Consider the following 1,153,433-nt stretch of genomic DNA (forward strand, 5'->3'; position numbering starts at 1 on the left):
GTCCAAATACATATTATAAAAAATTGTCCGCTGGAAGCAACCCTTGCCCAAGGGGGTCACTTCCATTTTTATTTAAACTAATTCCCTGGTGTCTAGTGGGCTTTTCTGCCCCCCCCCCGGGACCAGAAACGGCTACACACAAGACCGATCTGCCACCAGGTGGGGCAGAAAAGTCTTGATAAAAAATTGGGCCCACAGGAAGCGACCCTTGCCCAAGGGGTCGCTTCCTTTACTCAAAAAATAACATCCCTGGTGTCTAGTGGGCTTTTCTGCCCCCCCTGGGAGCAGAAACGGCTACATAATCAACCGATCTGCCCCCAGGGGGGCAGAAAAGTCTTAATTATATTTTTAGCCCCCAGGAAGCGACCTTTGCCCAAGGGGTCGCTTCCTAAAACTAGAAAAGACATCCCTGGTGTCTAGTGGGCTTTTCTGCTCCCCCCTGGGAGCAGAAACGGTGACTTATGCGACCGATCTGCCCCCAGTGGGGGCAGTAAAGTCTTAATAATATTTTTGGCCCCCAGGAAGCGACCCTTGCTCAAGGGGTCGCTTCCTAAAACTAGAAAAGACATCCCTGGTGTCTAGTGGGCTTTTCTGCCCCCCCTGGGAGCAGAAACGGCGACTTATGCGACCGATCTGCCCCCTGGGGGGGGCAGAAAAGTCTGAATTAAATGTTTTGCCCCCAGGAAGCGACCCTTGCCCAAGGGGTCACTTCCTAAACCTAGAAAAGACATCCCTGGTGTCTAGTGGGCTTTTCTGCCCCCCCTGGGAGCAGAAACGGCTAATTATGAGACCGATCTGGCAGAAAAGTCTTAACATGAATATTCGCCCCCAGGAAGCGACCCTTGCCCAAGGGGCCGCTTCCTAACACAGCACAACACATCCCTGGTGTCTAGTGGGGCATCCCTGCTCCACGATCGCGACGCTGTGCGCGATCGTGAAGCAGAAATGCCCAGCATTGAGACATCAGGGGAGAGGAAATACTCTTTCCTCTCCCCCGATGCCTCAAGGCATCCCAATTCCCCCCCCCCCCCCCGCCACACCGGACCCAAACACCTACCTTCTCCGTTGGATGCGCTGGAAGAAATGAATTCCAGCACGTCCAACGCTTCCTGATGACGTCGGCGCGTGCTGTGCGCGCTGACGTCATGGGGAAGCGTGGGATGGGCTCGGGGTGGCAGCGGAAACTCTTCCGCTGCCAACCCCCCAATTGGTCACAAAATCGAGCCCCCAGGGGGGGAGCGCCAGCGCTTCCCCCAGGGGCTGTGCTCATGACGGAGCAGTTCCGTCATAAGCACAGCCCAACCGATGCTCATGACGGAACCGCTCCGTCATGAGCATCGAAGGGGTTAAGACATATAAGCAGGCTACAATACCCTTAATAAATCCTCTACCACCGTACTATACAATAGCAATTTTAAATAAAGTGCATCACAACAGCTACAATTTAAAACAGGAAAATATTTGAAAAAAACAACATATTTGTATAAACAATACATTTTCCTTTAACAACAAAACCTAAAAGCTAAATATATTCTAATTTTGTGCAAAAACGCTTTTAAATAGCAGCAACTACATGTGCAAATTTCTAAAATATTATTCAGCATTGTACCGTAGCAGCTTCTTAAGAAAATCAAATTTGAAATAGCAGCAAAAGTTTAGAAGTACAATATATCCCAGTTGTGTAAAAAACAGTTGAATGGCAGCCATCGCATGTGCAAAATACAATCTAAAAATAGTGCTAAAACTCGTTTGACCTTAAAGATACCGAGGTCCAAAACTTAAAAACATGATTGGACGGAGAGCCATGAATCTAAAAAGAGAACCTGCTTAGATAAGTTATAATGGAGGTTAAAATATGTTCATGAACTCCTTAAAAAATTGAATAATTTTACACAACTGTTTCAGACAAAAAAGAAATTCACGGGCTGATGTTACATTTTTGATACAGTTTTGTAAAAACATTGTTTGAAGCTAACGATGACGACACAAAACCAATGCTGGGCAAACTAACAAGACATGATCCAGGTTCTGAGTGCCATAATTACATAAATTGTAATTTTTTCCATTTTTCATGGAGTGGGACCAATTTGCTGTTAGGTCATTTAAAGATAAAAGATTCAAGTGGCATAGAGTAAGCCATTGTCGAATACCATGTTGTAAGTTCCAAGATAAATATTTCTGAGAAATTCTCAAAGGATTCGACATAGCTATTATCTTTAGCCTTTCTTTTGAACTACAAAGTTTGACATCTCTACTGTAACTGTAACATAAGACTTAAAAAAGAAAAATCCCATTATAATCATCACTATACAATCATGCGTTGCCCCTAATAATTAACACCCGATGTGACTTCACCATATAACGGTACACATAGGGGCCGATTCCGATTCCCGCAAAACGAACCGACCGACAAGGACCCGGACCGAATACCGACCAACACGGACCAGCGCCGTACGACCCATGCAGTACGATGCAACGTGAGTGAATTACAACCGACACGTACAGAATACAAGCCGTACGACCGAGCCGGAGGGAAAATAGTGATCCGCCCGGAAAACCGACGCGATTTTCACCGACCGACACGAACCCGGAATCAACCCGACGACCCGTACCCGCGATGTATGATTAGCGCAGTACGATGCAATGCGTGTAAAACCAGACCAACTCGCACGGAGACCAAGCCGCACGACCGACACGCACAGACAACCCGGCACACAAGCAATAGAGACTGCCGTGAACCACGCCTACCAAACACAGAAGACAGGCAGCGTGAACGAGGCGGAGAAGCCCGCACGAGACAACAGCAGCTTCCGTTTCCGTCACATGAACGTCTCCTACATGCCTACAAAACACAAAGGAAAAACACAAAAAAGGACTAAACAAGCAATGACTAAGCCAATAAATACCCAACACAAATTAATTGGACAAAGACACACCCACAACTATATAAAGGACTACAGTCACTACCATCATCCCTTGCAAACAGGAGACACAGCCAGCAGCAAACACCAGTACACAGCAACCACAGACACACTCACAACTCACCCATCACACAACTCACACACCATCAGCACCTCATACAAAAGCACACACACATACACACAGCAAAACCAACACCAAACCAACATCACTTGCACCCTCACACACACATCCCTCACCACCACCACCCATCACCATGCCCCCAAAGAAGAATCCAAAGTTCACAGATAGTGAGTTAGAAGTGCTGGTAGACAAGATCATCAGAGTAGAGCCACATTTGTTTGGTACATTGGTTCAAAGGACCCCCATCTCACAGAAAACCAAGATGTGGGCGAGGATTGTGGACAAGGTGAACGCACAAGCACCAACGTTGCGCACAAAGGACGGTATCCAGAACAGGTGGTATGACGTGCGCAGGAGGGTCAAGAAACTCATCGAGAAAGATCACGCCTTAAGTCAGCGCACCGGCGGTGGCCCTCCTGCCAAACCAGTCTACTTCAGGACCTGGGACGAGAAGGTGCGGGACATCCTACCACCAGAGAGCGTCCATGGCCTAACAGACATCCCAGAGACTGGTGAGTACACAAACAACAAACCCAAGATTGTATGGCAAGGGGACAGTGAAACCCCAAGCAAACCTACACTAACCAATAGATAATCAACCCAAGATGTGTATGCCAGTCACACAAACACAATACCTGCCATCTCATAGTGACTGGGGACTGTGTCATGACATGCACCAACCTACAAACAAATAGAGCAAGCCACTGGCACTAAGCCAAATACATCCAGCAAGACAGTTTGCCACCACAAACACACCACCTCACAGTGCAGCTGACTGTCAGGAAGGAATAGTGGGGATGCAGGTGAAGTGAGTGTGGCCAAAAGCATGATGGGGCCTGTAGTCACAGATAATGCTCCCCCTCCTGATTGGCCCATCAAGACCTCTCTGAAACATGCCCACATCACAGGGAGTGGAACATGACTGAAAGATGGCTTACACTGGCCCCTTCTGGCTCCTTCTGTGAGGGGCACAAGGCCCTGCTAGGGCATGTGCGCAAATCAGAAGCAGGACACCACTGACTGACATCCTGAAAGACAACTTGCACGCCCTACAATGGAAGCACGTGTCATGATAGGAAGGAGGACTGACAGCCCTGACCATACTAATCAGCATGGGGAGACACCCCCCTAACACAAACTCCACACAACTCACCGGGTACAATGCTTTGACACACACCTCATTGAAATATCAGCAAAAGATCCCCCGTACTGGCTGCTGCTGTGTGAAGCACAGGGGCTCACTTGGGATGGTAGCCAAACAAACATCAGGATTTCACAGTCAGCCATCTTGCCATTGATGTCACACCCCCTCACAGGGAAGCAGAGTCAAGAGGGAGGAAGCATGGGCATGCTGGGAAGGGGGGTGTAGCCTAGAGTATGATGGGACTCGCAGTCACAGACAACCTACACCCACCCACATGGCCCTGCAAGATCAACCTGAACCATACTCGCCTCACAGGGAGGGGGAAGGGACTGACAAGATGTCTGACACTGGGCTCTGTTGTGGGGAGCACAAGGCCATGCTGGCAAATGGCCAACAACAAGATCAAACCCTGTCTGTGACAAGCTGGGAAAAAGCAGTGTACAGGCAGGCATCTGTTTGAAAAGTAGAAAATGTCATGTTTGTGAACCAACGATGCATGTAGAAACATAAATCACATTGTGTGTCTCTTCCAAACACAGGTCGTGCAGGGTACCCAGCGCCAAATGACGAGGATACCCAGTCCCAGACTCTGGTGGACACTGAGATCTCTGGTCTGACTCTCTCACTGTCCTCTTCAGATGACGACGACCAACCTGGCCCCTCCGGTGTGAGCCATCATGCAGCACCAGCAGCAGCAACATCTGCCCCCCTGTACCCACGCCTCCAGCATCTGGCCACCGACAGGGCACCCCCGCCAACACAGACAGACCAAGGACAATCAACACCCACAGCACAGGGACACAGGACCCCCCAGAAGCTACAGCCAACACCACCAGCAACACCACCCAAGGGATCCCAGTGTCACCAGTGCGTACCGCCGCTGGTCCTGCCCGTGTGGAGAGGGGTGCTGGGAGGGGTGGGAGGCACAGGGCACGCGTTGCAGAGGGGTCTGGACTGCATGATGACCCCCAAATGGCACGCATCTTAGATGCGTACCAGGATAGCACCGGAGGATTTGGCCAGGTAGTGGGGATCCTCAAGGACATGCAACAGGAGCAGGTCGCCCATCATGCCTGCATGGAGGCAAAGTGGGATGCCCTTACTGCGGTGCATCGGGACATAATACAATGCCTCCGCTAGATCAACACCAACCTGTCCCCACCCCCCTGTGTGCCCACAACATCTGTCGCAACACCATCTGCCAGCGCCACAGGGAGGGAGGAGGACTCTGGCACCGCAGAGGCCTGCACATGAGGATCCCCCCCCCCCTGGAAGAAGAGGGGTCATCCGAAGAAGGACATGTGAGAGGCAGATGTCCCAGCACATCCCCCAGGGCCTACAAACCTGTCCTTTGTGCGCAACCCGTTCACCTTGTCCAATAGCACACAACTGGCCCACATTACATGGAGGGTTCATGTTGGGTCAATGTAGCAGACGACTGTGGACTTTACTCTGGACATTTCATCTACCAGCACTTCCAACTCCAATGTGAACTTTGGATTCCCAAACCACTCTACAGCACCCACCATCCTGTGCACTTCACTCACACATGTTTGTAAATAAACTCACCAGTACACCATACTTGCCTCTGTTGTGATTACAACTTGTCATGTTCAGGGCGAAGTCGATCTGCTACACAACACAGGGCATGCCAAATACTGCAACAATGTGACCAACGTAAGGTGAGTCATGGGGATGTGACACATGTGAGGGAGACACACTACTATGGCAACACAAAACATACTCACCATGGCCATGTTACTCATCACACACAATGATGTTGACCTGAAACACATTGGCATGCACAGACACAACACCAAGCACAGTCAGTGGTAACAAGTCCACAGGTGAGGTAAGCAGATGCCACTCAGATGTGGGAAGACAGAGAACGCACATAACAAAGCGTAGCACAGGTTCATTACACACCAGCAACACGTTTATTCCACAATAGTTGCACGGTAATTCTACGTAACAGTGGACACACGCTCACAATGTTTTGGAGAATGGAAGTCCAGGGATGTGTGGTACATCAGTTGATGGGGATTCTCAACTTCCACACTGGTGTTGGCTTCTGGGTGTTGGGGTTCAGTGTTGACCACACAAGAGGCAAAGGACCCTGGGAAGGACAGACAAGATACAGTCAAAAGCACAGACTAACAGGAGAGAAATGCAATACACATGCACAAAACATGTTGCAAAACACCTACACAAACACTAGTTAGCAGTACTACCCTATTGTGGAGTACACACCACCTGAATGGACACATCACAGCACGCATCCAGTCAAGTGGCACACAGACACACTCAGACAGCAACAGAGCTGGCTCAACACATTCCTGGCTACCTCCATACATTCACATAACAACCCTGGAAACTCACTTTCAGGTGAAGAAGTTGTTGATGAGCTGGGAGCGGACGTCACCATCATCTTCATCATCACTGGCATCCTGGCCCAGCCGGGATCCTCCACAGGTGCCGGACGTTGGTCGTCGTCATCCTCATCCAGGATGAGAGGCACCTCCTTCCGCACCGCCATGTTGTGTAGCATGCAGCAGACCAGTATTATTTTGCACACCTTTGCAGGCTCATACGGGAGGGCCCCTCCGGTCTTGTCCAGGCAGCGAAAGCGGCTTTTCAGGAGGCCGAATGTCCGCTCAATCACCCTCCTGCTCCGACCATGTGCCTCATTGTAACGCAGCTCAGCTGGTGTCACAGGGTTCCTGAGGGGTGTCAGCAACCACGGTATGTTGGGGTATCCGGAGTCACCTACACACACAAACATGAACACGTAGATGAGTTTGGTAGGAGTGTGGAATACAACAATGACAAACACACACAATGAGAAACAGTCAGTACACACCGACAAGCCAGGCACGCTGAGCTGGCATCTATGACATCAGCGTTGCAATGTGACTACTCCTCATTATGTAGGTATCGTGCGCCGAACCAGGGAACCGTGCACACACATGTGTGATCAACATGTCAGCAAGACAGACCACCAGAGCATTGATCGAATGGTAGTGCTTCCTGTTATGGTATGCCTGCTCATGTGCCTGTGGTGGTATCAGGGCAACATGTTTCCCGTCAATGGATCCAATGACGTTTGGCATCCTCCCCAGTGTATAAAATGCATCCTTAATTTCAGGGAGTTCATCTCGGGAACTTGATATACAGGTCGAGGAATTGCAACATCCCCTCCAAGACATCGCGTAGCACCCGACTAAACATCGTTTGCGACATACCACCAGCAGTAGCCACAGTGTACTGGAAGGTACCAGTAGCAAAGAAGTGCAGGGCTGCCATCACCTTCAGCTCTGGGGTCAGTGCTGTAGGGTATGTCCGGCCAGGTAGTAGATGTGGCGCCAACTGCTCCGCCAACTGCTCAATCAGTGGCCTGGTGAAGCGGTACCGTCTGATGCTGTCGTGTTCCTGCATGGTTGCAAGGTATGGGAAAGGACGATGCACAGCTGGTGCCCTGCAGTACAGAGATGCACAAAGGAAAATTGTCAGTACATCCCCCCCATGCGGCCATGACCACGATCACTCTCACATGCTAGCTCATGACATTACACAATGTACTAAGGTGTGTGCTGTTGGTCATGGACACATATGTCAACTACAAGACCACCACCTCCCATCTCAATTCCACATGTCCACATGAGTCCCATGTAGTGCAATGGGCTAATCATCTGGCTGTGTCACCCAACCTATGTGCTGCTGCAACGTTCAAAAAACCCCAGTGACTAATGAGGACTCATGTCTCCCAGGCATCACAGATCTTTGCCATGCAGAAACCCAGGCTCCCTGTATTGCCACATCAACACAGCAATGGACATGGCGTAGCACGTACACACCACAAGGCAAGCGTAATTCCCACAGGTAGTGGCCGCTGTTGTCCATGCCGGCCCTACATGTACGTCTCTTAGACACACACCCCATCAAGGTTGATGCATATACCACATGGATGTGGAGACTGTCACCCATTGGTAACATGTGATCAGACACATCTGAGACACAACATGCACACAGACTGTGGGTGCACATAAGTACTGGGCTACAGGTCTCACTGTGACGTACATGCCATCACCCCCAGGACTCAGGGTGTATGTGACATGCCCCAAACATATCCAACCTGACACTGTGGCCTTCACTCATGCCAATTACTGTCCAATTGCACATCACAGTGCTAATGTGCACAACACACAAAGGACTCCTCCCACCCTCCCCCCACCCCCCCATGTACAAGATAACCGCCTGGGAGTGACTGCACAAAGTGCCAGACAAAAAAACTGCTGTGGCCCCCTCAAACACCCAGGGAATGCAGCCACACATGCCATGGGACACTGTGTGGCCAATGCTATAGTGTGGCAGGTGTCCATGGCCAATATATGTGTGTTGCATCCGTCTAATAGTCACACTAATGCGGTCCGATATGGGTGACAATGCGTACACATTGCACGGGTCATGTCCGAGCCGTGCGTACGCCTTGTCATTGAATGCAATGAGCTCCGACGCGGGTGACAATGCGTACGCATTGCACGGGTCATGTCCGAGCCGTGCGTACGTCTTGTCATTGAATGCAATGAGGTCCAACGCGGGTGACAATGCGTATGCATTGCATGGGTCATGTCAGAGCCGTGCGTACGCCTTGTCATTGAATGCAATGAGGTCCGACGCGGGTGACCATGCGTACGCATTGCACGGGTCATGTCCGAGCCGTGTGTACGCCTTGTCATTGAATGCAATGAGGTCCGACGCGGGTGACAATGCGTACGCATTGAACGGGTCATGTCCAAGCCATATGTACGCCTTGTCATTGAATGCAATGAGGTCCGACGCGGGTGACAATGCGTACGCATTGCACGGGTCATGTCCGAGCCGTGCGTACGCCTTGGCCATTGAATCGTATGGAGACGGGTGCATGTGTACATTCAAATAATGCGTTGTACAATCAGTTGAACGAGCCGGGCGCACCCATTGGCTCAGGACTGTCATGGAGATGGATGCGGATTCAAAACTTGTACGAGTTGTGCACTGGAAATTCAGTTGGATGCCTACAACAATATTGCAATTTCAAGTGTTCCATGAAGGTGAAGATTTGAACGATGCGGAAGGCGTGTACGAGTCGTACTTTTAAATGGATTGGCCAGATTCATAGAATGCAACCGTGTTGGACCTATCACTTTGGACACATGGCACAGAGTCTACCTCTGCAGCACAGATATAAGGCTGGCTGGACCCCAGGGAGCTCACTTGCCTGCACTACATGCTACTGGACCAAATCCCCGCTACCACTGCTGCTGTCTATGCATCCTCTGGCTCCTGCTATGGCACGTACACTGGAGAGGGCCCCAGCCTTCACTGAGGAGGAGAACCAGGCCCTGCTGGACGGGCTCCTTCCAGAGTACAGAAAGCTCTATGGGACACCAGGGGAGCAGGTGAGTGTGCTGTCCACTGCCTTCCTAATTAAGCATGTTGTCTGACGAGCAGTACTAGCAGTGTGTACAGCAGTGGCAAGCATTATCACTGACTACTTTCATCCCCCAAAGTGTGTAGGGACATGTACTGAATATTTTTCCTGCTGCTAAAGTGCATTTTGCCAGCTTAAACTATCCATGCATTGTTAACATGTCAGACATGCATGTGAATTTTCATTCCCCAGGGTTGCACTACCTGTGTAATTATTTTCCCTTTCTGATGATGACATGTATATCTAATTGTGTGCTGCACAAATATGGGGCATGTGTGTTAATGTACTTTTCACTTTGTCCTCCTCACAGGTTGATGCCCACCAGAAGCAGGAGATCTGGCTGACCATCGCCCGGCCTGTTTGTTCTGTGGGCGTCTACAAGCGCCGGATCCGCAACTGCCAAACGAGGTGGCAGGACCTTCGGGGCTGGACCCGGAGGATAGCTAGAGTCCAGCTGAAGCTGTCACCTCCACGCAGGAGGGGCGGACACCGGACCCTGACTCCCCACATGCTCCGGATACTGGCGGTGGTCTTCCCAGACCTGGATAGGCAGCTGAAGGCCAGACAGCAGCAAGAAGGGGGTAAGTCCATGCCTGATCTGTGTACTATGTCTGACATGCAAATAGCAGTCTTTTGTCTGGGTCACACTTCCACATTACGTAGGTCTTGTAGTCCCCAAATCAGGTCCCTCATTGTGTGATGCACCCTCCTCATCTGTTCCACAGGTGTGGCCCTACAGTCTTTGGATTGTGTCACTAGGGCACTGTGTCCCGGCAGTCAGCTATGTATCAGGAACCAGTCAGCATCAGTTCCCGTGACTCTGTTGTGTGTGTCATGGGTGGGTCAATTGTTTACACAATGCCTGAGATCTGACATGTGAATTGTGTGTGCCCTTGAGATGTGTACCAATTGCTGGTCTGACTCGCAACATGTTTCTGGGGTATTCAATACAAAACCATGCAGCAGGGTACTCCAATTTTTGGGCATCAGGAATAGGTATGGCAAGTATGCCACAATTGCTTAGCCACCTGACTACTGTCCGGGGCAAAACACGGTTTCACTTAGTCCTGCCCAGTCCTGCCCCCTCAAGGGCATTCAGAAACACTCTGTAATCTCACTCCTGTGTGTGAAATTGCAGGTTGTGCTTCGTGACATGTGCCCTCAGGTGTGTGCCTCTGTGTCATTAGGGTGTGGCTTGTTGCTACGTACAACTGGGGTGTCCATGATTCCGAGGGTCAGCATGACATCTGCAATGTGACTGTGGGAGACAAGACCTGTGTGACATATAGGTGTGTGAGCATCTGACAGCGCACAATGGTGTATGCAACTCTGTCCCTCACGCAGCTGGGTTATATGCATGGCAGACTGTGATGTGTTAATGTACATGGATTCGTGTTTGCTGAGACTCATATGTCTGATTTTCATGATGTGGGGTCTTCTGGGTCCTAGATATGTTGTTTGCATGGGATGGGCAAGTGCGCCGGTCATCTGCAGAGTCAGATTTGCCCGAGCTAGGATTGTGAGTCAGTGCATATTGTTGTCTGGATGCCCTGCCCCTGTGACAGGAGACAGTGTTGACTGACTTACAGGGCATCCCAGTGCCATGGCATTGAACTTGCTATGAGTGAGCCTGCGTTGTGTTCAAGTGTGCACCATGCACCGCATTGTGGCCTTGACCATCAGGACATGAGTACATCATAGTGTGTGTTGCTGGCATGCATCCCAAGCATGTGAAATGAGTCTCTGCCCATCCCTTCATCCAGACACCTGTGCTGAGTCAGTCGCAAGAGATGTGCTGTGGGTCTAGTGACATACTCCTACATGTTCACTTGCATGTACAACTAATGTGTGGGTGGTGCATGTTGGCACATTGGGGTATTAGCATCCAACATGCAACAGACATATGTGTGCAAGTCAAAGAGGGATATGTGTGCCATGGTTGATGTTGGAAATGACAATTGTTTTATTCTAAACAGTGTTGGCACTTTGAGCTGTGTTCAGCTGATGATGCCAGGGCTTGCCCTGTGATGTGATGTACTCACTGTGGTGTGTGCAGTCGGTGCAGGTGACTGATGTTGTTCTGTTACTTCCTGTTCCTATCCAGATACATCCACGGCCACAGGAGGGGACAGCTCCACGGAACAGGAGGAGCCACAGAGCCTTACAGGGACAGAAGGAGAGGAGTCAGGTGGACCCAGTGGCACGGAGGGCGATGTCAGCCACACAGAGGAGTCGTCAGCACCATCCCCCCAGCTGAAGGCCACAGCAGCTCTGAGGATGACTCCCCTGTGGAGGCGGGTGTCAGCAGCCACCAAACCCCAGCTAGTGAGGCTGTCTCCGCCACCTCCACCACCACCACCCCCCTTTCATCGGCTCCCATGCCAGAGGTCCCTGTGGGCTCCCGTGTTCGTGAGCATGTCTCCTTTGTGCTAGGCACCGCACCCCTTGCCCCTGTGTCCCCTGCTGCCCTGAGTGAGGAGTCTGTGGACTTACTTAGACAGATGCATGTGGGGCAGACGTCGATGCTGAAGGTCCTCCATGCACACACAGGTCTGTTGACACAACTGGTGTCATTCATGGAGGGCATTTCCTCTGGCATGACTGCCCTACAGAGGACCAACCAGTCCGTGGCCTCCTCCCTGACGGCGGTACAAAAGGGGGTGTTGATGGACGGAGCATCAGAACCAATCAAACACTCACACCGGTCCTAGGAAGCTTTTTTCCGGTCCAGGGAAGACATGGCTTGGCAGTTCGGGCTGGACTGTTCCCATGAGGCACAGGGTCAGACTGATTTGCATATGGCCATGTCTGTACTGGGGTGGCAGAGTGGGCTAAAGAACGGTGATGGATTACACCCAGATCAGTTGACTGGGGGTGAGTGCTTGCAATGTTCAACACTTCGTCCATCATTTCGTTTGGTTTTTGCTTTCCTCCCTGACGGCAGCAGTGTCCCTCCTCCCACAGTCCCACACCCCTCCTACCCCTGCAGCACCCACAATTCCTAGCACACTACCTGTCCAAAGCACAGAAACCCCCAAACCAAGGGCTAGACTTGCACACAAGCAAGCGCAGGGGACTGATTCCACACTCACAGGGGCTGGTTTGCTGACACACACACAGTCATCCACAACCACTCCACAGTCCTCCGAGACATCTCCCTCCCAGCCCCCTTCCCTTTCCTCACCTGCAACCCCATCCCCCCAGAAGCTCTTCCTCTGTGACCTTGGGCTCTTCCCCGCGACCCAGCAGATCCTGATTACAAGGGGAAGAGGAAGTCCCCACACACAGAAGGGAGTGCCCCTCACACCAGGACACCCTCCCCCAGGTGCACTCAGACCGAGACGCCCACCCGCAAATCCCCCCGGCACAAGAAGAGCAAGACCCCCCCACCAGCACGTAGCTCCAAGGCAAAGTCTCCGTCCTCCATCACCCAGGCTACCACTCCAGAGGTTCCCCCGCCACTCCCTGACCCGGGTTCCCCCACACACAGATACACCATCCCCAAAATGCTAAGGCCACCCCCCCCTAGCACTTGCTCCTCCACACCTGGCCAGACAGTTGCTGCCACTGATGTGGGGACCGTTTCACCACCCCCTGCCCTGCAGACCTCACCTGTCCCCCATTCCGCTCCCATGGATGTAGGCACTGCTTTGGAGTCCACGCCCACCCCGTCTGACTTGGGCACTGCAGTGATGAGCCAATCCACTCCAGCTGACCTGCCCACTGGAGTTGTGCCGGCACCCACCCCATCTGACTTGTGCCACACAGTTGTGACAGCACCCACCACTTCAGTCATCTCCACTGCAGTTGCAAGTGTCTCACCTGCATCCCCCACCTCTTCACTGCCTCCTTCTGCTGCGCCCTGATCCTGTCCCTGCGGTGGCTGGCCTGCCCCCATGTATGCCCCTCCAAGGGGATGACCCCGGTCCGTAGCAGTGCAGGCAAGCAAGGTGTGACAGTTGTCACTCTAGTTCACTCCTTGGCAATTTGACATGGACTGGCCATTGGCCTTTTGGTTGCACAGACGTTTCGAATTTCATATACTGAATTTGTGACTCTAGTTCACTCCTTGCCCTTTGGACATGGACTGGTCATTGGCCTTTTGTTGGAACAGACGTTTCACTTTTCATATGCTGAATAAAGCTTTTTACTTTGTCCCTGTGAACTTGATTTAGCTGTACATCATGTTGAGGTTGTTTTTGATGCCCTTGCACCTGTAATGCTTGGTTTACAATGTTGCATACTGATGTGTTGATGTGAGGTACTCCCTGTGGTCCATGAGATATGTATCCTATTCTGGTGGGTATCCATGTCATCCTTTGCAGCTACCTGGGTGTGTCTGGATCAACCATTTGTGTACATCTCTCTGTGAGCATTTAATTGCCATGGTCACATCTGTGGCTTGCACCCCAGCACATATGATGTGCTTCCCATTGTCCAAATTGTCACTTCCACATACTTCGTGCTCATCACTACTGGCCCTACAGGTGTGGGCATCATTGGTATAGGAGCAACTGGGTCCTCTGTGCAACTTGCTGTACATATGTATTGAGTATGTGCAGATGAGTTAAGGGAGACTCACGTACCCAGGCTGTTGTGACCAGAGCCTTCATTGTGCGGTAACTGATGGCTGACTGACCAAGTGTTTTGCAGACCTGAGTGGGACTTGCGGTGAATATGTTTGGCACAGCTGGGCTCCCACAGGAGTTGTGTCCCCTTAAGTTAGTGTGTTGTCCAGTGACATGGCCTGGGCCCATGGTGTGTATTGTATGTGCGTGTGTGTGTGTCCACATTCCTGTTCATACACAGACAGTGTTCCCTTGATATGTTCATGTTGTTGATGCTTGCTGAGTGGTACTGGGTTAATCCCACTTCTTTTCCAATGGGCTACCAGATGTGTGGGTGCATGACTCACTACTGTTAATTGGTGTATCATCATTGTGATTTGTCAGTTCTGAGTGTTGATGATGTTGTCAGACACAGATGGGACACAGTGAGGGTTCCTCAAGGCACTTGTTTGTTCGCAATATCATGTAGTTGTCCCTAGGTGGTAGTTTTCAGTGATTGAGACATTTGTCTGTGTGTGTGAATGCTCCCACTTGTCAGGTTCACGGCAGCGATGCTGGCAGGTGTCAGCATGGGTGCCTTGTGTTCCTCCTTGGCATCTGCATAGTCCTGGGACAGTGGCAGGGATTGTGAAGGTCACATGAGCTTAAAAGTCATGGCCATGTACCGCATACTGTGCAGTGTGTCTGTCATTCCCCAGGGTTGTAAACATTCCTTGTGTGATGTGTGTGTGCACCTTAGTTCCTGCCAACATTCCTGTGTTTGTCATGTGGGCATGTGCAATGTCACCTGTCCATGTGGGCTTCACAGATACACATTGTTGCAGTTCAGGTGTGTGGTGTTGACGGTTGACTGATGTGAATGTTTGCATGGATGGTCCTTTAGCTCCCGTTTGTTCATGGATGAGGGGCCATGCTGAGTGATTTGTGTTTGTGTATGTGTGATGTACGTTTGTGGTACAGGACACATGTCTGGGTTTCCCAGTTTGTACGACATCTGACTTTGTCATCACAGTGGAGGTGTCATGCATGCTTGTGTCACACCAATGTCTTGTCCCTGGGGATTGTGGTGTTGTGTGTCAGTCTCTTGCTGTGTTAGTTGTTGTTCATTCCAGCTAGTGTCACATGTGTCTGTTGTGCTCCCTCTCATCTCCCAACGCCTGATTGCCCACTGAGGGTGTCCCAATGATGGTTTACTTTTGTATGGCACTGTGTCCACATCTGTGTCACTGTGGTTCAGCCCCTCTCATGTGTTGTGTAGTTGCCTGTGGATACTGTGACACACACACACATGTTATGTCCGATGTGCAGTGTGAGTTTGCCTGTTTGTGTTTGTGCATCTGCACCAGTGCATTGGTATTGCTGTTGTGGGCCTTTGTCTGGATGCTGTTTCTGCGATTTTGCAAAGCTGTCCCTGTGAGTCATTTCACATCATTGTGCACATCATTCATCCTGGTTGTTGGGTGCCATTGCTGGCATGGAATGGGAGTTAGTGAGCTGACACCTACAGTCTACACATGTTGTTTTGGTTGGTGTGTCTATTTTCGAGATGTGTGCATGCTTGGTGATGGTCACTTCTGCTGTTGTGTAATTGTACGCTGTGTGCATTGTCAGCCCCCATATGTGTTGCTTGTCTGCACATGGCCGAGAGTGTTATGTTTTCACAGCACTGTTTGCCTCAACACATCTCTGTGTGTATGGGATGCAACCACTATTTCCCCCCAGAAGTGTTTGATGTGTTGGGAGCAGGGATCATACATGCTCTTTGTTATTTGCAGCTTTGACTATAATGACACTTACCTTTTGGTCACTGTGTTGAGGGGGGTTTGGTCCCCATCACCACAATGCTCCACATCTGCTGCATTTTCTGAGCCCCCACTTGACTTCTGTTCTACACAGTGAGGGGGTGTTCTTTTTACATTGCCACAGTGCTATGGTGATGCTTGCCTTGTGTATGTCACACTCATGTGTTGGTCACACATGTGCTGTTACTTACATTGTATGCTCGTAGCCATATTCACTGTTGTGGGCATTTGTCACAGACTACACACTGTTGTCATGATGTCGTGGGGGATGTATTTTGCGGACATACCTGACGTTTGCGTATGCTGGATGTGTTGCGCATCACCATCCTATGGCTGGGGGTGGCAGGGGTAATGGCCAACAGGTCCCCTGTGAGTGGCGGTGGCAGGGGTGATGGGAAACATAAGCCCTGTGAGTGGGAGTGGCAGGGGTGATGGGCAACATATGCCCTGTGAGTGGGGGTGGCAGGGGTGATGGGCAACAGGTCCCCTGTGAGTGGGGGTGGCAGGGGTGATGGGCAACATAAGCCCTGTGAGTGGGGGTGGCAGGGGTGATGGGCAACATAAGCCCTGTGAGTGGGGGTGGCAGGGGTGATGGGCAACAGGTCCCCTGTGAGTGGGGGTGGCAGGGGTGATGGGCAACAGGCCCCCTATGGGTATGGGTGGCAGGGGTGATGGGCAACATAAGCCCTGTGAGTGGAGGTGGCAGGGGTGATGGGCAACATAAGCCGTGTGAGTGGGGGTGGCAGGGGTGATGGGCAACAGGTCCCTTGTGAGTGGGGGTGGCAGGGGTGATGGGCAACATAAGCCCTGCGAGTGGGGGTGGCAGGGGTGATGGGCAACAGGTCCCTTGTGAGTGGGGGTGGCAGGGGTGATGGGCAACATAATCCCTGTGTGTGGGTGTGGCAGGGGTGATGGGCAACAGGTCCCCTGTGAGTGGGGGTGGCAGGGGTGATGGGCAACAGGTCCCCTGTGAGTGGGGGTGGCAGGGGTGATGGGAAACATAAGCCCTGTGAGTGGGGCTGGCAGGGGTGATGGGCAACATAAGCCCTGTGAGTGGGGGGGGCAGGGGTGATGGGCAACATAAGCCCTGTGAGTGGGGGTGGCAGGGGTGATGGGCAACATGAGCCCTGTGAGTGGGGGTGGCAGGGGTGATGGGCAACATAATCCCTGTGAGTGGGGTGGCAGGGGTGATGGGAAACATAAGCCCTGTGAGTGGGGGTGGCAGGGGTGATGGGAAACATCAGCCCTATGAGTGGAGGTGGCAGGGGTGATGGGCAACAGGTCCCCTGTGAGAGCGGGTGGCAGGGGTGATGGGAAACATAAGCCCTGTGAGTGGGGGTGGCAGGGTGATGGGCAACAGGTTCCCTGTGAGTGGGGGTGGCAGGGGTGATGGGCAACAGGCCCCCTATGGGTATGGGTGGCAGGGGTGATGGGCAACATAAGCCCTGTGAGTGGAGGTGGCAGGGGTGATGGGCAACATAAGCCCTGTGAGTGGGGGTGGCAGGGGTGATGGGCAACAGGTCCCTTGTGAGTGGGGGTGGCAGGGGTGATGGGCAACATAAGCCCTGTGAGTGGGGGTGGCAGGGGTGATGGGCAACATAAGCCCTGTGAGTGGGGGTGGCAGGGGTGATGGGCAACAGGTCCCTTGTGAGTGGGGGTGGCAGGGGTGATGGGAAACATAAGCCCTGTGAGTGGGGGTGGCAGGGGTGATGGGCAACATAATCCCTGTGTGTGGGTGTGGCAGGGGTGATGGGCAACAGGTCCCCTGTGAGTGGGGGTGGCAGGGGTGATGGGCAACAGGTCCCCTGTGAGTGGGGGTGGCAGGGGTGATGGGAAACATAAGCCCTGTGAGTGGGGCTGGCAGGGGTGATGGGCAACATAAGCCCTGTGAGTGGGGGTGGCAGGGGTGATGGGCAACATAAGCCCTGTGAGTGGGGGTGGCAGGGGTGATGGGCAACATGAGCCCTGTGAGTGGGGGTGGCAGGGGTGATGGGCAACATAAGCCCTGTGAGTGGGGGTGGCAGGGTGATGGGCAACAGGTTCCCTGTGAGTGGGGGTGGCAGGGGTGATGGGCAACAGGCCCCCTATGGGTGTGGGTGGCAGGGATGATGGGCAACATAAGCCCTGTGAGTGGGGGTGGCAGGGGTGATGGGCAACATATGCCTTGTGAGTGGGGGTGGCAGGGGTGATGGGCAACATAAGCCCTGTGAGTGGGGGTGGCAGGGTGATGGGCAACAGGTTCCCTGTGAGTGGGGGTGGCAGGGGTGATGGGCAACAGGCCCCCTATGGGTGTGGGTGGCAGGGATGATGGGCAACATAAGCCCTGTGAGTGGGGGTGGCAGGGATGATGGGCAACATAAGCCCTGTGAGTGGGGGTGGCAGGGGTGATGGGCAACATAAGCCCTGTGAGTGGGGGTGGCAGGGGTGATGGGAAACAGGCCCCCTATGGGTATGGGTGGCAGGGGTGATGGGCAACATAAGCCCTGTGAGTCGGGGTGGCAAGGGGGATGGGAAACATAAACCCTGTGAGTGGGGGTGGCAGGGGTGATGGGCAACATAAGCCCTGTGAGTGGGGGTGGCTGGGGTGATGGGCAACATAAGCCCTGTGAGTGGGGGTGGCAGGGGTGATGGGCAACAGGTCCCCTGTGAGTGGGGGTGGCAGGGGTGATGGGCAACAGGTCCCCTGGGAGTGGGGGTGGCAGGGGTGATGGGCAACAGGCCCCCTATGGGTGGGGGTGTTAGTGGTCAGGATATGTATCCCCTGTGTGTGTGTGCCATTTTTCGGGTACATGTCGTCTATTTATGTGGTAAGTGTCTGACTTACCGTCTGTGCCGTCGGTGTCGGTCCCTGATCCGGTCATAGATGTAGAGTACTGGTATGACCTGCGCGATGGGATTCATGATGTGTTCGTGTCGAACACGCTGCTTGTTGCTCCGTCTCGTACCCACTGCAAGCTGTTCCGTCTCGTAGCCGTGTATTGATTTGTGCCGCGAATCGTAGCTGATATGCTTGTTTTCCGGATACTGTGACGTGCCGTACGTGACGACCCATCCGGTGCGTAGGAAGTACGCATCGTACTTGTCATGCCGGAAACTGCTATGGATACTGCTTCCGGGCGACACAGTTCCTCTTTGGGAGTTACGGCTCGGACGGGGAATGGGTCTTGATTCACAGCCTACGTGTCTGTCGTGTGTTTGGCAGTTATGCGCATCGTACTTGCTATACAGGACGGACCGGCTCCGGGTACGTGTCGGTCGCAGGTTAAGGCTACGGACAGCTGTCCGAACGGTCATCGGAATCAGCCCCATAATGTTACTAAATCACTACCCCCGAGGATAAAATAATTAGTACCTTCTGTTGCTTCACACGCCAGCTTATTACACCCCATCACTTTCCGCACATTTCACCTCCTTCCATCATATAGCCACACACTGTTGCCCACCACCTTAGTGACTTGTTTGGGTTTGGACCACTTAGATAATCCCACTCTCTGACTTCCCACCAGATATATCCTTAATCAATCACCTACCGTGAACTTGCGCGCACAGCTCTTTATCTTGTCATTATGTCTGCATATATACTTTTCTTGATAATCTTGCACCCTGCGTACCAATTCATACCTTCCTACACATGTGGCACCCACTCTGCACATCCAGGCCAGTGTCTCATTGGTACCCCCCTAAACGGCCCTTAAGAATACTAAACAGAGTTTTGTTTGAGGCCGTGTGGGGTGTGTTGCGATAACTCCACAGCATCTCCTTCACAGCACTTTTACAATCCACACCACCCGTATCAGCCAATTGCACCACTCTATTAACACACGGTTAAATCTCTCCACCAGGCCATTTTCCCTGGGATTATAGACTACAGTGGTAAGGTGTGCTATCCCTGACCTTTCCATGTATTTCTAAAACTCAACAGCAACAAACTGTGGTCCATTGTCCGTTATGATACACTCAGGATATCCCTCCTTGCAAAACATATCCTCAGAGAACTCTATCACATTGGAAGACTTTGTCTCCCTCAAAAACACAACCTCAGGCCACTTGGTAAAATAATCCACCAGAACTATGGCATATTTATTGTCTAAGCACCTAGCATTGAAGGGCCCACAGATGTCCACTGCCACTTTTTTGCCAGGGTTTGTCCGGCATAATGGTAGGTGATATAGTAGATTCCTGCGACTTGTCACTGCACATGCATGCCACACAAATACGTACACATCTCTCTATCTCTTTGTCCATACCTGACCACCAGAAATCACACCTAGCTCTCCTCTTCATTCCAGACATGCCATAGTGTCCCTCATGTCACAACTCTAACAATCTGACATGTATGCCTGCAGGTACCACTAACTTATCCACCCTCATGATGATACCATCCACAACCGGTAATCCTGTTGAGTTCCCTTTTTATCAACGTATCTTGTCCCGTGTTGTTGGACAAACACATCAGTTGCGTCACATCATCCTCCGAAACTGCCCATTTCCACTCATCTTGGCTCACAGCCCCTTTACACGATTCATCAACAGTTACCACTAACCACTCCTCCTTTTCATCACTTTCCTCTTGATATGGTAATGGAAAACGAGATAAACAATCAGCATTAATGGTTTTATGTCCTTGCACATACCTCAGTTGGAAGTCATATTCTTGCAACTGGTATATCCATTTTGCAATTCTAGGTATTGCTTTTCCAGCACCCTTTGTGGTGAAGATGTCAATTAGTGGTCTGTGATCAGTTCTTAGCTCAAAGTGTGTTCCCCATACATATATTTTGATATAAATGACACCCCTCCAGCAAGCTAATGACTCTTTCTCGATGACAGAGTAAGTTGCTTCTGCCTCTTTGGGTGTCCGTTTAGCAAAAGCTACTACCCGCTCCAGTCCATCCTTCCTCTGCATAAGTACAGCGCCTAACCCATACGCACTTGCATCCACTACAACTACCACTATGTACTTGTCGCGAGGATCATATGGTTTGAGGACTACTGCCTTCGCTATATCTGCTTTTATACCTTCAAAGGTCAGCTGAGATTCATTGGTCCATAGAAACAATGTTCCCTTTTTCATTAAAATTCTCTTTGTGAGGGGCGTGGCTTGGCAGGCCATCATGGCGGACGCTGCTTAAGTAAGCTCCGTCCACCCACGCCGAAATCCTAGCTACATCCTTCTTAATCCTGCCCTGGAACGACTGTTCGTGATCTGTTGATCGCCGCATAACAGTGGGAGTGCAGTGCTTTCGCTGAATTGGGGGCTGGAGAAGTCATCGCCGTGAACGCCCCGAGGTTCTCCAGCGGCACCATTGCTGGTCATGCGGGGACGGCTGTTGTGGCGCTGTGGAGCGGGGCGCAGTTCGACCCAGACATCGCGGGACCTGGGCCTCGTGCCCCCCCCGGCGGCTGCACTGAGGAGGAGCGCTGCGGCTGGTGAGACTTCGCCGCTGGTCCCCCCCACACCCCCCCTCGCGGCTGCCATTGTGTTGGTGCGGTGTCTGGGGAGCTACGGAGCCTCAGCAGGGGGATTGCCCTGGTCTGGGCCAACGCTTGCGAAGCCTGAACGGAGACCGCTGGGAGAGTGGTGCCTGGTGCCCTTGCGGAGCTGTGCACCGAAGGAGCCGTGCGGAGAGGTGCGTGGATCGTAGCCTCATCCTCTGTCAGGTGGCCGCCATCCTTTCCGCGCTGTCGGGGCAGTGCTACCAGGCCTTCCTTCCAGGGATCGAAGTGCTCTTGAGGCCTCTGGTGCCCACGGACGGGGAGGACTATGTGGAAATTGACTGGACACCTGGGGTGACTGTCGCAGGCTGGCATCCCCCCCCCCCCTGGTGCCAGAGACTGGGAGGTAGTGGCGGCGGCGTGCAGTGGCGCCTGGTGTCGATCCTCCACTTCTCTACGGAGATTGCTGCTGCTGTATCCAGATTTGGCTTGCTGGATCCCTGGGGGCCATACCTCGTGCTGCTGGGGGCGGGTCCACCTGGGCCTTCACTCTTGGCCAACGCCGTCTGGGTTCGCTGGCGCGCTGCCCTGGGAGGCGGCGGGGGACACGTCGGAGCGACGAGGTGCCGTGAGCGGCCGTTGCCACCCTTTCCGGTGCCCCGCTGGGTGATCGTCCCTGGGCTCTGGGAATCTACGGGGAGATTAGGTGGTGCGGCCAGATCTATCCTGCACGCCTAGTGCTCCCGCTGTGTCTGTAACATCCAGGCCTCTGCCATCTGAGACGAATGCTTGCCCGGGGGATGAGGACCATCGCCCCCCTTACTCCCTAACTGTTAAGACGGTCTTTCGTCCTCATGGGCAAGGGTGGGCCGAGTGGGGCCGGTCCCAAACAGGGCACCATGGACCAGTACGCCACGGCGCCTGGTGGTGCGGCCGGCGGTGGTGTGAGCGGCGCGGCCCTTGACAATGCAGCCCTCTTGGCAGCGATCAACGGTGCCCGGGACATGCTTGACGCCAAGATTGGTGCAGTGGGGTCAGAAGTTTCTTTTCTGCGGCAGGACCTCCACAAAGCAGTGGACCGGATAACTGAGGCTGAAACAAAGAGTGTCCACAGTGGAACATTCGGTGACCTCCCTTCAAAAGAAGGTAAACAAGCTATCCGTAGTTACGCAGGAACTGGCTTCTAGGGTGGAGGATGCGGAGGGGCGCGCACGACGGAATAACCTGCGCTTCATGGGCCTGGCGGAGGGTTATGAAGGGGCGTCCATGACAAACTTTATTACCACGTGGCTCAAAGACATCCTGCCTAAAGATCTCTTATTCTCCGCCTTCATGGTTGAAAAGGCGCATAGGGCCCGGACACGGAGACCCCCCCCAGGCGAGGCCCCAAGGTCAGTTATCGCCAAGATCATGAATTACGCTGACCGAGGTGCTATTTTGCGATTCACAAGGACTGCTTTATACACGATTCCCGCTCCATTTTAATATTTCCAGACTACACACGCTTGGTCCAGCAACAGCATCAATCCTTCATGGCCGCGAAGCGCAGACTTAGGGAACTAAATGTTCAATACATGTTACTATATCCAGCTCGGATGCGAGTGATATATAACTCCAGTCATACTTTTTCGATACCCCGAGGCGGTTTTCGCATGGTCGGATAAGCGCCCTCAGCTCCGTGCAGACTCTCCACCAGTTGTAGACTCAGAATCCTCCCGCAGCTCTCGCACTCAGAGGCCACGTCGCAACAAGTCTCAGAAGCGTTGGGGGCCCGGCTCGGATAGAGTGTCACCGAGCCCCGAGCGACAGCCGTGAAGTCTCCAGACTGCTCCATATCTCATGAGGCGATTTAAATGACACTGCATTAGGCAAATGGTTTATTGTAACGTCGTTCCCAGGGCGGGCGTGGGGTTTGACCACGGGTGGTCGTGCCACGGACGCCGTACAGTTCTTGATCTTATAGGTTCATGGGGTGGGGGGGATCCCTTGGTGTGAATTCTGTGGGCTCCCCGTTGGGGGTCCGCTGCTGTTTATACCGCAACAGATGCTCCTTGTTTTTGGTAGTGTCGGGTGGGGGGGATATCCGTGCGGATGTGTTGCTGGTGTTTTTTGTTTCTTTTGGTTTGTTCTATATGCAGGCGATGGTGTGTCTTTTCAGCAGCTCTGCTAGCTCTACTCAGCCGATATTGCAACCCCCATGACACCCGGTGCTGACAGCTCCCTCTGGGACCTTATGGTGGTATCATGGAACGTCCGGGGGCTATTGAACAAGGTGAAACGAGGAGCCATACTGCGACAGGCAAAAAGGTATGGGGCGGACGTCCTGCTTTTACAAGAAACTCATCTAATGGGTACGAAGGCCCCAAACCTAGCTCGCTTTGGGTTTTGCCACATTTACCATGCAGGGTTCACAAGAGCCTCTAGGGAGGTGGCGATACTCGTACATCATAGAGTCCCGTTTGAGTACCAAGCACATAGGGCAGACCCTGGAGGCAGATTTCTCTTCGTCACAGGCACGATCTGTGGTGAACAGATAACGATTGGTAGCGTTTATGCCCCTCCCCCCACTAGGAGCCACCTTTATCGAAAAGTTACTTGAGGTATGGTGCTCCATTCCGACTGGGTTGACACTGTTGGGTGGGGACTGGAACGATACAATTGGGCCACAGGACCGCCAGCGAGTCGGTGACGCCCCTCAATTATCGGGTCCAACCAAACTATATACCCTGGCATCCACAATGAACTGGGCAGACATATGGCGCGAGTTCCACCCTTTCGGAGCGTGACTACACATATTTGTCGATGGTCCATGGGTCTCAGTCCCGCTTGGATTATTTTTTCATCCCCCGGGTTTATCTTCATAGATTCTCTCAGGTACGGCATCAACCCCGGGGTCTGTCTGATCATTCTCCGGTCTCAATGCAATTCCACATGGCCTCCCGCATGCCCCCATTCCGCTGGAGGATGTCCCCATGGTACACCCGCAATCCGGCTTATCGTGATATGCTCCATACGGCGATTGCTACCTACCTAGCGGAGAACAGCCCTTCAGCTCCCTCGAATATTGTCCTCTGGGAGGCGCTCAAGCCCACTGTCCGTGGATACGAAATTAGCTATCGCGCGCAAGAGAAACGTACACGTCGTGCGCAGCTCGACGCCCTTGAAATGCGTCAGGCGGACTTGTCGTCCCAACTCAGTGCCAATCCTTGCCCCATTATTCCACGCAATTTAGTCCTCGCCCAGCAGGAATTGCGCCAGTATTTGCTTAGAGAAGCCAAAGAGATATGGGAGGCTTCGCAACATCGGATATATCAGTGGGGGGGACAAGTCCAGTACAATGCTACATAGATTGTGCCGGGCGAACAGTGCCCCAGCCGTCACGCCGGTTATCCGAGGTCTGGACGGGTCCCTGCATGCATCGCCTGTGGATGTAGCAGAAGAATTTGCAAAGTACTTTACATCACTCTACGCCCGGAAGGAGCAGATTTCGGCAGAACTCATAGCAGAGTTCCTTGTGGATATCCCTCCTCGTAAGCTCTCGGACACCGTCCGGGAGCGCCTGGAGCTTCCCATTACATTAGAGAAATTAACCGGCGCCCTTGGTGCGATCCAGCCAGGCCGAGCCCCGGGTCCCAATGGGTTCCCCATGGAATTTCTTAGATCCCATATGCCTCTCTTGGGACCACATCTGCTAGTGACCATTGCTGACGCATCGGACAAGGCAAGGCTTCCTAGAGACTTGCGGCACGCGGAAATCATGCTTTTTCTCAAACCAGGCTGTCCCCCCGAAGATCCTTCTTCATATCGGCCCATTTCGCTGATCAATTTCGAACCTAAACTGCTATGGAAAGTTTTGGCGGACCGCCTTCGGGGGTGTATTACCGATTTGATTCACCCCGACCAGTTGGGCTTCATGCCGCGGAGGGCTACTAGGCATAACATCAGAAGAGTTCATAATGCTATCGCGGCCGCACCCACGTTAGGCCGTCCAGCTGCCCTATTGCTAGCCGATATTGATAAAGCATTCAACTCGCTGAGCTGGGTTTACCTTTTCCAGCTGCTCGAAGCAATCAACTTTGGACCTTGGTTCCTGTCATATGTACATCTACTATACACCGACCTGACGGCATCGGTTCGAATCGCAGGACACCGCTCTCGCCCATTCCCGATACAGAGGGGTACACGTCAGGGATGCCCACTGTCTCCTCTGCTGTTCGCTCTGGCGATCGAGCCCCTGGCGGCCAGGGTCAGGAGTGACCCAGTGCTCAGGGGATTCGAGTGGTCCCGCTCACGATCGGATCGGATTGCGTTGTATGCCGACGACGTTCTTTTCTTCATGACGGACCCGTGGTTTTCGGGCCCTCGTATATTGGAGATCCTCAGGGTGTTTGGTGGCACCACCGGCCTCCACGCCAATCCAGCTAAATCTATCCTGTTCCCAGTATATGGACATCAAGGCCGCAAATCGTGGGCAGTACAATTATCCCGGGCCTCAGAGGGTTTTAAATACTTATCTCCCCGTGCCCCAAGATCTCATGGGCTCATAACATCACCCCTCTGTTGGCCAGCCTTAAAAATGAAATGATGGTATGGTCCGCTCTTCCATTATCCCATTTTTAAAATGGTTTCTCTGCCTCGGATCCTATACCGCCTCCAAATTTTCCTTATCCTATTCCTCGCACGTGGATTGCCCAGGTGAACGCCATACAAAATAATTTCCTATGGGGAGGGGGAGCTGTTCGCGTGCCGCTCCGCACTTGCATTCAGTCTATGTATTGCGGGGGGATTGCGGCTGCAGACATTTACTCATAATACGTCGCATCACACATCCTTGTAATCAACGAACTTTGGTATAATTCCCCCACTGATCCGGCCTATGCTATCGAACAGGCCGCAATGGAGCGGGTCCCCCTGCTCCATTTACTCTACAGCTACACAAGGCTAGATCATTTACCGCCTGCTAGCAGACAAGCCGTCCAGCTATGGAGGGCCAAGACCAGACAAATGGGTTGGAAGGGGCGTCTTACTGGACAGACTCCCTTGTGGCAGGGTACGTACCTGAGATCTGCTGACACGTTGAGAGGGTTCCGGGGTTGGGAGCTGGTGGGAATCTCTACCCTGGGCGATGTTATGAAGGGCTCGACCTTGAAATCTTTCCAGCAACTACAGACCGACTTTCGCCTCCACAAGTCGCAATTTTATACATTTTTACAGCTCCGACACGCACTCTCACCCCAGATCCGCAATCTGGAGGCCCTCCCTGACTTTTCACCCCTTGAGGGTCGCCTGTTGATGGGGGACCTCGGAATGCACAAAATCAGGCAAATATACCGAACGTTGACGATGCACACCCCCACCACCCTAGCCAATACCTGGCTAGCCTGGGCTGCAGACATTCCCGAATTGACGGATGACGATTGGGCGGAGGCGATCGCCAGTCCGCGGGGCGTGGCCGTTTCCACCCGGTTCAGACTCATCCAATTCAAATACTTACAGTCTACTACACGAGGGTGCAACTGTGGCGAATGGGGGGCATTCAGTCCCCTGAGTGCCTGCGGTGTGGTAGAGAGGAAGGTTCCTTCTTCCATACAGTTTGGGCTTGCATAGCCCTACAGCCCTTCTGGAACAGAGTCAGGACGTGTCTTAATGAGGTGCTGGGGTGGATGCTTCCACTGGACCCACGGCTGTTCTTGTTACATTCCACTGACGACATAGGGGGGAATAGATATAAACAGCACCTGCTGTTCCTCGCCCTTACCATAGCAAAGCGCGACATAGCTCAGGGATGGAAGGCATCCTCTCCCCCGATTATAAGCAAATTGAAGTCCGAATTGGATAAGTGTATGGGTGCGGAGATGGCTGTATTTGAGGCTAGGGGCTGCCGAAGGAAACATCGAAAAGTATGGGCGCGATGGGCAGCTTACCGCGGAATTGATTTGCCCCCTGTCCCTGAGGATGACCCCTGAGTTGCCCTCCCAGCTCTTCGGCATGCGTCCCTTAGGGTGGTAACGATGGCCGGTTTTATTATTTTACTGGGTTGTCTGCTGTGAATCTGCTGAATCATGTATTCTCATTTAGACACTGGTCCATTGTCTGCACAATGTTTAGATTATTGTTTTCCCTGCACGTTCTGCAAGGTTTGTTTCTTCACATAGAAATGGTTATCGATGCACACATTGTTCAACTGCTTCACTGTACCATTGAAGGGCCGTTGCCCTGTGTATCGAAATATGACCAAATAAAAAATTTGTTTTTAAAAAAAAGTCTCATTGTGTACCTTGTTTGCAAAATGCTGAACACATTTTGAGTAATATTCAGCTAGCCCTAGGAAGGAACGTAATTGTTTCTTGTCTGATGGTGATGGAGCACCCTCAATGGCCTCAAGTAGATTCTTCTTGGGCTTGACACCATCCCCCGATAATGTGTGCCCGAGGTAATCTGCATCACCCCAAACTTGCACTTCTCAGCACACACAGTCAATCTTGCATCCTGCAATCTCTTTAGTACATCCTTCAAAACACTATCATTGTCCATATTCTCGCCCCAAACTAAAAAGCCATCTTGAAACACTCTCATATTTGCAATTCCCTTTAGAATACTCCTTATGAGTCTTTGAAAATATGCTGAAGCGGATGCCAATTCAAATGGCATAAGCAAAAATTGGAACGCTCCTTCAGGCGTTATGAATGAAGTTAAATGTCTGGACTCAGAATGTAACTTCACTTGGTGATATGCATTGTATAGATAGATTGACGAAATGTACTTGACATTCTTAATGCTAGCTACCATCTCATTAATACGTGGTAAAGTATGGCGATCCACCCTGATGTTACGGTTCAAGTCCCCACACATGCGTAATTTGCCATTGGATTTGCATGCCAAAACAATGGGACTGAGCCGCTCCGACGTCTCTATTGGTTCAATAACTTTGGCCTCATATAATCTGTCCAATTCCTGCTAGAGTTGTGCACGCAAAGCAACTGGCAAATTCCTGACTTTGTGTACAACTGGAATGCATCCCACTTTCAACACAATGCAGATCTCAAATTTGAGTTGAGACATCCAACTTTACTATTAAACAATTCTGAATACTTAATAAGCCACTTTGATCTTTCAGCACCTTGAGTTAGCAACACTTGGTCAGGATGGTTAGGTTCAAGTACAATGCCCAAACTTCTCTGCTCTCTCTATCCTAATAGAGCTCTTCCATTTTCTACTGCATACAACTTTCCATGTGCGCTCCTGCTTCTGTAAGATATACGACACATGAAATACCCCAACAATGCTAATTTTACGTCACAGTACCGTTTGGGTTCAATATCAAGTGGTGATAGATTGCTCATGCCTATACTCTCTCACATTTTTCTGTCAATTATAGTGTATGGGGAACATGAGTCTGCCTCATTGATACCTTGAATTTGTTCATCGTCAAAGTGCACTTGAGCGGGTGATACCCTTCTGATATTTCATTCACCACATTCTCACAAATCCCTAATACTTCAACACCATTGACTTGTTCTTACTCTGAATACTCTCCATCTTTATTTTCCTTCACAAGATTCACAGATCGTCTCCAGGCTTCACTATTCCCAGACCTACACATTCTAGAAAAATGACCCAGTTTTCTACATTTTAAAACACTTGACTTTTGAAGCAGGGAATCCTTCAGTTTCAGCAGTATGTCTGAAACTTCCACACCAGAAACATGTGCGTCTGCTTTTGCTAGTTGGTGCTTTTTCAACAAAAGATTTAGCTCGACTCTGAATTTTTTGATCTTCTACCACTTTCTTAGTTTTATTAATAACACTGATATTATTAGAATCACTTTTGTCCCTTCCCTGTTCACCATTGAGTTCCTTGACATAACAAGATGTATTTTCCACTCTTCTCGCAATGTCAATGGTCTTTTGTAATGACGGATCCTTTAATTGTCAGTGATATTGCTCCCCCTCCCTCGCAGCTCCACCATTAAGTGAGGCCTGCCCCTGCACTTGCACTCTCGTGTGTTTGTGTTCGAGGCCCTCCTCCACCCGCAGGTTTACCTGCGCCTCATCCCTGGTGGTCCAGTGGACCTCTGTCTCCTTTCTTTCGCTCCGCTTTTCTCTTCGTTTCGCTCGTTTTTACCGTCTTTTCAACCTCCCCTTTTAACTCTCCTTCTGTGTCTTTCCTCTACTTCTGTGCCTTTCCTCCACTTTTTCTTGCACTCTTTCTGCCTCGTTTTCGCTCATTTTTACCCTCTTTTCAACCCCCTCCTTTTCACTCTCCTTCTGTCTTTCCTCTACTTTTGTGCCTTTTCTCCACTTTTTCTTGCACTGTTTCTGCCTCGTTTTTACCCTCTTTTCAGCACCCCTTTTCACTCTCCTTCTGTGTCTTTCCTTGACTTCTGTGCCTTTCCTCTACTTTTTCTTGCACTCTTTCTGCCTCGTTTTTGCCCTCTTTTTAGCCTCCCTTTTCACTCTCCTTCTGTGTCTTTCCTCTACATCTGTGCCTTTCCTCCACTTTCTCTTGCACTCTTTCTGCCTCGTTTTTACCCTCTTTTCAACCCCCCCTTTTCACTCTCCTTCTGTCTTTCCTCTACTTCTGTGCCTTTCCTCCACTTTTTCTTGCAGTTTTTGTGCCTTAATTTTCACTTTTTCTTCTCTTTTCCACCCGTTTCCCGCCACTGCTGCCCCCCGCAGCCCCTCATCCCCAGCGCGACCAGCCTAATCCAGTTCCCCTCCCCGCTCCCACATCTCAGCTATCCTGCCCTCGCCGACCCCTACTAAATGGCGGGCGCGCCGAGACCTGACCAGCGCCAGGAACCCAGACCTCTCCCTGGCTACCGTCCCATGCATCCGTAGAACCACAGCCGGAGGCAGATCCTTCTCCCACCGCGCCGCCAAGACCTGGAACACCCTCCCCCTCAACTTACGACAAACCGAAGACCTTCTAACCTTCAGGAGACGACTCAAGACCTGGCTGTTCGACCAGTAGCAAAAGCACCCCCCCTCCACTCCCCACCCTCAGCGCCTTGAAACCCTTGTGGGTAAGTAGTGCGCTTTACAAATTATTTGATTGATTTGATTGATTGGATCTCCAGGCCTTCAGCGCTACGACCCAGCAGCACTCCACGCACTCAACCCGGGCCGCAACAACAACTGCAAGCTAGCATCACCAGCAGACACCCATGGACCCTTTAGCTGTCACTGCTGCCGGCACAACTGCAGCACCGCCAAGATCACGGACCCAGCGCAACCTGCCCGCAAGAACGCAACCGAACCGAAGACCCTGCAATGCATCCTCCTCAACGTCCGATCCCTCCACAAACACGCCACTGAAATCTGGGACCTCCTTGACGGCACCACCTCAGACGTAGCATTCTTCACCGAAACCTGGACCAACCACACCTCGGGACGGACATTGCAATCGCCATTCCCCAGGGCTACAAGATCTCCAGGAAGGACCGCCCCACCCGCCCGGGAGGCGGAATCGCCATCGTCCACAAATCCAGCCTCCACCTGAACACACTCCCCGACGAGCCCACAGACCTGATGGAACACCTTCACTTCAAGATACTGGCCATCCCTACCACCATCCTCCGAGGAACCCTCATCTACCGCCCCCCTGGACCCCACGGACCTTTCGCCAACTCCATCACGGACATCATCTCCCCGCAGGCCATCGCATCCACCAACTACACCCTTCTGGGAGACCTCAACTTCCACCTCGACAACCAACTGGACCCCAACACCACATCCCTCCTGGACAACCTCCAAAACATCGGACTTCACCAGATCGTGACCGAACCCACGCACTCAGCAGGACACACCCTCGACCCCCTCTTCACAACAGGAAACTTCATCACCTTCAGCCACACCACCGAACTCCCATGGACTGACCATCGATGCGTCCACTTCTCCTTCAGAACACCCACCATCCACAGACACCAGCTCGCACAAAGAAACTGGACCAGAATCACCGACGGCCAACTCACCTCCTCACTCAGCAACTCCACCCCAACTATCGCCGAAAAAGGCGACCCCAATCCCTTAGCCCGAACTCTGCACAGATAGATCTCCGACAGTGCCAACACCATAGCCCCCCTCAAGAAAAACAACACCCACGCCAAGAAAGCGAGATGGTTTACCACTGAACTTCGAGAGTCCAGACGCACTTGCTGCCGCCTCGAAAAGGCCTGGAGGAACACCAAATCAAACAGAAGCCCACAACAACTTCAGAGCCGCCACCAACTCTCACCACCAACTCATCAGAAAAACAAGGAAAAAAGCGATTGAAGACAGAATCTCCACTCACGCGTACAACAGCAAAGAACTCTTCAACATCATCAAGGAGTTTGCCCAACCCACCAGCGAATCCACCTACATCCCTCCCTCACAAGACCTCTGCAACAAACTCAGCACCTTTTTTCACCATAAAATCAAGAGCATCTACGACAACTTTGACAAAGACAAATAACACACTGAATCCTCAACAACCACCCCGACACCCTGAAGCCAGCGATTGACAACTGGACAGCCCTCACCACCGAAGAAACACTGAAGACGATGAAGTCAATCCACTCCGGGCCCCCCACAGACCCCTGTCCCCACCACATCTTAAACAGAGCCACCGACCCCATCGTCCCCCTGCTCCGCCACACCATCAACTGCTCCCTGGCAACCGCCTCGTTTCCTGACAACTGGAAACACGCTGAAGTCAACCCCCTCCTGAAGAAACCCTCGGCGGACCCCATCGACCTCAAAAATTACAGACCCATCCCCCTGCTCCCGTTCCCAGCGAAAGTCATCGAGAAAGTCTTCAACGGCCAACTCGCTACATTCATCGAAGAGCACAACATCCTTGACCCCTCCAAATCTGGCTTCAGAGAGAACCACAGTACAGAAACTGCCCTCCTTGCCGCAACAGATGACATCCGCACCCTACTGGACAAAGGAGAAACAGTAGCCCTCATCCTCCTCGACCTCTCAGCGGCGTTCCACACAGTCTCCCACCGCACCCTAATACACAGACTCCACAACGCAGGAATCCAAGACAAGGCCCTCGACTGGATCCGCTCCTTCCTCTCTGGCAGAACACAGAGGGTCAGACTCCCCCCTTTCCTCTCGGACCCTACACCAACCACTTGCGGAATCCCCCAAGGATCCTTCCTCAGCCCTACGCTCTTCAACGTTTACATGGCTCCGCTCGCCCCCATCGTCAGAACCTACGGACTCAACATTGTGTTATACGCAGACGACACCCAACTCTTCCTCTCCCTATCCAACGAACCCAACACCGCCAGACACAACTTCCAAGAAGGCATGGAAGCCGTCACCAAATGTATGAAAAACAGCTGCCTACAACTAAACACCAACAAAACAGAAGTACTCATCATGGGCCCAAACCCCGATGCCTGGAATGACACCTGGTGGCCCCCTGCCCTCGGAAGCCCGCCTACCCCCACGGACCATGCATGCAACCTTGGAATCATCCTGGACTCAGAGCTCAAAATGGACCACCAGATCAACTCAGTCTCGTCCCCCTGCTTCCACACCCTCCGCATCCTACGTAAGACCTTCAAATGGATCCCCCTCGAACACAGAAAGACCGTCACTCACGCCCTGGTCACCAGCAGACTCGACTACGGTAACGCACTCTATGCCGGAATAAACAAAAACCTCACCCGCAAGCTAAAGAACATCCAGAACGCCGCCGCAAGACTGGTCCTCAACCTGCCAAGACACTGCCACATCTCCCAGCACCTGCGCCAACGCACACAAGGCCCTCCACGACACTGGACCAACATACCTGAACAGCAGACTCAAATTCCACGCTTCCCAAAGGACCCTACGATCAGCCCAGCTCTCCTACGCTGTGGTCTCCTGCACCAGAAAGACCGGATTGGGAGGCCGCTCCTTCTCCTGCCTCACGGCCAGAGCCTGGAACGACCTTCCGCTCCACCTCAGACAGACAACATCGCTCCCCATCTTCGCAAGAAACCTCAAAACCTGGCTCTTCGACAGACCCCCTCCTTGATGGACTGGAACCTGCACCCCAACCAGTGCCTTTTGACCCTTACGGGTGAGTAGTCGCGCTCTACAAAGGCCTTGATTGATTTAATTCTAATAACCTTTCTTGGATTTTGCAGTTATTAGTCCTATTGATGAATTGATCCCTAATAATTTCTTCATGCAAAACCCTGAACCTGCATGTGGCAGCTAACGTTCTTAGCACAGCCACATATTGTTCCACAGTTTCATCCCACTAACTGTGCTCAGGAAAAGAACCTATGTCTCTCTACAACTATGCCTGTTTACTTTCCATAGTTATCCTCCAATGCCTTTAAGGCCTCAAGAATATTCCTCAACAACTGTTTCTTCTGAACCTGTTGAAGTGGCACATATGGGTTTTGTTAGAGTTTAACACTTTTCTACCATCTACGTCTAAATTGTGTTTTAACAATGCAAGTTTGCGAGTTGCCAAAAAGGTTTACCCTCCTATGGCTTCCAGATATGTCTCAAATGATTTGTGCCAATCTTTCCATACCACAGATGCAATTCCTGGATTTTGTAAAAAATTGGGCGGAGCTAGTACTGATGTAGTATCCATGCTTGTGCACAGTGTCAAAAAATAATGGTAAATGCATTGGTAAATTCCCAAATTAACTAAGCAAATAGATATTACACGTGGTGACTATGTAGTAGGTGCCACCTGCCTAGCATGCATATTCAACTCAATGCAATAAGTTAAACAAACCAATACAGTTTGTGCATGACAAATGAAATAAATGAAGTGGATGACATAGTCACACTCTCAATGTACATCACTTGGCAACACAATAAATCAAAATAATTAAAGTCGTCACCTCAGTCTCTGTGCACACCAATTACAGAAAGTCACCAATAATCTAGCAATGTGGCACAGATGACTTCTCCATGTCATGAAGTCCCTAGTTGTTGCAATACAGAATGAGCCGACAGTAATCACGCTGCACACCTAGCCGATCCGCAGTTATGTGCTGCATTGCACTCTCTGCTCCGACGCATCTCCAGGCAACCGACTCCAGCATACGTTGCAGTGCGCGTCTCCTAGCAACTGAAGTTCGACCTACGTCGCTGTACTCTCGATTCCATACACCACTACGCACTTGAATGGCAACACGCTGGATGCATAGTACGTCACAGGACCCCACTGAGCCGAACACAAAGTCCCGTACTCATGGTTCCGCCAGCTCAGTTCCATGAGCCAGCCACCAGCTCATCAACAACAAGGTAAGCGCGAGCGTTTGAATAGGCACAGGCCTCGCCTCTCTTCAAATCATAACAAGTAGACACGGACTTGGGACGTACTCCTACCTCCCTGGACCAACACCGCTCCACTCAAATGATGACTCGGGATGTTCTGTCTGTATTCCACATGAACGAGCAGCTTGTAGGTTGCTCCTCCACATAAACAGCAACAACACCACCAACGGGTTGTTAGACTACTTCAAGAGCATTAAAATCTGGTTCTCATCCTTTCCGCTTGGTTGGGGTGCACATAGGGTATCCCATCCTCGTCGCCACTCTTAAAGTCCACAGGAGACAAGTTGTATAGATCAACAAGTTAATTTGTAAGGCACAACAGCCCCAGAGGTCCTCCTTCCTGCTCTCTGTCCCCTGGATTCCACACTCCAGAATCTAGTGGCGATGGCAACAAGATGCAGAGGTTGATAAGATACAACACCTTCAAACCCCCAAAACTAACCTTAGTGCTTAAGACAATGAAATGAAAAGATAAAAATGAAAATAATAAAATCAGCATTATACTCTTATCCCATCTAACCCCCATGCCCGAGACTAAAATATACCCGAGAAAGAATCCTCATTAACACTGCATCTAAAAAAAACATGTATATAAAACATGCACTGTGGTGCAATGACCAACAAAAACTGAAAAAATGCTCCAACTAACGAAAAACTTAAAGTATACATGCAAATGCAGAATTGCTCCTCACGACCGGAGAAGGTGATGTTCCAATTCTAAAGAAAAGCTGCATCAACTGTTGAGGTAACAAAGTATCCTACAGTGTATCCAAAAGAAACTTCATAAAATGTAAAAGCAACCACAAATGCGTGACCCCACCCTCCTCCTTCTAATACACACATACCGCCTGGGCTTTTAAAACCTGAAATAAATCAACACCACCTGCCCCAGAGATTCTACCGGCGTAGTGAAAATAAATAAAATACGATTGCCCCCCAGAAGTCCCACCAGGTCAATAGCAATTAATCCTGAAGATTTTATGAACCAGCAATTATGGTCAATGCTTTCCCATATCCTTGTATATTTGAATCTTCTAGAAACAAGAGTATTCTCTTCAACACAGTAGGGTTTTTAACTTAGTCTTTGGAGTCCTGTGTGTTGTGGATAAGTGTTCAACAGCATGAGAGAAGGTTTCATCCTCCCTATAAGCAGCTCTAAGGGACATGATCTACTCTTATTAGGTCTCGCTGAGACAGCGAAAGCTGTCTCTTTGTTAGGTCTCGCTGAGACAGCGAAAGCTGTCTCTTTGTTAGGTCTCGCTGAGACAGCGAAAGCTGTCTCTTTGAGACATTTTGTAAGTGGATTTTTGAAAGTGCTTCCCCTGGCATAGAGCTACAGTGCACGAGGCGAGCACGCGCGCAAAGCAGCCATATGGCTTCACGTCGCTCTCCCTCGTAGCCCCTCTCCGCCCCCTTCCCTGCTGCTATTTCACACCAGTTTATCTCACTTCGCCACGACGCCCGCTTCATGGGATGTGGCGATTTACGGCGCCAGTCGCTTTTGTGACGAAAATATCAAACAAGAGACTAAAGCTGCAGAGGACGTCGGCAGATGCAGGCCAATAAAACCAGAGTACCAAAATGTAAGCACGTGTGGAGATTTCTCATTCGTCAAATTAATGAATGTGCATTCATTTTCTTGGTGTACGCATGTACATATCAGGATGCGGGCAGCAATTAGGGCATCGCCAAAACGCAATTAGTCACTCGTTTACGTTAAGAATTTTGTAAACAGAATGGGGGCTCCTGGGGGTGTCACTCGCAGAGTGTACACCCCCGGGCGGCTTCGGGCACATAGTATGGCCCTTGGACAAGTAGGCTTTTGTGATTGGCTAACGCTTATCAGCGCGAGCCTCCAGTGCGAACGTTCTATGTGGCGCACTTTTTACTGTACTGGGTGAGGTAGGATAGGGAATTTTGGGCGCTCTGTCATTAGCGTTTTTAAGATTTTGGAAATTAGCTTTTATTTAAATATTCAGAGAGCCTTTTGCGGATATTTATGTGAGGCCGGGAGGGGGGTTTCATTGTACCCTTCAACTTCTGTCGGTATGGAGCAGCGGGGGTGTCAGGCTGCAAATGCTGTTTGTATATGGAATGAGGGCTGGCCAGCACCTTATGTGCGCAGCAGCCACGCGCTTGGGGAAAAATCTCACCTCCCATCACCAGACAGCAAATCCGTTCCCCGTCTGCTCGTGGCTCCCTCAGTAGGTCGGAAAATGGGAGGGGCAGAACGGGCACAGGTCATGCCTTCTTCCTTTCAAACGAAGAGTAATTCCAAGAACCGAGTCGTCACAAAGGAAAATGATTCAGTGACGGTCTCAAATAGAGAAATTTCACCACCCGGTGGCCAAATAGAGTAAGGGCCTAGCTTTTCCTCACATTTGAGGAAGGGGAATAAAGATATATTTATTTTTAATAGAAGCTTATATAAAATGTTGAAATGTCAGGAGAATGTGTAAAGGACAGAGGTGTATCTCCTATTGTGGCCAGTAAAAGAGGTGATACCATATTGTTAACAAATAATTATTCCCAGTAAATAGATGTTCGGCGCCTCGGCCAAGGCGATTTACTCCGGAATCTGGGGATCATGGTTGATCCCCGGCGCCGGCAGCAGATCAGCCCAGCACCATGTGACTCTGGGCATTAGCTTGCTTGGTCTTCCCGATGGCCCCCAGCGCCTAGAGACCCTCGCGGGTGATTGTTTGCGCTTTACAAATGTGGATTATTATTATTATTACACTCTTTATCTCAGGAATCCAGTCTTGATTTGCATATTGTTACTGCGAATATAGGTGTTGGAAAAATTGACCCACTTTTCTCAGATATTAATAAAAACAATGACATCAGTCAGGTTATTAGTTCTCTGGGAGCTGACCTAGTGGGCAATGGATGTAAAAAAATAAAAAAAAATAAAAAAAAAAAAAATTTGATGAAAACTGACTTTTTAAGTTACAAGAGAAGAGAACACTCCCAGCTGCAAGTTTAAGCGTCTTACAGCTCGACGTGGGCGAGATATTGCCAGGCACAAAAAGGGCAGTACAGATATTCCAGTCAGGTTTCTAGCGTCCTGCAACGTCAGAAGTGGCGAAGAAGGGGATTTTTCAGCGAAATTTCCCACACCGTTGGACGGAAACAGAGCTTCATATATATATATATATATATATTATATTTATATATATATATAAAAAAAAAATTAAAAAACCCTTAACTGGAAAGAATATGATGGGGGTATAGGGGATGGGAAACAGCCAAGCAGTAGCGGTAGGGGTGGTAGTGTAGGATTTAAGGGGGTGGTAGTTTCTCAGCAGACAGTTGATGGGAATGAGTCTTTGGAAGATGATGAAATATTGGATTATGAAAACATATCAAATGGCTGTCAAACACTTGCTGGGAAAAGGGGGGGTTGTACTAAAGACATCTCCAGATTTTATTTTTCACAGAACAAAGTAGGCAAGGGTGCTCAATGCGGACGCAGTGCGAGGCATCAGAACAAGGGGACGAAGAACAGGCTGTTGACCGAAGACCATACACATATTACATCAGGTGAGGCATATACACATGTTACGCAAAAGCGTTTACGGGTTGATAAAGATGTGGGTATTGATAATGAACATCATTTTTCGGTAATGCTAAATAAAGATAGTCACGGAGTCGAAGAGGTGGGTACAGCGAAGGACAAGGTAAAAAGTTCGGTAAGTTCAGATAACATACATAAAACGGAGTCCGAAGAACAATCCACATTAAAGTTTAGACGCTCACCTTATATGGGATTTTCTATGCCATTGGGTGCACATTTAAACAAAACCACAAAAGACAAATATGGAAAGGGGAATTTATTGATGTATTCAAGCTACTCCATAGGGAAATACAAGCAAAAGAAGGCTCAAAGGAAGAGGCATGGGAAATATCAAAGAGACCTAGGGTACCAACAAACATAGACACATGGACTTCTGCCTTTCTCATTTTCGCTAGTATATATTGCGAAAAATTTCCCGATAGGTCAGCGTCACTTTTCAAGTATTTGGACACTATTCAGAAGGCAGCAACAGAATTTGGGCAGCGATGCCTGGCTGCATTACGATGAGGAGTTCAGGGCCAGACTAGTTTTAATGCTCGAAAAACCGTGGGGGGAGGTCGATAATGAGCTTTGGGTCCAGTGGATGTACCCCCAATGGCCTCCACCATCCATGCACACGGCTAGTGGCTTAGCGGTTCCTTATCGGCCCTTTCAGAGCAGACCCACCCGGGGGGGGGGGGGGGGGGGGGGGGAGGGGGAGGGGGCACTTGGAACAGACTACAAACAATTGTCTCCGGATTATGCTGGAATTTTAATAAAGGGTATTGTACAAAAAACCCAGGCAAGTATAAACGACGAATGCTCTAGGTGTGGGGGTAAACACGCAGTCATGCAATGTTTCGGGGAACAGGCAAATTGGGGAAGTGGTTGTCCAAACAGAGGGAGAGGTTTCGCGTTTGTCTGGAAACAAGGGCTTCTACTCCAATCAAGCTGGACAATTTATGTAGGTGGTTAATATTCTACCCAGATACACAAGACGCAGCTCTGTTGGAATGGGGTTTTCAAGGGAGGATTTAAATTGGGCTATCAGGGGCCCTGATGTCGTAGATTTGCGCAAAATTTAAAATCGGCAAATTCATTTCCGCATATAGTTGGGGGAAAAAACTACTGACAGAAGTACAAGAAGGAAGAATGGCAGGGCCTTTTGATTCTTGGCCATTAGATGACCTAATTGTATCACATTTAGGTGCAGTTCCTAGAAAGCTGAAGGAGAATTTAGAATGATCCAGCATCTATCCTGGCCCCAAGGTTATTCGGTCAAGGATTTTATGGCTAAGAGCATTCCATGGTTCATTTGCATCGATGGATTCGGCTAGTTATGGGCAAGGCGAGTTCCCAGCAATGTGAAAAGGCGCTACATGATTTTCAAATATGTGCACAGGACATGGTTGTGCCTTTAGCAGAGGATAAAACAGAGGGCACCAGTTGTTTCCTTGCATATCTTGGCATTTAAATAGAATACCAATAGGATGCAAGCCAGGCTCCCTCAGAAAATAAAAGTAATATCTAGGCTTTGGAACATGCATGTACAGTGGAGAAATTAACTTTATTGGAAGCTCAATACTTGCTAGGTCATCTTAATTTTGCCTGTAAAGTCATACGAGCAGGCAGGTCTTTTTGCAGGCGCCTGGGTTTTTCTATGTCTGGTATGAAGCTGCCACACCATAGAAGTAGCGTACAGTGCAATTGCGAGCAGATTTTGCGGTTTGGTCCACATTTTGTCAGATTTTAATGGCGTAACACTCTGGTCACTGGATGACGATTTCATTTGGCAGATGCAACTTTTTTCTGATGTTTCTGGTGCCAACGGTTTCGACCTTTTTTGGGAAGGAAAGTGGTGCGCAGAAAAATGGCCGGCCAGGTGGGTTCTTGAGAAGAAAAGTATAGCTTTTCTGGAAGTTTTTCTATTGATAGCGGCTCTAGCCGTGTGGGGAGCAAAAATGGCTAACAGAACTGTGCTATTCAATGTAGACAATAAAACAGTAGTTGACTTAGTCAACGGTCAGAAAGCTAAAGACAAACAGATGTTGAAGTTACTGCAAAAAAATTTCCTAGGCTGTTTAAAGTTTAACATTATTTTCAAGTTAAACTTATTGCAGGAATAGAGAATAATGTCGCAGATGCCCTATCTCGCTTTCAGTGTGAGAGATTCCGTGGTTTGGCGCCCGGAGCATATATACGGAAGACTCACATGCCCAGCGAGATATGGAATTTGGCGATATGAACGCTCATCAACTCATCGAGAATTCATTAGCAAAAGTACAACACCAGCTTACAGAAGAGCTTGTTTTGGAGGTCTTAGACTCAGGTGCAACGTATAGATTTTACGATAGAGGGGGTTACAACAGCGCAGAGAGGATGCAGTTAAGTTCATTATGCTTAATGTCAACAAGAGCATTTCTTCCACTACAATAGCTGGGAAACAAGCTGGTATATCTTTTTACGGGAGTTCTTTTGGGGGTTATGAGCCATCGGCAGGTATAATTGGTAAGAGAATATTGCAAGGATGGGCAAAGACTAAAAAGAGAGGGCTATACAAAAGAGAGTCAATATCTCTAAAGCTGTTATATAGGATAGTAATAAATCTTCACGAGATTTGTTTTTTCTGAATTTGAATTTCAGTTGTTAACATTGTGCATGATTTGGCTCCTTTTTGGTGCCTCCAGGGTATCTGACTTGTTAGGAACTACCATTACTGATGACATGAAAACACAAAACATATCTTTGATGCATTCAAAGATAGAAATGTTTCTGGAACACGCAAAACTGACCGAACAGGCAAAGGTTCAAAAGTAATTCTGCAAGCTGTAGGTGGTCTTTATGCCCTATACAAGCATGTTTAGATTTTCTAACAGTCGGAGGTGCAACTTCAATCTTTATTTTTCGGCATCAGGAATGGCTCTCCACTAAAGCATCACAGTTGTTATCAATATTGCGGAAGTCATTAAAGAGAATTGGGAAGGATCCAACCAAATTTGGTATACACTCATTCCGCATTGGGCCAGTTTCAGAGGCAGTAAGCTGGGGGTTTTTTCTGTTAGCGCTGTTAAAAAAAAAAAAAACAATTGGGGCGTTGGTCTTCAGATTGTTGTTTACGTTATATCAGAAAGTTGGAGCATGACAGTTAATTAGTGGGGATATTAATTGTTTTCTCTTTTCAGGTTTGGTGGCAGGTTTGGCAATGCCACAACACCAAGTCTGGATTATTGGTCATTCATTCATCAAGTGGGGAGCTAAACAAGCGGAAAACGGCATTTTGGGAAAAATGTAGGTTTTTCTTCTGAAGAAGTGGTGTTATCTTGGTGGGGAATAAGCGGCATGAAATGGGGCCAACTCATGCTTTTAATGAGTGAGTTATCCGCTAAGAGCAAACTAGAAGTGGTCATTTTACATCTTGGGGAAAATGATTCAGTGCAATTGTCCGGGTTGGGGTTATTGATAGAGATAAAAACAGATTTGGAACTTTTTACAAAGACTTGGACCAATACACAAATCATCTTGACCGCTCCGATGCCTCGCAGAATCTGGAGAGGGGCGGACAGGTTTACTGCCGTTGAACGAGCAAGAAGGACAGTTAACCGAGAGTTGCAGCGTTTTTGTTATATTAATGGTATACATTGGTTAGTTCATGATGAGATTACCAAAGAAGATTATCAGTTTTTTAGAGATGATGGAATTCAATTGTCTTTCATCGGAAATGAAATTTATAATTTTAAATATAAAAGAAATGATTTCTAAGGTTTTGGATTTACACACATGATGTTGAATTCATGCTGCTGAAGCGGCAGCACTAATGTGGTCGTTTTTCAGAACATAATTGTTTTTCAAATATTTTATTAATTAACAAATATCTTCCATTATTTTCTCCTTCCCCCCAACCCTCCCACCTCTCTCTCCCCACTCACATTTTAGTAGTTTAGTTTATGGTGGTAGTTTGTTAGAGATATATTTATTGCTGATAAGTTATTAACTGTTTGGCGACAGAATTATTTTTCAGGGTTTTTTCAAGTAGAACTGTCTTTTATGTGAATAATGTTTTCACCTGTTTGGCGACAGTGGTACTCACTAATTAGACTAATTTTTTGTCTATAACTGATGACAAACGTCCAGTTCTTTTACATTTATGGTGAATAAAGGGGGGGGGACAGGAAAAACGCCTGAGCTAGGGTTTTTCCTGGTGGCAGAGTTGTAGGAGATCAAGACAGGCAGGAAGGGCTGGGGGCATTAGGAATAGCTTCGGCCAGAGGGAAGCAAGGGAGAGAAGTTGGAGGCAAGAGGTAGGCAGGAGATGGAGATAGGGGTTTGGGGAGGAGGATTAGGCCGAACAAGGTTGGGTAATAGTTGCTACGGGGATATTGCTTAGAGGCGGGGGGTGTTAGTTTGGAACATGTTTGTATTATGATCTGTATGCAAATATATATTTTATTGCCTACCTGTCCAATAAAGCGGCCTTTTACCCCAGATTTGGGTCTTGGTTGTACTTATTGCCCGATGGGGGCTCCTGGGGGTGGCACTCGCAGAGTGTACACCCCCGGGCGGCTTCGGGCACATAGTATGGCCCTTGGACAGGTAGGCTTTTATGATTGGCTAACGCTTATCAGCGCGAGCCTCCAGTGCGAACGTTCTATGTGGCGCACTTTTTACTGTACTGGGTGAGGTAGGATAGGGAATTTTGGCCCGCCCGCCCACCCTGGCATTATAAACATTTTTATTGCTTTCTTTCATGTATGTTTTGCTTAATAATTGTTCTTTTTGGTGGTTGTCGCTTGGACAGGTGGCAGAGTTGGAGGAGATCAAGACAGGCAGGAAGGGCTGGGGGCATTAGGAATAGCTTCGGCCAGAGGGAAGCAAGGGAGAGAAGTTGGAGGCAAGAGGTAGGCAGGAGATGGAGATAGGGGTTTGGGGAGGAGGATTAGGCCGAACAAGGTTGGGTAATAGTTGCTACGGGGATATTGCTTAGGGGCGGGGGTGTTAGTTTGGAACATGTTTGTATTATGATCTGTATGCAAATATATATTGTATTGCCTACCTGTCCAATAAAGCGGCCTTTTACCCCAGATTTGGGTCTTGGTTGTACTTATTGCCCGAAAGAAGACCTTCCACGCTCACCTAGAAACTGAAAGAGTCCCATGTGCAAACCGTAAGAATTTGTCAGGAAGAGTGGAGGAGGGGTGAGGGGGGGGGGGGGGGGGGTGGGCTGAAGCCCTGTGAATCCAATGGGTGTTGCGCGCCTGCACCCACTGCGGTGGCAGTTACACGCAGCCCTATACGCGGCCCAGCGAAGACTATTACAATTATCACTCAATGACAGCCTTTTTATTTTTTTGTGTTAAGTAGATTGTTAGGAGATGTTTATTGGGAAACAAATGTCTTATTGGTGAACCCCCATCCTCTTTCCCTTCCTTTCTATTGCGAAGTATTACTGTTGGGGATATAAACGACTATATACAGATTCCCACTACGCCTTCTGACGAGATAAAGGATATATATAAGTATACGGTTTAAGATCAACAATGCTGATACATGGTACCAGCAATTACCATTGTTCGCTAGAATTAATGCTGTAACATTTTGAGCAGGAGAACATGACATTGCATAGTACAAGTTGCTGTATTTAGGATGTGAGCGTTAAGACATGCAGTACCTAGGCCTTTACAATGCGAAGCAATAATCTATGCACGGATGCCATATGATTGTATGACAAAGATTTCCATGTTGTTTTCCATTTTAATTATTTTGTATTATCATGCAAATTGTAATGTGAAGGAGAGAAATTATTGTAAGGAGCAATAAAACCAAAACCAATAAAGATATATATATAAAAAAAGAAATGCAGTCATTTTATATACATTTGCCCAAAAAGTCAAAAGCAATGCGTCCAACAAACTACTGGAATTTTGCCAAAATTATACCTTTAAGCCTGCTTAACATCTTTTTTAGGTCTCGCTGAGACAGCGAAAGCTGTCTCTTTGAGACATTTTGTAAGTGGATTTTTGAAAGTGCTTCCCCTGGCATAGAGCTACAGTGCACGAGGCGTGCACGCGCGCAAAGCAGCCATATGGCTTCACGTCGCTCTCCCTCGTAGCCCCTCTCCGCCCCCTTCCCTGCTGCTATTTCACACCAGTTTATCTCACTTCGCCATGACGCCCGCTTCATGGGATGTGGCAATTTACGGCGCCCGCTTCATTCTACAATGCGACACTGCACGAGGCGTGCACGCGCGCAAAGCAGCCATATGGCTTCACGTCGCTCTCCCTCGTAGCCCCTCTCCGCCCCCTTCCCTGCTGCTATTTCACACCAGTTTATCTCACTTTGCCACGACGCCCGCTTCATGGGATGTGGCGATTTACGGCGCCCGCTTCATTCTACAATGCGACGACAATGATACGCAGTTATCAGCGAAACACATCTCTTCCTTGTGAGGCACATGAGACCAAAACCATAATTCGATGACAGAAGTTATTCACTATGTGCTCTGCGCAGAACTGAGCTGTGAGCCTCCCTTTGTTGTTCCACCCCCTCCCCGGCATCTCTCCCATTCTCTCTCCCTCGTAGCCCCTCTCCGCCCCCTTCCCTGCTGCTATTTCACACCAGTTTATCTCACTTCGCCACGACGCCCGCTTCATGGGATGTGGCGATTTACGGCGCCCACTTCATTTTACAATGCGACGACAATGATACGCAGTTATCAGCTAAACACATCTCTTCCTTGTGAGGCACATGAGACCAAAACCATAATTCGATGACAGAAGTTATTCACTATGTGCTCTGCGCAGAACTGAGCTGTGAGCCTCCCTTTGTTGTTCCACCCCCTCCCCGGCATCTCTCCCATTCTCTCTCCCTCGTAGCCCCTCTCCGCCCCCTTCCCTGCTGCTATTTCACACCAGTTTATCTCACTTCGCCACGACGCCCGCTTCTTGGGATGTGGCGATTTACGCCGCCCGCTTCATTCTACAATGCGAAGACAATGATACGCAGTTATCAGCGAAACACATCTCTTCCTTGTGAGGCACATGAGACCAAAACCATAATTCGATGACAGAAGTTATTCACTAACAGGCACATGCATCAACAATGCCATTTGCGATTCCTTATTAGCAAAAAATAAGGATTCGCTAATAAGGAATAGCAAAACGCTATGCATGTAGGAATCGCTATTCAAATAGCGATTCCTTAACTTTCCTTAATTGCGACTAGCAAATTGCGAGTAGCAATTAAGAAATGCCGTCCCAATCATTCCTATGGGCCTCCAGGCCCATAGGAATGAATTGGAGATTGCATGAGCAAATTGCGAGTACCAGTAGGTTCTCGCAAATTGCTCATGCAATTTCAAGGGTGCAAGGGTGTCAAAATGACACCCTATTGCACCCCTGAAATTGATATGTGCACATATGTTGCACACACACATGCTCTAAGGGCATGTGTGTGCGCAACATGAAACTTTGAAAAATGCACAAAAGTGCATTTTTCAAACTTTTAGCAAATTACCATGAAGTTCATCTTCATGGTAATTTGCTCCCCCTATTAGCGAATTCGCTGATTTTTTGACTTTAATGCATTGCATTTAAGGAATCTCAATTTGGGATTCCTTAAATGCAATCGCAATTTAAGGAATCGCTATTTAAGGATTCCTTAAATTGCGATTTTTGCATTTGGGTTGATGCATTGGGATTCGGTTTTATTTACTCGCTAACGGGTGTTATTAGCGATTCGGTATTTTACCGACTGGATTTTGGCTTGATGCATGAGGCTGTATGTGCTCTGCGCAGAACTGAGCTGTGAGCCTCCCTTTGTTGTTCCACCCCCTCCCCGGCGTCTCTCCCATTCTCGCCCTAGTCATGGGCTCATCTGCCGGTAATTTCACCCCTCACAGAGTCATCAGACTTTTTCTGCTGCTTAAAGGCCCTTTGGGGAGGGTGACGATTAACACACTGGATGCAGAATGGCCAATAAGGTCGTCCTCTTTCAGCTTCCATAGATGTGTTGCCACTAATGGGATCTGTTTTAGGACTGCTGGGGGCAACGCAAATAAAGGCGGGCACATATTACAAAGCACTTCCTCCAACAAGAATCCAGGTATGTTGACTTTAACAGCGGTTGTACTGCGCCACGAAGCTGCGGGTGCAAGCGCTAGATGAAATATATGTCAGTTACTTGCCCATCGCCTGCAGGAAAAAGCCTTGGTTCTCAGACGGGACAGCGTCTGCCAGAGGGCTGCGGGACCACGGGCTTCAGCACCCACCGCCCGCTCTTCCTGGCCCGATTCTTGGCACTAGCCCCTGCTCTGCGCTACCTGGCACGAGTCTTGGCACTAGCCGAGCCCTGCGCTTCCTGGCCCGAGTCTTGGCTCTTGCCTGAGCTCAGCGCTTCCTGACCGGAGTCTTGGCACTTGGCGGGGCCGTCGTGCCTGAGAGAGGCACGGCTGTCCCACCCTGACTCCTGTCTGTCCTGGGAGTAAACAGACTTGCTGCAGCTTCAGAGAAGCCGCTGGTAAACATGCAAGAACCCAGGAAAGAAGGGCCACACTGGCTGACACTGACAGGAGTGTGCCTGAGGTGGGAAGAAAAGACCTTTATTACAAATATGTAACAAACCAAAACCATAGACGACACCCTGGCCCGATCGCCAGGTCTAAAGTGTCCCCATTCTACGCTAAACTTCACCCCGGCTCTAAAAACATCTCTGCTCACAGGAGTGACGGCCACACCTGCAGCCCCCCCAGCGAACCACGCCCGGCCTCTCCATGGCCTACATTCACCCTCTCAGCAGGGGTGTGGCTATCAGTGGTGCAGCAGGCGCAGTGGCACCGGACACCAAAGGCCCGAGGGGTCTCTGAACCCCAGTGACTGCTGTACTCGACTGCCCCAGCTGTGAGTGTGGTTTGAACCAGGGCCCTTGGCCCCTTCTCTCTTGACCTGGCCTGCCACTTGTGCAGAGCGCACCACCCCACCAGCCCTAACCTGCTATGCCCCTGCTCTCCAGACCTTAGATGTCGCTTGCGCACAGAAGGCCCAACCCCAGCAGCCCTTACTGTCCAGCTCTCATCTGACCCCTCTTGGGGTTCTGACCTCTGACCTACAGGCCGCAAGGCACTGTCAGGCCGGCTGGTTTAATAATTCAACTTGTAGTTAGATTAGTGTCCAGGTAATCCACCATCTGAGACACACTGTAGATTTCAACGAAGCACACATGTTACTGGTTTAAATGGATCACCGGTTGCTCGGTCAGCTCACCGAATATTAGATACTTCCAGGCGCTTTGTAGAACTTCCCTGACCTTTTGAGCCCTGAATGCAGGTTACAAAGAGGTGTTAAATACTCAGATATTGCGAGTTGGAGCGGCGCTTCGGTGTTAAATTGGAAACAAAAAAAATGGACTTTAAATATATTGCAAACAAAATGGAAGTAAGACTAAAGCTCCTAACTGCTTACTCAGCCTACTGGGCTAGCGCTCAGAAGTGGCCTCGAAGGCGACATTGAAGCACTACACAAAACATGTCAAATAAACTAACAAATATTACATGACGTTTTACAAATGTTATGGAAAGCTCTACTGAACCACAAACCAGGCCCTGCGCTGTCAATCACACTTCAGGTGTGACGTCACCACTTCCAAAGCAGATCCACGTACTGTTTACTTCAGATTCCTGCACACATTTTTCCACAACGCCATGGACATCTACCACTTTTTGTGATACCTACTTTTACAAATAAGCACTGTGTATGGAGAGAATAAATTACCATTGCACTGGTAGGGAGGGGTACTGTAAATTTTCATATTTATCTTATTAATTTTCTTTATATGGGACAATTTCCCTTTGTGAAGCACTCTGTTCCTGCGACACTGCATGAAACCGCGAGTGGCAAAGAAGATAATTATCGCTTTTTAATGGCATCACTTAAACATTTTGTTTTGTCACTGCTTTTTTGCGATATTGTTCCGTGTCAGCAAAAAAACCTAAGCATTTGCAACGCAATAGGTCTCGCAGTTACACGAGTTTAAGCTATTGGCATTGTAAATGACGAAGCCTTTTATTTATGTTTTTAAAACGAAAATAAAAATAAAAGGCATTGTTATTTGCAATGTCAATAGCTCAAACTCACGTGAATGCGAGACCTATTGCATTGCAAATGCTTGTTTTTCCTGTTTCTTTAGGTTCAGGCTGTCTATTTTCTTGGGGGTTTGTAGGGTGGGGAGGGGGAGATAGGGGTAGGAAAAGGGTGCATTCTCCAGAAAACGTTAGGATTGATAGATATTTTCACACAATAGATTCATCATACAGGGGCAGTTCTGCCATAACAATGCACTGACCTGTGTTCTCTGCCCAATGTTAAGTTAGTGTGTGTCTCTTCAAGAATACTGTGGGCATTCCTATGCATCTGACTATAGACATTAAATCTTTCCAAGCACACCTTTTTTCATACCCGCTTCTAATTACTATTCAATCTTTGGTGTCCAGAGGACACTCTCTCATGCTGGATGTTATAATTCTCCACAATCAAAGTATTGTGGCCCATTACTACAGGTATTTTCCCAGTAAATAATCCTAAACAGGTTTTGTCAGATGGGTACAATTAGGGACCTCCTGATTGCTTCTCTGAGGTGTCTTGGATAGAAAGCCTTTTTCGGTAATGCCAGAGAGCCAGCAGGGTTAGCTGGGGATGGCATCCCCGAGCTACCCCAATGCAAGAGGCAATATGGAGTGCAAGGCCAGGACCGAGCACCACCAACTACATTTTTTTTTTTTTAGGAAAGCTATGTGGCCTCTCATCCTATATTGATGCTCTCCATGAGGGAGCACCCCATAAGGCCCTGCGGGGTGGGTTTTGGCAAGGATTCTACTGCTTGACATGATCCCAGGATGGCAGGACCACCATCAACTACAAAAAGATAGTGTGAGGTAGGGGGCTGCAGCATTTCCCCCCCCATTTTTTTTTTACAACATGGCCCTATGTTTCTAGTATTAGATGATGAACCCCCCCCCCCCCAGCTTTGTCAGCTGAAGTTCAACATTTCCAAGGCTGGAACTTTTGTTCAACATCCTGGGAGCATAGCGATCTTTATTGGTTGGTTCTGTGACTTTAGATTTTGTGGCTTAAGCTGGTTAATGAAAGATACATGTATATGGTTTTACAATGCTTTATGCCAAATGTGTTGCTGACTAAGGATTTTTCATGAGTGTCTGAAAAGCTTTATTGCATGAATTATAATAACTGCAGATGGATTATGGATACTAAAGTCAGTGATAGAATGGTGCATTATAATATGTGGTGCTCGATCTGTAAATGTGATGCCATTAATAAAGCCGATAGGCTTCCTTGAGTTAGATGACACCATCCTAGATGGTTATGTGCTATATTCTATGCGAGGGAGTACTGAGATTTTTGGGACCATGACCTGTTAGGTTGTCAAATATAATGTTTTTAAAGGTATTTCCACAAACCTTATGTAAATTATTGTGTAGTATTATGAAGTGTATGTGTAATAAATGTAGTTTTGCTTTTCTAAAGAAAAGGCACAGACTGCACAATCATTTTTTGGGTGTTTCTTACTGTGTGCCAGTAAATGGTGCTTAATAGACCCCATCACCTCCACTGAGTAAAATCTGGACTGCTCTGCTTTGCTTCCCTGAGACAGCCAAGCGCTACACTGGGGTGCTTGGTTCCCAGTGAATGGGTTACTGTGAACCTATTACTTGTGCAAGTCTCACAAATAATGGCCCATTTATTCACAATTGTGATAACTGGTCCAGTTTTAAATCTCTTCATCCTAACAATCTTGGCAAGGGCAGGCCGTAGATTCATGTTCAGGAGTTTTGGGGATGGCTAGAATTGTGAGGATTCGTACTTATCAGGCTTCAGACATAGGGTCCGAGGTATATCGTGGGGGTAAGCATACTCTGTCACAATGCGACGGAGTATGCTCACTGCCAAGATAATGGTCCGCCCACCCAATTTAGATGCTGGTGGACCATAGGTTTAATCTCGGCAGAGACTAAATTGTCTCTGCCAAGATTAAACCTCTCCGATGGCCCTGTGGAGAAAGGGCCATCGAAGGCAGACCTGTAATTCCACCCACCTCATTTTATGGACAGAATTAGCGGTCAGTTTTCACTATCAGTCTCTGCCAGGGAAAACAGGGCAGAGAAAACTGCTAAATGCTCCCCTTACCATTGGGGAGGACTCCCATGGTGCGGGAGCATTGTCTATTTTATTTTCAAAAAGAAAATCCAGGTTTGGGATTTTCTTTTTAAAAAGAAAACTGTTTGGTGCTGGGCTCCATCATGTTGATGTAGCCCTGCTCCAAAAAGTGAAATGTGTTGACAGGAACTCCCATGACTGCGGTTCCTGTTAATGCTTTATAAATCACCGCCTGCTTGGCAGTCCTTTATAAATCTGGTGAAAAGTCCTCCACCAGGGCAATGGCGTAATTTACTCCGTATCCCTGGCAGAACAATGTGCCGTCCGCCAGAAAATAACTCAAGCCCAAAGTGATTAAGCCATGTACCTCACCTGGTGCTATGCTGGAGGCTCCTTTTTGGTGCATGCAAGCAGAATATCTTCTAGCATAATGCCATGAAGTGCCTTTGCCTATCGCTCTAGAGTGTCAGCTTCCACTGGAGCAGTTGGGAATAAGCTTTATCAAAGTTCTATGATAAACTTGTGCACAAAACAGAGTCTATGTCAAAAAGAGCAGTGTGGCACAAATAAGGCAGCCAACACAATACAAATCTGTTATTTTCCTGTTAATCTCTCTTTGTGAAAGATTCACAATTATAAAATATTGAATATACTTATCTCCCGCCAAGAGGCACATGCATCCCAGAAAAAATGTACATATAAATTACTACAATTCTTGATTATACTGTAAATTTAGGGTAGCATATTTTTCCCTTTATTTCATAGCATACAAATCGCAGCAAAGAAAACAGTACTTACAAAAACCATACTAGCTGAACATGGTGTTGAGTAGTGACAGATTGTTTCTTGGATGTTCTATGTACTGCATGGTTCAATATCAGGGATGTGGAATTCCTATAGCCCGACTCCCGGGACATATTGTTTGGGGTCAAGAGGTCAAAGGCAATAATTTTTTATGTGTATTTTGTCCTTGCAACAAGTAGTTCCAACCCCCTGCAGCACAAACCCTTTGGCAGCCAGTTTGCAGTTCCACATTATGGATCAGGGAAGGGCACTGTCTGCAGTTAAGGTAATATTTTTGTCCATATGTTAATGCTGTTCAAACTTGTATTTATGGTTCATTAATTGAAAGCCTTTATTATTAGTGTGAGCACTCTAAGTAAATGTTGTAAACTCTGACTACACTACTGACAGTGGTTCTAGTATAAAAATGAGTGCACACGTTTTCAAAGTTTAGCAAAATGAGGCAATGTATACTGCTCCCAGAATGCCCTGATTTTATGCAAATATTTACAGAAGCTTGAAAGCAAGATTGATGATTCTTTGTTTTCAAAATAAAATGTACATAAATAAATGAAAGCAGAAAAAAAACATTTGGCTAAACTACTGTAAAATGTCAGGTACCATTTCTTTGCAGCATCATTTAGAAAAATGTGGTGATGCATGCTGGTATTTCCCAAAAATATTCATAATGGAAAATCAGTGTAACCAGTTTCAATAAGATTATGGGAAGCAAAAATAAACAAGCATTGGCAAAGTCGGTAGGTCTGAAATTGGGGTCAGCTTAATAGTTTTGTCTGTAAGAATTGTTTTGGCATGTTTTTTGTAAACCCTTATTGGTGTGGGAGCTGCCAGTCCCTCACCATTATAACAAACATTGGCAAAAGCTTTTTTTTAAAAAAATTGGTCTCATGAAGCACACACTGCCACAGTAGTTACTGGCACTGAAGAAAACTACTTTGTGTGCCGATATGCTCCTTGTGAAAGAGCAGAATGCGGTCACTCACAGTGAAGCCAGCTGATAGAGAGAGAGAGAGAGAGAGAGAGAGAGAGAGAGAGAGAGAGAGAGAGAGAGAGAGAATTTTAATAAACGCAAAAGGTCATGGTCTACCCTTATAACAAACATTGGCAAAAGCAAAAATAGTTTTTGGTCTCAAAAAGCACACACTGCCACAGTAGTTACTGGCACTGAACAAAACTCCTTTGTGTGCCGATATGCTCCTTGTGAAACAGCAGAATGCTGTCACTCACAGTGAAGCCAGCCGATGGAGAGAGATAGAGAGACAGACAGACACAATTTTATTAAACGCAAAAGGTCATGGTCAACGCCAGACCAAATTAGGGACCCAATTACTAATGAAAGTCTCAAACGTGCACCCATGGTATATGTTCTTGCATTAAGTGCAGCTATACAGCTTTCGTGATGTCCCAAGAATTTACAGAAGTAGAAAAATAAATAGTACTCCTAGAAAATATTTGTGAATTGCATTTTAGCATGAGCAAATATGCATATGTATATTTGCTCATCCACAAATCTGAGCGTTTGCAAGCTCACTTTCCCTCCAACCACTTTTTCCCAACTCTGGAAGAAGGTTTACGTCTGCCATGGTGTCCAGTATTTGTAAAGCGCAAACAATTACCCGAAGGTGTCAAGGCGCTGGGGGCCGTCGGGAAGATTAAGCGAGCTATTGCCCAGAGTCACATGGTGCTGGGCTGATCTGCTGCTGGCACCGGTGATGGAACCCTGAGCCCCCGGGTTCCGGAGTCAGTCACCCTGGCCACTGTGCCACACCTCTTCCACAACGGTCAGGAGTAAATTTCCAACATTTCTCAGTATGGAAAAAGATTAGAGAAGAGTTGTTGAAAACCCTTAAATCATGCAAGTTAGTAGGTTTGGACATACTCAAAAGGGCATTCTAACCCTGGAACTATTGCTTACCACTACCTTCAGCCCTAGTATGTAGATCTGTGGAAACGTCGCAACATAAAGGGATTGCAAGTATTCAAACACTACTGGGGTATGAGCCCTGGCATAATCAGAGAGGCTAATCAGAGCTCTTATTTAATGAGATTGCTGCCATAATTTTTCACCGCACTACATGACACCAAAGGGACAAGTGGATTTTGTTACAGGACAAGTAGATTTATGAAGCAACCTGGCCCATGGACAAGTAGATATTTTATTAAATTTCACACCCCTGCCATATGCTGGCTAATATTATGTAAATTTTCTGCGTGGACTCTCACAGAACCCACTTAATTGTTTCACACTCACTACTACTGCTAGTACCTCTTTCTCAACTTTAAAAAAAAAAATATTTAGCTATTATGTCACAGTGCTGGCTCTAATGAACATAAATATGTTTATATACGACTGGTAGGACAAGTATGCATAGAATGAATCCCATCCTCGTCGCCAATGTGTTAGAAAGAAGCAGCAGACTCAAGATGCGAAGTGAGCTGACACCTGACACTCACCAACATTCTAAGGTGAGCTTCACTCTCAACATTCTAAAGAGGGGACATACCAAGGTAGAGGAAAAGGAGGGGTGGACGGGACGAGAGATACCATCTATGTAACTGGTTGCACAACATGTAAAATACAGGCATAGATTACAACCCAAATGTAATTAAATTTTAATAAAAAGCGTTATTTTCATGTTTACAGTTTTTAAAGTTTATTAAAATATGTTAAAATGTTTTCTTTTTCGATAAATATGTTATAATTAAATGAAATGTATTTGGATCTTTAAGTATTTAAAATAATTTAATTTGACATTTATGCCTGGTGTTCAAATCTCCGTTATTTTCTATGGGTATCTTTTGTAGTATCAATAACTGCCCACCAGTGGTGCTGGACTTACTACAGCTCGTTTTAGTTGTAGTAACTTTATAATAGTACATTTTGTTCTACCCACAGTTTCATGGGATAAATGCATTTAAGTCTACCATTTTAGAACGTTACACTCATAAATAGTGAATAGCCCAAAATAGCAAGTAAAAAGTGTAAATGTAAAGCATATATGCCGATATATCTGATTAGGTTCGGAGACTCCCGAATTTTGCAGCCAAAAAATAGCTTTATTTTGGCTGTCTTGAGTTCTTCGAGAAAACGCTTCTGTTTTAAAAGAAGCCTAAGAGGGAAATACATTCTCCCGATTATTAATTTTAAATCTAACACTTTCCTCTTCTAAAGCGCTGGTAGTGTGGGTGTGCAAACACGTGTGGGTTTACCTTTCTGATTAGACATTAGTATATCCACTGAAGGATGTGGCTGGGTTGCTGACAACTATCACAGCAGGTGTTCCAATAGGTCAAGCATAAGAGCTACAGGCTCTCTCCCGCTGCAGCGGCCAATCACCGCCCTGCTACGGACGTGTAAGGTGAGTCCTGCTGTCAGCCACCTGCCGCTGTTGCCGCTCGATGCTCTCGGCTGCTCGATTACTCTGCCACCTCCCCGGGGACTCTCAAAATGGCTGCAGGTGACTGGGCGCAGGTAGGAGACGGTTTGAAAACCGGTGTGGGGTAGAACTGTAGAGCCGCCTGTGCAGTACACTGGGAACGACGGCCAGAGGGGTGAGATGTGCGTGCAGCGAGCTCTGTGACGACAGGAGCGGCTCTGTACGAAGCCGGTCACATGTTCCCTGGAGCCACTAAGTAGAGCAGGGAGCAACTCGCGAGAGGGAGGGAGGGAGGGAGAAGGGGGGGTCCTCCTTTAACTTCCGGGGCCGGGGGGCTGTGGTCCAGCCAAGCAGTAAATAAGACTGTCTGCGGGTAGCGCTATTTCTCTTTGCTAATATGGCTGTCCGCACTCAATGGTTCCTCCTGTTTTCATGTGTATTCCCATCTTCCTTACTTTTGTGACCGTTTGTGACACACACTGTGTGCGCAGTTTTCTGTGCTCGCCTTGCTCTGTTTAATCACTTGTGTGGTTGCCTGTCCCTGCTTTAAATGCAATGCTTCATGGACCTCAGCTGATTTATTCAAGTGTTTAGCCCATTTTTGGGCTGCTGTGACTGTTCTTTGTTTCCGGGATAAACGCAAGCTTCGTGCACCCTTCTTTGGACACTTCATCCACTTGGAGTACAGTCGGCTTTCTCTGAGATCTGCTACTCTTGTGACTGCACGGGGGTACGGCCACATCTGAGAGATTTTTTTTTAAAGTTGTTCGGTTTCCTGTCGTTTCTGGTTAGAGGTTGCTCCGACACGCCCCCCTCCTCTACTGTAGTCACGATGCCCCCCGCACTCTTGTCGCTGGTTTGTGTCCTGCATTTGAAAAAATGTATTCCCTATCTCTCTGGGCACTTTTGGCTCACCAATACTTGTAGAAAGAAGGGAACGGGGGTGTCCAAATGAATCTTTTCCAAAAAGCGTGGCCTATGTAATAAAGAACTTACGTTGAAACTTGTAAACTTAAAATTTGTGCTTCACGCAGCGAGACAACTGAGTGTTTGGGTGCCTCTATGTATTAGCGTTTTGTTATTTCATCCAGACATGTCTCACATGTACCTGAAAAAGCCCAAACTATTAGCTCTTCCAGTGCTTTTTACAAGATACGTTAACAGTACTGATTTTGTTGCTAATAATTTGAATTCAAAATGTTTCAGTTCTGAAAATGAGACTATATTTTAAACATTACCAAGGTCCGTGGAAGGAGTAGTAGTTTTTGGAGTGTCTGACAATCCTGTTTTCCACTTCATCAGCAGCCAAATACACTACTGATATCGCGGAATCCATTCTCATGGAATAAATCGATATAGCTTTCCTCACGGAATTCTGACTTAATGAACACTCCACCCTCATACTTGACCTTCTGACCCCACCCGGGTACACCATCATTAGACATGACAGACCCAAAAGATCTGGTGAAGGTCTAGCCATAATTCACAAAATAGGAATACAACTTTCCACATTAAGTAAGGCAGAAAACTCGACCTTTGAATACCTTGGTGCTGCTCATATAAGTAAAGGCTCACCTCCTATCGAATTCCACACCATCTACCACCTTCCTGGTGATTGCGCCCTCTTCGTAGAAGAGTTATCTGACCTAATTACTTGGTTCTTCTTAAATGACACAAAGGATATGTTCCTGGGCGATTTCAACATTAATTGGAACAACTCAGAAGACACCTCAGTCCGGCTACTTGCAAAACTTCTTGAAATTAACAAACTTAATCAACTCTGCAATGAACCAACACACATCGAAGGGCTCCACTATGTGATTATAACTAAAAATTACTTGGTCTCCCTCCGCTCCATCTCGCCTATTGATCTAGTCAGACCACCATCTAATTCTTTTCAGTATCAATACCTCAGTCAGACCCCACCTAAATGTTACAAAGAAACCTAAGCAGTTGACCAGAAATATCAAACAAGTCCCGGTTCTTGAACTTGAATCCAAGATAAGTGAACTACAGCGTCGCCCCCTCACGTACACTGCTGATAATCTCATTACAATACAGCGATTTTGGATGTTCTCGATCAAGTGGCACCTCCTAAACTAAAACAACTGAGAGAAATCAAATCAAAATTGTGGTTTACTTCAGATCTTAACAGCGAAAGAAGACAACTTAGACAAGCAGAAAGGACATGGAGGTAAAACCGCTCGAGAAAGCACCTAGCACTACTTAGAACTACAAGGCTATTATTCAAGAAACACATCTTTAGAGAAAAAAGCCTCCTTCTTACACAACCAATTGGAGTGTGCAAAGAATAGACCCAGGGAGCTCTTTAAGATTATCAAACGACAAACCACGTCTTCACCCCCTCATGATATAATCGCCATTCATGAATAATGTGAAGAAATTGCTATCTTTTTCTCTGACCAAGCCCCCAAAATCGAGCAATCCTTCTTTCAACTCTCCACTCTTCCCTCTGTCCTTACCACCCTCACCGACCAACCTTTTCCTCCCCCCGCCCCATCAGCAGCTCCTCTTCCAGATCCCATTATTGACCAAACGACCCCTAAAGGATCTAACGGCTACCTTAGTCACTCCAAACTGAAAAACAACGCCAACTGGTCTGACTTCAAGCCCTTGACTGAAACTGAAGTCTTAATATAATGAAATTAAAGCCAATAGCCCACACTAAGGATTCTCTCCCATCCACAATGGCAAAAAATCTCAACCACATATTTGTCCCGTTCTGGACTCTAATCTCCAACACATCTCTCACCTCTGGCTTTGTTCCGGAATCTCTCCAGCTAGGACAAATCACACCCATTCCCAAAAACCTCATGGCTGGCCCTAATGATCTCACCAACCTCAGACCCATCTCCAACCTCCCGTTCCTTGCAAAACTTTGGAAAAATGTGTCATAGAACCACTTAATCATCATCCATACGAAAATTCACCTTCCTTGACCCCTTCAATCCGGGTTCAGGAAAGGCTGTTGTACTGGAACTGCCCTGCTCAATATCTCAGAGGACATCCACAGATCCTTAGACGAGGGAGGTGCATGCCTACTTGACCTGTCTGCAGCTTTTGATACTGTTTATCACCCAGCCCTACTTGAATTACTGAAGTTTCACTTTGGTATCAATGGCACCATCTTAAAATAGTTCACATTTTATCTACAACACAGATCGCAACAAATCAAAATCAGCGCATGTCTATCGAAATCCTAACGGTTCACTCTTGGCTTGCCACAGGGCTCAATTCTCTCCCCTTCCCTTTTCAATCTTTTCATGGAACCCCCTACGGTCATCTTGAAGCAGGCAGGGATCAAATATCACATTTATGCTGATGACACAAAACTCTATTACAAAATCAAACCACCTAGTGACATTCGACCTCTCAACACCACACTGAACAAGATAAAATCTTGGTTTAACTCTAACCACTTATAGCTAAACCCCAACAAAATAGAAATAATTCTATTCTCCCCCGAAAAACAACCACCTACCAATCCACAATAGGCTCAGCGAGCTGAATGCTTTAAATTGTTCTCTCATTCTATCCAATTCCGCAAAGTCACTTGGCAACAACATGTCAATGAAAGAGCACATCAAAAATTCAGCCAAAGGGGCACTTTTTTCACTAGAACACCTCAAGAAAATACATTGAACCATTCATTCCCTCCAATGATTTCAAGATTGTGGTGCAATCTTTGGTCCTCTCCAAATTGGACTATGGTAATGCCATTCTCACAGGGACACCGAAAACTCACCTCACCCCCTTAGATCCATTCTAAACATGGCAGCCTGGCTCATTACAGATGTTAAACGGTTTGAACACATCACTCCTGTCTTCGAGCCTAACCGCCTTCCCATCTAAGGAAGATGTACTTTCAAGACTGCCTGCATCACCCACAAAGCCCTTCACTCACATACCCCCAAGTAATTAGAAAACAAGCTTATGTAAGCTGGTATTACCATATCTTTGAGAAGCTCCAACACATTTTCGGTCCTACCTTCCAAACAAAAAAAAACATCAACCAAGTCTTGCTCTTTTTCTGGAAATGCACTGAGCATATGAAACTCTCTAGCTAGTGATCTACGATGCAACCCCTCTTTCCCTTGCTTCAAAAGAGACCAGAAACTACTACTCCTCCTTAACAAATACTTTAACTCTTCTCTCACTGAACTTGGCCAATTATCTCTTGTACAGGACTAGACCCTTGTCATTGTCGTCTGTTTGCTTATGCTGTCAATTAGATCCTCTCAAATGTTTCTTTTTTTTTTGATAATCAAGTTTATTGGTATTTTGAGAACAGATCACAAAAAAAATAATGGCAGCACAGTCAGACATGGTAAAGAGGTGAATTACATTTGAGAGAAGGACGACTAAGACTCGTACAACACTTTGGAAATGAGTAGAGCACCTACGGGCAACCATTCTTTCACAGGACCTGGCTGTGCCCCTCAGGGTACCAAATTGAACCACTTGCTCCATATTTTACCAAAAAGCTTGGGACGGCCCGGGCCTCGAAGAGGGGTTCCTCCTGAGTCCCGCACCCCCTTCCCCCCCCCGTCTCTATTTCCGCATAGTAGGTGGCTTAGGCTGAGACCATAGCGCCGCTATGTCGCGTTCCGCTACAGCCGTTCCGAGGAAGCGCTTATCGGCCCGGGAACCATCAAGGCTGACGAACACTCCCAGGATCAGGCGTAACGGGTCGTGGGGAACCTCCCAACCCAGGGCCTGCGTGAGCTCCAGCTCCAGCTCCACCCCCGCCCAGAAAGGTGCAAGAGCGGGGCATTGCCATGTCATGTGGTAGAAGTCTGCAGGGGTGTGGTTACAGCGCGCGCAGGACCGGGACGGGCGCTGTAGAGGCATGCAGGGGTGAGGTATGCCGTGTGGAGGTAGTAAAGTTGGACTAGGCGCAGCTTGGAGGAGGTCGTCAGGGTCTTGGGAGCCATAAGTACATCCCTCCAATCCGTGTCCTCCAGGGGACCCAGCCACCTCACACTGAGGGGGCTCGCAGTAGGGCCAGGGAAGCAGGGCCATTGTTCACCAGGGAGCGGTAAATCCGCGACACTCCCCATCTGTCCAAGTTCCCCATCATCATTTGGGCTTCCATAGGGCTGAATTCGGGGAGGGATGTTGGAGATGGAATGTGTGTTCGGAGGGCATACCGTAGCTGTAAGTACTTGTAAAATTGGGAGGAGTGGAGGGAGTGACGCTGCTGTAAATCCGCAAAGGATCGAATGTGGTCCCCTACCCATACGTCTCCCAACAACGGAATCCCGATGAGGTCCCATCGGCAGAAGTTCTCGAGTGATGAGACCTCCTTCAACCAAACACCACTCCACAGAGGCGTCTGTCTGGTGAGTTTCCGATCCCAGTTCGTGTGGCGCAAAGCTGAGCGCCAGGCCATAAGTACAGTTTGAGTGATGGAGGGGAGGGCCCGTGACACAGGGATCCCATAAAGAAAGGCTTGGAGCTGTGTGAAATCCATTGACCGGAGTTCCACCCGGTACGCGGGGTCAGACCAGCCACCCGCGAACCAGTCGTGGATCACAATGAGTTTCGTGGCCAGGTAGTATAGGTGGAGATTGGTTGCCCCCATCATAGGGCGGTATGCGGCAATGCGCCAAAGACAATCTTGACCTCCCGCCACCCCCACAGGAACCGAGTAAGGGCACTGTCTACCTGTCGGAACCAACCCCCCGGGAGATGAATGGTGATATTTTGTAAAATGTATAAAAACCGGGGGAGGACCATCATTTTAAAAAGAGCGCTCCTGCCGAGGGGGTTGAGGGGGAGGGATTGCCATTTCCTGAGATCCGCCTTGGCCTTAGTGACCAGGGGCGTGATGTTCAGGGCCCATTCGAGGTCTGGAAGGAGGGTGACCCACACCCCCATGTACTTAAATGATTGCCTGCGCAGGGGGTTGTTTGTCTGCCAGTGGAAGCACGCCCGGGATTGATACAAGGGAACCAATGTATACTTAGCCGGGTTGAGCCGGAGGCCAGAGACCCGCTCAAAGGCCAGGAGGGCGTCCAAGCACCTCGGACCTGAGCTCTCCGGATCCGCCAGGAAGAGGAGGACGTCGTCGGCATACAAGGCGATCTTATCGATCTGATATGGGTTCCAAGCCCAGCTTCGTATGAGGGGATCCTGACGGACAAGGGAGGCCAGAGGCTCCATTGCTAAGGCAAATAAAAGTGTCGAGAGCGGACAGCCCTGACGAGTGCCTCTCCGAACGGGAAACTTCTCCGAAAGCACGCCGTTAATGAGGATCCTTGCTGTGGAGTTGGAGTATAGGACCTGGATGAGGCGCCGGAACGGGGACCCGAAACCCATCCTCTCCAACACGTCCCCAAGGGAGTTCCAGTCCACCATATCGAATGCTTTTTCGAAATCGACGAGAAGCAGAGCGAGATACAGGGTGAGGTGGAGACGACGGATGCAGTACCGGGTGCCCCGGGCAGGCATAAAGCCACACTGATCTGGGTGAACCAAATCCTGTAAGAGCGGGCGGAGTCGCTGGGCCACGGGAGTGGCGAAAAGTTTTACCTCGGTGTTTATAAGGGAGATGGGGCGGTAATCCGCACAGGCAAGGGAGGGTGGTGCGTCTTTGGAAGGACCACAATCGTGGCCTCGTCGGTCCCGGGTGTGTCTACTACCTGTTTAAACAGCTCCGTTAAATGCGGAACCAGTGTGTCACGATAGTATTCTTGGGGGTAGCCGTCTGGCCCGGGCGTTTTGCCGGACCGCCTAAGCATTTTAGCGGCCTCCATTGAGATCTGGCAGATCTCTTCTCGGATCAGTTTAAGCTGACGCTCGGAACTATTGCTGCTTGTACCCGCCAGGGCCCCCTCCAACTGTGCCGCCTGGGCCTCCAGCTGTATGTGTCGAGCGGTCTGCTCCGCTCGTTTCACGTGAACCAAACCTCTAGCCACCCCACGCATGGTGGCCTTGCCTGCCTCCCATAATGTCCCCGGCGAGGAGACTGAGCCCGTGTTTGTCGAAAAATAATGCCTCAGTTCCTGCCCGAGGGATTCAACAAGTTCTGCATTCTGCAAGAACTAGGCGTTCATCCGCCATGCCGTACGGGTACCATTAGAGGGGGTTCCCGAGACGGTGGGAGACTGGGGAATGATCCGAGATGCCCCTGGGCAAGATGGAGGCCCCGGACATCAGCTGACAGTCTGGGGCAGGCAATAGAAACAGATTAATGCGAGAGTGGGAATGGTGGGCTGCCGATGTATGAGTATATTGTATTTTACGGGGGTTCCAGACCCTCCAAGCGTCACAAAGACCCATAGCAGAGGACCAGTCAGACAGGCGCTTAGCAGAGGCAAGGCGGGCTGCTGAAGGAGCGCCTGTAGTGTCGTACGAGGACGAGGGTTGCAGAACGGTGTTAAAGTTCCCCCCCCCCCCCCCCCCCATGATCGTCAGACCGTGAGTAAAGGAGGAGGCCGCAAGTGTGAAACGGCGAAGGGCAGAGGCCATGGTGACGGGGGGAATGTAAGTGCACATGAGGTTAACTGGATGTCCCTCGATCCTACCCGTTAGGGCCACGTACCGGCCAAGCGTGTCCATCTCTGCCTGCGCCAGGGTAAAGGGAGGGTCCCTCCGGAGCAATATAGCAACCCCCCCGAGAACCCCGTGCAAAACCGCAGTACCATACCCTGTCTAACCCATACCGGGCGAGGAAATTGCATTGGGTGCCCATAAGGTGTGTTTCTTTTAGGAACAAGATATCTGGATTATGTCGCTGGGCGCTACGGAGAACAGCAGTGCGCTTTACGGTCTAAGAGGCCATTGACGTTCCACAAGAGGATGTGGAGGGGTCTATGCAGAGTGGGCGTCTTTGGAGCGGGAGGTGCGCGGCGGAGGTAATGCAGGTGTAGATCGGCCCGGGTCCCAAGGAAAGTAACGTTTCCCGACTAGTGTCTTTGGGTAAAGGTTGTGCATTTGGCTGACTCTCATGTCGTCGTTTGTGGCATACGTACCTGAGTTGCTACCAAGATAAACAAAAAACAGCGGCCCGTAGGCGGCTAAAAACAACAAACAATCCGGAGACAACGGTCTACCCACCCTCCCTCGCCCCCCAACTCCCCCACCGTACACTTCTGGAAACGAAGCATCTGTCGCCCTGAAAAGGAAAACATTCAAAACAACAACCCACTAGTGAGTATTATTGCTAAACTAAAACGGTTAGCCAAATGTGAACGTGGCAGAGAAGGACCCCCATCCATAGAGCCGGATAAGAGATACGTCAACAGCTGCAATTACATTTAAGCTAGTATGCATCAAGAAGTACATTTAAAATTCGGGAGTTGGAATAGGAAACAGTTAACCAAGCCGTGGGTACAGTGAAGATGGATTGCACCTATGATAGAGGATGGCAAACATTCTTAAGTGCAGGTGCCATATTGGGAACTAAGTAGAAAGGTCGTGCCTGTGCCGCAGTTCAAGCTCCCCCATCATCTCCGGATTTAAGAAGTGCAGGGCTCCTAGCGAGGTCTGAGTCTGAGAGGGAGTGGCGCAAGGCCTTGGACGGGTCCGGAATGAGACTCGGATTAATCAGAGTTAGTAGGGCTGGGAGTGGCGGACCTCTGAGTCGAAGCATGTGAGGAAGGGCGCAGAGACGGCGTGCCCGGAGAGCGGGCTCCCTCCCCCTAGCGGTCGCTCTTCTTACGTGCCCTAGTCTGCCGTCTCTGGGGTTTAGGTAGGGTTAGGTGGGGCTGCGGGGGAGCCCCTCTCAAATGTTTCTTAGTTTTTTTCTTTGATGTGTACTATAATCTATTGAGTCTCCCTAAATATGTTCTTACTTTCTTGATTTACTGTTATCTTCACGATAATGTAAAGTACTCTGATACCTTCGGGTCTAGCTAGCGCTATATAACACTAAATAAATAATGCCACTTTTTCTTGCAGTCTCACTTTAAGATAATTATGCCCTTTTACTTCCTATCTTTCTGAAAAGCTCCATCTGCATATTTCCAACCATTACCATTGGCACATATGCGACTATAGCTCTGTGTGCTATACAGAGTTCCACCTCATAGTCGGAGCTCTCAGTCCTGCACCGTTATAAGCCCTAGCCACAGCCTGAACTCACTCGGACACCTAGAAGTGAATCCGTTCCAAATGTGCACTATACAAGAGTCAAACGAAACGTGAAAACTGCAGAAAGGAAACACATTGAAGTCAAATAATTTTTGGGAATGCAAGATAAAGTGAAATGTAAGAGGGATTTCATTGCTGAAGCACAACACCTCGGGGTTTTTATGGTCTGGTTTGACAGCGCAGCTGTGGCCTGATAATTATGTATAACCAGGGGAGGGACTTAGGCCCCACCCACATGTTGTGAGCCCTCAGTGTGTGTTTTGATTGGGCTGCAGTTGTGATTCCACCAAAAGGGCCAACCCTCTACACAGCTGTGATCATTTGTATTTATCCAGCTGTCTGAGCTTGAACTTTCAGGGTCACACACATGGCATTGCAATGCTAATATAGTGTCATAGATAATTAGATATTTTAGGGCGTTTCTCTCAGGCAGGAGCACAGATGGGAGGAGAGCAATCAACAACATGGATTTTTAGGTCTGGCTTGACAGTGTATTACTTTCCAGGAGAAACAGGACGAGAATTTCAGTATAGATTAAGTGAACATAAATCAGCAATCGGCAACAAGAAAACTCAGGCCCCTATGGTTCAGCATTGCATCGAATATGATCATCCTGCAAACAGTCTCAATTGGGTTATATTGGAGAAGATTAGAACTATTAAGGAAGACTAGATAGTACCTCCTACCAAAGGAGAATAGTTATATTGGATGTATACTGTGGGCACACATAAACAAGGTCTTAATGACAAAATACCATGTGAAAATGCCGTTTAGAACATTCTTTAGTGACTGAGGTAGTTTCTACGTGTTCATTTTCCCTGGTTGTTTTTTACTTGAGACATAGGGTTGCTCCATGAGCATCTGGATGTAGACTGTTTTATTGTATTTCCATCTGGATCTTGTATTATGAGTTGCTTTGTTCTGTGTAAGTAGAAAATACTCCTGTTGTTTGTTTATTATCATTGCTTTTAGATGGCCGCTGCAGTAGAGTCATGAAAAGGGCTAACCCATATCTTGTAATACCCTGGGGGTGTATTTCATAAGATTTATTGGTTCCCAGTGAATCACAGTGTATGTATAGCAGTGTGATTCTTAGATTTTGTACAATGAGGGGGTTCTTGTATTGGAAGTGAAAAATACCTCAGTTTTTTTAATTTTTATTTACCCCTGCCAATCCAAGATGTCCGGCAAAGTAACATTAGTCTCGGCAATGGCCTTAGGGCTCATCCACTATGATGCAATAGCGGCAACAGATATGTAAGGCCCTCCGTGGAGGGAGGTCAAATCTTTTGCTTCTGGCATAGTGAGATTATTGTGAATCCACACCATGTTGTGACTGTGGAGGTAAGGAATATTGGGATTGACAAGTTGTTTGATTGGGATGGCTGCACTTGATATTTCCATATTTTTTGTGATTATTTGGTAAAAGTTGGTACCAGTATTTCTTAAGGTGGCATTGCGGGTTTGCCCCTAGTCAGGAGTCGAAAAACGTTTGTATTTTTCTTTGGTAGGAACAGTGGTTTGTTCATACGTACTGCGGTACTATATGGTGAACAACTAGGCTGAAGCATAGGAACTGTATTTAGGACAGTAGATGCTTTTACTAGAGGCATGCATATTGGAGACATACTTTCTGGAGGTAACTTGATCACTTTAGATAATTTTTTATTTTCATTCTTATTTTTGTGTAGGTATGATTGGGTGGCAATGATGTATAATGGACTATGATTATTTTTTTACTCTAACCACCTGAATAAATAGGCAGGAAGCTTATACACATTAGCCCTTGTGCCCGTGAGTGATAAGAGTAAAGCAAGGTCTGAATGAAGTGAGACTGCTCTAATGAGTAGACAAGGCATTTGTGTATGTATGTGGTTGTTAATAATGGGTAAAGATAGTTCTATAAATGTTGGTAATGTTTCACAAAATGTTATACACTTTGTTGCATGTATGTATGAGCACGCTTTGAGGTGATATGGTGACTTGAGAAAAACGCAAATTGGTGAAGTGAGTTTTTTTTTTGCCTTGTTAAATTGTCATAGGAGTCTTCTGGGTGTATTTACTTGGACTTATTATCTTTAGAGGTAATTGTGAAATCTTACACGTCAACCATGGTTTGTTTTTAGGTGGGTAGTTGTTGGTACCCTGAAGGTGGTGTACGGTGTCATTCGGGTTTCCCCGAAACGTGCTTTGGCACATGACTTGAACCATATCAAAAAGACATTAAGTTTTGATGTAACCCGCACAACAATATGTGATTTATAGTAAAAAAGAACTAGCAAAATGATTTATATGTATTAGTGTAGATGTACAGGAAAAATACTTGATCTAAAGAGTCTATACTGATGTACAACCTTGAACAAATAATGAAAATTATTGGTGTTGGTAACCTGTATGTAAAGAGTTTTTAGATGTATTATATAAAAGATATGTGAGTGGTTATGTATTTTATGAGGGGATGAAGGTATGTGGAGTTGGAGAAGTAGCTTCAATCACTGTTATTATAAATTGCACTCAATTATGATTTAAAAAAATTGAGTATATTTTGTACTGCAGAAATATGCCCTAATAAAGGAGCCTTTTGATAATAGCAGTTGAATCCAAATGAAATCAAGTTTGGTATAGGGAAACCTTTGGTAAGAAGTAACTATATACTAATTTGTAAGGATAATTTTGTTAAAGTAGGCGTCATGTTTTGGTTGTACTGGCTTGACAGGGCATTCACAAGGCAGATATATTTGTATTGTCAAAGCTTGTGATAGTCTTTGTTGAGAAATCAATTATTCTTTTTGCCCATTAACGTAAGGACATGAAGAAAATAGCCTAATTGGGACCTGTTTCAAAAGTCAGCCCACTTAAAGCCCTGTCTTGTTAGTATGGTCCCTTGAGGAGGAGACGATAGATAAGAGGAGTAGTCTGCATCAGGCAGGTGGCTATTGAATAGAGGGCAGAAAATACAGGTTGATGAGGAAGAGTTTTATTCTATTTTTTGAAGCAGGCAAGGAGGAGCTTGTGTGAATAGTAGGAGGAACTGAGTTCTAGACTTTAGGTGCATGCCCTGAGAAAGATTAAAGATGTGTTGTTTTGTTGCAAGCCTTCTAGTAGTAAGGAGTCAGAGCTGTAGGGATGGTGAGTGCTCCCAGAGATCTTCAGTTTGTTGGTCAATTAGTGGAAGTTAACAGAATGGATACGTTTGTGAACTATGCAGGCCAATTTGTAGGTGCATCTACTTTTGATGGAAAGCCAGCTAAGAGAGTGCATGACAGAGGGATATGATCTGAGCAACCAACCCCAGAGATAAGTCTGACAGTTGTGTAAATGGAGGGTCTGAGAGGAGCAACATGCTTTTTAGGATACCAGATAAGGCTGCATTCTAGTAGTCTAATCTAGATATGACTAGTGCGTTGGTTACTTCCTTGAGCTCTTAGTCTAGCAGGAAAAGTTTGATCCCCTTGACTCGATCGTTTAATTTTCTAGCTATTGTGTTGAAATGATTGTGACGGTTTAGTTTATTATCAAGGATGAAGCTGAGAGATTTGGCATTCTTCATAATGGGTGATGTACAAGCTAGAATGTTGGGATCCAGCCATTACTGCACTGGGAAGGAGGGTGCTGCTGAGATCAGTAGGACATCTGTTTTATTAGGTTTCAGTTAAGAGATTAAGAATGAACATTCTGTACTGTATTTTGACCAAGTTAGTTGTAAGCTGGGCAATATCATACAGAGTTGATATCATCAAGTGCAGCTGGGCATCGTCAGGGTATTGATGTTAGGAATTGCCAGATGTTGTCAGGATGGCACTCAGGTTCGCAACAGAGATTGAACAGGGCTGATGCAAGTACAGAGTTTATGTAAAGAGACTACCAGCATCAAATTAGAAAGTAAGTGGTTGGCTTTGGCCACTTGTGACCATTGTCTGGATCGGTAGGCAGGATTCGCCATTATCGAGACCCTACAAAGCAGCATCAGAAATATGCAGAATGGCCGACTCTAAATCCAGACTGGAAGTCATCAAGAAGATTTTAATTAATGAACTGTTTAATTTGAATGTTAAAACAGCTTTCCAGGATTTTGGATAGAAATGGTATGCCCCCAATAGGATGAAAGTTTAGCAGAAGATGATTTTTTGGTTTAGAGGGAGACACTTCAATAACTTTTGGAAATAGTCTTTGAGTTAGGTAGAGATTATAGGTAGCTGGGTTTCTGTTGCAGTAACCCCCCCCACTTTTTGCCATATCTCTGATGCACTTTGACTAGGTGTGCCCTGGGTCCCTGTCAATCAGGTTCCCAGGGTGTGTGTTCTTTCTCAAGACTGTACATTGGTACTCGCAGTCGGCACCTCTCTAGCCACATGTAAGTCCCTTATAAAAGGTACCAGGGACACCAAGGGCACTATGACCAGGGAAGGCCTCTAAGAGCTGTAGCACATATTGTGCCACCCTTATAGGTCCTGTACACCCCCCACTGTCATTGTAGGCTGCTTGTTTTGGTGCTGAGAAAAATGAAGAGTCGACATGGCACACATACTTGTGTGCCATGCCTGCAACCCTCTGCCTATGGTATAGGTAAGACACCACTCTAGCTGGGTGCACTATAATACTGGTGAGGATACAGTTGCACGAGAACTGTACCCCTACAGCGTCTGAGTCATTCTTAGACATTGTAAGTGCAGTAAAGCCATAAAAGAGTATATGGTCTGGGAGTTTGTCATTACGAACTCCACAGCACCATAATGGCTTTACTGAATTCTGGGAAGTTTAGTAGCAAATTTCTCAGAATAATAAACCCACACTGATGCCAGTGTGGGATTTATTATACAATGCACTCAGGGGGCATCTTAGAGATGCCCCCTGAGAAATGACTAGCTTCCGGTGGGTTCCCTGACTGGTAAACACCAGCCTGCCACCACAAGACATGTTTCTGGACCCCTGGGGGGAGGGAGCCTTTGCTCCCTGGGCCTAGAAACAGCCTTTCCGGGATAAAGGTGTTCATACCTCCCCCAGGTCAGGAAGAGCCATCTGTGGCAGGGGAGCTTCAAAGGCCTTGCAGCCTTTGTAACACGACCCCCAGCCTCTCCTGCTATCGGGAGCAGGACCCCTTCCTGTCTCACCCCCTTTTCGGCGGTGGACAGGTGGGAAAAATTAGAGCAGCCCAGAAGGTGTACCCACCTCTACAACCCCATCCCTCAGGTGGGGGAGGTGAGGTGAAGCCCAATCTTATGTGTCCGCCATCTTGCAGATGGCAGGCACTCTCCAATCAGGATTAGGGATTGTGCTCACTCTCCCACGTGGGGTGAGCACTCCAAGGGTGTAGTCGCCCTACGATCAGTCCCCTATGGTCTACAGACCTCGAGGCACCTAAAACGCCCCAAAAATACAGTATTTAGGGGGCAGCCATAAACCCAGAAGGCAGATTCCAGTGACCTATGAAGAAGGGCGAAAAAAAGACGCCCAGCAGAGGAGACTACAGAGAAGCACTGACTTGGTTAAAGCCCTACCGGCTTGTCTGCAGTTTCCAGAGATCCTGCACCAAAAGTCGCCTTGTCCTGCAGCCAACAACCTCCAGAACCCCTGGGAGGACTGACTGCCTTCAACAAAGACTGGATCTCCTGTGAACAGCAGCTGTGTTCAAAAGAATCACCAAATAAAGACTCTGAGCCTGCTGAGGACGAAGAAACCCAATGCCTGGAACCACCACTGAAGCTGACGGCTACGGCCATAGTTTGAGTGGCCCACTGGTCCCAACGAGGTCCCCCAGCATTCTAGAGTCCGAGTCCACTGTGGGTTGACCCCCTCCAGGACTCCCCAATTCCACCCACAGCCTCTGCATGGAGACCCCCAACCGCGAGTGACCTGGCAAGGTGAAATCCGACCTCAAAAGTCAACCCTGCATCCGGCCGCCCTGCGCCCTGGAGAGGAGGACCTGAGGTGCACCTACGTTCCGAGCCCTCCAACTTACCTGCCCAGCTGTTGGTTTCTCCCGAAAGACATCCTGGACTGAGCATCAAGGCAAATCCCCAAACCGGCAACTCCCATTGAAAACAAAAGGGCACCCGACGTCAAATCAGCACCCGGCCGCCCCTGTGCTGCTGTGGGTGCACCTTGTATGCTAAATCAGATCCCCTTTGCCCTGAGCTATCCCCTAGGAGCTTTGCTCCCACATCCAAGGGGTGGGCCCATGAGCAGCCATCAACCAAAGGTCCCCCATCCTCTGTTGGGTAACATTGGGTCTCAGCACCCGGCTACCCTAGTGCCTCTGAGGGTGCCCTTGGAGGGCACCCCTGACCCTGGGGGAACCCTTGTTATAACCCCAGAAAACCAACTCCTAAAACCAAGTACTTACCTGTAAACCAATAATATAATTTCCTCCCATAGGATTGCATTGGCTGCTTTTCTGTGAAAAATGCGGTGGAATTGGAAAATTGTATGAAAACGTAAGAAACTGATTTACTTACCTTTTTATTTAGGAAACGTCCCAGTGTGATATCTAGGCATATCACGCTGAGTAGGGAAAGTAATCTGAAATGTAATCTAAAAAGTAATCATACAGTAAATGCAAAGTAACTGAAAAGTAATTTAAACTGTTTCTGAATAATTGACCTACCTGTATCCAAACCAATTACGTACAACTGCATTCAACTGTATTATTCCTGCAAAGTATTATTTCACTTACCTGCACCAGGCCTGGCTTGTTTCTAGAAATAAAATACACCTACATAATATTTTTATACAAAACAAATTGGTCAGATTTCAGTCTGAGTGTGTGACCTCATTTCTTGCCTGAGTGTGTACAATAAATGCTTAACACTACTCTTTGATAAAGCCTTACTGCTCGCCCACACTACCACAAACGGAGAGTACGGTATTATCTACTTTTACCTCTTTAAGCCTTTAGGCATCCACTGGACTCTGTGCACATTATACCTTACTTTGGTATAGTATATACAGAGCCAGCTTCATACAAAGATTGAGGGTCAGCCAATAAAGGGCAAGAACAGGCTACATTTCTTTGGCTAGTTTGCAGTAATATGGTCTGCAAAGTGGTTCGATCGATTTTGAAGATGAGGCTCAGAAGTTCAGTTGGAGATATTTTTCTGAAGATGGGCCAGGAATTTGGCGATTTTCTAAGGGGGGGAGGTACGGGGGGGGGGAGCCGGATGAAAGAAATTTGCTTGGCATGAAAGGGACACTTCAATCATTTTGTCCTTTATTTCAAAGGGAAGGGCAATTTCTTGGCAGGATCAGTTATGTTAAGAATTGATATAGGGTTTGCGATGCATTTGACAACCTCAAAAAAACTTCATGGGTATTCTTTTGGCAAGATGAATTTGAGATTTGAGGGTCTGTAATTTCACGACAAAAATGTTTTTTTTAATGTTATTCTAGCCGTGGAGAGGTTTACCAGATTTTCCCTGGTGGGGCGCTGTCTCCATTCATGTTCTATTAATTTAGACCTTTTTTCTGCATTAAGTGGAGTGGATCATTTATTCTTGATTCTTTTCTCCTTTAATCGGATGCCTGCCATAGTGTCATTTAAAGTTTATTTATAGCTTCAGTCCCAATTTGATCAGCCATGTGAAGGTGTAAACAGGAAGCAAAACAATAGGTAAGAGTTTTGTGGCCGAGATTATTAGTATTCCTGATCGGAGTCATGGGCCTCTTCTGTTGACTACAAGTCAATGTATTTGGTAAAAACATTTGAGAAGGAATTGCTAATAAGACCAGTCCACTGGGAGCAGGTCTTCTACCTGATATAAGTACTTATTCAGAATAATAAAGTCTAAGTTAGCCCCTTTAAATATGAGTGGCTTTGAGGGAATTTTGTGTCTGGTCATTCTTTTATAGGAACGTGGGGAGCAGTTGGAAAAATAAATCAATAGGTTTGCCCCAGGAGAGGTTGAAGCCTCCAACGATGCTGTTATATTTGTACAGGATTAGTGAAGTTATATTTTCCTTACAGTGCTCAACAAAGGCATGATTTTCTCCTGGGGAATTGTTGAAGATTTGATTTCAACTAAGACATTGAAAGGTGGGGAATGATTCAGTAGCCGCTTGTCGAGTTACTGTACATAATAGTTACTTTGTCTCTCATTCTACCTTCTCTATCAAGATGAATAATGGCAAAGTCAGGTGGATGAGTAATTCATGTGGGGTTGGGAACCTCATTAAGCATTGTTTCAGTTGGTATTATGAGGCAAGTTCTAATTCGACAATGTTTGCAGTCTCAATTTGGAGCTTCACGATCAATCTGCAATTGAGCAATGACCATCTTCGTGTTTACACATGTCACTGTACACTCTCTTTAGGTATTTTGTGTCCATCTCTATCCAAGCTCTCACTGTAGTCAGCAGTATCAATACACTTCATCTGTAGAGTTCTGACCTTCCTTTCTTTGGGTATTCCTATCTGCTTTGTCTCCATGTGGATACAGGTGGATACTTTGCTTCTGTTTTTTGGTACACATGTCTAATTTGCCCTTATAAGGTGTACGTTTATTTGGTCCCCTCTCTAGATACCTGTCTCTATTTTAAATTTGTCTTTCTAGGTATAGTAGTCTTAAGTACTTGTTGGGCACATATTAGTCCGCTCCCTGTGGATACAGGTCTCCATCTTCTATTGGCTTATAAGAGTTTTGTCTCCTATTTTGGGCTCCCATTCATTTTCCAGCATTAGGCTCGTCTATGTATCTGGAACGGCACAGCAATCATTTCAATTCTCTCTTTGAGCACAGCTTTGTCAAACTATGTTTGGGAGCAGCATGAGTCTCTTTTGGTATGCTCTGTAAACACATGCTACTAACAGTGATCTCCCTTTAGGCACTTTAATTTGTCCAAATTGTTGTATTTAAAAAAAACTTTTTTGTTAAAGCTTGGTCATAGCGTCAAGAAACCATGTACATTAATACAGACCTTTCTATTGCATTATCCAGAAGTAAAAGGTTTACCATGCTTAATTTCCTCTTTTCAAAACCATAAACAACTTCTTTCCCCTCCCACTCATTCCATAATCGAATCAATAAGAATTAACTTAAGATCAGAAAGAAAACATATCAATATTTTAAGTGAATGTAAAGCTCTGGGCTTATTCAAACAGGCGTAATGTTGCAGGCCACAGAACACATTGATTCCCGTCTTCATACAATGCAAGACTAGTTCTATACTGACATCTGACCTCATACAAAGTTGGAAAGCAACTTCTCTAATACTAACATTGGATTTTTAGTCTGATCTTCATCTTCCGTTTTGTCTTCGCACCTTGTTTGTTGTCTTCATATTTCTAAGCTGTTTTATTGCTCTTACCCAACAACTTTGTTTTACTAACATTTTTTCTGTTTCTTCTTGTTTTATACAAGTCTTTTGGAGTCTGAATGTGAAAGCTGGTTTCAGCTATTGACATCTACTTAGATTTTATACTGACCCCTTTTTAGGTCTCGCATGCACTGCTCGCTTGCAAGATCTATAGTCGTTGGTTTTCTGTCGGGTTTCTTTGGAAGTGGGGTTAGTGACCGCCCTGTCTCCCTTAGGCCCCGCCCACTTGTCTAGCGTTGCAGCACATGCGTGCTGCATCTCTTCACGTTGTGTCCTTGTCTCCAATACCTAGGGTGACCAGATTCTCAAAACAAAAAACGGGGACAGGTCATAGACATAGAAGTAGGACTACGGTTTGCAGTAACCATCGACATAAAAGTAGGACTATTTGACAGCTGTCATAGACATAGAAAAAGGACTACAATTACAGCTCCCTCCACAGACCGAGATGAAGCATTACAGACAACAAATCTGCGGTATTTTATTGGCAACCCTCTCCTTCACACAGTAGCATTAGTACATTTTATTACATTTACACTTTTAAGGACTATAGCATATATTTGCCAAAAATCAATAAAACATCACAGGCTAGCAAACGCCAGATTTACTAGCTTTATCAATGCTCGTTTCTATAGCTGCACGTCAGCACCACATAAAGTACAACTCACCAATGTTGCTTAGTTGCTCATGACAGAAAAGCATGGGAGGTAAACTGCGGAATGCTAAATTGCCAAATGGCAGCCATGGACCAATGTACAAAAAAAAACTTCTCTCCAGGTATTACTGCCTTAGGGTCTTAAGGGTGGCAAAGGTTGGCCGACCACACTGTCCTCCCACATTTGCGTAGTCACTGCTGAGATGTCATGTTACCTTACTGGGGTATGTATAGTGCACTCTAGCCATTGTTATCATCTCATAATGCAATAGTGTGAAGACCTGAGCAAAAAGCTCGAGCAGCGCTGCTCGCCTCTCCCACAGGCGTTAACCCTGCTCCTTTAAGTCCTTTCCAGCTAAACAGTTTGCCGTGATCTGAAAGGTCAGTCAAAAGGTCAAGTCAGCTTTGATATGGAGAACACAAAGCATGCATCAATTGGTTATGAATAAAACATGCAATGAGCAATGCATTAATCCTTGCACGGTATGCATAAGGGCTACTGAAATGTTTGTATGACTATGAATACAAGCTACAGGATGAAGAAATATTGTTTTATCCAAAGTAGAAACTTTGGGTGGCACGATGACGTAGGTGGCGCTGTGTGTAAAATGTCTCTCTTCAAAGGATTTCCCTTCCTGCTACAGCGCTCACCTCAGTGACGACACATGCCGTAAACAGTGCAAAGAGAGCTTGCGCGCGCATGCTCAACAGGAACAATGAAAAACAGGGACATTTCTGTGTTTAACGGGGACACTGTTTGAAAACAGGGACATTTGAGTCACTTGGCGAAAAGTGTCGGGACACGGGGACACTTCCCCAAAAACGGGTACCGTCCTGGGAAAACGGGGACGTCTGGTCACCCTACCAATACCCCATAGTTTAAGTTTAATGTGTTTTTCACACTGCAGGCACGCACAACGTGCATGGCGTGCTTTCACTTTCCTAGCAGATCGTAACCGGCAGTGTTGCAATATTTTGGCTTTGGCACTACCCCGCTCCATCTTGTCCCGTATCAGTCGTATCAACATCCTGTTATTATGGGCAAATCACTTGCGGTAAAAAGAAAAAAATGAATAACGTGACTGGTGTTCATGTAAAGCGCTCCAAACACCTTCGGGTGATTTCGCGCTATTTACAACTGCAAAAAAAAATAGTGGACATCTGTAAATTATGTAATCTGCTTCTTCACAAAAACTCCGGTTTAAGGCAGTAGACCGCCTATCTAATTGTTTGATATTTTTTAGAGACATTGCACGCAAAGAAATGATTAGCCTCGCACCTAAATGCGTCGCATGGCAGAGTACCTTTTTTATTTTCGAAAAATATTTTTATGTCCGTGCAGCCAGAGCAAGGATGTGCCTCTGTCGTAACTATCACGATGTGATCTATATGAACTCTAGTGGCGGAAAGTCATTTCAACAAATAAATGCTCTCCCTGCTCTGCACAGATTACCTGCTTTCATCTTCAGGGAATACAACAGAAAAACACCGTCTGCGCAGAGGAGCGGGTCTGCGCCATTGCCTCACAAGTAACCGGGATTCCCAACTGCATGAAAGCAGCCTTTAATATCTCGCAGAGGTTCCGTCTTTCTGAGGTCACACACTCCTTAACCACCAGAGTCAGGCAAACTTTGTACCTCAGTTTGGCCCCCGTGGCTCACCTTTTCCTCCTCCACACTTTCAGAGGACACGTTTTTCTTAGAAAGGCACATCTAATATGAAGGGGTCAACGTGTCCCCTCTTTATCACCCAGCATATCCAATGTCAGAAAACTACTTACCCCAGAAACAATGCCAGCTAAAATATTAATTTGTGGGCAGGACACACTCTCTCTTATCGCTTTTTTAAAAACAATTTATAGGAAGGGCGTTGAGCGCATTTGCGAGAGTTTAAGCTATTGGCATTGTAAATGACACTACCTTTTATTAATCTGTTTTAAAACACATAAATAAAAGGCATTGTCATTTACAATACCAATAGCTTAAACTCTCGTTAATGCGAGACCTATTGCATTGCAAATGCTTGTTATTGCATTCAGCTGCTTGCACAAAGTTGGAAATCGGTCATCTAGTTGTTTGCGGGCAGTCAGGGCATGTTAAAAGAACCAGGCAGGCATAAAATTCCTCCAGTGGTGCACCAAGAGCAAGCCAGTCTTCCCCTGTTGCCCAGTCATTCTGTTTCCCAACAGTCTAAAGGCTATTATGAAAATGTATATGGCACTTCGTCTGTTGCTTCAAGTATAATAAAATTACTTAGTCACATTGTGTTACAATGCGGTCTAAAAAAGCTATTAACGGGCGCTAACTGTCCAAATATGCCACTGAACGTCTCCGGTGTCACTGAGTGCCACATATTCCACAAGGGTGGATATGACTACCTCCACCACAACTGAGTCGCTGAGAAGAGAGTTGTTCAGATGCCAGGAGGCTCCCCAGTGCGCAAGGAGATTGGTTCCAGCAGGGCTGTGGTTGGAGAGTGTCATAGTAAGGATGTTCGTCTCGAGGAGGTCTCCCTCGATCCACATGTCTATGAGCTTGGAGGTCTAGCCTGCCATAAGTGCGGTGTGCCGCAAAGTAGTCAACTATTGGGGGGTGCTGTGTGCGCCAAGCATCAAGGAGGTCAATCTCCGTGAGCCACGTGCAGCCCTCAAGGGACAGAACAGGGTTCCCTCCATGGTAGTGTTGCGATTTTTGTCTTGTGAGTTGAGGACCAAGTTAATGTTATGTTCTCTATAGGTACCCCAATGTAGACTCAGGAAGGCACCTCACCTTTCACCTATATTCTCCCCTACCATTACACTGCAAAACGGTTCTTAGTACTGACCTTTTACCTAGTTACGGTAATGTCCAAAGATGACATGAGGTTTTCTTCGAAAAGCTTAAGCATCATTCATTATGCATGAGGATTCTTGGAATCACAGCAGGCCTACCATCTCCTGCATAATAACTATGTATAAGGGTCATTCCTTCCGTCATCCTAGTCTGACATGACACAGCAAGGTATATCCCAGGGGGTACCACTTTGTGTGTGTGTGTATATATATATATATATATATATATACACCTTATCCTGTTGAAATAGTCAGAGGAAAAAAGGACTTCCATGCCAACACACTGACACGAGACACTGAGGTTCCTGCCCGCAGACACTCCAGCTCGCAGTGGTCTGACATCCCTTGCGTGATGTCCATCTGGAGACCAAGATGGGGTCCCACAGTCTCTAACTTCAGGTAATGGGGTTGACTTTATCCTAGAGGGATTTTTGGCTTTACACCCACATACATGATAGGTACACTTAGGTACGTCTAGTTAAGGAGTACACATTTTATTGTCATGTATTTTATATACTTACCTGTAATCATTGTTTTACCACAATGGTAGAAATCTACCATCCTTTTGCTCAGTTAGTGCTCATAATCATTTATACCTGTTACTGTCTAATGGTTGTTTCAGCACACCTATTTTACACTAAAGTGACGCTGGTTCAATAAATTCTCATTGAAAAAGTCCCCACTGTTTATTCTGTGTATCTCTCTGAAACGTAGTGAGCATGATTGACTGAGTTAAAAGTAGTACACTGTTTCCACAATCCCCGATGGGACTGGGTTGTCATGTTCGATAGTTGCCAAGAACTATTCTCTCCTTGGTAAGAGGGGTTACTAGTGGCACTGTGAGCTAGCTGGTATACAGGCTAACATATCTGGTAGGGGTGTCTCGAATCATTCCAACACCAATCCTATAGTGTATGTTGTCTAAACGTGCAGATCCTATACAGGTTTATAGGAACTACACGACATGATGCCGCCAACGTTGGTTTGGTACTCATTTAACAGTAAAATCTGAGTAGTTCAGCCATGCTATTCTCAGAGACCCCTACTCCCATTTATCCAGATACGTCTGGAGTTGGAAGGACCTATCCGCCACAGCTGAGTGGGCATATCCTATGTATTGGCTGTAGGTTTATCAAGCTTGAAGGACAAATTGTTCCTCTTGTGCATAAAACCTTATCTGTTTCCTTTAAACTCTTCCTTGTGAAACCTTTGTCAAAACAATGGCTGGCGAAGATGCTGCTGCACCAGCACAACCTGCTGTAGTGAGGGAGGAGGAACAGGAAGGGGAAATTAACATTTCAGAAAATGTCATAAATGCTCTTACTCAAAAGCTAACGGACTACGGAGTCACAGCTAGGGGTGGGACAGTAACATTCGTGATGGGTGATTGAGGCTCATAAATCGTATAGAACAGAGGTATTCTTTTCATGGGTTAAATTCCCACAAGCAGATGCACAATCAAATACATTTCATTCTTACACTGAAGATGAAACACCAGAGGAATACTGTCCGTATGAGGACATTGAAATTCCGCTCACCTACCAGGAGCACATAAACTGGTTTAAAGGTTCCTTTCCCCATACAGCAGACAAAGTAAGACTAGGTCCGCTCGGAAGAGACGGGCCACTTGGCCTGCTCTTGCGGCTTACACACCACATCCAGACATTGATACAATGCCAGTAGCCAGACTTACGCACACTTCACAAAGAAATAATAAAACTTTACAGAAACATGACACAGTTCATGATGAGGACACTCGTTCTTCAGCCAACAAGCGCTACACAAACTAATCAAGAGTTCTACAACTAAAATTGCACCCCAAACGCTATATGCAGTTATGGGTAGAATGCCCACTAAACGTGAGCAAAAGCCATTCTGGATTGCTAAAAAAAAAAAACACAGCTGGAGGCAGTATTTCCACACTCCAGCCCCCGAGAAACACAGAATGCTAACAATCTGCTTGCCAATGGGGATAGCACCCCAGATAGAAGATTGTACCACTTGGGGTACAGTTTTCACTGCCATATATACCAGAACTTATGGTATCCCGTCATTAGCAGTAATACCAGACGTATTAAGACCGATACAAACTGAGTATGGAGCAGAACCTGCTCTGAATTTAAGGATGAAATTATTAGGTAATTTTGCCCAGGTATCAGCTATAATATTAGCAAATATAAAAGGGGAGGCAGCAACAGTAGCAATACACCAACGCCTGAGGGATTTCACTCCTTTACAGCAGGAACGTGAATTACCTCCGATTATCAGACACTTATGCTGAATTATGTAGAGATAGTTAGGGAGCTAGAGCAACAAAACCCCAACTCGCGGGTGGTCCTGAAAAGGATAACACCAGGCAAGCACCTGATTCTTCCAAGAAGAAATGGAATAATAACAATAAAAACCAAAAGTTTAGAGAAAACTGATCTCTATCTAGGAGTGGATCTCCTTAACAGGAGTCCTCCAAAAGGAGATCTAGCCTTATGAATAGGGATAACATAAAAAAAACTGACAGGTATCAGGATACTGATACATGTTCCTCTCGTTCCTTTCAGGGTTCACCAAGAAACTCCGAGAGAGAATGACGGTCCGAATACAAACTAGAAGAGCGTACAAAGACCAGAGACCCGCCAAACGCTTCAAGCTATACTTCCAAACAAGACGACCACCCACAATCTAAACCTCAATTTAAAAAGAAGAAAGTAGCAGGTCTCAAAGTTAGACATGCCCAAAATTCTGAGGACTCAACTTCTGAACGGGGAATGTGCTCTGACGATGCTAGACAGCGCAGCAGAAGTAACAATAGCTAGCCAGAACCTAATCGAATTTCTGGTGACAGCGGAGTTGTAATGAGCACATCATGGTGGAAACTCCTGATACGAGGGTAAGTGTCCCAAATAGGTTACATGAAATAACACTCCAAGTGGAGGGGGACAAACCCAGAAAAGTTAAAGGTCTCTTTCAGGAGAACCTGACATTTGGCTATGACCTCCTTTTGGCTGAAAAAGATTGGCCGCCTGAAATTATTATGGATTGCCCAAAGGGAGGAAACTGTAATTTTACCAGCTTTTTCTGACCACGTTCCAATTTACCGTCCCTATATTGCAGCCATGTTGGGTGGCATGCTAAGTCACCACACCATGTAATCCCAGTAAAAACGACTTCAACTCCACAGAAACAGTACCCAATAAAACGAGAAGCGAAAAAACAGGTTGGGGTGATCTGAGATCAACTTGAATATCAGGGTGTAATTGAAACTTGCACCTCTCCAATGAAAATTTCTTTGTTTCCCGTAATGAAACCCGACTATTCATATTGTCTAGTTTTGGACTATCGACATAAAAACACATGCACAAAAACATTTGCAGTACAAAATACACACAGTGCCGCATTAATGAATAACATTGTGCGGAAAAAATACAAAACACTGGATATCTCAAATGGATTCTTCTGGCAAAATATAGCCCCTGAAAGCAGGTACTTAACTGCATTCTCAGTGCTAGGTTCCCAGCGTCCATTTTGTCGACTCCCCCCAAAGGGTATAAAAATAGCCCCAGGTTGTTCAGAGCTAGAGTAACAGAATTTGGATGAAGAGGCATTGTCCTATGTAGATGATATTTATCTGGCGGATGATGATTTACAGAATCACTTGACCAAGGTGAACACCATAATTTTGGGGTTTGCCTCTGAGGGCTACAAGTTCAACTTTAAAAAAAATCAAATATAGCCCACCTCAATGTCCTATTTTTGGTATACGAGCTATCAAGTGAAGGAAAAAGACTGGCAACTAACTTTTTAGAAAAGTGTGGGCTGCTCCAACCTCCTAAATCTTTGAAGAACTTAGTCCATATTGGGATTTTAAAATTTTGGCATAACCTACATTTCGAATTGCACAGAAAGGGTAAAACCTTTTTACAACTTAATAAGACCTGATTTCTCGGTTAGGCATTGGACACATAAACACACAGACATCCATCATTCACTACAAGCTGATATAATCGCTTCAAAACACTTGCAGACACGCATAAACGTACGCAATCTAGTTATCCGCGTTATAGCAGGTCAATCTGGGTATACTTACCTAACCTTCAATGAAGGCGAAACTGTACCCATTGCATATAAATCACATTTGTACTCAAACGCTGAAATGCGGTTTGCTTCTATAGAAAAGATACTAACAGCAGTACAGACCGCTGTAGTAAGAGAAAAAGCACTGGCTCAGGGAAAATGAATAATTGTCGTAACTCCTGTACCGACCTTAGAGGCTGCTACGAAGGCTAGCGTTTCTAATGCTAAAGCTTTACATTAAAGATGGATAGAATGGGCTAATTCTCTAACTGCAAAGATGTAGAATACAGATATGACCCAAGGTTAAAATACAAGCATTCTTGCAATATAAACAAGACTATCCTCTCCTCAATAAAATAATGCCTCTAAATCAGTATGAATACATTATTTACACTGGCAGATCTGCTCAGCCGGCCTTAGAAAGTAAACAGCAATACAGCGCCGCTTGTGCGATTGTAAAAATTCGTATGCAGGATGGCAAGTTTTATCCCAGTGATACGAAGACACAGTCTCTTGGAGACTTCACTGCTCAGCTGGCAGAACTAAAAGCCCTATTACTGGCACTAATAAATCCACACTAATTGTGTGCGATTCTTTTTATTGTTTACAGTCATGCAAAGAATATCTCCTCTACTGGGGTCAAAATGGGTTTAAAGACGCCAAAGGTGGCACAATTAAGCATAAAATGCAATGGGAACAGGTAGCTGAGTTGAAAAATGAACTACCAAGAGCGCACGTGATACACACGCTGAGTCATCAACGTGATGGCGTTCACGTTGAATGGAATTCATTGGCTGATGAAGCCGCAAAGGGGGCAGTATGAGCTGCTTCCATAGCTGCAATCACTTGTTCAGAAACGAGAATAGACTGACCGATAATGGTAGCTGTCATTGCTTCAAGCAAAAATAGCCTAGCTTTACCAAAAGGTTTTCCACTCAAGTACTCCTACAAGTTGGATGCAAAAAACATTCTGTATGCTCAGATTTCAGGAGTGTGGGATAGAGTAATACCAAAAGTGGATCGCAGATTGGGTTCAATACTAGCTGCACATGAGGGTCTAGGTTCTGCGCACGCAGGGATTACCGCAAAGGTTTCATTATTGGATCAACGCTATTGGTGGCTTGGTTTAACCAAACCGATGAAGAATTTTGCCTTAAAATGCGACATCTGGGGGGCGTGGCCAAGATGCCGGCATGGTAGGACACGAGACTCTGCTCCTCCGGCCCGTCAAATCTTTAGCTTTGTATTTGCCCCATTCCCCAAAATGGAACTCTCGGGAAATCGAAGAGCACCGACTCCTGCTTGTCTTGGTGCCTCGGCGAGGTGAAATCTGATCGCCTGAGGGCGCCTACCTGATCCCACGGCGGAGCGTGCTGGGGCTCCTACGGCTGAGACAGAAGCCACGAGATCGGTGCTAGCGAGATCCCCAGCCCCGGTGAAGCAGCGCGGCTCCTGAGCGTACCGGAGTACCCACTGTACATCGACTGCTGCCCGCACCACTATCTGGAGGTCCTGTGAACCGGGAGTCGTCCTTCACCTGAGGCGGCTGGCCGGGCCCAGGACGTGGCCTTTCGGGCGGCCGCCATCTTGACGCCTTCCACGCTTGGGCCTGCATCGGCTGGCCCCATCTACTCTGTGGCAACTGACTCCCGACTGGTGAGACGTCTAGCAGACTGCCGCGCCTGGCAGAGGGCTCCCACATGTGCGCTCTGCCTCACACGCACAAAAGACTAGAGCACCCACCTCTCCTCGGCTGCCTACCGCATCACTGATTGAGTGCCCTGAGACTCCCGTGTCTGGAAGCAGTGGGCCTGCCCGGGACGCGGCTCGACGGGCAATCTACTCGTCCTTCCCACGCTGGTCTGCATAGACACTGGCAGCAACCTTCTGAGGGTCTAGGCATCCAGCAGACCACCGCGACAGCCCGAGAAGACTTGCAGGTGCGTTCCTCACCCCACACACCGGGGATCGGGGACCCAGTCCGAGGCGGGGGGGTCCCAAGAGCTGCCATTTTGCTTCTTGCCCCGCTGCAGACTGCAAGGCCCGCGGCCCGGTCAAGGGGGCCTTACTTGACTGCCGTGGAGGAAAGAGCTCATTGAGGCTCGCAGGACCCGCAGCGAGCTCACGATGCCTGATTGCGACGGATCCCTCGCCCGGCAGCCGGTGGCCGGCTACTTTCGGGTGAGTCGCATGGAGCTGAGGCACGGGGTGCGAGGCCTCCTGACGCTGCATTCCAGCATTGCCCCCCGAGGCCTCAGAACACTGCAGGAGAGCCCCTGGAGGGTTCGGTGCCTCCTTCCCGATCTTTGCAGCTGTGTGACCGGGGGGGCTTCTCAGCTTGGTCAGCTCCCCCGCAAGGCGACATTCAGGACCCTGATCTGCCAGAAGAGGGGGGTCCTTTGAACCCTGCTGCTGGGCCCAAACATCACTCCTCGCCCGTCGGCTGGCCGCTCCCCGGTGAGTCGCTTAGCGCTGGGGCACTGGGTGTCGTGACTGACGTTGCATCCGCGCGACTCTTACACATTTGGCCCGAGACTTAAGAACGTGGCAAGACAGCTTCTAAAGAAACGGTGCTCCCCTCCCACCTGTTTTGCACTGCTGTGCGGCCGGAGTGCTCTCCACCTTAGCCAGTGTTCCCGGCTAAGCAGCACTTGGGTCCTTGACCGGGTAGAAAAGTTAGGCCCAATTCAGAATGCTGCGGGGCCCTAACAGAACTCTGCACACCGCCTGGCCGGGCTCTTCAACCCACAGAAGGGGGTACTCCAGCGTCAAGCGCCGGCGTTAGTTGCACTGCGGCTTTCTCCTGGGATTACAAGACTCGACGGCCCCCACATGCTCAGCACCCTTGTAACTCATGGCCAGACCCTGATTGCGGGCCTGGCTCTGTAGCAGGGGTTGCGGTGAAATGTCTGGCTAGCGTCCAACTTTCCACCCACCTTCTATGCCTCGGTGTGCAGAGATGGCCTCAGCCCGAGAACGCAGGGAGAAATCCCTTAAGGAACTTTTGCTCAAGCAACCAGGGAGCTCCGAGACATACCAAGGAACACCTAAAGACCAAGGACACGCATACTCCGTTGAAGAGGCAAGTAGCCCGGTCACAAAGGCCTTCATGCTGGAACTGTTCTCTGCCATCAAGGAAGACATCTTGGAGCTGAAAGGGCAGCTCACATCTGATCCAAAGGAGGTGCGCCGGGATGGTGATGAGGTGGGTGAGAGAGTAGCTGCACTGGAGGAGCATGAGCTGGCGAGGGAGGATGATCTTCACCAACTGCAACAGGAGGTTCTTCGACTGCGAGACCAAAAGCTTGACCTTCAGGCCCACACGGATGATCTTGAAAACAGATCCCGGAGAAATAACATTTGCATCCGCGCAGTGCCCTGGAGGGCGGAGGGCGAGGACTTGCGAGACCAAGTCTTGTCCCTCTTCCAGCAAATATTAGGTGAAGACTGTCCGCAAAAGATCCAGATGGACCGCGTCCACCGTGTGGGCCTCCCCAGAGGCGGAAAAGCCCCCCCGCCCGATGTGTTAGTCTGTGTACATGACTTTCAGCTGAAGGAGCAGATCCTACTTATGGCGAGAGCTGCCCAACCGCTTTAGTTTCGGGGGCACACACCAGCCCTCTTTTAAGACCTGGCCACAGCGACTCTAGCTAAGCGGAGGGAATTCTGCGTCGTTACATCCCATCTCCGGGACAAAGGGATACCATACTCGTGGGACCATCCCTTCTGCCTCATCTTCAAGCACCAGGGGAAGTTTAGGCAGATACGTTCCCTCACGGAAGCCATGGACCTCCTAGGAATTGCTGCTGAACCGAATCCCGCGCCAAAAGACAGTCCCTTCAAGCAGGACAGGAGATAAGCAGGACAGTCCCTTCAAGCAGGACAGGAGAAAACTCCCCCGATGGCAGACTGTGGGCAAACCGTCGGCCTCAACCAAACCGGGCCCGGAGGAGATGGTGAAGGAGCGCGACGTGGTCCTCTCAACACTTACACAATCCCAGGACCGCCTGTGCTCCCCTTGAGTCACCTCCACTTACACCATGGGAATGGTGGATGTGTTGCGGAGCCGGAGTGGTCCATCCCTTCAGACTCCCTGGACTCGTAGGCTGCCTGGTGTCGAGTTTGGAGACTTTTCATCAAGGTCCCGTTTCCTCCGGATGAATTCCTGGACTTTCTCTACTCTGACAGACTCTAGTCATGTTTCAATGTTATTTTATTTTTTATTTTTTCCATGGGCTTGAATGGATTCTGTCCTCAGTGACTTCTCTTACTGATACCAGGCATGGCGGCAGTGCGTGCACGGCCCTCTTCTGCCCTCCTTTTATCGCAGGACTGCGCGTCTTCCTGCACAGCTCTCCTGGCCCCTTCCTTCCCTTTTGAATCTAAATATAGTCTGTCTCAATGTCCGGGGTCTCAACAATCCAGTAAAGCTGAGGGCGGTCTTATCCTTATTAGAACATTCCCGGGGGGACATTTGTCTCATTTAAGAAACCCACCTATTGCAGTCGGACACCCACCGTATGCGCCATAGTCCCTTCCCTCACCAGTTCTGGTCCTCTACCAACAGTAAAAAGGGAGGAGTGGCTGTCCTAGTGGCCAAACACTTTAGGGGCTCGGTGGTGGGGCCGGTCGCAGAAATCAAGGGACGCCTTTTAGCACTGCAAGTCCGCATCGGTTCCTCCTCCTGCACCATTGCTTCCATCTATTCCCCTAATGATCGCCCAGAGAAGTTTTTGTTGGAGACCTGTGCTGAGGTGTTGCATTCCCCAGACCCTGCGGTAGTAGTAGGGGGCGACTTTAATCTCGTGATAAACGGTGAACAGGATTTATCTGGCTCTCGCACTGGCGGCGCTGGCGCTCTGTCAGTGAAGGGAAGGGAGTGGTTGCGAGCGGTGGGGATTACAGATGCTTGGCGCTGTCTACACCCCGACTAGATAGATTTTTAATATTACTCGGCCGCACACAAAACATATGCTTGTCTCGACCACTTCCTCGTTACTCCAGCTGCTTGGGCCCTAGTTATGGAGTCTACTATTGCAGCTCGGGCCCTCTCTGACCACGCACACATTACCCTAGCTCTGCGCTTCCCAGCTGCGCATTCTGCTTTCACACCGCGCTGGCGCCTGTGTGATTCCCTGCTCCGGTCCCCGGATGTGGTTACTGATGTCAGGCGATGCATTACTGATTATATAACAACTGACAGGGCTGACACACCACTCTCCTCGATATGGGAGGCACTTAAGCTAGTAGCGCAAGGTGCCCTCATTGCTAAAGCCGCCTATGAGAATAAAACCAGACAGGAGAAACGCGAGGAGCTCGAGGCCACCGTTAAAGAATTGGAGACCATACATATATGCACGGGTGCTCCCCGCACTTGGCGGCAGCTAGAAAAGGAGCGCCTTCAGCTCTGCCGTTTGAACCTTGAACCGGACTTAACATGCTGTGATCCGCCTGAAACACAAATATTTTGTTGACTCCAATAAAGGGGGCCGCATGTTGGCATACTGCTTGCGCAGCCAGCAAGAGGCTCACTCGGTTAAATCGCTGCGTGATGGGTCCGGTCGACTCGTGACGCCCAAATAGTCTTGTCCTTCCGTTCCTTTTACTACTCCCTTTACGCGGCTGATCCCTCCCTGCTGCCCGATCCCACCGAATACCTGAGAGATACAGCTGATGCCCTGAAAGCACCCATTCGCGTTGAGGAAGTTATCTCTGCGATCGCCTGGCTGAAGCTACAGAAGGCCCCTGGGCCGGATGGCTTGAGTACCCTTTTTTTACAAAACTTACTGTGTGGACCTCGCTCCTCTATTCACCCTCCTGTTGAACTTGTTTGCAGACTTTGGATCCCTCGCTGCCTCTATGCTACAGGTGTCTATATCGGTTATCCTCAAGCCGGGTAAGGACCCGGACCTTTGCAGTTCCTACCGGCCGATCTCCTTGTTGAACATAGACTCAAAGCTGTTTTGCAGTATTTTAGTACATAGGTTGAACCCCCACATGCTGGGCCTAGTCGATCCGGATCAGTCCGGTTTCATTCTGGGACGGCAATGTGGAGACCATACCAAACGCCTTTGTCATTTAATCGATAAGGTACAGCGGTCCAAAGAGGAGGCCCTTCTTCTGGCAATCGACGCCGAAAAGGCTTTCGACTGTGTGCACTGGCTGTATCTATTCGCCACACTAGAACGCTTCGGGCTGGGACCCCGATTCCGACGCTGGATCGCGAGCATCTACAGCGCCCCCCAGGCAGCTGTTCGAGTCAATGGCCTACTCTCTGAGCACTTCGGAGTAGGACGAGGAACGCAGCAGGGGTGCCTCCTTTCTCCCCTGCTTTTTGCTCTATATATGGAGCCTTTGGCTCAGCGACTTTGAGAACCCCCTAGCGCAGGGCATCCCCTTTGGTTTCGACCATCATCTCATTAGCTTATACGCAGACGACATTATCTTTTCAATTGCACACCCCCTGTCCTCTCTACCGGCCATTATGCAGGACCTTCAGACATTCAGTCAGTTTTCTGGCTTTATAATTAACACGCAGAAATTCCAAGTACTCAATCTTTCACCTAGCCAACACACGGTAGAGGCTCTCCGGCTTCGATTTCCCTTTGACTGGGTGTCTGGGTAACTTGCGTACCTTGGCTTGACTCTCCACAAGAGCCTGGCGAAAACAGCGGAGGCGAACTACTCTGCGCTACTATCCCGGATCCGCGCAGACCTCCACAGCTGGCGACGCCTACCCCTGACGTGGTTTGGGAGATTATCCGCGATTAAAATTAATGCCCTACCACGAGCCCTATACTTGTTCCAAACCCTGCCGCTGGAACCCCCGCCTCACGCCCTACGACAAATACAGGTGGCGATCGAGGGCTTCGTTTGGGGCCGGATCTCACCACGATTACAAAAAACTCAACTCCAACGACCCAAGAAGTACGGGGGACTAGCCTTCCCTAACATCACTCGATATTTTCATGCTTCACTCTTATGTTATTTAGTGTAAGAGAACCGTCCCATGAAATATTGGGTCTTCATGGATCACTTGGGGACTCTACCCTCCACCACACAACCCACAATCCTGGCATGGGACAGAGTCTCTCAGAGGGCCAACCTGACCTCATTCCCTTCTCCCCTGACCCAGCTTTTCTCAGATCACGCCTTCCCACCGGGAATGACCACCAAGGCTACAGCACTGTGGGTGGAGAAGGGTGTAAACGATTGGGGCACTTATTTGACTTTCAGGGCCTTATCCCCTTTAAGGAACTACAATTGGACTATGATTTGCCCGCCACTGATATTTATTTACACTCCCAGATGATGCATTGGATTTCGAAACCTGGGATGTGTCACCTGGCTTTCCGGCCAATGAAGCCATTTGGGAAATGGATACTTAACAAAAAAGATGATAAAAGCCTTATCTCTGAAATCTTCTCCTTCCTTACCTCCGCCCTCCCAAGGTCCCGCACTGCTGGGCAGAAATGCTGGGAAGCAGAACTAGGGTGCGCGTTGTCAGATAAGGAGTGGGGAGACACTTTCTATCGGGCACACCACACTTTGTACTCCTCGAGCCACACTGAAACATGGTACTACACCCCCGAAAGGCTATCCCAATGTAATGGCCTCTGCTGAAGTGGGTGCGGTAGCCCCGGGACGTTTCTTCACTTACTTTGGCATTGCCCCAAACTAACCCGCTACTGGGAACAGATCCTTGATGACATAGACTTGGCCTTCAACATTTCCATACCCCTGCTCCCTGCTTACATACTTAGGCCTCCCCAATGCGATAACCTTTCCCTTGTGCTCGACTGGGGGGCGACAGATGGCACTTGCGCTGAATGCTGCGCATAGGGTAGTACTGGCAAGGTGGAAATCAGACAAAGTACCCGATCACACGCACTGGCTACTCCAATTATGAAATCTTCTACCGATGGAGAGGCTTTCCATGGTGGCGGGAGGGAAGGGTAAAGATTATGCCAAAACTTGGCCCCTTTTTTAACTATTCTCTACACTGAAGTCCTGAAATTAGTTCCGGATGCCACTGCAACCACCCCATAAGAGCATGAATTGTCGGCTTTTCCCTTCCCCTGGACGTGATGACCCCCTGCAGCACTTAAGGCCCATGGGATGACACACGTGCCTCTAATTTTCTTTATGCTCATTGAGGAGAGGGGGTGGAATGGGGTTTAGGGGTTTTCGTACTGTTTCTATATTATTTCTAGGTTATGTTTATTGTTCAAATATGGAACTCTTTTTAGAGCCTACAGACTTCAGCAGGTCATATTCCCGATACAGTGGACTCATTGCTTCTTAACTGATTTGCCTGCTTGTCCACGGCACTGCCTAACAGTTACTATTTCCCCCTTTTTGGATGCGGCTGGCCCGGATGGGTTGTAGGCGGCTGGCTGTGTTTAATCTCGAAGTTTTGCTTTGTTTGTTGCTCTGCTGGTAAACCCAAATCGCAGCTAGCCAGCCCGCTTGGTTGTAGGCGTCCTGCTTATGCTCCTCTGATTGTATTCTCTCAATAAAAACAGATTTAATACTAAAATGCGACATCTGTCGGCAGATGAAATGTTTCACCGTAGCACGTCCAGCGCAGACCACTTTACTAATATCTTATAGACCACTGGCTTGTGTCTGTTTAGACCACTGCGGCCCCCTACACTCTGATGGAGCTTACATGCTTGAGATTCCTATGGGTATGGCCTCAAAAATAAAAGATCTGTGAGTCTTTATAGGGACATATGCATTAGGCACATTTCATTCCGACCGTGGCCCCTCATTTAGCTCTCTGGCTTACAAGGAGGCCATGGAAAGTCGGTGTAGCATTGTGGTACTCCCCTCCATACCATCCCGAGGGAAATTCAGTCGTAGAGAGGAAAAACTGGGACTTAAAGCAATCTTTAACAGCAAGAGTATTCGGTTTGGGTGGTAGTTGGGTCAATCACCTATATGGGGTACAGCGTGCCCTCAATAATATGTCAAGAAGTTCTCTAGGGGGTCACTCCTTGTGAGGTCCTATTTGGGACAAGAATGTGGGTACCTGATTTCGATTGTGAAGGCACAGTGGCAGATGAAAAACCATTTGATATCAATAAATGTTTGGCTGTTTTACAAGATCTAAGTGAATCCCAGGTGTAGGAAGGTGGATATCTGACTATGGTTACCCCCAACTTTTTGCCTAGTGTCTAGCTGGTTTTTCGACTTAGTTGGCCTGAGATCCTGCCATTCAGGGTCTCAGGCTGTCTGCTCTCTCTTTAAAATGGACTCCATGTACCCTAGGTACATACCCAATTGGTAAGGATCACCTTATTGGACCCTGTACAGTGTACCCTAGGTACCCAGGGCATAGGTGTACCCTAGGCCTACCAGGGGCTGCAGCATGTATTATGCCACCCCTGGCCTGGCCTTCCATTATGACACAACTGGCTGATCACTCAGCTGGGGCAAGGTTGTGTAATCACCCCTTGCTTAGGTGTAGTATTCCTATACCTATCTTATATATAGACACATGTGTACCTATCAGCCACTCCTATGGCAGGCCTTAACAATCCTGGAGGCAGAGTGCTTGGTAACATGTGAGATGGTGCTCTAGCATGAGCTGAGCCTGTCTGCAGCTTTCGGAACCATGTCCTTATAGCTGTTCTATGATATAGCCTACCATATACTCTTAAAGTACCTTATAATCTTAAACGGTTATGGTAACTATGGTTTGGCTTTATCAAAACATGTCGTGTAAGGTGTCTAACACTTTGGAATAATACCCCCTTCCCATTTCTGGTGATGAGGATATTTTTCCTCCCTTCTAGAGGGAGAGACATGTTTAAAATCCTACTTTGCTGTTTAACTCTCACCAAAGCCTCAGCATCACAAAATGGATGCTGCTGCCACAGACACGAGTCTGACCTCCTGCTGCTGGGAGCCCTCCCAGCCAGGGAGACCTGGACAATAGGTTTCCTGCTTGGGGAGGTGCTAGCACCTCCCCAGACAGACTTTAGTGTATTGGGGCAGGGAGGGCTGAAAGGAATGAGACATGCCTGGGGCACACAAGGTGCTCCATGCATAGTCCAGTTCAAACCGGTGCTGGGGCACTTCAGCCCCAGCTCTGGCGCGAAACTGGACAAAGGAAAGGGGGCGTAGCCACTCCCCTTCCTGGTCCCACCCATAGGCTGGACCTTTTAGGTAGCCCAGCCTATTAGTAGCTAGTTGGGCCCTGCTAGATTAGATTATCCTGAACCTGAAACTTGAACAGAAACTCTGGACCTTCGACATTCGACGAAAGAAGAAGACTGAAGAATCTCCCTTGTGGCAAAGGAGTGGTCACCCTGTGCGAACAGGCACCATCAAGAGACTTACCCTTTGCTTTGCTGAAGTTCTATGAGGGACCGACTGCAGAGCCTGACCAGAGCCTTGACTTCCAAACTTCTCCGACCCTGATCCACATCCACAGCCGAGCTGAGATCCGTGGAGGCGACGAGAGATGTGGGACTGGCTACCTGGGAAAAGTGGCGAGTATCTTCCAGCGCAGCTTCTGGGGCACCCTCGAGGTTGTGCACCGGGGATTGAGAAGCCCCAACCCCAAGCACCATCTTCACCGAAGATCAGCCCCCCACACTCCACGAGGCCTGCGTGGGGCACTTCTGCATTTTCCTGCTTGTCGCGTCTGTCCGGTTGCTTGCCCGTTGGCTAGTAACCTTTGCGACGACACGCCTTCAATTTTCCACTGCTGGTTTGGCTCCTCCAGACTGGCTCCTGCTCCTCTGTAAAAGAGAAGCACCCCAGACCTTCCTGGTCGGCACCAGAAGCAAGTCCTCTATTCTTCGTGGGTTCCGCTTGCCAAGGCTTGGTGAGTCCTAGTTCGACTTCGCCGCCGCCGACAGCACGAGCCTTCGTGGGACAGCTCGCCTCCTGGTCCTGGTCGTCCTCGACGTCTCTTGGTACCCGTGGCTGCTGTGACAAGCTTCACCTCTTCACCTGCAATCTCCCGACATCGCCTGGTTCCTTCCTGGTTCCACGTGGTCACTGGCTAGTGACCCAGACTCTGTCCCTTCTGCTTGCAGGTATCCTTCCTTCTTGATCCCGGCCTTGGGATCCACCGGACACTCTTCACTGACTGCCTGTCAGCATCTTTCCTTCAGGCATCCATAGGAGTCGACGACGAAACCCGACGCAAGTTCACACCTATGCACCCGCAGCCCGTGGGCTAGGTAACTTGGGTTCTCCGGTGCTCATCAGGTTATTGACTATCCTAGTGTCTAGTTCTCAAGTCTCGACTTCCTAGCTATTCCAGAAGTGTCCTAAATCTTATTAATTCTAAACTGTACTATTTCTATCGATTATACGCGTGAGTGTTTCCACTCTGCACCTGAATCCCGTGGGCCTCCCACTTCCTAACCTTGGGTAGTATAGTGTAGCCCCAGCGATTCCCTAGGCCTATCCTATTTCCGTGACAGTGGTCCTTATACCACTTACTTAATACAGTTAGGCCCTAGGGGCCACGCAAACCATACTACTTACCTGTGTGACTTAATGTATGCTTGAATAAGACTGTGTTGTACTTACCTCGAATCTCATAAAGAGTGCGGAGGGTTTGACTAGAATAAATACATTTTATTTTATATATATCTGTTGTGGTGTCCTTTCATTTGGTATTCAAGGGGTTACAAATGGTAGAACAGCTGGCTTCACATGCCATTCAGAGTTTAGCCTAAGACTGCTCTTGTCCATGCTACCACTAGGATAGCTGGTCTATAAGGTTGACTTTACAACCAATCACCATAAGGGTTGTTTGGACTGATACAAGGTGTACACTAGAATTAGTGACATCATATATCAGGCCAACTTCTCACACCAGGCACTACTAAGTAACGTGCAAGTCAAACGGACCGCCACTGGGGAAGTCAAATCAGTCACGGTGAGAATCTGGTCAGAGAAAAGAGAGGACAAGAAAGAGTTTGGGCCATCCTACAGAACGCCTGTACCTGCCCTGGCTGTCGAAGGAACAAGAACAGTACTTCTTCTTACTCTTGCCGGGAAAAAAAAGGGGAGAGATTCATCTTCATTGATCTGATCAAACCACACTATTTGGCCCATACTGAATAGTACGCCTCATGGGCTCTTGGGTAGCCGACTATCTCCTCTCGCTTCCATAAAGGAAGTACAGACAGAAAGACTCCTAACATTTGAGGAGTCACCAATTCAAAATGATGGAATTTCCAACAATGAAATGGAATTTGTTCCTCTGAAAACAGAACTTCAAGAAACACATGAAAGACAAATATCAATTCGGCCAAACGCCGACGTCTATATCAATATGCCTTGACAAGAGACACCTGCCGGTTCAACACACCCTGCCGAGCTACCAAAGATTGATTGAACTGCATCTGGCTGCTTCATCAATTTTGATACCTTCTCTTGATCCCTGTGAACCCGAGATGATGCCAGCTCTAGTTTCCCGTAAGCAACAAATTTGTGAATTCTGCACTTTTCTGAAAAAGACTTACTTAGTATATCACCTTGGCACCGGCTCTGGATAATATCAGCAATATTATATTTTCTGTTCTGGATTGGCCTGGTAACTGTTTTTTGCTTACTCATTTTTTTTAAACAGACTTTATTGGTTTACAGAAACATGAGTGATCAATTCACAAATGTTCTTCGGATTATGCTTGCGCCCCAAAGAAGCAATTCACCATTATGACCCCCAGTATGTCCACTGCAAGTGTCCAGCAGTACCATTTGTGGAATAAGAGGACCATACCCATTTCAGTCCCGGGTCGTTTGTTAAGTTGCTGTCCTGCAATAGCTGCAACCACAGAGCATTATTGGTGCAACCCCCCCAAGGCTCCTCCCTAACTTAACTCACCCCGTGGAACTGTTTTTTGCTTATTCGTAAATGGAAAATATCTCCCAGAACTCTCTGCAGTATCAAATGTGAACTTGGTCCCGAAACCTCGTACATCATCTCATTGTGAACAAAGAGTCTTGTTTTCCGTAAACAGTATAGCCGTTCCAATTACTGAAGGTATAGTTTGGGAAAAAGTTTTGAAGATTCCGCATTTTATTTAAAATTTCTCTCATTGATATCATTACCTCCAGTACATTTTCTGATGATTAGGATTTTGAAACTGTAAATAATAGGTTTTCTGCTTTTGGAAAAATCTGCTGCATTTTCAAACCATGAAATGTGAGAGGACACATCTGACTTTGATAGCTTGTACTGTTACCATCATTATGGTCATCACTTTTTACACAAATCCAGTATCCCATGTAGTGTTTTCACATACCACCAATGGGAACATTGCCTGACACCACCAAAAGGATGTTTGAAAACCTTTGCACAGAAAGTTTAGTATTTTTCAGGGCTTAACACTTCTGACCCGGCCTCATATTACTATAAGATTGCACCTACACCTGCACAGAAAAATATGCTAACTAATGCCAAACAGATTTATTCTGCGACCTTTATTTCCCAACTGTCTGAATAGGGTTTTGACTTCTGGAAGGACACAATAGACGTAATAAATTGTCTGGGTTTCTAAGGAATGGCAAGTTCAGAGAACAGAAGTACTATTTAGAAACTGTGCAACAATCTTCCTGTCTTGGACTAGCCAAGAACAAGGATTTGAACACACCGCTGTTTCCCACACCTTCACACATCAATTTTACATCAAGTGGAGGGGATACTATAGATGACATCATGCAGTACAATACTTCAGGCCTCAATTGGGTAGGATAGTTAGTTTGGCACACAGATACCAACAGCTGTCAATCAAGATTTAAGGGTACAACCGCAGGGTTGAGTATTCCTAGGCCAGACCCACGATAGGTACAAAGAGAACATCCGGGGGTAGTGACATCATACAGTGTTGCGAAGTTGTGCCTCGATTGGCTAGAAACTTCGACACTGTTCCAGGTGAAACAGCACTTATCCTTACTCTCAGATGAGGTGGATTGAAGGGATTTTTTATTAGGTCCCCGAAAGCCACGTCTCAAACTTTTCTATTATGCTGTCTATAATGAAATCTGGAAAATCTCTGAACAAGAAGCTGCGGAGAGACTTCGTGAATAGATGAGTTTAGCAGTAGTTGACAACGGTCTAACTACTTTTACATCCAGGTTTTATTCACTGGGCATCATTGTATCTTCTGCTATAGATATACTAGAACAAGACTCGTCCCTAACTACAACACGGACAATCTCAACTGTGTTCTATCGTGCTATTGAGCTGGACGCTGCAATCATTGTGCGCTGGTTATGTGCCTTGGCGATTTATCAACAGTACGTCACTCTTTTCTGCATCTAATCTAACAGACAAACCGATGGCAATGGCACAAAGGGGAGCGAAATATACAGTGCTGCGTATTGAAAAACTGGAGGAGTTACCTTTTTCTGTGGCAGAGTCCCCATCCACAGAATGGTTAATCCATGGCCATATAACCCTACCGGTCACTACTTTCCAGTTTCAGTATTGCCTAGAACAGCAGCAAACCGGCAGATATGAAGCGATGGGTAGGGATTTCATCAAGGAATCTTGAGAATTACCATACAGATTTCGATGTAGGAATGGGGACATGGAAGTGTTCCTTAGCGGTACCAACTGCGAGAATTCCTTAAGTGGATCTCCCATTTGCCAGGATATCGTGCTTCACGGGGCCTGTAATGGTTCAGTTGCTAACTTATCCTGTCACATGAAAGGTTCCCTAGCTGCCGTGATCAATCAGGTGTTCAAGTTGCTTTCGAATTGGAGTTACGTGATGCTGAACGATCAAAGTTGTTGTGGGATACTCCCGGGCATTGCATATCTTGCCACTGTAAACTCCAGGGTTACTTGCTGTATGCTTCCACCGACCCATACAGTCAGGGAGGCACCATTATGGCCTTCGTTGAATGTTTCCTTTATACGGTTTGATACTCTGAGCCGAATGAAAGGCAGGCTTTTACAACAAACCGTGCCCTTAACCTCCGCCCGAGAAACTTATGATCACCAGGTTGCAAGGTCCTCGGCTGAGATACAGGCACAGGTACGAACAAATTGCCCTTTCCATTTCACAGAAATGGTACAACATATCTTTAACATGTCTGATACGATGGGTATTGTCCACCTATTTAAGACTATAGGTTCTGGACTGTTAAGTTCCTTTCAGACTATCCTCGGAGTTGTTCCCAACTTTATACGCTCCGTATTCCGAAGCGTTTTTGGAGGGTTTCCGCTGATCCCGTTTCTCATAGCAGGTATCCTGATAAGTCATTTTTCTGCTGCCAATGGATGTCTCAGTCACCAAGGAGATGGAAAAAAATGTGCTTGGAGTGCCGATACCGTGATCGCATTGTAATCCATCTGGGCACACCTGGTCTTCGAGAACTGAGAGAGTCTTGGTTCTCGTCATTTAGACCAGCCTGGATCGACTGTATTCTGCCTGTCCTCCAATGCCTTTTCTGCAAACAAGAATGCGTGTTGGATCTCTGTCTAACACTTCCAACAATTGCGCAACTGGACGTTGATGCTTTACTGGACCTAATTATGGCTCATGTTCTGCAGTTTCCTCAGCATATTGCAATGTTGATGTCTGCATTCTTAGAGCCACCACTGGATGCTTCAGCTCCTGTCAGGAAGGATACCGGCTCCTCAACAAATACTCAGGCCTCAGATGACACTCGTACACCCCAACAATGTTTGTGGTGAATACGGAGAAACATCTGTGCTCGATTGACCTGATCTGCGAGGTGTTGCAGGGACCGTTGTCTGCGATTGCAGGCAACCGTAATGTTGCGTCTCCCAGCCAGGATACATAAACATTTGGCTCCTCGTTTGCTGGGAAAATTCTGCATTTTCAAAAACAACCATATTTAGAATTTTAAACAAACTTTCGCTAAACTGCATGGCTTTCTTTCTCTCATTGTTCGGACTATATATACAAACTTATTTAGTATAAACTTCTATGGCAGGCACTATTTTTTCTTTTTAGCGTTTTCTTAGAAATGTTTACATTTCTAAGTACTATTTTTTATGGACTTATTAATAGTTGCGTACCACTTTTAGCAGTTCATAGAATTTTTTGTATGTCGTCCAGTCGGATGAGGAGTGGGCGTTATGTTCCATATAGGTACTCCAATATAGGCTCAGGAAGTCACCTCACCTTTCACCTATATTCTCCCTTACCATGACACTGCATAATGGTTCTTAGTACTGACCTTTTACCTAGTTACGGTAATGTCCAAAGATGACATGGGGTTTCTCCGAAAAACTTAAGCCTCCTTCATTATGCATGAGGATTCTTGGAATCGCAGCAGACCTGCCATCTCCTGCACAATAACTATGTATAAGGGTCATTCCTTCCTTCAACCTAGTCCAACATGACATAGCCAGGTATATCCCCAGGGGGTACCACTTTGTGTATATCCACACCATATCCTGTTGAAATAGTCAGAGGAGAAAAGGACTTCCATGCCAACTCGCTGAGGTTCCTGCCCACAGACACTCCAGTCCTTTGTTGTCTGAACTCGGGTGTCCATCTCGAGACCAAGACAGGGTCCCACAGTCTCTCACTTCAGGAAATGGGGTTGACTTTTTCCTAGAGGGAGTCTTGGCTTTAAAACCCACATACATGCTAGGTACACTTGGGTACGTCTAGTTAGGGTCACCTCATAGGAGTATGCATTTTATTGTCATGTATTTTAAATACTTTCCTGTATTCATTGTTTTAGCATGATGGTAGAAATCTACTATACTTTTACTCTGTTAGTTATCATAATCGTTTATATCTGTTACTGTCTAATGGTTGTTTCAGCACACCTATTTTACACTAGAATGACACTGGTTCAGTAATGCTCATTGAAAAACGTTCCCACCGTTTCTTCTGTGTATCTCTCTCAGACGAAGTGAGCACGAGTGACTGAGCGAAACGTAGTACACTGTTTCCACGATCCTTGATGGGACAGGGTTGTCATGTTCAATAGTTGCCAAGAACTATTCTGTCCTTGGTAAGAGGGGTTGCTAGTGGCACTGTGAGCTAGCTAGTATACAGGCTAACTTCCCCGGTAGGGGTGTCTAGAATCGGTCTGATACCAATCCTATAGTGTATGTTGTCTAAACGTCCAGATCCTCTATAGGTTTATAGGAACTACACGACATTAAAGCCCCCTAATAGTAGAGGGCCCAGCACGAAAGCAGTGATAGTTTGCAGCGTGGCTCAGAGTAAGGCCTCTTGGTCGGTGTTACGGCATTTACAGAAGTGATACATAAGCCGTTGCCCGTCCCAGGTACCATTGAGTGCTACCCATCTACCGTCTTTGGCAGATTTGGGGTTGTGCTCTGTGAAGCATAGGGGTTCAGAGATGAGACTCACCACTCTCTTTGACCCTAGAGGAGGTGTGGTACTGGAGTGGGGATTTGTAAGAGTCTACAGGTATTGGTGCATTAAAGATTAGTTTCTTGGGGCAGGCAGATGGACGCTGCAGTTGCCTGGAGCTCTCACAGAATGGCAAGCCATTTAGAGGGCTTGTTAAGACCCATAACATTGTATGTAACTCTCCGTACAGTAGGGGAGGGGGGTAGTGGTAGCCAAAGGGGGCAAGTTTTGTCTGCCGTGGGGTCCCATGATGGGCTAAAGAGTTAATGAACCGGCTTGAGTCATTGGTCTATCCCACCCTCCTTTCCCTCCTGAACCCTTACCAATAACTACAATAATGTCCATAATTAAGAGAACAATGACAAGACTTTCTAGAAGTCTAGTACTGAGAAGGCCCATTAGACCATGTCACTATCAAGAGAGAGACAGAAAAGAGGGGATCAGTGGCTGTGTGTCGACCAAGAGCCTTGTCCTGGTCTCCCCGCCCATCGCAAGGATGGCAGGTAGATGTGTCTGAAGAGAGCTTACTAACCCTGCCACACTCAGAGGAGCTAAGTTTGTCACCTGACTGGGCCACATCATCTGTGGAGTGGCAGAGCTGTTCCAGGAGCTGGGGTTAGGGCGAAGACGTCCACCCGGGCTGGAGACCATTTGCCACCCAGAAGTAGACATCCAGAATTGAGACCAGACTGCAGGTGCCTACACCTCCATCTGTATCCTTACCATCAGAGTTACCTCTGCCAGGGTGGTGCATGCATGGGTCTGGTCCTCCCAGGTGAAAAGGGGACTAAACGGATGGCACCTTGAGTCTTTGGTTTGATGGGTCGTGAGAAAGTCTGTTGCAGGTTTGAGGGCATGCCGCCTGACCAACGTGGCTGGTGAAAGGACTTGGAAAAGGAGGACTGGACGCCATTGAATGAGATGCCCTTACTACGCCTTGGACATGATAGATTCCTTGTTAGTGAAGCAGTGGGGGTGGGCTTGAATGTCTGGTGTGTGCTTGTCTGTCCATGGGGATGAGCTCCGTGCTCTGAAAAAAGTTTGAAACTGGGCAGAATGCAAATGGAGATGCTCCATTGAAACTCTCCTATAATTCTTCTTTGAAAAGAAAATACAAATCTCGACTTCAAATATATAAAATGGCTATAGAAGAAGCCGAGTACTGCCGTTATTCCTAGAGGATAGGCAACAAACCAAACGTCTTTGAGAGTCATCGGTTAATGATCTACTATCATGGTTGATATAAATGACAACTTTTGCTCCCCACAATTCTGTGACAAATTGTCAACCTTTTTTGTCTAGGAAATCAAGAAAATTAGAAATGCTATCATAAAGAATCCTTTGTCAATTATCCTTCTCATTGCTCAGATTCCTTACCTAAACAATATGGTCGTCTTTCTTCTTTCTGTCTACAATACAGCAGTTACTAGCACAATGCAAGTCAGGCTTCCCTGTGAATCCTATGCCGGTTAAGTTACTGCCTCTTATAAAAGATTTATTGGCACAGACTCGGGGAAATTCTTAACTTTTCTCGTTCCAAAGGGTCTATCCACAGTACACTCAAAATAGAGATGCGATTCTTCAAATAGCAAAACAAAGCTTGGACCATCAACTGCCAGCTATTTAACATCCAAATATGCTTCTACAGTGATTGTCAAACATTTTAAAGCTTTTATTGCTAAACATCTTTGCCCTTTTTTTTAACCTATCAAATACAGGAGGTTGTCCAGGCTGGATTTCTTTCCCAATGCAGCTCTGAATAAACCATTTTGGCAGTTGGGGGATAATATTTACCTAGTGGTAAACAATGACCGTACCAATGCTCTTATATTATTAGATCTGTTGTCCACATTCAGCACTGTTTACTGTGGGAAATTGGTAAAAGTGGTAAAGTGCTAGATTGGTCCACGTCCTTGTTTAAGTGAGAGAACCCAAGACGTGTCATTGGAACAGTATCGCTTCCCTCCTACCAAAGGTACATGTTAAATTTCTTGGGGCTCAGAACCGTAGCCCAGAGGCGTCTATTTACGTGAGACCTTTAGCAGTCAACATTTGGTCTTTTGGTCTCTACGTATACACTTATGTCAATGATGCCCAGCTTTCATTCAGGTTAAGGAATGTTTGCAAGCACGTCCTTGCCTTACATATTTGTCTTTCAGCAATGCACAATTGGATGGTACTCCATTGACTCAAACGTAAACCTGATTTAAAAAAAAAAAATATGATTCCTGGTTGCAACAGTTTGGGCAGTTTTCACTCTGGCAAACAGACTTTGGCTCGTGTCCTAAGCATTCAAGACTGTGAAAAGCGTAAGAGTCAAAGCTGAGACTTTACTTCTGATGGGCTCCTGAGTGCCTTCAATCATCGTTTGTCTTCCGTATGAACTGTCTTTTCTCTCTTTCTTACTCTGGTTTATCTTGAAAGCAGACACACTTGCCTTTTGACCGTGATAGGATTTAGACTGTTTGTTTTATTGCTCAGTCTCTTCTGTTTCAGTCTGCCTATATTTCTCCTGAGTCTGCCCACTGTCCCTTGTTTTTGTCCACTGCAATCTCACCGTGCCCTGTTCCCCAAACAACCCGTTCTCCTTCTCCCATGTATCTCCAGTTCCCCTCAGCCTGCTCGATTTAACCTAAGACTTCCCCCCTTCTCTGCAGCCTGCCCCTTTCCCCTTTATGTCTGTTACCACTTTCTTATCAGCCTGCCTGCTTTGAACCAGACCGCCAGTCCGCTTTCAGTCTGTCCATATTCAAGAGTATGCCCACTTGCCTCTCAGCTTGAATATATAGGTAAAATACTGTCCACGGTTCTGATCACATTTTCTTCCATTGTCTGCATTATAACTGATCTCATTTTTAAAATCCTCAGTTGAAATACAGTTCCCAAAGAAAAATCAATGATTGTATGAAATTATTCACATAGGTTACATTTGGCACACTCTGTTTCATCTCCGCTGTCTCAGAACACTGGTGTCTCCTTCTTGTCTCTCTGTACAAATATGTCCGGTCATACCATCCTTGTTACTTCCTGCAGCCCTCGTTATGTGGTAAGATTCTCTTTCCTTTTTCAAGCTGCTTTAGTTTCCTGTTCCTCTATTTGGCATAGTTGCCACCTCTGGTGTCAAATGTGTCGTCTATACCCAGCTGTCTCCTCACTATCATGAAATGGCTCATTCTTCTATTCATATAGAGCTCTACTTCTGTTTTTTTAGGTATATGTGCTTCTTCTGTGATACCCCTTAAACCTCTCCGTAGGCCTGTATTCTTCTTGCCACTAATTGTTCTTTGCTTTCCTCCAGTCTCTTGTCACGTGTTTCCTGCCCATCTTTGGGCATATGTGTGGCTTACCGCATTTGTTTGATAGGACTTGAGTTGTCACATCACACTGTTAGGACAACTTGATTCTGTTGCTTTATTTTAGCGTATTTCTACAGTGCTTCTTCACCCAGTGGTATTAGAGTGCTGTACATTACAATAGATGTATTTAATTCAATATAATTTGTATAGAAATAACATCATATTCAACAACCGGATAACCGTGTGATGGGGAAGGGCCTAGGAGATAATGGGGAAGGTAGGAATTGGCATATCTATGATGATGCAGTATTCTGATTTGCTGTTCTACATCTGGGAAGTGGGTAGAACTGACAGTTGGAGGAAGGGGTAGTACATCTTAAGTAATGGCATACAAGTGTTTTTGAATAGGAAAGTCTTGAAAGTTTTCTGAAGGATATGTCAGTAGCCAGTCTTTACTGCCGAGGCAAGGAGTTCCAGATTGTGGGCGCAGAACCGGTAAAAAATTGCCTTTCACCTAGTGAGGTTTTGAATTTGAGGTTTTAGTTGGTGTGAATCTTGGCTGCTGGATTTTCTGGTACCACCTGAAATTTTCAGCAGTTCATTGAGATAGCTGGGTCTTTCAGTGAGGAGCACTTTAAAGGTAATGCATCCGATTTTGAATTTGATTCAGGTTTCTAAGGGAAGGCAGTGTAGGTCTTTCAATATGGGCGTAATGTGGTTAAACATATTTTGTCCGAGACTAGATGAGCTGTGGATTGAAGAATCACTAAGTGGAAGAAGTGCACTCAAATGAATAACAAAATTCCAGTTAGAACATACAGAAACCTCATTAAGGAAACCATAAACTCCTTCCTTTTTCCGCGACTTGAGATACTGAATGCTCACCTTGATTCAAGACCTTATCTAAAAGTTGTTCAAAGATTCTTTATTGTACGCAATCAAAAAGCAACAGCGCAGCCAATGCGTTTCACCCTCAGCAGGGCTTCATCAGGGCTGCAAGTACAACACAAACGGATCAACAAGGTTATTATAAAATGCGTTTCTTTTAAGATGCTAGTACAGCGATCAAATGTTCACAAAACAGCCCGATAATTTGGAAATAACCCAGAAACGTACAGCACACATCATGGTTCAACTCCTGTGTCATGAGCGAATCCAACCCGGACTCCCATATGTCACTGGGATCAAAGCAGAGAGCAGCGCCACCTCCTTTGGTCATCCAGCGTTTTTCCTTCTCTGAGTCGGACACCATCATTTAATTGATTCTGCACACAATCCCACCAGTGCCCCACACAATGCCACCTGCACCGAAGACCAGTGCCTCTGCTGATACCACTGCAGCCACTATATCCACCTCCTTTGGCACCACATCTGCCGGAGAGTCTACTACTGATGCATCACCACACCAGAAGAGAAGTTCAGCGTCTCTTCGAAGAAGGCAGGTATTTCTTTGGGGAATCCAACTCGAAAAGACCTCCGTGCAGTTGGTGAATGAGACGGCTCATTGGAACCAGACTTTGAGGGATTAAAGAATGTCAAAGGGCTTGATAACCTGACCGGAGTGGGAACTTTTGTCTCTGACGGGTCTTCCTTTGATGGAAGTGACCGATCACTCAGTAATCAAGAGGGCAGCGAACATGTTAGACCTGCTCATAGGTCAAATCCGACATCCTCACCGAGGTCCTGCACTCCACCTCCCACACAGTGAAACCCTTTCTTCCATTTCATGAGGTGCTAACAGACGACATTATAGCCATATGGGAGAAACTGACAACCTCTTGCGCTGACTCAATATTGATTGCTGGCAAAATAAAGCAGCCATGGGAGATCCCAGCTTCTTATTAACCAACCCATCTCTGGAAATCTTAGTGGATTGGGTGTCTTGTTCCTCTAAAATGGCAGTGAGTTCTTTACACCAGCTGACAGTAAATCGAAAAAACGTGAGCAATTTACAAAGAAAATGATTTCTGCAGAGACTACGGCTTTCTAATCTATTAATGTCTGCCCCCTGCTGTCTTGGTAGATATGTGCATACTATTAGATTCCACACAGGCAGTCATCCCCATTCTTTCTGATGACCTTCAAACACTTTACAGAGATGGTCAGGCTGCCGCACAGCAGGTACAACAGTTTGGCCTGGATATTGTGGATTCAGTGGCTAGAGTAATGGGGACCTCCATCTCCCTATGTCGTCACGCATTTTTAAGAAATTCATGCTTTTCTCTAGACAGACAGACACTGTAATGGACCTTCCTCCATTCAAAGGATCTTGGATCTTCGGTGCCAAAGCATACTCTGCACAGAAGAGGTTTAAGAGCAGTAAAGCAACGGTCAGATCCCTGGGTCTCCATACGCAAACAAGACACTTCTCCGTTTCTGAATATTTATGACTTCAACAGGAGCTTTTCATTTTGAGACTGACAACAGTTTGCAACTCAGCAACAACATCAGCAAAGTCTATCTACAATCACTAAAGATGATGACGCTAGGGCTGAACATAAGCTATCCTGCACCCTACAACCCCTCTTCCCCAGCCACTGCCGGGAAGCAGACCTAGTTATTCCTTACCCCTGCACATACGGGCTGTTGGAGGATGGGTATCCTTCCTTCCACAAACACGGAGGGCCATAACTTCAGACATTTGGGTCTTGCAAATAGTGGAATGGGTGGTATACCCTACCCTTCCAACACCCACCACCTTTTCACCCCCTGTTCAGATGCACTCCCACCAGACCATCTACGGACTTAACGACACTAGGTTTAATCCTTAATCCTAAAGGCTGCAGTGGAGTTGATTTCAGAGCAGGAATGGTACTCTGGGTACTTCCTGGTTTCCAAAAAAGGACGAAGGTCTTCGCCTGATCTTAAATCTCAGGCCTCTGAACTGGTTTCTCAAAAAGGAAAAGTTCAAGATGCTGTTTCTAGATCAGGCTCTACTTAAGCTGAAAACTTAAGACTGTATAATGTTTGTCAATCTGTAGAATGCCTATTTCCTCATCCCTAACCGAAGTAACGCAGGAAGTTTCTTTGCTTCACGGTCTGGTCTGAGCAGTACCAGTTTGCAGTCCTACTGTTTGGCCTCTCTTCCGCTCCTCACAAAGTTGATGGCAGTTGTCCATCTCACATGGGTGGGAATCTCGGTGTTCCCTTACCTGAACGACTGTTTCATCAAAGTCAGCTCTTTAGAGATGGTGTCTCACCACTTGCAGGCGACAGCCATGTTTATGTTCGTCCTGGACCTTTTGATCAGCAAGCCCAAATCTCACCTGGTGACCTCTATACATCTGGGTCATAAGGGCAGTACCGGACACCACATCGAGGTGAGCCCTGTCTAATCCCCATATGATTCAAGATATGAAGGCTATGATTCTGATGTTTCAGAGTGGAGCGATCATTCCACTCATAATGACCTTGCCCCTGTTCGGTCTGCTAGGCTCCTGCATTCTGTTGGTTCCCAATGCATGCTGGCACAAGAGGGCTCTTTAGTGGTGCCTCTTCAAGCAGTGTTTCCAACACAACAGGAGATCAACTCCATAACGACTGTAACACCTCGGAACCTCTCCCTTCCTTATGGACTTCTGAAGGAACCTCAAGACCTGCCTCTTCCAGATGAAACTGGCATGATCTCCTCCTCCTACTCTTCAAGGCTGTTACGTTTTGAATCCAGAGTTTGTGCTTCTCCAGCCCAAGCATTATTAAAAAAATGCCTACACCTCGTAGTGCCCTTGGCTTCATGTAACATTTCCTATACACTGACTTAAACATATATTTTTCATTGTCTCTGTGTGTTTGATGTAAAGTGCTCCGACACCATAATCTGCAGGGGTGTGGAATTTTCAAAATAATCTACTTGTCCATGGGACAAAATGCCACTGAGATCTACATGTCCTGTAAAATCCACTTGTCCCACCTACTCCCGTCCACACATCAAACATAAGTAGAATTCATTGCTCTTTATTTTGAGGTTGACAGGCTAAGAGGGGCCCAGTTGTAGCCCTCACTCCCTCTTCCAGCTGACAGAGCGAGGGGGTGGGGGAAGGTTCAGCACACCACTGAGTTACAGATAAGAAGGTGAGGAAAAAACAGCTTCAACCTTTTGAAATGGAAATAGAGCCATTGCGCTGCCTGTTCTCGCCTGGGTCAAGTTTCGCCTTTTCTGTTGCTGTGTGCAGATATTGTGGAAATACCCGTGGGCGGTGAGGCTTGCAGAAATGCAGTCCCTAATGCAGACCCCCTGTGCGGTTCTCTCACCTTGGGGCACAATAAAGGAGGGAAAGAATGTCTTGCTTTTAAAGGGGTATCCATGCTCTGAGCGGATGGCCTGTGCCCACAGCCATTTGCACGGTTAGGTTGTGCGCACGCACTTAAAAAATGCAGGACATTCATTTTCTTCACCCGATGGATCAATGTGAATTTTAATATGGCCTGAATACGCTTGCATAAGATTTTGAGTGCTAATAAAAGAATGGCATTTTTTTGCGGTTTTATAGAGCGCGAATTCGATCTGAAGGTATTGGAGCGCTTTACATGAGCGCCAGTTACATTTACACAAGGACTGTCACATTCATTTATTTTTCTTATTAAGTAGCACTATTAAATTGGCGCCACTGCACTGTAAATCAAATGTGTTATGCAGAGGGGACATTTGGTTGTAGAGTCCGAAAATGCGCCTTCTAATCCAAGCTCTCGTCCCCGCTTTACCAACGTGGTATAATCTGGACAACCTCTTTACCTATTAATTATCCAGTCTCCTTTTACAGTTAAAGTTAGCATTTAAACAATCCTGGCAGCTCAAGAAAGAAACTGCAGCGCTGCGGCAGCTTAAATGAAATGCGTACAACGGACTTAATTATACACACTAAAATACTAGGCACCGGCCAATTGAGCATTTTCTCTCACAAATGGGAAAGATATCGCCCATTTGTGAGGGAAATTGCCCAGTATGGCAATTCTGTGTCACACATCTGGTGTGAAAGGGGGTCCCCGGGGGTTCTAATCAGCTCTCTGCATAGCAATGGAAACGTGCGAAGTTGGCATGACTTACAGCACGGCTACAATAGCAACGGTTGGTCACATCTGTTGGTACTTCAGGTGTGGAATTAACTGAATTCTGGGGCTCCCGGAGCTAGGGCACTGACGCCGAACAGCATGGGCAACAAAGACACTCTTTCCTGACATGTTATCAACAGCACAGCACAAAACGGGAGGGGGGGAAGGGAAGTTGAAATGAAAGTGCTGCTAACAGCTATATATTAATATTCAAAACCCTACAAACTGAGGCAGCGTAGTGCTGGGAGGATTTGGTAAAAGGTCACAAGCCATAATAAACACGCAGTGACTGGGCCCCAATAATAGGAACTCAGTGGGTTCATGGTCAAGCCAGGCTTGAAACCCGATAATCTTTGAAGTGCAGGCGCGCAACACCCATTGGACTCACATGGCTTCAGCCCCCCCCCCCCCCGTCGCGTGTGGCAGCCCGGGATGAGACAGCTTCCCGGGCAGTCACACAGCCGCACCCGAGCAATTCACAGGTCTTTAAAAGACCATTTCCATGTTAATGAGGCCTATTGCTGTTGTTTCACCTCTTCTACGAGCCCCTGCAGCTCCATTCTGCCTATTGCTCACCCCTTCTAAGAGCCCCTGCAGCTCCACTCTGCCTATTGCTTAAAGTTTCAGCCCCCCCGAAATTTTTTCTTAGCCCCCCCCCCCCCGAAATTTGGCTCTAGTTGCGCCTCTGTTGAAGTGCAATATCCACCAGGTGGAAGAGGGGGTTGGGGGGACAGGGGGTAGGGCTGCAGCCTCAAAGCACACAGATGGAACTTTCCTACCTGAACCGATAAGACAGGAGCAGCAGCGTGAAGAGCTGTAGGCTGGAAAGGCCGATCCGACTTCCCACCTTACCGTGGTTGATGCAAATGCCGCGTAAACCGGATCCTTTGGCGGGCTTCTCTGGAAGTGGAAACCAGTGATGTTTACAGTGGTCTCTGCTAGCGCTTCGGCCACAGCCCCTCCAAAACCCCACAGTCGGCTCTCGCTCACTCAACCCCGAAGCAATGAGGATCGGAAGCCGGTGGCAGCAGTGATCTCCGGGTACCCATGGGACAGGAGGACTAGGTAGAGGCGGCGGCAGGGTCCTGCAACACAACGGGGGCCTCGTGTAAACAAGTGGGGGCAGAATGTCAATTTATTTGCGGATCCCCCGGTACTGCGGCACTGCTTTACTGTGCCCTCTGCTTCAGCGCCCCCACGTTTTATGCTCCGTCTCACGCTCCAATAGCAGGGATGAGAGCCCACGCTTTCTGGAACCACAAGGTTACACACGGTCTCTCACAGCAGGCACACCGGTTCTATTCTAATTATGGAGCGATCTGCAAGCTGAGCAAAATATAACCCTTTTGAACACTCTACGAGTGCTATGGCGGGCATTATGCTAGTGCGCCTTATTTTACCTCGCGGCGGCCACAAACTCCTACTTGCAGAGACTGAGTGACGTTTCACTCCCTCAGCCAATCACTGTCTAGAGCCCAGTTATGGGCTGCCAGCCAATCGGAAGCCTCCAAAGGCTCCCGGCACGCTTCTCTGATTGGCTGTGAGCCCCATAGTGCTCACAGCCGGTTTCATTTACGTGATTTAATGTCTACTTGTCCGTCGGACGAAATAGACATTAAATCTTCTTGCCCACCGATAAAAACAACTTGGTTCGGGCGTCGGGCGATATGATTCCCCCACCCCTGAATCTGGTATGAGGAGCGCTATAAAACAAATAAAATACATGAGAGGGGGGCTATGGAGAGATGAGGGGCACTGTTGGAGGGTAATGGTGAAGGAACCACTTAAGGGCCCACATAAAGATTGTTGTATCCTGGTGCACTGTAAGCCATTCATTTACTAAGCTTTAAAAGCTAATTAAATTGTGTATATATATATATATATATATATATATATATATATATATATAAATGTGTTGTAGAATGGCAACTACTTGTAGTGGTCGGGCTCGCTACGCGACCTATGGGGGATGGTTTGACAAAATCTACCAGGTCAGCTTTGGGTTTCACGTCCAGCCATGCTCCTCCTTCCTCAGGCCTGCCCATAACATGAGAAAACTTACTGAAATTCTGTGCCCTCCAGTAGCCGATGTGAGGAGCACTGAGTGACACGTTTCACGTGAGGTGGAAGATTCTGCTTCACTACTCACTTCCTCTCATACCCTTGATTCCTCGTGTTTTGAAGATTATTCTCAACCAGGCCCAAGTACTCCTAATTGCCCCTGACTTCCCACCAAGGGTGTGGCATTTAGACCTCATTCAATATGAAAAACCTCAGGTAACTCTTAAATACTTTTCCAGCAGATTGTACAATCTAAGAATAGAGATAAAAAAAATATATAACAGATGGACAAGGCACAAGGTGTATGTGAGGAAACCAAGATAGGTTGAACGGTAATGTTTTTTATTTATATATACATTTATCAATTTAATTGTGAGTGTAAAAAAAAAAAAAGTACATGCTTTAATCATATCATTAGACGTGTCATCAGTAACCTTTCATTAACACTCCATTCACATCAGCTGTCAAACCGGGAAAAAAAACATTCATACATGCTGAAAACTAACCCAATTGGGTATAATCAAAGACAGTTTATGTAAAACAAATGTTATCTGAGGTGTTCGTTAGTCACTATTTTATACAATATATTCTTGGTAACAGTAGTTTCTTGTTGTGGCTTCCAAGTTCATCTACACGCGTTTCGGCCACTAGTAACCACTGCGTCAAATACTATATATCATGGAAGTAATTCAATAAACTCCAAAGCTGCGGTATGCTTGAGCTTCATAAACAACGTAAGTAAATAGTACATGAATGTCCATGTATAATAAACTGCACTGCAGGCATCACAGTTGGGATGATGGTGAAAAAGGTAGCGAGACCGGCCGATCCAGGATATCAGTTACAGCGCTGCATTTTCGAGAAACAGGGAGAGAGGGACACCAGATGGAGGATGCCAATAGGGGCTCACGGCGGATGGAGGGGCTCTGAGTGAAGTACACAGATAGTGACTAGTCTGGGCAGTTAAGGGATTGCTTTTGCCGGGCATAATGACCTAATATGGATTTTAAATACCACACATCTATATTTGAATACAGGTCTGAACCAGAAAAGACAGGTATGCAAGGGGTATAAGGGAGATGCTGCACTTGATTTAAATGACACAATATGGATTTCCGTGTACGAGAGTGTACCACGCCTTGCAAGACTTGACTTTGAATTATTCACAAAAGTGTTTTTCATCACTGTTAACTCGCACGTCTAAAATAGGTCTATAAAAATAATTCAATAGTAATGGTTGATAAAAATGTCAATATGGAACTTAAGCCTGGGTTTCCACATACTATCACCAATGAAGATATTTCATAATAGCACTAAAACACAGGTGTGAATTGTTGTGTGCTGGCCACACGCTGCAACTAGTATGTAGTCTTCTATTATATTTTTTAGCCATGAAGAAGTTGTGGGGTACACCCTTAAACACGTGTTGGCTTAAATGCAGAAAGAAACTAAGAAAAGAACAAATGCTGTTTTTCCAAATTGTGCCCGTAATATGATTTCTAATCAAGTGTGTGCTTAGGGGATTGATACAATTGTCAATATTTTAGCCATGTTGCTCGGCAGTGCGGATGCTATGCAGCATCGCTAATGTATTTTTAAAAAAGCACCATTACTGCGTCTAGCACTTTCATTTTGTTGCTGGTGGTAGGCATCTACACCCTCTCTGTACGGCAGATCTTCCCTTCCTCTGAGATGCCAGCACTTGAAAAAAAACAAGGTGATATGACCCCACCAGCGCTTGCCACGTCATAGCAATTTTTAAGTTGATATGTTTCAGCCTTGCTGCACAGCAGCGGCTCTGCGGTGCAACCTTGGCTATAAACATTGACAAAGGGAATAGCTTGAATAGGTGAGACCTATTGGCTTTGCCAGTGCTTGTTTAGATGTCGGTTTGTCCTCACCACTTCCTCTATTTATTTATCAGTGACAGTCTCAGTTTACAAGTCTTTCCATTTCTGTTTTAAGGATCCTCCTTTCCCTCATCTCAGTTCACTGGTGGTGTTTATTCCCTTTCTGTTTATAGGCCTTCTCCTATTCTCATCATGCTTAGAAAGTGCCATCTTCTGTTTACTTGTCTTCTCATTCCTCTCACAGGCCTTTCTTGTATACTCAGACCGAGATATCCTGCCTACGGTCTGAGAGAGCTCTGTCTTTTTTCCATGCGTCTCTTATACCTTTTTAGGTCTCGCGCCTAGCGTTGCAGTGCGTAGCATTGCTCGTGCAGTGCGAGACCTCTTGTAAGGGTGTTCTGAAAGCTGACCACACGCTTGTGCCTGTGATCAGGCTTTCGCCGGCAGGCATTGGCTTTTGCGTGTTATTATATATTTTTTTTAAAAGGCACGCGATTGGGCAAAGGCGGGCGCAATACCCGCCTTTGCAACGCCCATTCCCATCCGTGTCTAGCATGCGCAGCAGCGCGCGTTCGCCTCGCTGCCACGCCCATCCCGCTCCTCTGGGGTGCGCGCGCACCACTGGTTTCCTTTCACTTTCGCGCGGCGCCACCATTGCATGTTATCTGTGTTTGTAACAACTCCTGGTGAAATCCGACGGACATCTCAGCACACCCGCCGAAAACACCTGTACCCAACTGTTTATCTGAAAAAGTACATTCATTAGTGGGGTCTAAAACCTCCTCCCTGAAGCTACGCCCATGCACAATCCTTGTGCACTGCTATTACCTTCAGTTTCATGGCTCGTTTGGGTGCAGCGTGAAGTCTAGCTGAAGAAGTACTTCTCTCCTGCAGCTTGCGTGCAACGGGAGGCCACGGCGAACTGCCCAAGGAGTGTTAACGGTGGCCTGGGTCCTCGCGCAGCTACAGGTGCGCGGCTCGAGCCATCGTCAGCCCCGGGGTCTTCTCACAACTCCTGGAAGTCAGAACTGAGGCAGCCCTTTCCCACGCCTCTACCGCCTTGCACTGTCAGCCTAACGTTGATGACAAACCTCCACTAACCAACCCGCAGCGCTCCTTCAACGGCTCCTTAACACCTATGCTTGCTGGGGATTGGTCCACAGGTGAGTTAGTTGTACGTTCGTATCACTTCTTAACATTAACACAGACCTATGCATTTACAACACAATGTTTCCAGTCGGAATAGTAGTGTCTTTAACACTCAATTATGCTCACCCCACCCCTCCACAGCAGACTGTGGGGATGGCCGCACCAAATATCCCAGGGTTAGTCTAGGCCTGAGGCTAAATGCACCTGCACTCCCCACCTATGGTTGCAACTCTTCCACTTGGGCTACCGTGGGTCCAGAGGCCTGTTACTCCCCTGAGTCTGAGGTGTTTGCTTTAAACGACTACAACCCCCAGAATTCACATTTGTGAAATTGTGACTTGTGCATTGTGACATAGGGTTACCTGAAGTGAGGCACTGCGCAGAAAATCATTAAAAGGCTCTGTATATGCAAAGACTACAGCTCCCGGAATGTATGGTATGGTTAAATCAAAACCCAGGACTGGAATTCTTCCATCTCCCATGTGATGTGACATGAAATTAGCACTTGTGCGAATATTCATGTCTTTATGCACCGTTAGTTGGCTGACCAAGCCTTAATGAAAAAGATGCAATCTCATTTGTTGCGTTGGGGCCAATATTTACCTGAGAGTTTTACACGAGTGTAACCGCAATTCTGCCCTCCTTGTGAGAGAGCGTCTTTGCACCAGGACATGTGAGAAGACTGATCCAAGGTAAGATTTTTTCCTTTAAAAAGTGTCTCCTCACTCGCCTGCACGACAGATACATTAGACGAATCACAGAATCTGGACACGTGTGCATTTACTGTGGCAGGTGTAATTTACAACTGCAGAAAGTTAGCCAGGTGAACCAGATTTTCGACTTAACCATGGCAAAAGGGTGGGGTATGGGCTACTGAGTAGCCATTAGGAATGGTGGAAACAAGCACATGACAGTCTCGTATAGTGTTCAATGCAACGTAGGCAAGTGGGTGCAAAGGATGTGTGCGCCTGCTTTAACACTTTGCACCTATTTCGAGTTACATTCAGTGGCGGCTCGTACAGGTAAGTGTGGTGTGCCGGGTGGTGGAAATCGACATACAACAGGATAGTGAAAAGTAGATCACGGTAAACGAGCTTTGAGGCTTTGAACTGCCGACGTCTATTAAGGGGTGTGAAAACACCCAAGAACATCTTCACCAGCCTCGGCAAGCTTTCTTAGATCTCACCTAGGCAGCACTTGTAAAATTCATGCTATGGGCATGAAGCTCTGCCTACTTTCCACCCATCTATTTTTTCTTTTTCTTTTTTTTGAGGTATGCTCAGACTTTTATTCTCAAGAGGAAAGAGTGCAAAATGTTTCTTCAATTTAAGGCATCTTACAAATTCAAACAGATCATCTTTAGCCCTGCGGTAAAAGGGATATCACATCTGGGCTGATGACCTTGTCTGTCAGGTTAACCACTGTTAGGTCTGCTACTTCCTCTTGTTCCATGACCATGTTCTCATCCTTTCTTCCTACCAAGCCCCCTCCCTTTACCCGCCTCGTCCTCCGGCGGTGGTAGTACATCAATTCTGTTCTCCATTCCTCTTTTTTATCCTGAGTACTTCCCGTAAAAAAGGGTTGTCTAAGTGTTCTCAACTTTATTTTTATTTTTAAAAATTTTCAAAAACCTTTATTGAGGCATTTCACAACAAACTCATTACAGTTTGACAAATCAGACCACGTTACACCATAGGTTCCAAATCATAACAGGAGGTTAAAATGACAATTCTCGCCTGCAAAAACAAATACTGTGGGAAATTATAAAACAGCAAAGCCCCTCCCCCAAAGAGGATTATGTTGCCAAGGCATCAGCAAAGGGCATCACAGCACCCCAAGGAGGCAAGGGGAGAAAGGAAAGCAATCACTGACCAGCACCGGCGGCCACCGCGGACGGAACGCCGGCGGGGAGCGCGAGGGGAGGCAGCAGTACTAGGAGTAACTCGGGAGGGAAGGTATGTCACCAGGGGTCCCCATATGTCAACAGGGCGGGACCTTGCCGGCAATAAATCCCAAAATTCAGACAGCAAAGACTGACACCGCGAGGCGTCCTCCAGCCAATGGTCAAACTTAGGCGCCGGTCCCCGACCCCAGCAAATGGCCAACCTACGCCTGGCAAGGACTAGCAGCATTGCAATCAGGCGATGAGATGCATCTGGACAGAATTTTACAAAACCCAACAGACACAGGGAGGGATCAGGCTGCACCGTCGCGGAGGTAATGTCTGAAATGGCGACACATATTGCCTGCCAGAATTCCGACACCTTGGGGCATAACCATGCCAGATGAGCTAAGTCCGCGGCAGGGGCAGCGCAGCGCATGCAACTATCGCTAGGAATGAGCCCAAGTCTGTGGAGCTGAACAGGAGTGCGGTAGAGCTGGTGTAAATACTTGAAATGTATTAAACGAAGCCGGTAGTTGGGTGACAGCTTCTTCAGATGATTACAACAGTAGAGCCAGTCTGCCTGCATAATCTCCAAACCCAGGTCCGCGCCTTACGCGCCCGATCCGTAGAGATGGATGTGGGCGACAAGGTTATGGCATATAATTTAGTGACTAGTTTGTGTGGGGACGGAGATGTGTACATAAAGTCAAGAGAGGGCATCGTAGGCGGGGGAATGTGGGATGCAACTCCCGGCAGATTGCGTGCAACTGGTAAAACAGGAGTGTGTCCATTGGGCCAGAAGAATCGGCGAGAGAGTAAAACATGTTCCCTGGATACAAGTCCGTCCCCGTCAGCAGACGCAGGCGTGTTGCGTGTTTAGTCATGCCGGATGACTGAAAAGGGGGGAAAAGCAGGATGACGCACAATCGGCATGGCATTAGCTGAGAGTAGTGGGAGCTTGGAGAAATGGCGCAGCCTGGACCAGGCCCATCGCAGCGTCTCGACCGTGTCCACCTCCGCACGCGGACGCCCCGCAGGAGCAAATAATGCCGTGGCCAGGGGGATGCAATGTCCATCTCAACCGCCACGTGTGGCTGAAAAGGAGAGGGATGAATCCAAAAGTGCAGAAAGCTGGCCTGAGCGCATAGGGCGTAGAGCCTGAGGTCAGGTGCCCCTTGACCGACCAGGGTAGAGTGAGGACCTCATACGCCACCCGCGGTTGTTTACCAGCCCAGACAAGGGAGATGACTAAAGACCGAAGTTTGCAAAAGAAATGGGCCGTAAGGGGAATAGGGATGTTTAAGAACAGATAGAGAAATGTCGGCAGTACCACCATCTTAGCTATAGCAATCCGGCCGGCAAGAGATATCGGTAGGAGACTCCAAATCAGAACCTTGGATTCCAACCAGTCCACCGCACGCCCAAAATTCGAGCTCCAAAGTTCGTCTAGATCCCTACTGAGCCAGATGCCCAGGTAGCGAGTGGGACCGGAGGCCCAAACGAAGGGATAGTCTGGCGTAAATTGCCTGGTGGAGTCGGTTAGAGGAAACAGCACAGACTTACTCCAGTTTACCTGGATGCCGGACAGGCCGCCGAATCGTATAACCTCCCGTACAAGCGGACTAAGGTTTTCTTGGATGTCGAACGTACAAAGTTATGTCGTCCGCATACATGGAGACAAGTAGAGATCGGGTCGAGAAATCTATCCCCCTCTGGGTGTGGTGCTGGCGAAGGCGGGCATCAAGAGGTTCCATCGCGATAACGAAAAGCATCGGCGACAGAGGGCACCCCTGTCGAGTACCGCGCTTTATAAAAATGGGATCGGAGATCTGCCCATTAATACGGAGCCGTGCAGAAGGGCTAGTATAGAGGAGCGAAATCTGCCATATAAATCTAGTACTGAAGCCCATACGTGGTAGAAGAAAGAATAAGAAGGGCCATTCCAGCGTGTCGAACGCTTTAGTGGCGTCCAGCAGAGCGGCCACCGCAGGGAGGCTAGGGTTAATCTGATGTAAAACCGAGAAGATGGTTTGGAGGTTATGCGAAGTAGCCCTTCCAGGGATAAAGCCAGATTGGTCTGGGAGGGCAATGCGAGGCGAGTAGCATAAGATGAGCGGAGATTAATTTAGCGAATCTTTTATTGTCTGTGTTTATAAGAGAAAGAGGGTGATAGGAGTCCGACGGTCAGCTGGCTTATCAGGTTTATGCAACAATGTTATCATTGCGTCCCGGAGGGACTGAGGGAAACTACCAGTATCAAAGGAGTCATTGTACATAGCCGCCAGATGAGGCTCTAAGAGTGTGGCGAATGTCTTGTAAAAGGAGGCTGGGAGACCATCCAAACCAGGGGCCTTGTCGCCAGGCAAGCTACTAATGGCAGCGAGTATCTCCTCCTTAGTGAAAGGCTCATCTAAGGATTTTCGATGGTAGTCTTCCAGCCAAACCAGAGCGATAGTCTCAAAATACTGTTCAAAGGCCTCGCGAGAGGGGGGGCAGCCCGCAGTAAAAAGCTGCGAATAAAACTCCATGAAACGAGTCTTAATTTCATCTGGGGAGATGGTTCTGGTCGAACCCCCGTCGCTGAGAGCCGTAATATAAGACGCTGCGCGAGGCGGACGTAGGAGATTAGCCAGAGTCTTATCAGGCCGGTCCCCCTCTCCGAAGCGACGAGCGCGGCTCTCTCTGCCCAGGAAGGAGAGCTCTCTGTCCGCTTCTGCAGAAAATTTCGTGTGCTTTTGATGTAGCAGCGCAAGGGTCTCGGGCCCGGGACATGCAGCCTGGGTGACATCCAGATTTTTAATCTGTTTCCAACTTCGCCAGAGTGGTACGGATGGAACTAAGAACACCAGCTTGTTTTGAGATGCACTCGCCCCGTATAAGTTTTGAAGCCTTCCCAGAGAACGGAAACGGAATCTACGGAGCCCACATTTAGTTCGAAATAGTTAGTTATGGCAGTTTGGATCTCGGCACAGAAGACCGTGTCATGAAGCGTGTTCGGAGGGAGTCGCCATATGAATGCCCGCTGCGGTGAGTGAGGGAGGCGGAGACCGATCTGAACCGGAGCATGGTCAGAAAAAGTACGTGCCATGTGGGTCGCATCAGTAAGCCAAGTGAGGACATCTGGGGAGGTGAGCCAAAAGTCGATGCGCGACCAGCAACCCCTGGCACCAGTGACACAGGTGCCCTCGCGGGCAACTGGCCGGACATGACGCCAGGCATTATAGAGGGAATTGTCAGTAAGAATGGACTTAAGAGGTGCAGTCTCGCACGGGTGGGAAGTGCGCTGGCCGGAGCTGTCAAGTGCCTCCGAAAGAGTAACATTAAAGTCTTCCTCCCCCCACCCAGACAACCGCCGCTGGGTCCATAGAAGAAATAAGTTGCCATACTTGATTAAAAAAAAAAAAAGTCCGGATCATCCACATTCGGGCCGTACACCGCGGCAATAGTCACGGGTAGAGAGAATAAGGAGCCATGCAAAATTACGTATCTCCCGCCTGGGTCAGCAAGAGCCTGATCAGTGTGCCTGGGAAGGCCCCTACGGACTAAGATGGAAACCCCCCTGGCGTATGAGGAATACACCGAGGAGTGAGATTCACCCCAGTAACGCGTTTGGAGTCTAGACAGGGACCTGGCCATTAGGTGCGTCTCCTGCAGGAGACATATGTCCACTCTGTGACGCTGCAAGTGGGAGTGAATGATCCTAGCCTTCCGATTGTCATTAAGACCACGGACATTCCAGGTCCAGCAAATGTCAGTCATGAGGCAGTGAACTTAAGGGTGGTGCCGCGCTACGCCGCGCCAACGAAGACCAGTGCAGGCAGACGCAGACGGTATGCAGCGACAAGGTAACGCCAAGCAGCAAGAGACCGAGATGCGCACCTCCAAACAGTTGGTTGGCAAGAGGGGAGCAGGACGAGTGGAAAGGCGACCTTGCAGAGGGGACCCACAATGAGCAGAAACCCCCGGGACCAAACAGACAAGACGGAGGAAGGGCAAGCGAATTAAGTAGTGCAAGACAAAAAGTCATCAGCAACCTAAGTGCAGAGCAGAGCAGGGAACACAGTTTATGGATCCAGCCGAGCATATGGCAGTAGTCGAAATGAACCAAACAGTGGCAAACCAATCCCCTAACCCAATGATGAGTACAGAAAACCCACCGAACCCCAACCCCCCATCCAATCCCACTCTCTGCAAACAATACGGTAGGACACAGCAGTTCTGGCAGTGCATGGATTGGTCAATGAGAAACAGGAACCATCCCCAACCCCCCACCCACAATACCCACCCCAGACCTCTGCAGAACAAGAACAGAAAAATACACCTCCAACCCGCACCCACTCCAACCCCCCCAATCAGGCTGAGCTACCAGTCCAGTCCACCCCACCCCGGGAAACCACAACTGGGAAAGGGGAACACAGCAGTACCATAGGGAATTATCCCGGGAGGGCATGACCGGGCAAGGCATACTCCCCTGCAGGAAAGCAAGGTGGCCAAGCGAAAGTAAATATAGACCTCACACAGGAAAAAAGAACAAAATTAGTACAGCACTTCAGTCATTGTCACTAAGGCGATCAGCGGCGTCTTGCCGGGACTTGGACGGCGAAGAGCGAGCCGACCTCTCCAGCCTCCTGGCGTACGCCATGGCTTCCGTCGGATCTGGGAAGACAATGCGTTTTTGCGCCCTGACGGACTCACAGCTTCGCCGGGTATGCAAGTGAATAAGAGACCAAGTTTTTGCAGAATTCGCTTGACAGGAAGAAATTCCCGGCGAGCCGCCTGGACAGTGGAAGTGTAGTCCGGGTAAAAAGAGTTACCTTGATGGTGAATGGCTCCCCTGTCGCGTGCCGCACGCAGAATGGCATCCCAGTCCCTGTAATTGAGGAGCTTCGCAATAATGGGCATTGGGGGCAGACCAGGACCAGGACGTGGGCCAAGAGCGCGATGGGCACGCTCAACAATGAACACTGGAGAGAGGACCTCGTTGAAGAGCTCCCTGACTAACTGTTCCACAAAGTCCTCCATACGGGAGATATTGGTGGACTCTGGAAGCCCCGTAATGCAGAGGTTGCTTCGACGGGAGCGCGCCTCCAAATCCTCGTTCTCCCCCCCCTGATGACAGCCAGGATTTTGTCCATTTGGAGCAGCTTCTGGCGATCCTGTGTGGCGGCATCCTCAACGTTAGACACCCTAGACTCTACCTGAAGCAGACGGCCGTCGTGAGAGTCCAGACGAGCTTTGACAGAGTCCAGACGAGCGGAGAGCTGATCCACCTGAGTCACGATGCCCGTCACCGTTGACTTAACATCAAGCATGATTGCTTTCAGGTCATCCTCACGTGTAGGGGCCACGTCCATGGAGGCTGCAGAGTCACCGCCCTCCGACCCAGTCCCATCCTGGCGAGAAGACCTGCGAAGCTCAAAGGCAATTTTAGGCTGCTTTGGATCAAACTTCCCCCTGACAGGGGGACCCAGCCGGCAGACAGCACCGGACTGAGAGGCAGAAGTGGAGCAGGATGGCAGCGGGTGATGAAAGTGCCGCCCCTCCCGCCAGCAGCAGATGCTAGGCCGCCGGAGAGATCAACGCAACCCCCATATGGGGGCCTACAGCAGCGGTCCTGCGACGGGAGCGGCCACCGGGATGGAGGCACGCGCAGTGGGCCGCAGAGCAGGCCAAACTTCAGAAGGATCAGTGCACCACCGTCTCAGCACCCCGCTGATACAGCTGACAAGCGACGCCGGCGGCGCCCCGATCCGCTCCAGGCAGACAGACCGCGTGCAGATGGTTCACCTCCAAAAACCTACGTGGCAGGGAGATGCAGGAGCGATGAGGCGTCATTATCCTGTGGGAACGCAGAGCATCATGAGCCACCCCTGTGGCAGTCCAATGCAGGGCAGGAGGAGGCCGGCGCCACGGAGGCAAGCAGAAGACAGCCCCACCGTGTGGGGCAGAAGAACCGACTCCACAGGGCAAACAGTCAATAGGGCATCAGGCAAGCCAGCCAGGAAAGGTGAGCCGGCCAAAGGAGGAAACAGAAGGGGCTAGCATGGCCTCCGGCCAGCGCCTCCCCCGGCCTCTTACAGTCCCACAACACAGGCGGTCTCACCTAGGAGGTCCTCCGCGAAAATGGCCCTAGGTCGCGGGAGCCAGGAGCAGAGAGATGGCGGCTCACCGGCTGCGAGGACAGCAGCACTGCCGAGGGCCCAGGTTCCAGCAAACACAGAATCGCCAACAGGAGGAGCCCGGATCGCATGCCAGGAGATCCGGGCTCCGCAGTCCTCTCAGCCGCGAGGAGAATCAGGCGGGCTTGCACCAGGACTCCAGTCGCTCCGGCAGGGAGACGCGGGGCCCGCCGCTCCCGCCCACAGGCCTAGGCACCCGCGGCTGCGGGAGGCGCGGCCAGAAGGAGAGGAGAAAATGGCGCCAAAGGCCGAGCGGTGCAGGACGCGGGCACTCTACCCCGCCAGCGCGCTCCGCTCACCAGATTCTCGCAGACGCCAGTCACCAGGTCCCTCGCAGCCTCCGGCAACAGCAGCACAGCCCCCCGTAATGAAGGGCCGGCTCCCGCGACGCCCAATGGACAGGGCGAGCACCAGCAGCCGATGACGCCTCCCGACCGCCGCACCCCTCCAGGAGCCAGCGAGAAGGTCAGTCTGCACCCCGCACCGCCCCGAGTCCAGTAGCAAGGACGGAGTGCCTCTAAGACGTAGAGGTCAGCAGGATAATGGCAAATTTTGACGCTTGGCCGGCGGAGTCCACTTAGAGTGCGGCCATTTTGCAGCCGGCCAAGCCACGCCCCCTCCACCCATCTTTTTTTTAAATTACTCTGTAGATGATTACAGCCTCCAAGCACATATTTTCCTAAATGGTTTTCTTCTGCCTGCTGTTGCAGGCAGGACACACTCTCCTGCAAGGCTTTATTTTGTATTTTTATGTGTGCATTGCAGCAAGCCTCAGCAAACATAACAGCGACCGCGCCTTTCTTTTGATATTTGCGGCACCGTACACGGCCGCATAATTTTAACTGGTTTTTTTTTTTCTTTCAATGGGGGCGCTTGCACTTTAGCTTTAAACATCTTAAGCTAAAGCATAGGTGCCGTGATTGCTAAGAAAGTAAAGAAATAAAAAACTAAATGTGCATGTTGGTTCTATTTCTTTACTTTTGAAGCAATCGTGACACCCGTGCTTTAGCTTAAGATGTTTAAAGACAAGTGCGGGGGCTGCCCTTGTAACAAAAAGTAAATACATAGGGGAAAAAAAGCATCCGCCACCATTTTTTTCTATTTGTTTACTTTTGTTACAATCGTGGCACCCGTGCTTTAGCTTTAAACATTTTAAGCTAAAGCGCAGGTGCCACGATTGCTTCAAAAGTAAATATAAAAGCGAGGGGGGGGGGGGGGGGTGCTAGAGAGCCCGGAGCGAGATGGCCGCCTTTTAGCGTGGCTCTGCTGGCCGAGACTTCAATCCGCCTAACATCCTGATGAATTTAGTGCCATCCACACCGCTGTGGCCCGGATTTGTCGTCCTTACCGTATTGGTTCCAGTTATGTCTTTCTGCAGTGTGTGCTGTCCCGCCGCTCCGTCTTTGCCTGCCTGCGGAGCCTGCGTGTAATGGCGGCGCCGCTCCACTCCCTGACCTGGTGCCTCGCGGCTTTTCTCCCAGTGTGCCGCTCTGCTGGCAAATGGGAGAGGTGCCCTCGGCGACATCGTGGGGCTGAAACTGCGTCGCTCTGGTGGCGCCCACTTTGCGGAGCGGTGTGTTCCGGGTATCCGCGGCCCTGCAGCGTTGGTGCGTGGTTCCCGTCTGACGCCTGCCCGGCCTTGGGCGCTGCGATCCCCGGAGATCGAGCCTGCTACGGCAGCGCCCGGAGATCGTGCTCCGCCGCTCTGGTGCACCTGATGGCTGTTGAGGGGTGTTGGCCGCTGTGTTGGTCCCGCTACTGAGAGCAGCGGCTGCCCCTGCCTGAACGACACCGAGGTGAGGCTGCGGGCCTTGCTGGGCTTGCTCTGCTGCCGCTGGGGGGGTGTCGGGGTTACCGTGGTGCAGCTCTGCGCGCCCCCTGAGGTTTGCCTGCATCCCGGTCCTGCCCTCGCGGGTTGGCGCATTTTATGGGACCTTTCGCCCCTTGCCCACGCGTCCTTGTGGGCTCTGCAGGGCGACGGACTCTGGCAGCCTGCTGTGGTGGGCGCTCATCCTTGGAGTTCCTGCGTTGAATATCTTGAGGCTTGGGGCCTAGTGGTGTGGCTGCTGGTGGCTGGGGGTCCTGGGATGGTGTGCCTCCTCATCGCTTTGTGTTCGGGGTGCCCTATGGGCCTGTAGATCGGTGTGCCCCTGCAGCTTTGTGCGCCCTCTTTGCGGCTTTTGGCAGTTGGACTGTGCGACCCACGGCCTGGGCCTTCTGGCGCTGGCGCCGTAGTGCTGCTTCTTGCCCCATCTGGTTCTGCCGCTCTCTGCCGCCGCTTCTCTCCTTTGTGCGCCTTTGGTGCTTGCTTGTTCAGCTATGGGGCGCACCGACAAACAGTAGAGCAAACTTACATTTGAGGCCAAAAAGCACCCCAGGACCCATACTCCTGCCGCTTCGGACGCGGAGCCTGATCATGAGCTGGGATCTGGGGCCAAACTGGAGCGCATGATGATAGCCATGCAGCAAAGCTTACATACTATTGACGACAAAATTGACAATTTGAACATGCGTATGGACACAATGGCGTCCAGGCTGGATAAACACGGAGCACAGTGGGCTGAGGCTGAACAACGCATCTCTACGACGGAGGATCGGGTGGAAGCAATTAGTACCTCGTGTGCGAGCATGGAAAAGCTCTTGGAGCTCATTAGGGCTAAGAACGAGGACATTGAGGCCCGGTCCAGACGGAACAACTTGCGTATTACCGGGATTGCGGAATCGACCAACACTGGGCCTATGGAACTGTACGTGGAGTCGCTACTTACATCTTTGTTTGGGGCGGAGCACTTTTCGAAAGTTCTTATTGTCGAAAGAGCTCACCGCTCCTTGGCTGCCAGGCCTATCCCCGGGGCGCCACCCCGTCCTATTATAGCCCGCTTGTTAAATTACCGCGACCGGGACACTGCGCTGCGGCTGGCCCGGGAGAAGGGCAGCCTGAGTTATCAGGGAATGAAAGTGGAGCTTTTCCCTGATTTCACGGTGGCAGTACAGCAGGCGTGCAGGGAGTTTCATGCCGTGAAGACAAAGCTGCAATCTCTAAGCATTCCCTATGCCATGCTCTACCCGGCACGCCTTCGCATTCAACATAATGGAAAGGCCCGCATCTTCCTTACCCCTAAAGAGGCGCTTCAATACCTTCGGCAGCTGGAGCGCCGCTCACCGCAACATGGGAAGATGGGAGAATCTGACTCTGATGGTTAAGTGGCGGCACCTGACTTTCCTTTTGGTATTGTTTTCCAGATCTCTGCCTTGCATGTTAACGTCTAGTGTGGCCTTATCACGCTGCTGTGGTTGCCGCAAATAGTTTAAGACCCACCTTCAGATGTTTCATTATGTCTTATGGTATTTATCTGGTTGTTTTGCTCCACGTTACCTTTGTTGCTCTGACTGCAAAGACTGCATTAATGTATGCTGGTGGGGGAAGGACCTTCGTCGATATGGTGCTAGGTGTGGCCACATGGCGACACCTGTACCCAGAGTTGGATGGCTCCATCCTTTCCGTCTCGGCCCACCCTGTATTTCACGGGGTGCCAGGGGCCTCTGGTGCTTCTCTGAATGGGAAATCCCCACAAAGTTGTACTTTATGTTTTGGCACCTTTCAGTGTCTTGGTCGCATTGTTTTCTGATTGGAGGTCCTACTTGTATGCTTTGCCCAATCTGCGACATGTTTTGGGGTGCTTTCTTTTTTGCTGTTTTCTGGGGTGTCCCAGCAGGTTTTTGCTGCTGGAGTGGGTGGGTCGGGTTGTTGGGGTTTGCAATGTTTTGAATTGTCCATTGGCAGTGCACTGCGGTTGGGGGTGGGTAATATTGGGGGCGGTAAGTGAGCATTGTGATGGATTTCTGCCTTTTGGTATTGGGACATGACTGACTGTCGACAAGACAATATCATGGCATAGTTGGAACGTAAGGGGACTTAATAATCAGTGTAAAGTGCGCCAGGTACTTTCTTATCTTGACCGTCATCCTATTTGAATTGCTCTTCTACAGGAGACGCATCTCACCAAGCAAACGGTGTCTTCTGTTGCCGCCAGGTGGGCTAGAGTCCGCCTTGCTGCCTCTTACTTCTCTTATGCCCGGGGGGTTATGATTCTGGTCAAAAGAGGCACCCCCTTTCTGCCGCTTTTGGTAGAGGAGGATGAGGGTGGGAGGTTTCTCATAGTGCAAGGTACACTGTATGGTCGGTCACTAGTGATAGTCAACGTATATCGTCCCAATACGGACGACCCTGCCTTTTATGATGAGTTATGGGGGAAACTCTATAAGCTACCCCCTTGTACCATTATCTGTGGGGGCGATTTTAATGTGGCCTTGGACCCTGTTATGGATAGAGTATCCACTGCGGACAGGCCTCCCAAGAAGGCTGTCACTGCTCTGCAGGACGGTATGTCGATGCTGGGGCTTGTGGATGTTTGGTGTCTGGGTCATCCCTGCGTTAGGGAGGGCACCTGTCATTCCTATGCTCGTCCCGCCTGGTCCCGTATAGATTTCTGTTCTGGCTGCTGACCCGAGATGCCAATGACTGGATAGTACATGCTGAACACTTACCTCGGACACTCTCAGATCATTCCCCCGTGCATATCCGTTTAGCCCTGACTGCTTACCCCCCCCCCGCACCCCCCCCCAGTGGCGGCTTCAGCCTTCTGCCTTGTTGGATGCGGTGTTCTGTGAGGGCGTTCGGGAGGCCATTACAGACTATTTTGCGCGTAATACTGGGTCGGTTGACGTGGTGGGGACACTATGGGAGGCCTTCAAGGTGACCATACGTGGGGTATGCATCGGTCTCCAGGCTGGGGTTCTTCGGTCACTCAGGGGTACAGTGTCTACGCTGGAACGTGAGTTACGGGGGTTGGAGAGGAGGTATGAGAGCACACCAGACCCTTCTGTGCTTGCACTCATTAAGGAGAAAGTTGACGAATATAATGCTGTGGCTAACCAGGAGGTCCGACACCTGTCCCGCAGAAGCACGGCCCGATACTATGGTGAGGGTGGCAGGCCGGGTAGAGCGTTGGCGGCCCGTATTCTGGAACCCCGGGGTGGCGCGTACACAGTTGATTCGCTCACAGTCGATGGGGTCGCTTATCATGACACACCTAATATTTTGCAAGCCTTCGCTGATTTTTATCAGGACATGTACGCTTATCGTCCGGCTGCAGATGAAGCTGAGTTGCAGCAATATCTGGATGATATTGCGTTAGTGTGGCTCTCTCGGGGGCAGCAGGAATTTTTAATGCACCCACTCACCCTTGCTGAAATACGGGATGCCATAGCCGCTCTCCCTACTGGTAAATCTGCTGGCGCTGATGGTTTACCAGCGGAGTTTTATAAAACTTATGTTGACACTCTTGCCCCCTCCAGGTTTATGAGGAGGTATATGAAACCAACTGCCTGCCCCCAACGCTGCGGGAAGCATTGATGGTTGCCCTTCTTAAGTCAGGCAAGCCATCTGATAGATGTGACTCCTACCGCCCATTGTCTTTAATCAACACAGATGTCAAAATTTTAGCTAAAGTCTTGGCAACCAGATTGCAGCTAATTCTGCCGGTTATTGTCCTGCCGGACCAATCTGGTTTCGTGCCTGCTCGTTCCACCTCTCACAATCTTAGAACGCTTTTTGCCGTTATGCATGTCTTGGAGCCTACGTTGCCTGCGGTGGCGGTGCTTCTAGACGCCGCTAAGGCCTTCGATTCTGTCTCCTGGTCTTACATGCTGGCGATTTTACATTGCATGGGGATGCCCTTTGCCTTCACTAAATGGATTAAATTACTCTACACCGGCCCTACAGCCCGTGTGCGGATTAATGGTCAGGTGTCTCATCCGATCCTTATCCATCGTGGCACGCGTCAGGGCTGCCCGCTCTCTCTGCTGCCATTTACGCTTATACTTGAACCTCTGGCCTGTATACTGTGGCAGCGTTATTCCCGGGCGGCGTTGTGCTTTCTTTAACGTCCTCTGGCGGTCTCCATGTATGCGGGCGACATGGTTCTATATATGCGTGAGCCAGCCCTGCACTTGCCCCCCCTCCTTCGGGAATATGTGCGCTTTGAGTGGTTTCCTGGGCTTGGTATCAACTGGTCCAAGTCCATGATATTGCCCCTTACAGACTGTACATGTCCGTTTGATTTAGAATTTCCTTTGGTGTGGTGTACTGATGCAGTGAAATATCTGGGTGTGTGGTTGCACCGCGATCCCCAGGAGGTGGTGCAAGCTAACTATGGAGTGGCTATCGCGCGTCTTGAGGAGCAGGTTGTCCGTTGGATCAAACTGCCCCTTTCCTTCGCTGATCGATTGGCTATAGTCAAAATGGTGGTTCTCCCCCCGTTTCTTGTATTTATTTTTAAATATACCGATACATCCGTCACGTCACCTTTTCAACTCCCTTCGGTCACTTTTAGTTACATTGGCTTGGGTGGGGGATTTGAGGAGTTTATCTCGTCTCAGATGGGAAACACTTACGCTACCTTATGAGCTGGGTGGCTTTGCGGCGCCTGATTTCCAGTTATATTACCTGTGTGCGCAGGCCCACTTTGCGAACTATTGGCAACACGATCCTGCCTATATCCCTCATGTGGCGGTTGAGGCTGGGGCGGTGCATCCCATACCGCTCAAGGCCATGATTGTTAATACACACACAGTGTTCGAGAAGGGGGGAGTTTGACACGGTTCAAACCACGGTTAAGGCATGGCAGGAGCTGGGTAGACTAGCGCAGAAGCTGCCACTTTATGTGCCCGGTATGCCTTTGCTTCACCACACTAGCCTCTCGGTTACCGCAGAGGCTGGTGCTCTGCGGATCCTCAGTGACATGAACCTGGTGACCATGAAAGATGTGTACCCCGGGGGCAGGTTCATCGCCTCGGCAGCTTAGGCTGCTGATGGCCATCTCACTGCTATGCAACGCAATCTACACCAGATTGCGGTCGGCCATACGCGGGCTGTATTTGCAATTTCCTGCAGAGCCTCCTACGCTGGAGGCGCTGCAACTCTTGTATACTACTCCCTCCAGGGTGACATTAGTCCCCAGGCTATATCGGACATCACAGAGGGAAGCAGCCACTTCTGTTGTGGCGGCATTGCACAAATGGAACGCAGTCTTACCGCGCGTTTTGGCTGAGGATGAATGGGTGGGCTGCTGCCGCCTAACTGGGCAGTTGACTTCGAACGAAAATCTGCGAATGTTTCACTACAAATATATACACCAGCTGTATAATACGCCTGCCCAATTGCACCGATATGGTCTGCGCGACTGCCGCCTGTAAACGTTGCGGAGCCCCTGACGCTGATTTTTATCACTTGGCGTGGGTTTGTCCCAAGGTGTTCTCCTATTGGGGTGATGTTGTACAGACTATAAACCATATGATTGGGCTGCCTCTGGACTGTACTCCACAAGTCTGTCTTCTTGGTCTTGTTGCCTCCTGTCGGCAATTTGTGGCCCTTGCGTTGCTGGTGGCCAAGCGGAGGGTCTCTATGTGTTGGGAGAGTAGGTTGGCCCCCACTACCAAACTGTGACTGCAGGACCTGACCTACTGTCGAGATCAATTGGTCTGTTATGCTGAGGAGCTGCCCGCACCATCCCGGCCCCGGGATATTTGGTCACCTCTCACTACCTATCTACTGTCTGTGTCTACTATCTAATCTCCTGTTCTTATGGTTACTATGATGGACGGGTTAATATATTACTGTGCTGCACTGTACCCCCCCTTATCCCTGCCATTTTCCCCTTGTGTTCCAACTGGAAGGCTCATATGTGATGGCTTGCATGCTCGGCACCTGCCCTCAATGGATTTGGCATTCTTGTGTAATGTACAGATACCTGCCCTTGCACTGTGTAATGTACTTCATAGTGATGTTTGTTTGATGTGAAATGCTCAATAAAAGTTACAACAACAAAAAAGTAAATATAAAAGCGTTTTCTTCTATTTCTTTTCCTTTTAAGCAATCTCAGCACCCACGCTTTAGCTTAAGAGGTTTAACCCTAAAGCGCGAGTGACGCGACGGCTTTGCAATGTTATAGCTCTCACATTACTGAAAGTATGAGTTATTGGCGTTACATTAATATTAGCAATGGCTCGGGGGAGGAGCCTAGCGCGCATCCAAGATGGTCGCGTGAGCACAGGGCTCCCCGGACCCTCGCTGCTCCTCGGAATTTATCCTGACAATATCCTGATTTGGTTTATGGAATCTGGGAGATGACGACCGGCTGAGCACGTATCTCCTTTCAGAAATTTAATCGGACCCGGGAATCCTGAGTTATCGTTGTTTGAACTTTTGGGACCCACCCGACGGAGGTGCCCGGGGCGAAGGTGAGCCGTGGGGCCGTGTCGCAGTTGAACAACAACGGCTGCGGCGCGGTGCCAGGGGCCGCTCGGCCACTTTCAGACCTCAGGGGGCTGGCCGGTGGAGCGATTGAGGTGGCGGGGTGTTTCCCTGACCTCTGCACAAAGCTTTGTCACCACCTGCCACTAGAGTGCCTATCGCCTTGGGTCCCCCCGCACCGTCATACTGTGGCCTCGGGTGAGGCGCTGGTTTCCAGGGCCGGTATCCCAACTACTTTTGTCCGGCGGTCCCCCTCGGAGTCCGTGGCCTCATGGGGGGCAAGGGGGGCCCCGAGGGGCGCAAGACTAAATCCTCCCTCCGTGGAGGATCGGTCCAGATCAACAACATGGACCGCTATACTCAGGGCAGAGGCTCTCCTGGAACGGCCGGTCCCCCCTCAGACGTCGCCGGTGGTGGCACATCCGTCTCTTCGGAACTTTCCCTACAGGACATCATGGGCGCCATTGATGGCATCAGGGAGACCATCGCCACGCAATACGAGGCCCTGGCCCGCAAGATCGATACGGTGGCGATTGATGTCACCTTAATACGGGCAGACCTCTCCAAAACAAACGAGAGGGTTCAAACTCTCGATGCGCGGACCTCCACCCTGGGTGCGGATGTGGCGGACCTGCAGGCCGCGCTCGGCGACATCAAGGTGGTCAATGAGCAGATGGCCCGGCGGCTGGAGGACTTCGAGGGACGGGCCCGACGCAACAACATCCGTGTCATCGGCGTACCGGAGTCCTCCGACGGCCGCCCGGTTGACCTCCTGGTCGAGGAACTCATCCTCCAACAGCTGACCCCTGCGGGCTTGAGTAAATTTTTTGCCGTTGAACGGGCTCATCGAGTTCCGGGCGGGCGGCCACGGCCGGGGGCCCCCCCGAGGCCTATCGTGGCCAAACTGTTTTACTACAGAGACCGGGATGCGATTCTGCAGGCCTCGCGGGTCCATGGCCCGGTTCGATATGAGAACTCATTCATTAACTTTTATCCGGACTTTACTCAACTTGTCCAGAAACAGCGGATGGGATTCCAGGGGGTGAAACGTCGTCTTCGTGAGCTGGGCCTAAAGTACTCTATGCTCTACCCTGCCAAACTCCGAGTGGAACATGAGGATCGGACTGCCTTCTTTGACTCTCCTGTGGCCGTGAGTGACTGGTTGGACTCGCTGCCGGACAGAGGTGGCCGTCCCGGGCCCTCTGCGGGTGCCAACGGTGACGGGTCCCCTTTGGAGTGACTCTTGGTCCTTGATTTTGCCAATTTGCACTGCTCAGCTGGGTTGTACTTCTTTGGTTCAGTGTGTTTTGCTAGTACCTGTATGGGGGGCGGGCGGGGACGGGTCCCTCTCCTCCTCCGGGGTCTTTTTGTAGACTGGGGTTGGTTGGGCGACAGGCACACTGCAATTTGGGGGGGTTTTTTGGCCCGCAGGGGTGCAGGGTGGGGGGAGTTGGGTGTTGGGGGGGGTGGGGGGGAAGGATGGGTTGTTTTGTAGTGTGGTTTTTGTTTGCAGGGCGAGGTATTGATTTTCTGCCACCTTTGGGACTTGTGCTGCTTGCGGGGGGACCTCTGATCTATTGGAGGGGATGGGGGGGGACGGGTTGAAGCTGATTCATGGAACGTCAATGGGTTGGGGGACCGTATCAAACGGGGTGTAGTTCTGCAGTATTTGCGTCGTCTGACTCCTGATGTGGTGTTTATCCAGGAGACGCATTTGGTTGGCAATGTCTGCCATGCAATGAACAGGGGGGGATACCGCCTCGTGGCTCACTCTGGTTTCACAACTGGCTCCAGGGGGGTGGGCATTCTCCTGCGAGCCTCACTCCCGTTGGAGATCACGAGGGTGGTCTCAGATGACAGAGGGCGTTATGTTTGTCTGACTGGGAGGTGGGAGGGGCATCCCCTTGCCCTGGTCTCAATTTACGTCCCACCGGGCCTCCAGAACTCCACCTTCGCGGACTTGGGTCGAATGCTGCTTGAACTTCCGGATGGCCTTTTGCTTATGGGCGGGGATTTTAACTCGGTGGTTTCGGGGGACCTGGATCGTCACCCACCCAGGGTCCTCCCCGCTGCCCAGGCTTGGCTAGGCGGTCTGTTGGAGACCTTCGGCCTGGTGGATAGTTGGCGATTAATGCATCCGACCCAATATCAATACACCTTTCACTCTGGGGCACATGGGAGTCTTTCTAGGTTAGACTATTTCCTTATGCCCGCGGCGCAGACGGGTCGAATTCGAGAGGTCAGGCACCTGGCGAGGGGCATCTCCGATCATTCCCCGCTGTGGCTTCTCTTTGACACCGAGTCGCGGTCTGCAGGGCGGATCGCTCCCATTAACCCGTGGTACCTGCGAGACCCCACGACCCGCGAGAGTCTGGTTAAGGCTATGGACCAATACTTTCTTGAAAACGAGGGGTCTGTGTTGTCTGCAATGTCCCTGTGGGAAGCCTTTAAAACCGTAATCCGCGGGCACGCCCTCTCCCAGATAGTAGTGGCCAAGAGGCTCAGGAGTGAGGCGGTGGTGAAGCTGGAGACTGACATCTCGGGGCTGGAGTCGGCCTTGGAGGCGGGTGTCACTCCGGACGGGCTCCATGCCCTCAGCCTGAAACAGTTTGAATACAGATCTCTTGTCACCGACGCTGCCAAAACTATGTATAGGGAGCAGCAGGGTCGGTTGTATGATGCCGGGGACAAGGCGGGAAAGCTGATTGCGTGGCTGGACAAGAAGGAGAGAGTGAATCGTGTGGTCCCGGAGTTGCGTGTCTCGGATGGAGTGTGTGTGACTGAGCCTGGTGAGATTGTGGAATGTTTTGCCGACCACCTCCGGACTGTGTACTCCCCGGTGACTGATAGGGATGAGGAAGATTCTCGCCTTCTCCTGAGGGACATTGCTTTGCCTGGCCTTTCTGCCGAGGACCGTGAGCAGCTGGACGCTCCCTTGTCGGTGGATGAAATCGCGACTGCGATTCGGTCCCTTCGCTCGGGCAAGGCCATGGGTCCCAACGGTCTACCTATCGAATTATATAAGTTGCGCCCGGATAAACTAGCTCCCTTCCTCAGTCGTATGTTTCAGGAGTCGCTTGAGGCCGGTTCCCTTCCGGTCGACCAGCGACTGGCCACGATAGTCGTGATCCCCAAGGAAGGTAAGCCACGGGACCTCTGTGCCTCTTACAGGCCTATCTCACTGTTAAATGCAGAGCCTAAAATCCTGGCTAAAGTCCTTGCCAATCGTTTGTTGAGCGTTATCTGCGATCTGATTCATCCTGATCAATGCGGCTTCATCCCACATCGCAACACCGCCCTCAACTTGCGGCGACTCCATGGCGCCCTCGCCAGGGCAGAGTACCTCTCCGAACCGGCCGTGCTGGTTTCTTTAGATGCCACGATGGCCTTTGACACCATCGAGTGGCCATTCCTCTGGGCTGTCTTGACCAAATTCGGCTTTGGGGAGGGATTTCTTGGCTGGGTGAAGCTTCTCTACACGGGACCCATGGCTCAGGTGATGGTTAATGGGCGGGTCTCTCGGCCCTTCGCTCTCGGTAGGGGTACGAGGCAGGGGTGCCCGTTGTCCCCTCTGCTCTTTGCTCTCGCCCTGGAGCCACTCGCCGCTTGGCTCCGCTGGGAGCCCTCGATCAGGGGGATCCGGTGGGCCCCGGGCTTTGAGGATCGGGTCTCGTTATATGCTGACGATATCCTCCTGTATCTTACCTCGCCGCGGCAGTCGCTTAACGTTCTCTTCGATGTTCTGTCTTCCTACGGGAGAAATTCGGGTCTCACGATTAACTGGTCTAAATCCTGTGTCTATCCTATCTCCGGTGGCCCCCCTCTCCTGCCGCCTCGGCTTCCGATCCAAATATCTCTGTCCGGCTTTAAATACCTGGGGATACACATCTCGCTGGACCCGGTAGCTCGCTATGAGCACAATCTCCTGCTTCCACTTCGGCGTTTGAGGGAAGACACGGCTCGGTGGTGTAGGCTGCCCCTGTCCCCACTGGGTCGGGCCGCATTGTTTAAAATGATGTCCCTTCCCAGGTTCCTCTATGCACTTCAGAACTCCTTCGACATCATTCCAGTGGCCTACTTTCGGGAAGTAGAGAGCCTGCAGAGGAGACTGGTGTGGGACGGACGGGCGCGTATCGCCCTGGCCAAACTCACTCTCCCCTGGTACGACGGGGGCATCGCGCTTCCCGACATTCGCAGGTATTATTGGGCCTCACAGCTATCAGCCATTAACCATGCCACGTATGCGCCTGGCTTGAACCCGGCGTATGAGATGGATAAATTCCTGCTTCCCGGCGGTAACTATAACAGGGCGCTTTACTCCCGCTCGGCTGGACGGACCCTGACGGGCCCCACTAAGATCGCGGTACGGATTTGGAAGGCGGCCAATGTAGCCATGGGCTGGAGTGAGCGACTGACATGCGCTACGCCTTTATTTGCCTCCGACCGACTGGGAAGCCTCTGGACAACGAAGGGGTTTGACCGTTGGGACACGATTGGCATCAGTAGAGTGGGAGACTTATGGATGAAGGGCGCGGTTAAGACCTTCACGGCGCTCCAGAGCGAATACGAACTCACGGAAAAGGAGTTCTTCCGATACGCCCAGGTTCGGCATGCCCTGCTCACTGTCTTTGGGGAGGGGACTAAGATCCCGGCCTCTTCGCCCCTCGAGGACCGCATACTTGATGGTCATGTTCCCGACAGTACTATCTCCTTAATCTATAAAAAACTCATTAATAATCGGGCTGACCTATTGGTGCGCCTTCGGGAGACGTGGACGGGGGACGGGGTGGAATTAGACGACGAGGACTGGCAGTCCGCACTATCGTCCCCCAAGGAAGTCGCCATTCCAGCCCGTCTCCGCCTGGTCCAGTTAAAGATTCTCCACCGGGTGTATGTGACGGGCCCCCGTCTGGTCTCGATGGGATTCTCGGAAGATGGGCTCTGCAAGCGGGGGTGTGGGCTCAGTGCCACCTTTCTCCATATCCTTTGGGAGTGCCGGGAGGTGGCGGAATACTGGCGTCGGGTTCATGGGGTCATGGGACAAGTCACCGGGGTGGCGCTGCTGCCGGAGGTGCGTCGCTGTGTCTTGAATGTGTGGGAGCCCAATGATTATAATGCGGCGCAGACTCGGTGGGCGGCCCTGGGCTACATGATTGCTAAGAGGGATATAGCGCAGCTTTGGGGCTCCCAGCGGCCACCCACCGTGTCAGTATGGAAGGAAAACATGGACTGGTGTATGTTCAGGGAGAAGACGGTATATGTGGCCCGCGGTAAACCCGGGGCATGGGGTAGAATTTGGGGGCAATGGAACGTGTATCGTGGGGGTATCTGTACGCCCCCCCTAGTGGACACCGATATTGCCTTGTCCCCCTGACCCTTGATGGTTCCTTGCGACGGATTGTAATAATCGAATATAGATGTTCCTTTCCCGTTACCCCCCCCCCGATCTTTCAGTACTCCCTCCTGTTGATAGCTAATTGAAGGTTTGGAGTAAAGTCCCCCGGATGTAGCCTGACACACGCTTTTTGCCCGTATGCCTCGCCTTTTGTTTTTTGTTGTTATTTATGTTAAATGTATGTCTCCTGCTTCTCTCGAGCTATCCTGAGCCATTTACGGGGCTGGGCCCCAGGTGTCGCCTACTGCTTTAACTAATGTACGATCCTTTCTGAATCTAGCGGCCGGCCCTGGTGGTTGTAGGCCCATGCTTGTAACTGCTTTATTGTTTTAATAAAAATTTTTGCAAAAAAAAAAAAAAAAAATATTAGCAATGGCTCAAACTTTAACAATGCGAGACCTATTGCATTGCAAATGCTTGTTTCTGTTTGCAGTGTCCTTCACCCCACTTAAATCTGCAGATTACTTCTCTTCCTCTTTGTTTCCCTATGTCCCTTTCTCGGCTCAAGGTGTCTCATCTATCAGTACTCGCTATACTTGTAGGTGATTTTTCCCTACACTTTTAACTTGTCTCCTGATGTTTACTACAGGCCTGGCTCCAGGCCTGTTGACCTGGGTGGGTCACGAAGAAGTATGGGTAGGCCATGAAGATTAAGGGGAGCAGCCATAAAAAAACTACAAAGGGTTTTGGGAATCCTTTTGGCATTACTGATAAAACAGCCACCTCCCGACCAGCTGCATAATTTTATTTCCCTGATTTAAGTAGCCCTGCCATGCAGTTCAGGCTTTGGGGAAGAAGAAAACAAGTTACTTACCTGTAACTACAGTTATCCAGTATTGGTATCTTTCATAGATTCACATGCCTGCCTGAATCATTCCCCGTCGCCGAGGCGGGAGTCCCCGGTAAATAAAAAAGTAGTGCCAAAATGCTAGTAGTAGTAGTAGGCCCAAAGAAAAGGCCTAAAGCCTGTATCTTAGCAGCCTATCTACCTCATTATGCAAAAAGAACCAAGAATTTGGTAACAACCAATCAGACACCAGCACCCTTCTAGAACCCTCTCAGCAGAGCCAGTTCTCCTCAGATTTTCGTAGCACAAGTGGGAAGTGAACGTCCCAAATTATATAGAACTGACTCTACGGGGAGGAGGGTGGGTGCATGTGAATCTATGAAAGATACCAATACTGGATAACTGTAGTTACAGGTAAGTAACTTGTTTTCTTATCCAGTATTGGGGTATCTTTCATAGATTCACATGCCTGAATCAGAATAGCGAGCAGTATACCAAGTATACAGTCGTTTGCGGATGGCGGGAGACTAGTGCTGATACTCCCTAATTGCATCCACAGCTTGTTAACAAGAGGTATAAGTAAAGATCTTAAAATTCGAAATATGCCATCTATAAAGAGAAAAGCATGTAAACATGAAAGCAAATCATCATTGTAACACATTGCATTGTTATATTAAAGATATCAACATCTTACATATTAAAATATGAAAAAAGGGTACCTGAAGGTATCTCAAAGAAACAGATGTCGTAGTACAGCTTGCCCAACTGCTGCATCATCACGATGCGTAGATTGGAGGCAGTAATGTCTGGTAAAAGTGTGGACATTTTTCCATGTCACAGCAGATATTTTCTAGAGTCACACCAGCAAACAATGCTGTAGACGCTGCTACTGTCCTCGTGGAATGGGCCTTGTCATGGCAGAAAAGTATTGTAGATGCTATCCATCTGGCAATGGTGGATTTTGTAACCGCCTTTCCCAGAGTAGTTTGGCCATAAGCCACGAATAATTGATCGGACTTTCTGAGGTTCTTTGTTTTCAGAAGATAGAATTTAAGACATCTCTCGATATCAAGAGAATGTAAGGCTCGTTCCACTGGGGTGGATGGATTAGGAAAGAAAGTCTTTAATGTCACTGGTTCATTAAGATGAAACTGTGAAGGCACCTTAGGGATAAACGTTGGATTAGTTCGGAGGTGCACGTAGTCTTGAGTGAAGCGTAGAAAAGGTTCCTTTACAGTAAACGCCTGAATTTCACTCACTCTTCGAGCTGATGTTAAAGCCAGAAGTAAAGCAACCTTCCATGTAAGGAATTTTAGGTCAGCCTTGTGGATGGGCTCGAATGGATGCTTCATTAACTGCATTAAGACTGTGTTGAGTTCCCATTCCGGTGGCGGAAGTTTGACCGGAGGAAACTCTCGGAATAGTCCTTTCATAAACTGTTTGTTTAATTAAAGAGGATGAACAAAGAGAAGGGCCCTGAGCACCCCTTCTGAATCTGGAAAGTGCAGCTAAGTGGACCTTGACTGAAGGGAAAGAAAGTCCAGATCTTGCCAGGTGTAACAAGTAAGGAAGGATCTTTTCTGCAGGATCATCCACCGGGTGCACCTGGTTTGCTTCACACCAGCAGCAAAACCGTTTCCATTTTAGACGGTAAGTTTTTATCGTGCTCTGAGCTCGTGATTTTGTTAATATATCCCTACAGTCCTGAGGGATATCCAGGTCCTTAAACTCTAAGAAGTCAGGAGCCATGCGTGTAAATGTAGGGACTGAGGGTCCGGGTGGAGAACCTGACCCCTGTTCCTTGACAGCATTGTGGGCGTCGGGCGAAGACTGATCGGCTGGTCCTGTGATAGCAATAGGAGCTCCTGAAACCAGTATTGGCGTGGCCATCTGGGTGCAATCAAGATGAGACGACATCCCTCCAACTTCATCTTGCGTATGACCCTCGGTATCAGGGGTATCGGGGGAAAAGCGTAAGCACAAATCCCTGACCATCGCATGGACAGGGCATTCCCCCTTGAGCCCTGTTGATGGTATCTGCTGGCATAGAAGCGGCATTTCTTGTTCTCCTTCGTGGCGAACAAATCCAGCGGTGGTGTTCCCCAAGCTCTGAATATTCTGAGCACCTGAGCTTGCTCTAGCTCCCATTCGTGGCAATCTGATTGGGATCTGCTGAGCGTGTCCGCTAATGTATTGCAGAGACCTCTGACATGTTCTGCTCTGAGGGTTATGTTGTGGAGTGTGACCCATTCCCACAACTCCTGAGCTTCCGTGGACAAAGTTGCTGATCTTGTTCCTCCTTGTTTGTTCACGTAGAACATGCTGGTGGTATTGTCGGTTCGAATCAGAACCGAAGAACCTGCAATCCTTGGAAGGAAAGCTTGCAGAGACAGAAAAATTGCTCGCAATTCCAGACTGTTGATGTGTTTGTTTTTGTACTCTGGGGACCACTTCCCCTGTATCTGTAAATCTTGGAGATGACCTCCCCATCCTTCCATGGAAGCATCGGTAGTGAGGACAAAGTCTGGAATCTTCTGAATGAAAGTAAGCCCTTCTGATAAGTTGGGAATATGGGACCACCAACCTAGAGCGCTCTTCATGCCTGAAGTGACTCTGGTCGTCGAAGGAGCCCATCACCTGCTGCCACTGAAGGTGTAACTCCTCCTGCAAGGGTCGCATGCGGAGCCGCGCCAGAGGAACGAGGTTATTGCAGAGGAGCACATCCCTAGCAGCGACGCGAACATCCGGACAGAAACTGACTTTCTTTTGGAAATTCGGATTGCTAAGTTTTGGAGACGAACCTGCCGTTCGTGAGACAAGAATGCCTTGCAGCGGACGGTATCTAACAGCGCGCCCAGAAAAGGAAGGATCTGCCTTGGTTGTAATTGAGATTTGCTCCTGTTGATCGTAAGCCCCAGAGAATGGAACAGACGAAGAGATGTTGTCACGGCAGTCTTGACTGATCTTTCCGAAGGACCCTTTATTAGCCAGTCGTCTAAATACGGAAAGACTTGGGTTCCTTGGGAGCGCAACACTGCTGCCACTGGATCTAGGCACTTCGTAAAGATCCTTGGGGCAGATTTTAACCCAAATGGGAGCACCTTGAACTGGTAATGGGCGCCAGCCACTGTGAAGCGAAGATACTTGCGATGCTTCGGATGTATTGGGATGTGAAAGTAAGCGTCTTCCATATCTAAGGAAGCTAGAAAATCTCCCTCGTTGAGGCAACCTAGAATTTCCGCCAGAGTGACCATGTGAAATCCCTGCTTCTTGAGGAATCTGTTCAGATTGCGAAGGTCTAAGATTGGGCGCCACTCCCCTGATTTCTTCTTGATGAGAAAAAAGCGGGAATAGAAACCTGTCCCCTTTTGAAGCGCAGAAACCTTCTCGATTGCGTTCTTGAGGAGCATTGTTAAAGCTTCTTTGAATAGTAAGTGAAGACGAGGGGGTCCCATGGGTGGTTTGTTGGGTGGTTTGGTGACAAACTCTAAGGTATGACCGTTGTGAACCAGGTCCAGAACCCACTGGTCCGACGTAATTTCTTGCCACTTGGTCGCAAAAGTTGAAATTTTCGCACCCACAGGGAGGGGAAAAGGAGTGGAAGGCGCCCTGCAGAAATCATTGCTTCCGTGAGGTGTCTCTTCCCTGATTCTGCGATCTTTTTCGTCCGCCTTGACGAGAGAAACCAGATGTATTGGTCTGTCTGTAGGAAGACTGATATGATTGCCGATACTGAGGCTGGTACCTATTTTGTTGGGTATGATAACTTCCTCTGGAAGAAAATCCACGGCCCCTTGCTCCTCTGAAGGTACCTCTTTTGTATTGCAAGGAGCCCAACGATCTTGCAGTATCAGTTTCCGTTTTAATTGCTTGGAGTGCATCATCTATGTGTTTTCCAAACAATGATTCGACATCATAGGCCATGTCCAATATTTTTGTCTGGACTTCTGGTCTGAACGTGGTAGCTTTCAGCCAACCCTGGCGCCTAAGAACCGCAGCTCCAGCCAACTGGCGAAAGTTAGTATTCGCAATATCCAGTGCGCAGTCTATAGTCTCTGAGGCTGCACGCTCACCCTCCAACAAAATCTTTCGAGCATCTTGCCTGTTATCCTCTGGGATGAGGTCGATAAAGCTTGCCATTTCTGACCACATCTGGCGGTCATAACGCCCTATTATCGCTAGGGAGTTGGCCGCCCTGATGGAAGCAGCTGCCATAGTTGAAATTTTTTTCCCAATTAGATCCAGTCGGCGTCCTTCCCTATCCGGTGGTGTAGTGACCGGTGCTGCCGGATTCTTAGACTTTTGTTGGGCTGCCTGAGATATAACCGAGTCTGGACGCGGTTGACCAATGAGACAAGAGGGACTGTCGGCTGGAGCACGGTACTTTTTGTCAATCCGTGGAAGCACCGCTGGTACTGATGCCGGGTTTTTCATGATTTTAACCCCTTCTTTCCAAATATAGTCAATGGTAGGGATAGCTCTCGTAACCTTCCTTGACTCCTCCTTAAAATCATGCAGAAAAAAGTCAGACTGCTCAATGGTAACCGGCAAGTTGAACCTGGTCGCAGCTCGCTGCATAAGGTTATGGAACCCCCCTATATCTTCTGGAGGCGAATCAGATGGTAGAGGGGTAGGTGGCGAAGGCATAGGGATTATATATGAATCCCAAGGGTCTGCTGGGTCTGGCAACTCGCCCTCTTCGTATTCCTCCTCCGAGGTTGTATCCTGATGCGGGTCCTGTGGAGGATCAGGCAGTTGAGGCATTGGGGCTGGACCCTCAGGCAGAGGCAATGGGTCCGGCTGCGGCGCAGTCTGTGGAACCTGTGGAACGTTTGGCTGCGGTGGAAAACGCTGCTTATAATCTGCAAGCATGGCTTGTAGGTCTTGTATCAAAGTAGGAGGCAGATGTGACATCTCGTTCCTACGAGGTTGTGTAGCAGGGTCTATGATGCGGAACGACTATGTCTTCCTGATAGTAATGCCCTTGATAATTGTCATCTTCCTCATCCTCATCATCCTCATCGTCCTCCTGACATTTGATGTGCAGTTCCGAAGGATGGCGAGCAACCCCAAAGGGCCCTTCGTCCTCGTCGTCCACATAATCATCATCGTCACACTGCACATAAGTTTCCAGGAGATGCGAGGGAGTAAGCGGTGAAATGTCCTGCCTTTGAAAAGACTTTAGTTGAAAAGTCCTGGTGGAAACTGGAGTAGAGATCATCGTCGACGAGGTCGTCGTCGACGGGGCTGTGGTAGACGGGATCGTCGACGGGATCGTCGACGGGATCGTAGATGGTGCTATCGTCGTCGACTGGCTCAACGTCGACGGAGCCGTCGTCGACGGGCTCGACGTCGACGGAGCCGTCGTCGACTGGCTCGACATCGATGGAATCTTTGTCGACGAGCTCTTCGTCGACGAGCTCTTCGTCGACGGGCTCGACGTCGACGATGGAATCTTCGTCGACGATGGAATCTTCGTCGACGATGGAATCTTCGTCGACGAGCTCTTAGTCGACGAACTCGACGTCGACAGGCTTTTTAATGGCGGAATCGTCGACGGCGATACTGCTGACTTCGTCGACGAGGACTTCGTCGACGACCCCTCGACGGCGGGCTTCTTTGAGAGGATAGTAATCTTCGTAGACATAATAGGAGAGGTAAGCGCCGTCGTCGTGAATGTTTGCGTCAATGAAGAAGCAGACGAGGTGACAGAAACTGAAGATTGAGAGTAAGCCAAAGATTTTGAAAGGCTTTCACTCAGTTTGCTTGACTGTAGACTCCGGAGGAGAGTGCGCATCAGAAGTAGAATGATGCGATTTCTGACGCTTCTTCCCTTCGCTGGAAGAGCTGTCCTGCGATCTAGCTCTCTTGCTAGAAGTAGAGGCTTTGTCATCCTCCTCAGCCGAAGAGGATTTAAGCCACAAAAGCACTCTCGCCTCCCTATCCCTGAGAGTTTTTGTAGGGAAGGTGCGGCAAATCTTGCAATCTTTTGCCTCATGTTTAGGGTAGAGGCAGTAGATGCAGTCTACATGTTGATCATCAACATGGACTCTCTTCTTGGTGCAGGTCCTGCAGGACTTAAACAAGGCCTTCTTGTCTGACATGCTGAAGCAAGTTGAAAGAAAACTGAGAGGCACTAAGGGAGACTCCCTTCCACACGACGTGCGGTGAAAATCTGAGGAGAACTGGCTCTGCTGAGAGGGTTCTAGAAGGGTGCTGGTGTCTGATTGGTTGTTACCAAATTCTTGGTTCTTTTTGCATAATGAGGTAGATAGGCTGCTAAGATACAGGCTTTTGGCCTTTTCTTTGGGCCTACTACTACTACTAGCATTTTGGCACTACTTTTTTATTTACCGGGGACTCCCGCCTCGGCGACGGGGAATGATTCAGGCAGGCATGTGAATCTATGAAAGATACCCCAATACTGGATAAGAGGTATGCTGCTTGTTGAACGGGCACAATGACGCAAGTGCAGCATGTGCCGTAGCATAACGGTCACAGTTCGCACCCACAGACTTTTTTGCTGCTTTAAATTTAAAAGAAAAACTCAGGGACATGCACGTCACAAAGCTGTGAAGTTTAAAAATGTGAAGCACTAAGCTACGCAACTATTGACACAGCGCAATTTAAAATCACAAAATACAGCTTTGTGTGTGCGTGTGTATATGTATGTATGTGTGTGTGTATATATATATATACACACACACTATATATAAACAAATGAATAATGTGAACAATTCAGGAAATCTACGACAGTGTGATGATACATGTGTATTTATAATTGATAACAAATGTATAAAAATGCAAAATGTGCTAAAGGAACAATGGCGACTGCCATAAGCCAAATGTAACCAGCCGTTTGTATGGGTTAGCAGTCTAGTCTATATATATATTTTTTTTTTTTAAAACACTAACAAGGGACTTATGCACTTAGCCACTTTAAATAGACAGTCTAAACGCTGGGACTCTATGGTCCAGTCGAAGGCATCAGCCGAAACGCATCCACCGGCCTTTTTACTTTTGCACTTGGTGTGGAGAAAAAATAAATACCTTGAAGAAATCACTGTGGACTCTCTGTGCTGTGGATACATTGGTGGTAACTACGCCGAAGTTGCTTTGAATATATATATATATAATCTACTGGCGGTCGCCAGTAGATAGTTATAGTTAGGACCGAGTTCCCATAGGAAATCTGAAAATTCTATTATGAATAACTTTGGCGCCGGTTGACTTATCTTCGTGAAATTTTCAAAACTAATGCGGCGCTCCGCTCAGCTCCTACCCTGAAAGTCTCGGGGTGATTCGTCAAGTGGGGGCTGAGAAAAAAGGGGGGTCCCAAAACGCATTTTCCCCATGCATTTTCCCATAGGACCTTTAGTCGAAGGTACAGCCCGAACGGCTGAACAGAATTACTTGAAATTTGGCAGAGAGGTAGTCCTCAGGTCAGGGAAGTGCCTTTTGCAGGTCTGGTGTCAATCCGTTCAGTAGTTCCTGAGAAAATCAAAAGTAAAATCACATATATATCTGGGCGGAGCCTAACCACACATCTCATCGTGAGATCTGATTGGCTGTTAGCACTTCATCCAAGAAGTGGTGGCAGCCATCTTGGGACCAATATACATGATAGCACCTCATTAAAAAGCATTGCAGTTAATAGAAGGTTTTAAGACTTTAGTTACATTATAAATCATTTGTTGATGGTACCATACTCATTTTAGGAATTGTGGTGTGTTCGAAGGTGATTTTACCATGTGAAAAAGCCTTCTGCTGTGATATCATGAATCATGTTTGAGAGAACTATTTTCTCATGCTTTTCCCACAGAGGTTTGGAAGGCGATCTATAAGCTAACTGAGTGCATATTTTCTGTAAATTCACATTATCTTTCTCAGTCATGTGAGAATGAAGTCTGACCTTCTCAGTAAAACATGTACATCCAACAAGGGCAGAGACTATCAGGTGATTCCTTTGAGTTCTACTGCAGCTTCCCAGAGTGTTCTAAAGAACAACTAGAGCGCTAACAGTCCTAATTATGACGACACGTATGGCACACCTGAAGCCATCTTGGTTGGAATAAAGTGGTAATTCTTAAAACATTTAATTTAAAAAGGAACAAAATTAGGGGGTTCATTTTGCCATAGAAAGTATGATTAGTGCTGCAGAAAGAAAAATTAGGGCACATTTTGAGTGACTTCTCAAATCCTCTTCTATTTCATTAAAAAATTCTGACATGCAGACTGAAACATGCACTTTCAATACCAGCAGCAGACTTCCCTGGTGAGCAGTAGCTTTACTACAGTGATCTAATGAGCAACTAGAGTGCTAACATTCAGAATTTATGGCAAATGTGCGACACATCTGAATGCCTTCTTGATGGAACCAAGTAAAAAACAAAGTATTTCCTACTGAGGAGACTGCAGTAAATGAGGAAATTAGGAAACTTCATAATAAATAAATCTCCCAAGATGGCCACCAGAGACAAAAGAGCCCAAATGTAGCCCAAATATCAACCAGATGTAGCCCACATGTAGCTCAATGACGGAAGTGTGCAAAACACTTATATTTGTTGTGTATTTGCAGTTTTATATAGTGCAGACTTGTCAGGTATTGAAATGCTTTACATGAGCATTGGTTACATCACACAAGATCAAATTCATTTTGGTTGTAGACATGGGGAGATTAAGTGATTTGACCAGAATCACAGAATGTTGAGCTGAAGCAGAAACTCCAACCTGGTTCCCCAGTTGCAAAGTCTGCAGCTCAGGAAGTAACACCACATCCTCTCGCCAAGGTGCAACATTTAATCAAGTGGTCAACTGGATAAAAAAACAAAGATTACAAATAATTTAAAGGTTCTTTGTCGCTATTTGAAAACTCAGAAAATATGTCCTCATTTTAGTTTTTTAGAGCACTAACCATAATTTTGATGCAAATAAGACCCTCTCATATATGTAATTTCTAAAGGAAATACTCTAGGTATTACAGTTTTGATTATATCAAGATGACGTCAGGCGTTCCACACTTTTGTAATAAATATAGAATGTTAGCAATCTAGTTGTTCATTGGGATACTGTTGAGAGGCAGAGGCCAGGGGCACAGACTCTGAAAATTGAAGGCAGGTAGGAGAGTGCAGAGGCAACAATTTGACCACACTGGGCAGGCAGGAAGGGCAGTGGCAGCACAACAGACTATGGAGGGCAGTGGAAAGGGGGGCAGGGGCAACAAACCAACAATACAGGACTGGCAAGAGAGGCTGTGGCAATATAATAGACCATTGTGGGCAGAAGGAAGAGGCAGTGGTAGTACAACCTTACATGTCAACAGACCCGTTTCAGCCAGGAAACGTCCAATGTTTTTAAGCTCAAATGGGCTTTATTTGATCTGTCTCCTGTCTACAATCTCCTCTTTTTCAATGTAACTCAAAGGGGAAAATCAATACCCCAGTTTTTTTTCAAAAACTCCCTCTTACCAAGTTCAAAATGTTCGCAAGTATGGTACATTGAATCATGGTAGGCAGGAGGAATTGGGGTAGGGACATGGACTCGGATATCAGAGGACAGGAGGGACATGGAGAGGTGCACCAAACTGACCCTACAGGGCAGGCATCAGGGTTTGCAGCAGCACAATACGCCACACAGCGCATGCGGGACGGGAGTGCAGCACAACCATCCATAGAAAGCAATAGGGAGGGGACAGGACCATGCACATGGACAACAGAGAACAGTTGGGAAAGAGGCAATGGTAGCTAGCTGACCATAATGGACAGACAGGAGAGAAAGCTGCAGCATAACAGACCATAAAGGGCAGGAGGGACGGATCAGGGGCATTACAATGGAACAGACAAGCCAGGAGGGAGGGAATAGGGGGGTCTGCACATGGAAACAGAGGGCTGGGGGCAAGGTGGCAGGAGCAGCAAGATGACCATGGAGGTCAGGCAGAATGGGCACTAGAAACAAGACACACCATGGAGAGCAACGATGAGACTATGGTGGCATACACACAGACCATGGAGGGAAGGTGGGAGGGGGTCAGGGGCAGCTAGCTGACCACACAGGGAAGGTGGGAGGGGCCATGGCAGCACAGAAGACCATGCATGGCAAGCGGGAGGGTTAGTGGCAGCACAATGGCTATGATGGGTAAGAAAGAGGGTGCAGGGGCATGCACAAAGGACCATGGAGGATAGAAGGGAGGGTCAGTACCTGGGCACAGACAAGAGAGTTCAGGGGAAGGGGCCTCACAACAGACCGCGCGGGGCAGGCAGGAGGAGCAGTTGCAGCACAACAGATCAGGGAGGGCAGAAGGGTGTGGCAGTAAAATGGACCATGGAGGACAGGATGAAGGGGATAGGGGCATGGCATGTGGACATGCAGGGTGGAGGTGGCAGGGACAGGTTACAGTCATCTGACAATGCTAGGCAGGTGAGAGGGGAGTGGCAGCTCAACAGAACACTCAGAGTAGATATGAGTGGCAGGTCCATGGAACATAGTGGGCAAAAAGGATGGAGCAGGGGCATGCACAAAGACATCAAAGGGCAGGGGGAAGGAGAATAGGGGCAGCAAGCTAAGCACAGAGGCTAAGCAGGAGGTCAATGATGGGCCATAGAATTGGGCAATGGAGGGCAGGAGGAGTGGACTGGTACATCATGCTAAATGGAGGGCAGTGGCAGCACATCAGACCATGCATGGCAGGAGGGAGGAGGCTAGTCCATGGATTCAGACAACACAGGATAGGGAGGAGGTGGATGGAGCAGCAAGCTAACTGTTCAGAGAAGGTGGGTATTAGGAACTTTATTGTTTTTAAAATGTGTGTCTGTGCGAACTACTTAAAATATGAACAAGTATGCAGCATAATCTCACTTTTATTCAGGAAGAAGAGGACGTTTGTGACTGTGACTCCGGGCTCACTTGGCAGAAACACCCCCTGACCCTCCACCCCCATCGCAAAATGTAATGTCCGTGAAAAGGGTAGGTGGACGCAGTGTTATATAGAACATAGTCCTGAGAGCACGATTGAAAATGAAAACTAGATGTAGTATATGGTATAAACTATGCACCAAAAAGTGTGATATAAGATGAACCAGGGCGTGAAATATAATATGCAATACATTGTGCGCAATGACAGATTCATTGGAGAGCGCGAGATAGCACGGGCACTAGCGCGTGCTATGCGATATGCGCCTTGGAGTGCAATATGCATAGGGCAGTGTTGTGTAACATAACTAGTCTCTAAAGTTGTAATATAAAATATATGCTGGGGAGTGTAACGTTGCATATGCACTGTGACAAAGATATGGATCCCAGATTGTAATATGTATGGCATAGCGCTGTGCGTTATAACATACACATCGAGGAAGGCACGTTAGATGGGGCAATATAACCCGTGCGAAGACAAGTGTGGCATGACATATTCACGGGGTGGTGTTACAGTGCACATGGGCTAGAGAGTGTCATAGCATACGCACTAGCTGGTGGAATACAACACAGAGGTGTGAGGCAATCGGCGGGCACTGGTGTGTGTAACACAGCATTGGGCTCAGCCAGGAGCACGCTGTGACTCTCCAGTGAGGTTCATCTCCTTTCCAGAGAGTAAAATAAAAAGTATTACCCATCCGGCGGTGGATGTGTGTTTTATTAACCGTGAGGGGGGTTTCTTGCATAGTTTGGTCGAATTTTTGTCGAATCCCCTTTGAATGGCTTGGTGTGCGTGTATATTAAATGTGCCCGTCAATAGCTACCCATGTTTGTATAAATAAACGACAAGGGTGTCTACTTGGAGAGTACCCACCGGCGGGGACGCCGGGATTAGGCACGGTAGGGCATCGGACACGTCAGAGCTTCGCTAGCGGTGTAAATACATTCCATGTGGATTCATTCTATGCATAGTCGCCTTTTAATGAATATCACGCAAATCGTCATGGTGATAGGTACATACGGTTTGTCCAGCATGTCCAAGGTGTTTCTATAAATATATATATTTTTAAAATAATAAAAACAAAGACTGGCACCGGGGGATGGGGTCCCCGGAGCCATAAGTGGCCTGAGGAGGGGGGCAACACAGCCCCCTCCTAAAGAATTTAAATTAAAAAAAGGCCATGACCCGGGGGTTGGGGTCCCCGGGGCCGATTAAGGCCTTGGGAGGGCCAAATTTATTTTTTTCAACAATAAATAATTAGGGTGCAGGCCCTGGGGGATGGGGTCCCCAGGGCCAGTAAATTAGAAAAAGAAAGGGGGCCACACAGCCCTCCTTAAAAAAAAAATAAAAAAAAATAAAAGACCGGCATCGCGCTGGAGGCCACACCCCCTCCTTGCAGCACTCTGCAAACGCTCCCCCTGGCCAGTTGTAAGTTGGGTAATTAATTCCCCTTCAATACTAAGGGTCCCTGAGGGCCAACTAGCCCATCAGGTATATCCAGTGTGCGCCAGGGAGCTGTGTTGCAGACAGGTGTTCTGAGGCCACGCCCCTTTTTACACCTCTATGCAACGCAGCTCTGTGGCGCTTACTGGAGGTACCTAGTGGGCTAGTTTGACCCTAGGGACCCTTAGGATTCAAGGGGACTTAATCTCTCAACTTAGAACGGCCACAGGGTGCGTTTACACAGTGGTGAAGGGAGGGGACGGGGCCTGAGGTGACGTGTGCAAACACGCCCTGTGGCGCATTTTAAGTTGGGGAAATAATACCCTTTCAATCCTGAGGGACCCTGGGGGCCAACTAGCCCACCAGGTGCTTCCAGTAAGTGCCACTGCTCTGCGTTGCAGAGAGGTGGTTCAGGCCGTGCCCCTTTTTACACCTCTCTGCAATGGCGCTTACCGGACGTACCTAGTGGGCTATTTTGCCCCTAGGGATCCTCAGGATTCAAGGGGACTTAATCTCCCAACTTAAAAAACGGCCACAGGGCATGTTTACACAGTGGGGAAGGAAGGGGAGGGGGCCTGAGGTGACATGTGCAAACACGCCCTATGGCGCGTTTTAAGTTGGGGAAATAATTCCCCTTCAGTCCTGAGGGTCCCTGGGGGCTAACTAGCCCACCAGGTGCTTGCAGTAAGCGCCACTGAGCTGCGTTGCAGAGAGGTGATCCAGGCCGTGCCCCTTTTTACACCACTCTGCAACGCAGCTCTGTGGCGCATACTGGAGGTACCTAGTGGGCTAGTTGGACCCTAGGGACCCTCAGGATTCAAATGAACTTAATCTCCCAAATAAAAACGGCCACAGGGCGTGTTTATACAGTGGTGAAAGGAGGGGACGGGGCCTGAGTTAACGTGTGCAAACAAGCCCTGTGGCGCGTTTTAAGAGGTAGTTTTAATCCCCTGCCCTATTATATACTAGGGGCTTACAGAGGAGGTCATGCTGATCACAGGGGGACCCCAACGCATAGTGTTCCCTAGTGTATGTAGGTGTTTTCACTGTATTCTGAGTGTCTTTTAACATAGCACTGGCTCTAGGACTGGTTAGTCAGACTCAATTACCACCAGTATCCGTCTGAAAATGTTGAGGGTACAGGATGATTTTGCAACAAGGCTTCTTTCTGCTCTTCTGTTTGTTCTTTCTGCACATTATCCTTCTTCCTGCAATTTTCTTCGTCTTTGAGGACTTCTGTTGCTTCTTTCTGCATTTCTTTTTTTTCTTTCTGTGCGTTTTTTCTTCTTTCTGCACATGCCCTATCTCTGTAGGCATAGTTAGAAATTAGCATTTAAAAAACCTTTGAAATTCACTGAAAAAGCCATAGGTTTCAGGGGCATTCTAGTTAGCTGGACTTTTCACTGGTACAAAACCATTGAAATTCCGCAGTTATAGTTAGTTCAGCTAACTATAACTCACACGCCCGCAATGCACTGCTGATGACGTCACATATTACATCACTCATGACATGGTCAGTGACATCACTCATGACATCACTGATGACATCACTGATGACATCACTGATGACATCATCCTTGTGATATAGTGGCCGACCTCTTCCCCTAATATAACCTTTGTAGTTTCTATTTTTGAATGTGTGTATCAATGTTCAAAACAATGGACATACCAATACCAGTTACAACAACCTATTCAGTAATTCTAAGATCCACATACACATCCACTCATTCACCAACAGTCATATACAGTCACTCATACATGTACTCACTCATCATATGTACTCATACACCTATACATCCTGTTACACAACGCCACTCATCCATAGAGTTACTCACACACACAGTCACTCATGCTAATAAAGAATCAAACATCCATTTACTTGCATATACAGTTATACACACACCACCACACTTACTTCTACAGAAACTTACACATACTTAGTCTTTTAAACAATCACTTATAGAAACACATACTTATTCATACAGGAACTCTTTCAATCTCTCACTCTCACATATACTCACTTATATACACCAATAGTCACATATACTAGTTTAAAACATATGTAGTTACTCGTAAAGACACTATTGAGACAGTCTATCACTCACTAACACACCCATGCACACACTCATCCACCCATACAGTCCTGCACACATGCTGTCTTCAACACATACAGTGAGTCACTCATTCATGCACCTATGCACTACATAATACCCCCCACCAAACCATACAGACACTCAAAAAACCAACTAATAACCTATATAGACACTCCTGTAGCTACTCACCGACCCATGCAGCCACTTATACACAAAGTGAGCGACTGATACAGATATTTAAACATTACTCACTAAGCCATGTATTCACTAAGATACACTTAATCAGTCAGTTATACAATCAATTTTTCAAAAACAAATCATCCATTTAGACACTTATATACCCATTTATTCTTCCATCGACCTTGAGATATACATATATAAAACATATGTAATTTTCAGAAAAACACACATTCACTGGATGATGTCATCAGTGATGTCATTTGAGATGTCATCAGTGATGTCACTGACCATGTCATGAGTGATGTAATATGTGAAGTCATCAGCAGTGCATTGCGGGCGCGCGAGTTATAGTTAGCTGAACTAACTATAACGGGGGAATTTCAATGGTTTTGTACCAGTGAAAAGTCCAGCTAACTATAACGCCCCTGAAACCTATGGTTTTTTCAGTGAATATATATATATATATATATATATATATCGCACACTTTTGTTCACGTGAAATAGAACAAGATGCCAGCACTCCAAATTCGTCCAAGAAGTATATTAGTACATAAAAATGAAACGTCCACGTGTTTCAGCTGTATAACACAGCTTTGTTCAGGACCATGAGCGCTATTTTGTGATAACATTTTATACTCTGTGAAAAATAGACATAGTGGATGAAACTATCTTAAAATTGTGTTTGAAGATTTGTTTTCGCGGCCGCCATTTTTCAGCAGGTTCTATTCAAGCTTGATGTTTATACACCATGAAGCTACATTATTCATTCAGTTCCTGTGTGGCACATTATAAAAAGGATAATGAGGGCTGTACAGTGCAAGTCATTGGCTCTGGGGATTTAAGACGCTGTGACTCTGTGGGCACACACCTCAAGCATTTAAACACCAGGCAGTACTAAGCTACTGTACTTGGTATTTTTGGCGCATGTGGCGAATGTGAAGTGGGCTGTTTATAGAGCATTTAAGCAGCGTGGTATTCTGCTTCAACCTTCCTCGACAAGCCTGAGAGGGGGGCTTCTCCTCAACCCCGCTGCTTTGATAATCAGTCTGTGGCAATTCCAGCGTGTAGGCTATCTCTGAGACACCTTTCCATTCCCCTATTCATTTACTCTGTCAGCCTGTCTAAAATTTGGGGATGCGCGGAAAACAGAGCAAGGATGCAATGGGGAAGGAGACTCCAGAGATGTCTGGGCAAATAATGTCAACACCTTCACTGGCCCCAAGAGGGATGCGAAGGGGCCATAGGAATGCCCAGCAGAGGATGGCAATGAAGGCTAAGGCATTGGCCGACAAGGAAAAGCAGACTGAGCAAAATACTCTATACGGTGTCTCAGATGACGATGAGCACACACACCTGAGCAGATATCAGACCTAAGATGCCTAGTTCAAGCCGTGGTCGGAGAGACTGACAATGTCCATAGAGAGAGTCTGCTCAGTCCCAAGCATTACCCTCTCTTTCATAAGCATCTGTTACCTCAGAATAAGTCGAAAGATACGTTGCAGCCCAGTAACGACGGGACAATACCCCAAGTGCAACCAGCCCAACCAGATCAGTCTGCCCAGCTAGATCAACCAACCCAGCCACAGTCTCAGTCTCACACACAGGAAGAGACAAACTCTCTAGGAACAGCCCATGTCAACCTCCCTCCCATTCAAAGCGAGCAAGCAATTTTACAGACCTCGCAAGGTGTAATAAGTGGCACTCAAGTCATCTCAGAAGTGCTGGAGTCTGAATCTGTGTTTGAGTCTGAATTTGATCTAGACCCAGTGTCCTCAGGCGATGAGATTAAAGGAAAGGTCTCGATTTAAAAAAAAAAAAAAAAAATGCTAACAACTATTTTACAAGAGATCAGGGATCTTAAAGTATCTCAGGCACTCGAGAATGCACAGATGCATGAAAGACTGTCCAAGCTAGAGGAGAGTATATTTAATATCCCAAAAAGACTATCAGAAGTCGAAAGTGATGTCTCGGACCTAGAGGACAATGTTTCAGCCATGCAGAAAGACATACAAGCGCTAAATAAAAACAAGTACCAGATGGAGCTAAAACTCCAGGACGTATAAAATTACAATAGACTATCCAATCTGCGTCTGGTCGGAATACCGGAAGGCCTCAAATGCTGATATTGTAGACTGGTCCGGGACGCTCCTGAGGAAAGTAAATCCAGAGTTGCATGGAGACCTCACAATCCATAGAGCCCACAGAGTTTCCGCACAGAAACATCCAAATGCCAAATACCCACGCACAATCTTAATGAACTTTTCACACTATAGAATTAAGGAAAGAATTCTAAACACAGCAGTAGCAAAAAGATCATTCTCCACTACAGAGATTCAATATTTTAAAATCTTCTGACATGTCCGCAGCCTCAGCACGTAGACTGAAAGAATTCATTAAGATGATTGATTCCTTCAAGGGAAAAGGAGTACAAGCATCAATTGTCCAACAATCAAAGTTAAAAGTTTTGGCTAAAGGAAATGTTTTTATTTTTACGGACATACCTGAAGCTTAATCTTTTTTGGAAGAACTGTGTGCTATATAACAGAAGCTATATTGGAGATTTAAAGCAGACCGAGGAGGCTATGGCTAAAAATATGAATTAATGTATGATCTGTTAGATTAAGGGTGGACATGAGGGGAATTAGAAGGCGCATAGGGATGCAACAAGATGGCATCCAGTAAAAAGGAGACGGGGAGAGAATAGTGGGTAATTCCGTCCTCCAGGTGTGGGGGGCTGTGGTGGGAGGTGGAGGGGGTGAAGCATTCAGAAAAGAGTTCTTGTGTGAAGTTTTATTGATTCAGGATCTGTAAGGGTACTACAGTGAAATGTTAAGCATAAGGGTTGTTTATTATCATAAGTGTTGCATGTATCTCCTAGGCACTCAAGCACTATATGCACTCCATTTATATAATTAACTTTAGGTATTTATGTCCTATTGCACTTTGCACTGTAGCTGCTATGAACTCTAGCTGCTCAATGCTAAAATTGCACAATAGATGGCTTCAAGGATGCGGCTCTATACGAAGGTATACTATCTAACACGTGGTGAATTTCTACAGGGTCATAGTAGTATGTCTGTATGCTTGCATGTGTTCTCTTTATTATAAGTACTGTATTTACAAATGTAGGTATTATCCGATATTTAGCTGCTTCGTATTCAATTGAATAATTTTTGACTGCGCTTCAGGCTTTGTTCTATGCTAGCACAAGTCACTTTAATTTTTTCAGGTACCGCTGTATGTTTCTATGGCTACTTAGTACATATGAGGCCTACACCATGCATTAAGGCATATTTTATTAGACCATATAAAGACTATTAAGTATGTTTATACGAGCATTAGAGCCCAGAGAATGCAGGAGGTATGGGGGGCCGTTTACTTTGGAGCATCTGACAAGATCTAATAACTATGAGTAGGAATAACCTAACAATACTCTCTATTAATGCCAATGGTCTGAACAATAGGCGTAAGTCCCATGCAATTGAAAGCTGGCTCAGAGTATAATCCTGATGCTATTTTCTTTCAAGAGAGACACTTTCGGAGCATCCTAGTTGCAAGTAAAATTTTTAAGAACTGGACAGGCTTACATTGCTCATCTATTTCAGGTAGTGCAGAAAGGGGTGTGGGCATTTATGTAGGCAAGCACGTTCAATTTCAAGTAAAATCGATGCAGTCGGATCCGGGGGGAAGATGGGCGTTCGTCGATGGAAAACTAAATAAGTTAAATCTCATCCTGGCCACAATCTATGCACCTGTTTTTTGATAACCCACTCCCTTTCTTACAGCTAAAACAGGCCTTGTCCTGTATCCCTGGACCCATTATATGGGGGGTGATTTTAACTTCCTGCAGGATCCTTCAGTTGATTCCACAAAAAAAAGAGCGCAAACAAAATAAACCTCAGGTCTCCATCGCTTTGTCTAGCTGTAAAAACGATCTAGATATTGTAGATAAATGGCGCCTTAAAAACCCAGGAAAGCGTGAGTACTCCTGCTACTCGGCAACATATGACTCAGCATCTAGAATAGATTTCTTCTTGACCTCATACAACCTTATTGTCAACAAGTATGATCATATTTTAAATGCTTTTTCTGACCATGCCCTAATTAAAATGGAAATTGCGGTTTGAAGTTGGGAAGGAAAAGTACAGAGAAGATGATATTTTAATAAATTCAACATGGAAAATGAGCTCTGGTGCACAGAAATAGCCAATTAAATTAGCGCCTTTTTCTATATAAAGATTCTGCTCCAACTAATGTAATATGGGATGCATTTAAGGCTACGTTAAGAGGCATAATCACCTTGAAAGAAATCCCGCAACTAAGTGCAAAAAAAGAGGTAAGAATGAAGATCGAGGGGGCGTGGCCGAGCAACCCATAATGGCGGACGCGAGTTAGGCAAGCTCCGTCCAGCCCGCGGCAATATCCTGACTCCCCCAACCAACTATCCTCCCAGAAAGGGGTGTGGGGACGATACTCCCCCGAGCGGACACCCGGTTGAGCTCCGGGGCATTCGGGCCCGCGATCGGCGCATTCGTCGGGGCCCAGGAGCATCGCCGAAGCCGGGGAATCGAGTGCGACATCCGGGAGGCCCCTGGAGGTGTCGGGTAGCGGTGCGCCCGGCCCCAGGCGAAACTGTGAGTGCTGGGCCGGACGAAAGGAGATGGGAGCGGTGCTGAGGGCTGGCAGCCTGTGAGTCACTGAAGAGGCATAAGCAGGGCCGGCCACGTCCCCAGGAGCCAGACGGAGAGCTAAGTGGGGCCGGCCGGACGTCTGGAGGCAGTGGCGGCAGTGGCAGAGGGCCCAGTAGAGGGGTCGTGCCCTCGAAATCGGAGACAATACACTGAGAGCTGGCGATGGGGGAGCGCTGGGAGTCACAGTGGCAGAAGGATTCACGTCCATTTAATCCAACCCTTTCTCCAACTCCCCCCCCCCCCCCCCAAGCGGCCGGGGGCTGGGAGAAGCAGAGGGACGGCCCGGAGCGCAGACGGCAGGGGCCCCCTTGGAGTTGTGGACTGCGGTGGCGGTGACTAGCAGGTCCCCGACTGCGTGGAGGAGGCCATCCACGCATGGGCTGAGACTTGCTGCGGGCCGGGGGGGCCCCCCATGGACACGGGCGGCGGACTGGACTGGCCGGGCCGCGGAGGTGAGGAGAGTGTGTGATCAGTATGGTGGCCCGGAGGGCGGCCCCTTGACGGAGGAGCGGGGTGGGTCGGCGCTCAGGCCCCCGACACACGAGAGGTGGTACCAGGGAATCGGCGGAACACCATGGCGGCGTGAAATCGGCGGCACATTCAGGCCGCGAGAGGAGAGGCCGGGAATCTAGGCACTGGACCTGGTGGATCTCCGAGTTGAGGGCGGCTGGACTTGAAGCTCCGGGACGGGCGGCGTTGGCGGCAGACGGTGCGGCCACCCGGCAGTTGGTAGGACTGGATTGAGTCAGTGGGCTTTGACCTCTCGGGGGGGGATTCATTGGGCCCGGGGCCGCTGCTCCGGCGAATGGCCTTGCCGCGATTGGCCCTGTGGGAGGCCCCCGGAGGAGGCCATGACAAGAGACAAAGGCGGTGTCTGCTCGCCATGGCCCTATCGATAAGTTCACTGGCCCCGGGGCGGCGGCTGGGGGACCGCCGGAGACTGCCCCGGACAACGCGGCCCTCATGGCAGCCATTACCCAATCCAGAGACATGCTTGATGCCAAAATTGGGGCGGTTGGGTCGGAGGTCACGCTGCTGCGCCAGGACCTGTGCAACGCTGTGTCTCGTATCACAGAAGCTGAGACCCGGATCTCAGGGGCCGAGGACGATGTTACCATGCTGAATCATAAAATGGCGACCATGGAAAAGATTCAGCGGGATTGGCGCTTCGGGTGTAAGATGCAGAAGGACGGGCCCGACGGAACAACTTGAGGTTCGTGGGTTTTCAGGAGGGCTGCGAGGCGGGCAATATGGAACGCTTCCTCACGCGGTGGCTGGACAGCTGGCTACCGCCGGATACGATGTCCCGTTGCTTCGTAGTGTAGCGGGCCCACCGGGCACCGATGCAGAAGCTGCCGCCGGGGGCACGCTCGCGGCCGGTGATAGCACGCTTTCTGAACTATTCCGATTGCGATGCAATTTTGAAACAAGCCCGGGCTAAAGAACCGCTGCTGTATGAAAATGTGCGCATATCCATCTTCCCCGACTATACCCGCCTGGTGCAGCAACAGCGACAATCTTTCATGGCAGCGAAGGCCAGGCTGCGAGAACTTAAGCTACCATATGTCCTGCTATTCCCGGCTCGCCTACGGGTGGTGTACCAATCCCGTACTCACTTCTTTGATACCACGGAGGAAGTATTCAAATGGACTGACAAGAATGTGCGGATACGAGTACCCACACCGCCCAGTAGGGAGTCGGATTCGAGGAGAGGTGGCCCGGAAAGATCAGAAGCGATGGCAACGGTTGGGGGACAGGTGGTCACGATCCAGGAGGCGTTCTGGTGGGGCTTCCGCGGGGTGAGGCCAGGAGCATGGACACTGATTTTTGATCTACTGATGCTTGGGGTTGGTAAGGGGTGGGGATGGTCTCCCTGGCCCTCAATGTACTTACCATAATACTTGGACTGTAATGGTTGGGGGAGGTAAGGAGTGGGCTGACTTTCTGCTGGACTAGTTCTGGTTGAGATTTGGCCCAAGGCCCATGGGCTGTGAGTTGGGGATCCATTGGATGGGGCGGTGCCATTTCCCCCATTGAAGCCTGGGTATCCGCCTCACCGCGACAGATGCTTCAGAGTTATTGAGGTATAGGGTGGGGGGATTGTTGGGGGGGAATTGTTATAGGTTTCGCGTCCCACTTCTATTGTGGGCCTCTGACTTTATTCTTACATCTAGCCGCAGCTTTTTACTGGCGAGGGAGATGGGGTTCCTTTCCTATGGCTAGCGCAACGTCAAGGGACGTACGAGTCCCAGGTACCCTCAGAATTGTAGGTTGGAACGTGAGGGGGGCCCTTGACAAAATTAAGCGGGGAGCAATATTACATCAGGCCAAAAGGGCACGGCGGATATCCTTATGCTGCAGGAAACGCATCTCTTGGGTACGAAGACTCCATGCCTGCAGCGCTATGGGTACCAGCAGATCTTTCACGCAGGATTTGCGAGGGGATCCAGTGGGGTGGCGATCCTAGTTCATCGTAGGGTCCCATATGTACACGCACAACAGTGGATTGACCCGCAGGGCCGCTATCTTTTTATTAGGGGGTACGGTTGGGACGGTCCCCATGATTTTGGGTAGTGTGTATGCCCCCGCCCCCCCTTCCAGTGGTCTTTTGTGGAGAAGGTACTGGCCCTTTTGGCGGATATGCCGGATATGCTTTCTGTAGTGGGAGGACACTGGAACGATGTTATGGACCTGGCCAGAGATCGAAGTGGGGGGGTGGAAGGTATGAGGAGGGGCAGCTCCACGAAACTAAGCTCCCTAGTGGCTAGTCTTGACTGGATTGATGTTTGGCGGTGGACTCACGGGGATAGGCGGGAATACACGTACCTCTCGGCGGTTCATGCCACCTTCTCGAGGCTGGACTACATATTTATTCTACGGGTGAAGGCTAGTGGAGTGGTGCTAGCAGAGATCCTGCCCCGGGGCTTATCTGATCACTCTCCAGTGTCCCTCGAGCTGGCAATGGGCAGAGGGCGGCAGCCATTTCGATGGCGCCTGTCGCCGTGGCACCTGCAGAATGCAGCCTACAGTTCACATATGAGGGAAGCTATTGCCCACTATTTCACTTCAAACGAGGGATCGGTGTCTAGTGTCGGGTCCTTGTGGGAGGCCTTGAAGCCCACTCTACGAGGGGTGGATATCTCTTGGTGTTCAGCTGCCCGCAGCAGGCGCAGGGAAGAACTAACGCGAGCGGAGGCCTCCGTTGAGGCACTCTAGCAGCAGGCCAGGGAAGAGGGAGGAGAGCAGCGGATGAGGCAACTGCTCCAGGTCCAACAGTCCTGTGCAGCCCTTCTTATGGATGAAGCCCGCCAGACTTGGCTGGCGACATGTAGCAGGATATATCAGTGGGGGGATAAATCTGGGAAAATGATCTATCGGCTCTGCCTTTCACGCTCGGGCCCTCCCGGGCTTATTAGATAATGAAGGGGCACCGATTACTGACCAACTCCTTATAGCCGAAAGCTTTGCGGCCTATCATGCGGATCTTTATGCCCCCCAGGAATGTCTGCCAGCGGCTACCGTTGAGCAATTCTTGGCTGATCTACCCCCTACTCCGGTGTCTGATGAGGTGCGGGGATCGCCTGGAGCTTCCGTTAACGGAGGAAGAACTCGGCACAGGCTTAGGGGAACTTAATTCAGGGAAGGTGCTTGGGCCCAACGGGTTCCCGAGCGAGTTTTTCAAATGCTATAACACACAATTGGCGCCATATTACCGGGCTGTGGTGGAGGAGGCTAGGGAGAGGGGCATACTCCCTCCAGACTGGAGACACGCAGAAGTGGTGGTATTTCTCAAACCCAGTCGACCCCTGGATCAATGGGCATCGTATCGCCCTATCTCCCTTCTTAATGTAGAGGCAAAGATCCTTGCTAAGGCCTTGGCCAATCGTCTTCTGCCCCATATATCGGCTCTTATACACCCTGATCAGGCAGGGTTCATGCCCAAGAGAGCCACAAGACATAACATAAGGCGGGCGCATGTGGCAGTGGCGGCGGTTCGACATACCGGGGAGCAGGCGGCGCTCCTGTTGGCAGGCATGGATAGGGCCTTTGATTCTCTGAGTTGGGTTTACTTGTTTGCCTTACTGCGCCGACTTAATCTGGGCCCGCGCTTTCTTTCCTACTTCCGGCTCCTTTATACGGACTTGACAGCGCGGGTGGCGGGGGCGTCATCACCTGTCTTTCCCATACGGCGGGGTACGAGGCAGGGATGTCCCCTGTCCCCATACCTGTTCGCGCTGGCGATGGAACCGTTGGCGGCATAGGTGCGTATGGATGCGCAGGTCAGGGGCTTTGAGTGGTCCCCGGAGGTATCGGACAGAATCGCACTATATGCGGATGACGTCCTGTTCTTCTTTACGGAACTAGATGTGTCGGGGCCACGACTCCTACGGATCATGCAGATCTTTGGGGAAACGTCGGGACTTTATATGAATCCTCGCAAATCCACACAGTGGATTCTGGGGGACAGCTCGAGGCCCGGGGCGTGGGCGAGGGATATTCAGCTGGCCGTGGGAGGGCTAAAATTCTTGGGGGTGTTCCTTTCGGAGGCTCCGTGGCTTTCTTGGGACCGTAGCATAGCGCCGGCATGGGAGAGGATCCATTCGGATCTCAAGACTTGGTCTCGAATGCCACTGACGCTATATGGCAGGTCGGCAATATTTAAGATGGTGGCGCTGCCGAAGCTGCTCTACCTGCTGCAAAATCATCCATATCCGATCCCGCCTCGATGGTTCCGGCATGTGAATTCAGTGTTGGGGCAGTTCCTGTGGGAGGGGGGTAAAGTGCGAGTGGCCCTGAGAACATGTTTTCTATCCTCGTATTGCGGGAGAATTGCGTCCTCGGATGTCTTGTCTTACTATCAAGCCTCGCACCTCCTTGTTCTCAACGAGTGGTGGTATGAGGATAGGAAAGACCCGGCATACGCATTGGAGAGGCTGCTTATGGGATCTAATGCACTACATACTATCCTGTACTCGGCGCCGGTGCGCAGCAGTATGCCGTCGGCCACGCGAGTGGTTTTCTTGATCTGGCGGCAGGCACTGCGTTGGATGGGCTGGTGAAATGTTTTAACTGAAGAGACCCCCCTTTGCAACAATGGCCGCTTCCCAGACCTGATGGCGCTCAGGGGCTTCAGCGGATGGGATGCAATTGGCATCTCGACATTGGGAGATGTTATGAGGGACACGACGCTCAAATCATTCCAGGATCTACAAAGAGAATTCTCTATGCCCCAATCACAGTTCTATAGATATCTCCAGCTGCGTCATGCGCTGTCCCCTAGCTTAGAGGGACTGACATCCCTCCCCGAGTTTAGTCCGTTGGAAGCGAGACTCTTTATGGGGGACTTGGGGACCCAAAAGATCTCCAGGATCTACCAGGCCCTAGTTATTCATTGCTCTACAAAGCTCCAGAAGTTGCGGGGGGACTGGGAATCTGACGTAGGTGCCCTGGATGAGGAAGGCTGGAGAGAGGCCCTGGCGGCTCCGAGGGAGGCGGCAATAGCGATGCGCCTGCGCCTCATACAATTTAAATACCTGCATAGGGTTTACTTCACCTGGGCCAGACTGTTCCGATCAGGTATGATTGCTACGCCGGACTGCCTGAGGTGTGGCCAGGGGGAAGGAATATTTCTTCATACTATTTGGCACTGCCCTGCCTTAGACCGGTTCTGGAGGGGGGTGAAGTACTGGGGTGGGCGGTGCCACGAACGCCACGATTTGCACTGCTGCATGTCATGGAGGGCATTGGGGGCAATATATACAAGCGGCACTTGCTGCGGCTGGGCCTTACGCTAGCAAAGCGGGACATCGCTAAAGCATGGAAGGCGCCTCGAGCTCCATCAGTGACAGCATGGAAGAACGGCCTAGACTTCTGTATGGACCTGGAACAACCCATATTTGTAGCCCGGGGATGTCCACGCAAACCTTACAAAATATGGAAAAGGTGGGCGGAATACCGGGGGCTGTGACTGGAACAACCCGTGGAGGACGAGGAGCATGCATGGGGATGATTTATGGGGCTGGTCAGGCCGGGGGGGGAGATAAGGGAATTCATCTCATCGGGACATGACGTGGCAGCAGAACTTTACGGCTGGGATGGGGAATATATGGACATGGTGCGACGCAAGAAGCAGGGTGGGGGAGTTAGGAGGGAGTTTGTTATTGTTCAGGATAAAATTTTGTGGTATCTCTGGACGGCAGACATGCCAACAGCTTGCTGAAGTGATATAATGCAATGTGATTTCACTGATGACCCTAATACTCCGGGGGCTGTAATATGTATACAATCGACGAATAAAATGTTTTAATAAAAAAAAAAAGAATGAAGATCGAGGCAAGACTTGCCCATGCGAATCAGGAGTACACTAAGAAGAATAATAATCAGAGCGCTAAGCAAGAGGTACTCCAGGTAAAAATACAAATGAGAGAATACTATTTTCGATTAGAAGACGTACCAAGTAAGACTTGCCTTCAGACAGCGTACAAAGAAAGTGAATATACAGGGAAGCTCTTAGCATGGCAGGCAAAAGAGAAACCGGTTCGTAATAGAATTTAAAGTATATGGGATGAGTTAACTAAAACACGTCTAACTAGAACTGAAGATATAGGCGAAGCTTTTTTTAAGCACTATAAGGGAATCTATCAATCGGATCATCATACATCCTCTGATTTTATTACAGGCTTCCTTCATAATTTGCCAGTTCCCCATTTAAATTGGGAATTTAGAGAAGAACCGCTAGAGGATTTCACGAATGAAGAACTCGAGTTAGTTATTAGCTCTATGGCAAACTGTGAAGCAACTGGTGTAGATGGCCTCCCTGTCGCATTTTTTAAAAGATTCGCTTCAACCATGAGTGAAAAAATTGTAAAACTTGCTAACCATTTACTTAAGGGGGGGGCAACCCTCTGTTATCTTTTCATACAGCAGTAGTGATTAGCATCCTGAAGGAGGACAAAAACAGGGAGAATGTTAACTCGTACAGACCCATAAGCCTCCTTAACGTCTATTATAAAATCTTCACAAAGCTACTTACAAACAGGCTTAATAGGATGGTGGGCCCACTCATTCATGCGGATCAGTATGGCTTTGTAGCCGGAAGACAGCTTCATACCAATACGAAATTTTTACTAGAAGCACTGGATTTTTAAAATAAAAATAGGGCAGAGGCTCAGATATGGTTTTTAGATGCTGAAAAAGCGTTCGACTTGGTTTCATGGGATTGTTCGTTTTTAATTTTGGAAAAGTTTGGCTTCCCAGATGGGTTCACACAATTAATAAAACGGTTATACATGAACTCACAGGCGCAAATTCTAATTAACTCCATAAATTTAGGCACCTGCCAAATAAATAGAGGCACCAGACAAGGGTATCCTCTATCTCCAATTTTATTTGCGTTATTTATAGAGCCCCTGGCAATATCAACCAGACAGAAAAAGCCACATACTGACCCCCTTCAAGGGATGACTAATCTAAAACTCTATGCCGACGATTTGTCCTTTTTCTAAACCCTAAAAAAGACACCCAAGAGGAAATCGTGAGGATTTTCTCCGATTTCCAGGCAATAGGTGGCTATAAAATAAATAAGTCCAAGACGGAAATCTTACTGTGTAATTGTCCCATCTATTTGCTATTGCCAGATTTTAGATCAGTCTACAATACTCGCCCAAAAAGATATTTAGGGATTTATGTGACGGAGAAAGTAGAGGATATATTCCAATTGAACTATACCCCTCTGATCCAAAAAGTAGAACGCCTTTTAACACGATGGAACCAACTCCCATTACTAATACAAGGTCAAGTGGCACTAATACGTATGTCTATCCTGCCCTTATTTAACTTTTTATTTACAGCTGCCCCGTGCGCACTACAAGCATCTTTTTTTTTAAAGAGATAGATAGTCCATAAGAAGGATGAAAGCATACTAACAAAACACCGAGGCTGGCACTTAGCACTTTAAGTTATCCTGTTGCAGAGGGAGGGTTGTCCCTTCCAAACATTAGGTACTACGCAAGCTTTGCACATAACAGTTGTAGATTTTTATCTCAGTCAGACTCCCCGGAGGTAGATAACTTTTTTTATGAATAAGATCTTAATGGAGTATAATATTGTAGATCCAACAAGAATAGTTAAGTACCCTAAGAAAGTACGATATAAGACTCTCCAATGGATGTTTAAGCAAAAATCTCAATTCCTAACATATTATGGCATTCCAAGAATAAATAGCTCGACATGGCTGTCTCATTTTTATACGGGGGAGAGAAGTTTATTAGAGACTGGCGTCTTAAGAAAATGGGAAGAGAATGGGTATACACAGGTTAGGGATTTTGCCAATGGCAACTCCTGGACGACATGGCCCGAGCTAGAAATGGGGCTTCTACACTCTAAAGCAATGCTGAAATGGTCATTTATTGTTATTAGACCCCTTTTGGAAAAGTTTGACCCCAGGAGTATAGCATCAAGCATAGGCATTAGTGAAGCTTTTGATACCCCAATAGTGCATGGGTGAACATTTTTACGAAAATAAGTCTCTCCCCATATACGAAATAATTCGAGACAGATGGTGGAAAAGGGACGGGTTGCAGCTCTCACAAATAACTTGAGAGTAGAATTAACTAACTAAATGCTTCGGCATTGAGAGGCGTGAATCTTAAGCGTATGCAATTTTATTCAAAAAGGTCAATTTATAGGACAACTTCCTTCTTACATAATATCTATCCACAAATTGAAGACAGGTGTTTCCGCTGCGCTAGAGAGAACGGTGGCACCTGGTCACACATTGTCTGGGATTGTCCAAAAATTAGCAGCTTATTGGAAGAAATTGAAATCTACCTTAGAGCCACCATAGATCTCTCTATTACCATCAATTAAATTTACTGCAGTATTGGGTTGCTCTCCCAATAGGACGTTAAGCAATACACAAGAAGAGTCCTTGTATATCGCAGCATTAGTAGCAAGATCCTTAATCGTACAAAATTGGCAAAGCGATAAGGTACCCTCCTTCCAAGCCTGGATAGCGAAACTTAAGAATTTGAGAGAAAATATGCATTAAGATCAGGGTCATCAAGGAAGTTTGTGAAACGTTGGAGCTCCTTGGGAAACTAGTCAGGGTACAAGGGAGAATGAATGTGATTAGATGGTATAAAAAGTGGTGAGGGGGTAGTGGATTCTTGATCCAATAGCTAAGCCCGGGAAACTTTGACTTTTTCAGGTTAATCTCCGAAACTAATGCTATTCTATGTTACGCACTTGTGCACCTTGTGTACCTCTACCTCTTACTTTTTGCCGAGCTTTACTCGTTTTGGATCTTTTTAGAACTTGTTTCTTTTCTGCAACATGGTTAATTGTAAGACACGTATACTCAATGTTTCGCACTATGCACTTTATCCTGCAGACTTATATCATTGTGTTTTTTCTCTGCAACGTGATTAACTGTAAAATAGCTTGAGTACCTATACTCTAAATGTTTCGCACTATGCACTTTCTCCTGCAGATACGTATCATCGTGTTTTCTTGAACTCTCCATAAAAAATTTATTTTTTTGAAAAAGCATAATAACCATATTAAACAACTGAGTGCACAATTTAAGTTTATATATATATATATATATATATTCACTGAAAAAACCATAGGTTTCAGGGGTGTTATAGTTAGCTGGACTTTTCACTTGTACAAAACCATTGAAATTCCCCCGTTATAGTTAGTTCAGCTAACTATAACTCGCGCGCCCGCAATGCACTGCTGATGACGTCACATATTACATCACTCATGACATGGTCAGTGACATCACTCATGACATCACTCATGACATCACTCATGACATCATCCAGTGAATGTGTGTTTTTCTGAAAATTAAATATGTTTTATAAATGTATATCTCAAGGTCGATGGAAGAATAAATGGGTATATAAGTGTCTAAATGGATGATTTGTTTTTGAAAAATTGATTGTGTAACTGACTGATTAAGTGTATCATAGTGAATACATGGCTTAGTGAGTAATGTTTAAATATGTAAATATCTGTATCAGTCTCTCACTTTGTGTATAAGTGGCTGCATGGGTTGGTGAGTAGCTACATGGGTGTCTATATAGGTTATTAGTTGGTTTTTTGAGTATCAGTCTGAGTGTCTGCATGGTTCGGTGGGGGTATTACGTAGTGCATAGGTGCATGAATGAGTGACTCACTGTTTGTATGTGTTGAAGACAGCATGTTTGCAGGACTGTATGGGTGGATGAGTGTGTGTATGGGTGTGTTAGTGAGTGAATGACTGTCTCAATAGTGTCTTTACGAGTAACTACATATGTTTTAAACTAGTATATGTGACTATTGGTGTATATAAGTGAGTATATGTGAGAGTGAGAGATTGAAAGAGTTCCTGTATGAATAGGTATGTGTTTCTATAAGTGATCGTTTAAAAGACTAAGTATGTGTAAGTTTCCGTAGAAGTAAGTGTGGTGGTGTGTGTATAACTGTATATGCAAATAAATGTATGTTTGATTCTTTATTAGCACGAGTGATTATGTGTGTGAGTAACTCTATGGAGTGGCATTGTGTAACAGGCTGTATAGGTGTATGAGTACATATGATGAGTGAGTACATGTATGAGTGACTGTAGAGGACTGTTGGTGAATGAGTGGATGTGTATGTGGATCTTAGAATTACTGAAGAGGTTGTTGTAACTGGTATTGGTATGTCCATTGTTTTGAAAATTTTAGTCTATTTTTGAATGTGTGTATCAAGGGTTATATTAGGGTGAGAGGAGGTCTGCCACTCTATCACAAGGATGATGTCATCAGTGATGTCATTTGAGATGTCATCAGTGATGTCATCAGTGATGTCACTGACCATGTCATGAGTGATGTAATATGTGACGTCATCAGTAGTGCATTGCGGGCGCGCGAGTTATAGTTAGCTGAACTAACTATAACGGGCGAATTTCAATGGTTTTGTACAAGTGAAAAGTCCAGCTAACTATAACACCCCTGAAACCTATGGTTTTTTCAGTGAATTTCAAAGGTTTTTTAAATGCAAATTCCAAACTATAACGTGCCTGAAACCTATGGTTTTTTCTGTGAATTTCAAAGGTTTTTTAAATGCTAATTACTAACTATGCCTACAGAGATAGGACATGTGAAGAAAGAAGAAAAAATGCACAGAAAGAAAAAAAAGAAGTGCAGAAAGAAGCAACAGAAGTCCTCAAAGACGAAGAAAAGTGCAGGAAGAAGGATAACGTGCAGAAAGAACAAAAAGAAGAGCAGAAAGAAGCCTTGTTGCAAAATCATTCTGCACCCTCAACTTTTGCAGACGGATACTGGTGGTAACGGAGTCTGACTAACCAGTCCTAGAGCCAGTGCTATGTTAAAAGACACTCAGAATACAGTGAAAACACCTACATACACTAGGGAACATTATGTGTTGGGGTCCCCCTGTGATTAGCATGACCTCCTCTGTAAGCCCCTAGTATATAATAGGGCAGGGGGATTAAAACTACCTCTTAAAACAGGCCACAGGGCGTTTTTGCACACGTTAACTCAGGCCTCTCTGCAATGCACCTCAGTGGCGCTTACTGGAAGCACTTGGTGGGCTAGTTAGCCCCCAGGGGCCCTCAGTATTGAAGGGAAATTATATCCCCTATTTAAAACGTGCCATAGTGCGTGTTTGCACACGTCACCTCAGGCCCCGTCCCCTCCCTTCACCACTGTGTAAACTAGGCCTGGGCGTAGTTCGCGAAGTAGCACTTCGCGAAGCTACGCAAAGTGAAGTTCGCACTACGCGAGCTACGCGTAGCACTTCGCGAACTGCGTAGTACCTTGTTCGCACTGTGCCAGATGTCGTTTTCAATGATTGCAGAGTGCGGACAAGCAACCGGCACTGTGCAATCATTGAAAATTGCATCTTGCACAGTGCGAGCTGTAGTTTTCTGCTGCTCGAGTAGATTTTTACTCGAGCTTCAGCTTTCTCAACGCGAACTGGTAGTTTCTCATCGCGAGCGGTCGCGAGCATACGCGACCACTCGCAATGAGAAACCTGACCTCCTCGCGTTGGGAATCTCGCCGGGAGGTTTATTTTCCATGCTCGCGATCGCCAACTTGAAGTTGCTGATCGCGAACAAGGAAAGTCTCGCCGGGATGTCATTTTGCTTGCTCGCGGCCGCCAACTTGACGTTGAGGACCGCGAGCAAGCAAAAAATTACCGCAGCACTACGCAACACTACGCTACGCGTGTTCGCACTGTGCTACGTGCAGTTCGCGTAGTGCGAAGTAGCGCAAACTTCGCATACTACGCGAGCGTAGCATAGTGCTTCGCCCAGGCTTAGTGTAAACGCTCCCTGTGGCTGTTCTAAGTTGAGAGATTAAGTCCCCTTGAATCCTAAGGGTCCCTAGGGTCAAACTAGATGACTAGGTACCTCCAGTAAGCGCCACAGAGCTGCGTTGCAGAGAGGTGTAAAAAGGGGCTTGGCCTCAGAACACCTGTCTGCAGCGCAGCTCCCTGGCGCATACTGGAGATGCCTGTTGGGCTAGTTGGCCCTCAGGGACCCTCCGTATTGAAGAGGAATTAATTCCCCAACTTACAACTCGCCAGGGGGCGCGTTTGCAGAGTGCTGCAAGGAGGGGGCGTGGCCTCCGGCACGATGCCAGTCTTTTATTTATTTTAATTTTTTAAGAAGGGTGGCTGTGTGGTTCCCCTTCTCATTCTAATTTATTGGCCCTGATGACCCCATCCCCCAGGGCCTGTCTCCTAATTATATTTTTTTGACCCCAATCCCCAGGGCCGGCCACTGTTTTTTATTATTTAAAAAAAATATATATTTATAGACACACCTAGGACATGCTGGACAAACCGTACGTACCTATCACCATGACTATTTGCGTGATATTCATTAAAAGGCGACTATGCATACAATGAATCCACGTGGAATGTATTTACACCACTAGTGAAGCTCTGACATGTCTGATGCCCTACCGTGCCTAATCCCGGTAGACACCCTTGTCGTTTATTTATACAAACATGGGTAGCTATTGACGGGCACATTTAATACACATGCACACCAAGCCATTCAAAGGGGATTCGACAAAAATTCGACCAAAACTATGCAAGAAACCCCCCTCACGGTTAATAAAACACACATCCACTGCCGGATGTGTAATACTTTTTATTTTACTCTCTGGAAAGGGGACGAACATCACTTGAGTCACAGCGCGCTCCTGGCACAGCCCAATGCTGTGTTACACCCACCATTGCCTGCTGAGTGCCACACACCTCTGTGTTGTATTCCACCAGCTAGTGCATATGCTATGACACTCTCTAGCCCATGTGCACTGTAACACCACCCCGTGAATATGTCATGCCACACTTGTCTTCGCATGGGTTATATTGCCCCATCTAACGTGCCTTCCTCGATGCCTATGTTATAACGCACAGTGCTATGCCATACATATTACAATCTGAGATCTATATCTTTGTCACAGTGCATATGCAACGTTACACTCCCCAGCACATATTTTATATTACAACTTTAGAGACTAGTTGGGTTACACAACACTGCCCTGTGCATATTACACTCCACGGCATATATCGCATAGCACGCGCTAGTGCCTGTGCTATCTCGCGCTCTCCAATATTTTATTTTTATTTTTTCATTTGTAAAGCGCATGGTTATACCTAACGGCATGTCCCCGCGCTGAGACATCAAGATGAGTGGATCGTAGAGAGACTTGACCAAAACGCTAGGCGTTGTTATACAAAAATAGCCATGTTTTTAGCGGTCTACGGAAAACTAGTTCGCTAGGCTCGGTTCTCAGGGTTATAGGCAGCGAGTTCCATAATTTAGCAGCCAGATATCTGAAGGAGCGAGCTCCCAATCTGGCTCTAAAAATTCTCGGAATGTTTAATAAGGCCAATTCCTTTGATCGTAGATCACGAGCAGGGGTGTATTTCGTCACCAAAGACTTAAGGTAGAGAGGGCTCTTACCTGTCAAAATGCGATGTACATAGCACATGGCCTTAAACAGAGTTCTTTTTTCAATGGGCAGCCAGTGTAGGGTGGTTAAGGCCTTCCTAGTGTTACTTCTCCTGGGGAGGCTGAGTGCAAGACGGGCAGCTGCATTTTGTACTCTCTGCAGTTTCGCGAGTCCCCTTTTTGAGGCTCCCAGATACAGTACATTTCCATAGTCTAATTGGGAGGTAACTACAGCATGAACCACCGTTTTCCTGGTATTTGTGGGGAGAAGGTCCATGACTTTCCTCAGAGTTTTCATGGCTCCATAGCATTTTCCAGCAACTTTCCGTATTTGGCTGTCAAAAGATAGCTTGGTGTCGATCCAAATACCAAGATTTTTTACTTCCTCTTTAGGTATGGGGACCTGCCCTAATGATTGTGGCCACCACGCCGAGGACCAGATATTGGGTGATTTGCCGACTACTAAAACCTCTGTTTTGTCCCCATTCAATTTGAGGCAGTGATTATTCATCCAAAGTGCCACTTCCTCCAGACATTCAGAGAATCGGATGGCAGCCTGATCACTATTTTGCGATAGTAGTACTATAAGTTGGGTATCGTCGGCGTACGATACAATTGAGACCTCATGTTTTTGAACACATTCAGCTAGTGGCCCTACGTATATATTGAATAGGGTAGGGCTTAGGGTGGAGCCCTGAGGGACTCCTTGTTTCAGAGGTTGGCTGTCTGATGTATAGGATAGTTGTGCAACCTGAAAACTTCTTTGGGCTAGGAAAGAGACCAGCCACTTAAGTGCACATTTCCGTATGCCACAAGCTTCTAATCTCTGTAGAAGTAGGGGATGTGAAACAGTATCGAAAGCTGCGCTTAAATCTAACAAGATGAGCGCAGCTGTCATCCCCTCATCCGCAAATTTCCTCAAGGTTTCTGTAGCCATCAGCAGCGCTGATTCTGTGGAATGTGCTTTCCTAAAACCTGATTGCGAGGGGTGAAGGATCGCATTCGCATCCGTGTGATCTACTAGCTGCTTTTTTACAATTTTTTCTGCTAACTTTGCATTCAGTGGTAGCAGTGAGATAGGGCGTAGGTTTTCCAATACTGAGAAATCCAGAGAGGGTTTCTTCCTCAGCGGTTTTACAATTGCCTTTTTCCAGCTAGAGGGGAGTGTCCCAGTCTTTAGTGAGCAGTCGATGAGTTCGAATATGCATGGTATAATCGAGTTGATACCCATCATTATCCTCTCAGGCCTTGCAGGGTCACGAGGGGATCCTGATTTAATTCCCTTAATCAAGGTTATCAGTTCCTCCTTCTCAGGGGTTTTAAATTCATTAAGTGTTGTTCCCCTGAATTCCTCCTGGCTACCGGGGAGCTTGTTCCCTCCCAGTTGAGCTTCAGTGGGAAAAGACTCATATATCCTGGAGACTTTGTCCGCAAAATAGCCTGCTATTTTGTTGCAGATCTCTTTAGAGGATGTTTTAACTTCTCCTTCCAGACAAACTAGGTAAGATCAATCATGAACTCTTAGAATTCGAAGATTACCTTATTAAGAAAAAGACAGATAAGTTGAAGAAAGATCTTCGCTGGTTCACTCAAGAGAAGGCTTATCCCTACTTACAGAGTACGTTCTATCAAGGTGAGTCAATGGATTATGGAGTATACAACCCAAAAAATGCTAGACGTCCAAAGATTGTGAATTTTTCTGACACTAATTCATCGGACTCCGACCCTGAGGGTCCTAACACCGGTGAGTCAAACTATAGACAATTTTCAGGACAATTTCGCAATCCACATCAACAGGGTCAGTCACCTTTTTTACGGTCAGGGAGAGGCAGAGGACGAGTCAGATTCCAGAGATCAGAAAGGAATCACTATCCTCAAACAGAGCAAGTACATCCGCAACAATACATGAGGACACGGAACCACCAATATTGGAAGTCATAGATAAAGAAATCAAATCATATGACAATATTCCTATTTTTAATCTGTCCAAACATCTGTTATCTTCGGATGAGATTAACATTCTGAGTAAAGGGTTGTCATTTGTACCTAGCACCCAACCTGACATATTTAAGTTACATAGAGATCTTTTTTCTTTCTTTCGGAAAGTCAGACTGAAAAAATACATGATGGATGTAGATCCATCAGAATCGGAAGTGAACTACTCAGGTTGCAAACCACCGTCAAAATTTACTCCATCTTTAGACATGGTGGGACCTGAAGTGACAATCTTCGAAAAATCAGTCCTTAAAGAAATTGAAAGAATTCTTAAGTATATCCCCTCTACCCACTCCAACCTAACGGTCTCGGAAAAAATTGCGCTCAACAACCTACAGAATAATGACTCTATCACCATTAAACCCTGCGACAAAGCAGGAGGTATAGTCGTCATGGATAGTGACATCTATAATGACAAAATGAAATCCATGCTATCGATTTCAGATCATTATTGCAGGGCTAACAGATCTGTCCTACCAGAATTAAAAAGACTTATTGAAAATTGTACAACTAAAGCATTCAGAGACGGCTATATATGTCAAAAAGAGCTGGACTTTTTAAATCAGACACATACAGTTGTCCCTGCTCTGTATGGAGTACCCAAGACGCACAAAAATGCAGAGAACCCCCCTATGAGACCTATTGTCTCTTCTATCAATTCCTGTACAGAGCCTCTTTCAAAATATGTAGATACTTTCCTCTGTCCACTTACCAAGCTGTATGCCTCCTATATTAAAGACACAGGACACATGATTACGACCATAGAGCACTTACCGTTCAATCATAAGACTCAATATCTAGTCACACTAGATATTGAATCTCTGTACACAAACCTCCCCCAAGATCTAGCTTTAGAAGCGGTGGCAGCGCTCCTTACTAGAACCCCGGGTGACAGACCGAACGGATTCATATTGGAATGCCTGGACATAGTACTCCATAACAATTTTTTTGAATTTGGAGAGGCACTTTTCCACCAGATTAAAGGCACCAGTATGGGAGCTTCGTGTGCTCCTAGTGTAGCGAATATTTATATGGGCGAATTCGAACTTAAGCACATTTTTAATGAAGTGGCCCCCTTTTACGAAAACATACAGGTATGGCATAGATTTATAGATGATATTTTTTTCATCTGGACAGGAAATGAACAAAATCTTCTAGAATATATTGAATGGCTTAACCTTAGCGACGTCAACCTTAAATTTACAGCTAAATACTCCACAGAAAAAGTGGAATTCCTAGACATTTGGATTATGGATTGTGGAGGCAAAATTGCAGTCAGCCTCTTCAGAAAACCGACTGCGAAAAACACAATTTTACAACACAGCAGCTTCCATCCCAGTTGTCAAAAGGACTCCATTCCTTTTGGAGAATTTTTAAGGATCAGGCGTAATTGTACCAACATAAGTGAGTTCAATATCCATGCAGAAGAACTCCAAAAAAGACTCCTCGCTAGAGGATACCCCAGACGATTAGTGAGGCACTCACTGAAACGTGCTAAGTATTACAACAGAGACGCTCTAATCTCTGGTAGACAAAAACCAGCATTGGACAAAATCGTCTACGTAATCAACCATTCTAGTTTGAATAATAAGATCCAGAAGGTGTTACACAGGAATTGGAAAATACTGAATGTCTGCGAAGAAGACAGTGCTCTAGCTCCCCCCATCGTAGCATTCAGGAGAAATACAAACCTTAGAGACAAATTGGTTCACAGCAGGCCGCGACTACGTCAAGGACAGCAGATGACCATTGATGGACTCCCTCCCATCCTAGGCAACCACAGATGTGGTAACTGCCATGCGTGCCCCTCAGCGATTACCACCCAAATCTGCAACTATGGCTCTAAAAAAGCTAAACTGAAGAGCCACACTAATTGCAGAAGCAGTAACCTAGTCTACATGATATTGTGCCCTTGTGGACTAGGCTACATAGGAGAAACAAGTCGTGAGTTCAGAACAAGACTGTCCGAACACAAATCCGCAATCAAAACGGGAAAAAGACAAGCTCCAATGGTTAATCATTTCCTGGATCAGCACCACTCTGAGACAGATCTTCGGTGGCTGATATTGGAGAAGATCACTCCAAAAGCGGGACGGGACACAGAGAAGATAAGGAAAGAACGAGAATCCTTTTGGATTTTCTATTTCGAAACAGTACAACATGGGCTTAATGAAGAAATGATATGGTTAGTTACTTAATATGCCCACTAGACATATGGCTGAGCTACTAGCCTAATCTTCATTTACGCCATTGTATCCAATTCAGCCCTAACGACTGTGGATGATATGTTTCTCACCGTATCCATATATCTTCTTAACAGTCCCATGGCCTATGTCTCACTAGCTGAGGACCAATACAGTATAATAATCACACTTATATGTGGCTGTGTACATATACTGCCTATGTGGTGAGTAAAAATATCGATATTGAGATACTTACCCTTTTCTTAAAAGTCTGAGGCAGAAGACAGTATACTCGCGTTGCTTTAGTACTTATATTCAAACTTAGAAAATATGAAATGTCTTAACCAACCATTATTATCTGTTTGGCTGGTGTACAAATATTTGCAAAAACGGGACTATCGTTACTCGACATCTGCAAAGATTATATAATCATTATACTCGCTAAAAGTAGTCAATAGATGCAGTTATAGCATAGCCATTCTCACACTACAAAATGGCTGCGCCAACATACCAGACCTTGTATTAGATTGCAAGTACCTGTGTTGTGATCGCGTAATATATCATGTGATCACTCGCTAGACCAATCACCTTTAGCTTCAATCGTAAAGCCCGCGTGATTCATCGTCTGGCCAATCACCATCCAGTATCTCGTTTAAAACTGGCGCTAACACCATACACCCTGATTGTTTCTCGGAAGTGGATGTACCAGTGAGGTCCGTACTCTGCGGGTATCAGGTAAGCCTTAGGATACATTTCGTCACTAAGACTTAATAGTTTGTAGATATTCCAGCGAGGTCGTTACTTCGTAATTATCGAATAAGCGCTGGCAAATACTCTTATGGTTTGACGCTGGGTGCTTAGTATTTCTATGTCGTCAATAAGATATACCTATCATTTGGCATTAGATGTTTGCCAGAATTAGTGGCGCAGCGAAGAACTCCATCTCATGTACTTTTGATCTGTTACGAATATAGTCCGCCGACGCCAGATCGTATTTACCTGTTAAAATCTTGGTGCCTTAAACAGGAACGAGTTTCTCGCTTGCAAAGTTCTGTTCCTATAGTGGCTGTGAGCTTCGGTATGTGCGTAGAATTTAGCCGCCAGTAGCATAAATTAAATAAAAGATTCATTTCTCTACAACCAGAAAAGAAAGGATCTAGGTAGTAATAAACAGACGTGTTTCCTCTGTATAGAAACCTAGACTACCATTTAAAGCCAATCGATTTTCACAATTAGAAACTATAGGACCTGAGTAGTGACAAACATGCGTGTCTTTTTCCCATAGACATCGAGATTACCAGCTAGAGTAAACCGATTGAACAGAATTAGAGCACCGCAGTGATAAACATTTTAAGGACCCACTAGAAACTTCTATTCTGGGACGTATGAAGCCCACATAGAGGTAAGAGACCAGACACATTTGTGTACTTGCTGCATAGCTAAGCAAGACATCAGACTGACTATCTATATGGTGCAACCGATTTTATTCCATTTTCTGACATTCTCCCTAGAACCTAATAAACTACACCCACATCTCGGATCCATTGGGACGCTGCGCTAAGGCAGAAGTGGTAGCAATTTATCTGCACCTCTACATGTCCTCTATAATAGTGAAACCAAGAGTATTTATGTAAAGGTAAGTATTTCCCTTTACGTAGAGTATGTATAACATTGTAATTACTCAGAGCAAGTCAGAATATCAACTATAAACATTTTCTCTGCACAGACGCAGAAGTTCCTGAAAAGCAGTAACCGAGCAAGATTGGTTTTTGTCATAAAATACATTTTTCTGATTGATTCATAATTGAAGAATCTAGTTATTAAGGTATTTTGTTGTTTACAAATCTTTTTCCTTTTTCTACTCACTATTGAATTTCACTTACTTTTTTGGTGTAGGGGCTATTCTTTTATCACTCTAAAGATGTAAGCTATATACACATAGAATCATTTTATGCTGGTTTTTTGTTAAAATCTCTGAGTGATCCCTGACCCAAAATTATAGTATGAAGTCTATAAATTTTGTCAAAATACATTGCCTGCCTTATTCATAATTATAATTATTATATCTAACCCCTTACAGATTCCCCCACATCATTTAGGGCTTGTTGCCCCTCCTGTTGGTGGCCCTGAAGAAGGTGTCTTGTCACCGAAACGCGCGTAGGCCCCTTTCCATCCAGAGGAGAGGTCCCCAGAGACTCAATACTACCTGATATAACTGTATTTGCTGTTATTTCTTTGTCCTGGAGACTATGTCAAACAACCAAATGTTTAGTGCTATATTTTAACATGAGTATGACTGATGTATGTGTGATAGTATGATCTGTTTTTTTATATGACTAGCCACGGGATCATGTGTTAGGGTTTTTGGATATTATCAAATGAGAATATATATGTGATAAAGCTATGAAAACAATGGAGAAATTTTCTCAATGAATGTTTATAAAATTTCAAAAAATATAAATAAAAACTGTTAATAAATATATGTATTTTTCAGTTTAATTTTTCCGCTGTTGGCAGGTGAGAACTCTTTGTAGTCTCAAACAAAATAATATAGGTCCTGAAAGAGCCTTTCTCTAATATTAACTTCTCCTTCCTCCTTGTTTTTGAGGGATTTTAATATCGTGAATAGTTCCTTATGTAAGTTTCCCGCACTATCTATTTTATCTATATAAAAGTCACGCCTAGTTTTTTTTATTAGAGCGTGATACATTTTTAGTTCCTTATTGTAAGTCTCTTTAGATATGGTGCAATAAGTTTTTCTCCAAATTCGTTCTGCCCTTTTACATACTTTTTTTGCCATGCGAAGTTCTTCGTTGAACCACGGTGCAGTGGCCTTTGTTCTTTGGGGTGTTCTAGTGCTCCATGGAGCTAATTTGTCAAGAGCCCCTGATATCCAAGTCTCAAACTGATCATTGGCTGAATCTAAGTCCATGTCTAGTGTGGGTATTGTCATATTAAGTTCATGTTCGAAGGATGGGGAGTCAAAATATTTCCATTTTCTAGAGGTCACCGTGTCTTTCTTAGTTAGCTTTTTTTTCCCCTGTCTAGGCAACGTAAACGGAACCAAAAAGTGGTCAGACAATGGTACCTGCCAGGGTGTTCCTATTTGCATTTCCTTTGAGTTAGTAAAAATAGGATCAAGTATGTGACCGCCGGAGGAGCCAAGATGGCGACCGGAGCAGACGCTTGAGCGCCCGGCTCCGTCGGCCCTTGGCCCCGGACTATTATCCTGATTCCTATCCTTGCCGATTCTCGAGGTGAAACGTGTACGACGACGCGCTGTCCACGCCGCCACTTCCCCGACGTCTCAGCCCGCCTGGATGCCGGAGTTTTTGGTGCTTTTGTTCTCCGCCCTGGACCCCTGCTCCATTGTGGCCTTTGCCGGCCCACGGGACGCTCCGCAGTCCCCGGACCCGCTAGCGCAAATCCGAGCCCCGCGGTCCCGACCTCACCTAACACCACGGACTGTCGCCAGATGAGCCTGGGGAGGGACGGCCAGACACCTCCTGCACCCTGCGCCTGAAGGGCTGGGGCTGTAAGCTAAGCCCCGGTGAGGCGGGTCTCCTGTCCCGATCTGTGGACGGCGCTGTGGGAGGCTGCCGACCCCCTTCTATTGCCTAGTCTGCTGCAAAGAGAACCTGAGGGAGGGGAGGCGACTGTTGGCTTTCCCAGTTGCGGCGCAGACCTGAGGGGAACTGACTCCTTGCTACGACCCCCCCCCCCCCTGGCCATTGTACCGTCCGGCGGTAAAACATGGCGTTGTTTGCCTGCTCGCGGCTGGGGGGTGATACTCCGGTCTTGCCCGCTGCCCGCCTCGCCCTCCCTCCACCAGACACCAGCTCCACAGTGCCGTCCCGGATTGCTGCCGATGTGGGGGTGCAGCTTCCGCTGACATGCGGCTCCGTACTGGCCGTCCTGCGGGACTTTCGTTTACAAATGTTTGCTCGCTTTCAGGCGCTAAGTGAGCAGTTTGACTCCCTGTTGTCGGCTGCGGGCCGTGAGTGCTCCGTCTGTCATCAACACGGCGTGGGTCTGCCAGTGCTTTTGCCCTCTTGCGGGGACGCAACGGCTGTGTGTGATCGTGCTACACTGGTGCCTGCATGTGGCTTTCCCGGCACCCAGGATCAATTGCTCTCCAGCTTAACAGCCGATACTTTGTTTCCCCGTTCATTGCTGCCTGCTTCATTGTTGCCTGCCTCACCGCGTCTGCAAGAGTATCCAGCTGAGCAACACCTAACATCCTCGAGGAATCGTTCACGTTGGCCTACTGCTTCTTTTCTGTGGAACTCCTGTACTCTACATGCCATGTCTGGACTTTATGTGGTGCACAAAGGGACCTCTACAAATGGTCGGCGGCCATTTTGGGATTCTACTTCACCATCTTCTCCCAAACGGCCATATTGTCTTTGTCTGCACGGGATGCGGGGCCTTCATGTAGGGGCTGGCTTAACCTCAAGCCCGCGATCGGGCCAGGGCTAGACTGATTAATATCGCCATGGTTTCACGGAGGAGCTGGACTGGGACTGGAACTGTATGTGTACTTTGTGCGCATTCGTCGCGATTTGTCTTCCTTCATCTAAATTGTTGTGGCAATTCATTTTTACACGACCGTTTTTGGGGTACTGGGTTCTCAGTGTGTGGAAGCCAAAGATGGCCGATGGTTTAGGGCGCTCTGATGATACGTAGGCTCCTCCCCACCTTTTTCTTTTTGGGAGTTTAGATTAGAATAGTCCTGTTCTTTTCTCACCCCCTTTAACATAGGTGTATTGTTTTCTTATCTTTCTTTACTTTATTCTTACTCTCTTTCTTGTCTATATTTCGGGTTTATTGGGCGACAGGCACTATGCTGGGGGGGGGGGGAAGGCCGTAGCCTCCGCATTGGTGTAGGGTGGGGGGGTAACTTACTGTTTCTAATTAGTTCTATGGGCCTTTTTTCCCTTTCTGTTTCTGCGCTATACTTGTTTCGATTCTGGGTCCGGGTGGGGGGTTGACTGAGTGGGGGCGGCACTGGAGGGGTGCGTAATTGCTTATGTGACTATCCTGTTATATAACTGCACTGCCTCACTGCCTGCGATTTTACTTCCATTGCTGTTTTAATGATGCTGCTGCTCTCCCGTGTGGTGAAGATATCGTGCGGACTCGAATCTCCTTGGTTCTTATTCTTCACTGACTATTTCCCTGATAAACTTATTTTGAAAACTTTAAAATTAACCTTCACTTCTCCTTTCCCTGGGGTCAAGGATTTCTCCAGTGTATGTTTCATAAATCGTTGCTAATCTTGACCGTTGAAGCACAGGGGCCGTAATGTTTGTATCAGTGCTTAACTGTATCGTGGCCGGCCTGAAGGTTGTAGGCCCGTATTTGTTCTTTTAATATGCACGAATAAAGGTTTTAAAAAAAAAAAAAAGTATGTGACCGCCTTGGTGAGTGCGGGATTTTACTATCTGAGTTAAATTCAGAGTTAGCATATCTTTGCAGATGTCCTTTATATCTTTGCTATTAGTATCATCAAAATGTAGGTTTAGGTCTCCCAGAACTATCAGTTTGTTATACCTCAGTGCTGGTTGTACTATCATTTCTTCCAAACTGGTCACGAACTGATTAGATTGGCCCGGGGGGCGATATATAAGGAACCCCGTTAAGGTGTTACCTACTTCTATCGATAGGGTAAAAAAGATTGCTTCGCACATCTTTAAGTCTGCTGGTTTGATTTCACAGGATATATTGTCCTTGTAAATAATAGCTATCCCTCCTCCTCTTTTTCCCTCTGTCTTGTCTGGCTATTTGATAATGCTTGGGCACAGCATCGTTGATATCAGGTATAGCATGTTCATTAAGCCAGGTTTCAGTCAGGAATAGTACGTCAATGCCTCTCTCTGTAATAAGGTCGCTTATTTCGTATTTATGTTTAGTTAGCGACCTACAGTTTAGAAGGGCAAGTTGCGTGATGGCTTTAATGTTCGGGGCCTTTCCATGTGGCAGAATCCCTTTGCAATGTCTGCAGATGGATTCCAACTCTTCCACATTCGTGGTATGTCTGCAAGTGCTATTTACCCTAGTGCGTAGGGTCAGTAAAGTATATTTGGAGTATTGTATTCTCATCGAAGGTTTCACTGAGTCAGGGTGTCTGGCCCTAGGGCCCGATCGGGCGCGGACGGGCGCAGACGGGCTTGCCTTAGGCGCGCCAGCGACGCGCCCGCTGCGCGCGTCCGCTGCGCGGTCGCGAACATATTGGTTTCTTAAAGGCAGTCCGGCGGAAGCCCTGCCTCTGCCGCCCAGCCCGGAAGTGATGTGCCCTGTCTCGTTCCGCCCCGCCCTCCACAACAAACGGCACACAGCCGGGGTGGACCAGGGCGGGCAATACGAACGGAAAGCTAGCGATGGTTGTAATTCACATGTGCAAATTAGGCAATAGCTAAAACAGGTATCACAATTTTAAAAACAGTTGAAAGTACTTTAGCAGATTAAAAGTGCTATCCTCCTGTTAAAAACGAAGTTTGTTTAAAAACATAAAAAAACACAACACAGCGTATGTACTCGCGCTCTCTAGTCTCACCTAGAGTGTCTCTGTCATTGCGCACAATGTATTGCATATTATATTTCACGCCCAGTTCATCTTATATCACACTTTTTGGTGCATAGTTTATACCATACACTATATCTAGTTTTTATTTTCAATCGTGCTCTCGGGACTATGTTCTATATAACACTGTGTTCACCTACCCTTTTCACGGGCATTACATTTTGCGATAGGGGGTGGAGGGTCAGGGGGTGTTTCTGCCAAGTGAGCCCGGAGTCACAGTCACAAACGTCCTCTTCTTCCTGAATAAAAGTGAGATTATGCTGCATACTTGTTCATATTTTAAGTAGTTCGCACAGACACACGTTTTAAAAACAATAAAGTTCCTAATACCCGCCTTCTCTGAACAGTTAGCTTGCTGCCCCATCCCCCTCCTCCCTATCCTCTGTTGTGTGAATCCATGGACTAGCCTCCTCCCTCCTGCCATGCATGGTCTGATGTGCTGCCACTGCCCTCAATTTAGTATGATGTACCAGTCCACTCCTCCTGCCCTCCATTGCCCAATTCTATGCCCCATCATTGACCTCCTGCTTAAACTCTGTGCTTAGCTTGCTGCCCCTATTCTCCTTCCCCCCTGCCCTCCGATGTCTTTGTGCATGCCCCTGCTCCATCCTTTTTGCCCACCATGTTCCATGGACCTGCCACTCCTATCTACTCTGAGTGTTCTGTTGAGCTGCCACTCCCCTCCCACCTGCCTAGCATTGTCAGATGACTGTAACCTGTCCCTGCCACCTCCACCCTGCCTGTCCACATGCCATGCCCCTATCCTCTTCCTCCTGTCCTACATGGTCCATTGTACTGCCACACCCTTCTGCCCTCCCTGGTCTGTTGTGCTGCAACTGCTCCTCCTGCCTGCCCCGTGCGGTCTGTTGTGAGGCCCCTTCCCCTGAACTTTCTTGTCTGTGCACAGGTCCTGGCCCTCCCTTCTATCCTCCATCGTCCTTTGTGCATGCCCCTGCACCCTCCTTCTTGCCCATCATAGCCATTGTGCTGCCACTAACCCTCCCACTTGCCATGCATGGTCTTCTGTGCTGCCATGGCCCCTCCCACCTTCCCTGTGTGGTCAGTTAGCTGCCCCTGACCCCCTCCCATCTCCCCTCCATGGTCTGTGTGTATTCCATCACAGTCTCACTGTTGCTCTTCATGGTGTGTCTTGCTTCTAGTGCCCATCCTGCCTGACCTCCATGGCTATCTTGCTGCTCCTGCCCTGCCCCCTTGCCCCCAGCCCTCTGTTTACATGTGCAGACCCCTACTCCCTCCTGGCTTGTCTGTTCCATTGTAATGCCCCTGATCCGTCCCTCCTGCCCTTTATGGTCTGTTATGCTGCAGCTTTCTCTGTCTGTCCATTATGGTCAGCTAGCTGCCATTGCCTCTTGCCCCTCTGTTCTCTGTTGTCCATGTGCATGGTCCTGTCCCCTCCCTCTTGCTTTCTATGGATTGTTGTGCTGCACTCCCGTCCCGCATGCCCTGTGTGGTGTATTGTGCTGCTGCAAACCCTGATGCCTGCCCTGCAGGGTCAGTTTGGTGCACCTCTGCATGTCCCTCCTGTCCTCTGTTATCCAAGTCCATGTCCCTACCCCATTTCCTTCCATGATCCAATGTACCATACTTGCGAACATTTTGAACTTGGTAAGAGGGAGATTTTGAAAAAAAACTGGGGTATTGATTTTCCCCTTTGAGTTACATTGAAAAAGAGGAGATTGTAGACAGGAGACAGATCAAATAAAGCCCATTTGAGCTTCAAAACATTGGACGTTTCCTGGCTGAATCGGGTCTGTTGGCATGTATGGTTGTACTACCATTGCCTCTTCCTTCTGCCCACAATGGTATATTACATTGCCACAGCCTCTCTTGCAAGTCCTGTATTGTTGGTTTGTTGCCCCTGCCCCCCTTTCCACTGCCCTCCATAGTCTGTTGTGCTGCCACGGCCCTTCCTGCCTGCTCAGTGTGGTTAAATTGTTGCCTTTGCACCCTCCTACCTGCCTTCAATTTTCAGAGTCCGTGCCCCTGGCCTCTGCCTCTCAACAGTATCCTAATGAACAACTAGATTGCTAACATTCTATATTTATTACAAAAGTGTGGAACGCCTGACGTCATCTTGATGTAATCAAAACTGTAATACCTAGAGCATTTCCTTTAGAAATTACATATATGAGAGCGTCTTATTGGCATCAAAATTATGGTTAGTGCTCTAAAAGACTAAAATAAGGACATATTTTCTGAGTTTTCAAATAGCGACAAAGCACTTTTAAATTATTTGTTACCTTTATGTTTTTTTATCCAGTTGACCACTTGATTAAATGTTGCACTTAGGGGAGAGGATGTGGTGTTACTTCCAGAACTGCAGACTTTGCAACTGGGGAACCAGGTTGGAGTTTCTGCTTCAGCTCGACATTCTGTGATTCTGGTCAAGTCACTGTCTCCCCATGTCTACATCCAAAATGAATTTGTTCTTGTGTGATGTAACCAATGCTCATGTAAAGCACTCCAATACCTGACAAGTCTGCACTATATAACACTGCAAAAACACAAAATAATAAGTGTTTTGCACACTTCTGTCATTGGGCTATATTTGGGCTACATCTGGGTGATTTTGGGCTACATTTGGGCTCTTTTGTCTCTGGTGGCCATCTTGGGAGACTTATTTGTTATGAAGTTTCCTAATATCCTCATTTACTGCAGTCTCCTCAGTAGGAAATACTTTCAGTTTTTTACTTTGATTCCATCAAGAAGCCATTCAGATGTGTCACACATTTGCCATAAATTCAGAATGTTAGCACTCTTTTTGCTCATTAGATCACTGTACTAAAGCTACTGCTCACCAGGGAAAACTGCTGCTGGTATTGAAAGTGCATGTTTCAGTCTGCATGTCAGAATTTTTTTATGAAATAGAAGAGGATTTGAGAAGTCACTCAAAATGTGCCCTAATTTTTCTTTCTGCAGCACTAATCATACTTTTTATGGAAAAATGAACCCCCTCATGTTGTTCCTTTTTAAATTAAATGTTTTAAGAGTTACCACTTTAATCCAAGCAAGATGGCTTCAGGTGTGCCATACGTTTATCATAAGTAGGACTGTTAGCGCTCTAGTTGTTCTTTGGAACACTCTGGGAAGCTGCAGTAGAACACAAAGGAATCAACTGACAGTCTCTGCCCTTGTTGGATGTACATGTTTTACTGAGAATGTCAGACTTCATTCTCACATGACTGAGAAAGATAATGTGAATTTACAGAAAATAAGCTCTCAGTTTAGCTTATAGATCACCTTCCAAACCTCTGTGGGAAAAGCATGAGAAAATATTTTTCTCTCAATCATGATATCCCAGCAGAAGGCTTTTTCACATGGTGAAATCACCTTAGAACATACAACAATTCCTAAAATGAGTATGGCACCATCAACAAATGATTTATAATGTAACTAAAGTCTTAAAACCTTCTATTAACTGCAATGCTTTTTAATGAGGTGCTATCATGTATATTGGTCCCAAGATGGCTGCCAACACTTCTTGGATGAAGTGCTGACAGCCAATCAGATCTCAGGATGAGATGTGTGGTTAGGCTCCGCCCACATATATATATGATTTTACTTTTGATTTTCTCAGGAACTACTGAACAGATTGACACCAGACCTGCAAAAGGCACTTCCCTGACCTGAGGACTACCTCTCTGCCAAATTTCAAGTAATTCTGTTCAGCCGTTCGGGCTGTACCTTGGACTAAAGGTCCTATGGAAAAATGCATGGGGAAAACGCGTTTTGGGACCCCCCTTTTTTCTCGGTCCCCGCTTGACGAATCACCCCGAGACTTTCAGGGTAGGAGCGGAGCGCCCCACCTATTTTGAAAATTTTGCGAGGATTCGTCAACCGGCGCCAAAGTTATTCCAAATAGAATGTTGCGGATTTCCTATAGAAACACGGTCCTAACTATAACTATCTACTGGCGACCGCCAGTAGATAATCTATATATAAGCCACCCGCTGCTCCACATACGAGCCCCAGGCCCTGCAGAGCGGGTTGGTGTTTCGGGATTGGCGCTTCCCATTCAAAATCCAGCGCCACCACCTTCTCTCCCAGAAAGGCTCACCGACACCAGCTAAAGGCTGCTTCAAGTGCTTTATTATTACACAGAGTATGCACACAAGTAAAAAGAAACCCACCGCGTTTCTGCTCCTTCAGGCCTTGATCACAGGTCAGTCTCTGCCTTTCGACTGACCACATGTTTTTAAAACCGCAGTGCAGTCATCCTTCAGAGTGTGCAGTTTCAAACAGTTGTATTCCATTTCTTTTAAAGAGAACAGCGTAATTTTTAAATTTAATATCAATGCCCAAAACGCTGTGCTCACTTATTTTAATTTATATTGTTTGATGCACATATTAATTTTTAAACTTGTGTAATTCTGCTTTTACCTCTCCACGCTGCATTCTCCACACTTTAGCCCGCAAGTAGATAAACATCCATCTTGCATTCCCTTGCCTGCTCCAATACAAATTTAATTTAGGATCTCTTTGTTGCATGGAAAATAGGCGGATCAGGCTCATACAGTTTTATCCACCATCCGCTGCTTCACATACAAACCCCAGGCCCTGCAGTGTGGGTCAGTGTTCCGTTTATCTTTAATAACTCAAACTACTGAACAGATTTATACCAAATTACAAAAAGAAATGTTTATGGACCAAGATCTAGCTTTCTGCCAAAGTTGGTGTAATTCAGGCGGTTCGGCCTGTAGTCATGTCTAAAATCCCTGTGGGAAATTGCATGGGTAAAACAAGTTTTGGGGCCCTCTTTTTCTCGGCCCCCGCTTGACGAATCACCCCAAACCTTTCAAGACAGCAGCTTAAGTGAGTGGCAAACTAGTTTTGAATATTTCGCAAAGATTCGTCAACTAGTGCCAAAGTTATTAGCAAGACAAAATGCCTATATATATATATATATATATATATATATATATATATATATATATATATCAGATGTATAATCAAATGTATAGTTGCTGTAGCAAACGTACATTCAATCAGAAGAATAACTGAAAATGTTGTCTGACAAATGTACATATTAATCACAGCAGTATTTCTGAGTGGACCAATGTAAAGCCATTCCAAAGAATGTACATTTAGACCAATGAAAGTACATTCACATAGCAAAACATGTTTCCATGGAATTCAACTTGGTATGTACCAAGTGAGCTGACCATAAAGGAAGCCTTATTTAGTCACTCATGTTGCAGTTGCCTACACTAAACAAACACAGAATGTATATATACTTAGTGAGGACAACACAGTTCTGCATTGGTCTGCTGAGTGGCTCATTTAATACCAAGATTTCAACTGCAGTTACGGGTACAGTGGGTGAAGACGACATCTTAAAATATGGATCGCTAAAGCAAATCAGTGAAGGTGTTTTTGAGGGAAAAACACATGATAGTGCTATACAAAATGTTTATTTAATTCCGAATGATCACCAATAATCAACGATATGGCGCTCTCCGTCATTCAGTAATTAAGATATTTATATAGAGTGGGTGATTATTTTTTCTTCTTTTTTTTAAAAAGTGTCTGAGCTGATGTTTCAGTACTATTAAGATTTGTTCCTTTTTTGTGTGTTGTAGTCTATAGCAGTTGCAACTTTAGATTCTATTGAAAAATAGTCTTTTTTTTCTATTAAAATATATAATAAGTTGGTTTCTGTGCCACTTTGTAGCTCTCTAAGTTAGAAGTATACTTAATAGCTGACCAACTGATACCGTTTTTAGTAGTCTCAGAAGGATTAAATCCTGAAATGTCCCTGCTGGTAATCAAACCACTGCCCTGCCAATTATACATAGCTCCCTCCAGAAGCCACTATTCTAGCATGTGTGTTGAATATTATGTTAGTTAATAGAACGATGCACAGAATGTTCTTTCTTTAACCCATTGTCAGTGCACGCTATGCAGGTATTTAGCCAGATCCTGTATCCCGCAGCTAATTATTATTAATCCAGGCCAATCCTAGTGAAATGTGCCGAGTTTGTTTCAGTGTAATTTACTGGCAGTAGTACACATTCAGCAGCGCCTGTGTGTTGTCTACTTTCAGTTCAGAGCACCAACCTACAAGGATTGAGGGGGGGGGGGTCCCTATGTTCACTTAAATGGCCACCAGTCCTCGTTTTGTTGAAGTCCTATCCTGGCTGGGCGATATATGGAACCTAACACCAAGTTGCCAATGCAGTGGTGGGAAACAAAGGCACCCCTCTTATCTCTTCAAAAGTGCTTAAGACAAACTGTGATTTGGAGGCAAGGCTTTTGACTTTGTTTGACCCCTGTGAGTGACAATGCATACACTGTAAGAATGTCGGATGTCCGTCTTTGTGAGTAATCACTAACAACGACTTAAATAGCACTCACTAATTTGTCTATTTAATTTCTTTTATAGTGCTACTCAATCCAGTGTAGGGTGTGTTAGAAAGCTTTATATCACACATAGTGTATTGAGACAATGCAGCATACAAGTATATAAATCAATGTACAGGAATTGTTCTATAAAACAGTGACAGTTGAAAGCTGTAAAAGTTGCGTATTATCCGTAACAGTAGGTGTTATAAATGTGGTAGGGCTGGGAAAAAAAAGTCAGGATTTTAAAATAACACAGTGGTTGAGGTTGTCGATACAGATAAGTTTTATTATTACCCAAAGGAACCCTTTTAAACAACCTAAGAATAACGAAAGATTGAGTTAAAACAATGTTCTAAACCTGTACCTTGCAGCTTTCATGCCACTCCTTGATGACGGTTCATAGCTCTGTGTTATATTTGGATTCTAACTCATGCGTTGCAAGTCAAAAAGAGGATCTCTGTGAAAAAAGCAGTAACCCATTGAGCGATATATATAAAATATACATCTCTGCTCTCCAAGTTATACGTGGACTTTACAGCTGGCACATTAACCATCTAGAGGTGGGTGATCTTGCAAATTAACAGAGAGCTGAGCCAGAGCAGGGGTCTGGCTCGGATCTTGGAGCCAGTTTACGAGTTAAACCCTTAAAATGTTTGCTATGTAAATCGTAAAACAAGTATCACCTAAAATTTGACCACGCCTTTTCCAAGATTCAAAAAAGTGTTTTGACATGTGGAAACTTCGACATCAATCCATCACATTATAGCACTGCAACGAAAGTTCCAGTAACATTACACCAGATGACATTAGTTTTTTTAAGTCCCTGGAACATTAAGTGATTTGTCCAGAATCATAGTATGCTGAGCCGGCGCCAAAACTCTAACCTGATTTCCCCAGATCCAAAGTCAGTAACTCTGGGTGAAATGTCTCGTTCTGGGCAGCGGTAGGTTGTCAGCCTAAAGCCACGTGCAGGATCGGCTTGTTGTGGGTTTGAGGTTCCTTAAGCCTGAAACCACACTTCAGGCTCGAGCTTTTAGTGGCTCGCCCACCTCTATAATCATCTATATATACTTTATAATAACTCAAAACTGTGACAAGACAAACACATCTCTCGCCAGCAAGTGCATTAACTATCAGAGTTATGTTACCGTTATTATCCCCTGAAATTTCTATGCACACACAGCTCTCTACAGCAGGTGCCTTAACCCTGTATGGTATTTTAAAATGCAGCCTTATTGTGACCAATTAAGTAAGCCAGAACATATTGCTGTCACATTTATGGCTGCCAATTTCTTTGTGGCAGCGTTGTAAAAACATAAAGGTATAAGTTGACCGTCTGCGTGACTTGCTGCAACAACATAACCCCGAATATATGTTAACTCGGAGTAAATATTTGCTATTTCCTGCATTGCCGGTTGTTATGACAACACTTTATTTATTTTATTTTTAGGTCTCGCTTACTAGGCAGCACAAGCTGTTTTGGTTGTGAGAGACCGTTCGTGAGCTTAGCAAAAACTTAGTGGGCTTGGAGCTTGCCAGTTGCTCAACACTGATTGGCTTAGTCGCTCTTATTTGCTTGCTTCTTATTTAATGGCCTCCCTTCCTCATCTTGTGTTTGTCCTTCCCCTGGAGTGGATTGGCTGACTTCCACTGCTCAATTTTAGGGAACTATCTTTTTTCTTTTTGGTGAAGCAGTCCATGAGAGTGCATTAGTGTTCTAGCTCTCTCGCTCACAGGCTTCTTCGTCAAGCACTCCATGAGTGTATGCGTTTTCCGGCTTTATCTCTTGTGTGCTTCTCCTTCCTACAGACTATGCGCGACATTCTACCTCGCATCCTGCGCGCTCTCTCGTGCCTTTCCCTCTCCCATCACCTTGTGAACTGTTTTCTCTCTCGTGCTGCTTTTCACCTCCTCTCCCAAACTCTCTTTAATTTAAATTCATATCAGCTCCTCCTTTACTTTGCTACCTACTCCAGTTTTGCTCCCCTACCCCTAATAGACATTTACATTCTTTATTTAAACTTGTATTTTTTGTTGTGGGTGTCTGGCAGCTGCCATTTGCTCTGCGCTGTTTGTTACACAAAAAGCGATTTCATGCTCTCCAACAATTTCATTTTTTTTTTTTACGTTTACTGTTGTGGTGTATGCCATCGTAGATAGGCCAAATTGGAAATAAAACAGTGCCTGCGTTACTCCATAGGGCTATTATGCACCGTATTTCATGCACGTGCATATTTCATAATGCATGTACTTGCCTAAAGAATAGTTCGGGCAGCACAGCATCACCAAAATCCTTTTCTTTTTGTTGATGATGCACAGCACTAGCAATAGAGAACCAATAGATTTACAAGGCAAGGCCTATTGGCTTGGTCAATGCCACTTCATATAGTGCTGCAAATTAGGAATGGCCTCATAGGAGTAAAACAATTAATCAAAGCACTACTAACCCTTATATTGTAATTGTTTGTACTTCCTTTAATAGGGTAGGCAAAAACGCATTTATCTGATTGTTTTCGAATCCTTAATAACTTGTGATGGGAGCTACAGGCCTTTTTAGGTTTTGCTTAGGCAGCGCTTGCGCTGTCTCTGCGAGACATGCTGTATTCAGGATATGGCCTTTAAAAGCTCTGCCCATTTTCAAGGACTGCCCGTTTACATGTGTTGATACTCAGAGCTTGTGAGCACTATTTCTTTCTTTAAGTTGAAGCACTGGAGATCAGTGCTTGTGGTTTACAGAGCTCTGTTGTAAATAGGGGGGTAAATCTTGCTCTTTTCTTGCCACATTTGCTGTGCATTCAAAGACTGAGGTCTGTTTTAGCTACAGCTGCCTCCTCCTCCCTCCTGCTTTTGAAAGACTTGGCCTGGCGTCATGGTCCCTGCCTTCCTATGGCTCAATCAGCATTTGCAATGCAAGAAGTCTTGCATTTGCAAGTGTTTGAGCTATTGGCATTGTAAATGACAATGCCTTTTATATATACGTTTTGAAAACCTGCAAACGGTGTGTAAACAAGCACTTTGTACTTGCTTACGAGAAGCAAGGCAGGCAGTTAATAAGCCTTTTTTACCGCCAACCTTGCTTCTCGTAAACAAGGACTATACGCTTGCAGTTTTTCAAAACACATAAATAACCGGCATTGTCATTTACAATGCCAATAGCTAAAACTCACGCAAATGCGAGACCCTTTGCATTGCAAATACTTGTTATTATAGTGGAAGTTTCGCAGGATACCCCTACTGTCTATTTGTGCACGATGGCAGCTTCCGTCCTAGTTGACTTAGTAGCCTAAGTGATGGGCATTTACTGTAAAAATGTAACGACTAGGCAGAGACCGCTGGACTGCAGGCTTTTCAGTGAAGCTTTAACAAAAGCTGATTTACATGTTGTTCACCTGCCAAAACTCTCTACGACCCCCCCCCCCCCACCCCAAGAACTGACACCACCCCCTCCTTCTCTCTCTTCGCAGCTGCTCCTGCTGTATATCGTTGTCTGGCTCGCAGTGGTCGAAGTGGAAAAAAAAAGTAGGGGAACTGTGGGTGGAGAATTAGAGGGCGGGACTAACCCAAGGATTGAGTCAGTGGGCGGAGTCAAAGGTGTGGCCAGAAAGAGCAAATCATTCTAATTTTTAGTATTTGTTTGGCATTTCACTACCCAGTTACAGCTTATTACGATATTTAATTCAACCAATGAATACACGTCTATTTAAGGTATAATATGAGTTGTTGACATTCAGAAAGTGTGATATGTTTCCAATCACAAAGTACCCCAAATATGCTTAGAAGTAGAATCACAAGCCAATTGTCTCCGAGCATGGAGTTTCTGTCTTCAGCACTGCTCCCTTTTTCTACAAGAGCAGTTCAAACATGAATGGCAAAATATCCTAGTTTGCAAATGTTTACTATATAATTATGGCTATGCAATATTTGCCACATAATGCATCATCTGCTGCATAATTTGACGATTTTAACCAATAATTTGTTTGTAGCACAAACAGATCAAAAGTTACCAAAAGATGTGACTTGTGTTTCTGAGAAGTGGAGGGTCCTTGGCAAAGGTTGACTGGTCACCTTTCTCACTACTGCATTTATATGTTACACTAGTACTAATAAGGCAAAATCTTCGCAGAGACTGTTAGCATGTGTAGAAATGTCAAAATAATAAAGTATCAGAAAATATGCTGCATTACGCTGCAGCCTTTCTTTTGCGGCATAATTTAGTCAACACGCGCATAATTTTGCCCCCCATTACTGCATAATTCCAGTGCCCCAAAGCAGGCAGCACATGCTAAAAATGCATGTGCATGAAGCTGAGAGGCCATTAAGTTTGTGAACTTAGTTTGGGGGGCGTGCAAATCCTGCATTGCCGATCCCTGGTGAGTTGCAGCTACTACTGCTAAAACAAAGCCAATGGAGGTACCAATGGATGAGGCGGACTGGCCACAAGGGCAGGGCCGACTTTAGCACTGGTGGCACCCTGTGCGACAATCTTTTTTGGCGCCAATCTTTCCCATGACCTCCTCCTTGGATTCTCTCACTACCATCTGGCCAAAGTGCCCCTTATCTCTCTATAGACACTCTCTCACATGCATTTCATTTGTTTTAAAGTGCTGGCTTTACTAATCCACTCAGCTATCCACATAAAATATAGATCTGTTCTTTGCAGAAGGCATATTAACCTGCTGTGCTACTTTAAGGCGAGTCAAAACTGCCACTAGACAAAATTCCATCTCAGTTTCTCTAGCAGGAACATTAATTACAAGAGTTATGACATTTTTATTGGTGCCTGCAAGCTGGAGACACAAGGAACTCTGCAGCAGGTGATTTTAAATTGTAAGTTGTTGCTAAACACTGCGCCTCACTATCAGATGTGAGGCTTGTCTTCATTCAGCTGTTTAGTGCAGCGCCTCACTCTGAGAAAATAGCAACTGTAGCGCAAGGAGAAAGTGGAAAGGAGCTGGCCTGTCTAACTCCCAACTCCATCAAGAGGTGAACTGAGACCTAACCGTTGTCACAAGTCACCCAGAGCTCTCCCTGCAGCAGTGGTGCACCGACCAGGCTCCAAGTCTAGCTTTCTGGCCAGTGCTTCATTTTACATTTTGGTGCTCTTAGTCTCTAAGATCTCTTTAAAGCGCCTATAAAATAAAGCAATATTTGTGTAGTTATTTAATCACAATTTGAACCTTTTATTTCTCTACGTCCCTAGGCTGCACTTTGGATAGAAAAATGTCCGAAAAAGTCATTTCCAGCAAAAGTGTTGTTCGTTTTTGGATCCATTTCACGGAGGAACAAATAAACGAAAGGAGGAAAGAGGGGGTGAGAAACCGTTTCTTGAAGTCGGGGTTTCCAGTAAGTGAGGAGAAGCAAGACAGAAAGAGAGGGAGGATGAGTGATAAAGAGAGGGGGTCAGCTGTCCGCAGCAGAGCAGAGGTCGACATTGGCCTTGTCTTCTCTGGGGAGGAAGAAAGAGACGTTGCCGTTCCTTCTCTGCCCGCCCGTCCCTGGACGTGTGTTTATAATAATAAAGTAGGGGAACGGAATCAATAAAATTAAAAAAGTTGGGGCACGCCGTGCCCTGCCGATCCCGCCCACTTCGACCACTGCTTGCTCGTTCAATCTCATAATTGGCAACCCCCCTTTAATTCATGTCTCTCCACCTGTCTCTTCGCCTATCCCCTCGTTCTATCTCCGTTAAATGTTAAATTTCCATCACTTCCCCCAGTATCACCTTAATGTCTCTCAGTTCACATATCTTTGTTATTTTCGGAGAGGTCTCCTCGTGCCGCCATTCATGAGTGTCTGCAGTCTGTTAGCCCTTGTATCCGCCTGTGCCCGCGTGTCAGGTGTGTTTCTTGTACTCCTTCCTCAGGTGTCCGTTCTTAGCGCAGGTGTCTCGTCCTTTATATTAATGTGCTTTGTCTCCGCTTCTAACTCCCTGTTCACAGGTGTCTCTTTAGCCCCTCCCTCTCGTCACAGGTGCTCGCCCTCTTCACAGCTGCACCTCCCTCCCTGCTGTACGGTATGCTTCGGTACCCCGCTGCTTCCACGCTCATCTGCTTCCTCATTCTGTCCGCAGGGTGCTCTGTGACCTGGAGGAGGCGGAGAGGGGGATGAGCCGGCAGCAGCCCCCGCCCCCCGGCGGCAGCTCCTGGTAGAAACCACGCCGCGGGGTCGGGCCATGGCGCAGCATGACCGAGAGCCGGAGGGCGGAGACCATCAGGGCCCAGGTGAGACACTCGGAGCGGCCAACGTCCTTCCCACTGCCCCTTGGGCCAGGGTAACTCCTCACTACGTGGACTGGAGTTCCAGGCCGCCGCTTTCTCAGGGGCTCAAAAATATCCTTTGTGGTAACTGCTGCCTCGAGCAGGAAACCGGACCCTGCTGCCTACCACTGCACATCCCTGGGCTCGCATTACAGCTTCCATTTGAGCGTTTTATTTTCTGTTTTCAGGACTGCCCCAGAAACCACAAAACATCGGCTGTGCGTTGTTAATTATAAACCTAGTAGTGGGGTGCACAGGCTTCAACTGCCATTCCCACGTGATGTATGGCAATATGTGGTTTACAAACTCGCCCATGTCTGTCACATGCTCGGAAAAGGGTTTGTTTCTTCCTGTTCCTGAGTGATGGATTAGCGGCCCAAAGTTTCGCTTTTGCAACTTTATCGTTTTCCTTCACCATCTTAAAGAAGAAACGTGTCTCGAAAAGTAAATTATTAGCCATTTGCAGCTGGTGCGTAGACTAAAAATGGGTTACTGTCCAATACCTGCATTGACTGGATGGGAATAAGCGTTGCTTGATGGAGGTTGATATTGTAGCTGTAAGTTGTGAGGTAGGGAATTCGCAGTATGGACATGTAATGCACAGTAGTACATACCAGCACCGCTGTGCACCAAGGACAGTTTAAATAAAAAAAAGTGTCTCCGGCCACTTAACTTCACCTTTTAGGCTTCACGTAATTAAATACATAAATGAAGTAGTAAGGATTGCTCTGGCTAGGGTTAAATAGTGTATTTAAACTAAGATTCGAACTGTCAGTCTGGCAGTACCTTCATAATTTAGCCCTTCTGCGCTTTTAGTCGGTCAACTGATAACAGAGGACAGCCTTGTATGTTAAAGTATTGAAAATCTTATCAACAAGATACAGGTTAATTTATCAGTCACGGAGAACAATTGCTGTACTTTGTTTTGGATGGCTTTTATATGTGCCTAATATAGGCGTTCGATTTTACAATATGTTTAACATTAACTACATACACGATATGAACAATACAACGTTTCTGATTTGTGGTGACCTGCAGTGGCGTAACGAAAGTTCAGGGGGCCTCCCTGCAAGGTACAGAGAGGGGCTCCCGCTCTGGATTTAATCCGGAACGCCAGTTTATTTATATAAAAGAGAATGTGCTGCGTGAGGCACTATATTGAAGAGTGCAGATCAGTTAAAGGAAGCCAACAGTTATAACATCACCAGATGCCACTTCCGCTGTGCGCTTAATTCGAAATAACTGTGCGAACAGCTGAGGATTTGATATTTTCCTTGCTCTTAGTTGCACATGAAGTTTTTTGTTTCAGTTGAATTTTTAAAATGATGCATAGGAGTAACAGGTTGTAAATCCGGATGCACATTCAAGTGTATGTTCGTCAACTACTTTTCGCCGCAGAAAGGAATAGAGCAGTTCTTGTCATATTCCACGAAAAGCGTCGTAACTCGCAGAAAGGCAGATAAAGTAATCGAAAAGAGGAGAAGGGTATGCAGAGTTCAGGACATCAACAACACCATATCCGTTCTGTAGGGCTAGAAAGAAGAAGAGTGGTATTGTAGTAGTTGTACTTTAGTAGTCCAATAGTAGTAGTAGTGGTGGTACAGTAGTTGTATTAGTACAGTAGTAATGTAGTAGTACAGTAGTAGAAGTAGTGTAGTAGTAGTGAAATAGTAGTAAAACTGTAGTAGTACAGTTCTAGTAGTAATAGTAGTGGTAGTAGTAGCACTGTAGTCATAGTGGTAGTGCTGTAGTAGTAGTAGTACTGTAGCAATAGTAATAGAAGTAATGTAGCAGTAGCACTGTAGTAGTACAGTAGTTGTAGTAGTAGTAGTACTACTGTAGTAATGATAGTGGTAGTACTTTAGTCATAGTAGTACTGTAGATATAGTAATGGACTGCAGCAGTAGTAGTATAGTAGTACTGTAGTAATAGTAGTGGTAGTTTTTTTGTCAGTAGTACTGTAGAAATAGTAATATAAGTACTGTAGAAGTAGTAGTCGCATTGTAGTAGTACAGTAAATGTAGTAGTACTGTAGTAATAGTAGTGGTAGTACTGTAGTAGTAATAGTAGAACTATAGCGGTACAGGGCTCAAAGTTTTTCTTAGAAGCCTGTTACCAGACCCACCGAAATCCAGGGTTGCAGAATACCAGGGCTGATTCCATCTCACGCCTCTTATGTCCACCTTCCCTATACTTGCTGTCTCCTTATCTCACTTTTCCGTATTAAGCACTGCACTTTTTACCTCTACATTCTGTACTGCCCGGGTTTGTGTCTGACCACACACCCGAGCATGGTGTGCCTGGGTAGGTGGTGGCTATTTGCATGTGCAGTGTTGGCTGAAAGCAGAAGCACGCCCACCATTCCGTGTTTGTCTGCAGGTTAAAGTGGACACTGGAGGTCCCTCAAGGGTGGGAACAGTCACACACTGCACCTACCATCATGAGGGTCTGAAGGTGACCACAAATGCAAGAGTACCGCTTCACAGGAATTGGCAGTGAGATCCATACTTCATACCTCATCCAGCACTGGAAGGAGGCCAGTGACACCCTCATGAACAAGTGGGAGGTCCCAGGGGTCCATGGCAAAGTGCATCTTCCTTCCCAAATGGTACCCAGAGGTAGCATATGTACCACCTATCTACTGATATACATTAGGGCACCTCCGGGGAAGTTGCGGGGAGGGGGGCCGGAAAGGGGGGTGTTGTTGGTTTTTATATTCATTAATTTGAAGCATATGTTAAGAAAACAAATTCTCCCATCAGCATAGTGCCGTACTCTTATGAAATGGAAGCAATTATAATTGGCATGTGCACCTACATTCTATATTAAACAAGCATTGGTAAAGTCATTATTGAATAGGGATGCTGCAGTAAAAAAAACATTTGCTATCTATGTGCAATGCATTTATGAGAATGTTTTAATGTGCAATGATTCAGTGTACTTTTGAGGAGTACAGTAGATTGCAACACACGCACTCCATAGCAGGAGATATGCTACAGCTAATAGAATGAGGGGAGAACAAACTACTCTTCTGGGTGGAACCAAAACCCACTCTATCTATATTTTAAAACATTGGTGACAACTGCACTGTCAAACCAGGTCTACAAGGGGCTATTTGGCCCCTTCTTTAATACCACGACCCCCTAACCCCCTCACGACAGAGGGCCCAGAACAGAAGACAAGTTGCACAGTGAGCACAGATTATGTAGTTTGGCCCCAGAACCTCCCAGTTTCTTCAAGGGACTTTACCGAAACTTCTTTGCATAACACCAAAATACAGCCTATCCACACCTATCTCCATTTTTTTAATTGTGTGGTGTAAAACTGAATGAATATATTAATAAAATAGTGCACAGAAAAGCAAATCTGAGTTTTGCTGAGGCGGGTGTCTGACCTAAGCCCTGCGCATTGAGATATGAAGGTATTGCTAATGATGTGCGAGGTCTCAGAAATGTATCACAGTGCCGTAGCTAGCACCTGGCAACACTATGCACTGTAGTGCTGCTGGCACACTTTGGCTACTGAGTGCAAAAATCCCCTCCGAGAGGGATCCCGCTTGCAAGCAAGGGGAGGCGTTTTATCTGAAGGCAGCGCCTGCAGAAAGAACCCAACACACGTTTACTCTAAGCTTCCTTCTAGACGATGAAGGCCTGAAAATCCTACATGGTAACTTTTATTTTTAATCCTTTGTGAGCCTTCAACCCCTGTCCAGTTGCTAAACTTCATTTTCATTTAATACAACTCTTATTCAGGTTTTTAACATTCCCTCTGGGCGCTTAGTAACCATGCACTGCGTTGTGATTCCTTCTTTGCCAATGCAAATTGCCATGCTTGCAAAGCACAACACAATATCTATCCTCGCGCCTCATCGCGGAGGCTTTCGAGCGTATTTTGCCTCACTTCTGTTCCCGAGGGTTATCCTCTGGAATAATTATCTTCAGGAAGAGGACGGCTTGTAATTTTTACAATTATGGACAATTATGCATTGAAAAATCAAGCAATGTTGCCAACCGCAACATGTGCCATTGTTTTAAACTAACCCTTGGTTATGCAATGTTTTGTGACTTTAGTAGGTAGGGGATTGCGTTCACTTCTACAAGGGAGTCCGTTCCCACCCCGTAACACCCACTTTACATCAAGGACTTCGAAATGTGCTTCACAGTGCCATTGAGTGCTGTGCTCGCAAAGACTTCTGAAGCAAAAATAAAATGTGCACAAAAGTGAATCGGTGTTATTACACACGTCGCTTTGCGTCCCACAAACGCTCTCTTAAAACATTTGGTAAATCTACTGAGTACTGTGCTGAGGGGGTCCCCTGCAGCTCAGAGGCCCCCCTGCACCACGGGGGCTGCGGGGGCCTGTGTTACGCCCCTGGTGACCTGGGTTATTTGCATCCACGGAACCAAGCTGTTACTAACATTGAGCTGTTTTAGAGTAGATAACTGATCTTTTGTTTACTGGGTGACTGAATTCTCTTGCTATCCTGTAATTTTGTTTGCCTTCCAAGTTACTTAGGTGGTCCAGCACATCACATTTGTAATGAGCCATCACTTACTTGGAGGTTTCATGCTTCATGATCAATTCTAAGTTCCTAAATCTGTAGATAGTTGCAGCTTCTGCATGACAGTCCTTGGTACTAGCATGTAAAGGAACTATACAGAATGTGCTTCTTCTGTTCACCAGTTTAAATCCTCCACCGCAGTATCAATCAAGACATTTATAGAGCGCGCTACTCACCCGTGAGGGTCTCAAGGCGCTGAGGGAGGGGGGGAGCGGGGGGGGGGGGGTCGCTGCTATGGCTCGAAAAGCCAGGTCTTGAGTTGTTTCCTGAATGTGAGATGGTCCTGGGTCATTCGTAGGTGTGCGGGGAGGGAGTTCCATGTTTTGGCTGCCAGGTAGGAGAACGATCTTCCTCCGGTGGTGGTTCTGCGAATCCGTGGGACGGTTGCGAGGGCGAGGCTGGCGGAGCGGAGCTGGCGGGTGGGGGTGTAGAACGAGAGGCAGTTGTTGAGGTATTCGGGGCCCATGTTGTGGAGCACTTTGTGTGCGTGGGTGAGGAGCCTGAACGTGATCCTCTTGTTGACGGGGAGCCAGTGCAGGTTTCTCAGGTGGGCGGAGAAGTGGCTGTGGCGAGGGATGTCGAGGATGAGTCGTGCGGAGGCGTTCTGTATGCGTTGTAATCGTTTCTGAAGTTTAGCAGTGGTTCCTGCGTAAAGGGCGTTTCCGTAGTCCAGTCGTCTGGTGACGAGGGCCTGGGTGAAGGTCTTTCTGGTTTCGGTGGGGATCCATCTGAAGATTTTTCGGAGCATGCGCAGGGTGTTGAAGCAAGACGACGAGACGGAGTTGACTTGTTTGGTCATTGAGAGGGAGAAGTCCAGGATGAAACCCAGGTTGCGTGCGTGGTCCGATGGTGTCGGCGCGAAGCCTAGTGCTGTGGGCCACCAGGAGTCGTCCCAGGCGGATGGGGATTGTCCGAGGATTAGGACCTCCGTCTTGTCAGAGTTCAGCTTCAGGCGACTGAGCTTCATCCATCCTGCGACGTCTTTCATTCCTTCCTGGAGGTTGGTTTTGGCTGGGGCTTTGGTGAGGGAGAGTATGAGCTGGGTGTCGTCGGCATAGGAGACTATGTTGATGTTGTGTTTGCGTGCGATGGCGGCGAGGGGGCTCATGTAGATATTGAAGAGGGTCGGGCAGAGCGAGGAGCCTTGGGGTACGCCGCAGATTATCTCGGTGGCCGCTGATCGGAAGGGAGGGAGGCGGACTCTCTGGGTTCTGTCAGAGAGCAACGAGGTGATCCAGTCCAGGGCCTTTCCTTGGATCCCTGTGTTGAAGAGGCGGGTTGTTAGGGTGCGATGGCAGACAGTATCGAAAGCGGCTGAGAGGTCTAGGAGGATGAGGGCGGTTGTTTCTCCGTTGTCCATCAGGGTCCTGATGTCGTCCGTGACTGCAATGAGGGCGGTCTCTGTGCTGTGGTTGGCCCGGAATCCGGACTGGGACGGGTCGAGCAAGTTGTTTGTCTCGAGGAAAGCAGTCAGCTGTTTATTGACGGTCTTCTCGATGACTTTGGCCGGGAAGGGAAGAAGAGAGATGGGGCGGAAGTTCTATAGGTCTTTGGGGTCCGCTGTGGCTTTCTTCAGAAGGGCGTTGATTTCTGCGTGCTTCCAGTTCTCGGGGAAGGTGGCTGACGTGAACGAGATGTTTATGACGTTCCGGAGATGGGGTGCGATGATGGTGTCAGCTTTGTTGAAGATGTGGTGGGGCATGGGTCAGAGGGGGAGCCGGAGTGGATGGAGTTCATGATGTTGGTGGTGTCTTCAGTGCTGATGGGGGTCCAGGCGCTGAGGGTGGTGGTGGGGGTCGCTGGTTCGGTGACTGGAGGCGGAGTCTGGGGTCCGAAAGCTTTTGTGTATATCTGCGATCTTTCGGTGGAAGAACGTGGCGAGGGAGTTGCAGAGTTCTTGTGACTGTGTGATGTCGTCGTTGCTGGCGTTGGGGTTGGAGAGCTCTTTGACGATGTTGAAGAGTTCCTTGCTGTTGTGGGTGTTGTTGTCTAGTCGCTCTTTGAATGATGTCCTTTTGGTTGTGCGGATCAGCTGGTGATGTTCGCGGGTGGCGTTCTTGAGGGCTGTCATGTTTTCTGTAGTTCGTTTGTGGTGCCAGGTTTTTTCGAGGGATCGGCAGGATTTCTTTGAGTCTTTGAGGGCGTCTGTGAACCACGGGGTTTTCCTGTTGCCGGTCTTGCCTGGGTGGTTCTTCAGTGGGGTGAGGTCGTCAGCGCAGTTGGTGATCCACTGTGTGAGATTGTGGGCTGCGTCGTTGGTGTCGGTTTGCGGGTTCTTGCTTAGTGATGAGAGGAGTTGGTCTGTGGTGATTTTGCTCCAGCGTCTTCGGGGGATTTGTTGCGTGCTGTGGTGGGATGTAGTCTTTTTGAAGGTGAAGTGTATGCATCTGTGGTCGGTCCAGTGTGGTTTGGTCGAGTGGCTGAAGGAGACGTGGTTGCTGGCGGAGAAGATGGGGTCGAGCGTGTGCCCAGCGATGTGGGGGGGGGGGGGGGGGTGTTCACCAGTTGTTTGAGTCCGAGGTTGGCAAGGTTGTCGAGCAGGGTGTTGGTGTTGTTCTCCAGATGCAAGTTCAGGTCCCCTAGGAGGATGTATTCTGGTGAGGCTAGGGCGTGCGGGCTGATGAAGTCGGCGATGGTTTCGCAGAATTGTGTGCGCGGGCCCGGGGGTCTGTACATGAGCGTTCCTCTAAGGGTGGTCTTGGGGTCGGTGTGAATCTGGAAGTGGAGGTGTTCGGCGGCGGAGAGTGTGTCTTCGGCATTGGTCGTGATGTTGATGGTGTTCCTGTAAATGATGGCGATTCCTCCTCCAGTTTGGTTGCCGTGGTCCTTCCGGGTGAGCTTGTAGCCGTCCGGGATGGCTATGGCGATGTCGGGGGCCGATAAGACGTTCATCCAGGTTTCCGTGAGGAAGGTGACGTCTGGTGCTGTTGTGTCGAGGAGGTCCCAGAGTTCGATGGCGTGCTTGTGGACGGAGCGTGTGTTGAGGAGGATGCATTTGAGGTGGTTGTTGTTGTTGCTCGGTTTGGTGTGCGGGTGGTAGGTTCGGAGGCAGGTGTATTTGCAGGCTTGACAGGTGAAGGGTCCGTGGGTGCGCTTCGGGGTGGCTCGGTAGCAGGCGGGCGGTCGTCCGGTGTTGAGTGCGTTGAGGGCGGCGGAGTCGGAGCTCAGTCGGGTGGCCTGGCTACGGTGGGGACCAGGGGTTCTGGCGCGGTCCAGGCGCCGACGGGCGCAGACGGGCTTGCCTTAGGCACGCCACCGGCGCGCCTGATGCGCGCGGCTGCGCAGTGGCCTGCATTATGTAGGGGTCGAGGGAGGGAGGGGCAGCTGGGAGGGGGGAGCGGGGACCAATCGAGGTCAGGGGGCGGGGACGCAGGGGACGCAGCGGCGGGGAACAAAGGAGCAACGGCGGGGGGAAAAAAACAGTGGGGCGGGTACAGAACAAAAAAAAGGAGCAAGAAAGGAAATACAAAAGTGCAGTCAGTAAAATACAATATAATGGGAATACAATACAATGGGAAGTAAGAGGAGGCAAAATTACGATCTCTGGGCCACCAGGGATCGAACCGGCGGCAGCAGCGAGGCACAGGGACATAGCACTAGCAGGGCGTGCTAACGCGGTACGGGGGTGACCTGGCCTGAAAACTGGGTCAAGGGTCGCTCCCTTAGCGCGCAGCGTCCTGCATTATGTAGGGGTCGAGGGAGGGAGGGGCAGCTGGGAGCGGGGACTAATCGAGGTAAGGGGGCGGGGCCGCAGGGGACGCAGCGGCGGGGAACGAAGGAGCAACGGCGGGGGGGAAAAAAACAACAGTGGGGCGGGTACAGAACGAAAAAAGGAGCAGGAAAGGAAATACAAAAGTGCAGTCAGTAAAATACAATACAATGGGGATACAATACAATGGGAAGTAAGAGGAGGCAAAATTACGATCTCTGGGCCACCAGGGATCGAACCGGTGGCAGCAGCGAGGCACAGGGACACAGCACTAGCAGGGCGTGCTAACGCAGTAGGGGGGCGACCTGACCTGAAAACAGTATTGATCAGTAATCGTAGCACTGGTTCCCAGAATACCCTGTGAGGTCATTTGAGCTTGTTAAGGTGGTCCCCGGTGGCAATATGTTTGTTTAAACGGCTCCTAGAAGAACTGGGTGGTGTTTAATATCAGGCAAACGTTATACAGCAAGCTCTTGCTGTAACCATCTTTAGGTGCTTAGTCCAATGTAAAGAGATGTCTATCTCTGACATGCCCCGGCAGTACTTCTCCTACTAGTGGGTATCCAGAACCAATTTATTTTTGCTTCTACTTAAAAATTCTTATAAGTTAAGGGACGGTACGCATGCAGGCTACAAAGCTGCTTTGGGAGTCCATTATTCCTATCCTTATGGCAATAGTTACACTGCACTTGGTTATAGATGGGAAAGGACCACCAGGTATTCACAAAATGGATGGGAAGCTCAGTACAGTACTCTGTGTTTTGACCATCACTCTCCCCAGGGAGAATCCTGACATAAAGCTTGTGAGAGTGGTGAAACAATCCTCAATAAATGGATAAGTAACTTAGACCAGAGAGTAGGTTTTTGCAACACTATCAAATGCAGCGTGATATTGTCAACCTGGTTCACCCTTTTATGGGATTATAGACAAAGCGTGGAAATCACACTTGTGGATTTCCAGGGTGCATTCAAGAGAGCAAAACAGTCACTCAAGAGTCCCACCACCTGCCCTCGACTCTACCTGTACCAGGCTATAAGGGACAACAATATTTGGCAGAGATTGTCCATGACATGTCTAATAGCAAAGGCCAGTCCTTTTGGTACCCTTCTTTAATGTGACCACAGCTATTGCCTAGTCACACTTGTTGTCTTTATGATAGCTTAGATTGGTAAGTTAATTTGTGGATTCTCAAGGGGGCCCTATGCTGTCTTCTCTCCCGCTATGTCATCCAGCAAGCAGGATGCGACATTTCTCATGTGCTGTAACGAAAAACAAGGCGAGAAGTTTAGTGAGGGAGAGTTAGCCCACATCATTTGAAAGACTTTCATTAACTTTTATGAGAACATTGAAATGATATGAAAGGCCCTCGTAATAACGCTGGAGCGGGCTTTTAATAGCCAGTAAAGCCCGCTACAGCGGGCTCCAAGGCTATATTAGCACATTGGAATGTTGGAGCTCCCTTGAAGACCATGAAGTAGATCAAGGTTGATAATGGCTGGCTTTATAATAGCAGGTATAAGCCTTCTGCTCCAACAATCCAATGTTTGTTTTCATGTTTCTTACTTTTTAATTTAGAACATTCTACCCTTAGTGGGTGGAAAGTTCTAGTAGCCTTATAGCCCTTCTTCTTCAGGCTATACAGGTTGTTAAAGGCCTCTCCCTCATTATAGGCCCTCTCCTGCAAGTTGTGCCTATCGCTCGTGTTCAGGGCCTTTAACAACCGATATAACTCTCAGCAGCAGCTATAAGCCTATAGTAGAACATTGGAATATTGAGAGCTCCATTGAAGACAATGGAGTAACAGCTGCCTATATAAAGTAATATAGGCCCGCTGCTCTCCACATTTGTGTCCTAATGCACAGCTTCTGCATCTCTCTTCCCCTGAACCTCAAATATATCCACTAGGCAGAGGCCATGCAGGAGGACACACACAGCCTAAACATTTCTCTCCACCTGTAGATTAGTGGTACTAGTGCTTCAGAAAGAGGGAGGGGGGAATGCTGCTCAACTCCTGGGCCTCCCTGGTTTGGCTGAACTACACAAAGCAGTTTAGCCAAGTCAGGAAGAACCAGGGGCTAGCTTCAGCCCCTGTTCACAGCGATTGCTGTGAATGTTCAAAAGCGAACAGCCATGGCCCTGTGCACAGCTGTTAGATGTAGAACATTCAAAGCAACAGCTGTGAACAAAGGCATCCTAATAGCTTTATAGCCTGCCATAGCTGGGCTATACCGGCCATTAAAGGCCCGCTCCCTTATTAAAGGACCTCGCCTTCAGCTCTGGGCTTTTTTTAATTTTAATTTTTAAACTTTTTATTTGGTTTTAAATATTTCAAGAGCAATACAGTTTGTTGTTGTGTATGATTACATATAAATAGAGTTGGAAATCGAATTACACATGCCATATCACTGTTACAAAGAGAAGCTTTGGGGACTGACATTGTGCTGGAGATGGGCGATGATACACAGAAAATGATACTACCCACTATGTGTGTCTGTCGTCTCGCAGTTATGCCCTCTAGTGTGCTATACAAAGGAAGAGGATCATTGGGGGGGGAATAACTATAATCGGGAGAGGATGACCAACAATGAACTCGGACACACTGGGGAGGGTTAACAGATAGAGGGGGTGTGGGTTGGCAGGTGGGTGCGTTTTGCAAGTGTTCTTGTTCATGGGGTTGTGGGTGGTAATGAGGCGTGGTCTTGATGGGCCTTAGGGAGAGCTGGCTGTGACAACCACTCATGCGTGCTGTATTGGAGACTCTGGGGGTGGAGGGCTCTGCTTGCGACCGTGAGAGGGTGTGTGCAATATGGCGCCACGGGCAATCGCAGTGATGTAGGGGAGGACTGGGTATTTTAGATTTGTGTGCCGGAAGCTCAGGAGGAGTGTGGCCCATTCAGTGGAGATGCGTTGTTCTCAGGATGAAAGAAAAGAAAACATGACTTTTTTTAGTTTTAGCAGCACAGCACAGAGTTTATTTACTCGATCGAGGGGGAAGAATAGAAACCTCTGCATAGCTGTGACCTAAAGCTTACCGTGGTACATGAGAACTCAGTGAAACATATACTGTTTCATTTCAAAGGTGAATACGTCACATGCATAATTATTGATGGAAACTTCCAGCAGAAGTCTTTGTTAAAGGCAATACTATTCTACAAAAATAACAAATCACATAATTATTATAAAAGTTTGCACCTGGGGGTTGCCACATTTCTACGCTAACTTGGTGTCCTTTGCTTGTCTGGGTCTGAAGCGTGAGAGACTATTCCTACATGTCTGGGGTTCTATGAAGCCTAACATCCTGGCTGCCTTGCACATCTATTCTACTCCTATCAACATATTTTATTAAACACGTGTTCCCTAGAAAGCAAGCCTGTGGCCTTCACAGCTATGGTAGCTGCCTAAATATATTTCTTTAGTCTACGAAAACATGCATTTTCTCCCTTCACATCTTAACCCTATTGGTGCTGTTTTTCATTCTGCTATCGTAGCAGGCTATTGGTCTTTAACTACATATATTTGTACACATTTTCCAGCCGAGGTTTGCATTGAAACATACACTCTCTCCATTATTTAGATTTCTCCCTCCCTTTAATTGAATTTTCAACTACTTCCTCACCTTCCTTTGGCATCATTAAAGTGTATACATTCTCCTCAACATCCTTCATTTTATTGACCACTCTTAGTGAACATCCCTACTATCTTCTGACTAACCCTCTTGCAACATCCTATCACTACCTGGAGGACACAGAAGATCAACATTAAGATCACCACAATGGGTATCAAGACCTTAAATAGTCCTGACATCCAGGAAGGTACCCAAGTAAACCACCCAGTATACCATTCGCTGTGGGCACCCCTTCCATCCATCATCTTCTTTGGAAGGTATTCAGAGCTTGTATGACCTCTGTCAGAGTTCCATTCTCATATGTGCAGCAGGCAGTATGGATTTTGGCACAGACTCCTTCCAAGGCTGTCATTAAGTCAAGGACATAGGGGTGCTGGATAAGCATCACTCTCACAGCTTGCAACTCCTTCTTGATAGCATTAAAACCGTTCTCCGTGGCGTTGATAGCCTGCATTAGTCCAAAGCGGTTAATTTGTATCCAACGCACAGTTGCTTTAGCTTGTATAAATGTGAGGATGCTTCCAAACGGTATTTGTGCATCATTAAAGAGCCTGTATTCTTGTGGCACACCTTCCTAGGCTGTTGCGCCATAATACTCAGCAGTTCTCTTTCTCCGATGATGTAGCAAAGTCGTTGGACTGCAAATAGGATGTGCGTGCAATTGCAAAATGTCTACCCCTGGAATCACCAAGGATGGTGTGTGCACAGTTGCCAGGGAGCAAATACCTTGCCATCCTGGAGGGGGTAGTGTATACGGCCACTCGCCACAGATCTAGTAGTAGTCCTTTAGGCTGGAGGTGCCCTACAGTAAGTCCGAATTGAAAGTGGTGACATTGCAGTTGACGTTCCGGCCCACCGGGACTGTTCCATTTCCTCTAAAACACAAAGATAAAGTGGGTTTTCTACCTGCTTGAATAATTGTAGGAGTTTCTACCCAGGTTAGCCTAAAGATATTCTCAATTCTCTGACACTTCTGACATGTACTATTATCAGTTTGATTTCCCTTCCATAGATAGAGTGCCCTACATCCAAATGTAGTATTGTGGTGCCATTGTCCATGAACATAAACTGATCCATTTACCCTGAAATAAGGTCTTTTTTGACAATCATGGGGTCGGGGTGCAACGGAATAATTTTTGCAGAAAAGCATTGGCCTAGATACTCCTAAAAAGCCCTGTCTTAATATTTTCTCTCCAATTCTGATCCTTGTACATCATAATTCCTGTCTTCCTCATCTCGCACCACTAGTATCTTGTTATGATCTATTATGACATCCATTACATCTGCTACCTCTTCTTCATAAAGTGTAGTGTTTACTAAATATGCTGCCTGTCTAATCCACAGTGGTTGCATCTGTGCTCGCATTCTACAAGGAAAAAGTTCTAACAGACACAGTAACATTTGGGGCTACCTCTCTTGAGTGTAACCTATCTGAATCAGTAGCATTTGGAATCAAAGAACAAACAAAACGAGACACATTTGAAGTTTGCATACCTATTTCTGTCATATGCCTGTACCATAAGTTATCTAACATGCCTACATGAATACTATGGGATACATTGTTTTGCTCATGTATTTTTCGTTGCAAGCGTCTAATACTTTTACCCCCCCCCCTCCCCCCATGCACGGGGTATAATACAATAGTAGTACTGCTGCAAACAAAATAATGCACAGGAAGAACCGCAAAATAACACTGCATTACTGGCCATGAGTAGAGTCGACAAAGTACTCCATTTGTGCTTTGAAAGGGTACTTGGTCATTCTTGCACTCCTTTCTGTGCCTCTTAGTCCCCTTTGGGCTTGCGGCGGTGTCTGTGGTGACGCGAGGTTCAGGCGCGCATGGCTTCGATGAATCCATGTTTTCCGACCAGCTACTTTCAGGGCATTGGGAGTGCTCATCGTCACGGAGAAGTGTCCGTCGTAACGAGGATCCTTCCATTTCCGGGTTCAGTTACGGATGTACACCTCTTGGCCAACAGGGAATGGGCTAGTCTGCTGGACTGGGGCGGACTTCTTTGTTCGCAATACCGGTTTAGAGAAGAACTTAGCAGCCTTCAGTAACTCAGGCAAATACAGTTAATCTCTTCTCCTAAAACTTCAGCTGTTTAATGGACATCTGTCTTTTGCCTTGTTAATGACAAAGGGGTAGGTATTGGGCGGCCTGTCACTATTTGGTGTGGTGTTAGATGTTGATCACTTCCTGGCGGATTTCTATGGGCATATAAAGCCAGTGGTAAGCATGTAAAGCCATTTCTTGTTCAGAGTTGAACTTTTCTGTATTGTAATTGCATTCTAATTGGAATATCCATTTGAAATACCACTGTCTGAAGTGATGTACTGTCATCAAACATCTCTTCATCAGCTATATCTCTTAACTTGATCCCTGGATCGGTAAACACCACTGATGCCCACTTTACCTGTCTCCTGTCAAATGCTATTAATAACGCATATCGTGTTTTTATTTCAAGGGCCCATTATTTCAAACACCATGTTAATTTCTTCTATAGGATCTATAGGCCTCTCAGGTCGGAACAATAATTCTTTAGGTATCTCTACTGTTGTTACCAATTGTGCTAGTGTATGGTCTATCAAAGCATATATGCCACGCAAAAAAAGCCTCTGTCTCTACTGGAATTGCTCTGACTTGCTGTCCCAAATCCTCATGAGCTAGGAGTGACAACATCCTACCTGATGTGATACCTGTCGTGTAACATACCATTGACCCATCTTCCAAAAAAGAGATTGTCATATTCAACTTACTCATTAGGTCTCTTCCAAGAATATTAACTGGAGCCTCAGGGGAGAAAAATAATGGTTCCTTTAATTGTGTGTCTCCCACTGTCATGCTCACTGACTCGGTGAAAGAAAACCTCCTGACAGCCCCAGAAAACCCTTGTGTGTTCATTGTCTTGTTAGAAAGTGGTAGTGCTCCTTCCTTTACACAAGATTTTGTGGCCCCAGTGTCTTTTTAAACAATTTTTTTTTTTTTGCAAATGATTCAAACACAAGTTATACAGGCACAATAGATTGCATACTCTTTATTATACATTTTGTTTTTCTAGGGGGACAAAAACAGAAATCAAGAGAATTTTTTTAACCAGAATAAAAAAGCAAGTAATAGACAGTGAAAAAACAAAACAGAGAGAATGTTTAGCACATTAACCCTGATTCATACCATGCCAAATAGCATTACATTTCTGTAGTGCCTTAAGACCTCTAATCAAAGATTTCTATAAAAATACTACACCACTCCATTACATTACATGGCTCTGAGGAAATCCATGCCCGGGCTATAGCCAATCTAGCAGAGACTATGACTATAGTTATTAAAGCCTTCTTCGCTCTATTGGCATTCTCTCTGTAGCCCAGCATTCTTAGGTGTAGTAAGATCCACGTCCAATCCAAGTTGATTTCTTAATGCATTCAAGACCTCTTGCCAAAAAGCCGCTAACATCGGGCACACAGCAAACATATGAACAATATTTACTCCATATCCCCCAGATTTAGGAAACCTCCTATTACTTAAATGCTGAGTAGTTGTTTGCGCTATCTAGCAACCTTATCAGGTGTGTAATAGAGCATACATATGGTTTTAAATTGTTGGAGCCTTAAATTAATAGACCATGCTGCGTCTTTTGCTGTGGTAAGTGCAGCCTCTAGGGCTGTAGCAAATATTTCCTCCGCAAGCATTACTTTCCATTTCTTAGCTAAAAGATCAATAGGATCCAGTTTTTCCCGACTAAACATTTTTACACAGCACAGATTAATTTTCCCTGAAAGGTTTCATGAAAAATAGTCAGTAGTCAGTGGGGTTCCACCGTCTTAAGTCCTTGCGATCTTAGAAAAGAATCCCTAAGTTGGAAATACTTATTATAGTGCTGGCGTGGTATAGAAAAAGAATCTTTCAGATCTTGAAAAGTATGAAAGCCCTCCATATCGTACAAATCTTCCAGTTTATCTACCCCAAGACTAGCCCAATATGTGGCTATACTATCCTGGAATATATCTGGAAGAGCTGGATTGTCCCACAGCGGAAACTTAGTAAAATAAGTCGGCAGAGAATAAGTAGTAGATATTTTTGGCCAAACCATTGTTATGCCCATCAACGTCTTGAAACGTACCCTCTTAAAGTAATTGGGGTCCTGTGTTCGATAAAGAAATCTGCTACTATACTGATTTAGCAAAAGCCTATGGCTAAAATCTTGGTCCTTATAGGAAAGGAGTCTGCGAAATCTGCTCGTTAATGAGGCCCAATAGTATAATTTAAAATCAGGAAGTGCAAGACCACCTTGATTTGAATGGATATTTTAAAAACATAATAGCCCGACGTGCATGCCTATACCCCCAAATAAAACTAACTACTATCTCGTCTAATTTCTTAAAGAACAGGTTCGGCAGTTTAAAAGGAATAGACCTAAATAGATAAAGAAACCTGGGAGGATTAGTCATTTTGACAATATTACATCGTCCGATAATACTGCTAGGGAGCTTGTGCCAATTCTTACGTTTCCTAGCAGTATCAGTCAGTAGCGCTTTATAATTTAATTTAAGAATATTTTAAATCTGAGGGGTGACATGAACTCCAAGATATATAGTTTCTGAACAATGTCCCTTTATAGGGGTTTCTGGTGTGTAATTCAGCAAAATCGGAGTCTTATCAATATTCAATTTGTAACCAGAGAAGGTACCAAATCTATTAGCCTCCTGGTTAATTACTTCTACAGACTGGATTGGATCTATCGTAAAGAATGCAATATCCTCCGCATAGGCATTACGTTTTAGCTCATTAGGTCCCCAAGATAATGGCGGTATGTTCTCATTCATCATAAGTATTCAAATAAATTGTTCAAGGTAAAGGGCAAACAGCAGGGGTGATAAAAGACACCCCTGTTGAGTACCCCTATTTATCCGAAAAAACCCTAGGCTGTAACCCCTCATAACTTGGTTTAGCCTGGGGTGAGCGGTAAAGCGCCTTTACCCATATCAAGAACCGATCAGAGATTCCTATTGCTGAGAGGGTGGGCCATAAATAGGCCCAGGCCAACCGATCGAACACTTTTTCTGTGTCAAGGAGTATCATTCCTAATTTAGCATTAATTTGTTCAGCCAAATCGAATGCCATAATGGCAGTATTTATGTGAGTAGTCGTATCACTTCCCTTAATAAAACCATGCTGTTGCCCTGAAACCAATTTTACCATAAATGGAGAAAGTCGATTAGCCAGAATCTTCGCGAACCATTTGGCATCAGCATTAATAAGTGAAATCGGATGATACGATCCACAAACCGCCGATGACTTGTTCTTCTTTAAGAAGAATACCATATTTGTTTAATCCCAGGAGGGAGGAACCACGCCTGTTTCTCCTATTTCCTTAATAACTCTTACAAACAGTGGGATTAGGATTAAAAAAACTGGTCTTCCCTCCGTAGCCTTACCCATGGGAAGAGATACCAAAGCTGACCGTATATCCTCCACCGATATCTCTCGTACCAATTGGGGAAGTCTCCTGAGCTGTTGACAATGATATTCAAGCCTTATCTAAGTATCGAGAGACCTCCCCTGGTTCTACCGGATTTGAAGGAGCATATAATTCTTCATAAAAAAAGAGCAAATTGTTCCAAGCTCGCCTTAGCTCCAGTATGTATCACATTATCCGCTCCTTTGTGGCCCAGTGTCAATTAGAGAACTGTAGGGGCGACCTTCTATGGCTACTGTCACAGTGGGTTCCTCATCTGATCTGTGAGTCACTGATAGTATCGGACACACAATGGTTGTCTGTGGGCTCTCTCATTGTGTATAACTATTGGTTGGCATTTCTCAGGACAGTTGGACAGTGAAGGGATTACCACCTTGTACCGTCACTCCTCCTCCTCCTCCTCCTCCCTTCATCTGTATGGACCCTCCTGCTGTATTCCTAAGAACTTGAGGTGCATTCTGCAACACCCCTCCTTGCTGTGCCATCCACTGAACCTGAGGGGCTTGCTGTTGCGGTCCCTGTAATCACTTGCTGTTGAGGGGTCCACTGCCCCTGCTGTTGCCCCATCTGCCTTTTAAGAATGTGTCATCCTTGTGTTTGCTCATCCTTTTTTCTCGCTCTACACACTCTTGCAATATGACCTATATTATAGCAATAATAACATTTTACTTCTGCTATGGGTCCTCCTTGTTTTCTCCCTCTTGCTGACCCCTGACCTCCTGGAAAACTTCCTTGTTTCTTTCCTATATTGTTTACTGGTTGCCCTCCTGGGTCTGCACCTGCGTCTGCATTGGCGCAGTAACAGCCATATATGGTGCTGCTAAGAGCGCCCCTTCTGTACTGGACTTTTAAAGCTTTTGTTGCACCAACTTAGCTGTAGCCCTTTTTACTTGTTCTGTCCTCTCCTTCTCTTTCCTTTGCTTGACATAATGTTTTATGTGAGCCTGTATTTTTGGCCATGGCTTAGCTTCTAATCCCACTACTCCATGTAGGCTTGCTTGTACCTCTGTGGGCAGGCCTCGCTTTAACACATTATAAAATAACATGACATTTTCTCCAGTGTTTTCCCAATTGCAACCTACTTTATACACCCACCGTGCTTTCATTCTGGTAATGAATTCTGCAATGTCTTCAGTTGGTTTCATACTTTCTGCTATAAGAGCTCCAATATCTGGTCTATCTGGATATGTTTGCATTAGTGCATTCCACACATATTGTCTGATATTGTTAAAAGATGAGCCATCATATTGTGTGTCCATCAAGGTTATTTGAGGAAATCCTGCTCTAATAAAAATGGTATTTACATCATCTCCCACCAAGGAACTTAACGAGCTTTTAACATTGCCCAAAGCAAAGTTCACTCTTGCAGTGTGTTTCTCAAAACATCGTTTACACTTTCCTTCTCCATCAGATAGTGGAGGCAATGCCCTCTTCACACTATCTTTATCCATTTGAGGCCATGGTTCATATGTGGGCACTGACCCACCCTTAAAAATGAGGGGCAACTGAGTTATAGGTTGGTGACCTGTTGGTCTAGGGCCTAATCTCGGATCTGGCCTATTACTCCTGATCATTTCAATTGGTGGGTCTTTAACATACCATTTCCATACTGCAAGACATTCTTTCAGATAGGGGTAATCTCACTGTGGGTTGCCTTGTCCCTGCCGTATACAATCTTCGGCAGTTGCTAAATCCATAGGGATAAATGACCCTTGTTGTGGTCATTGCTTCCTGCCATGTCTTTTAGTGCACTTTGCTAATTCATCAGAGAAGGGCTGACAAAAATAACTACCCTCCTTGTATTATATGACGTCTGTAGGTGTTAGGTCTGACCTGCTACTTTTCACGACTTCTTTGATCCTTGTGAAGTCTCCTACTGTCATAAGTGTCCCTTGCACAGGGCGTGGACGAAAATTGGATGGCCCTCTGTTAATGTCCTGTTGAGCTGTACCTCTGTTAGGTCTGTCATCCCCTCTCTATCTTCCTCTGCTCCTCCTACATCTTGTAACTCATCTGGTGGTTCATAATACTGTGGTGTCTGTGTCCCTATCCCATCCTTCTTCATCTCTTATCTACTCTTCAGCTGCCTCTCTCAAAGTGTCTGCAGATGTGTCTTCCCAGCCTGTGAATAACATGACCCGTGGTCCACTGCCCTCTAAGGGGGGGATAGGACTTTACGCTCTGCCTGTCTAACAGTGTACTATAATTCTTTTATAAATCTGTCTCTTCGGTCGGGGTTTTGGTTGGTCCGAGGAGTTGTAGGGGTGAAGTCAGACTTTGTTTCCCCTCCCTGTGAAGTTTGTCCCTTCTCCTCAGACTCAGCTCTAACAGGGTCTTGGTACCCCGTGGCCGGCAGGACAGGGTAGAGACCATAAGGTGGGGGCTGCTCGGGGGACTGTACCTCTTCTGGTGCTGCATCTGTTTTTGCTTCACGGAACACCCTCCATAATGACAGGGTGGCTTCCCTTTTCTGTCTTTTCTTCCCACTATATTTAGAGCGAATGTAAGTCAATGTATGTTCAATTATGTCTTCATCAAATGTCCCACCCTTTGGCCATTGTTTAGCCTGGCCCTTAGTACCTTTATGCCATTGTTTACAATATTTCAATATTTTCTTCTGATCTGAAGGAACGGTTTTTATCCTGTGTTCCAGAGGGGTCTCCATGGTCCTCTGTGGAGATGCATCACCTTTTAATTCCTTATCCTATGTCCCTTTTAACCATGGCTTCTCTAATCTATTTGTGCCCTATAACTATCACTATCTTATAATAGTGAAAAGCACATGCTGATTTCATGGATGTTACCTGTTTTCACATATATTACAGTGAGGCTAAAGCGATGAATATCAAGTGCGCTTATTGCTAACCTGTGTAACACTTCTTCCATAGTTATATCTGGAGCTGGGGCATTAATGAGGGGTCTAAGTGGATTTGTGCCTGAAGCAATACATGTCACCACTACATTATCATGAATATACACAACTATTTGCGGTACTGGAGAATGTGATGTCCCATTCATTTTCAAACTCCGGACTCCTAAATATCAGTAAGAAATGCATCGATAAGGGCCTCTGATATGATAGGAGACTCTGTTGCTATATGGATTCTAGGGGTATCACATGGACACATGGGTTGCCCATGGGCCCAATGAAAGGTTAAAATTAATTCAATCTCATCGGTTTCTTGCCACAGTAAATTATCAGCTTCACTCATAAGGAATTGTTTATTACTGTTTACCTTGGGACACTTCTGATTCTCTGTGCTTTTATCAGAAATAATGTTTCCCCACTTCCAGGATACCTTTGGGGTCTGAGTTTTTTTTATTTCAATAACTTTTATTGGTTTTACTAAAGCAATACAAATAAAGAGAAGACCAAGGAAACAAAACTGCAGTAGCACTTCAAAGGTCGTAGTGGATAGAGGGAAGTAGATTTGGTAGTGCCCTTGGGCAGTGTTTTTTACAAATGGTACAGTAGCGATGGTTGAAATAGCAAACCAAACAGATAAGAGTACATATGTTTAGCTGTCTGTTGTAGTCCGGTTACAAATAGTGCAGTTGAGATGGCAGCGATAGTTTACCAAAACAGATAAGTGTACTCATGCTGGCTTGTCTGTTGCAGTCCAGTGGCCATCAAGCCTATTGGGTAGGTCTAAGTAGTGACCGTGGAGTCCGAAGTACAAATGTACCAATAGTGTAACATAGTATTTAACATTCCTGGTAGATATCCTCTATCCTCCTTTAAGCATATAAAGAGGATAAAAAATGAAAGTAAGCAAATAATTAACTAACTGAATAAAATAAAAGAACAAGCTCTGGGTCAAGGGGTACTCCTAACTGTGTATGGGCTGAACTCCCTGTTCTAACAGTGTATTGCTAGGGTGACCATAGCTCAATCCTTGCTGGGAAGGCTTGCATTCCTTGCTAGGGAATAAGACATTTTGGCAGTTTGCAAGCACCTTTGGACCGGTTATTAAGATGTACATCTGTGAGTTTCAAGGGGGTTTAAAGACCAAGGAGGCAGAATCAAGAGATTTCCATAGTTTCCTATGTTTAGGTTTCCATGGGGAGGTATGTAAGGCAATATTGTCCGCTCCTCTTATGAAGGTTAGCCATTCTTGACACTTTTTGAATTAGATTTTTTCAAAACTTTTCCTGTTACACAGTACTATTTTACATGCCAAAGTAAGCATTAAATCCATCAGAAAGCGGGCATCTTCTCCCTTTGGTTCCGGATCTTGGAAGCTGGCTAAGATGTATGGTAACTCTTTAACTGGGGAGATATTGAATGTCTGAGTGACGTATTTGAAGACTTTGTGCAAAAAGTTTTGTAGCGTCAGACAAAAGAGAAGCATGTGTGATAGGTCAACTGGTTGAGAGTTGCAGTTCCATCATTGTGGGGACTGGACTAGCTTAAGCTTATAGATTCTGGCTGGGGTCCAGTAGTTCCTGTTTATGATCATAAACGTTGTTTGTGATAGAATAGGTGATATTTTGTGTTTGAAGGGCATCATGTGGATTCATACCCAATCTAGTTCAATTGCCTTACTGTTTGGTTCAGCTTCCCATTTTGCTTCATTACTAATATGGTTCTTGTGGGGTTCAGAGAGTAATGACTTGTAAATTATTGAGTCCATGTGACCAGGGTTAAACAGTTGGGTCAATTTGGCAGGGAGCGAAGGGGTGGATGGATTTGTATCCAGTTTAGAGATCTATACTTTTAGTTTCAGAAAGTTCTAAAAGTCTAATTCAGTTAAACCTTTCTCTCTATTGAGGACAGAGAAGGGGAAGGGCAAAGTTCTATTATAAAGTTCTTTGATAAAATTGATGCCTTTGGGAGACCACTCTCTCCAGTATATTGTATTCCTGTTTTTTTTATTTTTATTATGGGGTTGTACCAAATCGCCATTGCATTTGAAGAGCCAATTTTTGTGTTGGATAATGTGTCAAGCCGTGCCAGAGCTTTTTTTAAAGTTTTTAATTTGATGTAGAATGCGCTAACATAGAGACCTGCATTGTCATGACTGCCGGGAGGGGGATATCCTTGATCAGATTTAATTCTACGTCTAGCCATTGGGGTCTGTACTCCAGCTTATCTATAAACCATGCTGCACCTTGTTTGCATAGGTACTCTGTTTGGTAAGTCTTGAAATTTGGTAGGCCTTACTCCTCGTTTGTCCTTGGCTAGTCTAAGTTTACCTAAGGAAATCCTTGCTTTTTTCCCTTGCCATAAAAACTTACTGATAACTTTATCTATTTACTTTAGAAAGGTGTCTGAGAGCATAATAGGTAGCATACTGATCAGGTAATTTATGAGGAGAGTTATCATCATCTTGACCGTTTCTATTCTACCCCACCATGTTAAGAATTTAGGTGACCAACCGTCCAGTAGATCCGAGATTTCTTTATGAATAATAGTTTTAGAATTCTATGCCTGGATATTTATTTGTGCCTGTCTGCCACGTCGGTCCTGAGTTCCCCAAAACCTCTCTCGTGCCGCATAAGTTACGTCATTTTACTTCTGTCTTATCCTTGTTGAGGGTGTAGCCCGATACTTCTGCATAGTCATGAAAAGATTTTATAAAGGCCGGAATAGCTAGGGCAGCTTCTTTTGATACCACCAATACATCATCTGTATAGGCCGCGACCTTGAAAGTGGTCTTGCCAAAGACTATGCCGGGAATATCTTGATTCACCTTTAGATATTGGAGGAAGGGTTCAATAGCCAAGAGGAAAAGCGATGGGGACAGGGGGCAGCCTTGTCTGGTACATTGCTTTAATGGAAAGGAAGCGGAGAGTGCTCCCCCTGCTCTCCCTCTAGCTTTTGGGCTATGGTATAGTGCCATGATCATTTGGGTCAAGGTATCTCCTAGATTGAATTTCCTAAGCGTCGCGTGTAAGAATGTCCAATCCATTTTATCAAACGCGTCCAGTGTTATGGAAACAGTTGGGGAGCTAAGTAATTTTGCTTCTTCAGTTGCCTGGCAAAAAATTCTGGTTTGTCACTGGGCAGGCTTTGTTTTAAGAATCCTGTTTGGGAAGTGTGTACAAGTTCAGCAATGAGTTTTTGTATTCGATTGGATAAAATCATGGCATATATTTTACAGTTTAGATTTTTGAGAGAAATTGGTCTGTAATTCTTAGTCAGTAAACCGTCTCTACCCTCCTGTGGGATGACAGTAATTATTGCTTCAGCTGGGGTACCAGTTATTTGTCCTGAAGAAGCAAATTAGTGGTAAAGGATTAACAGTGGTTCACACAAGTGTTCCCCGAACATTTTATAAAAGGATGCATTAAACCCGTTTGACCCCGGCGCTTTGCCTGTCTTTGAGCTTCTTAATGGTGGCCTCAAGTTCTACCAGCGAGATCGGGCCCTTAATAGAATCTATTTCCTGGTCTCTTAGAGGATTATGTGATGCCTCCTCAAGGTATTTCTGAATCTTGTGAAGTTTCACTTTGGGGTTGGGGCTATATAGGTTTTGGTAAAATTCTTTAAATTTGGTAAAAATCAGCTGTCTCCTCTTCCCGGCCCCTCCCCCCGCAGGTACATAACGCCTCGCGGCCCCCGCTTCGCGGGTGCCGCTCGTAGGCTTGCTATTAACTTCATCCTACCTGGGCTCTGCTGTGAATCACCGAGGACATCACGGACATTGTGGACGCTGTGCTGAGTGGGGCGCAATTTTTAATCTGTGCACTTTCCAGCCCGGGACTGCGAGGACCAGGCTGCTTGGCGGCGTCATCAGCTGTCTCCTCTTCCCGGCCCCTCCCCCTTAACATTCTCCGCCCATAAAGCTGCAAACCCGTTCCACGCGCAAGCGGGACGCGCGCGGGACATAGCCCGGGGCTAAGCCTGGGCAAAGGGTGGGCCCTCCTAGGCCCTCTGAGGCCGGGCTGGGCTCGGCTATTGATCAGTTGGTTGTGGTAGCGCTTGTACTTGTGTGCGCTTAATGTGTAATAACCTAAATGGCTAATATGGCTAATACCCCCATTAGCATCGTAGAGGAGAGGACGAAAGTTATGTCAGCTGGCCCTCTGGACATTTATTTTAAAAAGGCGCTAAGAGTGGATGAAACGGATAATAGCATGGACAAAAGGAGATCTGAGCGTCGTCGCTCAATAGAAAGCTTGAAGCTTAGGTCTTCTGATAATTTGATTTCACAGGTTGCTCCCCGGCCAGTCGACAGTGGTGGCGCCGTAGTTGACCCTCTTGTACCACTGTGTGATCCCCGCTTGCAAAGGGAATCTGCTCTTATCTTAACTCCCTTACCCCCAGAGCTGCCCATTCAAGAGATACTTGTTAGCGTTCATCCTGACCCTCCTATAGATATAACTAGAAGTGTGCAAGTACTTGGTAAACAGGTTAAGAAGTTTACTAAGCCAATCAAAGCGGCTAAGACATATGGGCCACCCCCATTAAAAGAAGATGCAAGAAAGGGGGAGTTATAGTTAAACCTAAGCATCATTATTCTGAGTTTGGGAAGCACGATCTGAAAGGTTTAAATTTATCTAAAGGGTCAGGAGTCGAACCAACAAACACTCCTAACCCTGCTCCTCCATTGACATCTGTTGCTTTGGAACCTGAATTGCCCTCCGTAACATCAGGCTTCACCCCTGTCGCCCCTTTGTCATCTCCTTCCCCTTCGGTTGTTTGCCAGGATGCCCTGGGCCAGGTGATTAAGTCCCTTATCTCACCACTAATTGAAGGCTTATTAAGAGTGGAGAAAAAACTCGCGGACCTGGAAGCCATTATAAGTAAGAAAACCAATCTAATAACAGGGCAGGGGAAGGCGGGTGTTGGTTGTGGTACCGATGTTACAGCGGTGGTACCTATTTGCCACCCTCACCTCTCCACTCTTCCTCAGGATACGGGAGAGCCGTCTAACTTGTTGGCGGTGTCTCAGTGTGTGCCTGTGACGTCGTCAAGTGGGGGTTCTCAGAGTGTGTACATACGAGACGACAAAGAGGGTGGGGGGATTAACCTTGTCCCAACTACTTTGCGGGAAAATAGGGAAATCCCTAGTAATGGTCTGCTTGCATCTAAGTACGTGCCACAAGTTGATCTGCCCCCCGAGGCTGTACCCTTGGTGGTTGTTTTGACGGGGGTTCCGCCTTTACCAGTTGACAAAAGAGAAGGGTTTAGCGAGTTAAAAAACAAAACCATGTTCTGGCTCAATAGTTATAGACCTATCAAGGAGAAATGTAATGGTGAGATTTTACATGTGAGACGTCTCCCCTGGATGGGTGGTACGACGAAAAACATTGCGGGAGACATCGTGGTAGTAAATTTTAGAGACCCACGTGTAGTTAAGTACATTTTGGAGTGGCCTCCCGAAATAGGTAGTAATGGCATTGTTCCCCGTGCGCTAACCTATTTTTACCCTAGATCATCGGTGTTTCCACTTTCTGATCTATCTAAGCAAGCCTCCCTATTGCCCACTCCATCAGGCACATATAGGCCGAATTACTCTTCGGGCCCCACACACACCCGACAAGTTATTGACCCTTTAAGGTGGCATTATATCCCTCCCAGTTTTAATAGGATTTTTAATAGAGGAGGTGTTAATGTGAAGCCTTCTAATCCCTTAGTGTTAACGAACAGGTTTGAAGCCCTTTCTAGCCTGGCTGATTGTGATTGAAGGTTAAAGTCCCATCAGGGATGTGGGGGGCCAACAGGTTTATTTAGTCCCAAGAACACCGGTTGTGAGAGGAGTATGGAAGCACACGGAGCTGCTCCGGCTATCACAGGACTAACAACTATAAGTGGATTTGCTAGTGGCGGGAATGTATCCGCCCCTCTTCCTACCCCCTCGGATAATAGTGTTGTAATCCCCTGGACGATAGACCACCAAGGCCAACCTGAACCTATAGGTATTCAAACCATGTTGGACTTGGACAGGCCTGCAGTTACCCCCTCAGATTTGCATTTGAGAGATAATGAAGCCTTACATCTAGTTTCTTGGAATGTGGCGGGTCTGCAAAGAAAGTTGGTCTTGCCTGAATGGAACGTCTTCATCGATCAATTCGATGTATGTTTATTTCAGGAAACATGGAGTGTTTCTCCATTATATAAATCGGGATACACCACTTTTTTCATACCAGCCCTGAGTAAGGGCAGGGGTAGACCAGCTGGGGGTCTGCATGTATGGATCAAGATCGCCCTGAACTTTAAAGTAATTACTCACGACTCCGGATGTTGTGACATCCAACACATCTCTTTTGAGGGGGGAATTAGTAGGATTGATCTATTTAATGTCTATGCAAGAGGTACCACAGGGGACTTAAATTCAAGTACCATATCTATTTTAGACCAGGTATTGGCTACTTGCCCCCCCTCCTCTAAAATTATAGTGGGAGGGGATTTTAATTGTACCTTTGAACCACTAGAAGGTGACGATCCTTTGGGTATAGAGGAAGTGGACTCTAGATGGGGTATCCCGACCCTGTCTTTGCCCACAATCAAGAAATGGTCTCTTAGGGTTATACAGATCAACTCCCTTACCGTAGAACATAACCTCAGGGCTCTCAATGGTAGGACTCCTTCTGACCTTGATGGGGCTATGACCTTTAATAGGTTAAGCAGCCCGTCAAGAATTGATTACATCTTATTAGACGTGAAACTATGGTGCGATTTAATAGATATGGTGGTGACTCCTTCACAGGACAGTGACCACAATCCCTTAGGCATGTCGATAAGATGGGGAAGGCGGAACACCACTGAGAGGAGTTCGCACCCGAGATTTACTAAGGAGGTGATACCTTTTCAGGGAAATCGAAGACTGAAATGGGAGAAGGTCCAGTCGCAGGCCCACAATTTGATAAAAATCAGGGCGTATGTTGAAGACCTGAGTACAGAAATGGGGGTGTTTGATCCGGACCTAGCGCCTCTACAGGGCACGCTTTTTGTCCAGGCGTACAATAGTTTAACAGAGAAAGTTGGGGAATTTTTCCTCTTAAAAGGTAATAATAAGGTCAAGAGTGGTGGCAGGGTTAACAACAAAGCTATATCGAACAGTCCCTGGTACACGGCGCATTGTAAAGCTTCAAGAAATGAGATTAGAATTGCCTTGCGTCAAAAGAACCAACTCCGGGTTAGTGTAGCCAGGAAAGAATACGCTAGGGCCTTGGAGCAAGCAAAACGTGTATGGGAAGAACAACGCTGGCAAGATCTCAAGACAGCTTCCAAAGGAAAGAATTCTTCGCTGTTCTGGGATCTGATCAACAAAGCCAGGTTGAATAGCTCTCGCCCTTTAGATAGCCACATAACAGGTCAGCAATGGCATTCCCATTTTTCATCAATTTATGGTGGGTCAGAAACTCCCCTTGCCCCTTCTGTTTATGCCTCCAGTGCCCACCCCACGCTCCCGGTCAGTGAACCCTTTTTGCCATCTGAGGTGCTGCTAGCTATTAGCCATCTTACTCCTAAGAAAGCAGCAGGCCCAGATGGGATACCTGGAGATCTCCTTATGGAGGCCCCAGAGTTATGGGCCAAACTCATTGCAAAAATAATGAATCTCATCTCCCATGGTTACCCTGTCCCAGCTTCGTGGAAGGGAGCGGAGGTAATCACTGTCTTTAAGAAGGGTGCCAGAGACGACCCTGCCAACTATAGACCAATCAGTTTGATTGATGTGTTACAGAAGGTGGTTGGCAGGGTAATCATATCTAGGGTCGGCACCTGGATGGAAGAAATGCATGTGTTGTCTCATCTTCAAGCTGGGTTCCGACAAAAGGTGGGCACGATGGACCAGGTCTTTCGCTTTTCCGCGATCTATTGGAAGTCGGTTACTATCAACAAAGGTAGTTTATACTTGGCTTTCATAGATCTTAGGATGGCTTTTGACCTGGTACCACGTGAGAGACTGTGGGAGGTTTTGGAGAATATGGGGTTTCCTGGTCCCCTCTTGAGTTTAATCGTGCACCTCCATGAGGGGAATTATGCCAGGATCAGGTGGGGCACCCAAGGGGAACTAACTGAAAAGATCCCCGTGAAGAGAGGTGTACGCCAGGGATGTGTCATGGCTCCTACGCTGTTCTCTCTTTTTGTGAATGGAGTGGTGGATTACTTAAGAGAAGAATCAGCTGATGCTCCAACCCTGGCAGGTGTTAAAATCCCTACACTCCTCTTCGCCGACGACACTATTTTAATTTCGAAGTCGCCGTCTGGCTTCCAAAAGCTTTTGAACCGATTTAGTGCATTTTGCTCTGATAGAGGTCTCACTATCAACACTGTAAAAACTAAGCTCATGGTTCTAGCACCTTCACCCAGATTTAGAAATAATCTTTTACTTAATGGAGAGCCCTTGGAGCTGGTAGACTCTTATGACTATTTGGGCATTAGGGTCAATAGTCGCATGAGCTGGAAGGATCACTTGGCTAAAATGATGTTAAATTATAAAAGAACTTCCGGGGCGGTTATGAGTGAATATCGTAAATCTAAAAGCAAACCCCTTTCACCGCTCCTAACTATTTACGAAGGCCAAGTTCTCCCGTCCGCTCTATATGGCTCAGAATTATGGGGGTTTGAAAATACTGCAGAGCTAGACAGAGCCGAAAACAAGTTTTTGAGAGATGCAGTAGCCCTTCCAGTCTCCACTCCCCTATTCCCCTTAAGGGCTGATATGGGCAGGCGCCCCCTTAAGGATTTAGTGCGCTTACGCCCGTTACTCTTCTGGGTTCGTCTGCGCAGGACAAGGGAGCTCCAGGATTACGCTGCTGCCCTCGAGGAATTAATCCAGCTAAATACCAATAATAGGATTAAGTGGCTGAGCAACTTGAAGCGGTTGGTGGTGCTCTTGGGTTTGAGCGACTCATGGGCAAACCAATCACCTCCGCCCAAGATGGTGATTAAAAAGCTCTACTGGAACCTAGTACAGCAGGAGACTCTTTCTAGTAGTTCTGTGGGCTCACTTACGGAGCGCTTCTTGTCCTTTAAGTGGTCAAGGAGCTTTGAACCTTTTTTGGATTACATTGAGCAGCCTTTAGATAGATCTCTTTACTTGAAGGTCAGGCTTGGGATCCTCCCAGTAAACGATTATACCTCAGGGTGGAAAAAGAATGTCGGCAAAATGAGATCATGTCCAGGCTGTGCAGCCCCTACAGAGTCAGTGGCACACTTCTTTTTTGCTTGCCCAGCTTACAGGGTTGCTAGGAGGATCTGGTTAAAGCCGTTATGTAAGAATTTGGGCGTTAGATGCCACGTATCGGCCTTGCGGATACTTAGCACGGATACCTCTTCGATTGCCATGGTCTGTGGAGTTGCAAAATTTTTGGGCTATGCTTGGCGATCCCGTATGAGGTGCTGTAAAACCCATTCTGACCCACTTATTAGTCAAGAGTAGTTGGCTAGGATTTTCATCATGTTGATATGTGACTGTGCTTACCCTTAAGTGGTCTAGTGCTTAATTGTGTTTTATTAATCGTCTGTTTGGAAATTTTACATTGTATTGTGTTGTTAATTGCTCTTTTATGATGAATTTTCATCGAATAAAGAATATTTGAGATTTGAGAAAATTCTTTAAATGTGTCGGCGATTTTGTTTGGGTTTGTATGGATGTTTCCTTTTTCATCCTTAATAGCATTGATCGTGTATCTCTGGCATTTGAATTTTAAGAGGCTAACGTCTTACCGGCTTTATTACACCTCACTTAGACAAATAATTTTTTGCTTATTAATCCAGATACCCGCTCTCGTACTAATTATCTTGTTGTATTCGGATTTTTTTATTTAAGTTCTTTGTCCGAGTTCCTGGGTCATTTTTATGGATCTGCATTTTTTCCAGATTGGAGATATCCTTTTCTAATTTCAGTAACTGTGAGTTTGTCTCTTTATTTATGTTATCTTTGATTTTTAGAAATACTCCTCTAACAGTGGATTTTAACGCCTCCCATCTTGTAAGGTGAGAGGTGTCATTCTCTTTATTCTCAATTAAGTAGTTTATAGGTCTCAAGAACATTAGCCGTCGTGCAGCTCTTTTTCCAAGCGCATACTCATGCTTGTGGCGGAATACGCCTTGCGGGAGTGCGCAGCGGCGTGCCACAAGCACAAGTATGTGCTTTGAAAAAGAGCAGACTGCTCGTTTTGTTTCTTGCAGAGACAGGCTCTGCTCATTCCTCCAGGCAGCTAAGGTTGTGTTTAAGATTTAAGACCTAGCAAGGGATGTTGGAATGTGGACCCCAAGTACTGTCCATGTGCCGAGATAGATTGTTTTACAAACTGCTCCTTCACACCAACTTCATTCCCCTTAATTTCCCTGGGGCACTGTGATGGCTCGAGTTGCCCGTAATAACTTATTACAAACTACTAAGTGCATAGTTTCGTATAACACATTCTGATGTTGGAACGCACTTGCAATAAGGAAATAAAATACAAAGTAATAAAGGGAAATTACAGTCTCCATGTGTTAGAAAGATGCCATGCAAAATGCCATCAGGATATAGGAAACGGGTCATAGGTCACACAGTCCATATTGTTAGCGGGCACATTCCTTGTCTAAGTGTCTTCCTGCACACAGATGGCATTTCCCTCTTTATAAAGCGTGGAAACTGTAATTTCTCTATATAAACATTCAAAGCTGCATTTTCCGGTAAGTAATCGTTTGACACTATATGGCGTTTATTGTATGTTGTTCACTTTTACAAGCAGCGGCGCAACGTTCGTCACAAAAATGTTTTACATCTTTATTTCGCGTTCACTTTATAAACAGTGGCGCGACGTTGCATGTCGTTTAACCAACCTCAGCGTTTCATTTTTAGATAGTGGCTTTTACATTTACATATCTCTGCTTGCGTGGCATTGCATTGGAACTATGTACTTTTAACCGGAAAAGCACATATCTCAGTTTCTCGCCTATTAGCTCCGTGCTCTACTACTTTAGCGTTGTACATGTAGCTGTCCCACATTTACATATCGCTTTCACTTTTACAAATCGCAGTCCCATATTCAGCCGGTGAAAGGCTGAGTGCTCTGTTGGAAACTGGCCTCACGCCGCATCTCAGTGATCGGAGTGACAGTTTTATTCCCATTGTGGTTTTTTTTTTTTTTTTTTTTTTAAAAGCCTTTATTCGGATATTTCAGATACACAGCTATTCAGCCGACAACCCGGAGGTTCGGCAGCTCGTCAATCAACATATGTAGTCGTCTATAGCTGTCATGCAGGAGAGAAAAAAGGTTTCAATTTTTAAAGAAAAACATAACAAGCAAGGCAATACACATCATGTGTTCGCGTCAGATCCCACAGATGAGGCGGCCCCATATCCACCATCAGATCAGCCCTCAAGTGTGGAGGGGAGGGAGAGGCAGAGGCACTAACTTTCTATCAGATTTCATCTGCAAAACTCAAGTCGGAAGTGGGGCTAGGGGGAAAGGTGCTCCTCTGGTGGGTCAGTGGCAGGAGGCAGGCAGATGTACCCCCTATACTGGTTCCACCCCCCCCACACCTTGTGCCATTTCTTGGGCCTCCCCCGTGCACAATACACTGTTTTCTCCCGAAACATGCACCAGTCCATGTTATCCTTCCATGCATCCAGGGTGGGCGGGCTAGGGGATCCCCACAATCGTGCAATATCCCGCTTGGCCACCATATTACCAAGGGTCACCCATTGAGTCTGCGCAACATCGTAGTCTGTAGGGCCCCACACGTTCAAGAGACAGCGCCGCGCCTTTTATTCCCATTGTTGGCTGATATTTCATTATCTAAAGTTATTGTTGAGAAAACATTACCCTTAAACGGACTGCACGCATACTCTCCCAGGGATCGCTGACAAAATATGGCTGCTTTATGAGGATGTGGGCAGAGTGAAATAAACGAGCTCAAGGCTATGGAATATGTTACAAAAACCTATCATTAGTTAGATTTAGACATTATTCTGAGGTTTTTAAGAGTTCACTGTAAATAAATTGAGAATTTCACTGCACAAACATTCATTTTTCCAATGCAAGTGCATGATTGCTTTCGGTAGTCAGAGTGGAGGGAAGGGTAGGAATGGTCTAAATGGGATACAAGGGTACACTGGAGAAGTGAAGTTAGAAAGGAGGAATCGTATCTGCACCGTGTTTAGAAGACAAGTCATGCTAATGCCGTTTGTGTTACTCAGACACAGTTCTGTTATTTCAGACTGAAATCGCCAGTGGAATAAGATGGAATAAACAAAAGAGTGAAGATGGCCAACTGCTGGGGCTCGAGATCGCCGTTTTGGCGTAAATCCCAGCAAAGCCACTCAATCTAGCCATCGCATATTAGGAACCGAAATAAACAATCACTACATCTCCCATAGCGGACAATGGAGCCCAGGGTTCTGCTCGATAACAAGTATAAAAGAACACTCTTCGCTAGTAGCACGGATACCACCACCATTGTTTATTCCCCATTGACAGTTGAAATTATGACTTTCATTTTACAAGTAACATAAGAACAGAAGCACAGGTATTTTTTCCGCTGTGCTTTCTTTACCCCTTAGAATCACCAGGTAATTTTGTTTTACACTGTGCCCGATAACTTTCAAAGAAGGCAATATTATTAAGAAACAGGCATTTGCAATGCTATAGGTCTCGCATTACTGAAAGTTTAAGCTGTTGGCTTTGCTAATAATAATGCAGTGCCAATAGCTTAAACTTTCAGTAATGCGAGACCTATTGCATTGCAAATGCTTGTTAATCGTGTCTTCAGTTACTTGTTTATTTTCAGGAGAGGCTAGTTCCTCATCGTTGAACTGTGTGGTTGGGTCTGTGAGTGTTGGTGTGATACAAGAGTGATCGGATACCACTCTTGGTTCTATTGTTGATTGATCGACCCTGCTTATATCGTTCCCTGAAATTAAAAAGTAATCTATACGGGAGTATGAGTTGTGAGGGAAAGACTAAAATGTGTAATCCCTTTCGGTCGGATTCTGCAATCTCCAGGCATCTAGCATGGTGAATCTATTACAGAGAGAAGCGCTTTGTGTGATTTTGTTGGTTTGAATTTGCAGGAAGAGTTCCTATTTATACTCCAATCTAGTGGGAGGTTAAAGTCGCCTGCAATAATTGAGAATACTGAGACACTGAAAGAAAAATCAGCCTCAACAAAACAGGACCAAACAGTCAGACTTGTGACAAACTATAATGTCTTGACCAAAACATTCATGAAAAGTATGAACAAACATTGGGGCTTACTGAGGGTGGACAAATCACTAGAGGCATGCACAAGAGCGAGACCGGGGATCACTTTCAGGAGGGGCAGGACACTTCAATCCATCTTGAGTCCGAGCGTCCCCCAAGTTAAGACTAGTTGGCTTAACCGACACTCATTGGGATTCCATAAATGTGGTACATGTGGGGTTTGCAGTTGGGCACTGGATAAAAAGAAAGAATTCAGAGGGCATGATGACCAGGTCTGTACAATCATACCTTGTCGTTGGTATGTAGGGAGCACGATCATATCCCTGAGGGATAGAATCGGCGAACACATAAGAGCGTTAAAACAGGACGCAAGATATCCCATGCCAATACATGCCATGGAATGTGGGGCACAGGGACAACACAAACAGTTTACTTTCTACCGGATAGATATAAAAGTGCAAAACCCCAGAGGTGGCAATAGAGAACTCAGATGCACAGAGGAACTGTGGATCATGCGCTTGAAATCTGTGGGGCATGGACTGAACACGGACCACAAACTGCAATATTTTCTTGGAGACTAGGGGTAGAGTTGACACAGGAATACTGTGGGATGAAATCCGGGGAGAAAGACAGTAGGTTTAAGAAAATGTGAATGAATCTGAGAGTTTATTGTATACTAATTGTCTTGTACAAAGACTATAATCCAATGTAAACCGCACATAGAATTCTGAAATGTATCATAATGACCACCTTGAACATATTTTGCGGTGCATACACCCATGTGATCAGATCTTGTTTGTCGTGAAGGAGGTCTTCTTGCTGGGACTTTCATGATATGATCTGATTTTGATTTACTGTAAATGCATGAGCATGTGGTTGGTCTCACGGGTGTACGAATGGAACACCTCAAATGAGCGGTCTCACAAAGGGAATCACTTCAGTGGGAGTTGATGGAAGCATTTTGAATGGATTACGTGAATGGAGAATGTATTAACAAATAACACAGACCGAGCAATCTTTCACATTGCTTTAGATATCACGTGTAGTGCCGGACCTAGGAAAATATTACACTGATTAACGTAGAAGAAAGACAATGGGACCATTGACGCCGGAGACTGTGACACGCGGTGGTGCAAGATAGCATTCCAGTTGCTTTGGAAATATAGGGACGGTCTCACTAAAGGAATTACTTTAGTGGGATTTGATGAAGTTCTTCTTAATGGATTACATAAATGGAGAATGTGTTAAATATATCACACGGACTGAGCACATTTTCGCATCGATTTAGATAGCACGTGTGGTGCCAGACATAAGTAAACATTACAGTGGTGGACATAAAAGATGCACAGTGAGAACGTTCACTTTGGAAACTGTGTACACGCGGTTGTGCAGGCCAGTGCTGTAGCTGCTTTGGAATTATCAGAGATAAATACTGGGGCTGAGGGCGTCTTTCGCTTCTGGTCTTTCAGATTACCACACGTATGTGGGAGATATTGAATACAAATGCGTACTTGCTGACGGGTATGTGCAGTAATACGTCCGCGGCAGCCGGTTGGAGGCTAGGGGTTTGGTTGGAATACTACGGAGATATTAAAATGTTTTTGTAGGTTCTGTTTAAACTTGCAGGAAAGGACACAAAACTTTGGATACTAACATCGATGACATTAGATTAAACCGAAGTTAGTGTTTGCATTATCCTGATTGGGGTAAGATAACATCAGCAGCATGGGATATAAATTGATACAAAGGGGTACATTGTTGATCGGATAAATGAGGAGTTTGGATTTTGATTAACAGGGGATAGCAATACTGGAGCGACAGGATAACGTAAAGGAGGACTTATTATTATTTGACCAGCCGGGTCGAAAGTAAAACTGGCGGAGAGGTAAGATGAGCGAGATGTGATTGAGGGTCTCATGACGGTAGTGTTGGGGTAGTCCAACACTAGATTGGATTACAAAGTACATCGCAGATCATTTGGTGATGTCTGTTTGGATGTTGCTTTACCACCTATCTGAGGTGAGAAGAAACAAGGCCATTGGCGAGCCAGACAGGTAGGATTGAAGTTTGGACAGCGAGGGGAGGTATCATCTCCAGGTCACATGGCCTTAGTTGAACACTGTGTTAAGCATGAACGTTTGTTTTAAAAAAAAAAAAAAAAAAGATTAAAATCAAGGGGCACCATACATCTGTATACCTTTTACCTTGGGCATCACGAGCACCAGACAATTGGGAGATCGCAGCACATGCTACGAGATGCCACGCACAAATACACGTAATGCATGGGTTTCCACATTACGGAGGAGATAGTGTTTTCTCCTCTGACTGTATACATTTTCAGAATGGGTGACTACACCATGGTGAAATGTCAATTCACCATGTTTTGAAATAATGTGTATACAATCTGTTTTTGATATAGGTGTTATCATGCTTCTTTATCCCTGAAGAAGTTGCGGGGTAACCCCCTATCGATGAAACACGGTTGGCTGGGTGTAGAAAATGTAAAAGCCAAAGTACTGAAAATCAAGATCAACGTTTCTCTTTGTGCAATTACTTTTTTTTTTTTTTAATTCTTTTTATTAAACATATTTAATATCTTCAACACAGGTACAGTTCCATCAGATCAATGACAGGGCATACAGCGGCATCAATGTATACAGAATTAGGAAAATGAGAGTTGGGAGTTAAGATGTGGGGGAACTCACATTCGGGGTCGTCTGGGGGGGCACATATATAACCTCGATATGCATTCCAGGGAGACCAGATCTTGGACCACTTTCGGGGACAGCCCCGAGCTGCATAGACCGTCTTTTCCCTCAACATACACCAGTCTAGGTCCGTTTTCCAATCTATGACTCTTGGGGCTTGCGCCGCCCCCCAGAGTTGAGCGATGTTTCTTTTGGCGATCATGCAGCCCAGCATCGCCCATTGTATAGCATGTGAGTTCAGGTCGGTGGGCACCCAGATATTGAGGAGGCATCTGGGGGCTTCCGGCTGCATAGGAAGTCCGAGCACCTGGCTCATGATGTTATGAATGTTGCGCCAGTAGGCCTGTATGGGGTCGCAGTGCCAAATTATGTGGGTGAATGTGCCTAGCTGGGTGCATCCCCGTCTGCAGTGACCATCTGCTGAACTACCCATGTGAATCAATTGGGGTCCCGTGATGTAAACTCTATGTAGGATTTTCAGCTGCACAAGACGGAGGCGCGCCAAAATGGCAACCGTTTTGGGGGAGGAGACTGCAGTCTGCCAAGTTTCATCGTCCAACTCTATACCATCCTTCACCCATTTCTCTCGCAAAGGCATCAGTGGATCGTCCATGTTGTTAATGAGTTTCCTATATGATAAGGAGATGGCCCTCTCAGGCAGATAGCCATCTAGCAGTCTCTCCTCCAGTGGTGAATAGTCAGGTGGGGAAGTGTCGTGAGGTAGTGTCGTTAGCAGTGCGTGACGTACCTGCAAGTAGCGGAAGCGCTCTGAGTCTGCCATGGAATATTGAAGTTGAAGGAGGTCAAAAGACTTAACGCCATTTTTATCCCATAGGTCTCTAATATGTTAAATGCCAATTAGGTCCCATTTATTAAAACCCTGCGAGTTGCCCAAGTCCCTGAGTTTCTGGGAGTCCCACAGGGTTGTGGAAAGGGTCAGTTTATTGGTCCAGCCCAACGAGGTGGTTGCCGCGTGCCAGATGTGGACGGAGTGCTTGGTGGGGCCAGTGAGCGGGTATCTGTTTGGCTTGGAATAAAGGGCCTTAGCAAAGGCACCGCTGGGAAGGAGGTACCTATCCATGCCATACCCAGGGTCATCAGGCCGCCCGTATGTGCAGTGGTTTATCGCCGTTAGATGTGAGGCCCAATAGTATTTCCTAATGTCGGGTAATCCTATCCCCCCCCGTCGAACCAGCCGAGGGTGAGCTATTTAAGAGCAATACGAAGCCTCCCATTCCAAAGAAGGTCCCGTTGGAGCCCCCTCTATTTGTTGAAAGTAAGAATTTGTTACTGGATCTGCCGAATTTTGAAGAACATAGAGAAAGCGTGGTAGGGACATCACTTTGAAGAGGGCCGCTTTCCCTAATAAGGAAAGGGGAAGTGATTTCCAATTCGCAATGTCTTGCTTTAGTCGTTGTAACGGGGGGGGCAAGATTTCGGGTGAAACGGAGGGTTTTGTCTAGTGAAATAAAAATACCCAGATATTTAAAACCGTCTGAGGCTATTGATATGGGACAGTTTCGGGGTATTGGGGGGGCTTCCCCACTCAAGACGTAGAGGTGGGACTTCTGCCAGTTGATGCCGAACCTCGAGTATCTGCCAAAGACTGAAAGGATATCGAATAGTGCAATAAGAAATCTTTTGGGAGAGGCGAGGTATAAGAGAATATCGTCCGCGTACAAGGATATTCGGTCCTCCCAGACGGCCGCCCACCGCAATCCACAGATCATTACATCTCTGCGGATCCAGGCTGCGAGGGGTTCAAGGGCTAAGGCGAACAGGGGGGAAAGGGGGCACCCTTGACGTGTCCCTCGACTAAGTAAAAAGGGGTCAGATTTCCTGTTATTCACAACTACCTGGGCCAATGGGGAGCTGTACAACAATCTCACCCATTGAATAAAGTCCAGCCCAAATCCCAGTTTATTGAGCACTGCGAAATAGATAGGGCCATTCAAGTGTATCGAAAGTCATTGTGGCATCCAAGGAGACAACAATGGCGTCCTCCCGCAAGGTAGGCGCTCTGCACAATACCCCGTGCAGTCTGCGAAGATTAAGGGCAGTATTTCGCCGGGGCATAAACCCCGATTTATCAGGGTGCACAAGGCCACTTATGACCTTGATCAGTCTATTAGCGAGTACCTTAGCTAGTATTTTGGGCTCAGCGTTTAATAATGAGATAGGCCTGTAGGAGGCACAGTCAGTTTTGGATTTCCCTTCCTTATGGATCGCGACGATAGTCTCGATTCGCTGGTCTAGGGGAAGTGCTCCCTGCTCGAGGCAGGTCTCAAACATTGATTTCAGACGTGGCGCTAATTTATCAGGGCGTAGTTTGTAGAGCTCGATCGGGAGGCCATTAGGCCTTACCTGGGCGGAGTGTTCTGATTGCAGTTGCGATCTCGTCCGCTATAAGGGCGCTATCCATAAAAGCACGGTCACTATCAGACAACACCGGCAGATTGATGTCACGCAAGAATTCAGAGGAGTCTGCTTCGGTGTATGGCGCTTTGGAGCGATAGACTGTACGGAAGTGAGCTGCAAAGCGGTCAACTATTTCCTGAGGGTCCACTATAGCTGATCCTCCAGGATCCCTTAGTTCGGGGACTAGTCGGCTAGCTCGCTCCTTTTTGTCTAGCCAGGCGATTAATTACCCGGCTTTGTCACCCCAATCATAAACCCTTCCCAATCTGCACTGCCCTAGAGTCTTGGCGCGGTCAGTGACCAGGGCTCGATATGCCTCCTGTCGGAGGTGCAAAGCGTGAAGGGCCTCCGGCGAGGGGTCAGGGTCAAGATCATTTTCCAGACGGTAGATGTCTTGTTCTATGTCCGAGACCTCCGCTAGCTTATCTTTTTTGGACCCTGCTATAAGGGAGAGGGCTTCGCCACGTACTACTGTTTTGAAGGCCTCCCACAGTGTCTGCGGGCAGTCTACTGAGTTTTCATTATCTAAAAAATAATTGTCGATGGATTTGATGAGACCGGCCCGTATTTTAGGGCACTTGAGATGCCAGGGGTTAATTGGGGCAACGCGTCCCACCGGGGTGTCATCCAGGACAAAAAGAACCCAGAGAGGAGAGTGGTCGGAGATGCCCCTAACAAAGTGTCGTATCTCATGTATGTTTGACACCTTCGGGGCTGGAACGATGACCTAGTCTAGCCGTGAAAGGCTGTTGTGGGCCCCTGAGTGGAAGGTGTGTTGGATCTTGTCAGGGTGATAAGCCCTCCAGCAGTCCTCCAGTCCCATTGCCTCCAAAAAAACTAGATAAGGAGTGGGCGATGGGTGGCAACGTGCGAGGGGGGTACCTGTCTAGTGTACCTGATACCATTGAGTTGAAATCTTCCCCGATCACTAGGTGTCCCTCCGGCAGCGTCAGCAACACAGCACTAAGGTCTGAAAATGTAGTGGCCTGCAACCCTGGGGGGGGCATAGACAGACATGAGGGTGATGGTTATTCCCTCCCATGCGCCTGTGACCCCTGCGTATCTACCCCGGTCATCAATATAAGTGGAGGCAGGCAGGAAAGGGAATGATTTCTTTTGCATGATGCCCACCCCTCTAGAGTTAGACGCGAACCCCGAATGAGTGTGCATGGAATAGCCCCATCTGTGCATGGCTTTACATGTGTGGCCAATGAGGTGAGTTTCTTGAAGCAGAACTATGTCCGGCGACAGCCTCCGGATCTGTTGTAAGACTATACTGCGTTTGATTTTGTCCCCCAACCCGTTCACATTCCAGCTTAGGATTTTAATTTCCTTGCTACGCCGCACCCCCATCAGTGCTTTTGTGGAGAATAACGGTGATACCCATCAGGAAAAGGAACTGCACCTTTGTCATAACAACAAATTCACCAAACAAAAAACAAATTACCAAAAGATCCCCTACCCAACAACCCCCCCTCCCTGCTCCCCTGCCCTTCGGGTTCAAAACTACCCATTAACAACTTGCAGAGTGCCTGTCGCCCTATAAAATTCAAAGAAACAAGAAGAAAACAGTCCAAGGGGGGCAAAGCGGGGAGCTTCGCGCCCATGCCCTAGCTCTATGTCTAAATCACACCATGGTCGTCACTTTATCGTATACCCACCGAGAGATCATTAGTCCCGTTTTCAGATTGTAATCCAAGGATCTCGCCACCCTCCCCCACTCCCCCCACCATGTACCGTGACCAGTCCTCGCTGGGGCTCCTCTTCAGGTCGGCGCATTGTCACCAGGGCCACCGGCTCTTCCTGTCCCGGGATTGTTAGTGTCTCAATACTCTATCCAATCCGCAACGTCCTCAGACCGATCAAAGAACCAAGCTCTCCACTCCGCCTGAACCCGAAGGCGGGCCGGGAACAGCATCGAGTACTTTAGGCCCTTCTCTCTCAGGACGCGTTTGATTGATAAAAATTGTCGTCTCTGTTTCTGCACTCTTTGTGTGAAGTCCGGGAAGAAAGAGATTTCAGCGTTTTCGTATCGGAGGGGGGCCGCAGCCTTGGAGTTTTGAAGAATCACATCTCGGTCTCTATAGTTGAGGACGCGGGCCAACATAGGCCGCGGGGGAGCGCCTGGCTTAGGTCGGCCGCCCGGGACCCTGTGGGCCCGCTCAATCGCAAAGAATTTACGGAGTCCCTTTGGTCGCAGGTGTTTGAGGATAAGGTCCTCAACGAATAGGTCAGGGGTCTGTCCCTCTGATTTCTCCGGGACTCCTATGATACGGAGGTTGTTGCGACGAAGACTACCTTCATAGTCGTCCAGCTGAAGGGCTGCAGTGCGCTGAGGGTCCTGTAGGTCGTGGACCTCCCTTTGTAGCTGCGCCACGTCCCCCACTAGGCCAGCAGTAGTGATTTCCACCTGTTTCACCTTTTCGTTAAGTTTCCCAAGGTCGGCCCTTATGAGATTGACATCCACAGCCACTGAATCTAGAGAGGTCTTAACCCCAGTTATTGCATCCATTACATCCTTTAGGAAAAGTTCCTGCTCCTCAGGTCCAGGGCCACTCCGTTCTAAATCTTCCTGCTGGTGCCCTCGGTGTGGGTCCTTAGAGACCGTATATCTGTCTAGTTTGTTTGGACCGGCCTCGTTGTCCTGGCGCCGGCACCCTTGACGCGGTCCGTCATGGCTGCAGTTATCGACCAACGCCAGAAAGGAAGCATGGGGGGGGCGCGAATAGTCAATGCAGTTGACACTGCTCTCTAGCCAGCTCTTCGGGGGGTCAGCCCTGGCCTCTTCACACCCACGGCCCACACGATCAAGGCACCCCCCCCTCGGGCGCTAGACGGCAACCCGTGCCAAGATCTGGATCTGCACCTGGGAGGGCTCCCTTTCTACCACCGTTCTCTCCGAGAGGGCAGTCGCCAGCAGTGACCTCGCACTCAGCCACAGTCCCCCGCAGCAGCCGATGGTACCTGGGGGCCGTCAATCCGCCGTCCGGTTTCTCCGGTTCAGTGCGCCCTCCGCCCCCGGCAGCCTCCACAACCCACACCTCGAAGACGAGTAGGTCTACAACACCGGTCGCCAGCAGCAAGCGCGTGTCACCTGTGAGCTTGGTGCGTCCGGCCTTATTTTGATAGGGATCTAAAGGCGGCTCGGTAGGGCCAGGTTGCTCCCACTGTTTTAAGGTGCAGGCTCTCCGTAGACGAGATCGCAACCACTCCGGCCGTCCTCCGGGTTGGGCCACTTCAGCCGTGCCGCATGCGGATGGTCCGCACGCCGGTAAAGCACTGAGCACCACCAGATCCTTGGTCACGAACTGGGTGCTCACCTTCAGCGCCGCGCCGCCGCCATTTTGAGTCCCGTGGCCGGTGCACACACGATGGGGCATGTGAAGGCTATTTGCCACCTCCGCTGATTCGCCTCAGGTCCGGGGAGATCTCGATCCTTGTGGAGCTGCCTAGGTCTCCAGAACGACGTCCGCAGGCTCCAGGGAGGGGGGGGGGCCTCCTACACCACCCCACTGGTCGCGGCCTCAGCGGCGCGGAGGGAGGAGTGGAGTGGAGCGGAGCCCCGCGGCGGCTGCAGCTGCCACCACAGGACCCGGCTCCCTAAGGGTGCGTAGGCCGCTATATCGCGGGAGCCCCCGCAGCCTCGCCACCGATCACAGAGACACAGGGTCACCGCAGACGGATTCCGCAGAAGATCCGACACCCGGGATCACTTGCAGGTGCTGCGGATGTTGGTTCAGGATGGTGAAGGGCTACGGTGGGCGCCGGAGCTCGGACGCTACGCGGCCATTTCTTTGCCCGGCTTGGCCACGCCTCAATTACTGAAAATGTAATGTTGGTACATGTGTGTGCATAGGCTTGAGAATTAGCTTGGGAGTCTGTACTGAAATACCAAAAATATCACACAGGTCTAGCTGCCTTTCTTCCTTACTTATGCTAGACTGTATAGCTGCTGGCGGGGAACTCTGTTCTTTATCTACTATTGTTCCTAGTGACTGGAGCACTGTACTATTTTATATCTTTTTTTATTCATGGTGAAAAAATATGTACTTCCCCTCGTGCTTTTGGATTCACAACCAAGGGCCTGCCTGTGCTCAGGGGAAAGTCAGTTGACACCAGCAAATTGCTGTCCTTTGCCTGTCAGACTCACCAACTGATGCCACAGCCTTGGCTGTTCCTCCCTAGAGACACCTTTCAGAAATCTGTGGTTGTAGGAGCTGGGCGTCTGACTTAATCAGAGTAAGGCTTGCCAGCACTGATCAAAAATGACCTTCTCTTTACCACATCAGACCTCAAACACTTGTGACCCAGTCCTGTCACTATTACTATACTGCTTCTCTAGGTCAGCTAGGATTGCCTGCACTAATGCCTGCTAGATCACTCCCTAAAAAGAGGGTAATGCACTGAAGCCTGATGGAGCACTTCTAACCGGAGTGTCCCGTCCAAGTGCTGTCCCTTGGGTAATTCACTAAAACCTGGTGGAGCACCTCTGACTGCAGTGTCCCTTCCAGGAGCTGTCTACTGGGTAATTCACTACCGTCCGTGTCTCAAAGGTAATTTCACACTAGATAGTCTTCCAGCAAATACTAGGAATCATCATACATTTAAAATTGTCACTAGAAAGACAAAAGAAACACATTCGCATTAATATTTAGAAAGACAAAAGATTCACATTCATATTTTCATACAAAAGAGAAAAGAAAACCCCATGCATGCATTTTACATTTCTGTGCTGTGACTGCCAAAACCTCATGTAATTTAAGCTGCAAGGAACGAAGTTCGATCTCTTTCCCCCCCCCCCCCCCTTTTGTGACCGCAACGTGGGATCTTGCCTGCTCGTCTCTGAACAGACAGACTTAGCGTAATACTCAGTTGTTTCTTACCTGATAATGCGCAGCTTGTATTCAATCAACGGCATGCAGCTCTCGCCCAGAGACTGTCTGCGGTTGTCAAGATGAACTCCTGGCCTGGTTCAGCCAAAATGTTCTCAGGATGAAAGAAAAAAAAACATGACTTTAATTTAGCAGCAAAGTACAGAGTTTATTTACTCGATCGAGGGGGAAGGATAGGTTCGAGGCATGTGGGCTGCTGAATTCATATCTGTGCATAGATCGCCGTCTAGTGTTGGGTCCGGATGATTGCACATTGTTGTCCTGGAAGAGTCTTCGAAGTATCACGAGATAGGTGGCTCCTCCCCTGGACTACAGTGCGCATGGGCATCCTCTCCATCCTTAGATTGTTTTTTTCCGCCATTGGGTTCGGATGTGCTATCTTAGCTCAACTTAGGAATATTCAGTTTTAGGCCAAAAGGCCTTTAGTTTTTGTCGGTATAGTTACCGTTCAGTGTCGACTACTAGCTTTAGTGCTCCGCACCTTCTTCCAACTTTCAGACCGGTTTGGTCCGAACATCGAAGTTCGATCGAGGATGGAATCGAGGACTCCGTTCAAGAGGTGTCCGTTATGCCACGCGAAGTACCCTCATATCGACGTCCACCCAGTCTGCAATAAATGTCTCTCGCCGGATCACGACGAATCGAAATGCATGGCCTGTGCACGATTCCGATCTAAGAAGAATCTGCGGAATCGACGGGCAGCGAGGCTGGAGGCGCAGCAAGCAGCGCCTGCTCCCACCAACATATTCAGCACCGAGGACGAGGACGCCGAGAGCGTGGAAGAAGTAGTCTCTAGCCCCGCTTCAGAACATGATTCCCGATCGGACGACGACGATTAAGTGATCTTTCGACGTGAAGAAACCGTCGATGAGGTAGGAGACTTCGACGAGGCCTACGGGCCGAAGAAGACAGCTCTCCTGAGGAGCTAGGCCAATCCGTCGAAACGGAGGCCGAAACATTATGTCGTCATCAGGCTCCGGTCGAGGGATCGCCTTCGGGCCTTACCCAAGATCAAACACATGGTTCTTCGGCCCCGCCTTCCGGTCCGGCCTCGAACACTTTGCAAGAGCTAATATTACCGAAGACGACCGGGTTCTTAAACCCAAAACCATCCATCGCTCCAGTCCCTTCGAAAGCGAAAGTGAAACTGGTGGTGGTCGGATCGAAGGCGTCGAAACCATCCACTGCTCCGACGCCGAAAAAAGTCATCGGCTCCGACCGCGTACAAAGACTTCGGTGCCGAGCTCACCGCAGCGGATGCGGTTGACACCCAGAAAAGTCAAGCTCTCGGGCACCGCAAGGCACCGAGACCTTCGACGTCGAAGGCCATAACCTCCGCAGTTAAAATGGCCGCCCCAGCTACGTCAACGTCTAGCGCAACGGCGCCGACCAAGTCCTCGACTACGTCGAATGTCGATACATCCCTTCAGACCAGTGACCCCCTTCCTACCAAAAAGTCGGGGCTGGCCTCGACGCCTACTACTAAGGTGCCCATCAAACCACCATCTGCGTTCACTGTGCAGCAGGTCTCCGCATCTTTGCAACGCATCCGTGACCGGGCAACCCTCCACTCTATCTCGGGTCCCGACACAACCAAACCCTGTTAAGTGCACTCGGAGCCAACCAACATTACGTTTCGGTTGCCACCGGCATCGGCACCGAAACTATTTCAAATTCGGACACGTGTCTTCCACACACAGTCCACCACCTCTGGCCTTACAGAACAAGACTCTTCGGGGCCACAATTTATCGACGCCGACACTGGCAGGTTAATGCTCCACAAGCGCAAAATAACGCCAGTTAGGGAAGAGGAGCCCTACAAAATTCCTCTTAAACGAAAACTGCCAGCGGAGCAGGAACCAGTGCTCCAGGAACACTTCCAACCCTTCCATCGAGATCCGCAGTCCTTTTCTCCTACCCCTTCCGAATCGGACGCAATACAGGACTATGGCGGGGAGGATACCATCTACCCTGGGGACGTAGATCCTGATGAGCACCTACAAGACCCGGATCCGGCATGGGATGACCCCACAGACCAAAGTGTCGCACCACATACCCAAGATGCGCAACTCTATAACGTAAAAACGTCTCCTACAGAGGACACAGCTGCCTTTAATGCCCTCATCGAACGGGCTGCTGCTCATCATGGGGTGGAACTCCATTCTGATGCCATTGAGGAAGACTTCCTGCTTGACACTTTCAAAACTCTGCCCATGTTAAAAGGGGTTCTCAAACCTGCCAAAGACATTTTCAAGGACACCACAAGAGCATGGGTATTAATTCCCAGGATTGAAAAAAAGTACAAGCCTGCACCCGGTGACCCTAGATACATTAGGGGTCAGTTGCCATTAGACTCCATGGTGGTTGCCAATGCTCGCAAGAGAGCCCACTCACAAACGACTGGTGATATTCCTCCCCCAGACAAGGAGTCAAAAGTACTAGAAACATCGGGCAAACGCATTGCAGCGCAAGCAGCGAACATCCTGTGCATTGCCAATACACAGGCACTCCTGGCACGTTATGACAGGTCACATTACGACACGCTAGAGTCACTGCTCCAACATCTACCAGATGAGTATAAAGAGTCAGCGGAGCTACTCATCAGAGAAGGACAACTCCTCACTAATGCATCCATAAAATGCGCCCTTGACGCAGCGGACACAGCAGCTAGGGCAATAAACACAAGCGTCATGCTACGACGCCATGCCTGGTTACGAATCTCAGGTTTCAAACCCGAGATCCAAAACAATATCCTGAACTTACCAGTTAACACAGAATTCTTATTTGGCCCAGACGTTGACACTACCCTAGAAAAAATAAAGAAAGACACTGACACTGCGAAATCAATGGGGGCTCTGCAGATGCAGCAATTTCGTAGTGGCTCCTTTCGTCGCACCGGAAATAGAGGAGCAACAAGGGGTCAGGGGTCACAACAGCAGTATGCAAAAAGTGGCACACAAAGCACATATGACAAAAACAACAGGGGTGGATATCGTGGATCCAGCACCAAAGGCAGGGGACGTGGCTATGGCAACACCAGGTCCTCTCCAAAAAACAAACAGTGACGCCCTCTCCTTACCCCCAGACCACATAACACCTGTCGGGGGACGACTCCAGCTGTTCCTGTCCGCGTGGAAAAACATCACCACGGACAGGTGGGTCAGGGACATCGTCCAGCACGGGTACTGTCTAGAACTAACTTCCACTCCACCCAACATACCACCAAAGCACCGTCCTATGTCAGCCGAGCACTTAGATTTGCTCCAGCAAGAAGTGCTTGCTATGCTCGCAAAGGGGGCAATAGAAGTAGTGCCCATCAACCAGCAGGGAACAGGGGTGTACTCTCTGTACTTCTTAATCCCAAAAAAGGACGGCTCGCTCAGACCTATTCTAGACCTGCGACCCCTAAACCTATATATTCTGTCAGAGCATTTCCATATGCTCACCCTCCAGCAGGTTCTCCCACTACTCAGTCAGGGGGATTTCCTAGCAACGCTAGACCTGAAGGATGCATACTTCCACATACCCATACACCCTTCACACAGAAAATACCTCCGGTTCACTATTCAAGGGAATCACTATCAGTTCAAAGTTCTCCCCTTTGGAGTAACAACAGCACCCAGGGTCTTTACCAAGTGCCTGGCGACAGTGGCCGCACATCTGCGAAGACAAAACATTCATGTCTTCCCTTATCTGGACGACTGGCTAATTCAAGCCAAGTCAGCACAACAATGTGCCGCCCACATGTCCCACACCATTCACCTTCTTCACGAACTGGGATTCTCACTAAATTACTCAAAATCACATCTCCAACCTGCCCACGTGCAACAATACTTAGGCGCCACAATCAACACTCTGGCTGCCACAGCTCAGCCTACTCTAGTGAGAATCAACAGCATGCAAATGCTGATCTCAAAATTCAAACCTCAACACTCCCTTCCTGCGCGAGTGTTCATGCAGTTGATAGGCATGATGGCCTCCTGCATTTTCATAGCCCCGCACGCAAGACTACATATGCGCCCGCTTCAGGAGTGCTTGCCACGTCAATGGAATCAGGCTCACGGGCAACTAAAAGACCTAGTGTTGGTGAGCGGTCGGGCATACAACTCTCTGCATTGGTGGAATACACAAAACCTTTGCAAGGGCTGACCGTTCCAAGAGCCTGTTCCACAAATCATACTGACAGCGGACGCGTCTCTCCAGGGATGGGGAGCGCATGTGCTCAATTACACAGTGCAGGGACTATGGACGACACAACAAAAGAAGATGCACATCAACCTTCTGGAACTGATGGCAATCTACCTAGCCATGAAGGCATTCAAAGTACACTTGTGCAACAAAGTCGTGTTGATCCGGACGGACAGCATGACTGCCATGTACTACATACAGAAGCAGGGAGGAACACACTCTCCACAGTTGTCTCATCTGGCTCAGAGCATGTGGAAGTGGACCATTCAGAGGAACATGTTCCTCATGGCGGAACACCTCCCGGGCAAGGACAACCAGATGGCGGATCTGCTCAGCAGACACAGCCACCAGATGCACGAGTGGGAGCTACACCCATCAGTTCTCCAACCGTACTTCCAACAATGGGGTCATCCAGAAATAGACCTATTCGCAACAAAAGAAAACACAAAATGCCAAAGCTTTGCCGCCAGGTTCCCACACCCACAGTCGCAGGGCAATGCGATATGGATGAACTGGTCCGGCAAATTTGCGTACGCTTTTCCCCCAGCACCATTAATACCGCTGGTGGCGCGCAAACTGAGGCAACACTCGCTCACCCTAATCCTAGTTGCTCCAACGTGGGCACGCCAGCCATGGTACACCACCTTTCTGGAACTCTCCATGGTGCCTCATCAAAGACTGCGGATAAAACCAGCGCTTTTAACGCAGAACCATGGCGAGATTCAGCACCCAGATCCCCAACAGCTGAACCTGGCGATCTGGCTCCTGAGGTCTTAGAGTTTGGCTACCTAAACTTACCACCTGACTGTATGACTATCATCAAAGAAGCCAGGAGGCCCACTACTAGAGCCTGCTATGCGGCCAAATGGAAAAGGTTTGTCATTTACTGCAACAACAATGACGTTAACCCACTGGACGCATCTATCCAAAACATCATATGCTACCTCTTACACCTGTACCGCTGTAATCTAGCATACAACTCAATACGCATCCATTTGACCGCGATAGCAGCCTACCTCAAACAGGCAGCACCTCTCCTTATTCAAAGTACCTGCCGTTAAAGCGTTCTTAGAGGGACTCAAACGAGTAATTCCCCCAAGACACCCACCAGCACCGGTGTGGAACCTCAACTTGGTCCTCACCAGACTGATGGGTCCGCCCTTTGAACCTCTCCATTCATGTGAGATTCAATTCCTCACCTGGAAAGTGGCTTTCCTAGTGGCCATCACTTCCTTAAGGAGAGTTAGTGAACTCCAGGCACTAACCATTCAGGAGCCATTCATTCAGGTCCACGCAAACAGGGTTGTCCTACGTACCAACCCCAAGTTCATGCCCAAAGTCATATCACAGTTCCACATTAACCAAACTATCGAACTGCCCGTTTTCTTCCAAAATCCGCAAAATGTCGCGGAAAGAATGCTCCATACACTAGATGTAAAGCGGGTTCTCATGTACTATATTGACAGGACAAAGGATTTTAGAAAAACTAAACAACTCTTCGTTGCCTTCTCTCCAACACAAGGGCAACGCCATTTCCAAAGCAGGAATAGCCAGATGGATCGTTAAATGCATTCAGATTTGCTATCACAAAGCTAAACGCACATTAACGGTTCCCCCACAAGCCCACTCAACACGAAAGTTAGGGGCATCCATGGCTTTCCTAGGAAACATCCCTTTTCACGAAATTTGTAGAGCAGCCACATGGTCCACTATACATACATTTACCAAACACTATTGCGTAGATGTACACTCAAGACAGCAGGCAGCTGTAGGACAGGCTGTTCTCAAAACTCTTTTCCAGACTGCTGCAGCTGGCACAGGTAGCCGCCGCTAGGGGAGGTACTGCTATATATTCTATGCACAGATATGAATTCAGCTGCCCACATGCCTCGAACTGAATATGCTACTTACCAGTATGCGTCTGTTCTTGGCATGTAGGGCTGCTGACATTCATATCGCCCACCCTCCTCCCCGGTGCCTGTCGCGGCTGCAGCACTCAGAATTTCTGTATAGCATGGTCATCACTTTCTGTATCTACTCCATCACTGCCACAATGGCGAAAAACAATCTAAGGATGGAGAGGATGCCCATGCGCACTGTAGTCCAGGGGAGGAGCCACCTATCTCATGATACTTCGAAGACTCTTCCAGGACAACAATGTGCAATCATCCGGACCCAACACTAGGCGGCGATCTATGCGCAGATATGAATGTCAGCAGCCCTACATGCCAAGAACAGATGCATACTGGTAAATAGCATAATCAACTCCTCTGCTCAGCTGTGACCGAAAGCTTCCCGTGGTACATGGGCATGCAGTGAAATATTTACTGTTTCATTTCAAAGTTTAATACGTCACATGCATAATTATTGATGGAAACATCCAGCAGAAGTCTTTGTTAACGCAATAGTATTCTACAAAATAACTAATCACGTGATTATAAAAGTCTGCACCTGGGGTTTGCTACAATTCTATGCTAAATTGGTGTCCTTGGTTTGTCTGGGTCTGAAGCGTGCGATACTACTACTACATGTCTGGGGTTCTATGAAGCCTAACGTCCTAGCTGCCTTGCACGTCTATTCTACTCTTATCAACATATTTGATTAAACACGTGTTCCTTACAAAGCAGGCTTGTGGCCTTCATGGCTACGGTAGCTGCCTAAATATATTTCTCCACTCTACGAAAACTTGCATTTACTTTTCTTCCATCTAATCTAGTCGACGCTGGTTTCCGTCTCTGTGAGGTCAATCTCGTCGACGAAGGAAATTAGATCTACTGTCGACGTCCCTTCGAAGATTTATAAAGATGTCGTCGACGATTGCCTCGCCGACGATTGCCTCGCCGACGGCTGCCTCGTCGTTGACTGCCGCCTTGTAATTGACGGCCGCCTCGTCGCCGATAACTGCCTCATCGACACCAGCTCCATTGACGACGACTCCGTCGACGGCTCCCTCGTCGACGCTACAGTTATCATCTTGCACAGAGTTGCAGGTTTGGTCAGAGTTTACGGCCACAGCACCCTCTGCACCGTCTACGACGTCTGTGCAGTTACCACCATTGACAACAGCATCTTCCTTGCTGCACAGACGTGGTTCTTCATTGGAGGCCGTCTCTCCACTGCATATTTCCCCTACTAAGGTACCTCTAGAGTTAACTGAACAAGTACTGGATTATGGGGAGGATGATGAGGAGTCTGAAGAGGATGACAGATTTCGCACTGCCAGGAGCCCTTCAGATTTATTTATTAAATATCACGAGCACGATCAGGATGACAATCCTTCCCCAGAGACTGTGGGTCCAGCTCCAGATGCGATCCTGACGGCACAAATGCCTTTGGCTGTATTAAACTATCTACAATTCATGTTAGATGATTATTATCGCCTTGTCCATTCCACCGACACCTGTGCCTCAAACTTCCTTTTCTGTGTTGAGGTCACCTAGACCACCTTCTCCAAGTGCCTTCGCATCATTCCCATGATGCTCACACCTCGGACGACGATAGGGAGGAAGGAGAATTGGATGACAGATCGCTACTTACGGAGTGGGATGATTACCAGATACAAACTCCATCTCCTCCAGCTCCCGTCGATTCTCCTCCAGTTGACATCGGAGGTTTTCATCATCTTTTGGAAAGGGCAACACAAAGGTTTCTCCTGCCTATGGAAACAAAAAGGATGAGTGTTTCCTATACGACTTCAAAGATCAGCCGAGGAAGCAGGTACGGACTATCCCAATCATTGACTTCATTTGGAAAGAGGGACTGAAGGTCATGAAAGCTCCTGCTTCTGTTCCTGTGGTCCTGCCTCCCCTCGACAAAAAATATAAGGCGTCCGATAACTCGCCTGCATGCCTAAAAGGTCAACCAAAAGCTGACTCTGTTATTGCCCAAGTAGGCACAATGAAGAGCTAGAAACCCCTCCTCTCTCCGGTCACAGCTCCTCCGGATCGGGATGGCAGACTATTTGACGCTATTGGAAGCAAGGCTTCCACCATGGCAGCGACGACGTCCGTGCTGCTAATTCACTGGCCATTTTAGGCCGGCACACAGATGTGGTCGGACATCTCTCCTTACGTCGACATGTTGCCGGAACCATCTAAATCGGAAGCTTTAAAAATCCTGCAAGAAGGAGAGCGCGTCTCTGCTGAAATCATAGATTCGGCCGTGGATGTCGCATCTACAGGATTTAGACAACTAGCAGGTGCCGCCGTAGTGCTGGCTAAAATCAACATCTTTTCGCCAGGAGGTTCAGGCAAAGATAATTGATATGCCGTTTGATGGTGAATCACTGTTTGGCCAACATGTGGATGAGGCCCTTCAGGCCATTAAGAAAGATACAGACCGCACGATCTCTCGGTAATCTCCAGTTTCTTAAGCCGCCCTTTAGTGGCGCGAAGGTCCGTGGATCCTTTTCTAGTTGAGGAGGACATAACCAACAAAGGTCATACCAGTCCTTTCAAAGTAACCAACGATGCCCGTCTCAACGCCAACAGTCTTACGGACAACGAAATACCTCCTACTCACAGAATAAGAGAAAGCCCTCCAATCGCGGACGAGATGCATCTAAAAAACAGTGACAACCGCCACCTGCCACCTATTCTACTGCCTACCCCTTTAAAAGTTGGAGGGAGAATCTCCCAATTTTACTCGAACTGGTCCACCATAACATCAGACAAGTGGGTCCTGGGCATTGTGGCCAGAGGCCATGTTCTAGAGTTCATAAAGATTCCTCCAAACTCTCCTCCCAAGGGTCCACCTCCAGCTCATCTCAAGGAGCTATTTTCCCAAATAAATTTGATGTTACGAAAGGGAGCGATCAAAATGGTCCCTCAATTGCAAAGAAGAACCAGGTTTTATTCAAGATTTTTTCTGATGAAGAAAAAATCGGGAGAATGGCGCCCCATTCTGGATCTTCGCTCCCTCAACAAATATTTTTAAAAGTTATCCTTCCGGATGTTAACGCTTCAAGAAATCCTTCAACTCCTTTCTGCGGGGAATCGCATGACACAGAAAATTCTTGCGGTTCAGAGTGGCTGGCAGGGACTTCCAGTTCAAATTCCTTCCTTTCGGACTACGTTCCGCACCCAGTGTGTTTACCAAGGTTCTAGCACCGGTGGCCGCACACCTTCGTCTGGAGGGGATCCAAATCTTTCCGTATTTAGAAGACTGCCTTATCGAGGCGAATTCTTTCGCAGTCGCAAGCGCCCACATTCAGAGATGTTTGTCCCTCTTCCAATCTCTGGGCCTCTCCATTAATCTCGACAAGTCTCCTCTCGTCCCATCGCAAAGAAAGACGTTCTTGGGAGCCACATTAGATACTCAACTGACACAAGCATTTGTCTCAAACGAAAGGCAACAAAAAATTTGCAGACTTGCCCACCTGTTACGATCAAAAAGGTGCGTTTCAGTCTGGCAGTTAGTCATTACTGGGGATGATTTCTTCCTGCATTCCTTTAGTCCCCAACTCCCGTCTCAGAATGAGGCCCCTACAAGAAGAGCTCAACGACCAATGGTTGCAGGTTTCAGGGTCCTTCGACGATCTCATTCGCATCACTCCCCGGATGCGAGAAGCCTTACTCTGGTGGAATCGCAAAAGGAACGTGGAAAAAGGGTGCGCATTCCTAGTGGAAGCTCCAAGTTCCACCATCACCACAGATGCATCCCTCGAGGGGTGGGGAGCACACCTTCAAGGGCAGATGGTCTGCGGCAAGTGGAACGTCCAGCAGCGGACGTGGCATATCAACCTTCTAGAATTGCTAGCCATCTTCCTGGCCCTAAAATCTTTTCGCACCATCATTCTGAGGGCATCAGTAATAATTCGGACGGACAACACAACAAGTATGCACTCCTTGAACAAACCAGGAGGAACAAGGTCTGCCCTGCTCTCTCAACAAGCCCAACAAATTTGGGACTGGGCGATACGACACAGGATCAGCTTGTCAGCGATACATGTTCCTGGAGTTTCCAATGTCCTGGCGGATTCCCTCAGCAGATCAAAAGTATCCAATCACGAGTGGGAGCTACATCAACCAACGTTGGATCGAATTTTTCAGGAGTGGGGTCGTCCCGATCTAGACTTGTTTGCGACCAGTCAGAACCGCAAATGCCCATTCTTCGCAAGTTGGCTTCCCCACAATGGGTCACGCGGGAATGCGTTTTTGATTAATTGGTTGCAGGTCCATGCTTGCGCCTTTCCTCCTATACCGTGGGTTCTCCGGAAAATGAAGAGCGAACCTTGTCGTCTAATTCTCATTGCTCCCAGGTGGCCTCGCCAGTTCTGGTTTACCGAACTCCTCCTTCTCTCAGAATGCGATCCCATTTAGTTTCAACCAATACCGAACCTTCTATCCATCCAGAACGGACAGATCTGCCATCCGGACCCTGCATCTCTGAGATTAGTGGCCTGGCGCCTGAGCACCTTGATTTCGCTCATTTAAACATTCCTGCAGACTGTAAGGAAGTCTTAGCCAATGCTCGAGCGCCTTCCACTATTAAGACGTACAGGCTTAAATGGAAGAGATTTTGCATGTGGTGTCAAGCTGCCAATATTCATCCAATCCATGCAAAACCGGAGCAGATTCTACCATATTTTTTGCACTTGGCAAGATAAGGCCTTTCCCATTCTACTCTGAATGTATTTTTAGCTGCTTCAAGATATCGACAAGATGGTTCCAACTCTCTTTATTCAGCTAGGATCATTCAACAGTTCTTCAAAGGATTGTTTTGGATGTTTCCTCCTATCCGCCGTCCACCTCCATCCTGGCATCTTTACGTAGTGCTTGCACAACTTATGCGACACCCCTCTGAACCTATTCATTGAGTGGATTTGAAGTTTCTGTTGTGGAAAGTGTCTCTGCTGTTAGCTTTAACATCAGCTAGGAGCATCGGTGACATTCAAGCCTTCACTATTAATCCGCCTTTCCTTCAATTCACTTCAAACTCGGTAGTGCTTTGCACTCACCCCAGTTTTATGTCTAAAGTACCTTCGGACTTCCATCTAAACGAACCAATAATTTTAAAGACTTTCTTTCCTAATCCTCAATCACCTACGGAAAGGACTTTGCATACCCTTGACATCAAGGGATGTCACAAATTCTATTTACAACGGACTTCTTCAATCCGTAAATCTGACCAGCTATTTGTGGCCTATGGAAGGATATGCCAGGGACACCCAATATCCAAACAGACCATAGCTCGTTGGATTTCTGCTGCAATTTGTTTGTCATCAGCAAGCAGGAAGACCATTACACAAAACTCCAAGAGCACATTCTACTAGAGCAATCTCCACCTCTACTGCTCTTTTTTCTAGTGTGCCTCTTCATCAAATCTGCAGAGCTGCAACATGGTCCAGCAGGCACACTTTTACCAAGCACTACTGTTTGGAAGCTGCCAGTAATGAAGATACGTCTGTGGGACAAGCGCTTCTCCGTAATCTTTTTAAATAAGGTGAGCCTCTGTTCTTCCCTACTCCTCTTTACTGTTTCTCAGACATATATCAGCTATGCTTATTATTTATATAATCATTGATATATATATATATATAATGGAACTTCTATGTCTGTTATTGCATAATGTCTCTTGTACATATGATTGTTACAAGTAGAATCTTACGAGCATCATTATGGATGTACTGCTTTCTACTTTGATTCAGGTATGTGAATCTATGATAGATACCCCAATACTGGAGAAGAACAATAGTTACTTACCTGTAATCTGTAGTTCTCCAGTATTGGTGTCTTTCATAGATTCACATGCAGCCCACCCACCTCCCCTTAGAGGCTCGCTAATGCTCTTTTCACTTTGGTTCACTCTTGTGCGAGAAAATTTGAGAGCCTGAGCCTCTGAGAACATTCTGGAGGGTGCTGTCGCCTGATTGGCTGCAGTTTGGACTATATATAATGACTTGGACAAGTTATAAATGTGGAAGTTTTTTTCTTTGTAGTTTCTAGCTACTTTACTAGAAGGCGGTGGCTAGCTGGCTGACAGGCAACTGCCTTCAGCTTAACGCCAGTAAAACAGAGGTGATGGTCGTCGGGAAGGGTGTGGAGCTGTGGGGCGACCACTGGTGGCCTCCAGAGTTGGGACCTACTCCGATCCCGGTATCGGAAGTGAAAAATCTGGGGGTATGGCTGGATGCGGGCCTCTCCTTTGTTGGCCACACTAAAAAAACCGCGGCCTGTTGTTTCGGTCTTCTGAGGGGTTTGAGACCTGTTCTCAAGTTCTTTGATGCCCCGACCAGGCAACTGGTAATCCAGGCTACCATCATCTCTCGCCTGGATTATGCCAGTTCTCTCCTGGCTGGGGCTAATCAGTCTGAACTAACCCGTCTACAACGGGTTCAGAATGCTGCGGCTAGGGCGATCGTGGGCTTGCCCAGATTCTGCTCGGTGACAGGTGTCCTTCGCTCCCTACACTGGCTTTCGGTCAGGAAGCGTATCCTCTTCAAGGTACTGTGTCTTGCTTTTAAAATCTTGCGAGGCACAGGTCCGGAGATCTTGTCGAGTTGTCTGTCGTTCTATGTTCCTGCCCGCAGCCTTCGTTCTCAGGGTCTGGCCCTTGCGGTGGTTCCCAGATTTAGGCTTAGCCGCATGGGAGGCCGCTCGTTCAGGGTTATGGCTGCGTCAGCATGGAACTCCTTGCCTGTTGAGATCCGCATGTTGGAGGACCTTTTGACCTTTCGGAGGGCTATAAAAACCTTCTTGTTTTAGCCCTCTTTTAGTATCTGTTTTTAGCTTGTGGTTATGTTACGTGCTTCCTTGTCTCTGCGCCAGGACGCTCCTTGGCTGGAGTATCTGTGCGCACAATAAATAACCGTAACATAACATAACATAACTTCCTGGTTCTATGTTACCTATGTTATTATTGCTTTTTTATGTACCGTGGGACTCTCACTCCGGTGGGGAATGATTCAGGCATGTGAATCTATGAAAGACACCAATACTGGAGAACCACAGATTACAGGTAAGTAACTATTCATATACATTTGTTCTTGTTTTCCAACTGAGGTTTGCATTGAAACATGCACACTTTCTCCATTATTTACAGCGTCGTTTGCACATTCCTCGTACCTCTTTGTGCCTGAGCGCATCCTCCTGGGCCACTCCCCACTTATGGACCGCTCCCGTCCATGCTGCCAGAGGGGGCCCTGCAGGTGCTCGTTAATGCATGGCGATGCCTCATTTCACCAACGGGAGGGTCAGGGATGTGAATTGTGTCTGGACTTAGAAGTGTTGACTACATCGGAATACCCCTACTGCGCAGGCTTCCCATCTAGTGATATCGGTGAGCCCCATGGTGCAGCGTGAGGCAGTTCCAGAACATGTGTAGGAATGTTGCGCTAGGGGCTTAGCGACAGAGCAGGAGAACTGTGAATCTGGATGATGGTGCTGAATTCGTTTTGTTGTTCAATACACAAGATGTAGATTGAAGAATTGTATACATTTAAGCCGGGAATTTCGGGACACTTTCTTTAGGAACTCTAGGGCATGCTCCCATTCCTTGTCGGGCAGTGGCCTCCCAAATTGCTGCTCCCACTTGTCTCAGTTGGGTGAGCGAGATGGCCATTCGTTCCCGTATGGCTTGGTATATCCAGGTGATTTTGACTTTGTATATCCAGGTGATTAAGTGAGGCCCGGGACCCATGTGTAGTATGGTGTAGAGAACTGGGTGTGTCGCTTGTTCACTCTTAGACTTGTCCCACATTTGGTGGCCATCCGAAACTAGTTGCCGGTGGAGAAGGAACTGGTCTCCTCCACCCAGTGATGAAATGTGAGAAGCTGGCCGTTGGCGAAGAAGGACTCTACCTCGAGAATCGAGTGGTCCGCCCAGGTCTGAGAGGCCTGTGCGGTCTAATACTTGCTACCCCGGTATAAACCCGCCAGCGGGGGTTGTACAGCAGAGATTCTCGAGATAGGTGGTGGATCCGTATCATACAGGACCGTGCCTCTGTCACCTGTATCTGGTAAGTTGACACGGGTGGAGTCCCCCGTAGGAGCATACGTCTGATCGCGGATATCTGTAACGCCCTACCGTCCAGCGTGAAAGCCACTGGAACTGAGACGCCGGAAAGTATGCTTTGAATGATGTGGCTCCCAGTCTGCCCCAGTCAATCGGTAATTGCAGTTTAGCCAGGGCGACCCGTCGACGACTGCTACCCCAGATGAGGGTGCAAAGCAAAGTGTCTAGTTCCTGAAAGAAAGGGCGGGGGAATGACCGGAAGGTTTGCTAAATGATAGAGGAGGTGTGGGACCAGAACCATCTTGCTAGAGGGATTTTTTTCCCCCTAAGGGGGCTAATGGGAGGGTGTTCATGAAGCTAACTGGGGCTTGAATACCCACCAATACCATATGGTGATTGCCTTCATACAGATCTTGTGGAGTATGTTAAAGCCGTACGCCTAGGTAGCATGCAGCCTGAGCACTTCAGGGGAGACTGACTCCCACAATGCATGCATCTCGTGGGGGCAGGTTGGGGCTAAGTGGGTATATAGAGGATTTTGTTCAATTGACTCTCAGGCCGACCACTGTAGGGAAGTCTGCAAGAGTGGTCAAGATGGGTTTGAGAGTCATTGTGGTATCGTGCACGTAGAGTAGCAGGTCGTCTGTGTACAAAGATACTGTGGGTGACGGCCGCTATTGGGACATCCAATTCCATACCCTCCTCCCAAAGACGAACCGCTAGGGATTCCATCGCCAGGGGGAAAAGCAAGGGGGACAGCGGACAGCCCTGACGTGTACCCCTAGACACCGGGAAGGGAGGTGAGATGTGGTGCCCCTGTTGAACTATGGATGTGTGATTTTTGTATAGTAGTCTTGTGTAGGCCCGGAGTGTAGAGCCCACCCCTATGCGTTGGAGTACTACAAAGAGATACGGCCAGGACAAGGTATCTAAGGCCTTCTCCAGGTCTAGGATTCAGTAAGTGGCCTGGGGAAAGCGGCCCTGTACCTGATCCTGGACGTGGAATAATCACCAGATATTCTGGGAGGTACACCTGCCTGGGACAAACCCACTCTGGTCCTGATCTACCAGTGTTGGGAGGAATTGGGCGTAGCGGTCTGCCAGTATCTTACCGAAAATGTTCTAGTCTGCCGACAACAGTGCAATCAGTCTGGAGGAGGTCAGCTGTTTCAGATCTCGGTCTGGTTTTAAAAATGACACTAACAGTGATTCACAAAGTGATCCTGGGAGTTCCTCTCCTTTTAGCACCGCCCCATACAAAACTGCTAGGTAAGTGGAGAAGGTACAATAGTATTCCAACGGGAGGCCAGCTAGACCTGGGGCTTTGTTTCGGGCCAGAGCTTGAATCGCCTGATACACATTTGTTGATATGATCACCGAATCCAGGGAAGTTCTGTCGGGGGGCTATTCGGGGCAGAGCAAGGATGGCGAGGAATTTGGTCTGCTGTTTCCAGGCCAGCCTGTCCTGGGGCCCTGTATGCTTAGTGTAATAGTCATAAAAGGCCCGGATGATGTCTGCTTGAAAGCAAACTGTCGCCGCAGTGGGAGTGATTATTTCCATTATGGGGCATGTGTCAGCGTCTTGTTGAATAAGCCAGGTCAACAGTGCTACCGCTCTATCTCCCTTGCCATGCACCTTGGTGGCTTGAGATCAAAAGCTATATCGTCTCAGATCCGCAAATACTTTTTTCATATACAGTTTTGGCTACCGGTATCTGGGTCGATGATGCGCCATCAGCGTCCTCTGCCTGGGTCAGGGCTGCCAATTTGCATTTCTTCTCTAGTATTCATAGCGTGGATCTCCGATATCTACTGAATGCATGTCCCTCTTATGACGACTTTATAGGCGTCTCATTCTAGCATCCTTGTGGATGCTGTATTGGTGTTTTTCGGCAAAGTAGCTCCAAATGTTTTTGTCTTGCTCATGATGGAATACTTGGTCTTCCAACCGTGCGTCAGTTGTCAAGTGGGGGGGGTAAATTAATGGTGATAAGGTGTGCATCGTGGTCGGAGAGAACCTGTCCCAAATAATCTGCACACTGGATAATGGGAATAACTACTGGCGAGCACAGGAAGCGATCTAGTTGTACCTGGAGATTAAGTGGGATGGAATGGAATGAGTATAGACTGTGGAGTATCTGCTTCGCCAGGTGTCCACCTGCGACCAGTGGGATACCCATGTACTGTATCGTTCTGTCTGTGCATTGGCCAGAGTGTTGGGGTGGGGAAGACGGGATCTGTTCATGGAGAGATCAAGCACCCAGTTGTTGAGTCTCAATATCGATGGCAATGTGGTGAACTGGGCTAGGATGCCCGATAGGGAATCCCAGAATTTTCCCTGCTCTGAATTTGATGCATAGATGCTGCCTAGGAGTATCGGCTGGCCATCCAGGCGTCCCTCCAGGTGAACAAACCGTCCATCTGTATCAACTACTCTTAAAGTTTCCTGGAATGGGACCTCCGGCCAAGGTCCTATTAGTGCCCCGCGTGCGTATGTGGAATATATGGTTGCACAGATGGTGCCCCGCCATCGCTATGTGGCTATCTGTGCTTGTTGTTGATTAATGTATGAGTAAAAGGCAAAGCGATTGCACGCTGTGAGCGTGCCACCCACATTTAGAGTGAGGAAACTGGTATCAGCTATGGGCGTCATGATAGAGCTTTGGTAGAATGGAAGGGAGGAGGCATGGGGGGGAAATACATAACACGCATTGCACTCTCCCCAACTGTTGATTTCTAAGGACTGTTGTACGTGCCCGCCTTATGGTTGGGGTCAGTGTGTATGGGAGGGTTGAGTGATAGGGTGTAAACTGGGGGTGCTCTCAATACTGGGTACCTAGTGCAACAGGCAGCACGTCCAAACCAAACATGATGCTAGCACTCTAGTGTAGTGTTGGATGAAACGAATTTGCGCCCTAGCTAACAACGCTGTGGCCTACACGGAATCCGGAAGGTTGGTGGGACCGAGAGCCAGACTAAACTATACTACTAGTTTTGTAATTTTGTCTTGAAATTAACACTGCTAAGTTAGGATAGTTGGTGGAATGGTAGCTACTAAGGGAGAACTTTTAATTGAGCGCATCTGCAGTTTTAGGGGTCACCAAAGGTGAAGTCATAGATTTTGCTTGCTAGTTGTTTGTATCGCTAAGGTCTTCTTCGGATGTGAAAATGTGTGTGCGCCTCTCGTCGTCTGTGGCCACTGAGGTTGGGCTTATGTCCGCCATTGCCTGCAGGGCCTTTCTGCGATCTGTGCCAGATTGAGGGGATCCTGTGATGGAGTGCTGGGGCAGCGATCTGGAGCGTGGCTTGACTTTCTTTCCACAACGACGCCTGTTCCTAGGTTCTCTCCCTTGTTCAGTTCGCCCTGGTTCCTGCTGTGGAAATTCCTGGAGCTGCTGCTTTATCCAGTTGAAGGTCTCGGCAAGGTCTGTAAAGAAGGTGGCGGTTCCGTCATATATTATCTTGAGATGTGCTGGGAATACCAGTGAGTACTGTATCCCTATAAGGCGCAGGCGGTGTTTTACTTCCAGGAAAGATGATCGTTGGCGTTGCACTGCTCTGGAGAAGTCAGTGAAGAGTATGATCTGTTTGTCTTCCACTCTTATTGGCCCATTTTGCCTGGCTGCTTGCGGGACTGCATCTCTATGGTGTAAGTGATGGCGCTTCACCAGTAGTGGTCGAGGTGGGGACCCCAGGGGCAAGGCAGCGTGGTGGCACGTGGTACGCTGGCTCCATCCTAAAGGAAGGCTTTTAGTTCTGAGGCAGGTGTGAAAGATCTAAGCCAGGTCTCCACTTAACTGACTGGGTCTGATCCTTCGGCTCCCTCTGGAATATTACTCCTCCAGGAGCGTCCTTCTGGGTCATCTGCTCATTCTTCCAGCATCACAACTTGACTTAACATTTCTCGTAGTATTTCTTGTTGCGACTTTGCCAAGGGCTTCAAAGTGGAGAGCGTTTTCTCACAATTCGCGACCTTGTCATTCAATTTGCAGTTGGCATCATGTAAGAGGTTGAGGTGCGTGTCTAGGGCCCCAAATCTATCAGCCATGGTGACCATAGAATGTTCAATGGCTGCTAGTAACTTGTCCAATTTGTCAGACATGGAGAGGGTGGCCTGTGCCTCCGTATCTTCTTGCTATTTTTTGGTGACTTGAGAGTGGCTGTGTATTGAGGCATCCGATATTTGAACGAAGCCTCTCCATGTGCCACTGGGATGAAAAGAGCACACCACGCTGTGTTCCGCTGTGCTGGTGTGCTGAAGCCCACTCTCCAAAGGATGGTAGCTTGTTCACTTTTCCAGAGTCCGTTGGTATCCGGTCTACTGGCTGGTGTCTACTCGTGGGCAGGGTTTTCTGAATCTAGTAGATCACAATGCGGGTATTGCTTGAGATCACATCCTCTGAGAGGCAGGGAAGGTGTCCGCAGTTGTTATGTTAGCATGTTTTGTATATCGCACAGCTGCCTCAGCAAAGAGGCGTCCCAGAGCTGAAGCAGATTATAAAGGCTGGTAACTAGAGGGAGGCACTAGAGTGAGGGGAAAAGATGAGTTTGATGGCCAGACGAAAGACCATGTAGTTGGTGTTGTCTCTGGTTCTGTAGGTTTGTAGGTCTATGGTTTTGTAACGTCTCTGATCTGACCCTGCGACTTAATGGTGGTGCCGACTTAGGTTTTCGAAAGGAGGTTGTACTTGTGCACCTCACAGCCTGATGGCAGCACTGATATGGGGTGCCAGGGGAAGTGGGACGAGGGAGTTAGAGGGAGTCTGAGTCCGGGGCCCCGGTCACTCGAGTCTTGCCTCCCCTGCTGCTGCCAGCTTGCGAAGTTCAGCCGATTACGCTGCACCTCGAGCAGCTGGACCACTCGCGAGGTGCTCCCCCTGCGCTCTTCGCTTGGACCTTATGAGTTGCAGGGGGTCTGGCTGCCGCTTGGAGGCTCAATGAGGGACCCTTGTCAAAGGTGCAGGACTGCACATCTGGCTTCGGGGGCAACATGTTGTTGCTCCGTACTAAAGGTAGGGATGGCCTCCGTGAGTGTACAGGTGTGCCACCGCTGCTTTATATATGGTCTCTTCCCATTACCACCGGCCCGTCAGTGGGGACCTTCGTGGCTGAGTATTTCCTTCAGCCCGTGCTTCTGCCTCCCCACTGCTTGTGGCATTGTAGTAGTAGTAGTAGTAGTAGTAGTGGCGGCGACCCGGCCCCTATCGCTGGCTTTCCCCACGTGGCCCAGGCCTGGCCACCTGGTCCTCTCCTCTCCTGCCACTTGCATGTGCAGCCTTCTGGGCTGGGGTCCTGTCGATCTAGCAGAGACTCTGCCCTCCTCCGCTGAGCCGATACCCGGCCGCTGGGCATTTTGTCAGGTGTTGTGAGCTTTTGGCCACAGAGCAACCTCACATAGTCAGGTCTGGCCTCACCTTAGCCGGTGCTCTGTCGCTCCACGTGTTGCCATCTGCAGCCTTGCTCAGCTCGGGGTGCTTTGGTAAACCAGGTCCCTGCAGCTTTGCCTCGCCTTAGGCCCATGTTACTATTCCTTCCTCCCGGTTGGAGTGTGGTGATCTGTGGTGGCTTTTCGCTACGTGTCACAGATCGGACCGTAGCATTCGGTCTGAATCTTTCCTCTCTGCCAACGGGGGCTCACTGTGATGTGAGGGGAGCGAGGCTGGCGGGCTTGGGCGTCATCGTCTGCTGCCTCTTCTATGGGTTTCTCACCAGCCGCTATCCTGACCGTTAGGGCTGCTCGTTGGAAATTCTTCACTGCTCACCGTATCATTCTTCCCAGAATTCTGCGTGGACGGATATTTTGTGTTACAGTGGCTCTGTTTGGGGGCCCCACCAGTGCGGATGGTGGATGATGGTCAGGCGGACCTGTAGAGCTTCAGGCGAGAATGTCCGCCAGCTTGGCCACGCCCCTACCTTCAGCTCTGGCTTTTGATTCTTTTCATTTCTCCCTTTTTAATTTAGAACATTTTGCCCTCAGTCGGTGGAATGTTCTTACAGCACTTCTGCCAATTCCCTTGATCTGAAAGAAACACGTTAGTTAGATTCCTCACCTTAGAATCCGGAAGATTTTTCGTCAGCAATACCCCTTGCGCGTCGCTAGGCGTCGTCTGCGGCTCCGCGTCCGTCGTCGGCATCGTGCGCCGGAATGACGTCGTCGGAGTACTTGGACGCCGCCCTCGCGCGCTGACGTCAGTTCTTCTTTTTTCCGCGCCAGTATCGCAGATCCGGGAGAGCTACCCCTTTTAGTCTTTTTTGACTAAGTTTTTTGATCCTTTTTGATCTTGTCTCGACTCCGGTGCCGGTAGGATGCCTGGTTTCAAAGCCTGTGCTGACTGTAACCGCTTGATGTCGGTTACGGATCATCACCGCCGGTGCCTTTCCTGCTTGGGCCTCGACCACGACGCGGAGTCGTGTTCGGACTGCAAGGCCCTGACCTCGAAGGCTAGACGGGAGCGGTCCCGTAAGCTCCTCGAGATTCGCCACTTGGCTCCGCGCCCCTCTCGATCCCGGTCCAGGAGGAGGTCCAAGGATCGGTCGCGGAGCCGCAGCCGACGTCATCATCGCTCGTCTGGCTCCAAGTCTTCGGGTAAGTCGAAGCAGTCCAAGAGGCGACACCGCTCTTCGGACTCCCCTCGCCGGTTGCGCGACTCGGCCGAGGGTCCGGGTGGCTCCACCCCCGCGGCTTCAGCGGAGCCGCAGGCGCCGCGCAAGTCCCCATACCCGCCGGTCCCTGGGACTGACGCGGCGCCGGCGGAAGTCAGTGCCTTCCTCTCGGCCATGAGGAACCTGGCTCCGCCGTCGACGCCTGCTGGCGCGCCTTCGGGCCCCGCGGACCCGACTGGGCAACCTTGCATGCCGGCGGCTCCGGCCCCGGCGCCGGCTCCGGCCACGACGCCGCAGGTTCCCGAGGGACTCTTCCCCCGAGTCCCCGCCGACGCCGGTCGACCTCGTCACGCCTCCTCCGCCGGCGTCGACACCGGTTCCACCTCCGACGCCGTTGCGGCGTCGATGGACGCCGTGTACGGCGCCGTTAGAGACACATTATGTCTATCGTCCGGCTCCGCTCCTTCCTCCTGTTCACCAGGAGTCGGATGACGGGGGCGACTGGGAGGGGTCCAAGGATCCTATGGCCGTTCAGGCTCAGCTGTCACAGGACTCACCAGACACTGGATTCATCTCTCCTCCGACTGTGGCTTCGGAGGAGGGTGCTGCTTTCTCTGTGGTGCTGCGCAAGGCGGCCGCAGCCCTTGGGCTCGAGCTGCCTGCCGTGAGGACTAACGTCCTCACTGAGGTGCTTCAGTCTGCAGCACGCTCCACAGAGCCTCCGCTGCAATTCAATGAGGCCCTCATTGACGTTCTGCAGGGCACCTGGTCCAAGCCCTCCACAGTTCCTCCTGTGGACAGGAACGTCGCCAGGCGCCACCGCCCTGCTCCGGGCGACCCCAGTTTTCTGTCCCAACACCCCACCCCCGAGAGCCTGGTTATCCAGGCTTCTACCTCCCAATCCTCCTTCCCGACCGCTCAGCCGGACCGGGATTCCAAGAGACTGGAACAGTTTGGCAAAAAGCTGTTCTCCTCCCTTAGTTTGGGTCTGCGGTCCTTGAACACCGCCTGTCTTTTGGACCGTTATTCCCACTCTCTGTGGGATACGGTGGAGGACGTGCTGCCCCTGTGCCCGGAGGAGGCCCAGACACGACTTACCCAGGCTCTGGCCGATGGGAGGGATGCAGCACGACATGCAATCCGATGTGGGCTTGACAATACGGACTCGCTGGGTAGGGCGATTTCTACCACGGTGGTGCTTAGACGTCACGCCTGGCTGCGGTCCACGTCCTTTTCGGGGGATGTCCAGAGCACTCTCATGGCCATGCACTTTGATGGCACTCGCCTTTTTGGTGAGAAAGCGGGCAGTGCGCTGAATCGCTTTAAGGACTCCCGGGCTACGGCCAAGTCCTTGGGCCTCTCGGCCCCGCGGTCGCAAACTTCCGCCTTTCGCCCCTTTCATGGCCAAGGAAGGGGTGCCTCCTCACGTCCGCCTAGCCACCAGCCGCAGAACCAACCTGCGCGTGGTCGCGGCTGTGGTTTCCGCCGAGGCGGTTCTGGAGGACGACGCGGTCAGCCCACATCCACCCCGGCAACATCTGCCTCCAAGCCTTCCTAGTCCGAGCTTTCCGGCCCATTCCTCGCCAGTGGGCGGCAGAGTTCGCCATCACCTGCTCCACTGGCGTACCATCACTTCGGACAGGTGGGTGCTGCAAATCGTCCGCAGGGGCTACTCCCTCCCCTTCGAGACGACCCCTCCAGCCATGCCACCGCAGCACCACCGTATCTCGGAGGATCATTTGAATCTTCTGCGAGAGGAAGTTTCGGCCCTCTTGGCCAAAGAGGCCGTCGAGCGCGTTCCGAGTCCAGAAGTAGGTCGTGGTTGTTATTCCCGCTACTTTCTGGTTCCCAAGAAGGGCAAAGGGGGCCTACGCCCTATCTTGGACCTCAGGAACGTCAATGCCTTCCTCCGGAAGGAACGGTTCAAAATGTTGACTTTGGCTCAGGTTCTAGCTGCCCTCGACCCTGGAGACTGGATGGTAGCGTTGGACTTGCAGGACGCGTATTTCCACATCCCCGTCCTGCCGGCCCACCGGCGTTACCTGCGGTTCACGGTGGCCAGGAGCATTTTCAGTTCACCGTGCTCCCCTTCGGCCTCACCAGTGCCCCTCGGGTGTTCACGAAAGTGATGGCGGTGGTCGCAGCTCATCTGCGCAGATCAGGGGTTCCAGTCTTCCCCTATCTCGACGACTGGTTGTTGAAGTCGGGCTCGCCCCAGGCAGTCGTCTCCCACCTCCAGACTACGGCGGATCTCCTGCATTTGCTGGGGTTTTCCATCAACGTGCCGAAGTCACACCTGAGTCCCTCTCAGAAGCTCCTCTTCATCGGAGCGGTTCTCGATTCGGCGCAGTTCCGGGTCTATCCGCCGGAACTGCGGGTCCGGGATATTCAGGCCCCGATTCCCATCTTTCGGCCTCTATCCTGGGTTCCGGTCAGGCTAGTGTTGCGGCTTCTGGGGCTGATGGCCTCCTGCATCCTACTAGTGCATCACGTCAGGCTGCGCATGCGGGCTCTGCAGTGGGACCTGAAGTTTCAGTGGGCCCAGCATCACGGCAACCTGTCCGACCATGTCTTGATCTCGGAGGGCACTGCACAGCAATTGCAGTGGTGGCTCACGGACCGCGATTGGGTCACGGGCAAGAGTCTCTCCCTTCCCCAACCGGAGCATGTCGTAGTGACGGATGCGTCCCTCCTGGGCTGGGGTGGCCATATGGGAGAGGCGGAGATCAGAGGCCTCTGGCGTGGAGATTGAGCGGCGGCAGTTGATGCCATTTGACTTGCCTCCTGAAGTCTGTGATATCATTCTGGCAGCCAGGCGTCCCTCCACAAAGACGGTATACGCCTGCCGGTGGAACAGATTCCGCCCCTCTTTCTGAGGTTCTCCTCTTTCTTCTTTCTTTGGCCCGGCAGGGCTCTGCCCTGGGCACCTTGAAAGGTTATCTTGCTACCCTCTCTGCCTTCTTACGGCTTCCTGATCAGCCTTCTCTTTTCAAGTCCCCTGTGGTTCAACGCTTTCTTAAAGGCATTACTCATACGTTCCCTCCTGTTCCTTTCGTAATGCCTCAGTGGGACTTGAATCTTGTTCTCACATTTCTGATGTGCGCTCCCTTTGAGCCTCTTCACAATTGTCCTCTTCGTCTTCTGACGCTTAAGACTGCTTTCCTGGTAGCCATCACCTCGGCTAGACGGGTGAGTGAGCTCCAGGCTCTATCGTCCAAGCCTCCTTTTCTCTCTGTTCATCCGAACAAGGTTGTCCTTCGGCCTCGTCCTTTTCTACCGAAAGTGGTGACTCCCTTTCATCTTGGGCAGTCTGTCACCTTGCCCATCTTCTTTCTGCCTCCGCATCCTTCCAAAGAGGAAGAGAGACTCCACCGTCTGGACCCAAAGCGTGCGCTCTCTTTTTATTTGGACCGCACAAAACCGTTCCGGGTGGACGACCAACTTTTCATTGGATACGTGGGTGCTAAGAAGGGAAAAGCTGTGCACAAACGGACCATCTCCCGGTGGGTCGTTTTGTGAATCAAAATCTGTTACTCCTTGGCGTAAAAGGACCCTCCTGTTGGGCTGCGCGCCCATTCCACTCGGGCTACAGCGGCTACTACTGCTTTGGGACTGGGAGTCCCGTTGCAGGACATCTGTCAGGTGGCTACGTGGGCTTCGCTACACACGTTTGCCAGGCATTATTGCCTAGACAGCCAAGTCCGGAGGGATGGCTTCTTTGGCCGTTCTGTCCTCCAGGACTTTCTGGTGTGATCTTGGTTTGCAGACCCACCACCGGGGATGGTATTGCTTGGGTATCTATTCTAAGGTGAGGAATCTAACTAACGTGTTTCTTTCAGATGAACAAGTTACTTACCTTCGGTAACGATGTATCTGTAAGAAACATTAGTTAGATTCCTCACCGACCCACCCATCCTCCCCGTTTTGCGAACTGACATCTAAGGTTAAGGCTATCCCTTTCAGGACCCTAGAATTTTTTGGCACCAGTGTCGGTATCTTGCATGGCTCTGCGTTCCTGGCGCGGAAGGCTATGTACAAGAACTGACGTCAGCGCGCGAGGGCGGCGTCTAAGTACTCCGACGTCATTCCGGCACACCACGACGACGCCGACGACGGACGCGGAGCCGCAGACGACGCCTAGCGACGCGCAAGGGGTATTGCTGACGAAAAATCTTCCGGATCCAGTCTGACGCCTGGGGATATTCTAAGGTGAGGAATCTAACTAATGTTTCTTACAGATACATCGTTACCGAAGGTAAGTAACTTGTTCTTATAGGCCTGAGCCATAGGGTTTAGGGCCTGCAACAACCAGTATAGTCCTCGGGAGTGGTCTATTAGGTTATAGTGTCCGTCCTGACATTCTAATCTTCGAAGACCATTGAAAAGTTAAATGAAAATGCTCAGAAATAATGATCAATTCCTTTTGTATCTCACAATCTTCCTTATTAGTACTAATGCTATGTTGTGCAAAACACATGTTTATCGCAAGACCTACTTTCCCACTTGGATTGTTAGGCATGAGAGGTTGAATTCACTGGAAAGTACATCTCCACCCCCATCAACATTCTGTTGTCTTGGGGAAATCCTCCATGTTGATTGAAAACCCCCTTATTTTAATATGGATTGGATGGTCCCCTGTCTGCAGTTAAGGTAATATTTTTGTCCATATGTTAATGCTGTTCATACTTTTATTTATGGTTGATTTATTGAAAGCCTTCATTATTAGGGTGAGCGCTCTAAGTAAATGTTGTAAGCTCTGACTGCATTACTGACAGGGGTTCCAGTATAAAAATGAGTGCACATGGTTTCGAAGTTTACCAATATGAGGCTATGTATAATGCTCCCAGTATGCTCTCTGATTTGATGCAAATATTTATCTGCAGAAGCTTGAAAGCAAAATTGACTCTTTGCTTTCAAAATAAGTTTCCTAAAAAAATTAAAGCAGGTAAAAAACATTTAGCTAAACTGCTGTAAAATTTCAGGTACCATTTCTTTGAAGCTTCATTTAGTAACATGTGGTGATGCATGCTAGTATGTCCCAAAAATATTCATAATGGAAAATCAGTGTAACCAGTTTAAATAAGATTATGGAAAGCAAAAATAAACTAGCATTGGCAAAGCCAATAAGTCTGTTTTTGTAAAACCTTATTGGTGTGGGAGCTGCTGGACCCTCACCATTAAAACAAACATTGGCAAACGCAAAAATAGTTTTTGGTCTCAAAAAGCAGACACTGCCACAGTAGTTACTGGCACTGAACAAAACTACTTTGTTTGCCGATATGCTCCTTGTGAAAGAGCAGAATGCTGTCATTCGCAGTGAGGCCAGCCGATAGAGAGAGAGAGAGAGAGAGAGAATATTAATAAATGCAAAAGGTCATGGTCAATGCCAGACCAAATTAGGGGCCAGAATAATAATGAAAGTCTCAAAAGTGCACCCATGGTATATGTCCTTGCATTAAGTGCAGCTATACGGCGTTCGTGAAGTCCCAAGAATTTACAGAAGTAGGACAAGAAATAGTACTCCTAGAAAATATTTGTGAATTGCATTTTAGCATGAGCAAATATGCATATGTAGATTTGCTCATGCAAAAATCTGAGGTTTTGCAAGTTCACTTTCCCTCTAACCACTTATTTCTCAACTCAGGAAGAAGGTTTATGTCTGCCATGGTCAGGAGTAAATTTCCAACATTTCTCAGTATGGAAAAAGATTAGAGAAGAGTTGTTGAACACCCTTAAAACCTGTGAGATAGTAGGTTTGTACAGACTCAAAAGGGCATTCTAACCCTGAAACTATTGCTTACCACTACCCCCAGTATGTAGAGCTGTGGAAACGTGGCAACGTAAGGGGATTGCAAGTATTCAAACACTACTATGCTATGAGCCCTGGCATAATCAGAGAGGCTATATCAGAGCTCTTATATAATGAGATTGCTGCCATAATTTGTCGCCGCACTACATGGTACCCAAGGGACAAGTGGATTTTGTTACAGAACAAGTAGGTTTATGAAGCGGCTTTTTATTAAATTCCACACCCCTGGCATCCCAGTGCATGACTTTCGACATTTAATCAGTTTGCTTGCTACGTGTTTGCTCTGAGGCAAACTAACATAATTTCTAGTATTCGTTAATAACATGGACTCCAATTTAAAATGGAGTTAGTGAGTGGAATTGCTAATCAAACAAAGAGGCCCCATGCCTTGTTTAAATTTTTAGGTCTTTCCTGAGCAGCGCATGCACTGCTCGGAGAGAAATTTAGTAACTGGCTTTTAAAAGTGCAACTAAAGGCTTTTCTCGGCCTCCAGCCTGCGGGAACGCGCGCGTGAACGTGCATATGTGCCATCTGGCTTTTATAATGGCTCATTAAGTCTTACAATGCTCCTCTCTCTCTCTCACTCCCAACTCCCTGTCCCTCTTAGTCAGTTTCATTTGCCATCTTTTTTTTTTTCTGCTGAAAGTGCTCCGTTTTGTTCTTATACAATAGAGTGCGCACATTTTGCTTACGTTTTGTTATTGTTAAATCAATAGAGTGGGCGCATTTTGCAATTACACGCTCTCTCTGTCTGCTTCCACTTCCCCCTCCCTTCTCCCCACCTCCTAGTCAGCTCCATTTTCTTTATTATTTTTTTAAGCTGAAAGTGTACCGTTTTATTCTTGTTAAATAAATGGAGTGCGCGCATTTTGCAATCGCCTCCTCTCTCTGCTTTCACTCCCTTCTCATCCTCTTTCTTAGGCAGTTTTATTTTCATGTATGCTTTTGTGCTGAAAGTGTTAGGTTTTGTTATTGTAAAATAGAGTGTTCGCATTTTACATTCACCCTTTTCCCTCTATTATTCCCCCCCTCCCCCCCTTTCTTCCCCTCACTCTTAGCTTCATTTTCCTTCAGACATTTTTGCAGAAAGTGTTAATTTTTGTTTTGGGTAAATAGATTGAGTGCTCGGATTTTACATTCACCCCCTCTCTCTGCTCTCACTCCCCCTCCTTTCTCCCCGTCCCTCTCACTTTCCTTTATTTTCCTTCATGCTTTTTATTAGGTTAGTCTCTAAATTTGAAAATTATTCAGCTTTAGTGGTTAACCAGAGTAGTGGTTTCAGAGCCATAGAACAACCAAAAACACAGGTTAAAACATTAACCAGAAACTACAAAAAAAAATGAAAACATTGGCATAGCCAATAGATCTCGACTTTATGACCTTATCAGTGTTTAGACATGCTACTGTTAGTGTTGTTGCAACAAGGAAATTCTGCTGCATAACAAAATACTTATACAGTCAAAAAAGCCAGACCTATTGGCTATGCCAAAGCTTGTTAATTAGGCGTTTAATATTAGCCACTATTTTTTCCAAATTTTGGATTGCCATACATTCACAGAGGCACAGAGGAAGCTTCTAGGGATCTTTAAGCTTGTAAAAGGAGGAGGTGAGAAATTAGTTTTCTGGCTAGGGAACCCCAAGTATGTATGTTCTCTCTCATCTAGTAACATTGGCTGTGGATTATTTGTTATCCTTCTGATCCAACGCAAAAACTGCCTCTCCAGAATAGCTGCGTCTTGTCACACATATATACCAAATATGAAGTCTTGTTTGAAAAACGTTGCGGAGCTAACCAACACTTAAGACATCGTTTTTCTAGGTTTGCAACTCTGATGGACTTTGTGTCTTTTTTTAAAGTGCTGATTACGGCTATCGATTTGGAACAAAAATCTTTTATATCCTATGTGTTTTTCATTTAGTAGTTTGAGTTTTAAAAAAATATGTATTTTGTGCCTGCCATTATTACCTAACTCTATTCCTATAAAAGTTGGTGCTGTCGCTATTGGACTGTTGATGCAAGTTGAGAAATTAGTTTGCTGGTTAGGAATCCTAAAGAATATGTTCTCCTGTCAGCTGTTATCCTGATTGGATATAAAAACCCACTCAGTGATGTCATATAACAAAGAACCAAAGGTGCACCACATACACAATATGAGAATGAGAAAGTCCTTTGTAATTAACAAATTTCTTCAAAGGTCACTTTTTATGAACATTTTTAATTTTCATTTAAATAGAAATTCCAAAGTACATAATCAATCCATTAGTGTGTTTTAGTGTACAGTCCAGCCGACGCGTTTCGTCCTGAAACAGGACTTCTTCAGGGCATAGAGTAATGACGCAATTCATAAATGGCAGGGTCCTGGTGGGTTATTTCAATCCTTGTGAAGAGTAAACAAGGGTCCGGTGTATGATTCTATCAGATATGGGCGTCAAGAGCAAGTAAGAAACTCCTCATAGATATGTATCATTCCAAAGACGCTTATATTTGGTGGAAGTGTAATACTGACAGAACTTGAGATTATTAAAAAGAGCACCACGTCAAGGTAAGCAATGTAGCTGCCAAAATCTGGGGGATAATAATCCCAGGGGTTCCACAGTCAAAATGGTCTCAGACGAAAATAATGTTTGTATTAAACATCATTATAAAGTTCGTATGTTAGCAATTGCCGATAAGCATAGTTGCAGGCGTCAAACACCGGAAAGGAACAGCGTTCTTTAGGAGGGGGCTGCGTTTCCCTCCTCCTCAGGCCACTTATGGCGCCAGGGACCCCATCCCCCGGGGCAGGCCTTTGTTTTTATTATTTTAAAAAAATATATATTTATAGAAACACCTAGGACATGCTGGACAAACTGTATGTACCTATCACCTTGACGATTTGCGTGATATTCATTAAAAGGCGACTATGCATACAATGAATCCACGTGGAATGTATTTACACTGCTAGTGAAGCTCTGACGTGTCTGACGCCCTACCGTGCCTAATCCCGGCGCCCCCGCCAGTGGGTACTCTCCAAGTAGACACCCTTGCTGTTTATTTATACAAACATGGGTAGCTATTGACTGGCACATTTAATACACACGCGCACCAAGCCATTCAAAGGGGATTCGACAAAAATTTGACCAAACTATGCAAGAAAGCCCCCCCCCCCCCCCACGGTTAATAAAACACACATCCACCGCCGGATGTGTAATACTTTTTATTTTACTCTCTTGAAAGGAGACGAACCTCACTTGAGAGTCACAGCGTGCTCCTGGCTGAGCCCAATGCTGTGTTACACCCACCAGTGCCCGCCGAGTGCCTCACACCTCTGTGTTGTTTTATTACCCAGCTAGTGCGTATGCTATGACACTCTCTAGCCCATGTGCACTGTAACACCACCCCGTGAATGTCATGCCACACTTGCCTTCGCACGGGTTATATTGCCCCATCTAACGTGTCTTCCTCGATGCCTATGTTATAACGCACAGCGCTATGCCATACATATTCCAATCTGGGATCCATATCTTTGTCACAGTGCATATGCAACGTTACACTCCCCAGCACATATTTTATATTACAACTTTAGAGACTAGTTAGGTTACACAACACTGCCCTGTGCATATTACACTCCAAGGCGCATGTCGCATAGCACACGCTAGTGCCTGTGCTATCTCGCGCTCTCCAATGAATCTGTCATTGCGCACAATGTATTGCATATTATATTTCATGCCCCGGTTCATCTTATATCACACGTTTTGGTGCATAGTTTATACCATATACTATATCTAGTTTTCATTTTCAATCGTGCTCTCAGGACTATGTTCTATATAACACTGCGTCCACCTGCCCTTTTTATGGGCATTACATTTTGCGATGAGGGGTGGAGGGTCAGGGGGTGTTTCTGCCAAGTGAGCCCGGAGTCAGTCACAAACGTCCTCTTCTTCCTGAATAAAAGTGAGATTATGCTGCATACTTGTTCATATTTTAAGAAGTTTGCACAGATACACATTTTAGAAAACAAAGTTCCTAATACTCGCCTTCTCTGAACAGTTAGCTTGCTGCCCCATCCACCTACTCCCTATCCTCTGTTGTCTGAATCCATGGACTAGCCTCCTCCCTCCTGCCATGCATGGTTTGATGTGCTGCCACTGCCCTCCATTTAGCATGATGTACCAGTCCACTCCTCCTGCCCTCCACTGCCCAATTCTATGGCCCATCATTGACCTCCTGCTCAGCCTCTGTGCTTAGCTTGCTGCCCCTATTCTTCTTCCCCCTGCTCTCCGATGTCTTTGTGCATGCCCCTGCTCCAGACTTTTTGCCCACCATGTTCCATGGACCTGCCACTCCTATCTACTCTGAGTGTTCTGTTGAGCTGCCACTCCCCTCCCACCTGCCTAGCATTGTCAGATGACTGTAACCTGTCCCTGCCACCTCCACATGCCATGCCCCTATCCCCTTCCTCCTGTCCTCCATGGTCCATTTTACTGCCACACCCTTCTGCCCTCCCTGGTCAGTTGTGCTGCAACTGCTCCATCTGCCTGCCCCGCGTGGTCTGTTGTGATGCCCCTTCCCCTGAACTCTCTTGTCTGTGCCCAGGTCCTGACCCTCCCTTCTATCCTCCATGGTCCTTTGTGCATGCCCCTGCACCCTCCTTCTTGCCCATCATAGCCATTGTGCTGCCACTAACCCCCCCGCTTGCCATGCATGGTCATCTGTGCTGCCATGGCCCCTCCCACCTTCCCTGTGTGGTCAGCTAGCTTCCCCTGACCCCCTCCCACCTTCCCTCCATGGTCTGTGTGTATGCCATCATAGTCTCACTGTTGCTCTCCATGGTGAGTCTTGTTTCTAGTGCCCATCCTGCCTGACCTCCATGGTCATCTTGCTGCTCCTGCCCTGCCCCCTTGCCCTGCCCCCTTGCCCCCAGCCCTCTGTTTCCATGTGCAGACCCCTATTCCCTCCCTCCTGGCTTGTCTGTTCCATTGTAATGCCCCTGATCTGTCCCTCCTGCCCTTTATTATTATTATTATTATTATTATTATTATTATTATTAGTTCTTATATAGCGCTCAACTCACCCTTGGGCATCTTGGCGCTTGCATTGGGAACCCGTCCTGGTTTTTCCCTGTGAGACAACCCGTACTGGGCATCCCCAAGGTGAAAGCCAGGCATCCCGCCGCGGGGGGGCCGTATGGTCTGTTATGCTGCAGCTTTCTCTCCTGTCTGTCCATTATGGTCAGCTAGCTACCATTGCCTCTTTCCCCTCTGTTCTCTGTTGTCCATGTGCATGGTCCTGTCCTATTGCTTTCTATGGATTGTTGTGCTGCACTCCCGTCCTGCATACCCTCTGTGGTGTATTGTGCTGCTGCAAACCCTGATGCCTGCCCTGTAGGGTCAGTTTGGTGCACCTCTCCATGTCCCTCCTGTCCTCTGTTATCCAAGTCCATGTCCCTACCCCAATTCCTCCTGCCTGTACCATACTTGCGAACATTTTGAACTTGGTAAGAGGGAGATTTTGAAAAAAAGCTTGGGTATTGATTTTCCCCTTTGAGTTACATTGAAAAAGAGGAGATTGTAGACAGGAGACAGATCAAATAAAGCCCATTTGAGCTTAAAAACATTGGACGTTTCCTGGCTGAAACGGGTCTGTTGGCATGTATGGTTGTACTACCACTCCCTCTTCCTTCTGCCCACAATGGTCTATTATATTGCCACAGCCTCTCTTGTCAGTCCTGTATTGTTGGTTTGTTGCCCCTGCCCCCCTTTCCACCGCCCTCCATAGACTGTTGTGCTGCCACTGCCCTTCCTGCCTGCCCAGTGTGGTCAAATTGTTGCCTCTGCACTCTCCTACCTGCCTTCAATTTTCAGAGTCCGTGCCCCTGGCCTCTGCCTCTCAACAGTATCCCAATGAACAACTAGATTGCTAACATTCTATATTTATTACAAAAGTGTGGAACGCCTGACGTCCTCTTGATGTAATCAAAACTGTAATACCTAGAGCATTTCCTTTAGAAATAACATATATGAGAGGGTCTTATTTGCATCAAAATTATGGTTAGTGCGCTAAAAAACTAAAATGAGGACATATTTTCTGAGTTTTCAAATAGCGACAAAGAACCTTTAAATTATTTGTAATCTTTGTTTTTTTTATCCAGTTGACCACTTGATTAAATGTTGTACTTAGGGGAGAGGATGTGGTGTTACTTCCAGAGCTGCAGACTTTGCAACTGGGGAACCAGGTTGGAGTTTCTGCTTCAGCTCAACATTCTGTGATTCTGGTCAAATCACTTAATCTCCCCATGTCTACAACCAAAATGAATTTGATCTTGTGTGATGTAACCAATGCTCATGTAAAGCACTCCAATACCTGGCAAGTCTGCACTATATAAAACTGCAAATACACAAAAAATAAGTGTTTTGCACACTTCTGTCATTGGGCTACATGTGGGCTACATCTGGGTGATATTTGGGCTACATTTGGGCTCTTTTGTCTCTGGTGGCCATCTTGGGAGATTTATTTGTTATGAAGTTTCCTAATTTCCTCATTTACTGCAGTCTCCTCAGTAGGAAATACTTTCAGTTTTTTACTTTGGCTCCATCAAGAAGACATTCAGATGTGTCACACATTTGCCATAAATTCTGAATGTTAGCACTCTAGTTGCTCATTAGATCACTGTAGTAAAGCTACTGCTCACCAGGGAAGTCTGCTGCTGGTATTCAAAGTGCATGTTTCATTCTGCATGTCAGATTTTTTTTATGAAATAGAAGAGGATTTGAGAAGTCAAAATGTGCCCTAATTTTTCTTTCTGCAGCACTAATCATAATTTCTATGGCAAAATGAACCCCCTCATTTTCTTCCTTTGAAAATTCAATGTTTTAAGAGTTACCACTTTATTCCAATCAAGATGGCTTCAGGTGTGCAATACGTTTGTCATAAGTAGGACTGTTAGCGCTCTAGTTTTTCTTTAGAATACTCTGGGAAGCTGCAGTAGAACACAAAGGAATCAACTGACAGTCTCTGCCCTCGTTGGATGTACATGTTTTACTGAGAATTTCAGACTTCATTCTCACGTGACTTAGAAAGAAAATGTGAATTTATAGAAAATATGCTCTCAGTTTAGCTTATAGATCACCTTCCAAACCTCTGTGGGAAAAGCATGAGAAAATAGTTCTCTCAAACATGATTCATGATATCACAGCAGAAGGCTTTTTCACATGGTAAAATCACCTTCGAACACACCAATTCCTAAAATGAGTATGGTACCATCAACAAATGATTTATAATGTAACTAAAGTCTTAAAACCTTCTATTAACTGCAATGCTTTTTAATGAGGTGGTATCATGTATATTGGTCCCAAGATGGCTGCCAACACTTCTTGGATGAAGTACTGACAGCCAATCAGATCTCACGATGAGATGTGTGGTTAGGCTCCGCCCAGATATATCTATCTTTTTAACTCTTAATTTTCTCAGGAACTACTGAACGGATTTACACCATTTAAGAAAAAGGCACGAGTCTGAACTGAGGACTACCTCTTTGCCAAATTTGGTGTAATTCCGTTCAGCAGTTCGGGCTGTAGCTGCGTCAACAGGTCCTATGGGAAAATGCATGGGGAAAATGCCTTTTGGGATCCCCCTTTTTTCTCGGCCCCCGCTTGACGAATCACCGTGGAATTTTCGGGATAGGAGCGAACCGGAGCTGGCCAAAAGTTTGGAAAATTCCCCGAAGATTCGTCAATCATTGCCAAAGTTATTCCAAATAGAATGTTGCGGATTTCCTATGGAAAATAGGTTCTAACTATAACTACCTACTGGCGACTGCCAGTAGGTAATATATATATACATCCATCTCCCAAGAATCGGAGGACTCTATGGGGAACAGCAGTAAGTCCAATTTATTAAAACAGCGTTGGCAGACGCGTTTCGCCCATTTGTGCCTTTCTCACATGCTGCTGATACCGGGAAACTGCCCCAATCAACCTTTTTGAAAGTCCCACAGCACTCCCATTGGTGGAAGTCCAGCTGGCCCCAATTCGTTATGAGTAAGACTGTAGTTTCTGGGTGGCTAACTACAGCTGCCAGCAGGCACCACTACTGGGTAAGTATCGCCAACAGGCCCCTCATAGTTGTTAAATATGCGCTGGTAATGCGAGGAAAAATGCTGTTGTGTGAGAATACAAGTCCCGTAATTTTCAATAGCCTGGAACTTTCCTGTGTCCCCTAACGCCCAGCCACAATCACAAGCATCAGCAGGGCCGTGAAAAACTAATACAGTGATCATGTCTCACAGTGAAGTCACGGTCCGCTTCTGGCAGCAGCTTTTTACTGTGCTTGGTCGAGGTGATCCAAAGTCTATCCAGTCCCTTGGAAGAACAAAGCAAAAGCTAACACAAGTGAAGCCTCGGACTCTCAAGGACGGGTCCTCCCGACGTGCCACTGGTCAGCGCGTAAAATATCCTAAGAAAGACCTCTTCAGTAAAAAGCAATCGGAGGACGGGGAACAGCAGTAAGTCCAATTTATTAAAACAGCTTTGGCAGACGCATTTCGACAAAAAAACAGATATATATATATATATATATATATATATATATATATATATATATATATATCCTACTGGCGGTCGCCAGTAGGTAGTTATAGTTAGGACCCCTTTTCCATAGGAAATCCGCAACATTCTATTTTGAATAACTTTGGCGCTGGTCGACGAATCCTCGCGAATTTCTCAAAATAGGTGGGGCGCTACGCTCCGCTCCTACCCTGAAAGTCTCGGGGGGGATTCGTCAAGCGGGGGCTGAGATAAAAGGGGGGTCCCAAAACGCGTTTTTCCCATGCATTTTTCCATAGGACCTTTAGACAGGGCTACAGCCCGAACGGCTGAACAGAATTACTAGAAATTTGGCAGAGAGGTAGTCCTCAGGTCAAGGAAGTGCCTTTTGTAGGTTTGGTGTAAATCTGTTCAGTAGATTCTGAGAAAATAGCCTTTAAATCAATATATATATCTGAGCCAGCTTACGGTACGCTTACCGTAAGCTTACCGTACGCGTACGGTGGCGTGCGCGAGCGCGATTCTGATTGGCTCTTAGATCTTAGTAAACATTCGAAACAGCCGAAACCAGGAAGCGGCGGCCGCCATTTTCTCTCTCGCACTGAGAGCTAGGTTGTTAAATAAAACCAATAAACATGTAAAGGGGCTGTTTAGACAGCTCCCACACACATAGCCATGTTGAGGGAGTCCCCAAAGACCCCCCCAAGGCCAAAAATGCAATTTGTAATTTTTCGCTAATTTCGCCGATTACGCTTACCGTATGCGTACGGTAAAAAATGTAAAAAAAAAACACTATCCACACTCTCCCCACCCCCTGCGCTTTTGGTTGCCGAAGGCCACCAAATGTGCAGGGCTCATTACTATTGTGAAAAACCACAATATTTTAAACAAAAATAATAAAAGAAAAAATTAACAACACTCTCTCCACCCCGTGTGCAAATGGTGCCCGAAGGGCACCATTTGTGCATGGCTTATAAAAATTACGAAAAATTAAAATATTACCTTTCAAAACTAAGTGCATCATATGTCCTCCATGTGCGCACGGTGCGCGAAGCGCATCGTGCGTACATGGCCCATCCTGCGTAAAGTGGGCGCACGGTGCGCGAAGCGCACCGCGTGCTTACTGTGCGCGCACGGTGCGCGAAGCGCACCGTGCGCGCACGGAACGAACTGCGTTAAGTGGGCGCGCACGCCACGAATGGCGTAAAGTAACTTAGCATTTAAAAAAACCGTACAAATTCACTGAAAAAACCATAGGTTTCACACACGTTATAGTTAGGAATTAGCATTTAAAAAACCTTGCAAATTCACTGAAAAAATCATAGGTTTCACACATGTTATAGTTAGCGGAAATTTTACTGATAAAAAACCAGTGAAATTCCCCCGTTCTAGTTAGTGCAGGCAACTATAACTCACGCGACCGCAATCTTCTGCTGATGACATGTGTCTTTATGAAAAAAAAATATTTGAAATATATGTATAGCTAAAAATGTATGGAAGAAGACATGGGCAAATAAGTGTCTAAATACAGTATTAGCATCAGCAGAGGATTGCGGTCGCGTGAGTTATAGTTGCCTGCACTAACTATAACGGGGGAATTTCACTGGTTTTTTATCAGTAGAATTTCCGCTAACTATAACATGTCTGAAACCTATGGTTTTTTCAGTGAAAATATAAATATATATATATATATATATATATATATATATATCGATTCCGCTTTTCCCTAGTGCATCATCGCACCGAAGATAGGAACACGAACACTTTGCTCTGCTGTTGCCAGGATTTTCTTTATTTCATATATACAAAAAGGTGCTGCCTCAGACGCGTTTCGGACACTGGGCTGTGTCCTTGTTCACTTAAAAAACGGGGAGGCTTAAACTGAATTTAAAGGCACAGTGTGGGCACAAATGCGTGACGTGCATCGTCATAGTCACAAACATAGAAACAGTACTGACAAAGCATTATATTCTTTCTACATTTCTTCGTCAGAAACGCGGAGGTGCATTTATCCATCACGATTATGTATCATTAAACTGTATCAATTCATATTATTAAAAGTGCCGATACACGCTCGTTTCACAGTGTTTCTCAGCCAAAGAGCACAAATACTAATGCGTCCACATTTTTTTGTTTTTTACAATGCATCAATGTTATGCAGGACATGAAGCTTTACAAATGTGATGCAATAACAATTCCTACTATTTGTGCAAAGGAGCGCATATGTGCAAACTGGCAAATGAAGTGCAAAAACCAGCATAGGATGAAGTAAAAACGGGTTCAAATACCAGCTAGTATACATAAGGACACAAAAAGCATTAATAAAAAACCGTCATATTCTAGTGCAATTGGTGACTTTCAGGTACAAATACCCCTTCATTTCTGAAGTTCAAAACCTTCTGAGTACGAATATATTCAACTTACTATGTAAATAATCTAAATCGGGTATTTCAAATAATAGCAACCTGTACCTATCTACTTATAATATGATATAATGGGGGAAAAAAATGTACATCAATAAAAGCAAAACAGTACTGTTTAAAGTGCAAAATGTGCCTACAATTACAACAGTGCCTAAAAGTGCTTTTGTGCTGTAGCATAATAACTTATGCTAGCCTTAAGTTAACTAATTGGGAGATTAGCAGCCATAGTCATGCATTATATACCTTAATAGTATCACCATATAGCCTAAAGTTAAAAAAGGGGATAGAGAAAAAGAAAAAAAAAAAAAAAAAAAAAAACCATCTTGTTCACTCGACGTGTAATAAAAGCTACAATCTATATTTAATATGAAGGCTTAAACTTAAACCTGTTTATATATGAGAATGAAGCATAGATAATTAATCCAAATATTAACCTAGTCGAATAGAATATACAAAAGAAGAAGAAAAAGGAGAAAGTAAAAACACATAGTTGCAATGAAAATGAGAAGAATGCACAAAAGGGGGAGAAAAGAAGAAACACATAAATAAGAGGACAAAGAGATCAAGTCATCTAAGAACCATCAGGACATAACAAACAATGGACAGCAAACCCATTCCTATGAGAAATACCCCCTACCGGGTAGATATTACCCGGGAACAATATACTCCGAGTCATTCAATTAAATAATATCTAAAATGCAATACTTGTATATTTAAACAGAGTAAGAAGATTAATTCTCCGGGACTCAATGTCTGATAAGATGTGTTCAGTGTCTGTGACATTGGATCATAGGAAATTATAAAGATCTTCACCTATGTTCAAACCGGCAGGGGATTTGCTATCAAGATTTACTATGTAGCGTGACTCTAACTGACGTAGTGTTTTTTCTCTGTTACCTCCCTTTTTATTTGGTGCCACGGCATCGATTACAAAATACTGCAAACAACTAAGATTGTTATTATGTACAGTTTTAAAGTGTCGGGCCACTGGATAGGATTGGTCAGAGTTCACTATAGCCCTGAGATGTTGCAGAATTCGCACATACACCTGAAGTTTGGTACTGCCCACATAGCAGAGATTGCAACTACATTTAAGTATGTAGACAGCAAATTCCGTTCTACATGTGTAGTGGGCCTTCAGAGCTATAGGAGTGTCAGAAAAAGGTGTTACATAGGAGGTGGTATTAATGCCGAACTTACATGCTCGACATGAGCTACATCTAAAAAAACCCTTTCGGGGAGATAACCAACTGGTGGTGATGTCAGTTTCAGGGCTATTTTTCACTAATTCATTGCGCATAGAGTATGCACGCCTGAAAGTTATAGTCGGTGTGCTGGGGACAACCTCTTTCAAAACAGGATCAGTGAGGATGATCGGCCATTCTTTTTTTATGATGTTTTTAATGCTTTTGGCCTGTCTGCTGTATCCTGTAATTAGTCTGATTTCTGCAAGCTCATTGTCCCTTTGATCGATAGCCTGCACACCCTTTTGTTGGAGATTCCTGTTGGGGTCTAACAGGGCTGTACGGTTGAGGGCATTTGCTTTCCTCATGGCCGTATCTAGTCTGTTAGGGGAATAGCCTCTAGCTTCCAACCGTTTCTTGGCTTCCAACTGATGTTGTTCTCTAATTTCAGGAGTGCTACATGCTCTATGAATGCGAATGAACTCACCGTATGGGATGCTGTCTATGGTATGGGATGGATGGAAACTCCCTGCGTGTAAAACCATGTTACCTGATGTAGGCTTTCTGTATAGGCATGTTTCTATCTTACCCTCTGATATTTGCACTTGAATGTCTAGAAAATTGGTGACAGTACAATCAATATTGGCTGTGAAATGTAGATTCAATTCATTATCATTGATGGTGTCTACAAAATGTTTGGCTTGATCTTTAGTGCCGTGCCATATAATAAACACATCATCGATGTAACGCCAATATTTGACGATATGTTTAGACCACATAGTGGCGTGTTGTGCCTTGAGGACATGCTCCTCCCACCAGCCCACGTGGAGCCCCGCGTAGCTGGGAGAGAAGCATGCCCCCATAGCTACACCTCTTAGTTGTTGGAAAACCGTGTTATCAAAGCTAAAAACGTTGTTGTGTAAACACCAATGAATCATTCTAATTAGCATTTGATTATGACGGTACATTTCTATGGGTCTCTTGCCCAAATAAAATTCTACTGCTCTAATACCATCCAGATGGGCAATGCTTGTGTATAAGGATGATATGTCCATAGTTAAAAACAGGTACTCACTAGACCATTCGCAGATATTCAATTGGTACAAAAAATCAGTGGTGTCTTTGATATATGCAGGTAAGTTGATCACCAATTCTTGAAGGTAATGATCAATGTACTTAGAAGTGTTCTCAAAGGTGCTGTTGATCGATGCCACAATGGGTCTCCCCGGGACAGGTGTTTCCTTTTTATGCACCTTAGGTATAAAATAGATGTGTGGTAAAGAAGGAAATTCTTTGTTGAGAAACAAAAATTCATCTTTAGAAATAAGCCCTTCCCTTTTCCATTCATTGAGTTCATCCTTATAGTTTTTTTGAATTGCTTTTACTGATGTCATGTTGATTTTTTTGTAACATGCTTCGTCATTGAGGTGGCGGTAAGCTTCTTTGATGTAATCTTTCTTGTCCCAAAGCACGATATTCCCACCCTTATCGGATTTGTTGATGATAATGGTGTTGTTACTTTTAAGTTTATTCATCAATGTTGAATATCGTTTCATTTGCTCATTGGGTATCCTTTGTTGGGTTTTGGATTTATGTTGTAATTTTTTCAATTCCTCAATTAAACGGTCATGATAAATGTCTATGGCATCACGTGGCATATTAGGACAAAACGTGGAGATGGGCTTAAAAGGGCTTTGGCCTGCTTTAGATATGTTAATGTCTTCTGCCGCCGCCAATTCTTGCGTGTCGTTAATTTGTGTATCGTCATTATTGAGTTCATGTAGTGTTCTAACCAACGATAAGTCTTTAGCCTGTAATCCTGAATGCGTGGTGTTGATCTTACTCTCGCAGATCTTCTTCTGTTCCAAGTTATTCTTGATGGTAAAATATTTCCTTAACTTGATCTTCCTGATAAATTTGAAGACATCAATGCGAGTATTGCAGTAACCAAAATTGCTCTCAGGGCAGAAGGACAGACCTAATGATAATAATTGTCTCTCAGCTTGATCAAGGTTAATGTTTGTAAGATTGACGATGGTTTTGTCATCTATTTTTTGTTCTTTTTCCAAAATTGCCGTCTTCCTCTTGTTCCTGAGGCATTTACGCCGTTCGCGCCTCCTTGCATTTCGCCTTTGCTTGTTGAGGCATTTTGTTTGCGCGGACGTAATGACTGTTTGCGCTCCATCCTGATGTAGTCCAGCTCCTCTGCCAGTGTTAATTGCCCTAGATCCCCTCGTTTTGCACCAGGGTTACTGTCATCAGATTCTTCTTCACTTGGAGCTAAACTAGCATCCGAGGACATATTGGAGTCGCTGGTCACCATGTCAGGTTGATTTGAACTGGCCACGGCTTTGTTGTTAACATTACTTTTCTGTTTGCGCAAGTTGTCAAATTTGCGCGCGAATGTGAAGATTTGTCCCGCCTCATAATCCTGCTTATCGCGGGCAAATTTGAATGCCTTCCTAGTTTTAATTACTTCTTCTTGCTTACGTAAACGGTCATTCATCTCTTTTATACTTTTGTCAATCAAGTCTTTACTATCAAGGTGCTCTGGTTTGTTAAGCTCATTGTTAATCTTGGTTATTTCTTCCAAGTTTTTGTCACGGTCGATCCTGGCATATTTGACCAACAGACACACCAAGCGCATAGATGCCTCTAAATTACTTTCAGCCCATTCTTTTAGAAGTAATGGATTAGGGCTGTCGAAGCTTGGCGCCAACATTATCCTAAGGCCTCTAGGAATTCTTCCCACTTCGTGGTACTTCTCTAGCGATCTTATCTCCCACCATTTGGTGAGCTCGCTACGGCTGTTTTTCTCTAATGCCTTCAATAGTGTCTTCACATCTTTATTGTGGCTTGTGTCGATGTTCCCCACAGCTCCTCCCTGTGGAACTTTAGGCAAATTGAGAAACAATTCTTCTGCTGCCATCTCCCGTTCCCGTTCGTTAGACATTGCACCTAATGAAATTGTTCAAAGTTATAACCTGTGGGCAGTAAAATATTTTAACGCCCGTTCTGGCTCATATAGCACCTCCCCACCTGTGATATACTCGTAAATTATGGCAAACCGCGTATAGAAGGCAATTATACGAGTCATCCGACTTATACTAATTACCTCTAAATCCGCGCTGCTTTCTTCGTTTGTCCGATCACAGGGGGCCGACTGCCATTTGCTCGTCACTGAACATGGAACTCCAACTGGTTTGATCAGCAGTCAGCCTACTTCCGGGTGAGGGGTCTGTGAATTCAGGAACAAAACCAACTTCCTGTGATAAATCGATTCCGCTTTTCCCTAGTGCATCATCGCACCGAAGATAGGAACACGAACACTTTGCTCTGCTGTTGCCAGGATTTTCTTTATTTCATATATACAAAAAGGTGCTGCCTCAGACGCGTTTCGGACACTGGGCTGTGTCCTTGTTCACTTAAAAAACGGGGAGGCTTAAACTGAATTTAAAGGCACAGTGTGGGCACAAATGCGTGACGTGCATCGTCATAGTCACAAACATAGAAACAGTACTGACAAAGCATTATATTCTTTCTACATTTCTTCGTCAGAAACGCGGAGGTGCATTTATCCATCACGATTATGTATCATTAAACTGTATCAATTCATATTATTAAAAGTGCCGATACACGCTCGTTTCACAGTGTTTCTCAGCCAAAGAGCACAAATACTAATGCGTCCACATTTTTTTGTTTTTTACAATGCATCAATGTTATGCAGGACATGAAGCTTTACAAATGTGATGCAATAACAATTCCTACTATTTGTGCAAATATATATATATTCACTTAAAAAACCATAGGTTTCACACATGTTATAGTTGGGTGGATATTTCACTCGTAAATAACCAATGAAATTCCACCGTTGTAGTTAGTTCAGATAACTATAACTCGCGCGCCCGCAATCCTCTGCTCATGACGTCACATATTACATCACTCATGACATGGTCAGTGGCATCACTCTTGACATCACTGATGACATCATCCTTGTGATAGAGTGGCGGTCGCGAGAGTTATAGTTCAGTAGTTGCAGAGATATGTAGGTTTAAAAAATTTAGAAATCCTACTGAAATTTGATTGGCTGCCAACACTTCAACCAGGAACTGTTGGCATCCATCTTGGGACCAATATACATGATAGCACCCTATTGTAATGCACTGTAGTGAACAGCAGGTTTTGAGGGTCACAAAAAGGAGACTGTATAAAGGGTTATAACCGATTTAATTGCAGTATTAATTATGGATGGTACCATACTCATTTTAGGAATTGTGATGTATTCTAAGGTGATTTGACCCTGTGAAAAAGCCTTCTGCAGGGATTTCATTAATAGAGGTTATTGAAGGTGCTGCAGTAGCTAAAACAAGAGCATATTTTCTGTAAATTCACACTATCTTTCATCAGCCATATGAGGAGGAAGTCTGACATTTTCAGTAAAACATGTACTTCCAAAAAGAGCAGCCTGTCAGTTGTTTCCATTGTCTTCTACTGCAGCCTCCCTAAAGAACAGCTATAGAGTTAACGGTATTACTTATGACAAAAGTGTGGCACACCTGAAGCCATGTTGATTGAATCAAACTGGTAAAACCTAAACATTTAAAGGATCAAAATGAGGGGGTTCAGTTTATCATAGAAAGTATAGTTAGTGCTGTGAAAAGAAAAATTAGAACACATTTTAAGTGAGTTCTCAAATATCTTCCCATTTGATTTCATTTAAACACTTTGACTAAGCCTGGGCGTAGAACTCCGCGAAGTTACAAACAGACTGCTGTTCGCACTGGTCTTCCTGCCGCTCGGGTAGATATTCTACCCGAGCAGCAACTTGCGCTCGCGAACTTACCGTTCGTGAAGTTGTACAGGGAAAAAACGTTGCTGCATTATGCGAAGTGGAGTTTTCTGCACTCCGTGAGCTCCGCTGAGTGCAGAAAACTCTGCAAATTCCTCAAACGTAGCGGAGTTCACCGCCCATGCCTAATTTTGACATGACGACTGAAATGTGTAGACTGAAACATGCACTTTCAACACCAGCAGCAGACTGTCAGTTAATTCCCTGTTAACGTTCTGAATGTATGCCAAAGTTGTGACATATATGAACGCCATCCTGATGGAGTCAAAGTAGAAAACTGAAAGCATTTTCTACTGAGATTACTGCGTAAATGATGAAATTAAGGAGCTTCTTAACAAATAAGTCTCCCAATAGAGCCCAGATATAGCACAAATATCACCAAAATATAGCCCAAGTGTAGTCCAATTAAAGAAGCGTGCAAAACACTTAATATTTTGTTTTTTCTGCGGTTTTGTATATTGCAGACTTGACCCAAAGGTATAGGAGTAGTTTATATGAGCATCAGTCACATTACACAAGGACATATTCATTTTTGTTTTAGGCATGGGGAGATTGTGATTTGCCCAGAATGTCAAACTGAGGCTGAAACTCAAACCTGGTTCCTCAGTTGCAAAGTCTGTAGCTCTGGCTGTAACTCCACATCCTCTCCCTTAAGCGTGACCTATAATCAAGTGATCAACTGGATACAAAAAATGAAGATATCAGATTTAAAAGTGCTTTGTTGCTATTTGAGAACTCAGAAAATGTGTCCATGATTTTTGTTTAAAGCACTAACCATAATTTCTAATGGAAAGGACCCTCTCATGGAGGAGGGTGCAGAGGCAACAAGTTCCCCACGCTGTGCAGATAGGAGGGGCAGTGGTAGCACAACGGTCCATCTAGGCCAGGGAAAAGGGGGGCAGGGGCAACAAACCAGCCATGGAGTACAGGCAAGAGAGACTGTGGCAATATAAAAGAACATTGAAGGCAGAAGGAAGAGGTGGCTGCAGGAAAACCTTACATGCCAACAGACCAGATTCATGCTGGAGACTCCTGATGTTTTTTAGCCCAAACGGTCTTTAAAAAAATATTTTCCTGCCTAAAATCTCCTCTTTCAATGTAAGTCAATTGGGAAAATCAATTCCCTGTGTTATTTTTTTTTCTTCACATTCTCCCTCTTGCCAAGTTCAAAATGTTGGAAAGTTTGGTTCAGTGAATCACGGAGAGCATGAGGAATGGGGTAGGGACTCAGACTCGGATGAGAGAGGGCAGGAAGGAGGTGGGCAGGGGCACCAAACTGACCTTACAAGGCAGGCGTTAGGGGTTGCAGCAGCACAATACATCACACAGGGGAAGCGGGACGGCAGTGCAGCAAACATACCATGGAAAGCAATAGGGAGGGAACAGGGCTATCCACATGGACAAGAGAGAGCAGAGGGGAAAGAGGCAAGGGCAGCAAACTGACCATAGCGGACAGACAGGAGGGACAGTTGCAGCATAACTGACCATAAAGGGCAGGGGGAATGACAGCGGCCCAAAGGCAGGATTGGGGATAGAGGTCTGCACATGGATAACGGAGGGCAGGGGGCAAGGGGGCAGGGAAGGAGAAGCAAGCTGACCAGGGAAGGCAGATGAGATGGGCACTGGAAACTCAACACACCATTGAGGGCAGAAATGAGACTATAATGCTGTATCCAGAGTGAACTGTGGGAGGGGGTCAGGGGCAGCAAGCTGACTAAACAGGACAGGTGGGAGGGGCTGTGGCATCACAGAAGACCATGCGTGACAAGCGGGAGGGTTAGTGGCAGCACAACGCCCATGGTGGGCAAGAGGGAGGGGCAGGGGCATGCACAAAAGACCATGGAGGACAGATCAGAGGGGTAGGGACTAGACAGAGACAGACTAAGGCAGGGGTAGGGACTTCATAACAGACCATGCAGGGAAGACAGGAGGAGCAGTTGCAGCACTTCAGAGCATGGAGGGAAGAAAGCAGTGGCAGCAAAATGGACCATGGAGGACAGGTGGGAGGGGATAGGGACATGGAACTTGGAGAGGCATGGTGGAGGTGGCAGCTATCTGACCATGCTAGGCAGGTGGGAGGAGCAGTGGCAGCTTAACAGAAAATTGAGTAGGTAGGAGGGTAGCAGGTCCTTGGAATATGGTGGGCAGAAAGGAGGGAGCAGGGACATGCACACACATCGGAGGGCAGGGGGAAGGAGAGTAAAGACAGCAAGCTAAGCACCAAGGCTAAGTAGGAGGACAATGATGTTGCATAGAATAGGGGAATGGAGGGCAGAAGGAGTGAGCAAGGATATCAAGCTTAATGGAAGGCAGTGGCAGCACATCGGACCATGCAGGGCTTGAGAGAGGGGCTGGTGCATGGACTCGGACAACAGAGGGTAGGGATTAAGGTGGATGAGGCTGCAAGCTAACTGTTTAGGGCAGGCAGGAAGGGCAGTGGCAGAACAATGGCCACACAAGGCTGTAATGAGGGAGCAGACTCATGGACAATGGATGGCAAGGAGGTGGGGCAGGAGTAGTAAGCTTGGGTGAGGCCGCACAATGCCAGGCACTGCGTTTAACCCCACCCCCACTGTGTATTGCGATGGTCATCTTACTTCATGCTAAAAAAACAGCATTTGCAATGCAATAGGTCTCTCATTTGTAATTGACAGTGCCTTTTATTTATGTGTTCTGAAAACCTGCAAGCGGTGTGTAAACACACACTTTGTACTTCTAGTTGTTGCTTACGAGGATCAAGGCTAGCAGTAACTGCGCCTCTTTTACTGCCAGTCTTGCTTCTGGTAAGCATGAACTGCAAGTACAAAATGCGTGTTTACGCACCGCTTGCAGGTTTTCAATGCTTTAGCACCAAAGGAAATGTTATGTTTTTTTTCGGTCCTGAAAAATTGCATGGTTCTACTCTACATGTTGTTTTCCATTTGCCTCTCACAAATGTTGGCGTCACTGATTACAGAAGTTTGCATGCTACTTTCGGGGTGAGCTTGGACACAATTGAGTGGCAACCATGTTAGGCATCTTTGGTTTCATTGTTGTAGCATTATTTTTTTTCTGTTCCCTGAATGCTTTTTATTGTACATTTAAGAAGGGGATTCGTGTATTTAGGGTGGCAGATGGTCTTGTCTAATGTTTCTGCACTCATGATAGAAATGCTTGGAATCACTGAGTCTGTTATATTGAGTACCACTGTGTTTTGTGGTTCATTTATATAGCGCTTACTAAACCTGAAAATTTGTTGAATTGCTTTGTGGCGGGTAGCATACTACTCCGCAATCCAAGGTTGGTGATTTTTTTCAGTGATTATTAGTTTTTGTTGATTATTGGGATTAGTCTTCTGCCCCCGGAGAGCAAAGAGGGATGAGTAAGTATGCTAGCAGAGAATAGATATTGTTAGATTGCCGTGAATGGTCACACAGGTGAGTTTGTGATTTGAGGAGAGACGTGGTTAGTGTGCAGACATATAATGGACATTAGGTGGACAGGCATGCACTACAGTAGACTATACTAGGACTGTAAGTAGGCGCGCAACTGCCATTGGGCTCAAAGGGCTTCAGCCCCCACCCCCTGTTGTGTGTGTAAGCCCGGGCTGAGACAGCTTCCTGGGCACACACATAGCTGCACCCGAGTACTTCACAGGTCTTTAAAAGACCATTTGCATGTTAATGAGGCTTTGTTGTTTTTTCACCCCTTCTTAGAGCCCCTGTATCTTCACACTTCCTACTGCCGGAAGAATTAGCCCCCCCGAAAAAAAAATCTTCGCCCCCCTCCCTACCCCGCGAAATTTGGCTCTAGTTGCGCCTCTGACTGTAAGTCATGCAGAGGATGGAGAGTAAGAACAGGGTGAATGGAAAAGAAACAGTGGTATTATTTTGAGTCAGATTTCATGCAGGGGTTTAGGGATGCAGTGGGATTAAGGGCTTTTGAGATAGCATGGAATCGGAGGATCTAGAAAGAAGGGTTGATGGTTAACACCTGTAGGCAGAGTCTATATATTGTTGCAGGTCTATTGGTTCTGTTTGGCTGTGGCTGGTATTGAACTGTTTGTAAAACGGGACCCTTTTAATGCAGTAATAATAATAGTAGTACAAGGTACGAGGACTACAACTGTGAGCACATATCCCTGTCTATACGTAATTGGGACCTGTGCCCACTCCTGCACAGGTGGGTGCCAACCACTTCATCCTCAAGGTTCTGTACGTGTTCCCGCGACTTAAAACTGCTGCATATGCTATGCTTTTGACACACGCATGGGGCAGAGAAGGCTTCTCCTAATATAAGCTGAGGTTAGGTAAATGCCTACAATGGTGCTTCTGGCGTACTCTTGTGCATGACTCGACCCGCAGAGTGGAACTTGTGAGGCAATTATTTCAATGTCAATTTTATAAACAAAAGTACAGTGAACAATGGGGCAAACACAAACGCAGTTTGTATGTAAGCAAATCCTGACTAAGGAAGTAGTTTTGACTGTTTTTGTCCATGAATCAGAGCTATACAATCCTATAAATAATGTGTTTGTGTACCTTGTTTCATGCAGATTCATAATGAACAACCTTCGACTGCTGTTATGTCTCTCATTGTTTCAGTCTCTCTGCTGTTAAACTCTTCCCACTCCTCGTGCATTGTCTTAATCAAGGAACGTGCTTGTACTTGTTCCTTGGCTGTAACCTACTACTGCGAAATACAGTATCAGCCTGCTTTTCCCCCTTTGCTGTGCCTTTGCTTCTTCTGGGAACTGCCCGTGCAACGCAAACCCTCCCCTTTTCTTCCTCCACTGCCAGCAGTGCTGCGCTGCTTGTGAAATTCTTCACTCTCAGTTTCACATTGAGCTGCTGGCCAAGGCTTCAAAGTGGCTGAAATAGCCTCAAAATCTATTATGAGTGCAGTGTGACCGCGGGTTCAGACCTTTCCCATTGATGTTTTTGTGCTCCTGCTTATAGAGTGGCAGCCTGAAAAGGGAAGCCATGAAGAGAAGAAGAGAGGAGACTATGACAAAGAAGATACTACAGAGGATAGAGGCATTTAGTAGGAGGCAAAAAAAATCATACTATGAAGGAAGACAGGTGGGTGAGAGGAGGACGAGTCATTGGAGGGAGAAACACTGAAAAGGGCCAATAAGGATGATGCAGTTCTGGGCTAAGAGGAGGAGCGGATGAGGACGCTTCTAATGAAGAGTCATGGGCAGTATTGCGAGAATCCAGCATCAGGAAGTAGGGCAGTGCTTTGGAGTGCTGATGGAAGAAAAGACGACAAGCTTGGTACAGAGGAAAGGAAGGTTGGGAGAAGTAGGAGAAGGCATAGCGAGGATTATAATACATAGCGTAGAAATGCAACAAAAATGATTACGGCGATAGAACAAATAAATGCATAGTGTGGGAGAGGAGGATAACGCTAATGTAGCACATCAAGTTGAGGAGGTTAAACAAAACTGGTGCCTTAACATTTAATACAGCAAAATGATTGCATCTTTGATACTGTGGTTGTGGTTGATTTAGCTTCTGATTTGTTTGCAGTTGTTGGGCCGTCAGCAGCCTTCTTTGCTTTATTTCCACTCTGAGTCCACTAAGTATGTGTGAACATTGTCTTGGACGCACTTTGCCTGCCACAGTATGCCGTTGAGTGCCTGTGGCAGCGCAAAGAAGTTTGTAACGTTTCAATTGCACTAATATAGCACTTTATACCTGTTCGAGGTGCACACAACACTGAACACACATGCACGTGACTTACTCCCTTTCGCCGCTGCTTATGTTTAAAGTCTGAACCGAGGTCCCTCCATGGTCAAAGTGTTGAGTAGCAGGCTTTAATGAGCGTTGTCTGCTCGCATGCCTGGCCTGACCCCCCGTTTTCTCGCCTTCAGTAGACCTCTGTGTAGAACTGCTTCCTCGCTGGCCATATTTCGTATCTCCCCAGAGTGCCATCACTCAAACGGATGCCCTGGGAGCCGAAACCAGCCACCCCTGCTGAACTTGCCAGAGCTTAATGAACAAGGCGGGAGGCCGCTAATATTAAAGTATGACGTGCTGCCTTTGTGAAAGTAAAAGCGGGCGCTGTGCGATGCAGTCCGGGTGGTCGAGCCGGAAAGGAGACGGGGAGGGAACCAAAAAGCCTCTCTCCAAATGAAATGCGAGCATTTAACATAAAGTATGACACGCGCAAATGAAAATCTGAGGCGGAGCTTACACCCCACTTCCGAAACAAACCCGACGACAATAGATCTTGCAGAGCAAGCAACGCATGCACTGCGACGCTAGGCGAGACCTAAAAAAGTGCACACCCCGTTTAAGAGTCAGCGATTCCCTCTGTGTGGTTAAGTAATGATTCACTTTGATCATTTTTTTTCCATTGTTGGTCTCTCAAACAATACTGGTCTCATTGTGATATTATGGCTGGTGGGGCAGGAAATCACAGCAGAATAAATCCGTATTTGTAAAGCGCGAACTACTCACCCTTACGGGTCTCAAGGCGCTGGGGGCTGTCGTGGAAATTAAGTGAGCTATTGCCCAGAGTCACATGGTGCTGAGCTGAGCTGCCTTCTGAGCCGGGGATCGAACCGTGAACCCTGTGCTCCGAAGTCAGCTGCCCTGGCACCACACCTCTCCACCGAACAGAAGAACATAGTCTTGTCTAGTCCTTTTTGAGGACACCTTCCTTCCTCAGTTATTTAAATTTTCTGCTTGCCATTCCTCCGTATTCTTGATAGATGCAGAGGAAATTACCTTGTTCATTTATTCATATAATTCACAAGTTTAGCTCATTGTTTTCTTATCCCATTTCCGTCCATTTTCTCCCAAAGCTTGAACATTGTTTCTTGAAAAAATAATCTCATCTTATTTGCTGTTAAAATCAGGCAACATAGTTGTACATTGGTATCAAGAGAGAAGCTTCTACCAGGCTATCTTATTTAACTTTTCCATGTCCTCCTCTGTTTGTTGTCTCTTGTGCTTTCAGTCTGACTGCTACTTGTTTTGCTCTCGATTATGTCCTTCATTAAGTAATATAATGTAGGTCTAGTCTCCTGACTTTTTAATTGACTTTTCACAGCCACAAAAAAGTTTGAGGTTGATGAATTCTCACTTACGTTTCAATTAAATTTTTTTATTCTTTCAAGTAAATTATTTTATCGTTTAAGTGTAAGCAGGCGGGCTTCATTCACAACCTTTTACTGCTTGAGGTTTGCATTGGGTCAGCTTCTGTTGTCTCTTCGAAGGTTGCTTCAGCTACCTGCACTGGGTTGTTCACGTCTGGCTCTATCCAACTGGCTCTATCCAATTGCTTTTTGTGAGCTCTAGTTATTTGCTGTATCTGCTAATGAGTAAACCTAGTGGTACCTTGTATTTTAATGCGCATAGAGACAAGATGTTTTCTCTACTGGTACACTAAACAACATTTTTTGTAGTTTTCACTTTGTGATTCCTCTGTGATTGCCTTTGTTGGATGCTTTTTGCTGATCCTGCCTTGCTATATTTCTTCCTTTGCTAACAGGATTTGCGGTTGTTTGTTGGATCCTAACATCTAACCACAAATCTTTCTAGATTAATGTACCCCATAATTTTAAGGTGTCCTCTGACTACGCTCCTGTTGCCCTGGTGATGACCAGCAGGCGGATGCCACAGGGTAAAAGCAACGTCTTACCCCAGCTTACTGAATCTGTAAATTAAAACTCATGTTCATTGGAAATTTTTAGGTTGAGCCTAGCGCAGCGCGCATGCACTGCTCTTAGAAATACGTCTGCTCTTTTCCACACACTCGTGCATGGGGTGGCATCCACCTTGTGGGAGCGAGCAGCGGCGCGCAGGGGCCATCTGTTTCCAATTGGTGTGGCCGTGCGGTTGCTTTCATTTTCCCTGGTTCTCGTATCTAGGCCGCTTTCACTTTCTTACTTGATACGCACTGTGTTCATTTTGTATTTCACGCTTTCTTGTTTTATTTAAGCATACCGTGCAACGTTGCGGTGCTGTCCTTTCAAAAAGAGCATGGGACAGGAGCGCGTTACCTAGAGCATTCGATGCAACCATCAGCAATTGGAAGGCACAGAAGCTGTTTGGGTGCAACATAAGAATGCGGCCCCCAGCCTGGACACCGTTCTTTGGTTTTTCAATCAAAGAAAACAAACGCTCTTCTTCACCCCATGGAGCCTTCTCCGTTTAGTGGGAAACCGAGGAACAGACTACAAAAATGCAATAAAACTAAAGTACCCTATTTAGAAACTTACTTGTAGACCCTCGAGCCAGAGCTGTTGATCCGAAGCAAAGACTTACTGTATCATATTCATTTTCTTTTATATTAGTTATCTAGCGCTGCACAAAGCACTGCGTTTTAAAGACGCATACCCAGGTGAGTGCCATCATTTCACTTGGATAATTGTGCAGCCCACTGCATTCTTCAACATTGTTTGTTTCATCAATGAACATTTTCTTGGCTGCATGGCATCCAGAGGCAAACTCTCGGACTGCTAGACAATCCAGACACATTCATGCAAATCTAAATCTAATTTTTATTTTCATGAAGCAATGGCATTGATTAAAAGCTGGAGATTTTTACTGTATTTAACTGACTGTAGCAGACCTCAGACTGTTTTATTGCAGCTAACAGTAAGCAACAGGGACCTTCTTGATGAAGATTACATACGGATTAGGAAACAGTCAACTTATTCGGCTAATTATTTTTAAACTAATTAGATGCACACGTAGCCGTTTGAAATGGAGCCACACAGTGTGTTTGACGGGTAACGTGGAAAATCCGGCCGCTTCAGTACCTGACTGGTGACAGTATGTAAAAGCCATGTGAAGGCACTGTGCCACTTAAGTAGAATAGCTCCCACCAAATTATTGGTGGCAGCTGCACGTGTACCCAGACACACGTATCATTATTTGCAAATGACTGAAAGATAGTTTAAAAAGTTTGAAGAAAAACACATCTACAATGTGGGTAAACGAAACACAGATATGGGACACAGGATAAAGGCAAGTCCTTAAAATAGTGTTCTGGGTTAGTTCATAGGCTTGGATTATAGTTATTTGAAGGGTTTGGAAACCGGTAACATTTAGGATTAGACCTTAGGTTTTACAATATAACTGAGAAATATTAGGGGTGTTCAAACCTGTAGGAAAAAAGAACACAAAATGTTTTCTTACTTTTCCATTTCCCATTTAAAATGTATTCCCACTAAACGTTTCTCGATTTAGAGTTACTACTTAAAATCTTCCCCATGTGTTCACTTCGAACATGGAGTATTTAAGGTGAGGGCTTGCATTGTGGGACACTGAATGGTATTTTTTTTAATGAATGGGCATAGCCTCTGATGAGCTTTGGTAAATGTTCACCTGAGATGACAACAGAAGAGAAGAGTAGGTTATGTCTGTTAGCTGAGGCCAGTTCCAGGCCAGACTGTAGGTCACTAGGTGGCCACTTAAGCAGCACAGGGAAGGTGGGATACCGATCTACCTCTTCAAGCAACCCTCATCCTGATGAGAGGTAAACCTGACTGTAAGGGATACCAAACATCCTTGCACTTGCTTTACTGTTAACTTGAGTGACTGAAAGTGACTACATTTTAAAGTTTAAAAAAAAGACAATTCTTTTTAAAGTGTGATAATGGATGCAAAATGGTCACCCTGAGGAGTGTTTGAAGGCATTCAAAGCATATCCATGGCAAAAGAAGGATCTCCCCACTTCCAATACTGATGGGCAGAGAGGGCCAAGAGACATTGCTCATATTAGAAGACAGTTGAGAGAAGCAGGTTATCCTATATTACTTAATTTTCTTAATTGTGAGACACATTTTAAATTCCCTCTTACCTAAAGGATGTGAAAGCGATGTTAACCACCGTACGAATAACAAAGGAGATATGTTAAATACTTTTTCCTGGTGTGAGAGCCAGTATAATCATTGGAATAGACTTCCTTCTTTTCAAGTTTTCGTCCGCATCTTGTTTTGCTGGAGCTACTCTTATTATTTTTAGCCAAGGACTTTTTTTGACGGCATGTTTTTTTTTTTGGAGCTGTGATTTTTTTGGGGGGAACACTAGTCCATTGTTTAATCACCCTCCCACTTCTGGCCTTTGTTTATTCCCTCCTCTCCCCACCGCCCGTTTTCACCAACCCACCCCATCCTTCAGCCGCCTGTTTCTTGCCATCCACACCCTCTCCCCTTGTGTTGCTTGAACCTACCTCAACCTCTCACCGAACATGGATCAGGAGTGCTTCTTCATTGAACTCCGTTCTGGAACCCTGTGCATGGCTGTATCCTCTGCCCCCATATGTGATTTTCTTCCATCAGTTTTTTAAATATGTTGTAGAGCAGGGCGGACTGCTATGCAGCATGGCTTCAAGTAAATGACAAAGAGCTATGGCGGGGCCATCGTTAACCTTATGTTAGTGCTTTTTTTGTTTAGGCCACACTCCTGTGTAACATCTTTAAGAAATATTAACAAAGTTCGATAGATCTGTGCTACCTTTTTGGCTTTTGAAATTGTTTTGTTCAAAGATGTTGAACATCAGCCAGCATTGACAATGCCATAGCGTTCTGAACCTTGTAATGCTGCCCTGCACCACAGGGAAAAGCAGGAATGCACCATATTTATCCAACACGCTGCATACATAGCTTAAAGACAATAGAATAGCCAATAGCTCTGACTAAACACTCATAAGGTCCCGAAAGCGAGACCTATTAGCTATGCCAATGCTTGTTTGCCATTGTACCTATATATCTAAAATCAATAATCAGCTTGGTACTTTCATTTATTATTTATTTCAATACACTATCTAGCACATTTCACTGTGTGTGACAGCATGTACTATCAGCGCTGGATGATTGACTTTCCTGTTAACCCTAAATATATATTAGAGTTGGTCGCATTTTCTTTCTAAATACTTATGAAAGTGATAAAAATATCTTTCTATTTTCACTTCGCACAGGCCTTTTAATTCTTTATTTATTTGGAAAGTTTTAGATAGTGCGAACATGACCATCGAGCGTATCAGAGCGCTTTACAGATTATGTATCACAATGGTTATAAGCAAACCAACAAAATCAGCAGGGCAACAAAACCGAGTCTAATTGACAAACATTATCCTAAGGGAAAAACAAACTCAACAGAATCATCAGCTCGACAAGGTCCAAATCTAGAAATGTTGAAGAAAAACTTTGGTTTGGACTTGCTGTTAACCATCTGTTGAGCGTGCCGTTGCTTTCTGGAGGTCTCGTTCCACACTTGCTGATCCTGTTGGCTTTACTAGGGGCCTCGTATACACTACTCACCCCCTATTTCCGGTTTCAGGAGAGCTGGTGTCTGTTTCAAACACTACCAGGGCTGGACAGGCCTTTTACACAGGGCATTTCTCCTGGGGACAGGATTCCTTGGGGGTCAATTTGGGGAGCCCTTGTGGGTTGGTTTTGGGAGCCCAAGGCTGCTCCTGATGCCTTTGTCACTTTCCCCAGATCCCTGAGGCTAATTACAGCAGGCACAGGGATGCTTCAAGATAGCACAAGCATTAAAAATGCAATAGGTCTTGCCTTTTATTAAGTTACAGCCATTTTCTTTGCTATACAATACCATTAGCAAAGCAAATGGCTTTAACTTAATCATTTTCAATGCTTGTCCAGTTGATGGCTCTGGTATTAAAATAAGCATTGCCTGCACCAAGACAGCCCACATGGACCGTCCTAAAAGTGGACAAGGCGGTAACCCCAAAGGCCGTTTTCCAATCATGCGTCGCCGTTTAACCTAAATGATGACGCCCGCCAATTACAAACAAGGGTGTGGCTTTAAGTCAAGTCAGAATCTGTATCGATTCCAAAAGGCCCTCGCATGGCGAGAGCAGCGTATGCGTGCAGCGAACGCCAGGCGAGACCTAAAAAAACGGAGAAGTTCACTGACAAAAACAAAGGTTACAGGGACATTATAGTAAGGCTTACATTTCACTCATACAAAACTAGTGAAATTCAACAGTTATAGTTAGCTGAACTAACTATAACTTATGCCCCCGCAGTGCCCTGCTTATGACCTCACATATTACAACCTTCATGACCTGGTCAGTAACATCACTGATAACATATCAATTGACATCACTGATGACATCATCCACAAAATCAGTAATGCACCCACTCACACCCCATAGAACCTTTCATACTGCCACACAATTCACAAACCCATTGACAGACCCATACCAGGACATACACACCGACTCACTGATTCATAGATCTACACATAAATCCACTCACTCACCTATACAGCCACTCGTACACCCACTGATCTATCCACTCGTACACCCACACAGTTACTCAGTCATTTACCCATAGAGCTACTCACACACCCATGCAGTCAATCACACAATGCTTACTCACCCATACAGTTACACATACACCCACTTACTTTAACATATACAAACACGTGCTCACTCTCCTATACAATCACTGATACAAGCCACTCTCACATTCACTCACTCAGCCATAAGTCACTTATGTACCTCATCACTCACCTATACTGCTTTTCACATACCCAATTACTCACTCATTTACCACTGAGAGTCCGTCTCTCACTCATGCAGCTACTAATTTTTTATTAAACAGACTTTTATTGATTTTCAGAAAACATACATTCAATCCTGCGGGCATCGGAATGATCAAGGGAGGTAATCCGCATGCAGTACAATATATACAATGACAAACTGATTACGAAGTCTTCGCCATTCCCCTACGAGGAATCAGTCTGCATACGTGATCCAGTCCGATGATGTAAAGCAACAAAAAGGACCCCCTCGCTCCCCTCCCACTTCCGAAAAAAACACAACAGGGAGCCCCCACCCCACCCACCCAAGCATGTCGCCGGTCGCTAAGATAGTCAGGAAGGCAAACAAGACTCCCGCACCACCCATTAGACTCCCTACCTCGCAGAGCCCATTCTTTAGTAGATCGGGGACACCGGGGGAAGTTTCCTATCATGTTCGCAGTGGTCCCATCTCGCACTGTACTCCCGCAGGCGGGAGGGGTCACTCAAGGGACCTGTGCCCCGTCCCTCTCGTCAAGTGAATCCTCGTCTTCTACAGTCGGGTGCTTATTCAGCTCCAGGAGTGCCACCCATGCCCGGGCCATTGCCAGTGACTTCTCACTCCCATTACGCTGAACCATACGTAACCTATAGTTCCCTTCACTTTCTGCCCATTTCACCAGCTCCCTATTCCAGCGCGCTAGACTGCCTCGCCTTCCAGTGGGAAGTAAGTTCTCTCTTAGCCAAGACCAACCCTAAATCAATGAACTTGCTGGTGACCTTAGTCTTGGCAGTGTGTGGAAACCAGTGTAACAAGCAAACCCCCGGTGTCACGGCTATCTCTCTCTCCGTCACAGTCCTCAAAGCAGTCGTCACCTCTCTCCAGAAGTCTCCCACCCGAGGACAATCCCAGAACATATGGAGAAAACTCGCCCCTTCCTGGTCACAACGGGGACAAGTGGCCGACACCCCAAAATATTCAGTAATTTTACCAGGCGTGAGGTAAGCCATATGGAAAATATAGAATTGGATGAGCTGAAAGCGCGCATTCCGAGAGCATTTCCACGGCTGCTCAACAATCTCCTCCCAAGGTTTTTCTGCAATGAGCTCCCCCAGATCCGCCTCCCACTTGAGTCCCAACGCTGTCAGGGGTTGACGCAGATCCCAAGTGATCCGTCGGTAGAGGCAGGTCACCGCTTTAAAGGTGCCCGCCGCCATCACTACATATTGACAAGCAAGAGACGTGTCTGGCTCCAGCAATCCCTTTCGCCAGTGCTTTCTATTAGCTGCTGTCAGGGCCGCATGCAAGAGGAAGTCACCCCGCGGGAGATCATGTCGCTCCCGAAGGTCATTAAAAGATAGAAGGTTACCATCTTCGTACAGGTCACCTATTGCCGTAACTCCCGCCTCTTCCCAGGCCAGCAATTGGCTCCAATCTCCCCCGTGAGGTAACGCCTCACACATCCTCAGCGGGATCACGGGCGCATAGGGAGTCTTAATGTGTGCCCTCCTGGCCAGGCGTGCCCAGCACTGCCGCACCGTGCACAAATCTGGTGGCAGCAAGTCACCTCTCAACGGGGCCCGTAGCAACACCCATGACATCATCTAGCTACTCATGCAACCAATCAATCACCCATACAGTCATTCATGTACCGACTGACACACCAATAAAGCCACTTACACACTAACTGTCAGACTGATACAAACATTCACACAACCAGTCACTCACCCCAAAAATTCACTGAGACACCAAATCACTCACTTATACACTCAGGCACGCACACACTGAATGATCCATACAGGCACTCAAACACCCACTGAATTACAAATACACCTTGGTATATATATATTTAACACTCGTACATTTAAAAAAAAACACTCAAGGATGATGTCATCAGTGATGTCATTTGAGATGTCATCAGTGATGTCACTGACCATGCCATGAGTGATGTAATATGTGAGGTCATAACCAGTGCATTGCTGGGGCATAAGTTATAGTTATCGCAGCTAACTATAACTACTTACATTTTAATGGTTTTGTAGGAGTTAAATCTGAGCCTAACTATAATGTCCCTGTAACTTTTCTTTTTTTAGTGAATATAACCATTTGTTTAAATATTAGCTGTTTTTCACCCAAGTGAATTTTAACAGCTGTTTCTGGATTTATGTGAGGAAGGCTATAATCTTAATAGGCAAGTAATGAGCAGTGTTTAGAAGATAACATACGAAGATAAACTTGATACAGTTAATATTGTCAAACCATGAAGTGTCAAGTTTGCTTCATCAAGTTGTGGTATAACACCTCCATACGAACAGGGAAGTTACCTTCATAAATGTTCAGTCAATTGTAAGAAGATCCTCACCAAGATATATTCACTGGTGATTTACTCATTGGTAGTCCCATGCAGCATCATTCTTGCCAATGTTTTTTTTTAGCTTCTGCTATGTTTAATGCTTTTTTCCAGTGTAGATTGCTCTGTAATCCTAATCTCCTCAAAAGTTATTTTACATATGAAGACCTTTCAGTGAGCACTCAGTTTGGTGCCCATATTTAAATTTATATTGGGGGGTAAGGGGGGGAGCATGGAATAGTAGCGTGTGATTCCCTCTAAGTACACCTTGGGGTCCCAATTCAGAAGCGCGGTTGGCTGCTTATAAACTGCAAAATATACGGTCACGATCTGGTTCAGAGCTACTGTCATTTAATCCGTCACCTTGCTGGTTTATAGTGGAACTAACTCCTTTGACTATAATAATACTAAAAGTGCACTGAAGGCATAGCATAATGACGTGTGTGTGTGTGTGTTTTTTTTAATTTTTTTTTTTTTTTTAAATGATTTCCATACCTTTTTATAACTTTTCTCATAATCTAGAATATTTTTGTTGGTCTCTTTGAGCAGAAGGATTCCATCTCACTCCTCTTAGGGTGCTCTGTATGTTCTACAAGATCTGTAGCTTTGTGTTGGACTTCCAGCACAACATTTATTTCAAGATTTGCCTATCTTGGGTCTTCTGCCTTGCGCAGTGTGGATTGCCGTTTTTAATTAGTTCCCCTCTTATTAATACTTGGCGTTATCCCAGATTGTGGCCCATAGAACTTCATTTGCGGGATTTTTACTAAAGTAGTGATGGCCTCTGTCACATCGTACTGTCTGAGTACAATTGGCCATCTTGGTCAGCTTCCGTGGTATAGGCCTACTGCACCAAAGTATTATATGCAAGATCATGGTGATTATAATTTGGTCTGAGAGAGGCTTGTTGCCTTTAACCACAAAATCAAATAGATCCAATAACACCAAGTTTATCAAAGTAAACTGTCCCAATCTTTCTGCGAGTTGTGATTGGACAATGCAGATATCTGAAGCCTCAGAAGCCAGGCCACGGTGATGGTGCAAGCTCTGGTATTTCATCCACTGTCCTGGGAAATGGATTCACTGTATTCCTCTGCTTTGAAATAACAGTGCCTGTGTTCTGCTAACCCACTGTCGGCTTCTCAAAGACTAGGTGAACCCCAGAATATGATAATGCAGCATACTGCCCAAAGCTTGGGTAGTCCCTAACTCCTCTGTCACCATGTAGAGCACACCCCCTCCATCAACTGCATGTCCCTGAACACTTCCATCCTTGTCAAGGACTCCATAGAAGTTGGTTACTTCTACACAACCTCTCTACTGACCGTAACCCAGACATAGCATTGACCAGCCCTCCCTGGTATCAAATTGCCAGGCAAGACAAAATCAGCAAACTGAGAGATGGACTCCCCATCATCTACTGTAAGGAAATCAACTGCTGCATCACCCTCAGCTGACTCTGGCAAATTGCTGGAATACTTGGCCTTCAAAATCTACTTCCAATTTTAGGAGGAGCCCTTTCTGACATAAAGCAACTGGTTGGAATACATGGCCTTCAAAATTGGCATCACATCATAGGAGGAGCACTATTCTTTAGCCCCTCCACCAAGAGCCCCCGTGCCCAGATCCTATTTTAGCTCCACACTCAGACATTATCACCCAACCTGACCTTCGCATCCATCTCATTCATCTTACTCGGTGACCTTAAATTCCACCTACAGGACTTGACTGACCCACCCCCCCACCACCACCACCACCCTCATGGAAGACCTCCACATCTTGGTACTCACCCAGTAGATGCACTACCCCCTCAACCGCATATTCATCAACTTCTCCAACATTACAGTAGGCAAAGCCACTACTTAACCTGGACAAATCATTTACTCATCCACTTCAGTTTGCACTTACCCAACCCAGAACTGCCAACACAGACTTCCTGATCACTGAAACAAAGTCCCCAAGGACATTTGGATCGCTAAACTTCCATTTCGACGCCACTCCCACCTTGCTGGCCTAACTGATGCGATCACAAACATCAATGCATGGATTACTACTTGTGTGAATGTCCCAGCCACCCTAAAATTATCCCTCACTCCGCCCTCCAAGCTACAGTCCACTTTGTACACCAAGTACCTCCGACTAATGAAGCACCATTACAGGCCGCTTGAGCGACTGTGGCACCAATCCCCTGTCCATGCCAACAAAAGCTCCTACAGATTAGCTCTCTGGATCACCACCAGCGTTCTAAAACTACCAAGTGCCTAGCACACACTGAGCAGATTTGTAACAGCAACAGCTAAACTCCAGCAAATACATTTTCTCCATTGTTGAAGTCACATCCCCCTCTTCCCTTGCCAGTGCCACCACTATTAACTCCTTCCAAGAACTCTACACTCAGCTATCTAACCACTTTTCAGAAAAAATCAAAACCATCTACTTCAACTTTGCTACCCATCTCCCCTCTCCAATATTTATGACCTATACTCCGTAGACGGCAATACCCCAGAAACCAGCCTAAACTGTGGGCCAACACCTTACTCTTCACCCACTCAAGAGCTCCCATGAACCCATCCCCACACAGCAGCATCTCCAGGGGCATTAAACCCTACTGCTCAACCTCCACTCCGATACTCAGCCTATCAGATCTTGTAAGTGAACTGTTTCTCTTCCCGCACAGCTCTGCCTGGTAGCTGCTGCCCCTTACCCTTGCTGGGCGGTGGTCAAGACCCTCCTCCACTTAGAGGCACCCGCCTATGGCCCATCCCTGGTGATCCAGTGGGGAGCTTCTGTGCTCTGTCACTACTCTGCCCTCTGTTTTTCTCGTTCCCTTCTTTCATTTTGCTTTGATTTTTATTTACCTCCTTTAATTTGCTTTGCTTTTATTTTGCTTTGCTTTTTATTTGCCTTTTTAACTTTTTCCCCTCTTGCCTCTTTTTGCGCTTTTTTCCTCTGTGTCCCTGCTGCTGCTGCTCCTCCCCCACGGCCTGCCCCCTATAGTATCGATTCCCACCTTCCAATTGTCCAACCTTCCCCCTCACTCTACTTATTGCGGCTGCTGTCTGGCCACTTGCAGTGTGTGTGCCAAAGGCCCGCCCGTCTGCACCTGTCCGCGGACTCTGATTCTCGGACCATCCACTTCTACGATGCCAACACTCTCCATGTTCTCAACAGCGCCTGCTCCCGGGCATCACCGATGGACACCCAAGGCCCTTTTTCCTGCCGAAATACAGCTGCACCTCCACATGACTGACAAACACCGGACCCGGCCGCCTCAACTGCATCCTGCTACACACACACATGCTACACGCTACACACACATGCTACACGCTACACGCTACACACACGCTACACACACACACACGCTACACACACGCACATGCTACACACACACACACACGCTACACACACACGCTACACACACACACACACTCTACACACACACCCCGACCTGCTTGACTCTGTCAACCCCGACATCTCCTTCCTCGCAGAAACCTAGATCAACTCCACCTCTGCCCTGGACATCGCCACTGCCATCCTGGACGGCTACAAGATCATCCACAAGTACTACGTTGTTAGGCCTGGCTTTTCTTGGCGTGATTACCCCTGACTTTTTGCCTCTACCTCCTCTATTTTTGGTACTGTGATGGATATGGTGTTGCCAGCTTAGTAGTTTGGACATTTTGCCACTACTAAACAGCGTCAGAGTGCAAGTGCTCCCTGTGAAAAGTGTAATGGAGATTGACTGTCCATTATGCGCGCAGTTTCCTAAACTGCCATGTTGCTCTGGTAAGTGCACGCACTTACCAGACATTGCCCTTCCCTTTCCATACACATCAGGCACCCCTATGGTAGGTCTAGGGTACCCCCTGGACAGGGTGCAGTGCATGTGAAAGGTGGGACATGTACCAAGGTGTGTACCATGTCCTGGCAGTGAAATAATCTCCATTTCATTTTCAATGCTGAAAGGCCATCTTGCCCATTAGAATAGAATGGAAAGGCTGTGTAATGTGTTTGCCAGCCTATCTTCCCAAAGGCTTAAGATTGAAAGGTGAAGTTAAGTATACCTAACTCACCCTGCAATAATACATCTATTTATAAAGATGGTTTTTGCATTATGTGTTTGTAAGCCACTCTTTCAGAAATGGCTGGGTTTTTGTGTCGTAAACATTTCTGTATGTCTCTGCCTGGGTGTGGATTGACTGGCTGGATTTGAAAGCGATAGGATCTGGGGAATGTCTTGACCCAGGGGAGGAGGTGAGACCGCACAGGCTGAGCTGCATCTGGAGTGTGTAGGGGGAGGAGTAGGCCTAGAGGTGAAGAGGCCTGGGCTGGTGCTATAAAAAAAATGGTCCCACTAATCAAAGAAAGAATGTGTCACTGGTAGGGAGGCACTCCGAACTGGTTTGAGCAGGGGTCAGTGCCCCCTGTAATACAAAGACTTCAAAGCCATTGAGGGGTATAACTATGCGAGCGGAAGCCTCTAAACTTTGTAGAATGGCTTGATCAAGTGTGAACAAGACTGGAGCTACTTCATGGATCAAGACGAACCTTTGCCAAGGAAGAAGCGACTGAAGAGACTGTTGGATAGGACTGCTCTTGCTGTGTGATCTGGGGCTGGCCTGCGGTTTGCTGTTTTAACTAAGGAAAGGCTGTAGGGACTTTGCTGTACGCTTTGTCCCCCTGCTTGAAGGACTTTGCTGTTTCCTGAAGTAACTATCCCCAAGGGCCCGAGGTGAGCTGGCTCCCTGTTTGAAAACACAGGAACACAAAAGTTTCCAGAGAAGACTCAGATACACTGTGGGTGTGTAAGCTCTGTCTAGCCTGAGACCTTCGCACGTCGTCCCCTGGAGTTCCTTACAAGACTCAGAGACGCGGTGTGCATGTGCTCTGTCTAGCCGGAGTTCTTCGAGAGGGTAGTCCTGTGAACGTGTGTACCGGGGAGCCAAGTAAGTCTCAGCAACGCAGTGTGCGTGTGCTTGGGGGCTTTAGTGTGTATTGGCCCATGATCGTGTACATCAGAAGAGCAAGTGTGTCTCAGCGACTCTGTGTGCGTGTGCTGTTTGCAGCCTGAGACCCTTGCCGGAGGTGCCCTGTGATCGGGCACACCGGAAGATAGTGTCTCTCAGCGACGCTGTGTGCGTGTACCTTCTACTGCCTGAGACCTGCCCTGTGATCGGGGGCACCGCAAGATAAAGTGTGTTTCAGCGACGCTGTGTGCGTGTACCTTCTACCGGCTGAGACCTGCGCAAGTTGTGCTCTGTGATCGTAGGCACCAGAAAATCAAGTGGGTCTCAGCGACTGTGCGTGTGCCGTGCGCAGCCTGCAACCCTCATGAGGAGTAGTCTGGTTATCGTGCACCCGGAGTTCCCGTGAGTCTCACTGACTGAGTGCGGGTGTGGTGTGTAGCCTGGGATCTTCCCATTGCCTGGAAATTCAGAGAAATTACATCGGAGGCTCAAGTCGCTGGACGAGGGGAAGAGAGTGGGTTCGGGCCCCCCAGGTAACGTGTGTCGACTCCTGGGGCGCGGGCTCAGAGAGAGACTCTCTCGACCTCTCTGTCCTGCAGCGCGTGCCTCTGCTTTGGCTCAGATTGAGGCCCGTGTGCCAAGGGAGTGGCAGCACCGGGGCCGGAGTACGAAGCTACAGTTACTGTGTTCTATCTTACCCAGGTGTGTGGGGGGGGGGCAACTGTGGCCGTAGACTAACCGCAAGCCAGCACGAGTGGCGGAGAGACCGCCGGAGGCACCGTGAACAGTGCCGGAGTAACTTGTGTATTGCATTGCTTCTACATACCGGAGTATCTGATGATTGTATAACGCATTGCTTTATTCCTGCACAACGGACTGCCTGTTAGGCAAACTAATGCAATGGGCATTACGACCAAACGAACTGCCTGATAGGTGCGTTACGCCTTGTCTTAGTCCTGCATCACGATCTGCCAGATTGTCATATTACACATTGCATTAGTGTTGCATACCGAACTGCCGGATATGTGTTCCGCATTGCATTAGTTTCGCATAACGAACTGCCTGATAACTGTATTACACGTTGCATTGCTTTATCCTAACAGAGTACCTGAAAGGGGACCGTACGCATTGCATTACGGGGGCATAGCAGTTTACCACGTTGTTGCTTTACGCATTGCATTACAGTGACCGTACAAATCGCCAGATAGTCGTTTTACGATCTGCATTATTCTTATGTTGTGAAGTATCTGATCCTTGCATAATTAACTGCATATTACGACATTGGGATTACGTAGGATTGTTTAGTTTAGCGCAATAATAGGCCAGGGGGAATATTACCCCGACGCATATGTTGGTTTAGTATTGTGTGTTCGCTTTGTATATCTTTTATAAACCTATACTTGTTTTTCTATGAAACTCGTGTGGAGTCTATTTGTGGTGTCATCATTGATTTCTGTGAGCGTAATTGCAAATACTTTACACGTTGGCCTTGAAGATAATCCTGGCTGCTAATGTCAAGCTATCAAGGGGGTGGAGCGGGGGCTATCTCTAGAGGCGACCTGTCTTTTACCTAAAGTTGGGGCTCGCGGGTCCCTGTTTGGCCTACGGTACCTATCTAACATACATGAACAAACTATCGTACACAAAAGCACCCTCCGCCTTACCAACCACATGGATGACCGCTCGGCCAACACGGAGCACCTCCGCTTCCAGGTCCACACCAACCCGAATACCACCCTCTGCGGCACCTTAAACTGCAGAACTCCCAGGACCCCGCCCACCTTTCAGTGATTCTATCATCGACTTCATCGCACCCCACGCTCTCGCCTCCACAGACTACATCCTCCTCGGCGACCTCCACTTCCACCTGGACAACTCCTATCACACAAACTCCTTGTCCCTCTTGGAGAACGTAACCACCATCGGACTCAAAAACAACTGGTCACCTTCCCAACCCACTCAGCAGGACACGCTCGACCCCCATCTTCTCTGCCACCGACATCACCTTCAGCCACACCACTGAGCTCCAGTGGACCCACCACCACTGCATCCACTCCTCCTTCACCAAACCCACCGTACACCACCACCGCCACCACTACCTTTGCAGAAGTTGGAACAAGGTCACCGAAGAACAACTCGTAACGTCCCTCAGCAAAACCCCTCCTCCAACATCCACAGACGCCAACACCACAGCACTCAACCTCCACCGATGGATCTCCGACTGCTCGAACACTTTGGCTCCTCTGAAGAAAGACCAAAGCAAGCGACACTCCAACAAATCCAACTGGTAGACAGCTCGAGAAGAGCTGGAGGAGCAGCAAGACCCAGGAAAGCCACTCTGCCTTCAAGACCGCTCTCACCGCACACCACCATCTCATCAGAACAACGAAGAAAGTGGCCCTACAATAAAGGATCAACCCCAACGCACTCCATAGTAAAGAACTTTACGCCGGGGTCAAAGAATTCGCCAGACCCAGCACAGAGACAGCAGACATCAACCTCACCCCAAGACCTCTGCCACAACCTCAGCACCTACTTCAACCACAAGATGAAGGAGCTATATGTCTGCTCTGACAGGCTTGATACCCAAGACCCTCCCACCCCAACCGCAATTTGTATTCAAGATTAATCTCTCTATATTCCAGTGTATCTTTATTAATTAACCGTCCCAGTGGTCTTGAAGGGCGTATCGCTTTCGATTTCTTGTCTGTCCACTTACTGTCAGGACAACATTCTACAAGGGGATATCAAAATATACCTTTTGTTTTTCTTGTAGAAAGTTATATCTTTCTCTTATACTTGGTTGCCATTACTCCCTTGTTAACTTATTTACCACAGTTTGTCTTTGGCAGAATACACTGGAAAAATATTCCTCTGCTGCCCCCGTTGTTCCTAGAAACGGGCAGCCTCCCTTCAATTCTCAGTTTGTTCTCTTCATGATGATATACGGGGCTCCTAATTTATGTCCTCCCTCGCTGTCTGTTAATATTACAAAATACGACATTGTTTAGCACTTAATACTATTATGCTTGTCAAAAGATAGTTATAAGAATCTCCTCACCCTTTGTTTCATACCCTTCTTTTTTCTTCAAATGCACGTTCCCCATGTACATTTATCTTTTTATAAATTAATTATATAAGTGTTTTTTAAAATATTTATTTAAAAGTTAAAACGCATGGAAAGTGCTACGAACCGTCCAACTCCATTGGTTGTAAGCCCGCCTCTTCTTAAACTAAATGCATATGTGGGCAGCCATTCCAATATCGGGCTTGGCCTAAACATACCCCACTCCATTGTATATCTAACCTCAAAGGCTACCTCCGGTAAATTCTCATTCTTTATTAATGTAGGCCCAATTCACATATTTCACCTATATCGTTGACACTCGATTGGCAAAAGTGCAATGTATTAGTTCAGCCCCCTATATATATATTTTATTTTTTTCAAAGAATAGGGTTGTTAATATACCTATGTCAGTTATCCTAGGGGGTACACAGTATTTATTATATAAAAACACCCCAGGCATTTATCTATAAACCACAGCTGGGGTTCGAAATGCCCACACAGACATCTAACCTTTGCCCCTGAAGCAAATCGCATCTTAAATATTGTGTTCTTACAGCCATTCTCCCCTCCCTCGTGTATAGACCAAATGGTGACAATTCTAACTATAAAATAGCTTCTGCCAAACGCGCCTTTCACTCATCTATTATACATGGCCCGTCTCCTCTATCGTGTCTTTGTAAGTCAAAACGCCATTACCTAGGAATTCCTCCTTTTTAAAACACTTTCAATACTTCATGTGCGCACTACTTTATCGTCAATTTGACTGCCATGTCTAAAGCAAGCGGGCCAAGCCTTTCTTTTTGGTCAGACGTGGCTGTGCTTTGTTGTTATCATTTGTCCATGCGCTAAAATCCTTTTCCTCCTAATCCATTCCGGTTACGGCGTGTCAGTTTTGGCAGCCATATTTGTACAAGACCTTTTATCCCTTTATTTTTACTGATCAAAGATGGTCTAACCTCTCCAAATCGCTAAAAACCCATCCCTATATGTGTATGTACTATTTTCAAAACCATACATATTTGCATTACCTTTCATATGTATTGAGCCTACATAGGCTACAATTTTTTTCTTATCTGTATCCCACATCTCTTACCTATGTGTTAACATACCATCGGCTTCGCCAGCCATATTTATGTCGGGCATAAAAACAACTTACTTTTACCTAATATTTTAAAACCAACTCTGCACTGTATAGTGCAGGACTCCTCCATTGTAATACGTATGCTTTGCTCTTAAAATGCATGTGGGTTGACATAAAATATAATTTTTTAATAATAAAGCTATTATTTATCAAGGATGAAATGCCTAAAATGGGAAGGGAAACCATTCATAATATGTGACATGATTCCTATTAAGTATATTCCTACAGAGTATACTATACGATGGAAATTTCAACCTTTATTTAGATTTAAGGGAAGATTCCAACATATAACCAAACCCCCATATTCCCCCTGCACTTTTTAGTCTCTTGGACAACTAAAGGACTGCCTATTTCGCACTCAAAGCTGGAGGTCCATGAGTTTAAATGATAAAAAAAAACAGAGCTCCTTCTGCAAGCTGGGAAGATCCTGTTTGATCTATATTCCCGGACAACTCTTTCCCTTTCCTACTTAAGTCTTTTTAGCTAACATTGTGCCCTTTGGCTTTTTTCAGTTCAAAATGGTGAAGAAATGTCTTCCTTTTATCTATACTGCTTATTCACCCGTAGTTGGTGCATATGTTCTCATCCATCGCGAATTCTGTACTATAGTGTACTTGGGACTACCATGATGCACGATTTCCAAAGGTCAAAAGCCCCATAACTTTGCAATGTGAACTGTATATAGATTATGATGCCTGATGCCCCTGTGTCAGTATCCGGTCAAGCACAGGGTTTAGTTCAAGGCCCTCTACTGTGCACACTAAGCTTTTTACAAAAACGGTCCTATTTTTCTACGTCGCATCTTGATATACTATGCCGCCGGTAGAGTAGTGAGGAAGGGCACACAATTGTTGATGAATGTCCCACGCCTTAAAACTGGGCTGATGTGGGGTCAAACATTGTATGCTTGGGTCCTCAATTATGGAACTCTCTTCCACTTGATCTATAGTCCTTTAGTAGATTCCCTCTTTTTAAGCAGACGCTTTTCTTATAATTTTAGTGGCTTTAGCTGTTCTTTGAGTCCCTCTCGTTTCCTGTCAGCAATATGCCTCTGGGTGAAAGTGTTCTGCACAAATAAATAAACAAATACAAAATAAATACATCCATCTGTACACAATTGCAATACTTTATTCTCTGGAATAATGCTTGAAATCGGGGTCAGGTGCTGAGGGCAGGGGATAAATCATTTATTGGTGGTGCTTGTAAATATCTAATTTGCAAAATTGTACTTTCAATTGTAAGCATGAAAATGTTCAGAGAGCTGGTGGCAGTTTCAATAGAGCATTGTTTTTAACTTAGGGAAACTCGAACAACCACAGAAGTGTCCTCCAAAGGGAGTAATCAGAGTAAAAGCAAAAGTTTAATAACTTGTCAACTGTTCAGTTTAATTCGTAAACGTCTTTAAAATCTGTTTACTCTAAAGTTCAGTGGTTTTAAATTTTTACTGAGGTGTCTGAACAGATGTCAGTCTTTTGATGATGCCAATTATTGTTTCATCTTGTGAGCTATTTGATATCGTCGTTGTAGCATTTAAATAGCCATGATGTATTCCTTAATCAATAAGCTACTTAGCAAAATTTCAAAACAATGCTATGTGCTCGTCATCGGGCAATAGACGCACCCAACTATCATCCTAGTTATACGATGTGTCCTTCAGATACGATGTGTCAAATTCTTGAGAGCTAACCTGAACCATTTGCGAGTGTAAACGCCCTAACTGAACTTTTAGATCTTAAGGCTAGTGTTATGTTGGTTTCTATTGTGAATCTTTCCAAAAAAGAATTTGGTTAATTCACTACACTTTCCTGAAACTGCCACCCGAGTTGAGGCTAAATGTGCAGGGTCGTTTTTAGACATTTCATTTGCTGAAGCACCAAACAAAGGCCGAGATGTGGCTTTTCTTTTGTGTACTTTTCCCCCAAACCAATCTACCAGTTGCTTTAACGAAACAAGTCTTTAACGCAGAATTTGCAAACCTGGCAAGTATCAATCCACATTCAATCAATCTTGCACAATGTAAAAGTTCTCTTGGGAAAGGGCTGAAACAATGACAAGCCTACTCCGTCCATTTTTTGGAAGCTACCTGCCAATCATAATCTTGTGGGGTGATCACGCCTTTGTCAGAAAGCCTGACAGCTCTCTGTTGCTCTCCTTGCTGGTACACTACTGGAACACCTTAGCAGCGCAACCTCCTTCTTGTAGGAGATAGCAGTAACTGAACGGTGGTCCAAGACATATTCACCTTGTGCTTATCCCTATTGCCCACTACATAGGTTGGTACGGACTGCAGCTCCAAAGCACCTAGCAATTGATAAGAATTCCCTGTGAATAACTTCATCTGCCTATCAATAATTCAGGGGTTTGTAAAGCGCGACTACTCACCCGTGAGAGTCTCGATCTCCATGGGTTGGGGGGGGGGGGGGGGTGGGGGGGAGCCGCTGGTCTTTCTGGGTGCGAAGGATCATTCGAAGAGCCAGGTCTTGGGGTCCTTCTGGTATTGGGTCAGCGATGCAGATTGCCTGAGATGAAGGGGCAGGGTGTTACAAGTCTAGCGGCAGGGTAGCAGAAGTAACTTCCTCCGGTTCTGGTCTTGTGGATCCTGTGGACAGAGGCTAGGGCGCGATGGGCAGAACGGAGTTGTCTGGTGGCTACGTGGAATGCGAGGCGGTGGTTCAGGTATGCTGGTCCTATGATGTGCAGAGCTTTGTAGGCAAGTGTGAGAAGCTTGAAGGTGATCTTCTTGTTGACTGGGAGACAATGTCTTCTGTAAACCTCCAAATTTGTAAGTCTGGTGTGATCAAAGTTTTTTTTGGATTTTACTAAAAATATAAATTGTATATTTATTTATAGGAGGCTTTCAGCCAGGCTTCTTCATCCATTGGTTTGTTCACCTGCCATTCATTTTTTTGGTTCTGCCCTTCACAGCATAACACAATGGTTAAGGCCACTTCAGCAATTGGTTTCTTTAAGAACTGGGCTCTGCCCCATTTAATCTCCCTAGATTTTTCTTTAGACTACCTGATTAGGGACTTCTTCCGTGAGGGAATCACTCTGATGGACCACCTGGAAGATCCCCACACAGTAGGGTAGTTGCCACTTGATCCCTTGTCCTTATTGCAGTCACTACTTAGTGAGAAATGTCAGTTTATAGGTCAGGAACAAAACGGGAAATGCTAATCCTGATCCCATCCACACTCAGCTGGATGCTATAAGTAGGTTAGCTTCTCACAGCACTTTGTTTTGTTTCTTGTCTGTAAGGGACTGGAACAGACATGCAGAGGTTTTAGCTGGGCTTTAACCTACAAGAGAGCACCTAATGGAGGAAAATTGTGGAAATTATCCCCAAGCCTATTTCAAGTAAGGGTTTGCTGCGTATTGGCCAGTGCAATTTACCAAGGGCAAGATGTACTGTCCTAAAGTCATGGAGGTATTTTCTGCAGTGCCGGGCTTTCGGGGTGCAGTAAATAGCACCATGGACCAGCTCATGCTCATTGTTTGTTTTGGGCCAGGTGAGGCATGGTTTGTTCTAATGTGTAGGTGCTAACTGGGTTGGATTACGCTGGTGCAAGCACATACTATCATTTTGGCGTGCATAGGAAACTGCAGGTTTAGAAAGCTGTCCTTTAATATGGAGCCTTGTGGAAAGATCATTGGGTAAGAGTTTTTATGATTGTGATGTACTTTGGAGTGATCTATTGATTAGCAGATTTCTTAATTGTGGTAAAACATGCTGAGAATCAAGGACTTTGCTCTTCATCCCTTTCTTTTTCAAGTGAATCTCCTCCTACATCTTCTCTTGCAAAGAAGAGCAATAGTAATGATAAAGAAGAGAGGATCAAGAGGATAATTCTGAAGACTTTATCTTCTCTTAACGCAGAAGAATGTGGCCAAGGGCATTTATGAGCAGAATTCAATGTAGATTGACCTGTGTGCATCAGAACTATGAGGATGCCTTTTCTTCTTCACCTGAGCAAAGTACATGATAAAAGTTATTACCAAAGCAGTGTCAGAAGGATTATGGGTTTCCCTGTAGAAGAGGTGGCTGGTTACTACAGAGACACTGTTATGTCAATTTAAAAAAAAAAACAGAATGTTGGTTTGTCTGTTCATCAGTATGTGAAGGGAGTGGTATTTAAAGAATGGAATGATCCAGACAGGATTAACTTTCCAAGATTTATGGCAAAAATACACCCTTTAGAAGCCATGGAAGACCGACTTCCTTATACAATCCACATGGGAAACCTCTTCAAAGATACAACAGATAAGTAGATGGATGCTGCACCTTGATATAACAGACTCGCCTTAATACAGCAGACTGGAACTGGCTTGCCCCCATTCTCAATCAAAATAAAATAGATTGACACGATCAGAATCTCTATACTGCAAACAACCAAAGAGGTTCAATTTTCCACTGGGGAAAATCAGCCTCAAATACAGCAATTCTCCCCCAAACAGAAATTAGTTGATTCAAAAGTACAGGACGAAAATCAAGTTCATAAGGCCCCTAGGTCAACAACCATAATTTAATGGAACATATCAGGCACAAAACTACATTCAGATCCCGAACTCGAAAAATATCTGAGGAATTTTTACATCATATGCCTTCAAGAGATGTGGAATGAGGTGGAATAGCCTTTAGGAGGTTATGCAGAAACTTTCTCTTCAGCACAAAAAGCTAAGAAAAATGGTCATCCAAAAGGGGGACTTTCAAGTGCCCTCTGGATTAATGCTTGAAATCGGGGTGGGGTGCTGAGGGCACGGGATGAATCATTTTATTGGTGCTTGTAAATATCTAATTTGCAAAATTGTACTTTCAATTGTAAGCATGAAAATGTTCAGAGAGCTGGAGGCTGTTTCAATAGAGCATTGTTTTTAACTTGGAGAAACTCGAACAACCACAGAAGCGTACTCGAAGCGAGTAAACAGAGTAAAAGCAAACGTTTAATAACTTGTGAACTGTTCAGTTTAATTCGTAAACGTCTTTGAAATCTGTTTACTCTAAAGTTCAGTGGTTTTACATTTTTACCTAGGTATCTGCACAAATGTCAGTCTTTTGGTGATGCCAAATATAGTTTCATCTTGTGAGCTATTTGAAATCGTCGTTGTAGCATTTAATTAGCCATGATTTTTTCCTTAATCAGTAAGCTACTTACCAAGATTTCAAAACAATGCCATGTGCTCGTCATTGGGCAATGGACGCACCCAACTATCATATAACCTGAAAACAAAGCGGAAATGGATGGGCTCAGCGTCACTCTAAACATGCCCTGAACTCGGTAGACTGTATCTGCTATACTGTGTTATTTGCTCACGAGAATTGCTTCAGAGCACTAAACAAAGCAAATGTGAGCTCAATGATTCTAGTTTGCACCTGATGCTTACTGCATTCAGAAATAAATACTGTTATAATTGTTTTAATCTAAAGAAACGAGGAAAAGTTGGCGCTCATGCTGGCACTCGCTTTTATATACAATTTTTAGCCTCTGTATTTTGAATGGAAATTGGTTCAAAATTGTACGTTTTAATGTTGAATGAAGTCTTTTCAGTACCCAGTGATTTTTAACCTTTCTTTGATAATATGGTTTTTATTAACTGAAATAAATTTACTTTGACTTTGGTGTTGATGCTGCACGTAGGAAGGTATATTCAGGATTACCTTTGGCTTTGCGTACCAGAGGGTATGGAGCCTTCACAGCACAGTCCATGTTATCTGACATACAATTTGTCTCAATACCTGCTACTGGAAACATATGCATGTGATTGAAAATTTCGACAAAATTAAGGTTTGAGCAGAAGTTTTCACAAGAAAGTGTGAGAAGGCATTGAAGACTAGATACTGAAATATAAACAAGCACAACTCAATTACTTTTTGTAATTCGTGTGTCGTGATGCCAATCCGCAGGATAAAGCTATAATACTTACAACCGTGCCGAAAAAGTGCAATTGTAAAACTCCGAAAAACATAGCTTTTAGGAGAAATAAATGAATCTTTACAGACATATTAGGTTTATTTGTACTTTCGGTTAAAATGAAAATAGTAATTGCAATTCAGTCATGGAACATATAGGTACATTTTTAAAGAATACATGAGCATTGGTGTGTTCATAACTACTGGCAATAAAGCACTGAAATAAATTATTCTGTTTTGTCAGGGACTTGACCTGTTTTATGGCTCCTTGTTTGACGGGGTGTTTTAAGTAGGATCCATCCACATGTGACCCCCAAAAGGTTTCTTTGTTACGCTTATTACGGTTTTCTTGTAACATATCTCGGGTACCTGCTTAGCCCTTCATCACAAAGCCCCTCAGTGCAAAGCAGGTGAAAGTTTCTCATGAGGCTGGTTTGCATGCAAGGTTTTGGAGCTGCTACTAAAGGGACTGCACTTAGAAACAAAGTGGGATTAGACCACATGGCTGAAATAAGCCCCTAGCTCTGGGTGTCGCTCTACGCCGTACTTAATGTCCAAATCTATTGCCTAGGTCATTTGGACTTTCCTAACTGCTGTGGAAAACGCATCACAATTGCCACTTCTGTCGTTCTCTCAGGTATCAAAAAAAGTAGTGGATAAATAAAACAAAAAATCTGATAACGGATCTTTGAAAAGCACTTTAGAGCTTTACATGAAAAGTACAAAGAGAAATGGGAGATAAACACCACGCAGTGGGATGAAGCAGGAGGGCAGCTACCACATCAGTCAATCGGGGGTATTTAAAGCACGTTACTCACCCGTGAGGGGTCGCAGGGTGCTGGGTTTAATGGATTTAATTTATGACCTCTACCTAAACTATCCTCTCTCCCTCTTGCAACATTGTTTACGCTACTGCAAACCGGTGCATCTCAGTGATTCTTCCAGATGCTATTTAGCTGGTGTCTGTGGTTACTGCAGATGTTGTGGGGTATATATGGGGACGTGCATTTATCATTTTCTGTGACCCATCGGTTAAAATGATGGCCTACACTGGTTACTGGCGGGGTAATTCAGAGTTCCTTCCCAGCGAGTTCTCTTGGTCTGACAGAGGTCTGGAAAGGAGTGCAAACCTCTTTCTCCTGACCATATTTCCTTCTATACCCATCTTCCTCCGCCCAGGACATGGCAGAGTTTACTAGTAACGATAAATCTATGGTTGAGTAGCAAATTATGCATGCAGTTCACTTAACTTTATGGAGGTCCAAAACCACAAATCACACATCACCTGTACGAAATGCCTGTTACAGCGTGCAAATTTAAAAATAGATTACGCATTACCAAAATATACTGATTCTAAGAGTTTGTTACAAAGATACTGGCCTATTTTATTGTACATTCTACAGGTAAAGAGAGCTAATTACATGCTTTGTTTTTTTTCTCAAAACGTAGGCATAGGCATACATGAGCGAATGTCTACCTTTTTTCAAGATTTTCTTTTTGTGTGATTCAGGTCTGAAATGGTTATATTGTTTTTCCAATATTTATTGAAAAATCTGAAAGTTTGTTTCAAAAGATCATCTACAGCAAAAATTAATAACCATTTGTATATATGAGCCTAGTTAGCACCTTTCATTTAAACTTCACCAGTGCAATCACTGAAATCTTAGGTAGATCCAATACTGAGAACGTATTTTTTTCACACTGGATATGTATTTGCAGAGTGAAAAGATCATGATTGAAGGGGTGTGAAATGTTTGCACTTGTTACCTATAAACAACTTTGGTCGCCTATGGCATTTAAAATTCTTTATCACTTTTATGAATTTATACATTTGTGTTTTATTAAATGTGAAAAGTTATACTTTCCAAATACATAGTAAAACGTTCTTATTTATATTTTTTCTAGTTACAACATTGTCCAGTATGAATGAAATAAATGCATCTAACAAAGTTAAAAGATCAAACTTGAAGGCGATTCAGGCATCCAGTGTGGACAGCAATATTCGTTCTTTGGAGAATCTGAATTCAAAGTGTCCAAGATCGCTGTCCTTGCCAGACTACCAACCCAACTATGATCGAACCAGCCTCAAGTCTGCAGATTCTGGCATTCCAACTCTTGAAATAGGCAATCCAGAGCCTGTGCAATGCAGTATTTTACCCAACAGGACCAACAGCCCCGAGATTGGCATGGTTGAGGATAGAACATTCCAGAGTGAAAGCACACTTCCGTCATCTGTTCCAACACTTCCTGTAAGCACTGAGTATGACAATGGTGTGCGGAAATCTTCAACTTTTCCACGAACTGGATATGACACGGTCAAATTGTACAGTCCATCCTCTAGAGTCCAGAACAGGAGTGATGATATTTCAGTCTGTAGTGTCTCCAGCCTTAGTACAGAACTATCAACAACATTGTCAATTAGCAATGAGGATATTGTGGATTTCATGGTTACAAGTAATTCCAGTGCAATCGTGACTCTTGAGAGCGACGAAGCACAATTTTCTGATGTTACATTGAATTCCACTATTGAGAGCAACGATCTGAGTTCCTTTCAGGAAAATTACCTGGATAGCAGAATGAAAATCTTGGGGCCGTTCTCTAGCTTCTTTGCCAGGTAATATGATTTTAATAAAACAGCGGCGTGCTCCTAATGCATGTACATCTTTTACTGCCTACTTCAAACCCTCTGGTATGTAATCTTCTATAGTCCATGTCCTGTGCAAACACAATTTTTTCTCATTTTACAGTGTATAGGCAGAAAATCATTTAGGACTTCATATACTATAATAAATGGTATTTTTACTTCTTTTCAGTTCAACGCCAAACAATCACGATAGATGTTAGAATGATAATGTTTCATAGACCATTTCAGCCACCAAAACAATGACTGCAGATGTATATTTGGATGTTTCATAGATGATTTCAGCTGATGCATATTCGTGGATTCCAGTATTCCAGAGTGCCCCTATCCTGTACTTTTTTTTATTGTAGAAAGAAACCTCAAGGTCATACCGGTAGGACTTTACCCTTGGTAAACAAGATTGCGATTGCGAGATTACATGCAGCAATCAAAGCAGTAGCACGGAGCCCACATGGTATTGCCAATTACACACTGAACTGTAGGAGATGAACTTGAGATCCCTTGATAATATCGAGACCCTGATGTTACAGATACTCCTAGTATTGGTAACATCCGGTGCGGCGTTAACATCACTAATGTTTGGACCATTTGTAGTGACTGCTTCCTGTGCAGACATAAACTTGTTGAAGGCATTGAAAGGTGTGGTACAAAGAGCTTTGGATGGAAAGAGCCAACAATAAGGTGCGATAGTAAGACTAAGGAAGTAGTAAAGAAATAGATAAAGATTGATTATGTGGATGCAAGAAGCATGGCTCATCGTAATTAATCGAATTGTTGAAAAAAAGGTTAAGAATGGGGAGAGGATAAGAGGGAGCAAGGAAAGCGTGACAGGGAGGAAGAGAGATTTAGTAATTGAGAAAATAGAAATGGAAGACGGCTGTGTAATTAAACTGTGCTAAAGCTCATTTGAGAAAACGAGTGATGCCAAAGCAGACAAAGCTTATTAAGAGGAAAATAGCAAAATAAAGCTGGTAGAGTAGCAGAGACAGAGACAACGTAGATAGACTGATAAATATCAGGTTTTTTTGTTCAAAACGTTAGTTATCACTGTCAAATTCACCTAACTATAATGTTCCTTTATCCTTTTGATTTTTTCAGTGAATATATGTATGTGTGTGTGTGTGTGTGTGTGTGTGTGTGTGTGTATATATATATATATATATATATATCACCTACTGGCGGTCGCCAGTAGGTAATATATATATATATATATATATATCACCTACTGGCGGTCGCCAGTAGGTAGTTATAGTTAGGACCACGTTGCCATAGGAAATCCGCAACATTCTATTTTGAATAACTTTGGCGCCGGTCGACGAATCCTCGCGAATTTTTCAAAATAGGTGGGGCGCTACGCTCCGCTCCTACCCTGAAAGTCTCGGGGGGATTCGTCAAGCGGGGGCTGAGATAAAAGGGGGGTCCCAAAACTCGTTTTTCCCATGCATTTTTCCATAGGACCTTTAGACAGGGCTACAGCCCGAACGGCTGAACAGAATTACTTGAAATTTGGCAGAGAGGTAGTCCTCAGGTCAAGGAAGTGCCTTTTGTAGGTTTGGTGTAAATCTGTTCAGTAGATTCTGAGAAAATAGCCTTTAAATCAATATATATATCTGAGCCAGCTTACGGTGCGCTTACGGTACGCTTACCGTACGCGTACGGTGGCGTGCGCGAGCGCGATTCTGATTGGCTCTTAGATCTTAGTAAACATTCGAATCGGCCGAAACCAGGAAGCGGAGGCCGCCATTTTCTCTCTCGCACTGAGAGTGATGATGAAAATACAAAGCACAAAAACATGTAAAGGGGCTGTTTAGACAGCTCCCACACACATAGCCATGTTGAGGGAGTCCCCAAAGATCCCCCAAGGCCAAAAACGTAATTTTTTTTTTTTTTGCTAATTTCGCCGATTACGCTTACCGTACGCGTACGGTAAAAAATGATATAAAAAAAAAAATATCCACACTCTCCCCACCCCATGTGCAATTGTTGGCCGAAGGCCACCAATTGTGCATGGCTTATAAGTGATGAGATAAACTATAATATTTAAAAAAAAAAAAAAAAAAAAAAATTATCCACTCTGTCTACCCCGTGTGCAAATGGTGCCCGAAGGGCACCATTTGTGCATGGCTTATAAAAATTACGAAAAATTAAAATATTACCTTTCAAAACGAAGTGCATCATATGTCCTCCATGTGCGCACGGTGCGCGAAGCGCATCGTGCGTACATGGCCCATCTAGCGTAACGTGGGCACGCGGTGCGTGTAGCGCACCGCGTGCCCACCGTGCTTGCACGGCACTAACTGCGTAAAGTGGGTGCGCGAAGCGCACCGCGTGCTTACTGTGCGCGCACGGTGCGCGAAGCGCACCGTGCGCGCACGGAACGAACTGCGTTAAGTGGGCGCGCACGCCACGAATGGCGTAAAGTAACTTAGCATTTAAAAAACCGTACAAATTCACTGAAAAAACCATAGGTTTCACACACGTTATAGTTAGGAATTAGCATTTAAAAAACCTTGCAAATTCACTGAAAAAACCATAGGTTTCACACATGTTATAGTTAGCGGAAATTTTACTGATAAAAAACCAATGAAATTCCCCCGTTATAGTTAGTGCAGGCAACTATAACTCACGCGACCGCAATCTTCTGCTGATGACATGTGTCTTTATGAAAAAAAAATATTTGTAATATATGTATAGCTAAAAATGTATGGAAGAAGACATGGGCAAATAAGTGTCTAAATACAGTATTAGCATCAGCAGAGGATTGCGGTCGCGTGAGTTATAGTTGCCTGCACTAACTATAACGGGGGAATTTCATTGGTTTTTTATCAGTAAAATTTCCGCTAACTATAACATGTGTGAAACCTATGGTTTTTTCAGTGAATATATATATATATATATATATATATATATATATATATATGTCACTAAAAACCTGAAGGTTACAAGGACGTTTTAGTTCATAGAACTATAAAAAAATTCAGCAGTTATAGTTCTCAAGAAACAAACTTGTGCCCTATGGTAACTATAACTCACGCCCTCACCATGCACTGCTAATTACTAGGCCTGGGCAAAAATTTAGTTCCGTTCGCGGAAATTGCGATAATTTGACATTTTCGCGTTCCACGGAGAGCGCGAAAATGTCAAAATTTCCGCTTTCCGCAGCTTGGCGATAATTTGTTTCTTGCTCGCGCTGTAAAATAATACATTCTCGCGCGCGATCGCCTTACCTGAATCCCTGCGTTCGCCGACAAGTTTTCTTGATCCGGTCGTTTTCTCCATGAGATGTTGGATTGTTTTTAGCCATTTGCGCTGTCTCGCGACAGTTCGCGCCTGCAACGACGTCAAGCGTCGCACGATCACGTCTTTCTTCTCGCGATTATGCACCGCGAGACAACTCAAAACAAGATGGCCGCGCCCGCGAGCAACCACATGGGAAAGTTGGCGACCCGCAACCATGCAGAAAATCTCGCGAACATGCCGGAAAAAAAATTCCGCATCTTCGCGATATTTCCGCTTGTTTGCGATAATTTTAAACATTTTCGCGATAATTTGCGAAAGTGGATTTCGCAAATTCCGCCCACCCCTACTAATTACCCCATGGATTGCATCAGTCATGACATCTTCTATGACATATCATTGATAATATCACTTTATAAAATTATTGAAGAGAACACGGTGCATGGCAGAGGCACGAATTATAGTTACCTTAGGGCATGAGTTATAGTTTCTTGAGAGAACTACAACTTCTGAATTTCTATGGTTTTGTGTGTGTAAAATCTGAACCGAACTATAACGTCCCTGTAACCTTTTGGGTTTTTATAAAAATAAAAAAAATGGTGTGTGTATATGTGTGTGTGTATATATATATATATGTGTATATATATGTATATATATATATATATATTCACTCTTAAAAAACCATAGGTTTCACACATGTTATAGTTAGGTGGATATTTCCCTCGTAAAAAACAATGAAATTCCCCCGTTATAGTTAGTTCAGATAACTATAACTCGCGCGCCCGCAATCCACTGCTCATGACGTCACATATTACATCACTCATGACATGGTCAGTGGCATCACTCATGACATCACTGATGACATCATCCTTGTGATAGAGTGGCGGTCGCGCGAGTTATATGGTTTTTTCAGTGAATTTGCAAGGTTTTTTAAATGCTAATTCCTAACTATAACGTGTGTGAAACCTATGGTTTTTTCAGTGAATTTGTACGGTTTTTTAAATGCTAATTTATTTATGTAATATTTTTTACCCCCGCGATTTAAAAAAAAAAAAAAAAATTGTTTTTTGTTTTTCACAGTGCGCGCACCCCCGCGATTTAAAGGGACCCCCTTACAAAGGCTAGGGGGTCAGGAACTCTCTACCCTGCCCCCTTTTCACGTTCGCCACCTTCCTTTTTCACTCTCGCACTAAAAACAAACAAAATGGCGGCCGACACTTCCTGATTTCAACCGATTCGAACGTTGACTAACATGTAACCACCAATCAGAATTACGCTCGCGCACGTTAGGGTGCTCGCACGGTGCCCTGCGCGCGTATAGATATTGATATGCTTTTAAATGCTATTTTCTCAGGAAATACTGAACAGATTTACACCAGACATGCAAAAGGCACTTCCTTGACCTTATGGCTACCTCTCTGCCAAATTTCAAGTAATTCTGTTCAGCCGTTCGGGCTGTAGCTGTGTCTAAAGGTCCTATGGAAAAATGCATGGGGAAAACGCGTTTTGGGGACCCCCCCTTTTTTCTCGGCCCCCGCTTGACGAATCACCCCGAGACTTTCAGGGTAGGAGCTGAACGGAGCGCCCCATTAGGTTTGAAAATTTCGCGAGGATTCGTCAACCGGCGCCAAAGTTATTCAAAATAGAATTTTGCGATTTCCTATGGAAACACGGTCCTAACTAGAACTATCTACTGGCGACTGCCAGTAGATTATATATATATATATATATATATATATATATATATATATATATATATATATAATATCCAAAAGCACAGTCCAATGTCGTACGCTCTCAGGACCAAGGGCAAGACACCAGTCTAAAGTCCAAGTTTATTACACAATGCGTTTCGACTGTAAACAACCTTGATCACGTGTGTGTGTGTAAATATGTATATGTGTGTATATATATATTACCTACTGGCGGTCGCCAGTAGGTAGTTATAGTTAGGACCACGTTTCCATAGGAAATCCGCAACATTCTATTTTGAATAACTTTTGCGCCGGTCGACAAATCCTTGCGAATTTTTCAAAATAGGTGGGGCGCTACGCTCCGCTCCTACCCTGAAAGTCTCGGGGGGATTCGTCAAGCGGGGGCTGAGATAAAAGGGGGGTCCCAAAACGCGTTTTTCCCATGCATTTTTCCATAGGACCTTTAGACACAGCTACAGCCCGAACGGCTGAACAGAATTACTTGAAATTTGGCAGAGAGGTAGTCCTCAGGTCAAGGAAGTGCCTTTTGTAGGTTTGGTGTAAATCTGTTCAGTAGATTCTGAGAAAATAGCCTTTAAATCAATATATATATCTGAGCCAGCTTACGGTGCGCTTACGGTACGCGTACGGTGGCGTGCGCGAGCGCGATTCTGATTGGCCCTTAGATCTTAGTAAACATTCGAATCGGTCGAAACCAGGAAGCGGCGGCCGCCATTTTCTCTCTCGCACTCTGAGGGGGGAGCTGATAAACAAATGCCAAAAACATATAAAGGGGCTGTTTAGACAGCGCCCATGCACATAACCATGTTAGTTGAGTCTTCAAAGATCCCCCAAGGCAAAAAACGGTAATTTTTTATTTTTCGAAAATTTCGCCGATTACGCTTACCGTACGCGTACGGTAAATAATTATTAAAAAAATAAAAACCCACTCTCTCCACCCCGTGTGCAAATGGTGGCCGAAGGCCACCATTTGTGCATGGCATATAAGAGCACAGCATTTCCCCAAAAAATTTCAACAGATTACCTATCACAAGGAAGCGCATAATATGTCCTCCATGTGCGCACGGTGCGCGAAATACCAATCAAGCCAACCTGAAATGAGTAAAAGCAACCCCTGACAGTGTTTCGCTCTAATTAGAGCTCTTCAGAGAGGTATAGCTTTGTCCAGACACAAGGGAGCACCCAGTATAAGTCAAAGAAATACCCTTTCAGGCATAGAGTGACGAATAAATTATGCAAAAAGAGCTCTAATTAGAGCGAAACACTGTGTCAGGGGTTGCTTTTACTCATTTCAGGTTGGCTTGATTGGTATTTTACCAACTCAAAGCTGTAATACTGTAATACTGTGCCTGGAGTGGTAATTGGCTTTTGTCATTTTACAGCTCGGCAAGGACAGCACTGTGCTAGTCCTATGCTTAAAGACTTTGCTGTACAAATGGCAAAAGACTTTGTCCTTTTCTATCTCGGCGTGGATGGCACTGTGCTAATCCTATGCTTAAAGATTTTGATAGAAAAACAGACATTTGAGGTGAGCAGATCTAGAGTGTCGCTGGTGTTGAGAGTGCTCCATACAGGAGCTGCTTTCCACCTAAACTTGAGAACTACCCAGAGTTCTCTGCTTCTTTTTTGCATAATTTATTCGTCACTCTATGCCTGAAAGGGTGTATATATATATTCACTGAAAAAACCATAGGTTTCACACACGTTATAGTTAGGAATTAGCATTTAAAAAACCTTGCAAATTCACTTAAAAAACCATAGGTTTCACACATGTTATAGTTAGCTGGGCATTTCCCTCGTAAAAAACCAATCAAATTCCCCCGTTATAGTTAGTGCAGGCAACTATAACTCACGCGACCGCAATCCTCTGCTGATGACGTCCGATATTAAATCACTGTATTTAGACACTTATTTACCCATGTCTTCTTCCATTCATCTTTAGCTATACATATATATTTTTTTTTTCAGAAAGACACATATGTCATCAGTGATGTAATATCTGACGTCATCAGCAGAGGATTGCGGTCGCGTGAGTTATAGTTGCCTGCACTAACTATAACGGGGGAATTTCATTGGTTTTTTATGAGGGAAATGCCCAGCTAACTAACATGTGTGAAACCTATGGTTTTTTAAGTGAATTTGCAAGGTTTTTTAAATGCTAATTCCTAACTATAACGTGTGTGAAACCTATGGTTTCTTCAGTGAATTTGTACGGTTTTTTAAATGCTAAGTTATGTATTTATTAATATATTTTTTTAAACAAAACTTTTTCACGGCGCGCGTACGGTGCGCTTTGCGCACCGTGCGCGCGCGGTGTGCTCGCAGTGCGCTTCGCGCACCGCGCGCCCACTTTACGCAGTTCGTGCCGTGCACGCTCGGAGCGCTTCGCGCACCGTGCACGCGCGGTGGGCACGCGTTGCACTTCGCGCGCCCATTTAACGCAGTACGTGCCGTGCGCGCACGGAGCGCTTCGACCCCAAGGGCCAAATACATTTTTTTTTTTTTGATAAATCGCGGAGTGCGCACACGCTGCGCGAACCTCGCAGAATTTTTTCCGTTTGGGTGGTGAGCGCAGGGTGCGCGCACTCGGCAATTTTTCGAGAAAAAAAAAAAAAAAATTTGGGGGCCCTTGGGAGTCCTTCTGGGGCCCCCTGACCACGGCTAGGGGGTTAGGAACTGTCCACCCTGCCCCCTTTTCACGTTCTCCACATTTGTTTTTCACCCCCTCAGAGTGCGAGAGACAAAATGGCGGCCAACACTTCCTGGTTTCGAATGATTCGAATGTTTTCTAAGATCTACCAACCAATCAGCATTGCGCTCGGCAAGGTGCGCGCACCCAGCGCGCACGCTACGCGCGTACAGATATATATATTGATTTAAATGCTATTTTCTCTGGAAATACTGAACAGATTTACACCAAACCTGCAAAAGGCACTTCATGGACCTTATGGCTACCTCTCTGCCAAATTTCACGTAATTCTGTTCAGCCGCTCGGGCTGTAGCTGCGACTAAAGTCCCTATGGAAAAATCCATGGGGAAAACGCGTTTTGGGACCCCCCCCTTTTTCTCCGCCCCCGCTTGACGAATCACCCAGAGACTTTCAGGGTAGGAGCGGAGCGGAGCGCCCCATTAGTTTTGAAAATTTCGCGAGGATTCGTCAATCGGCGCCAAAGTTATTCAAAATAGAATTTTGAGATTTCCTATGGAAACTCGGTCCTAACTATAACTATCTACTGGCGACCGCCAGTAGATTATATATATATATATATATATATATATATATATATATATATATATATATATATAGATTCCTTGAAAGCGGGTCATTCCGAGACCGAGCCCATTGTCAGTTGGTGCATATATATATATATGTGTGTGTGTGTGTGTGTGTGTGTGTGTGTATGGAAGGCCAATCATTTCGGCTATTAACAGCGTGGGAGAGCAAGTCGGACAATATGTTGATTATTTTCTACAAGACATGGCGAAAGAACTACCAAGTTATGTAAAGGACACGGGGGACTTCCTAATGAAAACCAAAGATATTGTATGGACAGAGGATCTATTACTAATTATATTAGATATAGAGTCTCTCTATATGAGTATTGATCATCAAATTGGTTTACGAGCAGTCAAACACTTTTTAGATGAAAGACCCTGTGAGTTTTATGAACATAACAAAGTGATATTAGATCTTATTTCCTGGTGTCTTAACAACAACTGTTTTATGTTTGGTAAAGATATTTTTAAACCGTTACGAGGCGTAGCGATGAGAGCCTGTTTCTCCCCCAGCTATGCGTGTCTCCACGTTGGCTGGTGGAAAGAACAGGTTTTAAGGACTGTACATAGTGAAACATTTGATCAGCATATATTGTATTGGCTCAGATACATAGATGATGTTTTTATACTTTGGAAGGGAGATAAAGCAAAATAATTAATCGAGGCCATCAACATCAATTCTATGAATCTTAATTTTACATCCCATTGGAGTAAAACTACTATCGAGTTTTTAGATGTAAAAGCCTACATCAAAAATGTAAATTTTGAGACTACCCTATTCAGAAAGCCCACAGCAGGTAATGCTACGCTAGCAGTGCCCATCCGAAACACTTGATAAAGAGCATTCCCTACGGGGAAGTGTTAGGGTTAAAACGAATTTGTGTATGTATATATATATATATATATATATATATATATATATATATATATATATATATATATCTCAGGACACAGTTGCTCAGCAAACGAGGGCGCACTCCGAGACCGTAATTCACCAGCAGGCAATATGTAGCAGTTCAACCAAACGAGCCATGCATATGTGGCGCTTCACAGCTTATTCAAAGCTGAAGGAAACTTACCGGATCCCACGGGGGCAAGAGGCAGACTGTTGGACACTACAACTCCCAGCAATCAGTGGGTGTTGTTATCATTGAGCCCATTGGAGGGAAGATGTTTTAAATAAAGTTCAGCAGTGGCGCAAATTATCGTGAGTCCTGCCTATGATTAAGGGAACTACCCGAAACGCGTCAGGCATGGCTCGTTTGGTTGAACTGCTACATATTGCCTGCTGGTGAATTACGGTCTCGGAGTGCGCCCTCGTTTGCTGAGCAACTGTGTCCTGATATATATATATATATATATATATATATATATATATATATATATATATATATATATATATATATATATATATATACATAATATATTAGCACTTTTTTGCACATTGAATTTTGCTGCTAAGCACCCACACACTTTAAAACAAATTAATATCAACAGGGAACAAACATCCGAATAATAATATGATGTATTTATACAAATATATTGTACAGCATAAAAGTGAAGCGAGAGACAATTTCAACAGGGTTGATCTATTGAGGTGATATCAGGGAATCATAACATCGCAAGTAAAGGCATTTGAGCCAATGATCTAATTCCAGCATTCATGCAGATAAATTAAGTAAGAAGACGTTAAATAAGAAATATTTATAATAGGGTTTTATGTATGCATATACCTTATTTATTCATAAAGTCAATCTTTAAAATTTGTGTTTGTATGTTTATATACTCGTATATATCACAGGAAAGACCACTCAATTCGGAATGACCCAAGGACACAGCGGGGATTCTTTCAGGAGTCCTTTATTCACCATTTGCGCAGCGTAATGCATTTCGGCCAGAGCGGCCTTCCTCAGACGCCATTGCAACTAGAGGGTACCGTCTCCCTCCTTCATTTATTGTTGCGGTGCTCCCATTGGTGGGAGAGCAGCTGATCCTGTTCAACTGGCGGCAGCTGTGATCACATGCGAGACCGCAACTCCCAGAATGCACTGGCATGGCAAATGCGTTGACAGGAAGGTAAGTTCATCTTTTATGCTGCAATTCCGTGTGAAGGGGGGGCCGTGTAGTTGCAGGAACCCTCCTAAAATGAAAGTGTCAAGGCTCCCTCGGGTCCCCAGCTCCCCAGCCTCGAGTTCAGAACAAATCGGGCCGTGGAGAGCACTGCAGTGAGTCCTCCCTCCCGTGCAGTCACGGTCTGTCTACTGACAGCGGCCTAAGGCTTGATCCGTTCTCGTGGCGGTCCCGGTAATCACCAATCCCTTGGTAGCACAACAAAGATGCCAGTAAAATCCGGGACTCTTGACAGGGCGGGTCCTTGTACCGCACTTCTGGCTCGTGCGGAAAATATCACAGGAAAGACCACTCAATTCGGAATGACCCAAGGACACAGCGGGGATTCTTTCAGGAGTCCTTTATTCACCATTTGCGCAGCGTAATGCATTTCGGCCAGAGCGGCCTTCCTCAGACGCCATTGCAACTAGAGGGTACCGTCTCCCTCCTTCATTTATTGTTGCGGTGCTCCCATTGGTGGGAGAGCAGCTGATCCTGTTCAACTGGCGGCAGCTGTGATCACATGCGAGACCGCAACTCCCAGAATGCACTGGCATGGCAAATGCGTTGACAGGAAGGTAAGTTCATCTTTTATGCTGCAATTCCGTGTATATCTGCAAGTATTTTAGGTATTTATTTGTATGTTTTTTAATTGTTAAGTCTTCGGCGGTTGATTAATGCGATGGCAAAAAACTAAAGCATATTAACAACCTTGTAAATGGAACACGTGCTACTGAAATAGTGAAAGTATGTTTTCCCTGTTCATTATCACGTGACAAGGAAGGTAGGGGGGTGTGCACTAAGCAATAATAAAAAGAAATGGCGGACTGCGCTCTGTATGTGAACAAGGGCACTTGCTGCCCGAAACGCGTCATCGTTTGTGAGGATTAAATAAACACATCTTGCCAAAGTATCCTGGGTCCGCCACTCTCTCTTTGCCGGGAGGAGGTTGTGAGAGTTCGCAAGTTTATTGTGTGTGTGTGTGTGTGTGTATGTATATATATATATATATAATATCCTGAGCACTAACAATAATGTCCAAGCGTTCGAAAAGTATAATGGTTATGTTCACTCCATGTATCTTGACAGTCAAATCTGACAGTACAGTTGTTTCACTATTGCTAGTACAATGGTTGTTATAGTCCCAACCTGATGATGGGTGTAGCTGCTAGACATAGCTGTATTTAATACTAGGATGTCTAAGTACATGGTGTTCTAGTGTTTTATCTGCAGCTAGAACATGCCAATGGCATTTCAAAATGCTGGAACATGGTTGTGAAGGATAAAGATACACAAAACTTGGTCTCCCCACCTGGAAGACCGATCATTTCCGGGATCAGTGGACCAAACGAGAGACTTTCAGAATTCGTAGATACTTTTCTACAGACATATGTGGTTAATCTCCCATCATACATTAGGGATACCAAGCACGTATTGAATATCCTTAATGACATCACCTGGGACCCAAACATATTTGTGAGAATGGGTGTGGTCTCATTATACACATCTCTCCCATGAATATGGATTGTCTGCTCTGAAGCATTTCCTATATAGACGACCTGTGGAACACTTGGAGCACTCTGATATGCTAATTGACATGTCACTTATGATTTTGAAACACAATGCCTTTTTATTTAATAACAATTGATATCAAAAGACATGCAGGACTGCGATGGGTTCCAGATTTGCGCCGTCCTTTGCCTGGCTCTTCATGGGCTGGTTTGAGGCGGTGCATGTTTGGGGCCCTTCGGGGCAAGATGGCAAGAATTTATTGTCTATTATGGACGATATATTGACGACTGCCTCCTAATATGGACAGGCAGTGATGAGTTCGTTTCTTTTTTTTTAAATACATGAACAATTACACATACAACATGGCTTTCACCATGACACATAGCATGGATAGGATTGCATTTCTGGACATAGAATTGACCACAGAGGGAGGAAATATCCACCGTGGAATGTATAGAAAAGCTAGTGCCTGCAATGCACTCTTACATGCGAAAAGCTCAAACCCAAAAAAGCCAAATAAATGCTATCCCTTTTGGGGAAATGCTTAGGGCCCTCAGGAACTGTAGCCAGGATACAGATTTTGCACATAATGCGGATAGTATTCAACAACGGTTCCTTGCTAGAGGATACCCTGGTGAGATTGTACTTAAGGCTAAGACTAGGTCTTCCAAACTGCAATGGTCTAATACATTAAAAGGACCATATAAGTGATAGAAATAAGAAAACGCCTGTAAGATTGGTGACTAATTTTCACCCATGGTCACATAAAATGTACAGCATTTTGATACGCCATTGGCATCTTCTAACAGTGGATAAAACACTAGAACACCATGTACTTAGACATCCTAGTATTACATACCGCTACGTCTAGCAGCTACCTCCATCATCAGGTTGTGACTATAACAACCATTGTACGAGCAATAGTGAAACAACTGTACTTTTGGATTTGACTGTCAAGATACATGGAGTGAACGTTTGAAAATAAAGAGGACGATTTTGACCATTGAACTTTTCGAACTCGTGGACATTATTACTGCTTAGGATAAAGACTAATTGTTAGTTTTGATTGTTTTGGGACTTCATAGTCCACAGAAATCTTGGGAGCATTCTAGAGGAACCGAAGCGATCGGATTGTTTTTTGGGTGAAACATCCTATACAACGCGGGCATTGCATCGCAATGCCTTTACAACGCGGTCATTACGACTTGCGCTGGATGGCGCTCTAACCTAAGGAATAGTATGATTTACTATTCCAACACCTTCTCTACTGTACGTAAACTGGAGTTGGAATAGTAAATCATACTATTCCTAAGTACACGACGTGTGTTGTAACGAACGCGATGTAAAATACCGCGTTGTAAATGTATGCGTAGTAACGTCATGCATTCGTTTTTTGGTTATGCGCAAATTCTAAGCCAGCCACGCTCCGTACCTTGATATATATCTCCAAGCCTCGCGCTGCTTTGCGAGAGAGAGCCCACATTCCAGTAGTCTTGAAATAATTTATTAGACTGGCTGACGCGTTGATGCGCAGCAGTGCAAGGCTTTGACATTTTGATAACCCGCACCAACCCTGTCAGGTGGACGAAGTCAGAAGAACTACAGGAAAGTTTATATATATATATATATATATATATATATATATATATATATATATATATATATATATATATATATATATATATATATATATTCACTTCACTGAAAAAGCAAAAGGTATACTAGAGGTCTGTCCAGTTAATAGAGTATGGCGAGTAGGCACCATATTTATCACCTGCAGTATCACTTGGATAGTGTAGGTGTCACACATATAGAAGGATAATATGACTTGGCTCACACACTCCTTAATGTGATCTGCAGGTTGGAGTATACTGCCTTGTTTGTGTTGGTCTCTGATAATGGCATGCAGGAAGGTAACGCTTTCTGATCAGATTCCTGTGAAAATAATGAAGTGCTTCCCCCCCCCCCCCCCCCCCCCTCCAATGGGGTAGCGTTCTTCAATGCCCTGCAGAGTTCAAATTGGAAAAGTTATAATCACGTGTTCTTGATAATTGCAAACTAATTTTATTTCCAATGTTTTATTCTATCTTGAATTACTTCATTCAAGTTAGCATTCAAATTTAAATGTAAATCACTTTTCATAAAAGCATCTATGGTTGGTATCAATTGATACTAACCATGGATGTATTTGCCGCCATCTGGGTGGCATTAGCTAGTGAACTTGCCTTGTAGAGGGTTTCATTGTACCAGGCAAATGCCTGGGCAACTGCTGTGTCAGTAGCCTACTCGGTGCCTGCCTTGTCTATAATTGTGTGCACCCACCTTCCCTTCTCTGTGAACCAGCCATGCCGGTAACCTGCCCTCCTTTTCACCCGCATCGTCTATTCTGTGTTGTGTGGCCAGGATTTTGGGCTTTCACCTCTTTGCTTGCCAGGAGAGTATATTCTTCTTAGAGGGTTATATTTCGGAGCACCTGTGGATCTTGGACTGGCCTCAACTGGTCCATGGTCAGCAGACCGTTTTCAAGGTTTTCCATTCCTCTTGTCTTTTCTGTGTCATGGGTAAATCTGAAAGGTTTGTTGCCCTCCCCACCCGAACAAACAAACAAAAGATAACCAAAACTGTATCTTAGATCAACTACTCTCCCTTAACTTCCCCTTTGATCCAGAAGAACTATTCCTCTCACGTCAATCACTCGCTAACTCAGTCTATGTTCAAACACTCCTAAATACTCTCACACTACCCCAATCCCCCGCTATTCTAGAGTTTGGTGGGGGGAGGCAGACTAGCTACTCTCGAAAGCTCTAAGGTAGTCAATCTCTTGGGAGAGGGGGGCTCCCCCTGGAACATTTATCTGTTTATCATGTTGCCAGAGTCTGTCGTTGATGGCCCCTGTGCTGTCTCTTGGCCTACTCTCCTGTGGTAAATATTTCGTTACCGGTACTATTTTTTATGCGGTAAAATCTATCAAGAATAACTCAGTAAATATAAGAGGCAGAATCCGTGGTATTAGAGGGTTTAAAAGGCTTTATTCCTATATAAAGGAAGACAATTCGAATTGTGGGCCTTCTGTTCCATCACCACGAAAGTTCAGGAAGGAAGTGAGCATATATTATTGACAGATAGGCAGTTGTATAGAAAATACATTACAGTGAAACAGATGCAAGAGGCGTAACAGCTGATAAAAGGTACATACGTAGCTAATAGAGGGCGTAATTCAAGAAACGTCACTAAACATGATGTCACAAGTGGGTGGATCCATAAAAGAATCCTGCAATGTCAGCAGAAATGTTTGGCAAAGATGCGCACGCAGCCGCATGACGTGTGATTGACGTGCAACTAGAGGGTGAAGGGGACTTGACATTTAGCTCTACATGTGGAGACAGAAGTCTGGGGTTATGTCAACCTAATTCCAAATCATATCTAATATCCTATGTTTAAAGAACTGTGTTATCCAAAAGGAAAGGTCTCTTAGGATAGAATCTTATTCTATACTGACTATACTGACTGTTAGTGCGTGTACAAGCGTCTAAGTGTCTACACTAGATGCGAGGGGGTAGGAATATTCCATGGTAACGGGGCTATGAATTACTTGCATGAGGACAGCGAGGCCTGGCCCTTTGCACGGTAGCTGGAGGAATGTTTACCTAAACTGCTAGACAGGAATGCATCGGATGAGGAGCGAAGGAGATAATCTCGAAGGTGAAATACAGTTTTTGGCAGGCGACAGGCTGGATCAGGCACCGTTAGCCGCGCAAGGAGTAAGACAAAGTTCATGGTCACAGATGCAGGCTCAGACTGGAGCTTTCAGAGACAGAAGGCAGGAAAAGGCTTGATGATAGAATTCGGGCCTACTCGCCTGAATCTGTGAAATGTGGAAAGTGAACCACATAAAGTCGGTGGCCTTTCATACTTAGGAATGGAATATCTGACCCATTCATGGCGGATCTGAAAGAGGACATGTTGACGGTGGACGCACATATATTTGCGTCTTCAGAACTGGAGCAGGAGGGAACATACATGTACTTATAGCATGCACATGGAGCCGTTGGGGTCTACGATAGGGGACATAACTGATCACAAAATTCATATTTCCTCATTCCCTCCTTGTCCCCTTCGGACCCTTAGGAGATATCGATCTTCATCAATTCATCGATCTGTTCATATAGCATCATTTGTTCTTCTTTCTTCTTCCGGGATCTCGAACGAAAACTTGGATGTGGGATACACGAGGTGGCACACAGACCACAAATCGCTGGCCCACATTGTAGACATAAGCAGCAACTGAATAGTATGAGAAAGCCAATACCTAGGAAGGATAGAATTCTCCATCCCCAGGCTGACAACACGCCCCAGAACCAACCGGACCAAGTCCAGGTGCCTGGACTCTGGTGTATCTGGCTTATAATCTTATGAAGGCGGGTTATGGCTTTATATACAGACGGCGAATTTTCTGGTATGAAAATGCAACAACTTGATCCGATGACCCTACAAGCTCCGCCCCTATCGGCCAGGATGACGTCAAGGACAAGACGATTTTGAAGCACAACAATCCGCATAGCAGACTGTTCTTCTGTTAAATTGCCTAAGGCGGAAATAGTTTCGTTCACTACTGCTTCAAGGGTTCTGGTTAATCTACGTATCAGCTTACTATTAGTGACTGTACCTATATAGGGAAAGAAACCTTTATTGAAATCTGTGTATTTCTCCCATGCTGTTTCAGTGTAATCGACAATTGGGAGATCTCTCTGTTGTCTATTGTGTACTAAATGGGTATTTCTGTGATAATCAGGAGGAGCTAGGAAAACAGGTGGTAGAAGGAATGCTATGTAACAGGTACCATCCCAATCTAAAGGTAGACATATATATGCGGTCTGACCACATATGAAGTAGGAATGATGGGAAGCTCTAAATGTAGACTTGCCTTGATCACTGAATTTTATTACAGTGGTGCATTTACTATGGCCCATGTGTATGGAACCATTCTTTCTTATACATAATTCCCCTTTTACTGGGAATACTGACATGGCGGGCAAGATTGGTGTAGCTTCAGATTCAACGTTCAGGATCATAAGGTTAAGTGTAAAGTTACCTAATCCATATACTTCATTTTCTAGATCAGTTCCTGTTCTTTTGGGAAGTCCCTCCTTGTTAGGGTAGCAGACTTTAAGCAAAACTAGGTTCAGGTGTCCCCATACCCAGTTGTCTTGATAAACTGCGGAATTTGAATCTAGGGTATTAATCAAACTAAACCATGCTCCACAGGAGCCATTGTGTGTGAACGGATAGGGAAAGAGGGGCAAAACTCCCTTATAGTTCTGATAGGGAGGGAGTCGGCCACATATCCAACAATTTGTGGCATTGCTGGTTTGATGGGAATGATGTAACATACTAATGAATGTGTTGTTGCGCAGCGCAAATCTATACGACAACTCATGCGGAGGAAATTCACTAAAAGAATGTTCTGCAGTTATATTGTAAGCATGTTTAAGAATAGGGTAATACATATGCAATAGTATGCTAAAAATAATAATCAGAAGACTTAGAAAAAACAAAATTAATAACGTTACTGTACAGTGACTACGAAGTGATTTATAATACGCATGCTTTTTCAGCTGCTTTCGCTGATTTCTTTCTCTATTCCGGTCTAGAGGATACATGTCAGAGACAAATTCAACCGATTCACCTTGGAGAGGACTTAAACAATCAAATTGTCTGACTTATTAGACCTCAATTTTAGTTTATAAATTTCTGAGTTCGATTGCTCAACCAAGGGGAGCTTTGAGTCTGTCTTTGAGGAAATACAGGGTTGTGTATCTATACTGGGTGGTAGTCCATAAAATTTCTTGATATGACTCGAGTGCAACCACCCTTTCCTTCCTTCGATTTTCACGGCTGTCCTTGTGGTGAGTAGAACTAACTTCGGTGACTTCCACCTAGGATCCAGTTGGGTCTTCCGGTCAAAGTTCCTGACCAGCACCAGATCACCAGGAACCACGTCATGGGGCTTCACCTCAGTATTGTCGGGAAAAGCTGCGGATACCTGTGAACGACAAGATTGTAGTGCAGACATCAAGGAAGCCAGGTAATCTGTCAGCATATTACAGTCAACGTCAGTGATTTTACGAGGTATAGGCGTCCCCCACATATTTGGTGGTCTACCGAAGATCACCTCATACGGGGATAGCCCTGTTCGAGAATGTGCTACCATTCTCATGTAAAAGAGCGCAACTGGTAAGGCTACTATCCAATCAACTCCTTTTTCTCTACATATTTTGGACAATCTAATTTTCAAAGTTTGATTATGGCGTTCCACGAGACCTGCTGCCTCGGGATGTCGGACACAGTGAAATTTCCATTGATAGCCTAATAGAAGGGAAACGTGTTTCATTAGTTCGGATGAGAACGGCTGGCCGTTATCTGAGTAGACAACACGTGGTAAACCGTACCGTGGGAAGAATTCTCGAACTAACTGTTTGGCAGTAGTCGGGGCAGTGTAATCTGAAACCGGGTATGCTTCTGTCCAACGGGAAAGAGCACAGACAACTACGAGAACATATTTGAATCCTCGACATCGTTCCATCTGGATATAATCCATCTGGAGGACTTCAAAAGCATGATTAGGAGGTTGAAATCCACCCTGCTCTACGGGGATGCTTTTACCTTGATTAAACTGACAACATATCATACAGGTACGAACTTTTTGTTTAGCTGCGGCTCGCAAGTGTTTGTTGAACCAAATGTGTTGAATGCTGTCTAGCATAGCTTTCTCTCCTAGATGTGCTGGACTATGTATTGTGTTAATAATAACTTGGACCATAGAGTCGGGAAGAAACCATATAGATTTTTCCTTCGTCATCCATCCTTGATCTGTTTGGATCCCTCCTAATTCAGTCCATTTCTTTATTTCTTCTGGTGTAGCATGTGTCTGTATGTCAATTACATCAAGGGCGGGATCCTTAACTGTCATGAAATGTGTTAGTGTCGGGACTATTGTCTTTGTCATGTCAGTTGTGAGAGTCTGATTCTGAGCAGTCTGTTTAGCTGTTCTGTCAGCTAGGTCATTACCCTGAGAAATGATATCGGTAACTTTTGTATGGGCTTTGCATTTCATAATCGATATTTCAGTAGGTAGATGAATCGCATCTAATAGGGCTTGAATGAGGGGTCCGTGCTGGATGTGGGCACCGTGAGAAGTTAAATAACCTCTCTCTCGCCACAGTACGCCGAAGTCATGGACGACTCCGAATGCATAACGTGAATCTGTGTATATGTTGACTTTCTTATTTTTGGTTTGGATACAGGCTTGTGTCAGAGCGATGAGCTCTGCTGCTTGAGCTGACAAAGTGTTAATAAGATTTGTTTCAATGACTTCAGTGTCTGTTGTGACTGCGTAAGCGGCCACTAGCTCTCCTGTACTTGTTCTCATACATGACCCATCTACATACAATGTCAAGTCTGGATCTGACAAAGGGATGTCTGTCAAGTCTTGTCTGGGTTTCGTCGTGATAGTAATAACTTCAACACAATCATGTGCCAATGGATCTGTTCCGCTCACTGGTAACAGTGTGGCAGGATTTAACGTATTACAACGTCTGATTTCTATATGTGGCTGAAACAATGTCAATTCGTAACCGGTGAGTCTCGCTATAGTCAAGTGTTGTGTTTGTGTGCGGTTCAAGAGAACCTCTACTGCGTGTGGTACTTGTACTGTCAATTGATGTCCTAACACTATGGCATCGCTTTGTCTGATTGCTAAAGCTGTTGCTGCCACCGATTTCAGGCACGCAGGAAGAGCCTGAGCTACTGGATCTAATGTACTAGAGAAATAAGCACATGGTTTGTGTGATCCTGCTTGTTCCTGAGTGAGTACTGACAAAGCAGTACCTTCGCGTTCTGTAACAAAGAGTGTAAACTGTTTGCTGTAACATGGTGTTGCTAGGACAGGTGCTTGGCATAAAGCTTTCTTTAAGCTTTCAAAGGCGTGTGTATGTTCTTGAGTCCAAGGGAGGACAGTCGATGTGGCTGCCTCCTGTGTTGTCAACTGGATGAGTGATTTTGCTAGAAATGCATATTGAGGGATCCACTGCCTACAGTATGAAGTGAGGCCTATAAAAGCCCGCACCTCCTTTTGTGTCTTGGGTGGTGGCATGTTAGCAATTAACTGGATGCGGTCGGATGTAAGCTGCCTTCCCTCCTTGGACAGCGAGTGCCCAAGGTAAACAACTCGCTGGACACAGAATTGCAGCTTAGAAGGGGACACCTTGTGCCCCTTGTCAGCCAAAAATTTTAAAACCGTCAGTGACGCTTTTTCACATTCAGGTTCGCTTCGGGCGGTGATCAGCAGATCATCGACATATTGAAGCAAGGCAGTGTTAACTGGCATGTGGATACTGTCAAGTTCTCGTTTCAGTGCTTGGCTATAGATGCTGGGGCTTTCTGTAAATCCTTGAGGTGCGCGTGTGAATTTAAAACTTCGTCCATTTAAACTAAATCCGAATAAATATTGACTTTCTGGATCAATTGGGACACTAAAGAAAGCATTCTTGAGGTCAATTACAGTGAAAAACGTAGCTTCTGAGTCAATAGCTGTGAGTAATGAAGAGATATCTGGGACCACGGGGTATTGTGGCACAATACATTTATTTAATTCGCGCAGATCAATAACTAATCGATATACTGGTGGAGCTTTTGGATCCGTTCTTTTAAGAATCGGAATTATCGGAGAATTACATACATTGGAGTCAGTTTCGACAACCACTCCTTGTGTAATGAGCTCGTCAATGATTTGCAGCAAAGCCACAACAGCATCGGGGGGTAACTTGTATTGTCGTATTCGTGGTAGTACTATTCCTGTTTTCAGTGTAACTCGATATGGTGTAATGTTCATGCAACCAACATCAGTGGGGCCTTGTGCCCATAAATGTGTAGGTAAATTCTGCAGTCGGTGATCCATGTCTCTGGATACGTAGTGACCTTTAAAGTCACGTAGAAATAGTCGTACTCCTTCCGGAGAACAACATATTATAGCTCCTAGAGCTTTCAATGTTTTTATGCCTAACAAGTTTTCTGGACATGATTTAGTAAGCAATAAATCTGTAGTACGTGTCAATGGACCAATCGTAAGTGGAAGATGTTGTGTTACATCATTAATTATATGTTTTCCTGAGAATCCAAGGGAAATATTCTGTGAGCCTGAGAGGGGTGCCCCTGGAACTTCACTACGTCTTATAGTTGTTCTGCTTGCCCCTGTATCAAGTAAAAACTTTCTGTCTTCCCCTAATAGTTCACTATGTACATAAGGTCCCTCTTGGTCTACAGGAACCTCAATAAGGGGTAAGCCAACTTCCCTCTCTAGGCTATCTCATGAGTATCGCTGATAATCGGGATAATCTGTTTGTGCATTCTGATACATTTGTTGTGTTGTTGCTTGAGTTGCAGCAGTAGGCTGCGCTTGTGGTGGTACTACGATCTGTTGTGGAGCTGCCTGTTGCGGAGCTAATTGTTGCGGAGCTAACCTATGTTGTGCATGCTGAGGCGTCTGTTGTTGATTCTGATCCTGTCTGGGTGGACGTGGTCTCTCATGTGTTCTACCTGTGGCTATATTAGGTTTCAGGACTGGACAATCGTGTATATAATGACCTGGTTGTTTACAATAGTTGCATGTCCCTTTTGCAGGACCTGTGGAATCACCCTTTTGATGACTATCAGCTGGAACTGACTGTGCAACAAGCATTTTCATTTTTGTATCTTTCATACGTCATTGTTCGTGTTCTTGTTCTTCTTTAATTCTATTGTGATGATATTGTAACATCTGTAACATCTGTGATGGGGTATTACCTTGCCAGGTACTTTCGAATTTTAATACTCTATTCTTGACTTGTAGCAGAGAATTTTCAACTAATTTTGTCACAAACAGATGTGGGTATGACTCACTACTGGCTTTTATGCCACTATTTATACCAAAACATTTTTCAAATCGGGAATAGAAATCACTAGTATCTTCGTCTGGCTTTTGTTTACAGGCTGAGATTGCACCCCAGTCTTCCTTTTTCGTAGTTAATAAACGTGGCAATACCTGTATTAGTAATCCTGCTAGTGCTGTAGTCTTTTCCCCAAGCCCTGCTCCTGCAGCTCGGGCCTTTTCTTCGTTTTCTAATGCTGTCCAATCTATCTTTTGGTCTCCCACCTCCCATTCTTTTTCTTTGAGTTTTTCTTAAACACCTGCGGGTAATAGGACTTTTAATGTTTTCATAATATCGGGGTAGGTATACTCTCCCATGAGTAACATGTCTTTTATCTCACGGTGGAAACCTGCTGGATCTTTGTCATGGCTGGGTACTACTTTCTTCATTTCTAATAATTCTAATTTAGTTATAGGTGTGTACACAAATACGCGTGTAAAATTATCACCGGCACCTCTAATTGGGTGCACTTCGCGTAACGGGTTCTGTCTATCTATGTGATACATTTTTCTTCCCATGATGGGAACTGGAACGTGTTCTGGGCATACGAAATTTAAATATTGGTTTCGGGATTCTAGTATTTCTTTAATCAAATCAGTACCTGACCCTTTCCATATGTTCGTGAGTAGTTCTGTCAATATGTCAGGTAAGGGTCCTGGATCAGAGTGTTGGCTTTTATATAATATAAGGAGGTGTTGAATCATGTATATACTAGCTAAACGCTGTTCATATGGGTCTAGATTCAGAAACGTGTGTGCAAGTACATCATCGTTGTAGTCGCTGGGACTGTCAGCCCATTGTACTGCTGACCTGGCTAATTCTTGTTCGTCCATGGAATCGAGCATGTGGTACCCCCTTCGATCTCGGAGTAATTTATCAGCGGCTTGGAATAAGTGTTCGGGGGATTTTGTATTTAACATAGGGTTTGGAAAATGTCTATTATATTCTAGACGTATTGGGCGTACCGGATCATTAAAACCTCTGGTATTATTATGGGGTCTTCCTCTACCTACATAAGCTATCGTTTCTACTTGCTCTGACTCTTGCTCCTCCTCTTCTCTGTTTAGGTTAGCGGCGTCTACCTCTAATCTTTCTTCGTGTATTCGTTCTACTTCTTTGCGGATCTTTCGGTACATAGCTACTATACATAACTGTTTATCATGTCTCCCTTCTGATATATTCCGACCCCAAGTGACAAGTTTTTGCATTTCTTCCGGATTTACCCCAGGCCGGTCTTGATTTCTGATTACACAGTTTATGAGGAAACGTAACAATTGTCCCTGTACCTCCGCTTTCTGGTACTCCATGGCTCTGCTAATACTTTCAGGACTTCGCCCTGACTGGACAAAGTGATACATATTTTCTAAATGTGTAGTCATTCCTGGTAGCTTCGTTAAATATATTGCAGCTCGTCGAATACGTAATGATGACAGCAGCATTTCGTCCCGTTTACCGGGCACAGGATCATATCTACAATCTACTAGAAGTTCCTTAAGCATGTCGGGAGTTGCTAGTTTGGGCGTACGTTAGAGGGCTAAATCTCTAAGAGTCTGTTTATTTCGCGGCGGGGTGGCAAACATGTCTGTCGTACCTCCTGTAGCACCGTCTGAGGTGCTAGGCACGAAAGGATTCGTTGGGTGTAGGATAGAGATTGTAGATGCGGGAAAAACTGTAGAAACGGACGGGTCTGTTGGAACTTGTGTAGGAGTTTGTAATTGCGGGGATACAGACGGATGCTCTTGGTGTTGAACACCATCGGCAAGCGGAGTGGGTGGTATGGCATTAGCATACTCGGGAGCTGCGTCATCTAAATAGGAGGAAAGAAAGACGTCCTTTGCTGTTTTGGGATGTGATTTGGGATGTGCTTTTATCGGAAACAATGGAGGTGGCAAGTCTTTTGGTATTTCCTGAGTAGCCTTAGGTAACCCTTCGGCCAGAAGTGGATACATACCATTCATAAGGGCGTTTCTTTGTCTATCTACTTGTTCTGATTTTACTCGAGTACCTTCCTCAAGTAATAGATTTTCTCGAGTTTTATTTGAATTCTCTCTACCTTTCTCTTCCTGTCTGTGTGCTTTTTCTGTACGTCTGTATGATTCTTTACGCCATAATTCAATAGCATCTTTCTGTGACTGTCTGGCTTTCTTTTTCCATAATTCTTCTTCTACTCTCATGATGCAATCTGCATCCCAGGTCCCCGCTGCGGGCCATCTCTGACTCTCTGGTAATTCTTTGGTATAGTCCACCCATAAATCAAGAAATAATACGGCATCTAGACCATGCTTATGATACATAAAGTATCCTGGAGTATCCCTAGGTGGAATAGGAACAGCTTCTTCGAGTACACCTTTTCTAGTTTTGATCTGTCTTAGTTTCGAAAAGAGCGGCATGTTTAGATCTTGTTTCTAGAACACACTTTATACAAGAAAACACAATAATGAACAGTCATTCACACCACAATATATAGAACGTATTAAAACATTTAACGCTTAATAGTTTTAACGAACAATGATAACTAATAGAAAACTAGTTATTGACATTATACTGACACTAGATAATACTTATTTATATGCAAGACATACTATATTACTATATATACTGCTAAACAGTACAGATACACTGCTGAAACAGTGCAGACCGGATTTGTGTACCCAAACCCGTCTTGACCGGCACAGACTATGTGCACGTAAAATGCCTCCCCGGTAATGGTACTCACCGGGTAGCTCGGAACGGAAGGCCTCGGAACGGAACTGAAACTGGACCGGACTGGACTTGACTCGACTGGACTCGGAACTTCGGAACCTGGCGGGACTCTGTATACCTCGGATCTTGCTCTCTCAGCTAGGCTCTAGTCGGGATACTTCGCACTTCTCACCGCCTCGTCTGGGTGTTGATCGCAGCCTCAGTCGTCCCCGCTTGGCCGGAAGGAGACACAGGAAATCCTGCAGATACGCGTTTTTTGTTGTCCGTTCAGCTGTGGCAGGAGACCGGGCCTGCAACGCACCGCCGGCGCGTGAGATGAGAAAGTGTCCCTGTTCGGGCGCCAATTTATGTGGTAAATATTTCGTTACCGGTACTATTTTTTATGCGGTAAAATCTATCAAGAATAACTCAGTAAATATAAGAGGCAGAATCCGTGGTATTAGAGGGTTTAAAAGGCTTTATTCCTATATAAAGGAAGACAATTCGAATTGTGGGCCTTCTGTTCCATCACCACGAAAGTTCAGGAAGGAAGGGAGCATATATTATTGACAGATAGGCAGTTTTATAGAAAATACATTACAGTGAAACAGATGCAAGAGGCGTAACAGCTGATAAAAGGTACATACGTAGCTAATAGAGGGCGTAATTCAAGAAACGTCACTAAACATGATGTCACAAGTGGGTGGATCCATAAAAGAATCCTGCAATGTCAGCAGAAATGTTTGGCAAAGATGCGCACGCAGCCGCATGACGTGTGATTGACGTGCAACTAGAGGGTGAAGGGGACTTGACATTTAGCTCTACATGTGGAGACAGAAGTCTGGGGTTATGTCAACCTAATTCCAAATCATATCTAATATCCTATGTTTAAAGAACTGTGTTATCCAAAAGGAAAGGTCTCTTAGGATAGAATCTTATTCTATACTGACTATACTGACTGTTAGTGCGTGTACAAGCGTCTAAGTGTCTACACTAGATGCGAGGGGGTAGGAATATTCCATGGTAACGGGGCTATGAATTACTTGCATGAGGACAGCGAGGCCTGGCCCTTTGCACGGTAGCTGGAGGAATGTTTACCTAAACTGCTAGACAGGAATGCATCGGATGAGGAGCGAAGGAGATAATCTCGAAGGTGAAATACAGTTTTTGGCAGGCGACAGGCTGGATCAGGCACCGTTAGCCGCGCAAGGAGTAAGACAAAGTTCATGGTCACAGATGCAGGCTCAGACTGGAGCTTTCAGAGACAGAAGGCAGGAAAAGGCTTGATGACAGAATTCGGGCCTACTCGCCTGAATCTGTGAAATGTGGAAAGTGAACCACATAAAGTCGGTGGCCTTTCATACTTAGGAATGGAATATCTGACCCATTCATGGCGGATCTGAAAGAGGACATGTTGACGGTGGACGCACATATATTTGCGTCTTCAGAACTGGAGCAGGAGGGAACATACATGTACTTATAGCATGCACATGGAGCCGTTGGGGTCTACGATAGGGGACATAACTGATCACAAAATTCATATTTCCTCACTCCTCGGGATGTAGGATTCTCAGTTCAGTCTTGCGTTTCCTTCAGTGGATTCGTTTCTCTTGTCTCGATCTCAAGCACATTGTCTGTCTTCTCCGGAATCACTTGTTTGCTGATCTCCCCTTCAAAGAGTTTCCTTGTTGGAGGCGGAAGTTCCACCATCGCCTGGTCTGCCTTGAGGGAGTCGCTCCTGTGTTGAGACTCTCGCTTTCTTCAGTTGCGTTTGTTTACGTTTAACCGAGGTCCACGTCTTGGGTCTGACATCCAGTCTGCATCTGGTCTAAGGAGAGTTGTCAAGTGTTTGCGGTGGCTTCAGTTGTGGTCTCTCTTCTACCAGCTCAATGCCTCTTCAGGTGTCCTGAAGAAGTGTGACCTGTCATTGTATAGCACCTTCAATTTCGCTGTAAGGAGCAGCATGTATTCAAGGAGGGTAGCTTGGGATTGACTGAATAAAAGGTTTGTCTCTGGACCCCCCCAAGATTAATCAGGAAATAACATGATAGAGGATGATTCATATTTAAGAGTACCCATATGCCTAGGGGACGCTAGGTGGCGCACTAGCGAATGGTCGCCTTAGTGTAAGGCACCCGCAGTCCGGCGGCAATTATCCGCCCTAATATCCTTATTTGGCGACCCTGGGTGCTGAAACTACGTTCAGCGGCTGCTGTTGGGGTCCGGTGCTGGCTGTCCAAGTTTGAGCGCTGGAGGAGCGATGCCGGAGAAGTTACGGGGCCCGGGAGTTCTGACGGCCTGAGCGCGTGGAGGACGTGCAGCAGCTTGCTGGGGACGTTTTCTACGCGAGGCCGGGGCTGCAGTAACGGCCGTGGGCCTCCGGAACACGCAGTGAGTGCTACTGACCCCGAGTCCCGGTGCAGGAGTAGCGGACGGCGCAGGACCCCCAGGGCGGAGGCATAGCGGACAGTGCTGGGGACGAAACTGTCCCCCCCCCCCCCCATCGGGAGCTGCGGAGGGACCGGGCTGCCGGGCGTTGTGGCGGAGGAGCCCTCGGCTGATCAGGAGCGGTTGGACCCGGCAGGCTGAGGGGAGGCAGCGTGTGCACTGATTGGCAAAGCGGGGGTGTAGCGCTGTAGCCCCCCTTCACCCCTGTGAGGGGTGGACTGGGCACGGAGCGCGGTGCCCCCGGAGTGGATTGACGCGCTGCCCTGGGCTGCCCCGGGCTATCGCAACAGCGTGGGCGTCAGCGGTCGGCGAGACTCATGCGGAGGTTGATGGGGTAGCTGTGGCCTATATTGCTACCCGTGGCGCTGCTGGTGTGCGGTGCGGAGCCTTACCGGGAGACTGCGTATTACCTCGATTGCGCCGCTGGACCCCGTACGCCGCCTGCTGCTTGAGGTGGACTGAGGATCGCTGGGGGACCACCTTACATCCTTTCCCTCTCACCCGTGCGCTGGCCTGAAGCTGTTGGGCGCTGGAGCTGTGAGGCACGATTGGAGACGCCTGGAAGCACTGTGGCTAACTTAGGGCAGGCGCTTCATCTGGAGTAGCTGCTGGCAGCGCGGGGGAACGGGGCCCGCAGGTGGACGCATCGTGAGGGCGGCGTGCCTTCTTCCCCCCATTATACTCGCCCGCTGAGTGTGGCGTGCTGGACTCTAACGCATTGGGGATAGCAGGGCGTACCGGCCAACAGGACGGAGTAGTTCCCGGAAAGCTGCTCAAGATGGGCAAGACGGACACGAGGCAGCCTAAGCTAACGTTTGAATCCGGTAAAAAGGGGACTAAGCATGTGGAGGGGTCGCCAGTGCTGGAGAGCACGAGTGGAGCTGCAGGGGACTCCTCGGTTGCGACGGCGAATCTGCAGGAGGTTCTGCGCGAGATGCGCCAAGGATTTGCGACGATCGCTGACAAAGTGGATAGAATATCGTCGCGAATGGATGCAGTGGTGCATAAACTGGATGCGCACGAGGAGCGCCTGATGGGAGCGGAACAACGGATATCGGACACCGAGGACACAGTTTCGCAGCACACCTCGCAGCTCTCCAGAATGGACAACCTGTTGCGTGTTATAGCGTCCAAGAACGAGGATTTAGAGGCGAGAAGCAGGCGCAATAATGTTCGCATAATAGGTCTTCCGGAGACGACCAATGTGGGCAAAATGGAGGAGTATGTGGAAAAGATGTTGCTAATGGCGATAGGTTCGGATGTTTTTTCTTCCCACTTTATAGTGGAGAGGGCGCACCGTGCTCTGGGCCCTAGGCCGAAACCGGGAGCACCCCCCAGACCCATCATTGCCCAGCTATTGAACTATCGTGACAGGGATGCGGCCCTGAGGGCGGCACGAGGCACGAGGTCCCTATCATACGAAGGCAACTCCTTTACGCTGCTTCCGGATTTCACTCCGATAGTCCAGGAGGAACGCGGGAAATTCTTGGCAGTGAAGGCCAAGCTGAGACAATTGCAACTGGACTACGCGTTGTTATATCCGGCCCGGTTGCGGGTCACCTACCAAGGCAGGCAGAGATTTTTTACGACTCCTCAGCAGGTGGAGGACTTCCTCAAGCACTACAAGCGAACTCACAAGCCTGGTGTGGAGGAGGACGCTGAGCAGGCACTGCTGCAGGAGGAGAGGATGGATGGTGAACAGTGAGTGGGGTAGACATTACTTACGCACTAGCTGCCTGGGGCAAGTAAGTACTCTGCAGGAGCGCTAGGATGGGGGAATTGTATTATACAGACACTGCACTGGACTGGATATCCTGCGTTTCTCTGTCGGCTTGCGGGGACGGCGGACTTGGGCTGGATTATTGAGCATTTTACTGGGAGTTTTACAGAGTTGGTGTGGGGTCCGACGTTACAATGGGTGTCTCTTTTGCATGGGTTTCGGACTGCAGTGGGTTTCGCTGAGTACTCTAGGGTAGCCATTGTATATACCGCCGGGCACCCCCTCTGGCTCATCGAGACAGACCACCGGATTGGTGCGAGTCTGGAGAGGATGAGGGGGAATTAGTGGTGCCACCTAGACATGTTTCCCGCAGGGAAATACCCGAGAGTTTATGGGGTGGTATGTGGAGCGAGTTAGCCCTTGTTTGGGGGGCACGGGTGGGAGGGACGGGGAGGGGACATGGCTGGCAGGTTGGGGTTTGCTTCAGTGGGAGGGGTAAGGATGGTGGGGAGACAGTTCGGAGCGGGGTGTTGGGAGTTTAGGGGTGGGGGAGGGAGGGTGGGGTCTGAGCGGGGAGTTTCGTTCATGGAGAAACATAAGGATGGAAGGTTATTGGAGGGCTGAGTTGCTTAATCATGTGGATCTAGCACTGTGGCTGTGGTGGCTGGCACTGTTGATTGTACGGATACATGGCAAGATGGTGAGGCAGGGTGCCATGTCGCTGTCAGGGAGGTGTGTATTGGTCGAGGGATGACTGAGAAGGCAAGGAGGGAGAGGGTCACGGTATTGTCATGGAATGTCCGTGGATTGAATGATGCTAGAAAATGCAGAAAGGTGATGGCCTATTTAGAGCAGCACCAGGTACAAATCGCACTACTGCAGGAGACTCACCTTAGTCCCAGATCACATTATACTTTGGCTGGCAAATGGGCAGCGGTGCGCAGCTTTTCGTCCTATTCCGGATATGCTAGAGGGGTGGCGATTTTGATTAAAAAACGGTGCCTTTTGTGAAGTTGGGGGAGAGCGTGGATACAGAAGGCAGATTTGCGGTGTTATGGGGCAGGCTTGGTACTGACACGATCACGATAATCGACTGTTATGGTCCTAATGTGGACTCACCGACCTTTTTCACACAGCTATGGGGACAGATACTTCACATTGGATCCATGCATATTTTATGGGGTGGAGATTTTAATGTGGCACTGACCCCGGCATTGGACAGATCGGATGGTGGTCATCAATACAACACTAGAGCGCGAGATGCTTTAGCTGGTATAGTGGAGGAAGGGAGATTGATTGATAGTTGGAGGTTTGTACATGCTGGGCTGCGTGAGGGTACGCACTATACAACGTTTGCTAATACCTGGGCTAGACTGGATTACTGTTTTCTGTCCCGGGGCATAGCGGTGGATCTGGGTAGGGTTGCGCATTTGCCGCGGACATATTCAGATCATTCCCCGGTTTTGGTTCAGGTGGCAGTCCCGGGCTGAGGGGGGCTACCACACGTTGGCGCATGCAACCCATGGCACTTCTGGACCCCTTGTTTCAAACAGAGTTGGGGGAGGAAATCGCGGAGTTTTTTCCCCGCAATAAAGGCTCGGTAGCCAGCGTGGAAACCATCTGGGAGGCATTTAAGGTGACGGTCAGGGGCTACTACATTGCGAAGAGTTTTGGGGTCCTGAAAGACATACGAAGGACGCTTGCAAAATTGGAAGTGGAACTTAAGGGGCTAGAGACCAGGATGAGCCGGGAGCCGATGGGCCCCCTCCATTCAGAATTCAGAGAAAAGCTTACGCAGTATGAAAAGGAAGCGGATAGGGAGGCCCGCTTCCGAGGCAAACATTGGCAGGCTCGCAGATTTTGTGAGGGGGAGAGGCCAGGGCGCGTACTGGCGGAAGTTACTCGGCAACCGCGTTACGCAACACACATATTGGAGGTATACTCGTCGGAAGGGGTTGCACATCGAGACGCCAAAGGTATTTTAGAGCATTTCACTGCACACTATGAAGAGCTTTATACAGCACGCAGCGCTGGCGAGGTGGTATTTGGGGATTTTTTGGATGATGTGGCGCTGTGCTGGCTAAGGGACGACCATAGACGGTTTCTTGGAGCGCCATTTGGGTTGGATGAAATCAGGGAAGCGATTATGTCTCTCAATAATGGTAAAGCGACGGGCCTGGATGGGTTGCCGGCGGAATTTTATAAGTGCTATATTGATATCATGGCCCCAGTCCTCAAGGAGGTTTATGAGGAGTCGTTGGAAGTGGGAGTGTTGCCGGGGTCCATGAGGGAGGTGCTGATCACCTCGTTGTTGAAACCGTGTAAGGACCCCACTGACTGTGATGCGTATAGGCCGCTCTCTTTGATTAACTGCGATGCTAAAATCTTAGCGAAGGTGCTGGCCAATAGGCTATCATTATTAATGACTAAAATAGCCCTCCCGGACCAGTCCGGGTTTATCCCTGGGAGATCTACGGCCCACAATTAGCGTACCCTTTTCTCACTGATAAATAGAATATCGCCGGAGCTGCCAGTTGCCGCTGTCTTTCTGGATGCTACTAAGGCATTCGATTCGGTAGAGTGGAATTATCTGTTTGCTATTTTATACAGAATGGGGTTTCCTAAAATATTTGTTGCCTGGATACGGTTGCTGTATACTGACCCAAGGGCTAGAGTGTTAATGGTGAATTATCGGGCCCGATCTCCTTGACCAGAGGCACCAGACAGGGTTGTCCGTTATCTCCGTTTTTGTTCGCTATTGCGATCGAGCCATTGGCGTGCCGTATCCGGCAATTGCATAAGCACAGCGCTTTTAAGTGTGTTCAACGTCAGATAGACGTTTCATTGTATGCGGATGATTTGACACTATATGTGGTAGATCCAGTGACGAATCTCAATCCATTGCTCCGAGAATTCTTGGTATTTGGTCGGATGTCTGGTGTACAAATTAATTGGAAGAAGTCGCAGTTTTTTCCCCTGATTCCTGCGGTTCACCGCTTTTCATTGGATTATCCACTTGAATGGTGTGACTCCGACTTGCGTTACTTAGGGATCCAGATAGCGAAGCTAAAGGAGGAGACAGTGCGCTTAAATTACGGCACTGCCATTGCTAAGCTATCTGAAGATGTTACGCGCTGGATTTCTCTGCCTTTCACCATGGCTGGAAGGGCCTCACTTATTAAAATGGTGGTGCTGCCCCGGTTTTTAAATTTGTTCCCAAATGTCCCCTACTATCCGGGTGCCTTTTTCTTCCGTATGCTTCGCACGGAGTTAATAAGATTGTTCTGGGCTGGGAAGCAGCCTCGATTGGCATGGTCAATTATTACCCAGCCCTATGGTGCAGGGGGATTTGATGTCCCTGATTTTCTAGTCTACTTCCTTAGTGTTCAGGCCCAGTTTGCATATCACTGGTTTGCGCCTACGCCATATATGCCACAGCTGGCTGTGGAAGACTGGATAGTTAGACCGCTGCCACTGAGAGGCATTATTCAGGGCCCGGTAAGTGTGCTCGACTCTCCGGCCGCAACGGTGGCATGCACGGTGGACGCGTGGCAGCGGATCCTCCGTAAAGTCTCACTCCAGTTTTTATATGCACCAACACTGCCATTGGCTTACCACCCTGGTCTGTCCTTGTTGCAGGAAAGGGGGTTCCAGGGGATGTGCGCTGGGCTAGGGGTCCGCTGCTGGGGAGATCTATTCCTGAATGGTCGGTTCAAAACGAAAGACCAATGGTTTCAAGAGGCTCAGCACACACCGCTGGATGTCTTTTTATTATCTTCGGCTGCGGCAGGGATTGAGGGCGGTCATGTCACAGTTCCCGGAGGAACCTGCTGTAGTAATGCCTCTACAAGTTTTACTTACGTCTGCGGATGGCAGGCATCTAGTTTCGCACTTATACCGGAGCATTCGGGAACACAGTGGTAGTGGTGACTGCAGAGCGCTCCGACAGTGGAGTGAGGATCTAGGGAGAGAAATAACGGAAGCGCAATGGGCGTATTGTTGCGGATTGACCTCGCAGATCTCGGCTAGCTGCAGATTGAGAATCATACACTATAAATTTCTGCATTGTATGTATTGCACACCTGCGCGGAAGTTGCGGTGTCGCCTAGCGGACAATGACCGGTGTGAACGTTGTCACTCGGAAGGGGCTGGGTTCTTACACTTAGCATGGCTATGTCCGGCAGTGTCTGAGTACTGGCAGCAGGTTCACCAAGCGCTTACTGTTATGATAGGGAACACGATTGACTGCGATCCGCTAATGATGCTGTTGGGCCATACTATGGGCATACCCAAAATACACCGGAAATTTGGAGATATTGCAATTTTGATGGCGAAAAGGAGGGTGGCATGCAGGTGGGGGAGGGGCAGCGCGCCGAAATTTAAGGACTGGGTGGCTGATTTATTATACTGTCAGGAACAGAATGTAATATACGCGGAGACACAGCCAGTGAGCAGTAGAGCCAAGGACATATGGGATCCATTTAGGGCGTATCTAGCGGCTGCGGCCGGTTCAGAAGGGGATGGGGAACTGGAAGCAGGCGGTGCTGACCCCGCAGTTGCTACATTAGGGTTGGAATAGAGCGCTTGGGATCCGGGGGGCTGCCACGCCTGGCTGGAGGGCGACTGCTGGCGAGTTGGGGCTGTGTTTCGAATGGGAGGCGCTGCAGCTAGGATAGCACTAACATAGATGCGGAGATAGTTAGCTGTATTGCCAATATGGCGGCTCTCTGGGAGTGGGGAGGAGGAAGGACCTATCTGTAGCTATAGTAGTGGGGGCTGTAACGCACAGATTGCGGGTGCGAGAGAGATTGGCTGGGACGCAGCGAACGTAGAGAGTTTTACTGGAGGTCAGCCCCTGGTTACGGATTGTCCCTCAGGAGGCTGGGGTGGGAGTGCTTGCAGTGAGAAACTACAGTGGGTCATGTGTGCCCGGGTGATGGGGGGGGGGGGGGCACGGCTGCGTATCAGACATTGATGGGGGAAGCTGTGACTTTCTGATTAGCATGAGTTCAGTCTGACTCTGCCGTTATTACACAATGTGGAAATGCGACTGGAAGTGCAGTGCGTCTTTATGGCCATGAGATTGATAGGCACAAAGCTGATTTGATGACTGGAATGTGATGCAACTCTTCGCCGCCGAACCTCCGGGGTGTCGGAGATATGGCTGTGTATTTTAAGGCTGATGACAGGGGGAATGCTGTATGGTAGCCGGCCCGTGAGGTTGTAGGCGTGAAGCTGTATGGTTGTTGCAACTTGTTAATAAAGGTTTTGGGGAAAAAAAAAGAGTACCCATATGCCTTGCCTCTCTAAGGAGCATGTCTATTTCTTGAAAGATCAGTAGGCAGGATGTGATGGCTCTTGGGGCTCTCCCCGATGGGGGTTTTGCTGTCAGTGCTCTGTGTACTTTCTGTCACAAAGCAACTAGACAATTTCCCAGCCGTGAAGGTGGACCTGTCCAGTAGCTGAGGAAACCCAATATAACCCTTTTCTCCACCTCTTCTGGGAAGCCCACCAATCTTATTTTGTTGGGTCTTGCCATATTTTCTCCATCATCCACTTGCCAGAGTAGGTCTTTGGCCACTTTCTGTAGCTCTTTGACATCATTGCCCACACTCTGTGCCATATCTTCAAGTACAGATACCCTATCCTCTGCTTTTGAGACACGATTTGCCACAATGCGAAGGGCTTGGCGCATTAGTGAGACTTCTGATTGTACCTATCCGATCTTGGTCTTCAGTGCTGATCTCGAGAGTTGAATCGCACTGAGTAGGGCCGCATTATCTGGCATATCGGACTGCGCACTTGGGCTAGGCATAATGTCCACCAATTCTGCGTATTTGTCTATGTTCCCTTGTCTGGGTGGTTTTGGGTCTTTATCTTTAGCCATGGGACAGTGTTGTATTGTCACCAACTCCAGCTCTGTGAGCCATTCAGTCTCTTGTCAGCAAGGGGACCCCAACACTTGCGGGCGATCCAAGGGTCCTCGCTTATATTCCGCACATTCTCAAGGGAGTGTCCGGCTCATACACAGCTGCCTCGACTCCAAGAGAAAGTCCAGGTCCACCCGCCTCAGCTAGCCAGAGTAAGGGCCACTCTCCAGTCGTGGTGAGGGGCCCACCCAGTGGGAAGACAAAATCTGGTCGCCGGTTACTTTTGTGGGTCTCTCTCACCCTATGCTCCTCTTTGGGTCTCTCCGCTTGTTCCAGTACATCCAAGTGAGGCCGGGCCCCCACAGATCTCCGCCAGGCGATGGCACCCTATCAATGACTCCCAGTGTGGGGGGAGAGAGAGTAACTCAGGACTCTAGTTGCAGGACTCCCCGTATCACCAACGACGTCTCCGGTGCCCTGATGTCGCTCACTGTCCTTCACCCCCCTCCTGCGGCAACACCCCCATCAGCAACTCCTCCTATCCAGAGGGAATTAGGGGAGGGGGACTTACTGGGCACAGACTGCTCCCAGAGTCTCTGGTACAGCGAAGCACACTGTCCCACAACATGTCCACGTCACCTCGAGGGCTGCTACCTCAGGGCGGGTCCTCATTCCTCCGGATCTTCACCGATGCAGCCCCTGCTTTCATCCACCGGGGTCAACACTTTGGGGCTTCAATGCTTCCACATCTGTCAACAGCGGCTCCACCCACTCAGTTCTTCTGCTGTCTCTCAAGGGCAGCCCCTGGCTTCCAGTGCAGCGTTCTCGGTCCTCGCGTCTGCCATGTTGGGACTAGGCAACTACAGGAATCGTTCTGCTGAATTCTGCGAGTTACGTGGGGGTCGTTTCAGAAGTGCAGTACAATACCTAGTGGCCTGGACAACTAAATTCGGGGTCAACCAGGCTCAGCAGGTATATGTAAAAACAGGATAATCATGAGCCCATGGGGAGCTCCGAGACAGCACATCTATTCCGCCATGTTGCTGGCTCTGACCCCACTTGCACCTTTTTTATATGCGATTGAGATTGAAGGCACAGAAAGCCATAGTAAAACATAGGATGCACAAATATATGGTGCATATGGTCTGTGTGCATCTGTGTATGCAATCTATCGGCTATGCCCGTTGATTTTGAAGTTAAGAGTATAGAAAAAAACAAACTTGATAGCAAAAAATAATTTTGGGTTTCTGCAATGCATCTTTTTCACACAGTATTATGTATGGTATAAAGTGAGCTGACGGATATATTTCTATGACCGCTCTTGTGTTGTATAGAAGTGGGAACACTAATCTGTTTTTAATGATTTACCAGTAGCCTTGGGGACCATATCAGATTTTTGCATACAGCATCGCTCTTCCTGCGAGAAAATAGATCCTCCTATTTCATTATATATTGTCAAGCCAATAAGTTGACATTTAATTCCATTAGTGACAAAGGGTGACATCCAGCAATAAAATATGTCTTAAATTGAAGAACCAAGACCTTAGGGGCCTGGCGGCGCAGGGTACGCCTTAATCTCCTGAGTTCACCTGCTTTGTCGAACAGAGACACGGGACACTCCGTTAGGCATAGAAGATGGGGTTTATTAGCTGCAGCTAAGTACAGTTGTCCCAGAAGTACACTCGGTATGTTCTTAGGAGACTGCCACTTTACTTCGTGGCGCACAATCTTTTATAACCTACATATTCACAAAGAACACTCCCAATGCATACAGGGTCAACCAATGAAAAGAATGTGAAAACAAGATATTGAGTAACTCAAATAAGCCCCTCTCCCAACAGTGTTTGTCACCCTTCCCCACAAGTTAATCAGTGGTAGTGTTTATAAGTCGACTTGCAGGTGGCAGGACACATTTGTATGGCCTAGAGGACAGTTGTGAAATGAGAGAATACGAGTAAAGAATAGCGAAGGCTAGAGGATAAGATAAAGTCAGGAAAGAATGGTGCGAACCAATAGATAGTTGAAACAGGGATCAGTCAGACCAGACGAGGATTAGTGGAGTCGGCCGGACCCTGACACCAGCTATAAACAGAGGCAGGAGGTTATTTGACACGTTGCAGTAGGATGAGGAAAAACAACTCTTCGTTCGCCGTGCCGCCGGAGTGAGGGCAACACAAAATGGCAGAAAGACACAAAATGGTGGCTAAATACGAACGAGATCGGAAACTGAATTACCTCAGACCCTCCTTTTGCCATTACTCAGGCAGGACACACAGACTCATTTTAATCTGAGTCGACGTCAATGGCCATGAGGTCATCAAGCTGTTGCTGCAACATCATTTTAATGCTCTCCGTCTTACGTGGCACAGGCCTTGGGACACACATAATGGCGCAAAGACCACAGATGGCGGGGCCACACTGCATACAGAGACAACAGGAAAAAATGATGGCCAAAATCACTCCAAGGAATGTTAATACCTTCCATCCCCATTTGGACAGTAATCCCCAAAACCATTCCACTAAAGACCAATCTCCTTCGTCCTGATGAATCGACTCTGATATCACATGTAATTTGGAGATGGCTTGGTATACCGTAGGGGCGTCGTCGGGTATATAAATGCAACAGCTAGATCTGATCAATTTACAAACTCCACCACGGTCTGTAAGAATAACATCCAAAGCAATCCGGTTCTGTAATGTCATGAGACGATCCGCCTGAAGTTCAGCTGTGAGATTGCTCAAGGCTCCCACAGTGACATCTATGGTGGTCTCAACAACACAAACCAAATGTCTCATGTTTCTACTGTTGGCCATTGGGCCCCAAAAAGGAAGAAATCCTTTTAAGGAAATCACCTCCCTCTTGTCCTGCCGTGTCTTTAGAATCAATAATCCCTCTGCCATATCTGTTTCTGTGATGTCCCGAAGGAGCAATGTATGTAGGGGGGAGAAGAAAGGCTATATAGCATGTTCCTGAAAAATCAGTCGGTAGCCACGTGTACGCTCTATCGTGGCAGACAAAATACGTGCCCTGGGATGGCACTAACGGTGGTGAATTCTGAGATGTGTGAATGTACGTATGGGAACAAACACTCTTTCCTTGTCCAGTGTCAGTAGTCTGGCCATTTATTTGTAAACAAAAGTTACCTCGATGAGGCACAGTCCAAATTGGTGGAGATTTTCCCTGTTTACTCCTATCTGTAAGGCTAGTGGCGTAACGAGTCACGTTCCAAGCATCGTATGCCCGTTTCTCATCAACAGGAATCTTACCATTCTCCACAATTCTAGCCATAGCCACTATTCCTTTTATCAGAGAACTATGACTAAAATCTTGTCCACTACCATATGAACCAGCTGGACGTCTAAATCGGTTCTGATATGCATTTGAAAACATTGCAAAATAGGCCCAAGCGGAACCTTCATAGGAAAATGGAAGGGCTAAATATGGCATCCCTTTTTCGGTGGTATGAGGCATAAGTCCACACACCCAACAGTCGGTTGTGTTGACTACCAATTGGTGTTGGTGCAATAACTGGACAAATGAATTGTTAAAATATTCTGTTCTCCTGATTAGTTCATGTTGGGGAAGCGTATATAATTGATGTGGGGAGATAGTAGAATGAAAAGGCAAAGAAATAGAAGTAGGAACAGATTTGTGCTGCATAACATGAACAATCCAACCTATACAAGCCAATAAGATACTAGAAAACATAAGAACACACAATGTTATGCCACATTGACTGTACACTAATTTTACAATATTTCTTTTTCATCTCTTCCTTCTTATTATTCTTTCCCAATTTGACATTCATCCTCTAAAATTGTTGCTCACGGCAATCTTCCTTACTCACTTGGCTGTGGTTATTAGCCGTCCTATGACACTGCAAGTCCTGGGGGCCTAGCCACTATACAGGTCACGACCCAAGACTCCTACCGTGACCCTGCAACCTGGACAGATGATACATGTCACGAAAGAGATGAAAATTTCAGGTGTCCTTGACCAGTCTAGGCCTTAAATGATATCGAGTTCTGTTCAGTACAGTTTGGTCCTGAAATAGTGTCTGTGGATCTGTAGTGTTCAATCGAAGATGTGGCGATACTGCTTCTTGTAAAACGTTGTCCTCTTCTTTTTCAGACCGAGCTCCATCTAGGTGTGCACTACTGAAAGGTACAAACCGAGGGACCCTTTCGCCCTCAAAATCACCTACACTCTTACGGACCCACTGGTCAAAAGGCAAGGGCAAGGGCACCTTTTTGCAGTGCACGCCATGGATCCAGTTCTTTTTCCCTTCGACCTTCACTGCTGTACGCGTGACTAGAGGAACCTGTCGAGGCGCCCTCCAACGAGGCTCCAAATTCCTTGTCCTCTGAAAATTTTTCACACAGACCCAGTCTCCCGGTTGGATAGAATGACCTGGGTCTGTGGAGGCCTCTGGTAAAGCGTCTCGAACCTGTTGGTGGAGAACACGTAATTTAGTGGTGAGGTCATGCAAATAATCAATCAGCATTGGATACTGTATGTCAGAATACTTTTTAGGGCAAGGGACTCCCCAAACATTAGCCGGGTGCCCAAAAACAACCTTGTATGGGCTGAGTCCCAAACGAGAATGTACAGCTGTTCTAGTGGATAGGAGAGCCAAAGGTAAAGCATCGGGCCAGGCAAGTCCTGTGCTAGCCTGTACCTTTGCAAGCTTAAGTTTGAGTGCCGTTATAGCACTCTACCAACCCCGCTGATTGGGGATGGTTTGCCGCATGGAATTTTTGGACGATACCAAGACCGGCACACACCTTTTTCATAATTTGGCCCACAAATTCACTTCCATTGTCACTCCAGACAATGCGCGGCAAACCAAACCTAGGGAAGATCTCTTTCAGAAGAACTTTGACAGTGGACAAAGCAGTGTTGTCTTTCAGGGGGTAGGCCTCTATCCATCTGGAGAAGGCACACACCACCACCAAAACATATTTGAGATTGTTGCATCGTTCCATGTGAATATAATCAATTTGCAACACCTCAAAAGGATATGTTGGGGGAGCAAAAAGACCTGCTGGAGTTGGGGTTCCCTTTCCTGGATTATGCATCAAGCAAACGATACAATGCTTCACTAAATTATCTGCACATTTTGGAATCCCTTCGTTCAGCCACACTGGAGCCAGAAGCTTACATATTCCTTTCGCACTGATGTGGGCTGGACCATGTGCCATAGCAACTACAGGCAGTACATAGGCATCTGGTAACAGCCAACGCTGATGTTCTGACAATTCTATCCAACATCCCATCGCGTCTAACATTCCTGTACTCTCTTTCCACTTACTCAACTCTTTCTCTGTAGCCTCTCCTTGAATCGATCTCACACTTTCTATTATATCATCACACACTCCTTTTTCCTTGACCCAATTTGCAGGGCACGCAACATACATACGACTCACAGCATCTCTGGCTGTTTCTTTCGCTACCTCATCCGCAAAAGCATTCCCACGATCAACATCAGTAATCCTCTTATGCGCACTACACTTTATGATTGCTATCTGGGTAGGCAAAGCAAGTGACTCAAGAAGATCAGTTACCAACTGACCATGCTGTATTTTGGTACCGTGGGAGGTAAAGAATCCTCTTTCCTTCCACAAACGTCCAAAGCTATGTGCCAAACCAAACGCTTACTGGCTGTCGGTATATACATTCACTCTTCCCCTAAGATAACACACATGCTCTTGTCAAAGCTATCAGTTCAGCCGCCTGAGCTGAATTATGTCTGATGTGTGCTGTCTCCACAATTGTATGCAAGGTGGTAACAGCGTAAGCTGAAGTTGTTTCACCATTAGGGAGTTTAAAACAAGAGCCATCCACCCATAGGATCCCATCCGGATCCATTAGTGGTGTATCTTTCAAATCAATCCTACCCTTTGTCTCCTCCTCAGTACGGAGAAAACAATCATGTTGTTCCTGAATACCTTTCTCTTCTGGAAGAGGTAACCATGTGGCTGGATTTAAAGTGTTACATCGTTTGATGTGCACGTGACTAGCCAAGAGCGTCAGTTCATACCCAGACAAGCGAGCGCTTGTAAGATGCTGCGTTTTTGTCCTATTTAGCAAGGTACCCACTGCATGTGGTACCATGACAATAAGAGCGTTATCAAGCACCACTCCAGCAGATTGACGAATAGAAATTGCTGCTGCTGCTGTAGCTTTAAGACAACTAGGCAATGCCTTGGCTACTGGATCTAATGTAGCCGAAAAGTAGGCACATGGCCGCTGCTTGTCTCCAAATCGTTGTGTTAAGACTGACAATGCACAACCCTCTCTTTCATGGACATAGAGCGTGAAGGGCTTACTGTAATCCGGAGTACCCAACACAGGAGCAGAGCACAGAGCAGCACGTAAATCAGAAAAACTCTTCTGACATTCATCAGTCCAAGGAAGGGGTTGGGGTGTGTCTTTCAAAGTGAGTGCCAACAAAGGTTTAGCCAACAAAGAAAAATTTGGAATCCACTGTCTACAATAAGAGGTAATGCCCAGAAAGGCACGCACTTTCCTTTGTGTGGATGGCACAGACATTTGTGCAATTGCTTGAATACATTCTGGGGTCAGTCGCCTTCCCTCCTTCGACAAGAGATGACCTGGATAGGTAACCTCTTGGCGGGCATATTGTAATTTAGAAGGTGAAACCGTATGGTGAAGGTCAGACAAGTGACGCAGTAGTGCAATAGTCACGTTTTTGCAAATATCCTCAATCAGCAGCAATTAATAAATCATCCACATACTGAATAAGGGTAGCACCTGGCGGCAAAGGAAAAGCATCAAGCTGGCATTTCAGAGCTTGGCTATAGATGGAGGGACTTTCACAATAGCCTTGGGGTGCGTGCTTAAACCGGAAACTTCGGCCTCCTAAAGAGAAGCCAAAAATATCCCTACTCTCTTTAGCAATGGGGATGCTGAAGAAAGCATTTTTCAGATCGATAACAGAAAACCAAGCTGCCGAGGCAGGTATCATAGTTAACAGGGCAGTGATATCTGGAACAACAGGAAACTGCGGTACAACAATTTTATTAACCTCCCGGAGATCAATAACAAAGTGATAACCAGGAGGCTGAGAAGGATCAGTGCGTTTAAGAACCGTAAGAACAGGGCTATTGCATACATTTCCCCTTGTCTCCTTGACCACACCCTTCTGAACCAAATCATAAATATTAGCAAAAAGTGCTCTTTCACCATCATTGGGAATTTTGTATTGAGGGATGCGTGGCAATTTAGCATTGGGCTTGAGGTTAACAACATAGGGTGGGATCTCAAGACAACCAACATCATTTGGACCCGTAGCCCAAAGTGTTGCAGGGAGAGAGAGCAATTCAGGTGGAAATTGATCTTTAGACAAATACATTGGGGAAGTCCGTTTCTGCCACAAAACTAATGTACACCAGAAGGAGAACAATATATCGTTGCATGCAGTCTTTTCAATAAATCCAAACCCAACAGATTTTTGCCGCAACCAGTCGTTAAAAGAAGTGGAGCTTCCAAATCATAAGAACCAATTGAAATAGGCAGAGGACAAGAGACCGGGCTATGAACTGGGGCGCCAGAAAATCTTACTGATACGTTTGTTGAGCCAGACAAAGGTGCCCCAGGGAGTTTGGAGTGAATAATAGAACTTCTCATCGCACCAGTATCTAAAAGAAATGGCTCTGAAACACCCATTGTAGTGACATTAACATAAGGCCCATTCTGATCTACTGGAATCGATACAGCTCCCTTACTTTGTCAATGGCTGTCCTAGTTAGCGTGAAGACCGTCATTCTCACCTTCAACATAGTAATCATCATTGTAATACTGTGTAGACTGAGTATTTTGTTGATCAAAGTAGTTCATAGAATGTGGAGGTGGAGGGGAACGCTGTGTCTGGGGCGACATACCTCGACTTCTACCCCTGGGCGCTAACTGGGAACCACCATGACCTCGTGGAGTAGATAGTCCTCCATTACGCTGTAATAAAACCGGGCAGCTATTCTTAAAATGACCTTCCTCCCTACAATAGGCGCATTGGTTGGGACCTAACAAGGCCGCGGAATATAGGGCTCAGGCTTTTGAAACACCCTCTGAAACTGGGGAGGCTGTTGAAACTGGCGCTGAGCAGAGCGAGGAGGATAAGCTTGTTGCAGAAGAACCTTTTGTTTTTAATTCTTTAGTCTTTTTCTCTTGCTTGTCTTCTTCCTCTTTGTCCCTGTTTTCGTAATATTGAGCAGTAGCCAATATCTGAGCCGAAGAAGAAACAGCCCATGAACTTTCATAGTCTTTTAACTTACATGACAACTCGGGGAGCAAATTGAATACGAATTTATCTACAAATAATCACTGTCCACCCTCCGTAGTTATTCCTGACCACTGTGATCAATAAACGTCTCCTCAAAACGAGTGAAGAAATCGGAGACGCTCATCTTTCTTCTGTTTACACGCGGCTAATTTATCCCAATTAACTCGTAAGGCGGGCATCATTGTTTTCATTAAAGTAATAATCCTACCAGGGAGTTCTGTGATCAAAACATCGGGCTTAGCACCACCCACTTGTGCTCTATCCGAGGCAGTTATAGCATCCCATGTACCACCCAATTCTTGAACGTGATCCTCTCTACGAATCCGAGCCCATAACGCTTGTGGGACTACATTTCCCATCAGCATGTCAATATCCGCTAAGTTCATAATACAGGCATCAACAGTCAGACAATTCTTTATAGTAACCAGCAGGGTTTTTACGGGGATCCGGTAAAGATTGTTTGAGGGCCAAAACATCAGATCTCTTCCAGGGCACATGTACCCATATACGCTGGAAGTGAGCGGGAATACCTGGATTATTACCTTTTGTGCAACCTCTTCCCTCCATATCGGAGGAACCTCTCTCATTGGGTAATGTTTCAATGTCTGCCGAACAGCAGGATCAGAATCAAGAAAAGTTTGTGAATAAAATAACGACCTAAAAGTAACAAGTGTCCTTACAGCGTCCTCAACCTTAGAACCCACAATGAGTCCTTTATCGAAATTAGCCTGAACATCCAACAAACCCTGGGGAATTAAACCCAAATCCATATCCTCCCATTCCTTAGCCAGAGTGTCACACATAACATTAAATACATATCTCTTCGTGGGCTCCTCCCACTGATGAAAGGTGGCCATGATATCTTTCAAACTATACTGCGGACCCTTCTCGATCCATTTGCGAGCGAGAGAGCCCAAAACCACCCGTTCGTCGGAACCTGGAAGTTGACTATGAGACTGTCTTCGAGAAAAAGCCGGAGACATGTTCAGAGTCTCAAAGAAAGGAGACAAGAAACCAGATATTCGTTTGCGCACAGTTGGAGAATTGGACATAAGGACAGGGGACAAGGTATTAGGCGATACAGGAGAGGAACTGGCAGTTATAAGGGGAGCCGAAGGCAAAGAAGATTGAGGCTCAGGAGATAAGGAATCGGTGGCACGAGAGGTGGGGGTGGCAATACCGGAAGAGGCAATTGTGGAAGAACCGGAACAGGTGGGGGGACAACAGGTAGCTGAACAGGTTGTAACAACGGAGGTTCATTAGCACCTTGTACATAGGGTGGAGGCAATCTCAATAGGTGAGACATCAAAGGGTCTTCCTCCAGATCCTTACTTTTATCAGAAGGGGAATTGGGCAACACCGGATAGCATCTATCTATTGCCATACGATGCTGTCTCTCTGAAATTTCCGTTGCATTATCAATCTCATTATCTTTTAACTGCTGGGCAGCCTGTATAATCGCCATATTTTGTGCTTTCTTATCTCGTTTTTCCTGCTTAATTTCTTTCTGTTTGGCTTCCTTACGCCAGAGGCGAAAAGAGTCAAACATTGCCGGCCGGGCTTGTCTTTTGAACAATATCGATTCCAAATTGTCTAATATGTCAGGCTCAAAACTACCATTTAGTGGCCACTGTAGAACGCCATCGTTCTTCGTGTATCGGATCCATGCTTTATGAAAGGCGATGGGTCCAGCACCATGTTTTGAATAAAGCTCATAGGTGGGAGTTCCAACCGGAGGAATCGGACAAGAGTCCTTCAGCCGGGAATCCCTATTACAACCAAAGCAACAGAACTTCCTAAACTTATTCAGACCAGCCATCGTTATTTCACTGGACTGTTTACAAACATCAAGGGGTTAAATCACATACTATAGCACAAATGTACTCACCCCTCGGCTTCGGCTTTTGAAATAGCCGAATCAAAGACCCAAATCAAAACAAAAATAGTGGGAGCTACCCACCAATACTTAACTAAGTGTCTTCTTATGCCAACAGAGGCCCGTCTAATGTCTCGCGATACCAAACATCATCAAAGGGACCAAAGCAGGGCGGCAGTCAGGGCAGCAGTCATCAGCAGCCGTCAGAAAGGAGAAACTGCGCTGCAAAAGACCTTCGGATCACTTCGACATACAGGGGTCGCTTGACGTGGTTCGCGATTCCTCCAGAATTTTCCTGGGGGGCTCCTCACGATCCTCGGGCAAGAACTGCTACCTCTGAAGCCGGCCCACGTTCGGGCGCCAATTGAAGAACCAAGACCTTAGGGGCCTGGCGGCGCAGGGTACGCCTTAATCTCCTGAGTTCACCTGCTTTGTTGAACAGAGACACGGGACACTCCGTTAGGCGTAGAAGATAGGGTTTATTAGCTGCAGCGAAGTACAGTTGTCTCAGAAGTACACTTGGTATGTTCTTAGGAGACTGCCACTTTACTTCGTGGTGCACAGTCTTTTATAACCTACATATTCACAAAGAACACTCCAAATGCATCCAGGGTCAACCAATGAGAAGAATGTGAAAACAAGATATTGAGTAACTCAAATAAGCCCCTCTCCCAACAGTGTTTGTCACCCTTCCCCACAAGTTAATCAGTGGTAGTGTTTATAAGTCGACTTGCAGGTGGCAGGACACATTTGTATGGCCTAGAGGACAGTTGTGAAATGAGAGAATACGAGTAAAGAATAGCGAAGGCCAGAGGATAAGATAAAGTCAGGAAAGAATGGTGCGAACCAATAGATGGTTGAAACAGGGATCAGTCAGACCAGACGGGGATTAGTGGAGTCGGCCGGACCCTGACACCAGCTATAAACAGAAGCAGGAGGTTATTTGACACGTTGCAGTAGGATGAGGAAAAACAACTCTTCGATCACCGTGCCGCCTGAGTGAGGGCAACACAAAATGGCAGAAAGACACAAAATGGTGGCTAAATACGAACGAGATCGGAAACTGAATTACCTCAAAATCAAGCACCTTATGAAGACCCTTCATTTCATCATTTGTGCATTTGATTTAGTGCGAGTGGCACGTGGGACTCAAATGTGTCCAGGAACAAGAAGATTGTGCGGGTGCCATCTTTAGTTTTTAACCAGTTTAGTGCATCGGACGCTTGGCTGGCAGTGTGTGGATGTTGGTGTGCATGTACCGACTCTTGGCTGGCGGTGTAGCTTGCATGGATCCCCCAGCATTTTCTTACCCAGAATCCCCTACAAACATCAAATTTACTCAAATTTCCTGCACATTTCTGTGTGGGTACATTGTAGGATCACCACACAGGATACATTTCCTACCACCTGCATTCCCCTTGGTTGCCAGAGAAAAATGATACCTCGCTTGTATGTGCGCCCAATGTAGCGTCAGCCTAAAAACTTATAAACAAACTGCCCTTTTGGACCCACTTTGGGCTCCCTCAATCTCTACACGTTTTGGCGCTTCCATGTCATAGACATTTGGCCCATCCACACAAGCAAGGTATAATTGTTATTGGGAGACTGAGGGAAACGCTCAGTGGTAGGAAATTTGTGCCGTCCGGTGATCCCACAACATTCCCACACAGATATTAGAGGAAAATTTTACTTTTTAGCTAAATTTGAGGTTTACAGCGGATTCTGGGAAGGAAAATGTTGGGATCAACGCAAGCCACACCTCCTTGGACTCCCACGGGTGTCTAGTTTTCAGAAATGTCTGTTTGTTTTATGTTCCCTTAAATGTCTGCAAACCTGGGACCAAAAACACAGGTGCCCACCTATCTATCACAAAATAACCTGGTTTTTCAAGCGGGTCACCTGTGTTTTTGTCCCGGGCTTAGCGGCCATCTAGGGAAACCTACCAAACCCAGACATTTCTGAAAACTAAACACCCAGGGGAGACAGGGAGGTGTGGCTTGTGTGGCTCTCCCAAAATGTTCCTACCCAGAATCTCATACAAACCCCCAATTTACCTAAACAAATTCACATTTTCATCAATCTTTTTGTGGGAAAGTTGTGGGATAACAGGGTCGTCACAAATTTCCTACCACCCAGCGTTCCCCCAGATCTCCCGATAAAAATGGTACCTCGCTTGTGTGGGTGGGCCAAGTACCCGTGACAGGCAAGGGCCCAAAATGTATTGTGGAGACATCAACATTACCTATCACAAAACTACCTGGTTTTGAGATGGAGTCACCTGCTTTTTTGGCCCGGGCTCAGCGGCCATCTAGGGAAACCTACTAAACCCACATACTTCTGAAAACTAGACACCTGGGGGAGTCCAAGGGAGGTATGGCTTGCATAGACCCCCCCCCCCCCAAGTTTTGCTACCCAGAATCCCCTGTAAACCTCAAATTTCGTTGAATAGAAAATCACATTTTCCTCACATTTCTGTGTGGGATCACTGTGCCAGCACAAATGATATACCACGCAGTGTTCCCCTTGGTATCCCGATAAAAATGATACCTCACTTGTGTGGGTGTACAATGCCGAATAGCATAAACATGTATTTAAAAAAATATACCTCTTAGAGTACGCTGTGCTAGCCTCTCAATCCCTATGTTTTTGGCCCTTTCCAGTCCCTTGGCCCAACCACAGAAGTGAGGTATCACTTTACTTGGGAGACTGAGGGGAACGCTGAGTGGTGCGACTTTTGTTCAGTCACTGTGATCCCAGACAGAAATGTAAAGAAAATGTGATTATTTTTTTTAGCTACATTTGAGGTTTACAGGGGATTTTGGGTAGTAGAATGTTGGGGGATCCACACAAGCTGCACATCCCTGGACTCCCCCGAGTGTCTAGTTTTCAGAAAAGTGTGGGTTTGGTAGGTTTCCATAGATGGCTGCCGAGCCCGGGACCAAAAACGTAGATGCCCCCCCTTGCAAAACCAGGCCGTTTTATAATTGGTGATTTTGATGTCTCCACCATACATTTTGGCCCTTCCCTGCCGTGTGTACTTGGCCTACCCTCACAGGTGAGGTACCATTTTTATTGAGAGACCTAGGCGAATGCTGGGTGGTGGGAAATTTGTGTCAGCCCGTTGATCCCACAACTTTCCTACACCAGAAACGTGAATTATTTTTTTCCTAGTTACATTTGAGGTTTGCAGGGAATTCTCAGTAGGAAAATGTTGGGGGAACCACGCAAGCCATACCTCCCTGGACTCCCTCCGGTGTCCAGTTTTCAGAAATGTCTAGGTTTGGTAGTTTTTTAGTTTTTTAAAAAAAATTGAGTTTATAAGGTGCACAGCTACCCCAAGGGGTTTCCCGGCGCCAGCCTGAAAGGAAAAGAAAGACCGAAAAAGGGGATTACTGGTTAACCAACCAAATTTTCAGACATCTGCTAAAGTTCTCATAAACTGTTTCTTTCCGTAGTGACATGGGAAGAGAGTTCCACAGGGAAGGTCCTAGATAGGCAAAGGATCGCCTGCCCATGCGTGTCAATCTGATTCTAGGGACCGCAAATTTCATCTGAGTTGTAGAACGGAGGGGGCGTGAAGGAGTGTGGGTTGAACTAAAGATTGCAAGTATTGAGGAGCTGAGCTGGTTTTGATTTTAAACATGTAGCTCAAGGCTTTGAATTTGATACGATTCTCCACCTTGAGCCAGTGAAGGTTGCGAAAAGAACCAGAAATAGAGGCAACCCTTGGAACCTGGCAGAGCAGTCTAGCGGCTGCATTCTGCACCATCTGCAGTCTTTGTAACACATCCTTGTTTGCGCGCAAGAATGTTACAGAATTCCAGCCTAGAAATAACAAGGGCCTGGACTACCGTTCTCTGAGTAGAGAAGGGCATCATCCAAAGAATCTTCTTTAGCCATTTAAGGATGGCAAAGCAGGTTGAGGCCACCTTCACGACTTGCTGTTTCATTGATAGCTGATCATCAATGACAAAGCCTAGGTTACGGACTTGATGAGTGGGCTGGGCGTAAGAAACCCATTTCCGAAGGCCAGTGCTGTGGACCCCAGAGATCTTGTTTTTTCCCCAAAATCGAGACTTCCGTTCTTTCTCCGTTTAGTTTGAGTACGTTCGCTTGCATCCAAGATGCAATTTTCCTCTAACCAAACTGGAGAGTGGATGGCTTGGATTCCTTCACTGCAGAGAGGGCCAAAATTATCTGGGTGTCATCCGCGTAGGAAAATAAGGACAGCCCTGCCTCTTCGGCAATCACCGCTAGGGGGCTAACATAGACATTAAACAGTAGAGGGATTAATACAGAACCTTGGAGTACTCCATATGGGGATGGGTGGATTTTAGAGCTGGCTGTGGAAGACAATCCTGAAATGTAAGGTTAACCAAGAAGGAGCCGAGCCATTTGAGTGCAGGGCCGTCAGTGCCCGAAGGTTGCAAAGCTTTTAGTAACACGGTGTGTGACACCATGTCAAATGCGGCGCTTAAATCAAGTAAAATAAGGGCTACCGTGTCTCCAATGTCCGAACTTTGCCGTAGCATTTCCGTGACCCCTAAAAGATTTGTTTGGGTAGAGAAACTTGCCTTCAAGCCAGATTGTGAAGGGTGTCGAAGGTTTTGGGACTCAACAAAGTGGGACAACTGCGAGTTTATATGTTTTTCCAAAATTTTGGAAAAAGCCAGAAGCAGGGATATTGGCCGGAAGTTGGAGAGCAGGGAGGGATCAGCATTGGCCTTTTTTTTTTAAAGTGGAAGAACGCTCCATAATTAACATAAGTGAAGGCAGTTCCAGTTGCTTCAGCACGGGGATGGGGAGTAAATCACAAGGAGAGACAGATTTTATACTGCCCAAGAGCAGATTGAAAGAGTTTGTGTCCAAAAGAGACCAAGTTTCCAATTTGTTGATGGATTCAGTATTCCTGCAGTTGACAAGTCCAGAGTTGTTGACTGCGTAGGAAAGAGTGTTGGCCGGCTGAGTGGGATTAGCCAGTTGATCACCATCCAGTGCAGAATATGTTTTCAACTTACGCACAAAGAGGTTGGCCTCGCATTGCGTTCCATTGAGGATAAGAGTGATGGTATGACTTTCTGACCCAGATAATTCTTTGACCACCTTGAAGGTTCTAGAGCAGTTCTGAGCATTAGAAATTGTAAAAGACACATATTCAGCTCGGGCTGTTTTACAAAGAGATTGATAGTTCCTTATAGCTTTTTTATAGGCACGTTTGGTATCGGGCGCATAATTTGTCCTCCATTGTCTTTCTAAAGCTTTACATATATTTTTTTCATATTTTAGTCTCTCAGTAAACCAAGGGGAAGGGGGGCAATGATTATTAACCCGCTTGTTAGAAAGAGGGAGGCAAATCTCAATTGATCTTTGTATCCAACTTTGAATGGCCCCAAGATCATCAATTGCCATTTGTTTAATGATAGGAGCATTGTTGGATAAAAGATTATTTAAAGCTCCAATATCCAGCTTTCCTCAATTTCTAGTTTTGGACTTAGTTCCCAATGCAGCTACAGGGGAACTGGAAGCAACTTTAATCCGAAAGCTAACCGCAAAATGATCCGACCAGCACAATGGGAGGGCCAGGGGGCATTAAATGTTCGACAAATTAGAAAAGATTGGATCCAATAAATGGCCAGCCACATGAGTTGAACCCGAGTTACAGAGCTGAACATTCATTGCTGCAAGATCAGAAATGAATGCAGCACTTTTTGCACAAGCCGGGTTCTCAAAATGGAGATTAAAATCACCTAAGATGGCAGCATTAAAAAGGTGAGGGATAACTAAATTAGGAAATGACACAGCCCATGGGCCAGAAGGCCCAGGGGAGTGCTATACCGGTATACCCGGTATAGCACAAAGAGTACGTTTGAAAAAGGAGACCTCACAACCCGTAAAGGTTAAGTCTTCGAATTTGCAATTGAGGGACTTCTTGTAAATTACTGCAATGTCTCCCCCTATCTTAGATTCCCTGTCTTTCCTGACAATGGAATAGTTAGTAGGCAATGCTGTGGCTACATCAGGATCTGAACTCTCATGCAGCCAGGTTTCTGTAAGGAAAACTGCATCAGGCTGCTCATTGATAAAAAGATCAAAGATATCCGCCTTGTGTTTCGGAAGCGAACAACTGTGTTAAAGGTAAATTCCTTATTGGATGGAGGGGTGCTATCTTGTAGAGAGTGTCCCCGTAACTTCGTATAAGTAGAGGTCTTTATGTCACTTTGTTTATGGCATGCTCTGTCAACATGATCCTTATGTATCCCAATGTTGAAAGCAAACTTACAACATGAGGGGGGCAAAGGTGGCGCCGAACCAAGATGGCCACACTGCTGTGAGGCTCTGGATGCCCGACCCTGACATCCGCTAATAATCCGCACAAAGACCCCTCGCCCATGCCTGCACTGCATGGGAAAGTGAACCCCTAGGGAGACAGACTACTCGCTGGAAATCTGGCGGCGCTGGGATCGTTTCCTGCGGAGTTATTGAGCCCAGACCTGCCTTGCGGGAGAAGAGTGCCTCGCTGACGGAGAGCCACTGCGGCGGAACGAGATAACTCAGGCCGGTGCGGCCACGAGGCTGAGGGCCAATCGGCTATATTTGCCTGCGACATTTCCTGCGGAGGAGGCGCCTGCTGGAGAGTGATCCGGGTGCTGACGGCTACTGGCGCAGATATGCTGGCGAGACCCCTGTGAGTGCCTCGTTTACTGGCGTCTTCGTTTGCCGAGGCTTGGCGTGGCTGCCCGGGGCATTGCAGGACGGGGACCCGACAGGTGAGAGGGAGAGAGCCCCGCGACGAACCGGCTGTAGTGGTGATGCGGCACTGAGAGCTCTGCACGGTGACTAGGGTGCTGCCGGTGCGGGGACCGGTGCGTGGCTGCTCCGGGTGGCCGCTGGGACCGGGGTGGAACGCTGGAACGGCGCGGCTTGAACTCGGAGCACTGGCCGGCAAACTCCGACGGTACCGGGGAGATTCCGGCGCTGTGCGGGGGGGGGTGAGTCTGTATGCCCGTTGTGCCCCCCCCGCCCACCCCCCCTGCGGACCTGACAGCCTTGGAGCTCTGGCGTGCGAGAGGCCCCGTGTGGCTCGGGGCGCCGTGCGGGCTCGGGCGCCTGTTGAGGAGATGCCCGGCAGGCCTGCGGCGCGCTGATGGGCCTGGATACGTGCATTGCTTGAGATCTATCTGCTGTATGGGACGTGGCCCCCCCACCCCTGGAATATCCGGATAGCCCGGAGGCGACTGAGGTATTTGTCAGTGGGAGCTGCTGCTGGGTGACGAGCCTGTCGGGCCCTCCGCCTGCAGAGAGGGAATCGCCACAACATGTGACCAGGCCTTTGCATTGGCTGGGGGTGTTTTGCAGGAGCGCAGTCCACATAGGCGGCTGAAGTTATGGCGAGCGGCCGACGCTTGGGTCTGGGCTTTGGCGAGCTGTGGCGGGAGCGAACCTGAGCTGCCGTGGACCGAGGCCCGTCCCTGCACGGGCAGCCTGAGAGACTATCGCAATGGGGAAAGCGGAGGCCCGCCAGTCCAAGCTTCCTTTTGACCAGAAAAAATCGTCCACGCGTCCTGTTACCGAAGACACGGGGGGGCCTGCCGCGGGGCCGTCGGCCGCCCCTGAGTCCGCCCCCAGTGACGAACTGAAAACCATGCTTATCACTATGCAACAGAGCCTCAATGCCCTCTCGGGGAAAATGGACACCATGAACACCCGACTGGACTTCTTAGTGCTGAAGGTGGACAAGCATGATGAGCAGATAAAGGAGGCGGAAAAAAGAATCTCCGCTACTGAAGACCGCTCCACGGAGATGGCGTGACAAATGGCTCAGATGGATAAATTACTGAAGGTGATTGCGGCAAAAAGCGAGGATTTGGAGGCGCGCAGCCGTCGTAATAACATACGCCTGGTGAGCATACCGGAGTCCACGGCCACGGGGAGGATGGAGGACTACGTGGAGAAATTGCTCGTATCCTCGTTGGGGGCTGAATCCTTCTCGACGCATATGATAGTGGAAAGGGCGCACAGGGCGTTGGGCCCGTGGCCTCTGGCTGGGGCACCTCCGAGGCCTATAGTGGCAAGATTGCTCAATTATAGAGACCGAGATGTGGCCCTGCGCAGGGCGAGAGATATCCTGAACCTGCAACACGACGGCAACCCGTTCTTCATTTATCCAGATGTTACCCTGGCGGTCCAAGAGGTTCGCAGGAAATACTTAGCAGTGAAGCAGAAACTGCGCCAGGCGAACGTTGATTATGCTTTGCTATACCCGGCCAAATTGAGGATACGACACCGGGACCGCACAATAATTTGCACAAACCCGCAGCAGGCAGAGGACTTCCTGAAGACTCTGCGAAGACCGTCTCCGACACACGACAATAATGCTGGACATGCGGGATCGCACTCACCCATGGCTGAGGATTGACTGTCCTGGATTGGCGTCTGCGATGGACTAGACTAGGCGCTATGGTCCATGACAATGCGCCACGGCGACGCTTGCAGAAGGGGCTCTTCCGTGGTGCCTTGCAGTGGCGCCGCCGCTGCGAGATGTGAACGATGTTGGAGAAAACGCTGGGCCGCTAGACACTTGCCTGCACGGGGTGGGCCCTGTGCTTGAGCTGTCGTCGACAGATGAGTACCTTAAGTGATGTTTTAACAGCCATTTTTTTATGATGTTGACCTGGGGTCCCCCCTGGAACAGCGTGGGGTGCGCTGCGCATGCACATGCTTAATTAGCTTGACTGTTTGCCTACACAGGGCTTGAAGGGGTCTGCTTCATTGGGGAAGGCACCCTCGACTCTAATCCCCCGCCATACCAGCGTACCTGGGGCGGACGCGGAGAGTCCTACTATATGGTGGGACTCGAGGGCTTTAGAGGCACTCTAGCGCCCCACTGCGGGAGGTCCCCTGTACTCAGGAGTTAAGGGTTAGACAAGGTTTAGTGAGTGTTCATATTTTATTCTGTTTTTTTTTAAATTTGGTTTGATGGGCGGGGGGGGGAGAGGAGGGGGGGGGCAGGGATGCCGGCGCATTTGGGGCACCGTTGTGGGTGGGAAAGGGGGGGGGGATGGGTGGGTTGTGAGATGGCTTCACGGAGAAGAGAGAGCGGTAGGCGGTGGAGATAGACTTGACCGTACTTCACACAATGTTGCCACACTACACTATAGCAACTAGTGCGACGACACGCTACACAACTCTGGGGGCCGGCGTGCTGCATGCTGGGATGACACTGGCGCTCCTCCTATGCCTTGCTTTACGAAAATGGGGGGCGATCGGCGCAACAGCTTGAAGCTTTTATCATGGAATGTGCGGGGGTTGCGGGATCCCAGGAAGAAACGGCAGATACTTTCTTACCTTGACCGCCACGATGTTAGTATAGTGGCGCTACAGGAAACTCACACTGACCCTCGAAGTTCACCCACCTTTGGTAGTAGATGGGCGTCCGATAGGGTGTTTTCTGCTTACTCAACCTACGCGCGAAGTACGGCCATTTTGGTTGAGAGGCACCCCCTTTAGATGCGCTGGTGTGCGGAGCGATGGGGAGGGCTGGTTCTGCATGATGTGGGGCGACCTGGGCGCGCAGTCAGTGGTGATTGTCAGCTATTATGGCCCCAACGTTGACAACCCGGACATCTTGAATGCACTATGGGGACAGATACTTGCAGTGGGAGCCACTCACATACTCTGGGCAGGCGACTTTAACACAGTGTGCGACCCGGTGCTGGACCGCTCGTCACACCTGCCCCACCACTATACGAAAAGCCAGGACGCATTAAGGGGACTGCTGGAGGGCGGCGGGTTGGTGGACTTGTGGAGACACAGGCACTACGGAAAGCGGGAGGGAACGTTTCACTCCACAATGCATGAGGCTTGGTCGAGACTGGATTATTGGCTTGGGTCTAGAGGAATGTGCTCTTGGGTGCGGACTATACATCACTTGGCTCGAACACTGTCTGACCATGCCCCGGTGTGCCTGGCAGTGGACGTTCAGACCTTGACTACCAGCCTCAGAGGCTGGAGACTCGCCCCAGAGGCACTGCTCGATGAGGTCTTTAGAGCTGAACTGGGGGAGGCAATTGCAGACTTCTTTGAACGAAACGGGATCGGTCGAACACGTGGGCACGCTATGGGAGGCGTTCAAAGTTACCATACGTGGGGTATGCATGGCCAAAACTTTTGGCGTGCTTCGCGACATCCGCGGGCGGCTGCATCGGCTGGAGAGGGAGCTTAAGGATCTTGAAGCAGATATTTGGCGGAGGGGAAACGGAGAGGGCAGGGCCAAGATGAGAGAGCTATTGCAGGACTACATGGACACGGCGGATAGAGAGGCTAGGTTTAAAGGAAAGTACGCCCAGGCGCGTCGATACGGAGAGGGGGGGCGGCCTTGGAAGGCCCTAGCACAAAGCATCAGACAGCCTCGATATGCTAACTACATAATAGAGGTAGAGGACGGCGATGGTAATTACCAGACAGATAGCGCTAAGATCCTGCAGACCTTCACTGACTTTTATGCGGAGCTTTATCGCTCGAAGGGGACCAATATGGCGGACTTCCCGCAGTTCTTTGGAGATATCACGCTGGGATACCTGTCGGATAACCAGCGTGAGTTCCTATGTGTCCCCTTCACGGATGAGGAACTTAGAGAGGCGGTACTCCAGCTTCGGTCGGGGAAAGCGCCTGGACCGGATGGGCTGCCGAGCGATTTTTACAAGTTGTTCATAGATCAACTGGCCCCCATTCTTTGGGAAGTTTATGCAGAGGCGCGGGAGGCGCAGACGCTGCCGCCCACAATGAGAGAAGCCCTCATCCTGTCCATACTGTAGCCGTGGAAACCAGCTCACAAATGTGACTCTTATCGGCCGCTGTCCCTCATAAACGTGGATAGTAAAATTCTCACTAAAATGATAGCTAACCGACTGAACCTCCTGATGGATAAACTCATCCTGCCGGATCAGGCGGGATTTATCCCCGGGCGCTCCACATCCCACAACCTTCGTACTCTCTTTTCGATTATCCAATAGGTTGCCCCGCAACTGCTGCTGGCGGCTATCTTTTTGGATGCCACTAAGGCATTCGATTCGGTGGAGTGGGACTACCTGCACGCGGTGCTTTGCTGTATGGGATTCCCGGTTGGTTTCTCCGCCTTGCTTAAACTGCTTTACACTGACCCTGTGGCCCGTGTGCAGATTAACGGTCACACTTCTCAGGAGATATCGCTGTCGCGAGGCACCAGACAGGGGTGCCCTTTAACGCCGCTGTTGTTCGCCTTGGCGATGGAGCCGCTAGCGGCCAGGGTGCGCCAGCACCATCAGGAGAAGGCCCTCAGATGCCTCTTGCGTCCCATCCTGATTTCACTGTATGCGGACGATGTTACCCTGTACGTGAAAGATCCGATCAATAACCTCAACCCGCTCCTCCGAGAATTTGTGCGCTTTGGGGGCCTGTCTGGCATACACATCAACTTGGCGAAATCACAGATCCTGCCTCTTACTCCGGCGGCCGTTCCCTTTGCGGTTGATTTCCCCTTGGAATGGTGCGGGTCCTCTGTTCGGTACCTGGGGGTAAATGTCGCCCTGGAGCGAGAGGAGCTGATCTGCGATAATTATGGCCGAGCCATTGACGCATTACGTGATTCCATAACGCGGTGGGTAGCTCTGCCATTGTCCATTGCCGACAGAATCTCCCTGGTTAAGATGACCGTGTTGCCCAAGTTTCTCTACTACTTCCTGAATATCCCTTACCACCCAGGTTGAACCTTTTTCGCCACATTGAAAACTGAGCTCCTACACCTTGTCTGGGGTGGTAAACAACCACGGATTAGCTGGGAGAGGCTAGCCAGCCCCTATTCGCAGGGGGGCTTCGAGCTCCCTGATTTTGAACTCTATTACATCTGCGTGCAAGCGCATTATACGCACTACTGGTTCCGCGGCCCGAAATATACGGCCCATGTGGCTACGGAGCACTGGCTTGTGGAGCCTGTGCCGCTGGAAGGAGCGATTTTGCTACAGACGGCGCGGCGCGACCGGGACCCCACGTCTGTAGACTGCACGGTACGAGCGTGGAACTGGATTGCGCGTAAGATGCAGGCCCCAATGATCTATTCCCCCCCCGCCTGCCATTGGCGGTTCACCCCCAACTGACCCTCCTCCAAGAGGGTATTTTTAAACGATTCCAGCGTATGCGGGGGACCTACACGTGGGGAGATATCTACAGGGATGGAAGATTCGCTACCCTCCAACAGCTATGTGCTGAGCCCCCCCGACTGGGATGGAGACCTTCATCTATGCCCGTCTGCGGGAGGGGATTCGGTCCTGTATGCCGGATTACCCACATGAACCGCCGATGCTACCCCAGTTACATGCCCTGCTAGGAGCGAAAACTGCCTCCCATTCGGTTTCCGTTTTATACCGGTCTGTGTACACCGAACTTGGCGCCTCGCGTGGCACTGCTCTGGCTAGATGGGCTAGCGAACTAGGACAGGACATCACAGACCGGGAATGGCACTACTGCTGTACGCAAACGGAGAGGGTGTCTGCTAGTGGCAGGTTGCGTATCACGCATTTCAAGTTTTTGCAAAGGTACTATTATACTCCGTCTAGACTGCACAGATTTGGGCTATGGGAGGATGCTAGCTGTGATAGGTGTCGGGCGGATTGTGCTGACATGCTGCATTTGGCCTGGAGCTGCCCGGCCCTTCAGCTTTACTGGGTTCAGGTTTTTGAGGCGGTAGGGAAAATGCTAGACACCTCACTCCCGCCGACTCCGCTGATGGGCGTTTTGGGGTACACTGAACCCCTCCCAATGTTGCGTAGGGAATTTGCCTCGCTGTGCTTTCTCCTTGCCAAATGGAGGGTGGCCTGTAGATTGGGCAGGGGGAGGGCACCTAAATTCAAAGACTGGCTAGAAACTATGATCCTTTGGCAAGATCAGCTCGCCCTTTACTCTGACCGCCTCCCGACTGGTTCCCGACCCCGGGACATATGGGACCCCTTGAAAGCGTACTTGCTGATGAATCCATTGCTGCCGGACGAGGCAACCCCTCCCTCCCCGACTGGATCAGACTCCGCGTAGCGTGCGGGCGACCTTGGAGGCCCATGGGAATTGGCTGCTGACTGTGGAATATGGGGACTTTTTGTTGCCGTCCTGGGCTGGCGAGGCTGCCTGCGGCTCTTGTGGCCTCCCAGTGTCTGGTCGCCTGCGACGGCTGGATGAGTGCTGGAGCGGGCGGAGTGCTTGAGCGCCCGGCTGCGATTCTGGCGTGTCAGGAAGGTTGCTTAACGAGTTGCTCCTAACATTGTTGTGCTATGTATGGTACCGATCCCGAAGTTCAGACTGGGGCCCATTGACCCAGCTGCTGCCAGGCTCGCTCTGTGTTTTTTCATTACTGGACTATTTCTTTCCTTACTGTGAAGCTGGTTTGGAATGGGTTGTTCTGTTACGGTTGACTGTTGGGTAGCACTATTTTTGCTCTCTTAAAATGCAAAACCCATGTATATTGTAACGCGGCCTGCCCTTTCGGGTTGTCGGCATTTCGCTGTGTACATCTTTGTTCCTCTGCTCATTATGATGCGCTGCCGGCCCGAGGTGGATGTAGGCAATCTGCTGTGTGATGCTGGTAACTGCTGAATAAAGGTTTTGGAAAAGAAAAAAAAAAAAAACTTACAACATGAGCAATTTATGTAATCTTCCTTGGAATTAAGTAAAGTAAAGTACAATCAGAGAGCGACATGCTGTGGTACTCAAGTAGCTGTTTAGTGGAGTAACTGAATTTGTTAATCCTTTTTGGACCAGGGGTCCAGGCCACTGGTCGGGGGCGGACGGACGCAGATGGGCTTGCCTTAGGCACGCCCGCTGCGTGCGTCCCATGCGCGTCTGTTTTTGGGCCATTAAATGGGGTTCGAGGCAGGACGGTGTGCAGCCACTGGAGCACTAAGCAGAGGGAGCGCGTGGTACAAGCAAGATGGCCGCCTGGGGAAGTAAAAGCCCCGTCAAAATGAAACTGCAATTTTAGCACTGATGGTGTATGTGGTTTTTTTTCTGTGTATGGCAATGCTAGCAATGATGTCGATAAGGGTTTATTACCACATGGGGTGGTTATTAAAAAAATATTTCCAAATTATCCAGGGCAATGTTCACAACTCTGCATAAGCCTAATGTTTTGGACAATGTAGCAAGTGGTAGGAGGAATGGAGGGGTTATGTTTGTGATTTAAAAAAAAAAAAAATTAGGTTTAGATTTTTTCCGCATTATATTTAACATTGAGTATTAATGATGTTTGAGGAATCCTGTATGTAAACAATGAAATAGTACATATGCAGCCAAAATGATTTTAATGTAAGATTTAGAAGTGTTCTAGTGTACTAGGAAAGTGATAACATTCAATGTTTTTTCCTCTGTGTTTCTGTGGCAAAATTAATTTCAAACATTCCTAAATAGTTTTTGTTAGATGCTGCAAGTTATATTGAAAACTTCTCCCGAACACTGCATCACTGGTATGCATCCTGCTTACTTAGAAAATGGGTTAGTACTCATATATAATGTCATTTATGTGGTGTATTCTGATTTGCCAGACTAAATGTTACATGGATCACGCCATGCTGAATCTGTGCTTCTATCTTAATCTTGTATGCTAGAATTGTGTACAAGAACCTCTCAGTTTGAGGAATGAGTCACATTTTCCTTGCAGACTTTCCTATTCTGATGGGAATGCTGTCCGACATCTTCTTGATTGTGCTGCTCATTTGAGACTTCTACGGAGTAGTCAATAAATCATTATAACTTTGCATTTTTAAGCCGTCATAGCATTTTTTAGTGATTTTTGTAATAACGCTTTTACATTCCCCTGATCTAGAACTCCATTATTGAGTGGTCTTTATGATCTGTTATGTTACTCTGCTAAACTCATTCTGGATTTGGAGCTCTAATATGCAAGGTCAACCCGAGTGGAAACTCCTGAGGTAAATGGTGATGAAGATTTTGAAGTATTATGATTATTTAGGGTATAGTTCTAAATATTGTTGTTTAGGAGTTTCGCTTCCACATATGGGAACTGGTTAATTCAGGATATAATTTAATAGGTGGTTGGAGATTGATGAGGGTTTAAAGGCTTTGAGAAGATAAATCTAGCTGTTTCTAGTATTCTTTTGTAGTTTGATGTGCACATAGGGAGTTGAGAATAAAGGTGCGTCTGTGCTTAGCGAAGCCATTCTTTTGAATTAGTTAATTTTGTTGGGTTAATGTATGTGTTTTTCTGTGGATAATGTAAGTGATGTATATTTGATATAAAAGATTTTAGAAGCAAATGGGTTGCTAGTGGGATCAGTGGTACACCAGCCACCAGAGATCATTGCCTCCACCGGTGGCATCCATAATTTTAACCAGACAGGTGGACACGCAGAATAAAGTATTTTGTCTTGAACCCTACCTGATCTTTTTTAATCACTTACCTTTTTCATTAACACTAGCACACATCTACAGCTAGGTCCCTACAAAGGCGCTTCTCAAAACGGCCTTGGATGCAAGGTCTCTGCTAAAGAGCCCCCCTTCAGGGTGCCCGTCGATTATTGCAGTGCCTTCTCGATGAGGAGCAAAAGCCCTATGATGTATGACACCTTGTAAGGGTGTGTGAGGACTTTAATTCCAAAAACGAACCACCCCTCTTGACTTCGTACACTACTCAACTTGTTAGGGCTACTCTATACGTTACTTCTCTTTTCTGCAGGAACTGCATACCTTTGAGATTACTAACACACCTGATACCCATAAATGATTTGATGTTTGCACCGAGAAATCACCCAACCTACATATTAGAGAGGGCCCGGCTACTGCCCGCACTATATAGATGAGGGGACCGGTAGGAGCAATTTGCTGCCGGCTACACAGGTGACACTTAATGCTTGGAAAAGGCCAATAAGGCCATTGGTTGGATGTCTAGGAGTCACTGCTGTGGGAAGGCGACTTGATGAAAGAACTAGGGAAAATATGAGGCTTGGAACCCTGGGATTTAATTAGCATCTCTAAGGTATTGGAAGGTGGAAACTTAATGCCCTTCCCCTCTTTGCAACGGGAATATCACATTCATCATAACCAATACCTCAAATTTGCACAGCTCCGGCATGCGTGGTTGGCCAAAGGGTTAGGGGTTAGACACGAAAGGCATTCTGGAATATCCCTCCTTAAAGGTTGGCTGCTCATGCGGCAGCTTGGGAGCAAGGCCATCTCATAAACCTACAAAACTATGAATAGCCATATTCCTGACATGCTTGGTAGGCTCTGAGACTGATGGGTGGCGGACATTGGGAATATTTAAAATATTGATTGGGTGGTGGCCCTGATGCATCTTTTGGGAAGTGGCAGTAAAATCACGGCTCAGGCTCATACACTTTAAGATACTTCACCGGGTCTACTATGGTAGAGCCAGGTTGCATCGGATGGGTAGGGAGGCCTCCCTAGGGTGTCTGCGCTGTGCGGCGACTAGAGGCGATTTCCTCCACATACTTTGGGGCTGCCCACACATAGACTTACTGAACCAGAGTGATCCAAGAACTCCAGGATGTCCTAGAGGTAGATGCCCCAGTGGACCCGAAATGTATCCTTCTAGGGATACCATAGGAGATAGATGTCCAGTGGACACCGCTCCTTTTCTACAGTTTGGGGTTGATAGTGGTGAAAAGGGACATGGCCGAGTATTGGGGAGTAAGTGAGGGCCCCCCCCTTGCGTGAATGGAAAGATGGCATGGACATGCACATGGCTGTGGAACCAGTTACCTATAAGCGCAGGATGTGTCCCTGTAAATTCAGAACCATGTTGGGGTCTCTGGATGAACTACTATGACTTGGGACCTGAGGTGCATGGGGCCAGTGCAAATAGACCTGATGCTATGGGCAACCAAATGGTGACCTCTGGCTAGAATTCCACCCCCATATGAGTGAATTCTGGTCTCTTTATTTTCTTTGCTTTTGGGGCATTGGTGGTTGTGGCTGCTGCTGACACGCATGTCTTGGGGAGAGTTACTGTTGACCCTCTTTCTCCTCCCCTCCCCCTATGATGTTCTTTATGCCATTGGATTTTTGGACATTATATGCTTGCTGTCTTGATCAAAATGTATCCTTTGCCAGCACCACTTTGGGTGCTAAACGATGCCTCCGTTTTTTGGCTTTAAAAAGCAAATAAAAATATTTCAAAACAAAAAAAGTGCATTGGGTAGTGACAACTTGACGGTCCGGTGGAATAAGTGTAGTATGGGGAAGAGAGGCCACAAGGGGGACTCGGACTCCGAGTCCTCTAGCTGGTGGGCTGCTACCCATCAGGCCACCCATTGAAGCTGGGAGTCCAGATAACATTGTTCTAAATTTGGTACGCCCAGGCCGCCTTGTTCAGTAGGGCGTTAGAGCCAACTAGCCCCACCCTTCTCAGCTTGCTATGCCATAATAAGTTGCCGGTTAAGTATTCAACGGAGGGGAAGAAAGCTTTTAGAAAGTATAGGGAGGGGTAGGTTGGCAAAGTAGTATAGCAGTCGCAGCAGCTCTACCATTTTCAGTGAGAGCTATGTCGCCTACGAATGATAGTGGTAGGGTCTGCCAAAATACCATTTGTGAGCACAGGGATTAGACTGCCTGGCCAAGGTTACATTCCAGGAGATCTGCCGGGTCATGGTAGATGCATATTCCCAAGTTTCGGCATGTGGTAGGCTACCATGGTAGTGGAGTCTATTGATCTGGAGACTGGCGTTAGACATGTTGGCAGTGAATGGGAAGAGTTTTGACGTGGTCCAATTGACTCAGACCTAAGCCAAGCTGTGTAGTGTACTTGTTATTGTGTCTGGTACCTCTCGGATGTCATTAAGGTATAGAAGCATGTCGGCCACATAAAGTGACACGGCCTGGATGCTGTCACCTATAGGTATTCCCCAGTATCGGCCTTGCTCGCATAGAATTTGGTCCAGCGGCTCCATGGTGAACAAGAAGAGATGTGGAGATGGTGGGTATCCCGGACGGATGACACGTATCTGTAGTGGGGCGGATTGGAGCTGCCCTGTTTTGATCCTGGCCGCCGAGGTGTTGGTGTAGAGAAGTTTAACCAGGCGATTTAAAGAGGGCCCATAACCCATAGCAGGTGAGTAGATCAAATAGGTAGGGTCATTACAGGGAATCAAAGGCCTTTTCTAAATAGAGTGCAAATCACTCTGCATGAGGCCACTGAGTAGGGGCGTATTCGAGTACTCTAAAGAATCAGCCGAGGTTCAGGGAGGTGGTCCTGGCAAGCACTAATCCATTTTGGTCTAGCTGTGCTAATTGTTGGACCAAGGGGGCTGACCATCCACCAGTATTTAAGCAAGTATTTTGTAATCTGTATTGAGGAGTGCCAGTGGCATATAGGATGCCAACTCCGCCGAAGCCTGTCTGGCTCAGGTAGCGAAATGAGCAGTGCCTCTCGTCGGCCTGGTCGTATAATGTTTTCAATCTAGGGGCCAGTAGTGTTGAGTAGGACTTTATAGAATTCGAGCAGTAGCCAGTCTGGGCCTGGCATCTTACCGGTGGCCATGGCCTGTATGTTTCCGCCCCCCCCATCCCTCCTCCCCCCCCCCCCCCACCCCTCCTCCCCCCCCCCCCCACCCCCAACCTCTGCTAGTGTGATTTATCTGAGTTCCTCCCTTGCCTCTGGTGGTACGCAGCGGAGTGTCACAGTGGCGAGAAAAGGCTCCAGATCTGCTGCTGTGGCAGTGGTTATTGACGTGTCCTGGGAAGCGTTGTGTTCAGTGAATGCATCGTGGATGTCCCTTTAGGGGCCATCTCTCTTCTAGTGGCGATTCTCTCACTCTCTACATGGTCCATTCATACCTGTTTTAACCGGCGTTGTTGTAGTACTGTCACATAGCTAAAAAAAAAACTCTTGCTACTACTCAAAAATAAACATCACAAAGTGAGCGAAATGGGTGTTTGATTCTTTGCCCTGTCCTTTGTAGGCTACCCCTTCTCTGCTTCACAGAAACTGTTGCGTACTCATTCATCCATCCAACCTTGGATTCATGATCCTAAACAGCCACGCAACCACACAAAAAACTTGCCTTTTAGAGAATAATCACTTTCACCTATAAAATTGACAGGCACAGTTGACTTTGCCATTGGAGAGAGGGTAAGACCCAATAACAAAAGACTGGCAAAATTCCACTCTTTAAACGCATGTCTAAAATAAACCGATTTCTATATTTATGGATTCTTTGCAATTGTGGATCTGCCAAGAATCCGTTAGTCTAAACCAACAAGGGGACACTGTTCCTAGAGCAGGGTGCAAAAAGTCACCCATGCGTCAGGGTGCAAAAAGTCACACGTGCATAATAAAAAGAAAGTGAAAGAAAATAGAGAAAGAAAAGGATTCCTAGGTGAAGAGGACCCACACATGCGATGGAAGACCACTTATTTGTCCTCTGATGCCCTCACACACCCCAAGAGGTGTCATGCTTCATCATCGGGTGTTTGCTGCTCGTAGGGCCGGCGCTGCAATTCCCTACGGGTCTCCCGAAGGGTCTCTTTATCGGAGATCTTTTTGAGGACTGCCGGATGGTGCAAGCGGGTGTGTGGGTCCAATTAGGGTAAAAAGTGTGTGCCAAGTGGGTAGAACATGTAGACATGCAGCAAATATTTAAGTTGTATACCCTTAGCAGACAAAACTGCTGAATAAAATCTTGCCCCGGAGGCACACTTTGCCCGGGGGTCAAGGGTCATCGGTCAACATGTTTTGCGCCTGCGTCGCCATAGGGGTCGTTGGCGCTTTTTCAGGACCAGAGTAGTAAAATATAAAGTGCAGGTGAAACAGAATGGATTAAAATACCCTCTAAAGCAATCAGGGCGGGGCAGTAACCTGTATACCTAAGATGTGGCTACAGCTGCATGATAAACTGCTTCTGATCAATACCCAGCACCGTCAATGAGATCCCTCCACTGGCAGGAGCAATGGACGCCCGCACTTTGCCGGGAATATCGCCCGGGTGCTGCCTCCTCTAAACCTACCCCGTCCACGCGTCTGCTGGTAATGAGCGACTGGTGGCAGAACGCGATACTAACACTTGTCAGTTATGGATTCCTGCCAGATCCACAATTGCCAAGTAGGCCCATAGATTCGGTGTGGCTAAAAGATGCAGTTGAGTAGCCCCGATGCGTGACGAGGATAACCTTTCCTCTCCCATAACTACGCCCACACTCCTCAACACAGCTGTAATATGACCAGCACTATCGTGAATTCCTGGAGGGACAAATGATCAATGGCTATAGAGTTCGGTGCAGCTACTGTTATTTGGGAAAGTCCCACCTAGTCCACAGAGGCATGCAGCACTTCACTGGGTTCAAGTGACTGCGGTGTTTGGTGTGGAGTTAAGCATATATATTCACGAGACACAGAGTGACCTTCAATCCGTGAGGCGCTTACACGAGAAGTTTAGCAAGCAGGCATTCTATCTAGGAAACCTTGGCAGGGCGCTTACTGAATTTATAAAGTGTTCTGGTAACGTTGAGGCCAAGCCTGTTCGTCAGGCACGCGCAGTGCATGTGCCTACAATGTAACCCGAGAGATGTAGTACAAAGTTTTCAGAGGGCGTGTGTCAGTGTTGGTACTTTGCAATTTATCCACTCCCTCCGACTAGTACAAAGTGCTGGTATGAGCCATTTCTTACTTCCTTGTTGACTGAGCAACTGGAGTCGCCCAGAAGCGGCGTCTCTTTTGCCTCCTGCAGCCTGACTTTAGTTATGTGTTTGGTTGGCCATGGGATCTCGCATTAGAGCAATAGCCATTTCAGCTAAAACACCTTTTGAAATGTAGTTTCGAACGAGCCCCAGATGACATCCGGCCGTGAAACTCTTACCGCTACTCGGGGAAGCCATGGCAGCTCCGTCATTGCTTCTATTTACCGACAGGTCTGTACACACGGCAACCTTGTTCTCTCATAAAAGCCAGCTTCAAATGCAGTATTTCATTTGTGCGTGTGTCCTATTTTTTGAGTAGTTCCCGTAATTGCACACATTTTCGAAAGTGCTTGGCAATCGTATATATCGTATAAATAAATGGTGCGAATGCCCTATATAAATACACTGAGCGAGCACGACCGTACGTATAAGTACTGGCGAAGTCCAGAAGCGATGATTTTTGTTGTTGCTTTTTTAAGTTTGATAATGTTTGTTGATGTTTTACGATGCCTCGACGTTTTTACGAAGTGCAAGTTCTTTTTAAGGAGATTGTTCCAGAGACATTACATGAATCATTTGCTGTCAAGTAGTGGACTCAATGTTTCTGTGGTTTATTTTGCATGTAGCGACCTGTTTTAGATATCGAAAGCTAGAAATTTAAGCTTTTGACATTTAGTGCATATTACCGATTTTTCTGTTAGTACAGTTTTTCTATATTGACATCTGATTGATTTGTATTGTTGTGCTTGGATTGCGACATGAACAAACTAATCCGTCTAGCATTGTGTCGGGCTGCTACATTTCACTAGTCGCCCACGGTCCTGTTCAAATTTGTAAAAGGTTTCCTATGGCAGGAACGTCTGTCATGTTCTCTGTTGGTATTTAGATGTACGTCGAGAACTCTTGGGTAAGGTTATGGCATTACAAATTTCCTTTTATGTTATCTATAAACCATAGTTAAGTATTTAGAGGCCGGTTTGATGTACAGTCTACATTTAATCAGTGCGCCAGCCGGTATCGATTTGCACTTTTAACTCTCCTGAATAATAGTTTAGATTGAAAAGAAAAAAAAATCCTAAATCATATGGTATAATAGTGTTTATAGATGGCTTGCCCATTACGTATGTGCATGTTTGTCCGATGGAAACTTCTTTATCAGTGTCTTTGATCACTGTTATGACCTTTATGTGGATGTCCTCTCTTGCATATGTTTCATATTGCCTTAATTAACATCTTTTGTGATTAATTTGTTAAATTTAATGTATTTGTCGTGGTTATTAAGCTGCTGTTGTCAACTGTTTATTAGGTCTGCTGTTGGCCAAGACCTTTTGATTTGACTAACATTGTGTGTGTATATGCGTTACTCTATTTCTTATAGAGGCATTCACCCTGTCCTCTTCCTCCATTAGTCTATCGTATTCCCATCCCCCCTACTACCCACACTACAACATGGGGCAGAGGGTCAGCCACTTGAGCCATTGGTTCCTTGACCACATTCTACTGTTCCACAGGTGCACATCCAAAAAGTGGTTCCTTTCAGTGCTAGACTATTATGAGTGCTATTTAAGACCAAAATAAGTTTTGCTTTTAGATTGTCATATATTTATATATAGCTCCAAAGCACAACTTCCCTCCCCTGTGGCAAGGACGCGTTGCCTTGTTCACAGGTGACATGAAACACATCACGTGTTGCTGTGCCCATACCCAACACTTTCCGTGGTGATGGCAGTAAACCTTTTGATGCAAACAGCTGAGAGTGTGCGTATTTCTTTCCTTTAGGAAAAATTGCCCTTTGGATTTGCATCGGGTCTCATGACTGTATGCTCACCGCTGCTGCCCGGGCCGGGGATTCTTGTGAGAAGGACTGGAGGTCGCCAGTAGGAAGTTATAGTTAGGATCTAGCTTCAATAGGAAGAACATTTTTTTGTGCCACTTGACGATTCTCTAAGAAATATTCGAAACTTTTACTTTAGTCGGTTCAGCTGCTGTGTTGAAAGTTTTGGGATCCGTCAAGCGGGGGCTGAGAAAAAGGGAAAGGGGGTCAAAAAGCTTTTTACCCATGCATTTTCCCATAGGTATTTTGAACATGACTACAGCCCTAACTTCTGAACGGAATTACACCAAATTTGGCAGAAAGTTTGATGTTAGCCCAGAAAGAGTGTGTAGTATCCTACTCCTGTTCTTGTTATGCCTTTTACATCCCCTGCTCAGCCAGTGTGTTTGTGTGTGTGCTCTCTCGGAATGGTGGAGTGATGATGCGTTTGGAATGTTGGGTGCCTGAGAGGTTGGAAGTGACAGTTGAGATTGGGCTGAGCAGCATGCAGGCTGCTCCTGGTGGGGCTGCTTCACAGAGCTTTACTACCTGCTCTAGAGAACATTACTACCTGTTGTACTTTTAACTGTCTTCAATAAAGTTATCCTGAATTTCATCCTTCCTGCGTGGCCCTTCATCCCTACATTTATTTGGCTACGAGGATGGGATGACGTACCTACGTGATACAAGTGCGTCTCAGGGACCTGGCGAACTAAAAAGGACCTGAAGATGGAAACTGCTACAGAGCCTACAGTTTCTGCCACCCCAAACCACAGAATGAGATATCCACAAGTAAGGAAGTACTCCAAACCAGGAACAAGGGAGTTCTACTTTAAACAACAAAGACGACTACATGAAAGAAAAATTTTCTTCACAGAAAAGAAGACAACAAGATACTGGTAAAGATTAAGCACTACGCCTTTCAGCCCCACCAGTGTCCTTACCAACAGACAGCCCTAGCCCAGTTGTACAGTGCTCCTAGGAATTACTACTTATTGAATCGGTATTTTACCACCAATGTCTACACATCACACAGCATATCTTAACGTGCTGCGCTCATCTTTATTACGTATTTTGGGGGTAACTTCAACTACTTGTGCCTTCATGCACATCAGTTTTATGAGCAGACAATTCATCTCGGTCACGCTGGTGCATCCCCAGGTACATACTCTACGACCCTGAGATAATACAATTACATCTTAGAGCATGGAATAACACAAAGAAGAGGAACCATCCCCAGTTATACTGCACTTACTCATGTTCTCACTGTGGAGAGTTTACTGCTGAGTGCTGTTCCCTTCTTCAGTGCTCCGGTGTTTGCGAGACATGCAGCAGTTCCTTACTTGGAGAAGTCTCTTCTGTGGGACATTTGTCAGTGTATTCTGGCTTCACTTTGTTCTCTTCGAGTTCTTGTTAGACGTTGTGCTTTTGTGCAGACTTTGTCAGTCTGTCATCTGAGCACGGTCTGTTGCTGTCCCCTTGCCTTGCAAGCTGTTGGTGTTCTTTTGCTGTGTGCCTCCATTGCATCATTTGCAGCAACTTTGCACATCACCAACGCTGTACGTGGGAGGTTTTTGTCTGCATTGGGTCTCCAGTCTGTGGTGAATTCACTTTATTTTTGTTCCACATCGTTGGGCTTTGCCGGGTCAGCGGCAACTGAGCTGTTAAATTGACTGTTAAAACGTGCCACGCGCATTATACCTCATCTTTATGCCACGCTATTATCCTCGAGGAATCCTTATGTGACGACACGCATAGGCATTTCTCATTGTGTCAGCCCTCAGCGTAATTGCGGTTGCTTGGCAGTTTCCTGAACTGCTTAAGTACCCATTACAACTTGTGTGCACCGGGAGCCATCCGGCCTTGCGCATCGTGCATACCACCATCTTTTGGTTGGCTTCTGTTCTGCACGCAAACAGCAGAACTCGGATACACACATCTGTTTCGCTTTGTATGTTCAACAGATCAACTGTTCTCGCCAGTGATCAGCCATCATTTCTTTCTTTCTCGTTCGATGGACTGATTGTGCATTGCCTTTAACTATACATGTGACTCGGGTTTTAATGTGATGGGGTGAAAAGTTGAAAAATTGTACAGGCGTGAAGCTATTTTAGAAATGTGTCACAAACGACCGATTTGATGGTTATTATTTTTACTGAGTATGCTTATAATTCTAAGCGAAGTCAAAACATGATTTTGTTCCACCATCCAGAAAAGGTATTGTTATATGCAGAGTTGTGCTTATGGTCACATTATCAATCAATGACAATGCGATTTGCTAACAAATAATAATTTGACGTGGTATACTATTTCATTACACTTTTGTCAAGTGTATTGTAGGTGGAATTACGTTAGGGTTTTTTCGTGCCCATTAGCCATGTTACCCTTACATGAGGGTAGTCCTAGCTTTTGTGTGGGTGGTTCCCACCCACTCCCTGTTTAATAGTTATATTCTCTCACTTACATTAGAGATGGGAATGGTTTCTAGCCCCCTTCTCTAATCCTACATTTGCCTACATGGGTGTATTATGGTTTTTAACCCTCGCACAAGGTGTGTCTGTTTGGGAACAGTCCCATTCACATTAGTTTACGCCCTCATGTCAGGGGTATGTCACGGGTTTTAGTCCCATCTACAGCATTAACCTTCCCTATGCCTGGGGATAGGTTATGGGTTTAGTCCCATTTACGTTAGCTCTTCTTACACTTTTACCCTCCCTCAGGGTGTGTTTTATGGGCTATAGTCCCATTTCAACATTTTACTCATGTGACCTCTACAGGGGGGTTGTTCTTTCATGGGCTTTCACATTATGGGTCACAGTCCTATTGGCTGTCGTTTACTAAAAATGTCATCCGTACATCATTTTACATTGTTGTACATACAACGTTATTCTCATTCTCATTTTATTATCATTATGAAAGTGGGGGAGTTGAATTCTACTTATTTGTATCTTTATTCTTCTCCTCTGTTTTCAGACTTGTTCAGTGATCCTCCTGATGTTCTATCTGTTCTCATCCTTGGATCCTGAACTATACACTTTGTTGGTTAGTCTACCTCTGCCTTTAGTTTTTCTTCTTGTGTGGTATTTTTCTCCTTCTTCCTTGTTCAAGAGGCGATCCTCCCTCTCTTCTTCATGTGTCTCGGTGTCAGTCTTGTGTCCAGTTCGCATCGTGCTTGGTTCTTTCCTTCCTTGCTTGCCTGCCTGGTCAGTGGGTGTGTTTGGGGGTAGTCTTTGGTGCATTCTGCTCCATGTTTCTTTCGCATGTTTGTTTTCTTCTCTTTTGTTATTTGTTGTTGGAGAGTATGGGTCATTTCTATTTGTGTATACTTACCCATTGCTTCCACTTAGTTTTCCTCCTACAATCTCTTTGCCCGCTCCTTTCTGTCGTCTTCTTGACCTTACTTAATTTGTTGCATTTGCATTCCTTTCTGCACTGGGTTTATTGTTACATCTCTTTTAGGTATAGGACCTTTTGCTTCTGTTTTTTAAGAAAGGGGGCTATATAGTATCCTACTCAAGTTCTTGTAATGCCTTTTACATCCCCTGCTCAGCCAGTGTGTTTGTGTGTGTGTGCTCTTGGAATGTTGGAGTGATGATGCGTTGGGAATGTTGGGTGCCTGAGAGGTTGGAAGTGACAGTTGAGATTGGGCTGAGCAGCATGCAGGCTGCTCCTGGTGGGGCTGCCTCAGAGCTTTGCTACCTGCTCTTGAGAACATTACTACCTGCTGTACTTTTAACTATCTTCAATAAAGTTACCCATACAGATACTCAGATAAACAATCAATAACCCATATGCATACTCATGTAGCTACTTCCCAACCAATGCAGCCACTTACACACCAACTGACAGACTGATACCGACATTTACACAGTTTAGTCACTAACCCATGCATTCAGTAAGACACGTTCAATTACTCACTTATACAGTCCGTCACGCACCTACTAAGTCATCCATTCAGGCACTTATACACCCACTCATTCTTAAATACACCTTGGGGGGGGGGGGGGTGTATGTGTGTGTATATGTATATGTATGTGTATGTGTGTGTATGTGTATGTATATATATATATATATATATATATATACTTTACAGAAACACATTCACTGGATTATGTCATCAGTGATGTCATTTGAGATGTCATCAGTGATGTCACTGACCATTTAATGAATGATGTAATATGTGGCCATGCCTCCTTTCTCTACCACTATGCAAATGCACCCCCCTGGCGCATTCTAAGTTGGGGGATAAAGTCCCCTTGAATACTGAGGGTCCCCGGGGGCCAACTAGCCCACCAGGTACCTCCAGTATGCGCCACAGAGCTGCGTTGCAGAGAGGTGGTCCGAGGCCAAGCCCCCTTTTTACACCACTCTGCAAACGCGCCTCTTGGCGCACTGCTACTCGGGGGATGAAGTCCATTTGTGTCCTGAGGTCCTCAGGACACAAGAGGACATGATTTCCCCCCCCCCCCCCCCCCCCCCCACCAGCAGTGCACCAAGAGGTGTGTTTGTAGAGTGGTGTGAAAAGGGGCGTGGCCTCTGACCACATCTCTGCAACGCAGCTCTGTGGCGCATACTGGAGGTACCTGGTGGGCTACTTCGCCCCCAGGGACCCTCAGTATTCAAGGGAAATTAATTCCCCAACTAACAATGCGCCGCCAGAGGGCACGTTTGCAGAGTGGTGGTGAAAGGGGGCGTGGCCTCCAGCTAGATGGCGGCTTTTAAAAAAAATATTTGTTTTTACAAGGGGGGCTATTTGGACCGCCTTCTTTTACATTTTTGTGGCCCTGGGGACCCCATCCCCCAGGGCCTGACCCCTTTTTATTAATTTCTTTTTTAATCATGAGGGATGCCACGTGGCCCCCCCCTCCTCAGGCCAATTATGCAGCTCCCCTTGTGCAAAAGCAATCCTGCTTCGCTTGGTTGTAACACAAGCAGGTTTCTATATATATTTACAATCTTAGTCCGGGTAGGTCACAACACAGCCTAAATTATCCTGTCCTCACCCTTTGGGAGCTTGGCACAGACCAGTGAGGATTAATTTAAGAGGCAATATGTGAAGTATTTTTACAACGCTTCAAACAGTAAGATAGTGAAACATGCCACAAAAAAACTCCACACAAGATTAGAAAAAATAGATTATGATTTTAAAACTAAAACAAGACTAACAGAACAAAATTCCAAGAAGAAGTCAAGATATGAATTCTTTTTATTTTTTTTATTAGCATTTTCAGCAATTTACATAACAATAAAACCAACAAAATAAAACAGGCCAGTCGTTGTTACAGCGTGGCAGCATCTGTGATATGTTAGATGATAGATATTAATGTACATAGGTAATGGTGGGGCTTGTGAGCTCTGCTTTGAGGTACACGCACCTTAAAATATCCTCTGTGGACAAGTGTGGCTCAATGGTTAGAGCGGCAGACCCTGATGCAGAGGTCTGGTCCGGGACCAGGGTTCAATTCCCCGCCTCGGCAGGTCTTGAGCTAAAAAATTCCACGGACCTGACAATTCTCGCCTCGGTGCCTATTCCAATCATGGAGTCCCACTCTGCAACTCTGAGCAATAGCTTTCTTAATCTCCACAACGGCCCCCACAACGCTAAGGATGCCTGGCCTCCACCTTGGGGGGGCCCAGGAGTGGACACCTCACAGGGAAAGCCAGGATGGGTTCCACAGCGGTATTCGTACAAGCGCCTTGAGACCCTTGTGGGTGAGTAGTGCGCTATACAAGTATCAATTTTACAATTTCTTCGGGTTCGGGGATTTTCAACTATCATCTACATGTATGCATACATTAAAGCAGTCCTATCGTTACGAATCCCAACTCGGCCACAGTTACCTTCTTTCAGCGTTGAGGGTAAACCACTCCAGCCCACCTCCCAAATTGACACCACGTATCAACATTTTATAGCCCGGAGTTTACATGCCCACGACACGTTCCAGTATAGCCTCCCCCCCTGCCGCTCCCGAGCCCACTGCACAAATGGTTCCCAAATGTCACGAGGACGGGAGGTCGGAGGCATCAATTCCCAGAACGTAGTTAGCTGTGAGTGCCCATAGACCACATCCGCCAACCAACCCTTTACCGAAGGTACCCCACTTCTACACCAGCACTTCGCCACCTGCCTTTTAGCGAAAAGCAAAAGCAGAGCATGCAATTTACGCAATTTAAGCGGGGTATCCTTAACATACCCCAGGATACCCAGCTCTGGGGATGGGGCGTCAGTCCGTCGCACAATCTGGTTAGTTAATGGGAAAATCCGAGACCAGAAGTCTCCAAGTTTTGGGCAGGCCCATGCCATATGCAAAAAAGAAGTGGGCGAGTGCCTGCATCGCCAACAGCCATCATCCTCTCGAAGCCCCATCTTATGCAGACTAATCTGTGTCCTATAAAGTCTGCGCAAGTATTTAAAATGTATTAGTCTCAATCTATAATTTGGAGAGAGGTCCGTCAGTAGTCCACAACAAAAATCCACTGTTCCTCCGTCAGCGGGGATGGAGCTCCTTGTTCCAGTGCGGAAGCGACTGGGGTTGAACCACCGGCGCTGTGTTCTGCATTTGTCTGTATATTCTAGTGACTAACCTACGCGGGGACGGGGAGCTCACAACGTTCTCCAATGCTGGAAAGGTCGGAGGAGCCGGCGGAAATGCCCCGCTAAGCACACAGCAAGCCGGCTGTAGTTTATGATACAAAAACAGTTCTGAAAAGGATACTTTATGTCCCTCTTCCGCCACCGGAGGAGGCATAAATCGGTTGTCCGGAAACAAGTCAGCAAACGTGTGGAGGCGCATCTTCTGCAACAGAGACTTACCCACTCCTTCCGCAATACATGACAGCATCGGATTCTGTGTCAGCAACATGGATGGAGCAAACAGAATCGGTACTCCCGCCCTCTTGCGCAATTCCTCCCAGACCCATCGCAGCATCTCGGCAGAATCTACGTCTCCTCTCGGACGTCACGCCCTTCCACAAATGGCCACATTCAGCGGGATTGGTGACATACTATCCTGCTCTACAGCCACATGAAGCTGAAAAGGAGTGGGGTGGATCCAAAAGTGTAGGAATTGAGCTTGTGCACATAGTGCATATAGGCGCATATCAGGAGCACCCAGCCCACCCTGCTTCAGCGGTAAAGTCAGCATGTCCCAGGATGCCCGTGCTTGGCCGCCGGCCCACGCCGACGCAATCAACTGAGAGCGTAGCGTTGCAAAAAAATGTGACGTGAGTGGGATTGGTATGTTTGTGAATAAATATAAAAATTTTGGCAGTACGACCATTTTATTCAAAGCGATCCTACCCGTAAGTGACAGAGGCAGTCTCACACATATCTTCACCTTCTCCACCAGCCAAACAACCGCACGTCCGTAGTTCAAATTCCAAATCTCCGGAGGGTGACGGCAAAACCAAATTCCCAGATATTTAACCGCCTCCGCCTCCCACCTCAGGGGGTACTCAGAGGGGACCCTCAGGGTACTGTCCGTCAAAGGAAATATCACCGATTTTGACCAGTTGACGGAGATCCCCGCCAACACCTCAAAACGTATAAATTCTCGCAGCACTGGGTCTAGTTTGTCCTCTGGGTTCAGGAGGTAGAGTGTCACATTGTCCGCATATAGCGATATTAACAAGCTTCTGGAACTGAATCCTATACCCCGCGCTGTATGGTGCTGCCTAACACGAGCAGCCAGTGGCTCCATAGCTATTGCGAACAGCAGCGGGGAAAGGGGGCACCCCTGTCGCGTACCACGCGAGATAGGAAATGGCTCGGAAATCATTCCATTTACCCTGACCCGGGCACTTGGCATAGTGTACAACAGTCAGATTTTTTTAATAAGGAGCAGGCTATCCGACCCAGTATAGTAAATAAGTATGGCCATTCAAGAGTGTCAAAGACCTTAGTAGCGTCAAGAAATACTACCGCGGCGTGTACTTCTGGGTGCACATAATGCAAGGTGGAGAAAATCGTGCGTAGATTGTGTGACGTTGATAGCCCCGGAATAAACCCCGATTGATCAGGAAGTGCGATCAGGGGCAGCATAGGCTGTACTCTATTAGCTATTAGTTTGGCCAAAATTTTCACATCAACATTTATTAGTGAGAGAGGTCTATACGAGTCCATCTCCATCTCCGTCGCCGGTTTGTCAGGCTTCAACAATGTAATTATCAATGCCTCACGCTTTGTTGCAGGCAACTTTCCCACCTCTAGGGCCTCCTCATAGACTGCCAGCAGTATAGGAGCTAGTTCCTCAGCATACGCCTTGTAAAAGGCTGTGGTCAGACCATCTGGGCCAGGTTCTTTATCCAGTGGCAGACTCTTGATTACTTGGGCAACATCCCCCGCATCTATCGGAAGGTCCATACATTCCCTATGGAAGTTATTAAACCAAACCAGCGCGATGGAATCCAAAAAATCCCCCATCCCCTCCGGGCACTTATCTTGAGTGGCCGTATATAGGCCGGAATAGAAATCCAAAAAGGCACTTAGAGTTTCACTTTGGCCTCTGACCGTTTCGCCCGATTTAGTGTGTAGTTCATGAATATACGTCTCTGATCTGGGTGGTCGTATCATAGTAGCCAGCGTACGGCCCGGCATATCTTCCCTCCCCATACCTTCTAGCCTCCGCATATTTGCCCAAAAATTTCACCTCCTGGTGGGCTTCTTCGGCATAATCCAATAGCTTAGCTTTCAGCAAACCGGCAGTGTCTGAGTTGCCCGTCTCACAGAATTGATTTTCAAGTACTTTTATGCTAGCTTCTAGGGATGTGAGTGTACCCTGTATAGCCTTTAACACTCCCGCTTGGCGGGCTATGCATTGGCCCCTAATGACCACTTTAAACGCCCCCCAAAGGGAGGATTCAGTAGTCACCGACCCAGTATTCAACGCAAAATAGTCAATAATATCATTCCTGATCTCCTCTTTAAAAACTTCATCCGATAGGGCGTGGGGTGGGAGACGCCACGAAAAGGCGCGTCGAGGCAAATCCGGGATCGACAAATTTAGCACGCTAGGGGCATGATCTGACAAGGAACGGGGCATATGCCTCACGTCCCTAGTCCACATGGCAACATCCCGGGAGACCAACCAATAGTCCAAACGGGACCACGCATTTCGGTGCTCTGAGATACAGGTACCTTCCCTCACCGCAACATGCCTGATTCGCCATACATCAATCAATCCTCCATCTGATATAATCGCTTTCAGGGCTGCGCCAGCCATTGGGTGTAAGGCTTTAGCAGCCCCGCGCCTGTCAGCCGTGTCGTCAAGGACAGCATTGAAGTCACCCCCCCAGATTATGGTGCCGCAGCCAGTCGCCCTGGTCATTGCCCAGACCTTGTGGAAGAACTCTGGAGAGTCATCATTCGGGCAGTATGCAGCCACGAGGACCACAGATATTCCACACAAAATCCCATGAGCCAAAACAAATCGTCCCTCCGGGTCCCTCTGTATCAACCCTTCCTTCCAGTCCAACCCTCGCCTAATCAACACAGCCACTCCCCTAGCATAGTTAGAGTAAACATGACCCCATCTATTATGTCCAAGGCGGGGAGATGGGGCGGTGTTCAAATGTGTTTCCTGCAGGAGGCATATATCAATCTTGTGACGAGCTAAATAAGCATGCACTAGTCTGGACTTTCTGCCATCTTTCAGTCCCCGAACATTCCAGGTTAAACAGTTTAGGACATTAGCGGAACTGCGTCTCACCTTCATTTAACATTCACCTAGTGATAGAACCAACAAAGCCCACATGACACAACTTTGACATCACCCACATATCTATCAAGTCTTATACTGGCTAGAACCAACAAAACACACTCCCCCCGCCACCCACTCCAACCCCCCAATCAGGTTGTAGATTACCCACCTCTAAACGGAACATGTACAGCAAGAAAAAGAGGGAACCTTCCCGTGGGGGCGTAACTGTGCTGGCGACTACCCCATATAAAACAGGGTGGCCAGAAAATCTGTAGAGGGCTCAACCCGCCCAAGACCACATTAATAAGAATAAGAAAAAAGTAGTCATAACGTGGTGGTAACTTATTAAGGAGAAATGTACATCTACAACAATAAAGTACAGCTTCCATGTAAAGCACCATGACATAGCTTGTGGTCAGTCTGTACGATATCCCCAATCAATCATTGTCACTTAGCTGGCCGCCGGCTGCCTCCGCACCCTCTGCATGCTTCTTGGGCTTTCTGCCTCCGACATGCTTGTCAAATTTTAACGCTGATTTGGTATCCACAAAGAAATGAGTGGTGCCATCAAAAGATACCTTGAGCTTAGCCGGGTATAACAGAGTATGGGATCTGTGCCTGCAGAAGCATTCGCTTAGCCGGGAGGAACTCTCTTCTTGCCGCTTGCACCGCTGGGGTGAAGTCCGGATAAAACAAAATGTTTCCCTTGTGTGTGATGGTACCCTTTTCTCTTGCTAACCGCAGGATCAGATCACTGTCCTGGTAGCACAGAATTCTGGCAATAATAGGCCGGGGTGGCGCTCCGACCGGTGGTTTCTGGCCCAGCGATCTGTGAGCTCTCTCTACCGCAAAGACTTTTGAAAGGTGAGGGTCAAAGAGCTCATGCAACAGTTCCGTGACGTAGGTTTCCATTCTGGATATGGCAGTCGTCTCCGGAATACCCGTTGCGTCGCGATCTGGCCTCCAAATCGTCATTTTTGGCTCTTATGACTCCCAGAAGTTTATTCATATGCAATAATTGTTCCTTGGTTTCCACCTGGAATTCATGGCACTCTGTGGAGCGATTTTCCAGTGCATCTAGGCGTGTCTCGTGCGTGGCCACCTGCGACTTGACAGAGTCCAACTGCGACGTGAGGGTATCCAATTTATTGTCAATGTTGCGGAGGCTAGATCTTATTTCCAGCATAAGGGTCCTCAAATCTTCCCCCCCCTGTCCTCTGCGTTGGATTCGCGTTGACTCTCGGCATGGGTCTCGGGTTCTGAATCAGTATGTCGCGTGGCACGTTTGTGGTCAAAAGTTAATTTTGGTTGCTTGGCGTCCTGTTTCCCCATTATGGCAACGATGCCGGTCGCGACACACAAAAAGGAGGGCCTCTAGCTTACCTCCTCCCAGCAGGCACGGGGGGCGAAACTCAATCCAACCACATCTTCTACACGGTCATACCTCCTCTCCTCCACCGCCACGCGCATGGCCGCAGCCCACCACCAGGGCTCCGGGAGGTATATAGAGCAGGGCTCCCGGGCGGAATGCTAACCACCGCAGCTACACCTTCAGCACAGAGCCGCGCACCAGAGGGATGGGCGCGAGGGAGCCAGATCATACACAGATCAACTCAAAGTTTCCAGGCCGCACCACCTCCACCCTCTCCCAAGATGCGTCTTCCGCTGTGAGCCTGGCCAGTCCACATCTAAGGCAGCCAACGACAGCTTCTTTTCATATGTGCCCTGGTAGCTTCTCAAAATGTTCCGTATGAGGACCCTCCGCTGCGCCACAACAACAGCCGACTGTAGCGGCTTCAGCCTCCAGTCTCCTCCAGGCACTGCTTATCCAGTGACACTTCCAATGAATAAAACAACGCTGGTCATCCACAGCACATCCAGCCGTAGTCACATGAGGGGTAATCAGGCAGCCACTTGGCCCTGCGCCGCGCCAACAGCCAGGGCATGTAGGGCGAGCTTTCACAATTCTCTCCCCCCCGCCCCCCACATCCAAGGGAAGTCAGGGGGCATAGGAGACTCTCCAGGCCTCAGCGTTCTCAGGCGGGGAGGGCGCGTGCCCAACACTCGCCCCACCAGCTATACACAAGAGACTTCAGGTCCTCACCCCTCGGAGTTTTGCTATGCAACCTCCTCACTGCAGCTGGATCAGCCTGTAGCACCTCCGCCACCTCCATGCAAGATGGCGGTCCCCTCCACACCCGTCACGGGCGCCGATCAACCGGGGCTCCACACAGCGGCGATCCCAGCCTGGCTCAGGGAGCGCCTACAACCTCTTGCATAGCGGCGCCAGCATACCGGAGTAGGCAATCGACACTCTGCTTCCACTCCGCCTATGAAGGACACAGCGCGTTTCCGAATCTGCGCCACATCAGTGCCCGCCCCGTAAAGGTCGGATGCAACGGCTTTCGCCGCACAGGCTCCACCACAGGTCCGCGATCCGGGCCACCGCAGCTGAGCCCCACCAACGCGCCAATCTGTTCACATCCTCACGCACGGCTCGGTCGTAGCGGCGGAGGAGGCCCCTCCTCCTCGACCTGAGGCCTTGCGCAGCGCGGCAGCCACTGGCTCAAGTTGGGTTCCCTGCTCCAGCACACACCGAGGCAGTCCACGGCCTCCTCCCAGCTCAGGGATGATCCGGAGTACAGCGCAGCCCCCGGGTCGGTGACTTCGGATTTTCTCCCACTAGCACACCACGCCCTCCGACATCCTTGTCACGGGTCTGGGCGAGTCCGAGCCACTCCAAAGTGCAGGATAACTGTAGGATATTGTTCCGGCTGGCAGAGCACACTTAGAAAGCGCCACGCCTCCTCCCCCCCCCCCCCCCCCCCCCCCTGATATGAATTCTTAAAGAATAAATGCAAAATAGTGCTTAGATGCAATAAGTGCTTAAATGGGTTGTCTGGTCACGCTGGACAGGGGCAAAGTCAAAAGTTCAGGCAGACTGCGATGGAGCCCAGGCCAGATACAGGGACCCACTTGGCTTTGCTGACTGAAGTACCTTGATCCGGGGTTGCGTCCACATCAAAGAAGAGGTGAGGTGCAGACGAAGTGATAAGTAGGTGAGGAGCCACGCAGTGGGCAATATGCGTTGATTCTTCATGCGGTGGTAGCAGTGTGTCGGTTTAGAGTTCGAGGTGCCGGTTCTGAAGGCGATTAACGGCTACTGATCCCGCAGCAGGCAATGCATCGATCCCAAAGGCAATGAACTGGTTTAAGTGCGATGCACCAGCTTTGTTTCACGCTTCGATGCGCTGATTCCAATCCACACAAAGGCGAGGATGCGCTGGTTCTGATACACGCAAAGGTGAAGATGCGGCGGTTCCGACCCACGCAAAGGCGAAGATGCACCAGTTCTGATGAGGATGCGTGGGTTCTGGTTTTAGCAGCACCTTAGGCCTCACTTCCAAGGGTCCAGGACTGGGGTGGCACCACTTGGCAGGGCACACTTGCAGCTTGTAGGGTCCATATGCAGATAGTTGAAATCCTTGATATTCCAGAGACTAAGGATGGGAGGAAAAACAGCAAGCACTTAGAGTAACTCTGGGTTGAAGTGATGCAGGTTCAGTTCTTCTCACCCAGGCAGTTGAATAGCAGAAAGTAGGGCAGCTCAGCAGTGCAAGAGTCCAGCAAAGCAGACGTCCAGCAGAGTGGCAGTCCTTCAAATGGCACAGCAGTACTTCTTCCTGGTAGAGTGGTCAGAGGTCCAGAAGTATACTGAAGTCAAGGTGTCAGAAGTCCTGTTCTCATACCCAGTGGTCCGTTTGAAGGGGTGGGGTTGGAACTCAAAGAAAGCTTTGAAGTGCACAGAGGTCCTCCCTTCCTGCCCTGTCTCCAGACTCACGACAGCCCTTTGTGTGGGGAAAGAATAAAGCCTATTCAGGTGTAAATGTCGGCCCCTCCCATTGTGCCCACGATGGCTTATCAAGATGTAGATTGCCCATCAGTCACACCTAAGCTCCCTTTGTGTGTGGCTGTCTAGAGACTGCACAAGCCCAGCTGTCACCCACCCCAGACGTGTATTCAGAGACAGGAAGCAGGCACACTGGTTAAAGTAAGTAAATGCCAACTTTCTAAAAGTGGATTCTAAATTACAGTTTAGCGAATGCCAAAGTCCAGTGACACCAAATTTGAAAAGTCTCTCTTCACAATTAGGAATGACACTTATAAAATGGAATACGGTAATCCCAGTGTTATCCAATGGGAGGGCTATGCCTTGTAGTAGTGGAAAAGAAACTTGCGTTTTATGCCTTGGTAGTGAAAAAGTCCCAAAGTACATGTCCTTCCCTTTAAATACATTGCACCTTGCAATATGGGTATTACAGGCCCTACCTTAGGGGTGACCTATATGTATGAAAAGGGAATGTTTTTGCCTGGCAAGAGGTTTATCTTGCCAGGTTGAAGTGGTAGTGTAAAACTGCATATACAGGCTCAGCAGTGTGCATGGTAAGAGGACTACTTAAGTGGTTGGCACAAGGGGTGCTGCAGGCCCGCTAGTAGCATTTAATTTACAGGCCCTGGGCACCTGTCGTACACTTTTCTACGATCTTGTATGTAAATTAAATATATGCCAATTGGGACTAAGCCAATGTCACCATGTTTAGGGGAGAGAACACAAGCAATTTAGCACTGGTCAGCAAAGGTAAAGTGCACAGAGTCCTTAAAACAGCAAAAACGAGGTCAGAAAATGGAGAGACAGGCAAAAAGTTGGGGGAAAACCACCCTAAGGCTGTCAGGTCTACTAGATAAAGAGAGATGGATATCTAAATCTATAGCCCAAGTGTTCCAACTCCAAAGGTGTCCTCGTCAAGGCAGCATCGGTAATCATTGTTTACATTTTAGGTTGGTGCTCTAGTTGATCAAATTTCTTCTAGGTCTGGCCCACTAATTAATGAAGCCTGGTGCACGGATGTGCGACTTACACTCCAAAGGCAAGAGTCTCTTACTTGAGTGCCAAAATAGAAAATGCCCCAAACTCTTCAAAATAATTTTTCAAACTGTTTAATAGCGTTATGAAGTTAGCTAAGAATCAAATCCGTTCCACTTCCTCAGAGGGATGCAGCAACATGCTTGCATACTTTTCTTAGGAAAAGTGTACAACATTTTGCTAGCCCTACCCAAAGATGCCACTCTAAGCTTAACACCGGTCGCTACAACATCAGTTAAAATCATGCTGCTGGCCTTTCCTCAACTGAACAGCGGAACAACAGAGGAGATTCTCAGGACCATCAAATCGGGGTTTCAGCTTGATCCAGAGCCCCCTGATATACTAAGGAAAGGCGGAAACACGGTCTTGGCCATACTGACGGATATATTTAATCACTCACTACATAGTGGCATGGTCCCCTCAGCGTGGAAACCTGCTGTGGTCAAACTCATCCTGAAGAAACCCTCAGCAACTCCCCTCACGCAGAGAACTATCGTCCCATTTCCCTACTTCCGGGGTTTAGCAAAGAGGGGGAGAGCAGGGAGCATGGGGCGCAGGGTTCCATTTAGAAATTACATCGTTTTGCTGTAAAGATCTGTTGATTAGTTTTCCTGAGCACTACCAATTGGTAGATGGGGTAGGACTGCTCTGTTGTTCAGTGTGAATGGTCCTTTAGGAGAGGCCATCCTTTTGTTTCTGTTCACTGTTCAAAATGGCTGTTGCTACCTTGGTGCAGAAACCTCTCACATCTTTGTTCCCACTTTGTGGGTGCTACAAACTGGAGAAAACCCTGCTGTGAGAAACATCAGTCTGTTCGAAATCTGCATCTGGAAGACTGCCTGGAAAGGACACATCAAAGAAGGACCAACCCATGCATATTCTGAGTGCAGATGAAGAACCCGCACGCCTGTTTACTTTATCTGTATAACATTTCAGAGCTGCTGACCCACTTTTTTAAGTTTCTTTTTGAATAAGCTAGGGTGTGCTCTGCAGAGTACCAAGAAAATTGCTGTGCAACCAGAGCTGGTGCCTGCCTGATAGCCAGCTACCTAGATGTGAGGGAACATCACCTTGAGTTTGACCTGGAAAGAAGAGCTATCTCCCTGTCTTAAAGCGTATGGAGGCTGACTTGTCTGAGAAGAGGGAATGTGCCAATCCTGCAGGAAGTGTTGGCTTTCAGGGTGAGCAGATGCAGTTGACCTTAGAGCGAATGGTCTATTCTCCCAGAGAGACTTGAGAGAGTGACAGTTGTGCTCCCGTATTGTAGTGTCTCCTCTCTTGCCTGAAGCTGCACTATTGGACTTCCAAATTGAACCTGAAGCGGACGGCGCAGTTATTACCGTACAAGTTGCCTGTACTATGGCACTGTCTGGAAGTGTGCTTGAGCTTACTGAATCGCTTTGAGCCTGACCATTTGTGCGCAAAGCTTGCTGTGCCTCTGAAAGCCAGGAGGTGAGGCCTAAGTGGACTGCACTGCTGTGATAACTGACTGGACCTGTATGGACCAAGCTTCTCTCTCATCGCTGTGAGTGATATTGGAGCTATACCACCACCATGCAGAGCGCCATTGGTGGCCCTGTGACTTCAGACCCTGTTCACCTTACGCTTTCTCATCCAGCACATCTCTCTCCAGGAAGAGGGACCAGGTGCATGCTGCAGGTCCCAACCACAGCCGGTTTGAGAAAAGGTCTCACACTGGTGTGATGTTCATACTGGAACCAAAACTGTAGAATCAAGTTCATGAACTCTGAGCAAAAGGGATAGCACTGTACCTCTGCCTGAAACCTTCGGGACCATATGTTGCCTAGTTAGTTGAAGGTGGAGGTAAGCCAACCGTAACCCTTGGTACAGGGGCCCCATGACAGTGGTTATTCGTACATGCATATTGTACCAGTGTACTTTTTTAAATAAGGGAAAGTCACTGGGTTTGGCATTTATTTATTATGCATCTGGGTAAGTGTTGAGTTCTGAGCTTGGTACATCACACACTACCTCTCTGAGAAGCCTGTGACTGCTTGCTATCGCTGCCACAGAGTCAAGTACAGAAGGGGTTGTCCTTGACCCAGTTTGACGAGCCATAGTAGTATGGGCCACTGGACTTAAACGGCAGACCACTACATCCAAGTTGTAATTTATCTCTCATTTTGGAATATACATTTTTTGGCTCATACAGTGAAGAGTTTCTTAGGATAACCTCTTGTTGGGGATTTAGTGATTATCTGTTTGTTTCTCTAAATATATTGACTGAGTACAGGAGCTTCCTTTTTCTCTGACTAGTTGTCCTTGTGGAATGCTCTTTTACTCTCAGATTGAAGCTATTGACATGGAGAAAGTGTTTCCAGTTATTTAAGGTGACTAACCTGTTTTCTGCCACCGCCAGTCTTGGATCCAAATCAGTTTTGTTTCTGATCAACATCAGTGCAAGGATAGGCTAACACGGGTTGTCCCAACTTTGTACGTTGGGTGCTGGGTATGGTAGTCGGGACACTTTTTTGAGACTACAGTCTTGTTCCACTAGCAATGGCACTGGCAGTCCTCAGCCTCGATTATATTAAAAAAAAAAAAAAAAAAAAAAAAAGCTGTGGACCCATAACACCTAAAATGGCATCCATATTCCATGGTCTAGCTGTCAGTCACATATTACAGGTCCCATCATTAGTGTATAGCGTTGGCCGCAGACTACTAACGTTTCAGGTCCACTGACTATCATGCATGATTACAAATTGTTCTACTTTTAGCTACGGTAGAGGTCTTTGAGGGCACACCTACATTGTGGTCGGAGCATCGTGGTGTGTTTTCCTTTCAACTTTTTGTCGCTATTACTATCATTTTATGGAGACTGGGACCATGACCCATGTCCTTATTTTTTTTTACTGAGCATTCCATGTCAGTGCATGTGTGTTCTGGCTATCGCCCTCCTTTTCCACACACACGAACCACTCCTCATCTGTCTAGACTGTAATGTTGTTTTTTTATATTTTTGAGGACCCGGCAACTCCAAAGTGCTGTTAGTTACCTTTTTGCACACCTTGATGGTATTTATTGACTGTTTTGTTTTTAATTGAAAACCCATTCCAAGATTGCAAGTCAAGGTTTTGGAGGGTAGAAGGCAATAGTGTATTAGTGCCCAATGCGTGGCAGCATGCGGAACCTAGTATGTGCTGTGAGGGTGAGTACAAGAGTAAAGACTATGAAGGTCTCTGAAAATGACCCAGAAGTGAAAATGGAGGTAGTAGTTGTGGACCATGAACCTTGGCGGTGGTGAGGTTCTTGGACACTGTGTACAAAGGTAGCACGGGGAAAAAGGGGGAACGTGTGTGGAGGGCAAGAGGGCAGTGCTCCAGTTCATTAAAAACTGTATCCCTTATGTGTGCAGCGAGGTAAGAAGTGAATGGCAGGGTTGAAGCTGCCTAATTAGTGATGGGAGTGGAAATGGCTTCTGCGGGCTTGGTTGGTGGCCATAAACTCAGGAGCCTAAACTCCAGGAGAGGACAAAGCCGGCCAGGCTTTGAGTGGTACCTATGAGGAATCCTAGAAGAGATGATATGAGCATGTAAAGGAGACCCTTACATCTAGGAGGTGTGGGACTTTCTAGCTTTGTGGTTGCTGTTCTCCTAGGGTGCACAGTGCATTGAGATTTCACAGGTGAGTTCATGTTTTGAGAACCTGGGAGGGGGTACACCTTACAGCAGCATGGGATAGAGTAGGCTTGGAGGCCACAAAGCATGGTCAACTACAGAGGAACCTTCAGTCTGGGAAATGAGGGGTGGAACCGAAGGCATATGGCAGTGGATCCCTGGGCACCACGACGGAGGCAGGCTGCTCTATCAACTGTGGGCTCTGTAGAGGATAGGGGAACGACTCGTAGAGGAGGTGACCAGACAAATCTCCTAAAATAACCTAGAACAAAATAAGGCATGATTGAGAGACCTTGAGTTTGTGTGGCAGCTAGAGGAGGTCTGTTAAAATGTGGATTTTTTGATGAATGAAGACGCAGGAAACTGAATGTCTTCTGAAGTAGATTTAATCTTCAAGTTGCGGGAGAAAAACCGCTCAGCCACCCAACTGACAGCAGGCTCATCTTAATCTACCACAAACATTCTAACTCTGAGCCAGGGCAGCTTTGTATTCTAGAACACATACAGGTCACCAAAGGATCTTGAAAGATATAAAATATATAAGTAACATTACAACACATCTCCCTCCTTTTATATAACACCAAAGAAAAGGGAAAACAAAAGAATAAAATGCATATCTCGAAAAACATTATACAACATAATCACTCAAATATAAGGGAGCACGAGTAACCCTGTTTGACCTTTTTGTAACCCACAGGAATAGTTTTATCTCCAACATTTTCTGGAGAGGTACCCAAAAGATCTTTTTTTAGTACACACAGCAACACTGCTTAAATTCCAAACCCTATGATCAGACGTCCTTATAGCGTTGTCGAAAACCTTAACTCTTATAGGTTTTGAAAATTTATAACCAGAAACACAGAAACCAGGCCTTTTAATCTTAACCAGATCACCAACAGTAACCTTGGTTGTTTTAACAGTAGGCCTCACATCATAGTACTCTTTAAGCATTCCTTCTCTTGCCATGAGGTAGAATCTAGAACCCCACCCTTTAGAGAAAGAAATGTATTAACCCATGGTGGTTCTAGAAAAGTATCAGGTTGTCTCCCACGAAACAAGAGAAAAGGAGATTTTCCAATCATAGAATGGGAAGCAAAGCGATACACACAAACTCTCTTTGAAACCTATTTTTTCCAGTTAAGGCCATTCTGCTTTGCTAGTGAGACAGTTTCTTTTAGTACTCTGTTAAATCGCTCAACTGTACTGTTGGACTCAGGATGATATAGAGCACACTTTTTATGAACTATACCACAATTGTTAAGGAAATTTTCCATTTCAGCAGAGACAAGTTGAACACCATTGTCTGTAAGTATCGTTTCAGGTACACCTTCCCTTGAGATAAGTAATTTAAAAAAAATCAATCACAGTATTGGTATTCACTTTCTTTGTAAAAGATATTTCTGGACACCTTGAGAAAAGATCCATTGCAACAATGCTAAGTGTCAGACCCATCACCATGTACAGGTCCTAAACTTTTGAGGGCAAAGTCCTTCCAGGGACCACTGGGGCGAGACCTCTTTTCCATAGGTTGAGTCCTGATCTTCAAACTTTTCTCACGAAGAGAACATTGAACACATTCTCTAACCAAGCGCTCTATCTGTAAATCAAGACCAGGCCACCAATAATTTGAACATACTCTTTCTTTAGTTTTGGAGATTCCTAGGTGTGCTTCATGAGCTAAATCCAATAAATCTTTCCTCAAAGATAAAGGTGGAAGTAATCTGTGACCTCTCAGAAGCAATCCTTCACAGCAGGAGAGCTGATCTCTCACAGACCAATAATCTTTTACTGATGAATCCCCCTGTTCCTTATGGTGCCAACCATCACAAATCAGATTAAAAACACTTTGCATGACTTCATCATCCTTACAGGCATTTAACCAATGTTCATGTGAAATTATCTTACAATCCATCCCACAAACAAAATCATGAGGGTGATCAAAAGCCGGATCAGTATAATTGTCAGATTTCTCACACGGAATTAGCCTTGAAAGTGTCAGCAACGAAATTGTCAGACCCAGGGACATGTTTGACAGTAAAGTTAAAACCTTGTAAACCAACAATCCATTTGGAAATTCTTGGAGAAATAGAATCAATACCTTTGCTTGTCTAAACCTCACACAAAGGTTTGTGGTCCGTTCTTACTACAAAGGACGTACCCCAAAGAAATGTTTTAATGGCCCAATAGACTGCAAGAGCTTCCCTCTCGATTACCGAATACCTAGACTCAGCACCTTTTAACCTTCTTGAAATAAACATGATAGTGTTCTCAGGACATGTGCCACCTTGATACAGGACAGCACCCAGACCTTTAAGACTGGCATCAGTAGAAATGATGGAACATTTAGTAGGGTCAAAATTACGAAGATTTGGTGCACTTTGCAATTTCTGTTTTATCTTCATAAATTCTTTTTCACACAACTCATCCCACAAAAATGTAGCACCTTTTCTAATCAGACTCCTCATATTGAATGTGACATCTGCAACATTTTTGATAAACTTATTATAATATTCAGCCATCCCCAAAAATCGCATGAGTTCTTCTTTGGAGATGGGTACAGTTAAATCTCTGATGGTGTTAACTAACTCTGCCTTGGGAACTACTCCATCAGCCGTTATGGTGTGACCCAAATAATCAATTTTGCCAAGTCAAAATTTGCACTTCTCACGTTTAATAGTAAGATTGTGAGCTGTGAGTCTAACACTTGTCTGACTCTTTCCATGTTCTAACTCGCCACTCCCATACACCAAAATATCGTCCTGTTAAACACAGACTCCAGGAACATTAACTAGTACTTTCTCCATAACTCGCTGGAAGACAGACGCGGCGGAGACTAAGCCAAAGGGAAGTCTTATGAATCTAAAAGTTCCAAAAGGTGTAACGAAAGCAGTTAGATCTCTGGAGGAATGGTCAAGTAAAATCTGGTGGTACGCGGATGTCAAATCAATTGTGCTAAAAATCTTTGCACCACATACCATGCTTAAGAGTTCAGAGATTTGGGAGTGGATATTTATCTACAAGCACACATTTGTTGAGCTGTCTGAGATCAACACATAATCTCAGAGACTCATCGGCTATCCTGGCAGCCACCACCGGAGCCAACCATGACGTTCCTTTCACCTCCTCAATGATACCTTGAGCTTTAAGCTTTTCTAATTCTCTTAACATTTCATCTTTAACAGTGAAGGGAACATTTCGTACTTTACTAGATACTGGAGTAGATCCTGGAGATAATTTTACCTTCTGACCATAACCCTTTAAACACCCTAGCTTGTCCCCAAATACTTGCGGATACTCTTCCATCAGCTGGGTTTGTAAGGAAGGCTGATCCACAGATAATGATGGGAGGAGTGCTATTGGGGTCTAACATGACCCCAGATCTTTTTGATGCCACCAACTAATTATACTGTCGCCCTTCTTGGAGATGTAGATTATACCAGAAGTAAAACGACCTTCATACTCAATTAGACCCACAAAATAACCTCTCAATTCAATGGGATCTCCACCATAGGCAGTAGGTCGGATATCAGCTTTTAAAAGATTGACTTTAGAACTCCAGTTATCACTGAAAAATTTGCTAGAAATGATAGTAATTTTAGCACCGGAGTCAAACAACACTTTTGTTTTATGACCTTCCACAAGTATAAAATCCAAAGGTCCATCACCTCCGACCTGAACTACAATCTGTCCACATTCAAAATCATGCTGAACATTAGTATCATCGTGTGAAACCTCATTGACACTTCGTTTAGAAGCTTTGATTCTGCGGGCGATAACAAAATGACCCTTTTTTTTTTTTTTTTTTACAATAAGTGCATGTGGCAGTCAAAGAAGACTTATCATGCGCCCAGTGTCCAGTACTGTTAGATCTATAACATTTGTTTTCTTTACCAAATCTAATATTGGATTTGTTAGTAGGTTTGTCTTTAGATTGAGGTTTTACCGGAGACAACATAACCGCAAAGTACACTGCACAGTATATGAGCGATTTTACCAGCGGTCAACATCAAAAGTCGTCAATTTCTTTAAACCATAAAAGGAAAGATAAAGTCAAGGTGAAAATTGACGCGCTGTTAAGCTATGTTCAGATAACTTGACGCGCTGTTTAGAACAGTTGTGCCGATGACTTTCTTTCCTTTCACCGCATTCAAATTTTTCTGACAAAGTTAAAATCTTTGTGAATAAGTAAAGTAAAATAGTCTTACGTGGGGTCTTGTTTCATAAGAGTAACTTGCAGAACTCTGCCTTCTGTAATTTCTGTTGAATTGTGTAGCTGGAGTTGAGCTGTAAATTTACCCAATCGTCGCCAGTGTTAAAAGGTGGATTCTTTGATGAATGAAGACGCAGGAAACTGAATGTCTTCTGAAGTAGATTTAATCTTCAAGTTGCAGGAGAAGAACCGCTCAGCCACCCAACTGACAGCAGACTCATCTTAATCTACCACAAACATTCTAACTCTGAGCCAGGGCAGCTTTGTATTCTAGAACACATACATGTCACCAAAGGATCTTGAAAGATATAAAATATATAAGTAACATTACAACAAGCTCCCCAGACACTGAGTGATCATTGAAGGTGGACGCAAGGTGGTGTGTGGGATTCACAAGGTATAAATATGTGCGAGCCTGACGGAACCCAAGTATAGGTTGGGACTGCATTACATGTGATTTGAAGAATAATGTTGCACCCAGTGTTGCACTGCATTTTGCACCAGATTTTAGGCAGTGGGCACATTTGTGAGGTTGGAGAGAGTTGTCAATGGCTCAGGCAGGATTCTAACCTATTTACAAAAGAGAAGCAAGGACACTTGTCTATTAAAAAAATAAATAATTTATGCTTTCCCAGCTGCTATCAAAACCTTTGCTGCCACTGAATATGTACAGCAGTGAGAAATATTTGACAAAGGAAGCCCTCTTTTGGTGGCTGAAAGAATTCAACTCTGATAGCAGATCTCAAAAGGTAGTATAAATTGGATAAAGCGTGCAAGGAGGTGTATGATTTTGGTAAATGAGTGCTCTCCGTGAATGGCCAGTGGACATCTTGTCCACAGTGCAAGAAAAACTGTGACTTAGGGTGGTGACTTTCTAATAGAATGTAATTTTACGAAATAAGCAGGAGGACTTGGATTATCTTTCTAAAACAAATTATTTCCAAATAAGAAGCGGTGTAAGCGATTTCTAATCTTATGTTTAGATGGCATGGGCAAGCTATTGCAGTGGAGTCTGTGATGGAGGGCAAGGAAGATCCTTTGAATGGATGAATGAAGAGGGTGATACTGGAAAACAAGAGTCAGCAGCAGCTTCTTCTAGCTTGGCAGATTATGTGCAATAGCAAGCCACCCAAAAAAGATGCAGAATACGGTCTCTGCCAAACAAAGGCAAAACACAGAAAAGCACTGATTTGAGAACTGAGTCAACAGTTAAAAAGGTGCGTTGACCTGGCTTGGAAGATGGACAATTAAGCGTGTTGAAAATTTGAGGACATTGGGGGGCAACTTTTTGATGCCAAAATAAAGATGCTAGATTCAGGAAGGTTGAGATGAAGGTGGAGGAATGGGTGTGATATCATTAGCTGGTACATGACTAGTCTGAGTTGACTATATTAGAAGAATAAGGTGGGGGGGGGATACATCTGTTGTCCTCATTTTAGTGTATTGAGGCTGTGGAGCTAAATAGTTCTGTTCCTGAAATCAGCTTACCTTAGATCACTTATTGACACTTGGGAGCCTGATGACCGTTCATAAGAGAAACTCTTGCCACAGAGTAGGCCAATGAATGTCTGAGACCGGTTGGCGTATACAGTGGGTAGTAGTGAGGAGAGTGTTAAAAGACCATTTTATTATCATTTTTCTTTTGTTGCCCTCTATAAAACCACATAGATATAAACAATACAGAGTCAAACAAGTAAATACATAATATATAGAGTAAAACTCCAATTACATTACATATTACAAAGGTAAGACATTTTTGATTTCGCGCTTTTAAGGAAACTGGAAATTGCAGAAGAGATTATTTGGGTAATATTTGCAGATAAATAAGAGCTGGTCTGACTTGTCTAAAATTAAAATCCTATAACCGGTAATAAATAACATTTATGTAGATGGTTTAAAAAACAAACATAATCGAATGCAGAGTTGATTGTACACAAACAAAATCAGAAATGCAGGGGGACAATTCATCTTCTGATGCCCAACCGTTGGGGAAACAACAAGAAATGCACAGTATTCCAACTAAATCGTAGTATTAAAAATCTATCCCTTTTATTTTACACAAAAGTAAGAAGTCTCAATAGAGAGCACTGTTTTCAGCAGAGCATATGAATGTACTGTCGATTTCTGAAGGTCAATTCCCTTGCACAGTCTAAGGTCATGAAAATCCGATTTTGCCTACAACAGATCGTGTTTAGTCATAGTTCTGGTTTTAAGATGCCTTGGTCAGGGGATCCAAAGTTCCCCATCAAGGGATAGACCGTCTTTTATTATTAATATATTGAGCTCCGTTTTGGGCATGGTGCATATGGAGATCTGAAGCAACAAAGGCTGTAATTTAATAACCTTCTCCAAGTGAACCAGACCAAGTTCCTTATGACAAAATAACAAGAAGCAGGAGGGAGGAAGAGCTAAAAGCAGTCATAAAAACTTGTTCTTCTAGGGTTGTAAGTTAGTATCTGCATCAAAGCCTAAATCCCAGCTCTTTAACTTGCAAAAGGGACATATCTGGCTATATAGATATTTAGAAAAGCCAATAAGCATTTTGATGCTAATTATGAGCCAAAATCCAAAACAGCCCAATTGACTTCACAAGTTGTTGCCTTCTAATAGTGAGATGTTGCCATATATTTGATGATGAAAAAGTACTCCCATATGTGATGATAAATTTATTTTTACTTTATTTATAATTTTATCATAAAACTTGAATGTTCTGGTTCACCTATTAGCAATTGTGGTGTAGGTCTTCAAAAATTGGTCACATAGCTCTAAATCATCTACAAAGGCAACAAAAGGCTCTTCATGTCGATCTGGCCAGCAAAAAGGCATAATTTGTGTGCAACAATGGAGGAATGGAATGCAAACCTACTGTAGGCACGTTGCGGTCTTGTTAGAAATGGGATTTCTGGTTGGCTAAGGCTTGCGCCAAAGCCAGGCAGAAACCACCGCTCTAGTCGGGGCAAGGAAGTTACACGCCAAAGATAACCCCTGCTCACCCCCTTGGTAGCTTGGCACGAGCAGTCCGGCTTATCCCGGAGGCAATGTGTAAAGCATTTGCGCACGCACACAGCAACAACATCCCAGGCACACCACAAAAGGAACTCCACACAAGGTTATATATAAAAATAGCCTTTGTATTATCATAACACATTAGGATAGTAAGCACATATTATACATGGGGCCACCTGGCACGAGGTCATATTTGCAAGGGATTATTTACGCATAACAGGGCCACCTGGACCACTGTCAGAACCATCACAAAGTGAACTTAGTAAATGCCGAACATATCCTAAACATCGAACAAAACCAGTAACCCATGGTAATCACTGTACTTAGCATCAGCCTGTAACATAAACTACATTATGCACTGTATCACATCAGGCGTAAATTACATTCTGCTCCAACCTCCCCATCATAAACACATTATGCAAAACAACCTAATAATCATAGGAACCACATTTAGAGGTATAGAACACAGGTGCGTAAATCATTCTACATGAATCACATTTCCTAGCGCCCAAAATCACAGTAGGGTCTGGCGCCCTATAAACCGAACAATCCCCCTGGCCACCTGGCCAAAAGTTAGGGCGTGCTGCCTGTTCAGCAAGTCAAGGGTGCGCACTTTGCGCAGGCCTAAACATAGCAACTGGCACTAAGTGCTGTGCAGCTGTGTAGGAAAAGATGGGGGCGAAGGAGTGCGTCTCACTCCTGGATTCAACATGTCCCCTAAAAGGAAAGACCTAAACGGTGCAGCTGCCCACTACTTGCTGAGCAGCTGGAAGTAGGGAAAATGCGGCCTGGGCTCTCAGTGGCCCTTTAAACAAATGCGCCAAACGTTGGAGCCACCTAGGCTCTACACCTCATGTCCCCTGGAGCACACGGGCTCCTGAAGTAATTATGCGCAAACTAGAGAAAGAACTGGCCCCCAAGCACTGTGGTATGCACTGGCACTTTTAAAATGAAATATGCCCCCAAAGTCAATATGTCCCCAAGCCCCCCCTTCGTTGGAGCCACCTAGGCTCTCAAATGAATGCTCACGATGGAGCCACATGGGCTCTGAAATAATTATGCCAGACAGAACCTGCTCTCGCAGGGCTTCCCTGGACTCCTAGGAGCCCAGCGCTGCCTGCAATCTTCACCCGGGCCCCCTCCTGGGACCCGGGGCTTCCCTGGACTCCGGCCGCCACCGCGGGACTTTCCCTTCCTCATGGGAGCCCCGCATCACTCCCAGCGCTGGACTCTTCTCTCGCGGAGCTTCCCATCCGTCCCGGAAGCTCTGCCTACAGAGTCTCAGCCTTGCCTGCCTTCCGGGTCACGCTAGGCAGCGGCCCAGAACGGATTCGATGTGCGGCTCGGGCCGCGGCGGTGAAGGGTCCAAGAAGTCCTGGGCATCAAAGATGGAGCAAAACAGCTCCCAGCAAAGGAAAGTCCTCCAGGTATCCAGGGTCAGGGCAGGGCCCAGGGAGGCAAGCTTTCCCCTGGGCCCCAGCAGCAGCACGCCCCTGGTAGTTTCAAGTCCAAAAACAAGAACCTTTTCATGGGGTCACAGCCCCTTCTTTTATACAGCACTTTCCTTTGTTCTACAACTGTAGGGCAAGGGGAGAACCAGATACAACTGGTTCAGGAGCACTTTGTTTTGCTCAGCTCCCCTCTCTATTCACAGGACAGGCCAGGGACATCAGACGCACCACAGAAGGTGGAGCCAGCATTGTGGAGGGAAGGTCCAGCCCTATTCAGGTCCCAGGTGCAACTCCTCCCTCCCATCTACATGAAGATCTCTCCATTCACCACCGAGCAGACTCACCCTGGATCCTGGAATTCCCCAGCCCTCTCAGCTCCTGTCAATCACAAGCCAGACATGCACTCCACATCAGGCAGGCAGACACACAGTACACAGAAATGCCAACTTCTAGCAGTGGCACTTCTCCACCAGTCACCATAAATCTGCGCACACCGTTGCGTAGCATTTATTCTCACGAGTTCGCACATACTAAACTCGACCCTGCACTCCACTCGCATCAGGAATTACCATGGACACACATATCCTCAATGCATTCCTATGGGAGGGAGGGCAGGCCACTCTCACCACACTCACTCAGAGAGCGCACGCACTTTACACTGGGCCACAGAGCTAAAGTGCTCAGAGGCCTAAAACCACTACCACCATGTCAGAGCTTAAGGCAAAAAGTTCAGGGGTGAACCTGCCAAAAAGGGCCAAGTCCAACAGGTCTTCAGACACCAAAGCGGCATCAAGCCGATCAATATAAAGTGTAAAAATAAACTGGACTGGAACGCAGACCATATGCACTCTACTGCTTAGTTGGAATGCATTTCTACAGTCCACCTACCCAATAACAGACTCTTGCAATGAGGCTAGTTTGGAGTTGGCATAGCAAAATGACAATAACTTTGGCAACTCTCTGACCTATCATAATTGCCGATAACTTGGATGTGTTCACACATTTAAAAGTGGAGTTGAGATCAATGAATGCTACATTCATGGACTCTGACTTAGCAGCTATGTATTTACTGATCAGTAGTTGAAGGTTGAAGCATTTTGTCAATAGTACCCAGTCCAGATCTAAAGCCTTACTGAAGATCTAAAGTCATTTTGTTTTTATTGGCCCACTTTGTCAACCTAATCATGAGGGCTCTGCTAGCAACCTTCACAATGGAGTTGATTTAAGAGGTTAGTCTAAAACTGGTAGGATCAACTTTATTCCCCTTCTTGAAAACAGATGCAATGATTGATTTAGACCATGAGGTGGCAAGATGTTCAAAGTTACTACACTTGTTATCCACATAATCCAGAGGTACTCCTTCCACAAAAGGAAAAAAAAAACAGTCCAACAGGGAATGTAAACCAACCAAAATCTTCCATGAAATGCGGACAGCAAAAAACACAATCTTGTTTCAAAAAACAAAATCTGCCATGCTGCATCAGCATCTGACTTAATTCCTCTAGTGCCTAAATAGCCTGTCTATTTTGCGTATACACACCACAGTCTGGTGAGCTGAGACATCTAGTTGTCCATCATACTGTCTCACCCAGTCTTCCTGCCCATCTACTCCAACTACAGTGAGTGCAGGAGAGTGCACTCTTGTGGACCCGGTATACATGGCTGACACAATGCTGAGCCAGGGTAGTAAAAGATTACCTCTGCTGGGAGACCCAAGGACAACATTAAGGTCTGGGACTGCCAATGTTAAAGAGAAATGTTTCTCTAAAACATTATATTTTGTTATGGGTCATAGTTGGCAGTCCTTTGGGGTGGACAATTTGGAGAGGTGGTAGTGGTTCTCTCACTACCTTTGAGTTGGCTAGGGTTGTGCTTGCAGCCAGTAAGGCATATTGGAGCATTGAAATATTAAAAACATTGCAATATTCAGTTGCACTGTAGATGGTAAACCAAGAGTTGTTGTTGTAGATGTGGTGATCCAGTGAACATTAGTAATTGTTTGCCATTACTGCAATAACACTTAAATATATTAAGTGCCTTAAACCCCCAAGCACATTTTTAACTAAAAACTAGGTCTTCTAATAATATTTAATTCCCTACTTCTGAAAGTAACTATATGTAGGCGCTGTGCTCCAATAATGGGGCACATATAAGTTTTCTGCTACTCTTACTTTTTGTGACCATATAGTTATTGCTTTTGTTTAATCGAGTAAATATTGCACAAACCAGTGGTGAAATAGCACTGAACTTTGGAGCATACAGTCAGTATAGAAAACATTCATACTAAAGTCTGCATCCACTTCGATCTCCGTTTGTTGGATGTTTGCTGATCTTGTACTTTCTGCGCATGTCATCTTAATATTCTTGGCTGTTCTTCGAGATCCAGTATTGTAAGATAGCTCATCAAGTACTACTTTTGTGCAATTAAAACTAATTCAATGTATTTGTCATCAGATTAATTAAAAGCATAATTGAGCAACACTTGGATTCATGCTGCTCACAGTTGCCTAACATTTACTTCTCATAATCCCTCCTTCTCAGAATTGTATTCCCTATCTGGCAAGCCCAGCAGGGTTTGAAATCCACTATATTAAAAAAAAATATAAATTGCACCTTGTCAGACCAGTTCTGTGGCACTCTGCGACACCTAGGTAATCGTTGTGACATGTTTTACCAGTTATACTTAAAGCAATGGGAACCATATACAAATATGAGCTCAATTAATTGCTGGACTGTCGTTGAACACCAGTAATACATAGTTAACACTCATTATTGTCCAGTGCAAAGCAAAGAAGGTCTTTTTTAGGTCTCGCTGGCGTTGCAGCGCGAAGCGCTGCCGCCAACGAGAACTATTGTCACCGTGATGCCTCTCAAGGGAGACAGACCGGGGCACGCGCAGCGATCGGTATCTGTGGACGCGCAGACACGCGCGCGAACACACGCCTAACGCGCGCACACACACCTCGTTGCTGACTTGCTCCACGGAGACAGCTTGTTTAGGACTTGTGCCCTGAGAAACACTGCAGTGCTAGCAAGGCGCTTTTTGTTTCTGCTTGTCCTGACCCTTACTGCTCTTATATTTCTGTTTCGAGGTATGTTTATAAATCTCGTGTTTATGGCGAGACCAGTAGAAACTGTATACGTCCCCCAGTGCTCCTCTTCGGGAGTACCGTACCTGGTGTGAGACCTGGCGTGCAGGGCCAGATATTATCTATACGTTTTTTGGTTCACCAACCTAGAACGTTCACTGGTATGCATTCCGCTGTTGTAAGCAGAGTCCTAGAAGTAAATTAAGATGGAGTTGAGCAGAGAACATATATATATTTTTAAACACATGGAATGGCGAACGCCCGAATTAAACAGCTTTATTAAAAGGCGCCCGAGTTTGGAAAGTTTATTACATGAAGCCCAATTTTATATGGAAAGTTCGTCACTCCCACGAGATGGCCCACTAGATCTCTCATGTGTAGCCATTTGGGGAGTTGTGCGTCCATTCTGTACCGGTGGGGGTCAATTTTAAGTAACCAAGTTGAGAGAGTTCAGGGCTTCAACTAGATACATTGCTTCAAGGTTATGGCCGTCTCTTTTTTGGCGTTCACATCAACGGAAGTGCAGAAGCAGGACACTAGCAGACTTATGGCTCATTGAGTTAAGCGTTGCCTCTGACGTCCGGTGTGACCTGCTGATTAAGAGTTCAAATCTTGGCCAGGCTGATGAACTGTGTTCAAGTATATCGCGTGATGATCACGATATACGTTTTACTTCCTGTTCTATTGGTTTATGTCACCGGCCTTTATGTAGCGCTCCTGACATGATTATTAAGCGCCTCGAGACAATTCACTTACTACGGAAGGAGCTGGAGTGTGTTTCCTGCAACAAAGCTCACCATTTTCAGTCTGACGACAGCAAGTTATCTTTTTAAAAAACACGAGTTGTCAGTTTGGGTACATAACAGCAAAGGATATTTTTATTTGTTTAGTAGCGTTTGGACCTTGGGCAGTTCAGCGTGTGATGCCATTTATTTGTAACGTTCTACACACTAATAAACGGCACCGTGAACAAAATGCTCAAAAGGTCGGGCACATTTCTGAAATATTTGTCCTGTAAGTTTATTTCCTAGTGGTTACTATCGACGCCTTGTTTTTATAGGTTTCCTGGTGGAACAGGAGTAAGACAGGCACATTTTCTTATAAGGCCGCCCTATAGAATTCTGCTAAGAGATACAGAGCATATGCTATAAGAACTGGACACACTGATTATAGCCCATATAATATTTTCCTGTTGGTTTGGTCCTATGGACAACTGACCCGGTGACCCCATTGTTTTGTTAGCACAGCTTGCTAGCCTTTGGTAGCAGTGAGGCCGGTAAGGGTTGTAGGAGGTGGGGTGTGTGTGTCTGTGAGGGCGGTTGTCAGATGAGGTGTCCACTCTCTAATCCATACAAATTAGCATGTGGTCAAATGAGGCTGGTTGTTTCGTTTTTTACTACAAATGAAATCGACCCGCCCTTGTACAAGACACTGGCTCCAGCCAGGGCCAGTTTTAGCACTGGTGGCGCCCAGTGCAACAGTGTTTTTTGGCGCCCCCCAATGACCACCTCCGCCACGGATTCCCTCCCTACCACCCTTTAACAGTCTCCATAACCACTCCCCCTCAAATGCATTTAATTAATTTTATAGCGTCACTCATAAAGGTGAAGGGTGTCAGATCACTTTGCATAACACACACATTACACAGGGACTATCAATCATAAGTGTGTAAATCAGTGCATAGGAAATGTTAATTAACACAGAGGACAACAAGGGGTGGAGTCACATATTAACCATACAGGTAGGCAGTATAGTTGCAGAGTACTTGGTCTGGAGAAGCACAAACTCTGAATTTAAAATGTAACACAGTGGATTGGGGTTTTCTTTAACAACAATAACTGTTTTGTACCTGAATGAACCCTTTTTGCAACATTAGAATAATGAAAGTCTGGGGAACAAATCCATATTCTCTAATCTATACCTTGAAGTCTGCACACAGTTCTTTGATGACAGTTAACCCCTTCGCCGCGGCAGGAATTCCGCCGCGGCGCTGGGGGGGTTTGGGGGCAGTTGCGGTGGCGCTGTGCTCGTGACGGAACCACTCCGTCACGAGTCACGGGTGAGCTGTGCTCATGACAGAGTGATTCCGTCACATCTCCGCCCACTGCGCTAATCACCCGCACAGGCGGGGAATTAGCGCCGCGTGGGCGGAGCGGCCGCCAACGGCCGCAGCATGACGGAACCACTCCGTCATGAGCACAGTGCACCCGTGGCTCATGAGCGGGGAAGGGGTTAATAGCTCACTGTAAACTGAAACTAACAAAAGGAGGTCTCTCACAAAAGCAGTAAGCCACAGACCTGTTTACATTAAATTCACTTTGTGATCTGCATGGTATATGTTCTTTGCAGCAGGCACATTAACCCTCTGCGCTCCCTTACCATGAATCAAAACTTCCACAAGTCAAAACTTCTACTAGAAAAAACTCTGATCTTGCCAGGAAGAACATTAATCACCGGAGTTTTCTTGACATATTAATTGTTGCCTGAAAATTGCTGGAGTCCAGGAACGTGGCAGGAGGTGCTTATAAGCACAATATAAACTAGCAAACAGGCCCCCCCCATGTGAAGTCCGCACCCTGTACAGTGGCACCCGGTGCTGTGGCACCGGGTGCACCGCCCTAGAGCTGCCCTGGATCCAGCCCCTCTCTAACTGCTGTACACATCACAACACAAGCACAGACTAGAACACTCAAATGGAACACTTGTAAAAACATACTTTGAGCACGTTTGCGCCCATGTTTGGGAACAGCCCAGGGGATGATTTTGGGGCTAACGGTATTTGCCACCCTCTCCCTTTGGAGCAATAGTTACTCTTTTCAGGAGTGCATACAAAAGTGGACCAATATAAACATTTTTTTTTTTTTAAAAAGCCTCTTTTCAAAACGGGAAGAAAATACTCGTTGGTGCAAAACCCCTGCTAGAATGAAACCCATGATGGTAGTTTACATAAATAAACTTAAGAAACCAAAACACAACCTGTGTAGTGTTCTTGGCTTAGGCCCCACACCGATCCTTTGTCATTCTTTCCATTCGCGCTTCCGCCCTTTAAAAAAAATCTTTTCACTAACCTTTCACCCCTACCAGGCCTGACCTTTTGTTTCTATTCCATTACTGCTACTTTATCTTTGAGAAACTTAGGCAGGCGAGCTGGTGTGGAGGATTTTTTGGGAGACCGCTTTCTTATGTTGCCTTAAGTAGCCCCCCTGCCACAGAGTATCATGGGGTTAAGATCTGTTATAGTTTTACGTGGGACATATGCATATAACGATAGGTTCTCTGCATTTCTGACCACAGTGCTGAGACATGAAACTCCCTAACCTTTGTGCACATCTCAAAGTTCTGTTACTCATTCCCTTTTCTACAAGTTGCCAAACTGAAATTTACTTACATAATGTAGTACCTATCGGCTGTCAAACTACCATTGCTTGAAAGGGGACATCTGTTGTAGTAGTGGTAAAACTGACGGACGGCTGTGTTGCCCTGAAAGCTAGTAACCATAAATTTGTATGTGTCACGCCTACGCAGCGTTCATGCGCTGCCTAGGAGGAGACCTTTAGCCATCGGTCCCCTTTTTCACCCACAACCGTGCACGCGTTCCATTGGCTTCAATGGCAACGCGTGCACATGTGGAGATTCACTTGCGGGAGCGAGTGCCACCATATGGTAGCAATTATCGCTCCTGCAAGTAAATCGCGCAGGCCCCCCCCCCCCCCTCCTCCCCTCTGCTGCCGCGCACGCTCCTCCCCCTGCTGCCGCGCGAGCTTGTTTGTATTTATTATTGTACCGCCTAACTTGCGATCGGCCTTTGTAAACTTAGATAGTACTTATGCTGTTTTATTTTGCTTAAATAATAAGCAAAATAAAACCGCATAATCGGCTTTTGTAACCTTTCATGTGTAAGCTATTTTATTTTGCTTAGTATTTCGCATCGTGTGTATGCTGTTTTATTTTGATTATTATTTTGCAATATACTTTATTGTTGTGTTATCTTGCCACGTTATTTTTTATTTATTATTGTGCCGCCTAACTTGCTATCGGCTTTTGTAACCTCCATAGCATAAACACGCTCACTTTCTCTTACTGCAGGTAAGACGTGCTCTGGTGCCTATTTTACCCCATTCCTCCCATTTTTGTGCCTTCTCCCTCCCCGTATCCCCCCGTCCCCGCAGCCCGCCCGCCGTCTATGCCTTCTCCCTCCATGTCGATACTTGAATATGTCATGCCTTTACAGGTCTGTTTCGCCTGCATGGGCTTTATGCCTCCTTTAAGGCGAAAGTGTGCCATGTGTTTGTTATTTCATATGGTTTGGACGGTTGCAGCCATCAGGAAAAGTTTTAAGATGGCACCTTGAGAAGCAACGTATGCACATGCAGCTGTGTGTAAACCATAGACACAAGCATTTGCAATGCAATAGGTCTCGCTTTTACGCGAGTTTAAGTTATTGGCATTGTAAAGGACAATGCGTTTTATTTATGTTTTAAACAACAAAACCTAAATAAGAAGCATTGTCATTTACAATGCCAATAGCTCAAACTCGCGTAAATGCGAGACCTATTGTTATGTTATGTTATGTTATTTTTTATTTATAGAGCGCACAGATGCCACAGCCAAGCGGCATCCCGGCGCTACAAAGGACGAGCAACATAACAGCCAATGTATCCGACCAGCCGAACCCCTAGACCAGAGGAAACAGGAATGTTTTTACAGCTTTCCTGAAAAGAAACAAGTCAGAGATAGATCGAATACTAACCGGCAATGTATTCCAGAGGCTAGCCGCCAAAACACTGAATGAGCGACCGCCCATTCTAGCTTTTTTAAAACGGGGAACTTTAGCTAGACATTGTCCCGTTGAACGTAGTGTTCTGGCAGGAGTATAGTATGATATGGCCTGAGCTAGGATAGGAGGGGAAGACAACTTCAGAATTTTAAAAGCCAGACACAGTACTTTAAATTGTATCCTCTGCCTGACGGGCAACCAATGAAGATAGAACGCCTAACTGAGCAGAACTTTGGCAGCCCGATCAACATTCGAGCAGCTGCATTTTGCACACGCTGAAGGCGTGTGAGCTCTGCTTGATTGGTGCCCAATAAAAGTGCACTGGCATAATCCAACCTAGAAAGGATCATGGCCTGCACTATGAGTTGCCTGGTGGCAGCGTCGAAGAATTTAAAAATAGGCCTGAGACTCTGAAGAACGCCAAAACAGGTACCCGCCACTTTTTTTGTGTGGGGGATGAATGAAAGATTGGTGTCGAGCAGGATCCCCAGGTTCTTCACCTGGGATACTGGCGTAGGAGTTTGGCCAAGCTCGGACGGCCACCAGTTATCTCCCCAGAGATGGATTTCTTTGCCCAGCACCAGCACTTCGGTTTTAGCTGCATTAAGTTGGAGACGATTATCGGTCATCCAACATGCCACCGCTCTAAGAGCACTTTGAAAACTAGAGGCATTCAGCGCAGTGTTCCCATTCAGTGCGACCGCTAACTGAGTGTCGTCGGCGTATGACACCATGGTTAGACCCCATTTGTTGGCAACCTCCGTCAGCGGTCTCACATACAGGTTAAACCGAGTCAGACTAAGCGCCGAACCCTGCGGAACTCCTTGGGAAATAGGGCGGGGAGAAGACTCAAAGGGGGGAGTGCACACTTTAAAAGTACGCTCGGCCAGAAATGAGCGGAACCAGTCCAAGGCAGTGCCATAGACTCCGGCTTCCCTCAATCTCTGGAGCAAAATCGAGTGGGAAACCGTATCGAAAGCGGCACTGAGATCCAAGAGGATCAGTGCCGCCGTCTGTCCAGAGTCTAACAATCCTCGAAGATGCTCAACCATAGCCACCAAGGCTGTCTCAGTACTATGGCCTGCTCTGAAGCCATTCTGGGAGGGGTGAAGGATACCTATATTTAAGAGATGATCAGAAAGAATATTATTGACATGAGCCTCAGCGATTTTGGAGACCCAGGGAAGCAAAGAAATGGGCCGATAGTGTTCTGGTTTTACTGGATCTAATGTAGCCTTTTTCAATATCGGCATCACCATAGCTTGCTTCCATTTTATAGGTACCGTCCCAGTATTAAGAGACAGCTTAATGAGATTGAGGAGAAACGGGAGGCAGAACTCCGCGGATTCCCTAAATTGTGCAGGTCTGAGAGGGTCCTTCGGAGAGCCCGATTTGACCTTCACCACCAGGGAATCAAATTCTTCCTGAGATGGTACAGGAAGCACTAATAATGAACTGGCGATGTCAAACATAGATTCTCCAGTGTTGATGGGAGTGGTAAGAGGGGGAAAGGATCTATAAATCGAGTCCACTTTTTCCACAAAGAAAGAGGCTAGTTCTTCGCAGTGAGCCTGAGAGCCATTCCCCTTTGCATCAGTTTTCCTGTTAGTTAGATCTTTAATAACCTTAAAGATTAGTTTGGTTGGATTTGCACAGTTCTTAAACTCTAAAGAGAAAAAAGAGGCGCGTGCTTTGCAGATAGCTCGATGGTATAGCTTAATGCTGGCTTGATAGGCCTGTTTAAGAGTCGGGTCATATGTCTTGCGCCAGGCTCTTTCTGCCCTTTTACAGGCGACCTTAAGGAGTCTGAGAGATTCATTGTACCATGGGCTAGAATGGCCAGGCCTGGTCTTACTCCAGCCTGCCGGTATTAAAGTATCTAGGGCCTGAGTCACCCAATTACAAAAATAATCATACCCAGAGGTAACATCAGTGGGAGATTCTAATAGATGTTGTGATAAGAACTGATGCAAGTTCTCCAGGTTCAAGTTTCTCCAAGGTCGTTTAAAAACGACAGGTGTAGTGTTTCTGAAAGGAGGGACAGTAGAAGTGATCCGAATATCAATCAGATAGTGATCTGTCCAGATTATCGGTTTGGGAGGCAGTGTTTTCGCGTTATCTATATTCGTCAGGAAGGGGTCCAAAGTATGACCCCCTATATGAGTAGGACCGCGAATTAGCTGATGTAGCTTTAGTGCCTCAAGGTCTGTAAGAAAACTGCACACCGCAGAGGATTGAGGATCATCCATATGAAGATTAAGATCACCTATTATATTAAAGTTAGCTGATCTGAGGGCTAAGGAAGAGACCACCTCAGGGAGAGCTGAACGAAAAGCATCATCAGGACCAGGAGGCCTATAAATAACCAAACCAGAGAAAGTGAACTGGGAGGTCAATGAAATAGCAAAGTGCGCACTTTCACAGCCCACTATACTAACATCGTTCCATAAACAAGGATAACATGTCCTTACCACAGCCGCAATCCCTCCCCCTCTAGAGTTACGGTGTAGAGTATACATAGTGTAATCTATAGGCAAGGCAAGGTTTATCGCCGCCGTAGCATTGTCGTGTAACCAAGTTTCAGTTAGAAACAATATGTCCGGTTTTTCATCCGTAAGCAAAGTAAAAACATCTAAATAGTGACATACTAGGGACCGTACGTTCAAGTGGAATATTTTAAAAGTAGTTGGTCGATGAGAGACCGGAGGACAAGTTGCAGTGTGAATGGTATTGGCGCTAGGTGGGGGCTGTAAGGCCCTGATACGCGTGGGCGTTGGAAGCTCAAACCTACACCCAGCGCATTGTACAGGTCCGGAAAGAGGGTCGAGAGCCTGATGCCCGCACCCACTCACCCTATTTCTGTAGCTACGTAGGCTATTAGCCGACAGCATGCTCCGCCTCCTGCGTGGCCTGCCCTAGCCCTGCCAAGGCGCGGACTAGCGCAGACGGGCAGGACTCTGGCGCGACTCCGGCGCAGGGAAGGCGCCCACCACTGCGCGTCACCGCTGCGCGTGCTGATGGCTGGGTTAAATGCACCGTCGACGCCTAAACTGCCCGCCTACTCCCCCAATATGGCGGCCAAAAATGACCCGGCAATTTCCCAAGCCAAGATGGCGCCCGCAAGCCACCCACACTTCCCCCAGTGACTGGACCCGCAAAACAGCGGTGCTGATTCAAATTTTAAAGTGCAGGTAAGCGGATCAAGAGGATCTAAATACACATAAGAACAGGGTAAAGAAACAATACACAAAGCAAATATAAAAACGGGAGTTTTTTTAAAATTATCGAGATAGCGCTGGAGTCAGAGGCAGGTAGTAGCTCTGTCACCTTGTGACACCGTATTGCACTGCAAATGCTTGTTCTAGGCGACTGAGATTGAGCAACCAGAAGCAGTAAACACCCTTTGTGAAGGCATCAGGCAGGCAACTGTGAGCTACTCTGGCCTTATCAGCTTGCTATTGAATCCAGAGCTAGACAACGACCTTCTTCATACAGAACAACACTTCTGTTCCACTATCACAAATCATGTGATTAACTGCATGAAGCAACAACAACCCCCTAAATACGAGCGTACAAGATGTGAGCTGAAGTAGCAGCACTGCTTCCCCTGATAGCTTCCACCCGTGTGACCGGTGCAAAGGGCACACTTCAACCAATACCGTGCTGAGCTGCTTCCACTCAGACAGGTAAAACACAAGGCAGTGTTTAGAGAGTTTGTTTGTTGCTCTACAAAAACATTTTACAAGGAACAATAGCTGCCGAAACAAACTCCATTGCAAGATACGAACTTGAACTGACCTACAGGTTCCCGCTTTTAGTGTACCTTGTTATACCAAGTAGTGAACTCATACGAACGTGAGTGGATTGTAGCCCTAACCTTTCCTGCATTACCATGTCACTGTAGGAAGGTGGTAGCTGGCTTCGCTATTCTACACTACTCTAGAGGAACAGGAAATGCCACCATTGAACTAGGACACTGATGGGTGTGTAAACTTTAGGAATTGCTTTTAAAGGGCCCTGTAGCTGAGCCCCGGTACTGTGTGTAATATTTTGTTTTCCTGTTCTCTTAAAGGACTTCTTTTTTTTCTAAGATGAGCACTGAGCTGAACAGCCTATCTGGCCCCTGGACTACATCGAGAAGCACTGCTTGTCTTCGATAATCAGAGAGCGATGTGCGAAAAGGGTGTACTTAACCCATTTTGCAGAGCCATAGTAGGAAGGACACCAGAGGCAAACCATCCCAGCCACCTGTTTGTAGCCCATGGCTGCCCAATGCTCCCCCTCCCCACCCGAACAGGATTTGACCCCAGTGTTTCTCTTTCTGTTCCTCCTAGTTTATTATTGACTATTCTGCCCTCTTTGTTTTGAAAAGATCCAATAAAATTACAACTCCTCTGCTTTAGGCTATTCATGTTGTTAAATGCCATCTCTCCCTTTAAGTGCCTCACCTGCAACTCGGATCTATATTTCAGAGAGAGGGCCCTCTGCATTTGCATGTAATACCATAATATGCAATTTCATTAACGTTTTCGAGATAATATCGTTGAATTTGCTTGGTATTTACCTGTGCTAACAACTATGAACTGCAGAGGTACAGATCAGTCATTACATGGGTTCTGGTCAGCTAGATATTACTAAACCCACACGTTACTAGAGGATGTCAGATCTGGTGCTGAATGTGTTATGGAAATGTGTGTATGGTCCTCCCTGTGATTCATGTACTTCAAGAACGTTGGTAGAATCTGTCGTGGAGTTTAGCCTGTTGTCAGAATGAATTCTTTACTTAATGTGCATCAACACTGTAATAGAATTCAATAAACCAACTTTTAAAGAAAAATAACAATGTGTGGTAAGAGAATAAAGTGAAAGTGGGACATATTGCAGGACAGAAAAAGGTTTTCCCTGGTGGAGAAAGCGTTAAATGTGTCAAGGCCAGTTTCTTTTACTCTCACATATATGGATTTTCCATAGGACTAAGTTTATTAGTAGAGATGCAACCATGGAAAACTACAACTTACCTATTTTTGGAGATATGAGAGTCCTAAAAGTTAGAAATCCCCTTAAATTGTAAACCAAAGTCTTCAAGCATTGTATGTCTTACTTTCTCAAAAGTGAAAGTGAATTTTGATCTTTATTGGAGTGGCAGAGCCCTAATGCAGCCTCACTGTGGTTAGTGTTCCTCTAGAAAGTATTATGAGTAAATGAATAGTTCATAGTTCACTTTACTAAGTATTAGTCAGTGGTTTTATAGAACTGGTAACAATCAAAATTGTGACTTGACATTTTTTGTTCCTGCAAGTCTTTTGTGTTGTGTACAAATACCTCTTCCAAAAATCAAGACTAGTAACTTGAATGTTCTTGAATTGCAACTTTCTGTGGTTTACACAGAAAAATAACATGCAACCTTACTGTGCCAAAAAAATAAGATACTAGCTTTTTTCTCTTTTTGACCTTCACCCTGCATACTGCCAACCACAGACCCGCTGCACTAACTTGCCATTATCAAACCTGTTCTTCACATCCTCACCTATAACATACACACTTGCTGCTTACCGGTCACCATGATCTGTAAAACTTCAGTAATGTTCAATTTATTTCTGCACACCAACCTAAGCACCTTAGGGCCCCAACTCTCCGGAACTTAGGGGCTTAACCTATAGTGCTCTGATTTCTATACTTGCATTTCATTACATAGCTAGCAGATCTGTTCAGCAAAGAATTTGTCACCAGACTTGACAGCTCTCTCCCCCTTACATTCTCACTTACAAACGTAAGTAATGCTAAAGTCATTTGCCCCCTTTGCCATTTTGATAAAGGTAACCAGTGATGAACCATTAAGTGCACAGACCTTTCTGGGTTTCCAGCTACTTTAAGCAGCTGGATAAACTGGTAAAACACTGAAGTTTGTGTGTCACAATAAAAACCTTTTCCAAATTCTGCAAGGGAAAGGTTTTAAGACTGCAGCATCACAAACTGACACTTCATTAAGTTGTACTTTTGTTTTTTAGTATGATAGGTTTGGTTTGTACTACCATGATATACATACTTTTTTCAGTTGAATTCAGGCTCTGATATTATACTGTTAAAATAACTGTGTCACTTGAAGATGAGTATTGTAGCAACTTCCCTGTTCCACTCTTTGATTCTTAAATCTTACTACAATATTGAAGTCCTGCTTCTTTTACCATGGATCTTGAAAGTATTATATTTATTATACTCAGTCAGACTTCTGTTCCATTATTATACCTCATACCTCGTTTTCTGGGTCCACTCACTTACCGTTGGTCCTTCAATGGACCTTTTTATCCGACTGAGAGGTGATGGGATTTAACGTTTATATCAATCAAATTCAATCAACAATGCAACCCATTTGGCTACCCAATTAAGACCAAGAAATGGTAGCTAAGGTTAAGAAGGTTTATTACAAAATCAGAATCAAATTAAGATGCGTGACTCTTAACCCCATGCTGTGAAGTTGCAGAATAACAGGCAAGCCCAACCTAAAGAAGAAATTAAAGTGGACCAATATTAGGCAAACAAGTAATCCAGTTACAGCAATACAAAAGATCAAAGGGAGTATCTGATGCTCAGAGAAGAGTCACAAGTGTTATTGTATATACCTGGATAAATCTAAATCACCTTAAGTAGAGTTCCAGCTAAGAGGCTGGTTCCAGAAAACTAAAGGATCTCAGTAATCCGGCGTTTCCATAAAGGAAGTAAGGGCTAGGCAAGGAAAAAATAAGTAGGAAAGTTGTCAGCATTTCAGAAGCTCAGTCAAGAGTCTTCTTGGGTCATGCAAATGAGTATTAGTTTAAGCCACTCAACAAAAAATCAAGAGAGCATTGAGATTTAAACCTCTCAAAGTTTAGGGAAACTGCGGTAGGGGAACCGGAAAGGATCTGCAAGGTATTTAGAAAGAACCGGACTCTCCAGGAGTGAATAAGTTGTAGTGGCTTTATGAACAACGCAGCTGGTCTCAAATATGGCATGACCAAGTAAGGTAAGTTAGTGGAGTTATATTAAGGTGAAGTAATGTTGAATTTCTACAGTTACTCGACCAGGAATTCTGAAGTGTATATGATGCCTTTTAGACACCCTCCAAATGTGAGAGTACAGGGGCCTGGACGGTAGTTCTGAGAGGAATAGTTAAATTTTCTTTAATAGTCAGAGCGGGTATCAGGATGTCTTGGTCTTTAAGGTGATGTCTCTTTGAGGGAGAAGTTGGTGTTGAGGGTGAATACGAGCAGTTTGGCCTGCCTTTGGTGGTTGGTGAGGGATAAAGCTGACAGATTGAGGTTGTCGAGCAAGTTTTGAGCTAGCTGTTTGTTGGCAAAAAGGAGGAATTTTGTCTTAGTGGAACAGAAGATCAGGAACATTCTGGATATTGAGTACTGAATGAGCTACAGGCAGTTCGTGAGTTGGTGAATTTATTTATATATTTTATCTTTTAGCTGTTTGTTTGTAGTGTGGACCAATCCCAGTGGGGTAACAAATGCAAAAAGAACTATTGATGGACAGAATGCAGAACAATGTCATACATTCACCCCGGTACAGAGATCTGGGCCTAAATCCATCGTTTTTTTGCTCACCATGCCATTCCAGTTTGGACCCAGCCATATGCAAATCAGTCTTGACCTTGTGCACAATGGGAACAGGCCAGGTCCTCCCTGGACTGGAAACCAGCATCCTAGGACCGGTTTCGGGGTTTCACCCCTCTTCAGCCAGGATAGCTTGATTCCAGTGGCATGGAGAGCACGGGACTCACGTCTGAGCATACCCGTCCCACTCGGGGGGACAAATGCAAAAAGAACTATTGATGGACAGAATGCAGAACAATGTCATACATTCACCCCAGTACAGAGATCTGGGCCTAAATCCATCGTTTTGGCTTGGCAGTTCGGGCTGGACTATTCCATGAGACACAGGATCAAGACTGATTTGCATATAGCCAGGTCTAAACTGTGGTGGCATGGTGAGCAAAAAGAATGATGGATTTAACCCAGATCTCTTGACTGGGGGTGAATGTTTTGATTTGTTATGCATTCCGTCCATCAATTGTGTGTCTTTTGCTTTCTTGCCCTAAGTGCGCCAGGTATGCTCAGACGTGAGTCCTGGGCTCACTGTGCTACTGGAATCAAGCTATCCTGGCTGAAGTGGGGTGAAACCCCGAAACCGGTCCTAGGATGCTTGTTTCCGATCCAGGGAGGACCTGGCTTAGCAGCTCGGGCTGGACTGTTCCCATGAGGCAAAGGATCAAGACTGATTTGCATATAGCCAGGTCTAAACTGGGGTGGCATGGTGAGCAAAAGAATGATGGATTTAACCCAGATCTCTTGAATGGGGGTGAATGTTTTGATTTGTTCTGCATTGCGTCCATCAATTGTGTGTCTTTTGCAATCCCAGTGGGGTGACAGCGCTTTACATAAGATTACTTTTATACATAGGTTACATTTGTTAAATAAACTTTCTCACTTGCCAGATGGTCCTTGGAGGATTGAGGGCATCTATACATGTAGTGTGTCTCTGCCTGGGCAGAAATACAGCTCGGCGTGCAGCCACACTGCAGGGACTAGTGTCTCAGCGATGTTGCTTCAGTAGAAGGCTAATCATCAGTACTCATTGCTGGTAATACAGTGGTGTTCTTGGTCTCTCCAGGCTAGAGTAGTGGTTCATTGGCCACCGGGAGTCACCCTAACTCCTGCTCCATAGATCCAGTTCAAGAAACAGAGTGTAGAACATAAAAGCAGCCTTTGCACACAAGGACAGATTCATTTCATGTAGTTTCCATGGCACAAAAAACAATAAAGAAAAGGGGAACCAAACTTGCACTATGTTTGCATACTGTGGAATACTGACTTGTATGCAGGTGATTACATACAAATACATTAAGAAGCACTGTCATTGATATCAAGCAGAAGTGTAATTAGAAAGCAATTAGGTACAGGTGTGTGGTGTTGGAATATTCTCATTGATGAGTAGAGTTTCAAAGGGCTCTGTGTATTCCTCTCTAGGCGCAGACCAGTCAGTCCAGCCTGAACTGTAAAGACAAGTCCTCAGATCAAGATGGGGATTACAAGCCTATAAAGGAAATTTAACCTCATTGGCACACACTTTGGAAAATTCACATGCTAGTTAATTAATTCAGACGTGTGCTTCATATAAACTGGAACAAAATCACAGCACTGTCCTAGATTTTGAAATAAAACAGCAGTGTTACTAAAAGAGACCCAGACGTGATCTGCCAAAATTAATGTAATTATCAGATAGAATTTTTGCATTCCCAGGCTGATTATGGCCTATGTAGATGTCATCCTTGAGGGATAACCTGAATCTTGTAACACACAGTGAACACTGGATCCACTCCTGATAATCAGAGCAGTGCTGGAACCTTAACTGACACAAAGTATAGCAGAAGGCCAAATTGAACTAGAGTATGCTAAATCTTTACTGGTCTAAAAATATAATTCCTAATCCAGACATATCCGGGGATTGGTTACTTTTAGAGCAGGTTTCCTCCAGTGTTCCTGTTTACAACCGTCCTCGACCACGCCTGTCAGACTGTCGGGCAAGTATTCAGCAAGCAAGGTGGGGTTGTACATTCTCATCAGTGGCCTATAGATGATGAGACTTTTGCATAAATGAGTACGTACTGAATGCTGAGTGGTTAATTCAAGACTAAGCTCTTTCTCTGCATCCATTTTAAGTGAGCATCCAAATGGGTTGCTCTTGTAAAGAAGCACATGTAACCGTATAAGCACTTATTTAATGCTTATCCTTTACAAATAAATCCGGTGTCGGCTGCACATGGGCAAGTGTTACCTCACTCCCACTCCAATAATGAAGATGACTGAAATGGTAAAGGACAACCAGCAGCATTTCTTCATAACTCTACTCTTAACTGATATTAAACGTTACTGCATTTCTGGTTGTCATTTTGGATACCCGTGTTTAGCCTCTTGCCGACAAATTCCAGGCCGGAAAGTGTTTATTTTTCTCTTATTTATGAACATTGTGCCTGGCATGCATAGGGAATGTATGTTCATGCGTGAATCGTCTTAGTGCTCATTTGTGCCCTTCGTTATGTGATTTATATCTTCTGCTTTTAGGGCTGGAGTGTCTGTTAGTCCAGGAGATCCAGATTGTTGCTAGATTTTTAGGATTACTACTGATGTAAATTAGCTCTATTAATGTTCATCATGTGAATGATTTTTTTAGGTATATGTGCTGGACCTAGACTTCACAAACCCTATTTTGAAGGTTCAACTTCTTTAATTGATTAGAAAAAGGTTCAGTCCCTATTTGAAAATCGATTAATAAGTATTAAGTGCTTGCTGATACTATTAAAAAAAAAAAAAAAAACACTAATGTTTTGTTCTGCAGGAATGTGTTTGCTAGAAAGAAAAACTCGACAACTGAAAAACATGAATTGGGATGGAAGCTGTTCGGGAAAGTTCCCCCTCGAGAGGGAATCCAGAAAGACCCAAAGAAAATACAACAGGTACAGTGAAGGTTACCTCTAGCAAGTAAACAGGCGCCGCTTTAATCTCTGGCGTCCAGGCTTGCTTGCAGTTTGCTTATCTACCCTGCTGCCTGACTATTCTAACACGAAGAATGTTATCTTAAAATTTACAGTTAAGATTTTGTGGTTGCACTTTAACTACGTTTCTAAAGTGGCTGGTTTTCAGTTTTTCCTTTCACTTGAAGCGGTTTTATGGATACCATATCTGGTTTTTAGTTGAGTAATAGTAATTAGCAGAATTTTGGAGGGGTGATCCAGATTTATGAAAGCGCAAGACGCAATTTCGTGTGGCATTTATTTTTTTGTTTGAATAAACCCGGTTACCCTTTGCTGCCGAAATGGGTCTTGCACACGTTAATATTATTTAGAGATCGTATGGGCTGTTCTGGTGCGGTTCCATTTGTAAAATCTGGCTTCCGCTACAGAAAAGCAAGTTTCCAAGTATGCAAACTTTATTACTTGATGGTGCAAGTCTGATCTTTACAGGGATTAAGGAACCACATCGTAGTTGTGGTCACAACGTGATACAAGATTAGGTTGGCCTAAATTATTAACCAACATGATCAGGTTTTGGAACTCTGTTAAGAATGCTAGATCTGGTGTCGGGCAGAGCGCTGACGTGCAAAGATTTTACAGCGAATATGTAGGAGAGCAAGCCTTTGTTTGGAAAAGGCTTTATAATGGGTAGAATATAGTAAGCAGTTTGCATTCTTGCGACATACACATTTACAAACTCTAGATTTCTGGGGAAAAAAATTCTCTGAGAAGTCAGAGTTGAACGTCCCTGACTGATTGTTCAAGCTATCCTGTCCCCACCACTTCACTCTCATAATGATGTCGCCCTCCATTTTAGGTCTAGCCTGGGCAGCATGTGCTGCTCTGCGAGGCATGCTGAATTCAGGTAGGGACTTGAAGCTCCACCCACTCCCCCCCCCCCCCCCCCCCCCCTATTTTTCATTGGCTTGTGTCATTGTCCACTGTAAACTGTGGCTGTTCATTAGTCAATAGGCTTAGTAGTCCCTCCATAGTACCACCTTGTCTTATTTTGTAACCTCCCCTGGCGACACGCCCGTTACGTGTGTTACTCGGTAGGCTGTAATTACAGCCACAAGCACAATTTTTTCAAATAGCTTTGTCCTGCCTGCTATTGGGTCTCTCTCTCTCTCCTAACGCACGGGCGCTGGCATGCAATGCAAAAGGTCTCACATTTGCGAGAGTTTAAGCTATTGGCATTGTAAATGACAATGCCTTTTATCTGTTTTAAAAACGACATGTAAATAAAAGGTATTGTCATTTACAATGCCAACAGCTCAAACTCTCAGAAATGTGAGACCTATTACATCTCTAGACTTCAAATCTGCTGCACCCTTGGCCATAGCCTAAGACAGTGGTCATGCTAAATTGGTCTGCACACACTATAGTCTTGAAAAGGTGATACTCGCACTTTTGCCCACTACAAACTACCTGTCTGGGGGAAGCATTTTTGTAACTTTAGGCTGTGTTAAAGCATACAGTGGAGGGAGCTACATTAGGGCCAGTTATCTAGTAATGGGTACACTTGATTTTGTTATTTATTGAGTGGCAATGTTTGCAATCCGTATCTGGATTACATTTGAAATAACGAGTCCAAAAATCAGAACAGGTCCTTACAGAAGACTAATGGCGATCCCCTGTGGGTGCGCCTATCCTTATGGTTACCATAGATGTTCCAGGACATCTGATTGGTTGTACAATGGATAAATGTTGCCCATTTAGAGTTTACACATCACAACCCCCACACACACACACACTTCTTGCTCCATCTTGCTTTTTGTGCCCCCAGAATCTGTAGGGAAGTAATTCATAAGGGTCCCACCAGAGTTGACCAATTGAGAGCGTACCTATTTGGTGTTTTGCAGTCATCATGATTGGTGAGAAACATGGCAGGCTTTCTCTACCCAGCATCCTATTCTAGGAGGACAAGTCTGTCCCAACCTGATTGGTTATATTTTCGAACTGAAGGAATGCAATATCCCTCATTGCCATTGTGATGCTTGCCAATGGCTGAGGGCTAAATAAATAAACTGAACCATTCTGCAAAAGAGAGATTTTGGTCTCCTGCTCATCATGCCTGTGTGAAAGCCCCAGCCAGCACATGAAGGCGTAAACACCAAGACAGAGCGCCAAGAAGCCCTCTCTGCCCCCTCACAAGAGCACCGACGAGGGCTTCCCAATATACATAAAATGAAGGTGAGCCAAGTCCTGAATGCCGGCTCCTCTTTGTGCCGAAGCTTTTCTCACAATTCTGAGGCCCCTTCACCCCATCTTGCCTTTTTGCTGGTAACCACTAAACTTCCAGTGTGAGATTGAGCACAAGTCTATCACAGCCCTCATTGATGCCTGCGGCAGAGGAAGTGCCCAGAGCCACAGTTGGGGATTACCTAAGCCTACCATCTTGTCACCCAGCTGAATTGTGCGCTAGCCGGAGGCCCAAACTTTGAGAGGGAGTATGCGTTCCTTGTTGCGTGTCCTTTATGTAGGATGACCCACACTCCAATTTCCACTAAGGTGTAGACCCCCAAATGCACCTTTCTGTGCTAAGACCTCATCCTTCTGCATACTGATCCGATGCTGCAAGTACCTTTGTGTTGGGAGATAGCCATTTTCCCCATATACGATGTGCATGTGGTTATACTTTTAAAAATCAGCATAAAATAATGGCCACAAACCCTATTTTAAGTGTTCTATTTTTAGTGGAATGATAGTGATCCTTGTTTCCAAAGAATTATGAACAGTGTTTGTGATCAACTAGTGATTGTAAAGGATTTATATAGAATGTGACCCTGTTTATATTATTGTTTCCTTTGTGATGCTTTAACTTGTTGCCGACGTTTCTATAGCACCTCCTACCATTATTTGTAGCACTTTGTTGACGTGTCACTGTTACATTAGTTGCATTTGTATAACACCTTCTGACAGTAGTATATAACTGTAGTGCTTTCTTAATATAGATATAATTTCGTATGGGTGTTGGATTTTCCTTTGTCGATTTATTTATGGGTGTTTGATTAGCAGAGACTTATTACATTCCTAGCTAAGTAATGAGTCCTGTTGGTTAATGTGAAAGTAAAATAAAGGTCAATCTGCTACGAATTTTTGTAGTTTGATAACCGGATGGATGGATGGAAGTGAGAGGACTTTTTTTTATTGCGACAGTTGGTTGTCCATTGGTTACCGTTTCCTGGACAACATTATTAGCCATGTAAATAAGCTACTTTGTCATGTGTGCTATGTTTAAGATCATTTTATGTGAATGGCCCCAAGATGTAAGCTAGTCTTATGTGGGGAGCAGGTGTATTGCCAAACAGAAGCCATGTGTTTTTTAATTCTATTCATTGTTTCAGCCGAAGCACATGCGTAGTGCTCCGCGTCGTATTAATTATTTTTTTCCAGTACATAACAAACACCCACCTCAGATGGAGGGTTAATATTTTAAGGGGCAGTGTGTGTATACAATTTAAAGCGTTACTTCATGTTGCAATAACCTGACAGCAGCATGTTGTGATGTGACGAGGAAATTAACGCGTGGGTGGTTGATTGTGATGTGTGCTTGCAGAGTGAGAAAATACTCAAGACTTGTCCTAAGTCTGCCATTGGGCACATTGAGGATCCAGAATTATTCTGGAGTACGGTCTGCCTAGACTTCACCGGACCCATGCATGGCGTTGGTGATGAACTCAAAAATGCGTTGGTCATGGTAGATGTCCACTCCAGGTGGCTTATTGTGCATTTTATGCCTGAAGTCACTACTCGTAGCACCATTGAGCAACTTAAAGCGGTTTTCAAAGAGGAAAGTCTACCACATGTCCTGGTCACTGATAACGGGACCCAACTTGCCTCAAAAGAAATGAGATTTCCTGGACATGTGTGGGATCACTCACCATCGTACAGTTTTGTAAAACCCCCAAGCTAATGGCATGGTTGAACGGGCTAGCCGTCTGGTCAAGGGTACTATTTCCATGGCCATCCAGAGTGGGAAGAATGTGAGAGTGATGGTGAATGAGATGGTGTGGGCGCATCAAACTACTGTGTAACTGAGTCTTCTCCATTTGAGAAAATGCATGGGAGGAAGCCAGGCACCAAATTCATACCTGCATGGCTTGTTGCCCCCACTACTATTAATGTGAAGGAGGTTGTATCCAGCTCTAATGCTTCTATGATCTGTGCCGGTGAACTAGTTAAAATCAGGCACGGAAGGACTGTCAGAGGTCTGTCTAAGTTTTGGGGTCCGTTCAGAGTAAAGCAAGTGTTTACAAATTACGTTGTGCTCAATAATGGTGACAAGTGGAACAAACGCAAGGTTGCGTTGTTTTGCAAAGGTGGAGGAAGATGGAATAAAGCAGACAGTAAAGACATTATTGATTCTAAGAACATTTCCAATGACTTCTGGCTTTTGAGTGATGTTGAAAACTGTGTTAATGACAGTGTTGTGGGTGGTGACGGTTGTTCTTGCCCGCCTCTGGTGGAGCACTAGACACCCTTCCCAGTACCTCTTCCCTTCCTTCGGGGGATGAGTCCGCACGTCCTGGCCGTGACCGACGACTACCTTGTTATTTGGCTGACTATGTACTTACATGATTTATTTTGTTCTTTTGTTTCATGCATTTTCTTCCTTCTTTTTTTCTTCACCTTCATTTCCGTCTTTGCTCTGCTGTCCTTTCAGGTGAAGGGAGGGGGGTGTGTTGTGATGTGTCTTCTCCTTTTTGGACTCGGCTGCGTCCGGTCCCTGCATTCCGTAATTTAGAATGTTCATGTCGCGGTGTTCTAGAGCGACAGTTGGTGTTAGGCTGGCGTGAAGTAACACGTCTTTCTTGCTGCTTAGAGGATCGCCTTTGTTTAGGGAAATAAACCGCATCTGTTTTGATCCTGTGTACGGTGTCATCACCACACAGCACACATAAACTAGTTGCAATGTCTCAGCATTTAGTGTTAAATTTAAGTTGATCTAAATAGCCGAAAGGGAGCAATGCTTTGGCTTCTATGTACTACATCAACTAATTTTACAGAAAAACTGGATGCACTGGCTATTACAAGAAATCTGTTGACCTCTAGCCCATTTCCAGACCGATCTACAGTTTTTAAAAACTTTTCATTGTTAAAGTTGCACACAGTTGATTACAACAGTAATATATCACATCAACAGCATTAAATCATCTTTTCCGCTGACAAGCAGGGGTACATTATTAGTTTACACCCTCCTGCTGGATGTCTACTGTCGGGTCTCCCCCTCCCGGGGACAGTTGGGGTACATGTTTATCCTCTGAAAATGTTCCATTTATTCCAGATTTGTTCCCATTTCCTGGGGCACCCCTTTTTCTCATAGACTGATTTTTCTGCCACATCGCCCAGTCCATGTCTCTCTCCCATTCCGCCGTAGTGGGCGGTGTCTCAACTCCCCTCTTCCTCGCGATGTATTGCACAACCTAGTGTGACCAAAAGACGCTCCTTACTAGTGAGGTCAGTCGATCCCCATTTATTGAGCAGACATAATTGTGGTGTTTGTTGCTGTTGCTTTCTAGCGCCGTTTGTAGCTGTGTCACTATTCCGCTCCAGTATCTCTGAATATGAGAGCAACTCCACATGATGTGAAAGAACGTACCCTCCTCCCCGCATTGTCTGCTTGATGTGTCCTCTTTTCGTTTCATTTTTATCATAGTGTTACAGGAGTAATATGTTCTGTGTAGAACTTTGAGTTGTATTAGTTTCAGTCTAGAGCTTATGGCGACTTCTTTGGGTGAGGCGAGCGCTTCCTGCCAGTCCTCTTCTTCTAATTCACCTAAATTACCCTGCCATTGTTCCCGCAGTTTTGTAAGGGGATCTGGCATGGTGTGCAATAACGTTTGGTAGATCTTTGAAATGGCTTTACCCTCAATTTGGTCACATAATAATCTGTCCTCTAACTGGGTTGATTCTGGAAGAGTTGAGCCTGACGGGTGAACCGACTTGCTCTACAGTTTTGAGTGGACATGACAAAATATGGGGGAGGTAACGGGTGTGCTCTGTTACCAAACCTTTGTGTGGAAATAACCTTAAATACATCTAATCTTTAACTGCAAGTGCGAAGTCTTCCTTGAGAGCATGTTTGAAGACCTGCATCAATAGCATTAGAATTTGTGCCACAAGTAAGAATAACATTGATATACTGTCTTTTTGCATTGTACTGATGAGCAGAGTGGTTAATAATTGACTGGAGTAAAGTTGGAAATACCTTTTTTTTTCTCTCTCAATTTCTCGTGTTATTTCAGATTGATATTTTAGAGTGTCACACTTTCTGCAGACAGTAGTGCCTTCTTTGTTAGTTTTTCATTTTAATATTTTGCATCGGGAAGTCCATGAGACGTCGCCTTTAACAGTATCCAACCATCCACTCCCTTTCCTATATCCCTTAAAAAATGTACGCAATTGTTGTTCAGAAAAGATGCTAGGGCTACTGGAGAGCAAAGTTTGGGTAGGTTCAGTACTGTTGAAACTGAGTACCTAAGACATGGCATGTAAGGATCTAAGTGTTTTAACGCTTATGCCATTAGACAGAACGATTTAGAAAACTGCTTAAGAATGCCGTATTTGATTTCAGTGAAGATCAGGCAGAAGCATGTAAAAAGGTTGAAACAAACCATTAATGCTGCATGTTTAAAAACAGTTAAAATACATAATGTGCTGCTGTTGGTGCTAGTAATTATGGGGTCGGGTCTGGCAGTGTTGTTGCTGTGAAGTGAGAATGTCTCAGGGCTCAAGGACGTTCAGGGAAACCAAGTGCAATTACTCTATTATTGAGAGAGAGTTCCCTGCGTGTCCAATGGCCGTTAGGCTCTACAGGATTTTTCTTTGAGGGGATGAGATTTTATTTCGTGAACCAACTATAAGCCATCAGTTAACTAGTTAGCTCGCTAATAAAGGCAGAAGTAGAAAGGAAATCTTGAAACCCTCAGGATCGGATGGAGAAGTAAATGGATCATATTGGGGCTGGAATGTCTCCTTAATGGTTCCCAGTCATGTCTCATGTCCTGCATTTTCGAACTGTATCGGTTATCCTGGTTTTTGGATTATGGCAATAGCTGTGCGCTAATCTAGTGTGTGCTCAAAGATGTTGGCTTACCGCCAGCCCACCATAGGTTCTGGACTTGTCCTCGACCTGGAGTGCACATTAGACAAACCTCACAGCGGCCCCTGGACAACAGTTCCTGTAGTTGGGTTGAGAATTGTAGCTTAGTGGTAGCAGAATGCCGTGTTTTGTAGTGATTATAATTTTTACCTGTATAGTGTGAGAGCATGCCTATTGGCCCACTCGCCCAAAGTTTTGCTACATACAGTGAACCTGCAATCTTAGTGCCAATAAATGGTGTGCATATATGGGTGTATGAGCAAATCAGAGTTAGAGAAGTAACCAAAACATTCTTTACTTGTGGTATTTGTCCATTAAATATTCAAGAGCGGAGCAAATTTCGTTTTCTTATCCTGTAAAGCTTGCACAAAAATATAGCAATGTCTAATTTTAGGTTGGTAGTACTAATCCGTCATACTCTCAAACAGTATTTGAACAAAGCAGGCATGTCTTTAATCAGTTCATTATACCAGTAGGATTCATCAATGACAAATAGATTTTCATACAGAAAGACCTCTAATCCAAAGTTCATATAGTCAGTCCATTTTATAGATAAACACACAGTTCCTAATCAAAACCAAAGGTCCCGGTATAAGTCAAGATATGTTTCAGTTTTCTTCCTTTGCAGCGCAGAACAGTGGACTTATTGAATTAGTGACTCGGCCTATGCGTTTCATTTTGGAAGCCTTCGGCTTTTTCATATGCACAAGATGGCAGTCAGGTTGCTTTCCCAGACAGAGGATGTGTATTGCTGACCTTCCGCATTACGATGAACCAGATTATGATTCCCCTTCAAAACACAGAGGACCCAACCACACCCCCAGTCCAAACAATAAGCACACTACCCACACCAGAACCCAGACTTGATAAAATCTTACTCTCACTGCAACAAGTCAAAGATGACCTCTAAATCCTACGTGACCTGATTCTACTTCAACCCAGGATCAAACGATCTGACCAGGACTCCTGGACAAACCCCACAGTAACCGCTCCAATTACACCCACCAGCTGCACCCACGTCCCCTGAAACATCAGCCCCTAAGATGGAGAACAGTTCCTTACCCCAATACCTCAACCTATCCGGTCGGAAGGAAAAATCTTTTATCGACCAATGATATAATCTCCTTACTCCTCTCCTATGATCTCTCTCAGCACACCTATAACACAATGCATTCATAAACATTCCTCAATCCAAACCATCCCATCCAATACTCCGAGTTACAAAGCACAACACTAGGGGTATAGTATAAAATAACCTTATGCGAGTCCCCCTCACACAGAAACCCCCACCCCCATCAAGACATGTCTCAAATGTATACTTCTAAACTGTAGATCAGCTTCAAGACATGCGGCTGATATAGCCGACCTCAGGCTCGCTCATGAACCTGACCTCCTAATTTTGACCCAAGCATGGCTAAATGAATTGTCTTCCCCCATCCTCGACATACTGGTACCCCCAAATCATGATATCACCAGATTAGATAGAACTGATAGGCCATGTAGTGGTATTGCTTGCATACATCAGGACAGTCTCTCAGTGAACCGCTCACACTTACCGGTATTACCCTCATGTGAATACCTCTGTCTAGACATCACTAGCAATAACAAACTAATATGTTCACTGCACACATTCTACCATCCGCCAGGTGACAACCTCACCTTTATCGAACACTTCATGAATATCTTGACTACAAATTCTGGTCACCAAAATACTCAAATATTCCTCAGAGACATCAATCTCCATTGGAATGACGTTAACGATTCGGCGGTAAACAGCCTCAAAGCCTTCCTCTCTGACTTTGACCTCACCCAGATTTGTAACAGCCCCACACACGACAAAGGCTCAATACTAGATCTGGTCATTTCCAAGGCTAATTCCATTCAGCTTGAAACTATCCTCCCCTGTGATTGGTCTGACCACCATATCATTACATTCCTCATCAATGAACCAGTAAAAGTATACTCTGCACAACCCACAATTACTAAAATATGGAAGAGGAATCTAAAAAATGCTGGCACCAACTTAATCACAACCACTTGTGCCAATCTCCTGCTTCCCCCTAAAGGCCTATCCGATGTTCGAATTGACTAACTATTACTTTCATTCCATGAACTTGATATTAGACACAGCCGCTCCCCTACAATTGAAGAGTGTCCACAAAAGACTCAAAACCATGGTATGATGGTAGACTCAACGAGGACAGATGAGCCTAAGATTAATTGAACACCAATGGAGATCAGCACCATCTCCTGACCATCTCAAGCTGCTAAGAACCATGAGAAACTCCTACTATAGAAAGATCAGATGATCAAAAGCAGCCTTTGTTTAGTATGCAATTAGACCAAGCTAAGAACTGACCCAAAAAACTATTTGAACTAATCAAAACACAATCTACAGGTTTACCGCACGTCACCCCCACCCAGGCCAACCCGGGCACACTACCCAACTGCGAAGAATTTACCTCCTTCACTATGAAAACAAAGTCTTACCTACTTAACAACATAATGACTCTTTCTGACAGTCACACGGACACTTCATCTCTCCCTCCAGGAACCCCAATCGTTTGCTCACCAAAGTATGACCTCAAAAATAACACCTCTTGGTCCTCCTTCAATACGTACAGTGAAGATACCATATTCAAGGCTTTCATTGCTTTGAACCCCTCCAACCCCTTGATTGACCCTCTTCCCGCAAATTACCTAAAAGACTTCATACCAATGTTACTTCCACTATGGACCAAGATTATAAATACCTCTCCACTTTAAGGAATCATCCCAGAAATCCTTAAATCTGGGCAGGTAGCCCCATCCGAAAGAAACCAATGGCAGATCTCTCCTACTTAAATAATTGCCGCCCAATATCCAACATCTCAACTCTTGGAAAAATTTGTTCACACACAACTTAGCAACCACATAGACCATTTCAACCTGCTCAATCAATACCGACTTCCGCGCAGGACACAGTTCGGAACCAGCCATGACCCCAGCCGCGGTCGGTAGTAGGAGTAACTGCAGGGCGGTGACGTGGGGAGGGGGAGGGGCAGGGTGGGAGGTAGTAAACTATGAATTACGGAGGTTTACAGGTAAGTTAACATATACATTAATAAAACGAATTTCGTTGCGTGCACTGCATCGCATTTGGGGATGCAGTGCACGCAACGAAAGGCCATACATCACAACACACCGAGCTACCTGACCCAGAAACTGGTGCTTAACTGTGTTAATAGATCCTCCAGGAGCTCCAGTAACCTTCTACTGAAACCACAACAGTTTGCCAAGAAGAAAACATACAGCCGGGTATTCTCGGGATTGCTCCCAGGATTTGGAATACACTGCCACCAGTAAGCAGACTGAATCCATCTACTGCATCTTTAAAAAAAAAAGTGAAATCTCTTCTCATGTCCAAATTCACATGAACTATGTATATAACTCTTAATAAGACTGTTGTTCTGTATAGTACATATCTACGTTGTTTGTTTCAAATATATCCCCTTGTAAAGCGCTCTGATACCCGTAAGGGTCTTGTTCGCGCTATATAAAACCTTCAAATTAAAATTTAAAAAAAATAATGGTGGAAGGGAACCCAGATACTGAAGTGAGGAAATGGAAGCAACCTGTGGAGGGATCCAACCCAAACCAGTTCTGAAAACGTAGACTTGGAATCCTCAAACCCTGTGTTCCAACATTATGTAAAAATGGGAGCAGATGACCTACTTGTTGTACCAGTCCCAAGTTTTCTTCAGCTTAGGATGGGATAACTAGTAGAACATTGAAAGGACTACTGCACAGCCAAGGGCTGGTGTCTTACTTTCAGCCACCTGCTCAGATGTGGGGGCCTATATCTTGAAGGCCAAACTGATGAAAGAATTGTTCACGTGTCCGGATACCCAAGAAACTCTGCCTCAGTGAGTGAGAAGGAAAGCACCAACCCTGCAGCAGTGGTGGTCCTTGGGAAGGGCTGTAGTAGTTGATGCTGGTGCAGGGATATGTTCAACAGTGACTTGCGACCTGAGCTTTCAATGCAGATTTTTGAGCAGCTCAGTCAATGCTAATGCAGCACTGCCAAGTTAGCCAGGTGGTATCTGGTTACTATCCCCTTTGTTGTGGACAAGGCACTAAAGCTTGTGTGCTTGATTTTATGGCCTGGTTTTGGAATGGATAGGTAATAGCCTCTGTTACCAGTTATGTGTCAGTGGACGGTGTGACTGTGGCCCGGTCAGTTTCGGCTGTGTGGGCCAGACCACCTCAAGGAAATAAACACTGCAATCCAGAGTTGCCCTCAACGGTACCTCTGTAAGTAGAAAACCTTACTCTGAAGATCTGAGGCAGCATCCTTTGTGGTACTATGTGCTGTTGACCGCTTCTGGCAGCTGTGACGTGGAACGGCTCAGTGGCTGATCAGGGTACTGCTTCCTTAACCCAAGACGTGCCCTGGAAGAATCAGTCGTAGTAGGCCCACACCTGGAAAATAGGACTGCCAACTTCCACCTGGGGAGAGATCTGGGGAACTGACCGGAATCCTTCCATATTGATGACCTCGGACCTGCTGTATCCTCTAGGTCTGCCTGTGGGAGAAATCATTGCAGCTCAGAAGAGGGCCTACTAGAGTGCTGTGTGGCCAGAAAGGTGAGAATTCAGGTGAAAACATAAAAACATGTATGCTATGTGGGACTATGTAAGTTATCCAGTATTAGGGTATCTTTCATAGATTCACATGCCTGAATCATTCCCCGTCGTCGGGATGGGAGTCACCGGTAAATAACAAAGCAATGTCTAGAAGACATAGAGTAACAGGCCCCAAAGGGCCTTAGCTTAGCAAGCTATCCACGTCCTTATGTAAAAAGGACCTAAGTTTGGCCAGTAACCAATCGGCTAGCACCACCCTCTAGAACCCTCCTGGAAGGAGCTCTAGTCCCTCAGATTTTCTACCGCACGTCGTGCTAAGGGAGTCTCCACTGAGCTCTGCTCATTGTTTCTGGATTTCCAGTGTTTTCTACTCAAAACTTTCTTGATTTGTCATGGCTGATACTCCTAAGAAAGGACTCTTTAGGTCCTGTGCTTCCTGTGGGAAGAAACGGCTTCACGTGGATGATCAGCATAAGGACTGTCTTTCTCTGTACCCCAACCACAGCGCCAAAGACTGCAAGGTATGTCGTACCTTTTCAACTAAGACCCTGAAGGATAGAGAGGGGCGCCTTTTAATCTGGCTGCAAAGGCTGAAGGACAAGGACTCTGTGGTGTCCTCTGAGGAGAGTGAGAGTTCCATTATTTCTTCTCACTCCTCACGCAAACGACCAAGGGCGTCATCTCCGGGCCCTTCGTCGCAGCCACCTCTTAAGAAGACACACAAAAAGTCTTCAGAGGTTCTGGCCTCGCCTCTGCCAGGAATTTCCTCTCCTCCAGATGTCCAGGTTACTTTTAAAAAGCCAGTTTCTGCCCCGTCGCCGACGACAACCTCGTCGACGGTCGCTCCATCGACGAAAAGACCTCCATCGACGGCAGTCTCTGTAACCTCGTCGACGACGACGATATCGACTGTCACGTCCCATTCAATGACCACGTCGACGACGACGACACCATCGTCGACGGCAGGTAAAATGATATCGTCGACGCTGAAGATCAGAAAATCGTTGTCGACAGCCAAGCCGCCGACGACATCGTCGACAGCAGGATCGTCGACGTCAGTTTCGTCGACGCCCGCCTCATCGTCGAAGAAAACATCGTCGACGAGACCTTTGCCGTCGACAAGTACACCGTCGACGAGACCATTGTCGCCGTCGTCGACGAAGAAAGAATTCTTATCCTCCTCGCTGACGACGACGCCGCCGTCTATGACTTCGTCGACGCTGTCTCACATGCCTATTACACCGCCTACCATTCTACCGTCGACGGGCCCGTCGACGGATATTGACTCTGAGACGCCCAATACATATGTGCACCTCAAAATCACCAAACGGGCACTAACTCCGGCCCTTACATCGCCCAGTAGGGTCTCTACCTTACCGCCTGCTCAGCTTTTTGAGGAGGAAGATTCAGGGGACGACAGTATGTTCCCAGCTGCGACAAGCCCTTCACAGCTACATGTGAAATACCACGATACCTCAGACTATGAGGACATGGACCAGGATTATCAACAGGTTCCACCTCCACAATACGTGCAGCCACCACCTTCCATGGTTTGCCTGCCTGCATCACTGGTCACGGATCTCCAATTCCTGATCACGGACTACAAACAGCGGTTTCGGACGCCGGCGCCTCCTCCGACGCCAGTTGCGCCGCCAACACCAAGGCCAAGACCGCCGCCATTGGTACTGCAATCAGAGCCTACTCCAACGCCACTTCCTCCCACAAAAGATGAGGAAGAGCCTGAAGAGGGAGAACTTCAGGAGGTCCATTCTCATCATGACGAATGGGATGATTACATCCTTCCCTGCCCGACTTCTGCTGCCCCTACCACGGCCGACTCGCCTCCAGAGGATATTGGCGGCTTCCATAACATTATAGAGAGAGCGGCCCAGCGCTTTCAAATTCCAATGCCCTCGCATCAACAAGACTGTTTCCTTTATGATTTTAAGGAACCCTTTAAGAAGTCCGTACGGGCAATTCCACTTATAGACTACATTTGGGAACAAGGAATTAAAATTATGCAACATCCTTCCTCTGTTTCTCCAGTGTTACCACGCCTGGACAAAAAATATAAGGCGCCAGACACAGCTCCGGCTTGTTTCACGGGCCATCCGAATCCGGATTCGGTTATTACGCAGGCCGCACAGAGGAGGTCAAGCAACCCAGCTGCTCTATTGACAGCTCCACCTGATAAAGAGGGCAGGCGTTTAGACACCATAGGCAAACGTTTTTCTTCAATGTCGGCCTTAACAGTGCGGGCCTCTAACGCCCTGGCACTTTTGGGGCATTATAATCGTCAAATGTGGGCAGACATTGCACCATACATGGCAGACCTGCCAGAGGAATCCAAAGAAGATGCAAAAAAGATCTTGCTCGAGGGAGAAAGATCTGCCTCTGAAATAATAGACTGTGCAATGGATATTGCTTCCACGGGTTTCCGACAACTAGCGGGCGCAGCAGTTCTCCGACGCCAGGTCCCGACCAAGGTGTTGGACATGCCGTACGATGGGCAACTTCTGTTTGGCACCCACGATGATGAGGCATTACAGGGGATTAAAAAAGATACGGATACTGCCAGGGCGTTGGGTACCTTACAATTCCGGAACCCTTCCTTTCGGGGTTCCAGGGGGAGGAGGTCAATCCTCTGGTAGGGAAGAATTCCACCAACGCTCTTCATTCTCCTCCTCCCAGCAACACCGTCCGCAATATCAACAGCGACAACAATCCGCATACACGAAGTCCTCCTTTCGTGGTAAAGGTGGACGCCAAAAGGGAACCGCCCGACGGCAATGACTTCCAACTACGGCCGGTCTCCACCCTCCAAGATTGGCGGCAACATTTCCCACTTTCTCCACAACTGGCAAAGAATAACTACGGACAGTTGGGTTCTACAATTAGTACAATTCGGCCATTCCCTGGAATTCATACAAATCCCTCCTCACACCCCTCCCCGCCCAACACTTCACAAAAACCTACGTCTGTTACTTTTGGAGGTGAAGACTATGCTCCAAAAGGAGCTATAGAGCGAATTCCCCCAAACCAACGGGGAAAAGGGTTCTACTCCCGCTTCTTCCTCATCCGGAAAAAGAAAAAAAAATGGAGACCAATATTGGACTTACGGAATCTAAACAAATATCTGAAACAGCAGTCGTTTCGTATGGTCACCATTCAGGAGGTATTACATCTACTCAATGTGAACGACTACATGGTGTCGTTAGACCTGCAAGACGCCTATTTTCATATTCCGATACAACGCAACCACAAGAAATTCCTACGATTCGTGGTGGCCGGCAGACATTACCAGTTCCGGGTTCTGCCGTTTGGCCTCAAATCGGCGCCCCGCATTTTCACCAAATGTCTAGCTCCAGTGGCGGCCTACCTACGCCATCACCACCATCAGGTCTTTCCTTATCTAGACGACTGGCTGGTCAAGTCTCCATCCCTTCAGGGCGTGTCCAGGTCTTCCAACGCCTGTCTAACGCTCTTCGATTCACTAGGGCTAACTCTCAATCACGAGAAATCCGTTCTTCAGCCGTCTCAGCGCATGAACTTTCTGGGCGCTACTCTGGACACGGTACTACGGAAAGCTTTTCCATCGCAGGAACGCAAAGACAAGCTGCAGTCGTTAGCGTCTTTTCGGACATTATCCGGAGAGCTGTCAGTGCGTCTCTTCAAATCCCTTCTCGGGATGATGTCTTCTTGCATTCTCTTGGTTCCGCATTGCCGTCTCCATATGCGACCCCTTCAAGAAGAACTGTCACATCAATGGGTACAGTGTACAGGGTCCTTCGACGTCATCCAGGTCACCCCTGTGATCAGGAAGGCTCTACGATGGTGGGTGTGTCCCCAGAACCTTTCAAAAGGCTTGCCTTTCTTGCTTCCTGGAGCACCTCACATAATCACCACGGATGCTTCCCTGGAGGGCTGGGGGGCTTTCCTTCAGGAGCTTCAGATAAGCGGGAAATGTCCCCTACAGAGAGGGCACTTCATATCAATCTCCTGGAGCTGCGCGCAGTCTACCTGGCTCTGGTGGCTTTCCTCCCAAGAATCAAAAACTCCATGGTGCTTGTCAGAACAGACAACACGACGACAATGCACTATTTGAACAAGCAGGGAGGAACACGCTCGCTGACACTCTCTCGAGAATCACAAAAAATTTGGAGTTGGCTACTCAGTCACAACGTCTCTCTTCGAGCAGATTATGTGCCAGGTGTCCACAACGTGTTGGCAGATTCCCTCAGCAGAAGGCAGTCAACATGCCACGAGTGGGAACTGGACCAGCAAGTCCTCAACAGCATCTTCGATCAATGGGGCACCCCTCTTCTGGACCTATTCGCCACCCAGAACAACGCCAAATGCCAACACTTTACAAGCTGGCATCCCCAACAAGGGTCTCTGGGGAATGCCTTTTCGATAGCATGGTGAAACGTCTTTGCGTACACCTTTCCGCCGTTTCCCCTGATTCCCAGGGTGCTACGGAAGATGAAAGCGGAGCCCTGCACTCTGATATTGATAGCCCCAGCTTGGCCACGCCAGCACTGGTTCACGGAGCTTCACCTCCTCTCCCTGGAAGCTCCAATCAAACTGAAACCGTTTCCATCTCTGCTAACGCTCCACAATCAACAGGTTCAGCATCCGGATCCGGCATCTCTCTGGTTATCTGCATGGCTCCTGAGTTCAGAGAGTTCCAGGGCTTAGACATTCCTCCGGATTGCAGACAAATCCTAGCTCGGGCTCGAGCGTATAGCACCAACAGAACATATTCATTGAAATGGAAACGATTCTGCATATGGTGCAAAACAAACAGGTTACACCCTCTTTCTTCGACCCCGGAACAGATTTTACCGTACCTCCTGCACCTCGCAAAATCTGGTCTAGTTCATGCCTCCATCAAAGTACACCTAGCAGCGATATCTCGCTTTAGGAGATCCTCTACAGGTCCATCCTTGTGGTCTCACAGACTTATCAAACAATTTCTTAAAGGGCTGTTCAGAACTTTTCCTCCAGTAAAGCCTGTACCACCGGCTTGGCATCTTAACACGGTTTTGGCTCAGCTGATGAAACACCCGTTTGAGCCAATCCACAGAGCAGACCTTAAGTATGTATCCTGGAAGATTGCACTTCTACTGGCCCTTACCTCGGCAAGACAAGTTGGAGAACTCCAGGCGTTCTCAATCCAAGACCCTTTCATTCAGTTCAAACGGGACAGGGTCATTCTTCGAACAAATCCGAAGTTTATTCCTAAGGTTCCGACTCAGTTCCACCTCAATGAACCTATCCTACTACGTTCATTCTTCCCGAATCCACAAACTGGGGCAGAAAAGACTCTTCATTCATTAGATATTAAGCGCTGTCTCAAGTTTTACATTGATAGAACTAAAGCATTTCAGAAGTCTAATCAACTTTTTGTGGCATACAGTAGGCCTAGAAAAGGGCTTCCGCTCACCAAATGGAGTATCTCCCGCTGGATCTCTTCAGCCATCACCTTCTGTCACCAACAGGCAGGACGTCCACTGCAATCAGCAGTTCGTGCCCATTCCACAAGGGCGATGTCTACTTCCATGGCAGTGTTTGCAGGAGTGCCCATTGTGGACATTTGTAGAGCGGCCACATGGAAGACGCCGCATACATTCACCAGGCATTACTGCCTGGACACGGAGATCATGAAGGATGCTGCAGTGGGTCAAGCGGTACTCCGTCATCTATTTAAATAAAGGTGAGCCCTTTCCTTTTTTCAGCCCGCCATCCTGTTCTCTTTTCACACATTTCGCACTATTATGTTTACATTACCTGAGTCATGGTCCTCTGATACTTTATCTTTACCATGGATATGTTATTATCTAGTGACTGTATATTTACTGTACCTGCCGAAATGTGCTTTGTATTGCTTACTATTCTGATTCAGGCATGTGAATCTATGAAAGATACCCTAATACTGGATAAGGAACGCGTTACTTACCTGTAACTGCGGTTATCCAGTATTGGTATCTTTCATAGATTCACATGCAACCCAACCCACCCGCCTCCCCTGGAAGGGCTCTCTTGGATCTCTCAGTGATACAACTACTTAGCACTGTGCTTATGAAAATCTGAGGGACTAGAGCGCCTTCCAGGAGGGTTCTAGAGGGTGGTGCTAGCTGATTGGCTACTGGCCAAACTTTGGTCCTTTTTACATAAGGATGTGGATAGCTTGCTAAGCTAAGGCCCTTTGGGGCCTGTTACTATATATGTCTACTAAGACATTGCTTTGTTATTTACCGGTGACTCCCATCCCGACGACGGGGAATGATTCAGGCATGTGAATCTATGAAAGATACCAATACTGGATAACCGCAGTTACAGGTAAGTAACGCGTTCCATCTCTGCCCCCATTGTACAGACTCACCAATACTCCTGATATAATGGTGTACGTAAACTGTATGACGAACCGCTATGTGTTGTGTATCTAACTGGAACTGTTGTATTGTTCAATATATGTATATATATATATATATATATATATATATATATATATATATATATATATATATATATATTTTTTAACTGTTGTATGCTGTGTGGGAAGACCATATCCAGCGGTGAGCCCTCAGCCACAGGAAGGCTCAATACGGCCCCCTAGCTGTATCATGACAGATGAGTGAGAGACTGAAACTAGCTTAGAGCCCTTGAGAATTCCCACTGAGAAAAGTGGGGGAGAGCACTGCCGCGCATGCTAGAGACTACACTACATTGACCCTGAGAACCCTAAGACTGAGACAAAGGAAGAGGGTTGGAGTACCACTCCGAAGTATAAGACTCGCACTCGAAAGTCGGGCATTTCAGATTTATTGTAGCGTGTAGTATTTTGCTTTCTGTGTACTAATGGGTGTGTCTTTTTTAAAAAAGGACTTGACTGGACAAACCTCATATTGCACTGCTGAGGATAGTGTTGAGTGCTGAACCAGTGTAACCCCACTCAAATCGCTCTACGAAACCTGTGACTGCTAGCCTTTGCTAATCCCGAGAGTCAAATGCTGAAAACATTGTTCTTGGCTAAGTTGTTAGGACCAAAGGACCTAATGGACCAGATGGATCACCAACACCCCCTCAAGAAAACCTCCAACCCACACACCAAGAAAGCCTGCTGGTTCTCCACCGAACTCCAAGACACACCTGCAGATGCCTCGAAAAGCTATGGAAGAGCTCCAAAACAGCAGACTTAACAGCTTCAAAGTTGTCGCCACAACCCACCACAAACTCATCTGATACTCAAGGAAGGAAGAACTCATGGACAGAATCCCCACCCATGCACACAACAGCAAGGAACTTTTTGGCATCATCAAAGAGTTAGTCCAACCAAACAGTGAGACCTCGGCGACATACTCAGTGCCTTTTTCCATCTCGAAATCAAGACCATCGATGACAACTTCGACAAAAACAGCCCCCACGCAGAACCCACACTCACTACCTCTTGCAACACACAGCTGATACTTGACAGCTGGCCCACCCTCAGCATTGAAGACACCCTGAAGACCATGAAGTCAGCCCACTCCGGGGCGCCCTCAGACCCCTGCCCCTGCCCCTACCACATCTACCACAGAGTCGCAGACACCATGGCCCCAGTGCTGCAACGAATCATCAACAGCTCCTTCGAGACCACCTCCTTCCCCGATGACTGGAAACGCGCAAAGATCAACCCCCTCCTGAAAAAAATCCCCAGCAGACGCAACTGACTTCAAGAATTACAGACCGATCTCCTTACTCCCGTACCCGGCAAAAGTCATGGAAAGAGCCGTCAACAGACAACCTTTTTATTTTTTTTTATAAATGTTTATTGGGTTTTTGTCATGAAAAAATGGAAACAACATACATTGAAGGCAGCACATCTGCAAGTGGTACAGAAAGGAGTAATAAACATTATTGATACATTTTACACACAACGTGCATCGTACTTAAACATTGGTTGGGCCAATGGCCAACTTAAATTTCTATAGTCCAGTGCTACGTACATCTCTCGTGTCCCCTCAAGTGGTCCATCTAAATAACCAAATTAGTGTCGTTCGGGGGGGAAATCCCAACACATTGCCAATATCCCCATCTCCACACACATGTCCCACATCACACAACTCTACGAATTCCTCCAACCCGGCAGTGGCGAGGCACCGCAGCTCCACCTTTTTATCCCATCCTAGGAGCTGTTTCAACATCCCTGAGCTTACTTCCCAGTGGACATCGCAATTGTATCTGCATCTCGCTTCATGTACTGTTTTCAGTAGTGCGTTGTAGGAGGTATTGTTTAAGGAGTCCCCATATGTCCTTGGGTCGAGACGTGCGAGGTAATGTTTCCGCATAGATGGCACCCTGGTCTTGACAATATATCCAATCATCTACCATTCTTTAAATTTGGGGGTACGCCCCCTACCCCATCTGCACGACACTCTACGTTTAGCTAATAGGAGTGCAAGTGTGACTTAATGGTGATAAGACTTGGGGAGCCGCTCAGTATACCCCAGCAGCGCCAATAATGGACTACATTCAATGACTTTGGATGTCATTTGTGTCAGTGCCTCAAATACCTTCACCCAGTATTCCGAAACCTGCGGACATTCCCACGCCAGGTGCATAAACCCAGCCCCTGGGCTACCACATCGGTCACAGTTATCTGTGTCTCTCAATTTGAATCTATAGAGCTTGGCGGGCGTGCAATATATACGTTGTAAGTATCTAAAATGGATGATACGCAATCTACAGCTGGCAGAAATGCGTGCAACCTGCAGGCAGCAGTACCGCCATTGTTCGGGGGTTATGTCAATACCCAGGTCTGTGGATCAGTGGTGTAATGCCGCGTGCGTAGGCTCCTGCTGTTGGAGACGGATATTATGATATAAAGTAGATACCATATGCCCAGGGCCATCAGCACTCAGCATGCGATGTAACGGCGCTAGGGGCTCCGGTTCCCGGGGAAAACCCGGGATAATGGTCCGCATTCCCTGTTGTAACCATAGATATAGGAATGTGTCTAGCGGCGTGCGCATCGCCTGTCGGAAGAATTGCTCAGCGGAATAAAATTTCCCATGGAGGATGGGACCCCCCCCCCCCATGTGGTAATATTCAGTCGGGCACATAGTTTATGAAACCCCGTTTCTTGGAGTAACGGCATCTGGGGATGATAGGAGAGGCAATAGCGGCGATTATATGAACGTGGCGTTAAGACGATGGCCAATTTGGCGCCACGCGGTCACCGTGAGGGTGGTCAGTGGCACATTTATTGCAGGAGCGGGCTCATGAATCATCCCATCAAGCGGAATTGGGTCTGCCAGCCAATGTTCTGCCGCAATTTGGGGCATGTAGCGTGGGAGGTGAATCCAGAAATACATAGTGCGCTTGCACACATTCAAAATATAATTCAAAGTCCGGTATATCAAAGCCACATTGCGCGTAGGGCCTCATGAGCACTGTCCATTGCAATCGAGGTTGCTAACCTCCCCAAAATAATCTCAGCAACTCTGTTCTGAGTGAAGCGAAAAAATACCGCCCGGGATGATGTGGTATATTCAGAAATAAATATAAGAATTGCGGAAGTATCACCATTTTTATCAGGGAGGCCCGACCAGCCATTGATAACGGCAATGCTATCCACCGCGTGATATTGCACACAAGGTGATACATTGCCGTGCCACAGTTAAGTCGAAGGATCACGTCACGGGTAGTTCCAATTTGGATCCCTAGGTAACATAAATCAGTATCGCACCATTCCAAAGGATAATCAAGTGCAAATGTTGTCACTAGAGGCGTGAGGGGAAAAATCTGTGACTTAGCCCAGTTAATATGGACTCCAGAAAGGTGCCCAAACACAATAAATTCCCGTAGCAGTGGATTGAGGTTATTTTGCGGATCCCTGACATGTAACGTCATATCGTCTGCATACAGCGATATTAATATTTGTCGTAAGTTGCAGCGTAACGCACGGTCCTGGTGATGCTGCCGCAGTTTACACGCTAGGGGTTCAATCGCAAGGGCGAAAAGGAATGGTGATAATGGGCACCCCTGTCTAGTGCCTCTTGAAATAGGGATTCCCGCAGACATGTGTCCATTTATGAGCACTCGGGCTGTGGGGCAAGTGTATAACAATTGTATCCAGGAAATAAAGAGCGCTGGAAATCCCATTCGGCGCAGTATACCATTGAGATAATCCCATTCCATGGAATCAAATGCCTTCGTGGCATCTAAAAAAACTGCTGCCAGGGGTAGTTCCGTTGCTACATTCTGGAGGACTAAAAATAAAGTACGGAGATTATGCGTAGTGGCATGTCCAGGCATAAAGCCTGATTGGTCAGTCAATACTAGTTTGTCTATCAATAGAATTAATCTATTAGCTATGACTTTCGCCAGTATTTTCGTGTCACAGTCCAATAGGGATAATGGCCTATAGGATTCACAGGAGATAGGGACTTTTCCTGGCTTAAGTAGGGATGTTATCAAAGCCTCCCTCATGGATGGGGGAAGTCTGCCACCCTCCATGGATTCGGCGTACACGTCCTTCAGCACTGGGGCCATGATGTCAATGTAGGTCTTATAAAACTCGGCTGGAAGGCCATCGAGCCCCGGGGCCTTACTAGATTTTTGTTGCACAATGGCCTCACGAATTTGGTCGAGCTCGAATGGGGCACTGAGAAAGTCCCTGTGATGATCCTCAAGCCACCCCAGTGCCACATCACCCAGAAAGCTGTCAAGTCGTATCGGTCATGGCGTTGTGATGTGTATAGTGTGGAGTAGTGGGTTGTAAAGCATGCAAATATGTTAGCATTATCTGTGTACGCCACCCCGTCAGGTCCATTTATTTCCAATACGTGTTGCGAACCTCTGGGTTTTCGAATCATGTCAGCTAAAGCCTTCCCAGGACGCTCCCCCTCCCCGTATCTCCGCGCCTTCCAATATTTCTCCCTAAAGTTGGATTCCCGAGCTGCAGTTTCTGTATATTCGGCTAGCTTCACCCTGAAAACCAGCTGCGTCTGCGCGCCACCCCCCCTAGCCATCTTGGTTTCTAGAGCCTTAAGCTCACATTCCAATTTATGCAACATTGTTCGCAAATCTTTAAGAACCCCGAAACTCTTCGAGATACAGAAACCACAAATAGTGACCTTAAAGGCCTCCCACAGAATTTCTATTGAATCAACCGAGTTTCTATTTCTTTGGAAGAAGTCACGGATTTCCTCTCCCAGTTCCATGTGAAAGATTGCATCGAGTAGGGCTGTGGGTTGTAGCCTCCAATGTCGTCTGGGTGTATTGTATCCGGGCATTGTGATCTCAAGCTTAACAGGTGAATGATCGGAGAATGTTTTAGCCAAGTGAGTGATTGCGGTTATGGTGGGGCCCAGTTCCCTCGATAATAGGTAATAGTCTAAGCGCGCCCAAGTACCCGTGTATGTGTTTTATGCGTTCCCTCCCTGTGTCGAAGTCACCATGCGTCCACTAGGTTGCCCTCCTGAAGGATCTCCCGTAGTGCACCCTGTGCTTTGGTATAATGATGTGGAGCCGTGTTTGATCTATCCAAGTCCGGGTTAAGAGCTACATTAAAGTCTACTCCCCAGATCAGCTGTGTGGAACCAATCTCCATAATCCTCCCCCATAAAACTGTGAAGAATTCGGGTGTGTTTGCATTAGGGCCGTAGCTACATACCATTGTAATTGTCTCTGCTCCAAATCGTCCCCACACCATGACGTACTGCCCCTGGGGGTCCGTATGCATGCCAATAAGCGTGAACGGCGTGTGTTTTTTTTATAAGTATAGCTGTACCTCTCGCATAGGTAGAGTATGAAGCGAAAAATCTGTGTCCAGCCCATTTGCTGGCAAATAGTGGGAACATCTGTAGGCCCATGTGGGTTTCCTGCAGCATAGCCACCTGAATGTGGTGGCGATCGAGGTATGAGATGATTTGTCTGCACTTCCGCGGATCACCCAACCCCCGAACGTTCCATGATAGAAACCTTAGTCGCGGTTCAAGCGGATTATCACCGGTTATGTATGTGCAGTGTGTGGCCATCATCCCCTTGGCATATGTTGGTCATGTGAGGTACATGTATGTGCTGTTGTGTCTGCCAGTGCTGCTGCTGTAAACAAGAAACATTAAGTATTCCATCCAACTCCCCCCTCCCACCCACTGTGGCATCCCAATCATGCCAAATAATTCTACCCCTCCCCTCTCCCCTACTCTCATCTCAAACATTACTTCAACGAATGGAAACCTTTCAAACAATTTGTGCATTTCTTTGTATTGTACCAGGGGTTCACCCTTGTGGGGGTCAAGTCTAGGTGGCTCACCCTGTCCCCTCCAAACCTGTGGCAACGAGATGGGGGTACCTGCCTCATTCAGAGTCAAAGGGGTGTCCGGTGTTAATAGCTCATGGGTAGTTGTCATAGGGCTATCAATGAGCATTATCATACTATAAAACCCTTGCAACGTAATTATCCAATGCGCCCATCCTGCTCCCCCCACCCCTCCGAGGTGCACCCGGCTTACAGCAGAAGCATCGTGTTTTCATATCGTACTTTTGTAGCGGGATTAATCTGACTCGTCAAGGCTGTCTGGGGCAGGCACGGTGTCTTTTGGCTTCCTGAGGCGCTTCAGAAAGTCTTCAGCTTGCTGAGGCTTAGTGAATATCATCTGTTTGCCTTGATGGGTAATCGGTAGACGAGCGGGATATAGCAGCGCGTACTCTATTTTGGCTTGGCGCGGCTTCTGCTTCACAGGGAGAAAGCGACGTCTGTCCTCTTGAACATTGGCTGTGAAATCCGGATATATGGTGAATGGTATGCTGTCATAGTGTATCGTTTTATTTTCACGGGCAACCCGAAGAGCTGTTTCCAGGTCCCTGTAATTTAAAAAACGGGCTATTTTGGAGCGTGTCGTGCTGCCTGGAGGAGGTCGGGGACCCAGCGCCCTGTGCGCCCGTTCCACTATGGTGTGGAGAGAGTGCCTCTATCCCAACGACTTCCAACAGAAGTTTCTCTATATAGGTCTCCATTTTCCTGGTGTTGGTGCTTTCCGGTATTCCCAGCACGCGAATATTATTTCTGCGACTTCTCGCTTCTATATCTTCGTTTTTAGTTGCTGTGATTTTTAAGAGTTTGTCCATTTGGGTAACCATGCTTTGAAGTTGCGTAGTTACATCCTCGGTATCGGAGATGCAGCGCTCTGTTTCAGTTATACGTTTGCCATGTTGTTCAAGCTTGTGTACAATGTTGTCCATGCGAGAATTCATGGTGTCAATTTTGTCCGCAAGAGTGGTTAATCCCTGCCGGACCTCAAGCATAAGCGCTTTTCTTTCCCCGCCGTTATCAGTATCGTCCTCAGTGGACCCAGACTCTGCACCCGTATCCAGATCGGGTTGCTGCGAACGTTTGGTCTTTTTAGTCTCAAAGTTGAGACAAGGTTGTTTTGTGTCAGGCTTCCCCATAGCGTGTGTGCGCTTCAGTGCTACCGGGCGCCAGACTATCAGGGCTCATTAATGAATTGACCCTTGAACCAGGGGTGGTAGAGGTGCCCTCAGTAGGCTATCCGCAGCTGTAGGAGAAAAAGAACGTCACGACTCCCCTGCCAGTCCTAACCGGTGCGCACCACAGTGCCAGAATATATCACTAGGATGCAAGTTCCCCCAGACGCCAGGTCCACAGGAGCTTCCTCAGGCCTTTACAAGTCCTGTATTAGCAGCTATCCCACCATGCCACGGGACCTGTAGGCAGCACAGTCAAACCCAGTAGCACCTCACCTGCAGCACCAGGACCAGGATGAAGTGAGGCTGCTCCTTTTCAGTTCAGCATGATATGCTTTTTCCCATATACGCTGGGTACATGGATGTCACCATTCAGAAGCAAATCGGGGGCCGTGCCGCTGATGGCCGATCGATGCACCCGAGCAGCACGCCCAGTATTGGTCGCTGTTTGACCCAATAAGGCGGTCTAGCACGCAGAGTGTCGCCAATGGCGCTAACAATACCATCCGTAAGGGGCGCCAACCGCTGCAGCACCCTCCGTAGAGCTCCGCACTCCCAGATTCACCACAGGGGGGGGAGTGTGGCTCAATGGTTAGAGTGGCAGACCCTGAAGCAGAGTTCTGGCCAGGGACCAGGGTTCGATTCCCACCTCGGCGGGTCTCAGGCTCAGTTTCCTCGGACCTGTCTATTCTCGCCTCGGTGCCTATTCTAATCACGGGCCCCACGCTGCAACTCTGGGCAATAGCTTGCTTAGCCTCCACACCGGCCCCAACAGCGCTAAGGATGCCTGGCTTCACCCTGGGGGTGCACTGGAGTGGACACTTCACAGGGAAAGCCAGGAGGGGTTCCACAGCGGTATGAGTATCAGCGCCAGGAAACCGCAAAGGCGACACCGCAAGGTGGCCGTCTGGTGACAGTGTGCTCTATAAGTACCTTGACATTTACATTTACATTTACGATGAGAATCTATCACAGACATTGGGTCAGTCCATCCTGTGAATGGCAGGCACTATTTATTGTGGCCTCTAGTAGTTCAGGCCTGGAGATGCTGAATAATTGCGCCGCCGCCTATGGCCGATCTGCCACCCGGGCAGCACGCCCCACTCACGATCGCGTTTAATTGTGTGCAGATAAGCTGCCTGCCCAACCAACCGTTCTGCTGCCTGAATTATGCCCCCATACACTGTCCAGTATTATGCCTTCCTCTTTGCTGGCTGTATTTACCCGATCAGCGCAATCCCGGCTGAGTCCCGTACACCACGAGGGAAGCCACAAGTCCCCGCCGCCTCCCCCGCGGCGCACGCACAAGAGCAGTTCCGAGCACTCGGGGCCCCAATCTTGAAGCAGTGGGCCCGGTGAAGCCAGAGTGTTCCCCTGTCACAGGAGTAATTCAGGATAAGCACGCCAATGAGCAGGAGTACTATGTATTATGGCACCAAAAACTATTGACCTGGGGAATCCAAGCGATGGCGCCGCCGCCTATGGCCGATCCGCCACCTGTGCGGCACCCCCCACCCCAATCGCGCTCAAGTTCACACACATTTGCCGCTCGCCCATCAATTCTGCTGCTCAAATTGTGCTCTTGTAAACTGCTCGGTAATGTAAGCTCCGAGTCTCAGGCTGCACTCACCCGGACAGTGACCGTGCATGAAGTCCTGTGTGCGGCCTAGACACCACGAGGGAAGCCGCGGCCCTCCCGTAGCTGCTGACGCCGCAGACCTCAGGCACTCTCCTCTGGTTTCCGCACGGGAGCCGCTCCAAGCCCTCTGAAGTTCAAACAGAGCGAATCCGCCGCTCACAGTTTATCCGATGAAGCCAAGGAGTATCAGCGGCTGAATCAGATCACGCTGCAATTTGGCCCTGTTGCAGGATTAATGAAGGATAATCAGGCTGGACAGCTGGAGCCTCACTCAAGGATGGCCATTACGCTCGTGCGCCACCTAGTGCCCCCCGTCAACAGACAACTTGCCTTCAGAGACTAAAACCACATCCTCGACGACTCCCAATCATGCTTCAGGAAGGACCACAGCACCAAAGCCGCCCTTCTCGCCACGACAGATGACATTTGCTGCCTCCTCGATAGGGGAGAGACTGTGGCCCTCATCCTCCTGGACCTCTCCACGGCCTTTGACCTGTTCTCTCACGTACCCTAGCCCACAGACTCCATGACGCAGAAATCCGAAACAAGGCCCTTGAATGGAACCGCTCTTTCCTCTCCGACAGAATGCAACGGGTCAGACTCTCCCCTTTCCTCTCGGGACCCACACAGACTACCTGCTGAGTCCCCCAAGGATCCTCCATCAGCCTGACATTGTTCAACGTCTACATGGCACTGCTCGCATCCATCGTCAGATCACACGGACTCAGCATTGTATCGTATGCCGACGACAACCAACTAATCTTCTCCCTATCCAAAGAACCCAACATCTCCAAACACGGAATGGAAGCAGTTGCCAGGTGAATGAAGAACAGCTGCCTACAACTTAAAACGGAAAAAAATGAGTACCCTTCATAGGCCCACACCCCGACGCCTGGAGCGACACCTGGTTGCCACCCGCCCTTGGGAACCCACCATCCCTCACGGACCACGCACGCAACCTCGGAATCAGTCTGGACCCCAAACTCAAAATGGACCACCAGATCAACGCGGTCACCTATGCCTGCTACCACTCCCTCAGCCTCCTCCGAAAGACCCTCAACTGAATCCCACTCTAACACAGGAAAACAGACAACCACGCCCTCCTCAGCAGCAGACTGGACTACGGCAACACGCTCTATTTCGGGATGAACAAGAACCTCATCCGCAAACTCCAGAACGCCACCGCCAGATTAGTCCTCAACCTATCCCGCCACTGCCACATCAGCCAACACCTACGGACACTACACTGGCTCCCCGTTGGGAAAAGAGTCACTTTCAAGCTCCTTACCCACGCCCACAAAGCCATCCACAACAACGGACAAACCTACATGAACCACCGCCTCTCTCTCCACGCACCCCAAAGATCCCTCCGCTCGGCCCAGCTCCCTTGCAACGGAACCCTGCATCAAGAAGACTAGAACTGTAGGACGCTCCTTCTCCTACCTAGCAGCCAAGGCATGGAACACCCTCCCTCTCCACCTCCGGCAGACACCCTCACTCGTCAAGTTCCTGAAGGGACACAAGACCTGGGTCTTCGCCGACGCACCGTAACATCCCGGAGATGCGCGCACCTCCCCACCCAATGCTCTTTGAGACCCTTTTGAGTGAGTAGTGCGCTCTACCAACCGTGATTGATTGATTGATTGATTGATTGAAAGTACCCAAGCCTCCACAGCTGTGACCCAGTAGTTCCAGCCTGGGCTGTAGTTTCCATAATTTGGTCTGACTGATCATGAGGGAAAATGAAAGAGACAGATAAAAAATTGGACAGTTTGTGCAAGTAAAGCTTCCAAGATGTGATGGCAAAGGAAGGGCAGGTTTGTTGGAGCATGTTAAAGGATGAGATGAAGTAGCATTATTGACAATTCTGGATATGTCCACAGTATGTGACTGGACTATCTTATAATGCTACTTTGCTCAATAGAATACAGAAGTAGGTGGACGTGTTGGATCTAGTGAGTAGGCCGTTTGAGTTCTTAATTAGTAACCGAGGTATGAAGGTATTTATTTACTTATTTATTCAGTGTTTTGTATAGCCCGAACTTGACCCCAGGGGGTATCAGAGCACTTCACAGTACAGGTCATGATTACTTTATCTTTAGTACAATACTCTGGATAGCATTTAACATATTAAAGTCCAATTCAAAGTTGTCACAGCCACTTGACTAAATAAACAATACTTTAGCACATTCACAGATTGTAAGTCTCGAGGAACCATATCATCAAGGGAAGCAAGAGCCTATATTAAATAGGTGAAATTTGATCTTAGCAAAAATCTCTTGTGTCTCTAAGCGAGATGGTTTAGGCGAATGTTATGTGGTTGTTCTGTTTTGGTTACGGTAGGAATTTGCTCATTAGAAAGATCTTGGTTTCTTTCTTGGATCTTGCGGGGTTGGGTAACCTTATGAAGCTAGGAGGTAGCAAATTCCATATTCTCGGTGCCGCACCTGAGAACGCTCTGTCATAATTTTTTTTTCTTCTGGAAAATCAGTGGTTTCAGCACTAGGTCTCTGGTGCTCCTGGATTGTCTGTTTCCCCCTGAAATCTCCAATTTCTGAGCTAGATATCATGGTGAGTTGAAGTGTAGCGCTTTGTGTGTTATACACACCAATTTGAGCTGAGTTCTGGCTTCATAAGGTAGCCAATTCAGCGCTTTCGGGTGAGGAGAGATGTGGTCGAATTTTTTTGAACCTGTTATAAGCCTTGTTACTGCGTTGAGGCAAGCTATGTTGGAAAGAAATGCACTCTAGCCTATTAGATGTAAATTGTAATGTCATGGGATTCATTTGTCTGGCTACAGTTAATTAACCTTTATATCAAGCAATTGCGCTACACGTTGCTTGCATTGTGGTTGCAAGTTAATAACTATGCTCAAGGAAACCTGATAGTCTTCAGACTTTGTGAGTATTGTGAACCAGATCAGAGGCTTACCAGCACAGTATTCTTGTAAATTCAGAGTTGAATGAAAAGTAATTAGTACATTTGCAATGAGAAAAAATTGAATTCTTAATATCTATTAATGATTATTTCATTGGATGAGGTCTCTGAATTTCAGGAACATTAGGTGTTTCATTTGTTAACCACCACCAGAGTCTCTTATGAAGTCTTTAAACATTTGTTGTAGAGAATCAATCTGTACTAGTTATAGCTGTTGACAGTGAAGATGGATTATTCTTCTGATCCGAAACCAGCGAACTCACTTTTCTAGTTGCCTTCAAGACTAGTGCCCTGGCTGTGGACTAGCTAAAATGCAAATTTTCCCTTAACTAGGCTGACAAAGAAAACCGGTCGGTGTAGCCTGACTGCTGCAGCTTGTAATTGTTTGTAGTGCTATAGGCTATCTTATGGTCTGACACCATGTGATGACCTTTGACTACCATGATGATAATTGTTTTTTTACCCTAGCCTGAATGTGCGACATCCTGCCTTTTATCCTTGAAGGTGTCTTTCGTGTAATCTTGCAGTCTTAAAGTGTGAGCTGTCAGAGTAGAACAACCTTGCCAGGAACAGAACTTGTGGGATGTGCATTTGAAAGCAAGAGAGATATTTTGAATGTACTTTCTGGTCTCGAAGTGCAGTGTTATGAGCAGTGGTTCTCAAATGTGCGTTGTGTTGTATATTGAGAGATGAAGTGTGTGATGCTATAGGCAGTGGTGCACAAATGTGCATTGTGTTTTACACTGGGAAGTATTATGAAGTTCTTACTATTGGCTTTGACATGCCCTCATGTCATTTTGAATCCCGACTGTCTTGCTAGCTCAAGTTATTTGAGTTATTCGCGTTCAAGTTTGCTTTGTTTTTGGAGAGGAGATTATTGAATGTACCCTTGGAGGCTTTCGTAAACTTCGCTGGGATAATGTGTGGAAAGTGTGCTTGGTGCCTTTCAGATCAGATATTGTTGTTGCCAGAGAAATGTGCGGAATGTACAGCTCTGTCTCGGAGTCCAAATAAGTAGGCCTGGGGGGGCGTGGCTAGCTGACAACCAAGATAGCCACACGGGGCTAGAGCTCCGGTCGGCCGCTGACTAATTCCCCAATTACATCCGCTACACTGATCCGTTTGCCCGCAACTTATGTAGATACGGAGGCGCAATGAGCCACAGATCAATTTGATTTGACTCCGAGACAAATTGGACACCGATTGCTGACGTTGGAGCCCTTGAAGCAGATAACCGCGAGAAGAGGGCAAGTCCGGCCGTGACGCTGTACGGCCTTTCTGCCTCCGGTGAGCGTTTCGGGACCCATCGGCTCTTGAAGACGCCCGCTACAATCCTACACCGTGGCTGATAGCTGCGGCCTCTGGTAGGCTCCTACCTGACTCTGGGATCTGCACGCACTGCTCCGGACTACCGGTGAGCCACAAGGACCCCGATGGCTGACACTGGAGCCCTTGAAGCAGAGGGACGCGAGAAAAGGGCAGGCCTGGCCGAGATGTTGTGCAGCCTTTCTGCCTCCGGAGAGCGTTTCAGTAAGCATCGGTCCTGAGAGACGCCTGTTGCGGCCGGACCCCATGGCTGATAGCTGTTATCATTGGTTCGCTCCGGCCTGACCCAGAGATTCGCGCGCACTGTTCCGGCCTGCTGGCGAGCTACCAGGGCACGGGACGCCTCGCTCATTGTGCTCAGGCCGACTTCGAAGCATCGGACTACACAGCGCTTGTTACTTGGGTCCAGTGTGCACCCTGCCGGGCCTTTAAATCAGTGTTGGAGCTCGTGAGCACTGAGGGGTCGTCTGAGGCAGTATTTCCCCCTCCCCACCTCTCTCCTCTGTGTAGTGGCTTGGCTCTATTGGAAGTTAGGGGCCCTGAGTGATAACAGAGGAGGGACTCCTCCTGGCCTCCCTTGTGTACCGGAGTTCCGACGACATCGACCCTGGACGACTACGTCGGGGCCCAGGCCGCGCCTGTCTGGGCTTCCCCAGCCACTATTTTAGTCAACGCTCAATCCGAAGCCGGAGGAGCATGGGCCTAACGGGTCAGTCCCAATCTGACTGACCCGCTTGGCCCCTGACTCCCTCAGGTCCCGATATTTTTTGATCGGAGAGGAGGATCGATGTACAATGGCAGCAGCGAGGGGCCCCATACCATCCACCCTACACAAGCTGTCGAAGTTTGCCCATACCAAATCTGATGAAACCAAGGGGAGGCAGGCTGATGCAGAGGCAAAGCAGCAATCTGATGACAGGGGCCCGACACTGGCAGACATAATGGAAGCGGTCCAGGGGGTCCGCACAGCGCTGGAACTTAAAATTGACACAGTCTCCATTGAGGTTAACCTGATTCGTGTTGATCTACGGAGTATGAGGGACCGAGTCAAGGCAAACGAAGGCTCCATCGCCACACTTACTACCTCCACAAAGCGCCTGGATTCGGTGGTCAAACAACTGCAGGCCCAGGCGATTGGTCTTGAAGCCCGGCTTGAAGATTATGAAGGGCGCGCAAGACAAAACAACGCACGCATCTTGGGAGTTCCTGAACGGGCGGAGGGGCAGGCCACCGACCTGTTCATTGAGGATCTGATCCAAATTCATTTGCAACCGCGGTCCCTCTCCAAATACTTCTCCGTCGACCGTGCCCACAGAGTGCCGGGGGGTCCTCTGAAGCTGGGGGCTCCACCTTGCCTCATCCTGGCGCGAATTTTCAACTTTCGTGACCGAGATATCATCTTCCAGGCCGCACGGAATGGTCCCCCACTGAAATTCGAGAATTCCAGTATCACCTACAAGGTACAGCAGCAGCGCCTCTCCTTTTTAGATGTAAAGCGGGCTCTCAGGGGACACAATCTGAAATATGCCATGCTCTTCCCTGCGAAGTTAACGTGTGCAGGCGGATGGCAAGTCGCTCTTCTTCCAGACCCCAGAGCAGGGATGGGACTGGCTGGAGGGGTGGTGCTCATCCACAGACCGGAATGGTGCTTCCTGGGATCACCACCACGAGTCGGAGCGCCGTCAAGGGAAGATTGGCTGAACTTGTATGGTACAGATATTGATAAATGTAACTCGGACTGGGGTTCATTTTTTGTGTTAATGGCTTGCTACGATATTGACTGTGCTCCGCCCAGCCGCGCTTCTTAGTGGTGATGGCTGAGGACACTCCGTTACTCAAATATTGATCAACGTATAATGATCCTCCTATGACTGAACATTCCACAACACTGGTTTAATGGGGGACTGGCGGTTTTTGGGAGGGGAAGATGGGGGACATGTTACTTGGTGTGATTGGGGTTACAGACTTCCGCCTTGGGTGCTTCCTGATTCTTTGAGGTCTATTTTGAGCAACTATGATGTTTCTTTTGGGGGGGAAGAGGGTCGAAACTTGGGACACGTTGGTTGTGTAGCGTTTCCCCTTTAACTGGTTTTCTTTATGGGTAACCAAGCGCTCTGCAAATTGGGGTGGTGGGCAGTTCTGAGTCCACGTTGCAGGGTGTGGGGGGGTTCCAGGGTGTTTTATTCAGGGTTTGTTTTGTTTTTTGTTTCAGTTTTTTCGCAATCTATCCATGATGATTATGCACACTTGTATTTTATTTACATATATTTGATATGTATCTCATTGTGCACTATTGTTGTTTGGGCCCGGTGGGAGATGGGGCCCCTGTTCGGCGATCCAAATGAGTGACTCTCCACCTCCCTGGGCCGACTTAAAATGCTCTCCTGGAATGTGAATGGACTAGGCGATTGGATAAAAAGGGGGCTAGTCTTGCAGCACCTGAAACGCCATTCCCCATACCTCATACTTCTTAAGGAAACACACATTGCTGGCACTACGTACAAAGCATTGAACCGCTGGGGCTACAAACTACTTGCGCATGCAGGGTACACAAGGGGGTCTAGGGGGGTGGGCATCCTTGCGCCCTCCTCCCTTCCCTTTCAGGTGAAGACAATCGCACACAATTCAGCTGGGCGATTTGTCACAGTCTCTGGAGACTGGGAAGGCTGCTCTCTCAATGTGGCGTCATTATACATACCCCCCAAACTCCACTTCTCTACCCTGACCGCTCTAGGCCCTCATATGTTGCATTTACCAGAGGGGGACACTGTTAGGGGGTGACTGTAACGCTGCCCTGGATGGGGAATTAGATCGTCTGTTGCCCCGGCAAACGGAACCTCAGGGGAAACTTTTCAGACTTCTTAACGGCCCTGGGGCTAATTGACACATGGCGCACACTCCACCCTTCAGATCGGCAATATACCTTCCTTTCCGGGGTCCATGGAAGCATGTCACATATTGATTATTTCTTCTGCCAGGCCTCCCAACTTTCCATGTTCAATGACATAACTTTTTTACCTAGGGGCATATACGACCACTACCCTATCCTGGTCCATTATGGTGGTATTCCTTCCTGCTCTCGTCGTGAGATGGCCCTCAATCCATGGTGTCTTCGAGTCCCGGAGATACGAGACAAACTGATAAAGGCCACGTCGGATTACTTCTCAGAAAATGAGGGCTCCGTCGACTCGGATGTAATGTTATGGGAGGCATATAAGACGGTGGTTCGAGGGTGTGTGGTAGCAGCCCATCAAAAAGAGAAACGTAATCAGCTAGAGGATATAGAACTGGAGGTGGCTGATCTCGAACGCGGCCTCATCACGTCCGACTCACCAGACACTACCCACAGGCTTGCAGTGAAGCAGAGGGAATATCATGATATAGCAAGAGAGGCGGCCCAAGCGCACTACCGCTTTACTCAATACCGGGTCTATGAAATAGGAGACATGGCTTGATAAGCGGGAATCCGCCAGTAGGTGGGTAGCTGAAATGGTGGCCCCTGGCGGAGAGAGGCGAAGTGACCGGCATGGAATTGCAGAGCTTTTTGCTAACCACTTTGAGCGCCTCTACATCCCTACGTCCACTTCCACACAGGAAGTGGCCGCCGACTTACTTTTTACCCTCCCCCTACCGAGGTTAGACCCTCCGGATGTAGCAGATCTTGACGCCCCACTTGATCCGGAGGAAGTGTCCAAGGCTATTGGGGCACGGCGCTCTGGGAAGGCCATGGGTCCCAGTGGCCTCCCAATCAAGCTATACAAAGCGGTCTCATCGATAATGGCTCCATACCTAGTACGAATGTTTGATGAAAGTGTTGAACATGGGAGTTTGCCGGAGACTCAGCGTTTGGCTAATATTGCTCTCATATACAAAGAGGGCAAACCCTGAGATCAATTCAGTTCCTATCGACCAATCTTCCTCCTTGACCCAGAGGTCAATATCCTAGCTAAACTCTTGGCCCTTCGCCTATCGCCCCACCTCCATAAATTAATACACCCGGATCAATCCGGTTTTATCCCGACCAAAAACACGGCACTCCACCTCCGTCGCCTCTTTGGAGTACTGGGCAGGGCCTCCACCATACAAGACAACGCAATGATCGTGTCCTTGGACGCTAAAATTGCGTTTGACATGATGGCGTGGCCCTTTTTATTTGTCTCTCTGGAAAGATACTGCTTTGGTCCACGCTTTATGGCCTGGGTGCGGTTATTATATATGTATACACAAAAGACCTGTTCATTATAGGCTCCTCATCTTTAGGCTAATTGTGTAAGCGGAGGAAGGAGTTCTGTCACACTTTTTCCTACCACTCCTCACTTTCATTCGAGGTAGTGTCCTCACACTCTACTGCCTAAAGTATCTATATTCGCTAAAAACTTCCTCACATGACAGTCACTGTGTCTCCATACCCCCTATACATATAGGAATGTTTACTCAATACCCTGTCAGAGAAAGGTTACATCAATCTATATGTAAACCTAAAAAACTTCCGTTATCTGGATATTTATGCCACAAGGGACTCGGATGTCTTCTACAGAAGAAATCTCCTCCCTCCCCTGCATCGCCTCCGAGCGGACGCGCAGCATGGGAGGGCGCTGCCCCTTACCCTACTCAAAATTATGGCGCTTCGCCGCTTTTTATACGCCCTACAAAATACACCTTACCCTGTCCCACCACAATATTTTTTAATGATCGATTCCGAGGTTCGTTCATTACTATGGTATGACGGCACTCCCCTCATCGCCTTGACAAAACTTTTACATAGTTGGTACGATGGTGGTATTGCACTTCCTGCAATCAACACCTATTACCGGGCCTCACAATTGGTGGCCCTCAATCACTGGGCCCACCACCCCATCACAGACCCAGCGTATAGAATGGATCGGTTCAATATGGCGGCGCTAAATGGAGGGCCCAAGCACTTACCATTATTTCCGCCCACCTCTCCCACGGTCTCACTCTGGCACACGACCACTGCCGCGCTAGGTTGGAAGGGTAAAATCTTGCGAGTTACTCCATTGCTGGAATCCTGTCATCTGGGGATGCTGTCTAGTCTACCTGGTTTTGATAAATGGGACTTGATTGGCCTTTCCGCGGTAGGGGACATGCGGGTGAGGGGTGCGGTGGTTCCATTTGATGAATTGCGAGCAAAATAGCAATTGCATGAAGGGGAAACATTCCGTTATCTACAAGCATGCAGTGCACTTAATAAAAGCCATCCCCAAAGGCTCCGATCAGCCCGTCTCATCACCTCTAGAAGACAGACTCCTTTACGACTACCTTCCGGACAAGGCCATTTCACTAACTTACCGCAAGATACGTAACAACTTACCGGAACCACTTGACAAACTTCGCATGAAATGGGTTGATGATATAGGGGTAATACCGGACGAGGACTGGAGGGAGGCCTTGGCAACTCCCAGGAAGGTAGCAGTCCGATCCCGCTTTAAGCTTATACAACTTAAAGTACTTCACAGGGCTTATTACACCTCCCCGGCTCTAGTCAAAATGGGTTTAATTACCTCCCCACTCTGCCTCCGTGATTGCGGCTCCTTAGGTACCTTCCTACATCGGTGGTGGGACTGTCTGATTCTCCAACACTATTTTACCGAGGTTCTGTCTACCATGTCCCGAATATGTCAGAAATCGATAGTTCCCTCCCCTAGGGTTTGTCTCCTGAACATTTGGGATGCTACCGATCTTAACCGTACCGGACAACTGTGGGTTTCCTTGGGCTTTATCGTTGCAAAACGAAATATCGTCAGAACATGGAGGGGGGGAGTTGTAGCGAGATGCTCGGACCGGGCTGAGGACATGGACTGGTGCATGCAGGCCGAAAGGGTGATTTATGAAAGTAGAGGCTGCCCCGGCAAATGGACAAAAATATGAGGCCCTTGGAACGAATATAGAGGATTTTTATGTACCCCCTTTGCTGATGACGCCACATATAATGTACATAGGGAGTCCCCTTAAAGATTACTGTCATTGTGTGCTTGTATTATAATTGCTGTTGTTTATTTTAATTTCTTTGTTATGAGTAATATAATATGTGACGTCAACAGCAGTGCATTGCGGGGGCGCGAGTTATAGTTCGCTCTACTAACTAAAACGTTCGAATTTCTCTGTTTTTGTACGAGTAAAATGACCAACTAACTATAACGTCCCTGAAACCTATGGATTTTTCAGTGAATTTCAAATGTTTTTTAAATGCTAATTTCGAACTATAACGTCCCTGAAACCTATGGTTTTTTTATGTGAATTTCAAAGGTTTTTTTAAATTTTAATTTCTAATTATAATGTTCATTAAACCTATAGTTTTTTCAGTGATTTTAAATTATCATTCCTTTCTCAACCTGGTTAAAACGGCTGATATCGCCAGTTTTCCAGCAATAGCTCCCGCCAAAAGAAATTGCCATAAATGAGAGCAACAACCAAGGCAAATAATATGCAGAGTAGGCGTTCCTGTGCAAAAATAACACGAAAATACCACTTCCCGATATTTTCAACGAGCAGCCAAATCTGCGGTGCGTTCCAAAAACAGGTGATAAGCTGCGTTAGCAGTAGGAATGGAACATCTGCCTTTTACTGGTGTAAAGTAGGACGACAAGAAGAAAAATGATGAAAAATTAGTATTAGTGACTACCCATTCCAATTTTAATGACAAACTTCGACAAATCGTCAACTCGCAATAGCACATCTTGAACACAGACAAAACTGTGGAAGCCCTTGAAAAAACACTTTTTGCGTTTCGGCGTAATAAAAACCTTAAACACCTTGGTCAGAGCATCCTTTATCCAAAGTAGTGGTTTGGCTCAGAAATCCATTACTGGGTTTAACCTTATATGCGGTACACACAGATGTGGCAACTGCCACGCGTGTGATGAGCCATTGTTACCTCTGAACTCAAATGGGGTAAGAAACAATTCCCCCTTAAGGAGATGACGAATTGTCGCACGACCAATGTTATATATCTCCTCCTGTGCCCCTGCCATAGAGGCTATGTCGGTGAAACTAGTAGGGAGTTTAGAACACGTTTCAGCGAACATAAATCCTCTATACGCAACAAAAGGGCAGGAGCACCCTTGGTTGCTCATTGGCTAGAAAAACAACATACTGTACACGAATTGAAATGGCTTATTTTGGAACGAGTTCATAATACGAAAGATAGCAACATGGATGCACAGAGGCTGAAGATAGAAGTCTTTTGGATTTTTACCCTTCCAGCACTGACCTCAATGAGTGCCTCCGCTGGGAAAATGCCATTATTTGATCAGGGTAAACATTTTTATACTTGACTTTACAGGTTACTCCAAGGGATACTGGAATCATTGTTTCTTCCATAATTTCTATTCTACTGACCTTATGTCGTTCTGCGATACTGTTTCTTACTAGGTCTCCAGTCTCCAGTTCTTCTTTTTTATATCTGTCTTGGTTTGTGGTCATTCCATCATGGCCGACTTTTCATCTTGTTCTTCCCCTGTTCCAGGACTTTCGGCCCGCACTGTATTGGCTATTCCTCGCTTTTCAAGTCATGGTATTCCCTTTAGTATGTGCAGTTTGGAGGACCTATTTAGGCTTATTTTTTCTATTTTTTCATTATCCTGTATTTACCTTTCTTCTTTACGCCACCATTGCCCGATATCCAACATGGCCGCCAGTTTCGGTCCTCGCACGCATTTAGCTTACATTCTAGCTATTCCAGTGCGTAATCCAACATGGCCAACAGGTTCAGCCCCTGCACGCACTGAGGTCGCACTCTAGTTTTGATCGGCGATACTCGGGTGGCGTGCATTTCCGGGCTTCATGACCCGGTTTTTCCTGTATATATAGGACATTCCCCCGTAGTCCCACCATCGGCAGGGTCCGTGGGGTAGCCATTTAACGGTACGCTCGACCGGCATCAGATGCAAGTACTATGCCTCTTTATAACCCAGACGCTCTCTATTTCGCCCTTTCTTTACTTCATTTACCGTTTGCTGGTCGCTTTCTCATCCTTATTTTCTTTCTCTTTTAGACTAGGGTATTCATTATGGCTTTACGTTTTACTTTCCCTGCATGAGAGCCATCGGAGTAGATTCCACGACATTCTCCCTTGCAGGTATCTTCCTCCAACAAGTTTCTTTGATGCTGTACTATATCAGTTCTTTGATACAGTTTCTTTGTATATAATTATTTCGTATTTTGCATGTAGAGACCTCGGTCCCCAGTTACACTTTGGAGATATTTCCTGTGCAGCATTTTCTCTATGATTGAGAGTTTAAGTAATTCTCATTGGATTAGCTGTGATTGTGAGTACTGGCTCACGCTTTCCCTCTTTTCATTTTTCTTCATCTTTAGCGGCAGGTTTCCCTCAGGTTTATTAGTGCTGTTTTATTTATGTGCAGATTTGAAATTCTCTCCTGACACATCCTCCTCGTTCTTTTTGTATCCACACTGTGGTCCCATCTCTAGACCACTGGACCCTCTGTTTTATATGAAGGTACCTTGTTTATTCTGCTGTTCTAGCAATTGCTTGCCACCATTGCTCATTATTTGAATTTGTCATACATATATTCCCTTTCTTCCTAATTTCCATGTTTTCAGGTATTTTAATCTCTGGGGTAATTCTATTGAACCTACATTTTGTATCCATCCCACAACCTCCGCTGTGTAATGTTCTTGAGGTTTGTTTCCTTTACATTTTTCATACTTTAACTTATCTCTGCCTCTAGTCTTGCCCTCGCCCCTCTTGGGCTTTTCAAGTTGGTTGATGCACTATCACGTATCACAGGGTCATTTATTATCTTGGATTGGTGATGGTTCTCTCTTTGATTAGTTTTGAGTCTCTTCCTCTTTTTAACTATTTTAGCTGTTTTTAGACACATTTACCTTACCTTTTGCTTATTTGTCCCTACAGACAGTCCTTAGAACCCTGCTCATACACTATATTATGTGTATTTTGAATGTTGGTGGTTATCATATGGCCACAATCTAAAATGATGAAGTCTGCGCCCTTATGAAGGAAGTCTCAAGCAGTGGCATTTCCGAAACGCGCGTTGGCGCTTTCACCTTTGATGTCTTTATTGTTTTTTGTATAATGTTTATTGTTGGCTTTGTAGTTTCTTAGTTCCTTATTGATGTATCCATGTTTTTCAGTCTTGGTCTACTTGTTAGTTAGTTGGTCATTTGTATAGCCTTGTCAATTTTATTCTCTTTTTTTCAGGGTTCTTCTGTCTCGCTATCATCTGTTTTTTGTATATATGAATGTTGTCATTTATCATGTGTGTACATTTATGTATCAAAAATATTTATGCACATTATGTTTCTGGATTTGTCTAAAAAATGTATATAAAAAATCAATGAACTATGAAAATATGATGAATAAAATACTGTGACATTAGTTTTTCTGTGGGTGACATTTTTATATTAAATTACTTGTAGTGGGGGTATTCGCTTATGTTTCTCATTGTAAAGTAGGACGACTACCTACAGTGTGAAAGGGAGCCCAGCCCAGAATCACATCTGAAGACCAACACAAGTCATAGAGATACTGTTCATGCACCTCCGACACCCAAGAAGGCTACAAAACCCACTGCCACCATCCTTGGGACCTCCCCCCGGAACCCCCCCTACTACCACTGAGGCAGCGCATAACAGGACAGCGGAGCTTCCAAAAACGGCATGGCCCCTCAGACACACAATAGCTGAACGTAGCGAGATGTGGCAACCAAAAATGTGTGAGGAACGCAAGTCACCCATCAATAATAATGCACACAATACCAAGACTACAGGGTGACACATTGGCACTTGCGGCCCGGGTGGCGGCAGCACTACAACAGGGACACCCGCATCAATTGATTCTTCATACAGCCCAGGACGGAACCACGCCCATAGCTCCGGAGTCATTGTTCACAGCCTCACGCAGGACTGGCATACGCCAGGCCAGCTCAATCCGTTTACACATACAGGGAGGGACAACAACGCTACATGGCCCAGCTTTTCATTGTAGTGATCGGCTGCTCACAGGTCTAGTTGTCAGTACGCCACAGCCACTCCCTGACGGCTGGTTTACACCCACACCACACCCCTCAAGCACAGGCGTCACAGGACACGTGACCCTGCCAATAAAAACGACCGGACGCACGAGCTCCATGCCATTTCCATTTCAGACTTCATGCACCGGATGCACTGCGGCCGGCACAGGTACACCGCTACAGGATGGTGAATTTCGGTCCTCTGAGGTAGGGGCATTGTAAGTGCTGAGCGGGTGTGCAGCTTGCGATGGTGCCCCGTCCCGGTGGTCCAGATCGCTCATGTTTGTGTACCCTGCTGGACCACAGTGTAGGCCTGAGCCATCGAACAGCGGGGGCCTACCGCCACCGCAAGGGCAGAGCGGGTGTGCAACCTGCGATGAAGGTGGGTGCACTGGTATGTCCTCTGCCATGACAAAATCAAGATGCAGCACCAAATGTAAGACCTGTTGGCCTGCGGAGCAGGGCTGCATGATGTGGAGGGTGCCCTGCCTGCGAAAAGGTGAGCAGTGAGGCCTGGGTGCGCAGGGGCGGGCAGACACCACTGGGCAGTGGAAGTGGGTGATGTGCAGCAGCCTGGATGCACAAAGGCGGGACAGCGATTTAGGCATGCGCAGTCGTATATACTCTGCCATTCCTGATTCTGTACTATGTTTCAGATGTGGGAGCTTGAGGGCTCCACTAGGTCCCGGCACGTGGTTGGAGAGACAGCGGTGGCGTAAAGGTGAGCTGTGAGGGTTTTGTCCACTGTGTGGGCACTCACTGTACCTCCTTATCTTTCTCTCCCTCACACTCTTTCTCTCGCTCTTCCTCTCTCTCACGCTGTTTCTCTCTTTCTCTCTCTCACACTTCCTCTGTTTCTCTCTTCCTCTTTCTCACACTTTCTCTTTCTTCCCCTCTCTCACGGTTTCTCTGTCTCTCACTCTTTCTCTCTTTCTCTGTCTTCCTCTCACTTTCTTTTTTCTCTGTCTTCCTCTCACTTTCTTCTTTCTCTCTCTTCCTCTCACTTTCACTGTTTCTCTTTCTTTGTCTTACACTCACTCTTTCTTTTTCTCTCTTCCTCTCACTCTTTCTTTCTCTCTTCCTCTCTCGTACTCTCCCTCTCTCTCTCTCTCTCTCTCCTTTGATGGACACATGACGCACAATCTTGTCTTTCTTTTTGTCTTACAGGCTGTGATTCGCGGATTGACATCCACCCTCCCCCCCCCCCCCCCCCCCCCCAATACGGAACTCCAGGCACTCAGTGCCACCAGAGCTGAACGCGTGTGCAGCCTGTGATGATGCGTGGCCATCCTGACAGTCAACACCCAGTCGAATTGTGAGCTCTGCTTTATCGCGTGTCCGCAACGCCTGAGAAGGTTGCTTTGGCACGTGGTGCACCCTCTTACACACACGCCGGTGGCGGAAGGTGAGCAGAGAGGCTTGTTTCTGCAGCAGCGGGCAGTCACCTCTGGGCAGTGGGAGTGGATATTGTGCAGCAGCCTGGGTGTACAAGAGCGGACAGACACCGCCGGGCACTGGCAGTGGATGGGGTGCAGTAGCCTGGATGCGCAGCAGCGGGCAGATACCTCTCGGCAGTGGGAGTGGATGGGGTACATCTGCCTGGTTGCGCAGACGCGGGCAGACACCTCTGGGCGGCAGGGGTGGATGGTGTGCAACAGCCTGAGTGCGCTGGCTGGACCAACACCTCTGGGCGACGGGAGTCGATGGAGTGCAGCAACCTGAGTGCGCAGGGGCGAAACAGAGAATTACGTGTGTGCAGTTGTATGTACTCTGCCATTACTGTTTCTATACTATGTTTCAGATGACTAAACTTGAGGGCTGCATTATGTCCCGGCACGTGGTTGGAGACACACCGGTGGCAGAAAGTGAGCTGTGAAGATTTTCTCCAGTGTCAACACTCAGTCTCCCTCTTTTCCTTTCTGTCACTCTCACTCTTTTTCTCTTATTCTATCTCTTCCTTTCTCTCACACTTTCTCTTTCTCTCTTCCCCTCTCATTCTTTCTTCCTCTCTTTCTCTCTTCCTCTCGCTCACACTGTTTCTCTTTCTCTATTCCTTGTATCTCACTCTTTCTCTTTCTCTCTCACTTTCTTTCTCTCTCTTCCTCTCTCTCTTTCTCTCTCTCCTTTGCTGGACGCATGACGCACCATCTTATCTTTCTTTTTGTCTTGCAGGCTGTGATTCACAAATTGTCGAGGGATGACATGCCATACATGTACCTACTTTTATTTTGTTCTTTTGTTTAAATAAAATGTTTTATATGTAAATCCATACATGACTAAGATTCTTATTTGTCCAACCTCACAAGCATCTTCTTATTCATTATTGTACGACATTAGCCATTTTTTTACATTCCAGATTCCCTAACGTAACTGTCACATTTGTTTGTGGGGGGTGGGTGTGAGGGGGGAGGAGTTGCAGCTGAGGGATGTCGGAGCAGTGTTGGGTGTCCGACCTGCATGATCGTTGGCTCCATTGCATCTGTTCTCCGAGACTTGTGAGCCAGCGGGCTGGCTCGTAGATGAAGAACTGCGAGCTGACTAGCTGGCTCGTAGAGGGAGAGCCGCGGCCCGTCAGTTCGCAGAGAGAGAGCTGCGCGCCAGCTCGCAGAGGAACTGCTGCGGGCCGACCGGTATAGGGAAAGGTGCAGGCCGTCTGCTTCCAAAGGGATAGCTGAGGAACAGTGATGTGGGGACAGGGAGCGTAAGGGGGTATCTCACAGAGAGAGACCTGTGGTATATTTCCAGTCTTGGCTTCACAGATACAACTGCGGGCCCTAGAAGTCACACCCGAAGAGCTGCGAGCTGACCGGTGGTTCGCAGAGAGAGACTTGCGGGCCCAAGAAGGTTGTTTAGGGGTATGCTGGTGATGTGGGAAGAGGGTGCGTTACCTGCGGATGTGGAGAGAGGCAGCGTGAAAGGGGCATCTCGCACAGACAGAGCTCCGGTATGTTTTCAGAGTTGCCTCGGACAGATGCGAGCTAACGGACTGAATCACAAAATGGCTTTTCAATGCTCATATAGTGTGACTTATCAACAGTTCGCAACCAGGCTCGCAGAGGGACAGCTACGACGCGTGGGCTCGACTTGCAGAGGGAGAATTACAGGCCGTCCGCTCCCAAAGGAACAGCCGCATACTAGCTCGCAGAGGTAGAGGCACAGCAGTGTACTAGCTCGCAAAGGTAGAGAGCTGCGAGCCGACTGACTGGCTTCTAAAGGCCTAGCTGCGAAGTGATGATGTGGGGAGAGGGAGCGTGAAACGGGAATCTCGCACACAGAGCTCCGGTATATTTTCAGTATTGCCTCGCAGAGGTAGAACTATGGAGAGATACGAGCTGACGGACTGAATCACAAAAATGGCTGCCAACACTTCCTAGTCTCAACAGTTCGCAGCCAATGAGCCGCAAGCTCATGCTCGTAACGTCTCAACCAATCAGATGTCAGAATTCTCAAATATCGATATCTGTGCAATATGATATTTCTCAAACTACTGAACGGATTTACCCCATTTAAAACAAAAGCGTGCTTTCTGGACCACGACCTTTCTCCCTGCCAAATATGGCGCGTCCGCTCGCAAAGAGGCACAGCAGCGTACTAGCTAGCATGCGAGCCGGCGGCCTGGCTTCTAAAGGCATAGCTGTCAGCTGTTGATGTGGGCAGAGGGAGCGTGAAAGGGGTATCTCGCACAGACAGCGCGCCAATATGTTAAATTTTCCCCGGCACCTTTAATATTTTCACTCGATGCGAGGCACAAGATGGCTACTAACACTTCCTGGTTTGAAGAGTTAGCAGCCAATCAGAGGCAAGCTCGTGCTCTGGAGTTAGTCTCCGCCCATATATGTGTATATTTTTTTACTTTAATATCTCAAAAACTACTGAACGGATTTACACCATTTCAACAAAAGCGTGCGTTCTGGACCAAGACCTTTCTTCCTGCCAAAGTTGGCGTAATTCCGTTCAGCAGTTTGACCTGTAGCCTTGTCTAAAGTTTCCTATGGAAAATGCATTGAGAAAACACATTTTGGGACCTCCCTTTTTTCTCAGCCCCCCTTGACCAATCACCCTCAAACTTTCAAGATAGGAGCTGATCGAAAAAGAGAAACTTTTGGGAAAATTTCGTAAAGATTCGTCAAACAAAGCCAAAGTTATAAGCGCATGAAAAAATGCTTTTCCTATGGAAACGTGGTCCTAACTATAACTATCTACTGGCGACCGCCAGTAGATAATATAAATATATATATATATATTTCCAGCACATAAATCTTCGTGTTTAAGGAGCCACAAACTCTGGCAGGGCGGCTTCGGCGTGATGGTCACGAAGATACTATCTAAACACAAAACAAACCTTCTTACACACAAGAAGACGCCAACTTCCCATTTGAAGTATTTCAAGTGCTTTAATATTTCTTCGGAATATGCAGCAGTTCACTTTCCAAATCCTTACGCGTTTCAACTCTCTTGGGAGTCTTGATCACAAGTGAGCTCTCTCCTTCTCTGACTGACCACGTAATTTCACTTGAAAAAAAACCACCTTTTTATTCAGCAGTTTCTGGGTCGTGTTACTTCTGCGAAGTGCACAACGCAAACTTGTAAGGCTTTCATTAAATATCGCAGCCGCCTTGGTTACATTTCAGTCCATTTTTAAAAGCTGCACAGTTTGTCATTTTATAAAGCAGTTCCAGTGCGCATAAAATTAAGCTCTTTAACTCGTGTTTCTGCTATTGCTTTAACTTTTCCATTTGAGCAGTGGAATATCTTCAAATCTGCAAGCAGAGACAATATATATATATTCGTCCAAACTCGCCCACACTTAGAGGTGCACTCAAGGCAGGCGGACCCAACTGCAAGGGAGGGTCATTTATTCCGCAATACCAACAGTGCACTGAACATTTCCTGTTGGTGTCCCTACGTGTTTCGGAGCTCCTGCTCCTTGCTCACGGGAATGTGTCAGCAGTAACAGCCCATGTGTCCCTCATAGCTTTATATCGCCCTCCAGTGAGCTCCGTGATGCTTATGGAATTTGTAGTCCTGTTGATAAAAATATATGACCCTGATGGGTTCTGCTACCAGCATATTAAAAGTCAAGACTCCCCAAGTGAAGCCTTCAGTGCATCGTGTTGGTAACAATCCATGCAACCAGCCTTCCTGTAACGGGCTCAGTAATCTGCGCCCATAGCCCACGAAATCCATCGTAGGGGTGCCACCTCTCCGACCCGGACCTGCCGGTTTAAATTCGTCCAAACTCGCCCACACTTAGAGGTGCACACAAGACAGGCGGACCCAACTGCAAATTTCAGGGTCATATATTTTTATCAACAGGACTAAAAATCCCATAAGCATCACAGAGCTCATTGGAGGGCAATATAAAGCTATGAGGGACACGTCCTGTTACTGCTGACGCATTCCCGTAAGCAAAGGAGCAGGAGCTCCGAAACGCGTAGGGTCACCAACAGGAAATGTTCAGTGCACTGCTGGTATTACGTAATAAAGGACTATCCCTTACAGTTGGGTCCGCCTGCCTTGTGTGCACCTCTAAGTGTGGGCGAGTTTGGACGATATACATATATATATATATATATATATATATATATATATATATATTCACTGAAAAAACCATAGGTTTTACAGACGTTATAGTTAGTTGAACATTTGACTCATATAAAACCAGAGAAATTCGCCTGTTATAGTTAGTTGAGCTAGCTATAACTCGCGCGCCCACAATGCACTGCTGATGATGTCACATATTACATCACTCATGACATGGTCAGTGCCATCACTGATGGCATCACTCATGACATCATCCAGTGAATGTGTGTTTCTATAAAATGTAAATATGTTTTATATATATATATATGCCAAGGTGTATTGAAGAATGAGTTCATTTACAAGTGCCAAAAGGAATTTGTGTGTGTGTGACTGACTGTATAAGTGAGTGATTGAACGAGTCTTACTGATTGCATGGGTTAGTGACTAAACTGTGTAAAAGTCTGTATTAGTCTCTCCATTGGTGTGTAAGCAACTGCATGGGTTGCTGAATACCTACATGAGTGTCTGTATAGGTTATTGATTTGTCGGAGTATCTGTATGGGTCCCTGAGTGTCTGTATGGATGGGTGTATGAGTCTGTGCATAGATGTCTGAGTGGGTGATTCAGTGGTTGTATGGATTAAAAAGTGCATCTGGAAAGGGCGGTATGGGTGAGTTAGTGTGTCTATGGGTGTGTTGGTGAGTGAATAAATGTCTCAGTGGTATATCTGTGACTAACTACATATGTTTTAAGCCACTATATGTGAGTGTTGGAGTATATAAATGAGTATACGTGAGACTAAGTTATTTCAAGAGTGGGTGTATAAATAAGTGTGTGCTTCTATCAGTGATTGTATAAGACAGTAAATATGTGTTTGTATCTGTATAAATAAGTGATGTGATGTGGTATGTCTGAAAATAACGAAGTTTGTGTGTATAACTGTAAACCTGATTAAATAGGTATGTGATTAATTCTTTGCATTACTGACTAGGCATGTGAGTAACTCTATGGATGAGTGGCAGCGTGTGACTGCATGTATAGATGTAGGAGTGCATATTATTGTCCTCTATTGATGAATAACTACATGTATAAGTGACTGGATGTGTGTGTAGACCTAGGAAATAGTGATTGCTATGTAGTATATGGCATTCTTCTGTGTATGGTTTCAAAAATAGTAGTCCGCATTTTAGAATGGGTGTATCAAAGTTTATATTAGAGCATCAGTATGTGCATCAGATTGTCACGTGGATGATGTCATCAGTGATGTAATTTGAGATGTCATCAGTGATGTCACTGACCATGTCATGAGTGATGTAATATGTGACATCATCAGCAGTGCATTGCGGGCGCGCGAGTTATAGTTAGCTCAACTAACTATAACAGGTGAATTTCTCTGGTTTTATGAGTCAAATGTTCAACTAACTAGAATGTCCCTGAAACCTATGTTTTTTCAGTGAATTTCTAAGGTTTTTTAAATGCTAATTCCTAACTATAACGTCTGTAAAACCTATGTTTTTTTCAGTGAATTGCGAAGGTTTTTTAAATGTTAATTTCATATTTTAATATTTATAAAACCTATATTTTTCCTATTATATTTTTAAATATTTTGGAACTCTATTATACTTCTTGTTTTTAACTTTAAAAATCATGTAATGTTTTATATCTTCCCCAAAAAATATGTATATATATTTTTTTGGGGGGAGAAAACTGCACTCCCATAACGGTAGCGTACCAAGCTCCATCACCACATGAATCCTATCCACCATATTGCTAAACTCGTAAAGGATGCGCATTTCGTATCCGAGTTTGTGGCACTGCGTCCCGTGTAAAATCATACACGCATGAAGTCACCCCAGGTACTACTTTGGTATCCGACGGGTATGCAGTACCAAGCCATGCGTTACGTCATGTACGTATGGGGTCGCGCCTGCTGCGCGTTGCGTATTCGACGAGTACACGCTGTCAGGCCCTGTGTTACGTCACAGACGTTTAGTATCGCGCCGGGTACGCCATTCCCTTTTTTTTTGTCTCAAAAGTATCTCTAAATAACTTTAAACAGTATATGAGAGCACACGAAAATCTAAATTATTTTAAACACTTATATATTTCTAACTGTAATAAACTTATATTATGATATATTTTGTCAAAATCGCATCGGGTGTGGCCTCCTTGCGCGTTCGGTGCGCGATTGCCATGTGACCTTAAAAAAAAAAAAAAAAAGCATTTGATTGGTTCATAACATTTTTCATTGTATCAGTTGTACGACCCCACCCATTTTACTCATTCTCTCTACAGCATTTGATGAGACACCTCTTCTGCTTAGTAAGCTTTTTTGAAAAGTGTTTTCCTGTATACACAACTTATACTACACACAACGTGCAACGATCATCTTGATCAATATTCATGCTCTCTACATTAGCCTTCCATGTGTGATTGCCATGCATCTCAAACGTTCCAACAAAAAACAAATGTGTTACACGATGCCCCTGGTGTGTGTGTCTGCACATTATTGTGCTGCCTTTCGGCCTGGGTATTGCTAGCTCTATGGAGCATCATCACCCACGGGAAGACTGCACATCCTAGATCACATGCCATCTCATTAACGATAGTTTCCGCCCTCCCGACACATGCTACACTAATCTAAATTGCACACTCTGTGAGGTCAAAACTACAAAAGAAACACAGATAAGTACACTTCCTGGCCAGGCAGGAACTGAACAACGCCCAAGTCCTCGGAATAATTATTCACACCCCTACGCTGTCCTGGGGTACGCAAGCCCAGCCCACTTTGCGTATGTATAAATAGGATAACCACGACGCCACAAGTCCCTCTTCTTCCACACTACCTCAAATGATTTGCCGCATCCACCTCGCATATCCCAATGTGCAATAAAAAACAGAAATGGATCCATGAGGTGTACTCCATCCTGGCAATCAACAAGGGCTCTAAATTGTGAGCCCTACTGCCGTCGTCTACGAAAGGGATCCATGAGGTGTACACTCTCCTGCAATCAACACTCCATCTGAATTGTGAGCACTGCTGCTCATAGTGTTTGCTCACACAACAATGACAGCAGGTAAGCAGAGCGGCCTGGGTGCATAGGGCCTCCAATTGAGCGCGCTGCGGCGAGAGGGGTGGGGTGCTTCAGCCTAGCTGCGCAGGTCCGAACAAATGATATTGCCATGTGTTATGATGTGATCTTTGACCTCATTCAGTCACATCTGTCTCATTTTAAAGGCCTGCTATACCATAAGGTAGGCCTAAACCTAAGGGCAGCGCTGCCCTACAGACACTTGTTGAGGGCGGTTCTGCGGGAGGGGTGGGGTGCATCACCCTGAGTGCGCACGTGCGAAAAAGCGATGTTACGTGCGTAATGATGTGATCTCTGACCTCATTCAGTCACATCGGTCTAATTTTAAGGACCTGCTCGACCGTACTGTAGGCCTGAGCCAGCGGGCAGCGCTGCCCTACAGACACGTGGCGTTGGCTTTTAAGACACTGTAGTGAGCTCCTTACTAAGTGTACATGCACACAGGCTCCCGCCACTGCATTACACGCGCACATTATGCTTCTAGCATGCACTCTGTTCCTTTGTATGTGAACGTTGGCATAACATATTATTTAACCTTGTGTATTCTCGTGCACTCCAACTCCTCTTTGAACCACGATTACCACGATTGGTAGATCGTACTTCAAAAACGAAGGATACACTCAACTCCTATTTTCTATCAAGCTTGAAATAAACCTTCATTTACCTCCAGATGTTTCCACCATTAAATTATTTCTCCCTTTTCAGACATTCCATTGATTGCCAAAAGAAGGACGGAGCGGGAGCTGATCCTGCAATGATGCCCTGGCATTCTGACACCTTCCATCGTGGTATCAAGACACCGTCCCCGACCGGAGACCTGGTCTATCGTACAAACATATACCGGACTAGGAGCTTGCACCAACACGTCGTGGGACACACCAGTGGTGGTAGGTGAGCAGTGAAGCCTCGGTGTGCAAGACCTACAATTGAGCACAGTGCGGGGGAAGGGTTTGTGGTGCAGCACCCTGGGTGCACAGGTGCATGCAGGCGATTTTCCTGTAGCTAATAATGTAGGACTATATTATCAAACAACGGCGATAACTTTATCACCACTGTAGCGACAGGAAACTGCCGCTAAAGCGGCGATAAGGGGTTGATAATATGCCCTTGTAAATTCCCATAGAAGCCCAGGTTCACACCAGAACCTGGGCTTCTAAGGGAATTCACAAGGGCATATAGTCAACCCCTTATCGCCGCTTTAGCGGCAGTTTCCTGCCGCTAAAGCGGCGATAATGTTATCGCCCTTCCTTCATAATATGGCCCATAACCTCTGGCCTCATTTATTTAATTTTAAGGACTTGCTGAGCCACACTCCTTCTCGCAGACCCCAGCGTCCTAGACAAACGGGTGACGGAGGGTAAACACTAAGTGCTAGGTGCAATAGGCCGACGCTCTGTCTCCTCCACCCTCTCTTCTTTTGACTCTCCCTCCCCTTCTCCCTTCCATCCGCTCCCCCTCCCTTCTCACTATGGTCCTTTCATTCGGACTACCTTTCTTTACCTCTTCCACATAGCACACATACTTATGTTTCATTTTTGTCTTGCAGGTTTTCTACGCTGCTTCCACTGGAGTCCAACCCACGTTTTTTTTATTATACTGTTCTATTAGTTACATTTCTATTTATTTCTGTTATAATAAAGGTTACTTATTTTTTCAAATAAATAACTGAGTGTATAGGTCTTCTTTTTCTGACGACACTTGTCTATTGTTTATTGTGAAAATCATCTGTTTATAGGAGATTTTAAGGACAACGTTATTTAATATTAAAGTGCACCTGCCAAACATAATCTAACTGACTATTAGACAAATGAAGCCTGGGTAATTGTACAACTGCAAGAGTTCTATGAGTGCATCACTTAATAACACCATAAGTACTGCCAGTGTGATTACAGAACAAATAAGGCACTGCCTAGGACCACCGAGGCTTCAGGGACTGCCGAGGCCCACTCTGCATATTTAAATAAAGACCAGGAGTGTGACGATCCCCGGACTTCAGTTGGCCTCGAACCCCCCGAACAATTAGTAAACCATACCCGGGAAGGTGGCGCTCCCCTAGGCTGCAAAACATCTCTGTGCCCTTCCACGCCTAATTTGCATGTGACATTAAGATCCCCAGTCCTACAGAGACCCCACAATATAATAATTGGATTGGCCACGGAACATTACCCACCCACCAGGGGCCTCATTTAAACGAACGGGTGAGACCCCACTTTTTTTTTTGTTTGTTCTTTTCTCTCCATTTTTACCATCCGCATCCCCTCTTTTACAGCGATACAAGGTTTTCCTCCTCTTGCTTCAAGTAGTCGAACAAGTATTTGCTATCACAGGGTGGAAGCCATGCACCACCCTCTAATAGCAAACACAAATGTCCAGCGAATGCACACCCCGGGACATTGTATGAGCTGCGCCTGAGAGGTCACCCTCCCTACTACCATGATGCATTTGTTACTATAAACGCATACTAACAATACTTACCCACATGTAGTACAGCGACCAGAATGTAGTGAAGAAGCAGAGAAAGCGCAAAATCTAAAAATATTAATCCTACCAGAAGTCGGATGACATAGTTCAATGAGCCGACGACCCTGGCATTTGTAGAAACCACTACACGAGCAAAACGGGTCTTCAGCACAACGCAAGCAATTTTTAAATATTGCTGAGTGGTGCCTTCTTTTTGCCTTCTCCCACTCGTCGCCAAATTTATGTAGTGAAGAGGCAGACAGCAGTGAATCCAATAATTAGATTTATTACAAGAAAACAAGACACCTGAAACAACCACCAACGGGAGCAGACAGCAAAGCAACCGTCTGATCCAGCACCGTGTACAAACTCCGCAAGGTTCCCCTCATGACAACCCTACATTCTAACATTACATACTGAGGGCCATATTATCAAGAAAAGGCGTTAAAATTATCGCCGCTTTAGCGGCAGGAAACGGTCGCTAAAACAGCGATAATGGGCTTGATAATATGCCGTAGAGAATTCCAATAGAAGCCCATGTTCTCGTGCTAACATGGGCTTCTAGTGGAATTCTCTACGGCATATTATCAAGCCCATTATTGCCGTTTTAGCGGCGATAATTTTAACGCCGTTCCTTGATAATATGCCCCTTAGATTCTAGTAGAATTACATTTTAACATTCTACTATGACTTACAATGGGATACTACACAGAGCACATGACTTTACAGCAATGAGCTCATAGTTTCATCCACGAGTCTGGACACCGGTAGGGGTAAGACTTTCACTTTCCACTCCCTATATTGTATAAACGTAAACTAACACTTCTTCCACAAGTATGCTACAGTACCCAGAGCACATCACTTTACAGCAATGAGCTCACAATTTAAGCTCACGGTTTAATCCCAGAGTCTTCACACCACTAGGGATGAGTAGTTCGCTTCCCACTCCCTATATACTATAAATGCATACTAACACTACTTACACACTTATACTACAGCGGCTAGTATCCTACACCGCCCAGAGCCCATCACTTTACAGCAATCAGCTCGGTTTCATCCCCAAGTCTTCACACCGGTAGGCGTAACTACTTCGCTTCCCGCTTCCGGTGTACTATCAACACACAGTAGCAGTCAGTAGTTCACTTCCCACTCCCTGTATGGTATAAACGCCTACTAACACTACTTGCACACGTATGCTACAAACACCAGACCACATCATTAACAGCAATGACCTCACGGTTTAGACTCTGTTTCATACCAGAGTGTAGCACCATATCATATCACCACCATGCCACTCTGAGCAACACCGCACTTTCAGACCGTTAACAGTGATAACTACCTACTGGCGACCGCCAGTAGGTAATCAAGAACAAATTACAATAGTTCCTTGATTCTTTTAGCTTTCAAAAATTCTCTCCATTACTGTCTTTCTACTTTTCCGTATAAATAGTTTTTTAAATATTCAAGTACATATCGAAGTCAGAAATGCAACGTATTCTATCAACACACTTTCTAGAACATTCTACAACACGTGGAGGTTAAAAGTTCATCAATTTTTTTAAACCTAACGATATTTTTTTGCAACATTTTCTGGAACATTTAACGGCACGCGCAGGTTGAAAGTTCACGATTTGTTTAACGTTCGAACAGTGCCTTCCAAATGCAAGTAGCAGGTGTGGTTGAGTTGAGCAAATTTTATCCTAGAATATGTACTATAATATGTAAGTGCAAACTGCTTTTTCTTAACCAATCACAAACATACTTTTCCACAAAACGAATGTGCACCCTACTTTTAAAAAACAATGCTTTTCATCTCTCAATCAGGTACCATTTTGTATACGAAAAGAAACTAGTTCCCCATCTTTAAACATATCTCTTATTCTACAAAGGAACTGCATGAGCTACAGACCTCTTTCCATACCTTCCAGCCATACCTTCAAAATGCTAGTGTGGATCGTAGGACATAGCTATGTTTTCTGGTGCAAGAGGTGTGCAGAACCGAGATGTATTGACTTAGACCTAGGTTTATAAAATGTGGACATTAAATGGTTTGGACAGAGAGAATTGAAGTGGCACCAATTGTTGCCTTTGGTTAAGACCTGTTTGCATCTCCAACACCCTGACCTCATGATTGTGCACTGTGGTGGAAACGACCTAGGCACATTGACTGGGGTAGATTTGGAAATGCTTATGAAGGACACCTTTGGACAATTGATGTTACTTTTGCCTCAAACTGTCTTTGTATATTCCAATATATGCCAAAGACAGAAGTGCAAATGGTCGAAACAATTTTGTCCTCAGATTGAAAAATCTCTGAAAAAAGTCAACAAAGCTGTCTCTGCATACCTCAGAGACCACAAAATGGGGTCCATATACAACAATAACATATGTTTTGATATGGTGGATATATACAGAAGTGATGGAGTACACTTCACAGATCAGGGAAATCGAGTTTTTCTGAATAACTTGAAGCTGTGCATCTGCACTTAAATGTAGCTCCAACTAATGAACACAAGGGCTCTTTTTAGAGCCACCCTATAACTTACAACTTAGGCCCCCTATTTTAAGGCCATATAACGCCAACTCCCGCACCCTCGCCAAAATGTATTCTCCACACAGCTGTGGCGCAGCGGCCAGACCATCTCACTTTGCAGCACAGACCTCTCGCTTTGATCCCCAGCTCTACTCACCCATAGGGGTGAGTAGTTTGCGCTCTACAAATACCATATTGATTTACCTTCGCACTCCCTATACAACACCACCTAAGCACCATACACAAGCTACAATGTTCTAAACAAAAGTTCATCGAAGTACCTATAACTACATGCTGACACTACTTGCACAGATGTGGCACAGTGGCCAGACCACATGACTTCACAGCATATGACACACAGTTTGGGCTCACGCTTTAATCCCGGACTCTGGCAGCAGCTCAGATTAGCAACATGAGACTCTAGACAATACCTCACATATATTCTGTACCCCAGGACTGGGTCAGTAGTTCGTCCTAGTAGTTATAAACACATCCGGAAACTACTTCCACAACTGTAGTGCAGCGGCCACGGCACATGACTTCACAGCATAAGACACACAATTTGGGCTCACAGTTTAATCCCCGAGTCCCGCACCAGCTCACCTTACCCGCATCAGACTCTACCCAATACCTCACTTAATTTCCGTAGCCCACCACTTACACACTGGTAGAGGTAAATACTTTGCTTCGCACCCCCTCTATAGCACACCCTAAACACCCCACAGAGGTTACAGTGCTCCTACCCTCCTATTTCCCACTTTTCCCCCCCCTTTTTTCACCTTCCTCGCTTCAACGGAATCACAAAATGACGGCCAACACTTCCTAGTTGCAACCGCTTGCACCGCTCGCAGCCAATCAGCAACAAGCTTGTGCTCATAACGCCTCAGCCAATCAGATGGCAGAATTCCCAAATATCGATATCTGTAAATTTTGATACTTCCCAAAAACTACTGAACGAATTTACACCAAATAAACAAAAGCGTGCTTTCTAGACCAAGACCCTTCTCCCTGCCAAATTTGGGGTAATTCCGTTCACCCGTTCGACCTGTAGCCTTATCTAAAGTTTCCTATGGAAATTAACATAGAGAAAACACGTTTTGGGACCCCTTTTTTTCTCGGCCCCCCCTTGACGAATCGCCCCCAAACTTTCGACATAGGAGCTGATCTCAACAAAGAATTAGTTTTTGAAATTTCTGCGAAGATTCGTTAATCGGCGCCAAAGTTATTGGGAATAGAATGTTGCCATTTTCCTATGGTAACTAGGTCCTGACTATAACTACCTACTGGCGACCGCCAGTAGGTAAAATATATCTGACATCTGGGAAAGCCTTTCTGTTAGAGCATTACATAAATAAAACCCCAAGCCTTATTCTGAAGAACAGTCTTTGATGTGCTCCATTTGTTAAAGTGATGTCTGGTAATGGCTGGAACCAGTCCCCTGGTACTGAGTGTTGAAATTTCCCGAATGACTGAAGCCCCTTCCTGGGGGGCGGTGAGACACGCCTCCCCCCCCCCCCTGTTACACTTGTCCTTAAATCGTCAAGGTCCCCCCTCTGACCGCTCTGCTCGACCTCCATCCTTGCCCTACCGCATGCCTGAGGTGTGGTTTCCGTCCCCTCCTTTCCCCCTCCCGAGAGAGATGATCTGCGACCCTCAGACTGGAATTCGTGGCACATTTGGGTTCACTGGGTGGGTTAGGGTGGGTTGGGGAGTTGGGGGGTTGTTAGGGAGGCATTGCCCCCATAGATACAGAATCTTGAAGGTCGGGAATGTAGCACATAGCTATGGTCGGATACATAGTAATGTGCTTGACTGATGTACTGCCACGCTCTCGTATGTCATATTCAGTGTGCATCGACAAATATGTGGCATCATTTTTAGGATTGCACAAGATGCATGTGTTGTATCCTTAGACCTATGTATAATTACTGTGCTTAATACAGATTGTAACTAATTGCTCCTTCCTATGCAAAAATTGAATAAAATTTTGTTTAAAAAAAAAAGTTACTTACCTTCTGTAACACCTTATCTGGTAGAGACTATATTTAGCAGCAGGTTCCTTATCGATCCACCCATTCCCCTCGTTCTGCGAACAGATTTCAAGGGCCCCTAGTTTTAAACACCAGTGGTCCGTGTTCTTCATGGCTCTGCACTTCTGACATGGGAAGTCGTGAAAAGAAACTGACGCTAGGGCGCCGAGGTGGTGCTTATAAAGGTACCGTAACTTTACTTCTGGCGCGGATGATGCCGACGACGGGCACGGAGCTGATCGACACCACCTATGAACGCTCAGTGGTACTGTTCACAAAAAATCTGGATCCAGTCTGTTGCCTGGAGAAATACAAAGGTGAGTAATCTGCGACTAGATATAGTATCTACTAGATAAGGCATTACCAAAGGTAGGTAACTTTTTCATCTTTCCACCTGGAAGATGTTCAGCGTGCATATGGTGAGAGTAGTGATCTCCATGCACACTGAGTCTTTAAAACTATCGGATGTCATTTAAACAAGCAGAAAGCTCTATTAGCAGAGCTGGAGTGGAAACGTGGCTAGTAATCCACACAAAGATACACTTACGTAGATAAACTCAACACTATTGGAAAATAGGGAATAGGCTAACTGAGAAATTAAGTTGCTTAGCAAATTTACAGTGACACAAAGATATGGAGAGGGTGACAGACCGGAGGAAACACCTGCTGATTTAGTAAAAGTGGCTAACCAACAACCCCAATGATCAATACAATCGTAACACTAAATGAGCATGAAATAGCCAACAGAGAAGACACTGTGAAGGAATTTGTAGTATATTATCTGGAACTGTATTCTAAAGGAAACCCTGATACCATGATTGAATATCTAAATGAGATTGCCCTTGCTTGGTTCGGGTAAGATTATATATAGGGAACCGCTACTAACTCTGATTAATGTGGGCGAAATAATTAGTCATTGAAAGCTTTGTGAAGGCTAAACTCTGGGATCAGACAGGCTCACCCATACATTTTATAAAGAATATAAAGACTTAGTTGCTCCCCATCTATTAAGTTTGTATAATGAAGCTTTAGAAATAGAAGTATTTCGGGGTGGCGGATGCGGCGTGCCCTAGGTGCGGAGTGGTAGGAGCGGAGCTAGGGCATATGTTGTGGGACTGCCCTCGCCTGCGCGAATACTGGAGGGCAGTAGGTGAAACACTGGCCGAGGTGACGGACAGGGACTTGCAATACACCAAGGCGGTTTGTGTCCTGCACTGGTTTCCTCATACACCCAAAAACAAGTATACAAGTAAATTTATCGACATGGGCCTTGGGTACCAACTTGCGACTCGTAGGGTTGATGACAGGGCGCTAGCGGCGGCCACAGCATGGGAGGGGTTGGTGCAGGCCCTGCGCAATAGCGTGATGGAGGTGGACGAGGTGCCCTCTGAGCCTGAGGTTCCCCCCCGGAACATTCCACCCGTACAAACACAGTGAATGGTTATGTACTTCTGTAATGTACCCCAGACTAAACACTAAGGCCGGGAACAGTCGCAGTCGCGGGCGTGGGCACTGGATGGTGGGGAGGGAGGGAGGGGGCTAGGGGATAGGGATGGGGGAGGGGCAGTGTTGGGGTGGGGGACGAGGGGGGAGGAAACTCTAAAGCGGAACGCAGACACCCTACTATGTTCGCGGCAAAAGTACAGATCGAAATATGGTTCAGTATAATGGTACCCGTGATGTCGCTGCCCGGCCTCCGGGATGTGGGCTTACAAGCTGTGTACGACTGCCTAAATGACCATGTGAGATATGGCACTGGCAATAGCGGTGCAGGAAAATCAAGAATGTACGCTGCTTATTATATTGTTCTGCAATAAAAACGGTTTTTTAAAAAAAATGAAGCTTTAGAAATAGGTAAACTACCCCAGTCTACTAGGGATGCTATAAACACTATACCACTCAAACCAGGTAGAGATAATACCTGATGTTAGTCTCAAGGGTAGTTATTTCTATAAACGTGGATAAGATATAAGATACTTGTAAACATAATAGCTCTCAGACACTCCCTGTATATGGACTAGCTAATTCTCCCGAATCAATCTGGATTAATTCTTTATTGGGCTAATTCACGAAATTTAAACGTGATTTTTTGATTGATCAGCAAACACTGCCTGTGGTCAAGGCTATATCTTATTCCTGGATGCTGTGAAGGCCTTGGACTCCCTGGAGTGGCCTTTTCTAAAGATTGTCTTGGAGCGTATGGGGCTGGGTATGTACTTTACTTTCCTTGTACAACTGCTGTATGGGAAACCTGACTGGCAAATGGTAGGTAAATGACCCTCTATATTTGAAATTCCAAATGAGATTTGGTTTCCAACTAGGCTTGGGCGTTAAATTCCGTTCCGCTCGCGGAATTTGGGTAATTCCGTGATCCGCGGCTTTGCGGAATTTTTTGCTTGTTCGTGCTTTCTAAATGTGAGTTCGCAAGAGATTTCCCCCCGAGCACGCACACCATGTTCGCGAACTGGAAAAAAGCATCACGAACGTCCGGAACAAGCAATTCCGCATGTTCGCAGAAGTCTGCGTGCTTGCGGAGATTTTTTACCGTTTCATAGAGCTTTGTATAGCGCGACTACTCAAATTCCGTCCACTCCTATTTCCAACCCTAGAAACACATTAATGCGTTTTTTATTTGCATGTCCTTTGATACTTGGGCATATAGATTTAAGCAAGCTATGTACGTGGTGGGGTAGCATTCCCATCTAGGAAGTTGTTACCCTCCCTTTATGGTAATGATATTCTTTTGTTCAATAAATACCCAAATAAATACGTGTCGCCTTTAATTAGAGAGATTATAAGATACCGGGGTACTTTGAAATAAAAATCAATTGGGATAAAACAGTGCTATTCCGCCTGACCTCCAACACTAAAAAGCCGATGTTGGAATACCCACTAAATTGGGGTACCTCACCTGTAAAATGCTTTAGAATGGTAATACATCTGTATATATAGGTCCGAATAAGTGATAACTGTGGGCCGTTGATATTTAATCTAAATGAAGAAGTGGCTAGATGGATCAAAGGGACTCTTTCAATGGCAGGATGAATCAGGCTGATCGAAATGGCTGTCCTTCATAAATTTTTATCTCTTAACAATGTTCCTGTGCTGCTGATAATGTAATTTTTCCGCATGATCCAGGCCATACACACCATACTAATATAGGCACGAGAATAACCCAGAATTAGAAGGGCCACCCTCACTCTGCCTTTGGATAAAGGTGAACTTGGGCTCCTTGATATTCACATCTACTGTTTAGTGGCCCAAGCCAATCTGTTGCATATTGGGTAGTACCCGATCACCATCTTCTGCATCCTATAAAGGAGTCAAACTTGAAAATGGTAAATTGAAAAACATTGTCCGTTAAACGATCTAGACGACTTTTGAGATTCACATGGTGAGATGTATGCAGTGAGTGTGGTTGAGATTAGCTCATAAAGTGGCATATATTGCTCTATACTCCCCTGTAATAACAGTGGGGAGAAACCCACTTCTATCACCCATATGTAAATCCCCTATGGTTAAGTCTCTTGTGAAATGGGAAATCGCAGAACGCGGTCACATATTCCTCAATAGAGAATTCCTAAGAAGAGGAGTGCAAATCTAGGTGCAAAGGCTCTAGAGATATTCACATACTTTTGGGTTTGACAAGCTGCAAAAGAAGCAGCTTGTTCCCACACACACTTTAAATAGGCACGGGGAAACAGATCTGATATCTATTTATTATAAAATCTGGAAATATTGCTGCATCCAGGTAAAACTTGTCTTTGAATTACAGACATAAGCGTATTCACTATATATTCTTAATCACTATACATCAAACACCGTTGAGCATGAACAAATTTGATACAAGTGTGAGCACAGAATGCAAGCTCAATTCCTATGATAAGGTTGATTTTCTACCATTAGCCTGGTCTTCTCTGGCAATATCCACATTCTGCCATAAAATAAACGAGTTAACTAATAACATAGTATACCATATTGTTGTACTTTCCCTGCAAATTGCTTTACTCTGTTATGTAACTTAAGTACCAGTCCCAGTTAGACTCGTCACTTTACTACTACTGTTGGTGAATCATAGAATTGTAGTAGCTTGGCTTAAAGGCCCTCCATCTGAGACTGATAACTAGTTGCAAGATTCAGTATATTGTAACAATGTGGCAGACAACTGCACAGTGACAACCCCCCCAGTGTAGACCAAAAGACGCATGGGGACCATTCAGAGGTTACTTATCCCATAAGGTGTACACACATAACCTGACCTAGTGGTAAAGGTGTCAAGAAAAGTATATATTACTCCCAGGAGACACCTACATATAGTCGGATCCACCACAAAAAAAGTATGTAATTATTTGATGCTTATTAAATAGATATATTTAGAATGGACCAGGTGATTTGATACATTGTGTTTGAAATTGAAATACTCGTAAATTGTACACCCTTGACATTGAATGCAGTTTCTTATTTTTGTCTTTTCAAGTGACAAAATAATGTGATAAGAAATGTAAAGTAATACATTCTGCAGTTGGAGTGCCTTTTTATTTTATGGAATGTGTTTTGTTTCGAAAAAACTTGGGAGCCAATGTATATGTTGATGGAAAGGGCACTCAGTCACTACAGCAATGGAGTACCCTTTCAGCGAACATAATGGTCAGACCGCTCTATTTAAATGAGGTCAGTCCTTTGGTGTAACAATGGCAGAGAATACTCTGTCTCCGCTGTGGTTACACCATGCTGACAGCCTGATGGAGAAAGGTTCGTTGGACGTTAATTTGCATGTCTGTCCACCTAATTTCGATGGGCGGACATACAGGTCAAGTTTCACTGTCCATCACCGCCAGGAAAACCTTGGAGGTAAGGGGCAGTGATAACTTCAAAATGACCTCCTCACTATGTGAGATAACCATCAAGGGCGAAGAGGCATTGTTTTTTTTTTTGTTTTGTTTTTTGCCAAAAACAAAATCCTGTTGTGGGGTTTTTATTTTGGGAGAAAAAATAACTGCTGTAAGGCTTAATCATGTTTGATGAAGTCGTATTGCAAGGTTACAATACATTAGCAGGAGCCACCTTGACAGCGGTTCCTGTCAATGCTTGAAATGTCGGCCGCACTGACGAACATTTAAAAATGTGGTCATTGGGACCCGCCAGGGCCCTGGAGTAATTTGCCCTGGCAGAGGATGGGCCGACTGCCAAATTATAAATTAGGCCCCAAGTTATTAATGGGAAAAAAAAGCATATCCCCACTCTCTACTTGAAAGGTTTCAACTTTCTAACCCTGTTAAACAGATATGAGGGTAGCCAATCCACCAGAAGGATGATGGCATTGTAAATCTGGAACTGCTTTTTTATGGAAGATTGGATATCCATGTATAGCTGGGACGCTACATCGCTTTCAGGAACTGAACCTCAGATGCATCAAAATATTAAACGGTATTCACTTTACTTAGAAGCCTTACGTGTTATGAATTTAGTGTGAGCCCCAACGAAATTTTAGGGATGGGCCACACCACCCTAGGAGATCTGTGCCTAAAAAGGGGGTTATAAATGTACTGTGGGATCCTGCCCATCCCCCCTTGTTAGCTTTTTTTCTTAAGCCCAGGCACCGAACCTTATAACTATTTTTGTAACCTAGTGTAAGAGTCTGTTGAACATAATTGTGTACCACAGGCAGAGTATTGATTTTCTGGGCTATACTTTTTTAGGTCGAGCCTGGGCAGCGCATGCGCTGCGGCATGCTGTATTGGAGTACGGAATAGAAGCCCCACCCACGCTCTGCCCATATTTGCCATTGGCGTGTGTCATTGTCCTTTTGTAAATGCTGGCTTCTGATTAGTTATTAGGCTTGTTAGTCCCTCCTTAATACCGCCTTGTCTTAATTTGTAACCTCCCATGATGACCGGTCCTTTTACTTCTATTGTTACACGGTATGTTTTTTTTTTTTAGTCTGTGAGCACTATTTTCTTTCATAAGTTTATCCTGCTGCAGGCACGACATGCTTTCCTGCAAAATTCAACGCGCCAACTTTCCAAGCAGCCTGGAATATTGGCGGCTGCTTCTTTGAATAGGTCTCGCATTTACAAGAGTTTGAGCTATTGGCATTATAAATGACAATGCCTTTTATTTAGGTGTTAGCAAAACAGATAAATAAAAGGCATTGTCATTTACAATGCCAATAGCTTAAACTTTCGCAAATGCGAGACCTATTGCATTACAAATGCTTGCTTCTTTTAGAAACAGAAGCACGTTTCACGCTACAGCGCGTCATCTCTATGTAGTATTTTAACGAATTAACATAATCAGTCTTGTTACTTAGAAGACTTCGAATCATAAACCTAAGCTATATGGCTGTTCAGCTCAATGTATGCGAAAGGAACAGTTTCCACCCAGAAGCGGCACTGCTGTCGTGCCTTACTGCTCTTTATCAAGGCATTACAAGAGGAGCCCGAGAAGCTGATCGGGTACATTCCATCTGAAGGCGATTACAGTTCCTGTTACAGGCTGCTTTCTCCGAATAAGAGCATCTTGCTGCTGACAGCCCTGGATCTGGGATGAAGAAGAAGGTGGAGCAAATTATAACCAGCTAGTGATACCCGTATCCGGTGTCCTTGCTGCATCGGGTGCCAGGGCAGACCGTTCACTGACAGAGCGCTGTGGAGCTCAGTCCCTCATCCCACCTCCCCTGCTGCTGATACTGCGAGGCCTGAATGATGCACGGCAAGCTAGGCTTTCAGTGTAATGGTTTCTGAAAAACTGCAGCTTTCATGGTGAGTGGGCATCGCACAATGTGAATGGAATGTGATCACCGCTTGCGTTTTGACCCTCAAACAGATGCCCTTACATTTCTTCTACTTCAAGCAGACACCGGTAGCTGCATGGCATGTTCTCTTCAGCTGAGAAAGGACTAGAATCGCATTTCAAATGGAGAACGCATTGCAAGAACCTACCGACATTTCCGGCTTAAGAAATAGGATACGGGAACGCGCTGCATTCCGTTTTAAAATCTTGTTTGCTCTCCAGCGGGGGTTTTCATGTTGTATTTTAATCCGACGGAAATGTTATTATGGGCTCATAAAAACATTGAAAACGTGTCTGGGAGATTTAAATGATACTATCTGGGACAATATGTGATGGTAGACAAAAGACCTTCCTTGAGTAAATCTGACTAAAAAGCACACTGCAGACAGATGAGGGTTGTGCTAAAAAATATTCATTCAGAAAATCAAAGCTGCCTGATTCTCTCTTTAAGAATCTATCAAGCACATGTATAGTACAGTCGTAGTGAACTGGGTGGTTGTTGTGGAAGACAGAATAGTGAAATGATTACGTTTTCGGTGCTGAACTCTGGTTTAGTTTAGCCAACTAGGGATTACCTCCCCAGTTGTGGGCGTTCAGTTCATTTGCAGATGTTCGTTAAGTATGACAGGGAAAAGACTGAGGCATGAGTCATACTGCACTTTGCCACACCCATCGTGATGGAATGTGACTTTTTATTCCACTTTTATGCTCCCTTTACTGCGCTGTTACAGCTGTGGCTCAAAAATCTGTGGTGTTGGTTAGTGAAAGTCTACGATCATCCACTAGAGCGTTAGCTGGAGTCTTTTCATTTAACCAGCTGCTCATCTCACAATTTCCATGACTTTCCCTATAGTGGTAAATGGCACTGTCTAAAGCTAACCAGCGATTTCAGTTAGAACTTGTGATGGCTGAATTTAGCAGAAACTTTTCAGATGTGCAAAACATGGGCTTAAGTGTAAACATTCACCCTCTGAATCAAATTTACACTACCTAATGTGAGGACACTCACAATTTTTTTTGTTGTACTTTGATTTCACAACGTTTAGAATGCAAGGTGTTTGTGGACAGATTCTATATCATTTATCATTCCAGTTTTCCTTAATAAAAGCAGTGTTCATAGTTATCTTGTACATCGGTATCTTACTAACTAGCTTCTTGGTTAATCATATTCTGAGAAACCGCAGTGAAAAATGTTAGAATATGTACATGTTGATTAAATCGTTTACTACTCATGTCCTGCTTTTCAAGTGACCGTTATGCCATGCAGTGTAAGGTTGCTTTAAGGTGTGATGCTGATGCAATATGAATTGCAGTTTTGTCACAACACGCTCATGACTTCGCTATTCTTTTATCACCTGCTGAGCCTTTATTTTTCATACCTCTTTCAGTGGTCTGCTGAGCTTTCTTATTTTACTTATTCATGAAATGGGTTTACCTTTACATTTAGCATATAACGCCAGTTCCTGCTTTCACTTCCTGTTAACCAGCCCTGTTTTTTTTATCAGCACTTTTTCTCAATTAGCTCTAGTAAGCAACCCAGGACAAGTTTCTCCCTATGGGCTTACCAGCCAGGTATAGGTTAGTTCCTGTAACTCCTAGGCAATATCAATAAAGTAAACCAATTGCACAATATCTGACAATAAGAAGACCAAGAAAGACTGAAAAAATATCTTCAAATTTACTATTTTAATAATTTCTTCTCATATTATTTAAACAAATTATATTTATACAAAACATCTAAAAAATGAAACAATATTTAACACATTACATTTAATCAATATGTATAAATAAAAAGTGGCAATATCTTTATTAACTCGACGCGCGTTTCGGCGTATACAACGCCTTCTTCAGGAAAGCCACACAATTATCTAAAAAAGAAAAAACATACTCAGATTTCATCAGTGGTTGTCCATATCTTGTTTTGTATTCTCATGAAAAACCTCTATTTAAACAATATATATCTTTATTTTAAATTATCATAAAAAGCACAATATGTATCAATAGCAACAATCTATATACATAATCTGACGGTCTTCCTATGTATCACACATTACGCTTTTATATTTATTTACGGTGCTATTTCTTAGTGCTCAAACATGAAGTTTAATGAAAGAGGTCTATTAAATAGTAAAGGCCTGTAACATTATATAATCCAGAAACAATAAGATAGAAAATAAGTAGCCAATCACTCACAGATCCCGTTTCAAGGTGATTAGTTCCTAGTGATTAAAACTTGCAACTCCATAGTTGGTGGATGTCTTTAATTCTAATAAATGGCTGAAAAGAATGTATGTATCACCATTATTATAGACCTGTATGATAGGGTCTAATCATCATTAATGTACATGGTAGCTGCTGTTTGTATAAGCTATCTATATGATTTCATTTTGGGAAAGAAATCTGACGAGATTTATGCTCGTAAGATGTGCAATTAAAACTAATAAATGAATGTTAATATTTCAAAAAGATCACAAAGAAATAAGAACTGTACTCTATTCAGTAACAGTGTGAGCAATCATCATGCTCCAAAATTCGGACTGATATTAGCGGACCGGAAAACTGAGATTGGTTATGAAAATCAAAATATCTAGCATTAATCTATCACAATTGGTGTTAATTCACCTATATTATGCATGTTCATTAAGAACAGATAAACCACAATGACGAAAGGGATTACCTGATTAAAATGCAGTGCACCGGATGTGCAACCATGTCTTATTAATTTTAAAATTAACAGTTTCACGAAAAGGTCTGATGTCTACGAAAGAGAAGAGTAAAAAACGACTATTTTTAATAGTAATTAGATTACAAAAAGATAAAAATATCTTTAACATTAAATAACTGTAGGTTTCTATTATCTTTTGATCTAAAGTGAATTTTAAAGGTCAATACCTGGTTGTCAAACAAGCTTCGTATAGGTATATTGGAAAAGCGGTCTGGTCCTACTTAATGTTAAAATCAGTGAAATGATATTCTGGAAAGCCTCTGAAAAAACAATACACAATCTATTGTCAAAATCGAAACCTTATAAAGGAAAAAAGGACACATTATAAATCGGAGTAACAATGAACCCCGTAATTACCTTGCAATAGAAGAAATTCAACGAAGAAACTGGATCAAGCACTGCTTTTTATTTATACATATTGATTAAATGTAATGTGTTAAATATGGTTTCATTTTTTAGATGTTTTGTATAAATATAATTTGTTTAAATAATATGAGAAGAAATTATTAAAATAGTAACAAATTTGAACTTATTTTTTCCGTCTTCCTTGGTCTTCTTATTGTCATAGATATTGTGTAATTTGTTTACTTTATTGATATTGCCTAGGAGTTTTTGTCATTACTATTCAAGTCCCTGTCCTAGGAATTGAACTATCCATTGTTCCGGGGGTCCTTGTTTTTTCTCATTAGGTTAGTTCCTGTGACAGTGTGCACAGGACCCACGTCTGGGCATAACCGACCCACTTAGGGCATCATGAAAAAGTATACAAAAGCGGGTATACCTCAATGTGGGTCCGGTTCAAGAAAGACCTGTCTTGGAAGATGGGACTGGACTGCTTCCATTGGAGAAGGGTCAAGACTGATTTACCAATAGCTGGGTCCAAAATAGGGGTGGGCGGAATTTGCGTAGTGTGCGCTACGCAAAGCTCCGCGAAACGGTAAAATATCTCTGCGAGCATGCAGAAATTCCGCAAACACGCGGAATTGCTTGTTCCGCCCGTTCGCGATGCTTTTTTCCTGTTCGTGAACGCTGTTTGCGTGCTCGGGGAGAAATATCTTGCGAACACGCATTTTGAAAGCACGAAGAAGCAAAAAATTCTGCGAATCCGCGTATCGCGGAATTTTTGGCAATTCTGCGTTCTCCGCGGAACGCGAAATTACCCAAATTCCACGAGCGAACGGAATTTACCGCCCAGGCCTAGTCCAAACTGAGCTGGCATGTTGTGCAAATTAACAATCGATTGGGATTCAACCCGAATAATTACCAGTGGATGAGATTAATTCAGCTATTCTATTTTTCACTTTTTTATATACTTTAATCTTTTGCCCTAAGAGGGATAGGTGTGCCTGGACGTGGGTCCCATGTACACAGTAACATGGAGTCACTTGAAGCATCATGATGACAAGGATTTATTTTCGAGAAGTAATGCATGGATGCTGAGTTTTGGAATATGACCTTTTAATGGACCTATAAAAAGGCCTGCACTAGGTACAAACTGGTTAGATATTACTGATATGTAGTCTTTGAAAGCGTTGCTAAAACTTGGCGATGAATTTGTGTGCAGCAGAATGTCCTTCGCAAAGGATAACTGGTCATCTTTTATTTGCTTATTTCTGTATTTGGTTGTCAAATTGGTACGAATGAGGTGAAATCTTTGCCCAGATAGAACTACCATGTGAAAAATTGTCAAAATAATGAAATAGTAGCCAAAAATGTGCCCCACTTTACCGCATCATTCGGTGCTCCTCTATCACAATTCCAGCGACCCTTATCACATACACTTAATCATTGTGTTAACCTATTGTGTACTGTGTGTAATACAATGTTAGAGTAATGCATTACATATTCTGAGTGCTTTTTAGGTCTCGCCTAGCTATTGCGTTTACGCAATCGCTATGCGAGACTCTAGTAAGAGGGGCATTTCAAAGTGGTCCCAAAAGTGGATTGCATGGCGAGCACGCGCACAATCACGTGCATCGTGCCGCCATGCAATCAGTTTGGGGAAGCGCTTCAGCCCTTTGGCGCCCTCGGCATCATACTTCAAAGGGTCCGCTCCCCTGCCTGGAATGTGCTCCCCTGCCCCCGCCAAGCGCGCGCGCCACGCTCCGCCACGTCTCGCGTTGACAAATTTGCTTTCACTTTCGTGCCGCGGGCGCTCGCTCGCGTCCGGAGCACTTTAGAAGCCGGGCTTGTCTTGTTTTCTTCGTAATACGCATTTGTTCTCTCCCTGGCTCCCCTCCTTTTCCTAGGCCTTTTCCCTTATGTCTGTATTTACTGCTCTCTCTCTCTTCGCTTATGTCTGTATTTACTGCTCTCTCTCTCTTCCATCATTGTACCTCGCTGTCCCTGTCTTTCTCGCGCCCCCTCCCTTCCAGATCTCTGTGTCGCTGTGTCTCCTTCGCCTGTCAGGCCTCTTCTTTCCTCCCGGTGTCTGACATTTGAGGGTCGCTAATAAGCGCCTCCGCTGTCCGGCTCTCACTGATCCCTCGGAGGCTGCTGGGGGTATGGGATCCTTTCCCTGCAAATAATTAATTTAGCTACGAGTTGCGTAAGAGCCTAAAAGGCTTTCTGCTGCTACCGTGTTGCTCGGCGGCCATTAATATTATATCAGGGCCGGTGCTGTTGCTGTAGTGCAGTTTCATTAAAAATGTGATCTGTAGCTTTAAACATGCAGCTTTCCATGCAGAATTATGCCAAGTAATTCTTGGACTGAAAACTCGTAATTGCGTACGGAGATTCCCGTCGGTACCGGAAATTCAGAATGCCTGGAACGGCTGTATATAGTTCCTCAATACTTTGTCCATTTCTACTAGTTGTGTTTCATCAGCTCTTAAGAGTAGCGTTCGGGCTACCCCTCCCCCCCCCCCCTTCTTATCTAGTCTCCTTCTAGGCCCCTTTTTCCATTTTGCTTGGACATTTGATCCTCATCTTTTGGCTTCCTCTTTCTCTTCTTAATAATTATAATATAATACTTGGATTTGTATAGCGCCGCTAATAACCCGTGAGGGTCTGTGGGCGCTGTCCGTAGGCAGAGGGAAGTGATTTGCCCAGAATCACAGGATGTTGAGCACACGACGAGACTTAAACCTGGATCTCGCAGCACCCAAGTCGGCTGCACTGGCCGTTAAGCCACACCCTCCCCCTTCTGAACGTAGCATTTGGACCACTTCTTTGCCATTGACTCGACTCTGGAACACGTCCAGGGCCGGACTGGTAATTTAAAACAGCCCTGTCAAAAAGTATAAACCTAGACCCCGTGTGCACCAAGTGAGTAACCCCCAGCACTTTGCTCAGTAGGATTTTATGTAGGATAATTTTGGAAAAGTGAAACCAAAAGGTGCATGTTAACTGCTCAATTTTTCAATTATATTAGCCACTTTTACTGACTGCTCCGAAAGGGATTCAAATAAAGATTCCAGTACATTAGTGTTTACCACAGTACCGCGAAGCGCTATTTCTACACAGCTTCTAATCATGCATGCCATGTGCCTGGTGAGAATAAGGACCTATTTGTTGGTACAGTTATGAGAGATTTTCTTTTAATGCTTCCATTCAAAAGTCTTTGAAGCTCATCTAACAAGCATTGAAAATGCAACAGGTCTCGCATTTACGCGAGGAAGCTATTGGCATTGTAAATGACAATGCCTTTTATTTTATGTTTTAAAAACCAAAACCTAAATAAAAAGCATTGTCATTTACAATGCCAATAGCTCAAACTCCCGTAAATGCGAGACCTATTGCATTGCAAATGCTTGTTATTACTTGTTGCGACCTCATAGCACTATAAATACACAGGGTACTATCGTACACTACCAACCAGGATTCAGTTGCAACTCTGGTCACACATACAGACATATGCAGTGATCACATTCACCAAGTTTCATAATGTGAAAGAGTGCATTTCCTATCATTTAGTTTTCTGTGCATTTATTTCACACTTAAGGTGTGCATTATTTTTTTTATGTAGTTGCTGTAAACATAAAAATGCAACAAAATACAAATAGAATATGTTGTTGTTTTTAACCATGCCTTTTACCCCTGCCATCAGAGGGCTCAGGAGAACAGTTAACTAAGGTTTTTATCCACTTCACCTTAACAGAGTCAAATTTCCAGGCCTTCCTCATTTACAAGTACTTACTGAGGCCTTTGCAACGCCTAGGAACGCCACCATGGACCACCATAGGCGGCCATCCCCTACATGGACGTCATTTAGGGTTTGTCAAGGGTTGCAGCTGCCAGCCCTGGCTTGCCCTTTGTGGCCCCTGGCACTACCTTTGTGGCCCCTGGCACTGCCTTTGTGACCCCTGGTCTCAGAGAGACAAAATCTGTCCCTGGAACACAGTAGCAGTTCGTCCCAGTAGATGTTTGGAGCTCCATTTGCCTGGTTTTCTGTGACATTTATTACATAAATAGTGAATATCATTATTCACTATTAGTGTGATCAAAACTTGAGTATAATTAGCTGGAATATGAGCCTATCTGGCAGCTAAGTTAAGTAAAAATGATTTTATATGTATGTTGTATTTATGCTTGCAGCTGAGTGTGTTTATCTGATAAAGTGCATGAATGTGTGTGTTTAAGCCTGTGTGTGAGAGTCAAAGTAAAGGTCAAATGGGGTGTGATGTCACTTCTGCTACCCCTGGCATTTTGACGAATTGACACCAGTAGCCTCCCAGTTTAAAGACCTTTGCTGTAATGTAACATTCTTTTTTTGATAAATGTATTCATTTTCTTAGAAAACAAGCACCAGCAACACAGCTGTGGATAGCACCAATATTGATACAGAACAGTGCAAGAAACACAGGCATCGCTTATCCGCCCCACCCCCCAGCAGTAAATACATAATGTATACACAATAAACAAGTTATTCCACGGCACCCAGCCACTTGCCCCACAACCTCCGGTATTTCTTGGGACACCCTCGTGCCTCGCACATGGGTTTTTCTTGAGCCGCACACCAGTCCATCCCTTTCCGCCATTTCTCCGAACTTGGTGGCGTGGGAAGTTTCCAGGAGGCGGCAATGTCCCTCTTTGCTACAACCATGGCTGTATTATACAGTGACTTCTCGGTCCGGGACCCGTCTAGTCCGTCTGTAATCCCGAGAAGAGTGACGTGGATCATGGGGAACCTCCCACCCCAGGACCTCGGACAGCTCACTTTCGATCTCTCCCCAAAACCAAACCAATCGAGGGCATGCCCATACCATATGGCAAGTCGGCTGGATCTTGGCCGCATCTCGTACATGCAGGGGACGGGGAAAAGCCGGCCCGATATAGGCGCTGCGGGGTCAGGTAAGCCGTGTGAATGTAGTATAATTGGACCAAGCGGAGTTTAGCAGATGTGTTGACCATTTTGGGTGACATGAGAGCATCACGCCAGTCCACCTCATCCAGCGGACCAACCCATTCCTCCCATTGGCCCCTGAGACGGTTAAGAGAGGGCGGGGTGTTGTTGACCAGCGTCTTATAGATGCGGGAGATGCCCCCCTCCCCAGGTCACCCAGCATGATCTGTGCCTCTGGGGGCTGTACTCAGGAACCCTGGTATCGTCTTGTAAATGTACGTGGAGGGCATGACGCAATTGTAAGTATTTGTTAAATTGTGACGGGTGCAGGGAGTATTGGGATTGGAGGTCTTGAAAGGAGCGCATGTGGCCGCTCGCCCACACATCGCCAAGTTAGGAGATTCCAAAAATGTCCCATTTTTGGAACCCCTGTAACCCACTAACCTCCCCGAGCCACGTGCCGTGCCATAGGGGCGTGTGCTGAGTGAGTTTGTGTGTCCATTTGGTGTGTCGTAAGGCCGCCCTCCAAGCAAGGAGCACAGAGCGCGAGACATCGGGCAGGGTGGACAGAATGGATTCCCTGTACATTAGGGATTGGATCTTGGGCAGTCCAAGCATGCTAAGTTCCAGCCTGTAGGCCCGATCGGACCAGCCCCCGTTGAACCAGTCGTGTACACTCAATAGACTGGTCAGGTAATAGAGGTATAAGTGTGTCATCCCCATGCCCCTGTCGAAGGATGGGATCTGGCAGGTCCTTAGTGCCAACCGGATCCTCCCTCCCCCCAGAGGAACTTAGCAGCCATCCTTTCTAACTCCAGAAACAACGCCCGTGGAAAACAATAGGGGGTATTCTGGAGAACATATATAAATCTGGGGAGAATCATCATTTTAAATAGGGCGACCATTCCCATGGGATTCAAGGGCAATGTCTGCCACCTGTGGAGATCCGCCCTAGCTTTCTTCATGAGCCGGGTAACATTAAGGTACCACCCCAGTTCCGGAAGGAGAGCCACCCAAATCCCAAGATACTTGAATGACTGACACCGAAGCGGGATTGTGGACTGCCAGTCATAACAATCTCTGGATAGATGGAGCGGGACCAGGACCGATTTGCTAGGGTTCATTCGAAGGCCAGAGGTCTGTCCAAAAGAACTCAGGATCTGGAGGCAACGGGGGCCTGACTGGGCGAGATCAGTTAAGAAAAGCAGGACATCATCCGCGTAAAGAGCGATCTTGTCCACCGCAGAATTAGGCCATTCCCAACCCCGAACAAGACTCGCGGACCGGATTAAGGTCGCTAGGGGCTCCATCGCCAAGGCTAAGAGCAGGGGGAGAGGGGTCATCCCTGTCTCGTTCCCCTTTGAATGGGGAAGGCATCTGAAAGAGCCCCATTAACCAGGACGCAGGCTTCAGGCCGGGTATAGAGAACCGCAATCTGCCACCGGAAATGGCGGCCAAAGCACATCGCCACCAGTACATCTTCTAAGTACGTCCAATCCACGCTATCGAAAGCCTTCTCAAAATCAATAAGGAGCGCCAAATAGGGGGAGAGCACCTGGCGATGTGCCAGGGCCATGTGCAGCCGCCGGAGACAGTGTCTGGTACCTCGCTGGGGCATGACACTGCACTGGTCTGGGTGGACCAACATGGTAAGATGGGGCTTCAGCCGTTGAGAAAGAATCGCGGCAAATATTTTAACGTCCGTGTTAATAAGAGATATGGGGCGATAGTCAGCACAATGGCGAGATGGCGGCTGGGACTTCGGGAGGACCACGATGGTAGCCATATCTGTCTCGGGTGGGAATGAGCCTTTTTCGAAGGCCTCAGCATACAGATCTGTCAAGCGAGGCACGAGGACCTTGCGATACGCAGCATAGTATTCCTGGGGTAGGCCATCTGGGCCAGGAGTCTTACCCGACGAAATGTGGGCAATCGCCTCGTGAATCTCGTCCTGCGACATTGGGCGGTCGAGGTCAGCTAGAGCAAGAGGGTCCAGCTGAGGGAGGCGAGCGCCCGTCGCCTCCAACAGCTCCCAGAGCAACTGTGTCGGAGGCCGCTTGGCATAGAGCTGACGATAGAAGGCGGCAAATGTGCCGGCCATGGCCATCGGGGAGCGATGTGCCGTCCCCTCCTGGTCCAGTATCTCCGGAATGATACGGTTCGCTCTGGGGTACGTGGCAAGGCTATGTAGGATAACGCCATTTTTGTGCCCCCATCCATAAACTCTGGCCACGGACGATCTCCACAGGAGTTTGGCAGCCTCTAAGGAGAGGCCTAATTTCATTGCGAATGTTCATAAGGCGCTGCTCGTGGGCAGCACCGTCCTCCGCAGAGGGGGAACGCTCAAGGTGTAAAGCCTGCGCTTCTAAGGAGGTAACCTGTAACAGCTGGGCCTGCTGCTGCCGCTGGACGTGACCTTTGGCAAACCCACGAATAGTGGCCTTACCCGCCGGTTCCCAAAGAGGGGACCGACCCAACATTGGTGATGAAATATTGCTTCAATTCCTGTACCACCGCCTTCTTGAAGCTCTTGTCCTGAAGAAACCAAGCGTTTAACCGCCATACCGGACGTGAGTAGGGAGGGGGAGACCCTATACTAAGGAGCAGCGGGGAATGGTCCGAGATACCTCATGGGAGTATACGGACATCCTGGATAGTAGAGCAGTCCGTAGATGGAAGATAAATTGCCTCTATGCAGGCCTGCGTGTGGTGTGCGGCAGAGGTGTGTGTGAACTGCTTGATGTGTGGGTGCTAGCTTCGCCATGCTTCAGAGGCCAAGACATTCAGCCCAGTTTAACTGTTTAGCTTGCACCAGTTTGGAGGTGGAAGGAGGGCCTGTTGTGTCGAGTAGTGGGGTGGAGACCGCATAAAAGTCGCCCCCAATAATGGTGGGCCCCAGGGGTAGAGTAGGCAGCAGAGCAGTGGACTGTTTTAAAGCTATGGTGAGCATCAGAGAGGGAGAGTACATGGGCTGTAATGTAACATTCTTCAAGTAATTTTGCATTGTAACATTCTTCAAGTAATGTTGCTCTGTTTCATTTTTTTTTAACGTGATCTTCTACAGCTTTAGCTCTCCTTTTCAGTTTTGATGTATATAATTTTTTTTCGCCTGTGTTTTTGTGTATGATCTCATGGTTGTAATAATTATAGTTTGGTTTTACTGATACTAATGATGTCAAATGTTCACCCCTTAAACCCTTTGCTGGTTAGATTCCTCCCCCAACCCCCCATGTTAAGCCTTTTTTTGGCTATTTGGGGTAGTTTGTGCTTAAGCCTCCATAAAGTTTGTCAGTATAAGCCGTCCACACCCAATTTGCATCCTTCTTTTCCAACATCTTGCAGAGTCTAAAGGTACCCAGGGTTTTTGAATTCCCCAGGAGGGGGACTGAGAAATTAGCAACAATATTGTTAAATTTAGTTTTTGGGGGGAAAAAGTGCTGCAGAAGAAACATCTAGTTTTTTTCCTGCAAATGGCATCAACGAAGGGTTTGCGGTGCTACAATCACCATCTTCCCAGCTTTCAGGAACAGACAGACTTGACTCAAACACATTTTTTAACACAGTTTCTGTATTTTACTGGGAGTTAGCCCATTTTATCTATTTTCTGTGCTTTCAACCTCCTTTCAGTTTGTGGTGGAAACAGGTGTAAAACCCAAGGTGGATCCTGGAAAGCTTTACATTTCTTAAAACTAGACAAAATTGTAAATTCAGCAAGGGGTCATTTGTGTAGATCCTTTAAGGTTTTCCAATAAAAAGTAAAAGTTGAAATAAAAACTATTTAAATATTAGAAAAAACACAGCCATGTGTGTCTGCGTTTTCATCTGTAACCACTTACTATGGCTGATTTTCAAAAGCAATATACCCATACATCTGCTGGGCCCTTCTGGTTGTGGGGATATATGGGGCTTGTAGGTTCTCCAAGAACCTTGGGTACCTAGAGGCAACCACCAAGCTGCACCTTACAATTTTTTGTATTATGTGCCGACTGCATAGCAATTCATATGGTAAATTATAAAGCAGCTCTGAATTTATGGGTGCCCATGCTGGCATGTGTTTCACAAGTCATTTTATAAAATGGCTTATTTGTTACGCACTAGTTTTTGAAAGGCACAAACGGAGAGATATCCAATTGGTAATAACAAATATTCATGTCTCCCGATAAAAATGGTTTGCAACTTGTGTGGCTAGGCCTTGGGACTGGGACACAAAACACCCCCAAAATGTGGCCTAGGAGACCTCATATTTCACCCATCATTATGCATGTTTTTTTTGCAAGTTTGCTAGATGTGGATTTTGGGCCCCAACTCAGCCGGCACCTAGGGAAACCTACCAAACCGCACCTTCTTGAAAACTAGACACCCGGGGAGTCTAGGGTGGGGTGACTTGCATGGCTCTCACCAGTTATTTTTTTTTACCCAGAATCGCCTGTAAAGGTCAAACAATTCCTTGCAAAAACAACACAGACACATTACATTTTTCCACTGAAGAACAATGTGTTTTGCAATGTGAGTAGCTGTGTATTTTGGGCCTCAGCTCCGCCAGCACCTAGGTAAATTTACTAGACACCTGGGCAGTTGCATAGTGTGGGCGAGGCCACTGGGTGCAAAATTCTGAAGAGGCGCTAAATTTTAAAACAAAATTTGTGTGCTGGTCCACTGTCAGAAACGTGTCTGCAGCGTGCGGTCCACGTAGTCTGCAGCAGGATTGAGGGCAGCTGGCTCAGATCAATCTGGGCTGGTGTAGGCAGGCTCTGACTACAATGTAACAAGTAACTTAATTCCCCAGAGTCATTCAATTTACTGAAGTGAGGTGCATTACGGAGTGACTCAGTTTGCAAATGCAGCCCAATGGCTTCTGCTGAGACAGCCAGGAGAAGACAGACGTTACACAGATAGGCGGGTGGCTGGCCGGCGCAGCAAACAGTTTATAATGTCAGTGCAGCCTTGCCGCCTCTGCTCGCACTATGCCTTGTTTGTTGTGCTCACTGTGCTGTAAACGACACTGACAACCCGCGGGCGGCCCAACCTTGTACTAAGCAGCCATAATTTCAGAATGGCCTGGCGTGTACTGTGACGGCGATGCTTGCTACAGAGAAAGTAAGTGTCCGTTAGTACCTTGAATCCGTGCTGGGGCCTCACATCCTCTCGCCAGGTTTTTTTTTTTTTTACCCAGAATCCCCGGACAAACTCCCTTTGCCTTAAACACATTTCCTTGCAGTTTTGTGAGGAAAAGATCTGGAATCTACAGGCAGCCACAGATTCCTACTACCCATCATTTCCCCAAGTCTCCCGAGGAAAAAAAGGTTCCTCACTTGTGTGGGTAGGCCAAGTACCCGCAACACGACAAGGTGCCAAAATGCAACATAGACACTTCACATTTTTCCGAAATGTGGGAACCTGCGTTTTTTGGGCCCCAGCTCATCCGGCATCTAGGGAAACCTACTAACAGGCACATTTTTGAAAATGTGACACTTGGTAGAGTCAAAAAGGTGTGGCTTATGTGGATCTCCCACCGTTTTCTTACCCTGAATCCCCTGCAAAGCTCAAACCTTGCCTAAAAAGCACATTTTCCTTGCATTTCAGTTAGGAAAAGTCTTAGAATCTGCAGGCAGCCACAAATTTCCTACCACCCTCATTCTCCCAAGATTTCCTGATTAAAATGCTACCTCACTTTGTGGGTGGGCCAAGTGCCCGCGGCATGGAAGGGCCCAAAATGTATTATGGTGATAATAACTATGGTAGGTGTACTAATTAGTCATGGTATTGGTAACCATATAGGGTATTCTTTGTAAGAAAACATTGGGGGATGTGCGTGGAAGCCGCATCTCTATGGAGTCCCCTAGGGGCTTAGTTTTCCGAAATGTCTGGGTTTGATAGGTTTCCATACATGGCTGCTGAGCCTGGGACCAAAAACGCAAGGGGCCCCCTTGGAAAACCAGGTTGTGTTGTGTTGTGGTAAATCATTTTGATGCCTCCACAATACGTTTTGCCCCCTTCCCTGTCGTCCCACTCACACTGGTGAGGTAGCATTTGTATCTGGTGACCTAGGAGAACGCTGGGTGGTAGGAAATGTGTGCTGGCCCAGTGATCCCACAACTGTCCCACAGAAATGTAAGGAAAAAATGTTTTTGTCTGTGAATCAAATTTACAAGGGCTTCTGGTTAAGTAAACCTTGAGGTATCAACATATTATTGACATATTATTCCCTTAGTGACGAGTTTCCAAAAAGATGTGAGGGAAGAAGGTGTTCAGCACAGAGAGTATGCACTGACGGTAAAAAGCAAAAAAAAAAACGTTATTGCACACCCACAGGCATACTGGTTGGATTTGGCATGAGGGTAAGTAAATGGTTTATAAAAAAAAAAAACTGTATTCACCAATTACTTTATGAAATAAAATCTGCAAAACCAATTTTTAATCATTTCAACATTAGATCAGAGAACCAGTGACTTATGGTCCATTAGCTGTAAAGCCACGGCAAGGCACCATCCGCTGTAAAGGCCATTCACACCCCTTTCATGTGTTACACACAAAGCCATTCACGCTTCCAGCTGCGGGCTCAACTCAGTACACCACTTACATTTATAAACCGTGCCATTCAAGGGCCCTTCACTATCTTTTAACAACATGACTAACACACTAGTCACAGCACCAAGCACCAAACATCAGACAACTGACAGACACCTCAAGCAAGTCAATGCACATAGTGGCTACCAGCCACCAACACAACACCACTCCATGCACACTGCCAGCCAAACGCTCTTCCACACACACCGCCAGCCAAGCACTGGTTGACACATACTGCCAGCCAAAGGCCAGTACACACACAGCCATCATTTTTTTTTTTTTTTTTGAAAACCTTTATTAACCGCAGTTGCATCAACTTACAATGTACGTCCATTTACCAAGGCGTCAAGTCAGCAATACAAAGACACACATGTCCAGATGGTGAGACACAGCCATTTAGCCGGCAACCCGGAGGTCCGGCGGCGGTAAACAGTTGAACATTTGCTTAGGAATCAGGTGCGTACATTGTGTGAAAGTGGGTCTATGGTGCTTTTCTGTGTTTCGTCGTGTCGCATCGGAAGCGCATTGCCTGCAAGAGGGGATGGCGCTGTGTTCCAGCCCACATTGCGGCGCCGTCGATTAACACCTAGGCCCGTAGGGGGAATCGCGCAAGGCACCAGGTTTACCCCCAAATGCCAAGGTCTCCGGGCAACGGAGCCCTGGTGTCCTACTCTTGGCGTAGGCTGGAGCGCGGCGAGGAGGTTGCAGTATAGCTCACAAAGACATACATGTCAGCGTGTGTATCCGGCGAGCCCAGTGTGCAGCTTCGCAGTTCAGCTCTATGCGCGCGATACGTGGCGCGCTATCGTCCCCCCAGTGGTGTGCTCCCCAGGCCGCCGAGCGCCTGTGTAAGCCTGGTATGCAACGCTGTGCGCTTCGAGTGGATCATTCCGCGTTTTCCGGGCATAACCGCCGCCTGCACGTAGTGCGCGCCATTGCTGCCTCATCAGTGCTACACAGAGCGCGCTAGGTAGGGCAGCGCCTCGGGGGCATCGGATAACACTTCCAGCAACTGTTTTCTGTGGTTGGACATGGGTTCGGTCAGGGAGCGTAACCAACAACCAAACTGCTCCCCGTGTGTGTAGTGAGATTGGAGGGATCAGGACTAGGGTCATAAACTCGGGTGAGGTCCAGGGGGAGGGGGGAGGTGGAGATCGTTCTGCGTTAGAGTAGGAGGAGACAGCAGCTGCCAAGCGGGGCACAGCTGGGCCACATGAGAGGCGAGCCGGGCAGCAGGCCGGGGGGGGGGGAAGCGGGGGGAGGGGGGGACAGGAGGTCGTCAAAAGGGCCAGGAGCCCGCACACACACAGCCATCATGCCAGTGCACGTAGACCGTCAGATGATCGATCTCTCTCTCTCTCTCTTTCTCGCTCCACTTTTTGCCTAATGTTGATGCACTTTGAATGCCCTGGGTTCCTGCCAACCAGGTACCCAGGGCCGATGTTCTTTCCCTAAACTGCAAAAACAACAGTTGATGGACAGAATGCAGAACAATGTCATATCTGGGCCTAAATCCATCGTTTTTTTGCTCACCATTCCATTCCAGTTTGAACCGATCCATATGCAAATCGGTCTTGACCCTGTGCCTCATGGGAACAGTCCAGCCCGAACTGCCAAGCCAAGTCCTCCCTGGACTGGAAACAAGCATCCTAGGACCGATTTCGGGGTTTCACCCCTCTTCAGCCAGGATAGCTTGATTCCAGTGGCATGGAGAGCACGTGACTCACGTCTGGGCATACCCGTGACAAATGCAAAAAAACAACAGTTGATGGACAGAATGTAGAACTATGTCATACATTCACCCCAGTACAGAGATCTGAGCCTAAATCCATCATTTGTTTGCTGTAACACACTTCCCCCTAAGTGGGATGGGCATGCCCAGACGTGGGTCCCTAGATTCAAGCTAGCCTGGCTGAAGAAGGGTGACATACCCTGAAACCGGTCCCAGGAGGCTTGTTTCCGGTCCAGGGAGGACCTGACCTGGCAGTTCGGTCAGAACTGTTCCTGTGGGGCACAGGGTCAAGACTGATTTGCATATGGCTGGGTCCAAACTGGGGTGGTGTGGTGGGCAAAAGAACGATGGATTTAACCCAGATCTTTTACCTGGGGGAGAATATTTGCACTGTCTCCATTCCGTCCATCATTTGTTTGCTGTAACACTTTCCCTAAATTGTACTGTTGCAAAATCCCATTGTCAACTCTCTGGCCATGTGTAAGTCTCTTGTTAAAGGTACCATAGGTACCAAGGGCACTGTGACCAGGTAAGGACTCTGAGGGCTGCAGCACTATTTGTGCCACCCATAGAGGCCCGGTACTTTTACACATCCACACTGCCATTGCAGGCTGCGTGTTGTGGTGCAGAGCAAAATGTAAAGTTGACATGGCACACGTGTGCCATGCCTACAAACCACTGCCCTGGCATAGGTAAGCCACCCCTGTAGCTGTGTGCACTATACCAGTGGTGAGGGTATAGGTGCATGAGCCCTGTACCCCTACAGTGTCTAAGTCCAGTCTTAGACATTGTAAGTGCAGTAAAGCCATAAAGAGTTTATGGTTTGGGAGTTCGTCATTAGAAACGCCACAGCACCCTAATGGCTTTACTGACAAATGGAAAGTTTGACCAGTGTGGGATTTAATGAAAAATGCACTCCGACGTCAGCTTAGAGATGCCCCCTGAAAAATGATCTAACTAGTGTGTAGCTGCTCGCCAGCTGCCACCACCAGACCTGTTTCAGGACCTCTGTGTAGAGAACCTGCCGCTCCTGGGGTCCTGAAATGAAGCACATCCTGGGTCGTGGTGCCAAGCCTCCTCCCCCAGGATGGGTAGGGTCCACGAAGGTGAAACTTCAAAGGCTTGCCGCCTTTCTAAGCTGCCCCAGCCATTTGCTGCTCTGAGCAACTGGCCCTCACTAGTTCTGACCCCCACTTTGTGCGGGAGAATCAATGGGAAAACCAAGTTAGGAAGAGAGGTGTACTCACCTTTGCCAACCCCACCCCTTGGGGGGAGGTGAAGCACAACTCTTAGACTCCGCCATCTTGAAGATGGGGTGGACCCAGCCAGAGTGAGGCATATGCCCCCCCCCCCACTAGAGGGTGGCATAATAGGGGGGGTCTACCCACCCCAAGGAAGGGACCCATTGGTCCCAACCTTTACCTACTTGAAACACCCCTAAATTTACTATTTAAGGGCAACCCTGAACCTTGCCTCCTCAGATAAGAATATAAAAGGAGGACCGAAGAATCCGTGTTGAAAGAAGCGGATGACACCAACTGACTTGGCCCCAGCCCTACCGGCCTGTCCCGACCGACCTGCTCCAGCGGAATCCCGGCGTGTACTGCAGCCAGTAGTCCCCCAGAACTCCGAGGACCTGCCCTGCCTTCCCAAACCAGACTTTGTCTCCTGTGACCCCACCGTATTTGCTCACCAACAGTCTCTGGCCAATTCTGCGAGTCTGTACCACTCTGTACCCGACGCCCACGGCCTGAGTTTGAGTGGCTCAACACCACGAGGAGGTCTCCCCAGCGATCCTGACCTGGAATCTGGTGATCCCTGACCTATCTCAAGTCTCCAGCCAACGCCTGCAACCCCTTTCCGGAGGATCCCCCCCGACCTCAGCCGGTAAGAAAAACCTGACACCAAAAGACACCCTTGCACCTGACGCCCCATGGCCTTGGATGGCCCAACCGATGGTGTTTCAGTATCCCTCAACATCCCAATTACCTCTCCAACCGGTGGTCGCATCCAGAAGATCTGTGTTCCCCGAGCCTGCAGTGTTTGTAGCAACCGAAGAATTCCCATTGAAAACGGGGCACTCATCGCCATAACAGCACCCTGCACCCAGTTGCCCCTGTGCCGCTGTGAGTGCACCTTGTGTGCTAAAATGGATCCCCCTTTGCCATCAGCATAAGTCCAGGAGCTTTGCTCCCATAACTTTGTCGCCTGCTCATGGGCAGCCACCAACCAGAGGCCCCCTGCCCCCCCGTTGGATAACATTGGGCCTCAGCACTCTGCACCCTGCTTCCCTAGTGCCGCTAAGGGTGATTTGAGAGTGCATCCTTGACCCTGGGGGAACCCTTGTTCTAACCCCAGAAACCCAACTCCCAAAACAAAGTACTTACTTTGAAACCGATAACTTCATTTCCTCCCATAGGACCGTTTTGACTGTTTTTTTGTAAGAAGTGTGGAGTTGGAAATTCTATGAAAAAGTATACATGTGTTGTGATAACAAATCGCGTTACTTACCTTTATCCAGGAAATGTCCCAGTGTGGCATCTAGGTATACAACGCTGAGTAAGAAAAGTAATCTGTAAAAGTAACTAAAACATTAATCCCAATAGTAACTGTAAAGCAATTGCAATAGTAACTGAAAAGTAATTTTCACTCTTGACTAACCTGTAAACAAAGCAATTGCATTCTACTGTATTTCAACTGTGTTCAACTGCATTATTCTTGCAAAGTATTACTTTACTTATCTGCACCAGGCCTGGCTTGATTCTAGAAATAAAAACTAAATACTATTTATATACAAACAAATTGGTCCGAGTTCAGTCTTTGAGAGTGTGACATTTCTTGCCTGAGTATGTACAATAAATGCTTAACACTACCCTCTGATAAAGCCTTACTGCTCACCCACACTACCAAAATCGAGAGTAAGTTATTATCTACTTTTACCTCTGCCTATCTTTGGGAATCCACTGACCTCTGTGCACACTACACCTTACTTTGGTATAGTATACACAGAACCAGCTTTCTACACCCCCTTCATGCTATCTTTGATTCTCTGCCTCCCTCTGGTGCGCGTCTTAGCCTCAAGGATGCCAGAGGAGCCTTGACTAAATCCACGCCGTAAGCATCAGTCAGACCCTCTGGATCCGATGTCTGATCCGTGTTGGTTCTGGTGCACAGCTCTCCAAGGTTCCTACCTGAGATACCAGTGTCTGATCATCCGGCTGCGACGTCGACTTTGGTGCTGGTCAACGCTACTATATCTCTGTTCTCCGACACCGAGGTGTTGCCAGATCAACATCGGACAGCCTCGGGGTGGTGTCGGCGGAGCGGTTCACCTTGGGCTAACTTCTTCTTCGGAGCCCCCTACTGTTCCTCCTTCAGTAGAGCAGTGTTTTAGTGTAGGTGGAGGGAGATGAAATGGTGTTTCTTCCAACCATATCTGACACTACACAACCTCCTCTGGAGGTTAACTAGGTATCTGTACTGGGTGAGGCTAGTGACCTTGAGTCTCCTCTTCCTCAGGCTTGTTTTCTCCTCCCAGCCTCGCTACTGAGGATAGCTCTACTATTGATGATCTTCTGAGGAGGGTGGCTGTGAATCTGGAGCTGCAGTTTCCTTCTGTGAAGGTGGCCATGACCCCTTAATTGGGGTGCTTCATCAGGGCCAAACGGGATTGAGCCTGTGCTCCCCCTCATTGAAGCCCTATTTGATATTTTGTTGGGCTCTTTCGCTAAACCCATTTCAGGGGCCCCAGTGGACTGGCCTATAGCTCATAGGCACCATCCTGCCCCTGGAGACCCGATCTGCCTCCTCCGCCTACTCCACACAGCTTTGTGTTCAGGCATCTACAGCTTCCCCTGACATCCGCGTCCTTCTTGAAGTCCGTCCAGACAGGCAGTCTAGGGGTCTCGCTATTTCTGGCCAATATATCTTTTCTGCCACCAGTTCTGCTTTGCAGTCACTTAATTCCGCTTGTGTTATAAGTCGGTTTTCTCATGTGTTGTGGGATCCGGTCTCGATCCTTCTCCCCTTGCTCCCGGATGCATCCCAGAACGGTCTTACTCAGTTACTGCATGGTGGCTGACGGGTAGCTAGATTGCTGATTCATTGTGCCATGGATACCACAAATTTGGGCGAACCATGCCTTTTTCAGTGGCATTTTATTGGCCTGCCTGGCTAAGCACCCCTGGTTTTTCGAAGGCTGTTCAGTCTTCCTTGATGACTGTCTTTTGATAGTCAACATATGTTCGTCGCTCACGCCAACTCTGCTTTATGGCGTTTTCGGAACAGTCGAAGTAGAACAGACTCTTAGGCCCTGTTTACTGTACCATCTGCTCCTCTTCTTCCTCCCATACTGAGCTTGTACAGGGTATGGTCTCTTTGATTTCCTTTATATATCAGCCTTTCTGGGGCTGACTTCTTTAAATGTCAATGACAGGTTATGGTCCCAGTTATTTGAGATGCTTATTGTTTTATGGGCCTATTGGTCTTCAGCGCCTGTTGATGCAAGGTGTTCTTTTGCTTTTCTACCCAGGTTCTTGCTGGGGTAGTTTGCTTTTATTGTGTGGATGCACTGTAGCTTTGTTCCCTGTCCTACAGGGTACGTCGGCTATGCATTCCTACCTATGTTTCTGGCACTTTAGTACCCCTTTGGTAGGATGGCGAAAGAGGTTTTTCCTTGCTTCTCCTCCTTCCCCAGTTTTATTGAGTTTATTCTCCTCATTAGCTAGGGGTCTTTTCCTTACACTCTATCTGATACCCTTTCTTTCCTAGCAGACTCAATGGAAGAGGGCATAGTTCTTAGCCTATAGTATACTGTCTGATCCTGTCCTATGCGGTATTCCTTCTTTAGTCTCTTTTAGGCTTTGGCACTCCTTGTGCTAGCTCTCGCTATTCACTGGCAAGAAGAACTCTTATCTGCTCTATTACTCTCAAGGCTCCATGTGGACGTACCTTGTCTATATCTTAGCATGGGTGGAGTACTCTGCCAACTCATTCTCTTCTATGCCACTGCATAGACCATTTTTCCTCTGCTTCGGCCATGTGCAAAGCTGTTGTTGCTTTGCACTTTTGGGAAATACTTTTGTGCTTTGTTGTAAACTTTTCCATGACAATTCTGATACCAACCCCAACATTTAGTTACTGTACTGGTTGTTCTTCAGGTGTTGCCTTCTACCCCTCTTAGGGGTTTATGGCTATTTTTTATCTTGCGTTTCTTCATGAACATGTGTTCCTTTACTACCCTCTCTGGGTTTGGTTCATAAGGGGGTTTGGTGATCATTTCGGAATCATTTTCCTGAGCGTTTCCTTCACTTCTCCTGAGCGCTGATAGGGTTCCAAACCCTGGGGGTTCGTTATCTCTTGAACTAATGTGAATGTAAAGTGACGTAAATCTGAATTGGTTTTGGTACTCTGTGCAGTGTCCTGGAACGCAGTACGTTTTTTCAAAATAACATCCAGTGTTCGATTTTGGTAAGCTATCTCGGTTAGTTGATAGGTGTTGGTGGATCTCCCTTTGTGTATTCAGTTAAGTCTTGCGATCCTTGTCCTTAGATTCTTTAATTTCCACAGACTTTTGGCAAGAACCAGGAAGGAAGCTGCCCTGGCAGAGGGCAAGTCATTACCTGATGAGTTAATTGCCACTGTATATTGTATGATTGCATTGCCACTATATAGAGCCACAGGTAATGTTCGCATTAGGAAGAGCTGGTGCCTTAGTTGGGAGAAGTTAGATGCAGACCGGTGTGACAGAATTTTTACATATCGGGGTAATTGCTCTCAGTGGTGCTTGCCTTCAAGTGTATTTGCACACCACTGTGACTCTTCCGGACCCACTCACCCTAGCAGCTTGAGCATCTCTTCCGTGTTCACACGGTGCAACACCTAACAACTCCTCAACCTGAGAATTGGAATCTGCCGGTTTGAAAGTGGTCGGGCAAGAGTACTGCCACCAGCATCGTAAGTTGTAGACTTCACCCACTCACAGCGACGGCCCGTATAGGGTGTGTTACTGGGGCGGTGACGTGGGGCAGAGGAGGGGCAGGGTGGGGGGTTGCAAAATGTGGCATACGGCCGATTGCAGGTAAGTTACGAAAAAATAAAATAAAACTAATTTCGTTGCGCGCAGCATTGCCAAATGCGATGCAGCGCGCGCAACAAAATTCGTTTTCTTAATTCTCTGCGTGACTTACCTGCAATCGGCCGTATGCCGCATTTTGCAACCCCCCACCCTGCCCCTCCTCTGCCCCACGTCACCGCCCCGGTAACACGCCCTATACGGGCCGTCGCTGCCCACTCAGTCCTGGATGGGGAAGCCCCATGATGGGAGTCATTCTGTGAAGTAGCTGGGCCTGTGGTGCTAGCCTGCAGCTGAGAGCTATAGATGGAAGCAAGCAGAGGGTGTCTGAAGGACCGGGACCTCCCCTCCCCATTTACAGCAGCAGACAGTGCTGACAATCGTGTGAGTAAGTGGCGAGGAGCAATTCGCAGAGGCTGTTGCTTAATTTTAGGCCTACAGTCAAATGCACAGGCTGCTGCTAGTAGCCGAGGTGTGTGTTGGGGGGAGTACTGAGACTACAGTTATAAGGTGTTGAAGGGTCACAGAAGGCAGAGTGTGGCAATACATTGTAGGGAAAGCGACCAGCAGCAGACTGCAAGGGCTACATAGGCATGTCATGAAGGTGCAGACATGATTGTGGATAGCTCTCTAATATGAGGCTGAAAATCTGTTCATGTGAGGTCGAGCTTGTAGAATGCAGAGATTTGTAAGTGCAGTGCACCCCATCTCATTTATTGCCAAAGCACACTCATAAGTTCACAATTATAGGTCCAGAACCTCCACAGTCAACCTTTGTTACGGATTTATTTTTATTTGCAGAGTTTTATATAGCGCTGGCTAGACCCGGAGGTATCTGAGTGCTTTACATGAGGATCAGCGAGTTACATGTTACAAAATTACATCAGTTACAGGTGCCAAGAATAAACATAGGAGAAAAACAGTGATTACGCAATAACAAGAGATATTAACGTATAAGCTGGAAACGGAAGGTAGCCACAGGATCACGGAGGGAGGAGACGGGGAATGGAAGGAATCATAATGAGAAGACGAGGAAAAACAATGTCCGGCTGGGTAGGTGATGGCCGAGGGGGTGAACCAGAGCCAAACTCCTCTATAGCTGCTTATACAGCTCCACCGGGCATCGGCCATGTTGTTCGGTCTCGTGGTGAGAACAACATTCATGGTTTCTTGGTCAGGTCAAGTCAGATGTGCATACATAAAAGCTATTGGGGACCACAACATCTCTCACTACTTATACTGGATGAATGGAAACGAGCTATTGCAGATTCAATACTCTTTTTGGTACATTGAGCTTGTTCACAGTATCTTCCTAATAATCTAACATGCCAATTTGCCATAGAAATCTATAATGTGTCCGTATAATGGTTTCTGATTTATAATTTTACTTATAATTTATTTAAAAATAATTGAGGTGGAAAATCGTAGATTGACTAAATCTAATCTAATTCTTGATTCTGTTTTTGTTGCGTACATTATTTATAGCTGCAATCCGTAAGGTGTCTCTCCAAAGACTGATTTAGTTAGGTTCAGGTATGTAATGTTAATCCAACTTAAGACCAATCTAAGCTCTCTGGTTTCACAGGAATATGAAGAAAGAACTGGGCGAGCTCAGAAGTCCCCACCTCCCAGGCAAAGCGTGAGGAAGAATCTGGACTTTGAGCCTCTTTCTACAACTGCACTTATCTTGGAGGACAGACCTCCGTAAGTCCCATCTTGTTGTCTGTGATTCTAGTGAAAAGTAAATATGAATATAGAATACAAGCTGCCCGTTGTTAATTGTGCATATTCTTAGTTTTTCCCCCAATATACTCTATAATGTGTGCTGGGAATTACAACACGCAGTTGAGCAACTGGGTCTTAAAAAGTTAATTTCCTCTGAACTGTTGGGAATATCCTCTACTAATACACGGGTATTCAGCTTCCCACACCTCACTACACATACCGTGCTCCCTACCATACCATGGGAAATCTACTTCGCCCCAACATATTATTGTCACTCCAGTTCCTGTTCAACACTATTGGTAAGCCGCTTCCAGTCTTAATTTTTTCACTTCCCTAATGTCCCCATTTTCATCAGTTACATCTGACTGTACATCTTGTGGGGGTTATGCAAATCTTGTACACAACTTGCTCGTAAATATTTCTTTATCCCAAGCAAGGTAATTATTCCAAATTGTGCATTTGACAAGTACAAGATGTTGTATGACCAAGTTATTTGCATCAATGCTTGATAAGTAAATAAAAGCTAAATAATAGCTGGAGTTTAACTCAACAATTCGAATGTGTATCTGCTCATAAAATGCTTCATCTAATTCCCTGTCATTATTCAAATGCACACCTAAATAGTACCCTTCAGCTTGTGTGCAAGTAAGCATTTAATGCTTCCCTGTTGTTTTGCAAAATAATACTCTTGTCCAAAGAGATTCTCAAGTTCTTGATTTGCAAAGAGCTCCACCAATACAGTGCTGTACTAATTTCAGCTAACAAAACAATTGGCAGAGATTTGTAAAAAGGTGTGAAATACTCCTGGCTGTTGGTTTTCCTGCCTCTATTTCCATAAACTCAGTTTTGTTTCAACTGCTGCATCACTCACCACAGAAAGAGGCTGAAGCTCAAGCATATAGCTTCTCCACAAGCTAATCATTGTCCTAGTAGCATGCATTTTCGCACATTTTCGGTGACAGCATTGAACCAGCTGAACTGAAACCCAAAGTTTCCAAGTTTGTTCTGTGCCCCACCCAACAATGTAGGACGGACCCAAATGCCCTCTGGTCTTTTTGCATTTCTGCTTGCCACCTGGATACCATATAAGCATGCCTTATAGTCCGACAAGGCAGCCAGTAGCCTTTCGCATAAGACATTATAAATTCCACACATTCTCGGATGTCTTCTGCTAGCAAGCACAACTTGTGCTGTGGCATGGCTAGGCAACTGTTACTTCCACAGCACAGCTCATAACAAATTTAAGAGGTCTTCCTCAATTAACACACGCATCTGAAATCGCATCACAGTAGTTGTTAAATTGCATGCTCAATTCAGAACAAATGATAGTTCCAGCCAACTTTTACTACCCTTACTAATCTGTTAGAAATAATCAAGGGAAATAGTTTGTGATCATAAAGGCTGGTCAGGGACTCGTTACCCTTACTTGGTCTATATTTTTGACCCCAGCCCTTTTAAACATTTGAATGGCTGCTGCCTTATATTAAAGGCCACTGGACTTAATCACCCAAGGAGGACCAAATTATGATATAGTGCTGACTAAATTATGCATGAAGAAACTGCTAACATGTTTTGCATGCTTTTGCAGTGTTACTTTGCTATTTTGTCGTTTTAAACCCCATTAATAAAAAATGGGTTTCAATGCTTTGCAAAATACAAATGGTTATGAAAGAAAAGTATACATGTTAACCAGATCATGTTAAAACGTTATTCCCTACAAATAATGAATTTGCTTTGCATGGAAGAACTGACACACTTTTCTATCAACACGGTCCAATGTAACTCACAAAGTAAATAGTTTGTGTGAAATGTACAGTGTTGTACTTGTGTGGTAAATAATTTAATTACCGGGACTTAATTTGGTACAGAAACATAATAAAACAGCTCAGTAAATAAGAGGCAGAATCCGTGGTATTAGAGGTTCGGAATGGGCTTTATTCCAATGATCGATTATAATCGGTTGCTCCAAGTTCCGTCACCACGAAGGTTCAGGAAGTGAAGTACATACATTATTGACAAGAAATGACTTTTATAGAACATACATTACAATGAAGCGAATGTGGTAGGCGTAACAATTGATAAGGAAAATGACGATTCATATGCGTAACCGAAAATGGGCGTAATGAGGAGTAAAACGGAACATAATTGGTTATGATGTCATATATAGGTGGATCTATAAGATTATACTTGGCATAGATGCGTGCGCAGCAGCATGACGTATGATTGACGTGCAACTAGGGGGTGAAGGGGACTTGACATTTAGCTCTACATGTGGAGACAAGAAGTCTGGAGGGTCAAGTCAACCTAATCCCAAATCATATCTAACATCCTATGTTTAAAGAACTATGTTATCCACAAAGGGAGGACTCTTGGACAAAATCTATTCTATACTGACTGTGTGTGCGTGCACAAGCGTCTAAGTGTCTATATGAGATGCAAGGGGCAGAAACCTTCCATGGTAACAGGGCTATGAATTTCTTGCATGAGGACAGAGAGGCCGGGCCCTTTGCTCGGTAGCTGAAGGAAATGTTTACCTAAACTACTAGACAGGAATGCATCGGCTGAGGAGCGAAGCAGATAACTCGAAGGTGAAATACGGTTTTTGGCAGGCAGGCAAACCGGCCGAGGCAGGCACCGTTAGCCGCACAGGGAGTAGGACAAAGTTCATGGATACAGATGCGAGCTCAAACTGAAGCTGTCAGAGGCAGAGAGCAGAGAAAAGCTTGATGGCAGAATCGGGCCTACTCGCCTGAACTGCAAAATGGAGTAACTGAGCCATATAAAGTCGGTGGCCTTTCGTACTTAGGAATTGAATATCCAGCCCATTCATGGCGGATCTGACAGAGGACATGTTGACGGTGGACGCACATGTGTTTGCGTCTTCAGAACTAGAACTGGAGGGAACATACATGTATTTGTGATTCATACATGGAACCGTTGGGGTCCAAGATAGGGGACATAACTGATCAGAAAAATCCATATTTCCACATTCCCTCCTTGTCCCCTACTTGCCCGTTAAGAGATATCAATCTTCATCAATCCATTGATCTGTTCATATAGCATCATTTGTTCTTCTTTCTTCTTCCGTGATGAATGAAATCCTGGTGGTGGAATACACGATGTGGCACACAGACCACAGATCGCTGGTCCACATTGTAGACATAGACAGCAACTGAATAGTATGAGAAGGCCAATACCTAAGAAAGACAGGACCTTCCATCCAAAGGTAGATAATACACTCCAAAACCAACCGGACCAAGTCCAGGTGCCTGGGTTCTGGTGTATCTGGCTTACAATCTTATGAAGGCGAGTTATGGCCTTATATACAGATGGCGAATTTTCTGGTATGAAAATGCAACAGCTTGATCCGATGACCCTACAAGCTCCGCCCCTATCAGCCAGGATGACGTCAAGGACAAGACGATTTTGAAGCACAACAATCCGCATAGCAGACTGCTCTTCTGTTAAATTGCCTAAAGCGGAAATAGTTTCATTCACTACTGCTTCAAGGGTTCTAGTTAATCTACGTATCAGCTTACTATTAGTAACAGTACCTATATAGGGAAAGAGACCTTTATTGAAATCTGTGTATTTTTCCCATGCTGTTTCAGTGTAATCGACTATTGGGAGATCTCTCCTTACTCTACTATTTACTAAATGAATATTTCTATGATAATCAGGAGGAGCTAAAAAAACAGGTGGCAAAAGGAATCCAATATAGCAAGTACCATCCCAGTCTAGAGGCAAACGTACATATGCCGTCTGACCACATATGAAATAGGAATGGCGGGAAGCTCTAAATGTGGACTTGCCTTGATCACTAAACTCTACTACAGTCGTGCATTTACTATGGCCCATATGTATGGAACCATTTTTCTTTACACATAGTTCACCCTTTACTGGAAATATTGACATAGCGGGCAAAATTGGAGTAGCTTCGGATTCGACATTTAGGATCATAAGATTAAGCGTGAAATTACCTAATCCATACACTTCATTTTCTAGATCAGTTCCTGTTCTCTGGGGAAGTCCCTCCTTGTTGGGGTAGCAGACCTTAAGCAAAATTAAGTTCAAATTTCCCCATGCCCAGTTATCTTGATAAACTGCAGAATTCGAATCTAGAGAATTAATTAAACTAAACCATGCTCCACAGGAGCCGTTGTGTGTGAACGGGTATGGAAAGAGAGGTAGAATTCCTTTATAATTCTGATAGGGAGGGAGTCGGCCACATATCCAACAATTTGTAGCATTGCTAACCTGATGGGAATGATGTAACATACTAATAAAAGTGTTATTGCGCAGCGCAAATCTATAAGACAACTCAAGCGGAGGTAATTCACTAAAAGAATGTTCAGCAGTAACATTGTAAACATGTCTAGAAATAGGATAATATATGTGCAACAATATACTTGCAGTAATTATTAAAAAACTCAAGAAAAACAAAATTAATAACGTCATTATGCAATGGCTACGCAGTGATTTACAGTACGCCTGTCGTTTCAACATTTTTCGCGATTTTTCATGATTCAGGTCTAAGGGATACATGTCGGCGACAGATTCAACCGCTTCACCTTGGAGAGGACTTAAACAATCAAATCGTCCGACGGTTTAGGCCTGAGTTTCAATTTATAAAGTTCCTGACTGTTGGCCTCAGCCAAAGGTAGTTTTGAGTCAATGGGTGAAGACACACGAGGTGTGCTATTCACATCCGAAGGAAGTCCATGAAATTTCTTGATATGACTTGAATGCACCCATCCTTTTCTGCCTTCGATCTTCACGGCTGTCCTTGTGGTGAGCAGGACCAATTTGGGTGACTTCCACCTGGGCTCCAGCTGAGTCTTTCGGTCGAAATTCCTTACAAGAACGAGGTCCCCCGGAACTACGTCAAGGGGTTTCACCTCAGTGTTGTCGGGAAAGGCTGCAGCTACCTGTGAACGACAAGATTGTAGTGCAGACATCAAGGAAGCCAAGTAATCTGTCAGCATATTACAGTCAATATCAGTTATTTTTCGTGGCATAGGCGTCCCCCACATATTTGGTGGTCTGCCGAAGATCACTTCATACGGGGATAGCCCTGTTCGAGAGTGTGCTACCATTCTCGTGTAAAAGAGTGCAACTGGTAGTGCTACTACCCAGTCGACACCTTTCTCCCTGCATATTTTGGACAATCTAATTTTCAGGGTCTGATTATGTCTTTCTACGAGACCTGCTGCCTCAGGGTGTCGGACACCGTGGAATTTCCACTGATAACCTAACAAAAGTGAAACATGTTTCATTAGTTCGGATGAGAACGGCTGGCCGTTATCTGAGTGAACAACACGTGGTAAACCGTATCGTGGGAAGAATTCTCGAACCAACTGTTTGGCAGTAGTCGGGGCAGTGTAATCTGAAACCGGGTATGCCTCCGTCCAACGGGAAAGAGCACAAACAACTACGAGAACGTATTTGAATCCTCGACATCGTTCCATCTGAATATAATCCATCTGGAGGACTTCAAAAGGGTGATCAGGAGGATGAAATCCACCCTGTTCTACGGGAACGCTTTTTCCTGGGTTGAACTGGCAACAAATCATACAGGTACGGACCTTTTGTTTGGCTGCTGCTCGTAAATGTTTATTGAACCAAATGTGTTGAATGCTATCTAGCATAGCTTTTTCTCCTAGATGTGCTGGACTATGTATAGTGTTAATTATAACTTGGACCATTGAATCAGGAAGGAACCATACAGACTTTTCCTTCATCATCCATCCTTGATCCGTTTGGGTCCCTCCTAATTCGGTCCATTTCTTTATTTCATCTGGTGTAGCATGTGTCTGGATGTCAATTACGTCAAAAGTAGGATCTTTAACTGTCATACAATATGTCAGCGTCGGGACTATTGTCTTTGTCATGTCGGATGTTTGTGTTTGAGCAGTCTGTTTAGCTGTTCTGTCGGCTAGATCATTGCCTTGGGAAATGATATCAGTGACTTTCGTATGAGCTTTACATTTCATAATTGATATTGCAGTGGGTAGATGTATCGCATCTAATAAGGCATGAATGAGGGGTCCGTGCTGAATGTGGGCACCGTGGGAAGTTAAATAACCTCTCTCTCGCCACAGCACGCCGAAGTCATGTACAACTCCGAATGCATAACGTGAATCAGTGTATATGTTGACTTTTTTATTTGTGGCTTGAATACAGGCTTGTGTCAGAGCGATGAGCTCTGCGGCTTGAGCTGACAAAGTATTTATACGATTTGTTTCAATGACTTCAGTATCTGTTGTGACTGCGTAAGCAGCCACTAACTCTCCTGTATTTGTTCTCATACATGAACCATCTACATACAATGTCAGGTCTGGATCTGACAATGGGACATCAGTTAAGTCTTGTCTGGGCTTCGTCGTTATAGTAATAACTTCAATACAGTCATGGGCTAGTGGGTCTGTTTCGATTACTGGCAAAAGTGTGGCAGGATTCAATGTGTTACAGCGTCTGATTTCTATATGTGGCTGGAACAATGTAAGTTCGTACCCTGTAAGTCGCGCTATAGTCAAGTGTTGTGTTTGCGTTCTATTTACAAGAACCTCTACTGCGTGTGGTACTTGAACTGTCAATGGATGTCCTAACACTATGGCATCGCTTTGTCTGATTGCTAAAGCTGTTGCTGCCACTGATTTCAGGCATGCAGGCAAAGCCTGAGCTACGGGATCTAATGTACTAGAGAAATAAGCACATGGTTTGTGTGATCCTGCTTGTTCCTGAGTGAGTACTGACAAGGCAGTACCTTCGCGTTCTGTAACAAAGAGTGTAAACTGTTTACTGTAACATGGTGTTGCTAAAACAGGTGCTTGACATAAAGCTTTCTTTAGGCTTTCAAAAGCTTGTGTATGTTCCTGAGTCCAAGGGAGAACAGTCGATGTGGCTGCCTCCTGTGTTGTCAACTGAATGAGTGGTTTTGCTAGAAATGCATACTGAGGGATCCACTGCCTACAATATGAAGTGAGGCCTATAAAAGCCCGCACCTCCTTTTGTGTCTTGGGTATTGGCATGTTGGCAATTAACTGGATGCGATCTGGTGTAAGCTGCCTTCCCTCCTTGGACAGCGAGTGTCCAAGATAAACAACTCGCTGGACACAGAATTGCAGCTTAGAAGGGGACACCTTGTGACCCTTTTCAGCTAGAAATTGTAAAACTGTCAGTGATGCTTTTTCACATTCCGGTTCGCTTCTCGCGGTGATCAGCAGATCATCGACATATTGAAGCAGAGCAGTGTTAACTGGCATGTGGATACTGTCGAGTTCTCGTTTCAGTGCTTGGCTATAGATGCTGGGGCTTTCTGTAAATCCTTGAGGTGCGCGTGAGAATTTAAAGCTACGACCATTTAAACTAAATCCGAACAAATATTGGCTTTCCGGATCTATTGGGACGCTGAAAAAGGCATTCTTGAGATCAATTACAGTAAAGAATGTTGCTTCGGAATCAATGGCTGTCAATAATGACGAGATATCAGGGACCACAGGGAATTGTGGCACAATACACTTGTTTAATTCGCGCAGATCAATAACCAATCGATATACTGGCGGGGCCTTTGGATCTGTTCGTTTAAGAATCGGAATTATTGGTGAATTACATACATTGGAGTCTGTTTCCACAACTACTCCTTGGGCAATGAGCTCGTCAATGATTTGCAGCAAAGCCACTACAGCATCTGGTGGTAACTTGTATTGTCGCATTCGTGGTAGTACCACTCCTGCCTTTAATGTGACTCGATATGGTGTAATATTCATGCAACCAACATCAGTAGGGCCTTGTGCCCATAGATGTGTAGGTAAAGTCTGCAGTCGGGGATCCATGTCTCTAGATACATAGTGACCTTTAAAATCACGTAAAAACAATCTTACTCCTTCCGGAGAACAACATATTATAGCTCCTAGAGCTTTCAGTGTTTTTATTCCTAACAGATTTTCTGGACATGATTTAGTAAGCAATAAATCGGTAGTTCGGGTCAAAGGTCCGATCGTAAGTGGAAGAGGTTGTGACACTTCATTAACAATAGGTTTTCCTGAAAAACCAAGGGAAATATTCTGAGAGCCTGAGAGGGGTGCCCCTGGAACTTCTCTACGTTTTATGGTTGTTCGACTTGCCCCTGTATCGAGTAAAAATTTTCTATCTTGGCCTAATAATTCACTATGTACATAAGGTCCTTCTTGATCTACAGGGATCTCGATAAGGGGTAAGTCAACTTCCCTCTCTAGGCTGGTTCATGCGTATCGTTGGTAATCAGGATAGTCGTACTGTGCGGTCTGGTACAGCTGTCGTGTCGTGGTTTGTGTGGCAGCAACAGGCAGCGCTGGTGCAGCCGGCACAAACTGTACAGACTGTGGTGGAGCTGGCATGGACTGTACATGCTGCGGGGCTCCTTGTTCATTCTGATCCTGTCTAGGTGGCCGTGGTCTTTCTTTTGTATTACCTATGGCGATATTATGTTTCAAAACTGGACAATCGTGTACGTAATGACCTGGCTTTTTACAATAATTGCATGTCCCTTTTACAGGTCCTGCTGAATCACCGGAATGTGTCATACCCTTTTTATGTCCTTCAGCTGGAACTGTCTGAGAAACTAGCATTTTCATTTTCGTGTCTTTCATGCGTCTGTGTTCATGTTCTTGTTCCTCTCTAATTCTATTGTGATGGTACTGTAACATTTGTAACATTTGTGATGGAGTGTTACCTTGCCAGGTACTCTCGAATTTTAATACTCTATTCTTTACTTGGGGCAGGGCATTTTCTACTAATTTTGTTACAAACAGATGCGGGTATGATTCGCTACTTGCTTTTATGCCACTATTTATACCAAAACATTTTTCAAATCGGGCATAGTAATCACTAGTGTCTTCATCTTGCTTCTGTTTACAGGCTGAAATTGTACCCCAATCTTCCTTTTTCGTAGTTAATAAACGTGGCAGTACCTGTACTAATAAACCTGGTAGTGCTTTAGTTTTATCCCCAAGTCCTGCTCCTGCAGTTCGGGCTTCTAATACTGATCATTCTATCTTTTGGTCTCCTACCTCCCACTCTTTTTCCCTGAGTTTCTCATAAATGCCAGCAGGCATTAATACCTTTAATATTGTCATAATGTCGGGATAGGTATACTCTCCCATGAGTAACATGTCTTTAATTTCTCGGTGAAAACCCGCTGGATCTTTGTCATGACTGGGTACCACTTTCTTCATTTCTAACAATTCTATTTTTGATATGGGCGTGTATACAAATACGCGTTTAAACTCATTGTCCTCGCCCTTTATTGGGTGTACTTCTCGTAAAGGATTCTGTCTGTCCATGTAATACGTGGTTCTTTCCTTAATGGGTAGTGAAACATGTTCTGAACATACAAAAAGAATGTACTGCTTTCTTGATTCTAGTATTTCTTTAATTAATTTAGTACCTGAACCTCTCCATCTATTCATGAGTAATTCAGTCAATATATCAGGTAAGGGACCAGGGTCCGAATGCTGACTCTGATATAGTATAAGGAGTTGTTGAATCATATAAATCCCAGCTAAACGCTGTTCATCTGGGGTGAGATTCAAAAATGTGCGTGCTACTGTATCATCACTATATTTTCCGGGACTGTCAACCCAATGGACAGCTGACCTGGCTAATTCTTGTTCATCCATAGAATCGAGAAAATGATAACCCCTTCGTTCTCGGAGTAATTTGTCAGCTGCTTGGAACGAATGCTCGTTAGACCTTATATGGACTATGGGTGTTGGGAAACTCCTGTTATTATCTGGACACATCGGACGTATCGGGTCAATAAGACATCTATTACTATTACAAGATCTTCCTCTACCTACATAGGCTATGGTGTCTGACTGTCCGGTGGGCAGTCCTGATCCTTCTTCCTCGCTTTGTTCGAACTGGTCTACCGCTAATCTTTCTTCGTGTAGGCGTTCGATTTCTTTTCGGATCTTTCGGCACATGGCTATTATACAATTCTGCTTATCATGTCTTCCTTCTGATATATTCTGACTCCATCTGGTAAGAATTTGCATTGCTTCCGGGTCTACCCCTGGTCGGTCTTGATTTCTGATCACACAATTTATGAGGAAACGTAACAGTTCCCCCTGTATCTCCACTTTCTGATATTCCATAGCTCTGTTAATACATTCAGAATCTCGCCCTGTTTGAACAAAATGGTATATATTATCTAGATGCGCAGTCATTCCTGGTAGCTTCCCTAAATACACCGCGGCTCGTCTGATACGTAATGATGCCAGGGTCATTTCGTCCTCTTTGCCGGGCACAGGGTCATATCTACAATCTACAAGAAGTTCCTTAAGCGTGCGGGCATTTGAGTTTGGGTGTACGTGAATGTGCTGACTCTTGAAAAGTAAGTTTATTTATTCTGGGTGGCGTAGAAAAAATGTTGCTAGTACCTCCCGTAGCCCCATCTGGGGTGTCGGGCGTGAAAGGATTCGTTGAACGCGATACAGCAACTATAGGTGTGGACACAGCTATAGAAGTATCTGCAGGGACAGATGTAGAAACAGATGTGCTTGCCGGAACTCGTTGCTGTAGAGATACGGGTACTGGATCTTGGCGTTGAACCTCCCTGGCAGGCGGTCTAGGTGAGGCGGAATTAGCATACTCGGGAGCTGCGTCATCTAAATATGAGGAAAGAAAAACATCTTCTGCGGTTCTAGGATGCCCCTTAGGATGTACCTTTATTGGAAATAATGGAGTTGGCAAGTCTTTCGGTATCTCTGGAGTAGCCTTAGGTAATCCTTCGGCCAGAAGGGGATACATACCATTCATAAGGGCATTTCTTTGTCTGTCTACTTGTTCTGATTTCACTCGGATACCTTCCTCAATTAATAGTTTTTCTCGAACTTTATTTGAACTCTCTTTATTCTTCTCTTCCTGTCGGAGTGCTTTTTCTGTACGTCTATGAGATTCTTTACGCCATAACTCAACGGTATCTTTCTGTGACTGTCTGACTTTCCTTTTCCATAACTCTTCCTCGACTTTCATGATGCACTCTGCATCCCAGGTCCCCGCTGCGGGCCACCTCTGACTTTCTGGTAATTCCTTGGTGTAGTCTACCCATAAATCAAGAAATAATATAGCGTCTAAGCCATGTTTATGATACATGAAGTACCCTGGAGTGTCCCTAGGAGGAATAGGAACGGCTTCTTCGAGTACCCCTTTTCTTGTTGTGATCTGTCTTAATTTTGAAAAGAGCGGCATATTGAGAACTGATCTGATACTTGATTTAAAACAAACTTAATACAGTAAGCACGATAATGAACAGTCATTCACACCACAATATGTAGAACGTACTTAAAACATTTAACATTTTAACATTTACCTGAACAATCAATAATGATGACGACCTAAGGAAAACTTAAATCACTAAACATAATACTCGACATTAACTGAATTATATACTTGATATACTGCTAAACAGTACAGATACACTGCTGAAACAGTGCAGACCGGATTTGTGTACCCAAACCCGTCTTGACCGGCACAACCTATGTGCACGTCAGAAAGCCTCCCCAGTAATGGTACTCACCGGGTAGCTCGGAAACGGAAGGCCTCGGAAACTGAACTGAACTTGAACCGGACTGGACTCGACTCGAACACTGCGGAGACTGGACTCGACTTGGGACTTCGGAAACTGGTGGGCCTCTGTATACCTCGGATCTTGCTCTCTCAGCTAGGCTCTGGTCGGGATACTTCGCACTTCTCACCGCCTCGTCTGGGTGTTGATCGCAGCCTCAGTCGCCCCCGCTTGACCGGAGGGAGATACAGGAAATCCTGCTGGTACGCGTTATTGTCCGTCCAGCTGTGGCAGGAGACCGGGCCTGCAACTCACCGCCGGCGCGTGAGATGAGAAAGTGTCCCTGTTCGGGCGCCATTCATGTGGTAAATAATTTAATTACCGGGACTTAATTTGGTACAGAAACATAATAAAACAGCTCAGTAAATAAGAGGCAGAATCCGTGGTATTAGAGGTTCGGAATGGGCTTTATTCCAATGATCGATTATAATCGGTTGCTCCAAGTTCCGTCACCACGATGGTTCAGGAAGTGAAGTACATACATTATTGACAAGAAATGACTTTTATAGAACATACATTACAATGAAGCGAATGTGGTAGGCGTAACAATTGATAAGGAAAATGACGATTCATATGCGTAACCGAAAATGGGCGTAATGAGGAGTAAAACGGAACATAATTGGTTATGATGTCATATATAGGTGGATCTATAAGATTATACTTGGCATAGATGCGTGCGCAGCAGCATGACGTATGATTGACGTGCAACTAGGGGGTGAAGGGGACTTGACATTTAGCTCTACATGTGGAGACAAGAAGTCTGGAGGGTCAAGTCAACCTAATCCCAAATCATATCTAACATCCTATGTTTAAAGAACTATGTTATCCACAAAGGGAGGACTCTTGGACAAAATCTATTCTATACTGACTGTGTGTGCGTGCACAAGCGTCTAAGTGTCTAAGTGTCTATATGAGATGCAAGGGGCAGAAACCTTCCATGGTAACAGGGCTATGAATTTCTTGCATGAGGACAGAGAGGCCGGGCCCTTTGCTCGGTAGCTGAAGGAAATGTTTACCTAAACTACTAGACAGGAATGCATCGGCTGAGGAGCGAAGCAGATAACTCGAAGGTGAAATACGGTTTTTGGCAGGCAGGCAAACCGGCCGAGGCAGGCACCGTTAGCCGCACAGGGAGTAGGACAAAGTTCATGGATACAGATGCGAGCTCAAACTGAAGCTGTCAGAGGCAGAGAGCAGAGAAAAGCTTGATGGCAGAATCGGGCCTACTCGCCTGAACTGCAAAATGGAGTAACTGAGCCATATAAAGTCGGTGGCCTTTCGTACTTAGGAATTGAATATCCAGCCCATTCATGGCGGATCTGACAGAGGACATGTTGACGGTGGACGCACATGTGTTTGCGTCTTCAGAACTAGAACTGGAGGGAACATACATGTATTTGTGATTCATACATGGAACCGTTGGGGTCCAAAATAGGGGACATAACTGATCAGAAAAATCCATATTTCCACACTTGGCCGAACACAAGATTGAATGTAGACTCATAGTAAAAATTAAAGCGCTGCCTCTTCGTTCTCTGTATCCGAGTTACGTTTTAAAGCTGTTATTTGGTTTGTGTTTACTCTGTCCACACTGTGGGTTTTTAGAAGTAGTACATTATTCTCACCAGAAGTCACTGAAAGTCAAGAAATAGGTCCTTAAAAATTAAGTAAACCGTACTTGGAGAACCTCAGCAGGGGCGGCTCTAGGCTCATAGTGGCCCTGTGCAGGGAGCGCAGGTAGGGGGCCCCGGAAGAGGGGGTCCGGGCGGGGCGGAGCTCAGGAAGGTGTTTTAATAAAACGTCCAGAAAAGGCGTTAGATGACCAGTAACATGGTAACAGAAAAACGACGTTTACTTTTTGAGTGCTCATCACTTGGATACTTTGTTTTAGAATCTGGGTCTCTGGAGGGACCCCTTTCAACAAGAAAAACACGTTGCGCGTCCGTAAGAGAGTTCGGCCACAAAGTAGGATCCCTCCAATCACATAAATCATATTCAGAACAAGGGTCTGTAACATGGTCTTGCTCTTTGGCTTCCTTTTCAATACCAGCATCATCCGTCTGTAAACTCTGAACCTCCTTCAGAATGCCAGATGTTGATGGACCGATGAATGATGTTTCCGTTTCTCTGTCTGAGGATCTTTTGTAATAATCCTCATCATGAGTTGGTAATTGCTGCATGTTTGTATCAATTTCAGAGTCACCTTGTTAATTTTCATTGGCTGCTCATGAGTATCATTCTGCTCATGGATATCATCATTGTTTTGTTCTTCTTTATGGTCGTCAGCGCCTGTTTTGCCGAGTGCATCAGCATTGCTCTGGCCAGAGGATTCTCCATCTTTAGGATTCCCTTGGGAGATAAAGTTCAGGATTGCTCCTTCCTGTGATGCTACGAAAGCCTGCTGAGCCACCTCTCTTTTGTTTCGAATAACCAGATTTGTGTACTCGAATTCTCTTCATTTTGCTTGCAATGCAGCGGGCGAGGCTAGCAGTGGGTAGGGAAAAAAAGAAGACAATCAACAGTGGCGGCTGCTGAAAGATTTTGATGTGTCATTTTTATTTTCTTGCAAAAACAACAGTTGATGGAAAGAATGCAGAACAATGTCATACATTCACCCCAGTACAGAGATCTGGGCCTAAATCCATCGTTTTTTTGCTCACCACACCACCCCAGTTCAGACATGGCCATATGCAAATCAGCCTTGACCCTGTGCCTCATGGGAACAGTCCAGCCCGAACTGCCAAGCCATGTCTTCCCTGCACTACACAATGAAGGACCAGCATACCTTAATGAACGAGTGAATTTCCACCAACCTACCAGGAAAATATGTTCCAGAACCATCTCCCTAGCAGCCACCCAATGCAGTCGCTGATAAAACAGTGGAGGCCGCTACTTCTCCCACCTGGCAGTGAAGACCTGAAAACCCTCCCCCTGCACCTCAGAGCCTCACCATCGCTCCAGCAGTTCAGGAAGGACCACAAGACCTCGCTGTTCAACCAACAAGCAGCATGATCCAGCAGCATGAATCCCACACCGCCTCGAGACCCTTATGTGTGAAGCAGCTGAGCTTTACAAACCCTGACTGATTGATAGTAATCACCCTTCCCACTACATGTATGACACATTATGAGGACTAGCCACATATGGAAGGTTTATTTGAAGAGTGTTATAAAACTATAGGGTAGATCATGTGACTTGGCATACAAGGTCTGTTTTCTCAGTCCACTGAGAACAGTAGAGCCTAGAGAATAGTTCATGATCTATTTGGGAAGTGACCTTAGCGGGAAGAGAGTAACCTACCTTGAAATCATGGCACACAGAGACCAGTCTCAGTACGTCACTAACTGATCCTGAAGACAGCCTACAGGTAACCAAAGACTCGTCCACTTTACCACATTGTCAAAAGACAAAATACAACATATTTAATTAAGGTTTCTTGTATAGTGCCATATTCCAGCAACCAGTTCTGCTCGCTTTCAGAGCACCTATTAAACAAGGATTCATTACAGTGAGTCCTAAGGCTATGAAAAGGCACCAGAGGTTCACTGAAGCAAAATTAATGTGCAAGGAACATCCAGTCAGGAGACTACTTTAAAGCAGACGTACGAACCACTAGGACAGCGTACCAACGACCCCATGGGCCGTGGCGTAAGCAAGGAAAATGGCCCTTTTGGCTGCTGCTCAGGAAGTAAAATATAGCAATTATCAGGGTTCAATGGGCCCCTGAGGGTTTTGGGTCTCAGTACCACTGTACTTGCTGAACCAATGGTAACTATGCCCCTAGTATGGACAGAGAAGGCTGCTTCATCAATTGCAAACTGAGGACTAGTTGAACTAGTTTTCTCTGCTAGTCACATGACAAGCACTGGAATGTAATTAAAGAAATGATCAAGAAGCCAGTCTCCTACCTAGGTCTCTGCAAAAGGGCATTAGATTGAGTTAACATGGGTAGGCACTGCCATCCTATTCCAGGCGTCCATCCATAGGTGCTTGCATTTCATGTCTGCCTCAACACCATATAAACAGACATAACCAAATGCCAAGTACTTTCGAACACTCTGTTTTAAAAGATTTGTGCAGGCAGATCCACTCATTAGATCACAAGTATCAGCTTCATACTCTGTTTTCATGATTGTTGATAAGTAATTGTAATCATTTTAATGAATCCTTAACATTACGTCTAACACCTTGTACCCTGCTCTCCTCTTCCCCCCAATACGACCGTGCCTCCCAAGTTACACCTCCAAAAGTCACCATGCCTCCCCTCAGCCACAAGTAAACACCGCCCCTGCACTCCTGACTCACTCTTCCCTCAACATACAGCGCCGATCTGTACCACTCCCTACCCCTGGCGCACGGTGACCACCTCTCCGACCCGCGCCCTCTCAGAGATGAATCGTGAGAGAGCGGCTCTCTCTCACGATTCATCATGCCCTCCCTTCCCATGACCACCAGAATACCTCCAGCTCGCCACTTCACATGGCTTACCTCCACCCAGACCCAAAGCACACACCATCTACAATAACATCCTCACCCAACCTTCCCCACGCCCCCGGCTCCTCACCCCCACGGGCTGGGATACATTCCTACGCCTGATCTGCCCTCCTCCCCAGGGCTCCCCACACCCTCGTCCAATGGCTCACCTTCCCTCGGGTTCACTCTGCAGTGGCACACGCTGACCTCCTCACTCCCCCTCCCCATGCCCTGACCCTCGGGCTGCTCACCTCGCAGCTGGCACCAAAGGTTGCACACTGGCATGCTATCCTCTGCAAGGCGGCCTTTCTTGCCCAGGGTCTCTAGGCGCGCCGGTGCATGGCCTCGGCCGGTCTCGGTGCTGCTCGCTGTATGCCGGGCACGGGTGCTGCCACCCCTCCTGCCGCCAGTGATGCGTGGTGCTTCTGTAACCCCTTCGCAGCAGGACTCGCGGGCACTGCGCATGCGCGCGTATGCGAGCCTCCGGAGGTGCCAGATCTGGACTATTAAAACAAGCTCGATTCTCCTGGAAAAAAAGTTCTAAACAAGCACAAGACCTACCAGAAGAGCTCGAAACAAGGCCGACCCCACACAAAGACGAGACTGGGTTAGAAAGGAAAAGAGTATAAGAACAACCATTCAGCGTGCATCACATTGGATTTAGCACGCCTCAGTCGTTCATGCGCCAAATCCCTGCCAGGGGCCACCACGAATATGTATTGTATCCGATTCCTCGTGGTGGCCCCTGGGGTTTGGTGGCCCTGTGCAGGTGCACAGCTTGCACATGCCTAAGGCCGCCCCTGACCTCAGTAAAGAACTGTTTTATGTACTATGAATTTAAATGGATAATAAAGCAAATATTTTCATGACAAATGAGACCATATTTCCACTCTAAATTAGATTTAAAAATGTTTGTATGTTTTTTCATGCTGCTGATAAAAGCCCTTCCCCAGTTCATCAGTCGGGGATAATAGTTATCCTTTGCAAAGTGTTCAAATGTACAAATTAAACACCAGGTGGTGGAATGTGTCACAGTTGCAGTATGTCCATAACTAAGCAGCCTCATAATCTCATAAATCTAGTGGCCTTCCTTATAACACGACTAAACACTGGTTAACGAGCATCCTCCCAGGTTATTCTGTTGTATTAAATTCCACCCTATTCTACTCTTTTCTTCACTCAGGCTCTGACTGATTTCGAAAGCTATATTAAAAAAAAAAGTCCCTAAGTTCTTAAAAAAAAAGACTAAATGTAACAGACATTGCCAAATATAATTATTTGGGAAGCTTAACCATCTTAATATCAATCTGTTCTGTATTTTGAAATAATCATATCTTTTCAGCACCTTTTAGTCCATGTGATTGAGTGTGGCTCTGCTGCTCTAATCTTATTAGATCTCTCTACTGTGTTTGATATGGTGTCTAAACTCTCCTCATGTACACAGGATATTGGCATTCATGGCAATGTCCTCAGCTGGATTGCATCTTATCTCACCAGTAGGCGACCGACTGCACACCTTCCCCTCTTTTTGCTCAGAGTGCAGAGATCTGAAGCATGGAGACCCTCATGAATCCTTTAGTCACACCCTATTTGTATTTGTGTGTCCCATCTTGCCAAACTCATTTTCTTATTTGGTTTCCCCATCAGTATATGTCTGAGATCATCTCATGGATGGAAGTTAATTCACAAAATAGCCATACTGACCAGACTGAGCTACTTGATGTAGTCGTAGACCCCTTGATGTGGTTTAGAGGGATGGTGACTTACTGATCTAGGTGACCATACAATCCAGTGGTTTCAGTCCTTATATTCTGTTTTATCTACACAAATCAATAAAGCTACTGTTTCTTGCTTTTTTCTGTCTTCGAGTTCTGTGAAAAATCATCACCCTTTAACCTTTGGGCTTTTGTTAGACGTTGATTCAAGCCGCGTCCCAATCTCACCAGGACTGTTGCAATTCCCTGGATCTTGGTTTATCAGCTTCTTCTTCAAACAAATATGGTGTTGTCATCTACACCCATGTTTGGTGTCCTCATTCGCAAACTTCTTTACCATAGCCTTACATTACACCTGTATTTGAATGCATCATCTTTACGAGTCTTTGGGGCGGATTTACATGTCACAAAAGTGGCAGTCATTTCTATAGCATTTTCAGGAACTGCAGTCACAGCAATTACTGTGGATGCTTTTTTTCAGTTTGGGGCAGGGCCCCTTAATGTGACAGAGCCTTGTACCACAATGGTTTCTTCTTTATTTTCAAAAAGAATCACAAAGCTGGATTTTTGGGGGAAAATAAAGATAATCCCCTCCTCCATGGGGGGACACTTTTTTTTTTTTTTTACTGTCCCTTACCGCCTGGGTTTCCCTGGCAGTAAGGGACAGTAAAAAAACAGCTATATGTTTACCCTTCCTAATCGGACGGACATATAGCCAATTCTCCAATGGCCCTTACTCTGTCGTGCCATCAGAGAAGATTGGCTATGGCGGTGACGTAGCCAAACCTATGGTCCGCCCCCTTATATAAATCTGGTGAGTGGACACTGTGTTGGCGGGGAAGGAACTCCGTTGCATTGGAGTTCCTCTCTGCCAGTAATTTAATTGGTTGCTTTGTTTTGTGTGTCTGTGCCATTTATTGAGGTCTGTCTCGCATTTGCTTAGGCTTCCCTGGATCAAGAAAACAAGGTCAAGTGGTCACTGTTTCCCTCATTTGGGAGCCAAACACTGTAATTGAGCTCCCTGTGGTTGCCCACACATTGATCATTTGACCTTTTGCAAGGCTCCTAAAACTGGCTTTTCTATTTTTTATAATCGTGCTTCTGACTAAGTTAGCCTTGAATTTGTTCAGTATGTCCTCAGTGTTTTGAGAGCTCCAGGATAACCTTCTAGGTGCTAGTTTTTGTTCTTTATAAACTTCCAAATCAATCAAGTTATAGATCTGACTGTAGGCTTAAAAATATTTTGTAGCATTATTATGAGTAATTGTAAAACCTGGATAACAAGCTGTGAATCGCAATTAGGACATCAGTTATCCTAATGTTTGTACTTCTTGCCCTTAATATCCTCCTATGTTTTTTCTTTTGATTGTCTGTATGGAGTCCAAGATTTTTGGCGTTTTGGAAACACCCAAAATAGATGTATTTACCCTAACATAATTTGGCATTTGTAGAGCGGAAAAAGAGGGTGCACATGGCGTGTGTTTCTAAAATATTTGTGCGCATTGACCATTAGTTTGTTTGTATTGTTTGTCATGTTTGTATTTAGGCAAAGCCCTGTCAAAGGAAGACAGTTTGATGTGTTGGATTAAACCTAAAAAAGAAGCATTAAAGAAGCTTGTAAAAGTACCTTATCTTTTATTGATATGTTGAGCTGATGGCATATGATGTTACAGTTTGGTTCGAAATTGTTCAGTCTGATTTGGGTTTTTCACGAGTAATGTGAATTTATCTGTTGCTGAATAGCAGTAGAATTCGAGGCAGGAAGGAAAAAGAACTACATTTGCAATATAAAGCTCTACAGGTTATATTTTCTATTAAGGCAGGAAACACGCATCTGAATTATTGGTTTAAACTATTTTTAAAAATTAGGACTAGAAAATTAATCCGCAGAACTCAGCAGGCCGATCCTAGTGTAGTAGATATTTACATGTATGTGTTTTTCATGTTTAAAATGAGTAGTATTAAACCCATATATCACAAAAAAACTAGAGAAAATGTTTTGTCGTTTCCTGTGAAAAAGGTGTTTAATAATAATGATTCCTCCCAAACCACTGTTAGGCGGTTTACTATTGTTAAGGCTGCAAGGATTATGCGGCATGGCAGATCAAATTAAGTGCCAAGGTTAGCTAATTCATGTGAGAAAAAGTGGCAAATTATGCATCACATTCTCTCATTTGAGCTAGCAGTAACATTTTTTTTAAATCTGCAAATTACATAGCAAATCTACAGCTATGCACTAAATGCTGCAGCCAAAGATGTGCATGCACCCACTGACCTCACACGTATCCATTGGTTTATCAACAATGTATACAATTTATTCATGAAAGGTGGGCAGCACATAAACGATCTTTTTCTAATTGGTACTTCTGTAGTCTTCTGTACTTTGGGGGGGGGGGGGGGGGGGTCGCTTTATCAAGGCAACTACCCCCAAATAAAATCTAAAATACATAATGAGTAACTTGTGTTATGGTCCTGTATTGCTAATTCAGAGTCCTGGAGACGTTTAATCTCATGTTTTGTATTACCAGATCCCCTATGCAATATTGGACCCTATTACACAGGGCCTCATTAAGGGTCTGGTGGTCCATGTACTCGTGGGGGCACAGCGGTGGTGGTCGCCCAACTGCCCTATTATGACCAGGGAGGTCAGGCCGTCCTGGGATTGCCGCAACCGCGAGGGATCAGAGATCCCTGGCAGTGACGCGGTAGTCTTGAGGCTGCAATATGCTTGGCGGGACCGCCGTGGTCCCATCAAGCATATTACAAGTTCCCTCTCCGCCACAGTTTTCATAGCGGTGAGCCCGCCATGAAAATCGTGTCAGGGGAAATAAAGCGGGCCCTAGAGGACCCCTGTTGCCTCAGGGCCATGGGGTGCATACAGGGGGGCCCATATTGTGCCTTCCTGTGTGCACGTACTGCAAGACCCACACAGCATGGACTGCAGCAGTCCATGTTATGCAGGTACTGATTTTGACATTCCCATTAAGGTGCCTATTTCATAGGTCCTGCCATGGGACCGCCATAGAAACGCCTGCCAGACAGGAGAAAACTCCTAATCTGGCAGGTTGTTCAACCAACGGTTTGGCAGGGTTGTCCCAACACAGGTTTGTTGGGGCAGTCCCATCATAGTTTTGGCAGGGCGGTCCCACTCCAGCACCGCCAAACTCGTAATGTGGCCCACAGTTAACTGCTTTGTTTTTTATAATTCTCTATCTGCATATTTGTTTATCTAGCTGTATAAAATATACAGTAACAACTTACTTTAAAAATGTTTTTTACCATTGCAAATTTTATAAACAAAGTTTAGATCAACTATTTCTATAATACTATAATTATTACAAACAGGGCCCAAACAAATAAATTACACATTTCTGTCACATTGGCAAGGCCTGTTTTCATCATATCCCAAATTAAGTCTACATATACATATGAACAGGGCAGCCACCCGCGTATTCTCACTCTTAGACCGAATAAACCAACTCTCATCCATTGCAAACTTTAGCTTATGGCTATATATTTTTTATGAAAACAGGGTAATTCCTGTAATTTAAGATATTGGCCCCAGATTGACAGAATACATATGCCCTCCTTGTCAGATCAAAACTATACAGATTTGACACACACCTGAGTAGCCACACTTTTACACAGTGTGAACCAGATTTCACCCAATACAAAACATTATCTTTGGACTATACATGTTTCAGTGAAAACATATGTCCTCATTACTGAAAATTGGCCCCATGATTATTTTTAATTTGTCACCCTGCTTTTCACCTTGTGACTTACTCTATTCAGTGTTCCTGATAATCAGTTTCAAAAGTCCAATTAACTGGCCTTATCTTTTTGGTATATATCCAAAATTTTAGGGCAAGCCTTTTTCCTTGCAGGTTTTTTTTTTATTCGTAATCTTGTATCATTTGTTTTTACAGAGAAGTAGAATTGTTCACATGGTTAAACAAGAGTGATGTTTGATCCTTTCCATATATCCCCCTAGTTGGAGATTAAATCTTCAAAAGAAAGTCATCCCAAAATATGGGTCCTGTAGAATCTATTACCAACACAGACCTTTCTCTAGCAGCACCTCCAAATCTATCCTCTGGCAGTAATCTAGCTTTGTACATGTAAACTGGTTTCCAAAAGCTGAAACCTAATCCCCTTGCAGATGTTGTCTAAAATATAAGCCAAGAGATGGTTCATCAGACTAATGTGTGATTCCTTTACCTTATCATTCAAGCATTTTTTGTTTAAAGGAATGTAGATTATCTGGTCTTGAAACTCAGCTGTTAATTATCATTATATATCCCTCACTTTCTGCTGAGACCATATTTAACGCCGATTATTTTAGTTTTTTATATTTCGATAAACAATGGAATTAGTGCTGTTGTCACTCTGCATTGGCTCCTTGAACCTATGTTGAGCAACTGAAACATGTGATCACTTTTTCTGAATGACACTGACTGTTATCTAGCCTGTCATCTTCGTACATTTTTTTAATTTTAAATTTATATTTCAGCCTAAAATAAACTGTATAAAAGAAAGTGGAGGTCTGATTGAACAGGATACAGACCTTATGAGTAAATCCATTAGCACTACGCTTTTAGTTGCCGGGCATATTTAATAAAAAAGCCAATTTGAGGACCTAATATAGCATCCCAGGGAACAGCCTCTTTCCCATAATGTCTGTTTTGGAGTGTCTTCTGATGTGTAGTCCCTAGTGCGCCGTAATGGCTACTAATGGGCAGTGCCTTTTCTGGCCAGTGTGACCTTTCTTTTGCCAGTTCAGTCTTCCATTTTGTCTTCCTGTAGCATTAAGGTTGTTGGATATTTTTTGCCTTTTCGCGAAGGTGATACGTTTCTGGTCATGTTTTTCTAGTTGTTGCTGAGAAGCAATGCTGTTAATTATTGATCATTTGTAGTGATAATTCTGATTTATGTTTCCAGCAAATGTATTCAGGCAGACACTAAATTTCCACATATTTGTGTGTTTTATCATTATCTGATATTTCAGAGAAAAACCTTAGTGTACTCTGTAGTAGTTCTAATAGATATTTTTAATCTTCTCCTAGTTTTGCAGACATGCCCAATGGTCATTTTGGGGGTATTTCTTTCTTAAGCGCCTGTTCTTGTGAAAGTGAAGCATCTAGGTCCCATCTGAATCACTTAACACTTTCTCATTCCTTAAGGAGCTTCCTGATATTTATTCACAGTGTGAGGTGACTACAGCATATCATATTACTGACTCTTAGATTTTGAACAGCAATGTTTGGATTACGAGCAGTTTAGATTTTCGTTTTTCCTGGCACTTCTTTCTATCATTTGAGACCCAGAAGGCGAGTCCATGGTCATCATCAAGCTCTACATTGGCCACATTGAGGAGGATCCATTACTGTTGTATAGAGCAACACTGATAAACATCACGCAACAATCCACTCCCTTTTGAAAAATATAAATTCTGTTATCTGTTATGCTACATGCTACCAACTGCAATATAGTTTTATTCATCCCTTTCCTTGTTGCTATAAAGGTTTCCCTTAGTGTTTTACTCATTTGGACTGCCTACGTTGGAGCTACATCTTGGCTTAAGCTTCTGCATAGTCACCTCAGATATGGGAGGGCCTATAGTTAGTAAATCTTGAAAAATGTTATGGACTCATTTAAAGGATGGGCCTATAATAACAGTATTACAGTTAATCAATTTTTCCATTGAATGCCACAGAGCTATTTTTAAATACCCTGCCTGTACTGTTCAAGGCTGTCTGTTTTGCTAGAAATATTCTCATAGGCTGAAAGCTGTATTTGAAAGAAACACGTTAGTTAGATTCCTTACCTTAGACTATCCCCAGGCGTCAGGCTGGATCCGGAAAGATTTTTTCGTCAGCAATACCCTTGCGCGTCGCTAGGCGTTGTCTGCGTTCCGCGTCCGTCGTCGGCATCATGATCGTTGGGATGACGTTGTCAGAGTACTTAGACGCCGCCTTCGCGCGCTAACGTCAGTTCTTTTTTCCGCACCAGTAAGCGCAGATCGGGAAGAGCATACCCTTTAGTCACTTTTTGACTAAACTTTTTGGACTTTTTTGGTTCATCTTTCGAGACGACCTCTATTCCTGGTGCCGGTAGGGATGCCCGTTTCAAGCCGTGCGACGCATGTAACCGACTGATGTCGGTTACGGATCACCACCGTCGGTGTCTCTATTGCCTTTGGGTCGACCATGATGCCGAGTCGTGCCCCGACTGCCGGGCCTTGACCTCGAAGGCTAGGCGGGAGCGGTCCCGCAAGCTCCTCGAGGTCCGGCAGTCAGCTCCGCGCCGCTCGAGGTCCCGGTCGAGGGACTGGTCGCGGAGCCGCAGCCATCACCGCTCGTCGGGTTCGAAGTCCTCGCATTCAGGTAAGTCGAGGCACAGTAAAAAGAAGTCGAAGAAGCGGCATCGCTCTTCTGACTCCCCTCGCGCGACTCGGCTGAGGGTTTGGGTGGCACCACCCGTGCGGCTCGGTTGGAGCCGCAGGAGTCTCATCCGGCTCCATACCCTCCGGTCCCTGGGCCTAATGCGACTCCGGGCGAGATTCGGGACATCCTCGTGTCCATGAGGAGTCTCGCTCCGCCGCTGAGGCCTGCCGGCACGCCTTCGGGCCCCTCAGGTCCGACTGGGAGGCCTAGCGAGCCAGCGGCTCCGACGTCGACTTCGGTCCCGACACCGCAGGCACCCGTGGAATCCAGGCCTGGATCCCGGTCGACGCCGGTTGACCTTACGACCCCTCCGCCGGCGCCGACCCCTATGGTGCCGCACCCGGCGCCATCTTCGAACGACGTTGTCCCCAGTTTTAGCCCCGGTCGGGGTCCGGCGTCAGAGCGGTGCCGCCCGGCGCCGTCTCCGGCGCCGATGGATGAGCAATTCATCTACCGCCCGGCTCTGTCCTTTCAACCTGTCTACCAGGAGTCGGGTGACGGGGATGACTGGGAGGGGTCTGAGGACCCTCTGGCACAGCATTGCCAGTTTGATCAGAACTGGGCAGAAGAGCTGGGGGATGTCAGTGGTCTCGACGCCTCCCCTGACACTGGCTTCATCTCTCCTCCCTCCGTGGCTACGGAGGAGGGTGCAACCTATTCTGTGGTGCTGCGCAGGGCTGCCGAAGCCCTTCATCTGGAGCACCCTGCAGTGGCCGTGAGGACTAACCTCACTGAAGTGCTTCAACCGCCAGTAAGCTCTTCGGAGCCTCTACTGCAGTTGAATGAAGCACTGACTGACGTTCTGATGGGCACCTGGTCCAAGCCCTCCACAGTCACTCCTGTGGACCGGAACGTGGCCCGGCGCCACAGCCCTGCACCGGGCGACCCCAGCTTTGTCGGTGCACCCCACCCCTGAGAGCCTGGTTATCCAGGCCTGTACGTCCCAGACAGTCTTCCCGTCTGCTCCTCCAGACTGGGAATCCAAAAGGTTGCAACAGTTTGGGAAGAAGCTATTTTCCTCCCTCAGTTTGGGGTTGCGGTCCATTAATACCACGTGCCTTTTGGACCATTACACCGACTCCTTGTGGGATACGTTGGCAGACGTGCTGCCCCAGTGTCCGGATTGGCTCGCCCAGGCTCTTGCTGAGGGGCGGGATGCAGCACGGTACTCGATTCGATGTGGGCTTGACACCATGGACTTGCTTGGTAGGGTGATTGCGACGACGGTGGTGATTCGTCGCCACGCCTGGCTGAGATCCACAAATTTCTCCGCGGATGTCCAGAGCACCCTCATGGACATGCCCTTCGATGGCCGTCTCCTTTTTGGCGACAAAGCGGATAGTGCGCTGGAGCGCTTTAAGGACTCCAGGGCTACGGCCAACTCCTTGGGCCCCTCAGCCCCACGCCTGCAAACTTCTGCTTTTTGCCCCTTTCGTGGCCAAGGAAGGGGCACCCCCACACGTCCGACTAGCCACAGGCCGCAGAACCAGCCTCAACGCGGATGTGGATTCCGCCGAGGCGGAGCAGGGGGACAGAGAGCCAGTCAGCCCACATCTGCCCCAGCAGCATCTGCCTCAAAGCCTTCCTAGTCCGACCTTTCAGGCCCATTCCACGCCAGTGGGAGGCAGAGTTCGCCATCACCTGCTCCACTGGTGTACTATCACGTCGGACAGGTGGGTGCTGCAAATCGTCCGAAGGGGCTACTCCCTCCCCTTCGATGCGACCCCTCCAGCCATGCCACCGCATGTCGGGGGGATCACTTGCAACTTCTGCAGGAGGAAGTTACGGCCCTCTTGGCCAAGGGGGCCATCGAGCGCGTTCTGGCTCAGAAGTAGGTCGGGGTTGTTACCCTCACTACTTTCTGTTTCCCAGGAAGGGCAAAGGGGGCCTACGCCCTATCTTGGACCTCAGGAGCGTCAACCCTTTTCTGGAAGGAGAAGTTCAAGATGCTCACCTTAGCTCAGGTTCTGGCTGCCCTAGACCCTGGAGACTGGATGATAGCGTTGGACTTGCAGGACGCATATTTCCACATCCCCGTCCTGCTGGCGTTACCTGCGGTTTACGGAAGGCCACGAGCACTTTCAGTTTAGGGGTTCCAGTCTTCCCCTCTCTTGACGACTGGTTGTTGAAGGCGGGCTCACCCCAGGCAGTCGTCTCCCACCTCCAGACTACGGCCGACCTCCTGCTTTGCTGGGGTTCTCCACCAATGTGCCGAGTCCCTCCCAGAAGCTTCTTTTCATTGGAGTGGTTCTGGACTCGCTGCTGTTTCGGGTCTATCCTCCGTAACAGCGGGTTCGGGATATTCAGGCTCTGATTCCGATCTTTCAGCCTTTATCCCGAGTTTCGGTCAGGTTGGTGCTGCGGCTGCTGGGTCGGATGGCCTCCTGCATCCTGCTGGTACATCACGCCAGGTGGCGGATGCGGGCTCTGCAGTGGGACCTGAAGTTCCAGTCGGTTCAACATCGGGGCAACCTGTCGGACCACGTCCTGATCTCGGAGGGCACTGCAAGACAATTGCAGTGGTGGCTCACGGACCGCGATTGGGTCAGTGGCAGATCCCTCTCCCTACCCCAACCGGAGCATGTGGTGGTGACGGATGGGAGAGGCGGAGATCAGAGGCCTCTGGTCTCCGGCAGAGTCCCAGATCCATATCAACCTATTGGAGCTGCGGGCGATCCGGCTTGCACTGAAGGCATTCCTTCCCTCTGTACGGGAAAGTGCAGTGCAGGTGTTCACGGACAACACCACCGCCATGTGGTATTGCAACAAACAGGGCGGGGTGGGGTTGTGGACACTTTGTCTGGAGGCCCTGTGCCTCTGGACATGGCTGGAACACCAGGGCATCACCCTGGTAGTTCAACACCTGGCGGGCTCTCTGAACGCCAGAGCAGACGAACTCAGCCACCGGTGCATGATGGATCACGAATGGCGTCTGAACTCTGACGTGGCGCAAGGTCTCTTTCTGCAGTGGGGAGAGCCTTGGTTAGATCTATTCGCCACCGAAGAGAACGCGCAATGTAGGTAGTTCTGCGCGTTGGAATTTCCAAGGCAGCACTCGCTCGGAGACGCTTTTCGTCGCGAGTGGAGTTGCGGTCTGTTGTACGCCTTTCCGCCTATACCACTTCTGCCCAGAGTGCGGAAGAAGATCAGGCGCGACCGGGCCCAAGTTATCTTAGTGGCTCCGGATTGGGCACGAAGGTTCTGGTATCCCGAGCTACTTAGTATGTCAATCGATCCTCCGATATGACTGCCTCTTCAGGAGGACCTTCTGTCGCAGCAGCAGGGGACAGTCCTCCACCCGAACCTATCCAGCCTCCACCTCCATGCGTGGAGATTGAGCGGCGGCAGTTGATGCCATTTGACTTGCCTCCTGAAGTCTGTGATGTCATTCTGGCAGCCAGGCGTCCCTCCACAAAGACTGTATACGCTTGCCGGTGGAATAAATTTGTGGCATGGTGCACAGCAAAAGCTGTGGACCCCCTTTCCGCCCCTCTTTCTGAGGTTCTACTCTTTCTTCTTTCTTTGGCCCAGCAGGGCTCTGCTCTGGGCACCTTGAAAGGTTATCTTGCTGCTATCTCTGCCTTCTTACGGCTTCCTGATCAGCCTTCTCTCCAAGTCCCCTGTTTCACATTTTCTCAAAGGCATTACTCACATGTTCCCTCCTGTCCCCTTCGTAATGCCTCAGTGGGACTTGAATCTTGTTCTGACCTTTCTGATGTGCGCTCCTTTTGAGCCTCTTCACAATTGTCCCATTCGTCTTCTGACCCTAAAGACGGCTTTCCTGGTAGCCATCACCTCGGCTAGACGGGTGAGTGAGCTCCAGGCTCTGTCATCTAAGCCTCCCTTTATTTCTGTTCATCCGGACAAGGTTGTCCTCCGGCCTCGTCCTTCTTTCCTACCGAAAGTGGTGACCCCATTTCATCTCGGGCAATCTGTCACGCTGCCCACCTTCTTTCCGCCTCCGTATCCTTCAAAAGCGGAAGAGAGGCTCCACCGTCTGGACCCAAAACAGGCGCTGTGCTTTTATTTGGACCGCACCAAACAGTTCCGGGTGGACGACCAACTTTTTGTTGGATACGTAGGAGCTAAGATTGGGAAAGCGGTACACAAACGGACCATCTCGCGGTGGGTCGTGTTGTGTATTAAAATGTGTTACTCCTTGGCAAAAAAGGACCCTCTTGTTGGTTTGAGGGCCCATTCCACCCGGGCCACAGCGGCTACTACTGCCCTGGGCCGGGGAGTTCCCTTGCGGGACATCTGTCAGGCGGCGACGTGGGCTTCACTGCACACGTTTGCCAAGCACTATTGCCTGGACAGCCAAGTCCGGAGAGATGGCTTCTTTGGCCGTTCTGTTCTCCAGGACTTTCTGGTGTGATCTTGGTTCGCAGACCCACCACCGGGGTTGGTATTGCTGGGGTATCTATTCTAAGGTGAGGAATCTAACTAACGTGTTTCTTTCAGATGAACAAGTTACTTACCTTCGGTAACGATGTATCTGTGAGAAACGTTCGATTCCTCACCGACCCACCCATCCTCCCCGTTCTGCAAACTGACATCTAGGGTTAAGGCTATCCTTTTCAGGGCCCTAGATTTTTTTGACACCAGTGTCGGTCTCTTGCATGGCTCTGCGTTCCTGGCGCGGAAAGCTTTGTACAAGAACTGACGTCAGCGCGCGAGGGCGGCGACTAAGTACTCCGACGTCATTCCGGCGCACGACGCCGACGACGGACGCGGAGCCGCAGACGACGCCTAGCGACGCGCAAGGGGTATTGCTGACGAAAAATCTTTCCGGATCCAGCCTGACGCCTGGGGATATTCTAAGGTGAGGAATCTAACTAATGTTTCTTACAGATACATCGTTACCGAAGGTAAGTAACTTGTTCGTTTGTGCAAATGTAATGGTCATTTCAATTGAAAATGTGTAAAGGAAGTGTGCTGCCACACCATGCATAATGCACTCTACTCTACACCACACCACTCTACTCCACTTTACGCCACTTAACTCTGCACCAATGCACTCTACTCTGCACCACTCTGCATCACTGCATCTTTACCTCTTAACTCAACGGCAATACACTCCACCCTGCTCTTCGCTTATGCACTCTACTCTGTGCCCCTGCAATCCGCTGTACGCCACTCTAATATACTGTGCACCACTGCACTCTATGCCACAGCACTCTACACCACTTAACGCCATTACTCTATGCCAATGTACTCTACCCTGCACCACTCCACTCTACTTCACTATGCCCTGCACCACTCCACTCAGAAAAAATTAACTTTGCACCACCTTAGTCTTCGCCACTGCTCTGTATGCCAGTGCACTCTTACAAACTACTCTGCCCTCTCCTCCACTGAACTCTATGCCACTGTACCCTGCACTACTGCACTCTTCGCTGCACCACTCTACACTACTGCAATCTGTGCCACTCTACTCTACACCAATGTATTATACGCCACTGCACTCTACTATGCACCACTCTAATCTACACCACTGTATTCTACAACACTTCATTGTACGACAAGTTGATTCTCCATTGAAAGCCTGTGACTGTCACAACTGTCAGTATTGTTACTGTGATTATGAAAATACCAATAATAGACTATACATTAAAAGAAACTGCATTGTACTCTGTTAAACTCTATGCTGCTACACTACGCCACTCTACACCACTGTCCTCAATGCCACTGCACCCTATGCTCTACACTGCTCTGCTGCTGCACCCTTCAACAATGCACTTTTGCCACTTTACACCTCTGCATTCTACAACACTCTACTCCTCAACACTGCATTCTATGCCAGTACACTCTGCAGCACTCCATGCCGCTGCACTCTGCTACTGCACTCCATACCACTATAATTTACTCTGCACCATTCTATGTCAGTCTACGCCACTCTACTCTGCGTCACTACGCCACTACATTCTTATGCCACTGTACTCTATCTGGGCCACAGCACTCTGTACCACATCACTCTACTACGCAACACTCTAATGTACATCACTGGATTCTACGACACTGAATTCTATGCTGCTCCACTCCACAATGCTCCACTCCACAATGCTCCACTCCACAATGCTCCACTCCACAATGCTCCACTCCACAATGCTCCACTCCACAATGCTCCACTCCACAATGCTCCACTCCACAATGCTCCACTCCACAATGCTCCACTCCACAATGCTCCACTCCACAATGCTCCACTCCACAATGCTCCACTCCACAATGCTCCACTCCACAATGCTCCACTCCACAATGCTCCACTCCACAATGCTCCACTCCACAATGCTCCACTCCACAATGCTCCACTCCACTATACGCTCCACTCCACTATACGCTCCACTCCACTATACGCTCCACTCCACTATACGCTCCACTCCACTATACGCTCCACTCCACTATACGCTCCACTCCACTATACGCTCCACTCCACTATACGCTCCACTCCACTATACGCTCCACTCCACTATACGCTCCACTCCACAATGCTCCACTCCACTATACGCTCCACTCCACTATACGCTCCACTCCACTATACGCTCCACTCCACGCTACACAACTCCACTTTGTCACTCTAATAAACAACACTCTATGCCACTCTACTCTACGACACTCCACGCAACTCTCCTCTACGCCACTAACTTTTAGCTATGCTGAACGGCAGCCATGCTGGTGTAAAACCTGGCTAGAACACATTGGGAAAGTCAATTGCATAGGTGAGACCTATTGGCTTTGCCAATACTTGCTTCGTATCTCCTGCTGCTGGCAGCTGTTTACTCAGGCATTTCAGCATCTGCTGTGCTTTTTTTTCCTCATCGGTGTGCTGGTGGTGAGGTGTCAATTCAGAGTCCACTAGGGCGACCAAGTAGTGCCTCAGAACAATCTTACAACAGAAAATGTTGCAGAAGGAATGTTTTTTAAGAATAATCAAGAAATTTGATTTGATGTGTTTGGTGTCAAGCAATGTAACAAATTAAAGTGAATACATCACGTAAGCAAGTAAAGAAATTTGTGAAAGCATACTGTGTGGAGCTACATAAAACATAAGGTTTATTCAAATGTCATTTTTGCAATATTAAATCAAGGTAAAAGGGAGTATATAGGCATAAAGGGTCAGATAATTAGCATAGACTGAAGAGTGCTGCACATTGATCATATTTATAGTCCATCCACAAAGTATCGCAAAATAGTGTGGCTCCACTTGACCAGGGAGTGTTTAAAGAGACTCTAATTTCAATTCAAGATGGCACCTAAACAAGCTCCCAAATCCGTGTAGAATAGGTTTCGACTTTTCAGTTTCATTTTTTCCAGTATGTGAGGCCATCCTCAGTACCTTCTGTTGAAATATCAAAATGGCCAACCCCTGTGAACCAGAATTGCATATCTCAAAAAATACATGAAAGCTGGTGGCCATCATACGGAGGAATGGGCAAAAGATAACCTCATAAATATACACAGAACCTGTAATTTTCAGGGCTGCCAGGCAAATAAAACCTTGCATAACCAATACAGCCAGAAGCAATCAGTCATACAACCGTGGTAAACAGAAGCACCGGCAGGCATCCGCCATTATATAATGACCTTATATGTTGTATGTAGTCTGGTTCTACACAGAGTACTTTGTGACAACACTTTTTGTTTATTTGCCTTTGTAATCTATTCCTTCCAGTTGGTTGTATTCTTTTGAAACCAGCCTCCTTCAATTTCTTGATTATTCCTAGTAAATTATTCCTTCGTGAGAGTGTTTTGTTTTGAAGGTGGTGAAATTTCCTGCACAGTCGTACACGGCAGGAAAAACTCATACTGTGCCTAATTAGTTACACAAGTCTCTGTAGCCAGTTCACTTGAACTGTTAAAGCGTATACACTCCTGGAGGAAACACAATTGATGGGGTTTCAGAAGGCGTTACAACTAGCAGAAGCCTGTGGCCTATTACATGATTCAGTTCTCAATGTAGATGCCAGAAACACGAAACAATTTCATACATATTGAGTGTAGAGAAGCCTGCTGGACCTTGCATAGGATGTTGTTTCTATAGGTCTAGTAGCCGAGAAGAGCCTGCTGCAGGAGAATGCTGGAAGCCTCATGTGAGCTAGTTCCAGTGAATGAACCGTATTGGAAACTTTGTGCAATTGATCTGGTCTCGGGGCATACACTGTGAAACTTATTTTTACGGTGTTTTACTCTAATAAACTTTGGTCGTTTCAAAATCGCTGGTCCCGAGAACCTATAAATGATGCATGGCCATGATTAGAACCATGCTAACCATGATCCCTTGGGGTTATGGTAGTTTCTGATCACCACATCGAACACAGTGCATTATGTGTTCTCTGTGGTTGCAATCCGAATTAATCTATTAATTAGTGCCACCAAGTCCGGACATCTGGTGGACTGAGAGGTTACTTGTGCAACAGTATTAATATTTAGTCTTGTTGTACTTCATTTGAATCCCTATCAACCGGGAAATACATCCCCCATGATTCTGTGGGGTTTTGTATTCCCTGTGGTAACGTGACGCAGTATATGCGCGCCGGTCAAGTGAGATTGAATTCACCTGCAGATGCGGGTTTTTTCTACCTAACTCTCCTCATACTTTATAAGAGACTTGAGCCCGGCCCACCGGCACTCACGCCGGGAGTAGCAGACCCTAGTAGGTGTCGCCGCGGGGCCAGGATCCTTGAAGTAGTAAGTGGAGGATCCAACAGAGATGGATATGTGGGTGTGCAAGTGAGCATTCAGCATTGGGTTTGTTGAATCGATGTTATAATTTTTCTCACATTGACTCCCTCCCTAGAGTTTGACTATAGGAATGCCCCTTCTTCTCTGCACTTGTGAGAAGCGTTTTGTCCATTTCAATTGGGTAAGAGCTTTAGTATTTCCTGTACACTTTGATATTCACTATGGGTGTTAGATACAAAAGGAAGTACGCTTCACTACAAGAGCACCTGTTTGTATATAAAGGTGATACTGTTTTTATTGGGATTCCCAGTTTGGTAGATGACGAAAACCTTTGCCTAGATCTATTGACTCCACATTATGCCATTTGTGGTCAATTTGCATGTTGGGTTGCTTTTCCATGATAGTGTGTGCTTTAGGAGATCGGGTAGTTGCTGGTAATGGACCCTTGATCCTAATGAGTATTTGATTTGAGATGTTGATTTTTACACACCATACAATTTCAATATTGCGCTTTCTTTCCCTCTTATAAAAACGTAGGAAGAGGTGGAGGAAATAGCGCATGGCACTTTAATTCCCCCATTAGGTGATCACATCAAAAAGATTAGTGTGTATTTTGTTCTGTCTCCCTACATGTTGGACAAACCTTTCGAACCAAAACGCCATACTGAGGATAAGTATATCCATATGTCGTTTTGATTGAACAAAAAGTTCTGTTTTTTAACTTGCTTTTATTTCCAGGGAGGAATGGGACATTGTGGTTTTGCCCTGAAGAAAGCCATGTACCCATATGGCTGTTCACAGGCTGAAACATTTGGCAAAGAGGATAGGGTCATATGACCATTGCATCCTTGGGACACCCTACTATTTGTTTTTAATATCCTTCATTACTCCGTATTAAAGGTATACCTGGAGTGTTTGGAGGATTTTGAATGTTTAACCCCCCTGGCCTTTTCTTCTAAGTGCTCCCTGAAACCAGGTTGAGCCCACCCTGGCCTTTAGAAGCCAGGGTGAACCCGATGATGAAACATGATACTATTAGAGTGTGTGAGGGTTACAATAAGAGGAATTGCTCCCAGAATTGTGCCACCACTTTATATTTAATTTTATATATTATTTTCCTTTGGGCGAGATACTGCTTGTTACTCTTGAAGAATCTGTTCTGGAGGAAGTCATCTCTAGTAATACAGTGAGAAAATTCTGTGCATAGTTGGACTGGTAAACCGTTTTCAGTGAGACAATTAGGCAAAATCTCTCGCATAAGGGTTTCCTGAATGGCAAAGTAGGACAAAGGCAGCTTCCATGTTTCACACACCCATATCCATTTACATGACTCGTAAACCTAGTGTGTATGCACCTGAACAAAGCTTACTGAATTTGCTCTTCTTGTAAAGCAAGCCGCATTCTTTGCTTTCATATGATGACTTTTCTATCAATGGTGTTGTTTTATTAAAGTCGATTGCTTTATACTCTTCTAGGACGACAAGATCAAGAGTTCTTAGTATGTTTGTTACTTAGGCCTGTGGCCCCTTAGGCTTGCTCATCCATCACCAATAACTCCATTAAGTAATTATAATATTAATGACTATTTGATGCCGAACTGAAAGGTGTGTAATGAAGTGAATATCGAGGGCAGCAGCTGTTAATGGCACATTGGGAGACCATTTAAATGAAAAGGCGATGTTTCTAATCATATTGTAATGTAACAGTTTGATGTTAGTGACTGCATTTAGTGGAAGTGCAAGAAAGGAGCACTTACTCATTGCAAAACGGATGTACATTGTACATGAGGTGCTTTGTTTGTCTCCACGCTATAGAAAATAAGGGTGCTATTTCTGAAAATACTGCCTAAACAAGCCGGCAAGGTCACTGTGTCCTGGCTGCTCAGCAGATGTCAGATTACCATAAATAATGGAGGACATTGACGCTGCACAGCATTTTGTTTGAAGACACTCAATTCCCTCGGTCTGACACTGCGAATTGTTAATCTTTTAAATAAGCCCTGCAAGATGTACAAATCCTGTAACTTTTGACCTTTCGAAATATTTTGGTCGTTAATGGTAGACGATTGGTGAGCAGTCCGTCCGTCAGTAGCCTCGATTCTTCATAATCCTACGTCAATGGCGAGTGGAAGCCCTTGTTTTTAATGCATTGGTTGTTTTTTTATAAATAGTTAGACCAGCGGTTTATAGTACTTGGAATGGAAGGACTACTGCCAATGTGTTTTCATGGGGAAACAAATGCATGGTTCCCAATATGCTGGTTGTATATGGTTTTGGTTTCAACCCCTCTGGTGCCTGTAACGTCCTTGTCCATGCTTAATGGAAATAGCGAATCTCAAATTGGGATGTATAACAGTTAATGAGGCAAGAGAAATTTGCGACCCCATTAGGAATGGCTAGCACTCCCAGGGATGGTGACCTACTGGGGTCAGCAGACCACCATGTCTGGGACTGCTTTTTAATAAATGCAGCTGCATTTAAAAAAAGAAAAATTAAACTTTCAGTTTTATTTCTTTAAGGGCAGGCTGAGGTTCCTGGGACCACTGCCTGCTCTTAAAAATATTTTCTCACATACTCACAAAGGGGAAGGGCTCCCCTAGGGACCACTTCCCGTTGGCGAGTGGTTAGGTGGTAAACTTCGAGTGTTTTGCGGTTGCAAAACAGTTGTATTAGGAAGGGACTCCCCTTCCTAATAGCGGGAGTGGCACATACTAGTTTGCAAGTTAGTGACTCACAGTATAGCATTTGTACATGCCATTAACCTTTTTTGCGGTCGCAAACAGGAGGATCTCCCTTTTGGGCCAGATGTACAACCTTTTTTGCAGCCGCAAAGTGGAGAAACTGTGAATTCAGACGTCTTATAAACCTGCAGTATTAATTGGCCAACATCTGGATGTGAGCATATGTTAGATTAGATTTCTCTTTAATACCAATAGGCGCAACATCCATCAGCAGAACTCACATTTTTGTTATTCATAAACACCTACCCATAAGACCAGTGTTTAGCTCAAAATTATGATAGATGTATGGGCCTCCTTCTCTTCTTCAAAGATATAGCAATGCCTTGGGATGAGCTGCAGGCTTATCACCTCAGTGACCTTTAAATTAATGCACCCCACGGAAGTCCTTCGCGGACAGTGCAGATTTTAAGAGCTTTGAGACATCAGTCATTTCTTTCTGATAAAAACTTTTACTTTGCAGAAGTTTGCACAAAACTATATCTTCACTTCGCTTGCTCAAGACAATTGGACAGCTGAAAAGTTGTCTCAATGCCAATTTTAGTCTATAGAGAACCAGCAAGCATTTGCAATGCAATAGGTCTCACATTTACGCGAGTTTAAGCTATTGGCATTGTAAATGACAATGCCTTTTTTTTATATTTTAAAAACAAAAATAAAAGGAATTGTTATTTGCAATGTCAGTAGCTCAAACTCCTGTAAATACGAGGCCTTTTGCGTTGCAAATGCTTGTTTTTTAAGGCACAGGGAGAACATGTAATTCGCCCAGACTCACAGGATGTTGAGCCGGTGCCGGATTCGAAGCCGGTTCGGAGTTCCAAAGCTGTCATCTCTGGTATTACCGCTACATCATCATTGTACCTACAGTACTCTCTCGCCGCAGTTAATACGTGAATGACAGTTTTCCTTAGAAAAATAATGTGAATGAAAAGAGATTCTGTTTACTGTGACAGCTCTTGCTTTTGATAATCTGATTTATCTACTTTCGATAGGAAATAGTAACTGTCCCTACACTGTAAAAAGACAATGTGTTGTAGTGAGTGCGAAACTCATTGTAGATAATTGCTCAAAACAATGTGCAAAAATAAGTTTACTGTAGTCATTTATACTGTATGGTAGATAAGTCTGGGAAACAGACAGTATTTCCTTCCACCTAAAGTGGCAATAAAGAGGTACACATTGGTCCGCACAGGTTCGGTGAATGGAACGCATAACGTTCGGGGGAGCAGTTGTGATGAGGGAGGGTTCAGGCGCGTGAGCTCTCCGGATTCCTGCCACTTGTTAGTTACTGGATCTCCAAGCTCGTCGCCTGCTTCTTCCCAGCAGTGCATTACACACCCAGTGCCTCGCCAGTCCCCCTCTGCCACCCTCCCAATACAGGAATATACCGGAAAGAAACGGACCACCAGAGTGAGAAGTAGCCGTAAAAAGTGCTCTCGTTTTCAGTTTCCATGCATAAGCATCCAGTCCAATACGAGTGTCTTCTTTAATGTAATAATCATAACTACAAATCCCAGAATGCAAACTGAAAATCAGGATTGACTGACGTAATCACGCGCAGACCTGGAGGACTATGTAATATACTTACAGTTCTCACGTTCACGTAATGCCACCCGTGACTGACATGCTCTGTTAATATTTAGTACACTCACAGTGTAAACTTTAGGCTTTGTTTTGTCTGGAGGCGCTGATAACATGAATTAATTATTACCCACCACGATGTGCTTTTTAGAAGGTATTATCACAAAGATGCTAAGGCTGAGTGCCCAGTCTGCAAACTGGAGCCGTGACCTTATGGTAACACACATTACAACAATGGTTGCAGTACTTAGGCAATGACGCCGGACCAGGCGGGTGCCCAGGAGGTGGCAGAAGGCAGGGAAGGGGGGAGATGATACAATTTCGCTGTTTCTGCCATCAGGAAGTGCATTTAATACTTAAACAAGCTGGCTCCGTGGAGCCGACGGGGGGGGGGGGGGAGGGAAACTGAAAGCGCGCGATGCACGCGCTGCCAGCCTCCAGGGACAGGAGATGTGCACGCGTACGGAGTGCACATCTCCTGTGTATAAGTGTGCACATCTCCTGTCCGCGCGTGCCATCTCCTGTCTCCCTTCGGCACAGAAAGCGGCAACAATAGAGTCTCGCAAGGCGAAGCAGCGCATGCGCTGCGTTCGCTAGCGAGACCTAAAAGCTGAGCCCCTAGCACTTTTTTTTCTTCTTCAGAAATATTTTTATTGGCCTTTGTTTCAATATCCATCAGGAGCTATGACACGCAATGGTAATTAATATATCATATTACATCACTTCTGTAAAGTATATAAACATGCCTTACATTATCTCCAGTTACAATTTTTTTTATGAAGCCACGAACGAAGTTGTCAATAAGCATATATGCATTTTGTTCGTATTTTCATATAGCATGTTCTTATTTTGCCTGTTGTTTTTTTTAGGGAAAGACTAGTCCTATATTGTATAAGATCATACATAGTGTGCCATCATATAAATATCTGCAATTTCCGAAAAACTATGTAACTTGTATAACATACTTAGTGTCTAACTATGCAGTAGGGTCAAGGACTTGCATGTATAGCAGTGGTTTAGGCGAATCGTCTGGAGTGTGTGGGGGTGTGAGGTGCGCCAGGCAGTCAGGAAGCCGGCTGCCCCTTGCCGGGCTGCAGTCTCATGACGCCCGGCAAAAAAAATATTTAGTGTGAGGGGGCAGTACCTACATCTGATCATTATCTGGAAATATGTCAGAGTCTGTGTGTGGTGGTAGTTTTTATGAAAATCATCTTAGCGGTTACCATTTATGTGGTTTTCCCTTGGTCCTCCTAGTCTGTATATTGTCACTCCCCCCTCTTTCGCTCCTATCTCTGTTTAGATTCTTCCATGCCTCTAGTATCTCTCTCCAAAATTCTGCGATGGGGCGTTGTCTCAGTTCTCTCGTCTCCTTTCTTGCCAACACCCTGCCCTCTGCCCCAACCCAATGAGTCATTTCTCGCTTCCAAATTTCAACAGCTGGTCCAGTTACGAACTTCCAGGCCATTGCTATTCGTCTCCTGGCTAGGACCAATGGTAGATCCAGGAATCTGTTACCCACCTTCCGTTTAGGTGGGCGAGGGAAGATCCCCAGCAAGCATACCCCGACCATTGGCTCCAACGTGCGTTCCACTGCGGCTCCCATAAGTTGTAATGTTTCCTCCCAGAATTTGTGTGGGGCAAAGTCCCAGGTCATGTGTACAAAGTCTGCATCTACATAGTTGCATCTTTGGCATTTGCACATATCGCCTCCATAGGCGACCTGAAGTTTGAGGGGTCATGTATGACATGTGTGTGTAGTTGAATTGTGTGTATTTCATTCTGATATTACATGAGACTTTTTTAGGTTATGCCAGGATTTTTGGCCATTCCGGGTCTGAGATGTCCCTACGCAGGGTGGTCCCCCAGTGGTTATGCAGCTTCGTCAGGGGTGTGTAGGCCATCTCCAATTGTGAGTCATAAAACCATTTTACCGGATGCCTCGCAGTGCCTAAAGTGGGAATCAAGTGTAATACCGCATGTTGCTTAGGCTCTTCCAGGCTCCCTCCCCACAGCTCCCTGAAGATCGCCTCAGGGCCGTAAATTGGGTCACCTTCAATAGGTGTAACTTGAGTGATTGGGGTCCCACGTATTTCTGGCTTAATTAGCCACGCCAGCAATCTACCCAGCCTCCCCTGTTCTTCCTGCACTTTAGTAAGGTAACTTCTAAAGACATGACATGTCAGCAGATCAAGGGCTTGATTATATAATGTGCGTGTTTGCTTCAGGGCATCTGGTCTGGTTTCCTGCTAGTTATCTAGCCTAGGTAGGTCTCCTTCTAAGGTTTCCAATTCCTGATGGAGTTTCCTCTTGGCTCCCAATGACTCCTCCAAGCATTTCCCCTGTAGGACCACCTTGAAGGCCTCCCACTCTATCAGTACGTTGGAGGCTGTCCGTGCATTATTGTCAAAGTAAGTGTCTAAGGCTGTGCCTGTGGTCTTTCTGACAGTATTCATCAATGGGAATACCCAGTACCGTGCAGATCTTGGGGACTAATGAGTTAAATGTACAGTTGTGCTGCCACAATGCGCTTATCTTGAGTCAGGATTACTTCAAATTTCTGTACAATTAATGTAAAAAACACACAACTGTCTGAACAAGTCTTGCTTATAAAACACAAACAAATTGTTTTGATTTAAATATATCCCAAATTTATTTATGAAGAAATAATGTATAGTTTGAGTACAGGACATATACACAAGGTCAAAGTGATATGGGGGAAGTGGGGGGTGAGATACATATATCACAACGATTTACAGTTGGGTACAAAACAATGTTTGCAACAATACATTCAAAGATAGAGTGAAAACATATATTAAATCTCAATGTGACCTAGAATTGCATTTTTTTGTTTTGGTCAGATTGGATTGTAATGCTTCTAGTTATGCGTTGATGTTTCGACCCTAGTATAAGTGCTAATTAAGACCATCAAACACGGGTCTTCCTCAGGACGAAGAGAGAAGGGTATCTTGTGTATAACCTATTAAACGTTAGATTCCAATAGCTGTTCAGGATACTTATTAATTGATAACTCCTGTTGCTTGTAAAAATCTTCTTGGGCGGGCCCTCAAACCCTCTGTGGTCGTAAAACCATTGGCACACAAAGGTTGTCGAGGCGATAGGGGCACTCAGCCTCCTAATCAATAAATCCTAATTTGAAAGAATCTGCACTTTGTGCTCGTTATTGCTCTCTGGTCAAATGAACCGCAGCACCAAATGGTTGTCACAATTTTAGGTGCACTCTGCCACCTAAATGGATAATTCTATTTAGAGGGAATCGGCACGTGATGCTCTGTTCTCCTGCATAAAGCGCTCAGTCATCACATCAGTGTTGAAATATGCAGGGGCACTCACGCCTCCATGCAGCATTAGGCTCCTAAGATCCCGGAACGATTAGTTTCCGTGGATTCTTGTCCGTGCTCAAAGCAGCGTAGCACACCGCGTGTCTTCTCGCTGAAGCAGGTATCCTCAAGTGCCTGTGTGATCGGCTGCCATAGTGGTATCGGTAAACGATTTCCCATTGGCTGGTGTGTCAACAAGAGTGGACTATGATCACAAAGTATACGTCCTAGATAGTCTGTATGTGTAACTAAGCAACCCAGGCCTGGTGTGCTCAAAAATAGGTCCAACCTAGTATGTAATTGGTGCAGGGGTGAATGGTATGAGTAATCTCGGTCTCTTGCATGTTGCGTCCTCTAGGTATCCTCCAGCCCCCAGTGCCCCCCCCAATTCTCGGAATCCTGCTGTTGTAAGGTGTGCTTGGGCACTCGGCATTGGGGGGTGTGAACGATCCAGAGCAGTATCAGTAACGCAATTAAAGTCTCCCGCCAGAGGTATGCTCAGGGTTAGTACTGCAGCCAGGGAGCCCGAAAGCCCATGGAGGAACAGCACTTGGTCCTGATTTGGGGCATATTCACTACCCAATGTGATTTCCTGCCCAAAAAGCCTGTCCTTCAACAACACAAATCTACCCTCTTTGTCTAGAAGTACATGCAGAGGTTCAAATGGTATGCAGCCCTTATCCAAATCATTGCACCTCTTGCATAGGCAGAGTTGGAGGTTGCAAATACTTGACTCTCCATCTACTCATGGGTAAGGTGTGTTTCTTGAAGGAGTGCTATCTGCACCACCCTCCTCCGCAGATATCTGTGTCTTATTTCGCTTGGCGGGTGTACCCATTCCTCTAATGTTCCATGTCGGCAGTTTTAATGTATGTCGCTCTGTGGGCATTTTTAAGATCGTTCCCACCCCCACATCTCGAAGGAGATGAGCCAAGACCTCACTTGCATAAGAAGAACAACTAAAACACAAAACGTGTGAGACAACGAAAGCTCCAACAAACCAAAGCTCCCTCTTCCCCAGAGCAGCCTGGCAACAGCCAGCTGCCCAAACTACAGGCAAATCGTCTAAATCTTTGGTACGCCCTCTCCATGTGCAAGTGGGGCCTTCCAGGGGGGCAGGCTATCGTGGCCATACAGCCGTCTGCTTTGTGAGGTTCCTGTGGTCAGTGCAGCTGATGCCGGCTCATGAATTCAGTACCTCCAGTTGCATCTACCATGGCCCCAACTAGACGTTTCATAGCGTCTTGTTGTATGATTCTCTACCGATGAAGCTCTGTTTGACTAGAGGTCACCTGCCAGTCTGGGGGGTAACACCCAGCATTGTGACACTGTCTGCTTGCGAGCTCTCTGAGTCTGACCCCCAGTTCCCTTAGTTGATCTAAATCCAGGCTCTGAGGCGGTGTCGGTGGGTTTCACGATTTCAGCCACTGCTTGCAGGGCTGCAGATCTCTCCTTCGCAGTTTGGGAGGGACTAGGTTTTGTAGGCGGTTTTTCCTTCCGTCGGGTCCGTATTCTTTTCCCCGACTTCGCTGTACCACGTTGGAGATTAACGTTGAAGCTCCCAGGATCGCTACCAGCTTAAGATTCAAGCCATTCCCAAGCTGCTTCCGAATGTTCCCAAAAGTGTTTTTTTCCATCCAGCATTATAAGAAGTCTTGCAGTGAACATCAGAGTATTGTAGATTTTCTTCCCTTGGTGCTTTCTGAATCTCCAGGTATGAGGCACATCATGCCTACCTCAGCCATGTAATCAGGGAAAATGGACACCCTAGTGTTACCCACGTGCTTTTTGCAGGAGGATGTCCCTGTCTTTGTAATGGAGAAGTTTTGTCACCACTGGACGTGGTGGACACCCCGGACCCGGAAGGGGTGGCTGAGCGGTAACCCTGTGTGCCGTTTCCAATGTGTAAAAAGCGAAAAGCCCTTCAGATGCAACAACTGTAAGAAGCCAGAGTTCTAGGAAGGTAATCATGTCGTCGCCTTCTGTTCCCTCCAGTAGGCCTACTATCCTCACGTTATTTCTTCTATTGCGGCCTTCCGCATCCTCTGCCCTTCTTTCCAGCATGCCGACTCTTTTGGTAAGCTTGTTTACTTGACAAGTTAACTTCTGTTGTGTGGGGTGTAGTTCCGTGATCGAGACCTAGTCCTTTTTCACTCTTTCTGCGAGCTTATGGTATTTGACCTGAAGCAGGCCCAGCCACACAGACACCGTGCTGATATCTTGATTGTAAGGTGGATTTGGTGTCTGGTATTGCATCCAGGATCTTAGTTAATTGCTGATGCACTGGGTCAGCCATTGTTGGCAAGTCCATTGGAGCCCGTTGAGGGACCACTGTATTTTCTATTCTGTCCGAGGGGGCCCCTGCTGTCTTCGTTCTGGGTTTACCCACATTAGGTTTTTGTTCTCCCTGGGTGCAGAACCACAGGGTGCCGGCAGATTTATCTTGAGACGCGTACCCTCTGGGCAAGGGAAGTGGACCAACCCCCAATTGTCGAGGGGGCGGTTAACCGCTGGGAGGAGTGGTGCTGGACATGTGCTGCAAGATATTGCTTATCAGGGTGTATGTGTGCAGGCCACCGACTGTCCTTTATGATCTAATCCGCCTCTCCTGCCTCCCAGCCGATATGGAGGTTGCCCTGCTATAATAGGTCCCACTGAGTGGCCGGCGCCGGCCGGGATCTTCCCAGCTCACTTATATTCAATGCTGCTTACCTCCTACTGCAATACCTGGGCCTCTACGACTCAGTCTCCCTCAGTGTGGCAATATTGCAGACGTCTCCAGGCCACTATCCGGCGGTCTCTGGGGAAAATTCACATAGGGCGTGCTATGAAGTCCAGACGGGGTCCCTCTGGCAGCACAGTTCCACCACTCTGGACAATGTGGGAAGTTAGGCAAGAATTCTCCGGCTCCGGCCCCCCGCTCCGTCAAGGCACACCTCGGCAGTCCGCTGCCGCAGTCCACGCCATCCAAGAGCACGCCCAGTCCACAGGCACTAGCTCTCCACTCCGCCCAAGTCCATGGCGAACATAGAGGCCCGCTCCCCCACCGCAAATCAAGTCACCAATGGAGTGGGTAAATATCAGGCCTACTGTGTATGGCCTGCCCGCCTCCATGGGCCCCTGGCATCTCCACCTGTCTTCACTTTCATTTTCCCCAAGCCTGAGGTCTTTGCTGGGGCTCGGCACAAGCTTAGAGTGCCGCGGAAGTCCAGGCGGGGGTCCCAAGCCAGTTTAGGTCCCTCACCTCGGTTGACGTGAGCAGGCTGGACCGTTATCTCTTTGCTCCGTCCCGCTGCTCCCGCAGGATATGTCACGCAGGCCACTGCTACGATCGGTATCTTATGGGTCGCCTGGTGCAGCGGGCCTAGTCTCCACTCCCATTGTACACCCCGGGGCACGCCCAGTCCGCAGGCTCTGGCTCTCCTTTCTCTGCCAGGCCCACGGCCGGCGCAGGACCCGGCTCCTCACACCTCCGCCTGGATCACTCGCAGAGCGTTAAAGTCCCTAGCTCTCAGCATGTAGCTCGCCTGCCGCCGTGGGTCTCAAGGGATCTCGACTCCACACTTCTGGTGAGAGGGAAGAGCTGCATCTCACCTTCTGCCAGGTCCGGCCACTATCTTGCTGTCTGGAGCGCTGTGTCTTTCATAGCCCTGCAGCAGCATCTCTCAGCCCTCCGTTGTGCTTCAAAACGTCTTGGCTGGTCCACCAGGCTTTTTCCCTTCTGTGCCGTCGTCCTGATCTCAAGTAGCGCAGGCCAGGCCTGGAAATATGGCAGGATATATGTTGGGCCGGTGCGAAGCTGCAGGCTCACGCGTCCGACATATGTGGCTTCCAAGCCGCTTCACATCCCCCCCCCCCCACTCTATGGACTCTTGGGGAAGAAAGATGAAATGAATAGGTGGTGGTACAGGCCTGAACTGTTGCTCCATGTTGCCAAGCAATCTTGGTCACACTGTAGATTTCCTTAGGCCTCATGCGATGCAGGTATTCCATCTTACTCCATTTGGAGTTGAGAAACGGACAGGGTGGCCCTTGACCTCTCATAACTTTCCTGTAAAAGATCCATGGTATGAACAGACAGACCTGCTAGAAACAACGGGTCATATTTTCCTGGGTTTCCTGCTACCCTTTTCATCTGAGATAAAGAACACACACACTTATACGCCCCACCCCCATCTGGTCAAGTGCGGTTTTATTTGAAGCCAACCTGGAAAAAAAACATATGTTAAACAAAGGTAGCAGTATTACGCCTAAACAGAAAATGTCAAGAACGTGAAACTTATTAAGAGAGATAACATGGTATATTTTGATATTTTACATTCATATTGAGTCAGTTTGCAATCAGCAGTTAAAGATTAGAAATTGTAAAAGGTAGAACAGCAATCACATATATGGAGCAATAGAGCAGTGTCACTCAGAGGGGCCCAACAAGCTGGTTTAAGATCCTGTACATCAAGTAGGGGGTCAAGGAATTGATATTCATGCTTTACACAATATTTACTATTTTTTTAGACCTCGAGAAAGGGAGTCATTTTTCCAGAATCCCATAATTGTTCTGCTCCAGTTCCGAAATTAGGATTAGGTCAGAAGCGTAGTTAAAAGACAGAACCTTGTACTATGCTTCAGCTTTTAAGAGCAGGGATTGGTTTTCTCTTTCCTCTATCAACCCCATATCTGCTGCCCCTCGAAATCGTTAATCCCTTTACAGTTATTTGGGGGTAGTTCGCACTTAGGGCTCCGTAACATTTTTCCACATAAGAGATCCATGTCAAATGTGCGTCCTTTTTTCCCAACATTCTGGGGATTCAAAAGGAATCCCGGGTTTGTAGATTCCTCTGTAGGAGACTAAGAAAATAGACAAAATACAACTAAAGTTAGATTTTTTTGGGGGAGGGGGAGAACACAGGAAAAAAGTGGTCTGGATTAAAGCGTCTGTGTTTTCCCCCCCCCCCCCCCCCCCCCCCCCCAAATACGGCATAAACTAACCGTTCGCTGTGCCAAAGTCACCATCATTCCAGCCTTCAGGAACATATAGAGCTGAATAAAAACACCTTTTGTTTTGACCACAGTTTTGACATTTTTCAAAGAGGTAGCTAATTTTTCCTAGTTTTTGTGCTCTCAGCCGACTTTCATTTGCTGGGGGAAACCAGTGTGAAACCCATTCTGAAATCAGGAAAGGGTCATATGTGTAGATCCCTCAAGTGTTTCCCAAAGAAACGAACTGTTGAAATTAAGAAATATTGGAAATAAGTAGAAATTGCAGTCGTTTGTGAGAATGTTTTTATCTGTAGCTTTGTTAAAATGGCCGGTTTACAAAGCAATATACCATTACATATGCTAGAATCTTCTGTTTCTGGGAATATATAGCGTTTGTAAGTTCTCCAAGAACCACAGTACCCAGAGCCAACAACTGAGCTGCTCTGTACAAGGAAAGGTTTTTTATTGTGTACAGATTATAGAACAATTCATATGGTAAAATGTGTAGAGTGAAAAATGGGTATCGAGAAAACCTATGCATTTCTGAAATGGGCATAAGGTGTGGAGTTTAGGAGCAGTGGTTATTTGTAGATCTCTGAATTTGTGAGTACCCATACTAGCATATGAGTTAGAGGGTGTTTTTCAAAATATCTTCTTTCTTACACACTGGCTTACATTTGGAAGGCTCAAATGCAGCAAAATCCAATTGGCAATAACACATTTTTTAATATTCTGCTCCCACGTGTCTTCCGCTGAAAATGGTACCTCACTTCTGTGGAAAGGCCTAGCATAGGTAGTGCACGTGTCTGGCATTGGCTGACACCTGCACTTAACGGGTTAATGCTCTTTGGGTTTGCTTTAAAAAACATACCAGCACAAATGTAGATTTGTTCATACATTGTTGGCTTCTGTGTGTAATGAGACTCTTGAGAGATCTTTATCAAAGATATTGAAGCAGCACAGTATGTAAATGTTCTCAAAGGAAACTTAAATATTGGGTAAGTATACAGTTGGTACAACAGATCCACTGTTAAGGTAGAGTTTTCTACACAAAATAGTCAGTCATAAAAGGGTTGTAAACACTGGACCATTCTCTAGGTGTATTGGAAAGCTGTGGCCAGTCACATAGGGAAAGTGTGCAATAAACTAATGATTAGGCGCCCAAATAAACTAGTTAAATCAATTTACAGTGGTAGTTCCCTCAACTAATGTGTTGCTGTTGCGGTTTGATCCCAGAAGGTCCTGCATAGTGGTGGTGGCGTCATAGGGTTAGCTAGAGTATTGTATTGCAGAATTTGTATACAGTTTCATACCCTTGAAGAGGCCACGGAGAGCTCTGGCATGGTGTATATGAAGTATGCCATAAAATTCACAGTATAGAAAACAGGGGTGCACCGGAGTGCCTTGCTCCAAGATGGCCGCACTCCTCTGAGGCTCCTTGTGCTAGGTGCGCCATCTGCTGAAGTTTGATAATCATTGAAGCCCTGGGATGCCATTCTGCGGCAAGAGATGATGGCTTAAACATGCAGGGATCTGCCAGCATTGCTAAAAATCCAGTTGTGTGGCTGGGAATGTCTGCCGAGTTGAGTGTCTGAGTGTGGTCCAGACAAGATGACTGCGTCCATGCTGTGGGCCACGTAAGGAGTATGTTAATGCCACGCCTGGTTGCTGGTGCCAGGGACTCAAGACTGTGGAGGGCAGAGCAGTGGACTCTATGCCCGGAAGGGGCCTGTTGTCAACTGCCATTGAGCTGGGGCTTGCTGGGATGACTGGCTGCTGAGACAAGGAGGCGGCGAAGAGCTGTGTGCAGCGGTAAGTGGTGCATCCCCTCCACGCTCCGTTGATTCAACTGGGCTGGCACACCCTCCCCAGCTAATTCTGGTTGAGTGGAGCAGATAACTGCCCTTCCTCAACCCCATCTGTCCCCTGGGACTACCTGAGAACTGCTGAGACTCTGGAGGCTGGGAGCATCCCACAAGGGGAATGTGAGAATTCCTTGAGGTGCTGCGTAGCAGTGTTCTCCCCCAGCTAAAGATGGTGAAAGGCGACCAAAAACTAGCGAAGCTGGCATTTGACACCAAGGGTTCTAAATGGGCCCTCTTCCTGGACCCAATGGCCACTTCTAGCCAAGCTGTTGATGGCACAGTTGACCCAGATGTGAAAATGCTACTGTTCTACATACAACTCAGTCTCACTACTGCTAACAGTAAGCTAGATACCTTAACATCAAGGGTTAACAAACTGGCAGTCACACTGGACAAAAATGACAAACGCCTGCGTGCCGTGGAATCCCACATCTCCACCCTGACGATGCAGCAAAAACCCATAGGACCATAGTGGAGATGCCAAAACCACTCCACATTATACAGGCCAAGAATGAGGACCTGGGGGCCAGGTTGTGACAAAACGTCCTGCACCTAGTAGGCATACCAGGGTCCACCAACACTGGCCCCATGGCAGTCAGCATCACACAAAAACCTACTGAAGTCTCTTTGACCAAAGTGTCATCTTCACTCTGTTGTCGACAGAGTGGACTCTCAGGTCGCTCTAGAAATGCTCCTACAATCATGATAATAAAGCAGGCTTGACATTGGCCCGACAATTGTGACAAAGAGTGAAGGAAACTATATTGAGAATGTTGTGCTGTCCTCCAACAAGAGAACAATTAAATGTACAGCCTTTCATGATTCCTATAAAGCTCTTTACATGAAAGATCATTGCCTCTAATCCAGTTGCTTAAACTAAATATTTGCTGAGCGAAGGAAGGAATTGCAGATGCCTTTTATGGAGCATGAGGTTAGAGGTAATGAAGTCTCACAGCTACAGAAAGCTCCTGGGCCTGATGGCTTTACGACCATTTTCTACAAAACGTGGTTCTCTTCAATATCAGGAGGGAGCAATAACTTCAACTATATCAGAGACACACAGTTCTCTCATTTGAAAAACCAGGGAAAAAGCTGCCACAATGCTCCTCGTACATACCTATTGTACTCCTCAACTTGGACGCTAAACTATATGCACAGAAATTAGTCAAGACTAGAACCCCTGTTGCCCTCATGTATTCACCATGACCAGTCTGGGTTTATCTTGGGTAAGCAAACCCATGATAATATGGGTAGGATAGTCCATCTGGTTGAGAAGGTGTAAATGAAAGTGATTCCAGTTCTACTTCTAACTTTAGATGCAGGAAAACCATTCGGCCAGGACAACTGGCGCTTCTCGTTTCAGACCTTGAGACACTTTGCACCACATTCATTAAGATGATAGTGATGGGATATGGATCTCCTACTTCACAAATTAAAGTAAATGCAACTGAGCATTGAGCAGATGGACAAGGCAAGGAAGTCTGCTCTCGCCACTTCTCTTCGCTTAGTATGGAGCTTATGATGAGGTAAAAGGTATCCAGTTAGCCTGCTATGAACACAAAATAACTTTTTGCAGATGATGTAATTTTGTCATTGACCTCAACTGAGATCTTCCTGGCTCACTTTCAGCAGCAGCTCAAACAGTTTGAAGAGGCATCTAGCTTCAAAATTAATACAGATAATCCTGAAATCTTTAACCTCACCCTACCTCAGGAGGTGATCTATGTAATAACCATACAAACACTATTTCACTTTGCAAGTACTTCCATAAAATACTTGGGGATATACATGACCTCTGACACAGCCAGTGTCTATACAACACTAACTATCCATGCTAAATGAACTCACTAAGGTCTGATATACTCAGGTAGTCACCACTATGTTTCTTGACTGGGGAGAATTAACACTATTAAGATGAATGTGTTGTCCCAAGTCCTCTATCTTTTTCAGGCCCTCCCAATATTAGTCAGAAGATATTTTTTCATAAACCTAAAGAAATTGATATTGCCGTTTATCTAATAAGGTAGAAGGCAACGAATGGGATATCACATTCTGAGGAAACCAAAATAAAAAGGAGGCATCTCCTTTCCGGATTTCCTTCTGTGCTACAAGGCAGCTTAAAAATAGTAATTACAGACTTGTCCCTGTGGATAAACACTGAGTTAACATGGATAAGATAGTGGTTGGGAGAACTATCTGTGATTTTATCTGGAAGCCAACACCGGATAAGCCCCCAAATGTCTACCTAAGCATCCCAACCTGCACCAAATTTGAAATTTGGGACGGTCTGCCCTGGGGAAACACAACGGAGACCTTCCCTTCACCACAGACATATATCCATGTTAACCCAAACATCATGCCGGTGCTGTGCCCTGGCCCATTCAAGAAGTGGCTGTAGGGGGAGTGCCGCACCATATAAGACAATTTTTGAGGGGCAGGTACTCCTGTCATTATTTCAGGCCTGTAACAAAAGTTACACATAGAGGAAGGAGAGCTTTTTCACTACGTCCAGATACGCCATTGAGTGATGCACCGCTATATAAAACTTGCTGCCACTCAAGATTGAACTAATATTAAGAAATTAGTTTAGGCCAGAGTTGGAACTAAAGGCTGCATCACTAAATTATACAATATGCTTCAATATTCTAGAAAGCCATCACCACATACAGCGCATACGCAATGAGTGGGGATACTGGAAGTGAAAGTGAGGAGACCTAGGATACTCTATGTAGGGATCTAAACAAAAAAGGTGGTGAGACTTCCCATACATTAGGCCCTTTGGAACAGGATCCTGGAGACGACGAACCATATTTTGGGATTCTTGATTCCTTGTGAAATATAATAAGTACTGCTAGGTTTGAGAGCTCCACTGCTAAGCCATCCAACAAAAGCAGATAGACTGATACTTTGGAGCTGCCTGTCAGCAACCAAGGTCACACTAGCGGTATACTTGAAGACTCTTTATCCTTAGCTCATTGGTATTTGAGGCTATGGAACCTTTTAGCAATGGAGAGGTTTTCGAGTGCCCGATCTCCAGACTCTAAAGAATTTGAGACCATTTGGTAATTGGTACTGTATTACGTACCTCAAGGTATTCCACTGTCTACCTGTCCTCCTAGGTTATGGGCCCTAAATGTGTTCCTTTATTAGCCCAGTGAATGTTGACTTCTGGCATTAAAACAACTTGTATGTTGTACTATCATATCACAAGGGACATGACCTGAAAACGTCCTTATCCGCACTGAGGATGTGTCCTACTCAGAGTGGTGTTCTCCATGCCCTCTGTTTGGGAAATGGGGGGTGAAGAGGAGGGTTACAAATTGATAAATAAGGAAAGTAACACTGAGAGCATTTGTTAAAAAATTTTGATGGAAAAATGCTTGACTAATTGTTACTAAACTATTTTGAAGACAGAAAAAATGACGTCTATAAGAAAAATGTATAAAACAGTTTGGGGTTAATCTTGGCTGAAAAATATCATGTGTTATCCCCAAACGTATTAGAAAAATGATGGCCCATTAATAAAAAAAAAACACAATCGAACATTTTGGATTTTTGCCTAACAGCAGAGTGGGAGGAAGATACCCATACCCAAAGCTGGCTCCCCAAAACAACCCCTAGCCCTCCCCTTTTCTTTATTATTACCTATATCCTGGCCCTAAACTGAATACGTGCTTTACTGTAACTCCAATTCTGCTTCAAACTGTTTCTCTTACCCTCACAGGTACCTTAACGTCAAACACTAACCCTGACACTAACCCTATCCTTATGTAACACAAAATCTAACACTAAATCAGGCGTTTTCTTTATCCAGACATTCAATGCATTGGTTTTTTTAAAGTTTTTTTTTTCTTGCTAATCTAGTGTAAGTTTGATGTGAAGGTTTTCGAAATGCCCGAAAGTGATCATAATCCACTTAGTCTTTCCCATAAGTTATGGAATGGGGATCTTGATGCTCGGGAGATGGGTGAGTTGTCCGCCTCAAATGTCGTGCTATCTAACGATATGCGACGCCTGGTCTTGTATTCTCGAGAATCCTAATACTCGCCAGAGTATCTTAAGGGAGGTTAACAGTTCTATTCAAGAAATCGAACAGATTTTTTCTTCAAATGGGGAAGTAGGGGATGTAACAACTATCCATACAAGCCTCTTTACTTCCCTAAGATCTTATTTTATAAAGAAAAGGATTACCGGCCAAAAAATGCCCAAGAGACAAGCTAATTGGTATAATGAGGACTGCAGACAGTCAAGGTTATTACTGGGAAAAGCTTTAAAGGACGGCGATGTAGGCGCTGTCCGAGTTAGTAGAAATAATTATAAAAGCAGTATTATTAGGGCTAAACGCCAATGGGACGAACTTAAGTGGTTGGATCTACTGGAAGCAAGTACTAAAAATAATAGTAAATTGTTTTGGGGTATTGTGAAGTGGGGTAATGGTGGCCAACCTGAGAGGCGGCAAAATAATATCGCTCCAGAGAGGTGGGTAGAGTATTTTAAACCCCAATATGCTTCCCACCAGGTCACAACAGCTAGTGGTGATACTGCCGCGGTGATCTCCACAATTCCCGAATTCAGTACTGCAGAAGTGACTCTGGCCCTTAAGGGTGTAGCCCCAGGAAAAGCCTCTGGTCCAGATGGGGTTCCAGCAGACCTCCTTCTGAATGATAAAGTTAAGTGGGGGAGGTACATCCAATTGGTTGCTAATGCCCTGGTGCATGGCGCTCCTATCCCCAGTGCATGGAAATTGGCGGAGATAATTCCAGTCTTCAAAAAGGGGGACCGATCGCTCCCGGAAAATTACAGGCCTATTAGCCTGATTGATGCTACCCAGAAGATTGTAGGTAGACTGATTTTAAATCGTGTCCACTTGTGGGAAGCCTCAAACATTTTGTCCCCATTCCAAGCGGGTTTTCGTGAGCACATTAAGTACAGTGGACCAGGTATTTCGCTTTGTCCTCTTATATTGGAAGATTGTAATTTTAGGTAGGGGGGAGTCTTTACGCGGTCTTTGTCGACCTAAGGGCAGCCTTCGATTTAGTCCCCCGCCCCAAGTTATGGAAGGTATTGAATGATTTGGGACTTCATCCAGGACTGTTATCTTTAATCCAGAGGCTTCATGAGGATAATTCCACCAGAATAAGGTGGGGAGGCCAGGGCGAGATAACGGAGGCTTTCCCGGTAGAAAGGGGGGTTCGTCAAGGGTGTGCAATGGCCCCTACTTTATTTTCTTTATATATTAATGGTATTGCTGATCGTCTTTTAGCTGAAAACATAGATGCTCCTTCTCTCGTGGGTGCTAAAATCCCGATTCTAATGTTCGCGGATGACACGCTCCTAATTGCTAAGTCTCCCAGCGGTCTCCAGCGAGCGTTAGGTATTTTGGAGAATTTTTGTCACGAACGGGGCCTTGAAGTAAATGTCAAGAAAACCAAGTTCATGGCTTTTAATCCCCACCGGCATTTTAAAAATTCCTTTTTATTGTTTAACCAATCGCTAGAACAAGTGCAGGCTTTTACTTATCTAGGGGTCAATATCCAGAATAATCTTAAGTGGACCAAACCGAAAGAACTGGCTGCTTTAAAGCATAGACAGCTCACTGGAGAAATAAGCGGCGAATTTAAGAAATCATCAACTAAACCAATTAAGCCTGTACTCCAGGTATATAGTGCTAAAGCAGTTAGTGCATCATTATATGGGGCTGAATTGTGGGGCTTTGAAGGCTTGTCCTCCTTAACTATCTCTGAGAACAGGTTTTTTCGAGGCATTACATCACTTCCCCAAAGTACGCCATTGGTTCCTCTTGGGTATGATCTGGGTAAGAATGCCATTGCTGACATATCTAGATTACGACCAATTTTATATTGGCGCAGATTGTGGACTACGCCCGCATTATCCCAGTATGCCGCTGGTTTTAAGGATGTTTTGTCCATGATTGGATCCCGTGATATTGGGTGGTTCAAAGACCTTAGAAAAACCCTTGAGGCGCTGGGTATGAGTGACTTATGGGTAAAGTCTTAGGTTGTTTCTTTTCCGACAAAATCTTATTTAAAAGAAAAATACTGGGAGATGATTAATATAAAGATATTGACCGATTGCAAAACCTCTTCTTTAACTGATGACTTTCTGAAAATAAAATCTGTCCCAAGGTTGGAGTGCTTTTGGGACCTTGTCACCAAAGTATTAGACAGAAAGTTGTATTTCCAGTTGCGGGTAGGATCTTTGCCCTTGAATTCTTTTACTGTTCGATGGTCTAATGCCCCCACGAGCCAATCTAACTTATGCCCATTGTGTAAGTTTCAAGAGGAAACATGAAGCCATATGCTTTTTGTATGTCCCGCATACCATTCTCCTAGGAGGATGTGGTTGAGACCAATTTGTAAACAATTGGGCACTAGGCTCAGTGGTGAGGCAATGAGGATTCTATACACTAGCACATCACCGGTTATTGTTGTAGCCGTGGCAAAGTTCCTAGGAGGGGCTTGGATCATACGAAAACGTAATACTGAGGATTAATGTGACACTGGCCCCTGGACATTAAGTAGCTTTTTTAGTGAGAATGTTTGTAATGCTTTTAACCTATGTACATATTTTAATGTTTGCTTTTTTAAATTTACATGTCGATTAAGTTGTTTCTAGGGATTTTTTTTTCCTTTTGATTTCTATATATGCTGCTCCTGTACTTGTTATTGCTTTTATGACAAATGTCGAATAAAGCTGTTTTGGATTGGATTGGATTGGAAATTCGCAGAAAACGTGGTGTGACCTGTGTGCTGGAGCACTTCAGCCTTTCAGATCTTATAAACTTTTGACATTTGTTGATCAATTGGCTCTTTTGAAGATGACTCTAAATAGTACTTGTACATTCCTGTTAACGCTTTTGATTTAATTTTTATTTGTTAAGTGCGCCATTACCAGAGACTGGGTGTCCTGGTGCTGTTTTGAGTAATAGGTTCACATCTAAAAGACCCATTAACCTCTAAAACATGGCCACTCCGACTTCATAATAGTGGCATTACATCTCCGCTCAGCCTTTAGACTTTCAGGTATGATCTGTTATTTTTCCCTCTCTATATGCACCCGACAGCTGGCACTTCTCTAAAGGTAGCCTTCATGCTTTTTTAACATTTTTAAGCATTTCTCAACCGCTTATATCCGTGATGCTTAATACTTTTGATGTTGAACAATTATTTATTCCAACTGGATCCAGTATCTAAAAATCAGCAAGTAACTTCCTGCTGTGAAATCCTGACCAGCTGTACTCTGACGTACTGTTATCACCTGCTCAGTCACCACCCAAAACACGCTTTCGGATACATTGTCTCATCCGTCCAGTGAGCTTTCCAGATGAGTTGAGATCTCATTGACCTGAGATCCCCTCGTGTCAGTTCCACACAGGCTAGGTCTGCCCTCCTCCAGACTACTCTTCCTCTCCAGTCATGTCCTGCTAACTCGGCTGGACGTGAGGAATTTGTTATACCTGCTGCTCAGCCAGTGTGACTGTGGTGGTGAAATGTTGGTGAGTGAGGTGGTTGTGGAATGCTGGTGAGTGAGAGAGTCAGTTGGAAGGTGGGCTGATCAGCAGAAAGGCTGCTCCTGGTGGGGCTCTTGTTCACATCTTACCTAATAAACCTACTTGACTAATCTACTTGGAACTGGACGTGCTTTCTTCCACAACACAATTGTTAGGCTGAAGTGCAGTGGCTGCTTTCTTTGTAGGATGGGGTTTAAGGATGAGCAGCCCAGAATGCAGTTCTGAAACAGAGGCATGTGTTCATCTCGTAGACAAATTCCTGATTTGTTGCTGTAAATAAATAATGCTCTGGGGTACTGTACCTGGCACTGAAGTATTGGAATATGTTTCCTATTCCATTACGGTACTACCTGTAAAATATATAGCTTTTAGCCAATATATTTAAAATATGTGCTGAGTCCTGTAGCCTGATGTAAATTAGAAACGAAGATTAAAGTAGAGGCATTATCTGCCACCTGCTTCTTCACTCTTAGGTCCCTATGAAGGATGTTGCAACTTATCTCAGTGGAGTTTCGAAAGACGATTGTCCATGCCTTGATTACCACTAGGTTGGATAATGCTAACAGCTTGTATCTGGAGATCCCGGCCTTTGATTCAGCGTCTCCAGATCATTCACAGCGCTGCTGCCTTGCAAATTTCCAAATTTTGCCCTCGGGTGACTGTGTCAGGACATCTACTTCATCTACACTGGCTTCTGGCGAATAAAAGGATTCAGTTCAAGGCACTCACTCTTGCTTTTAGGGTCTACAACCACAAAGGCCATCTCTATTTCAGGTGCCGCTTCAAGCCTTACGTCCAGGAGAGATCTTTGAGATCCAACAAGCTCAAACTCCTCAAACTCCCCCTCATTTGCTAGACCAGAAGTGGAGGTAGCTATTTCATTTTGCTGGCAACTAGGTTGTTGAATGCACTACCGCTTGGTTTGAGAAGCAGCCATCTGAAGCTGTTAGAATGAGCTTATAAACCTTACTCTGACTCCTTCATAAACGTCATTTAACATCATTGCTGTTAGGTCTCCTGTGGGTGATCCGCTAGCGCCGGGACGCCTCCTCGGAGGTAGCTGCGCGGTTTACAAATGCATTGTATTGTAAGCGAGGCAAAAATGTCCCAGAGACGAACGGGCTGTGTTTGTTTGCTGTTTGCACATTAAATGCAATATGAGGCTTGCTTTAAACCATTTTCACGTGCTCCTGTTGGTTTCTAGTCAGGACCTGGTTGGATTAATGATCTCTGCCTGTTCAGGAAGCGACAGAGAACACTGAAGTGGTCATGGTCCACTGGGCTCTTGCAACTCACATGCTGATGAATTTTAGGAAGACTAAGTTCATGTTCGTATCTTTGTTCTCTCTCCTGGCAAAACCTGGAGGGAGACAATGCAGTCATGGCAATATGCAGATTCCTTGTAAACTGCTAATGGGGTATCTATTAGGTAAGTGAACCTTTTAGATACCTCTGGGGCTTGTATGCAGCCAATAAAGATACATACTCCGACATAGTTGTGTTTTTAGAGCAGACGTTATGAACCATGTGGGATTTGTATTTCGAGGATAATGAGTGAGACAGGGAGTAATTCCTCTTAGAAAGCATGGTAAGTGCATGAAATTAACTTCCATTAGCTTGGACGATATAAAAATCAATAACCTATTTCAAAAAGACTTAAGACATTGTGTGTAGATGATACATTGAAAGAACTTCATGGTAACTGAACAGTTCATTTGGTCTTGGGTTCCTCTGCCAATTGAAATGCGTTTTTTTTTAGATGATGTCCTGTATGTTATCTGACCATTCACTAGTTTAAGGTCATCCCTTAGCTGCTCTGTGAGACTGTTTTGACATCAGCTGTATTAATTGCTTTTGAAAGCTGGTGTCAAACTTCCTCTAAGCATTAGATTTTACTTTACATAGCTCTTTATACTGCATACCTAAGCGCAGTAAATAATGGTTATTATTACCCAATTTAATGGTGGTCCATTTTCTCACCTCAAAAGAATAGAAAACGGAGTTAGCCTTGCGAAGATGAACAATTCTGACTGTGGATCACAGCAGATGCCTTTACTGACGATTTTACTCATTGAGCCATTTTACGTCAGTCAATGGACCTGAATTTCAAATATTTAGGCATCACTCAGCATTTTCCACTCACAATACAGTTATTAATGCTTAATACTTAGTGCTAATTACATCTCCAGATTTCATGCTGATGTAAGTAACTAATTTTTTATTTATTGCTGTTATTCTCTTTATAGTCCGATGTGAGTCATACTATTCTCCCGTTAGGAGACAGAGAACACCAGTAAACATTTTTCTTCTTTGCTAAAGAAGGAATCTAAGAAAGATTGACTGCATTAGGACAAATAGTATTTTATGGATCAGTATAATGGTCCAAACAGTAGCCATTCCTGCCTCACAGGGCTATTAGACTACAAAACTCATCGTTTGAAAGTAAACACATCTCTGTGGTACCAAGAGCTATGTTCACAACATAAGTGCTCAAGTGACAACAAAATTGACTTGTAAGTAAGCTATCCCTATATAGCAATTGTGCGATATCATGGCAGTTTCTCTTAACATACAATAACTATTTTTGAAATGTACTTACTTTTTGTCTTTGTACAGTAATCTTCCAGCAAAGCCAGTGGAGGAATCACAAAAACACAGACAAGAATACGAAGAAATGGTGGCTCAAGCCAAGAAAAAGGGTAAACATACCCCTTTTGACTATACCCAATTTCAGACATTTTTGGCTGCTTAACTTATTGAATAAATACCTTTGAAATGAATATCTCACTGTAAAAATTGACTCTGTGATTTTATTCTTTTTTACTTAATATTAGGAATGTAATTAATCTTTGTCATAGAAAGAGTAATTGTAGATGGAGATTGATATTTATGTGCATATGTTAAACTGAAACCAACCTACCATAGGCTGGGCGAACACACCTGCTCAGTGCCAGGATGCCCTGGCAGGTGATAGTGCACTTTACAAATACACATAACAACAACAAAATAGAACTGTATATGGTGTGGCTAACGAATCCAGCATTACAGCATGGAAAAATGAAAGGCTTACCCTATTTTCCAATAATGGGAGCTGATCGGGTATTTTGATGATCCTGAGATAAGCGGTTCTCTGGAGTCCAGTGGTGAAAAAATCGTTCTGTCATAAACTTTCTCAATCCCTCAGCTAATAAGTTAAGGTGTTCAAAGTTGTCTCACAGGACCAAAAGAACCAGTGTATCCATTAAGGAGTGGGGAGAACCTCAAACAGGGACAGACATGCAAGTTAAAGTATTATATACATTTAGAAGACCTAAAAATAGGAAATTGACATAGCTGGTGTTAATACTAATGTGTTCGGACGTTGAAAGCAATGGGATTACAATGATAAACGTACTGAAAATACGCTGAGCTACGTAATGTGATAAATGGCCCAATCATAATTTTTTTTATGTACTCACTTGGTCACACTTTACAGCTTTTTAACTTTACTTGTTTCCTCTCCATGCCCTCCCACCTTAACTCCCTCTCCCAAAATAAGAGGTTTCTAGTAGGTTAATTTAATCTACCAAATTAAAATTTCAGCTCATCAACTATGAATAAAAACATGAGTAAGATGGAGGCTAAGTCCGCAAAAGGACAATGTATCCAATATTGGTCTCAACCAATAAAGGAAAACAAGGATATACCTATCCGGGTGCAGTTAAGATTAATCCTGATGGTAGTATGGGTGACCAATCCTTTGGAGGGGGGAGACTTTTTTGCCATCAGAGGAAGCCTCCAACATTGCCAAAAGGTGTGTAGAAGCAGATCTCCACAGATTTGCAAGTTATATTTAACATTTCTTGAAGCTTCCCTAATGCAAATTGGCATTGAAGTGATCTAACCACGTGCTGGATGAGGCAGGAACCATAAGTTACTCTGTAGTGGACAACAGGCAGGCAATTGAGATATAAAGGGGCAGGGAGAAGATGAATTATTGGAGCTGCACCACAACTCATACAAAATACAGGAGGTGAAAGACGGCCTACTTGACTGAAAGGAATTTAAATGTTTGCAATGTAGAGAAAGATTAGAACTAGATGGAAAGGCAGGCTACTGAAGGCTTTGACAGTTTGGCATGTAGTAATGGTGCTGAATCAAAATCAAAGACCAATATTTGTAGGGGCAAGGCATGGAAATCAATATGCCAAAGAGATTGGAGCTTCCTGAGAAATGAATGTCGAATAATTATCGGTTTTCCATAATACCTTCATAAAAAGACCAATTCTACTGCTAGAGACTAGAACTGTATGTGGTGGCTAAAGCAAGTTTTGATTGAAAGTAGCATGCACAGGGCAGATGAGATTTGGTTCTCCCTGTGGGAGTCAAAAGTTGTGATGTTACTACAAGAGTATCTGCCTTTCTCAGTGATGCTTGGGCTGTTCAAAGAGTGAGGGTGATAAAATACTGGACTCAATACAGCGGCACATAACTAGGAGGCATTACATTACTCCCCTGTCCCAGTCTTCCTTGCAGGCAGGTTTATATCCTCAAATTTCAGTCAGTCATGTTTGCACAGTTTATGCGGTTTCTGTCATGCATGCCCAAACCCATTTGCACCATCCCACTGAAACTGTATGCAAGGGAGCGTGCCTGTGACTTGCCAGCCTTGCATTCATTGGTTGCAAGGCCAGATTTACGAAAGTAGCATAACCTGGCTTTTTCCCGGATCTTATAGAAAAGCAAGGACAAACTATGGGTATATATCATGAGACACCACCATATAACGTGTATTGTAACCTAAAGCTCTCATTTACATGCCTCACCCTGTGCTGGTGTGTAGACCATTATATTTGTACTGAAGGCTGTGTCTCCAGTAAAATCCAAAGCTAGACAGTGCAGAGTCTACTTAGTGCCATAGTTATTTATCACGAGCACCGCCAATGACCTAGGCTGGCACTCTTACTAAATCTGGTGCTACGCTAGTTTTGGTCCTTCACACAATGCAACGCTGCCTTGAATGAAGGAAAGGAAATCTAGAGTAATGCATTTTAGCTTATTTAACAGTGTGTTTTTAAACTCAAATTTCTTTTTAAAAGCCATGTCTTTTGTAAGTTGATTTTTGCAGTAAAGAAATATTACAGGCGTTAGAAGGCCACAGAAAGCTGTTAATTTTACTAGCATATTCACCTAATTTACTGACTTTTGGGCGTTTTTTTGATCAGGTGAGTGTTATAAACTGTCCTCCCAAAAGGCTGCGGAAGCTCAATCTCCTTGAAATCTTGGCTTTCCATCTCAAGTATGTGCTTGGTTTTCTTACATTTCCTTAAATTCTTCCTTGATGTTACTTCCACCATACCCTCTGATAGCCTCTTCAATTGGGAAGTGATGTTTTTGGAGTTTTGATCCAGATGAATTCCTAATGGTGGATGGTGGTTGAATCCTCCAATAAAATGAAAGCCTCATTCAGGCCCTGTGTTTCATATGGGCTGATATTGGACTGTTAAGATGAGCCCCACAAGGAATGTATCTATTGCCTATGTCCTTTTTGCAAACCAAGAGATTGCAAAACCTTCAACCCCCCCCCCCCCCCCCCCCCTTTTAGCAAAGATTTTGAAAGTCAGGAAAGGCACCTCCAGAGTCACTGAAAAGTCAACTAAGGATATCCCCTTGTATGGTACTGAGTTTAAGAAGTGTCTCCCTCAAAAAATAATTTAATTGGAATCTTTTAAAAGCTAAGTGCCGAAAAAGTGACTTCTGCATAAGGTCTGTCTGTCACCTCCTTTGAACCACCTGCTAAAATGAGGAAAACACTAAAATGTTCTGTATACCACAAGGGATAATAAGTGAATTTTCTGTCAAAATGATTTCATAGCTCTGACTGTCAAGAGCAAGTCTTCTAAGACCAACTTGTCACCGTCATCCAGGCCCTCGCCTGCACTCACTTATTAGTTATAGAAATCTCTATCTTCTCCCTCTCAAAGAGCACTTTGTCGACAGTTGTATTATCAGTGGTGACCTCTTCTGGGCAAACCTTAGTAAAGACTGTTCCTCATTTGACAACGATATAGTGCATAGATAGTCTCATTAACAACTCAAAGCTTGTTTTACCCTCCTATGCAGAAGACAGCCTCTTTCAGGAGGATCTCTCTGTCCCTTCTTCCTGCTCATACCTTGCCAAGCAAAATACTGCTGATCTTCTACACTGTATGCAGAGCAGAAAGAAATGGAGGTGAGACAGGCCTTTACAGGGCAGTTTACATTCCAGGGTAGTTTAGTGTAAAGTGCCTACAAGAAGATGGTAGTGTTACATTATTGTTTCATTACCAATTCCTCACCAAGATCAGGAAAACGAAAACTAACCGTATGTGGTTCTCGTTATCTCTGTTTTCAGAAATAAGTTTATCAAAGAAGAGCTATGACAATCCAGTGTTCAAAATCCAACTTTGACGAGAGGAGTACTTTTGAAGAGGCCTTTTTTGTACAGGTTCTAAGAAACGTTATCAGAGACATGTTGGTGATAATGCAGGATGTATACACTATATTAGTGAATCCTTCTCAGCTCGGCACGTCTCCACCACAACAATCTATGCCTCCAGCACTGGCCATAATTCCTCAGTAGTTCGAAAGCATAAATGATGCATAAAGTATCTTGAGGCTGTGACCATTGTAATCCGCTGCTATCATGTGGCATTACCAGTTGTACTGATGTCATGATTAACAGCAGCCCTCCAACCCCTAGCCCCCCCCCCCCCATCCCCAGGTATATTCCAGATCTCTGCAGAGAGGTTCCTATTCCAGACAGACTTCTCAATGCAAATGAGGCTTTCAGTTCACATCACAGTATACTATTGAGAGCCTAACTTCTCTCCTGTGCCAGCAACTGTCTTTCAAGCCACTTTCTTGTACTATCTAGTAGGAGGAGAGTGCAGACGTACCTTTAGCAATGGTAATGACATCAGACTGGTGGATCCTAGATTGTAACCAGTTGGAACACAGACTGAAATTTGTTGAGAGACCTCCTGCTGTGGAAGAGGGCCATCAAAATCTCAGGCTCTTCTGTGCCAAAAACTCTCCTGTGCGGCTGAAAGGGACAGTGTAGCCCATACCCAGTTCACATAAACACAAGGACTTTTATTCAAGGTTTTTCTCTGGGATCAAGGAGGGGAGAAATGTTTGTGTGATCGGTCACAGCCCTCTCCCTCCACCTCCTCTCATCTAACAGACTATCAGCAAGATCTAGAAAGAACATTTGGATCATTCTCATCACTCCAGTTTGGCAGAGACTGTGTTCTTTCACAGACTTCCTACACCTGTCAGACGTACCTTAGATCCCATTTGGCGCACTCCAGCATCTTCTCCACAGACACCAAGGGTTCAATTCAATATCACAATCCAGTTCCTCTCACTTCGAAGGTCTGGCTCCTAGTCCCGTCGAGATCTCTTGTTGAGACATCCCTGATGAATATCAGCACATCCTGGCACAAATTAGAGCCTTCTCTATCCAGAAAATATATATATTTACTCAACCATAACTTGAATAACAGCATTTGTTGTTTTATAAAAGCTGCACTCTGACTGTGTATGTCGTCGTGGTCCTGTGGGGTCCATTATACATTCCTAGATATGGGTCTGTGGAGGTAAATTTCACTCCAGACTTTCAGCCGCCAGATCAGGCGCGAAGACGCAGGGAGACTGCCCATCCGCATCGCCACTGGGGAGTAGTCTGACAAACCTCTGGGGAGGATGGTGACATCTTGAATAGCTCGACAGTCTAGGGCTGGCAGGAAAACATGGTCGAGTGGCGCGAGTGTGTGATGGGAAGCTGATGTGTGAGTGTGAAGTCGAGTTGTCAGATGCCAGAGTCTCCAGGCGTCTCTGAGACCCAGAGTGGCAGCCCAGTGCGACAGGAGGGTAGACTGAGCGACCCTTGAGGAGGAGGGCATCGTAGCAGTGTCAAGGTCTGGGTCCATTGCTGCGTTAAAATCTTCCCCAACGATGATGGTCCCCAGGGGTAGGGCAGCAACTAGTGTAACGAGACTCTGTAGTGTGGAAGTCAATGGGGGGGAGGGGGGGGGGGGGTGTACACAGCGAGCAAGTTCAAAGGCTGGTTCCCAAGGCTCCCTTCCAAGATGACAAAGCAGCTCTTCGGATCATGAGTTGCCTTACGCACCATGAGCGGAAGACCGTGGCACACCAGGACAGCCACCCCTCGCAATCCCCGATTAAAACCAGAGTGCCAGACACCGCCAAAGCCTTAGAATACCAGGAAAGGACAATGGTTGCCTACCACATGGGTCTCTTGGAGTAGCAATATATCTACAGTGTGACGCTGAGCATAGCGCAGCGTCACTGTGCGATTTACCTTATCCAGCAAGCCGTTAACATTCCAGGACATTATGTGAAGTGACGCTTTCTCAGCATGGTTGTCAGACAGGGAAAACGGACGCAGGGCAGGACAGCTAGCGCGAGTGGCCAGTGTGGGTGGAGTAACGAATTTGTACGAGGTGGTGGTGCGGTTCCACAGAGTTGGGCCTTACGCGCTGGTCGTATAGCTGGAAATGTAAGCTGGTATAAGAAACAAATGGAACAACAAAGACAAATCGGGACACCAGTCCCCCCTCCCCAACCCAACTCCCTCCCCCTCCCTATACTTCAGGAACGGAACCATCTGTCACCCAAACAAGGAATAACCAAGAGAGAACCAAACTAAAACGCTTGGGAATGGGGAATCGTGGAGGACCCCTCATATTAGGATGTTCATGACAACGTCCATCAAGAGATAGAGCTAATAGTAGATGGAAGTGCAGCACCCAGCCGCTGAGTTGGTTACATCTGAACGGTGAAGGTGAATTTAAGCAAGACCTGTGAGAAGCGTCGGGCTGCGTGAAAAATCTATGTCAGGTAGTTCCAACAATGACGGGTGAGGTGAGACACCCCCAGGGTCCGAATGGCAAGGAACCAGAGCGCCGCACCGCAAGGAGCTCTCCAGAGAGTGCCCCAGACGCTGGACGATTAGTAGGGCCCAATGGCGAGTCTGAACGGACCCTTCTCTAGCCCCGTCGCCTGTGTGAGCGGGTGCGATGCAGCCGGGGGGCCGGGATGCTGCGGCTAGCGTCTCCAGCGCCGGCGGCGGGAAATCAGTTCCGAGCAGTGAGCCTCAAGGTGTTCTCCGCTGTCACCCATGTCCATTCTTCTTCAGGGGAATCAAAGAAGAGGGTCCTATATTGGAATACGACCCGAAGACGCGCCGGGAAGAGGAGCCTGTACTGTACGTTGAGAGCATGCAACTTCTGTTTGACTTCCCCAAACGAGCGGCATTGGCCCTGTACTTCTCTGGTATAGTCAGGGAAGATCATTATCTTCTGGCCTTCATGTTTGAGATGTTGTTGCTTATGGGCTTCGGTCAGTACCGAGTCTCTATCCTTGAAGTTGAGGATGCGCATTATCAGTCTGTGGGGCGCTCCCGGTGGTGGTTTGGGTGCAAGTGAGCGGTGTGCTCTTTTGATCGCAAACCACCGAGAGAGGGAGCCCTTGGGCATCCATGATCGCAACCAGTGACCACTAAGTCCGCCGCCCAGCCCTGCTCCACACCCTCCGGAAATCCCACCAAACGAAGGTTGTTGCAACGGGACCGGTTTTCAGTGTGTTCGGCCCGTCGATGAAGCTCTTGAGTGTGGGATCTGAGGCGGGCAACCTGATCCGTCAGTTGTTGGACCTCATCCTCCACAGTGGATATACAGGATTCAGCTTCTTTAATCCGGGCCGTGGCATTACGAAGGTCTTGCTGGATGAGAGTCACATCAACTCGGACTTCAGCAATTTGCCCTTCCACTGAGGTTTGCGAGGTGTGGATAGTATGGAGGATAGTGGACAGGTCTGCCTGTGGAGGGGCGTCCTTATCTGCAGTTCCCCCTACTGCCCCGGAGTCCGTGGTAGTGAAGCGGTCCATTTTGGTCTGGGTGGCGGGCGTCTTCGGTGCTCTGTCCCGGCCCATGGCCGTCGTCCAACGAGGCAGGAAACCCAGATGGGACTCTGGCACCCAGACGGGAGGAAGGAAAATTGAAAGAAGATGAGGGGAGAGGGCCCCACCGCTCCGATATTCTTCCCCCCAGGTCCTCCCACAAGACGGGCTCAGATATGCGAGGTCCCACAGAGGGATCGGGATGAATACCGGAATCGGCTTGCAAGGCCGGTGAAGAAGAGGGACAGGGCGCCACTCTCGAGATGTGCAGAGAGCGGGGCAGCCAGAAGACATGGTGGAGAGCGAAAGAATCCCTTACAGCCTGTCACCCGATGTGATGACCGATACTCTCCCGAGTGGCTTCGCACTCCAGATCCGCAGTGGCCCACAAGAAGGGAGCAGAGTCGCCACCCGTCGCCGCCGCTAGAATCGGCAGCTGAGGCGCCCCTCACACACCGCCAGTGCACCGGGGCGTGCCTTGGGTCAAGGGCCGTTGCAGTCAAGGCCTATATCCGGGGTCACAGTCGCCAGCCAAGGAATGGTGCAGCCGGGGACCTCAGGATACATGGGGGGGCGGGGAGTGGGAGGGAAAACTCCCTGCCGCCCGAATGACGGCTGAATCCCCCGCTTCCCAAGCATCCAGGCTCCTCACCTCCTTAGCGGCAGCTGGGCAGTGCAACAGTCCGTCCCCAAGCTTGCGCCCATTCACGGCGTGCAGTCTTCTCCTGGAAGGGGGTGACCCGTGACCAGCTCAGGACCCCTGTAGTGACAATCCGGTCCTCGTACACTGGCGTGGGTGCATATGATGGGATCACACGCCTCTTCTGCCGCTGTCCAACTGACAGCAGAGCTCGTCGCCACACCAGGCCGCCACTTACAGGCCCTAATCTCAGGCCCAGTTGCTCGTGTGGGCTCCCACCAGGGCAAAGCAGCACAGGAACATCATGGGGAAGCAGCACTTCTGTCCCTTCGGCGCCGCCCGATCGCGCATCAGCCGTCCGTCGCTGCACCTCCTCCACTCAGGTCAGCCCCAGGCTGCGCGGTGGATGCGACCTCTCCAGGCGGTCCCTAGCGCTTCACGACCAGGCGGGTCAGGCTTACAGCCGGGGCCACAGTCGGTCAGGGAGTGGTGCAGCCAGGGACCTTAGGACAACTGGGGGGGGAGGAGGAAAAGGGGAGAGGGAGGGAAAAATCCTTGCCGCCTGATTGACGGCTGAATCCCCCCACTTCCCGGGACCAAGCAAGTATCCAGGCTCCTCACCTCCTTAGCGGCAGCCGGGCAGTGCGACCGTCTGTCCCCAGGTTCGCGCCCAGTCACGGCCTGCAGTCACCTCCCGGGAGGGGGGGAACCCCGGATCCAGCTAAGGACCCCTGTAGCGGCAATCCGGTCTCCCTACACTGGCGGAGGGAGGGGGACGCATATGATGAGATCGCGCGCCACGTCTACTGCCGTCCGACTGACAGGCCACACCAGGCCAACAGTCACAGGCCCAGATCGCAGGCCCAGCAACTCGTGTGGGCTCCCACCAGGGCAAAGCAGCACAGGAACATTAGGGGGAAGCAGCACTCCTCTCCTTTCGTCGCCGGCCGATCGCGCATCAACCATCCGTCGCTGCACCTCCTCCACTCAGGACTGCCCCAGGCTGCGTAGCAGATAGGACCTCTCCAGGCTTTCCCAGCGCCTCACGACCAGGCGGGTACTCGTCCTGTGCAAAGTTATCACCCTACGAGTCGTACACTTTTAAGAAGTCTAAATGTCAGAGCCAAAAACACTGAGTTATCACGAGGATGAGATAGAGGAACTCCTAAAGAGACCTTCAAAATTATACATCGGAAATACAACACCGAACCCACGTCAACAATCCAAGTTAGAGAGAATAACCAGGTTGAAGAAAAAACAAATCTGCACTGCTTTGCATGGAGAAGTTCTATTTGAGCACTTAAGAGCAGGGACCATTCCTGTATGCCTCCAAGTTAAGAATGTACCAGTAATTTTTGCGGACCAACCTGTCTATCTAGGAAACTTTAGCCACATAGGTACAAAATGCTCCAGAGATTGGATGTTTCTCTCAATCAAGACAGCAGAAAGACTAAGCCAGGAAGAATTGGAACTTATAAAAGAACTTGAAGAAGCATTATTGAGCAATGCGGCTGTAGACTACGCAAGAGGCTTACTCACTAAATTGGAAAAAGAAAACACAATCTTTAAAAAGAACACTGAAGATTACAAAAGGGCAAAACTCCAAAAAGACATTTTAAATTTCAGCGAGACAAAGGCATATCCTTATCTGGAAAAGGAGTACTATAAACAACAAAGTAACACCAAGATCTTAAGGACGTACGGAGGAAGGAGTAAGAAACAATTTACAACCTTCTCGGAGGACTCATCCTATTCAGACTATTGCGATTCAGAACCATCAACCAGCACCCGAGGTAACTAACTAGTACGGTTCTTTCAAGGACAAGATCCTTTTTTAGGACGAGGTGGTGGCCATCCCAGAGCCAGAACAAGAAACGCTCAGTGGTACAATCCCAACCGGAATCCCAATCAATATCAGGGAGAGATAACGACACGGAGGAACATCTACAGGTGGTGAAGAGTGTGAACAGCCCTAACTAAAACGTAACCAATTTTGAATTGAGTACCTCGGAAGTCCAGGTTTTAACAAAGGGACTGTCGTTTATACCAACTAAAAAACCAGATATAAATCAAACAAAGTTGGAAATTCTCCAACTATTTTGAAAAATGAGGCTTAAAGCATTTTTCGCAGACAAACCCTACAATCCTGATAGGAGCTATTCAGGTCTAAAAGATCAATCAACCTTCTTCCCACCCTCAGGAGGTGTCCCTCTGGAATTATTGGCCTTTGAAAAAAAGTCCTGAGAGACCCTGATGCCCTAGATAACAATCGAAAATACACGAGATGAAATATGACAAAAACAGAGAAAGAGGCACTGGAAAATTTTTAAAACGACCAAGAGATTATAATAAAGCTGGCCAATAAAGGCGGAGCCATTGTGCTCCTGGAGAGAAAAAAACTACGAATCTGAAGTATATAGTCAACTCGCAAACACAGATCACAATCGAAAAATCGACCAAGACCTTTCCAAAATAGTGGAGAATAAACTGACCTTACTGATCCAACTTGGAGAAAACAATGGGTGGCTGTCGAACCCTCCAGGCCGCCTGATAATCTCGGGGGTGAAATCAATTTTAGAGAGACCGGCTAAATACATCGATACTTTCTTGAAGCCTCTAGCAAGCTCAACTACAAGTTACATAAAGGACACAATGCAGGCCATTACAATACTGGAAGGTCAAACTTTTGCCTCTGAAAAAGAACTCTTAGTTACTCTGGACATTGTTAGTCTTTACACGAACGTCCCCCAGGAAGAGGGATTGGAAGCCATGCACTATTACCTAGACAAAAAAACAAGACCACACAACATTCCAACATCATACCTGGTGGAAATGGATGAAATATGTCTAAAGTATAACTTCTTCCAGTTTAATGATGACCAGTACCTGCAAACAAAAGGCACTGCAATGGGATGTCCTTTCGCCCCAGAAATGGCCATAATGTTTAGGGCACTTTATGAAGAACGGTGGATTTACAACAACAACCCTTTCGACGGTCACATTAAAACATGGCAGAGATATATAGATTAAATTTTATGCTCTGGAGAGGTTCGCTCGAAAGTCTAAAAGAATTCCACAATTGGTTAAACCAGAGAAACCCAGACATTCAGTTCACGTTGAATTTGAGCAATAGTGAAATAAATTTCCTGGATTTGATGGTGAAACATTAAGAAGGAATTCTATTCATCTCACTGTTCACCAAAAAAACAGATAGAAACACGCTACTACACTTCGCCAGCTTCCACCAAAGGAATTTGAAGGATAACTTGCCATTCAGTCCATTTTTGCGAATAAGGCGTAACTGCTCAAGAAAAGAAGACTACTTTGAAAATGCAAAAATACGGCTTGAGAAGCTGGTTCAGTGAAACTATCCTCGCCAGCTGACAAAACGAGCAATGAAAAGAGCTTGGTACACACCAATGGAATCCCTCCTGACACCGACAGACAAATCCAAAGAGATGCCCTTGGTCTGTGTGACCACTTTCTCTGGGTCTGCCAACAAAATAAAAAAAGATTGTGAGAAGAAATTGGCACAGCGTCAAAAGCCTTGAAATGTTCTAGGAACTGCAGATTTTTGCTCTTAAGAAGAACCGGAGCATTAAGGATCACCTGGTGCGAGCAAATACAAAATTGATAAGAACTCCACAAACATTACGAACCATGCTAGCACTCCCTCCAATAAAAGGACACCATCGCTGCGGCAATTGTAATTCATGTGGAAGCACTATTGAAGGAAGTGATTTCACCTACGGCAATAAGAGCATTAGCCATGAAGAATTTACTAATTACTACACGCCCAACGTGATATACTGCGTACTATGCCCATGCAATCTGGCATATGTTGGCAAAACCACTCAACAAATCCGAACACGAGTGACTCAAACAGATCACGCATCAAATGTAAAGTTTTGACAACACCAATGGTAAAACACGGTATAGACAAGAACCATGGGCCACAAGATATAAAGTTGCGAGTGTTAAAACATGTGAGAGGCCAAAGTATAGACACCTTACTGGCAAGCTTTAAAGCTAAATACATTCTCAAACTAGGTACTACAGGTAATGGTCTTAACAAACTTTCAGAAATAATGCATTGCTTCTAATGCAGTTCCGTGTAATTATGGGACCAGCAAAGTACAGAAACACCGGCCAACACAAGGTACTGTAAAGATGACACTGCGCCACCGCGGCGTGCTCCACCTAGACGTCCAGAGGCATTGATGACGAGCGTTCCTGTTCCTAAAAGTAACAGTATCCTTGGAGCCATGAAGACTATCTGAATCTGGTATTTCCTCGGATGCTGGTATGCCGAGCACCAGTCAGCCGCATAAAGATAGTGATGATCAGCGTTCCTGTTTCCATAGTGACAAAAAAAGGAAGTCCGGCATTTTTTCCAGCCGTCGAACGCCTGGACGTCTCCACGCGGGGACGTTCAGACGCAGTTTAAACATTTAAAATCTCGCTCACGTGACCCTCACTGAACACAAGGAATACGCGACTGAGACGCTGAAGGAACCGACCGTCAGAATTAAAGCACGAGTCTCGGTTTGAAGAAGATGCACTGAAAATACAGATTAAGGTAACAATAATTTAAACCTCTGTACCTTAATCCAAGCGGCGCCATGAAGGGATGCATGAGGATAAAGTTTGAACACGCTTTGGCACTTGAGAGCACAAGTTCCGTAATTATCAAACTTGTAGCACAAACCAACAGGCACGAGCGATGCCACAGAAAAACACGGGTGCACATGCTCCATCCCCTACCTTTTAGAAGCATCTCAAAGACCCCCTTATAACTAAGCCCCGCATGCGTCAAACCAGTACCAATTTGCCTGACAGGATTCCTTTTTCATCCTGCTCCAGGGTGAATATAAGCTCTACCAGAGCGAACATTGAGCCTCACAACCAAAATGTAACTCCTCAGCTAGTCCAAGAGACCAACTGCTTCTTAGCAGGTATGTCAAACCCGGGTGTCTGTACACCCTATTCCAACGGTAGAACATAGAACGAGTCACTAACACACGTTTCCTTTCTTTCAACCACAGCATCCTACACTCTTAAGTCCCCAGCCCTGAGGAAGACCTTCCTTGAAACCTCACTGTCCTCGCACAAAGGTCGAAACCCGTCGGTACACCCACCATCCCACCTCGGAGTTCAAGAGCATTTCCGTCTCTATCCTGAAACCAACTTGAAATCGAGGTCACACAGACTGATAGACGTTTTTCCTCCTTTACTCCAAAAACTTTTTGAGACATGCGCTGACCTATCCACCATATGGACCAACAATTGTTAAGTACCAAGGATAGTTAGGTTTCAGTTATCCCGGCAAAGCAGTAGGACATAACAAACTTGTAATAAGAATGTACATTTAAATATTGGTCACCAATTTCGGACTTCCCGATTTGGTATTTCTTGTTTTTCTGAATTTATGCTCTGTATATAAAATGTCTTTGTGAGAAGTTGGCCTGATGTATGATGTCACTAGTTCTAGTGTACACCTTGTATCAGTCCAAACAACCCTTATGGTGATTGGTTGTAAAGTCAACCTTATAGACCAGCTATCCTAGTGGTAGCATGGACAAGAGCAGTCTTAGGCTAAACTCTGAATGGCATGTGAAGCCAGCTGTTATACCATATATAATCCCTTGAATACCAAATGAAAGGACACCACAACAGATATATATATAAAATAAAGTGTATTTATTCTAGTCAAACCCTCGGCACTCTTTATGAGATTCGAGGTAAGTACAACACAGTCTTATTTAAGCATACATTAAGTCACACAGGTAAGTAATACAGTTAGGCCCTAGGGGCCACGCAAACCATATACTAAAGAAGTGGTATAAGGACCACTGTCACGGAAATGGAATAGGCCTAGGCCTAGGGAATCGCTGGGGCTACACTACACTACCAACAGTTAGGAAGTGGGAGGCCCACGGGATTCAGGTGCAGAGTGGAAACACTCGCGCGTAATGCGTATGATCGATAGAAATAGTACAGTTTAGAATTAATAAGATTTAGGACTCTTCTGAAGTAACTAGAAAGTCGAGACTCGGAAACTAGACCCTAGGACAGTCAATACCCTTGTGAGTACCGAAGTACCCAAGTTACCTAGCCCACGGGCTGCGGGTGCATAGTTGTGAACTTGCATCGGGTTTCGTCGTGGACTTCTATGGATGCCTGAAGGAAAGTTGCTGACAGGCAGTCAGTGAAGAGTGTCCGGTGGATCCCAAGGCTGGGATCAAGAAGAGGATACCTGCAAGCAGAAGGGACAGAGTCTGGGTCACTAGCCAGTGACCACGTGGAACCAGGAAGGAACCAGGCGATGTTGTGAAGATTGCAGGTGAAGAGGTGAAGCTTGTCGCAGCAGCCACGGGTACCAGGAGACGTCGAGGACGACCAGGACCAGGAGGCGAGCTGTCCCACGAAGGCTCTTGCTGTCGGCGGCGTCGAAGTCGAACTAGGACTCACCAAGCCTTGGCAAGCGGAACCCACGAAGAATGGAGGACTTGCTTCTGGTGCAGACCAGGAAGGTCTGGGGTGCTTCCATTTTGCAGAGGAGCAGGAGCCAGTCTGGAGGAGCCAAACCAGCAGTGAAGATTCAAAGGTGTGTCGTCGCAAAGGCCGCTAGACAACGGGCAAGCAACCGGACAGACGCGGCAAGCAGGAAAATGCAGAAGGGCCCCACGCAGGACTCGTGGAGTGTGGGGGGCTGATCTTCGGTGCAGATGGTGCTTGGGGTTGGGGCTTCTCAATCCCCGGTGCACAACTTCGAGGGTGCCTCAGAAGCTGCGCTGGAAGGTACTCGCCACTTTTCCCAGGTAGCCGGTCCCACGTCTCTCGTCGCCTCCACGGATCTCAGCTCAGCTGTGGATGTGGATCAGGGTCGGAGAAGTCTGGAAGTCAAGGCTCTGGTCGGGCTCTGCAGTTGGTCCCTCGTAGAACTTCAGCAAAGCAAAGGGTAAGTCTCTTGATGGTGCCTGTTTGCACAGGGTAGCCTATCTTGGAGAGATTCTTCAGTCTTCTTCTTTCGTCGAATGTCGAAGGTCCAGAGTTTCTGTTCAAGTTGCAGGTTCAGGATAATCTAATCTCCTGGGGCCCAGCTACCACACTTCTACTAATCTGGGGGGCTGGGTTGCCTGCTAGGCCACGCCTTATGGGTGGGAGCTGGGAGGGGGGTGGTTACACCCCCTTCCCTTTGTCCAGTTTCGCACCAGGACTGGGGCTGGAGTGCCCCAGCACCGGTTTGAACTGGACTATGCATGGGATACCTTGTGTGCCCCAGGCAGTGTCTCGTTTCTTTCATCCCTCCCTGCCCCAATACACTAAGGCATGTCTGGGGTGGTGCTCGCACCTCCCAAGGCAGGAAACCTATTGTCCAAGCCTCCCGTGCCGGGATCACTCCCAGCAGCAGGAGGTCAGACTTGTGTCGTGGCAGCAGCATCCATTTTGTGATGCTGGGGCTCTGGTTAACTTTAACCGGGTAAGTAGGTTTCAACATGTCTTCTCCCTCTAGAAGGGAGGGATAATATCCTCATCCCCAGAAATGGGATGGGGGTATTATTCCAAAGTGTTAGACACCTTACACGGCATGTTTTGATAAAGCCAAACAATAGTTACCATAACCGTTTAAGATTATAAGGCACTTTAAGAGTATATGATAGGCTATATCATGGAACAGCTATAAGGACATGGTTCCGAAAGCTGCAGACAGGCTCAGTTCATGCTAGAGCACCATCTCACATGTTACCAAGCACTCTGCCTCTAGGATTGTTAAGGCCTGCCATAGGAGTGGCTGATAGGTACACATGTGTCTATATACAAGATGGGTATAGGAATACTACACCTAAGCAAGAGGTGATTACACGACCTTGCCCCAGCTGAGTGATCAGGCAGTTGTGTCATAATGGAAGGCCAGGCCAGGGGTGGCATAATACATGCTGCAGCCCCTGGTAGGCCTAGGGTACACCTATGCCCTGGGTACCTAAGGTACACTGTACAGGGGCCAATAAGGTGATCCTATCCAATGAGGTTATGCACCTAAAGTACATAGTATTAATTTAGAGAGAGAACAGCAGGGCTGTGGGTCTGATTAGCAGGCCCACAGCCACATCCAAGTCGAAAACCAGTAAAGCAAAAGCAAAAAGTGGGGGTGAACATAGAAAGCAGACCCTACTCTCCTACACAACCCCCCCCCCCCCCAAACTTAGGGACATTAAACTAACCTTGACCAGTTGAGTCTTCATGTTCTAAGTGGAAATATCTGGAGAGTACATCTGCATTGGCATGGTCAGTCCCAGGTCTATGTTCCACTGTGAAGTCCATCCCCTGTAGGGAAATGGACCACCTAAGAAGTTTGGGATTTTCACCCTACATCTGATTTAGCCACAAGAGGGGCTTATGGTCTGTCTGAATCTTGAAATGAGTGCCAAACAAGTATGGCCTCAGCTTCTTCAGGGCCCAAACCACAGCAAAGGCCTCCCTCTCAATAGCTGACCAACGTTTCTCTCTAGGGGTCAGCCTTCTACTTATAAAAGCAATGGGCTGGTCTTGACCATCTATATTAAGTTGTGAAAGAACAGCTCCCACACCCAACTCAGAAGCATCTGTCTGGACAATAAACTCTTTGGAGTAGTCTGGACTTTTCAGAATAGGTGCACTGCACATGGCCTGCTTCAGGTCATCAAATGCTTTTTGACAGCTTACTGTCCACTGAACTTTCTTTTGCATTTTCTTGGAGGTCAAGTCATTAAGTGGTGTCACAATGGACCCATAGTTCTTAACAAACTTTCTGTAGTACCCAGTCAGGCCCAAGAAAGCTCCGACCGGAGTCTGGGTAGTTGGAGGAGTCCAGTCCTTTATGGTCTGGATCTTGCTCTCCAGTGGTTGAACCTGACCCCCCACCAACTAGGTGGCCCAGGTATACAAGCTTGCTCTGCCCTATCTGGCACTTAGTGGCCTTGATAGTGAGGCCTGCCTTTTGCAGGGCTTCTAAAAAATTCCTCAGGTGGACCAGGTGATCCTCCCAGGTGGAGCTAAAGACAGCAATATCATCAAGATAAGCTGCACAGTAATCATCCAACCCAGTAAGGACTTGATTCACCAACCTTTGGAAAGTGGCAGGTGCATTCTTCAAACCAAAGGGCATTACCACAAATTGATAATGTCCTCCTGGGGTCGAGAAAGCAGTTTTGGCCTTTGCATTCTCAGCTAGTCTGATTTGCCAGTAGCCTGCTGTCAGGTCAAATGTGCTCAAAAACGTAGCAGCTGCCAGTCTGTCAATGAGCTCATCTGCCCTAGGTATTGGGTGGGCATCTGTCCTAGTGACAGCATTGAGACCTCTGTAATCCACGCAAAACCTCATCTCTCTCTTACCATCTTGGGTGTGTGGTTTTGGCACAAGAACTACAGGACTAGCCCAAGGGCTCTCTGAAGGTTCAATGACTCCCAGCTCCAACATCTTTTGTACATCAACTTTTATGCAGTCCCTGACATGGTCAGGTTGCCTGTAGATTTTACTCTTCACAGGCAGACTGTCACCAGTGTCCACATCATGGGTGCACCAGTTTGTCTGACTTGGGGTCAGAGAGAACATATGTCTGCAGTCCTGTTGCTGATGGACAGTGAGGCTGTCAGTAAAGACCACACCATCAACTGAGCCATCATCAGGGTTCTGAGTCAACAGGTCTGGGAGAGTGTCACTCTCTTCCTCCTGCCCCTCATCTGTAGCCATGAGTAAGCCCATGTCTGCCCTGTCAACATATGCCTGCAATTTGTTGACATGAAGCACCCTGTGGGGGCTTCTGGGAGTCCCAAGGTCCACCAAGTAGGTGACTTCTCCCTTTTTCTCAACAATAGTGTGGGGTCCAGACCATTTGTCTTGGAGTGCTGCTGGGGCCACTGGCTCCAACACCCATACTTTCTGCCCTGGCTGGTAAACAGTCAGCACAGCCTTTTGGTCATGCCAAGCTTTTTGGAGTTCTTGGCTTGCCTCGAGGTTTTTAGAAGCCTTCTTCATATACTCTGCCATCCTGGAGCGGAGACCAAGTACAGACAGACTCCTTTTATCAACCAAAGAATGGCTCAGGCCTACAGGGACACTGGGGCTAGGATGTATAAGATGATATGATCATGTTATTATGTGCATGTATTTTCTAAAGCTTTTTTTTAAAAAAAAAAAATGAAGTAAATTATGTATTGATGAATATACAAGAGATTTTGTGCATGATTTTCCTTGCATATGTTAAGAAATGTCTGCATGCCCAACCTCAGGTTAAGTGGGTATTGAAATAACCCCAGTTCATATTTAGAACAGATACGAGGTTAAAGAGCGTAGACCTTAGTAACCAAAAGCATAAGCGATCTATGGTCCAAGAGGCATTCTCTCTTTTATAATAGGGGGGGGGGGGGGAGGGGGCGGGGGAGGGTGGCACCGCTAACTCCAGCCGGAGTGGTGCCAACAACTCTCCGGGATCGTTCTCTCTCTGGTGCACACTAGGACGAATCCCGGAGTTCAGAGCCTTGGAATGGGCTGGGAGATCACCAAGATGGAGCTGCCATCTTGGGATTGCCGCGAGGCCAGAGATTCAGCAAGGGCCGCCCGACCTACGCCGCTACCATAGAAGGCTCGGGGTCGAGAAGAGGCAGGCGGGGTGCAAGGTAGTAACTCCTCGATGGCGACGGATGCAGGAGCGGATGACGGAGGGGTCCGTCGCACTTCTAAAGTGCGACCTTCATCTTGACGCTCTTGGCCACGCCAAAATCATGTTCTATGACAGAGAACTCTTTCACCCTACCGGGCCCCAAGAACTATAACATGTTAGGCTAAATTGTATTTTCCTAAAGATTTTAATCAAGTGGTTTGGGCATATTTGTGGTTTAAGCTGCCAAACTTATATAAAAAGTCATCTTCTTATTTTGTTAATGGAGTGCCACAAGGAGCTCACTTGTTCTTCCATCACTTGGAATACCTTTCCTTTGTGGACCTGTTGACAATTATGGAAAACGTTTATATGATTAAGATTAGACATGCTCATTAAGGGATCACATCTAGAGCTTGTTTAGTCTAGCTTTCTGTTAAAAGGTTATGGTCCAGCCAGCAATGTATCTTATGTATGCGTTGTATGTTTTCTTCCTACTTAATATATTGGTATACAAAAAGAAATCTCACATGCACAGATATATCCTCTGAGTTATGCTGTGTATGCAGAGTTGGCACGTGATGGTAACTGGAATATCAAGGGTTTTGATATTGACCATTTGAGTGATATTTTGACATTTTATCAGTATAAAAGATTGTATCAGTATGTATACCAGGATGATTTGGGTCCATACAGTTCTATATCGGGGCATTTGTAGAATGAAAGTACCACATTTGTATGTAAATGTTCAATCTGGTGCGTCTCCCCAATGCCTTGAATAGAGAGAGATGATTGGAGTTCGGGAAGGCTTCGTAATATGTGACTTATTTCAGAGCTAAGAAACAAAATATAGCGTTGTCTGTGCTGCTTAGATAGCGCAGATAGATATTGCAAACCACTGTATTGAATGTATATATTTCAACTGTAGGTAGGGGATGCAGGGGTGTGGAATTTAATAAATTATATACTTGTCGATGGGACAGGTTGCTTTATAAATATACTTGTCCTGTGAAAAACTCTACTTGTCCCTTTGGTACCATGTAGCGCTGCCACAAATTATGGCAGTAATCGCATTATATAAGAGCTCTGATAATAACCTCTCTGATTATGCCAGTGGTAATACTATAGAAGGAATTGAGTACTAGCACTTTCCTTATTTTGTTACCTTTCTGCAAATGTACATACTGGGGCTAGAGGTTTTGGTAAGCAATAGTATCTGAAAGAAACACATTAGTTAGATTCCTTACCTTAGAATATCCCCAGGCGTCAGGCTGGATCCGGAAAGATTTTTCGTCAGTGCCCTTGTGCGTCGATAGGCGTCGTCTGCGACTCCGCCTTCGGCGGCGTGATCGCTGGGATGACGTTGTCGGAGTACTTAGACGCCGCCCTCGCGAGCCGACGTCAGTTCTTTTTTCTTTTTTTTCACGCCAGTAAGCGCAGATCCGGGAAGAGCGTACCCTTAGTCATTTTTTGACTAACTTTTTGGACATTTTTGTCTCTTGGTGTTGACTGCGACTCCTCGTGCCGTTAGGGATGCCCGGGTTCAAGCCGTGTGACGTCTGTCACCGGCTGATGTCGGTTACCGACCCCCACCATCGGTGTCTCTACTGACTTGGGGCTGACCATGATGACACGTCGTGCCCCGACTGCCGGGCCTTGACCTCGAAGGCTATGCGGGAGTGGTCCCGCAAGCTCCTCAAGATCCGGCAGTCTGCTCCGCTCGAGGTCCCGGTCGAGGAGGAGTTCGAGGGACCGGTCGCGGAACCGGTCACGGAGCCGAAGTCCTCACCGCTCGTCGGGATCGAAGTCCTCGCATTCAGGTAAGTCTAGGCACAGTAAAAAGAGGTCGAAGAAGCGACATCATTCTTCGAACTCCCCTCGCTGGTCTAGTGACTCGGTCGAAGGTTCGGGTGGCACCACCCGCGCGGCTCCACCGGAGCCGCAGGAGTCTCATCCGGCCCCATACCCTCCGGCCCCTGGGCCTCATGTGACTCCGGGCGAGATTTGGGACATCCTCATGGCCATGAGGAGTCTCGCTCCGCTGTCGACACCTGCCGGCTTGCCTCCGGGCCCTGCAGGTCCGACTGGGGGGCCTAGCGAGCCGGTGGCTTTGGTTCCGGCACCGTCGTCGACTTCGGCCCCAACGCCGCAGGTCCTCGTGGGATCCAGGCCTGGATCCCGGTCGACGCCGGTTGACCTTACGACCCCTCCGCCGGCGCCAACCCCCATGGTGCTGCTCCCGTCGCCGTCCTCGGACGACCCCGTCCCTAGTTTCAGCCCCGGTCCGGGTCAGGTATCGGAGCCGCGCTGCTCGGTGCCCTCTCCGGCATCGATGGGTGAACATTTCATCTATGATCCGGCTCCGTCCTTTTTGTTAAGTCAGGACTGGGCAGACGAGCTGGGGGATGCCAGTGGTCTCGACACTTCACCTGACACTGGTTTCATCTCTCCTCCTTCCGTGGCTACGGAGGAGGGTGCGACTTATTCTGTGGTGTTGCGCAGGACGGCCCAGGCCCTACACCTGGAGATCCCTGCAGCGGCCGTGAGGACTAACCTCCTCACCGAGGTGCTTCAACCGCCGGTAAGCTCTTCGGAGCCTCTACTGCAGTTCAATGAGGCCATCACCGACGTTCTGATTAGCACTTGGTCCAAGCCCTCCACAGTCTCTCCTGTGGATCGGAACGTGGCCTGGCGCCACCGCCCTGCTCCGGGCGACCCCAGCTTTCTGTCAGTACACCCCACCCCTGAAAGTCTGGTTATCCAGGGCTCTACGTCCCAAACCGCCTTCCCGTCCGCACCTCCGGATCGGGAATCCAAAAGGTTGGAGCAGTTTGGAAAGAAACTGTTTTCCTCCCTCAGTCTGAGGTTGCGGTCCATTAATACTGCGTGCCTTTTGGACCGTTACATCCACTCTTTGTGGGATACTGTGGCGGACGTGCTGCCCCAGTGTCCGGAGGAGGCCGGGACACGGCTCGCCCAGGCTGTTGCTGAGGGGCGGGACGCAGCGCGGTACACCATTCGATGTGGACTTGACACCACGGACTCGCTGGGTAGAGCGATTGTGGCGATTCGTCGCCACGCCTGGCTGAGGTCCACAAACTTTTCAGGGTATGTCCAGAGCACCCTCATGGAAATGCCCTTTGATGGCCGTCGCCTTTTTGGCGACAAAGCGGATAGTGCGCTGGAGCGCTTTAAGGACTCCAAGGCTACGGCCAAGTCCTTGGGCCTCTCGGCCCAGCGCCAGCAAATTTCCGCTTTTCGTCCCTTTCGTTGCCAAGGAAGGGGCGCACCCGCATGTTCGTCCAGCCACAGGCCGCAGACCCAGCCTCAACGCGGTCGCGGATTCTGCTGTGACGGAGCAGGGGGACAGAGAGCCGGTCAGTCCACAACTGCTCCCACAACATCTGCCTCAAAGCCTTCCTAGTCTGAGCTTTCAGGCCCATTCCACGCCAGTGGGAGGCAGAGTTCGCCCTCACCTGCTCCACTGGCATACCATCACTTAGGACAGGTGGGTGCTGCAAATCGTCCAAAGGGGCTACTCCCTCCCCTTCGAGGCGACTTCTCCAGCCATGCCACCGCAGTACCACCGCATGTTGGGGGATCACTTGCGACTTCTGCAGGAGGAAGTTATGGCCCTCTTGGCCAAGGGGGCCATCGAGCGCGTTCCTGGCCCAGAAGTAGGACGGGGTTGTTACTCCCACTACTTTCTGGTTCCCAAGAAGGGCAAAGGGGGCCTATGCCCTGTCTTGGACCTCAGGAGCGTCAACGCCTTCCTCCGGAAGGAGAAGTTTACTTGAGCCCAGGTTCTGGCTGCCCTAGACCCTGGAGACTGGATGGTAGTGTTGGACTTGCAGGACGCTTATTTCCACATCCCCGTCTTGCCGGCCCACCGGCGTTACCTGCGGTTCACGGTAGGCCACGAGCACTTTCAGTTTACTGTGCTCCCCTTCGGCCTCACCAGTGCCCCTCGAGTGTTCACGAAAGTGATGGCGGTGGTCGCAGCTCATCTGCGCAGATTAGGGGTTCCAGTCTTCCCCTATCTCGAAGACTGGTTGTTGAAAGCGGGCTCACCCCGGGCAGTCTTCTCCCACCTCCAGACTACGGCCGACCTCCTGCATGCGCTGGGGTTCTCCATCAACGTGCCGAAGTCACATCTGATTCCCTCCCAGAATCTCCTTTTCATTGGAGCGGTTCTGGACTCTGCGCAGTTTCGGGTCTCTCCTCTCGAACAGCGGGCTCGGGATATTCAGGCTCTGATTCCGATCTTTCAGCCTTTATCCCGAGTTTCGGTCAGGATGGTCCTGCGGCTGCTGGGTCTGATGGCCTCCTGCATCCTGCTGGTACATCACGTCAGGTGGCGGATGTGGGCTCTGCAGTGGGACCTGAAGTTCCAGTGGGCTCAACATCGGGGCAACCTGTCCAACCACGTCCTAAACTCAGAGGGCACTGCAAGACAGTTGCAGTGGTGGCTCACGGACCGCGATTGGGTCTGCGGCAGATACCTCTCCCAACCGGAGCACGTAGTGGTGACGGATGCATCCCTCCAGGGATGGGGGAGCCACATGGGAGAGGCGGAGAGCAGAGGCCTCTGGTCTCCGGCGTAATCCTGGCTCCATATCAACCTATTGGAGCTGCGGGCGATCCGGCTTGCACTGAAGGCATTCCTTCCCTCTGTCCGGGGAAGTGTAGTGCAGGCGTTCACGGACACTCTTAACGGTAAGCCTACACGGACGATTCTGGTTGGGTGTACCGCGAGAAGAGGCAGATGCAGACACCGGACGTGCGAGAATCACAATGAATTCTCGGCCTGCCTCCGGGCATCCGCGTAGGAATATTATTAACCTTGTCTGAGGTACAGATACTATTGATCTGACCCCTCTACTCAAAACAAGTGACAAGTTTTCTCACTTTAGGAGCGACAGAGCACCTTCCTACAAATAACGGTCCTGATGAAAGCCTTTAGACCCTTGCAGAAGGCTGAAACATGTTGACCCCTATATCATGAAAAGTACGGCAGACCAGTAACTCCGTCTCACCCCGCACTTCTTCCTTTTAATTCTCTGATCAAGCTTTCAAGAATAAAGTCACTATGGAAACAATGACCAAGAGATTTTAACTCACTAAATACGAACCCTCTCACATTTTTTGTTTTTCATGTCTGGACACTACTGTTGAACCAGAAGGTCTTCCTCCGGGTGGAGGGCAGCGTACATTCGAAAAAGACCCTATGATGATGCTGCACTTTTACACTTAAGCGGTAACCCAGTTCATGCCGCCTCCAGTACCTGTGTATAGTTATGAGGGTTCTTTTACGAAGGAAATAACAGTGATAAGACCCTGGCTACACAGGACAAGTGGTCCACTCCCTTTTTGATTTTTTGCATTAAACATAGGAAGCCGAATGGACCACAGCTTCTTTTTCCCTCCCCTTTGATAACGTGTTCACGGACAACACCACCGCCATGTGGTATTGCAACAAACAGGGCGGGGTGGGGTCGTGGACGCTCTGTCAAGAGGCTCTGCGCCTCTGGACATGGCTGACACCCCATGGCATCACCCTGGTGGTTCAACACCTGGCGGGCTCTCTGAACGCCAGGGTGGACAAACTCAGCCACTGCTGCATGATGGATCACGAATGGCGTCTGAACTCGGACGTGGTGCAAGGCCTCTCTCGGCAATGGGGAGAGCCTTGGTTAGATGTATTCGCCACCGGAGAGAACGCCCAATGTCATCAGTTCTGCGCGTTGGAATTTCCAAGGCGGCACTCGCTTGGAGACGCTTTTTGTCGCGAGTGGAGTTGCGGTCTGTTATACGCCTTTCCGCCTATACCACTTCTGCCCAGAGTGCTGAAGAAGATCAGGCGCGACCGGGCCCAAGTCATCCTTGTGGCTCCGGATTGGGCACGAAGATACTGGTATCCCGAGCTACTCAGTCTGTCAATCGATCCCCCGATTCGACTGCCTCTTCAGGAGGACCTTCTGTCGCAGCAGCAGGGGACGGTCCTCCACCCGAACCTGTCCAGCCTCCACCTCCATGCATTGAGATTGAGCGGCGGCAGTTGATGGCATTTGACTAGCCTCCTGAAGTCTGTGATGTCATTCTGGCAGCCAGGCGTCCCTCCACTAAAACGGTATACGCCTGCAGGTGGAACAAATTTGTGGCATGGTGCACAGCAAAGGCTGTGCATCCCCTTTCCCCCCCCCTCTTTCTGAGGTTCTCCTCTTTCTTCTTTCCCTGGCCCAGCAGGGCTCTGCTCTGGGCACCATCAGGGGATATCTTTCAGCTGTTTCTGCCTTCTTACGGCTTCCTGATCAGCCTTCTCTTTTCAAGTCCCCTGTTGTAAATAGATTCTTAAAAGACATTACTCACATGTTTCCTCCTGTTCCCTTTGTAATGCCTCAGTGGGACTTGAATCTGGTGTTAACCTATCTCATGTGCGCTCCTTTTGAGCCACTTCATAACTGGCCTCTTCGTCTTCCGACTCTCAAAACTGCTTTCCTGGTTGCCATCACCTCTGCCAGAAGAGTGAGTGAGTACCAGGCTCTTTCTTCTAAGCCTCCTTTCCTCTCTGTCTTTCCGGACAAGGTTGTTCTGAGGACTCGCCCTTCTTTTCTTCCTAAGTGGTTACTGCCTTTCACATCGGGCAGTCTGTTACCTTGCCCACCTTCTTTCCGCCTCCGCATCCCTCGAAAGAGGAAGAGAGGCTCCACCGACTGGGCCCAAATCGTGCGCTCTCCTTCTATCTGGACCGCATCAAACAGTTCCGGGTGGACGACCAACTCTTCGTTGGCTACGTGGGCACTAAGAAGGGGCGGGCAGTGCACAAGCGGACCATCTCTCTCTGTGGTTTGTTTTGTGCATTAAGGCCTGTTATTCCTTGGCTAAGAAGGATCCTCCTGTGGGGCTGAGGTCCCATTGCACTCGGGCCAAAGCGGCTACTACTGCCTTGGGATGGGGAGTCCCTCTGCAGGACATTTGTCAGGCAGCAACGTGGGCCTCGCTGCACACGTTTGCCAGACGTTACTGCCTGGACAGCCAAGTCCGGAGAGATGGCTTCTTTGGCTGTTCCGTTCTCCAGGACTTCCTGGTGTGATCTTGTTTGCAGACCCACCACCGGGGTTGGTATTGCTGGGGTATCTATTCTAAGTTAAGGAATCTAACTAACGTGTTTCTTTCGGATGAACAAGTTACTTAGCCTCGGTAACGATATATCTGTAAGAAACATTAGTTAGTTAGATGCCTTACCGCCCCACCCAGCCTCGCTGTTCTGCAAACTGATATCTAGGGTTAAGGTCATCCCTTTCAGGGCCCTAGTTGCATGGCACCAGTGTCGGTTTCTTGTATGGCTCTGCGTTTCTGGCGCGGAAAGCTATGTACAGAACGGATGTCAGCGCGCGAGGGCGGCGTCTAAGTACTCCGTCACCCCGGCGATCAAGACGCCGACGACGGATGCGGAGTCGCAGACGACGCCTACCGACGGTCAAGGGTACTGCTGACGAAAAATCTTTCCGGATCCAGCCTGATGCCTGGGGATATTCTAAGGTAAGGAATCTAACTAATGTTTCTTACAGATATATCGTTACCGAAGTTAAGTAACTTGTTCTTCAGGGTTAGAATGCCCTCTTGAGTCTGTGAAAACCTATTAACTTGCATGTTTTAAGGGTTTTCACCAGCTCTTCTCTAATCCTTTCCCTTACTGAGAGAGATTGGAAATCTACTCCTGACAAGGGTCAGAAGTAAAACTTCTTCCAGGGGTAGGGAATAATGTGGTTGGAGGGAAAGTGAACTTTTAAACGCTCAACACATTTTCCCATGAGCATAACTCCACATGCATATTTGCTCGTGCTAAAAAACAGTTCACAAACGTTTTCTGGGAGTTTGATTTCCTGGTCTACTTCTTTAAATTCTTGTGAATTTATGAAATAAGTAAATCTGCACTAATGCAAAGACATACCATGAGTGCACTATTGTAACTTTCCTTAAGAATTGGGTCCCTAATTAGGTCTGGCGTTAACCCAAACCTTTTGTTATTATTATTAAAATTCTCTCTCGCTCTCTCTCTCTCTCGCTCTCTCTCTCTCTCTCTCTCTCTCTCTCTCTCTCTCTCTCTCTCTCTCCCGGTCAGTCCGTCTGCTGGCTTCACTGAGCATGATCTCAATCTGCTCTTTCACAAGGAGCATATCAGCACACAAAGTAGTTTTGTTCAGTGCGAGGAAATACTATGGTAGTGTGCTTTTTGAGACCCAAAAATATTTTTGCTTTTTGCCAAAGTTTGTCACAATAGTGACGGCCCAGCAGCTCCCACAACAATAAAGTTTTACAAAACAATACTTACATTGACAAAACCAAAAGACTGACCACCAGTGTCGATTTATTGGCTTTGCCAATGCTGGTTTATTTACATGTTTCTCATACTCTTATTGAAACTGGGTATACTGACTTTCCATTGTGAATATTTTTTGGAAATACTACCATACATCTACACATTTTACTAAATGATGCTAAAAAAATGTACATAGTAGTTTATCAAAAGTTTTTTCCTATTTGCTTTGTTTTTGTGAACGTTTTACTTTGAAAGCAAAGAATCATTAATCTTGCTTTCAAGCTTGTGCAAATATTTGCTTCTAACCAGAGAGCATCCTGGAAGCATTATACGTTGCCTCATAATGTTACACTTTGCAAATGTGTGTACACGTTTTTAATCGAACCACTGTCAGTAGTGCTGCCCTAAATAACATTTAGAACGCTTACCCTAATAATAAAGGCTTTGCCTTAATGAAGTATAAATACAAGTTGGAACAACATTTATTTAGAACGCTCACTCTAATAATGAAGGCTTTGCATTAATGAACCGTTAATACAAGTTCAAACAACGTTTACATATGGATACAAATATTACCTCAACTGCAAATAATTCCTATCCCTGCTCCCTAAGTACTGTAAATTGGCAGCCATAGGGTTTGTGCTGCAACGGGTTGGGCCTACTTGTCCCAAGGACAAAAGAAACTTGAAAACTTGTTGTCCTTGATCGCAAACAATACGTCCTTATGGAATGCTAATACTGTTAATGCATATCACAGGCTTTATAATGTAAAACAGCAGTATTGTGGCATTTACAAATTTGAACATGTCCTTATTGTGCAGAACAAAAAGAAGCACAGAGGAGGAAAAAACAACTTGAAGAAAGATGTAAACTGGAAGAAAGTATTGGGAATGCTGCATTGACATGGAACAATGACATATTACCCAACTGGGATACAATGTAAGATTTCACATATTGCTTAAGTTTACAGACTTAATACAACTTTTTTGCTAAAGTATAGTCTTTGCTTGTATGTTAAACTGCACTAATACACATTTTTGGTACTTTGCGCATGAGAAAGCATGAAGGGGGGATTTACTGCTCAGTTTCTTAACAAAGTTTTTAAAAAGCGAATAGATGTCAAGTACCCCTCAAAAGTTGGATTTTTCATTTTCTTTGTATTTATTGTGGGTTGGGTTTTGATACTTGGTATATGTAAGCTTTATTTTTGGCTATTTTTCATCTTTCCTTCCAGCCTTTGTATTCTGTGCATCAGCAAGCTTTCTTATGAAATCTGATCAATAAACCACTATTCTAAATGTGATCTGACTGCCTTGTGTGGTGCCAATATTTGTGGTACTGATATGATATACCGTTTGCCATGTGTTTCCTGCATGGTCCAGTGTAGTTTTCCCTATGTTAACCTAATTGTGCACGTTGTAGGTCGCATTTTCTTTTGCACACGTTAGTGTATAAACAGAACCTGCGTATATTTTCGTGTTCTGTTCTTTTCCTGGGATATAGTCTGAACACCACAGACAGGGTCAAGCAACAATGCATGTTATTCTCTTTGATCAGGCACTTGCACCTAGACATAACATGAGAATGCGTTTGCTTCTTGTGAGCACACATCTTGTCATATAGCTGAGCACGGGAGTTTTGAGAAGCGACTGAGCGAGGGTTCAGAGACCAGATTGCTACGTCACATGAGATGTGGAACATCCATCTGTGTATGCTAAGGTACGGGATCCGCCACTAATCCCAGCGATCTTTGATATAGAATCGTCTAGGTTCAGTAGAAGGGAGGGGAGTTTAGGATATTCTGTCTTATAACATGACAGGGCTTTTTATAATGTATGGTTTATTGACCAGGCTAGCAGTATTTTTAGTATGCATTTGTTTTCTAATTATAAAATGAATACTGCATTTAAGGACACAATAGTTTGATTAAATATTCTAAACTTCCTTTGTGTCTCTTGTTTATCTTATTGTGGTACGAGTGAGAGAGCGAAAGGGTGTTTCCTGTTACCATGATCCCTGAGAGGATTGAGAGTGTTGTGTTCTGGGGTGCTAATTCACTTGTTTCCCTGGTAAAGTTAGGAGGGCAAGTGAGTCGCTATAGCTAGTCTGACCCGGGCTCATAGATACTGTGATACTGAGGTGGTATGATCACTCAGTCCCTACATGCTGATGGTCTGTGATCCCAAGCATAGTTCTGTTCCTGAGCAGAATCCCTGCAACATAGCGCCACCAACGTTTTGGTCAGGTACTTACTTACGGGAACCCTGAGTAGTGCTTGTGCTTGTCCACAATACCCTTGCCCCTTTCATCAGAGATGTCCATGATGTTAGGGATTTGTCCTCCACAGTTTTTAGGGAACATCTAGTTCTGTTGGTTATTCAAGCATGAATATTAAAAGGTTTTAAACCCTGTTTGTTCTACGCTTTGAATCCATTACAAATTAGTTATGGCGCAACCCATTGCTATTGCTGTTAACTGCTACTCAGCGGTAACTCAACATTTAACACAGCATGGTGTCCCTGCAGCAGGTGCTCATGTGATTTTTGTTGTAGAAGCAGGTGAAGCATTCCGCTTTGAAGTTTTTTATTCCTGGGTCACATTTCCAGCTGTGAAGTCCAATGATAATACTTTTCATGAATACACAACGCCCCAGGCACCTGCTGCATATCTCCCATATGCACTTGTTGAAATTCCTCTTAACTATCTGGGAGCACCAGACTTGGTTTAATAAGTCCCTTCCCTATGTGCCTGGTACTGTTCGAATGGGCCCCCCTAAGTTACAAAGGGCCCACGTGGCCGGCACTTGCGGGTTATACCCCGTATTCTGATTTAGGTAATTTGAATTTGGTACAAACTTGTGCTTGTATAGTGTTCTTGTCATCCTATATAGACTTCTTACTCAATATATTTTATGTACTTTGCTAGCTGGTCCGGGTAGAAATGGCCTTCAAGCTCAGTTGCCTGCAGCCCCTGTCATTATACCTGTACTTATTCATTCAGTTATGGGCAAAAGGCCCACTATTGGTGAATAGATCCCGTTTGATTGCCCAAAACAATTATCAAGTTCAAGCTCTGTTTCCCCTTACGGGACCCACAAGACAAGCACAGAATTCTCACCTTGTGCTTACACACTGGGCTGGTTCCCACTCTAGTGGACTGTAATACCTCGGGGGCTATTTTTGCCACAGTCTACACTTTGTCATGGCACTCCCTTGATGGCCGTTCTACTGAACGTCTTCAAACAAATACAGGATGAACATTCAGTAGGTCCTGCCTTAGATTTGGGGATGAAACTTGTGGGTAATTTTCCTGTTGTCTCTAAAATTATTCTTTCTAATGTTAAAGGTGAAGCAGCATCTTTGGCTATACGCAAACAACTTGTGGCGGTAGCGGACCGTGAACTTAAGTTGCCTGTCATAATTGCTAATGTATTTACGTCTTTAGGACGTAATAGTATGGGGACCAGACCTTCAGTATCACCACTTGGCAAGCCTAGCTCTGGCAAGGATGCCCTAACCGCGAGTTTACCCCCCAAAAATTGGATAAATCTAAACAGCAACAACAGAAAGGTAAACAGCGTAGAGGTTCCCCACCTCCTGAGCCCTCTGAAAGACTGTATGATTTTCGTGATCACAATAAAATCAAAACCTCTGAGATATCAGATTCTTGATCTATGTTCTCCCCGTTCCTTTCAGGACTCGTCTGACCAATAAAATAGTACAACAGAGGAGCGCGATCTAACTGCAAACCAGAACAGTACGTGAAACCAACAAGGGAGACAACACTCTTTGATGTGAAGATCAAGAAGGAGGACAGGCCTGCTCCATACAAACCTCTAGTTGGGATAAGGATTCTCCTCATGTTAGTCCTATTCGATCCACACCTCGGGTACAACCACAATATCCTATTAAACTGGATGCTAGAGCACCCATTGAAGAAATTCTTTCCCAACTGGAGTACCAGAGAGTCATTGAACCTGGTGTGTCTCAAATTAATCTTCTTTTTTTCCATGTTCTGATACTGAATTATTCCTGTCACATTGCCTTAGACTATAGACATTTGAATAGTCCTACATGCACATTTGCAGTGCAAAATGCACTTAGTACAGCTCTTATTCATAATATAGTCTGTAAAAAATGCAAAACCGCTTTGGATATTTCCAATTTTTCTGTCACAATTTGGCTCCCGAGAGCAGTGACTGGTCTGGCTTTAGTGCCTAAGGCTTTTAAATGCGCTATTAACAATTTGATATGGGCTATAAGAACAGCCCAGGAGTTTTTGCGGCACAAATTGTGCCAATTCTTCTTGAAATTGACCCTGATGCACTGTCCTACATAGATGATATCTACCTGATGGGTAATGAATTAAACACCCATCTAGCGAGAGTGGATTGCATAATATTGCAATTTGCCGCACTTGGCTGCAAGTTTACCTTTATAAATCGAACATAGCTTTTTTGAGTGTCCTTTTCATAGGATTTTAACTTACCCATGAGGGAAGTCTTGCCCCTCACTTTCTGGCCAAATGTGCACAATAGCAGCCTCCGAATACAGTTAAGAAATTAAATCCCTTCGGGGATTTTTGAATTTTGCAGAACATAATGCGCAACGTATGAAACCACTTTATGCCTTATTACTCTGAGTTTTCCGCTGCCTACTGGACATTGGAACATACTGAAACACTCATATCCGACTTACTTACGCCACTTACATACACATGTCAATACCACAAATTCAGTCATCCGCATTTTGCTGAATTGCAATTGGATTTGCAAATAATGAAGGTGAACCAGTACCAATAGCGTATTTATATTCCACTGCAGAACTGCTTTTTGCTTCTACTGAAACCATACTTACTACTGTGCAGATGGCCATCCTTAACCTCTTCAATGCCCGTGACGAGCTGGTCTCGTCATGGGCCGCGGTTGCGCTGTGCCCATGACAAGACCAGCTCGTCATAAACCCCGCCCGCTAATGAAACGGCTGGCACAGGGCGGGGAAAGGGGCGGGCACTGAAGGGGTTAAAGAACGGCCACTTGATCAGGGAAAACGCATTATTGTTTCTCCAGTGCCAGTCTTAGAGGCTGTCACCAAAGCTAGCCTTCCTAATTCAAAAGCCCTCTATCCTTGTTGTTTACAGTGTGCTAAGTCCTTAACAGCTGGGGATGTAGACTTTGTCTTTGACCCTTACAAACATAAGAATTCTTTAAATATTGCCTTCTTCATTCCTGCCTCTTGATCAATATAAGACTGTCATTTATACTGATGGTTCAGCACAACCTGTTATAGGTTCTAAGCAGCAATATTCTGCTGCATGGTTATTGGTACTATATTGGATGATGTTTCACCCCCAAACAACTCACATACAGTCTCTGAGACTGCACTGCACAGTTGACTATACTTAAGGCTTTACTTCTTGCACTTGAAAATATAGATCCTAAATTCCCTACACTTGTTGTGTGATTCGTATTATTGTGTGCAATTTTTTAATGATAATTTACATTTTTGTCCACAAAATGAAGTCCGAGATTCCAAGGGTAGCACAATCGAGCATAAACTGCTTTGAGATAAAGTGGCGTATCTTAAGAATAGGTTGCCACAAACTCATGTTAAAGTCATCGTCATGTGGGAGCACATGCTGTAGGGAATTCTCTTGATGAAGCAGCCAAATCTGCAGTAGCCACACTTAAAATTGCAGCGGTAAAACACTCTAAAAGTCGTATCGACAATGACATTTTGGCTGCTGTGAATGCGTTCAAGAACAGCACCCCTTTACCGAAGGGCTTTCATTCTAAGTATTCTGATCATTTAAAAGGACGGAATATTCCTTTTTATCACTATTTCAGGTGTTGGCGATCATGTGATACCCAATACAGATGGCAATCATGATCTGATTGTAGCCTCGCATGAATGTGTAGCGTCCACTCACACTGGAGTGGCTGCCACTATTTTGCTCTTACAGCGACGTTATTGGTGGCAGGGTTTATACCAGCAACTAGAAAATATTTTCTGTTGTAAAATCTGACAACAGATAGTTCTACTGTGTCTTGTCCACTGCAAACACATCCTTTAATTTCTAATGAACCTTTTGGCTGCATTTACCTGGATCGTTGTTGTCCATTGATTTGAAATACTTTATTTAAATTTATCCTAGTTTGCAGTTGATTCTTGCTCCCGATTCCTCTGTGTTTAGCCACAGCGCTCTGCTGTGGCTTGCGCCGTTATTAATGACTTACAAGTCTTTATCAGGACTTATGCCTTCTGTGCATTCCATTCGGACCAAGGTCCGGCTATCGCATCTAAAGCGAACTGTGATTCAATGAAGTCCATGGGTGTACAAGTGCATTATTCGTCACCATATAGGTCTAAGGGCAATTCTGTTGTGGAAAGAATGAAGCTGACCTAAAACAGTCCTTAATGGCAAGGGTATTTAGGTACAGGACGTCGTTGGTTGAACCATCTCTATGGGGTTCAACAAGCATTAAATCTCCCCAAACGATCTCTGGGTGGGTTGACCCCGTACAAAGTGCTTTTTGCCATCAAGATGTATGTTCCAGACCTTGACGTTCCAGACATTGTGATGGCAGCCTTAGCCTTTGATGTAGATACCCATTGTGCTGTCTTACAGGACCCACAAAAGTTCAGTGAGACTCAATCTCACAGATACTTGCCTGCATCTCTCTCTTTTAATACTAAAGATCCACTTCTAGCTTCTGGCTGGCTTCCGCGAGTTAGGGATCTCGTTCGAGAATAGGTGGCAGTCACAGAGGAATTCGACCCCAGGTACCATGCTCCTGTTTAAGTTCTTAGCATCCAAGGTATATAAACTGTGATTTTGTCACCACTTTCAGGATACAAAGACAAACGCTTTGTCTCCTTTGAACATGTCAAACTACACCATGTTGCTGATTCTCCATAGTATACTGCGAACTGTGCATACCCTTCCAAAAAACTTTCCTTTACAGCCCGTGACCACCACCGATGCTGTTTCTCGCCTGCTGGGGAGGGGGAAGGCTGAGACCTCCGCTGAACATTTCACCTACACTATCTACTATTATGTCTTCTACAACTGATGTAATTTATACAGTCCCAGTCTTTTGGCAAATCCTTTTGCATTCTTCTAGCCATACTGCTAAGTCACAGCATCCTGTTTTCCAACTGAGTACCTCAGAGTACTATATAGATCAGGATGAGTTTTCTTCTGACAGTTCCTCTGTGTTGTATCCGCCTCCAGCACAGATTTTTTTTTTATAGTTCTTTTTTTTAATGAAACAAGCATCGATTCATACAAACAATACAGAGGACACCATAAATGAAATTAAACAATAACGACATGTAGAAGATAAGGATTACATTACAGCAAAAGAAGGGAACATCATGGGGAAGGGGGGTGGGTTATACGGTTCAAGGCACTCAGGTGGTATACACATTTCACCCCGATAACTATTCCAAGGGCTCCAGATGCGTACCCACTTTTTAGGGCAACCCCTAGCGACATATGCCGTCTTCTCCCTGAACATACACCAATCGAGATCTCTCTCCCAGGCCTCTAGCGTAGGCGGTTTAGCCGCTCCCCACAATTGAGCGATGTTTCTTTTCGCTATCATGAATCCCAGGGTGGCCCATTGTGTCTGGTGAGTGTTAAGGTCTGTGGGTTCCCAAATGTTGAGGAGGCAGCGTCTCGTCTCTGGCAAAAGACGGGTATGTAATACTGTAAATATTGTCTTGTGTACTTTGTGCCAAAAATCACTAACAAACTTGCATTCCAAAATGATTTGTAAGAAGGTTCCCAGCTGGCCGCACCCTCTCCTGCAGTCCCCTTTATCAGTTACTCCCATATGGACTAAGCGTGGCCGTGCGATGTACACACTGTGGAGGATTAGAAGTTGTACCAGTCTAAGTCGTGCCAGTGTGGCGACTACTCTGGGAGACAACACTGCTACCTGCCAGTCTTCATCATCAATCTCAATCCCGTCTCCCGTCCATTTCTCCCTTAAAATCTGAAGGGGATCGGTCATATTATTTATTATTTTTTATATATTAGGGAAGTCGTCTTTTAAGGAAGGTGGCTATCCAGGATTCTGTCCTCCAAGGGTGAGGCCTTAGGAAGGGTCGTGCCTGCCAGTAGGAGCGTTCAAAGTGAATGTAGGATTTGGGCATAGTGGAAATAAACCGTATCTGCTAGTTCATATTCTATCTGGAGTGTGCTGAAGGATTTAACTCCCCCCTTCCCGCCCAGAGGTCCTTGATTTGTGTAATGCCGATGAGGTCCCATCTGTCGAAACCTATTGTTCTCCATAGACTGCCCAGCGATTCAGAGTCCCAAAGGGGGGTTGCCAATGTTGTATTTACGTCCCCACCCGAGAGAGTTGGTTGCATCATGCCAAACCCGAGCCAAGTGTCTGGTGGGACCAGTCAAGATGTATCTGTTGGGATACAAATAGAGCACCCTGTTATAGTCCAGCACAGATTTTTGTTTTTATTTCAAGGTTAGAACGCACTCATCTAGTCCTGCCTTGGATTTATGTCTGGATCATACTCTCCTTGGTTTTTCTGTTCATGTGGATTTGATTTGTTGCTATTTTTTTCTTGTTAATTAATGGCCATTACCTTCTGGAATGTTCTGCTACAGAACTGGTCGACTGGGTGTTGGCCCCTCATTCTTCATCGTATAAACTGAAAAGAGGCTTGTCCCGCGTCAACATTTTAGCCATTCCAGTGACCAATGGAATTGTTTGGGATAAGGTTCCTTTCGACATATTCGGCCCTACAGAGATCCTGCAGATTCCATATGTGCTCAAAGTTTCTGTGGGTGATGTAATAGTAACAGAGTTTTCATTCGGGTGATTGAGATGTTGACACTGTAAATTCTATGCTTTCTGAACTAGAGTATTATGCTGTTTTTGAATCAGAGGATCTATATCTTAATTCAGCTAATTATGACGATATGTCCTGTTATGATCATTGTGAACATTATTTTCTACACAGAGCCAGTGGAGAGCGTCCCCATTTTAATTAAACACAATGGAAACATTGTCCAACTCCCCCACAAGGGAGTTCTAGAAAGCAAAAACACAAATTCATGTAATTTACGCAATATGACACTTCAGACCCTGGGTCATATTCTATCAAAGTAGTTCCAACCCCATCAAAAAAATATATGCTAAGCTCATATATACAACTTCGTTTGTCAACCAGTTATCCCTCAAAGTTTATGATTACTGGAGGGACAAAACCGCTTTGAAATCGATTTGGGGTACAAAGTCCTGGCAGGTTCAGGTCACGGAAACCTTATTTCGAGCCGGTTTAATTCCCACTCAGATGATTTTCTTGAATGAAATGATCCAACAGACTACTTGTCTGGGATTGGCAAAAATGAAAGAAATAAACCTCAAGCATTCCCTCTATTGCCCGGTTCGATAATTGGCAAAATTTGACAACTACACTGAAGACCAATTAAATAGTATGGTGCAGAATGGTACATTTAATTTTTCATTTGCGAGTCCTAGCGGGTGAGTGTTGTGGCCAGTGGACACAAATGAATGTCACACTCGTTTTCTTAATTCCACACCTGGATTTAAATCAAGCAGAGCTGATCCCAGATAGTCACAGTCGACACATTGTTATTATTACCACCTATTCAATGGGAAAGTTATGTCAGCAATGGTTGGATCATACCACACGGTTTGCAGTTAAACACCACTTTCGCTCCTGTCCGAAGACATTCATTTATCAGTTTTTCTTTTGGGTCCCAAATCCCAATGTTCTAAAAGATTTATATATGTCAATTATTATGAAATTTGTCCAAGATAGAAGCTGCTGCGTGTTTAAGAGAAATTGACCATTCAACTTTTGACCATTCAACTATTGTTGATAATAGTAATAATACATTGTCATCTCGTATTTACAATTTAAACAATATTGTGTCGTCTGTTATGGATATTGTGCAGAATGACATGTCAATGTTTTCATGGGCAAAGTCAGCTTATATCTATTATGCAGTTTAGCTGGACGCTTCAAACACTCAAATTATGTTAACCTCCCTTTGCATATTGTTGTGAATGTACTAATAAGGACATTTTTATTACTGGAAAAGAATACCACTGTACTGTTAGACATTCACTTGTTTGTAAACAGGTTAAAATTCCTGGCTCGTGTAACACTTCAGTGCCTAATTTATCTTGTTATTTGAAAGGAATCATGGTTCCCGCAATTCTCCCTTTCATTACAGTACTCTCTAATAGGAGTTATCTTAGCAGTCAAGACTGTTGCGTAGTGCGGGCTGGAGTCCCATTTATTTTTTCCATTTCCCAGTTAGTCACTGGTTGCAACAATGTCTTGTTTCCTCCTCCTCATGTGATTGTAGATAGCTCATTGTAGCATTCCATTCCAATTTTGAAGGCAGATTTCAGCATCCTAAGCAGACTCAAAGCATTATTGTTCCAACAAGAAGTAGCTCTTACATCTGCTCTGAGACCTTCAAATTGCAGGCGGCTAGAACTTCTAGTGCGATGCAGCCAATTTCGTATAATTAGTGCATCACATCTTTAATGTCTCTGGAATGGCCGGCATTGCCCACTTTTTTAAGGTTGTAGGCTTCGCCCTTGTTATTTCTTTTCAAAACAGAGCAAAAGAGTAATACTAGCTTTTTTCCACTCTATTCTAGTGTATTTGGAGAATTCCCGTTGCTGTTATTCCTCATTTGTAGTATTCTCATCCTGTTCCTGCTTCTCCGCAATGGATGCTCCTTTTGCGGGTGCTCTGGAGCTGGCAGTGCTCCAACACTACAGTGAGCATATGCTTCAGATCTTTAGAATGTTTCTACTACATGAACTGGATCTTGATTGGTCCCTGACATTTTGACCTGCCTGGCTTACCTGCATGCAACTTGTGTTGCACTGTATCTGGTGCCCCCTTGAATAGGCACTGTAAATGTGCCTGGCTCTGCAGACACCCACCACCTTGGACATTAGACTGCTAAGGAGTCACTTAGCGATCCATTTTCAGAACTGTCCATTGCGGTTGCGACTTCTTCCCAAGCGAGGTTTGAGCCGCTAGCCTGTGAGGAGACATGTGCATCGCCACATGGATTACAGGATACAGGCTTTACTAACATTGATGCAGGTTGCCTGGTAACTGTCTCAGCATCAGCCGTGAATGGACATCAGTTCTGTTTGTTGGAGCTCGTGACTTTGGCAGCTGACCAATCATCATGTGCGGAATCAGACTCCTTTATTTAGTCTTTAGCCTTTGCGATGGCGAGTGACGCAATGGATGCCTCCAGAGCACCATCATTTGATTATTTTTCCCAATTGACATTTTCTTCTATTTGTTTTTCGTAACTCTCACTTCTAAATTATGCTTTGAGTAGGTTTACCTTCTGATTACATTTAGTATTCTCTTTAGTGCTATTATCCTGACCAACGGGAAGGTGTCATGTGTTTCATGCATGGCCCATTGTAGTTTTCACTGTTAGCCTAATTGTGCACGTTGTAGGCAGCATTTTCTTTTGCACACCTTACTTTATAAACACGCTTGCTTTTGTGCCACATTGTACTTTCACATGGAACCTACATATAATTTCTTGGTCGGTTCTTTTCCTGGGACTTAGTATGCAAACCGCAGACAAGGTCAAACAACAATGCCCCTTGCTATTATGTTTGCCCATGCACTAGCACCTAGACATAATACGAGAATGCAGCTGCTGTTTATGAGCACACATCTTGTCATGGTTGGGTCTGGTAGCTCAGTGGACTAATGTGTCCACTGCAGGGGCCTTTGTTCGACCTCATGGTCACAGGTTCAAATCCTGGCAGGTCCACTCAGTCTTTCACCCATCTGAGGTCGATAAAATGAGTACCATTGAGTTGGGTAAAAATCTGTTATTCAGCCCCAAGATGCCTACGGGTGAACGTTCGCTTTACAAATACATATGTTATGTCATTTCATGTAATATAGCCAAGCTCAGGAGGTTTGAGGAGAGACTAAGCGAGGGTTCTGAGACAAGATTGCCACATCAGCTGAGATGTAGAATTTCCATATGTGTTCCGGGTCTGCTGCTAATCCCAGAGATCTTTGATATATAATCATCTAGGTTCAGTAAAGGGGATGGGGGTTTAGTATATTTTGTCTTATACATGACAGGGCTTTTTATGATATATGATTTATAGACCATGCTAGCAGTATTTTTTAATATGCATTTGTTTTTCAATTGTGGCACGAGTACTGCATTTTAGGATACGATAGGTTGAGTAATGATTCTAAACTTTCTTTGTGTCACTTGTTCCTTTTATGGTGGACGAGTATGAATGTGAGAGTGAAAGGGTGTGTCCTGTTACTGTGATCCCTGAGGGGAGCGAGAGTGTTGTGGGGTGCCAATTCACTGGCATCTCTAGCAAGGTTAGGAGGGCAAGTGATGCATTATAGCTAGTCGAACATGTGCTCATAGATACTGAGGTGGTATGACGACTCAGTCCTTAAATACCGATGGTCTATGATCCCAGGCATAGTTCTGTTCCTCAGCAGAATCCCTGCAACTCTTTTAATCAGCTGTAATGCATCCACTCCTTACATACCACTACGAGCACCTCAGGGTCCTGTTAAACATTGTGTCTTCTAGTTTGTAATGGGATAAGTATTCTTGTTATCTAGGTGAAGGAAAAATGTCCTAGCTATCGTAAAGGAAAGTTTGAATTCTATTAAGGACGCAGAGGCGAGGATTAGGCTGTTCTTTCTCCACTTTATTCATTCCAGCAGCCATCATTAATAACAACTTAACCAAACTACATTTCCCATGATGCCAAGGGGAATGGAGAGAGACAAAGTCCAACAATAGTGTCCAATCCTGAGCCAGGACCACCGATGACTTCCCCTTGAGGACGGTCTACCCTCCTCTTTCTTCGTGCGACCTCAGCATGCAAGTCTTCGAGTTATTCTTGTTTGCTGGCATCCAAACCTAAGTCAAATAAGGATAGGTTGTAAGACCGGAATATGGGACAACATGTACATCGTCAAACAGCAGTGATGTTCACAACCAGAGCAAATCAAGATAACAAACAGGTTAACCAAGAATAACCATAGAAATCTAAAAACAAGGTACTCACCACGTGTACGTAGGTGTTCTGTGAGGGATTCTAATCAGGTGGGCTAATCCTAGCCTCCGCATCCTTAATAGAATTGAAACTTTCCTTTACGATAGCTAGGAAATTTTTCATTCTATGTGAGGACCGAAGGCTTCAGATTAGGCTAGTTTAAAGTTTGTCCACCACCAGAGAGGCCAGTGATAGCACTGGCTTGAAAAAGAATCTCTTGATGGTGGATTGTGTAGACCAGTCTATGGCATTAAGGATATCCTCCAGCCGCGCCCCCAGAGAAAAAGCTTTCGATGCCATTGTACCTGGACAGAATGAGCCCCGAAATGAGAAGTGTCTCTCCCTGCTTCCTGCATAGCCCAGCGAACCCATATTGCGATCTTAGGGGAAGAAACTGCCCTGTGTGGTTTAGTAAGAGCGATAAACAATTGCCTAACACCCTGAGGGCATATGTCAACTGTTGCCACTTCATAGGCTTTAAGTGCTCTGACCAAACATAATTTGGGGACATCTGGAAAAGCGGGATAGGACACTGACTTTGAATGGCATTTGGTTCTTCTGGAAATATGAAATGTAACTCCCTCAGGATTAAAGACTTGGCCTGTGAGATCCAAGGCCCGCACATTGGAAACCCTGCGGCAGGTTATCATGTATATAGAGTTGCCAGTTTCGCTGACATTTGCTTTCTGGAGAGATACTTATTCGATGGCCAAGATCGGAACAGGTTTAAAACCTTGTTAACATCCCAAAGTGCGGAGTACTGAGGTTCCGGAGGAACGGATAGCCTGATACCTCTCAGTAGTTTACAGACTAGCGGATATTCCCCTACTGGATGACCATCGACTGGCAGATGGCCCGCCGATATTGCAGTTCGGAATGTGTTGATTGACCTGTAGGCCAAGCCCTCCTTTGCCAGGGAGGCAAAGAAATTAAGAACGGAGACAACCTAGGCCCCCATGGGATTCACCTGTTGTCGAAGACACCAACTCCCCCATCTAGATGAAGCTGAGCGGTATCTTATTAGTGCTCTCTGCCCAAGACTTCGCAAGTAGTGGGGCCGTGTCCACCGAAAGGCCTGCACCTTTCAACATTGCCTGTAACCCACCAGGCCATCAGGTGAAGACCGCCTGAGAGAAGGAGGTGATGGGGATTCCCTGGAGGATCCCTGAGGAGATCCGGAAACTGGGGTAGAAGAATTAGAAAATCCCAAGAAAGTTTCATACGAACTGGTAACCATGCTTGCGACGTCCAGATTTGGGTGATCACCACTAGATCGTCCCGCTGTCTCCTCAGCTGAGTGGACACCCTCATTATCATTGCGAAGGGGGGAAAGGCGTAACCTTGTTCCGCATTCCAGTCCTGCAGGAACGCATCCACTGCGAATGTCTGCGGGTCCAGGCGCCAACTGTAATACCTCTGCAACTGGTTATCCAGTCGGGTGGCAAAGAGGTCTATTGAGAAGGGGCCCCAAAGAGATTGAAGTTCTTGGAATACCCCCAGGTGTAGTTTCCATAGGCTGGTGTCCTCCCAATGGCAGAAACACCGTCCGCTACCTGATTGAACATTCCCGGAAGATGTTCAGCCGAAAACGAAATATGGTTGGATAGGCAGTATTCCCAGAGGTCTTGCTCCAGATTCGATAAGGCTCTGGATCTCGTCCCCCCTAGTTGATTGATATAACGTATCGGTGCCACATTTCCCATCTTGAGTAGGACGCAGCATTGGGCATTGTTCCTGGTCCAGCATTTCACTGCGAAGGACCCTGGCATCCGCTCCAAGCAATTTTTGTGAAGACCCTGCTCCGCGCCTCCAGTAAAAAAATCTCCGCACCAGGTACCCCAGCCTGAGCCGCTGGCATAGGATTCTCACTAGGTCGGGATCCGAGAATCGCCTGACCATTTCATGCCTCCTTATGGGAGATCAACCACCAAAACTCGATTCTGGCCTCCTCCGAGAGGGAGAACTGGGAGGAAGTTAGGCCATTGCAAAGGTGAGAGCATTGGAGAGGTTGAAGGGCCCTGTAGTGAAGGGGGCCTGGGAATATGGCATGTATTGATGAAAATAGGAGGCCCATCACTCTGCCTAGTTGGCGAAGAGATATCGTGAACTTGGCTAGATTTGGTCTCAGTTTGTGCCTGATTTTGGCCAGTTTGCATGAAGGAAGGCTTAGTTACCTTGACCGAGTCTACTAAGAAACCCAGGAATTGCATCCTTTGCGAAGGGTTGAGACTTGGATTTGTTGATCACAAACCCCCGGGACTCTAACAGATTTGCTGCTTGCTGTAGCTGAACGAGCAAACATCGAAGACACTGATTCATTATGAGGATATGGTCCAGGTAAATTATCAGCCGGACCCCCTCCGATCTGAGGTGCTCCACCACCGGCTTCATCACCTTGGTGAAACACTACAGAGCGGAGGATAGACCGAAAGGGAAGGATGAAAACTCGAATATCTGCGAATTCCACTGAAGCTGAATAAAACGTCTGTGAGGGGGAAAGATTGGAATCGTAAGATACGCATCCTTGAGGTCCTGGTGGACCATTCAATCCTGACTGTGGAGAAGGTCTCTGAGGAGGTGGATACCCTCCATTTTGAAGTGGCGATAGATGAGCCACTCGTTGAATTCCTTGATTTATTACTGGGCGGTAGCCCCATCACGCTCCTTCACCAAGCTGATGTCGCTGATGAAACCCGGTGGGTGTAGGATTGAGATTACAATGGCTTTCTTTTGCAACAGGTCTAAGACCTCCCTGTCTATTAGGTCCTGCTGTTCTCTCGGAAAGGAGAGGAGTCTTGGGAGAGCTAACTGGCTAGTGTACTCCAAAAAACTCAATCTGCAATCATTGCCCTGTCTGTAACACCCAGGCGTCTGAAGTTAACGAGGCCCAATTCTGGAAAAAACTTTGCAGTCTGCCCCCTATTGCCACATCTCCTCAAACTCTGAACTCTCACCTTTGCAGCGTGGGTGCGATCAGGTAGGGTAGAAATTCCCAAACTTATTGGGGTCCTGCCATTGTCCTCTAAGTGGTTCTGAAGACTTGAAGGAGGCTTGGTTGTAGGGACGGCCTGTCGATCGCCCCCCTGCCACGAACGGCTGCCCCAAAAACAGATGCTTTTTGTAGACGTTTGGCCTTTGTCAAGGGAGTTGAGCATATTAACGAATTTTCCCAACTCCCTGACAAAGGGATCTCCAAAAAGGTTGCCCTCCGCCACCGGTCCAGCCTCCGAGGTGGCCAGTTCCCCTAACCTAGGGTTAATTTTAATCAATAATGAACTGCGACATTCTGTAGAAATTTCTGCCTTTAGCATTCCCTAGGAAAATAACTGCCCTCTGAGCCCAGCTGGAGAGGGTCTCAGGGGAAATGAGCGTGCCTGAGGACTTGGCATCTTCTGCCATATCTAGAATTTTTGCTTAGGGGCCCGCCGTGTCCAGGATTTTGTCCTGGCACGCTCTCCAGGAACGATCTATGCTATTCTTAGAGTCCCTGATGAATTTGGCCAAGAACGTGGCCATCTTCGGGTCCACCTCTGGCGTGAGTGCGACTTTCTCCTCAAAAGTAGGTCTCGGGCATTTGGCTCTTAGGCAGCTCCTAACCTCCTTGTCGAGCAGTTTACGAAGCCTGGCAGCCATGTATGCTGAAACTTTAGGGGCCGGCACCCATTCCGCTGACCTTGGATGTAGTAGGTCATCCAGGTTCAACATGTCGCTGCCTGCATCGGGCTCTGTCATCTGATCTACCTTTGCCTGGCACCATGGTCTACCATCACCATCTGAGGTCTGTGGGGGGATCTCGTCCGGATTCCCCATAGGTAAACTATCTGAGTATCCTGAGAGTCCCGCCAGATCCTCTGAGGGTCGAGTAAGAGTTAAGGGGGGGTTGGGCATCTATAAAAGCCTTCTTCAGATGCTCGAACACGTCGGTATCTACACCAGCGTCCTCGGCGCGCTTTCTTTTGGGGGTATGGTGCAGAGGTGGAAGGCTGCCCTGAAGGTGGGGGGTTCTGAGCCCCGGTCTGGTCTTCCCTCGGTTAACCGGGGTTTTTGGCACTGGGCCTGAAGTTGATTGATTTTCCTCTCCAAGGGCGCTACCACCTGTGAGACCGCCTTTAGGATGGAGGAGTCCATGACTTGACCGAAATGTTCATCAATGGGCAGGTACATAACCTCCTCTTCCTCCTCCTCATAAAACTGATCACCAAAATTCTCCATAATCTTTAAGTTGAGGATTATGTGTGGACAACAGGGTATGTAGTATCATGAACCCTTAGGGTATAATACTGTTTATGCACTAAGACCTGTACTCCCTGCTTATACTGAGGGTGTTAACCTGCCTGGTCTTACCCGATGTACAGGTGTTAGGCTCCAGGCAGAGCACTCGCTGACCAGCGTCTATAACGCACGTTTAATTGTGGGTACGGTTCCCTGGCGGCGGGAGGGCCGCACAGCGCCGAGAGCCTGCCAGAAATCCAGGCGGCAGCGAAAGGAAGCGAGAGACACTCCCGCGGCTGCTTAACGAAATCAAGTGTGCTGCGCGAGCAAAGGGAGTTCAAACATTAAACACTTATCATAACGCTCGCGCCGAGGCACATTATACAACATTTAAAGTATTCACACTCGTAAACAACCAACATTTTTGTCAGAGAAACAAATCACTTTACTCGATGCTGCTGGAGCAGTGAAGAAAGAGAAGGGTAGAGCGTCCTCAAGGGGAAGTCATCGGTGGTCCTTGCTCAGGATTGGACACTATTGTTGGACTTTTTCTCTCTCCATTCCCCTTGGCATCATGGGAAATGTAGTTTGGTTATGTTAGTGATGGCTGCTAACAGACTAATCCAAAGCCAATGGTCCTGACATAGGATCACATGCAATTTCCTACATTAAACTGTGGGGTACGGCTCTGCCTGTTAAACGAACTTGCCAATATCCAAATGTAACTCCTGCTTAATGTTTTGATCAACTCCACTGATTCATTTGCAATAAGGAAAGAATGGCTGTCTGTTTCATACTCTAATTATTCATGAATACGTAAAACATTTGTCTTGTGCTGAATCTAGTGAAGTACAAAGCATCTGAGACCACAAAGTGTTCTCTTTGTTATTCCATACTGACAACTGCATTTCAACCATTTTGTAGTTTGTTGACACTGTAATCTTTAACGCACTATAGGTATTTTAGATGGTTTTCAATTTCATTAGTAGTCTAGCACAGGCATAACATCATTATTCAAAGAAAGGGTTATTTGCTTGCGTCAGTCTATAGCCCAACAGAAAAATGCAGGAAGGTGTAAAACCCTCTAAGGAAATCGTCACAGTATAATACTTCACTGACTGATTAATAAGTCTCCATGTAAACAAGAAAAACATTTTTTTTACATTCAACCATAGTATTTATATGTTAAGATTTATATATATGTATGTAATAGTCAGAGGCGATGTTGACATTTGAAAGTGGTGAGGCGTAAAAGGTAGGGATGACTTATGTAATTAGCGAGCTCAACTGACCAAAAAAGGGCTTCTCCCTGAGCATTCTGTTATTGCATTCAGATATATAATACAACAACTGACATACACCTAAAACCAGATAGGACAGTTGACTTTGTCAATGGTTATTAGCTGTTTAAGATGTGTAGCAACAATGATTTTGTTGTAAATTAATATTGTAAATGTTTCAATTGTGAAATTGAGACTGTGAATTAAATATCACTGAGGCTTGTAGAAGAGGGGTATTGTTCTACAGATGTGTGCAGTTTGTTAAATGTTTATGCCCTTTTCTCTCTACCTTCCTCTTCCATCTGCATATCTTACACCCCAATCTCTTTCTTCAGCACCCTCTTTTCACTCAACCAGTCAATCAATTAGGGATTTGTGAAGTGCACTACTCACCTCTGAGGATCCCAAGGCGCTTTGGTGGTGTTTATCAGGGAGCGCCGACTCACCTGAAAAGACAGGTCTTGAGGCTCTTCCTGAATGCTTGCAGTGTGGGGGTTCGTCTGATACTTAGGGGGAGGCCGCGATGTAGGAGAAGGCTTTCCTCCCATTCTGGCTCTCCGAATGTGAGGGATTTCGGCCAGGGCGAGGTCAGCGGAGCGGAGGTTTCTCTTGGCGGCGTGGAAGGACTTTCTTTCATTGGGGTCTGGTGTTGCGGAGGGATTTGTAAGCGTGTGTGAGCAGCTTGAAGTTTACTCTCATTTCGACGAGGAGCCAGTGGAGGTCTCATAGGTGCTGGGTGATGTGGTCTTGTCATGGGATGCGGAGGACGAATCTGGATACGAGGACCTCAGTCTTTTGAGTTGAGCTTCAGGCAGCAGCTGCTCATTCAGGATGCGACGGCCTTCATTCCTCCTTGAAACTATCTGGTGATGTCGGGTTCCTTGGTGAGGGAGAGGATGAGCTGGGTGTCATCGCTTAGGATAGTATGCGGAATCCATGTTTTTACTCTCTCCTGAATGTACTTCCTCGCCTCTCCTTCACTTCACTGCTCCCAAACATACAATGCACTCACTCGCATGCAAGTACTGCATTTTCTTTTCTTTCCCCATGTCATTATTTTGAAAACTATGTACCCCCATCACACACATTTACATACATTTCAATTGGAATGCGTGACCATTTCTGTGTGCGCTCTGCAGAGCGGCCAAGGATTGGATGGAGAAGTATTCTGAACCCATTTATGACCCACTGAATGGCACTGTGAGGAACTTACATAACCATCACCCTCTGCTCCAGAGCACTCAATTGTGTCTTGTTAAAAACACAGCTACGTATAGGCTATACAGGATTAATAAAATGCATGAAAATAATACATAAAGGTAACATCCTGGAATAAACATTTTTAATGAATGCAAGATTACGTAAAACAAGGGCAATATAAACAGGAACTAAATCGCTAACCTGCATTACCTTAACTTTTTTAAGCAAAAATGAAATGTTAACATTTACTTACCCCACTGCACCACTTTTGTGACAGTTACTGTCTGTGAGCCCTCGGTTTGGCAACTCTCGTCTATTCCATGACTTCAGACAGTGGCTCCTAGCAGGATCCCAGAGCCAACTAACCCAACCAATTCAGGCACTGCTCTCATGCTGTTTATAACATTAACCAGCATGACCGAAGCGCCAGGATTGGTTGGAGCAGACTAATCCAAGACTCCTTAGGAGACTTGGGGCCTGTGTCTGTGTTCCACCCGGCATTCTAACACAGTTTGGGTTCGAGAGATCTGAAGTGCATGTCGAGTTGGCTGTCGCAAGACAGCTGGCCAGGCGGACATGCGGGCTTCAGACTTTAGGCAGAGTCGTCCCAGCTTACAATCAGCAGGAATGGACCCGTTCTCACACTAATAAAATGATTAAGAAAAACAGTTTCATTACCATTTTATGTACATTTGCGCTCATAGCGGGGGAAAGGGCTACACTTCTCCGCCCTAAAGGAGAAGTCTCCTCTGTATATAGTGTGTAAATACCTTCAAGATACGTAGATGTGGAGTTTGGAATAGTAAATCTATCCTTGCCTGTATGTACTTCCATGATATAGTGGTAGTCTCTATGCTGCTTGCAGTTATCTTATAGAATGATATTTACAACTCGAGTGCTAAGGTGGTCTTCTGCAGTGATTGGTCAACTTAACAGTGACACAAAGATCTGCACTGCTTATTAGTTGACTTTGATATCATTGACCACTCCCTTTTATGAGAAGAGATTCTCAAGCTTGGATGCTCCCCACAGTTTCATTATTGTTCTTAATGAGCAGGTGTCAAGACTAATCTAGATGGAGGTTAAATCTGCTTTCAATTTATACTTAAGGGAACCTAATATACAGTTATAAAAGGCACTACTATTCTTACCCTCCATTCTCAAATAGAAGGTAGAATATTTTCCAAATTTTTTTCTTTATATTGTCTGGCGGCCATTGATTGCGTGTATGATGCCATCCTATTTGAGAGGTTAGCAGTCAACCGCGTCTTTGATGGTTCACATCTATTTTAGAGGAGTGTATTCCATCACCTCATCATTTTTAAAAAAACATTTTTATTAACATTTTAAATTGTTGACTATAATGGTGACAGAGTTACAAAAGTAGTCTTATATCACATCTTTGGTATAACATCATGGAGAGCAATTACATGCATTTTTGTTTTTACTTGCATACATAGTTTACACTTAACTTTCCTCCTAGGGTGGCTGTAACGTGCCCCATTTACACTTGGTATCAAGAGCCTTTATCTCAAAATCTGCTGTCTTGTGTATCTGAAAGAAATACGTTAGATTCCTCACCTTAGAATATCCCCAGGCGTCAGGCTGGATCCGGAAAGATTTTTGTAGCAATACCCCTTGCACGTCGCTAGGCGTCGTCTGCGGCTCCGCGTCCGTCGTTGGCGTCAAATTGGCGGCGTCGGAGTACTTAGACGCCGCCCTCGCGCGCTGACGTCAGTTCTTCTTTTTTGTGCGCCAGTAAGCGCCGATCCGGGAAGAGTTTACCCCTAGTCGCTTTTTGACTAACGTTTTGACCACTTTTGGTTACTCGACTCGACATCTGGTGCCGGTAGGATGCCTGGATTCAAGCATTGTGACGCCTGTCATCGACTGATGTCGGTCACGGATCACCATCGCCGGTGCCTGTACTGCCTGGGGGCTGACCATGACGCGGAGTCGTGCCCCGGCTGTCAGGCCTTGACGTCGAAGGCTAGGCGGGAGAGGTCCCGTAAGCTACTCAAGCTTCGACACTCTGCTCCGCATCGCTCTCGGTCCAGGAGGAGGTCCAAGGACCTCTCGCGGAGCCGCAGCCATCGACATCGCTCGTCGGGATCTTCGGGTAAGTCCCGTCACTCCAAACACTCTAAGAAGTCCAAGCGGAGTCCGCGCTCTTCGGACTCCCCTCGCCGGTCGCGCGACCCGGCCGAGGATCCGGGTGCTCCACCCCCGCGGCTCCGTCGGAGCCGCAGGAGCCGCGCTCGTCCACATACCCTCCGGTCCCTGGGACTGACGCGACTCCGGTGGAGGTCAGTGCCTTCCTCTCGGCCATGAGGAATCTGGCTCCGCCGTCGACGCCTGCCGGCGCGCCTTCGGGCCCCGCAGGGTTGACTGGGCGACCTCGCGTGCCGGCGGCTCTGGCCCCGGCGCCGTCGAGGGCTCCAGCGCCGCAGGTCCCCGAGGGATCCAGGCCTGGATCTCTGGCGGCGCCGGTCGACCTCATGACGCCTCCTCCGCCGACACCGGTTCCGCCCCCGACGCCGACCCCGCTCGGCGTCGAGCCTCAGTTTAGCCCTATTCCGGCCTCGGCGCCGGTACGGCTCCGTCCGACGCCGTTACCGGCGCCGATGGGTGACCGCTTCATCCACCGTCCGGCTCCGATCATTCCTCCTGTCTCACCAGGAATCGGATGATGAGGGCGACTGGGAGGGGTCTCAGGACCCTCTGGCCGAACAGGCCCAATTGTCTCAGGACTGGGCAGAGGAATTGGGGGACGCCAGCGGTTTGGATACCTCTCCAGACGCTGGATTCATCTCTCCTCCGACTGTGGCCTCGGAGGAAGTTGCAGCCTTTTCTGTGGTGCTGCGCAAGGCGGCCGAAGCCCTGGGGCTCGAGTTGCCTGCTGTGGCTGTGAGGACTAACGTCCTCACCGAGGTGCTTCAACCGGCAGCAAGCTCCACTGAGCCTCTGCTGCAGTTTAATGAGGCCCTCATTGACGTTCTCCAGGGCACTTGGTCCAAGCCCTCCACAGTCCCTCCTGTGGACAGGAACGTTGCCCGGCGCCACCGCCCTGCTCCGGGCGACCCCACATTCCTCTCCCACCACCCCACCCCCGAGAGCCTGGTTATCCAGGCCTCTACCTCCCAATCCTCCTTCCCGTCCGCTCCTCCGGATAGGGAATCCAAGAGGTTAGAGCAGTTTGGCAAGAAACTGTTCTCGTCCCTGAGTTTGGGACTGTGGTCTTTAAATACCGCTTGCCTTTTGGACCGTTACTCCCACTCGCTGTGGGATGCGGTGGAGGACGTGCTGCCCTTGTGCCCGGAGGAAGCCCGGGAGCGACTCACCTAAGCCCTTGCTGACGGGCGAGATGCAGCGCGGCACGCCATTAAATGTGGACTAGACACCACGGACTCGCTGTGTCGGGCAATTTCCACCACGGTGGCGCTTCGGCGTCACGCCTGGCTGAGGTCCACGTCGTTGTCTGGGGATGTCCAAAGCTCCCTCATGGACATGCCCTTCGATGGCACTCGCCTTTTTGGCGAGAAGGCGGACAGTGCGCTGGCCCGGTTCAAGGACTCCCGGGCCATGGCCAAGTCCTTGGGTCTTTCGGCCCCACGGCCGCAAACTTCCGCCTTTCGCCCTTTTCGTGGCCACGGAAGGGGCACCTCCTCACGTCCGCCCAGCCACCGGCCGCAGAACCAACCTGCACGCGGTCGCGGACGTGGTTTCCGCCGAGGCGGATCTGGAAGACAACGTGCCGGTCAGTCCACATCCACCCCGGCAGCATCCGCCTCAAAGCCCTCCTAGTCCGAGCTTTCAGGCCCATTCAACGCCAGTGGGGGGCAGAGTTCGCCATCACCTGCTCCACTGGCGCTCCATCACTTCGGATAGGTGGGTGCTGCAAATCGTCCGAAGGGGCTACTCCCTCCCCTTCGAGACGACCCCTCCAGCCATGCCACCGCAGAACCACCGTATGTCGGGGGATCATTTGCATCTTCTCCGGGAGGAGGTTTCGGCCCTCTTGGCCAAAGAGGCCGTCAAGCGCGTTCCTGGTCCAGAAGTAGGTCGTGGTTGCTATTCCCACTACTTTCTGGTTTCCAAGAAGGGCAAAGGGGGCCTACGCCCGATCTTGGATCTCAGAAGCGTGAACGGCTTCTTCCGGAAGGAACGGTTCAAGATGCTCACTTTGGCTCAGATACTTGCTGCCCTAGACCCTGGAGACTGGATGGTAGCGTTGGACTTACAGGACGCTTATTTCCACATCCCCGTCCTGCCGGCCCACCGGCGTTACCTGCGGTTCACGGTGGGTCAGGAGCACTTTCAGTTCACCGTGCTCCCCTTCGGCCTCACCAGTGCCCCTCGGGTGTTCACGAAAGTGTTGGTGGTGGTCGCAGCTCATCTGCGCAGATCAGGGGTCCCAGTCTTCCCCTATCTCGACGACTGGCTGTTGAAGGCGGGCTCGCCCCAGCAAGTAGTCTCCCACCTCCAGACTACGGCGGACCTCCTGCATTCGCTGGGGTTCTCCATCAATGTGCCGAAGTCGCACCTGAGTCCCTCCCAAAAGCTCCTTTTCATAGGGGCGGTTCTCGGGTCTATCCGCCGGAACAGCGGGTCCTGGACATTCGAGCCCTGATTCCCATCATCCGGCCTCTGTCCTGGATTTCGGTCAGGTTGGTGCTGTGGCTTCTGGGCTGATTGCCTCCTGCATCCTGTTAGTACCTCACGCCAGATGGCGGATGCGGGCTCTGCAGTGGGACCTGAAGTTTCAGTGGGCCCAGCATCAAGGCAACCTGTCCGACCACGTCTTGATCTCGGAGGGCACTGCGAACCAGCTGCAGTGGTGGCTCACGAATCGCGATTGGGTCAGCGGCAGATCCCTCTCCCTTCCCCATCCGGAGCATGTGGTAGTGACGGATGCGTCCCTCCTGGGATGGGGGGGCCATATGGGAGAGGCGGAGATCAGAGGACTCTGGTCTCCGGCGGAGTCTCTGCTCCATATCAATCTTTTGGAGCTGAGGGCGATCCGACTTGCACTGAAAGCCTTCCTTCCCTCTGTCCGGGGAAGTGTCGTGCAGGTGTTCACGGACAACACCACCGCCATGTGGTATTGCAACAAACAGGGCGGGGTGGGGTCGTGGACCCTTTGTCAGGAGGCCCTGCGCCTCTGGACATGGCTGGAACACCAGGGCATCACCCTGGTGGTTCAACATCTCGCGGGCTCTCTGAACGCCAGAGCGGACGAACTCAGCCTCCGGTGCATGATGGATCACGAATGGCGTCTAAACTCGGACGTGGGGCAAGGTCTCTTTCTGCAGTGGGGAGAGCCTTGGTTAGATCTATTCGCCACTGAAGGGAACGCGCAATGTCAGCAGTTCTGCGCGTTGGAATTTCCAAGGCGGCACTTGCTCGGAGACGCTTTTCGTCGCGAGTGGAGTTGCGGTCTGTTGTACGCCTTTCCGCCTATACCACTTCTGCCCAGAGTGCTGAAGAAGATCAGACGCGACCGGGCCCAAGTCATCTTGGTGGCTCCGGATTGGGCACGAAGGTACTGGTATCCCGAGCTACTCAGTATGTCCATCGATCCCCTGATCCGACTGCCTCTTCGGGAGGATCTTCTGTCGCAGCAGCAGGGGACGGTCCTCCACCCGAACCTGTCCAGCCTCCACCTACATGCGTGGAGATTGAGCGGCGGCAGTTGATGCCATTTGACTTGCCTCCTGAAGTGTGGAGCCAGGCGTCCCTCCACAAAGACGGTATACGCCTGCCGGTGGAACAAATTTGTGGCATGGTGCACAGCAAAGGCTGTGGATCCCCTTTGATTCCCTTTCTGCCCCTCTTTCTGAGGTTTTCCTCTTTCTTCTTTCTTTGGCCCAGCAGGGCTCTGCTCTGGGCACCTTGAAAGGTTATCTTGCTGCTATCTCCGCCTTCCTTCGGCTTCCTGATCAGCCTTCTCTTTTCAAGTCCCCTGTTGTTTCACGATTTCTCAAGGGCATTACTCACATGTACCCTCCTGTTCCTTTCGTAATGCCTCAGTGGGACTTGAACCTTGTTCTCACTTTTCTGATGTGCGCTCCCTTTGAGCCCCTTCATAACTGTCCCATCCGTCTTTTGACTTTGAAAACTGCTTTCTTGGTTGCAATCACCTCCGCTAGGCGTGTGAGTGAGCTCCAGGCTTTGTCATCCAAGCCTCCCTTCCTTTCAGTTCATCCAGACAAAGTTGTCCTCCAGACACGTCCTTCTTTCCTGCCTAAAGTCGTGACACCCTTTCACATCGGGCAATCTGTCACGCTGCCCACCTTCTTTCCGCATCCTTCAAAAGATGAAGAGAGGCTCCACCCTCTGGACCCAAAACGTGCGCGATCCTTTTATTTGGACCGCACAAGACAGTTCCGGGTGGACGACCAACTTTTTGTTGGATACGTAGGGGCTAAGAAGGGTAAAGCGGTACACAAGCGGACCATCTCTCGGTGGGTCGTGTTGTGTATTAAGACCTGCTATTCTTTGGAGAAAAAGGTTCCTCCTGTTGGGCTACGGGCCCATTCTACTCGGGCCACAGCGGCCACGACTGCACTGGGACGGGGAGTCCCCTTGCAAGACATCTGTCAGGCGGCGACGTGGGCTTCGCTGCACACGTTTGCGAGACATTACTGCCTGGACAGCCCAGTCCGGAGGGATGGCCACTTTGGCCGTTCTGTTCTCCAGGACTTTCTGGTGTGATCTTGGTTCGCAGACCCACCACCGGGGTTGGTATTGCTGGGGTATCTATTCTAAGGTGAGGAATCTAACTAACGTGTTTCTTTCAGATGAACACGTTACTTACCTTCGGTAACGATGTATTTGTAAGAAACATTAGTTAGTTAGATTCCTCGCCGACCCACCCAGCCTCCCCATTCTGCGAACCGACATCTAGGGTTAAGGTTCTCCCTTTCAGGGCCCTAGATTTTTTGGCACCAGTGTCAGTCTCTTGCATGGCTCAGCGTCCCAGGCGCGGAAAGCTATGTACAAGAACTGACGTCAGCGCGCGAGGGCGGCGTCTAAGTACTCCGACGTCATTCCGGCGCACGACGCCAACGACGGACGCGGAGCCGCAGACGACGCCTAGCGACGCGCAAGGGGTATTGCTACAAAAATCTTTCCGGATCCAGCCCTACGCCTGGGGATGTTCTAACGTGAGGAATCCAACTAACTAATGTTTCTTACAGATACATCGTTACCGAAGGTAAGTAACTTGTTCTTTACATCTTGAGGACTGTGTGTGGCGATCTTTGCACCCTTTGTTCTGCCCAATAGTTGGGGATGTCTACAGCGGTATTGTCTGTTTGTTGTTTTCTTTTAACTAACTGAAACCAAATAACCAACAACTTTGGGGTATTCACAAGGAGGTAGGCATTGCTGTGGCACCAATTGTCAGTCAGAAATAGTTATGTGCTGAAAGATGTGGGCGATGGGGTTTCGGGGCCTCGTCTGTGTTTTCCAGGTAAGATATTTGTTTAGCTTGCCACAGTCGTAGATGATGTTTAATGAATGGGGGGGAAGGGGTCACCAAGGGCATCGAGCCTTGGGTGTTTCCTTAGATTTTTAACCCATCTACCTCCCACATGTCCAATGTCTTTTAGTTATTCACCTATAGACCTCCTAGCAGGTGGTCCTATTTTTTGTCTGTTCTTTACGTCCCATAGGCCTCATTGCTGTGTGGCTAGTTCTCATTTACAGTCTCATCGCTTTCCTCCAGTGCCTGTGTCGGGAACTTCCAATTGGATAACATTTCCCTCCATTGTTCCGCTAGGGGGGTGTCGCTTTGGAATTCTGGACTCTTCTCGAACCAAAGCCCTGCCCCCTGCCCTATGAGTGACGTCCTGTCTCCAAAGTCCTTTGCAGGGTCTGGTGGATAACTTTCAAGGCATGGCTATCCGCCCCTTGGCCAGTATCAAGGCCAGGTCTATGAATCTGTTGCCCACTTTTCGCTTAGGGGGCCTAGGGAACAGTCCCATCAGGCAAACTTCTATTGAAGACTAGAGTGCGTGTACCACTGCTGTGTTTATCTGTAGTAAGACCTCGTCCCAGAAGGGGCGCAGTCCTGCACAGTCCCAGGTCATATGTATAAAGTCTGCGCCGTCCTGATTGCATCATGGGCATTTACTTTCCCCCCTCCCACATATGTCCCCTATATCCTGTGTGAAGTCATGGATGTCATTTGCACATAATTAAATTGAATATATTTCAGCCTAGTGTTAAGGGAGAACCCTTAGTGGGAGGACAGAGTTCTGCGCCATTCCGAATCAGTTAGTTCTCTTGTCAGAGCCATCTCCCAGCATCTCCATAGTTTCTGTAAGGGAGTAAGTCTGGCCCCTATCAGTGATACATAAAACCATTTCACTTGGTGGCTGGCCGAACCCAGTGTGAGTAATTAGTGTAGTACCGAATGCATCTCTGGTTCCTCCCGGCCCCTTCCCCACAACGTCCCAAAAGTGCGAACCTAGGCTTCATACTGCAAGAATTGCCCTGGTGGTAGGCCGTGTCCCTCAACAAGTTCCTCAAAAGGCGATAGGTCCTTCTCCTGATAGCATCCCCCACTGTCTCCACCCCTACCTCTACCCACTGTCCTAATTGCTCTGCTGTAAAAACTGTCTGAGGGTTACCGTGAGGCAGGCCTACCAGTGGTATCATCGAAGCATATCGTGGCGTCCGAGCCGTTTTAGTCATGCATCTTTTCCAACATTGCAGGGCCACTGCTTTTAATACTAATCTATACGGGACCGAAAGTATTTTAGCCAATAGGAGGGGAGATAGTGCTTTAACTGCCATTGTATAAGTCCCCTCCGGATTCAACCCTTCCAGCCATTGTGCTAGCCATTGCATCGGAGTTGCCAGACAACATAATTCAAAATTCGGTACCCTTAATCCACCTTCTGGCATGGGGTGCTGCAATGTCTGTAACAAGACCCTCCGTCGCCCCTCCTTTCAAATCAGGTCCAACCTCACTGAGTCCAGCTGGCGGAACCAACCCGCCGGGACTGATATCGGGAGGTTAATGAAATAATAGAGAAGACGCATCAACATGACCATCTTGTTTAGAAAAATCCTGGCCATAAGGGGCAGGGGTAGTGAACTCCAAAAGGGGACACACGCTTTAAGAAATCGGAAGAGTTAAGAACAATGGTTCAAGGATGGCCCAAAAGGGTCCAATAGAAAAGGTGACCCAGGCAGGGTCACTTGTTTTTTAAGATAAGTGAAATCAATTCCGTAGGGAGCAGGAGACAAAGTACGTAAAGGGTCATGTAGGTCAAAAGATAACAGGTATTTATTTAAACAAAGTCAATTTTAGAATGCTCACAAAATAAGAAAAGCGTGGTGTGAAATAGTGATAGTAGTTTTAAAAAGACATCGCATTGACAACAATATAGTAGTTGAATTCCATAATTGATCTCGACAAGTTATAAGGAATTCATGTTGTGGGGTGGTCGACGGCGTTTCGAACCCAATTATTGGGGTTCATCTTCATGACAGTGGTGAGCATGTATTTTGAAGTTAAACTGCCCGTAAAGTTCCTAGAGTCTCCAAAGTGGGAGGCAGGGGCTTCAAAGGTGAATGCGCATTCATCAGCCAGCCCCAACAGCTGCAGGACGTCTCTGACTGCTCGGCCTCAGGCTCCCATTCACTGCCCTGTCGCCCCTCTAAAGAAAATTACATTCTCCAGGCGGATCTATGTACTGCCAAGCTGCTTGTTTTCAAATAATTAACCTTTGAAGCCCCTGCCTCCCACTTTGGAGACTCTAGGAACTTTACGGGCAGTTTAACTTCAAAATACATGCTCACCACTGTCCTGAAGATGAACCCCAATAATTGGGTTCGAAACGCCGTCGACCACCCCACAACATGAATTCCTTATAACTTGTCGAGATCAATTATGGAATTCAACTACTATATTGTTGTCAATGCGATGTCTTTTTAAAACTACTATCACTATTTCACACCACGCTTTTCTTATTTTGTGAGCATTCTAAAATTGACTTTGTTTAAATAAATACCTGCTATCTTTTGACCTACATGACCCTTTACGTACTTTGTCTCCTGCTCCCTACGGAATTGATTTCACTTATCTTAAAAAACAAGTGACCCTGCCTGGGTCACCTTTTCTATTGGACCCTTTTGGGCCATCCTTGAACCATTGTTCTTAACTCTTCATTATCACCCCAGGTTCACATATCGGGGTACCCTTGTCTCCTAAAACCTTAAGAAATCGGAAAGCACGATCTAAATTTCTTTCCTTGAGGTCGTCCAGTGATTGAAAGATATGACTGCCCAAATATTTAAAGATGTTAGGTGTACAATTAAGTTCTACAGGGAGGTCCTGAGGGCACGGCAGTGCTCCAGCTACAGGAAATAGGTAGGTCTTGTCTCTATTGACTCGTAGGCCCGACAATTGTTCGAATCGTCCTAGAAGAGATAGCACTGTGCCGGAGCTCTTCACCGCATCTTCCAGGTATATTAGCAGGTCATCTGCATATGGGGATATTATATGTTTTCTCCCACCCACCCTTATTCCCAGCCCGTCGCACCCCCCTTCGGAACCATGAAGCTAATGATTCAATAGCCAGGGCAAAGAGGAGAGGGGACAAGGGGCAACCCTGCCTCGTACCCCGAAAGATTTCATACTGGGTAGACAGTTGTTCCAGTCCTGACTCGCACGTTGGGAAAATCATGCAGCAGTTGGACCCATTTGACCCAGCCTTCTCGAAAGCCCATGTGCTTCATCATTACGAATAGGTATTCCCAACCAATAGAATCAAAGGTTTTTTCTAGGTCAATGGACAGAATGTCCGCTTTGGGAAGAGCGCACGCTTCCGGATGATATAATGCCGTATACAGCCTGCGCAGGTTGAATGAGGTGTTCTGGGATGGGATGAACCCAATTTGGTCCGTGTGGATTACAGCAGACCTATAAGGCAGCAAGCGCAGTGCCAGGAATTTACTAAGAATCTTAAAGTCCATGTTGAGCATGGAAAGGGACCTGAAATCTCCAACTCGAACACCTGAAGTGGTGGTCTTAGCGAGTGAGATCACAAGTGCATCCCGTGTGGACGAATGGAGATGGCCTAGTTTCAAGGATTCCACATATAGGGTCACCAGACGAGGAGCCAAGCTGGGAGCATACAATGCATAAAATTCCGCAGGAAGTCCATCCGGTCCCCGTGTTTTCCCTGTGGCCATGCCCCTAATAGGTCCCCGTATCTCCTGCAATGTCACCGGTCCTCCCAGGGCCTCTTGGATTTGTTCATCCAGTCCCTGAATCCGAAAAAAGGATAGGAAATCCCCCACCTCCTCCAGCTCCACTGGCGCTGGGGCTTTGTATAAAGCTTCATATTATTCCCGGAACAAAGATTATCTCCCCGGGGTCATGAACCGAGGCACCCGTTACGGACCAGACGTGTGATCATAGCCCCACGGGCTTCGGGCTTGATCAACCAGGCTAACAAACACCCTTGTTTCCCCTCCTCCTCCTGCACTTTGGTGAGATGCGCCCTGTAGTCGTGGCATCTCAACCATTCTATTGCCTCATTGTAAAGGGTACACACCTCCTGTAGGGTTGTCCGAGACTGGGTCTGCCCCTAGGGCATTATCTAATCTGTGCAACTTGTTCTCCTCGTCCTCCAATTCTCTATGCAATTCTCTCTGTACTCCTATCGAGCACCCCAAACAGTGCCCCCTCACTACCATCTTAAATGCCTCCCACTCCACCAGTACCGAGGAGACCGTATTCGTGTTTGTTTGAATGTAGGAGTCAATAAGAGCACTAAGGGATTCCCGGAAAGGGCCGTCCTCTAACATGGAAGGGTTGAGGGTTGAGTCTCCACAAAGGGATTGATTGGGGACGTGTCCCCAGTGGTTGATTGATCAGTAGGAGTGGGCAATGGTCCGATAGTGTACATCCCAGATATTCGGTGTGTGTAAGTGAGCCACTGAGACTGGTAGAGCAGAATAAGAAATTGGGTCGTGTATGTAGATGATGCATGGGAGAATAAAAGGAGTTTTCCCCATCATCTGTGTGTTATGTTCTCCAAATGTCTATTAGCCACCAGTGTTTCCACCAATCCTGGAACCCCGCTGCAGTGTTGTGAGCCTGGGCACCAAGTAAGGCTGAGAGTGAGCGGTCTAAAGTAGTGTCTGATACACAGTTGAAATCTCCTCTCAATAGCATAGACTCGATGGTCACGTTGGTCATAGGGGCCGTTAGGTCTTGGAAAAAGGTAAACTGGTCCTGATTGTGGGCATGAATACTACCAAGCGTTATGTCTCTACCATATAATTTCCCACTAACCAGGGCATATCTTCCCTCCCGGTCCACCAGTTGTGCTGGCTCAAAGGGGACCCCCGCTTGCACCCAAATCAATCCCCACCCCCGGCGTATGCTGAGTAGGAGGTGGCAAAAGGCTGCCCCCACCACCGTCTACGAAGGTTCTCTACTTCCCCCTGCAATAGATGTCTCTTGTAACAGAGCAATCTGTATACCTCTGCACCTCAAATCTATGGATATTGTGCCTTTTCGTCATCAAACCCATCCCCCTTATATTCCTTGTCAAGAGTTTTAATGTGTTACATTTGGATGTCTTAGTAAATCGTAATCAATCAGATCAAGCACCCCCTCTTCCCCACCACCTCACCCCCTAGCGATGTAAGCAATGCCACCCTTGTTATAACAACAAACCAGACCAAACTTACAACACCCTTTAACAACTGCCTGTCCCCAGAGCAGTGTAGCAACGGCCCTCCGCCCAAACTGTGGGTAAAACATCATTGTTCATAAGAGGATCACACCCTGTCGGGGGATGATCCCGGGTTGGAGGGGAAGCTTGGCTCCTGGGGTACCAAACTCTCAGCTAGACCGTGCTGGTCAGTCCGGTCTAAAATGTCAACAGGTCACATCACAAAGTTCTCCAGGCACTTACCGGTCCTTGGGGTAGCCGCATGGATCTCCGTGCCTTCCGTTCTCTCATATGATGTCATGCTGTTCCAGGTGTTACTATTGGGAGGATAACACTATCATTATGGGAAGAGTCGGAGTCCGAGCCCACCGTCCCCTTCGTCGAGTTGGAGCCAGCCTCCGATGTCGCTCTAGCTGACTGCATGATCTCTGTCACGGCCTGGAGCGCCGCCGCTCTCTCACTCTGTCTGTGATGGGCTTGGTTTCTTCGGTGGGCCTTTCATGGGCCTCCGTCTCGATGTCTTCTGCGACCGTGGGGCCCGATGTTCTCCCAAGTGACCTGCCCAGGGGAATGGTCTTCCAAGCATATAGGTTTCCAGCCATTCCCAAGTCGTGTCAGGGTCTTTGCAAAAATATGTCTTTCCATGTAAAACTATGCGCAGTCGGGCCGGGAACATCAAGGAGTACTGGAGGCCTTCCTCCCGCAATGCCTTCTTGACCTCGAAAAAGGAGGCGCACCTCCTTTGAGTCTCTATAGTATAGTTGGGAAATATTGGGAGACATTGCAATTGTCTAGACAAATGGGCCCTCAGTCCTAGCCTTATGCATCAATACAAACCTGTCTCTGTAGTAAAGCAATCGGGCTATAACTGGCCGTGGGGGGCTCCCTGGGGCCGGCGGGCACAGCGGTACCCCATGTGCCCTCTCAAGGGTATAGAATGTGGATAGTCCCACCGTTGCAATGACTGAGCGCAGCCATGGCTTCCGTTCCCTCGGGCAGGCCCACCACCCCGTATATTGTTCCTCCTATTGCGGCCTTCTGCATCTTCAGCCCTATGTTCCAAGGTGCGGATTCTGCCAGCGAGCTCTGTTACCTGGTGGGTCAGTGTCTTCTGTGCAGGGTGGAGATGCACAATCGAGGTTTCCACAGTTTTGACCCTCTCCTGTACTTTTTTTTGGTGTTCTGCCTGTAATAGCCCCAGCGACACTGTACTAATGTCTTGATAAAGCGTCGGTGTAGTGTCAGCGATAGCTTCTAATATTTTCGTGAGCTGCAATTGTACTGGGTCCGCCTCAGGCAGCTGGTCGAGTTTACCCTGGCTTTGATCCGTTGTGCCACCCTCTTGGTCTGGTGGAGTCCCCACCACCTTTTGCCAATTGTGGCTACAAGCATAACCATGTGGGGGTAGCCAAGGTTCTTTCTCGGTATGTCGATCCAGAGGGGGCAAGTTCAGAAGTGGTGGCTAAAGGTGGAAAGTTGGCGCCAGAGTCCCCCATGTTGCCTTGGATCACAGAATTACTGTGGGCCTTCTGGTCTCCCAGCTAGCGACCCGGAACAGCGTCCATGCCAATGGCCCCACAGGAGAGGGTGTAGCACCAGGGAGGGAACCCCCACAGTCTTCTCAGGTGTCCCGCACTGGCAGCCTATCTGCCCCCATTACTTCAGCATGCCCCCATGGGCTATTATTAGAGAGGGGTTGCAGTTCCTCACAGTGAACTGGGTATAGGTGTTTGCGGGGGTGTGAAGATAGGCCTGATTATTCCAAAAGGGGGCGAAGGGCTCTCCCCCTCTCCGTCTCCCTGGGCCCGAGTAATTCCTGCTGTGTTTGACGCTCCCACTCACGGCGTCGCTCTCACCTCTTAAGCTCCCCAGCTGGGCCCAATCCATCCCCGGGAGCCTCTAGGCCGCCCCCATGCGTCACTCACCATTCTCATCTCTGTATCCCACCCGGATCAGGTCTAGTGTGTGAAGCTTTCTCCAGACTGCAGCGGTTCAAAGACCCAGACTTCCAGGGCCCTCGCATCTCTCCACAATATCTTGCCTCCACAGCATACCAGCAGCACTCGTTCTCGGCCGCAGTGTCATCCTGCCCAAGCCGTCCTTCGGTGTCTGCTGGGGGTGACTGGATCAGCTTCATTCCATCCTCTGAAGCCCTTCCTATTCCGTGGCTCAGAGCCCGGCCACCATCTTGGCGCGTCTCCGGTCTGGGTCTCGCTGTCCTGCCTCTCTGGGACTTCAAGTCTCCTGCAGTCCCGGGGAGCCCCCCACCACGCTCCCAGCCTCCCCTGATCGAGGGCCAGATCGTCCGACAGCAAGTGTCTCGGCCTGTTCGAGATTATGCAGGATTTCTGTCTGGCCAACATGGAGCAGCTCGCTCACACGTCCGCCATTAGAAGCGGCCAAGCCATGTCCCCATCCTCCTCCTCATTCATACAGTAACTCGCAACGTTTCTCCTCATCTTTCATTCTGGATAATGTTTAAGTAGGCTGCTGGCCTCATTAGGTAAGTCTTTTGCATGCACATCCTTACAGCTAATAATTCTTGTTGATCAGAACACTACTAGTCCTTTTGTAGATCTCATTAACTGCTGGTGGTTGCCAAAAATGATTAGGCCACAATTCTTTAAAGCTCCGTTTTGAAAAGACCAATTTTGGTTTTCAAAAGAAAATATTCCCCCTGGTACTTTGAGTGGATAAGTGAATAACTCTGAATGAAATTAATTTGAAAACATTCATCATAATTTTTGAAATTATTGTTCAGCAGAATCATTTTAACCTTAATCTTTTTTTATAAGTCTTTTACCCCAGTTTTCCTCTTCCACCACTTACTTCACAACCCAGTCTACCACACTCTGCATGTACCCACTTTGTAACCTTAATGATCCCCACTGTAGTATTTACTTTTTGGGGACACCCATTTTCCTTTCCAACTATCGCTGGATCCCCAGTATGTTTGCAAAACACATGACCCTATCACATTGTTGCCTCTGTATTGCATTGTTTCCCTATACACATCTTCTGTGCAGCTTAATCATCTTTGGCAGACTTCACCTATCAAAATTTGAAGCACCATTTAATTGTTACCCAAATGCTTGTTCACTTTTCTCATTACTTATCAGTTAGACCTGGCATTTCGTGGCGTGATTACCCCTAACTTTTTGCCTCTACCACCTCTATTTTTGATGCTGTGATGGATTGCGTTTTACTGGCTTAGATGCTTTGACACTGATCAGCAGTGGGAAAGTGCCCAAAGTGCAAGTGCTCCCTGTATAAAGTGTTATGGTAATTGGTTGTCCATAACTGGTATATTTGTTTTACTAGTAAAGTCCCTAGTAAAGTGCACTTTGTGTGCCAGGTCTAGTAACTCAAATGCTACTCGTGGTCCTGCAGCACTAATTGTGCCTCCCACACAAGTAGCCCTAAAAAGAGAACTCAGGCCTGCCACTGCAGTGCCTGCGCGCAGTTTGCTAACTGCCATGTTGTCCTGACAAGTGCACCCACTTGACAGGCCTTACCCTTCCCTTTCCATGCCCATCAGACACCCCTGTGGTAGGCCCAAGGTACCCCCCCCTAGGCTGGGTGAAGTGTCTGTGAAAGGTAGGACATGTACTGAGATGTGTACCATGTCTTGACAGTGAAATACTCTCCATTTCGTTTTTCACTGTTGCAAGGCCATCTTGCCCATAGGACAGAATGGGGAAGGCTGTGTAATTTGCTTGCAGCCTATCTTCCCATAGGCTTAAGATGGAGAGGTGAAGTTTAGTGTGCTTGAACTCACAATTTCATAACACATCTTTTTGTGAAGGTGGTTTTTGAATTGCGTGTTTAGAAACCACGCTTTTAGAAGTGGCTGGTATTCTTGTTCTAACAATTCTGTTTGTCTGCCTGGTTGTGGATTGACTGTCTGGATTTGAATGTGATAGGATCTGGGAAGTGTCTTGTCCCGGGGGGGGGGTAGGTAAGACTGCAACAGGCTGACCTGCATCTGGAGTGTAGGCGGGAGGAGTAGCCCCTGGAGGTGAAGAGGCCTAGGCTACCGCCATAAAACAGTGGCTCCATCGCCTGCTGAGTGATTGAGGAACCAGACCCCCACTATCAAAGGAAGAAGGTGCCACTGGCAGGGAGACTCCCAGAACTGATTTAGACAGGGGTCAGTGCCCCCTGAACACAAAGACTTCAAAGACATTTAGGGGTATAACTATGAGAGCTGAAACCCTGGACTTTGGAATGGAATGGAACTGTTCAAGACTGTAAAGGATTGAAACTACTTTGTGGTCAAGAGGAACCTCTGCCAAGGAAGAAACAGCTGAAGCGACTGAAGGAAAGGACTGACCCTTGCTGTGTGTTCTGGGGCTGGCCTGCAGTTTGCTGCTTTAACTAAGGAGAGGCTAAGGGACTTTGCTGTGTGCTGTGTCCCCCTGCTTGAAAGGACTTTGCTGTGTCCCGAAGTAACTGGTCCCCAAGGGCCCGAGGAGAGCTGGCTCCCTGTTGAGGAAATTCCGGAACATCAAAGTTTCCAAGTGTGTCTCAGCGGCGCTGTGTGCTTTTTGCAGCCTGAGACATTCGTAAGCATTGCCTGGGACTGTGTGACCCGAAACCCACTTGAGTCTCAGCGACGCTTTGTGTGTGCACAGCCGGAGACTGATGTGGGAGTCTGTGGTGCTGGTTGGAAAGTGCCCCGTGACTGCAATGACCCCGCAGCTTGAATCATCGTCCATGCTGCTATTTAGCTGTTGTTGCCCGAACCGTCATCGTAACGGAGGCTGCGGATCAAGATCGCCGCTGCTGGCCCGAGCCGCAATGTGCTGAAGGATTTCGTAAAGCTACGCAAGTTGTGAGGTGATCATGATCGTTGTTTGCAAGAGGAATCTGCCCAAGATCGTCCGCAACGGAGAAGGCAGCACCGTAACCTGTCTGGCTACAGCGTCGCCTGCATCGGAGCTGCGTCGACATCGGAAGCGCCCAGCAGGATGTCCGTCTAGCGGGGAGAGAGAAAGGCAGCGCACCCCCCAGGTAAGGCTTGGACTCCGGTCAGGGGCTGCAAGCGTGTGTGGACTGGGGAGGCGCAGGAGGAGTACCGGAGTTCTCCCGTCTCTCTCCCGCTGCATCGGGTTAGACACGCTGAGTCCTCGAGCGGCCCGGACCTGCCGGCAGAACCAGGGCCACCCTCGAAAGTTCAGGACTGTTGTCTAGGGTTGGGGCCTAGTGGCGCCCGTGCTAATCACGTCGATTGGCCTGGTATTGTTCCTGCATTATGAAGTGCCTTATTACTTGCATTAGAGATTGTATTATCTCTGCCTTACGAACTGCCTGATTACTTGCATTGAGGATTGTATTATTCGTGCATGACGAACTGCCTGATGACGTGCATTGAGGATTGAATTATTCTCGCATTTCAAACTGCCTTATTACTTGCATTAAGGAGTGCGTTATACTTGCATTACGAACTGCTTGATTTTGTGCATTAAGGATTGCATTATTCTAGCATCACGAACTGCCTGATTACTTGCATTGAGGTTGCATTATTCTGGTATTACGAACTGCCTGATTACTTGCATTGAGGATTGCATTTTTCTTGCATTACGAACTGCATTAGTCTGATGATATGAACGGCATTATGAACTGCATAACATTGCATTAGGACTGCATTTGAACATCGTGAACTGCTCATTAATACTGCAAGAACCTACAAGTGTTTGTTGGCCTAATAACCGGCAAAGTGAAATATTACGAATACGCATATGTTGGATTTATTATCGTGTGGTCTTACCGTATTTTTTTTCTTGATGAAGATACCGCTATTTTCATACATCAGTGGGGTGTCCATTTGTGATGTTATCACTGTCACTGGGAGTGTGGTTGCAAATACTTTACACATTGCCTTGAAGATAAGCCTGGCTGCTCGTGCCAAGCTACCAGGGGGTGAGCAGGGGTTATCAAAGAGGGTGTCCCTCCTTTCCCTGACTAGAAGCAAGGGTCCCTATTTGGTCTAAGGTAACTGCCTCCGTCAACTAGAGACCCCCAGTTCTAACATTATCCTATCTAAATTGCTTTGTAACTCCACATTTCTCTTTGAATTTTTAAATTAATTCTGTTTCGGCGGAGTACCTAGCTAATTGTTTTTATTATATTGTATTCGGTACCCTCTAGTAATTTGTTGCTCTTACCTCAATTGGTACACACACGTGATAAGTTTGTCAATTTATCCATCCACTTTGCTTTACCAGGTGCTGTTCTCGAAGAGTTCGTGATTTGTGGTGGCAAGGAATTCCTCCCAGTGTAAGAGGGAAAGTGTGGAGTTTAGCTATTGGCAATGAATTAAATATCACTGCTGGTGAGTTTGCGGAATATATAGATGTAATTGAATAAAGAACGTTTTTTTTCTTTTTTGCAGTTTTTTGATGTTACTATAAAGCAAGTAGTCGAATAACAGTTAACTTATTTTTCAGAACTCTTTGATATTTGTCTGTCCAGAGCCAAAGATAGGTGGAAATCCTTAAGTACAGGAAGCTCAGAATTAGAGAATGAGGGTGAGTGTGCTTGTTTTCTAAAGCTTTTAATCCACTGCATATTCTTCTAAAACTATTTGATTGCAGTCAGCCGACTGGTTATGTTGAGGTTCTGCACATTTCTTGACTTTTTGGAAGCGTCTGCTTAAATGAAAGGCCTTCCTGTGCTGCATTAATTTTGGATTACACATTTCTAAGTTACTGCTTCTGTTATCAAGATGTTCTTCAGTAATTTTCACGTACATAAAATCAGAGTATAATTGTATTAATACTCCTAAGCGATGTTACTCTTAGAGGAAATTTATTGGAGCATCTTCTTGTAATTCACCACATTGCTCTGATGATATGCGATATTTTGTGCATTATTGTATGCATCATCTTTTGTTCCTGAAGCATGAGACCATTCATCAAACTCATGTTTACATTAGTGCATTTTACAGGAAGGTGTAGAGGGTAATGTCCTGTATACCCTTGTCTCCTCTTAGCCACTAATGAATGGAAGGTGGACCAAACACGGTTATATCTACTACTAGTTGCAGAAAAATGTTTAAGGTCTGAGCCTGCACCTAGTCCTTGCTGCGCATGCATTTGGTTTGTGGACTTGCGATTTTGGTGGTTAATGGAAAAATAATTTGATGGCTGGCGTGTGCAGCTGCCCCAGAAATTCACCATACCTAACTAGTTCTGTTTGGCAAAAGTCTGGGTGCAGGGTGTGCCCCAAAGCTACTGTGTGCGCCCAGGTCACTCTGTGCATGCCCAAAGTCTGTGTGTGGTATTAGAATTTTCGGATATTGCACCTTCAGTTTCACCCTTTCCCCTTAGCATCAACTACATATAGCGCTGGGTTATGTTCAGTTACTTGATATGTATATATCTAAACATGTCATGCTAGAAGCCACATACACCTCTACTGCCGAGCTGGTCAGTAAGTTGCAGACCAAGAAAAATAAACTGTAAGACACCACTGTGAAACTGGAGCTAGAGGCCAAGGAAGCAGAGGGAAGCTCCTGCCACAATAACCTTCAAATCTTGGAGTAATGAATGTCTTAAATTGTGGGACCTCTGAAGCTTCAGTTCAGTGTGAAACTAAGCTCCTGTGTGTTCCACTTCATAAGGAATTAATGATACACCTTCTGACCTACGAGACCGAAGCAATCCTGCAGTCTGCCAAATAATCTGTCTTCATGTGGTATAAAAACACGGGTGTGTTATTGCCAGACCGTTTTGATGCATTGAAAAGGGAGCTTGGAGACAAGGCAGCGAGACTTGCTAGACTTCTGCCCACATTAAAGGTCAATGACTGCTAATACTTGTTTTATTGGTCCTGAAAAGCCCTAGAACATGGCCAAAGACTAGCATCAAGCTGGTGCGAAAAGGAACGTTTTGTAGAGTTGTGCCTATGGCTGAAGTGGAGATCATGGCAGTCTGCTTCTACTAATACCCATTAGCAATCAAAATATTCTTTGAGACATTGTCCGGCTTGGTGGCAATAGAATATCAATGCATGGGTCTCGTGACATCCTGACTCAGCTAAGGTGGTCTACCCTCAACTGTGATGTCTTATTTATTACAGATATTTGCATAGCACCACCTAACCCTATGGGCAGAGGAGTGCTTCAGAGGTAACAGTTCACATTAAACCAGCATAACAACAGAACAAAGAAAAGTGAAGCTGAGAAAACTGTTCAATCTTTAGGCATAAAATAGGTGAAGGTTTAGCCCACCGTGGGAGCTTAGCAAATTCTAGTGCAGTGTGAGATCTAACGGTAATTTCACATTTATAGAGCCTGACATGAAAAGGCCTGGATTAGAATTTCACAAAGTGTGCTGTACTGTGAATAATATAGGTATCCATAGAGGTGAGAATGTTTAAAGTTGTTCTGTTGCTATATAAATGTAGGCGGCTATTTTGATGCGCCATTAAAGTGATATGCACCTAATTGCAGCCAGGAGGTTGGGATATGGATTGCCTTTGCTCATTGTATTATTTGACCAGCAGATATGTTCTACTGGCAGACCATCTAGAATACTCTGACATTTGTATGCTTAATGTCTATCCCCCAAATAATAAAGACATCCTACTCTTTCCCGACCTAGTCTAATTATGCACGAACTATGCTTGCATGCCAATATTTTGAGCAAGCACTTTTTTTTTGTGCTCTGGATTATACATTAGCGATATAGCCCCAAAAGGAAATACTTGAGGACGCCATGTAGGATGGATGTAAGAAGGCGTCAATATGCTGGGGTAAAGCATACGCTTTTTCACTCCCTTCACGAGGATGAGTACATGTATATGTCCGTTTACTTCTAACTGCTTTGAAAAACACTGACTGCCATGCAAAAATCCTGTTTGTACTGCTGGCGAAATGGGAAATGGTCTCAAAGTGGAGGCTCAACTCAGACATTTCACAAGCTTTAAAAGTCCCACCCTCTCTGGCAGAGTATCATCGGGGGGATTGATACAAGGTGTACAGACTCACTCAAGGCCTTAAACAAAGTGCAAGAAGCTGATCCGAGTGTGGCTGGAGTGCAAGCTAAATTGGAAGAACTACATACAAAGATAGCAAGTGGGATTGTTATGTTTCCTGCATGGCCCATTGTAGTTTCTCCTATGTTAGCCTAAGTGTGCAAGTTGTAGGCCACATTTTTGTTTGCACACGTTACTATATAAACATAGTTGTTTTGTGCCACATTGTACTTTCACAGAGAACCTGCATATAGCCTTATAGCCCGCCGTAGCGGGCTATACTGGCTATTAAAGGCCCACTGCATCGTTAAAGTCCCAAATGGCAGAATGTTCTAACAAATAAAACAAAGTCTTCAGGGAGCGCGAGGGGATTCAAATCCCCTCAGGCTCCCTGAAGCCTTTGTTCACAGCCACAGCTGTGAACAAAAACATTGGAATGTTAGAGCTCCAGGCTTATACCAGCCATTATAAGCCTGGAGCACTCCATTGTTTTCAGTGGAGCTTCCAACATTCCAATGTTCTAATATGTTTTAGTGTTCTTTTCCTGAGATTTAGTCTGAACACGCTAGACCAGGTCAAACAATGCCCCTTGTTATTCTCCCTGATCATAAACTAGAACCTAGACATATCACGAGAACGCAGCTGCTGTTTGTGAGCGCACATGTTTTGTCATATATCCGAGCACCAGAGTTGGAAAACACTGAGCGAGTGTGCTGAAACGAGTTTGGAACGTCAGCTGAGATATAAACGTCCATTTGTGTATGCTAAGGTACGGGCTCTGCCACTAATCCCAGAGACTTTTTATATATAATCATTTATCTTCAGTGAAAGGGGTTTAGGCTATTCTGTCATCAAATATGACAGGGCTTTTTATGATATATGTTTTATTAACCATGCGAACAGCATTTTTAGTATGTATTTATTTTCTATTTGTGGAACGAGTACTGCATGTTAGGACACAATAGTTTGAATAAATATTCTAAACTATCTTTGTGTCTCCTATTTATGTTCTTGTGGACGAGTAAGAGAGCGAAAGGGTGTGTCCAGTTACTGCGATCCCTGAGCTGTTTGAGAGTGTTTTGTTCTGGGGTGTCAACTCACTTGCTTCTCTGGTAAGGTTAGGAGGGCAACTGAGGCACTGTAGCTAGTCAGACTCTGGCTCAAAGATACTGAGGTCGTGTGGTGACTCAGCCCCTACATGTTGTTGTCTTATGATCCCAAGCATAGTTCTGTTTCTCAGCGGAATCCCTGCAACAGGATGACAAGACAAAAAAATGGATGCTTCACTGGCAATCTTATTACTAAATGCAATTAAGGCACAACAATTTAAACCAGACTACCACTTACTTGACACAATTAAAGATTTGCTAATTTGGAGGGGCCTGGGACCTCAGTACTATATTTGGTTCATGTGGTTTCAAATAGGTTTTCTTTAGAGGACAGAGTTCTAAATCTGACTAACACAATGAAGAAAAACAGTTAACAATGGAAGTCAAGAGAAGTCATTTTCGGAGTTGCATTAAACAGTGTGACAACCTGCCCGGCTTCAGGTACATTACGAGCGAAATGCACTTTAAATTAGTTACTCATGAAGCAACTGTGGTTTTTTTTGTTGTTGTTTTTTTTACTAATGTTGCAAAAATGGGACCCCTATGTTGCTAATCAATACTGTCGGGCTGCCAATATATGAAATATCAACCAGCAACATTTTCTCAAGGTAAGCATGTATGGGCAATTCTGCATTTTCTATTCTTGTCTGCACATCAACTTATTTTGGAGACATTACAAACTTACCATTTCAGCACCACAATATATGCTTAATATTGAGCTACCTTATATCTGTAGTTACCTATCAGGGCAATTTCTTCTATAATGTCTTTACATGAAGGCGTTTCTAATTGTAATTATACGTTACTCTACCACAAACACAGTGTCTCCAAACTTGTCATCAACCTCATACCTTCAGCTGAAGCTCTTGCTTAGCATCATGGTGAACTATTAAGCTACACTGATTTATGGACCATCTCAGTCTCTAAAATTCTATGTTAAGCATTTGATTGATAGCATTATACCACTGGTTCTTTTCACCAATAAAATACTTTTAGTTGGTTTTAACATGAGTCAGATGACCCTTCTGTGAACAATACTCTAAACCTAATGGACTTTTGTAATGCTAAGGGTCTGATGCAGTTAATGAACGGTCACCCCCTACCCCAATCACACACAGACCCAGCCACACCTTTGATTTAATTTTAACAATCAGTGATCAATGTAATTTTAATTGCAATTTATATTTGCCTTGGACAGATCATAAGGTAAAATTTATTTTAACTGCACCCCTATTCATGGCACCTGTAAATCTGAATACTTGGTCAAGTGAAAGAGAGCAGATTCAAATTGTACAGGAAGGCTCTTCACCAGTTCTCGCTAACTGTATTGGGAATACTATGATGGTAGTCGAAAATTGGATCATCTCTATACTTTATGCCATTGTTCCATTAAATAGGCCCCCTAACCAAAGGACTTTACCAACGAAACCCTGGTATGCTTCTGAACTTGGAGCAGACATATGCAACTGTAAAAAACAAAAAAATGACGTGCTTGTAGAGATGATGTACCCAGATTGGAATGCAGAGAAACCATTAACTCATGTGTAAAAAAAAAAAATCCGACACTTAAGACATGCTATTTCTATAAGATTACTTTAAATGTTTACCTACTTTTGAGCCTGATCACTATATCATTACTCCCACCGAATATTCGTTAGTCTCTTTGACTTCTTTCATCCCAACATTTAAAATGTTTTGACAATATTAGACATGAGGCGAGAAATGCATAAGCTCATTTTGTCAGTCATCCACTGTTCTCTCTTCTTTCTTTCTTTCTTTCTTTGTAACAAGGTCTGAGCAAATATTCTAAAATTCAGAGTGATTCCTCTGACTTTCCTTTGGACACATGCCTGTGAATAGTGACCAACTACTTTCAGATTTTCTTACACTTTAACTTACTACTTGCAATCTTTCATTCGAAGCAGGATTGCCTAATTTGCTGCAAGCTGGCTTTAGTCTCTTCATTAAATTTAAACAATTTATAATCAGACCCAGCTACATCAGCTGTTATCGTCCTGTAAATAAACTACTGTTACTAGCAAAAATTGCAGAAAGCAGTGTCAATGTTCGGCTGACTTGGGTTTTCAAATCAAATAATATTTTAGATTCCTATCGGTCGGGCGTCCGTGAATCACATAACAATGAAACTGTATTAGTCATGGTAACAAATGATAATAGTTAGATTTTGAATAAAAATAGAACCCTGTCAGTCCCAGCCCTGTTAACATCTGTGTAAGAAATCAGGAGTCCAAGGACGGATCATCTCGCATCTGGACTACCTTAATTAGCTTTTCTCAGAAGCCCGTTCAGAGGGTGCTAATAAACTTAGCTGTGGGGGTTGAGGCCTTTTACTCCTGATGTCCCAGGGACCAGCCTACTATGGGTCCCGAACAACTGGACTAAGTACCCCTTCAGAACTTGACTCTCAGTAGTAGTGTGTGTGGCGTAGCCCAAGGCTTCTTGGGGAATAGAGAAGAGAGGTAGACACAGAGGGGTGAACACAGGCTCACAACTGAAAATACACCCAGTTATAAATGAATTGCCATTAAAATATTTTCTTTTATGACTAAAGGAGTATTTATATACGGATACCGCCACAAAGGAGAATCCAACAACTCGGAGTCCCCTCAGATCAGCGGTCAAATGTTTTAGATGGTTCCTGATCCTGGAGTCCCTCTCTTTCCCCCATTTTAGCCATAGTAGTTATTCCCAATTCACTATAGGCAACATTCAGGTGAAACCCATTAGTAGTCAGAAACTCAGGAGTCCGACTCTGTACTAAAGTATAAAGTGTTTCAACATTAAATCGCCATCTGGCAAGCAAGTGCCCACGGGGCCAAATGATTCAAAGCCAGTCTTACCTGCACCTACAGGATCTGAGCCACCAGGTTACCAGAGCGCACACCGTCTACTAGTGTTGGAGCTGCAGTGGCTGTCTCTGATAAGTTCTTTGCATGCAACCCAGGTGGGTTGCACTCAGCGGTCCTAGAGTCCCTCACACATGGTCGTGTGGCCGCAGTGACCAGAGGTTCCTCGTTGCTAATCCATACTTGGTAAGTTCTTTGTCTCTCTCCATGGTTGGTGGCGGGGTAAGGGGAGATGTGAAAGTCTTGATGTTGGTCTGCCGTCACGGTGCAAGCCTGCTAGGGTCACCACGGCAGCCTTTCTCCTCTGATGACGATCCTGACCAGATCACACTTCTTGATTGGTCCCAGTGGTTCAGCTGGCATGTGGGGGGTCAGCATCTCGCCACTACGCACGGGCTCTCACCCAATCTGCACAGCAGGTTTCTTCACAGCTAACCCCTCCCCCCTCACCCCCCCCGACATTTGGGTCATCAGTTTTCCACTGCACATGAGCTACAGCCCAGCCAGCATGGCAGTCTCTTCATGGTGGCTCCTCCTGGCATGCGGGGTCATCAGCTTACCACTACACATGGTGATGAACCCCACTTGGAACGGCAGTCTCTTCACGGCAGCCTCTCCTAGCTTACGGGGTGGCAGGTTTATAAATGCAGAAGGACGATGACCTGAACAGTGCAGCAACGATCACGGTTCGCTTGGCGGTGGTCCTCCTCTGGCATACGTAGGTTGCTGACTTTGCCTGCACAAGGGCAAAGACCCAATCGGTGCAACAGCAGGAACCTCACACCTGGCGTAAGGAGATCCACTCGCTGGGATTCCCCCTTATACTTTGCTTTCTTCAGTGCTTTCCTCTTCCTCAAAAAGCACCTCCCTTTCCCATGTTTCACCCTTCTCACAGAAATGCAGCAATACACAAATGTGTCTGGGAGATTCCTATACCTTCTCTCCTCACATTTCACCATGCAGCCCTGGTTCTCCGCAGGTGAACGCTCTGGGTCGCAACCCATATTTTTTTAGCCTATTTTGCCACCTCAGTTTGGACCCAGTCATATGGTAATCTGCCTTGACGCTACTCCAACGGGAAAAGTCCAGTCCGGACTGCTAGGCCAGGTCTACTTGGTAGATGCGGTATAGCCTTTCACCACTATGAGGGTAGCGCTTTGGGCGGCCTTCCCGGTCCAACATAACTGCTATCCATGAGACATGTCTGTTATGGCGCACACGTATGATCCATATTCACTAATGACTACAACAAAAAATCAGCATTGGGGATCCAGACTTAAGGACAGTTGGGAAACTCCGGGCAGGGGTGCATGTCCATTATCATGTGGAGGACTTTTCAAACCCAACAGCTGTTTGGGACTTCTCTCCTAATCTTATATCCAGATTGCAGTCCATCCATATTGTGGCTGTTCATTGTATTTTAAGACTTAATAATCACATATATAATCTCATTTTAAGTCTCTTCACTGCATCCTTATCAATGAAAGTTGCTTTTTAAGGCTATTGTTTTTGTTTCATAAAACTATCACCCGCCCTCCCTCTCCTGCTTGCACATTGAAGAATTGGTTAAAACAATACATTTAAGGTGGTATGTACTGATGGTAGGTGTCTGGGAATCAAACCTAGACTGGTATATTAGGGCACTGGTATATTGGTATCTACTAGGCACTGGAGTATCCAAGGAAGTTTGAGAAAATGTGAGGTCCCTGGAGAGCTACGGAAGATGTTGTTCCCTAATGGAAGTCTGAGAGGTCAACTGTAGTTGCAGCCACAGATCACATCCAAATGCTGCTAGACCAGGGAGAAACAGTGGCCCTCTTCCTCCTTGACCTCTCAGCAGCTTTCGACACCGTATCCCACCACACACTGATCAACAGGCTGTATCAGATCAGAATCCAAGGAGCAGCCCTCAAATGGATTGCATCATACCGTACAGAAAGAATGCAGAAAAACATCCTCCCTCTCTACTCCTTGCTTCCTAAGAACATCACCTGCGGGGTCCTCAAGGCTCATTCCTCAGCCGAAACCTCATCAAAGCATACATGCCCCAGCCAACATCGTCAGAAGCCATGGACTCTACATCCTCTCCTATGCCAACGCCATCCAACTCTTCCTATCTCTGCCAAACAATCAGAGAACCATCAAAGACGAGCTCCAAAGATGCATGAAAGATGTTGCTGACTGGTTGAACAACAACTGTCTCAAACTCAACACCGACAAGACAGAAGTACTCATCTTCGAGAAAGGCAAGGACTCACACTGGAACAACGAATGGTGCCCCTCGGAGTTGGGCCCAGCCCCAATTCCTACCGAACACACCCACAACCTCATCCTTGACAAACAGCTTTCCATGAAGAAGCAAGTCCGCGCCGTCTCCTCCACCTGCTTCCTCACGCTTCCTATGCTCAGAAAGGCTTTCAGATGGCTCCCAACCAACACCAGGCGATCAGTCATGCAGGCTCTTGTCACCAGCAGACCAGACTACGGCAACTCCCTCTACGCAGGAATATCAGCCCAACTCATGAGGAAGCTCCAGACAATCCAGAACACAGAGGCCAGGCTGATCCTCGACCTCCCCAGACAGGCACACATATCCCCTCATATCGGGAAACTCAACAGGCTACCAGTCATGAAGAGATGGCAGTACAAGCTACTCACCCGTGCATACAAGGCATTACACAACGAAGGAACAGTGTACCTCAACCAACGTGTGACCTTTCACCAGCCCACCAGTATCAAATACTTGCCTTAAAACTTGATGTTCAAACAAACCGTATTTAACTTTCATATCGGTTATGGTCATTATGGTAATACCCTGCTCACTGGTCTTCACAAAATACATCCAGCACCCCCCCCCCCCCCCCCACCCCCCCTCCCTTAAAGCAGTTTTACACACTGTTGCCTGGCTTTTCCTTAACATCAGAAGGTTCCACATCATTACTCCTGTCCTCCTATTCCTTAATTGGCTGATCATTTTCACTGTATTGTTTCATTGCTGTGTGTTAACACCCATGGGGGACTAAGTATCTCCAGTGGTAGCAGACGTTTAAGAAATCAATTATGCCTGCATATCAAGACCCCACATTCAAGAAAAGAAATATCCTCAACTGCTTTCAAAGGAAATGCCTCTAAAATGTGAAATCCACTGTCTTCTGTGTTAAAATGAAAACATAAAATGTACCTACTATGTAAACGTACCTAGCCTACAAATATTAAAGAACCATTCTGCTGAAGCTTTCCTTCTGCAGCTGAAAGTGCTTTCACCTTGCAGTGTATGACATGTGGATTTCTAGCTACATACATAGGTTCCAGAACTAATTGTATTACCTGCAGCTGTACCCATTTGCACAGCTGGTAAATCTAAAATAAACAAAAAAGAACTCCAAATTCCTGAATATACCTAGCCTTTTTTTATTTCAAGTACTAATCAGTTAGATAACTTGTGACTTGCGTGTGATTGCTTCATACTGGTCATTTGCTGCTAAATGTATTCCTTCTAGGACCAGGACCTGGCATTCTCATAGTCTTTACTTACTCTTTTGGAAACTGACACACACATCAACTCTGTCTGCTGATCGGATCAAAGAGCATGCTTGAGCATTGATTTTGATTTTATTCAAGAGATTAAGCGGATGTTACCCTAGATCAGCATTGCCCAGGTTTTGCACCAAAGTACAAGAACCATAACAGACATATAGTATATCCACATTTGAAAGGTTTACATGTAATATATGCAGCCTTTATTTATAGTTGCTGGTTAGCCTGAATGTTGCATGTATCACAGTGGTGGACACTTCTGGCCTAGAAACATTTGTTGATCTAAGTGAAATTCTTAAATTTTCTACAATCCGTGATAGGCAAGTAATTCAGAGGTCTATACTTCGAGGAACTGGGTGTCATCTTTTACATGTTAGCAGGTTGCCTCAGTGTTTTCTTTCTGACGTTCTGCTAGTACCAGTACTTTGTTGTTTGTCATAAAGGAAACTATGATATGAAATTGTTAGCAACAGATGCTTCCATTTGAAATGGTTTTCATTTTAGGGGCAAAGTGTTGGTTGGGTTCACAGAATGCTTCTCAAAGATTATGAAATGCTTTTTGAGGGTTGCAGAGCAATAGAACAATTTAAAAGCAGTAATATGGTAGAGGAGAATATCCTTTCTTGGAATAAAACCTCAGCTAACTGGGTTAGGTGATCAACAGCCGTCTGCTATCCCGGATTAATCCACAATCTGCCATACAACTTTGAGTGGAGTATAGCGCAGAGGTTGTGTATCCAGGCAGCTTCCAGAGATTAATGTAAAGTTGAGTGGCATAATTGACTTTCCTCTAAATCTGTAAAGCAGTATTGACTAATCTGAATGCATTTATTGTATTTGTGAATATTGTTTTGTGGGTGTCATGCAATAAAAGGAAACTTTTTTTGCATCAATTACTATATAAAGTATTTTAAGGAGTCAAAACTTCAGCTACAAGTTTTAGACATAAATAAAAGTCGTTTTTAAAATGGCCTATCATTTAGATTCCATTTTGTAGGCAACACTTAATCCCCACAGTGTTTGGTAGATTAATTTATTTCTTGTACAATATACTTGGAGCCCATTTGTTGAGATTTTAAACATGTGCAATCATTGTTTTTTATTTCTAGATTCTGGATTATCTACTGGGGACAGAGAAGCAAGTTTGGAATTAATTAAATTGGATATTTCTAGAACATTTCCGAACCTCTGTATTTTCCAGAAAGTATGTATTTTGATTAAATATTATTTTGCCAACTCTTTTATTAAATAACTGCCTATTTTTAAATTGTTTAGCAAGTATCTGTGCTAGTGCCGCCCCATGTAGTATTACCTAACACATCCACCTCCAGACCGGTGTCAAAAGACCAAGATAGGCACCGTGAGCTGCAGAGTGCCAGCGGGCAAATCTAATTGATGAGATGGATTAAATTATTGCCGTATAAGGGAATATTTTACTGAATGGTGCATATGTATGAAAATAGTCAGAAGTGAGCCATTACCAAAGGTTTCAGGTGTGGCTGCTCTCACTTAAGTCTATTGGGTTATACTCCGATAGGTCAGTCACACTTCTCTTATCTAATGAGGACTGATAATGGAGTCAGTATGGTTAACCAGGAAGAAATATGATGTCTAAATGGTATGTGGCCTGACGTGGCTACTGATTAGAAGGGAGTTTATGATGTATCAAAGAAAGGAAGGAAGGGAAATAAACAATGCTTATCTTACATCAGAGAGCATGAAGTATTCGATGTGGGTACATTTAGAAGGGAAGAAAGATATGCTTGTGTGTTGGCCCCTTCCAAATCATTAAGAGGTGATGTGGATAAGTGAAGATTGGCCAGTGTGAGCAGACAGTCTTTTATAAAGTGGAGGATTCAAAATAAGGAGCCAGTATATCCTGACATTATATTGTGATAGTTTTGGGGAGTACCAGCTAGTCCTAGTGTGCAAGGGCTAATCATCTTTCTGTGATATTGGATGCTAAAGTCAGATGGAAGATTGCGATATGACATGTGGATTTGCAAGTATGATGAGGACCCCGTGTGTTTGTGCACAAACGCAAAGGACAGTGTCAGTAGACATCAGTGTCAGAGGTGACTTTGACTTTTCCATGCCCTTTAAAGTCCATGTTCCTCTGTATTCTCCATATTCTCCATATGCCAGTGATATCTTGATGCAACTAATTCTGCTGTAATTAACAACACCTCCTCCCTTTGCATGTTTGCTGCGTTAGAAGTGACCAGTGACTTAAGAAGCATTTTAAGTCTGAGGGTTTATGAAATTATTTTGCTTTTCCATCAAGAACTATTACTATTGTGGCCAGTTACAGCTAGTGAAACTGCATTGCCCGCTTCTTTATCACAGGTCATAGACTCACACTCTCTCCTATTCAAGTTTATTTCTCTGAAGAGAATGGCTGAAATGTGGATGCTACTGCTCTGTGGTAGGGAACATGTTTCCTGGCCAAAGTAGTTCACCTGTTCGGTTTGCTTTTGACAAAGCATGCAGTAAAGGGCTGTAGTGAGGCCTTGGAGTCAGTTTTGAAGGAGCTAATGAGAGTATGCCCTTTGGAATTACAGTGTGTTGAAAGCAATTTGTAGATCACGCAGCATTACCGACAGTTATCTCAACATTCTTTCCAGTATTCCATAGAATCCTATGTTGTCCCTTTACACTTGTCTTCTAATTCTCCGCATTCCTCCTGTGTACGAACCAGAATCAGGGGTGTGCTGTAGACCGTCTTTCACGGCCACAATTCTTGTTTCACTTGGCTCCAGTAGCTTGTTGAATGCGGCAATGTCAGTGTGTGTACTAAGTTGATGGTGTAGTGTAGTTCCTATTTCCCTTATAGGCTCTGCACATTGGAATAATATACACTATAGTTTTTGCATAGGACTAAGGTCAGTATGCCTCTATCAAGTACATTAAACGTATGTACTTTATGTGCCAGCTAACTCAGAGGTCACTAGAAACTTCGTGAATAAACAAGAATGGAGGAGTTTCTGACAACCGCATAAACATGACAACTTTTTTTCCCTTAGAATCGGAACGTGTCTCCGAATCGTGGAAACAATAGATAAGTTTCACTCAGTCAATCGTGCATGCTTAGTTTCTTCAGAGTTGCACAGAAATAGATAGACGGGCGTTTCAATAAAAAGATTTATTGAACAGTCTTGTTTCTCATGTAAGAGATATGAGCTGTTACAATCATTAGACAGTAGGCAAGATATAATGCGTACAGCGTAAGCAGTAAGAAGAAATAATACTGCAATCGCATTGTCTTTTAGCTATGACATATATTCATATATACATACATAATTAACACAGGCTAAAAAGTGAATACTCGTCTGATGCTTCTAAATAGTTCTACCCCAGTGTACCTAACCTAAATGTAGTACAAGGAAAGAAGTAGGTGCTGTTTTCTATAGTATGATATATATACTAAGTTTATATGCCAAGAGTCCCTCTAGGTTCTAGTCAGCTCCATACCTTAAAATGAGAGAGGTGGGAGTCTCTTTCCGAATCTCAAACGCCAACACCCCGCGAAGGGAGTCAGAACACTGGAAGCTGGATTCTCTGCGAGCAGGGATGACAGTGTCTAGTCAATGCGTCAGGTGGGAAATCTAATTCCTTTTGAACTTGCCGTGGCGAGCCGTATCGAGCTGTGCCGTGCTTGCCATGGTAAGGGAAGGTATATATATATACCTGGAAGGTGCTTAATGCAAGCATTGACGTAAAGTCGGGCAGAGGAAGACGTCATGAATGAACCCCTAAGGAATAGTAGTTCATACATAATCGATGAGTTCTTGGAGAAATCAATAATCCTAGCTAGGGAAAGTCCAGATGGCTTAAGGGTCTGGTTTCTAAGAACTCGTTGTGATGTGGGATGGATGGATGTAGGTGACCATGCCTGTATTTGGATAGCCTGGCTAATGCCTAAATTAGGACTGGAATTCTATGCCTATATAAGGGCAATGCGAATTGTGCCTATATAAGGACATGATTCAGGGAAACCTATGTACCGGCACCTAAATCGAAATACAACACCCACTCCATTGACTAATGATCGATATTACTAAATGCTAAACATGCTAAACACACAAAATTGAGTATCACATGTTCACTAAAAACATTTCTAAAAGCAAACTTAAAAATAAGTTCATGTTAAAAACTCTCAGCTAAACATGGAATGCAAAGGTGCTGTACATATTTAAAGTAATGTTTCATCCGAAGCATATGTTTGCAATGGATGCTAAATGCTAAATGAATGCGCAGAAATACACACATATATAATGAAATGGTCAATTTTTACAGAAAGGAAACCAATAGTTCAGAGCCATTTCATGTCATGATTACATAAATGCGAAGAAAAGGTGACAATGTGTCCCTGGAAGTGTTCAAAGAAGTATGTTCTCTATGAATAGTTCTACTGTAAGCAGAGTTTTTTTTTCTTCTTTAGACATAAAAGAAAAAGTTAATTATCTGAAAAAAGTTCAAAATTTTGTATTTTGTTTTGAAAACTGAATCCCAAATTCATAGATTATCCGGTACATTGTGAGCCAAATCAAAAGTCCATGTAAGATTCTGCTGAAAACATGAAATCTTCTATTCCTGTAGACAAAAAAATCATCTACCCATGTCTGTGATAGGTAGATTACCTAGTTTAGAAGACTAACTGCACATAGATGTGACGCATCGTCAGTAGCAGTGTTTGTTACTGATACCTGTGTGCCTGTTGATCCAGCTCGTACCTCAGCAGTAGCATGTTGCGTCTATGAGATCTCAATGAATGTTGTCATCAGGATTGATAGCCTCTGGGGACAACACAGAGCATGGGCCGTTATCGGATCCAGCAGAGTATCAGTATCCGTTGGCATGACGGATGGGAGTGTTAGACAGATGTCTAGCACGCACTCTTCACCGCAAAGCAGGCAGCATAGAACAAGTAAGATGCATTCTTGCCAGATTGGTCTGAGCGACAGAAACCATGTGGTATTTAGTTCTTGTAGACAAGGTAAACCCAATAGCTGTACTATGCGCTCACGACACTTCCTCTCCAGGAGAGCTTTCTCCAAGTCGCAGGGAGTGACGCTGGTGGATTAGCTTGCCATAGCGTAGTAGTAGGAATAAAAATAGGATTCCTGCAACGAGTGCATGAAGTTTGGAATGATTCCGAGGACTGCTTGAAAAGGTGTTAACAGTCCTGAACATATGGTCTTAAATCCATGCACAATACCGCTCGTATCAGACATGTTTAGGATACGTCCCAACATTTCTGTGAAATTTGTAGGGCAGTTTGCACTTAACAGAGTCTGTATCTCAGCCGAAGTCCTTGCAATTTGTAGATCATAGGTTTCTTTGACCGAGGTCAAAGGCACGGTTTGTTTTTAAAAGAATGGCTTTTATTCTGCTTAAAGTATCAATTCGTATAGAAGAGATGTTCATTGAAGGCCATAAAGGCGACTCACTGACTGTGTCTATTTGGGGGAACAAGACTTGCATACAGCAAGTGACCCTGGAACTAACCGTTACTAGATATGGGATGCCTGGCAACATGCCACAACAGCTCTGATCATTCTACATGAGGTAACTCCCATTTGAAAGTTGTCCAAACGTTGGATTTATCTCAGCGGTTGGTGAACCTTGCATGTGGCAGGATAAATTTGCAGTGGAACAGCTACAGGCCTCGTGTAAACTAATATCCCGACATATGAGTGAACTGCTCAGTGTATTTTCACAGTGTGTACCGCTAAGAAACACTTCACGCCCCCCACTCCAACATCTGTGTGTGTAAGGTAAATCCCAGGATGTCCTGATGTATTCTTTACCCAACCTTTCATATTTGCCTGCTGGCATGTGTTTGAGGCAATACTGTAAATGAAAAGTTGTAACAGGCAGAGTTATTTTGCCATGAATGATCCATTCTGTAGCTTTTTTTTCTGGCACCGTAAATGGCAATTTTTCCAGTTTTTCAATGCTCAGCACCGTATACTTTGCTCCTCTTTGTGCCAGTTCAATCGGTTTATCAGTGAGATTGTATTCAGAAAACAGAGAAGACGTGTTGATGAAACGCCAAGGCACATAGCCTGCACACAAGTTTTGTAGCGTCCAGCCTAATAACAGAATAGAACGTAATTGAGACTGGCCTTGTCGCAGCAGGACCAAATCTTGTTCCACAATGTCTATAGCAGAGGATACAATGTTGCCCAATGAATATATCCTGGATGACAGTCGTTAACCCATTGTCGACCACAGGGAGATTTCTCTAAATTAATGCGATCAATTTCTCATATTCTTTCTGCGGCGTCTGTTTGGGTAACCTTCCGTATTTCATTATAAGCAGCATAGATGCCGGCATATATGAAACGTTTTTGACACGGTTTTCTTGGACCTAGCAAGAAATCCCTAAGGTTTGCGTCTTCCTTAAGTAAAGAGAAGTGTTGTTTCACATCCTCTAGTGTAGATGTCTGTAGCCAATCAAGGCATAATTTCCCTACACTGTATGTTGTTACTACCCCTGGATGCTGTCTTTGAACCTAGCGTGAGTCAGGCCTATTGATAATAAAACCCTGTATTTTGTTCAGGAATCTTTCTTGACAGATGTTTGTCTGTGGGCCAGAGCAACCATTTTTCCCATTCAGGATCTGATCTGTTTTGTAGAATAGTATGTACATCGACCTCCCCCTGTGTAGTGCTATTACTTGCAGGTGTAGGTATGGACGGTGTGTTCATGTCTTTGATCTTGGCTAACCCAAGGCAAGACGTTTGTTGGACAGTGTCGTTCAAAAACATTATTTTCTGTGGGATGATACAGGCTCTAAACAAAGCTTCTATCCCCTGCACTTGCCAATCTTTTGCACCCCAGACAGATTTTACGTCAATTGTGTTTTTCCAAAACTCAAAACCCTGTCTAGACAGTTGGGCAATAAAGGCTGCAGAACAAATCTGTTTTGTATTAGTTAACATATTTTTCGTTCCTGTTCAGTTCACATTTTTAAAGTAAAACGTTTCCGGATTGGATGTATTGTATCCTGAAAAATATGGACACTTCATTGCAAACGTTTTTGAGCTACCCCTTGGTGGTGTAGGACAATGCTCTCATTGGTTATACATAAATACATTTCCAGATTTATGCAAGAAATGATGACCATAGTGGTTGTAACAAAAAAGCTGTTCATAGTCTGTTGAACCTTCTAAGTATTCATGGTTCGAGAATGCAGCAGACCTTTCTAGATCAGACAGGTTATTAACAGTCTCAAAGTCCCAATCATCAGAATAGGTACTGGAGGTAATAAAGTCACTTAATGAAATTTTAAATAAGTGTGGAATCTTCAAAAGGTCCAACGGGCCAAATATATCATAATCCGTTTTGTCCCAAACTATACCATCTTGTATAGGAACGGCTGTGATGTTCACTGCTGACAAGTCTCTTGCTTCACGATGAGATGATTTGTGTGGTTTCAAAAGTAAGTTCACATTTGTACTTCCTGTGTCCAAATGAATATATCTTCCATTTATCAGCATGCTCAGAATCATCACTAAAGCTAGCCAAAGCAGAAAGAAAAATATTCCAGAAATAATCCATTGTTCAATCCATGGTGAAACCAGATAAGTCTTTTTCACGTGATGAAAGAAGTCTTGTGCTCGTTCTTTGAAAGTTTTTTTGGCTGGTGTCGTTTCTAGTTCACTTGGATCCTCAGAAAACGTATCAAAGTTAATGAAATAGCTAGAGGCAGTTCTGTCAATGGTTGAAATTGCATCCAGATTCGTTGAAATCGCTGGCACCAGTTGATCACGTGTTACGTTGGTGTAGATAGGTGTATCAGGACGAACTGTTATTTGGGTTTCAAGAGGAACGAGCTCCATAGCATTGTTGCTTAGTCCTTCATTTCTTACTGCTGAACTCTCAATGGTGATGAGTCTTTCAGTTTGAACCTCTTGGATAGTAGCTAGAGGAGTGTGTCTGCTACTTGGTCGGAGTCCACAAGGCCTACTGCTTAGTATTGGCCACATAGTGTGGTTTGATGAGGTCGATGGACACAAATCTTTTCTCCTTTTTTACCAGCAAGGGGCGGCAGAAGTACTATTCTTGTTCTGTGAATGGCTAGGACAGGTACTGGTTGTCTGTAAGAAGGCCCAATTTCCTTCTTATCTGCGATCTTCTCTATGACTAGATCCCCCAAGCTTTGGGATCCAGACAGGCCTTGCTGGGACGGCTGGATTTTCCCCAGTGGTGGTTGGCTTCAGGAACACGTTGCTTTGTTTCGATCTTAGTTCATTTAAGTCCTGTAAAACAGCCAAACGATCTTTGATATCAAATGGTTTATTTTCCACCACTGTGCCTTTACATTCGAGATCAGGAACCCACATTCTTGTCCCAAATAGGACCTCATATGGAGTGACCCCGCCCCTAGAGAACTTCTTGCCAAATTGTTTAATGAGCGTTGGACCCCATAAAGATGTTTGACCCACCCATCACCCGAGCCTAATACTCTAGCTGTTATAGACCGCTTTATGTCCCGGTTTTTTGTTTCCACAACAGAATTTCTCTCAGGATGGAATGGAGAGGAGTACTGCAATGCAACGCCCAAACTGGCCATGGCTTCTTGTAAGCCCGAGAGCTAAACGCAGGGCCCTGGTCAGAATGTAGTGTGTCAATTGCGTATGTGCCGATAAAGACTCGCAAATCTTTTATAACAGTTCGAGCGTCAGCCGAGCGCTGAGGCCACCTCCATAGGAACCTTGAACTTGAATCCACTGCCACCATGATATATTTATAGTTACCATCCCTTTGCAAGGGACCGCAGTGTTTCAGGTAAACACAAGCTAATCGTTTATCTGAAATTAACGGGGACATCTGCACAGGAGGTTCTACTCTAGAGACTTTTATCTTTTGGCATATTTCACATTCCAAAACATAGTATTTGGTCTGTTTCCTGATGCCGGGCCACCAATATCTCTGTTTTAATAATGATACTGTGGCGGAAGCACCTGCATGGGCAGAGGCTATCCCTTCATGTGCTGCTAGGATTAGTCCTAATCTACGTTCCATGTTTGGAATTACCCTTTCTCCATTATTGGGGTATCTTTCATAGATTCACATGCCTGAATCATTCCCCGTCGGAGTGGGAGTCCCACGGTACATAAAAATAGTAATATATATGCATATAGAAACCATATCATAGGTAACCTAGAACCAGGAAGTAAAGTAGCCAAAAATCAAAAAGAAAAAATCCTCCACTTTCATGACTCGTCCAAGTCATTATATATAGTCCAAACTACAGCCAATCAGGCGACAGCACCACCCAGAATGTTCTCCTCAGAGGCTCAGGCTTTCAGATTTTCTACCGCACGTCGTGTGAAGTCTCCCTGAGCTCTGCTCAGTTCTTCTCCGTTTTCTTTGGAAACTTTTCCTTTTAGGTTGTCTTCTTCAAAGAAATCTCTTTCGACCTTGTGAATCTTGTGGGAAGCTCCGGCTATTTTCAGAAGATCCCCACAAGAAGTGCATTTATTGCTTGGTGAGAGACTGCAAGACATGCAGAACTTTCCTGTAGGAGAGTAGGGTCTGCTTTCTATGTTCACCCCCACTTTTTGCTTTTGCTTTACTGGTTTTCGACTTAGATGTGGCTGTGGGCCTGCTAACCAGACCCACAGCCCTGCTGTTCTCTCTCTAAATTAATACTATGTACTTTAGGTGCATAACCCATTTGGATAGGATCACCTTATTGGCCCCTGTACAGTGTACCCTAGGTACCCAGGGCATAGGTGTACCCTAGGCCTACCAGGGGCTGCAGCATGTATTGTGCCACCCCTGGCCTGGCCTTCCATTTTGACACAACTGGCTGATCACTCAGCTGGGGCAAGGTCGTGTAATCACCCCTTGCTTAGGTGTAGTATTCCTATACCTGACTTACATATAGACACATGTGTACCTATCAGTCACTCCTATGGCAGGCCTTGACAATCCTGGAGGCAGAGTGCTTGGTAACATGTGAGATGGTGCTCTAGCATGAGCTGAGCCTGTCTGCAGCTTTCGGAACCATGTCCTTATAGCTGTTCTATGATATAGCCTACCATATACTCTTAAAGTGCCTTATAATCTTAGACGGTTATGGTAACTATGGTTTGGCTTTATCAAAACATGTCGTGTAAGGTGTCTAACACTCGGGAATAATACCCCCATGCCATTTCTGGACATGAGAATATTATTCCCCCCTTCTAGAGGGAAAGACATGTTAAAATCATACTTCAACTGTTAGCCTCTGACCAAAGCCTCAGCATCACAAAATGGATGCTGCTGCCACGACACAAGTCTGACCTCCTGCAGCTGGGAGTGATCCCAGCCAGGGAGGCCTGGACAATAGGTTTCCTGCTTGGGGAGGTGCTAGCACCTCCCCAGACAGCCTTTAGTGTATTGGGGCAGGGTGGGCTGAAAGGAATGAGACATGCCTGGGGCACACAAGGTGTTCCTTGCATAGTCCAGTTCAAACCGGCGCTGGGGCACTCCAGCCCCAGCTCTGGCGCGAAACTGGACAAAGGGAAGTGGGTGTAACCACCCCCTCCCAGGTCCCACCCATAAGGCGTGACCTAGCAGGTATCCCAGCCCCCCAGATTAGTATAAGAGTGGGAGTTGGGCCTCAAGACTCTAGATTATCCTGAACCTGCAAAACTGAACAGAAACTCTGGACCTTCGACATTCGACGAAAGAAGAAGACTGAAGAATCTCCCTTGTAGCCAAGGAGTGGCTACCCTGTGCAAACAGGCACCATCAAGAGACTACCCTTTGCTTTGTGAAACGTTCGACGAGGAACCGACTGCAGAGCCCGACCAGAGCCTTGATTTCCAGACTTCTCCGACCCTCATCCACATCTGCAGCAGAGCTGAGATCCGTGGAGGCGACGAGCGACGTGGGACCGGCTACCTGGGAAAAGTGGCTAGTAACTTACAGCGCAGCTTCTGAGGTACCCTCGAAGTTGTGCACCGGGGATTGAGAAGCCCCAACCCCAAGCACCATCTGCACCGAAGACCAGCCCCCCACACTCCACGAGTCCTGCGTGGGGCCCTTCAGCATTTTCCTGCTTGCCGCGTCTGTCCGGTTGCTTGCCCGCTGGCTAGTGGCCTTTGTGACGACGCTCCCTGAAATCTTCTGCGCTGGTTTGGCTCCTCCAGACTGGCTCCCGCTTCTCTGCAAAGAAGAAGCACCCCAGACCTTCCTGGTCTGCACCAGAAGCAAGTCCTTTGTTCTTCGTGGGTTCCGCTTGCCAAGGCTTGGTGAGTCCTAGTCCAACTTCGACGCCGCCGACAGCAAGAGCCTTCGTGGGACAGCTCGCCTCCTGGTCCTGGTCGTCCTCGACGCTTCCTGGTCCTCCTGGCTGCAGCGACAAGCTTCACCTTCACCTGCAACTCTTCACGACATCGCCTGGTTCCTTCCTGGTTCCACATGGTCACTGGCTAGTGACCTTGACTCTGTCCCCTCTGCTTGCAGGTTTCTTCTCTTCTCGATCCCAGCCTTGGGATCCACCGGACACTCTCCCCTGACTGCCTGTCAGCATCTTTCTTCAGGCATCCATAGGAGTCGACGACGAAAACGACGCATCTTCACCCCTATGCACCCGCAGCCTGTGGGCTAGGTAACTTGGGTACTCCGGTGCTCATCAGGATAGTGACTATCCTAGTGTCTAGTTTTCAAGTCTCAACTTCCTAGCTACTCCGGAAGTGTCCTAAATCTATCTATTTCTAAACTGTAACATTGCTATTGACTTGTATGCATTACGCGTGAGTGTTTCCACTCTGCACACGAATCCCGTGGGCCTCCCACTTCCTAACTAACGCTAGTGTAGTGTAGCCCCAGCGATTCCCTAGGCCTAGGCCTATTCTATTTCCGTGACAGTGGTTCTTATACCACTTATTTAGTATATGGTTTGCGTGGCCCCTAGGGCCTAACTGTATTACTTACCTGTGTGACTTACTGTATGCATTAATAAGACTGTGTTGTACTTACCTCTAAACTCATAAAGAGTGCTGAGGGTTTGCTTAGAATAAATACACTTTATTTTATATATATATCTGTTGTGGTGTCCTTTCATTTGGTATTCAAGGGATTATATATGGTATCACAGCTGGCTTCACATGCCATTCAGAGTTTAGCCTAAGACTGCTCTTGTCCATGCTACCACTAGGATAGCTGGTCTATAAGGTTGACTTTACAACCAATCACCATAAGGGTATTTGGACTGATATAAGGTGTACACTATAACTAGTGACATCATACATCAGGCCAACTTCTCACATTTCCCACAAAAGACAATGAGGGACAGAGAGGGGCGTCTACTTCTGTGGCTACAGAAGATTAAAGATCAGGCAATCCCTTATCTGAAGTTGGGAGTATTGCCTCTGTCCAGACTACGTCCTCTAGAAAAAGGATGGTTGACACAGATTTATCTTCTCCTGGGGCTAAGGTGTCGAAGAAACAGCATACCTCCAAGAGTGCTGAGTTGCCTTCTAATTCAAAAAAGGCTCTTCCACCTTCTAAGAGTAAAACTATGCCTTCTATGTCCCCGAGAAAGATTGCGACGTCTCAATCTTCAAAGCCGGTTTCTGACAAGGATTTACCTCAGAAATGGGGGCCCTCGTCGGCGAGCTCGACGACGGCCCTTCGTCGACGAAGCCTTCCATCGCCGCTTCGACGACGTAGACTGCAACCATCTCGTCGCCGAAGCCACAGATGATAATGTCGTTGGCGTCTTCACAGTCGACGCTGGTATCCGTCTCCGTCAGACCAGTTCCGTCAACGAAAGATTAAATCTACCGTCGATGCTCCTTCGACGAAGATTAAGTGTCGTCGACGATTGCTTCGTCGACTATTGCCTCGTCGACCAAGTCCATTTCGTCGACGATTGCCTCGTCGGCGAAGTCCGTCTCGTCGACTGTGTCCGTCTCGTCGACGATGACTCCATCGACGCCCGCCTCGTCGATGACTACTTCGTCGACGTTACCTCTGTCTTCATGTACGGCTCTTCAGGTTTGGTCTTCGTCTACGCCTGCAGTATCTTCTACACCGTCTACGACACCATTTATACAATTGCATCCGTCGACAGCGACGTCTTCTTTACTACAAAGACGTGGACCTTCATTGGAGGTGCTTTCTCCAATTACAATCTCTCCTGCTAAGGTTCCTCTTAGGCTACCCGAACAACTACTGGAGCCTGAAGAGGATGATGAAGGGTCAGACGAGGGAGATAGGTTTCGTACCGCCAGGAGCCCTTCTGAACTCCTCCATTAAGTACCAAGATGTGGATCAAGATGACGAATTTTGGCAGGAGACGGTTCCTTTAGCTCCAGATCCAGTTCCTACGGCCCAAATGCCTTTGGCTCTTTTAAACAATCTGCAGTACATGTTGGACGATTACATTCTCCTGTACCTTCGCATCACTCTCAGGAGGCTCACACCTCTGATGACGATAGAAAGGAAGGAGAATTGGATGACAGATAACTCCTCATGGAATGAGATGATTATCAAATTCAAACTCCGTCGCCTTCAGCTCCTGTCGACTCTCCTCCTGTTGACATTGGAGGTTTTCACCTTCTTATGGAGAGGGCTACACAGCGTTTTCTACTTCCTATGGAAACAAAAAAGGATGATTGTTTCCTTTTATGATTTTAAAGACCAACCAAGAAAACAAGTACGGTCTATTCCGATTATTGATTTCATTTGGCGGCAGAAGGATTAAAAGTTCTGTTCCTGCGGTCCTGCCCCGCCTTGATAAAAAATACAAGGTGCCGAACAATTCGCCTGCATCCTTGATAGGCCAACCAAAAGCAGATTCAGTTATCGCCCAAGCAGCTCAACGACGAGTGCGGAATCCCTCCTCTCCGCTGTCCGCTCCTCCGGATCGGGATGGTAGACGTCTGGACGCTATTGGAAAGAAGGTGTCCACTTTGGCAGCGACGACAGTTCGTGCAGCTAGTTCACTGGCTATCTTAGGACTATATGATAGACAAATGTGGTTGGACATTTCTCCCTACATCGAAATGTTGCCTGAGCCCTCTAAGTCAGAGGCAGGTAAGATCCTCCAAGAAGGGGAACGAATCTCGGCTGAGATTATTGATTCATCGGTGGATGTTGCATCTACAGGTTTTCGACAACTGGCAAGTGCCGCAGTCCTGCGGAGGCAGGGCTGGTTAAAATCAACATCATTTCGCCAGGAGGTTCAGGCTAAAATAATTGATATGCCTTTTGATGGCGAGTCTCTTTTTGGGCAGCATGTTGACGAGGCCCTACAGGCCATTAAAATGGATACCGGGACAGCAAGATCTCTCGGAATGCTTCAGTTTTGTAAACCGCCCTTTCAGGGTGCGAGAGGCCGCGGATCCTTTTCTAATGGAGGAGGATATAATCAGCAAAGACAATATCCGTCCTATCAAAGTAACCAACGTTACTCTTCCCAGCGCCAACAATCATTCAGACCGCAACCATCTACCTCCTAATCGCAAAATAGAAGGAAGTCTACCTACCGCGGGCGTGATACGTCCAAGAAGCAGTGACAACTGCCACCTGCTCTACTGCTTACCCCGTTAAAAGTTGGAGGAAGAATCTCCCGTTACTACTCAAACTGGTCGAAGATAACAGACAAATAAATGGGTCTTGGACATTGTAGCCAGAGGCCACATTCTAGAATTTGTAAAACTTCCTCCGAATTCTCCTCCCAAAGGACCATCCCCAGTTCACCTCTGCTGCGAAAAGGAGCGATCGAAGTAGTCCCTTGGTTGCAAAGGGGAACCGGCTTTTAGTCCAGATTTTTTTCTGATAAGAAATCGGGAGAATGGCGTCCCATTCTAGATCTTCGCTCCCTCAACAAATATCTCAAAAAATTATCCTTCCGGATTCTAACTCTGCAAGAAATCCTTGAACTTTTCACTGCTGGGGATCATATGACCACCCTCGACCTCCGAGACGCTTATTTTCATGTACCAATTCTACCCAGACACAAAGTTCTTGAGGTTCAGAGTGGCTGACAGGGACTTTCAGTTCAAAGTCCTCCCTTTCGGACTACGTTCCGCACCCCGGATCTTTACCAAGGTCTTAGCACCGGTGGCTGCACACCTTCGGCTGGAGGGAATTCCAATTTTTCCTTATGTGGACGACTGCCTTATCAAGGCGAATTCTTTCAACATCCCAAACGTCCATACTCAGAGATGTCTATCTCTTTTCCAATCTCTGGGCCTCTCCATCAATTTCGACAAGTCTCACCTCATCCCATCGCAAAACAGAACGATCTTGGGAGCCACCATAGACACTTTGCGAGCACAAGCCTTTGTCTCAAACAAAAGGCAACTGAAACTTTGCAAACTTGCCCAGCTACTGCGATCAAAAGAGTGCGTTTCAGTCCGGCAGTTCAAGTCGCTTCTGGGGATGCTTTCATCCTGCATTCCTCTGGTCCCCAACTGCCGTCTCAGAATGAGACCTCTGGCTACATGTTTCGGGATCCTTCGACTATCTCATCCACATCACTCCTCAAATAAAGGGTCGCTCTATGATGGTGGACTTACAAGAAAAATGTAGCAGCAGGCTGCTCATTCCTAATAGAAGCTCCAAGCTTCGTGATCACAACAGACTCCACCCTAGAAGGATGGGGAGCTCACCTGCAAGGACTGACGGTAAGCGGAAGATGGGATACTCAGCAACGAACTTGGCATATCAACCTCTTGGAATTGCTGGCGATTTTCCTAGCCCTAAAATCTTTTCGCACCATCATTCTCGGAGCATCAGTGTTGATCCGGACAACAAGTATGCACTACTTGAACAAACAAGGAGGGACAAGATTCGCACTATTGTCTCAGCAAGCCCAGGAGATTTGGGATTGGGCGATCAAACATCGGATAAGTCTGACAGCAATCCATGTCCCAGGACTTTACAACGTTCTCGCGGATTCCACCAGCATATCGACAACTTCCAGTCACAAGTGGGAGCTCCATCAACCAACCTTGAATCGTATTTTTCAGGAGTGGAGACGGCCCGATCTGGATTTGTTTGTGACCAGTCTGAACAGCAAATGCCCATTCTTCGCAAGTTGGCTTCCCCACCAGGGATTGTGCGGGAATGCTTTTTTGATGAACTGGGGGCGGATTTATGCGTACGCTTTTCCACCGATACTGTTGGTTCCCAGGATTCTCCGGAAAATGAAGGATCCTTGTCGCCTAATACTCATAGCTCCCAGGTGGCCTAGCCAGTTCTGGTTCACCAAACTCCTCCTTCTCTCCGAATGCAATCCTATTCAGTTGTGACCAATACCGAACCTTCTATCTATTCAGAACGGTCAGATCTGCCACCCGGATCATGCCTCCCTGCACTTAGCGGCCTGGCGCCTGAGCACTTTGAATTCGCTCACTTAGATATTCGTTCAGACTGTAGAGAAGTCTTGGCCAATGCTAGGGTGCCTTCCACAATCAAGACATACAGGCTTAAATGGAAACTATTTTGCATTTGGTGCCATGACGCCAACGTTCATCCAATTAATTCAAAACTGGAAGATCAGGCCTTTCGCATTCTACCCTTAAGGTATTCTTAGCGGCTATCTCCAGATTCCGACAGGATGGTTCCATCTCTCTTCACTCTTCTAGGATCATTCAGCAGTTCTTCAAGGGATTGTTTCGCATGTTTCCTCCCATTCGCCGTCCACCTCCATCCTGGCATCTGAACGTTTTGCTCTCACAACTCATGCGCCATCCTTTTGAACCAATTCATAAGGCAGATTTAAAATTTCTCTCAGGGAAAGTCTTACTATTAGCCCTGCTAGGCGGGTCAGTGACATTCAAGCCTTCACTATAAAACCGCCTTACCTTCAATTCACCAGAGATTCGGTAGTGCTACGCACTAACCCCCCTTTTTTGCCTAAAGTACCTTCGGACTTCCATCTCAACGAACCGGCCATTTTAAAAACTTTCTTTCCTAATCCTCAATCACCTGCGGAAAGGGCTTTACGTACTCTTGATGTCAAGAGGTGTCTCAAATTCTATTTACAGAGGACATCTTCAATACGGAAATCTGATCAGCTATTTATAGCTTATAGAAAGATGCGTACAAGACACCCAATATCCAAACAGTCCATTGCTCGTTGGATTTCTGCTGCAATTTTTTTGTCATCAGCATGCAGGCAGACCTTTACAGACAACTCCGAGAGCACATTCTACTAGAGCAATCTTTCTCTACCGCTCTCTTTGCTGTTGTGCCTATTCATCAAATCTGCAGAGCTGCTACGTGGTCCAGCAGGCACACCTTTACCAAGCACTACTGTTTGGAAGCTGCCAGCGATGCCGACACTTCTGTGGGACAGGCGGTTCTCCGTAATCTTTTTAAATAAGGTGAGCCTCTGTTCTTCCCTCCTCCTCTTGCTATTTTGTGACATACAGATCTTCTATGATTGTTGGTGTATATGTATGCGTAGATATATATATCTATATATGTGTATATATGTATAGAAATATCTATATTTGTGATTACATATTGCCTGTGATATGTATATGCTTATGTTGTGATGATAATATCACAAGTATTGTTATGGAGTTACTGCTCTCTACTCTGATTCAGGCATGTGAATCTATGAAAGATACCCCAATACTGGAGAAGAACAAAAGTTACTTACCTGTAATCTGTGGTTCTCCAGTATTGGTGTCTTTCATAGATTCACATGCAACCCACCCACCTTCCTCAGAGGCTCTTCTATGCTCTGTTCACTCTGGATCACACTTTGCTAGAAAATCTGAGAGCCTGAGCCTCTGAGGAGAACATTCTGGGTGGTGCTGTCGCCTGATTGGCTGTAGTTTGGACTATATATAATGACTTGGACGAGTCATGAAAGTGGAGGATTTTTTCTTTTTGATTTTTGGCTACTTTACTTCCTGGTTCTAGGTTACCTATGATTTGGTTTCTATATGCATATATATTGCTATTTTTATGTACCTTGGGACTCCCACTCCGACGGGGAATGATTCAGGCATGTGAATATTTGAAAGACCCCAATACTGGAGAACCACAAATTACAGGTAAGTAACTTTAGTTCATCCCCCACTCCAGGGATTCGAGCAAACGGAACGTTGTTCGCATCAATTATATACGAGTATTTGAGTGGACATTTTTTAGGTAACGCTGCGCCACTGCCTTTGCTTGAAGCATTGACAGCCAATAATCTCATTGTCTATTCTCGTTTTTGAACGAGTGATCGCAGCTATGAAAGCAGTTTGCTCAGCCCCCTTCGCGGCCTAATCAGCCAATGAATTCCCTGCAACGTGAACGCTATCAAGTTGATGATTCAGCGTGTGTATCACGCGAGTGTTTTGTAGTCCGTCTCACAACTGAACTAATTGGTCCCCAAACAATTTTATGCTTGATTGTGCCACCTTTTGCATCTTTGAAACCATTTTGAAGCCAATTCTGTAAATATTAATTGTAGGATTGAACACAGTAAAAAGAATCGCACACTATAAGTGTGGGGAATTCGCAATCTGTATTTTCAAGTGCCAATTTGAATGCTTGTAGTTCACCTCGCTGAGCTGTACAATCCCCTAGAGATTGTGTTTTAGTGACCATCGGTCTGAATTTACCATTGTGCATGCGATCTTTAACGATTGCGCACGCTGCACTGTAAGCTTGCTTACTCACTGTAGCGGGTTGTGCTGATCCGTCAGTATAAATTATAAATTCGTACTGATCAAGAGGGAGAATCTCAATAGGCAGAGGCCATTCATGTTCGTATTGCAGGAATGCTTGTGTTTTGAAATTAGGATCAAAAACGTATTCAACATCTGTTGCAGCAAGAGAATTAACCCATTGTATCTATCTTGGATGTAAAGCTTTTGCATTTGGAATGCTCGCTTTTGTAACTGCCTCTAAGGCTGGTACCGGAGTCACGACAAAAATGTGTTTCCCCGGAGCTAGAGCTCTTTTTTTTGCTACAGCGGTTTGAACTGCTGTCAGAATTTTTTCTTTCGAAGTGAAGCGCATTTCCGCTTGTGTATACAAATGTGATTTGTATGCAATTGGTACTTTTTCACCTTCATTAAAAGTTAAGTAGGTGAAACCGCATGACCCGAAATTATTCGGATCACTAAATTTTGTGTGTTTACGCGTGTTTGTAAGTGATTTGTTGCTAACATGTCAGCTTGTAGTGAACGCAGGATATCTGTGTGTTCCTGTGTCCAATTTTTGATTTTGATTCTTCCAAAATTTAGGAAACCTAGAATCTACTGTAAATTTTACAGCGTTTTAGGAGGTTGGAGCAGTGCATACTTTTCTAAAAAGTTTGCTGTCAGGCTTTTACCTTCACTTGAAAGCTCATATCCTAGGAAAAGGATATTGAGATGGGCAATTCTTGATTTTTTTAAATTGAATTTGTAGCCCTCGGAGGCAAAGCCCAGTATAATGGTATTTGCCCAGTTCAAGTGCCTATCCAGCTCATTGTCTGTCAGATAGATATCATAGACCTATGACAATGCCTCGTCATCGTAAATTTGTAGTAACTCTGTTACTCTTACAGAGAATAACCCCGGGCTGTTCTTGAACCCTTGTGGGAGTCGACAGAAGTGACGCTGGGTCCCCATTATTGAGAAAGCTGTCAAGTTCCTACTTTCAGGTGCTATGTTTTGACAAAAGAAACCATTTGAAATATCTAAATTAAATCTATATTTTTTACGCACGTTATTCAGTAATGCCGTACTGTGTGCATTTTGCACAGCAAATGTCTTAGAACAAGTGTTCAGGTGTCTGTAAACCAAAACTAGGCGATATGTGATGTCTGGTTTGGAAACAGGAAACAAAGGATTGTTCATTGATGAGGTGCATGTTTCAATCACCCCTTGGTATTCAAGTTGATCAGTTTTTTAGCTTCCTGCTTAATTGTTTACTGTCTTTGTGCAGTAGGTTGACATTTTACTTGGTTTTTATGGTGAGGTGAGTCCTCATCCCATCCTACATGATTTTTGTATAATGCTGGGGCCTGGGCTACTGCCCATTTCCTGGCATAAGTATATTTAAAATTAATAGGAACATGGTTGGAGAAGGCTGGCATAACGATGTCTTCGCCATGTGGGCACTCCCTGACAAATTTTGGTGGCCAGTCCCGTTCTGCTAGAAGTATGTCATAGCCCCTTGAAAGATTTTTCCCCAAAAGAGTGCTTTCACTTTTCTTGGTATGTCTCCCTCCATCCGGATTGTTATTTCATATAACCTTTGTGGATTTCTAACCCTGGTGTCTACAATCTCAACTGTGATGTACTCATTCAAGTCCACTATCACCAGAAGTTTCTTCAGGTTCAGGCGAGATATTGTTACTTCTGCTGCACTGTCCAGCATTGTCTGAGCCCATTCTCCGTTTTTGAGTTGTGTTCTCAGAATTCTCGGCATGTCTGATCTTCAGACCTGCTACCTTTTTCTCAGTGAATTGAGGTTTTGGTTTGTTTTTCTGAATGTGTTGATAGTCTTTGGACTTCAAGCGTTCTTCTTTGTGATCTGACCGTCCTCTTCTTTCGGATGTCTGTGACGATATCTGAAAGGTACGAGAGGAATGTGTCGGGTTTTCTCAAATTATCCCTATTCCTGAGGTTATACCTCCTTTCAGTGGGCTCCTTTTGAGGAGATCTACCTCGTGATTGAGAACGTTTCTCTTTTGAATATTGTTTATCTTCCCACTTCTTTTTAGAAGATGTAGGATTGTTTAAAAGAGTCCTTCTCAGGACCTTCAGACAGTTGTGGTTTAACTGGTTTTCCCCCTAAACTGTCTCTGCCTAATTCTTCATAGTATTTTTCTATTCTGGGTAGTTCTTGTTGATGTTCTGTTACATCAAATTCCCTTAAGCATTGGCGGATCGCCACTGATGCTGCCTCCCCTTTAATATTAGATAATATTATTGTTGAGACCTGGTCGAAGTTCTTTAGTAATTACATACCTAAATTCAGAGCAGGCTCTGCCCCGTATTCATTTTGAATTTGTTTCAGGACATCAGGTATTACCGCAAACACCATGTGTTTTAGTATAGATGGCAGCAAAGACGGTGCCCCAAGTGGTGCAGTCTTCCAGATGTGGTGTGATCCCCATTGGTAGACAGATTGTTAGGATTCTGTGTTTCTCATAAGGGCTAGTATTAGGAAATACTGCTTCGATTTGAGTAGTTTTTTTAGCTATCCAGAATGGAATTTGTTCACGTTTTGTGGGCATTTTACCCATGACTGCGTGTAAAGTCTGGAGTAATTTTTAGTGTATTCCCCTGATGAGGGGTTTGATTTGGAATGGTTATTTGTGGGTGGACTGTAAGTCCGCATGACGTATTGTACTAATTGTCTGTAAAGTTTTTTAACTCTTTGAGTTGAGTGAGTAATTCATAGTCTTACATTGCTTCAATGTCAGGATGAGGTGTGTAGCCGGCTAAAATCGGCCATGTTGCTCCTGGTCTACCTAGTGGAACGAGCCTAGTAATGTGATTGTAATGTTTTAGGGCGCCTTCAAACCAGAGCTGATGCTCCTGGTATGTGAGTGGAATTTCAACATCCTCGAAGGAAATGTATTCCTCAGGTCGTTCATCTTCTTTGAAGAAGTGAAACATGTGTTACTGGATTTGATTCTGGGAATACTATCCCTGAATAGAATACCTCTGTCTGAAAAGATTCATGTGCCTCTATCACAAAAACTGCTCTACCACCTCTTGATGTTTCGCCATGTTTTATAAGTTTTAGAGTGATGGCTCTCCTTAAGTTAGGAGGGCTGTTTATAACACCCTCATCGGTTTCATTTAAACCTGTAGTATTTAAAGCTGTTACGACTTGGTTAGTCGCAGCCTCACCGGTCACGGCATTACTATCCCTGTTTTGGGACATTGTTTTTTTGAAAATCTAGAACAAGTATCAAGGAAACCAACATAAGGTGCACAATATTTTGGAACACTGTATCCTTCAACGTTGAACAGACCAAACAGCTAATACATAGGATTTTTGTCCTACTCAGCTATGGCGGCTATTAACCCTACCCACTCCAGACGTCTTATGGAGAGTTATGAGTAGGGGTCTTCGAGAAAAGCACGACTGAGTTACTTCAGTATCTAGCATTAAATTAGTGCCTTACCAAACCGTTGGGCGCCATGTAGTGTAGTTCCTATTTCCCTTATAGGCTCTGCTCATTGGAATAATATACACTATAGTTTTTGCATAGAACTAAGGTCAGTATGCCTCTATTGAGTACATTAAACTTAATTACTTTATGTGCCAGCTAACTCAGAGGTCACTAGAAACTTCTCGAAAAAAACCAAGAAAGGAGTAGTTTCTGACAACCGCATAAACATGACAACTTTGTTTCCCTTAGAATCAGAACGTGTCTCAGAATCGTGGAAACAATAGATGGCAGTTTCACTCAGTCAATCGTGCATGCTTAGTTTCTTCAGAGTTATACAGAGTTACACAGAAATAGATAGACAGGCGTTTCAATAAAAGGATTTATTGAACAGTCTTGTTTCTCGTGTAAGAGATATGAGCTGTTACAATCATTAGACAGTAGGCAAGATATACTACGTACAGCCTAAGCAGTAAGAAGAAATAATACTACAATAGCATTGTCTTTTAGCTATGACCTATATTCATATATACATACATAAATAACACAGGCTAAAAAGTGAATATTCGTCTGATGCTTCTAAATAGTTCTACCCCAGTGTACCTAACCTAAGTGTAGTACAAGGAGAGAAGTAGGTGCTGTTTTCTATAGTATGGTATATACTAAGTTTATATGTCAAGAGTCCCTCCAGGTTCTAGTCAGCTCCATACCTTAGAATGAGAGAGGTGTAAATCTCTTTCCGAATCTCAAATGCCAACACCCCGCGAAGGGAGTCAGAACACTGGAAGCTGGATTCTCTGCGAGCAGGGATGACAGCGTCTAGTCAGTGCATCAGGCGTATCGAGCTGTGCCGTGTTTGCCATGGTAAGGGAAGGTAGATTTATACCTGGACGGTGCTTAGGAATGCAAGCATTGACGTAAAGTCGAGCAGAGGAAGAAGTCATGAATGAACCCCTAAGGAATAGTAGTTCATGCATAATAGATGAGTTCTTGGAGAAATCAATAATCCTAGCTAGGGAAAGTCCCGATGGCTTAAGGGTCTGATTTCTAAGAACTCGTTGTGACGTGGGATGGACGGATGTAGGTGACCATGCCTGTATTTGGATAGCATGGCTAAATAAGGGCTGGGATTCTATGCCTAAATAAGGGCAATGCGAATTGTGCCTATATAAGAACATGATTCAGGGAAACCTATGTACCGGCATCTAAATCAAAACACAACAATGGAGGATTAGATTTTTAAGCATTCCATAGAATGGTGCACGTCCGCATCGACTAGTTTTGTTGTCTTATGTTTACAGTGATCACTTTAATACAATAAGTTGTTTACTGACGTGGTAGGCGTGAAAATAAGCAGTCTCTTGGCTAAGCACCCTCTGTGTGATGTTTGAGCGTCCAGAATACTGCCTGGGAACATTAATAACATTAATGCTTTGGTCTCTGATCACTTCCAGCATTCATTGGTTTTCTCCTCCTAAACTGCCATTCAATCTACTCCCAATGCTCTCCACCTACAATGTGTCATTCAGTCTACTCATCATGTAGGGATTCAGCATTATGCGTAGATACCACAAGCCTTCCCAGAGATACCGCAGGGGTGTCTGTCTTCTGTCATGGGCATTGCAGACATTACATCTTGGGTCTACAGGGCTACCCTCTACCGGTATGAGGGAAAATCTACATTCCCTAGGTCTAACATTTCGCCTGACACCATAGTGCACTGTGGGCCGGACGGAGTTACTGTGCTGCATTGCGGAAGCAGCTGGACATGCTTGTGCCCACTCACACGTTTTTGTTGCCTGACTGCCTACTTGCCTGCAAGACTCTCAACCTTTGTTTTCTCCACATGAGCCTACGATGCAGGTGGTGATGACGGTGAGCACTTGAAGACTATATTGTAGCTTGAGGAGTCGAGAAACTAAAGGAAATTAGGTCCTTTAACTTTCTTACCGCCTCATAGTAAAGGCATAGATAAAGGCACACCCCTCACCCCCACCCAGCAACCAGTGACCATCAATAACTAACGGGTGACCAACAAAGGATCAGTTGTCTAAAGCTGCTCAGGACAACATCATGTGTACATACTAGCACAGACATTGCACTTGTAAGTGTTTACAGATTGCTACTGTATACCAGCATATTGAACCTTATGCATGTTTATTTAAGGACTGTTCATCTCTTATCAGGGCTCTTAACAGGAAGTGAAGTAATGCAAAGTAGAGCACTTAGAACTTCGGTATTCTTTGTACTGAATCAATTGGTATATTATGAAAATTATTCAACAGATCATCTGCCAGACAGATGGACGGAAAACAGTTTTTGGCTTTGATTGGTCTTTCTCAAATGTAGCAATAGATGGAAAAGCCGGAGAAGACCCAGCAGTTGAACTAATCAGTAAACTAATATGAACTAGCCTGGCAGTAAAGGAAGAATCAGATACGGAGCACTTCCTATATGAATTGTTACTGGTGTTAAACTGTGAGGCTGAACGCTCGTTAAAAAACCACCAAAACTCTGTAATAATCATCCAGGAACTAGACGATCACAGAGTTTACAATAGGGGAGTTACCTCTCTTCCCAATGGCACATGGACCAAAATTGAGAGCAGCACATGCATTCTCTGAATGCCCTGGGCGGAAACGCATTTAATAAAAAAGAAAAAAGAATCTATGAACTGTGTGAGCTGCCTAAGGCAAAACACAAGGAAACCGACGTAGACCGTTCATCATAGAAGTCCTTATCTAGATAGTTATCACCAAGGATGCCCAATTTATCAAGGCTCACTCTTAGGACGACCCCCCACTGTCGAGCTCTACTCACCAAATGCAAATGATCCTAAGCGGTAATCCTGTATGGTAATGGAGAGTATTGAGATCGGGAAAGTGCACTTGCTAAGGCGATATTTCATTTCCTATTGGTGCTCCCAATACTAGTTAAAACCCAACCAATCGTCTTCCGATCTAATTCTGGTAGCAAGCTCTCCGCTTGACACTGATTTTATTCTCCCTGACATACTCACTAAGGCTCTGAATGTTATGTTATGTTATGTTAGTTGCATTTTAATGCGCACAGCTGCTCCAGCGAAGGAGCGTCCTGGCGCAGGGAAAGGTCAACACAACACTAGGTCCGGTAACAAAAGCAAACAATAAGAGCTAGAAACAATTAAAACAGGAAGGTTTTCAGGGCCCTGCGAAAAGACATTAGGTCATTCGAAAGGCGGATTTCCAAGGGGAGCGCATTCCAGAGGGTTGCGGCTTTCACGCGGAAGGAGCGACCCCCCCATCCGACTAAGTCTGAAACGGGGGACGACCACCAAGGACTGTCCAAGGGATCGTAGTGAGCGGGTAGGAACATAGGGAGAGATCAGTGTATTGAGTAGTCCGGGTGCCAACTCTCTCAGAATTTTAAAAACCAGGCAGAGAGCCTTGAATTGGATACGCTTGCATATCGGGAGCCAGTGCAAGGACCGCAGGGTGTTAGAGGTAGGGCAGGTTCGAGGCAGACCAACCACCGCCCTAGCCGCCGCATTCTGGACTCGTTGTAAACGAAGAATCTCGGCTTGGTTCGCTCCTAATAGGAGAGAACTGGCGTAATCCAACCGCGAGATGATCATTGCTTGAATGACCAGCTGTCTTGTAGGAGCATCGAAGAATCGCAGCAGGGGTCTTAGCCCGCGTAGTACTCCAAAACAGCAGGCCGCCACTCTCTTGTCACAAAGCTTAGCGTGTGGTCAAGCCATACTCCGAGATTCCTGAGTTCCAGGACAGGGGCCGGCGCTGATCCCAGCTCTGGAGGCCACCATTCGTCCCCCCAGTGGTCCGCTTCCCTTCCAACGATCATCACCTCTGTTTTTGACGCGTTCAGCTGGAGACAGTTGTTATTCATCCAGCTGGCCACCTCTTTCAGTCCACTTCGGAACCTGAGGGCATCCTGCTTGGCATCCCCGCTGATCGTAACCGCCAACTGAGTGTCGTCAGCATAGGAGACCATGGTAAGGCCCCATTGCCTGACGACCTCAGCCAGCGGCTGCACGTACAGATTAAAAAGCGTGGGACTCAGCGAGGAGCCCTGAGGGACCCCCAGGTCCAAAGGATGGTACTTGGACTGAAAAGGAGGGGTGGCAACGCAGAAGGAGCGATCACTGAGGAAGGAGCGGAACCACTGCAGAGCTGAACCACAAATGCCAATGTCCTGCAGGCGGTGTAGCAAGATGCGATGGGAGACAGTGTCAAAGGCAGCGCTCAGGTCTAGTAAAATAAGCGCTGCCGTTTGACCTGCATCGAGCACACTTCGCAAATGCTCAACCATTGCCAGAAGGGCCGTCTCAGTGCTGTGGCCAGCACGAAACCCATTCTGCGTGGGATCCAGGACATTCACAAGGGTCATATGCTCCGTGAGGGCCCGATTTACATGGGCCTCCATAACCTTGGCCGGCCAAGGGAGCAAAGATATAGGGCGGTAGTTTTCAGGTCTCGATGGATCCAAAGATGGTTTTTTTAGGATCGGGGAAACCACCGCTTGCTTCCATTTGGCAGGGACCAGGCCAGAGGTTAGGGAGAGGTTAATCAGGGAGCACACTGCTGTGCGTCCCTGAAAAGCAACGTCCCTGAAAAGAGCAGATCTTACCGGGTCTGCAGGCGATCCAGACTTGACTCGCAGGGCCCACTTTGCGAACTCCTCATTGGAGATGGTAGGAAGGGAGTGCAGCGATGGACAGCTGCTAGAGCCGCTCCAGGGAATCACAGGAGACAGTGTGCTTGGAAACGCCAGATAGATTTTCCTGACTTTATCCAAAAAGAAGGTGGCTAGGGCTTCACAGTGGGCGGTGGAACTGTCCAACTGTGGGGGAACTCTCTTTGCCATTAAGTCTTTTATGGTTTTAAAGATGGTTTTAGTCGGGTTAAGGCTATTTCGAAATTCGGCTGCGTAAAACGCCGCCCGGGCCCTGCATATAGCTCGATGGTAAAGCTTAACTAAGGCCAGGTAGATGGATTTCTTGTCGGCATCGTACGACTTACGCCACACCCTTTCCGCCCGTCTGCAAGAGGACTTCATAGCACGCAGCGCGCTGTCATACCAGGGGCTAGCCTGCCGGGGACTGGACTTGCTGGAGATGATAGGTACCAGGACGTCCAGCGCCCTGGTAATCCAGTTACAGAACCGGTCATAGCCCGAGGTGGCATTCAGCAGGGGACCTAATGGCTCAGCACCCATAATGCGGTGAAGGTCCTCTAACCTAAGTTTGTTCCAGTGGCGCCGGGGTATCCGCAAAGGAGGCGGTATAGTGGGATTGGCAGGGAGGGGAAGCCAAGCAGACACCAGATAGTGGTCAGACCATATCACAGGATCAACCGCCACAATCCGAACATCAGAGAGAGTGGTAAAAAACGGGTCAAGGGTGTGGCCGGCCACGTGTGTAGGCTGAGAAATAAGCTGGGTCAACTGCAAAGCCTCTAAATCGGCCAAAAAACCACTGATGGCCAGAGACTCTAACCTATCAAAGTGGAGATTTAGGTCGCCCAAGATAGAAAAGTTTGCACAGCCGCTAGCCAATAGGCTCACAGCCTCCGGAAAGGCACCTCTAAAAGCTACATCGCTGCCTGGAGGGCGATAGACAACCATCCCTGACAGCGAGAACTGAGGGCTGATGGACACCTTAAACAGCGCACTCTCACATCCAGCAATCTGCAAGACCGTCCAGAATAAAATGTGTACTACCTAAACTGTAGAAGCTTTAGTGCGCACAGGGACTGAAAATCACCTATTGCTTTGACAGTGGATGATGGCTCAGGGCTACATCTGGGAGACTCAATTTTGGAGAACTCGCCTTCTCAAAACCATTGTCACAGCTCGAACAAACAGGACTTAATCATCTCTGAAGCATTAATTGCGTTTCCTAAAATACTGAACTCTGTGGTGTTGTTAATGGAGAAATCACTGGGGGTGTACTGAACATATCTCGTCATTGCGGACAAAACTACTTCAAGTCATGACTTATGTAAAGGACACAAGCAATGCAGTATTACAGATTCTGCTTCAAATGAAAACAAGTCTAAATATGTATGTATATATATATATATATATATATATATATATATATATATATATATATATATATATATATATACATACACACACATAGGTCCCGATATTGGTAGAGGCTGTCAGTTAGGGCGGTCCTCGCTCAGGGTATCGGCACCCTGCAATATGTAACACCCAATTTTCGATATTTGACAAAATTCCAGGACACCTTGGAAATGCAGTGCAAATAATACTGACTGCGCCAGCAATGCGTTTCAGCTTTCGCCTTGGTCACGCTGAGGGTCACGTAGTAACAGTAACTTTTTTTATTTTTTTCGTGCCATAACCATAGTGAAAGGACAAGTGTATTATACAATGAATTTCACTCAAAAAACATGTCTGCCATCTTAGTACTGTAAAGTATTCATTGATAATGCTTATAAGTACCTATACATGTGAATACAAAGTAAGGCAAAGCAAAACAAAACAAATCACAATTTGGCCCCAGTGGGCTAATATATCTTGTATATATGTTTCTCATATATTTGTTCAACAATCAATTCTGCCCCAATGGGCGTTGAATTCCACAGTACTGTGTCAAATACCTGGCCTGAATTTGTGAACAATACACCTCACCTGAAAATGTGCAAAAATAAATTTTAGTGATGATAAAAACTGTTAAAAAGCAGACCATTTCAACAATAATTGCAGTGACTATAAAAAAGAAACTTTTCATTTTGCAGTTCATTAGCAATACAAATTGAAGATCACCACATTACTAATTTTAATTTTGATTTAACAACGTAAATGTACCGCTAACTCTTCACTCGAATTTAATCCCAAAGGGGTCATGGTTTCCAGATCAATAATATATCTAGATTCTAACTGGCGTAATGTCAATTGTCTATTTCCACCCCTTACCTTGATTGGAACCGCATCAATGACCACCATTCTCAACAGTTTTTCATTCTGAAAATGATGCTCAAAGAAATGTCGAGCGACTGGATATTGCCTGTTGTTCTGTCGTATCGCTCTGACATGTTCCAATACTCGTTTCTTTGCACAATGAATTGTACTTCCGATATAGGCCTTATTGCAAGGACAGATCAATGCATAAATGCAATATGTTGTATTACATGTTAGGACTTTTTTGATTTTAAATTCCCTCTCACTGCTTGCTGAAATAAGTGTAGTGCAGTCAATACTGTTGCTGCATGCCTTGCATCTTTTACAACATCGAAAGCCTGATCAACTAGTGCAAATCCTATCATCCTTACTAGTCACATAGTTAGGGCACATTTCATCTCGAAGTGATTTGCTTTTCTGAAAAGTAATCTGCGGACAGCTATTAAGATGTTTCTGGAGATTAACATCAGTTAACAGGACATGCCAATTCTTTTTCAGTATTTGGCGAATATCTTGAGCTTGCCCCGAGTAAGTGGGGATAAACCTCAATGTTTCAGCATCAGTTTGACGATTTTTTGGATGTAATAGTTCTGTGCGAGTTACTAATTCCACTCTGTTGCATGCCTCTGATATAGCCTATTGTTGTATCCTCTTTCTTTAAAACGATGGATCATAGTTTCCTTCTCCTTTGTATAGGAGCTTTCTGAACTACAATTACGTTTAGCACGCAATAGTTCTCCATAAGGGATACTATAAATAAGTTTCCGAGGATGAGCACTCGCAGCATTTAGAATACTGTTCCCTGCAGTAATCTTTCGAAAAAGTCGTGTCTGAATAGAATCATCCACAATTTGTACCATCACATCCAAAAATTCGATTTCAGTCTTGCTTATGTGTTCAATCAAGGCGATGTTATACTGATTATCATTAAGCTTAATAATAAACCTTTTGGCTGACTCGATATCACCACTCCATATGATGAAAATGTCGTCAATGAACCGGAGCCACAGGGCACAGCGATCAAAATCTGGGAAATATGATCACCTGTTTGAAAAAGGAGGAAGTGTACCAGCTAATCCCAGTGTGGTATCAAGAAGCACCGAGATATCAGAAAGTGACATTTCGGATGGCAGCTTTTCGGATGCACCGATTTCGGCTCTTAATGAAGTTCAACAAAAGAAGCCACATTTTTTATTGCAATTTCAAATGATGAATCAGGGAAGGACAGAACAGAATCACGAACAAAGTGTACAGAGAGGGCGAGGAGGCAGAGGAAGAACCAAAGGAATAAGAAAGCCAAACAGCGGAGGAAGACAAGACACAACAACCCCAGTGGGAATGATGACAAGGGGAAAACAGGCGTCAAAATGACTGTAGTCAACCTTTCATCACGGACACTGACGGTGGAAGAAACTCGACTTCTGGGATTAGGTTTGTCCTGTTGCCCTACTATGAATTTAAATTATGCTCAAACAAGAATTGATTTGTTTTATTTTTCATGTAAGTTAAAATTGAAGAAGTGGTTTTATACTAAATGTAAGTCGACTGGTTTTGAAACAATCGCTCTGAGTAATCTTAATGTTGATGATGTTGAAATTTTGAATATTTTGGCTTCTCAGCATGAGCAAACTGAAATAGATGGTTATATATCTAGCAATGCACAAAAATTTGATATTGATACAAATAGAAATCCAGGCAGTGGATTCAAGCCTAAATCGGTGTTTTTGCCACAAATAGAATGTGATGCCATTGATGTGTTTGAAAGAGGCGTGCTAGCTGATCTTAAAAGGATACAATATAATAAGAACCCATTTTGTAAAAAGAACTTAAGCCCAGAGCAGATCAGGGCACTAGAGGATTTCAAACAGGATAAGAACATAGTAATACGCCAGTCTGATAAAGGCGGCAATGTTGTGTTACAGAACAAACAAGCTTACTTGATGGAAGGTTATAGACAGCTAACCAATTAAGTCTGTTATAGTGTCTCAGACAGGAAAGCCATAGCTAAATCAAATATGGATTATGGAGAATTGCTTGTGGAATGGAGAGAGCAAGGATTATTGGAATGGGAGGAGTATAAATGCTGCGAGTGCTCATCCTCGGAAACTTATTTATAGTATCCCTCATGGAGAACTATTGCATGCTAAACGTAATTGTAGTTCAGAAAGCTCCTATACAAAGGAGAAGGAAACTATGATCCATTGTTTTAAAGAAAGAGGATACAACAATAGAACTATATCAGAGGCATGCAATAGAGTGGAATTAGTAACTCGCACAGAACTATTACATCCAAAAAATCGTCAAACTGATGCTGAAACATTGAGGTTTATCCCCACTTACTCGGGGCAAGCTCAAGATATTCGCCAAATACTGAAAAAGAATTGGCATGTCCTGTTAACTGATGTTAATCTCCAGAAATATCTTAATAGCTGTCCGCAGATTACTTTTCAGAAAAGCAAATCACTTCGAGATGAAATGTGCCCTAACTATGTGACTAGTAAGGATGATAGGATTTGCACTAGTTGATCAGGCTTTCGATGTTGTAAAAAATGCAAGGCATGCAGCAACAGTATTGACTGCACTACACTTATTACAGCAAGCAGTGAGAGGGAATTTAAAATAAAAAAAGCCCTAACATGTAATACCACATATTGCATGTATGCATTGATCTGTCCTTGCAATAAGGCCTATATCGGAAGTACAATTCATTGTGCAAAGAAACGAGTATTGGAACATGTCAGAGTGATACGACAGAACAACAGGCAATATCCAGTCGCTCGACATTTCTTTGAGCATCATTTTCAGAATGAAATACTGTTGAGAATGGTGGTCATTGATGCGGTTCCAATCAAGGTAAGGGGTGGAAATAGACAATTGACATTACGCCAGTTAGAATCTAGATACATTATTGATCTGGAAACCATGACCCCTTTGGGATTAAATTCGAGTGAAGAGTTAGCGGTACATTTACGTTATTAAATCAAAATTAGTAACGTGGTGATCTTCAATTTGTATTGCTAATGAACTGCAAAATGAAAAGTTTCTTTTTTATAGTCACTGCAATTATTGTTGAAATTGTCTGCTTTTTAACAGTTTTTATCATCACTAAAATTTCTTTTTGCACATTTTCAGGTGAGATGTATTGTTCTCAAATTCAGGCCAGGTATTTGACACAGTACTGTGGAATACAACGCCCATTGGGGCAGAATTGATTGTTGAACAAATATATTAGCCGACTGGGGCCAAATTGTGATTTGTTTTGTTTTGTATTGCCTTGCTTTGTATTCACAAGTATAGGTACTTATAAGCATTACCAATGAATACTTTACAGTACTAAGATGGCCGACATGTTTTTTGAGTGAAATTCATTGTATAATACACTTGTCCTTTCACTATGGTTATTGCACGAAAGAAATAAAAAAGATACTGTTACTGCGTGACCCTCAGCGTGACCAAGGCGAAAGCTGAACACGTTGCTGGCGCAGTCAGTATTATTTGCACTGCATTTCCAAGGTGTCCTGGCATTTTTTCAAATATCGAAAATTAGGTGTTACATATACATATATATATATATTAGTGAAAAATAATTAAGTCCACTAGATAAACCCTTTTCTGTGGGGAAGGAAGAGGAGGGAAGCAAATTGCTAAATGATACAGCACAATTTGATCTTATGTCTAGTGTCAGTACCGACACATGTAATTATGAGTTCATTGATTCATACCCAGTTGTCAGTATACCAAGATGACTGAATAAATCAAGCCTTCTAACCTTATTTAAGCAGTGGCAGATCACTGAACCAATCTAAAAGAACAGGTATATTTTCGAACAGAATATTGTATTAGAATTTTCACAGGTAGTTTTGATTTTTTAATGTTATATCTATAGTTACTATTTGTGAGAACTGTTTACAGTTTTGTAGAACTGCATAGAATGTTTCCTGTAGCTGGACCTACATCGAAAAATAGGGAAAACCATATTGAAGAATCAATTGTGTAACCATTATTAACAAGTTGCAATGCAACTTTTCCTGTCCTGTTGGAGGCTTTTACGTGAGAGAATTCATTTTACGTCTTACTTTCTCTCTTAGGGTGGTCCTTACCATGACATGTTGCACAGTATTTTAGGAGCCTATACTTGTTACAGACCGGACGTTGGCTATGTAAGTCGAGTGCTGTTCTTTACAGTTTGTTTACTTTTGTTAAACAATTGGTTTTGCATGATGGCAGTTGTAAAAGACAATCCATATTTTTTGTTTAATCAAATTCTGTATGTAGGAATATTATGTTGATGAGCTGTATCTGATAACTTTACATAGTTACACTTTTTTCTGTGGATCTTTTAATGAATGGTGTAGAAATGCATTGCCTTCTTTGGTTGCTCAGCTGTAAACATCTTCCAGTGTGGGCAGCTGTCTCGCAGATCGAGATCCAGGATTCTATCACTTCTAAGCTGTTTGATTGCCATGTTAAACCACACGTTTTAATTCTTAAGCACAGTAGTTTTAAAGTGGTAAATGCAGATGTGTGCCCACAAAACTGTCCAACTCCAATCTGCTGTCTTTCCTTTTTCAACAGGTTCAGGGCATGTCGTTTATTGCTGCTGTATTGATTTTAAACCTGGACACTGCAGATGCCTTTATTGCTTTCTCTAATCTTTTAAATAAACCGTGTCAGATGGCATTTTTTCGAGTGGATCATGGTCTGGTGAGTATGCAGTGCATTTTTCTTCATTTTTCTTCATTTTACTTTAGTACTTTGTCTAGGTTGTTTTTTCAGAATCCTTTGTGGTTTTTTTTTTGTTCCTCAGCTTAGTGGAATGCCAGATATCTTGACTTTCTCCTCTAAAATGCAGTCATAACTTTTTATTTTCTTTATTTTTTTTATTTTTTTTTATTGGCATTTGTTATAATTTACAATCAAACAACAACCAAACATTGCGGTCACAGCACAACAGCATCCTACATCCATGTTACCTTTTCATGTCCTAGTCAGAGGTCTGTTATACACATCGTCCTTCCCCTTGCGTACTACTCGTTCGCGGACTCTGTTGAAACAGTTTGCAGATATTGGGTTAGGTATACCCAGTAGTCTCTGGGCGTCGATCCCGCAGGGAGTTCCTCTTCGTAAGTTTTCAGGGTATCTCTACAGTACGTTAAGTCCACAAGCCAGTCCCTCGGTTTCGGGCTTCTCCTCCCATTCCAGCATAGCGAGACCCTTCGCTTGGCCATTAGTAACGCAACCATACAGAATCTGCGCTTTAGGGCCCGGATGTCGGGCAGCAGTCCCAGCAAACAGGTTTTGACCTCGCAGCGCACCTCACCACCCACCATGGCCCCCAGTATTTTCGTCACCTGCACCCAGTATTCTCCCACTGCTGCGCAAGACCACGCCAGATGCAGGAAATCAGCCCCTTCAGACCCACAGCGATCACATCTAGAGTCCCCACGCAGCCCATACCGTTGTAGTCTAGCCGGCGTGTAGTACGTCTGGTGTAGGTATTTGAAATGTAATATGCGGAGGTTGCCGTTGGGCGTCAGCATCCCCGTCAGTGTGCAGGCCGTTGTCCACTCCTCCTCCGTTAACTGCGTGTCTAGGCAGCTGTTCCACTTTCCCATGTAAACGTGTGTGTTTCCCGCCATGTCCTCTTGCATTTTTATATATAGTGTTGATACCAGGTGCTTTTTTGCAGGTGTGGTTATCAGCCATTGCAGCGCTGTTAATGCCGGCGGTTCTAGGGGGTACGTTGGATACAGCTGCTTTACAGCTTTTTGTATCCTATGATAGTTAAAACGAAAAAGTGTAGACATATTACTAATGTACGTTAATTGTGCAAGTGTTTTAAATGTCCCCTCCTCGTACAAGTCTCCTATAGTGTCGATGCCTACTTGGCGCAATAGGTCCAATCCCATCTTTTCTTGCGTTACCGAGATGGACGGATGCCAATGAAGCCTGAGCGCCGGGGCATACAGCGGTAGTTTATTGGCCAATCTGCCCATGGCATGCCATGCTTTGTTTGTGGCGTCAACAGTATTTATGTCTCGCGTGTGCAAAGGGGGCCTACGGTGAGTAATGATCGCTTCAAGTGGGATTGGCAATGCATCTCCCTCCTCAATCGCAGTGTGGGTGAGAAATGGAATCCTGTGGTACCAGTAATGTGCGTATTGCGCCTGCGCACAAAGGTAGTAGAGATAGAGGTCTGGGACCCCGAACCCTCCCCGACTATACGGTAATGTGAGCGTCCGCATCTCCACCCTAGCTGTTTTTCCCGCCCAGACAAGCCTGTGGACCAACGAAACAATCCTGCAGAATACCTCCCGTGGGGGGTGTATGGGGATGTTAGCGAATAAGTAGAGTAACTTCGGCAGTACCACCATCTTTACTATAGCAATACGATCTGCCAGTGATAAAGGCAGTTGAATCCATCGCCCCACTTTCTCCTCCAGCGTGTCAATCACCGTCCCGTAGTTAGCCCTGATCACAACTTCCGGGTCCCTATGAAACCACACACCCAAATATTTTACCGGGTCCGTTTTCCACTCCAACGGGTAATCTATGTGGTGCGGGTGCGTGGTGTCGGTCAAGGGAATAATCAGTGATTTGGCCCAGTTTATAGTGACTCCAGACTGCTGCGCGAATTTTATGTATTCACTCAGTAGCGGGTTCAGATTGGTCTGCGGATCCCTCACATAGAGCAGCATATCGTCTGCATATAATGATATGTGCAATGGCCTTTGCGGAAACTGCAGGGCCGAATAGTGATGTCCCTGCCTTATCCTGCAGGCAAGAGGTTCCAGTGCCAATGCGAACAAGAGTGGGGATAGCGGGCATCCCTGCCTCGTTCCCCTCCGGATAGCTATGGTGTCTGAGATATAATTATTTACCTTGATCCTCGCCACAGGTGCATCATACAATAGATGGATCCACTGGAGAAACATGAGCGGGAAGCCCATCCTTCTCAGTACCTTAGTCATATATGTCCATTCTAACGAGTCAAAGGCTTTGGCCGCGTCTAAAAAGACCGCCGCTGCCTTCGTCTCTGGTGTCAAATAATGGGAAAGTGCAAACAGCGTTCGTGTATTGTGCGCCGTGGAGCGCTCGGGTATGAATCCAGACTGGTCAGGTAGGACCAGTCTGGGCATCAGCGGGTTCAGCCGGGCAGCTAGTAACTTGGCCAATATTTTGTTGTCTACGTTTATGAGGGACAGCGGTCTATATGAGTCGCAGAGCTCCGGGTCCTTCTGTGGCTTGGGGAGTGCTAACAGTAATGCTTCGCGTAGGGTGGGCGGCAGGCGCTGTTGTTCATGGGCATTACCATACATTTCCACCAACCGAGGGGCCAGCTGGTCAACAAACGCCTTATAAAATTCGCACGTGAAGCCATCAGGGCCCGGAGCCTTACCATTCGGCAGCGACTTAATTATTTCTGTGACCTCCTCCACTGTGACGGGTTGGGATAGGTATTCACGATGTGCGTCCGAAAGCCACGCTATCGCCACATCGTCGAGGTACTCCCCGACTTCAGCCTCGGAGGCTGTAGGCCTGGAGGTGTACAACTCACCGTATGCAGTCATGAATTCACCTAATATTTCTCGCTCACCATATTTCCTCTCCCCTAGTTGTCCGCGTATCACCTGTATGTTCTGCGGCGCACGTCCCTCGCATATGTTAGTCGCCAACCGCCTACCCGGCCTGCCGCCCTCCCCGTATGCCCTCGCCATCTGTCGTTTCATGGTATACTTAATTTCATCGTCCGCAAGCTTTTGAAACTCGGACAGCGCTGTCCGAATGTCCCCCAATGTCCGAGCATTTTGAGTACTTTCGTATTCACGCTCCAGTGCTCGGAGCTCATCCTCCTTGGCTCCGATTTGCTTTTGAATATCTTTAAGGATGCCCGCGTTAGTGCTGATGCAGACGCCACGTATAGTGGCCTTGCAGGCCTCCCATAACACTCCCGAGTCGGTCGCAGTGGATGCATTATTTTCAAAGTAGTCCTGTATCGCCTGCCCTATGGTATCAGCATATAGGGGGTCTATGAGTGCCTTAGCATTAAATCTCCAGCTGAATGGGGGTGGTGTGTAGTTTGGGAGCTCCAAGGCGAGGAGCACCGGGTTGTGATCGGAAAGTGTTCTAGGCAGGTGACAAATCTCCCTCGTCCATAGTGCAACCTCCCCTGAGACCAGCCAGTAGTCAATACGGGACCAACTACCTCGCGATGTAGTCACATGAGTGGCGGCCAGCTCAGCCGGGTGTCTACTCCTCCAAATATCAGTGAGTGCTCTATCTGCCATTATGTCCTGGAGGACATGGAGTGCGCGCCTATGTGGTTCTGTAGTCGCCCCTGATCGGTCAGTGTCGTCGCAGAGCGCGAGATTAAAGTCTCCCCCCCACGCCACGTGCGAAGTCTGCAGGTCGCGCAATTTGTTCCACAATATTTGGTAGAATTGCGGATCGTCTACATTGGGCCCATACACATTTACCACAGTCAGCCGTTGCCCCCGCAGGAGACCAGTCAGAATGACATACCGCCCCACGTCATCCCTCTCTACTTTCTCAATTGTGTATTTAAGTCCTTTTCTGACGAGCACCATCACCCCCCGCGCATATGAGGAGTAAGAGGAATAGTGCACTGATTCAGCCCATCGACGGCCCACAGGTATTCGTCGTGACGGTGCGCAGTGGGTTTCCTGCAGTAGTGCAATATCTACGCGCTGCCTGTCCAAATATGCCAACGTGTGCCTTATTTTTTTGGGGTTACCAAGTCCCCGGACATTCCATGTTAATAATCGAATATATCCCGCCCTCAGACCTGTATCAGTCATTCCCCCGTGTCAGCATGTATGTCCCATGTACCCCCATCTCCAGTGCGCGTCCCTATCACTGGCGTAGCGGGTAATGACCTTCTTTTTTTTTTGTTTTCTCAGCAAACGTACTTGGATTTCAACAGTGCGCCTCATGTACCGTGACCAACATTTCAACTTCCCAACCATACCCCCCTTCCCCCCACCCACTTCAGCACCCCAACCATGCCAAAGACACACCCCATAACTAAGTTTAAACATTAGAGTAACTGAATTCGGGGATCTCCCTTCGTTTGGGGGGACCGCCGAGAACACACCACTCCATCCAACTCAATGGATGTGGACAGGGACAACTACTTGATCAGACCCCAGTGGGTCCCATCTCCGTGTAAGCATCCGAGTGACTTTCCTCAGGGCCCATCGCGGCTGCAGCAGTGTTCATAACAGCCCAGTTACAGTTTTACTGTCCTGCTGGCCAACGAGTTCTCGCCAGTCTTTAGGGTGTCCCTCCTCCCGCAGCTTACCTATGTATTTATGACCTAGTCCTGGGAGGCAGGTATTGTCGCTGTTGCTGCTCCTCTGGTGGGCCGTCCGCAGTCCCAGTAAAATCCCCCATGCTCTCCCCGCAGGGATCGGTTGTTCCCCCACGCCACGCAGGTCCCGCCCGGCAATGGCGTCCCACCACCGGTGGTCCGCAGGCAATAGGTAGGTCTGTATCACCAAGACGGACATAGCGGCCCCGCCATCGTCCATCCGTTCCTCCCAGTCCCCAGCGTGTATGTGCGCAGCATGTGCAGTCGCCGTCTGTGCCTTGCCAGAAGTCGTCCTACCGGCCATTTTGCCCTTCGCAGCCCAGTCCGTCAGGGCCATAGGCGCAGCCCACGGTATGGAGTCGCTTAGTCGTTCTTCTGGCATTTCTTTGCGCAGGCGGTCAGTCAGCGGCCTCGTGTGGCTCAATTCTCCTCTTCTCCTTTCGCTTAGCACCGATTTTTTTGATCAGGTCATGCGCCTCCCGCGGCGAATGGCACAGCGCCGCATGTCCCTCATGTGTTATTCGAAGCCGGGCGGGATACAGCATGGCATAATCGACCCCCATCTCACGAAGTTTCTTTTTTACCGGATTAAACTCTTTCCGTGCTTGTTGAACTGCAATTGTAAAGTCCGGATAGAACGCCAGAGTGTTCCCTTGGTGCGTGATCTGTTGCTTTTCACGCGCTATGCGGAGGACAACATCGCGATCCCTGTAGTTGAGGACTCTAGCGATTATAGGCCGCGGTGGCGCCCCGGGCTTCGGCCGCGGGGCCAGTGACCTGTGGGCCCGCTCAATGAGGAACATCGGGGAAAGGTGCTCCGCGCCCACAATTTCCTTAATTAGCTCTTCGACATACGTCCCCATCCGTCCAGTGTTGGTAGACTCCGGAACCCCCGTGATTCTCACGTTGTTGCGTCGCGAGCGCGCCTCCAAATCTTCTGCCTTGTTTTTTAGCACCTCCATCAGTCTCTCAGCCTCTGTGAACTTTTTAGTCGTGGTTTGCGAAACGTCCTCTAGCGCCCCAATTCGGGTCTCTGCTTCTGTCAGGCGTTCCCCGTGCGCGTCCAGTTTCGCCGCCAGGTTGTCAACGCGCAGCGTGATGGTGTCTAGTTTGCCATGGACATCTTGTAGGCTTCTCTGGATGGCCCTCAGCGTCTCCGCCATGCCCTGTGGTGTCGAGTCCTCAGCACCCGGTACTTCATCTGGTGGCATTACAGCGCCTTTAGTCTGGCGCTTAGTTTCAAATGGAAGCTTTGACTGGGTCTTCTCTGGTTTCCCCATTGTGCTCACTGGCGCTCTTGGACCTCAGGGGTCCGGCCGACACAGTCACCTAGTAGCACCTTCTCTCCGTCGGGCGGGGTTAGGGGGTGTCGTGGTATTATGGCCGCTGTTCAGGCTCTCACCTCTTTATGCCACTCTGGGATCCAGCGCCGTCCGTCAGCACCCCCACAACCGCCACGTGGCCCAGCTCTCACCGGCACACTGGCAGGCCTGCGTAGTCGGCACCCCCCAGGGCGCGCTCCGTGTGATGGTCGCGGCAGCAGCGTCGCCCCAGCCTCACCAGTGTCCGGGCTTCACGATATTATGCAGGCAGTTTGTAGCACTCGTCCACTCCGGCTCTCCGCAGCATCCCTCCGTTCCTACGATCGCCACCGCAGCCCCGCGTCACTCATCTGTTCCAGCCACGCAGCTTCACCATGGCCCATTCCTCACCTCCGGCCATCGGGCAGCATGTCACTCCGTCCAGGGCAGCGTCCGTCCGCAGCGTCACCGCGTCTAAGTGCGGCCTCCGCAGCGCTCTCCGGTCGCCGTCCGAGCTTTCAGGGCCACCGCGACTCGGCAGCAAATGTGATCCGAGGGTAATTCCGTGGCCGCATCGCCCACAAGGAGCGCTCGTCAGTGGCTGGGCCGCTACCTGCTCGATCGCGTCTTCGTTTCAGCGGGCGCCGCCATCTTGGGAGCCGTTTGTCTCTCGCGTCCCGGATCACTTTAGCCCGTGTTTTTAGGGGTTGCAGGGCAGCTGGGCTGTTCTCATGCTCCCCTTCTGTTGCGGGCAGCTTCCGATCAGTGCAGCGGCATTTCCTGGTTTCAAAACAGCCCCGGTCATGCTTTTCTCGCCATTTTCGTTCCCCGTCCGGCGGAGCTGTCTCAAGAGGCAGCCATTCCGCTGTGCGCCCTCTAGCGCCCCCTCAACTTTTTATTTTCTTAATGTTCAAACTAACTATACTCTCTTACGGCTTCAAAGTTTTTGTGGAACTCCTCTTCAGCCTTTTTTGTTCACACCCACAATTGTTACTCTATGCATGTTCATGTACCACTCTCATTAAGTTAATTTTCTCCTTGTTATAGCAATAGGTCTGTAAAATATTGGGTTGGCTCACTAACCAAGGGTGGGTAGATTCCTTTGAAGAAATGAAGAACTCTTATCTGAAGGCTGAATATTATATACTTTTCTATTATAGAGTGGCTCTCCAGTCTGAATAAAAGGCTTGTGCAATATTAAAACAACAAATTGCTTGGGCATGCTTCTTAATCACCGTCTAGATCATGACTATTTGTAAAGGGCAAGACCCACCTTTTGACATGTTTAATATCCGAAAAAAACGAGCAAATCATGCTGTTTCTTTTACAGCAAGAATAGAATTTATTGGGAACCGGTGCTCTTTGTTAGAGACTGGTACTACTGCAGCACAACACTTGAATTGAGAAGGTTTTGTGTTCGGCTAATTATGTTTCAAGAAACGAGTTGATACAGCACACTCTCCTTTCAAATTCGTAAACACACGTGAAAAAAGCAGGTATTGCTTCTCTCATAGACATGTGCACTTCTGCTGTCCTGGCATTGCCATGCCTTCAGAGGTGATCAACCTGTAGCTGGGATTTGTCAAAGCAGATGGCTCTCCAAGCCTTAGGAAGGTTATGGACTACTGATTTGATCTGAGGAGTACACAATATGGAATTGGAGGAGTGGGAATGGCAGTATAACGTTAGTCAGAATCACTTTATTTCGCCATCACAATGAAGGCATACAAAGTATACTACACATGAAACATTTCAATATTGCAATAAGCTTAAAATAAAAAAACTACAGATTTCCAGGAGCAAATACATGATAAAATAGAATGGTCTCATTAAAAAGATAGAAAAAATATAATTCATAAACACATAGTTATTGTGGCAAGTCAATAGATCAGTTCTTATATTGAGTGTAAAGTTCATCGGATTAAACGTCTTTTTTAAAGCTGATAAAAAGAAAGACGCTACTGAAAAACATGTAAAGGGGTTGGTTAATGACTGTAAAAAGTAAAGGGCCACACAACACTGTTTAAAATTCATTTTACGCAACAGGGGGACAATAAACCTTTTTCTTTGATCACAGTAGTATTTGCAGAAAAACAAAGTGCAAATCATTCTGGATTGATCGATCATCACATGTACAAAATGGGAGATCGAAGGCTGCATAGATGTTTCGTGGAAGGCCCAACATCAAGGGGATGTAATTTAACCAAAATCTCACCAATGTATATTTGTGTTGTAAATTAGTGACAAACGATAAATAAATTGAATTCATATCTATTTGCAAGATGCTCGGGCCGTCAGGAATGCTCTGTCGATAACTTACTATTTGTAAAATTCCTTCTTGCTTGCAAACTAGACAACAAGTGAGTTTTTAGATCTTTTTTAGAAATAGACTGGCACGATATAGGGTCAACAAAGAGATGGTGTAACCCTGATGCCTTTAATGTAGATTCAGCATAACGTAGCCAACTAACATTACCCACACCATCTAGTTTCAAAACGTAATTTATAATATCTCCCGCCACACCGAGTGCCACATTAGAATTGTTGCCATACAGATTTTGTCAGTTATATAGGGGACATTTAATTCCATATGACAATTAAAATTGGAGCATGACTTTGGTAGTGAGACTAACTTTTTTAGAAAGTTATCTTCTGTACATAGCAGTTGAGAGCAGTCTCTAATGCCCCAGACAGCCGCTCCATAAGTGGCAGCAGATAGAGTTTTAGCCTCATAGACTGTCTTTATTGCTTCAATGGGTTTTGAGCCAGTTTTTTTTTTACAAATTTAAAAAGTGCCCCAATATTCTTTTCCATCTGCAAACCCCTGTTTACGACCATACTTAGCCAATTGTTTTGGCGATAGAACATAATCCCTAAATAATTAAGAGTCCACAACTCCTAGCATGCTTCTTTCAACAGTGATTTTAGGTTGTTTCTGCTGCTTTGTACCTGCCACTAGGACAAACGACTTTGAGTAGTTAATTTTCATATCCAGCTTGTTCATAAATTGTGTATATTCCGTGACTAGGCAGCACATTGCATTGCTGGTATGGGCTAAAATAACTGCGTCGTTCGCATTTAGTAATATTGGCACTTGTAATGAATTAATGTAGGGAACATCTGGAGTGGTTCCAAGAAGAGCGGATTCAACATTATTAGTGTATAGTGCAAATAAGAATGGGGCCAAAACGCACCCCTGTCTCACCCCTCTATCAATTTTAAAGTGCTTAGTGCATTCACCTCCCTTTCCATAACAAACACAGGCTGAGGCACCTGAGTATAGATCGCGGATAATATTAATCAGCTGTAAGTCAGTCCCCATTGCCTCAATGATCTGCCAGAGCCTAGACTGTGCCACGCAGTCAAAGGCTGCTGACAGATCCATGAAGGCAAGCTACAAATGACCTTTTTTGGCTGAAGTATATTTTGCTAGTAAACTTAGGTTCAGGCACTGATCAACAGTGCCTTTCCCTTTTCTGAAGCCAAACTGACAGGGGATTATAATATTTTTTTCCTGGACCCATTCCTCAAGTCTATTCAAAAGCAGGCGTCCCATTAGTTTTGCAGTGGAATCTATCAAAGATATAGGTCTATAGTTTTTCGGGATTGACATATCCCCCTTTTTATAGATATGCACAATTACTGTTGTTTTCCATGATGGGGGAGCACCAGTATGGGCAATTTTATTAAAAACATTTGTTAAAAGTGGGGCCCAGAGATCCTGATTGTCCAGAAACAGATCAATTGGGACACCGTCAGGTCCCGGTGCCTTTGCACGTTTACACTGGTGTAAAGCATACTTAGTTTCTTCAAGTGTAAAATTAACCATGTTGCTCATCCCAGTTAAGGTAGCAGGGGCAGCATGAGAAATTAACTTCTCATTAGATCCTAACACATTTTCAAAATGTGTCACCCATTCCTCCTGTTCAACATGGGTATCTGTTGAAATAGAATCTTCATCTCTCAAAAAAAGGTGCATTAATAACAGACCAAAAGGCTTGCAAACTTTTTAATAAAGCAGCCTTTTGCAAATTTTCCCACCACTCTTCCTTAGGGAATTCAGCCTCAGTAACCTCGCTTTTTTATATGCCTGTGGCAATAACTTAACCAAAGGTAAGTTACGGGGTTTAGATTCCAAGGCATATGGAGATTTTTTAGAGATTTATCGCAGTCCTCATCAAGCCAACTAAATTTCTTGGACTGACGCTTGCGTATAACACAAATCAAGTTATTTTTTGCTGAGACCATGTTATCGTTAGGAATAGAATCTAAACAAATCATTATCTCCTCAAATCGACTGGAGACTAGGTTCACCAAAAATCTCCCAGTATCTACTACTTTCTCCTACTTTAAAGCAATTCCATTCTTCCTTGCCATTGCTGGGGTTACATGTAATTTGAAAGTATGTTCTTTTTTCATTAGGGTGGGGATAAGGAAAGTTATAGCAGCATGGTCACTAAAAGCATAAAAATTAATCTTGAAAGTAGAAAATGGCCCTCTTATTGGATCAGAAACCAAGACATAATCGAGGGTAGAGGAAGAAGAATGATTTAAAAAAGTAGATCCTAACTGACCAGTTCGACTTTCAGACACATTTAAAAATACAAGATTATTTAGCATTAATAATCTATTTAAAGCATTACCGTACTCAGAGTGACTAAAATGGGATAGGCTCTCTCCATCGTCATCCAACATTCCACATACTAGGGAATTCATCTTGTCACAAGGGTGAGCGTTAAAATTCCCAAGCCAAATTATATTACAAGGTTTAGTACATTTATTTTGCAAAAATTCGATATCTCTTACTAGGGGGGCTAGTACTGCTGGTTGGTTGCTTCCAAAGTTCTTATTATAAAAATTAATGAGCAGCCAATACTGATCTGCATGATACTCTAGTAAAATAATGTGATAGTATGGTGATGTGTTTAAAAAAGACTTCACTTTGAGAGGGAAAGCATTAGAAAGTAGTCAGTAACCCGCCCTTGGCACGAAGGTATAGCATGAGTTTGAAATGAGCGATACCCATTCAAATATATTGGTTAAGTTCCCATGTCTCTTGTAAACATGCTATATCTTTAGATGTAAGTAAGGACGACCATTCAACATTTTGATCTTTTTTGGTTATAACCAGCAATATGCCACGTCATTACCACAGCAGACCCTGAAGTATTCTCTTGTTGCATCGGTGTCAGGGACAGATTCGGACTACCTATATGTATACTTATTTGTTCTTGCAAAATTACAGCTCGGGTAGTAGTCATAGATGATCCTTTTAACAATTGAATATCGCCATCACTATTGACTATAGTACTCCGTTTATCCAGTTAATCACACATAGGCATGCCTTCTAGTGCAGCAAACCTATTAGGAAGGGGTAAAGGTGAAACCAAGGGAAGGAGAGACTGATTTGACTGAAAATAAAAAGGGTTCCGAGCATTGAGGGCTATAGGCCGAGGAGGGTGAGGTGAGCAATAACGTTTATAAAAGAAACCGAGTGGGAGAGCACAGATTTCAGAATAGAGTGATGGAATACTCGGTAACATAGTTAATAGCTCACCCATTATATGTTGGTTATCAAAATTTAGTACAATGCAATCACCTTTGTTAGTCTTAGGAGCTCTTCCTACCCAGTTAATCCTCCTAGCCATAATATGTTTTTGCACATTAGAGTTTACACCTATACACTTGGATAACCAATGCTGAGACTTATAAATTAGCTGTTCAGTAGATTCTGGTAAGTTTGTCTTTAATTCAGGGACGTTAGCTAGAATTATGACATATGGACAGGCTGCTGGAGGAAGATCTAGCCTTTCCTTAGGTTTCTCAACTACCACTTGCTGATGAGAAGACCCCCCCCTCCCCCAGCTGGGTGCCGTAGCTCCAACCTCTAAAAGGGAATGGATAGTGGACTGATTAGCATGAGGGTGGGTATTTATAGCCCCATTAGAACCTTTTGGCTCAATATTAAGTCTGGTAGTGCCAGATCTTGCTATGGCAGATTGGGTTGGAACATGGTGATTATTATTATGTGTACTAACTCAACTTATTTGCTGAGTCACAAGCAGAACCTGATACGTTGGTAGACCCTCTCCCTTGTCTTGGGTCACGACTTCCTGTTTTATCGGGTGCCGCTAAAGACACCATAGATGGCATCCTACCTGACTGGGGGACAAGCCTCGCATCATCTATCGGGTCAGAAATATTTTGAGAAACTTGATTCAATAGGTAGGCTGCCTCCAAAGAAGATAATTTCCCCTCTATTTGAGTTAACCTATACATTTAAGGATTTAAAAGCACAGTCATCCTATTCTCAGTTCTTTTCAGAAAATCAAGATCATTCCCCAAATCTGGTTGGTTAATAGTGACATCTTTCTGCTTTGTAGATCTTGAGTGTAAGGGGAGACTTGAGTCCAATTCCTCGCTCCCAGTCGGTTTCTCTGTGCAAGCTCTTTTCAATGTTTTTTGCTTTAATGGACCACCTCCCTTTCTTTTCCTAGACCTCTGATCTGTATGGTTCGTTTCAGCCTGGAAAGTCGGTAACTGCTCTTTAGTAATTTTAGAGTGTTCGAGTGTTAAAGATGTTACATCAGAGGGTAAAGCTATATTCGGCAATGTGACTATAGTAGTGCTTGATTCACCTATGGTTTGCCCAGAAATCGAGTAATCAGTGGTCTTCCACCTAGGGAGGAACGTTTTTGAGCAATAAGAGTCCAAAGAGAGCCTTCGCTACGTTAATTCTATTTCATGGGCAAGTACAGACTCGGCCCTCGTCAAAAATGCATCAAGGCTCCCATCATGTCCAGCCCCTTGCTGTTCCTTTAAAATCTTCCTTTTGCTCATTTTAATCCTCAAATGAGGTTTTTCCAGGTATGATAGACGGAGTTCAACAATAAGTCAAATATTAAAATTGCAGCTCCAAGAAATAGGATGGAAACAACAGTACCTTACGACTCAATTAGCAGATGAAAGAAGGTGGGCCCAGCCCAGTCTCCTCCGGACTCCGATGGGTGTGGACAGACCCGCCCTTGGCCCGGGTACGTCCACGCGCGTCCTGCGCTGCGGGAGCCCTGGCCGCCACTCAAGCGCCTCCTGGCACGCGGGAAATGCGTGGGGCCTCCTCTGGCGCTGTGTGCACGGTGCGATGTAGTCCCCCTCTCCGGGCGGTATGCAGGCTCAAACGTTTGTCCTCTGCTCACAGGTTGACCACTTAATTTAATTGTGATCTTCAGAAGCTTAGATCCCATAAAAGAAAGGTTTGAAGGAAGATTTTCTGTGCTTTGCGCACCTTCCAAGAGTTCACCCGTATTTGTAATCTTATAGCAGTTGCTTAACTGATTGCTGTAGCTGAGTAACAAAAATTTTAATCTCAAGTAAGTTATAACAGAAATTAGTGTTGTTCTGCCCTCCCTAGCAGTGAGTCTTCTTTCCCCTTGTGCACTAAAATGAAATGAGAAAGTGCTCACATGCCTGATTTCCTAAATAAAAGATAATTATTTAGAAAGACAGTGGAGAACAGCAGAGTATTCCAAAGCTTTGCAGTAGCATAAGAAAAAGATTTACCACCCCATCTGGCGTGCCGAATTCTGGGCACCACAAGTAATTTACTGGAGGAAGAACTTAGTTCCCTCCTAGAAGGGTACCAGTGTAACTTGTCTCTAAAAAGATTTAGGGTCACAAATATGCAGTGCCTTATTTGCAAGACACAGTATCTTAAACATTATGCTTATCTGGGAGGCAGTGAAGTTTCTTGAGCTCCTGTGAAATGGGCTTAAACTTATGGATATCCAAAATCGGCCTAGCTGCAGCATTCTGCACTGTTTGTAGCCTATTCAGCGAACATTGTTTGGCATTGAGATAGAGTAAGTTGCAGTAGTCAAGACTAGAGGAGTTCAGAGCATGTTCCACCTCTTTCCGGGAGAAGGTAAGGCTATAAGGGAAGATCTTCCTTTGAGAGCGGATGATGTTGAAGCACGCTGAGACTGCACTATTAATTTGAGAGTCGAAAGGCCATTTATTATCAAATATCACCCCCTAGTTCTTGGCCGAGTTAACTGTGGAAGGGGGTGATCCCAAAGTGTCAGGCCACACAAAAGTGAATCACAACTAATGCTGAGCACCAAAGAACAAAACATCTGATCTATCCGCATTTAATTTGAGGCAATTCTTCATCCAACAGCAAATCTCCTGCATGCAGTTTTTAAAATTAATAGCCACAGAGTTAACATCATTAGTTGATAGTAAAGATGACATGTCACCAGCATGTGACAGCATATGCCAAGAAGCCCTTGGGTATTCGAGTGCTCTACAAAACTTGAAATAAAATCTTACGGATAGCAAAGGATTAAATCAGTTGGGTCAAAGGCATGACATAGAGATTAAATAGTGTGGGGCTAAGGTACTACCCCCTGAGAAATCCCACACAATAGAGATAAGGATTTGGAGAAGATCAGACCACACATGACCGAATGCAATCTTTCAGAAAGGAAGGAAGGATCCAAAAAGACTCAGAGCCTTTCCAGTAATACCTAAGCCAGAAAGACGCTAGATCAGATGAGTGTGAGAGACTGTATTGAAAGCTGTTGACAGATTTAACTTAAGGGATGCAGCCTCCCCTGTCAACCACACATCTTATGCTGTCTGCTGCCATGACTAACGCAGATTCTGTACAGTGTTAACTATGGAACCCAGTTTTAAGAAAGATCAAGTAGCTGATGAGTCTAATTCAAATTTGTCAGTTCTTTATACAGGAGGGAAGCGGTGAGATGGGATGCTGTTTTTTAAAGCCTTTGGGTCAAGATTGGGTTTTTGATTAGAGGAATTCCAATGGCTTTTTTCCACTGCTTCGGAAAATAGCCTGAGTGAATCACATAATTAAAAATAGGCGTTAGATGTTTGGCTATACATTCTGGAGGCAGGTGCAATATCTTGGGAGGACAAGGATCTAACGAGGAGCCGGAACTATTACAAATAAGAGCTTCCACCTAAAAGGAGGAAAGCGGATAAAAGGATAACAACAAATACTGGTGAAATTATCCTAACCAGGACTGTACCACACTGACAGCGCATATGTTGAACTTTATGGAAAGGTTGATACATGGCAGAGAAGAGCATTTTATGCCCACCTTAACCGTTGTGTGAATAGTCTCCTTTGGTACCACATTATGTGTGATTGCATTGCTAGCCAACCACGGTATTAACATTTCTGACCACATACAATTCAGTTTCAATTCTCTCCAAGGAATGGCACTTTGTTAGGTACCTAAAAATTGCAAGCTTATCCATGTATTTTCCTCTCTCTGCATCATCCTTGCCACCCATCCCAATTAGATGCTTGCGTGGGTGGTTAATGCTTTAGAGTCTGGTGTAAAAGTACTTTTGATTAACTAGTTTTGGTCTGTAGCCACATAAGATGTTACGAAGTATCAAATACTTCTATATGCGCTGCTCGACCTTGCCAACAATGACCCCTAGTTATATTCTTCCATTTTCTATGGTATCAGCATCAGATCTGTACTTATCAGCATCTATAGAAGTATCTTTAGAATGAACACACTATTGTCTCCTCTGATTTGAGCTCATCTGCATCTTCAGAACTTGTTCTCGACTCCTCCTCTTAGCTGGAAGCCAGTGTGTCTTGGTCCTAAATGCACAAGCCTCTTTGGCTACAATCATTTGTTGCAGGCCATCTTGGCAGAGTGAGAGCAGCTTTTGGGGGTACCTGTTTGTCTTTGTCTAACAAGATAATGGGGGCTTCTGTCAAACAGCAGTTGCATTTGAAATGATGTTCAGCAGTGCTTTCCTGCTGTCATGATGACTGCCACTCTGCTGCGTTATCATACCTCAGGATGAACTAGAGGCCATTTTTTTTTTTCAAATTCTTTTTATTGGCATTTATTAGTACAATTGTTACAGATATATATTTTCCCACAGTATCATGGTGCAAGTACATCCAATCAGCTAGTATCGGTAAAGACCTGTGCAATTACTTCGAGTTCCTGTGGATGTTGTATGTGCTACAGCAGGTGTTTGCCAAGTAAGAAAAACCGGGGAGGGGGGGGGGAAATCAAACTAGGGGTCGTCATGGGACTTTAGGTGGTACGGCCAGTCTAGGGCACACATGGTCCCTCTAGTATCTGAGCGTTGGCGCAGTTGTCTCTCACTATGGAGGATGGGGGGTTCGCGGGCAGACACGCTGCATAGGTGAGTGGGTCGGGTTAGTGGGAGGGCGGAAGACTAGCAAGCCCCCGGGAAGGTGTTAATCATCAGGGGGGATCTCCAGTTGTGTGGGCCTGCACAGTGGACAGCTGTGTGTCGTCATGGGTTGTCGCGTTCGTGGTCGATTCATCAGGAGCCTGGGACTGTTTGAATTGGTGTAACAAAAGCGCCCATTCCAGGGAAACTGGGATTTTTCGTATGCCTTTCACTTCCTCCTCTCGCACTGCATCCTCTTCGGCTGCAGCCCATTTGAGCACCGCCCCCACCCATGCTGCAATCGGGGGGCCTGAAGGGGAGCGCCAATGCATGGCTATGCAGCGCTTAGCCAGTAGGTGAGCTAAGGAGAGAAAACGTATGGGCAATTTATACCGTTTCCTCCGACCGACTATGCCAAGTGCGCAACACTCCCATGTGGCTAGGTGGGTGAGTCCGGTGAGATCTCGGAGTGTCGTGTGGATAGACGACCAGAAGGCGTGGATACCCGGACAGGCCCAAAACATATGATGAAAGTCTGCGGCTTGCGCCTGACAGCGGGGGCAAAGGAAAGTTGTATCAGGATAGAAACGCTGCAGGCGTGCTGGTGTCAAGTAGGCCCTATGTAGAATGTGATATTGTATATTCTTAAAGCGGGCACTCCTGGATACTTTTTTAGGGAATTCAAGTGCCCTTTCCCATTCGTTGTCGTGGAATGCCCGTCCCGCCTCCTCCTCCCACCGGGTCCATAGGGGCCCTAGTAGTGGTGGTGTCAACTCCCCTATTGATTTGTACAACCATGTGGTGAGATGGCGTCCCGCTCCCATTCGTAGTATCGTGTGGAGGACTGGGTGTGTGGGGGGCTCCCCTTGTGTAAGGTCATAGTATGGTCGGTAGTGACTGAGGAGCTGACGGTGCCGTAGAAATTGACCCGGGGGGAGGTCGTAGTCGTCAACAAGTTGTTGAAATGGTCTAAGTTGTCCCTCTTCGAATAATATTTCTGCTTCGGTGGCGTCTCTGGACGTCCATTCTTGAAGCATGGTGGGAGTAAAGAACTGGGTGTTTTTAGGCCAGCCCACCAGTGGCAATAACGGTGTGTAAGGGGGTCGGTCTGATGTCATGCGGTGTATGCGTTGGATACATTTCCGGGCCACCTCCACCTGGAGGGGATAGGTCCCGTTGGGTCGAGCTCCCGGTAGGAGCAGGCGCCGCAGCTCCGGCATCGCCACCCGGCCCGTATCTGTGTATGTTTCGGACGTGTACCTATCAGCCGTCCAATAGGAAAGCCATTGAAGCTGCGCCGCCAGAAAATAGGCTTCGAAGGATGGGGCGCCGAGACCCCCTTGTGTCGTGGGGAGTTTCAATTTTCCCAGCGCGATCCTGTGTCGTCCCTTGCCCCATATTAGGGAGCCAAGGAGCGAGTGCAACTCTTTAAAGAAGGATCGGAGTGGGATCACTGGGAGGTTGGTAAAGTAATAGAGTAGTCGTGGAACAAGAATCATTTTTGCGAGAGCTACGCGACCGATTGGGGCCAGTGGGAGGCTCCGCCAGAACCCAATGGTGGACCGTATACCGGCTAGTGCCCTACGATGGTTAACCTCGAAGATGTCGGTGGGTGAATGATATAGGCGGATCCCCAGATAGCGAGGGGCCTCCGCGGTCCAGCTTATTTTCTGGTCACCTATCCAGACTTCCTGGGGGGCAGCGTTCGGGTGTAGGGGGTACACCGTGGAATTGTCCCAGTTCACCCTCAGGCCCGATGCGTCGGTGAACTCGGTCAAGGCGGTCCCGAGTAAGGTGAGATTGGCTGTGATGTCCCGTATATAAAGGAGAAGGTCGTCGGCATACAGCGATACACAATGGGTGGCATCTGCGAGCGGGATGCCCCAACCTTGACCCTCTCGGCGAAGATGGATGGCTAAAGGTTCAACGGCTTGCGCGAATAGCAGGGGTGAGAGGGGGGCAACCCTGTCGCGTACCCCTATATATGGCGAATTCCGGGGAGATATAGCGTCCAATGCGGACCCGGGAGGTAAGCTTAGTATATAGAAGGCGGGTATAAGCTATAAGCTTGGGGCCAAGTCCAGCACGTCGAAGAACCTGGAACAGGTACTGCCATGTTAGGGTATCAAAAGCCTTCTCAAGGTCCAAGACCAGGCACGCTGCCCGGGGAAAGCGATCGCCGATCTGATCCTGGATATGAAAAAGTCGGCATATATTTTGAGGTATTCCTGCCCGGAACAAATCCGCACTGGTCTGGATGCACCAGCGGTCGCACGATTGGGGAGTATCTATCCGCCAAGATTTTCCCCAGGATTTTACAATCGGCTGTGAGAAGTGTTATGGGCCGATGATAGGCTAAAAGGTGGGGGTCACGGTTGGGTTTCGGGAACGTTATGATCACCGATTCTCTCATTGATCTGGGTAGTTCACCGACCTGCAGTGCTGTGTCCAACACTGTCAATAAGCGAGGGGTCAGCTGGGGGGCAAAGGTGGCGTAGTACTCGAGTGGAAACCCATCCAAGCCAGGGGCCTTGTTGTGGGCCAGGGCTCGTATGGCGTGTGTAATCTCCGAGGGTCTTATCTTTGCATCTAAGTCTGACTTATCTGCGTCAGATATCCGGAGAAGGGGGAGAGGGTCCAGGTAATGGTTAACTGCCTCTGGACCCAATGACCGGGGGCCACTGTAGACCGCCGAATAGTGCTGATGGAACGCCTGAAGGATCTCATCCTGGGATTGTACCAGGGTGCCATGGGGATTGATTATTGCCGTAATGGGTTGCACCTCCGTGTCCTGTTTAGCTAGCCACGCTAACAGTGTGCCCGTTTTGTCACGGTCCTTATGCTTGCGGGCCGCATAGGCCCGAAAGTTGTGACGTCGGAGGTCCGTGCAAGCCGCCTGGTACTCTGATTTGGCATGGGCGACTTGTGTCACCGCTGCCACTGATTGGTCGGCGGCCTTAGTGACGATAGCGAGCTGTTTTTCCGTTTTGTCAAGGGCCTGTTCCAAGGTACGCCTCACCCGGCCCTCTGTTGAATACATTCCCCTCTGGCCACCACCTTAAAGCCGTCCCATTCAACCAGGATCGAGGATGCGGTCCCAGTGTTGTGGGTAAAATATTCTTGAATACTGCGATTTTGCCCGTGCGTGAAGACTGGGTCCATCAGACAGTCTCGAGATAGGCGCCATGTGGGGACAGGGGGATGAGGGGGACACCATTGAAGGCTTAGGAGATGTGCGTCATGATCTGAGACGACTCTACCCAGGTAATCTGAGTGGCATACCTGCGGGAGAAGTGTTGCTGTGCATAGGAAATGGTCTAGCCTGACCCGCAAGTTGTGGGGGACGGAGTGGAAGGAATACATGCGTGTATGAGGGTGGTGTAGTCTCCATGCGTCCGTGAGTGACCAGTGTGCGACCCATGCCTTAAATCTCTCTATTTGTCTGTGGGTGGGGGTGTGGGGAAGAGGAGGGTAGGACCGGTCCAGTCCCGGGTCTAGGATACAATTATAGCCCCCCCCAAAGTATCCAAGGTACATGTGTGAATTGGGCTAGGGTTTTCGTTAGTCTGTCCCAGAATTTGTCTTGGTCCACGTTCGGGGCATATACGCGTCCCAAGAGGACGGCCCGACCATCCAAGAGTCCCTCCAGTAGGGCAATTCTGCCCTCCCCATCCACCACCGCCTGAGTTCTCGGAACGGGGTTCCTGGGCGAACCCAAATCAGCGCCCCGCGTGCAAATGAGGAGTAGGCTGTAGCACATAGAAGGCCGCGCCACTTTGCGTGCACCCTGCCTGCTTCCGCTACGTTAAGGTGGGTTTCCTGTAAAAAAAGGATAGACGCTTGCTGGCGCTTGGCTTATACATAGATTGTGTAGCGTTTACGTGCGGTGTGGAAGCCGCGTGCATTTAGTGTGAGTATATTGACGTCTGGGTTTTAACTAGAGCCCATTTTAAGGAGGACCCAGCAATCTGTACTCCGAACTGTACTATTTAGATTGGTTGCTGCTTAAGAGGTGGTTTTCCTTCTGAACACATGTAGAAATATTTTTTCCCCACCGGGTAAGAGTTGTCTGTCTCCAGGGTGAGCACTCGCCCTCATTGCTTAGGTATAGTTTTGAGTATCATAGACAATACAGTAATGGGATGGGGAAATGGAATCATGGCCTACATTATGGCTACTAATCTCATTGCTGTGGATGTGTAGTAATTGAATGGAGGGAAACACCCGACAATCATTGACCTTCAACAAACCTCCTTTCAGCACCTGCATTCTGGTACAAGAAAACACTTTAAACTGTGTCCCTGCTTTCTCCTTTATGTACTGAGATTTTGTTTGTCTTCTTTTCAGTGCAGGAACTCTAGTCTTGCTCTGAATGACCCGTAGTTTTGTGTTTGCTGCAGTTTTCTTGATATTTCTCCATACATATCATCTCAGGCTAAATGATTAACCCTTTCATTTTTTGTGTTTTCAGAATCTTAGCCAGTACCTAAATCACTGAACTTAATGTTGATACAGTTCTTGTACTCCTGTTTCTTTGGAGTCTACCGCCTCGTTGTACATTTCTTCACATCCTATGCTCCTTATGTGTACAGCTCTGAGTTGTGCTTATTGTCTAATGCTGTTGTGGGAACAGCTTTTGAAGCTCCTGTCTTATGGATGAGTTGTCAATGTGCTAGTACCCATTCGTTTCCAAGATTAATTCTATGTGTTACGATGAGGCCTTTGCAAAGCATGGAATTGTTTTTTTCACAGAAAGCTATATTCCATATTTACTAATGACTTTGAGACCAATCGTTGCTTTTTAGGACTCCAGTTGTATATAGTGGAAGTAAAACCTATCCTTTGATTTGTCACCGGTTTCATAATTTGCTATTGCTTTCTGTGACATTCTTACGTTATTAACTAGTCTTTTGAACTTTATATTACCACTAGTTGGCCATCCATTGCCATACTCTGCTTCAGAACAAATCTTCACCTGATCAGTGACATCATGCAGTGTTTTGCTGTAACCTTGTTCAAATACAAATAGAACCTTTCGGCAAAACATCATTGAAACAATCAACTGCTCACTGCACTACATTCTACACAACTGTAGGTCAGCAATGAAACACAAGTTGCAAATTACTGCCACTATTATCAACTAAAACCTTAACTTGATTTTTACCCACTGAAACTTGCTTCACTGACACATGCCACTATGCTCTAGACCTTCTGCTTTCTTTTGATTACTCAATAATGCAGTGTGATTGAGAAGGGGTAGGTGTTTCTGTAATTTACATGAATGCTCTTTAGGGTAGTGAGGTAAACACTGAGTCACAGTCCTCCTCTTAGTGCATGATTCTAGATATCAATATGCACAGAATTCTCCTAGCAGACTTAATGCCCTGTAACATCCTACTTGTGACTTTAAGGCCTTTATTTAGTAAGGCATGAAGCACCATTTTCGACAAACTAATTTGGTCTGATCCAAACCTCTTTCTAGGGGATTTGAATCTCCTCCAGATTTAATAGTTATGTCAGAACTTTAGCAACTTGCCTCCTTTAAGAGTGAAAGAAAAAAGACCTATATTGCTGATTCTAAAGAATAGATTCCTGGTTCTTTAAATATCTCTTCAAGGACCGTATAATTTTACAAGCGCATGGTAAGTGTAAGTAATCACCCTCTTCTTTCTATTTGAATAATTTTAGGACTGCTAGAAGTCTCTGTTAAAGAAACCCATTTATTGATACGGCCTCTCAGAACAAATCTAGTACCCACATATTGAATAGCCTCCCAAAATTCAGTGGAGTTCTAGTGAACAATCCACTTCCCTCATTTAAATTAGCTAAGGTTTTTAATTTTAAAAAAATGAAAGCGACTGAGCAGTCAAGGTCAAGTATATCTTTATTTGCTACGTTTCTGCAGCATAAAAGCTAGAAAAACACAATTCAACAAGCAAATAACCAATAGTCCGTCCGAGCAAATCTAGTAGAACAACTGTACAAAATTCATAAAACAAAATACATGGTGGTCTCACATTATTGTACTTTTTCTTACGTTAACTATTAGTCATATACACAAGTTCACAGAGCAGCATATAAGGGAACTATGTAGCTGTTGTCAAAACAGCAGGGCAGATATGCATTGGCTGGATTTAAAATCTTTAAGGAGTGGTAATAAAGACTTTCTTCTAGGGACCTGATAAAAAGAGCAAAAAAAACATGATGCAAAGCCAACTGTACAGACTTGCCATCGCATGAGCATGGGCTCAAATCCTTAAAAGTGCAACTATTCGCTGGAAATCGCACCAAGAGTGGTAATAAATTAAAACAAAATCTACTAAGTACACATCGCTGCTGTCTGTTGTAAATAAGACACCCAAAGCTGAAGGCCCTCGAAGATGTTAGGTAGATTTTATGTGCACACTGTTGGTTTGTGGTTATCTAAGGAATGCTCTCTTCAACAAGGCCTTTTCATAAAATAGTTGCTTTATATAACCCTTTTCAAATAAGGGGCAGGACTCTGGTGAATTAAATAGGCCAGGGTGGCCTATCCGCTCTGAGGCCACCTTCACATAGTTAAGCCAGGAAATATCTACGGCTGCATGTAGTTGAAAATCTTTTATAACTAGTTTAAGAACAGTCTCGCCTAGTTTTCACACCATTGGGACCATAATAGACACACCATTGAACCCATCCCCGTTGCTGGGACTGTTGGGCTATGTGGCGGAGGTGGGCTGAGCAGTCCACAAGCTTGTCACGCTGATGCTGCTCCTTGCAAATCGCAGGGTCGCGATGAACTGGGGATGGCCCCGGGCTCCACAAATATGGGATTGGCTCAAGGATGCCGCGTACTGCCATGAGCAACTAACCAACTGTTGGGAGCTGATGCCACTGAGATCCCATCCCCACGATATCTGGGAACCGTTCAGTGCCTATCTCCGTCAATCGGACACCACAGCGGACTTCTGCTGAACAGAGAGAGAGAACCGCAACCCCTTAGAAAGCCTGCCTATGTAGTTCCCCTTACACTTCGCCCCTATCTACTACTGCCTTCACATTAAACACTCAAGACAGATGCGGCTAATATAATGGACTCACCTTGGGCTGGGCTGGGTGTGATCTATCGGGGAGCGGGGGATCGGGTATGGCTACTCATATGAACATGTGGGAATGTCTTCTCATCCATTCACTCCCGACCTGTTGTTCGTATGCAATGGGGCAACAAATTGCTATGCCTACAACTGCATTATTGTAACTGTATAACTGTCTATGATGTACGTACAGTGTCGCTGACAACGCTGATCGCACCAATGTCTGTTTGTCAACCAGGTTAATAAAAGTTTTCACAAAAAGAACAGTCTCTCTCCTTGCCCAGATAGTGCCATAATAACTGAATTGTCATTACCTCACCCCAACTTCCAAACCTAGATTAATGTAAGTCTTCAATGTAAATCAAGTCACTTGATGGGACTTTGACTTGGTCCTCGAAGAGGACTTATTAGAATTAATTACACAAGTTAAACCTTATAACCATTTCTCGGATCTAGTTTTGGGGAATCTTGTTAATCACTTGTCACAGAAGCTTTTGCCTCATTGAACCAAACTAGTGTATCTCACTGCCTTAAAGATTAGCCAAATAACTTCTCTATTGAACAATCCTTCAGTGGATGCATATGATCTACATGTTTGCCCTCTCCCCGGTCCGCAATTCCTTTCTAAAGTTTCAAGAACTGGGTGTCATCACAGCTTATACAAAATGTATTTGCTAATCATCTCTTAGTTTTTCTTGTTTCAGACAAGGGTGCATCACAGAAACCACCTTATTATTTATTTTATTTGAAAAGTTTTATAAAGCGCAAACATGACCCGGCAGGGTATCAGAGCGCTGTACATTGGCGCCCGCTGGTTAAGCTTGAGCGGGAAAGCTCAATCGAAACCTACATATAAACAATAGAAGCTTATTACAGACAAAGTGAAATAGACATCAACATCTTAAGCAATAGGTAGATTGCAACAAAGGTCAGATAGGTCCCAATTATCAGGTCATTTCAATTAGTATGTGAGGTTACAGTACTATTGACTCAAGTGGCTATTCATGATCGGGCCTTTGGCTACTGACCTGGCAAGGTAACAGAGCAATGTACAACGTCGTCTCCTGGTTAATCTTGAGTAGGCAGAAAACCATTGAAAACTATGCAAAAACATTAAAAGCATAATAAAGGCAAATGGAAATGGACATCAGTATCTTGAACAGTAAGCGGATTGCATCGAAGGTAGGGGAGGACAAAGTTGTAGGGTCATTTCAAAATGTTTAAGAAGTTACAAAACTATTGTCTCCAGTGGCTGTTCATGAGCAGGCGTGTGTCCTCTTTTTTTAAAAGAGGAGGACGGAGGGATTGTTCTGATTTTTAGCTGTAGAGCGTTCCATATTCTGAGAGCAAGACCAGAGATGATTGGAAGTTCTCTTCTTTTTAAACTTTGGAGGTTTCAGCAGGAGTGTTTGAACTTCTTAGTGCCCGATTCCCACCAGATAGTTCAAGTTTATTTGCTAGGTACGTTGGCGTGTTCTGATGCAGTGCGTTGAGTCAAGCACACTATCTTATACTTGATCCTTGTGTCAATGGAAAGCCAGGTCAGTTGGCATAGATCAGGTGTGATGTGGTCACGCTTTCTTTAGCCTGTGATGAGTCTGGCAGCAGAGTTCAGAGAGGCTCTTAATTGGGCCGGGTTAGTTTTAGGGAGCCAAGCTTTGGGGAGTCCATCCAAGGTCGCAATTCCGTTAGTCTAAACGGCAGATCACAAGGGATTGGACTGCTTGTTGCTGGTCAGAGGGCAGCAGGAACCTTTTGATTTTCCTTAATGTGCCGAGTTGGTAATTGGCTCCTTGTTGTAACACTGATGTGATCCTGCATATTTAGGCATTTGTCCAGGATTAGGCCTAGTGATCTAGTGGAACTAACTACGTGTGGGGTGCAGTTGAGGGTGGTTAGCTGTTTGAGCCAATCCTGAATGGGCGCAGTATGATTGTGTGGGGCGAGCAAGAGGAATTCTGTTTTGATTGAATTTAGCAAAAGGTGGTTGTGTGATAAGCATTATTGGGTTTTTAAGAGTGCAAGGTTGAGAGTAGTAATGTCTTCCGGTGAAGAAAGTGTCATATACAGTTGGGTATTATCAGCATACATATGATATGATATTGAATGTTCTATTGTTTCAGAATTTCAGTGAGAGGCTCCAGATAAAAGTTGAAAAGAGTAGGTGGTAGTGCGGATCCTTGTGGGACTCAAATTGAAACAGAAATACTGTTGAAAAGGTCATAATTTACTTTGAATCTTTGAGTTCTACCTTGAAGGAACGAGATAAACCAATTTAACACCGTACCCGATAACCCCATTCTTGTTTCAAGTAGGTCACTTCATTTTTCATATTTGACCGTATCAAATGCTGAGGAGAGATCCAACAGTTTAAGTAGGCACAGTTCATTCTGGTCTAGTAGTCTTAGGGCATCATCCACAATGTGTTAGGGAGGTTTCTGTACTGTGACCTCATCTGAAGCCAGACTGGTATTGGTCAAGGAGTTGAAAAAGGTCAATGTGCTAACAGAGTTGAGTATGTACATATTTCTCGAGTAGTTTGAATAGAGTCATAATAGTAGAAATAGGTCTGTAGTTCTCAGGCTCAGATAAATGTGATTTAGGTTTCTTTGGTATGTGAGTGACTTGACCAGTCTTGCGGCAATCTGGGATGAAGCCTTGCGTGAGGGATTCATGTACAATCTTCGACCAGAATGGGAAAATGGATGAGGTAAGCTCTTTAAAGAGTTTGGTGGGTATAGGATCGTTGAAGTGATTTGATGGTGTTAATGTAGTTAATGTTAAGCAGCTCAAGATCATCCAGGCATCTGAAGATATCCCATGAAGCATCATATTTTGGAGTAAAGGCAATCTGAGCGATCATAGGAGATCCCAACCATGTTGAACCAGAGGCCGGGGAGTAGAGAGCTTGATTCTGCAAGTCTGTTAAGGAGAGTAGCAGATCTAATTCGATCTTTCTTGTTTTTTCAGTGTGATGGGCTGAGAACTCCTCACTGCTTGGGATTGAGTCTTTAAGTGGCAAGAGTTGTTTAGAGGTTTGGTTTGATTGTTTGGTGATTTCGAATAGTTTTTTATGTCTATATTTGGCCTTGTCAAGTTGTGATCTAAAGTGATCAGATTTAGAGCTGCGTAAATGTTTGTTATAGGCATTTGAAGTCTTCCTTAGTAGCTTGAGGTTTGCTTGGGAAGGAGAAATTCTCCATGATATATAAGCGAGCCTAAGATTACGCCGTTCCTTAAGGGAGCTGTTGAACCAAGGTTTAGAATGCTTGTTAGGGATTGTAGAAGAGCTAGTGCATTGAAGATATTCGTCATGGAATGAGTGTAGTGGCCAGTTAGATCGTCCAAGTTTGTCATGTTGTGTTGCGGCTGAAGAATATTGCTCATATTGGTAAGATCATTTATGTTGTTGTTTCTCAGATCTCTAGACCATTGTTTGTTTTTTCGAGGTTGACCTTGTCTGATTAGTATTATTTCCATGATGCGAAATGAGATAATGAGGTGATCTGACCAGTCGCAAGGTGCTATCTCATCAAGTTGAATGTTATCTGTGGCTATGATAAGATCTAGGGTGGAACCTTTGATATGCGTAGGCTTGTTGCAGAATTGGGTAAAATTCAGGTTGTATATGAAGGTCTTGAAGGTGTTTACTAATGGATCATTTTCATTGATCCAATGCAGGTTGAAATCCCCAAGGAAGATATGGTTGTGAGATTGGTCCGTGTTCACTGAAATGGTCTCCATCATTTGTTCAGTGAACACAGGGTTATCTCCAGGGGGGTGGTGGATAGTGTGGAGTGTACATATTATTTTGTCATTTGTTCCAGATTTCGAGTTCCAGGTGTTCGTATGAGGACATCGGAGCCAAGTGAATCTGTTTCAAGCAGAGACTAGATCGATGGATGCAAACAACTCCTCCTCCAGTTTTAACTAGTCTGTCCATTCTAATTATGTTGTAGTCTGGGGGAACTAGAATGTCCAGGATTGGTGTAGATGTTTCCTTGAGCCAAGTTTCAGTTGGGATCAGGAGGTTTAGATCATGTGAGAAGATCATGTCTTCAATATCAGCTGCGTGTCTTGCTGCTGATCTGCAATTAAAAAGCATTGATGTGATGTGAGATTTGGTGACAACGCTTTCGAAGTGTGAGGTTTGGACCGGAAGTAAGTTCTCCTTGTTCATAGCTTTGAGGTTGACACTGGGTTCTCTAAACGAATTGGAGGTAATAGTTTGCATATTGAAAGTAGAGGGAGCAGATACAGTATGGACTGAATTGTAGGATAGTAATAGGGAATGAATGTCTATCAGTCAGGTGATCGGTAACCCTATTCAGTCTGGAGTGATTGTTAGCGGATGGTCGAGATGTCCCTTGAGTATTCCCTGGTGTATCGCCAGGATTTCCCTTCGGAAGTAATTGAGCTTAGAGGAGAGGTTCTGTTCAATGGTCCCCAAAGTCAAACTGAGGTCTCCCAGTTTCTCTATTTTTAAAACGATGTGCCATAAGATCTTTCTTTAACTAGTTTAAGATCATTCTTGATGTCATACAGCATTTCACTGAATAGAGGGTTTATCGTGTTTAAGGGACGTATGGTGGTAGGCTGAGAATGAGATCCAATGGAAGATAAAGAGGAAGAGGTAATCGAGGGATCCTCATAAGAGAGGGAAGCTGAAGTGGGGTAGTTGACCTGCAATTGATTTATCATAGACGTTGAATTTAGGATGGGGGTGAGAGATGGGTAGTAAGAGGTGTCAAATTGCTACCTTCACTAGATGGCTTGGGTTCTAGATCTGATGAGACATGTGGGTTGGAGGGAGTATTGTCAGAGAGTGATTTACCTGAGAGCGATTTTATATTGGAAGGAGAGGGAAAAGCATCCCTAAAGTTCCCTAGATTCTTATTGCAAACTATAGAATGGTGTTTCCCAGTCAAATGTTTAGAGGGTTCAGGGCGGTTCAATGAGTTGTGAAATGAGCATATTTTACAGGCTGTATGTGGGCTTGGATTGACCACAAAGGAAACCCCGCTAGTGCATTGTGTGGGGTCAGCCTGATCTCTGGTAGGGGAGGAAGATGTTGCGTAGGAGGTAGCGACGGTGGCAACGCATTGGGGTTTTACTGAAGTCGATTGATCTTGTGACAGAGGAGTTACAATGTCAGCCATCGCAATTTTTAATTCTCAAAGATTTTGTCAAATGTTTCTAGTTTTTGATCTGATGATTGAATAAGAGTGATCACATTGTTGTATAAGGAAATGAAGAGGTCACCTTTGAAGATTGGAGAGGGAATAATGCAGAGTCTAAAACCATGAGGTGTTTTCTTTATTGATTTGGCACTGAGCATGGACTTTGCTTCAGTTAGTTAACTTGCTTCACATCCTCGGGTCTGGTAATTCCGGTGATCTTGTATTTCTGGATTTATCTGCTTCATTTCATTCTATGTGTATTACGAGTCTCATTGGTACAGTTTTCCTGAGACTGTTTCCCACTTTTCTAACTAATCTGTCACAGCTGATAAAATATGGCGCTTGTTTTTCCAGTTCAGTTGCTATATCTCAGTGAATCCCTCAGGACTTCATTCTGTCCCATTTTGTTTTCCTTTGTATATCCAACCACTTAGAGTCCTACATAAGAATGAAAAATGTCCTAGCTATCGTAACGGAAAGTTTCAATTCTATTAAGGACTCGGAGGCGAGGATTATGCTATTCTTTCTTCACTTTATTGAATAGCAGCCATTTGTAGTCACCAAAACAAAACTACCATTCCCATGAACCATAGGGAATAGGAAAGAACAATAGAGTGTCCCGGAACAGTGTGTCCATAGTTGCACCAATCACAGGTCCCCAATGTGTAGATAGTCCTTTGTCTCTGCTCAGCCCGCCTCTTTTGTCGCTCGGTCAGCCACTGAATACCTCAAGACTCTTGTTTGCTGGAATCGCCTGGAAGGAGTAAGAGCATAGGGTCAGCGACAGTAATGGCTAAGGATTATTCCTGCGGTAGGAAGCATTTCAACATGTAACCAACTGTTCAAGGCAGTAGATACAAACTGACTTTACTTACTCCAGTACGAGGAAGGTAATATAGCAAGCAACTTGTACCCTGGGTGGGATAATCCTCGCCTCCGAGTCCTTAATAGAATTGAAACTTTCCGTTACGATAGCTGGGAAATTTTTCATTCTATGTCAGGACCTGAGGCGAGGATTATGCTCGTTTAAAGCTTACTCACCACCAAGTGAGCCATGTCAATAACCGGTTTGAAATAAAACCGTTTAGAAGTACAGTCTGAAGACCAATCTGCAGCATTCAGAATGTCTTCCAGACGAGCTCCCAGGGTAAATGCTTCAGAGGCCATTGCCCCTCTCACAGAATGCGCTCCATATACACGCAGGTCGATACCAGCCTCCTGCATGACCCATCACACCCACCACGCAATCGTGGTTGACGACACAGCCTTATGGGGTTTCTTGAAAGAAATGAGCAATTGCCTCTCTCCCGGAGGCCGGAACTCCTCAGACATTTCCTCATAAGCCTTGAGGCAAGCCACTACACACAACTTTGGTGAGTACGGAAATGCCGGATATGAGATAGACCTGGTATCGCACTTAGTGCGTCTACGGATAGTAAAGGTAACTCCGGTAGGGGAAAAGATTCTACTCGAGACATGCAGGGCTCTGACATCCGAGACTCGCCTGCAAGAGATCAAACACAGCAACATAGCCAACTTGGCAGACAGCTCTTTGCGAGACAGAAATCTATTCGGCTGCCAAGACAACAGCAAATTCAGTACCCTATTAACATCCCATAACTGGGAGTAACGCAGTTCAGGGGCAAAGACAGACGGATGCCACGGAGCAGACGACAGACCAAGTGGTGTTCACCCACCGGAGAGCCATCCACCATGGAATGCCCAGCCGAAATAGCGGAGCGAAAGGTATTAACTGTCCGATAGGCCAACCCCTCTTCCGCCAGGCAGGCCAAGAAATTTAAGATGGAGATCACATCTGCTGCCACGGGATCGATACCCCATCGCAAACACCACCGGCCCCAGGAGGACCGGTATCTTTTGGTGATGCTGTCAGCCCAGGCTCTAGCCATGAACGTCGCAGCCGGTTCCGAAAGGCCCTAGACCGACCATCGTCCCTTGTAATCCGCCAGGCCATGAGAGTCAGAGACCCCTGTTCGATAAGAGGTTGAGGATTCCCTTGTGGATCGAGGAGGAGAGACTGAAACAGGGGGAGTGGGATTGGAGAATCCCAAGAAAGTTCCAGAAGAACCGGAAACCAAACTTGCGGTCTCCAAATCGGCGAGATAAGCACCACGTCCGCTTTCTGATGCCGCACCTGCGCCGTCACTCTCGTGATCATGGCGAACGGAGGAAAGGCATAACCTGCTTCCTCCCCCCAATTCTGCAGGAATGCATCTGTCTTCTCCGCTAGTGGATCCGGGCGCCAGCTGAAGAAACACGGAAGCTGGTGATCTAGGCGAGAGGCAAAAAGGTCCACCGAGAAGGGACCCCAGAGGTTCTGGAGAGTTAAGAACACAGTCGGATGAGGCTTCCACCGACTACCGTCGTGGAAGTGACGCGACTGGAAATCCGCCACTTGGTTGTCGTGGCCCGGGAGATATTCCGCTGTGACAGAACTGCCAGAAGGTTGCCGCTAGATCTGACAGGGCTTTTGAACGTGCGCCTTCTAGGTGATTGATGTACCGGACCGCTGACACATTGTCCATGCAGAGGAGGATACAGGAGCGAATGGAGTCCTTGGTCCAGCACTGGATCGCGAACGATCCCGCCAAAAGCTCTAAGCAGTTGATGTGTAATTTCTGTTCCGACTGAGACCACACACCTCCTGTGGCGAACGCGCTGCACCTCGCACCCCAGCCGGATCTGCTCGCGTCGGATTCTATAATCACATCTGGATCGGAACCAAAAATGGCTCGTCCATTCCACGCCTCCATGTGCGAGAGTCACCATTGAAGCTCTTCTCTGGCATCTTCTGACAGAGTCAGTGTGTGAGAATAAGGAAGGCCTTTGTGCAGATGCGCCGCCTTGAGACGCTGAAGGGCCCTGTAATGTAGAGGACCCGGAAAGATCGCCTGACGTGAGGCAGACAGAAGCCCGATGATGCGAGCAAGCTGTCTGAGCGAGATCCGAGACTGGGATAGAGACCGTCTAATCTTGTGACGAATCTTCGTCATCTTTCGCGAAGGAAGACTCCGAGTGGCTGCCACAGAATCTATCGTGAAGCCGAGAAAAAGAACAGTCTGTGACGGAACCAGGGTCGACTTGGCCTCGTTTATGACAAAGCCGAGGCTCTGCAGGAGGTCGACTGCTGTCTGCAGTGCTGCGAGAGCGTTCGAGGGTCCGATGCCATCAGCAGAATGTCATCTAGGTAGACGATGAGCCGAATCCCTGACGTCCGCAACCGTTCAACAGGGCGAAGAACCTTGATAAAGCACCAAGGAGCGGAGGATAGTCCGAAAGGCAGAGTGGTGAACTCGTACACCTAGCCCCCCCCATAGGAACGTTGAGGCAGGAAAACAGGGATCGTGAGGTAGGCGTCCTTGAGGTCGAGGCGTGCCATCCAATCGTTGGGGCGGAGCACATCGTGCAACAGATGGATGCCCTCCATCTTGAAGTGACGATGAACTAACCACTCGAAGTCGCGCAAATTTATTACCATCCGCTTTCCCCCATCCGGTTTGTCCACCAAGAAAAGGTTGCTGACAAACCCGCGAGGATGAAAAGAAGTCCGGGCAATAGCGTCCTTGTCTAGCAGAGAACACACCTCCGGTCGACCAATGCCGAGTCTTCGGTGGAGAAGAAAAGCGGTCGGGGAGGTACTGCTTGCATGGGAGACCCGAGGAACTCTGTGTGAAAACCCTGCACTGTCTGCAGGGCCCATGTGTCCCTGGTGATGGAACTCCAAGTCTGGAAAAAACGCGCCAGCTGGCCCCCCACTTTTAGAAGGGAAGAAGGGAGAACACTCACCGTAAGAACGGGTGACACCACCTCCTCTGCCTCCTCTGTTCCTGCCTCTTCTGCCACGGGTGGGATAGAAGTTGCCAAAGCGGACCTGGTCTTGATACTGCCCGCTAGAGCCTTGCCCCCTGCTCTGGTTGGGCCGGACGAGCGGCCCCTTCCTCGTCCGTCCCCTTGGAAAACCCGAGTGCGAAACACCTTCCTAATAGAGGACTTCGCTCGGTCTAGGGAGGTAAAGGTGTTAACAAACCTCCCTAGCTCCTTAATGAAAGGTTCGCCAAAAAGGCCACCCTATGCCACAGCTCCAGCCTCGGAATCGGCAAAGTCCCCCAACTTAGGGTCTACCTTGATTAATAGGGACATGCGCCGTTCCGTGGATATAGCGCAATTCGCATTTCCCAGGAACACAATCACCCGCTGGGCCCAGGAGGAGAGATGGTCTGGAGAAATGAGGGATCCAGAAGCCTTGGCTTCCTTGGCCATATCCAAGATTTTAGTGGCCGGGCCCAGAACGTCCAGGAGTTTATCCTGCTAGCCCGCCAGGACCTATCAATACCTTTTTTAGGGTCTTTGATAAATTTCTGGAGGAAGGTGGCCATCCGAGGGTCAATGTCAGGAGTTGCAGCCACCTTCCCCTCCAGCGAGGGACGAGGACACTCCGCCCGCAAACAATTCCGAGTCGCCGGTTCAAGCGGGCAGCGAATACGACCGGCCACGTACTGAGCGACCTTCTCCGAGGGGGCCCAATCGGAGGAGCGAGGATGAAGAAAGTCGTCTGGATCCAGCATGTCCGCACAAAGGTTTTGTGCACCCAAAGAAGGATCCGGGCGAGAAGGGCGCCAAGGCCGCGAAGGGCCTGCAGCGTCCTAGTCATCCCCCTGAGTGTCCTCGTCATCCCCCTGAGTGTCCTCATCCCGCCGGGAGCCGGGGGTGAAGCCGGAGCAGATGGGGGAACCAACTGAGGGACAGTACTTGCAAGAAAAGCCTGCTTAAGGCGGTCAAACACATCCCTGTCTACGCCAGCCGGCTTGGTGCGCTTCGCCGGGGGCTGAGGATTCGCAGGAAGATCATCAGAAGAGGGGGTAGGTAACCCCTGGGAAGCTTTGGCTAGGCGGTCGCAGGCCTGATCAATTTTACGCACCAAACGCTGTTCAAGCGGAGTTATAGCCTGCTCCACCGCTTTGAGGATGGACGCGTCAACTGCGTCGTAAAAGTCATCGTCCCATTGAAGGAATGCCAGGGAATCCTGCTCCCACTGTTCATCCTCAAAGCCATCCTCATGGTTCTCCTTTATGCCATGTCAGAGAGATGATTCAGTAAGAAACTGTGGGAGTATACCTCAAAACTATGGGGGGCTGGGTGACAGCCGAATGAAAAGGGCGACAGTGCCAGCGCAGAGGCGCAGCCCTAGGACCCCAACAGCCCTGGTGCCTAAGAATTAAAAGTGCAGCCTGCAGTAAACGGGTCCTTAGCAGCTTCTACTGCAATACTGACCCCATCAACGGAGCGTTATTGGCCTAAAGATACAGACCCCCCACTAGGGCAGAACGATTTAATCACTGCCTAACAGCAGGCACCAACCTGAAAAAACAGGCATTTTGGGGGCGTTATACAATTAGTGCACAAAAAACGTTCTGCCAAGAAAAGGGAGAAATCCCTTAAACGGGCCGACCCAGGTCAGGGGTGTCGCTGCAGGCAGGGAAGACCAGGCTGACGCGGCGGCAGTGCTCCGGGTTCCGACGCAATGTCAGGAATGCGCGGAATCCGGAGCACACAAGCTGCGTCAAGCGCACGACCCAGGCGCCCTCTAGCGAGGCAGTGCCATCACCACGGGTCGCCGGCACCAAAATCCCGGCCGCTAGGGAGCTCCGACGCTCCCACAGCCACACGCGAGGCGCCGAGTAGCGGCGGACTCGCAGCAAAGTCAACACCAGAAACAACTTCTGCACACCGGTGAAATACACGGCGATCGCGCTTAAAGCGCGCGCCGCCCGACACAGCCGTGAAGGAAACGGCTCACAGCGCCAAACAGCACAATACAAATATCAGCGCGGTCAACAAGCGCTGCAACAAAGCCAATATTAAGCACATAAATAAGCAAATTAGCCGAAATTAGCAAGGAAATAAGCAAATCACGAAGTATTAAAGTGTTTAAACACAAACTACAAAGAGAAATAAGTATTGGACTTATCTTGGCTGCAAGCAGCGAAGAAAGAGGAGGGCTGAGCAGAGACAAAGGGCTATCTACACATTGGGGACCTGTGATTGGTGAAACTATGGACACTCTGTTCTGGGACACTCTATTGTTCTTTCCTATTCCCTATGGTTCATGGGAATAGTAGTTTTGTTTTGGTGACTACAAATGGCTGCTATTCAATAAATCTCAAGATATACTCTCCCGGTGATGTCTCTCACCTTTCCTAAACTTTACAATCTGTTCAAAAGTGGATGGCCGCTCCCTATTGAAAACCCAATTCTTCAAAAACGTAGTTGTCTCATTCGCCTTCACCAGTTCAATACTGGAATGATTCAGTTGGCGTCCTCTAATGCATACCTACCATCATTAACTGCACTAGATCTCTTGACAGTTAACAAGCACAAGGGATACCATGTATGGCAATGGGTGACCATGGCAATTAAATGAGGCACAGAAAACAGTGGTTTACTGCAGACCTATTGTTGGAAAAGCAGTATTAAATATAGTGGTTGTCTGATTCATCCACAAAGTGCTGTGTATGGCATACAATAACAAGCAAGGCCAACAGTGGTGTAATCGATACATTCACTACAATATATTTATTTAAGGTACTAAGCCATTCATTGTCGAGAACAGAGTGCTGAAGAAGTAGTGATCTTGAAATGCAGCAATCGTGGTAAAGTGACTTGTGTGTATGCAAATAAAACAAGACTATAGACTCAAGAAGATTTAAGCCAGACTTAGTCATTTGAGTCTAATTGTATCACACTTGACTGCGTTTCATACTCTGTATGTATTTGGAGTTAATCATCAGAACAAGTGGTCATTTGAATGATGGAGGTAGTCCATGGGTACTGATTGTAAGTTGCGTCCAAGCCACAGTGATCTCCCATTGTACAATCATTTTGAACAATACATTTGTTAAACAGTATCTTCAACACCACTGAAAGGTTCTCTTTTTCATAAATATGTATCTAGACTGTATCAATTAATTTACTGCTAATCAACAACCTGGGTTGGCCAATTTTGCTGTTTCCAAATTTCAAAATAGTTACCTTCTCAGCTGTACTCTATTTGAGAAGTCAAGGTTGCAGAAAGGTCCACAAATGTTAACCTTCGATGGCATGGGTTTTGCTTGCTGTTCCCGTCCTAAGGTGGGATAGCAATATCCTGAATAAAACATATCAAGTGCCAGGAATTCTATGAGAATTATAGAGGTATCATGCATTTTACCGAATCAGTTGCTCTGGTATCAATTTAGGCCCTCATTCCCCCTGTGAGCATGCCATTTCTCCACCACTACCACAAGCGGTACTTGCCCTCGATTACAGGCACAGGAGAATGAAGTGACCGTGTGAAAAAAATAAGTAGTGTTGTGCATGCAAGCTTACAACCCTGACCACTTGGCATGCAATCCAAACCATTTTAGAGATCAGGGCACTAGGTAAGTGGTTAGATAGAAACTTGAACATGTCTGTGCCTGTTTACTCGCATCTGCATATATAGTTGTTTTTGGTTTCACTGCCTTTAGCTAGAGCCAAATTTCGTCCACAACCTCCTTTGAGAGTAAGAGGGTGAATAGAAACATATAATTCATTCAATAATTCATCATTGCAACTCCACCAAGCCTGTGAGGGTGCTTTCTTTAATCACAAGAATTATAGACGCGTAGGCAACCCTCTTTCTCTCTGGAAGGCTGGTGTAGTGTTCTTTTTCACTCACTTCATATTATCATGTGACATTCTTGACTCAAACATGAAGATTGCTGCGACTACAAAGGGCCATTTGCCATAAGGGTAGAATTATTAGGGTTCTGATGGGTTCAGATAGGTTTCAAGGAGTATGGAGAGACAAGGGATTCAGTTATAGCAGATATGTTCTAGATGGACAGGGTTATTAGGTTGACACATAGCTGAGGTGAGTTTGATTTAGTTTTGTGTTTGTTTGAATGTGAAATGTCAGGCATGTTGCTAATTGTATTTGAAGGAAAATAGACTTCACATGCCAACTAGGTGGTAAAGATTATTATTTTTCTTTTTATCACTGAAGATAACTCATTCTTGGTGTTTTAATGTTTGATCCACAGATGCTGACATATTTTGCTGCCTTTGAAGTGTTTTTTGAAGAAAACCTTCCTAGGTTATTTGCCCACTTCAAGAAAAATAATTTGACTCCTGACATATATTTAATTGATTGGTAAGTGTGATTATAAAATATTTTGGTACAATGTGTGTGTGTCCGTTTTTATTTATTCTGGAGTGTTAATTTCAACTTGTACAGTACCGTCAAATCTCAGTCAACCAGTTTCTCAAAAGGGCAGTAATCGAGACTTCTATACTATACAACTACTCCTCTGTCTCCTCTCTCCAAAATCCATGCATGGCCTGTATGTTTTTTAAATAAGAATTGGCCAAATGACCTCCATAAGCTCTGCTTACCCATGTCACAAACCTGCTGACTATGGCCCACCATACCTATCTAACCTCCTTTTTCAACTTTGATATCGTTGTCCACAACATATTACTAACAATCATGCTCTATCTTGGCACCAAATTTACTTAGTTATGCTGCTGACAAAGATGGCTGTTCCTTCTGCATGGTATATGACACTTTTGCAACTAAAAGTCACCCGAGAAAGACGGATTATTTGTGTTCTGTTTTACCAGATGGGTAGATTGGATAACCCCAAAAATGAACAGCTTTGAGAAAAAAAATCACCCATCCATAAGAAGAAGCACAAAACATTGTAAGGAAGCAAATCATCTGTGTCATTAACTTTGCTCCCTGATTCTGGAGAGTCAGATTCCTTACATGAGCCCAGAACTGTCTTCCTACAAGTATGGCTGTTCGGTGATAGATTAGAAAAATTATAATGTAAATGTTTGATTCGGTCATCAGTAACCTCAGGTGCAGCTTCAAAGCCTGTCATTGTGAAGATTTCTAAAGCAAAAGAATCTGCTCTCTTCCCAACCACTAGATGGCAGAATAATGCACAGCCTGCAAATGCAGACAAGTCTCAAGCGGCAAAACCTCTTCTAATGTATCCTCTACCTTCAGTTTTCTAGTCCTTGCTATCCACATCAAAAGGGATCTAGTGACTTCCAAGACCCCATTCAGTATTAAAAAGTGATGCATCGCTGCCAGAATTCAAGCAGTAATGTGTGGTAAATTTAAATTCCCCTTGGTAATGTAGATTAAGCCGTATTCTCTCATGAAATGGCATTGGCTGCTTTCAGGTGGTTCTTGGGGTTGTGTCTGAATCCCCCCTGTCATGCTTGAGGTATCAAACATAACAGACATTGATGCAGACATGCCCCATCTTGAAATAGTGTGCTACCTCAATCACTTTTTTGCTCCTCAGTCATTCTTTCAGATCCATACTTAGTCACACTCGATGTAGAAGCTCAAACTATTCAACAGGTCAAGCTTCTATAACCACATTTCATCATTTGAAGGTTGTGAAGGAAGAAAGAAGTAGATAGCAACATCATCTCATCTGTAAATAGGATACATTTTTATGAAAAGTTGATTGGGGAAACCTCAAGAATTACCTTATTTGGAAAACTAGAGTAATGGTTGTTTCAGTTAAAAAAAACTTGCAGTAGTCCAAAGCACATAGCCAATGTTCAGGCTATCAGTAATGGTGGATCGAATGGTTATTGTGTTTAAATATATGCACTTGCTTTTCACACTGCTAGAAGGATTGCTCTTGTTCAATGAAAGTGACACAAAAATGAGATTTGAAATACTACTATAGGCCATTAAAGGAATGGTCTTCTAGGTCAGCTCAACCACCCATTAGAGAAGCATCCATAATGGCTGTTAATAATTGAGAGTGTGGTTAAAGGTCTGCCACACTTTCAGATTCTACATTTTTTGAACAGCACTGCAGGTCTGTATGTGAGGGCAGACACACCGCAATCTTGTTGGATAGTTCTCTAAAGATGTTGGAATGGGTAAATACTATTTCAATAAGTACCATGATGTGTTCAGACCAGACTACGACAATAACAACAAATGTAATGCCAAAGTATGCCATTCCCAGTGCCCATATGACAATGTCAGCGTTCATAAATACTATTCAATGTATGTCATAATCTGTGTCTACACAGCAGCAATGATACCAGCAGTAGCAATCTCAATGTATACCATAATCCATGTACAAACGACAATGTTGTTAGCAGTAAAAGCGATGTCAATGTATGTCAGATCTAGGAATGCATTACTATGTCATTTTCGGTAAAAATAACACCAATGTACTCTATAATATCTGTGCACGAGTTATTGAGAATGTCCATAAGACTGACACCAGTGACTGCCATATTATTTTTAGGAGTTCCAGTGAACTCTTACCATTGCTGTCGGATTTATCCAAGGTGACCTCCCCATCAACCCAGAGTCAGATACGTGGTCTGACAGGCCCTGCGGCCCTCACCCACACCTATTGAATAACCGGCCACATGTGTACTCTCTCCTAACTCAAAGATAAATGCACGCTCGGGAAATACCTTGATCGATCCCACAGATAGGTAGTTGCACCTCTAACTGGTTTGCAGCAATTCAATCAATCAATCACTGGTTTGTTAAAGCGCGACTACTCACCCGTAAGGGTCTCAAGGCGCTGGGGAGGAGGGGAGGTGCAGGTCCAGTCCTTCAAGGAGGGGGTCTGTCGAAGAGCCAGGTTTTGAGGTTTCTCGTGAAGATGGGGAGTGATGCAGTCTGCCTGAGGTGGAGCGGGAGGGCGTTCCATGCTCTGGCCGCAAGACAGGAGAAGGAGCTGCCTCCTGATCTGGTCTTTCTGGCGCGGGAGACCACGGCGTAAGAGAGCTGGGCTGATCGTAGGGTTCTTTGGGGTGCGTGGAAGTTGATTCGGCTGTTGAGGTATGCTGGTCCGGTGTTGTGGAGGGCTTTGTGTGCATGGGTGAGGATCTTGAAGGTGATTCTAGCCTCGATGCGGAGCCAGTGGAGTGTGTGCAGGTGTTGGGAGATGTGGCATTGTCGTGATAGGTTGAGGACCAGTCTTATGGCGGCGTTCTGGATGTTTTGTAGCTCGCGTGTGGGGTTTTTGTTTATTCCGGCGTAGAGTGCGTTGCTGTTGTCGAGTCTGCTGGTGACGAGGGCGTGGGTGACAGTTTTTCTGTGCTCTAGGGAGATCCATATGAAGATCTCACGTAGGAGGCGGAGGATGTGGAAGCAGGAGGATGTGACGGAGTTGATCTGGTGGTCCATTTTGAGCTTGGAGTCTAGGATGATTCCAAGGTTGCATGCATGGTCCGTGGGGGTGGGTAAGCTACCGAGGGCGGGTGGCCTCCAGGTGTCTGGTGTGGGCCCATGATGAGTACTTCTGTTTTGTCGGTATTGAGTTGTAGGCAGCTGCTTTTCATCCATTTGGCGACAGTTTCCATGCCTTCTTGGAAGTTGTAAAAGCTGATTGGTCGCACACTGCTACACCTACCAAGCGTGTTCCCCCAATGAAAAAGTGGTCCCTGAGGTCAGCGTCGGCGAGTACGCCTATGCCCGAGTCATGAGTGCGAGTATGCGTGGCGTGTGCCATCCCTGGACACGTGTTTCGAGGTTGTTGCCTCTCGTCAGCAGGGAGTAGGAAAAGTGTATGGGGTTGCTGTGTAAGCTGCTAAAATCAATAACAGGTAAATACCTCTCGTAGCGCGCAGGGCGTACACCATGAGCCCGTCGGCCCCACCGGCTCAAGGGAGCCTGAATATAAAGTAAAAGCTGATTGGTCGCACACTGCTACACCTACCAAGCGTGTTCCCCCAATGAAAAAGTGGTCCCTGAGGTCAGCGTCGGCGAGTACGCCTATGCCCGAGTCATGAGTGCGAGTATGCGTGGCGTGTGCCATCCCTGGACACGTGTTTCGAGGTTGTTGCCTCTCGTCAGCAGGGAGTAGGAAAAGTGTATGGGGTTGCTGTGTAAGCTGCTAAAATCAATAACAGGTAAATACCTCTCGTAGCGCGCAGGGCGTACACCATGAGCCCGTCGGCCCCACCGGCTCAAGGGAGCCTGAATATAAAGTAAAAGCTGATTGGTCGCACACTGCTACACCTACCAAGCGTGTTCCCCCAATGAAAAAGTGGTCCCTGAGGTCAGCGTCGGCGAGTACGCCTATGCCCGAGTCATGAGTGCGAGTATGCGTGGCGTGTGCCATCCCTGGACACGTGTTTCGAGGTTGTTGCCTCTCGTCAGCAGGGAGTAGGAAAAGTGTATGGGGTTGCTGTGTAAGCTGCTAAAATCAATAACAGGTAAATACCTCTCGTAGCGCGCAGGGCGTACACCATGAGCCCGTCGGCCCCACCGGCTCAAGGGAGCCTGAATATAAAGTAAAAGCTGATTGGTCGCACACTGCTACACCTACCAAGCGTGTTCCCCCAATGAAAAAGTGGTCCCTGAGGTCAGCGTCGGCGAGTACGCCTATGCCCGAGTCATGAGTGCGAGTATGCGTGGCGTGTGCCATCCCTGGACACGTGTTTCGAGGTTGTTGCCTCTCGTCAGCAGGGAGTAGGAAAAGTGTATGGGGTTGCTGTGTAAGCTGCTAAAATCAATAACGGGTAAATACCTCTCGTAGCGCGCAGGGCGTACACCATGAGCCCGTCGGCCCCACCGGCTCAAGGGAGCCTGAATATAAAGTAAAAGCTGATTGGTCGCACACTGCTACACCTACCAAGCGTGTTCCCCCAATGAAAAAGTGGTCCCTGAGGTCAGCGTCGGCGAGTACGCCTATGCCCGAGTCATGAGTGCGAGTATGCGTGGCGTGTGCCATCCCTGGACACGTGTTTCGAGGTTGTTGCCTCTCGTCAGCAGGGAGTAGGAAAAGTGTATGGGGTTGCTGTGTAAGCTGCTAAAATCAATAACAGGTAAATACCTCTCGTAGCGCGCAGGGCGTACACCATGAGCCCGTCGGCCCCACCGGCTCAAGGGAGCCTGAATATAAAGTAAAAGCTGATTGGTCGCACACTGCTACACCTACCAAGCGTGTTCCCCCAATGAAAAAGTGGTCCCTGAGGTCAGCGTCGGCGAGTACGCCTATGCCCGAGTCATGAGTGCGAGTATGCGTGGCGTGTGCCATCCCTGGACACGTGTTTCGAGGTTGTTGCCTCTCGTCAGCAGGGAGTAGGAAAAGTGTATGGGGTTGCTGTGTAAGCTGCTAAAATCAATAACAGGTAAATACCTCTCGTAGCGCGCAGGGCGTACACCATGAGCCCGTCGGCCCCACCGGCTCAAGGGAGCCTGAATATAAAGTAAAAGCTGATTGGTCGCACACTGCTACACCTACCAAGCGTGTTCCCCCAATGAAAAAGTGGTCCCTGAGGTCAGCGTCGGCGAGTACGCCTATGCCCGAGTCATGAGTGCGAGTATGCGTGGCGTGTGCCATCCCTGGACACGTGTTTCGAGGTTGTTGCCTCTCGTCAGCAGGGAGTAGGAAAAGTGTATGGGGTTGCTGTGTAAGCTGCTAAAATCAATAACAGGTAAATACCTCTCGTAGCGCGCAGGGCGTACACCATGAGCCCGTCGGCCCCACCGGCTCAAGGGAGCCTGAATATAAAGTAAAAGCTGATTGGTCGCACACTGCTACACCTACCAAGCGTGTTCCCCCAATGAAAAAGTGGTCCCTGAGGTCAGCGTCGGCGAGTACGCCTATGCCCGAGTCATGAGTGCGAGTATGCGTGGCGTGTGCCATCCCTGGACACGTGTTTCGAGGTTGTTGCCTCTCGTCAGCAGGGAGTAGGAAAAGTGTATGGGGTTGCTGTGTAAGCTGCTAAAATCAATAACAGGTAAATACCTCTCGTAGCGCGCAGGGCGTACACCATGAGCCCGTCGGCCCCACCGGCTCAAGGGAGCCTGAATATAAAGTAAAAGCTGATTGGTCGCACACTGCTACACCTACCAAGCGTGTTCCCCCAATGAAAAAGTGGTCCCTGAGGTCAGCGTCGGCGAGTACGCCTATGCCCGAGTCATGAGTGCGAGTATGCGTGGCGTGTGCCATCCCTGGACACGTGTTTCGAGGTTGTTGCCTCTCGTCAGCAGGGAGTAGGAAAAGTGTATGGGGTTGCTGTGTAAGCTGCTAAAATCAATAACAGGTAAATACCTCTCGTAGCGCGCAGGGCGTACACCATGAGCCCGTCGGCCCCACCGGCTCAAGGGAGCCTGAATATAAAGTAAAAGCTGATTGGTCGCACACTGCTACACCTACCAAGCGTGTTCCCCCAATGAAAAAGTGGTCCCTGAGGTCAGCGTCGGCGAGTACGCCTATGCCCGAGTCATGAGTGCGAGTATGCGTGGCGTGTGCCATCCCTGGACACGTGTTTCGAGGTTGTTGCCTCTCGTCAGCAGGGAGTAGGAAAAGTGTATGGGGTTGCTGTGTAAGCTGCTAAAATCAATAACAGGTAAATACCTCTCGTAGCGCGCAGGGCGTACACCATGAGCCCGTCGGCCCCACCGGCTCAAGGGAGCCTGAATATAAAGTAAAAGCTGATTGGTCGCACACTGCTACACCTACCAAGCGTGTTCCCCCAATGAAAAAGTGGTCCCCATACACTTTTCCTACTCCCTGCTGACGAGAGGCAACAACCTCGAAACACGTGTCCAGGGATGGCACACGCCACGCATACTCGCACTCATGACTCGGGCATAGGCGTACTCGCCGACGCTGACCTCAGGGACCACTTTTCATTGGGGGAACACGCTTGGTAGGTGTAGCAGTGTGCGACCAATCAGCTTTTACTTTATATTCAGGCTCCCTTGAGCCGGTGGGGCCGACGGGCTCATGGTGTACGCCCTGCGCGCTACGAGAGGTATTTACCTGTTATTGATTTTAGCAGCTTACACAGCAACCCCATACACTTTTCCTACTCCCTGCTGACGAGAGGCAACAACCTCGAAACACGTGTCCAGGGATGGCACACGCCACGCATACTCGCACTCATGACTCGGGCATAGGCGTACTCGCCGACGCTGACCTCAGGGACCACTTTTCATTGGGGGAACACGCTTGGTAGGTGTAGCAGTGTGCGACCAATCAGCTTTTACTTTATATTCAGGCTCCCTTGAGCCGGTGGGGCCGACGGGCTCATGGTGTACGCCCTGCGCGCTACGAGAGGTATTTACCTGTTATTGATTTTAGCAGCTTACACAGCAACCCCATACACTTTTCCTACTCCCTGCTGACGAGAGGCAACAACCTCGAAACACGTGTCCAGGGATGGCACACGCCACGCATACTCGCACTCATGACTCGGGCATAGGCGTACTCGCCGACGCTGACCTCAGGGACCACTTTTCATTGGGGGAACACGCTTGGTAGGTGTAGCAGTGTGCGACCAATCAGCTTTTACTTTATATTCAGGCTCCCTTGAGCCGGTGGGGCCGACGGGCTCATGGTGTACGCCCTGCGCGCTACGAGAGGTATTTACCTGTTATTGATTTTAGCAGCTTACACAGCAACCCCATACACTTTTCCTACTCCCTGCTGACGAGAGGCAACAACCTCGAAACACGTGTCCAGGGATGGCACACGCCACGCATACTCGCACTCATGACTCGGGCATAGGCGTACTCGCCGACGCTGACCTCAGGGACCACTTTTCATTGGGGGAACACGCTTGGTAGGTGTAGCAGTGTGCGACCAATCAGCTTTTACTTTATATTCAGGCTCCCTTGAGCCGGTGGGGCCGACGGGCTCATGGTGTACGCCCTGCGCGCTACGAGAGGTATTTACCTGTTATTGATTTTAGCAGCTTACACAGCAACCCCATACACTTTTCCTACTCCCTGCTGACGAGAGGCAACAACCTCGAAACACGTGTCCAGGGATGGCACACGCCACGCATACTCGCACTCATGACTCGGGCATAGGCGTACTCGCCGACGCTGACCTCAGGGACCACTTTTCATTGGGGGAACACGCTTGGTAGGTGTAGCAGTGTGCGACCAATCAGCTTTTACTTTATATTCAGGCTCCCTTGAGCCGGTGGGGCCGACGGGCTCATGGTGTACGCCCTGCGCGCTACGAGAGGTATTTACCTGTTATTGATTTTAGCAGCTTACACAGCAACCCCATACACTTTTCCTACTCCCTGCTGACGAGAGGCAACAACCTCGAAACACGTGTCCAGGGATGGCACACGCCACGCATACTCGCACTCATGACTCGGGCATAGGCGTACTCGCCGACGCTGACCTCAGGGACCACTTTTCATTGGGGGAACACGCTTGGTAGGTGTAGCAGTGTGCGACCAATCAGCTTTTACTTTATATTCAGGCTCCCTTGAGCCGGTGGGGCCGACGGGCTCATGGTGTACGCCCTGCGCGCTACGAGAGGTATTTACCTGTTATTGATTTTAGCAGCTTACACAGCAACCCCATACACTTTTCCTACTCCCTGCTGACGAGAGGCAACAACCTCGAAACACGTGTCCAGGGATGGCACACGCCACGCATACTCGCACTCATGACTCGGGCATAGGCGTACTCGCCGACGCTGACCTCAGGGACCACTTTTCATTGGGGGAACACGCTTGGTAGGTGTAGCAGTGTGCGACCAATCAGCTTTTACTTTATATTCAGGCTCCCTTGAGCTGGTGGGGCCGACGGGCTCATGGTGTACGCCCTGCGCGCTACGAGAGGTATTTACCTGTTATTGATTTTAGCAGCTTACACAGCAACCCCATACACTTTTCCTACTCCCTGCTGACGAGAGGCAACAACCTCGAAACACGTGTCCAGGGATGGCACACGCCACGCATACTCGCACTCATGACTCGGGCATAGGCGTACTCGCCGACGCTGACCTCAGGGACCACTTTTCATTGGGGGAACACGCTTGGTAGGTGTAGCAGTGTGCGACCAATCAGCTTTTACTTTATATTCAGGCTCCCTTGAGCCGGTGGGGCCGACGGGCTCATGGTGTACGCCCTGCGCGCTACGAGAGGTATTTACCTGTTATTGATTTTAGCAGCTTACACAGCAACCCCATACACTTTTCCTACTCCCTGCTGACGAGAGGCAACAACCTCGAAACACGTGTCCAGGGATGGCACACGCCACGCATACTCGCACTCATGACTCGGGCATAGGCGTACTCGCCGACGCTGACCTCAGGGACCACTTTTCATTGGGGGAACACGCTTGGTAGGTGTAGCAGTGTGCGACCAATCAGCTTTTACTTCTTGGAAGTTGTGTTTGGCTGCGTTGGCTTTGTTGGATAGGGATAGGATGAGTTGGGTGTTGTCTGAGTATGAAACAAGGCTGAGTCCGTAGGTTCTGATGATGGAGGGTGAGAGGAGCCATGTAGACGTTGAACGTTGGGCGGAGGGAGGACCCCTGGGGGACTCCGCAGGTGGTTTGTGTAGGGTCCAAGAGGAAAGGGGGGGGTGTGGGGGTGAGTCTGACCCACTGCGTTCTTCCGGTGAGGAAAGAGTAGATCCAGTCGAGGGCCTTGTCCCAGATACCTGCGTCGTGGAGTCTGCGTATTAGGGTGCGGTGGGATACCGCGTCGAAGGCTGCTGAGAGGTCGAGGAGGATGAGGGCTACTGTTTCTCCTTTGTCCAGTAGGGAGCGGAAGTCATCTGTTGCGGCGAGGAGGGCACTTTCTGCGCTGTGGTTTTTTCTGAAGCCAGATTGTGACGGGTTGTTGATGTTGTGCTCTTCGATGAAGGTGGCGGGTTGAATGTTGATGGCTTTCTGAATGACTTTTGCTGGGAACAGGGAGATGGGTCTGTAGTTTTTGAGGCCGGTGAGGTCCTCCGAGGGCTTCTTCAGGGGGGGTTATCTCGGCGTGTTGCCAGTTGTCGGGAAAGGAGGCGTTCACCATGGAGCGGTTGATGGTGTGACGGAGCATGGGTGCGATGGTGTCGGCGGCACTGTTGAAGATGTGGTGGGGGCAGTGGTCTGTGGGGGCCCCCGGAGTGGATTGACTATATTGTCTTCAGTGTGTCTTCGGTGGTGAGGGCTGTCCAGCTGTCAATCATTGGCTTCAGGGTGTCGGGGGGGGGTTGGGGGGGGGGTTCCGTGTGTTGGTTGTCTTCGTCGAAGTTGTCGTAGATGTTCTTGATTTTGCGGTGGAAGAAGGTTCTGAGTTTGTTGCAGAGGTCTGGTGAGGGGGGATTGTCAGTCAACTCGCTGGTGGGTTGGGTGAACTCCTTGATGATGATGAATATCTCTTTGCTGTTGTTTGTGTGTGTGGAGATTCTGTCTTCAACCGCAGTTTTCCTCGTGTTTCCGATGAGCGGGTGGTGGCGGCTTTGAAGTTGTTGTGGGCTTCTGTGGATTTGGAGTTCCTCCAGGTCTTCTCGAGGTGGCGGCAGGTGTGCCTGGACTCTCGGAGTTCAGGGGTAAACCATCTGGCCTTCTTGGTGTGTGCATTTTTCTTGAGGGGGGCTATGGTGTTGACGCTGTCGGTGATCCATCTGTGTAGTGCTCGGTTGGCAGTGTTGGGGCGTCGTCTTCCACGGTGGTCGGGGTGGAGTTGCTGAGTGAGGAGGTGAGCTGGTTGTCAGTGATTTTTGTCCAGTTTCTTCGTGGGAGCAGGTGCTGGTGTCTGGCTGGTGGGTGTTCTGAAGGTGAAGTGGATGCATCGATGGTTTGTCTACAGGAGTTCGGTGATGCCTGAAAGTGATGGAGTTTCCTGTTGTGAAGAGGGGGTCGAGGGTGTGTCCCGCTGAGTGCGTGGGTTCGGTCACAATCTGGCAGAGTCCAATGTTGTGGAGGTTGTCCAGGAGGTATGTGGTGTTGGGGTCTAGTTGGTTGTCCAGGTGGAAGTTGAGGTCTCCCTGCAGGGTGTAGTTGGTGGATGCGATGGCATGTGGGGAGATGGTGTCCGTGATGGAGTTGACGAATGGTCCGCGGGGTCCAGGGGGAGTCGGTAGATGAGGGTTCCCTGGAGGGTGGTGGTAGGACTGGCCAGTATCTTGAAGGTCTGTGGGCTGGTCAGGGAGTGTGTAGAGACGGAGGGTGGATTTGTGGACGATGGCGATTCCTCCTCCTGGGCGGGTGGGGCGGTCCTTCCTGGAGATCTTTTATCCTTGGGGAATGACGATTTCCTGTCCCGAGGTGGTGTTGGTCCAGGTTTCTGTGAAGAACTCTACGTCTGGGGTGGTGCTGTGGAGGAGGTCCCAGATTTCGGTGGCGTGTTTGTGGAGTGATTTGACATTGAGGAGGATGCATTGTAGGGTCTTCGGTTCGGGTGTTGTCTTGGGGGTGGGTTGTGCTGGACCTGTGTTCCTCGCGGTGCTGTGGGTGTGCCAGCATCGGTGACAGCTGATGGGTCCGAGGGTGTCGGCTGGTGATGCTAGCTTGCAGTTGTTGTTGTGGCCTGGGATGAGTGCATGGAGTGTCGCTGGTTCGTTGCGTTGGCGGTGCGGAGGTCCAGGGTTCCTGATGCTGGTCGCGTCGCGGACGAGCGCAGACAGGCTTGCCTTTGTCGCGGCTGCCATTAAGTAGGGGTTGGGGAGGGCTGGACAGCCGAGAGGCAGGGGAGGGGAGATGGATGGGGCCGGTTGTTCTGGTCGTGCTGGGGGAGAAGCTGCGGGGGCAGCAGCGGCGGGGAAAACAGGTGTAAAAGGAAAAGAGGAATAAAAAGTGGACTAAAGCAGAAAAGTGCAAGAAAGGTGGAGGAAAGAGATAGGAGAGGGAGAGATTGAAATGATGGTAAAACGAGTGAAACGGAGAGTGTAAGCGGAGCAAGAGAAAGGAGACAGAGGTCCACTGGACCACCAGGGATGAGGCGTAGGTATGACCTGCGGGTGGAGGAGGACCTCGAACGCCAACACTCGAGAGTGCAGGGGCTCAGGGGAGGCCTCACTTAATGGTGGAGTTGCGATGTGGGAGAGCAATTTTAGTGACAATGAGTCAGTAGTCTTGCAATTGGCCCCAACAAAACATGTTTGGTCAAAGGCTCACATTCCCCAAACATACCACAACGCTAGATACCACATGTAGATAGAAACACTCAGCCAGTCAGGACATGACATGAACACCACACGTAGCGATCACGCATCTCTCTTATCGGACTTCTGGAAATAATACATATAGGCCCACACTAGCTCGCCTGGAGCTCGAGAGCCATCTGTGTCCTTATCAGATGCCCAGCCTTGTTAATTTATGACTGCAATGCCTTTTAAGAATGCAGAAATCGGTTATGTAAATGTGTATAAAGCCAGCCAAAACTTTGTACACAGAGATACTTTCCTAAGATGCATACTGTCAGACACTTAATTAAACCAACTTGTTCCTGTTTTGCCAAACGCCTCTTGTCTTCATTTCTTTAAGGTAAATTCATATCCAAACAACAAAGTATTGAGTCTACTTCTCCCAGGAAGCAATATTTGAAAGAAGTGATCTCATCCTAAAGTTCACTGGAGGCATCGGACAAACAAACATATCAGCCTCATTAGATATAGCAACTGAATCTGATTCAGTTTGGTGATCAGGAGAAAAAAAGACACTAGGCACCCTCTTCATCGTGGGCAACAGGTTCCACGTCAATATGTATAATTTGGCTCCTATGAATTGGGTTCTTGTCAAGTGCATTCATGAGAATTACTCTGAATGTATTGAGCACCCTGGATCAAACCACTAGCTACTTAATTTCAAAAGTCAACTGCCTGTGTGTCAATATACATGAAATCTAGTCTTTGAAGACCCAATCCAGTGCTACTACGTTCTTTACTCTTGTAAAATTCCATAGTACACGTCTGCTGAACAGGAAAGACTGCAAATTGAAACTATCCTCCTCACAAATCACTGGATAGCTCTTCGTGAAAGGGGCTGAAAATGTATTTTGCAAGTTTACAGTTATTAGCAATTCCTCTACTTTCAGTGTTAGATTAAAGATGATTCCTCATTTATTTTTTTTATTTTTTTGAAAAACTTTATTGTGCAAATTAGCATCATTACAAATATGGGCCTACAACCACCAGGGCCGGCCACTAATATATGCATGTCAATTACTTGACGTTACGAAGCAGCGACTGATCCCCAGAGGCTCAGCAGGGTTACAGGAGACATTATCTGCAACTCAGAAGCTAGGCAGGATACAAATATTTAAAATTTTAAGGGGAAAAAAAAAAAACAAGGAAACAAAACTCAAGGCGAGAAACAGTCTAGACGGTGTCGAGCGCCGATGGGGGGTAAATCAGGAGGACAATGATTCCTCATTTTTAACGGATATTAAATGAGAATTTTGTTCAAGATTTGCAAACATTGCACAAATTAGAGACCACCTCCCTTTATGCACGCATTGTCAACCTTTTCGATACTGGATCACTCTACTAATTTTTTTTTTAAACATTTTATTGGATTTTCCATTTTACATATCTGTTGAACATTTAGATCACAGTAATCATACAGCCATTGTTTTACAACTTCACATTTACTATTAATGCTCTGACATGGTGATATAAAGAAAGAAGTTCGTGTTGGCAGGTTATCCACAGCTTATGTGGTTGGGAGAAGTCCCCTGCGTTTCCCGGAATGGTGTAATACCCAATGGTACATATAACATGTGTGAACTGGGGTAGGTCTGTTTATTGCTAGCTGGGTGATCAAGCTGGGAACTCAGTGGTTGGAGCGTAAGAAGAAATAGGAGGAGGGGGTGGGTGGTAAGTATCGTTTCCACAGAGTTATGTCATGGTGCTTGAGTCGTGGCGTGTGTTAAGTATTGATGGGGTGTGGGTATACCCTGGATTCCCAGTGTGCTTATGAGGTTGGTTGTTGCCTGGGGAGGCTGTTGCCTTGCTGCTACTTGGTTTTCAGTTTCATGCTGTTGGAATCACTTGAGGAGCTCAGCCCATTCTGTGGAGATGCGGTGGTGTTGTACGCCTCGTACCTTTTCATTCCTCAGTGCATCCTCCTCCATTTATAAACTGCTTCTGACCAGGCTGCCAATTGGGGTCCCTCAGGGGAGAGCCAGTGCATGGCAATTCCAAGCTTCTCTAATAGAAGGGCCAAGGAAGCAAACCGCATCTGTGTTTTATAGCATTTCCGGCGATGGAACACAGAGTGCACAGGCTTTCTATGTGGTTATGTCAGATATTCCCATGACCTCCCGTAGCCTAGAGGGAATTTCATCCCAGTATAGTTGTATGATGGGACAGTTTTAGAACATATGCTGGAAAGTAGCGCTGGGAGTATTACAGCGCAGGCAGAGAAATTGTGTATCTGGATGGTATCGTTGGAGCCGCTCTGGTGTGCGGTATGCTCTGTGTAGTAAAGTGAACTGAATGTTTTTAAATCTCGCATTTCGGGATATTTTCTTGGAGTAATCTAAGGCGACTTCCCATTCCTTGTCATGAAGTGCCCTCTCTGTTTCTGCTTCCCACGTTTGCCGGAGCCAGGTGAGCGGTTTTAGTGAGCTCATGGATGGCTTTGTATAGCCAGGTGATTAAGTGTCGTCCTTGACCCATATTGAGAATTGTGTGTAGGACTGGGTGCGTCGATGGTTCCCTGTCCGATAGGTCCCATAGGTGTCAGCAGTCTGAGACTAATCGTCTGTGTAGGAGAAATTGTCCTTGTGGGAGCCCGGTGTCCTCTGCCAGGCGGTCAAAGGTGAGCAGCTGACTGTCCTCGAATAGAGAAGCGATCTCAAGGAGCGAATGGTCTGTCTATGGCTTCAAGGTTTGGGTTGTGTAATGTTTATTGCCTTGTGGTAGGCGTGGTAGTAGCGGAATGTATAGCTGTGTTATGCGGTATAGGCGGTGGATTCTGTGCATTCACGATTTAGCCATCGTCACTTGCCGTGGGTACGATACTTCTACTCGAGCAGTAGGGAGAAGCAGACGCCGTTTTCCTGGGAGTGTCAGGGGACTCACCTCCGAGTTGGTCTCCTCCACCCTACGTCCGGCTGTCCAGCGAGACAGCCACTGTAATTGAGCGGCCAGGAAGCATGCCTCAAATATTGAGCCTCCCAATGCTCCCTGTTGTTGGTAACTGCAGCATTTTCAGGGCCACTCTACGTCGACCTGTGTTCCAAATTAGTGAGGTGAGCAGGGTGTCTAGGTCCCGACATAACGAGCGCAGAGGGATGATCGGCAGGTTTGCAAAGTGGTAGAGGAGCCGTGGCACTATAACTATCTTTGCAAGGGCTATTCTTCCGATCGGGGCCAATGGCAGGGGGTTGTCCAGAAACCAACTTGGGCCCGTATCTCTGCTACTATCTTAAGAAGGGTGCTCTCATATAAATCTGTTTGGGAGTGGTAGAGTCGAATTCCAAGGTGGTGGGGGCTTGCGCACGCTAGCCTAGTCCTACATTACCAACATTAATCTCTTTTGGGGGGAAGGTCAGGGCTTAGGGGGTATATCGTGGATTTCACCCAGTTGACATTTAGGCCCACTGCTACTTCAAAGTCTGCGAGTATCTCTCAGATAGGTGCGAGGCTCATCGTAATGTCTCGCATGTATAACAGCAAATCATCAGCGGATAAGGACATACTGTGTCAGCTATAGGGATGCCCCACTCAAACCTGCTTTCCCAGAGGAGAATCGCCAGTGGGTCAGTTGCTAGCACGAACAGGAATGGGGAAAGCAGAAATCCCTGACGGGTGCCCTGTGTAATCAGACACGGTGCGGAGATATGACGGCCGAGTCGCACACAGGTCGATCATTTTGTATACAGAAGTCCTGTATACGCTAACAGTGTATGGCCCACTCCTATTTACTGCAGCACCTCGAATAAGAATGGCCAGGTAGAGTGTCAAAGGTTTCTTCCAGGTCCAAGATTAGGCAAGCCGCGCCGGTATATCGATCCTTTGCCCCAGTCCTGGATGTGAAACAGCCGGCGGATATTATTAGATGTGTTTCTGCCCGGCACAAACCCGTATTGATCCGGGTGTACTCATGTCGGACGGACCTGCATATAGCGATCCGCTAGGATTTTACCTAGTATTTTACAGTCTGTCAACAGTAGCGTGATTGGTCTGTAGGAGGCCATTAATGTTGGGTCTCAATCTGGCTTCAGAAAGGAGATCGTGATGGATTCTCGCAGTGAGCTCGGTAGTTTGCCCCCTCATCTAATGCCTCCTTATACATGCCTTCCAGCCTGGGTGCCAGTTGCGTGGAGAATGTGATGTAATACTAAGGTTAGGCTGTTTTGGCCCGGGTCATTTTTATGTGCTAGGGTTTGAATTGCGTGCTTCACGTCTGTTGCTATGATGTGTATATCTAGGGCTGTTCTATCGGACTGAGAGATTCGTGACATGGTGATGTGGGACAGGAATTTCTCAGCTCGTTCCAAGTTCTCTTGTCCATGGGGGTGTGCATATATCTTAGTACAGGAGGTTCTGAAGACCTGTAATATGTGTTCTTGTGTGCGAACTGTGGCACTGGCTGGAGCGACAATTTCTGTAATTGGGCTTGCTACTGTTTCCTGATGAATGAGCCAGGCCAGTAATGCACCGGATCAATCCTCTTCTCGATGGGTTCTAGCTGCATAGGCTCTGAAGTTGTATCTGCAGAGTTCTACCAGTGCTTCTGTGTATGTGGTCTTAGCCTCTGCGATTTGAGCTGCAGACGCTTGACCTGCATCACCTGCTTTGGTTAAGTCCGCCAGCTTCTTTTCAGAGGCGCTCAGCCTACATTCTAGTGTCCTTCGAAACCCCTGCTGTCTGCTTAATGCATGCTCTCCGGATGACTACCTTAAAGGCTTCCCATCCCAGTAATCAGGAGAATGCTGTGTGTGTGTTCTCTATGAAGTAGTCACGAATGCTGCTTTCCTGCTCATGACGGAGTACAGGGACCTCAAGACAGTCCCGGGGCAATTGCCAGGTGGAATTGAGGGTGGAGGCGGGGACCAAGTGCGCATCATGGTCTGACACTACTAGATCTAAGCAGTCTGTGTGCTGTATCATTGGTATTATTGTCGAGGTGCATAGGAATCGGTCTAAGCTCACCCATAGGTCATTCGGGGTGCAGTATTCAGAGTAAAGCTTGTGTGGGGTGTTGGCTTCTCCAGGCGTCTGTAAAAGCCCAATGTGTTACCCAGGCACGGTATCGTTCCACCTGCTTTCCCACTGGGAAGCTGGGAAGAGGGGGGGCGGGATCTATCCAGAGAGTGGTCCAAACGCAGTTGTAGTCCCCTCCCAGGACCCACTGTGACAATGTGAATTGAGCGAGGATACCAGATAAACAGTCCTAAAAGTTCCCTTGCTCAGTATTTGGAGCATAGATACTACATACTAGTATCTGCTGGCCATCTAGAAGTTCCTCCAGGAGTGCATACTGCCCCTCTTTGTCTATCACCCTGGCGGTCTCTCGGAAGGGAACTCCCGGCCTGACCCAGATCAGTGCTCCGCAAGTGTACACTGAGTATGTTGTGGTGCAAAAGGTACCCCGCCCATCGCCGTTGTAGCCTGTTTAGCTCTCAGGCTGTAAGGTGTCTCCTGCAGCAGTGCTATTTGCATCTGTTAACACTTGATGTATGAGTAGACCGTGTATCGCTTGTGCGCCATATGCATCCCACGGACATTCAGTAGGTTAATGTCTGCTGTGCGAGCCATGCCGTTGTGTTAGTAGTGGTGGAAGGGGGGGGGCTCAGCGATGATTTTATGCTCTGCCACCCTCTATTCTGTGGAGGTGTGTGGAAGTTGGTGTGATTGCACGCCCACTGCATGCTACTGGTGTGGGGGTTGGGACCAAACTAGGGGATGGGTGACCACCGTAACAAGATATGATCCCAACTCTGGGGACCTACTGCAACTGGCAGTACGTCCAAGCAAAGCATAGTGTGAACTCTCCAATGTTCTGTGGGGGGGCTGTGGTCGTTCAGGTGTAGTGTGTTTCATGTGTGTAGCCCTTATGGCATCTATTGTAATGGTGGGGCTTGCGATCTGTGGCAGCCATGTCAGTGGGTGTGCTTATGAGATTTGGATCCCTATGGCCTGTGTATGGCTGAGTAAAACTGCACGGTGCAAGAGTCATTTCGATTGTTACTTATATAAGCGTGTCCGCTGTTTGTGGGGATACCAATGGAGGGGTTACTGCTTCCGCCTGGGAGGTACCTGAGTCACTGTCGTCTTCTTCAGACATGAAAATGTGCGGGCCTCTCTCCTCGTCCAAGGACAGTTGGGCAGGTCCCAAAGCCGCCGCTTCCTGCAGGGGTTTTTGACGTTCTACTATCTTTTGTTCAAGGTTGGGTGGTCCTGTGAGCAAGTTCCGAGTCGGCGACTTGGTGTGGTGTTGTCTTTTACCCTCCACGGCGGCGCCTGTTCCTGGGTTCGTGCGGGTGTGGTCTCTGGGTGTGTTTTTGGTCTTGGTTGATCTGCAGGTTAAGCTCCATCCAACTACATCATTTACAGAACCGCACTTATTTGTATTATGGGTAATTTTGTAACTCTGTGGTGCGTTGATCAAAGGAAACAAGACCCTTTTAGTTTCCTGTGTCGTGAAAAGCTTCCCACAATAGACAATTACAAAAATAATTTGATCTGCACACACTACATGCAAGAAATTATTTCCACCTGGTGAAATAGTTCACATAATTCTTTATTCTTTGAGTCTTTATTTTCTTCTCTTTACAGTAGCCAACGCGTTTCGTCCTATTAAAGGACTTCTTCAGGGCTACATGATATAAATCATATAAATTTAAAAACTAATTTGGAAAAATTAATGTGCTTTTAACCTTAAATATTCATACACTATATATACATAACGATTGCTCCTCTATTTACATAGTTACAATTATGTTCACTGAGCAAGACAAATAATCAAATTGTGAGGCCATGATCTTTGTATAAGCTCAACTTAAGAGTTCATTTTTCATTGTGAAACAGTACTCCCAACAATTCATTTCTACAGTGTCACATCATCTCACAGATGATTCATAGCAAAATAGACAGTATGGGAAGCTTATTGTATAAGTGCTGTGTTTAGCTTACGATGAAAACTTTCTATAAACTCAACTTTAAAATTCATTTTTCATTATGAAACGATATTCAACAATTCATCTTTACAATATTGAGTCATCTCACATATGTAAGGGCATTATGTGGTTACCTCATCAATCTTTTTTTTTTTTTTTTTGAAACCGTTTATTGCAATCTCAAATATATACAGGCATGGGCCTACAACCTTCCGGCCGGCCGCTAAAGTGACAGAAGCAAATGACATATATACAATAAGGCACTTGACTTTGCAGAGACGATAAAACAGGAGGTATCAACAACGTGGGCCACATGACTCTGAGCCCACAATACGGTTTCGTTTTATACGAACACAACAACATAAAACCACACCCGCAAGGCAACCCGCGATCGAAAATGACAACACATGCTCCTCCAGTGGGGAACCCCAACCATCCAAAGAAATCCAGAGAGGGGAAGGGAGACAGATCCGGGACTGGGAGAACAATGTGTCCGGGGCTGAGGGAGGGGGTCAACTAGGGGGATGGAGCTGGTGAAGCGGGAGGCAACAACGGCGGCTCGCAAATACCCCCGCGGTAGGCGTTCCAGGGGCCCCATATCTTCACCCATGCCCCAGGCTTACCCCGCGCCACATACACCACCTTTTCTCGGAACATGCACCAATCCATGTGTTCTTTCCAGGCCGACACCGCCGGGGGTCTCTGGGATCCCCACAGTTGAGCAATGTCCCGTTTAGCTATCATATATCCCAGAGTCACCCATCGCGTCTGCGGAACCGAGTAATCGGTCGGTTCCCACACATTCAGCAAGCATCTCCTCGCTTCAGGCAACAGCGCGACATGCGTAACCGCTCGCAGGACCTCATGCACACCACGCCAGAATCGCTCCACCCTCGGACATTCCCACAGAATGTGCAAAAAAGTCGCCAAAGCACCACACCCACGCTTACACAATCCATCCTCGGCATAGCCCATACGCAGAAGCCTTGGCCCCGTCATATACACCCGGTGGAGTATCTTAAGCTGGACGAAGCGAAGGCGAGCCGGGATGGCCACCTCCTTCGGAGAGGCCACCGCGGAGGTCCAGTCCTCGTCGTCCAACTCCAGCCCATCGGCAACCCAAGCCTCGCGGAGACCAGTCAGTAAGCCCGAGCGGTCATTTATCAATTTCTTGTAAATGAGGGAGATCGTGCTGTCCGGAACGTGGCCATCTAGCACTCTATCCTCCAGGGGGGAGGACTCCGGGATGGAGGCCACGTCTGGGAAGACGGAACCTAGTGCGTGACGGACCTGCAGGTAGCGAAAGTATTCACTGCCCTGCAGCTGAAACTCCGCCTGCAGCGTCTCGAATGTTTTGAATCCTCCCCTCGTCCAGAGATCTCCCACTGTACTGATGCCTATCATGTCCCACCGCTCGAAGCCCTTCGAGGTCTACAAAGAGCCCAGCCTCTCCGACGCATACAACGGTGACGCTCGGGTCAAACGGTCCTTCCATCCCATAGCTGCATTGGCCGCGTGCCATACTCGCACCATGACACGCGTGGGTCCCGTCAAGCGGGAATCGGGCACGCTAGTGTAGAGCGCTCGATTGTAGTCGCCACCGGGCAGGAGCATTTTGTCCATTTCAAATGCCGGGTTTAGGGCGGGCCCATAGAAACCGTGATTAATTGCAGCTAACTGGGAGGCCCAGTAATACCGCTTAATATCCGGGAGGGCAATCCCTCCGTCGTACCACGGGAGCGTCAATTTTGCCAGAGCTATACGCGGCCTCCCGTCCCAAAACAGACGGCGCTGTAAGCTTTCCACCTCACGGAAATAGCGCGCCGGGACCAAGTCCATAGTGTTCTGGAGAGCGTACAGAAAGCGCGGCAATGACATCATCTTGAACAACGCCGCCCGACCGAGCGGCGAAAGCGGCAAGCGCCGCCAGCGCACGACGTCCTCCTTCAAGCGCTGGAGGGGGGGAAGCAAATTTCGCTCGTAGCGGGCCACCGGGTCCAGCGTAATATAGACCCCCAGGTATCGAAATCCCTGCGAGGCAATCTGGATCGGACAGCCCCGAGGGAGGACAGGAGCCTCCCCGGAAAGCACATAGATACAGGATTTAGCCCAGTTGATGACAAGGCCTGAATTACGGCCAAAGGAGCGCAAAACATCGACCAGGACAATCAGTGACTTGCGCGGGGAGGCTAAGTACAAAAGGATATCGTCAGCGTAGAGGGACACGCGGTCCTCATACTCGGGGGTCCAACGGAGACCACGGATAGAAGGGTGCCACCGCAGCCACTCCGCCAGGGGTTCCAAGGCCAGTGCTAAAAGGAGCGGCGACAGGGGACAACCCTGTCGCGTGCCCCGTCCCAGCACGAATGGGGCCGAGACTCGACCATTCACCACCACCTGTGCCAATGGGTCCGAGTACAACAATTTAACCCAACTGATGAATCCCGGGCCAAATCCAAATTTCGCCAGCATCGCCCAGATGTAGGGCCATTCGAGCGTGTCGAACGCCATGGTGGCGTCCAAGGACGCCAAGATGGCCGGCTCCCGCACGAACGGAACACGCGCGAGCACCCCGTGCAAGCGCCGCAGATTAAGGGCCGTATTGCGATGGGGAATAAAGCCGGACTGGTCTTGGTGGACCAAATCGCCCACCACACCGACCAGCCGGTTGGCGAGCACCTTGGCGAGGATTTTAGGCTCCGCGTTCAAGAGCGAGATAGGCCGGTAGGATGTGACCCGGTCTCGCGGTCTCCCCTCCTTGTGGATAACCCGCGAGTGGGCCGCAAGAAACATTGCGCGGAGGTGGGGCGCCAGTACATCCGGTCGCAGTTTATACAACTCGATAGGAATGCCGTTCGGGCCCATGGCCTTGCCAGAAGCGACCGAGCGGATGGCGAGGGCAATTTCGTCCGAGGTGGGGGCGGCATCCATCAACTCCCTGTCCTCCATTGAGAGGGAGGGCAGCGCGATGTCACGCAGCAGGGCATGGGAATCCTCCTCCGGGCAGGGAGAAACCGGGGAATATACCTCACGGAAATAATCTGCAAAGCAAGAGACAATGCCTTCCGGCTCAGTAACACGTACACCATCCATTCTCTCAATCAGCGGGACCACACGACTAGCTCTCTCCTTCTTGTCCAACCACGCAATCAACTTGCCAGCCTTATCACCCACATCATACAATCGCCCCTGTTGCTCTCTGCTGAGGCCCCTGGCCGCCTCCGTGACAAGGGACCTATAGGCCGCCTGCTTAAGGTGTAGAACGTGCAGCGCAGCGTCAGTCACCCCACTCCCCAGATCACCCTCCAGTTCAGTAATTTCGGCCTCCACCCGGGTCACCTCCTCCTGGGCGCGCCTCCGGGCATGGGAAATAAAGGAGAGGGCCTCCCCTCTAAGCACTGTCTTGAAAGCCTCCCACAGGGAGATGGCCGACGGGACAGACCCCACATTCTCCTCAAAATACCGTTGCAAGGATTTAATCAAGTCCGCACGAATCGTGGGGTCGCGCAGGTACCAGGCATTGATTGGAGCTACCCTGCCCTCCCCCCTCGGGAAGACATCAAAGTGCAACGGGAGTGGGGAATGATCTGAAATACCCCGCGCCAGATGGCGCACCTCCCCCACTCTCCCGGCATAGGCCGCAGGGACAAGGACATGATCAAGCCGCGAAAGGCTACCCTGGGCCCCCGAATGGAAGGTGTATTGCAGCTGAGTGGGATGCTTTAGACGCCAACAGTCCACCAATCCCAGTGTGTCCAAAAGGCCAGACAGCCACGCTTGTGCCCGGGGGAGGTCCCTAGGGGGATAGCGATCCATAGTCCCAGAGGCCACAGCATTGAAGTCCCCCCCAACCACCAGAAGCCCTCCCGGAAGGTCAAGCAGGAGGCGTCCCAGGTCCGCAAAGGTGGTGGACTGTAACCCCGGTGGGACGTACACTGAGACAAAGACGACTACTTTGCCCTCCATTCTCCCCACCAAGACAGTGTAGCATCCCCTCTCATCATGGCGCACCTCGTCTATTTCTAGCGGGAGCGAGGTCTTGACCATAATGCCCACCCCTCGTGAGCCTGATGTAAAGCCCGAGTGGGCCACCAAACGATAGCCACGCCGATTCATGGCACAAAAGGAGTTACCAATGAGGTGTGTCTCCTGCAAAAAGACCACATCAGGCGAAATCCGTTTCAGATATTGCAGGACCACACCCCGCTTAATCCTATCACCCAGTCCGTTAACGTTCCAGGACAACAAAGTCAGGTCCCTATCCCCCATCACATACAGAAGCCATCATTTGTCCCCCCGAGAGCATCTCAAAAACACCGATACAATGAAGGGTTTGCCTTGCGGTAGAAACGAACCACACCCCACCCCGACCCACCCATCCCAACACAACTCCCCCCACCCTGCACCCCTGCATGAGCCCAAACAGCCCCCCCAAAGTGCAGTGTGCCTGTCGCCCCATAGAAAGAAAACTAACTAGTCCCCCAGAGGAGGATGGAGATCCCCCAAGAGACCCCACACGACCTCCACAGGAGGGGAACTTTCCCTAACAGTCAATGGTGACAATAACACAGTCCAGAGCAGGGCCTACCATTAGACCCTCAGTCCTGATCCGGCGGGCCCTCCCCACCAACCGCTCCCCCCCCACCCCCCCGGCCCCGATCTCCGGGCAAAGTGTCCAGCCAGTCCCCGGCCGCTTCGGGACGATCAAAAAAGTGCGTGCGGCCATCCACCTCCACCCTCAGCTTAGCCGGAAAAAGCATCGCATATTTGAGATTCAGGTCCCGTAGGCGACGTTTGACACCGAGAAAGCTCAATCTCTGCTTTTGGACCGGCGGAGTAAAGTCAGGATAGAAATTTATATCCATATTATCAAGTCTGACCGGCCCTTGTAGCCTGGAAGTCTGCAAGATAGCATCCCTGTCCCGAAAATTGAAAATCCGGGCGATGAGAGGCCTCGGAGGGGCTCCGGTCTTAGGCCTACCCCCGGGGACCCTGTGGGCACGTTCCACTGCAAAGAATTTACTCAGCCCCCGAGGCTGGAGATGGGTGAGGACCAAGTCCTCCACAAACAGGTCCGCTGCCTCTGCCTCGCGTCCTTCCGGCACCCCGATAATGCGGACGTTGTTTCTCCGGGCCCGACCCTCGGAATCCTCCAGTCGACGATGCATCAGGGCGCTCGCCTGGCCAAGCCTGCGCACCTCCTGTTGGAGGGCCGCCACGTCAGATGGGAGGCCCGAGGTAGAGTGGGCCAAAGAATCGACCCGGTCATTTGTTTTTGACAGATCGGCTCTCACGAGGCCCACGTCCACGAGGACCGAGTCGATCTTCTGCGCCAGAGTGTCAAAGCGCTGGTCCACCGAGGCCTTCATCTCGGCGATGGCGCCCATGACGTCTCGGAGGGTCAGGTCCGTGGGCAGAGCAGGAGCATTAGTCGGGCCCGTAGGGGACCTACGCAGCGCCTCTGGAGACCCCTTCTGGAGGGTGTAGCGATCCATGTTGTTGGATTGATGGGCCGCGCCACGACGGGTCGACTTCACCTTAGCCCGGTCGCCATCTTGTTTTGTGGCCATGGTCCCCAAATCGAGCCAATCTCCTCAAAAAGGGGGGTAGACAATCCCGTTCAAGGGCTCCGGGGGGGGGGCGACCACCGCTCCGCAGGACGGACCGCAGCCGGCGGGCCGGCAGGGCACCCCGACGAGGCCACACCACCTCACACCGCCCCGCGACCCTACCTCGCCTGGCAGCAAGGAGGGCGCGAAAGCGAAAGTGCGGGGTGCGCGAGTCGCCCAGCCTTGCCCGCCGCTGTTATTCACTTTGTCGCCGGATCGCCCCACAACTCCAGTACGGGGGGCCGGTGTGGAGAAGGCCGCAAACCTTAATCGGTGCTCCCGCCGGTGTCCGAAGTCCGAATTGAAAACGGAAAACGGGCGTCACCTCAGCTCGGGTTCACAAACACAGTCCCCTCATCTAGGACAGGATTCGGTCAGGATTTATGCAGGAGGTCGCGGAGGTCCTCGGGAGCCTCGCACCTACGCGGCCATTTTGGGTGCGCGCTAGGCTCCTCCTCCCTCATCAATCTTAATTCATAGTCCAAACGGGTGTTCCCTCTCCTCACTTACAGCATACCTAACGGTCCTTCCTCTAGAAGATAATAAGATATTGTAATCATTAGAATGTAGTTTTACAAATTAAATGCCTTGTTCCCAGGCTTGCAGGTATAATACCTAATATGACCATACATGTGTCACTATAATATTGGGATCTTCTGTTTAAAGGACACCCTTATCTTTTTATGCCCCTATGGGGTATCATTCATAATAAAGCAGCCTCACGAGCTGCAGAATAAAGCTATACTAATACATGGATATACATGCGAAACTAAACAAAGTCAATTAACCATGACCCTATTTATTTCAGTCTCTTTATTCAGGCAGTGTATACCTTTAGTTTTCCAAAACAGAAAACCTGTTCATTTATGGACAGTTTCAAATTCAAATTGCCCTATTGTAAATCTGTACACAAAAGAGTCCTATATGTTACATGAATGTCTTCAAAAAGTCACTCAATACCAGTCATCGATTTTCGTATACATCAAAGAACTACAAACTGGGCAATCATACCTTGGCTTCCTCAGTCTGAAGTCTTTAATCGAGATGGTGTTATTGGAAAAGTTCTTTGTATAGTATATGGTCACTGTTGACCCATGCCTCTAATATAAATGAAAAAGTACAGTTTGTAATTGTCCTTAAGAACATGGCTAAACACAGAATCTTACTAACACGAGACCTCCTTTCAGGCCACTTTAAATCAAGTACTGCATCCCATAAAACATTTGTCCATGTCATTATCAAGTCTATGATGAATTAGACTGGGCATTTTGTTTCAAAGATTTTTTACTATTGACACATCATGTAGCATTAATTTACACTATCAAGTCTCATCATGACTTTAGACATCAAAAACGTAATGAAAGGATAAAACATAGCAGCTAAACGGTAATGGTAAAGGACCACACATGTACACTGGCATATGTGATTCTTTACTGATCACTAAGAACTGTCAAGCAAATGCGCGACAGGTGCAATAACACACACGCACAAATATCACATGTGCTTTCCAGCACGGGGACTCGATTCGAGAAAGTAATTCCCCATGATGTTCAAATCAAAATAGCAGTAGTCTCTGAAGAAGCATGCTGTTGAGCGATTGTGCGGTATAGACACTTTAAACTAATAATTGCTGCACACCGTGCAATAGTACACACATACGAATATCGCATGTTTTTTTCAGCACGGGGACTCAATTCGAGAACGTAATTCCCGTAATGTGCTAATCAAATTAATAGTTGACTCTGAAAGAGCGTACTGTCGAGCGGTTGTGTGGTAAATTGGTACACTTTAAACTGATAATTGCCACACACCGATAACATAAATACCTCCCTTGCGGCAGAGTGCTCATTTGAAGCACACTCCTAAGCCTCTCAGATAGCGTGAATTATGTTTGTAATGTGAACACATCCATAATAAATAGACGCCCTCCACAGTACCACAGGACATAGTCTCCAGTACCTGCTCACCTTAAAAGTATATAGGGGGGGGGGCGTGGCTTGCGACCGATGAAGATGGCCGCAGCCTAAGAGAGCTCCGGAGACTACAGAGCGTGCCCCGACAATCCTGGCATTTATCCTGCTGTCTGCACCACCAAAATAGTAGGCGGAGGCTAAAGTGATCACTGCAGCCGCCCACAGAAAGAATGCAATCGGCGGCTCGCGCGCTGCTCCAGGGCGGAATATGGACACATAATCTAGACGGCACCAAGATGAAAAGCGGGACCGACCGGACCACCAACAGAGCAAAGGTGAGACGCAGACAAGGGCCCGAGTCACTACAGGCCCGCGACAATAACTGTGGCGCAGCAGAATCGCGGGAGTGCCCTGGGAGAGCCTACCTTCCTGGCACATAGCGGAGAATAGCGGAGGGAAGCAGCCCCATATAACCCGCACTCCACACAGGGAAGACGACCGGTGGGAATCGCGCTGACCAGGAAAAATTAACGCACGGTGCAGCTGAGGCGCCGCATAGGCTGTGAAGGGGAAGCGCGACACGACAGAGGTGTGGCGTAGACGCCCCGGCTACACGACAATCGCCTGAGGAAGCAGCGGTGGGGCCAACAGTGGCTGCAAAAGACGATCACTGGTGGTGAGTGACAACCGCCTGGTTGGGGAGAAATTGGAGGCAAAGCCGCATAGACGCTGCGATACCACTCAGAAAAGCTACTCAGCGCCAGCCCGCCTAAAACTAATAACCCCCTTTAGCCCTTGCGGACTGCTCCCCAGCAAAAACAAAGCAAACTCTGGACTGTGGAACACTACGCTATATAACCACAATGCCAAATCCCATTTATCCAGGACCGCAGCCAGGTACCAACGACGAGAAGCTACAGGCACCTACCCCCAATACTGGTCTAGTACTAACTGTAAGAGACCGGCGCCGCCTGCCCTACACCGTCTGAACGGGAGCCACTCTCCTCAAACTTGAAGCGCCATGAGCGGCAGGGGACCAAGGTCGGTGTAGAGCAATCGTATAGACAAATATGCAATCGCTAAAGAACAACAAGACGCGCCCAACACGACGCCCGGCGCTACAAACAGTCAACAGGCAGAACAACCAAGAGATCACCCTACAGGATGTGATGACTACTCTTCAGCAAATGCAAACTTCCATTGGTACTAACTCTTGTAACATAACGCTGCTCAGAGCAGACATTTCCAAAATGAGCACGAGAATGGCGGAGGTCGAAGCCACCACGTTAGCCCTCTCAACAGACACGGCAACCCTGCAGCGGCAGGTACGCCACCTAGAGCTCACGACCAAGCAGATGGCGGAGAAACTGGACGATCAAGAAGGGCGCTCATGGCGCAACAACGTCCGCTTGGTAGGTGTGCCGGAAAGTGTCAAGGGGCCAGCGCTAGATCTCTTTGTGGCGGAGCTGGTCCAAACACAATTACAACCTCGTGGTCTCTCCAAATTCTTTTCGGTGGAAAGAGCCCACCGAGTGCCGGGTGGACGACCCAAACCGGGAGCCCCCCTGCGGCCTATCCTGGCACGAATATTTAACTTCAGAGATAGAGACACGATCCTGCAAGCGGCTCGAGTCGGACCACCCCTCCGGATTGACAACAGTGAGGTAACCCTCTACCCGGACTACACAGCTGCAGTCACTAAACAGCGCAATTTTACAGATGTTAAACGAGAGCTCCTCAACAGAGAACCTAAATATGCAATGCTCTATCTGGCAAAGCTAAGAGTCGAAGCAGAAGGTAGAAGCTGGTTCTTCGCGTCGCCGGAAGAGGCGAAAAACTTGCTGGAGAGCTGGTGTCGAGCTAAAGGAAGCAATAGGCAGGAGGCGAGCCGACGGTGACAACACTCGCAAACTGCCCAGCACGCGGGGATGGAAGGAACGCTAGGACTGAACGCTGGTGCAGAGAACGGGAGTGACGTAGAACTACCTCAAGGCCATGAGACGTGACCTGAGCAATGATGCCACGCTTGGATACACCCCTGCATCATGTCAGGGTCCAATTACTGACCTACAGACAGACTGCTAAGCGGTGGAAGGATCGCTGCACCTACAGGTTACAAGACAAAGACTGCAATAGTTTTTGTGAGGCGATGTATGAACACTGCACCCCAGACAGGAAGGAAGTTAGGTGCGGATCGCAAATCTCATACTGCAAAGACGCTTTCGGGGGTACGCGGGGGTCATGGAGCGCTTTTCCCCCCATCACGCAATTACACAGTTATGGGACTTAAGCACTCTGCTGAGTTGGGGAGGCAGGTAGTTTTAAATCCACTAGGGAGGGGGGTGGAGGGATGGGATCAGTTAATGATAGGTTTCTTAGTTCTGATTGAAGCCTTTTTTTGTAAAGTTACAGCAAAGAACATCATAGAACACTACATGGCAGACCGATTTGGAGTTGACCAGGGCAGATTGACCATTGAAGATAACTATGGCAGACACAAACCAAGACGATTAGGATAATGTCTCACAGACACAAGACACCCAGTGGCAAGGCCCCCGACTGACACTGATCTTGTGAAACGTGAATGGGTTAGGGGACAAAATTAAACATGGGTTGGTGTTGCACTACCTTAGATGGAAAAACCAGGCGGTAGTGCTCCTCCAGGAGTCACACCTACACGGGACGACTGTTAAAGCCTTGGACCGATGGGGCTTTTGAATGGTAGTCCACTCCGAATTTACCTCCAGGTCCAGAGGGGTTGGGATCCTCATAAACAAGCGCTTTCCCTTGATAGTAACAAGGACACACCAAGACAATCCGGGGAGATTTGCGGCAATCACAGGCCAATGGGATGGCAGACTATACAATATTGTGTCAGTATACATACCTCCGACATTACACCAGATCGCCTTTTCAGACCTTGGGAAATTCCTACTCACACTTCCCTGTGGAGAGCTAATTATTGGTGGCGACTTCAACGCCACCATGAATGCAGCTGTAGACCGACAGCCCCCTAGAGACCCATGTGGACCTACCCATAGGTTGCAAAAATGTGTAGACGCGCTTGGACTGTTAGATGTGTGGAGGGCCAGATATCCGGAGGGAAGACAATACACATTCCATTCTGGGGTAAATAATAACCTCTCCAGACTCAACTACATCTTTACCTTAGCCACAGGGATGCTAGTCATGACGGAGATTAGACATCTGCCCAGAGGTAAATCAGACCACTCCCCAGTCCTCGTTGCTTATGCACCATTTACCCCACAAAACCACAGACTGTTCCCAATCCGACCAGGGTATCTTATGAATCGCGAAATATGAAAATACCTAATTAAGGTGACCAAATGCTACTTCGAAGAAAATCAACACTCCGTTCCCTCTCCAACAACCCTCTGGGAGGCATATAAGACAGTACTCCGTGGGCACGTCATCTCCCTAATTGCTGGACAGAAGAGAGAACGCCAAAAACACATTGACGGACTAGAATTAGAGATCGCATTAGCGTAGGCGGCCCAGGCAGCAGACACTACTGAAGAGACGAGACACGGACTACACTTGACACAGCAGGAATATAGAGCATTCACGCGTGAAGAGGCCTCTAGTAGACTGACCAAGACACAACACATGATCTATGAACAGGGAGATAAAGCAGGCCGATTTATTGGCCTGGTTGGGAAAGAAAGAAAGAGCGAATAACTGGATAACTCAGATACGGTCAAATGACGGAGACTTAGTCACTACGTCGCAGCAAATCACTGAAGCGCTAGCGCAACATTACAAGACAATATATACACCAGTTGCCACTGAAACGGTGAAAGAGAACCTCGCATTCATACACGATATACACATGCCTACGCTTGGTGAAGATTCCATAACAGCCATAGATGAGGACATCACACCAGAGGAACTTACACAAGCAATTAGGGCGCTGCACACGGGAAAGGCGTTAGGGCCAAATGGGATTCCGGTTGAATTTTATAAACAAGCAGCCCCTCAACTAGTACCACACCTCTTGGCCATGTACGCTGAGAGTCTAGACAAAGGGATCCTACCTAGAGACCAACGTTTTTGCCACCATAGTTGCAATACATGAGCCCGGTAAGCCGGCACAAGAATGTACATCCTACAGACCGATCTCCCTCCTCAATGCGGAGGCAAAAATACTCGCCAAGACACTAGCAAATAGGCTGCAACCACACTTATCAGCGGTAATCCATCCGGATCAGCCCGTACTTATGCCACACCGCAACACAGCGCTTAGTCTTAGACTGCATGGCGTAATGGAGCGCAGATCGACTATAGCTTTACGCGGATGATATTTTATTATATTTAACGTCAGCAGCATGATCCATCAATTGTCTCTTAGATATCTGTACAGCCTATGGACGAATGTCAGGATACACCATCAACTGGGAAAAGTCGCTACTCTGTCCTACATGGCCCCCCACCGCGGCTTCCATGTGGGTGCGCACTTCAAATAGTCACGGATGGATTTAAGTATCTTGGGATATTCGTAACACACGATCATGCACAATTCACCGAAAAAAAAACCTGACCCAACCCCTGACCAGATTAAAAAAAGACGTCAAACATTGGCGCACGCTACCTTTGACGCTCCTGGGAAGAGCTGCCCTCTTTAAAATGGCAGCACTCCTCAGCTTTCTACACGCGTTACAGAACACACCGTTCCCTGTCCCCTCTACATACTTCACAGCGATCAATGCAGACGTGACGACATTGCTTTGGGATGGAAAAACACCCCATATAACACTGCACAAACTCACCAGAAGCTGGTATGATGGCGGGATCGCTCTTCCCGACATCAAAGTATACTATTGGGCCACCCAGCTAGTGGCTATTAACCAATGGCTTCATGTCCCCCAAGAGGACCCAGCATTCTGGTTAGATAGGCACCTCCTAGCCCCATCAGGGATCATGGGTGCCCTATACAACAAAAAGAAACGGTACAATATTACAGGTCCAACGCTACACACGATACGCATCTGGTTTGAGGCGCAACAAACACTAGGCTGGGAAGGGGTGGTCACACAAGCAATGCCGCTATGGGATACAAAGCAACTTGGGATGCTGGGCAATACCAAGGGCGTTCACAGTTGGGACTTAATAGGCATATCAAAAGTTGGGGCTTTGTGGCAGAAGGGAGGAGTGGTTACCTTTGCCCATCTACAGGCCACTTATGGCCTAGCCCAGCCGGAACTATTTCGGCACATGCAGGTCAGATAAGCACTTCAGTCCCTACTACCACCATATACAAGACCCGAAGAATCCTCCCCGTGGGAGGATAGGCTTTTAACGGACCACCTACACATAAAAAGGCAATCTCACTGACTTACTGGAAAATAATCAATAATCGCTCAGACCCCACAGTGACGCGGAAGGCCACGTGGGAGCGTGAGCTGGGAGACATTGACGAGGCTGACTGGCGGGAGGCACTCGCGTCCCCCAGATAGGCTGCATTCCATCAAGACTTAGATTAGTGCAATTAAACATTTTACACCGCACATACTACACTAGGACACTTCTGCATAAGATACATCGTGCAGACACACCGCTCTGTCTCAGACAATGCGGAGAGGCGGGCACGTTCTACCATACAATTTGGCTATGCCCCAAGATAGTACACTACTGGCTGGCAGTGATGCGAACACTCTCCCAGGTCACACATGTTACCATACTGCCAGACCCGAGGTGCTGCCTACTCAATATCTGGGAACCAACAGATTTCAATACGATTGCTCAGGACTGGGTTACTTTAGGCATGACGGTAGCAAAAGGAAACATTGCACTGCACTGGGGATCCAGGGTTAACCCTACTCTCAATCAATGGTGCAAAGACATGGCGATGATGGCAGAAAAGCCAATATATATCCATCAAGGGTGTCTGAAAAAATGGGGGAAGGTCTGGGGAGGCTGGAACACCTATCGGGGCAACATAAGTGAACCCCCCCCCCCCCCCCCCCCCCCCACTGGAAGAATCCGAATCTGATACTAGTACATGAACAATCTATGATGAATGGTTCCTTTAATATATGTATTTTTGGGAAGCGCATGGGAGCAGGGGATGGAACTGCGGGTTCTGTACTTTGAGACACGCAAGAATGAATATATGCATAACAATGGATTTGTGTCTTTATGCAATGTAAAATACACTGTCATTTGGATACTATGCAAAATGTTCAATAAAAATTGTTTAAAAAAAAAAAAAAGTATATCACCCGCGCGGCGTCCTTCCCTGATTTCCAACACCGTCAAACCGAGTCTGTCTGGACCGGCTTTTAAATTTACCCTCCATTTTTGTACATGTGCAGTCGGCGGAGTACGCTGCACTAAAGGGCAGCCATCTTATAATGTCGTATTTGTAGCCCTATCTCAACAGTTGCTATGATTAAAGTCAAGTGCCCTTGTTAAATCTACAACTTCTGACAAATTGGGACAAAGAAACAACGAAAAAAATTATATAATTGTCCCTATTTACAATCATAAACGAAAGGGCAAGGGAACAAAACACCCAGCCTAATGTGCGGTCTTCTTTAACCCGCGCATGCGTAATCCATGCTGGCGGCGAAGTAAAGCGGCGGCCATATTGTAATGCAGGTTTTTTGTAAGAATCCAATAAAATAGAATACGGGATCCCAAACAATTGTTATTGATAGACATAAAGTGAATTGTATACCCTTATTACAAATCTCAATAAGAAGAAAAAAAGAGAAAAGCAAGAATACAGAGGCAGTAAACCCTGCTTAGTATATCGCATTCTGCGCAATCGAGGGGTGGCCATACTGTAAAGTGGTCCATCTATACAGAATATATGACAACTTCCGTGCTCGTACCGAGGACCACTGCCATAAAAGCCCTATTTAGTGTTCAATGTTTTTAAAACGGAATACGATCCCATCTTAAAAAGCCAAGGAGCAATAGGCTCACTTCGTTATCCATGTTATCGTTATCTGAAATACTTATTAGGCACCGCAAACAAGCTATTGAGCAGTCCAACAAATAGCAATATTGATGTTATTGCAACAGTCAGTTTCATATTAAAAAAGTTGGTTGCATTCTTCATTTCTCTTGTCACAATATATCTCAGTGGTGAACAGTAGAACAATAAATGTTAATGTGACCATAATAGTGTCAATCTCCCTTTAAAAATACGGGTTACATACTTCATATATCTTGTCACAATATATTTCAAATTGATAACAGTTGACAAGACATAGTAATAAGTCAGTATAGAGTGTTAAATCTGTCAAATGTCATACAGTAACTATTATAGTTTGCTACTCTTCAGCCATTCCATAAAAAGGCATCCAACACATATGATTGCAAATTCTTGAGAGATACACCAGACAATAATATATAAACATATTATGAAGAGTAGCTAATCTCTGAGTTACATATCAAACTGCCACATGTTACCAATTCCAGGTAGTTGTTTTTTCAGCCAGACACACAGAGAAATCAAATGCATATGACCGGTAGCCATGTTGTCCCTCTTTGATCAGTGTCCTTCTTTTTTACATATCTAGGACTGAGCATTTGTTTGATGGTATTACCCTTTCGATATACAACCTTTGGTTTACCTGGAATAATTTCCGACAGGTTAGTGTGTCTACTCCGTATAGACCAATTTTTTCTCAACACATTGTAGATGTGATTACTGTGTTGATTATACTGTGTGATAAACATCACACTATTAGTTGAGTCTGTAGCTTTCTTGTTTTTCTTAAATTTGTCCATATTGAGAGTCAACCTCTGTTTTCTGTCCAACGCTTTCACTCTTGTCTCCGCCTAATCAAGGCAAGCCTTTTCATAGCCCCGGTCACTAAAATGAATCTTAATGTCCTGAATAGTTTGCTGAAACTGTTCTTCCTTGCTACAGTTTCTTCGAGCCCGTACCATCTCGCCATAAAGTATGGCATTGATGGTACTTTGAGAACGAAAACTCGAAGCGTGTAGCACACTATTGCATGCAGTAGGTTTCTTAAAGATCTTACTCTCAATTTTGCAATCCTTAACATACAATCTGAGGTCAAGGAAATTGATTTCACTCTTACTATGGGTCATTGTTAGCTTAACATTGAGTCTGTTCATATTGAGATAAGCATGATATTCCTTTAGACTCTCAACACTCCCATTCCAAATCATCAGAATGTTGTCAATGTAACCACCGTAAAAGATTATTTTGTCAATTCATTCTTGGGCTCCTTTTCCATAGGTACACTGCACCTCATACAATCCCATGAAAAGGTTTGCATAAGATGGAGTGAACCTTGAGCCCATCGCAGTTCCCCGTTTTTGGAGGAACCACGTTCCATCATACAGAAAGACATTATTAGGACTATTTCTGCCATTTCTATTAGCATATGGGTATGATCAAGGTAACTGGCACTTCTTCTATATAGAAAAAAATCTCAGAGCCTCCAAACCATTCCTCATTTGTATACATGTATCAACGTCCATAGTTACAAAGAGGACCTTCTGACGTTCTGCTATATTTAGTTCAAGATTGGGTGGTCCTGTGAGCGAGTTGCGAGTCGGAGACTTGGTGTGGTGTTGAGTCTTTTACCCTCCACGGCGGCGCATGTTCCTGGGTTAGTGCAGGTGTGGTCTCTGGGTGTGTTTTTGGCCTTGGTTGATCTGCAGCTTAAGCACCATCCAACTGTATGCCTCTGTCGGAACTGTGAAAAAAGATGTGACTGCCTCGTGGATTATCTTGAGGCGATATGGGAATAATGAGTATTTCACTCCTTTTTGGCGAAGGAGACGCTTTACCTCCAAAAAGGATGATCGCTGGTGTTGCACTGCTCAGGAATAGTCAGGCAAAAGCATTACATGTTTATCTTGCACCTCAATAGGTTCTTTTTCCCCATGCTGCTCACAGGACAGCATCTCTATCCCGGAAATGGGGGAGCTTGACTAGAAACGTTCTGGGGGGACCCTGGGGGAGGTAGTCGCGCTGGGACCCAGTGCGTGCACTCCACCGAGAAGAAAGGCGAGAGCTCTGCGGTTGGTGTGAAGGATTTCAACCAGGTCTCCACATAGCACCCAGAGTCTACACCCTCCACCCCCTCCGGTAGGTTCAGGATCCTGATGTTGCTTCTTCTTGAGTGTCCTTCCAAATCGTCCGCTCTATCTTCGAGCTGCGAGATTGGGGATTGGAGATCCTGTATGGTTTCCTGATGGGCCTTGGTTAGGGGTTGCAATGCGGTTATGGCTTTCTCCCAGTCAGGCACTTTGTCGGTCAGCTTGCGGTGATCGTCTTGCAGTATGTTGAGGTCTGTTGTTAACGTCCTAAATCGTTCCTCCATCATCACTCTTGAAAGTTCAATTGCGGCCAGGACCATGTCCAACTTCTCTGACATTGTTAGGGTGGCCAGTGTCCATGAATTTGCCAGCCGGTCTTCTAGTGCCCGTGCAGGATTTTGCATTGGCATTATTGATTGCTGTCCCACATTCGATCTCAGTCTTCCCATATTTCGTGATAGTTTGTGCGCGGTATCCTTTTTATGAATATTTTCTGTGCGGCCCGGCCGTTAGACTGGGATCCGGTCTCTATCTGGCTGTGGGATGTCCACCTCGGTGTCTCCGCTCCGAGTTAGACAGCTTGTACCCAACACTTTTCTCCACCAGTCACTAGGGGATTGGGACTGCTCTGGAGTGGGGAGGGGGACAGTATGGTCCGGTCACTCTGCTTCGTTCCGCCGGGGGTTGTTGTCCATTTATTGTTGAGGGTTAGATTTACTTTTTCCATCCCTATCTTCAGGGCCGCAGGTGCGCTCGGCTCTCGCTGCTCAGGATGCGGTGCTGTCCCCAGCTCACTGATAGTGAATCTCCTCCCCTGTGACGCTTCCTGAGGATGCCTTGAGCTTGAATTTTGCGTGTCTGGGCTTCCTGGCGCGCAGGATAGTTCATTAGGGGGGTGCTGTGGCAGGCCACCTAGTTATTAGTTCAGCTCTTTGCGGTTGTGTCGCGTTGTTGCTGGCTGTCTGAGTAGTCGGCTGCAGCAACATCCTGGATGATGGGGTCTGTCTATTAGTTCTCTGCTCTCCTTCAAATTGGGGGGGGGGGCGGGGGAGTGGCCACGATGGCACCCCTCCCCATATAGTTGGGCCTCCGCCCTGGGTTATTCCTCCCTCCGGGGTTGCTGACTCACGTGTGTTCCCGCAGCTGTATGTAGTCTGCCCGGGGACGATTAATTTCCTGCTTTTCCAGGGGAAGGGGGGGGGGCCTCGTTCCCGCTCCTGCTGGACCCTAATCTACGGCCTCCGTTCTCGCTGGTGGTACCGATGGGCTCCTCACCCCGACCACAGATGCCGAGTTGTCCAGCCGCGGGGGGTGGGGGCTCGGACTCACCTCTTGTCTGTCCCAGAGTACCTGCGTCTAACAGGATCTGCAGGCTCTTGTCATCTGTTGTGGGGCCTAGCGACAGCCGGGCACGAGCCGCTCCGGTCCGTCGTCCTCCTTGGCTGTCGGCAGAACACAGCCTGGACACTCCCGTCAGTCCACAACTGCTCCCAGCGGCTCCGAAAGGTGCCTCCTTGCTCTGGGGTCTGTCCTCACTTCTCCGGTCCCCGGATCTGGACTGGGTTCCATTCCGCTTCTACTCTGGTCCGGGAAGGGCTTTATCTCGCCTCACACCTGTCTGGCCTGGCTCAAGGTATTTACCCACTGGGCTCTGCCATTTTGAGTGAGACTGTCTGTTCTTCCCTTGCCATCATCGGAAGCGAGCTCCTCTGCAAATCAATGCCTGCCAGGTGTCCGCTACCATGCATGTCATGCTCGGCCTCTGGTTCCTTGGAGGCCCCCACTACTTCGGATTAATTAAGATTGTCTGGCTCGTTCACGGAGCCTTAAGCCATCACGTCTGCCATCTTTGCGGCTCTGGCCATGCGCCCTCTAGTGGATTACTCTATAGTGTTTGAGAGGATCATTTTCAAATCTTTCATCGAGATTCTTCTATGGGAGGTGGGGCAGCGGGAACATCCGACTGCTTCCTGAAGGCAAGGAAATTACCTTCAGAGGCCACTAACCTTTGCCTGGAATGGACTTTTCCTGGAAAGCCTGTTCAGTTGAGTGAAACAAATGGTCAATGCAGTGATCAGAGATCTGAGAAAGCTGATTTCTCTTTAATACAATTGTGTACTCAACATTTTGACACATTTAACATTTCTACAGTAAATGAAAAACTACATTTGACAGAACTGTATTTTCCTGTTATTGACTAATTTAGGCTCGACAACCATCTTGGAATTTAATATGGCCATTAAGTGTTTTCATTTTGTCTTTCTGACATCACACAACCAAAATGTGCACTGATGCTCTGTAGTGACATACTGATTTTGAACAACCAAGGAGTAACATTCAAGGCTCCTCCTGCCTGTATCATTGTTCATAAGACTTCCAGTAATTAGATTTATATTGCTACCCTGGAAGACATCAGGCTCCAATACGGTACATTAATATGCAGTTAAGCGCTAGTGCTGGAGTTTTGCCATTATATGACGTTGTATAATTCTGTATTGTGATTTGATAATTCATTGCCACATTTGCTCTCTGTTAGAAAGTGGTTCTGACACTATGGGCCACCCGGATTTTTCGCTTTTTGAGCACCTAATTGTTGAGCTTTTACTGTGGGGGAGCCTCATAAGTTGGGACTCACCCACAGTGAACTCAGGATGTAAGAGACTGCATGGGGATTTTACTGGTGTCCCCCTGGCTTGACCAGGCCACTGCGCAGCAGCTGGAGTAAGGAACACCGGGCTGGTTACATGCAGACACATGTACATGCGTGTGCACACACGTATGGGCTACGCAGGGGAGATTCCTAGCGTGCGCAGTCCAGGAGCAGCTACAAAGTGAATGGTGTGGCAGGACTTATGCAGTATTGGGTGGTGACATGGAATAGGCTTTTTTCATTATTCCCCTATGGGAATGTGGAGCCCATGGGCTATATTAACTTCCATTAGGCCTACAGATTCCAAACATGCATTTCAGTCCACTGTAGCGGATGTGAAAAGAAGTATTCTGCAGAGTCCAAAGTCACATTTGTACTGCTTTTGGGTCATCCAGAACTGTCATATTTCTCTGAGCCAGCCATGACCAGACCCAGGCTGAGGGCTGACCTCAGCTGGATGGATTGATAACCTTTCTTCTACAAGCTAGGGCCTCCTCTCCACGAAGAGAAGATGGGTGGGGCTACAGGCTCATCCATTAGCTGTCACTGGGTGCCAGGCACCAGGCTGCACCAAGGAGGGAAGGCAGCGTGAGGGGAAGGGGCTTCAGAGACATGTGGCCAGAGACCCTGGACGACGCCATTTTGAACAAACCCAGAGGCTGGACAAGGAGGAGGGTGCAGGGAAGTGATGTGTTGCTGTTTGATAGGACCAACAGAGATTTCCTGCCAGCCCCCTACTCAACTTTTAAAAAGTGCTTGCACAGGAAGAGAAGCTCTCTCTGGGATGTGGTCTGCTGAAGGTGCTGGAGCCTGGCGCAATGGGCAGTTGGAAGGAGAGACCCCCTGATTGCCCCCAGGACCCTAGCAGCACCAGAAGAAGAGCCCAGGACCGGTGCGCAGAAGCAGTGGCCTCTGCGCAGGGAGAAGAGAGGCCCAGGAGAAGAGCCAGGCGAAAGGCTGGCGCAGGAAGCCAGTGAAGACCGCTCCCTAAAGAATGCACCCTCTTGGAGACCCGGAGGGCGAAGGAGAGTGCTCCCAGTGGCTGGGAGCGCCACCAGGAGCAAGAGGATGCGAAAATTGAGAAGATTGGACCCCTGGGGGCTGAGATATGCCCCCCAGAAGGTATGCGACCTTCGACCCTTGATGGGACCGACGACGAAGCACGTGGGGCTCCGCCGCCAGACTTGAAACTGCCCCTGGGGTGGGTCAGGTCCCAGGGGCTGCCCCCCACGGAAGGAAAGTCGGGGTGTGCCGTCGCGCATCCCGTGAAGCTACCCCCGTGGGGTGCCAGAAGCCCACCCTGGCCCCCGCCGAAAAATGAAGTGAAGGTGGCCCTAGGCGGGGTGCCAGGAGCCCACCCTGGCCCCCGCCGATGCGGAAGGAGGGGGAGCGCCATCGCGCCCCCTGTAGATGTTTGGGGGCCTGGGACCCCATCCCCTGGCCCAGAGTGTGGAGGAGGTGGGGGGGAAGTGCCGTCGCACTCTTCCTCCCCCCCCACCCCCTTCACCCCTGAAGAACCGCTCCAGAGCGGATGCTGCGTGTCTGAGCGGGCAGATGAGAAGAGTCGTGCCGGCTCCCGCGGCAGCACGCGAGGGTGCTGGCCAGGCGGGGAGCCGGTGGGGGCAGCCGGGGGTGGGCTGCCCTCCATCGAGAAGGCATGCGGGGGTCCCGGGTGGGACCGTGACCCCCAGAAGGAAGAGTCGGCGCCAGGGGCCCGTGTGGGACCGGGTCCCTGAAAATGGGCCAGAGCAGCAGGGGGTAGGCTTCCCACGCTGCTTCACTCACCTGGGGGTCCGGGTGGGAACGGACCCCCCAAAGAGCATGAAACGGCCCGAAGCGCCAGATGAAGATCGCTGCTGCTACGATATTCATAAAGAGGAGCATGAAACGCCCCATAATGCCTTTCCCCATGCCTTGGGGAAATGAGCATTTTGTTGCCTGGTGGCCCCCAGAGGAGGGGGGGGGGGGGGTCACCCTCACTTGTGAAAAGGTGCTGGGAGGAGTTGCTGGAAACACGCAGTCCCCCTCCCCCCCCCCCCCTCCCCCAGCACGAAGAGAAAAGTTACCCTAAGTTTCCTGGGAATTTGAAAGGAATAACCCCTCAAGGGATCAGCCAGCATTTTAACTCCTCTTTGGCTGGAACTTTCGTTCTACAGCTGGAGGAGGGTTGAGAAGTGCATAATGGAGTGAAGGGCTTATAAGGGATGTCTAGAGAAGGGCATCCCCTGGAGGTGAAGAGATGTAATTGCACCAAAAACGCTTTTACTAATGTTATTTCTTTTAGAGGAACTGAAGGTCACATGTGTAATGTGAAGTACTTGTGTGAGGTGATGTCATAAGCAAAGTGGGCTCATGTTGCCAGACATTCCTCCTAGGGTGTCTGGTTGTATATGCGTAATCCTATGATTTTATCTGTGATGCCTTTAGGGGCTGCAATTGCAATGCATTCTAGTGATCCACAAATGTGATGAGTACTGTCATTCTAAAGTGTTGCTTAAACATGTATTCTTGCTGCTGCGCTTCGGTGAAGAACCCAGACTGCTACCCTTAAGATATAGAGGTGCATACTTTATGGTCAGTAGGACATGCTCAGTCAGGGTTATATGTCACCAAGGCAGGGTTACCTATTTTAAATGCTTGTGGAGATAATGGCGGGGGTCGCCACTGGGATGGTGCAAGTGTACCGGGCCCCCGCCCCAGGCTAAGTTCAGCCAACTGCATTGGGGGCAAGATGATGAGCATACATGGGAGTGGTGGTACTAGACTCCACCCCTCCGCGGGAGGGGTGGAGATGCAATGCAATGTCACAAAGTAATTCCAACAGCTTATGTATATTTGTAAATTGGTGCATAGTATTGAGTAGTGTGTGTTTAATAAATGTACTCTTACCTTTATAAAGCAAAGTACAGACTGGACAATCAATTATTGAGTGTTATTTTTGCGCACCTGCAAATGGCGATTACTAGCCCACACCACCTTCCTTGAGTAAGCCTCAGACTGCTCTGCAACGCGACCCTCTGAGTCAGGCGCTACAATTGGGTGTTTGGTTCCCAGTGAAGGACAAATGTAGTCATGTTATTTGTGCAGGCCTCACAGATGCTGCCTCGTTTTCCAACACACTCTCTTTGCTGACTGTGCAATTTCCATTGACTTCATCTGTAAATTCAATGTATTTTGGAGGTGAGCCAGTCTAGCCCTCTAATTTCCTGGATTTAGAGACTGGACACTGGTTGGTTTTCTCCTGCTTTGGACCAAAAATATTTTTGCCTTGACTTCGTCATTCTATATTTGATTGGGCCTTAAGTTAATTCCCTATATTGATTTGCTTTTTTGCCTTCTGTATTGATCCTTGAAATTTTAATAAACCTATATGGTTTGTATTTTACTGCTGACCCCAGAGGATTTATTTCCTTAAAATGCTGATTAGTTGTTTTGTGTTTGGGTACATACTCTCATCTAGTTTTGAGGGTTAACACTGTCCCCAGTTCTGCGTAGGTGCTTTTTCTCCATTTTATCAGATTATCTACGATCGTGTCAACAGACATCGCAACCAGGTCCAATTTTGACGATGGTTACAGAAGTCTTCTCCATTTTTAACTAGTTGGGCGAATGATACCCACATATATTCTGACAGACTATTGTGAACTAGTACTGCAATTTATTTGAGGACATGACAATCGAACTGGAGGAAAGAAGCATTAGCCAGCTGCAAGGCAAGACTGTTTAAAGCAGTTTTCTCCACCATTGTGTTGATCTTGTTAATTCCTTACGTGGCACGGTGGGGAAACACCATGGATTTCATCTTAACCTCTTAAGCACCAACAATTATATGCGGTCTGAAGGACCTGGTTTATTCCATCATGCTATGTGAACAGGTCGGGTAGAGTTTGTTTTCTTTCAAGCTGCCATAATGAGATCCAGCAGTGGCTCTTGAAATGTCGGCATGGCTTCTCGGATGATGCAATAACTTCATACATATATTACTGTTTTTCTTCAGTGTGTACCGACAAAAATTCAGAAACTCAACAGCTTTCTTAATTATTTGTATAAACAATGGAAAGTCTGGATGCGAAAAAGCTTTTCTGAACAGGTGTTCATCGAGTAACATTTTACAGCTATATATATATATATATATATAGCCACCAAACTGTACCCATCTGCAAAAGAACGTTATCCACTGTCAACTACTCTTTTCATATAGGTTTCTGGGAGCTTCGAAGTCAGTCACACATATCTTGAAACTGCACATTTGTGGGGTCCTGGAAGCTTTGTAGCCAAAGATTTGTTTGTGAATTCTGCAACTTTCTTTAATGTGCTTAAAGTATAAAATCCATCATTGACACTCGTCGAAATGTGTAATGAGTCCTCTGATGCTGCAACTGTAGCCCCTTTTGATGCTTTCAGAACTGCAAAACTTAGAAATATTCACAAAGGAGCCAACCGCTTCTTTGTAATGGTTGGTTATCGGCACTCATGCCAATGGTGCCATTGCAGGGTCCTGATCAGAGATGGTTGAGAGGAAAAGATGGGGCCTCGAGGTAACCAACAGTGCAGTGGCGCATTGCAAATTCCAGTGCACTGTTAAACATATCTGAAGCCCAACAATGGGATGATGTCAAAGTTCTCATGCAGCATCTGCCAGAAGAGTACAAAAAGAAGGCAAAAATAGTGGTCCAAGAGGGCAAAACTGTTGCCAACACTTGCCTCATACTGACATTAGTCGTGGCAGATACACCTGCCTATGAGTGTCCAGTTAAAAAAAATAAATAAAATAAAGTGCATGCCTCAGAAACCAACATGCCTTTAACCAGTGACAGTGTCTTTGGAAAAACAGTGGATTAAGCACTACAGCCCATGAAAAATGACAATGAAGGCAATGGAGGCTGTATAATACAAAGGAGGCATGCCCCAACGATAAAGAACACTCACAAGAGGAGGCATGCGACATTCAACAACACATGTATCCCTTATTTTGCAAAATTGTCATATCTACACCACCATAGTGGGCATATGCCTCATCCTCATCTGATGGGTCCTCCAGCAAGTGACTTTGCAGCAGCATGTCTCCTACGTAAGTCACCAGTAGGATGAAAGACTGGAGAGGATCCCTCTAGACATGGAAGAAAATCACCTCCAGCAGACAGATACTAAATCTGATCGACCACTATTACTGCATAGACCTACTAAACAGACCACCAACAGTAAGACCTAGAGCCCATAGGACCCGCAGAGAATAAAAGCTGCACCTATTATGTAGTCAATGACCTCTTAAGCAAGAAGGCAATAGAACTGGTACCACCAAAAGAAAGGAACCAAGGAGTATGTTCATTTTGTTTCTAGGTAGCAAAACCAGATAAGATACTGAGGCCCATATTAGACTTATGGACACTCAACATATTTATAAAGACACAAACATTTTAAATGACGGCTTCATGGCACCTATAGGCTTCAAAGATGCCTACATACATATACCTATGAACACTGGACGCAGCAAACTTCTGAGGTTCCTCATCGACAAAGTACATTCTCAGTTCAGGATACTACCTTTTGCTATAAAGTCCGCACTAAGAGTTTTCACAAACTGTCTGGCAGTAGGAGCAGTGTATCTGTGAAGAAAGGAAATACATGTTTATCCTGGTTTAGAATATTAGCTGCTGAAGGCAAAATCATCAAACAGTACCAAAAGAACATAAAAACGGTGATAAGAACTCTTCACAAGCTAGGATTCTCCCTCAACGTAGAATATCATCCCCCAAACTCAGAAAAGGAAAAGATTTTCCTACGAGCAATACTAAACACGGTAGAAGCTTAGGATTTTCCTGTAACAAGAAGAGGGCAGGGAATAATAGAGCAATCTCACTTTTACAATCGGGGTTAATGTCCGACAGTACGATCAATGGTGAAACATGATGGCATCTTCTGTTCACATAATACAGCAGGTGAGTCTGCACATGTGGCCAGTTCAGGAGTGGCTGCAATAGAAATGGTCACAAGCAACACAGAGCTGGAAGGATCTAGTGTTTGTCACCGACGGAGTACAGAAAGAGTGGCAGTGGTGGAATACATACAACATTAATGTGGGCAGACCATTTAAACTACCATCTCACTCTGTAACCATTAAAACAAATACATTCCACACAGGGTGGTGAGCTCACGTTTATTTTTATTTTTTTAATCTTTATTGTTGGGATTTTCAACAAAGCAATACAACATAGCGTTCAGTGCAAATCGACTCTGCAATCCAATACCCCACCAACCCGCTACTCCTCGCCCCCTCTCTCCTTAGGGAGTAACAATATTCTGTACACCAAGCCTGCAAGCTAGAATATCCTATACATTCTATTCATCCACACCAGGTGACCTCATCAATTGCTTCGGTATTTCTGTCCTAAGTGCACAAACCGTTTCTAATTGGGAGTCAGAATCTAGAGTCCTACTTGTATTAAAGTTATCTACTAGTTGTCTCCAGGCCACCTCGGCCTCAGGGGCTTTCTCATCCATGCGGGAAATTCGTATATGATGTTCCTCAGCAGTGTAAATTGTAGAAATTTGTAAGACTTTTTACTTCCTCTAGGTTTCTTTATTATCCCCAGCAGGAATGCCGTAGGCATCTAGGGAATTTCAAATCCTGTGGCCTCCCTACTCTGGGAACCACCTCTCTCCAGAAGTTCAGAACTTCCGCACACTGCCAGGCCAGGTAAAGGAACCCTGAATCATCCTCCCCATTAATTAAATGCAGCAGTTTGAATCTATGTTTACAGGATACTCTCCACACCAAGCTGGTCGCAAGGTCCCAATCTTTATTCTCACGTGGTTCATCCAGCTCCCCTTCCCATGCTGCCCTACTATAGTATGGAAGCTTAGTGGCATCCTCCCTAAGTGCCCTATAAAGAACAATGACGAGATGTCGACCCTTGCCCCAACTAATCAGGCCTCCCAGCGTGTGAGAGGCAGGTGGCGCAGTGTATACGTATTCCAAATTTTCCTGACAGTGTTCTCCAACTTGGCATAGTGCAGAAACTGCTCCACCCCACCTGGAAAGTGTTCTGTGTGTCTTGAAATGTAAGGAAAGTTTCTCATGGGAAAAGATCACCCGCCAGATGGCATCCCCCCACTTTCCACCTCACCATGGACATGTCCCGTTCTATGGCCTGGAAGGGTTCAAGATACACAGTTCTCAGTCAAAGGGGGCCCTCATAATAGTTTTTTGACTGTCTGTTCTCAGATCCTAGCTGTGTGGCTCACCAAATAGGGAACCAATTCATCTGTCACCATCCCTCATAAGCAGACGCGGTAAAGTGCTCTCACCAGTCATACCTTCCAATAATCGCTTCTCCCAGTTGTCAGCCTCGGTCAACCATCGAGCTGCGTTCTGAAGATGCACCGCATAATATAAAGCTGCATGTCTCGCAGTGCCAGACCTCCCTCCTCCATGTCTTTTTTCAGTACCGCTAAGGCAACACGACTGTGCCTGGCAGCCCATACCAGTGCAATCACTAAACCAACCAGGTGCTGAAAAAAAGCCCCTCCTGAGGGGAACAATGAATTCTGGATAAAATATAAACAGGGTAGAAACACCATCTTTACAGTGGCCACCCGTCCAATCACCGGCAAAGGCAGCGTCTTCGGAAGGCAATAGACCCAAACTACTCTGTCCATATTGAGGCGTCTGTTTGTGTCCTCTGTGTGTGCAACCCACAACTCCAAATAGCGGAAGCCTGTTCTCTCCCAACAGATCCAGAGGTCAGGCAAGTGCTCGGGTTGCACTGCAAACAATCTCCCCAATGGGAACAATAATGTCTTATTAATTTTGACTCTCAGACTGGAGAAACAACCATACTATCATATCATAAGTTGAAGCAGGCGCAGAACCAATTCCACGGGCATGTGAAGATAAATCAGCGCAATATCTCATATAAGCAAATGCCGTGTTTACGTCCGCCCACCTGTATACCCCTGGGCTTCAGGTGCCTGTGCAGTAAAATCGACATGGGCTCTATGGCCAAGGCAAACGAGTGGTGAGAGAGGGCAACCCTGCCTGGTGCCCCTCCCAACCACCCACGCCTCGGAAAGTTTGCCACCCACCCACAGACTCACCACGGGGTCCATATAACAGTTGTATCCAACCCAGGAACATAGGGCCAAATCCTATCTCTCCTAGTGCTGCCATAAGGTTAGGCCTACTAACAGTATCAAAAGCCTTCTCTAGGTATATCGACACTAAGGTCATATCCTGATCGGTTTCATGCAAGACATGCGTCATTCTCTGAAGATTATGGGTTGTACTACGAGCTGCAAAACACACAAGATGATGGATGGAATGTTGCACATTGGCAAAACATTCACCCCCAGTCACAGATCTGGGTTTAATCCATCGTTATTTTTCTCACCACGCCACCCCAGTTCAGACATGGCTATATGCAAATCAGTCTTGACCCTGTGCCTCATGGGAACAGTCCAGCCCGAACTGCCAAGACATGTCTTCCCTGGACCGGAATCAAGCATCCTAGGACCGGTTTCGGGGTTTCACCCCTCTTCAGCCAAGATAGCTTGACTCCGGTGGCGTAGTGAGCACGGGACCCACGTCTGGGCATACCCTTCCCACATAGGGCAAACAGCAAAACACACAAGATGATGGACGGAATGTTGCACATTGGCAAAACATTCACCCCCAGTCACAGATCTGGGTTTAATTCATCGTTATTTTGCTCACCACGCCACCCCAGTTCAGACATGGCCATATGCAAATCAGTCTTGACCCTGTACTACGAGCTGGCATAAAGCCACATTGGTCCTTGTGAACCAAGCCAGTCACCACCTCATGCAACCATTTGCAAGTATTTTACAGAGTTGACCATAGTCAAGGGATAAGACGACGGATTCTCTGGGGCACCCCTGGCTTCAACATGAAACAGATGACACCCTCATGCATAGTAAGAGGCAAAGTCCCAACCGCCCCAGCCTGCAAGATCACCTCCAGCAATTTCTCTGTGAGCATCATGGAAAAACTCAGCAGGAACTCAGCAGGAAGGCCGAAGCCCCTGACCCCACACTCCCCGGGTGCCTTTGACGCATTAATCTTCTTGTGTGAAAGCCTTAGTTCCTCCAAAGTAACAGCTGCCTCTAAGGTCAGTGACTGCTGTCCTGATATATGAGGAAGAGTCAGTTCAGAAAGGAACCGTTCTATCAGCTCCAGACTGTCAACCCCCAGCATGGTATACCTTTTTTAAGTGGTCTACCAGGACCCCCAAGTACCTCCCTACGCCTTGTCATGTATCGGCCACCAGGAGCCTGCAAACACAAAATAGGTACAGTATCATTTCAATATCCAGGCGAGTAACCGACTAGCCTGGTCTCCCTCCCTATGCAAACGCCTACGATAGTCAGTGTGTGACAATCTAGGGATTCCCAGTTTTCACCCAAAGTGTTGGATAGCCAGTATATTCGTCCGTACCTCCTCTGAAAGTGCTTCCCCACCTAGAGCTCCACAAATCTAGATTCGCCAGCGGCAATGTCTGCAAGCAATTGCATACGCATCCCTCTTGTAATGCCTATGCATGCACCTCATACTACCGCCTTAAGTGCATCCCATTCCGTGCCTCTGGACGCATCGGTGCCCCAATTGCCCTCCAAATATTCATGTATAACTGTTGCCAAAGTCTCCCGACTGGTAGAATCAGTTAGTAGATCAGAGGGCATGTGCCAACTCTGCACCACACTTGCACCTCTGCCCCAGCAAAGGCACAACAGTACTAGCACATAACAAAGATCTCCCCAGGTGTTCCACCGTATGAATCATCTCTGAATCCACTCCCGCCAATAACAATCGATCCAGTCAACTGTAGGTGTCGTGTCAATGACGGGCCTGTAAATTCATTCGATCTCTGATGTGTGCCCAAGCTCCTTATCAGGCCTAGATTATCCAAAACCTTAAGGAGTGACCCCGTCAAGCGAGGTTTCGTGCCAAACTGAGAAGGGTGCCTCTCTCCATCTAGGATACAGTTGAAGTCCCCTGCACAGATTTTGGGGGCCCTAATACCGCCCTCTAACGAGGTCTGCATATTGCCAAAATAATGAGCATCATTGTTCGTGCCATATGTGTTCAGTATGATAATGTCCTCCCTGTCAAATTTACCCTGGAGCAATGCATAACACCCCTCCACATCCTCTTGGCTGTAGTGCGATGAAACGTAACCCCAGGAGCCACCCATATGGCTACCCCCATGCATAGGAGGAATTTGTTGCTATGAATAGCTACTCCTCAATTTTTAGGTCTCGCCTAGCGACGCAGCCCATGCGCTGCTCGCCTTGGCGAGACCTATTGTGGGTTTTGCATCCGAAGGGGGACAGGAGATGTGCACGCGCCCGAAGGACAGGCGATGTGCATGTGTACGGCTCGCACAACGCGCTCATGGCACGCTTTCACTATCCTAGTTTAATGGTGTTCTGCCTGGATAGGCGATGTGCACGTGTACGGCTCGCACAACGCGCGCATGACACGCTTTCACTTTCCTAGTTTAATGGTGATCTGCACGCCTTGGACCGCTGTCTCTCGGTGCGTCTCTAGCATTAGCTAACTCAGAGGATGAATTTCGCCTCATGGGCCTAGGAAGGAGCCAGCACTGGGTAGGCCCTGACAGCAGTTCAACCACTGGCCCGCCGCTTACACACACATCTCTTCAGCTGTATCTCCACCCACTGAACTATTTTACCATTGCTGGTAGAAGTTTTAGATTTCAGGTGAGAAAAGAACTCTCTTCGTGATTGTACTTTGCCTTCAGTATAAGGATTCAGCCGAATCCCTTGACACCACATTGCAAAGCACTTTGTGATCCTGTGTAGACCTTTTTCACCAGTAAGCGGAAGCAGCACCCAGGACATTTCTTGCAAGTTTTGTCTAGGTATCAGCGTCAAGGAGTGCTTTGTTTCTACGTGTGTTTTTCACCACATGTCTGTCTGATTGTAGGTGTCTAGATATGGTGCAGATGTGCTTAAATGTCGGAGTGAACGTGTGCGTCTGTCGATCCGTGTGAGCATGTCTGTGTCTGGATACAGATGCGTGTGTATGGATACAGATGTTTGTGTGTGTGTCCATATTCAGATGTTTGTGTGCGTACGTGTGTCCGTATACAGATGTTTGTGTGCGTATGTCACGGTCAGTATGCAGGGTGGTTGTGTGTCAGTGCCTCGGGCAGTAGTCTGTGTCAGACAGTAGGTGTATGTGTTTGCTCCTGCATTCAGCCAGTGAGACTGTGCATGAACCCTTCAGAAAGTGTGAGAGCCCCTGTGTCATGCTGTTTTAGGGCCCACGGAGGGTTAGGAGTGTTTGAAGCATCAATGCGTCTTGTCAATCCATTTGCAGCCGCTTCTCGTCGCTCTCACAGGTACATGATAACTGTTGCCTGAAATGGCTAGCAAAAGCTTTCGGGCTACCTTCATTTAAACCACCACTTGCTGTTGTCACACTACGTTGACAGTCACTACGACCACAAAGGGAATGCCACGCATACACCAGTAAGTGATGGACTGGAGTTGAGCGAGGAGACATGGGCTGGGTCTTTTCTATCCTGTAGTTGAGGGTAATGGTGATTGGCCGAGGGACCGATGACCCTGCTATTTGAAGTGCACACCCCCAATGGGATGACAGCTCCTTATATAGTGAAGACTGTAGAGGTGAGTCAGCAGGCTGAAGGGTAAAGGTCCAAGTAGCTCTACCTACTCCTTCGTTCTGCCTTTGAGACCCAGACTGCCCTCTCAAATTCTTGATATCACGGTGAGAAACCCGATGCAACTGGCACTGATAAACCTCCAGTGTTGCGCCTTCCTTGGTCGTACTATCATAGTGTGGAAGGACGGGCGAGGCAATGATAAAATACCATAATATTCCATCTCTTGTAGCCTATATTGCCCTTCTGGCATTGGGGAAATACCGATAATTCGTGTAAAATGCTTCTTAGATACTCGTTGCTAATCTGTTTGCCTTTGTAGATTGTGCGTTTTACAACTTTGAGTTGTCGTTGCCTACAGTCTTGCAAATTATTTGTTTGCTACTGACATTTTGTTTGGTCGAGACACAGACAAATACTGAAACTATTAGTGTTAAGAGGAGCACTGCCCTGCTCTGTTATGTTGGTAATTCATTCTTTTTAGTGCAGGCATGTACAAACTTCCCAATTTGAAAGAGACCTGTAAATATACATCTGCCCGTCTCCCCTTTAGTCCATCCTTCTTGGTGTGTGTGTCTAACCTCCCTAACTCCAGAGCACAATTCCAGGGAAAAAAGTGGCTAAGAGTCAAGGCTCCTCCTGTTCGCCACGAGTTGACTGTTGACATCTTTTCACGTTTGACCCGCTAATAATGCAAATAAGATATACTTGTAGATGTTACATCTAAGATCAAAGTCTTCAAATCAACACTAGCGTTTATTGATATGCATCCTTTCTTGTTTTTAGTTATGAGAAGTGTTATTCGTTCACTTCAGTTCAAGATGTAAAGCACATATGGGCAAATTCTGATTGTGCGCAAAAATTGGGTGAAAAAAACACTTCTGGAAATACTATTTGCATATATCGGGTCATTTTTCTTCACCCAGTTACAAATTTCGCCCTGTGCAAGGGCAATAATGCGCCTGAGTGATCTTTGTGAGCAATTTTACTTTACGTTCTGTTTAATGTGCGATTCTATGCACAGGTTTCCACTAGTCGTTAAAATAACAAACTAACATGTTCACTTCTGAAATTCCATATTCCACTATACTAATTCACCACTAATCCTTTATGGGTTCCAGAGTAGCTCCCTCCCCCCCCTCCTTCCCAGACAAACCACTTCTGAACAAAACTGTGTTCACCCATGTGTTATGCTGCCAGGACCTACAGCCTAAACTTTCCCTCCCCAACTAAAGCCTACCACTAAACGTGGGAGATTTCCCCGACAAATCATGCATGCACCACATCTGTTACATACAGTCTCAGGAGTCTTCAGCGCCATGGTGCCATCCTCTCGGACAGTGACCCTCGCCGCCCATTCCCCCCATCCAACTGGCTGCTCCCAGTGCCCACTCTGACTCTTCAGTTGGACTGCTTGGATGCGGCCCTCCCCACAACACAGCCTTCCAGGATTCACGTTGTTCCTTCAACATTTTGTCTTACATCTCCGGGCACCTCCATACATCTGAATGCTGTATCAAAAAAGTGTGACTTGCCCTCCGAAATTGCTCTCAGACGGACTGGAAACAGGAGCATATACTGAAAAACCATGCTCCTCAGCTGTCTTAGCCTCCAAGAAGGACCTACGCTGGACCTGTATTTTTTTTGCTTGTAATCTGGGTAAATGGAGATCTTATGATTCTCGTACAAGAGGTCAGTAGCTTCGCGAGCTGCCCAAAAAAGATAATCCCTGTCTCTATAGTTCAGGATGCGCACTATAATAGTGAGTGGTGGGCCCCTGGTCATGGAGGGGCCAGCCTTGCATCATCCCGCAAACTCTCATGGCGCACCCTGCCCTGGGGAGCGGGTGTGTGCATGGCATATAGTTCAATGATGTTCCCCTGAGGAGGTGAGGGCAGTTTGCTCCTGCCAATGTTGAGGACCAGTAGGCAGAGAGTGTGCAAAAAGACAGGCAAGGTGAGAAAAGAAGTGCCATTTCAAATGAGCGTCTCCCTGCGCCTCCACACTACGTTGGCAATTCTCCCCAAGTCCAGCCTCAGGCCTAACCGCACAGGGGGGAATCAATGGCGCACCCACTCGTTGACTCAGCCCCAGTCCAACTGGGTATGATTATGCCTCAATGGCCAGTCCACAAAATCTTAGTTTTCCATTGTAATGCAGAGTTGTCTAGGGATCATCAGAATTGGCTCCATGTACGTAAACCACCAGCCCGGGCACCACCAACATGGACCTACCAGGCCTCTGAACACCGTCCACCAGCATGACAACTCAGAGGGGGGCACCCCAGGGGTTCCAACCAGGATAGCATTGCCCCATGCTCAGCAATATGGCACTGATCCTGCCCCAGCTACCTCCAAGACTAGTAGCGCAGCAGGGCTTCTGTGCTGGCTCCCTCTGCCTCACCTCACTGGAACTCAAAAGGGATCCTACAGGGCAGGCAAACTCGTCTGCATCAGAGCGCCCGTGGCAGGCCCCACAAGCAACTGCCGGCACTCCTGTGTCTATGGACCTCCGCAAATCAGGATCCGTCGAGTCACTCCCCTCTGCTCCCACTATCTCCAATCAGGCGGCTCCACTGCGGCCATCAGCTCTCCGTCAAGACAGGATACTACAGGCTTCACCGCTCCTCTTTGCCGCCCCCAAACGGGAGAAGCTCTCAGGAGGGGCCGTCCCACCGCCCGGACCAACACAGCCGCGGACCCAGGCTAGCCCAGCCAGCTCACCACTGGCCCCTGCAGCGCCCGAGCAGTCCCCACTGGAGATGGTCCCATCCTACAGGGCCAGCGGTGTTTCTCTGATGTCTTCTGGCTTGAGAGCCCTGGTTGTGGGAGGGGACACTTGTCAACTGGTCAGCTTTGCTGCCCTCTGCTCTCAGTGACATTTGGAGCTATGGAAGTGCCTATAAGGCGTAGGATATTGCAAATTAAGAGAGGACTTTTTGAACCCAGGCATGATGCGGAACTCAAAATCGAACATTGAAAACAGCTTTCCTAGTTGCTACCATGTCATTAAGGAAAGTTTGTGAAATCCAGGAGCCATATGAACTAATAAATAAGGAGAAAGTAGTGATGAGGACAAACCCATAGTTTATCTCAAAAATGGTATCACATTTTCATATTTTCATATTAAAGCGGCAATACATCTACCTGCATTCTTCCAACAACCCAAAAAGCAGGTTGGGAGAGCCCTACATACACTGAACGTGAGAAAAGCAATTAAGTATTGGTTACAAAAATAAAATCAATCATGAACGCAGATCAATTTATCTCCTCTGCACAATCGAGCAAAGGCTTCATAGTTTTAAAGGGTTCTATTGCAAGATAGATATTCCAAACAATTTAAGACCGTCACAAAACAGCAGGAGTAACCCTCTGAGAGAGACCAAGAGCCTATTCGACAAGGAAGAAGGTAACAATATTAGTCTTTCTAGTAAATGTATCCTCAAATGATGTCTGCTTGGCAGTCACATGGTCTTTCATCCACTCTAACAAAACATTGTTCTCTGGACATTCTAACTAATAAGGAAGCTTAAGTGGGACAAAGTGTTAAAATACCTGCTTGTAAATGCACAATCGGATAGCTTCTGGGATTACCTGGTCACAAAGTCAATGCCCAGCATGTAAATCCAGAAAAGATTTTCGCTACAAAACTAAAACGTTGCTTACCGATAGGAGTAGTTTTGCAGCTGGAGGAATTTTCAGGATTCTCATAAGACACACCCACCTCCCCAGATGATGTGAATCTGCATAAAAGGCAAAAATAAAAAAACATATGAGAAGGAAACCATGCAAAGAGGAATAGGAACCTAAAGATGGCAACGATGTTGGGGTTTACAGGGGAATATGTTTGATGTCATTCAAGGTGGGACAAGGGACCAACTGGTCAATGACTCCTACAATAAAAACAAGCATTTGCAATGCAATAGGTCTCGCAGTTAAACGAGTTAAAGCTATTGGCATTGTAAATGACAATGCCAATAGGCATTGTTATTTGCAATGTCAATAGCTCAAACTCGCGTAAATGCGAGACCTAATGCATTGCAAATGCTTGTTCTCCCAGTTGCGCCTGGGATCCCGAGTGCTATCTATTTCTGTTTTTCAGAAGGGCAAAGCCATTGAAGACAAATAAGGCTTTTGGCACCTTTGGTGCCTTTGGGCGGCAGAACTCAAGGAGAATGCATTGTACTGATCGCCCGTTATGTAGAGCCACGTTTCAAACGGGGAATGACGAAACGCGCCGTTTAAGAATGCAGAGGTCCTGCTTTTGATATCTGATTTCTGCTTTCATTCGTGCACGAGAATGTGTTCAATTGACTTGCTGGATCCAACCAAGGTCGTTGCGCATACGTAAGCTGAGTAATTGGGGAAGGTGAAAAGAGATACATGGATATGTTAGTAGTGTTACGTCACACTGGGCCTCCGTGTGGCTATGAGCATAAAGTTCTACTTAAGAATCATGCCCAGACTTTTTAAAAGGTTAACAGCTGGCTGTTTATTTCCCGCTGGGATTGGTGGCAACCCCACATTCAACACTCTTCAAAGAACAAACAACCTGAGGACTGGGGCTGCAAATAAAAGAACATTACAGCTAAAGCTTCCAGGACAAAATGAAAGCAGAAAAGGGAAGCCTTGGCACGGTCAATAGGTCTTGCCTTTTGCATAGGCAAAAATTAAAAAAAGCACAATGATGTAAACGAACATGCATGTGCATGTTTGTCATTCTGCTGTGGCAGCTATTTTCTTTCTTTGTAAAATACCATACCAAGATGGCAGATACCAATCTAGGAACAGTAAATGAAAAGTGCGTGAAATGCCTTTATTTACAACGGAGCAGCTTTAAGCCCGACCTTTCCAGCTCCTGAAGAGACACAGAGGGGGAAGGGGGGGGGGGGGGGGTGGAGACATTCAGGCTGGCAAATGGTGATCATTTCGCGGCCGCTTTGATGTTCTCAGTGGGCGCGCGGCTCACTGAGAACATCAAAGCGGCCGCGAAATGATCACGCTGGCTGCCAAATGGTGCGCGCGCCCGGCGCACATGCACTGTATTTGGAGGCCTGCAAGCAGTAGTTTGCACTTCCAAATCCCCCCGTTTCCAAAAGCTCTTGCGAGAGCAGCGCTAAAGCGCTGGCTCAGGCGAGACCTAAAAAGAGAGAAAAAACCTAAAATAACAATAGTTATAGACCCAACCACTAGATGGCAGAACAATGCTCAGCATTTGAATCCAGAAAATTCTTAAAGCTGCAAAACTACTCCTACTGATAAGTTATCTTATACTGGACTCTGCACTTCCTGCTTCTAAGAAGTGATTATTTGAAAATGCTTTTTCTATTGGTTAGTTCTGTCTTTTTAATCCTTGCCTCTATGTGGTGCAGCAGGTGGAAGCATCCTCACTAGTGCAGGTTGTGCCATTGACCCATGATCTGCATCTGGGATTGACATGATGCATCTTAGTGCCTATTGAGAGGTATTAATTAGTGAATCGGAGGAAACAGTGAGCACGAGCATAAATAGACCATGCTTCCACCTCAAAATGTCTCTACTGCTACCTCTTTTGACCTTTGATTCCTGGGCTTTCCTGCTGGAATCTGTGGAGTGTTGGACTATGAATGATAAGTCATATGGGCCTGAGTCTGTGGCACTCTGTCCTCAAGATGGCTACATTCTCATCTTGTAGCTTGAGGGGCCATTCCACCGGTCTGTGCAAACTCATTTAAGTGACTCATTTTACTTCTCCTTTCTACAGCTGCTCATTGTACAATCAGTTACTGTCCTACTGCTGGTGGAGCAAACTTTGTGTAAGACTGTGCTGTAGCATTGCTGGTGTGTCTTGACAGAGGAACTATGTGACATTCTGAGCACTTTGGCCCCTTCTCCAGCCCCACTGGAGTGCCTCTTGGCTGGCCTCTGCAGTGTCTGGGGTAGTCACTGGCTTTGGACTTCTAAAACAGTGGCGATACAGGTGCTTTTAGAATTGCAATCTCTGCTTCTTTTTCAGTAGGTGTACCAGTGTTGCTAGTTAGTAGGACTGCCCAAGTGTGGATTTGTTGGTACCTATTGTTTTTTTCTTTACATATATACATCTTTTTCCAGAGCACTGGGCTATTAGTTGCAAGGGTTCCCTAGGTCACAATGCTTTTGGTCCGTCATCTGATGGCCTCCTTTTGAGGGGTCATGGCTCTTCTGACTGCCTTTTTGGGAGAAGGGACATCCCTCTGCTGGTTAAACCACTGCTGAAAGCGTGGAGACTCCCCACCTGCAACCTGCGTTCCAGCTTCTCTCTTGGGTCAATGCCTGAGTTTCCCTTTTAGATTGCGTGTGAATATACTCACTGCAAGTGATCTAATGCAACATTGCAACTACAGTCTAAATGAACATGAGACCCTCAGGGATGTTTGATGGATATTTGACTTGCCTACTCTGACTCACTCCATTTGGCTCACTGACGCCAGTCATCATTGACCCTTGCCCCTCTCACAAAGTTCTTGTGTGGGTGATATTCTGCATGAGAAATACCTCTGGCTGCTCAACAGCAACTTCTGCTGACATGACCAAGCAATGCAAGGCACTGAGGAGGTTATATTCCTCACATACAGTTACAGTGCATACGGGAGTGCATTTCATCTCCACTAAATTCTATGGGAGATTAAAGCTAAACATGCAATGACTAGTAAGAAATGTAAAACATTAGCCTTACAGATGTAAAGTATCTTGTTTAGTCTGCAGTAGATGATTGGGCAAATAGGGAGTCTAACAATAGGAAATCTGCTGTTGAGGTTGATGTTACAAAAATAAACAACTTAACAAAGTATGTTGAAAGGTAGCTCCAGCAGTTAGCATCTGTGTATTAAAAAACATTCATATTATCAGCATTAGGGTAAAATTAACAAGTGATTGATTCCCATAATCTTGGACATGGCTGGCCTTCATCTTCATCTTTGTTGTTGAAAAGACTGAGAAGGTACTTTGATGGGACTCGAAGGGTCTTGAGAGCATGGGCAATAGCATACGCGGTTTCCTGCCAAGTTACAGAGTGTAACGATTGTTCTTGGTGTCAGGGCACACTTTTTAAAAGTTCCTAAAATGAAATTTACCCATTAAAAACGCCCTGGTTCCATCTCTGAATTAGGGTTTACAGTCATCTCCCCTGATGTCAGACTCAAGTCTGGTGTAAACAATTATATTCATCTTGCAGAGCTTTATATGATTTTACCAGCATTCATTAGGTGCCTGCAGACATCTTATCGTGTGTTATTCTTAATGCTAAATTCTTACTTTAGTTAATGGGTGCATGATTTCATTGGTAACCTTTTTTAGGGTTAAATTCAGTACAGGGTACATAAAGGTCTCTGTTTTTGTTATTGAGATAATATAATATTTGATGATTGGTGGCCAAGATGGTGGACGTGATGGACGTGCGGTAAGCGAGCTTTGCAGGCCTTTCCTGCCCTTTACTATCCTGCCTCATATGAGACACCCACAGATTGGCTGAAACTGCCTCAACACCTTCCCTCTGTGGGGCAGTGCTGGAGCCGGAACGGCGGGGTGAGACCACGGAGTTGGCTTTGTCAGTGGCGGGGGACTAGGGCCAGCGTTGGTCATGCTGCGCAAGCGCCTGCCAGAGGAACACAGCTCTCTTTGGAGCCCAGGAGCAGCAGTGCAGGGGGACCGAATGCCCCCCAGTGCAGGGTCCCAGAACACCGCGTCATCGCCCACTGGGGTCAGAAAATTGAACTGGATCGGGCCCTTCTGCCCAAGGTGAGGTATTATTTTAACCCTGCAAGCGATTCCCAATCATGGCCTGCACTGGCCCCATCATGATGCAGAGCATCTGCTTCGAGGCTCCCCTTCCCCCCGGGGTCCACTTCCCCAGTGCTCTGACTGCAGTGCCCCTTGAGGTCCTGCTGGGCTGGCCGCTGGGGGCTGACTGTGGGTCAGACCACTGAGGGATCACTGCCTACCCCTACATAGGTGTACTGGGGAGCCATGCTGCCGGCCTGGAGAAGGACTTCGCTGTGGCCAGGAAGAGGCGGTTGAGTGCCTACTTCAGGGAGCCAGCTGAATAGTGGGCTGGGCGGAAGTGCGGAGACTAGGCGGAAGAGATCCATGGCACTACAGTGCGGGGAGTGGGATTGAACTTCTGAACAGCCCAGGCCTTGCCTCACAGTGGTGTGATATGTGAAGGAGGCTCGCAAACAGACTGGGCTCCTTGTCCTGGAGTATGGCCACAGTAGCTACCCCTGGACCGCAGCGGTCCCTGCTGACTCTTGCCTGGGCTAGTTGAGGCCTTTGCACATAGACTTGGGGACATGAGTGCTTGCTGGCTTGAGAGTTGCGAGGGGTTGGCGGTTGCAGTGATCCCTGTACTTGTCTCACGATTTGGCTCGCATGCGGATCATCATCTTGCTTGACATTCAAGTGAGGACTGTGCAAGCACTGGGAGTCCTGCTTCCGCTATAGCGGATGGTGATTTGCCCTGGGGTGCAGGATCGCAACCCCTGGCCCATGCTGACTTCTAGGCCCACATGGCCTTCCTGTGCCGAGCACATGCCCTGCCATCATGGTCAAGCAATTTGGCCCGAAGTGTGGTTCAGAGACTGAAGAGGAGGGGGTCTCTGCAGGTCGCGGTGCCCTAAGAGGCCGGGCCTGGGACACCCAAGACTGGGTGAATAGGCCCCCGCCTGTGGATATACTCACTGCAATTGATCTAATGCAACATTGCGACTACAGTCCAAATGAACACGGGACCCTCAGGGATGTTTGATGGATATTTGACATGCCTACTCTTCTACTCTGACTCACTCCATTTGGCTCACTGACGCCAGTCATCATTGACCCTCTTGCCCCTCTCCCAAAGTTCTTGTGTGGGTGATATTCTGCATGAGAAATACACCTCTGGCTGCTCAACAGCAACTTCTCCTGACTTGACCAAGCAATGCAAAGCACTGAGGAGGTTATAGTCCTCACATACAGTTACAGTGCATACAGGAGTGCATTTCCTCTCCACTAAATTCTATGGGAGATCAAAGCTAAACATGCAATGACTAGTAAGCAATGTAAAACATTATCCTTACAGATGCAAAGTATCTTGTTTAGTCGGCAGTAGATAAGACGATAAGGCTGTGTTAGACCCCAAGCTGGATGCATTGATGGTTGAGATGAGTTTACTAATTGGGCCAGACTGGGTATAGGGTGGAGTCCAACAAATTTGCACGGGCTGGCATACGCCCCTTAGTGTTGGACATGCAGTCTCTACTGAATGCCTTTCGAGCAGAGGTGACCTCACTAAACAACCGAGCAAACGACGTAGATGGCAGATTGCGGCACAACAGTGTTCTTATACTGGGGCACCCTGAGGGGATAGAGGGCCCCAACATAGACCTTTTCTGTGAGGATTGGCTCCTCAACACAGTACTAGATGGGCGTAGGGCAACTTTCTTCTCTGTGGAAAATGCACATAGGCTACCTGGCAGGCCACCTTCATCTGGTGAGCGACTGTCGGCAGGGTCCTTGGAAGCTCTCCATCGCTCCTCGAGTCAGTAGCAGCTGTGCTTTCTAATTCTGAGCTCCGGGGTGTACCAGTTGTCTTGTTTCAAGGCTTTGTCAGTTTTAGCTGGTTTCAACGGTGCAACTTCGTCGGTGCATTTTGTTATCCAGGTGGTGAAGTTCCAGACAGCCTGGTTGAGATTTGTTGAGGTTTTGGGTTGTGTGGCGCTTAGAGATTGAGTCCATTGTGTCTGTGACAGGGGCGGCTCCTCCACTATTGCTGTGGAGCGTTGCCCCACTGCTTTCTCGCAGTGCGAGAAGTTGAAACATAAAATGGTAATAACTTTTAGTTATTACCATTTTATGTTTGCGTTGCGCGTGGGCGGGGCTGCTCTGCTCTCAAAGCAGGGGAGGAGTGGTGTGCCCACTCCTGAGTGTGCAAAGATGGTTTGGTCAGCCCTCTCAGGCAGCTCAGACCAGTCATGCGCACTTTTCCCTTCTCCATGCAGGCTGCTATGCAGCCTGTATGGAGAACATGCCCACCCCATAAGCCCCTGGCTGAGCGCGGTTACGGCATTCCGGACCAATCACAATGCTGCTTTGTGGTTGGCTTAGGAGAGGGAGTTTGGCTGCCTGCTTTCTGTTAATATCGGAGCCAGGAGAGCAGGAACCAAGAAGACGCGGGACACAGCCTCAAGGTAAGTTTAAATAACTATTTTTTTTTTTTAATGAAAACACCCTCCCCGCATGACCTCCCATGCACCACCACCAGCCCCCCTCACCCCCGCGTGATCCCTTACCCCCCCGTGACCCCTTACCCCCCCGCCCGCGACCCCTTACCCACCCGCCCGCGACCCCTTACCCCCCCCCCCCCCCGCCCGCGACCCATGCCGGCCACAATTGCTTTGTGACTTTTCCCCAACTGTGGTGGGTAGCACTGTGGTGATCGTAAAGTAGATGATGATGGCGTGGCCGATCCAGGTGAACTCTGTCATGTGGGTTAATTTAAGTCTGTCGCTGGAGATGAAGATGGTGCCAATTGTGTGTCCGACTTTGTGCATGGGTTCAGTGACTAGTTGTGGGAGGCCAATGTTGTTAAGGTTCTCTAGGAGGGAAGTGGTGTTTGTGTCGGAGTCGTCAATGTGAAAATTGAAATTGCAGAGCAGGAAATAGTGGTGGGAGTTGATGGCCAGGGAAGCGATGAGGTTAGAGATGGCGTTGCAGAAGGCTGGTCGGGGCCCCAGTGGTCCTTAATCGAGGTCATGGCGTCGATTTGTATTTGGAAGCTGAGGTGTTATATCAGGGTTGTGGGGTAGTCATTGTTGATGGTGCATCAGATGGTTTCCTTGAAGATTATGGTGATGCCTCCACCTTGTCTGTTTGCGCAGTCTCTATGTATCATCTTGTAGCTGATGGGTGTGGTGGTGGCGATGTCGGGGTTCGCGGTGGGGTTAAGCCACGTTTCGGTGATGAAGGCCATGTCAGGGGAGAGCATGGCGATAGTGTCCCAAATTTCTATGGCCTGTTTGTAGAGGGAACAAGTCTTGAGCAGGATGCAGTGTAGTGGTGCCAGGTGCCTCATTGATGAGCAACTCCCTGAGACACCCCCAGGCATGACCCTCTCATTAGGTATTGAGAAGGCCATCGACACTCTAAGTTGGCTTTACCTTCATGAGTTGTTTTGAAGCATGGGGCTGGGCCCAGAGATAAGATAGTAGTACCTTTTGTGTACGAACCTGGTCACTAGAATACTTACCGGTAGGGACATCTCGGCGCAGTTTCCGGTTTGTCAGGGCATCCACCATGGATGTCCACTCTCTCCCCTCCTTATTGCTCTGCCCTTGGAGCCATTGGTGGGCCTCTTCTGAACAACGGGGCCATAGTGGTGCATACAGAGTGGCATATCGTGGGAGGTGATTTCACTTTATGTAGACGATGTGTTGATATTTCTTCAGGACATCTGTCGAAACCTCCTCGGGTGAAAGGTAATGAAAGATTTTGGTAGGGCTTGCAGCTGAACTGGTCTCAGTCCTGTCTTTTCCCACTTCGTGGTAGCCCAATGGCAGATCATGGGGGCTCCCACCAATCCGGACTGTTGTGGCAATTTGACTTATTTTGCTACCTCTGTGTCTACGTCTGTGGCAGAACGTGACTTGGTAGATGGTAACCTGGGTGGAGTACTAGCTGGAGTACACTGCTCTCTGACTTTTTGGAATTCTTTGCCCCTCTCCCCCATGGGCAAGGTGTTCATCGCCAAGATGCTGGTTTTGCTTCGTCTGCTTTACCACTTCCTGGCCCTGCCTGTATCTCTCCCCCAGCGTTTCTTTACGGATCTGAGCTCGTTCCTTATCGACTTGACGTGGGGCCAGAGCCATACACCAGAAAGGGCATGCGTTGCCAGATCTCTAGACGGGCAGGATATCCTTGATTTGCATATGGGCTCCAGATGCGGTGCGAGAAGGATGGGGTGCCTAACCAGAGTCAGAACCAAATACTGCTTAGTCCAATATGTAACTCCGCGCCATGGCCCTGTACTGTATGTCCCCTTCCTGCCATTGTAGGTGCTTCTGGCATTTTGGAGGATAGCTGATAATCACGAGAGAGACGCATGGATAGAGGCAGGGTTGACATGTTTGGGGATGTTTACGAGCCCAACCTACTCATGCCTTTCCAAGATCTGGGGAGAAAGTACGACATCCATGAGGGTCAGTTCCTGACCTATAATGCATTGGTGGCAGCAACTGGCGCTGCGTGGGGGCCAGTTCGTTCAGTGCCCCCCACATTTTTGGCCTTACAGACATTACTAGAACATGGTTCAGAAAGACGTGCAATCATGCTGCTTTGCATCATCAGGTACTGTGGAACAAATGGCCCCGATCCATCCGCTGGAAGCTGACAGACAAACAATGGGGCCAAGTGTTGGAACAGGTAAAGGATGTCTCCTGTAACTACCACCTGCAATACACCCAATTTAATTGTCTACCAGACATACCTGATGCCGCCGCATCTCTATCATGCCCTGCCGGGCATCTCTCTGGGCTGCCCCTGCTGCACCTCCGCAGAGGCGGATTTCAACCATAGGGTCTGGGACTGCCTGGTGATCTCTTCTGGGGAGAGGCAGTTCAGGCCCTCTCCGAGGTGATGGGCCATCCCCTGCAGTGTGAGACGCTTCAATGTTTGTTGGGCCTGAACACTAGGACATCCAGGAATAAGTAAGCGACTCAATTCATTGATCTGGCATTCGTCCTTTCAAGGCACCGGATTGCCATGACCTGGAAGGCGGCTGTGGTGCCGCTGCTGTCTCTTTGGTTTAAGGATCTCCTTAAATGGGCAGCCGCCAAGATAGCGATATGGAGATCACTGCCAGTGACACTGGGGACAGTGCCAACCCTGGACGCCTGGGATACCTATATGGTTTTGCTGTTGGCCAAAAGAGACAAGTGACCTCCCTGAGAGGGGGTGGGGTAGGGTTACCCCACCCAAGTACGCTCGTTTACGATGGTACGACGGACTCGGGCTTCCGGTAGCCCTCTCACCACCCCCCTCCCACCACAAACACTTTCGAATTACATGGTAGGATAATTGCCCACCCCCCATTATTGTTATTCCTGCGTAGCTCCTGTCGGCATCTGCGGATCAGTTTTTAGGTCTCGCCTGACCTAGTGCATGCGCTGGTCTGGCGAGACTTTTAGTGAGGGCTTAAAAAAATGCTACCATGGCCGGCCTAGAGCTTGAGTGCATGTGCGCGGGTGCGCACCGCGCTTGAACGTGATCACTTTCACGGCCGCTTTGATGTTCTCCGTGAGCCAATGCTTGTTTAGCTTAATGGTCAATCTGCGTGGCCATACGATGATTAACGTCCTACTACAGCTGCTTTTTTTATAATTTAACAAAATAAGCTCAACATATAATGTATAGCTTTCTGCTTGTTTATCGAAGGTAGAATACAAGCATTTTTAGCACCGCCACAGTCCTAAAAGGAAAGTACAGGAACCTATATACAAGACGATAGTACAGTGAAAGTAGGTACCTGCACACTTTATATCAATCTACCTTCCTTTTAAATCAACTGCCCCCATCGCTTAACACTACAGTCAATAACTCCTCCCCCCCACACACAGAGTCTCCCAAACCTTGCAGAGCGTTCCCCCTCACCCTCAACACACCCCACCCCTCTGCACTCGCCCCATCTCAGTGCCACTGCCTCCCGATCAATAAGTCCCCACTTTCCACCCCGGGTCACCAGGCCTCGCCCTTCGCTTGGAAAGCCGAAACCTACAGACACCATCTGGAAATGTTTTAGACACCCGCCTTCCGCCCATACCCAGTAAAATTCCTCCAACTGCATACAGCGAAGGGACGGGTTTATTATTTTGCTCTGGGTTTTGGTTCCCGGGGACCCGTTGAATGCGTCCTGGCGGCCTCCCTGGCCCTGCAGACACTTCCCATTAGCGAGAGGCGCCTTGAGTTTCACATCTCCTGTGCTATGTGTTGCACAAGCCATGTAATCCAGCCGCTGATCTTCGGTTCTCCTCACGGATCCTTGCTCGAAGCTCTCACTGACGCACAGTGCTGCCACGTAGCCCCGATCACTCATGTAGTGCCTTCCACTATTAATGTGACACATTAGCGCTATCTCAAGCCCGGGGCCAGTTTTACTTGCCACCCTCAGCCGGTCTGGGCATTTTAGCCCCCTTTCCGTGGTCGGACTTGTAGTGTCTTTTAAGCCCATACCTTTAGTGGGAAAAGAGCAACTACCACTCCCATAATGCATTGTGCTGTTGGATAAAACAAACCAGCATTGGCATAGCCAATAGGTCTCGCCTTTGGGACCTTATGAGTGTTTAGCCATGCAACAGTTGCATAACTAAATACTTATACGGTCCCAAAAGCGAGACCTATTGGCTATGCCAATGCTTGTTTCTTCTATCGGTTACCGCACAGTCCATAGGGACCCCGCTAACAGAGCCTCAGATTGGCACTACTGTCTACCGATTGTTGATGTTTTTTCTTATCGCACGTCTACATCCTTGCACTATCTGATCATTTATTGCCACTACATTGACATTGACTCATATTACACTTGTCTGCTTGCCTTGTCAACAGAATACGCATTATATTATGCAGAAGGCTATATCGAGAGCGTATGTTACAATATTGTTTACACTGTATGTATCTATCAACAACTGACTCAAAAATGAAAAATAATAAAGAGCTACTTGCGGGGAAAAAAGGATAATATTTGATAGGTGGAGGAGGGAAATGGCTAATACAAGACCTTTATCAGGTCTCTAATTCGAAATAGAAAACCAAAGGCAACAGTGACCCTGCAAAGGTGAGGTAGAAGCTGTCCTGCGCGAACAGACTTTGTCAAAATAATAATTCGAGAATCCCTAAACAGACTACACATTTATTTATGGCGGTCTCCTCATATGCTTTCAGGGATATGTGGCTGACTGTTGCTACTACTCTTAAAGAGCTCTCATAACTAACACAAGCATGCTCAACTCAAGTTTCTAGTTGTGATTGCAGACTCAGAATGGCGCTACTCGGTAGTGCAGCTCTTTTGGTAAAACACATTTCAAATTCCTCACCATTTGAATATTCCCCAGGTATCAGACTTGATCTGGAAACCTTTCAGTAGTACATTTGTATACTGGTAGCAGACCACGTGCGACTCCGAAACCATGCCGTTCTGTTCCAAAAATGATGTGCAGAGCAACTCTTGCACGCTGATGTCAGTACATTACTTTCTGTGCCACCAGACGTGGATCCGGAGCTACCTCTTTTTCTCTTTGAGATCCTTACCTCGATGAAAATTTCTATTTTCAGTCTGCAAGGGAATGTCACTTCCCAAAACTACAGGTTTTAAGCCCTGTATGACTTTCACGAACAAATGTCTGTGATAGATAATCATCAGATTTGCCTGTGGTGTCTGAGATCGAGTCACAACTTTAAAGGCTGCAGTGACTGCGTCTCAATTATTCTGAAGGCCATACGAGACTGTAAGGTGAAATTAGACATCGCCAAGAACCGAAAGACTCCACAACTAGACCAATCCATGTCAAAAGGGCAATCCTAGTACTATTCAAGATCCAGAAGTCGCAGTCGCCATTCCGGAGGTCATATTTCGTCTTGGTCGAAGTAGACGGGTAGGTCGAAGAAAAATAATTAGAAATCTAAGTGGGACTCAGGCCCTTCACTCCACTCACACAATCCTGAGAAGGTGCAGGGGTAGCCCTATACATCTTGCTCGCGTGCCCTAAGTCACTTAACGGCTGAGGCTATCCTGCAACTTCTACTGGCTCAATCCTAGTTTGCAGGGCCATCCATCACTCTGAAACAGATTGAAGTTTCATGAGGCCATGCTCCAATTCTTTTGATCCTTGCTAGCTCTCTCTCGCATGCCTGCGGGCCCCACAGAGTCAAGAGGTTCTCCATTTCAAATACTGCAAGCTAATTCACCCTTGGTGCCAGTTGGTCCCTTCAAGATCTTCTCTGGCTCCAGTTCCAACTCTGGTGCCCAAACCCGTACCGGTACTTCAACGCTGATGAAGACTCCATCGATGCCGGAAGATGAGGTTTTACGCAGAGTCAGTGTTCGACCTTCACCGAGGCTGGGCTGGGCCGCTATGGCAACCCCACTCCCTCCACTCAATCTGCCACCTCCACAAATAAGAACACACCTGCATTCTCTGGTCCGTGCTGATTCAGAAAATGATTACAATGCTGCTAATTCGATTGGCCAGCTATAATGTGAGGAGAATTGGTATGATGACCCATGAGTCCGGGTTCCTCTCACCCCGTGATATTGCCACTGAGGAGAGTGCTTCTTACGCTGTGGTAATGTGCAGGACGTCTGAAATCCTTAAACCTAATCTCCCCACATTGGAGGTACAGACCAATTTTCTGACTGAAATTCTCCAACCGAGGCAAATGGCCACTTAGCCATACTGCCCATTCAATGAGGCACTTTCGAACAGCTTATTGGGGCATGGACCAAACCTTGCTCATGCCCCCTGGTCAACCACCGGAATTCTAAACGCCACTGCCCTGCGTGACCTTGTGTTTGGTGGTGCAGGTGTCTACAAGTAGGACTAGCGCAAATACAGTTCCAACTACTTCTACCTTTGGAAAGCGAGTCTTGTCGTCCACGAGCTTGGTGCTCAGATCTGTAACTGCAGTGCTTCCTGGGGTACTATTCCCACACCCTGTGGTCTCCAACAGAGTCATGGATCCATATCGCCCTTCATGAGCTGAGGGCCTTCCGCTTGGCATTGAAAGCCTTCCTTTCTTCCATCAAGCAGAGGCTGGTGCAGGTGCTCATGGACAACACCAATGCCATGTAGTACTGCAGCAAACAGGGAGGGACATGGTCACGGACCCTGTGCAGGAGGCCCTGCACCTCTGGAAATGGCTGGACTAACACATTTTGTTCCTGGTGGTGAGCCATCTGGCAGGATAGTTTAATGTGAGGGCAAATGAGCTCATCAGTTCGCGCCTAGCGGATCAAAAATGGCAGTTACACCCGGAGGAGGAGCAAGGTCTGTTCCTCGAATGGGGAAACCTTGGCTCAATCTATTCACTACTGCCGAGCATGCCCACAGTCAATACTTCTGTATATTGGAGTTTCCAATGTGTGTTTCACTCTGAGATGCGTTCCGCCTCAAATGGAACTCGGGACTCCTTTCCGCCAATATCACTCCTGTCAGAGTTCTCAAGAAAATCAGGGCCAACTGGCCCAAAGTCTTCCTGTTAATCTACCGTACACCACCGTCTTCCTAGACAACCTGGTTTTGAGAACAAAGGCATCTTTCTTGCCTAAAGGTATGGTGCCATTTGAAACTACGATTACTAAGTTATGAATTTATCGTGAAATCGACGTAACAGCCCATATTAGGAATTCCCCTCACGCCACAGGATTAGTGTGGCTTGGAATTACCGCCTCGCTATAAGTATGTATAAAATCATGGGATCTTAGTAGGGTGCTAATCACTCGACAGCCTTTAGTTTGAATCTTAAAATTACAGAGATTAGCTCAGAGTGTAACTTACACCCTTGTGTTTTTCTCTTGTTTCTCTTGTGTGTGCTATCTTTACAGACCTTAATATAGTGAATTTGTTCAGGTCAGTGGGTCTCGGTTTTATAATATTGGTAGAATTAAGAATAACGCTGAATTCTTAACTTTTGAACAACAGTGTTGCTTTCAAGGTTGTGTCACTGGGTGACTTTCTTAGGACTTGAATTAGAAATACCTACAAGACGATCCATATAGAATTTTATTCTGATCACATAACCAATCATTATCACGTGCACTCCTCACCTTTGAGCACAAATGAATACATCTGTACAACTCTTTCCTCAAAGTGTGATTTTACTCAATTTTTGAATGTCACTAATGGCACTATATGCATGAACAAACACCAGATTATAAGGTGCTAACATATCGACTTGCACCATGTTATTTTAATTACCCTGGGAGCACATTTGTTTTAATAATAACAAATGTTTGTGATTAAAAAGTAATGTAAAATACCATATTACTCTCTACCTAGCCGTGAACAAGTCGCATGTACAATCATACTGAGGCGACGAAACGTGTGTTGGCTTGGGAACTACTTTCTAAACGAAAAACTTGAAGATCAAATAAAAAGAAGGAAGAAAAAAGAAAGAAACAAAAGATTGATTTACTGTGTTTCATGTGTGATCGAATTCGAAAACTATAAACTGAAATTTACGTGCGCTTGGGTACATACTTTATGGTGCCATGCCACTTCGGTCAAAACATCCCTTGCCGGGGTGCTATTTTCCGCCTCACCCGTCTAAGGAGGAGTAGAGAGGCCACCGTTTGGACCCCAAGCGAGCTGTAGGCTTTTATATTAATCCTACCAGAGAACCCAGAGTGGACGATGAGCTTGTTGTGGGGTTCTCTGGAGTGAAAAAAGGTAAGGCTGTACTAGAGTGAACCATCTACAGCTGGATCATGCTCTGCATTGAGATCTGCTACGAATTGGCAGCTTCTGAAAGAAATGTGTGATCATTATTCCTGGGCCAAAGTTGCTATCTATGCTATGCAGAGTCCTTGTCTTGGACATTTGCTAGGTGGCTATATTGGCATCCCTCCATACATTAATAAAGCACTATTATCTGGACAGTCAAGTTTGCTGATAGGCATATTTTGCTCACTTGTTGCTACAGGACTTTGTGGCATGATTCCATTCACAGACCCTCGTCCAAATAGGTACTATGTTATCTATTCAAAAGGTGCTTAATCCGCAGGTAGAAAGCTCTATCAGAAGAGCAAGTTACTACCTTGCGTAAGTTCCACTGGAGAACTTACTCTCCCATCCTACCTTCTCTGTGATTGCACTCTATTCATTAATAAGATCCCAAGTCTAGGAATCTGCACACTGGTCACAACCAGTTTGCTATTGGGGCTCTGCATCCTTTAAACAACTGACATCAGCGTGTGGGAGTGGTGCCTGCTCCGCGCGTCATGTCTAGAGTGGAATGGCGTCACCTACTGGTGTGCAAAGGTACTGCTGAAAAGTTTCCAGATCCAATCTGACGCCTGGGGAATATTCAAGAGGTGAGGAATCTGCCGTTTGTTAATTTCTACCAGCAAGAATGTTACAGAAGGGAAGTAACTTGTTCAATCCCAACATTGACTCTTTGGAGTGAAATATTATGAAAGTATTGGGGAAAGGTTTATTGCTCCTACTGATGTTGCCAGAATATTGAGGTCGTTTTAGACCAGCCTGCTGAAGCTTGTTGGTGCAGTTACAAGAGTACCTAATTTAATGCAATAATGGCAGTTTGACACCTAGTGGTTCAGACATTAGCTGTTAGAGCAGTGTAATCGTCATCCAGCTGTGCACCATAAATAATATCTGTTGGCTTTGGAACTTACCAGTAGGATTGAGAGTTGTTAAAGCAACTAGCCGAATAGCATTCTGAGTTAAGGTAATTAGGTAATCCTAGAATGGTTTGCGAAAGATACTGGTTCCGTGGACAATCACGGGATGCCATCAAGGCCCCCCTGTGTGGGTCTGAATGGCCAAAGAGGATGGGATTCTAAAGTTGCTTGGATTGGCACTTTCACACCTTAAATGTGAGACTAATCTCTTCCAGCAAATCACACCCTACTCCGGAATCCCTTTTAAAGTTCCATGAGGCTCTGCAGGTGAGAACTTCAGTTCCAAAACACGGCGTCTGAATCAGACATCATGCAGTCCTAAAATTATTAGCCTGTCAAAACTACCTCAGCACCAAAACATGAATTCTATGCAAAAGCCAGAAAAATTGTTTCTTTCAGTGATAAAGTTGCTCTGTAACATGCTTTAACCTTTCTGTTTTTTTTGTTTTTTTTTTTAAACAGGATTTTCACTTTGTATAGCAAATCTTTACCACTAGACTTGGCATGTCGAGTGTGGGATGTTTTCTGTCGTGATGGAGAAGAGTTCCTTTTTCGCACAGCCCTGGGAATCTTAAAACTTTTTGAAGACATTGTGACCAAAATGGATTTTATACACATAGCCCAGTTCCTAACTAAACTACCAGAGGATTTGTCTTCAGAAGACTTGTTTATATGCATTGCTTCAATTCAAATGCAAAGTCGGAATAAGAAATGGGCTCAGGTAATCTTTCTCAAAGCTTCCTTAGCTCGAAGATGTATACATGTGTTTTCATTAGTAAAACCTGAATTGAGGGTAATGTAACTTATGCAAATGTTAATATAATATTAACAATAATTTGGGTATTAAGAACAGGGTCTAAAGGTACACTCAGAAATACTCTGTTACGGAAATGACTTAGTTTGAAGCATCCATTGTTTTAATATTTTATCGGATTTGATGTTAACGTTATGGCATTCTAAACGTAGACTAAAATTCATACTCCTTGTTCTCTGGCAGTCTTGTTACATGTGTTGTCCACCCAGTAAATCCAATTATGTTTTCAGTTACTGGGCCTTCTGTACAAGTAGTTTATATATAACTTTTGACACAGAGAACAAAATAACAAAGCTCTACTGTGCTTGAATGAAAGGAAGGGCGGAGAGGTCAGGGTAAAATTATGTGTTTCAGATTTTAAAATTCATTAATCTGTAACTAACATCTGTAATGAAAAAAATATAGTTGCATGATTCGATAGAAGTTTGAGTCCATCGATAATACTGCATGTCTTGTAAACTAGCAGTAATAATCCTGTGGCATATGTAGTTTAACTGTGTATATACTTTTAAACATTGACCTGTATTTATATAGATTGTGACATTTATAAACTGGCCATATTGCGTGTGGGATTCAGTACACGGATTGGGAAAACATACTCCTGTTCAGTTTGGCCAGTTTATTTACTGTGATTGTGCAAAAAATACTGAATTGCTGCTGGAGTAAATCTGATGACTTATGGATGTTACTTGGAAAAAACACACTATGAAGAAACACCAACACTAATGCCAACTTAGGAAATGTATCAGTAAATCAGTGATATTGCTTGAAATATTTTTCAGTCTACTTAAGCTACAAGTTTTTATTTGAATCTGTTTATTGCTTATAAGCATGTCATTTTATTGATCCTTCTACTTACATAAAATATGAAAACCTAACTTGTGCTTCTCAAGCATACAAGAAAGCCATTTGTTTAAAGCTAGTTTGCCTTCGGTTTAATATTATACTTAATAGCGCACACTTCTAAGACCTAGTAATTCACAACCTACTGTTTCTCTTAGATTAACCCCATAACATATTTATGGGTACAAACGTGGCATCTGATGCAGAAATTGCAAAGTTAATGTAAAATGTTATTGTGGATGTAAACAAAATCTTAAAAACAAATCTTTTATTCTTTTAATAAATGACAGAAAGTAGAGGGGCCTAAACCCATCACCCTTCAGCCGACAACCTAATGCAAGACCTAAGTGGAGAAAGCTTTTAAACCAATTTGCTTTTGCTACTTTTGTAGGAATTACCAGATTTCGTCTCCTTTTGCAATGTTTCAGGTTTTAGGAAACCATGTATTCTGTCTGGTCATATAACATTTGAAAGATTACATTTGTATTAAGTTTAAGAGTAATATTTTCTTTCTTCTGAGTTCTCTTACAATCTTGAATGATCGTCTCTCTTAATATTGCTATTGGTACCCATCGTCCAATTGTATGTTGAAATATCATCATAATTAGGGTACTCTTATGTTCTGTCTTTGAAATAATCCCAACTTGTGTCCCCTGCACCTACTTGCAAAATTGGAACAGAAAGTACTTAAAAATAAAAATGCAAGTGCTTGAAGGAAAAGGCCACCTACAAATGTGTATCCTTGAAAGGGCCTTGTTTAATATTAATGTCATGGAGTACCTCTGCTCTTATGCAGTATCATTGAGTAAAATTCTTTTTAATAACTAAAAACGTCTGTCTATGGGCATGTCCTGCCCACTTTTCTATATTTTTGTGATGGAAGATAATAGTTTATAAGATTGTTGTTTAAAAAAAACTATGTGCTTTTAAAATTCTCTCGCTTCTGTCATTTTAGAAAAATCGAAAAAAGGTGAAATAGAAATGGGCAGATGGACAACATCACCTAGTAGTGTTAAAAACAAAGTTGAACATTGGAGATGTAGCGGAGTGTTTAAAGAAACATTAACATACATACTGATGGATAAGCGAACACTAGAATGAGAACTACCATAGCCCCTCTCATTAATATAATCCTTCAAATACTTCAGTCTCTGTCCCACTTTAGGAGAAGACATAACAGATTTTTGATTACTCTTTCTTTGAGGTTCCCTTTTGACACACTCACTACCTTGATGACCCACAGCACTGCACTCAAAATCATCATTATTCCCAGCCTTTTCTGTCCCCAGTCTTTGGCAACCAAATGTACTCCTGGTTTTGGGCACGAACTGTTCTATCTCTGTTTAGTGGCACTCTGGTATTAGTATGGATGGTGGTTCTCCTAGCCCATAACACATTTTTCACCGTCTCTTCACTTCAATGCATTTTCCCAAGGATAACTGCAACTGGTCTTGGACTCAATTCTGGCATTCCACCCAGCCATTATTCCTTCTTTGGTGTAAGACAGTCTTAACCCCTTCCCCGCTCATGACGGAACCACTCCGTCATGAGCCACGGTTGCGCTGTGCTCATGACGGAGTGGTTCCGTCATGCTGTGGCAGTTGGCGGCCGCTCCGCCCACGCAGCGCTAATTCCCCGCCTGTGCGGGCGATTAGCGCAGTGGGCGGACACGTGACGGAACCACTCCGTCATGAGCACAGCTCAACCGTGGCTCATGACGGAGTGGTTCCGTCACGAGCACAGCGCCACCGCACCTGCCCCAAAACCCCCCCAGCGCCGCGGCAGAATTCCTGCCGCGGCGAAGGGGTTAATGTACTCAATACAAATTGTTTTGAGATAGTACTCCATTTCTGCTGACACTGTTGGGAACCATTGTCTGGCACAAATTCATTTGTGCTTCCTTCCTTCTTGACGACATGCTCCATAAACCCTGTTACATTCTTGGTATTGAGATTCTCCGCAAATCTCCCCTCCGGACATTTTAACATACTCTGTTTTACCACACATTTCACCAATGTCAGGTCATTGGCAATCTGGCCATACACTTTAAGTTCACCTTCCATGCGCTTTACTGCAGACCACCCCTTCACTATGTAGACTTCAACTTTGCTAAAAACAAAACTGGTATTCGTCCGGGTGATTAGCTGCACTATCAAAATCAATTAATTGACTTGTATAGCCCTCGGGCGCCCCAATAACATGTCAAGGTGTGGGGGAAAATGGTGGTCCTAAAATGTACCGGATGGGGATTGTGTTTAAGAAGAGGTGGAAGGTAACAGCTGGGCGTAGAAATGTATATGGTTCTTTGTTAAGGGTTCCCTGCGATGACCAGTAAAGGGTGTACATTCTTTGTATTTTTGCTAAAATAAGAACAAAACAATAAAAAGTGTTCTTGTCAGAAAGAAATCTCCTTCCTGATTTCATTAAAAGCACTCTCATATTTGCACTTCACACATCTAGTATCCATTTGCCTAAGATCTCGCAGAGTTATCTTAATAATACATTTGCTAGCTCAAGGAAGGACCTCAGTTGTTTCTTATAAGTTGTGCTTGGTGCTGCCTCAGTTGCTCTCAACAAACCTTTCTTGGATGATACACATTTACTAGATACTTGATATCCCAGATAATCAATGCGATCTTCAGCAAACTTAGATTTTTCCTTTTTCAGCATCATTCCACTTTCCTTTAAAGTGTCTTGTACAACCTTTAATCTCTCAGTATGTTCTCTTTCTGTGCGCCATACCAAGATATCATCGTGGAAGGATTCCACACAGAATAAGTCTTTTAATAGAGTAACGATATCTCTTTGAAACACTGTGGATGCTGATGCCCAACCAAATGGTATACGCTTATAGCAATAAACATCCTCATTGGTTAGAAATTAGGTGAAATGCCAAGATTGGTGAGTCAGCTTTGATTGATATGCTGCTCAAACATCTATTGAGGTAAACACACTATAATATCCTTTAATGTGACCAACATTCCTTTTATGTTCGGAAGTGGCTGGTTATTCACCAAATGTTTATTTTGGCGAAGGGGTTGTCCTCCTTCACCTAAGGTTACAGTTCTAAGATCTTACTCTGTTTTCACCCTTATCTTAGAGGAGCCAGCGCACCAATGGCATAGTTTGCTTTTTCTTCTTTATACTATCGCTATCCACCAGGTAACGAAGGGCAAGAGAAGCGGGTAGGTGTAATCATAGGACAGATCTAGAACTTCCACCTTTTGTGGAATTTTGTGCCAATTACCCCTCTCGTTCTAACCACCTTGCCAGTGATGCTCAGAATGTATGCCTTCTACCTTTCAGGTCTGCAGTATCCATTTAAAAATTATATTCAATGATCTTGGCCACTCAACGTACGTTGGTGGAGGATTACCTAGCCATTTCCTACATATCTCCCTTCGGGCCAAGAGGATCATATAGAATCGCATTTTCACTCCGTTTTTATTCATTTTGGCCTGCTTATCCTGGCTACCAAAAATAACAAGAGATAGGCTTACCTGAACTTTAAGTCAAGAATGTCAATTAGAGCCTTACTCCCGATATCCCAGAAATGTTGGATTCCATGCATTCCTCAAACATATGAATGTTTTCAGCTTTTTCTAGCCAATGAAAAAAGGGGGGAGATGGAGGTACTGGTTAGGTTCACCCTCCAATGTACATGTAGTTCACAACAAATCTGTAAATGTCAGATCCAAAAAACCTAACCAAGGGAATGGGGATTCCTCTGAATGCGCGAAAAAACAAGACCCCTGTCCAAAGAAAAGGAAATTATTTTCTTGAGTCCCCTCACTCACCCAGGATTGCCCCTAGGTCACATACTGTATCATTGGGACCATCCCAAACAGCTGCTGCTTGGGGCGTGCTGCGACTTGCGGAACTACGTAGGAGCACTTTTTTGTGAAGAAATGTGTAGTGCAGTATTCGTGGAGTGGTGAAAGTGATGTTAAAAATTCCTAGCTCGTGAGCTAATATTTTATTCTCGCTCCTAGTTGGTATGGTGGAGCATCTATGGGGCGGATTGGACCTACCATAATACAGCAAAACACCTAGTCCTTGAATGCTGCAAGTGGGCTTTGATGGAAAATTACTTTCGATTTGAGGAACTTCTGTTCCAACAGCAGCACGGGACCATCAGGGGCAGCACCTTTGCTCCAAGTGTGGCGGGACTATATGTTCACCACTTGGAAGAACACAAAATCTTGTCCGATAACAACCCACACCGCCCAAAAATTCTTGAATGGAAAAGGTACATCGAAGTCCTCCTAATTTGGAATGGCAATGAATCTGAAGCCAATGACTTCATTTAGTAGCTAAATCGGCAGGACCCATACCTGAAATTCAATCACACCATGAGCAGACCAGGACTGGTTCTCTTAGACCTAAACATGTATGCTGCAGAAGGGGTACTCAAGACAACAACACAATTTAAACCAACTGCTAAGAACTGTTTTCTATACGACAGCTTTCACCCGAGACACCTGAAAGAGAACCTTCCCTTTGGACAGTTCCTCAGGCTCAGGAGGAACTGTTCAGAAATGAGGGATTACAAAGCTCAGGCCAAGGACCTATCCCAAAAACTCCAAAAGAGAAAATATCCAATGACCATAATCAACAAAGCAAAGAAAGGGCAGCAAACAATCATAGAGATGCCCTCCTTGAAACATATGAGAAGGAAGACAAAGAGACAAGAGAGCCATATGTATCACAACCTTTAACATCGCATCAGACAGGGTTACCAAGATAGTCAATAAACATTGGCGTATCCTCAACAGTGGCAAATGGAATATCCCAAAGCCTATGTTTTCACATAGGCAAGGGAAAAACCTCAGGGACATCCTGGTACACACCCGCCCAAAACCTCAATTCAAAAATGACAACAACCAACAGGTGATTAGTACACTACCAACAGGCCATCACCCATGTGGTAATTGTAGTGTGTGTCACTTAACTACTACCACTAACAAGCCTTTGCAATGCAATAGGTCTCGCATTTGCGAGAGTTTGAGCTATTGGCATTGTAAATGACTGCCTTTTATGTATGTGTTTTGAAAATCTGCCAGCGGTACACCATATTCTGTGGTTCTTCTACAGTTGTATGGAAAGTTTCTGCAGGGGCGCTACCAGGTACCCACCTGCCTGTAATGATGTATCTCCAAACGCGAAACGCACATTCTGCCTATTCCATTTTTATACATCCAGTTCCCGAACATGGTCATGTTAACATAAATTGTGACTTATTACACCTCCCGAAATCAGCCTTTCCCACCCTCAAGCCTTAGGATCACCAAACAAGATGCAGCCATTCCCTCACCAAGTAGTTAAAAATTACATTTCCAATCCTCTAACATTACCTATTCCATCACCAAAAATGATCATTCAGATTCCCAAATACAAAAAATGTCACATGTTATCCCCCAAGCATGACACATGTTATGCTGCAACCATGGGATTAAACATAAAGCCTCTCAAATAATTCCAACTAGTGCTCCGGACTGTATCCAGTGCACGCCGGAACTCGGTCCAGGGTTCTCATAACGCAAAAGTTAAAATGTACTTGTAACTTTAAAAGGCAGTATTTCCAGACAATATAAGCACAAAGCTGTCACTTCCAGGAGATATACGGAAAGTTACATGTCTCATTCATAGCCCCTTCACAGTCAATATTTTACACCAAATACGCACAGCATATATTACGCAAATATGCACATACATCATAAGTGCCAACACATTTGATTAAAACGTTCCGTCTTCTATGCTACCAGATCTTGGCATCTATTACACATGCACCGACGTGAACAAATGCAAATAAGGGGTCCCCGAAACAGTGATGTATAAAGTTCACAAAAAGTAAAAATAATAAAAAAAGGCATTCAAATAACCCCTATAAAGCATCCAAAAATGAGAATACTTATTAAAAAAACACAATGCTCATTAATTAGGCGATAGTTGTTAAAACAAGACAGTTTTCGAACAAAAGACATTCCTACCCGTGACACTAAGCAATACAAAGAACGCACTCAACATCCCTTCCCACAAAACACGCGCCGATTGTTCCACTCAGAACCCCACGCATTCTCACATTTTGTTGTACTTCTGTCCCGGCTGCAGTGGGTGAGTATCTCCAAAGGATGGACATCAATACGTGGGGTGGTAAGTACCACCAATGAGTACACTTGTACGTGCTACTTGAGAGCAGCGAGTACACTGAGGAAATCCTTTGACCTACAATGAAAACCGGGACGGAAGTACAACCGGCAGAGAGATAGATCTCCACTCAGCCAATCTGTCCAATAGTCTGAAGAAGTCATGGGTCCAATACCCTGACGAAACACGTGTTGGCTGGGCATCTGATCTGCATTAAACAAAGAACAAACGCAATATTGGATTACTATGATTGTTGTGTATCTGTTTATCTGTACTCTAGACTCGCAGCACTCGCTCTGCAGACCTAAATTACGTGTGCACAGGCCACTTGCATCTATCTAGAGGACTATACAGGGCAACATTGAAGTTGCAGTCAGTATAATGGGGTCTGACAAATTTAGCAGATTTGCTAACAATCCCCTAAAAAGTCCTACATCATCCCTATTTGTACCAGAATAGCCATCAGAGTATTATTCTGGTCACACCCTGCTAACTTTGTGATGATACATCTCCCTGCTTTATCCACAACATCTCTCTTTGGCCACTCCCCTCTTGTTAGTATTGTGACCTGTACAAACCAATTGCTTTATCCATTTTCTTGGTTTAAACACATCTAAGCATTCTCTCTGTTAAGTGGATGTCCTGCAAAATAATATGGGCTGAGGTTTATATTTTTAGCATTGCAGAAATCTTCCTCGTCTGTCTTCCACCCGCAAACCATTTATGCCCCAGGATAGCATTTTTATGTGGGCAGCCATATCTCTAACCGCCCCCCACCCTCCTTTAGAACGAAAATGTTCCCCTGGGTAAGATGTCTAACAGATAACAGGGTGTTTGAGGAGCCTGAAGCGCCTGAGGTTATTTTTTTCATTTTCCCCCAATGCTCCTCACCCAGTGACCTTGCTACTACCCCCACCCCTGGATAACCTGCTCTGTCTTCTTCATAGCCTACTTCCTTAGGGAGCGCTACTTACGAAGTGCACATTAATATCAAGAAAATTAGGGCCCAAATACTTCCTCTATGATTGAAAAAATTAAGAGGAGGACAAGAGTAAAGAGAATGGCAAATTCTGCTTTTTTTATCCTTTGTCTTCAGATCTAAATACTGCTACTAAAAGTAATCCTTTTAATAAAATCATCGACCTCTTTGTGGTACCTGAAGTTGTACATCTTATTATTATGCATCACTCTAAGAGCGGCGGGAAACTTCAGCTGAACTGTGACCCCCAACTTCCGTAGTGGATCTATCCTTTTCCCCAACTCCCACTGCTTATTTAGAGTGATCTGTGAAACATCTGATTTAATTAAAAAAGTTATGCTGTCACCCAATTGTTTTGAATTAGGTCACTCAAGTTAACGCACAGTTTTAACAATGTGTCCATCTTGTGTACCAAAAAACACAGGCACCTGACCCCCCGATACATTTCTACTCAATGTTGCGTACAGGTGCTTCTCTAGGTGCCTTTTTCTCACTAGAACCACCATTCCTTATGCATCCCCTATCCTATTGCTGGGAACTCCACGAGGGGACACTTACACGACGGTGACTGAGTCACAACACTGGGCCTCAGAGGGAATACAGGATGTGGGAGATATTTTCCAGGACGGCACTCTCATCCCATATTAGGCACTCATAACGGAGGGGAACCTACGCCCTGGGCAGTTTTTACTACTTAGAACTATTGTAGCATCGTTATCATCCAAATGGGGTACCCTCACCCAGGAACCCCCACTGCACCACACCATACAATACCTTCATGTGATGGGGACGGGGGACACCTCGCGCTGGTTCGCATCCTCCCTCCGGCATCACACAGAGGTGGACCTCACTCGGCTTAGGCATCACTGGGAGGGGGCCTTGGGGAGGGAATTTACAAATAGAGAGTGGTAGCCCGACATACATTCCGCGTAATCAACGGTTCAAACAAATTCAATTCTTCGTGCTACATCGGGCTTACCTTACTCAAGCCCAAATTAACAGGTATTTCAATTAACAGGTATTTCCTCTGCGCAGATGCGGCTTGCCCCCGCTGTCGGCAGTTAGATTCTTTCTTTCTTTATTCTTTAGCATATTATATAGCGCACAACTCACCCGGGGGCATCTCGGCGCTTACCTAGTGAACAAGAGGAAGAAACCGGTAACATTTGATGAATATATTAAAATAGAAAGGTTTTTAGTTGTTTCCTAAAAGCAATGTAAGAAGTGCATTTTCGCAGGGCCATGGGGAGCTGATTCCAGTACCGAGGGGCAAGGTATGAGAAGGCTCTACCGCCAGTGCGGCTTAAATGTATTCGGGGGACCTTTAGAAGAGCTAACGAGTTTGATCTGAGGTTACGGCTCGAGACCTGCTTTGTAAATTTCTTTTGTAGATGATGAGGACCTTTACGTTTAAGGCATTAAATGTGAGGCAACATATCTTAAAAAAGGATTGCTTCTTTACTGGTAACCAGTGGAGCTCTCTCAGCAAGGGGGCTGAGGAAGAGCCTGGAGGGCTATTTAAAATCATCCTTGCCGTGGTGTTTTGAATCACCTGCAGTTTAGCAAGCAACGTCTCACCTACTTCAGCCAGCAGCGCATTCCCCTGGTCAAGGCGACTCATCACCCTAGCCTGGACCAAGGTTCTACGGTGTTTAATAGGCAGATAAGGAAGTATCTTGCGTAAAAGACATAGGCTGTAATAACAGGAACTAATAGTGGTCGCAATATGATCCTTCATAGTTAGTGTCTGGTCCAATTTTAATCCAAGATTTTTCACGGATTGAGTAGGAATGGGAGCCGTTGCCAGCTGACAAGGCCACCAGTCATCAGTCCAGATGGTTGAGGCTTTACCCATAAGCATAACCTCGGTTTTGCTAGGATTCAGCTGGAGGCAGTTCTCCGTCATCCAATTAGAGATGGCGAGCATACCTGCCGAGAATCGGGTTTTTGCATCTTCTAGGTTGGAACCGATTGGGAACATCAGCTGTGTATCGTCAGCATAGGAGATTATCTCGAACCCAAACGGTTCAACAATTTTTGCCAGAGGGGCCATGTAAACATTAAATAATGTGGGACTTAGACCAGAGCCCTGAGGTACGCCCTTGTCCAGACAAAATTTCTGAAAAGGGTAAGATTCTAACATTATCAGTTTTCCAGCCATTTTAAGGTTGTGCCTCAAATGCCACTGGAGTATAGTCTCTCCGCAAGCAGTAAATGAGAGATAGTATCAAATGCCGCGGAGAGATCTAGGAGGATCAGTAACACTGATCCTCCGGCATCCATTGCCTGCCTCACAGAGTCCGTTAGTGCCAGAATAGCGGTCTGGGTGCTAAAACCTGGGCGAAATCCAGATTGTGAGGGCTCTAAGATTTTATTGGACTCGATATATGAGCTTAACTGCCTATTTATGAAGGTTTCTAGTTGCTTGCCCAGCAGGGGTAACCAAAATATTGGTCGGTAGTTACTTAGAACCTGGTGGTCAGCTGTAGGTTTTTTCAGGATAGGTCGTACATATGCTTCTTTCCAAACGGTAGGAATAATGCCAGATGCTGACATACTCTATATGCTCTGGCACTGTCCGGACTTAACTGACTACTGGAACAACGTGACGATCACCTTGACTACTTGCACCTCCCGAACCAATCCCCCTGGCTGGGAAGCTCATGTGTTACACCTTTTTAGTAGAAACAAAAAATATAGAGCTGCCATACGATTTCTAGACCTGGGTCTAATAGTGGGCAAGCGATTGATCACTAGGCGCTGGAAGTCCCCTCTATCGCCTCACCCACTTGCCTGGTGCCGATCCCTGCTTAATTGGGTTAAAGCGGTGGGTGCGGCACTACGTAGGCAGGACCTACTCGGCATCCGTAAATTTCCCCTAGCACCTCAGTGGGACACAATGGTTTCCAAGTTTCAGGAGGTGGTCACTAACGTGGGGGACTCGAATGCTTTATCTGGGCCGGCACTCGGGCTCCATTCCTCACTGATAGAGGCGTAGAGTAGTGCTGCCCTCCAGATTGCTTTAGCTCTCCTGTTTCAGAACTCCATCGCGTCTGGACCCTGGCAGTTCTGGCCTCCCCGGCTACACTAGATGCGGCAGCAGGTATAAGCGACTCCAATTTCCCTTCCTTTGCTTATGTTGTCCTCATTTTGTTGTACCCTATGCCCCCAGTTGAGTTCGGACTGCACTATATTTGGTCCATTTACATGTCACCCACTGGTGAGCCTCATCAGCACTGATCGGCCCTGTCTTGGAATATTAACCCATGATTTTATGTGATAGCCGTGAACTACTCGCCTGTGTTTTTTTTTTCTTTTGCTATTAGGCACTGCACATTATGCTGTTGGCCATCACTTTTCTATTTCTTCCTTTCTGCTGTATGAGCACTGCTCTGATCGTATCTTTTTAAAATGTGCACAAATGTTGTTAACCCCTTCGATGCGAGTGACGGAGCGGTTCCGTCATGCGCGTCGGTTGCGCTGTGCGCATGACGGAACCGCTCCGTCATGGCCCCGCCCGCGCACGGAACCTTCAGCACAGCGCGGTAATCCGCGCTGCGCTGAAGGGGTTAATAAAAAGATTTAAACAACAAAAACACAGGCACCAACCACAATGAACTCTCTATCTTCAAAGATGTTGAAAATGCACCATTTCTTCAACTCTGCCATCTATTCATCCATTAGGCTTCAGGGTACTTTGTGAACCTTATGTACCATCAGTTTACCGACTTCCTTCAAAAGTATTTTATAGATTTAAATACTTTTAATTTAACAAATTTCTTTGAATACTTGTGGATAGTTGTTTATCCACTTTAACCCTTTGTCCTCTTCTCCCCTATCTGGTTGATAAAATACATGCATAATCTAGATGGCACTTTATAGCATTGCCTGTCCCTCAACACACACACTACTCTTTTGTCTACACTTTCTTTAAATGCAAGTTCCGTTTCAAATTCTCCCTACATTTCCTCATGCTTTCCCCCATAAGTCAATTTCTTAATGCAAACAGCTTCAAAGTGATTTTTGGGAACTTTTAAAACTTTTTTCTTATCAAAGTATAGGGAGAACTCTAGTCTACCATAACACTTATTTTTTATCATTTATTTTTATGTAACGATTGGTTGTTTACTTAGTCCTAACACCTATTGCCTTTACTTATTCTTGTTCTTCATCTTCTAATAACCACACAATTGTAACTCCATGACTCTAAATGTTCCCTCTGTGTGGAAATATTACTCACACTGACTTTTAGATTTTGTGTGTATGTCATTGTTAAAAATTAGGTTACTGGTTGACTGAGGTATGAGCTTTTGTCAAATAGTCCACAACCACAATCCTAGTCAGGCTAATGTACAAGTAAACCCCAAATTAACCTGTGCTCACCACCTGGTAGCTTGGCACAGAGCAGTCAGGCTTAACTTAGAGTCAATATGTAAAGTACTTGTGCAACACTTCAAACAGTTTAACAGTGAAAACAGCACACACAAGGATCCCACACCAGGTTAGAAAAATGGCTTGATTTGATAAATAAAACAAGACCAACCTCATGCGAATATCTTTAGTCACAACCTTCCGGTTTGCAAACTACACACATTTTACCACCCACCTGGGGACAACCTCCCCTTCATTGAACAATTAATGGAAATCATCTCTGGCAATGTTGATTCCGCTATGGCCCAAATCTTCCTTGGCGATTTCAAATTGCACTGGTCCAACCTCAATGACCAAGCTGTTACATGCCTCAAATCATTCTTAAATGATCATGCACTGACCCAACACTGTGACCAGCCAACCCATAATAAAGGAGAAATTCTGGACCTCATCTCCAAAGGTCACACCATCACACTGGACACCATTTCCCCGTGCGATTGGTCCGATCATCACACCATCTTCTTTTTTATCAACTTGGAAGTTTCTCTGAGGAAGGCTCAACCAGCGAAATCGAAGATTTGGAAAAGGGACCTCAGAAATATCAATACAGTTGATCTAGCAACCCACTGTATATCTGCCCTCTCTGACCGAGGTACATGCATTCACCAACTTCTACAACTCTACTATTTCTAGCATCATGGATTCCATTGCCCCACTCCAACAAAAAAAGCCTCAACTAAAGTTTCCAAACCATGGTTTAATGACAACTTAAACACAGAGCGCCGCCACCTCAGGGCAGTTGAACGCTCATGGAAATTGAATTCATCCTTGGACCAATTAACAATCTTTAGAACGATTAGGAGCTCCTATAACAAACAAATCAAGATTGCTAAGGCCGACTACTTCAGATCCCAACTTAATCAAGCAGCTAATCCCCCCCAAGAAACTTTTTGAGTTGGTGAAACAACAATCGGTGGCAACACCAAACCGTTCTGTCTCCGAGGTCAACCCACCCTCTTGCTAGGATCTGGCCGCCTTCTTTACTGAGAAATCCAGACTCATCAATATTGACCTTGACTCCAGGAAAGCGCTCTTGCTAGCCGGGGGATCGGCGCTCCCTTCGTCCTTAGCAGAAAAGTTCGAACCGACCGGCCTGAGCACAAAGAACAATGCCTCTTGGGACACCTTCACTCCCCTCAGCGAAAAAGACACCAACAAGCGACCCGTTACCACCGCCCATCTTCAAAGAACTGAAGGAGTTCCTCACCCCCATATGGACAAAGATTGTCAGTGTGTCTCTCGCACAAGGTACGATACCGGATTGTCTAAAAGCTGCTCAGGTAACACCTATCCTGAAAAAGCCTACAGCTAATAGTACGGACCTTAACAACTTCCGTCCTAACTCTACCATCCCCACCCTTGCCAAACTCCTAGAAAAATGCGTCCAAGCTCAACTCTGTACCCACATTGAGAATTTCCATCTCTTGGATCATCACCAATCTGGCTTCTGGAGTGGGCACAGCACAGAATCGGCTCTCACGTACGTTATGGATGACATTTTAAAAATGCTCGACCAAAATGAATCCTGCCTCCTTATCCTCCTGGATCTTTCCTCAGCGTTTGACACTGTTAATCACGACAACCTCCTATCCATTCTGAAGCACAGGATGGCCCTTTCCGGTTCGGTGCTGCAATGGTTCTCGTCCTTCCTCCACCACAGATCCCAAAGAGTTAAGGCGAACCACTCTCTCTCTCAGCCATCACTAGTATCCATGGAGGTCCCCCAAGGGTCCGCCCTATCCCCTATACTCTTCAAGTTATTCTTGGAACCTTTAGCTAATGCTCTAAACTCCACGGACATTCTCTTCCATATGTATGCAGATGATACACAACTTTATTTGAAAATCTCATCCTCGAATAACCTCCTAGCACTAAACTCTACCCTAATAAAGACTCAGAACTGGTTAACTAAGAACCACCTCTTGCTTAACACCTCCAAAACAGAATTCCTTCTCATTTCTCCCCCGAATCACATCTCCAAGATAGACCTCTGGATGAACCACCTCACTGCCTTCAACTGCTCCCCCCTCATTGTTGACTCAGCCAAATCTCTTGGACTCACCTTAGACAAGCATCTGAACATGAAATCTCATATCAGCAATGTGTGTAAGGGAGTGAATCGCCTTATGAGGATTCTCAGCAATCTCAAACCTTTCCTCCCACAAGCTGACTTCAAGCAAGTGGTCCAAGCACTTGTTTTGCCAAGGCTAGACTATGGCAGTGCTACACTCTGTGGCCTCCCCAAATATACCTTGGCCCCACTAAGGGCTTCACTTAATGTGGCGGCCAGATTGGTCACGGAGACTAAAAGAAACGAGCACATCTCCCTCGTCTTAAAATCCCTAAATTGGCTGCCCAATGAAGCTAGAATTCAGCTAAAGATTGCCTGTCTATCTCACAAAGCCCTCCACTTCAAAACTCCCAGTTATCTAGCGCAATAGCTAGTATTATCAGGAGGGGGCAGACCTTCTCGGAGTGCTAAATCTCTCCTCCTGAAACCTCAGATCTTTCGCAAAAAGAGAACATGCCACCGATCCTTCTCCGGCTCTGCGACAAAGATCTGGAACTCTCTCCCTCCGGAAATACGCAGAATCTCCTCCAAGGTTACCTTCAAATTGGAAGTAAAAAGATTCCTCATGAACAAGTTCCTACCTTAAAAGGGTCTCGGATCCTCTGCTCTAATGCTTGGACATACACCCTAAATACCACGTTTGGTGTTGTTCTGCTTTACTGTTCACTTGCTCCCCTCCCAGTTCACTAGGTTCCAGTTTTCTTTTTCTTACCCTTACTGTCCCTTTCGATTGTAACTTCTTGTTTGATGTGCATATGTGATTTGTCCAGGTTGGTACTCCCTTTGAGGATTGTACCGCTACTATTACCATCCTCTCCCCCAAAGTGTAAAGCGCTCTGATATGCTTCTGGATCATGTTTGCGCTGTATAAAACTTTATAAATAAATAAATCCAATAGGTAGAACCAGAGGTATGAATTTTTAAGAATAAGGTGCATTATAGCACCTAAAAGCATAAAGCAACAACCGCTGCTATCTGGTCACGCTGGACTGGGTCAAAATCAAAAGTTCAGGCCAACTGTGATGAAACATGCACTGGATACTGTCCCACGTTAGCCATGCTAACGCTTTATCTTTTGAAGTTTTGTACCAAGCGTTCCCTTTGCGTTGAAGAGGGTCGCGGGGAGCAAGGAGAGTTTTGTGAGCGGTAGTTGGCGTGGTGCGAAGAGCCCGCCGGGCGTCACCGATGTGTGGGCTGGTGTTGAAATTGTCGGTCCCCAGTGGACTGTCTGCTGCTGAACGAAGAAATGGTCTGGTAGACGCTCGCACTCAAGAAAAGCCCAAACGCTTGATCTCACGAGCCACACCAAGGGTCCAGGACATGAGGCACCGCTTCGGGGTCAGGAATTCACTGAAGATGAGTCCAGGAGCTGTTGGGTAGCCTTTTATGTCCCTGATGCTCAGAGGCCAGCAGACCAGCCCTTTGAGTCACTGTGAGAGTCCTGGGTTCAAGGTGAATTTGCTGGTCCAGTTAGTCTTCCCCAGGCAAGAGGTAAACTAGTCAGCAGAGCTGCAGTTCAGCACATTGGCAACCCTTGAAGCAGCACAGCAGTCCTTCCTGGCTGAGAATCCACAGGTACTGAAGAGTTGGTGTCTGAGGTCCTTCTTTTACACAGTTGTCTTTGAAGTGGGGAGAAACTTTTTAGAGGCATGTCTTTGAAGTGCACAGATGACCTGCCTTCTCTGCTCTGGCTCCATACTGACTACAGAGGGGTATGCAGCCCTTTGTGTGGAGGCAGGCATAGCCTGTTTGAGTGTAAGTGGGGCTGTGCCCAGCTCCTCCCTCCCATCCTGCCAGTGATGGCCCATCCCGTCACACCTAACTCCCATTGAGTATCGCTGTCTAGGAGGAATACACAAAGCCCAACACCTAGTCTTGTGACCAGAGACAGGCTGAAGACAGCAAATGGCTAAGGCAAGAAAATGGCAACTTTCTAAAAGTATTATCAACAATTTCAATGTCTAGGTGCTCTGGTCAAATAATAATATTTCGCTATAGGAACCACATTGCAATTATAGGGCCCTTGGTGATTTATTTCACACATTTTTTAGTTTGAAAACTTTTTTAAACATTCATAGCATGTCTTTCTCTGAACTTTTTCTCTTTTTTGCTTATATACATTTCACAGTGATAATTCAACATACGAAAAAATTAACATTTAAATGAAAAGACAAAACAATTGTGAAGTAGACCAGTCCTTCAATCTAAGAACAAAGCACATGGCGGAATTCACATTTAAAATTCAATCATGTTATACGTACTGCCAGTGTAAGCTAGTTGGGATTCTGTAGTGCAAGAACAGGCAATTTGGCGTGTTTTTTGAATGCTGCTAGTCTGTTCGGGTAATATCTTCCCCTAACCAGCTTGGTCAATGCTTTTCGAACCCTTTTGTAATTTCTGGGATTCTCCTCAGGACCTGGACTTGGTCAGTGCTAAAAAGTGTAACATAAACCAATATTTTAGAATATTAATCTGATCCCTATTTACCACCCTACTAAATCTTTATAGCTTGAAGCTGGACCTTTCTCCTTATTTTACACTACTGGAGCACACAGTGAGTTCTGTTCATAGTAGTTTCTTCTAAAGTGCGATTATTCCGTACATGTTGAAGCAGGTTTCTGGAGGGAAAACAAGTTATGGATTTAACTTTGTATCCTGCTGGCAAGTGCGCACATCTTTTCATAATATCATCTGTTAGTCGAGCGAGGTTCTAAGTTTTGCCTGATAAGACTTCTATAGAGGCTATTTAGGACTAATGTTAATTGTGCTGCCAATTTACAAATTTAAACAACTTCTCTGCTCTTTATGGTAATCCGCAAATTGCATTCTTCGAATTGCAGTCTTCGAATGAATTTGAATTATTCCTAACCTTTGGCAGACCAGCGTGTCTGAAAAGATTGAAACAATGTGTCATGCTTAATTGTCTTCATGGAGCTCACAGAGACTAGGAGCACACATTTTGACCGTGCTTGATCTAGACTTGCCTTATGAATTGAAACACATCGATTTCTTCCTGTGGTGTAACTTCTGTGGTTTTCAGAACGGCGTGTCTGAACAAATCCGAAACATTGTATCATTTCGGTACGTTCGTGAGGCTGACAAAGTCTGGTTGCGCGCATGCAAGAAAAATGTATTTTCACTTGCCTTTCAGAATGAAGCACATTAATTCCTTTCTCCTCCTTACTTGACCGGTGGCGTATAAGCAACGGGGAAGTGGATGAAGGCAGGACGAATCTGGTAGGCATTACTAATAGACTGTCTGTAGCGCATAAGTTGCAATACTGTGATGCATGCTAGGATTGGTGGTCTGATTCTTGAGCACACTTTCAACTGTGCGATTAAATGTTAGTTTGTCTCGCATAAACAGTTATTTTGCTATCTCTTTTTGCAAATACTGTTATGGATGAAGGTGACAGTCTGTTGATCTCCGTCATTTCATTAAATCCTGGAGAAGCTGTATTAAATTTCATTATCAAATACGCTTCTCTTCTAGGTAGTGCGATTTCTGGATTCCCGCCTCTGGGGTTTGGCTTGATGACATTGAAGACAGTCCAGTTGTGATTCAGTTCTTGGAAATGGTTCACTAAGGGTGCACTCATCACTTTATTCTTTAATTTGGAACGATGTTGCGCAATTCTTTGTCTGACCTCCTGTGTGGTTTTACCAATGTACATTTGTGAGCTTGGGCAAATGATCGCATAAACTACATTTCTAGTTTTACAATTTGTAAAATCATTAAGTGTCCATTGTTTGCGACCATTTGTATAGACCGATCCCTCAAAGGCCAGACAATTTACACATTTGTGGTGACCTTGAATGGGTTGGAGATTCAGGAAGGAACGCAAGTTAACTGGTTTCTTCTGCTTTTTGTCTGTGGCCCTGATTTTACGTTGCCCAATACTGGTGTTTTGCTTTAAGGTGAAGTTCTTCATCCATTCCTTTGATAAGATGCCAGTTTTGGCGAATTATATTTTCAAACGCATTTGTATGCAGGCCAAACGTTGATACGCATACCAGTCTGTTCATTGGTGTTTTAGGATTTTTGTGCAGCAATTCTTCTCTTGGTGCAAACCAAGCCCTTTCCCTTAAATGTTTCAGTAATTTATGTGGGTAGCCTTTCTCTCTGTTTTTCCATCAGCAAGTATGAATGGAGGTCATAGTCCTCCCTCCATGTGCAGATACGTCTCACTCTCAGAAACTGGCCATACAGTAAGTTGTCTTTCAAACTTTTGGGTTGGAAACTTTTGAAATGCAAGGCAGTATTTTTATCTATAGCTCTGGTGTATAAGTGGTTATTAAGCCCATTTCTGAGGGTCAGTCTTCTACATCAAGAAATTTGAGACTTGTTTGACTGTGGGCCAGGCTGATCTTTGTCTGGATTTCTATTATTTAGCCAATTGTGGAACTTCAAATGATCTTCTTTTCTTTGCTTCCCCTCCAGATGCACCAAATGTCGTCAGTATATCGGTACCACTGTGATATTTGGTTGACGAATGGGTTATCTTAAACGTGTTTTTCCTCATATCTCGACATGTACGGCACTGCCATTTCTGGGGCGAAGGGACACCCCATTGCGGTCTCTTTAATTTGGACAAAGAAGTCGTTCTGAAACTGGAAATAATTCTTTTTGAGTGGCACTGATGCCAAACTTAAGATGAAATATGTCAGTACTTGGTGCGGGCGCTCTCTACTATCCAGATAGGATTCAAGGGCTTCTAGTGCATATTCCTGGAGAATTTGGATGTAAAACTAAACGACATCCAATGTCACCATTCTTTGGTCGACGGGATCAAAGTCATACCCTTCTACTCTGTTAATGAAATCCATTGTGTCTCTTAGATACGAGGTGACCTGTTTCAAGAATTGTTTCAAGAATATATCTTCGTATTGGGACATCGGTTCCAAAACTGTGTCACATCCAGAAACAATTGGACGGCCAAGAGGGTTGGTTGCATCCTTGTGAATTTTGGGTAGAAAATAAATCACACGTGTTCTTGGATATTTCTTAGTAAGGTATTCGAGTTCTTTGGATGTCAAGAGATGGCAAAATAGCTGTTTATGCGAGACAAACTAACATTTAATCGCACAGTTGAAAGTGTGCTCAAGAATCTGACCACCAATCCCAGCACGCATCACCGTATTGCAATTTATACACTGTAGACAGTCGATTAGTAATGCCTGACAGATTCGTCCTGCCTTCATTCACTTCCGCGTTGCTTAAATGCCACCAGTCAACTGAGGCAGAGAGAGGAATTAATGTGCTTCATTCTGAAAGGCAAGTGAAAATACATTTTTTTTGCATTCGCGCAACCAGACTGTCAGCCTCACGAATGTACCGAAATGATGCAATGTTTCGGATTTTTTCAGACACGCCATTCTGAAATACCAGAGAATTTACACCACGGAAAAAAATCGATGTGTTTCAATTCATAATGCAAGTCTAGACCAAGCGCAGTCCAAATGTGTGCCCCCGTCTCTATGAGCTCTGTGAAAACAATTAAGCACGAGACAATTAAGCATGATACATTGTTTCAATCTTTTCAGACACGCCGGTCTACCAAAGGTTCGGAATAATTCAAGTTTGTTCGAAGACTGCAGTTTACGGACTACCATAAAGAGCCGGAAAGTTTGTTAAATTTGTAAATTGGCAGCACAATTAACGTTAGTCCTAAATATCCTCTATAGAAGTCTTATCTGGCATAACTTAGAACCTCACTCAACCAACAGATGATATAATGAAACTATGTGTGCACCTGCCAACAGGATACAAAGTTAAATCCATAACTTGATTTCCCTCCTGAAACCTGCTTCAACATGTACGGAATAGTCGCACTTTCGAAGAAACCACTATGAACAGAACTCACTGTGTGCTCCAGTAGTGTACAATAAGGAGAAAGATACAGCCACAAGCCATAATCATTTAGTAGGGTGGTAAATAGGAATCAGATTAATATTCTAAAATATTGTTTTATGTTTCACTTTTTAGCACTGACCAAGTCCCGGTCCTGAGGAGTACCCGAGAAATTACGAAAGGGTTTGAAACTCGTTGACCATGCTGGTTGGGGGAAGATATTACCCGAACAGACTAGCAGCAGTCAGGAAACACGGCAAATTGCCTGTTCTTGCACTACAGAATCCCAACCAGCTTACACTGGCAGGATGTACAACATGATTGAATTTTAAATATGTAAACCGCCATGTGCTTTGTTCTTAGATTGAAGGACTGGTCTACTTCACAATTGTTTTGCCTTTTTATTTAAATGTTAATTTTTTCGTATGTTGCATTATCACTGTGAAATGTATATATGCAAAAAAGAGAAAAAGTTGCCCTTCTAAGAAAGACATGCTATGAATGTTTAAAATCGTGTTCAAACTAAAAAAGGAGTGTGAAATAAATCACCAAGGCCACTGTAATTGCAAATGTGGTTCTTATAGCAAAATATTATAATTTGACTAGAGTGCCTAGACACTGAAATTGTTGATTTTACTTTATAGGAGGCCCAGTCTGGGTACTAGTAACAGGCCCAAACCCCCACTTTTATAAACTTTCTAAAAGTGGCATTTTCAGAATTGTAATTTGAAATCCCACTTCGCCATAAGTTAAGATTTTAATTTAGGATTCCAGGGACACCAATATGACTGTTTAACCCTTCTCATTTAGAAATTATACTTATAAAATATAATAAGGTAACTCCAATGTTGAGAGATGCAGTGTTGAAAAATGAATATAAGAGGCCTACCCTAGGCGTGAATTATATGGTTTAAAAGGAAAGGTTTGGGCCTGGCCAAAGGCTTACTTTGTCAGGTCGAATTGGCAGTTTAAACTGCACACACATTCTGTTTACAGTGCTACTTAAGAGGGTGGCACAACCAGTGCTGCTGGTCCACTAGTACCATTTAATTTACAGGCCCTGGTCACATGTATTGCCACTTTACTAGGGTCTTAAAATGTAATTAAATATACCAATTGGGTATAAGCCAGTGTTACCATGTTTTAGGAAAAAGTACAAACACTTTAGCTCTGGCTAGCAGTGGTAAAGTGTGCAGAGTCCTAATCCAGCAAAAACAAAGTCGGCAAAAACATGAGGTATGAAGGCAAAAAGTTTAGAGAAATCACGCCAAGGATGCCAATTGTAACATTCACCTTTACAATGCATCCTTTTCCATGCATCACCCGTCCCATGCAGGGTTTACCATGCAGGTAAGTACTACACAGCCTATTTTAAATGTACCTTTACAATATGGTACTTAACCATACAGGGAAGTTTTTTTTCACATGACATAGTACACATAAATATATCAAAGCAATATCTTTTTAGGCTAAGAGCGCCGCATAAATTATGCAAAATAGGAAGCAGGAAACTCTGGGTAGTCCCTAAGTTTTAGCTGAAGAGCATGTCCTTTCCTTGGAACTATCTACAACACCACGGACACGCAAAAACTGATGATCACAAATGTCACGTTTTCTAACCCAGTTTTGAAGCATAGGATTAGCATAGTGCCATAGGCGCTGATGTAAATGACAAAAGCCTTTTACCACCACTGGCACAGCATTACAACTTCAGAATGATGAAATACCATCGAAGCCAACCAAAGGCATTTGAAAAGAGCAGTTTTGAGTGTTAGTGGTGTTTTAGAGTGTTCCATATAAAGCAGCTGCTCTCCACCTAAAACCTGTGCTCCACCCAGAGTTCCCTACTTCTTTTTTTTTTTTTTTTTCTTATATCAAAATATACACATATTACACAGTGGTGGTCGCCATGGTGTGGATACATTTAGGACCGGGATTCCATAGGAAATAGATTTTTTGATTTGCTAATAACTGTTGTGCCATTTGATGACGAGACTTTGCATGGCATGGGCATGAGTGATGGTTACTTCAGTTAACTAATAGTTGGTCATTTTCAGTTTATTTTTGTTTATAATGTAAATTCTAACTGATATTCTCACCTAACTGTAACATCACTTAGTTACCTACTGGCAGTCACCAGTACGTAGTTCTAGTTAGGAACCAGTTTACATAGGAAAAGTGTTTTGTGTTTTGCTAATAACTTTGACTCCATTTGTTGAATCTTCAAAAAAAAAAAAAATCAAGACAGTCACAGGATGATGTCATCAATGATGTCATTGACCATGTCATGAGTAATTTAATATATGAGGTCATAGCAGTGCGTTGCCGGTGCGTAAGTTATAGTTAGATCAGGTAACTACAACTGCTGAATTTCACTGGTTTTGTACGAGTGAAATCTGAGCCTAACTATAACGTCCCTGTAGCCTTTGGTTTATTCAGTTAATTTCCAAGGTTTTCTTTTTTTTTTACATTTTAGTCCCCAACTGTAACCTCTAACCTTTCAGAGTGGGTTTGTGAGTGGCGTTATAGGTTGTGACTGAGTGTGTGAGTTGGTATGTGGGTGTCTGAGTGAGTGCATGAGTAGCTGTGTGAGTGTGTTAATGTGTGAGTGGCTTTATGGGTGTGTGAGTGGCTATATGGGTCTGTACAGTGAGTGGATAAAGGGGACAGGGCCTCCAAAGTCCTTACACCAATCGTGATCTGTGGAACTTACTGGAGGTAACAGGAGGGTTGATTGCCCCCCAGTGACTCTCAGCATCCAAGGGAACTTCATCCCCCAACCAGTAGTGTGGCAGGAGGCTCGTTTCCAGAGTGGTACAGAAAGGGGGTGGGCCTCCATGCTCTGTCTCATCAAACCCGCTGTGTGGAACTTACTGGAGGTAAGAGGAGGGGTTCTTCGCCCCCAAGGACCCTCACCATCCAAGTGGACTTCATCTTCCAACCAGTAGTGCACCAGGAGGTGCATTTGCTGACTGGTGGAGAAAGCGGGAGGGAACTTAGAGCTGTGTCAGGATTGGCGGTTCCACAGAGAATGGGGATCGGGGGATTCCTGTGTGTTGAGAAAAATGTATTGGCCTTTGAGTCCATCTGGGATCCCTCTAACTCACTCTTGTGATCAGGGTACCTCTACCCTGACCGCTTTATTCACTTTGCACAGAGATTTTCAGCCCCAGGGACTGTTTCTTGATACATAAAATGATGACCTCAACTTCCCAGTTAGTTCACGGCCAGCCAGTCCTAGCCCTGTGGTGTGTGGATCCACGCCCCTAGATATACAAATTTGGATTTCAGTTAGTATCGCTGAAACTACTGAGCAGATTTACACAAACTACCAAAAGGCACTTATCTGGACCAAAATCTACCTTTTTGCTAGATTTGGTGTAATTCCATTCAGCAGTTGGGGCTCTAGTCCTGTTCAAAACTCCTATGGGAATTACATGGGTAAAACGTGTTTTGGGACCCCGTTTTTCTCTTCCCTTGCTTGACGAATCACCCTGAAACTTTCAAGACTGCAGCTGAAGTGACTGTCAAATTAGTTTTGAAAATGTTGAGAAGATTAATCAAATTTATTAACAAAACAAAAAACGCTTTTCCTATGGAAACTAGTTCCTAACTATAACTACCTACTGGCAACCGCATATATATGTATGTAGTTGTGTGTGTGTTTGTGTATATCTGTTACCTTGTTAACCCATAAGCCCCTAACCCCACATCTACCCTAAATCCTAAACATTTCTTTCACACCCAAAAACCCATACCCACCCTAAACCTTAGAAATTCCCTTGCCATCCAAAAACCCGTATCCTCCCTAAAAATACCCTTGACACCCAAAAACCCATACCTACCCTAACCCCTAAAAATACCCTTACTGCCGAAAAACCCATCGCCGACCATAAACCCTAAAAACCCCTTACCACTAAAACGCCCACACCCACCCTAAGTCCTAAAAATAGCCTTGACACCCAATACCCTTGCATATATTTCACTAAAAACCAAAGGTTACAGGGACGTTCTAGTTAGGTTCAGATTTTACATGCACAAAATCATAGAAATTCATCTGTTATAGTTATTTCAAGTAACTATAACTCGTTCCCTAAGTTAACTATAACTTGCGCCCTCGCCATGCACAGTTTTCTCATCAATAATTTTACTGCAAATGTTATATAGTGATATTATCAATGATGTCATGGGTGATGTAATACCTTGGGTAATCAGCTGTGCATGTCGATAGTGCGAGTTATATTTACCCTATGGCACAAGTTATAGTTACATGAAATGACTCCTACTACAACAGCTGAATTTCTTTGATTTTGTGCATGTAAAATCTGTATCTAACTAAAACGTCCTTCTGACCTTTGTTTTTTTAGTAGATTTGTATGCTGGTTTTAAATTTGGTTTCCTAACTATAACTTCTGTGTAACCTTTAGTTTTTTTCAGTGAATTTCCAGTTTTTCTTTCATGCTAAGTAAGATGTCCATCACACTGCACAGTGGTGGGTGGTGGGGTGGGGAGGACCCAGGTCCTGGTCTTGCATGGTGTTGTGCATTCTCCACCCAAGCTTGCTGCTCCTGCCCCCCCTTCTCCTTGCCATCCACTGTCCAAGTCCATGCTAATGCTCCCTCATTACAACCCTGTGTGGCCATTGTACTGCCACTGCCCTTCCTGCCTACCCTGAAGTTAGCTTGCTGCGCCATCGCCCTCCTCCCTACTCTCTGTTGTCCGAGTCTATGCACCAGCCCTCTACCTTCTGCTCTGCATGGTCCAATGTGCTGCCACTGCCCTCCATTTAGGTTGATATCCCTATACACTCTTCCTGCCCTTCATTGCCCAAATCTATGCCCTATCATTGCCCTCCTGCTTAGCCTCTTGTGCTCAGCTTGCTGCTCCTACCCTCCTTGCCCCAGCTCTCCGATGTCTGCGTGCATGCCCCTGCTCCATCCTTTCAGCCCACCATGTTCCATGGACCTGCCACTGCCCCTCCTATCTACTCTTGAGTGTTCTGTTGAGCTGCCACTGCCTAGCATGGTCAGATGGCTGCCTGTCCAAGTTCCATGCCCCGATCCCCTCCCTCCTGTCCTCCATGGTCCATTTTGCTGCTTCTCCCTTCTGCCATCCATGATCTGTTGTGCTGCAACTACTCCCCCTGCCTGCTCTGTGTAGTCTGTTGTGAAGCCCCTTACCTCTCTTGTCTGTGTTCAGCCTCTACCCCTCCCGTCTAACCTCATGGTCCTTTGTGCATGCTGCTGCCGCCCCCTCCCTCTTGCCCACCATGTTTGTTGTGCTTACACTAACCCTTCCACTTGCCATGCATGGTCTTCTGCGTTGCCACAGCCCTTCCCACCTGCCCTGTGTGGTCAGCTTGCTGCCATACTCTCAACTTCCGTCTGTTGTCTGTGTGTATGCCATTATAGTCTCACTGTTGCCCTCAATGGTATGTTGTGCTTACAGTGTCCATCTCACCTGCCCTCCATGGTCAGCTTGCTGCTCCTACCCTCAGTTTTCCTTGTGCAGGCCACTATTCACTACCTCCTGCTTTGTCTGTTCCATTGTCGTGCCCCTGCCCCATCCCTCTTGCCCTTCCTGGTCCACTATGCTGCAACTGCTCCTTCTGTCTGATATGGTCAGGTTGCTTCCCTTGCCTCTTGACCCTCTCCTCTTTGTTATCCATGTGCATGGCCCTGCCCCCTCCCTATTGCTTTTCATTTTCCGTTGTGCTGCACTGCTGTCTCGCTTGCCCTGTGTGGTGTATTGTGCTGCTGCAACCCCTGACGCCAGCCCTGTAAGGTCTGTTTGGTGCCCCTGTCCATCTCCCTCCTGTCCTCTGTTATCCGATTCCATGTCCCTACCCCTTTCCTTTTGAGCTCCGTGATCCAATGTACCAAACGTGCCAACATTTTGAGCTTGGTAAGGGGGAGATTAAAAAAATATATATACCTGGGGAATTGATTTCCCCCCTTGACTTGCATTGAAAAAGAGATGTTTGGCAAGAGACAGAGAATGTAAAGCTCTGTTGGGCTTAAAAACTTCATAAGTCTACTGCCTTAATCGGGTCTGTTGGCATGTATGGTTGTACTGCCACTGCCACTTCCTTCTGCCCTCAATGGTCTATTATATTGCCACAGCCTCTCTTGCCTGTCCTGCACGGTTGGTTTGTTGCCCCTGCCCCCTTTCCTATGCCCCCCATGGTATGTTGTGCTGCCACTGCCCCTCCCGCCTGCCCAGCGCGGTCAACTTTTTGCCTCTGCACCGTCCTCCCAGCTCTCAATTTTACAAGTCTGTTCCCCCTGACATCTGCCTCCCCACAGTATTTTAATGAACAACTAGACTGCTTACATGCTATATTTATTATAAAAGTGTGGCACGCCTGACATCTTGTTATAATCAAAACTGTAATACCCAAAGCATATCCTTTAGAAATTATCAAAATTATAGTGTCTTACTCCCATAGAAATTCTGGTTAGTGCTCTAATTAACTAGTTCTCAAATAGCAACAAAGCACTTTTAAATGATTTGCTATATATTTTTTTACCTGGTTGATCACTGGATTATATGTTACACAGAGGATATGGCATTCTGACCAGAGTTGCAGACTTTGCAACTGGGGAACCAGGTTCATGTCTCAGTGTAAGCTTGACATCCTGTGATTCTGGGGAAATCACTTAATCTCCCAAATCCTAAAACCAAATTGAATGTGTCCTTGTGTAATATAACTGATGCACATGATAAGCACTCCAGTACCTTCGGGTTAAGTCTGTGCTATTAAAAAACTGGGGAAAAAACTAAAGAAATTAAGTGTTTTGCACAGTTCTGTCATTGTGTATACTTGTTCTACATTTGGATGATATTTGTGCTACATTTCTGCTATTTTTTTCTCTGGTGTCCATCTTGGAAGTTCCCTAATTTCCTGCTTTACTGCTGTATCCTCCGTAGAAAATGTTTTCCGGTTTCCACTTCAATTCCATCAAGATAGCATTCAGATGTGCCACACTTGTTGCATATATTCAGAATGTTAGCATTGTAGTTGCTCATTACAACACTGTAGTAAAGCTGCTGATCACCAGGGATTTAACTGTCCGTCTGCTGCTGGTGTCAAAATGCTTTAAAGAAATATAAGAGGAGGATGTTTGAGAACTCTTAAAATGTGTCCTAATTTTTCCTTCTACAGCACTAACCATAAATTCTGTGACTAAATTAACCCCCTCATTGTGTTCCTTTCTGAATTAAATGTTTTAAGATTTGCCAGTTTGATTCAATCAAGATGGCTTCAGGTGTGCCATACTTTAGTCATAAGTAAGGATGTTAGCGCTTGAGTTGTTCTTTTGAACACTCTGATAGGCTACAGTAGAACACAATGGAATCAACTGACAGGATGCTCCTGTTGGAAGTGCATGTTTTACTGAGAATGTCAGACTTCACTCTCATATGGCTGAATTTACAGAATATGTGCTCTTGTCTTTGCTTCTGCAGCACCTTCAATAACTTCTATGGGATTAATGAAATCCCAGCAAAAGGCTTTTTCACAGGGTAAAATCACATTAGAAGACACCACAATTCCTAAAATGTATATGGTACCAACAACAAATGATTTATATTGTAATTAAAGTCTGTTATCACCCTTTATACATTCTCCTTTTTGTGACCCTCAAAACCTGCCATTCACTACAATGCATTTCAACGGGGTGCTATCATGGATCTTGGTCCCAAGATGGTTGCTACCACTTCTCTAGTTTTAGCTTCTGGAGCTATTCATCACCTTACCCTTCTCATCTTCTACCACGACTCGCGGCCCCCGCTTCGCGGGAGCCGCTCGAGGGACTGGGTTCTCGTTTCCTGCCTCTGGGACGACAACGGCGACTGGATCCCGCGCTGGCCGCTGTGCTAGAATCTGTTGAGGGGCTGCTGCTGGACGCACGAACTGCTGGGAGCGCCCGGGACTGCGAGGACCAGGGTGCTGAGCGACACGCTGAATAGCCGCACCTGGTCCTCTTCCCGACTCCTCCCCCAACACCACTTCCCCTCACCTTAAAATCAGCCTTACATTTACACGCGCAAGCGGGACGCGCACGGGTCTTAGCACGGGGCTAAGACCGGGCAAAGAGCGGGCCGTTTGAGGCCGTTCGAGGACGGTTGAGGCCGGGTCCGGGCTATCCTCTAACTTCATCCTCGATCCAACCAGGAGATCATGGCTGCAAGGGAAACCAGGAGCACCGTTGCCAGGTCTGGAGCACAAACTCTTTCCACTCTGGGGACTATGGATAACTTTATCATAAGGGCTAACTCTGTACTTGATAAAGAAATAATCACGCTAGAGAGGAGATTGTCACAGGGATTGGCTGCATCAAAACGCTCTTCTCTTGGGGCTATTGCTAGGGCTCTATCACCCATTCAACAGGGCCTACCGGAGAATACCAGGAATCTGAGTCTAACACCACCACTACTAGGGTTAGTTGACGAAGCCCAACCTTCACCTAATATCGATAGCACTGATATACAAGGCGATTCTCAAAGCCTTCTCCTTGTCCCCTCCAACCAACCCTCACAGGGTCCTGATTCTAGGAATAGGACCCTAGAGGTTAGCCAAGGCAAAGGCGCAATCAAGAAAAGGAAACAGCCCACCCAGGGTTCGGGGGGGAAAAAATCCAAAATACTAAAATATGATGACCCCCAACCCCCACGAAATAGGAACAAGAGACGAGGGAGGACCCCCCAGGTGTGTAACACTAACACAAGGGTAGAAGCTACTCCCCTATTGTCAAGTAGTCTCCTTGCAACTTCTAATACTGATGGGGAAGCACAACCAGGGGATAGAGCCCTGAGTTTCACCATTGAACGCCTGATAAACTCCCTCGAAGATAGACTAACACGGTTAGAGGCTAGGCTAAGTGGCATTGAGGAGGGTATAAATGCTACTCAGCGATCCCTTACGGAATATACCAGGGGGCATGTGAAAGTAGAGGGTAGGTTGACTAGAATGGAGGACTTAACGAAAGATTTGGTAAAGGGTGTAGGGACACTGAAGGTATCGCTAAATAGTAGTGGTATCTGTTCTAAGTGTGTAGCGAGGGGGGGTGCATCCCCCGCAATACCATCATCCTCTCACCAAACGAACCCATTCTACTCAGCCATTACCCAATCTAGTATATCTGCTACCAATAATCTAGCCCCAAGCAATAACACAGTACGGGACATTTCAAACCCTTCCCCTCCACCCCCCCCCCCATCTCTACTTCAGGGGGAGGATACTATTAATAAAACTTCGGCAATGGCTATCCCTGTCACTCAGACACAGGGTCCTAATTTTCCGGTAAACTTACCAAATGGACCCAATCTATACCCCAGGGAGCAACTCATGCAACCTCAGATGAAGATCCCTGATCCCAAGCCCGCCAGGAGACCAGCCCATCTACCTCCTGGTGCCGCTCCCTACGTGGTAGTCCTTAGTGGTGTCCCGGAGCTTGCTGAGGGCTCCAATGAGACTCCCACTTCGATCAAAAACAAGACTATAGACTGGCTCAATAAATTCAGGCCCCTACCCCCAGGCATGTACAACGAGGTCATTTTGGCAAGGCGGGTTCCGTGGGTAGGAGAGACAGTCAAAAGGGGAAAAGTGGACTGTGTTCTGGTCAACTTTAGAGACCCAAGAACTGTTGCTTACATCTGCAATTGGGTTGGGGGTTCACCACACACCACCATACAGACACTTCCCCTATCAGCTTTTTACCCCGACAAAACAGAGCGGTTTACGGAGGGAGGCGATGAGGGTTGGTCATGGGTGGGCCGGAGAAAGCTGCATCAGGGAAGAAGTGTTCATCCCCAAGGGGACCCTAGGGGCATCAATAGATGGAATCAGCGAGCCTCAGATCTGAATGGGGTTCTATTCGCTCACTCTAATAGATTCGACTGCCTCAATGCTGTGGATTGACGGTGCAGTCCCAAAGGGGACTGCACCGTCCGCCCTGCATTTGGGGGGGGAGAGGAAAAATGGGGCGGGCGGGTGCTCACTCAGACAGATCCCCTCGCCACGGGCTATCCTAGATAGTGAATGCGCCGATACTGGGGACCGGGCCCCCTCTGGGCCAGCTCAAAGTACTCCTGACGAGATTGTCACAAGTACAGCTAAAGATCTGAGGTCACTAGAAATCCTATCTTGGAACATTGCGGGGTTACCCAATAAGTTAGATTGCGGCGAATGGGCGACCTTCATAAAGAAATATGATATATGCATGTTCCAGGAGACGTGGGCTAGAGAGAACTATTGCTACCCTGGGTTTGCAACTTTTAATGTTCTAGCCATATGGAGAGGGAAGGGACGCCCGTCTGGTGGTTTGTCAATATGGATTGGTTCTCATCTTGGCTGTACGGCCGAGATTGTAGAAACAAATTCAGTGGACATTTTGTGTGTGGCCCTACGCTGGCCCACCGGGATGGGTTTAACACTGGTAAACGTATATTCCAGACCGGTTGGAGTAGCGGGCACTTCAGGGACAATGGAGGACCTGATGACATTCCTTGACTCTGTCTCTAGTTCAGCAACACTCTTGGTCGGAGGTGACTTTAACATCCAGTTTGAACCATTCCCGACTTACCTAAATGGAGTTAGCAGTGAGGAGGACGATCTCTGGGATATTCCAATTATTGCGGGTCCCCCGGTTAGGTCGTGCTCACCACTCCTATCCCAAATAATAACCATGACCCTTGCAAACTCACTTAGAGCTTGCAATGGCAGATTCAAAGGGGACATACCACCACAACCAACCTTCAATAGACTAGGCCAGGAGTCCCGGATAGATTATATATTAACCAAACTACAGGACTGGAAACTAGTTAAGGAATTTAAAATAGTCCCCAGGCTGGATAGTGATCACAATGGCCTGTCCCTCTCCCTGGCTGCTGACGGATTTTTTATCGCTGTTGCCACAGAAAATAGAGTACTCGTCCCAAGTCTAACCTTATCTAGTAATCGGAGAAGAATAAGGTGGGAAAAACTCCTAGAAAACCCAAACCGCCTCAGGACAATTTATGAGCTAGTGGCATCAGCCCTTGAAAAGGTGGGAAGACTTCTCCCACTATTGCCCTCCCCTGATGGGTGCCTTCCTCTCTGGGACATCCATCTGACCCTGTGCAACAACCTCGCCGAGGTATTGAACCCGGTGGTCCGGGAGAGGAAAGTGAGGAGAGAAAGAGCCTCCTGGTTCAATGCTAGCTGCAGGAGAGCCAAGGCAGACCTTCTCCAGACATTTAAAAGTAAGGAGGCCCCTATGGTCATTAGGGAAAAACGGGCTGCTTATAAGCTCCTTCTTGAAAATGCCAAAATAGATTGGGACTGGGAGAACTGGTCAGAAATTACACTTGCACTCAAAGACAGAGACCCCGGGAAATTCTGGCAAATAGTCAAACATGGCTCTGCTGAGCCTGCTATGGCTATAGAGGCAAATATCGCGCCTGGAGTGTGGGAGGAACACTTTTCATCCCTCTACAGTGCAGCTGGGCTGGATCACCTAGGAACCGAGGCCGGGGAAATAGCGTCCCTAACTATTGGTAACTCTTCCTTGATGGAAGATTTTAACTTGGAGGAATTGGAAATGGCAATCACTCGCCTTTCCTCGGGAAAAGCGCCAGGACTTGACAAGCTCCCAGGCGATCTTCTAAAACATGAGGTTAGGATCTGGGCCCCCTACCTCCTGGTATTGTTTAATGCTATTGTCCATGGTATGGCGGTCCCCCCCACTTGGCTCGGGGCGGAGATCGTCCCTATATTCAAAAGGGGTTCACCTCTACTCCTGGCCAACTACAGACCGATCAGTCTGATAGACGTCCCCCAGAAGCTCTTCGCGAGGCTCCTGTTGGATCGTCTCTTGGACTGGGTCGAAGATAGAGATATCTTGAGCCCCCTCCAGGCTGGGTTTCGGCAAAAGATCTCTACCATAGACCAGGTCTTCAGGCTGTCCCTTATTTACTGGAAAACAATACAATTGGAGGGTGGCAGCCTCTACACTGTATTTGTGGACCTAAGGGCGGCCTTTGACCTGGTCCCACGCGGTAAGCTGTGGGAAGTCCTGGCTAGAGTCGGGGTGCCAGGTGATCTTTTGACGATGATCATTCGCCTTCATACCAACACCTATGCTCAAGTGAGGTGTGGCAGGCAAGGCGCCTTATCTAACAAGTTTCCCGTTGACAGAGGGGTAAGACAGGGGTGTGTACTTGCACTGACCCTGTTCTGCCTCTTTGTCAATGGGGTCATCGATCACCTCAACGAGGTCCCCAATTCTGACGTCCCAAAGTTGGCAGGAAGGAGGGTTCCGGCAATTATGTTTGCGGACGATACCCTCCTTCTCTCCAAGTCGCCGATGGGAATTCAGCGTGTGCTGGATGGCTTTGGGGACTTCTGTAGTGAGCACGGATTGGAGATTAACACTCTAAAGACCAAATATATGGCCTTCAATCCGCCACCCAGGTTCCACCGCATCCCCCGCATAGGGAATATTATGCTAGAACGAGTTAACACCTTTGAATATCTTGGTGTAACCCTTAACGAGAAAATGGGGTGGGGTCCGCATCAGGAGAAAGCAAGGCTAAAATTAGTGCAACACGTGGGTGGGATACTAAGGCTGGCGGGGAAGAATAGGTCGACCCTCAAACCCATAGGTCCTCCGCTCCATATTTATAGGGTGCAAGCTAGAGGAGCCGTTATCTATGGCAGTGAACTATGGGGTCACAAAGTCTCGCCAAGCTTGACAAAAGAGGAGAATAGGTTTCTTAGGTGCCTAGTTGCCCTTCCCCCAAGCACACCCTTAGTGCCATTAAGACGCGACCTAGGCATCAGACCCCTGGAAGAAGAACTGGCGCTTCGCCCTCTGATCTACTGGCGTAGACTGTGGGCGGTGCCCGAATTGATTCATTATAGGCAGGGCTTGCAGGAAGTCCTAAGCCTCCCAAACTCGGGGAATATTGCCTGGTTCAAATTTATAAGGAGCAGTCTGGTGGGTCTAGGCCTTGACACTTTTTGGAATGATCCCCTGGATGCTTGCCCTAGGCTCCCAAAAAAGGTTCTAAATAAATTGTATTACAACTCCAAGGCTCCCACATTGTATTCTTCCAAAATCTTAGGGCCCCTTACGGAGCAATTTCTTTGCACTAAAAATGCCTACAGCTTAGAACCAACCCTGGACAATATTTACCCTGTACTAATTAGGAAGCTTTATCTACAATGGAGGCACGGGTCTTTGCCAATCCGTGCACTCACTAGTCATTGGTCTGAGTCCGCGCCCAGCACTTGCCCGGCATGCAGAGTAAGTGATGAAACCGAACTGCACATTATATTTTTTTGTCCGGGCTATAGTGAGGCGCGCAGAAAATGGATCATTCCCATTTGTAGGAATTTGGGTTTTATTAGGTGTCATGAAGCCTTCAGAATCCTCAAGAGTGAAATGGCTGCTCACATTGTGTTTGCTGTGGCCAAATTTCTGGCATACGAGAAGACGGTACCTGAAAACGCTTACCTGATTTAACTTGTACCGGGTTAAATTGTACATGACTGTTGTAACTAGCGGACATATAGATGTCCTGGTGCTTTTAATGTTGCAAGTATTTTAACCACTTTTTAATCATCTAATGTATGTTTTAAATGTTCTTTTATATTATCAATTTTATGTACCTTTTATGGAGATTTTCTCCGAAATAAAGTTCATTTTGACTTTGACTTTGGCTTCTGGAGCACCTTACATAACATTTATGGGGAAATCATGAGAAACCCGTTTTCACTCAAACATGATTCTTAAAAATCCCAGCAGAAGGCTTTTCCACAGGGTAAAATCACCTTGGAATACTCCCCAATTCCTAAAATGAGTATGGAACCATCCACAATTGATTTACATTGTAACTAAAATCTTTTATCACACTTCCTAGTAATACAAATCTAATGTAATCCTTTTTGCCCAAAAGAGCCCCTGCAGGCAAGATATTATTTGATCATCCTCTTTTGTGGTATGCACAGGATGCCACCTCCCTGAAAAGTGAACGTAGCACCGTTAACCAGATATATTGCTCTTTATTTTTGGTGGGTTGTTGAAGAGTACTGGTTCGATTGCGAAGGACCCATTGTTGGAAGCCCTAAATTTGCCATAAATTAGTCACAGCTGTTGTGTTTTGTACCTAAAGTGGAATGATAATATGGTTTCCTTTTTAATTTATGGAGACTTCTGATAATATCTGTACAAGCTGAACAGTTAAACTTCGCTGATACTTTTGTCTTTTTGTTGAAATTTTAGGTACTAGCTGCTTTACAGAAAGACAACCGGGAAATGGAAAGAGGAAGTCCATCTCTGAAACGCTGAAATGGCATTGGCATGAAAGTGTTCTGGGACATATGTAAGAAATAGCAAAGCTATTTCTTTGACTGACTTTTATGCAGTGATGAACAACTTTATTTCGGAGGTTTTGTTTTCGCACTGGAGTTGGCCTTAAAAAAGACATGTTCTGAATAATTAACCCAAGGCTAAGCCTTAAACTCAGTGGATTGACCTACTGTACTGTATTCTCTATACCTTTGTGCACCATTACACCATCTCACTTTATACCCCGTCTTAAAAGCGTAAGGAAGACTCGTACCCTTTTTCCGTTTGTTCTCATGCTGGTTCATTTGTGGGAGGCCAGTCTGCAATTATGTTGACCAGTTATCTTTCACTAGCAAAGAGGAAGCTTGCAAGGGGTTGTCTGACCAAATTAAGAACTATGCCTCCTTTATAATGCTTGATTCAGAATAATCTTTCTTATACAGTACTAGATTTGTTTTCAAATAAATAGCAGTGCATTCGAAACTTTCGTGAAACACGGTGTGGCCGAGAACGCAATCCGAATACCAAAGAAACATCTAATGTAAAACCTTAAATTATCAGTCGACTGAGCAAAAGAAAATATTCATTGAGGCAAGAAACCAGTAGATGGAATATAACCAAACTGTAGAAGGGTTTCAACACCTTGAGATAGAGTTGGCTGTGTTGTAGGTGTGTTGTTCACAATAGGACAAACTTCATGAGTCTTGTGTTCACCAGGTCTATCTATTACTTTCACAGTAAAGAAAAAGAATGGATAAGTCTAAAGGACGTACTGAAGAACTGTTGCACTAAACGCAAAAAGTTATAAATCTTCACATTTATGAGTAGTTCTATAGAGCCAAAACAAAAATGACAGGCAACAGTTGAGGGACCATTTTATGAACCGTCGTTCACCACTCTACCATAGATTAAAGTGACTATGGTGCAATTTAGAAAGTGTCTTTGAACCATAGATTATGTGAGGCCACAGTAGAAAAAGATTTACATAAAACAGGAGTGCTATAGTATTTTCAGAGATGTTGTTTGATTTCATACCAGAAATTTATATAAGATGGAACGTACATTTGAAATCCAACATTGCAGAGCTGCTAAGAAAAATGGTTTGTATCCGAGTCCTGTAAAAACTTCTCATCAAGTTTACTAATAATCTTTTATGGTTATCTGATTGTTTTCCCCATTATTAACTTCATGAAAAATCAATATGCTTGGTAAATCAAGAAACTGTTAGATTATGTGTTAACCAGTAGCTGCAAATAGAACTACATGCTAAATCCGTGTAGAGTGATCTTTTTTGTATTTTGCTACTAATGGTTTAAAATGTAATATACAGAAATGCCAAGAAGTGCAGTGGTTCTTTTCACCGTCTGTTTCCAAGGTAATACTTGGAGCTTATGGCAACATCAGTGCTTCATAACTTGAGCAGCTCAGGCAAAGTCACTTGCTATTTATTTCTGGCAATAATTAGATCTGATTGGAAAACCAATACACATAAGATGGCAGACTTATTGGTTTAAATTAAATGGTCGTGTTTCTTTAGCTTTGCTTGGTTTAGCTTATCTCAAACGCAGGTTGTGTGATTCAGTAACAGATTAAATAAAGGCCTGAGTGGTGTGGTGTTAGTTTATTCTGAGCTCCTTGCATAGAAAGCGTGCAGGCAAAACATCCAAACTATTTGCACTTTATTAGAACAGTTCTTTCCCATTGAAACTGTATCGTCCAATAAAATGAAGATTGTTTTCCGTTTATTTGTCCAATAAAAAAACTTACATATGTGCTTGTAATATAAGGCATATTTCCATAGACCTCAGCTTGTCAGGTATCTTGCTACTACTGCCCTCTTTAGTTACGGCATTTTGGCTGTTTCTTTGGCGAGTGCGTCGTGGAGTTAAGAGGCATTAGATGATGATAGTGGTGGGGATCACCCCAAAAAGTAACCACATTAACTTATTACTTAGGTGCTGCTCAAAAAGTCACATTGACAGTGTGCTCTGATTTAACATAATTTGTTCCGTGTTGGGAGTTGAATTCCTATTCTTTCAGCACTTAAATTAGGGCTATGAAAGTAGGCAATCCATCTATTGCTTCATTTAACTTCAGTGACATCTTTGTGGTTGTTTAGCAGGACGACGCTAAATGCAAATCCGTGTTCACTGATAATTTAAGAAGAATAAAATGTATAGTCTGTAACATGCTGAGTTGACCTGGCAGAACAAGCCAGATAATAAGATACAAACTGGTTTTCTTGCACTGTGACTTTTTTTTTCTTTTTTACAGTGTAAACATTCTTAAACCGTCCATACATTCATGTTTTCAAAGTAAAGGCACTTTTTGACCACTGTAGAGTTTTCTTTCACATCATTAAAATAGTGAATGTAATAAATTGAGAATATTTCAAAAGTGAAAAAGTTCCTACTGGCACATATGCACTGTTTATGTACAAATGTAATGGCTTGTTGTTTTTGATTTGGGTTTGATGTGTATATATTTCTACCTTTATTTCTTTTTGAGTACAGCTGTGTTCTTATAATGAAGAATAACAATGCAATAATGACTTTTGCACAATCTTTGTTTTTAAACGTAGATCTGGGATGTTTTACTTGGGGAACAGTGCTGGTATAGATACTCAGTCAAATGAAGTGAAAAGTTACTGCTGTGATCAGAATGAGATGGGACTCATTTTTGTGACCTAGGTCAACTGGCTTTTTACAGTGAAGTCAAAAGGTTCTTGATTTCCAGTTAATCATGATGCCAATATGGGTACTTGTTCCCGTGTACAAAGGCAGAATGTTATATCAAAAAAGTTTCCTGAAACTCTTAGTAAGCGTGGCTCAAAAATAAGGTGTTTTGGTTTCTTTATGATGCTATTTCAGTACATAAGATCTAATACAGAGCTTAGTACTCGAACACCATTGTATTCTTCATGGAAGAAGTTTCATCTTAAATCAATAATAAACTTTGTATTTCAGTTAAATAAATCATATTAAGGGTACTTTGTTTTTCTACAATAGTAGATTGGATTATCAGCGCTGCCTCGCTGCTTTTCCCTTTTACTTTTTTAATGTACAGCTAAAGTTTAACATTTTTGTTTTATTGAGCTAAATGGGTGTATCAAACTGGAATTATAACTTTTATGGACTAATGTTTTTATTAAAGTCATGAAAATAATGTTGACGTTCACTGACTTTTTTTTAAATTAATTACAAATAGACTCTACTAGTATATGACTTTTATTTATGTGAAGTATAAATAACTATCTTGAGCGACGGTACACATTTCCATGGTTTTTTTGAGGAGTGGGTAACGACTTTGTGCTTATCCTGGACCAGACTTCTCCAGCTGATATTTTCTCTTTCAGTTGGTCGTTTAACATATAAATGTGCCTGTAATAAAGTGATCTATTAATTGATATTGCATTCCAATTATGGTGCAGTTTACATTTCTGAAAATCTCCAAAATACTTGCTTCCAAACGGTCATATTTTTTTCCTAAGGATCCCAATATTACAAATTATTGTGATAGGGTGGATATGTAGATATGAATTTGGAAATGTTTGTCAGTCACAAATGTAAAATATGGGTCATACTGAGAGCTTTGTCAAAAACTCTGAATATAAGATGTAGTTACATTTATGCAATTAAAACTGCACTACATATGGGACCTTGTAGTGGCCAGTCTGTCTCCTCTGTGCTGTAAACTCTCACCTAATTTCTCCTTTATTCTTGTTGGTGCTTCCGATATCGTACCTTGTTTTGCATGCACCTTTTGCTCAGGGAGCGAGAGGCCTAATGACATCCAGACAAGGTGCTCTAAGGGCTTTGTGACCATGCCTGTTGCTATGGATCATGAAACTCCTTGTCTTGTCTACCAGAGCCCAGTTAAAGAAACTGACTTTCCAATAATAGCTAGCCCACAGACCAAAAAGAAGCACAGTGTATTGCAGGTATGGATGTGGGAGGTTGTGACATCCATGTTCTTTTCGATCTATTGATTTTGAAATGTTGCTAGATAAAATGTCTGCACAGCAAGGGAACCTGGAGTCCAGAACAGACTCCATCTGCTGCCTATGGGTGTAAAGGCTTGAAGACATTCTCAGCGTTTCATTTCCCTCATCCTCATTCCTACCTTGCTTCTGCCTCTTGGAGACTTCTACAGGACATCACCCATGATCCTAGATGAAAGTAGATTTCTACACCTTCCTATATGCAAGAAGTTTGTTGTTAGTAAAATTAAACACTGGGTATATCTGCCTCTTGGGCCGTTTATATTCAAAATATGTCCTTTCTGTCTTACCAAACAAATATGCAGTTCACATGGTGGCCTTGGGAGCAAAATGTAATTGGTTAGAACTAATCAATGACTTTGGTGTGGAAGAAAATGCATAATACACTGGTATTGCAATGAAGAGGAGCAGTCCTGCTTCGAAATTCATTTAATACAACTGATTTCAATGCACAAAGTTGTGAAAAGAGTAAGACTTCACTTACCATAAGGATCTTCATTCAAAGGGATGCAGCACTTGTGGTGTTTTTGATTGTCAGTGACCTCTTTTGACTTATTTTGGGCGTTGTGATTTTGTTTTATACCATTTTTTCCATCAACCTTCTCTTCATTTTTGCTCCAACATGGTTAATTAAGCTTTGCCAATATTTTGCAACTCACAAGTCACTAACGTGTGCAGTTATCAGTTTTATGGTTACTAAGTTTACCCTTTTTCTTTTTTATTTCGTATGTGGTGCTGTATAACAGATTAATATCAAAGACATCCTCCTGAACTGGAAAAAAATGTCTGAATTTATGAAGACAGAAGGATAGCTTGCTTTTGGCTGTGATGCCTTCTTGAAGCTTCACAATACACTGATGTTTAATAGTGGTTAACCCTATAAGATAAGTGAGCCCTCGAAGTTGTGCAGGGTTTTACTTTAATTATTTGGTTTCTTTGCCTAGACAAAATACACCAGGCTCTTCAGATAAGTTCTGTTGTGTTTAATCCACATTGGTGCCACTGGATGACACTAGCTGGGTCATGGTGTGTAGTGTCTTTGATCTATTGATTACAGACCGAGCTCTCACGTTTCCCAGGTCTGTGCATGAGTTGCCCATCCAGCTTAGTTTTTTTTTTTTTGCGTTCTGGAATTTTTTATGAAATTATGAAATCAAGGCTGCAAGTACCAGTACGCATAACACAAACTTAATGACTTCTTCGACAACCAGATCTCCGTTTCTTTCCAAAGGAGCCTCTGACACAGCATTTTGTTTCTTAAAATTCTGTTTGAGCTGAGGTAATTTATTTGATAACGGAAACTCAGAGATATGTTTTATCCGGACAAGACAACGCTGATGTATGCAGTCTTGAGAGTTGCAAGAGAATGAGCCAACATCAGTGTGGTCTGACTCCAATCAGTGGTTCACACCTGTTCCCTGTGACCTCTTTGACTGCAGTCTGAACTTGCATAATCCAGGAGTGTGCAGAAGCCAGAGGTTTTCTTTTTTTAAATTTCTTTTGCCTACTTTAGACATTGGTTAATTTTATGTCCACGAGATTCAATCAATGGAGTGCAATGTATGCAAAGCTTCTTTTCTGTCTTGTTTGGATTTTCCAGCTGTTGTTGAACCCCAACTTTTAGAATATAAATCCAATCTTTTGTGATGTGCAGCACGTCTGCAAGATTTTCTCTGCATGCTGTAATTGAATGTTTGATTGCACACTATTCTTGATGTGTACAGTTACATTGCTAGCTGAAGCCTAAACACACTAAAGATGGCCGTTTGTGTTGACCGAGATAGGTTATTGCATGTAACATTGATGGAAGGACTAGCTTCTAGAGCATGTCTCAAATCAGTTAGGGTTTATAAATCACAACTACTCACCAGTAAGGGTCTCAAGGTGCTGTGGGGGGGGGGGGGGACTACTGGTCCGTCGAAAGCTCTGTGGTTCAGTCGAAGAGCCAGGTCTTGAGGTCATTCCTGAATTGTGGTAGTGATGGTGATTGCCTAAGGTGGAGAGGCAGGGTGTTCCAGGTCTTTGCTGCGAGGTAGGAGAAGGATCTTCCTCCGGCTGTGGTTTTGTGGATAAGTGGGATGGTAGCCAGGGCTAGTTGAGCGGAGGTCTCTGGTGGATGTGTGGAATATGAGGATGGTGGTTTAGGTACGCAGGTCCTGCATCATGTAGGACTTTGTAGGCATGTGTGAGGATCTTAACGGTGATACTTTTGTTGACTGGGAGCCAGTGAAGCTCTCTCAGGTGGCCGGCGATGTGGTTGCGGCGGGGAATGTTGAGGATGAGTCTGGCGGAGGTGTTCTGTATGTTCCGCAGTTTTATGGGTAGTTTCTGGGTGATGCCAGCGTAGAGTGCGTAGCTGTAGTCGATTCTGCTGCTGAGTGCATGCATGACCGTCTGTCTGGACTCAGTGGGAATCCACTTGAAGATCTTTCGAAGCAGGCGTGGCATGTGGAAGCAGAATGATGAGACTGTTGATCTGGTGGCTCATGGTGAGCGAGGAATTCAGGATGATGCCAAGGTTTTGTGTGTGATCTGTGGGGGGAGATTCCAAGTCCTGTGGACCACCAGGAGTCCTAGGCGGCGGGGGTGGAGCCCAGTATGAGGACTTTGGTCTTCAGAGTTGAGCTTGAGGCAGATTTTCTTCATCCAGGTGGTGACAGCCTTCATCCCGTCGTGATATTTGTCCTTGGCGACTGTGGGTTCGTTAGTGAGGGAGAGAATCAGCTGGGTGTCTTTGACGTAGGAGACAATGTTGAGTCCGTGGTGCCTGACAATGGCTGTGAGCGGGGCTATCTAAATGTCAAAGAGAGTGGGGCTCAGGGAGGAGCCCTGAGGCACTCCGCAGCTGAACTCTGTGGGTTCAGAGAGGAATGGTGGTAATCTGACTCTGTGTTCGGCCAGTGTGGAAGGAGCGGATCCATTCCAGTCTTTGTCGCGGATGCCGACATTGTGAAGTCTTGTGCATACGGTGCGGTGAGAAACGGTATTGAACGCGGCTGAGAGGTTCAGGAGGATGAGGGCTACAGTTTCTCCTCTGTCAAGGAGGGTCGTCTCGGTGTTCTAGTTGCTTCGTAAGAGGGATTGGGAGAGGTCCAGGATGTAGTTCACTTTGATGAACCCAAAAAGCTGTGTTGTTGATGGCCATCTCGATGACGTTGGCTGGAAAGGGGAGGAGAGAGATAGCTCTGAAGTACTTGAGGTCCGTCTGATTGGCAGAGGGTTATTTCAGCAAGGGGTTGATCTCTGCGTGTTTCCAGTCTTCTGGGAAAGTGGTGAAGTTGATGGAGAAGTTGATATTGTGACATAATTCGGGCACAATGGTGGTCCCGGCTCTGTTGAAGATACGATGCAGGCAGGGTTTCAAGGGTGCTCCAGAGTGAATACTTTTCATGATCTTGAGGGTGTCGTCAGTAGTGAGGGGAGTCCAGCTGAGTAGGGTCTGCTGTGGTCCGGTGTCGTTGGGTGCTGTGATTGTGGGTGGGGTCAGAGGGTCTTTGGTATCGCAGCTGTTAAAGCTGTAGTATATACTATTAATCTTGCGATGGATAAAGTTGCTGAGGTTGTTGCAGAGGTCTTGGGAGGGTGGGATGTCTCCTGTTTCTGCACTGGGTCTGGCAAATTCTTTGACCATGGCAAAACGTTCTTTACTATTGAGTGCGTTGGTGTTGATCCTTTCTTGTAGGGCCACTTTCTTTGTTGTTCTAATGAGGTGGTGGTGTGCGGTGACATCGGTCTTGAAGGCGGAGTGGTCTTTCGGTGTCTTGTAGCTTCTCCATCTCTTCTCGAGCTGTCTACAGCTGTGTCTAGACTCATGAGGGGCTGGAGAGAACCAGCTGGCTTTCTTGGAGTGTAGCTTACTTGATGCTTTCTTCAGGGCAGCCAGAGTGTCGGCGCAGTTGAGGTTGTGTACTGCGGTATTAGCGTCTGTTGAAGTCGGTGGGGGGTTTTCGCTGAGGGAGGTGGTGAGCTGCTCTTCGGTGACCTTGCTCCAACTTCTTTGAGTTCTTTGAGGGTAGCAGTGGGTGTGGTGGTGTACGGTGGGTTTGGTGAAGAAGTGGACGCAGCGGTTGTTGGTCCAGAGGAGCTCAGTGGTATGGCTGAAGGTGGTGATGTCGCTGGCGGAGAAGATGAGGTCAAGCGTGTGTCCTGCTGAATGAGCTGGGGAGGTGACCAGTTATTTGAATCCGACTGTGGTGAGGTTCTCCAGCAGGGATGACGTGTTTTGTTGTTAGGATTGTCCAGGTGAAAGTTGAGGTCGCTAAGTAGGATATAAGTCTTTGGAGGCGAGGCGTGGGGTGCGATGAAGTTATGACTGAGTCACTAAAGGGTGGGTGGAGTCCGGGGTTCTGTAGATGAGGGTGCCGCGAGGGTGGTGTTCGGGTTGGTCTGGACCTGGAGGTGGAAGTATGAGGTGCTTCATGTTGGTTGGTCATCGCGTGGGTGGTAAGGTGGAGGGTGCCTAGTTTGATGCGGTCCTTGTGAGTGATCTTGTAGCCGTCCAAGATGGTGGTGGTGATGTCTGGGGCGGAGACGGCGTTCATCCAGGTTTCTGTGAGGAAGGCTGTCTGGGTCGACTGAGTCGAGCAGGTCCCAGATCTCTGTGGCGTGTTTGTGAAGGGAGCATGTGTTGAGCAGGATGCAGTTGTGGTGGTTGGGTGCGGTAATTGTCAGTCGTGCAGTGGGTGGGTTAGGTGTGCGGTAGCAGGCGAAGGTGCAGCTGCAGTTCCGGTAGGAGAAAGAGCTCAGAGTGTCTTTCAGCGATGGCAGGTGGTATGGCATCCGGTATTTAGGGTGTAGAGGTGCTGGCATAGCCGTGGATGGTCCAAGAACCAGGGTCCGTGGCGCTGGGAATGGTCCAGGTGCAGATGGGCTTGCCTTTGCCGTGCCAGTTGTGAGGCCGCGCAGCGGCTTTCATAAGTAGTGTGAGGAGGAGGACTGGACAGCTGGGAAGCAGGAATCTGCGCAGGAGGGGGGGGCGGGGCCACAGAGTACGAGTAGTGGCGAGGACACAGAGGGAGAAAGGCGCAAAAAAGAAGATAGAAGAGTGAAAACAGTGAAAAAAGTGAGCAATAGCAAAAAAAGAAAGGAAGAAATCGAGAACAGCAGAAGTCAGAGATAGAGAGCAGAGAAGCTCCCCACTGGAGCACCAAGAATGAGGCTCAGGCAGGTGCCTGCGGGTGGAGGAGGGCCTTGAACACAGACCAGCATGGGTCAGAGGCAGCAGCTACCAGGCAGAGCTGTGTGGGAGGGGAACCAGTTCACTGACAAGGTCAATTGGCTTGCTCCCTTCACTGCACAGCAGCCGCCATACGTAATGTGAGGGAGAGAGCTAGGAGGCAGGAAAGTGGGAATTGGCGCTGGAGGGGGGCGGGCCGTGGGTGATGAGCAGCGACAGGGGCACGGAGGAAAATAGGCACCAAAAGCAGGAAGAGAGAAGAAAAGTGAAAACAGTGAAAAATGAAAGGAAGAAAAAATGAAGGGCTGAAGTCAGAGACAGAGGGCAGAACAGAGAAGCTCCCCACTGGACCACAGAGGGATGAGGTGCAGGCAGGTGCCTGTGGGTGGAAGAGGGCCTCGAACACAGACCAACAAGGGTCAGGGGCATCAGCTACCAGGTGGAACTGTGCGGGAGGGGAAGCAGTTCACTGACAAGGTTAGTGAGATTGTAAGGCATTTGGTAACTTGAAGGCCAACTTCCACCAAGGACCAGGGCATGGAAGCTGGGAACAAATCAGTCACTTGCAGGGCAGACATCATAAACATTTTGTTGAGAAGGAATTGAGACAAGGTGCCAGGGTACAGAATGTATGCTCTGTGAATCCACCCCATAGCTGGAGTTCGTAATTGTATTGTGACAGTGTTACTTTTACTTTCCTTAGCATCCCTAATCAGTGACTCTGCTACAACATACCTGTGTAACAAGCAAGTGTTGATAACTACCTTTGCACTTAACTAATAATATTGTGAAGGGGCCTCCTGCATGAATATGAGTCAAGCCTTCTGAGAATGTCACTTCTTGAAAAACAAACAGGCTCTTGGAAACCATGAACTCTGAGAGCCACGCCCTCGTGAGTGCACCTTGCTAGTCAACGGTACATTTATGAACTCGTAGTTCTGGCATGCTTCATTATCCGGTGCCACAGATTCCTGTGGGTTCCTCTTCGAGGCAGGATGAATATGACCCTTATAACAGGCTTTGGATCAAGGCAGATGATAAAGGAAATTGGATTAAATTAATTTGGGATATAAAAGACATTGTGCGAGAATGGTGTTGGAGGCCGCAGGAAATTAATGGGAGTCTTACTTGTGCACTAAGTGAAAGTTGATTAGTATTACCTGTTGAGGGTCCCCACTTCCTTAGGAAACCCCATCAACTGTCCATGAAGCCATGATACTAGAGATAATCTAACTCCACTCTTGTTTGTCTCCAAGCCTTCAAATATCCCAATCTGACCTGCTGGAGCCGGTAGCCTTACTCATAAAATGCTAGGACTTCTGCTATGTTACCTACAAGGGCCTCTCCAAGGACTTCAGCTGCAGTCTATAAGGCCGCTCGGCCATGTTTTGTCACCCTGAAAGTTCTCAGGAAAAACCAGCTTCAGATTTGAAGTCCGTTGCACTGTCAACAAGGTCTACTGCAGAAATTGCACCAAGGCCAGAAACCTAAGTGTCTGATCCATCAACAAACTTTCAAGGGGTCAAAAGTTGGAGACACATCCTTATTATTTCAAGGCCTCAGACTGTGTAATGCACATAAGCCTTCCTTGAGAATTAAACAAAACTAATTGTAATCAAGGAACTTCGTGAAAATTGAACTTCTCAGACATTCTTGATAATTAAACTCGCAGATCAAGAATTGTATCAAAGCACACTGGTCATAAACCATGCCCATTAACGTGACTCCGATCTCCCTCGTATATTCATGGTGCCTGTAGATTGCCACCTCACCTATTGCTCTGGAGTAACCCAACATAACATGTAGCGCTAATCTGAAAGAAACACATTAGTTGGATTCCTTACCTTAGAATATCCCCAGGTGTCAGGCTGGATCCGGAAAGATTTTTAGTCCGCAATACCCTTGCGCGTCGCTAGGCGTCGTCTGCAGGTCCGTCGTCGGCGTCGTGATTGCCAGGATGACGTCGTCGGAGTACTTAGACGCCGCCCTCACGCGCTGACGTCAGTTCTTTTTTCCGCGCCAGTAAGCGCAGATCCGGGAAGAGCATACCCTTTAGTCACTTTTTGACAAAAATTTTTGGGCTTTTTTGGTTCATCTTTCGAGTCGACCTCGACTCCTGGTGCCAATAGGGATGTCCGGTTTCAAGCCGTACGACGCCTGTAACCGACTGATGTCAGTTACGGATCACCACCGTCGGTGTCTCTACTGCCTTGGGGCCGACCATGATGCCCAGTCATGCCCCGACATCGGTCCTTGACTTCAAACGCTAGGCGGGAGCGGTCCTGCAAGCTCCTCGAGTTCCAGTAGTCAGCTCCGCGCCGCTCGAAGTCCCGGTCGAGGGACCGGTCGCGGAGCCCAAGTCATCACCGCTCGTCGGGTTCGAAGTCCTCGCATTCAGGTAAGTCGAGGCACAGTAAGAAGAAGTCGAAGAGGCAACATCACTCTTCTGACTCCCCTCGCCGGTCGCGCGACTCGGCTGAGGGTTCGGGTGGCACCACCCACGCAGCTCCGTCGGAGCCGCAGGTGTCGCGTCTGGCCCCATACCCTCCAGTCCCTGGGCCTAACGCGACTCTGGACGAGGTTCGAGACTTCCTCGTGGCCATGAGGAGTCTCGCTCCGCCGTCGCGGCCTGTCGGCGCGCCTTCGGGCCCCGTGGGTCCGCTTGGGAGGCCTAGCGAGCCGGCGGCTTCGGTCCCAACGCCGCAGGCCCCCGTGGGATCCAGGCCTAGATCCCGGTCGACACCGCTTGACCTTACGACCCCTCTTGACCTTACGACCCCTCCGCCGGTGCCGACCCCTATGGTGCCACTCCCGGAGCAGTCTTCGGACGATGTCGTCCCCAGTTTTAGCCCCAGTCCAGGTCCGTTGTCGGAGCGGTGCCGTCTCCGATGGATGAGCAATTCATCTACCGCCTGGCTCCGTCTTTTCAACCTGTCTACCAGGAGTCGGATGACGGAGACGACTGGGAGGGGTCTGAGGACCCTCTGGCACAGCAGTGCCAGTTTCATCAGGACTGGGCAGACTAGCTGGGGGATGCCAGTGGTCTCGATACTTCACCTGGTTTCATCTCTCCTCCCTCCATGGCTACGGAGGAGGGTGCAACCTATTCTGTGGTGCTGCGCAGGGCTGCCGAAGCCCTTCACCTGGAGCTCCCTGCAGCGGCCGTGAGGACTAACCTCACTGAGGTGCTTCAACTGCCAGTAAGCTCTTCGGTGCCTCCACTGCAGTTCAATGAAGCACTCACTGACGTTCTGATGGGCACCTGGTCTAAGTCCTCCACAGTCACTCCTGTGGACCGGAACGTGGCCCGGCACCACCGCCCTTCTCCGGGCGACCCCAGCGTTGTCAGTGCCCCCCACCCCTGAGAGCCTGGTTATCCAGGCCTCTACGTCCCAGACCGCCTTCCCGTCTGCTCCTCCGGATCGGGAATCCAAAAGGTTGGAACAGTTTGGGAAGAAGCTGTTTTCCTCCCTCAGTTTGGGTTGCGGTCCATTAATACCGCGTGCCTTTTGGACTGTTACACCCACTCTTTGTGGGATACGGTGGCGGACGTGCTGCCCCAGTGTCCGGAGGAGGCCCGGACACGGCTCGCCCAGGCTCTTGCTGAGGGGCGGGATGCAGCACGGTACTCAATTTGATGTGGGCTTGACACCACGGACTCGCTAGGTAGGGCGATTGCGACGACGGTGGCGATTTGTCGCCACGCCTGGCTGAGATCCACGAATTTTTCCGGGAATGTTCAGAGCACCCTCATGGACATGCCCGTCGCCTTTTTGGCGACAAAGCGGATAGTGCGCTGGAGCACTTTAAGGACTCCAGGGCTATGGCCAAGTCCTTGGGCCTCTCGACCCGCGCCCGCAAACGTCTGCTTTTCGCCCCTTTTGTGGCCAAGGAAGGGGCGCCCCCGCACGTCCGTCTAGCCACATGCTGCAGAACCACCCTCAACACGGTCGCGGACGTGGATTCTGCCGAGGCGGAGCAGGGGGACAGAGAGCCGGTCAGCCCACATCTGCCCCCGCAGCATCTGCCTCAAAGCCTTCCTAGTCCGACCTTTCAGGCCCATTCCACGCCAGTGGGAGGCAGAATTCGCCATCACCTGCTCCACTGGTGTATCATCACGTCGGACAGGTGGGTGCTGCAAATCGTCCGAAGAGGCTACTCCCTCCCCTTCGAGGCGACCCCTCCAGCCATGCCACCGCAGTACCACGGCATGTCGGGGGATCACTTGCAACTTCTGCAGGAGGAAGTTACGGCCCTCTTGGCCAAGGGGGCCATCGAGCTCGTTCCTGGCCCAGAAGTAGGTCGGGGTCGTTACTCCCAGTACTTTCTGGTTCCCAAGAAGGGCAAAGGGGGCCTACGCCCTATCTTGGGCCTCAGGAGCGTCAACGCCTTCCTCCGGAAGGAGAAGTTCAAAATGCTCACCTTAGCTCAGGTTCTGGCTGCCCTAGACCCTGGAGACTGGATGGTAGCGTTGGACTTGCAGGACGCATATTTCCACATCCCCGTCCTGCCGCCCACTGGCGTTACCTGCGGTTCACGGTAGGCCACGAGCACTCAGTTTACCGTGCTCCCCTTCGGCCTCACCAGTGCCCCTCGGGTGTTCACGAAAGTGATGGCGGTGGTCGCAGCTCAACTGCGCAGATTAGGGGTTCCAGTCTTCCCCTATCTCGACGAATGGTTGTTAAAGGCGGGCTCGCACCTCCAGACTATGGCCGACCCACTGCATTTGCTGGGGTTCTCGATCATTGTGCCGAAGTCGCATCCGAGTCCCTCCCAGAAGCTTCTTTTCATTGGAGCGGTTTTGGACTCGGTGCTGTTTCAGGTCTATCCACCAGAACAGCGGGTTCGGGATATTCAGGCTCTGATTCCGATCTTTCAGCCTTTTATTCCGAGTTTCGGTCAGGATGGTCCTGCGGCTGCTGGGTCTAATGGCCTCCTGCATCCTGCTGGTAGATCACGCCAGGTGGCAGATGCGGGCTCTGCAGTGGGACCGGAAGTTCCAGTGGGTTCAACATCGGGGCAACCTGTCCGACCACATTCTGACAGTTGCAGTGGTGGCTCACGGACCGCGTTTGGGTCGGTGGCAGATCCCTCTCCCTACCCCAACCGGAGCATGTAGTGGTGACGGATGCGTCCCTCCTGGGATGGGGGGGGCCACATGGGAGAGGCGGAGATCAGAGGCCTCTGGTCTCCGGCGGAGTCCCGGCTCCATATCAACCTTTTGGAGCTGCGGGCGTTCCGGCTTCACTGAAGGCATTCCTTCCCTCTGTCCGGGGAAGTGTGGTGCAGGTGTTCACGGACAACACCACCGCCATGTGGTATTGCAACAAACAGGGCGGGGTGGGGTCGTGGACCCTTTGTCGGGAGGCTCTGCGCCTCTGGACATGGCAGGAACATCAGGCCATCACCCGGGTGGTTCAACACCTGGCAGGCTCTCTGAACGCCAGGGTGGACGAACTCAGCCGCCGGTGCATGATGGATCACGAATGGCGTCTGAACTCGGACGTGGCGCAAGGCCTCTTTCGGCAGTGGGGAGAGCCTTGGTTAGATCTATTCGCCACCGAAGATAACGCGCAATGTCATCAGTTCTGTGCGTTTGAATTTCCAAGGCGGCTCTCGCTCGGAGACGCTTTTCGTCGTGAGTGGAGTTGCGGTCTGTTGTACGCCTTTCCGCCTATACCACTTCTGCCCAGAGTGCTGAAGAAGATCAGGCGCGACCGGGCCCAAGTCATCCTTGTGGCTCCGGATTGGGCACGAATATACTGGTATCCCGAGCTACTCAGCCTGTCAATCGATTCCCCGATTCGACTACCTCTTCAGGAGGACCTTCTGTTGCAGCAGCAGGGGACGGTCCTCCACTCGAACCTGTCCAGCCTCCACCTCCATGCGTGGAGATTGAGCGGCGGCAGTTGATGCCATTTGACTTGCCTCCTGAAGTCTGTGATGTCATTCTGGCAGCCAGGCGTCCCTCCACTAAAACGGTATGCGCCTGCAGGTGGAATAAATATGTGGCTTGGTGCACAGCAAAGGCTGTGGATCCCCTTTCCGCCCCTCTTTCTGAAGTTCTCCTCTTTCTTCTTTCTCTGGCCCAGCAGGGCTCTGCTCTGGCCACCCTCAAGGGATATCTTTTTACGGCTTCCTGATCAGCCTTCTCTTTTCAAGTCCCCTGTTGTTGCTAGATTCTTTAAAGGCATTACTCACATGTTTCCTCCTGTCCCTTTCGTAATGCCTTAGTGGGGCTTGAACCTGGTGTCAACCTATCTGATGTGCGCTCCTTTTGAGCCACTTCATAATTGTCCTCTTCGTCTTCTGACTCTTAAGACTGCTTTTCTGGTTGCCATCACCTCTGCCAGAAGAGTGAGTGAGACTCTTTCTTCTAAACCTCCTTTCCTCTGTCCATCCGGACAAGGTTGTTCTCAGGACTCGTCCTTCCTTTCTCCCTAAGGTGGTTACTGCCTTTCACATCGGCCAGTCTGTTACATTGCCCACCTTCTTTCCGCCTCCGCATTCCTCGAAAGAGGAAGAGAGGCTCCACTGTCTGGACCCAAAACGTGTGCTCTCCTTTTATCTGGACCGCAAGAAACAGTTCCGGGTGGATGACCAACTCTTCGTTGGCTACGTGGGCGCTAAGAAGGGGTTGGCGGTTCACAAGCGGACCATCTCTCGGTGGGTCGTTTTGTGCATTAAGGCCTGTTATTCCTTGGCTAAGAAGGAACCTCCTGTGGGGCTGAGGGCCCATTCCACTCGGGCCACAGCGGCTACTAAAGCCCTGGGACGGGGAGTCCCTCTGCAGGACATTTGTCAGGCAGCAACTTGGGCCTCGCTGCACACGTTTGCTAAGCATTACTGCCTGGACAGCCAAGTCCACAGAGACGGCTTCTTTGGCAGTTCTGTTCTCCAGGACTTCCTGGTGTGATCTTGGTTCGCAGACCCACCACCGGGGTTGGTATTGCTGGGGTATCTATTCTACGGTAAGGAATCGAACTAACGTGTTTCTTTCAGATGAACAAGTTACTTACCTTCGGTAACGATATATCTGTAAGAAACATTAGTTAGTTAGATTCCTTACCGCCCATTCATCCTCCCCATTCTGCGAACTGATATCTAGGGTTAAGTTCATTCCTTGCAGGGCCCTAGATTCATGGCACCAGTGTCTGTTTCTTGCATGGCTCTGCGTTCCTGGCGCGGAAAGCTATGTACAAGAACTGACGTCAGCGTGCGAGGGTGGCGTCTAAGTACTCCGTCATCCCGGCGATCACGACGCAGACGATGGACGCGGAGCCGCAGACGACGCCTAGCGACGTGCAAGGGTATTGCTGATGAAAAATCTTTCTGGATCCAGCCTGACGCCTGGGGGTATTCTAAGGTAAGGAATCTAACTAACTAATGTTTCTTACAGATATATTGTTACCGAAGGTAAGTAACTTGTTCTTTAAGACTCGTAATAGATTAAAGAACCCAATCGATAATGGAATTATCGAGTGCACTTTAGAAACGAAAACAGGCAAAACTTGAACTACCCATTTATTACAATTCTCTACTTGCATCTAAGTTGATATTTGAATTGAAATTGCCAGTGCTAAGGGCAATATCACAGTAAAATGCAAAGTAACTGTATCTTCTCTCCCCTTCTGCATAGGAGCAGCTGACGCGTGCCAGGATCCAACCATTATCACCACTCTGGGCATGTTGTGCAAGTGTCTGAGTTGGCAGCTAGTAATCAGAATTCCGTCTGCTTTGACTGAACCATATCCTCTCATTTCAGCTGACTTTGTATGCTAGAGTACTCTAGGGGTTGCCTTAGCATTCTGGTGCTTATGTGCTGGAATTGAGCCCAATGATGGATTTACTAGTTCACTGCATCTTGCCACCTATCACCCCGACCTACACTCTGACCTGTTTATGCAGTTTTATATAGCACATACATTACTTAAAATGTGTTAAAGCACCTAACAAAAGAAATAGATCATTACATAAGGCATACATTTTACGTTTCACAAGGGAACAGTAGACCAAGAGCTTTAAAGTAAAGTATAGATTACAGCAGTCTTTATTATTGAGTACCAAGATGTAGACAGGTGCTAGGTACAGGAATCCAGTAAGGTAGATGTCGAGCGTAAGCCTCATGGCACTGATCAGTGCGGAAACTAAGCCAACGAGTGTAGGAGAGTAGGGTCTGCTTTCTATGTTCACCCCCACTTTTTGCTTTACTGGTTTTCGACTTAGATGTGGCTGTGGGCCTGCTAATCAGACCCACAGCCCTGCTGTTCTCTCTCTAAATTGATACTATGTACTTTAGGTGCATAACCCATTTGGGAGGATCAGCTTATTGGCCCCTGTACAGTGTACCTTAGGTACCCAGGGCATAGGTGTATCCTAGGCCTACCAGGGGCTGCAGCATGCATTATGCCACCCCTGGCTTGGCCTTCCATTATGAAACAACTGGCTGATCACTCAGCTGGGGCAAGGTCATGTAATCACTCCTTGCTTAGGTGTAGTATTCCTATACCTATCTTACATATAGACACGTGTACCTATCAGCCACTCCTATGGCAGGCCTTAACAATCCTGGAGGCAGAGTGCTTGGTAACATGTGAGATGGTGCTCTAGCATGAGCTGAGCCTGTCTGCAGCTTTCGGAACCATGTCCTTATAGCTGTTCTATGATATAGCCTACCATATACTCTTAAAGTGCCTTATAATCTTAAACGGTTATGGTAACTATTGTTTGGCTTTATCAAAACATGCCGTGTAAGGTGTCTAACACTTTGGAATAATACCCCCATCCCATTTCTGGGGATGAGGATATTATCCCTCCCTTCTAGAGGGAGAAGACATGTTGAAACCTACTTACCCGGTTAAAGTTAACCAGAGCCCCAGCATCAAAAAATGGATGCTGCTGCCACGACACAAGTCTGACCTCCTGCTGCTGGGAGTGATCCCGGCAAGGGATGCTTGGACAATAGGTTTCCTGCCTTGGGAGGTGCGAGCACCACCCCAGACAGGCCTTAGTGTATTGGGGCAGGGAGGGATGAATGAAACGAGACACTGCCTGGGGCACACAAGGTGTCCCATGCATAGTCCAGTTCAAACCGGTGCTGGGGCACACCAGCCCCACTCCTGGCGCGAAACTGGACAAAGGGAAGGGGGTGTAACCACCCCCCTCCCAGGTCCCACCATAAGGCTAAATATAAACTGGGGTTATTTCAATACCCACTTAACCTGAGGTTGGGCATGTAGACATTTCTTAACATATGCAAGGAAAATCATGCACAAAATCTCTTGTATATTCATCAATACATAATTTACTTCATTTTTTTTCAAAAAAAGCTTTTTTAGAAATTACATGCACATAATAACATGATCATATCATCGTATACATCCTAAAGCTAATTTGTGATGCAAAGACTGTAGGAAAGTAGGGACTCCACTTCAGACCAAACTGAAGTTTCAAGATCATTGCCCACTAAACACTCTACAGGAAGGTCTGAACTAACAACAACTTTCTTGAGGCCAGTTACCCCTCCCCAGGAGAAGTTAACAATTGCCACACTATGGGAGGTAGTGGCATTGCTAGCGTTGGTCACTAGGTAGTTCTCACCTAGTATGATCTGTCCAGGATCCACAAAGGCAGGTGTCACCATTGTGACACTAGCCCCAGTGTCCCTGTAGGCCTGAGCCATTCTTTGGTTGATAAAAGGAGTCTGTCTGTACTTGGTCTCCGCTCCAGGATGGCAGAGTATATGAAGAAGGCTTCTAAAAACCTTGAGGCAAGCCAAGAACTCCAAAAAGCTTGGCATGACCAAAAGGCTGTGCTGACTGTTTACCAGCCAGGGCAGAAAGTATGGGTGTTGGAGCCAGTGGCCCCAGCAGCACTCCAAGACAAATGGTCTGGACCCCACACTATTGTTGAGAAAAAGGGAGAAGTCACCTACTTGGTGGACCTTGGGACTCCCAGAAGCCCCCACAGGGTGCTTCATGTCAACAGATTGCAGGCATATGTTGACAGGGCAGACATGGGCTTACTCATGGCTACAGATGAGGGGCAGGAGGAAGAGCGTGACCCTCTCCCAGACCTGTTGACTCAGAACCCTGATGATGGCTCAGTTGATGGTGTGGTCTTTTCTGACAGCCTCACTGTCCATCAGCAACAGGACTGCAGACAAGTTCTGCAATCCTACAGACATGTTCTCTCTGACCCCAAGTCAGACAAACTGGTGCACCCATGAGGTGGACACTAAATGATTGAACCACAAATCATTACCTTTTAATGGTTGGGATTCCAGCAGTAGAGCTTCAGCATTCCGTGATGGCCTAGCATCACTGATTAATTTAAGCTTTTTAGACAGGTAATGTGGAGCAGATGTGTGCAGTGTGTAGAACCTAGTGAGTGATACATGCCATATTGTACATATTGTACATAGCCCTGGCTTCAATGAGAAGCCAGTGAAGTGTTACTAGAACCACTGAAATATGGTCATTCCTAGTCTTTTGTCTAGGATGACTCCTAGGGATTTGCACTGGTTATGGTAGTTGGTTTGCTGTTAACGATGTTGAATGAGTGACGCGTGGCCTTGCAAGATGGTAGACTGGACGTGGAGCGATCATCACAAACTCCTGCATCAGTCTGATGTTATTGAGGGTCTCTAAACTGCTATAAGTAGAGCCTGGGTCTTGCACCGAACAGCGACGAGAGAAACGTCCACAGAGTCCTCAAATCCTCATGTTGTGACTCTGTGACCAAGCCTGGGAGCTCTGGACACTTCCGTGGTGCACCGAGTTGGGAGGGGAAGCTGCCCTGGCCCTTCATCCCTGGGTGCCACAGTGGCTGCCTGGCAGGACATCGGACTGCGGAATCCGCCTGTGGCAGAGGTGCGGAGAGGCCCTAGATCTGCTGCCTGCCGCCCAGGTCCTGAGGGAGAGACCCCGACAGCGAAGAAGCATCAGGAGACCTGCGGAGCATCACCGGGCTAGTGGCGCTGGCAGGATGTAGACCTCCGTGCAGCGGCCTGACTAGTAAATTTGGCACCCCTGTGGCTCAGGTTGGAGGACCACAGTCCCCTTGGGTCATCTGCCCTCGGGTGACGGCCCGTGGAGCTGCGACGAAGTGTGGAGAATTGATCGGACCGTCTTTGTCTGCCAGGGTTTTGCACGGCCCTCGGAGGATCTGGACCCTGTCTGTGGCAAAGGCGCTGCTGTGGGGGCCAAGGGCTGGATATCACCTTAGTGCTCTTTCACAGACGGCAGTAACAGCAGTGTGAGCATTGCTCTCAGTGGTGGTAGCTGAGCCTTTGGTTGCCGGGAGAGGTGAGGGCCTGGGCTTAGGTGCTCCTGGTGGAGGGCACCGTGGGCTGTGAGCTGTGCCCTCGGCTGCGACTGGACGTCAGTAATGCTCTCCTGCTGGACCCCGGAGGACCAGCCTGACAAGGCAGTGGTGGATCTTCCCCTCCCCTTGTATGGTGTCTTGCCTGCTGTCGTAGGCTGCTCACTGCCTGCCAACGGAGGATGCTACCTCAGAGGAACATTGTGGACTCCTGCTAGTGGCTGTAGACTCCAACATGGGACAGAGCGTCAAAACCATCTCAACAGACAAAGATTGATAAATACGTGGGAAGGGGGCTGAGGTCTTCAGGCTCGTGAGATGGAGGAGGCGAGATGGTGGGCGCCTCTCTGGCGTCTGAACCCACCCTAGTGCAGACTTTGCTGCAATAACCCGCACAACAGATGCTAGAGACGAAAATTGATACCATCTACATTGGGGTCAACTTATGAAGGCAGATATTTTCCAAATAAATGATCAGATGACATAACCTGAAACTACAGGGGTTGTGTTGAAATCTGATGTGATGAAAGTCCAACCCAAGAGCCACTCACTGATACAATATAGTGGCTTGAGGCATGGCTGGAGGGTGCAGAGAGTAGGTCCCGCTGCAGTAATCGGTTTTGTTGGATTTCCTGAACGCACTGGGAGGGAGAAGCCTGAAACATTTTTGAGATATGGCTCAAAAACACTCTAAACCCTTTGGACTTGTCCAGCTGTTTACAATCAAAAGTTTGCCTAGGGTGCTGGCACCGCCTCTGCCACTGAGTGCGCCTCCCAGAGCAATGATTCCCAAAATTCTTAATTATCGAGACAGAAACTGTATTCTACAAAGGGCTCGCCAGGCTGGGGACCTAATTTAGGGCAACCACCTAATCAAAATATTCCCAGATTATACGCAAAGTATCCAAAGCAAATGAAAATCCTATGAGGATGGTCAAACAAACTCTCACTGCCATGGGCCTCCAGTACATGCTGTTGTATCCAAGAAACTGCATGTAACTGCCTGGAGGTGGCCAGCGAGCCACAGGCTGGGAAATGTGATTGTGTTGTCAGTGACACATCCGTCACATCTTTGTCTCTGGAAACAACTGAGCCAGGGGCCTGAGAGGCAGCTCTCTGAGACAGTTGTGGCCTCCTATAATCTGAGCAGGGAAATACATCCCTGCGGGCCTGAACCTTGGGTCCAGGGTCGCTGGAGGTTTGGGTCTAGGTACTTAGGGCTAATCAGCCAGCTATAGCTTGGTACTTGGCTGATGAGCCCTCAATAGGGCAAGACTGGTCGTGGGACACTTGTGTTCCGTTTCAGGGAGCACCTGGCTTTACAGTTTGGGCTGAACTGTTCCCACTGGAGAAGGATCAAGACTGCTTTGCATATAGCTTAGTCCAAACAGAGTTGACATGGTGTGCAAAATAAAGATGAATTGGGATGTGGCCCTGAGTAATTACCGTTGGCTGAGATTAATTCAAGTATTCCATCCATCATTTTTTTGTGTACTTTAGTGTGGATCTATGGCGTTAAATGTATCAAGGGGCCTGAGAATACTCCTTCACTCCATCATCCATGAGACACACAGCAGGTTGGACAGATTTCTGACCACGTCTAATTCAGCTACTAAGATAGAATAGGTTCCTTACCTCTGCTGGTTTCTATCAGATCACTCCCCTCTGTTGCTGACATATCACATGATGCATGAGCCTCCCTACGTGGCGCATTTTGGGGTAGGTTTTACAGGACCCAGGGTTCACGCTCAGCATAGGCTCAACAATTCACTCTTATTTAGAGCAGAACTAGATTATGATGGCGACTAGAGCTAATGAATGGGATGCTTTGATCGTTATACTGCACTGGGACTGCATGACCATGCTTTATAGGATTAGATGGTCGTTACAACATGATTTAACAAAGGCTAAGGAAACGCTGGCGACCCTTAAGGCAAGCCCACCTGGCAACTCAGGGGGAAATTAACTGGTGAATGCACGGCGACAGGTGAGAAATAAATGGGAGGCTCTAGACAAATTAGTAAATCAAGATTATAGGCAAAGACTCCAAACCATGGTGACAGACCTGGTAAAAGGCTTGCATGGCTTTTGCAAAGGGAGCCGCCTTCCTCCAGCATTCACCACCTAGGAAGCTATTCATGACACCTCATCACACTACACACAAAAACCACAAATGCCCCAGCAGATCAAGTAGCTGATTTCCTTAGTGCCACTGTATGTCCACACTTGATATGGAGAGCATTGCTGATTTAGAACAACCCCTCACTAAGAAAGAGCTCCTGGAGGCTCTTGGGGGTATGCCGGCAGAAAACCTCTCGACGTGGATGGCTTTCCTCCTGAATTTTACCACCGCTTTCGGAATGCCCTTAGAGAAAAAGTTCTGGAGGTCTTTAAAGAGGCTCTTCGTCAATGAGAGAGGCTTTTGTCCAGATGATTGTAAAGCTGGTCAGGCGCCCACAGGACCTTTGGTTTCTATAGACCCTCCTGGATGATCAACCCTGATGTAAACATATTGGCCAAGACTTTGGCAAATAGACTCATCCCACTAGCAGCCTCTTTGGTCATTCAGACCGGTCGTAGTACGCAAATGAACTTGCAGAAACTTCACCATGTCCTGGATGTGGTCGGAGATTCCAATCCTGAAGCAACTATAGTTGTGTTGTTCATTGAAAAAGCTTTCAATACATTTGACTGACTATATGCATGCAGTGTTGGCAGACATATGATTTGGTCCAGAATTCCGAGGCTGGATTAAACTATTTCATACTGATCCAGTGGCCAGAGTCAAATCTGGGAGTTATATTTCAGAATGCTGGGCCATAGAGAGGGGCACGAAACAGGACTGTCCCCTCTTGGTATTTTGTTTTGCTTTGGCTGGAAGAACTCTTGGCCATTCGTCTCCGGTAGTGCATGAGGGAGCGAGTGTATAAAGGTGGGGTACGATACACATAGTATCGATGTACCCGGGCAATACCTTAATTTACCTGTCTCATCTGGATGAACCAATTCCAGTCCTACTCCATGAGTTACAATTATTTGGGAGATTGTCTGGCCTGCAACTCCTTGTAAGACTGTACTATTCTCAGTTGTAGCCTATGCCAGATTACTCCTAAAGAAGTACCAGATTGGGCACTGGCGTGGGAAACGGACAAGTTTTGTTATCTGAGGATACAGATGGCACACACGGCGGAGCAGCAATACACATGTAACATGGGAAGGGTGCCTGAGGGGTTGGGGACATCGGTCAGATTCTAGAACAAACTCCCAGTCTCAGTGATTGATAGGGTAACGTTTGCAAGTATGGTCTCCCCCCCCCCCCCCCCTAAATGTATTTATATTCTCCAGAATTCTTTCCACCATATTCGACTTTTAAGACCCTTTGGGTGGTCCAGTAAGAGAAGCAGGATACAGCTTCAGGAAGTTGGGGCTCGGGTCCTGAGTTGATTTACTGCCTATATCACTGATAGGAACCAGGTAGTTGCCCTTGGTCATTTCCAGTCCCGGAACGCTGTTCCCTTCCCTCTAAGAGCAAAAACCAGGTTGCTTCCCTTCCGAAAGGCTCTCAAGTCAAGACCTGTCTGTTTTTTTAGAGTCACTCCACCACTGTTTCCGCCTTTAGTATTAGTGCCAGGAAACCCCTGGGTATTTGCATACTTTATAAAACTCAAATCATATATAAAACTGGATTAAACTGAGGATGGCCTGGGCCTCCTGGAGCTGGAGTTGTACTACATTGCGGCACAGTGGTGTGCGGAGGGAGATAACTGGGAGCAGCAGCGTGATGCTAGCCTGGCAGTTACGAGGGTTCTACCTAGACCACTGTTTTTGGGATCGCTATAGCTAGAATGGATTAAACTATTCCGGGACATAGCCCAGGGAATGTCTTTGATTAGGAGCAGTGTGGGCGGTTCTCTCACCCAAGATAATTTATATCTGGCGGATTAATTTAGAACTTTTATGGAAGCCTATGAAATCTTTGCTATGTGTTGGGGACAGTTCCTAAAATTTGCCAAACTGAGCAATACAGCCAGGGAAATTTGGACTGAGTTCCTCAATGCATCTTGAATATCTGTTATGCTATAGACAATGCTGGAGGGGGGTGGCGCTCGCTACATGATAGCTAGACTCTATAAAGACCTGAAAGACGACAGAGTGAAAACCCCACTGGGTGTTTGATCAAAGTGGGAGAAGGTTCTGGGGAAACTCCTTTTAGATAAGGAGTGGACTGCTGCCTGTGCATTAGTTCAAATGATTGCCAGAATCTGAGGTTCTATTATCACACTTCAATGTGCTTCATCGTACTTACCTGACCATGATGAGGCTACATAAAATATTCCTGCAAAGGTCCCCAGCATGTCTAAAATGTGAGATAGATAGTGCCGCCTTTTTACACATGTTTTGGGAGTGCAGAGGGGTGTGGGACTACTGGGAAGAGATTGTTGTGACCATCAAGTGAGAGACACGTGTGAACCTGGTCCCTACAGTGAAACAGTGTGTTTAAGGATTCCTACTGAAGCCCAAGACATGAAAAATGTGTTAGAAGTTTGCTGCCTTGTGGCTGGTACTGAGGGAAACAAACATAGTGATGCAGGGGAAGTGTGGGTGGGTTTTGCCCCTTATCTCTCTAAGCAAATTTACATGAGATACACTTTACCACCACACTTTATATTCATACTCGGCTACCACAAAACTTAGATATCACAGAGTTTGGCCCATATAAACGCTACATCACTAATTTCTATCCAGCCACAGACTATAAGGGTCCTCAGATGGATCTTTTGATTGAGCTAATAGGGACTCTGATAATCAGAGATGGGTGGCCACTCTTTTATGAGGACCTGGAATAAGGCAGTGCCTTCCTAAAAAACATAATGCACACAAATATTTTAATGAGTAAACACTAAGAAATGTCATACGCATGAATAGGTAAGTAATATATTTGTTGTACAGTTAGTTAAAACCTTTACAACAACGACCATCTCTTATAAAACTGTAAAACTTTAATTCAATTCAATGAATAGGTATAACAAGCAAATCTTTATCTAGGCTTCAAGTTGAATGGTCGGGGCACAAAAATACATTAGATTAATTTAATATTAGTTATCGATTGAATACAGGTAAATCACAATACATCACAGTTCAGAGCAAAATACATCTCAAATTAATACCTGATGAGAGAGAAAAAAAAGAGAATAATGCAATTTCTGAATGCAATCAAGAATCGTACAAACTTTAGAAATCGGTTACAGATTTATCAGGAACGGGGACTCCAGGTGAGCCCAGAAGGTCGCTAGAGCACAGCGTGCAATAGCCGGAGTCTTTCAACCCTTCAGTCGAAAGGTTTGGCCTGGTTGACTTCACCAGCTGGCAAAGCACAGATAAGAACAGAGAGTTCAGTTTAGGGAAGTCAGAGTTCAGACCGACAGCATGTCAGGCCTATAGGAAATTTTCCAAGATAGCCGTCCACAGTCCTTTTCCCACTGGGCAGTTAAACTTCCAATCGTTCATAGTTCCTTCCCACAAAAGCAGCTTGTGCGCAGTTTGCATGATTTTCAGTGGTCAAACTCCATGGTATATCCATGGTGTGATAATTACCTTACCAAAAAGATCCGCAAATTATATGTAATGCCATTGTCCAATGTACATTATTTTACTAAAAGTTCAATTTCATTCCTCCGCGGAATTAGGAAGTTCATTTGCATCTTATCATGTCCGTTCCCAAGTGCTCTCGTACGAGCTTGCAACAAAGTCGGGCCTACATGAAAACCTACTAAAACATTATTTCCTACTAAAAGATACTAACTTTTCAAACATTTTAGGGAAATAAAGATGAATCTTCTTCATTTGTAATTATACTATTCATAGAAATTTATACATGAACACCATTTTGTATACTATCAAGCATCAACTCATTTGCAAATCAATTATAAATGATCAAGCATATTTCTCTTGACAGTTGGGAATTTCAGGTTTTCCACGATAGTGCTGCCACATGAGCAGAAAACATTTTATTCATCTTCTACTTCACTTATTTTCGCATTTTCATGATTATATTTGTTAAAGACAACATCTTTATGTCAAACATTATAGCATTTATAGGTTTTCCTAGCATGTTATTGATCGTGAATTCATTAACATTATTAGTATCTGAAAGAGACATGTTAGTGATAGATTCATTACCTTAGAATATCCCCAGGCGTCAGACTGATCCGTAAAGTTTTTGTAGCAGTACCCCTGCGCGTCAGTAGGTGGCGTTGTGCGGCTCCGCGTCCGTCGCTGGCGCCGTAAGTGCCGAGATGACGTCACGAAGACTACTTAGGCGCCACCCATGCGCGCTGACGTCAGTTCTTTCTTTTTCCGCGCCAGCAAACGCAGATCCGGATAGAGCACGTACCTTAGTCGATTTTTGACTACTCTTTTGAGATTTTTGTCTCCCTTTTTGCTCCTGGTGCACATAGGGATGCCTGGATTTAAGTCTTGTGGGGCCTGCCGTCGCAATATGTCAGTGGCGGAGACCCCCACGATGTTTGCCTCTACTGCCTGGAGACCGACCATGACTCCCGGTCCTGCTGGGACTGTCGGGCCATGGCCCGAAGGCCTTGAGGGAGCGGTGCCGGAAACTGCTGGAGGTCCAGCACTCGTCCCAATGCCGCTCCAGGGACCACTCGCGGGGCCGCAGTCATCGCTCCTCTGGCTCCAAGTCTTCGCCCTCGGATTCTGGTAAGTGAAGACAGAAAAAGAAGTCGAAGAAGCGTGTTTGCTCTCCGACGTCCCCCTGTGGGCCCTCGGATGCGGACGAGGGGGACAGGGGTGTTCTGCCCCTGCGGCTCCTTTGGAGCCTGGGAGTCCTGAGGCCTACCCACTTACCCGGGTCGGTCGGCGACTCCCGAACAGGTGCAAGAATTTCTTGCCACCATGGACTGCCTTTTTAGGCCTGGGGCTCCCGCCGGCGCACCTTCAGGCCCCGCTGTCCCGTGTCCAGATCCTGTTGGGCTGTCTGCTCTGGCCCCGGCGCCACGAGATCTGGCGCTGCCGGCTCCGGCCCCTGCGCCGCCCTCGGCTCCGCCTCTGGTACTGCAGTTAGTGCTGTTTGTTCCGCCCTTGCCCCGGTTCCAGGACCATTTCGTTCCTGCCTGGGATCTGCATTGGGAGACGGCGCCGGCCAGAGCCCGGCTGACGCAGTTTGTCCCTTCTCCGGCTCCGGCTCTACCGCCGCGGCCGGTTCCTCCTGCAACGGAGGTGGAGGATGACTGGGAGGGGTCCGAGGACCCTCTTGCCCATCAGTGTGACTCCGAGCAGGACTGGGTAGACGATCTGGAGGACGCCGGTGACCTCGATGTCTCTTCTGACCCAGGGTTTGCCTCTCCCCCGCCTACAATGGAGGAGGGCGCTTCCTACACGATGGTGCTCTGTCGGGCTGCTGAGGTCCTCAACCTCGATCTTCCTACGGTGGCCCTCAAACCTAACCTCACTGGGGTGCTCCAGACGGCGTCTACTTCGTCTGAGCCACTGCTTCCCTTCAACGATGCCCTCACTGACGTCCTGTTCGGCACTTGGTCGTGGCCGGCCAAGATGGCCCCTGTGGATAAGAATGTCGCCAGGCGTCACTGCCCGGCGCCTGGTGACCCCGCGTTTCTGACCACTCATCCCACGCCTGAGAGTCTGGTCATCCAAGCCTCAACTTCGCAGAGTGCCTTTCCCATAGCTCTTCCGGACAGTTCAGTAAGCGGTTGTTCTCTTCGGCCAGCTTGGGGCTGCGGTCGGTGAACACCGCCTGCTTATTGGGCCTCTATTCCCACGCGGTGTGGGATACGGTTGCTCAAGTGTTACTTCAGTGTACTGAGGAGGTCCATGCTGTGCTTTCCCAGGCGGTTGCTGAGGGTAAGGATGCGGCTAAGTTCGCCATTCGGTGTGGATTGGACACCGCTGATTCGTTGGGCAGGGCGATTTCTACGACTGTGTCGCTGTGTCGCCACGCCTGGTTGCGATCTACTGGGTTCTCGCCCGACGTCCAGAGCTCGCTCATGGACATGCCCTTTGATGGCACTCGCCTGTTTGGTGATAAGGCCGACAGTGCACTGGAGCGTTTTAAGGACTCGCGGGCCACGGCCAAGTCCTTGGGTCTTTCCACAAAGAGCCCAGCCACTCCTTGTTTTCGTTCCTTTCGTGGCCAAGGCAGGGGTGCCCAGGCATGTTCCTTCAGAAAGACTGTGTAGAACCAGTCTCGGCGCGGCCGCGGATGCGGCTTCCGCAGGGGCGGCTCAGGGAATCAGCGTGGGTGGCAGTCCACCTCCGCCCCCGCTGCATCTACCTCCAAACCTTCCTAATCCGAGCTTTGTGGAGCACTCCACGCCAGTGGGTGGCAGGATTGCCCATCACCTCCTCCACTGGCTCTCTATCACATCGGACAAGTGGGTGTTGCAGATCATGCGCAAGGGTTACTCCCTTCTTTCAGTCCACCCCTCCAGCCATGCCACCTTGGTACCACTGCATGTCGGGGAACACTTGGCGATTCTCCAGCAGGAAGTTGTGGCGCTCTTGGCCAAGGGGGACATCAAGTGCGTTCCTGGGCCAGAAGTAGGAAGTGGTTGTTATTCCCACTACTTTCTGGTCCCCAAGAAGGACAAAGGGGGTCTGCGTCCCATCTTGGACCTCTGGAACGTCAACCGCTTCCTCCGGAAGGAGAAGTTCAAAATGCTGACTCTGGCTCAGGTCTTGGCTGTCCTCGACCCTGGAGAATGGATGGTAGCGTTGGACTTGCAGGACGCATATTTTCACATCCCCTTCCTGCCGGTCCACCGGCGTTACCTGTGGTTCACGGTAGGCCAGGAGCATTTTCAGTTTGCCGTGCTCCCCTTCGGCCTTAACAGAGCCCCTCAGGTGTTTAAGAAAGTGATGGCGATGGTCGCAGCTCATCTGCGCAGGTCAGGGGTGTCAGTCTTCCCTTACCTCGACAACTGGTTGTTGAAGGCGGGCTCGCCCCAGGCAGTCGTCAACCACCTTCAGACTACGGCCGACCTCCTGCATTTGCTGGGGTTCTCCATCAACGTGCCGAAGTCGCACCTGAGTCCTTCTCAGAAGCTCCACTTCATCGGATCTGTTCTGGATTAGATGCTGTTTCAGGTTTATCCTCCCGAGCAGCGAGTCCGGGATAGTCAGGCTATGATTCCAATCTTTCAGCCTCTGTCCTGGGTTTCAGTCAGGACGACCCTCCGGCTTCTGGGCCTGATGGCATCCTGCTGGTGACACATGCCAGATGGCATATGTGGGCTCTGCAGTGGGACCTGAAGTTCCAGTGGGCGCAACATCAGGGCAACCTGTCCGGTCATGTCCAGATCTCTGAGGGCACTGCACGACAATTGCGGTGGTGGCTCATGAATGGCGATTGGGTCAATGGCAGATCCCTCTCCCTTCCCCAACCGGAGCACACAGTGGAGATGGATGCATCCCTCCTGGGATGGGGAGGCCACTTGGGAAAGGCGGAGATCAGAGGCCTCTGGTCTCTGGCAGAGTCCCGGCTCCATATCAACCTTTTGGAGCTGCGGGCGATCCGACTTGCACTTAAGGCATTCCTTCCCTCTGTCCGGGGAAGTGTGGTGCATGTGTTCACGGACAACACCACCGCCATGTGGTATTGCAACAAATGGGGTGGGGTCCTGGACCCTATGTCAGGAGGCTCTGCGCCTCTGGACATGGCTGAAACATCAAGGCATTACCTTGGTGGTTCAACACCTGGCAGGTTCTCTGAACGCCAGGGCGGATGAACTCCGCCGCCGGTGCTTGATGGATCACAAATGGCGTCTGAACTCGGATGTAGTGCAAGGTCTCTTTCTGCAGTGGGGAGCCCTTGGTTAGATCTATTCGCCACCGAAGAGAACGCACAATGTCCTCAGTTCTGTGCGTTGGAATTTCCAAGGCGGCACTAGTTCGGCAACGCTTTTCATCGCGAGTGGAGCTGTGGTCTATTTTACGCCTTTCCGCCTATACCACTTCTGCCCTGAGTGCTGGAGAAGATTCGGCGCGACAGGCCCCAAGTCATCCTTGTGGCTCCGGATTGGGAACGAAGATACTGGTATCCCAAGCTCCTCAGCATGGCGATCGATCCCCCGATCCGTCTGCCTCTTCGGGAGGATCTTCTGTCACAGCAGCAGGGGACGGTCCTCCACTCGAACCTGTCCAGCCTCCACCTCCATGCGTGGAGATTGAACGGCGACAGTTGACAGCTCTCAATCTTCATCCCGAAGTCTGTGATGTCATTCTGGCAGCCAGGTGTCCCTCCATTAAAACGGTATACGCCTGCAGGTGGAACAAGTTTGTGGCATGGTGCACAGCGAAGGCTGTGGATCCCCTTTCTGCCCCTCTTTCTGAAGTTCTTCTGTTCCTTCTTTCTTTGGCCCAGCAGGGCTCTGTTCTGGGCACTATCAAAGGTTATCTTTCGGCCATCTCCGACTTTTTGAGGCTTCCAGATCAGCCTTCTCTCTTTAAGTCCCCGGTTGTTAACAGTTTCCTGAAAGGCATTACGCACACGTTTCCTCCTGTGCCGTTCATCATGCCTCAATGGGACTTGAATCTCGTTTTGACCTATCTGATGTGCGCTCCTTTTGAGCCCCTTCATACCTGTCCTCTGCGTCTTCTTACTCTTAAGATGGTTTTCCTGGTCGCTATCACCTCTGCCAGAAAAGTGAGTGAGCTCCAGGCTCTTTCTTCCAAACCTCCTTTCCTTTCTGTTCATCCTGACAAGGTGTTAAGGACCCGTCCTTTTTTGCCAAAGGTGGTCATGCCCTTCCACATCGGGCAGACCATCACTTTGCCTACCTTCTTTCCGCCTCCTTCGAGGGAGGAAGAGAGGCTCCACCGTCTGGATCCAAAAACGTGCGCTCGCATTCTAGCTGAAGCGTACACAGCAGTTCAGGGTGGATGACCAGCTCTTTGTTGGCTACGTGGGTGCCAAAAAAGATCAGGCTGTGCACAAACGGACCATCTCTCTGTGGGTCATTCTGTGCATCAAAGCATGTTACTCCTTGGCTAAGAAGGAGCCTCCTGTGGGGCTGCGTGACCATTTCACCAGGGCAACTGCAGCCACTACTGCCTTGGGACGCAGCATCCCCTTGCAGGACATTAGTCAGGGAGCTACGTGGGCCTTGCTGCACACGTTAACCAAGCATTACTGCCTTGACAGTCAGATCTGGAGAGACGGCTTCTTTGGCCGTTCTGTTCTCCGTGACTTATCCAGTATTAGGGTATATTTCATAGATTCACATGCCTGAATCATTCCCCGTCGTCGGGGTGGGAGTCACCGGTAAATAACAAAGCAATGTCTCAGTAGACATATATAGTAACAGGCCCCAAAAGGCCTTAGCTTAGTAAGCTATCCACGTCCTTATGTAAAAAAAGGACCAAATTTTGACCAGTAGCCAATCAGCTAGCACCACCCTCTAGAACCTTCCTGGAAGGAGCTCTAGTCCCTCAGATTTTCTACCGCATGTCGTGCTAAGGGAGTCTCCACTGAGCTCTGCTCATTTCTTCTGGATTTCCAGTGTTTCTTGCTAACAAACTTCCTTGATTTCGTCATGGCTGATAACCCAAAGAAGGGACTGTTCAGATCCTGTACTTCATGTGGGAAGAAGAGGCTTCACGTGGACGACCAGCATAAGGACTGTCTTTATTGCCTTTTTCCTAGCCACAATCCGAAAGACTGTAAGGTATGCCGTACCTTTTCATCTAAGACCCTGAAAGACCGAGAAGGGCGCCTTTTAATCTGGCTGCAAAGGCTGAAGGACAAGGAAACTGTTGTGTCCTCTGAGGAAAGTGAGGGTTCTTCTATCTCTTCTCACTCCTCACATAAAAGACCAAGGGTGTCATCTCCGGACCCTTCGTCGCAGCCACCTCAAAAGAAGACGCACAAAAAGTCTTCAGAGGTCCTGGCCTTGCCTCCGTCAGGGATTGTTTCTCCTAAGGCTGTACCACATACCTTTAAGAAACCAGTCTCCACCCAGTCGACGACGACGACCTCGTCGACGGTGGCTTCGATGACGAGAAGATCTCCGTCAACAGCAATCTGTTACCTCGTCGACGGCGACACTGTTTATGGTTACATCCCACTCTGTCTTCGACGACCACTCCATCGCCGACGGCAGGTAAAGCTATCTCGTCGACGTTAGCCATTAAAAAATCATCGTCGTCGATTAAACTGCCGACGGGAGCGTCGACGACGACACCATCGATGAAAGCTTCCTCGTCGACATCCTCGTCGACAAGGACACCGTCAACGACGAGAGCACCGTCGACGTCATCGTCGACGAGGAGGCCATCATTACCTTTGCCGCTGACGATGACACCGTCGACGACAACCTCGTCGACGACGTCTCAAATGCAAATGATACCTGTTTCACCATCTACAACTCTACCGTCGACGGGCCCGTCGATGGATATGGATTCTGATATGCAAAGTACTTATGTGCACCTAAAAATAACCAAACGTGCACTGACTCCGGCCCTCACTTCACCCAGTAAGGTGCCAACCTTGCCTCCGACTCACCTTTTTGACGAGGAAGACTCGGATGACGCCAGTCTCTTTCCTGCGGCGACAAGTCCATCGCAACTACACGTAAAATATCAAGATGTCTCTGACTATGAGGACATTAAACAGGAATATCAGGAGGTTTCACCTCAGGAATACGTGCAGCCCCCACCTTCCATGGTTTGTCTGCCTGCGTCTCTGGTCATGGATCTCCAATTCTTGATTTCGGATTATAAACAGCGGTTTCCGACGCCGGCACCTTCCCCGATGCCAGCTGGGCCTCCAACACCACGGCCACCTCCATTGGTTTTGCAGTCAGAGCCTGTCACATCGCCACTTCGTCCCACCAAGGACGACGAAGATGACGGGGAGCCTGAAGAAGGAGAGCTTCAGGACACTCAGTCTCACCAGGATAAATGGGATGACATCCTTCTCTGTCCGGTTTCCCCTGCTCCTACTGCGGCCGACTCGCCGCCAGAAGACATTGGCAGTTTTCATAACATCATAGAAAGAGCGGCCCAGCGCTTCCAGATTCCAATGCCCTCGTACCAACAAGACTGTTTCCTTTATGATTTTAAGGAGCCTTTTAAGAAGTCTGTCCGGGCGATTTCAATAATAGATTACATTTGGGAACAAGGCATAAAGATTATGCAGAACCCTTCATCGGTCCCTCCTGTACTACCACGGCCGGATAAAAAATATAAAGCTCCAGACACCGCTCCGGTTTGTCTCACAGGCCATTCAAAGCCGGACTCTGTCATCACTCAGGCTGCACAGAGGAAGTCAAACAACCCAGCTGCTCTGTTGACAGCTCCACCAGATAAGGAGGGTAGACGACTGGAAAACATAGGCAAACGTTTTTCCTCAATGTCGGCTTTAACAGTGCGTGCCTCCAACGCCCTTACACTGTTGGGACGTTACAATCGTCAGATGTGGGCGGACATTGCGCCATACTTGGCAGACCTGCCAGAGGAGTCAAAAGAAGAGGCAAATCAGATCTTGCTAGAGGGGGAAAGATCTGCCTCTGAACTTATAGACTCCGCAATGGATATTGCTTCGACCGGATTTAGACAACTAGTCTGCGCAGCAGTCCTTCGACGCCAGGGTTGGCTCAAGGCAACCTCCTTCAGGCCGGAGGTCCAAACTAAGGTGCTGGATATGCCATATGATGGCCAACTTCTCTTCGGCGCTCTTATTGATGAGGCATTGCAGGGTATTAAAGAAGATACTGATACCGCCAGAGCTTTGGGTACTTTACAATTTCTGAACCCTTCCTTTCGTGGTTCTAGAGGAAGAGGTCACACTTCCACTAGGGGAGAATTTCAACAACGTTTTTCCTTCTCTTCCTCCCAGCAATACTGTCCGCAATACCAGCAGCGACAGCAATCCTCATACCAAAAATCTTCCTTTTGTGGCAAAGGAGGAAGACAAAAGGGCGCCGCTCGGCGGCAATGACTGTCAACTACAGCCGGCTTCAAACTTCTCTCCACCCTCCAAGATTGGCGGAAAAATCTCCCACTTTCTCCCAAATTGGCAAGAAATAACTACGGACCGTTGGGTCCTACAATTAGTACAATTCGGCCATTCTCTAGAATTCATACAGATCCCTCCTCAAACCCCTCCCTGCCAAATGCTTCACAAAAATCTATGTCCTTTACTTTTAGAAGGGAAGACTATGCTCCAAAAGGGAGCTATAGAGAGGGTTCCCCCAAGCCAACGGGGAAAAGGGTTTTACTCCCGCTTCTTCCTCATCCGGAAAAAGGAGAAAAAATGGAGACCTATATTGGACTTGAGAAACCTGAACAAGTTTTTAAAGAAGCAGTTGTTTCGTATGATCACCATTCAGGAGGTATTACATCTACTCAATGTGAACGACTACATGGTGTCGCTAGACCTACAAGACGCCTACTTTCATGTACCAATACACCGCAACCACAAAAAATTCCTATGATTCATGGTGGCGGGCAGACATTATCAGTTTCGGGTTCTGCCATTTGGGCTCAAATTGGCGCCACACATTTTCACCAAATGTCTAGCACCAGTGGCTGCATACCTACGCCATCACCATCACCAGGTCTTCCCATATCTAGACGACTGGCTTATCAAGTCTCCATCTCTAGAAGGCGCGACAAGGTCTTCCAATGCTTGTCTGAGGCTTTTTGATTCACTGGGACTAACTCTCAACCAGGACAAGTCTGTCCTGCAGCCGTCTCAGTGCATGCAATTTCTGGGAGCTACAGTAGACACCATACGGCGAAAAGCATTCCCATCACAGGAATGCAAGGACAAACTTCGGTCTTTAGCGCTCCGGATAATGTCCAGAAAGACGCTGTCAGTGCGTCTCTTCAAATCCCTACTCGGGATGATGTCTTCTTGCATCCTATTAGTACCGCATTGCCATCTTCGGATGCGACCCCTTCAGGAAGCACTGTCGGATCAGTGGGTCCAGTGTACAGGGTCCTTCGACGACATCATCCACGTGACTCCTGGAATCAAACAGGCTTTACGATGGTGGGTTTGCCCCCAGAGCCTTTCTCAAGGCTTGCCTTTCTTGCTTCCTGCTGCTCCTCATATAATCACCACGGACGCCTCCGTAGAGGGCTGGGGGGGCTTTCCTTCAAGAACTGCAGATAAGTGGAAAGTGGTCCCCTTCAGAGAAGATACTTCATATCAATCTTCTAGAACTACGCGCAGTCTATCTAGCTCTGGTGGCCTTCCTTCCAAGAATCAAAAACTCCATAGTGCTTTCCCGAACAGACAACACCACGACAATGCACTATTTGAACAAACGGGGGGGAAAAGCTCGCTCGCTGACACTCTCGCGCGAGTCGCAAAAAATGTGGAACTGGCTGCTCTGTCACAACAGCTCTCTCCGAGCAGATTATGTTCCAGGTGCACACAACGTGTTGGCAGATTATCTGAACAGGAGACAGGCAGCATGCCACGAGTGGGAGCTGGATCAACTAGTCCTCAGCAACATATTTGCTCAATGGGGCACCCCTCTTCTGGACCTCTTCGCGACCCAGCAAAACGCCTAATGCCAACACTTTGCAAGCTGGCATCCCCAACCAGGGTCCCTGGGGAATGCCTTTTCGATTGCATGGTGCAACGTCTTTGCGTATGCCTTTCCGCCGTTTCCCCTCATTCCCAGGGTACTAAGGAAAATGAAAGCGGAGCCCTGCACTTTAATATTGATAGCTCCAGCTTGGCCTCGCCAACACTGGTTCACGGAACTTCAACTCCTTTCCCTGGAACCTCTAATCAGATTGAAGCCGTTTCCATCTCTTCTAACGCTCAACAATCAGCAGGTTCAACATCCGGCATCTCTCAGGTTATCAGCATGGCTCCTGAGTTCAGAGAGTTTCAGGGCTTAGACATTCCTCCGGACTGCAGACAAATTCTAGCTCGAGCAGATAGTACCAACAAAACGTATTCGCTCGAATGGAAGAGATTCTGTATCTGGTGTAAAACAAACAGGTTACACCCTCTTTCTTCCACCCCGGAGCAAGTCTTGCCGTACCTCCTGCATCTGGCAAAATCTGGTCTTGCTCATGCCTCCATTAAGGTCCACCTAGCAGCAATATCACGCTTCAGGAGATCCTCTACAGGTCCATCATTATGGTCTCATAGACTCATTAAGCAATTCCTTAAAGGGCTGTTTCGAACATTTCCTCCAGTGAAGCCTGTTCCACCGGCTTGGCATCTCAACACAGTGTTAGCTCAACTAATGAAACACCCGTTTGAGCCAATACACAGAGCAGACCTTAAGTATGTCTCCTGGAAGGTTGCGCTCCTGTTGGCCCTTACCTCGGCGAGGCGAGTGGGGGAGCTCCAAGTTTCTCAATCCAAGACCCGTTCCTTCAGTTCAAACAGGATAGGGTCCTTCTCTGCACAAATCCAACGTTTATTCCTAAGGTTCCATCTCAGTTCCACCTTAACGAACCTATTGTGCTGCGTTCATTCTTCCCGAATCCACAAACAGTGGCGGAGAAAACTCTACATTCCTTGGACATTAAGCGCTGCCTAAAGTTTTACATTGATAGAACGAAATCATTTCGTAAGTCTAATCAACTCTTTGTAGCGTACAGTAGGCCTCAAAGGGCTACCGCTCACCAAACAGAGTATTTCCTGCTGGATTTCTTCAGCCATCACCTCTGTCATCAACAGGCGGGACGTCCGCTGCGATCAACAGTTCTTGCCCATTCCACAAGGGCCATGTCTACTTCCATGGCACTGTTTGCAGGGGTACCCATTGTAGACATTTGTAGAGCGGCCACTTGGAAGACGCCGCATACATTCACCAAGCATTACTGCCTGGACACGGAGATCATGAAGGATGCGTCAGTGGGTCAAGCGGTACTCCGCCATCTATTTCAGTAGAGGTGAGCCCTTTCTTTCATCCCACCATCCTTGCCTTTTTTTTTTACGCACATTTCGCACTGTAATGTATACATTGGCTGAGTCTTTGTTTTCTAGTGCTTCTTGTTTTTCACATGGATATGTTCTTATCTAGTGGCTGGATATGTGATATACCTTTCAAAATGTGCTTATCATTGCTTACTACTCTGATTCAGGCATGTGAATCTATGAAAGATACCCTAATACTGGATAAGGAACGCGTTACTTACCTGTAACTGCGGTTATCCAGTATTGGTATCTTTCATAGATTCACATGCAACCCACCCGCCTCCCCTGGAAGGGCTCTCTTGGATCTCTCAGTGATACAACTACTTAGCACTGTGCTTACGAAAATCTGAGGGACTAGAGCTCCTTCCAGGAAGGTTCTAGAGGGTGGTGCTAGCTGATTGGCTACTGGCCAAAATTTGGTCCTTTTTTACATAAGGACGTGGATAGCTTACTAAGCTAAGGCCTTTTGGGGCCTGTTACTATATATGTCTACTGAGACATTGCTTTGTTATTTACCGGTGACTCCCACCCTGACGACAGGAAATGATTTAGGCATGTGAATCTATGAAAGATACCAATACTGGATAACCGCAGTTACAGGTAAGTAACTCGTTCCTTTCTGATGTAATCTATTCGCAGACCCACCACCGGGGTTGGTATTGCAGGGGAATCTATTCTAAGGTAAGGAATCTATCACTAACGTGTCTCTTTCAGATGCACAAGTTACTACTTGTGTAACGATATATCTGTAAGAGACATTAGTTAGTGATGGATTCATTACCGCCCCACCCATCCTCCCCGTTCTGCGAACTGATTTCTAGGGTTGAGGTCCTCCCCCTTTTTAGGGCCCTAGTTTCATGGCACCAGTGGGCAGTTTCTTGCATGGCTCTGCGTTCTTGGCGTGGAAAGTCGTGTACAGAACTGATGTGAGCGCGCATGGGTGGTGCCTAAGTAGTCTCTGTGACATAATCTGTCGCTTACGATGCCAGCGACGGACGCGGAGCCGCATGACGCCACCTACTGACGCGCAGGGGTACTGCTACAAAAACTTTCCGGATCCAGTCTGACGCCTGGGGATATTCTAAGGTAAGGAATCTATCACTAACTAATGTCTCTTACAGATATATCGTTACACAAGTAGTAACTTGCGCTTCTCTCTCTCTCTCTCTCTCATGAATAATTTTCATCTTGATCTGTTTTGCGACCGTACTGCATGCTTTTATGATGCAGGTTGAACTCTCACGTGGTTTATGAGTCACACAGTTGTCATGTTTCTTAAGTATGTATTAGTATCACACTATCCAATGAGAAGGAATTGATTGAGGCAAATCATAACATAATTGTGTTCCCTCAATCCCTCTTCGGATGATGAATTAAGCCATCAAACAATCTTATTTGATAATCTGATAACAATCAGATAAATCTTAGGATGCATTTGGCATCAAGGAGCTGCATGCTGACTGCAGTGCATAAAGGTGTAAACTTGTTATTTGTTTTCATAGCTTTTCCTTATTCTACAGTTGTTGAAAAGTTTTCTTTTGGGTAGTAGAACTAAATTATTAGTTTGACCTTTTCACCATGTATGCATATCTCTTATGATGAACAGCTTATGAAAACTCGAAATTCTGTCTCCAAATCTTAGTTTAAACATTTGTGAAATGACAATCGGAATTTCTTTGGCATCAGGGCGTTAAGTGCAGCTACTACCAGCAAGCATGACACTTGAACAAAAGTAGTGTGATTGGCCTGATATATTGATCCACCTACTAACTATATATATATATATATATATATATAGACACACACACACACACACGCGCGCACACGCACACGCACACGCGCTTCTTTTTAAACAAGTCTTTTTAATGCACAGAGACAAGTGCGTTGATGCAACTCAACAGCACTATAAAATTCTGTGTGTGATGCATCACTAGAGTATTGACCTTCCTATGAGGCTGATTGGAAACTTTAATCAATAGAAAGCACGTACAATTTGTGGATTACTCATTTACTCCCTTAAGAGATTAAGCGAGTTTTATTGGACATCTGAGGTTGCATATAAAACAAGCCCCAAACTTGGAAGGACAACCTAATGCACACTGGGAGACGTAGTGGGTTTGCTTCCGATGAGAGAGCAGAAACAAGCATGCTTGTGTTTATAGTGTATTTAAAAGGTTTTCCTTAAGTAAACAGTGTGCAGCCTGTACGGGAAGGAAGTTGCAAGTTCGCACTGGGAAATGGGGCTGTGTACTCCTCTTTCACACTCCAGTGGACCAGGAGAACTGGAGTGTATCGGTAAATAACAGGTTATGCATATGTGCGCTCGCTCACTCACTGATACTCCAGTGTTCATGGTCCACACACATCCCCCTCACGTGCCATGCAATCAAGTTCCCGCGACAGTATATTATTTCTACATAGGATTGATATTGGAGCACAGCATGTGTGTACGGTTTACAGCTGCAATCGCAGCCTTTTCTACACCCTGGAGGTTTGGAGCGCGTGGAACGGACAGGAAGGTGTGGCCAGGGTAGCAGGCACATTAGAAATCGATGTCAGGGGGTGGGCAGGCAGGAGTCTATTGGAACGAGAGTAAAATGGTCTCGCATAGGAGGGACAGGTGTCAGAGAAGGCGAGCCGTACCCAGCTGGCACAATGGAAGATGGTTCAGGAGATATAGAGAAGCACAGAATGGGTGGCTGAGACTACCGACAGTGTTAAAGAGGCAGACTGGTGTCACCATGTATACGGGTCCGGATGAAACGGCATGACGGAATTGCGGGAGAAAATTGTCAGGAGCATGACTGTGCGTGGTGACAAACAAGGGACAGGGATGAGGGCAGGTAAGAGCATGGTGATAAAGTGGACAGGTGACATATGACAGGCGGCACACTGGGAACATGAGGCTGGGCAGTGTTGCGAAAGCACAGAGGAAACAGTAGGCAGAGCGAAAAAGCAGTGCCAAGGTGGCATAGAGGAAACATTGATTGAATAAGGTTTAGTGGACAATGAAGGTACATGAAGAACTAAGTGTGTGCCAGGCCATGCTGGCAAAAAGTGTATGCAAGGAACAGCGGATGGGCAGTGCCGTGGTGGCACAGAATAAAGGGAACAAAAGTGGGTGTACTGGAGCATGGTGGCAGGGGCGTTAGGGAGAAGCATTTTGCACAGGGCACATGAATCAGGGGCAGACATCTGCCACCAATTAGAATGGACTGGCCGGTGTATGGCTTCCCCAGAGGAAGTAGGCCTGGGCAGGAAGAAGTACGATGCCAAGAAAGGACGTACAGTAATGCTCGGAATAGGGACATGGTCACTGCCCCGCTTCTCCTCCTCATACAAGAGCTGTATATACCAAGATGGCATTGGCAAAGACTTGCGACGTGCTTAGCGTCTGTTGGCGCCGTATCAAGACATCAGCCCAATTTCATCCTACCCAGTATGCAAAGCAGAGCACAAACAAAGATGTCGTGCCAACGGTTAGTTATACTCTCCCCTCCCCCTAACACACATGCTGAATGAAATGCACCAATTATTTAGAATTCCCTTACATTCGGATCGAACATGGGATAGACCGGGCAGGCTGTAATAAGGTACCTGAGTGCAGAGTGTGGACAGGCTCACACGGACATGGGTGGAAGGGGTGTGGAGATGGCAGGCACAATTGTGATGACCCTGGAATCGAGGGCAGACAGCAGCAGAGGGACAGAAGTAAAAGGAGCAAAGACGGTGGCAGTATCTTGTTAACATGTGCACTAGTGGCACACGGCCAGCAGGTGCAGGGAGACTTTGTTACCAAAGATGGCAGACAAGAGCATGGGACATTGGCGCTGGGGACAGAGGGGGTGCAGTGTATAGGGATGGGCGGTACAGAAGGTGGGCAGGTTCATATCAACACTGGTACTGGTGGCAGGGTGCAAACGGGTGTATGGAGTCACTGGTACCTGAGATGCAGAGAGGGCAAAGAAGAGCAAGGCTACACTGAAGCAGAGGCAAAGACGGCAGACTGGGGGAACGGGGCAGCAACAACAACAGAGGGCAGACATGAGCCTATTGACTTTGGCACTGGTGGAACACGGTGGACAGACCCATGGAGACATTTGAACTAGAGGGGCAGAGGTGGCAGACAGGGGCATGCGACACTGGTACTCGGTGCAGTGTACGGGAATGGATGGACGGCAGCATGTTGGCAAGAAAGATGCAAATGGGAGAGAACATTGGTGGCACAAAGAATGTGTACAAAGGGCAGACCGGAATATGGTGATGCTGAGGTAACGGGGTCTGTCAAAGACAAGGAGTCTGACGGAGGGAGCGGGGTGGGGTTTTAGGGATCACCATGGCAGGGAGTTACTAGATAGGGAGAACTGGGGGAGAGGGGAAGAGTACACACTGAAATAAGTAGGCAGGGTGGGGGCAGTGGCTGAAAGACAGGGGAGACGGAGAAACGTCACCAAAATGAAGAGGGGGATGGAATAATCACCTCTAATCGACAGGGGGGCAGGGGAAGCCTGTCCGGCCACGACGTTGGGGGGGGCATTGGACCTCGAGGCTTCCACTCCGCTAAGCTTCTCTGTGCCATTTTGGGTGAACATCTACCCGTGGAGAGGCGCATGACCTATGCTCTCTGCTCACACGGACAGTAAACCCAGACGATGCCTTTCTCTTAAGAGGGCACTGGAGCAACCAATGTCAAAGGTGGTATTTGTTCCGGCATAGCTTATGGCCTCTGTGCCAGGCCGCGGGTTAACAGCTCCCGGAAAGCGCAGATTTCCACAGTACATAAAAAGCGCATTTGGCAGCAGAATGCTACAAGTGGTAGCTGCCAGGTAGTGGAGCGGGTTTCCTGAAATCAGCAGGAAATGCAAGAAAGTGTTAACTTCAAAAACAAATTGAAGACATAGCTGATCAATGAGCCATTGGGTGACATGCAAAAACGCTATTTATGGCGGTGTATCAGACTATTTACCTCTATAGGTTGTGGGGGCACAAAGAAACATTTGAGGTGAGACAAGGGTGAATTGGCCTAGAGGGAACAAGTACAGAAGGTGGACAATGGCATTGTGGAACAAGGGGCAGAGACGACAAAGGAGGGTACACACTGATAGCGAAAAGATGGGAGGGTGGGGTAGGGGAAACGGGGATGACTGTGCAGATAAAGAGGCGATGGCAAGGCATAAATGGGCATGGACGCACAGAGGAAGAGAGAACTAAAGACTGCAGAAACAACTAGTCTGAGCGAATTTAACACGATGGACAAACCTATGTCAGAGAGCGAAGCAGGATGGCACTGAGGAAACCGATCTGGAAGGCCCAGAGGGCACAGTTGTGCCAGGGCCCATTTGTACTATTCCCAGCTGCGCCGCACCGGCGCGGGCAGTTGCAACATTTCTACCTATCTATTCAAAGGGCATATTGAGTTGTCTGGGCCTTTCCCTCATTTACAGCTGCGCAGCAAGTAGTGCCAGCTGCACCGTTTAGGCCATTTAATCCTTGGGGGCAGTTCTGATTGAGTTAGGAGTGAGATGCACTCCTTTGCCCCATCCCTTCACAGCTGCGCAGCACTTAGTGCCAGCTGCAATGTTTTGGTTTGCGCAAGTGCGCACCCTGTACTTTCGCTGCATTGGCAGCAGCCCTGACATTCTGGACACAGGGCATTTGAGCCCCTTTGAGATGGCCAGTTGGCCAGGGGGACTGGGAGGTTTGTTGGGTGCCGGGCCCTAATGTGATTGTGGTGCTAGGAAATGTATTTCATGTAGTATGATTTTCGCACCCTGTTCTGGTTACCTCTAAATGTGGTTTTCATGATTATGAGGTTGTCTTGCATATTATGGTTTATGCTAGTGAGATTCTGTTCCACCCTCTGCTTTATGCCCCTAATGTTAGTGATGCTTAGGAGGTTAGGGTCTAATATTAGACTGTTGAGATTATGGGCGTACAATGCGTTTGGCGCCTAATGTGATGCTGTGCATAATGCGGTTTATGTTACAGGCTGATGCTAAGTACAGTGATTACCAGTGGTTACTGGTTGTACGTTTATGATCTGTTTTACTTTTACTAAGTTCGCTCTGTGATGGTTCTGACAGTGGTCCAGATGGCCCTGTCATGTGTAAACAATTCCCTTGTAAATATGATCTAGTGCCAGGTGGCAACATGTATATTATGTGATTACCTAGGTGAAGGGCCCTTCAAATACCAGCAGAATCATAGAGACTCCCAAGCAGTAAAGCTTTCTCGACAACTGGAATCTGTGCCCCCATCTTCTCCTGCGCTTAAGTAACAACCTGTTCCTAATCGCCTCACTTCCCGGACTGCACATTAGTTCAGATATCTCCACCCGACGTCTGGAATATGTGCCCCCTTTTTGTCCTTATACTTATCCTCACCACCGCTTTCCTAGTAACACCCTTCTTATATCCCCACCACCACCCTCCTCCTCCTCATTTTCACAACATGGCCACCACTCGAGTTAAGTCTGGAATTAATTGCTAAAAAATCATTTATCCTCCTAACCTGACTAAAGCTTCAGCAAAACGATTCAAGCATAACACCATTGAATGTTTCCCTGATTCCCTTTTTGTTGATCAATTTTACAATAGTCGTTATGGGAGGCTCAAAAACTATATCTTTTTTTCACGACATCCCCTCTTGGTCCACCAGCTTATATAATTCCCTTAACGTCATCTTCTCCTCCTCTATCCCTCATGGGAAACAGCTAAAAATCTCCCCCTCAGCGTGTTTCAACGGCTCCCTCACTATCTCACTCTATAACAACGGTACTGTCATGATCCAAGCCAAAGACACCTGTCTCTCTCTCTTTCCCTTCCCTACTCCCCTCCCCTGCGACCGGGTTATCCCATGACTCTTCATCTAGCTCCACCCATTACTCCCTTTCTCCTCCCCTGACCCCCCTACACTCCAATAGGCTGCAACCTTGGGAGGCACAGGTCGACCCTATTCCCTCCCCCTCCCCTGTGCCCTCCTCTCCCATTCTTCCCCCTCACAGTATGCCCCCCCTTCATCACTTCAGCCTTACCTCTAGCTAATACGCTCCTTGTCAAATCTGCACCGTCCTGGTACTCCAATCTCATCTCCTCCCCCCTATCCCTACCTGCCACCCCCCTTTTTAGTCCACCTCTCCTCCAACCTTCTCCCCTAGTTAACTTTCCTTATGTTCCCCTTATTCCCTCCTCTTCTCTTCTCTACCCCCTCCTCCCCTCGCTATGTACCCCGATTTGTCCACAAACCCATTGCATCTCTCTCCTTCCCCCTACTCCTCCAGCAATGCTGTGCTACCCCCTTTCCCCCCTTGGTAACCCTTTCCCTCCCTCGGGCCTAGCAGAACGACTTCCTTTCTTTAACTTCCCTATCTCCCAACCCCCCTCACTCTGCCAGATGCCCGTTCCCTCACAGCCACCTCACCTAGCTGACAGGACCTCTCCAACCCCCTCCCCTCTTTTCCCCCCAAACCTCCTTCATTCCTATGACTCCACACATTCCTCCCCTCTCCTTCCACCCCACCACCTCGCTCCTCACCTATCTCCCACTAATTATGTCCTTAATTCCTAACCTTCTTTCAACGCCAACAAAGACAACTCTCCTTTCACCTCTGATGCACAAACGCCCGCTCTCAACCACCACCTTTCCGCACCTCTGAACCCTGTACCCCAACTCCCCTCCCGTTCCCCCACCTCTCCCTGCCTTCCACCGCCAATTGCACCCCCTCCTGTTTCCATTGAGCCACCCAACATGCCGTGCTCTGCCCTACTCTCTCTGGAAAATAAGCTAGGCTCTCTTATCACCTCCATCTCCCAACTTGAAGCTACCATTTCACTTTTAAACTCCAAGATTTCCACTTTTCCATACACCTCAATTCCTTTGGAAAACACTCGCCTTCCCACGAGATGCACCTCTCCCCCACACCCCATAATAGCCAAGCATAACCTGTTGTCTGCAAACATCGCAAACACAAGCCCTCAAACGCCACCCTTCTTCCACTTTCATCTCCAAGTAAACCAACTATCTACACTATTTCAACCATCTCCTCTGTCAGAACCAATCATCCACCTAAACCCTCCCGAGCACACTCGTATAAGTACAATATCCCTATCACCCCTCATAGCCCAAGTGCCCTGTCACCAAAACAGTCTCGACAGAGCTGCGCTGTCTGCTCCACAACTGCAGATCTTCAATAATACACAAACTTGAAATCTCCGATACCATCATCCTTCACAATATTGACATGCTCTTCCTCACAGAGACCTGGTTCAACGATACCTCTCACTCTATGTTTGATCTCCTATTACCCACAGTCTATTCTATATTTAGAAATGACAGAATTGACAAAGTTGGAGGAGGTGTTGCAGTCATCTTTAGAAACTCCCTTCAACTTAAGGCTTTTCCTAACAGTTCCTTACGCACTTTTGAATGCCTATCTCTTGAGCTTCAATTGCACCACCGCTCACCCCTCAGATTCCATGCCATTTACCTCCCGCCTGGTAGCGGCCCTTGGTTTATGGAGGACCTCACTGACTTCATCAGCGACCAATACTCGCAAAGTGACAATAAGATCTTCGTGGGTGACTTCAATCTCCACTGGGGCTCGCCTCAAGACTCTTCTGTGAATTTGCTGGCAACCTTCCTCTCTGCAAACGATCTTCTCCAACACTGCACAGAAACAACACACTAAGGGCTCAATCCTGGACCTTGTTATTTCTAAAGCAGGCATGCTTACTATCGCTACCCCTATTCATGTAGACTGGTCTGACCACCTCCTCATTCCATTCTCTCTTCACCTATCACACTCTACAACTCTCGGCCAACCTAAGAGGGCTACCTCCTGGTTCCGTGACACTAAATATATTGACCTCTGTACCCTCTGTGAATCAGCTTTGCTATCACTTCCAAGGCTAGACCCGAACCTAGATGTTAACGAACTCACTTCCTAATGCCTCACAGTCCTTGCAGTCGAAATCAATAACGTCACTCCTCTCCAAAGCAAAAAGAAAAGGCCTTCTCCCTCAGCACCTTGGTTCAACAAATCCCTCTATGAAGAAAGGAAGTACCTAAGATTCCTGGAGAAACAATGGAGACAAGCGCCCTCCACTGATAATTTGGCCACGCTTCGTTCAGCAAGATCCAAGTACCACAAGCACGTCTTCCTTGGAAAAGCGTCGCACTTCAGAACCCTCCTCGACTCAGCCAAAAATAGACCCAAAAAACTATTAAATCTCATCAAGAATCCAAACTGCTCTCCCCAACCTCCAAGTTGGAGGATTCTACAAAGAAAGCAGTGGAATTCGCTATATTCTTTGACGAAAAAGTGAAATCACTTGTGGATCAGGTCATTCATCCTACCCCTCCAGAGGAGCGCAAATCCTTAGCCATTTGGCAGAACTTTGACCCCATCTCTGAAGATGCCCTCCTCAAATGCATCCTCGAAACAAAGCCCTCCAACCATTCTCTTGACCCCATCCCTAGTGCCATTGCCATTGACTTCTATATCCATTCTCTTTCCTATTGGACCACTCTGGTTAACTCCTCCCTCTGTCAAGGCTCCCTTCCTGTTTCCTTCAAAACTGGGCAGGTCACCCCTCTGCTTAAAAAACCCACCACTGATGCGAACGACCTCAACAACTTCCGCCCCATCACTAACCTACCTTTTCTAGCGAAAATCACAGAAAGATGTGTAGCAAAACAACTCTCTCACATATCAAGGACAATGAACTTCTTGACAATTTCCAGTCCGGCTTCATTCAAAACTGCAGCACTGAAACAGCCCTGCTGCAAGTGATTGATAATGCGCTGCGAATACTCGATTCGGGGGAGTCTTGTCTTCTAATTCTCCTTGACCTTTCTGCAGCCTTTGACACGGTCAATCACAACACTCTCCTTAACACTCTTCAACAGAGAATGGGAATGGAGGGCACTGTGCTTAAATGGTTTGCTTCCTTCCTCTCTGATAGATCCCAAACGATCAAAATAGCAAACAGTCTTTCATCTCCTTTGGCGGTAGGTCAAGGTGTTCCTCAAGGCTCTATACTTGCACCCACATTGTTCAATCTCTATTTAGAACCATTGGGAAATCTCCTAAGTAAATCTGGGATCCACGATCATCTCTATGCGGACAACACTCAAATCTACCTTAAGGTGGCCTCCACTCACGATCTCTCCATACTAAGCTCTACTCTCGATTCCATTCAAAACTGGATGTTAACTCATCAACTGATTCTGAATCCCTCCAAAACTGAATTCCTCCTCCACTCCTCCTCACTTTCTCCTCCCCCGGTTCAATCATGGATGGATCAGATGAATCTACTTAACAATAAACCCATCATTGTCGACAGCGCAAAATCCCTTGGTGTCATACTCGACAAAAAACTCAATCTACTCTCCCACATCAATTCCATTGCAAAGTCTGCTCGAAACCAACTGTGCCTTCTTTGTGGGATTCGTCGCTTCTTCCCGGAGCAAGACCTTAAAACCCTGGTCCAATCGCTGGTTCTCTCCAGACTGGACTACTGCAATTCTCTTCTTACTGGCCTCCCCAAATCCCAACTCTCTCCCCTTAAATCTGTTCTCCATTCAGCAGCTTGTTTCATATATGGGGCCAAAAGAAGCGACCACATCACACCCATTTTATCCACCCTCCATGAGCTTCCCATCGAGGCAAGATCTATCTACAAGACTGCCTGTCTCACCCACAAAGCCTTGCACTCCTCCTCTCCTCGCTACCTGGCGAATAAACTGAACCTCTCTTGAGGCTCTAGACCATCACATAATGCGGAAAATGTATTGCTTGAACCTCCCACTTACAAGAAGGAAAGATCGATGGCCCAATCCTTTTCAGGCAATGCGGTGAGAATCTGGAACTCACTTCCGCCTCCGCTCCGGACCACCACCTCTTCCCAGGCCTTCAAAACTGACCTCAAAGTTCTACTCCTTCAAAGACACTTCCAAATTTAATTCACACCCTCTTCATTATCTGAAGGAAGTCCTTCCATTATAGGAAATTCTGTTCTCCATGACTATAGAAGTGCCTTCCCAGTGTGATCTTGTGGTTTGAGTGTCTGCCATTTATTGCAGTATTATACTTCTACTTAAATTTTGTACTCTTATGTAACATGCACACGTCACTTTTCCTCTTGTAACGTATCGTTTGCTACCTCTTGTATTTTGTTTGCTTTTGATAAATGCACAATTGCCACCATTGCCTCATGTAACGTAATGTTTGTTCTTGTGTTTTGAGTGTCTGCCATTTATTGCAGTATTATACCTCTACTTGTACTTTGTACACTTTTGTAACATGCACACATGTCACTTTTTCCTCTTGTAACGTATCGTTTGCTACCTCTTGTATTTTGTTTGCTCTTGATCCATGCACAATTGTCACTATTGCCTCATGTAACGTAACATTTGCTTTTGTAACATGCTCACTTGTAATTTTCTCCTCATGTATCATTACTGTTCCTATTGTGAAGTGCTCTGACACCTTCGGGTAAAGTCTGCGCTATATAAAAACGCATAAAATAATAAATAAATAAAATAAATAAATGGAGTGGGGGATAGAGAAAAAGATGATGTTTGCCAGACCGGGGATGACTGGCATTTCAGACAGCACAAGAAAGAAGAGAGGCAAGTATCCAAATGGTCGGGGGCGCTAGGTGGCGCACACACAAGATGGCCGCACAAGCGTGAGGCTCCGGCAGCCCGATGTTTTAATCCTGTATTTATCCTGCTTAATGGCCTCCTCACTGCTTGGAAACGCCATTTGCCAACAGATATAAACTGGCTGCTGACTCGCTGAGAAAACTGACGATTTTGGGCCAACCCTGCTCCTGATCTAGCAACGCAAAGAATTGACCGAGGGAGAGGACGGAGTGGCGAGGCGATCCAGAGCGGCCTCCGTCACTACGGGAGTCCGCTGCTGCCAACGCGGAGCCCAGGCCAGGAGGAGTGGATCGGGCGGTGGTGAAGGACATACTGTGGCGGGACCCTGAGCGGCGCTGAAAACAGCTTCATACCTGGAAGTGAGGAACTCCGCCTGTTGCAGCATCGGCCCGCCATGATGCGGCCCGCATCATGGCAGAAGGCGGTAGGTGGGCGAAAAGGAGCGTTGCTGGCAGTGGCCGACATAGGCTCTGTCGCGGGGAGAGGAGAGTCCCTGCTGCTGCCTGGTGAGTGAAGTCGGCGCCCAGAGGAGTGCCGGGGGGACCGTGCCGCCCTTGGGATCCCTGAGACCAGATGAAAGGCGCTCACTGTGCGCATCTGTAAGCCTTCCCGCCTTGCTGCATTAGTGGAACAGCCCGTCACTGACAGGATACTCCTGTATATAGGCGGTGGGCCTGAATCTTACCTGCGGACCATACTGCGGCGAGGAGGGGGAGCAATCCATTGGCAGTGCGGCCCACGACACCGGCCCTGTCCCCAGGGGCTCCTCGGATTGAGGCCAGAGGGGGACAGGGTCGCCTGCTGTTGTCGTCCTCCTGAGCGGATATAGGCGCCTAAGCCCCCCTGGACTGGAGCTGTGGTGGGAAGAAGCACTACCGGTCGCCATCTAGAGAAATGCGGGGCTGACAATATGCTTTCACCATTCGGTTGCAGCTGCTATTGTTGGGAACGTGGGGACCTAATCCTGGGGGCCAAGTCGCTTTGAGAGGTGAGGGGTAAAGCGCTTTGCTGGGGAACACACCTGGAATTCTCCCCTTAAAACGCACCGGGCATTCAAGTGGTGCCTGGGCTGGTGCTGGCTAGCCTCAAATCAACATGCTAATGTACAGAGCAACTGTCACCATGACTGCCCCGCCATGTAGAGTTTAAGAGCTGCCCCCGTCGATATCAGCCTTAATTGCGAACTTTGCGCACGGAAATTGTGGTGTGGGGCCTAGCGTGGAACGGCCTGTGGCGGACCACTAGCGCTACAGGTGCCACACGACGAAGGAGGTGAGAAAGTAAAAGTGTGCAGGCAGGATTGTTGCTGAATGCCTGAGGTGGCGGCGGATTCCCTGCTGTGCCCCGTCGCGCTATCCTGCACTGGTCACCTCGTGTGTTGTTTCTTTTAGGGGGTACTGACAAACCACTTGGACGGAGGTTGAAGTATACACGCGGGTTGGGGGCGCACAACATAACAGCAGACATACGCAGTCATGGGCAAATCAGATACTAGACAGCCGAAGCTGAACTTTGAGGCCACGAAAAGAGCCCCTCGGACCTTGCAAGATGACCGGGACATTGACAAGAGAGCTGAGGCCCAGGGGGGGCGATCCCACAAGATTCTGACATGCAGAGTATCCTTCAGGGGGTCAGACAGGGGTTTGACACCATCGTGGATAAGGTGGACAGAATGTCGACACGTATGGACGCTATTGCACATAAGCTGGAGGGGCATGATGACCGTATAAAGGAAGCAGAGCGGCGTGTATCGGATGCAGAGGACACGACTTCCAGACATACAACGCAGTTATCTCACATGGATAAGCTTCTTAAGCTTATTGCTGCAAAGAACGAGGACTTAGAAGCGCGCAGCAGGCGCAATAATATTCGCGTATTAGGAATTCCTGAGTCGACCAATGCAGGGAAAATGGAAGAATATGTAGAGAAACTGTTGTTGTCTGCAATTGGTACAGTATCCTTCTCCAACCAGTTTATTGTAGAACGGGCCCACTGATCTCTTGGGCCGCGTCCACCGCCCGTCAGCGCTCCACGGCCTATTATAGCAAGGCTTTTGAAATATAGGGACCGGGATGTGGCTTTGCGAGTTGCGAGAAGTAAACAGAATCTGTCTTATGATGGGAACACGTTCTCCATCTACCCGGATTTTACGCAGATAAACCAGGATGAGAGGCGCAAATTTATGGATGTTAAGAATAAGCTGCGGAAAGCACAAATAGATTATGCGCTATTATATCCTGCGCGGCTTAGGGATACTCATCAGGGCAAACAACACTTTTTCACCAAGCCACAGCAGGTGCAGGAATTTCTCAAGCATGTTAGGCGCACATGTCGCACTGATGGAAGCATGGCGGCATCACAGCGATCTACATCGACGGGAGCAGAAGATGATTCGCAATGATTCAGGCCCTTTTTTTTTTGCGCATAGCCATTTTAATTCTAGCCTGTGTTGTGAAAGCCATTTGGAAATAGGATCTACATCAAGGGACACATAATCTGTTCAGATGAGGGCCCATTCTGAGCTATACCCACTGTGCATCGAGCACCCTCCGCCCGTACGAGCCCAGATAGGCCATCAGCGGTGGGCTCCACGGGTGAGAGGTACCTGTGCTGCCGCCTAGGAATGTCCCCCAATGGGTACCCCCGTGAGAATGTTCACTGCATATGAATTGCAGGGGCTGTAGTGCTGTTTTTGTTTAAGTTGGGATTAGGGGAGGGTGGGTGGGTGAACTTTTCTGGCATGTTGGGGTTGCTTCAGTGGGTGGGGGAGGGGAGAAGGGGGGTATGTTGTGTTATTTGCATGGCAATCACCCATCAGGACACTTTCCTCGTCGGTTCAGTAACGATGACAATTGAGTTAGCGTTTGAGCATACTAAGCGAATTAAGGTATGACATATAAAATAAAGTGGATATGCTTTTAACGACCTGCACATCAAAGTGTCTCCTAAGCATATAATTCAAACAACAATAACGATGAATCAAATATTGAGTGCAACTTTGGTGTCCAACGCTCATCCACCTACGGCGCCAAGTTCCGCATCCACAATAAGTGGAACAGATATAGTTTTAACAAAAACCACCAGAGCACATCATGTGTAAAATGCGAAGTGGGTCGCACACCGCTCGTCATACTAGCAAATAGCCCCTTGAGAGGTACTATACCTGATTTTATTTTTTGGCAGTCTACTTGGCACCCCGCATACGGTCCTGCTCCCTGCTGACGAGAGGCAATTACCTCGAAACACGTGTCCAGGGATGGCATTTTAAACTTTACACTCGTGGCATAGGTGTACCCGCCGCTGTCACTACATTCTCCAGAATCCTATGGGGCTATTTGCTAGTATGACGAGCGGTGTGCGACCCACTTCGCATTTTGTATTTAAAGCTCCCTGAGCTATTGGGTTGACGAGCCCGGATCCCGCACCCGCGCGCCTTGAGAGGTACTATACCTGATTTTATTTTTTGGCAGTCTACTTGGCACCCCGCATACGGTCCTGCTCCCTGCTGACGAGAGGCAATTACCTCGAAACACGTGTCCAGGGATGGCATTTTAAACTTTACACTCGTGGCATAGGTGTACCCGCCGCTGTCACTACATTCTCCAGAATCCTATGGGGCTATTTGCTAGTATGACGAGCGGTGTGCGACCCACTTCGCATTTTGTATTTAAAGCTCCCTGAGCTATTGGGTTGACGAGCCCGGATCCCGCACCCGCGCGCCTTGAGAGGTACTATACCTGATTTTATTTTTTGGCAGTCTACTTGGCACCCCGCATACGGTCCTGCTCCCTGCTGACGAGAGGCAATTACCTCGAAACACGTGTCCAGGGATGGCATTTTAAACTTTACACTCGTGGCATAGGTGTACCCGCCGCTGTCACTACATTCTCCAGAATCCTATGGGGCTATTTGCTAGTATGACGAGCGGTGTGCGACCCACTTCGCATTTCACATCATGTGTAAGTTACTCTCATCCTTTGTGCAATTCGCACTCTTCTTCACTGAATGTTCTTATGTTGCAGAGTCCCCAATCAATAAGAATCATGTAGTGTAGATCAGTCAGATTTTATTCCTTTATATGACATAGTGTTCCACAGCCGACGCGCGTTTCGCCCTATCCGGGCTTCCTCAAGGCTGTAAATCATATACAAAAAATATATATCTTATAATCTATATATCCATATGATATCAAAACAAACTAATTTGTGTCTATACAACTATATATAGACTACACTTATTTTACAAAAATATGTTATAAAAAACTCTTAACCATCATACATGCATTTTCAGCAGGTATGTACAATGCCTGTGCTTCAATTCATGAAACCATGATCTATTCCAAGCATACATAGTGATGCATACAGACGAAGAGAGGACAACCACCATGTGTTAAAACCGAGACCTCAAATTCCAAGTGTTTGTTTTGGTGTTACAAATAAACATTAATATATTAAAAACATAGTGAGGTTAAATCACCCACACCCGTGTGAGGATTGAAATTACCAAATATGTTTAGATCATGTCACCTCACTAGCAATGTATTTCGCAACCTATTTGTCTCAGTTAGTGTAAGTTCCAAGAGTACATAGTCCAATATCCAAAATACTGCAAAAGAAATTTTATTTTGGTTATATCGATAAAACTGTTTACTATTACTTTGAATAATATTATTTATAAATGAGGGCAATCGGGAGTTCCAGAGTCCTACCTTAATGTAAGATTCACGTTCAAATCTCCGTACTCAATCATGCATGTCTTGTATTCAATGCTAGTTCTCTGTGTTCACCCTTGTTGTGGAGCCATGATACGTTCCATCTATATTATTAAAAATATTTTATTCAGATTCCCTATTATGTGCTTACTTAGCCTTAGCCCACATCATATCTAACCCCAATATTTAGCTCCCAAAGTGGCCACATATGCTCGTTGCCTCTCTATCTAACTTTCATTAAAAACATAAGACATAAGCAGAGTTATGTCTTTATTATACACCCCTTTATTATTAATTGTGTATTCACTGCGAGGCACTTTGTTAAGCCCCTTAACATTATTCTCTCCTTGTTAAGGCTTCATGTTACCATTATATTACTTTCCTTACAGTGCCCTTTTAGTTTAATCCCATCCTTTGCCATGAATAAAACTATTAAATTTCAATACAATAGTGCTAAAACACACACCGTTAATCATTTTATCAATTGCAATACTACATATGTAGTTTACTGCATAAAATGTATCTGTAATAAAATATATATCGGTAGTATTGTAAGGCCCCTAAAAGAAAGAATACAAGAACACATACGGGCTATCCGCAATAATAATACCCAATATCCACTCGCACTACATTTTAACACTATACATGCAAACAAAGAGATCCTCAATATAGGGTTTCATGGCATAGATGTTGTACAACTGGGACAAAGGGGTGGAAATAGAATCTCTAAATTGCGTCAGATAGAAAGTAAATGGATCATTTCCCTTCGAGCTGTGGAACAGGGAATCAACATTGATAAAGAACTCTTTGAATTTCTGTGATGTATTGGATTGAGTTCACGTTACATTACAACAGCAATATGAATTATAGGAATAGGGACTGTACAGTAGGTATGAATGCAAAGTGCCAAGGGTTTTAACATCTACCCATGGCCCAATATACCATCCATACCTAGTAAGACAATATCATTCTAGAATCAAAATTAGCTTGCTGACATTATACTGAGATGAACAAATATAATTTTTTAATGATTTGACGCAAATTCTGTTGGTCAGTATGATTTGGAGAGAAAAATACATAAATGAAGTTAAAATTCTAAAGGGCTTGAACACATTCCATGTTTTATACATGGAATGGATCCTCCAGGAATCAGGCATAATAGGCGTAATCTATTGTTAATGAAAATAAGTCCTAAAATATAGGATGCAAATTGTATTGAGTCAAGCAACGCATAAAATATGTGGAAAACTAAACACGTTTGTACATTTGGAGTCTATGATTATATCATATCAAGAAGTTGGTTGATACCAAATTGGGTTGATACCAAATTAGGTTGTTTTTAAATGATTACATGTTGTAAGTGATGCATTGGACTAAGGAGGACAGTCGTTTGATTATTGACAAGAAAATGGAAGTTTCATGCCCTAACTCGCACATTATTTTGAAATACAGCAATATAATTGTGTTCAACCATGTAAGTGGAACCATAAAGATGGCCGCTACGCTGGCATGCGGTATAGTCACCATAGATGGAGCTGTTCCTCTTTTATTTCAGCACAAATGTGAAAGTCATATAAAAAAAAGTGGTTGCTACCAAATTGGGGTGTTTTCAATTTATCACATGTTGTAAGTGATGTTTTAATTTAGGAGGACAGTCCAGCAATTATTAGTAAGAGAATGAAAACCTCATGCTCAAAAATGTAGACTATTCCGTAATGCAGCAATAGAACTGTAAACAAACCCGTAAGTGGAATTCTAAGATGGCCGCTATAGTAGTATACGTTATAGTGATCATAGAAGTTATTGTCCCTCTTCAATTTTGGCACTAACGTGAGAGGCGTAAAAGAGAGCGGGGAAAGACCGGTGTTTGAACAGATTTCGGAAATATATTTGGACGCGGAATTTAAGTCTACCGCACGGTGAGTTATAGGTGGAGATAATAATAACTAATGCCAAAATACATGAGAAGTAGAATTGCTGTAGGACACGAGCGGGGAATATCGGGGCACGTGTTTTAAGGATGGGATTAAACTAAAAGTGCGCTGTAAGGGAAGTAATATAATGGTAACATGAAGCCTTAACAAGGAGAGAATAATGTTAAGGGGCTTAACAAAGTGCCTCGCAGTGATTACACAATTAATAATAAAGGGGTGTATAATAAAGACATAACTCTGCTTATGTCTTATGTTTTTAATGAAAGTTAGATAGAGAGGCAACGAGCATATGTGGCCACTTTGGGGGCTAAATATTGGGGTTAGATATGATTACAAGCACATGTGGGCTAAGGCTAAGTAAGCACATAATAGGGAATCTTAATAAAATATTTTTAATAATATAGATGAAACGTATCATGGCTCCACAACAAGGGTGAACACAGAGAACTAGCATTGAATACAAGACATGCATGATTGAGTACGGAGATTTGAACGTGAATCTTACATTAAGGTAGGACTCGGGAACTCCCGATTGCCCTCATTTATAAATAATATTATTCAAAATAATAGCAATAGTAAACAGTTTTATCGATATAACCAAAATAAAATTTCTTTTGCAGTATTTTGGATATTGGACTATGTACTCTTGGAACTTGCATTAACTGAGACAAATAGGTTGTGAAATACATTGCTAGTGAGGTGAGATGATCTAAACATATTTGGTAATTTCAATCCTCACACGGGTGTGGGTGATTTAGCTTCGCTATGTTTTTAATATATTAATGTTTATTTGTAACACCAAAACAAACACTTGGAATTGGAGGTCTCGGTTTTAACACATGGTAGTTGTCCTCTCTTCGTCTGCATGCATCACTATTTATGCTTGGACTAGATCATGGTTTCATGAATTGAAGCACAGGCATTGTACATACCTGCTGAAAATGCATGTATGATGGTTAAGAGTTTTTTATAACATATTTTTGTAAAATAAGTGTAGTCTATATATATTTGTATAGACACAAATTAGTTTGTTTTGATATCATATGGATATATAGATTATAAGATATATATTTTTTGTATATGATTTACAGCCTTGAGGAAGCCCGGATAGGGCGAAACGTGCGTCGGCTGTATAACACTATGTCATACAAAGGAATAAAATCTGACTGATCTACACTACATGATTCTTATTGATTGGGGACTCTGTAACATAAGAACATTCAGTGAAGAAGAGTGCGAATTGCACAAAGGATGAGAGTAACTTACACATGATGTGCTCTGGTGGTTTTTGTTAAGCAAATTAAGGTATTATCCTGTTCTAGAGTACAGAGCATGGAAGGCATTTTGGAGGGCGTGGCACAAGTTGATAGCAAATGTCACGAAATATGGCTGATATAGATTCTGGAAAATTAAATATTATCACGTGGAATGTCAGGGGCATGGGAGACCCGAGGAAGAAAAGACACATATTCGCGTATCTGGATAGGCATAGAGTGCACATAGCCATGTTGCAGGAAACGCACTTCACTCCTCAAAAACCGAACAACTTTGCAAGCAAATGGACGGAGCACAGTATCTTCTCCTCCTATTCATCTTATGAAAGGGGGACGGTAATCCTTATTAAAAAACAGATACCATTTCACCTAGCAGGAGCCACTTGTGATTCGCAGGGACGATACTGCCTGGCATGGGGGCGACTAGGGTCGGTCTCTGTCACGCTAGCCTGTTGTTATGGACCGAACGTAGATGCACCTGAATTTTTCACCTCGTTATGGGCTAAGATATTAGATATAGGCTCCAGTTACATTATCTGGGGGGAGACTTTAATGTAACATATGACCCATGCTTGGATAGATCACATCCTGCCCCTCATCATTATACCAAAGCGCGCACAATTCTCCAAGATACCATAACCGCCTACCAATTGATTGATGCTTGGAGACACACCCACCCACCCACCCACAAGAGAGGGAACGCATTACACAGCACGGGCAGCGTCCTGGGCGCAACTAGACTATTGGTTGGTGTCCCGAGGGTTGGGGCCAGCGATGTTCCAAGTGCAGCATCTATCTAGAACATACTTGGATCACGCCCCGGTAAAAATCATGCTGTTGCCCTCAGAATTCGCCGCACAGGGTTTGGCGACTGCATGCTCCCATTTTGCTAGACACGGTCTTCCATGTAGAACTGCGAGAGGAAATACTAGATTTCTTCACGCGTAACAAAGGCTTGTTGGACTGTGTGGAAACTATCTGGGAGGCATTCAAGGCCACGCTCCGGGGGTTCTGCATTGCAGAAGGGTCGGGTGTGCTAAAAGACATAACCAACAAATTGCGCAGATTGGAGGTGGAGCTTAAATCATTGGAAGCACAATTAGCCACGTGCTCGAGCAGTGTCGCACAACTCAAGTTTAGGGAGACACTCACGGAATATATGGATGCAGTACAGAGGGAAACACTGTTCCGGGGTAGGTTCTGGGTGGCCCACTGTTACGAGAAGGGAAAAAGACCTGGTAAGGCGCTGGCGCAGACGATTAGGAAACCTCACTACTCAAATTATGTGTTGGAGCTTGCAGATTTAGACAGGATGGTTTATTGCGTTACTGCCAACATCCCTAGTGCATTTACACAACATTGTAATCGATTATACACCACCCAGAGGATGGACGACCTGGATTTGGAGAGTTATCTGGGAGATGTACCGCTCAGCTGGTTGAGTGATAGGCAACGGGAATTCTTATGTGCCCCATTCGAGTTGGACGAGGTCAGGGATGCTATTATGAGCATGCATTCAGGGAAAGCCGCGGGAACGGATGCTATCCCTATAGAGTTTTACAAAACATACATAGATCTAATGGCCCCCATCTTACGGGAGGTGTATGAAGAATCACTAGAGGTTGGCTGTCTACCTGCATCCATGAGGGAAGCTATTATCGTCTCACTCTTAAAACCGGGGAAATCGCCCCGTCAATGCGATTCCTATAGGCCGCTTTCCCTCCTTAACTGTGACACTAAAATACTGGCCAAACTCCTCGCCACTCGACTGAGTCTGTTGCTGGAAAATCTGATCCTCCCAGATCAATCGGGCTTCGTGCCCGGAGAGGCACCTCTCATAATTTACGAACACTTTTTGCTATTCTAAATAATGTCTCGCCTGATTTGCCATTGGCCGCTGTTTTTTTAGACGCCACAAAGGCTTTTGATTCAATTGAATGGGACTATATCTTTGGGGTAATGCTGCGGATGGGTTTCCCACCCCTCTTCCTCTCATGGATTCGTCTAATATACCAAATGCCGGTTGCTTAAGTGCTCATTAATGGCCACACATCCCAGACCTTCCGAATTACTAGAGGCACCAGGCAAGGGTGCCCATTATCCCCCTTGCTATTTACCCTTGCGGTAGAGCCATTAGCGGCAAAACTGCGGCAACACCACAATGACAAGGCTTTACGGTGTAATTTGCGGCAAATACTTATATCTCTATATGCCGATGATATTACCCTATATATACGGGACCCGCAACAAAATATGAACCCGATACTCAGAGAATTTATAGTCTTTGGGAAACTATCAGGGATTCAAATTTATTGGGGGAAGTCTTGCATTTTCCCACTGACGCAAGCTCATTATGCATGGTTTTGGGTGAAACAGCCACAGTATATGCTGCAGGTTGCGGCAGAGCATTGGCTCGCACACCCCACTCCGATCGAGGGAGTGATATATGACCCGATCACACTCATAGACAGGACGCCGACCACCCTCACATGTACAACAGTAGCATGGCACCGCATAGGGCGTATGTTGAATGTCACCCTACTCTATTCCCCATTATTACCTCTCAGTTATCATCCGAGTATGCCACTGCTCCAAGAAACAATATTTCACAACTTTAAAGAGCGCCCTCGCATTAGCACTTGGGGGACTTATACCATAATGGTCGCTTTCGCACTGCTGAACATGTATTCTGGGGCCTGCAACAGACCCCGCTTGACGTCTTTCTATATATTCGCCTTAGACACGGAATCTGGTCTTTAACCCCGGACTTCCCAGTGGAACCTCAGGCTCTAGCTCCACTTCAGTTAATACTTAAAAGTACGATGAATAAACGCCTTGTCTCCCTGATATATCGGATGGTGCACACGCAGAGGGAATTGCCGGCCACGCTCTCCCGCACACGGTGGAGTGAGGAGCTGGGGTTCGCCCTGACGGATCAACAATGGGAATACTGCTGCTTGCAAACTGAGAGGGTCTAGGCCAGCAGCAGGCTCCGCATAATACACTACAAGTTTCTTCATAGATTATATTAAACCCCAGCCAAGATGCACAGATATCATCAGCGAGATTCGGACAGATGTCGAGTTTCTGGAGCACATTTTCTCCATCTGGCCTGGGAATGCCCGGGGGTGTATACATTTTGGGGGCAAGTTTTTGACGCTTTGGCTTTGATGACGAATGCGCACATCGAACCCACACCGCTGATGGCGCTGCTCGGCTTTGTCAAATCAATACAGGCGACACACCGTAAATACGTTGCTCTCGATCTACTCATGGCTAAGAGGCGGGTGGCCTGCCGCTGGGGCAGGGGACGGGCGCCCAAATTTAAGGAATGGTTTGATGATTTGTCGGTTTGCCAAGAACGACTCACCACATACGCTGAACTGCTGCCTGGTGCTTCTAGACCTAGGGATAGCTGGGCCCCCTTGACATGTTACCTGCTGTCGCACCCGCGTGGGCCTGCGTCCTCTGACACAGAAGTACCTACACAATAAAATCCCTATTGCAGTGGGGTCGACATAGAAATTTCCCTAGGTGGCACTTCCTTCACCCTCAGATAGAATATTTCATCGAGAAAAGTTGCGGTCAGTTGTAAGAACTCCCTACCAGTGCTGTTTAATAACATTGCAAGCACCATAACAAGTGGCCGGATGCACCCACGTGAAGAGGAGAAGGTCCAGAGTATATAAACATGAATGAAGGGACTCCTGAAGTGAACAACAGCGATATCACATACGGCATTAACAGGACACATTTTAGTAAAGGTCACGTCACCGTCTACATAAACACTTACATGGAAATGAAGTAAGGGCAACCTGGTGTGTGAGTGAGACTGGCGTATAATACCGGATGCAATGGCCTATGCCTCTTGATGTACTGCTGATATAGTGAAATGCTTTGATATATTATGTGAGATGGACTAATGCTATCAATGTAGGAGAAACATACGAGATGATACTGTACTAGTTACTGCTTGTAATGATGCTCATGATGTCTTTGTTTGGTTGAAAAACAAACAGAATTTACACACAAAAAAGTATCCAAATGGGCTTTTTCAATTCTAGATTCCTTTGCAAAATATTCTAAAATAAATGACCACAAATGTGGCTGTTGGATCTGTTAAAAAGAGAAACAGAGGAGCGTGGCCTAGCGATCTATCATGGTGGACGCGTGCTAGGCGAGCTCCGCTCAGCCCTTAGCAATCATCCTGCATTTTTCCTGCTTCTCCGTTTGAAATCGGGGATTGAAGCGTGCCTTGTGCATGGCGTGGGGGGGGGGCTACCTTTTGAGCCCCCTATCATGATTAGAGGGCCGATTTGGAGGCTGAGGTGGCGGTGGCTCATGCCGTGGCCTGCATCGTGGTAGAGCTGAGGCGGGGCCTTGTGGATGCCGGCTGCAGCAGAGAGGGCTACTTGCGGCGGCTCCGAGGCTTCCAGGAGCGGGAGAAGACGCTCGTGGAGTGCCTGGCCGGGATATTTAGCCGGGCTGGGGGCTCCGGGCGGTGGAGGCTGTCCTGGGACGTTTCCCGACCCCTGGTGAGTGGTGTTGCCGTTCCGCCCTTCCCCTTCCTGCGGTTTTGCCTCCGGCGGCCACATCGGGCCACGTTGGCCGCGCGGAGTGGACTTGTGGGCCTTCCAGGACCCGAGCCGGTGCGGTAATTGGCGGCCTTACCTGGGACTATTACCTGGCACCCGGGAGCAACGGTGCGGTTCCACCCCTCTTCCTCACTGCAGTCTTGTATCGGCGGCCATTTCGGGTCGCGAAGGTGGGGGGGGGGCATATGCATGCAGATGTGTGGGGGCATTTCTGGACCCAGGCCGGTGTGGTGTTCGATGGCTTCCCCGAGATTGTTGTCCGGCGCCTGGTGAGCGGCATTGCAGTTCCGCCCCTCCCCCATTGTTGAGGTCTCTCATCGGCAGCCATTTCGGGTCGGGCGGGCTGCCAGGAGGGGGCATCTGCCTGCAGCCTTGTGGGGGCACTTCTCGACCCGGATGGAGGTGGTGACCAGAAGCTGCCTGCCGGGGTCCCCTGGAAGAAAAGCGCGGTTGGGGGGAGCCCCCCCCGGCCTTACAGTGAGGGGCTGTGTGGGCAGTGGCACAGTTGGGCGGGCGGAATCTGGGTGACCTATCTACGGACATTGGCAGAGAGCTGTGCCACTACAGTAGCAAGGGATTGTCCACAGGCCCATTGCAAGTGGCTCTTGGTTCCATGCCCCTCCCCTTTGGTTGGCGGCGGCCGGATCGAGCCACAGGGGGCGAGGTGCACTATTCAGTAGCCTGGCGTGATGGCTTAAGGCCCCGGGCCTGCGCGGTGAATGCAGCTTGGGGAGGGGGGCCCTGTGAGTTGTGGGGTCTGTGGTGCGCTCCCTGCCCTTTTCCCTTGCTGCCCTGTGCACAGCAGAGAGGCTGCCCTAGCTCGTAGGGTCCTGGAGGGTCGGAGCCTCAGGTCTTAGCCCCCTTGGGCACGGATACCTGCCTACACAGGGTGCTGATGATACCAACTGGTGGAGAAGGCGCTGTGGCTGGACTGGGAGGATCTGGAACACTGTATGCATGGAGAGCCTGACTGTGTCTCCATGCTGAGGTGGCCATTGAAAGAAACGGTGACCCCCCTCATCGTGTTGGGTCTAGGAGACGGTAAAATCCTATAGAAATGGCACTGCGAGCTGGAGTGGGGCTGTCCCAAGAGTTGCGCAGCTCAGAGGCTGTCATGACGAAGGATAAAACTGGGGGTGGCTCTGCCAAACAAAGCACATTAGACAAGTTCACTGTCCCGGAGGTTACTGTAACAGCCTGGAGGAGCACGGGGAGGCATGCCGGATATTGCTGCGCTCATGGCAGCCATTACGCAATCCAGGGACGCCCTAGACGCTAAAATTGGGGCCGTGGGCTCAGACGTGATGCTGCCTCGGCAAGATCTGCGCAGCGCTGTGGGGCATATTACGGAGTCCAAGACCAGGATTTCTGGAGTGGAGGATGTGGTCACCACTCTTCAAAAAAAGGTTGACGTAACAACCTCCGATCGTTGGCTTTCCCGAGGGCTGTGAGGGGGGGACATGGAGCGGTTTCTTACCCAATGGTTGGAGGGTTGGCTTCCATCGTAGTCCCTGTCTCGATGTTTTGTGGTGGAGCGAGCCCATAGAGCCTTGATGCAGAAGCCTCCGCTGGTGGCTCGGCCGAGGCTGGTCATAGCCAAGCTATTGAATTATCCCGACTGGGATGTCATCCTGAAACAGGCCAGAGCCAAGGATTTTTTGATGTATGAAAATGCCCGTATTATGGTGTTTCCTGATTATACGAGGCTGGTTCAACAGAAGAGGCAATCATTTCTGGCAGCTAAAACTTGCCTTTGGGATCGCAAGCTTCCCTATGCCTTGCTGTACCCGGCCAGGCTGCGGGATATCCATCAGTCCCGTACTCACTTTTTTGACTCGCCGGAAGAGGTCTTTCATTGGACCAACGAGATGGTGAGGACACGTCCACATACACCGCCCAGAAGGGAATCGGATTCCTTGTCCAGCGAGGTGGTGCGGAAGCTGCCTAAACCAAAGCCCAAGGGGAGCAGGCGCTCCAGGTCCAGAAGTCGATCTCAATCCTGCAGTGACCCCTCCGCGCTGGGTCGATGCCTAAACAGAATGCCTTGGCATCATAGGCATCACTGGAATTCCAGTCCTGAGAGACCTGGACATTATCTGCTCAGATCGGAGCAGCACAATTGAGTGCCAGTACCTCTGCCTGACTTAGTCTGACAGAGAGAACGCTTTCTGACAATGGTCTGTAAGTTGGGGATCCATTGTCAGGGGTGGGCCGGGTACTCCCGTTGGGGTCCGCAGGCTGCCTCCGCCGCGATAGATACTTCAGCGGTTTTGAGGTATTGGGTGGTGGGGGAGCTGTTGGGTTGTTTTTGTTTCCTGATCACACTATGTCCTACCTGCACAATGCCATCACATACACGCCAGAGGGCTATCCTTTCACCTATGGTCGATGCTAGGGCCTCAAATGGTAGTTCCATTGGATAGACAGCAGGTTCACCCTGGTACTCTCCGGATAATGAGCTGGAATCTTAGGGGGGCGCTAAATAACATCAAAAGAGGGGCTATATTCCAACAGGCTAAACGTGCTCAGGCTTTTATCCTTATGTTACAAGAGACGCACCTAATGGGGACAAAAGTGCTTTGTTTCCAACGCTATGGTTATACCCAGGTATTCCATTCTGGGTTTCTAAGGGGATCCTGGGGGGAAGCAGTCCTGATCCATCGCAGGGTTCCTTAACAGCATGCTAAAACGTGGACGGACACCCAGGGGTGATATCTCTTTCTCCAGGGCACTGTATATGATGAGCGAGTGGTACTGGGTTGTGTATATGCCCCTCCGTCGCTTTCCTGGGGTCTGGTCGAACGACTCCTGACTGTATGGGCGGCTATGCCGTCTGGTCTGTCTATTGTGGGGGGTGACTGGAACCATGTGATGGATATGGCCAGAGACAGATGGAGATAGGGGGATGCCCTGATATTCCACAGTCCACTAAATTGCGTTCCCTGGTGACGGGGCTCGATTGGGTATACCCTTGGCGTCGGTTACATGGAGATGAGTGGGGTTACACATACCTATCGGCAGTGCATGACTCCCTGCTAGACTATGTATTTGTGCCCCTGGCAGTGGCTGGCAGAGTGGTGGAGGCCGCCATCCTTCCGCGGGGTCTGTCAGATCACTCGCCGGTGACCCTCACTATACAGAAGGGGCCGGTGCGGCAGCCTTTAAGACGGCGCCTCTCTGTCTGGAATCTACAGAAGGGGGATTATAGGGTGCACATTGAGCAAGCCATCGACCGCTACATGGAACTCAATGTGGGATCAGTGGAGGGGGCTGAACTCCTGTGGGAGGCAATGAAGCCCACCATACGGGGTGTTGATATTTCCTTTTGCTCGGCAGCCCCGCAGAGAGTAGGGAGTCCCTTTTGAAGTCAAAGGCCAACATTATAGAGCTGGAGAGTCGTAGTAGGGGGGACGGGGGTGGCCAGGTTCATCGTCAGCTATTGTTAGCGCAGCAGATGCATGCAGACCTCTTGCTGGATGAGGCCCGTCAGGCATGGCTGGCGACTTTGAGTAGGGTGTATCAGTGGGAGGATAAGTCTAGTAAATTGCTTCACAGGTTGTGTCAGGGAGCATTGTGTCCTCAGGCTCTCTCTGGTATAGTCGACCCAGATGGAAAACCCCTTGGAGATCCCTCCGAGATTGCTGAAAGCTTTGCAGCATACTATACAGGGCTGTATGCTCCCAGGGAGTGCCTTCACGAGAACGTGATATGTCGTTTTCTTGATAATCTTCTGCCCAAGGCCCTAGCTAGTGCAGCGTGCGAGGAGCTTGACCTTCCCCTTACAGAGGAGGAGTTTGGGGCTGCCTCGGGGGGGATCTGAACTCTGGGAAGGCTCCGGGTCCTAATGGCTTCCCGTGCACATTTTTCAAGAAATACTTTCCGTGGCTGGGGGTCCCACTTTCTGAGGGTGGTTGAGGAAGCCAGAGAGCGAGGTTGTCTGCCTCGGGACTGGAGACACACAGAGGCGGTGGTATTCCACAAGCCGGGCCAACCCCCTCACCAACATGCCTCGTATCGCCCTATTTCATTGCTGAATGTGGAGGCGAAGATCTTGGCTAAAGCCTTGGCCAATCACCTTCGGTCCCATATTACTACTCTGTTGCATCCCGACCAGGAGGGTTTCATGCCTCAAAGAGCGACACGCCACAATATTCGCCGTGCGCATGTAGCTATAGCAGCTGTTCAGGGAGCGGGAGTACAGGCGGCGTTGTTATTGGCGGATATGGATAGGGCGTTTGATTCCCTCAGCTGGGTTTACCTGTTCGCGCTTCTGCGCTGCCTGAATATCGGCCCACGTTTCCTGACTTATCTGAATTTGCTGTACACTGACTTGACCGCTTCGGTGCGCATCGCTGGTTCTACTTCCTCCACATTTTCCATCAGACGTGGCACCAGGCAGGGCTATCCTCTATCACCATACTTGTTTGCTTTGGCTATGGAACCCTTGGCTGCTTGGGTGCGGATGGATGCACAGGTGGCGGAATTTGAATGGGCACATGGACTTTCGGACCGTATTGCGCTCTACGCAGACGATGTGTTATTCTTTCTTACAAATATTATTAGGACGGGACCGAGGCTGCTGCGCATTATGCATATTTTTGGGGAGTCGTCGGGGTTATTTATGAACCCCCGCAAGTCTACTTTGTGGGTACTGGGGACAGGGGCGGGCCTAGAATCCTGGGCTTTGGCGATGCAGATCACTACGGATGGGGTGAAATATCTGGGGGTATTCCTGCCTGGCGTGTCTTGGGATAGAAATCTTGCCCCGGTCTGGGCCCGCGTGCGTGAGGATCTTAAGACCTGGTCCCATATGCCCGTGTTCATATATGGCCGATCAGTTATCTTTAAGATGTTCTTGCTCCCATGCTTATTGTATCAATTTCAAAATCACCCATATCCGATTCCTACCAAATGGTTCTGACAGGTTAATGCGGCCTTGGGGCAGTTTTTGTGGGCAGGAGGTGTGGCTAGAGTGGCGTTGCGGACGTGTTTTCTGTTTACGTATTGCGGGGGGCTGGCTACCTCTGATATTCAATCATATTATATGGCCTTGCACCTGCTCATATTAAAGCAATGGTGGTACGGGGACAGGGCGGACCCTGCCTACGCTGTTGAGGGGAGGTGTATGGGGGATTCTACCTTGCATGCTATATTATATTTGGCACTGCTGTGCAACTCTTTGCCACCAGCCACAAGAGTTGTGTTTCTGGTTTGGAAGCAGGCACTTGGTAGGATGGGGTGGTGGGGTAGATTAACGAGAGACCCCCTTTGGAACAATTGGCGACTGCCACAGCTGGCTACTCTGTCTGGGTTTTATTGCTGGAATGATATCGGGATTTCGACCCTGGGGGACGTAATGCGAGGACTGGTCCTGAGGTCCTTCCAGGATCTCCAGCAGGATTTCCAGATGCCGAGGACCCAATTTTATAGATACCATCAGTTCCGGCATGCCATCTCCCCTAGCTTTGAGGGGTTGGAGCCCCTTCCCGAGTTTAGCCCAGTCGAGGCGAAGGTATTTATGGGAGATCTCTATGACCACAAGATCTCTAAAAAATAGTCAAAAGGTTTTATTTGTTAAGGAACTCCTACGGAGGTCCACAAAATGCATCAATACAGTAAAAAAGACAATTTTAAATACAATACAAACCATATTTCCTTTTTTTTCCTAAAATACAACAATAGATTAAAAAGTGCAGCAAAAGGATGAATATGCTTTTTATACGGTAATGGCAACTAATAGCAATATTTTAAATAAACCCTAATAAATAGCCAAAATGATTTTAAAAAATTGGAATATCCTATAACAGACCATTTAATTTGGTGGGGATAAAACAAATATTCTGGCCTCCTGGGCTGAATGAATATTAAATTTAATAAATGATGGTCTTAAAAACAAACGCCTTGCCCTTTGTAATTCCGGACACACAAATAAAACATGATTAAGATCCTGGATTTTAGTATAACATAATACGCAAATTCTCTCCTCTTTCGGGATTTTATCCCATATGCCAGTAACATCTCTTAAGGGCAACAAATTAATTCTGAAAAGAAGCATCAGTGTTCTAATCCCATGTGGATGATTCCAAATTAAATAAGGTTGTGGCCTTTTCCCCAAGGCACTACCACAAACCAACTAATTTTGGGACTTAGATTTACTTAGGACAATATCTCTTGCCATGGTAATAGAGATTGCAGACTTCTTTATGAATAGCTTCAATGCAGACTTTGGCATAGGTGAATTACTATTTAAACTGAGCCCAAATAAGTCATTTGCATAAGCAAATGATCTAAGAAATGCTGAATGATCCTTTAGCTTGTCAAAGATTTCCACTTTCAGGGCAGCCCTGAGGGAACCCTCATCTCCCCAAAGGAGAGCGTTCCCCCACCTCAGGACCGCTGACAAAGCTAAAATAAAAGAGGAGACTAAACCAAATTCCAAGCGTAAAACGTGGGGCGGCCAGAGAATTTAGATTACAAATTTGGCGGAAGAACCGGCCTTCAGCCGTGTCAAAGGTGAGCCAGTAATTATTATCCAATACTTCTGCAGCATAGGTTAATGAGGGCGGAATTTTAACCTTAAATACTGACGGGACATGACCAAAATGACGTCTCCCACAAATTTTATAAAATCTGTTCCGAGCTCCAGCCTGGGAGGCGGCCTTACCAACGCATAATTTAATATGTTCTGAGTCTCGCCCGTTTTTTGCAAAACCCTTTCCCAGATACAAATATGAGTCGACCAATTCCAGTTCTTCATGCCCTAACAACCACTTATACCCTTTCTTTATTCTATGACCTTTCTTGCGGAAGATTAAGATTTTGCTTTTGGAAATATTAACTTTAAAAATATGACTCTCCGCATATTTAGTTAGGACATCCAGTCGACGTTGCAAGACGATAGGAGTTAAATCAAAAATTGCAACGTCGTCCTGCATAAAGTAGGGAAGCTATAAACAATGAACCAATTCTAGGGGCATCCCCCCTCACTGAATTTAACGTGCCTGGAAGATCATATATAGAGGGAAAACAGAAGAGGGGCCAACAGGCAGCCGTGCTTCAGCCCATTATCAGTCTCGATCCTGCAAGATAGACCTTGCTGGCCTCCCATCATCACTTGACACCAAGTGTCTGTATGTAATTCTATCAAGAGGCCCAGAAGATGGTGTGGCATTCCGAGATGATGAAGTTTTCTCCACAGCGTTTGACGATCCACTTTATCAAACGCTGTGGAGAAATCAATGAAAGCCGTATAGACCGGCATGCTTCGTGAGAAAGTATATTTCTCTACAATGGTCTGGACAGCCGCAATGTTGTCCAATGTTCCATGATTCTTTCTAAAGCCCGCCTGTTCTGGTGGTAAGATGTTCAAATACCTTCACCGGGTGTATTTTACGAGTGTTAGATTGTGGCGGGCGGGATTAGTGGCCTCCCCTGTGTGTCTTAGGTGCGAGGGGGAGGAGGGAACTCTGATGCATACAGTCTGGCACTGCTCTGCTCTCGCCAGATTTCGGAGAAATTTCATGGCCTGCCTGCCGGAAGTATTGGGTTGGGACCTTCCCTGCTCACCAAAGTTGGTACTCCTGCATATCATGGATGGTGTGCGGGGCAACATATATAAATGCCCTCTTATGTTATTGGGTTTTACCTTTGCCAAAAGAGACATTGCAAAGTTGTGGAAAGCATCTGTAGCGCCTTCCCTGTCTGCGTAGAAGAATGGCCTGGATTTCTGCATGGGGTTGGAGATCCAAGTTTTCATAGCACGGGGTTGCCCGCAAAAACATTTCAAAATTTGGAAGCGTAAGGAGGACTATCGGGGTCTGCTGTTGGAGCCCGTCTCTACGGAAGGGGTACCAAACTTCGTTTAAATTCCCTGAACTTGTATAACAAAATAACGGTGTAACAATATGCTTTACATGTTGGTGTGGGGGCTTTGCCCATGGCGTGCTATTCTGGGGAGGATTGCGTGTGGCGGGAGGGGGTTGGTTGGGTTTCTTTTTGTTTCCTTCTATGTGCATTTCCTTCCATTTCTTCTGGATTACTCTCTCTTTAAATGTCAAAGTCATGATGCTGTAAGTTTATTGTGCAGAAGTTTCTGGGTTACAGAGCTCTGCATCTTATTTGTTATTTGACAACATCTGTTTAAAAAAAAAAGAGGAACGGAGTCCAGGAAACTGGAAGAAAGTCGAAAGACAGGGGCCAGCAAAGGACAAGGTACTGACAAGATGAGAACCAAGTGGTTCCATGTCCTGTGTGCCACCTTCAGCTGGTGCAGGCCAGAAGGCAAATAATACCAAGGCAAGCATACTTTACAGGTTGGGTAATTCAATTCTTGAAGTCTAATGAAAAACATGAAGCTGAAATAAGCCAGGATATAGGTGATGTTGGTTAGAAAGAAAGACCGCAATAGCAGAATGTGTCTACATGACATTGCACTTGGTGGCAATGTACTAGAAATATAGAAAAACACCTCATTCTGACTAAGAAAAATCAAACTTGAGTAGGTGATTTTGGCGACAAGAAGGCACTATTAGACTCTGGAAAATGACAAAGGAAAGGACAGTTAGAAAAAAGAAAATATGGCAAGTGTCTGCCGGCCACTGAGCTCAAGATGCCTGCTGTTTTGTAAATATGATTTTTTTAAATGGGAGAAAATTTAAATCAGTAAGTTAATCCTTCATTTTAATTTTCTCCCATGTATAACAATAAGAAATATCATGTTGTTCTCAGGTCAAATATTGACAAGGCCTTTTATGTAAGAGTCAAAAGTGATTTAGTTCTTAACCTGTGTGCTCCACCCTGGGTCATATAAACTGGAGCATTGCTCGTTATCAGGCCCTGCTATCTGCAGCTTGATGCTAATAATGTAAAATAAACAGAACCTTTCCTACCTTTAAAAGGAAAGCCAACACGTATTTATTTATTGATCTGGTGATTATTTATAATCCACTGGTAGCTCCTGATCAAGCGATTGGAGACACCTGCAGTATGGTGTAAGGTTGCAAGACCAGTGCCCCATATGGAATGCGCTGAATGCTAACAAAAACCTGGACTGGACGAGCTGGTCACTCTTGCATGTTTGGAATCCTGAGAGGTCTGGCTGCCACCTGCCAACAGCTGTACAGTTTTATAGGTTTGTACCTCTACCAACCATGCTGTACCTGACGTGTACGCCAATCAGATTTGTTGAGTACCTTTTCGCTACACAAAAAACACAAAAGTATTAATACTACTTGGTGGGGCAGGCGAAGTGAGGGATTTTCGAGAAAGGGCACTATATGTTGCAGGGCAGAAGGTGGGCTAGGACGACTAGATGGTGAAGAGTGCTAGTTGCCACCTGCAGGCCACATGCCAACCCTCCCCCCCCCCCTCCGCTCTGTAAAATTCAATCACTGAAATGTATTAGACAAATATAAGTATGAAACTCAGGACTGACTTAGTAAAATGGACAGATGCGGAAGTTTGAGCAACTATCCATTTTCCTACTCCCACCTGAGCTTAGAAAAACAGAAAATGCCATTGTATCCTCCACGATTTCCCTACTTAAAAATATAAATATATTTTTACATTGTATCTCACACCTTCCAACCGGCTGATCACAAAATAACTAAACCTTCACTATTCCATGCAAAGACAAAGAGCACAATTTTAAGATCTCAGACATTTCTCTGAATACTTAGGGGCTTATTTACAAGCCCATTGCCCTGCCGGGGTGTCACTTTTATTGACGCACCGGCAGCACAATGGCCTTCCCGCCCTTTCATTTTGACGCAGGGCTGCGCAGCAGGAAGACCTGCTGCGCTGACGTGCGTCAAAAGATTGTAAAGAGGCCCTTATTTGGCGCTGGTTTAGAGCACTATCAGTCTCTTGTATGGCGTTGCAGCACCTTTGAGAAGTCCGTTCTATGACTTTCAAGTGATTGGACATGGCTGCCGAGCAATCAGTGAGTAAACAGACTTGTCACCCCCGCTGCTCACCGTTGCTGGCCACCGTGACCCCGACAAGAGGTAACCAGCTCACCCACTCTGTGACCTGCTCACCCACTCTGTGACCTGCTCACCCACTCTGTGACCTACTCACCCACTCTGTGACCAGCTGACCCACTCTGTGACCAGCTGACCCACTCTGTGACCTACTCACCCACTCTGTGACCTACTCACCCACTCTGTGACCAGCTCACCCACTCTGTGACCTGACCTACTCACCCCCTCTTTGACCAGCTCACACACTCTGTGACCAGCTCACCCACTCTGTGACCTGCTCACCCACTCTGTGACCTGCTCACCCACTCTGTGACCTACTCACCCACTCTGTGACCAGCTCACCCACTCTGTGACCAGCTGACCCACTCTGTGACCTGCTCACCCACTCTGTGACCTGCTCACCCACTCTGTGACCTGCTCACCCACTCTGTGACCAGCTGACCCACTCTGTGAGCAGCTCACCCACTGTGACCAGCTCACCCACTGTGACCAGCTCACCCACTCTGTGACCTGCTCACCCACTCTGTGACCAGCTCATCCACTCTGTGACCTACTCACCCACTCTGTGACCAGCTCACCCACTCTGTGACCTGCTCACCCACTCTGTGACCTGCTCACCCACTCTGTGACCTGCTCATCCACTCTGTGACCTACTCACCCACTCTGTGACCTGCTCACCCACTCTGTGACCTACTCACTAGTGCCAGAAGGCGACAAGTTAATGCTGTCCTGGAAAATCCCTGTATTCTTACATTCCATCTTCATGACAGCCCTCGAGAGTAGGGAACAGAAACACAGGCAGGGAGCGATCTTCCTGCAGTGATAGTGAAAGTGAAAATAAAGTATGTTTGCCATGCTTCCAGGGATACAATTGGCAGGACAGAGAGAAGAAAGCCCACCCCGAACGAATGCTACAAACCCCCTCCCACACCCTGCATCAAGGAGGCGGCTAGCTTTCAGACTTAATGCAATATGAACTTTATGTTATGTTGGCACACACTTTACTACTTGAGGCAGTTTGCTGTACTGGCTGCAGAAGCCCCTGTTGATTATTGAGAATATCACAAGATTGCAGCATATGCTTAATTGGAAGAGCACGCTTAGGCCTGGTTACTGACTGGCCAACCTCATCTGTAAACAAATAGAACAAGTTCTGCAAAAGCCCGGGTGTCCTGAGGGACGAGGCACACAAGCCAGCTAAATTTAGCTTTTTGCAAGGGATGGGAGCAGACATGCCTGCCGATAACTTTGCTCACACCATGGAGCTACAAATAGACATACAATTGGTGTTTGCACTTTTAAACGCTTTAGATTGAAGGTATTTGTATGAAACTGCAAACAGTAAAGCAGAGAATATCAAAAAGAGATTAGACAAAAGTGGTGGCAGATTTGACCAGGCTAAACAGAGTGTGTGCACAGCAGAAGATAACAAGATTGCCACAGAGGTAACTGTGCAAGTTAGACTTTGGCATAATACATGTGCTAGCCACAGTGGAATAACATTCATATTCTAGGTGTAGAGAAGATGGCGCAGGTCAACAGTACAAAAGAATATGTGAAGCTGCGCCTAAACGATTTATTGAGCATAGACAACTTTTCCAGGCACTTTGAATGGAGCAGATATTACAGGTGTTGGAAAATGCCTCTTTCTGATAGAGACTTCTAACTGCAGATTCTTCACCTTGGGAATATCTCAAGGCATCAGACTAGATCCAGAGAATTTTCAATTGCAATTCCCTTGCAGGTTGGTTGGTGGAGTCATGTGACTCCATGTTCGGATCTGTTCTCCCTCTGGATGTGAAGTGGGGCCACTATATCTGTGCCGCATCCGTATGCTGACGTCAGTTCCTTTCTTTCTGCACCTTCTGAAGCGGATCTGGAGCTCCATTGAATCCTGGTAACCTGGAAGAATTTCTATTCCATCAAATATTTTCCATGTCCCCTCCGAAAACCACAGGGTTCAAATGATGAAGGGACTGTAACCGCCAAATGTTAGTGGTGGGCACCCACAATGTCTGCCTCTGGTGTCTTGGCTAAAAGCATTATTTACTGGCTTGCGCCTTTTTTGTGAAAATGAACCTGAAGACCATCCATGAACACAAAGCCAAACTTGCAGTCGCCTGAACTCTGACGGTAGTCGAGGAAGACCCAGTCTTCTACGCAAATCCACTCCCGCTCCTGAGGCCAATCTTGCGGGCAATCATTATCAAAGTCATAAAGCTCAGGTAAGTTAAAGAAATCAAAAACGCAAGAAGTCTAAACATGGCTCGCCTTTGTCCTGCCACTTTCACCATTCAGAGGTGCATGACTCCTTGAGTACCAATAGGCCACTGAGTCATTAACCCCCCCATTCAGAGCCGATTCCAATGCTGCTCCAGATGCACCCCAATTTTCCAGTGAGCTGAAAATGTCCTGAGATAACATCTTTGGTACTCCTCTAGATCCCGTGGGAGCGCCTTCGGGCCTATGGATCTGAGGAACCCTTCAGTTGTGTTACCACCAGTGGATCCATGCCCGATGCCGACTCTGCCGTTAGACCTTGCCCCGAGGCCGGCCTCATCTTAGAGCTAGGCTCTACTGAATCCAGCTCCGGCACAACCTCAGCACTTCCTCTCTGTAACCTCAGCCCAAATCTTGATACTGGAAGTGCAGCAGATAGTTTTATCAGACTCAGAAGCTCTACCACATCTCCCCTCGAGACCACGAACAAAAGTATGACAAAAATCCTGAAGATGAGTGCCTTCATAATGATGAAAACTTATTTTTGGATTTGGAATGGACACCAGTGGTTTGGATACTTCACCAGGCATTGGTCTTTCTTCCTCTAATGCTTTCACGGGTATTGAAAATTCCGCATCCTTGGCCACAGTTTCAGAGGGCAGCAGAATTTTAGACCTTACCGTACTGACTACATAGGTCAAAACTAATGTCTTCACTGAAGTCCTTTATTCGGGCCAAACTAATCAGGAACCTCTTCTACCTTTTAATGAGGCCCTGTCAGACTTACTAACCGGAACCTGGGAAAGCCAGGATCTTGTCCCCAGCCCATAAACAAGCCTCAAGCTGTCATAGACCTGCTCCCAGGTATCCGGATTTTCTCATCCAACACCCTACCCTGGAAAGTCTTGTGGCTCCGGCATCTACGAGTAGACTCAAAGCGTTCCCCACCCGAAAGGGAGTCAAATTCGATGGAGACATTTGCTAAGCAATGTATTGTTTTTGTCTGACAGCCTTACACTCCAATCAGTCAATACTAGCTGTCTCCTGGGTAGATACTCGCAGGCATTGGGGAACAGCGGCGCACATCTTGCGAGCTGTCTGATATCCAGCCAACCTTACAACACTTCATACCAGACTATCCGGACAAATCGTAGTCCATACGTTTGGGCCTGGACAATACTGACTTTCTGGGTAGGGCAGTTGGAAACAGTGTGATGCTTTGGTACCACGTCTGTATTCCTCCACTGGATTCTAGAACAAAGTCCAGCACTAGTTCATGGACATGCAATTTGATATCCGTAGGCTCTTTGGACTAAATGCCGGCTTGGCCATCAAGAGATTTAAAGAGAACAAGGCCACTGCACACTCTCAAGGCCTAGACCCACTTGTCTGGCAGTCCCCTCAGCAATTTCACCCCTTTCAAGGGTTTGGCAGGGGATATCAGCAGAGAGAATGCCAGAGCGTCCCTCAACAGCAGCATGCAATTCGGGCCTTTCGAGGTGGGGCAGGGGATAAAGCCAACAGCATCCAGGCCCCCAATGGTAATGCGCTATCCAAACCTCTCTCTCCTGCAGTTGCCAGAAAAACATTTTAATTCCTCCTCAGTGGCTCATTAACCTTCCGGTAGGATGATGTATCGGATACTACCTTCCCAGGTGGAGTAGCACCCATCCGACCAATATGTGCTCCAGATTGTGGAACACGGTTACTTCCTACTCTTCGTGTCACATCCCCCGGATATACCACCCACACCGCAACACCTTCCAGAGGACCTCTTGTCCATACTCTGAGAAGAAATTAAGGCTATCTTAGTCAAGGGAGCCATAGAGAGAGTGCTGGCATCAGAGAATTGGACTGCTAGTACACCTGTTATTTCCTGTTTACGAAAAATGATGGGAGTCTCCATCCTATCCTCAATCTGCACCCTCTGAACTCCTTCCTCTAGAAGAACATGTCCAAAATGCTCACGCTGGCACTATTTCTCTCTGGCATGGACCCAGGAGACTGGATGGTGGCTTTGGATCTGTAGGATGTCTACTTTCACATCCCCATTGGCAGACATTGCCTGTGTGGGGTTTCTCATTTCCCTGCTACACCTCTAAGGTGTGCAAAGGAGCACTGCACAAGGGGAGAAAGGCTCTGCCATGTCAGATTTAGGTAGAGTCGTACAGTGTTATTGTTTGCAGAAGGCCACACAGGAACTGCTGCAAAAGTGGATAGGGTTACCCCAGAGAATATTTTCCCTATTGTTAGGGAGGGGCCAGGAGTCGCCCCCACCCACAGGATGGTGCCAGGCATAACTTTGGTACCCTCTTCATACAATACTGGACCTGTAGAAGACAGCAGAAGGAAGTACTGCACCTGCTGTTGGGAGCCTGTGAGAAGACCTGAAAGGTTGGACCTGTCCCAACTTGCACCCAGGACAAACAAGAAAAAATCCACTTACCTTCACCGCTTCTCGGTCCGATCACTGACGCCTCTCACTCTTGGAAGCAGAAACAGGAAGCACCCAGGCTCCTGACTCCCCTAGCCAATCACAGCACTACAATGCAGTACTGTGATTGGTCTGAGCACTGTGGATTGGTGCTCAGGCAGGGAATGGGAGTCTGGGGTATGTTCGGCACGCAGGCTGTATTGCAGCTGGGTACGGAACATGCAAAGTGCGCATGATGCTTTGGCCGGCCCAAGAAGGCCGGTCAAGGCATCATTGCGCAATTTGAAGTGGGCAAACCACTCCTTCCCTACTCTGCTCTGGCAGCCCAGCCCACCCCGCCCCACAAAAGGAAAACTGTAATCATAATAACACTAGTTATTATCATTTTAGTTTTCTTTAACTACTGCTCACAGACCAGTGGGGCGAAGCTCCTCCGCCTTAGCGGAGGAGCCACCACTGACAAGTAGACAACAAGGGTCAGTTGGCTGATCATCTGTTAAGCTACAGGTACACAGTAGGCTGCTAGAAGTCCATTTCCCGAAGAGCCCAGCTGACCATTTGCAAATGGACCTGCCCTGGACCCTGCTGGTGGCTTCTGCTGTAGTGAGCCTTGGATGTGTCAAAGTGTACTCCTACTAGCATCCTGAGAAACCTGGGACTTAGAAACTGTAGGAAAGTAGGATCTGCTTTTATGGTTACCCCCACTTTTTGCCTGGTGCTCAGCTGTCATTGACTAGTCTGACTGGGATCCTCCTAATGAGGACCCCAGTCTATCTGCTTTCTCGCTTCAATGGTTATGTCAGTACTTAGGTAAACCCCAGATTGGATACTGGGGTACCCTTATCAGTCCCTAGAATATATTGTGCTAAGGTACCCAGGGCATAGGTACCCCAGAGGTCCCCATTGGCTGAAGCATACTGTAGGAAGGTGGATATCTGACTATGGTTACCCCCAACTTTTTGCCTAGTGTCTAGCTGGTTTTTCGACTTAGTTGGCCTGAGATCCTGCCATTCAGGGTCTCAGGCTGTCTGCTCTCTCTTTAAAATGGACTCCATGTACCCTAGGTACATAACCAATTGGTAAGGATCACCTTATAGGACCCTGTAGGGCACAGGTGTACCCTAGGCCTCCCAGGGGCTGCAGCATGTATTATGCCACCCCTGGCCTGGCCTTCCATTATGACACAACTGGCTGATCACTCAGCTGGGGCAAGGTTGTGTAATCACCCCTTGCTTAGGTGTAGTATTCCTATACCTACCTTATATGTAGACACATGTGTACCTATCAGCCACTCCTATGGCAGGCCTTAACAATCCTGGAGGCAGAGTGCTTGGTAACATGTGAGATGGTGCTCTAGCATGAGCTGAGCCTGTCTGCAGCTTTCGGAACCATATCCTTATAGCTGTTCTATGATATAGCCTACCATATACTCTTAAAGTACCTTATAATCTTAAACGGTTATGGTAACTATGGTTTGGCTTTATCAAAACATGTCGTGTAAGGTGTCTAACACTTTGGAATAATACCCCCATACGATTTCTGGTGATGAGGATATTATTTCTCCCTTCTAGAGGGAGAGACATGTTAAAATCCTACTTTGCTTTTTAACTCTCACCAAAGCCTCAGCATCACGGATGCTGCTGCCACAGACACGAGTCTGACCTCCTGCTGCTGGGAGCCCTCCCAGCCAGGGAGGCCTGGACAATAGGTTTCCTGCTTGGGGAGGTGCTAGCACCTCCCCAGACAGACTTTAGTTTATTGGGGCAGGGAGGGCTGAAAGGAATGAGACAAGCCTGGGGCACACAAGGTGCTCCATGCATAGTCCAGTTCAAACCGGTGCTGGGGCACTCCAGCCCCAGCTCTGGCGCGAAACTGGACAAAGGAAAGGGGGTGTAGATCAGAATTGGAGATCTATATAATGGAAATGGTACATTTCGCCGGGACACTCTTTTTGAGTAGCCGTGCGCTCTATAAAAACCATTTTAACATAACATAACATAACATTTGCCACATTTACAGAATTATCTGTTAAATATCAACTGCCTCAACATTCTTTTTTTAAGTATCTCCAAGTAAGAAACTTCTGTTTAAAAAAAAAACAACTTGTGCCCCTGTCTAATAATTTAGTGGAGGGGATTCGGAGTAAACTAAGGATTGGATCACTTTATCTGATTTTGATGGAGTCCCGAGAGGATGATATGAAAAATATAATATTTACTGGCAAAATCAGCTTGGAATGCCGGAACTGGATATTCAGGATACTTTACTCATCGCTAAAGAGATATGTTTAGCTGCAAACCTGAAAGCTCAAGTCTATAAAACAGTTTTTCGTTTATATTATACTCCCAAACGGATGGCAAGTTGGGGTAGTAAATACGATGGGAAATGTTTTAGATGCGGGGATTCCGATGCTGATATGCTGCACAAATTTTTCCAATGTAATAAATTATCGCCTTTTTTGATTAATATTGAAAAATTTATGTCAGCGGTATTACATCATCCGTTTAGGATATCTTCGGTATTGTTGTTATTGGGAGTGGAACCAAATTTAAATGATCTTCCCGCCCTAAGTGAGCATAAATATTTTATTTTTTTAGCTATGACTGTGGTCCGTTTATGTATTGCAACTGATTGGCTTTCCCCTGATAACCCGAAATTTGAATTGTGGAGAAATAATTTTACAGCATCTATGAACTAGAATGGAGTTTATATGCATTGAAGGGGGCCAGAAAAAAACGTATTGGATTACTAACTTGGGGTGTTTTGTCAGATTACCTTGCGTTATGAAGCACTGTATGGTATTCGTTATTAATGTGTTAATATGTTTCAAATCTAAATTGTCAGAGGCTGATCACAATAACTTGTATAATATGTTGTGATGTCATATAATTTGTATTGCCGCCAGAATTACCGTGGAAATAAAGAAATATAAAAAAAAAAGGAAAGGGGGTGTAGCCACTCCCCTTCCGGGTCCCACCCATAGGAGGGACCTTGCAGGTAGCCCAGCCCACTAGCCCAGTATATTAGTAGCTAGTTGGGCCCTGCTAAATTAGATTATCCTGAACCTGCAACTTGAACAGAAACTCTGGACCTTCGATATTCGACGAAAGAAGAAGACTGAAGAATCTCCCTTGTGGCCAAGGAGTGGCCACCCTGTGCGAACAGGCACCATCAAGAGACTTACCCTTTGCTTTGCTTAAGTTCCACGAGGGACCGACTGCAGAGCCCGACCAGAGCCTTGACTTCCAGACTTCTCCGACCCTGATCCACATCCACAGCCGAGCTGAGATCCGTGGAGGCGACGAGAGACGTGGGACCGGCTACCTGGGAAAAGTGGCGAGTATCTTCCAGCGCAGCTTCTAAGGCATCCTCGAGGTTGTGCACCGGGGATTGAGAAGCCCCAACCCCAAGCACCATCTGCACCGAAGAGCAGCCCCCCACACTCCACGAGTCCTGCGTGGGGCCCTTCTGCATTTTCCTGCTTGCCGCGTCTGTCCGGTTGCTTGCCCGTTGGCTAGCAACCTTTGCGACGACACACCTTCAATTTTCCACTGCTGGTTTGGCTCCTCCAGACTGGCTCCTGCTCCTCTGTAAACGAGAAGCACCCCAGACCTTCCTGGTCTGCACCAGAAGCAAGTCCTCCATTCTTCGTGGTTCCGCTTGCCAAGGCTTGCTGAGTCCTAGTTCGACTTCGACGCCGCCGATAGCAAGAGCCTTCGTGGGACAGCTCGCCTCCTGGTCCTGGTCATCCTCGATGCCTCCTGGTACCCGTGGCTGCTGCGACAAGCTTCACCTCTTCACCTGCAATCTCCCGACATCGCCTGGTTCCTTCCTGGTTCCACGTGGTCACTGGCTAGTGACCCAGACTCTGTCCCTTCTGCTTGCAGGTATCCTTCCTTCTTGATCCCGGCCTTGGGATCCACCGGACACTCTTCACTGACTGCCTGTCAGCATCTTTCCTTCAGGCATCCATAGGAGTCGACGACGAAACCCGACGCAAGTTCACACCTATGCACCCGCAGCCCGTGGGCTAGGTAACTTGGGTACTCCGGTGCTCATCAGGGTATTGACTATCCTAGTGTCTAGTTCTCAAGTCTCGATTTCCTAGCTACTCCAGGAGTGTCCTAAATCTTATTAATTCTAAACTGTACTATTTCTATCGATTATAAGCATTACGCGTGCGTGTTTCCACTCTGCACCTGAATCCCGTGGGCCTCCCACTTCCTAACCTTGGGTAGTATAGTGTAGCCCCAGCGATTGCCTAGGCCTATCCTATTTCCGTGACAGTGGTCCTTATACCATTTACTTAGTATATGGTTTGCGTGGCCCCTAGGGCCTAACTGTATTACTTACCTGTGTGACTTAATGTATGCTTGAATAAGACTGTGTTGTACTTACCTCGAATCTCATAAAGAGTGCTGAGGGTTTGACTAGAATAAATACACTTTATTTTATATATATATCTGTTGTGGTGTCCTTTCATTTGGTATTCGAGGGATTACATATGGTATAACAGCTGGCTTCTCATGCCATTCAGAGTTTAGCCTAAGGATGCTCTTGTCCATGCTACCACTAGGATAGCTGGTCTATAAGGTTGACTTTACAACCAATCACCATAAGGGTTGTTTGGACTGATACAAGGTGTACACTAGAATTAGTGACATCATATATCAGGCCAACTTCTCACATTGGTGAGCAGCGGTTGGGATCTGAGCTTGCTGTCGTAATACCATTGTAATCTTGAGATACTAAATTGAAAGATCACACAGATATTGTTTAGGTACATATAACATAGATTATAAATACTTAAGTCCTACTGGACTTAGTTGTTGTAGGTTGAAGGGCCTGGCACACCCTGACTACAACTACTAGAGAGGTCTAGTAGATACAACTAGTGTAGGTAGGTGCACACACCACACCCTCACTAGAATCATGTCGCTGAATGGAGATCACACTGATACTCCCTCAGGAGAGGAGAATCCTAGCCAGATTCCCTCTAGATATGATGCATTCACTTTCCAGGAGATGAGACAACTGTGTACCTCCAGGAGATTAAAACAGGGTTCCAACCCTACCCAACCCTACCCGTAGACAGCTAGCGGAGCTTCTGGAGGCCTATGATGCTGAAAGAGCTGCCAAGTATGGTGCCATAGCTGTAGATAAGGGCCTCCCCTCCACAGAAGAGACCCCTGACTTAACTGATACAGATCAGTTAGAAGAGACCTCAGAGGAAGAGGGAGGTAGCAAGACCCCAGTCAGAAGACTTAGTCAGGCTAACTTAAGCTTACATGGGAGCTTGCATGGGAGCTTCCCTTACAGGCCCCCAAGTAATCTTAAAAAGAGAGATAGAAGGGGTAGATCTCCCTAAGGGGACTCTCTCCACTCCTATCACTCCAGAAGCTCCAATGCTTCATCCCACAGGGGGATGACTTCCCCCCCAAAGGAAAGAGCATGAGGCCAGAATGAAGGAAGCCAAACTGAGGATTGAAAGGGAAGAACTTGCCCTTGCCAAAGAGAAGCTTGCTCTGGCCAGAGAGCAAAAATTGTGTTCTACACGGCCATTCCGCCGACATCTCCTTCCTGCTGCCTTTCCGTCCCCCGCCGCCGCAACAACCATCAGCGGCCGCGGAGCGGGGACGAGACTACATCCCCCACGATCCTCAGCGGCTGGAGAGCCGCCGATACAGTTTTGGTGCCAGGAGGCGTATAAAGGGCCATTGTGACTCCGGCAGAGCGGGCTCTACCTTTTACTGTGGACTTGCTGGGCTTTCTCCGTTCTACACGGCCATTCCGCCGACATCTCCTTCCTGCTGCCTTTCCGTCCCCCGCCGCCGCAACAACCATCAGCGGCCGCGGAGCGGGGACGAGACTACATCCCCCACGATCCTCAGCGGCTGGAGAGCCGCCGATACAGTTTTGGCGCCAGGAGGCGTATAAAGGGCCATCGTGACCCCGCGTCGCGGGACCGCGCGCGGGCTAAGCCCGGGCAAAGGGCGGGCCGTCTACGGCCGTCCAAGGCCGGAAAAGGCTGGGCTGGGCCCCCCTTCTGTCATCCGTGATCTGGTCACCCCAAGTAAGTGACCCCTTAAAAGTACGTGTTTGTTCCTACATTCTGTTTTGTCCCAGACCCTTTGTTCAAGCCTGTCATCTCTTGCCTACAATGGATAAAACCCCTTTGGTAAAAAAGTCCACAAATGGAACATTGGATCACTTCGTTATTAGGACAATACCGGATCCAGATCGGGAGGACTCTCTAGCAGCGCGGCGAGCTGACAGACGCCGCTCGATTGAGCATATTAAGAACATGCGTATGTCTCCTCAACCAAGCACGTCAGTCCATGACGGTTCCCTCGCAATTTCAACAACTTATGATCGTTCTAGCAGCGAAAGCACTCCATTGCTTTTACGGGACAGATCTAATCTGATAACTTCTATTACTGATCACATTGTTGACTCTATTAACGAGCTAAGTGTAATTATTTCTACCTCTCCCTGTGATCTTGTTTCACCCGCTAAGTCCAGGGCGTCTACCCCATCACCTGTGGTAGTGTTACCCCAAAAAAAGAATCATTCTCGGAAACTTAAGCCTGATCCTCCCCAAGGTCCCCCGCCAACAAAAAGAAGGAGAAAGTTAGGAGGTAGAACTTCCAAGGGTAAATCGGGTAGGCATACCCAAAATCCAAAGCAAAATATCGATCCTGTTGACATCCCAGCTTCAACTACCCCGCAATTGCACATGCCATCTCCCCTGTCTATCTCTCAATCCATTCCAACTAAGGATACCCCCACTATTAATATAACTAGGTCTATCGAGCAAATAGTGCGATCCCTTATTCTCCCAGTAATAGAGAGATTGAACACCATTACTCTCCAGTTGGGGTCCTTAGGAGAGCTAGTCAGAGAGAATTTGGTAGCAAAAAAGACTTACCCTAACAGTGCTCCATCATCACTTCCCCCGGTAACGGTATTACCGATCCCCTCTCCTGCCATCTTGGAAAAAGGGTTATTACCTTCTTTGATATCTGTTCCATCAAAGCTTCCTCCTGCCCCCGTGGGAAAAAGTTGTGCCACAAATAAAAATCGACCCCGCCCTCCTCAAAAGGGTGAGGTAAAAAACTTCAATACCTCCATCTCAAAATCGTCCCAGTTAAACACGTCATGTTCATTACGCCCATTTTCTGAATCCAGGGTAAACACACAGGTGGGTGGGAATTGTACAAATCTAAATCAGGCCCCTGTCCCAGGTAACCATCTAAAACCTGAGGTAAGGCGAGAGCATAGCACTAGGTTAGTTGACCTCCCCCCGGAAGTGGCTCCATATGTAGTCATTTTGACAGGTGTCCCGCCCTTAGAGGAAGGCAAGACGGAAGATTGTTACCAACTAAAAAATAAAGTCCTCTTCTGGCTTAGCCAAAATCGACCGCTTCCCCCGTATCTGAAAGGCGCAATCATTCACGTCAGGCGTTTGCCCTGGCTGGGCTGTAGAACGAAAAACCTATTCGGTGACATTATTATTGTTAATTTTTCAGATCGAAGAACTGTAAGATATATTCTAGATGAATTTCAGGAAATTGGGTCAGGGGGCATCATGACACGCGATCTGCTATTCTTCTATCCAAGATCGGTTGTAGAATCCATACCTAATCTGGGACTTTTAACTAGCTACCCTAATGAGCGTTCTAGGTATAGACGTAATAATGGTTTGTTTAACACCAATTCCTTTATTGGTCTCAATCCATTTTACGGTCATAAACCTTTTTTAGCTCCCTATAGGTTTGATTATCCATCAGGCCTGGACATAAATGACTGACTGGTTCAATTCACGCAGTCCCCAGTCTGTCCGTCCCGTTCACTTCCTGAAAATGAAAACGAAGTACCTCAGCTCCACTCTGCTTGTAGGCCTATGGAGGTCTATCACTCCACATCCCAGTGTACACTGGATTTCCAATTAGACCTAGATTCCTCAAAGGTTTTGACAAAACCCTCTGGTGGCGTTACTTTATCTGTGGTGGGTTCGGTTAACTCCGCCCTCTCCCCCAAAATCAAATTTCCAGTCGATGATCTTCCTTCTGGGGGGGGTCCAGTTAACACCAACCTTTCTCTCAAATTTATTTTCTGGAACATTGCAGGACTACGCTCTAAGGCAGACAATCCATCTTGGCTCTCCGTCATCAGGGAGCATAACATTGTTTGCCTGCAGGAAACCTGGCTGACAGCACCTATTCACCTGCAAGGTTACAAAACCTTTAACTCATTTGCTCAACCTTCCACATGTGGGCGAGCGAAAGGTGGCCTGGTAACTTATTTCTCGAATGAACTTTTAACCACAGACATCAAAGTTATTAATACCAATCCCTATGCCCAGATTATTTCGATAACACTCAACAAAACACAGGTGTTCTATATAGTTAATTTTTATAATAATTTGACCCCTAAGGATATACTTCCAGTCCTGGAAAACATCTATCGACTCTTATTTGAAGAGCGTCTCAACCATTCTAATTGCAGTATTTCCATAGTCTGGGGTGGAGACTTTAATCTTAACCTCTGTAAGGGAGGTGATTCTAACATCTGTGGTATTGTGGATGACCTAGGTTACAATGTAACGCATTTCCCTCATACTAAACTAGGGAATTATCTGACCGAGATAATATTCAATTTAGATCTCGGATTTACTAACAATCTTGTTTCCCCCCCAGTTCCTTTTACTCCTACATTCAATGGCAGGGGACTAACTAGTCTGATTGACTATGTTCTGGTTTCCCAAGCTTCTAAAGATCAGCTACGTAGTGTTCGAACTGGGATCGATCCTAGCAGCGACCACTTCCCTAATATTCTCGCCATCGCTATCCCGGATATGTTAGTACCACCCAGTAAGCAAACTCTCTTAATACAAGACACTTTAAGGGTAAATAAGCTGAACGGGTATGCGATCAAATGGTGTAAAGTTGATGCCGAAAAAACTACTTCAGCAGTCTTGAGCCGCATACTCCCGCATATCGAAACGTGCTTAAATTTGCAGTCCCTTCCCGGTCAGGTACTGGATAGTTTCTCTCTCATTACATCTGAAATTAAGAGAGAGTTGTTCCATAAAACGACGGGCACAAATCAAACAAAAAAGGGTTGGTTTAATCCTGCAACAAGGCGCTCACATCAATTACTGAAGAAAGCTCTTACTAATACCGTCAGGGATAGCGAGGAAGTGAGAAGATTGAGAAAATGTTATAAGCAAGCACTAAAATCCTGCAAGGTTGATATCAAGAACGAATTATGGGCCAAGCTGCATCAGAGTAGCTCTCTTAAGGATTCGGCCACTTTCTGGAAAATAGTAAGAACTCCCTTTTTGACTGATCAACAAGAGACCCCAAGGATCGAGGTAGCAGTGGGTGAGGCAGCATGGGTTGACCATTTCTCAAGGATCTTTGGTCTTTCGGATGATTCTATGCCAGAGCCCCCCCCAGATAGTGTAGGGACACGGCTTACCCAAAACTACAGTAGGTCTCCTCCCCCCCCTAATTCTAACCTTCATTTTGGCCACGATGAGGTACTTATGGCGTTGCAGGCCTCTAAATGTGGCAAAGCCCCAGGTCCAGACGGGGTTGCTGTGGACCTATTCAAAAACAACTTAGAACTATGGTCCCCAATTCTCACTAGGGTCTTCGAAGCAGCCACTAAAATCGGCCCACCAGAGTCCTGGACAACTTCTATTCTTCTTCCTATTTTTAAGACGGGGGCGACCGTAATAGTCCTGCCTGTTACCGACCCATTTCCCTCTTGGATTCTACCGGTAAGGTGATGGGTCGGCTGCTTCTTAAAAGACTCCAGGATTGGGCTGAAAGCAATCAAGTGGTTTCAGACCTACAGTATGGCTTTCGAGAGGGACTTGGGACAGTGGAGCAGGCACTAAACCTTTCCCTATTGATAGGTAAATACGTTGGGGCTAAAAAGGGGAGGTTGCATTTAGCATACGTCGACTTATCGGCGGCATTCGATTGCGTTTCCCATAGTAAGCTATGGAAACTCCTTCTGGCCATGGGGATAGATCCTCTTCTGGTGAATTTTATTCGGAATCTCTATTCAGGGGCCTCAGCTAAAGTACGGTACGGTCTGGGGGGGGAAGTCACAGCATCATTTCCAGTACTTAAGGGTGTCAGACAGGGATGCGTACTGGCCCCCTTTCTTTTCAATCTATATACAAATGGTTTAGAAGCTGCCATGTTGGCAGGAAGCCAGGACTTACCAGCGATTGGTCACCGTTCGATACCCGCGTTTCTTTACGCGGATGACGCGGTGATCATGGCCAGGACCCCACGCCAACTCCAACTTCTCCTCGATAGATATTGTGACTTCATGGCAGCCCTCGACTTAAAAGTAAACATAAAGAAAACGTTTGCCATGCATCTGGGGAAACGCCTTAGACATTCTGGCAGTATCCAGATAAACAATACCATCCTGGAGACTGTTACTGCATACCCCTATTTAGGTATTCTGATAGACAATACCTCTAGTTGGGGTCCCACCCTCCAGGCCAAAAAGTTGGGGCTCCTCAGGACTACAACAGCTTTGGTCACATTCGCACAAAAACTAGGCCAGCGCCCTTCCCGGGAGTTGATTCAGATTTATGGGGCCAAGTGCCGTCCAGTGGCAATGTATGGGGCAGGGGTCTGGGGTTACATCGACACGGAACCTATCCAAAAAACAGAAAATGCTTTCTTGCGGTACCTTTTGGCCGCCCCCAAAAGTTCACCAATTTACGGTTGCCACATGGAGTTGGGGGAGGATTATATTTCGGATCTTATTGCAATCCAACCAATTCTTTTATGGCATCGTCTTTGGGTTACTCCAGAATGCAAACTGACTCGGCAGCTTATTTCTGACTGTCTCACCTTAGAAGGTTGGAAAAATATCTCGTGGCTGCTGTATGTTAATAAATTTCTGAGAGATGTAAACCTGGAATCTCTTTTCATACTTCCTGAGTCTTCAGCGGACATTTCACGCAAAAATTTGAAAACCGCGTGCTTATCTCATTTACGTGAGCTTTGCCTAACATCAGAGATTTCAAAGCCCACAAATCTCCATCTTGCCGCTGTACAAGTCTCATTAGGAATTCAGCCATATTTACTAACCAGTGCCACCCATTATGAAAAATATCTCTTAACACGATTCCGGTTTAACACTTTCCATCGGTTGATTACCTTCCCGAAGACAAAAGATTGGTCCAAAAAATTAATTCCTTGTCCCTGTGATGGTCAATCTTAACAATCGTTATTGCACGTAGTCCTTTTTTGTAGTTATTATGATTTTCCACGTCATAAGTGGATTTTACCTTTACTAAAAGTCATAGGCTTACGCCAGTGTCGCCCGGCCCTTCTTGCATTACAACGTTTGGACACTGAGCACAGCATCTTTTTAATATCCAGTTTTTTAAAAGCTTGTGTTAAATATCGTGCAAACTATGACCTTTCTTAAATCGCTAGATTGCAATTGTGACATAGATTAAAAGTAATTATGTGTTATATACTTGTTGTATTTACAATCAATGCATATTAACTTTTCCATGATCTACTTGAACTTTTTAAATTTTAAAACTTTGTTTTTAATTCTTGTATACTTTTATGGTTACAAATTTTGTATCCGAATAAAGTTTTAATTGATTGATTGTTTGGGTCAGAACCCACTGGTGGCAGCAACATTCCTAGAGATAGGGATAGGTCTTATGACCATAGAAACCTAAGCAAGAGAGTCCCCCCATATCAGAATGGGGATGACATCCACAAATGGATGACTGCTTTGGAGAGGGCCTGCAAAGTACAGCAGGTACCCCAAAGTCAGTGGGCAGCTATCTTGTGGCTCTCCTTTTCTGACAAAGGTAGAGACAAGCTCCTCACAGTTAGTGATGAGGATGCTAACAATTACAAAGTCCTGAAGAGTGCTCTGATAGATGGGTTTGGCTTAACCACTGAACAATATAGGTTGTTGTTCAGAGACACCCAGAAGACACAGACACAGGACTGGTCTGATTTTGTGGATTGTGCCACTAAGGCTTTGGAGGGTTGGTTAACTGGCAGCAAGGTGCAGGACTATACAGGATAGTACAACTTGATTATGAGGGAGCAAATCCTTAGTAATTGTCAGAACCAGCTTCTCCATCAACACCTGGTAGACTCCGATTTGACCTCTCCCCAAGAAAGAGGGCAGATAAATGGGTCAGGACCAGGATTAGGCCTAAAAATCAGGGTGGTGACCAAAAGAAAGATACCACCAAGCCTCAAGAGAAGGGTGGGGATAAAACAAAAGAGAAATCTTCCTCAGGGCCCCAAAACTCCACACAGGGTGGTGGGTCCCAAGCTCCCTCCTCTACCACAGTTAAAAAGCCTTACTGCCATGAATGTAAAATTCCTGGGCATTGGAAAACTGACAGCAGTTGCCCAAAGGCTAAAAACAAAGCTGTTCCTCCAATGACTCCTGTCACACCACCTATTGCTGTCAGCAGTAATCCCCCAGGGGGTGGGAGTGCCCCCAAAAATTTGGTTGGGTTTTCTTGAGGAACACAGGGGGACCCTGGCTTAGCCAATTCCCCTACTGCAGCTACTCTTGTCTGTGATGGTGGCATGGGGTTTGCCAACTTCACTGCCTGTCCCAACACTTTGGGTAGGTACAGACATGAGCCCTACACCAATGGTAGAAAAGCTGAGGCCTACAGAGACACTGGAGCTAGCATCACTATGGTGGCCAATAAGCTAGTTCCCGCTGAGCAGCTTTTGCCTGGTTTCTCATACCAGGTAACTAACATTGATGGCAAACAGAACAGTCATCCCATGGCAGAGGTATGTCTCAGCTGGGGAGGTGTCACTGGCCCTAAAAGGGTGGCAGTGTCCCCAACCTTGCCTGTAGACTGCTTACTGGGGAATGACTTAGAACTCTCAGCTTGGGCTGGAGTTGAACAAGACACCCATTCTAAAATGGTAGGCCTTTCACAAAAGGGTAGTGGGGTGGTGCCAGCCACAACCCCTGTCCAAATAGATTTCCTCCCTGAAAAGGTTGGAAGGGCAGTGGTAGCCACAGCCCAGGCAAAGACAGACCTCCCTGTAGAGATTGGCAGAGCTGTGACAGTCACAGCTCAAACCCAAACTGAGTGCCTCCCTGAAAAGGTTGGCAAGGCTGTAATGGTCTCAGCCCATACTCAGACTGACATAGGTGTAGTGAAGCCTGAAACTATGGATCACTCCACACAAACAGAGAGTAGTGGAGAGGAAGAAAAGTCTCCCTCTCCCCAGACATTAGGAAAAGGTCAGCCTCCTCAGGGATCTGACCTCACCCCTTGTGAAGGAATTGCCCCAGAGGTAGCCAGGCCTGACCTGGCAGAGCCTCTGATGTCAGTGGCCCCTTCCAAGGTGGGACCCAGTCTGGTGCAGGTAGCCTGCCTCTCTCTACCCTGCCTCAGTCAGCCCAGGGCTGTAGAAGTCAGGGAGGCCAGTGGACCCCAAGAGGGCCCCTGTCCACATGAACTTCCCCCATCAAAAGAATGAGGATTGCCTGGCTAGTAGCCCTAGCCAGGTGATGGTTAAAAACATTCCTGAGGGATCCCCTTTACAGGTAGTTAGGGACCTCCCCCAGAGGGATTCTGTTGGGCACAGGCAAACATGGGACCTTAGGGCCCCAAACCTGACCTGTCCCTCCAGTAAGCCCACACAAGGGACCCAGCCTCCAGCTTTAGGTAGCCAGAGGCTGACCCTGAGAGCACAGTGCAACTCAGTTAAAGAAAGAAAGGCATCCATGGTGGAGGATGATTGGAGGAAGCTGAGGCCTCACTTTGAGGACACTCACTTCAGTACTCCATATCAACACCAGCCTTTTACTTTGCAAAGACACACCAAAGGTAGAGATTCCCTATGGTGGAGACCCTATGATACCTTTAGGGTGAGGGATTGCTTAGTGGACCATGAGACAGGGGGTAACCATGCCAGTGCTGGTTCTTCCTTATATGGCCACTTAGGCAATAGAGGCTTACCTTGTCAAGGACAGCCTTATCTCCTTTCGTTTGGGGGGGGGGGGGTTGTGTAGGAAGGTGGATATCTGACTATGGTTACCCCCAACTTTTTGCCTAGTGTCTAGCTGGTTTTTCGACTTAGTTGGCCTAAGATCCTGCCATTCAGGGTCTCAGGCTGTCTGCTCTCTCTTTAAAATGGACTCCATGTACCCTAGGTACATAACCAATTGGTAAGGATCACCTTATTGGAACATGTACAGTGTACCCTAGGTACCCAGGGCATAGGTGTACCCTAGGCCTCCCAGGGGCTGCAGCATGTATTATGCCACCCCTGGTCTGGCCTTCCAATCAGACACAACTGGCTGATCACTCAGCTGGGGCAAGGTCGTGTAATCACCCCTTGCTTAGATATAGTATACCTATATCTGCCCTTAAAATAGACACATGTGTACCTATCAGCCACTCCTATGGCAGGCCTTAACAATCCTGGAGGCAGAGTGCTTGGTAACATGTGAGATGGTGCTCTAGCATGAGCTGAGCCTGTCTGCAGCTTTCAGAACCATGTCCTTATAGCTGTTCTATGATATAGCCTACCATATACTCTTAAAGTACCTTATAATCTTAAACGGTTATGGTAACTATGGTTTGGCTTTATCAAAACATGTCGTGTAAGGTGTCTAACACTTTGGAATAATACCCCCATACCATTTCTGGTGATGAGGATATTATTCCTCCCTTCTAGAGGGAGAGACATGTTAAAATCCTACTTTGCTGTTTAACTCTCACCAAAGCCTCAGCATCACAAAATGGATGCTGCTGCCACAGACACGAGTCTGACCTCCTGCTGCTGGGAGCCCTCCCAGCCAGGGAGGCCTGGACAATAGGTTTCCTGCTTGGGGAGGTGCTAGCACCTCCCCAGACAGACTTTAGTGATTGGGGCAGGGAGGGCTGAAAGGAATGAGACATGCCTGGGGCACACAAGGTGCCCCATGCATAGTCCAGTTCAAACCGGTGCTGGGGCACTCCAGCCCCAGGTCTGGCACGAAACTGGACAAAGGAAAGGGGGTGTAGCCACTCCCCTTCCGGGTCCCACCCATAGGAGGGACCTTGCAGGTAGCCCAGCCCACTAGCCCAGTATATTAGTAGCTAGTTGGGCCCTGCTAAATTAGATTATCCTGAACCTGCAACTTGAACAGAAACTCTGGACCTTCGACATTCGACGAAAGAAGAAGACTGAAGAATCTCCCTTGTGGCCAAGGAGTGGCCACCCTGTGCGAACAGGCACCATCAAGAGACTTACCCTTTGCTTTGCTGAAGTTCTACGAGGGACCGACTGCAGAGCCCGACCAGAGCCTTGACTTCCAGACTTCTCCGACCCTGATCCACATCCACAGCCGAGCTGAGATCCGTGGAGGCGACGAGAGACGTGGGACCGGCTACCTGGGAAAAGTGGCGAGTATCTTCCAGCGCAGCTTCTGAGGCATCCTCGAGGTTGTGCACCGGGGATTGAGAAGCCCCAACCCCAAGCACCATCTGCACCGAAGATCAGCCCCCCACACTCCACGAGTCCTGCGTGGGGCCCTTCTGCATTTTCCTGCTTGCCGCGTCTGTCCGGTTGCTTGCCCGTTGGCTAGCAACCTTTGCGACGACACACCTTCAATTTTCCACTGCTGGTTTGGCTCCTCCAGACTGGCTCCTGCTCCTCTGTAAACGAGAAGCACCCCAGACCTTCCTGGTCTGCACCAGAAGCAAGTCCTCCATTCTTCGTGGGTTCCGCTTGCCAAGGCTTGGTGAGTCCTAGTTCGACTTCGACGCCGCCGATAGCAAGAGCCTTCGTGGGACAGCTCGCCTCCTGGTCGTCCTCGACGCCTCCTGGTACCCGTGGCTGCTGCGACAAGCTTCACCTCTTCACCTGCAATCTCCCGACATCGCCTGGTTCCTTCCTGGTTCCACGTGGTCACTGGCTAGTGACCCAGACTCTGTCCCTTCTGCTTGTAGGTATCCTTCCTTCTTGATCCCGGCCTTGGGATCCACCGGACACTCTTCACTGACTGCCTGTCAGCATCTTTCCTTTGGGCATCCATAGGAGTCGACGACGAAACCCGACACAAGTTCACACCTATGCACCCGCAGCCCGTGGGGTAGGTAACTTGGGTACTCCGGTGCTCATCAGGGTATTGACTATCCTAGTGTCTAGTTCTCAAGTCTCGACTTCCTAGCTACTCCAGGAGTGTCCTAAATCTTATTAATTCTAAAGTGTACTATTTCTATCGATTATACGCATTACGCGTGAGTGTTTCCACTCTGCACCTGAATCCCGTGGGCCTCCCACTTCCTAACCTTGGGTAGTATAGTGTAGCCCCAGCGATTCCCTAGGCCTAGGCCTATCCTATTTCCGTGACAGTGGTCCTTATACCATTTACTTAGTATATGGTTTGCGTGGCCCCTAGGGCCTAACTGTATTACTTACCTGTGTGACTTAATGTATGCTTGAATAAGACTGTGTTGTACTTACCTCGAATCTCATAAAGAGTGCTGAGGGTTTGACTAGAATAAATAAACTTTTTTTTATATATATATCTGTTGTGGTGTCCTTTCATTTGGTATTCGAGGGATTACATATGGTATAACAGCTGGCTTCACATGCCATTCAGAGTTTAGCCTAAGACTGCTCTTGTCCATGCTACCACTAGGATAGCTGGTCTATAAGGTTGACTTTACAACCAATCACCATAAGGGTTGTTTGGACTGATACAAGGTGTACACTAGAATTAGTGACATCATATATAAGGCCAACTTCTCACACATACATTATGCCACCCCTGGGAGACCATTCAAAATGGAACTACAGGCCTACCATTGCAGCCTGTGTAAGCAGGTACTAGCACCACTTACTAAAGATATAGGTTTCCGATATCTAGGGTCACTGCACTTAAAACCTATAAGTCACCCCTATAGCAGGCCTTATCAATTCTGAACGCAGGGTGCTTGGTTCTAAGTGTGAGAGTGCCTCTGCATGAGCAGGAAACCCCTACAGAGAGTTGTCTCCCCAGTTGTACGTGAAACAGCCATATACTATATAGAGGGGCATGACTATCTCAAAACTGGCTGCAATGAATCCTATCATGTTTGGTATCAAACATGTTGGAATCATACCCAACGGTTTGGGAGGTATGATTCCAAGCACTGGACGAGCCCTCCGTTAGGCTCTCAGTGCTCCCGGTACCAGCCTTCTAGACCCGGACAGTGCAAAATGGTTGCTGTCGACCATAGACATGATTCTCCCTCCTGCTACTGAGCCAAGCTCGAGCAGGGGAAGGCAGAACAAAGAGCATCCTGTCACAGAGAGGTGTGACCACCTCCCAGACAGGATTTAGTGTATTGGGGCAGGATGAATGCTCTTACCAGCGCTACTCAGTCTGCATGAGGGACACATTTGGTGTCCCCATGCATAGTCCAGTTCAAACCAGCTCTGGGAGCCATTGGCTCCAGCTCTGGCGCGACACTGGACAAAGAACATGGGAGTAACCTCCCCCCTGTCCAGATCCCCCCCTGGGAGGGTCCCCTGAATCATCCCAACCCTTTCCTTAGGGTACGTAAGGGCTTACCTTTGGGGTGGTCCCCAAATTCGTGTGGGACAAGATTCAGATTAGACACTACTACTACTTCTACCATCTGGGCACTCTGGACTTTGCTGGACTTCTTTTGGGCTCGACTTCGTCTCCCTTCCAGTCTGCTGCAACGTCTATGCCTGTGCACCATACAGGACCCTTCCAAGGCCTGTGGGCATCAAAGACACCTGAAGTAATCTCCCTTGAAGTGAAGGAGTCACTTCCCTGCATTCGCAGGCACCGCAACTAAGTCCACCTGTCTGCTGATCCTGAGCTACTCCATACTCCGAAAGGTTCTGCAACAAAGGTTGTGGTTCTCCACAGCTCTCGAGGCCTGCCCTGCCTTCTTACCAAGTTTGAGCCCAGTATCCTTTGTGGGGGCTGCAATAACCGAACCCCTGTGCACCGTGTCAACTTGCAGCTGCAAAGGCTTGTTGGCTTTCCCTCCAAAAAGATCTTCTGGCTCCAAGTAGCCCCACTCTCAAGAATCTCCAGAGAGCAGTATCTTTGGCCACATTACATCATTTTGCATTGTGGCGTGCATCTTTTGGTGAGCTGCTTGAGGTCCTCTCGCAATTCCAGTGCCTCCGGCCTGTTGGTCCATTACAGGGTCACCTTTGTTTCTGTTGGGCTTCTCTGATTGCTCTGGGCCAGCCCTGACTACCCTGCTTGTGGTGAGTCCACTAGACCTTGCTGGTCACGACGTTGCACTTTCTTCAACTTCTGCGTTGTTTGCATTTGCCGAAGCTTGTTCGTGCTCCCGCCAGACACCGACCCCTCAGCACTCGAGATCTGATGTGGGACAGTTCGTGCACTGCTACTGGTCTTCCTTAGCATCGCCTGGTCCTCACAGCTGCAGTGTCAAGGTCTTCGTCAACCCTCCTGCAACTCCTGACATTGGTCAGCATTCGTCTTCCAGATCTCCTGGTCACTCCTGAGTGACATAGACTCTGTCCCCTCTGCTTGCAAGTACCTCTCATCTAGAATCCACCTTTGGATTCCACCAGACACTTTCTGCTTCTTCAATAGTGGCACTTTCCTGAAGTCCTCCATTGGGTTCGACGGCGGTTTCTGACACCTCTTCACACCTTTGCACCCAGCTTCCCTGGTATAGGTAACGTGGGTACTAGGGTATTCACAGGTGGGGTGGCACTCCGACCTTCTGTCTTCCACTGGGTTTCTTCAGGGTCCACTGGGAAGGGTCCTTAATCTTTAAAAATCCATCTGCGACTTACACGTAGGGTTTTACGGAGCTCGCTTTTGTGTTCCCAAACTGCACATGCTCTCCGTGGGGTCCCTATCTACTCACCTTGGGTGGTTCCTTGGGTCAGCAGCACTTCTACGCCCTCTCGACCTTGTCTTGACCGGAGTTGTGGTTCTTATACCACTTTCTTAGTATATGGTTTGGTCCCCCTCCCCAGGGGTCCACTGTGTATCCTGTGCTATTTACTGTATTTCTTTGCAAAGTATTGTGTGCATTGTGATTATCTCCAGGTAGGAGATATCTAAGTATGTTAGAGAGTATTGTATGATAAATACATATTTTTATAAATACCTTGTGTGGTTCTTTTTCACTTAATCTATACTATAAGGTTGCATTCTGCTTAAACAAGCTGCATTACACTCCTTCTGGACTAAGCCTGAAGGCTGCTCTCCACAGCTGTCACTTAGAGAGCTTTCCAAGGTTGTCTAAGACCTCTTAAATCACCATAAGGGTTGTCTGGACTGGTGCAAGGTGCCCACTTACATTAGTGGACATCATATACCAGGCCAGTTTCTCACAGAAACCTTTTGGCTCCAAAGACCAACAGAATACAGGGACAAACCGACCATGCCAATCCAATGGAGGTCCGTTGTCGCTGAGCCCTTCCACAGGAGCAAGTTCATTTCAGCAGGACGTCACAGAGACTGTATATGTGTCCGAATCTCACTTTAATTTCCACAGGAGCGATAGGAAGTCAAGATGCTAGCTCCCAACTTCACTCTCAACCAAGGCAACCCAACAATTGTCAAAGTCTACCAAGGTCGACGGGGAAAAGGAGAAGGGAAGAGAACAAACAATATGTCCAAAGGAGACAGTGCTATGGTGCAAATGCCTATCCAGGTTAGATAAAGATTCTTCCTACTTAAGAATAGAAGAGAGGAAAGAATAAATCACTGCTAAGTTCTGGAATCGTTTCTAAAGGTAACTCAGCATTACATGTAACCAAGTACCTTAACAACTCCCCTCTTCTGTTTACTGGCAAGAATAAAGTGTAGCTACTGTTGAATGTGTTCTACAAACAAAACAAAAGTCTTGGTATATGTCATATTACCCATAGAATGCAAATTTATTTATTCTATTCCCACACATACGTTAGTATCTACGGTCCTGTACTCATAGACGGCTAAGGGACTTAACCGAGAAAATTCAAAACAAATGAAATAAACGAAACACATACATTCCAGCATGTATAATTTCTAGACCTAAATCTCAGTCAAAAACCAAAAATATAGAGCCTGAAAAATCTGAGGAAAACAGTAAGACTGCAGAGTAAGATCTTTAACCATCAACATTTAACACATTGTCTTTTCTTTCATATCCATAGGTGCGAACATCACATGGAAGTGGAGAATATATGCTAATTCAGGAAAGCCTGAGGCACAATTAGATGAGTGTCAATGAAGGACGGAAACACATATATTTGTGCAGAGTGCGTTACCCAATATTCAACATGCTGGTTTTTTAAAGATGTTTTTTCTTTTTTGTTGCAGGGATCCCGGGATGATCAGGAACAGAATGCAGCAGTAATCAAGAGCTCCCGATAACTGTAACAGAGGACCAAGGAGGAACCCCGATGGGAGCCGCCACAAACTCCTCAGAGAATGAAAAGGAATCCGGAAGCGAGGTCAAGTTACTCGACGGCAGGAAGCTGCAGGCACGAAAACACTAGAACACCAATCAGCTTCCTGTCTGTCTCAGCCCCTTTTATGCTGTGTGTGCTCCGGTAGACGGATCGTGGTAGGCCTGACAATATGGCCTTGTAGAGCCTTCTTAGGTTGCTGCTTGCTGCCTTGCCCTGCTGGAGGAATCTGAGCTCAAAAAAAGTGACTACGTCTGAATATAGAAATCTTCGCTGGAGGAAGGTGCCAAAAGTCAATGACTTCACCCATACCTCATCCGACAGCTATCCAGCCACCTAGGATCATTCTATGCCTGCTGCTTTTCCCTGTTGAGCATTTCCTGACTTCCATTTCAGAAACAAAGTCAGAAGGTAAAATTTCTGATGTGGTCAAACCTGGGCTCTGTATCCAACCCGCACTCCAACATGGTTGGTCTTAGATCGTGTCTACTACTGGTCAAGCACTAGATGACGATGATTGGCGCTTAATGCATTTTGACCCTGTTTTCATTTAAATTTGACAAATTGTATATTTCTGGTACAAGCAAGCCACAAATTAAGCTGTGCTCAACTCATTAGTACCTTGGCACAAAGCAGTCAGGCTAAACTTGAGGCAATGTGTAAAGTATTTATGAAGCACTTCAAACAGTAATAAAGTGATAACACCACAGAAAAAAACAAATCCCACACTAATTGAAAAAAGAGTAAATTTCAATAATTAAATCAAGACTAAAACAACAACAGTCCAATCAGTAGAACCAGAGATATGCAATTTTAAAGATTTCAGTGAAAATAGCACCAAAAAGCATAAAGTGCCAACTGTGGAAATCTGGTTGCGCTAGACCAGAACGAAGTCACAAGTTCAGGCCGACCGTGATGGAGCGTGGGCCAGCGACAGGAACCCAGTTAGGTCTGCTGAACAAAAGTACCTTCAATCCTGGTTGCAAAGACTTGCATGTAGAGGATGCGTTGTGCAGTGTCAGTTCCGAGGAGCTGCGAGACTGTGGTGTGCGATCTTGCTTCATCGTCATAAAGGAGGCCGTCGACAAGGGGGCTTGCGAAGCAAATTTGTGCGACAAGGATTCATCACACACGGGCTGGTTATGAAGATGCTGCGGGGCTTGCGATGCAGTCATGCAATCATTGGGGCTGACATCGATGAGAGGCTTGTGCTGTGAGGGCCTGCACCGGAGATGCATTGCTCAGCTGCAGTTCCGATAAGGCTGCGGGCTGCAAAGGTGATGCAAAGTCCTTGCACTGGAAAAGTCCATGCAGTAGATGAGATGTGTCAGTTCTGCTCGGGGTTGTACGGTGTAGCAGAGGAGATGCGTCTGTTCTGCTGGATTCACAGATGGACTGGCAGAGCACCTTCAGGCTCACTTCCAAGGGTCCAGGACTGGGGTGGCACCACTTGGCAGGGTAGGACTCACAGATGGCAGAGTCAATGTTCTGGGTTCAAGGTCGTTGGCGCCTTCTGTTCCTGAGTCTCGAGTCAGGAGGCCAGCAAACTAGCCCCCAGAGTCATTCTGGTGGTCCTGGGTTTAACTGATGCAGGCCCAGCCCTTCTCACCCATGCAAGCGGGCAATAAGTCCAGCGGAGTGGTGGTCCTCCCAGCAGTACAGCAGTACAGCAGTCCTTCTTCCTGGCAGAGACCTCCATGGGTACAGAAGTGTTCTGAAGAGTTGGTGTCTGAGGCCTAATATTTATACCTGGTGCCTTCTTTGAAGTGGGAGAAACTTCTAGGGAATTCCCTTTGAAGTGCACAGGTTTTTTGCCTACCCTGCCCTGGCTCCAGACTAACAACAGGGGGTATGCATTACTTTGTCTGAAGGCAGGGCACTGCCCATCTAGAAGTAGGTAGGGTGTTGCCCAGCTACACCCTCCCAACCTGCCAGTGATGGGCCATCCAGGCACACCTATGCTGTCTATTGTGTGTGGGTGTCTACAAGGAATACACAAAGACTAGCTGCCAACTATATCCAGTCATGTGAACCAGTGACAGGCTGAAAGCATGCTGTGTCTAAGGCAGGAAAATGCTGAATATCTATAAGTGGCATTTTGAAAATTGTAATTAAAAATCCAACTTTACCATAAAAGAGGATTGTTCATTACAATTTCAAAGACACCAAACAAGAACTGTTTACCTGTTCCCATTTGGAAGTTATCCTTATTAAATGTAAAAGGTAATCACAATATTTTACTATGGGAGAGGTAGTCCTTGCAATAGTAACAAAGTAAAAAATAGTAACTTACATGTATCAAAAAGGAAGATTTGGGCCTGGCAAAAGTTTTATTTTGCAAGGTCGCAATGGCAGTTTAAACTGCACAAACAAGCTGCAATGGCAGGTTAGAGACATGTTTGCATGGCTACTTAAGTGGGTGAGAGAATCCGTGTTGCAGGCCCACTAGTTGCATTTACTTTACAGGCTCTGGGTACAGGTTGTATCACTTTACTAGGGACTTATTCCCAGACTAAGACCCAGCCTCCCCCACCCAGTGCCTTCAGACCCTCACGGGTGAGTAGTCGCACTTTAGAAGATTCTGATTGATTGATTGACTTACAAGTAGATCAAATATGCCAAATGTGGAGAAACCAATGTTACCATGTTTTAAGGAGTGAGCATGCACACTTTTAAGCTGCTCAGCTTGGGATAAACCATTACGGAATGTTGGGAAAAAGGTACCAGTACTGACTGGTATATGCAACCGTGTAGCAATGGAAGGTGCAAATAAAGCACTTACACCTAATCTTCTTGCGTGGAAACGATGGAGTTTAAATACCTTTGCCAAGGTAGATTCTCACTTTTTTAGGCATAGTCTCAACTTTGTAATACCTCAGCTTTACAAGGGAGGCCCAGCCCGCCCGCCCCACAAAAGGAATACTGAAATGATAATAACTCTAGTTATTATCATTTTAGTTTTCTTTAACTACTGCTCACAGACCAGTGGGGCGATGCTCCTCCGCCTTAGTGGAGGAGCCACCACTAACAAGTAGACAACAAGGGTCAGTTGGCTGATCATCTGTTAAGCTACAGGTACACAGTAGGCTGCTAGAAGCACATTTCCCGAAGAGCCCAGCTGACCATTTGTAAATGGACCTGCCCTGGACGCTGCTGATGGCTTCTGCTGTAGTGAGTCTTGGATGTGTCAAAGTGTACTCCTACTAGCATCCTGAGAAACCTGGGACTTAGAAACTGTAGGAAAGTAGGATCTGCTTTTATGGTTACCCCCACTTTTTGCCTGATGCTCAGCTGTCATTGACTAGTCTGACTGGGATCCTCCTAATCAGGACCCCAGTCTATCTGCTTTCTCGCTTCAATGGTTATGTCACTACTTAGGTAAATCCCAGATTGGATACTGGGGTACCCTTATCAGTCCCTAGTATATGGTGCTAAGGTACCCAGGGCATAGGTACCCCAGAGGTCCCCATTGGCTGAAGCATGCATTATGCCACCCCTGGGAGACCATTCAAAATGGAACTACAGGCCTGCCATTGCAGCATGTGTAAGCTGGTACTAGCACCACTTACTAAAGATATAGGTTTCCGATATCTAGGGTCACTGCACTTAAAACCTATAAGTCACCCCTATAGCAGGCCTTATCAATTCTGAATGCAGGGTGCTTGGTTCTAAGTGTGAGAGAGCCCCTGCATGAGCAGGAAACCCCTACAGAGAGTTGTCTCCCAAGTTGTACGTGAAACAGTCATATAGAGGGGCATGACCATCTCAAAACTGGCTGCAACTAATCCTACCATGTTTGGTATCAAACATGTTGGAATCATACCCAACGGTTTGGGAGGTATGATTCCAAGCACTGGACGAGCCCTCCGTTAGGCTCTCAGTGCTCCCGGTACCAGCCTTCTAGACCCGGACAGCGCAAAATGGTTGCTGTCGACTAGAGACATGATTCTGCCCTCCTGCTACTGAGCCAAGCTTGAGCAGGGGAAGGCAGAACAAAGAGCATCCTCTCACAGAGAGGTGTGACCACCTCCCAGACAGGATTTAGTGTATTGGGGCAGGATGAATGCGCTTACCAGCGCTACTCGGTCTGCATGAGGGGCACATTTGGTGTCCCCGTGCATAGCCAAGTTCAAACCAGCTCTGGGAGCCATTGGCTGCAGCTCTGGTGCGACACTGGACAAAGAACATGGGAGTAACCTCCCCCCTGTCCAGATCCTCCCTTGGGAGGGTCCCCTGAATCATCCCAACCCTTTCCTTAGGGTACGTAAGGGCTTACCTTCAATGAAGCAAAGCAGATTGCTTTTCTACACGGGGAGCTGCATGTTAGCAGCTCCCCATGTGGAAAAGCAATTCCGGCTCCCGCAGGACGCAGGGAGTCGGCGGGACCGTGGGGGCTTGGGGCTCCCCCCATGGTCCCCAACGGAGAGGGCCAGCCCCGGGGGATGGGGTCCCCGGGGCTAGAAGTGGCCTGGGATGGGGCCACGCGGCCTTCCCCCCCCCATCCCCCCATTTTTTTAAAAAAAGTTAATAAATAAAGGCCAGGCCCCGGGGGATGGGGTCCCCGGGGCCAATAGAGGCCTCAGGAGAGGGGCCACGCAGTCCCCCTCCATAATTAAAAATGTATATTTATGTGGCCATGCCCCGGGGGCTGGAATTGGCCATGGGAGGGGGACCCACGCGGCCCCCTTCCCGTTCAATTTTTTATTTAAGTGGGGGTAAGGCCCTGGAGGATGGGGTCACCAGGGCCCAAAAAAAGTAAAATGAAGAGGGGCCACGCAGCCCCTCTTCTAAATATTTTTTTTTTTTAAAACACGGAGATCGTGCCGAGGCCCCGCCCCCTCCTAGCAACACACTGCAAACGCGCCCTGTGGCGCATTTTACAATGGGGAATTAATTCCCCTTCAATACTGGGGGTCCCTGGGGGCCAACTAGCCCACCAGGTACCTCCAGTAAGCGCCACAGGGCTGTGTTGCAGAGAGGTGGTCCAGGCCACACTCCTTTTTACACCTCTCTGCAACGCAGATCTGTAGCACTTACTGGAGGTACCTGGTGGGCTAGTTGGACTCCAGGGACCCTCAAGATTCAAGGGGACTTAATCCGCCAACTTAAAATGCGTCACGGGCGCCTTTGCACAGTGGTGAAGGGAGGGGGCGGGGCATGAGGTGCCATGTGTGCAAACACGCCATGTGGCGCGTTTAAAGTTGGTGAATTAATTCCCTTTCAATCCTGGGGGCCAACTAGCCCACCAGGTGCTTCCAGTAAGCGCACTGCGCTGCGTTGCAGAGAGGTGGTCCAGGTCATACCCCTTTTTACACCTCTCTGCAACGCAGATCTGTGGCGCTTACTGGAGGTACCTGGTGGGCTAGTTGGACCCCAGGGACCCTCAAAATTCAAGGGGACTTAATCCGCCAACTTAAAATGCGTCACGGGGCGCCTTTGCACAGTGGTGAAGGGAGGCGGCGGGGCCTGAGGCGACATGTGTGCAAACAGGCCCTGTGGTGCGTTTTAAGTTGGGGAATTAATTCCTCTTCAATACAGAGGGTCCCTGGGGGCCAACAACCCCACCAGGTACCTCCAGTAAGCGCCACTGCGCTGCGTTGCAGAGAGGTGGGCCAGGCCACACCCCTTTTTACACCTCTCTGCAATGCAGCTCTGTGGCGCTTACTGGAGGTACCTGGTTGGCTAGTTGGACCCAAGGGACTTTCAGGATTCAAGGGGACTATCTCCCAACTTAAAACGGCCACAGGGCGTGTTTGCACACATGTCACATCAGGCCCCCCCCCCTCCCTTCACCACTGTGCAAACGCGCCCCGTAGCGCGTTTTAAGAGGTAGTTTTAATCCCCCTGCCCTATTATGTACTAGGGACAGAGGAGGTCATGCTAATCACAGGGGTACCCCAACGCATAGTGTTCCCTAGTGTATGTATGTGTTTTCACTGTATTCTAAGTGTCTTTTAGCATAGCACTGGCTCGAGGCCTGGTTAGTCAGTCAGTTAGCACCAGTACCTGTCTGAAAACGTTGTGAGCACAGGATGATTTTGAAACAAGGCCTCTTTCTGCTCCTCTGGTGGTTCTTTCTGCACATGTCTTGCTTCTTCCTGCACTTTTATTCGTCTTTGTGGACTTCTGTTGCTTCTTTCTGCATTTCCTTTGCTTCTTTCTGTGCGTTTTTAGGTCTCGCTGAGCCCCGTGCATGCGCTGGCTCGGAGAGACATTTTGGAGGTGAATTTTCAAAGTGCTTCTGGCTGGCCTAGCGCTTGCGTTCACGCGAACGTGCAAGCATGAACCGCTAGCCTTCGGCAGCACTTTGAAAACTCGTGCTTTAGCGCGTCATCGCGATCACTTTTGTTTTCAGAGCGATCGCGATGACTTTCGCTTTTACGGCCACGCGGCGTTACTTTTACTGCCGCGCGGCCAATGCTTGTTTTTGATGGTTCCCAACCCCCTCTTGTTCGCTTCCCGCCATAGCCACAATTCTCCAGAGTTGTGGCGGGTGTGTCTGCATGGGCTGTGGAGATCATCACTCCTCTGTCCAGCTCTCCTCGTCCTCGGTTTGTATCTCTTCCATGATATCTGCTACTCGCGTCTCCTTTCTTGCTTCATGGGAACTCTCCACGGTCATATCTTCGTCACTCTCCAACGTACCAGAACAGTCCTTGTGATTCTCCTCTGGGTCGGCATCTTGCCTATCCTCTGAATCGGCGTCTCTCCCCTCGTCCGAGTCGGCGTCTCTCCTTTTTCCTGAGACCGCTTCTGCATTTGTCATCCTTTTCTCCACCTTCGCTCCTCTCCCCTTGTCCTGCAAAAGGTAGCATGTCATCAGTTTTGGTGTTTTTTTTGGTTGACCCTCCCCTCTCCTAACACGTTTGTTTCTTTCTTTTAGCTGTTGCCAGCGTTCCTTGAGGAGCTCCGTGGAAACTGCAGTCAAGGTATCAGGTAAGTGGGGTGGGCAGGGTCGTGGTCTCTCACAGAGGGTTGCTGGGCAGGAACGACATTTGTCTCTGAGGGGATGGTATCACAGTTTCTTTCTGGATGTAGCCCACATTTTTTTTAACTTGGAATAAGCCTCATCTACACCAATCAGTCTAACTTTGTCAATGCTTGTTTGCTGTTAGTGTTGGTCTTGCCAGTACTTGTAAAATTATGGCACTAGTATTATCAAAGTCAATTGCGGTGAGCAGCAATCTGGGAAGGTTATTTTCTATAATTCTAAAATGGCCATCTGTCTTTCACGGGTCATTAGCACCACTCGGCCACACGTCTTTCGCTTTGATCGCGATCGCGTCTCTCGCTATTCCGTATTTTCTTCCCTTTCTTCATTCATTCTGTCCCTCTTTCTACACATTTTGTGTCACATCTACGCGAGGTCTGTCCCCACACACTCTCACTCCTTCGTCTGTAAACTCGATCCCATTTCTCTCTCTCGCAGTTGCATTCTGCCGACCCCATCTCATCTCCTAAACTGCCTCTCTTTCCCCACATTTCCTTCTCCTGCAGTGCAATGAAGCCTGTCAAGCTCTTTCCCCTCAGTTTTTCCTTTTCCCCACATTCAGCCCCAAACAGTCTGTTTTACTATCTCCTGTCTCCGGTTACGGTTCTCTTCCCCACTCCGTCCCTCCCTCGGATAGCCGCTGCCAGCCCCTCACGCGCACACACTTCCTTCCAGGAGCCCCTTCTCCCTCCCTGGGTATCGGAAGAGCCTCTGCTCGCAGCCTGCCTGCCACTGTCCTTCCGCTGGGCGCTGCCAGTAGGAAACACACCGGCATCTTGTAAATGTACAAGGAATATTAATAGCCCTGGCTGAGATTGGGTTTTTAAGTGTTCTCTTATAAAAAAGAAAGGTCAGATGTCAGGAATGGCTCCGCGCCCACCCAGCGCTCAGAATGCGGCCCCCAGGGGAAGTAAGGTCGACAGACCAATCTTCCCCTGGGGTGTTCGCGCGATACTAGGACAGGGAATTTAGAGGTGGGATAAGGAGTGGGGTCTAGGTTAGGTGATAAAGGGGGCTGGGAGAGGAAGTTCTTCCTCTTCCTGTCCCCAGCGCCCCAGGGTGGGTTAGGAGTTCTGTTTTGGAGGAGTTCTGTTTTGGTGGTAGCGTAGACTCGTAGCGGCCCAGTCTGTCGGCTGGAGCGGCAGCGGCATTGTAGATCGTTCGGCGTGCGTGGTGCGACGATGGAGGTAGGAGGCGGGGCGAAACCCAATGCGGCAGCAGTGCGCGCTGCGCTGCAATTACTCGGCCGTGCAGGGAGATCTGATCTCCTTCGGCCGGGTGTGTTGGAGCAGGCGTGGGTCGGTATGACCCGAACGGCGAGATCCGCGTCCGCGGGTGTGGCGGCTGCGGTGGCGGCTTGCCAGGAGGAGCCGCCACCGGCGAGAGCTAATTTGGCGGCACGGGGGAGGGGCAGGAAGCAGAGGGAGGCATTGGAGCGCGGGGACCGGCGTCTGAGCCTCCCCGCGCTAGCGGTACACGCAACGGGTGAGCCAGTGGGGGGGTCGGGGTTGGGGGGGTGTGGTTTGGAGGCTGGTATAGGCAGTGAGAGGCCCCTGGGGGGGAACAGAGAGGGGGCACAGCTAGGGATGGTGGGAGCAAGTATACCAGGGCAGGGGGTGGGCCTGGTTGAGTATAGTGAGGACAGTGAACAGGAGGAGGAGAGTGAGGATCAGGCGGGGGAGGAGTTTACCCTGCAACTGTCTGGGAGCGATTTGGTAGGGGGGGAAGAGGGAGCATGGGGGGAGCAGCCTATGGACCTCGCCGGGGGGGCAAGGGGAGGGTTGAGGGGCGGGGGGGCAAGGGCAAAGGCCCAGTGAAGGCGGCGGTGGTGCAAGGGGGGGCGTCAGGTGACGGGCGGGAGGCCCCGGGCCCCTCCAGGGGTTTGGGGCACGGCCCCAGGGGCAGGGCTGAGTCACCGGGGGAGACAGGTGGGAGGGGTTGTCCATTGAGGAGTGCATTCGGGAGCAGCGCAAGATCATTGAGGAGACGGAGCGCAGGTGGCAGGAGATGTGTGCGGCGAGGGAGGTGGCGGGGGAGGGGGGGTGCCATCGGGAGTTGGCCAACCGGCGCGGCCAGGCGATCGGGCGTCAGGATGCGGGAGGGGAGGGATTCAAGCCAGCGATGGATGCTGGTAGAGGCCAGGGTGGGCCGGCGGGGCGCAAGACGGCCTCCAAACGCCGGGGCGAAGCAGCAGGGGGGTCCGCGGCGGCCTGCCCTCCGTCGCGGGAACGGGCATCGTCGGCGCCGGAGTGTGAATTTGTGCCGGGTATGAAAGGAAAGGGTGCGAAGAGAGTGGTGAGTGAGGTGCAGAAGGTGCAGTTTGAGGATGAGTTTGAGGAGGAGCTGGATTATGAGTCTGAAAGTGAAGAATTGGAAGAAGGTGAAGTGCGTGAGGTGCACAAGGGGAAGGGGCAGACGGCAACCAGAAGGATTGGTGTTTTGCTGGCGCTGCAGGCCAGCAGCAGTGGGACTCAGACGGAGAGGAGGAAAGCCCAAGTGTCCGGTGGACGCGAGCGGGAGGTGCCAGTGACTCTTGCAGGTGAGGGTGCTTGGTGGGAGGCGTGGGAGGATGAGGACTGGGGGGGACGGAAGAAGGTCTGTAGGTCGGTAGGTGTCGGTGAGGGGTCAGTGAGGGAGGGGGGAGCGCCAAAAAAGGGAGCAGAATTGGCGGGGGAGGGGAAACGGTTCGTGGTGGCTGGCGTGCAGACGGACAAGCCGGGGGAGCCAGAAGGGAAGGATGAGGTAGGGGATAAGCACAAGAAGAAGTTGCCATACATGGGTCTAGCTATGCCCTTAGGGTCACATTTATTGGAGAAGACGAGGGCAAGGATTTGGAAGCACAAATATGTAGATGTGTTCAAATTGTTGCATAGGGAGATACAGGCCAAGGAGGGTTCGAAGGAGGAGGAGTGGGAGTTGACGAGGAGGCCTCGGGTGCCGGTGAATATGGAGAATTGGACGTCGGTCTTTTTGATCTATGTGAGCATATATTGTGAAAAGCACCAAGATAGGGCTATTGCGTTATTGAAATATATGGATACTATACGCAAAGCGCAGATGCACTTTGGAGGGTTCGCTTGGCTCAGCTACGACGAGGAGTTTAGGGCCAGAATCAGTGTTAACCCCGATAAACCCTGGGGTGAGGTGGACCAGGAACTGTGGGTGCAGTGGATGTCTTCCATGCAGTCGGTTGCTTCTACGCACACGGCTAGTGGGCTTCCGGTGACATATCGGTCCTTTTAGTCTCATCCCACCCAAGCCGGGGCGGGGGGACAAGGTGGTGTCGGGAGTACGGGAGGACAGGCCTCCACTTCTGCGGCCTCAGGCCAGTCAAGTAAGAGTGGGGGAGCTACCACAGGGGCATGTTGGAACCTTAACAAGGGTTTCTGCACCCGCCATCCATGTAAATTCAAACACGAGTGTTCTAAGTGCAGGGGACGTCACCCAGTCACACAATGTTTCACGCTGGCCACTCCCTCTGAGCAGTGGCGGATTACCAAAGGAAGGGGACAGGCTGGGCCAAAGGGCTCCTACGCCGGTTAAGGTGGAGGCCATGGGTCCATGGTTCTCCAGATAACCTGACAAAGAGGCCGCGCTAAAGATTTACTGGGAGTTTGCAGAGGGTTTTCGAGTGGGTTACCAGGGTCCTCGGGAGCGGAGATGGGCGGAGAATTTGCGGTCGGTGAAAGAAATGCCGGGGGTGGTGGAGTCCAAGCTGCTGAAGGAAGTGCTGGAGGGTAGAATTGCGGGCCCGTTTGACACGTGGCCGATACCTGAGCTCATCATCTCTACACTGGGGGTGGTATCTAAGAAGGAGCGGGGGGAGTTTCGTCTGATTCACCACCTGTCTTGGCCGGAGGGGTCGTCAGTGAACGATTTCATTGTGGTGGAGGATTCCAGGGTACTGTACGCGTCCGTGGATGATGCGATCGGTTTGGTAAGGGCCTGTGGCCGGGGAGCGGAATTGGCAAAGTGTGACATTAAATCTGCGTTTTGCCTCCTTCTCATTCATCCGGCGGATTTCGCATTGCTGGGAATGCAGTTTGGGGGAGCGATATTTGTGGATAAGGTTTTGCCAATGGGCTGTGCCGTATCCTGTGCGTTGTTTGAAACCTTCAGTTCCTTCTTGCAGTGGGCTTTCACAGACAGATCGGGACACTGGCAGGTGTCCCACTATTTGGATGATTTTTTTGTTTGTGGGGCACGGCCAGTCGGGGGAGTATGGGGAGGCTCTACGGCAGTTTCAGCGACTGGCCTGTGACTTTGGGGTTCCATTAGCGCCGGAAAAGACAGCTGGGCCTAGCTGTTGTTTGTCCTTTCTGGGTATCGTATTGGACTCCGTGGCATGGGCGGCGAGGTTGCCCCAGCAGAAGGCGGGGGAGATGCAGGAATTTCTGTTGCACGTGGTGGGGCAGCGGAGGATTGACTTGAGATCAGTGCAACGGCTGTTGGGTTTGTTGAACTTCGCATGTCGAGTGGTGCAAGCTGGCAGGACTTTTTGCAGACGGTTGGGCATGGCCATGTCCGGGGCGGTGCTCCCTCATCACAGAGTGCGGAAATCCATGGGCGTGCGAGCGGATTTGCGGATCTGGCACGTTTTTCTGAGCGAATTCAACGGGGTGTCTTTGGATTTTGTGGATGACAAAATGGTGTGGCAAGTGCAGATCTTTTCAGACGCGGCTGGCGCAAAGGGTTTCGGCATTTTCTGGGACGGGAGGTGGTGTGCAGAACAGTGGCCGGAGCATTGGTTGACGCAGGGCAGGAGCATCGCATTTTTGGAGTTCTTTCCGTTGTTGGTCGCACTTCACGTGTTTGGGTTTGGAGTTTCAGAACAGATCGGTCTTGTTCCATGTGGACAACAGGACGGTGGTGGACTTGGTGAACAATCAGAGGGCAAGGGATTTGCGGGTGCTGCGCTTACTGTGAAGTTTTATGCTGCTGTGTCTGCGTTTCAATGTGCTGTTTCGTGCGCAATATGTGCCGGGCGCTAGAAATGACATTGCGGACGTTCGCAGTGGCAGCGCTTCAGGAAGCTGGCGCCGGGAGCGGAGGCTTGCAAGACCAAGGTGCCGGAGGGTATCTGGAGCTGGGGGAAGTGAGAGTAGTAGATCTGGTTGAGAAATCTATTGCGGACTCCACAAGGCGCGCGTAACGGCTGGCATGGTCTGAGTTTGGAGCATTTTTGGGGTGAACTAGTGCAAATTGGCGTATGTCACGAGGCAGCTGTGAGGAGGGGGTGATGAAGTTCGTGTTGGACTGTATGGACAGAGGTCTGTCGCAAGTTACGATTGCGGGGAAGTTAGCGGGCATTTCCTTTTATGGCATGGTGTATTTGGGTTTTGATCCAGCGAGGAATGAATTGTTCAGTAGGATGTTAAAAGGCTGGGGTAGGGTGAGGGGGGGGAGTTTGGGGGGGACTTTGCGGGAGGCGATCACGTTTGATTTGTTAGTTGAGATATTGGAGGAATTGCGGCACTGTTGTTACGATGCTGCCGAGTTGGCTTTGTTTCGTTTGTGCATGACATGGATGTTTTTTGGGGCGTTCAGGGTGTCTGAGTTGTTGGGGATGAGAGGTGCGCCTGGCAGGCGTTTTGAGAACGTGCGAGTGGACGGGGCACGGTTGGGTATTTGGTTGGGGCAGTCTAAAACCGATCAGGCAGGGAGGGGCAAGTGGGTATGGTTGTGTGAGTCGGGTTGGGCAGGGGCTTGGCCGGTGCAGGAGTGGAGAGCGTTTTGCAGGCAGGCGGGTAGTATAGAGGGGGAGATTTTTTGTTGTGCTTCGGCTAGGAGGGTCACAGCGTTTCAGCTGTTGGCGGTGTTATGAATGGCAGTGAAGCGCCTAGGCAAGGACCCGGCTTTGTATGGGACGCACTCATTTCGGATTGGCGCGGCAACGTCGGCAGCTCCGCTGAGGTGGTCCTGGGAGAAGATCAGGCGGATTGGTAGGTGGAGGTCGCATTGTTGCGAGCGGTATGTGCGAAAGTAGGGCTGGCGAGCGCGAGGGTGCGCGAAGGCTGCTGGAGCGGTGGGGATCTGTTTCTTTGTTCTAATTTCTTTTCTCTTCGTAGGTTGCATGGGGGTCTGGGAGCCAAGACGGTTACCTGGATCGGTGGACATTCCTTTGTGCATTGGGCCTCCAAATATGCGGACAGGCAGGTGTACGGTCGTAGCCTTGGCCTGCGGAGCAGTCATCAAGAGGTACATTGGTGGGGCAAGAGTGGGATGCGCTGGGGGGCACCGCTGCCCTGGCTGACGAAGAAGGTATCGCAGAGGGGATGCCAGGACATGCTCGTTATCCATTTGGGGGAAAATGATCTGGTGAAACAATCCGGGGTGTCGTTGCTTCATGTGATGCAAAGGGACTTGGAGGCTATGAGACGCAATCTGGCTGGCGCCTGCATTGTATGGACTGAATTCATCCCACGCCGGATTTGGAGGGGGCATTGAAGCCCGCTGCTGTTGAACGAGCAAGGAGAAAATTGAATAGGGCAATGCGTGTCTTTTGTGGGGACACTGGAATCAAGATGATTGCACACACGGGTCTGCGGCTCGAAGAGCCCCTTCTTTTTAGCGACGACGGGGTGCACCTTTCGTACTTGGGCAATGCGCATTATATGATGGAGTTGAGGGATGTCATCAGTGCGTTGTGGAACGAGTCCATTTGGTGCCGGAGGGAGTGAGGACGAAAGGTGCACTTGAGTGGGGTGGGGCAGGTAACCACCCTCCGGGGGTTCCCTGGTTGGCATACTTCGGAGGGGGGGAAGTCCATGACAGGTATACTCACCCTTCCGGGGAGGGGGATACTGGTGCAAGGTGGGGGTGCATCATACAGGAGTGCGATGGATGGAGATGATGGAGGAGGTTGGAAGAGAAGTGATGAAGCGAATGGGATAAGTGAGGAGGTTGCTGTGTGATGCGGGAGTGAGTATTTGGAGTATGGGAGAGAATGGAAGGATGAGAGATATGTCGTTGGGGATTGTTGGGGGGTTTGATTGATGTTTTGTTATGGTTGTTCAACCCTGTCCTAATCAATGGCCTTTTACGCTGACGAATTGCGTGGAGTGGTTATTGCGCGACAGGTGCTTCGTGGAGTTTCATGGCTGCTGTCCCCTACGGAGCTGTGGTACTGCCCGCCGACACCCTTCCTGCACGATGCTTCCCTAGCAGACCCATTCACCTCTACCGTTCCAGAGGGAGAGCCTCAGAGGGTGCTTGCGAGACCGTCCACTTCGATTTATCACAATATAAATACCCTTTTGTGCTGAGCTCGCGTGCACACACACCATGCCAGTTCATATCACACACGTGCACTCCTAAGGAAGTGACAACAGCGCTACATAAATATACGTATTCATCTACCGTGTATTCACTCCTTCGCAATTTCCCTCACTGGCGCACACTTTTCGTTGCTACTGCAGTCATTCAGTGCTTCCATCATCCACTCGCTCACTGTGAAACTATCTCTCTGCTATGCATGTTCACTCATGTACAGTCCCTAATCCATTCATTCTAGCACCTATTCACTGCTGCACTCACTCCTGCTCACCACTTAATTTATGTACTCATTCACTGCTGCATGCACTTACACATTCTCTCTCTGTTGCACTAGCTGACTGATCCTCTCACTTTATGGTGCGCTTATTCACTCCCATACACCCACATATTCATTCCTGTGCTTGCTCGTTCACTTCTGCTCTCAATCACTCCTGCATGGGCACGCATTCACTCCACCACACCTATTAATTACTCTATGCATTCTCTACACTCACACCATACACACTTCAAAATTCACTGCCTCACTTGTTCGCTTCTGTACTCACACTTTAACTGCTACTGGTTCATTCAGTCATTTACTACTGCAATCATTCACCAAGTGCACTCATTTATTCTGGTAGTCTTTCACTGATGTACTTATCCACCCCTTCACTCACACATTAACATTAATTGCATGCCATAGTCATTCAACCTGTGAACCCATGCATTCATTAATGTCTGCACACTCATTCATCCCTGCATTTCTATCTCGGTGCTACATTCACTTCTGCATGGCTCTTGGGGAAGCTTCATTTCCTGGCGCCTGAGTGCAGCTTGTCAGTGCTTTTCGAATTCCTGCCTGCCCAACTACGACTTCTTCCATTTCTTGAAACCAGAAGGTGCCCCCTGCACCCACCATGCCCCCTCCTAGACAGTAGGAAACATTTACTATACAGCCGCCAAACTGGCAGCGAGAAGTTCCTCCTCCAATCTTCAAGTCTTTCTTTCTTTCCTTCCACTGCTTTCTTTCCTCCATCAAACTTCTCACCCTTCACTCACTCTTTTCTTATTTTTTTCTTTCTTTCTTTTCTTGTTAATTTCTCCCTCTTTCTGCATTTCTTTCTCATTCTGTCCTTTCTCCCACTTTTTTATCTTTCCTAAATTACTCCTTTAATCATATCTCCCTTTCCTTCCTTCTTTCACTTCATTTTCAATCTTTTCTCACATTTTTCTTCTTTCAGTTGCCAGTTTGTCCAATTTCCTCACATTTCTCGACTTTTTTTGTTCTTACTTTCCTTTCAGAGGCATGTGTATATTTTAAAAGCCACAGGATCTCCCCGAGGTGCGCAATTTCCTTAAATTGCATTTCTGCTCTTCCTACATCTGTTTGGGATTCTGTATAATTAATACTTCCTGCTTGTCGTAAGCCCTCTCGCCACGGTGGGGAAATTAGCTAAATTGTCTTTACTCTTTCAGTTTATTAAAGAATCCTCCTTCAATAACTAATTATCCAGTGTCCCCCTACTGAAGTAACCAATTGGCCCCCATTTCACATGCACCGCCCCCAATCCCCATCTTGGTGTTGTCCAGATTCCTACTATTCACCCTTCACTCCATCCCTCATAGAGGTCTGTTTGCTGTTGTCTTCTCATTTGCACAAGATAAGTACATGTATGTGTGTGTGTGTGTGTGTGTATATATATATATATATATATATATCACCTACTGGGGGTTGCCAGCAGGTAGTTGTAGTTACGACCTCATAGCCAATAGGTCTCGCTTTTGGGACGGTATTAGTATTTAGTTATGCATCAACTGTTGCAAGGCTAAACACTTATAAGGTCCCAAAGGCGAGACCTATTGGCTATGCCAATGCTTGTTTCTTCTTTCTTCACATGTCCTACTTCTGTAAGCACAGTTAGAAACTAGCATTTAAAAAACCTTTGAAATTCACTGAAAAAACTGCCGGTTTCAGGCCCGTTATAGTTAGAAATTAGCATTTAAAAAAAACCGTAGAAATTCACTGAATAACCCCAAAAATGTGGGGGGGGGCCTGGGGGTCCTTGTGGGACCCCCTAAGCAGGTCTAGAGGGTCAGGGTATTTCTACCCTGCACCCTTTATACGTTTTGCACACTTGATCCACTGATTTCTTGAGCCTCGCTTCTACCGAGGCACAAAATGGCTGCCAACACTTCCTGGTTTGGAGTGTTTACAGCCAGTTGACAGCCAATTAGCATGCAGCTCGTGATCGGGAGGGTGCGCGCTGGGTGCGCATAGGGTGCGCGGATCCTCCGAGGCCATAGATATATCTATGAGTTTACTTTTGATTTTCTCAGCAACTACTGAACGGATTACACCATTTACCCAAAAGGCACGAGTGTGAACCAAGGGCTACCTCTTTGCCAAATTTTGTATCATTCCGTTCAGTAGTTCGGGCTGTAGTTGCGATTAAAGGTTCCTATGGAAAATTGCATGGGGAAAACACGTTTTGGGACCCCCCATTTTTTCTCGGCCCCCGCTTGACGAATCATCCCAAGACTTTCAGGATAGGAGCAAACCGGAGTGCCTCACCAGTTTTGAAAATTTCGCAAAGATTTGTCAACCGGCGCCAAAGTTATTCCAGATAGAATGTTGCGGATTTCCTATGGATAATAGGTCCTAACTATAACTACCTACTGGGGACCGCCAGTAGGTAATATATATACATATATATATATCAAAGGTAACCACCTTCACCAGCTACACACTCCTTTTGTCGCTTGCGAAGTAGCACACGAACCAAATTAAGGTGCAATATATCCGTTTATTCGCCCAGAGCAACGGCCATAACGTTTCGGCTCTCCTAGAGCCTTGATCACATGACAGCGTTGTGCTCATAGAGCCACATATTTAAAGTGCTAGTGCAGGCTACGTATCACATCACATGGGGTGGTCACATGCCGGGGGATTTGTTCACTTGGCCATAGACATAGTAGAAATAATATAATGACTTTGTATACGTTGAGCTCAAATTAATACCGGTAAAATACATCAGCAAGTAACAATTTAGTAATTACAAGGAATACAAATAAATCCTAATAATGCTCAATGAAAAGACATATTTTAAAAAAATAGCAGCATAAATGCCCAATTGTTCTATAACATGAAAAAATATCATTGTTGGCAATTGAATTACAGTGAGCAAACATGAAGCAACAATCCATTGTATCAACTTCTGTAAAAGTGAAAACCGTAAATTATGTACGATTTTTGCTAGGACCAAATGAAGCAAATATATTAATACCCCAAAGTGCATGTGCCTGATTGAACAAAGTAGCTACATGAAAAAGTGCAAATGTGTCAGTATACATAAATAATAAAATAAAGAATAAAAATTATACTGAATAACTCAGGTTCGAAAACGGACACAGCAAACGGTGTGCCACAGATGGGATAATATCACATCTAAAAGTTACGAGCAATAGAGTATTAAAAGAGTAAGTATGCAAAAGAATAAACGTATCAGATGACATTTAGACATAAAAAGGCAGGGTGCAAAGAAAGATGATTGCATAGCGTGTGAGGTTAAAACAGTATCTTCATGGATGGTAATGTTCAAAAGTGCTTCTCAAATTCAGATGTGCAAATACGCAAGAATAACCAATACAGTACAATGTGTCTAAAATAAGATAAATAGTAAAATACTAAATAAATAATTGCATTATTAAAACAATTAAATAGATTAAGACACATCACTAAGAAAAGTTAAGCATTGCCAACTGCACATCTGCCTCGAATATCATATAAATACATACAAAGAACACAAGGTGAAATCAAAGGGGGTGACCTATAGTATGTTGTTGTATCCCCATGGACACCAAAGCACGTTAAGGATTGAGATAAAGTAAAAGAAGATAAAATTACTAAGATATGCAGATCAAGTTCAGCCCAAGCATGTATGTAAATCTTCAGTCATGTTTAAACCAGTAGGGGTCTTGGTGTTAAGTTGCAGGATATAACGTGTCTCTAATCTGCGCAACTTAGTCTCACGGTCACCTCCCCTTCTGCTAGGTTCAATGGAGTCAATAACAAAATAACTGAGTCCCTTGATGTCACTCTTATGGGTTTCCTTGAAATGTCTAGCTACGGGGTAGGTATTATCTTGGTTTGAAATAGCGCGTAGATGTTGCAGCACTCGTTTGTGTGCCGCTAACTTCGTGCTCCCTACATACCTGAGATTACATGGACAAGTCAGGACATAAATCGCATATTCAGTTTTACAAGTTAACAACTTGTTGATCTTGTGCTGTTTGTTACTAAATGGGTCCAAGTATGTTTTTGTATTTATGCCATGGATACAAGCTTTGCATGTTTTGCACTTATAAAATCCACTATTTAGTTGCAGCCAGGAAGTTTTGTTTATAGTTTCAGGGTTCGTATTGACCAATGCTTCTCTCATTGAGGGGGCCCTACTATAGGTGATCAAAGCTCGTTGAGGGAGTAAAGAGCCAATTATTGGATCACTCTGAGCTGTGGGCCAATTCCTGTTAATTATTCTCCGAATTTCCATATGCTGCTTACTATAGCCCAGGATAAATCTAAAAGCATTGGGTGAACTACTGTCTTTCCTCCCCTGACAAGTTTGAGTCGTGGTCATACTAGTGCCTCTGATGGTGGGTGAAAGTAATTCATCTCGGTTGAGGGCATTAGATCTGGCAATGGCACTGTCAACAACGCTTGCAGAGTAGCCTCTCTCCCTAAACCTTTGCCGGCTGAGTGACTGGGCTACTCTAAGGTCATTCTCGTTGCTACAAATACGTTTGAGCCGCAACATTTCACCATAAGGTATACTCCTAATCAGGTGGGGCGGGTGGGCACTAGTAGCATGAAGGGTAGAATTTCCGGCAGTTAATTTGCGGAACAATCTAGTTTCTAGTTTGCCTGCCTGTATATATACCTCAGTATCTAAGAAAGTGACACTGGATTGGCTGCAGGTTGCTGTAAAATGGAGGTTTAAGTTATTGACATTAAGATTCTCAATAAAATTGTGTGCCTCTTTTAAAGACCCATTCCATATCACAAAGAGGTCGTCTATAAAGCGCAACCAAATTATCACATTTTCTTCAAGGTATTTGGCATAATCCCTCTGCAGTATCATTTCTTCCCAGTAACCCATGTGGAGGCAGGCATAACTTGGGGAAAAGCTAGCCCCCATAGCTACGCCCCTCAGTTGACGGTATAGAAGGCTATTAAACATGAAATTGTTGTTCAGTAGACAAAATTCTAGCATCGCAATCAACATCTCATTGTGAGATTCAAAAACAGCGGGTTTCCTAGATAAGAAATGTTTGATGGCATGAATGCCATCATTGTGCCCAATGCTCGTGTAGAGTGAAGTCACATCAAGGGCCAGCATCCAGTAACCATCTTTCCATTCCACCTTATTGATCTTGCGCAAAAAATCCCCTGTGTCTTGTACATAGGAATCCAGTGATTTTACAAAGTCCTGTAGAAAAAAATCAATATATTGTGATGTTTTTTCATACATGCCATTACGGGCTGAAATGATGGGTCTGCCCGGGGGTTTGGTAGCATCCTTATGTACTTTCGGAATAAAATACAGGGTGGGGATAACTGGATTGTCATTTTTCAGGTAATTGTACTCCGTTTCTGATAAGAGTTTATGCCTCCTCCAGCTCGCCAATTTATTCCCAAATTCACTATTGGATGCCAGAATGACTGCTGCTGATGTGCGGGTATAACAAACCCTATCATTGAGTTGTTCAAAGGCTTCATGATCATAATACTCCTTAGTTAATAAGACAATATTGCCCCCTTTGTCACTTTGACGGACAACAATCGTCTTATTGCCTTTGAGCTTGGATATAAGTTGATGGTATTGTTGTGTTTGCCGATTATAATGGCGTTGTCTATTCAGAGTTTGCATATGCAGCGTTTTAATTCCTGCAATTACATTTTCATTGAAAATATCAATGGCGTCCCGTGGCATAATAGGAATATACGTTGATTTGGGTCTGAACGGGGTAAGTAATCCCAGCAGGTTGGTACCAGTCTGAGGGTTAGCTTCATTGTTTCCGCCTGTGCCCTCGGTGTCCCATAGATCCTGTATGGCCTCCTGCAGTGATGTATCTTGTGCAGTATCAACACCATCACGTCGTTTGTTGTGAAGTGCAAAGGATTTCTTGAGCTTCATCTTTCTTACTGCTTTATATAGGTCTAAGCGTGTAGCGGCATAATCGAAGTCATTATGCGGTGCATATGATAAGCCCAATGCGAGAGTTCTTTTGTCACCCTCCGATAGTTCCAATGGTGTCAGGTTGATAATGGTTTTGGTGTTCTCAAGGATTACTGGTTCTTTGCCCAAAACCCTCTTCCTCTTCTCCTGTTCGTGCTTGACGCTCCTCTTCCTCGCCCTCTGCCTCTGCCTGGATTTGTAGTTTGTTCGCTTGCGTCGCGATCCATAGTTGCCGGTCTCGGGCGGAGGGTTTGCCTCCTCTCCTCGCATAAAAAATTTATATATATATATATATACTTTGCAGTTTTAAATAGCAGGAACAAGGGCACTGGAGTGCTTTAATTGAGCACCAGATTACATTACACAAGGTCAGATAATAATTTTTTAAACACAGGAGATTAAGTGATTTGCCTAGAATCAAAGGATGTTGACCCAATGCCGAGGCTTAAACCTGGTTCCCCAGATCCAAAGTCACCAGCTCTGGCCATTAGATCACAACCATATTTCTCAATTTATATGTGAGAGACATACACGAGTGGGATGATTGTGTATGATCATGTATAGTGATCACATTGTCTGTTGAAATGGCTTTGTGGAATAAACAAAATAGCAGCAATAAAATATTCAGAGGTTCATCAGGAGTCTTGCTTGGGAATACTTGCAAGGGTTTGTTTTAAAACTGGATTGTGGGACATATTTCAGCACCTTTGCATTAGTGGTGCTGGAACAATTTTGAGATTAGGGGAGCTGACATCAATGTTACACTACTAAAGTCATGGGGATTGTGAAACATCCTTGCTTTACACAAAGAACAAGTGCAGCATATGTGTTCAGAATAATTATGGTGCATTTTGGAGCATACTGTTGCAAATATATTACTAAAGCATTGTTTGGTATTGCACTGCTATTTACAGACAGCACATTTTCCATTGAAATGCCCACTCCACTTGCACAGAAATAAGGCTTTAATGATAAAACTAAAACTAAACTGATAATATCATTTGTGCCTCACCAAGTAGTGTCTTGATTTGTTCTAATCCTATTAAAATCTTTGTTTCCATCATAAACAGAATTACAAAAATAAATGTACTTAACTTTTGTTGCTTTCCTAACTGCTGATATATTCTCAAATGTGTACAGTTCCTTTGGGAAACAGCGTTTAGATCGCATGCGATAGATCACATGCCATTACAATGTGGTCAATATAACAACTACGTTGTAACATCGCGATCCATTACATCGCAAATTGTTACAACGACTTGCAAAAGGGGGCACGAGGTGTTGGACTTCCAATCCAACACCTTCCCTGCTGTTGCACAAACTGGAGTAGGACTAGTAAATAATACTATTCTTAAGTCCAGCGCGCCCCTTACAGCAAGTTTTGGTGGACAATTTCTTACATCTAATGGTGTTCACAAATGCATATATGCACCTTCTAAAAAATCGCAATATACCTAAGCCTGCAGGGACAGGTACTCATGTAAGCCATGTTACTGGAATTACTGTTTGTGTGCTTAATGAGAACCCACGGATTACCCCAGCTTAGGTCAATCGTTGTTCAGTCACAAGTGGCAAACCTCAAAAAGTGTTAAAGGTATTATTATGTATGTTAGTCTTTGGTTGTGCATGTACTAGCTGGGTTCGTAAAACGTACACATTTTCTAAACAAAAAAATAGTTTTTCTCCATTTCTACCTTCCATGAATTAAGGTTGCGCAAGGTTTTATTGATGACTGATAGATTTGGATAGAGTATTGTACGTACAAAGTATACCAGTTTCTCTGATTCAGGTTTATTGTAATTTTCAAGAAGTGCCCCTCGTTATCATTGGTAGTTCTTTTACATACTCTCTTCATGATGTTCTCAGTATAATGTCTAACCTGCAACTTCTGCGTAAGTATATCAGCCTGTTTCTCGGAGGTTGTCCGTTTGGAACAGTTTCTTTGACTTCTAAAAAACTGACTGAATAGAAGGTTTCTCCTAAGGGAGCATGGATGGTGGCCGTACATTAGCAGCAAGATGTTTCTGTATGTTGGCTTACTTTAAGTTTCAGTACTCAAAGACCCTGTCTCCGATGCGATACACAACTCAAGAATAGTGAGTTCTGCGTTACTCAGGGGATGTAGCAAGGGGTTGAATATACGTAATCAATTGATGAACCCAAAGCTGTGTCTGCATGCCCTTGACAAATGATAAAGACATCCGCCATGTACCTCTTTCAAACATGCGTATGGGTTCTGAACAGATTAGTGTGAATAAAGATATGTTGTTCTTCGTAAAGGCTTCCCTTGTAATGGCTTACCAGAGGCATGACAGAGTTAAGTCTACGGGCCAGATGTACGAAATCATGTTATTGCGATTGCCTAATAGTGTATTTTAGTGATTCGCTATTAGGAAATCGCAAACTGTGATGTACAACGGTGTGTTTGACACTGTGAGCGATTTTCAGTGGGTCGCAAATGGACCTGCCTCATCATTATCCATGAGGCAGGTCGCAATTTGCGTCCCATTGGGAACCGCTAAATCACAGGGTGGTGGTGCCTTGCTGGTGTCAGCAGACCACCATGCCTGTGAGCAGGGCCGGACTGGGAACCAAAATCGGCCCTGGCAAAGTGCTCGGCCGCCCCCCCTGGGGGTTGGGGGTGTGGCCAAGCTCTTTGCCAGGGCCGGTTTTCGGCCGATATTGTTACAGGGCCGATTTTGCAGCTATGCTGCAAAAACGGTCCTCAGGGGTCCAAAACCAGCCCCCGCCCGTGCGGCCCACCGGGGGATTGCCCGGTGCCCAGTACGGCCAGTCCGGCCCTGCCTGTGAGTGTTTTTAAATAAAGCAATTTTCTTTTTGTAATGTAGCCCGTTTTCCTTAAAGGAAAACGGTATGCATTTCAAAAATACAAATGAAAAGATACCTTTCCATTTTTTAGGAGCAGGCAGTGGTCCATGGGCCCACTGCCTGCTCTTAAACAAGCATTGACATAGCCAATAGGTCTCGCCTTTGGGACGTTATAAGTGTTTAGCCATGCAACACTTGATGTTGTTGCACCAAGGATATTGTGCTGGATAACTAAACACTTATAAGGTCCGAAAGGCGAGACCTATTGGCTATGCCAATGCTCGTTTATTGTTTTCATGTTTTACTGGTTTTTTTTATATAATTTTATTTTGAAAAATGTCCTTCTCATTAAAAATGATTTCTATGTTAAATTTATTAATGTGTCATATTTGTTTATATATGCTTTTAAATAGCATTTGTTTAATTGCTGTTAATATTTTTTATGTATTTTTGAATTGTTAAAATATTGGCTTACATTTTAAATACCTTGAAAACAAGGAGAGGGGCTCATTTAAGTCCAAAGGGACAGAGCACCAGAATTAACTTTATAGTTAAGAAATTTTTCCCTTTGAACTTCATAAACAATCTTTACTTAGATCACCAACTCTGCACCATACAGTCGAATATATCACTCAGTCAAATATATCACACACTTAGAACAAATCAAAATGAGATGTGAGAAAAATTACACTAAATTAAATAAAATTTATTGACACATTAATAATCTGATTCACAGCAATAGGTTATCAAATAGAGTACCACAAATACATTATCTTTAAAAAACACATGTACATATTCATCCACAAAGTACATAATTAAAACAGTATAATCAATTCAATATTTCATAGGAAGAAAATGAATAGGCATCAATTGGAAGGAAAATATATATAGAAAAGCACTAAAATTGTGCCTTAACAATGTTGATTTGCAACCTTTGTGGACCAGAAATAGCCGGGAGCTATTCAACCAGATTTTTAAGATTCTAGTCCCAAGACAAAGTCCACCAAGAATTCTGCGTCGACGCGTTTAGGTGGGATAAAAAGATAAAACCACCTTCTTCAGGACTGGCAATAATATTCCTTCCTTTAGTACATATTAATGAGCATACCTAACACAAAACATAATACAAAATATATTGAAAACAACAAAAGACATACATATTTTTCAGAAACATTGAAAATCTTTCTTTTAAAACATTCTTTTAGTATTCCAAGAATTAAGAAACCTTGCTGTAACAAGATCAATATAAGAAACAACCATGCAAAAAATAATCTATAAATTCGGTCTCTGTTACCCACTAAAGGGAATTCATAAATTTCTACACATCCCACTAAGAGTGTTCAATAGCATGCCACACAACTCATACAGAACTACAACTCACACATCTTGGCATAAACATATTAACCCAAGAACACTAGAAGACTCATCCTACGTGGTTTTAATAAAAAAATAATAATACTAGCGTTGATAATTAGAGGCCCATATCGCCCTACATTTTGCTATGTGAATCCATAATCAAATTACAGACATGTATCCCCCAAAGAAAATGAGGTAATACATGAAGACCATCATAGATATATCAATACCTCAGCTCATGCCTGTGTATATTAGCTGGTAAAGAACCTCTGGGCTTCTAAAGACAGGTCTCACTAATGTGGTATAAATCTGTCAAAGAGCAAAAAGATGGCTATTTGTTAGTTAATTAAACGACCATGTATAATTTAACATACTACAACCATTTTAGAAACTAAGCTACTGTTAAATTCTCACCTTAATATATTTGGAGAGAGCTCGTTTCACATATTTATCTTTAATTTGATGGACCTGGTTTTAATCACGGTCTATATATGAAAATGAATTCATTATCTCTAATCATCAAAATGTAAATATTTATTACTTTACTACCTAAAATATATATTCAGATAGCAGCAACTTACCAAGAATTTAAAAACACTGTCTCAAACAAATGTAGACAGAAAGATCAAACGATTATTTTTCGTATTGAAAGAATTTGTTTAAAAAGAGCGAAGGTTCTCTGTTTCCAAATTAAATTTGGGTAGGGTGTGGAGAGAAAAAGTTTGGCCCAGTAAGAGTGCTGTGATATTGATCACAAGTCCAATAAATCACCTTGTGTTAAATTCCTCAGTAAGACCGAGGTGAAAACAGCATGAGCAATATTGTAATTAATTGGCATTGTGCTTAGCCTATGGTAAACGCCCCTAAAGTAATTAACAACGGGGACACACTACAACGAATACAATAGATAAAAAATAAAAAAAAGAGACCCGTTTGGAGGTGCCATCTAGAAGTTATACATAGAGAACCTTCTCAAATCTTCTTATCAAAAACCTAATAGAGACCTAACATCAATAAAACTACAGATACGCTACTAAAGAGCCTCTCAGATCTCCTTGTCAAAAAAAAGCTAATAGGGACCTAACATAAATAAAACTACAAAATACGCTGCTCGGTGATATCACTACAAATCACACGATGATAGCAAATTGTGTCTAAGCCACACTATACAAGTCAGCAAGAAGCAAACTCCAGTGCCAAAAACACCACAGTATAAGACCAATGTATTTCGGCAAGTCAGACGATGTCCATAAATTACGGCTCGTTCTTACCTTAATAGCTCTACATGACAAAATTCTCGAGTGCCAAATAATGCATCTCTGTGAGAAGCGAGCAAACGCTTTCACATCCGCGGAGACGCATTATATACACGTCACTACGTAGAACGACGCCGGGGCTTCACGTGCGTGGTGAAAATAGTATGAAACCGAACACGAATCTTACAACACAAATGCCGCCATGTTTGGATGCACATCTCTGTGAGAAGCGTTTGCTCGCTTCTCACAGAGATGCATTATTTGGCACTCGAGAATTTTGACGTGTAGAGCTATTAAGATAAGAACGAGCCATAATTTATTTACATCGTCTGACTTGCCGAAATACATTGGTCTTATACCATGGTGTTTTTGGCACTGGAGTTTGCTTCTTTCTGACTTGTATAGTGTGGCTTAGACACAATTTGCTATCATCGTGTGATTTGTAGTGATATCACCGAGCAGCGTACTTTGTAGTTTTATTTAGGTTAGGTCCCTATTAGCTTTTTTTGACAAGGAGATCTGAGAGGCTCTTTAGTAGTGTATCTGTAGTTTTATTGATGTTAGGTCTCTATTAGGTTTTTGATAAGAAGATTTGCGAAGGTTCTTTATGTATAACTTCTAGATGGAACCTCCAAACGGGTCTCTTTATATTTATTTTTTTATCTATTGTATTCGGGGTAGTGTGTCCCCGTTGTTAATTACTTTAGGGGTGTTTACCATAGGCTAAGCACTATGCCAATTAATTACAATATTGCTCATGCTGTTTTCACCTCGGTCTTACTGAGGAATTTAACACTAGGTGATTTATTGGACTTGTGATCAATATCACAGCACTCTTACTGGGCCAAACTTTTTCTCTCTACAGCCTACCCAGATTTAATTTGGAAACAGAGAACATTCGCTCTTTTTAAACAAATTTTTTCAATACGACAAATAATCGTTTGATCCTTCTGTCTACATTTGTTTGAGACAGTGTTTTTAAATTCTTGGTAAGTTGCTGCTATCTGAATATATATTTTAGGTAGTAAAGTTATAAATATTTACATTTTGATGATTGGAGATAATGAATTCATTTTCATTTATAGACCGTGATTAAAACCAGGTCCATCAAATTAAGGATGAATATGTGAAACGAGCTCTCTCCAAATATATTAAGATGAGAATTTAACAGTAGCTTAGTTTCTAAAATGGTTGTAGTATGTTAAATTATACATGGTCGTTTAATTAACTAACAAATAGCCATCTTTTTGCTCTTTGACAGATATATACCACATTAGTGAGACCTGTCTTTAGAAGCCCAGAGGTTCCTTACCAGCTAATATACACAGGCATGAGCTGAGGTATTGATATATCTATGATGGTCTTCATGTATTACCTACTTTTCTTTGGGGGATACATTTCTGTAATTTGATTATGGATTCACATAGCAAAATGTAGGGCGATATGGGCCTCTTATTATCAATGCTATTATTATTATTTTTTATTAAAACCAAATAGGATGAGTCATCTAGTGTTCTTGGGTTAATATGTTTATGCCAAGATGTGTGAGTTGTTGTTCTGTATGAGTTGTGTGGCATGCTCTTGAACACTCTTAGTGGGATGTGTAGAAATTCATGAATTCTCTTTAGTGGGTCACAGAGACCGAATTTATAGATTATTTTTTGCATGGTTGTTTCTTATATTGATCTTGTTACAGCAAGGTTTCTTAATTCTTGGAATACTAAAAGAATGTTTTAAAAGAAAGATTTTCAATGTTTCTGAAAAATATGTATGTCTTTTGTTGTTTTTAATATATTTTGTATTATGTTTTGTGTTAGGTATGCTCATTAATATGTACTAAAGGAAGGAATATTATTGTCAGTCCTGAAGAAGGTGGTTTTATCTTTTTATCCCACTGAAACGTGCCGACGCAGAATTCTTGATTGAATTTGTCTTGGGACTAGAATCTTAGAAATCTGGGTGAATAGCTCCCGGCTATTTCTGGTCCACAAAGGTTGCAAATCAACATTGTTAAAGCACAATTTTAGTGCTTTTCTATATATATTTTCCTTCCACTTGATGCCTATTCATTTTCTTCCTATGAAATATTGAATTGATTATACTGTTTTAATTATGTACTTTGTGGATGAATATGTACATGTGTTTTTTAAGAAAATGTATTTGTGGTACTCTATTTGATAACCTATTGCTGTGAATCAGATTATTAATGTGTCAAGAAATTTTATTTAATTTAGTGTAATTTTTCTCACATCTCATTTTGAGTTGTTCTAATTGTGTGATATATTTGACTGAGTGATATATTCGAATGTATGGTGCAGAGTTGGTGATCTAAGTAAAGATTGTTTATGAAGTTCAAAGGAAAAAAATTCTTAACTATAAAGTTACATTTTAAATATATATATATGTATATATTCTATTTACTTAGTTTAAAATATGAATTCAAACTATGTGTATATGTTAATTCTAATATTTAAATACAATTAGATAAATTATCGGTTGCACATATATTTACTTTTGTGTTATGTTTGATATTTTAAGTTTAATATATGTAAACAATTATTTCATTATTGTTATTGTTTTTATCTATTTAAGCATTGTTTGGACTACTATAAATCCGAGCAGCATAGACTAATTGTAAATACACACTAGGCTCTGTCCGAGTAACAGGTCTCTATCCATTTAGGGTCACAAACGTATATCTCTCTTAAAAAAAATTATAATTGTCCTTCAAGTCATATGTGCAGCACTCTAGTCTGTCAGGAGCAAAGCCTGCAAGACTGGGAGCAGTGATTGTGTCCATCCATTGAATCATGACCACATACAGGTTAAACAAACACAAACAGTTAACAGCAAGAGCGGTACAATGAGAGCCAGAAAGATGTAAGTGAGCCAGGAATTAGATAACCAGAAGAGCCCTAGAGCCAAGGGATGGACGGCGAGCTAGGAGGGTAAGCAGGAGAGAAGCAAGAAAGGGCTAAAAGAACCGTAGGGAGCAATAAAATACAGGAGTACTAGAGGTGAATGGAGCCAGAAAACACAAAGGCAGTAGCAGAACATGACGGCGGTGGAGACAGGAAGTAGATCAGTGAAAGAGAAAAGAAGTCAATGGTGAGCAACATCCACCGTCCACACAATGGGCAAGGACAGGGAGAGAAGAACTTATGTGGAGTTTGGTACCATAAGGCCGCTCATCTTTGCTTATCCTTGGGCCAAGCGAGACAAGCAGGATGGATCCATGGAGAGCCACCTTAGAATGGAGACTCCGTGGTTCTGGCCACTGCACCAGTAGGTGCCCAGGCTGGTACTCACCTACACACAGTCCCTCTCCTCATGCTCCGATGACAACATTGCATGCCGAGGAACGGACTGCGGTTCACAGGGACCTAGAACTATATCACACAAGAGTAGTACATGAAATGGAAATATAAAAGTGCAAGTACTCACAGTGCCCGTGTACCTATGTCCTGCTGAATAGTGCTGGTACTCTCCCATTAGAAGTATTGCAGCTCTGCCGAGAAGTGAAGATACTCTCCCTTTCAAATGAAAGAAGTGCATGTCCTCAGTTCCTGACAGGACAGGTCCATTCATAGTCCTGCGAGAGCAGCTCACCCAGGAGTCTCCGGGTTTGGGCAAGGCAAAGAATCCCACAGTGCATTCCAAGACACCCAGAGATGGAAGAACTCTACAGGAGTGTGTCACACAAACGGAACAGAGGGAGAGGGGGAGGTGTAGAAACAGTCAGAAGTGTGACACACTGGGTTGTGCAATGCTCTAGAGTCACATATCACCAAAAGAAACCGAGGTGCACGGATGGGCTCTCAAACCCTAGAGTAAAACATGAGAACTAAGAAGGAGAAACAGAATAAGAGCCACTGATGGAGGGGGGAGACAAAGAACGACGTGAACAGCATGGACTAAATAAATGTGACTATGGGAGGAAGGCGGCCAATTGACAGAGAGCAAAAGAGGGGGAAGGAGCTACAGAGGGGAGAAAAGAGAGGAAAGAGGATCAAGAGCCCGTAGTTAGTATAACAGTTGGGTGGAGACACTGTGATTTGAGAAATGGGGAAACGGGAGCGAGAGCAGCAGAGGGAGGAAACACCCAGAAATCCATGCACAGGGTGACGAAAAAGCGCATGATCGCAGGTGAAAGAGTGAAAGATGGAAGCCAGAAACATGAAAGATAATAACGAATGAGAGCAGCTGAGGGCAAGAGCGTCGAAACACCCCGAGGACAGACACGAATGACAGCAAAAGATGGGAAACAGACACAGGAAATACACAACGGGGAAGAAGAAAGGTTAAAACTGGAAAATGGGAGATATACGAATGGGAGTAAAAGAGGAACATAAGACCAACCTAAGGAGAAAAGGAGAGCAGAGAGAGGAGGAATTAAAGAGGCTGGGGAAGAAATATAAACGTGAAATCAAAGGGAGAACGAAGAGTAAGAGTTTCAGAAGGAAGAAAGGAGCAGGGAACCTGAAGGGGTGAAAGGATAGATCTCCCCCGTTGGTTTGGTCTCCCCCTACTCAGAGGGGAGCTTACAAATACAGCTATAAGCTAACTAGATGCTCTCCCCCATAGGTTTGGTCTCCCCCTACGGGGCTTATGCGAAAGACCAAACCGACGGGGGAGAGCATCTAGTTAGCTTATAGCTGTATTTGTAAGCTCCCCTCTGAGTAGGGGGAGACCAAACCGACGGGAGAGATCATATGCTCGGTCAGCCGGGAAGCGCTGGAAGGGAGGCAGATGGCGGCTGCGCGCGTGCAAGCTCGCGTGAACGCAAGCGCTAGGCCACCAAAAGCCTGCTGTGGCAGCACTTTGAAAACCCCAATACTAAATGTCTCGGAGCAGCGCATGCACTGGCTCAGCAAGACCTAAAAATGTTGGAGCCCACATTCACAAAGGGGAAAGGGTCCCTTCGGAGCCCTTTCCTGTTTGCGAATGTGTTACCACCAATACCACTAACTTGAAGTTGGTGGTAAATGCTAATATTTTGCGACTGCATTCCCAGTCGCAAAACATTCATACATACCAGTGTTATTCGGTATTAGGAAAGATGCCCTAAACACGCCTCCTCCTAATACCGAAACGCAAAAGCAAAATGCAATTCAGTATACCGAGTCACATTTTGTCTTCTGTATAGAAGGCAAAATGCATTTTGCCATTTGTGACCGGTAAAATGCTTTGTACTTTTGCCTGTAAATGTTTCTGCAAAGAGTGAGAACCTTCCTCGCCATGGCAAAGGTATTCAAATTCCATCCTTTCCATGTAAGCAAATTAGGTGTAAGTACTTCATCTGCACTTTCCATTGCTACATGCTTGCAGTCATCAGCCAGTATTTGTGCCAACATTATGTGATGACTCATTACAAAGAAAATAAAGCACAAGAACGTTCAAGTGCTGTTTTGTCTCGCAAAACAATTCAAGAAGATACATCATTCCCTAATGAAAATTCCAGCCTCATCATCCCAGTTGGGACACACACTCATAATGACTTGCTGAGCTTTAAGTTTGCTTTCGTCCAGAGACACCCACTGGCGTAACGAAAAGTGAGGGGGCTTCCCTGCACGGTATGTAGAGGAGCCCCCACCGAGCTCAATCAGGAGCTCTCCGGACAGAGTGCAGTGCCGAGGGGGCCCCTTGGAGCTTGGGGCCCCTCCCGCACTGCAGGGGCTGTGGGGGCCTGTGTTACCCCCTGGAGACACCAATCTGTGAGCTCAGACCAAGGAACGGCAGGGGGAAACAGTCGGAACACCTCAGCCATGTGTGTTCCGACATCGGAAGCGCAACCACGCTTGCCTTAACCGCTCATATGCGTTGTTAAGGCAGTGTGCGGTCTAGCTGCTGGCTGCTGCAGGGACAGAAGCAAGAAGACCTTGTCAGGAAGAGAGCCAAGGTGAGGTAAGTGGGGCTGGGCTGAGGGGAGTAGTTTTCTGGGCTGGGGTCATCAAGGTAGTTTTCTGGGCTGGGAGGGATCGGGGTCGTTTTCTGGGCTTGAGGGGTCAGGGGTAGTTTTCTGGGCTGGGGGGGGGTCGGGTTAGATTTTAAAAAAAGGGTTTTGCATTTTAGACCTAAGGGCAGTGGAAGCAGTTGGCGTAGTTTTAGGGACAGTGCAGAGGGGTGGGTGGGGGTCGGGGTAGTGTTTGTTAAGGGTTAGTGACAGCGTGGGTGTGGGGTGGGAGGGGTATTTGGACCTCAGGTCGGGGGTGGGTAAGGAGTTTGTAGCTTAGAATGGCGGAGGGGGGGTCGTGACCTTAGCCACACATACCTGTTTACCATTCATACCTTTGCCATGAAATTACGTGATAAAGGCATGCATGGTAAAGAAATGCGTGGTTAAGACGCATTCGTGGTTTAGGCTGTGTGGTAGAGGCATGTGTGATTTAGCCATGCGTGCCTCTATCATACAACCAACGGCAGGAACAGAGGGCCTTTAAATTAAAAAAGACGTGTTAATTTTAGACCACAGTGATTACATTTGCGTTAGATTGAAACAAATGGGAAAGATGTACTGCACCATGTTGACTTTGCCTTTTTGAGAGGGCTATGTTGAAATTCGGATACCCACAACTTCTTGGAGATGAAGGCTCTTGTAACATTGAGGGCTTTGATGAGTTTACTTACATTTTGATAGGGAAATGGTGGACCAATACCACTGTTTTCTGTTTCGTGGGGAGGAGATGTGTGCAGCAGTAGTGGGAGATAGGTCACTACTATAACCTTCTTGTTTTCACTGTGCCAGGTATGCTTCCTAGTAACTCTTCAGACTCTTCAGGAATATGGGTACCCAAGCAGATGTATGGTTCAGTTACAGAGACGTTTTAATGGATGGGCATAGTAGGGAATTGCCCAGGGGTCCCAACTTCCAAGGGGTCCCATGGGAAGGTGATTTTTCTTTCTCTATCGCCTCTATTTCCATTACTGTCCTTCTGTCTGCCTATCTTTCTTTCTTTCTTTCTTCCTCTCAAAATTCTTAAATTGACACTGCCACCTCTTCCACATGACCTACCCAACTCAGTAAGAGTGCATCAGTCACAAACATTAATTCTGGGTGAGGTAGAGGGATCTGCCGCCCATCCAACTGTGGGCGAGCAACCACTACAGCAGATCTATTGCAGTCTCCCCACACACCTGGATGGAATCTGACAGATTTTCTTGGTGCTAAGCCCAATGGCACTTCAGATCCCACTGTAGCACCCGCATGCGCCACCTGGTGTGATTCACAAGCAGGATGCAAGAGGCCAAAAGGCCCTGAAGCTGCATAGTCACTCTCACTGAGACCCAGATTGCAGGCTGAAACATTAGGATCATGGCCAGAATGTCCTAGACTCATTGATGTGGAGGGATTGCTTGTAAGAGCACCCTATCCTGGATGGCTCCAATGAATGAGGGCCGCTGTGAAGGAATCATGTTTGACTTTGGCAAGTTAATGGAAAATCCCAACAATGTCAACACTTCGGCCATCGTCTGCAGGTGGCTAGTGACTATTTGAGGTGAACCCGCCTTCAGAAGCCAGTTGTCACGGTATGGGAAGTCTTGTATTCCCAAAGTCCACAGATGTGCTACAACGACCACCATCACTTAGGTGAACACCCTAGTTGCAATGCTAAGGCCAAGAGGAGAATACGGAAAACTGAAAATGCTCCTGGCCCACCTAAAACCGCAGGTAACATCTGCAGAATGGAACTACTGAAATATGCATCAAACAAATCTAGCGCTACAATCCATTCTCCTGGATACAGGGCAGACAGAACTTGGGCCAGGGTGAGCATCCTGACCTTGTATTTCCTTAGAAAGAAAATCAGAGAGAGAAAATCTAGGATTGGGTAAAGGAGTAACAACTAGTACCAATTTCTGAAAGCAGCGCTAAAGTGATGCTGTGGTGTGGGTGGCATGTCTGGAGGATAGGAAAGGAAAGGTAAGGACTAACCTTGTTCTACAATCTGGAGCACCCACTGATCTGAGGTGATGCACCTCCATCTGAGGAGAAAGCAGGTGATCCTGCCACCAACTGACCGATCGTGAGTTGCCAAGTTTAAATTAAAGATGTTTTGATGCAGCTGTAGAAGGGGGGCTCAGATTTCGGCAGAACAGTTCCTGAGCATTGCCGGCTTGCCCCCCGACCTCGTCCTCTAAAGGACTAAGATGTTTGCTGCAGCTGAGGTGAATTTAATCTCTGTCTTTGTAGGTAGCCTCACGAAAGCCTCATTAGGAACTGCTGGTAAACTATCAGACACCGATCCCATAAAGCATGGTTGTGTCTTCCTAGGGTAACAAATGCCTGCATTTTCTTTGATTCATATTGTAGAACCTCAATTAAAGAAACACAGACAATTGTCAAGTTTAATAAGTAGCTTTATATGTGATCCACAGGAACGTGAGCGAAGCAGCAGCATGTCCAATTTGCAGTAGTTTATCAGATGTTTTATACACAAAAAACACAGAAAGGCTTGATGATACAGATCCAATCACATTACACAAAGTTGATTTCTTCATCATACATGATGAGTTGTTGAACAAAGGAGACATAACATTACAGGGGCATTAAGTGTACAACCAATCACAGTGGAATAAACAGCTCGTGATATAAGATAGCAACAGGTAAGGTGTTTACCTATCCTGGTGGCTGAGATCATTCAATGTGTCAATACGGGGGTTTACACAATGCCTGTGCACTCAATTGCAGACACTTGGTCTTAGGTATATATGGCCATTAACGTATGTGTTGGAAACCGGGCAACCGGGTTAGCAGTCACCAGGTTCCCAGCACAATGGTAGCTCGGCTCGAGCGGTTGGGGGTCAGGCACCGTGTTAAGCATACGTCACACCCTCACAATAACCATGCGTTCATCCGTTCCAAAACCGACACTACACCGTAAAAATAATGCAAGTCAAATTGAAAATATATATATCTTTATCTTATTTTCTCTTAGTTGCAGGTTTCATAACATAAATACAATACAATGGGATTTTCCTTCAAAAGAGCAGGTCAAATAAATAATACTACTTAGGAATTTCAATAAATAGGGTCAGGTCATCATTACACAAAGAATAAATAGGTGTGCAATAAATACAGATGGCAAATAAATACAGTCAGACAATAAATACAGTGCAGGAATAAATTAGTGGATGACAATAAATAAAGCACCTCAATAAATAAGGTAAAACAATCAATGACAGTTACAGTTCAAATCATTTTCATGAGGTCACTTGGTCTTACTTTGCCCATACACAACTTAAGGACACTTGGATGGCATGGGGGTGTCCCACCTAGATTGATCACGGCTGGGGCCTAAGCTGAGGCAGAACAAGAGTAACCTAAAGATCTGGCCCTCCAAACCACACAACCCTTTATGGAGGTCACTGTACCAGTCTCAGTTCACCCCTGGCACTCCCAGGCTGGTTCTAACACCCCTTTAGCCCCTAGAATGGTCTTTTAGGGCTCCACGGGGCCTCAGACGCCCCCTCTACCACTTACTGTCCTTTTCAAGATGATCGGCTCCGCTCGGCACCGTGTCGACGCCGTGAGGCGGCTCCGGATTGATGTCGTTGGGCGGCCTCGACTCAATGTCGCTGGGCGGTCTCGACTCGATGTTGCTGGGCGGCCTCGGCGCAATGTCGCTGGGCGGCCTCGGCTCGATGTCGCTGGGCGGTCTCGGCGCGATGTCGCTGGGCGGCCTCGTCTCGATGTCGCCTTCCGGCGTTGCAGGGACTCGGACTCCCCACTTCCTGGTGTCTCCGGAGTGCGATCCCCACTCCCGACCTCCGGCGCGCTTCACCTCAGTCTCCGGCGACTCCGGTGGGCGGACTTCACTCCCCCGTCGACGCCTCACCTCGACCTCAGGTGACTCCCGACTCGACCTCCGGCACCTCTCCACGACCTCCGTCGGCGCCCTCACTCGACCTCGGGTGACTCCTTACTCGACCTCCGGTGCCTCTCTACGACCTCCGTCGGCGCCCTCACTCGACCTCTGGCGGCTCCGGGTACGACGTCTGCTTTCTGTCAGCGCCGCTTCTCTACCTCCGGCCCCAGGTCTCCAGGCTTCTCGACGTCAGGACTCCAGGAGGACACTGCTGAACAGGTCAGGAGCTTGCTGTTCTTCTTCTTTAAGGCCTGTTCCAACTATTCAGTCCTTTAAGATGGTTCTTCTGATCTTGATCCCACACAGGGCTTTAGGTTGGGCTTGGTCAGTAGAGACTAGCATCAAGGGTGGGTTTCTGGACCCCACTCCAAGCACTGGTTTCCACCTCTACTGCCTTACTCCGACCTCCTTCTATCTCTGTCCTCTCTCTTCTCCAGTCAGTTGCCAACTGCCACTCTGAGATGGCCTCCCAACATTCTAAACTGCCTCCCACTGTCACAGGGTTCTAGAATGTTACAGAAGGTTCTAGAAACCTCCAGTGGGTTCTGGTGATGTCACAGGTGACAATGGGTGGCCACCATTTTGTGGCTCAGGCCCTCAGACAGAAGTTCCAGGGGTAGGGAAATTGGCTCCCTGACCCTGCATCAACACTAAAAAGTCTGGTGGTTCCCAAAAAGGAAAAATTATAACAGGGATGAGGCAAAAGTGGGACAAAATAAATAATGATGAGGAGGGACCACCCAAAGGGCTGACAGGTCCAATTTGCAGTAGTTTATCAGATGTTTTATACACAAAAATACAGAAAGGCTTGATGATACAGATCCAATCACATTACACAAAGTTGATTTCTTCATCATACATGGTGAGTTGTTGAACAAAGGAGACATAACATTACAGGGGCATTAAGTGTACAACCAATCACAGTGGAATAAACAGCTCGTGATATAAGATAGCAACAGGTAAGGTGTTTACCTATCCTGGTGGCTGAGATCATTCAATGTGTCAATACGGGGGTTTACACAATGCCTGTGCACTCAATTGCAGACACTTGGTCTTAGGTATATATGGCCATTAACGTATGAAATTGGAATGAGAAGCATAGCAACCGCTTGTCACGTACACTTGTGACTTGGTCATTTCTCAAGGCCTTGCGATTACAGCAAAAGTACAGACAGTTCACTTGGAGGCCAAGGACTGTGTACACTCTGCAGGCCTGCTCCTATTGAGTGTCACAAAATGGAACCTGAAATAAAACTCAATTCCACATTCCCTCCTCTGACACTCAATAGTGTCATCCAATCAAGTTCAATGACTATTGTTTTCCTTGTTTCATGTTCAATGGGAAGCTCTGCTCTGTGCTTCCTGGGTCTACACATTTTAGTTGGGATGAATTGTTGTACAACGGCCATTCTTATGAAAAGAAGTAGCAAGATACCAAGTCCTATACATATTTCTTTTAATTTCCATGTTTCCGATTGTCCCCGCCAGGCAGACATGGAATCCCATAATCTTCCTTTCTCGATTTTCCTAGGGCAGCTCAGGCATCATCCGATAAGTCATCTGTCAACCTTGCCACCTCGTTTATCCTATGACTATTATGAGACATTCTAAGTGGTGGTATTATTATACCTAGCCCTGTGAGCATACTATTAACAATAAAGTTGAAGACACGCACTACCAAGATGTTTCAGGTTTGTAATGTTGTAGCGTGCTACTGGAGAATCACTTTCTAATCCAAAAAGTGTAGAATGTGTAAAACAGGCAAGTTGCATCTTCTGGCTAGGAGATGACCCCCGTGCACAACTGTTGGTCCCAAATGATGGGTAAGAATTTAATCAAAATAAATAATTCTCCAATTGAACCAATTGCTCTTCGCTGTGATGTTTATTTACATCAGTCTAAGATATTGCTTCATATCAAATTTCATGCCTGTTTTAGACGAAAATACATATGTACAAGTTCAATATATCAATCCCGATGCATTTCAGGCAGCCCAGTGCCCTTCATCAGGGGAAACCATCTGCAATAAGATAAATACAAGCATTTACATGAAGAAAGCACCCCAAATAGGTATAACAATGCAAGTGAGGTTGTAAAACCTTATCTCCCACATTTGAAAAGAAAGAAGTAGGTGAACAAAAATGTGAAAATAGAGGTGCAAATATCGAAGAACAAATCGGTGCACATGAGAACGTGACAGAATCAGAGTTAAGAAAATAAACATCACAGCGAAGAGCAATTGGTTCAATTGGAGAATTATTTATTTTGATTACATTCTTACCCATCATTTGGGACCAACAGTTGTGCACAGGGGGACATCTCCTAACCAGAAGATGCAACTTGGCTGTTTTAAGCATACTATTAATCCCATTGGCCATTCTTCCGTGCCTCATAATCCCCCTGCTTGCTCCATGCCTTACTTCAGGCAAATGTTGAACATGGTTCAAGCTGGGTGTCACAAAGGATAGGTAGCAACTTCCATACGACCCCCTGGGCAAAAATTAAGTTCATTTTCTACACACACGGTGCTTCCCTTTATATCCAATTACCTCTGGGGACAACCCCTTAATCTTTCCTTCCTTCCCACTGGAATTGTGTAAATGTATGTAATGTTGGCTACTATTTCCCATATATATATATTTATCCAGATGTTTCTTTCTGGTTAGGTTCATTGAGTATTTAATAATATTGCATATCTCTTTTTTTTCCACTGACAATTTTAGGAAGAACTCGAAAGGGAGATGGGTGACAAATGGGGTAATTTGAGAATCTCATGTTTGTTTTCAAGTGCCTCTAATGACCCCAAAACTCACAACTCTTGTTAAAGGCACCACACTAGATGTCATCTCATCTTCAGTGCTGAAAAGGAGATGTGTGCAAACATAATATTTAGAAACATAAAGGACTACAACATATTTTTCTAACTATCTAACATACTTATTTCCATCATATTTCTGTCTTAACTGAGCCCATTCCTGTGAAAAGTCATGTAATATTTCAGAGACCTTTAAAATTCATTTGCTGTCACCAATCTTTAGTCTGTTTATAGGACCTTTGAACACGATGAGTATTACTGTTGTTATTGTTGCTGTCAAAAGGGTGCACAGGACTGTCACTGCCCAGACCCACTTCCTGGTATATTTTACAGAGGTGTCAGCCATTACGTGCGTCAGAGGTTACCGGGACTTTTACGCACACTTTACAGCGATCTTATCCGATCGTTGGCTGCAACAAGTAGGCTTTCCAGACCTTATGTTGTAACCTGTTTTGTGTTTAAAGGAGCTAGTAGCCCTTCCTTGGAAATGTCTAGCTGTTGTTGCTGTACCAATTGAACAGTGTTCCCAAGCAGTCTGGCAGGGCCTGCAGCAACTAGCAATACATATAATGCAATACCTCTGTTAGGGGCATAGTTACAAGGGCCATATCTCCGCTTTTTTGGCTTTTAAAGCCAAAAAGGCGGAGATAAAAATATCGCCCTATTTACAAGAGGGTGATAACATGCATTAGCGCATGTTAGCACCCTTTTACCCGACGCCTCCCTTTGCATCTCTAATGAGATGCAAAGTGGGTGTCACTGAGCAGTACAACCTTGTAAATATCGCTGATGTACACATCACGATATTTACAAGGCTGCCCACGCATTTTAGCAGATGTTAGTTTTTGGAGAAAACAGCTGTTTTCTCCAAAAACTAACGTCTGCTAAAATGCAGACTTAGCTATACTTACCATTGGGGGTGGATTATGCTGATACGACCACAGGGTCGTATCAGCAAGGTTATCGCCGTTTTCCATGGAACATCGCTAAAAAACCAGCGATGTTCCATGGAAAACATCGCTATCGCTGGGAAATTATAGCCATTGCGCTATGCGTTGTTAATACAACGCTAGCATGGCGATAATTTTCTGCGATAGCCAGCGATAACATTTTTCTCACTAAGAGCGGACAGCGATAATTATCGCTGCCGCTTGTTAATATGCTCCTGGGTTCCTATGGCAGCACAGTGGCAGCAGAGAATCAATCATCAGTGATGGTAATGGAGACTCAATTTAATAATTCAGTCAGGATATGTTTTATTGCCAGCAAAGTCAATGGAAGTGCATGAATTCGAAGATGGTTAGGCGGTCACCTTTCCACTGCACCCAATACTGGTGGGTGAGAGGCACAGTGGCGCTTCTGCATCGCCCCAACCCTCTGCAGATGGGAAGCAATTATAGAGTCTGTTGTCCTGATTGAATCAAGTCTTTAAAGAAGTATTTGGCAAGAGCTGACGCATGTCGGTTCTCTTGCACAGCCTTCAATTCAGAAGGGGAACAAATGAATCCTTAACAAATTGGTCCTTGATGGAAATAGTCATTGGTAAACAAATTGCATAAAGGTGTTTTATTGTAAGTTTTTATTAACTGAACATTAAAAAAAAAAGATTTCACTTTCACTGGTAAACATAATTCTACCTATCCCCTGCTCTATTTGCACACATCTCCTTAATATCTATAGTGTATCTCATATGGGGCAACCTATCTATATTTAGCAGTACAGATATTCTTATGGTGGCTATGGGACAGTAACTCCCTGAAACTTACTATGTAGAAATATCACATCCCTAATTATAGAGCAATTGCTTAATGTGTAAATGCATTGCACGTGTGGACAATGCATTAGTCGTGCATTTCATTTTGACCGTTTGGATGACAATAACCGACCCTGCCGAAAGTCCCAAACACAAGTGCATGCTAATGTTTTGTGCTCCATCGGGTAATGTTTAACATGAAGAAACACATTCCAGTATTTTCTTCAACAGTGGTGAATTACAATAGCATTCAAGGTGGTATGTCCCGTTTATTTTAATTTTTTTACAACATTTCTTAATTCACATTTTTTTAAATGATATGACACGTCGAGTTGTTTAAAAAGACAGCTGTCAGGGCAACGAACTGACATCAAACAATAATAGAATAATACAAGCAAATGGCAGCGTGGTAATATCTCGTTGCCATCAAGGAGGATACAGTCCAATGCGGGTATCATTTTCCTGCCGAAACAGGGGACGGGGGAGGGAAGGGGGCGGGGGAAGGAGGCGGGGGGGGGGGGGGGGGCAGAGGGAGGGAAGGGGTGGACAGGCGGGAAAGACCGGGAGGCAACGCACAGCTGCACATGTGTGGGCTCCCATACATTAGTGATAGACCATCAGCCTGGGCACAGGAGGCTTGAGTGCAAGGGTGGGGGGGGGGTATGGAAGGCACCCCAGGTCCTCCTGATGGTTTGCAGTCCATCTCTAGCAATCACCCTTCGAGTCAGCATGTATTCGCTACAGTCTGCAACTTTCACCCTTCTAGGTAATAAAACCAGTTGGCAGTCGCAGGAAGGTGTGGGGCACTGCAGAGTTAGCGGGAGGCACCTGCAACCCCACCGCCAAGGGACCTGTCTCAGTCACAGCCAGTGGAGTGCCCAGACCGGAGCTCCCATCTTCCTCTTCGCTACTGGTACCCAGAAGATGAATAATTTTGCCCCAAATCTCTATGTCTCTTTTGTGTTTTCATCTGTGCAGACTTTCTAAAGATGGCATTCTTCGGCCACAGCCCCTCCCAATAGGTCAGCCCTTCGCTTATTTCCTGTTGGCAGCACCAGGCTCGCCCAATGGAGTGCAATGCACCCTCTGGCGAGTAGCAATCCCTGTTGGGCAAACCTATATGTCATCTTGGTGCCCTTCGTAGGGAGTGGCAACAGTCCTAATAAGCAGTGTCGTACCGCTGTCCGCCTTTATACCCATCACTAACTGCAGCTCCCGCACTATTTCACCCCAAAAAGGCCCAATGCACCGGCATGTCCGCGCGATGTGCAAAGTCAGCTGGGGACACCCTGCACCTTGTGCACCCGACAGAGTGTTTTGGGCATACCCTATGTAGCCGCTGTGATGTCAGGTACAGTCTGTGCAAATATTCGATTGTGGCAATTTAAAGCTGGCGTTGCTGGCCACCTCCTGGCACTTGCCCCCGGGTGAGTCTCCACTCTCCGTCTGTGAGGGGGTCTCTAGGTCTCCATCCCACCTATCTCGAGTGAACATTTAGTCTGCAAGTCTATCGTCCTTGAGGGAAGTATATAGTTGGGAGATGAAAGCACCCTCAGAGTGCTCGATGCACAATGTTCCGCAGGGACGGGCATCCACAGCTTTGGCATACTGCTCAACATGACTGGACACAACAGCAACAGGGTGAGTACCGAACAGGGACTGGGGGATGGAGGGAGATGGGCACAATGGCACACTTGCACAAGTAAGCATAGCACATCTGCGGACAAACCATGCCATAGACCCCCAACTCCCACCCAGAGACCAATACACCCAAGTATGCAACATCTCAGCACTGTATAAGCACAGAAGTCAGAGGCACACCGCATGTAAGGGATAAGTGGCAGCCAAATCAGAGCTGCAGCGGCGACTCCCCCAAAATGTGGCACACACACATCACATGCAGAGCACATCAACATTGACAACGATGTGGCACAATCCGCAACACATCCACAACAGAACAGAGGACACAACTGGTGCTGCTTGTGTGCAGAAACTAGCCAATCACATATGGCATCGCAGGGAAATGTGAGTTGACAATGTACAAGTACAGGTTTTATCAAAGTTGGACGAACCCAAGAGTGTTGGTACAACCACTGTCAAGCAGTGCTTGGGAACCCACTAGGTAATTAAAAGACCCCGCACACACCAACCTAGTTGGTGTCATGCTTCATCATAGGGGTCCCAACCGGGTGGCCGAATGCCCCCCGGTTGTGCTACGACGCCTGACTACAGCGGAGCTGGTGTGGTGCAAAGGTGTGATGTAGTGAAAGTTTAAAAATATCTCTGAGAATCCTTGCCAGAGAAATTTTATTGATGGCGGCTCAGGATATGATAAAAATTATGTGATGCAACTACAAGAGAATTTTAGTTTCTGATAGTTGTCTATGTGTTTGGTCTACATGTTTCAGCCCGCGTCGGTGTAAGGGGCTTTCGTCCGGACCAGTGAGTGCAGTGAGTGGCAAAGTGAAGCCACGTGAATAGTGAAAAAATCAAAAAAGGTAATTTACCTACACACTCGCTAAGGTGTGAGGAACCGGTATCAGCTCAATGGCAGACACCGCAGCGAAAAAAGACCTGTGGGGGAGAAGAAAACACAACACAAAGACGCATGAAACAAATAACAAATAAATTGTGGTATTAGGTATCGCCGCAATTATAAGATGCAATCTTTACCGGTTGTGAAGAGATCAATACTTGCAGTAGGTCGTACTTGTGGCAACACACATGCTGTGTTGTTGTGGCATGCTGCTACTGTCTGATACTGACTATAGTCTGGTGAATAAAAAGGCGAGGTGTGCCCTGTGAATGCTATCGGTGAGTCAGACAGACAGAGACAGTGTAAACTATACACATGGAGTGCCTGGTAAGTGCATTAGGCAACTTTGGAGGTAATGTTATGAGGCCACTGACTGGGGTGGATGGGCAAAGTCGCAAGAATAGCCCAGTGGGCGCTCGTATGTATCGCATGCCAGATGGTTGTGCGCCTAACTGGCTAGTGCTGGGTATATGAGGGGTCAGTGCCCCTGAGTGGCGCGCTGTGGGGAAAAAAACAAGAGGAAATAAGATTACACTATGGCTGAGTCTGATCGCTGATCAGGATGAGGGAGGAGTGCGCTCCTCGGAACACAAATTCTGTTGGAGAAAAGAAAAGTATGAGCGCTGGAATATAAAGGACTATGGTAATCCAGCAAAAAAAGAGAGCGCGCGTCACCTTACTTGGTCAGGAAGCAGCACCCGCAAGGCACCTACTGTGGTCTCCCGGATCCCGGATGGTGAGGAGACCAGGGGTGTCGGAGAATATATGGTGACGGGGGCCATAGGCTACGTGCTGAGTGACCAGTGATCGCGGGCTGGGCAGAGTGATTTGCGCATGCCCCGGGCGGGGTCAAGGGTTGCACCAGTGATTGCGGGCGGGGGGTGGTCTGCGCATGCCCAAGGCAGGGTCGGGGGTTGCACGCGTGAGCGTGAGTGAGCCAGGCAGTGTTGCGCATGCTTGGTGAATGCTAGTCGGGTGCGCGTGCGCGGAACGGCTGGATGTAGCAAGTAGTGGCAAAGACGCGCTTGCGTGGAGGATGCTGACAGGCGCGTGCATAGCTAGACTCGGTGCCACGAGCAAGTGTATTAAGAGGCACAGAGGGTATAGTTATGGGAGGCACACTGGCCTGGGGATGGTAAACGGTGTCAGAAACATTGTTACATTGGAAAACGAAGTAGACAGGGAACGAAGCCAAGCCAGAGGGGGGTTGGATACCCCACGAGAGATGAGTATTGTGTGGTCTATTATGGTAGGCCAAAGAGAGAAAGTACACAGTTAGGTCCTCTTGAGACTGTTCCAGGGAATATTATCATTGAGACCAATGATATGGCTGGAGAGACGGTAAATCCATCTCTGTTCCTGTTCAAAAAGGCGACCTTGGATGTTGGGTAGGTTATGATCTAGCGCCTCTAAGACGACCCATCTCATGTCGTTGGTGGTGTGACCTTTTTCTAGGAAATGGTTGGTCATTTTAGTGATGTTTTTCTTGCAGCGTATTGTGCTGCGGTGCTCGCAAATCCTGGTTTTTATCTTGCGAGTGGTCATGCCAATGTAGATGAGATTGCATGGGCACACTATCCGGTATACAACATTTTCTGTATTGCAATTTGTGTGTTTGCGGAGTTCCCATGTTTTGCCAGGTTCGAGGTGTAGATGCTTGGTCGTCTCAGTGATGTGGCAGACACTGCAATTGACGCATGGAAAATGTCCTTTGATATGGGGGAGACCCCAGGCGTTGAGGACCGTTTGGATGGGTCTAGGAAGACACGGAGGTCTAGTGGATACTATGGTGTCTTTAATAGTGCGGGCTCTTTTGTTTGATAGAAGAGGGGGTTCCCAGTTGAGTTTGCCTGTGTTCAGGATTCTCCAGTTCTTTTTGATGATTTGGGCAACCTTGTTGGTCACGGTGTTGTAGGTGGTTACGCATGTAAGTGGCGGACTGGTGGGTTCCTTAGTGTAGTTGTCTAGTAGGCCATCATAGTACAAACACACATCTGGGATGTTGTCGAAATGTCCACTGCCCCGCATCATATAGGCAGCTCCCACAAACAGTCATAATGTACACTGCCATTCAGTCTGAATGTAAACATGTACAATGCATCAACATACATGTGAACACAATGTTAAACTGCATCTCCCCTTCACATTGCAGAGGGAAATTCAACACCTCCTGCAGACCAGTCCCAACCTCTCTTCTCTGATGACGAAGAGGACCACCACACCTTCGACTCCGACGCCCTCCAACAGCTTGTGGAAAGCCTCTGCAGCCCACTTCCAGGATCAAGGCAGCACAGCTGCTACGAGGAGAACCCACCCTCTGCACAGAACACACAGCAGGCAGCATCCACCACCACGGCTGCCTCCTAGGACCCACACAACGAACACATGGCCTTCCAACGCCATGTGTTGGGGTGTCAGGAGAAGCTGGCTGAACAGGTGCAGGTAGGGTTCGACCGCATGTCAGACAAATTAGATGCCATACATGGGTGTCTAAGTCCCATCAGGGACCACTCAGAGTCCCTAACGGACACCCACAGTCCGCTCCATGCACTCCAACGAACCATGGCTGACATTGCTAGAGTCCTGACTCTGCGACAAGAATGACTGTCTAGTCAGAGTGGCTCCAGCGAGCTCGCCCAGGAGTTGGGACTCATGCGGAGGCTCATGGAGAACATGGAGCGGTCGCGTGCGGAAAGTGCGTCTGCCACGGCTGCACACCAGCGAGAGGTAGCTGGGTCCCTCAATGCCATAAAGACCCTCCTCATGGCATTGCTGCCACAATGCCTGGCGCTGATGCATGCTGCTGCTACCACTCCATCCACATCTCCGGCCCCTGATGTGGCAGTGACACACAGTGCAGCTGACATTCCACCTCTGGCCCCTGAGGTGTCACTGCCACACAGTGCTGGAGACAGAACACCACCACCCACATGTGAGGCACCTGAAACAGCAGAGGACGAAGATGCGGATGAATCTGCCCTCGTGGTTAGAAGCAAGTGGTAGCATTCATCTCTGCCATATGGCCAGTTTCTGCTTGGTTCTGCCCTCTGCATCATCACCTTCCACTGTCCCCCGATGCACTCTGCGACACTCACCTTGGAACTCGACATGGACTGCCATATTCTGTTTGGTCACCAATGACACAGCTATCAGACTGTGGACTGAACTCCTCCTCTGCTGATGTACTTGTCATTCCCTGAAGGACTCTGGCTGGCCCTCCACGGGCTAACAATGTAAAGTGGGGTTTGCATGGCCCTGTAGTGCTCCAGCTGCAACACTCCACTGAATGTGCATTAAACATTAATTTTCACACCGATGTGTCATGTCTATGATCTTGCAAGTGTGGAGGTATGGATGAATGTAGGGTCAATGATTTCACCTTACGTCCATGTTGCTCATGTTGTGGGACTTGGGTCAAAGGGTGACACATTGCTGATTGCGTGCCAGGTGGCACCGACACTAGAACGGAGACACATGCACTAATTACTTCCTTGTCCAGCCATGGATGGAACCACGCCCAGAGCCCTGGGGTCATTGTTCACACCCTTACGCTGGACTGGCATACGCCAGGCCAGCCCACTACACTTACGCTCACAGGGGGGACGACAACGCTACATGTCCCAGGTCTTCCCTGTAGGGATCTGCTGCTCACAGGTCTAGTTGTCAGCATGCCACAGCCACTCCCTCACAGCTGGTTTACACCCACATCACACCCATCCAGCACAGCCGTCACATGACATGTGACCCTGCCAATAAAAAGGGCCTGGTGCACGTGCTGGACGTCATTTCCACTCTGTAACAGGGTGTCTCCGTGTGGTTATCATTTCTGCCTGAGGACCTAGGGCCCGGGCACAGCACATTGCCCAGTGCCGGGGGTGACATGATGGCGTCCGCACCACAGGACTCAATCATAAAGGGTCCATGGCTTGCGGTGCACAGACATGGTGGCACTGGATACACTGCGGCAGGCAAAGGCACACCGCCACGGTACGGTGTCTTTCGGTGCACTGAGGGAGGGGCACCTTAAGTGCTGAGCGGGTGTGCAGCCTGCAATGATGCGCCGTCCAGGCAGTCCGGAATGGTGGCATAAGTGTGAGCTCTGCTGGACCGCAGGGTAGGCCTGAGCCAGCGGGCAGTGCGGACCTACCGACACGTGGCGTCGCCTTGCGGTTCACAGAGTTAGTGGCACCTCTAGGGCTGAGCGGGTGTTCAGCCTGATATGTTCTCTGCCATAGCAAAATCAAGAACCAGAATCTAGTGTGTGACCTGGTGGCCCGCGATGCGGAGCTGCATGATGTGGAGGGTGCCATGGTCACGGGCTCCGGGCTTGGAGCTCCCACCGGCACGTGGAGGGCTCTCTTGGAGTCACGCCGGTGGCAGAAGGTGAGCAGTAAGGCCTGTTACGCAGGGGCGGGCAATCCCACTGGACGGCGGGAGGGGCTGGGGTGCAGCAGCCTGAGTGCGCAGGGGCGGTCAAGCAATGATGGCGTGTGCTACTGTATGGACTCTGCCATTCATGTCTCTGGCAAATGCTTCAGATGAGGGACCTGGGGGACTGCAGTGTGTACCAGCACGTGGTTGGAGACACACCGGTGGCTGCAGGTGAGCAGTGAGGCCTGGGTCCGCAGTGTCGGCACTCTCTCCCTCTCTCTCTTTCTCTCTCTCTCCCTCTCTTTCTCTCTCCCTCTCTCTTTCTCTCCCTCTCTCTCTTTCTCTCTCCCTCTCTTTCTCTCTCACCCTTCCTCTCCATCCATCTCTCTCTCTTTCTTTTTCTCTCTCCCTCTCTTTCTCTCTCCTCCTCCTCCTCCCCCTCCCTCTCTCTCTCTTTCGCTCTCTCTCTCTCTCTGTACTTTGATGGGCGCATGACACACCTTCTTATCTGTATTTCTGTCTTGCAAGCTGTGACTTACAGAATGCCCAGAGAAGACCCGCCGTGCCTCTTCAAGATTGTTGTTTTTTGTGTTTTTTGTTTAATCTGTAATAAAGGTTTTATTTGGATTATATGAAATGAATGTATGATTTCCATTTTTCTGGCCACACCTGTATGTTAGGTGTTGTGCAACTTCAGACGATATGTTTGGTTCATGGTTTCGAAGAGTTGATGTGCATTCTCTTTTAAAGAAAGGTATCCTAGTGGTAGCTGTGGAGAGCAGCCTTCAGACTAAGTCTTTAGAGGAATGTAAAGCAGCTTGTTTTACCTTATAATCTCTTGAATCACTAAATGAAAGGACACCACACAGGTATATATATAAAATATATATGTATTTATTACTAGACACACTCTACTAATCTCTTTATGAGATTAGAAGTCAAGGACATATGCACAAATCAACGTTTCACAAAAACTTAAGCACTTATATGGCTGGGGCCCTAGGGGCGTACCAGACCATATACTAAAAAAGAGGTATAAGAATATCGACTTGAGAAGAGACAAGGCCTAGGGCCTTTAGAAGCACTGGGGCCTAACTAATCCATCCAAGGCAGGTAAATAAAGGACCCACGGGAGACGCATGCAGTGTGAGAACACAGCCGCGGATCCCAATAGACTTCAATGGAGCAAGTGGCTGTTGGAATTTAAAAGTTTTAGGATACTCCGGGAGAGTCTACAAGCAAGTCACTTACAGGGTAAGTAGTTCTAGAGCCAACACACACAGGAGCACCGTAGTACTCGATTTACCTCACCCAGGTAAGCCGGGTGCATAGGTGTCTTTTGGTGTCGGGTCACGGCGTCGTTTTCAATGGGAGCCAAAGAAGACTTGCTGCTTGTGAAGACAGTAGAAGTGTCTGGTGGAATCCAAGGCTGGATTCAGAAGAAAGAAGACCTGAAAGCAGAGGAGACAGTGTTCAAAGTCACTTGCCAGTGAGCCGGGGCCAGGAAGCTGGATGCTCACAGTATCGGGTGATTTCAGGTGATCACAGGTTTCTTGACTCTTCAGCCACGAGGTCCAGGAGGCGTCAACGGCAACCAGGAGCTGGATTCAGTGTGTCCCACGAAGTCTGCAGCTTACTGAGATGTCGGCAGCGAGATTGGAGCCAACAAGCCTTGGCAACAGCAAGCCTCATGGAAAGTGAAGAAAGTCAGCGGTGCAGACCAACAAGGTCTGAGGGACTCACCCAGCAAGGGTAAGTCAGGGCAGGCCTGGAGCAACCAAGGGAGCCCTTTGGTTCTGTAGAAAAGTCTTCTGAGGACCCGCAAGCCAACCGGCAAGGGATCGCAAAGACGCCTCGGGAGGATTCACTCACCTGGAGCCCACAGTCACTCGGGACGAGGTAGGCGTCTGATCTTCGGAGGAAATCTTGCTGGAGGCTTGGATCACACGTGGTCAAATGCACAAGATCATAGAACGTCGTGAAGTGGTTGCACTTGACAATAGTGCACGGTACCCGGGTATTGCTGTTCCTCGTCACTCGTGGGGTCCACTTGCCTCAGCTTCACTGGGGACTCACGATGGCCATAGAGAAGTCAGGAAATCCACTTCTGGGGCTGCAGGAACTTCAGACTCCGGTGGGAGCGGGAAAGTTTGCGACCGTTGATGCAAAGTTTTGGTGCCTGCCAAGCAGGGGAGTCCCTCCTTGACTCCAAGGGAGATTCTTCAGTCTTCCAAAAGTAGTGGAACGTCGAAGGTCCTGGATTCTTCTTCAGAGCGTCGTCCAGGGATCTCTAGTTTGCAATGGCAAGGGTTCCCTAACTCCTATGGGAGGGTCAGGGGAGTGGGTGGCTACACCCACTTCCCTTTGTCCAGTTTCGCGCCAGAGGAGGGGCTGGTAGCCCCTGAACCGGTTTGAGCTGGCATATGCACAGAGGAGCCTACTGCTCCCCCAGTGCAGGACTTCAAAGCACTCTAGGAGTGCACCCACCCAGCCCCAATACACTAAATCCTGTCTGGAAGGTGGTTACACCTCCCTGTGACAGGATGCCTATTGTTGGGCCTCCTCCACTACGAGTTTCGGTCAGCAGCAGGAGGGCAGCCCAGTGTCTGTGCTGGTGGCATCCATTTTGTGATGCCAGGGCTCTTCAGGATTCTACCGTGTTTCCACAGTGGGTACATGTCTATCCCTCTAGAAGGGTGGGATCATACTCCCACACCAGTTACTGGTGTGGAGGTATGATTCCAAAGCATTTGACACCAAACACGACATGTTTTGATGCAGCCATCCCAAACTTAGCATTTACCGCTAGGTTATAATGCACTTAAGAGTATATGGTTTAACCACATCCACAAACAGCCACAGAGAATGGACTCTGAGAGCTGCAGAGGGGCCCTGCTCAGGCAGAGGCACCCCCTCACATGGAAACCAAGCACTCTGCCCTCAGGATTTTTAGGGCCTGCCTTAGGGGTGACTGATAGGTTTATATGTGTGTGTAAGGTGAGACATAGGGAACCTATATCTCTGTGAGGAGTGCTAACACTACCTCACCCAGGCTGCAGTAGCAGGCCTGTGGTGTCAGATTTAGTCTGCTTCCCAGGGGTGGCATAATACATGCTTCAGCCCCTGGTAGGCTTGTGAAGTACCTATGCCCTTGGTACCTAAGGTACCATATACTAGGGGCTCATAAGGTACCACAGTATCCAATCACTAGTGCATCTAATATGCACTCCATGTCATTTAAGGGAGTAAGCAGATAGGCTAGGGTCTTGGATAGCAGGATCCCAGCCAGACTAGTCAAAAACCATCCAAACACCAGGGAAAAAAGTGAGGGCAACCATGCAGTCAGATTCCACCTTCCTACAGATGTCTGGTCTGGATCCCCTCCCCGGCATTCTACCAGTAAGGGGTCATGGTCTGACAAGAAACGTACTTGATATTACACTACGGGGATGTTCAACGCTCTGTAGTTTGCCAATGGGCAGCGATCTAGATGGCTGTGGTCCTTGTGAGTCAGTGCAAAGAATGCAACTTCCCTAGCTGTGAGGTGAAGGTCCCGCCAGACTTCTACAAACTGCAGCCTGGTCATCGTTTGTGCGTGCCCAGTCTGTGGGGATGCCTGTCCAGCAGCCCATTCACAAAACAATTAAAATCCCCAGCCCATTTAATGGGCATTCCAACATAGGGCAGGAGTGCGGCTTCTATCCCCATAAAAATCCCCATCGTCATTGTTGGGGTCATATACATTGAGAAGGCATATACATTGAGAAGAGCTCTCTACCGTCCGGAATGCTGTGCAAGAGCACATAACTTATACCTACATCTGCAATGTGCCTGTGCAATTGAAACGGGACTCCGGGTGCCAACCAAATGGACACCCCTCTGGCAGAGGAGGAGTATGTAGAGGAATAGGGTTGCCCTCTCTTTTACTTCTGCAAGTTTTGGGTCTCACTGTAGAAAAGTGTCCCTTTTTTACATGGTCACTCCCACTTTTTGCCAGGTACTTGACGCAAGTTTGACTGAAGTGCACTGGGTTCTTGCTAACCAGTTCGCCTTTGCTGCTGCCCTAAAACAATGTAACAGTGCAATTGTTCACCAATTGGCAAGACCTATAGCACCCCTGTAAGTCTCTAGTAAATGGTACCCCAGGTTCCTAGTGCATGAGTACTAAAGAGGGTCCCTCAGGGCTGCAGGGTGGACCCACCACCAAACTCTTGCAGACTGCCATTGCAGGCTGTGTGAAATGGTGGAGACAAAAGATAAAACACAACATGGCACACACCCTGTGTGCCATGCCCACAGACACGGCATGCAATATATGTAAGTCACTCCTACAGCAGGCCTTACATCCCTAGGGTATGCATTATATTACACGTGAGGACATATCTGAAAGAGCAGATATGCCCCTGTGCTGTCTAGTTCAATTGCTAGATAGTACAAGTGAATAGGGAAGCCATCTTAAGTATATCTACTGGGCACTGGTCATTACGAGTTCCCCAGCTACATGAGGGCTTCACTGAAACCCATGGTGTTTGGTACCAAATACCTTGTCTTAATAAATCCCCACAGATGCCAGTAGTGGATTTATTAAAACATGCCCGCTGAGGGCACCTTAGAGGTGCCCCCTGAAAACCTAGCAGCCTCTTAGCATGCTGGCTGATTAGTAACGTCCAACCTGCCACCACAGACATGTTTCTGACCCATTGCAGGTGAGAGCCCACACTCTTTGAGGTCAGAAACAATGCCTGTTCCAGAGGAAGGTATTCACACGCAGGATGGCTAGTAAATCTGCATACCAAGGTCAGGGACTTCAAAGCTCCTGCCACCTTTGATATGCAATCCCAGCTTCTCCCAGACCTGGGAGATGCCACCCCCTGCCCTCAGACCCATTTGGCATTGGGGCAGGAGCGAAATTAGCTATGCTAGGAGGGGTGGTGCACTGACAGGCCAGTCACACCCCTAAGGTGGGCTGCCTGATATGCCCCACAAAAGTAGGGTTCCACCATTTTGATGGATTTAGAAAAGGGTTATTCCGAATGTCCACAGTAACTGGTCAGATAGAGGATATGGTGACCCCAAGGGTAAATAGCCCATTGGCTACTACCCTTAACTCTCCTTAATGCCCCTAAATTTAGTATTTTGGTGGCCCCCTGACACCAGAAACTTAGATGTGACTTACTGAAGAATGAAGAGGACAAAGAAGAGCCAAAGAGGCAAGAACTGCTGACTGCTGGTGTACTTTTGTGCCAAACCCTGCCTGCCTTCCTGCTCCTGTCCCAACCATTGTGACACCTTGACTCATCCTACAGGTGTGCAGCCTCCAAAAGCCTCAAAGGGCCTCCAGCACTTCGCCAAGCCGTCAGCATCTCCCTTGAAGTAGAAGAGTCACTTCCCTGCAGCCACCAACTGCAATGTCCCATTCACCATTCTGTTGTTTACCGGGACCACTGTTGAAGCAGCCACCCAGGAAGAGGTCACCTTGCTCCTAGAGGTGAGATCTGTCTCCCCACCAAGTGAGGAGATGCCAGGACCCCTTGCAGCACCCAGAGCTTGTTTGAATCCAATCCAGACTCCAACACCACTGCGACCGAGCAACCAACGAGGGACTTCAGCATCACAGAGGCCAGCACCCTGATTTGTCCACCTTTGCAGGTCCAACTGAGATCTGTTGGTGCCAAACCCCTCTGCACCGGAGCTCCGCATCCCGGGTCCACAACAACCAATGGTGCTCCCCTGCTTCCAGGAACCCCATGAACCGGGCCTCCTGTTGGAAGCTCCCGAACTTGTCCCTCTGCTGCCTGTTTCTAGGTGCCCCCCCTCTTTGCCTACAGTGTAGCACACCAGGCTACCAACCCATACAGCACCTCTGCACCCAGACACTCCAGGGCAAGTAAACCAAACTGCTGGTGGTACTTTGGACCTTGGACCCCTAACACCTTAAGTCCTAAAGGGGACCCCAGAACTGTTTGCAAAGAACTGTATGGAGTGTATGTATTTTACTCCATTGAAAAGCATTAACTTGTAAAAACGTACTTGAGTGAACATTTTATTTACCTGCTAAAATTGCTATTATGAAAAGTACTTACCCATTAATGAAGTTCTTGGTATTAAAATAAATATAAAAATACTTATTTTTCTAAATTGGTCTCAAATGTCTTCTTGACTGTGTGCCTCATTTATTGACGTTGTGTGTGTTCAACATAGGCATTAACACTACCCTATGATGGGGAGAACATGGTGGCTGCTTGCTGAGCTGCCACTTGTGCCCGCGTACCGTTTTTCAGATGATTGCGAGCCTTTGAAGAAATTCACCTCACCGATTGATCTTCCTCGTTAGATTTTGCTGCAGCTTGCCATCTCCTGCGGTGGCGCAGCTGGTTTTCCTGCCTGGGGATGTGCCTGGGAGTGACGGTGGCCCTCGGTTCGCCCCGCTCGACTCGCTGGCTGGAGGCTGCCCTGGAGCGACCCAGGGCCCAGTGAAGTTAAAATCAGGAATCAAAAACAGCAAACCGCCCCCCAAATCGGCTGGTGGGGGGTAAAGTGGTAAGAGCCAGGGAACCAGGAGCCCCCCCCCAGCGGGATAGTGCTCTCTAGTAGCTCTGCCTTTCAGTCATATGACATCAAAGCCAGGAGTATTAAGGCAGGAAGGGCCAAAAGCAATCCCCTTGATTCCAAAGTTAGGATCACCCCCGCCTTGAGGTCATACTTTAAAGTACAACCAGCGGTACTCAACATTGTTAAACAAGGGGAGGCTCTTAGAAGGAAGCCAGCAGGGCAATTAGCCCTGATATCACCTCCCGATAGCATGGAGGCCGTGGGAGGTTCCCTGCTACACGATGTAACCCCAGCTTTTCTCACTGAGAGTGGTATTATGGGGGGTCCAGATAAAATGCTAGAATTTGCTGCGCAGACGGCCTTGGCACCAGTAGTTGGCAACGATGAAGATATAAACAAAGGTTCCAAGGACCATGAAGCAAGGGGACCCTCAGTGGCTTCTTTGGAGGTTCTTTTTTCTACATTGTCAGAGGACATTAAGAAGGGGTTATCGGTCTGCAAATCAGGGAGAGATTAGGAATTTCTGCGAGTCGTTGGAAAGAAAAGTGGATCTCTTGAATACAAGAACTGAGACCTTAGAGAACACAATTGTTGGAGACCTAAAAGACCATCTTGGGGCCGCCAAAGCAGGTATCCAGTCCCTCAAGAGGGAGGAAGTGACTCTTCGTGGCAGGTTGGAGTCGTTGGAGAACAACTCACGTAGGAACAATTTGCGTATCTTGAATGTTCCTGAGGGGAGTGAAGGGACTGATCTCAAGTCCTATATGGTGTCACTGCTGAAAGAATCCTTGCAGCTTGAAGAATCGGATGAGCTTTTGAGCAGCGATATCCAGAGAATCCATAGGGACCCTTTTCGCAGAAATCCGAACAGAATAAAGCCGAGGAAAATCCTGATTAATTTTCAGATTTATTCTTTAAAGGAAAAGATCCTAAATTTGGCCTTAAAAGGGAAATCGTTGAAGGTCAGGGACTTCTCTTTTGAAATCCGCTCTGACCTTGCCAGAGTTACGCTTGCCAGACAATGGGAACTGGACAGGAAGCTCGATGACTTTAAAAAACTCAGTGCTGTCGCCCAGCTTAAATTCCCAGCAACTCTGAAAATTATGTACAAGAACAAAATACATAATATAAGATCAGTCCACGAAGCGGATGAGTTGCTTGAAATCTTGGGGAAAGGGGTACCTTAATGGGTGAATCTACCCCTGTGGCCTAGCAATTTCTCACCTGACTTGTACATCGTCGGTAGGGGAACTCACAGTAGTAGTTTTCTAAACTTTTGCCCTCTTTTCTCCTCCTCAAGATACCTTATGACAGTAATAACTAGGAATAACTATCTAGTTGCCCATCTATTTAGCTTTTTCTCTTTCTTAGTCTGGCTCACTTTTTTTTCTTTTCTTTACACTTCAAGGGACGGGGTGGGCTGCTCCGGGAGGCAGCATCTGGACTACATCTGGCCAGGTAAATGGGTGGGTTATCCATGGGGGGGGGTGTTCTGGAAGGGGGGGAGGGGGAGGAGTGGGGGTTTGGGAGGGAGCACAGGGGTATAAAACATAAAATTTCCTCATTCACCTTAGTGCCTATTCAGATGGCCGTGGCTAGGATGCGATTGGTCTGGTGCTGGCTCTTCAGCATTTTGACCGTGTTAGGGGTCTCTTGTTTAAATCTCCATGAAAACAATTCAGTTCCTGTCCTGGAATGTTAATGGCTTGCGCGTGAGGTCTAGAAGGGCTTTTTTTTGTGCAATATTTGAAAGATTCCCCAGCGCAGGTCATTATCCTCCAGGAAACTCACCTCTGTAAGGAGGAGATTATAGAGATATTTAAAAATAAAAAATGTGTGGATTCTCTCGTTTGTTCAAATCAGTCCGCTAACATTAGGGGCGTTGCTATACTCCTTAAAAAGCAAGCTAATGCCCTTGTCTTACACTTTTTGGCTGACCCAGGTGGCAGATTGGTAATCCTGAAGGTGACCATCACTGGCTTTCTCCTCACCTTGGTCGGCTATTATGGCCCAAACCAAGATGACCCTTCCTCTCTCAAAACTATTTTTTCACAATTCCTAGACTATTCAGACCCGGTTATTATGGCTGGGTACTTTAACATTGTCCTCAACCCTAAACTCGATAGGTCGGCAAGTAGCAGAGCCATGGTTTCTTCTAGGTCCCGGTCGTATTTGCAGTCCATAATGGCACAAACCGGCCTCTCTGATATTTGGAGAGAAAGATCGGGCCATCAGCTAGGAGTCTCATACTGTAATAGTAAATATTGACACAGGTCCAGAATCGACTATATTTTGGTCAGCCAATGTTTGACGGGCAAGGTTAAGGACATCGGATACCTGCCATCGCATTTGTCTGATCATTCAGGGATATCGATGGACCTCGACTTGGAGCAGGCCCAGCATCTCAGAGCCTGGACTTTTAATCGAACTTTACTGTTAGAGGCAGAAGAGATGTCTTATCTATCTAATGAGACTGAATATTTTTGGAAAGTGAATCCAGGCTCTGCAACGACTGCTGTGGTCTGGGACTCCTATAAAGCTTTTTTGAGGGGCCTAATCATGAGTAGGGTGAGCTTCAGGAATAAAAAATACAGAGGGGAGGTTGCACTCATGGAGGCGTAAATGAAGGCAATAGAATTAGATCTGAATAGGGGGTTAGGTTCGGAGAGACAGCAGGAGGATATGGTCAAACTCAGCAAGATAAGAGAGCAGTTGGACACTATTCTCCAATCGAGGGTTATGAGAAGATGGGAGGCAAGCAAGCTGGCCCTTTTTGAGTATGGTGAAGGGGCAGGTAAGCTATTGGCATGGAAGGCCAAGTCCGATAGGCTTCGAAACCAGATTAAACAAATTGATGGTGCTGATGAGGTAACCCCTTTGTCTTCGGACGAAGAGATAGGAGAGGCTTTTTTTTATTTCTTCCAGGACTTATATCTAGAAGATCGAGTTGTAGCCAAGACGGAGGCTAGGGAGTGGTTGGGCAGGACCACTTTTATCCCCGTGCGCTCCATGCATCAGGAAGATATAGAGCAGGATATCACATAGGAAAAGGTGAAAAAAGCTATTTTTGCTTGTAAGAGAGGGAAAGCCGCAGGACCCGACGGACTCCCATCAAAGCTCTATAGATCTCTTGCTATGGTGATAGTTCCCGCCTTAACTCAGTTATTTAATGAGATCTTATCCGATGGCCTTAAACTTGCAGGGTCTTGGGGTGAAGCCACAATCATCCTGGTTTTGAAACCCAGTAAGAATCCAGCGAGGTGTGAGTCTTATAGGCCCATCTCGCTGTTGAATGCAGATTATAAAATCTTCGCCGGGATCCTGGTGGCGAGGCTGGGCCTTCTGGCAGGTGATATTCTACATTCTGATCAGAAGGGGTTTGTTAAAGGTAGGAATTTATCTGACCTCACCTATGGTTTTATGGGAGCAATAGACATCGTGTCTACCCACTCACTCCCTTTCGCAGCCATGACTCTTGATTCCACCAAGGCGTTCAACAGGGTTAACTGGGCATACCTGTCAGCAGTCATGGAGAAATTTAATCTGGGTAGGAAGTTTTGTCGAGGAATCCAGTTGATTTATCAAAAACCATCAGCTAGACTCCTGGTTAATGGCAACCTGAACAGATCTTTTAATATCACCAGGGGGACCAGGCAGGGCTGCCCTACTTCCCCTCCTCTTTGACCCATATATCGAGCCCTTTGCTCAGCGGCTGAGGGAGGAGCCAAGCATCTTGCCTTTTAAGCATGGGGACTGGGAGAGGAAGGTGGGGATCAGGGTCCCAATATTTATACCCAGAAATCCTTTGTTCTCTGAGGGCAGAGGGGCCTTTGCCTTGTTCAAACCGGTTCTGGTCAGTCCTGGAGGACTTTGTTTACCTGACTCCTTCTTTTCTTTCAGAGTGCAGGGCAGAGACATCAGACGCACCACAGGAGGTGGAGCCAACATTGTGGAGGGAAAGCACAGCCCTGGAGCACTTTGTTGACATGATTCCTTCTCTCCTTTCACAGTGCAGGGCAGAGCAGAGACATCAGACACACCACAGGGGGTGGAGCCAGCACTGTGGGGGGCAGGCACTGTCCTATTCAGGTCCCAGGTGCAACTCCTCCCTCCCATCTAGATGCAGATCTCTCTATTCACCACTGGGCGGACTCACCCTGTCTCCTGGAATCCCCCAGCCCTGTCACTCAAACTCCAGACAAGGAATACACAGCCTAGCAGAGGCAGGTTTGAATGGTTAGACAAGAACATATCTACTTTCTAAAAGTGCTATTTTCAAACACAGAATGTTAAAACCAACTTCACTAAAAAATGTATTTTATCATTCTGAGTTCAGGCATACTAAATTCGAATTCTACCATGTTCCCTAAGTCAGTTAGGATTATAAAATGTAATAACCAAACTGCCCATTCTGGCCTATGGAGAACAGGTAGCCTTGCAATAGTGAAAAACAAAAATGGCTGTAATTCACTATTAGAACATGCCACACACACCAGGGCATGTCCTACCGTATCCTTACAATGCACCCTGCCCTTGGGCCTACCATAGGGGTGTCTGATATGAAGAAAAGGGAAGGTTTAGGGACTGGCAAGTGGGTGCACTTGCCCAGTCAGCATGACAGTACCAGACTGCACGCAGGCTCTGCAATGGCAGGCCTTAGACACACTTTTACAGGCGGCTTCTGTGGGTGACACAACCAGTGCTGCAACCCCACCAGCAGCATTTGGATTTACAAGCCCTGGGCACTTCTGGTGCACTGTACTAGGGTCTGACAGGTAAACCAAACCAACCAATCATGGAATCACTAATTTGTACAATAATTTACAATAGGGAGAGCATATGCACTTTAGCACTGGTTAGCAGTGGTAAAGTGCCCAGAGTCATAAAACAGCCAACAACAGGTCAGAAAAAATATGGGAGGAAGGCAAAAAAGTTCATGGATGACCCTGCAAAAAGGGCCAAGTCCAACACAACCCCCTTCCAGCCAAAACGCAGGGTAGACCAATCACTACCTTGATGGGCTTCCCTGCTTTGGGCGATAGAACAAGGACCTAGCCCGCAACTGCAGGGGCAGACCCCAGTTCTACGCCAATCTGAACCTATTGGAATCCCTCTGTCCATACTCTCAGGGCCCACCAAGCCAATCCATGGGGAACCCTTCTCCTCACCTGTGGACACCACCTGTGCAGCACCTAACCTTAACTGGCTCACAGGTGTGTCCCAACAGACAGACAGCAAAATGCCACAGGGGCCACTGACAGTAGTCAGGGATGAGACCCAGGCCTTATGCCTCTCAGGGCTCTCAAACCTCTGTGGCACCAGGGAGCAGGGGGCCGTAGCCCCAGGTGCTTGGCACCCTTTGTCCATTCTCCCTCCTGTCAGGTTAGGTATGACCTCCTGGCACTGACCCACCAGCCCCAGGCCTGTACCCGGCGGCTGGACCAAAGACTGGGGTGGCCTCTCCCATACCCGGTCCTCCTCCTTGGGGCTCTGTACCCTTCCACTTGGAGTGGTACCCCCTTCCAGAATTGCCAGGGTACCTGTGGCAGGTGTCCTGCGCAATTCGCCCACCAGTTCAGGGGTTCTATCCTGCAACTGGGCGTCCAGGTCAGGGGGGACACGCTGAACCTGGTCCTCCAACCAAGGGTCTAAACCCTCAGGCTGTACCGGGCTCAGAGGCGAGGACTCCCTCCCTCTGCACCCCCTTCCAGAGTACTGCACACTCCCAACTGGAGTGGTACCCCTAGAAGCAACATGGGTCAGGACACTGATTACAGTTGTCCCACCCTCCAGGTCAGACAACACCTGAACCTGGCTTCCCAATCCTGAGACCAACCCATGCGGTTGAACGCTCGCCTGGCGCACCAGGACTTCCCGGGGAGCACGCATGCCCCCCCCAGGGGGTGACACATAACTCATGTGTCGTGTGACAGTCTGCCTGGCGCAGATCTCCCGACCCCTGTCCATCCCCCAGGACAGAAGTGGTGTCACCATGGTCATTCACTGGTGAGGCAGCGTTTCTGGCTGGCCCCTGACCCACTGGTACTTCCACTGGGGACTCTTTCCCCCTCTCACCCCTCACTCTGGACTTCTGCACCCTCCCAACTGGAGTGGCACTGCCAGACACCAGAACTGATGGAGGCCTGCTTACAGACCCTCCAAGTTCACCAGACACTAGGGGATCCCGCCCAATGGGCAGTCCCTCAGGACAGACTAGGCTCCCCACCTGGTGTTCCCTTAAAGAACCATCCAGGCTCTGAGACTGAGGTTGGGCACTACTTGGACATAACCCATTCTCACTCCTTCCCCTTAAAGACAGGACGTGAGGCCCTACACCCCTCTCACTACTACAGGACCTAGCTGGGCTACTCTGAGCCACTTCCACCACACTGGGTTTGAAGATACCTGAACCACTCTTCTTCGGATCACTCCCCAATGCCTCTTCAGACCCACTGGAATCCACCAAAGGTCTGCCTCCAATGTGAGCTCCCTGCGGTCATAGAACTCACTCTCCCACAGGTGTTGGCATAGCTCTGGAAAACAGGGACTTACAATATGCTCTCCCACAATTGGATTACACAGCCCCCTACAAGGGTTTACCAAACTATCCTTTACCTCACCATTCAGTGCCTTGCACACGTACACCACACTCCTCTCCAGAGATTGGCAAGACAGTATCTGGCTGTCTCTGTCACTCAACCCACACTCTTCTGGGCGGTCTTCACACTCACACTCCAGGATCTCAACCATGGGGGAATCCCTCCCACCACTAGGACTATGAACCCCTGTGCCAGTTTCCCCATTCACCTCAAGAACACTGCGCACCACTGGAGCTACCTCATATCCTTGAACCTCCTGGTGTAAATTAACCCCCTCCTTCAAGTCAGGCGCCACATCTCTGGGTGTGTGTACTACTCTCTCAGCACTAGAAAATTCAATATTGCTGCCACCATCTGAGCTGGATTCCTCCTCCCACTCAGCAAAGCTCAATTTCTGAGCTACACACATTTCTTGTTGCTGGGCTGAGACACTCATGGTCTCAAGCCTCTCGAGCTCTAAGTCAAGCTTCCTCATAATCAACTCATGCTCCATTTCCATTTCTTTTCCTCTAGGGCTAACTTTCTAATTTGCCATTCCAATTCTAACTGCCCTTTTAACTTGAGCTTGGTCAGCTCCATTTCGTGCATCCTACACTCTCTTCTATCTGCCAGCTCCTCTGGAGATAGACTTTTACCAGAAACACTGCTACCGGCAGGGGAAGGGGTTTTCCTTCCTCTTGGGCCCACTGGCCCATCCAGCTGCTCCTCTGCATTATCATCATCAGTGGCATTCCTTGCTTCTACCCAGGCCCTCAGCGCCTTGTAGAACTCTGCCTTATGTTTGCATCCAGTAGTAGAAACATTGAATTTCTTGCAGAAGAACTTTATCTGTTTTACTGGGTAGCTGTCCAGTTTCTCTTCTTCCCATTGCCATTCATTATCAACAGAGACTATGGATGCTGCTTTCTCCACCATGGTTAAGCTTGGCAGTACTCAAAAATAGAAAGTCCCAAAAAGAAATCTACCAACAAGTATTGGTTGCGTTATGGTCTGCACTCACTAAGTAGTGTTCACCAATCACTGTACATGAGTCACAAATTCAAGTCCAGAATCCCACTGCTGCCACCAATGTTAGACTTGGGGGTCTCTAGTTGGCACAGGTATGCACTTGTGACAAATAGGGACCCTCTCCTCCAGTCAGGGTAGGGGGGTACACTCCTAAAATAACCCCTGCTCACCCCCTTGGTAGCTTGGCACGAGCAGACAGGCTTATCTCAGAGGCAGTGTGTAAAGCATTTGTCAACACATACAGTAACCAAGTGACAACAACACACAATACTGTTACTTTAGATGGTAGAATTTTGCTTAGTTCTTTTAAGTTCTTAGATGCGACACTTTAAGTCAATGTACCTTTTAGATGCGACACGCAGGGCAATGAAAGTGTTGCAACGATGTTGATGCGATGAAGTTTTTGATGCAAAGAAATAAAGACGTGAATATCTTCCAGATGCGTTACGCTTCTCCGATGTTGCGAGAAGACTCGACTCGATGCTTCAGCTGCAGCGGCGACACACTTTACGCGATGCGACGACAGCGGCCTTGGCAGCGACACTCTTCTCCGACGTTTGCGAGACGCTTCCGCTCGATGCGATGTTGCAGCGGCGACACCCCTTTATGCGTTGCGACGACAGCAGCTCCGACGGCGGCACGCTTCTCCGTGGATGCGAAGCGCTTTTCTTGATGCGGTACAATGCGACAACTACGATGGCTGCGATGGCGACACGCTTCTTCCTCGATGCGAATCTCTTCTCTTGATGCGGTGCAATGCGTCAGCTACGATGGCTGCAATGGCGACACGCTTCTTCGGCGTTGTGAGACACTTCGTGGATGATGCGAGATGCTTCCGCTCGATGCGATGCTGCAGCGGTGACACACTTTACGAGATGCGACGACAACAGCTCTGACGGCGGCACGCTTCTCCTTCTTGAGTCGCGCTTCCAGCTCCTTGCGACACGCAGTCCCTCAGAAGGCCCAACAACAGCAGCAGGCACTTCCAAAGAACTCTGGGGAGCTGGGTGGTGAAGTCTGTTGTTCCTGTGACTTCAGCAGGAGGCAAGCTCTTTTCCAAGCCCTTGGAGATCCTTCACAAGTTGAGCAAAAGTACACACAAAGTTCCTTTCTCCTCTCTTTGGCAGTAGGGCAACCACTGCAGGCCAATCCCCCGGGTTCAGGGATAGTTTCCTCCTCAGCTTCTTCTGGTTCCTCCCTCAGCAGAGGTTCTTCTTGTTTTCCCAAAGTGATCTAAATTCTTGGGATGAGGGTCCCAATATTTATACCCAGAAATCCTTTGTCCTCTGAGGGCAGAGGGGCTTTGCCTTGTTCAAACCGGTTCTGGTCAGTCCTGGAGCACTTTCTTTACCTGACTCCTTCTTTCCTTTCAGAGTGCAGGGCAGAGACATCAGACGCACCACAGGAGGTGGAGCCAGCATTGTGGAGGGAAAGCACAGCCCTGGAGCACTTTGTTGGCATGATTCCTTCTCTCCTATCATAGTGCAGGGCAGAGACATCAGACACACCACAGGGGGTGGAGCCAGCACTGTGGGGGGCAGGCACTGTCCTATTCAGGTCCCAGGTGCAACTCCTCCCTCCCATCTAGATGCAGATCTCTCTATTTACCACTGGGCGGACTCACCCTGCCTCCTGGAATCCCCCAGCCCTGTCACTCAAACTCCAGACAAGGAATACACAGCCTAGCAGAGGCAGGTTTTAATGGTTAGACAAGAAAATACCTACTTTCTAAAAGTAGTATTTTCAAACACAGAATGTTAAAACCAACTTCACTAAAAAATGTATTTTATCATTCTGAGTTCAGGCATACTAAATTCGAATTTCTACCATGTTCCCTGAGTCAGTTAGGATTATAAAATGTAATAACCAAACTGCCCATTCTGGCCTCTGGAGAACAGGTAGCCTTGCAATAGTGAAAAACAAAAATGTCTGTAATTCACTATTAGAACATGCCACACACACCAGGGCATGTCCTACCTTATCCTTACAATGCACCCTGCCCTTGGGCCTACCATAGGGGTGCCTGATATGAAGAAAAGGGAAGGTTTAGGGACTGGCAAGTGGGTGCACTTGCCCAGTCAGCATGACAGTACCAGACTGCACGCAGGCTCTGCAATGGCAGGCCTTAGACACACTTTTACAGGCGGCTTCTGTGGGTGGCACAACCAGTGCTGCAAGCCCACCAGCAGCATTTGGATTTACAAGCCCTGGGCACTCCCGGTGCACTGTACTAGGGTCTGACAGGTAAACCAAACCAACCAATCATGGAATCACTAATTCGTACAATAATTTACAATAGGGAGAGCATATGCACTTTAGCACTGGTCAGCAGTGGTAAAGTGCCCAGAGTCATAAAACAGCCAACAACAGGTGAGAAGAAATATGGGAGGAAGGCAAAAAGTTCATGGATGACCCTGCAAAAAGGGCCAAGTCCAACACAACCCCCTTCCAGCCAAAACGCAGGGTAGACCAATCACTACCTTGATGGGCTTCCCTGCTTTGGGCGATAGAACAAGGACCTGGCCCGCAACTGCAGGGGCAGACCCTAGTTCTACGCCAATCTGAACCTATTGGAATCCCTCTGTCCATACTCTCAGGGCCCACCAAGCCAATCCATGGGGAACCCTTCTCCTCACTTGTGGACACCACCTGTGCAGCACCTAACCTTAACTGGCTCACAGGTGTGTCCCAACAGACAGACAGCAAAATGCCACAGGGGCCACTGACAGTAGTCAGGGATGAGACCCAGGCCTTCTGCCTCTCAAGGCTCTCAAACCTCTGTGGCGCCAGGGAGCAGGGGGCCGTAGCCCCAGGTGCTTGGCACCCTTTGTCCATTCTCCCTCCTGTCAGGTTAGGTATGACATCCTAGCACTGACCCACCAGCCCCAGGCCTGTACCCGGCGGCTGGACCAAAGACTGGGGTGGCCTCTCCCACACCCGGTCCTCCTCCTTGGGGCTCTGTACCCTTCCACTTGGAGTGGTACCACTTCCAGAATTGCCAGGGCACCTGTGGCAGGTGTCCTGCGCAATTCGCCCACCAGTTCAGGGGTTCTATCCTGCAACTGGGCGTCCAGGTCATGGGGCACACCCTGAACCTGGCCCTCTAACTTAGGGTCTAAACCCTCAGGCTGTACCGGGGTCAGAGGCGAGGACTCCCTCCCTCTGCACCCCCATCCAGAGTACTGCACACTCCCAACTGGAGTGGTACCCCTAGAAGCAACATGGGTCAGGACACTGATTACAGTTGTCCCACCCTCCAGGTCAGACAACACCTGAACCTGGCTTCCCAACCCTGGGACCAACCCATGCGGTTAAACGCTCAACTGCACACCAGGACTTCCCGGGGAGCAAGCATGCCCCCCCTGGGGGTGACACATAACTCATGCCTGGCGCAGATCTCCCGACCCCTGTCCATTTGACCGTGCGCGAAGATCCCCCAGTTTGTGATCGGGGCTTGAGAGAGGCTACCGTGGCCCTCATTGCTGTGAGCTCCTCTCGCATCTTGGAGCCCTGGTGGCAGATTTACAAGCCCCTTGCGCCGCCGTAGCATCACGTTGCGTGACGCACCGGTGGCGCTGCCTGCTGAGTGATATTTACAAGCACAGGTCAAGTCACCCTGCGTGACTTAACCTATGCTTGTAAATATCGCCCCTGTTCACGCAACACTTTGCGTGTTAGGGGCGTGACATCGGTGTTGCTGTGGGTGTTCCCAGGCAACACCCATGTCCACTGATGCATTTCCAGATTCACTAGAAATCGTAAATCTGGCAATGCGTTAGAATGCGTGGCGTAGCGAGGTGCAACAAGGAGAAATGTTTTCATTTCTCCTCATTTTTTTCCTCTTTCAATGCCTGCTGCATTCTACAGCACACATTGGAAGAGGAAATCACCTCAATTGATTGCTTTGTGCAGGAAGGTGCCCCTTCCTGCACAAAAACAATCTCCCCACGACACAGGCATACTTGCACTATGGTGCAAGGGTGCCTGCACTGGCGCATGGCAGCAGTTTGTGCGCCAGCATAGGGGCAAGCACAGAGATGCAACATATTGATGTAAATTAATGCAGTGCAGCAATATGATTTGCGGAACCACGCTGCGTTGATTTCTTGTAGATCTGCCCCCTGTTGTTCACTTTTCACCGATCTCTCTACAAGCCCTTTGGCCAGAGTCTGTGGGTTTCGTGTGGTTAGACTCTTGCATACTGCGAGAACAGAAAACAGGAGGGGTAAGGAGAAACTCACTCACCCCAGTTTGAAGCCAGATGCTAGCAAAATATCGGTAAGCGGGGAGGAGAGCAGACTTGTGGGGGTGGGTGTAAGTACGAGCTAGGCTTGGTCCATGGGAACAGGGACATTAGCTACAGCCTTTTCCTCACAAAAGGAGATGATTGAAACGGTGTCTGTATCTAAGCAGGCATTTACATGCAGACAACCACCCCAGTTGTGTCTGATATGTGAGTAGAGTGAATCCCGGTTTACACTGAACGAAGTATCCGTGTTATTCCACCAGTAATTAAGATCTATATCTATTTCCAGGTTGACAGATAGCAACCGTAGTAATTATGTGGGGACGGTGTGGACGTGTACACATCGTCAGAAACGGTGGCTGGCGGTATGCAAGGTGTGGGCAACCACCGGGTAAATATTCTGTATATGTGAGCAGTAAGTCATATAAAACACGCGCTGCGTAGAGTGATTTTAATTGTGCGCTGTGCCTAACTGTGTGTTACGTGTTGTCTGTGTCTATTTTCCCCAGGTATATTACTGAACTAACAGTGCGGCGAGGACTGACCCCTAGCCCTGAAGAAATTGCCGGAAATCTGTTAAAAGGCAATGAAACATGTTGGCTTTCCATAAGAACTGATGGAGTGCAACAGTATGTCTTGTTTTTAAATTGAGCAAACACAGGGCAGTGATTAAAAGTTGATGGTTTTTGCCAGTGACTGTTTAGCTCGTTTTTAGTTTATAAGAGCAAAAAAGAGTGGGATTTTTTGCTGTGATTGTAGGGGGTCAGGACGGGTTGGCACGCAAATGCTTTTCGTAGTGCGTGTTTTACTTTCTCACACTTTCAATTTATTTGTGCACATTTTTTTCACAGTATTTCTTTATGGTTGTGGAGGCTGCCAGTGATGAAAATCGGAGCACACTGATGAGAACCTATCAGTAGCTCCCATGGTGGTGTTTCCGTGAGGTGCCTCCAATACCCTCACACATTTTTAGGTCTCGCGAGCCAAAGGCTCGAAGAGACATTTTATATCTGGGCTTCTCAAAGTGCTGCCGTGGCCTAAAGCTACAGTGCACGTGAACGTGCACGCGCGCAGCGTCATGTGTCTTTCCTCCGTAGCGATCGTAATCACGATCACTTTCACTTTCGCGGGCTCCTCTGTTGCTGGCATTCCCCCCTCCCTTCTCGCCCAGCCCTTCTTGTTTCCCTTTCAGATGAGACCAGACAGCTGCTAAAGACCTGGAAGCCTCTCCCTAGAAAAGAAAACACACTGCGCACCCATCTATCCGATCCCACCATTGGCTCTGGTTGCCTACATCCCCGCTTCTACAAATCCTTATACCAGCATGTCAACGCAAGTGCACATTACCTCTCTGTTTTCACTGTCTACCTTTTCTCACTATAGCTTCTCTACAGTTCGTCTTTCCTGTATGTTGCTCTTTTCCTAGTTTATATCTTCTTCCTTGTTTCCTAACAATTGTCTTTCTATTTACCTATTTAAGCTTTCCTCCGTCTTCTTTCACTTAGCAGGTCAGTCTGGTATAAACGGACCAGGTCGCAGCTTTATTTCCGCAGCTTTAAGTTTGCTTTATTTTTTGCTAAAATTGTATTTTATGCAAGGTTCATCAGGTTTTTGTTTTGCCGTATTGGTGGTTAGTACGACTTGTTTCCATTACAATGTGGCTCTTCTCTTTGTCTCTGTTCATTTGCTCCTTTTTATTTCATTTTTATTTACGTTACGTTTTACGAGAACGCGCTTCCGTCGTTTGACCTCGGCAGAGCTCCAACTCTTTGTGAATCTCTTGAAATGCAGCTCTTAAAGCCAACCCCCCTCCCCCCCCTGCTGTAGTGTGCGTGCGCCTGGCCCCGCCTGCCCCCACCCTCGTGTGCTGTGAACAGACGGGTCCGCGGACCCGGCTTTGGCATTCATTCCACACGGTTCAATAGTGAAATATTCATATTGGTGCACAAGCGTTCACACTCATTCTACCGGAATTGTGTGTTTTTTTCACCTGCGATAGGGCTGGGAGGGGTGGGGTTGGGGGGGGCAAGGGGGGCTCTACGTGTACAGCGCTCGCTTACAAGGTACAGACGGAAATAAAACATTTTAAAACAAAACCGTCCCCATACTTTGTTTATACTACTCGAATGCTCAGTTATCGTCTGTTTTGCCAAGTTGTGCTCAGGAATAAATCGCGATAAATGGTGATTTGTATGGCAAATGGTGACCTTTGTGCACCCCCTTCCATGCCATGAGTGAGCATTGATATAAATAATTATAAACTTGCGCTTTACGCTTTCTTTAAAGCCGTTTGCTAAGCGCCAAGAGCCCCTTCGTTTTGAGTTGTGCGCTACATTCGCGGTCATTAGTATTTTCAATATTATCAACCGGGGATGCGCGCGCACAGAAAGGCATTCACAGGGCAGCCACGCGCGACGTGACTGCGGCACGACAATTGGATGGAGTAACATGTGAATAACAATATTCATATATGTATACATGGGCACGTGTGTCTCGATATTTGAGGCCTCCTTCGCAGGATCGCAAACATGTTAACCCGTGTGATCTTGTGCCTGTCCGCTCCCGGCATCAGGCAGTCCTTCGGGCACGTTCGTCCCTGTCAACATTTTCTTTTCTTTTTCGATCTATATTTCTTGAGTTAATTCCGTTTTTTCCTCTCCCTGCAAGCCATTTGTGGAATTTTCCGTAAATTGAAATTTTCGTTAATATTCCAACGAGACAGCTCCCTGACCTGGGCAGTGGCTGCAGTGGCTAGCATAGAGGCTGCCTGTCGAGCCTTTTCGTCCCGTCTTGGCCGGGCCAGCCCAGCCCTTTATCCTTCTAAGGTTGAGTGCCTGAGTCCCGTTGGTTCCATTATTCATAAAATTCATAGATTTAAAGTGTCTAGAGGCACCTCGTTGAAAGCGCCGAGCGCTTCGCTGTGGCAACGTTATTATGCGTTTTTAGCTGCAGATTTTGAAAAAGGTCAAATGTAAAATGTTTGTTCTGTTGAAAATCACATGTTCACGCCGGTCACCTCGATGTCACGTGGTTTCCACACATATTTATATTTAGTATAAACTCACGTGGCCTCATTTACAAAACAAGCATTTGCAATGCAATAGGTCTCGCATTTATGCGAGTTTGAGCTATTGACATTGCAAATTACAATGCCTTTTATTTATGTTTTAAAAACGCAAAAAAAAAAATAAAAGGCACTGTCATTTGCTATGTCAATAGCTCAAACTCGCGTAAATGCGAGACCTATTGCATTGCAAATGCTTGTTTTGTTTATTGTGATGTGAAAATGTTTGAGTGTGAGAAACATACAAGTGCATCTATGTACTGGGATCAGACACGTATGAGAATTTTTTTAATTAGGGATAGGAGCACCCAGTCTGAACAGCATTGAATAGCTGGTACTTAATTATTAGAGCCAAGAAATGGGTTGGGGTATGCTCCCGATGTATGTCCCGATTTAGAGCATGTTTTGTATTTGTGATTATACCAAAATGAAGGAGACAGGAAAGACAAAACCAGTAAAGTGCCTGAACTCCCTTGCTTTCTACCAGAGACTCCAATTGGGTTAAAGGTAGGTGCGACTAAGTTCATGCAGACAACCTTTGGAATTCACCACCGGTAAGACATAAAGGAACACTTGACACTTGTAGACACTGGTGAACCCTCTTTCATTCACACATTCATTCACGAAGTAGGAAATGGGGAAACTGACCCTAGTGGCTTAGGTATCCACACACCAAAAACCCAGAGTCCGAGCCAGCAAGCTATGGGAGGGGGAGAAGGAATGGCGATAATACCAGAGGATTTGGGTGAAGCTTTGGGTCTTACAACCAAGTGGGAGAAAACATATGTCTTCCATCTGTTCCCTGGTTGTGCTGACGTGCCTTGTTTCGTATTGGACCGACACATTCAATGGGCACCAACTCAGCTGAAGTATTTGGGGGTGAGTGTATTTCACAATGAGGAGGACATGTGGGAAACTAATTTGGGGCCGCATTGCAGGCGCTTAGAGGCAGCATTACATTAAGGTGATCTTGAGGGTCCCAAAATAGCTAAAGTCGCTCTTACAAAGATGGTGGTCCTTCCATGGGTCCTGTATCACTTTACTAATCTCCCAATTTGGATCCCCCAGTCTTGGTTTAAGTCCCTTGATGCCATACTTCAGGAATTAGTCTGGCGGGGAGGTTGGAATCGTGTGTCCCTTGCCACCTTGCACAGACCTATCAGAAGTGGTGGCCTGGGTGTCCCTGGCATGGAATTGTACTTCCTCTCAGCGCAGTTGGAGTGGCTAGCCAGATGGTTAGCAGGTAGAGATGCTCAGAATCTTGGGGGGTATGCTGAACTCAAGCACAGTGGTCCCCTCGTGGCTTGGATGCTGGGATGGGTCACTCGGAAGCCCCACCATCGCAACTTTTTTGACCTTTGCGATGAGATGTTAAAGGGCTCTGGCAGCGAGATTGCACCATCCAGTGCTCTATGCCCCGGCGATTCCACTGGTGGGGCTTCCTTCCTGTAGGGAGGTATACTTCATGGAGCGCAGTTTGGAACAATGTCTTGAGGCGGGTATAGAGACGGTAGGGGACTGCTACACGGAGAGCACTTTGCGTACACTTGACTCTTTGGTGCCCAGTTCCTCATGTATGGGGTGGTGGGGGTGGCCATGTGGAGCTTGTGGACTGTGGAGCCAGACAGAGTCCTGGACTCATGAGTTGCTGCAGGTCCTCCTGAGTTTTGGACATGTGCACAAGCTGGTCTCCGGGGTCTACAAATCTGCACTGGAAATGGTCGCAGACGATCTTCCACATAGACATGAGTGGTGGTAGGCACCCTGGGCAGGAAGCTCTCTATCCTGTAGGGAGTGGCGGCTGACTATGGAACAAGTCTACAAGGTCTTGCATCGCACTCACTTTAAATATATGCAATTTAACTATCTTCATACCACCTATCTGACCCCCCACAGAATACATTTTATTTGCAGCAGACGAACCATATGCATAGCCATTAGATGGTACTGGCCTGCCTCCCTTCCTGCCTATTTGAGAAGTTATCATTACTTATGTCCACCTCTCTGCTGAGTCTAGTGCATGGACATGAGTGATTGCTTATGACTGCCACGTTATGAGTCACTGTTTTATGTTCATCTTAGTTTCCCCAAATGTTTCCTCCTGCGCAGGGTTGGGCTGAGACACTGATACCCATCTGGGGTGAAGCTGGGGCAATGCTGACTGTTTGGGACTATATAAGCCGCGGTCTCTACTGTTCGGCTCTCTGTAAGACTTGATGTGGGGTGGGCATCGTTTCATGTCTATTTTACAGCTGTACATACATACGTGCCCATGATGGGCCCCTGACCTTCCACTGTATTTGAAAAAATGTCAGTAAACAAATGTTTTTTAAAAACAAGCTGCCCTCCTTATCACAGTTGCAAAGGAGGCTGTCTCCTCGTTAGCCAAAGCTGAATGAAGCGAGGCTATTCCCGTGTCCGGAGAAGTAGTCAGACAACTGGCATGCTGTAATACTTCCGAAGTATCATCCTGTACTGAAGGACGGTATTCTTCGCTAAAAGGAAACTCTCACTTTGTTACATCTGGTTCAGAATGTGCATAAACCCCAGTCCTAGGCGGAGCAGCATCTTCCGATAGAGTGATCGGATGCTGAGTCTGTATCTGTGACGTCGATATCAGCGCCATTATCGGCGTCACGCGGCAGTGGCACTTGTCTGGCAAATGTGGTGTCAATTGCGGTGCTGTAGAGGGAGCAAAATGTGTTGTAGGGTCTGCAATTGTCATGTGCACAAGTAGACAACATCTGTCGGGTACAGGTCACACACAGCCTAAAGCCTGCAGGCTTTGGTGACATTTCTGCATATCAAAGAGAAATTTCTTCAAGAAAATCCAAACCTGTCAAATGACTGTTAAAGCTCCAGATCTGCATTGGTTGGCCCGACAAGAAAAGGAAGTGACACAAGCGTGAGCAGGTGGCATAAGTGCACACACTAGTCCTGACAGCACATCCGCACAAGATGGCGCGGCATGAGGTAGATTGGCACAACCTCTCGACGCAAAGGAATATTACAATACAAAAGTTTCCAGATCCATTGTGACGCTTGGGGATATTCAAAAGCTGAGGAATCTGTGGTTAGAAGTTTCTATCAAAAATAAAAGTGCAGGTACTGACTGTCGTAGCTAACTGTTTGCCAATGAGAAATACTTCTCTCCCAATAAAAGCATTGCACACCTGCTGAGAAAAGCTGGTAAAGCAAACACAAGGAGATTATGGACGGAGCGCGGAACCTTTTCAGACACTCACCCCCATTCACAGATCTGGGTTGAATCCATCCTTGTTCTTTAGCTCACTTCGCCACCCCAGTTCAGACTAAGCCATCTGCAAATCCGTCTTGACCCTGTGCCTCATGAGAACAGTCCAGCCCGAACTGCCAAGCTGTGTCTTCCTTGGACCGGAAACAAACATCCTGTGACTGGTTTCGGGGTAACACCCCTCATCAGCCAGGCTAGCTTGAATCCAGTGGCAAAGTGAGCAAGGCACCCACGTCTGGGGATACCCTGTCAACTTAGGGCAAACAAAGCAAACACAAGGAGGTGATGGACGGAACGCTGAAACTTTTCAGACACTCACCCCAAGTCACAGATCTGGTACTCATTGTTTCAAATAAAAAACCTGACAGTACCCGCCCATTTAAAGCACTGCCTATTGCACACATTTTTAAAAGTTTTTTTAACATATTTTATTGGTTTTCTTAGGTCAACAAAATCCAGTATAACAAGCAGTCATAGTATCGGTACATACGACACATAAATGATCAACAATGTCAGTACAGCATATACACAGCGTCGTACATATATGACTTACAGTACGTTATCAACCATAGCGATAAGCACGTCTGTACACACAAGAATATACAATATCATCAATGAAGCAGTAACCCACCCCCACCCAGGACTAAGGAAATAACAATAATGTCCCACCCTCTATCCCTCCCTCCCCAGATTCATTCAGTCTTTAACCGCATTGTTTCCGACTGCATGCCTATTCTACGTTTATCATTAGTTCTTTTCTTTTGAGAGATTTATCAGTCCCACACCACCTGTCCCTGTTGGGCGCAATCAGGGTCTCCCCATGTCTTTACAGCTAGTCATGCTATTCAGTGTATACATTTACCCGTCCGTAGGTATTGAGGTCCGTGGCAATAAACCCCTCCAACATCGCGTTCCATTCCAGCGAGATAGGATGCTTCCTCAGTCCTCTATTTTCTTCTCGTTTAATTGCCATGCTTTCAGCCCTGCCCCATCTAGTGACCTCATCATACCAGCCCTGTACTGTCGGTGCCTTCGCCGATTTCCATCTCATCTTTATTGACCTCTTGGCCAGGATCACTGCCATGTTGGCAAACCTATTCTATATTCCTTTTTTCTTGCGTTTTGGATCTAGCCCTAATATGCAATATTCAAGTGTATCACCTCCCATCACTGGAACCACCTCGCGTAGTAGTGTGTGCACTTAAGTCCAGAAGTGTGTCAATCCCGGAAAAGCCCACAACATGTGCAGCAAGTCTGCGTTCGATGCATGGCATCGAGGACATGTATCTGCTGTGTCTGGGAACATCTTATTCAGTCTATGAGGATTCAGATACGCTCTATGTACTACCATGGATTGTAGAAGCTTAAACTTGGGGTTGCGAAATACCTTCTATGGGTGTTCTAGTAGTACCCCCCATTCCTTGTCCGTTAGTACACGGCCTATATCTTCATTCCAGTTGTCTCTGAGTGCCTGTAATGAAGTTGCAGCGTGTGTTCGTATACTCCTATACAACCATCTGGTCAAGTGGCTCCCATTACCCATCAGATATTGCATGTGTAGCAGCTGATGGGTCGGGGCCTCTTTTCCATCCAGAGCCCAGGTATCTTTAATATATCTGTTGAGGCTCGCATGTAGCAAATATAAAGTATTGGGGCTCCCTGCTTCCTTACAAACTCATCATGATTCATTAACATATTATCGGCAAACAACATCCCCACTGTGTGCACTCCCTCTGTCCATTTGGATATACTTTTGTGGTGGTTATCCCAGACGGCGCAGGGAGTCCATTAATGGTATATTAAGGGCATTTTGGAGCAACCCTTTAGTGTAGCGGATGGCTTTCCTTCAGTATGTCAAAGTCACCTGTAACAGTGGAGGTGCTGCTAACGGGGCCTATTGCACACTGTTGAGCAGGGTTTTGTCAAAAGGAGTTGGTCCCCCTTCGATCCCTCTTAGTGGTTCCTTTGCAGATTGGAATTAATTCACCTGGAGGCTCTAAGGGCCACATGTACAAGGCCTTTTCGCATTTGCGAATGGGCTTTTGGCATGTACAAAGCCTTATTTGCGATTTGGTAAGCTTTTACCGAATCTCAAATTGGGCTTGCGATTCGGTATTAGGAAGGGAAGTGTTTAGGGCATCCCTTCCTAATACCGAATTGCAGTGGTATGTGTGAATGTTTTGCAACCAAAATGGAGTCGCAAGACATTTGCATTCTACTGCCTTCTTCAAGTAGGTGGTAACCCATTCTCAAATGTGTAGGGGTGCTCAAGGTACCCCTTCCCTTTTATGAATGCTTGCAAAAACAATTACAGACATGGTGCTCTGCTGACCCCGGCAGGCCACAATCCCTGTGCTGTTAGCAATTCCTAAGGGAGACCCACCTCATTAATATTCATGAGTTAGGTCTATTTGCAACCCACTGGGAATCGCACAATATGTCAAAGACACATTCGTACATTGGAGTTTGCCATTGCAAAGTAGTGAATTGTTAAAATTCACTATTTGGTAATTGCAAACTGTTACCTTTGTACATGTGCCCCTAAAAGCCTCTGAGTGAATTAGCAAGTGCAAACTAAGGAAGAAGTAGGGGAACCACGATCGGAATTACAGATTCCTCCAGTACATCATCAACCTCAGGGTCCCCTTAGAGAGGAGGAACTACCCGGGCAATCCCTGTTGATTCCAAAACACTGCACACAGTATCGGTAAATCGGTGGTGGGCGAGAGGCTGGCAGAGTTAATGAGTCCCAGAGTGACTATGGTAGAGAGGGCGGGAAAGTGCTAAAACAGAGCAAAACGAGGAAAAGGCTATGAACGAGAAGACACGCAGATAAGCTCCAAGTAAAAGCACTCTTGAGAATAGCAAAATGAAACAGACCATCATGGTCCCCTACAAAGAGGAATGGTTAGGAATTCACAGGAAGGACACAGGCAGCACAGAATGATTTCAGTCTCTCTAATGAGCTGACACGAGATGTTGCATTGCAAGGGTGCTGACTGAAGTGCAGCCCATTTAATAAGTGGTGCCTTTGATGACCAGTAAATAAAGGATCACCATTTTAAAAATTAAAAATAAGTCATCTTGGAATAGATAGGCATCAATTCAATTCCAGGTTGAAGGTCCACAGAACAACAACGCCTTAGTCTTCATAAGTGAGTAATAGGCGATGACTGGTAAGGCCTTGGTTCTGGGCGAATTGCACTGAGAAAGACAGTGCTGTGCAAGAACATTGGGAGGGGACCACCGTAGAGCCTAAACACGCCATAAGCTGAGCAGAACTGGGATGTCCTGTGTGAAGGGCTGGTAATTGGTGAACGATGACCTCTAACACCCATGTGGGAGTGCTCGCAGGTGAGGGCTGCCGCACTAGGACATGATCATGATACACAGGGTTTTAAGAATGTTAGGCTGAAATAGGCCATAGTGATCACGGGCCGTGGCACACTGGGATGGTTTGATAAGCTCTCCTTGCTCACTCGCACCAAATAGGACTCAATCTTTTAGCCGGGACACTGACTTATGAACATTGAGACCTCTCTGCCGCCATATGCCAAGTTTTTACTGTTGTAATGAATTTTCTCCATCACTGTATTTTATACTGTAATGATTTTAATTAATCTAACAATAAAGTTTACTTTACTTGACTTGACAGGATTAAGTTTACATCCGGTACTCCGAAGACCAAATACTGCTACTATGATGAAAGGTATAACAAGTCAGTAGAAGAAGAACCAGATGTGCATGATTATTTTCTTTTTGTCTGTGATTTTACAATACTTGAGATCAATGTAGAGAAATTCTGCGTTCTCAAATCTTAGATTTTATAATATAAAAGAAATCTTGTTCATAAAAACATAACTTATATGAACAGTCTCACGAAGCAAAATATATGATCATTTCACCAGAGAAGCAAGAAAAGATATCTGGTAGGATTAAACTAGCAAACTAATGCAGAACAGCATTTCCAACTAAATGGTGGACATTGACAAACCTCTAGAATCTGATCCTACCACAGAAGATATAACGAAGTTGATTAACAACATGAGAGCACCAATAGGACCAGGGGGCATATTTACAAGCCCCTATCGCCACAGGAACATCACTTTTTCCGACGTTCCTGTGGCGAAAGGGGCTTCGCCTTATTCACAAGGCGGCGTTAAGCCACTTAACGTGGCTAAATGCCGCCTTGTGAATAAGGCAACCTTTCACGCTACACTTAGCGTGAAAGGGGAGGGAAATGGGTGTTGCGGTGGGTGCTCCACAGCAACATCCATTGATTATGACGCTGCTCCATATTTACAAGGGTGACTTAAACATGGGGCAGCAACAAAATTAAGAGCAGGAAAAACCTGGTCTTAACCAGGTGAAATGTATTTCTCCTCGTTTTTGCTGTTGACAGCAAAACGCCATTGGTTGTTTATGTGCAGGAAGGTGTCCCTTCTTGCACATAAACAATCACTTAAAAAATGACCAGTTGCCAGCGCTAAGGGAAAGGCAGGGGTGCACCTTATTCTTGTGAATACGGCGCATTCCTGCGTTTGGAAACTGTCAGAGCACGGAGTTAGCCTTCTTGGCTTAACGCCGTATTCCAACAGTTTTCTAGTAAATATGTCCCCAACTGCATCGAGTCAGAGCGAGGCTTCTGCTGGCCTCTCTCATCCCTGCTGGAGCCAAGTGGAGCAGGGACAACAGAGGCATGGAGTGCTGTGGGTGGTCATGGAGCTGTCGCAGTGATGCCGTACCCCCCAAAGGTTTCAGAGAAGCATTCATAGGGACACAAGTGTGCCATGGGGCTCAATGCAGTCACAGGCCTATTGATTTGTTGTGCCAGTCCTTGACTGGCTTTTGCTGCTATGTATCGCATATACAACACTGCAGATCTTTATTTTTTCCTTCTTTAAGTCCCATCAAGCAAGGTACTTTTTTAGACTATATGATTTTTACCTACATTTTAATTCATTCTGAACCAGTTATAATATAGTACAAGTGCTCTTCAACAACCTTAATTTAATATATCAATATGCTTGTTTTGCAGATTCTTTTTAGAAATTCACATATTCACTACCTGGTGGTTACATGTTTAAAATTGCTTCAACAGTATGGTGTTCACCATAGGTTGTATGTTATTTCGGTGAAACCCACTTATAATGTTACAGCCCCACATTCTCGTCTCTTGACCCAGTACTTTTTAATTGGACCACCGAGTTTGAGGTACTGTGAACACACAGATTTCTAAGGGGCATACTTACAAGGGGAATGCCACTTTTAGCGACGTTCCAGTGGCGCAATGCCCTTCTCCATATTTACAAAGTAGCGTTAAGCCACTTTTTCTGGCTTAAGGCCGTCTTGTAAACAAGGTCCCTTTACACCCATCACTTAGCGTGAAAGGGGCGTGCAATGGGTGTTGCTGTGGGCGTTCCATTACAACACCCATTACTTTTGACGCTAACCCAGATTTACAAGGAGGTGTACATCTGAGGTAGCATCAAAAACTAACGCCATGCAGGAGCAGGCGTTAGAATGGTGAAACAAGGAGAAATACTTTAAATTCTCCTCGTTTTTGCTTTTTTGTTAAGTGTGCTGCGTTCTGCAGCACACATAGAAAGAGCAAAAGACCAATAATATATTTTTATGTGCAGGAAGGTGTCCCTTCCTGAACACAAACAATCATTAAATAATTATGATTTGTTGCTTCTATGTGTGCTGCATTCTGAAGCACACATAGAAGTAATAATAATAATAATAATAATCTTTATTCGGTTTTTGACATTATAAAACCATAAAAGATATCATAACATACAAATGTTCATATTAAAATTTGTTAAGAAGAGTATGTTTAAAAAAAAACATTTAAAAAAAATGCATGTATATAGTTAAATAATATGAGAATTATTTCACTATTTCACAAGTTTTTCCTATGCCTCATAATACACTTTAAAAAATTCAGTACATGATACACTGTGCATTCAGAGTCCAAAGTTTGAAGGGCCAGCATAGCTGGTCGACATTGTCTATAGCCCCATTTCCTTAATAGAGGAATTAGCCAAATTTTTCGATGGGAATGGAAGAACTTGCAAAACAGTAGGGTATGCATAGTAGACTGTTGTGAAAGATCGTCACATGGGCATGGTTCCATCTGAGTTTTCCAATTATTTTTTTCCGGAAATGAAACTAATCTGAAAAAAAGATTCATTCTGAATCTTGTTAGGAGCATCTTTTCATAAGTTGTAAGCTCCATGGTCAGATATAGCTGGATCTTCAGAGACTGCTGTGTCATTATTGCATGAGTAACTGATTTTTTCGCAATCACTGTTGTCAGTCTAAGGGATTCCAGGTGACTCAAAGCAGCTAGTTTCAATTCCTTTTTGGATATTTCCTTCACTTCTTCCGGCTTGTGATAGTATTTTTCTAGACCCAGGTCGCAAAGGAAGTGTCTTACATAGGAAAGCCAGGCTATTTTATGTGCGTGGTCCAGATCCATAGTGTCGCGTAAGATGGTTTTAGTCAGACTGTTTTTTTCTGATACCCATACTCGCCTCCAGAGCAGAATAGGTTGAATTTTTATTAAGTCTTCGATATATGGGATTCCAAGTTCTATGTGTGAGGCATAGATGGAAGTGCCTCTTGGAGTTGATAAAAGGAACCTCATGAAGATATTCTCCTCTTTTTGGACGGGGCCGGTAGGTATATGTCCCCAGAGCCCTGCGCCATATAAAGCAGTGGCTTGACATTTCGCAACATAGATCTGTAACAATTCTACTGATGGTCTTTTACCGAGTTTGTTAGAAAATTTCATCAGTGCCATAATTGCTCGTTTAAAAAGATGTCTCCTGGCCTCTACTGCCGCTTTCCAATTCAGGGCGTCGTCGATCATGATGCCTAGGTAAGGATACTGCGTGGTCTTTTCAATTCTTTGATCCTTTAAAAAGATGGACTTTGTTGTTTTTCTTGATCCGCCAACTACCATAACAAAAGTTTTTTTAACATTTATGTGGAGGTCCAGGGCACCCATAAAGTCTGCATATTTAGATAGAGATTTCTGCAGTTCAATGGGGGTACGTGCTAAGATAACTGCATCGTCAGCATAGAGCAGAGCGGGAATCGGACGACCTTTTGCTCTTGGGAGGTCTCTCCCTCCTCTCAGCATAGATTTTTCTAGGCCGTTGGTGTACAGAGAGAAGAGGAAGGGGGCAAGGACACAGCCTTGCCTCACACCCCGCTCTACCCTAAATGGCGATGTCAGTTCTCCTTGTGTCCCGTACCTCACTCTCGCCGTGGCTTCGCTGTATAGCTCTCTCAGAAAGTCCAAGAGCGGGGGATCTACCCCCATTTCACTCAGCAGTGACCAGAGCCTTGCGTGCGAGACGCAGTCGAATGCGGAGGATAGGTCCACATAAACCATATAAATGGAGCCAGGTTTTGCATGGGTATATTTTGATGTTAACAGGCTTAGATTTAAGGCTTGTTCGACGGTTCCAAAGCCCTCCCTGAAGCCGAACTGTAAGTCTGATAGAATGTTTAGAAGTAACAAATCACCATTCGTTATTGTTTATGTGCAAGAGGGGAGACCTAGCCTGGCAGTTCGGGCTGGACTGTTCCAATAGGGAGCAGGGTCAAGACTGATTTGCATAATGCTGGGTTCAAACTGGACATTGTTCTGCATTCTGCCCATCAATTGTTCTTTTTTGCATTCATCAGGTAGCCTTAACAGCAACTTGCTTCACTTTTATTGCCTTACCCACTACCAGTGGGTTTAGGTTTACAACTTTTGCCTGCCAACACTCCTTGGGGCAGATTTATGAGGCCCGTTGCGCCATCGGAACGTCACTTTTTGTGACGCTCCGTGGCGCAGAAGCCTGCGTGATATTTATCAGGCAGCACTGAGCCACTTTTTGTGGCTTAATGCTGCCTCATAAATATCAGTCCCTTTAACGCAGTGTTCTGCGTTAAAGGGGCGTGCAATGGGTGTTGCTGGGGGCGTTCCCAGCAACATCCATGGCCTTTTGACACTGCCCCAGATTTACGAGAAATCGTAAATCTGAGGCAGCGCCAAAAGCTTACGCCTCCCCAGGGTAGGCGTAAGGGAGGCGCAACGGGGAGAAATATCTTTATTTCTCCTCGTTTTTCCTTTTTCTATGTGTGCTGCATTCTGCAGCACCCATACAAAGAGGAAAAACCTCTTGTGATTATTTTTGTACAGAAAGGTTTCCCTTCCTATACAAAAATATTCATCCCTGCAACGCAGGCACCCTTGCACCATGGTGCAGAGGTGCCTGCGTTGGTGCAGGCAGCCGATTGTGCGCCGGCGCAGGGGAAAAGGACAGGAATGCACCGCATTTTATAGATACGGCGCATCCCTGCCCTTTTCTTTTGCCGTAGGGTAGCGCAGCAGGAAGGCCTGCTGCGCTTCCCTACGGCAAAACCTCATAAATCTGCCCCCTTATATTTAGGTAGGCAAGCATTCTCCCCAGACTGGTCCAAATGATGGAACGTGCAATACTGAATATCAGGAAGGAAACCTCCTTGATACTCACCTACTTGGTCTCACAAAATGTTTCTTTACATTTCCTATTGGTGCCACCTATGTGTAGCTATACAAGCCTTAAGTGTCAAAAGGCCCCATTTAGTGTAGAACAATATAAAACTGCAACAGAACCACATAAAATATATTTTAATTTCCCGATCTAAAGCTATGCATGTCCTATTCATTTTTGATAACAGAATTTTTTTTCCAAAAATAGAATTCCGTATCTTGGGATACATGCCAAACTGTATATAATGGCTAAAAATATCAATAAAAAATTTACAAAATGAACTATGATTTGAATGCATCAGAAAGCTGCATTAACGAACAGATATTGTAAAGACACCAACTCTTGACAAGGACCTTTTAATAATTGAGATCGACAGCTTTTTGACATGTGTGATATTTCTTCATCCTTATGGTGTTTTTTTATTGAATGGGTACCCAGTTTTGACTCCTTTCCTCCAACTGAGCTGAATGTTCCAAACACAGCTTCTCTGGAGTTCTACCATACTTTCATCAACCCGAAGGTTCTCGCTGTACAAAAAGAGCTGACCGGAATTAACTTTGAAATGATCCTTTTTTAATTTATAGAAACCTTAAAACATACAATGCAATCATTGTTGCATTGGAAGGCTACATAAATAAAATGTTTTTTGTTTTTCTTGTTTTTACAAAAGAGACTTTATGGTTGCACAAAGGATTTGGTCACCTCAATCTTTTTTTTGAGTCCATTTCCGCTGAGGACGAGCTCTGCATGGCGTCGTTTCAAGTTCTCCAACTTCTGGCCTAGCTCCTCTGTGGCATCCACGTTGCCCTCAAAGTCCCTCAGCAGCATCTCGTTCCCCAGTAGACCACACTTGTTCTGCAGTTTCACATTACTGATCCTCAGGCTGTCCCTGGCCTGCTTCGTCTTGGTGAGCACGTCCCTCTTCTGGGCCACCACGGCTTCCGTCTCCATCAGCTGCTCTTTCTTGACCTGGTTCTCCGCCTGCACAAACTGCAGCTTCTCTTTCAGGTGGGACAGCACCTGCACGGTGCCCGTGATCTTCTTGCGCAGTTTGAGCAGCTCCTCGTTGCGTTCCTCGATCTTCTCGTTGAAGTTCTGGTTCTCAATTTTCAGCTGCTCAAAATCGATGAGGTGCAGCCCATCCGCAAGCTCCTCCTTGGCTTTCAGGGTCACCTCCAAGCGGCTGATCTTGTTCTTCAGTTTGATGTTCTCCAGGCGCACCTGGATCAATGCGTCTTCCTTTTGCTGCTCCTTGGCCTGCAGCTCTTCCAGGTCCTTGGCGGCTACGTGTCGTCCCTTCTTCCCGGTCATGGCAGACACAGCCACGTCTTTTTTCCGCTTCTGGAATAGCCTCCACTCCTCCTTTACCTTGTCAACTTTCTCCTGGGACTGAGCACGCACCTCTTCCATTTGTCCGTGGTAAAATTCGGACTCATTTGCATACTGCTGTCGAAGCTCCCCGAGTATGGTGAGCTGGCGGGTGTACCGCTGCTCCTGGTCCTCCACTGGCTTCTGCAGCTCCAGCAGAGTTGCCCGGCGCGCTGTTTCCTCGCTCTTTTTCCGGCGGAAGTAGTAGTACAATTTCTGTTGAAGCTGACCATTTTGCTGCTGGATTTGCTCCCGCTCCGCCAACAAAGATTGGCAGTGTTCCAACAACTCTGCGTGCACATCCTCTTCCGTGGGCAGCTCTTCCTCCTCTGCCTCCTCCTCTGCTTCCTCCTCTGCCTCCTCCTCTGCTTCCTCTTCCGCTTCCTCTTCCGCTTCCTCTTCTGCTTCCTCTTCTGCTTCCTCTTCTCCTTCCTCTTCTCCCACGCCTTCCTCTTCCTCACGTATTGAGGCGATGGCATGTGGGGATGACTTCTGCTCCTCGGACAGATCGCCTTCACCAGCTTTGACCTCGGTTTCTGTCTCTTCAGGAATAGCATCATCCTTGGATAGGGATTCTAATATTTTACTGGATGCAAACTTCACTTCTAGCGCCTTTTCTGTTACCGGGGTCTCTCCTGGTGTACTAGGTGCTGGGATGTCACTTGGCTCTGCTGTTTCCACAGCTGGGGTGTCAGACGCCGGGGTGTCACTGGGCGCTGGTGCGCCAGGCGCCGAGGTGTCACTGGGCGCTGGCGTGCCAACGGGGGCTGGTGCGCCATGCGCCGAGGTGTCAATGAGCGTTGCTGGTGCGCCTGGCGCAAGGGTGTCACTGGGCGCTGGTGCGCCAACGAGAGCTGGTGCGCCATGCGCCGAGGTGTCATTGGGCTCTAGTGTGCCAACGGGCGCTGGTGCCACATGCGCCGAGGTGTCACTGGGCGCTGGTGTGCCAACAGGAGCAGGTGCGCCATGCGCCGAAATGTCACTGGGCGCTGGTTCGCCAGGCGCCGGGGTGTCAGGAGTTGGGATGTCAATGGGTGCTGGAACGTCAGGCGCTGGGGAGGGAATGGATGTTGGTGTGCCAGGTTCTGCTACGACTGAAGATGCGACGTCTGCTGATGCGCCATGCGCCGAAGCCTCGACGGGTGCTGCGTGAGGTTGAGTTACACTCAACGCTGCAGGGGCTTCACCCTCCTTCTCTGTCACCGACGACTCTCGGGGTTCCTCCGTAAGAGCCCCTTGCTCTGCAGCGCCGTCCGATGCCATCCTACACTAGGGATCAGCGTGCCGATGAGTGCGTTCTACCGATATAGATAGACGCCTTTCTCTTCTCAGGTTTGTTTATGTTTCAGTTGTTTCCCAGGCAACCGACTTTTCCGTGTGGTCGCAGCCGTGCGCAGTCGCAATGAAGTTGAGAAAGTGCAGCCTGCCGAGACTGGCAAGAGAGAGCACGCCGCCTCGTGGCATCACGAGAGCGCACAACGTTCTCGCTTTCCATAATTGTGGCCTTGGTTACAGCATTTTTATTGATTTTTAATTTCTTTAACGGCTTCATCAATAAACTGGCATTGGGAAAGGCATTATGCCTCGCGTCTTAGTTGCTAAGGCCGACTGATTGGCTTTGCCAATGCTTTTCAGCAAAAAGAGGACAAAAGTGCTTTTTGCTAATGCAACACCTTAAAAAAAGCCACTGACAGAATTTACAAGAATGGACTGCAATTCTGTGCCATATTCTTCTTCTAAGTGACAGACCTTTGCCACCGTTTTTGAATGAAAGCTAAATCAAATCATATCAATCGTCATCATAATTTAACAGTTCTTAGGTGCAGTCAGTAATGAGAGTTTTGGATTGGCTTTTGAAAACCTTTATTCTCATAAAGAGATTAATACAATTCTTATTCTCGTTATTCAATTAGTAAGTCAGATAAAATCAGTTTACAGAAATTGTTGTGTTTACTTGCTTCTGCCCTCGCGACTTGCCTCGCGCTGCCTTCTGCCTCGAGCCTTCGCCCAGGGCTCTATGACGTTTACTCGTTCCATGATAGAACCTTGGGCGAAGGTGACGGTTGGGGCGACAGTTGACTTCTGCCAGTTAGAGTGTCAGACGCCTCTTGGTGTCAGGGCTTTACCGGATTAAACTACTATTATTATAGCCTTACCTGACTCCGGAATTCATCTTTACAAATTGGCGACGAGTGCCCTGACGCCACTGCGGACCTGCGTTCGTATTCTTCACGACCCTCGTGTACATTTCAGACGGCGTCGAATTCTGACACGTTGGTGCTGGGGACGCCCTTCGCGAACCATCGGGACGGCGTTGAAGTCAGCTGTTCAAATTACGGTGAGATCCATGCCGACTTGTGTGATAGCGCTCTCCCGCTTAGACGTTGGATTTTGAAGCATTGACTGTTGCACTTCGCTGCCGTGCGCTGTACTCGCTTCACGCCTTGCTTCACAAGGGACGTTGCCTCTTCCTGGCGGTTTCCTGTGTTCATTCTAAGGCACTTCACCTCAGGGTTTCAGCGAGTGCGCACCTTCTGCGTCACTGAAACGCATTGGCGGACATTTTGGATTGGGCTCCACTCAAACCTCAGCGGCCATTTTAGGAGCGTCTTGTACGCATTTACACGTTCAAACCTTCATTTCTTCACAGTGATGCGCTCACTCAAGTTTAATTTAAAGTATTGATGCGCACACTGTCTGCTGCCTTCCCTATCATTTTGGATGGTCAATTAATACATAGTATAGTTCACGGTGACTGCTACCACTGTGAAATTGAAGTTTTACTTCACTATTATTGTTACAGTTGGTTCTTCAGTGATGCACACACTGCCTTGTGCATCTTCATGATATTACTTTAGCTTTCTCACGTCGTGTATCTTTTCCTTGTTATCTCTATTTTCCTTATCCTTTCTTATTCTGCTCTTTCACTCTTCTCATTCATTTATTTCTTCACTCTCTTTCTTCTTGTATTTTCTTTCTTCCTTTCATCCTTCCACTTTGTCATGGCTTCAGGCAATATTTGGAACCTTTCTCCCCCTCAACCCTTAATTCCTGCGCCAGGTGATTCGTTTCTTAAATGGGAAGATTGGCGTGAATACTTCGAGAATTATATCTCTACTTTTGATGAAGAAGGTGAGGAACTTACTCCAGAAAGGAAGAAGAAAATTTTGCTGCACTGCGTGGGAGCAAAAACTATGAAAATTTATAACAGTATTAATAAGAAAGTGAGGGCTGCAGGGGATGATGACGTCTATGCCCATGCCTTGGAGGATTTTACTAATTACTTCAAACCTACTGTTTGCGTATCAGTCCACAGGTACAAATTCTTTCATCGCAAGCAAAATTCAGAGGAGTCCATTGAAGATTTTGTCTCCGCACTTAAAAACTTGGCTCTGACCTGCAGATTTGGTGGGCTTCATGATGAATTCATTCGTGACCAGATAATTATGCGTTCTGCGAATCGTGAGATCCAGGAGAAACTGTGGGCTAAAGGAGAAGCTCCTCTCCAAGAGATCATTGACATGGTCAAGAGAACAGAATTAACAGGTAGATGCGCCAAGGCTGTTCTTTCCGAAAAGAAGAGTCAACATTCTGAGGAGGATCAGACTATTGTAGCCAAAGTGAAACACTCTAGAAATACTACCAAGAAGTCTTCTCATGAACCTAAAACTAGGAATGAATCTTCGTCGAAAGTCATGTTGACTGGTAACAAAAGATGTTTTAGATGTGGGAGCAAATTCCATTTGGCGAATGACAAAAACTGCTCTGCCCTTAAACAGAAGTGTACCAAGTGCGGAATTGTTGGGCACTTTGCAAAAATGTGTCATAGCAAGCAAAGGAAGAATTCTAACGTGAAAGTAGTCGTACCTGATGGATATGACATGTCGGATTCTTCTGATGAGGATGACATGAATCTTTTTGTGCTACTGGTTGATGATGACGTTCTGAATGTGAAGGGCAAAAGCAAAAAACCTGTCTGCCATATGGAGATTGGTGGAGTGAACATTGCCATAGTAGCTGATTCGGGTTCACCCTATACAATTGTTAACAGAGGTGTCTGGGAGGAAAAATTCATTCCTGTGATAGGCCGTAAACTTGCCAGTCCTGACATTTCACCTAAGACTTTCACAGGAGAACCTATCGATATTTTAGGTTACAGGGAACTGCCTTTCTTGTTCAAAGACAGACAAACAGTTAGCAAATAGTACATTTCTGAAGTTGGTCCTTCTGTACTGGGGTGGAGGGACCAAGGTAAGCTGGGCATATTCCTAGATCCTAACAGCCCTGATCCTGTCTTGTCTGTGCAATCAGAGGATGCATATACAATGAATATCAAAGAGAGATTTCAAACTGTGTTTTCTGGGAGAATAGGGAAGCTTCAAGGATTTCATCATAAAATTGAGCTTAAAAAAAATGCCGTTCCGTGTATCCACAAATGCAGGAACATCCCTTTCTCAATCAGGGATGAAGTAAAATCAGAACTCGTTAAGCTACAAAGAGGTGGCATCATCGAACCTGTGGAGTCTGCAGAATGGGTCGCACCTTTGGTTTGCGCTAAAAAATCCAACGGCAAGCTCCGTTTATGTGTGGACCTCAGGGACCTCAATAAGAATATCCTGATTGATCAGTACCCTTTGCCTAGAATCAGTGAGATGTTTTCTCATACCAATGGAATTAAATGGTTCTCGACTGTTGACCTTACTGCAGCGTACCACCAAGTTGCATTACATCCTGACAGCAGAAGCCTCACTACATTTGTGACTCCATTTGGATGTTTTAGGTTTAAAAGAGTCCCTTTTGGACTTGCCTCTGCTGCAGCTATGTTTCAGAGGCTCATGCATATGCTGTTCAAAGATGAGCCCAACTTATTAATTTTTCAGGATGACATTATGATCATGGGTACCACCAGGGAGGAACATGACGAGAGTTTGTTTAGAGTTCTTAAGACTCTGGAACGGTATGGTCTTACCGCTGACATTCTAAAGTGCAAGTTTGCTGTGACCAGTGTTACCTATTTAGGTCATGAAATTTGCGGTGAAGGCATCAAACCTAAAAAAGAGTTGTTGTCAGCCATCAAGGATGCCCTTTCCCCAAAGAACAAAGACGAAGTGAAGGCTTTTTTGGGGTTGTCTGAATTTTATGCGAAGTTTGTAAAAGACTTTTCTTCTAAGACCTTCCCTCTTAGACAGCTTGTTAAGCAAGGATGCAAATTCGTGTGGTCTGATGAGTGTGAGAGGGCTTTTGGGGATATAAAAGATGACATTTGCAGAGCCCCACCTTTACAAGGTTTTAATCCCTCATTACATTCCATTGTCACCACTGATGCCAGCCGGAAAGGTTTGGGGGCGGTTTTGAGCCAAATTGACAGCCTGGGAATTGAAAGGACCATTGCTTTTGCCTCACGCTCCATTACACCTACTGAGGAAAGATACTCCGTTATAGAGCGTGAGGCTTTAGCATGTGCATGGGGTTTGGGACATTTTCGGCAGTATGTCTGGGGATTTAACATTACCCTAAGAAGTGACCATAAACCCCTGGTCAAGGTACTTACTACTAAAGGTTTACAAACTGCCTCTCCCCGACTAGCACGTATTTCGGTGAGAATGTTGGATTACAATTACAATGTGCAATATGTTCCTGGATCAAAAAATGTGGTTGCTGACTGTTTGAGTCGGTTACCTTTGCCTTGTACAGATGACTCCGTTGGAGAAATCGAATCTTTTTGTGGTGCAAAAATTTTGGATGACATTTCTTGTATTTCGCAACATGAATGGTTATCAGCACAAGCTGGAGACACTACTTTGTGCCAGATAGGAAAGTATATTGTTGAAGGCTGGCCCATAAAGAAAGACTTACCCCACAGTTTACGTACTTTCTGGGAATTGAGACACGAGTTGTCATTGGAAGATGGTCTTATCCTCAGAAATGGCAGAGTCATACCCCCTGCTTCCCTTCGATCCAAAGTGCTCGATATCTGTCATGAGGGGCATCTGGGTATTGGGAAGACTAAGAGTAGGGTTAAAACCTCTTACTGGTGGCCGGGGTTGGACCTGGAAATAGAGAGGAGAGTGAGAAACTGTCTGGCTTGTGAAAACTCTGATAAATCACAGCATACCTTGAAACCTCCCCTTCATCCACTGTCAAATCCTAGTATGCCATGGACAAGATTGGGGGTTGACATTTTTGGGCCTATTTGGGAAAATGGTGAGCAGGTTTATCTCATTGTCCTAGTAGATCATTTTTCTAAATGGCCAGAAGTGGAAATTGTACAATCTGCTGATGCTAAAGCCGTCATCAAGTTTTTGAAAAGTGTGTTCATGAGGGAAGGGTTGCCCAAGTGTATTGTAACTGACAATGGCCCACAGTTCGTTTCTGACAGCTTTAAGCGGTTTGTCAATGACAATGGCATTTCTCACAAGACTACTTCCCTGTACCACCCTGCTGGTAATGGTGCAGTGGAAAGGTTTAACCGTGTGGTGAAGGGAATTGTGCAATTGGCCAATCATAATGATCTCTCGTGGAGGAAAGAATTGACTCACAACTTGTGGGCTTTCCGTGTGACACCCTGCGAGTCTACTGGCTCTAGTCCTTTTGTGTTATTAAGAGGCAGGACACCTATCACTAAAGACTGTATTGGATGGTCATTCCCCAAGAAAGTCGACTGGTCTGTGGAATCAGTTAATAACAGGATTACACATACCCAGCAAAGGAGTAGAGACCATTATGACTCTAAGCATGCATGCAAACAGGTCAATATTCATGTGGGACAGTGGGTTAGAGTCAAGAGTAGTGGTTTTGTTAAAAAAGGATTTAGCCGCTATTCGCAACCCCTTATGGTCAAAGAAATCCTTTGCAATTCTGCACGTTTGAGTGATGGGAAGGTGTGGCATTTGTCGTCCCTGTCATTGTGCCGGGGAGATGGTACCTTGCCCCCACAGTACTCTGATCCAGGGAGGAGGTGGGTTGGCACCTCTTCTAGATATGATTGGATTCTTGATGACGACATCCACCAGGGATATTCCCATGTAGGTAGCGAGGTTCCACCTTTAAACGATCATGGGGAGGGCACCAGTGGTTGTTCTGTCTTGAGGGGGAAGTCCAACAGTCTTAGTGACTCTAGTGTTGTTTCCAATGATCAACCGATTCCTGAGAGTTCCACTGGAGAGACCATTGTTCGCACGTCATTGGATTCCACTACTCACAGTGCTGACGATACTCCCCAAGTTGGAATTCCTGATACACCACAAGATGGTTTTCCTCCTCATGAGCTTGACGTTGGTGTTTCCGATGTTAAAGAGTCCATCGTTAGTAGACATGGAAGAGAGATAATTCCTCCAAAAAAGTTACAAGATTTTGTATGTGATTAATTATACATTGTTTCTCCTCTTGCTTGTGATTTTCCTGTACCAAATTTTCCCTTTAGTTCTTTCACTACTTTGTGGTTCCACATATCCTGTTTTATTTTATTCTGTAAATGAGGAGATGTGTTGTGTTTACTTGCTTCTGTCCTCGCGACTTGCCTCGCGCTGCCTTCTGCCTCGAGCCTTCGCCCAGGGCTCTATGACGTTTACTCGTTCCATGATAGAACCTTGGGCGAAGGTGACGGTTGGGGCGACAGTTGACTTCTGCCAGTTAGAGTGTCAGACGCCTCTTGGTGTCAGGGCTTTACCGGATTAAACTACTATTATTATATCCTTACCTGACTCCGGAATTCATCTTTACAGAAATTTATCAAGAGAATTGAGATTATTCTAGCCTTGGTGTCTGAAAGGCTAGATTTTATTAAAGACATGGAGGCAAGTATTATGCTTTAAAACTTTTCTTGCATTTATTATAGCAGCCAAGAAGAAAAAACTACATTACCCAGAAAGCCGTGGGAAAACGTACTACTAAATTACATCACAATAGTGTAACCAATAAGACATCAAGTACAACAATAACCATCTTGACTGTAGGCGCGGCCGGTGCAGGTAAGAGCGGCAAAGCGGGGCGGGGGTAGTTGACAGACGACGAAATAGGGAAAAATAAATAAATAAAACCACTTACCTTGCACTCACCACATGGCAGATGCAGCAGGGTAAGTGGTTTTCTTTTTTGCATTTTATTTTCCCTATTCCGTCATCTGTCGACTTCCCTCCCGCCCCAGTGCTCTTACCTGCACCGGCAATGCCTGGATGACTGAGAGTAACAAGCTTTCTTTTCTTGCGGGAATCAATCAAGATGAGATTCAGAAAACAACATTAAGTTGAGTTAATTGGAAGCAGTCAAACCTGTTGAAGGCAATGGGACTTCAGATAAACGAGGTCAGGGAGGGTTAATCAAACTGTGGTGGGGTAAAACTTGCCTCTGTGTCTTGAATAAATCTAGTTTTTCAGACACTTTGGCTAGGAAAATCTGAATTTTGCAAGACCGGAGGCTTATAATGTGCTTGTTCAAAGCAATGATATAACAGAGTCAGACAGATGAACAATTGGTTTACAGTAAAAAGTTCTAAATGTATTAAAGTCTGACCAATTTACAGATCTGAGAATATCACGTAAACATTCCCCTGCCCAGAATGCCCTAGAGGGCATAGCCTCCTGGCTGAATGGGCGCCAAAAGAAACAGAGGAAATGTCAGGCAAGGACATGACCCATCTAATCCAACGGGACAAAGTAGGAGCAGAGACGGGTTTTTTGGGGTTTCTGAATGGAAATAAGAAGTTGAGGGGAGGAACTTCTGAGATATGCAGTTTGTGAAACGTATGTTTATAAACAATTACCAACACATTATTTAGGTTGAGCACAAAATTGACCCTGCACCTGAGAAACCCGCGTTGTCTACAATCAAAAATATCACCGTTTGGTCTTTTCATTGGGAAGCTATTTGTTCTATATTCTGTTTTGCCTTTAAAATATGCTGCAACACTGCTGTTACAAGACATATTATTTGTGTTTCTCGGGTGCAGGGTCAATTTTGTGCTTTTGTTAGTGGTGGTTCATTAACCGCCTAATTGGGGTGTATGTGGGTCACATCCCAGACCAAATGCACCAAGGTGATTGAAAGGATTTAGAGGCTGTTACACTCAATAAATGTCTGGTGCTGGATTCTTATGCTCTGACCCTCTTCCTTGTTTGTGTACATTATTTAGGTTGGGAGGGGAAAAAGGGATAAGGAACTGATGATAAATTAGTTTTGGTATTGATCGAGGTATTTATATTTCTCTCTGCTCACTATATTATCTCAGGTGTGCTAGCGTGGAAATTTGTCTCTCAACTTTTGGTTGCTGGCTCTTATTTAGCAGCATGAGAGGTAAGGAACTTTGCAACTCATTAACCCCAAGACAGATATTTTTTAGGAAACTCAGGTCCACAATTGGATTCTGGTTAGTCAGTTTATTGTAAATTTTGAAACATATTCAGATATATCAATCTTAGCATGATAGTATGAAAATACAAAGAGAATAGGGTGAAGCCAAATCTCCGGAACCGATTCACCCAATAGAACAAAAAGAAGACCACCAATTAGGTTAATGCCCAATAGGTTATTAAAAGACAAACATTTAAGCTATATTGCATCAAACACTTTAAAGGGGAAATAAAATCCCCAAAGTTCCCTAGCTATCCCTACGCTACGTACAGGGGAAATCTAGACTAAGCGAGGTTGAAAAGGAGAGCATAAAAGGTGTCAGTCATCACCAAAAGAAGTGTCATCTGTCCCTATCTTCATTAGTACAAAAGCAACCACCAAAATAGAGGCACCTCCTACAAACTTTGGGTAACTTTCAATTATCCCAGCGGCCTTCATTGACTCCTTTCTCCACCCCCTGCTTCACATGGTAAACTTCCCACATGTCATTGGTGCCATCTCCGTCACCCATGAGGATAGATCCGTCCTTCGTTATCACATTCCTCCCCAGGCCTGTCTATCGACTGAATAATAGACTCTTCTACAAACTAACGAACCAACGCTACCCCAGTTCAGAAAGGACCTCAAGACCTGGCACATCGAATGACCCCAGTACTTAGACGGATCTGCTCCCCACCTCCCCCCAGCACCTTGAGACCCTCACGAGTGAGTAGTTGCGCTTTACTAACCCTTGAATGATTGATTGAATGATGTCTTGTCCATCTGCGGTGGGAACACAAAAAAATGCAATTTTTCACAGCACATGCAAAAAGCAAAGTTAAATGCTAATCAGGGAAGTGAAATAGAACACAATTCAGGCCTACCATTAGGCTAAATTAACATCACACGGGTTACAATACATCTTCTCTGCGACTCATAAATCACGTTATGTCAAAATTTTCAACATCATGAATAACCAATTCTACTAAGCTATTATTACAGTGGTAATGTTAGATCATTTCCCAAACACGTTTTAAAGGACACGTTATACTTAGGTGTCAATATGAGATTCAAAGTATTCAGTTACATTTCTAACACACATGAAAAATACGATTGAACAGAGAAATACTTTGACATCTTGAACTTTAACTCTTTTAGCTCTAAATTAGTCCCACAGAATTCTAAATGACTGGTTCTCTAAATTGGTGCTTCTTCCACTTGGGCCTAGGTATTTTCTTTAAACGTATAGGCAAAATTCACAAAGTTCATTCAACATCTCTTATAAATTCGGACCCTTACTCATGTATGAGAAACGGCAATAAATTAGCTCTTAATTCTGCAATCTCTTCTGGGAACTGTTCTGAATTCAAATTGAGAAAAACAATGTCATTCAATATTAGGTTTCGCAAGCCACCCAATCTTGGTGGATAAGGAACGGCAAATGAGAGAAGAATATGCAAACCAATCTCAGAATCCTCAGCAAAATGTCAATGATCAGCACTGATGCTCCAGAGTTCGTTCTCGTCGGCATTGGCCGCTAGGTAGGTCCAGTCAGGAGAAACTTACCTCTGACAAGGCACCCTTTGTCTCTTGGACCTCCATGAACCAGATTCTTCTACTTCACTTACACTTTGCTCAGATTCGGATATCTCTTTCACAGATGCGAGCTCGGCATCAGGGGACAATCGCAGACCTCTCCTTGGCAGCACCTATGGCCAGCCTTCTTCTGCCTCCTGTCGGCCCACAGCACTAGATCCCTCTTCAGAGGCAGAACCTGACACTAGATCCCTCTTCAGAGGCAGAAGCTGTTCCTGAACCACTCACCACACTTCACTTTTCTGGACCCACCTCAGTTTGATCTAGTGCACTGTTGGATTCAGAGTGTTCCCTCACAGCTTGGCTGACCCTCTCCCATGGACTCTCAACCACAGCTGGTATTTCTTCTGGAAGAGGAGCTGTTTCCTCAAGGGGACATGGAACCCTGCATGTATGAGACGCGTGTACCCAGTTCGGAAGGCAGCCACGCTTCACAGATGTTGCCGTCACCAGAATCACTTGGAAGGGCCCATGCCAGCGAGGTTCCAGACAGCTCTTCCTCACATGCTTTTTGACAAGCATCTAGTCCCCGGGGGCAAGATCGTGACACTCCTTCTGGTGAGGTGGTGCAACCGCGGGGTTAACCTGGTGAGACACAGAACGAACCACGTCAGCTGGACCTTTGCAATAGTTGAGCACTAGATCGGTTGAGATATTTGCAAGTATGTTGCCAGGCACAGGGGGACGCTAGGTGGCGCACTAGCGAATGGTCGCCTTCGTGTAAGGCACCCGCAGTCCGGCGGCATTTATTCGTGTTTTTATCCTTAAATGGTGACTGGAGAAGCAGAAATCGCACGCAGCGAAGGGCAGCGAGGTCCTGCATTGGCTGGCCGAGTATTAGGGCGAAAGACGGTCTGCCGGAGGAGATATCTGCCACGGAGGTTCTGGCGGTCTGCGCGACTGGAGGGAGTGAAGCGCTGCACCGGCGGCCCATCCTACGCGAGGCCGAGGCTGTGATAACGGCTGGAGGCCTCCGAACCACGAGAGGCGCGCGCTGCACCCGGAGGGACGGCGCGGGAGTGACGGACGGAGTGTGACCTCCGGAGAAGAGGTACTGCTGGCGGAGACGGCGGAGAGACTCCCCCCCCCCCCCCGGGAGGCTGGGGGATAGTCGTACGGCCGGGCGCTGTGGCTGTGGGGACATCGGCTGTCCTGGTGCTGCCAGACCCTGTGGGCTGCGAGGGGGACGAGTGGCCATCTGCCGGGAGCGCGGGTGAGGAGCTTTGGAATCCCCTGCTGCCGGTCGCGTGGACGGACCTGGAGATCTGCGCAGGATCCCCGAGCTGTGTTAGAGGTGAGGGCGCTGTCGAATGGTGGACTACGGGGCCCGGAGGATATTCGAGGCAGTCACAGGGGATCCTGCAATTACCAGAGCAGAGTGAGGGGCCGGCCGGGCCGGGAGAGAGCATATAGCCTTGGTCCTGGAGTGTTCCGCGGGACACCGAGAGCCTTTGCCTGCAGCTGGGGTGTTGAGTCAGGTTGGGAGCTGTGAGCGCGGCCTCCCTCTGTGTTCTGTGCGCTGGACTGCTGAGGCTGAACAGTGAAGCTGTAATGTGCTGTCAGGGAGGCTAAGAGGCACTACCTGTCATGCGAAGAACGCGCCTCATATGCGGTCACAAGGGGCAGCGCTTGATCACCCTGGCCTTGGTGTCGGAGCCTGAGAGTGGGCACATATTCGGAGCTAGTGGACCGGTGAGGTTGGAATACTCTCCCCTCCCCATTGACACTGAATGCTGATAGAGACGAGATTGGTGCTTGCAGTCTTGTGTGGATCTTACCAACGGTGCGAGATAGTGTCCTGCTGGCTGACCGCGATGGGCAAGACGGACGCGAGGCAATCTAAGCTAACGTTCGACTCCAGTAAGAAGGGGTCTAAACCCGTGGATGGGTCGCGAGGTCTGGAGGGAATGAATGGCGCCGCGGGGGACTCATCGGATGCGGCGGCGTACCTGCAGGAGGTGTTGCGCGAGATGTGCCAAGGGTTTGCGACGATCGCCGACAAAGTGGATAGGATATCCTCGCGTATGGATGCAGTAGTACATAAACTGGATGCGCACGAGGAGCGCCTGAAAGGAGCGGAACAACGAATATCGGATACAGAGGACACAGTGTCGCAACATACCTCACAGCTATCCAGAATGGACAATCTGCTGCGCATCATAGCATCCAAGAACGAGGATTTGGAGGCGAGAAGCAGACGCAATAATGTCCGCATCATAGGTATTCCGGAAACGACCAATGTGGGAAAAATGGAGGAGTATGTGGAAAAAATGTTGCTAGCGGCGATTGGCTCGGAGGTGTTTTCCCCCCAATTTATAGTGGAGAGAGCACATCGCGCTCTAGGCCCCAGACCAAAACCGGGAGCGACCCCCAGGCCCATCATTGCCCGGCTATTGAACTATCGCGATCGTGACGCAGCTCTGAGGGCGGCACGCGGCACACGGTCCCTATCCTATGATGGTAACTCCTTCACGTTGTTTCCGGATTTCACCCCGGTAGTTCAGGAGGAGCGTAGGAAGTTCTTCGCTGTGAAGGCCAAGCTGCGAACCCTGCAACTGGATTATGCGTTACTATACCCGGCTCGATTGCGGGTTACGTATCAGGGCCGGCAAAGGTTTTTCACTACTCCTCAGCAGGCGGAGGACTTCATCAAGCAATACAGGAGAGATCACAGGCCTGGTGCGGAGGCGGCCGCTGAGCAGGCACCACTGCACGGGGAGCGGTTGGATGGAGAACAGTGAGTGGGGTGGATACGTATTGTGCACTGACTACGCGGAACGAGTAAGTACTCTGAATGATGGGGGAATTGATGGATGCGGACATTGCACTGGACTCGATGTGCTGCATATCTCATCTGGTTTGAGGAGTCGGGGGACAGGGGCGTGACCCCTGAACACTTTGTAAGGCTGAGGAAGATTCTGTACATACTGTCAATGTTTATCTTATATAGGTTGTAGATTGCAAAGTGTCTGGAGGAGGGATTTAAAGTTACCAATGATTATAACGCCGGACACCCCCTCTGGGTCATCGAGTCCGACTACCGGATTGGTGGAAGTCTGGAGTAGATGAGGGGGACTCAGTGGTGCCACCTAGATGTGATTCCCGACGGGCAATACCCTAGAGTTTATGGGGTGGTGTGGGGATCAGTTTCGCCCTTGTTCAAGGGGCAATTGTGGGAGGGTAGGGGAGGGAACATGGCTGGCAGGTTGGGGTTTGCTTCAGTGGGTGGGGGGAGGGTGCGAGGGTGGTAATGCAGGAAGGGGTGTTTGGAGTTTGGTGTTGGGGGAGGGGGTCTTGGGACTGGGCGGGGAGTTTTGGTCACAAACTGACGTAGGGCTGGAAGCTTACTGGACGGCTGAGTTGCTTATTCATGAGGGTGTACTGCTGGGGATGACTGGGTCTGCGCTGATGAATGCACGGGTACATGGGCAGGGAGTGGCACCGGGTGCCCTATGGCTGCTAGGAGTGGGAGAATTGGATGTGGAATGACTGAACGGGCACGACGAAGCAGGGTCACAGTTGTGTCATGGAATGTCCGCGGATTAAATGATGCTAGAAAATGCAGAAAGGTGATGGCTTATTTAGAGCAGCATCAGGTACAAATTGCATTATTGCAGGAAACACACCTTAGTCCCAGATCGCATTATACATTGGCTAGCAAATGGGCGGCGGTACGCAGTTTCTCGTCCTACTCAGGGTATGCTAGGGGGGTGGCGATATTAATCAAGAGGACGGTGCCTTTTGTGAAGCTGGGTGAGCATGTGGACGTAGACGGCCGATATGTGGTGTTATGGGGCAGGCTGGGCACTGACACGATCACGATCACAAACTGTTATGGTCCCAATGTTGATTCGCCTGCCTTTTTCACACAATTAAGGGGTAAGATACTTAGCACTGGCTCCAGGCATATTTTATGGGGTGGCGATTTTAATGTGGCGATGACCCCGGGATTGGATAGGTCGGATAACGGGCATCAGTACAACAAAAGAGCGCGGGATGCTTTAGCGGGCGTATTGGAGGAAGGGGGACTGATAGATAGTTGGAGGCTTGTACATGCCGGGCTGCGTGAGGGTACCCACTTTACAACATTTGCTAACACGTGGGCTAGGCTGGATTACTGTTTTTTGTCCCGGGGCATAGCGGTGGATCTAGGACGGGTTGCGCATCTTCCACGGACGTATTCGGATCATTGCCCGGTTCTGGTTCAAGTGGCAATCCCAGGTTGTGGAGCTGCTGTGGTACGTTGGCGTCTGCAGCCCACCGCCCTCCTGGACCCCCTGTTTCAATCGGAGCTGGGGGAGGAGATCGCAGAGTTTTTTCCCCGTAACAGAGGTTCGGTAGCTAGCGTAGAAACCATATGGGAGGCATTCAAGGTGACGGTCAGAGGCTATTACATGTCGAAGAGTTTTGGGGTTCTGAAAGACATACAGGGGACGCTTGCAAAACTGGAAGTGGACCTTAAGGGGCTGGAGACTAGGATGAACCGGGAGCCGATGGGCCCTCTTCATAAAGAATTCAGAGACAAGCTTACGCAATATGAAAAGGAAGCGGATAGAGAGGCTCGATTCAGAGGTAAATACTGGCAGGCACGCAGATTTTGTGAGGGGGAGAGACCAGGGCGCGCGCTGGCAGACGTTACTCGGCAACCGCGGTACACGACACACATATTGGAGGTCTGTACGTCGGAAGGGGACACACTGCGGGATACCAAGGATATTTTAGGGCACTTCACCTCACACTACAAAGAGCTGTATACGACACACAGCGATGGGGAGATTGCATTTGGGGACTTTCTGGATGATGTGGCGCTGTGCTGGCTGAGTGATGATCATAGACGGTTTCTTGGGGTGCCGTTTGAATTAAATGAAATCCGGGAGGCAATTATGTCTCTTAGCAATGGTAAGGCGTCGGGCCTGGATGGGCTGCCGGCGGAATTTTATAAAAGTTATATCGATATTATGGCCCCAGTACTGAAGGAGGTCTATGAGGATGCTCTGGAAGTGGGAGTGTTGTCGGGGTCCATGAGGGAGGTGTTGATCACCTCGTTGTTGAAGCCGGGCAAGGATCCTACTGACTGTGATGCGTATAGGCAGCTTTCTTTGATCAATTGTGATGCAAAAGTGTTGGCGAAGGTGCTGGCCAATCGGCTATCGCTCTTAATGACTAAGATAGCCCTCCCGGACCAGTCCGGGTTCATCCCTGGGAGATCTACGGCCCATAACTTGCGTACCCTGTTCTCTCTGATCCATACAATAGCACCGGAACTGCCGGTGGCGGCCATATTTCTTTTTTTTTTTTTTTTTTTTTTTTTTGTAACTCTTTTTATTGAATTTATGCAATATATTCAACATGGGTACAGTTCCATCAGATCACTAACAGAGAGCACAGCAAGACAAATCATACAGGATAACAAGGATGCAAGGAGGAAGTTATGGTGAGGGGGGACTATCACTTTCAGGATCGTCTGGTGGGGCACATATGTAACCACGGTATGCATTCCAGGGAGACCAAATCTTGGCCCACTTTCGGGGGCAACCGCTAGCTGCGTAAACTGTCTTCTCTCTCAGCATACACCAATCGAGGTCGGTTTCCCAATCTATGGCCCTTGGGGCTTGCGCAGCCCCCCAGAGTTGAGCAATGTTCCTTTTGGCAATCACGCAGCCCAGTGTGACCCATTGTATAGCGTGTGAGCCTAGGTCAGTAGGTTCCCAGATATTAAGGAGGCATCTAGGAGCTTCTGGGTGTATAGTAAGCTCGAGTACCTGGCTCATAATGCTGTGGATGTCTCGCCAGTAGGTCTGTGTAGGGTGGCAATGCCAGATTATATGAGTGAACGTGCCCAGCTGTGTGCATCCCCATCTGCAATAAGGCGGCCATATTTCTTGATGCTACCAAAGCATTTGACTCGGTTGAATGGAATTATCTCTTTGCTATTCTATACAGAATGGGGTTTCCAAAGATTTTTGTTGCCTGGATACGGCTGCTGTATACGGACCCGAAGGCGAGAGTTCTGATTAATGGAGACATGTCAGCCCCGATCTCGCTGACCAGAGGTACCAGACAGGGTTGTCCGTTGTCCCCGTTATTGTTCGCTATTGCGATCGAGCCATTGGCCTGCTGGATCCGACAACTGCATAAGCAAAGCGCCTTTAAATGTGTCCAACGCCAGATAGATGTATCATTGTATGCAGATGATTTGACGTTATATGTGGTGGATCCGGTAACGAATCTCAATCCGCTGCTCCGGGAGTTCTTGGTGTTTGGTCAGTTGTCGGGCATACACATAAATTGGAAGAAGTCGCAGTTCTTTCCCCTGACTCCAGCGGTACACCGCTTCTCATTGGATTACCCGCTCGAATGGTGTGACTCGGATTTACGTTATTTAGGGATCCAGATATCAAGGCTTAAGGAGGAGACGGTGCGTTTAAATTATGGTACTGCCATTTCCAAACTAACCGAGGATGTGACGCGCTGGATTTCTCTGCCCTTCACCATGGCTGGAAGGGCCTCCCTTATTAAAATGGTGGTGTTGCCCCGGTTTTTATATCTATTCCAAAATGTCCCTTACTACCCGGGAGCCTATTTTTTCCGGACGCTCTGCTCAGAATTAATAAGATTGTTTTGGGCTGGGAAGCAGCCACGGTTAGCATGGTCAATCATCACCCAGCCCTATGGGGAGGGGGATTTGATGTCCCTGATTTCCTGGCCTATTATCTTAGTGCTCAGGCCCAGTTTGCGTACCACTGGATTGTGCCTACGCCATTCATGCCGCAGCTGGCGGTAGAAGACTGGATAGTTAGACCGCTGCCACTGAGAGGAATTCTTCAGGGCCCAGCAAGCGTGCTCGAGACGCCGGCTGCAACAGTGACTTGCACGATGGATGCGTGGCAGCGGATCCTCCGTAAGGTCGCACTTACGTTCTTATATGCACCAATACTGCCGCTGGCTTACCACCCGGGACTGTCCTTGCTGCAGGAACGGGGGTTCCAGGGGATGTGCGCCGGGCTGGGGGTCCGCTGCTGGGGAGATCTGTTCCTGAATGGTAGATTCAAAATGAAAGAACAATGGTTTCAGGGGGAGCAGCCCACACCGTTGGAGGTCTTTTATTATCTTAGGCTGCGGCAGGGGCTGAGCGCTATATTACCGCATTTTCCAGAGGAACCTGCAGTTGTATTGCCTCTACAGGTTCTACTTGCGTCTGCGGAGGGTAGGCATCTAGTCTCGAACTTGTACTGGAGTATTCGAGAACAAAGTGGAAGTAGCGAGTGCAGAGCGCTCAGACAGTGGAATGCGGATCTAGGGAGAGACATAACGGAGGCGCAGTGGGCGTATTGCTGCGGGCTAACTTCACAGATATCGGCTAGCTGCAGATTACGAATTATTCATTATAAGTTTCTGCAGCGAATGTATTGCACACCTGTGAGGAAGTTGAAATTTCGTCTAGCCGATAATGACAGGTGTGAGCGCTGTCAATCAGAAGGTGCTGGTTTTTTGCACTTGGCATGGCTATGCCCGGCAGTGGCTGAATACTGGACGCAGGTCCATAAGGCTTTGACGGATATGATAGGAGCCACGGTTGACTTGGATCCACTCACTATGCTGCTGGGTTACACGATGAGCATACCCAAGGTGCATCGTAAATTCGGGGATATTGCAATTTTGATGGCGAAACGTAGGGTGGCCTGTAGGTGGGGGAGGGGCCGTGCACCGAAATTTAAGGAATGGGTGGCTGATTTACTCTACTGTCAGGAACAGAATATACTATATGCAGAGACACAACCAGTGAGTAGCAGAGCCACGGACATATGGGACCCGTTTAGGGCGTATTTGGCGGCTGATAACTCTTCGGGAGGAGACGAAACTCTGGAGGCGAGTGGCACTGGCCCTACCGCTGCGACATGAGGCCCAGTATTGAGAGCTTGGGATGTGCTGGGAGGGTGTGCTTGGCTGGGTGTTGTCCTGGTGACATGTTGGGGGTGTGCCTCTGGCAGGAGCCATTACAGATGTGACGGTACGACCAATGATGTGCAGGTGAAGGGCCGGACCGCCCAGTATGTGAGCTGCCCGGGGGGGAAGGGGGGCACTGACCTTACCCAAAGACGGGCGGATGGGAAGGAGTAGGTTTTTCAAGGGGATGAGACGTAGTGGCTGGATGTTGGAGAGTACGGATGGGATTACTGTGGGGTAGTCCTCTACTGCGGAGCACTCCCGAAGCGGCTGGGTCAGGAGTTATTGGAGGGCGGAGCCACCGACAGACGAGTGGCCGCAGGCTATGGGGGGGGCCACTGCTGGGAATCGAGCATGCGTCTAATAGCTGGGACTTTCTGGTTAGCATCGGACTGTTAGACATATGCTCCTTGGATGGACACTGCCGATCTTACACGACGTAGAAACGGGAAGGTGCACCACGTGTATTGCCATAACTCTGAAATTGATAGACAAAGAGCTGTACAGTTAAGGGGAAGATTGAGCAACACCCCGCCGCCGGACCTCCGGGTTGTCGGGCAAATGGCTGTGTAGTACGAGGATGATGGTGAAGAGTGGTATGGAAGCTAGCCGGCCCGAGAGGTTGTAGGCGTGCAGATGTAAAGTTGTCGCAACTTGTTAATAAAGGTTTTGAAAACTTAAAAAAAAAAAAAAAAAAAAAAAGTATGTTGCCAGACACAGCAGGTAGCCTCATAGCATGCCCCATGAGGATACCATGAGGCAAAAGGCCAGTCTTTCTGTACGGAATGCTACAGAGGCTTATCAATACAAGAGGCAAGGCATTAGGCCATTTCAGGGAGGTTGAAGCACACACCTTGGCTAGCCTGGATTTCAAGGTACAGTTAATCTGTCCCACAATGCTAGAAGCCTCTGGCCGGTAACTGCAATGTAACCTTCGCTCCACTTGTAAAGCTGCACACAGTAGTTTCATTATTTCATTATTAAAATGAGATCCTTGGTCTGATTCCAAAGTAGTCAGAAACCCGAATCTTGGAATGAGCTCCCTCAACAATATCTTAGCCACTGTCAGACTATCACCTCTGCTAGTATGGTAGGCCTCCAACCAACAAGAGAATATGCACACCACCACTAGAATGTATCTCAGCCCACTACAGACAGACATTTCCGCAAAATCCAGTTGCATTCAATTAAAAGGTCCCCCTGACTTTCCAATATGACTCAGGGTAACGGCTGTCCCTTTTTCAACATTTGCCTGCTGACACGTCATGCACATGTCGCACAGAGCTTCAGCAATTACTCAAAATCTGGGATTAAACGAAGTATGCCTGAACACTCTAATCATAGCATCTCTCCCTACATGTGTCGGCCCATGGATATGTCTTGCCATTGGGTGTAACAAGCTATTTGCTAACACCAGTCTTCCATCACCAGAAACCCATATGTCATCTTCTATTTTCACGCATCCGTGACCCATCCAGCTTGCTCTTCCTCAGACACCTCCTCTTGCAACCATTTCACCTCATCCCAGGTATCCACAACTGTCAACAACAGGTTGAGATCGGTCTCATTAACTTGCTCATTTATGTATTCCCCATTGAAATTACAAGCGTTTAGAGAACAGTAGTGTGCAACCTCATCAGAATATCTCTTTCCAATGGTAACAAAGTCATTCCCTTTACAATGAGCAGGACATTTGACCACACCCGCTTCTTGAGGCAATTGGAGAGCCTCTAACAGACTTTTTACCACCTCCCCATTCCTGGTGGGTGATCCCAACAGGGTCATGAAACCCCTTTGAGAACACAACTGTCCAAAGTCATGCACGATGACGAAGCCATACTGGCTGTCAGTGAAGATGGTCACCTTCAATTGGTCAGACACACAGCATGCACGTGCTAATGCAATCAACTCAGCTACCTGTGCGGAGAATACTCCTTGTACACAGGCAGCCTTCACCACCCCTGTGACAGGAAAGACAGCCCAGGCAGCCCTCAGATTCCCTTTGTGATCACTTAAGCATGACCCAACTATGAACAAAGATTGGCCAGCCTTGAGTAGAGGCTCGTCAACAATGTCAGGATGGGGCTTGGTGCATAATTCCGTGACATCAAGGCAGTCATGTTCTCCGTTGGGCTCACCCTCATCTCCTTCTGGCACTGGCAACAAAGTAGCATGGTTCAGTGTAAACCAGCGCTTCAAGGTGACATTCTCAGCAGCCAGTATAACTTGCTCGTAATGAGTAAGCCTACTGTTTGTGAAATGTTGCGTGTGTGTTCTAGTAAGCAACAACTCTACTGAATGAGGAATGTACACTGTGAGCGGATGACCCATCGCAATGCTTTCAAACCTGTCCAAACTGACACCTGTTGCAGCAACAGACTTGAGACATCCGGGCAATGCAGACGCTACTGTATCTAGAGTAGCATAAAAGTAGGCAACTGGTTTATGGGCACTTCCATGAGTCTGGGTTAACACTGAGAGTGCGCCGCCCTCCTTTCATAACAAAAGAGCAAAAGTGCTTTGTTGTATTCTGCCATTTCCAGCGCTGGATCACGGTAAAGGCTCTCTCTCAGCTCCGGAAATGCACTCAAGCAGTCATTGTCTCAAGTTGCCAGATCAGACACATCCTTGTGTGTTAGACTCTCTAAAGGCTTGGTCATTAGAGAGAAGCAGGGTATCCACTGGCGACAGTAGCCCACCATTCCCAGGAAAATCCTAACCTCTTTCTGCATGATCGCTGATATTCTCTCCTGTGACACCTTTTATACACCTTTTGCAATCTTGTGACCTAAATATAGAACTTCCATCAGACAGTACTGTAGCTTATTTGGGAACACCGTATGTCCATTCTCAGCCAGATGGTTCAACAAGGTAATGTTATCGGTGCAGCACTCGTCCTGAGTATTCGATGCAACTAATAGGTCTTCGATATACTGTATCAGGACTGAGTTGCAGGGCATAACTAGGGATTTTAGATTTTTCTTCTAGATCTGATTGAAGTACTTTCTGTATACCCTTGTGGGACACGATACCACGTTAAGACACAATCTTCTAGCTTAAATGAAACAAAAATTGGCTGGTTTCATGCAATGGGACAGAGAAAAATGCTTGACAGAGATCGATGATGGTGAACCATTCGGCCTCACCTGGAATCTGAAACAATATCACAGATGGATCCAGTACCACGGGACAACAAGGGACTACAATATTGTTGATTTTTCAGACATCCTGTACAATATGGTACATGCCATTGGGATTCTGCAGGCCAAAATGGTAGAGTTACATGGACTCCCCAGAATCTCATTCAAAATCCCCTGCTCGAACATGGACTCGATCACAGTTGTGATCCCACCAATTGTTTCCAGAGTCAAGTTGTATGGTGACGTTCTGGGATGCTTCGCATCAGGCTTAATCTGTATACGAGCAGGCTCGACTCCTTTAATGAGACCGATGTCCTTTCCTGAGAAATCCCAGAATTCTTCCGACACTGTCTCTTTGAGATCTATTGGTAGATCTTCTTGTGTTAATAAAGGGAACAATGAAACTCCTTTCTTTTGATTCGCCAATTTGTACACTACATCCTCATTTTTCGTCTGGATCTCAATGCCCGTACCTGGGTACTGTATATAGTACAATTGGGCTTACACAGCAAGTCCCATTCCAACAAACTTACAGGACTTGAGTCACACGCTACAAACTGGTGACTGTCCTCGAAGGTCCATATTCTTATAGGGACCTCCTCGGTCAAAGGGGTTGACGTTCTCTCATTAGATACGCCTACAACTTGGATTGTTTTTTCCAAGAGGGGTAGGTTGGGAGCCTCTGCTGTTCTCACAGTAGAGCAGGTAGCACAAGTATCAACTAGAAAGGTAACGTAGTGACTATCTACATTAGCGTCAACATAGGGTCCACTCTGGTCTACCTCCAAGACTGAGCCAAGTGTACAGTCTTCCTCCCCTCTCATAAGGTTGGATTTGTCTCTGAACCATAGAAGGTCTCGAACATGGGTACTGTTGGACTGAGGCATTCCCATATGAAACATTCTGGAAAGCTTCTAATGGCACTGATGGTTGGGGAACCTACATTACAGGCCCCTGTGATCCTCCCATATTCTGAGATCTTGGCCGGGTCATTTGCTGCGATTGTATCAAACTACCCTAGGGAAGGTTAGATCCTGATCCTGGTTTGCAGGATTCAAACGACATTCGCGCTTCCAGTGCCCCACCCAATTGCAATAGTGGCACAGGCTGGTTTTCTTAAGGGTCGCGATGTCTATTCCTGTATTTGGGTTTATCAGACCACTTCTGCCTCTTCCTTTACCCTGCACTCTTCCTCCTTGCGGCACCTGTACTCCTAGTGGGAAAGTTCCTGACATAGGGGCCATGTTTCCGTTATATGTCTGACCCTGACCCCACCCTCTGCGCAGCCTTCATTGGTACCAACATCAACTTCTCCTTCGTCTTTTTATGTCTCGCACCAATTTTGTCGCTATGATATTTGGCATAACGCAGAATTTCATTGATGGTCCTGTTTTGCCAACATATCAAATGCTGCTGGATCATTAAACTGATCTCAGTTCGCAACCCAGTTACAAATTAAGACACAAACTGTTCCATGTCCTTTGATTCTAGAGTAGCAATTCCACTATACTGCTTAAAAGCCTGCAACAGCCTCTAATAATAGGCATGCACTGTCTCTTTAGGTTCCCTGGTGGTCCTGTCTATCTTAACCCAGTCCACAACCTGTAGAGCCACCTTAGCTTTTAACCATGTGATCACCTGATCGTATTTCTTCATCACCACAGGTGATGGACCGTGACTCTCCGGATCTCTTTTGAGTTCACCATCAGGCCATTCTATAGCTATTTTACATGCTGACCATAGGTCTCTCTGAACCACAATTTCAAACTACGTGCTAAGATCATCCCACAAAACCTTCAATATTTTCACAAAACATTCAACCCGTGAACACCACACCACAGGCTTTTCTCTCAACCTCTGGAAATCATTTGTGAATGCGGCCAGGTCATCCCTACTCCAGAGCACATGGACGTATTTTCTGCTCGGTACCTCTTGTAAAGGGAATGCCTGAACACCACCCCCTTTCCTTTGTAGCCTTCCTTTTCGTTCATTTTTCCTCCCACTTATTCAAGAAACTCCAAACTCGGATGCATAGTATGAGCTCCAAATTCTAGTTTTAGTCCTGGTATCCTTAGATTCTTGATTACTTGTACTCAAGCCAATGAATTTTCCACAGCGACTTTGTTCTCTCTATATCAGCTTCAAATTTAGTAGCCAATTCGGATAATTTTCCATGCGCTTCCCTTGCCTTTCTAGTAACGTCCTTACTCATGAACAACAACTCACTCTGCTGGTGGGAGTTTATCCAATAAAGTTATAAAATCCCACTTAGCATTGTGTCGAATTCAGTTTTCAACTTGAGCAGGTCCACCAAATGTATTTTTACCGCTGACTTAAGCGTTCCTCAAATCGCCTCTGTGCTTTTACTCTCATTAGTGTGACTATACTCCTTCAGCCACTTCAAATCCAAAACATCAAACATACTATGGCTCTTAAGTGTCTATCATGTATTAGTTTGTTCTCTGGGCATGCTATTACGCACTCTGGGTAGAGTTTTCCATGTGGGCAAATCTAACCCTGTCAACTCTGAAAGTGGCCTGATAAGTCACGGCCCCATTTGGACTACGGATGAATCTGTAGTAGCGGCACAAGGAGAGCTCGCATTCATCGGTGTCAAAGGAACGAATCTCGTGTGAGGACCCTCCACTCTTTCCTGTGATGCTTCCACCTCTGAAACTATGGGCATCCCTTGGCCCTGTTTCCAATAGTATTCGGGTTGTATACAGGAACGATGGGGCCAATGTTGACAGATACAGTCAGGGCATCCAAGATCCTCGAAGCAAGACTAGGATCACAATGTGTGGAGGTTTCTGGTACTCCCATATGAGTTCCCTCTGGTCCCAAAACCAGTGCTTAATTTGAGGCGGTGGTTTACGGTGCTCAGCCCCAGCACTTAATCATCAGCACCGGTGCTTGAGCACCAGCTAAGGACACATTCATTTTCAGGAGGCACAGGGAGATTAAGTGACTCACAGAGAATCACAAGATATTGCCGACGCTGAGATTCGAACCTGGCTCCCCTGCTTTGAGGTCGGCATCTCCGGCCGGTAAACTACCATTACTACGTGGATATTTCTACAAATTGGCCTTACAATGCATCTTTTATTTCGCAGGTACCATTACAACGCATGTCTCTACATCGCAATTACTGTTACTACGCAATTACTCTTAATTCGCAATTATCGGGTAAGTACGCCATCATTGAACTCTCAGGCTGATCGTTTTGATTGCAAGCACTTTTTGAGTACGTCACTTGGCTCATTTCGGTATGTCTCATTAAAAAATCAGGTGAAAGGATAAACGTTTTGACTGCAAGCAGTTATTTTGGCTAAACAACAGTAGGTAAATGTTCTGCAAATGCACAGCTTCATAAAAAAAAATAAGCAAACCACTCAAAAGAATGTTATATAAAAGGCTAATTTCAGCATGTCTCATTGAACTCTCATGTGAAAGGATGATCGTTTTGACTGCAAGCACTTTTTTAGGCAAAAGAACAGTAGGTAAATTTTCAGCAAATGCACAGCTTCTAAAAAAAAGACAACCACACAAAGAATGTTATGTAAAAGGAAAGAATTTGTTTGAGGTCATCTGGTCATACTTTAAAACCATTTATGGAAACAAGTAGCAGGCAAGTAGAAAGTCCTATGAATCGGAACAATTAATATAATTTTAAATGACTTAGAAGGAGATTCAGCCTGATCCAACCACACCCTTACCGACTACAGGGCTGAATATTTAGATAAAAAAATATAGATATTTTTTAAAAAGCCTAACATAAAAAATGTGTATAATAAAAAAAAATACGCATGGTTTTTCATAGCTTTCTTTGGACGGAATTGTCCTTTTTTGATTTTTGGAAAAATGCAGTACGTAAACGCACTTATGTAAAAGCGTCATACGGAGGATCATCGCACGAGGGAGAAGAAGCATGGAGGAGCCTGGTCGAAGTAAGAGCTTTAAAAAGTTAATTAAATCAGTTAGTAGAGGTGCGGCTACATGTAAAGTGAGTGGAGGGTGGTATGATGTAATTGTGTAGATTAGAAAAGGAAAGTATTTATTAAAGAGAAATGTAAAGTAAAGCTAGTTTGAAAGCATGATGAAGGCGTTTAAAAAGCATGAAAAAAAATTGTTTGCGTTTGTGAGAAAGTGGCTCTGCATATACTGTTCCCAAATAGGTACAGTGTGTACAGAGTCCACAGTCCCCAGAGGTTTGGCAGAGGCTAAAGTTAGATATAACCTTACTCTCTAAAGTGGTAGCTTGGTGGAGCAGTAAGGCAGTATCAGAGGACAGTGTAAAGCATTTGTTGTACACACTCAGTCAGCAAATGGTCTCACACACTCAATAACTGAACTCTAGGCCAATGGTTTATTTAAAAAAATATGTTTGTTTTATTTTAGAACCAACAATAGGTATTAAAATATACTTTCTCAGAATGAGATGCTTTAGGTAAATACTTTTGCAATATGCAATTGACTTTTGTAAATACTGGTTACAGGTTGTTGCAATAAGCAACACAATTTCAAACACAATAATGCATTGAGCTCAGTGGAAGTTTTAAGTTATTTGCAATAGATTACTTTCAGGATTACTTTTGTAACTCCAGGACTGGATCCTAGATTCAGTCCTGGGACAGTTCTTAGAAATAAGTGATAAAAGTCGACTTAGTTACTGTTGTGATTTTTAGGCAATATTTTGCTATTTTAAAAGTTGACACAGAAGAAATTTCATAGAAAAACAGTCAATGATTCCCTATGGGAGAAAATTCAAGTTGCAGGTAAAGTAGGTTCTCGTTACTTTTGTAATCCAGTACTGGGCTCGTAGACTCAGTACTGGGACCTCTATCTAAAACAGGTAAGTAATTACGTTTTCACAGTTGGTACGATTTTTAAAGAATATTTGAAGTTTGCAAAAATCGGCAGAGGAAATTTCACAGAAAAACAGTCAATGATTTCCTATGGAAGAAAATTGGGTTACTGGTAAGTACGGTTGTGAATATTTTTCAGGGTCAGTGCTGGGCACAAAGATCCAGCACTGGGATCTCTCCTAATAGCAGGTGAGTATTTTCGTTACTCGGTTGATTTTTGGTGAATATTTTAAGTTTTAGAAATTCCACACTTAGAAGAAATTTCAGAAGAAACCAGTCAATGAGGAAAATTGGGTTATCAGCTTTTGGATAAGTACTTGACTGGCAGAGTTAAGGTTCTGGGCACAGACTCAGGGGTCTCCCAGGGTCAGGTAGGTACAGTTGTTACACCCTCAGCGGCACAGGGACAGCCGGGTGCAGAGTGAGTTAGGCCCAATGTTATCCTATGGGAGTTAGGGGGGCCTTGGTTGGTGGCTGCTGACTAGCAGGCCACGCGGCTGTGGGAGCTGGGCTCCTGGTAACTTGCTCAGGGCAAATGGGGAAGTAGATAGGTGTAGAGGTTACACTGCCAGGGCCACTCGGGCGGCTGGGCGCAGGGTGCTTTTGAGCCTTCGGGCGCTCAATGGTTTCAATGAGAAAGCTCCTGGTTGAACAAAGGCTGCAAGCTCGGGGACGAAGGTGCAACCACCACTTCGAGAGGTAAGTTGGGTAGTTGGAGGATAGGTAGGTACCCAGGAGTTGGGCACAGGGAGCCGCAGGGCGCCGGGTGCAGGGGTGCCTTTTGGTGTTGGGAAATCTTACCCTCTGTTGATCGCGGTTGGGGAGGGGTACCTGGTTCTGAGGCTGCGAGCGTCGAGGTGTGTCCTTGGGTGCCGGATTCGGTGTCACAGTCGCTGGGGGGACGTCCTCGGGGTCTTTGTTCACTCCGGCACAGGCCAGGCTTGGCGGGTGCAGAGTGTGCAGGGTTCGCGGTTTCGGGCTGATGCCAGGGGTTAGAAGCTGGTTTTGAGCAGAGCCTCTGCTCATGGGAGTCCCAGGTGCTTAGAGCCAAAAGGTAGCCAGGTCCTCCGGGGTTTGTGAGGTTGCTGGCCACAAGAGGTGCCGGGATGTAGCAGGAGCAGGTTCGAGGGTCGACAGGCCGGTAGGGCTGGGGCCAAAGTAGTTGGTGTCTTCCTCTTCTTAGCAGCTGCACGGCAGGTCTTTTTGGAATCTGAAATCTAAGGAAGGAAGGTTCAGGGTGCCCCTAAATACTAGATTTAGGGGCGTTACAGGTAGGTAAAGGGTAGGGACCAATGGGTCCCTGCCCTGGGGTGGGTACACCTCCTATCCTGCCACTCTCCTGTGGGAGGGGGGCAGTAGCCTAGTCCTGATTGGGTAGGGCCTCCCATCTTCAAGATGGCGAGCTCCCGGAGATGTGCTTCACCTCGCCTCCCCCACCTGAGGGGTGGGGTTGGCAGGCTGACACATCCCCTGTCGTTATTTGGGGTTTCCGGCCAGGCTTCCTGCCAGAGGGGGGGCAAGAAGTGGCCTGGGGAAGCTCACAGAGGCGGCATGCATTTGAAGCTTCCTCCTGCCCATCCTGGGGGAGGAGACCTAGCACCTCGCCCAGGATGTGCATTGTTGCAGGCCCAGGAGAGCGGGGGCTCTCCTACCCAGGGGTCCAGCAACATGTCTGCTGTGTGGCAGCCTAGGCAGCCTCCCAGACCAGACGTGGATTGTAGGTTAGGTTTCAAGGGGCATCTCTGAGATGCTCTCTGTGGTGCTTGGTACATTAAATCCCACACTGGCATCAGTGCGGGTTTAATGTGCTGAGAACTTCTCAGTCTTCAGTCTTGCCATTATGGTGCTGTGGAGTTCGTGTTTGACGAGCTCTCAGCACCATGTACTCTTAAATGGCAGCACTGCACTTACAGTGCCCAGGAATGAACCTGGGTACTGTAGGGGCACAGGGCTCATGCTCCTGTGCCCACACCACTGGCATAGGGCACCCAGCTAAAGTCGTGGCTGATGTATGCCAGGGCAGTGTAGGTGGTGGGCATGGCACACAGGGATGTGTGCCATGTCGACTCTCTGTTTTGTCTTGTAACCAGACACTCAGCCTGCAAGGGCAGTGTGTGTGTGTTAGGGTACAGGGCCTCTAAGGGTGGCCCAATGAGTGCTGCAGGCCTTAGAGGCCTTCCCTGGTCACAAGGCACTGGGTACCTAGGGTACCATTTACCAGGGGCTGACATGTGGCCAGGGTTTGCTAATTTGGGTTAGAGGTTTATAGGGAAGGAACATAGGCCCTTAGCACTTGATTGGCAGGAGTCCAGGGCACACTCGGTCAAAGTACATTCAGCAATTCAGCAAAAAGTGGGGGCATACCATGCAAGAAAGATGGCACTTTCTCACAGCGTTGTATCGACATATGTTCATTGGGGTAAATTGCACAAAGGAGAAGAAGCACGGAAGAGCGTTGTACAGGTAAGGGGTTTAAAAAGTATATTAAAAAACTTAGTAGAGGTATAGCTACTCCCCCATCCGAGACCCCTATTTTCCCCGCATACCGTAACAGGGGTTAGATTACTTTGTTACATTTCAGATAGGTATTAGGATTCAAAAATGCGTAGTAAAAGTATGCGATGTATTTGAGACCGTTGTAAAAGCATTTTAAATACATTTCTATGCAGTAGCGAACGAACTGTTTGCGAACTAAAAACCTGCATTGTAATGGTATTTGCGTAGTAAAAACTTTGTTGTAAAAGCATGCGAATTACCGGTTTGCGTTGTATCGACATATATTCTCCTTGGCCATTATACCACATCCTCTCCTCATTACACCACCTCCTCTCCCCACTTGTAGGGATTCATGGCCTATGTTTTAGGCGGCGCTAACAGGAAAAATGGGCTGGTAGAAGCTGCCTCCTGACAAAAGCCCCAGCACTTATTAATTTACAAATTAACCACTGTCCACAACTTGGGATTTCCCTGTTGAAATTATCCCTACAACATTTGGATTGGGCAGCCACCAGTGCCAGGGCACTCGCAGGGTCATTGGTGACGTTAGGACTTCCCCACTTCCTGGGTACGATGGACTATATGGGGGTGGTCACTCTGCTAACAGCCCATTCAGCAAACTATTTCCAACATCGCTGTCACTGTCCCCTTTACCCTTTTGCTCTCTCTTTCCGTTCTCCCCCATTTTTGTCTTGTTAGTCACCAATGCAGGGTACAATCTCACTCCCTCTATCATGTCTACTCTCCATCTCTTCCGCTTTTCAACCCATTGTGCTTCCTGGAATGCATCTTCCCCTGATAGCGCTCTCACTGCTTAGCATATGCAGCATGGATCCATGCATCAAGTGCTTCAAACTGTGTGGGTCTAGGTAAAAGGTTTCATAGAATACAACATTCCCCTCAAATGGTCAATTATTCTCAAAAGTACCATAGCGTGGAAATGTCAATGCGTCCTCTTTCTTGTGATATTGTGCCAACCTTTAAGCCAAATAATAGTGTGAAGCCCTACAATCATTGCCATATAATGCGTGGGCGTATCCTCTGGGGGAGCCTCTTCCCCCATCCTGTTCAGAACAGGTACATCTCCTCTAAACATCTCTCTAATCACTTTAAACACCTAAGTTTCTTCTTTTCTTTCACGATATATAATTCAACTTCAAATTTTAGAATGTTGGAGTACTCACAACAGTACAATTTCAATTCCTGATACAAGCTATCCCAACGTGACAACCTCTGACCTCACTCTCGCTCCTCGCAGTGGCTCCCCCTCCTTCACAATTTCTCTTCGCACACACACGTATTCTTAATTAACAATTGTCTGCTCCTCTAAAAGAATCAATAGAATTCAATCACTCAAAGAGCGCACACTCTCACAAATGAAACCTCGACCAGTGGGGAATCACCTGAATCCGTGTAGTTTCCCTCCTGCGCAAAAAGGTCCATTACACCATTTACAATTGTCCCATTCGCACAAAGTTACCCGTCTCAATTGTCGATGACGTCTCACAACAGACCCCCCCACAAAACACAGCAGACAAATACAACATGGTGTCTTCTGCACCTTACTATGCATCCTGGTATCTAAGGCCATGTCGAACCCGATAACAGCTTCAACAACTTATCACCTCATTCACACGGCTATCCTGCAGCCAACTCTTCACCACAATCTAACATCCACCACTCTCATTAACGTATTAATACTCACTTCCGCTCCGTCACTTGTTTCTCCGCACGCTACCGGAACTCCGCTTGTTCTCCGCTTCTCACGTTTGGGTTCCACACCAGAGAGACTATGATCGGGCTCTAGAACTAACCTAGATCTCTTTCCTTACTTCAAGTGCAGAACCATCCTCTGTAGCTACCATCTGATAGCGTGGAAATTTGTCTCCTCAACTTTTGGTCGAGGGTTCTTATTAAGCAGCATGAGAGGTAAGGAACTTCTCAACTCATTAACCCCAAGACAGAAATGTTTCAGGAATCTCGGGTCCACAACTGGATTCTGGTTAGTCAGGTTATTGTAAATTTAAGAATCATATTCAGATATATCAATCTTAGCATGATAGTATAAAAATATAAGGAGAATAGGATGAAGCCAAAACTCCGGAACCGATTCACCCTATACAACAAAAAGAAAACTACCAATTTGGTTATTGCCACAAAGGCTATTAAAAGAGAAAAATGTTAGTTAGATTGCATCGAACTCTTTAAAAGGGGAAAAAAATCAGCCAAGTTCTTAAACTATCCCTACACTCAATCAATCAATCAATCAAAGACATTTATAGAGCGCACTACTCACCCGGAGGGTCTCAAGGCGTTTGGGGGGGGGGGGGGGGTGCCGCTACTGCTCGAACAGCCAGGTCTTGAGCTTCTTCCTGAAGGAGAGGTGGTCTTGGGTCAGGCGCAGGTCGGGAGGGAGGGAGTTCCAGGTCTTGGCGGCCAGGTAGGAGAAGGACCTTCCTCCTGTTGTCGCTCTTCGGATGCGGGGGACGACAGCGAGGGCGTGACTGGTTGATCGGAGATGGCGTTTGGGAGCGTAGAAGTTGAGGCGGTTGTTGAGGTAGCTCGGGCCTTGATTGTGTAGGGCTTTGTGTGCGTGGGTGAGGAGACGGAAGGTGATTCTCTTGTTGACGGGGAGCCAGTGCAGGTCTCTCAGGTGTCCGGAGATGTGGCTGCGTCGGGGGATGTCGAGGATGAGTCTGGCTGAGGCGTTCTGGATCCGCTGGAGTCTCTTCTGGAGCTTGGCGGTGGTACCAGCGTAGAGGGCGTTGCCGTAGTCCAGTCGGCTGGTGGCGAGGGCCTGGGTGACCGTCTTCCTGGTCTCGGTGGGGATCCACCGGAAGATCTTACGTAGCATGCGCAGGATGTTGAAGCAAGACGAGGAGACGGCGTTGACTTGTCTGGTCATGGAGAGGGAGGTGTCCAGGATGAAGCCCAGGTTGCGTGCGTGGTCTGTCGGTTTGGGTGCGGTGCCCAGGGTGGGGGGCCACCAGGAGTCGTCCCAGGCGGAGGGCGAGGAGCCCAGGATGAGGACTTCCGTCTTGTCGGAGTTCAGTTTCAGGCGGCTGGTTCGTCATCCACTCGGCTACGTCTTTCGTCCCATCGTGAAGGTTGGCTCTGGCGGCGGCGGGGTCGTTGGTCAGGGAGAGGATCAGCTGGGTGTCGTCCGCGTAGGAGATGATGTTGAGGTTGTGTTGGCGTGCCATGGCCGCAAGGGGGCTCATGTAGACGTTGAAGAGGGTGGGGCTGAGCGAGGAGCCCTGAGGAACGCCGCAGATGACTTCCGTGGCTGCAGATCTGAACGGAGGTAGGCGGACTCTCTGTGTCCTTCCAGCGAGGAAGGAGATGATCCACTCCAGTGCCTTCTCCTGGATTCCGATGTTGCTGAGGCGCTGCGCTAGGGTGCGGTGGCAAACAGTGTCGAACGCCGCGGAGAGGTCTAGGAGGATGAGGGCCGCTGTCTCACCGTTGTCCAGCAGGGCTCGGATGTCATCGGTGGCAGCGATGAGGGCGGTCTCGGTGCTGTGGTTGGCTCGGAAGCCAGACTGTGAGGGGTCGAGGGATCCATTCGTCTCGAGGAAGGCGGCCAGCTGCTTGTTGACGGTCTTCTCGATGACTTTGGCTGGGAACGGGAGGAGCGCGATGGGGCGGTAATTCTTGAGTTCGGTGGGGTCCGCTGTTGGTTTCTTTAGTAGAGCGCTGAGTTCGGCGTGCTTCCAGCTCTCAGGGAAGGTGGCGGTGTCGAAGGAGGTGTTGATGATGTCCCGCAGGTGGGGTGCGATGACAGCGTCGGCCTTGTTGAAGACGTGGTGGGGGCAGGGGTCGGTTGGAGATCCGGAGTGGATAGAGTTCATCGTGCAGATGGTGTCTTCTGTGTTGATCTGGGACCAGGCGCTGAGGGGGGTGGTGGGGGGCGTTGGTGCGGTCGTTGGGAGCGTTGTTTGTGGGCTGAAGCTGTTGTGTATGTCAGCGATCTTGTTGTGGAAGTAGGAGGCGAGGGAGTTGCAGAGGTCTTGCGACGGGGTGATGTCGTTGTTTCCGGCGTTGGGGTTGGAGAGCTCTTTCACGATGTTGAAGAGTTCCTTGCAGTTGTGTGCGTTGTTGTCTAGCCGGTCCTTGAATGCTGTTTTCTTGGTGGCGTGGATCAGTTGATGGTGCTTCCGGGTGGCGAGCTTGAGGGTGGTCATCTTGTCCAGTGTTGGCTCCCTTCTCCAGGCTTTCTCGAGGGCTCGGCAGTTCTTCTTGGAGCTCTTGAGTTCGTCGGTGAACCATGGGGCCTTCTTGCTGCCGGGTCTGCTCGGCGGGGTCCTCAGTGGGGCGAGGTCGTCTGCGCAGTTGCTGATCCACTTTGTGAGGTTGTCGGCGGCCTGGCTGGGGTTCGCTGAGCTGGCGGGAGGGTGCTGGCTCAGGGAAGCGGCGAGCTGGTCTGCTGTGATCTTGTTCCAGTTTCTTCGAGCAACCTGTTGCTGGTGGTGGTGGATCGTGGATCTTCTGAAGGTGAAGTGGACGCAGCTGTGGTCCGTCCAGTGGAGTCCGGTGGCGTGGCTGAAGACGATGTCCTTGCTGGATGAGAAGACAGCGTCGAGCGTGTGTCCGGCGAGGTGGGTGGGGGTGGTCACCAGCTGCTTGAGTCCGAGGTTGGCGAGGTTGTCAAGCAGGGTGTTGGTGTTGCGGTCGTTGTTGTTCTCCAGGTGGAAGTTGTAGTCAGCGGAGGGGAGGGCGTGCGGGCTGATGAAGTCGGCGATGTCTTCGCTGAATTGTGTGCGTGGTCCCGGGGGTCGGTAGATGAGGGTGCCTCTGAGGGTGGTTTTGGGGTCCGTGTGGATCTGGAAGTGCAGGTGTTCGGCGGTTGTCAGGGTGTCGTCGGTGTTGGTCGTGATGCGGATGGTGTCCCTGTAGATGATGGCGATGCCTCCTCCAGTCTGGTTGCCTCGGTCTCTTCGGGTGATCTTGTAACCCTCTGGGATGGCGATGGCGATGTCTGGCGCTGAGGAGTCGTTCATCCAGGTTTCCGTGAGGAAGGCGATGTCAGGAGCTGTGGTGTCGAGGAGGTTCCAGAGTTCGATGGTGTGTCTGTGGACGGAGCGGGTGTTGAGTAGGATGCACTTGAGGTGGTTGCTGCTGGTGTTCGGCTTGGCGGGTGCTGGTGCGGGGCAGGTCCGGATGCAGGAGAACTTGCAGGCGTTGCAGCAGAAGGGTCCGTGGGTGCGTCTCGGGGTGGCACGGTAGCATCCCGGGATTCGGCCGTTGTTGAGTGCGTTGAGGGTGGCGGTGTCGTACGTCTGGCGGGTGGGCTGGGGTCTGCGGGGGCCAGGGGTCCTGGCACTGGGCGCGGTCCAGGCGCGGACTGGCGCAGACGGGCTTACCTTTGGCACACCTTCGGCGCTCAATCGGTGCTCCCGCTGCGCGCGTCCGCTGCGCGCGTCCGCTGCGCGGTCGCTCAGGGGGCGTCATAAGAAGGGGTACGGGAGGGCGGGTCTGCTGGGCTGGGCGAGCGGTTGGGCCAATGGGCCGGTGGTGGGCGGGGCCGCAGGGGGCCAGTGGCGGGAAAAGTGGCGAGCGGGCGGCTCAGCTGTGGCTGGGCCGCTCGGGGGTGCTGGGGGGGCGACGGTCGGTGGCGGCAGGCAGGAGGCTGGCAAGGAGGCTGGCTAGCAGGATCAGCAGGCGAGGGAGCAAGGGGGTGACCCGGCCTCGAGAGGCACAGTGGTCACTCCCGCGGCAACCAGGCTCTCCCCTTAAGAAGGGGGACGGGAGGGCGGGTCTGCTGGGCTGGGCGAGCGGCTGGGCCAATGGGCCGGTGGTGGGCGGGGCCGCAGGGGGCCAGTGGCGGGAAAAGTGGCGAGCGGGCGGCTCAGCTGTGGCTGGGCCGCTCGGGGGTGCTGGGGGGGCGACGGTCGGTGGCGGCAGGCAGGAGGCTGGCAAGGAGGCTGGCTAGCAGGATCAGCAGGCGTGGGAGCAAGGGGGTGACCCGGCCTCGAGAGGCACAGTGGTCACTCCCGCGGCAACCAGGCTCTCCCCTTAAGGGGTAATCTAGACTAAGTGAGGTTGAAAAAGAAAGCATTAAAGGTGTCAGCCATCAGAGTCCTTCTAAGAGGAAACTCTAACTATGGTCATGTAGCCTAATGACACAATCACCAAGAGAGGTCTGTACCAGTCTCCAAGAGATGTCTCTGCATCATGCCCAGTGCAATCAACAAAAAGGGCCTCTCTTTGCTAAGATCATTAGCTTCCCTATAGCTCCCTGGGAGAGCCCTCTTATCTTCGCCAGCCCACCTCCTGAAGGTTCCCAGGATTCATAGATCTGGATGGGGTGGCCGATCCACTTCCTTTTTGGTCCCCATATTTGGAACACCGTATCTCTGGAACTGCAGCTACTAGAGCATGAGCTTCCTTTCTGCAAGACTTTGAAGATCTGACTTTTTGGCATTTGAAACTCTCCATCAGTTTTATTTCTGACCATCCACAGTGTCTGCGGCAGTGCTGGGAGGCCTTCGGGTAGCCATGAGCTATACAAGAACAAAAGAATAGAATAGATAGCAATGTGTGTTTTCAATATTATATTACAGAAGCAGCTCACTAATATATTTGCAAATAATCTTTGTGATGCCCTCCCTTTTCTCATAAGTGAGGTCCTGTTTTGATCTAAAACAACTGTTTATCGATGTTGCATTGGCTGGAAAAACAAAAATGACTCTGCAAACTGTCTTTAATAGACTCCCATACATCACCCACATTAAAATGAATTAAAATGAATTAAAGGAAAACTGTAGTTAAAATAATCTGTTTAGAATTATTCAAGGTCTTCAGGGCAATTCTCTGCAGAGCAGAGTTTGCTCTATCAGAGGGCCCCTGAGCCAGGGCCCACTTTGCCCATGCTTTAAAACATCTCTACCTAACCTTGGACAACCTCACTTTCTCAGGCTATTGTTGTACAATGTATCAAATAGCATGCTTGAAAAACTGTGAGAATGACTGAAATCCAGTGTAATATTTCCATGAGAGAAGCCTTGAATACATTATGTAGTAAAATGTTTTCTCTTGCCTGTTTCTTGTTGGTGCATATCCTGAAATCCATCCACCCATGAAGAAATGTATGGAAGTCTTTGTCTAAAGTCCTACAAAAGGACGCACATTTCTCTGTACCCAGAAGCCCTTCACTTCCCATTTTTAGAAGGTTAATCTATGTCGGATATTATATAGAACTTTACTGAGTTCTTTGTACTTATGATTTGTACACTTTGCTGCTAAGCTTGCTGTTGGCATATTTCATGTATTTTGCCTACTAATTCTTTATATCAAAATTCGAATGACAACTTGTGTCTGTCATTCCTCTCAAGAATGCCCCAGTACTGATTTCTGATCTTGTTCTCAAATGTATTATTGATGGGTCCAACAGGGGAGCACCAAAGTCTATATTGAGACTATTCTGCTCCCGGTCCTAGCCATTGGCGTACTTTGGTATGATCATTTGGTATAGATTTGCGTGCCTACAGATCTTATAGCAGAGGTGATGGTTCAGACCAGTAATTGACAAACTGATTGGCTACAGAATCGAGCACTGCCCCTTTGTGGTCCAGATGGTTTTCCCCAAGATTTAAACTGATCTAGTCTCAACGCGATCCTGGTTCTGGGAAGAGGAGGTGGAGAAGAACAACATGAGTATCAATAGAGATGTGCATTAATTAGCTGCGGAACATTGCATGTTGGGATTTGTAGTAGGCGCAGTGGGGTGAAATGCAGTTGACTAATTTCAAAAATAAGTACTATGTGGCTTTGATCATTGGATTCGTGGGAGTGATAGTTATTTTGTTCTTGATGATATTCTTTGATTTTTGTTTTAATTGATAAATGTATCAGTTGGCATACATATAGTAGAGAGCTAGAGCATTGAACTTGCTGTGGGGCATAGTTACACCAAGATAGAGATTCTTTTCTTGTACGATTGTACAAATTGAGCTTGGTGGCAGCTTGTTCCTTAGTGCGTAGGAGTGTATGCGCCAAGTATGGTGAATTTCGCAGGTCAAGGACCAACTTTTGGATGAAAGTAGTTAGCATTCTTACTATTGTTGAGGTTTGCTGTTTAGTTGAAGCAGGCAAATGGGAAAAGTTGTGGAAAGTGGTTCAAAAAATTCTGGCAGTATTCAGGCATTGTGTCATCAAGGGATTGGCTGGCAAATGTCATAGCTGAGCTGTGATAGGGTGACCTGTGACAGAGACATGCTAGTGTTGGACAGATCGTAAACCTATTAGTATGGAGTGAGTGGTTGGAATAGAGAGTGACTGAGAGCTTGTCAGAATGGAAAATTCTTTGTCAAAGAAGGAGAAAGATGTAACTAAAAAGGAAAAGTTTTCCTCTGAAAGTACCTAAGCTATGGAAAGGACATCCAAGAAAGGGTTATGCACGTGCATGCGTCTTATCCAGTGTCACGAATATACATCCAAAGATGTGAAGTTACGATTCTCATTCAGCGGGACCTTCCATATCCCTGGAATAGATAATTTGAGGAGGAGAATGTATGACTTAAAACCACAGCTAAGCACACACAATTTGAAGCCCTAAACGTTTGAGAGCAAATAGATAGCAAAAAGAAAAGAAAGAAATTTGAGCCAGAAATCTGCAGTAGGTCTCATGCATGGAGAAGCACGCAGGATGAAGAATGTCAGGGAAAGTGGAGGGAGGAAATCATTGAGACCGTTGGGGCCTACCCCTTGATAGAAAGCGAGAGAAGGAGAAACCAAAACGGGAGACTGAAACAAAGAGTGATGACGAAGACGCTTTCATAGACGATCTGCTAAGCAGGACCACCTCAGTAAAATGCGGCAGTCGCTGCACCAAGTGGCACAGTCCCGGCAGAGACCGAGGCAATTGCAGAATCCCCTATAAAAGCTTGTACACCTTCAAGCTATACAGAAACAGCTGTCTCCTTTCCATTTGGTGTCTGTAGCATGTCTCTGATCACATGAGTGTGTGTAGTTGACAATTGGACCTGGTGTATTCCTCCTAGACAGCCACACACAATGGGAGCTTAGGTGTGTCTCAATGGGCCACCTCTGCCAGCATAGGAGGTAGGAGCTGGGCACAACCTCACTTACACCTGAACAGGCTGCGTCCGGTCCACACACAAAGGTATGCATTTACTTATTTATAAAGCGCACATATCATCCCCAAAGGGACATCCCGGTGCTAGAACCAACACAAGAGACTCTGCATGTTCAATGCCCTAAAGAGGGAACAACCAGGTTTTCAGGTGCATATGAAGGAGATACTCCATAAGGCTCATTTCCAAAGGTAAAGAATTCCAGTGAAGTGCTGCTAGATGGCCAAACGAGTGTCTCTCCTGAGTAACAGAGCTGCTCCAAGGGACATGGGAAACCAGGTGTTATTCCATACTTTGTCTGCCCCACCAAATAACAAAACTTCAGTTTTTTCTGCGATCAGCTTCGGATTATATGATCGCAACCAGCTCACCACGTCAGAGAGGTAGCCCAATACATTCTTGTGGGTTCTAGGCTGACTCTCATCGATGGAGTTAATGAGCTGGGTATCATTTGCATAAGAAAATGTCTCAAAGCCCCAGTACTTGACAATGTTTGCCATGTGGGGTCAACATAGATATTGAACAATGACGGGCTAAGGGATGACCCCTATGGTACTGCACAGTTGGCTTAGAAGGGAGTTGATTTAAACGGAGCCAGATAGACAGACTTAGATCTGTCCTGACAGAAACACTCCAAACCATTGTAGAGTGGAAGAGTGCAAATCTGCTTCATGTAGCCTATGGACTAACTGAAGGTGTGTGACAGTTTCAAATGCAGCGGACAGATTTAGTAAGATCAGAACGACTGCCTTACCCTGATCAGCCCCTAATTCTGTACCCCATCACCAGCAAGGTAGGCTCCATACAGTTGTTTGCTCTAAAGCCTGTTTGAGACACGTCCAGGATGTTATTGGCTTCCAAAAACTGCAAAAGCTGGGCATTGACTAGCCATTCCAACACCTTCACCATATAAAGCAATAGAGAAATAGGGCAATAGTTGGAAAGATCAGCAGCTTCTGCTTCAGCCTTCTTTAAAAAAAAAGGCAGCAAAAGTGCAGATTTCCAGCATGGTGGGAAATCAGCATTTCCCAGGGGGGACTTGAACAACCAGGTGATACAGGGGCTTAAGATTGGAGCTAGCTTGGAAAAAATTAAATTATGACAAGGGTCCAATGGAGAGCCCGATTTGACCTCCTTCATGGTTTTTTTCCACCATTTCTTGTGTGAGTTCCTGAAATTTACCCCAGTTGATGGTCGTTCCGGGTGTGGATTAACCTTTTTCAGAAAGAATTCTGCCAAGGAGGGTTGGGTCTCAAAAGCAGAGTAGAAATTGTCGATCTTCTCATGGAACAATTCTGATAGATCTTCAAACCGCTGGGCCGAGACTTTGGTATTTTGGGTCAAGGCTGCAGGCTTAGATAGTTCTTTGACGATCTTAAAAAGTTCCTTGGAGGAAGCACTATTCTCTTCCAATCTCCTCACAATCTCCTCACAAAAGGAGCTTTTTAAGCTAGCCTGAGCTTTTTATGATAAGATTTTACTGCAGCTCTAAAGGCCGTATAATTGGACGGACCAGCAATGCTTTGAAGCTTTGCTCTCCCCCCGTAGTGAGTCTGGAGCCAGGACTGGAAGGGAGGACATCTATGCACTTCAAAGGCATGTTTATGAAGTCTCCTCCACTTCAAAGGCACCACTGGGTATAAGTAAGAGACCTCAGACACCACCACTTCAGTACACTTCTGGACCTGTGGGTACTCGGCCAGGAAGAAGGACTGCTGTGCTGCTGAAGGAGTGCCACTCTGATGGACTGCAATCTGCTGGACTCCTACTTTGCTGTGCTAATCTGTTGCCTGCTGCCATCTTGCCTGTGTGAGAAGGACTGGACCTGCATAACTTGACACCAGAATCCAGAGTGACTCCAAGGGCTAGTTGGCTGGCCTCCTGATATGAAGGCTCAGGTATATAACAGGTTTCCAACCCCTATACCTGGACTCTGCTATCTGTGAGCCTACGCTGCCAAGTCATGCCACCTCAGTCCTGGACTCTTAGAAGAGGGCCTACAGTGCTTGCCAGCCGAACCCACGCATTTTCTCTGTTGAGCAATGCATCTCTGAGCAAAACCACTGCATCTCCTCAGCTGAGAAATGCATCCCTGAGCAGAACCACCGCATTTCTGCTGCTACGTACATGGGACCAGTCACAATCAATTTGCATTTCCGCTGCCTCTCACATCTTGGGACCGATTCATTGCTTTTGGAACCACCTCTGTGCGACGCTTTTCCCGGCGCAAGCTTCTTGCATCCATTGTCGATGGCAGCCTTGACAATGAAACCCCACATCCCAGCTTCACCGATCATCGAAACCGACTCATCGCCTTCACTGTGCCTCGAATCCTCGACACCGGACTTTGCATCGCAAGTCCTGTTGACAAAATCCACCATGTTGATGCATCTGGACCGCATCCTGCAGCCTCGCCACATCTTGGAACCGATGGATCGCCTCGAATGTGCGACGCATCTTCAATGCAATGCTCCGCAATCAGGATTTAAGGTGCTCTGTTCAGTGGGCGTAACTGGGCCACTGTAGCTGGCCCGTGCTCTATCGCATCTGCCCGAACCTCAGACTTTGTCTCTGTCCGTTGAGGCAATAGTGTTTTGTTCTTCTAGGCGCTATTTTTTTCTATGGACTATGGAGGCTAAAAAGGATGAAAGCATTGGAAGAGGAGAAAATGTTACTGGCTCATGAACTGAGTCTGAAAGAGCTGAACAACAATGCCAGACAAGCAGATTCCAGCAGTGATAACTGCAGCATGCCCACAGTGTCTGAGGGAGACGAAAGAGTTTGCATTCCCAAGGATTTGGTGTCCAGTAATGTGGTGGGAGACGACATAAACAAATGGTTTTAAGCCTACGGGGTAGCCCTGAGGGTCCAGACCACAAGGTCCCAGAAGAGCACTTTCGGGGTGGGGATGAGCTGTAGAAACACATGACTACCGTGGGGTGGGACACCACAAAGGTGGTTAGGGTTCCAATCAGAAGGAGAGGGGAGAAGAACATAAGAATAAGGAGCTCTCTAAAGGACCCCAAAATAATTCTCAAGCGCGTAGTGGTAACCAGTCCCAGTCTGATCCTAAGAAGTAGGGATTATTTGATAAGCAGAGAGGAGCTGTGTACCTCAATGTACTGAGTGCTATATGTATGGGCACTCCAAGAGTGGTTCCAGATGTCCCAAGAGGGCACAGCCCCCCTCCGGAGGGCAGACATCTGGGTTACCGAGTGTAGCGCTCGGGGAGGAGATAATCCCAGTTAGTTTTGGGGAACATATATAGATAACCATAATGTCCCTGGGAATAAAGACCATATGCCTGCCAATACTTCCAAGTACCAGCAGTGGGTCACCATCAATGGGCAATGGGTGGAGACTCTGAGAGACACAGGACCCAGCATGACTACTGTGAAGAGTCAGCTGGTGTCCGCAGAGCAGGTCCTCCCTAGCACATTCCACTAAGTCATAGTTACTAACAATCGTGAGAGTCGTCTACCGGAGGCTTTGGTGCCATTGAGTGGGGGGGGAGGGTCTCAGGTTCAATGGAAGTAGCTGTGAGCTCTGCTATGCCTGTAGATTGTTTGTTAGGCAATGATTAGGAGCACACTCCCTGGAGGGAGGTAGAGCTCATGTCACACTTGTTGCTATTGCCTGAGTGGATCTGTATGACCACACGGTCCATGGCTGCCCTTGAAGGGTTTCATAAACAATGGGGTGACCCTGTGTCCCTCAGAACCTGGGTATGAGTTATATAAAGTACAATGGTTCTGTCGGGTATAACCACACAATTACTTTGCTTTACAATAAAATTAACAGAAAACTGAATATGTCAATCGACAAAAAATAAATTATATTAAGACAGAACACATGAAAACAAACAGGAACGCACAAACTAGCGTAGAGTCAGATATGTAGGGTGATAAGATATTCTTTATATATAAATTCCATCATTTATATTAGCACCCATATACTTCTTTTTAGCAAAGGAAGGCTGCCAAAGGTGTAAACATTAAAGTGAATTCGTGAGCAAGTGACATAGTGACATATGTGACACAATTAGTGCGTAATATATACAGCTACACAATGGCAACCTGAAAATGCAAGTAAAGCACCTAGACTGTCCGTTAGGCGAGTCATGGTTATCCAATTTTGCTTCCATATTTTGGTGGCATGTGGAACACATGAATTTTTATTAAGGATCAGTTTTGATATGTGCTTTACTTGCATTTTCAGGTTGCCATTGTGTAGCTTTAGTCCTGATGAAGACCCGCATGACGATCTAGGATCGCTTATATAGGGTTGAAACGTCGACATTACTGAGGCCCAGTTCAAGACCTTGTTTCATTATGAATTTAAGTCATCTTTGGAAACATTGTCATTGCCTTTCTTTATACTGGCCTGTTTTACTATGTACATATATTGTTTCTAATCACTCTGTATATATTACGCACTAATTGTGTCACATATGTCACTATGTCACTTGCTCACGAATTCACTTTAATGTTTACACCTTTGGCAGCCTTCCTTTGCTAAAAAGAAGTATATGGGTGCTAATATAAATGATGGAATTTATATATAAAGAATATCTCATCACCCTACATATCTGACTCTACGCTAGTTTGTGCGTTCCTGTTTGTTTTCATGTGTTCTGTCTTAATTTAATTTATTTTTTGTCGATTGACATATTCAGTTTTCTGTTAATTTTATTGTAAAGCAAAGTAATTGTGTGGTTATACCCGACAAAACCATTGTACTTTATATAATGCCCTTGAAGGGAGCCAAGGGTGTCTGGGGCTTGGAACAATGGCCCATGCAGCTGCCAAGAAAGATTGAGGCAAGAGGTGTGGGAAACCAGCCCCTGAAGTTCCTCCAGTCAAGTTTGATAGGGCACCTGTGGAGGAGGCTTCCTAGTCAACTGTGGGGGACTTTGCCACCGTGGGTGACCTGCCTGGTTGACGGTTTGAAGGAATTCTGCAAGATGAAGAAAGAGTGCCCCACTCTAGAAGGCTGGAGGCAGCAAGCCAAGGCCCAGGCAGTAGGTGACACCTCTGGGGATCACCTAATCTATTGGGAGAATGACCTCCTCTATAGTGAGCTTAAAGCTCCTGTTTCTGGGTCAGCCTGTGTTCTGGTGGTCTCCCAGTGTTACAGGACTTTCCTACTGGGTTTGGCTCATGATATCCCCTTGCAAGACATCCAGGGCAAGACAAGACCTTTGCCAAGCTTGTTGCCCAGTTTTATTGGACCCGGATGAAGACAGCCTCAGATACATTCAGTAGGTCCTATGCCACCTGCCAGACCAGTGGGGAATCATGGAAAAAACACAAAGCTCCCCTGACCCCATTACCTATCATTGGCACTCTCTTTGACAGGGTAGGCATCAACATCATTGTACCCTTGGGACCTAAGACAGCCTTAGGCAACAGGTCTGTCCTGATCTTGGTGGACCATGCCACCCGCTACCCAGAGTCCATCCCGATGAGGTCAGTGACTGCACCTGAGGTGGCCTGAGCTCTGATGGGGATTTTAATCTGTATGGGGTTCCCCAAGGAGGTAGTGTTTGACCAAGGCATTCACTTTATATCACCATGCATTAAGTCCATCTGGGATGAGTGTGGGGTAACCTACAAGTTTATCATATTCTATCACCCCCAAACCAAATATTCAACAAGACATTGAAAAGCATGATAATGGGCCTGCTAGAGCCCATGAGGCGTGAGTGGGACATCTTCCTTCCATGCCTTCTCTTTGCCTACAGTGAGGAGCCATAGAAAGGAGTCAAGTTTAGCCCCTTCAAACTCTTCTATGGCCATCCTGTTAGGGGACCTCTGAGCCTTGTAAACCTCCCCAGGTTGTACTCAGCTACATGCTGGCCCTCCGCAATCAGATGCACCGCTTCGGAAAATGGCAAAAAGCAACCTTGAGGCCTGCCAAGAGATTATGTAGCTCTTGTACGACCACAAGGTCACTCTGGTGGAGTTTCAACCTTACCAGAAAGTATGGGTCATGGAGCCTTTTGAGTCCAGAGCTCTACAGGATCACTGGACGGGCCCATACGAAGTGAAGGAGCGAAATGGGGAGTCAAGCTACCTGGTGGATCTCCGGAACGTTAGGAACCCCTTAAGGGTGCTCCATATGAATCGCCTCAAACCTCACTTCAAGAGGTCCAAAGTGAGCATGCTCCTGGTGACAGTGAGTGGAAAAGGAGAGCAAGCCTCTACCTAACCTCCTATCTTCCCAGGAACATAAAGGGTCAGTGGAAGGTGTCAACCTCTCTCCTACCCTGACCCCAGAGCAGCAGAGCGACTGCTCTCAGTTACTGGGACAGTGTACCTCTCTGTTCTCCCTCACCCCTGGACTCACACGCCTGTGTGTCCAGGGGTGTGAGACACTGGAGACAGCCCACCTGTGAAGAATAGAATTTACAGATTGTCAGATAAGGTGAAGGCCAGTTTCAAGGAGGAGGTCTCCAAGATGCTGCTGTTAGGGGTGACTAAGCCCTCAAACAGTCCCTGGTCCAGGCCTCTGGTGCTGGTAGCAAAGGATACTCCACCGGACACCACTCCAAAACTTAGGCTCTATGTGGACTACTGAGGTCTCAATTCTGTCACGAAAACTGATGTACACCTCATCCCCAAAGCTGATGAGTTCATTGACTTGCTCAGCACTGCCAAGTTCTTCAGTACTTTTGATTTGACACCAAGGTACTGACAGATCACTCTGACTTAGGGGGCAAAAGAGAGGTCAGCATTCTCAACCCCAGAGGGCCACTTCCAATTTCGGGTGACACCCTTTGACTTGAAGAATGCCCCTGCTACCTTTCAGAGGTTGGTTAACAGGGTCCTAGCTATAAAGGAGACCTTCTGTGCCACATACCCAGATGACATCACTGTCTATAGCTCCAGCTGGGAGGAACACCTGCACCACCTACAGGAGGTGCATCAGGCCCTGCAGCAGGCAGGCCTGACTATCAAGGCAAGTAAGTGCCAGATAGGGCAGGGTTCTGTGGTGTATCTGGGTTACCTGGTGGGCGGGGGCAAGGTGCAGCCCCTCCAGGCCAAGATTGAGACATCATGGCCTGACAACGTCCTAGAACCCATGCCTAGCTGAGAGCCTTCCTGGACCTCACACGATACTACAGAAGGTTTGTTAAGGGATATGGCACCATTGTTGCCCTCTTAACAGAACTGACTTTGAAGAAGCAGGCCAGCTTGGTAATCTGGACAGAGGCCTGTTAGAAAGCCTTTGATACCTTCATGGAGGACATGTGTACAGCACATGTATGCAAGGCCCCTGACTTATCAAAAGAATTCATTGTACAGACGAGCGCTTCAGAGTATGGCATAGGGGTATTCTTAGCACTGTTGAATGAAAAGGTCCTGGATCAATCGGTAGCCTTCCTTAGCAGGAGGTTACGTCCACAGTAACAGAGGTGGAGTGCGATTGAAAGAGACACTTTTGCTGGGGTCTGGGCACTGAAGAACTTGAGACCATACTTGTTTGGGACTCACTTCCTGGTTCAGACAGACCACAGACTCCTCAGATGGCTCATGCAGATGAGGGGTGAAAATCTCAAGCTGTTGAGGTGGTTCATCTCCCTACAGGGAATGGATTTTATGGTGGAGCACCGTCTGGGCTCAGACCAAGCCAATGCAGATGGTCTCTCCAGGTTCTTCTGCCTTAGTGAAGAAAACTCCCACGAGGTTCAGTATCTCTCTCCACTTTCATCTGGGGGGACACGTGTTAGACCTGACAGCCTTGGAGTGGTCTTCCCCCCGACTCTTTGCTGTCCTCCTCCACTTTTCTGACCTTGTTTTTTACTGGTATTAGGACTCTGCGCACTTTACCATTACTAACCAGTGCTAAAGTGTTTGTGCTCTCTCGTCTAAACATGGTAATATTGATTCATACCCCATTGGCATAATTCATTTACTTATAAGTCCCTAGTAAAGTCACTTCATGTGCCCAGGGCCTGTAAATTAAATACTACTAGTGGGCCTGCAGCACAGATTGTGCCACCCACTTAAGTTGCCCTTTAACCATGTCTCACTCAGGCTTGCCATTGCAGAGGATTTGTATGCAGTTTACACTGCCATCTCGAGCTGGCAAAATAAACCTTTTGTTAGGCCCAAACCTTCCCTTTTTTCTGTATAAGATCTTTTTATGTTTTTTTCCCAACAGAAATTAAACATAGTAAACATGACAGGCAGAGCACAACAACCAGCACGACCCCATGTTCACATGTCAACACCACGATGTTTAAATCAATCCTGGAGCCCAAAGTAGTCCCACCAAATGCTCCATATCTTGCGATGTTTGTGAGGGCAACCGTGCGCTGCATACACTGGCTCCTCCATCTTAGCACACCAATCCACAGCCCATTGCCAGGCATGCAGGTCTGGTGCGGTAGCCAAGATAACGGGCTATAACTTGTTTTGGAGAGTCCCCGGACCCACCAAAAACCTCTCAGAGCGCTTTTCACCCAGGTCCTCCAGCAATCCAAGGATAGCAACCCAGGATGAGCAATTCACCAGCCTCCCCAATACCCCTGACACCAACACCCAGGAGTCGGGCCAGCACATGTGTATGAGGGGGAATGCACAGACAACATGATAAAAGTCTGCCTCTTCAGTTCAGCAGTAATGGTAGAGTTTACCTGCCTTCCAAAACTGCAATGGCGTCAGGCATGTAATATGTAGGACATTTACCTGGTTCAGCCAAAGTCAAGATGGTATGGGCAGTTTCCTCTGGCCGCACTCCATTCCTATCCTCTAAAGCACCTACCTAGGGATCCCAAAAGTTTGGAGAGTGGTATACAACTCTGGGGAGTTAATAACCAATGAATGATACATTTGGGAGACCCCGCACTGCCCAGGGGAGTCACAAGAACCTTAGCCTCCATGGGACTGAATTCCAGGACCTCCCCAAAAAGGGGCTAGTGGGACAAGAGTGCATGTCGGAGTTGCAGGAAATTGAAGAAATGGGAGCTATGTACCTGGAAGTCGGCTTGTAAGTCTGAGAAGGACTGCATGTGTGACCCCTGCCAGACATCGCCTAAACATGAAATACCAATTGGGTCCCATTTCCCAAACCCCACCAAGCGGGCCACTTAGCAGAGCTGTGTGCCCCTCCAAAGGAGGGTCTGGAGAGTGACGCTGGCTCCCCCATCCAGTACATTTCACAGCCGACTGCCACACCCCAAATAAATTTTAGTCTGATCTGGGATAGAACAGTGGATCGTCGACCTACAGAAGCGGTCTACAATTGTACCTCATGCTATGAACGACAATTCCACGTTGTACGTTGGGTCATCTCGTTCACTGCAGAGCCGATTGTTCAAAACCATGAGTTGGAATGACCAATAATAGAGCGGTGGGTCTGCTGCCGGTTGGCTGAACACATTCGCCAAAGGACATACACGGAACCCAATGGACCCACAAAAAGTGGCACACAAAGGCCAGAATGGAACAAAAAACAATCTAGTAAAAAATAGGGTCTAAGGGAAATCTTTAATGACCTGCCCAAGTCCTAATCCCCTCTTCAGACTTAATAAATACACAAAAACGAGAACTGGGGGTCAACAGAAGGAAGCACGGAAGGACAAATGTGTGTGTTTACCAAAATGGCACATAGGAATTAAGAGCAGAGCATGGATTCCCATCAATCTTACTCTCAGAACAGAGCATGGATTCTTGTCAATCTAGCTCTAGTGATCATTATTATCATTTGGTCATCTGCCAAGTCTGAGAGGTCTGTCCCTTGATCATAAGGACTGCCTCACTGGCAAGCTCAATTGCTCAGAATAAATGGCGGGATTAGACCTCACATAGAGAAAAAAGAAGAAATATGCTAATGTCCATGCTGAAAAATCCTATGTAGTGCAGTGCAGAAAAAATATATAAGTGTGAAAGAAATCTAAAAAGGTTGTGTGGAGAAACAAACTGCTGTGAATCATACAAAACTCCTCACACCTAATAAAATCAGTGCAAAAAAACTATAGCAGTAATACAAAATGACTGTTATTTGTAGGTCGACATGTTTCAGCCATCCAGGGGTATTCCCCACGGCTTTCTTCAGGACCTGTATAAGTCAATCAATGCTACTGCATACAACATTCACTCTATTGCAAATATAGTGTGAAAGAAATAAATCAAGGTTGGAAACGATACAACCTCACTTCGTTCTAATCCTCCAATCACCGGGTGCAATCGTCACCTAAGGGGATAGAACAATTATGATAAACATCTCATTCGTCCAATGTGCTCCCAGAAAGTAAGGCCAACTGCGTGTATATGCCCACTAGATTATATAAGCGCATCTGAATATGGCTTACCCGTCTTAATCAAGGATCATACCTCACCTCCCTGGAACCTGTCTCAGGAGTATGAGGCCCCGCTCTGCAACAAAAAGGGGGCAGGGGGTCGATAGATTAAAGGGAGAAGAACGTTTTCATCAGTATTACCCGTGTTAAAAAAGCTCATATATTCTCAACAAATATATATGTCACTGCATGCCTAAAGAAGTGCATCCTACAATTTCGCCACGACAAATTTCAACTTGTCAACACTAGTAAAAGTCTCATCACACTCTATTAGCCTAATCTAATGTGAACTCTTGATTCAGAAAGTTGTCTGTTTGCTTAAAGAACGTGCATGTTCTCTATCTAGACTCGCTAGCAAGAATTACTCTCTATACTCGATAAAAAACAGCATTACATCCCAGCACGGGTGCTTACCTGTCCGTCGTTGCCTCCGGACTAGTCTGAGTCAGGGGGAGAGGCAACGGCTGGAACGGACACCACGCCTTAAATACTCAGTCCTAGCGCAGCTGGTCTCAATCGATAATCTTCAGGCTGGGAATGCTGTTGTCATAGTGACATAGGTGTGTGCGACAATTTACGTGAAACAACACCACGTAGGCTGTAACGCTACGGGAAAAATGTACGTAGATAGCGTCACGAAAAGGACTACAAAATGATGTCATCAAATCCAAAAATGTAGTTTAATGCAAGGCTAACGTTAATGAAACAAAACGTCATCCCACGATATCTATAATATTCATGTAGACTCGTCAAATCATTAGCGTAGTATTGTAAACATTAGTAAGCTTATCCCTATCGTACGTGAAGTAACGTACTAGCCTTCCAGAGCAGAGGACAGTCCTCTTTCCATCGTGTGTGCCGCCTGACGTCACTGGCCAATCCGGTGTCGAGGATGGCTGTGACGTCAGGGGGCGGAGGGAGGAGGGCAGAAAGAGCGCGAGGACGCTAGCCGGCGGTTGTGGCTCCCGCTGCTCCTCGTGGGCCGTAACATCACGTGTACTCAATAAAACGGCTCAGATTTACCCATAACCTGTCTCGCCTCCCTCATTCATGCCACTACAAATGGCGACGAGGGTTAAAGCTATCGTTACGGCCCACGAGTGATTCCATAGGTGCCTGATGTTCCGGTGTTGCTGACTCGGCGCGCCGATCTCTCCTCGCTGGATCCTGCGCGCCGGATTCCATTGCTGATGACTACTTCTACCTGCCCTTGCCTGCTGCATGCGTGGCTCTGCCGGTGAAACCTGAGGTGCTGCCTGATGCCGCCTGCTGTAATGAGGTGCTGTTCTGCCCCGACGACCCCGTGAGCTGCCCTTGGTGGGCTGCTGTGGGGGGGAGCGCTGTCTCTGCTGGTCCTTGATGCTCCCAGTCCCCTGAGGCTGTGTTTGCTTGCTGCCGCGCCTGGCCCCTGCCTCCCTGCCACCGGGGTGCCCTTCTGAGCTTCGTGGGAGCTGTCCGGGTGCTGCGCTCCTGTTCCACGTGTGCCTGCTCGCCTGCCATGGCGCAACCCATCAACATATGTGTGCTGCCCCTCTTTCTGGACTCCCCTGGTAAGCCGTGTATGAAGTGGAAGGGGTGGCTGCGCGCATTTGAGAATTACATCGTCTCCATTGATGGTGAGGGGTATAGCGCCGCACGCAAGAAGTCGCTTCTATTTGGACTGTTGGGGAAAGCAGGCCAGGAGGTTTTCGACAGCTTGCCCGTTTATGCGGACCCTCCGGGAGCCCTTACCCCTCTGGATGTGTACCAGGAGGCGGTTAAGCGGCTCGAACTGCAATATTCTGAGGAGGGTAATATCATGGTGGGGCGCCATAAATTCGCATTGCGGAAGCAGGAGGAGGGTGAGACCATCGAGGAATATATTGCCTGTCTACGTGTTTTGGCACAAGACTGTGAATTCGCGGAGATGACTGATACCTACCTCAGGGACCAGGTGGTGTTCTACTGCCATTCCAAGAAGGTGCAGGAACGGTTGCTTTCTTGCAGGAACCCTTCGCTGAAAGATGTGGTGGCCATTGCGAAGGCCGTTGAACATTCCATGGTGTCCACGAAAGAACTTGCGAGCACAAGTCAGGCTTCTAATGTGTTCTTTGTGCAGGACAAACATAAAGGTGCATCCAAAACCCCAGACAGGGCGGCGAGTGAGAGAGGGGGGGGCAGGAAGCCGCTCGCTTGTTTTAGATGTGGGTCGAGGGACCACCTGGCGGATAGCAGGACCTGCCCGGCCCTGTCCAAAAGTTGTTCTAAGTGCAGGAAAGTGGGCCACTTCGCGGCGCTATGCAAAGCCAGGAGACCTGGTGGGGGCATGAAAGTGAGCTCGGTGAGCGACTGTGATGCGGATGCGGACATTGTATTGTCCATTGATGCCGAGGATGGTAGAGTGAAGGGGCCTATCGGCTCTGTCCTGATCGGTACAGTTGAGCTGCCATTTACGGCTGATTCTGGTTCCCCCATTACCCTGATTTCTGACACCACGTATGATTTGAAGTGGCAAGGTGTGAAATTGCATGAGACGGATGTGAATCCGAAGGCCTTCGGGGAGCAAGACATAGATATGATGGGGTACTTCTGGGACTCCCTCACCTTCAGGGGGCGAACAGTGAGAACGAAGATCTATGTGGCTGAGAAAGGGAGGAGCCTGGTGGGGTGGAAGGATCTGGCCAAGCTGGGGGTGATGCTAGTCCCGGGGGCGGACGATCCCATAGTTCTGAGGGATGATTGGGTCAACTACGTGCAGCCGGATGACTTACCTGAGGGTTTGGCTGGGGTCATCGGCAAATTCGAGTCTGTTTTTGAAAACAAAGTAGGGTGTGTGAGAGGATTCGTGCACGCCATTAGATTGAAAGAGGATGCTGTGCCAATGAAACATAAGGTCAGGTCAGTTTCCCTCTCTGTCAGGGGGGAGCTAAAGGCTGTTCTAGATAGGCTGAAGTCGGAAGGAGTGATAGAGGAAGCAGGCGCATCAGAGTGGGTGTCCGCAATCATGGTGTCCAAGAAGAAGAGGACAGGGGACATTCGGCTGTGTGTGGACCTGCGATCTTTGAACAGAAACATCCTGGTGAACTGCCACCCTCTGCCCAACATCCAAGAGATCCTGTCTTCTACGTCTGGATCGAGGTTTTTCACCTTGATAGACCTGAAGTCCGCGTACCACCAGGTATGCCTCACGGAGGAGTCCAAAGCACTGACCACCTTTGTTACCCCATTCGGAGCGTACAGGTACGTCCGCCTCCCGTTCGGCCTCGCTTCAGCTTCAGGAGTCTTCCAAAGGTTGATGGATCTGCTCTTCGGCGACATGAAGGGTGTTGAAGCCTTCCAGGACGACATTTTAGTCCACACGGCGGGTGAAGAGGAGCACCTGAAGCTGCTGGGAGAAGTGCTGGGGGTGCTGCGCGACAAAGGGATGACGGTCTCCAAGGACAAGTGCAAGTTCATGGAGGGCAGGATCGACTACTTGGGGCACGTGCTGACCGCGGAGGGCATTGCGCCTAAAGATGATTTGGTGAGGGCCATACGTGATGCTCCGTGTCCCGGAGACAAAGACGCCCTACGATCGTTCCTGGGGCTCAGCGAATACTACTCCAAATTCATGCAGGGATATGCGACCATTGTGGAGCCTTTAAGGAAACTGCTGAGGAAGAACGAAAAATTCACGTGGGCGCAGGCCCAACAGGTTGCTTTCGACGCCGTCAAGCAGGCCATCGTGGCGGCTCCAGTGCTACAGCCGTACAACAGGGCATTCCGGAACGTGATCACAGTTGACGCAAGCGCCAAGGGTATCGGCGCGGTGTTTTGCCAGTTCCACGGGAAGAAGGAGAACACGGTCGCTTTCATTTCCCGGTCACTGAGTGACGCTGAGACGCATTACAGCACCATCGAGAGAGAGACGCTCGCATGCGTGTGGGCCGTGGAGAAACTGAGGAACTATCTATGGGGCATGGAGTTCGAACTAGTCACGGACCACAAGCCCTTGATCTACATGATGGACGTCGAAGGCCGCGGCAAAGGGAAGGCCAGCTCGAGGCTTCTGCGTCTGATGTCCAGGCTGCAGGAATATCACTTCGTCATCAGACACATCAAGGGTGGCCTCAATTGCAGGGCGGATTGCCTGTCGCGCTTGCCGGTCAATGGCGAGGGGGACGGTCCCATGGATGACACGGAGTGTGTGGTGGCGCTGGTGGACGCTACGGCCATTTGCGAGGGATCCATTTCGGAGGAAGAGTGGTTGGCGGCCCAAGAGAACGACATGACTATGCGTAGGGTGATGGACCATATAACGGCTCGTTGGCCCCCGATCCGGAACTTGAATGGTGCGCTCCGGAGTTTCCAGCAGGTTAGCCCCGAACTCTCCATCGAGGGCGGCTTCGTGAAAAAGGCATGAGCTGTTTGTGCCGCCGGAAGGGTTGAGAGAAAAACTAATCAGGATAGCTCACAGGGGTCACCCGAGCGGTACTGCCACGAGGAATCTGCTCAAGCAATACTACTGGTGGCCAGGGATGTGCGGCGATGTCGGCAGTTTTATCGACCGATGCGGACCGTGCTTGAGGGCCGACAAGCACTGGAAGACGGTGAAAAGTACGCTGCAGCTGGTGGACATTCCTGCCGGTCCATGGATCAAGGTCGCCATTGACTTCGCAAGCCCATTTACCCTGCTGCCTGACGACTGCAGACATCTCATTGTCCTCACGGATTACTTTTCCAAGTGGATCCACTACAAGTTCGTCAGGGAGGTTACCACTGAACGAGTGATCAAGGAGCTGAAGAAGATCTTCGCTAGTGAAGGACAGCCGAAGATTTTGGTGTCCGACAACGGCACACAACTGGTCTCCAGGCAGATGAAGGACTTCCTGGTCAGATTGGGAATCAAGCAGGAGAAGACCCCGCTCTACAGCCCTAAGAGCAATGGGCAGGTCGAGCGAATGAATAGATTCTTGAAGGAGGGTGTGCAACAGGCGGTTGCCTCCAACTTGGATGTAAAAGCATTTCTGGCGGACAAGGTGCACACTTTTCACAACACGCCCAATGCAGTCACGGGGCACACTCCGTTCTACCTGATGAGAGGGAGAAGGTGTATGAGTGAGCTTACTCCCAAACTTAATAAGTGGTATGACATGAGGGAGGAACATGAGAATATACCCGATGAGAGGTTGAGAGTCAAAGAAAGAATTGTGGCTAAACAGGAAAGCAACAAACGGTATGCTGATATGGTGAACAGAGCCAAAGTCAAAGAGGTAGCGCAGGGGATTGGGTGTTGGTGAAGAAACCAACCAAAGTGAAGAAAGGAGAATCTGTTTTCCAGACCCCTGCACGTGTACAAGGAGTGACTAAGGGAGCTGTCTGTTTGGAAGGAGGGGGATGGCGTAGCAAGGACGACATTGTCAGGCTCAAGGCAGGCCAAGAGGAAATCATCATGAGAGGCAGCCAGGTGCGCGAGTCCGAGAGCGATGATAGTATGTACGAGTGGCAGGTTCAAGAAGACAATGACGGTGCCACTGGTGATGGTGTGAGTGGTAGTACGACTCCTATACGAGGGCGGCCTGCACACATAAGTGCAGACCGGTGTGTGAGTACGTGCCACGGCCTAGGGGACACCGAAGGCCATAGTGACAGCAGCCCCGTATCAGTGAGGAGTGACAGTCATAATGTGATGAGTGCAAGCCAAGGTGGTACGGGCACCCGCGGCGGGGGGTCCACCCTGCATGTCACTCCCCGCAGACCAACAAGGCATATCAGGGCGCCAAAAAGGTTCGAAGATTTTGTTATGAGATGATCGTTATGTATAATTCTCTATTTGTTGAGAAAGGGAGATGTCGTACGTGAAGTAACGTACTAGCCTTCCAGAGCAGAGGACAGTCCTCTTTCCATCGTGTGTGCCGCCTGACGTCACTGGCCAATCCGGTGTCGAGGATGGCTGTGACGTCAGGGGGCGGAGGGAGGAGGGCAGAAAGAGCGCAAGGACGCTAGCCGGCGGTTGTGGCTACCGCTGCTCCTCGTGGGCCGTAACATCACGTGTACTCAATAAAACGGCTCAGATTTACCCATAACCTGTCTCGCCTCCCTCATTCATGCCACTACAATCCCAGTTCTTCGATATACTATATTCCGGGATCTCTCACATAAAAAAAGGGGATAAGCAATAACAAGGATATATCAAATCAACACGCCTAAATAAAATGCTTTAGAGTGCCTTAGAAGATGTAAGTGTCTTGTTTCACACCAAAAACAATGTAGGACTCACTGTTTAACCCAGAAAATCAGTCCTAGTGAATCCCGCATGATACGGGCGGCAGAATCCATTGCTGTTTTTCATGGAATTCAAACAAAACTTTATTTCCATTGTCAAAATAGTACGGCCCCAGGCTCAATCTGGCACTAGATACAGCTGACTAATCTGCCTAGTGTATTCTACAGTGGTAATCCTGAAAGGATATCATTACTGAATACAGAAAGAGAGAAACGTCCATATTCCACATGCAGGTCTCTGTAAAAGATGTCTAGAGTCTTATAGACTCATCCAGGGTATATCGTCATTGTGCAGTCTGTCTACAGTCGCCTCATTCAACTCCGTCCGGAAATGGCCTGTGGCTATTGCCTCGTTATAGAGTGCTTTTAAATAGCGCAATAGCGAATCCCAGAATTTCTTGTAATATTTGATGGGAGAGAGGGAGAGACACGCCAAAACTTACGATGCAGCTCCCCCGAGGCTTGAATGTGTGTTTACACTAAATTGCGCTTTGAAATACTGCTTGTTCCTTCCTAAATCATTTTAATTAGGCTTTATCCTGCTTTTAAAACGCAACGTTTTAGTTGAATTGTGATAGTTTTTTTACTGGGTTTTAACTTGGTTTTTAAAACGTTACGCTGTGTGTGCACTTTTAAAAGTAAAACTGTATTTGAAACTGACCCTTTCAGACACGCATTTCCCCTGCCGATTGCTCCCTCCCTGATCCTTAGCACTTCCACTCTGCTAACGCGGTCTAGTGCTCAGGGGGGTGGGTCAGCTGGGGCAGCACAGCTCTGATTGGAGGGCGGCCGTAAGGGAATACATTTAGGGCCACGCTGGAGCGGACACGCCTAAGGCAAGCTCATCTGCGCCCGTCCGCGCCCGACCGGGACCAGGGACCAGGACCCCTGGCCAATTACTGGCCTATTCAATGGAGGAACTCCATGCCCTAGAGACCAAAAACCACACCCTGGGCTGGAATGCAGTAGAAACCCTCAGAGCAGAAAACGTACTTAGCAAAAATCGAGACAATACCACCATGACTCCACTTATAGCCCACCATATTAATACACCATACAGACATCCACCAGGTCTAAAGGTTGCTCTACTGAATACACGTTCACTGCCAAAACACTGCCTTGAAATTTCCACGCTCCTCCAGGATGGAGATATTGATGTCTTAGCGGTCACAGAAACCTGGTTAGGAGACAGCTCCACCCCGGATATAATCGCAGCACTACCCGGGGAATTTGACGCTTTATGGCTCAACAGGGAGGACAACGCCAGAGGGGGTGGAGTGGCTATCTTTTATAAAAAAAAGTCTACTAGTAGATAAGATATTGGCAGAAAACCTTGAGAACGCTGACACATTAGGTGTCAAAATCTCAAGTAAATCCTCTTGCATCATACTACTAGTGGCATACCGCCCTCCACGTCCAACCCCCAGGTTCAACAAACTCTTTTCCGAGTTGGTTAGTGATCTCTGCTCACGCTACCAACGACTCCTAGTGGTGGGCGACTTTAACTACCACTGGGACATGACTCCCAGAGAGTCACAGGCTAGCCAATTCAAAATAGCTATGTGCTCTTTGGGGCTTCACCAACTGGTGAATACTCAAACCCATATTAAAGGCCACATACTCGACCTCATCTGGACTTCCCAGCGATTAACCCAGCTTACAGACATCAGCACGTGCACCTGGTCCGACCACTCGCTGATTAGGTGCTGGGTACCGCTGGATAGCCCCCCACTGAAGCCGGCACTTGGTTGGAAAACCGTGCGCAGCTGGAATAGAATTGAGGAAGATTATCTGATGGGGACCCTACTTAGACTCCCCATGAAAGCACCCATCTCAGGCAACCTGGACTATGAGTGCATGGCCCTCACCGACACGCTTAAGAAAGCCATTGATAAGGTAGCACCGGCACAGAGGAAGAAAGTTAGAGATAAAGGAAAAGGCGCCCCCTGGTTCAATGAAGCAAACCCTCCGGCAAGCTGAGAGGAGGTGGCGGAAATCAGATAGCCAAGCGGATGTTGCCGCCCACAAACTCTTTCTTACCTCATATTAAGAGGCCATTATGACTAGGCAGGCTGAATACTATGAGGCAAGAATCACTGCTGCTTCAAATAAACAGAAAGAGACCTTTAAAATATTAAAAGAACTCCGCCAGAAGTCAACACTATAGGATCCACAGCTTCGCCAGTAGACTGCAACACCTTCCAGACCTATTTTCTGCATAAGGTCACAGACATCTTAGCTGAGATTGAGAGCACCCCGACCCATCAGGCACCACCTAAACAGTACCCCTCGCCCCTTACGCAGACTAACCAGCTCCCCTCTTTCCCCAACTTAGACCTAGCCTCTCTGTCTAGCCTGATGAGCCATATCAAATCAGGCTCACCAGCAGGTCCCTGTCCTCCAAGGATCTTTCGCATGGCCCTCCCAGGTCTTACAAGACAGATCCTCACCCTACTTAATCGCTCCCTGAAGACACGCTACCTTCCCTCTGGCCTGAAGGATGGAAAGGTCACCCCCCAATTTCCCAGCTCCCCTTCCTGGCAAAAGTCTTAGAGCAGCACATCCTAAAAACACTCGCGGTCTTCCTGGAGGAACACCTGCTACTCCAAGGGCGGTAGGCAGGCTTCAGGCCCCACCACAGCACAGAGCTGGTAATGCTATCAGTACTTGAAGAGCTCAGAGTCATGGCCGACAAGAAGAAACCGTGCGCACTGGTGCTGTTAGACTTGTTGGCAGCATTCAATACAGTCAATCATGCGCAGCTTCTAGCCCGCATTTCCGAGCTGGGCATCTGTGGGCTGGCTTACCAGTGGCTGGAATCCTTTCTCTCCGGGCGGTCGCAGAGGGTCCACCTTGGGGAGCAGGTGTCCGAAAGGGGCAACCTTACGTGTGGCATCCCCCAGGGTTCAGCACTGTCCCCGCTCCTCTTCAACATTTACCTCCAGCCGCTAATAGCTGCCTTGGCGCGCTTGGACTGCCAAGTCTTTAACTATGCGGACGACACGCAGCTCATCCTCCAGATCGACAACTCCCAGCAGGCCCCTTCATTGGTTCAAAATATTCTTGGATACACCATGAACTGGATGACGACAAACTCTCTAAAGGTCAACCCAGACAAAAATTAGGTCCAAGTCATCCCCATGAAGGCTACCCCCTGGAGTGACAGTTTCTGGCCCCAAGAGCTGGGCATAACCCCTATGCCGGGCACAACCGTAAAAAGCTTGGGCATCAAGATAGACGCGGACCTCTCTATGTCCAACCAAGTTGTGTCCGTGACTGGTACATGCACTGGCCTGCTGAGACTGATGCGGAGACTCGCCCCCTCCTCTCGAAGGCAGCTCTACAAATTATTGTATCAGCCACCATCCTGTCCAGACTAGATTACGGGAACGCCCTATACATCGGCCTACCAGAAAAACTAACCAACAAATTACAGGTGACCATGAATGATGCAGATAGGCTGATCTTCAGGCTCCCCAGAACGGCACATTCGACCCCTCTCTTGCGCATGCTTCATTGGCTCCCCATCAAGCAGCGGGCCAAATTCAAGGGCCTTTGTATTGCCCACAAAGCAATCTACGGCCAGGCCCCGACATACATTAAAGAGCGTCTTCAAAACTGTGCCAGGCCGTATACTCCGGTCCGCCGAGAGCTGCCTGCTGGCAGTTTCCCGGTTCAATACAAAATCCAAGGGAGGCAGAGCCCTCTCTGTCCTGCTCCCGCAACTCTGGAATAAACTCCTCGATGAGCTCCATAAGAAGTGCGCTCTCCTCCCTTTCAGAAAACGCCACGCATGCTCCTGGGGACTGCAGTGGGTTTTGGGTATCAGCCCCCTCTCTCAAAGCGCTAAGAGACCTGATGGTGATTATGCGCTATAGAAGCAGTAGTTAACATTAAGATTAACATGGGAAGCCATCTGGTCCTGGAGGCTTGCCGGAGTTCAAATCCGAGAGGGTTGTGTCAACCTCTGCAAGGGTAATCAGTTAATCTAGATCAACTGCATCCACTGCCGCAAGAGTGCGCAACGGCAAGCCTGCGATCAGAGGGTAAGAGCTTTCGCGTGCCAGCTGCAGACTACAAGCATATAAAGTACAATAACAGCAAATTCTGAAGCGATGTACAGAACTTCAGTATCCAGTCCCCGCTCGGGAACCCGAACACTAGGCACTACTCTGTATGCTAGACCACTAGTTGCCAGCCTGTACAGAAGCGTGTTCAATTCCTCGCCCCAGCCGTAGACCCTCCTCCGAGAGGCCACCCAGCACAATCTCACCTCATTGAGGCGGATATGTCGCTTGGAAAGCCTATCCAGGTCCAAATGATGTGGTTCAGCCATTGTTGCAGAGGAGCGCTCTTCTGCCAGCGCTTTGCAGGCCTCAAACCCCTCACTCTGAGATAATCTTTGTCAGTCCCGGGCTCAGAAATGTGTGCGAGGGACCTCTCGCATGAATGCCTTGCCAGCGGTCCAAAGGGTGCCACAGGGACTCCAATGAATCTATATTGAGCTGCAGAAAGGCGCTGAGTTCCTGCAACAGAAACTCTGTTGCATCACTGTCTACAAGGCACCAATATGGCGCTCCCCTTGCATACCTCCGCCCAAGTAAGTAGTAACTGCAGCATGGTCTGAAATACCTCTAGGGAGGATTTCTGACCACGTGGTATGAAGCAGGTAAAGGGGCTAGCATGAAAACATAATTGATGTGTGACCTGGTCTTGTGTGGCACTGAGGTGTGAGCATAAGCGTGTGTATGGGACTCCAGATGCAACAAAGCAGGAAGCCAGTCCGTGAGGTGGGAAGCCCCGGGCCAAAGACCATCTGAGGCCCTCAAGCAGTAAATAGTAGAGGACATCGTCATATTAAAATCCCCACCCAATATGGTGACACCCCTGAGGATGCCCGCCAACACCTCTCTCATCGCATTGAGCGTAGAACCCAACAGTTGGTGAAGAACATAGACGCTCAGCAAATTATAGGCCTGCCCAATGACAGCCCTTTCCACGGGAACGTATCTGCCTTGTGGGTTCGTCACACTGCGGGTAAGCAACATGGGTAAGCTTTTGTGGATCAGGATGGCTACCTCACATAAGCCCCTAGTGTAGGAGGCATGGTATACCTGATCATCCCACAGCGACCTTGGTCTTTCAACATCAAATAACTCCCATTCAAATGTAATCTGAATGCCTGACAAACTATAGCAGCTGGGGAACCCTTCAGAAAACAGGTTAAGTTTGCCTTGGGGGCATTACATGCTCCGTGAATTGTAACCTCCCTGCAAATTAAAGAATGGCCTTAAGTGTTCTTGCAGTTTGTACTACTAAGAAAAACCTCAGCACCTCTATTTCTACACCTGTGAGTGAAAGGTAGGACCCATGCCTCATGTTCAAATCTCTCCCCTAACGCTTCATATCTGCCTACTTGATAATGTTGTAAGCAGTTAATAAAGTGGAATGTTGAAATTGAAGAGAAATAAATTGAATTATTCAATCAGCTGACAGTGTTTCTGCCACAGTTAACAGTAATTTCTCTAGATGTTCTATTTTTAACATTGTGTATGTCGCGTCCTTCTTTGCCATAATTTTCTCTTCTTGTGTTAAATTGTATGGCAGAAATAAATTAGTTGTGTTCAAATGCTTCCAGGGCACGCAACCATTTTGCAGAATCTGCAAAGTCAAGCTCAACAACATGATAGATCTAAGCTGACTTTGTCCATGTTGTAAAAGGGACATGTCACTTTGTATGATCTCAATAGCTGATGACATATTGGGGCATATTTACAAGTGCATGGCAAGGCGTGGCGTTACGCAAAAAATGCTAAAGCCATGCTCCGCTATTCTGAAAACGCAGGGATGTGCCGTATTTACAATGCTACGGCACATCCCTGCGTTTTCCCGAGCACTGGCGCTAAACTCAGCTGCCTGCATTGATGGAATGATTGTTAATGTGCAGAAAGGTGTCCCTTCTTGCACATAAACAATCACTAATGGTGATTTGTAACTCCTATGGGTGCTGCATTGTGCAGCAAACATAGAAGTTGCAAATCGTCATTTTTTTAATGATAATTTATGTGCATGAAGGGACACCTTCCAGAGCATAAACAAACATTCATGGTGATTTGCTCCTCGTTTTGCTATGTTAAAACCAGGTTTTCCCTGCCCTAAATTTTGGTGCTGCCCCATATTTACACCACACTTGTAAATAGGGGGCAGCATCAAAATCAATGTGTATTCCGGCCGAACGCCACCCGTAAGACTTATTACCCGCCCCTTTCACGTTAAGTATAGCGTGATCGGGGGCCTTATTTGCAAGGCAGCGCTAAGCCAGGTTAAGTGGCTTAATATCGCCTTGTAAATAAGGCAAAGGGATTATCGTCACAGAAACATCACAAAAAGTGATTTTCTGTGGCGATGAGCCCTTGTAAATATGCCCCTAAGTTGCTTAGAGAATAAATTCTAGTGGATAACGTAGTCATACCATTGTCAACCACTGCTGGCGCCTTTCCTAAATTTACTCTGCTAATTTCACGTATCTGCCCAGCAGTTTCCTGTTGTGAAACCTTCCACAATTCGTTGTATATAGCATACAAAAAGTGCTTTTGATGTGGCTTTCTAGGACCTAAGAACAAAAACCTGTAATTCCATGTCATATGAAAAGAGAGCTAAGTGTTCTTTCACCTTCAGCCATTCGAGACATAATTTTCCCACGGTATATGTTATTACCACCCTGAGTGTTGTGTCTGCGTGTAACATGGGTCTGGCCTATTTTAGCCTAAAACCCTTTGTGTTGAGGAACATGCATGACGCTCATTAATATTTAATGGACACACTAGCCACCCCTCTGTGCTGGAATGTGAAGAATTATATGTACCATTCTTGAGCATATTGTTGAACATATCTTCTGTGTAATTTGTGAATTGCTGCGAATTCCTAAAACGTGCAAATGAGGGAATGTTTGGTGTGTACATATTCTTTATCTAGGTCAGGTGGAGGCAGGATGTTTACTGCACAGTTTTATTCAGAAAAATCATTTTCTTGATATAAAACATGCTCTAAACAAAGCCTCATTGCACTGAACTTGCCAGTCTTTAGTTCCCCAAATGGATTTTAAATTAACATTGTGTTTCCAAAAGTCGTACCTTTGAAATGACAACAGGAAAATGAAGAGAGCTGAATAAGTTAACTTTGTGTTGTTAGCATATTTTTCTTAGCCGAGGAATTGAGAAGTTTATAATAATAAGACTCTGGATTGCCAGAAAAATATGCAATTTCTGTGTGAATGTTTTGGAGCTACCCAATGATGGTGTAGGGCAGTGTTCCCACTGTGTGTAATTAAATACCTCACAATGAGTACTAGTTCTGTGTAAGCGATGGTGTGCATATTGGTGAAAACAAAACATTTCATCACCATTAGATGTTCGCCTGTACATATCTTCACTTTCAAATACAGTATAATATAGTTCATCACGCATAGACCTGACTGTACGAATGTCCCAATCATTAGAGATGCGGTCAGGAGTAATAACATCATTCAAAGATTTTTATTTTTTTATTTTCTTTATTAGCATTTCAAAAAATACATCGCACAGTGAAATCTAAAACATCAGGCACGGGGAGGAAAAGGGGAAAGGGGGGAGGGGGAAGAGGAGAAGGCCTTGCACATATAGTGTGTCTGAGAGAGTCAGCACACAGTACATAAGGCATTATACAGTTACATTTCCATTATTACCCACAGGTTCCACATGTGACAAAGCAATAGAAACACCAAGACATCACGAGCTAAGACATCGCAGATTGTACATGGGAACATATTGTTGTACATTAATGATTCAAAGGTTGATGGTGCTACACTGCTGGCATTGGGGGTAGTGGCTCGTGAACGCATGAATGATAAGAATGGATCCCAAATGTCTTTTGGGTGAGAGTGTATAGGCATCATTTCCCAGAAGTGGGCCACCTGATCCTGTCAATAAGTGGCATCCCACAGTCATGTCGACAGGAAGGGAGCCGCCCTCCTACCACAATGCTTGGCCAAGTTACGCTTAGCAAGTATAAAGAGCATTGCGAGGAGACGGCGCAAGGCGGGCGGCCCCTCCCTTACGTACCCAAAGGGAACTGAATGTTCCAAAATTTGCTGGAGTGTGCAGTGCACCCTGTGCCAGTAGTTCATGATTAAGGGGCACTCCCAAGCCAGGTGCAAAAATGAGGCCTGAGGTGCATGGCAACGCAAACAGCTAGCCTCCTCGCGCTGTCCCAGCCGCTTAAGATGTATGGGAATGTGATACAGCCTGTTTAGAAACTTAAAATGTATAAGACGCAGTCTGTAGCTGGGCGACAGGGCTGCAGTCTGTGCGTAAAAGTAGGACCATTGCTCATCTGTCACAGGGGGGTCCGTGCCTCGTCTCCACTGAACCTGAGCGGCAGGGGCGCATATTGGTGCTTTGTCTTGCCCATTATAGTGTAAAGTCTGGTGGCAAGCCTGCAGTGCGAATTTTGCGAAAGAATATGTTCTAGTGCACGTAGGGTCGGGGGAGGAGCCAGGAAGGTGGCATGGAGTGCGCGGCATGCAGCCCTAAGTTGAGTGTAAAGGAGAGTGTCCATTATGCTGGGTGTGGAAGTATCAGTCAGTGTAGGTGCTGCTAAGAACTGATCATTCAGGTACAGGTCTGCAAATGTATAAAGGATTTTTTTCTTGGCTCGTTTACACATTCCGTCATCCATCATTGTGGGTAGTGCGGGTTATGTGCTATAGGTATAGAAGGAGCATAGAGGCAGTCTAGGGCCACTCGTCACCGCAGGCCGTCCCACGCCCATCTCACGCAGTCCACTGTGTCTGCTGCAGTTCGTGTACATTTCTAGATCTGATAAACTGCTGTTGCTATCGGGACCTGGGGCAGCCAAGTCTGTCTCTACCGCGACGTGTGGCTGAGACTTGACCGGATACAACCAGAAATGCAAATTTTTGGCCTGGACGCGTAGAGCATATAGCTACATGTCAGGTGCGTTTAAACCACCCTGACTAAAAGACAGCATGAGAGTTTCCCACGCTATTCTGGGCTGTTTTCATGCCCATGCCAAGGATATCAAATTGGACCTTAATCATTTAAAGAATTGGTGTGTAAGTGGCATGGGAAGATTGAGAAATAAAGATAAGAACTTGGGTAACACAGCCATTTTGGCAATAGCAAGTCGGTTCCTCAGTGACAGTGGGAGGTGTGTCAAGGCCGGGATCCTCTCTTCTAGCCAGGACATTGCTCTACCATAATTGGCCTGCCAAGGTTCGCTTATTTTGTGACTGATCCAGTCTCCCCAGTATCTCACAGGCTCTGTAGTCCACTGTAGATGAAACTCGGATTGAAATGATGCTGTAGTCTCAGTTAAAGGAAATATAACGGACTGAGCCCAGTTTATGGCTATGCCCGACAGACCCACAAACGCAACAACTTCCCTGATGGTTGGGTCTAAATTGTCTTGCGGGTGTCAGATATATAGTGCAACGTCATCCGCATACATGGAGACTAGTATTCCACGCTCATGAAATTGTATTCCTCGCTGAGCATGGAGCTGACGTAGTCAAGCAGCTAGTGGTTCCATGGCAAGCTCAAATAGGAGGGGTGACAGAGAACACTCGTGCCACGGGAGATTGGGAAGGGATCGGACAATAGCCCGTTCATGCGCAGCCTAGCTGTAAGGGAAGTATATAGTAGCTTGATGAGGTTCAGGAATTTCCGACCCATGTTTTGTAGCAGTTAAAATAGGAAGGGCCATTCCAAGGAATCAAACGCCTTGGTAACGTCGAGCAAGGCGGCACCCACCGGCAGGCTCGGATCAGTGCCATGCATGATCGCGAACAGAGTTCGAAGAATTTGGGCTGTGGAGCGGTCCGTCACAAATCCCAACTGATCTGGGTGAATCATGACAGAGAGTAGCGGGGCCAGACAATTCACGATTAGTTTGGCTAAACTTTTAATATCTACATTTATCATCAAGAGCGGTTGGTAGGACTCACAAGATGTGGCATTTTTACCAAGCTTAAGAATAGTGACAATGACCGCCTCTCAAAGTGACGCAGGGAGCACTCCTGTCTCCACAGACTACTGAAAGAAGGTGTGGAATCAGTATGGGAGCAAATTCCTTGTAAAAGGATGCCGTGTGGCCACCCAAACCGGGTGCCTTATCGTTCATGAGACTGTGAATAACTTGCTGGACCTCTTCCTCTGTGAATGGAAAGTCTTGGTATTGACGGTGCTCGTCATCTAACCATACCAGTTGTATGGTTTCCAGATACTCTTTGGTGTGGTCAGTGTGTAATTGTGATTTGGTTGAGTAAAGGTCAGAATAGAAAGCAGTCATGTTCAGTATTTCTATGGGGTTAGTGTGATGTCTGAACTGCTTGTCCACTAAATCTACTATGTAGTCGTGCGCTTTATGTGGTCTGATGTGTTGTGCTAAAGTCTTGCCCGGCCGCTCTCCCTCGCCGTACCTACGGGCTCTTGCCTATCTGCCCATTGTATTGTATTGTATTGTATTGTATAAAATATTTGTATAGCGCAGCTATCACCCCACGGGTATCCTGGCGCTTAGAGACCCTGGTGACATAGAGCAGAACAGAACGGTTAGGTCACTGACCAGGAATGTAGCTAGCAGTTTCTGGCAAATAACCAGGTCTTAAGGTTCCTCCTAAACATCAGCAACGAGTCAGCACGTCTGAGGCTTATGGGAATTTCATTCCAAAGGCGAGCTGCTGCCGTGCCAAAAGCTCATATAATGCACCTTACGATCTGCCTCCTCATTGTATTCCGAGAACGTGTCCCGTATTTTCTCCAGTATGTCCCTATCATTAGTTTGGGATAGAGCAAGCTCCAGTGCTCGCAGGTCTGACTCCAGGTGCGCGAGACGTGCACAAATGTCTCTCAGGGCTCCCGCTTGTTTTGCAATGCAGATCCCCTGAATGACATCCTTGATAGCCTCCCAAAGCACAGATGGGGACTTGACTGAGCCAGCATTCAGCGCAGAGTAATCAATGATCGCGGCCCGTATCTCAGATCCGAATACCTGGTCCTGTAGCGCGCCGGCTGGCAGGTGTCAAGAGAAGGCTCACAGGATCGCAAAGGGCAGCGCCAGCTCTAGCAGTACCGGGGAATGGTCTGAGAGTGTGCGATGGAGTGTCGAGATACTAGTGGTCAATGTCAGGATTTCCCTAGTGATGAGCCAATAGTCAATATGCGACCACGCTCCCGTAGCAGAAGTGATGCACGTGCCCTCCCTCAGCGTGCCATGTAGAAATCGCCAAGCGTCGAACAGATTTTGGTCTTGTATTAGAGTGTGAAGCTGTGTCGCCGCTCTAGGGTGCGGACAGAGAGGCGCTCCAGACCTATCCATATCTGGAGCCAGAACAACATTAAAATCTCTGCCTCAGATTATCGCTCCTGGTCCTAGGTTTACGATGTGCCGCCATACTTCACTGAAAAACTCAGGGCAATCACTGTTGGGACCATATATGCAGGCAAGTATGATTGGGTGTTGATGTAGTGTGCCTGCTAGGAGTACAAAGAGACCTTCTGGGTCCAACTTGGCCTGTGTGAGTTTCCATGGCAAGCTTTGTCTATTAATATGGCAACTACACAAGCATAGCTAGAGTATCAAGAGACATGTGTCTCTGTGCACCATCGAGCCTGTAAGCGAGTAACAGTGGAGGGAGTGAGGTGAATCTCCTGCAAAAACATATGTCTACTTGGTGTCTTATGAGGTGTGCATGCACGAGGCGGGAATTTCTAGCGTTGTTCAGCCAACGTATGTTCCAGGTGAGACATTTGGTTGCCAGGTGTGCTTTCACAGTGTGCTGACATTAGCAAAAGCAGTGCCCTCATTCTTCCACTGGGGGGGAGAGAGGGAAAGGGACCAGAAAAATGGCCGTGTATGGTCGTGTGCAGGGTGTCTTTACATGGCCTTGTAAATATGGGCAAGTCCATTGCACCGTCTGTGCAATAAAAAAAGTGATGCACTGGCGGCATGATGGGCTTGCAAATGAGGCCCATGGTTTTCCCTTTCCACAATCGAATTTCTCTCGAAATCATAGGGGGAGGAATTGCAAACAGTCACACCCAATGTTCCCATGGTACCCAGGTAAGCCTTAGAGGCAAACGCTGTGCCCTGGTCCAAATGTAATGCGGTTACTGCATATATGCCAATGAAAACATGCACATCTTTTATAATAGTTCGAGCGCCATCCGATCGCTGTGGCCATACCCATTGGAATCGAGAACAGGAATCCAATGCTAACATAATGTATTTAAAAGAGCCATGAGTGTGTAGGAGCCAGCAGTGGTACAAGTAAAAGCAGGCCATAAGCTTGTTTGAAATTAAGAGACGTGTATGTGGTGGATGTGCTGTAGTGAAAACCTTTATTTGTTGACAAATGTCACATTTAAGAACATAGATCCTGATTTAGATCTTGGTGGGACTTCCATCGCCCCACCGTGGCAGAGCTTACAAGTACTCCATCGAGCTGGTCGGATTCCCGCCTGCCGTATTTTGATGTGGGCTACCTGATCCGTTGTCCGCATTGACAGAGTGTTTCCATTGAATAAATGGTGCACCGCAGTCGATGTCTTGGAGTCCTCTGCAGGCTAACATTACTCCATCGCTGAGCCTATTTAGATTTCACAGTTGTGCTACCATAGTCCTAGCGTCGGAATGCCAACGGAGAGATTCCGTGGCAGGACGTGTTCAACATTGTACTATTCCTGTGGCTTTTGGAAGGATGTAGGCATCACACAACTGATGTGTTTTGGCTAATAGTGTAGACCTGCATACCACACTATCAAACACACTCTATTTCAGACCATGATCCTTTGCCATTCCATTGCAGCAGAACATTGTACCTGAGTACTTTTTTCAATGAAGTCAGGTGATTTGTTGGCAGGCCCGGTTCTAGCAGGTGTGCCGGGTGGGTCAGGCCCACCCAAACATGAGCCTGGCCTACCCAAACAAGAGCCTTGGCCCTCGAAGTGAGGGCTTGAAGGCAGGCTCGCAACGGCATTGGGCTCAAAGGGCTGTCTGTGTATGTGTGCTCCCGGGCTGAGACAGTTTCCCGGGCGCACACACACACACAGACAGTTTTTGAGATTATCGCGGCCACACCCGAGTACTTCACAGGTCTTTAAAAGACCATTTACATGTTGACGAGGCTTTGTTTATTTTTTCACCCCTTTAACTCCACATGGCGAAAGGCGACAAATCCTTTGTTTGGCACCGATAACCTTTGCCTACTGTCCTGTTGCTTGGATATTTATTTTTCTATGCAGCGCAGGAGAAAATAAGTTTGTTTATTCCTATTCACCTTTCCTGACCCCTGTAGCAGCTTATCACATCAGGCTGTGACACAAAGTTTGACTAATGGAGTGGGTAAGAGAATGTGTTACTAGTTGTTTTTCTGTTTAAACTCTGCGCAGGCCCAGCAGGGCACATACTTCGTGTGTGCTTCATTTAAACAGTTTTTATCATTATCATGGCTGATGCAGGACAACAATAAAACAATACAAAATGCCCAGATAACGCTGGTGATTAATGATCCTGCTGGAGAGCAATCATTTGTCTGTTAGTAGTTTTTAAATGCAGATAAACTGTAGTTTATGCGGATAGTTCAGTGGGTTACTGCCTTTGTCACAGAGATCCTTGTGTTACTTGCAGTTCAGAAGTTACAATCCTAACATAGGACAGTGACCAATGAACTGTCATCAAAGAGCTGCATGCAAACATAAATGGTATCGTTAGAACTTCGTTTTTTGTTTTGTGATATAGTTAAAACTTCCTCAGTCTTTCATTATTCTAATGTTGCTAAAATGAGTATGTTTGGGCAGATATACATTTTTATCAATAAAGCTGACCCCCATGGAATACTCTTTAAATCCTAAGGTTGTGTTTCCCCAGACCAAACCCTCTTAAAATATACTGCCCACCACTATGGACGACGTGATTCCTACACCTTGTAATCCTCATTGGCTTATGTGACATTCCCTGCAGACTGATTTACATACTTCTATGATTCATTGTCTCTGTATAATGTGTGCGTGGTGTAAAGTACTGACACACACTACACTGATATGAGTAGCACTATACAACAAATTAGAGAGGGGCTACGTAAAGATGAGGGGCACTGTTGGAGGGTGGCAGTGAGGGAATCCGAGGAGGAGGTCATGAGGGGGAGGGGGTATAGGGAGATGAGAGTCACTTGTGGCGTGTGGCAGTGAGGGAATCCGACGAGGAGGTCAATAGGGGGGGCCATGGAGGGATGAGGGGCACTGTAGGAAGGTGATAGTAAAGGTATTTACGGAGCAAGAAGTTATTGGTGTGGCACCCAAAAAAACTTTTGCATCAGCGCTAACGCCGGCCCTGTCATGGCCTTTCTGTTTTTGTTTTTTAATTAGCAGTCGGGTCATAAGGGCTACTGTGGAACATACTTTAAAGTGCGTTCTAATTATATTTACTGCTATATTCAATGTTTTAAGTTTGAAGGTGATTTTACTAATGCTTTTACCAGAAAAAATGAAAGTGGAGCCCGATGGTACCTGATAAGGGGCTGGGGCCCAAGGCCAGCTGTGAGATAAGGTGCACTGGAGAGGAGCAGGGACTAATCAAGCCTGTAAGGGATTGCGCTGCAGAGTCAGGGGTCAGGTGGAGGTAGTAATGAAGAGGGATTCTCCCTGAATGCTTGCACCGAGGGAGCCCGAGAAGTGTCACTTGCCCGATACTCCCACCTCAGAAACCTCCTCTTCCCATCAAAGGAACATTACATGGAAAAAAACGTTTTGAGAGTGATAACATTTAGAAAGAGATTTGGAAAAGAGTGCGTTTTACTGGGCCTTGTAAGACTAAGAAGAGATAAAGGCGGGCCCTGAAGCAGGCCTGACTAGACATATATGCAACAAATCGAGCCCGCAGTGGCCCACCCAAATGCACCCTTGGCCCACCCAAATAAGAATTCCTGGAGCCGGGCCTGTTTGTTGGCCTTCTCTGCTTTTTGTTCATTTCGTTTTTTTATGATTACCTTGTGGGTCATTAAATTCATTTAAGTTAATTTTTTCACATGCACCTCACCCCCAGCCCCTGTCACCCAGCTGCCCTGAATGAGGAGGCTATTGACCTCTTACACAGTATCTCTGTAGGCCAGACTGTGATAGTCAATGGCATCCAGGGCCTTATCTCCCAAATACAACAAATGGTTGCATTTCTGGAATGCATTCACAGTTTAATGTCTGGCTTGGACAAATTGCTTGCTAAAATAGCAGCCTCCTCACTCACCTCAGCCTCCCAACCAGCCCAAACTTCTGCCCTAACTCAGGTCCCTTCCTCAACCCCAATCAAAACTCCCACCCCAATCCCACTCACTTATTTGCAGGCACCCACTACAACAAACACAAGCAGCACAATTACACACACACATAAACACAAACACTCAAAGAAACAAAAACAACATACACACACTACTTAAACTACACCCACAGGCACCACAAGCACAACACCCACAGGCACCAGCCCACCTACACCTGCCAGCACACCGACAAGCACCATAACCACACCAACCACCACAACACACTCATCAAAACCAACACTAACATTATTATTCATTCACAGTTCGTTAATTATTGAAAATGTTAATGAGGAATATGTTAAGATTTTAGTGTAAGCATTCATGATGATAATGGACACTTACATAAAAAATATATTGCATTTTTTATTTTGAAGTGTTAATACAGTTGTGTTTATTTTAACTTAATAAGTGACAAAAATAAACACATATCCATTACACCTTGAAAAAAAAGTTAATTACAATTTAATAAAATACACTAGACAAGGGGAAATATTGCATAAATAAATATAGACAATGATTTAGGTTGAGAACTAACATTGAATTTACACTTATTTTTACATAAATGTTTTACCTTATCTAGTGCAATTACTAAATTATATAACATTTTACTTACCCAAAATGCATGTAGTTTACAAGAAATAAGTCAACACACCTGTATGAACACATCATGAATATTGATTAATGTAACATTTTGTGTAAGTGCCCAGTATCATGAAGACAGCTTGCACCAAAATTGGAAAATAAAAAAATATGAATACAAGTGTGTTTCTTTACATTCTTCAACTACAACATTACACACACATATGCATTACACATTATAAACATATTTCTTGTAAGAGAGACTTAAAAATGCATGAGTTCAGAGGTAATGTATATACACAATTAAAAAAGAAACAAGTAAAAAAGAAGCTTACCTTCGATTAATGAGGGGGTTGAATTGATTCGAGATCAAGTTGCAGCAGCAAAGGAAGGGCCTGGATGTACAGGTTGAGGGTGGAAAAGGAAGTGGAAAAAGTAAAAAAGGTAGGCTTTTACCTTATATCCGTTCAAAACTGACAACTAAGGTGTGGAGGTTTATCCGCCACAGTTACGTTGGTGGGAAGGCACATCGTGATTGGCGTGCTGGAAATATTGGCTGTACTCCCTCTGACAGCCGCTTTTGCCTAAGGTGCCGTTGACGTGGGAGGAAAGTCGGCGGGACTAACGTCCAGTCTGATGGAACAGTGAAAGCAGGACCAGAACGCCAAGATCTACATCAGGCTCATAATCTGAAGTCTGTTTGTATAGACCTGGCCGCCAGTAGCATTGCTGTAATAGTGAAACTGTAGCTGCCACCCCTGCATGAGCAGATGTTGGACCCTCATGTGCAGTCATGATTAATTCTCGCCTGCGGTTTAAATTTGGAATTACTCTATCCTCCCCTCGAGGAAGATGAGCAAACGGAATATCTTGCACACTTAGCTGATAGGAGTATTTTGCCGGAAAACCTTTTGGTAAGGGGGTGTCACAGCACAAAGCTGTGACAGTCGGCATTATGTCTCCATCTATCCTCGTTTGGAATGAATCACTGCTGCTATGTCAGCAGTTTGCACTGCTGCCTTTGTGGCTTCATCAACCAATGAATTCCCTGCAACGTGTATTCCTACAAGTTGGTGGCTCGGTGTGTGGATAACATAAGCCCATGGCAAACTTACTTTACGTTTTGCCACCTGTCCTCAAAGCATCTTGTGCTTGATAGTATACTCTTTCGAATCTCTGAATCCATTTTGGCTCCAATAGTGTAAATCCTCGTAAAACTGGACATAATAATATGACTCACACGCTATAAGTGTGGGAAATTCAGGATTAGTATTGTCAAGTGCCAGAATTAGAGCTTTCAGTTCAGCTAGCTGTGCAATGCAATCACCTAGTCACTGCGTAAATGGTGTTAGAGGTTAGAAAACTCCATCCCTCATTTTACCGCTTACCACTGTGCAAGTCTTGTGTTCCAACTGAGGGCTGGGCAGAACTATCAGAATAAACTATAAAGTCGCACCAATCTCGAGGCATTATTTCACTTGGCATAGGGTATTCTTCTTCTTTTTTTTTTTTTTTTTTTTTTTTTGAAACCGTTTATTACAAGACTCAAAAATATACAAATATGGGCCTACAACCTTCCGGCCGGCCGCTAGCAATGAAAGGAGCATATGATATACATTTATTAAACACATGGTGCTGCGGATGAGCATGCACAGGAGTTAACATCGTTGAGAGCCACACCATCCAGACCCCACTATACGGTTCCATTTTAAACTTAAAGAACAACAAGTACAAACAAACCCACAAGGCAATCCTCAATCGGAAATAGCAACACGTGCTCCCCTAGAGGGGGGATCCTAGCCATCCATAGGAATCTCAAGAGGGGGGAGAGATCAAAACTAGGGCTGGGTAAACCCAATGCCCGGTACCGGGGGGATGAGTTGGCTAAGGGGACGGGGCCGGCGACGGATCGGGCAATGACGGTGGAGCACAGATTCCCCCGCGGTAGGCGTTCCAGGGGCCCCATACTTTCACCCATGTCCCAGGCTTACCTCTCGCCACATACACCACCTTTTCCCGAAACATGCACCAATCCATATGTTCCTTCCAGGCCGAGACAGTCGGGGGCCTCTGGGATCCCCACAGTTGAGCAATATCACGCTTGGCAACCATATACCCCAGAGTCACCCACCACGTCTGCGGCACCGAGTAATCGGTAGGTTCCGACACATTCAACAGGCATCTCCTCGCTTCGGGCAACAGCGCCACATGCGTAACCACTCGCAGCACCTCATGCACACCACGCCAGAACCCCTCCACCTCCGGGCACTCCCACAAGATATGCAGAAAAGTCCCCAACGCACCACACCCACGCTTACACAAACCGTCCTCAGCATAGCCCATACGCAGGAGCTTTGGCCCCGTCATGTAGACCCTGTGGAGTATCTTGAGCTGGACGAAACGAAGGCGAGCCGGTATGGCCACCTCTTTCGGGGAGGCCACCGCGGAGATCCAGTCCTCGTCGTCCAGCTCCAGCCCATCGGCTACCCAAGCCTCACGAAGGGCCGTCAACAAGCCTGAGCGGTCGTTGATCAGTTTTTTGTAGATCAGTGAGATCGTGCTGTCAGGGACGTGTCCATCCAGCACTCTATCCTCCAGGGGGGAATACTCCGGGATGGAGGCAACGTCCGGAAAGACGGAGCCCAGTGCATGACGGACCTGCAAATACCGAAAGTACTCGCTGCCCTGTAACTGAAATTCCGTCTGCAGCATCTCGAACGTTTTAAATCCTCCCCTCGTCCAGAGATCCCCCACTTTGCTAATGCCTATTATGTCCCACTTCTCAAAGCCCTTCGAGGTCCACAAGGAGCCCAACCGCTCAGACGCGTATAGTGGTGATGCCCGGGTCAAACGGTCCTTCCACCCCATAGCTGCATTGGCCGCGTGCCACACTCGCACCATGACACGCGTGGGGCCCGTTAGGCGAGCGTCGGGCGCGCTAGAGTAGAGCGCTCGATTATGGTCACCACCTGGAAGTAGCATCCTATCCATTTCAAATGCCGGGTTTAAGGCGGGCCCATATAGGCCCTGATTAATCGCAGCTAGCTGGGAGGCCCAATAGTACCGTTTAATATCCGGGAGGGCAATCCCCCCGTCATACCATGGGAGCGTCAGCTTCGCCAGGGCAATACGTGGCCTCCCGTCCCAGAACAGGCGGCGCTGCAAACTCTCCACCTCGCGGAAGTAGCGCGCTGGGACGAGGTCCATAGTGTTCTGCAACGCGTACAGGAAACGCGGCAGCGACATCATTTTAAACAATGCCGCCCGGCCGAGCGGCGAAAGCGGCAAGCGCCGCCAGCGCGCGACATCCTCTTTCAGACGCTGGAGGGGGGGAAGCAAGTTCCGATCATACCGGGCCTCCGGGTCCAGAGTAATGAAGACACCCAGGTACCTGAATCCCTGCGGGGCGACCTGGATCGGACAGCCCCGCGGGAGGATAGGAGCCTCCCCGGAGAGAACATACACACACGATTTAGCCCAGTTGACAAGACCGGAGTTACGACCGAATGAATGCAAAACATCAACCAGTACTATGAGTGATTTACGTGGGGAAGCTAGGTACAAGAGGATGTCATCAGCGTATAGGGATACGCGGTCCTCATACTCGGGGGTCCAGCGGAGACCACGGATGGAAGGCTCCCACCGCAGCCACTCCGCCAGGGGCTCCAAGGCAAGTGCAAAGAGGAGCGGCGATAAGGGGCAGCCCTGCCGTGTGCCCCGGCCCAGCTCGAACGGAGCCGATACTCTTCCGTTCACCACCACCTCCGCCAATGGGCCCGAATACAGCAATTTGACCCAACTGATGAACCCTGGGCCAAATCCAAACTTCGCAAGCATCGCCCAGATGTATGGCCATTCAAGCGTGTCAAACGCCATGGTGGCGTCTAAGGACGCCAAAATGGCCGGCTCCCGTATGAACGGGACACGTGCGAGCACACCGTGCAAACGCCGCAGATTAAGGGCTGTGTTGCGATGGGGAATAAAGCCGGACTGGTCCTGATGAACCAAATCGCCCACCACGCCGACCAGCCGATTGGCCAGTACCTTGGCGAGAATCTTGGGCTCCGCATTCAGTAGCGAAATGGGCCGATAGGATGTAACCCGGTCCCGAGGTCTCCCCTCCTTGTGGATGACCACGATTGTAGCCAGACGCTGGTCCAGCGGGAGGGAGCCCATCGAGTGTGCCGCCAGGAACATAGCCCGGAGGTGGGGTGCCAGCGTATCCGGTCGCAACTTGTACAACTCGATAGGGAGACCATTCGGACCCATGGCCTTGCCGGAAGCGACCGAGCGTATGGCGAGGGCGATTTCGTCGGAGGTGGGAGCGGCGTCCAGCGACACCCTGTCATCCCCCGAAAGGGACGGCAGCGCGATATCCCTGAGCAGGGCACGGGAATCCTCTTCCGAGCAGGGAGACACCGGGGAATACACCCCACGGAAATAATCCGCGAAACAGGAGACGATTTCTTCTGGCTCAGTTACACACACACCATCCGTTTTCTCAATCAGCGGGACCACACGATTCGCTCTCTCTTTTTTGTCCAACCACGCTATCAGTTTACCAGCCTTATCACCCACATCATACAGTCGCCCCTGTTGCTCTCTACTGAGGCGCCTGGCCGCCTCCGTGACGAGGGCCCTATAGGCCGCTTGCTTGAGTTGGAGGACATGTAATGCGGCATCCGTCACCCCACCTTCTAGATTACCCTCCAACTCGGCTATTTCAGCCTCCATCCGGGTCACCTCCTCCCGCTCGCGCCTCCGGGCGTGGGAAATAAGGGATAGGGCCTCCCCTCGGAGTACTGTCTTGAAGGCCTCCCACAGTGGTACAGCCGAAGGCACGGACCCCACATTCTCATCAAAATATCGCTGAAGGGATTTAATCAATTCAGCGCGAATGGTGGGGTCGCGCAGGTACCAAGGATTGATTGGGACCACCCTACCCTCACCCCTCGGAAAGACATCAAAGTGTAGTAGGAGCGGGGAGTGGTCCGAAATACCCCGTGGCAAATGGCGCACCTCTCCCACCCTCACAACATAGGCCGCCGGGACAAGGACATAGTCTAGTCGAGAGAGACTACCATGGGCTCCCGAGTGGAAAGTGTACTGCAGCTGCGTGGGGTGTTTTAAACGCCAGCAGTCCACTAATCCAAATGTATCCAAGAGGCCGGATAGCCACGCCTGTGCCCGGGGGAGGTCCCTAGGGGGGTGACGATCCATAGTCCCAGATACCACCGCATTGAAATCCCCCCCCACAACTAAAAGCCCCCCCGGAAGGCCAAGGAGAAGGCGCCCCAGGTCTGCAAAGGTGGTCGACTGCAGCCCCGGTGGGATGTATACTGACACAAAGACAACCACTTTGCCCTCCAGTCTTCCCACCAAGACCGTGTAACGTCCCCTGTCATCGTGGAGCACCTCATCAATCTCCAACGGGAGCGAGTTCTTCACCATGATGCCGTGAGCCAGACGTGAAGCCCGAGTGGGCCACTAGGCGATAGCCGCGCCGATTCATGGCGCAGAAGGAGTTGCCAATGAGGTGTGTCTCCTGCAGAAAGACTACATCGGGCGAGATTCGCTTCACAAACTGCAGGACCACACCTCGTTTGATCCTGTCCCCCAGTCCATTCACATTCCAAGACAACAAAGTTAATTCCCTACCCCCCATCATATACAGAGGCCATCATTCGTCCCCCGGAGAGCACTTTAGAACTAACACAAAAATACGTTTGCCTTGTGATAAAAACGAACAACACCCCATCCCTACCCACCCACCCCAACAGAACTCCCCCCTCCCTGCACCCCTGCATGAGCCCGAACAGCCCCCCCAACGTGCAGTGTGCCTGTCGCCCCATATATAGTTAAACTAACTAGACCCCCTAGAGGAGGAGGGAGAACCCCCAATAGACCCAACACAACCTCCATAGGAGGGGAACTTACAAAGACTGACGCAGAATCGAAAGTGGCATCATTTTCGTCCAGAGTGAGGCCCAATATTAAACCCTCAGTCCCGATCCAGCGTGCCGTCTCCCCCCGCCGCCCCCCCCGCCCCCCCGATCACGATCCCCGGACAGAGTATCCAGCCAGTCCCCGGCCGCTTCGGGACGATCAAAGAAGTGCGTGCGACCATCCACCTCCACTCGCAGCTTGGCTGGGAAGAGCATGGCGTATTTGAGGTTTAGGTCCCGAAGACGGCGTTTGACGCCTAGGAAGCTCAGTCTCTGCTTCTGGACCGCTGGGGTGAAATCAGGGTAAAAATTTACCTCCATATTGTCAAACTTGACCGGTCCATGCAGTCTGGAGGATTGCAGGATAGCGTCTCTGTCCCGAAAATTGAAAATCCGGGCAATGAGAGGTCTCGGAGGGGCTCCGACCTTCGGCCTTCCCCCGGGAACCCTGTGGGCCCTCTCCACAGCGAAGAGTTTACTCAGCCCCCGTGGCTGGAGATGGGTAGCAATCAGGTCCTCCACAAAGAGATCCGCCGCCGCCTCCTCGCGTCCCTCGGGCACCCCGATGATGCGGATGTTGTTCCTCCGTGCCCGACTCTCGGAGTCCTCCAGGCGTCGATCCATAAGCGCACTCGCCTGACTAAGCCGGCGCACCTCTGTTTGTAAGGCCGCCACATCTGTCGTAAGGCCCGATGCGGTGTGGGCCAAAGAATCTACTCGGTCGTTGGTTTTGGAAAGATCGGCCCTCACCAGGCCAACATCCACGAGGACCGAGTCGATCTTCTGCGCCAGTGTATCGAACCGCTGGCCCACCGAGGCCTTCATCTCGGCAATGGCGCCCATGACATCTCGCAGTGTCAGATCTGCGGGCAGGTCTGGGGCATCAGGAGGGCTCTCAGGGGACTTGCGCGGTCCATCGGGAGATCCCTTCTGGAGGGTATAGCGGTCCATACTGTTGGCCTGATGGACGGCGCCACGCCGGGTCGATTTGATCTTTGCCCGGTCTCCATCTTGTTTCGTGGCCATGGCCACCAGTCTCCCAGTCGCACCAGCCACGTCGTGTAGGGCAGGAAAGCAGGGCCACGAGCTCCGGGGGGGGCCACCTCAGAGCAGCGGGGTGGATCACAGCCTGCAGGCAGGCAGGGTCTCCCAGCAAGGCCACACCAACACCAAGAGCTCCGCGACCCAACCTCGCAGAGACGGCAAGGGGGTGCGAAAGCGAAAGCGAAAGTGCGGGGTACGCGAGTCGCCAGGCCCTGCCTGCCGCTGTTGTTCACTTTGTCACTGGATCACCCCACAGCGCAAATCCGGGGTCCGGCGAGGGGAAGGCCGCAAACCTCAATCGGTGCTCACTCCGGTGTCCGAGGTCCGATTCGGAAGCGGGAAACGGGTGCCACCTCAGCTCAGGTTCACCAACATAGTCCCCTCATCCAGGGCAGGATAATTTCAGGATAATCGTAGGAGGTTGCGGAGGTCCTCGGGAGCCTCGCACCTACGCGGCCATCTTGGTTGCGCGCTAGGCTCCTCCCCCCGGTATTCTTCTTCTTATTGTAGGTAGGCTTGTATTTGTACTGTAGAGGTGAAGACATAGTCTACGTCTGTTGCTGTCAGTGAGTTGGGCCACTGTATCCAGCTAGAATGTGATAGTCCCTAAGGCTGGAAGGGGGGTCACAACAATTATGTGTTTCCACTGTGCCAATGATTCCTCTTTCACTACAGCTGTCTGTACTGGCATCAGTATTTTTTCTTTTGGTGCAAAATGGATTTCGGTTTAGGAACATAAATGTGATTAATGCATAAAGCAGGTTTATCCGTTGTAATCTGGCCCACGGCCATCACCGTAACCGTTGTTGCTGGGAGGTGGGGGACTACACCTCCCTGCGTGATTAGCGGCAGGGACGCCGTGAGGAAGTTGTGGGCGCGTCAGGAGGCACTTGAAAAGGTGCACAGGACTCTCGTGGCGTGGGAATCCTCTCTGGCCATACCTGCCTGTGCTTGCCCAGGAGAGCGGAGAGCCAGCGCGCCTGCCACGGCGGCCTACGGCCATCACCATCACCGTTATAGCTGGGAGGTGGGGGACTACACCCCCCAGCGTGCTTAGCGGCAGGGACGCCGCGAGGAAGTTGTTAACGCGCCAGGAGGCGCTTGAAAAGGCGCACAGGGCTCCCGCGGCGTAGGACGCACGCAGGCCACGGGCGGGCCCGTCTGCGCCCGTCAGAGGCCGGAGGAGGCTGGGCCACCCCCTGAGAGGTGGTTCACAACAAGCTGTGTTGCTGTGCCGAGGTGAGTGCCAAAAAATATTGTGACACACCAACCTCCCGCTCCACCACCACCATAGATAGTATGTTATAGAGAGCTGTCAATATCATCACTACGGAAATTGAGCTAACAGAGAGGCGACTATCCTTGGGACTTGTAGCACTCCGAATCACTTCCATGGGAGGGGAAGACCAGGAGGATCGTATGGCCCTCCCCTATCGCTAAATGTAATATTCACCACTACAAGACACTCGCCAACCCAGAGAAGCGGCTGTGACACAGAAAGTAATCAGGGTAACAATGGTAATGAGGTTCCTGTGGACGATCGAGCTATGGGTCATGCCAAGGACATTGTCCCAAATAAAGATGTTTCCCCAAACCCGATAACTACCGTAGCAAAAAGAAAAAGAACTATAGCTAAACCAACCAGCTCTAAGAGAAAACAACCCCCACGCTCAAAGCAACAACAACGCACAGCCTTGAGCTCATGGATCCAAAAACATGGTGGCCCCTGCAAACTTCAGCAAATGTGGAACCTACTGATGCCACAACGGAGACCACTGTTGATATAACCCTATCAGAAACATTAACTCATTCCATCCACACGCAAACTGAGTATACTGTAGCTCCTATAACTCTTATCCGACCTGGTGACATTTCAATTGACACTGTAGCGGACGTGGTATAGGAGCGCATGAGAGACCTGGTGGACAAGAACTTTAACGCGCTCTGGAAATGCCTAGACCACTTGGAGACATTGATAAACAAATCAAACGCACACACTAGTACATCTAAACCTATAACCAAGTCGGGGGGTTCAGAACCCTAAGCCTTTTGGTGGGGAGAACTCAAATGCTCAACGGCAAACTCCGAATTTCACATCCCCCCCCTTTCGGAGACGCCAACGCAATATGCAGTAAAACCAAAGCTAGCTTACCGTCTCAACCTATACCTATGCCCAGTGGAAATATCCCATTATGCACAGCGCATACTGACTACACTAACAGCCCAAATCCTAATACCCACTCAGCCAATTGTGCCGCTACCACTAATCCCTTAAACTTCGCCCTCCTGAGGCGTAACAATCAGAGGGCTATCTCCACCTCAGAAAACAATGATACCGGGTCATCTGTAGAGTCTAGGGGCGATGTTCTCAATTTACCACCTGCAGCATATCCCTATGTCCTAGTTCTAGCAGGCGTCCTCCCCTAAGAAAAAATCAAAACGAGACTTGGGACCAGCTGCGGAACAAAAGCGCTGATTGGTTGGTTAAACATAAAGGCTTTAGGGTGGCAAATATTGGCGAGATCATAATGGTGCATAGGGTTGGTTGGGTAGGACCATCAAAAATGAACCTTAATGGAGACTGTGTTGTCATTAATTTTAGACGACCGTCACTGGTAAAATCAATATCGATTGACATGAATTTAATAATAACTTACCAACCCTCGTATGGTCATTGCCCCTGGGTTTTTTCTACAAGCCAACCCCGGGGTCAAATACCTTTACCATTCCTCCACACACTATGCACAACAGATTTTCTGCCTTGTCGGGGTTAGACAGCCTGGATTGACTGCCACTCACTCCAATACCAGTTGTACCTGCCATAAATGGTTCCTTGTCCGATTCCTTGGAGATCATTACCCCAAAATCACACGATCAAAACAATCCAAACTTGCAGGTGCTCAGCTGGAATGTTGCAGGCTTGGCCTCCAAGTTAAGCTCCGTAGACTGGGTCAACATAGTCCAAAAATATGACATACTAGTGTTCCAAGAAACATGGAGTACGAGGGATTCATTCTTAGAAGGCTTTGCTTGTTTTAATAATATCGTACCCGTCCCCAAAGTAGGTCGTCCCTCTGGTTGCCTTTCAATTTGGATTAAAATTTCATCAGGTGGTAGTGTAAAGTCCCTTCCTACAAATAATGACAATTTTCAAGCCTTGATTTATTAATTTTTTTGACTTTATTGCTAATTTGCAAAATCAGAACCCGCGCCATAATTTGGCTGGAATTTGTCTTGGTGGTGACTTTAACGCTAGACTCTCAAGAGAAAATGGAATTGCTACCACATTTACGGTTCATGAGCTTGCATGTAAAAGAGGGATGGAACTGTCAGATCATTTGTCTACTTGTAATCTACTCAATGTGATGGAAATCGCAGATGCGTGCCAAGATAGTAATCGTTTAATACCTACCTATAGGGGTCGTGGTTGCGCCTCAATTATTGATTATGTCTTTATATCTGCCTCTCTGGAAGATCTTTTATTAAAGTCAGAGGTCTTATGTACCTCGCAGGGCGATCATAACCCAATTTTAACAACAATTAGATTCGTTCCCAGGCCAAGTCTTGTTAAAGAGCCTGGGGCAAGTAATTTAGCGGCTTCGACTGACAAATTAAGAGTAATCTGGAAAGGTATTGATAATAATATTCTATTTTCTAACATGATAAAATCGTACCCATCACTCATCGAAACCTGTCTGTCATTCAGTGACCCCAATCCAGAGGTTATCAAGGCATTTAGTGATCTGTGCGTTGGCATTAAACAATTAATCTCTAGGCCTGCGATAAACATTAACCAGGACCCTAGATGGATCAACAATACCTGCTCGCGAGCAAATAGAGAACTTCGTGTAGCATTGACAACAAGACCTTGGGACGCAACTCTTATTAAATCTCTTTGGTGCCATTATAAAAAAGCAGCCAGACAACGTAAAGATGAGCTCCTGAAAGAAAGTTGGGAAAACCTTGCTTGTGCCACCACACTCAACGATGGAAACGGTTTCTGGGCAGCAGTTAAAGACTTGAGATATATGGGCCTAACTTTCACTCCCCTAAGATGCAACATAGATAGCGAAGCTTGGGAAGCCCATTTTTCCAAAATTTACACAGCCTCGCCCCTGAATGAGGTTCTGTGAAACAATCTTCCTGTTACACAGATTTCAATATCAGTGTCAGAAGTAGAGGATGCCATTAACCAAAGCATAGGCAATAAGGCCCCAGGGCCAGATGGGCTTCCCATTGACCTCATCAAATATAAACCGGATTTCTGGGCGCCTCTTTTACTCAATGTTTTTAATAATTTAACAAGCACTTTTATCCCAAGCACTTGGTCAACCAGCACAATTGTGCCCATTTTTAAAAAAGGAGATCGATCCAACCCTAGCTGCTACAGACCGATCTCCCTGATTGACAACTCCTTGAAGATCCTCAGGAGGATTTTGTTTAACAAAATAAGGTCTTGGGCTGAAAGGGAATCCATTGTAAACAGATGTCAGCTAGGTTTTAGAAGCAAACTAGGAACAGTGGAACAGTGCCTTAACTTAAACTTGATTATTGGCAAGTACACGATAGCCTGGAAGTCACCTATATACCTGGCTTTCATGGATCTTACCTCAGCCTTTGACTTTGTCAATAGGTCACGTCTGTGGTCGGTCCTTTTAAACTAGGGGTTGGATGAGACATTGGTTCATTTCTTAGCATATTTACACAGAGACTTGAAGGCACGGGTGAGGATTAGCAATGACGGGGAGGTTTCAAAGGGCATTATTATCGGAAGAGGGGTCAGACAGGGGTGTGTACTGGCCCCTCTTCTATTCATCCTATACATAAATGAACTACATAATGTACTGTCAGAACTTACCAACGATGTACCTATCATTAATGGTAATGCACTCCCCGCCCTACTATATGCGGACGATGCGGTCCTAATGGGCCGCACCCCGAATGCACTACCACTTTAGTCAGGGGTTTTGTAGTTTTTATTGCAAATTTAGATCTTTGCCTCAACTTTAAGAAATCTTTTATAATGACCTGTGGCCCCAAAAAACATTGTATTAATTCAATAACCTCAGGTTCTGAACACTTAGTATGCACACGCACTTTCCCATATCTGGGATTAGTATTCTGCCCATAGCAGAAGTAAATTTATAAAAGAGACAAACTCGATCTTGAGTCTTCCCCAATCTAAACATGCAGAGGTAGTTTTATCTATAACTAAACTGTATAAAACACAGTGTATCCCCACCGCCACATATGGCACAGAAGTTTGGGGTTTTATAAATTGTAGTGGAATCCAGAGAGAGGAAAATAGATTCTGTCGAAAACTCCTAGGGGCCCAAATTTCCTCATCAAACTTTGTGTGTCATAAGGAATAAATTTGTTTTATATAGAAGATTTTATTAGGTCTCGTCCAGCTATATTTTGGCTAAAAGTTTGGCAAAATCCGGCAGCAACCTTGACAAGGGAGATTAAAGTCGACTGCCTCAATTGTGACAAGGGAGGGAGCATACCCTGGCTTTCCGCTGTTAGAAAAAGTTTAAGTAGCATGAATCTGGAGCATGTCTTTTTGAATCCTTTGGGCCAAGAGGGAATAAGTAAAAAGGTCCTTATGGACGCACTATATGAATCATACAATAATGCAAGATATGCCACAGAGCTCTCAAAATCATCAGTCGCCAGGTATATGTCGCTAGTGGAGGCTGACAGCCCCCTAACTCATATGCCATCTAAATATCTTCTGAAGAACACAAGTCGTTGGGAGAGAAGCCTGCTCTTTCGCCTCACGGACGGCACTTTAAAATATTCACTTTGCTTTCCTTTGGGATTTAATAGTAATCTTGAGCAAATGCCCTGTCCCTGTGGCACTCATAGAAATCAAACAATGTTACATTTCCTTTTTTTTAAAATCAAAAATACATAAAACAATACTTGATACCCTATTTTTAAGGCAATTGCAAACATTAATTATAGATCAGCCTACTTGGAAATTCTCAGACTTGATCTTCCGCGTCAGCTCCTTTCTGAGAGTGGCTGCCCGTTCACGTGCTTCTATGAGCACTTTGTAAACACATTTTAGGGTTTCAGAACACATAACACTGTCTTTACTGCATGAACCTACTTACATCTTTTAGTAGGGAACACTAAACGAAAGTGTTACCTGTAGATTGGACTACTCTAAAAGATCAAATTTAATTGCACTTTATATCATGCTGCTAAAATTTTTACAATCAATTGCACCTTATCGTGATCTGCTGTTATCTGTTTTTCAGGGGACTACCCCAAAAGATCAAATGTAATTGCACTTTATATTATGCCGCTAAAATTGTTTACAACCGATTGCACCTTATCGTAATCTGCTGTTATCTGTGTTATGTTGCCACCTGCCCGTTTTAACTTTTTCTATGATATTGTTGTTTTGTACAAAACTTTCTTTTTAAAATATATTCATAATTGAAATCTTTGTAACTTGATAATCTCCTTTTTAACTATTTTATTTATATTGTGTTTTTAACAAAAAATGTACTGTTGCTGGTATCTTTGACCTGGGCTTTTATGGATATTTCATATCCGAATAAAGATTATTGAATTGAATTGAATATAATTGAATTGAATTAATCTGCTATGCATGTTCTGCCAAAGTTTAGGAAGCCCAAGAGTCATTGTAGCTTTTTATTGTGTTTGAAGGTTGCAAGAGTGCACATTTCGCTAAGAAATCTGGCGCTAACCTCTTGCCTTTATTTGTTAACTTGTATCCCAGAAACAAGACACTGACAAAGGTAATCTTGGATTTCTTTAAGTTACATTTGTAGCCTATCTCAGCAAATTCTACAATGATTCGATCTACTCTGGCTAAAATTGTTTCTAAGTCATCATACGTCAGATACATAGGACAATGCTTCATGGTCAAAATTTTGTAACAGGCCTATTACACGGGCTGAGAACAAACCGGGGCTATTCTTATACCCTTGTGGCAATCGCCAACATTGTTTTTGTGACCTGAGGATGGTAAATGTGGTCAAATACCGGATTTCAGGTGATATGTTTTGGCAGAAAAAGACATTTGAAATGTCTAATGTTTTGTATTTTTTGTGCACTAGTTTGCTTATTAGTGCTGCGCTGTGTGCATTCTGTAATGCAAATGTGCGAGTGTGATTATTTAATTTTCTATAGTCTAAGACTAGGCAGTATGAATGATCAGGTTTCGCTACCAGGAACAAAGAATTTTTCATTGGTGAGGTGCATGTTCAATTACACCTTCATATTCAAGTTATGTTAGGATTTCTCTAACCATTTTGCTTCATGTTTAATTTGGTATTGTGGTTGCACTTGTGGGCTGGACCTTATGGGAATTATATGGTAAGGTGAATCTTCATCCAAACCCACGTGATTATGGTATAATGCTGGGACTTGGGCAAGGGCTCACTCCTTGGCATATGCATGTATAACTGATTCTGGAACAAAGGCGGAGAAGGCTGGTAATATCATGTTTTCCCCTTGTGGGACATTTTGTATAGACTCTGGTAGCCAATCATTTTCCGCTAAGAGAATGTCATCGCCAAATGTTAGGTTCTCCCAAAAGATAACTTTAATAGTGCGAGGTATGTTACCTTCTATTTGTAGTCGCAAATCATATAATCTGCCTGTAGCCCTAACTCTCTGATCCAATGTTTCCACCTGAACAAACTCATTTGTTGCTTTCGCATCCAGAAACTCTTGAAGATTCTGACGAACTATGGTGACTTCTGCCACGCTGTCTGGCAGTGGCAGAGCCTACTCCTTGTTCAGAAGCATAGTCTTCAATATGTGTGGCATGTCTAAGTGAGATCCCAGCCACTTTGTTTTTTTTAAATTGAGTCTTTTCCTGTAGAAGGTTTTCCTCCTTTTTTACTATGAAGTCAGAGGAGCTTTGTGAGTCCTTCTCGGTTTCACGTATTCCTCCGATCTGCGCTATGATCGACCTCCTCACTCCGAGGGTTTTTTGGATGACTCCTCAAAGGAACAAGAAGGACGTGTATACTGATACCTATCAGGCTGTTTGTTTCACGTTGTGAAGATTATAGCACTTTTCAGAGGTCTCTTGTGGAGGAGATCCACCCTGTGACTTACTCTTTTCTTTATTTTTCTTATTGTCCCAGCATTTTTTTAAATACTCTAGTGCCTGTTTCAAGATATCCTTTAGAATTACCCTTAAATTGTGGTTTGTTATGTCTGGCTCCCAAATTATCTCAACCTATGGATTTCTAGGTGTCAGCAATAATTTTTGGTAGTTCTCGCTCTTGATCTGCTAACAGTATTTATGCGAGACACTGGCGTAATGCCAAAGCTACCAGTTCCCCTTTAATATTACTTAACATAATTCAGGATACCATGGCGTAATTGCCAATAAGTTTCATCCCCAAGTCCAGGGCAGCGGCTGCCCGTATTCACTTTGGACATGTTTAAGCACCTCTGGTAAAATCACTACTGATGGCATACCATGCGTGATGGTATAGATTGTGACACACAACGGTGCCCTGTGTGGCACACTCTTCTACCGGGGAAACCATCCCTAAAGGTAGACACATTGTGAGAATTCTGTTTATGTTGAGGTCCCATATGGGGAAATTCTGCTTCAAGCTGACTTGTTTTTCGTGCATTCCATAACGGAATTTCGTCCCGTCTGGTAGGAACCTTTTCCATAATTGAATTAATAGTGACTGGACTAATTGCGGGCATTGCTAAATGCGTTTGTGCAGCTTGAGCATTCCTCACTGGGCTTGTGGTTATTGTTCGCATAACAAACTGTGTCATATGTCTGTATAACCTCACTAGACCATTGTAAAGTATACATAGTTCTGCCACTGCGAGTGTTGCTAATTGTGGATATGATATGTAGCCGGCTAAGACTGGCCATGTTCCCCCATCATTGCTGAGGAGACCTAGTCTGACATTAGCTAGTGGGTGTGGTAGGGCTCCTTGGAAACAATTTGTGTATTCATGGAATGTTAGTGCAGTTTCGGAATGTTCATGTAGTTGTTGGGTAGTGCTGCTGCCATGTATGTGCGAAAACTTTCTGTGGTGGCATCGGCTGTCAGAAATGTCACCCATCTGTTTGGGCCTCTAACACGAAGGTAACATCCCCTCCAGTAATAGGAAGCTCATGTTATTGCAATATCTGTGTTTCTAAATGTCTGCAGTTAAGTGGTATGACCAATGGTACTGGGTTAGCCATTTGAATATATGGAATTCAGAGAGAGTAGTTATGTCTGGGTGATCCTTTTAAAGGTGCATGCTTAACCAACCCACAGCCAAAAATGGAGGTTCCCTACTTTGCTGAGGAGTATTTTTCCCTAACACCATGGAAGTCTATGGTTAAATGGTGAGGATAGTCCATGAAAGATAATTTCTCTGGAGACCCATTAAATACGTACCTGACCTAGAATGTTGGTGGCGCCACCATGTAGTACGGTTCCTACTATTTCAATAAGACTGTGCATTTGGGCAGCATAGGCATCAAAACTATGTGAGACTAAGTCCGCACATACCATCAGAAAATGTTGACCTAATTACTGGCTAGTTCACAGTGCGCCATCTGGACCTCTAAACCTTACACGGTACTGGATAGTGTCTTCAACCTCAGAACATGACAACCCTGATTCCTTTCATTGTCAACACAGGCATACCCAAAGTGAGACACAAGAAGTACACAAATTGGTACCACAAACATTTAGTGAAGCAACTGGATTCTTGCGTAAAATACATGTGCTGCAATGATTAATAGAATGTAAAAGAAACATGTTACCAGTGTTACAAGAATGATGAAAAGAATGAACAGTTCATCCATTGTGCAATTGCATTGGTTATATGAATACATACCTGCCTATCCTCTAAAGCATAGGGTGTGTGAGTCTGACAGAATACCTTAGAGTGGTCTAACTCCCCAGTTACCTGCGGTTGTGTGCCATCTGGGAGCCAGTCTTGGTGTAGAACAGGCTGCCGTCCTTCTCAGGATGGTGACAGGAGTCAGCTGGACTAGAATTCTGGCGTGGGGCGACCTTGACAACCCATCAAAATGCTCCTCTGTCTAAACAAAGATTTGCTGCACTTTATATAATAAACTTCACCCATTCTCTCTATGCCTGAGTTCCGGTCTGGCTGTCATTGTTGATTCTACCCACCCAGAGCTGTCGCCAAACGGACAACAACAAACAACGACATTATGCGCAGCGTACTTAGTCTTTGTACAGAATGTTGCAAGGTCTAATATTGTGCCTCTGAAGAAGTGTAAGTGTAAGCAAACCATTTTCTGAGAACATTATCTCATACGGGCAAGCAAACAAATATGTGTTAAAAGTCATCATTTAAAAAAGGTGTCAACTTTAAATGTGAACATGTAAAATGGAGGTGTTTGAGCCGTGGGCCTATGTAAACTCACAACGCCAGAGTGACTCCAAGAGGTTGTTTGCTGACTTCCTGACGTGAAGCCTCAGGGACATAGCAGGCTTCCAACCCCTGCACCTGGACTCTAACATCTGTGAGTCTACTGTGCCAAGTGGTGCCACCCCAGTGCTAGACCCTGGAAAGTGGGCCTAAGGTGCTTGCCAGCGGAACAGACGCATCTTCTCTGCTGAGCTACACATCCCTGAGCAGAACCAATGCATCTCCTCAGCTGAGCAGTGCATCCCTGAGCAGAACTGATGCATCGCTGCTGCTGCATGGATTGGACTTGTCGCAAAAGACTCCCACAGCCTCCCACATGTTGAGACAATGCATCACCTTCAGAACCACAGCTGCGCAATGCTTTACTCTGCACAAGCTCCTCGCATCCCTCATGAAAGGCAGCCTTGATGATGACGAAGAAACTCTGCATCAGAAATGAAGCATTGCCTCTGCTGCACCTCGCATCCTCGACTTCGCATCGCAAGCCCCGTCAACAGAATCCTTCACGTCAACGCTTCTGGCCCTCACACCACAGCCTTGTTGCATCTCAGAACTGACACATCACCTCGGCTGCGCGCAACATGTTCGACAGGGAGCCATGCAATGCTCTGCAACCAGGATGTAAGGTACTCTGTTCAGCTGGCCTATCTGGGTCCCTGTAGCTTGCCCGTGCTCCATCGCTGTTGGTCTGAACTTGCGACTTTGTCCTGAACTAGCGCGACCAGATATCCCCAATGGCACTTTGTGCTTCTTGACATTTTTTTTCACTATAGACTTTAAAAATCAATATCGCCTGTTCTACTAATTGGTTTTTGTCAATTTGGTCTTGTTTTATTTATTAAAATCTGAGCTATTTTTCTAACCTGATTTGGAATCATTTTGTGTGGTGTTTTCACTGCTTTACTGTTTGAAGTGTTGCACAAATGCTTTACACACATCCTCCAAGTTAAGCCTTTCTGGTCTGTGCCAAGCTACCAGAGGGTGGGTACAGGTTCATTCAGGGTTTGCCTGCCTCTCACCCTGATTAGGATTGTGGTTGAAGCTTGACCAGGGCATATACCCCTGTCAACTAGTAACCCAATTTCTAACATCTCTTGATTGCATCAGTGACCAAGGAAACTTGCAAGCAAGACACAATTGTTCTGCTCAACCATTTGTCTGAGAACTGGCACTCGTTCTCTCCTGAAAAATTACAATACTGCCAATAGGAAGTTATGTACCTGGGACATCCGATAGAAAAGGGAGTGAGGCGAGTGTCTCATGAACGCATAGAGACAGTTCTTAAGATGAAGTTCCCAACATCACAGAGAGAAGTACGAATGTTCCTGGGCATGGTTAGCTACTGCCGACAATAGATCCCAAACTTTTTTTTATGTGGCAAAGCCTTTGCTGAGGCTGATGCACACTAATGCCAATGAGCTGGTACCAAAGGATGATGAAAGCATGGAAGCCTTCCAGGAGTTTAAAAAACTACTTTGAATGCACCTCCTCTTGGAATGCAAGACTAGAGAAAGAATTGCGTCCTCTTTTGTCATGAAAGAGGTGGGTATGCACTGTCTGTATTAAAACAAGCCCATTGAAAGACTAACTGCCCCATCGGATACTTCTCCACTGCTCTTGTTCCGGTGGCAGCAGCGTTGCCTGGTTGTCTGAAAGAGGCTGCAGTGGTGAGCCTTAGCATTCAGCAAACCGAGGGGATAGTGATGGGTTTGCCCCCTAATTGAACCAGAAATATCAAGCACTTCTAAGGATCAAGGTTGTCTGAGGAAGGCTGGCAAGAGCTACAACCACCCGAAAGAAACCAAGAGCACATATATGTTGACCACTGGGTCAATTGAGATGGAGCAAATGTGAGCATAATTACTTAATTAAGGAAAAAACCTTTTCGAACCACACAACTGAGTAGGTAGTTGTTATGCAGCCCTAGTTTTCCCTAGGACTTATCACACTAATGAGCTAGATTTTCCTCTTAAGCAATACATAGGGCAAAGCAAGCATAGCTTTAAACAGATCCACAGCGATATATTTGGAGCTCTAATACCTTCTACAGGAGTGGCATTAAACAATGTAAAGCTTAGAAAGCTGTACACATTGTTAGATCGGCTTGCTGCTTACAAGGCAGGAGCGCTAACCATAATCAATAAAGAGTTGCTTGCAATGAGAGCTATGATTATGCAAAATTGCATTGTGTTTGATTTACTCTTCGCAAAGCAGGGCGACGTTTGCAAAGTCATTCATGCTCAGAAATGCTGTGCTTATATTCCGTGCAGAGATAAGCAGCTTGACAGCTACCTTACAAACATCACAAACATAACACAAGAGCTAACCAAGCTGGAAGAATCAGGTGCCTGGGAAGGATTAGGTTCTGTATTTGGATCTGTCAGGAGACGTTTTGCTAAGATAGGAGAGTTGCTTGATAGTGTAGGTGGAGGAAATCTAAAATTGCTTTTAACACCTCTTTTAGTTTTATTAATTGGCATTGAATGTGTGCTAATTGTCCTGAATTTGTGCAAGATCATTTCATCACAGAATGGTATGGATTGTTGGGTATAAGAAGCTGTCAGCAGTGAGAGGAAGAAAGAGAAAGAGACTTGATGTGAAGTTGAAGAAATGCAAAGTGACCTCCATGACACCTTGAAGGACGTGGTAGAATCCAAGGAAAAGACTCCAAAGTTAATGAATGACTTGAATGAATGAAGTGATTTAGAAATCATCAGAGAGGGGGTTGTGAGAGTTGTTATCCTTTCCCTCACTTTAAATGCATTAGAAACTGGGGTTATGCTAACATGAATCTGTGTTTGCACTGTCCTCCTTGTTGCATCGATGTCACAATACATCAAGTGATGAACATTGCTGTTGTTTCTTTTTCTAAATACATAATTACAAGCTTTGCACTAATAAACGGAGAGCGTTCCCAGAGATCTTTTTCTGCACTGTACCTAACCAAGGTCACTGTCTCAGGCGATTGGTGTAGAATGTATCAATTCGCATGTTCGAATAAATGGTGGGAACGACTGAAATCCAATAGAATACTACCATGAGAGAATCCTCAAATTAATTTTATAGTAAAATGTTTCCTCTTGCCGCATTCTTATTGGTGCATATCCTGAGACCCATCTACCGTGAAGAAATGTATGAAAGTCTTTGTCTAAAGTCCTATAAAAGCACACACATTTCTCTGCACTAATAAGCCCTCTACCTCCAACTTTTAGAAGGCAAATCTATGCCAGATTTCAGATATAACTTTACTGAGTTCTTTTTACTTATGATTTGTATGATTTTCTGCTAGGCTTACTCATGGCATATTCCATGTATTTTGACAATTAATTCTTTATAGAAAAAGTCAAAGGTCAACTTGTGTCTGCCATTCTTATTGAGAATGCCTCAGTACTGACATTTTATCTTGATCTCAAATGTATTATTGATAGGTCCAATCGGGGAGCACCAAAGTCCATACTGGGACTACACCGCTCCTGGTCCTAGCTGTTGGAGTGCTGTGGCATGATCATTTGGTATAAATTTACATGTTGACACATGCCTAATGACTTTGCAGTCATTTTGTTTTAACTTACCATGCAAAGATGGTGGATGCCCATTTAGGAGAAGTAAATTAAACAAATATATATAAAAAGTGCACAAAAGCAAAGTGATTTTTGGAAAGGAGTAGTCTAACAGAAAATTGAGACCTGTCAACTTATAAATACATTTCAGAGTGTGACGAGGGGTTGGGGCCTTGAAGTAGGCAGGGCCTCGTGCAGGAAGATACCTAAAAGGCACTCTGCCCTCCACCATTCCCTCATCCCGTTCCCCCATAAAATCAACAAAGGGCAGCTAAGGTTGTCGCAGATGTCCTGGGGTGTTTTCACAGCCCTCAACGGACATCGACTGCTTAAGCCTCCAAACACCAGCTAGAAAGGTGTTTTGTGGAGGGGTTTCCAGCTCGTCTTCACTGCCACTGAGTGTATTCAGCTCCTTACCTTGTGACTGAGTGAAGGGAGCTAAAGTCATGCGACATACACCATAGAACCATGTGAGTTTGCAAGTCTGCAAATTGCAGCTGCTGGACCATACATGCCATCAGACCCGATTCAGATGGAAGAGTCTGATTACCTACCTCCCACCTAAAATTGCATTCACTTCAGTGAAAGTCAATGTAATAGATTCTAACATTTTAGAACACAAATGTATGGTATTTTTTAAAAATAATTGGGGGGGGAGGGCTCTGTTCAAGCAGAGGCATTTTCAGATGAGACACAGCCTAAATAGAGCCTTTTTTGGCTTCCTGAATTGGGAGCTGCCCTCCTGAATTGGTTCTTTTGTCATGTATGGTCAATGGGGAAAATAAAGTACAATGATGTTTTCCTTCATAAGCTCCGTATTTCATCTTCCCAAATGATGGCAAGTATGCTTGACCTTCCAAAAAAGAAAAAATGATGTTTGTTAATAGAAATCGAGTGGGCTGGGGGAGTAACGATGGAAGTTGTATTTAAGTATTATGTCCAGGCCTTTGCAAAATCTTAAACCCTGAACAAATGGATGGTATTTTTCTCTGGAAAAGCAGGCAAACATAGCAGCGGGGAGGAAGCAACGGAGGAGGTGATGGTGTCAAATCAATAGAGAAAAACTGAATGGGATGGGGTGGGGTGGCATAGCAACAAACAAACTGGAGGAGAGGAAGCAACACAGAGAGTACAGGGGGGTTTGAATGGAGAACCAGCAGTCAAGGTAGAGAACAAGCTCATGCAATCATATGGCGTGCTCAAAGAAAAAAGTAGTTCCCTGAATGTAAGGAGTGCAAGGATATAAATCATCCAACCCAAAGAATGCTAAAGAAGCCATCTTCAGGGGAGGGACAAACACTAGAAGAGGAAGTAAAGCCATCACATAAAAAACTAGCGAAAGGGATTGACAAGACGGTCAACCATTGGTAAGCCATAGCCTGAAACAAAGCCCACTGTAAGTATTCGTATTGTCACAATACGTTTTCAACAAAAGTTGAGACCTAAAAAGTGTCCATGTTACTAAAATACAGAACTGTGGGCAACCCAGCATAACAGGGAGCACCGCATTCCATGCCATTTAAGGGGCTCCAGGCTCCTTCGGACACCTGTCAACTACACTATGAAAAAGTGTCTGGGTGGGAGTGACACTTCCTCATGCTGTGCATGCGGGCCCCTCAGGTTTCATTACGACCCTTTTGCTTCCTTATCCCCAGTAGTGATGGAGCTATGGGACTGTATAGACTAAGGTAGTTCAGACCCATGATTTATCAATCATAGTGCATCTGGGGGGCTTGGAGTGGGGGACAGTCAAGCTACTTGAGATCCAGCAACCATCCTTCTAATTGTCTATATATACCAGCGGGGGAAACAAGGCAAAGTAGAAGATGCTACATATAGCGAAAAGCACGCTGAAAATTCATTTGCATTAGTAGGTTGAGGCCTTTCAGTGATGCAGGAATATTTGATAATGTGACACTTGGTAGGGTTATGCACTGTAGCAAAGTCCAAACTAGTCACATGATTGCAGTGTTACACAGAATTTGGTCACCATGATGCTCTCGTTGCACCCTCTAAGAAGTATGGTATACATAAGTCAGGTGTGCCAATATACACCAGGGAGCTTTTGATGTCCTGCAGTTGTTGGTAGAAGCAGACGGCTACACGTATGCTTCGCGCGCTGATTTTATGAATTTTTAATGTAACTGACTTTATTTAAAAATGAATTGCTCTGCTTTGCACCTTTTTAAAACTATTGCTCGCTGATTTGCACATTTGGAGAAGTATCGCTCGAATTTCTCTGTATTCAATATTTTACTCATTTTTACCTACCTGTAGTGATGGTGTGTTGTGTGGTCGCTGCACCTCCCCGGTCCACCGCAGCCATTAGCAGGCTGATTGTTGTGGAGGGAGTACTGCTTTGGCCCGGCCGGTGTGGTTCACTTCCGGTTGTCGTTTCACTGCCGCCATTTTGTCCAGGGAGGCGGTCTAGTCTTCCGTTCCCCTTGCTCCAGGACACACTATTTAGGCTGCCCATGGCGCGGGAGCGCAGTTGATAATCCTGCAGTTGTTGGTAGAAGCGGGCGGCTACACGTATGCTTTGTGCGCTGCTTGTATAAATTTTTAATGTAACTGACAATTTTTTTTAAACTAATTGCTCTGCTTTGCACCTTTTTAAAACTATTGCTCGCTGATTTGCACTTTTGGAAAAGTACTGCTCGAATTTCCCTGTATTCAATATTTTACTCAGTTTTACCTACCTGTAGTGACGGTGTGTTGTGTGGTTGCTGCACCTCCCCGGTCCACCGCAGCCATTAGCAGGCTGATTGTTGTGGAGGGAGTACTGCTTTGGGCCGGCCGGTGTGGCTCACTTCCGGTTGCCGTTTCACTGCCGCCATTTTGTCCAGGGAGGCGGTCTAGTCTTCCGTTCCCCTTGCTCTTGGACACACTATTTAGGCTGCCCATGGCGCGGGAGCACAGCGGACGCGCGCAGCAGGCGCGCCAAAGGCAAGCCAATCTGCGCCCGTCCGCGCCTGAACGTCGCCAGACATGCTGGCGGTTCAAAGTCAGGTGTGCCAATATACACCAGGGAGCTTTTGATGTCCATCAGCCAGCGGGTAAACCCTTGCGGGACAGCGCCTGGGGAATGCAGTGGAAGGGCCTTTCTGCTGTCTCAACTGTGGCTATAACTCTTGTCCCTCACTGCCCCCCTGCCGTTCTCCGCCCCACCCAGACCCACCATGAAAATCTTATACCTCAATGTCCGTTCCTTGGTCAAGCACTATATGGAGATCTATGACTTAATAGAGGATGAATCCCCTGATGTGTTTTTTATAACCGAATCCTGGTTGACTGATGTCACGGTGGCTGAACCAGGCTTAGCACTCCCCTCGGGGTTCAGTATTCTGACTCTAAACAGGGAGGCAGAGGTGGGGGCTTAGCTGCTATTTTTAAGTCCTGTTACCACTGCACATTTTTTAAGGAGGACGTAGCCGGGTGCAAATGCGCTCGTTTTGTAATCTCCTTTAGTGCCCACTCTTCCATCACAGGGCTACTAGTCTACCGCCCCCCAGGCCCGATCTTGGAATTCAAATCAGCCATTATGGAGGCCGTGCGCTCCCTGGCCGTGACAGCTTCCAATTTCAGTCTCATTGGTGACTTAAACATACACTTTGACCATCCCTCTGACCATGAAATTGGCAGCTTGCTCGCCGACTTTGATGCCTGTCAATTAAAACAACTGGTGGGTGGCCCTACCCACATTGCTGAGCATTTACTTGACCCGGTGTTCTCTAACATTCCCTCTCTTTTGGTCCCGACACCGTGCCCGGTGAGTTGGTCCGACCACTTCCTAGTCCCCATCTCCCTCCCGCTTCTTGAGCCAGTGCCCAGAGTAGATCCTAAGGCCACCTTCAGACGTTGCTAGCATAAACTTAAACTTGAGGACCTGTTTGCCAGTCTGGCATCCTGTCCCCCTATCCCAGACTCTGACCCAGAGCAAGCATATAAATCACTCTGCGACAGGATCCTACACGCCTTGGACACTCTCATTCCTGCTAAATGGTCCAAGGGTCGCTGCTCGAGTTCCAATCCCTGGTATAACGACTCTATGGCCGCCTTGCGTAGTGCCTGTAAAAAGTTAGAACGGGTCTGGAGAAGGGAATACGACCTTGGGGCTAGAAAGTTGTACCTGGATGCAATCAAGCGATACAACAAGGCCATACATATGGCACGAGCGGCTTACCTCACTAATGAGATTAAGTCCAGCAAAAACCCTGTAAAAAGCATTTTCAAAATACTCAACAACCTCAAAAACAGGAAAAATCCTTCCACTCCGGTGATCACATCGGGTCAGCAATGTAAGGATTTGACCACCTTCTTTGTTAAGAAGATAGAAGCCATCTATAAATCCTTCCCTATATCCCCTATCGATCCCGTGGCTCCATCGGCTCCTTCTTCCACTGTTACCCTGGCAGTAATCCCCCCTATGTCCCAGGACAAGTTTCTCACATTGAGCAAGAAGGTTAAATCAGGCTCCCCCATGGATCCCATGAGGCCTACCCAATTTAGGGACTCCCTACCTGTACTACTTACACCGTTGTGTCAGGTTATCAATTCTTCCTTCACCACGGCCGTGGTGCCTTTGTCATGGAAGCAAGCAAGGGTGGTCCCATTGCTAAAAAAACCCTCACTGGACCCGTCTAAGCCGGAAAACTTCCGACCCATATCTCTTCTGCCTTGGGTCGCTAAAATTGCTGAGGTCCACACGAATAACATTCTTTCGGGATTTCTGAACAACACAGGTGCTCTGGATCGTTCCCAGAGTGGTTTCCGCCTTGTTCACAGCACCAAGACCGGGCTTCTAGCAGTGAGTGAACATCTACGGACCATTCTGGACGAGGGACAAACTGCGGCCTTGATACTACTCGATCTTAGCGCCGCTTTTGATACGGTCTCCCATCTGATCCTCTTGCGTCGCCTAGAGGAGGCGGGGGTGGTAGGTCTTGCCCTGGATTGGTTTCCATCTTTTCTATCTGACAGAACATTCCAGGTCACTACCCCCCCTTTCTCTCCCATGCTTATTCCATCAAGCAGAGGGTTCCCCAGGGCTCGGCATTGAGCCCTGTTCTGTTTAACCTCTATGTTCAACCCCTGGCGGCGGTGGCGAGGGACCATGGTTTGACCATGGTTTCGTATGCAGACGACACGCAGCTAGTGGTGGCCCTCTCCGACGATCCTACGCGGGGCGCCTCACAGTTTCGGAGCGGCCTTGCGGCCGTCACGCATTGGATGACCACCAACTGCCTTCAACTTAACGCCAACAAGTCAGAAGTGCTGTTGGTGGGGAAAGATAAGGGGCTCTGGCGCACGCAATGGTGGCCGGCGTCCTTGGGCAGCACCCCCACCCCTATGTCGGTAGTGAAAAATCTAGGGATTTGGTTCGACTCCACTCTTGGATTCCAGGAGCACACCAAGAAGGTTGCTGGTACCTGCTTTGGTCTTCTCCAGGGCCTGAGGCCCATGTTGGGTTTCTTTGACCCTCCCACCCGCCAGTTGATAGTCCAAGCGACTATCTTGTCCAGATTAGACTACTCCAACGCACTCATGTTAGGCGCCAACAAGGCGGAAGTGACTCGCCTCCAGTGAGTCCAGAATGCAGCTGCCCGAGTCCTGCTGAGGCTCCCCAGAACCTGTTCCACGACAGGTGCTTTGCGTCGCCTACACTGGCTACCCATGTTATAAAGGATAGAATTCAAAGCACTATGCCTGACCTTCAAAATTCTAAAGCTTTCATCCCCTGAGATTTTGTCTAATCTACTGGTCCCCTATGTTCCCACCTGCCAGCTACGCTCTGCTGAGCAATTATTGGCAACGGTCCCCCGGGTAAAACACCTCATAGCGGGGGGCCGGTCCTTTCGGTACCTGGACGCTAAGCTGTGGAACTCTCTCCCTATTCAGATCCGCCACCTAGATTGTTTGTTACCCTTTCGTAAGGCCGTCAAAACCTACCTGTTCCCCACGGTCTAGCCCCTAGCTCTCTACCGACACTGCTACTAGCGCCGGGACGCCTCTTCGCTGAGGCAGCTGTGCGCTATACAAGAATACCTAACATAACATAACATCTAGCAAATGTTTAATTTTTAGTCAACAATTCATACAAAAAGCAGAACTAGGGATGCAGAGCGGCTCAGTTGCCAAGAGGGCGGCAGTTTAAAAAGAAATCTGTGTACAGCTCCTTACCACCTTTTATGTCTAATCCGGGAACCACCTGCAGCACTTTTTATCCCATGGGCAGTAACACTAGTCATGTCAGGGCTTACCTTGGTAGAAGGTAACATACTGTCAGACACCCCAACAGTGGGTTTAAGACCAATTTGGGTTCCATCATTGCAATGTGACAATAGGAGATATACTGTAGGCCTACAGCCATGAAAAGTGCAGAGATAAGAGAAGGACTTCTTCATGTCTTAACTGTGAAAGACAGGAGAGAAATGTGAGAAAAGGCGGATGTAGCAGAAGGTGAGGAAGAGAGCCTGAAAAGTGTGATGGTGGCACTAGATCAGACAATTCACAAGCTCGAGACAGTAAAAAAGATGACTGTGTTTGTGGAGCCCTTCAGGGTGTAATAGAGAACAAGAATGGCATCAGTGAAGGAACTGGGCTCCAGAATAACAAGGAGAGAGTTCTTGGTGAGGCAGGTGGAGAAGGAACTGGGAAGACAAGCAGGATTTAGAAATGGTGTAACCAATTCATGGACGGTGCCAGCATTGGAAAAGCCTTTGCAATGGAGCCCTGATGGGGTAAGATACCTTGGGATCTGGGTTACACAGGACTTTGATGACCTGATCCACAGTAATTATGGCACTGCCTTCAATAAAATTAAGGCGAACATCGAGAGGTGGATTGAACTCCCTTTATCTCTCCTAGGAAGGAACTCCTTAATAAAGATGGTGATAATGCATAAACTCTTTAAGCTGTTCACAAACATCCCTGTTTACCTCCCGCATTATTTTTTCTGGCAATTGCGTCAGGCAGTCTCCTGGCTGATAATTGTGTGGGGGCCAACCCTGGATACGCTGGGAAGGGTTGATGCAGCCAATGCAGCATGGCGGGCTCGGGCTGCCTGACTTATGCCACAGACACATTGTTGACTCTTGATACCTGTAGGAAGGTGGATATCTGACTATGGTTACCCCCAAATTTTTGCCTAGTGTCTAGCTGGTTTTTCGACTTAGTTGGCCTGAGATCCTGCCATTCAGGATCTCAGACTGGCTGTTCTCTCTTTAAAATGGACTCCAGGTACATAACCAATTGGAAGTGGATCACCCTGTCAGCCCCTGTACCAGTGTACACTAGGTACCCAGGGCATTGGTGTACCCAAGGCCTGCCAGGGGCTGAAGCATGTATTATGCCACCCCAGGCTTGGCCTAACAATTTGACACAACTGGCTGATCACTCAGCTGGGGTAAGTTGGTGTAATCACCTCTTACTTAGGTGTAGTATACCTATACCTAACCTTAAATGGGACACATGTTAACCTATAAGTCACTCCTATGGCAGGCCTTAACAATCCTGAAGGCAGAGTGCTTGGTTCCATGTGAGATGGTGCTCTGGCATGAGCTGAGTCTGTCTGCAGTGGTCGGAACAACTTCCTTCTACTGTTTCCAGATATCGTCATACCATATACTCTTAAGTGCATTATGAACCTCGCGGTTAAATGCTATCTTTGGTTTGGCTTTATCAAAACATGTCGAGTAAGGTGTCATACGAATTGGAATACTAACCCCTCGCCAATTCTGGCGACGGGGTTAGCATTCCACCCTTCTAGAGGGACACGACATGTACAGTACCTGAAACCCGGGTAAAATCAGACATAGCCTCAGCTCCACAAAATGGATGCTGCCACCACAGACACAAGTCTGCCCTCCTGCTGCTGGGAGTCCTTCCAGCTTGGGAGGTGTGGACAAAGGGTTTCCTGCCAGGGGAGGTGCATGCACCACCCCAGACAGGATTTTGTGTATTGGTCAGGTAGGGCTTGAAAGATACCAGACATGCCTGTGACTCACAAGGAGCCTCGGTGCATATGCCAGTTCAAACCGGTCCTGGGGCACACCAGTCCCGGGCCTGGGGCGAGCTGGACAAAGGATTGGGGGTGTAACCACCCCCCTTCCTGGTCCCACCCATAGGGAGGGACCTAGCAGGTAGTCCGGCCCCTAGAATCCGCTTAAAGGTAGGAGCTGTGTCCTAAGACTTCAGACATCCTGGAATCAACTTGAAACTAAGAAGAAGACGGGAACTTCGACATTCTGCTGCACAGAAGACTGAAGGAAATCTCCCCTGTGGTCAGGGAGTGACCACCTTGCTAACGCAAGCACCATCCAGCGAATCAACGTCTGCTTTGCCGCCACCTCCCGCCGGAGCCCGAGCCCAGAGACTGACAAGACCTGGACCTCCAGACCTCTCACCGCCCGATCCACAGTCCCTGAAAAGAGGAGACCCGTGGAGGCACCGAGACACGTGGAGCCAGCCATCTTGAAACGACCACGACAAGCTGACAAGTGCAACAACCGAGGCTCCCTCCAAGTTGTGCTTTGGGATCTGAGAAGCCCAACCCTCGAGCAGCATCTGCACTAAAGGTGAGCCCTCCAGCATCTCCACGATCTGCGTGGGGCCCTTCTGCATTTTGCCACTCGACGCGCCTAACCGGTTGCTGGCCCGCTGGCTAGCAGCCATCTTGGCGACGAACTTTACAAAATACACCGCTGATCTGGTTGCTCCAGACTGGCCCTTGCTCCCCTCCAAAGGAGCAGTCCTTCTGACCTTGCTGGTCAGAACCATCAGCTTATTTCATCTCCTACAACAATTGCTTTTGCCAAGGCTTGTTTGCTTCGATCAAGTCGCCGACACCGCCGACAGCGAGAGCCTGCGTGGGACAGCTCGTGAACCGACTCCTGGACGTCGTTGACCTCCAGGGACCACGTGGCTGCAGAGACAAGCTACACCTTTCTTCCTGTTTGCACCCGACATTGCCTGGTACCCACCTGGTGCCACTCTGGTCACTGGCTAGTGACTGTGAACACTGTCCCCTCTGCTTACAGGTCTTCAATATCTCCGATCCACTCTTGGATCCACCGCATCTCTCCCGGACCGACCGCCTGCAGCATCTTTGTCCACAGGCTCCACGGAACAGATAGAAGAAACCCGACGCACTTCGAGGCCTATGCACCCGCTTCCTGTGGGTGAGGTAAAGCTGGCACTTCTGTGCCCAAGTGTAGTATTATATCTCTAGTGCCTGTGTTCCAAATCTTGAGTTCCTAGTCCATCCGGAAGATCCTCTTTGCAGTAACTTTGTACTTTTTACGCACCCATTGAAACCTATGGGAGCACGCGTGTGACTATTTGCTCTGCACACGCCACCCGTGGACCTCCTGGTCACTAACCGAAGTTAGCTCCTTGTAGGCCCAGCGATTCTAGAGGCCCTAGGCCTTTTCCCTTTTCTGTTCGTGGTACTTATACCACTATTTTAGTATATGGTTCGAGCGGCCACCAGGGCCTATCCATATAAAGTGCAACTTCTGTGTATTCTACTGTAATCTTGTTTGACGATTTGTGCTCCTGTGCTCATAAAGAGACTAGGGGTTACTTTGAGAAATAAATACATATATATTTTGAATATATATCTGTGTGGTGTCCTTTCATTGGTATAAAAGGGGGTTGCATTTGGTAAAACAGCTGGCTTAACACGCTTCACGAGTTTAGCCTCAAAGACTGCTTAGCCTACGCTACCACTAGGGCAGCTAGTCCGAAAAGGTTGACTTACAACCACACCATAAGGGCTGCTTGGCATGGTACAAGGTGATCACTGTAACTAGTGAGCATCATGTACCAGGCCAACTTCTCACATTGGTGAGCAGCGGTTGGATTTGAGCTTGCTGTGTTTTACCATTGTAATCTCTTGGTTACCAATTGAAAGATCACATAGGTACCTGTAGGTACATATAAAACAAGATTAGATATACATAAGTTCTACTGAACTTAGTTGTTGTAGAGCAAAGGGAGTAGCACACCCTGACTACAACTACTAGATAGGTTTAGTAGGTAAACCCAAGTGTAGGTAGATTGCAACACATCCACCCACACTTAAGAGCAATGGCCGGGGCAGAGGGGTCCAATGTACCTATCTCTGTTGAGAGTGACCCCCAGAGGGCACTATCCATCTTTGCTACCCTTAACCAGAATGAGCTCAGGCATTTGGCAACTCTTAGAGGCCTTAAACAGCCCAAGAACCCTACCTCTGCTGAGCTCAGAGAACTCTTGCAAAATGATGAAAATCAGAGAGAGCTCAAGAAAGCTTCCCAGTTAGCCCCCTTAGGGTCAGGAACAGGAGGCCCCCCTTCTGAAGATGCTACAGAAGTACCCCTTTCCAATAGCCATCCCTTAGATGAGAACCATACTACAGAGGAGGAAAGTGTGGAGGATACAGAGAGTAGTGATGATGAAGGGAGAACTAGCCCAGTGCCAAGTGTTATACTTGGCCCAGCTAAACTAAGGCTATTGGGGACTGACAATGGGACCATCCCATTGGATCTCCCCCGTGGACTTAACCAGGGGCTTGGGAGGCAAAGGAATCGCTCAGGTGACTCTAATGCTTCTCATGCCTCTAGAGGCTCTCAAGGTCACTCCAGGAAAAGGATGACCACCCCTCAGAGGAGGGAACATGAGGCCAGAATGCAGGAAGCCCAGCTGAGGATCAGGAAGCAGGAGCTAGAGGTAGCCCTGATGGAAGAAAAACTGAACAAGGCTAGGCAACCTAGAGAGAGTGGGTCTATACCCACTGGTGGCAGCATTGTCCCTAAGGACAAAGATAGGGTCTTTGATAATAGGAACCTGTCTAAGGTTGTGCCCCCCTACAAAAGTGGGGATGACATCCACAAATGGATGACTGCTCTTGAGAGAGCCTGCAAAGTACAGCAGGTTCCTGAAGACCAGTGGGCAGCAATCCTCTGGCTCTCCTTTGAAGGAAAAGGCAGAGACAGACTCCTCACTGTTAGAGAAGAGGATGTCAGAAATTACAGTCCTGAAGAGTGTTCTAGTTGATGGGTTAGGCTTAACCACTGAACAGTACAGGTTAATGTTCAGAGACACCCAGAAGACACAGACTCAGGACTGGTCTGAATATGTTGAATGTGCCACTAAGGCTTTGGAGGGTTGGTTGCTGGGAAGTAAGGTATCTGATTATACAGGATTGTACAATTTGATGATGAGAGAACAGATTTTAAGTAACTGTCAAAACCAGCTCCTCCATCAACACCTGGTAGACTCAGATTTGACCTCTCCCCAAGAATTGGGAAAGAGGGCAGATAAATGGGTCAGGACCAGGATCAGGCCTAAGAATCAGGGTGGTGACCAAAAGAAAGATACCACCAAACCTCAAGAGAAGGGTGGGGATAAAGCAAAAGAGAAATCTTCCTCAGGGCCCCAAAACTCCACACAGGGTGGTGGGTCCCAAGCTCCCTCCTCTACCACAGGCAAAAAGCCTTACTGCCATGAGTGTAAAACTCCTGGGCATTGGAAAACTGACAGCAGTTGCCCAAGGGCTAAAAACAAAACTGTTCCTCCAATTACTCCTGTCACACCACCTATTACTGTCAGCAGTAATCCCCCAGGTGGTGGGAGTGCCCCCAGAAATCTGGCTGGGTTCACTTGGGGAACACAGGGGGACCCTGGCTTAGCCAATTCCCCTACAGCAGATACTCTTGTCTGTGATGGTGGCATGGGGTTTGCCAACTTCACTGCCTGTCCCAACACTTTGGGTAGGTACAGACAGGAGCCCTACATCAATGGTACAAAAGCTGAGGCCTACAGAGACACTGGAGCTAGCATCACAATGGTGGCCCATTGGCTAGTTCCCTCTGAGCAGCTTTTGCCTGGTTTCTCCTACCAGGTGACCAACATTGATGGCAAACAGAACAGTCATCCCATGGCAGAGGTATGTCTCAGCTGGGGAGGTGTCACTGGCCCTAAAAGGGTGGCAGTGTCCCCAACCTTTCCTGTAGACTGATTACTGGGGAATGACTTAGAACTCTCAGCTTGGGCTGGAGTTGAACAAGACACCCATTCTAAAATGGTAGGCCTTTCACAAAAGGGTATTGGGGTTGTGCCATTCACAACCCCTGTCCAAATAGATTTCCTCCCTGGAAAGGTTGGAAGGGCAGTGGTAGCCACAGCCCAGGCACAGACAGACTTCCCTGTAGAGATTGGCAGAGCTGTGACAGTCACAGCTCAAACACAAACTGAGTGCCCCCCTGAAAAGGGTGGCAAGGCTGTAATGGTCTCAGCCTATACTCAGACTGACATAGGTGTAGTGAAGCCTGAAACTATGGATCACTCCACACAAACAGAGAGTAGTGGGGAGGAAGAAAAGTCTCCCTCTCCCCAGACATTAGGAAAAGGTCAGCCTCCTCAGGGATCTGACCTCACCCCTTGTGAAGGAACTGCCCCAGAGGCAGCCAGGCCTGGCCTGGCAGAGCCTCTGATGTCAGTGGCCCCTTCCAAGGTGGGACCCAGTCTGGTGCAAGTAGCCTGCCTCTCTCTACTCTGCCTCAGTCAGCCCAGGGCTGCAGAGGTCAGGGAGGCCAGTGGACCCCCAGAGGGCCCCTGTCCACAAGAACCCCCCCATCAAAAGAATGAGGATTGCCTGGCTAGTAGCCCTAGTCAGGTAATGGGTAAAAACATTCCTGAGGGATCTCCTTTACAGGTAGTTAGGGACCTCCCCCAGAGGGATTCTGTTGGGCACAGGCAAACATGGGACCTTAGGGCCCCAAACCTGACCTGTCCCTCCAGTAAGCCCACAAAAGGGACCCAGCCTCCAGCTTTAGGTAGCCAGAGGCTGACCCTGAGAGCACAGTGCAACTCAGTTAAGGAAAGAAAGGCATCCATGGTGGAGAATGATTGGAGGAAGCTGAGACCTCACTTTGAGGACACTCACTTCAGTACTCCATCTCAACACCAGCCTTTTACTTTGCCAAGACACACCAAAGGTAGAGATTCCCTATGGTGGAGACCCTCTGATACCCTTAGGGTGAGGGATTGCTTAGTGGACCATGAGACAGGGGGTAACCATGCCAGTGCTGGTTCCTCCTTATATGGCCACTTGGGCAATATAGGCTTACCTGGTCAAGGTCAGCCTTATCTCCCTTCGTTTGGGGGGGGGGGGGGTTGTGTAGGAAGGTGGATATCTGACTATGGTTACCCCCAAATTTTTGCCTAGTGTCTAGCTGGTTTTTCGACTTAGTTGGCCTGAGATCCTGCCATTCAGGATCTCAGCCTGGCTGTTCTCTCTTTAAAATGGACTCCATGTACCCTAGGTACATAACCAATTGGAAGTGGATCACCCTGTCAGCCCCTGTACCAGTGTACACTAGGTACCCAGGGCATTGGTGTACCCAAGGCCTGCCAGGGGCTGAAGCATGTATTATGCCACCCCAGGCTTGGCCTAACAATTTGACACAACTGGCTGATCACTCAGCTGGGGTAAGTTGGTGTAATCACCTCTTACTTAGGTGTAGTATACCTATACCTAACCTTAAATGGGACACATGTTAACCTATAAGTCACTCCTACGGCAGGCCTTAACAATCCTGAAGGCAGAGTGCTTGGTTCCATGTGAGATGGTGCTCTGGCATGAGCTGAGTCTGTCTGCAGTGGTCGGAACAACTTCCTTCTACTGTTTCCAGATATCGTCATACCATATACTCTTAAGTGCATTATGAACCTCGCGGTTAAATGCTATCTTTGGTTTGGCTTTATCAAAACATGTCGAGTAAGGTGTCATACGAATTGGAATACTAACCCCTTGCCAATTCTGGCGACGGGGTTAGCATTCCACCCTTCTAGAGGGACACGACATGTACAGTACCTGAAACCCGGGTAAAATCAGACATAGCCTCAGCTCCACAAAATGGATGCTGCCACCACAGACACAAGTCTGCCCTCCTGCTGCTGGGAGTCCTTCCAGCTTGGGAGGTGTGGACAAAGGGTTTCCTGCCAGGGGAGGTGCATGCACCACCCCAGACAGGATTTTGTGTATTGGTCAGGTAGGGCTTGAAAGAAACCAGACATGCCTGTGACTCACAAGGAGCCTCGGTGCATATGCCAGTTCAAACCGGTCCTGGGGCACACCAGTCCCGGGCCTGGGGCGAGCTGGACAAAGGATTGGGGGTGTAACCACCCCCCTTCCTGGTCCCACCCATAGGGAGGGACCTAGCAGGTAGTCCGGCCCCTAGAATCCGCTTAAAGGTAGGAGCTGTGTCCTAAGACTTCAGACATCCTGGAATCAACTTGAAACTAAGAAGAAGACGGGAACTTCGACATTCTGCTGCACAGAAGACTGAAGGAAATCTCCCCTGTGGTCAGGGAGTGACCACCTTGCTAACGCAAGCACCATCCAGCGAATCAACGTCTGCTTTGCCGCCACCTACCGCCGGAGCCCGAGCCCGAGCCCAGAGACTGACAAGACCTGGACCTCCAGACCTCTCACCGCCCGATCCACAGTCCCTGAAAAGAGGAGACCCGTGGAGGCACCGAGACACGTGGAGCCAGCCATCTTGAAACGACCACGACAAGCTGACAAGTGCAACAACCGAGGCTCCCTCCGAGTTGTGCTTTGGGATCTGAGAAGCCCAACCCTCGAGCAGCATCTGCACCAAAGGTGAGCCCTCCAGCATCTCCACGATCTGCGTGGGGCCCTTCTGCATTTTGCCACTCGACGCGCCTAACCGGTTGCTGGCCCGCTGGCTAGTAGCCATCTTGGCGACGAACTTTACGAAATACACCGCTGGTCTGGTTGCTCCAGACTGGCCCTTGCTCCCCTCCAAAGGAGCAGTCCTTCTGACCTTGCTGGTCAGAACCATCAGCTTATTTCATCTCCTACAACAATTGCTTTTGCCAAGGCTTGTTTGCTTCGATCAAGTCGCCGACAGCGAGAGCCTGCGTGGGACAGCTCGTGAACCGACTCCTGGACGTCGTTGACCTCCAGGGACCACGTGGCTGCAGAGACAAGCTACACCTTTCTTCCTGTTTGCACCCGACATTGCCTGGTACCCACCTGGTGCCACTCTGGTCACTGGCTAGTGACTGTGAACACTGTCCCCTCTGCTTACAGGTCTTCAACATCTCCGATCCACTCTTGGATCCACCGCATCTCTCCCGGACCGACCGCCTGCAGCATCTTTGTCCACAGGCTCCACGGAACAGATAGAAGAAACCCGACGCACTTCGAGGCCTATGCACCCGCTTCCTGTGGGTGAGGTAAAGCTGGCACTTCTGTGCCCAAGTGTAGTATTATATCTCTAGTGCCTGTGTTCCAAATCTTGAGTTCCTAGTCCATCCGGAAGATCCTCTTTGCAGTAACTTTGTACTTTTTACGCACCCATTGAAACCTATGGGAGCACGCGTGTGACTATTTGCTCTGCACACGCCACCCGTGGACCTCCTGGTCACTAACCGAAGTTAGCTCCTTGTAGGCCCAGCGATTCTAGAGGCCCTAGGCCTTTTCCCTTTTCTGTTCGTGGTACTTATACCACTATTTTAGTATATGGTTCGAGCGGCCACCAGGGCCTATCCATATAAAGTGCAACTTCTGTGTATTCTACTGTAATCTTGTTTGACGATTTGTGCTCCTGTGCTCATAAAGAGACTAGGGGTTACTTTGAGAAATAAATACATATATATTTTGAATATATATCTGTGTGGTGTCCTTTCATTGGTATAAAAGGGGGTTGCATTTGGTAAAACAGCTGGCTTAACACGCTTCACGAGTTTAGCCTCAAAGACTGCTTAGCCTACGCTACCACTAGGGCAGCTAGTCCGAAAAGGTTGACTTACAACCACACCATAAGGGCTGCTTGGCATGGTACAAGGTGATCACTTTAACTAGTGAGCATCATATACCAGGCCAACTTCTCACAATACCTCATTCCAATTTTAATGCTCATCACTGTTAGTACAATTCTGGCCAAAATCAGGACAGAAAATCTCTTTAGTCATGTGTGATGTATAATGGGAATAAATGTCCTTTGCAGCTGGATAAACATTTTTTACTTCCACCATGGCACTTCCATATGTCTCTGGTACTATCTTTTTGCACTATCACTGGTGATGGTTGATAGATAGTGATGTCTTTTGATTATGACTTCTCAATCAAGACTGAAGAAGATTGCCTGATGAAGCATCTGACCTTGAGCTAAAACAAAGTCAGGATGTTCTTGAAGTACAATGCTAGGTGATGGGCCAGTTTTAATGGGCTATGGCCCCTTCATTATTGAATGAATACAAGAAAGTACCACATCCAGGTCAATACTGAACCCCCCATTGAGTGATTCTTTGGTTTCGCAATGGAATCCTATTCTCTCGTTGGGACAGGCATGACATCCACCTGCTGCGTTTTTTTCCTCCAGTGGCCTTCATTCACTCTGTACCTTCAACACTTCATCCTGTTAGTAGAGTTTCCGCCGTGGTGGTTTGCCAGTTGGTACAGTGGTGACCACACCCCAGGAGGTCATCGGTGGATGTGTCAGCTTGCACTCAAGAGAGAGTCAGATTACTGTCTCGTCTACATTTCTGTACCAATTTTCTCTATGCATCCATTTTATTTACATGTTTCCATCATATACAATTTAAACTGTTATCATCTAACTGATGAATTCTCTCTGGACCAGACGGTGGCAATTTTACTCGTCATAAAGCCCCAGTACAATAAAGGTTAGGCCACTACCAATTTGTGCCTCGTAACCATTTCTGCAAAGGACATTCCCTTTGAGGTCGAGGGTGTAGTCCCAATAATATAACAATGTTAAAGGTAATTATAAATCCCAATTTTCTCAATTTCTTGTACAATTTTCTTCAACTTGTTCAATATGGTTTTATAATAGTTTTTATTTAACACTTCCAACTAGAGGCTTGGCGATTTCTCGTTGTCTATTTAATGTCACCTGGAACCCTTAGGTAGAAAACAGACTATTAAAGTTATGTACAGCCTCTATATCCCTCATAGTCGTCCCACACATTACTTGTGAGGTGAGGTGTATCCCACCTATTGCAACAGGAAATAAATAGGAGTGCTGAAATGAAAGCCCCACCGTTCCTCAATTTGGTGTCATAATAGGGCAAGCATTCCCAGCCTCCTTCGATTTGTTTCCTATGTCACTTGAGACATGAGACGGTAACAAAGAAATGTTGAGGTCTGTTCTAGGCTAGACCTCAATGATTTTCTAAATTCCTCCCTGTTGGACCTGGCCCTTTTTGCAGGGTCGCCCCCAAATTTGTACCTTCTGTTACTGAACCTGTTTTTGTTGGCTTTTAGAACTCCCTGCACTGTTTCCCATCTAAACAGTGGCAAAGTGTTTGTGTTCCCTCCCTAAAACATGATAATGGGCAACACCTAATTGGCACATCTGATTTACATGTAAATTGTACTACTTGTACCAGGGCCTGTAAAATTAAATGCTAGTAGTGGGCAGTATCACTCATTTTAAACTGCCATTTCGACCTGGTAAAATAAACCTTTTGCCAGGCCTAAACCTTCCTTCCTAATGCTTATAGGTCACCCCTAAGGTAGGCCCTAAGGGCTCATAAGCTAGGAAGCACTGTACTTAAAAGGTTGGAAATGTGTACTTAGGTTATACAAGTCCTAGCAGTGAAAAACTCCCAAAGACGTTTTTGACTGTGGTAAGGTATAACTCACCCATTGAATAACACTCGATTACCTTATTGCATTTAATAAGTGCTAACTTCAGGTAGGGAGCAGATAAAGATAAACTATTTACACTCAATTTAATTATAATTTAAAATCCTCTTTAATGGTGAAGTTGGATTTTTAAGTTCTGAAAATGACACTTTTAGAAAGTTGACATTGTCTTGTCCCAACTAACTGTGCCTTTCTGTCAGTGTCCGGGGTCACATGGCTGTGATTGACTCTGCTGTTGGAGTTTGGGTATTGCTTCCAGACAGTGAGACAAAGGGATTTAGGTGTGGACAGGAAGGACCATCTTGACAGGTTGACAGCTTTGCCATTATCCCACACAACATAATTCCTGAATTGTCAAGGATTTCTGCTGAATACTATGAAATGTCAGTACAGAACATTGAGATAAATGACTTTCATGCGAGAGGTTTATGGCAGATTTGGGGTAGGTGTTCATTTCTGGAGAGAAAGCAGCCCACCTCTGTCTCCAGCTATCTACCCTGCTGCCTCTTCATGAATCTACAGCAAGAAAATGAATGGAGGCTTTGGGTGACATGACAGCTTATATTTTCATGGTACAATGGGCGAGCCTCCATCTTCATGGAATACTGTGGCATCTACTGAAGGATGGAAACTCTGATTCCGGTAAAAGTGGAGATGAAATTGCACCTTCACTGGTGTGTGGCACAGATTAACTTATCCAGGAATAAGGTGATACATTCAGAATCTCTGAAAGTGCTTACAGATGCCAGTTCTAAGGGACAGGGAGCAAAATTGGATACCCACACAGCTTTAGTCAAGTGTTCTCTGTCAGGAATTGCAAATCCTTATATTGGAGGGCACTCACAGCACTGTTACCAACCTTATGGCACTTCCAACAGCAAGTATTTCATTGCAGTGTTGTGATCAGGTCAGACACCAACGGTAGCATACATCAGTCATCAAGAAGTACTCTTTCTAATGCATTGAATGATGCAGTAGCCCAATTAAGTTTAGAGTCAGAGACTCACCTTCTTACAATTTCGGCAAAACTCATATAAAGGCAGGAGAATGTGTAAGTGGGTCAACAAGGTAGATTTTTTTCTATCTTGTGAGAACCTATTGCTATCCGAGGCAACGTTTCAGTTAGGCACGAGATTTGGTACCCCTTTCCTGAACCTGATTGCCTCAAAAACAATACTCTTCCACCCATGATAATAGTCATTTATTTCCAGAAGAGGGAGCATGAGCAGTTGATTCACTTCTTGTAAAGTGAACCAGGAGGTTTATGTATTATTTTCCACAGTTTCCCCTAATCCCAAGGCCCCTTCTAAACATTCAGGAGGAGGGAATGGTTTCCTCTGCTTCAAGATACAGCTACCCTTCCTGCGAGGATTCTTCCCCACTTCCAATCACCTCACAAGAATCTAATTCTTTTTCTTCCTCTCAGACTGTCTCTGTCTGCCTGGAAATTAAAAGGCTAGTCTTAAAGAAGATGGGCCTTCCTCTTCATTTAGCAGAAGCAATACAAAATGTTTGACTTAGAAGTCATACTCTAGACACTGAACTTCTTTCCACAAGTGGTGTGCTGAACATTTGGTGTCGCCAGTTTCATGTTCCCTCCATTCTATTTTGTAATTTCTGTGGAACAGGTTCCACCTTAACTTTTCTGGGTCTAATTTGAAAACTCTATGACTTGAAATTAAGGCATGGTGTGAGTTTAATAAATCTTTCAAAATGTTGAAGTCCTGGTTTCCAGGTTACGAGTTTCTCTCTAAAGCTTGTTTAGTCCTCAGACCTCTCTTCAGCTCCATCCTTTTGAATCTCTCATTTTGACCACTTTAAAACTCCTTTCTTACAAAGCTGCTTTCCTAGTGGCTATTTTGTCACTCCACTGAGTGGGAGACAGTACGGCCCTATTATGTCTCCCTCCTTTTATAAGATTCTTAGAAGATTGAGTGATTTTGAAACCTGACCTTTCCTTTGTTGTCCTTTTATTGTTCCCAGGAGATCATTCTTCCTACTTTTGTCCCTTTTGTTGCTGATGAGGAACAGTTAATGCATTGCCTGAGTGTTAAAAGAGCTTTGTCAACTTATCTTGACAGATCCAGTTCATTGAGGAAATCAGATCAGAAAGAGACCATTTCATTGGCATAAGTGGCCTGCCTGTTCTGGGAAACATTCAAGGAAGATCAACAAGGGGAGCTTTGGCCTCTTGTACTGAGTTTCATGGAGTTCCTTTACAAGAGCTGTGTAGAGCTGGGAGGTGTCCCTAAAAAATATTTTTGTGAAACACTATTGTTTGCAAAGAATTTGGAATTTTGCTGAGAGGTTTGGTTTGAGGCATCTTAATTTTGCAGAATTATAATTACATCTAGACTATTATGATTGTGTCTGTGATGTTGATATTCTGAAAAGTTTGATTTCACTATTAGGTACTACAATTCACATTTTTGCATGCAGTTGAGTCTTCTGGGTTATTGTCAAAGGTCATTAGGCTTTGGTATACCACACAAGTAATGACCAGGGCGAAGGACTTAGACAAAAAGGCCTGTTTACTTACTGGTAGTCTTCATTACTAATAGCCCTGCCCACCCTCTCTCCCCTCCCTTCCAGACCTTTAACAATATGTAGTGACATCATTTTTGCGCACTTAACTGATAGGACTATTTTGCTGGAAAACCTTTCGGCAAGTGGGTGGCAAAGTAATACAAATCACACTATAAGTGTGAGGAATTCTGGGTCAGTATTCTCAAGTGCTAGAATTAGAGCTTTCAGTTTAGCCAGCTGTTCAGTGCAATCCCCTCTGTACAACATCAAGAACCAGAAAAGTACTTTCGAATCCATGAGAGACAGGCCCCATTGTAAAACTGGTGCTACTGTAAACCACGACCAGTTTATTAAGGACATTACTATGTGTAATTGATTGTTTTAACTACTCTCTGATTTCCCTCCCTATACATCTGTTCTATCCTCATGAACACAATCCTTTTTCCACACTCCCCCTGGAGCAACCCTCTTTTCTGTTTTTAAATGTTCCTACAGTGATCTGTTATAATAAATGTGAGATTAAACAGTCACTATTGAAGCTATTTATGGTGCTTGTGTGTCTTTTTAGGACATACTTAATTGAATTGAGAAACTACTGGGGTACACTTATAATAATAATAATAATAAAAGAGCTTGTAAAGCGACTGGTTACACTAGCTAGTGTGTCCCCGCGCTGCGGCCAGAAGATGCTACATGAGATGCGATAAAAATGTAGGCAGATACATAAAGAATCTCTATGTCTGGAAGAGCCATGTCTTCAGCTTTTTCCGAAAAATGTTTTCAGATTATTCCATCCGAAGATCCAGGGGAAGCGCGTTCCACTGTTTAGAGGCCAGGTAGCGAAAAGATCGACCCCCCCCATTCTCATTTTTTTTAATAACTGGGACTTGAACCAGCCCCGAGCCCCAAGAACGTAAGGCCCTAGTAGGAGTATAGGGGGACAGTAGGTTGTATAGGTAATTCGGACCTTTCCTCATCATGATCCGTTGTCTAATGCATAGGGCCTTAAATAGAATTCTTTCTTTTACTGGGAGCCAATGCAAAGTAGTTCGGGCATTTTTGGACGAGGCTCTCCTAGGAAGCATCAGGACTAGGCAGGCAGCCACGTTTTGAATGTATTGTAATCTTTGAACGCTCTTGCTACTGGCGCCTATGTAGAGTGCATTCCCGTAGTCCAGGCGAGAGGTGACAAATGCGTGGACTAGGGTTTTCCTGGCAGCTCCCGGGAGCACATCTAAGGTCTTCCAAAGGCCTTTCATTATGCCAAAGCACTTTCCAGCCACAGTCCTGGTGTGGTGATCAAAAGAGAGATTAGAGTCTAGCCACATCCCTAGGTTCTTTACCTGCTCCTTTGGGGTGGGGGTGGTACCCAGAGTCTGCGGCCACCATCTTGGTGACCATAACGCGGGAGCCTTACCAACAATTAGGACCTCGGTCTTGCCGCCATTTAACTTTAAGCAGTTGTTAGACATCCAGACTGTAAGTTCTTGTAGGCACATGGAGAAGTTAGCGGCAGCTTTTTCCTGAGATTGGGACAGATATACTACAAGCTGCGTATCATCCGCATATGACACCACACTAATGCCGTATTTTTCAATGATTTTAGACAGAGGGGCCATATATAGATTAAAAAGCGTAGGGCTCAGTATAGAGCCCTGGGGGACCCCCTGACCTATCCTGATATTCTTGGAGTAGTACGGCCCTTGGGATACTTGAAAACTCCTGTCCTGTAGGAAAGAGCTTAACCATTTCAGAGCCAGGTTGGTCAGTCCAGTTTCCTTAAGGTGCTGCAGGAGTATGGGATGGGCCATGGTGTCGAACGCGGCGTTAAGGTCCAGCAGAATCAGTGCCAACATTTGTCCTGCATCAACCTGTCTGTGGATGGTTTCAGTGGACAGAAGCAGCGCCGACTCTGTGAAATATGTTACCCGAAAGCCCGATTGCGTGGGGTGGAGTAGACTGGCCTGGTTCATGTGCATTGTTAATTGAGCATTGGCCGTCTTTTCAGCAATTTTGGCAACAAAAGGTAGGAGTGAGATCGGTCGTAGATTTTCCAACTGTCTGGCGCTAATCCCGTTTTTTTTTATGGGGACAACCACTGCCTCTTTCCACCTTTGAGGGACTACTCCTGCCTGAAAAGAGAGTCTGATGAGGTGCCAAATGTAGGGAACCAGACTGTCCATACTCTCCCTCATATTTCTCGGTTTCATAGGATGTAACTTGAGTTCTATGTGTATCATGTTCATAGATTTTGACTTAATGAATACCTTCTTAAGGCAATTAGTCTAGGACCATTGTTGCCTCAGAGGGCCAGCACAAGTCAAGCCGACCACGGCTGGTGATCATGGCTGGCTAAGGAAAGATCGGTGGTGCAGCACAGTCTACACCTGGATTCAAGAGTCACAGTTAGCTAGCCATATGTGGGCCTATGGAAAGACTCAGAGCACTCATCCTAGGCCCTGTGGATCTCAAGAGCGACAGCACAAGGAGCCCATCCCCACTCAGAAGTCACTGTCACTTCGTCTGTGGGAGCTGATGCCTTTGTCCAGGCACAGCTGGGCCTGACAAGATGAATTGATATCAAAAGCATCTGACAGCAGGGTTACTTCATGCCTCTACCAGTCTCTAATGAAGGCATATCCACTCCTGTGGCATCACTCCCCAAGGGATAGTCTACAGGGATCAAGGTTTCAAGTACAAAGTGTAAGTAATGGGGCTGATAGATGGCCCTACCTCATAAGCTGACAGCAGAGAAATGACTTCTGTGCAGTCACTGGCCTGCACCATACCCGTGATGAAGACCTCAGCTGCCACCAGGTGCACGCGAAGATGAATGGTCTACTACACCCCAGTCCAGCAGACCCCACCAGCACAGTACACCACCTAGCTCCAGTGGTCACTGGGCTCCCTAGACCAGCAGGAGGAGGGCCTGGGTTGCTGCAAGTCCTCAATCTCTTGGGTTGCTGCAAGTCCTCAATCGCTCCCTTTTCACAGGTTGGGGGAGAATCTCGTCAGTCCAGGATTACTGTATGCAGTCGGGTAGCAGATGACCCTCAGGGCACGGGCCCCCCCAAACTCCTTAGAAAAGACTTGGAACACTCGGAGGAGCAGCTACAGGGAGACAGGACTCCTCTCAGGGCACCAAGCACCACTCACTGGGGCTTTAGTGCAAGGGTCATCCCAGACACCTGTATAGTCTCTAGGCCCGGATGCATGTATCAGAGGCAGGGCAGGCTCTGACCTGCGGGTCAGCAGAGTCCAAGATAGGAGCTCCGACCACATGAAATACTGCTGCTCTTCGGGTCCAAGACATCCCGCCACCCCTTTTGGCTCAGCACTACAGGGGGCTCACCTTCGAGGCACCAGGCAGCAGCACTGACAGGGACCACAGAAAAAGCTGCTTCCAGCTGCCGCAGCACCCATGACCACCTGCAATTCATTAGGCCCCGGTGAGCGAGTCAGGGGTAGGCCAGGCTCACTGGCTCACTTTAGAAGGCAGTACTACAGCCATACATGCCAATAGACCCGGTTCAGTTAGGAGATTCACAATTTTATAACCCAGAAATGGCTTAATTTGAAGTGTCTCCCATCTGAAATTGCCTTTGCTTTATTACACCTTAATGGGGAAAATGTATTTGATTTTCCAAATTTCCCCGCTTTCTTATTTCAAAATGTAAGTATATATGCTACAGTGCCTGGCAATACGCTAGCTCACTTCAGCCACTGCTAACAACTGTGAGTCACGACAGATTCTGCCCTTCGCAAGTAACAGATCCACACAGAAAGCACTCTTCTTCTGTGCCACAAAGAACAGAGGTAATAGGTGCTTTTATTACACCAAAATATAGTTTTGCTTATAGCCATTTTCTTTTTCATTTAAGCCCAACAGCTTCACAATAAAGTTTGGAAAAACCATGCAAGAATTGAGAAAGTCAAAATATGTGTGAGATCACACCACTGGGAGAAAAGAGGAGTATTTGGGGGTGAAACCATCACTTTTGTCAGATCCCATAATCTTGACATTCACTCTTCTTAAGATCCTTTACGTTCAAAGAAAAGCACGCCACTCGACACTAGCTATTGGACTGCTACCCTCGTCTCCTAGAAGTTTTGCCGTGAGGCTCCGACCTTTGAAATATGTTATAGTTAAGAAAGAGTGGCCTCCTTAGAAGTTTGTTTGAAAGCCTGCCTTCTGGCCAGGCCCTCTCGCTAGACGCCGCCTTCCCGGAAGCGGTCTCCCACTCTTATTAGACCTCCGCCTACCAGTAAGGCTCGTGTGTCTCACCCGCTCGTGGTCTCGCGGCTAGCCCCGCCTCCATTGTCTTCTAAAGTCTCGTTTCCATGTTCGCCTCCTCCGCTGTTACGACACTAGGCCACGCCCCTACGAGGCCACGCCCTTCGGAAGGCTCGCCACGAGGCTCCGCCTACCCAGCTTTCACCGCCGTGTTCTGAGTTGTGAGTGTGGGCCGTGGGAGCGGCGGCAGGCCGGGCCCAGCGGCAGCGCCATGGCCGACCTGGGCAAGAAGTATTGTGTGTATTGCCTGGTGGAGGTGACTAGTCTCCGGTTGCGATGCACAGAATGCCAGGACATGGAGCTTTGCCCGGAATGTTTCTCCGCCGGCGCCGAGATAGGAAGCCACCGCCGCTGGCATGGGTATCAGCTGGTGGACGGTGGCCGCTTTACCCTCTGGGGCCCAGAGGCCGAAGGGGGCTGGACCAGCCGCGAGGAGCAGCTGTTGCTGGATGCCATTGAGCAGTTTGGCTTTGGAAACTGGGTGAGTGGAGCTCGATCATCCCATTATTACACTCTTACCCTCCACTCTAGACTGTTGCCATTAACCAGCACCCTCTCTTCCATTCCTACTTACTTACTACAACCGTAACTCCCTGGTAATCCCAAAGATAGAACCATCCCTCAGCAAACGACATTCCATGGAATGCCCCCTCCACTGAGTCCAGCAACAGGCATCCCAAACCACTGGCAGTACCGACTCCCCTCCTGTCCAGCAACATTTTGCCTTTCGTACCTCACCAAACACTGACATCTGCCTATATACCCTACCATTCATTACACCCTATACACATTTGTATCTCTACGCACCGACATTACCCTACCTCTTCAATTCCCACTCCGTACATCCACTTTACAGTCCTCCCACTTACTGACATTTCCTGTATTGCATAGCCTACATTACGCTTCAAACGTCCCCCTACTCCCTTATTACTTGACAGCGCAATCCATCTTTTGCCAACTACTAGATTCGTTATCATGTACCCTGCTGACACCTCCTATCCAATGCACTTCTATTCGTCCAGCCTCTAAATCTTAACCTCTACCACTCTTTATACACCATTTTCCCGACACACCAGATTAACAGCCCCTGCACCGGTCCACATTCTGTGCTTCTTCGTAGGCATTCTCTTTTCTTAAACTTTCCATATCCACTTATCTTAAAGTTTAAAATGTACTTAAGGTCCATGACTGTAAGGCGAGCGGTACAAGGGTGGCTGTTAGATATGAATCTTGACATGGCTTCCCTCCTCAATGTCCACTGTTCCAAGTCCATATACCTTAACATTGACACAGACTTAGAATTTCAAGCCTATTGCAGCACACATAGCAGAGACTGCTGCCTGACATCGATTAGCCCTGCTACACAGAGTGAATTCCATCTTTCAGAAGATAGATCTTAGAACTGCTGTCCGGGCTCTGGTCTGTTCCCATCTCAGTGGAGATTAGTTTCTCTTCTGTTAGCAGGTTCTAGAGATGCGTATTAGTCTCTGAAGCGTACCTTTCATGCAGCTGCACTACATCTCAGGCTCACACTTGACTTAAGACAGTTTGACTGGCTCCCCTTGTCTGCCCACATCACAATCAATACTTACCGCACCATATATAAGACAGTCAAATCTGATACCACGCCGTTCCTGGACACTAGGATTAAGGTTTTTGATTGCTAACTTATAACATCCTGCGTCACTAGACTGCAAATCAGAAAGTGTAGGAAGAAGAAAAAGAATATGCCAACTGTTCTCAAACTAAGTTTCTAGGATATGAAACACCAGTCCAGCTCCAGATCTTATAGAAATGAATCAACCAACTCTCGCCAAACATCGCAACCAGCTCCGCGATGCTACTGGGAAAAGTATAGAAGCAGCACTCATTGCCACCACTGATGACATCCACTGGATCCTTGACAGAGTAGACACTGCAGCCCTTGTTCTCCTGAACATCTCAGCAGCATTTGACACAGTCCCACACCCCATCCGGCATCTGCTCAAGATTGACATCCAGGGACCCACTCTAGGCTCTGCTCCTTATTCACAGATAGAATATAAGCTGTCAGCCTGGCACCTTACTCCTTGGATGCCCTCAAACTCACCTGTGAAGTGCCTCAAGGTTCATTGCTCAGCCCTACCCTCTTCAACGCATATACATGGTACCTCTGGCCAACGTAATCTGCGCTCACATCTACATCCTCTCTTATGCGGGCGACACACAACTCATCCTCTCAGACAAGACCCTCAACACAAGAAACAACTTCACTGACTATAACCAAAGTCTCTAACTGAATGAAAGTCATCTGTCTCTGGCTTAGGAAAGACAAGAGAGAAGTAGTGATCTTCGGCAAGATCAACTCGCCATAGGACTCCCAACTGGTGGCCAGCTGAACTTGAACCCATGCCAGAAACCTCTGATTCATCATTGACTGCATCCGGCTTTCACATCCAGAAGGTCCTCTTCAAATAGCTCCCAAGCAACACCAGTAAACTGACACTCACACCCCAATCTCCAGTAAGTTTGACTATGGGGACCCCGTCTGTGCCAGAATCACCACACATCTCCCCAAAAGAATACAGAACTCTGCTGCGAGACTCACCCTCAACCTCTCACACAGAACTCTCATCACTCCACACCCCTGGGAGCTCCACTAGCTCACCAATCCACAAATGCACTTATTTCAAACTCCTTACACATATTCAAAGCACTACACAACTTAAACCCACCTAACTGAATAGTCGCATCTCATTCCACCAATCCCCCAGGCACCTCTGGTTCTCATGACTCCTACTCACACACATCCCACACTTACACAGAACTAGATCAGGAGGACGGGCGTTATCTTACATCACTGTTAAAGTGTGAAACAGCCTTCCACTCCAGATCAGAGCCTCCTCCTCTCTTCTAGAAATTCAGCATGAAGATGAAGACCTGACTTTTAAATTAACAACCTCCCCCTGGGTGTGCTAGGCACTCATACCTGCTTAGTGCCAGGGTGCCCTCACAGGTGATAGTGCGATTTAGAGATATTCATAACATCCACTGTGTTCCATTCTTTCTTCACATCTATCAGGAACTGAAATCCCCTCTCTTCAGTCACTCATCTGGCTGCATGGCAGTTCCTGGGAGATTTACCTACCATCATTCCACTCTTCACAATAAGCAGTCACCGTTTTTGTACTTTTTCAGTTATCCACTTCCAACCCCAGCTTCTGACCTTCATGCATCACTCTGCTTTGTAGCAAGACTTGCACTAAAATTCACATGTATACAGTACAGCAATAACTTCCTTTTTCAACTTTGAATTGAATTGTGGAAAAAGTCTTCACACTGTTTTCCATTAACATCTGAGAGAACTCCGGTTTTAGCTATCATACTAAAAGCTGTTGCTCTGAAGCTTTATGTTTTAGGCACAAAACAAGATTGTATTCTAAGTTGCATAAAATAATTCAGAAAATATTTTTTGGGGGAAGAGGGCATTTTTGCATCCTCCGGGTGGTTAGCAATTTCTTTTAGTCTTGCTTTAGGAAACAGATTGTTAGATTACAGAGACCAGAGAGTCCTCTGTCTTTATATTAGTTATGACTGAGCTCCCACACAGGTAAAGCAACCTCGTACCTAAAAGCAGTGGCTGCTCATCCGCTAAGACAGAGAAGCGTCGCTCCACTGAACTACAGGAAAAATAAGATGATAACTATTGTTATTATCATTTTAGTTTTCCTATTTCAGTCAGTGGCTGTCGGGGTGGGCTGGCAAGGAGCGAGGGGAGGAGTGGTTTACACTCCCTAAGTGCGCACAACTGCTTGGACGTCCCTCTTGGGCTGGCCAAACAGTCACTCGCACTTTGCATCTTTCCCACCAGGCTGCATTACACAGCCTGGTGAGGGACATGCAAAGCCTCCAGTTCCCCGTCTGAGCACCGAACCACGGCGCTCAGACCAATAACAACGCTGCATTGCAATGTTGGGATTGGCCCAGGGAAGCTTGGGAGCCCGGTGCTTCCTGCCGGGACTGCAGGAAGAAGGAAGAAGGAAGATAATGGAGGATAGAGGAGAGGCGGTAGCCGGCCGTTAAAGGTACGTTTTTTTTTTTTTTGTTTTTTTTTTTCTTTTTTTCGTTGTCTATTTCCGCTCCATCACCCTGTCTGGTAGCAGGGGCTACTGCCTAAAAGTAAGTGTTTCTATGAGAAATCTGAAGCTTACCTTGGTAGTTTGGCTTGATCTACATGAACACAAACATCAAAATAATAATTCATTTTGGAAAGCAGGTTAATATTGCCAAAGTTGGTTACTTAAAAAGAAAGCAGTACAATGACTCAAATAATGGAAAAATGAAGAGGAGAATAATTATTGGAAAAATATAATTATAAACAGTTGAAGGGGTGTGGCCGTGCACACAAATGGAAGATGCTTGATCACAGGCTCTCACCTGACTCATCTCATCTGATTCTGGGAATCACAGTTTGGGTTCGAGAGCAGAGCCTTTGCATGGCGTGTGGGTAATAGTGGCAGTGCCCCTTAGAAAGAAGCTGCTGAAGGAAGGATCCAGCCAGTTGAGGGGATGGGAGTAACAATGGCTTTCAAATTGGCAGAGGGCCTGGAGTGATGAGCAGGGGAGGTCACCGGTGTCCTGCTGAGGTCTAACAGGCATGACCAATCATGCTCTACCGAGTTGCACGCTAGAGACGCAAGCAAAGGAAGGAGCAGGCGCTAAGATCCTTCTGTTGCAGGCCTTCCAAGAAATGAAAGATGAGATAAAAGTAGTGGACATTGAGCTACAGCATAATTTGAAGGAGAACAGGTGAGATGTTGCCAAACTTGGAGATTGTGTCAACACGCTAGTTAAATATGGGTGAATAAAAGACAGATAAATGGTGAAAGTTAGGAAGCAGGGTCTCATGATAGTCCTACAATGGGTACTCAATTGCACAACTCTACAGCAGAGTACTGTGCAGGAACAGCACAATGGTCTTGATATTCATTAATTTAAGAGGCTAAACAGCCTGGTCTAACACTTGAGCATCCTGCGGGAACTGGGGTTGGTGTCAGATGTCTGCTACCTATAGGAGATCTGTCTGCTGCGGGAAGACCATGGAAGACTGAGGTGTAGGAAGCTGGCTTTGCAAATACTATACAAAAGTAAGGAATAGTGTGCACAGAATTCACTGGGTCCCCAGAGGTATAGCAGAGGCTAAATCAGATAATCACTAACCGCTCTATTGTGTTAGTGTGGTCGAGCAGCTAGGCTTATCAGTAGGGTGTGTTAAGCATTTATTGTATTCACTCAATCAATACTGATGTTACACACTCAGAGACAGAATCCAGACCAATTAGGTAAGTATTCAAAAAATTTATATTTACTTCTTATTTATAGAACCTAGCAGGACTTGGAACAGGTTGGTAATATATACTTGCAAATGCACAACTGTTAAAGGAAATGCAGTCATTTTTAGGTCTCGCCTGGCGTAGACTGCGCAGACATGCTCAGTCTCGCTGGTGAGATTTAATGATTTAGAGGAGATTTCTCTAGTGGGCTTTAAGCCCCGCCCCTCTTTTCCATAGGCTGGCGTCACTGTTTATGCTAAACGGTGGCCAGCCATTGGAAAAGAGCGTCTAGTGACGTACACTTTTCTCTTTTAGAGCCGTCCCAGTTGGACTGGCTCGGTTCCTTCACGTTTGTGGTAAAAGCTTTTCTTATCTTTATGGGGCCATATGTTTCAAACATATGGCCCCATAAAGACAAGAAAGCTTTCGTATAGGACGAAAGTGAAAGCGGAATGGGGAGCAGTGGGGCCTCTGCAGGCGCCTGTGCGGGAGGGAGGGAGGGCGGGTCATCGGAGGGACAGATCACTTGTTTAGTTGTGGTATTCCTTAACGTGAAACCTTCACTTGAGATACAAGCAAACCAGATTTCCCACGGGTTGGTGCAATTTTATTAATGATTATTTGATTTAACGATTTTGCAAGCCCCCAATTTACTGAAGCAGTCAAAAATGTGTGTGTGGAAGCTGTACACAAGTGTGTAGTATGCTCTGGGAACCAGGCCATACGTGTTTAAGACGTTTTACGACCGTGTTACGTCTTTTGTTCCGTTCTCCAAGCAGGGGTGTCGTTACTCTTTAAATAAATGAAGATGATGAATATTGGAGACATCCTTTCAGAGTTGTCCTCTCATCGCACACCTCTATGTGAGACTCGACATAACGGCTTCCAGGCAGCCCCACGAGTTCTCACAGCCCCAGACACACTCCCATGCCTAGACACACAAATCGGCACAAACACACAAGCAAAACAGCGACCAGCTTTTACTTGCACTGACAGCTGCGAAGAGTTCTAGACACAGCTCCCTGCCCCCATTCCCTATGACCATCCATGCTGGTGCGCGCCAGAGGCCACTGAACGTCCACCTACTCCATCGTGACTCGATCTGGGGACACGTGCCTCATTCTGCGTAGCCTGACCGGCACAGGCGGCGCTGCTTACCTGCCGTATCTCCGTCTGTGGGGGACGATAGCGCGTGCGTGCGTCACGCAGCCCGCTGACTGAGAGGCCTGCACCGTGGATTAGGTGCATCATCACTGCAGCTGTCGTCTTGTCTTGTCAATGCATACATTAGGAGCATTCAGATATCTCTATGCATTAGGCGCGTTCAGCTATCACCCGCTTTCTAATTCTCAGATGCAGGGACAGTGCCTTACTACATATGCATGTGTGCATCACACGCACAGACACACATATGTATGCATATGAAAAGGTTGGAGGGAGCAACTAATGGTTATTTATCTTCCATGTTACAGAAAACATACCCATTGTTTTTGCTGACAACTTTGATTCTGTTTAAGGGATTTACACATAATTCAACAGACCATTGTTTAGTGCATGGTGGGGGTCAAGTTTTTTGAGGGAACCCAAAAAGAGATTTTCCATATTGGGTTCATAAGAAATTTTGATCATAGCGTTCACACAAACTGCTACATGTATTTTGAGCAGGCTTGGCATTAAGGCAGAGAACTTTAGTCAGAACAGGTCTTTTTTTTGTGTTCAAATATTTTATTGTACTTGGAGAAAAAGACTTACCATCAAGGTATACTGCATTACATACATGCCACAATTGATACATACATGTAAGGAGGTATACATAGACACATGATAGCAATATGAGAGCCGTAGGTTAATTATCGTGGAAGGGAAAATGCCAAAGAGAATACTCGTACTAGATTGATGGTGGGACAGAACTATTATATGCATATGACCAGATACATAGTGACAAAGCAATTAATTTCCAAAGCTACCACATAATAATTATCACTTCAAAGAATAGGGATCTAAAGTATGAGGTGATAAATGTAGACCAAAGACCACCATACAGTTCAATATTGTCATATGCAGCAGAATATGCATCGCCTGAGAAATAAGGTATACCACCAAGTGGTACAAAACAAGGGGAGGAAGGGGAAGAGGGAAGGATAGGTATAATGTTGTTTTAGGTCAAATCACTCTTTTGATTGAAATTCATCAAACTGATAAACATAATCCGAACATCAAAACACATATTTTTTATGGTCCAGATGGATGTATTATATATGCCTATTTATGGGGAAAATGGGATATTGGAGCCATTAATGATAAATTGATTTAATAAACAACTTTTTTTAAATATAAAATGGACTCCATATAAATAACTTTTTGATGAAACATTTGAGACTGTCAACCATTTCATATTTTGTATTTTTTTTAATTGTCTCTATTAGTATTTTATAGGAAAAACATGTAGAATAAAACTCATCACAAACAGAACATTGCAGCAATATCCCAGATACACATATGTGACACAGTTTCCATGAGATGCCCAGGCCACACCGGGGGAGGGGGGGGGAGGGTGAAGTTCACAAGTCACATTCCTAACAGAGGGCATCTTACAGTGACATGGTCTGGATCCGCAGGCCCAACTGACGCACAGAACTACAGACGATATCCAGGAGGGAAACGCAACAGCTCATTATAATCGTGCTCTCCAGTTCCCACAACCACCTAAGGGGTCTCTCTCTCTGCATCAGAGGATAAAGGTCGGGTCTCCCTGTCCTCCCATTCCACTCTCTCCAGTTGCCCCACCCTCCCTCCCCATATCTCTAGGTCTCATTCCACGTTCTTGTCTTCCCTCACCCTTTTCAGCCTACACTCCTCAGCCACAGTTCACTCCCATAGGTCCGACAGCCATGTGTGCAATGTAGGGGTTTAGGACTCATCCAGTGAATTGCAATGCGCTGTCTGGCCAACACCAGCGATGCAAATCTATGTATTATCTTCCCCCCCTGTTTTGGGGATAAGTAGAAGGCCCAGGAGGCAATAGCGAGCCATTAGTTCCAACCTGACAGCAGTGACCTCCTTGAGTGCACGCCACCACCCCAGCCCAGTAGGCCTCTAGCCTATGACACTCCAATGTCATGTGTAAACAAGCATTGAAAATGCAATAGGTCTCGCCTTTTATTAAGTTAAAGCCATTTGCTTTGCTATACAATACCATTAGCAAAGCAAATGGCTTTAACTTAATCAAAGGGGAGACCTATTGCATTTTCAATGCTTGTTGTAATTGTAAGAGTTACAGGTTGATATCGCTTTTCAGAATACTTGGAATTGCACAGTACGTACTCTTTGATAACTTCCGGCTCACTTTACAATAGTGCTCACTTTTCCCCATACACTACCAGTTCTATATAGAACACTTTCTAGACCTAAAATCTTCTACTATGGGTCCTTGTGGGAGGAAAAGTGGTTATCGAACTTGGAGGCAAGTATTTGACTTATGAGGTTGAGGTTTCAGGGTTAGGACCAAGGTTCCCCAAGGCTCAGGTGGACACTCTAATTGCACCACCAGCTGCCGGGTGCAGAGTGCAGGGGCCCAACATTAGCCAGCGGGCTAAGGGGGCCTTTGGTTGGGGTCTGCTGGTAAGCAGGTCACTTGGGTGGTGGAGCCAAGCTGCTAAGGTTCCGGTAGACACTGCAGTGGCCAACAGCCGACACAAGAACTGCACCGCCAGCGGCACCGAGGTGGCCAGGTGAAGGAGGTAAAGCGGACGTCACGATCCCTCGGCTTCGCAGGGAGACCGTTGGTTTCAGAAAGCTGCAGGCTCTGTTGGAGGTCACCCACGACTGAGAAGGCGTTTGGGGATTTGGGAGGATATTTGGACACAGTCGGTTGGGCCACTCAAGACCGGGAACGCGTCAGTTTCATGAGGCCGAGATCGGTCGCTGTCGGCGTCAGTTGTACAGACACGGTCAGACCTCCTGGATCGCTTTGGTCAAGGGAACAGTTGTCTTACCGCCTTTTGGTCGAGGGGGAGGAGGCTTCAAATAAAGGCTGGAGGTTTAGTTTTGAAGCCTGTGGGAGGTCAGGGGTCACCGGATCCCAACTTAGGATCGCTAGGGGGACCTGTTTGGAGTATGGGGCCACTCAGCCCTGGCCTGTGGCAGCCAGGTGCAGAATCACGTAGTCAAGACTCTTCAAGTTAGTCTTTGGTTTGCGCAAATCCGATGCTCATGGGAGACAGAGCCTTCTAATTGAGTGCAGGGCAGATCCTTCGGACTCTGGGGATCTGTTGCTGCAGTACACGTTGGCTTCTTTGCTGTAGGCAGGTCGTGGTTTGGCCCAGCCAGTATGGCTGGGGCCAAGCCAGTGGCATCCTTGGGTTCTTCTTGGGTCAGCACGGCTCTTCGGTCCTCCTTCCTCAATTCTGAGGAGGCAAGGTTCAGGGTCTCCTCTAAATACTAGATTTAGGGGCATTTAAGGGGTATGTAGGTTGGGACCAGTTTATTTATTTTATTTAATGTGTCCCTTCCTTACCTACCCTCTATTATTCTACCCTCTGGTGAGAGGGGGCATGAGCCTCTTCCTAATTTGCTGAGTCTCCTCATCTTCAAGATGGAGGGGACTGATATTTGTGTTTCACCTCGCTTTACTCACCTGAGGGGTGGGGTTGGCAACAGTGGGCACACCTCTCTTCCTAGCTTGGATTTTTCCACAAATCCTCCAGCCCAAGTGGGGGTCAGAATTGGTGGGAGCTAGTTGCTGGGGGCAGCAAAAGGCAGGGACAGCGTCCAAGGACAGCATGCCTTTAAAGCATCCCCTTTCGTGGGCGCAGCTCATCCTGGGGGAGGAGGCATGACGCCTCTGCCCAGGATGGGCTTTGTTTCTGGACCCAGAGTGCGGAGGCCCTCTACCCAGGGGTCTAGAAACCTGGCTGGTGGTGGCAGTGGTGGGCAGCCATTAAGTAACCACACCAGGGCTCGTCCATTTTCAAGGGGCAAGAGTGTGTTTTACATTAAATCCCACACTGGCATCTGTGTAAGTTTAATGTGCTGAGAAGCTTGCTACCAAACTTCCCAGTTTTTAGTAAAGCCATTATGGAGCTGTGGAGTTTATAGTGTCCAACTTCCAGACCACATAGTCATTATGGCTTTACTATACCTACAATGTCTATGAATGGACTTAGAAACTGTAGGGGTACAGGGCTCATGTCTCGGTACACTCACCTTGGTACTAGTGCACCCCGCTAAAGGGGTGACTTACCCAGGCCGTAGGCAGTGGATTGCAGGCATTGGCATGCAGGGGTGTGTGCCATGTCGACTCTTCACTTTTCTCTGCACCAAAACCTGCAGACTGCCTTTGGCAGAGTATGTGGGCTAATGTGCAGTGCCTCTAAGGGTGGCATAATAGGTGCCTTTAGCCCTCAGAGGCCTTCCTTGGCCACAGTGCCCTTGGTACCTTTTACAAGGGGCTTGTCTGCGGCCAGGGATGTGCCAATGGTGGATTCAAAGGTACAGTTAAGGGAAAGAGCACAGGCCCTGGGAACATGATTGGCACGGACCCGGGGCACATCAAGTCGAGTTGCATCAGATGTCAGGCAAAAATCGGGGGTAACCATGCAAAGAAAGGGTGCTTTCCTACAGGAGTACTCTTATGTTTTATCATCAGTACTTCTCAACAGAAAGAATTATCTTGAGTGGCAATACGTAAACAAGAAATCGCGCTGTTTGAGGATAAAGGTTCGACAACTTCCAGGGAATGCTGTTAGGTAGTTGTCAGTGGGATGGTCAGTCAATAACTGTCCTCTGTCTGCGCCCCCAACCGAGGGCAAGAGTCTTTGCTGCATAGGGCCATTCAGGAGATGGTGGCCTTTACCGCAGAACCCTTAAGCATAAGGGGGCATGAACTTAGTTATGAGCCTGGAGTAAGACCAGATCCAACAAAGGCATGGATGACTCTGGCAATCTCGAAGGAGGGTAGACAGTGACTGCAAGAATTAGCGCTAATCAACACTGCTTTTCACAGATTTTACATTTGTCCGCAGCACTTCCTGCATCCACCCGGATACATTACTTGTTAACAGTTGGATGGTCAAATTGCTTCCTTTTTTGACTTGGTTGACCAAGGCCTGCAGATGCACTTGGATCACTGTCCCATCACAGGCACAATAAGAGAGTTGGCCTTTTGAGGGGGGGATGAGATGCAAGGCGCTGTAGGGGCAAAGGGAAAGGGGAACTGGAGACAGAATGACTGATTACTCAGGGACCTGATTGTGGTAGAAACTGTTCGCGAGCAAATCAAAGCATACACTGCTGCCAGTTCACCAAATGCTCAGCTTTGCAACAGAAGCAACATATGATGAAGGGGTGTCTCAGGTGACCGAAGAGTGAAAGCTTAAAGGCTTTTACTTGTTTTATAATACATTGAATACTGCTGTTCACATGAAGCCACTGGTGCAGCAGCAGTTTATAAGCTCCACCAATTTGACCAAGTTTGACGAAGCGAATGCTTAGTTGCTTGAAGCCCCCATTGCTAAGCAAAGGTTGCTTTGGGCTATTAGTGCTCCAATAGCTCTATACCTAGATGGCTCCACAGTGACTTTCTATAAGCTTTTGCTCCCACTTGTTGGAGTTGATGACAGCGGTCTGTTACGTATTTCGATCCACAGAAAGTGGGGCCCCGGCTATGACTGAAAAGTCGATATCCATGATACCAAAGACAGGTATGTAGCCCCACTTTTTGCATGTACTTCTGTCCAATATCTTTCTTGATGAGGACATGAAAGTGTTCATAAGAATCATGGCTGCTAGGTTAGGGGACATTCTGCCCTATCTAATCCATGCTTCCCAAATAAGTTTCATTAAAGTGTGTGCCATACGTGAAAACACTTAGAAAGTCAAGCATATGCTTGATAATGCTAGGCAGGCAGAGAGGGAGGTTGTTGTGCTCTGCCTTGATGCCGCAAAGGCATTTGACCAACCTGCCTGGGGTTTTATGACAAGTGTTTTAGAGTCTGTGGGATTCCAGTGGCACTTCCTAAATGGGTTCAGGCCACCCAGCTTTGCTCAAAGGCAAGGATTTAGTTGAACAGGCGGCAAATGGAGACATGGAGAGAGATGAGGCAGGTCTGCTGCCTCTTACTCCTCGTTGCTTTTGTCCTGGAGCAATTTTTTTTTTTTGCAGAAGATGAAGGACTAGTCTAATATCCAGGAAATCAGGTCAGAGGGATTTGATTGTGACCGGAGGGACAGCGTTGTTACAAAGTCTACATTGTTCTGCTGGTCGGCGGTAGGCATCCAATACTGAGAACAGACTGACCCTGAATTTTCTTATATGTGCAGCTGAAATCTTCATCTTTTTACACTCTGCTAAAACCTCAGTAGGGTCTTGATGGAAACCTGCTGTCTTGAGTAGTGGGAGGTAGGATTGCGGCCCTACACTGTACTTGTTTGACTCTCCAGCTTCGTATAATTTGAGACACATCGGCTGGCTGCTAGATTTCTGTTCTGCATACATTTCGGAATGGTCAAAACTTAGTCTGAACTTGAAGTAGTGTTCAGATCACCCGAGACAGGGAGGTTTGAGTGTACCCCATCTCCTGTACTACTGTCAACCCTGCCGTCTGTGGTATATGATCGAATGGTGCCTTGGAAAATATTCCATCTTTGGTGCTTTATGGAACAGAACCTAGCATTCATAGCCTTATGGAAAGTCCCCTGGGTTCCAAACAGATTAACATGTATGCTTCCTGCTCACCAGGACCACACTGGAGGTCTGGAACTATGTGAGCAGAAAGATGGGGCTGATCGTACTATCAGCATCTCCCCTCTGCTCCAGACATACTGTATTTAGAAGCTTTCCAGTGTGGGGGAAAGGACGGAGAATGCTTATTTTAGATTGCGTGATCTCTTTAGTATTAGAGAGGTTAGGTCTCTTTCAAGGAATTGAAAAAAGAGTACATGCTCACTGAATTTAGAGTGATTTGATATCTGCAGCTGCTCTACTGGGTGAATTATACTTAGTTTAGGAGAGGTCCGACAAAAGACCTACCAGTTTTTAAAAGGTCCTGTTGTGTCTGTCTCCAATGAGACAGCTGGTGGCTAGAATTTATAGTGCCTTAATTCAGCAGCCCTGAACTTCTAAATACCTGTGCCAGTTGCAAATTGAGAAGCAATTGGGCATCTTTTTTTATGCCTAAAATTGGTCTAGCAGTTTCCAAAAGTCGACCAACTTTGCTAGGCATACCAGAAGAAGGTGTAAGTAAATACGATCTTGTATTGAAGACACGACATGCTGTCATGGCTACATACTATGTGCCATCCTCTGGAATTGCCTGAAAGTGACAGCTAATTGGTCTGAGATTTTGTAAGCTGTTCAGTACATAATGAAATCGCCAGTACAACGTGGTCCAGAGACTATCTAGCTAGAAAACCAGTCCAGTAAACATACCGGCTACACTCAGCCATGACATGCTCTCATAAAATGAAACGTGTTTTGAATTATGCTTGTGCTGTACTTACTTCCTTGACGAAGTCCTGAGGGATGAAACTGTAATCGTGATGAAGAGAAGGTTGGATTTGCAAAATGTGTAGAACAAAATGATATGAACATAATAAATGCACAACAAATGTTGTGGTCCTTGTGAGCCCCTCGGCCTTGAGACAATTAATTGGATGACCAGCATGCTTGATAACCTATACTATTGGGCATGAAGTGATGAGCACGAAAAAAATCAGCAGCTCCACATACAATTAATTCTTTTTAGGTCCAAGCCTACCAGACAGCGCAGCTAACAATATCTTAGGGACATTCTGAAAGGTTCCCTGGGAATGGATTCTGCCCATTGCTTACCCTTGGCCTTGTGTTTTGTTACTTACATTTGCTTTTTTTTTTTACTTGCTGGCTTTGTTTTAGGCTGTTCAGCTTGAGGTCATCTCTCCCATGGAGCATAGCCTATTTACTGTATTTTCCATGAGTGCTCACTTCCTGTAAACAGGACTCTATATATTATTTTTATCTTGTCACATTTTCCATGCATTCAAAACAGAGGTCAGATGTTGGGCTCTGCCTTCCAACGGAGCATGCTGTTTACTTTTCTTTCTCTGACTTCAAAGCGAGAAGATTTATGTGACAATCTTGCTTTGAAAGGAAAGGCTTTTTTCTAGCACACAACAAAATTTAAATGTCTGTAAATTAACTGTGCAGGTATTTCAGAATTTGAAAAGCATAAATGGAGCACATTTTTTGTAATTCTAAAGTGTGGCAGAAACGAATATTTTAATATGAGAAAAACAAATTAATACACTAGGTGATGACATTTCCACACCAATTGTGCAGTGTATAATTTGGTCAGGAAAACAATGTGTGTGCAAATCTAATGGTCCTTTCATTTGAAAATCTGTTGTCTGTAATGGCAGTATACTACCACATCATGCATACTCCACTCTACTCTATCCCCCGCCATTCTACAACACACCACTCCACGATACTCCACTCTGATATACCACTCTACGACAATCCCTTCCACTCCACGACACTTCACTCTATGGCACTCCACTCTGCAACGCTCCACTCTATGAAAGTTTACTCCAGTGAACGCCACAACACTTCACTGCGATCTATGCCACTCCACTCCACGCTACTCCATTCTTTGCTTGTTTTAAAGGAACCTTTCGTCCTCAACTATGTATTTAAATGAAAAGTCCACATTCTCTGCAGGACGTGAATAGGCAGTGGTGGGACTATGTATGGTCTAGTAGGGAGATTGTATTGTGGAAACAGTGTCTGCCCTTAAAAAGCAGTAATTTAGGGAGTTGATTATTAAGAGTTGCACAGATGTTCATTTGGCCCGCCCACAGACCTTTGTAGAGGTAAGTAAATCAACACAATGGTTTATACCACATGAACAACCACACACCGTATTATTAAATTACCCCACTAGTTTTCTTTGTCTTACAGAATCACATGCCCGCATAGTGGGCACAGTGACAGAATGCTTGAAGCAGCCCGAACAGACTACACTGCTTTAGCACGCATGCCTTGGTGACGCCATCATTAGAACAATCACGTCTTTAGCACACATTTGTTCTGCGCGCAAGTCGTAATAACTTGCCATAGAATGGGGCCGGATTTTGGAATAGTTTAATTTACTGTTCCAACTCCAGCGTAATTGGGACTTTGTCCTACAGGACTTTTCCCAGTGGCCTGCCACACTGATGGGGACAGGAGGCAAGTGTGAGTGGTGGTCCGTGGAGGAGGTTTGAGGGCGATGCTGATCTATGAGGTAGTTGAATAATTCTCCATGGATGGGATTGCAGCTGAAGTAATGGTCTGTCCCTTCAATACCCTACCTTTTTTATTTTTTTAAATGTTATTATTTTATTTAAATTTTAATACAGAACACAAAGTAAAAAAGAGATCAGAGACACTGTTTTGATAAGATCTTAAGCATAACAATCATTAATACAGCCCATTAAGTATTCTGGATGCATCCCAGCACTATACTACATAACAGTGAACATTACGGGCCAAGAACCCCTATAGAACATATCAGAAACTGGTATCGCAGAAAGACATTCCCAATCAGGTATAGCATCTCAGCACAGCACCACATCGAATCAAGAAATTGTATATTGAAAAGACCTGTAATGATCACAAAAACCTTCACGGCTAGATCTATTCACCTGTCGACCCCATCGGGACCTGCTCTTGAGCAGGGGCTGCCTCACACACAGTCATGTTCTTTAGAAGTCAGGTAAGTTTTGTACAATTCCCAAAAATTCTTAGAGCGATTACGTGGGGGAAGTAATTTACTATAGTTTTCAGTCTGCGTACTGCAGTATACCATGTCTCTAGGCCAGCAAGCCATAGTGGGGGTCAGACCACAGGACCAGCAGATTGCCACCATACGTCTAGCCATAAGCAGCCCCATGTTGACGAGCCTTCTGTTAGATTCTGGCAAGTGCAGGGAGTATCCCAGTAGTGCTAGCATAGGGGCAGGATTTAGTGTTTCAGCCATGATGTCCCCTAAGGCTTTGAAAATCAAAACCCAGAAGCTAGCAATCCCCGGGCACAACCATGCCAGATGAAAAAGTCAGCCTGGCTAGCACCACAGCGCTTGCAATCGGAGGAATCTCTCAACCCGTATCTATGCAATCTGTCAGGGGTGTAACACACCCTGTTAAGGAATTTGAAGTGGATCAGCCTGTGGCGGCTGTTCAGGGATATCCTTTTCGTGCTCTCGCAACAATACTTCCAAATTCCATCATCTATGTCTTTTCTGCCGGGCCAGTCTAGCTTTAGTATAATGATTAGCCCGGTAGCTCTGAGATAATTTATACAACTTGGATACAAATGTGTGACGACGATTCCGTTTTTATCATAAGTGTAAGGGCGGGTACATAAGACAGCTCAACCAAGTCACTACCCTGGATCTCTTTAAGCGATTGCCTCATTCTATGGAATTGAAATCTATTAAGCAGCGTATCGGGAAGGTCCTGCGTCTCCACTTCATCCCATGTCTTCACAACGCCCTATTCGGAAACATATCTCCTATCGTTGTAATGTTTATGGCATTCAGGGCTCGAGTAACCCCCCTGTCTTTGCATGCAGGTAGCCAGCGAAACCACCCCAGAGGTGCCAACCGGGAGTATAATATGGCTCCGGCCTGCAGCTTCAGTAGGTAATGTCAGGCATGTACGGTCAAATTGATTGAATCTAGAATACCGGTTCTGTGATCAGGTGGGTTGAATAAGATTGCTGGCAGAGGAAGCGGTGTTGCAACTACTTTCTCGATCTGTATATGTGGTGAGCTTTGCACGACCCTATAGTACAGGTTAAGGTCCGGAGTGCCTAATCCCCCCCCCATGTTATATGGCAGTGTAAGTATATCCCATCAGACCCGGGCATGTTTCTCGGCCCAAGCCAGCCTGAGTAGCAGGGATGTGAGCGTTTGAAAGAAAGAGCTAGGGAGGACCATCGGGATGTTAGCAAATAGGAACAAGAACCGGGGCAGCACAACCATCTTCATGATGGAGACCCTGCCAAGTAATGATAAAGGTAAACGGATCCAACATGCTACTTCATCTTCTAGTTTGCTAACTGCAACCCCATAGTTGTCTCTGAATACCACCTCCGAATCAGTGTGAATCTTGATCCCCAGATAACGCACCGATTCCGTTGTCCATTGCAGGGGGAATTCAGGGGCAAATTGAATGGTGTTGGGGGTGAGTGGGAATATGATCGATTTGGTCCAATTGACCTTAAGGCCAGACATTGCGTCAAACTTGACAACTTCGCGCAATACGGGGGACAAGGTCTGTTCAGGGTCCCTGATATAAAGCAGCGTGTCGTCCGCATATGTGGATATGACCAGCTCGTACCAAGGGAAACGTATACCCCTTTGTCTGTGGTACTCCCGCAGCGCACAGGCCAGCGGCACCGCTACCACTGCATAGAGTATAGGGGAGAGCGGGCATCCTTGCCGAGTGCCTCTAGTGATACGTATTGTGTCCGTGACCATGTCGCCAATCTTTTTTCTGGCAGTTGGGTTATTATAAAGGACGCCTACCTTTTGTAGAAAGATGCCCCCCAGTCCCAATCTAGCCAATACGTGGTTCATGAAAGTTCATTCGACCGAATCGAATGCCTTCTCCATATCAAGAAACACGGCGATTGCTTGCACATCTTGCCTGGTATGTTAAATTGCGCCGAAAACTGTTCTTAAATTGTACTTCAAATTTCTACTAGGAACAAATCCAGCTTGCTCCGGGGCGGCAAGCAGCGGAACGAGCGAAGTCAAGCGGTTAGTCAGTATTTTAGCATGCAATTTTGTGTTGACATTCAGCAGCAACAATAGGCGATACGACACATACTCTGTTGGGGATTTATCTGGCTTCAGTATGGCTACAATTAGTACCTCCCCATAGATGCTGGCATCTGACCGCTTCCGCTTATCTCTTCGAACAGAGTGCTCAAGTGTGGAATAAGTAGGTCTTTAAATTCATTATAAAAGGATACCGTTAGTCCGTCCACACCTGGAGCACTGCCAGCCCTCATCCTTGACAGCGCTGCCACTATCTCCTCTTGTTTTAGTGGGCGCAAAAGATATTCCCGGTGCGTGTTAGTCAGCCAAGGAAGTTTGATGTGCGCTAAGTGATCTAAAATCTCTGTCAAGTCACTCAGTTCTAGAGGCATATAGTGTAGTATAGTCGAAATCTGTTTGCAATTGCTGTTAGATCCGTGATAGGTACTCCTAACTCAGCATTAATTACTGCCACCCCCGCTGTCTCCCTATGCTTTTTTTAACAGAGAGGCCAGAATCGAGTCTGGACGCTAGCCTTCTTCAAACGTGCGGGCCGTCGCATATTTGTCTAAGTGTTTCAGTTCTGAGTCTGCTATTTCATGGTACTCTTTTAGCATCTCTTGGAATTCCTCCTGCAATTTTTCATCCGCATCTGCGAGGAACCTACATTCCAGCGCCGTTAGTGTCCCTTCTAGGTCTGTGAGTCTTTTTCTCAGCGCCCGAAGGACGCCGGAGTGTTAAGTCATAGTAATGCCCCTAATGTAGACTTTGAAAGTTTCCCAAACCACTGAGAAGGAATGAACCGACCCTATATTGTGCTCAAAGAAAGTTTATATCGCTTCAGAGATTTCAGATTTAAAAGTGGGGTCTAATAATGAGATGGGGGGGGGGGGCTGAAGCGCCAAGTTTAAGGCGGGACATGTTTACTTGGAGTCTCCAAGACCAGCAGCACCGGAGAATGGTCAGAGAAGGTGCGCGGAAGCACTACGCAGTCCCGGACCTGTGCATACAGGCTCGTGGAAGCCAGCCAATAGTCAATTCTAGTGTGTAGGTTGTGATAGGAAGATTAGTGTGTATATCCCTCCCCCTTTCAGAGATCTCGATCTCCAGACATCGTGTAAGTCTAGCTGCGTCATCGCCCCAATCAATACTCAGGCAGTTGCTGTGAGACTCCTGTCCGGGCCTCTAGACGTATCCAAATGCGGATCTAATACGCAACTAAAATCCCCGCCCCATAACTGGAAGGCATTCCCATAGCTCTGCATCTTTTCCATTATCATTCCATAGAACTTGGGGTTATCATACTTTGGACCATATATTTTGACTACGATCAAATCCAGCCCTTTCCTGCAGCATCTCGACATAACATATCTCCCCTCTGAGTCTGATTCTAATGGCTCCAATCGTAGTCCTGTCTTTGGGTAAACCCAGGTAATCACGCCTCCGGCATGAGACGAGAATCCCGCTACGTGGACATTACCCATCAGCCCACTGCAAGTAAGCATTCTACTGTTGATTGGCAAGTGCGACTCCTGCAATATCAATATTATGTCTGGTGAGGTTAGCCAGAATCTTCCTCAGCTTTCTATTATCATTCAGGACTCTAACATTCCAGGTCAAAGTGTTAATCCTACTAGTTTGCATCAGCCCCAAGTGATAAAGAGAAGTGCCAGTGTTCATGCAATGCTAGTGTCTGGGTGTCGTCTCGCGCGGTCATGTGATGGGGTGACCTATTCAAGAATTGGACTGTTATTTCTGTGACTGAGGTATAACTTTTAGCGTGTCTGAGTTCCCCCTCCTCCCACGCCATCCATACCCCAACTCTGCGCTGGCGGAAAACCCCTAACAAACCCTTTACTTCAACAATATAATCATAAACGATTATATCAAACAACAAATGCAAACAAAAAAATTCCAGTTTGTGGGTCACACTCATTGGCAGATGTTGCCTGAGCCCTGTACTCTTTAATGCACCAAGTGTGTCGCTTAGTCCGTTCGCCATCCTGCTTATAGTGTGCTTCATGCCCGCTTTGCTACAGCAGCATGGTATGACTTGAATCTTAATATGCGGGTCAATCTTTACGCAACCTGTCACACCGTTATTTATACAACGCTAAGCAACTGCACAGTACCCTTTCAGCTGCTAAGAGCCATTCACATCTCACTACGTTTACGCCAACTGCTCCTCTGAGTTTACTCAATTATAACATTTCCCGCTACCCCCACCAGACAACATTTTAACTGGCAAGGATATGAAAACCGCATTCAGTCCTGCTCCTCTAGTCCACTTCCATTAGCACCCTCATAAATCGGTGAGGCAGTATGGTGGGCTCTGTCCTTTGCCCATTCCTTCAGGGCTTTCTGCAGGATTGTAGGGTCGGTAAAGATGCGGGAGCGCCCCTGTCTGTTGACTCGCAACCTTGCTGGATATAACATCGCGTAGTCCAGATTTTGTTGACGTAATGGACTGTTCCCATGAGGCACAGGGTCAGACTGATTTGCATATGGCCATGTCTGAACTGGGGTGGTGGAGTGAGCTAAAGAATGATGATGGATTAAACCCAGATCAGTTGACTTGGGGTGAGTGTTTGATTTGCTCAAACGCTCCGTCCATCATCCCCTTTGGTATCGCTTTGTTCGCCCTAAGTTGGCAGGGTATTCCCAGACGTGTGTCCCTTGCTCACTTTGCCACTGGATTCAAGATAGCCTGGCTGAAGAGGGTTATGAACCCGAAACCGGTCCCAGGATGCTTGTTTCCGGTCCATGGAAGACATGGCTTGGCAGTTCGGGCTGGACTGTTCCCATGAGGCACAGGGTCAGACTGATTTGCATATGGCCATGTCTGACCTGGGGTGGTGGAGTGAGCTAAAGAATGATGATGGATTAAACCCAGATCAGTTGACTGGGGGTGAGAGTTTGATTTGCTCAAACGCTCCGTCCATCATCCCCTTTGGTATCGCTTTGTTCGCCCTAAGTTGGCAGGGTATACCCAGATGTGGGTCCCTTGCTCACTTTGCCACTGGATTCAAGATAGCCTGGCTGAAGAGGGTTATGAACCCGAAACCGGTCCCAGGATGCTTGTTTCCGGTCCATGGAAGACCTGGCTTGGCAGTTCGGGCTGGACTGTTCCCATGAGGCACAGGGTCAGACTGATTTGCATATGGCCATGTCTGAACTGGGGTGGTGGAGTGAGGTAAAGAATGATGATGGATTAAACCCAGATCAGTTGACTGGGGGTGAGTGTTTGATTTGCTCAAACGCTCCGTCCATCATGCCCTTTGGTATCGCATAGTGTGCTTCATGCCAGCTTTGCTACAGCAGCATGGTATGACTTAAATCTTAATATGCGGGTCAACTGCACAGTACCCTTTCAGCTGCTAAGAGCCATTCACATCTCACTACGTTTACGCCAACTGCTCCTCTGAGTTTACTCAATTATAACATTTCCCGCCACCCCCACCAGACGAGATCTTAACTGACAAGGATATGAAAACAGCATTCAGTCCTGCTCCTCTAGTCCACTTCCATTAGCACCCTCATAAATCGGTGAGGCAGTATGGTGGGCTCTGTCCTTTGCCCATTCCTTCAGGGCTTTCTGCAGGATTGTAGGGTCAGTAAAGATGCGGGAGCGCCCCTGTCTGTTGACTCGCAACCTTGCTGGATACAACATTGCGTAGTCCAGATTTTGTCCACGTAATTGCTTTTTCAGTGGCGCAAATTGTCTGCGCGCCTCCTGCACACGGGCCGTAAATTCCGGATAGAGTGAAATGACAGACCCCTCATATTGCAGTGATTGTTTCTCTCGGGCCACTTTCAGCGCCGCATCTCTGTCCCTGTAGTTTAACAATTTAGCGATGATAGGCCTCAGTGCTGCTCGGGAGGGGGGGGGGGGGGGGGGTCCCAAAGAGCGATGCGCACACATTACTACAAACATCATAGAGAATGTTTTGTGCCCCAGCAATGTCCACAAATAGTTCCATATTGCCACATTGGTGGACTCTGGAAGGTCCGTCATTCGTATGTTGCTTCTATGGGAGCAGGCTTCTAAATCCTCTGCCTTATCCCGTAGAGTCTACAGCAATTTTCCCATTTGCTTCTGCTAGGAGTCTAATTCTGTCTGGGCTTCCTCTACTTCCGTGACCCTTCATTCCGTCATGTCTTGCCTTCCTGCTTGCTTATCCATGCGTTCTGTCAAGCGGTCCGTGCGTTGCGCTATGGAGTCAATGTTACTGTCAATAGTGACAAACTCTTTTGCAAGCTGTTTTGCATCGCGGCTAGCATGGAGCGGATATCTCCTTCCAAAGGATCTGGTTCTTCTGCGTGCACATTCAGGCCCTCTTCTGGATCCTCCTCACGAGCCTAGATTTGCGCTGTTCGAAGTGGAGTTTTGGCTGCATCTTATCAACCTTTCCCATGGTCACTGCGGCAGAGTTTCTGCTGCTCCTCCAGTTGCGTCCCCGTGCACCCAACCAGGCCTCTACGTCACACCACTATGCTTCACAGCTATCTGCCGCCACTGATTTCACCAAGTGGTAGTGACTGTGGCCACCAGTAGGTACAACGTCGTATTGAAGTCCTATCCGGAGGAGGCCACCCAATACTATTTCCGTTTGGTATAAGCACTATCAACACTCCAGACACGATGGTCGTCTCCAACACACCAGCTCTGCCTCAGGCAATCCCCGTTGGCAGTGTGGCTGAGTGACTTCTGTCCCAACAGCAGCGTCTCGTATATTCCAGCTAGTATCCAGTTCCAAGTTCAGCTAGTGGCGTATTGTTCACCAGTTCCCCACCGCGTCGCATAAATGTCAGCCAAATGTAGTTTGCCGTCGCGTGGTCAGTTATGCGCTGCTATTTATTATGCGCTAATGGTTCACTGATTGGTTTAGATGTTGGGCTGAGGATGCCAGAAGTCCGCCTCTGTGTGGTGTGGGTTATAAAACATATCCCCTGTTCTCGACTGGATGGCTTTCTTAAATGTCCGCCCGCGCAAACTGTCTGCCCAGGGAAGAGGACTGTAACGAATATGCTGTCAACTCAGGAGAGAATGTGAAAGCCCCAAGGACAGTTCACACAGCCAGACAGTCGTTTAGTGAAGGTACGGTGGTGCAAAGTGTCTTTGGTTAGAAGCCAGGCACTGGCCGTGTTAGCTGAGCAGCAGAAATCTGCTGTTATCTGTTTATAGATAGTTCACCTCACCTCAGCTTTGCAGTGCGGATCGCTTTCGTACATGCATCAGCGTAGGTTCCAAAATGACCGCGCCCGGCCATCCTGCGCTCTCTCAGGCCGAGGAGTAGCTGCAAGACGGGCCGGAGGAGAGGGAAGGATCTCGAGTCAGCGGTATCTTGCGCAGCCAGGCGCGACACCTCACTTTGCCAGGCTACGCATAGTCTTTACCAAAACCCGGGCCTCTCCTTAAGCATCTCGTCTTCAACCCCGCGAAGTGCGATGCTTGGCACTCCGCGGCAGGGGCTCCAGCAGCGATCATTACCTGACGTTGCCTAGCCGCACCTCCGCAGTAGTCTGGCACTTTCCCCAGACCTCCGAGGTAGCAGGTACGGAACGCTGTGTTATGGACGACGGCACAGGTGGTATTTTTTATGTTTTCCGCTTGCAGGTTCTCTGGAGGGAGTGGTGACTAGGCCTGGGCGGTAAATTCCGTTCGCGGAATTTGCGTAATTTCGCGTTCCGCGGAGAACGCGAAATTGCCCAAAAATCTGCGTTCCGCAACTTCGCGAAATTTTTTGCTTGTTCGCGTTCTCAATATGCGTGTTCGCGAGATATTTCACCCCGAGCACGCAAGCAGCGATCACGAACAGGAAAAAAGTATCGCGAACAAGCAATTCCGCGTGTTCGCGGAATTTCTGCATGTTCGCGGAGATTTTTTACCATTTCGCGGAGATTTGCGTAACGCGGTTCCGCAAATTCCGCCCACCCCTAGTGGCGACCCCTCGCTACCTGCCAGTTATCTGCTCGCGTCTCTGCTCCAGGCAACGAGGCCCAGGGTTGAGCCTCCTCATCGGTCTGCAGCTCTGATGTTTGTAGGTTGTCGAGGCGGGTACAAAATGGCGCGTTATGTTCTTGCGCACTCCGAATCAGATGGCTACTTATGATCTTTCAAGTGGTCAGCACATGTGACAGATAAATGTAGGACGAAGCTCTCAAACTATGCGGCCATCTTGGGCCCAGGCAAGCCCCGCCCCTCTCCTTTCAATATTCTTCCTACCTACCACCTTAGACTAGCAAGTCTGTGCATCTGAAAAATGGGTGGGATGGGACATTACCTGAGAGTTTGGAACAGCCATGTGGTGTTTGGTGGGGTTGTCCATGTGGACATGTCAACTTCCTGTGATATTCCACTGAAGGGAAAGTGGCTGATGCTCCTGGGCTTGGGAGGTTAGACGGTGGAAGTGCACATTTAAAGGGCACACCACTGGACAGGGAGAAAGATGAGGGAGTGGTCTTTCTGAGGGCAAAGAAGGAAACAACCTGGAACATGAGTGTACACTGTATTCTGGAAGCCGTGGTGTTTTTTTTTATGGGGGTTGGATTTCTGGCAGCTGACCTGCTACTGTCAAACCTCTTTTATTGTCAGGAAGCAGATGGTTTAATCGGAGGTCTGCTGCCCTCTTGCTGGTGGAACAAATCAAACCAGGATGGAACCGGACTTCATGGCAGAACACAGTACCCATAACCCCTAGAAATGGCGTAGAGCTCTGACAAAGAAACGAGAATTCTAAAATGTCTGGTTGTTGCTGCTTTCTATAAGAACGTTCTGGCCAGTTCTTGTTTTTAGGAGAAGAGTCCTTTCTGTTCGGTGAGTTGCACCCAGTGCTAATTTATTGAAACTGGAAAGCACAATGTAATCTTTTAGTTCCATCAAATCACAGTCTGAGTTCTGTACTCCTGTAGGAGTAGCATTATGTATTGGATATGTGCAAGGGAGACCTAAATTGCGTAGCCAAATAGTGAAAGACCTTTTTAGAATAGTCTAGTTAAGTGCATCATCACTTTTTAGATTGTTTTGTGTTATAAAAGTGCACTTAAATACTTTTAGAACAATACCTAGCAGCGGCCATAAATATAAAAGAAATACTTTTTTTTGAGGCGGTAATGGCCAGTGCTTCGAGGGAGAAGCCGTGCTTTACCAGAAAGCCCTGGTTGTAGACCGCTGTAGCAGGACTAGTATTCATCGTATTTCAGCTTCTCTTCAGATCCGTAGGTGAACAATGTGTAAGGGGTCGTGAAACCATGCATGAGCATGCTACATGGTATCAGAATGTTGTCACCACATATTTGTTTGCTGTCCTTGGGCTATTCTAACAAACAGTTCAGAGTAAATCCATGAATCAAATTTTTCTGTTAATTGGTGCCAAATGTTTGTGCTAATATACACCTTCTTTGCCCTCTCTTTGTTATAGGAGGATATGGCAGCCCACGTCGGTGCCTCACGAACTCCACAAGAGGTAATGGACCATTATGTAAGCATGTACATCCATGGGAATCTAGGGAAAGCCTGCATTCCTGATACTATCCCTAACCGGGTGACTGACCACACGTGTCCTAGTGGCGGTCCTCTTTCCCCCAGCTTGACCTTACCTCTGCTTCCTTTAGACATAACTGTCACTGAGCAGCAGCAGTTAGCTTATATGCCACTTCGGGATGACTATGAAATTGAGTACGATAATGAAGCAGAGACTCTTATCAGTGGACTTTCTGTGAACTATGATGACGATGATGTTGAAATAGAATTAAAACGGGCCCATGTGGACATGTATGTCAGGAAACTAAAAGAGAGGCAAAGACGAAAGTGCATCGCCAGGGATTATAATTTGGTTCCTGCCTTTTTGGGGAAGGAAAAGAAGGACAAGGAAAAGCCTGCAAAACGTAAAATTTCAAAAGAGGAGAAGGAGCTTAGGTTAAAATTGCGACCTCTTTATCAGTTTATGTCCTCAAAGGAGATTGAAGATTTCTTTGAAAATGTTCATAAGGAGCGCATGCTTCGAACAAAGATCCGCGAACTGCAGCGTTATCGAAGGAATGGAATCACTAAGATGGAGGAGTCTGCAGAGTATGAAGCTGCCAGGCATAAACGGGAAAAGAGGAAGGAGAACAAAAGCTTGGCCAATTCCAAAAGAGGGAAGGAAGAGGGCAAAGATGGAGAATTTTCCTCCATTGAGAATTTGACTGGTTTTGAATTGTTGTCAGATAGAGAAAAGGTGCTTTGCAGTACTTTGAACCTCAGTCCTGCTCGCTACTTGACTGTAAAAACTATAATTATTAAGGACCATCTTCAAAAAAGACAAGGTATACCATCTAAAAGTCGCCTTCCTAGTTATTTGGACAAAGTTCTTAAGAAAAGGATTTTAAATTTTCTAACAGAAAGTGGTTGGATATCCAGAGATGTATCGTGAAGGCTATGTTGTGGGGACACAATGGCCATAAGCACAAAAGGTTCATCTTCCAACAGTTTACTTCCATCTCCAATTGTGTTTCACATTTTTAAACACTGGAGAAGATGTTATTTTTCTTGCTGTTCAAAAATGTAGCAGTTTGTAAATATGCAAACATAAATACTATACATGTTTGACTTCCATAAGTTAAAAAAAAAACTCTCTCCAAATTAACCTAATGTAAAAGATACGATTTGTAGTTGTTTTTGCACAAATGAAATTTTTATAAAAAAAAAAAAATGTTGATTTATTGCTACTTGTTATTTGTGTTTTGCTGCTGTTCGTACAACTTGCATTTCGAGGAAAAAAAAGATCTTGCAGTGATTTTTAGCAAACGTTGTAGTTTGTTGTTTTGAAACGTATTTCAATTTCCCCATGGAATATTATATTCTCTATAAAACACACATTTGTTTCAGAAACCTAGTCTTTTTCCCATTCAAAGCCATCTTTTCGAATTTCATACTTTAAAACAAATGCTGGTTTAAAGTTAATGAATACAAATTCATTTTGGCTAATCCCATATTATAAAGTAATTACTGATTTACTTCACAGGCTACAATTACTATTGTAAAAGCATTCATGTCAGAAACTTAGTTTATTACCCATTCATCGCCAACATAGCTATCTTTACTACTTTAATAAAAATGTTGGTTTAATGTTGGCGAATAGAAATTCATTTTGGCCAATCTCACATTGTAATGTAATTACTGCTTTACTTCACAGTTTACAAGTGCTATTATATTTAGATTAATGACCAAACAAGATTTTTTTGAATCCTTAGACAAGAGCAAAAGCAAAATTAAAAAAATATACAGGTAATCCTGTTTTCTGGCTCTTATATTCAGGCTTATAGCTTGGCCTTCTTGGCCTCAATGTTTTTATGCTACTTAAAGAGGAAACACTTTGACAGCCATCTCCACCTACCTGCACACGTTTTCTTAGATTGGCTCCTATTTGTGTTCAAGGCGATAGAACAAATATTGCACTTCAATCTGGGCGTGTGCTTTCACTGCCATTCCTCATTAGAGGAGACCACTATCTACAACTGTGGATTACTGAATGTTATTAATTCCATAATACGATTCTTGCTCTGTTGCTTCAATATCAGAATTGTTTTAACTTTTGAGTGATTGAAGGGAAACCGATGTTAATAATTTGGGTATAGTGACATAAAATACATTTGTATGCGATGAATTCAAAGGTATTATCAGGAACATCAGGCATGGCTAGACCTCCTTTATCTACATTGGAACCCTGTGTTAGGTGCTTCAATGGTATCCGCACCCCTTGCGTTTCTGGGAGTCTTCAGAACTGCTGGAACAGGCTCCTCAGCCAGGGACCTATGAAGTTCTCCTCACTAGGCCTGTGGCAGCCATAGTGTCTGGATATCAAAAGTTTGATTGATTTACTAGAGTGGGTTGATGGTTAGAACTTCCAAAAGCCAAGTCATCTCTGCGCTGTTAAATATCACACCTAAATTTGGCAAAAGAATTGCGGTTTTAGGGTAGTTTGCTAGAAGATTCAACGCTAAGTTCAGACTTCCTTAAGATGAAGGTTCTATCATATCTCTTCAATCTGTCCACCTTCCCATAACTACCCAAACCTAATCATGCATAGTGTTGGCACTCAGAAGAAGTAGAGACTCGTTAATGTAATTTCTTATCCTTTGTATAGGAGTTAGAACAAACTCCATCTACAGGAAAAAAGTTATGCGTGTATTAAGACTACTTTGCTATATTAAACTGTAGCATATAGCTGTTGAAGGGCCTGACCAAGTTACTCTGACTGATACGCTAACTGACATTCTGATCAAGGTAGGCCCTTGACCATGTACTTGAAGAATAAATATTTTGCATGGCTATTTAGATGCCAACAAGAATCTGATATGCCAGTCCGATTTGTCCTCTTTCAGCTTGAGTTTGGCACCTTATGGTTGCACACCAAGATTAAGATAACTGTTGTGGTTTCTTTGAGGAGATACCAGTGTATTTGCTGCTCCAGCAAGCCTCTTCTCTCCAGGGTGTCATAAGCTGTCAATGCATATTATATGAACTCCACCATAGGTGAACAAAGAAATTCTCTGGTGCTGGCCCAAATAGCATCTCTGAATAGGAAGGGCTTTCCATCTGCTGTGGAGGTTTGCGACACGTCACAGTTTTCATTTCGCTACCCTCAACGCCACCACTGCATGGTTGGGCATCTGCGTTGAGAAGTCTTCCCATCCTGATATTAGGGTATGTCTTAGTTAAATTCATCAGTTGCGGCACTGAAAGAGAATGGGTCTACATTATCCCTGTTGGCCCCTGCCAGAGTTGTGGTTGTAGGGTAAACTCCAAGTAGAAATCTCCTTACTCTGTGCAGATGCATTGTTTTCCTTTGTCCCACTCATCTCTGCATCTATGTTGAGTTTTAGTCAGTAAGGTCCCATCTTCCTAACAGTCTGAAGCTGAAGGCAATTGCTTCAGGGATTTTAGCCTTATGGAGAGCAAGAGAGTTAGTCTACACTAACTTTAACTTTGTGAAGTTTTCTTTTAACACACAGGACTGAACACACGCACTAGTTTTGCTTGTAGGGAATGGTGTTATTGATGTAAGCTTTTGGAAAGAAATTACATTTTTCTACCTACTTACTAGATTGAGGTGTGGGCATAAAAAAGTTCAGACAGCTGCAGCAGACTAGTTTTGTCAGCACAGTTGTACGGTGACAAAACGTTTTGAGTTCTGGAGAAAACAAGCACACCACTGTTTTAACTTCAGACCCCCTTGGAATAACGTTTGCACATGTTTTCCCATTGGCCCTCTCATTCCTTTATTGATTTGCAAATTTCGAGTAGCTATGCATGCCCAGTGGTTCTCGTCATCTCAGTAGTTTCTGATTCTTAGATCTGTGGGAGTTAAGGAGTACTACAGAGTGGAATCCCCTGTTTGAGAAGAAGGGCTTAGTCCTCTGGCTTTTCCTTTAGGGGTTGGAGTTTAGCCTTCCTTTTTTTCCTGCTTTCTAGGGGCATTCCATTGTATCAAGATTTCACAGGTCATCAAGGAGCAATTCTCCATGCACCAGTACAAAATGATATCACGAGTGGCTAATACTATTTTCAACACGTATAAATATCCATGCAACAAACATATGGTTTCTCACACACGAATAGAACAATATTGAAAAGAAAGATTCAAGCATTTTTTTCAAAAATGAGTTTATACCATGGAGGTTGTGCAGTATTACTTAAGTATAATGTATTCATATTTTGTTTTTATTGAATGTTGTAATTATTTCTGTGAATTGTAGTGCTCGTAAGTCCAGATCAGAACATTGATTTATGTCCCCATTTATTCAATGTTTGTGTGTTCACAGAGCAATCAATTAAGTGGTATTTGTATAGCGTGGTTAATCACCCTGAGGGGGTATCCAGGTGCTGTGCTGCAGGTATCCGTTGAAGAGCCAGGGCTTGAGTCCCTTCCTGAAGTGGTTCAGCGAGTGTGCGGAGGTGGAGGGTGATCCAGGCTTTGGCAGATGAAAGTAAATGGACATTACAAGAAATAGCTTGAAATCACTGTCATGCTCTGACAGGTTTTCTTCTTGCTCCGATTTAGTGACCAAATAGGAGTGGATAATTTAGATCCCATGCTCGTTAAATCCTGTACTCCACAGGTGGCATGGCTAATGGATTCCAATGCTGATGTTAGAATACCTTTTTTGAGTCAAAATACTTAGCCAAGTTGTTTACTGTTTTTTTGTCCGCTCTCTGCATGAGCATTTTAGGGATGTTTGTCCCATGACTCTTTATATGTTATTTCTAAGGGAAGCCCTTAACCTGAGAGAATTGCATGATATTTCACTTAGGTGGTGTTAGCATTTCATGCAATATCAACATTGCTTTGGAAGTATGATTGACTTCAACCATCTGGCATAGCTTTTTTTTAACATTTTGATTTCAGCCACAGGAATGATGTCGAGAAGGCTGACAGCTTTTAAGCTTAAAGTATTGTCTAATGTTCTGTTTAATTGAACGTTCTCTGTATCTAACTGCCAGCTGATATTGCCCTCAGGCTGGGAAATCTAAATATTCCAGGATATAAAAAGACGATTTGTACCCATTTCTAATATGGGTATTTTGAAAGCTGAGAATTATCGGTGATAATCACTACCTGCTCAGCACAGTAAAAAATCAATAAGTCGGTCAATGCAGAAATGAATGGTTGCTTCATTTTGATCTCTTGGTGGCGTTTTTAAAGTTGATCAATAACTTTCTCTCTATTGGATTCCCTACATCCTGGCCTTATGAAAGTGAGTGTAGATTAATAACTTGCAGCAAGAGGATTGAATTTTCAGAGCTTTTTTGTGAGAAATGTAAGCCCTGATTGGGTGTAAATTATTCCTGAGTTCACAGACTGCCTTCACCAAGAATTTGGTTGTGGCTTGCTCCTAAATGTCCAGCAGTAATACCTGCTTGTTCAGACTACATTCTCAAAACATTTATCTGTAAGTAAGCATACTCGTAGATTTCATGAGTAATTAAGTCTTATGTCTGGAGTAAGTATACGCATAACGTGGTTTGTGAATTTGATGTGTAAATTCAGATATCATTCGAAACGGGTGTTATACAGAAATTCTCATACAAAAAGCTCTGTGGACCAGGCCCGCACTAACGGACCCAGTAGGCATTGGTTTATGGACTGGGCAGAATTGTTTTTGAAATTGTCTATTTTCACATGTCCACAGCCCTAAAGTTTTGAACCTGGACTCGCAAATTGAATAAAATAAATATTTTATTACGAAATGTCCCATGGCACAAAAAGGGATGTACTATCTGCATCACTCTGAAAATTACTTCCTTTTTATTCAGGTTTAAGCAAATCTATATCATCAAGATTTCTGGAAAAAGAGTTGGCCTTCGTTCCAAGGTAGCAGTGTGAAAAATGCATTTTAATGGTTTAGGCTTGCTCAAACCAGCAGTGCTTAGTGCAGCAACTCTGCCATAAATGACAATCTTGACTTCCTGCTGTCCTTCCGTGGGCATGTTTTCTAATGCATCATGCTGGCTGTATTGTCAAAATGAGTGGGCTGATTTTTTTAAAATATATGTATCGCCGAAACGCGTAGACTGCCCCCTTGTTGCAATGGTGATGAAATAAACTCGTTTGAAAACTGGCCGCCCGAAAGTGCCGTCTATGATTCCCTAAGACTTGGAATAAGAAAATAGTGGGATTGTGGAGAAATACATAATTTTTTTATTTTTATTTTTATTTTGCAGAAGTGGAATACAGCTCTATTGTCATCTAGGTTTGCCCCAGGTGCTGCTATAATGTATTAACTTTAAATTGCAATATATATATTCCATTACAGAGCGTGAATTGTCATAATACACATGTTCTCTTCACATCTCATCTGTGAAGTAACAAAGCAATAATGTGGGTTTTACTAATGAAATTCTGCATTGCACCTACCATTGTTAGTAAAATAGTCTGGAAAATTTGTACGATAACTTTATAAATCTCAGGAAATGTTTTCAAATGTGAAGCTAGCAAAGTTTTCTCTATAGAATATTTATTGGTTTCTGCCCTGTTCATCTTTTTCTTTGTCTCTTGACTGATCTCAGCCAGCTCTTTAGCACTACATTAAAACTACCTACGAGAATGGCCACAATTTCAGTGTTCGTGTGTGTTGTTTCTTTACACAATTTATTTTTTAAAAGTACGGTATAGAAAAACAGAAGTGTGGGAAATGAGCGGTCTTGTAAAAGAAGCCATACTAGAAGAGGTCTAACCCAAACAATATCAATGCCATAGTTGTGGGAAATATCAAAATGTGTACATGAAGAACTGGAACTAAAGTACTAGTGGCATGTCTATGCATCAGTTGTAACATTACTTTTGTAACCTATTTTAAAGTGTACTCTGCTTGATAGAATTATTTACGTAGTTTTTTGATAATTAATAAAAACTACAATGCTGGTATGGTGTTTGCTCACACACTCGCGTAACTGCACAAACATTAAGAAAACTATATGATAATAGTAAAATAAACCTCATAAAAGAATTGACTCATGGGAGAGTTACAAACGTTCAAAATAGTTTGCTGTTATTACTCTTGCAAGTTTTTAAATAAAAACATTTAAATATTTGAAAAGTTTTGGTACTTTATCTAATTGGTTTTTTTTCCACATAAATTGTGAGTTTTGGTTTTCAGACTCTTTGTGAAAGAGCAGATCTTCAGCTACTAGTATGTTTAATGTTTTCAAAACTTTCAGTGAACAGTTGTGCATGTGTCCCTCTGAAACCACTAAGGTGGGTTACGTGCTATCTACCAAATTGAATGGTGGGTCCAAATGTTCTCAAAAATTGCCTTTCAGAAGCAGCCCTTCAACATCACTCAAGAACTAAATAAAAGCAGTACAGCTTATATGTATGCAGTTGAATATTGGCAATTAGCTGTATCTTTTGGCTTCTGCCAATGTATAGAAGGAACGCAACCCGTGTAACCAATTGTTCAAACGTTTCTCCCATTAAATGTCTCTTCCATTGAGGCTGATACCTTTGGTTAATTTTTCACCAGCGTGGGACCTATAGTTTGAATTTCAAGAGGTTTTACATCAAAGACTGATACTCCTGCCATCAGTTAATGCTGGGTTTGAAAAATGCAGGCTCCTTGCTGTGGTGGCTCCCCTGTTAGTGTTGTGCCTTTTCTATTTATGGATAGCTTTGTGTTCTTTAGTGAAACATAAGGTACCTATTGCCTTTGGAATGTGAGATCTGTGTGTAGCACAGAGAGGGTGGACTCCTTTTTAAGCCACTTTTCTGACTGATCTATGCTAGCTTGCTTGCTTACTGATTAAGCAGCTGTTCTACTTTAGACACTCCAGAAGGCATAATGTCCCCTGATTGTGAGCGGCTCTGGTGCTGCTTGTTTAAAGGGTGCATATAGGATAGCTGGCTCTTCTTCTTTTTTTTTTGTTTTTAAACCGATTTTTATTGAGGTTTAGTAAACATACAGTTAAATCTGTGGTCGTCAGGATGCACAAGTGAGCAAATCAACATACAGTACTATAGCAAACATGACAAGCAGGGCACAAAGTCATGCTCAGCCCCTACCCAGTACTCGTGATGCAGCTCAGTCCATCAGCATGTTTGACCCAGTCCAATGAGGCGAAGCTGCAAGAGGAACTCCTGATCCCCTCCCATACCCAAAACACCCCCAACATCGTCCCCCTCCTCCCAACCACCCGCGCAAGCATGTTGCCAGATACCGCAGCATCCAGATGGCAAACAAATCTCCCACACCACCTATCAGTCTCCCTACCTCAGAGATCGGGGGCAGCGCGGGGATCAGAGACACAGGGGGAAGCCTCCTATCATACTCGCAGGGGGCGCAGTGCACATTCCACTCCCACAGGTGGGCAAGGTCGTTCAAGGGGCCCGTTCCACATCCCTCCCAATAAGGGTATCCTCCTCCAAAGCCGGATGCTTGACCAGTTCCAGGAGTGCTACCCATGCCTGGGCCATTTCCAATGATTTCTCACTCCCATTACGCTGAGCCATACAGAGCCTATAGTTCCCCTCGCTTTCTGCCCATTTCACCAGCTCTTTATTCCAGCGCTCTAGACTAGGCCCCTGCCTCGTTTTTCAGTGGGAAGTAAGATCTCTCTTAGCCAAGACCAACCCTAGGTCAATGAACCTGCTGGTAACCTTAGTTTTGGCAGTGTGGGGGAACTAATGTAACAAGCTGACCCCTGGAGTCACAGCTATCTCCTTCTCCGTCACAGCCAGCAGAACAGCCATCACCCCTCCAGAAGTCTCCCACCCATGGGCATTCCCAAAACATGTGGAGAAAACTCACCCCTAACCTGGGTGCACCGGGGACAAGTGGTCTCCACCCCAAAGTATTCAGCAATTTTACCAGGTGTGAGGTAGGCCCTATGAAAAACATAGAATTGAATGAGCTGAAAGCGCGCATTCCGTGAACATTTCCATGGCCGCTCCACGATCATCTCCCATGGTGTGTCTGGTCGCTGGCTCCCTCTTGCTCTATTTCCGGCATGTCATCCAAAACTCATGGACTGGTCTTTCGGGTTCCTAAGATTGGTAGTGGAGATATTGTTTGGTGCGATACAGCATCCGTGCATGGGGATATGCACCCAGTAGACGTGAGGAGATGACAGATCACCATTTTAACCTCAGTAGGTCTTTTCTTTGAGATTGATGAGGAGAATTTTGTAAAAGAACCACTCTCATCCCGCCAACCCTAATCACTAAAGTAGGAAACTCCTAGTTATTGAGTCAGATCGAATACTCACCCTGAACCCCGCCCCCCTCCCCCTCCCCCCGCCCCCGCCTCCCCTCGGCACTCCTCCCTAATCCTCTGTTAGATTTCTTAACTAGATTTGTACTACTGTGTTTGACAATCCACTGAATTCACCCTTGATCCTGCTTGGGCAGAACAGTATTCAAACCCATGTATGCCCCCTGGTTGCTTATTCTGCTTATTACAGGCGTTTAATTTCACCAAAAAAAAACTGTGAAAAATTATATTGTATCTGACATTTTGAAAATGTGTTGCTTTCTTTCTCTTTGCTGTTAATTATATGCTGATAACTCAGGTTTACGCTTCTTTCACTGATTTTTTTTTTTCTTTTCTTTTTTTCTTCTCCTTCTGCCTTCATTACTTGCACTGCAAACATTGGAACCACTTAGATACAGGCTCAGTTTAGTAATGAGTTTGATAAAAACTTGACAAGACACCCAACAAAGTGAACAAATACTGGTTAAGCAGACAGCCCACCCCAACTACTAGATGTTGTTAATTTGTTAGGCTTTAGCCATGGAACTGAGACTTGATATCTAATCCCAGCTCTACCACTTTGACATAGTAGCTGGTAATAACCATAGCATTAAGAATATGGGCATAGCCCTCAACAAGGTAATTTCATGGAGAGTGCCATCTTTTTTTTTTTGATTTTACAAAGACCTTTATTGAAAGTTGTGCACATCAAGTTACAAGGTAAACAAGCAGTACTTCCGCAAATTACATGGAAAAGTAGGGAGGCTGGTGTGACGAGGCAAGATGGCGGCCATGAGCACTGTTGTGCGAGCTTGAGCTCCTGGAGCTTCCCCCCCCCCCCCCCCCTGCCCCACTTACCGCGCATCGAGGAGACATCGGCTGGGTTTGTGTACTTCATGCTGGCTCTGAGGTGAAGCGGAGTGTGGCGCTGGTATGCTGTTGAACGCCTGCTTGGTCTCTCGTGTGGTTGTCTGCCGGCTTGTGCAGCGGACTTCCAGGTATGCGCACACCGCCAGGTGTAGAGAGCGGATGGTGCCGGCGAAAGGAAGGCTCAACGCTTAAGAGAACGGCGCTGCAATGCCCCTGATGGCTGGACATGACAGAGCATGAAATATCATGGATATCTTCGACAGCACGGCAGGACGAGATCTAGAGGGCAAAAAATTGATCCCAACTGTGGGGAAAAAAGAACAGTACTGGCGTGGAGGGCGGTAAGAAATCTGTCCCCGCTTTATTTTTGACGGGGAAAGTAAGGAAAAAATATTCCTCTCACTCCTGTTAATCCTGAACTTGTGTTTAATATGGGTAAAGATACACAGAGGGAGAACTCTCCTTCGGATTCTTTAGCTAACAAGGTGGGGGCCACAGGCAGCACCCCCAGGTGTTCATCAAAAGAGGGGGAGAATGGAGGTAAAAATGCTGAAATGGCTGCAGCAGGGGACATCTCCCTGGGGTCATTAAAAAGGGCGGAGAAGGGAGGAAACAGTGCAGAAACAGCTCCAGAGAGAGGGGATATGACAACCAAAAAAAAAAGAACGGTTGAACAAGATTTAAGGAAAGAGAATGATTCTGGGGACCCTCCCTTCTACTCTATGTCTGACCCCTCGGATACCTCCGGGGATGAATCAGACCTGGATAAATACAAGGGAATCGACTCACCTGGCTCTCCGGAGAGCAAGATCAAAAACCGTGCGCAAGCGGGGCATGTAGTTGCAGGCACAGGTTTCCATTTCGCTGAGTGCGTAGATTCCTTCCAATGGGATTATTCGTTTATGGCGGAGACTGAAATGGCCAGTGGGATACAACCTAATTTTGATGTTATTGAGAAACCTGAGGACATCTCCCTGGCTGTATTTACCAGAGCATAATGGCCCATAGGGAGGAGACCCGCACAGAGAGCCAGCACACGCAAGGGGCTTGTCGCAAACTTCAGAATTCAGTGCGGAGGATTGTGAAATCATGTTCTGAGTTTGCTGACCGGTTTAATGAGGTTGAGACCCGTATATCTAATCTGGAGGATGAACTTGCTGCACAGAAAGCAACAACAGAAGCCTTGTGCTCCGCTAAGGATGACACCCTCTGGAAAATCACTGATTTGGAAAATCGCCTTCGGCGCAATAATCTCAGAGTGTTGGACATTCCTGAGGGGGCCGAGGGGCAAGATGCACGAAAATTCATTATCGAACTCTTCTCTGAAGCCTTCCCTGGGCTAACCCAATGGGATTGGAGCCGGGAGATCCAGAGGGCACACAGATTCCCATTTGTTCAGTTTAATAGACCTGGCCAGAACTCTGCTAGACCAAGGGCGATTTTAATATCAGTAAACACCTTTCTGGCGAGAGAAGCAATATACGATCTGGCGCGCCCAGACTGAAAGAAAACCGGGAAGGGGACAGAGTTTTTTGTGCGCCCTGATTATTGCCCTCTAACTGTAGAAAAAAGATGACAATTACGCCAGCTCATCACTCCATTTTGGGACAAAGGGGCACAAGCCTTTTTGCTGAACCCAGCTAAGCTCAAAATCATCCATAATGAGCATGCGCGGTTTTTTGCAGCTGAATTAGCTGCCAAAGAGTATTTGCAATCCTTGTAAGAAAGGAAAGTGGAAAGAAAAAAATATATATAATATAAAGCGAAGGAAAGGGGGAGAAAAGGGGATAAGATGCAACATGGATTCCCTCTTTCTCTTCATGCACTTACCACACTGTTAAATTGTTTTCTATTTTTTTTCACTATGCATAGTGGTGGGGGGGGTGAATACTTTAGTGGTTAAAGCACTGGGTGGCGCAGAAAAGTTCGGGGGATGAGAAGCTTGACCCATCTCGGAGACTCTGTCTCCAAGCCTCCAGTTTGGGGATGGGTGGGGGCGGGTCACGGCATCAGCAGAAGCTGTGTATGGGAGAGGCGGGGGGGCTGGGGGAGGTAAGTTGGCGGGTGTTAGGCGGGTGGCACTAGTAAAAATAATATATGATGGTACTTTGAAGAGAAACAGGAAACTCAATGATTCTAGGCACACAGTCTATAAGCACAAAGATACAGGGAAGATATATGGATAGTGGCATACATGGTGGTATTCGGCTTTGTTCCCTGAACGTAAGCGGTTTGAATGATCATAATAAAAGGCAACGGGTTGCAAATGAACTACGGGTGCTCCAGACAGATCTGGTATGCATTCAGGAAACTCGTATCCCATGGGCCAAAAGAAAATTATTGGCGGAACTTGGTCTAACAGTATTAGTATCTACTGAGCAATCTACCACTACGCGGGGAGTAGCGATATTGGCTAAGAACCATGTACAAGGGACAGGTAGAGCATAGGCAGATAAACAAGGGAGGTGGGCTATCGTGGAATGTTTGATCGGTAGTCAAGTGTACAATATGCTCTATATATGGCTCAAATTTTGATGAGGCCCTAATAATTGAAGGGTTGAATGTGGAATTGGCACTATGGCCCACTCTGTTAATTCTGTGCGGTGACCTAAATATACACCTCAAACCCAATGCGATAGCAAACCTTATAAAGGGAGGAAACCCAGGGTATTTAAGGCGAATCTGTCTTTATTGGTTGATCATGGACTGGTGGATGCATGGGCTACTTTAAGAGGGGTGGATCCTGAGTATACTTTTTATTCATGTCCGCACTAGAAATTATTAAGACTAGATATTTTTTCTTATCGGGTCTTTTACTTTCTGGTGATAAAATCCCGGTGTACCCACGGGTTTCCTCAGACCATGGACCCTTAGTGTTGAACCTAAGTATGCTCAGGGCTGGAATTAGGCCGCGATCATTCTCATTTGATAGGAAGTTACTATCAGATGAAAGTTATGTGGCAGATATGAAGGTGTGAGTTGAGCAATTTTTGGCCATAAACCGTAATACTGCAGGGACCTGGTGTGTATGGGATGCTTTCAATGCGGGTTTTAGAGGGGGAGACCCTTAGCTATGGTCTATATAAGCAAAAACAAATGCGAGTAGCACTTCAGGAATTATACGCCAGTCTCACTGTAGCAGAAGAAAAACTTATGCAGGGGATACATGCTGGTCAGGAGATCTCCACTTTGCAAATGAAAGTAGCCTGGGGCAGGGCCAAAATAAATCTGCACTGGAGTAAAGAAATAGCCAAGAAACACTCCATTAATAGGAAACAAAGCTATGAAGATGGGGAGGCAACTGGGTGATGTTTGGCACCGAGACTGAGATCAAAAGAAGCGGCCCAGAGGATTAGCTCAGTGGTGGACTCCTGAGGCAATCTTGTAGAAACTGATGTTGGGATTTTAACTGTGTTCTATGATTTCTATGAGGCGCTTTATACTGGGGAGGGCTGCGATGCACAAGCTGGGGAAACCCTGTTACAGAACCTTAATTGCAGGAATCTGGATTTGCAAGATGCAGAATTGCTAGAGGCACCTATCACTATTGAAGAGTTGGAAAGCGCAATCAATAGTTTAACCTCAGGCAAAGCAGCAGGGCCCCACCAACTTCCACTGGAAGTATACAAAACTTTTTTCGGAGTATTAAAAACCGACATGGTCGCCACTTTTCAACAGGCCCAGGTAGGAGCTGCGCCCCTGACTTGGGATGAGGCTAGCATTATTGTTTTTTAAAAGAAAGAAGAGCAGCCGGGCTCATATTGTCCCATATCATTATTAAACTCAGATGGCAAAATATATGCCAATATTCTAGTGACCCGGTTGGCTGAAGTACTAACCCCATTGGTATCGATCCGACAGCACAGGTTCATCCCCAAGAGGGTTACAACTAACCACATTAATAGGGTGGTAACCTTGTTGGATATAGCCAATACCACGGGGAGAGAATTCAGTTTGATTTTATTAGACGCCGAAAAAGCGTTTGATCGGGTCACGTGGAAATTTTTATGGGCTCTATTACGGCATATAGGTTTTAAACAAAGCTTTATTTCAGCCATACAAGTCTTATATCGCCGTCCAACAGCTAAAATTTGCATAATGGGCCTCGAATCGGACCCAGTATACATTACACGGGGAACAAGGGATCCCTGCTCCCCCTTGCTGTTCTCGTTGTATATTGATCCGTTTTTAACGATGTTGGAACAAAGCGCAGGGAT

The 1,153,433-nt window shown here is 46.8% G+C and overlaps 4 protein-coding genes across 10 annotated transcripts; 3 read left to right on the forward strand and 1 right to left on the reverse strand.

Annotated features, from left to right (window-relative positions):
• The first annotated feature begins 54,597 nt into the window (after positions 1 to 54,597).
• On the forward strand, positions 54,598 to 821,683 carry TBC1D14 (TBC1 domain family member 14). 7 transcript variants are annotated; one of them, XM_085642453.1, is made up of 15 exons: positions 54,598 to 54,625; positions 190,396 to 190,546; positions 309,423 to 310,131; positions 422,528 to 422,645; positions 510,218 to 510,336; positions 567,924 to 568,006; positions 595,675 to 595,792; positions 633,564 to 633,670; positions 633,786 to 633,866; positions 644,938 to 645,032; positions 676,920 to 676,991; positions 677,407 to 677,535; positions 713,989 to 714,098; positions 783,512 to 783,770; positions 818,453 to 821,683. In XM_085642453.1, exons 2-15 carry the CDS (start codon positions 190,498 to 190,500, stop codon positions 818,516 to 818,518), a joined length of 2,115 nt encoding a protein of 704 aa, XP_085498579.1. In that variant the 5' UTR covers positions 54,598 to 54,625; positions 190,396 to 190,497; the 3' UTR covers positions 818,519 to 821,683. The 7 variants fall into 7 exon arrangements, with proteins under 7 accessions (XP_085498579.1, XP_085498576.1, XP_085498580.1 ...); XM_085642450.1 differs by having other exon boundaries at positions 54,600 to 54,738; XM_085642452.1 differs by lacking the exon at positions 54,598 to 54,625 and adding an exon at positions 189,533 to 189,635.
• Positions 821,684 to 879,936: 58,253 nt separating this feature from the next.
• LOC146863083 (uncharacterized) lies at positions 879,937 to 960,540 on the forward strand. The gene is made up of 5 exons (XM_085643144.1): positions 879,937 to 880,064; positions 915,114 to 915,247; positions 922,086 to 922,138; positions 928,262 to 928,391; positions 960,247 to 960,540. The coding sequence occupies exons 2-5, from the start codon at positions 915,197 to 915,199 to the stop codon at positions 960,538 to 960,540; spliced, it is 528 nt and encodes a 175-aa protein (XP_085499270.1). The 5' UTR covers positions 879,937 to 880,064; positions 915,114 to 915,196.
• Positions 960,541 to 996,275: 35,735 nt separating this feature from the next.
• On the reverse strand, positions 996,276 to 998,413 carry CFAP184 (cilia and flagella associated protein 184). Its single transcript, XM_085642457.1, has one exon. It carries the CDS (start codon positions 998,353 to 998,355, stop codon positions 996,400 to 996,402), a length of 1,956 nt encoding a protein of 651 aa, XP_085498583.1. The 5' UTR covers positions 998,356 to 998,413; the 3' UTR covers positions 996,276 to 996,399.
• Positions 998,414 to 1,113,577: 115,164 nt separating this feature from the next.
• On the forward strand, positions 1,113,578 to 1,146,198 carry TADA2B (transcriptional adaptor 2B). The gene is made up of 2 exons (XM_085642458.1): positions 1,113,578 to 1,114,005; positions 1,139,040 to 1,146,198. The coding sequence occupies exons 1-2, from the start codon at positions 1,113,736 to 1,113,738 to the stop codon at positions 1,140,030 to 1,140,032; spliced, it is 1,263 nt and encodes a 420-aa protein (XP_085498584.1). The 5' UTR covers positions 1,113,578 to 1,113,735; the 3' UTR covers positions 1,140,033 to 1,146,198.
• The last annotated feature ends 7,235 nt before the right edge of the window (positions 1,146,199 to 1,153,433 follow it).

Source organism: Triturus cristatus, chromosome 2_2 (genome assembly GCF_964204655.1).
Source record: "Triturus cristatus chromosome 2_2, aTriCri1.1, whole genome shotgun sequence".
Classification (NCBI taxonomy): Eukaryota; Metazoa; Chordata; class Amphibia; order Caudata; family Salamandridae; genus Triturus; species Triturus cristatus.

Excerpts from the sequence above, each read along its gene's own strand:
- CFAP184 (XM_085642457.1), bottom strand. The coding sequence starts at position 998,355 with ATGGCATCGGACGGCGCTGCAGAGCAAGGGGCTCTTACGGAGGAACCC.
- TBC1D14 (XM_085642453.1), top strand. The coding sequence starts at position 190,498 with ATGGCGCAGCATGACCGAGAGCCGGAGGGCGGAGACCATCAGGGCCCA. Across the intron at positions 633,867-644,937 it reads CTCAGAATTAGAGAATGAGG|ATTCTGGATTATCTACTGGG; the intron begins GTGAGTGTGCTT and ends TTTTATTTCTAG. Across the intron at positions 783,771-818,452 it reads GGAATAAGAAATGGGCTCAG|GTACTAGCTGCTTTACAGAA; the intron begins GTAATCTTTCTC and ends TTGAAATTTTAG.
- TADA2B (XM_085642458.1), top strand. The coding sequence starts at position 1,113,736 with ATGGCCGACCTGGGCAAGAAGTATTGTGTGTATTGCCTGGTGGAGGTG. Across the intron at positions 1,114,006-1,139,039 it reads AGTTTGGCTTTGGAAACTGG|GAGGATATGGCAGCCCACGT; the intron begins GTGAGTGGAGCT and ends TCTTTGTTATAG.
- LOC146863083 (XM_085643144.1), top strand. The coding sequence starts at position 915,197 with ATGGGAGCCGCCACAAACTCCTCAGAGAATGAAAAGGAATCCGGAAGC. Across the intron at positions 915,248-922,085 it reads AAAAGGAATCCGGAAGCGAG|CTGTTGCCAGCGTTCCTTGA; the intron begins GTCAAGTTACTC and ends TCTTTCTTTTAG. Across the intron at positions 928,392-960,246 it reads TGCGGAGCAGTCATCAAGAG|AGGGAAATTCAACACCTCCT; the intron begins GTACATTGGTGG and ends TTCACATTGCAG.